This window comes from Pan paniscus, chromosome 17 (genome assembly GCF_029289425.2).
Source record: "Pan paniscus chromosome 17, NHGRI_mPanPan1-v2.0_pri, whole genome shotgun sequence".
Lineage (NCBI taxonomy): Eukaryota > Metazoa > Chordata > Mammalia > Primates > Hominidae > Pan > Pan paniscus.
Genome location: NC_073266.2, coordinates 63,695,610 through 64,777,441, shown reverse-complemented (window position 1 = coordinate 64,777,441; position 1,081,832 = coordinate 63,695,610). Strand labels below are relative to the sequence as shown.

Below are 1,081,832 nucleotides of genomic sequence, written 5' to 3'. Positions count from 1 at the left end.
TCCACAGTGCCTGGAGCTCAGGGCAGTGCGGTCAATAGTTATATTGGTAATAACACGTAGTGATACTATTGAAATATTGCTAGTCCCTACCTCACAATAATTAATTTGATACAGATTCCCAGAGAAACTTGTTCCACATTGATTTTTCCATATCACAGTTTCATTCTCACATTATTCTGGGAAGTATGTACTAGGAGGTTATACAATCTAATTATCCTGTATTGAATGGGAGACAGGTGAAACATGGAAGGGATAAAAATATATTATCAAAATAAGCAAATTTCAGGTGAAGGCTATATTTTGTTAACTTTATCTTGGAATCTTGGGTCACAAGAACTTCATCGTTATGGGTTTTTGTTTTGTTTTGTTTTTTGTTTTTTGTTTTTTGCTTAGCACGTGGAAATGTTTTAAACTCCAGTAAGTGTTTAAAGGGTTTGGACTGTGTGGGACTTAACTTGGTGCACCGTCAGCTGCCATTGCTTTTAGAAAAGATTAGCTTATGGTCCTCAGATTGAAATACACATTTGAGAAAATCCCAGACTGGGGCCCAAGTGACCTATGTTTTGGTATTAATGTATTTACTTGTGGTCCCATCCTGAGAATCCATTTATTTGGCAAAGTGTCAGAAATTCAGCTGAGCCAAAGAGATTATGAGTGCTTGTGATTAGCTGCTTTGGAGTGGTAGCAGCCAAATGTTTTATCCAGTATTCTTTACTCATTAATGAAGATATTTTCCCCCATGTAACAACCGTTATCTACATGATAGCATTCATTTGTTTATTTACTTATTTACTCCACAAATATCTTTGAATGCCTACTGTACACTAAGTACTTTCCTAGACTCTGGGAATTCAGAAATAGAAATCAGTACGAGTCCCTGCCCTCACATTGCTTCCAATCAAGAGGAGGAGACAGATTACCTAAGAAGGCAGTATGAGTACTATAATCGTAGTCTACACAAAAAACCATCTGATAAGATTTATATAACCCTGTGTCCCTTTAGCCAATGTTTAATTCAACCATTATTATTGGAAAATATCAATATTTTATTTCTATGCTTATATAGCTATAACAAAAAAAGAATGAAATGTCTTTTCAAACTGCCTGATAAGTCGGTATGCAATTTTTGATTTTTATAGGAATTTTTCACTCCCGTGGCAACCATAAATATAGTTCACTCCCGTGGCAACCATAAATATAGTTAACCAGAAAATCTCTATGACCTTTCTCTGAACAAAGATATAGACCTATATTTAATTGATCCCTTTAAAAAATTCAGTTTAGCAACAATACTTTGTTCCAGTTGATATTTTAGTTCATCATTTTAATTAAGTTTAGCCTTTCTTTAATCTGTCAGCCTTATCAGTAACTATTACTTTTCAGCAATTTTGAAGAGATTACATTTTTAAATGATTTTTTTAAAACCTCCCTGTTAATGGTCATTAACCTTACATACAGCAGATATAATTCTGTATAATTGAGGGACCAAACATGAAGTTCTCAAGCAGCCAAAATTACCCAAAAGCCAGAAGAACTTTTATCTATAGATCCTTTAAAATTAGACCCAAGTCAGATAGATAAGGGGGATGGTAGTTTCGTCAAAATATTACCTACTCAAAAATATAAATGACAGTATTTCCAATTGCAATCCCAGAGTAAGGTTTTGCATTTCCATTTTGAATAACTTTAGTGAAGTTAAGTGATTTGAAATTGAATGCAGTGGGGTAAGCTGGTAAGACAGCTCAAAGCGATTGCAGGTCAAGGAAATCAGGTAAAGTGGAGTCATCCCCACTTTTCAATCCCCTTCACTGGAGAAACGCTGGTGCCATTGCAGTGTGAGCATGGCTGCATCTTTTTATATGTATAGAAGTTTTAAAATCAATTTGATTTTCACTGGTATGATTCTCTAGTGTACTTAATATGCTATGGACAGATTTCTGAGAATAGTAAGAAGCAATTACACTTCTCATGAATATATAGCAGATGAAGCACTCTGATTCATTATTCCATTCTATTTTTGAACATGCTTATGATTTTTTTTAAAAAAAGCAAAAAATAAGAAAAATTATTTGAAGTATAGACTAGTAGATCTGAGTTTTAATTCCCTCACTAGGTGACATTAGGTAAACCCTTAAACTATTTTGTTTCTCAGTTAATGTACCTATAAAATTTGATAAAACCTCCTATCTCTAGTTTACTAGCAACATTTAGTTATGTACAATGTATTTTGAAGTCTTTCAATACATGGATTCAAAATTAAATAGTTTCCTTATTTCAGATATTTGTTTATTTTTATTTATGAACGCTTCCTTCTTACTAATGATTGTTAAAAATATAGAACTCAAGGAGATAGAGAAGGGCAATGAAAAAATGTCCAGGAAAAAAAAATTAAACAGCATTAACTCACAAGACCAGTTCTAAAACTCAAGAGCTTTCTAAATGAACTCGAGATGCACTAATCGAAGATATTTAATTTACTGATTCAAGATGCAACGTGTATGCACCTTGCAATAAATTTTGATCATGAATTGTAAAGTTTGCCATAACTCTTAGTTTACTATAATCCCACTGGTATTAGTTAATCTTGCACTTGCTCCTTTTTTTTTCACTAATGGAGTTAATATTTAGTTAGTTCATTCTGTAGCATATGCTTTCCAGTGATATTGATTTTTTTTCTTTTCTGTTCTGTGACCTCACTGAAGTGCCAAACATCACAGGGGAAGTCATTCAATGTAGAATTTAACACCAAGAAATTAGAAGTCTATATCCCACTGACAGAGGAGAAAATTATTTAACCTTGCTTTTTTATATAATTGATTTTTTAATGACTTAATGCAAAGTGTTTTTAAAAACCTCTCTATGCCATATGTTGTGCTGTATTTTGGTTATTCTTAAGTGTACTAGTTACACTAACTGTAGATTAATTTTGACCCTATCCAAATTATACCTCTAAGAGTATCAGAGACAGAGAAAATTAAAAATCCAGAAAATCTCACTTAGAAGCAGATTATAAGACTAAGATCAATTTTAAAATTCAGAGTTTATTTGGGAGTTAAACATGCATACGTGGAGCTTTTGTTCAACAGTGGCCAGGCCCTGTGCCTGCTGTTGAGCAACAGGAGGACAGAGCCTCAGCCCAGCATAAAAGGGCAAGAAGGTGCATTGGGAGCAGCATGCAAAGATTGTTTGCAGCTTTGCATGCAGGAGATGGCTTCTCTTCTAGGGTGTGCTCCCCTGCAGCAGAACACAGACACTGCTAGCACATGAGTCTGCACAAACTATGGAAACATCTGGACACTTGACCGAAATTATAATACCTTTCTTCATCCAGATGTTAGAGTGCATGTGTATCTCATATATAGACACAGTCTTAAACTAAAATAATTTTATTTACTAAATTGGCCAAGCGCAGTGACTCATGCCTGTAATCCCAGCACTTTGGGAGGCCGAGGCAGGTGGATTGCCTGAGGTCAGGAGTTCAAGACCAGCCTGGCCAACAAGGTAAAACCCTGTCTATACTAAAAATACAAAAATTAGCCAGGTGTGGTGGCAGCCACCTGTAATCCCAGCTACTCGGGAGGCTGAGGCAGGAGAATCGCTTGAATCCAGGAGACGAAGATAACAGTGAGCTGAAACTGCACCACTGCACTCCAGCCTGGGTGACAGAGCAAGACTCCCTCTCAAAAAAAAAAAAAAAAAAAGAAAAGAAAAGAAAAGAAAAAAATTATTTACTAAATTTACCTGTGAGTGTGCAATTAAATAACACACTTTCTTTCTTTTTTTCTGCAGACTTCCTCTGTGGACAGACATTTTCCTTCTATTAAAAAAATCAAAACAAAACATTTTCTCCAGATATTTTTCATGAAGTGTCAACAATAGTACTGGGAGGACATAGAAGCCCTTTCAGTGATAAGCAACCGCCTAGTCCCTGGAGCTGCTGGCTGGGGCCATGCTTCTAAGTGCCAGTTGTTGGCTCAAGGGAGAATTTAAAAGGGAGATAGCCAAGACAAGGAGTAGGAAACCAAGTAGGGATGAAATGACTGGGGGCAGCCTGGTACAGTGGCTCATGCTTATAATCCCAGTACTTTGGAAGAATGAAACAGGAGGATTCCCTGAGCCCAGGAGTTCGAGACCAGACTGGGCAACATAGGTAGACCTACAAAATATTTTTAAAAATTAGCCTGGCATAGTGGCACAGCTACTCTGGAGGCTGAAGTGGGAGGATCGCTTGAGCCCAGAAGGACAGGCTGCAGTAAGCCATGTTCACACCACTGCACTCCAGCCTGGGCGACAGAGCAAGACCCTGTCTCAAAAAAAAAAAAAAAAAAGAAAAAGAAAAGAAAATGGTGGGGAGGAGAAAGAATGTATTTCCATAGAAAGGATGGGTGAATGCCACATTTTTTGCTCTTTATTCAAATGGCAAAAGTTTCATATTGTACCCCATATACATGGTATACCGTACATGTGTACAGGACACAATATTTAAATGCTCTTATTTATTGAATTCAGAGTTCAGCTTGAGAAGAGTGATAACTGTTTAATCAGCTTCTCCTCTCTCATGTCCACCAACGGAACAGGTCACCTGACCATTCATTTGGCTCTTATAGTTAAATGAGCTCTAAAAATGTACAATATTTTTGCTGTTGGAGGCTACAGTAGACATATACGCTAATTAATATTTTCAGGTCATGGTTAAAATTTAGTGCTGTGGTTTTGTTTGTTCCTGAAAGAAATTTTCAAAATGTCAGATGAGAACAAAACTTATTTTCTATTGGAGCATCACAAATTTCCCCAGTAAACTGAATATATAATTAGCCTAATTTAGTCAGAATATACAAATGGATCAAAATGTGCTTTTCACATATAGGAACAAGTTAGTGCTTTAAAACTCGTCATGACAACTAAGGATTTAGAATAGCATTAGTTGGTATTTCTCTTACAAAGCAGAATGAATTAAAAAGTACAACAAGTATTTGTGGAATGTATTTGTACCCTTTCCTAAGGTAGGGGTGATCGGGATTACCTGTAGGGTAGGATCTCTCTGCCCTCAGAAAGTATATTTTCTAGCTGAGGAAGACCAGACTAATATTGTAAAACACTAAAACATCAGGTACAAAGGGGCAGAATAAAGACAATAAGCACTTAGAACTTCAGCCCAGGAAGGGATAAATCAGTAAGATTTGCAGAAGTTGAAAAAGCCTTATGGAAGAAAAATGTCTTAGTCTGGCCAGGCTGCTATAAAAAAAAAATAATACCATCGACTGGGTGGCTTAAACAATATCTGTTTTTCTCAGTTCTGGATGCTGGGAAGTCCAAGATCAAGGCACTGGCAGATTCAGTGATTGGTGAGGGAGCTCTCTTCCTGGTTCATAGATGGCCATTTTCTTGCTGTGTCCTCACATGGTGGAAAAGTAGGAAGGGAGCTCCCTGGGGTTTCTTTTATAAGGGCATTAATCCCATTCATGAGTGGTCTGCCTTCGTGGCCTAATCACCTCCCAAAGCCCCCTACCCCCTTCTCTAATACCACCACCTTGGGGGTTAGGATTTAAATATGTGAATTTGGGGATAAGGGGTACACAGGCATTCAATCCTTAACAAGAACAGACTTGGATGGCATTCTGATTTTGGTTGCACAAGAAAGAGAGGAGAGGGCACCTTAGGACAGAGAAATGACATAAGGCAGTTGTAGGCAGCAGATGTGAAAAATAAATGCCTGTTAGGCAATAAACACAGGATGGGCCAGGTGCAGTGACTCAGGCGTATAATTCCAGCATTTTGCAAGGGCGAGATGGATGGATCACATGAGCTCAGGGGTTCAAGACCAGCCTGGGCAACATGGTGAAACCCCGTCTCTACAAAAAAATACAGAAAAAAACTAGCCAGACATGATGGTGTGCACCTGTAGTCCCAGCTACCTGGGAGGCTGAGGTGAGAGGATCACCTGAGCCCAGAAGGTTGAGGCTGCAGTGAGCCTGGATTGTGTGAGTGCACTCCAGCCTGGGTGGCAGAGCGAGAACTTGTCTCAAAAAGGGAGACAGGATGGCTCAGCAGGTTGGACAAGAATGGGAGAACCTAGAGACTTTGTGGGGAGAACTTAAGAATGGAGTCTTTGATGGAGACCGTAGGGAGCCATTGCAGGTTCTTGAGCAGAGGCTTGCCATGATATTTAAGAGAAAGTAATTATTCTAGTACCTTGAAAGCTAGTGCTATTGAATCCGTTGGCTGTTTTTTTTTTTTTTTTTTTTGCTTGTTTGTGTTGTTCATATAGTCCATCTCCTCCTCATTTGCTATTTACTGCTCATATCTGCTTCAGCATGTTACTTCTCTCACCCATCTTTCTCGTACTTCCAGTTTCTAATGACATGTGAGGGCAGAACCAAGAGTGGGTTGGAACATTCACCTAGAATGTGGAACCACTGCTGTTGGAGGTCCTTGGAGAGACCAGGAAAGCCGACTCCTGACATTCCAGGCTCTCTGGTCTCCAGTTGCATTCAGCAGTGATGTAGTTTCCCTGATATGGCACGATGCTGCCTCCACCCTCCTGGATGAGCAGGATTCTCAGAAACCATGCAGATCACAATGTCCTGCAAATGTGCACTTGGAAAGTCCTGGTGTAGACACCTTCCTAAGCAGCAGCTTTTTCTTTTCTTCTTCTTTTTTGTATTTAAGTCAGGGTCTCACTCTATCACCCAGGCTGGAGTGCAGTGGCCAGTGGTGCAATGATGACTCACCTCAGCCTTGACCTCCAGGGCTCAAGTGATCTTCCCACTCAGATTAGCCGGAACTAGAAGAGTGCACCACCACTCCCAGCTAATTTTTGTGTTTTTTGTACAGACAGAGTTTCGCCATGTTGCACAGTCTGGTATCAAACTCCTGGGTTCAAGCACTCTCCCTCGGCCTCCCAGAGTTCTGGGATTACAGGTGTGAGCCATGGCACTGGGCCTTTAGCAGCAGCTTTTAGTCACTTCCATCCACAGGAGACGTTTTATGCCCTAGTTACCCATTACTCTCCAACTTCAAACCAGTTTTTTTCTGCAGTCTTAGATATGTTTGAGGCTGGGCTTCCAAGAAATATGCTTCTTCCATGTATAATTTTCTCTCCTACAACTCTACACTGTTAGAATTGCTGTGCTTCCCCCCACCCCCTCTCTCTTTTTTTTTTTTTCCCTGAGATGGAGTTTTGCTCTGTCACCCAGACTAGAATGCAGTGGTGTGATCTCGGTTTACTGCAATCTCTGCCTCCTGGGTTCAAGTGATTCTCCTACCTCAGCCTCCCAAGTAGCTGGGATTACAGGTGCCTGCCACCATGCCCAGCTAGTTTTTGTATTTTTAGTAGAGATGGGATTTCACCATGTTGGCCAGGCTGGTCTTGAACTCCTGACCTTAGGTGATCCACCTGCCTCAGCCTCCCAATGTGCTGGGATTATACACATGAGCCACCACATCTGGCTCACCAACCCCTTTTTCAAAAGAGGAATCCATTGCTCACTTTGGCAGCACATATACAAAAATTGGAACAATACAGAGAAGATTAGCATGGCCCCTGTGCAAGGATAACACACAAATTTCTGAAGCAGTCCATATTTAAAAACAAAAGGGGTGAGGGAAATATAGGGGATAAAAAGTAAGCACTTTAGGGCTGTTTCCAAACCCATTCATTAATTCTGAAAAAGTAAAATGTAGCCAACCTGATGGAATGTTTAGAAAAATTGGGAGCTCACTGTCAACTAAATCACGTTTATTTAATCTAGTATTAGACTGCCTTTTTTTTTTAACCAGATGGAAACCATTAGCAGTAATAGTGAACAAATATATCCAGGCTCCCAGAGGTCATTTTTAACCACCATTAACAATCTGGTTTTCACAGATTAGTAATATACGAAAGGCAACAGTCCAGTAAAAGATACACAAAAGGCAGCGGAAGCTTCTGTGCTTTTTATTTACCTAACATTTAGCCATTTTAAAAACCCTTTGTAAGTGAGGCATTCGAATCCTCTAAGCTCAAAATTGGCAGATTTTACCCAGAAGATGCAGCAAAATATCTGTTTGAAATAGATGCCGATGCAAATTGTTAATAAAACCTCTACAAAGCTGATGAAAAGACAAGCTTTTTATTAACATCAGTAGATTTGCCTGTGTTTAATATAGTTTCCATTTACTAGCTTCTTGTTTAGTGGTTTCATACCAATGTAAAGCTACTAATTATGAAGTAGGAAAGAAATGCATTTTACATATCATATTTTAATTTTTAAATTCAACTATCTAACTGAAACATAATATAAGATAAACAGTCCACAAAATATACTAATGAGTCAAAAGGAATCTGGTCTATAATTTGATAAGACTATGGTTTCTAGAATTGCCTATTCAGGAATAAAGATCTCATTTAAATCATGCTTTGAGTGGTTGAGAAAGTTGTAGAATGATAGTGTCATTATGCCCTGCAGATAAATGCAGAGATACATGCATGCTTCTTTCTTCTCTTGTTCAGATTCAATATTGTATGCCAGTATTTTTGAAACTTCTACACCTTTAACTGGTTAACTGAGACTGCACATAATATGCATGTATCTTCATTTCAAAATACTATTTTTCTTGGTTTACCCATTAATAATTTGTTATCAACCTTCATGTTACTCTTGTTTTAGATAACAGTGTTTTTCTAGGAATTGCATTGAGGTCTATATTTAAAATGCTTCACAGATATTTCCTCTCTATTTTCTTTTTATGTGGAGAAGAAAGCCAAGGTATCAAGGTTCAAGAGTACATCTGAGCCTATAGAGAGGTCATGTCCAAGATGAGAATGAGAATGAGGCTATAGGAATCTGATCTGGATATTAGAGAAGATGCTTGCTATTAAGGAACTTAGGGATGCCAAGGATATTATTAGGCTCCTTCCTCTAATGACGCATATGTCCTGGAATATTTGCTTATATTTTCACAGATGTATTTACCTACACACACACACACACATGCACAAACACACACAAACATACTCCTCACAGTCATCAAGTAAAATGCACTTGAATTGCCATTGATAATATCATGTTGAAAATTTCCCTGTCTGTCCATGATACTGTTATAGGTCAGCACTTCAGGGAGAAATTCTGTTTCCCTCTTTGCAGAAATTTTTACCTCAGCAAAGAAATCTCCCCGTACTTCTACAAGTGCCCAGGGCTATTACATTTTGGTTTTTGCTGAGGGAAATAAATAGTAAGGAGATCTTTGATGAATTCTGGCCCCCGCTTACTGTAATTTAGAATTTACGACCTCCTGGGGTCCTTTTCAGAAACAACTGCAGACCCTTTATTGAGTGCTTATTGTATGTTCAGCACTGTGCTAGGCACTGGCCATACCTAACCTCTGCCGCCAAGTAACACATGGCCCACTGACTGAGGAAGGGGAGTAAGGAAACAGCACCATGCCTGAGGCCTGTGCAGGGAACTCTGGGGACACAGAGGAGGGATGGGGGGAAAGGGAGGGGGATCCATGAGGCCTCAGAGCCCCTTTGTTTGTTCTACCACACCTCTTCAGACAGAAATGAAAAGCTTGATTAAATTACGTGAGCATTGAGGATAGGGGGTTGAATTTTTTAAAAATTCTGATTGCCTGAATGATTGGATTCTGGTTTATTTAGACCAGATTTGTAGACTCAATTCATGACTGTGGATAAAGACATTTTCTTAACTTGCCATCCTAGTCAACATGTAAGCGAAATAGGAATAACGATCTAACCTTTATGCGCAATATAGTTTTCTTTGGTCGAGGAAGAGCAGTTAAGAGATATCAGCAAGCAAGTCACTGTTTACAAACTAATATAAGTTAACTTATTTTGTCTCTGTTTTAAGTTGATTTTTAATTTTTTTTTTTACTTTTTATTTTATTTATTTATTTGTTTTTTTGAGACAGGGTCACCCAGGCTGGAGTGCAGTAGTGCAATCACAGCTCACTACAGCCTCAATCTCCTGGGCTCAAGTGATCCTCCCACCTTAGCCTCCAAGTTGCTGGAACTACAGGTGCACACCACCACATTCAGCTAATTTTTCTATTTTTGTAGGGACAAGGTTTTGCCATATTACCCAGGTTGGTCTCGAACTCCTGGCCTCAAGCAATCCTCCCGCCTCAGCCTCCCAATTACAGATGTGAGTCACCACACCTAGCTTTAAGTTGATTTTTTTTTTTTTTTCTGGGATGGAGTTTCGCTCTTGTTGCCCAGGCTGAGTGCAATGGCGTGATCTCAGCTCACCACAACCTCCGCCTCCCGGGTTCAAGTGATTCTTCTGCCTTAGCCTCTTGAGTAGCTAGGATTACAGGCATGCACCACCACGCCCAGCTAATTTTGTATTTTTCATAGAGACGGGGTTTCTCCATGTTGGTCAGGCTGGTCTTGAACTCCTGACGTCAAGTGATCTGCCCGCCTTGGCATCCCAAAGTGCTGGGATTATAGGCGTGAGCCACCGCGTCCGGCCCAAGTTGTATTTTTTTTTAAAAAAACAAACTATCAATTATTAGGAAACCCCTCCAGGCTTATCATTTACAACTCAAAGCCTCCTCACATTTCTTTTTCAGTGTCCCAAATTTTGATGGCCCAAGAAGGCTGGGCACCTGCCTCTAGTCTTCATAACCTTTCCATTCAAACCAAGCTTCCTCCCTTCAAGGAGCAGTGGGACTCCAATCAGATTTCTACCAGAAATCTTGACTATCCAGACTCCTCTTTTGCCCATTCTAGCAATTTCCTTCCTTGTAAAGATGGATAGCAGTAGGGGGTTGGAGAGGGAATAACTTCAACAATCTGCTTTTCGGGAGCTGCCATCACAGGCCAGGCAGGCTCTGCCCTCCTTTTCTGCACCTCCCCTCTGTGTTTCAGGAGGATTGTATGCAAATAAATGAGGACAACATTTGGTTATGAGGACTTCCAATTTCAGGTTATATTAAATAAACTGTTTTGCAGATATTAAAAGAAAATGTAAAGGAAAACTTACAGAACTAGCCTACACAAAACTAATAGTATTTTTTCTGCTTTTTTAAAAGGTGAACATACACAAGAAACCAACTCACCTCATTCACTGAAAAAGGATGTAGAAAATATGGGGAAAGGTAAATGAAAGTTTCAATTCTGTAGAACTTCTCTTAGCTTTAAACGACTATGGAGATAATAGGAGGATATTTTTGTTCTACACCATATTTTTAGCTTGACAAGCAACATATGAATAATATATGGACCATTGGGTGGATATAATTGAGATTAATGCATACATATCCATCAATACATGACACTGTAATATAATACTTTAAAATAATATATTACATTGATTTATATTCATGGATTTCTGCACAAAATCTATCCTATGTCTATGCAACACTTTGTAAACTGGTAAAATATTTTGTCTTATAATAATAAATTGCCATATATAACAGTTCTCTGGAGAGTTATTTGTAAAGATTAGTAAAATGACTCTTCTTTTTTTTATTAGAAGAACTTCAGAAGGTTTTATTTGAACAAATAGATTTACGGAGACGACTGGAACAAGAATTCCAGGTGTTAAAAGGAAACACGTCTTTCCCAGTATTCAGTAAGAAATCACTTTTATTTCATTGTATTTATGATAATTGATTACGTTTCTATTATTAGGCTTAAGAATGTGATTCTAAGTATTAAGCGATTGTGCAAAACACACAGTCTTCCCATGGTCTGCCTAAATATTCATAAATTTTCGTTTTATTTAGGCTTTGAATTGACTCACAGATAAAATTTCTTCCAAGAACCTTTTGGTATTTGTGTATGGATATATGTGTATCTGTATGTGTATGTTGTACGTATTTTAAAATGTGTGTAAATATATAATTAAATATGTAAATATATTTAAATATTTAGATATAGTTCGATTATAGATTTTAAAACAAAAGAACTACTTTGGTATTTACATTCTCTAAAGTAGGAAAAACAAGAAAAAGTTAACTTTCATTCTCAGATTGTTCCGGATAGCTTCCTGATGCTTGAGATACATATAAATATGAAAATCTAAACTTTAACGGTTCAGTATACACAATCTATTTTATTAAATGAAATTGTTATAATTTTAGTAGTTTTAGATTTCCCATCCATATTTAATGTTAAAATTCCATTCTGAATTTAGAGGCAGGAGATATTGTAGCCTAAAAACTGTTAGTTCTACTCCCAGAGCCTTGGAATTTCCTAAAACTTTATGGTAGGTGTCCAGATTTTTAAAATTCACCTGCCCTGGTCTGGGTCACATCTGGACAAATACATCCCAGTAGTGTTTTTCAAGCTTTCTGGACTTTGATTTAGTTATATTACCTCTCCAGAGAAAGGAAAGTGGGAAAATAGTATGCAAACTTATTTTTTTTTTTTCTTTTTGAGATGGAGTCTTGCTCTGTCACCCAGGCTGGAGTGCAGTGGCACAATCTCGGCTCACTGCAACCTCTGCCGCCTGGGTTCAAGCAATTCTCCTGTCTCAGCCTCCGGAGTAGCTGGTACTACAGGCACACACCACTACACCTGGCTAATTTTTGTATTTTTAGTAGAGGCAGAGTTTCACCATATTGGTCAGGCAGGTCTCGAACTCCTGACCTCAGGTGATCCGCCCACCTCGGCCTCCCAAAGTGCTGGGATTACAGGCATGAGCCACTGTGCCTGGCCTTCAAACTTATTTTTCTAATTATATATATTTAAAATTAATTTTTTCAAGGGCACTTTTTTAGAATGTCAGCATGCATCTTGTTATTAATCCAGAAATCACAAAACTCAAGTTGGCAATTCCTGTGCCAGATGATTCCTTTATCAGCATCTGGAAGATTTTTAAATAATTATGATAATTTCAATAATGTCAGCCTGAAGGTCTTCATTCATTAGGGCTTCCTAAATGTAATCACTGGCACAACTGAATGACACACTTAGGTAGCATTTTTGAATAGCACCAGGTTCCTGATAACACGTCAAACTAAATTTGACCAGAACATTTAGTGAGGATTCAAAATGTAGAGGTAACTGCATGATGGAAGAGAACTCTGACCACAAGGAATGGGAGGGTCTGCAAAGTGTGTCCTCTCTGCATACTCCAAAGGAGGCTGGAGCTCATGGTACTTCAGTTATTTTGAATTCAGAGAATGCCTGCAGGGCTTTAGAATGAGATTGAAAGAAGGAGAATGGCCAATAGCTTTTGATAGCATAATTAGGAATATTGTGATACTTATAGCTTTGAGAAAAGGAGAAACATTTAAAATATCTTTGAAACCATAAGAAACAGGTGCTTTGAAAGGATCTAGGATTCTCTAACTTTTGAAACTGTATCTTAAGAAAGACTGCACAGTTCCTTGCCCCAATGAGAGGCATTGAATATGTTTTCCCAATAGCTGATGTTTATCTAATTGTTGAGTTTGCAAGTCCCTGCTTTTAGATCTAGCAGAGTGGGTCCAAGTCCCATTGAATCCCTAACATGCCCTTCTAACTCCCTATGGAACCTCTGTAGTCATAATTCATCCCATTAATAAAAGCCAATTCATATTCATTCTAAGGAATTAAGTAATCCATAATAATTTATATTTTTCATAGTAACTGCTCTGTAGTACAACATGTTTCCGTTAAACAAAATGTTAGAATGTTACAGTACTGGCCAGTTTCAATTCAGACCTCTCATTCATCATTTTGATGTGCACTAATATGTATCCTCTGTGATTGCCACACATATGAAACACTTCAATTAAACAGTAACAGAAAAAATTTTCCTCTTTTTTATCTGCAACATACTCCACTGACCAAGGAAGTGGCATGTGTGTGCCCAAGTTTAAATAATGCGTAGTTTAGATACACCACAAAGAGGCAGTCAATTTCACACGGATGAAAATAGCAAATGCACATTATGTACTTGTTAACTAAATGTGAGGGGCCGTGAGGCTAGGGGACAGATTTAGATTCACTCAGATGAAAAGGGGAAAACCGAGATTTGCAAAGCCTCATTGGAAAGAAGCATAGAGGAATTCTCGTGAGAGTTTTGCAAAGCTTTTTACTAGGAGGTGAACAGATGCTCACAGTCACCACACTTAAAATCCAGTTCACTTAGAGCACTGTGGACCTAGGCTAGGAGCTGTAGCATGTGAGAATTAAGAATCTAGGCTCAAAAATCGACCAGACCTGAGTTCACTTTCAGGCTCTGCTACTTACTGGTTGTATGACCTTGGAAACTATAAAATGGGGCAGATAATTCCTGTCACTTAGAAGAATGAGAGGACTGAATGAGAGACCTATGTGAAGTGCTGTGCACATGCTGGGCACAGGATAAGTGCAATTATGATGGTGATTATGAAGCAGAAAGAAGAAAAGGAGAGGAACAGCACTGAGCTCTAGAAAAGCATTTCTAAACTTGGGTCCAAATTTTTGGCTTCTGGCCAGGCACAGTGGCTCACGCCTGTAATCCTAGCACTTTGGGAGGCTGAGGCAGGCAGATCACTTGAGGTCAGGAGTTTTGAGACCAGCCTGGCCAACATGGTGAAACCTCATCTGTACCAGAAATATAAAAAATTAGCTGGTGTGGTGGTACAAATCCCAGCTACTCAGGAGGCTGAAGCAGGAGAATCGCTTGAACCCGGGAGGCAGAGGTTGCAGTGAGCCGAGATCACGCCACTGCCGTCCAGCCTGGACAACACAGGGAGACTCTGTCTCCAAAAAAAAAAAAAAAAATTGGCTTCTTGTCGTGGTTCCAAGGGTTAATGAGGACCACAGGAATGGTCCTAAGAATGGAGAGGGTACAAATAAAGATAACAGAGAGGAGGGGCAGGTGGAGGAGGAGGAGGAGGAAGGGTAGAGGGAAAAAGGAGAAGGAGGAGGAAGAGGCAGAAAAGGAGGAAGAAGGAGGAAGATGGAGGAGAAGAAAGAAACAAATCTCCACATTTGGGGAGCAGCAGTTGGGAGGAGGAAGAGAAACAAGCAAGTCTCTGCACTTGCTGGAACAGAGGCTTCCAGAGCTGCTCTCCACTGATACTTATGCATAGCCCTGATGGGGAAATCTGGGGAGGAGAAAGCAAGGCAAGGCAGGCATTTGCCATTACAGCAGAGGCAGAGAAGTATGGCAGGTCATAGAGAGGGTTCCAGGTGTGGATGCTGACTGCTCTACTCACTGGCTGAGTAACCTTAGGAAAATTCCCTGATCTCTTTTCAACACTATAACAATACTACTACCTACCTGTTGGGGTTGTGGAGAGGATTAAATGAGTGAAAGGCATGAAGTGCTTAGCATAGTGACAAATGAATAGTAATTACTATTAAATGTGAGTTGTTGCTACTATATACTGTTTTAAAGTTTGATGCTGACATTCTTGTAGTGACTGTATAGTAAACCAGCTAATGTAAGAAACCAGAACTTGTAAAGGTTTATTGAGCTGTCACTATAGAGGGTGGAACAGGGAGTGAAACTTGTTTTAATACTAAACAATAAGTTTAATCAACGAACCAGGTAGGACACAACAGAGAGGTAGGGAGGATATACTAAGGAAAAAGGAGAAGCTGGAATTGAGTGGGAGTAGGTGTTTGGGGAAATGGATTAGGAGGGGCCCCACCATTATCAAGGTTACTTTGAGATGACAATAGGATAGCTGGTCAAACATGTTTTGCAATGAAAATCATGTTCAGTTGGACAGGTTAAATTATTAAAGGTAACTCCCAATTCCACCATTCCAAACTCCCTCACTCACACTGGTCTGATCATTTTTGCAGCTGTAAATCCAGAAGTTATGTTTGCCACTGCATTATGTACACCTTCCCCAGCAATTGTATCTCTTCTTCCTCTCTTTTCCTCCAACACCCTATGCCTTCCTTTATTACAGCATTCATCGTTTTGCTGTAGTTTTTATTCATTTTTATTTCTTCCCATTAGCCATCTTAAAACCTCAGAGCCTAGCCCCGAACCTGGGACCTGCTAAAGGTGGCAATGAATGGAGAAGGCCGTCACCAGCAGGGTGGCCTGCATCCTCACCTCCCTTCTCCACTCCAGCCCTTTCTGCCTGCTGCTCTTAGCCCTGTCTTCCTGAAACTCTAGATTTGGCACAAAATCTTCACCTCAAGAAGCTAGAACGATTTGCACTGTGTATCATGGTATATCTAAGTTAACTGACTCTCAAAACCTGTCATAATTGTGTGCCCCTCCCCCAACCTCTCCACCCTTATTTCTGCTTCTCCCCCGGCTCAACTCCAGTTACCTGGCAGACCACTCTCACCCCTCTCCCTCCACCTCTGCACACCGTGTTCCTCTAGTCCAGAGTGCCTCCCCTCATCCAAGTCCTCCTCCTTTTCTGGAGCACAGCTAAAGTTTTGCCACATCCAAGAAGCCTTTCCACTCTTGCAGCAGGCACGATTTTCTGAAGTCCTGTTGTGTTCATTTCTAGTACCATGAGTTTTCTGTGTTGACTCCTTCTCTGTTTCACTTGTGTTACTCTCCACTCCCCCAACCCACATTGTAAATAGATTCAGGGAAGGGCTACCCAGAATGTTCTTCTGTTGCCACCTGCAGCACCTGGCATATTGTGGGTACGTAGCATACTCTCAATAAATGATTGATAGGAACATAGGGGTCATACCCAAAGAGATTAAAACTGACAATGGAGGATGGAATTGGATCACCGAAGACTTGTATAAAGGTGAGTATCCAGGGCTCATGAGTTGAATCCTTAGATTTGCAGATCTAGTGACAAATTCATGGCACTTACAAGAACTGAGTGGAAAGGCCAGTTGGTTATTACAGGAAAGCACTAATGAATGGGGCTTTATGAAAAATGTTAGATTTCATCTAAAATGTCATCATTTTAGATTCTTATAAAAAATTGCTCTTCCAAGTTACTGTTAAGAGTCCTTGTTATTAAAAACAAACTACATCTCATCTCCCTGAATATGGTTGTCTCCATCTTTCATCTGTGGCCATTATTGAATTCATTTTATGTTCAGTGGTTCCCTTCCTTCCTTCCTTCTTCTTTCTTTTTGTAGCATACTCTGGGAGATGAAGTGCAGGGTCGGGGCGGCAGGGCAGATTCCAAAATACTGTACAGATTAAACTCCTTTCAGTAGAAGATGGCTATGAAAAAATTTTTTTTTTAAGTTTTGGCTGGGCACAGTGGCTCAGGTCTGTAATCTCAGCACTTTGGGAAGTCGAGGCAGGAGGATTGCTTGAGCCCAGAAGTTTGAGATCAGCCTGGGCAACATACTGGGACCCTGTCTCTACACAAACACATACACACAAATTAGCCAAGTGTGGTGGCATGCACAGGCAGTCGCAGCTACTAAGGAGGCAGAGATGGGAGGATCACTTGAACCCAGGAGGTCAAGGCTGCAGTGAGCTCTGGTCACACCATTGCACTCAAGCCTGGGTGACAGAGCAAGACCCTGTCTCAAAAAAAAAAAAAGTTCAATGGTTCTTTAAAAATAGAGATAACAAAACGAAGACATTTGTAAACAAATTGAACCCCAAAGCCCACTGCTTGCTTAGAACATTCCAGGTGAACCAGATGTGAACCAGATGTACCCTATGGGTTTGTCTTCTTACTTATGGTTCTAGGAATGTAGGCTAGATACTTTTTATTGCTGTTTGGAAAACGCTTTGGCTTTTCCAGCTGTCTGAGTTTGCAGTGTGCAGCCTTGCTGTTGTGTTGGCTGACATGCTGCACTTCAGTGCTCTTCTTTGTTACTTCCTTTCGTATTATCATTTTCCAAAAATAGTTGGGTTATAAGTGATTCTCATTACAGAAGTCGGCTTAATGATTTTTTCCATCTCCAATTAAACTGTGTCTTCATCAACCTTTAGAACATAGAAAAAATATGGTCGGGCGTGGTGGCTCATCCGGTAGTCCCAGTACTTTGGGAGGCCAAGGCAGGTGGATCACTTGAGGTCAGGAGTTTGAGAGCAGCCTGGCCAATATGGTGAAACCCCGTCTCTACCAAAAATACAAAAAAAATTAGCCAGGCATGGTGGTGCATGCCTGTAACCCCAGCTACTCGGGAGGCTGAGGCAGGAGAATCGCTTGAACCCAGGAGGCAGAGGTTGTAGCAAGCTGAGATCATGCCACGGCACTCCAGCCTGGGCGACAGAGTGAGACTCTGCCTCAAATTTAAAAAAAAAAAAAAGAACATAGAAAAAATTTTAGATTTTTGTATGTTTGCCGATTAACAATCTTTATATCTCAAAAGATATACACATCCTTGTTGTGGAAAATTTTAAGTATGCAGAAATAAAAAGGAAAGGAAACAAAAATCACCCATAATCTTGCCACCTAGAGATAACCAATGTTAACATTTTGGAGTTTCAGCCTCTTTAAATGCTTGTTAAATGCTTTTATAAAACAAAATGAAATGTAATACACAACATTTTTTACTTCCTTTTTGTTTTAGCTAAAATGTGCCTCGTTCTGTTACTACACAGCAGTGTATAAATATACTGTTATGTTGGACATTAAGGTTTGTCCAAGTTTTAGATAATGGACACCCTTGTAACTAAGTCTTTGCATGTATCCACTATTATTTCCTTAGGTTAAACTCCTAAAAGTGTTGCTGTGTTAAAGGGTATGAACTTTTTAAAAGTCTTAACATATAATTTCAAGTTGCTTTCCAGAAAGTTTCAACTAATTTCTGCTCCCATCTTTGGAACAGCATGTATCATCTCTTCATTTAATCTTTGCCAACTTAAGAGGAAATTTTGGTATTTCATATTATTTCCTTTTCTTTCATTGCTGGTGATGTTGAACATTTTTCATGTGTCTAGCATCCTTTCATATGTTTTGTGAATGCCCATTTATATTCTCTCCCCATATTTCTGTTGATGTGTTCATTTTCTTATTGATTTGTATAAACCCACTTATACTAAAATGTTAATTCTTTGACATGTTGCAAGTATTTTTTGGTTTGTATCAATTACCTTTAAATGTTGACTATGGTGTTTTATGTTTGGGGAGTTTAATCTGTTTGTAATTTATTGGCATACCAAAGTTTTAAATTTCTGTCTAATCAAATCAACCAGTCTTCTCCTTTTCAGTTTTTGCCTTTTATGCTCTTCCCCACTCCAATCTTAAAAAAAAATTTGCCATTATTTCGAATACTTTAATGGCTTCTTTTTTGTTTTTCATTTTAACTTAAGGAATTATATTAAGTGTACTATCATAGAAAAATGAGCATGAGTTAAGTTAGGATTAGTTTTCATCATTCCACTCTGAATTGCCCTTAGCTGTTCCCTCCTCTAAAATTAGAATCTTCTGTGATTCCAGGGAAGTGCTCCAGCCTGGTCGGCTTCAGGCAGCCCCTCCTTCCTAATTCATCTTAGTTTACCACCCTGGTCAAAGGCATCTTGGATCCCTAGAGGCTCAGAGGAAAGTTTTCTTCTTCACAAAGGGAGCCATGCTTGCCATGTGCTCCAGTGTCTGGAACCACACTGATCTTCCTGGAGGCCTGCAGGCCACAGTGCAGGACCAAGTGTTGGAACCAGGGCAGTTTGTGGAGGGCTGGTTCCCCTGTTGCCCTGTACCCTTAGACCCACCTCTAGAGCATCCTGACCTGGTGAGGTGGATGCTAGCTCCTCACATGGTACCTTTCGCCTAATTGTTACTGGTGTAAATCAAAATCTTTCCCTCACTTCCCCTGCACAGGAAATTCAAGTGGGTGCATGAAGCCCAATCAAATCAATTTATTTTGTCACCAAAAATTTTTTCTTTTTCTTTTTTTTTTTTTTTTGAGACAGAGTCTCACTTTGTCACTCAGACTGGAGTGCAGTGGTGCAATCTCAGCTCACTGCAGCCTCGACTTCCCAGGTGATTCTCCTACCTCAGCCTCCTGTGTAGCTGGGACTGCAGGTGTGCACCTCCATGCTCAGATAATTTTTTGTATTTTTAGTAGAGACAGAGTTTTTCCATGTTTCCCAGGCTGGTCTCAAACTCCTGGGCTCAAGCAATTCTCCTGCCTCAGCCTCCCAAAGGGCTGGGATTATCGGCTTGAGCCACCACACTCGGCCTGTCATCAAAGCTTAAAATGCTAGAGCAAGAAAACACCTGAAAGAGCACATTATTTCACACCTTTGTTTCTTTAGATAAAGGTCTGAGGCTCCAGAGTGGGGTAGTTACTATAGATGGCAGAATCTCAACCTGCTGGTGGATAATTCTGTGTGTTTTTACTCCTCATTTATTAGCTAGCCCCTGCCGTGTGCCAGGCACTGTGGTAGGCCTTGAAAATTTTAAAAGTGTCTAAATGTATCTTCGTGCCCTCTAAGAACTCAACTGTTTAGCAGGGAGACAGATGGATAACAACTAATCACAGCATGTATTATGGATGCATTAATACAGGTATGGACAGGGTGCTGGAGAAGTACAAAAAAAAATGGGTAAATAATTCTGGCAGGAGGGGCTGCAGAATTGGAGAAGACTTCCTGGAGGAGGTAACATCTGGACTGGACTTTAAAGAAAAGGCAGTTGTTTGCTGCAAGGGCAAGACCACAGCAGGGGAAAAGGCACAGAGGCTGGAAGTATAATGCATAGTTGAGGACTAGAGAGTGGTTTGGTGGCTGGTGTGGTGCAGGGGATTTCCTCCGTGCCCTCGGCTGCAGCCAGCTGAGCCATATGCAGTTCCCCTCTCCTCCTTCCATGTCTTTATGTAGAATGCTGTTCTCCGCGTGTCTGCTCAAGCAGCTCTCCCCTCTAATGTTCCCAGAATGAATGACAGCTCTTCTCTCAATCTTTGCATGGCACCACATACTTCCCTCTATTACAGTGACTTTGACATCAAAATCAGAGGTGACAGTAGGGATTGGGTCTTTTTAAAAAAATTAATTAGAACACATGTTTGGGGTTGGATAAGAAATTCAAATAGTATGAAAAGGTAGAAGTTGAAAAAAATAAAAAGAACAAAGCCTTTTCATCTCTAAGTACCCAGAGTCTCATGAGTGGTAAAGGATTTAGTATCCTGAAAGTGTTGGAAAGCCATTGGAGATTTTTAAGCAGGGAATTAAAGGTATTTGGAGAGGAAGGGACTGGAGGCAGGTGGTCAGTCGGAAAATGATTCAGGGATGAGGTGCCTGCACGTGGGAGGTAACAATGGCAAAGAGGGGAGAATATGATGGTAGAACACATAGAACTCACACACCAGTTGGCTGTGAAGATGAAAGGAAAAGGAGAAGAAAAGATAATGATGAAGTTTCTGGTTTCCTCAAGCTGCTGCCCTATCAACCACAAATTCAATATGAAATCGTGCTCATTTCTCCTTCAGTGCAGAAAAAGGCAAAGTTAGCCAAGTCCACACTTTTAAAAGGATCACGTGGAGAAGATGTAACACTAAACTGTGCATTTGGAAGTCATTTTTTCCCTAATGCAATAAATATGGTCAATATGTAGAATAGCAAAAATATTTTGCATGACAATATCTCTTAAAGTTCTCTTCTTCTCAAATTAAGGTAAGGTCTGTAGAAAGGCACCAGGACAAAGGAGGAACATAAAATAAGGCTGATCCCAGGGTGAGAGAGTTTGCTGCACAGGGGAGTCATGCCAAAGTATTCTCTCTTAGGAGTGAGATGAGCTGCAGTGAAGCCAGGCAGGCATTTTTCACAGACCCACATCTTATTTACCCGGAAGGTATTATGTGCAGGAGGGGCAGCATTTCCCATGCTCAGCTCTATCTGAGGCCTGCCCTACTCACTCTTGCTGGACTTCTGAAGACAGTAGAAGCTCCCAATACCTGTGATTTGCACAAGTGTGCAAAGGTTAAAGAACATGATTGGGATATTTCTGTGTAATCATATGCAAGAGATTATACTAGATGGAATATGTGATACTGTAAAATATAAGACACACTCAGAATTTACTGTCTAGTCTGATTAAATTATAGAGTGTTGAAAACATTCTTCAAACAAGCATATAATTTGCCTATGAAAAAAATACTTAAAAGTAGGGGGGCTGTCCATGGGACTGTCAATAATGTTTTTACTAGCTAAACTAAAAGTAGATTTTACACTTTAGTTAATCTTTCTCTATCTCTCTCTCCTACCAGATAATTTTCAGGATCAGATGAAAAGGGAGCTAGCCTACCGAGAAGAAATGGTGCAACAGTTACAAATTGTAAGCTGTATTTCTACTTAAAAATAAATGCAACTTAATTGGTTTGTTTTCAGACTACCCAATATGTATGAAACTGTTCACGTTTTTGCATGAAATCCTTTGGTCCACTTACCTCTCAGCTGGCTTAGATGCTAATTACCAAGAGATTTACTTAGACACAGGATAAACAGATGTGGCAGTATGTTTCCTCTAAATGTAACTACCTACCATGTGTTAATAGACAGATGTGTAAATTATCTCTGTGGGTAAACCAAAGGTACCTGCATTTTCTTCCATTATGCAAACTTCCCAAACACAGTGCTGGGCTATACTACGAGCTCAGTGAAGGGCAACTGTCTTCCATCCTCTCTTCCTTTCACTACCCACACTTGAGCCAGGCCCTCCACTACCAATAAAACACAATTAATGAGCACAATTAATCAACTAAATTCACTTGAAGGATGATGAAAAGAAACAAATGATTTCCAAATGAAATGTATTACTCTATCCTAATCATTTCTAAAAATGGACACTCACTAAGATCTATTTATATGGAAAAAAAAACAGGAAGATGTCTGATAAGTAAATGTAGTGGTTTTGTTTTGGGTTTTTGTTTGCTTTCTGAATTTCTTGCCCTTTGTCCCCATGTAGATACATCTAGTATTATTCATTAGGGCTTTTAAAGGAGTCTCCCAAGCCTCCTCATTTTTGTGAGTACAATGGAGAAAATTATTTCTGCTCAATATTTTCAAGATATATTTAATCACCTGGATAAAAACACATATTGATCCTTAGTGCTATTCTCAGCATAATTATTATACTTTGGGTTGCTTGACATTTCTGTACTGATCCATGCTACCTTTCAACCATTAATCATGGATCCATGCATATGTGCCTGTCTTGTCTACAGAGCCAGATATCTAGTTCTTTTGTCAGGATTATTTAAGAAAGATAGTTATTAATGTTTCCATTCTTCATTGGAGAAATCATGCCAGTGTTAGTGGAGATTCCTAAGGGTCATTTTTGCAGCAATTGGTTTTCCTTGATCTCAAGTGATCGTTAACAACTCTCAGTTCTGAAAACCACTACATAAGATGCTGCTTAAACAAGATTTTCTTCTCATGTTGGTTTTGTTTGCACCTGAATTCACTGGGGAGCAGAGGATTTTCATAACTGATTTAATAACAAATTCCCATTCTTAGCTTTTGATTCCTTGATAATAAGAGCTATAATTACTGCTGTGAATATATTTATTGTATTCTCTGTTTAAAGGAAAAATTTAAATAAAAGATTCGATGTAGGGGAATATAAAATTTTAACACCTTCCTTATTTTACAAAGGACATCATTTTCAGGTTTTTTGTTTTGTTTTTTTTTTTTTTTGAGACAGGGTCTCACTCTGCTGCACAGGCTGGAGTGCAGTGGTACAATCATAGCTCACTGCAGCCTCCAACTCCTGGGCTCAAGCAATCCTCCCACCTCAGCCTCCCAAATAGCTGGAACTGCAGGTGTGCACCACCACACCTGACTAATTTTTTAATTTTTTGTTGAGACATGGTCTTTCTGTGTTGCCCAGGGTGGTCTTAAACTTCTGGCCTCCAGCAATCCTCCCACCTGGGCCTCCCAAAGTGCTGGGTTACAGGCATGAACAACTGCACCCAGCCCATTTTCATACTCTTAAAACAAAAGAAAAAAAATTGCCACACGTGCAACAAAAAAATTGTGATTTCAGGGGGTGGTGGTGAGTATAGCAAAATGGGCATTAGGAAAGGAAACAGTATTTCTTTTAGTGCCCTTATCTAAGGCCGGTTATGTAACCTTAATATCTTAATTTTCTTTGGCATTTGGTTTCTTTAGTAAAAGAGGAAATTATATTGTCTCCATGTACTAAGCAGATAGGATTGATAGAAGAAAAAAATATCTCATGTCTTTTGAGATATTTGGTACATGGAAGATTAAAACTGGTATTACCAAATCATTTTATTATGCTGTCTTATAAAATATTTTACAACATGTATTCATCTATCTAGACAAATGTTGTTAATTCACATTCCTATAGATAGTAAACTATTCCTGGTAGCAAATTAAATAATTTGGGAAAAGCTTGAATTTCCCACCCCCACCCTCCTGCCCTTGTAGGTATCATATAATTCCTGAAATACACAAAGCTGCTTCCAGGGTAACAACATGAAAATTGGTGAAATCGACATGATTTGTCACTCCTGCTTCTTCCCCTTTTTGTGTGTCCCCTACCATTAGATGCCCAAGGTTTTCCTGCTGACTCCAGTACCTATCACAGTGTGCAGCATCAAACAGCTGTTCATAAACATTTGTTGAATGAATCACCACCCATGATGATCCTGACCCAGCTCTGATACTCTCATATAGCAGTCCTCTTAATTCTTTTCCAAATTTCCCTGGCTTTGTCCTGGTTTCCTCAAATGTTATTTTACACTAAGCAAATACTACTACCACAACTCCTAAAGGAAGGAATACTAGCAAATTTTGGGGAGCTTCTGTATTACTGCTCTGTCTGCACCTAACAGAGATGAGCTTTAACATCTGTAACTTGGGATTGAGACCCATCCCATATAGTTCATTAAGTGTCAGTTCCTCAACCAAAATGAATGGCTATAAGGTTTAACCTAGGGCCTTGGTAGGAATATTATAAGGTGCAAGTGAGTAATAAACATGAAATGTACATACAAGCCATAATATGCTATGCCAATGTGAGTAATCAATTTAATGGTGTGGCCCTTCTCAAAGTAGTACCTACAATAGTGGAACTATTACAGGTGTAAGCCACCGTGCCCATCCGGCTAGATATATTTTTGTGCAGGAAGGACCTATGTTTACATGGTACTATCTGCTTTAGAATTGAGGCTGCAGATTCAGTGTTACTTGAACAGAAATGTATCTAATTCCTTATTCAGCCTGATGTATCTGTCAAAGTACCTGGGGGAAAATGTCTTTAGAAAATTCTATCTAAAGATTATCAAGAAATTGCAAAGTATCACAATTACTGGCTTTCTGAATATTTTAGTTGGATGATCTTATTCATCAGTCAATATGGTTGCATGCTTTGCTTCCTGAAAACAGAACAGTTCACTCAAATTATTTTATATTTAAAGTTTACAGAGCATATATTACAAAACAGGCTTTTTTTTTCTTGAGATGACATAAAAGCCCACTCTATCTTGCAGTCAAGGAGAATTCAAATATATTAAAACCATCATATTTTGTAATGATTCCCAAAGACCCACAATGCATTTATCCTATGTTGTTAAAAAGTGTTTCTATTCAAAAAACTTATATTGAAAGCGTCTTGGGTATCATTGCCATAGAAAGAAAACTTATGAATTTCTTTGGCTCCTGCATTTTTAGATTCTCTGTTGACTGTCATTTCTGCACCATTGCTTCTTTTTCCCGTGTTAAATGTAAAGTTGTGATGACTACAGTCAAATGATTGACTCTCTTTGTGTCTTTATAAATGAATGTGTACTTATCTCAATGTGAGATTTAAAACAGTGAGGAATTAGTTAACATTTATACATGGTATAAGCTACCTTTTTAAAAAATAGCTCAAAATTTGGGTATTTTAGTATTTAACGTGGTTTGTGTTAAAGTCCCCCACCCCTGCCCTGCGTTTTCAAGTGCTTATAGCATTTGTATTACTAAGCCACATTTAGTTATGCAAAACAAAGAAATATTTTTCTATCCCTATGAACCAATACAAAAGTTTTTTAATTTAGCATGTTTATGAAAATGTAAATGTTTAGTGTAATAAAGGGTAAAGGATTTCTCATTCACAAATGAATTATGATTCTAGGACAAGTTTATTCAATTTTAAAAGCAAAAATTAACAGTCCTTAGGCTGAAGAAGCTGACTGAAGATTTTTATTCAGTGAATAGCTTTTTGATTAAAGTTTTTCCAAGGACTGGAATATAAAAACTTACAACATGAGCTGAGACTGTGATGATGCCTTGATAACCTTTTTTTGTTATGAATTTGGCAATAATTTTATAAGCAAGTGCATCTGTGTATAAGCTACTACTGTAGATTTGTTGAAGACATGCTTTTTTATTTTTTAGTCATAGTTCTTGGAGGACATTGTGATGCTGCAACACAGAGCACATGATAAATGGCTAGACCCAGATTCACATCCTATGAACTTGTCAGATCACTACCACAAGGCGTGTTGATGGGGAAAATGTGCTAGTCTTTAAGTGCCCTCTGCTGTTTTTCCAGAATGCTGCAGTCACACGCAGCTAGGGGGAATTGGTCTCAAAGTTCTTCATTAAAAGCCTCAATTAAAATAATGTTCAATCAATAGATTAAGGACTAATGTTTTGTTCACGGTGGACTTGTAAAACAGCAGTTTACAATTTCCTGATGATGGGAGTGCAGTGCATCGTCACAGGGAAAGGAGTGAAAGGTCGTTATCTTTGCTGGAGGAGTGCTTGTTCTTTGGCAAGGACACAGCTCTTCAGTAAGATGGTCTTTTCTTGGAGGTTCTCCAATATTCATTAGGATGGGAACTTGCCCAGATTTCTACTGTATAACCTACAGAGTTTGTAAAAATATGTCTTACATCTTTTTTTTAAAAAAAGGTAGATTGAACCATTACTATTTTGCATTATATTTTTAGAAGAAGATCCCTGGGCCACTAGAAGATTTTGGTTCTGTGTCTAAATATGCGTCAAAAGGAGATCCCTGCAAGTCAGAAGACTTAATGCAAGCCTGAACTTCTGTGGAAGCTGCCTTAAAATTCTCTAGCAGTAGACAGACTTTGGCTACTGTGTGTCCATTTCCAATTATTGATCTACTGTTGTGCACCTTGACAGTGCAATCAGTTGTTCCTTAGTTATGTAGCATTTTTCTTCTCATCTTTCTCTTTTTGAGATGTTGACTGACCTGAATGTGTGAGCTTAGGTTAACTCTTTTGGCACAAACTAGGAAGTCACTTTTTTTTTTTTTTAAACTCCAGTACTTTTGATCTACTATAACCAAGTAGGTAATTTAGAAGTTACATAATACTTTGAATTTTTTTCTCCATGCCAATCTCGGTAATTTCTAAGCTGGTCAAGATGAAAAGAAGGCTTTTGTAAGTCCTATTGTAGGAGATTTGCATGGAATAACTAACTAGTTTAAATTGAGCCTCTAAAATCCTGAGCTTCCAAGTTGGGGAGAATTTGCTGAAGTGTCTGCAAGTCCAATGTTGCATTTTATGGAATCTGAAGCACCATGAATTGTAAGAGGCACCACGATTTGATGAATCATAAAGTAAAAGGTTTCAACTGTAATTCTAATACATCTGATTTCAGAAATGTTAAAATGTGAGGGGATAAAGTGCATCCTGGAATCAGTGAAATAATGTTGTTTCCAGGAACAACTGGCCATGCTACTATAATCTTTATTTACCATTCATGATTTAGGACTTAGAATGGAAAAATACATGATTCTCAGCTCACTACTTTTTGCTTTTTATCTTTGTTGTTTTTTGGCTTTTATTTCATTTTGTTTTAATGAAATAAATGAAAAAATCAACATTCTAGTGGGGATAATTCTTCACCCCAGTTTAAATTCCAATCTGGACCCTTGGGACTCAAATACGCTTATTTGGAAATGTCCTTTTTTTCTTGAGTCCTTTTTTTTCTTTTCTTTTCCTTCTCAACTTTCCACCTTAATGAAATGCTGTGTTATTGCTTCTGAAAAAAAGAAAGAGGAAGCCATTTTGACTTAGCTCTGAAAGTAGAATCCTTCAGGCGGGTTTCTTTGGATTAGGTTGAGCAGTTTACTCCTTTAATGAGATGGCCCATGGTGATTTAACTTATCTCTCCTGGTGGCTGGCATAGAACAGACACTTGCTAAATCTTTGTGGTGTCTAATATTGATGTTGAGGACTCTTTTTAAATGTGAGAGTGGCACAAACACCTTTTATTGGAACTCCTTGTGCCCAAAAGTTTACATTGTTTGTTATCCTAAATAATGGAATTCCATTCCAGGCTCTGTCATGTCACGCATCTAGAGAAGTGATCCATATGCTTTGGCACATTGCAGCATACACCATAATGGAAAACCAATATTCAAAGGGGTCTGTGTTAATAGCAGCTATAGCACAACCTAGAGTGAAAAGAAGAGGTAACTGGAGTAGGTCCCTGTGTGACTGTCCTTGTCATAGTTATCTAGCTGATCTCAGCCTGCATCCTAAAATACAAGATTAGGACACTGGACTTTTAATGTTACTATATGAATCGTTAATTTCAATGATGCTATCTATGCCCTTTATCAGATATATGCCTATCTGACATGTTTATGTTGTGGTTATATATCAAAATAGTGAGATGATTATTTTATTATTGTCCTTTTTTTCCTGTTAAAAAGACTGTTTGATTCAGCTGACTAATTATTACAGTAAAATGGTCCAACTCTTTTTAGCCACTAATTATTACAGTAAAATGGTCCAACTCTTTTTAGCCACTAGCATCATTGTAGATTTATAACTCTTTCTCATTAATAATAAAGGTTCACATGCGTGGACTGTGGATCATGAGAGGAAAACATACAGTATACTGGTAATGTGGGAAATATTATATATATAATATTTATATATATAAATAAATATATATAAATATATAAATAAATATATATAAATAAATATATATATATCATTGCCTAATTGAATGAAAGTGATTTTATTTCCCTCACTGCTTTTACTTAACAGCCATATTTCACATTACATTCTAGAAGGGTGAATATTTATTCTTTACATGTAGAATAAAGTCTTTAGAGCCCTGAGTTTAGCCTTGTAATGATGAAGGTTGGTAACATAAGGATAGAGCACCTTAACGGGGGTTAGTGGAGAGGCAAATCTAAATAATACCTTGAGTCCAATTTCAACCATTGGAATTTTGTAATGAAAAGTAGCGTACCAACTGTGATCAGCTTTTATTCAAAACCCCAGTATTCGAAAGTACTTTTCAAGTTTATCCAGGTAGAATTCTCAAGGTCATATTTTCCATTCAGTGCAGTTATTTCTGATGCTTCTTTGTGTGTGTAAGAGAGAGAAGGGGTCTTGCTCTGTCACCCAGGCTGGAGGGCAGTGGTGCAATCATGGCTCACTGCAGCCTTGACCTTCTGGGCTCAAGCGTTCTTCCCACCTCAGCCTCCCAAGTAGCAGGTGTGTGCCACCACACTTGGCTAATTTTTAAATTTTTTATAGAGACAGAGCCTTCCTATGTTGCCCAAGCTGGTCTTGAACTCCTGGGCTCAAGTGATCCTCCCACTTCAGCCTCCCAAAGTGCTGAGTTACAGGTGTGAGCCACTGCACCCAGCCTCTGATGCATCTTATCAGTTATTGGGAATCTAATCAGAGTAATAGTTTGGGTTTAGTTAGTCTTATTTGTGATTTATAAGGATAGCATATGTTATAAAGAAATTATATCCGTTATAAAGAAATCATTCTAATAAACTAAACAATTACATTAAACTAGTTTGTAAGCACGTTCTTGTTTTATGAACTTGAACATACATTAGAACATCATAGCTCAGTTTCTGTACATAAATAAATATGATACCATATTATTAAATGCAAATTTTTAAAAACTTTAAAAAGTGAAACATCACATGTTAACCTCAAGGACTAGCTGTAGCAGCAATCCAGTGTGATCACCTGTTCTGTCCTCACTGTACTTGTTAACAGGCCTTAAGGATGCTATACCCCAGAAACCTCATACCGCTGAGCAGATGGAGACCTCTTTTTTTCAGGGAGGATCTATTGGCATTCAAATTGTTAGGCATGATGAAAGGTCCCCATTACACATCTGTCTCCAAATCTAGCTTACCTGGATGGTGTTGCTTGTTTTTATCTTACAGATCCCCTATGCAGCAAGCTTGATCAGGAAAGAAAAGCTGGGCGCCCATCTCAGCAAAAGCTAAAAGGTAAGATCACCAGAGGAAAGAGATTTTCTTAACTCTCTGTATTGTTGTGTGCTTGAACATATTCTTTATTGATGTGTTTGAAATAGCCCAAGGGATTGGTAAAGTTGCATCCTGTGTTTGAGTCAATATACTAATAAACTTCATTATGTCCGGGGATGGGACTTCCTAAATGAATGACCAAGTACTTCTTATAAATTCCATGGAAAATTCCTATAACTAAAAATTCTGTATTCAGTCTGCAAAAGTGATCTTCTTTCCGTTTTAAGATTTTCTGCTCTTTATGGTTCTGACACCCCAGTTACTGCCCCAAGGAAACCAAAGTGTCAGCAGTCATCCTCAGGGTGTCTCATCTCTGTCTCTCCTTCGCTTCCAAAAAGCCTGCCTGAAATCTGACTTTCAGAGAGTTACTGCAGGTGGTAATATGAACAACTGGGGACAATACAGACCTTTGAGACCTTCTGCTCTAGGAATAGTAACTAATCTTTTCCCTAAACCAATAATAGTTTCTCTACAGCTGAAGCCAGATTCAAGGTCATATCAATTTAAAAGAAAATTGAAAAGACAATTATTTCGGACTCTTAAGGAAAAGCAGACAGTGAAAATTCAATGGCTATATTCAGAACATACCGAAGTATTTGAAAAGAAACTTTTTCAGCCCATGGAAGAAGACACATGTAATTATTAGAATTGTGGGAATGCAAAAACTAGGACATTGTTTCTGTAACAATATACTGGGATGACCTAACAACTAGGATTGCTAAATCAGGGGAAAAAACCACAGATGCCAAAGGTAGCATTTGTTAGTGCTCATGGCCAGCTAGGACCACAGCCATTTATCAGTTTGATCCATTCCCATCAGAATGACTCTTCCCATTCCTCCCCTCTGGAACATGTTTTCAACTCAATAGAATTTGTTGGCAAAAAGAACTGTGCAGGCTCATGGTTCCTTTTGTTCCTTCACCTGTCTTCTGCCTATCACAAATTTCCTCTATCAGGTACAAATGACAACTTTTCTTGCCATTATCTTTATTAGTGGTAGTCTTCAGTATTTGTCTTAAATAATAATAATTATGTTACATTTCATCAGGTGCTTAAAACCCTTTCCAAAACAGTCTTTCATTCATGTGCTTTCCCTTAATTTTACACATGGGGAACTGAGGTTTACAGATAAGAGATGTGACATTTTATGTTCATGTTGCAAAGCCAAGAAGAGATTCTGGGGGCCCTGACTTTGGATCTAGTGCCTGCCTCTTCCTAATGCATGGACTTATTGTTCTTGGTGAGCAGATGATACTGCAACAGAGGTGCTCAGAGTAAGTCATTCTGTTTCCATCTCTATGAAGTTATTCACAAATGCACCTGTGAGGTTGGCTCTGTTCTATATATTAAAGTATTTTTATTAAGTCTGAAGTCGACTTTGGGCAATTTCTTTCTCAGTGTAGTAGACCAGGTTTGCACCAGCAGTGTGAAATGAAAATTTTAGAACATTTAGATTCCACTGAATTTTAACTTAGAATATCAAGATAATTAAGGCAAGAATGGTCCAAATTAATTCTGATAAACTCCGTATGTATAATGTTTGAAAATGTCAAACTAATTTTCTTTCAAGAGAAAATATTAGGATGTTTTTAAAAATAACCTTCTTATTCAAAGTTTATAAATCATAAAGTCATACAAATCATGAAGTTTACAAATCAAAACTCAGTGAATTGCACTCACTCAGGGACACACACAAACACACACATACACAAACACACAATGAAAACAAAAACAACAAGGAAACTCAGTAAATGTTCACGATGAGCTCACTTAGCTTTCCAGCCCCTGATAACAACCTTGTGCTCTTACCCAGCTTCTCCCACTCCCTACCCCCAACGATGGTAAATTTTGTCTGTTTTTGAACTTTATGTAAATGACGTTGCATAGAACATTCTCTTGTGTCTGGCTTGTTTTACTCAGCACTTGTGAGATTCATACATTAGAATGGGGTTTTTGTTGTTTTGTTTTGAGACAGGGTCTCACTCTTCTGCCCAGACTGGAGTTGCAGTGATGCGATCACAGCTCAATACAGCCTTGACCGCCCTGGCTCGAGCCATCCTCCTATCTCAGCATTATAGGCGTGCACGCCACCATGCCCAGCAAATTTTTTTTATTTTGTAAAGACAAGGTCTCCCTATATTTCGCAGGCTGGCCTCAAGCTCCTGGGCTCAAGCAATCCTCCTGCTTTGGTCTCCCAAAGTGCTGAGATTACAGCCATGCCCAGCCTTAGAATGTGGTTTGATTTATACTTAAGAGCTTCAATAAACTCTCTTTTTACTCCTTACACTTCCCCAACCCATCTTCCCTGTTTGTCAGACCTGAGCCCATTTTGCACCTACAAATTAAGACTCACTGCCCAGAAACTACACCTCTGATAGTGACCTAGCATATGGCTAGGTGGGAAAAAGAAAAAAAAAGATTGATTTGTGTTTAGTAACTAATGCTTCCTCCATGCTGATTTTGTTTCCATCCTTGCAGACAACAGGGATTTCTCTAAGTAGACCCTGGTGCTTTCAGAAGATTAGTGGTTACTTAAATGCTTAGCTAAATCAGCCAAGCAGAGAATCATGACTGTATTGTTAGAGGCAGTCTCTGATTCTCAACATGCCAAGCCTGCAAGGAGTTACCCCAAGAGAGATTACAAAATAAAAATCATTACACCAAGGGAGAGAGACACATTCTGTCTTGCAGAGTGACCACAGGTTTCCAAATTAGGGACTGATGCATTAATGTCTTATGCAAGAGTGACCCTTAAGGTAGTATGCAGTGTTCTTGCCACCCAGTGGATTCCAATATGACTATTAAGAGGAGGAAGCTTTTCAAAACCACAGGCAATCCACTTAATAAGCTGAGCGAGTACTGCCACATATCACTGATCTGCACATTTTTTTTGTCCTACATTAGAACATAAGAAATTCCATGTTGCGTCAAAATAAAGATCCACGCAGGCCAAGATACTTTAAGAGCAAAATTGTTGTTCTTAACGATATCAACCTCAAAATTTAGGCATATACACTGAATACTCTTAGCTTTCCCTTGATAACGCCATAAAGATCCATTACCCTGGATTTATCTGCACCTTTCTTCAACCTAAGCATAGTCCCCATTGGGACAATGAATTCTATTTGTTTAGCTACCAGCTGTTAAAGTGTAGTTTATTTTATTTACCTTCAAACTACCTCCTAAAACAAGCCCTATTAGATTAGACATTGTACCGCTCTTCGTATTTGTCTCATTATAAGCTCATGAGTACAATGGAAAGGATTTGAAAAATACTTCAAAATGTTGCAGGCATTATCCTTTCACCTGGGCCCATTTTTAACATCAGAATTATTCCCGACGGCCTTCCTTACATCTAGTTATTTCTGTGACGCACTTCCTGCACAGATAACCCAGTGTAATCTGTGTGAAATCTGTCCCCAAATAAAAATGGTATGATGTTAACACTAATTTAATTATTACTTTACATTCATTTGCTCCCAAACACATTTAAACATTTTGCAGTTATCATTGATGTAACTGGTTGAAACACCCACACCTTTCACAGACAAGAAGTAAACCGTTTTACGTAAGTAGGAAGCGAATCAGGGAAATGTCTCATTCATAGTCATACAGAAACTCATTGGCCAAACTGGAAATGATAATAATGATCATTTATTGAGCACTAACTATGCCAGATACTGGCTAAATACTTACTGTGTTATCCTTACAATGCTGTAAGGCAGATCCTGTTATTACCTCCATTTCATACTTAGAAACTGAGGCTCAGAGGAGTCACATAGCTCTTAAGTGACAGATACAGGATTCAATCCAGGTCTATTTGACCCTAAAGCCTTCTCCCTGTCTTCCTTGGGTCCTTAGCTGGTGGTGAGGGAGACTGGGTGCCAGATCTGATGCCATTTCTCTGTGTTATCTTGAGTAACATCATTTAATCTCTTTGAGTCTCACTCTTATCTATAAAATGTGGATGGCCAAACCTGATCAAAATCTCTACTAGCTCTAAAATTTTGGCTGTCACTTTTGTGTGCCAATTTTCTGCTATATTCTCTCTTTTTTCTCAGAAAGGGGCCACTTTCATGAAAGCCAGCCCAAGACCACATGTAACACCCAAGGGCATGACCCACCTATTTTTGCCTTATGTCTGCATTTTCTTAATCACTAATTGCTACGTTGCATCTTTCTGGAGAGTCTGGAATATTATTTTTTGTTGGTATTTTAACTATATCTACCTCTTTGGTAAACTCATTTTTGTTTCACTTCTGGAATAATTACTACGAAAGTAACAACAAGAGTCTTTAAAAAAAGGATATTGGATTTTAATGGAACATTCTGTGTCTTCCTTTTTGTATAAATCAAAGATAAAGAGGGGGAGTGGTACATTCATTTCTCTCATCTTTAGTCAGACATAAGAGGTTCTTTTAAGAATCTCCTTAGAGAATAATGGTGTGCCCCCACTGTTCTAAGGACTTTATGTCGATTATCTTATTTAATCTTTGGACCAACCCACTGAGGTAAGTATTACTGCTTTCACCCCCCTACAGCTGAGAAGGCTAAAGAGACGAGAGATGAGTAAGTTGCCTGTGGTCTCACTGCTAGGAAGTGGCAGGATTTGAGCCAGGCTGGGGCTGGCTCTGCATTCCATACATTGTCTGCTCTCCTCTGGTTTGTCACCTAAAATCATGGCCTAATTCACATCTTGTATTATCAGTTATAAATATGCAGTTAATAACCAATTGAATCATTTTATTGATTTTGAATCACAAAACCTCCACTCATACTTCTATGTTGCCCTGACACCACAGAACAAGAAAAATAAACGTAACTTGGGCCATCCAATCAAAACCAGCAGAGCACCAGAGCATGAAATTCTGTCTGCCCCTTTCACTGCAGGCTGCTTTTGTCTTTGCCCTACAACAAACCCCAGCTTCTAAACCCATCTAAATGGCTTTACTGTGAAAAGCACACAGCAAACCAGCACACTCTCGTTTAGTATTTCTGGTTTGGCTTGATATCATCAGAGATATATAACCTAGGGTAGCAGACAAAATGTCTTCTCCTAAGGAGCGTATACTAAATATTACTTTAAATGTTTTAAAATTATCTGATTATATTAGGTTCAGCTTGTCATTCTATGCTTTTGTCTTATCCCAGGTGCACAGAACTACTTACTCTTGTTCTCTTGTAAGATACAGCCTGCCATGGAGCACTTCTGACCCGCTTTAAAGACTGCAGATCGAAAGGGCTTGGGAATTAAATACAAAATCAGGTTCAGGAGAACCTAAGGACAAGTGACCTCAAAACAGCATGGACAACCATGTAAAATAGACTGTAGCAGCCATTCATTAGTGGGGGGAGGGGGGAGCCAACCAGAGCAGTCAATGCTTGTTGCATCTTTTGGTGGAACCAAAGTTCGAGTCTTTGTGTTTTTAAAGGACAGCTGAACCCAGAGCATGGGAAGTGCTGTTAGCCAGTTGGGATGGGAAATCAGCGGATGGTCCCAGGCAGTCTCAGTCCTGCACACATGGAGAAAGCAACTCTACAAAACTGTCTTTTCTTTTTGAAGAAGTGATTCTTGGTGGAAGAAAACACAAGACCCATCCTAGGAGTGGGGATCGCGTTTCAATGGATGGGAAGGCACCAGCCGTACAAACCTGCTTTTCATAGCAAACTGGACAGACTTACACGTGGCCCCTTCCTCTCTGTACTTTGCCTGCTGTTTGAATGAAGATTGTATTCCTTTGGAAATATTTTACAGTTTAATATTGAGTGTAATTAAGAATATAATCATGTTATCAAAAATGGCATTTAACTCTGTTGTAGTTTCTTTAACATTCATGTGGATAAAAAAGTCTATAATAAAAAAACTATGAAGTAATGGTTGTGTTCATGTAGTTAAATGCACATTTGCTTGAGGACAACTAAGAGAAATTCATACTTTTAAAATTTTTTTGGTATAAAAATATTTGAATAAATTATTTTTGAAAACAGAATTCCTTCAAAAATGATTATTAAAGGCTAGCCCAGCCTTTGGTCATTGTCAGCATCCGGACAACTCCTCCATTGTTTTAGGATCTTTGTATAGGTAAAGGAATGTTCTAAATTCCTGCTAGGTCTTCCAGTAGTGTTGCTGATAGAGCCCATCGTAGGCCTTCCTACTTACTGTAATGTTAAATCCAAGTCCACAAGATCATATTATGCCCCAAATTCTGCTTTTCAGATGAGAGAGATAAATAGTGAACACTTTGCAGCCAAGATTTCTAAGGTAATGTGGGTTGCACAGAAGTCCACCATGGATGACCTCCCAACCTGAGGTTGCCAAAGCCCATCCTAACTGAAAAAACATCTCACCATTGGCATCCCTCAACAGATTTCAAAACAGCCTTCAGATGCATCGCCATGAGATTTAATACTTTTTCCCCACCAGCTTTATTACCATGAACTATCCCAAAAAGCTTCACAACTTACCCTTGAGATAAATGCTCTTATCTTGGCTGTGACAATAAAAAACCAAAGGAGGGATACTCATTTGTGATCTTCTTCCTAGCCTATGAAGGATGAGAAGCTGCATTCGAGAAGGAATGTAAACCAAGTCCCAGAGTCTGGAAACAGGTTCTCAGTGACCACTAGCAGAAACTAATATGAAGATGCTGTGACAAAAAATGTTCTCTTCAAGCTGTTCTTCCAGGAGGGGCCTGGGTGCAGGTATGAGTCTCACACAGTCCGTTGGACATGATACATGTTTCTAAAACTGGTAATTGTACCTAGGTGTGTAATTTGAGCAGTCAGGTAAGTGGAGAATTTTCTCCGATATAAGCATGAAATTTCACAAAGGGATGGAAGCCCTGTGGCTCTCAGCTTTGTACTTTAAGCCAAGGATATCAGAGGTGGCAGAAAATCATCTGGGAGGTCACAAACCTGGCTTCATGACTAGCCACCAGGGGACAGCAGAGGTCATTTTCTATAGAATCCAATGCAAACAAACTCTAGGACCAGATAGCTTCTCAGAGCAAGAGCAGCTTGGCCCAGGAGTTTGGAGGGAGAATAACAGATTTACAGATAAATTTAAGGTCTTTATCCTGCAGCTGCATCAACTGGCAGTGTAAACCAGCCTGAAATGTCATTCTTTCCTTTCCAATTGCAACTTTAAATATCTATGAGTTATTAGTGGTAAAATATCAGCAAATGATCTTGTAGCAAAAGAGAGATAACCCAATAACTTGACCAGTATGTCTGCAGCACTCTGGACTTATTGACCATGGCATAACTCTGCATTGAGTTCATGGCCAAGTTCAGTACAGAAAACCATTTGCCTCTGCTGCTAAGAATGTTAAAACTATCGCTTCTCGGCCTTTTGGCTAAGATCAAGTGAAGAATGTTAAAACTGCATTGGTGCCTTCCAGTTCTCCACCTAAATTACAGATTCCAAAGAAGCCCAGCTATACATGTCTGTGAGTGCCAGGGGACTCCTGTTGACCTTACTCCCATGCCTTAGAGTCTCCATTCATTACAAGCACTAGAGCCTAACAATCCTCCGAGTAACCATAAAGCTACACGCCAAAAACCCAAAGCTTCAGAGAAAAAGAGTCAAGGAAATCACACATATGATGTGGAAACATGTCATTTACCCCATGTGTTTTCTCATTAAGAAGAGTGAACATCTTTTTCCTGTTCTAGTAATGTTTGTTGCTTTTAAGTTGGAGCAAAAGAATTCTTCCCTAAAACTGGATATAATTGTGTTATCTGAGCTGCCTTGTAGAAACAGACAGGACATCCATCTCAAGTGCTGCATGGGGCTAAAAATAAAGCTACTCCTCAGAAAGACATGTAAAAATTCTTGGTGTACAAAATGACAGCAGAAAAAAAATGCTGTGCTCTTTTCTTTGTTTTATCATGTCAAAATTCCAAGGTCAATCCAAATACTAGCTAATAAAGCATACAGGCAATGCAAATACAATTCTCTATTTTAATTCCAAATTAAATTATAAAATCAGAAAAAGCATCAGCAAATCAAAGCAAAAATCCAGGCCCGAACAATAAAGTATTTCCTGTTGGGGCAGACCAGACATTTCAGACTGATGCTTTCCATCCTCAGAATGCCTGAGTAATTGCTTGTCTGTTTGCCACAGGCAAGGAGAGAGGGACATCACATCCCAATTTCCTTAGATTGAACAATGAGTGTGGCCTCTGCTCTGTGGAAAATAGAGAGAACTCTCTCCTAGCTACAGGGGATATGATCAAACTGATAGGAGCTCTTTCATTTAAGAGTTAAGACAGTGTTGGGGTGGTCAGCAGTGAGAGAGGTTAGAGAAAAGGAACACTGTCTGAGTGGTAAGGATGTGTAACCACTGTCATTTAACTCCCAGCACTCTCCATGCTACGGGCAGAGGGCCTTTGTCTCTCTCTACAGAGTTGAGCACACAAAGTCTGACCATCTTACAAGATTCCTTATAGGCAACCCAAACCATGTTTGTAATAACAGACGCTTGTGGGGGAGATGTGTACTGTAAACTTTAGGAGGACAGAAGATGTTTGTTTCAGCTCACTACCCTCTCCCTAGTGCTTAGCATAGTCCCTGGCAGGTAGCAGCAGCACAAAACAGTTTTGTTAAATGAGTGATTCTATCTCCTTTATTTTATTTGAGCCAATCACAGAAGCAAATCAGTTCACTGTTATCGATTTAAGCTCTCTCAAAGGTTGACTTTTCATCTGATTTCAAATGATCATAATGTGGCAAATGCTAGTTGCCATCCTGTAATACTCATTCTCAGGTGGTAATACACCTAATTGAAAGATTACCTTCTCCAGGTTTACTTGCATTTAGACATGGCCATGTGACTATATCCTGGCCAATGGGATGCAGGTAGAAACATGTGGAACTTTCAGAAAGGTAGCTTCAAAAGAGCTTTGACTTAAATATTTCTTTTTTCCCTTTCCCTTTCTCTCTTTTCTGATGTCTGTAAGATGGATGGAGGCCCAGCAGCCATCTCAGGCCATGAGGTGATTTTGAAGATGAAAACCATATACTGTTAATCCTATGGCATAAAAAAAATAATAAAAGCCAGGGTCCTTGACAACTACTGAACCACCACTCCAACTGCAGACTGCCCATTTCCAAATTTATTTTATGTTGGAAGAAAATGAGGTTCTATCTTATTTAACCACATTACTTTAGATTTTCTATTAACTCTGATTATAAAACCTTTTGCTCTATTTGAGGGCCCCCATCAGCCAACAATTGCATGATTTCTTATTTATGTGACAACTTTCCAATGCATATTTATGCTGTTTATTTCATTTTATGAGCTCATTGGCCCTTTGATTTAGCTAAGGGTATTTGATATGGAGGCTAACTAGTTGCAGAGTCAACCCTAAATCCAGTTCTTCTTACTGCCATGGCAAGCTATTCTTGTCTATTTCTTGACCTCACCATCACACTAAGCCAACTGTGTAACATCTCTGATATCTCCCATTGCAGTATACGCAGGTGAAGATACGGAAAGGGGATGAACCTGAACTTGGCTGGCTTTCCAGGGTAGGATAGGAGACGGACTAGAAAAGTAAACTGTCCAAAAGGTCTCATAGGTTCTCATATGACACAAAGAAAGATGTGAGCAGGTATGTAGCCAGACCCCAACATGGGAATAGATCTCAGCAGCACAGGCACGTTCAAGAGTAGGAGGTTGTCAATCACCATCATCCATGTACAGGGCCCTGCCACTCACATTTCATTTATGGGCAGGTTCTGTCCTTGGGAAAACACACCATTGAGAATAAATAGGTGGCAAGAAGCAAACCGAGTCCTAGACTCAAAGACATGATGGGCAGACAGCTCTTTGGCTCAGGAGCCCATGTGGGCATTGGTTCTCCCGCTCAGAGGGGCAGCAAGGTAAGCTTGGGAACCCAGGAGAGGGCTCTGGGACTTCCAGATTTGAGCCTGTAACTACCACACAGGACTGGGAGAAAAAAAGCAAAGTCTTTCTAAACGTAGCATGACTCCAGTCTTGATTTGGGACCTGAAGCCGTGTTGCAGCTTTAGGAAGAGGGATGAGAAGGGGGCTGGTTTTGAGCTAAGAAAGGTGCTGAAAAACACTGAGAGCTGACAAGACTTCTCTGGAGATGGCCACTTATTTCCATACCAAGATGAATATACATATAATTTAGAAAAAATAAAGTTACCTAAAGTAAACAATCATTCAGAAAAGCCATGACTCTGTGCTGAATTAAGAACTTCTCTAAAAGCATTGTTAACACCTGGAGTTTTCAAATAATAAAATTCATTCTTCACATCCAACTTTTACATCATCTCACTATTAAGGACAGTGGCTTCCTGGATGATTGTTAATGACAGTTTTCTTTACTATATTTTAGACCATTTAGCAAAGTTTATTGATTTATACTTCCTTGTAATTAGTTATAGTGATTGAAATAGCTTTTATGGCCCTCTAGGGATTGACTTTTTAAAAAATCAACATTTCCCCCAAATTGTGTGTTTTAAAACATGGTTAAATACTGTTTGAATTCAGTACTAAACTATCATTGGTGAAACTGTAATTTTATGTGTAGTTACTTTTTCATCCCTCTGCTTATATGGCACTATCATCCAATTACTTGGCAGCCAATAATAATACCAGCAGCCAACTTTCATTGAGTGATTACAGTAAGATGAACATTGTGCTAAGTTTATGCACAATGCTTAATGCATTATTTCATTTAATCCTCTCAACAACCCTATGAAGTAGGGACTATTTAATTGAAATTTAAAGGAGTTAAGCTACTCAGCTGATTAAGTAGAAAAGTAGGAGTTTGAAACTAGGGCGATTGTGACTTCAAAAATCTCTGCTTTTAACCATTACATTGCTCCCTACACAGGTGAGTTGGCAGTGCCCAGACTTTCACAATCTGAAGGGTGCTGGAAGACCCCTCTTAAACAAAAATATCTCCCCTCGCTAATCTCACTTGAAGCTGAAATTTCACAACTAGCATGATTTCTTTGACTAAGTATTATATGTTTCTAGTAAGATAAACACTCCAAGACAGTGCTATTCAAAGTGTCTTCTGTCAAAGAGCTAACATTATAAAGCTCTTAGAAGAAAATATAAAAGTAGATCTTCATAACCTTGGGTCAAACAATGTTTTCATGCATACAAGACCAAAAACACTAGTGACAAAAGAAAAAATAAATTTGACTTCCTTAAAGTTACAAACTTTTGTGCTACAAATGATAACATCAAGAAGGTAAAAGAAGACCAGCTCACAGTAAAGGGAAATGTTTGCAGATAATATATCTGATAAGGGACTTGCTTTCAGAACACATAAAGAGCGCTTACAACATGATAATAAAAAGACAAATAACCAAATTTTAAAAATGAACAGAAGACTTGAATAGATATTTCCCCAAAGAAGTTATATGAACACTGAATACATGAAAAGATGTTCAACACTATGAGTTATCAGGCAAATGCAAATCAAAACCACAATGAAATACCATTTCACATCCACTAGAATGGCTAATATCAAAAAACAAACACAAGTATTGGTGAAGATGTAGGAAAATTGGAACTATTATACATTGCTAGTGAGAATGCAAACTGGTGTGCAGCCACTCCATAAGCAGTTTGACGGTTCCTCAGAAAAGTAAACAGAATTACCATATTACCCAGCAATCCCCTCCTGGGTATATACACAAAAGTATTGAAAACAAGTACTCAAATACTTGCATACAAATATTCACAGCAGCACTATTTGCAATAGTCACAAGGTGAAAACAACCCAAATGTGGTTTATCCATAAAATGGAATGTTACTCAATCATGAAAAGAAATGAAGTATTGACACATGCTACAACATGAATGAAACTTAAAAATATATCCTAAGTGAAAGAAGTCAGACATAAAACGTCATATATTGCATGATTCTATTTTTATGTAATATTTATAATAGGTAAATCCATAGAGACAGAAAGCAAACTGGTGGTTTCCAGTGTCTGTTTAGGGATAAGGAGAGAATTGAGAGAGCTTGCTTAATGGGTACAGAGTTTTCTTTTGGAGTGATTAAAATGTTTTGGAGCTAGACAGAGGTGGTAGTTTTACAATATTGTGAGTATATTAAATGCCACTGACTAGTACACCTTAGAATGGTTCCACATAAATTTTATGATTGCTTTTTCTATTTCTTTGAAGAATGTCATTGGTATTTTGACAGAGATTGCATTGAGTCTGTAAATTGCTTTGGGTAGTATTGATATTTTAACAATTTTAATTCTTCTAATCCATGAATGTAGAATATCTTTCCATTTCCTGGGGTCCGCTTCAATTTCTTTCATCAGTGTGTTATAGTTTTCCTTCTATAGATCTTTCATTTCTTTGATTAAATTAATTCCTAGGTATTTTATATATTTTGTAGCTATTGTACATGAGATTGCTCTCTTGATTTTTTTCAGATTGTTTGCTATTGATGTGTATAAATGCTACTGATTTTTGTATATTGATTTTGTATCCTGCAATCTTAGTGAATTTGTTATTCAGTTCTAAGTTTTTTTGGTAGAGTCTTTAGATTTTTCTAAATAAAAGATTATGTCATCTGTGAACAAGGTTAATTTGATTTCTTTCTTTCCAATTTGAATGTCCTTTATTTTTTTCTCTTGCCTAATTTCTTTGGCCATAACTTCCAGTATTACGTTGAATTAAAGTGATGAATCTGGACATACTTGTCTTGTTCCAGATTTTAAAGGAAAGGCTTTCAATTTGTCCCCGTTAATGTTAGCTGTGGTTTGTCATATGCGGCCTTCATTATCTTGAGATATGTTCCTTCCTTTCTTTCTTTCTTTTTTCTTTTTTTTTTTTTAGGCAGGGTGTTACTCCCATTGCCCAAGCTGGAGTGCAGTGGTGCAATCTCAGCTCACTGCAGCCTTAACTTCCCAGGCTCAAGTGATTCTCCCACCTCAGTCTCCCAAGTAGCTGGGACTACAGGCATGTACCAACATGCCTAGCTAACTTTTTGTATTTCTAGTAGAAATGAGGTTTTGTCATGTTACCCAGGCTCGAGGTATCTTCCTTCTCTACCCAGTTTTTTGAGAGTTTTTTTTTTAATCATAAAGGGATGTTGAATTTTACTGAATGCTTATTCAATATCTATTGAACTGATCATATGAGTTTTGTTCTTAGTTCTGTTAATGTGATGTATCACATTTATTGATATGTGTATGTTGAACCATCCTTGCCTCCCTGGGATGAATCCCACTTGATCATGGTAAACTATCTTTTTAACATGTTGTTCAATTCAGTTTGCTAATATTCTGTTGAGGATTTTTGCATCTATGTTCATCAGTGATACTGCCTTGTAGTTTCTTTGTTGTTGTTGTGTCCTTGTCTGGTTTTGGCATCAGGGTAATACTGGCCTCGTATAATGAGTATGGAAATATTCCCTCTTCTTCAGTTTTTTTTTTCTCTCTCTCTTTTTTTTTTTTTTTTTTTTTGACATCTGGCTCTGTCACCCAGGCTGGAGTGCAGTGGCACAATCTCGGCTCACTGCAACCTCCACCTCCTAGGCTCAAACCATCCTACCCACTCCGTCTCCTGAGTAGCTGGCACCATAGGCACATGCCACCACACCTAGCTAATTTTTGTATTTTTGGTAGAGACAGGGTTTCACCCTGTTGGCTAGGCTGGTCTTGAACTCATGAGCTCAAGCAATCCACCCATCTCAACCTCCCAAAGTGCTGGGATTACAGCTGTGAGCCACCCTGCCTGACCTCCTCTTCAATTTTTTTTGAAGGATTTAAGTATAATTGGTATTAGTTCTTCAAATGTTTAGTAGAATTCAGCAGTGAACCATCAGGTCCTGGGCTTTGATGGGAGACTTTTTATTATGGCTTCAATCTTGTTACTCATTATTGGTTTGTGGAGGTTTTCTGTTTCTTCATGGTTCAGTTTTGGTAGGTTGTATATGTCCAGGAATTTACCCATTTCTTCTAGGATTTCCAATTTATTGGTGTATAGTTGTTCATAATAGTCTCTAATGATTCCTTGTATTTCTGTGCTCTCAGTTATTATGTCTTCTTTTTCATTTCTGATTTTGAGTCTTCTTTCTTTTTTGCTTAGTCTAGCTAAATATTTTTAAATTTTATCTTTTCAAGAAACCAACTTTTTGTTTTGTTGATCTTCATATTGATTGACTTTTTAGTCTCAATTTTATTTATTTCAGCTCTGATCTTTACTATTTCTTTACTTCAACTAATTTTGGATTTAGCTTGCCCTTGCTTTTCTAGGTCCTTATATTTAAAGTCTTTCCACTTTTTTGATATAGGTATTTATTGCTATAAGCTTCCCTCTTAGTACTGCTTTTCCTGTATCCCATAGATTTTGGTATATTGTATTTTTATTTTCATTTCTTTCAATAATTTTTTAAAGTTTTCTTCTTAATTTTTTCATTGACCCATTGATCATTCAAGAGCATGTTGTTTAATTTCCATGTGTTTGTGGAGTTTCCAAGGTTCCTCTTATTATTGAGTTCTAGTTTTATACCACTGAGGTCAGAAAAGATACTTAATATGATTTCTGCTTTTTAAAATTTGTTGAGACTTCTTTTGTGGCCTAAGATATAGCCTATTCAGAGAATCTTCCATGTGCCAATGAAAAGAATATGTATTCTGCAGTAGCTGGATGACATGTTCTGTAAATGTCCATTATGCCTATTTGGTCTAGTATGTAATGTGTCTTTGATGATTTTCTGTCTGGATGGTCTGTCTTACTACTGAGAATGGGGTGTTGAAGTCCTCCACTATTACTGTACTGCAGTCTATCTCTCCCTTTAAATCTATTAATGTTTGCTTTATATACTTGGATACTCTGGTGTTAGGTGCATACATATTTATAATTGTTATATACTCTTACTGAAATGACCCCTTTATCATTACATTGTTATATCCTCTTGCTGAAATGACCCCTTTATCATTACATTGTTATATCCTCTTGCTGAAATGACCCCACTTATTATTACACAGCGGTCTTCTTTGAGTTCTTATAGTCTACTCTTTTTTTTTTTTTAATTGAGGCTAAGTCTTGCTCTGTCGCCCAGGCTGGAGTGCAGTGGCATGATCTCGGCTCACTGTAATCTCCACCTCCTGGGTTCAGGTGATTCTCCTGCCTCAGCCTCCAGAGTAGCTGGGATTACAGGCATGTGCCACCACACCCAGCTAATTTTTGTATTTTTAGTAGAGATGGGGCTTCACCATGTTGGTCAGCTGGTCTCAAATTCCTGACCTCAAGTGATCCACCCACCTCAGCCTCCCAAAGTGCTGGGATTACAGACGTGAGCTACTGCGCCCAGCCAGACTTGTAGTCTGTTTTATTTGAGTTAAGCATGGCTTCTCCTGCTCTTTATGCTTTCCATTTGCATAGAATATCTTTTTTCATCATTTCACTGTAACTCTATACTTTGCACTCTGCACTTTAACTCCATCCCCACAACACTTTGATTTTTGGTTGTCTCAATCTACATATTTTTACATTGTCTATTTCTTAACAGGTTGCTGCATCTACTACTGTTTTTGATAGATTTAGGCTTCATACTAGAGTTATGAGTGGATTGCACACCACAATTACAGTATTAGAATATTTTGAATGTGTTTGTGTACTCACTTTTACCAGTAAGTTTTATACCTTCAAATGTTTTCTTAGTGCACATTAGTGGGTGATATGGTTTGGCTCTGTGTCTCCACCTAAATCTCATGTTGAATTGTAATATCTAATGTTCGGGGAGGGATCTAGTGGGAGGTAATTGGATCACGGTGGCAGATTTCCTCCTTGCTGTTCTCATGGTAGTGAGTTCTCATGATATCTGGTTGTTTGAAAGTGTGTAGCACTTCCCCCTTCACTCTCTCTCTCTCTCCTGCCATCTATGTAAACATGTGCCTGCTTCCTCTTCACTTTCTGCAATGATTTTAAGTTTTCTGAGGCCTCCGCAGCCATGCTTCCTGTACAGCCTGTGGAACTGTGAATCAATTAAACCTCTTTTGTTTATAAATTACTCAGTCTTGGGTATGTCTTTATAGCAGTGTGACAATGGACTAATACAGTGGATTATTTTTTCATGTTGAAGAATTCTCTTTAGCATTTCTTGTAAGACAGGTCTGGTGATAGTAAATTCTTTCAGCTTTTGCTTGGGAAAGAATTAATCTTTTATATTGAAAAGATAGCTTTGCTGGATATGGTATTCTTAAATGGCAATTTTTTATGTTTGAGCACTTTGAAAATGCCAAACCACTCCCTCCAGGCCTATGTGGCTTCCATTGAGAAGTCTGCTGCCAGATGAAATAGAGCTCCTTTACATGTTATTTGCTTCTTTTCAAACATTGCTTTTGGCATCCTCCTTTGTCCTTGACTTTTGAGACTTTGATTATTACATTGGGATAGTCTTACTTGGGTCAAAACTGTTTGTTATTCTCTGACCTTCCTGTGCCTGGACACTCATATCTTTCTCAAGTTTTGAAAAGTTTTCTATTACTATTTCCTTGGGTAAACTTTCTGCTCCCTGCTCTTGCACAACTCCCTCTGGAACACCAATCATTCTTACATTTGAAGTCTTTTGAGGTAATCTTCTATATCTTGTAGGCAATCTTCATTTCTTTTCATTCTTTTTTCACCTCTATGTATTTTCATATGGCCTGTTTTTGAGCTCACTGATTCTTCCCTCTGCTTGATCAATTCTGCTGTTTCCTCCTACACCTTCCTCTTTTGTTTTTCTGCCTCCTCTTTGTCTTCCTCTTCAACTTCCTCTCCTTCTTCTGCAACCCCCTCTCCTCTTTGTCTTCTTCATCTGGAACATTGAAGCTAATCCATTCTGGAAAGAGCTACTCCCCTTAGTTCCCCTTCATGATCCATAAAGGAAAGCTTAGAGCCTCTCATTCTATGAATTTAGGGGTCTTTGTATCTTTCAGCCACAAAGATGACCTCATGATGATGGCTTCTTCCTCTGAGGGTCCTAGGGCTCTTCACTAAACGTCATCTCCATTTCTGCACATTCCCGCACAATAGTATCATGTGAAGTGGGTTGTTAGAAGCAGCAAATGGGAAATGATTAGGTTATCAATTTTTTCAAGCCACAAGAGCCCAAAATGGAGCTGTCAGCACTAGTAAAGAATAGTTGGCTGAGCATGGTGGCTCACACCTGTAATCCCAGCACTTTGGGAGGCCGAGGCGGGTGGATCACGAGGTCAAGAGATCAAGACCATCCTGACTAACATGGTGAAACCTCATCTCTACTAAAAATACAATAACAAAATTAGCGTGGCGGCGGGTGCCTGTAGTCCCAGCTACTCGGGAGGCTGAGGTAAGAGAACAGCATGAACCCAGGAGGCGGAGCTTGCAGTGAGCTGAGATTGCGCCACTGCACTCCAGCCTGGGCGACAGAGCAAGACTCCATCTTAAAACAAAACAAAACAAAACAAATAAAAAAAAACAGAATAGTTGTTTTGCTACAAAGAGAAAGACCTTCCTCAAAGCAGATACTAAAGAAATCCAGATAAATGCCCCTAAAGTGTCACCTCTTCAACTAATGACAATCCTCAAGCAAACCCAGACTTGTAGTCATTCACCATGCATTAGGAAAGATTTTCAATGAGTAAGATTCTGAAACTGTGCCATCTTACCAATAACCCTTCTCTGAAATGCTAAAGGCAGCTCTACAGGATAGCATAACTGTGGTTCTGCTTAGGGTCATGGAACAGACAGACCTCCCTACAAATCCTTTCAGGAAGAATCACGAATAATAACTACCATTTATTAAGAACTTACCAAGTATCAAGTACTAAATACTTTATTATATAATACAATAACCCCATAAGATAGGGATTCTTACAACCATTTTACAGATCAGGAAAGTGGGTATCAGAGGGTTCAAGTGATGTGTTCAATAAATAAAATGAATAGTCCACCTGGGATTTGAACCTAAGGCTCTTTGATTCCCAAACCCATGCTGTGAATCAGTAAGCCAGGCAATAAAGAAGCCTAAGTGAGTGAGTACAACAGAGTGAGTGAGTGTCGGATAGCACTAGTAGGCAATGCTTCATGGAGGAGGTGAGATTTAATCTGTACCAATAAGACTTTGATTAGCAAGGAGGAGGGTAAAACCATTCATGAGTATTCATCTCTTCCGTTACTACACAAAGTGTATTTTTAGGTATGGATACTGTGGTCATTGTCACGTTATACTATTGGCAAGGCTATTTCTCTGTAAGTGAAGGAGCAAGATTTCATCTGAAGTGTAAAATATTGGATCATTTCTTCAATAAACAACTGAATGACAGCTAGGTGCCAGGAATGGTGCAAGGTACTGGGCTTAGGAAAGCTTACATTCAAGATACATGCTGTGCAGTGAAGAATACAAATATTTATGATGCAGCAGGAGTGCTGTGGTAGAGATAGACAGAAGATGCTTTGGAAACATAAAGAATATCTGACGTGGACTGGAGGATGAGGAAAGGCTTCTTTCTAACATCTTATTTTCATCCTTCTTGGTACACTTTGGCTAGAGGGGGTGATACATGGACTGAACATTTGGTCAAATAAAGTGTGAGTGCAGGGGAATGGGTGGCAAAGATGGGGGAAGGAGGCTCTAGCCAAAGGAAGCTATATCACATTAGGGTACTCCCATGGGATTTCAGTTAACTATTGCTGAAATAAATCACTCTAAACCTTAGTGGCTTAAAACAATGATGTATTAATTTTCATGAGTCTGTAGGCAGATTGGGCAGTTCTGTTGGTCCCACTGGGCTCACTCCTGGCAGGTGGGTGGGAGGTGGGCTACGCTGAGACAACTGGGATAGCTGGGACTCTCTTTCCATGGTCTTTCATTCTGGGTTTTCTCATGTCATGGGGGTGCCAGGCAGCATTCCAAGAGCAAAGGCAGATGCTATAAGGCCTCTTGAGGTTTAGGTTCCAGAATTTGCACAACATCACTGCATCTGCATTCTATTGATCAAAGCAAGTGCCAAGGCCAGCTCAGATTCAGAGTGGAAAGAGGAGCTGCAAAGAAGTTGTGGCCATATTTAATCTCCCATACATGTCACACCATGTCATCACCTCTGAAATGCTACATTCAAATATCCTACTTTCTAATCCCAATCACCCATTCTTTCTGCATTTTCATCCACCTCTTCAAGACTTCCAGTCCCCGATCTCTCCCTCTTCTCAGCTTCTTTCTAACTTTTCTTTTCTGCCAATGCAAGTAGTTGATCTTCTGAGCTCTCCTCTTACCTGACCCCATCATTCCTACCCAGGGGGTGGGGGTTGAGGTTAGGCAGGACTGAAATCACACAGTCAAGAAGAAATCACACAAGCTACATGAATTGGCAGATTGGTCTCATCTACTCTCACACCTCAGCTCTCAGCTTCACCTGTCAATGTTTTCACCTGTTTCAGGTCAGTTCTTCTCCATCTAAAGCTAGTCCAAACCAGTGCTCTACAATCTCCTTTCTCAAGCCTAGGCCCTCATTCTCAGCAGACAGTGCTATCCCCTACTTGACTACTGAGACAAAAGTTATCAGACTTCACCTCTGAACTTCTTGTTCTCACCTACAGAAGTATCTACCTCACCTTTTCCCTTCAGTCTCAAAAGATGACTTTTCTCCTTGTCCGATTGAAATATTAAACCCTCTGCTGTGCCCTTGGCCCTAGACCTGCATTTGAATTCAGGGAATCTGAATTGAAGACATATAGAGTGAGTAACTGGTGGCAGGAGGCAGAAACCAAGACACAAACAGAAAGAAGCAATAGGCAGAAGCCATGAGGCAAGAAGAGTAATTAATAAGCAGCAACTGAGAGGAAGCAGAGGCTGTGAGTCATCTGAAGCAACAAGGCAAACAGGAGTCAAGAGAAGGTGATTGCCCGAGACTGGCCTAGTCAAAACAGAGACAAGCAACACCAAAGTCAGTAGAAATGGCATACACAACCAGAGGGAGCTACAGACCCATGGCCGGGCTGGAAGCTCACTGGCTATGTCACTTCCCAAGCTCCATTCCTGCTTTGTGAGCCCCATTCTGTGGTGTTCCTGGGTCCTTGTGAGGTCTGGATATACAGGCAAGATTTCTGTTTTTATTGTTGTCATAAATATTTTTTAATCAACTCCCATTGCTTGAAGTAACCTGAATAGACCTTTACAAATAAATGCTTAACACACCATCTGTGGTCTCACTTTTTTTTTTTTTTTTTGAGAGGGGGTCTCGCTCTGTTGCCCAGGCTGGAATACAGTGGTGCGATCTCGGCTCACTGCAAGCTCCGCCTCCCAGGTTCATGCCATTCTCCTGCCTCAGCCTCCCGAGTAGCTGGGACTACAGGCGCCCGCCACCCCGCCTGGCTAATTTTTTGTATTTTTAGTAGAGATGGGGTTTCACCATGTTAGCCAGGATGGTCTCCATCTCCTGACCTCGTGATTCACGCCTCTGCCTCCCAAAGTGCTAGGATTACAGGCGTGAGCCACCGTGCCTGGCCTGTGGTCTCACTTTTACTTAGGCTATGTCTGAAGCCAGAAGAGAAAAAAATCTGTGTTTCCTGCTCAGGGAAAAGTATATTAGAAGAAAATCGTGTGGTTTTTCTATTACTTAGAAAATACAAAGCTCTTCCATAATATAACAGGTTTTCAGGGTCCTCAGAGTCCCCAAATTCTAACATCTATAAACATCCTTCTTAATATGCTTTGGTTTCTTCCTCTACTCTCAAACCCCAACTATTTTTCCTGAGTGCATACATGGTTACCTCAACAAAGATGAATAAGGTGATATTTATAAAGAAAGATCTTTTCCTTAATAAGCTACATAAATAACAACAGACATAAGAAAGCCCCTAGGAGATACTGATTAATTCTCAGAACTCCTAAGAGGTTTCCTTCCTTTAACATTAAGTAACAGGGAAGGAGAAATCTTGGCAACAACAGATGGGTGTTCCATCTTCAGGAACAGAACTTTTTATTCCAAACTCTCAATAAGCCAAAGCTAATTGACCCATGTAGCTGGTCCAGAACCAAATTGAATTAGGATAGCATTCTCAAGCAGCATAGCCAAAAGCTTAAAGTTAATACTACAAAGAAATATATGGCCTAATGTTTCATACCACCACTTTTATCTTGAAAATTTTTGATGCTACCTATTGTCTACAAAATAAAACTCAAATCTTTACCTGTTGTTCAATGTCTTATATAATGTGGATCCAATCTACATTGCCATTTCATATCAGGACTTTTTCCATATGTTGGCCCCCTTTCCTGATGTTCTTGCCTTTGGTGACACCATTTCCCCGCTAAGAAGGCCCTCCTTCCTTCCTCTCTTTGAAACTGGCCCAACTGCCCCATAGAAATAATATTTACAAGTTTTTAAGTAAACATAGAAATTGACCCTCCATCTTAAAACTTGAAACTTACTTTAACTGAGTTCCTTCCTCAGGAAACTGACCCTCAGAAAAGCAACTGAAACTTACTAGATCATTGCATCCAGACAATGAGATGCCAGACCCCACATTCATTGTGATTGTTTCCTTACCCCTCCTTAGTTCCTGTTTTCCTGTCTCCTTCAATATATACACATCCCAATTTTGGTCAGTCTGGAAGATAGATTTGGAACTTTCTCTCTCATTCTCCTTGGCTATGGCTACAGTACCTGATTAAAGCCTTCTTCCTTGGCAATACTTGTTGATTCAGTGATTAGCATTCTGTGCATTGAGCAGCAAGACCTAGACCATATCCCTGGCATTTCAGTAACATCTTAAGTTGTGCCCAACCCTCAAGATGCAGCTCAAGTCCACCCCAGCCCTGGTTCTCCAAACCCTTATATTTTCTTCCTTCTCTGAATCTTGTAAGGGTACTTGGTTTTCTGCACTTGGGCCTTCTTATGCACCACCTTGGGTTTTTGGGGTTTTTTAAATTGCTATTTCTGTCTTATGCATGTCCAGTGAGACTGCAAACTCCTTTAGGGCAGGAACAAATAGTCTTTATCCTAAATTGTACTCTTCTTGGCTCAAGAAATGCAGCTGCCTCTGTTAAGTGTTTTCTAATGTAGATGACTTGGATGCCTGAAATGTTCTAAAATTGTATGCAAGTTTGTAGAGAACTATCAGAATACTCAATATACAGAAATGCAGCCAAACAAACTAATCTTTCCTGAGCTTTGTTCTATTCATTATCACTCCCCCCTCAACCCTCTGCCTTCACAGTCTGCATCCACTCTGCTTATACAAACAGATGCTTTTTGACTTTCAATCTCCCATATATTATGTAGCTTTGCTCCAGATCCAAGGTATATTAGCTCCACCAATACCAACAGATAACTCTGCCAGTTATTTGTATGGTGCCACTGGGTTTAAGAATAAATGAACCTACCAGTCTTTCTTGTTGTATTACTATTACCTAAGATAATGCCAAAATAGGTACTCAATAAATAGTTGACAATTAAATAAAAATTTGATGAGTCTTCCACATGCTTAAAATCCTTTTTGGCCACGCACAGTGGCTCACGCCTGTAAACCCAGCACTTTGGAAGGACAAGGTGAGAGGATCCCTTTGGCTCAGGAGTTCAAAACCAGCCCGGGCAACATGACGAAACTCCTTCTCTAAAAAAAAAAAAAAAAAAAAAAAAAAAATTAGCCAGGCGTGGTAGTGTGTGCCTGCAGTCCCAGCTACTTTGGAGGCTGAGAGGTGGGAGGATCACTTGAACCTGGGAGGTGGAGGTTGCAGTGAGCTGAGCTTGCATGCCACTGCACTCCAGCCTGGGTGACAGAGTGAGACCCTGTCTCAAAAGAAAAAAAAATTGAATAATTTTTGTTTCGAAAATGTTAGTTTTGCTTTTGTTTTTAAAATCTTTAGTAGATAATTTGGCTATAAAATTTTATTTAGTAGATAATTTGGCTATAGAATTTTATTTATTTTAAAATTTGTTTTTATTTTTTTAAGACAAGGTCTCGCTCTGTAGTCCGAGCTGGAGTGCAGTGGCATGATCACGGCTCAATGTGCCTCAGTCTCCTGGGTCAAATGATCCTCCCATGTCAGCCTCCCAAAGTGCTGGGATTACAATCATAAGCCACCGCACCCAGCTGGCTGTAGAATTTTAAATTCAAATTATTTTCCCTCAAAATTTGGGAAGAAGTGTGCCGTTGTCTACGTTTGGGGCGAGTTGATTTCTTATTTCTTTATAGATAACATTTTTCCCCCTTTGAAGCTTTCAGCATCTTCTCTTTAATAAGATGCTTTGAAATTTCATGATGATGGGTCCAGGTAAAGAAAATTTAAAAAATGATTTAGCCTACTTGGCACCTAGTAGGTCTTTTCAGTTTGAACACTCATGCTCTTTTCATCTCTGGAAATTTTTATTATTATTTTCTGTCTTGCATTCTGTCCTTATAAAACTCTCATTTTTACTGTTTTCTATCTTTTTATCCCATATTTGTTGTCTGTATGCTTTTTTTCCCATATTTTTAGAGATTTCCTCAGCTTCCAATGAACCTCTCTGGTGGGCTATCAAGCTTTTAATTTTGAGAGAATTCTTTCCTTTTTTTGGTTGTTCTTTTATAAAAATTTCTGGGGGAAAACCCTTTGCTTAAATGCCACTTAAATAACTTTTATTATCACTAATTAGACATTTTTCTGAATTATCTCTTCCCCCTTCTGAAGTTAGTTTTACTTTTTTTTTAATTTTAAATTATTTTTAAAATTTTGTGTAGAGACGGGGTTTTGCCATGTTGCCCAGGGTGCTCTTGAACTCCTGGGCTTGAGTGATCTGCCCGTCTGCCTCCCAAAGTGCTGGGATTACAGATATGAGCCACTGCACCTGGCCAATTTAACTTATTTTTCATTCTAGTCTTCTTGTTCTTGTGCTGGTTTTCATTACATGTCCTGATTGCCTATTTCTATTTAATAATAATGAGCGTGAGTTCTGGAAGCTCTGTGAACTTGTGAAAGCATGAAACCAGCAGTTTAGCGGTGGATTGACCTAGTAGGGAATCCGTAGTCAAGCTAACAGCCTCCCAAATGCCACAATAAGAACAACCCTAGCTCTCCTTGATAGTTTAATTTCCTAAGAGGAAAGTACTTTCTATCTTGCGCAGTAGCAAATGCCATACTGTTTGTTATCTTGTCCAAGCGGGTTGGGAGTCAGTGCCGAGAAGGCTGACTATTGCATATACAGATCCCCAATTGATCCATCTGTTTTCAGCTCAGCTTCTCTGCTGGATCTCTGTTGTACCTGCCAACTCTGAATTGGGAGCTTTTGTGAAATTTTTCAGGGCAATGACTTCCACCTCCACTGCAACCCCTTCCGGGCTCATTCTGGGCTATAGCTTTCTCTACTGTGTATCGTCTATTGATATACTTCCTGCCACTTTTTGTCTTCCAGAGATTGTTCAAATTGCTTATGTTTCTCCATATCTTTGCTATTACAAATATGTTTCTCTTTATTTCTAATTTAATGGAAGCTCAGGAAAGAGTGAAGAGAAATACATGCATTTGGTGCACCACCTTAAACTGGAAAACAATTATGTGTATTAAAAAACCCCTAGATGATTCTGATGATCAGTCAAGTTTGGAAGACACTGACCTAAACTCTCTTTTCTTCTCACTTTCCCTTTGTTAAGCACTGAGCATTTACTGCTTTCTAACTCCTTGCATTCTATGGCACCTTTTTCTTACTAGTTGATCATTTTCATTAGAGCAGGAACGTATCTGATTATTATTTGTGCTTAGCCTACTGCACCTCATCCAACCCCTTGCATGATGTAACACCGTCTTAGAAGTTCAATAAATTCTCATTGAATGAAAGAATGAACAAATGAATGAATGAAGAAATGATAAGCATTAAAGTAAGTAGTTTCTCTAGTTTTTATTCTGACTTTATTTACTTAGATGGTTTTTTTAAAAACTAAGACTAGTCACCTATATGTAGCCATTTGAGATTAATCCCCTTTTAAAATAGATGCAGTGACTCATTTTTACTTTTTAAAGAAACTTTCCATTTCCAAGAGCCCTATTTCCAGAAACACTTCATAATGTACAAGCTTTCAGCTTGCAAATGGTTTCATTTGAGCCTCATACCAGGAATAGCTTGTATGAATCCATAAACATGAATGAGGCTCTTCTTGTAGGATTTTCCTATTTTGGTCCAATGCTTACCTCAAATAGAATCCATCTGGGTGAATTCTGCTGCCATAAACCCATTTAATCTCAAGGCTGCTATTGTAAATAACAGGATTAAAAACAAACATACCTCAGTCATCATTGATTCATATCTCAGACACAGACAATAAAATATATATCTATTAAAATATATTACCAGGATAAAAATGTTAAAAACCATAATCCATTTTTGTCAGTCTTCAAGGTTTTAAATTTTTAATAAAATGAATCAGCCTTATCTTGATGAACTATTTTATAATGAATGCAGGAATAGAGATACTGAAATTTAAAAATAGGAAGAGAAAGAAAGCAAAGCCAGCAGATTTTTTGAAGAATTATTCTAATATCTGGCTTGTGAAACATTTTTCTTTACCCCATACCTGATTTTTAAAATTGAGTTAGTAAAAGCTTTTAGTCATTTCAATTAGTGACTATTTTCTTCTTCAATCAGCAAGTGCTTTTATTATTATTATTTTTTTAACCAATGATTCAGGTATTGTGGATGGCATTTAAATTAGTCAGGGTTATGCAGATACAATCAGCAAAATCCAGAATGTGAAAATTTCTAAAGGACAAAAGACACAGTTCTCATAACAAAAAAATTGCTTTCATTACTTGACTTTAAAAGAAATATTCGGGCTGCTCTGGGGAGAATAAATTGTAGAGAGGCAAAAGGGGATGTGCAGAGACCTGTTAAGAGTCTATTGCACTACCTACACAAGAGTGATGGTGACTTAGTCCAGGATTTTAGTGGATGAGAAATGGTCAGATTTGAAAATATATTGATGTTAAATCACCAGCATTTGCAGATGGGCTGTATGTGGTGACTGCAGGAGAAGTAGGTTTCAGAAGGAAAATCAGGAGTTCAGTTTGGGACAAGGTAAGTTTGAGATGTTAATTAAATACCCAGGTGGTAGTCAGCAGCAAATATCAGCCAAGAGTTCATGGGTGAGTTCTGGGTAGGGGATATAAATTTGGTAGTCTTTAGGGTAATGACATGTTTTAAACCATTAGAATAAATTAGATTACCAAGTGAGTATAGATACAGTAAAGAGATATCTGTTGTTTCAAAATATTATGGAACAAACAACCTCAAAATGTAGTGACTTAAAACAATAATCATCTATTCTCACGGATCTGTGGTTGGGTGACAGTTGGTTAGTCTAGATTGGGCTTGACTGTGGTGATTTGGTTCTGTTCTACATGTCTCTCATGCTTCCCCTGGAGCTGAGGCAGGACAGGTAGTCAAGGAAGTGACCATGTCCTCAGAACACAGCCACCGTGGTGACCATACAGTCAACATAGGCCCCAGCATTTGCACTGTAGTCCAGCTCATTCAAACAAGCTATCTCCAGAAGGGAATTTCCCCTATAAAGAGCATATGCATTTTGATTTTTACCTGTCTTCAGACTGACCCTTTGCTCATTATAATACTATAAAACACACTCCTGGGTGGAGATTTAAAATGCTAATGAGACATGCAATGTATGAACAAGCATGTATGGCTACTGTACATGGGCACCCAGAGGACCACTCACCATGCTTACTAGTAACACCTCTTCCCACATCTTTACGAATAATCATGGAAGACTCCCAGAAAGGGAATTCCCTATTGCCAGTCTTCGCTATCTCATCCTTACAAGCGACCTGCCCTGAACTCTGTCTCTCAGGGTATACTGTCTATTCTGCACTTAACTTTCAAAATATTATTTTGCCTTTGCAATACATTGTTCTATGCTGTGTCTCCTTTGCTGTGTGTCTCTTGTTTAAATTATTATAAGTGAAGAAGACGAGGACTGAGGTGTCAGGTTTGAGCCCAAGCTGAGGTCTGAGGGGAATTGGTAGACGGTGGCAGGTAGCTGGAAAAACACTCGAGGAATTGTAGGCAGCTGCAACATGGCTTTATTCTTTCTCTGGGCACAAGCCATATGGACAGCACCAGCAGGGTAGTTATACCTTTTACAGATAATAGTGGCTCCGAGCCAAGCACGAACTCATGTGAGTGGTTATCTAATGCATCTCACTCACATGGTGTGGTTTCATAATGTGTGCAGTTGTGCGCCTGCTCTCCAAACCTGCTGAGTCATGCTGCACCAGAAGGCCACTTCAGCTTACACCAGACTAAAGCACAGCTATTACCCTTACATGAGATATCACAGCAGCCATCAACAGAACCAGTGGACCAGTCCAGGAATATTTTATTCATGGCAGTGCCAGAGATACAAGTAAAAGTAAAAACATATAAGGCCTTTAGAGTCTTGGCTCAGAGCTGGTACAGCATCACTTCCTCTTTGTTCTGTTGGCCATTTATAGCTGAATTCCAAGTCAAGCCTTAGCAAAATTATAAGGCTAAGGCATTGATACACGGAAGGGTGAAAAATTTGAGTTCAACAGTGCAATCTTTCATATGTAAAAGGCTAAGTCCTGGTGCATTTTAACTTTAAAAGTTCAAGTTTGAATCCTACATCTACCCTGCTCCCATTTCTAATCAGGAGCCAAATGCAGACTATCCTAGACATAATCTTAACCATTGCTCTCCCTTGACTAAGAAAGTCTGTAGCAAGATGGTCCAACATACCAAAGTGTGCTATCTGTGGGTCCAAGGAGAAAACAAAACAAAAAACACCTTGAGGAAGAAAAGAAGGAGACATCTCCACCTGAAACTGGAAAAATAAAGTTTCATCTCCAATAGTAGTGTCTGATGAGGCAACTAATGTGAGCACATGACACCATATCAAACAGACATCAGAAGCTCAGCACAAGCAGCAAGTTCTAATTTTAAATAGACAATAACCAGGAATTTTTTAAGCTGCTAAGATGCACAATATGCATTTTTATTCTGTTTTTTTGTTGGGAACAGACTTTATTTTTAACCATGACAACTATTTTATAAATATATAGTAAAATTGCCAGGCTTTTGAGTTTCTTTAGAAGTAAGGACATCAAAGAAACAATCATTTTTAAGGATATAATCTGCTATTACCAGCATAGGCTACAAGCTTGGATTTTTGAAAAATAATAAATTACGTGGTACTAGTACCTGTATACTATGTTGTATTTTAAGCTGCTTTTATTGGATCTAGAGATTTTTGGAGCTCAAGGGGCCTCAGAGATGATAATCACCTAATTTTATAGATAAAGTAACAGACGTCCAGAGAAGTTAAACTGATTCTTTGATCGTAAAAGAATTGGATTGTGTGACTTGTAACCTAGTGGCAGAAAAAAGGGGTAGCTGAGGGAGGCTCTACCCAGACCTCCACTCCATCCATGACATTATCTCCAGTCATTCCCTTGTACCTGTCTTCCTTTAGTAACCAATCCAGTAAAACATGTGATTCACTGAGCAATCAAAGCTCCTGACCATGTTTCCCCAGGTGCCCCTTCCCCACGCCCAGCGTGTATTAGTCCCTTTTCAAGCTGCTGATAAAGATATACCCAAAACTGGGAAGAAAAAGGGTTTAATTGGACTTACTATTCCACATGGCTGGGGAGGCCTCAGAATCATGGTAGGAGGCAAAAGACACTTCTTACATAGTGGCGGCAAGAGAAAAATAAGGAAGAAGCAAAAGTGGAAACCTCTGATAAACCCATCAGATCTCGTGAGACTTATAAACTACCATGAGAATAGCAAGGGAAAGACTGGCCCCTGTGATTCAATTACCTCCCCCTGGGTCCCTCCCACAACACATGGGAATTCTGGGAGATACAATTCAAGTTGAGATTTGAGTGGGGACACAGCCAAACCATATCATTCTGCCCCTAGCCCCTTCAAATCTCATGTCTGCACATTTCAAAACCAATCATGCCTTCCCAACAGTCCCTCAAAGTCTTAACTCATTTCAGCATTAACCCAGAAGTCCACAGTCCAAAGTCTCATCTGAGACAAGGTAAGTCCCTTCCACCTATGAGCCTGTAAAATCAAAAGAAAGCTAGTTACCTCCTAGATACAATGGGGGTACAGGCATTGGGTAAATACAGCTGTTCCAAATGGGAAAAGTTGGCTAAAACAAAGGGGTTACAGGCCCCATGCAACTCTGAAATCCAGCGGGGCAATCAAATTTTAAAGCTCCAAAATGATCTCCTTTGACTCTAGGTCTCACATCCAGGTCACACTGATGCAAGAGGTGGGTTCCCATGGTCTTGGGTAGCTTCGCCCCTGTGGCTTTGTAGGGTACAGCCTCCCTCCCGGCTGCTTTCACAGGCTGTCATTGAGTGTCTGCAGCTTTTCCGGGTGCATGATGCAAGCTGTCAGTGGATCTACCATTCTGGGGTCTGGAGGACAGTGACCCTCTTTTCACAGCCCCGCTAGGCAGTACCCCAGGAGGGACTCTGTGTGGGGGTTCCAACACCACATTTCCCTTCCGCACTGCCCTAGCAGAGGTTCTTCATGAGGGCCCTGCCCCTGCGGCAAACTTCTGCCTGGTCATCCAGGCATTTCCATACATCTGAAATCTAGGTGGAATTTCCCAAACCTCAATTCTTGACTAATGTGTCCTTGCAGACTCAACGCCATGGGGAAGCTGCCAGGGCTTGGGGCTTTCCCCCTCTGAAGCCACACCCTGAGCTCTACGTTGGCCGCTTTCAGACATGGCTGGGGCGGCTGGGACACAGGGCACCAAGTCCCTAGGCTGCACACAGGAAAGGAACCCTGGGTCCTGCCCACAAAACCACTTTTTCCTCCTACACCTCTATGCCTGTGATGGGAGGGGCTGCCATGAAGGTCTCTGACATGGCGTGGACACATTTTCCCCATGGTCTTGGGGATTAACATTAGGCCCCTTTCTACTTATGCAAATTTCTGCAGCCGGCTTGAATTTCTTCTCAGAAAATGGGTTTTTCTTTTTTACTGCATCGTCAGGCTGCAAATTTTCTAAACTTTTATGCTCTGTTTCCCTTTTAAAATGGAGTGCTTTTAACAGCACCCAAGTCATCTTTTGAACGCTCTGCTGCTTAGAAATTTCTTCTGCCACATACCCTAAATCATCTCTCCCAAGTTCAAAGTTCCACAGATCTCTAGGGCAGGGGCAAAATGCCACCAGTCTCTTTGCTAAAACATAACAAGAGTTATTTTTGCCCCAGTTCCCAACAAGTTCCTCATCTTTATCTGAGACCACCTCATCCTGGATTTCATTGTCCATATCATTATCAGTATTTTTGTCAAAGCCATTCAACAAGTCTCTAGGAGGTTCCAAACCTTCCCACATTTTCCTGTCTTCTTCTGAGCCTTCCAAACTGTTCCAACCTCTGCCTGCTACCCAGTTCCAAAGTCGCTTCCACATTTTCAGGTATATTTTCAGCAACGCCCCACTCTACTGGTACCAATTTACTGTATTAGTCTATTTTCATGCTGCTGATAAAGACACACCCAAAACTGGGAAGAAAAAGAGATTTAATGGACTCACAATTCCACATGGCTCCAGAGGCCTCAGAATCATGGCAGGAGGCAAAGGCACTTCTTACATGGTGGTGGCAAGAGAAAAATGAGGAAGAAGCAAAAGTGGAAACCCCTGACAAACCCATCAGATCTCGTGAAACTGATTAACTACCACAAGAATAGCATGGGAAAGACCTGCCCCCATGATTCAATTACCTTCCCCTGGGTCCCTCGAACAACATGTGGGAATTCTGGGAGATACAATTCAAGTTGAGATTTGGGTGAGGATGCAGCCAAACCATATCACAGCCCAATGTAGAAATCCTAAAATAGCCACTCTCCACTCTCAGAAATAACTTTTCTTCACTGTTATAGACAGAATGCTTGTGTTTTCCCAAAATTCGTATGTTGAAACCCTTCCTACTAATGTGAATTATGAGGTGGGATCTTTAGGAGTCAATTAGGATTAGATTAGGTCATGAGGGTAGAGCCCTCATGTATGGGATTAGTGTATCAGAGTCCTGAGAGAGTTCGCTTCCTCTTTCTCCGCCAGGTAAGAATACAAGAAGCAGCAATTTGCATCCCTCACCAGAATCTCATCATTCTGGCACTCTGATCTCAGGCTGCCAGCATCCACAACTGCAAGCAATAAATTCGTGTTATAAGCCACCCAGTCTATGGCATTTTGTTATAGTAGCTTGAACAGGCTAAGATATTTACCATCACCAGTGTCTAGAGTTTTATGGGCCTTGAAGAACAGGGAGGATTTTTTGGTATCCTGTTGTTTCCTTTATTCCCTTTATTTTATCTTTATGTGTCTTTCTCTACCTGACTTGCACTTAGGGCTAGATTTTGGAGATAGTGTTTGTGCACATCTGTGGGAAATAATACAGCTTTTCTTCCCTGTAGGCACAAACTAGTTGGCCTATTTAGGCTTAATATTTTCTTGGGAGTTTAATTATTCTTTTCTTTTGGCCAGTGTCTTTTCCAGCAGTAGCAACTTAGGGCCTTCCAAAGTCCTTTCTGGGACTTAATGTGGTGCTTTTCCCTTTTAGGGTACTCTGTGAAGTTCAGGAAGTGATTACTTTGCATACTTGCTCTGAAATAACATCTAAAATTCAACGTGTTCTAACTCAGCCTTTTATTAATGCTGTGAAAGATAAAGCCAGATACTACTTAAACTGGTAAGGACATATTTTAATCAGTAATATACTGTTGCAATAGGAAAGAGGATCTAGCATGAACTGAACTCAGCTTCAATTTGTACACAGGTGGCAGAGCTGAGTAGCTTGGTACCACAAGCACGTGCCACCACTCCTGGGCTCAAGCAGTCCTCTCACCTGAGCCTCCCAAAGTGCTGGGATTACAGGCATGAGCCCGGCTGACAGGGTGTTTCAAAGGGAGAATGAAGGAGTAGGGAGGAGGATGAGTGGTGTCTCAGTAGAGACAGGGAAGTTAAACTTCCAGGATATAAAGCAGGCAAAAAAAAATGAAAAGGGTAGACTGGCTTAGCCTCCCAGCCTACATATTCCTCCCATGCTGGATGCTTCTACCCTTGAACATTGGACTCCAAGTTCTTCAGCTTTGAGACTTGGACTGGCTTCCTTGCTCCTCAGCTTGCAGACGGCCTATTGCGGGACCTTGTGTGAGTTAATATCCTATAAACGACAAAGGATTGGTTGGTGCAGTTAGGCCAGCTGTGTCTGTTGGCTGCCTTCCCATAGAGATTGGAAGACAGAGGCTCTTAACCTTCCTGATGATTGATTACATTTTAAAGGAATGGCTTTCAGGTCCTTGAGAAAGATGCTCCTGAGTTGTAGGAGAAACATGTACATCTCAAAGGGACAGGAGAAGGATTCACAATTGTAAGCCCTCTTGAGTAAACGCTCTAAGAAAGGAAGGTTGGGGCCTATTGTAAGGTGTTGGCTAAAACAAACAGTAAATTTTTTGGCAGCCTGAAGCTTTTTCAGGCAAGTAGCAACAGTAGCAACTGAATGCAACAGCGAGCTGTTAGAAACTATGTTAGTATTCAGCCAAACACAGCGGCTCACGCCTGTAATCCCAGCACTGTGGGAGGCTGAAGTGGATGGAATCACGAAGTCAGGAGATCAAGACCATCCTGGCTAACACGGTGAAACCCTGTCTCTACTAAAAATACAAAAAATTAGCTGGGCGTAGTGGCACGCGCTTATAGTCCCAGCTACTCAGAAGGCTGAGGCAGAAGAATCGCTTGAACCCAGGAGGCGGAGATTGCAGTGAGCTGAGATGGCACCACTGCCACTGCACTCCAGCCTGGTAACAAAGCAAGACTTCGTCTTAAAATAAATAAATACAATTAAAAAAAGAAACTATGTTAGTATTCAAGTGTTTTAGTGTTGGGTAAAGGAGATACACAATATGCGTATCATTTGTGTGGAGAATCTGTAGTTTTGTTTTTTTTTTTTTTCTGAGATGGAATCTCACTCTGTCACCCAGGCTGGAGTGCAGTGGTGTGATCTCGGCTCACTGCAAGCTCCGACTCCCGGGTTCATGCCGTTCTCCGGCCTCAGCCTCCCGAGTAGCTGGGAATATAGGTGCCTGCCACCATGCCCGGCTAATTTATTTGTATTTTTTAAAAATAGAGATGGGGTTTCACTGTGTTAGCCAGGATGGTCTAGATCTCCTGACCTTGTGATCCACCCGCCTGGGCCTCCCAAAGTGCTGGGATTACAGGTGTGAGCCACCGCGCCCAGCCTGTTTTGTTTTTTAGACAGGATCTTGTTCTGTCACCCAAGCTGGAGTGCAATGGCTCAATCTCAGCTCACTGCAACCTCCGTCCCCTGGGTGCAAGTGATCCTCCCACCTCAGCCTCCCTAGTAGCTGGGACCACAGGTGTATACCACTAAGCCGAGGCATTTTTTTTTTTTTTTTGTATTTTTGGTAGAGACAGGGTCTTGCCATGTTCCCCAGGCTGAGAATCTGTAGTTTTTAAGTGGCCAATATTGAGGTGTTGTCAAGAAGAGGGCTCAGCCTGGCGGGATGACCCATTCCTGTAATAGAGTGTATTAGTCAGTATTCTCTAGAGGGACAGAACTAATAGGAGATATATATACAAAGAGGGAGCTTATTGGGTACTATTAACTCACATGATCCCAAGGTCCCACAATAAGCCGTCTGCAAGCTGAGGAAGCCAGTCTGAGTCCCAAAGCTGAAGAACTTGAAGTCCAACGTTCAAGGGTAGGAAGCATCCAGCATGGGAGAAAGATGTAGGCTGGGAGGCTAAGCCAGTCTACCCTTGTTGGGAGAAAGCCCCCAACAGTCTGGCCAAAAACTAGCCCCAAAACTGGCCATAAATAAAATCTCTGCAGCACTATAACATGTCCATAATGGCCCTAACGCCCAAGCTGGAAGGTTGTGGGTTTACGGGAATGAGGGCAAGGAATACCTGGCCTGCCCAGGTCGGAAAACTGCTTAAAGGCATTCTTAAGCCACAAACAAAAGCCTGAGAGATCTGTGTCTTAAGGGCGTGTTCCTGCTACAATTAATTCGGCCCATCCCTTCATTTCCCATAAGGGATACTTTTAGTTAATTTAACATCTATAGAAACAATGCTAATGACTGGTTGGCTGTTAATAAATACGTGGGTAAATCTTTGTTCGGGGATCTCAGCTCTGAAGGCTATAAGACCCCTGATTTCCCACTTCACACCTCTGTATTTCTGTGTGTCTTTAATTCCTCTAGCACCGCTGGGTTAGGGTCTCCCCGACCGAGCTGGTCTTGGCATACCCTTTTCATTGGTTTTTTGCCTGCTTTATATCCTGGCCACTCCAGCAGCTGATTAGATGGTGCCCACTTGGATTAAGAGTGGACCTGTCTTTCCCAGCCCACTGACTCAAATGTTAATCTCCTTTGGCAACACCCTCACAGACACACCCAGGATCAATACTTTGCATCCTTCAATCCAATCAAGTTGACACTGAGTCTTAATCATCACATACAGCTAAGCAGGAGGCTAAGGCAGGAGGACTGCTGGAGCCAGGAGCTGAAGGCTGCATTGAGCTATGATGGTGCCACTGCACTCCAGCCTGGCAACAGAGCAAGACCCTGTTCCTGGGGGGGGAAAGAAGAGGCTCAGAGGATCTTGGTTGGAGTTTGGTCAAGGAGGGGATGTTTCTCACTGAGTAATTTTAAAACAGTTATTTTGTTTTAGTATTCTGAAATCTGAAATGGGAATATTAGTATCTCCTGTATCTCCTGGGAGCATCAAGTGCAGTACTGAGCAATAGAAATATAATGCAAGCCTCACATGTCATTTACAGTATCTTCATAACCACATTAAATAAAATAATTAAAAATAAACAAGAAACCTTCCTCCCTTCCTTCCTTCCTTCCTCTTGCTCTGTCACCCAGGCTGGATCTCGGCTCACTGCAGTCTCTGCCTCCCGGGTTCAAGTGATTCTCTTCTCTTAGCCTCCTGAGTAGCTGGGATTACAGGAACCCACCATCACACCCAGCTAATTTTTGTATTTTCAGTAGAGACAGGGTTTCGCCATGTTGGCCAGACTGGTCTCGAACTCTTGACCTTAGGTGATTTGCCCGCCTCGGTTTCCCAAAGTGTTAGAATTACAGGCGTGAGCCACTGCGCCCGGCCTCAAAATATTTTCATTTCGACATGTTATCAACATTTAAAAATTATTGGGAGGCCGAGGAAGGGGGAATCACGAGATCAGGAGATTGAGACCATCCTGGCTAACACGGTGAAACCCCGTCTCTACTAAAAATACAAAAAATTAGCCGGGCGTGGTGGCGGGCACCTGTAGTCCCAGCTACTTGGGAGGCTGAGGCAGGAGAATGGCGTGAACCGGGAAGTCGGAGCTTGCAGTGAGCCGAGATCGTGCCACTGCACTCCAGTTTGGGCGACAGAGCCAGACTCCATCTCAAAAAAAAAAAATTATTGGGATATTCTTCACCTTGTTCCAGTTCCAAGCGTGTGAAATCCGGTGTGTATTTTGCACCTGCAGCACTGGCCACACCAGAGCATTGATTGCACATCACCGGTCTAGACAAGCGGCGGGACTTTCAGTCTTCAGCGAGGGGCGGTTCTTAGCCAGATGGGGGCGGGGCTTCCCAGAGAGTTCGTTTTGGGCCCCATCGGCTTCCGTAGGAAGGCGCCGGCCGTGGTGGCGCCACGTCCCTGGCGGCGGCGGGAGAGAAATCGCTTGGACTTCGGGGCGGCCTCGGACGGCCATGGCCTTTACCCTGTACTCACTGCTGCAGGCAGCCCTGCTCTGCGTCAACGCCATCGCAGTGCTGCACGAGGAGCGATTCCTCAAGAACAGTGAGTGGGACCGCGGGGCGCGGGCTGGGGCGGCGGCGGAGTCCCCGGGGGCGCGGAACCTAATGGGGCCGCGTGAGGGGACACCAAGGGCCGGGACAGAAGAACAGCGGAAGGCTCGGCTTGGAGTGGAAGCCGAGCCTTTCCTCTCATCAGGTTTGGGCTCAACAGCCGGGAGAATATTCAACAGACACCCGCTGTGCAGAGCCCAGGGGGTTGGGGTGGAGGCATACAGAAGTCAGTCAGGGACGCCTCTGCTTGCGATTACTTCAGGTCAGTAATTTAATTCAGTTTTCTGTGACTACTTTTTTTTTTGAGGGGGAGTCTCGCTCTGTTGCCCAGGCTGAAGTGCAGTGTCGCGGTCATGTGACTACTTTTAATAGTCGAAAACCCGGGGTCTGAGTTTCGGGCTAAGAGTTGGGGGTGTGGGGCCGGGCGCGGTGGCTCACGCCTGTAATCCCAGCACTTTGGCAGGCCGAGGCCGGCGGATCATGATGTCAGGAGTTTGGGACCAGCCTGGCCAACATGGTAAAACCCCGTCTCTACTAAAAATACAAAGATTAGCCGGACGTGGTGGTGGAAATACAAAAATTAGCCGGGCGGGAGGCTGAGGCAGGAGAATCACTTAAACCTGGGAGGCAGAGTTTGCAGTGAGCCGAGATTGCGCCATTGCACTCCAGCCTGGGCAATAGAGTGAGACTCCGTCTAAACAAAACAAAACAAACAAAACAAAACGAGTTGGGTGTGGAGGGGAAGGAGGCGTGACTCATTTTGGAGCATCAGTAATTCACTAACTGATGGAAGGCAATAAGTGTTCCTGGGCTTTAGGAATTACAGGAAGGGAACGTGTTGGAGTTATCAGGACATTCAGACACTCATGTTCCAAGAAAAGTTTATTCAGATAGCTTATTGGGTGCATAGAGTGTGCCAAAAACTCTGCTAGAATTTAGAAATTCAAAAATGAAAACACAAGTTATACCTTCCAGGACCTCACGTTGTGTACCAAGTATGCCCGTTTGAATCACTGAAACGTAAACCCAGGAGCAAGATTGATACATTGCATTTACTTCAGAAGATATTTATTGAGTGCAAAGTATGTGCCAGGCCCATTTATAGTAACTGAAGTTACAGCAGCTACTCTGCCCTTCTGATGGAAGTTAATCTAAATAAAAACTAAACAAATGACAATAACAAGTATAGAGAGTATTATGTAAGAGAAGTACGGGCAGATACTAACTTGTGTATCTGCGAAAGCTTCTTGGAGGAAGCGTGTCTAACCTGAAATCTGATACATGAGTAAACATTAACTCGGTGAAGGTGAAGGGTTGGGAGGAGCTGGAAGGGTGAGGAGAGCTTTAAGCAGTGTAGACCTGGTGTGAAAACTGAGGCAGGTGAGAAGAGGGTCTTAAGACAGCGACATGACCAGATTTGTGTTATTTGCAAGATCCTTCAGGCTACAATACGGAGGAAAGATTGGAAGGGAAAGCAGTGGATGTGGGAAGACCCATTTTTTTTTTTTTTTTTTTTTTTTTTGAGACGGAGTCTCACCCTGTCCCCCCGGCTGGAGCGCAGTGGCGCAATCTAGGTTCACTGCATCCTCCGCCTCCCAGGTTCAAGCGATTCTCCTGCCTCAGCTTCCCGAATGGCTGGGATTACAGGCACGCACCACCAAGCCTGGCTAATTTTTGTATTTGTAGTAGAAACGGGGTTTCACCATGTTGGTCAGGCTGGTCTCGAACTCCTGACCTCGTGATCTGCCCACCTCGGCCTCCCAAGGAAGAACAATTCTAAATAGGGCAAGTAGACACAAGTGGGTATGACAACAATAATAATAGCTAATACTTAACGTAGCACTTACGTACAGGATCTGTATCAAGTGCCTTACATGTATTAACTGGTGTAGCCTTCACAGCAACTCTATGAGAGAGTTTCTGTTTTCCAGTGGAAAACTAGAATCACAAAGAGAGTAGGTGGCTTTTCTAAGAACACACAGGTAGAAAGTAGAAAGTGGTGGAGCTAGGATTCAAATGTCATCTTCCAGAGTTCATCTGTTCACCGCTATCCAGAAAAGTAGAAGGGATCAAGTTGGGGGTTGAATTGTGTCCCTCAAAAAGATGTGTTGAAGTCCCAACCCTTGATACCTATGAAGGTGACCTTGTTTGGAAACAGAGTCTTTGCAGATATAATCAAGTTAAGATGAGATCATACTGGGTTAGATTGAGGGCTTTAGAGCTAATGACTGGTGCCCTTATAAGAAAAGAGAGATTTGGAGACACACAGATGCACACGCAGAAGATCATGTGACAACTGAGGCAGAGATTGGAGTGATGCATATATAAGACAAGGTATACCAAGGATTTCCAGCAACTACTGGATGTTAAGAGAGAGGCATGGATGAGATTATCCCTCAGAGCCCCCCAGAAGGAACCAACCCTGCTTACACCTTGATTTCAGACTTTTAGCCTCCAAAATTATGAAAAAATTTCTGTTAAGCCACCCAGTTTGTGCTGCTTTGTTATGGCAGCCCTAGGAATTTTATGTGGATCAAAAGATATTTTAAAAGTAGAGGCTGGGCATGGTGGCTCATGCCTAGCACTTTAGGAGGCCAAGGTGGGCAGATCACTTGAGGTCATGAGTTTGAGACCACTCTGGACAACATGGTGAAACCTGTCTCTACTAAAAATACAGAAATTAGCAGGGTGTGGTGGCGGGCGCCTGTAATCCCAGCTACTCTGGAGGCTTAGGCAGGAGAGTCACTTGCCTGGGAAGCAGAGGTTGCATTGAGCTGAGATCGCGCCACTGCACTCCAACCTGGGTGACAGAGCAAGACTATGTCTCGAAGGAAGAAAAAAAGGTAGAAAAGGCAGAATTTACTCTTGGACTTTGGGAATAAGAGTGGATGAAGTCAAAGATCTCTTGGCCCTCTGGGTTAAGCCACTGAGTGAAGGGTAATACCTTTACTGAGTTAAACAGTATTGGAGGAAAATTTGGGGTGATGGTGCTAGGTAAGAAGGTGAAGATATAATGAAATAAATTTTAGTCATGCTCAGTTTGAGATTTCTATGAGATACGCAAGTGGAGATGTAAAATAGCCAGTTGCATTTAAGTCCTTAGAACAGCAGCACGAATTAGGGCGGAGATTGAAATTTGAGTTTGTCAAGCATAGATAATAAATGAAGTCATGTGAGAAGATGAAATTATGAAAGAAAACAGTAGAGTACAAAAAGAATTGGTGCCCCAGACAGCCCTAGAATCTCCTCTAGTATTTATTGTTTAGGTAGAGATGGAAGAACTGACAGGAGAACTTGACAAGTGAGCAAAACAGAGAGATGGAAAAACCTAGACAGTGGGATTTCACCAGAGTCAGGAAGTGTTTGAAGAGATACTACAACAGTGGGATGTTACTGAGTAGCTTAGTACAGTAGTCCCCCCTCATCTGTGGTTTGTCTTTCCACACTTTTCAGTTGTTGTAGCCTGCCATCTGAAAGTACTAATTGGAAAATTGCAGAAATAAGCAATTCATGTTTTAAATTGCAAGCTGTTCTGAGTAGCCTGATGAATCCTGTATCATGAGGACATGAATCTTCCCTTTGTCCAGCATATGCACATTGTATATGCTACCCACCTATTAGTCACTTGGTTATCAGATTGAAAAAAATACACTACATATACAGTTGGGTACTATCTTCTGTTTCAGGCATCTACTGTGGAATCTTGAAGTGTATCTCCAAGATTAAGGGGGAGGACTGCTGTAAGTTAAGGACTGAAAAGAATCCTGATTCAGGGTAGTGGAGGTCATTGGTGATTTTATAAGAGCAATTACAGCAGTGGGTAAAATCCAGTTTGGAATGGATTGGGAAGTGAGTAGAAAGTTATAAAATGGAGACAGTAATATTATCCAATGTTATCTTTAAGTTGGAGGAAAAGAAGAAAAGGTAGCTTGAAGGGATATGGGGGTGTGTTTTATGGTGGTGGTTTTGTTTTTAGAGCTTGAGCTATCTCAGCAGTGACAGTGAAAACTAGCCCTGTCTCTTCAACAAGTCAGCACTATGAAGAGAGTGGAGGAGGGGATGATCAGTGAGGCATACACACAAAATGTTTTCTAAGAAAGACCAAAACAGAAGGCCCAGCACCGTGGCTCATGCCTGTAATCCCAGCACTTTGGGAGGCCGAGGTGGGCGGATCACTTGAGGTCAGGAGTTCGAGACCAGCCTGGCCAACGTGGAGAAACCTACTAAAAATACAAAAAATTAGCTGGGTGTGGTGGCACCCAGCTACTGGGGAGGCTGAGGCAGGAGAATGGCTTGAACCCAGGAAGCGGAGGTTGGAGTGAGCTGAGATCCCACCACCACCCTACAGCCTGGGCGACACAGTGAGACCCTGTCTCAAAAAAAAAAAGACCAAAAAAGAGAAATGTCAGTCTGCTAAATCTCAGAACAGTAATAGTCTCTGTCATTTGAGCCACAACCTGCTCTCGCAGCCTCCACAAAAAAAAAAGCAAAAGGAAGTAATAAAGATTACAGTGAAAGTTAATGTGAAATACATAGTAGAAAAATACTAGAATTAACAAAACCAAAAGCTGATTCCTTGACAAAATTGACAAGTCTTTAGCTAGACTGACTAGACTCAAGTAAATGGGAAATCCGAATAGACCTATAACATACAAAGAGAGATAATGAATAATTTAAAAACTTCTCATGAAGTCAAGCCTTCAGCATTGCTTTCTACCAAACATTTAAAGAAGACTTAATACCAATTTCTCACAAACTCTTCCAAAAGATGGAGGGGATAGGACACTTTTCAATTCATGCCATGATGTCAGTATTAACCTAATATGAAAACCAGACAGCGACATCACAAGAAAAGAGACTATCGACCTATATCTCTTTTGAATATAGCTGCAAAAATTCTCAACGAAATACTGGCAGACTAAATCTAGCAACCTATAAAAGAGATTATATACCATGAACAAGTGGGATTTGATTTATCTTGGGAGTACAGGGTTGGTTTAACATTTGAAAATCAGTTATGTAATCAGTGATATTAATAAAAATCATACAGTCTTCACAAAAAAATGCAGAAAGGCATTTGACAAAAATCCAGTACCCTTTCATGATTAAAAAAAATACTCAACAAACTAACAATTGGAGGGAACTTTCTTAATCTGATAAGGAGCATGTATGAAAATTCCCTAGTTGACATCATACTTAATGCTGGAACACTAAATTCGTTCCCTGATGTGGAATAAGACAAGGATGTCCTCTCTTGCCATTTTTATTTAACATCATAATGGGGATTCTAACCAGGACAGTTAGACAAGAAAAAAGAAAAGACATCCAGATTATGAGGTTGAAAAAATAAAACTGTGTTTATAGATGACATAATTTTGTATATATAGAAAATCCTAAAGAGTCCACTACAAGGGTATTAGGACAAATGAATGAGTTTAATAAGATTGCAGGATTTAGGAACACTATATAAAAATCATTTGTTTTTCTGTGCACAATGAACAATTGTAAATGAAATAAAGGAAATAATTTTATTTACAGTATTAAGGATGAAATACTTAGGAATAAATTTAACAGTACAAGTTTCATGCTATGAGAACTATAAGGCATTGTTGAAAGAAAGAAGATTAAAGATCTTTTTAAAGATAAAGACTTCCCATATTCACAGATCAGAATACTTAATATTATTAAGATGATAGTACTTAATATTGATTTATAGGTTTAATGTGGTGTCTATCAAAATCCCAGTTAGCTTTTTTGAAGAAACTGATGAGTTGATCCTAGAGAAAATGCAAGGAATCCAGAATAGTCAAGACAATCTTGAAAGAGAAGAACAAAATTGGAGGAGTTGTGCTTTCCAATTTTAAAACTTAGTGCAAAGGTCCAATAATCAAAACAGGATGGTGCTGGCATAAGGGTAGACATAGATCAATGAAATAGAATTTAAAGTCCATTAAAAAATCCTTACATTTATATCAATTGATTTTCAATAAGGGTGCCAAATAGCCTTTTCAACAAATTGTGCTATAATAACTGAATAGCCATATAAAAAAAAGTAAAATTGGACTCCTACCTCACACCATCTTCAAAAATTAACTCATAATCATAGACTTACAAACTGTAAGATAAAAAGCTATACAACCCTTAGAAGAACATACAGACAAAAAGCTCTGTGACTTTTGGTTGGGTAAAACCATCTCAGATACAATACCAGAAGCACAAGTGCCAAAGAAAAAATAGATAAATTGGATTTCATCAAAATTTTAAAAAGTTCATGCTTTAAAAGACAACCACAGACTGTGATAAAATATTTACAACTCAGGTATCTAATGAGTGATTTCTATCCATAATATATAAAGAACTATTTGAACTAAATAATAAAAGATAAATAACTCAATTAAAACATTTACAAAGGAACTGAATAGAATTTTTTTCCAAAGAACATAAGCAAATGATCAATAAGCACATGAATAGATGGTCAACATTATTAATCATTAGAGAAGTGCAAACCGAAACCATAATGAGATACCACTTCACACCAACCAGGATGGCTATAATAAAAAAGTTAATAAATAAAATAATAAATATAATAAATAAAAAAGTTAAAAATACTAAATAATAACAAGTATAGGTGAGGTGGTGAAGAAATTGGAATTGTCATATATTGTTAAAGAGAATGTAAAATGGTTCAGCCACTTCGGAAAACAGTCTGGCTGTTCCTCAAAATGTTAAACATGGTTACTATATGACACAGTGATTCTACTCCTAGGTATACCAAGAGTATTGAAAACAAACATGGAATGTTCAAAATAGCATTATTCATAAAAGCCAAAAAATGGAAACAACCCAGATGTCCATCAGCTGATGACTAAACTGTAGATATCCATACTGTAGAATACTATTTGGCAAAAAAGTAATGAAGTATTATTACACACTACAATATGGATGAACCTTGAAATCATTATATTAAGTGAAAGAAGCTAGTCATAAAAGACCACATATCATATGATACTGTTTATAAGAAAGACCACATAGCATGTGATACTCTTTATGTTAGGCAATTTTATATAGACAGAAAGCAGATTAATGGTTGCTTGGTGCTGGAGGGCCTGAGGTTGTGGGAAGTGGTTGCCAATGTGTACGGGGTTTCTTTTGGGGTGGTAAAAATACTCTAAAATTGAATGTGGTGATAGTTGTACAACTCTGAATGTACTTCAAACCATTTAATTATATGTATGAATTGTAAGGTATCCAGAAAGCTGGAGGGTCTTTGTTTGTTTTTTGAATTACACATTCTTACCTGAAAATAGGAAGTTTTGATAAGGTTATAGAACAGTGTGAACTCATACTCTGCTGATGGAAGTATAAATTGGCACAACCACTTTGAAAAACTTTTTGGCAGAAGTAACTAAAGCTCATCATACACATCTTCTATGGTCCTACAGTTTCACTCTTATACAAATGCTCATAAATATGTGCACCAAAAGACATGTATGAGAATGTTCATAGCAGCATAATCATAATGAAAATTAGAAATGGTAGAATGACTAAATTGTATTCATATAATGGAATGCTGCATAACAATGAAAAAGAATGAACTGTGGTCCTACAAAGCAATATGGATGACTGTGACACAATTTGAGCAAAAGACAGGCACAAAAGAATATATATTGGATAATTCCTTTACCTAAAGTTTAAAAATAGACATAACTAATCTATAGTGCTATCTTCCTTCATGGTTTTGAAATCTAATGAGCTTTTAATACTCACTAATGCTACAGGCTGAATAATGTTCATTTCATCTTGTTAGTTATGTTTAATAACAAGTCTTTGATTATTCTACCCTTAGGTGAAACTTAAAGTTAAGGGATTTTTTTTGTCTTCTTTTTTTTTGGGGGGGGGGATGGAGTCTTGCACTGTGGCCCAGGCTGGAGTGCAATGGCATGATCTCTGCTCACTGCATCCTCTGCCTCCCAGGTTCAAGCAATTCTGCCTCAGCCTGCGGAATAGCTGGGATTACAGGAACCCACCACCACCTAGCTAAAAATTTTTTTTTTTTTTTTTTTTTTTTTCTGAGATGGAGTCTTGCTCTGTCACCCAGGCTGGAGTGCAGTGGCACGATCCCAGCTCACTGCAACCTCTGCCTCCCAGGTTCAAGTGATTCTTCTGCCTCAGCCTCCTGAGTAGCTGGGACTACAGGTGCTGCCGCCACCACGCCTGGCTCATTTTTGTATTTTTAGTAGAGACTGTGTTTCACCATGTTGGCCAGGCTGGTCTTGAACTCCTGACCTCAGGTGATCCACCCGCGTCGGCTTCCTAAAGTGCTGGGATTACAGGTTTAAGCCACCACGCACAACTGGGATATGTTTTAGAACACCTGCAATGTGTCTAACATTGTTTCAGACATTTTGGGTTTATAAGAGAAATACTTGGTTCTTGCCTTCAAGGAATGTAATTTATTTAAATAAACTATATGAGCTAATTGGAGAATAATAAGTGACAGTTAACTTCACATTATTGATTGGGGTAATATAAAATATACTGTAATTCCATTCCATCTCCACAGCTAATTTAGGAAAGCATAGATTTGTATGATGTCTGTAGCATCTCAGAATTTGTAGAATGGTCTCAATTTTGTATATTTAAAGCCATTGTTCCAATAAACCAGTAATTCTCACTTGAAAGTATATTTCAGAATTATTAAAAGAGCATTTAAAAAATATAATGCCCAAGCCCTACTCTAGATCTATATTCAGATTTTTAAAGTGAAGTTCAGTAGTGTGTATTTTCCAAAATTTGTGCAGGTGATTGAGATTTGTGCCCTTACATTAAAAACTCCTGGTACAGGGGGCCGGGTGCGTTGGCTCATGCCTGTAATCCCAGCCCTTTGGGAGGCTGAGGCGGGCAGATCATCTGAGGTCAGGAGTTCGAGACCAGCCTGGCCAACATGGTGAAACCCTGTCTCTCCTCAAGTACAAAAATTAGCCGGGCGTGGTGACACTCTGCCTGTAATCCCAGCTGCTTGAAAGGCTGAGGCAAGAGAATGGCTTGAGCCCAGGATGCAGAGGTTGCAGTGAGCTGACACTGCGCCACTGGACTCCAGCCTGGGTGACAGAGTGAAACTCCATCTCAGAAAAAAAAAAAAAACTGCTACAAACTATTAGAATGGCCCAGAAAGATTAATACTTTGCCGTCTGGAACTTTGTCTTCCACATTTTGTCTTCTCTACAGAGGTAGCCTAGAAATATTTTGCCTGAGAATGTGTTTTGAATGTGGTCTCCAAATTAAGGGAACACACTACATTGGCTTGTCTAAGTGGATAAGGTTGTTTAAAAATATCTAAATATGTTTTAAAATAGAAGTTTAAAATATTTTAAATACTTACTAAATATTGTTTATATAGGTGCTTTCTTGTTGCCTAGGTTTTTGTATTTTATTTGTTTTTAATTTGGGTTTTTAGATAAGCAAGCATAGATTTTTGTAGCAAATTCCTTACTGGTCATCCTGCCTCCAGTTTCGCTTCTCTCAGGTGAAGCTGAGCTTGTTCTTCAGTGGTTTGAAATTCTTCAGTTCTTCAGTATCTGTAGCCTTCAATATAAACTTCAACACTCTCATGTGATTTACAAGCCTACCATAAGGTGCCCCTTCCTCCTCCTCCTCCTCTTTTATCCTTCCCCAGTATTTGTCCTGTGTACCATTTTTACCACTGCTGAGCCTTTTCTCATTAGTGACCTTGACTTAACCCCTTTAAGTGGTTAACTCCTCAGCCTGTCAGTTAAGACCTACCTCTGGCATTGCCCTTTCCCACAAACTGTCTGTGACCCATCTCCATGGGTCATAGCATCACTGTAGTTTCTTTTCTGTCGAGGCCAGTAGACTGAGAAGGATCCTCTTATCTTTACAGTTCTGTCAATCAACGAATGTTTTCTAAATAATTAAATAACTTTATCATTATCATATTCTTGCAATTCCTGATATGAGGGATATGTGTATTCTTATAAATAATTTAGCCAATATTTTGACAGTGATACAGGGAATATGTGGTTTCTTCCAGTTTTCCACAATGATGTTAATTTCCTTTTAGTGCAAGAAAAAAAAAATGCCACATAGTGAAGTGGATTTTGATACCTGCAAAAAATTGTTCTTACTAGAGTTTTTGTTTGCTTTATCCAGTACCAGTTTGACAAGTATTTATCATATCCAGTACTAGGTATATGTTATGAACACCACAATAGAAACATCCCTCACATAAATCAGTGTATTAGTCAGCTCAGGCTGCCATAACAAAATACTATAGACTGGGTAGCTTAAACAATTTTCTCACTGTTCTGGAGCCTGGAAGTCCAGGATCAGGGTACTGGCATGGCTTGGTTCTGGTGAGGGCCCTCTTTCTGGCTTGCAGATGGCCAGGCTTCAGGCCATAGCAAACAGTTAACATACCACACACTATTACTTGATTTAGGGTTTATTAATAAATGATGGCTCTAGACCAATATATTATTTTAGATTTTAAAATAGTGAGTGAGCTATTGTTGAATTTTAAAAAGCTTTTGTTGAATTTTATCAGGGATTAAATGGAAATAATATAGAACTAAGAAAAAGCAGTATACCAGATAATTTACTTCTGCATGTATCTTTTTTTTTTTTTTTGAGACAGAGTCTTGTTCTGTCACCCAGGCTGGAGTGCAGTGGCACTATCTCAGCTCACTGCAACCTCCATCTCCTGGGTTCAAGCGATTCTCATGCCTCAGCCTCCCACGTAGCTGAGATTACAGGCACATGCTACCACACCCAGATAATTTTAGTAGTTTTAGTAGAGGTGGTTTTTTGCCATGTTGGCCAGGCTGGTCTTGAACTTCTGGCCTCAAGTGATCTGCCCGCCTTGGCCTCCCGAAGTGCTGAGATTACAGGCGTGAGCCATCACACCTGGCCACCATTGATCTTTTTGATAAAGGTACTTTTTAAAAACTTACATTAGCAGAGTTCTTTGTGTAGTTTATTAGGCTCTTTCATGTTTATGATAGCATTTGATCACATGTAAACTTGGTAACATTGACAAAATCACTTTCATTTTCTTTTACAGATATGGAAATTGATCTCAGAGAGGCTGAGATCTGCTCAGGGTCAGCAAGCTCTCAAAACTGTTACTAGTACTTTTTCTTCAAAATATGTGTGTCGAGCGTTTTTGGCTGAGCCTGGATGGATTGCCATTTTGTATGTGACTTTTTGAAGTCTGGACAACAGAAGAACGTGTTTGGTGGTTGCAGTCAGTAACTTTTTCTATTCAACTTTATTTCTGAAATTAAGGCAGCAAGTACTGCTGACTGGTCTTGTCATTTATTCTCTGCCAGGCCCTCTAGCTGTGGAAGTGACAAGAAAGCCAGAGAATTAAATCTCTCTTTTTTTTTTTTTTTTTTGGAAAGAGGGTCTCTGGCACCCAGGCTGGAGTGCAGTAGCATGATCACAGCTCACTGCAGCTTTGGCCTTCCAGGCTCAAGCAGTGCTCCCACCTCAGCCTCCTGAGTAGCTGGGACTACAGGAGCATAACACCACACCCGGCTAACTTTTTAACTTTTTGTCAGGCTGGTCTCGAACTCCTGGGCTCAAGCAATCTTCCCACCTCAACTTCCCAAAGTGCTGGAATTGTAGGTGTGAACCACCACACCCGGCCAAATCTTTCTCTTAAAAAGAAAAAAAAAAAACGAAAAACAGCAATGCTTCTTAAAGCTTTGGCTAGGTTCCTGAGAAAAACAACTGAGACTCCCTATATAGCAGTTGGAGGGTAAACTATTTGTTTTAGTAAAAGATAATCCCTGGCCCCTGATCTTTTACTTGTCACATTTTTATTTGTATGTGGAATATCTAGACTAATGATTTACTCTCTCCATCCAAAAATTCTCCATCCATTTTTTTTTTCATTCTGGTGGCATAAGAATAGAGACTGGGCTGCAGTTAACTAACTTACTATATGTTTAAATTACTTCAGTGGTGATGCTTAAATTATGTTAATTCCGGTATTGTAGAGTTTTATCTTGTTTTGTTGAAGAGCAATTTTTTTTTTTCTGGGAGTCACTCATCTCACATGTGAAAAAATATGTTTAAGCAATTTTTTGGAACAGATCTAAAAGAAAAAAAGATTGCTGGGAAGTATGGTTTCCAATAAAAATTGAGTGCATAATCCATATAGTACTTAAGACAAATCCTTTTTACCATATGCGAAATTGTGGCTGTGGATGGAAAGGATTGATAATTTTACCAATGATACATTTTAAAACAAGTAAAGAAAATGAAACTATCAATACCATGTAAAGGTGGTTTTAAAACATAATTTTAAATAACATGATGCCACAGAACTCATCCTACCCTCAGGATATTCATGTTGTGGGGAGGAAGACCTAATTGCAGAGGGCTTTCTTTTTAAATTTTGTTTTTACTTTTATCAAAGTAATATGTGTATGGTTTTCAAAGTCAAAAAGCTCATCAGTTTATAAAGAAAGATAGAAGCCATTTGCCTCATTCCTCCTCGACCTGAGCCCCATTCCTTAGAAGCAAACTATTGACTTATGCTATGGAAGGGTTTCACACAATTATACCACCAGCAGCACACTCAGGCTTGAGCGAGCACAAGTATACTAGTCCTCCCTTATTTCACAGTTTCGCTTTCCACAGTTTCAGTTACATGCAGTCAGTCACAGTCTGAAAATACTGAAATGGGAAATTCCAGAAATAAGTAATTTATACACTTTAAATTGTGGGCTGTTATGAGTAGCATGATGAAGTCTTGCACCGTCCTATTCCATTCCACCTGGGACATGAATTACTCATTTGTCCAGCATCTCCGTGCTATGTATGCTGCCTGCCTCAGCTAGCTGTTAGTCACTTAGCAGTTGTCTTGGTTATCAGAGTAAATGTTGTAATATCGCAGTGCTTATGTTTAACCCTTATTTTACTTAATAATGACCCTAAAGTGTAAGAGCAGTGATGTTGGCTTATTGTTATAATTACTCTATTTTATTATTAGTTACTGTTATTAATCTCTTACTATGTCTAATTTATAAATTAAACTTTACCAAAGGTGTGCATATATAGGAAAAATATATATAGTATATATAGGGTTTGGTACTATCTATGGTTTCAGGCATCCCCTGGGGATCTTGGAGTATATGCCCCATAGATAAGGGGGGATTACTGTACACATACTTCTCCAACTCTCCCTTCTCCAACCAATTATTGGTTATATCAGCATTCCATATTTACATTATTATCACTATGAATATTGCTCATAGCTGAATGGTAAAAAAAAAATGACTTTTATTATAGTTGATTTGTGATTTAGATATAGCATTCTAGATTGAAACTAATTTTTCTGCAGAGTTTTGAAGACATTGTACCTTTTAATTTTCTCATTCATTGGGCTGTTTTCTGATTGGACCCTTTTGGCTAAAAAGGCTCATGTCCTTCATTTGGGGATCTTTTCACTTATTATTTCTTCAATAATTGCTTCTTTTTTTTTTCTTTCTTTTTGGAACTGATTATTTTGACAGATTTATACTCCAATTTTCTTTTTTCTTCAATTGTGTTTGGTAGGTGTTCTTAATTTCATCTTTCAACCCCTGTTTTTGAACTTTTAATCCTAATGTAGCAAGAGCTGCTTGATCCCTGGATGGGATCTGTTCTTAGGGTATTCTGTTTTTGTTTCATAGCTACAATGGCTTGTATCTAAGGATGTTCATTTAAAAAATGCATTTTTCTACTTCTTGCATCTTCTCTTCCTTAGAGTCTCCATTTCTGTTTGATATGTCTTTCCATATTAAGAATTGTTCTTTCTTGACTATTTGTTTAATTGTAAGGGACTGAGAAGCTCTTTGGAAGTTCCATGTGTGTAGTCAGGGCTTGTTTACTGGTGTCTCAGTGTTAAGTGAATGAAGAAATTGGCTATTTCATTGAGGTGAGGCCCCCAAATGTCAGTATTGGGAGGAAGTCTTTCTTCCGACAACTGGCCAATTTCCAGAGTAATTTTCCTAATAGGTCTGTGGCCTGGGGGTTGGGGACCCCTAAATTACTCTCACGGACCTATTAGGAACTGGGCCACCCAGCAGGAGGTGAGTGGCAGGTGAGTGAACTAAGTATCATCTGTATTTACAGCCACTCCCCATGGCCCACATTAGTTCCTGAGCTCTGCCTCTTGTTAGGTCAGTGATGGCATTAGATTCTCATAGGAACATGAACCCTGTTGTGAACTGTGCATGCTAGGGATCTAGGTTGTGTACTCCTTGTAAGAATCTAATGCCTGATGATCTATCACTGTCTCCCATCATCCCCAGTTGGGGCCATCTAGTTGCAGGAAAACAAACTTAGGGCTCTCACTGATTCTACATTATGGTGAGTTGTATAATTATTACAGTATCTATTACAATGTAATAATAATAGAAATAAAGTACACAGTAAATGTAATGCACTGGAATCATCCTGAAACCACCACCACCCCCCAACCTGTCTGTGGAAAAATTGTCTTCCATGAAACCAGTCCCTGGTGCCACAAAGGTTGGGGACTGCTGGAGTAACTGACTGCAAATAGGAATACTTGGAAGGGTGTGGTAGGATATAAAACTAGAATGTCAATTTAAGGAGTTTGGTCCTTATTCAGTAGGCAATGGGAATTGAGGTAGCAAGATCTAACCCTTTAAGGGAGAAAACTCAAAGGGTTGAGACATCAAGATTACAAGGTTATCTATTGAAAGAGTCTTGCAAGAGATAGCAAAGGCTGCGATAGTGACAACTGTGATGGTAGTTGTACTATGGGAATTCAAAAAAGAACGAAACCCCTGTGGACTGGAAGCGCTATAAGCAGAACCTGAGCTAGGTTCTGTGAAGAGTGAGTAGGAGTCAACAACAGCCCTGTTGTAAACTTGAATTTTAAATTAGTTTTATACCACAGCATATCTCAGTGACAAAAAAGCAAACAACCATTATTTAGCATTTTATTTCAACCAAATAAAAGTTGATTAAAAGGGAAGTCTTATTTCCTGATATTTGAGTCTTTCAGGTATATCTATTTTAAAAAACTGTTCTCTTCAAGTTTAAGGGTTAGCATGTCAGGAATTAATTAAGCCCTGTAGTCATACGAGATAGGAAAAAGTGGACCTGAAATGAGGACATGTAAGTCTTCAGAAGAATGTGTCACACAATAGAAAAAGAATTAATGCGTAAGGGTGAAGAAATAATGATTTGTAGTATCATAGGAGAATAACAAAAGAATGTAAAAGACTCACAGAGAATAAGAGGGGTAGTGGGCTAAATTCCTCAACTCAAAATTAATAAATGAAGAGGAATGATCAAGGAAAAAGGGGAAAAAAGATATGTCCTCCTGGCAGGCTAGAGCATGTTTTGGAAGCCTAACCAAGCTATTACAGGTTTGGATCATAATCTCAAAAGTCCTGGATGCCATAATTCCTAATGTTTTGAACCCCAAAAGATTAAAATCCTGAATGTTGAAATCTTGAAAGCTGAATTTTGGGAAGGGATTAGTGTGTTTTTGGGTATAAACAGGATAGTTATATCATGTTAGGTGCATCATGTTAGGCGGAACTATTACCATGTTCTTGTCTTTATTTGCATTTGGTGGGAAATTCAGGTGAGTGGATTGCCTACCAGATGCTGCAGTGGTGAAAACTTCAGTTTAAAAATGTGTCATTTGCCTGCGTTAGCATTCCTTCCAGCCGATGGCATTCCAGGAACTTTCAGTGAATTGAACCCGCATTTGCCTGAAGAAGCCAGCGAAGTTACTGACTGGTTCAAAAATAATTATGTGCATAGTAGGGTAAGAAGACAGTGATGCAGCAGTATTGCTGTTTGATCACCAGTGTTGTTTCCACCAAATTTGTGGTCTCTATATAAGTGGATGTGGAATGTATTTCTGGGTACCCAAAACAACACAGAAGCATGGCACAGAGGATGGGAACTTTTTTTTTTTTTTTTTTTGAGACGGAGTTTTGCCCTTGTTGCCCAGGCTGGAGTGCAATGGCACGGTCTCAGCTTACCACAACCTCCACCTCCCGGGTTCAAGCAATTCTCCTGCCTCGGCCTCCTGAGTATCTGGGATTACAGGCATGCGCCACCATGCCCAGCTAATTTTGTATTTTTAGTAGAGACGGGGTTTCTCCATGTTGGTCAGGCTGGTCTCGAACTCCCGACCTCAGGTGATCCGCCCACCTTGGCCTCCCAAAGTGCTGGGATTATAGGTGTGAGCCACCGCGCCCGGCCAAGGATGGGAACTTTTAATAGGGAAAGCTCATGTTGATGTATATCAAACCATAGAAGAATTTCAAAAAGAGCAAGTGCCACCTAGAAAATGAACGTGAACATTTTGTCTGAGGAGAGCCATGTCCTAAAAGAAAAAAAAAAGCAGCTATTCATTGTGACGCAGGACATCAAACTATAGTTAATGATGGAGAAAGCCAACCAGCTCTTAAGGAATATCTCCATGCAATTGCCCATAATCTCTCCCTGTAATAACACATTATCACATGTTGATTTTTTTCAGCTTTCTTCTTTTTCTTTTTCAGTTGTTTTCACTATTTTCAATTGTCAGCATGATTTTTTACAATTCCCAATGCTATGTATTTCATCTTTACATCATTTGCAATACTGGAGGTATAAACTGTGTAGAGACTTTTGAGAGTTCTAATTTGTTTTATGCATTCTTTGCAAATTTGACTGCAAAAGTACATTACCACAGTGTTGACTTTGTGTTTAGGCATTGTGCATGCGTGTAAAAACGTTGGAACTTCCTCAGTAAATAAAGAAAGGTTCTTTATATCTGTCTGCATTAGTGAAAAATAAAATTTCTTGTTATCTTGGCTCTTTGGGCAATTGCATATGCAATGGTGACCTACTGTAGTTTTTGATCTGTCAAAAGACTTAGGTTGTTTGTCACAGTACTTCAGATGACCACAGTTAGATAAAGCTAGGTGAGCACACTTACTAACCATAGTGATAATGTGTTTATACATTTCCTTTTTGACCTCTTTGTGAATATGGTTCACCTGCTCATGGCTGTTATACCTGTGTGACTGTCATTAGCATACCTTAGTGCTGCAAAAATATATATATGCTGTCATTGCCTATTTTTTTGTGTAAAGTGGCCTTTGAAGTGTTCTGTTGTGTTTTTATGTTTCTCAAATGACACATTTGCCTCTTTAAAAAATTTTTTTAAATTGAGACAGGGTCTCTGTTGCCCAGGCTGGAGTGCAGTAGCATGATCATGGCTCACTGCAGCCTTAACCTCCCCCAGGTTCAGGTGATCCTCTCACCTCAGCCTCCCGAGTAGCTGGGACTACAGGCGCACGCCATCACACCTGGCTAATTTTTGTATTTTTAGTAGAGACAGGGTTTCGTCATGTTACCCAGGCTGGTCTCGAACTCCTGGGCTCAGGCGATCCACCAGCCTTGGCCTCCCAAAGTGCTGGAATTATAGGCGTGAGTCACCATGCCCAGCCCCCAAATTCTTTAAAAGATAACTCCCCTTTTAAAAACGTAAATGAGGGTTAGGTGCGGTGACTCATGCCTGTAATCCGGGAGGCCAAAGTGGGTCGATCGCTTGAGCCCAGGAGTTCAAGACCAGCCTGGGTAACATGACGAAACCCCATCTGTACTAAAAATACAAAAATTAGCCGGGTGTGGTGGCGGGCGCCTATAGTCCCAGCTACTTGGGAGGCCGAGGTGGGAGGATCACCTGAACTTGGGGAGGTTGAGGCTGTAGTAAGCCGTGATTACACCACTGCACTCCAGCCTGGGCAGCTCCAGCAGGGTGACAGAGTGAAACCTTGTCTCAATTTAAAAAAAAAGAAAGAAATACTTAGGCCAAATGCAGTGGCTTGTACTTGTAATCCCAGCACTTTGGGAGGCTGAGGTGGAGGATCACTTGAGATTAGCCCAGGCAGCAAAGTGAGACCCTGTCTCTATATTATGGTAATTTTTAAAAAAGAATCTAAAAAAGTATTCTTCCTAGAATTACATTTTTGAGATTTTGATATTTCTTGTCATTTTGGGGATTTTAGACTTCAGGATTTTGATCTTTTTGGATTTTCAAGATTTGGTATCCTGGTGTTTGAAAAGATTTGTGTATTTTGGTATTATGATTGACTCCCACTTTACCAGGTTTACTTTAAAAGTTTCCCCAAGTAATGTAGACAGTGATTCTCAGCTACAGCATTTTTATACTAATGATTGTGATGGATTTTATAAATTCTGAATTGAGCTAATTATAATAATTATATAGCTTGACAGTATGCTTTGGTTTTTAGTTGTGACTTGAGAAGTATTTTGTATGATATTTTAAAAAAAGGAGGAAAAAAACAGTTACAAAGATCATCTTCACTAAATTAAATGCCATGGAATAATTTAGATTGTAGTTTGTTTTATAAAATCAGTGTAAATGTAGTGAAATGAGGGTGTTGCTGCTATCAAAAGTTAAAAAGAAAACAAATATTTAACTCATTATTGTTTTAACTTTTCTTAAAAGTCATATGACTTTCTACTTTGTCTTTAACAAGGTCTCAAACTGATCTTTTAGAAGATGACTAGTGAGGGAGGAAGGCAAGTGTGTAATAACTTTTAACACAGCTAATCTTTACATTATACAGTTGGCTGGGGAACAGACCAGGGAATTGGTGGATTTGGAGAAGAGCCGGGAATTAAATCACAGCTAATGAACCTTATTCGATCTGTAAGAACCGTGATGAGAGGTAAGAAGAAAAGCTAATAGAGCATTCTTAAGTTTTAATGTTGTGGTTTAAGTAGCAAGGCTTCTGAGTGTGAATACCATATATGCCATTTGTAGTGGGAATTTTTTTCTCTTTAACATGGCTTTGCTGCTTGAAAGTTACTGGGTTTTGTTTTTTTTTTTCTTAGTTTGCTTCTTACTTCTATCTAAGCCAGTTGGTACAAATAGAATGCGTAGTATAATATATATAATCTGTTTGTGTGTTACCTGTCAGAGCTAAAAGACAAAATTATATTCTTGCCTTTTGGAAACTGTTGTTTCCAAGTTGTAAAATCACATACAGTATTGGGAGGTTTCCAAGAGAAAGCTGGGTGTGTTGGTTTACTCCTGTAATCCCAACACTTTGAGAGGCCAAGGCAGGCAGATCACCTGAGGTCAGGAGTTTGAGACCAGCCTGGCCAACATGGGTGAAACCCCGTCTGTACTAAAAATACAAAATTAGCCAGTGGTGCATACCTGTAATCCTAGCTATTTGGGAGGCTGAGGCAGGAGGATGGCTTGAACCCGGGAGGTGGAGGGTGCAGTGAGCTGGGATTGTGCCACGCCACTGCACTCCAGCATGGGAGACAGAGCAAAACTCTGTCTCAAAAAAAAAAAAAAAAAAAAAAAAAAACAGAAAAGAAAAAAGAAAAATATCTCTATTCGTATCTGTCATTCTATTGGAAAATATTTTTGAGCAATTCAAGAAAAAAAGAGTTCAAAAATCTTTTATTTAAAACCATTATAATTAGGACCTCTTCTCCCTTTACTCACAACCTTGGATACAATGTTAAATAAGTTCATTTTTAATGTAGTAAAATGACACTACAGAATCTTCTATGCACTATATTTCTAATATCAAGTGTCAGTGGCAACCCTGTGGGTCTACTTCTGCCAGGCTCCAATGCACTCATGTTCTTGGGGTTGCACCGGGACTATCCACAGATGTTTCACATTGATCTAGCTGTTCCAGTGCAACCCTTACTCCCAGTTATACAAGTTCTCTTGAAAATAAGTTTTGGATCTCATGATCCAATGTATTTTAGAATGTTTCTTTCTTATAACTATTTACAACATGATTATGATGACATATTGTTAGATATTTCTATTGTTCCTGGAGGCTAATTATTATTTTCTGGTTTTTTTCTCTGTTTTTTCTTTATAGTAACAAACTTTTTTTTTTCTCTTTACAGTGCCATTGATAATAGTAAACTCAATTGCAATTGTGTTACTTTTATTATTTGGATGAATATCAGTGGAGAAAATGGAGACTCAGAAGAGGACATGCCAGTAGAAGTTATTACTTCGGTCATTATTGGAATATTTATATCTTAGCTGGCTGACCTTGCACTTGTCAAAAATGTAAAGCTGAAAATAAAACCAGGGTTTCTATTTATCTGTTTTTTTTTTTTTAATGTTGCACTTGTAGTTTCATTACAAAAGATCAGATCATGAAAGGCAGTAACTCTCCAGGACTGGAATATCTGATTGCTCAGTGTTAATAGTAGTTCATGCTGTGGTGAGATTGTTAAAAGGGTGCAAGACTGTTGCTTCTCTTTTTTTAGATATTTTTCTATCTCTCACTTCTCAGGGATGAAATTCTTTTTCAAAGTTTTGAAGTTCCTTGCAACTTAGCCATGATGTGAGTGGTTATCCCTAGATAAAATTAAAAGGATTTTAAAAAAGTAATTACTGCACATAAAATGATAAATAGGTAATTTGAATAATTTTATTTTAAGCTCCTTGGTTAATTATTTTGTCTATTGTCTCAGCTATAAATTCAAATTTATACATACTATTGAGTATTAATATTCTCTGATTTCAGGGAGAATTCTGTCAGTCACATGATGATTATGTTTTTGTTTAACATTCTTTCCATGCACTTGTTATTTTATTAATTTGCCTGAATGATGAGACCAGACCAGTGTCTACAGATTTTCATTGTCAGAAAAATCTATAAGTCTGCCCTTTTTACAATGATGATTTAAAAAAAACAACAGCGTAAATATTAGCCCACAAGAGCAGTCCTAAACAATCACAATTACACTGTACTACCCAAGAAGACTGTTTATTGTGAAGCATTTACCTTTCAAAAAATCATTACATTTCTATTTCTTGGTGGAGCAGCACACTGTGGAGTGTGATTCTTAATTCTTCATTGAGTTTGTCAATAGGACATTGATGCTGGATAGGTTGTCTTTTGTTTTTATGTCTCAGACCATCTTGTGAGATTGTTTGCCTATCTCATAATACAATTTTATGCAGAAAGGTTGAAACTATGTAAATGGTTTTTATGGAAATTATCAGTTACAATATTTTAAAGGTGTAGAATGGCATCTTTGTTTATAGGAGAACATTTGTAAATAAAGTTAAATTTCTAAGTCAAGCACTTGTTTTTGTACCTTAGTATAAACCTGTCAGTGTTAACTGCATTAATCTCCATTTTGGGTGAACACCTCTTATTATATGTTCTTTGCTGTAAAATTGCCGAGTATAGAGTTAATGAAAGTAAATATTTACATGTATTTTTTTTTCTTCAGTGAATTAACTGAATTGCTGACATACATCCAGAAGACTCACGAGCACCTTTTATTTCATGACTTAAGTTACTTCTAAAACTATGGAGCAGGTATTAAGTACCTTTTGGCCTTTCCTGAGTTAGAGATCAATGATCTTTGGACTGTAGGCTTGCAGCTAGTCCAAGGAAAGTACCAAGGATTCTTAGTTGATTACTTGGCTCATGTGAATGACTAATTTGGTACTTAGAGGCCGTGTTCTTTTAGCCTTACAAAGAACTGATGCCTGAGTTCAAGTTTGAGCTACTGAAAAGATTCAAAAGAAGCAGTTACTTGAGGGCAGGCCCATTTCCCCATATGGTATGAGCAGTACAAAATTTTTTAAAATGAAAGAAAAGAGAGACCTTGATCTGATGTTATTTTTCATATAAGACATTACAGCATACCTTCATCTTAATTCAGTGTTGGGATTTTGTCCAAATATTCCATCAGGGAGCAGTCACAGAAGGGCCAGTATCAAAGTATTCTGTAGCCAAGTAGTTCTGAGGAAAGTGAAGCACTGAACTGAACATCAAAATATGTCATACCTGGAGGCCACTTCATAATTCCAGTTTGTGGCTGAAGAGGGGTCTGTAAGCTTTCACTGGTCAGCCCTGGTTTCCCCAGAGCAGCTGTGATTCAGTAAACAGAGTGTGTTATTTTAGTAGACAGTAACTTAAGTGCCTGTTGGCCTGCCCATGTCCTCCCCTTTATCTATTATCAGGATTAACAATTTGTGATGATTCTGGACTCCAAATACCGATGATGTTTATAGTCCTTATGTATTCTGGCCCTGTGTTTGCATGTCTCTGAACTGTGCGAAGGTTCTTGGCTCTAGTCTGTAGATATTAACCAAATTCATCGCTAATCAAGTACAGTGGTTTTCAAACTTGTATAGTTAACAACAGAACCAGATTTTCAAAGGAATTCTGACACAGAACTGTAACATTCCCGTATCTAAACCAGATGAGAGTAGGTCCATTTATTTGTTTTTAGTTGAAGTAGGGCTGGGATTCAAAGGCTCACTATTCAGCCTCCACTGCACTCTTGTCAGGCTTCCCAAGGCATTTCCATAAAACCCTAAATTTTCAAAAATATAGCTAAAAAGTATCTTATAAAAATCCCTGCTTTAGCCATAAAAATTAATTAGATAATACCTTCTGTGGGAACATGGATGGAGCTGGAAGCCATCATCCTTAACAAACTAATGTAGGAACAGAAAACCAAATACCACATGTTATTACTTATAAGTGGGAGCTAAATGATAAGACCTCATGGACATAAGGAGGGGGACAACAGACACTGGGGGCTATTTGAGGGTGGAGGGTGGGAAAGTGCCAGAAAAATAACTACTGGGTACTAGGCTTAGCACCTGGATAATGAAATAATCTGTGCCAAACCCCCGTGACACAAGTTTACCTATTTAACAAACTTGTACCCCTAAAACTAAAAGTTAAAGTAAAAATATAAAAAAATAAAATCCCTGCTTTAGGGAGGGTGGGAGGGGGTGAGGGAAACAGAAGCTACATACTGAGTACAATGTACAGTAGTCCAGTGATGGGTGCACTAAAATTTCAGACTTTACACCACTATACAATTCATCCATGTAACCAGAAACCACTTGTACCCCTAAAGCTATTGAAATAAAAAGCTAAATGAGTTCCCCCACCTTCCTCTCCCCATCAAAATCCTTGCTTTAGATACAATAAGAGTAGACAATCTGTGTTCTATATGTGTTAGATGTGTATTACTGGTGAAATGACAAGAGAAAGCAAGATATTTGACTAGTAAAAAGACTAGGAGGCAAGATATTTCTAATATATCAAGCAAACCTTTTACCATGTGACTGAAAGCAAATAAACTTCCTAAGACCTCAGTAGTTTTTGGTTGTCCTATCTGTAAAATTGGTCAATAACCTTCAGAACAGAAGTCTGGTCCAGATATATATATATATCTTTTCCAGATCACTAATGTTTGTATCTAGATGTGCTTCAACCAAAGAGATGTTCTCCTTAAGTAAAATGTTTCTTATGAAGCAAATCACTTTCTCATTGATTTATTAGTTTCTAAGTTATTACCAATGTAACATTTTGAGGCTGGGCATGGTGGCTTATGCCTGTAATCCCAACATTTTGGGAGGCCGAGGCGGGCAGATCACTTCAGGTCAGGAGTTTGAGACCAGCCTGGCCAACATGGCAAAACCCTGTCTCTATTAAAAGACAAAAGTTAGTCGGGTGTGGTGGCACATGCCTGTGATTCCAGCTACTTGGGAGGCTGAGGCATGAGAATCGCTTGAACCCGGGAGGCAGAGGTTGCAGTGAGCTGAGATTGTGCCACTGCACTCCAGCCTGGGCTACACAGTGAGACTCCGTCTCAAAACAACAAAAATAACATTTTGATACCAATCGTAATGGAATTCTTCTTTGCTAAGATTTCTCTTGGCCCCTGATTTTTCATTAGAAGTCAAATATTGTGAAAACATTCGATGCAAGGACCTGGGACACAGTGGGCTATGTCCAAGGGTATCAATGATCAAGATAAGTTTTTCCTACTGTTTTTGTTCCAGTTCAGATACTGCTTTATGGCTTCACTCCTTTGGGTTTTTTGCCCCCCCGCTCCTTTTTTTTTTTTTTTTTCTGAATCCAGTCCCTCCCTTTGGAGGGGCTGAATTTCTTCTTAGCTTGACTTTCATCAAGTAGATCCATTTGGAGAGGAGAAAGCCATTAGTCCTATCCCATGATTCCACATAATCTGAATGAGGCCAGGCATTGGTGCCCGCGCCTGTAATCCCAGCACTTTGGGAGGCTGAGGTGGAAGAATTGCTTTAACCCAGGAGTTTGAGACCAGCCTGGGCAACATCGTGGGACCCCACCCTGTCTACAAAAATCAAAATTAGCCAGTTGTGGTGGTGTGCACCTGTGGTCCCAGCTGTCTGGGGAGGCTGAGGCAGGAGGATCCCTTGAGCCTGGGAAGTCGTGGCTGCAGTGAGCCATGATTGTGCCACTGCACTCCATCCTGGGTGACAGAGTGAGGCCCTGTCTCCAAAAAAAAAGAAAATCAGTTACACTACCCAATTGCCTAGTCTTGGGGCCTGATAATTGATGCCTTCTCCCTAACCCCAATCTAATCTGTCACCAGTTTCTGTTTTGCCTCCTATGAATTTATCCTCTTTGCTTTGTTTCCACACATTCTAGTTCAAGTATCTCTCTTGTGGCCCTGCAGTGGGTCTCTTATCTGGTCTCACCCATTCTGGCATCTCTCCTATCTATTCATACTGCAGGCAGAGGAAGTATTTAGAAAAATACACTTCTTATATTACCCACTTAAAATCCTTTGGTGATGTCTTAATCTGGTCAAAGACAGCTGGCTCATAAGGGGAAACTAGGACCAAATCCTTTTTCCTTCAACCAATTAGACCCTCACACAGAAAACTTAAACTTAGCATGTATGAGTAAGACAAAAAAACTTCAGATCCAGTGGGGAGGAAAAGCATATGGCTCCTAGTCCAAGGGACAGAATGGGTCACAGCTCCTAACAGGGCTGACTGCAGCCTTGGGTAGTGGGGGTGTTAGATTGTGGCATACGGGTGGCATATATGGGTCCCTAGTCAAGGACAGAGCAGTGGTTTTATCAAGGGGTATAACCCTTGTATAAGGTGTAACCCGAGTGAGTATCCTATTATGTCAACACGGCTCCAGAAAGTTGTTCAGTCATTTTCATAGTGAGTGCATAAGAGTGACTTTTCTGTACTCTATTATTCAGGTCCACATAACTTACTTGGATCAAGAGGAGACAGGTAGAGACCCCCACGAGTGTGGCAGCGGGTTAGGGAGGGAGGTGGTTCTGGGTGTACCAAGATAGAGCTCCCGTGGAAGAGGAAGGCACGGCCCGTAGTGGCTCTAATCGGGAGAGAAGAGGGAAAGGAGGGACGTCGCTGCCCGAGGGAGTAGTTAATGGAGGAAGCAAGAGGTGCCAGGTACTATTCAAGTAGCTAAGGGGGAAATGACGACTTCTGAGATTGGGTTGTCTAGTAAAGTATGACTTCTTAGTTAAACCTCGAGAGTGGACAAGTGGTAGAGGAAGGGAGGGGTGAAGGCAAAGAACGCTACTCAGTAACGCTCGGTTCAGCAGTGGTGCTGTGGACTGGAAAACAGCTACCGAAGAAAGGCAGGGGATTATTTTTCCTCGTGCATCCCGGCCCAGGAGGCCGCGCCCTTGGGAAAGCGGGTCTCCAGAAGGGCCTAGCTTTCCGTCAGCGGCGGTGCAGACAGAAGACAGCACGGCGCGGTAGCTGTACCGCCTCGGCGGAAATCCCGGGCGAAGGGGTGGGGCGGAGCCGGGAAATCCGGAGCTTCCGGCGCGGCCAGGGCCCAACTTCCGGCGTCCGTCGGGCAGCAGCGGGGCTGTCTATCCCGGCTGAGGACCCTGCGGCCAGTGCGGGTGGCTGGCTTTGCCATTAGCGGGGGCCTTTCCTGAGGACGGCGTACGGAGTGTGGGTGAGAAGCCGCTGTAGGACTGAAGAGGAAGAAGCGCAATTGGGGCCGGGAGGCTGCAGATTTTGTGACAGGGTTCGGGAACTACCAGTGGCGCCCCCAGGCCGCCCCTCCTCTCGGGCCGGGCCGTGCGCTCTTGCTCTGTGCGCATTCCTTGTTTTCCGCGTCGGAACCGCCCTCTTTGCAGTGGCCCCGCGCGTGCGCATAGCTGGGCGCGCGGCGCGCTGTGGGTCTCTGCGGGGCGGATCGTGAAGCTAGTGTGTCAGTCATTCCTCGAAGCGTGCTCTTGGGCTGTATTTTGGAGCTAGCGTCCCTCCTGGTCAGTTTGGCGTTTTTAAGGCCCTGGTACTTGGTTTAGAACCGAGTGCAGTGACCAGTCTTGAGGCCCCTTCCCAGCCAAGAGATGGGGGGATGGAAGTTGAATTGGTGCTGAAAGAGTTTGTTGTTGGGGCCTTCCAACTGTGAACACCGGGATTCATGAGTTAATTCACGATCTTTATTGAACGCCTAAATAACACAGTGGGAAAGGCAACACAGTCCCTTATGCACAGAGCTTAACAGTTTAGTAGGAGGCGCGGGCTGGTAACCAGGACAGTGGTAAATGTAGTAGGACCACAGGTGGCTCCTAGCCTAACTCTGGGAGAAAAGGAGTTGGACCCAGAGGAGGCACGCCAGAGGAAGTGATGGTTATCTGAGACTGAGGGCTAAAGGGATTGGCCAGGAGATGAGGGTGTAGAGGGGCCCGAGTAGTTGCAGACAAAAGTCCCGCAACGAGGGAGGCAAAGTGTAGAGCTCTTGGCCGCCTGCAGTACCATGGAACTTGGGTGCTAGTAGAGACAAATGTGTTGGAGAGGGTAAACCAGGACTCTGTCCACCAGTGTTCATTGTTCAGACTTTATCCAGAGGTCAGCGGGGAGTCACTGGAAGAATTTTAACTGGGGAGTGGCTGAATAATACCGTCATTTATTGAATGCCTACAGTGGTTCCAGAAAAGTCTGGAACCATATAGGGAAGGAAAGAAAATTTGTACTTCCCAGGGGTTTTAGGAGGCATGTTTTGTAGCGCCCCAATCTCCCAAGGGAAAATTTGCATTAAAATCTCTTGTTGTAAGTATGCAAGTTTTGAATAATATGTCATAATATATATTTAGATGTGTTTTCTCAAATCCTCAAGTTATACTAATGCTTTAGAACTTTGCATCATGTGTATCCTGTGATTTTTGTAGCCCTTGATATATCCATAATGTTCCCTCCTTGCTTCTCTCTCCCAGCCCTCCACATACATAACCCAGCCTTTCTCTGAGCGGGACACAATTCACAATTCTTTATAGGTATTACTTTCTTTAATCCTCTTATCACCCATTAGAGTTGTGTTATTATTTCTACATTAGCAATGAAGAAACTGAGGCAAAAAGGTTAAGAAGGTTGCCCAGGTTCACCCAGCTAGTGAGTGGAGATGTATACCCAGGCTGTAAATTTATACAACTCCTTTGTTCTTGTCCTTAACCACTGCACTGTTGCATTGTAGGGAATAATTTAGGGCTGGTAATAGGAGATGCAAAGTAGAGAGGACAATTAAGAAGTTGTTTAAATAGTCTAGATGAGAGTTGATTTCCAACTTCAAAAAGGTAGTTTTAAAAACGATGAAGAGAAGTAAGTGGATATAAGACTGTAAAGGAAGTAGAGCTGACATAATTTGGTGTCTGGATTGATGGTGCTGCCAACCACTCATAAGGATGGCTGGGAAAGAGCACCTTTGAGGGTGAAAGGACTTGGATTGAGATGCCCCAGTGATATTCAAGCCCAGATGTCCTCTGAAGTATCTGGAAGTTCTCCTCTTGGGATGAGAGAATATGGCTTTTCTTCTTTGCATTGAATATGTACCACTGTCAGTGGTTTATGGCTCTTCTAAGGGGTGTCCCATGTAATTTGTTCCGATTATGGGAGATGGGTATGGACTCAAGATAAACAAAATCAGGCACTACCTTTGAAGCCTTTATAGTTATTTTGAGGGTTATATTAGTATTTTACAATTACATTTTATCAAATACCAGCTTGTAGTTCAGGTAACGAGTATTATACATGTTCAGACAAGGCTTGGTGGCTCATACCTGTAATCCCAGCACTTTGGGAGCCCAAGGCGGATGGATCACTTGAACTCACCAGTTCGAGACCATCCTGGGCAACGTGGTGAAACCCCGTCTCTACTAAAAGTACAAAAATTAGGTGGGCATGGTGGTGCACACCTGTGGTTCCAGCTACTTGGGAGGCGGAGGTGGGAGGATGGCTTGAGCCAGGGAGGCAGAGGTTGCAGTGAGCTGAGAGATAGTGCCACTGCACTCCAGCCTAGGAGATAGAGTCAGACCTTGTCTCCAAAAAAAAAAAGAAAAAACAAAGTTTTGGACAAGAAGAGAGGTCATAGTGATCAAGTGATCAAGTTAGTGGGACTAACTGAAGAAGAAAGTATATTTTGAGGTATGAGTGGGGCACCTCAATTTTATTCTAGGCCTTAGTCAGTCACTCTCAAATATGTGGTGCTCCAGAAGAGCATTTTAGAGTTTAAAAGGTACGTTCTATGGAACTGGTGAGAGCAAAGAATATAGGCTTTTAAAATGTTTTGGTAACATTAAGCCTGTGTGGATGCTTCAATAAGGATTAAAATGATAAATATGTATTATGACAGTTCCTTGGCTCCAAGTAAGTAGTACAGTTCTTACTTTCATTGCTTTTCTGGTCTTGTTCATATTTTGTTCTTTAATCACCTTCAGAGGTAACGTTTCTTCTTGAATATTAGATATCTCCCATAAAAGCTGGGTTTTGAGAGAAGCAATTTTAGATTCCTCTGTATATATGAAAAGAAAACGCCTTTTTTTGGTCCATTCTTTTGTAGTGTACTTCAAATAATTTTTTAACTATTACACATCCAAATGGAATCCCTAGGAACGGTCTAGTCTTTTGATGAACAAGCTGTTTTCTGTCTCAGGGAGGTAATAGTTGATGCTGTTGCTTATATAATCCTTCAATTCAAGGTCACAATAAAGATCAGAAATAGAATAACATGTGGACTATTAGAGAAGGTAGGATTTTGCAGTTGAAATTTGATTAACCACAGCTCTTAATATATTTTTTAACCTCTGCAGTCTTCTTTTTCCCTCTTCCATCAGATACATTATGAAAGACAAACAGAATCGGGGATTTACTTAAAATTCAAAATGCCTTGGAGGTGGAGGCTTTTATGCTGAGTGTATAGTAATTGTCTGGACTACTGGACTAATTTAGTTTTTTATAACTATTAAATGTATGAGAAAAAACTGACTAAAATATAAGAAGACTCATTTTTTATTGTGCAATATATCATCTATACAAGAGTATACAAAACATATATGTTTAAAATGATTATAGTATAATTAAAAGCACCCATATTCTCATTGTCTAGGTTAAGAAGTAGAGTATTGCCAGACCTTAGAGGCTCCCTTTGTGCTCCTCTTGGTTTGCATCTGCTTCCTGTCCTCTGGAGGGTAATCATTATCCCCACTCTTGTGGTAATCATTCCCTTGCTTCTCTTTACAGTTTTATCACCTATGTATGCATCTGTATTTTTGAGTACTATAATATGAAACCATACTGTATATATTCTTTTTTGACTTGCTTTTTTCACCCTCTAGTAGATTTCTGAGAGTTGTGTAAGGTGATGTGTATGAATGTAAGTTCTTTCTACTGCCATTTTTTTCTGTGTGTAAATATACCGCAACTTATTTATCCATTCTGTTGTTGATGGACATTTGTATTGTTTCCATTTTCTGGCTGTTACAAATGGTGCTGCTATAGACGTCTTTGTTCATGTATCATGGTACACTGTGAAAGAATCTCTCAAAGGTATACTTGGAAGTGGAACTGCCAGATTGTAGGATATGGTGATGCCAGACTGATTCCAAAATGCTTGTACAAGTATATTCTTTCACTAGCAGCATGTGGGAATTGCTGTTGACAGCCTTCGGTGTTTGCAGACTTAAATTTTGCCCATCTGTAGGTTGGTGCATTGATCTCACTGTGCATTGATCTCACATTGCATTTTCCTGATTACCAATGAGCTTTGAGTATCTTCATTTATTTGCTGTTCAGATTTGCTCTTTTTTTTTTTTTTTTTTTTTTTTTGAGACACATTCTTGCTCTGTCGCCCAGGCTGAAGTGCAATGGTGTGATCTCGGCCTCACTGCAACCTCTGCCTCCCAGGTTTAAGCGATTCTCCTTCCTCAGCCTCCCAAGTAGCTGGGATTACAGGTGCCTGCCACCATGCCCAGCTAATTTTGGTATTTGTAGAGACAGGGTTTCACCATGTTGTCTAGGCTGGTCTTGAATGCCTGACCTAGGGTCATCCACCCACCTTGGCTTCCCAAAGTGCTGAGATTACAGACATGAGCCACTGTGCCCGGCCAGATTTGCTCTTTTGTAAAGGATACGTTAAGATCTTATGCAGTTTTTCTATTGGGTTGTTCATCTTTTTCTTAATGTTTATACTTTATACTTCCTGGAATCTCGTCTTTTCCCACGTGTTAGAAAAATAAGTTCTTTTTCTGTATTTTCACTCTCTTTGTGGTGCTTTTGAAATATAGTTGAATTTATCTGTCTTTTCTTCAATGGTTTGTGCTTTTTATGTCTCATTTTAGAAAGCCTTTTCTGTCCTCAAGTCATGAAGATACTCTCCTATCTAAAAGTTTTAGTTTTGCCTTAAACATGTGGTTGTTTAATCTCCTTGGAAAAGAAAATTGTTGTGTATAGTGTGATGTGGGAGTCCAATTTCATTTTTTCTCATGTGGATATTCCATGGTTCCAACACCATATTATTGATCATTTTATTTTTTCTTTACTAATCTGAAACACTACTTCTATCATATATGAATTTTCTACACATATTGGGATCTTTTTCTGTATTTTCTGTTCCATTGATCAGTTCGTCTCCATATGTACTAATACCACACCATTTTAATTAATTACAAGACCTCATTAAGTAAGTCTGGATATTAGGTAAAGCAATGCCTACTTTCTTTTTCTTCTTTGGTCTTGGCCGAAGTGTCTTGGCTATACTTGGCCATTTGTACTGGTGTAAACATTTTAGCATCAGCTTATCAAATTCACAAGACACTTTTTGGGATATTGATTGGAGTTGCATTGAATCTGAGTCTAAATGTTGCTCCTTTGGAAGCAATTTGTCTTTTCCCTTGGCTGCTTTCAAGATCTTCTCTTTGCCATTGGCGTATAGCGAGGGTTTAGATGTGGATTTATTTTCATTTATCTTGCTTAGAATTCGTTGGGCCTTCTGAATTTGCACACTGGTAGTCTTTCATGTGTTTTCTCCTCATATTTTTGATCTTGCCTTTTGTTCCTTACACATGTAGGCATTATGATAATTACATTAGAAAAATAAGAAGCCCTTATAGGGCTGCTTATGCAATCTGTTGTTTTTGTAGGTTCTCCCTTACCATGGCTTGTTTCCTTAGGTTACTTGCTCATCATTCTTATAATTTGATTTCTTTGTGTTGTTTTTTTTCTTTTCTTTTTTTTTTTTTTTTTTTTTTGAGACAGGGTCTTGCTCTGTTGCTCAAGCTGGAATGCAGTGGTGCTATCATAGCTTTTTGTGGCCTTGAACTCCTGAGCCCAAGCAGTCCTCCCACCTTAGCCTCCCAAGTAGCTAGGACTACAGGCCCATGCTACCACGCTTGGCTATTTGATTTTATTTATGGGATTTCTTTGCTGTTGGGGCTGAAAACTAGTATTTTGAGGGAGGGTTTATATTTGCTGTAGCCAGGCACCTGCTAGTCAAGGTCACGCTAATTACAATCTTGAAGTTTTTCTGAGGCTTATCTTAGGTAATGTGAATTTGGTCTGCAAATTGGGTCCAGCACTGGTTTATGGTTGCAAATTCTCTGCAGCACTTTATACCTACCACCCCTTTGGGCCATGTTTCAAAGCAGTTGATTTTCTTGTAGTCAACTGAGACAAGGTAGAGAGGGAGTGTCTGGGATAGGTTTATTTCTGGCTCACCCTTACAGTGAGGTCTTGGTTTTTAGGTCAGAGGATCTATCTCTTCAGATGGGCTCTGAGTTTATCTTTTATTCCCTGAAGAGGCCCATGGGGAAAAAGATAACTTAAGGTCACATAGTGTGACAGATACGTTTGGAGCCAAAACAGGCCACAGGGTTCTGCTCATCTCCTGAGTTTCTTGCTTTTATTCAGATCTAACAATTCCTTTTTTCCTTGCACCTTGTGGCTTACACACATGCGCATGCGCGCAGACATGCGCGCGCACACACACACACACACACACACGTGTATAATTTTTTTATCTAGTATTATTAGGCTTTATTTGGAGAGTTAATTTGATTCTTAGCCTGCTATATTATGGAAGCCCAAGTTTAAAGTGAGTTTTAAGTTTTAAAAATAAGCATACCAGAGTTTATTCATCAATAAATGTTTACTCTTTCAAAGTAGTCAGGGTACGAAACGATAAGCTTCTACATTGCTCAAGATCTTTTTGGACTCCTATTTTGGAATTGCTTTCTGAGCTAGTACATGTTCTTTGGGATATTTTTATTGGTTACAATTTGTATGCTTTAAAGATGTATATAATTTTGAAAGTGTCAGAATAAAGCCTGCTGAATGAGATGGGTAGTCAAGGAGAGTAATGCCACTTGGAGTTAAAAATAAAATGGAGCCATTGGTTAATGAGGCTGATTTTCATGTATGGCTCATATGCTAACATTGATGGTAATTCCTAAAGAGAAAAATCCCAAAACGTTTTGAGTAATAGTTATTTGAAATAAACATTTCTTATCATTTCTAGTTACCTTCAGTTAACTGGAAAAATAACTCTACTAGAACACTGCATTATTTCTTAAGCATCATGAGTAGTTGTGTCTTTAGTGTGATGAGGAAATATTAGTAGAATACAAATATATATATATGTGTGTGTTTTAGGGATATAGTCTCACTGTGTTGCCCTGACTGCATGGTCATAGCCCACTGCAGCCCCATACTCCTGGGCTTACGCAATCCCAGTAGCTGAGACTACAGGCACACGCCACCATGCTTGGCTACTTTTTAATTTATTTTTTATAGAGATGGGGGTCTCGCTTTATGGCCCAGGCTGGTCTCGAACTCCTGGATTCAAGCAGTCCTCCTACCTCAGCCACCCAAAGTGCTGGGATTACAGGTGCGAGCCACTGTACCTGGCCAACAATCTTCTTTTAAAAGAGAAAAATAGCTTCTTGGACACATGCTTTCAAATTTTTTTCATTAAATTTTTATTCCTGTTGTATATCTAATTTTATACATTATTAATAACATTATTTGCATTAATATAACAGGTTTATTATAAATAATGTGCCAAAGATCTATTTAATATTTGTGTGGTATGTCTGGTATATTCTGTGTAGGGAGGTAAATTCTGTTTCACTTAAGAGTAGTTTGTCAGGCGCATTGAACCTTTAGAAAAAGTTAGAAGGCAAATTTAGTAACAAATCTTTGTTAGTAATTTCTTCATCTGAGCACCATCATTCTCAAGAGAAGGTAATATCTATATAGACATTATTTGGACCTTGGTTTTCCCAACTAAGGTGTAAAACCAGTGTGTGTAGAAAGAGGGGTGAGGGGTGGTTCGAGAGCAGATAATCGAAGATCCTGTGTAGCTGTAATGTTTTTTTTGTTCATTACTTAAATATTTATGGTCTGTTCTCTTATTCTTATATAATCACATGTATTTTCCTCATTATTTTTCTTTCTCCTCAAAGCCCACTTTTGCCCTCACACTTCTAAATAGAAGCATATAGAAGTTTTTTCTTTATGAGAACGTATGTACTCACATTCTGTGACCATATGGGGCATAATGTTATGTGTATGTCTCTGTAAGTGGAATTAAGGGTGTTTAGCTTGCTGGTTTTAGGGTTTTTTGGGGTTTTTTTGCCACTCTTCTCCAGTAGGAATCTCCTCCCCTAGCACAGGGTCAATAAACTTTTTCTGTGAAGGGCCAGATAGTAAGGCTTTGCAGGCCAAAAAGTAAAATTGAGAATGTTAGGTAGATATCTAGTTAACAGGAAAGAAAATTTTTTTCTACAAACTTTTTCTTTTTTTTTATGAAATGAAAAACATTTATTTATGGAACTAAAACTTTAATTTCATATTATTTTAAGGTATCACAAAATATTCTTTTGATTTCTTTCCCAATCATCTAAAAATCTGTACTAGTTCATTCTCACGCTGCTGTAAGGACATACCCAAGACTGCGTAATTTATACAGGAAAGATGTTTAATGGACTCACAATTCCACATTGCTGGGGAGGCCTCACAATCATGGCATAAGGCGAAGGAGTAACAAAGGCATGTCTTACATGCTGGCAGGCAAGAGAGCATGTGTGGGGAACTGCTCTTTATTAAACCATCAAATCTTGGGAGACTTTCTCACTATCACTAGAACACCATGGGAGAACCCACCCCAATGATTCAATTACCTCCCATTGGGTCCCTCCCACGACACGTGGGAATTATGGGAGCTACGATTCAAGATGAGATTCGAGTGGGAACACAGCCAAACCATATCAAAATGTAATCAATTATCAGCTTACAGGAAAAGACAAGATGAGTCTGGAGCATCACGTAGTTCCAAAAGCAAAGAAGTGCTCAAAAAACAAAAGGATGGAGGCACAGGAGCCAACCTGAGAGAGCTCTCAATGGCCAAAGCTAAAACAATTTTAGCAACAAACTAAATGACATAGTATTAGCTTATGGCACAAAGAATAGAATAAATATCTGTGAGCCCATACTGATTACATAAAATAAATGATTGAGTAAATCAATGGAGAACAAGTCTTTCTCACAGAAGAATTTGAAATAATATATGAGGACACTCCTATTTTTAGAAGGTGGAGTTTAGTTCCTCCCTACCCTCTTTAATGACTCAGCCCCAAAGAATAAAATGTGAAAGGGAAAAATACGGAATGTGGAAAAACCTGGCAAATATCATAATTTATTAAACTAGCCTTCTGTTGATGGTCATTTAGGTTGTTTCTTATCTTTTAGTATTTGAATCTAGCAGTAAGTAAAAAAAGATAATATATCAGGACTGCATTGGATTTGTGCAAGATTGTCTTAACATTAATTGACCCCATTGACAGCTTAAGGGGAAAAAATGTGATCATCTCATTGGATACAGAAAAAGTAGTAGGTAAAATCCAATAGCCATTTATGACAAAAATTTTTAGCAAACTGGGAATAGAAGGGAACTTTCTTAAATGGCTGAAATATCAGCAGAGTTCTACAGCAAGTTTACTTAATGTTTAAATACTAAAAGCATTCCTTTCAAGAACAGAATAAGGATGCATGCTATCACTACTTCTATTCAATTATGGAGTTCCTAACTAGAATAATAAAACAGAAAATAAGAAAAATAGAAAAATATCACTTGTGGTTGGTAATTATTGTCTACATAGAAAATTCTCTATGTAGACAATTTTCTATGTAGATAATAACTACCAACTACAAGTGACAATTTTGTTTCTTTTTTTTCTTATTTTAGAATTAAGAAAGTTTGGGGCCAGGTGTAGTGGCTCACACCTGTAATCTCAGCACTTTGGAAGGCCAAGGTGGGAGGATCACTTGAGCTTAGGAGTTGGAGACCAGCCTGAGAGACATAGGAAGACCCCATCTTTACAGAAAAAATAAATTAGCCAGGCGTGGTGGTGCACACCTGTGGAAACAGCTACTTGGGAGGCCGATGTGAGAGGATTGCTTGAGCGTGGGCAGTCGAGGCTGCAGTGAGCTGCGATCATGCAACTGCACTCCAGCCTGGGTGACAGAACAAGGCCCTGTCTCAAAAAAAGAGTTTGGAATGGTCAAAGGATATAAGACAAAAACAACAATAACAACAAAAAATGTGTTTTAATACACCAACACCAAACTGTTAGAAAAGGTAATTTAAAATAATTTAATATAGCAATGATAGAGTTGTGTCTACAAATATATGCAAGCCATTTATGTAGATATTTATAAAACTAAAAAAATTATGTGAATGGAGAGATACAGTATGTTGATGGATAGGATGGCAATTTAGTAATGATCTTAGTTGTCCTGATATTGCTCTGTAGATTAAATGTAGTTCTAGTCAGAATCCCAAAAGGTGGATCTTGGTTTTGCTTTTGGTAGAATATAAAAGGCACCAACGTGGCTGAATCTCAGAAATACAATGTTGAGCAAAATAAATCACGAAAATTGTGAAAGAATGTGTACATTGTGATTTCATTTTTGTAACATTCTAAAATGGTAAAACTAAGCAATTGGTAAAAAATATGAAGAAAAGAAAGAAAATTATTATCACAAATTAATTGTACCAGTTACTTCCAGGAAATTTAACTGACCAGGTTCTTACAGAAGGCTTCAGCAATATTGCCATTAGTTCTGTTCTTAAGTTGGGGATGAGGTAGATACATGGAATTTCATTTTGTATAACTATTACCATTCTTGAAGAAAACATTCAAACTGTTTTTCATCTGCTGTCACACTAACACAACAACAGTCAATACAGAAGACTTCTGTGACCCCAAAATATGTGGAGGTTTTTCCCCATCAGCAAGCAAGCAATCAGTTCTGCAGCAGATACCAGTTGGTTGTCCTCCAATTCAGTTCCAACACTGTCTACCTGGAGATAGTGTCAGATCCCACAGGTTGAGGGCTTAGTCTCCAAGACTGCCTCCTCCATTTTCAGACACCAGTCACGAGTCCTGACCTGTGGAACTTCTTACTGACTGGCTTCAGGTTGAGGTTTTCACATGTCCCACTTTGGGTTTGATTAGTTTACTAGCACAGCTCACCAAATTCAGGGAAACACTTACTTACATTTATCAATGTACTACAAAGGATTTTTTTTTTTTTTTTTTTTGAGACGGAGTCTCGCTCTGTCACCCAGGCTGGAGTGCAGTGGCACGATCTTGGCTCACTGCAAGCTCCGCCTCCCAGGTTCACACCATTCTCCTGCCTCAGCCTCCTGAGTAGCTGGGACTACACGCGCCGCCACCACGCCCAGCTAATTTTTTTTTTTTTGTATTTTTTAGTAGAGACGGGGTTTCACCATGTTAGCCAGGATGGTCTCGATCTCCTGACCTCGTGATCCACCCACCTCAGCCTCCCAAAGTGCTGGGATTACAGGCGTGAGCCACCGTGCCCGGCCAACAAAGGATTTTTTTGAAGGATACAAATTAACAGCCAAATGAAGAGATACATAGGGCAAGGTCTGGAAGAGTCCCCAGTGAGAGCTTCTGTCCCCATGGAGTTAGGGTGTGCCACCCTCACAGCATGTGGGTGCATTCTTGTTCACCCTCCTATCAGCCTCCATGTGATGAGCTCCCCAAAAGCCCCCATGGAGCTCTATCAATGGAGACTTCATTGGATAGGTATGATTGAAGTATGCGCAACTGTGTCAAAATGTGATTGAATGTAAAGGGTATGATCTAAACCCAGTAAGGCCTGTTTAGATTGTTCTTGACCCCTGTGCAGCATTCCTTCCTCCAGGGTATGAGACAGAACCTCTCTGGAATGAGGGTCTTTTGACCCACAATCAGATGAGAGTTCTGCCTTGGGCAGATGAAAGGTGGGCAGGAGAAAGTCAGAGAGATTCTGTTTACTTCAACAAAGGCTATGGGAGTTATGAGCCAGGAATCGTGGACAAAATCATTTTGTATATTTATATATCACACTGTTATTAGGTGTGAAAACATCCTTTTTTCGCCCACTTTGATAAGAGATCTCCTATTAACTTATTTTTCTCAAACTTTTTATGTTGAAAGTTTGTAATAGTGCAGTAAAAACCATATATTCTTCACCTGAAGTCACTAATTGTTAATTCTTGCTCCATTGGCTTTATATTACTCTCATGCATTGCATTTAGATGCCATGTCTCTTCAGACTCCTTTAATTTGATACAGTTCCTCACCCAGCCAATTGTTTTGTACAATTTTCTTTAGTTCGAATTGCCTGACTTTTTCCTTATGCTTCAACTTGGGTTGAACATTTAAGTAGGAATCCTGCACAGGTGATGTTGTCTCTCTCAGGAAGCACATGATGTTGGTTTGTCCCATTACTAATGGTGTTAATTTGATCATTTGATTTAAGGTGTATCTGGCAGGTTTTTCCACTGTAAAGGAATCTTTTTTTTTTTTTTTTTTTTTTTTGCGAAAGAATCTCACACTATCGCCCAGGCTGGAGTGCAGTGGTGCGATCTCGGCTCACTGCAACCTCCACTTCCCGGGTTCAAGTGATTCTCCTGCCTCATTCTCAGCCTCCCTAGTAGCTGGGATTATAGGCAACTGCCACCATGCCCAGCTAATTTTTGTATTTTTAGTAGAGATGCAGAGACGCGGTTTTACCACGCTGGTCTCGAACTCCTGACCTCAAGTGATCCGCCCGCGTCGGTCTTCCCAAAAGTGCTAAGCCACTGCACCCAGCCCTATTCTTCTTTTTTTTTTTTCCAACAGGAAGTTTATTTAAACACCAAGATGCTTGACTTGAAGGGAAAAATAGGATTTTTTTTTTTTGAGTAATTTATCCCTACTTAAAGACAGATTGCCCTATACATAACAGCTACGCAGAAAAAGTTATAAAATTGTCTTTGGTTTTACATTGATAAATGAAAAACATTAAAATTCTCCAATTGAACAAGATATGCAGGGATTTTTATGGGGTTTTTGTTGTTGTTGTTGTTAAAACAGAGCAAAATAACTTACTGAAATGTAAAGATAGCTGAATGAACATGCCACTAATGAAGAAAGGGTATTTTCACAGAATCAGTATTTTTCCCCATCCCATCTCCACTTGATGTCAATCAGAACATACCATTGGCTATTTAGTTAAAAAAATGAAATATGCTTGTGCACATATACCAGTTACTTTGTGTACTGTAAAAGAATGGGGAAAGAGGAAAGGAAAGAATAGAGAAAACTAGTCATCAGGATGTGGTGGAATCAGATTGCCATTTTCTGATTGAGAATGTAAGCTTGGTCTGTAAGAACAGAATTCTGGAGTAAAGAAGCAGGTTCCCTTTTCGCTAGACACCTCGTCTGCTACTGGAACACATCCATTGTATCTTCAGCCTCCATTTCCAAATGTGCAGGTATGTCTGTTTCAGTGATTGATTGCCCATCAAATTGGAATCTCATCTGCCTCATTGACAATCCCTGTCATTCACAATAGTCTTTCATTAGTTTACCAAGTGGTGTATGCCTCTTAATCTTAAACTGCACCACAGAACCATTCTGCCCTGCCACCTTCAAGTTAATATGATCGTTGTTCTCAGTTTTGACTTCTTCCTTGGGCTTTTTGTTGGCCATGGTGACTGCCAGAGTCTCCTCAGCTGCCACTTCACAAAAGAGGTACCATGTCTGCACCAAGAGTGGCAAAAAGGAGGAGGTGGCAGTGGTGGACGAGGGAGAGCCACATATTCTGTTTCAGGTTACAGCAGCAAAGAAGGGCGATGAGAATATTTGCATTAACATAACCAAAGATGAAGAAGACTCTGCTAATGATTTAGTCCTTTCATCCACCCATTCTTTGGAGTACATTATTCTCAGGTTTAAAAATAAAATAAATGAATGAATTGTTCACCAGAGTTCTTTTTAAAAACCTGAAAGTAAATAGTGATACCTCTGTAAGCGTTTTGCTTCCTATAGTTTTAATTCAAGTGTTTTTTTTTTAAAAAAAAACCTAAGTATTGTAAAAGGTTTATGGATCAAATTTTGGATTTGTAATTTTTAAAACGAGTTTTCTCCAAAATGGAAGCAGCTTAACACTAAGCAGGATCTTTCTGGATATGAGTGATATTTTTGAATACTTACCAGTTTTTAATTGTCCATTGTTTCCTAAACTGTATTTTTAATTTCATTTGCTCTCTCCTAGGGAATGAAGGATGGCAGCACGCCGTGCATTAAAAGCTGTTTTGGTAGATCTCAGTGGCACACTTCACATTGAAGATGCAGCTGTGCCAGGCGCACAGGAAGCTCTTAAAAGGCAAGCTATCTTCCAGGTTCAGCTGACTAATATGTTTGTAAGTGCCATTTTACCACGGCAGATCATTAGCTAAATGGATGGCCTTAAGATGGCATTTTACCATCTTAACCATATATAGGAACTGCCTTGGGTTTAGCTAGAAGATGTATGCATTACAATTTCTTCCAAACATTGTTTTCTAAGCCTTTATTAGGTTTGACCTTTTGATCCAGTCTTTTTGTTCTATATGTATGTCATTTTCTAAGTCAGTAATATAAATGTTGGAATGACAACTCAAGAGTCTACAATGTGGAATAAATACCATTGGAAAAAATCACAAATGAATCCTGGAATCACAAAATAAAACACACACAGACAGGCATAATGCTGCTCTTTCTTGTTTTACCTAAGATCTAACATTGATTGTGCAACTGCTCAAATAAAGTTTAGCTAAAGAACTTGAAATTTTTGTGTTATTTCCATCAACTAAACACTTTTAAAGGCTAAGGACTGTCTTATATTTCTCATGTACCAACCACAATACTAAACAGAAGTCTGGATACAAATGAGACACCTAGTAAAAGTATGTTAAAGTAAGCGGAATGTGAATGTTTGCTTCTGGGTGTCCTGAAAAAAAAACCAACTAATCACAACAGAACTAATAACATATATTAAGGATCTTTATCCTAAAATAATTTAGAGAAGTTTTCAAAATCAGCAATACTTAGTATGTGGTACATGTTTTCCAACCTTAAAATGTTCATAGTATGGTGTTAATCAGAAAATCTAGTGACTCATAGGCCAGGCGCGGTGGCTCACACCTGTAATCCCAGCACTTTGGGAGGCCGAGGCGGGTGGATCACCTGAGGTTGGGAGTTCGAGACCAGCCTGACCGACATGGAGAAACACCGTCTCTACTAAAAATACAAAATTAGCTGGGCATGGTGGCACATGCCTATAATCCCAGCTACTAGGGAGGCTGAGGCAGGAGAATCGCTTGAACCTGGGAGGCGGAGGTTGCGGTGCGCTGAGATCGTGCCATTGCACTCCAGCCTGGGCAACAAGAGTGAAACTCCGTCTCAAAAAAAAAAAAAAAGAAAAAATCTGGTGACTCATATCACAGTGCCAGGTATTAGGGCAAAAGATTGACACAAACCTCACTTTCTTTCAAGGAGCTTACCTTTCATTTGGGGAATCAAGAAATACATACTTATATATCTGGCAGGCATCAGTTGGGAGTTACCAATTTAGTTAGGAGTCATGATGTTCATTTTATAGGTGGAGAAGCAGTGGACAACATGTTGTTTAAAGTAAAAAAAAAATCTGTTGCACGGTTGGACTTTATCTTGACTCCTTAATAGGGGAATGGATGTCTGTTAATCAGTGTGCTCTTGTTGGACAGAGCTTTTACTGCTTTACAGATGAGCTTTCTACTGTAGATTGAAAGAAAAATCTTTTTACATCTGGTGAACAATGACATCTCTAAGTAGCTATGTAAACTGTAAACCTGCCATTCTGGAGGGGCAAGAGGCTACACATTGTCATGTTGCTGGCCATGAAAACATTTGGCACAGTTTTAACAAATTAGGAGATTTTATAGGGCCAGAATGTAAAAGCTGCCTTTTGACTTCTGAATTTGGCCCTCTCCAGGTTACGTGGTGCTTCTGTAATCGTTAGGTTTGTGACCAATACAACCAAAGAGAGCAAGCAAGACCTGTTAGAAAGGTTGAGAAAATTGGAATTTGATATCTCTGAAGATGAAATATTCACATCTCTGACTGCAGCCAGAAGTTTACTAGAGCGGAAACAAGTCAGACCCATGCTGCTAGTTGATGATCGGGCACTACCTGATTTCAAAGGTAGGGGAAATTTGGAAAATTTAAAGATTGGATATTTATATGTACTTACAAATCATTTTTAAAACTGGATGTTTAGAGATGTTTATTCTGATTTCCCCGTTTTTCTTGAAATATTTGATAATACTGATATTTTGAATCTAAATTGGCATTTCCCAAACCTTTTTTTGACTGCAATCCATAGTAAGTGAAACACATTACATAGTAACCTAGTACATATCTATATGTGTGTCTTTACGTAAGTTAAGCAATACTTACTCTTGCTGTATAACATGCATTCTATTTTCTTTTTGGTTTGATTGTTTGTTTGATTATGATGCTGTTTAGAGCCCTCCGAATTAGTTTTACAGTCTAATAATAGATCACGACCCATGGTTTGAAAAAACACAGATCATAAAACCATAAAAACCCTAGAAGAAAACCTAGGCAATACCATTCAGGACATAGGCATGGTCAAGGACTTCATGTGTAAAACACCAAAAGCAATGGCAACAAAAGCCAAAATTGACAAATGGGATCTCATTAAACTAAAGAGCTTCTGCACAGCAAAAGAAACTACCATCAGAGTGAACAGGCAACCTACAGAATGGGAGAAAATTTTTGCAATCTGCTCATCTGACAAAAGGCTAATATCCAGAATCTACAAAGAACTCAAACAAATTTACAAGAAAAAAACAACCCCATCAAAAAGTGGGCGGAGGATATGAACAGACACTTCTCAAAAGGAGACATTTATGCAGTCAAAAGACACATGAAAAAATGCTCATCATCACTGGCCATCAGAGAAATACAAATCAAAACCACAATGAGATACCATCTCACACCAGTTAGAATGGCGATCATTAAAAAGACAGGAAACAACAGATGCTGGAGAGGATGTGGAGAAATAGAAACACTTTTACACTGTTGCTGGGACTGTAAACTAGTTCACCATTGTGGAAGACAGTGTGGCGATTCCTCAAGGATCTAGAACTAGAAATACCATTTGACCCAGCCATCCCATTACTGGGTATATACCCAAAGGACTATAAATCATGCTGCTATAAAGACACATGCACACATATGTTTACTGTGGCACTATTCACAATAGCAAAGACTTGGAACCAACCCAAATGTCCATCAATGATAGACTGGATTAAGAAAATGTGGCACATATACAGCATGGAATACTATGCATCCATAAAAAAGGATGAGTTCATGTCCTTTGTAGGGACATGGATGAAGCTGGAAACCACCATTCTCAGCAAACTATTGCAAGGACAGAAAACCAAACACTGCATGTTCTCACTCATAGGTGGGAATTGAACAATGAGAACACATGGACACAGGAAGGGGAACATCACACACTGGGGCCTGTTGTGGGGTGGGGGGGAGTGGGGAGGGATAGCGTTAGGAGATATACCTAATGTAAATGACGAGTTAATGGGTGCAGCACACCAACACGGCACATGTATACATATGTAACAAACCTGCATGTTGAGCACATGTACCCTAGAACTTAAAGTATAATAATGGAAATAAAAAAAACGAACACAGGTCAAAATTACTTTGAGTATTATAAGCTAATCCTCAGTGCAGGCACCACTAAATTAACTTGATTAAATGAGATACACCAGGACCTCTTTGTTTAAAGTAGATGTTATTCTGGATAGTGTGAAGTTTTTACATTGAACATGAAATATTTTTCAATCAAGAAAAAAGTGTTTCTCTTTGGAAAAGTCAACTGATTCTGAAAGAATATCATAGTTGTATGAAGCTTTGCCACATTGCTTCTTTTCAGAGAGGATACTTAGAGTGCAATGGCACAATATAGAAAATGGAGTTTATAAGTTCAGCATGGCTATAGAGTTGGGCAGACCTCAAAACTAGTACTAATAGGAAATATGCCAATGTATCAATCAGAATTATTATTTGCAAGAAACAGAAACCAACTTTGCTGAATTAAACAAAATAAATTTACTAAAACCATCTGAGTGCTGACAGGAATATAAAATGACACAAAGCCTATGGAGAGGAATTTGGCAGTAGCTAGCAAAATTACATATGAAGCAGCACTTGTAGGACTCTATCTCTAAAATATAGATACAAAAATACACAATGACATGAACAAGGTTATTCATTACTACCTTATTTGTAATAACGAAAGATTGGAAACAACCCAAATATTCATCAGAAGGGACTGATTGAATAAACTGTGATATATTCACAAAATGGAATGCTTTGTAGTTGAAAAATAATGATGAAAAGTTCTATCTCTTGATAAGGAGTGCTCTGCATAGGATATATTAAATGAAAAAAGTAAGATGTAGAAATCTTTACACATTTTCTGTGTAGGAAAATGAGAAGAAAATGGATATACATATGTATTTGTCTTATATTTGTAAAAAGAAGCCAAAGAAGGATAAATGAAAAACTAATAAAAATGGTTACCTAAAGGGGAAGCAAGGGAAGAGGGGATGGATCAAGATAGGAGGCTTTTAAAAAAGTCCCCATTACATAATTTTGACTTTGGAACCATGTGAATATTGTATACAATGAAAAGACGATTAAGTGAAAAACCAGCCTCCAAATAGAAATGAACTTAGGTCTGTATGAGGTTGGTGGCATAACCACTCAGAGAAAATAATTACTTCAGATGACTTTAAAGTACAGTATTTTGACCTGTTCATTCATAGTGGGATAAATTCTAAGGACGAAAGAACTACAAAGAGATCTTAAACTGCGTTCAGGAGTCTTATTGTTATTAGTAATACTGGTATTTTTTTTTAATTAAAGGTATATATAGGAAAAAGCAAAGTAGTAACTATTAGATTTTAGTGTCAGTGAAAAGAGATGCAATAATAAAAATCAAGTAAGTTAAATACAAGCTGTGTATGACTACTTTTGAATAGAAAATATAGTTACCAACTCCTTTTTTCTTTTAAATAATACATATTATGTAATCTTCCACTGTAAAAACCTAAAGTAATGACAACCCAGTGCTCAGACTGTGGTATCTACTGTCAATTCCCACTGTAGTTCTTTGGAGAAATTACTGATTTCAGATCTGGACAGGCATGGTATGAGTCTGGAATAGCTTATCGTGTTAGCAAAGAAACTACTGGAGAATACTCATGGCTACTGGTAAGGAGGAAGTTGGAAAGCCTGGATATCTGCAGCCAATAAGAGAGGCAAATAGGAATTGGCATATGGATAATCCATGGAACCTTTAATCAGACCTTTAATAATGGTATGGAGAGGCTGGGTGTGGTGGCTCACATCTGTAATCCTAGCACTTTGGGAGGCTGAGGCGGGTGTATCACCTGAGGTCGGGAATTCGAGACCAGCCTGACCAACGTGGAGAAACCCCGTCTCTACCAAAAATACAAAATTAGCCGGGTGTGGTTGGCACATGCCTGGAATTCCAGCTATTCTGGAGGCTGAGGCAGGAGAATTGCTTGAACCCGGGAGGCGGAGGTTGTGGTGAGCTGAGATCGCACCATTACACTCCAGCCTGGGCAACAAGAGCAAAACTCCGTCTCTAAATAAATAAATAAATAAAGTTGTAATGGAGAATGTACTCGTTTGATTGTCATGTCTGAAGTTCTGTTATAAGATGCCAAGGCCTTAAAACATACTTTAATTTTAAAATAATATTTCTGAAACTAAAAGTAGATAAGGCATTATGCAGAAAACTGTAGACTCTGCAGTGCATTTCATATTAATCATGAATGTGTTAACCTCAGTTGTGTCAATTAGAAAGTCTAATTTCCCTTGCCTCTTAGATTCTCAGTCCCTCATCAGTTGCTATCGATCTGATAGTTCATAGGGAACTCATGGCAGTTATTGTTGATTGTAATCAGTAAAGCATTTTGAAGTAAGAAATTGTCATTTGTTTGAGGACATCAGGTTACAATTTTCAATTCAGATCTTCTGGTTACTTAGTACCCTTAAGACTGTGCACAAGGAATATGGAAAAATATTAGATTTTCTCTCTTTTTCCCTCCCAACCCCCATCTCCCTCTCCCTCTCCTTCTGTGTACTCTCTTATACTTCCAAAGTACACTGGGCAGGATAATCTGTTAAATTTTAAATTATGGATACAGCAAAAGTTTGCACTTGATTGACTAAAACTACTTTGTTTTAAATGTGACATTGCTTTTAATTGCATTTTCAACAATCATTTTTTTTTTTCCATTCCCAGGAATACAAACAAGTGATCCTAATGCTGTGGTCATGGGATTGGCACCAGAACATTTTCATTATCAAATTCTGAATCAAGCATTCCGGTAAACCTAGCTATTTATTTTTCATCTGATCATAATAGTTCCCTTCTTCCTTTCCTTTTGTCATTGTCATGAATGGGTTTATGTGTTTTACTTTCTGGCCACCTAAATTGTACATTAGGATAGACATCTTCAAGATCAGCATCAAATAATATGTATTACTATCTTGACTTTTTTGTGTGAGTAGTATGTTTTTTGTTTTTATTTTGTTTTTGAGATGGCATCTCACTCTGTCGCCCAGGCTGGAGTGCAGTGACATCATCATGGCTCACCACAGCCTCGATCTCCCCAGGCTCAGACTTAGGTGCTCCTCCTATCTCAGTTTTTGTATTTTTAGTAGAGACGGGGTTTCGCCACGTTACTCAGGGAGGTCTCCAACTCTTGGGCTCAAGCAATCTGCCCACCTCAGCCACTCAAAAGTGCTGGGATTACAGGCGTGTGCCAGCACGCCCGAGCAGCAGTTTTATCTTTTATTATTACTCCTATGATTCTCTACTGACTATGCTAATCTCCAAAGGAAAACAGTATCCAGGCTGATCCACCAAAAACAATAAATGCGATTCTACCTCCAGTGAGAATCCAGGTTATGGAAAAGAGTTGACACATTTGACCACACTTAAAATAAATTATTTGATGAGTGGTAATGGTACGGTGAACTGGAATAGTGGCAGTGGAGATGAAGAAAAACAGATTCAGAGACCATCAGCATGTCTTACTTTTGAGTTTAGTCAGTGAAGTAGAAGAGTGAGTCAAGGATACATTGAGATTTCTAACCTGAGCAAGTAAGATAGAGAACCCTTGGTTTGGGATTTAAGAGGTGATGAGTTTAGGTTTGGTCTATGGGATATCCAAGCAGAGAGACATCAGTGGCTGTGGGTAGAAGTAGAACTAGTATATAAGATATTATAAATCTTCAGTTAATGTGTGCATTTCACTTAAATGAACTATTTTGCTGCTACTTCTAAAAGGAAGGCTGCATACTTGTTCTTGTACTTCCCAAGATAAATTGGATCAGAATTTACCTGCAGATCTGCCATAGAATGAGATTGTGACTTTTCTTTGGATTTTGTAATTTTTCATGTCTTGCCTTTTATTTCTTGTCAAACCATTAAACAGTATAATTTACCTTTGGATGCATGTCAAGTATATAGTTCAAAATATTGCATATTGGACTAGCTTAGAAAATTTTTCTTTAATATCCTGGTAAAGTTTTTGTATTTAACTGCAAGAATGCTATAAAAAAAAAAAACAAACCAGAATTTTCTTACCAGTGCAAGGATCTGTAAGAACCATTCTAACTTATACATTATGTAGAATTCATTTCTTCATGTATATACTACAGAAATAGAATGTTTATAGGAAACTAAAACTCACTACCCAGGTTCACACATTTGGGCACATTGTTTGCTGTTCATCTTGAAAATGACTGCCCTCATGTAAAATCTATGTGGCCAGAAATAGCCGTTTGAGAACAGCCACCTTTTACCGTGTGTGCACATTAATTTTAGATTCTTGGTTAATGGAAACCACAACTACTTAATGCACTTTTATTTGTGACTCTAGTCACTGTGATAGTCAAGCTCTTGTTTAAAAGGAGCAAACTCACTTTTTATAGTTGCCCAGTATCTATTTACTGTAATTATTTCCTGGACATCCACTGTTACGTCAGATCACTTGGAGATGTACTTCAGTGTATATGGTGTTAAAATTACTTTTGCTTCCCCTGCCTTTTCAATTATCCTACTTTGGCCTTTGGTTGAGGAGGGAGAGACTATGCTATCTGCTCCTTAAGTAAGTTCTACAACTATACCAATATCAGTTTTCATTTGGAACGGAATCTGCTATTATTTCTTTCTGAATTTACTTCTACTACTTTTCACTCATTTATTTAACCACAGAATTCAAGGAGAAGATATTGATTAATTTTAGCTGGCAATTTGGGAAGGACATATTTAATAGGAAATTGAGAGGTCTCTGTCTTAATGAATACTAGACTCAGGGAAATAAAAATGTATGTTGACATAACACTGACTTTGTAATTGCTCAGATGCTGTCTAATTAGTACACTTTCCTAACCATATTGATTTTTTATAAACACTACATTTTAAAACATTACAGTGCACTTATAGGTCAACTCTAATTTCACAAATGCACTTAACAGCTGGATGGAGAGTTAACAGAAGGATTTTAGGTCTTCCCTTTCTTTGCATATTGATGTTTCCACAGGGACTGCCTTCCAACCAATGACTGCAGCTGTATGGATTGTGTGTGGCAAATACAGACATCTTAAATGAACCACCGATTAGTTAAATTACTGTTTAGGCTGATAATGACAATAAACATTGGATTTTAAAGCTCATTGCATGCTGGCTTCAGAGGCATGTTACATCAAGGCAGATACATCAAACTTCACATTATGCTGCATCTTATTTACTGTGTTTTTAGTGGATAGCACCCCACAAAAACGCATAGTACAGCCTTTCTACAAATATCTTTTAAATGCCTGAACGGAATTGAGAATTGTGGTTGGTTTTTTTTTTTTTTTTTTTTTTTTTTTTGAGACCAAGTCTCGCTCTGTCATCCAGGCTGGAGTGCAGTGGTGTGATCTCGGCTCATCTCGAAAAACAAAAAAACCCAAAGTTTGAGCATTTAAGTAATGGACCAATTATAATTGAACTCAATGATTACTATTAGGAGGAAGACAAACAAGTCACTTATAATCCAACCTGAACTTAGTATTAACAAGACTAAAAAATATCTAATCACAAAATTAATATATCCTCATCGTGGAAAAGTTTAAATGCTCAAGAAAGAATAAACTAAAAATTACCTGTAACGCTGCCACCTAAAGAGAACGACAGTTAACATTTTAGCACATAGCCAGTTTCTTTGTTTCTATACACATACATGTTTACACAAAATTTATAATGTGTATATACTATATAGTAACATGCTTTTTAAAAACCTAATGTATTGTGCATGCTTTGTCATGTTCCTAAATGTTATTCTAAAACCTATTTAATTCCTACAATATACTCTATTTTAAGAAGCACAATGAATTGCTTTGCCACAAGTTCCTATTACTGTTGGTATTGCAGGTTTTTTTTTTTTGAGACGGAGTCTTGCTCTGTCACCCAGGTTGGAGTGCAGTGGTGCGATCTTGGCTCACTGCAAGCTCCGCCTTCCGGGTTCACGCCATTCTCCTGCCTCAGCCTCCTGGGTAGCTGGGACTACAGGTGCCCACCACCACGCCCAGCTAATTTTTTGTATTTTTAGTAGAGACGGGGTTTCACCATGTTAGTCAGGATGGTCTCGATCTGACGTCGTGATCCACCCGCCTCAGCCTCCCAAAGTGCTGGGATTACAGGCGTGAGCCACTGCTCCTGGCTGGTATTCCAGGTTTTTGAAATTCATTTTTAAAAACTCCTGAGAACATGTTTGTTGAGCAGTATTTATGCTTTCTTTATGATTTTTTTTTTCAGAAGTATAGTTGCCAGGCAAAGGAATTTTGGGGAAAAAAACTACATGGAATTACTTAGCCTAGGAAACGTTTGAGGCCTTTTTTTCCTATATTAAGAAACTGCTCTCCATCTCCTAGAGTAGCTTATTAAAATGTCGTTATACCTGAAGAGAAATGGCATCACAACTTTCATGTTTAAATTTATAGATGAAGGCTTTTTAAGAATAATGTATTTGAAGTTTTGTTAATAACATTCTTCCCATAATTGCTGTTGAGTTTGAGAGTCCTCCAAAAGTCTTAGAGACGTGCAGAATTTTTTTTTTTAATTTTTCAGGATGAGCTTCTTACCACTATAAGAAGTCTTTGTTGACTGTTGGATTGCTTGCTTTCCCCCATCTCCTTCTTAAGGAAAAATTACAAGTTTAATTACTCTGGTATATTAAATCCTTAGTAAAGGGAAGAAAAGAAAGAAAGAACAAGACAAACAGACAGTAATGGCCTCAGTACTGCATTTGTACGCTAACTCCTGAATATTTCCTAAGTACTTAGAGCCCTGAGCATGAGGAATCCCAGAACAGTGTAGCAGCAGGGCTCAAATTAGAAATATATCTATGGGCTTTTCCCATTTTTGAAAGGGTTGACTGCTATGCAGTGTTCTTAATTAAAGTCCAGACTCTAAAATACTACTTTGGAGGTGAGAAATTGTTTAAGACTTCAGAACTTGAGATGTTTAAAGCATTTCATTAGTGTATGTAGGAGAAGTTTATATGCAGATCTGAAAATCATAGGATACAGAATTGAGTATCAGAATCACTGCTCTTATTTTGTAGTTTGAGGATGTATTTAGCAGGCAGCTCCTGCTACTCTAAATATGATTTGTTTACTTGAACAAACCATAAAAATATATTCTGTTACTGATTTTTCTAAACTGAGGTAAACATGCACTGTAAGTTATACAGATTTTAAGTATACAACTCAATACAATTTTACACATAGATATACCTATGTAACCCCCATTTGGTGATCAAGATATAGAACATTTTCAGCATCCTCGGTGGCTCCCTTTCCCAGTCAGTACCACTCCTTCCCCAGGATAACCACTGCTCTGACTTCTATAATTATTGCCATTTCTTAATCTTCATATGAATGAAATCATAGAATTATAGCATTTTTTGGTCTGCTTTTGAGATTTATCCAAGTTTTTGCGTGTACCAGTACTTTGGTTTTTATTTTGCTTCTTTGTTTTTGTTGTCGTTTTGTATAGTAGTAGTGTATTATATGAATATTCCACAATTTATTTATTCATTCTGCTGTTAATGGACATGGGTTGCTTCCAGTTTGGGCTGTTATGAATAAAACTGCTGTGAACATTCTTGTATATGTCTTTTGGGGGACATGTGCATTCAGTTCTCTTGGGTACATATCTAGAAGTGAAATTGCTAGACAGTACGATAGGTAATTGTTTAGTTTTAGTAAATATCGCCAAACAGTTTTCCAAAGTGATTGTACCAAGACATACATTCTTGCTAGCTACAAATGAGAGTTCCAATGCTCTATATTCTCTATTTAATAGTAGCTATTCTGTTTGGTGTATATAGTGGTATCTTTACTGAGTTCCTATTTGTTTTTTTGTTGTTGTTATTTTTTTCAAAGACAGGGTCTTGCTCTGTCACCCAGGCTAGAGTGCAGTGGCACTATCATAGCTCACTGTAGCCTCAAACTCCTGGACTCAAGAGGTCCTCCTGCCTTAGCCTCCCAAGTAGCTAGGACTACAGATGTGTGCCACTACACCTGGCTAATTTTTAATTCGTTTTTGTAGTGGGGTTTTGCTGTGTTGCTGGCTGTTCTCAAACTCCTGATGTCAAGTGATCATTGTGCCCTAGTCTCTCAAAGTGCTGGGATTACAGGTGTGAGCCATTGCATCCAGCCTCAGTTTCAATTTGTATTTCTCTGATGAGTAATGCTGTTGAAACCTTTTCATATACTTATAAGCCATTTGGATATCTTTTGTTGTGATGCACCCATTCAAATCTTTTACGTTTTCTGATTGGGATGTCTTTTTCTTACTGATTTGTCAAAGTTTTTTTTTTTTTTTTTTTTTTGAGTCAGAGTGCAATGGTGTAATCTCGGCTCACTGCAACCTCTGCCTCCCGGGTTCAAGCAATTCTCCTGTCTCAGCCTCCCGAGTAGCTGGGATTACAGCCATGCACCACCACGCCTGGCTAATTTTGTATTTTTAGTAGAAACAGGGTTTCTCCGTGTTGGTCAGGCTGGTCTCGAACTCCCGACCTCAGGTGAGCCACCCGCCTCGGCCTCCCAAAGTGCTGGGATTACAGGCGTGAGCCACTGCGCCCGGCCTTAGAGTTCTTAATGTGTTATGTCTTACAAGACTTTGGTTGAATATATGTACCACAGATATCCCTATCTTTGATTTGCCTTTTCACTCTCTTAATAGTATGAGAAGATCAGGTTCTTAATTTTGATGTAGTTCAATTTGTCAGTATTTTCTCTGTTTTGTTTAAGAAATCTTTGCTTACCCCAAGGTCATGAAGATATTTTCCTGTGTTTTCTTCTGTAAGCTTTATTGTTTTACTTTTAGCAATTAGGTGTAGAATCTATTTTGAATTAATTTTTGTGAATTGTGTGAAATAGAAGTTCATTTTTATCTGTGTATACTCAGTTGTTCCAGCAACACGTATTGCAAAGACCCATTCTTCCCCCATTGATTTGCAATTGTGCTTTTGACGTAAATCAAGTGACTAGATTCTTTATCTATACTTTTGCCATTCATACTGTCTTGATTATTGTAGCTTCATAATAAGCCTAAATATCTGGTAGTGTACATCCTCCAACTTTATTATTTAAGATTGTCTTGGCTATTCTACCTCCTTTGGATTTCCACACAGATTTTGAAATCAACTTTGAAATCACAAACAAAGCCTGCTGGGAGTTTGATCCTTCCTTAAATCTATGGATTTGGACAGTATGTACATCTGTACAATAATATATCTTCCAGTCTATGAAAATAAAATGTATCTCTATTTATTTAGTTTTTTTTTGTTTCGTTTTTGTTTTTTTACATTTGCTGTCATCAGTGTTTTATAGTTTTTAGAATGTGGGTCTTAGACATTTTGTTAAATTCTTGTCTTTCATGTTGTTTGATGCTATTGTAAATTGTATTTTTGCTTTTGTTTTTGTTTTTCTGAGACAGAGTTTCACCCTTGTTGCCCAGGCTGGAGTGCAATGGCATGCTCTCAGCTCACTGTAACCTCTGCCTCCCAGGTTCAAGCGATTCTTCTGCCTCAGCCTCCCAGTAGCTGGGAGTACAAGCATGCGCCACCATGCCTGGCTAATTCTTGTATTTTTAGTAGAGATGGGGTTTTGCCATGTTGGTCAGGCTGGTCTCAAACTCTTGACCTCAGGTAATCCACCCACCTCGGCCTCCCAAAGTGCTGGGATTACAGGTGTGAGCCACCGTGCCCGGCCTTGTATTTTGCTAAATTTCATATTTATTTGCTTATTGCTAATACATAGAAAGCTAATTGGGTTTTTGTATGTTAATCTTCTGTCCAGCAGTCTTCTTCCATTTACTTGCTAATTCTAATAAATTTTTGTATTAATAGAATCTTTTGGATTGCATTTTCTATATAGACAATTGTAGACAATAATGACAATTTTAATTGTCTCCTTCCAGAGTTAAAATTCTTTTTATTTTTCTTGCTATGTTACACTGTCTGGGACTCCTAGTGCACTCCTAATAAACATGGTGATAGTAGATAGCCTTATCTTACTTCTAAATTCAGGGGTAGAACTTTCAGTATTTTACCACTTTGAGTATTTCTTACTAGGTCAGTAAGCTATGTTTGTTTTTAATCCCAAAGACTTCAAAACTTTTTTTTTTTTTAATTCTGATTATAACGAGAAATAGCAGTGTTGAAGTTGTCTTAGATCTTCTATTTTAATTTTTCGTTTCATCTTTCACTTTGGATGTGTAGTATTCTTAGATTTTTATTTTATGTGGAACATTGAGTCTTTACAAACTCACTACATTTTTTTCAGTAATTAATAAGAGAATTACTGTGCCAGTGTGACATGGGAGGTATTTTGGGGTTTCAATTAATTAAATGTTAGTGGGATTTTCCTTTCGTGTTTTTCATGATTCACTAGTTTTAGTTTGAACTTTTGATAGTTTATGTCTGTTGAGTTGATTGGTATTACTTTTAAGTGTGTTGAATGTTAACACTTTGGCATTACTTTAGTTTAGCGGTTCTCAATCAGGGACAGTTTTGCCCCCTAAGGAATATTTTGGTAAGGTTTGGAGACATTTTTGGTTGTCATAACTGAGGGAGAGGGGTGGTGGTACTGGCATATGATGGGTAGAGGCCAGGGATGCTGCTAAACATCCTATAATACATAGGTCAGCCCCCACAGCAGGCATTTTCTGGCCTAAAATAGTGCTGAAAAGCCCTGAACTAGTTTACTGCTTCCTTTGAAACTGAAGCTCACAAATGTGAAGTGACTCGCCATTATTTATTTTTAGTATAGTTACTATACTTCCTACATTTATGAATAAAAATAGTTGTCAGAGGTCAGGACACTGAGGCATGCAGAGGTTCATCCATGATTTAATTTATTGAATAAACATTTAGCAAAAGGTACCAGGCCTTATTTTTTTTAAGTAGGGAATTCAGTGATGAGTACAACTGATGGGCATTATGGGACTGTTCTAGTGAGGAAGACAGACCAAACACAATAGGATAAGGATTACCAATCATGCCAAGTGATATGAAGGAAAAAAGGGGTTGAAATAGTTACCAAATGTGAGGAGGAAGTCCACTTTATTTAAAGAGAGATTAAAAATGACTTCTTTGATTTGCTGACATTTAAGCTGAAACGTGACAAATGAGTGGAAGAAATCTATGTGAAAAGTATGGGGAACCGTTTCAGGAGGAGGGGGCACCATATGGGGGCTGAAGCAGGAAAGAGCTTGACATTTTTTGAGGAAATGAGAACAAAGTATTGTGGCAGGAGCTCAGTCAATAATGGGAAAGGTAACTTGAGAGTGGAGATGCGGGGTTGGGGATAGATAGGGCAAGGCTTTCGAGACTGTGCTAAGGACTTTGGATTTTATGCTGGTTGCCGTGAGAAGCTATTAAAGAATTTTGAGCAGGGGAGGGACATGATCACATCTATTTGCACTTTTCAAAACTCCTGCTATTGCTTATACAATGGATTGGAGTAATAGGTCAAGAGAAAAATGCAGGAAGACCAGTTGTAAGGCTGTTACAGTTCAGGTGAAAGAGTAAGACAATTTTGAGATATTTTAATTTTTGTTCAAAATTGGAAATTACTGGATTTCCAAGTGAATAGGGATGTGGAAGTGGTGGGAGAAATTGAGAAATCAAGTATGACTGATAGGGTTCTGGCTTGAGTAACTGGAGAAATTACAGAGATGGGAAAGATTGGGAAACAAACACTTTTGGGGAGTGGGGTGAGAGGGACTTACCAGTTTGACGTTGGACATATGGTAGGTGTTTGACCAGTACTTAATCTGCAGTATAATTTCATTTCCACATGCTTCATCTTCAGGGGAAATGGTTATTTAGAAAGACAGCGTCGTGTTCAGGCATACCTCTTTTTATTGCACTTTGCATTATCGCGCTTCACTTGCATTTTTTTTTTTTTAAACAAACTGATTTTGTGGTAACCCTACATTGAGCAAGTCATCGGCACCATATTTCCAACAGTATGTGCTCACTTTGTGTCTCTGTGTCACATTTTGGTAATTCTTGGCAATATTTCAAACTTTTCATTATTATTATGTGTTGTGGTGATCAGTGATCTTTGGTGTTACTGTTGTAATTGTTTTGGGCAGCCACAAACCATGCCCATGTATGGCAAATTTAATGTTGTGTGTGTTCTGACCGCTTCACCAGCCAGCTGTTCTATCTCTCTCCTCTCCTCTGGCCTCCCTATTCCCTGAGACACAATGATGCTGAGATTAGGCCAATTGATAACCCTACAGTGGCCCCTGAGTGTTTAAGTGAGAGGAAGAATCATACATCTCTTACTTAAAATCAAAAGCTAGAAATGAGTAAGGCTAGTAAGGCATGTTGAAAGCCGAGACAGGCTGAAAGCTAGGTCTCTTGTGCCAAATAGCCAAGTTTTGAATGCAAAGGAAAGTTCTTGAAGGAAATTAAAAGTGCTACTCCAGTGAGCACACAAATGATAAGAAAGCAAAACAGCCTTATCACTAATATGGAGAAAGTTTTGTGGTCTGGATAGAAGCTCAAACCAGCCACAAAATTCCCTTAAGACAAAGCCCTAACTCTTCAGTTCTTTGAAGACTAAGAGAGATGAGGAAGCTACAGAAGAAAAGTTTGAAGCTAGCAGAGGATGGTTCATGAAGTTTAAGGAAAAAAGCTGTCTCCATAAACTTGCATTAAAGTGCAAGATGAAGCAGCAAGTGCTGATGTAGAAGCTACAGCATGTTATCCAGAGATCTAGCTAAGATCATTGATGAAGGCGTCTACACTAAACAACAGATTTTCAGTGTAGATGAAACAGTCTTACATTGGAAAAAGATGCCACCTAGGACTTTCATAGCTAGAGAGGAAAAGTCAGTGCCTGGCTTCAAAGCTTCAAAGGACAGGCAGTCTATCTTGTTAGGGGCTAATGCAGCTGGTGACTTTAAGTTCAAACCTGTGCTCTATAAATGGAATAACAAAGCCTGAATGGCAGCACATCTGTTTACAGCATGGTTTATTGAATGTTCCAAGACCACTATTGAGACTTACTGGTCAGAAAAATAGATTCCCATCAGAATATTACTGCTCATGGACAAAGCAACTGGTCACCCAAGAGCTCCGCTGGAGATGTACCAGGAGATCAGTGTTGTTCTCATGCCTGTTAACACAACACTCATTCTGCCACCCATGGATCAGGGAGTCATTTTGACTTTCAAGTCTTACTATTTAAAAAATATATTTTGTAAGGCCATAGCTGCCATAGACAATGATTTCCTCTGGTGGATCTAGGCAAAGAAAATTGAAAACCTTCTGGAAAGGATCCAACATTCTAGATGCCATTAAGAACATTTGTGGTTCATGAAAGGTCAAAATGTCAACATCAACAGGAGTTTGGAAGAAGTTGATTTTAACCCTCATGGATGACTTTGAGGGGTTCAAGACTTCAGTGAAGGAAGTAACTGCAGATGTGGTGGAAATAGCAAAACAACTAGAATTAGAAGTAGTGCCTGAAGATGTCACTGAATCGCTGCGATCTCATGATAAAACTTGAATGGATGAGAAGTTGCTTCTTTTGGATGAACAAAGAAAGTGGTTTCTTGAGATGGAATCTACTCCTGGTGAAGATGCTTCGAACGTTGTTGAAATAACAACAGAAGATTTATAATATTACATAAACTTAACTGATAAAGCAGCAGAAGGGCTTGAGAGGATTGATTCACAATTTTGAAAGAGTTTCTGTTGTGAATACTGTGAAACAGCATCACATACTACAGAGAATTCTTTCATGAAAGGAAGATTAAATTGATGCAGCAAGCTTCATTGTTGTCTTATTTTGAGGCATTGCCACAGTGACTCAACCTTCAGTGACTACCACCCTGATCCGTCAGCAGCCATGAACATCGAGGCAAGACCTTCTGCCCACAAAAAGATTATGACTCCCTGAAGGCTCAGATGATTGTTAGCATTTTTCAGCAATAAAGTATTTTTAAATTAACACACATACTTTTTTTTAGACACAATGCTGTTGCACACTTAATAGACTATGGAAAACCAAAATTTATGTGACTCGCTTTATTGCGATACTTGCTGTATTGCAATGGTCTGCAGCTGAATCCAAAATATCTCATAGATATCCCTGTATTTGGAAGAATCCCAGATTGTTTTTCAGGTTCCAGCTTCCAGCACTGGTTCTAGCTCTCCTTGATTGGTGCCAGCATCTCAGATGATCTCATCTGTAAAATGGGGCATGTTGGACTTGATGTTCCTTTGGGTCTCTTTCAGTAATATTCTGTGGCTCTAAATTTATTTTAAATTCCGGGGTACAAGTACAGGATGTGCAGAGTTGTTACATAGGTAAACGTGTGCCATGAAGATTTGCTGCACCTATCAACCCATCACCTAGGTATTAAGCCCGGTAGGCATTAGCTATTTTTCCTGATCGTCTCCCTCCCCTGCAGTCCCAACAGGCCGGAGTCTGTGTTGTTCTCCTCCCTGTGTCCATGTCTTCTCATTGCTCGGCTCCCACTTATAAGTGAGAACATGTAGTGTTTGGTTTGCTGAGGGTAATGGCTTCTAGCTCCATCCATGTCCCTGCAAAGGGCATGACCTAATTCCTTTTTATTGCTGCATAGTATTCTATGGTGTATGTGTACCACATTTTCTTTCTCCAGTCTATCACTGACGGGCATTTGGGTTGATTTCATGTCTTTTCTTTTGTGACTAATGCTGCAGTGAACATATGCATGCATGTATCTTTATACTAGAATGATCTATATTCCTTTGGGTAATCTAATGGGATTACTGGGTCAGATGGTATTTCTGGTTCTAGGGCTTTGAGGAATTGTGTGGCTCTAAATTTAAATCACTCCTTCAGCTTTCTCTTGCTGCTCTGCCTGAGATTTTTATATGGTAGCCCTGCTCCCTGGGCTAGGATTTTTTACACTTTATTTATTCACCTACATGGAATTTATAGCCAGAAATTTTTGAATTAGACCTTCTTTGTGCCTTTAAAATATAATTATATATATGTAATTATTATAATTGTAAGAAATAATTATGTGACTTGCTTTATTGCAGAAGCAAAAACCCAGAACCCAAAAACCAATCTAGTATTCTTCCAAATACAGGCATGTCTATGAGATATTTTGGAGTTGGTTGCAGACCACTGCAATAAAATAAGTATCACAATAAAGCAAGTTGCATAATTATTTCTTATAATAATTACATATATATTATTTTTAGAGATGGAGTCTCTCTGGCTGGTCTGGAATCCTGGCCTCAAGTGAGCCTCCCATCTTGGTCTCCCAAAGTGCTGGGATTACAGGCATGAGCCACTGTGCCTGGCCTCCAATAGGCTTATAGTTAGACAAAATTTTCAGATTTTCTGCTGACATACTATCTCTGTATTAAAAACAACTATCTTTTTACATTTTGTGCTGCTATAACAATACCTGAGACTAGGTAATTTATAAAGAACAGAGTTATTTCTTATAGTTGTGGAGGCTAGGAAGTTCAAGGTTGAAGGGCCTGCACTGGGTGAAGGCCTTTTGCTGCATCATCCTGTGGTAGAAGGCAGAAGGTCAAGAGAGCACGCACACAAGAGAGGGAAGGGGACCAAACTCATCCTTTTGATCAGGAACCCACTTCTGCAATAACTAACCTATTTCTTCATTAACGGTGGAGCTCTCGTGACCTAGTCACCGCTTAAAGGCCCCCGTCTCAACACTGTTGCATTGGGAATTAATTTCCCAACAGATAAATTTTGGGGGGACAAGCCATAGTCACAGCCAACCTTTTGTTGCCCTGTCTAGTAAGTATAAAAATACTCCAAGTATTGGGGTGGCTCTGATATTTTTAAAAATGTTTAACTATAAAAGATCTTTTAATCTGTGTCCTAGAAAACAGTTACTTTTCAGTCCATCCTCAATATGCCTTGGCTCTTCAAAGATTCGGTAAAGCTTATGCTATGCAGAGAAGAACAGTAGAAGGAAGAACTGCTTCCCTGAGAGATGTATAACACTTCTCCAGCCTAGTGTAGAACCAGTTCCCATTTAGAGAAGTGTAGAGGAACCCACAGTTTCACCTCTTCCAGGGAAGGCACTAAAGTACTGCCTGGGAATTAAGTATGCACATCAATCAAGCTGATAAGTCTTATCCCCAGTTAATATATGATAAAATATTAACAAAGCTAAATCAAATGAGTTTTCAGTTTAGGCTATATAAGTGGAAAGCAATTTTGAGGTCTGTTGCATAAAGAATTCTAGTTCCGTGGTAGAGTAGCAAATAAGTGGGCTTGGGGGTGGGGTGACAGGAGAAGAGATAGGTAAGTCACCCGTTAGTAACTCATTGCTGTCAGCTCTAGGTCTTTAAAGCCAACAGAATGGCTTTGCCAGGTTTCCTAATAGTTGTATTTCAAGAGCAGCTTTAAGAAATAAATTTGTATTAATATTAGTGAATAAATTTGAAGGATCTGTCCAATGCTGTGAGCAACTTGTAGTAACTAACAGTAAGGCCCTGTAATAGTATTGGTTTTTACTTAATAAAATATTTAATCATAAATGTCTGAATTCTGCATCTCCCACAGGAAGGCATTTCCATGCCCACTGACAAAAATAATTTAGCAGTTTCATAGTTGAGCGCTTAATTACTCATAATTGTGAAGGGTAAGATATGATGAATTCTTCCTTGATGGACATACTAAATATTTTAACTAAGTAGATGACTTAAAGTAAATTAAGCTAGTGAGATCATTTATTACATTGGTTAAAAGCAGTTTAAGAAATATATCATGTCCCGCATGCTATTAGATGATAATATGTGCGTGAGTACTTCTGCCATGTGACTAAATGCTGTATTATTGTGATGGATGGCAGTTGTTTTAGGTTGGGTGTTGGAAAATGAGTATTAAATTTCTGGGGACTTTTTGACTTGTTGTTTTGCCTGAGTTACTAATGAGGATTCTTAGCTATAGGTAGAATTTGCTTGTCAAAATAATGGGAAAACTCTTTATGTCCTTTTGTCTGATGTGAGAGTATTCTTCGTCCTGTATCAGGACAAAGGAAGGGACCTGATGGGGAAGGGTCTCCCGTAAATCTTTTTCTTCAGGAAAGATGGCCTGATTTGCAAAATAATGTTGAAAGCAGTCAAAAGGTAAAAGAAGTAAAAGTGCAAGCAGAAACTCTTTGTAAAATGCTTTATTAAAAATTTCTGAATTGAAAAGAAACTTACATTTTGGAGTAGAGGAAACAGGAGTTCAGATATTTTAGGAGTTAATGTCACTGCAGCAACAATTGTGTAGTATTGTAAAAGGCTCAGGAGCCTCCTGCTTACCATTGGGGAAGGTTGAAACAACTTGTCTCATTAAGTTAAGCTTCTTCCCTGGAGTGTCTTATTTAGCTTTAGTTCTCTTAATTCTCTTTCCCTGGTGATTTGGGTAGTGTCTGAAACCACTAAAGGTAAAAGGTTGAAGCAATCCCAAATTTAATAATCTATCACCTTTCTTTAGTGTATCTGAGTGTAATTCCCAGCAGTTCTTTGTGAATTCATTAGAAGACAGCAAGTCATTAAAAGTTAATAAGAAACTATTTGTTTCTGTGGGTGTGAATACAGCCACTTTGTAAGTCTGACATTCGTTCCCAGTCATAAAAGCCTTGCTTTTAGCCAATTTGTTTTTTTTGTTGTTGTTCTCTCTAGGTTACTCCTGGATGGAGCACCTCTGATAGCAATCCACAAAGCCAGGTATTACAAGAGGAAAGATGGCTTAGCCCTGGGGCCTGGACCATTTGTGACTGCTTTAGAGTATGCCACAGATACCAAAGCCACAGTCGTGGGGAAACCAGAGAAGACGTTCTTTTTGGAAGCATTGCGGGGCACTGGCTGTGAACCTGAGGAGGCCGTCATGATAGGAGATGTAAGTAGAAGAACCCAGGAGGTGCTCCCGGCTCACCTGTTGTGCTGGGAGAGCCAGCTTAGAAACACTGCTTTAGGAAAGGGGACATTCTGTTACTGACAATGTAGACAGTATATAAATGGCTACCTATAAAATGAGGTTTCCTGTCGATGTTTAGTGGTATTCTTCTAAAGAACTGAAATTTTTATTATTTCTGACATTTCTCCATAGTGTAATAGGAGATTTGTGTGTTATGATACATATATATATGTAGTTAACTCCTATAATATATATATATTTGTATATTATATATATAGTTCAAAAGCCATTTATATTGCAAGTCAATTGAATGCTTTAAATGTCTTTTTGAGAAACAATGCTGCACAAATGAGAACCTATACCAAAGAATTCTACCACTATTGTTTTTTTCCTTAGCATATGCTTTATGGAAGAACTTCTCTATCTGTGTGCCACAAATAGCTAAAGCTATTGATCACCTTAGCCCTTTGAGTGGCAGGGCTGAGCCTGGGATGATTGGAGGCCCTGGCTGGTCACCTGTGGCCGTGAGCACCTTGTCAGTTTACCCCAGTGTACTAGGCAAATGTTATTTCCCATGTGTGTCTCGATGGGAAAACAGCTGGAAAGCACACTGCCACATGGTAAATTGGTGGCCAGGATTATATTTCAATTTTTAAATAATAACATGTCAAGCTGGGAGGGATCGTCACAAATGTCTGGTCCAAAACTCCTCATTTTATAGGCTGGGAAACTGAAGCCCAAAGAGGTGAATCACCAAGCCTGAATTCCCATAGCTAATTAGTAGCACAGCTGGAAGTAGAGCTTGAGCTCCGGACTCCCTCCCTAGCTGTTTTAACTTGTGATGGTGGAAATGTGTACCACAGTCCTCCTGATTTTATCTTCTGTTTCTATAATCATTCACCTAAAATTGAATAGGATAATCACTGAGCTCAGTAGTATTTTGAGAAACCATCTTTTGAGTCACACCTGTTCCTCTTGACAAGCCTTTAGCTGCCTTTCCTAGACAAATATGTCTAAAAAAGTGGTTATCTGAGCTGGAGCCTTCAGAATTCTTTATCCCAGGAGTTGCTGGCCCTGGGACAGGATGAGAGGTGGGAAGGGATGCAACAGCTGTGCTGCATGGAGGGTTGTTGGTTATCCAGGAAAGTGGCGGTTCCCCGCCCCCTACCGTCTCATTGTCCACATTCTTTTTCCCACCTCCCTATCTCCTCTCCCCCATCTCCACTCTTCAACAGGGCAAGTTTAGCTGTGACAGAAATGGTTTGAAGTTGGACCTTGAATCAGGATTTTGACATTCTGAAACTCATTTTCAAGGGCTGTTGTTGAACAATATTAATGGTTTTTAAGGAAAAAAAAAAACTTTCTTCAGGCATGGTCTGAATCAATCCTGCTTATAGACATGAGGTGGCAAGATTAATTTTTTTGATTTTTCTTTCAGTCCTTGGAATTTTAATTACCTTGCATTCATCATCGTTGATGATGTATATTTATCCTTATCTTGAATAATAATTAGAAAGAGGAGCTTCTTTTTCAGACTGATCTGTTATTCCCAAGTGTGAAGTGAACATCAGACAGTCAGAGTCTGTTTAAGTATCTGGATTTAACTTGATTCTACCTGTTAGGACAATGGGATGGAAAGTAAGGATAACATACTATGTGGGCCACAGAAAAGCTATCTTCTGAATCTAGCTCATTCCCTGTCTGCAGCTGTATTATTTACTGCCAAATGGATAGAATGCATTTTTCCATGATCTGTTTAATGGGGAGATAAATAGATGTAGGTGTGGCAAAGCATAGAGAATTGTAATTGTAACTCAGCTCTCTGTGTTTGGTTACCAGGATTACTACTCTATTCTATACCTTCCACCTCTGAGATACTTCCCTTTCCCAATTTGGAATGCTTCCTCAGAGTATTACATGTGGATTCACCTTTTACATCTTCTCTTTTCTATTTCAATAAAAAACATGGCATTACAGTTGGACACCCTAGCCTAATAAATCAGTTGGTAAGGTTTGTTGGCTAGCTTACTGAAGACACTGGACTAAATGCTTTCTTTATGCTTTTCTAGGATTGCAGGGATGATGTTGGTGGGGCTCAAGATGTCGGCATGCTGGGCATCTTAGTAAAGACTGGTATGTATCTTCTGTATAAAGCATTTTCTAAAACAGAATAGTAGAATACACTGTTGCTTAAAGAACAATCTTTGCAGAAATGGCAGAGCCCTGGGCACTTTTATTCTCTTTCTGCCACGAAGCAAAAATAAAACAGCTTAGGATTATAGGAAACAATTGGGAAGGGCCCGTGCTGTACAAAGCTAGGGAGATCAGGGCTCAGAGGTACTTTAATACTTTCCCAGAGGTAACCATTCCTGGTTTACAGCATTTATATTATTTCCTGGATGTACAGTTCACCACAGAGGGATGAAGCAAAGGACCATGGATGGTGGTGCTCTGTGAAAATACCTTTTATTTTTGTGCTGGCTATACCTGTGATACTGATTTCTTTAGGAAACTGGCCAGCTAAGTGATCTGATTCTTTGTGTTAATGTTTGAACTTTTACAAAAATATTTGAAAAACTCTTTTTTCTCTTTACTTACCGTTTGTGGTGAGCAAAAGGTTAAGAAGTATTTCCTGCACAATTAGGTTTACTCTATGTGGTATCTCAAATAAATTTAGGAAAAAGGAAAGACTTTAGTGGGGAGGATTCACAAATACAGTATTATGACCACCGTAGACTGGTTAAGTGCCTTGGGTCCTGGTCAGCTCTGCACTAACTAGCTGTGTGAGACTCGGGTCAAGGCTCTTCCCCTTTTCAGGCCCTGTGAGAATGATGGGATTGGACTGGTCCCATCTCGCCCTCATAGTTTATGATCCTGTGTAGAGTGGGACTGATAAAGTCCTTTCGAGGTAAAGAAAGAACAGGCATAAGATCTGTTAGTGGGGCTGAATATTATTGCATTGGGAACTTAATGAGCTGTTACCGTTAAAATGAAAAGCCTTTCTTCCCCTGCATGCTGCCCCCAAATGGCACCTGCTGCATTTGGAATTAACAGCACATGACAGCCAGAAATCTTGTCCAAGAATCATCACCAGACTCTTATAAATCAAATATCAGATAAATGGTTCCATAGATGTCTCTGTGAGCTCATTTGCCTGGTTTCATATCATAGTAGTAAAACTATTTAATAGGCTGTTTACAGAAGGGAATATTTAAACATAAAGTCAAAGAAGAGTTACAACTGGGGAATTTTTTAGAAAAAGTGACTATGATGTTTGTTCAAGAAAATGTGGTTGCTTGAAATCTGTTTTGAATTTCAAATAGAAACAAGAAATGTAGATGGAGCTACAATTGAATAAGAAGTATGTGGCAAAGGTCTGCACAAAGAGTGAAAACACTGTCTGCTTGCGCCTGGGGCCTGAAGTGAACCATTGGAGCCTTGCAGATAGTAACACCAGTCACTCTAGAATTAACACAGTGGATTTTTTCGAATGTCTCAGGCAAAATGATCACCTTCCCAGGAACATAACAGCCCTGTGATATAAGCAGAAAAGAGGAAGAATGAAATGAAGTCTGAAAAGTAGCCACACTCGTCAGCCTCCATGTATCTTTGTTTTCAGATTCCTGCCTTTTGCTGTTTTATTTTCTCATTATTGAAGAAATCCTTAGATAACTATTTTTGCTCTTGTGTATTATTCCCATGAGTATTTCTTTCTTTCTTTTCTTTCTTTTTTTTTTTTTTTTTTAGCTCATGTAATTAAGGATTTACACTGAGCTTCAAAATGGTACCTCTGTCAGTGTCTTGATGGGCCCAGCTCCCGCAGCTGGTCTCCACTGGCTCTGTCGTCTATTGTGACTGGCATTTTATTGTGACCAGCCTTTCACAGGCATCAGTTTAGTCTCTGAGAAGCCATCAGCATAACACAATCAAGTCCAAAATGTGTAATTAGTAAATCAACTAAGTACAGCTCTTGGAAGCAGGCATATTTGTACCATTGATTTTTGGTCAGAAAAATCATGAATAACCCTACTGTTCTAAAAACATGTGGAACAGCCAGCTTCATTGGTAAATTTTAACTCAGTGCAGTGGACAAGTGCTAGGCTTCCCAGTGTTGAAAATAACCGTAAATATTTTAATTCATATTCAATAATAAGTGCTTTCTGTGGATCATCTCGAGCAATTTTGTTTCTAAAGGGGTAGCACAAGGTAGATGCTCAATATAATTTGATCAATTATTTGTTAAAGATTTTTGACTAGTCCTAACCAGAATTTGTTTAGCATGTGAAACAGTCATCTAGAAAAAAAATAGGATCTTTCTTTGCCTTCATATATAATCAACATAGCATCCTGTTTTCTCCCTCCATTCATCATTTATCCATCCATGAAAGCACAGGCTGCTGCAGTGAGTGAATCAGCCATGAGCAATGCAGGCAGCTCCATTCACTCAACGAACGTTATTGAGCCCCTGCTGTGTGCTAGGTGCTAGAACTAAAACATATACCTAAGCCACTTTTGTCAATTTCTATTTTGTAGAAACCCCACTTGCAGAGCCAGACTAAGCAAAAGCCTTTAACTCCATGGCTAGGAAGCTTATTTATTTGTCTCTTAGACCACTGGATCCAGAAAGTAGGTCATATAGTAATATTTAGTCATTAACTTACCTGTAAGATCAAATAGAAACCTTGTGAAGGAGTTTATACTAATGATATTTAAGCTTGGGAAGAAAACTGGCAGTAGAGCTTGCTGCGGGGACCATGCTATGGACAGGTGCCTTCAGGGTGCTAACGAGAATGAGGTATATATTAATTACCTTTGTACATTTGATGCTGGCTCCCTTCCTGTAAGAAGTTATAATCAGTAAGATAAGACAGGAAGCGTCTTCTCCACCATGATGCAAAGATGTGGAAAAGAGGGTTTTTCAGGCTTTGTGTTTGTCTGGCAAAGCCTCTTAAAGTAGTTGTAGAAAACAGTAGGTCTGTTGTTGAAAGAGCTGAGTTTAGGCAGAGAAAACTGGGAAAAGCAGAAGAATCAACAATAGAGACCACAAAGGGATGAGAGAGCAAGGAGAAAGGTGAAGGGCAGAGGCAGCCCTGGTGGCTACAGGGCAGGAGCTGCGTTCTGCATTTCCTCCCTCCCCTCTCTTCTTCCCTCCATTCATTCTTTAAAAAGATATTTATAGGATAGTTACTATGTGCTAGTCACTATGTTAGGTACTTGGAATACATTGGGACATATAACAGATATAGCCCCTGTCTCAAATAACTTAGTCTTCTTAAATGTGAGACAGATGTTAAACAAATAAATGCATAATTACAAATTGTTGTAAATGTTGTGGAGGCAAAGAACAAGGTGAATAACAGGGAGGGGGTTTAATTTGGATGGGAAGGTGGGGTCTGACCTGAAGCATGAAGGAGGTAGTCAGGTGAGAATAATGGAATGACAAGGGAATGGCACATGTGTAGGCCCTCAGAAGAGCAGGTCCAGTCTGGGACTGCAGCCTGGTGAGCCAGTAGCACATGCTTAGGTGAGAGGGTCACTGGGGCTGCATGACAAAGGGCTTGGTAAGCAGCAGTAGAGATTTTGGATTCTTTCTGAAGGGCACTGGGACCCATTAAAGGGTCTTTAAATAGGGACTGTGCACCTTCTGACTTGTAAAAGCTCTTTGTGCCCACTGTGGAATGGTTCCTCTGCTGTGTTGAGGTGTTAAATTGTGTGCCAGGTGCTAGAACAGCAGGCCATCTTGAATTCCACGGTTGGAAGAGTCAGGCAGTGAGCCTGCTGCTTGATGCCAAGTGGCCTGTCCTGCCTGGCCCCTGGCCTGCGAGCATCCATCACTCTTTTCCTCCCCAACCCAGGGCGTTCTCATCTGCTGGGCTCCTGGGCTGCCTGGATCCCTGCGTGGCAGCAGCACATCCTGTTCCCAATTGCCTTTGGGAGCGGATGAGTCCTCTGCCCTCTGGGGTCTGGGCTTCCATTTTAAAGCATTAATTTAATCACCAGTCTATCTTTAGAGCTGAGGGTAGGGGAAAGAAAATGATTTCATCAGCTGTGAACATGTGAAGGGAATCTTAGCTGTCAGACGATCCAGTACCTGTGGCTGTCCATTGTGAATGACCAGAGGGCCTGGGGAAAGGCTGAATGTGACATTTCTTTGAATTGCCTCATTTACATCCTGAAGCCTCAAAAAAAGGTGATTTGGGAGATGTGCAGCCCCTGATTCTGTCTTAACTGTAAGGGTGGTGCTGTGATGACCCAGGTGCTCATGGGGTATGATTAATTTAGCATTCTGGTGGCAGCCTGTGTTTACTGGCTTTACTTTCATTTCAGGGAAATATCGAGCATCAGATGAAGAAAAAATTAATCCACCTCCTTACTTAACTTGTGAGAGTTTCCCTCATGCTGTGGACCACATTCTGCAGCACCTATTGTGAAGCAATGTGTGCATCTGAAGCAACTTGAAATGCAGCTTCTTATTGTCTGGAATGAATCCCTTACCAACTCAGTGCCAGCATCGGTAGACACCAGTCAGTGCTGATCGCTTTTTAACCCTCTTTTGTTGTGCATTAATTAGAAAGAAAGGTATTGAATTGCGGCTAGCCAGTAAGCCTTGCTAATCTCTTATTTTGTAACTGAAGATGAGACCCAAAGAAAGAGAAAGCTGAGATTTTGTGCCATTCCTTTTAAAATACTCATCAGGTTAGGCGGGGCTGTGGGGGAAAAGCTACCACAGGGAAGAGTGTTCTCTGCTGTCTCTTCACTGGAAAACAGGGAGGGGGGATTTCAGACTGTGAAGAAAGTTGAATGGTGGTTTTTAAATTATAAAGTAATGTATTAAAAGGTGCATTAGGCTGTAGTTCTAATATTGAGTTCAACTGTGAAATCCATCAGATGTGCCAAATGGAGAAGACAGAAAGCAACAAAGTGAATTGTTCTTTAGCCCAAGTGATACAGTGAATTTGCTTTAACAGATGTTGAAAACTAAATTTTCTACTGTATTCCCAGCACGGGTGACTTCTTTTTCTCTTCATTAGCCAGAGATGACTAATTTAAATTTAGAACCAGATTTTAATTTAAATTAATATTTCCATTAATAACCTATTCATTGCAGATACCTATTATACTGTGTAACAGTTGTTTTGGAAATTTTATGTAAAATTAAAACTATCAGTATTTTACAGATGTTTTAATTAGACATTGTTATTAACAGGAACAGTGCAGAAACTAGAATCAAGCCTTATAATATCTTATAGACCATGCATTTTTGAAGTTAGTGTCCACTAGGGTCCTATTAACTGTACATTTGCAAGATTTCATTATTTTTGCCTCTGACACTATGGGAAAAATTTTTTAGAAGCTATTGGGACAGATTCAAGCTTTTATGCACTTGGTTACTACAGCTGTAAAATGAAATCTCGTCTTGTAGCATGGATTATTCTTCTCATGTTAAACTCACCAAAATGAAGGGGACTAAATAGGTAATGATTTTCCTAGTGCATTTGCATACTGTGAGAATCCTGGGCCTTGCAATAGTTTTACAGGGCTCTTGGGCATTGAATTATTAGGATGTAATTGTACATCATTGTAGTGTTCACCTTATTGAAGCTCACTCTGATGTTAATGAGCTTCGGGTTTTGATGCTTGTTTAGAGATCAGCAGTCTTGGATGGGAGGGAACAAAGCTAAATAAATGTTAGTTTGGTGAGCACTGTGTTTCTGTTTTTGCAAATGCCTCATCTTAGTACTTATATATCCCAGAGTGCAAAAGACAGATGTGATATGACTACCACCCCAAATCAGAAGGATGAGCGGAGTGGCTAAGAGTATACTCTGGATCCTGGTAACACAAAATTAGCTCTCTGGCCTTGGGCAAGTCACCTCACCTCTCATGCCTTCTTTCCTTATCTATAAAATGGGGATAATGATAATGCCCACCACATACGGTTGGTGTGAGCATTACGTGCATGAACTATATATTAAGTACTTAGAATATCATTGGGCAAATGGTAAGTGCTGTGCGTTTGTGATGATGATGATGATGAAGCAGGACTCTCCACATTTAACAGTCTGAAAAAGGTTGGTAGAATTTATCTTTACATTTATCTCAGTGGAGAAAGTCTTCCTAAGGATTAAAAAAAGGATATTCTTTACTACATTTAGACTTCCTCAGAGCAAAGCTGCACAGAGAGAGAGCTCAGCCTGTGGGTAGAGAGCTCTGCGTGGTGCCTGGTGGGTGGGCTGCCTTCAATTTTGCCCTGTTGCTTGGGCACCTGGGTCAGTGATGCCTTGGCCCAAGCATTATCAAGTGTTTGCTAGTTGCTGTGCACTGAGTGCCCTGATTATGGTGGGAAATAAGCATATTAAGAAAAAGATTTTGCCTCAAGGATCCTTTCCAGTTGAAGAGCTAAGGAAAAGAATACACACAGAGGCGTTCCTGTCCTCTGATGTCGTCCCTGACTTCAGGATGGGGCAAGGTGTCCCCTCCTTCATGTCCGTGTGGCACTTGAAGAGTGTACTTATGTCTTCACATGCTCTTCTCCCCACTAGACAGGGCTGCATCTCATTTTTAAAAATTTTAATTTTGCTACCCGGTTAAATTTGAGTTTCATCATTCTTTCCTGTATCTGCTGCAACACAGGTAAGCACTCAAATGGGTACTGAACCAATAAAAACTAAATATCTTAGGAATGTAATGCTAGAAAGCATAGCTTTGAGTGGGCAGGAGAAAATGTTCATTTTAGACTTGTCTTAAGGTTGCCCATAGGGGAGGCGCCATTAAATAAACACTTGGAAGTAATGGATCAGATGCTCTGGAGACAGGTTAGAGCTAAAGCCAAGAAGGGAACATCATTGATGGGTCAGGAAGTGAAGAGGGTAAAAGTCTCCTGAGCATGATGGACTCAGCCGGGAGAAATGGCTTCTCTCCGTTTTTCCATTCCACTTTATCCCTGTGAGCCCTGAAAATCTTAGTTTGAGATCTTTAACAAGCATTATATAGGACTTGCTAACTGACCGGCCCACAGTAAGGTTCATGAGAAAACTAAAAATCTTACTTATAAACATTCCAATCCATGTTAGTCTCAGCTGGTTAGTCTGCCTTGGGCCTCATGGAGGAAGTTTAGTAACTGAAGTTTCTTAGGCTTCGTTTTCTGGCTGTCCCATTTAAAGGGCTATCTGGTATTAATTTCAAGGATGGTGTTTGCATCAGTTTTATTATAATCCTGTCCTGGGCCAGAAAAGGGACCATGTGACACCTTGGGACTGGAAAGGTTATTAGAAAACATCCATTGTCGGGAGTTGAGTGTCCCACATCTGCTGTGAGCCAGGAGTGTGGAGCAGGGCAGAGCTCCAGTCCAGGGGAAACAGATTCAACCCCCTCCACCCACACCTCCAGAGTCAGCCACAGGTTGCAGTAGCTCTGCCTACCGTACGTTCTGCATCTGTGAGAGCTAATCGTAATGGCTAGGAAAGGAAAAGGAGGATAACCTACCTCATTCTAAGTGACAATTCCATCAAACTTTAGCCGTGATGTCAGAAATTCCCATGGAATGATAATATATGTCACTTCACACATAATCCCACATTTTAGAACTTACAGTAGTGTGTTGGACAGGGAAGTTAAAAACACCTACACTGATTGTGTTCAATTGGTTTTTGGATCAATGTGTGTTCATGTAGGATAAAACTGAAGTCCTTGGGCACCTATAATAGAGAATTTTTTAAATGACACTAACCTATTGCATTAAAACACCGCCTCAAGCAGTATAATCCCTTTGTGATGTTAGCAGTTGTTTGCAGAGGGCTGTGTTTGCCTTATCATGTTTATTTGACATAAGTCACAAAAGCTTTTTTCAGCCTAAATGCACAAGGCTTTTGGTGACTTCCGTATTATACCAGCCATCAAGGCCTCCTGTCCCAAATCATGTTGCTATCTTTAAGGAGCAGTAACGAGGGTGCCAAAGTACCAGAAATCATTTGTTTCAAACAGTTTGAATGTTTTTTCCAGTGCTTTTCTTTATGTCATACACAGCTCAACTCCTGTTTGTTTCACTAGCTGATCTTCCTGAAAAAATCAGATATTTAATGTTTTTTGTGAGTAAAGCATAAGGGAGATGGAGAGAATACAGCTGTGGCTCCTAAGATGTGTGTCTTTTAGTTGGGAAATTAACACATATAAAAATGTATAACAATACCAAGGACTCTGACACGTTCAGAATGGTTGTGTAAGTCCTCTAAGATCATGAGCAGTGAGCAAAATGCATGAGAGTAGTAGTCACAGACAGTGCTCAGATAGCCTTTGGCCTACGCCATTTTAAATAATGTTTCATTCAATGGCAGTGAAAAAAAGTACTCCAGGCATGGAGCTTACATTTGGAGGGAGCAAACAAATGATGAAACACGTGCATTTATACACAGCTACCTAATACAGTGAGAGATTGATGAATGATGAAGAAGAAGGCCAACAGGAATGCGGTTACTTTAGGTAAGTATGGTCTGCCAAGGAAGGCTTTTAAAGGTGAGTGGGAGCAGGCCGTGGGAATTCTACAGGCATATAGTTAACCTTGATTGCCAACATCTGAACACCAGGAGATTCTAATGCAAATCAACCACTGGGTTTTCTAGGAAGATGGGAAGAACTGGCTTATGTTAGATCCAAATTTCCATGTCCAATTGGAGCACAGTCATTACTGTGTCAGAGAGTCCCTGGCCCTCTCTAGCTCACCACCGTCTCCACCTCTGCTTTGCCTAACATCCATCTTACTCCTAATTTGCCACTACATTCCATGTTTCTGTAGGTCTTTGGGCTGTGACCTCTGCTTTGGAAGAAAATACATTTAACTTTCCTCCAACAGCTATCAGGCCAATCTCCTATGTAAACTTAGATATATACTTCTAATCTACTTTAAAAAAATAATCATAGAGACTCAACATAGTAGGTTAGTCATATGTGTTGGTCTCTTTTTCTCAAAGCCACACCAAAATAAGAGTAAAAGGAATAAAATGTAAACCCACAGGGTCAGCCCACAAGAGAAGGTAGAGGAGGCATCAGTGAATGAAAAGGTACAATAATCTGAAAGGTGGAAACTGGTTGGAATGTTGATAGCCAAGATCAGTGCAAAGAAAAGACAGCCAAAATTCATCCTGTAGAACAACTTCAAAGACTTAAGGCTTGCAGACAGCAGGTAGGGAGGAAGTGAGGTACAAGACAGGATTGAAAGTGAGGAATTAGTTAGAAGTTGGAGCCTCAGGAAACTTCCCCACCCTGAGCAGTCAGATGCCAACCCCTAGTCAAGGCAGGAGAATGGAAATTTTCCATTATTCTCTGGAAAAATGGAACCATGGAAATTAAGGCCATGGAAACAATGGGCATGGTGGTGGGCCAGGTTGAGATGCAGGGCTGGAAATTGATTAGGTACAAATTGCTTATTCTGCCATGGTCTTCTGCTCCCCTTTCCCTTAGAACACCAGGACCAGAGCGGGTGGGAAGGGAGTGGAAAGTTTATCTGGTATGTTTGGCCATTTGGAAAAGAATATTGATGGGTACCTGACAGGTCCGAGAATGTGTTGCCAAAAAAAAAAAAACTTAGAAAATTAAGCAAATAGAAAAACAAGGCAGTTGTTAATTCTAGGAAAGACAAAACAAGAAAGCAAATGTAATTCTAATTCACCAGCTGGCTCTGCAGTTAACAATGTACAGTTCTATTAAAAATATTGATTATTGAGTTAACCTAAAATCATAATAGAACTTTTGGGATGATGGAGACAGATATGTATATGTGGTAAGGAAAGGGCAGAGAGATGAAAGAGCTACACTTCATTTCATCCAAAGTGGGAATAAATATATAAAACATCAAGAAGAAGCCACCAAAGTAAAGGCGTGACAGAAAAACATCCACATGCCGAAGTATTTGAAGACAAATTTTCTTAGGAAAAAAGAGGAGGACTGAGTATGTGATTGAATAGAGGTGGAAGTGTTAAAAACATGGACTAGGCGATATTTAAAGGGAATGGAGGATGTGGAGATGCAGCAGGCACACAGGCTGCATATGGGGTTTTGGAAGTGGAAGAAGGTTAAGTGTATTTGCTGTGAGGGATGGCAGGACTGCACTTATCCTGAATGAATTCAGGAACGGGCAGTAAGCAGAAAGGACCTAAATGTATTGTCACGAAGCCTGCTATCCAGAGGAGCATTTCCCCTGCCCCTTTACCCAGTCATTTTTGGGTATACATACAGCACCAACTTTCCCACTGCAGCAAATTCGCAGTAGCAGTTGAGATTTTATAAAATTAGAAATGATGGTAGTGGCCACAAGCAAATGGACTAGCAGCTACAAGAAATGTCAGCTGATGTCAGTTCTGACAAGAAGAACCCCCCAAAACCATAAAGCAGACATCGGAACTTAGGCCTTACATCAGTCTTGGGCCATTCAAAGTAGAGTCATCTATGTCAGTGGTCCCCAGGCTTTTTGGCACCAGGGACCGGTTTCGTGGAAGACAGTTTTTCCACGGACTGGGCCTGGATAGGGGGCGGGGGATGGATGCTTTTGGGATGAAACTGTTCATCTCAGATCATCAGGCATTACTTAGATTCTCATAAGGAGCGCATAACCTAGATCCCTCGCATGTACAGTTCACAATGGAGTTCACGCTCCTATGAGAATCTAATGCTGTCGCTGATCTGACAGGAGGTGGAGCTCAGGCAGTAATGCTCACCTGCCTCTTAGCTGCTGTGCAAACCAGTTCTAACAAGCCACGGACGGGTACTACGGGTCCATGGCCCAGGGGCTGGGGACTCTCTATGCTCTATATCACTGGTGCTGCATGGTGTAGTGCCTGATGCTTATGAAGAAGTTTAAGCATGTACTGAGATGAAATCTTTTTTATTTTCAATTTGTTAAATAAGGTATATTTTCAATTTGACATTTTCCATGAAATGATGTTTAAAGAGGCATTTGAGAATAATCTCAAAATAATCGATACCGAAAAAAATGCTTTGGTTTTGTTTAAAAGGGTAAAATCCTTTGGGATACTTAGCTATCCAAAGTGTCTCTTTCTGGAGGTTTTTCCTCTTGAAGAGTCTGTCTGCAGGGATGATGAAGACAAGGCAAGGAAGAGAAAAGAAGGTGATTTCCCATAGGTAAGTTCTAGTGGGGGAAAAGAAGTGGCATTACTTAGTAGAAGCCTTCAAAATTTATCAAGGGTTGAAAGTAGATGCCTCGGATTGTGGGTTTCTGAGAGAGATGCGTCTAGTTGTTTATAACTCCTTAAGGAGAGGGGGAAGAGCCTAAGAGCAGGGAAGACTTGGGATGAATGTTCTCGAAGCTTAGGTGCCCCATCCTAAGCTTTGGATCTGATGAGAAGCTGCGGCAATGGAAAGAGAAGGGCAGAGCACACCGGATGTGAGGTGTGAAGAGTGAAAAGATGTTATTGGGGGCCAGAACCCAAAACAATCAGACTGGCAGCTGATGGTGATGGTGTGCTAGTCACCCTGGCTATTAGCTCTAGGATCAGAATGCTCAGTGACATTTCTGAGTGGGGCTTAGTTTGGGAGGGGTTTGCTGCTGACAAAGCTGGATGGAGTCAGAATTAGGGGGAGCTGATGCGATTCAGAATATTGTCCAGAATGAGAAACAGACTGCATTGCCTTCCCTGCTTCCATCCTCCTTCAGCCTGGGACTGTCAGCTGGGCAGTGCCTGTCAAGCTTAGCTTCTACTTGGCTGCCCCAACTCAGGGTCATCCTGTGCATGGCCAACACAACTTTTCTAAGTACATCTTTTTCTTAAAAAGTTTACAAATGAGTAACATTACAGAAAATTGTTCATTAAAATTTTATGGAGTCTAATTGTCAGAAAAATCTCCATTGTATGACCCAATAGCACATATATGTATGTAACTGAAACCCTCAATATTTTGCTGACATCGATAATGGTAAGTTAATAAATATATCTCAGCTATCCAAAACAATACGGTGGCTCAAGTTAATCCAGTCTTCAAGAATAATTTTCTCTTTTCCATTCCAATCATTTTGTTCTCCCACGGACATTAATAAACTAGGAGGTCTTTGTGGTTGCCTTTGTGGCCAGGTCAGGGTAAATGTGGTTTCAAACAGACTCGAACTCTCTTTGCCAGTCTGAGTATCTCTGAGCCAGATTCTTTGCGGAGGGCTTGGTGTGAGTTAGCACATCCAGAAAGTCGGCAGTGGTTACTATATCCAACTGGATCCTGGGTAAGTCGCTGCTTTCTAGGATAAGAACACAACAGTAACAGCACAACAATCGACCTCTTGGTGATCAATGCTCTTGAAATGCTAATAGACCTTCTTTCAAAATAATGCATAATGCAGCATTCTTAATTGTTAATGCAGCAAAAGGCAAGACTAAAGAGGGCTGGGGAAAAATTCTTTAACGTGCAACTGAGTTAGCCCCTAAGGCCCAGACAAAAAAATGTGACCTAAATGTATCGTTACCAGGTATTATTTAATATTTATATAGTGCCTCAAATGGATCCAGCCCAACATCAGAGTGTGCCAGAGAAATAAAAGCCTGAGCCCTAAGGAGTTTATCATCTGCAAGCAAAGTCGATCCGAATCAGAACACCCACGGAGGAATGAGTTGAGTGAGGGATGATTTGACCAAAAAACGCGTTGCCAAGTGTAAAGCGGCACCAAGAACAGGCGCCAGGCTCCATCTGCTGGTGAGAGGGATTTTTACACAAATTCCTGGAACACCTTCATGGTGATCCAACCCATACCTGACTGGTGACTTTCAAGTGCATCAAAGATCTTCCTCACGGGCCGCATGGCTGCTTCCCTGCAGACGAGCTTAATATCTGAGCCTGAGTAGCCCTCAGTCTCCTGAAACAGCCAAAAAACCAGCCATTGGTCAGTGGGCGGAATGCTCCTGGCCATTACGTTGTTATAGGCAGGACCCAATATCAGAAGCCCTGTGTAGATTCTGTATCTGTCACCCATGAACACCCTAAAAAGATTCCCAGATAAACAGTGCTTGAGGAAGAGACCCTGCTAGCATGTTGGGATAACCTAAGCAGCTGGGCTAGAATGGCTTTCTAACACCATCGAAATATGCTGTAAGATGCCAGTGAAGGATCAGAACACCCAAGTTAGCCTATCAGGGCCCCTGTGCTCAAATCCAAGGATGGTCAAATTTGGTAGGCACGTTTATTCTTGTAAATAAGATCATACCTGCCATTTAGGAACCTCAGAGAACATTGTGTTCAAATGTTCACCAAAAGCAGGCAACATTTCTGCAACACCCTGGGAATGGACACCAGTGATAATGGGCATAATAGACATGTACCTGGAGCTTTTCTGTTATGTAATCATCACAGTCATTCTTTGTGGCTCATCTGCTACCCATTTTACAGATGAAGAAACAGGCTCAAAGAGTAAGTGACTTCTCCGAGGTCACACAGCTAACAAGCAGCAGGGCCAGGATTTGACCATAGGTTCTCTGAGTCTAAACCCTATGCTGTTTCCACTGCCTCACGTTGTTTCTCCTTCTCTGAATATTTTTAAGTGAAAAGGAGCTTATTCTTCGTGAAGATGCCCATTGCATTACGGGGGCAGCTTGGATCTTATTCTAAGTGTCTCAAGCTTCTATCAGCTCATGGTAAGACCTGGTCTACAAGATGGCCATATGGTGGGCCCTTGACCTACATGTGCCCCTCTCCAGGGCAGCTGACCTGGCTCAGCACACTGTACTCCAGCTCTGTGTGCAGCTCCAAGGCCCTGCTCTTGCTCACAGGAGGCAGCCAGTGGTAGATCATGGCCTGCCTGGCCTCCCGGCTGGGGAGATCGACCAGAATCCTCTTCTCCAGGCGGCGTAACATGGCACAGTCCAGCTCCCTGAAATCACACCAGAAATGGAGCTGGACAGGGCTGCAAACACACTTCCTGAACAACAACTGTACTTTAAGAACAATTTAGCATTGCAGGAAGCAATTCTGCATTTTAACTGTCACTCTACATCTATGCCTTGAGGGGATGGGACAATTAATATTATTTGGAGAAAGAATTGGTGAGAAAGAGAACTGAGGGAGGGAAGGAAGGGAAGAGAGGGAGGAAAGCAGAAAGGAAGGAGAAGAAAGGGAAGGAAGGATGAATGGAAGAAAAGAAAAAGAACACATTCTCAGAACTAATGAAAAGGAAGTAATTTTATGCGACTTAATTTGGGGTACAAAAACCAACTAACAACCGGCAATCATGAGTATTCTCATTGCAGTTGTAACATGAATTATTCAATCCGATCTTGCCAGTGAGTAAATTATTGCTGACAATAACTTGGGCACTCTAAGTACATTAACTCTTCCAAAATTCTCAGTCCTTCTGGAGTGAATGACCCCCTCACTTCATTACATTGGTGAACTTAGCACCAGTGGCCCTTCCCGGGTGCCCAGTGCAAATAACGGCCCTTTCAGACACTCACTTTTACTCCTCCCAAAACTGTCAGGCCAAGTTTATGTGATTTTGCATCCATAGGCCATTTCCTTAAACAACTTGATATGGTTTGGCTCTGTGTCCCCACCCAAATCTCATCTTGAATTGTAATCGCATAATTCCCACGTGTTGTGGGAGGGACCCAGTAGGAGATAATTTGAATCATGTGGGCAGTTTCCACCACGCATGCTGTTCTCATGGTAGTGAATAAGTCTCACGAGGTCTGATGGTTTTATCAGGGGTTTCCGCTTCTTGCATCTTCCTCATTTTCTCTTGCTGCCACCATATAAGAAGTGTCTTTTGCCCCCCGCCATGATTCTGAGGCTCCCCATCCATGTGAAACTGTAAGTCCAATTAATTTTTTTCTCTTCCCAGTCTTGGATATGTCTTCACCAGCAGCATGAAAATGGACTAGTACACTTTTTTTTTTTTTTTTTTTTTTTTTTTGAGATGGAGTCTTGCTCTGTCACCAGGCTGGAGTGCAATGGCTTTCAAGCTAATATAAAAGTAGAATAAAACAATTGAACATCTATATACATACCATCTTGATTCAGCACCAGTATTCTTCTATATCTGCTTCATATCTCTCTATCTACCTATTCTTGCTAAATTATTTCAAAGTAATTTATATCATGACACCTCATCCCTAAATATTTTAGCATGTATTTCCAAAGAAGGGCATTTGCTTACATAGCCACAATATCATTATGACACCTGGCAAAACTGATTCTGTGATGTGTCTAATGCTCAGTCCATATTCAGATTTCTCCAGTCAGGGTGGAGGGTGGGAGGAGGAGAGGATCAGGAAAAACAACTAATGGGTACTAGGCTTAATACCTGGGTGATGAAATAATCTGTACAGCAAACCCCCATGACACAAGTTCACCTATACAACAAACCTGCACATGTACCCCTGAGCTTAAATAAAAGTTAAAAAATACTCCAACCATCCCCAAAATATCTTCCATCATTTTCTGACAAAATCCAGTGAACAAATATGCATTATGTATGGTTATGTCTCTTAAATCTCTTTTTAATCTAGGCCAGCCTGCTTGCCCTAGACCCTTTTTGAAAAAACAGGGCCAGCTGGAGAATGTCCCACATTCTGAATTTGTCTGATGATTTCCTTGTGATACATGAAACTGGTTCCTCTATTCCCTGTCTCTAAGAGGGAAGTTCTAAAAGCTTAATGAGATTTAGGGTAAATATTTTTTGGCAAGCGTATTGCATAGATGATGATGTGTTTTCATATTCATCAGGATCCACACATCTGTGTATCTCACTGTCGGTGTGGTGGTTGATTTTCTGGTGGCCATGGAACTCTCCGTTGTAAAGAAAAACATCTTCTCTCAGCATGTAGTAAGTATTCTGTGTACAATACTTTGACACCATAGGAATACCCAATTCCTTATACCCTTTCAACTAATGGTTTTAGCATCTATTAATGATCTTTGTCTGAATCAATTATTTCACTAGAGGTTGCAAATGCTGATTAAACACACACCCACATACACACACAGAGTTGGATTTTTTTTTGTTTTTTTTTTTGAGCCAGGGTCTTCCTCTGTTGCCCAGGCTGGAGTGCAGTGGTGCCGTCGCAGCTCACTGCAACCTACACCTCCTGGACTCAAGCGATCCTTCTGCCTCAGCCCCCCAGTAGCTGGGACTACAGGTGCGAGCCCGGCTAATATTTTTTGGATGCAGTTTCACCATGTTAACCATGCTGGTCTTGAACTACTGAGCTCAAGCAGTCCACCCGCCTCAGCCTCCCAAAGTGCTAGGATTACAGGTGTGAGCCACCACGCCTGGCCTGGATTTTTCATTCCAAATACATTATTTGGAGTTATTATGAAATTACATAGCACTATTATGTAAAGCAGAGCTTTCCCTCATCAGCTGAGGCTATTTGGTTACTCTAAATTACCATTCCTATTATCAACAGATCATCTTGAGTGTGAGTCTGTGAACTGTTTATTTGATTTTCTAGGATAGAAATTAGGAAATTCCTGTATGTTAGCCTAACCATTGATAAAGAGTAACAATGAGCTGAGTGCGGTGGCTCACGCCTGTAATCCCAGCCCTTGGGGAAGCTGAGGTAGAAGATTTGCTGACTATGCTGGGCAACATAGTGAGACCCCGTCTCTGCACAATATAAATAAAATTAGCCGGGTGTGGTGATGCACGCCTGTAGTCTCAGCTACTTGAGAGGCTGAGGTAGGAGAGTCACCTGAGCCCAGGAAGCCGAGGTTGTAGCGAGCTGAGATCATACTATTGCACTCCAGCCTGAGTGACAGAAATAAATTTTTTAAAACATAAAATTTTAAATATTTTTTAAAAAAGAGTAACAATGAAAACGTCATCACCAGGTATTTCTCACTCATAAAAACACTGAGAATATCTAAACTGTCTTCCCATTTTTTCTTATTCTCATTCTGAATCTATGTTACAATATTTCTTTTTAAACTGAAAACATACTTCCAGGGAACATATCTGAATCCTAAATCACAGCAACCAGATTTCTTTAAGGAGTGTGTCTTTTCCTCTCCTATTGTTTGTCTAACCCTGAGCTGAGAATCCATAGTCCAGGGGTGCCTTACCGACAGTAACAATGACCTATTTCTTTTTTGCATTTGCTTCTTTTATCAGGCTCACCCTGTTGACATTCATCGCACATCAGAGACTCAGCCACCTCTTCCCTTGCACAATCATTCCCCCTCTCAAGGCACATTTATATTCAAGGCACAGGGTCAAGGAAAAGAAGAAAAAAACACGCTTCACAGCAGAACTTTGCCTAGCACTCCAATTGAGGATGTGCTTATCTTTGCTTCAAATGGTTTCTTCCTTGTTCATACTCAGCAATAATATACAGCCAGCAGGCAGCAAGAATGATGCTGTTCCCCTTGACTGGTCAGCACCCACACCACACCAGTTGTTCAGTATTTTGAATATCACCCCTGCATATAAGCCACAAAAATATGTTATCCTTCATACCCAAGGATGTTCCAACAGAAGGCTGTGTTACTAAGGTTGAAATAAAAACACTGTATTAGTCCATTCTCACACTGCTATGAAGAAATACTTGAGACTGGGTAATTTATAAAGGAAAGGGGTTTAATTGACTCACAGTTCCACATGGCCTCAAGAAACTGACAATCATGATGGAAAGCAAAAGAGAGAGGCGGGCATCTTCTTTACAGGGTGGCAGGACAGAGTGAGCACTTATAAAACCATCAAGGTGCAGTGAGATCTCATGAGAACAGCATGGGGAAAACCACCCCTATGATTCAGTTATCTCCACCTGGTCCCGTCCTTGACAGGTGGGGATTATGAGGATTATAACTGAAGATGAAATTTTGGGTGGGGACCAGCCAAACCATATTACACTTCATTGTTGATGAACTTTAACTAAGACTGCACTTAAATTTGGGGATAAACACAATCAGCTCTGCTTCCTCCTACTAAACACCACTGAAAGAGTTTTTGAATGGCATAAACCCACAAAAGCAAAGAGAATTGGAGAACTGATTGAAGCAAAGATTTGAAAGCTGGGAAGCATAATGATGAGTAAAAGAAACTTAGTAGAACTGAGAAGCTGCTTTCTAAATCAGCAGTAAAGAAAGTCAAGAAATAATCTGAGTCACAGAAACCCCGAGAGACTTGGCAGTATCTTCTTCTACCTTTAGAGGTGAGGGTGAGGCTGGGTTGAAAATAGGGGGTTTGATTGCCAATTTGCATAAAAAAAAGATCACAGATTTCCACCCCCTCCAGTAGCAGGGGAACTGCCTCTCCCATACCTTGGTAGAGGGTAAAATGGAGGGTCTCCAGGCTGGGAAACACCAGGCTCAGTTGAAAATAGTGTACTGTACTGAAGCAATGAGATACCGACTATCCCTAGACTCTTAGCAGCCAAACTCTTGCCCTCCAGGCAGGAGATTGCAAGAATCGTCACTTGGCAATCTGACCAGCCAAAGAGAAAGACCCTAAGGACATTGATATTGGGAGTTCCCCAACACAGTAACCCAGTCAAATCTCAATACATGGAGCCCACAGTTGGCAAGGCTTTGCCACATGCACAGAGCTTCCTGTGGGTTTTGTTAATGTACCCCTCTCATAAACATTAGGCAGCCAAGAAGACCTACATCTGTGGAACTCCTCTAACTTGAAGACAGAGCCCAACACAAATAAATGGGGGAAAATAAAAAGAATCTTGGAGAAAACAGAATTCTTCAGGGAAATGAAACTTCAAAAATTAGTATTCTCAGAGAGATGTAAGAAAATATTGCCGTGAAACAAGAAGAGTGTCTTAGTCCATTTTGAACTGCTATTAACAAAATACCTGAGACTGGGTAATTTATAAAGAACAGAAATTTCATGGTTTGTCATTTTGGAGGGTGGGAGACCAAGATCAAGGCACCAGCAGGTTTGGTGTCTGGTGAGAGCCTGGCCTCTGCTTCCAAGATGGCATATCCTCAAGAGGCGGAAACAGTGTGTCTTCACATGATGGCAAGTGGAAGGCAAAAAAGAGAGACCAAACTGCCTCCATCATGCCTTTTTATAATGGCAGTAATCTGTTCATGACAGTGGAGCCCTGGTGACCTAAACACTTCCCATAGGGCTCTACCATCCGACACTGTTGCATTGGGGATTAAATTTCTAACACATGAATTTTGAGGAACACATTCAGACTACAGCAAAGAGGATGCCATTTAAAAAGAATAGAGAAAAACAACAAAATACAGTAACTTGAGAATACAAAATATGATAGAAGAAATTAAAAACACAATGGAAAATTTAGAAGATAAAGCTGGAGAAATCTCTCACAGAGTAGGACAAGAAAGATACACAAGGCCAGGCATGGTGGCCTATGCCTGTAATTCAGTGCATTAGGAGGCCAAGGTAGGAGGATCACTTGAGCCCAGGAGTTTGAATCCAGCCTGGGCAACACAGTGAGACCCCATCTCTACAAAAAAATTAGCCAGGCATATGCCTGTAGTCCCAGCTAGTTGGGACGTGGGACGATCGCTTGAACCCAAGAGGTTGAGGCTGCAGGGAGCTGTGGTCATGCCACTGCGCTCCAGCCTGGGTGACAGAGCCAGGCCCTGTCTCAATTAAAGAAAAAAAAAAAAGACACACAAATATGCACATAAATACACACACACACACACACAAAGAAATTCGAAATGAGAAAGAAATGGTTTTTAAAATGAGAACATTATTACAGGAGAGCCAACAGACAATAGGAGATCAAAAAAAAAAAAAAAAAAAAAAGGACAGAGAAAACAGAAGGGAGGATATCAAAGAAATCATTCAAGAAAACTTTCCAGAATTCTAGGAAATAATTTTCTGTATGTGAAATATTAATAAAAGCAAATGCTTAACTAGTACTTAACTAAGTGGCAGGCAATGTCTCAAGCATTTTACAGACATTAATTCATTTAATTCTCACAACAACCCTGTGAGGCAAGCATGAAGATTTAACTCAGTGAGTCCCTAAACCTGTGCCTCAGTTAACTGCTAGTGGACTCCCAAGTCACATCGTGGTGAAATTTCAAAACCTGGAGAACAAAGAAAGGATCATAAAAGCTTCCAGAGAGAAAAAACAGGTTATGTACAATGGATCAATAAGACTTCTCAACAGCAATGTAAGACATTAAAAGAAAATAGAACACTGCCTTCAGAATTCAGATGAGAAATAATTTCTAGCATAGAAATCTATCTCTTGATGAAGACATCAATTAAGTTGGGGGATAGAATAAAGACATTTTCAACATGTGAGGCCTAAAAAAAATTACCTCCCATGTACCCTTTATCAGGAAAGCATTGGAGGATTCTCTCCAAAGGAGGAGAGTAAACCACACCAAAGGACTATAAGGGATTCAAGAAACAGAGGCTGTGACACAGAGAGTGAAGGACCCTCCAGGAGGACGATGGGGAACCCCAGGGTTTCCTCTCCAGACTAGGTGCAGGACAAGCAGGTGAGCCTGGAGCTGGTAAGAAGGCTCTTACCAGCCTTCTCTCCAAGGAGATGAAACTCATAGAATGCCTGGAATGTCTCAATGTATCAAGAGTCCATCTAGACAGTTAACAGTTGTGACTGAATTATAGGAGAAAAAGGTGAAGTGATGGGGGAGAAAAGAAAAAAAGGAGAGAAGGGATTTTTTTTTTCTTTTTTTTTTTTTTTTGAGACGGAGTCTCACTCACTCTGTCACCCAGCCTAGAGTGCAGTGGTGCGATCTTGGCTCACTGCAACCTCTACCTCCCAGGTTCAAGCAATTCTCCCACCTTGGCCTCCTGAGTAGCTGGGATTACAGGCGTGTGCCACCATGCTGGGCTATTTTTTGTATTTTTAGTAGAAACGGGATTTCGCCATGTTGACCAGGCTGGTCTCAAACTCCTGACCTCAAGTGATCTGCCTGCCTCAGCCTCCCAAAGTGCTGGGATTACAGGCGTGATCCACTTCACTCGGCCGGGAGATCTTTTAACAGGGAAGCTAAATCATTGCATTTATATTTTAGGAATTCAGTGCCGTTCAGCAGTATTTACTGCCTGCCATGTGTATTGTCATTGCTATGCCTCCAATATACAGAAACAAGACGCCCTCTTCCTTATATGTAATTAAAGGCAGTAATATGGAGGGTTGGGTCTTGGCCTGTGGGATCATTGATCCTGTAAATTTCAAAGAAAAAATAAGAGCTGATATCAGACTGAAAACCCCAAGGGAAGAGAAAATAAGCCCCTAGAAATGGCAGAGCACGGGGTAATGAGCAGTTGCTGTATTTTCTTCCAAGGCCTTTACTTTGGATCAGCTACTTGCTTCTAAAAGACAGGCTGCTAAAGAAGAAAGATTCTTTCACAGGGACTCCTTCTTCCTGCTGTCCCTATCCCATCCAGAGTGACTTCCTGTCTAAAGGAAGTCCAGAACCCTCCAGAATGCCCTAGGAAAATGGAGTCTTGTAGATGATGTGGAAAACAATCCCTCACTACAGATGTCTGTATTGATTAGCTAATGCCCTAAAGCAAGAGATTTACCTCAAAACTGCTTGTGGGCACAAAATAAGTGCAACTCTCTGACAGCCAGTCCTGATGAATGCACTTTTCATGACATCAATAATCATATAATCATACAAGGGAGGAAACGAAGGACAAATGGAATGTACCCAGGAATCATTCTTTATGCCAATATATTTATATTAAAAAATTTAACCTGTGGCAACCAGAAAGCACTCCCCTTAGTCCCTGCACTTTGAGTTTTGAACCTAGTTACTCTGTTTTAATGTCTCCTTTCTTTTGTTTTTCTGGTACTTCTGTCACCTCAAAGGGCAAAACTACCAGCAAGTGTGAGCTGCTGGTGTACAGCAAGTGTGAAATGCAGCAAAGACTCACAGACCTCAGAGTTTGGTCCACTGGACCCAGGCCCACTGCTGGATAAAAGGTGCAGCACCCACTGGCCACTTCGACGGTTTACATCTTGCTTCAAGGCCTTGCGCCCGATCAGCTGAGCCCCTGTGCCAACCCTCAGGTACCTTCCTAAGTCCCTCGTCCTGTCTCCATTGTTAAACCAGGGTTCCTGGGACAGAGATCATTCCAGATTTTACAGAATGTGGAAGCAACATAATTCTAGTTTATTCCTTCACTAGTTAAAATGTATTAAGTTGAAATTATCAGCATAAGAGAAACCAACCTTCAGTTTTAAAAGGGAAGTCTTTGCAGTATGTCTATGTAACACCATGAAGTGAGTGGTCAGGACAACTCTGGAAATTAATATTTATTAACATTCTGTGGTTGATAATAGGGAGCCAATGATTAAGCATTGAAGGGTACTTTGTCTTCCACAGTGAGCCCAGCATCAGCTGTCCCCCACCTACAATTCCCACTTGGGCCAAACTGGTCTGTTTGCCATTCTCAGAATCCACTTTTTGCCATCCTAGTTCTGAGTTTCTACTCAGGCCATTTTCCTTATGTGGAACTTTCACTTTGTCTATCAAAAGTTGAGTCATGTTTATAGACCCAGATCAAGTGCTCTCTACTTCATAAAGGCTTTTAAAACTATATGTCATCAGAAATTGCCTCTTTCCCTTGTATATTTTGGTTCTTATTATCGTCTGTACCAATCACATGGTGCTGGCTGCATCTCCACCTCATAGTTATTTATTTTCTAACCCACTGATTGTTCAATCAGATTGCCAGTTTCCAGAGGCCAAAGATTATGGACCATATGATGTGGATTCCCCCTCCCTCCATCATGCAGAATAAATACCCAACAGGTGCTCAAGAAATACTATTTCGGGCTGGGCGCGGTGGCTCCTGCCTGTAATCCCAGCACTTTGGGAGGCTGAGGTGGGCAGATCACCTGAGGTCAGGAGTTTGAGACCAGCCTAGCTAACATGGTGAAACCCTGTCTCTACTAATAATACAAAAATGAGCTGGGCATGGTGGTGGGCAACTGTAATCCCAGCTACTCAGGAGGCTGAGGCAGGAGAATTGCTTGAACTTGGGAGGCGAAGGTTGCAGTGAGCCAAGATCGTGCCACTGTACTGTAGCCTGGGGGACAGAGTGAGACTCTGTCTCAAAAAAAAAAAAAAAGAAGAAATACTAGTTCAGCTGGGCATGGTGGCTCACGCCTGTAATCCCAGCACTTGCCAGCACTTTGGGAGGCCGAGGCAGGTGGATCACTTGAGTCCAGGAGTTTGAGACTAGCCTTGGCAACATGGTGAAACCCCAGCTCTACCAAAAATACAAAAATTAGCCAGTCTTATAATCTAATCTCAAAATAGATTTTTTTTTTTAAAGAAATACTACTTGAACACATGACTGACCTTTAGGTGCAGGGCTACTTACTTCATGTTAAATGGCCTGCTTCCTTAACATCCAGGAATTATTTATGAAGGTGAATCTGCTTTGTTGAAAATTTTAGCATTTTATAATCATCATTAGTTCTAATCAATAGAGAAAAGCCGCATCAACTTGGGCAATGGAAATAAGATGTTATATTTTAATCTTTAGTGAAAATAATGGAAACAATGAGTTTAGGGGATGATTCATTGAACCCATGTGGCTGGGCAGTACTTTTGAAAATCAGCTGACAGATGTGGCCTCCACAGAGACCCCACTTCTCATTCTGAGCAGTGAGTTCAGAAGCATGAGGCCTGAGGATCCTGTAGGAGAGTCTGCAGCTATCAGTTCAGTTTATGACCTACTGATGTTTGGGTTGAGAGCATCATTTCTTTATAATGAAGAAAGAAAATTACTTCTAATTGCTACAATATCAACAAAGAAGATATATTCCTCAATTACTCTTGCCAGAAAATATATTACCAAAATTGAGAGGAAAAAAAATGGGAAGGCTGGCTCTGTTTCCAGCAAAAAGATAAACTAGCTTCTCTTGTTATACAGTCCCTTAAAAAGCTCAATTAATTATAGGAAATACCTTTCGAATGCACAATTGAGCCCTCAAGGAGACAGGGCCAGAATTCTCAAGGGCCAAAAATAAAGAGGAAGCTGAAAATGAAAGCTGGGCAGTTGAAGCTATGGCTGATTAGGGGTGTTTGTCTCTTGGTTACAAAAGGTTTGAGTTTTAAAGGCAACATGTAGAATGGCATAGAAGGTCCTGGACCCATTCAAGATGGGAGGTGGCGTCAAGGCCCACCACATAAAGACTCAGTATTGCTGAAGGGTGCATGCCTACTATGAAAGGGTTGATTAGGAAATCTCCCCACTAGCAATGGAAGGCACCAGGGAAATTTGTCTGCCTTGCACTTTGGGGTGGGAGAAAGTGTTCACTGATAAGTTAGGACCACAGATCTCCTCTTATTGGCATGGTCCAAAAAATTCTGAACAGGGAAATTAGCTAAAAGTGATGTAAAGACTGACACAGTAAAACAAATATTCTCTGGAGGGACCCATGCAAGAATCCCACAGATAGAGACCACTTCATTAATGTAAGCTAACAATCTAAAATTACAAAACACTAGCCGGGTGTGGTGGCACACGTCTGTGGTCCCTGAGGTGGGAGGATCGCTTGAACCTGGGAGGCGGAGGTTGCAGTGGGCTGAGATTGCATCACTGCACTCCAGCCTGGGTAACAGAGTGAGACCCCCCTCTCAAAAATGAATGAATAAATTTATTAATTAATATAAAATTAGAAAACACATAACCATCATAAATGAGAGCTGGCAGAAAAAAACTAACAACAGAAATAGACTCCACTGATAGTGTAAAATAAATTATGAACAAAAATATGAACAAGACTTTTCCTTTGGCCAAGACGGAGTAGCCCATTCTTCTCTAGTTCACCCTCTTACAACTAAAAATCCCTGGATATAATACAAGAAATAAACATGGAGAGACATTGAATGGTGGAAAGATGAGGACTGGCTAGCTAGGGACCTTGGGACTTGAGGAATGGTGTGGCAGTGAGTTCCCTGGGTTTTCTCTTTACTTCCCATCTATCCCAATAGAATGCAGGAGAAGCCTGCAATTCAGAACTGCTAACATGCACAGATTCAAACACCCCATGAAAAGCCTGCTCTCGCTAGCCAAAGGACTGAGGAGAGGCGGTCTACCAGAATAAAAAACCTTTTGATAATACCTGCCCTACTCCAGCTAAACACTGAACGAAGAACTGCCCCCCGACCTTAGAGTGTCCATGGAGCCCAGCAGGGCACTGAGTCATGGTAGTGGGAAAAGGTGTTCAACAGGCTGGCACCAGATTAAAAACGCTCAAGAAAAAGAAAAGTCAAATAAATTATGGTACACACATACAATGGAGTTTTATGTGGGATTAGGCAGATTTTCAAAGTTGTCCACAATAGATTAAATGAAGGAAAAAAAACAGGCCATAGAACAAATATCACTTGTATCTACAGGACAACGCATTTTTGTTGCTCTGTGTATGTGCTCTACACACACACACACACACACACACACACACACACACACACACACACACAGATGTAAAAGAGTTTGGAGAGACTTACATCATTTTCCATGGTATAGTTACAGGGGACTATTCACTTTTTTAAACTTTTATTTTAGGTTCAGGGGTAAACTTTTGTCATGGGGGTTTGTTGTACAGGTTATTTCATCAATCAGGCACAAAGCCCAGTACCCAATAGTTATTTTTCTCTGCTCCTCTCCCTCCTCCCACCCTCCACCCTCAAGTAGGCCTCAGTGTCTGTTGTTCCCCTCCTTATGTCCATGAGTTCATCGTTTAGCTCTCACTTATAAGTGAGAACATGAGGTATTTGGTTTTCTGTTCCTGTGTTAGTTTGCTATGGATGATGGCCTTCAGCTTCATCCATGTTCCCACAAAAGACATGATCTCGTTCTTTTTATGGCTGCATGGTATTCCATGGTATATATGTACCACATTTTCTTTATCCAATCTATCATTGATGGGCGTTTAGGTTGATTCCATGTCTTTGCTATTGTGAAGACTATTCACTTTCAAATAATAATAAAGCATATAAATTATGATTTTTATAATAAACAACTATTACTTTAAAATAACCAAAAGAGTAAAAACTGTTTTTCTCTTGGGAACAAAAAACATTACCAGAGAAGGATATGGAAGCAAAAGATGATAAATAACTAAACCATTTTCACCAGAAAGGTAGATACAAAGATGGTAATACTTGAGTCACAGTGGTGAAATCAGAAGTATTTTTTCTAATTCTCCTATTTTCTATAAAATGGTTATAATAATTTTATAATGTTTTAAATGTGGTTTGAAATGTATGATTCGCATGTCAACCTACACCCTGTGAAGAAGAAAAGGTAATGCCAGAATAACCAGGTTGAAAGTTGTTTTTGTCTGATGAGATCAAACAGTAAGGTGTGAACGAAGCAAGAGCAAGGTTACTGCTTAGTAACCTCCTGCTAGTCATCATGTGCCTTCCCCACTGGACCTACCAAATCCTGCACAGTATACTTCTTTCCTCGTCATATGGGTTTTACCCGTAAAACACACATGGAAGATCATGGGCTTGATATTATTGTGTGGGATAGTGAAGTGTTGTATGTAAGTAATTCCAAGCAAAATGGTTTGACCACTAGTAGGCACAAAAATACTATTAAAGATGAATAGCAGGCTGGGCGCGGTGGCTCACGCCTGTAATCCCAACAGTTTGGGAGGCCAAGGCAGGTGGATCATGAGGTGAGGAGTTCAAGACCAGCCTGGCCAAGATGGTGAAACCCCACCTCTACTAAAAATACAAAAAATTAGCTGGGCATGGTGGTGGGTGTCTGTAATCCCAGCTACTTGGGAGGTTGAGGAAGAGAATTGCTTGAACCCGGGAGGCAGAGGTTGCGGTGAGCCGAGATCGTGCCACTGCACTCCAGCACTCCAGCCTGGGGAACAGAGCGAGATTCTGTCTCCAAAAAAAAAAGCCTACAGGCAGGACTGAAGGCAATTGCAATGAAAAATGCATTCATCAGATCAGGGTGAGGTAATACAAACTAATGTCTTCCAAAAGGTTTTCAAATGGAACACTAGACTTGTGAGATACTCCTTGAGGAAAGGAGTGGGGTCAGATAAGTGTGGAAAGTACTGCTTTATCTTATTTTTCATAGAGAGTCACAAAGCACAATAGCATTTTTTTTTAAGAGACAGGGTGTTGCAGCTCTGTTGCCCAGGCTGGGGTGCAGTGGTGTGATCATAGCTCACTTTAGCCTCAAACTCCTGGGCTCAAGCAATTCTCCTGCCTCAGCCTCTTGAGTGGCTGGGACTATAGGCACACACCACCATGCCTGGCTGATTTTTTAACAATTTTTTTGTAGAGACGAGGTCTTGCTATGTTGTCCATGCTGGCCTCAAGCAGTCCTCCTGCCTCAGTCTTACAAAACACTGGGATTACAAGCATAAGCCACCATTCCCAGCCTGCAAATAGTATCTTTTATTTATTTATTTATTTATTTATTTGCAATAAAAAAAGAGTTGAATAAACACAAGCCTGGCCACGCCACATGGGAAATGGAGTCATTACTCAAATCAATCTCCCCCAGATTTCGGAGGCTAGGCTTTTTCAAGGATAGTTTGGTGGGCAATTGAATGGGAGTATGGAAAGTGGTCCTCTTCTGGGGGCGGCCACGGGACTAGTTGGTGGGTTCACGTGGAGTCGTGGGTCGTCAGAAATGCAAAAACTTTAAAAGACATCTCTAAAGGCCAATCTTACTTAGGTTCTACAATAGTGATGTTATCTGCAGGAGTAACTGGGGAAGTTGCAGATTTTGTGACCTCCAGAGTAATGGCTGGTAACAACTTAACGACTTCAGGCTCCTCTCATCCTTCTAACCTGGTGGTCTTGCATTAGCTTTAGGAAGGCCACATAGTTTTCAAAAAGGGTTATTATCATTTAAACTATAAACGAAATGTCTCCCAAAGTTAGCTTGGCTTGAGCTCAGGAATGATTAAAGGCAAGATGGAGGTTGGTTAGATCAGATCTCTTTCACTGCCATAATCTTCTAACTGTTATATAATTTTTGCAAAAGTGGTTCCAGCAATAAAACTACCATTTCACAACTTTTGCAAAAATGAAGACCATGAGGACATTGCTGGGGACTCTCCATGAGCCAAGGAAGGGTCCCAGGAAATCAAGGGGCTGTAAAGCTTAATCGCCATTAATTCCAAATTAGTATCACTTCTGGTAACAGCACAGGAAGAAACACAAAGCAAGAATGCAGCATAGGGAGCTGGGGCCGGGGCTGCAATTATGAATAGGACGCTGAGTGGATGGCATCAGAGCAGACCCCTGAAGGTGACCTACAGAGCCCTGCAGATATCTGAAGGGGAGGGAGACGGGGGTGGGGGTGCCACTGCATTCCAGATTCTAGACTCAGGTAAGTGTGAGTGCAAGAGTCCAGAGGCAGGCTTTTTTTTTTTTTTTTTTTTTTTTTTTTTTTTTTTTTTTAGACAGAGTCTTGCTCTGTCATCCAGGCTGGAGTGCAGTGGTGCAATCTCAACTCACTGCAACTTCCACCTCCCAGGTTCAAGTCATTTTCCTGCCTCAGCCTCCTGAGTAGCTGGGACTACAAGCACGTGCCACAACGCCTGGGTAATTTTTATATTTTTAGTAGAGATAGGGTTTCGTCATGTGGGCCAGGCAGGTCTTGAACACCTGACCTCAAGTGATCTGCCTACCTCAGCCTCCCAAAGTGCTGGGATTACAGGCATGAGCCACTGCACCTGGCCCACAGTCGTATTTTAAAGACATTGAGCAACCCTGCTGGGGGAAACCAGTTGAACTGTCTTTAACTTGGCATCTCCTGAACATACCAGGCCACTAGATCTCATTTTTTGCACAACGCTTGCTGACCTATGGCAGACTGCTTTTGGAAAAATGTTGATCTAGTCAAGGCACAATCAAGACCTTGATTGCAGGCAGGGAGGACAGCTTCTTCCTGGAGCCCAGAAATGCATGTGGTTACTATGGAAAGAACAAGGGTTACATCTGCTTATCCCTCCAATCACATGCATGCATTGCTATAGCAATGTTACACCAGCAGGAGAGGGTTCATGTAGGAAGAAGTAGGTTAACATAGATAACAGAAAGACATCCCTGTTAGCAGTTGCCCCGGCGGGTTTCAAATTTGGCTGAAAAAATAAGTTGAAGTCACCAGGCGATGACACAAGTGAGCCACTGCTGACTGACAGCTCTTTTCCTTGCTGATTTCCCCTGCAAGTGAATCAGAACCATTTTATTCCATCTCTTGGATCTTAAGTTTTCTTCTAAATGTTAGGGATTTTTAAATCCAGAGCTTGGTATACCAGGTGTCTGATTTTTAAGAGAGTTGCTGGGATTTCTAGCCCTTTTACAAACAGCAAGGAAAACATGAATTTCAGCATGCTTCATACATTTAGTCTTCACACCTTATTTGTACAAACTTCCAGAGAGTTAAATAGGTATTTAAAGATGACATTTGCCTTAATGGGCCTGTTCAGTATTTTGTTTCCTGACTCAGGCTTGAGTTTGTGAATACTCAACAATCAAGGCACATCAAATTAGTTCTAACTGTGTTTACTAAATTTCTTACATGGCTATTATTTTAAGCAGTAATATTGAAGGTGCAGCATTTGTTATTCCTCTTCTTGCTTGTTTATACATCAATTGACACACAAGAGCTGTTCTTTCTTCTGGTCCTCTCTGTGATGCTATAGACTAGGGAAGGTGCTCTTTGGAGGAGAAGGGCTGAATAAACAAAGGCTGCACACCTGTCACTGCTGGGAAGGGAGAAAATGATTGCCCCTTTGAGACGGAATCTATGTCTCTAGAGAAAATGGTGGTAAGTCAACCAGCAGTAAAGAATAGCCTAGTGCCCCGGACGATGCAATAGATGAGAACTGCCACTAACTGTAAGGAATTTCTTTTGGGATTTTAAGACTGGGTCTTTACATCACTTGGTATGATTTAGTTATTTCCCCTAGAAGGACAGACTGCTTGAATCAGATAAGTCTATTCCCTCATCTAAGACCCTGAAGTCAAGAGAAAGATCTGTTCCCACATTCTTGCTAAAAAATACACTATTTTCTCATAGAAGGACTTCAGCAATGTGTCACAAGGGACTTAAGAAACATCTAAACCCTCTGCTACAGTAAACTGACTTCCGGAAATCTGTCCTAAGGAAACAACCAGAACTTTAGTCAAAGATTTTTATGCAAGGAAATTCATTTCAGTGTTATTTCTAACAGAGAAAGTTTGGGATCTTCATATATGTTCAACAGGGAAGGAATTATTAACTAAATGATGGTATATTTATGTGTGAGAATTTTGGGCAGCCATTACAAAATCCAATTTTCAAGGATGATTTAATGACATTGGAAATGTTCTTACTGTCATGTTAAGTAATGAAAGCAGGACACTAGTGGGAATACAAAGTGGTACAACCTCTGCGGGGGGAAACTTGGCAGGCTCTACCATACTTTCATGCACATTAGCCCTTTGACCCAGCAAAATCTACTTCAAGGAACCTACCCCAAAGATACACTAGCAAATACACAAAGTGTGGTCTCCACACTGCTGCTCACGGCAGCATTCTTTTTAATAGCAAAAGAGTAGGATTAACCCAAATGCCTATCATTAGGTGGCTGGTGGGATAAATTATTATACACACAAAATGGAGCCCTGTGCAGCTATAAAGGGAGCAAGGAAGAACTTTATATACTTATTTGAAAAGATTGGCAGGATATTTTGTTAAGATAAAATCAAGATACAGAAAAAATTATGTAATAAGCTATGCTTTGTGTAAGAAAACCAAGTTCAGTTATTTTATGTTTTTTTTTTTTTAATAAACATTGTGAGTTTAGCTGTGGAATATGTGTCAGCTTATCTCTATGTGATGTTTATCAAGTCCTTAGATTAGTCCAGTGGTCCTCAACTGGGGGTGATTTTGCCTCCAAGGAAACATATGGCAATGTCTAAAGACATATTTTGGTTGTCACAACTGCTGGGGAGGAGGTGCTACTGGCATCTAGTGGATAGTGGGCCAGAGATGCTGCTAAACATCATCAATGCGCAGGACAGTCCCACCACAAAGAATTATCTGGCCTGAAAATGTCAGTAGCTCTGAGGTTGAGAAATCCCACATTAGCTCTTTCACCTTAGTTAGGCCAGGTCAGTACCATTTTCCACATCAGAATGTCACTGTCAAGATAGTATTGGTGTTATTACTGAGAAGCTCTGTGATATACACACATATGCAGTATTTGTACATATTGGGATAAAGTGAGTATTAATTATATTAATGCTAAGAACTGAGATTTTCACTATTAGAGAAAAGATACCAATATAAAATCAAATATATTAATCCTAAATCTGAATGGGAAATACTAGCATGGACTCATTATTTGCCTCTTTTTAAAGATATGTATTTCCTAGCTCTGTCTAATCAAAAGGCCTAATTGTGAGACTGTGATCTCTGAATATTAACATCATTTCCCACTAAAGGCACCAGGGCTTCATGAATAAGTGGCTGATTCTAGGAGCAAAATGTACAAAATGGAGCTGAGTCATCCTGCACATATAAGAAGGAAACTTGGCCTTGACCACACCTAACAGTAGGGGAAGACTAAGAAACAGAACCCCCAACTTGAAGTTCTATTCTTAAATTCCGAGGGTGAAATAAATGTTGGGAGGCAACTGTCCATTTCTGCCACAGCAGCATGAGGGAAGACAAATGAGTCTCTGGATCTGTACTCTCTCATATGGTAGCACCAGCCACATGTGGCTTTTGGGTATTGAAACCCAGTTATTCCAAACTGAGGTGTGATGTAAATGTAAAATATATGCTGGATTTTTCCAATTTAGTATGAAAAAAGAAACTACAATATCACACTAATTTTTATACTGATATTAAAATAATGTTTTGAAAATACTGTTAAATAAAACATGTTATTAACATTAATTTCACCAATTTATTTTTACTTTTAAAAAATGTGGCTAATAGAAAACCTGAAAGTATGCATGTGCCTCACAATATATTTCTATTATATTTCTATTAGACAGTGCCGCTGTCGAATAACCAGGTACAGGGTCTTCTGAAAGGTCCAAGACTTGGGAAATGAGACACATATGGGAAGTTTAGCAAGGTAGAGAAAAAAAGGAATAAAAAAGTTCAGAAAGGAAGGAAGAGAGAAAGAAAGTGATGGATAGAGTGGAAGAGGGAGGGATAAAGTGATGGAGGGAAGGAGGGAAGAAGGCGGGAAAGAAAGGAGGGAAGGAAGGAAAGAGGGAAGGGAAGGAAAGGGAGGAGGGAAGGAGGGAAGGAAGGAGGGAGGGTGGAAGGAAGGAAGGGCTACAGAATGGGAGAAATTATTTACAAATCATATATCCAATAGAGGGCTTGTATCTGGAATATATTTTAAAAGTCTTATAACTCAATAATAAAAAGAAAAATTTTAAAGTGGACAAAGGATTTGAAAAGACATTTCTCCCAAGAAGATACGCAATTGGCCCATAAGGACATGAAAAGATGCACAATATCATTTGTCTCAGAGAAATGCAAATCAAAACCATTTCTTATCCACTCGGATGGCTACAATAAAAGAGACATATAATAACAAGCGTTAGCGAGGTTGTGGAGAAATCGGAACCCTCATCCTTTGCTTGTGAAGTGTGAATTTGCTTCATGTGAAATGGTGCAACATCTTTGTAAAACAGTTGGGCTGTTCCTCAACTAATCAAACGTAGAGTGGCCGTATGACCCAATAATTCTACTCACAGGTATAAGAACAGGCAAATCTACAAGAACGTAAAATAGATCAGTGATTGCCTAATGCTGATGTAGGCATAGGGGAAATGGGATGGTTGCTAATGAGTACAGGGTTTCTTTTTGGGGTAAAGAAAAATGTTCTAAAATTGATTGTGGTGGTAGTTGCACAACCCTAAATACACTCAAAACCATTGAATCGTATACTCTAAATGGGTGAATTGGGTGGTATGTGAGTTATATCTCAATAAAATTTTAGGGGGAAAAAAACCTGAAACTAATGGGGTTGTACCAAACAAGTCATGAGCTTGTAGTGAAAGAGAAAGAAGCTGATGGCTGACTCATTGGTCGCCACTGAAGGTCACTGTGGCATCAACTCACAACTAAAAATCAAAGAGAAAAAAATCCTGCTTTTCTAGTATGAACTATATTTCAGGGTTACCAAATAACCTTACTGGAAGAGGGAAAGTTCTGTTATCAAGAATAATTCCAGCTGTTGATCAGAGGAAATGATAGACTTGTACCCCTGGTGAAATAACTGATTCAGGCAGAGGTCATCAATGGATGCTAACACCATTGATGGGAGCTGTACAGGCAAGGAACCAGGGTGACACACCTGAACCCGGTGATCAATCTTAGCATCACCAAAAGTGGAGCAACAAGACATCACATACCTCTAGATATAATGCAACGTGATGTGCACAGCATCGCCTATGAAGTGTGTTTGCCAAAAAATTCTATTGATCCTGAATATAATCTATCTAACCTTTAGTCTAATTACAGGAGTAAGAACAACCCTACTACCATGAGGACACAACGAGCCTAATCCAGAAAGTGTGGACATCCTGCAAGACAATCCCTCTGGCAGGCAATAAGTCAATGACAAGTGGAGGAAAAGAAAAAAAAAAGGAGGCTGAGGCGGGCGGATCACTTGAGGTCAGGAGTTCAAGACTAGTCTGGCCAGCATGGTGAAACCCCATCTCTATTAAAAATACAAAAAAATTAGCCGGGCGTGGTGGCAGGCGCCTGTAGTCCCAGCTACCTGGGAGGCTGAGGCAGTAGAGTGGCTTGAACCTGGGAGGCAGAGGTTGCAGTGAGCCAAGATCGTGCCATTGCACTCCAGCCTGGATGACAGAGCAAGGATCCATCTCAAAAAAAAAAAAAAAAAAAAAGAGGCCGTCTGTTCTAGATTAAGAGACTTAAGGGAATGACCAATTACAAAGTGCAAACCTTGTTTGGATACCAGTTCAGTAAGTCAATGGTAAAGAGAGTTTTGAAACAAATTGGGAAATCTGAATATAAACAGGAATCACTGTTAATTATGTTAGGGTGATAATGACTTTGTAGTAATGTAAAAAAAGTCCTTATTTTTCTTCAACATGTACATTTGAGAAATAACATAATAGTTGAATATGATTTAAGATATTGCAGCAAAGAAGTGGCAGGGGGTGGTGCTGGAATAGATGAAATAAATTGAGCAAGATAGTGTTAGTTATTAAAACGGGGAGATGGTGGGTTCATTCTGCTTTTTTCCTTTCCTTAGTGTTTTTGGGAATTTTTCATAATAAAACAGGATATATGAGTTAGAACATATTGGTTCTAAGGCACGTTGTAATGATGCAATCAATGATATGAGGAACATAAGCTCAAAAGCACATGTGTATTTGCCAGCTGACACATTGAGAAGCAAATTTTTGGAAAAGCCCTTATAAGCTTATTCAATTTTTATGGGTTTTTTGCTTTGTTTTTGGTTTTTTGACTTCTGTGAACCATTTTATTTGGGCTTAGGAAAATCGAAACAGCACAATAAGTTTCTCAACAAATTCTTAGGTATTCACTGGGGGTAGAAGGTCCTCTATTCTTCCAGAAAATATGTAGGTCTCCCCAGGGCACAGACCTTCCCACATTCATGCCTGAAGACTTACAGTTTTTCTGCCTCCCTAGCTGACTCTAATATTCACCCCCAGTGGTTATGATCAACCTTGTTTTAAACCTTTGAAGGAAAGAAGATTCCTTCCCTAAAAGTTTCCACAATCACATTTCAATGACGGTTCTCTGTTTGGACTCCACTTTGATATTATTATATATAGATCCTATATCTTCAAATTGTAAAATGCTGATCACCTGAGCAAGTAGAGAAAGTATTCTAGATTCAAGGGGAGGTGGAGCCAGGTTTAAATTATGAGTATATTTAAAATAACAGATTACAAATGAACATTATGGTTTTTTTCAATGACTTCTGGTTTGGGGGGGTCCCAGATAATTAGCATGCACTACAGAAGAGTTTCTCTTTTCATCTTTGAATGTAGAGCAAGAGATGGGTGTGAGGGGCATGAGGTCACAAGTCCCAGCTAGGCTACAAGAGTTGTTGATGTTGGTGGATTGACCTCTCTTGACGTTGGTCCCCTCTGAGAATGGGAAGAACAGCATTCCCTTTATCTGTCTCCTGCTTTGCCTGAAGCTTGAAAGAAATAATGTATGTGAAAACATTCTCAGAACTATAAAGGGCTTATACTTATTTTTAAAATATATTCTCCAAGTAGATATTGTTTTTCCCTAATCAACATCTCTTATTTCCCAATTCCACATCTAGAATTGTTCTTAAACCACTCTGGGACACTGTTTAAATAAGACTCTGAGAGTAGATTACATTTTCCACTAGAGATTATTTACCTTTCTATTTACTGTGCAGCATTAAAGAGAAGATTTTCCTCCTAACTTAAAAAAGTTTAATTTTAATACTATAAAATTCAAACATATTATTTCTGGAATATTATTTGAGTCCTGGAGATTTTAAGCATTTTGTAGTTCTATGCCAAAGTCCTACTTAATTTAAACATACTATATAATTTGGCTTTAATCTTGAAATGTCCATTTTAAATATTGTTAATGGTCACCCTGGCCTGTGTTTCCTCTGTTAAGGCAGATCTTTCATGGTACAGACAGCAAGGATTGGGGACCTGAACAGTAAAGCCTCCACATTAATCTTCCAGGGCTGCAGCCAAACAACACGGCTTTGCCTGAAGTGGTCAATATAAAATTTTTATTTGCACTTAGTGACTCCTGAAAATGTATTCAAAATTTACTCTCTTGGTCTCTTACCACGGCAGGTTAGAAGCTGCTAAGACAAACACGAGATCTTCTGAGCGCGCCAGCCCATCCATCTGCACCAGTAACTCTGTCTTCATCCGCAGGCTTCCTTCATGTTCTCCCCTACAGAGAGACAAGACGTGATTCTCCTAAGTGTCAGAGGCTTCGCCCTCATGACAAGAGCAGCATTCACAGCAATGTCCCTGTGACTGTAGAACAGTTTCTGTTCTGATGGCCAATGGAGCCGTTCATACTAGAGTTAGAGAAAATGAGCAATTTGCTGTTATTTTCACACACAGTATGATAGAAAGCAAGTAAATGAATATAATGATGGTATTTGAAAGAAAACCAAAGGCAGGCAGTGAACTGGAGAAAATAACTAAAGGGTCCACAGTCCCACTGGTAGATTAAATGCAGCCCAACTGTGTCTACCTGCAGCATTATTTACCTCTTTAAAAATGACATAATTGAGGATAATCCCTTTCACTTACATAGCACACAGGAAAGTACTTTCACACCCTCAGCCTCCTGAGTAGCTGGGACCTCAGGCACAAGCCCCCTGCCTGGCTAGGTATATGTTTTTTTAGGATCTATGCCCCTTAATACTCAACTACCTTTGCCTAAGAGAGAAGACCATCTCTCTCTATATATATATGTGTATATATATAATTTATTTATTATATATTATAAGCATAATATATAATTAGCATTTGCCCATATATTTGCTATATGTTTGATTATCATTTGCCCATAACTATAATTCCTTTAACATAATATTATCAAAGAAGTCTTCAGAGCACCCATCCCTATTTCCTGACCCTTTGAAGACTCTAATTTTAGAGTCTTTGATCCCAGACAGGGAAATGGAAATTCGGGGCAGAACCTGGAGCACACACAAGGATAGCAGATGAAGAGTCTTCACATTAGCCCGATGAAGGTTGTGGGAAACTGGGGACAGAGCTCGACAAAGCACACGTAACAACAAGTGCATAGGGAGACCTGGTCTTTGTAGAGTGACTATGAGGGTGGGCTGGTGCATTCCCATCTAGGTGCCTGTGCAGTTGCCTGCTTCTATCAGGCCTGGTATAGAAAGCAGAGTGCTCCAGCCTAGGGCTGACAAGCACCAGCTCCAGTTAAGCTGAGGAAAATGTCCTGTTTCAATCAATTACATGAATCCCATATATTACTTGGGTACATGTTTATGGTTGCTTTTCCCTGCTGGGAAAATGGTTTCCAATGAGTAAAATTTCATAAATTATATTATAGTTATACTTCCAACAAGCTAATTAATTGTGTTTTATTACTATTACTTCTGCCTTGATGATAGACCATTAAAGGTCATTAATAAATGCAGCTGTGTTGAGATTTCTCAGAGATCTGTTTTTTCAAGCCAGGGGTGCCAGATTTAGTAAAAAGCTTCAGTGGAAAATACCTCTGATCAAGACAGAAAGCTGATCTTAAAAACAAACGAACAAAAAGCACAACACTACTCTGGCTTTTGGAAGCACAAACAGAAGGCTTATTACATTCTGAGAAGTGTTCCTGCCTGCTGAGGACATTCAGTGACACTCAATCTTTAGAGATAATATATGTGACATATTTAAAGTCAGCCCTGCTGAGCCATAACCTGATGCCACAGAGAAGTGGTGTTTTCCCAGGCTTCACACACCGTCGAGGACTGCCTCTCAGGAGTGAAGTACAGACGTGGCCCTGCACAGTGGCTGAGTGGGCAAGCCTCATTCCCCAGGGGCAGCCCCTCTGGCTCCAGAGGAGGCCATCACAGCGGCTATTTTCAGCCAGCAGAACCGATATGGCAGCCTGGGATCCTGGGGCTAGAGGATCTTCAGGCCTGAAAACCACTCTGTGGGGAACGGGGGAAGGGAGAATGGCATTTCCTCCGGTTATAAAAACTACTTAAATCAGCTATTCAGTTAACAGGATCTAATTTAAAGACCTTTCCATGTGTCTGCAGAAAATTTGTGGGCTTATTAATGGGCTCATTCTGCTAGTAAATGTCTATGGGCTTCCGACCATCAAACACACAAGAGGGGAGAAACCATGACAAACAACAACAACAACAAAAACCCCAACCCTGTCTGTTACCCAGAAGCTGTGCCTCTCTGACTCATCACTGACTCCAGCTCGTCCAGGAAGATCGTGGATGGGGCGTGGTAGCGGGCAAGCTCAAATAACACCTGGGTGGGGGAAAAGCAAGCAAGTGTTCAAGCTTATAGACTTAAAGTCCTCAGATGCTCCCAGAGTAAAAACTTAGAATGACTGTAATAATAAGCATTTATGCTGCACTCTGTTATTTCACAAAAACTTTATAATCATTACAATCATTTCTCCCTACCTTCACCCCATGGGGTTGGATGGTCCGATTATTTCCGTTTATCACTTGATAAAATTAGAGGCAGAGAGTAGGTGGTTACTCCAAGGTTACTAATCATAAATATGAGAGCTTCAGATAAATTTAGGTTCCCAAGCTTGCAGTTGGCCAGTTAACCCCTGAAACACCCTGCCAATAATATGTTCCATATGGACACAAGAGCCTTGGAATATGTATAATCATTTGATAATTCTTCCCTTAATCTTTGGGAACAATGGGAGGTTATTCTCAGAAGAAAGGATTTCAGGGGAAGGATTGGGTTCCCATCATGGGTAACAAGGCTGACAAATTTAGCCCCTTTGTGTTCTCCAAATTACTCCGTAGCCTTCCCACACTACCTCAACAAGGCTGCTTGGTAGGCTTAGGTACGGGAAGGCAATTCTCAATTGAATACGATGTTCTATTTGAGAATAAAATAAAATATTATAGACTGAACAAGAACAGGAAAGCAACCGGCAAAAGAACAGACATATAAAAACAAAATAAAGAGCTCTAAAGGGAGATGTGGTGGTGATGAATAGAATGTAACAACCTAAACCTTTATTTTTTTAACCCTGAAACTGATCTCTTGAGCATCATATACAATCCTTCACTGGTTGATGGGAAAAAACAGTGGAGATTTAAAAAAGAACAGAGATTCTTTAATAGGCATGGGGGATTTATTCTCCATGTCACTTAGCACTAGCAAACCATCACAGAATTAGAGGGAAAGGGTTCTGAAAAAGTCAGGTTGTGGTTTTCACGAGCAGCAGCAGCTCATCCCTTACAGGTCTCCCTGTCACTGAACAGGAAATACCTCACCTTCCCCACTGCTCGTGGGTACATTCAAGCGCATGCACCAGCATCTCCCTTTTAAAGAATCCTGTTTTATAGGAACAATTGGCTGAGTTTAATGAACTGAGAGAACAATGGCAATGCTGGGGCATTCATCACAATGCCTTTCAGATACAATGGAGACCACCTAATTCAGGGCAAATAACTTTCCGTCCTTGTCACACACATACACAAAGAAGCCCAAATATACCTGATATTAAGGGTGATTACGACAGTGGCAATCTACCCAATGAGGAATGAAATATTAGAATATAAAACTCGTACATGTTTTTAAGGTGCTCACTAAAGGCAAAGAGAGACCAAGAGCCTCTGCTAGACCAAACACCCAGTTGGAAGGAGAACCATGCCTGGAGTCTAGGCATTCATACTGTCCTCTGCATTGCTCTTTCCACTCACAGGGAATATACAGAATCATGGGTAAGTGTTTCTGGAAGCATTAGTCTAAAATTTTCAGAGGAACCTGGAGGAAGTTAAATCATACAACTGGGGGGCGGTGCATTGAAAGATGTAAGCATCAACAGATGTATGCATTTGCTAAAGAGACCACTCAACTATTCAGTAGCGATCAGCTCCTAAGAGGCACAGACATTAGTAGGGGAGGGAAGAACATAACCCAATGGTTCCCTATAAATAACTCTTTAATTGGAATAGAAAGAGAAACAAATGCTAGAAAAAGCTTCTCTGCTTTAGGGGAAGGTCCTGAAGGGTTTGCTTTCTTTGAAAGCTTCACAGTAAGGAGCCTGACAGCATGACCAAGATTGTCCAGTTGAGGATCTTCCCAAAAGCTCGGAAAATAAAGAGAAAATGATGTAATTTCTGAAAGGAAATGAGACGAGTTCCTTCGAGGTTAGCAGAGGTTATCTGTTTCTTCTTGAATTATTTTTTAAAATATCCAAAATAAAAATGCACATCACAAAAGGATATAAATATTTTCTAAACCTTTCAAAAGTTGCTCAAGTTCATTCAGAATCAAAGAAATACATATTCGAGCACTGAAATATTGAAATGCATGTTTAATCACTGAAATACACTATTACTTTTTGCTATTAGATTGACAAATGTTTATTTTAAAAAATATATTGGTGTGCTGGCCAGGGTGTGGAGAAGCAAACACACTCATGAACCATTGATGGGACTGTAAGCGAGTACAACCCTGTTGGCAAGCAATCTGGCAATCGGTGATGTCTGTTCCCTCTGACTTGGCGATTCTACTTCGTACAAATTGTCCCATACTATATGGGCAAAACCGTGTACATATAAGACTGGCAGCCCACTCTAGCTTTGTTCATAATAGCAAGAGACTAGAAACAATCTAAAGGCCCATCAAGCAAAGACTGGTTAAATAGGTTTTGGTACATTTATGTAATGAACTACCATATAGACATATAAAAGAACATGCTTTATCTATAATAGTGTGGAACAATATCCAAGTTATATATATTAAGTTGGGGGAAAAGCCAGGTACAAAAGGGAACACATAGTATGTTCCTACTTGTATTTAGAAAGGCAGGGAGATGCTAGGCATGGTGGCTTATGCCTGTAATCCCAGCATTTTGGGAGCCCAAGGCAGGAGGATTGCTTGAGGCCAAAAGTTCAAGAGGAGCCTGAGCAACATGGTGAAACCTGATTTCTACAAAACATACAAAAATTAGCTGGGCTTGGTGGTGTGCACCTATAGTCTCAGCTACTGGGGAGGCTGAGGTGGGAAGATTACTTGAGCCCAGGAGGTCGAGGCTGCAGTCAGCTGTGATAGTGCCACTGCACTTTGGCCTGGGTGCCTGGGTGACAGAGCAAGACCCTGCCTCAAAACAAAACAGAAACAGAACACCCAAAAGAAACAGTTGTTGATGCTAATGTAGATAATAGATAAATGTTCTGCAGGGCTGCTCCAGCAACTGTTAATAGTAGTTGCCTCTGCAGAGAGGGCTCAGGAGTCTGTGTATCCTCTTATACTTTTTTTTAAAAGGCTAGTTACTTTAAAAATATATAGTAAAAGAAAGGAAGAGGCTAGGCACGGTGGCTCATGCCTGTAATCCCAGCCCTTTGGGAGGCCAAGGTAGGCAGATCACAAGGTCAAGAGTTTGAGACCAGCCTGGCCAATATGGTGAAACCCTGTCTCTACTAAAAATACAAAAAGCCAGGCGTGGTGGGGGGCGCCTGTAGTCCCAGCTACTCAGGAGGCTGAGGCAGGAGAATCACTTGACCGAGGTTGCAGTTAGCCGAGAATGCACCACTGCACTCCAGCCTGGGTGACAGAGCAAGACTCTGTAAAAAAAAAAAAAAAAAAAAAAAAGAAGAAGAAGAAATTGGGAGAGGAATTGTTTCCTCACTCTTTTTTTTTTTAATTTATTTTTTTTGCTCCCACTCCACTGGGACTTTTCTTCACTCTTAGAATCCTAACAAAATAATACTGAACCAGAGGAAAACTTTAAGTAAATACAATGCTCACACAGGATGGATAATTCTTGTTAATTGACTTTTCTGGCTATTCAACATTAAACCAGAAAATCCATGTAACTTCAATCTTTGTTAGGAATATTATAAACTTTCTGAGTTTCCTCTTCTGTCTAGGTAAGTCCTGTCTCAAGAGTATGTCACCCTCCTTCGTGTACCTTGCAGTGTCTTGTGCTCGTGGTTCCAAACACCACTTTTCATGACAGGAGATGAACCTAAACTAATTCCGGGTGGTATCTTTTAAGAGTTTTGTTGTTATTCAGCATATAGAAATGATATTTAAAAAAAAAAAGACTTCAGGGTGATAAGAATTCTAGTGAGATGAATTTCAGCTACAGTCGTCTCTAGGCTTATGGAAGAGATTGGTTCCAGAACCTCTCCCTGTTCCCCCTGACACTCTTCCCCGTACCAAAATCTGTGCATATTAAGTTGGGGGAAAAGCCAGGTACAAAAGGGAACATAGTATGTTTCTACTTGTATTTAGAAAGGCAGGGAGAAGCTAGGCATGGTGGCTCATGCCTGTAATCCCAGCATTTTGGGACCCCGAGGCGGGAGGATTGCTTGAGCCCAAGAGTTCAAGAGGAGCCGGGCCAACGTGGTGAAACCTGGTGTCTACAAAAAATACAAAAATTAGCCGGACTTGGTGGTGTGCATCTATAGTCTCAGCTACTGGGGAGTCCCACAGTCGATCCTGGGAAACCCACATATACTCGGGTTTTGCATCCTGTGAATACTGTATTTTGTTGAAAAAAATTCCCCATATAAGTAGACCCGTGCAGTTGAAGGGCCAACTGTTGTTCAAGGGCCAACTGTAACTGAACCTCCAGCTAACTAAAATCACATGGAACCATAACTGTAGGTGCAGCTAAATTCAAGCCCCATCTTTGGAACTGGCACTGAGTTAGATGCAAGATGAAGAACAAAGAAATAGAAGATATCAATGTAGATTTCCACAAATTACCATCTTGAATGGGTAACAAGAATTTATATAAGCTTACATATTTGCAACAACTTGAAAATGATATCAAGATAATAGATAATAGGTTATTTTAGGAAAATCAATCCTTTAAACATATTCTATTATGACTTCCAAATAGGTCATCATATTTTGAAACAGTCATCTAAGGGAATGTAATTTAAGCATAATTTGTTAATCACTTTTCAGAAAATACATAATATTTTATATTCACTTATATTGATTACATATCTGCCATTCTACAGAGGGTGATAGTTTAACAGGATTTCAAAGAAGGACCTGTCTTACACTGGGACCTAAACCATAAATGGAAGCGCTCTTAATGTCATTGGAAGATTCAGTACCATTTTATAATATAAAATATAACATCAACTATAAATGTGATATTGTAAAGATGGAAACAACCTCTGAAAGAAAGCAAAAAATCACTGGGCGTGGTGGCCTGTAATCCTAGCACGTTGGAAGGCTGAGGCAGGCGGATCACCTGAGGTCAGGAGTTCGAGACCAGCCTGGCCAACATGATGAAACCCTTTTTTTACTAAAAATACAAAAAAAATTAGCTGGGTGTGGTGGCAGGCACCTGTAATCCCATCTATTCAGGAGGCTGAGGCAGGAGAATTGCTTGAACCCGGGAGGCAGAGGTTGCAGTGAGCCGAGATCACACAATTGCACTCCAGCCTTGGGGACAAGAGCGAGACTTCATTTAAAAAAAGAAAAAAAAAAAAAAGAAAGCAAAAAATCTCACAGGCTATGGGCACTATGGAAGCAAAGGTGCTCAGAACATCTGAAAGAATAATGAAGTTTAAAGTTTCCTGATTCTTTCTTAGAGTATCTAGCATAGGGACTAACATACAGTAGTAGCCTCTCAATAAATGTTAACCAAATATAGTGTACATGTTAAATAATAAATATTTCTTGAATGAAGAAAAAATATGCCACGTCAGAGATTTTTTCCCCCAGCTTTCATGCCTAAATTGCATGAATCAAAAAAGAGCTGTTGATCAAATTCCCAAAGGAAGGGAGATCATGTTTTGCTGATAGGAGCACAATTAACATCCACACGTAATAGACAATCCATTTCCCAAGCTGCTGGTAATCAAGATCCAGGAGTGGATCTTGAGATCTCACATAAAATCACCTAAAAGCAAAGAAGCTCTGATATCATTTTGTACCACTGTATTACACTAGAACTTATTTTTAAAAACAAAATTAAGAATTCCTACCCGAACGAGTTTTTCTGAATCCCCTCTCCATTTGCTGACAATGGTGGATGCAGAAATGTTAAAGAAGGTTGTTTTACATTCAGTGGCCACAGCTTTGGCCAGTAAAGTCTTTCCTGTACCTAAAGAGAGACACATAAAAGATGAGCAGGCATTTCAACTCCATCCCCCTGCTTATAGACAGAAGTCACTCTCACACACAAGGAAGGAAGTGACTGCTCAGCTCTCGTGTGCCCCAGTCCTGAAGTGAGGACAGAAGGGGCAACTCATCCTCTGCACACACACTTAACACTGACATCAAAATAGGAAGCTGTGTTTACCTGGAGGGCCGTACAGCAGTAGTCCTTTCCAGGGGGAAAGAATTCCTGTAAATAGCTGTGGATACTAAGGAAACAAGGAACAAGGATGAGGTTTGGTACCAACACATCAGCCTGCATACTCTCAGCACAGACAAGCCGGGAAAGCTGAAGTCAAAGCAGCACAGCTCTAAGATTCAGGGCTCCCTTTTTTGCTTAAGGTCGTCTGCTTCTGACTGAAATAAACAGATCTTATTCATCCCAATTTTATTTTCACGCTTGATTAGAATGCCTGACAATTTTTGTGGCTTTTTAAAAGACCAATTTTTTTGGAAGGAAAGGTATATGTAGGTATTTCTTCCTCTCCGTTAAACAGTTATTTCTTACATGCATAACATCGTTTTCCCCAGACTTCTATATGGAGAGCATTTGGCAATCTTTTGAATGTTGTAAAGCAGGTATGAACTTTAAAATACATACTAGAACCAATTAGTAAAGGTTTATTCGAATAAAGTACAGAGCTACGGTGAAACTTGTTTTGGAAGTTGGGAATATTCAGGGGCAAACGCATTAAGAGACACCAACGCTGAACAGGACATGCGTAGCCTTCAGGAAGTCTCTCCTATTAGTTCAAATTCAAACAATCTGGGGAATGTGGGTGGCAAGGGTTGGTAGAGAATGGGGGAGAGGGTGTGGCAAGGAATATTAGTAAAATTACAACTAGCTATTAGTTTCATGCTAATCCTGATGTCAAATCTCCACACATATGGAGCTTGTAATGCCATGGGGACAACAAATCCAGGGAATTTCAGTGAGATGTTCTATCCTTTTTAAAAGTTTTATAGTTCCATTTAGAGGAAAAGGTGAGTAAATTTCTATTAATTCTGAACACTAGTGTATTTCTTACCCCTAAGTGTGAACACAGAAAGAAAGAGGGGGAAAAGAGAATCCAAATGTATTGATTTTTGTCTCCTTAGAGGAAAGCATCCAAAAATCAGGGGCCACATGGGCTCAGTGGTTTAAGACTAAATAGGTTATTCAATAAAATAAATTCATAATCCTAACAGCAGGAGATTACAGAAAATGGTCACAAATTATTTGTAGCTCCTTTCCTCAAGAAATGGAGCCTATTTCTCCAACATTTGAATCTGGGCCTGGCCTTGTGACTTTGGCCAGTGGGACATTAGCAAATGTAAGAGACTTGAAAATATAAGACTAGCAAAAAAATATAAGAGGCATGAAAGATGCTTGTGAATTAGAACTTTCCCTTTCTTGCCTCTTTCTGGGAACCCGCTGCCACCATGTGAGCAGGACTGGACTTTCCTGCTAGAGGATGAGAGGTCACATGGAGAGACACCTTGGCCGTACTGCTTGTCCCAGCCTTTTCAGTCTCTCCATCTTTTCCAGCTACTCTGGCTGATGGCTCAGACCTGTGATTGAGCTCAGCCAAGAATACCACGTGGAAAAGAGATGAGCCAGCCCAGCTGAGCCCAGCTCCAACTGCCTACCCACGGAATTACAAACAAATAAATTGTTGTCTTAAGGCACTAAGTTGTGGGGTGGTCTGTTATACAACAAAAGCTAAGTTATCACTTATCTCCTCATTACCCCATTTGTAAATCAAACATGGAGAGTATTGTTTTTCTATTTTTCTACCCAGTTTGTGAACTGCACAGAGATTTGTCAGTAATAAGTAATGAGCACAACAGGCTGGCTTTGCTGGTCACTGCCCTGGAAGGGGCTGTCCAGTCTTCACAACCAGCCAGAAGCAAAGCCCCAGATGATCCTGGGGAGGGTAGGTCAGGGGGGCAGGGGTGTAAAGGAAGGATCTGTGGAAACAAAGTGAGAGATTCTCCCCTACCAGAGGTATTTCTACAACAATAAGAATATTTTTAAGGGAGCAGGCTAATTTGAATCAATCTGACAAATCATGTATACTATGGTCTTAGATTTTAAAGTTTCGCTTAGCTCAGACACCTGTCTTGAACTAATATGTAATATGATTTTAAATGATCTAGAATGGACCAGGCTTTGGTGCTCCAGGGTTGAGAAAGTGCTGTGACACAAGCAAAAAGTTAACGTGTGGACAGAAAATCATCCTGCCCTTCCCTTCCTGATAGTTGTGTGACATACAGCTTGTCCAATGGATAGTGAACAGAAATAACCCCCAAGAGGCTTCCCGTCCTTACCCTTATAGGATACACAACAGCTTCTTTGACTAACTGCTTGGCTGCATCAAGTCCAATAATGTCATTCCACTTTATGTTTGGATTATGGAGATAAATGTCCTGCAATGCACATTTGATCATTTTTTTAAAACTGATGTTTTCCTCTACAGCTGTAATAAACTTGGGAGCAGCAGAATACTTGACTTACAATAGGATATAAAGTGCTGGTGATAAAAACTGTTCATATTTTTTATATATATATATATATATATATATATATATATATATAAACACACATGTATACATTGTAATTTTGGGTTAGTTCACCAAAGGTATGCCATGAAAATATTCAATGATTTTCCCTGAAGAAGACATTGATAACACATTATGGTACTTTTCAGAGAGAAAAAAAAATCTCCTAACAACAGACTCTACCTGTTTTCAGTCAATAGCAAACCATGCTGATTTATAACCATAATTAAAGAAGCTACAGAATATGCCTTCAACTTACATTAGGTTTTACTGTGAAACATAGTTCCTAGCCAGTGCCTGGCCTTGCTCTTGTTCCTTGATCTCACAAACACTTTCTTAATTTGTTGCATAAAGGAGATAATGCTCCTCTGAAACCAATTTCTCTTTTTTCGCTAGCGATCATTCCCTACTTCCAGCAGGAGCAATTGCTTCTACAGAATTCAAGGAAGCTGACAACCGAGCGCAAGCACAGTTTTTCTCCTCTTATAGAAGAGCCCTGTAGCAACCATCTAGGGTAATCAATTAAGGTAGCTTTTACTGATAACTAATTTACAGTTTCCAAACTTCAATTTCACCAGATGCCTCAGAGCAGTCACTAAGGGGCCTTTCTCAGTAGGAGTTGTTTCAGGCAAACTGAATATCTAGAGTGTTTCATCAAAAAAGCCCAAAAAGCCTTCTTTCCAAAGTCATTCTGAGTGACTACAGAAAAAATCTGAAACTAATTATTATATTTATATAATTTTTAATAAGTAATATATGCACATGGACCAAAAATATAAATACATTTTTTAAATGCTGGTGAGATGTTTGTGCTACTCCTGCTCCCCACCCATCCAGTTCCCTCCACCATAGGAGGTTCATTTTTATTTTTTTAAATTTTTTTTTAATTTTTTAAATTTTTATTTATTTTTAATTTTTCTTCAAACTGGGTCTCGCTCTGTAGCCCAGGCTGGAGGGCAGTGGCATGATCACCACTCACTGCAGCCTCAACCTCCTGGGCTCAAGCAATCCTCCCACCTCAGCCTCCCAAGGAGGCACACACCATGCCCAGCTATTTTTTTCATTTTTTGTAGACACAGAGTCTCACTATGTTGCCCAGTCTCAAACTCCTGAACAGAAGTGATCCTTCTGCCTCGGCCTCCCAAAGTGCTGAGATTACAGGTGTGAGCCACTGCACCCAGCCAACTTTCACTTTTATTAGAGAAAGTTCTTGTTTGTTTGTTTGTTTGTTTTTTCTGAGATGGAGTCTCACTCTGTCACCCAGGCTACAGCGCAGCAACCTCCGCCTCCCAGGTTCAAGTGATTCTCATGCCTCAGCCTCCCAGGTAGCTAGGACTACCAGCACATGCCACCATGCCCAGCTAATGGGGTCTCTAGAAATGGTCTCTGGGCATATGGAAGAGATTGGTTCCAGAACCTCTCCCTGTTCCCCCCCGACACTCTCCCCCATACCAAAATCTGTGCATACTCAAGTCCCACAGTCGATCTTGGGAAACCCACATATACCAGCTAATGCTCTCTAGAAATGGGGTCTCGTTATGTTGCCCAGGCTGGTCTCCAACTCCTGGCTAATGTTTTGTATTTTCAGTAGAGATGGGTTTTTGCCATGTTGGCCAGGCTGGTCTCAAACCCCTGGCCTCAAGTGATCTACCCACCTCAGTCTCCCAAAGTGCTAGGATTGTAGGTGTGAGCCACTGCATCTGGTCTAGAGAAAGTATTTATAAAAGTACTTTGGTCATGCATGATATTTACAATCCATTCTTGGATTGAAGGGTAGAGAAAGGACTCAGTCTTCCTTATTCTGTCTATAGAGCCTGGATCTACATGCAGGCCCACCAGCCACTCACATTCTTATTACCGTCCTTTCTTAGTGAAATCTCGGCACACAAGGAAGATTCATTTACCTAGGTATTAAAAGCATCCATAGATAACAGCAGTATTTCTTGACCTCTTCTAGAGTTGAGTTCCACAAGGTAATGTTTAATTTCCCAACTGACAGTTTCTCCTTATATCAATCCAAAGTTAACAGTCAGAACTCAACAGGACTACCTCATGAGGTGGTGAGCTCTCCATCACTGTAAGCATTCAAGCAGGAGCAGGGTTTCTACCTCCTATGCTACTATAGAAAGGATTCCAGATGGAATCATCTCAGGCCATTTCCACTCTATAGTTCTATCCTCATAGTCATGTTACCCTTTTGCAAAAATGGTAATGAGACTATTAATTTGGGGTTACTGCAGCCTGGCTCAGTCCCTCATCCCCTCTCACTGGTAAAAACCTCATAGATGGTCTCCCCATCTCCTTTTCTTTGCTATTCATTCATCTCACTGTCATAGAACAAGCCATCCACAAGCACATGGGATGATCCCATCCTCCGACGGGCGCCTTTCTAAGGTCCCCTCTTCTATAGGTGTGTTCTCAGCCCTGGGTACTGCTCACAGCACCCTTCCTCAGGAACCCTGCCTCTCTCCACCCGTTCCCCACCACTCCCTGCTTCTTAGGTGGCCCACGGGACATGTGCACAAACTGCAATTTCTCATGGAAGTGCCTATGCCCAGAACAGCTCCTAGCCTCCCTCTTCCACTTTTTCCCTTAGTGATTTCCTGTCTTCTTTCCTAACACTTTCCCCACCCCTCCCTCCTTCATGCTCTCAAAGTGCACCTTGTCCCTGGGATGAGAAACTCTTGAGGGCAAGGACTATGCTCTGACTCGTTCACATTTGTGTCTCCAGCCCACAGCACACACCTGACACACAAGAGGCATACAGGAAACAACTGCTGAGCTGAACAGAGACAGCTCAGGAGCCCTTAGCTTCTCAGAGGAGCTGTGAATTTTGGGGATCATTTTAAACCCCCCTCTGAGCCTGCCTAGGTTTCAGTCTTCAATTAAATATGAAGCAATAGAAATTAGAAAAATACCCTATAACTCAGGAATCTATTTTATTTCCCAGGAACTTGCCCAAAGTCACACAGCTAGCAAGAGAAGGATCTAGAAATCAAAGGCAGGTCAGCTAATTCCAAAGCCTGTTCTTCACTGCCTTCTGGTTCCACAGTGCAAGCTGGAAAAGTCCGTAGTCTGGATGGTAGTCTTTCCTGCTAATTGTGTTTTTCATGGAGATTTTCAATGATGATATCATCAGACTCCCGACGTCTCTATTTCTAGGCTCTGACTTTTTAAACCAGATGCAGACATACTCTTTTCTTCTTTAAGAGGCTTTCTTTCCTTGACTCTTGGCTCTGCTATAAAACCTTTCACCTGTCCCTTCATTCCTAAGTCTTTTTCTCTCTTGGTTTTCTTGGCCTCTATCATGAGATGGTGGGGTTTTTATATTGTAATTTTATGACTCTATAATTTATTTATCATGCATTATTGTGCCTCTAAACAATATGAGTGCCTGCGCAAGTGGGGGCACTTTATAAATAAATGATCATATTTATTGTTATTAATAAAAGAAGCAGCCCACAAAGCTCCAGAAGCCCCAGCCTGCCTCCGTAAATTTGTGAATTGAATATCAGATCTTACCCGGCTCACCATGGCTGCCAATTCTCGCATCTCACTGTTCATGCCAATAAATGCACTCAGAGGTTTCAGCAGTCGTTCCTGATGAGAGGAGCGGAAAGGCTCACATTACAATATTGCTTCATAATTTAGGAAGAAACCCCGGGCATGCACAGGTCTTGGTGAAACAAACGATGGCAGGTGGCTATGTTCATCTGGATGTTGGCAATTTGAAAGATGAATGTCACATCTTCGCCACTTACTGAGGGGTCTGGATTATGGTCGAAGGTGTTCAAGGCAAGTTCACTGGTTGCTCCCTTGATGGCATCTGTGAGCAGCCCTTGGAAGTCAATGATTTGGCCCTGAAAGGGAGGAATGGTTATTTATGCCATGAGAACATAAGAGAAGACTCTTCTTAATAACTCAGTTTCATTAAACCAAGACACATTTATAGACCCTGGTATATAGGGCAAACTTCAAGTTAAGCTTTAAAAAGAACCAGCACTAGTATTAAACGTGATGATTTCCTCAAGTTGGAGCACCTTAAAAAATTGTAAGTACATTTTCCAGAATGAAGTGGATTTGAATAAAAATTCATGAGTATTTCTCAGTTCCTGACACAGACCATCTGCTTCCTCCCTTATATGTTGACTTCCCCTGTATGGTCTTATCCTCTTAAAATATTACACATGCAGAAAGAACTCATTGGCAGAACAGTAATGAGAGTTCCTGTCTATGGATTGTGATACACGTTCACCACTCAATAGAGTGCTGGGTACAAAATAAGTGTGAAAGGTTCTTTGTGAGAACTATTTCTTTTTTGTTATTTTTGTATATAATTTGTATAAATTTATTGGGTATAAGTGTAATTAATTTAATTTCCACCAACAATGTATGAGTTCCCTTTTCTCCATATCCTGTGAGGATTATTTCTAATCCTTTTTTTTTTTCCTTTAAGAGACAGGCAGGATCTCACTCTGTTATGCAGTGGCGTAATCATAGCTCACCGCAGCCTTAAACTTCTGGGCTCAAGGGATCCTCCCACTTCAGCCTCCCAAAGAGCTGGGACTACATATGTGCGCCACTACTTTTGGCTAATTAAAAAAATTTTTTTTGCAGAAGTGGGGTCTCTTTATGTTGCCCAGGCTGGTCTCCCAACTCCTGACCTTCAGTTATACTCCCACCTTAGCCTCCCAAAGGGCTGGGATTACAGGTGCGAACCAGCATACCCAGCCTACTTCTAATTCTTATAACACTTCTGTTAGTCAGGAGTGACATCCTGGCTTCATAGATGTGGGAGTAAGTCCAGAGAGGTTAAGTAATTTGCCCAGGGCCACACAGCTAATAAATGGCTTAAGGCCAGGATTTAAACCCACTTAGTCTCTCTCCCAACCCATGATCCTTCCAATATCACCCTGTCCCCCCTAGAGGTAGGAAGGAAAAAGCAAGGATGCACCAAAAAAAAAAATAATAATAATAGTTAACATTTATGGAGTGTTTACTATGTGCTAGGCACTGCACCAAGGCTCTCCTTTCATCATGAGACTTAAAGGGGATGCTATGATTATTTCCATTTTACAGATGAGTGAAATGAGGCTTGGAGAAATTATAAAACAACTTAACCAACATGCCCAAAGTTACATAGTGGGGGAGCATCTGAGCCAGGTTTTGAATCTAGACAGGCTGACTCTGAAGCCTACGCCCTCAAGAACAACATACCTACTAAATTTGCAGGGAGGGTGTCCTAAAGCTTGGATTCTGATGTAGTAAGGATGTGTGCCCCCTCCAAATCTCATATTGAAATGTGATCCCCAGTGTTGGAGGTGGGCCTGGTGGGAGGTGTTTGGGTCATTGGGGAGGAACTCTCATGAAAGGCTTGGTGCTCTCACCACTGTAATGAGTGAGTTCTCACTCTATTAGTTCACGAGGGACCTGGTTGTTTATAAAAGCAGGTCATCTCCCTCCCTTCTTGTTCCCTCTCTTGCCATGTGACATGCCAGGTCCCCTTGCCTTCCGCCATGAGTAAAAGCTTCCTGAGGCCTCACCAGAAGCTGAGCAGATCCCAGTGCCATATAGAACTATGAGTCAAATAAATCTCTTTTCTTTATAAACTACTCAGCCTCAGGTATTCCTTTATAGCAATGCAAAACAGACAAACACAGGTACTAACATAGAAATGACAGACCTGGGGTTTTCTGAGATTGGCCCCAGGCCATATACCCTCATACAACCTATGGACATATGAAATGCTAGGGAGAAAGCCATCTACATTGTGCCTTTGAGGACATTTCTGCTGGTAAGAGGATTTATAGTCAGACTATTTCAAAGGTTAAGTGCTGGGTTAAATGGTCCCTTCCTTGTGACCCAATCAAAAACATCCATTCATTTCAATGTGAGGCATTCACAAGAGAAACTGATGCCACAAAATAGCTAGGCAAAGGTGACTGAAAACACAATAGAAGCAGTGAAGGTGAACAAGGAGACATTTTTCGAAGGGAGGTGTTGATTCCCATGGTATCATCTTCAGCAACTACCATGTAAGTGAGGCCCTTAAAGGGAATCAGTTCAGGCCAGTGAGGTCACTGCTCTTGATTTTCAGGGAGATGCTCCAGTCACCCCTCCAAATTCACACACACAGAGTTCAGTTTTTCTAAGAGCTGGCCAGAACTAAGTCAGCACTCCAGAGGTTTGAGCACTTGGCTGAAGAAAGAAGAAGCTTAAAGAACTACAACCTTGGAGAGTATGACCGAGAGCAATATGGTGCAATTCATTTCCAAATTGCATGTTTTAATCTACCTTTTGACTACATCCACTCAATCTGGGTCTTTTCTGCTTAAGACATTATTATTTAGAAATCCAGACATGAGATTCATTATGAAAAAGGTAAAAATATCTATCAAGGACAAAATCAACCCTGTATCAACTGATGTTTCATGGTCCACATGAAATTCCATTTAGACCAGGAGCCATCCCTCCAAGGAGAAAGGTGACACCACTAATCAAATGCCACTGACAGGACAGAGCAGAATGAGTATGCGTTTCCAACTCACTAAATAACGCAGATGTCCTAGCGCTTTGGGAAGCCCAGACAGGAGGATTGCTTGAGGCTAGAAGTTTGAAACCAGCCTGGGCAACATAGTGAGACCCCATCTCTAGAAAAATGAAAAAAATTAGCTGGATGTTGTGGTGCATGCCTGTAGTCCTAGCTACTTGGGAAGCTGAGGCAAGAGGATTCTTTGAGCCCAGGAGTTTGAGGCTGCAGTGAGCCATGATTGCACCATTATACTCCAGCCTGGGTGACAGAGCAAGACCCTGTCTCTTAAAAAAAAAAAAAATGATGAGAACGATGCAGGATGATCATGCCAATGTTTGTCATTGTTACTACAGAATTTTTAAGCTGATGGGAACACTAGAGACAATCTCTTCCAAGCCCCTCAATTTACAAATGTGGAAACTGAGTTCCTTAGAGATGGGGCAGTTCATGCCAAGCCCATTCATTCAGAAAGGAGATTCCAAAGAAGAACCCATTTTCTGACGCTCTTCTCCATTTACCTCACAGCCAACCTTCAAAAATCGCATCTTAACTTTCCTGTTTGACAAAAATAATGTTTTTTGTTTTCATGTTTAAAAGGAAAAAGAAATTACCACTTTCAGTGTTAGGTTCATGAGTTTCACTTACTCTTCGTGGGTGGGCATTTTCCTCTCCACTGTCTTTACGGATTCTTGATATATGTAGGCCGAAGTTGGCACTTTCCAGGTGAGTGTTATCAACTACCTCCTGAAGAAAGAGAGACAAGGACACATCGGCCGTGAGCAGCCATGGAGAGTTGCTGGATGTACCTGCCTACTCTATCAAGCAAAGTCCGATGCTGGGTAGCAATTCTGTGAACGCGACGTGCACAGGTAGCTTAGCCACATTTGTGCAGACCCAGGAAGATGAGTTAGCTGTCTGCCTGCACTATGTGGAAAGAGTTGTCCCTGGAAGACTGAGAAGATGCCAGGCCCCATGGGCCCCAAGCAGCTTTTCCAATGTGCTTCAAACAGTTGTGCCTCAACCCATCCCCATTCACTGGCTCGTCTTTTCTCCTGTGATCAGGGGTGTTTTTGGCCAGGAGTGGCTGAGTTTGGAGATACGGCAGAGTCAACCAGCCTCCCATGGGACTCATCTTGCCCCACCTTCACCTCTCTTCCACCTGAGTCAGGCTGCAGCGGCCAGAACCGTAGGACCTCCTTGAGGGGGAGAGAATCCTTTTGACCAATCGGATATTGTGATTATACCTTTCCATTATTTGACATTAATTTTTTTAATTCCTTTTCTCAGTTTCCATTGGTCCTCTTTTCCTTTGAAACCTGGGACGTTTTGTCCTAACTAAGAAGGTTCTGGACATGAGCCTCCTGAGTCAGGAGCCATTGACTTCACTCACCTGCTGGATTCTCTCCTTGCTGCCCTTCTTGGCCCCCAGGAAGTCCAGCATGAAGGTCTGGGGTGAGGGCTGACCATGTGCGATTTGGAGGAGCCCAACAGGAGACCTTGAGACCCAGCCACACCTGAAGTGTAGTGTAGGCTATGCCTGGCCTACACTTAGGAACCTAGCAATGTGCTCTGGGATGGGAAGACCTGCCATCTTGGTTAGCTCAGTTACCTCAGGTAATAGTTACCTCAGGTAACAGTTACCTCAGATGGGAGGATCAAGCTCCACAGCAACCAGGCCTTCCTGCTCTGACTGGGCCCTGGCCCCACCCTGGCCAATCACCCAGCACCCAGACCAGGGGAAAAACTTGGAGCAGAAAAAAGTCCTCCCACTCAAGTTAAGAAACATTAGGAAATCTAGGGATATGTCCATGGTTTTAGTCCAGTGTACTGGAAGAAAACCTAAAATTCAATTAGATCACACAGCAATTTTAAAAGTGTAGGTCCTCAAAAAATAAATAAATGTGACCTTTTTCATAGGGCTATTTTTCAGCCAAGTGTGCTGTTCACAAAGTCAAGCCAAGCCATCCTGACCTGATTAGGATGCTCCTTATTGAGAGATTTGGTGTCCCCTGTCTTCCTCGCTGTGGTTTTGGACCGGGGCCTCTGCTGATTGATCTTGGGAAGATTTTGACAACTGTCGTTCATCATCCTAAGGGAGGGAACAAAGACCTTGGAAGAAATTATTCTAGCCACTTAATTTGAGGTACTTTAACAACTATTCTTAAGAATAGCACATTTAAGAAAGCTATTGAAAGATATGCAGGTGGCAACTATAGGGCCCTTCCACCTATGCGATCCACCCACCAGGTCCATCCTGGCCCTAACACCCTCCAGGCTACTCACTGGGTTCTTCTAAGATTGCCTCCTGGAGCCCCCCAACTCACCCTCTTCATTTCCCTTTCACACTACATAGCTTTGGCCCTTCTGCAAATAGCTTTAGTTCTTAAGAATACATTACTTTACAAGCATTCTTCCATTGTTCCTTCCACCTTCCTTAAAAGGAGTATTAGACCAGGAGAAAGGTGTGTGAGAGAAAGGAGTCCTCCCATTCAAACTAAGAAACAGTAGGAAATCCAGGGATTGGCCCATGGTTTTAATCCAGTGTCCTGGATATACCCTGCCTACTTAAAATACCTCTCAGCATGTTATGAGTAATAAACATCAAAAGGGGATTGCAGAAGGAAAACAAACTTCCCTTCATCAATGTTGTCCCAGACCAATCATATTTGCCAAACAAATTTTCATCAACAGTTGTTTACTTCAGACAAAACAAACTGATGGGGCTGGAAGTCAGAAGAGTAGCTAACTCTGATGGAGATGGAGAGAATTTGACTGAGAAGGGGCAAAGGTAGCTTGCCGGTGGCTGTAACTGTGGTTACAAGAGTATACGCATTTACTGTATACATAGTTATATATGTGGTATGACTGTATATATGTTATATATCCATAGAAAGATCAAATCACTTTTTTCACTACATCCTCATAATTAGATATAAAATTCAGTATTGGAATATCCATATTTTTCTGTAGAAGATGCCATGCAGAGAGAGACAGGACTAGCTTGTGGGGGCAGAATATGAACTCCCACATTGTTGCTTAGTTCTCTTAGCACTTTTGTCCCTATATGTGAGATGCATTTGCAGACGGTTCGTTAGAAGCAAGTCTCCCCATGTTCAGAGTGATCTCAGAGAGCTGCTATTTCAACTTCCTTTCTTCATGGGGATAATAAATGTTCATGTCTAATATAAATGCACAGCTATTTGGCCAGCAAGACCACACATGTCGATAACACCACCAATGTCCACATGGTGACACATCTGTGAGTGTTGGTCTCACTGGGGAGAGCGTCATGAGAAGTGGACACTAACAGTTCTTGGGTTTTTTTTTTTTTTTTCTATCTTTAAACTAGGAATAAGAATGTCTTTCTCCACCCTTTTGCTGGCACAAAAATAAAATATCTATGAAATGAAAACCAAGCATTTTACAAATGCAAACTTATATTAATAGTGTTGACTCAAGAGAAGTTATATACGTGTGTGTGGAAGTGTATGTGTGTGTTTATGTGTTTGTGTGTGTGTGTCTGTATTTAAACTTGCCTCACCATCCTTGTGGAGCTGGCAGGAAACAGGGATTCTATATTCCCACTTTGATTTCCCATTGGATGCAACTGATCCCCAAGATCTGCTTTAACAAGACCAAAATACAAGAGCACTAATGTACAAAGCAATGCAATTTATTTTAAATTGGTTCTGAGGATTGTAAAATTCTTCTGAACATGGAACCAAATTCACTCTGCTTTGACTTTAACCATTAGTCCTAGGTGCACCCTGTGGAATTTGGCAGAAAAGGCCCAATCGCCCTTTAGAGGGTGAACTGAAGCCTGTTCCTGCAATGTTCTAAGGAGTGCCCCTCCACCAGCCATCTGTTCAAGCTCAACATCTGCAGTTGCTCTAGTCATTTCTAAAGTTACCTGGCTCCCAGATTGTTCCTCATACTGGTCACCTTCCAGAATAGTGTGACCTCCTACTTTTTAGACACTGTATTTCTATTGATAGGGCTGGGACCACAGTAGCACTCATGTCACACTGTTGGCCCAGGTAAACTGAGATTTCCAGGTCTCTGATTTTGTAATGGAGGAGCTATTTGTTGTAACTCTTGTTAGAGCTTAAACCTTATTTTATTAAATTTCGTCTTGTTACTTTGAACCCATCTCCGGAATTGCCAAGATCTTTTGGGATCCCATTTCTGTCATCCATCACATTAGATAACCTTTCCTCCTTTGGTTCATCAGCAAATCTTTAAGTGGGGATTATAAATCTTTTCCAAGATTAGGAAAAGACACTTTGATTTGCTAATAGCCAGTCTCATGACATGTCTCATTTTAGTAACTATATTTGAGTATAAATTGTCTGCAGAAACACCATTCATTACTTTCCTAGTTATTCCTCCTGATTCTAACCATTTGCTATTTAACTTTTACACTTGCCACATACAAACATCTACTCAGAGAGCAGCTGAGGAGCCCCCACACTGTCAAATGTGCCACGGTGCTCCTTCCCTAAGGGGAACAAAGCACTCTGACACCATTCACTCACAGAGCATTTGCCAGGGAAGAATGCTGAGAAGGTTCCAGAAAAATAGAATCCAAAAGCCTTCCGAAGCTGGCTGCAAACGCTCCTCATGATTTCTATGCACAAGCAGTTATCATTTATTACCCAGAGTCTGACTAGCTTTGTGGAAACTATAAATAAAAGAATAACACTTTTGTCAAAGCGATAAAACTCTTCCTGCAGAATAGCACAAAGCAAAGGTAGCCCGAGGCCAAGTATTATGACAAGTAGGATCGTGGAGCGTGCGTGGGCTCCACAGACATTTTTGCAAGCTGTGCCCACCAGCCCTGTAAAGTGTCCTAGGCCCTTCCTTCTGAGGCTGGAACAAGGGAACTGGAGTCGCAGGGGTGGGAAATGTAGCGGGGGCATAACAGAATCCATACCTCTTGGGGGCCTAATAAGTTGCATGTGATTACAATCTAACTTTTCTTTTTCCAAGAGCATTTTAAGATTTTAAACACTTTGTTGACTGCTTGGATGGCTGTGTCTTTCCATGAGGTTTAGGCCCTACTGTAATAGCAACAGCCCACAGGTTGCGATGCCCCAGAGCTGGCCCTCACTGGCAGCCGGCAGCAGCACCCTTGTTCCCCTGGGTATTTCTGAACAGCTCTGACAGTGGAGGGGTCTATGGGAGTGGGGCGAGAGGAATGGGAAGGACACTGGCAAGAGTAGGGGGCCTTGTGAGAGAATATGTGCACCCAAAAAGGTCCAGAGACAGAGGGGCTCCCATCAGAGGCTACAAGCCCCAAATGAGATTTGTACTTGAGAAGCTGGAGAAAGGAATGCAAGATGAGCTGTGAACAGGAGGGAAAAACAAGAGAAGAATGGGTCCCCACAGGTCAGGACTGGCGAAGCCAGAAGCGTGAGCTCACACCTCCTGGCTCATTGTTGATCTTCAGACAGGTCAGGACATCTGATCTGGGAGTGCTTGAAATTAACTAAATGATGAAAAGAGGGAAAATACTATATCTTGGGTGCTCACTGTGTGCCAGGAACTCACTATGTGTCCAAAACTTGCTCCATGCTTGTAAATAGCAGAGCCAGGAGTTGAACCTGGGTCTTTTAACCTTTGAGGTTAAGACTTTTCATACCACGTGGCCTGGAAAGACAGAGCATCACAGGATATACTTATTTACAGTAAAACCAGGAGAGTAGACGGACATTGGCCCAAATCTGGGGCAGCTGTAATGAGAGAAGTCCTGGGCTGGGCCAGGTCACATGACTGCAGTCAGTATTGCTGGGAGACAGTCACAGAGCTGTGATGATAAAGCTTCTGGAAAGGGATTCCACAAGCTCCTCAAGCCGAGTCGATTAAGAAGAATTACCATTCACTTTACCTTCTGGTCTTCCCTCCACTTCTTTGCGGTAAATTATTTTCTGCTGTGACAAAACAGACATTGGGAGGGAAAGAAAATAATTTTAAGAGTGACAGAGTGATTTTTTTCAGGTATGTTTCCCCTTTTTGCATTGTTCTTAAAATTTGGATTTTAACCAATTGGAATCTAGAGATTTTAAACTATTCTCATCTAGAGAGAACTGAAATTACCAGCGAAGAGAAAGAGGCCTGAGCTTCTCCAGCATCTCCTCACAGAGGAAGATTGCAAAGGGCTCAGATATTAAACATGTCAGAGACTGTGGACCTGGTGGCAACTCCAATATAGGCTAGCTTTACAGCTACCATTTCATTACGCTTTCATGAACTTGACACCATTTTGCTGCATTACATGGGACACCAGGATGATTGCACGAATCTGGCAGGGAACACTGAAGTCATACTCTGCTAGTTAAAATAAAAATAATGTGTCCAATATCATAGGAGAATTTGGGTATCATGCTAGATGGGAACTAGCCATCTGGAAGTGAGATCATGTCACTAACAGTGCTGATCACCCTGTGTTTAGGAGTCTGGGCTGTCTCTTCAAGGCCCACATCTAACCACTTGCCAAGGAAGTCAAGCTCTGAATGCTGCATTGGAAGGGAGCTCAGATAAAATACCTCTTTGACCTTTTCTAGCTCTGAGATCTGGCCCTGGCTATTTTAAATTGATGTTCCTCTTGGTTTCCCGGTCCCTACATGAAATGTTAAAGTCTGTGGCTTAACAAGTGGCTTGTAAACAGGACAATGATCTCCCTTGGTTTATAATTACTTCCCCCACTTACAGACTTCTCAGTCAATGTTACTACAAAGCACAGGGCCCCCACTTTAGATCTTTCCTCCAGCCAGCCTTGTTGACTGCTAACCTATACTGGGTTTTTATATTATATTGATCATTATCTGGATTGATGGCTTTCAAAAGCTTTTCATTATCTATACATGAGCTATTAGCTTCCCCAATACTCATTTTTGTAGTTATTTTCAAGACAGATAATAGGTCTCCTAAAAACAAAAAAAGTCTTCTGTCATTTATCCTCTTCCAACAGTTCTTTTCATCTCTAAAGAAATTAAAGTAATGCTAATCATCTGAAAAGTACCTATGATACACTGGGGTTTTGCTTTCATTGCCTGAAAACACATTTTCTCAAACAAATGCCAAAGTGCCTAAAGGGATGTCAGTGTCCAGGTAATCATATTTCAGTTGTCTGTGCTGGATATGAGAATGGCTACACAGTCCTCCTGGCCTACTCCTTTGGTGCAGGGTGAGGGTCTCCATCTATCTGGGAATAAGATGAGAAAGAAACACTAATCTTACAGATGAGACAAAGCCTTATGTCTAGAAAATAGGCATGTACCTGTGTCTGATGACTTTTTGACAATTTTGGGGTATTTCTGAAATTTTACAAAATAATAACTCTCATATTCCATCAAAATAGTTTCAAGATCAATGTTGTCACAAACTTCAAAGCGTCGTAACCCCAGTTTAGTTTCTTGCTCCAAAGCATTTGCTGTATCGATATACCTGGCAGTTTCACAGAAGAAAAAGAAGAAATTAACTGAGGTGAAAAGAATAATGGCTAACAGGCATTACAAGTCTAAAGGGATGCAATACAAAAAGTAAGCCTATATATAGCACATTAGATGAAAACTAGTATGTGCATAGGAGGTTTGCCTGTAAAGAGCCCCATATTTGTTAAGTATATTTAACTATTATCTTTCAAAGCAGTTGCCTTTGAAAGTTACATATTTATCCTGGTGATGCCACCGTTGTTAAGGATGTTTTTGGAAGTGCTTAAAAGTCAAATAAGTAAATCAACCAAGAAACATCTTGTGATTTGTCTTTACTCATTTGCAGCCTAAAATGGGTATCTGCCCAAACTTGGTTACCTCTTTATTCACAGGTATTCATTTTAGGTAACATTTGGCAAAATGATAAAACCCAAATTCAACCCAAATTTGCCATCATTGAAGTAATTCAAATTAACAAGTCTCGAGCACTGAAGGAAATTCCAAAGATCTACCAATCAAGATCATCAAAGAACTTTCATATAAGATAACATCCACTTGGAATGTATTATTTGTTTCTGGTAATTTTTTAATCAGTCACACATTGCACTTCAGAATGTTTCTGTATAAAAGTAGTACCTTGATCTTTGTTCCTTACTGTCATTTTTAACTTGTTCAGTTGTAAAACTGTCCAATATAAGTGGCCTTAGCACTAGAAGCAAGGGCTGTGTCTCAGAATCCTCTGAAAGAAGAAAGACTCTCCAGGTCTTAAATTTTAGTTCTTAACTTCTTTTAAAACCAACAATTTTCTCCTGAAAAGTGTGCACATGTGCAAATTAGCATACAATTTCAGGAGCTCATCCAAGGACCCCAGATTCAGATTTCTGCTGCAGGTTAGAGTTCTTTCTGTTTCATTTGAATCTAGATCCAGGAAAGTAGAAAGAGAAAACTTTCTTTTTTAGTAGCCCTCTTCTCTTTCTTTCTTTCTTTCTTTCTTTCTTTCTTTCTTTCTTTCTTTCTTTCTTTCTTTCTTTCTTTCAGACAAGGTCTCCTTATGTTGCCCGGGCTGCTTTCAAACTCCCGGCCTCAAGCGATTGATTCCCTTCTTGGCCTCCAAAGTGTTGGGACTACAGGTGTGAGCCACTATGCCTAGCCTGAACTTTCTTAAAAGAAGATGCCATGATTATTTTCAATGACCTTGAAATGTATGTATCTCTCCTAAGCTAATTTTAAAGAAGCTGCAAACCACAGTCAGTTGACTCTAGTCAATCACCTTCTATACTTTTTCATGTCTCACCATGCTTCTATACTATGTCTTAATTCTCATTTTACAGAGAGAAAAACTAAATCAGTTTTTTATTAATAACTTTAGTATGGAGTAATACATATTCACTTAAGAAAAAACTAGAAAATACTCGTAAATCAAAAGAAAATTCTGCCCCTCAGAGAAAATGACTAACATTTCCTCTGTTTTTACAAACTTTTTTTTAACCTTTTTTTTTTTTCTTTTTAGAGACAGGGCCTTGTTCTGTCACCTAAGCTGGAGTGGCACAATCTTGGCTCACTGCAGCCTGGAACTCCTGGGCTCAAACAATCCTCCCACCTCAGCCTTTCAAGTAGCTTGGACTAGAGGCGTGCACCACCACGCCCAGCTATTTATTTTATTTTATTTTTTTGTAGAGATGGGGTCTTGCTGTGCTGCCCAGGCTGGTCCCGAACGTCTGGTCTCAAGTGAGCTGAGCTTGAATGAGGTTTGAATTCGATGTGGTTGGCAGGAGGAGCCGCTAGAGATTCTTAACCAACAGAGCGACAGGACGGGACTTTAGGAGTAGTATGCAATACTGGGCCGTAATAACAACACACAAGAGAGAGACGCAGAGGCTACTAAAATTACCCAAGCCCGAGAAGATGGATATGGAGGACTATTAATAGAAGAACCAGCATCCATGACCCTCCATTGTCTGCTGTCACCAATTCTCACTCACACATTCAAACTCTGGTCTTCTTGTTTACTTAATTGTTCCACTTAGGCTGTGCCCCTTCTTCCTCTGTGCCTCTGCCAGGAATGGCCTTACATCACATCGGTCTATTCATATTCTATACATCTTTTAAGTCCAGCTCACGTCACCCTCTCTACAAAGCTTTCCCTGATTGTTTATTTTAATCCACAGTAATCTTTGCTGAATTTGTAGAACTTCATTAAGGCAGATCTCTTTTATTGACACTCATATGTCCTTAAAAGTACCTATAGTTCATTTTCGTTTTGACAGTCCACTCATTTGTCCCTTTCCCAGCAGGTTTCAGGAAAATGATCAGTTCCAGTAGAACTTTCATTGATTCACGATACAAAGAGCCATCTCGTGGCAGAAAGGAAAAATGCATGCTTTGTAAGCAGCAAACTACTTGGCCTTAACAACTACATCTGACTTTTATTTTTATCTTTTTGTTTTTACAGTTCTTCTTTCTGATACAATTTCTGGAACAAAAAATACATTGTAATAAAAAATCAGGGATAATTTGTGAAAATGGCATTGTCTTCGTTTCTAATTATTCTACCCATCTACATTCTAGTAAGTTCCTCAATGGCTATGCAAATAACATTTACTGAGATTCTGTTACTATGTTCACAGTGCTGGGACCTGGCATGGTGAGTTTAAGTTTTATAAGAGTCAACTTATCTAGGAAGACAGCATTCTCAAAGTTATCTGTGGAAAACTCGTCTCTAAAGATGGTCTGAGAAAAAAAAAAAAAGAGTTCCTTAGGCCAGGCATGGTGGCTCACGCCAGTAATCTCAGCACTCTGGAAGCCAAGGTGGGTGGATCGCTTGAGCCCAGGAGTCCCAGACCAGCCTGGGCAACATATAAATCTCATCTCTACCAAAAAACAAAACAAAACAACGAAACAAAAAGTAGCCATGGCAGCACGCACCTGCAGTTGAGCTAATTGGGAGGCTGAGGTGGGAGGATTGCATGAGACCACAAGTTCAAGGCCAGCTATGTCTACATAGCGAGATTCCATCTTTACCAAAAATAAATGAATAAGTAAATAAATAAATAAACAAACTGAGTGTGGTGGCATACACCTGTAGTTTCAGCTACACAGGAGGTTGAAGTGAGAGGATCACTTGAACCCAGGAATTTGAGGCTGCAGTGAGCCATGATTGGGCAACTGCACTCCAGCCTGGATGATAGGTGAGACCCTGTCTCCAAAACAACAACCACAATAACAAAACCCTGGAAAAGCTTTGGCCAAATTGATTTGCAAAACCTTGAATACTGTGACTTTAGTATGATATTCTCATTGCACATAGTAAATTAGATGGTCTGAGAAGTCCTGAAATGAGGGACCTAGTTTAGTTTAACCCAATATCTGCCAAGCTTACCTGACCACAAAACTCTTTAACACCTATTAATATTCTGTATAACTACTGCTCCAAGTGCTGCACACACTCAGAAAAGCACCTTGAAGTATTTTAACTCAGGGTTCTTTGGATAGAGCTGAGATTCCATCAAAAGTTGATGTAAAATGGGCCAAGCCCACATTCCAGTTTCTTTAAGTCCTTTGCTGAACCAAGTTGGGTATTAAGAGAATAAAACACAAATCCTATCAATAACAGAAGTGTAAGTGTAATTGTCAGGCATGATTCTAAGCATGTTACATATTTAATCCTCGTAATAATGGCATCTACCTGATACTTAGCTATACCCCATTACTCCATTCTACAGACAAGGGAACTGAAGCATAAAGAGAATAAGTAACTTGTCCAAGATCACAGATTAGCAAAGGGAAGAGCAGACATTTGAAAGAAAATAGTCTGGGCTGGGCGCGGTGGCTCACGCCTGTAATCCCAGCACTTTGGGAGGCCGAGGCGGGCGGATCACGAGGGCAGGAGATCGAGACCACGGTGAAACCCCGTCTCTACTAAAAATACAAAACAATTAGCCGGGCTTGGTGGCGGGTGCCTGTAGTCCCAGCTACTCGGGAGGCTGAGGCAGGAGAATGGCCTGAACCCGGGAGGCGGAGCTTGCAGTGAGCCGAGATCGCGCCATTGCACTCCAGGCTGGGTGACAGAGTGAGACTCCGTCTCAAAAAAAAAAAAAAAAAAAAAAAAAGAGTCTGGCTTCTAAGTTTATATGCATATCCTGGAAGCCGTCCCTATGACAACAAGCCCCACAGCCCTGTCATAGATTGAACACTTAGCACTTTCTCATATGCTACTCTTGGGGTTACTTTACTTAAGTGCCTGGTGAATAGAGCAGAGCAGCCCACTACCCACATGCAGACTGTCTGGCTTGTCAATTTCAGGAATGCTCTTATAGTCCAGATGGAGAAACACAGGCACAGAAAGGACCAAAGTCAGCCCTGCCCTGCTCCGGGGCTCGATTCCACCCCACTACTATGTGGAGATACAGAGTTTGAGCCTAAGCTGAGAAGTGACTGATGGCCTGCCTGTCTGCTAACCATGGGACGGGGGCACTCATTTCCTTCTAGGGGGCAATAGGTTTATTGAAAGCAGTGGTTGCTGGCATGGGTAAGAGAAACAATGGGAACTCTCAGTTCATTGTCAACTGCCTCCTGCCCTCCTCACATTTTTCCTTTGTACCTCTCCAGGACGAGGGTCACTGGATTCTCAAAACCGACTTTTAGTTCCAGTAGCTCCCTTATTTAATGGAGGAAAAGATGCTTATCAGACTTTTTGGGAAAATATCAAAAATTGATTGGTTTTTCTTGCTCTAACTCCAGATTTCTCCATCTTGGCACTGTTGACATTCAAAGTCAGATAATTATTTGTTATGGGGGCTGTCCTGTGCGTCATATGGCATTTGGCAGTATCCTTGGCCTGTACCCACTAGATGCCAGTGTGACAGCCAAAAAGACCTCTAAGCAGTGCCAAATATCTCCCAAGGGGCAAAATCATCCTAATTGAGAGCCACTGCTCTAACTCAAAAGTTTTAAAGCCCTAATCTCAGTGACTGGGAGGTTGAGGCAGGAGGATCACTTGAAGCTAGTAGTTCAAGACCAGCCTGAGCAACAGCAAGATCCTGTCTCTAAAAACAATTTAAATATTAGCTGGACATGGTGGCATGTGCCTGTAGTCCCAGCTACTCAGGAGGCTGAGGTGAGAGGATCCCTTGAGCCCAGGAGTTAGAGGTTGCAGTGAACTATGATCATGCAGTCCTGGCAACAGAGTGAGACCCCCATCTGTTACAAAAAAAAAAAAGTTTGTAAGCTCTTAGTCTGAAACCTACATGTTTTCTTCCTGGCTGAAATTTGAAAAGAAAAGCAAATATAAAGTAGATAGTGCCCTTCAAACACTTTGTGGAGCAGCTCTCTTCCTCTTATATCATCCAGCACAGTAGCAGCAGCTCTTACTGTAATTGCTTGTGTGTTTTTAATGAGGTAGGTGGCCAAACCCAAAAGTTTTTAAATTTCCTCACCCTGCCAGTTATAGAATGGGTATTGCGAGGAAGAAGAGAGTTGGGTTTAGGTTGTCCAAGTAAATGCAATACGTTTATTTTGAGGAAAGAAAAACTGATTAAGAAAGTTATCTTGTGCACATAGCCAGCAGTGAGACTATAGAAAAACCTCATTTCTGTGCTATCTTCAAATGTGTAGAGGAAAGAAAAAGTACTTTATGTACTGGATAGGTCTGTTGAAAAGTTTTCAACATCTAATGTGAAAAATATCTAGGTAAATGAGGCAATAAAAGCATAAGTCTGAAGCCAGGTGCAGTGGCTCACACCTGTAATGCCAGAACTTTGGGAGGCTGAGGTGGGCTGATCATTTGAGCTCAGGAATTTGAGACCAGCATGGAAAACATGGTGAGACCCTGTCTCTACAAAAAATACAAAAATTAGCCAGGCATGATGGTGCACACCAGCAGTCTCAGCTACTGGGGAGGCTGGGAGCAGGGGGATGTGGTTAGAGGTCGCAGCGAGCCATGATTACACTCCAGCCTTGACAAGAGAATGAGACACTGTCTCAAAAGAAAAAAAAAAGTGTATGTCTGGGTTGTTGGGGCAGGAGGAGGAATCGGTGGTGCACAGGGGATTTTTAGGGCAGCGAAATGATTTTGTATGGTACCATATTGGCAAATACATGGCCATTACGCATTTGTCAAAACTCACAGCACAATATAACACAAAGAGTATACCCTAATGTAAACTATGGACTTCAGTTAATAATGTATTGGCTCATCAACGGTAGTAATAAACCACATCAATACAGATGTCACTGGGAGAGGAAACTGGAAAAGGGAAGGGGCATACAGAACTCTGTACTTTCTGCTCGATTTTTCTGTAAATATAGAATTGCTCTAAACAAGAAAGTCTATTGTATTTAAAAGTACGCATCTGGAAAAGTAGAGAGGAGAGAAAGAGGAATCATCTCTATAAATGTTTGTACTGTAACATACCCTTCTTGTGTTAAATAATGCGAAATCAAAATGAGAAGATTTTTTCGTCGTGCTTCTGTCCTCATCTCGCACTGGAACAGAGGAAAATTTAGGTAGGATGACAACAAAAAATAACACTGCTCTTAACAGCAATAAACCCTGGAAGGTAAATGTAACCTGTCAAAGCCAAGCAGCATGACTTAAAGGCTGGAAAGCAATTTGAAGTCTCTAAGGACATATAAAGTTGTTTTCCATTGTTATTTTCTTCTTACAGCTGCCTTCTCAATTGTAAACTTAAGGGACAATGATTTTAATTAGGATTGCTCTTTACCACTTGGACTTCTTCCTGCCGAGCCAATCGGACTTTTATTGCTTATAATGGTGAAGAAACAAATGTACATCTACTACTATTGGGACCAGGTTAAAGAAACTGATTAGAAAAAGATAATCAGCTGTGAGCCAGAAATCATCTGTGACAACACAGGCACTTACCTGCTACCATATCTGTAGTTCACTCAGAGCCCCGCCCAGTCCTTGCCAAATGCAGAGATGAGTTCCCACAAACCATTCAGGGGTGACTGCACAGACAAGGATTTAGAATAGCCACTGAGAATAGCAGAGGCCATAAAAGGACAACTCCTGTATGATAAGGTCTTTGCTCAAACTGGATGAATCCGTGCACTTATTCACAGTGTTAATGTGCTACATTTAGGAAACTGGTATCTCAAATTGCCCCAAAATGTATTCACAAAATAGTCATGCTCAGTAATACTTCCCTTATTTGAAAATAACTTATCTATCTTTATCTAAGTAGAATACAGGTAAGAACCAGACAAAAGCCATAAAAGGTCTTTGTGTGGCCTAAATTACATCAGAAAATCTATGCACAAACACTTATATTCATGATACATAGAAACACTTTTCAATGGCTGGGTGCGGTGGCTCATACCTGTAATCCCAGCAATCTGGGAGACCAAGGCGGATGGATCACTAGAGGTCAGGAGTTTGAGACCAGCCTGGCCAACATGGGAAAACCCCATCTCTACAAAAACTACAAAAATTAGCCAGTGGTGGCAGGCTCCTGTAATCCCAGCTACTCGAGAGGCTGAGGCATGAGAACCACTTGAACCTGGAAGGCAGAGGTTGCAGTGAGCCAAGATCTTGCCACTGCACTCCAAGCTGGGTGACAGAGTAAGACTCTGTCTCAAAAAAAAAAAAAGAAAAGAAAAGAAAAGAAAAACAAACAAACCAAAAACCAAAAAACATTTTTCAGGCTTTCATGCAGAGTTTTCTAAAAATTAATGTTATAATGAAATTAAAATATGCATATAAATATTTGAAAATCAAATAATACTAAATTTTTTTCTAAGTTGCTTTTTTTATTGTGGTAAAATATATGTAATATAAAATTTACCATTTTAACCATTTTTTTCTTTTTTAATTTTTTTTTGAGACAGGGTCTCACCCTGTGGCCCAGGCTGGAGTACAGTGGTATGGTCAGGGCTCATGGCAGCCCTGCCCTCCCTAGGCTCAGGTGATCCTTCTGCTTCAGTCTCCTCAGTAGCTGGGACTACAGGTGCACACTACCACCTAGATAAAACTAATCTGGCTGATTTCTATATTTTTTGTAGAGATGAGAGTCTCACAATGTTGGCTAAGTTGTTCTCAAACTCCTGGCCTCAAGCAATCTTCTTACTTTGTCCTTTCAAAGTGCTGGGATTACAGGCGTGAGCCACCACACCGGGCCCATTTTAAACTGTTTTTTTTTTTTTTTTTTTTTGAGAAGGAATCTTGCTCTTGTTGCCCAGGTTGGAATGCAGTGGCATGATCTCCGATCACTGCAAACTCTGCCTCCCGGGTTCAAGCAATTCTCCTGCCTCAGCCTCCTGAGTAGCTGGGATTACAGATGCCCGCTGCCACACCTGGCTAATTTTTGTACTTTATTAGTAGAGACAGGGTTTTGCCATGTTCGCCAGGCTGGTCTCGAACTCCTGACTTCAGATGATCCGCCTGCTTCAGCCTCCCAAAGTGCTGGGATTACAGGCGTGAGCCACCGCACCTGGCCATCATTTTAACCATTTTTAAGTGTACAGTTCAGTGTCATTAAATACATTCACATTGTTGTACAACCATCACCACCATCCATCTCAGAAAATTTTCATCTTCCCGAATTGAAACTTCGTTCCCATTAAAGAGTAACTCCACATCTCCCCTGCCCCCAGCCCCTGGCAACCACCTCTCTACTTTTTTGTCTGTGGCCCAGGATAGCTTTGAATGTGGCCCAACACAAATTTGTAAATTTTCTTAAAACATGAGATTTTTTTTTGCTTTTTTTTTTCTCATCAGCTATCATTAGTGTTAGTGTATTTTATGTGTGGCCCAAGGGAATTCTTCTTCCACTGTGGCCCAGGGAACACAAAAGTTTGGACACCCTTGCCCTAGAGGAAACAACCTTAATTATTTTAGCTGTTTCTTCTGATATGTACTTCCATGTTTCTAAATAATATATCATTGTTTCATGATATGTGTGTTAGGCATTAACTATTCACTTCCTTTAAGACAGATGAGAACTAAGCTGTCTTATACCCTTTTCAAACTATCCTTCCCTACAGTTGGATCAATATTTGCTGATTACATTATTAGGACCATATAAAAGTTGTTCACTGTGGAGCCAAAAATACCATGGTTACTTTTCCATTTCTGTACATTTTTTTTTTTGAAATGAATAACCACCCCATTTTTATTAGGTTACTTTTCAACATACGTATTGTTAATAATCAAAACACTAACACATCTCATATCACTTCCCACGCCATCAAATACATAAGATTTTGTGTCCTTTCTACTCACTCACCTCTTGCTTCCCTCTTGGAGCCTCTATCCTCCCGTTCTACTCTAGAGACTGACTCTAAGACCTGCAATAGATGCTTTTTCTGGGATTTCCCTTTGACATTTTCTTGCATTGGATCCCCTAGAAACTGAATCTTTCTCTTCTGGTCCCTCTCTTGTTTTAATAGCACACTTTCCGCCATGCTTCCAGTACAGCCTGTGGAATCATGAGTCAATTAAACCTCTTTTCTTCGTAAATTACCAAAGCAACAACATCAACAAAAAATAGCACACATTCTCTTGAGTAAAGGTGTATGGGAGATAAATGTTGAGAATTCGTATGCCTGAAAGTGTCTTTATTCTACTTTAAGCTTGATAGCTTGAAAAGGTATAACATTACCATTCCTATTCCTGATCCTTTGCATGTAATGTAATTTTTCTTCCCAGGAAGCTTTTAGGATCTCATTTTTTTTTTTTTGAGACGGAGTCTCGCTCTGTCGCCCGGGCTGGAGTGTAGTGGCGCGATCTCTGCTCACTGCAAGCTCCGCCTCCCGCGTTCACGCCATTCACCTGCCTCAGCCTCCCGAGTAGCTGGGACTACAGACGCCCGCCACCACGCCCGGCTAATTTTTTGTATTTTTAGTAGAGACGGGGTTTCACCGTATTAGCCAGGATGGTCTCGATCTCCTGGCCTCGTGATCCGCCCACCTTGGCCTCCCAAACTGCTGGGATTACAGGCGTGAGCCACCGCGCCCAGCCTACGATCTCATTTTTAACCCTAGGGTTCTAAAATTACACTATTTCTTTGGTGTAGGTCATTTTCCATTCACTGCCTAGCCATTGTCAAGCTAGAAATTCTCATGTTCTCATTTTTGGAAAACTTCTTTATTATTTCTTTGGTAAATTATTTCACTATTTTTTCTCCGGTTTATTTTTATGAATACCTATTAATTGGATAGGGGATATCCTGAACTGATTTTTAAAGACTTTTTTTCCCACAGTGTTCCATTCCTTTGTCTCTTTTGTTCTATATTCTGAGCAATTTCCTTGGCCTTATTTTTTAGCAGAATTTATTTAGATAATAACATTTTTAATTTCCAGGAGCTTCTTCTTATTCTCTGATTCTTTCTTTTTTCATAGCATCTTATTCTTGTTTTTTAGAGTATTATCTTACGATTTAAAGTCATAATGAAGAGGTTCAGTTATGCTCAATATTTGCAATGTAAGTAGGCAGGTAAAACAGTAACCTATTTTATAAACATATCCATCCAAAAGAATTCAAATAGAAAGTTTTATTGCTTAAGATGATAAGCCTTTATTCAGAGTGCTAGAAAACACAACAAATAAGGCAACCTGTGTTTCAAAATGTTTGTGAAGGGAGCATAGTAAGTACTACTTGTTTGATCGATTTTGCTCTCTGCCATTCAAAAGCTACTTGTTGCTTTGAATTTAGTCTAAAATAAATAAAAGTCAGGGCTCTCAGAAGTTCAAAAGAAAAAGAGATTTAAAAATATAATCCTTGAACCTATAAAATAGATGACATAAAAAGTAGTGATTCAGAATGAGAGAAATAGTTGCAAAGGACATATCTGATAAAGGACTGGTATCCAAAATATACAAACACAGACAAACCCTCCTAAATTCAACACTAAAAAAAAAATCCACTTAAAAATGGGCAAAACACATGAACTGACACTTCACAAAAGAAGATATACAGTTGGTAACCAAGCATATGAAAAGACAACATCACATCATCAAGGAATGGAAAGTTAAAACAACAGTGAAGTACCACTGCACACTTACTGGGATGGTGAAAATCCAAAATAGCAGATGCTGGCGAGGATGTAGAGCAACAGAAACTCACTGATTGCTGGTGGGATGCAACACAGTACAAACACTTTGAAAGGCACTTTGGCAGGTTTTTTTAAGGTAAAGACTAACCATACTCTTACTCAGCAATTACTCTGACCCAACAATTGCACCCCTTGGTATTTACCCAAATGAATTGAAAACTTATGTTCACAGAGAAACTGGCACAGGGATGTTTATAGCAGCTTTATTCATAATTGCCAAAACTTAGAAACAACCAAGATGTCGTTCAGTAGGTGAATGGATAAATAAATTGTGGTATACTCAGACAATGGAATATTATTCAGAGCTAAAAGAAATGAGCTATCAAGCCATGAAAGAACATGAAGGAAATTTAGATGCATATCACTAAGTGGAAGAAGCCAATTGAAAAGCTTATGTACTGTATGATTCCAAATAGATAACATTCTGGAAAAGGCAAAACTATAGAGACAGTAAAAGGATAAGTGATTGCCAGGGGTTGGGGGGAGGAAGGGATGAATAGGTAGAGTACAAGATTTCTAGGGCAGCGAAACCATTCTATATGATAGATTGTAGTAACTGATAGGCATCATTATACATTTGTCCAAAACCACAGAATGTACAACAGCAAGCATGAACCCTCATGTAAAATGGACTTTGGTTGATAATCATGCCAGTGTAGATTCATCGATTTAACAACATACCACTGTATTTTGGGATGTTGACAGTGGGGGAAGGTGAGCATGCAGAGAGGTACGTGGGAATTCTCTATACTTTGTTCAATTTGGCTGTGAATCTAAAACTGCGCTAAAAAATAAATTCTATTTTTTAAAAAGCAGTGACTAATTTGTCAGGCCTACTGCTTTTAAATGGATGTTTATGGTTTCAGATTAGTTCCTTGGCAGATCATGTTCTTATTCCATTGCTCAAAAAACTTCTGAAACTCTTATTATAAAATTGTATTCAATATAGATTAATGACCACAGTCTTCCCCCAAGCTGCATTTACAAAAATAATCGTGGTAGAAAACTGGTACAATGCATAAAACCATGAGAAAAAAACACATTTTGGTCACATTCTTTTTTAAAATTTAATTTTATTTGTTTAGAGACAGGGATCTCACCATGTTACCAGGCTGGCCTTGAACACCCGGGCTGAAGTGATCCTCCCACCTCAGCCTCCCAAGTAGCTGGGACTACAAGTGTGCACCATTCCACCCAGCCTATACTTTTTAAGTCTTCTTACAAAGTAGTACTCTCATGTAAGCTGATAACTTATTTTTAGAAATAATATTTTATAAATATTTTTCCAAGGCATTAAATGTTTTTACATTACTTGATTTTTAACATATGCAGAGAATGTATCATAACTTAATAAATCTTCTATTGTTACGTAAATGTATGCCTCGTCCAATTTACAAATACTATTAGGAGATGTGGCTATTTCTAATATCCAAATTAATCCTCAGTGACAGATCTGATAACATTAAGGAGAGCTTTAAAAGCATACAACAGTCCACTCAGAAACAATGTCACTGGGAACCTTCCTACCTCTGTCCTTGAAGACAGCAGTGATGGGGGGAATGGTTAACAAACCCAAAAACAAATTACCAAGAGAGAAACAATCAAGAAGGCAATTACAGTAGTCTTGCTTGCTATATTTTATGTTATTGTGAAATATATATATATAATTTATATGAAAGAGTGTATAACACATCCATTCATTTTTAATAATAAACAAACACCCCCTAGATGATGACCCAGAGCACCTTCAATATCTTAGAAGCTCCCTTGGGTGTTTCCCACAGGTGGTTCCCCTCCCTGCCTCCTGAGGTAATGACCATCCTGAATTTTGTGCTTATCAGTCCCTTTTTCTTTCTGATTTTTACCAACTATGTATGTATTCTTAAAAAATGTATTTGTTTAGTTTTCTCATTTTTGAGCTTTATATGAGTGAAACACATGTCTATTTTTGGTGACTATTTTTGTCCAACAGTATGTAATTTTCCCCATATCAAAGTAAAGATTCAGAAATTGTCCACCTATTCCATGAAATTTTCATTATTTCATAATTATCTGCTTCTGTGGTTTTCTGGTCTATCTGGGCACAATTTCAAAGTGTCTTACAGGTTTCTTCTCTAATGTCTGTTAAAGTCACTTCTTTTTCCCAGAAAACAGAAATATCATTAAATACTTCCAGTTGCCCACACCACCTGTCATGGTGCCAAATGCCAAGTAGAGACTATTTCTTTATTTATTTTTCCTATTTAATGTTGATTTAATTTTCTTCTCATTCTATTTTCTTCCCTCCCCCTCAGCTTTATTAAGGTATAATTGAATAATAAAAATTGTTTATACTTATTCATATACGATTTTGTGGTAAGAAGATTGATATTCGTTGATAGGTTTACTAGATCACTTCTTTTTCAAACTATAGGTCATGAAGTCAACTTAATCAGTTATGAGAAGCATAGTTGAATAAAATAGAATGATTGCAGAATGCATAACAGGTAAGAAGGCTTAGTATTGTGTCACGAAACTTTTGTTGTATTTGTGTGTAGGTATGTGTGTGGGAGGGAGAGAATTCTGAATTTCAATCTAAGATGTCTTACAGTTGGTCACAGTAAAAAAAAGTTTGAAAGCCACTATACAAAATGATACTATTTCAATATTAAAGATATCTGAGATTTGTAGTTTCCACTCATCTTTCTGAAGACGTTGACACAACAACTCTTGGTGAAGACTGAACCCTTTCTAATTTGCCAAAATTAACATTGGCCATCAAAGTTTTTCTTTCCTTTTTTTTGAAATTAAATTTGCCTCACCTATAGTGCCATATGGCATATTAGGAGGGGAACCCTTCATGAAATTTAGGTCATTCCAAAGTGACCATTATTTGCAGAATAAAAATGATAATAATCATAGAATTCAGTCCAGATCAAGTTTGCAAAATACAATTATAACTGCATATTAAATAGGCAGAAATAGGATTGATGGGCTATGTTTCTAAACGTATATGGTCTCAAACCTATGTTTGGAGTTTTGGTCCAGAATTTTAAGTCTAAAAGGTACCTGGAAATTACTGAATCTCAGGGGCCCCTGGAGATCATTTGAATCTCAGGAACCTGGGATCTATAAGAATTAAGGGATTTGCTGAAAAGCCCAAATAGTTGAAAGCAGAATCTTGGCTTCTGGGCCAATGCTCCTCCTTTCATCAACTCCTCCTCATCATTCTCTCACCAATTTATATTCACTCCAGACCAGAGATAATCTTCTACTTTATATTATTTCATAAAATCCATACCCTGCACAACCACTATTTTAATTTACCAAAACCTGTGGGCCAAACTTGCCAGAAACAAACAACTGTGGTTACCAGCCGGTCTTTCCTAGTTGACCTAACAGAGTAATAAATGAATGATGTCTTTTGCAATTTCTCAAACCTAATTTCCCACAATATTAGTGACCATTCCAAAGCTGTTACTGGCTAGACCTCCTTCAAAAGATTAGTCACCCTGCTGTATCAGAAGTAGTATGTCTTATAAGAGATTATGCCTTTTAATTGCTGAATAGTTGCAGACCTGCTGTAAATAAAGCTAATCCATTTCATATGCATGTAAAAGTCTTTGAGAAAGCAAAGATGGGAATTGGCTTAAAGAGACATGAAGTGATCTACATTTTTCTAGAGACTATATTGGACACTGACTGGTCCCATTTCTAACAATGTCCATATCCCTCCGTATTAGAGGTTCTAACACAGTGTCCTGTACATCACATGAAATAAAGCCTGGAAAGTGCTTTGAAAACTGTGGGGGTGCTATGCCAATATTAGGGATAGTAATTGGTAGGTGCCCAATAGCTGTTAGTTGCTTCGTACATGCATTTCAGAGTCTCTCTATCCTTCACTAGAAGCATTTGCTTCTTCCTAATTGAAACATGTACTTGTGCAAATGTTCTCTAGGACTAGGCCACTGAGAAAAAGTAGCTAGTGTTCTCTGTGTGCTCCTCACTACTGGATCCACTGCACTGGGTTTGGCTGAATTTCTTAAAGATGAGGAGGGTCAATTACACTATATTATAGAAATACTCCATGTGTGCACAGACATGCATATACCCAGAGGAAGACCCTCATTAGTGGGATGAAAAACTCATTAGGGAAAACTTATTAGATTTATTAGAGGAACAGAAAAAAAAAGATCCCGGAAGAAACATTTAAAAGCAGGGAGGAGAGGACTGGGGAGGATGGGAGAACTGCAGGAGGCAGGGGGTGGAGGGGATGGCAGGTAAAGGGTACAGAATTTCTCTTTGGGCTAATGAAAAGGTTCTAAAATTGATCAAGGCAATGGAAGTATATCTCTGTGAATATCTTGAAAGCCATGGAATTGTACATTTTAAATGGTGAGTTGTAAGGTATATGAATAAAGATATTTTAAAATGCAAAATGTGGGAGAGGGGCAGAGAAAAGAAGGCTTAAATAAATGTAAATAATTTAAGTAAAATTGTGGCTTGATATATAAAATAAATAGTCTAACTGAAAATATAAATCATTATATGCAATATTTTGAAGCTATTCAAGATGGAAATGATGGGGGTAAAAGAACTGGTTATCACACACAGCACCATGAGGGCCTGCTTTTTCAGCCCCCAGACAGAGCCTGTTTCTGCTTTGGAGTGTAGCAATGACACTTTATTACTACCCAGCCTTGCTGTATCAGTGTGACTACAGGAGTAGACTTACTGAACAGAAGAGTAATACAGGCATTTCTGTGTTCAGAATCTTCACATATTCATTTACAGCAGACATTTCTCTTTGCAGTTTTTCTTGTGGGTTTTATAATAATTTGCAATATATATACAAGTTGAAGAAACCACCTTAACTATTGTCTATACTTCTTCAGTTTTTTGATACAAAAATAAGCTTCTTTCAATAAGAATCTCAAATTTTTTAAAGTGCAGCTATTTTTTACATTTTTACATCCAGATTTGGTAAGGTATTGAAAGAATATTGTATTTCAGATACAATTGGTGGGAATGTAAGTTGGTACAACCCTTTTGCAGAGCAAATTGACAAAATCTATCAAAGAGAAAAACGCGCATACCTGTTGACCCAGCAATATCACTCAGCAATTTATACTCTAGAGGATCAATTACACTATATTATAGAAATACTCCATGTGTGCACATACATGCACATACACAGAGGCAGAAAAATACAGTTTATTTTCTACTACCCACAGGTAGGATAGTGAGTTTCAAAGCAACCCTAATAAAAGCAAGTTGGAACATTTGTCAGAATTATTTCCTTCAAACTCCTTTTTAGAATCCCTGGAGAGTCATTTAAACGGTGAACCACTGACCTAATTAACACAGTTAATCAGGATAAATAAGAAAGCAAAAGCTCTAATTCTTGAGACAGAGGTCTAATTCTTAATCCTAAACAAATCTGAGCAATGTTGATCATATTTTTGAAAGAATAGCCTAAAAGACAGGCTTACTCAGGGTTTTCATTACATTTCTGCAAAATGGCAGCTACTTCAACTCCAGTCAAAAGAATTTCCACTTTTTTTAAATTAGAATCACAGTTTGCAAAAGAGTCGATCTCTATAATGGGGATTGGCTGAGTCCTTTAGAACTCTGTCTGGTAATGAGGCTGCATCAAAAATGGCTTTTCATGGTCGGGCAATGTGACTCACTCCTGTAATCCCAGCAATTTGGGAGGCCAAGGTGGGAGGATCACTTGAGCCCAGGAGTTTGAGAGCAGCCTGGGCAACATAGGGAGACTCCCATCTCTAATAAAAAAAAAATGGCTTTCCCACTATGTGGACTGTGAAGCAGCTTTTACTTGTGGTGACCAGGTCTTAAAATAATAATGTGATTTTTATTTTGTGGTAAGAGTGATAAAAATTCAGAATTCAGTAAGAGTAAAGCAGGAAAAGAGAGTTTTAAAAACACTATTCCAAATGTAGTGTTAAATATTTAAGATGAGCTTCTGTTACTGAAAACACAGAATGCAGTCTTACAAATTTCTTAATTAAAGGTATAAAGTTGGCCAGATCTACATCTTTCTGCCCAGGCCATTCAAATTAACATAGAAAATTATCTTCTGAATTAAAAAAAACTAAGAATGAGCCATTCCCCGCAAAAAGGATCCATTTAAACTGTAAGAGATGGTGTGCCCCTGAAATGGACACAATTACATGCTCATTAATTTCTGTGTACAAAGAAAGGAGGCCCAGAAGTGAATATCTAATCTAGGTGTCTCATTTGCATGTTTCAATAATCTGGCTGTTTTTGTTTTCTTTCATTTCCTTTGTGGGCTATTGTGCCACAAATATACCTCCATTATCAAATTCAAAATTGAATCCTATGATACCATAGCCTGAGGAAAAGGAAGCATTGAATATCATTCCCAGTTTTAGACCCAGAAGATATTTAGGAAATGTTACTGTATATACACCACATGCAACATTAGTGCTTTTAATTTCCTTTTAACGGGTGCAATGGAGATTAATTTGCATGAGCTCGTTTCAATTTCAGTAATAAGATCCAAATTTTGCATTAAGCTTTCAATCTCAAAAACAAACAGTTAAAAAGCATACATCACTTCTTTCAAATGTCTTTACTATACTTCTATTTTACAGTCCCTGCATCTAATATTCCCCTAAAAGGTTGAATATATATACCTGTAGGTTCTAATTTGTTTCTTGTTTGTTTCCTGACTATCTCCTGGCTCTGCCAGGAAACTTCCTAACTTTCAAATGCTGTACAACCCAAAAAAATGCTAGAAATATCAAAAGAAGTGTCTACAGATCCAGAAAAGACATTTATTGAATTTAATACAATGTCAGAATTGGTCAACTATGCTCAGAAACATAGGACCAAGTGTTCCCTAATTTGAGAGGGTAAATAAGTAACAACAGAAATAAGAGAAAAAACCATAGATATTTCAAATGATCCTGTTTTAATAATTGTCACTGAAAATTAAAGTCCGATCTAGATACCAAATCTGTTTCAACAATAATAGCTAGAGACAAGAGTAAAAATTTCTTTAAAGTTTTAAAACAGGTGGAAGAAGATTCAGAAATATTTATTCCAAGATTTGTAAGCGGGGATAAAACATGGCTACACTGGATAGTCCTGAAGAAAGAGCACAAAACAATGGCTACCAAAAGGTGGCAGCACTCCAGTCGAAGACAGAGAGGACCAGTCAAGAGAAGAGGTCATGGCAACAGTTTTGGGGAATGCTCAAAAGATATGACTAAAAGACTTTTTGAAGGGCCAAACCAAGATCAAATGTGCTTACTAACAGAGTTTTTGAGAAAACTAGCCAAAGCATGAGCAGAAAAACCATTACCAGAGAGTTCTACCTAATCATGAAAAAGTTCTTGCTGTAGCATTTCACTGAACAAAGGGCAGTTTGGCAAGAGTTTCAAAAGGAAATCATGAGGCGTCCACCTTGCAGTCATGATGTGGAACCTGCTGACTTCTATTTCTTTCCTCGTATTAAAAATTCTGCAAACGGCACCCAGTTTTCTTCAGTTAATAATGGAAAAAAGAATTCTTGGAAATAGTTAAATTACCAGAAACATCAGGGCTTGAGGGACAAGGCGGGGTCAAGACAGTGCTCGAACTACTGTCTCGAAATTGATGGAGCAGATGTTAAGAAATAAAATCTACCGGTTTTATTTTTGTCTTTTAATCCCTGTTTTGACAAATTTGGGAAGTCCCCTCACACAACATCAGTCCTAGGCAAAGAGTTGTTATCCTGTATTGGTTCTTCTTTCTATGATTTTGTCTTCCTGTGTTATTTTCTGTTTTACTCCCAAGAAGATTCAGTCTGTGTTTTTTGAAATTCACAGATGTGGAACCTGCGAACATGGAAGGTCAACGGTAAAACTCAGTGGAGTGTGTCGAGGCTGAAATTAACCTAATCAACCTCTGGGGCACAGCAGTCCACCTGGCGTGGACCGTCCCGATTGTCTGCATTGTGCTGACGGCATGAGTACGTATGGGGGCGGGGCAGCCCAGGAGCTAAGAGGGTCACGGCTAGAGCCGTGAGTGTCGGCCTGGGATGGGCTATACAAGGCCCAGCTCTGGCACCAGAGCTTCATTCTTTGTTGCACAGCAAACTGCAGAGGTCACTCCAGGCTGTGGCTCCACATCCCGAGGAACAAAAGCGGGCCTGCTCAGCTGTCTGCAAGGACGGCCGTTCCAGACCAAGTGGCCCGCTGCTCCGAGGACCCAGCTCGCTCCAGGCTGTGACTCCACATCCCGAGGTCGCTGCCTGGCGACCGGGCAGCGAGGACCGGCCACCCCAGACTGCCTGTGCCGCCGCCCCAAAGACAGAGCCGCGACCGCCGGGACAGCGACGCCTGCACAGCGACGCCTGCACAGCTCTGGTGAGATGGCAGCAGGGTCCAGTACGCTGCGCGCAGTGGAGAAGCTGCAGGTGCGTCTGGCCACTAAAACGGACCCGAAAAAGCTAGAGAAATATTTGCAGAAACTCTCCGCCTTGCCCATGACGGCAGACATCCTGGCGGAGACTGGAATCAGAAAGACGGTGAAGCGCCTGCGGAAGCACCAGCACGTGGGCGACTTTGCCAGAGACTTAGCGGCCCGGTGGAAGAAGCTGGTGCTCGTGGACCGAAACACCGGGCCTGACCCACAGGACCCTGAGGAGGGCGCTTCCCGACAGCGCTTCGGGGAGGCTCTTCAGGACCGGGAAAAGGCCTGGGGCTTCCCAGAAATCGGGGCGGCCCCCAGGAGCCCATCTGACAGCCCTGAGCACAGACCGACAGCACACAGAACACCTCCGGGGCAACAGAGACCTCACCCAAGGTCTCCCAGTCGCGAGCCCAGAGCTGAGAGAAAGTGCCCCAGAATAGCCCCAGCTGATTCCGGCCGCTATCGGGCCTCTCCAACGCGCACCACTCCCCTCCCGATGCCCGAGGGCTCTGAGCCTGCTGCGCCCGGGAAGCAACACGGAAGAAGCCACACTCACGCCGCTCAGGGCGGGCATCTGCTGGGTCCAGGCTGTCAGGGCCAACCCCAGGGGAAAGCCGTTGTGAGCCACAGCAAGGGGCACAAATCGTCTCGCCAGGAAAAACGCCCCTTGTGTGCCCAGGGAGATTGGCACTCCCCTACTTTGATCAGGGAGAAATCATGCCGGGCCTGCTTAAGAGAGGAAACCCCAAGGATGCCCTCCTGGGCAAGTGCCAGGGACAGGCAGCCTTCGGACTTCAAGACAGACAAGGAAGGGGGGCAAGCTGGCAGCGGCCAGCGTGTCCCTGCCTTGGAGGAGGCTCCAGAAAGTCACCAGAAGAGGACTCAGCACAGGCACTCGAACAAGAAGAGGCCCAGTCTAGACGGCCGGGACCCAGGAAATGGGACACACGGCCTGTCCCCCGAGGAGAAAGAGCAGCTTTCCAACAACCGAGAGGCTCAAGAGGGGAAGCCACCGACTGCTCATTTGGACAGAACGTCCGTGAGCTCCCTCTCTGAGGTGGAGGAGGTAGATATGGCTGAGGAATTCGAGCAGCCCACTCTGTCATGTGAAAAATACCTCACCTACGATCAGTTGCGGAAGCAAAAGAAAAAGACTGGAAAATCTTCCACCACTGCCCTTGGAGATAAACAAAGGAAAGCAAACGAATCCAAGGGCACTCGTGAGTCCTGGGATTCGGCTAAGAAATTGCCTCCTGTCCAGGAAAGCCAGTCAGAGAGGCTGCAGGCGGCCGGCGCTCATTCCGCCGGGCCGAAAACGGTGCCCAGCCATGCCTTCTCAGAGCTCTGGGACCTCTCAGAGGCCTGGATGCAGGCCAACTACGATCCGCTTTCGGATTCTGACTCCATGATCTCCCAGGCAAAGCCAGAAGCACTCTCTGCACCAAAGTTCCGGGAGGAAGCTGCTTTCCCTGGACGCAGAGTGAATGCTAAGATGCCGGTGTACTCGGGCTCCAGGCCTGCCTGCCAGCTCCAGGTGCCGACGCTGCGCCAGCAGTGTGTCCAGGTGCTTAGAAACAATCCGGACGCCCTCAGAGACGTGGGAGAGGTCCCCTACTGGGTTCTTGAACCCGTTCTGGAAGGGTGGAGGCCCGATCAGCTGTATCGCAGAAAGAAAGACAATCACGCACTCGTTAGAGAGACAGACGAATTACGGAGGATTCATTGTTTCCAGGACTTCAAGGAAGAAAAGCCACAGGAAAACAAAACTTGGAGGGAGCAGTACCTGCGGCTTCCGGACGCCCCAGAGCAGCGGCTGAGAGTAATGACAACGAATATCCGATCTGCACGTGGAAACAACCCCAACGGCAGAGAGGCAAAGATGATCTGTTTCAAATCTGTGGCCAAGACGCCTTATGATACTTCAAGGAGGCAAGAGAAGTCTGCAGGAGACGCTGACCCCGAAAATGGGGAGATCAAGCCAGCCTCCAAGCCCGCGGGAAGCAGCCACACTCCCTCCAGCCAGAGCAGCAGCGGCGGTGGCAGAGACAGCAGCAGCAGCGTCCTTCGCTGGTTCCCTGAGAAGCGGGCCAACCCCTGCCTGAGCAGCAGCAATGAGCACGCGGCGCCCGCAGCCAAAACCCGGAAACAGGCTGCCAAGAAATTGGCCCCGCTGATGGCCAAGGCAATTCGAGACTACAAGAGAAGATTCTCCCGACGATAAACTCAGGACTTGCCTTGCAGATAAAATCTGGGGGGATTTTTGCATTGGCAAAGTCAATGCGGGTTGGGGAACGAAACTTCCAATGGACACCAGAACCTTTAACTTGGTGCAAAGTTGAGCCTTTGAATTCTGCAGGTGTCATGTGCTGGCCCTGTGATTTTGCCTCCCACACCCAGCCACTACCTCCCAGCTTGGAGAACACCTCAGAATTCAGAAGATATGAACGCATTGGGAACAATTCTATTTTGGATGTTCACTGATAATTTTTAAAAACACCCTAGTTGTAATCATAAATAAGGAACAAGATGTGAGATTTCCTTTTTCCTTTCTTTTTTTTTCTCGAAATCAAGTAGATAAGAACTTCTTAGACAAAAACACACAAGCCATTAGTTGACACTGATAACTCCGAATACATAAAATGTTTGCTGTTGCTGCCGTTGTTGTTGTTTTAATAAAAGGCTGGGCATGATCTTGTAATCGTGAGCCATCCTCCTTTGGGAGGTGGAGGAAAGCAGTTCGCTTGAGCCTAGTAGGTGAAGAACAGCCTGGGCAAAATAGGAAAACCCCGTCTCTGCAAAAGATATCAAAACTAGCCTAGCATGGTGGCACGGTCCATGTGGTCCCAGCTTCTTAAAGGGCTGAGGTGGCAGGATTGCCTGAGCTGGGCAAGCAGAGGTTGCAGTAACCCTTCATCATTCCACTGCACTTCAGGCTGGGTGACAGAACCAGAGCATGGCTCAAAGAAAACTGCTATTTCTTAGAAAAAAGGAACTATCGGATTTCATAAGTGAATGGTAATCACTGGTACATGCGTTAAGCCAAAATAGTTTCCCTAAGTAACACATAGAATCATTCCCAAACTTTTCACCCAGAACCCCTATGAAAGAATGGTGACACGTTAATCAGCTTATTTAGGTTCTGAATCAAGAAGTCTAAAGCAGCCAATCAGATTTTCTAATTACCATGAGATGACCGGGTTAACTACCTTGAGTTCAGATCACACGGGCTTCTGCTAGCTTTCTTAAAACTTTTCATTCTAAAGCAGGGCATTTTTTGGCCTCACACGGGCTGGTAATCACAGGAACGTGTGCCAGATATGATACACACACACACGAAAGAAGCCAGAATGGAGACACACGGATACTGCGTTTCAGGAAGACAAGAAAGCATTCTTTCTGGGGAAAGGTACGTGACACTACCAGTAACCATATAAAACTCAAAAAAGTCCAGGTGGGGAGGCTCAAGGCCCTACCTCAGCACTTTGGGAGGCCGAGGTGGGTGGATCACATAAGGTAAGGAGTTCAAGACAAGGACGACCAATATGAAAAAGATCCCAACTCGACTAAAATAATCCTCATTCTACCTCTGAAGAATTGCTAGTATTACACTACGATTCTCCTTGAGAAGTAGCTAGAAGTCTGGAAACACAGCAAATTTACCTACTTTTCTACAAACTATGCAAGGGTACTTATAAGAAATGGCTTAACACCCGAATCACCATTCCCCGATTCTCAGGGCATAATGATTTTCTTTCTGCAGAAGAAACACACACACCCCGCCCCCACCACAACACACACAAAAAGAAAGACAGAGAGAGACACAGAAAGTCACGCAAGAATCTAAAAACTACTCGAAACCGCCAACGACAGCAGAAACAATAGCCGACAACATAGACATTTCAAATGGATCTGTTTTCCTCATTCAGACTGAAAGGTGAGAGTGGAACTCGGCTGCCCAAACCGTGGCACCAATATCAACTGCAGGCCAGAGCAAGCCTTTCCGAGGAGATTTTAAACAACCGGTGGGAGCAAGATCCTGAAGCATTTCTTCCAAGATTGGTCACAGGAGATGAAACCTGGCTCTACCGGCAGGATCCTGAAGACCAAGCACGAAGCCATGGCTACCAAGAGGTGGCAGTGCTCCAGTCGAAGCTGCAGAGGAGCAGTCAAGAGCAGAGGTCATGGCCACCGTTGCGGGGGGGGGGATGCTAGAGGGATTCTGCTGGTTGACTTTCTGCAGGGCCAAACCCTGATCACATCTGCTCGCTAGCAGAGCGTTTTCAGAAAGTTAGCCAAAGCTGGAGCGAAGAAGGTCCCCACCAGAGAGTTCTTCTCCACCACGACAGTGTTCCTGATCATGCCTTTCTTCGAACAAGGGCAGCTGGGCAAGACTTGCCATGGGAAACCGTGAGGCGTCCACCTCACAGTCCTGATTTGGCGCCTGCTGACTTCTCTTTGTTTCCTTGTCTTGGAAAACCTGTAAGGGGCACCCAGTTTTCTTCAGTTAACAATGGAAAAGAGATTGCATGGAAATAGTTAAATTCCCAGGACCCTGGGGGCTTTAGGGATGGGCTAGACGGCGGGGAAAAGACACCGCTTCCAGAAGGGTCTTGATGTTCATGGAGCCGAGGTTGAGGAGTAAAATACGCCTTTTTCCTCTTTCTCCCTTAATCCCACTTTTCTACCAATGTTTCCAAGTCCCCTCACACAACGTCAATCCCAGGTAAAGAGCTGTCATCCTCTGTTGGTTCCTCTTCCTACGATTCTGTCTTGCGGTGTTGTTATTTTCGCTTTTACTCCCAAGAAGATACTCCCTCTGTCTTTTGGAATCCACAGATGTGGAAGCTGGGAACATGGAGGGCCAACGGTAGAACTCAGTGGGGTGTGTCCAGGCTGCAGTTAACCTAATGAACCTGCGGGGCACAGCAGTCCACCAGGCGTGGACCGTCCCGATTGGCTGCATTGGGCTGAAGGAATGAATTCCTATCGGGGCGGGGCAGCCCAGGGGCCCAGGGGGTCAGGGCTTGAGCCCTGGGTGGGCCCGGGGCTGGCTACATAAGGCCGGGCTCTGGCAGCGGAGCTTCACTCCGCCTTGGACGGCGCACCGCACAGGTCACTCCAGGCTGCGGCTGCACATCCCGAGGAACAGAAGCGGGCCTGCTCAGCTGTCTGCAAGGACCGGCGTTCCAGACCAAGTGGCCCGCTGCTCCGAGGACCCAGCTCGCTCCAGGCTGTGACTCCACATCCCGAGGTCGCTGCCTGGCGACCGGGCAGCGAGGACCGGCCACCCCAGACTGCCTGTGCCTCCGCCCCGACCTCGGACAGAGCCGCGACCGTGAGGACAGCGACGCCTGCACAGCTCTGGCGAGATGGCGGCAGGGTCCACTACGCTGCCCGCAGTGGAGAAGCTGCAGGTGCGTCTGGCCACTAAGACGGACCCGAAAATGCTAGAGAAATATTTGCAGAAACTCTCCGCCTTGCCCATGACGGCAGACATCCTGGCGGAGACTGGAATCAGAAAGACGGTGAAGCGCCTGCGGAAGCACCAGCACGTGGGCGACTTTGCCAGAGACTTGGCGGCCCGGTGGAAGAAGCTGGTGCTCGTGGACCGAAACACCGGGCCTGACCCACAGGACCCTGAGGAGAGCGCTTCCCGACAGCGCTTCGGGGAGGCTCTTCAGGACCGGGGAAAGGCCTGGGGCTTCCCAGAAAACGCGACGGCCCCCAGGAGCCCATCTCACAGCCCTGAGCACAGACGGACAGCACGCACAACACCTCCGGGGCAACAGAGACCTCACCCGAGGTCTCCCAGTCGCGAGCCCAGAGCCGAGAGAAAGCGCCCCAGAATGGCCCCAGCTGATTCCGGCCCCCATCGGGACCCTCCAACGCGCACCGCTCCCCTCCCGATGCCCGAGGGCCCTGAGCCCGCTGTGCCCGGGGAGCAACCCGGGAGAGGCCACGCTCACGCCGCTCAGGGTGGGCCTCTGCTGGGTCAAGGCTGCCAGGGCCAACCCCAGGGGGAAGCGGTGGGGAGCCACAGCAAGGGGCACAAACCGTCCCGAGGGGCTTCGGCTCAGAAATCGCCTCCTGTCCAGGAAAGCCAGTCAGAGAGGCTGCAGGCGGCCGGCGCTGATTCCGCCGGGCCGAAAACGGTGCCCAGCCATGTCTTCTCAGAGCTCTGGGACCCCTCAGAGGCCTGGATGCAGGCCAACTACGATCTGCTGTCCGCTTTTGAGGCCATGACCTCCCAGGCAAACCCAGAAGCACTCTCCGCGCCAACGCTCCAGGAGGAAGCTGCTTTCCCTGGACGCAGAGTGAACGCTAAGATGCCGGTGTACTCAGGCTCCAGGCCTGCCTGCCAGCTCCAGGTGCCGACGCTGCGCCAGCAGTGCCTCCGGGTGCCTAGGAACAATCCGGACGCCCTCGGCGACGTGGAAGGGGTCCCCTACTCGGTTCTTGAACCCGTTCTGGAAGGGTGGACGCCCGATCAGCTCTACCGCACAGAGAAAGACAATCCCGCACTCGCTCGAGACACAGATGAATTATGGAGGATTCATTGTCTCCGGGACTTCAAGGAAGAAAAGCCACAGGAGCACGAGTCTTGGCGGGAGCTGTACCTGCGGCTTCGGGACGCCCGAGAGCAGCGGCTGCGAGTAGTGACCACGAAAATCCGATCCGCACGTGAAAACAAACCCAGCGGCCGACAGACAAAGATGATCTGTTTCAACTCTGTGGCCAAGACGCCTTATGATGCTTCCAGGAGGCAAGAGGAGTCTGCAGGAGCCGCTGACCCCCGAAATGGAGACATCGAGCCAGCCCCCAAGCCCGCAGGAAGCAGCCAGGCTCCCTCCGGACTCGGGGACGGCGACGGCGGCAGCATTAGCGGCGGCAGCAGCAATCAGCACGCGGCGCCCGCGGACAAAACCCGAAAACAGGCTGCCAAGAAAGTGGCCCCGCTGATGGCCAAGGCAATTCGAGACTACAAGGGAAGATTCTCCCGACGATAAACTCAGGACTTGCCTTACACATAAAATCTGGGGGGAGGAGGGCCAATGCAAAGTCAATGCGGGTTGGGGAACGAAACTTCCGACGGACACCAGAACCCTTGGCTTGGTGCAAAGTTCAGCCTCCCAATCCTGCAGGTGTCAAGTGCTGGCCCTGCGATTTTTGCCTCCCACACCCAGCCACTGCCTCCCTGCTTGGAGGACACCTCAGAATTCAGAAGATTTTATGAACGCATTCGGATCAATTCCGCTTTGGTGGTTCACTGATCGTCTTTTAAATAACGCCCTAGTTGCAATCACAAATCAGGTACAAGCTGTGAGATTCCCTTTCGTCTTTTTTCCTTTCTTTTGAAATCATCCAGTACATAAGGAAGGACTTCTTAGACACAAACTCTCAATCCATCAGTTGACACTGATAACTCCGACTACGCAAAATGTTTTCTTGCTGTTGGTGTTTTCTTTTAGAGAAAAGGCCGGGCATGATCCTGTAATCGTCAGCCATCCTCCTCTGGGAGGCCGAGGAAAGCAGATCGCTGCAGCCCAGGAGGTGGAGAACAGGCTGGGCCAAACGGAGAAACCCCGTCTCCACAAAAGATACCAAAATGAGCCTGGCGTGGTGGCACGGCCCCTGTGGTCCCAGCTTCTTAGAGGGCTGAGGTGGCAGGATCGCCTGAGCTGGGCAAGCGGAGGCTGCAGTGACCCTTCCTCATTCCACTGCACTCCAGCCGGGGTGACACAAGCGGAGCACATCTCAAAGAAACCTGCTGTTTATTTGAAGAGAGGAACTCTTGGATTTCATACATAAATGCTAACAACTGTTACGTTCCTTAAGTCAAACTACTTTTACTAAGCACCGCAAAGAATCAATCCCAATCTTTTCACCCAGAACCCCTGTGAAAGAATGGCGACACCTTAATCAGCTTCTTTAGGTTCTCGATCAGGAAGTCTAAACCTGCCAATCAGAGTTTCTAATTACCGTGAGATGACCGGGTTAACTACCCTGAGTTCACCTCCTACGAGCTCCTGCAAGCTTTGGTGAAAGTTTGCATTCTAACTCAGGGCATTTGTTGGCTTCACGCGGGCTGCTAATGACAGGTCCGTGTGCCAGATACGACACACACACATACACACAAAGAAAGACACACGCACACACACGCACACACACGCACGCATGCATAAGCACGCACACATAAGCACGCACACGCACGCGCACACACACACAAACCATTAAGTAAACTTGGTTCTTAGGCGTTACCGACAGTGAGGGGTAGAGAGAGAAATAGAAAGACCTAAGCCGCAAGGCAAAACCCAGCAAGGGCAGCAGAAGAGATCAAAGTCCTGTGCCCTTGGCTGTCAGCAGAGTGGGTGCTGGGAAGCTTCTGGAAGCAGGCACCTGAGTGGATGCCGGTGCACGTGAAAAGAGGCCTTCAAGCCTGAAGAACACGTAAGGAGCCAGAACAGGGTGCCACAGAGATACTACCCTTAAGGAAGGCAGAAAAGCATTCGTTCCGGGGAAGGGGACATAATCCAATCAAGCGACCCTGTGAAACTCAGACATGTCCGGGCACGGTGACTCACGCCTCTATTCCCATCGCTTTGGGAGGTGGAGGCCGGCGGACCCCCTGAGGTGCGGAGTTGCAGACCAGCCTGACCAGCATGAGGAAATCCGGTCTCTTCTAAAAAGACGAAACTCGGTTGGGCTTGCTGGCGAGCGCCTGTAATCCCAGCTACTCAGGGGGCTGAGACAGGAGAATCGCTTGAACCCGGGAGGCCGAGTTTGCAGTGAGCCCAGATCCCACCATTGCACTCCAGCCTGGACATCAAAAGCCAAACTCCGTCTCAAATTAAAAACACAAAACCTCAGAAAAGCTTCCCCAGCAAGGGCCAGAGACAACGCCGGTCTCTATTTCTTGACAGCAATTCAAGAGAGAATCTCGGGTGGCTTGCAAAACTCACAAGAGAGCAGAATATCCTCCCCAAGGCAGAGAAGCCACACGCTCTTACTGGAGGTGGAGTAGCCACCGATCACCGTGCAGCCCCTCCCCACTCCCAGCCAGAAACCCCAGCCCCTCGGAACCAAATCCACTGGCAACAACCTTTCTTCCTGGAAAACGCTTCCCCTGCCAAAATGGAAAACAAACATGATACAAGCAAACGCAACTCAAAACACAAACACAAGGAAACAATCCGAGCAAGCTCTAGCCCCTCATAGCTCATCGATGCCCCCACTGGCATGCTACTGAAAACAGCGGCTGCACCCATTAAACTCATTCATTACTGGAGAACGAGACAAACCTTAGCAGATCCCTGCTCCCACAGCGACAATCCCGCTCGAAAACACAGAAAGGAAACAACCCCCGCACAAAATATAAATCTACCCCAGATCGAATTCAGCATCAACCTAAGGATCCTGCTGTAACATTACCACACTGACCCAGGACAGCTCAATTCTCTTCCCACCTGTTTACAAGATAAACCTCATTCAGGGAGCTCTGGAAGCATCGCCAGTATTGCACTACGATCCTCTTCGTGAGGCAGCTGGAAGTCTGGAAACACAGCAAATTTATTTATTTCTCTACACAACACGGAGGGTAATTCTCAGAAAAGGCTTAACACCCGAATCCCCATTCCCCGATTCTCAGGCTATAACGATTATCTTTCTGCGGAAGAAACACAGACACACACACACACACACACACACACACACACACACACACACTGAGAGAGAGAGAGAGAGAAAGTCATGTGAGAATGTAAACATTAAGCGAAATCGCCGCTGACAGCAGAAACAATAGCCAACACCACAGACACTTCAAACGGTTCTGTTTTCCTCATTTGGACTGAAAGGTGAGAGTGGAACTCGGCTGCCCAAACCGTGGCACCAATATCAGCTGCAGGCCAGAGCAAGCCTTTCCGAGGAGATTTTAAACAACCGGTGGGAGCAAGATCCTGAAGCATTTCTTCCAAGATTGGTCACAGGAGATGAAACCTGGCTCTACCGGCAGGATCCTGAAGACCAAGCACGAAGCCATGGCTACCAAGAGGTGGCAGTGCTCCAGTCGAAGCTGCAGAGGAGCAGTCAAGAGCAGAGGTCATGGCAACCGTTGCGGCGGGGGGGGGGATCCTAGAGGGATTCTGCTGGTTGACTTTCTGCAGGGCCAAACCCTGATCACATCTGCTCGCTAGCAGAGCGTTTTCAGAAAGTTAGCCAAAGCTGGAGCGAAGAAGGTCCCCACCAGAGAGTTCTTCTCCACCACGACAGTGTTCCTGATCATGCCTTTCTTCGAACAAGGGCAGCTGGGCAAGACTTGCCATGGGAAACCGTGAGGCGTCCACCTCACAGTCCTGATTTGGCGCCTGCTGACTTCTCTTTGTTTCCTTGTCTTGGAAAACCTGTAAGGGGCACCCAGTTTTCTTCAGTTAACAATGGAAAAGAGATTGCATGGAAATAGTTAAATTCCCAGGACCCTGGGGGCTTTAGGGATGGGCTAGACGGCGGGGAAAAGACACCGCTTCCAGAAGGGTCTTGATGTTCATGGAGCCGAGGTTGAGGAGTAAAATACGCCTTTTTCCTCTTTCTCCCTTAATCCCACTTTTCTACCAATGTTTCCAAGTCCCCTCACACAACGTCAATCCCAGGTAAAGAGCTGTCATCCTCTGTTGGTTCCTCTTCCTACGATTCTGTCTTCTGGTGTTGTTATTTTCCCTTTTACTCCCAAGAAGATACTCTCTCTGTCTTTTGGAATCCACAGATGTGGAAGCTGGGAACATGGAGGGCCAACGGTAGAACTCAGTGGGGTGTGTCCAGGCTGCAATTAACCTAATGAACCTGCGGGGCACAGCAGTCCACCAGGCGTGGACCGTCCCGATTGGCTGCATTGGGCTGAAGGAATGAATTCCTATCGGGGCGGGGCAGCCCAGGGGCCCAGGGGGTCAGGGCTTGAGCACTGGGTGGGCCCGGGACTGGCTATATAAGGCCGGGCTCTGGCAGCGGAGCTTCACTCCGCCTTGGACGGCGCACCGCACAGGTCACTCCAGGCTGCGGCTGTACATCCCGAGGAACAGAAGCGGGCCTGCTCAGCTGTCTGCAAGGACCGGCGTTCCGGACCAAGTGGCCCGCTGCTCCGAGGACCCAGCTCGCTCCAGGCTGTGACTCCACATCCCGAGGTCGCTGCCTGGCGACCGGTCAGCGAGGACCGGCCACCCCAGACTGCCTGTGCCGCCGCCCCGAGCTCGGACAGAGCCGCGACCGTGAGGACAGCGACGCCTGCACAGCTCTGGCGAGATGGCGGCAGGGTCCACTACGCTGCCCGCAGTGGAGAAGCTGCAGGTGCGTCTGGCCACTAAGACGGACCCGAAAAAGCTAGAGAAATATTTGCAGAAACTCTCCGCCTTGCCCATGACGGCAGACATCCTGGCGGAGACTGGAATCAGAAAGACGGTGAAGCGCCTGCGGAAGCACCAGCACGTGGGCGACTTTGCCAGAGACTTGGCGGCCCGGTGGAAGAAGCTGGTGCTCGTGGACCGAAACACCGGGCCTGACCCACAGGACCCTGAGGAGAGCGCTTCCCGACAGCGCTTCGGGGAGGCTCTTCAGGACCGGGGAAAGGCCTGGGGCTTCCCAGAAAACGCGACGGCCCCCAGGAGCCCATCTCACAGCCCTGAGCACAGACGGACAGCACGCACAACACCTCCGGGGCAACAGAGACCTCACCCGAGGTCTCCCAGTCGCGAGCCCAGAGCCGAGAGAAAGCGCCCCAGAATGGCCCCAGCTGATTCCGGCCCCCATCGGGACCCTCCAACGCGCACCGCTCCCCTCCCGATGCCCGAGGGCCCTGAGCCCGCTGTGCCCGGGGAGCAACCCGGGAGAGGCCACGCTCACGCCGCTCAGGGTGGGCCTCTGCCGGGTCAAGGCTGCCAGGGCCAACCCCAGGGGGAAGCGGTGGGGAGCCACAGCAAGGGGCACAAACCGTCCCGAGGGGCTTCGGCTCAGAAATCGCCTCCTGTCCAGGAAAGCCAGTCAGAGAGGCTGCAGGCGGCCGGCGCCGATTCCGCCGGGCCGAAAACGGTGCCCAGCCATGTCTTCTCAGAGCTCTGGGACCCCTCAGAGGCCTGGATGCAGGCCAACTACGATCTGCTGTCCGCTTTTGAGGCCATGACCTCCCAGGCAAACCCAGAAGCACTCTCCGCGCCAACGCTCCAGGAGGAAGCTGCTTTCCCTGGACGCAGAGTGAACGCTAAGATGCCGGTGTACTCGGGCTCCAGGCCTGCCTGCCAGCTCCAGGTGCCGACGCTGCGCCAGCAGTGCCTCCGGGTGCCTAGGAACAATCCGGACGCCCTCGGCGACGTGGAAGGGGTCCCCTACTCGGTTCTTGAACCCGTTCTGGAAGGGTGGACGCCCGATCAGCTCTACCGCACAGAGAAAGACAATCCCGCACTCGCTCGAGAGACAGATGAATTATGGAGGATTCATTGTCTCCGGGACTTCAAGGAAGAAAAGCCACAGGAGCACGAGTCTTGGCGGGAGCTGTACCTGCGGCTTCGGGACGCCCGAGAGCAGCGGCTGCGAGTAGTGACCACGAAAATCCGATCCGCACGTGAAAACAAACCCAGCGGCCGACAGACAAAGATGATCTGTTTCAACTCTGTGGCCAAGACGCCTTATGATGCTTCCAGGAGGCAAGAGGAGTCTGCAGGAGCCGCTGACCCCCGAAATGGAGACATCGAGCCAGCCCCCAAGCCCGCAGGAAGCAGCCAGGCTCCCTCCGGACTCGGGGACGGCGACGGCGGCAGCATTAGCGGCGGCAGCAGCAATCAGCACGCGGCGCCCGCGGACAAAACCCGAAAACAGGCTGCCAAGAAAGTGGCCCCGCTGATGGCCAAGGCAATTCGAGACTACAAGGGAAGATTCTCCCGACGATAAACTCAGGACTTGCCTTACACATAAAATCTGGGGGGAGGAGGGCCAATGCAAAGTCAATGCGGGTTGGGGAACGAAACTTCCGACGGACACCAGAACCCTTGGCTTGGTGCAAAGTTCAGCCTCCCAATCCTGCAGGTGTCAAGTGCTGGCCCTGCGATTTTTGCCTCCCACACCCAGCCACTGCCTCCCTGCTTGGAGGACACCTCAGAATTCAGAAGATTTTATGAACGCATTCGGATCAATTCCACTTTGGTGGTTCACTGATCGTCTTTTAAATAACGCCCTAGTTGCAATCACAAATCAGGTACAAGCTGTGAGATTCCCTTTCGTCTTTTTTCCTTTCTTTTGAAATCATCCAGTACATAAGGAAGGACTTCTTAGACACAAACTCTCAATCCATCAGTTGACACTGATAACTCCGACTACGCAAAATGATTTCTTGCTGTTGGTGTTTTCTTTTAGAGAAAAGGCCGGGCATGATCCTGTAATCGTCAGCCATCCTCCTCTGGGAGGCCGAGGAAAGCAGATCGCTGCAGCCCAGGAGGTGGAGAACAGGCTGGGCCAAACGGAGAAACCCCGTCTCCACAAAAGATACCAAAATGAGCCCGGCGTGGTGGCACGGCCCCTGTGGTCCCAGCTTCTCAGAGGGCTGAGGTGGCAGGATCGCCTGAGCTGGGCAAGCGGAGGCTGCAGTGACCCTTCCTCATTCCACTGCACTCCAGCCGGGGTGACACAAGCGGAGCACATCTCAAAGAAACCTGCTGTTTATTTGAAGAGAGGAACTCTTGGATTTCATACATAAATGCTAACAACTGTTACGTTCCTTAAGTCAAACTACTTTTACTAAGCACCGCAAAGAATCAATCCCAATCTTTTCACCCAGAACCCCTGTGAAAGAATGGCGACACCTTAATCAGCTTCTTTAGGTTCTCGATCAGGAAGTCTAAACCTGCCAATCAGAGTTTCTAATTACCGTGAGATGACCGGGTTAACTACCCTGAGTTCACCTCCTACGAGCTCCTGCAAGCTTTGGTGAAAGTTTGCATTCTAACTCAGGGCATTTGTTGGCTTCACGCGGGCTGCTAATGACAGGTCCGTGTGCCAGATACGACACACACACATACACACAAAGAAAGACACACGCACACACACGCACGCACGCATAAGCACGAACGCATAAGCAGGCACACGCACGCGCACACACACACACACACCATTAAGTAAACTTGGTTCTTAGGCGTTACCGACAGTGAGGGGTAGAGAGAGAAATAGAAAGACCTAAGCCGCAAGGCAAAACCCAGCAAGGGCAGCAGAAGAGATCAAAGTCCTGTGCCCTTGGCTGTCAGCAGAGTGGGTGCTGGGAAGCTTCTGGAAGCAGGCACCTGAGTGGATGCCGGTGCACGTGAAAAGAGGCCTTCAAGCCTGAAGAACACGTAAGGAGCCAGAACAGGGTGCCACAGAGATACTACCCTTAAGGAAGACAGAAAAGCATTCGTTCCGGGGAAGGGGACATAATCCAATCAAGCGACCCTGTGAAACTCAGACATGTCCGGGCACGGTGACTCACGCCTCTATTCCCATCGCTTTGGGAGGTGGAGGCCGGCGGACCCCCTGAGGTGCGGAGTTGCAGACCAGCCTGACCAGCATGAGGAAATCCGGTCTCTTCTAAAAAGACGAAACTCGGTTGGGCTTGCTGGCGAGCGCCTGTAACTCCAGCTACTCAGGGGGCTGAGACAGGAGAATCGCTTGAACCCGGGAGGCCGAGTTTGCAGTGAGCCCAGATCCCACCATTGCGCTCCAGCCTGGACATCAAAAGCCAAACTCCGTCTCAAATTAAAAACACAAAACCTCAGAAAAGCTTCCCCAGCAAGGGCCAGAGACAACGCCGGTCTCTATTTCTTGACAGCAATTCAAGAGAGAATCTCGGGTGGCTTGCAAAACTCACAAGAGAGCAGAATATCCTCCCCAAGGCAGAGAAGCCACACGCTCTTTCTGGAGGTGGAGTAGCCACCGATCACCGTGCAGCCCCTCCCCACTCCCAGCCAGAAACCCCAGCCCCTCGGAACCAAATCCACTGGCAACAACCTTTCTTCCTGGAAAACGTTTCCCCCGCCAAAATGGAAAACAAACATGATACAAGCAAACGCAACTCAAAACACAAACACAAGGAAACAATCCGAGCAAGCTCTAGCCCCTCATAGCTCATCGATGCCCCCACTGGCATGCTACTGAAAACAGCGGCTGCACCCATTAAACTCATTCATTACTGGAGAACGAGACAAACCTTAGCAGATCCCTGCTCCCACAGCGACAATCCCGCTCGAAAACACAGAAAGGAAACAACCCCCGCACAAAATATAAATCTACCCCAGATCGAATTCAGCATCAACCTAAGGATCCTGCTGTAACATTACCACACTGACCCAGGACAGCTCAATTCTCTTCCCACCTGTTTACAAGATAAACCTCATTCAGGGAGCTCTGGAAGCATCGCCAGTATTGCACTACGATCCTCTTCGTGAGGCAGCTGGAAGTCTGGAAACACAGCAAATTTATTTATTTCTCTACACAACACGGAGGGTAATTCTCAGAAAAGGCTTAACACCCGAATCCCCATTCCCCGATTCTCAGGCTATAACGATTATCTGTCTGCGGAAGAAACACACACACACACACACACACACACACACACACACACACACACACACTGAGAGAGAGAGAGAGAGAAAGTCACGTGAGAATGTAAACATTAAGCGAAATCGCCGCTGACAGCAGAAACAATAGCCGACACCATAGACACTTCAAATGGTTCTGTTTTCCTCATTTGGACTGACAGGTGAGAGTGGAACTCGGCTGCCCAAACCGTGGCACCAATATCAGCTGCAGGCCAGAGCAAGCCTTTCCGAGGAGATTTTAAACAACCGGTGGGAGCAAGATCCTGAAGCATTTCTTCCAAGATTGGTCACAGGAGATGAAACCTGGCTCTACCGGCAGGATCCTGAAGACCAAGCACGAAGCCATGGCTACCAAGAGGTGGCAGTGCTCCAGTCGAAGCTGCAGAGGAGCAGTCAAGAGCAGAGGTCATGGCAACCGTTGCGGGGGGGGGCGGGGGGGGGATGCTAGAGGGATTCTGCTGGTTGACTTTCTGCAGGGCCAAACCCTGATCACATCTGCTCGCTAGCAGAGCGTTTTCAGAAAGTTAGCCAAAGCTGGAGCGAAGAAGGTCCCCACCAGAGAGTTCTTCTCCACCACGACAGTGTTCCTGATCATGCCTTTCTTCGAACAAGGGCAGCTGGGCAAGACTTGCCATGGGAAACCATGAGGCGTCCACCTCACAGTCCTGATTTGGCGCCTGCTGACTTCTCTTTGTTTCCTTGTCTTGGAAAACCTGTAAGGGGCACCCAGTTTTCTTCAGTTAACAATGGAAAAGAGATTGCATGGAAATAGTTAAATTCCCAGGACCCTGGGGGCTTTAGGGATGGGCTAGACGGCGGGGAAAAGACACCGCTTCCAGAAGGGTCTTGATGTTCATGGAGCCGAGGTTGAGGAGTAAAATACGCCTTTTTCCTCTTTCTCCCTTAATCCCACTTTTCTACCAATGTTTCCAAGTCCCCTCACACAACGTCAATCCCAGGTAAAGAGCTGTCATCCTCTGTTGGTTCCTCTTCCTACGATTCTGTCTTGCGGTGTTGTTATTTTCGCTTTTACTCCCAAGAAGATACTCTCTCTGTCTTTTGGAATCCACAGATGTGGAAGCTGGGAACATGGAGGGCCAACGGTAGAACTCAGTGGGGTGTGTCCAGGCTGCAATTAACCTAATGAACCTGCGGGGCACAGCAGTCCACCAGGCGTGGACCGTCCCGATTGGCTGCATTGGGCTGAAGGAATGAATTCCTATCGGGGCGGGGCAGCCCAGGGGCCCAGGGGGTCAGGGCTTGAGCACTGGGTGGGCCCGGGACTGGCTATATAAGGCCGGGCTCTGGCAGCGGAGCTTCACTCCGCCTTGGACGGCGCACCGCACAGGTCACTCCAGGCTGCGGCTGCACATCCCGAGGAACAGAAGCGGGCCTGCTCAGCTGTCTGCAAGGACCGGCGTTCCGGACCAAGTGGCCCGCTGCTCCGAGGACCCAGCTCGCTCCAGGCTGTGACTCCACATCCCGAGGTCGCTGCCTGGCGACCGGTCAGCGAGGACCGGCCACCCCAGACTGCCTGTGCCGCCGCCCCGAGCTCGGACAGAGCCGCGACCGTGAGGACAGCGACGCCTGCACAGCTCTGGCGAGATGGCGGCAGGGTCCACTACGCTGCCCGCAGTGGAGAAGCTGCAGGTGCGTCTGGCCACTAAGACGGACCCGAAAAAGCTAGAGAAATATTTGCAGAAACTCTCCGCCTTGCCCATGACGGCAGACATCCTGGCGGAGACTGGAATCAGAAAGACGGTGAAGCGCCTGCGGAAGCACCAGCACGTGGGCGACTTTGCCAGAGACTTGGCGGCCCGGTGGAAGAAGCTGGTGCTCGTGGACCGAAACACCGGGCCTGACCCACAGGACCCTGAGGAGAGCGCTTCCCGACAGCGCTTCGGGGAGGCTCTTCAGGACCGGGGAAAGGCCTGGGGCTTCCCAGAAAACGCGACGGCCCCCAGGAGCCCATCTCACAGCCCTGAGCACAGACGGACAGCACGCACAACACCTCCGGGGCAACAGAGACCTCACCCGAGGTCTCCCAGTCGCGAGCCCAGAGCCGAGAGAAAGCGCCCCAGAATGGCCCCAGCTGATTCCGGCCCCCATCGGGACCCTCCAACGCGCACCGCTCCCCTCCCGATGCCCGAGGGCCCTGAGCCCGCTGTGCCCGGGGAGCAACCCGGGAGAGGCCACGCTCACGCCGCTCAGGGTGGGCCTCTGCCGGGTCAAGGCTGCCAGGGCCAACCCCAGGGGGAAGCGGTGGGGAGCCACAGCAAGGGGCACAAACCGTCCCGAGGGGCTTCGGCTCAGAAATCGCCTCCTGTCCAGGAAAGCCAGTCAGAGAGGCTGCAGGCGGCCGGCGCCGATTCCGCCGGGCCGAAAACGGTGCCCAGCCATGTCTTCTCAGAGCTCTGGGACCCCTCAGAGGCCTGGATGCAGGCCAACTACGATCTGCTGTCCGCTTTTGAGGCCATGACCTCCCAGGCAAACCCAGAAGCACTCTCCGCGCCAACGCTCCAGGAGGAAGCTGCTTTCCCTGGACGCAGAGTGAACGCTAAGATGCCGGTGTACTCGGGCTCCAGGCCTGCCTGCCAGCTCCAGGTGCCGACGCTGCGCCAGCAGTGCCTCCGGGTGCCTAGGAACAATCCGGACGCCCTCGGCGACGTGGAAGGGGTCCCCTACTCGGTTCTTGAACCCGTTCTGGAAGGGTGGACGCCCGATCAGCTCTACCGCACAGAGAAAGACAATCCCGCACTCGCTCGAGAGACAGATGAATTATGGAGGATTCATTGTCTCCGGGACTTCAAGGAAGAAAAGCCACGGGAGCACGAGTCTTGGCGGGAGCTGTACCTGCGGCTTCGGGACGCCCGAGAGCAGCGGCTGCGAGTAGTGACCACGAAAATCCGATCCGCACGTGAAAACAAACCCAGCGGCCGACAGACAAAGATGATCTGTTTCAACTCTGTGGCCAAGACGCCTTATGATGCTTCCAGGAGGCAAGAGGAGTCTGCAGGAGCCGCTGACCCCCGAAATGGAGACATCGAGCCAGCCCCCAAGCCCGCAGGAAGCAGCCAGGCTCCCTCCGGACTCGGGGACGGCGACGGCGGCAGCATTAGCGGCGGCAGCAGCAGCAATCAGCACGCGGCGCCCGCGGACAAAACCCGAAAACAGGCTGCCAAGAAAGTGGCCCCGCTGATGGCCAAGGCAATTCGAGACTACAAGGGAAGATTCTCCCGACGATAAACTCAGGACTTGCCTTACACATAAAATCTGGGGGGAGGAGGGCCAATGCAAAGTCAATGCGGGTTGGGGAACGAAACTTCCGACGGACACCAGAACCCTTGGCTTGGTGCAAAGTTCAGCCTCCCAATCCTGCAGGTGTCAAGTGCTGGCCCTGCGATTTTTGCCTCCCACACCCAGCCACTGCCTCCCTGCTTGGAGGACACCTCAGAATTCAGAAGATTTTATGAACGCATTCGGATCAATTCCACTTTGGTGGTTCACTGATCGTCTTTTAAATAACGCCCTAGTTGCAATCACAAATCAGGTACAAGCTGTGAGATTCCCTTTCGTCTTTTTTCCTTTCTTTTGAAATCATCCAGTACATAAGGAAGGACTTCTTAGACACAAACTCTCAATCCATCAGTTGACACTGATAACTCCGACTACGCAAAATGATTTCTTGCTGTTGGTGTTTTCTTTTAGAGAAAAGGCTGGGCATGATCCTGTAATCGTCAGCCATCCTCCTCTGGGAGGCCGAGGAAAGCAGATCGCTGCAGCCCAGGAGGTGGAGAACAGGCTGGGCCAAACGGAGAAACCCCGTCTCCACAAAAGATACCAAAATGAGCCCGGCGTGGTGGCACGGCCCCTGTGGTCCCAGCTTCTTAGAGGGCTGAGGTGGCAGGATCGCCTGAGCTGGGCAAGCGGAGGCTGCAGTGACCCTTCCTCATTCCACTGCACTCCAGCCGGGGTGACACAAGCGGAGCACATCTCAAAGAAACCTGCTGTTTATTTGAAGAGAGGAACTCTTGGATTTCATACATAAATGCTAACAACTGTTACGTTCCTTAAGTCAAACTACTTTTACTAAGCACCGCAAAGAATCAATCCCAATCTTTTCACCCAGAACCCCTGTGAAAGAATGGCGACACCTTAATCAGCTTCTTTAGGTTCTCGATCAGGAAGTCTAAACCTGCCAATCAGAGTTTCTAATTACCGTGAGATGACCGGGTTAACTACCCTGAGTTCACCTCCTACGAGCTCCTGCAAGCTTTGGTGAAAGTTTGCATTCTAACTCAGGGCATTTGTTGGCTTCACGCGGGCTGCTAATGACAGGTCCGTGTGCCAGATACGACACACACACATACACACAATGAAAGACACACGCACACACACGCACGCACGCATAAGCACGCACGCGCACACACACACACACACCATTAAGTAAACTTGGTTCTTAGGCGTTACCGACAGTGAGGGGTAGAGAGAGAAATAGAAAGACCTAAGCCGCAAGGCAAAACCCAGCAAGGGCAGCAGAAGAGATCAAAGTCCTGTGCCCTTGGCTGTCAGCAGAGTGGGTGCTGGGAAGCTTCTGGAAGCAGGCACCTGAGTGGATGCCGGTGCACGTGAAAAGAGGCCTTCAAGCCTGAAGAACACGTAAGGAGCCAGAACAGGGTGCCACAGAGATACTACCCTTAAGGAAGACAGAAAAGCATTCGTTCCGGGGAAGGGGACATAATCCAATCAAGCGACCCTGTGAAACTCAGACATGTCCGGGCACGGTGACTCACGCCTCTATTCCCATCGCTTTGGGAGGTGGAGGCCGGCGGACCCCCTGAGGTGCGGAGTTGCAGACCAGCCTGACCAGCATGAGGAAATCCGGTCTCTTCTAAAAAGACGAAACTCGGTTGGGCTTGCTGGCGAGCGCCTGTAACCCCAGCTACTCAGGGGGCTGAGACAGGAGAATCGCTTGAACCCGGGAGGCCGAGTTTGCAGTGAGCCCAGATCCCACCATTGCGCTCCAGCCTGGACATCAAAAGCCAAACTCCGTCTCAAATTAAAAACACAAAACCTCAGAAAAGCTTCCCCAGCAAGGGCCAGAGACAACGCCGGTCTCTATTTCTTGACAGCAATTCAAGAGAGAATCTCGGGTGGCTTGCAAAACTCACAAGAGAGCAGAATATCCTCCCCAAGGCAGAGAAGCCACACGCTCTTTCTGGAGGTGGAGTAGCCACCGATCACCGTGCAGCCCCTCCCCACTCCCAGCCAGAAACCCCAGCCCCTCGGAACCAAATCCACTGGCAACAACCTTTCTTCCTGGAAAACGTTTCCCCCGCCAAAATGGAAAACAAACATGATACAAGCAAACGCAACTCAAAACACAAACACAAGGAAACAATCCGAGCAAGCTCTAGCCCCTCATAGCTCATCGATGCCCCCACTGGCATGCTACTGAAAACAGCGGCTGCACCCATTAAACTCATTCATTACTGGAGAACGAGACAAACCTTAGCAGATCCCTGCTCCCACAGCGACAATCCCGCTCGAAAACACAGAAAGGAAACAACCCCCGCACAAAATATAAATCTACCCCAGATCGAATTCAGCATCAACCTAAGGATCCTGCTGTAACATTACCACACTGACTCAGGACAGCTCAATTCTCTTCCCACCTGTTTACAAGATAAACCTCATTCAGGGAGCTCTGGAAGCATCGCCAGTATTGCACTACGATCCTCTTCGTGAGGCAGCTGGAAGTCTGGAAACACAGCAAATTTATTTATTTCTCTACACAACACGGAGGGTAATTCTCAGAAAAGGCTTAACACCCGAATCCCCATTCCCCGATTCTCAGGCTATAACGATTATCTTTCTGCGGAAGAAACACAGACACACACACACACACACACACACACACACACACACACACACTGAGAGAGAGAGAGAGAGAAAGTCATGTGAGAATGTAAACATTAAGCGAAATCGCCGCTGACAGCAGAAACAATAGCCAACACCACAGACACTTCAAACGGTTCTGTTTTCCTCATTTGGACTGAAAGGTGAGAGTGGAACTCGGCTGCCCAAACCGTGGCACCAATATCAGCTGCAGGCCAGAGCAAGCCTTTCCGAGGAGATTTTAAACAACCGGTGGGAGCAAGATCCTGAAGCATTTCTTCCAAGATTGGTCACAGGAGATGAAACCTGGCTCTACCGGCAGGATCCTGAAGACCAAGCACGAAGCCATGGCTACCAAGAGGTGGCAGTGCTCCAGTCGAAGCTGCAGAGGAGCAGTCAAGAGCAGAGGTCATGGCAACCGTTGCGGGGGGGGCGGGGGGGGGATGCTAGAGGGATTCTGCTGGTTGACTTTCTGCAGGGCCAAACCCTGATCACATCTGCTCGCTAGCAGAGCGTTTTCAGAAAGTTAGCCAAAGCTGGAGCGAAGAAGGTCCCCACCAGAGAGTTCTTCTCCACCACGACAGTGTTCCTGATCATGCCTTTCTTCGAACAAGGGCAGCTGGGCAAGACTTGCCATGGGAAACCATGAGGCGTCCACCTCACAGTCCTGATTTGGCGCCTGCTGACTTCTCTTTGTTTCCTTGTCTTGGAAAACCTGTAAGGGGCACCCAGTTTTCTTCAGTTAACAATGGAAAAGAGATTGCATGGAAATAGTTAAATTCCCAGGACCCTGGGGGCTTTAGGGATGGGCTAGACGGCGGGGAAAAGACACCGCTTCCAGAAGGGTCTTGATGTTCATGGAGCCGAGGTTGAGGAGTAAAATACGCCTTTTTCCTCTTTCTCCCTTAATCCCACTTTTCTACCAATGTTTCCAAGTCCCCTCACACAACGTCAATCCCAGGTAAAGAGCTGTCATCCTCTGTTGGTTCCTCTTCCTACGATTCTGTCTTGCGGTGTTGTTATTTTCGCTTTTACTCCCAAGAAGATACTCTCTCTGTCTTTTGGAATCCACAGATGTGGAAGCTGGGAACATGGAGGGCCAACGGTAGAACTCAGTGGGGTGTGTCCAGGCTGCAATTAACCTAATGAACCTGCGGGGCACAGCAGTCCACCAGGCGTGGACCGTCCCGATTGGCTGCATTGGGCTGAAGGAATGAATTCCTATCGGGGCGGGGCAGCCCAGGGGCCCAGGGGGTCAGGGCTTGAGCACTGGGTGGGCCCGGGACTGGCTATATAAGGCCGGGCTCTGGCAGCGGAGCTTCACTCCGCCTTGGACGGCGCACCGCACAGGTCACTCCAGGCTGCGGCTGCACATCCCGAGGAACAGAAGCGGGCCTGCTCAGCTGTCTGCAAGGACCGGCGTTCCAGACCAAGTGGCCCGCTGCTCCGAGGACCCAGCTCGCTCCAGGCTGTGACTCCACATCCCGAGGTCGCTGCCTGGCGACCGGTCAGCGAGGACCGGCCACCCCAGACTGCCTGTGCCGCCGCCCCGAGCTCGGACAGAGCCGCGACCGTGAGGACAGCGACGCCTGCACAGCTCTGGCGAGATGGCGGCAGGGTCCACTACGCTGCCCGCAGTGGAGAAGCTGCAGGTGCGTCTGGCCACTAAGACGGACCCGAAAAAGCTAGAGAAATATTTGCAGAAACTCTCCGCCTTGCCCATGACGGCAGACATCCTGGCGGAGACTGGAATCAGAAAGACGGTGAAGCGCCTGCGGAAGCACCAGCACGTGGGCGACTTTGCCAGAGACTTGGCGGCCCGGTGGAAGAAGCTGGTGCTCGTGGACCGAAACACCGGGCCTGACCCACAGGACCCTGAGGAGAGCGCTTCCCGACAGCGCTTCGGGGAGGCTCTTCAGGACCGGGGAAAGGCCTGGGGCTTCCCAGAAAACGCGACGGCCCCCAGGAGCCCATCTCACAGCCCTGAGCACAGACGGACAGCACGCACAACACCTCCGGGGCAACAGAGACCTCACCCGAGGTCTCCCAGTCGCGAGCCCAGAGCCGAGAGAAAGCGCCCCAGAATGGCCCCAGCTGATTCCGGCCCCCATCGGGACCCTCCAACGCGCACCGCTCCCCTCCCGATGCCCGAGGGCCCTGAGCCCGCTGTGCCCGGGGAGCAACCCGGGAGAGGCCACGCTCACGCCGCTCAGGGTGGGCCTCCGCCGGGTCAAGGCTGCCAGGGCCAACCCCAGGGGGAAGCGGTGGGGAGCCACAGCAAGGGGCACAAACCGTCCCGAGGGGCTTCGGCTCAGAAATCGCCTCCTGTCCAGGAAAGCCAGTCAGAGAGGCTGCAGGCGGCCGGCGCCGATTCCGCCGGGCCGAAAACGGTGCCCAGCCATGTCTTCTCAGAGCTCTGGGACCCCTCAGAGGCCTGGATGCAGGCCAACTACGATCTGCTGTCCGCTTTTGAGGCCATGACCTCCCAGGCAAACCCAGAAGCACTCTCCGCGCCAACGCTCCAGGAGGAAGCTGCTTTCCCTGGACGCAGAGTGAACGCTAAGATGCCGGTGTACTCGGGCTCCAGGCCTGCCTGCCAGCTCCAGGTGCCGACGCTGCGCCAGCAGTGCCTCCGGGTGCCTAGGAACAATCCGGACGCCCTCGGCGACGTGGAAGGGGTCCCCTACTCGGTTCTTGAACCCGTTCTGGAAGGGTGGACGCCCGATCAGCTCTACCGCACAGAGAAAGACAATCCCGCACTCGCTCGAGACACAGATGAATTATGGAGGATTCATTGTCTCCGGGACTTCAAGGAAGAAAAGCCACAGGAGCACGAGTCTTGGCGGGAGCTGTACCTGCGGCTTCGGGACGCCCGAGAGCAGCGGCTGCGAGTAGTGACCACGAAAATCCGATCCGCACGTGAAAACAAACCCAGCGGCCGACAGACAAAGATGATCTGTTTCAACTCTGTGGCCAAGACGCCTTATGATGCTTCCAGGAGGCAAGAGGAGTCTGCAGGAGCCGCTGACCCCCGAAATGGAGACATCGAGCCAGCCCCCAAGCCCGCAGGAAGCAGCCAGGCTCCCTCCGGACTCGGGGACGGCGACGGCGGCAGCATTAGCGGCGGCAGCAGCAATCAGCACGCGGCGCCCGCGGACAAAACCCGAAAACAGGCTGCCAAGAAAGTGGCCCCGCTGATGGCCAAGGCAATTCGAGACTACAAGGGAAGATTCTCCCGACGATAAACTCAGGACTTGCCTTACACATAAAATCTGGGGGGAGGAGGGCCAATGCAAAGTCAATGCGGGTTGGGGAATGAAACTTCCGACGGACACCAGAACCCTTGGCTTGGTGCAAAGTTCAGCCTCCCAATCCTGCAGGTGTCAAGTGCTGGCCCTGCGATTTTTGCCTCCCACACCCAGCCACTGCCTCCCTGCTTGGAGGACACCTCAGAATTCAGAAGATTTTATGAATGCATTCGGATCAATTCCACTTTGGTGGTTCACTGATCGTCTTTTAAATAACGCCCTAGTTGCAATCACAAATCAGGTACAAGCTGTGAGATTCCCTTTCGTCTTTTTTCCTTTCCTTTGAAATCATCCAGTACATAAGGAAGGACTTCTTAGACACAAACTCTCAATCCATCAGTTGACACTGATAACTCCGACTACGCAAAATGATTTCTGCTGTTGGTGTTTTCTTTTAGAGAAAAGGCCGGGCATGATCCTGTAATCGTCAGCCATCCTCCTCTGGGAGGCCGAGGAAAGCAGATCGCTGCAGCCCAGGAGGTGGAGAACAGGCTGGGCCAAACGGAGAAACCCCGTCTCCACAAAAGATACCAAAATGAGCCCGGCGTGGTGGCACGGCCCCTGTGGTCCCAGCTTCTTAGAGGGCTGAGGTGGCAGGATCGCCTGAGCTGGGCAAGCGGAGGCTGCAGTGACCCTTCCTCATTCCACTGCACTCCAGCCGGGGTGACACAAGCGGAGCACATCTCAAAGAAACCTGCTGTTTATTTGAAGAGAGGAACTCTTGGATTTCATACATAAATGCTAACAACTGTTACGTTCCTTAAGTCAAACTACTTTTACTAAGCACCGCAAAGAATCAATCCCAATCTTTTCACCCAGAACCCCTGTGAAAGAATGGCGACACCTTAATCAGCTTCTTTAGGTTCTCGATCAGGAAGTCTAAACCTGCCAATCAGAGTTTCTAATTACCGTGAGATGACCGGGTTAACTACCCTGAGTTCACCTCCTACGAGCTCCTGCAAGCTTTGGTGAAAGTTTGCATTCTAACTCAGGGCATTTGTTGGCTTCATGCGGGCTGCTAATGACAGGTCCGTGTGCCAGATACGACACACACACATACACACAAAGAAAGACACACGCACACACACGCACACACACGCACGCATGCATAAGCACGCACACATAAGCACGCACACGCACGCGCACACACACACACCATTAAGTAAACTTGGTTCTTAGGCGTTACCGACAGTGAGGGGTAGAGAGAGAAATAGAAAGACCTAAGCCACAAGGCAAAACCCAGCAAGGGCAGCAGAAGAGATCAAAGTCCTGTGCCCTTGGCTGTCAGCAGAGTGGGTGCTGGGAAGCTTCTGGAAGCAGGCACCTGAGTGGATGCCGGTGCACGGGAAAAGAGGCCTTCAAGCCTGAAGAACACGTAAGGAGCCAGAACAGGGTGCCACAGAGATACTACCCTTAAGGAAGGCAGAAAAGCATTCGTTCCGGGGAAGGGGACATAATCCAATCAAGCGACCCTGTGAAACTCAGACATGTCCGGGCACGGTGACTCACGCCTCTATTCCCATCGCTTTGGGAGGTGGAGGCCGCCGGACCCCCTGGGGTGCGGAGTTGCAGACCAGCCTGACCAGCATGAGGAAATCCGGTCTCTTCTAAAAAGACGAAACTCGGTTGGGCTTGCTGGCGAGCGCCTGTAATCCCAGCTACTCAGGGGGCTGAGACAGGAGAATCGCTTGAACCCGGGAGGCCGAGTTTGCAGTGAGCCCAGATCCCACCATTGCACTCCAGCCTGGACATCAAAAGCCAAACTCCGTCTCAAATTAAAAACACAAAACCTCAGAAAAGCTTCCCCAGCAAGGGCCAGAGACAACGCCGGTCTCTATTTCTTGACAGCAATTCAAGAGAGAATCTCGGGTGGCTTGCAAAACTCACAAGAGAGCAGAATATCCTCCCCAAGGCAGAGAAGCCACACGCTCTTACTGGAGGTGGAGTAGCCACCGATCACCGTGCAGCCCCTCCCCACTCCCAGCCAGAAACCCCAGCCCCTCGGAACCAAATCCACTGGCAACAACCTTTCTTCCTGGAAAACGTTTCCCCCGCCAAAATGGAAAACAAACATGATACAAGCAAACGCAACTCAAAACACAAACACAAGGAAACAATCCGAGCAAGCTCTAGCCCCTCATAGCTCATCGATGCCCCCACTGGCATGCTACTGAAAACAGCGGCTGCACCCATTAAACTCATTCATTACTGGAGAATGAGACAAACCTTAGCAGATCCCTGCTCCCACAGCGACAATCCCGCTCGAAAACACAGAAAGGAAACAACCCCCGCACAAAATATAAATCTACCCCAGATAGAATTCAGCATCAACCTAAGGATCCTGCTGTAACATAACTACACTGACCCAGGACAGCTCAATTCTCTTCCCACCTGTTTACAAGATAAACCTCATTCAGGGAGCTCTGGAAGCAGCGCCAGTATTGCACTACGATCCTCTTCGTGAGGCAGCTGGAAGTCTGGAAACACAGCAAATTTATTTATTTCTCTACACAACACGGAGGGTAATTCTCAGAAAAGGCTTAACACCCGAATCCCCATTCCCCGATTCTCAGGCTATAACGATTATCTTTCTGGGGAAGAAACACACACACACACACACACACACACACACACACACACACTGAGAGAGAGAGAGAGAAAGTCACGTGAGAATGTAAACATTAAGCGAAATCGCCGCTGACAGCAGAAACAATAGCCGACACCATAGACACTTCAAATGGTTCTGTTTTCCTCATTTGGACTGAAAGGTGAGAGTGGAACTCGGCTGCCCAAACCGTGGCACCAATATCAGCTGCAGGCCAGAGCAAGCCTTTCCGAGGAGATTTTAAACAACCGGTGGGAGCAAGATCCTGAAGCATTTCTTCCAAGATTGGTCACAGGAGATGAAACCTGGCTCTACCGGCAGGATCCTGAAGACCAAGCACGAAGCCATGGCTACCAAGAGGTGGCAGTGCTCCAGTCGAAGCTGCAGAGGAGCAGTCAAGAGCAGAGGTCATGGCAACCGTTGCGGGGGGGGGGGATGCTAGAGGGATTCTGCTGGTTGACTTTCTGCAGGGCCAAACCCTGATCACATCTGCTCGCTAGCAGAGCGTTTTCAGAAAGTTAGCCAAAGCTGGAGCGAAGAAGGTCCCCACCAGAGAGTTCTTCTCCACCACGACAGTGTTCCTGATCATGCCTTTCTTCGAACAAGGGCAGCTGGGCAAGACTTGCCATGGGAAACCGTGAGGCGTCCACCTCACAGTCCTGATTTGGCGCCTGCTGACTTCTCTTTGTTTCCTTGTCTTGGAAAACCTGTAAGGGGCACCCAGTTTTCTTCAGTTAACAATGGAAAAGAGATTGCATGGAAATAGTTAAATTCCCAGGACCCTGGGGGCTTTAGGGATGGGCTAGACGGCGGGGAAAAGACACCGCTTCCAGAAGGGTCTTGATGTTCATGGAGCCGAGGTTGAGGAGTAAAATACGCCTTTTTCCTCTTTCTCCCTTAATCCCACTTTTCTACCAAGGTTTCCAAGTCCCCTCACACAATGTCAATCCCAGGTAAAGAGCTGTCATCCTCTGTTGGTTCCTCTTCCTACGATTCTGTCTTGCGGTGTTGTTATTTTCGCTTTTACTCCCAAGAAGATACTCTCTCTGTCTTTTGGAATCCACAGATGTGGAAGCTGGGAACATGGAGGGCCAACGGTAGAACTCAGTGGGGTGTGTCCAGGCTGCAATTAACCTAATGAACCTGCGGGGCACAGCAGTCCACCAGGCGTGGACCGTCCCGATTGGCTGCATTGGGCTGAAGGAATGAATTCCTATCGGGGCGGGGCAGCCCAGGGGCCCAGGGGGTCAGGGCTTGAGCACTGGGTGGGCCCGGGACTGGCTATATAAGGCCGGGCTCTGGCAGCGGAGCTTCACTCCGCCTTGGACGGCGCACCGCACAGGTCACTCCAGGCTGCGGCTGCACATCCCGAGGAACAGAAGCGGGCCTGCTCAGCTGTCTGCAAGGACCGGCGTTCCGGACCAAGTGGCCCGCTGCTCCGAGGACCCAGCTCGCTCCAGGCTGTGACTCCACATCCCGAGGTCGCTGCCTGGCGACCGGTCAGCGAGGACCGGCCACCCCAGACTGCCTGTGCCGCCGCCCCGAGCTCGGACAGAGCCGCGACCGTGAGGACAGCGACGCCTGCACAGCTCTGGCGAGATGGCGGCAGGGTCCACTACGCTGCCCGCAGTGGAGAAGCTGCAGGTGCGTCTGGCCACTAAGACGGACCCGAAAAAGCTAGAGAAATATTTGCAGAAACTCTCCGCCTTGCCCATGACGGCAGACATCCTGGCGGAGACTGGAATCAGAAAGACGGTGAAGCGCCTGCGGAAGCACCAGCACGTGGGCGACTTTGCCAGAGACTTGGCGGCCCGGTGGAAGAAGCTGGTGCTCGTGGACCGAAACACCGGGCCTGACCCACAGGACCCTGAGGAGAGCGCTTCCCGACAGCGCTTCGGGGAGGCTCTTCAGGACCGGGGAAAGGCCTGGGGCTTCCCAGAAAACGCGACGGCCCCCAGGAGCCCATCTCACAGCCCTGAGCACAGACGGACAGCACGCACAACACCTCCGGGGCAACAGAGACCTCACCCGAGGTCTCCCAGTCGCGAGCCCAGAGCCGAGAGAAAGCGCCCCAGAATGGCCCCAGCTGATTCCGGCCCCCATCGGGACCCTCCAACGCGCACCGCTCCCCTCCCGATGCCCGAGGGCCCTGAGCCCGCTGTGCCCGGGGAGCAACCCGGGAGAGGCCACGCTCACGCCGCTCAGGGTGGGCCTCCGCCGGGTCAAGGCTGCCAGGGCCAACCCCAGGGGGAAGCGGTGGGGAGCCACAGCAAGGGGCACAAACCGTCCCGAGGGGCTTCGGCTCAGAAATCGCCTCCTGTCCAGGAAAGCCAGTCAGAGAGGCTGCAGGCGGCCGGCGCCGATTCCGCCGGGCCGAAAACGGTGCCCAGCCATGTCTTCTCAGAGCTCTGGGACCCCTCAGAGGCCTGGATGCAGGCCAACTACGATCTGCTGTCCGCTTTTGAGGCCATGACCTCCCAGGCAAACCCAGAAGCACTCTCCGCGCCAACGCTCCAGGAGGAAGCTGCTTTCCCTGGACGCAGAGTGAACGCTAAGATGCCGGTGTACTCGGGCTCCAGGCCTGCCTGCCAGCTCCAGGTGCCGACGCTGCGCCAGCAGTGCCTCCGGGTGCCTAGGAACAATCCGGACGCCCTCGGCGACGTGGAAGGGGTCCCCTACTCGGTTCTTGAACCCGTTCTGGAAGGGTGGACGCCCGATCAGCTCTACCGCACAGAGAAAGACAATCCCGCACTCGCTCGAGAGACAGATGAATTATGGAGGATTCATTGTCTCCGGGACTTCAAGGAAGAAAAGCCACGGGAGCACGAGTCTTGGCGGGAGCTGTACCTGCGGCTTCGGGACGCCCGAGAGCAGCGGCTGCGAGTAGTGACCACGAAAATCCGATCCGCACGTGAAAACAAACCCAGCGGCCGACAGACAAAGATGATCTGTTTCAACTCTGTGGCCAAGACGCCTTATGATGCTTCCAGGAGTCAAGAGGAGTCTGCAGGAGCCGCTGACCCCCGAAATGGAGACATCGAGCCAGCCCCCAAGCCCGCAGGAAGCAGCCAGGCTCCCTCCGGACTCGGGGACGGCGACGGCGGCAGCATTAGCGGCGGCAGCAGCAATCAGCACGCGGCGCCCGCGGACAAAACCCGAAAACAGGCTGCCAAGAAAGTGGCCCCGCTGATGGCCAAGGCAATTCGAGACTACAAGGGAAGATTCTCCCGACGATAAACTCAGGACTTGCCTTACACATAAAATCTGGGGGGAGGAGGGCCAATGCAAAGTCAATGCGGGTTGGGGAACGAAACTTCCGACGGACACCAGAACCCTTGGCTTGGTGCAAAGTTCAGCCTCCCAATCCTGCAGGTGTCAAGTGCTGGCCCTGCGATTTTTGCCTCCCACACCCAGCCACTGCCTCCCTGCTTGGAGGACACCTCAGAATTCAGAAGATTTTATGAACGCATTCGGATCAATTCCACTTTGGTGGTTCACTGATCGTCTTTTAAATAACGCCCTAGTTGCAATCACAAATCAGGTACAAGATGTGAGATTCCCTTTCGTCTTTTTTCCTTTCTTTTGAAACCATCCAGTACATAAGGAAGGACTTCTTAGACACAAACTCTCAATCCATCAGTTGACACTGATAACTCCGACTACGCAAAATGATTTCTTGCTGTTGGTGTTTTCTTTTAGAGAAAAGGCCGGGCATGATCCTGTAATCGTCAGCCATCCTCCTCTGGGAGGCCGAGGAAAGCAGATCGCTGCAGCCCAGGAGGTGGAGAACAGGCTGGGCCAAACGGAGAAACCCCGTCTCCACAAAAGATACCAAAATGAGCCCGGCGTGGTGGCACGGCCCCTGTGGTCCCAGCTTCTTAGAGGGCTGAGGTGGCAGGATCGCCTGAGCTGGGCAAGCGGAGGCTGCAGTGACCCTTCCTCATTCCACTGCACTCCAGCCGGGGTGACACAAGCGGAGCACATCTCAAAGAAACCTGCTGTTTATTTGAAGAGAGGAACTCTTGGATTTCATACATAAATGCTAACAACTGTTACGTTCCTTAAGTCAAACTACTTTTACTAAGCACCGCAAAGAATCAATCCCAATCTTTTCACCCAGAACCCCTGTGAAAGAATGGCGACACCTTAATCAGCTTCTTTAGGTTCTCGATCAGGAAGTCTAAACCTGCCAATCAGAGTTTCTAATTACCGTGAGATGACCGGGTTAACTACCCTGAGTTCACCTCCTACGAGCTCCTGCAAGCTTTGGTGAAAGTTTGCATTCTAACTCAGGGCATTTGTTGGCTTCACGTGGGCTGCTAATGACAGGTCCGTGTGCCAGATACGACACACACACATACACACAAAGAAAGACACACGCACACACACGCACGCACGCATAAGCACGCACGCATAAGCAGGCACACGCACGCGCACACACACACACACACCATTAAGTAAACTTGGTTCTTAGGCGTTACCGACAGTGAGGGGTAGAGAGAGAAATAGAAAGACCTAAGCCGCAAGGCAAAACCCAGCAAGGGCAGCAGAAGAGATCAAAGTCCTGTGCCCTTGGCTGTCAGCAGAGTGGGTGCTGGGAAGCTTCTGGAAGCAGGCACCTGAGTGGATGCCGGTGCACGTGAAAAGAGGCCTTCAAGCCTGAAGAGCACGTAAGGAGCCAGAACAGGGTGCCACAGAGATACTACCCTTAAGGAAGGCAGAAAAGCATTCGTTCCGGGGAAGGGGACATAATCCAATCAAGCGACCCTGTGAAACTCAGACATGTCCGGGCACGGTGACTCACGCCTCTATTCCCATCGCTTTGGGAGGTGGAGGCCGGCGGACCCCCTGAGGTGCGGAGTTGCAGACCAGCCTGACCAGCATGAGGAAATCCGGTCTCTTCTAAAAAGACGAAACTCGGTTGGGCTTGCTGGCGAGCGCCTGTAATCCCAGCTACTCAGGGGGCTGAGACAGGAGAATCGCTTGAACCCGGGAGGCCGAGTTTGCAGTGAGCCCAGATCCCACCATTGCGCTCCAGCCTGGACATCAAAAGCCAAACTCCGTCTCAAATTAAAAACACAAAACCTCAGAAAAGCTTCCCCAGCAAGGGCCAGAGACAACGCCGGTCTCTATTTCTTGACAGCAATTCAAGAGAGAATCTCGGGTGGCTTGCAAAACTCACAAGAGAGCAGAATATCCTCCCCAAGGCAGAGAAGCCACACGCTCTTTCTGGAGGTGGAGTAGCCACCGATCACCGTGCAGCTCCTCCCCACTCCCAGCCAGAAACCCCAGCCCCTCGGAACCAAATCCACTGGCAACAACCTTTCTTCCTGGAAAACGCTTCCCCTGCCAAAATGGAAAACAAACATGATACAAGCAAACGCAACTCAAAACACAAACACAAGGAAACAATCCGAGCAAGCTCTAGCCCCTCATAGCTCATCGATGCCCCCACTGGCATGCTACTGAAAACAGCGGCTGCACCCATTAAACTCATTCATTACTGGAGAACGAGACAAACCTTAGCAGATCCCTGCTCCCACAGCGACAATCCCGCTCGAAAACACAGAAAGGAAACAACCCCCGCACAAAATATAAATCTACCCCAGATAGAATTCAGCATCAACCTAAGGATCCTGCTGTAACATTACCACACTGACCCAGGACAGCTCAATTCTCTTCCCACCTGTTTACAAGATAAACCTCATTCAGGGAGCTCTGGAAGCATCGCCAGTATTGCACTACGATCCTCTTCGTGAGGCAGCTGGAAGTCTGGAAACACAGCAAATTTATTTATTTCTCTACACAACACGGAGGGTAATTCTCAGAAAAGGCTTAACACCCGAATCCCCATTCCCCGATTCTCAGGCTATAACGATTATCTGTCTGCGGAAGAAACACACACACACACACACACACACACACACACACACACACACACACACACACACATTGAGAGAGAGAGAGAGAGAAAGTCACGTGAGAATGTAAACATTAAGCGAAATCGCCGCTGACAGCAGAAACAATAGCCGACACCATAGACACTTCAAATGGTTCTGTTTTCCTCATTTGGACTGACAGGTGAGAGTGGAACTCGGCTGCCCAAACCGTGGCACCAATATCAGCTGCAGGCCAGAGCAAGCCTTTCCGAGGAGATTTTAAACAACCGGTGGGAGCAAGATCCTGAAGCATTTCTTCCAAGATTGGTCACAGGAGATGAAACCTGGCTCTACCGGCAGGATCCTGAAGACCAAGCACGAAGCCATGGCTACCAAGAGGTGGCAGTGCTCCAGTCGAAGCTGCAGAGGAGCAGTCAAGAGCAGAGGTCATGGCAACCGTTGCGGGGGGGGCGGGGGGGGGATGCTAGAGGGATTCTGCTGGTTGACTTTCTGCAGGGCCAAACCCTGATCACATCTGCTCGCTAGCAGAGCGTTTTCAGAAAGTTAGCCAAAGCTGGAGCGAAGAAGGTCCCCACCAGAGAGTTCTTCTCCACCACGACAGTGTTCCTGATCATGCCTTTCTTCGAACAAGGGCAGCTGGGCAAGACTTGCCATGGGAAACCATGAGGCGTCCACCTCACAGTCCTGATTTGGCGCCTGCTGACTTCTCTTTGTTTCCTTGTCTTGGAAAACCTGTAAGGGGCACCCAGTTTTCTTCAGTTAACAATGGAAAAGAGATTGCATGGAAATAGTTAAATTCCCAGGACCCTGGGGGCTTTAGGGATGGGCTAGACGGCGGGGAAAAGACACCGCTTCCAGAAGGGTCTTGATGTTCATGGAGCCGAGGTTGAGGAGTAAAATACGCCTTTTTCCTCTTTCTCCCTTAATCCCACTTTTCTACCAATGTTTCCAAGTCCCCTCACACAACGTCAATCCCAGGTAAAGAGCTGTCATCCTCTGTTGGTTCCTCTTCCTACGATTCTGTCTTGCGGTGTTGTTATTTTCGCTTTTACTCCCAAGAAGATACTCTCTCTGTCTTTTGGAATCCACAGATGTGGAAGCTGGGAACATGGAGGGCCAACGGTAGAACTCAGTGGGGTGTGTCCAGGCTGCAATTAACCTAATGAACCTGCGGGGCACAGCAGTCCACCAGGCGTGGACCGTCCCGATTGGCTGCATTGGGCTGAAGGAATGAATTCCTATCGGGGCGGGGCAGCCCAGGGGCCCAGGGGGTCAGGGCTTGAGCACTGGGTGGGCCCGGGACTGGCTATATAAGGCCGGGCTCTGGCAGCGGAGCTTCACTCCGCCTTGGACGGCGCACCGCACAGGTCACTCCAGGCTGCGGCTGCACATCCCGAGGAACAGAAGCGGGCCTGCTCAGCTGTCTGCAAGGACCGGCGTTCCAGACCAAGTGGCCCGCTGCTCCGAGGACCCAGCTCGCTCCAGGCTGTGACTCCACATCCCGAGGTCGCTGCCTGGCGACCGGTCAGCGAGGACCGGCCACCCCAGACTGCCTGTGCCGCCGCCCCGAGCTCGGACAGAGCCGCGACCGTGAGGACAGCGACGCCTGCACAGCTCTGGCGAGATGGCGGCAGGGTCCACTACGCTGCCCGCAGTGGAGAAGCTGCAGGTGCGTCTGGCCACTAAGACGGACCCGAAAAAGCTAGAGAAATATTTGCAGAAACTCTCCGCCTTGCCCATGACGGCAGACATCCTGGCGGAGACTGGAATCAGAAAGACGGTGAAGCGCCTGCGGAAGCACCAGCACGTGGGCGACTTTGCCAGAGACTTGGCGGCCCGGTGGAAGAAGCTGGTGCTCGTGGACCGAAACACCGGGCCTGACCCACAGGACCCTGAGGAGAGCGCTTCCCGACAGCGCTTCGGGGAGGCTCTTCAGGACCGGGGAAAGGCCTGGGGCTTCCCAGAAAACGCGACGGCCCCCAGGAGCCCATCTCACAGCCCTGAGCACAGACGGACAGCACGCACAACACCTCCGGGGCAACAGAGACCTCACCCGAGGTCTCCCAGTCGCGAGCCCAGAGCCGAGAGAAAGCGCCCCAGAATGGCCCCAGCTGATTCCGGCCCCCATCGGGACCCTCCAACGCGCACCGCTCCCCTCCCGATGCCCGAGGGCCCTGAGCCCGCTGTGCCCGGGGAGCAACCCGGGAGAGGCCACGCTCACGCCGCTCAGGGTGGGCCTCCGCCGGGTCAAGGCTGCCAGGGCCAACCCCAGGGGGAAGCGGTGGGGAGCCACAGCAAGGGGCACAAACCGTCCCGAGGGGCTTCGGCTCAGAAATCGCCTCCTGTCCAGGAAAGCCAGTCAGAGAGGCTGCAGGCGGCCGGCGCCGATTCCGCCGGGCCGAAAACGGTGCCCAGCCATGTCTTCTCAGAGCTCTGGGACCCCTCAGAGGCCTGGATGCAGGCCAACTACGATCTGCTGTCCGCTTTTGAGGCCATGACCTCCCAGGCAAACCCAGAAGCACTCTCCGCGCCAACGCTCCAGGAGGAAGCTGCTTTCCCTGGACGCAGAGTGAACGCTAAGATGCCGGTGTACTCGGGCTCCAGGCCTGCCTGCCAGCTCCAGGTGCCGACGCTGCGCCAGCAGTGCCTCCGGGTGCCTAGGAACAATCCGGACGCCCTCGGCGACGTGGAAGGGGTCCCCTACTCGGTTCTTGAACCCGTTCTGGAAGGGTGGACGCCCGATCAGCTCTACCGCACAGAGAAAGACAATCCCGCACTCGCTCGAGACACAGATGAATTATGGAGGATTCATTGTCTCCGGGACTTCAAGGAAGAAAAGCCACAGGAGCACGAGTCTTGGCGGGAGCTGTACCTGCGGCTTCGGGACGCCCGAGAGCAGCGGCTGCGAGTAGTGACCACGAAAATCCGATCCGCACGTGAAAACAAACCCAGCGGCCGACAGACAAAGATGATCTGTTTCAACTCTGTGGCCAAGACGCCTTATGATGCTTCCAGGAGGCAAGAGGAGTCTGCAGGAGCCGCTGACCCCCGAAATGGAGACATCGAGCCAGCCCCCAAGCCCGCAGGAAGCAGCCAGGCTCCCTCCGGACTCGGGGACGGCGACGGCGGCAGCATTAGCGGCGGCAGCAGCAATCAGCACGCGGCGCCCGCGGACAAAACCCGAAAACAGGCTGCCAAGAAAGTGGCCCCGCTGATGGCCAAGGCAATTCGAGACTACAAGGGAAGATTCTCCCGACGATAAACTCAGGACTTGCCTTACACATAAAATCTGGGGGGAGGAGGGCCAATGCAAAGTCAATGCGGGTTGGGGAACGAAACTTCCGACGGACACCAGAACCCTTGGCTTGGTGCAAAGTTCAGCCTCCCAATCCTGCAGGTGTCAAGTGCTGGCCCTGCGATTTTTGCCTCCCACACCCAGCCACTGCCTCCCTGCTTGGAGGACACCTCAGAATTCAGAAGATTTTATGAACGCATTCGGATCAATTCCACTTTGGTGGTTCACTGATCGTCTTTTAAATAACGCCCTAGTTGCAATCACAAATCAGGTACAAGCTGTGAGATTCCCTTTCGTCTTTTTTCCTTTCTTTTGAAATCATCCAGTACATAAGGAAGGACTTCTTAGACACAAACTCTCAATCCATCAGTTGACACTGATAACTCCGACTACGCAAAATGATTTCTTGCTGTTGGTGTTTTCTTTTAGAGAAAAGGCCGGGCATGATCCTGTAATCGTCAGCCATCCTCCTCTGGGAGGCCGAGGAAAGCAGATCGCTGCAGCCCAGGAGGTGGAGAACAGGCTGGGCCAAACGGAGAAACCCCGTCTCCACAAAAGATACCAAAATGAGCCCGGCGTGGTGGCACGGCCCCTGTGGTCCCAGCTTCTTAGAGGGCTGAGGTGGCAGGATCGCCTGAGCTGGGCAAGCGGAGGCTGCAGTGACCCTTCCTCATTCCACTGCACTCCAGCCGGGGTGACACAAGCGGAGCACATCTCAAAGAAACCTGCTGTTTATTTGAAGAGAGGAACTCTTGGATTTCATACATAAATGCTAACAACTGTTACGTTCCTTAAGTCAAACTACTTTTACTAAGCACCGCAAAGAATCAATCCCAATCTTTTCACCCAGAACCCCTGTGAAAGAATGGCGACACCTTAATCAGCTTCTTTAGGTTCTCGATCAGGAAGTCTAAACCTGCCAATCAGAGTTTCTAATTACTGTGAGATGACCGGGTTAACTACCCTGAGTTCACCTCCTACGAGCTCCTGCAAGCTTTGGTGAAAGTTTGCATTCTAACTCAGGGCATTTGTTGGCTTCACGCGGGCTGCTAATGACAGGTCCGTGTGCCAGATACGACACACACACATACACACAATGAAAGACACAAGCACACACACGCACGCACGCATAAGCACGCACGCGCACACACACACACACACCATTAAGTAAACTTGGTTCTTAGGCGTTACCGACAGTGAGGGGTAGAGAGAGAAATAGAAAGACCTAAGCCGCAAGGCAAAACCCAGCAAGGGCAGCAGAAGAGATCAAAGTCCTGTGCCCTTGGCTGTCAGCAGAGTGGGTGCTGGGAAGCTTCTGGAAGCAGGCACCTGAGTGGATGCCGGTGCACGTGAAAAGAGGCCTTCAAGCCTGAAGAACACGTAAGGAGCCAGAACAGGGTGCCACAGAGATACTACCCTTAAGGAAGACAGAAAAGCATTCGTTCCGGGGAAGGGGACATAATCCAATCAAGCGACCCTGTGAAACTCAGACATGTCCGGGCACGGTGACTCACGCCTCTATTCCCATCGCTTTGGGAGGTGGAGGCCGGCGGACCCCCTGAGGTGCGGAGTTGCAGACCAGCCTGACCAGCATGAGGAAATCCGGTCTCTTCTAAAAAGACGAAACTCGGTTGGGCTTGCTGGCGAGCGCCTGTAATCCCAGCTACTCAGGGGGCTGAGACAGGAGAATCGCTTGAACCCGGGAGGCCGAGTTTGCAGTGAGCCCAGATCCCACCATTGCGCTCCAGCCTGGACATCAAAAGCCAAACTCCGTCTCAAATTAAAAACACAAAACCTCAGAAAAGCTTCCCCAGCAAGGGCCAGAGACAACGCCGGTCTCTATTTCTTGACAGCAATTCAAGAGAGAATCTCGGGTGGCTTGCAAAACTCACAAGAGAGCAGAATATCCTCCCCAAGGCAGAGAAGCCACACGCTCTTTCTGGAGGTGGAGTAGCCACCGATCACCGTGCAGCCCCTCCCCACTCCCAGCCAGAAACCCCAGCCCCTCGGAACCAAATCCACTGGCAACAACCTTTCTTCCTGGAAAACGTTTCCCCCGCCAAAATGGAAAACAAACATGATACAAGCAAACGCAACTCAAAACACAAACACAAGGAAACAATCCGAGCAAGCTCTAGCCCCTCATAGCTCATCGATGCCCCCACTGGCATGCTACTGAAAACAGCGGCTGCACCCATTAAACTCATTCATTACTGGAGAACGAGACAAACCTTAGCAGATCCCTGCTCCCACAGCGACAATCCCGCTCGAAAACACAGAAAGGAAACAACCCCCGCACAAAATATAAATCTACCCCAGATCGAATTCAGCATCAACCTAAGGATCCTGCTGTAACATTACCACACTGACCCAGGACAGCTCAATTCTCTTCCCACCTGTTTACAAGATAAACCTCATTCAGGGAGCTCTGGAAGCATCGCGAGTATTGCACTACGATCCTCTTCGTGAGGCAGCTGGAAGTCTGGAAACACAGCAAATTTATTTATTTCTCTACACAACACGGAGGGTAATTCTCAGAAAAGGCTTAACACCCGAATCCCCATTCCCCGATTCTCAGGCTATAACGATTATCTTTCTGCGGAAGAAACACACACACACACACACACACACACACACACACTGAGAGAGGGAGAGAAAGTCACGTGAGAATGTAAACATTAAGCGAAATCGCCGCTGACAGCAGAAACAATAGCCGACACCATAGACACTTCAAATGGTTCTGTTTTCCTCATTTGGACTGACAGGTGAGAGTGGAACTCGGCTGCCCAAACCGTGGCACCAATATCAGCTGCAGGCCAGAGCAAGCCTTTCCGAGGAGATTTTAAACAACCGGTGGGAGCAAGATCCTGAAGCATTTCTTCCAAGATTGGTCACAGGAGATGAAACCTGGCTCTACCGGCAGGATCCTGAAGACCAAGCACGAAGCCATGGCTACCAAGAGGTGGCAGTGCTCCAGTCGAAGCTGCAGAGGAGCAGTCAAGAGCAGAGGTCATGGCAACCGTTGCGGGGGGGGCGGGGGGGGGATGCTAGAGGGATTCTGCTGGTTGACTTTCTGCAGGGCCAAACCCTGATCACATCTGCTCGCTAGCAGAGCGTTTTCAGAAAGTTAGCCAAAGCTGGAGCGAAGAAGGTCCCCACCAGAGAGTTCTTCTCCACCACGACAGTGTTCCTGATCATGCCTTTCTTCGAACAAGGGCAGCTGGGCAAGACTTGCCATGGGAAACCGTGAGGCGTCCACCTCACAGTCCTGATTTGGCGCCTGCTGACTTCTCTTTGTTTCCTTGTCTTGGAAAACCTGTAAGGGGCACCCAGTTTTCTTCAGTTAACAATGGAAAAGAGATTGCATGGAAATAGTTAAATTCCCAGGACCCTGGGGGCTTTAGGGATGGGCTAGACGGCGGGGAAAAGACACCGCTTCCAGAAGGGTCTTGATGTTCATGGAGCCGAGGTTGAGGAGTAAAATACGCCTTTTTCCTCTTTCTCCCTTAATCCCACTTTTCTACCAATGTTTCCAAGTCCCCTCACACAACGTCAATCCCAGGTAAAGAGCTGTCATCCTCTGTTGGTTCCTCTTCCTACGATTCTGTCTTGCGGTGTTGTTATTTTCGCTTTTACTCCCAAGAAGATACTCTCTCTGTCTTTTGGAATCCACAGATGTGGAAGCTGGGAACATGGAGGGCCAACGGTAGAACTCAGTGGGGTGTGTCCAGGCTGCAATTAACCTAATGAACCTGCGGGGCACAGCAGTCCACCAGGCGTGGACCGTCCCGATTGGCTGCATTGGGCTGAAGGAATGAATTCCTATCGGGGCGGGGCAGCCCAGGGGCCCAGGGGGTCAGGGCTTGAGCACTGGGTGGGCCCGGGACTGGCTATATAAGGCCGGGCTCTGGCAGCGGAGCTTCACTCCGCCTTGGACGGCGCACCGCACAGGTCACTCCAGGCTGCGGCTGCACATCCCGAGGAACAGAAGCGGGCCTGCTCAGCTGTCTGCAAGGACCGGCGTTCCAGACCAAGTGGCCCGCTGCTCCGAGGACCCAGCTCGCTCCAGGCTGTGACTCCACATCCCGAGGTCGCTGCCTGGCGACCGGTCAGCGAGGACCGGCCACCCCAGACTGCCTGTGCCGCCGCCCCGAGCTCGGACAGAGCCGCGACCGTGAGGACAGCGACGCCTGCACAGCTCTGGCGAGATGGCGGCAGGGTCCACTACGCTGCCCGCAGTGGAGAAGCTGCAGGTGCGTCTGGCCACTAAGACGGACCCGAAAAAGCTAGAGAAATATTTGCAGAAACTCTCCGCCTTGCCCATGACGGCAGACATCCTGGCGGAGACTGGAATCAGAAAGACGGTGAAGCGCCTGCGGAAGCACCAGCACGTGGGCGACTTTGCCAGAGACTTGGCGGCCCGGTGGAAGAAGCTGGTGCTCGTGGACCGAAACACCGGGCCTGACCCACAGGACCCTGAGGAGAGCGCTTCCCGACAGAGCTTCGGGGAGGCTCTTCAGGACCGGGGAAAGGCCTGGGGCTTCCCAGAAAACGCGACGGCCCCCAGGAGCCCATCTCACAGCCCTGAGCACAGACGGACAGCACGCACAACACCTCCGGGGCAACAGAGACCTCACCCGAGGTCTCCCAGTCGCGAGCCCAGAGCCGAGAGAAAGCGCCCCAGAATGGCCCCAGCTGATTCCGGCCCCCATCGGGACCCTCCAACGCGCACCGCTCCCCTCCCGATGCCCGAGGGCCCTGAGCCCGCTGTGCCCGGGGAGCAACCCGGGAGAGGCCACGCTCACGCCGCTCAGGGTGGGCCTCCGCCGGGTCAAGGCTGCCAGGGCCAACCCCAGGGGGAAGCGGTGGGGAGCCACAGCAAGGGGCACAAACCGTCCCGAGGGGCTTCGGCTCAGAAATCGCCTCCTGTCCAGGAAAGCCAGTCAGAGAGGCTGCAGGCGGCCGGCGCCGATTCCGCCGGGCCGAAAACGGTGCCCAGCCATGTCTTCTCAGAGCTCTGGGACCCCTCAGAGGCCTGGATGCAGGCCAACTACGATCTGCTGTCCGCTTTTGAGGCCATGACCTCCCAGGCAAACCCAGAAGCACTCTCCGCGCCAACGCTCCAGGAGGAAGCTGCTTTCCCTGGACGCAGAGTGAACGCTAAGATGCCGGTGTACTCGGGCTCCAGGCCTGCCTGCCAGCTCCAGGTGCCGACGCTGCGCCAGCAGTGCCTCCGGGTGCCTAGGAACAATCCGGACGCCCTCGGCGACGTGGAAGGGGTCCCCTACTCGGTTCTTGAACCCGTTCTGGAAGGGTGGACGCCCGATCAGCTCTACCGCACAGAGAAAGACAATCCCGCACTCGCTCGAGACACAGATGAATTATGGAGGATTCATTGTCTCCGGGACTTCAAGGAAGAAAAGCCACAGGAGCACGAGTCTTGGCGGGAGCTGTACCTGCGGCTTCGGGACGCCCGAGAGCAGCGGCTGCGAGTAGTGACCACGAAAATCCGATCCGCACGTGAAAACAAACCCAGCGGCCGACAGACAAAGATGATCTGTTTCAACTCTGTGGCCAAGACGCCTTATGATGCTTCCAGGAGGCAAGAGGAGTCTGCAGGAGCCGCTGACCCCCGAAATGGAGACATCGAGCCAGCCCCCAAGCCCGCAGGAAGCAGCCAGGCTCCCTCCGGACTCGGGGACGGCGACGGCGGCAGCATTAGCGGCGGCAGCAGCAATCAGCACGCGGCGCCCGCGGACAAAACCCGAAAACAGGCTGCCAAGAAAGTGGCCCCGCTGATGGCCAAGGCAATTCGAGACTACAAGGGAAGATTCTCCCGACGATAAACTCAGGACTTGCCTTACACATAAAATCTGGGGGGAGGAGGGCCAATGCAAAGTCAATGCGGGTTGGGGAATGAAACTTCCGACGGACACCAGAACCCTTGGCTTGGTGCAAAGTTCAGCCTCCCAATCCTGCAGGTGTCAAGTGCTGGCCCTGCGATTTTTGCCTCCCACACCCAGCCACTGCCTCCCTGCTTGGAGGACACCTCAGAATTCAGAAGATTTTATGAATGCATTCGGATCAATTCCACTTTGGTGGTTCACTGATCGTCTTTTAAATAACGCCCTAGTTGCAATCACAAATCAGGTACAAGCTGTGAGATTCCCTTTCGTCTTTTTTCCTTTCCTTTGAAATCATCCAGTACATAAGGAAGGACTTCTTAGACACAAACTCTCAATCCATCAGTTGACACTGATAACTCCGACTACGCAAAATGATTTCTGCTGTTGGTGTTTTCTTTTAGAGAAAAGGCCGGGCATGATCCTGTAATCGTCAGCCATCCTCCTCTGGGAGGCCGAGGAAAGCAGATCGCTGCAGCCCAGGAGGTGGAGAACAGGCTGGGCCAAACGGAGAAACCCCGTCTCCACAAAAGATACCAAAATGAGCCCGGCGTGGTGGCACGGCCCCTGTGGTCCCAGCTTCTTAGAGGGCTGAGGTGGCAGGATCGCCTGAGCTGGGCAAGCGGAGGCTGCAGTGACCCTTCCTCATTCCACTGCACTCCAGCCGGGGTGACACAAGCGGAGCACATCTCAAAGAAACCTGCTGTTTATTTGAAGAGAGGAACTCTTGGATTTCATACATAAATGCTAACAACTGTTACGTTCCTTAAGTCAAACTACTTTTACTAAGCACCGCAAAGAATCAATCCCAATCTTTTCACCCAGAACCCCTGTGAAAGAATGGCGACACCTTAATCAGCTTCTTTAGGTTCTCGATCAGGAAGTCTAAACCTGCCAATCAGAGTTTCTAATTACCGTGAGATGACCGGGTTAACTACCCTGAGTTCACCTCCTACGAGCTCCTGCAAGCTTTGGTGAAAGTTTGCATTCTAACTCAGGGCATTTGTTGGCTTCATGCGGGCTGCTAATGACAGGTCCGTGTGCCAGATACGACACACACACATACACACAAAGAAAGACACACGCACACACACGCACACACACGCACGCATGCATAAGCACGCACACATAAGCACGCACACGCACGCGCACACACACACACCATTAAGTAAACTTGGTTCTTAGGCGTTACCGACAGTGAGGGGTAGAGAGAGAAATAGAAAGACCTAAGCCACAAGGCAAAACCCAGCAAGGGCAGCAGAAGAGATCAAAGTCCTGTGCCCTTGGCTGTCAGCAGAGTGGGTGCTGGGAAGCTTCTGGAAGCAGGCACCTGAGTGGATGCCGGTGCACGGGAAAAGAGGCCTTCAAGCCTGAAGAACACGTAAGGAGCCAGAACAGGGTGCCACAGAGATACTACCCTTAAGGAAGGCAGAAAAGCATTCGTTCCGGGGAAGGGGACATAATCCAATCAAGCGACCCTGTGAAACTCAGACATGTCCGGGCACGGTGACTCACGCCTCTATTCCCATCGCTTTGGGAGGTGGAGGCCGCCGGACCCCCTGGGGTGCGGAGTTGCAGACCAGCCTGACCAGCATGAGGAAATCCGGTCTCTTCTAAAAAGACGAAACTCGGTTGGGCTTGCTGGCGAGCGCCTGTAATCCCAGCTACTCAGGGGGCTGAGACAGGAGAATCGCTTGAACCCGGGAGGCCGAGTTTGCAGTGAGCCCAGATCCCACCATTGCACTCCAGCCTGGACATCAAAAGCCAAACTCCGTCTCAAATTAAAAACACAAAACCTCAGAAAAGCTTCCCCAGCAAGGGCCAGAGACAACGCCGGTCTCTATTTCTTGACAGCAATTCAAGAGAGAATCTCGGGTGGCTTGCAAAACTCACAAGAGAGCAGAATATCCTCCCCAAGGCAGAGAAGCCACACGCTCTTACTGGAGGTGGAGTAGCCACCGATCACCGTGCAGCCCCTCCCCACTCCCAGCCAGAAACCCCAGCCCCTCGGAACCAAATCCACTGGCAACAACCTTTCTTCCTGGAAAACGTTTCCCCCGCCAAAATGGAAAACAAACATGATACAAGCAAACGCAACTCAAAACACAAACACAAGGAAACAATCCGAGCAAGCTCTAGCCCCTCATAGCTCATCGATGCCCCCACTGGCATGCTACTGAAAACAGCGGCTGCACCCATTAAACTCATTCATTACTGGAGAATGAGACAAACCTTAGCAGATCCCTGCTCCCACAGCGACAATCCCGCTCGAAAACACAGAAAGGAAACAACCCCCGCACAAAATATAAATCTACCCCAGATAGAATTCAGCATCAACCTAAGGATCCTGCTGTAACATAACTACACTGACCCAGGACAGCTCAATTCTCTTCCCACCTGTTTACAAGATAAACCTCATTCAGGGAGCTCTGGAAGCAGCGCCAGTATTGCACTACGATCCTCTTCGTGAGGCAGCTGGAAGTCTGGAAACACAGCAAATTTATTTATTTCTCTACACAACACGGAGGGTAATTCTCAGAAAAGGCTTAACACCCGAATCCCCATTCCCCGATTCTCAGGCTATAACGATTATCTTTCTGGGGAAGAAACACACACACACACACACACACACACACACACACACACTGAGAGAGAGAGAGAGAAAGTCACGTGAGAATGTAAACATTAAGCGAAATCGCCGCTGACAGCAGAAACAATAGCCGACACCATAGACACTTCAAATGGTTCTGTTTTCCTCATTTGGACTGAAAGGTGAGAGTGGAACTCGGCTGCCCAAACCGTGGCACCAATATCAGCTGCAGGCCAGAGCAAGCCTTTCCGAGGAGATTTTAAACAACCGGTGGGAGCAAGATCCTGAAGCATTTCTTCCAAGATTGGTCACAGGAGATGAAACCTGGCTCTACCGGCAGGATCCTGAAGACCAAGCACGAAGCCATGGCTACCAAGAGGTGGCAGTGCTCCAGTCGAAGCTGCAGAGGAGCAGTCAAGAGCAGAGGTCATGGCAACCGTTGCGGGGGGGGGGGATGCTAGAGGGATTCTGCTGGTTGACTTTCTGCAGGGCCAAACCCTGATCACATCTGCTCGCTAGCAGAGCGTTTTCAGAAAGTTAGCCAAAGCTGGAGCGAAGAAGGTCCCCACCAGAGAGTTCTTCTCCACCACGACAGTGTTCCTGATCATGCCTTTCTTCGAACAAGGGCAGCTGGGCAAGACTTGCCATGGGAAACCGTGAGGCGTCCACCTCACAGTCCTGATTTGGCGCCTGCTGACTTCTCTTTGTTTCCTTGTCTTGGAAAACCTGTAAGGGGCACCCAGTTTTCTTCAGTTAACAATGGAAAAGAGATTGCATGGAAATAGTTAAATTCCCAGGACCCTGGGGGCTTTAGGGATGGGCTAGACGGCGGGGAAAAGACACCGCTTCCAGAAGGGTCTTGATGTTGATGGAGCCGAGGTTGAGGAGTAAAATACGCCTTTTTCCTCTTTCTCCCTTAATCCCACTTTTCTACCAAGGTTTCCAAGTCCCCTCACACAATGTCAATCCCAGGTAAAGAGCTGTCATCCTCTGTTGGTTCCTCTTCCTACGATTCTGTCTTGCGGTGTTGTTATTTTCGCTTTTACTCCCAAGAAGATACTCTCTCTGTCTTTTGGAATCCACAGATGTGGAAGCTGGGAACATGGAGGGCCAACGGTAGAACTCAGTGGGGTGTGTCCAGGCTGCAATTAACCTAATGAACCTGCGGGGCACAGCAGTCCACCAGGCGTGGACCGTCCCGATTGGCTGCATTGGGCTGAAGGAATGAATTCCTATCGGGGCGGGGCAGCCCAGGGGCCCAGGGGGTCAGGGCTTGAGCACTGGGTGGGCCCGGGACTGGCTATATAAGGCCGGGCTCTGGCAGCGGAGCTTCACTCCGCCTTGGACGGCGCACCGCACAGGTCACTCCAGGCTGCGGCTGCACATCCCGAGGAACAGAAGCGGGCCTGCTCAGCTGTCTGCAAGGACCGGCGTTCCGGACCAAGTGGCCCGCTGCTCCGAGGACCCAGCTCGCTCCAGGCTGTGACTCCACATCCCGAGGTCGCTGCCTGGCGACCGGTCAGCGAGGACCGGCCACCCCAGACTGCCTGTGCCGCCGCCCCGAGCTCGGACAGAGCCGCGACCGTGAGGACAGCGACGCCTGCACAGCTCTGGCGAGATGGCGGCAGGGTCCACTACGCTGCCCGCAGTGGAGAAGCTGCAGGTGCGTCTGGCCACTAAGACGGACCCGAAAAAGCTAGAGAAATATTTGCAGAAACTCTCCGCCTTGCCCATGACGGCAGACATCCTGGCGGAGACTGGAATCAGAAAGACGGTGAAGCGCCTGCGGAAGCACCAGCACGTGGGCGACTTTGCCAGAGACTTGGCGGCCCGGTGGAAGAAGCTGGTGCTCGTGGACCGAAACACCGGGCCTGACCCACAGGACCCTGAGGAGAGCGCTTCCCGACAGCGCTTCGGGGAGGCTCTTCAGGACCGGGGAAAGGCCTGGGGCTTCCCAGAAAACGCGACGGCCCCCAGGAGCCCATCTCACAGCCCTGAGCACAGACGGACAGCACGCACAACACCTCCGGGGCAACAGAGACCTCACCCGAGGTCTCCCAGTCGCGAGCCCAGAGCCGAGAGAAAGCGCCCCAGAATGGCCCCAGCTGATTCCGGCCCCCATCGGGACCCTCCAACGCGCACCGCTCCCCTCCCGATGCCCGAGGGCCCTGAGCCCGCTGTGCCCGGGGAGCAACCCGGGAGAGGCCACGCTCACGCCGCTCAGGGTGGGCCTCCGCCGGGTCAAGGCTGCCAGGGCCAACCCCAGGGGGAAGCGGTGGGGAGCCACAGCAAGGGGCACAAACCGTCCCGAGGGGCTTCGGCTCAGAAATCGCCTCCTGTCCAGGAAAGCCAGTCAGAGAGGCTGCAGGCGGCCGGCGCCGATTCCGCCGGGCCGAAAACGGTGCCCAGCCATGTCTTCTCAGAGCTCTGGGACCCCTCAGAGGCCTGGATGCAGGCCAACTACGATCTGCTGTCCGCTTTTGAGGCCATGACCTCCCAGGCAAACCCAGAAGCACTCTCCGCGCCAACGCTCCAGGAGGAAGCTGCTTTCCCTGGACGCAGAGTGAACGCTAAGATGCCGGTGTACTCGGGCTCCAGGCCTGCCTGCCAGCTCCAGGTGCCGACGCTGCGCCAGCAGTGCCTCCGGGTGCCTAGGAACAATCCGGACGCCCTCGGCGACGTGGAAGGGGTCCCCTACTCGGTTCTTGAACCCGTTCTGGAAGGGTGGACGCCCGATCAGCTCTACCGCACAGAGAAAGACAATCCCGCACTCGCTCGAGAGACAGATGAATTATGGAGGATTCATTGTCTCCGGGACTTCAAGGAAGAAAAGCCACGGGAGCACGAGTCTTGGCGGGAGCTGTACCTGCGGCTTCGGGACGCCCGAGAGCAGCGGCTGCGAGTAGTGACCACGAAAATCCGATCCGCACGTGAAAACAAACCCAGCGGCCGACAGACAAAGATGATCTGTTTCAACTCTGTGGCCAAGACGCCTTATGATGCTTCCAGGAGTCAAGAGGAGTCTGCAGGAGCCGCTGACCCCCGAAATGGAGACATCGAGCCAGCCCCCAAGCCCGCAGGAAGCAGCCAGGCTCCCTCCGGACTCGGGGACGGCGACGGCGGCAGCATTAGCGGCGGCAGCAGCAATCAGCACGCGGCGCCCGCGGACAAAACCCGAAAACAGGCTGCCAAGAAAGTGGCCCCGCTGATGGCCAAGGCAATTCGAGACTACAAGGGAAGATTCTCCCGACGATAAACTCAGGACTTGCCTTACACATAAAATCTGGGGGGAGGAGGGCCAATGCAAAGTCAATGCGGGTTGGGGAACGAAACTTCCGACGGACACCAGAACCCTTGGCTTGGTGCAAAGTTCAGCCTCCCAATCCTGCAGGTGTCAAGTGCTGGCCCTGCGATTTTTGCCTCCCACACCCAGCCACTGCCTCCCTGCTTGGAGGACACCTCAGAATTCAGAAGATTTTATGAACGCATTCGGATCAATTCCACTTTGGTGGTTCACTGATCGTCTTTTAAATAACGCCCTAGTTGCAATCACAAATCAGGTACAAGATGTGAGATTCCCTTTCGTCTTTTTTCCTTTCTTTTGAAACCATCCAGTACATAAGGAAGGACTTCTTAGACACAAACTCTCAATCCATCAGTTGACACTGATAACTCCGACTACGCAAAATGATTTCTTGCTGTTGGTGTTTTCTTTTAGAGAAAAGGCCGGGCATGATCCTGTAATCGTCAGCCATCCTCCTCTGGGAGGCCGAGGAAAGCAGATCGCTGCAGCCCAGGAGGTGGAGAACAGGCTGGGCCAAACGGAGAAACCCCGTCTCCACAAAAGATACCAAAATGAGCCCGGCGTGGTGGCACGGCCCCTGTGGTCCCAGCTTCTTAGAGGGCTGAGGTGGCAGGATCGCCTGAGCTGGGCAAGCGGAGGCTGCAGTGACCCTTCCTCATTCCACTGCACTCCAGCCGGGGTGACACAAGCGGAGCACATCTCAAAGAAACCTGCTGTTTATTTGAAGAGAGGAACTCTTGGATTTCATACATAAATGCTAACAACTGTTACGTTCCTTAAGTCAAACTACTTTTACTAAGCACCGCAAAGAATCAATCCCAATCTTTTCACCCAGAACCCCTGTGAAAGAATGGCGACACCTTAATCAGCTTCTTTAGGTTCTCGATCAGGAAGTCTAAACCTGCCAATCAGAGTTTCTAATTACCGTGAGATGACCGGGTTAACTACCCTGAGTTCACCTCCTACGAGCTCCTGCAAGCTTTGGTGAAAGTTTGCATTCTAACTCAGGGCATTTGTTGGCTTCACGTGGGCTGCTAATGACAGGTCCGTGTGCCAGATACGACACACACACATACACACAAAGAAAGACACACGCACACACACGCACGCACGCATAAGCACGCACGCATAAGCAGGCACACGCACGCGCACACACACACACACACCATTAAGTAAACTTGGTTCTTAGGCGTTACCGACAGTGAGGGGTAGAGAGAGAAATAGAAAGACCTAAGCCGCAAGGCAAAACCCAGCAAGGGCAGCAGAAGAGATCAAAGTCCTGTGCCCTTGGCTGTCAGCAGAGTGGGTGCTGGGAAGCTTCTGGAAGCAGGCACCTGAGTGGATGCCGGTGCACGTGAAAAGAGGCCTTCAAGCCTGAAGAGCACGTAAGGAGCCAGAACAGGGTGCCACAGAGATACTACCCTTAAGGAAGGCAGAAAAGCATTCGTTCCGGGGAAGGGGACATAATCCAATCAAGCGACCCTGTGAAACTCAGACATGTCCGGGCACGGTGACTCACGCCTCTATTCCCATCGCTTTGGGAGGTGGAGGCCGGCGGACCCCCTGAGGTGCGGAGTTGCAGACCAGCCTGACCAGCATGAGGAAATCCGGTCTCTTCTAAAAAGACGAAACTCGGTTGGGCTTGCTGGCGAGCGCCTGTAATCCCAGCTACTCAGGGGGCTGAGACAGGAGAATCGCTTGAACCCGGGAGGCCGAGTTTGCAGTGAGCCCAGATCCCACCATTGCGCTCCAGCCTGGACATCAAAAGCCAAACTCCGTCTCAAATTAAAAACACAAAACCTCAGAAAAGCTTCCCCAGCAAGGGCCAGAGACAACGCCGGTCTCTATTTCTTGACAGCAATTCAAGAGAGAATCTCGGGTGGCTTGCAAAACTCACAAGAGAGCAGAATATCCTCCCCAAGGCAGAGAAGCCACACGCTCTTTCTGGAGGTGGAGTAGCCACCGATCACCGTGCAGCCCCTCCCCACTCCCAGCCAGAAACCCCAGCCCCTCGGAACCAAATCCACTGGCAACAACCTTTCTTCCTGGAAAACGCTTCCCCTGCCAAAATGGAAAACAAACATGATACAAGCAAACGCAACTCAAAACACAAACACAAGGAAACAATCCGAGCAAGCTCTAGCCCCTCATAGCTCATCGATGCCCCCACTGGCATGCTACTGAAAACAGCGGCTGCACCCATTAAACTCATTCATTACTGGAGAACGAGACAAACCTTAGCAGATCCCTGCTCCCACAGCGACAATCCCGCTCGAAAACACAGAAAGGAAACAACCCCCGCACAAAATATAAATCTACCCCAGATCGAATTCAGCATCAACCTAAGGATCCTGCTGTAACATTACCACACTGACCCAGGACAGCTCAATTCTCTTCCCACCTGTTTACAAGATAAACCTCATTCAGGGAGCTCTGGAAGCATCGCCAGTATTGCACTACGATCCTCTTCGTGAGGCAGCTGGAAGTCTGGAAACACAGCAAATTTATTTATTTCTCTACACAACACGGAGGGTAATTCTCAGAAAAGGCTTAACACCCGAATCCCCATTCCCCGATTCTCAGGCTATAACGATTATCTGTCTGCGGAAGAAACACACACACACACACACACACACACACACACACACACACACACACACACACACTGAGAGAGAGAGAGAGAGAAAGTCACGTGAGAATGTAAACATTAAGCGAAATCGCCGCTGACAGCAGAAACAATAGCCGACACCATAGACACTTCAAATGGTTCTGTTTTCCTCATTTGGACTGACAGGTGAGAGTGGAACTCGGCTGCCCAAACCGTGGCACCAATATCAGCTGCAGGCCAGAGCAAGCCTTTCCGAGGAGATTTTAAACAACCGGTGGGAGCAAGATCCTGAAGCATTTCTTCCAAGATTGGTCACAGGAGATGAAACCTGGCTCTACCGGCAGGATCCTGAAGACCAAGCACGAAGCCATGGCTACCAAGAGGTGGCAGTGCTCCAGTCGAAGCTGCAGAGGAGCAGTCAAGAGCAGAGGTCATGGCAACCGTTGCGGGGGGGGCGGGGGGGGGATGCTAGAGGGATTCTGCTGGTTGACTTTCTGCAGGGCCAAACCCTGATCACATCTGCTCGCTAGCAGAGCGTTTTCAGAAAGTTAGCCAAAGCTGGAGCGAAGAAGGTCCCCACCAGAGAGTTCTTCTCCACCACGACAGTGTTCCTGATCATGCCTTTCTTCGAACAAGGGCAGCTGGGCAAGACTTGCCATGGGAAACCATGAGGCGTCCACCTCACAGTCCTGATTTGGCGCCTGCTGACTTCTCTTTGTTTCCTTGTCTTGGAAAACCTGTAAGGGGCACCCAGTTTTCTTCAGTTAACAATGGAAAAGAGATTGCATGGAAATAGTTAAATTCCCAGGACCCTGGGGGCTTTAGGGATGGGCTAGACGGCGGGGAAAAGACACCGCTTCCAGAAGGGTCTTGATGTTCATGGAGCCGAGGTTGAGGAGTAAAATACGCCTTTTTCCTCTTTCTCCCTTAATCCCACTTTTCTACCAATGTTTCCAAGTCCCCTCACACAACGTCAATCCCAGGTAAAGAGCTGTCATCCTCTGTTGGTTCCTCTTCCTACGATTCTGTCTTGCGGTGTTGTTATTTTCGCTTTTACTCCCAAGAAGATACTCTCTCTGTCTTTTGGAATCCACAGATGTGGAAGCTGGGAACATGGAGGGCCAACGGTAGAACTCAGTGGGGTGTGTCCAGGCTGCAATTAACCTAATGAACCTGCGGGGCACAGCAGTCCACCAGGCGTGGACCGTCCCGATTGGCTGCATTGGGCTGAAGGAATGAATTCCTATCGGGGCGGGGCAGCCCAGGGGCCCAGGGGGTCAGGGCTTGAGCACTGGGTGGGCCCGGGACTGGCTATATAAGGCCGGGCTCTGGCAGCGGAGCTTCACTCCGCCTTGGACGGCGCACCGCACAGGTCACTCCAGGCTGCGGCTGCACATCCCGAGGAACAGAAGCGGGCCTGCTCAGCTGTCTGCAAGGACCGGCGTTCCAGACCAAGTGGCCCGCTGCTCCGAGGACCCAGCTCGCTCCAGGCTGTGACTCCACATCCCGAGGTCGCTGCCTGGCGACCGGTCAGCGAGGACCGGCCACCCCAGACTGCCTGTGCCGCCGCCCCGAGCTCGGACAGAGCCGCGACCGTGAGGACAGCGACGCCTGCACAGCTCTGGCGAGATGGCGGCAGGGTCCACTACGCTGCCCGCAGTGGAGAAGCTGCAGGTGCGTCTGGCCACTAAGACGGACCCGAAAAAGCTAGAGAAATATTTGCAGAAACTCTCCGCCTTGCCCATGACGGCAGACATCCTGGCGGAGACTGGAATCAGAAAGACGGTGAAGCGCCTGCGGAAGCACCAGCACGTGGGCGACTTTGCCAGAGACTTGGCGGCCCGGTGGAAGAAGCTGGTGCTCGTGGACCGAAACACCGGGCCTGACCCACAGGACCCTGAGGAGAGCGCTTCCCGACAGAGCTTCGGGGAGGCTCTTCAGGACCGGGGAAAGGCCTGGGGCTTCCCAGAAAACGCGACGGCCCCCAGGAGCCCATCTCACAGCCCTGAGCACAGACGGACAGCACGCACAACACCTCCGGGGCAACAGAGACCTCACCCGAGGTCTCCCAGTCGCGAGCCCAGAGCCGAGAGAAAGCGCCCCAGAATGGCCCCAGCTGATTCCGGCCCCCATCGGGACCCTCCAACGCGCACCGCTCCCCTCCCGATGCCCGAGGGCCCTGAGCCCGCTGTGCCCGGGGAGCAACCCGGGAGAGGCCACGCTCACGCCGCTCAGGGTGGGCCTCCGCCGGGTCAAGGCTGCCAGGGCCAACCCCAGGGGGAAGCGGTGGGGAGCCACAGCAAGGGGCACAAACCGTCCCGAGGGGCTTCGGCTCAGAAATCGCCTCCTGTCCAGGAAAGCCAGTCAGAGAGGCTGCAGGCGGCCGGCGCCGATTCCGCCGGGCCGAAAACGGTGCCCAGCCATGTCTTCTCAGAGCTCTGGGACCCCTCAGAGGCCTGGATGCAGGCCAACTACGATCTGCTGTCCGCTTTTGAGGCCATGACCTCCCAGGCAAACCCAGAAGCACTCTCCGCGCCAACGCTCCAGGAGGAAGCTGCTTTCCCTGGACGCAGAGTGAACGCTAAGATGCCGGTGTACTCGGGCTCCAGGCCTGCCTGCCAGCTCCAGGTGCCGACGCTGCGCCAGCAGTGCCTCCGGGTGCCTAGGAACAATCCGGACGCCCTCGGCGACGTGGAAGGGGTCCCCTACTCGGTTCTTGAACCCGTTCTGGAAGGGTGGACGCCCGATCAGCTCTACCGCACAGAGAAAGACAATCCCGCACTCGCTCGAGACACAGATGAATTATGGAGGATTCATTGTCTCCGGGACTTCAAGGAAGAAAAGCCACAGGAGCACGAGTCTTGGCGGGAGCTGTACCTGCGGCTTCGGGACGCCCGAGAGCAGCGGCTGCGAGTAGTGACCACGAAAATCCGATCCGCACGTGAAAACAAACCCAGCGGCCGACAGACAAAGATGATCTGTTTCAACTCTGTGGCCAAGACGCCTTATGATGCTTCCAGGAGGCAAGAGGAGTCTGCAGGAGCCGCTGACCCCCGAAATGGAGACATCGAGCCAGCCCCCAAGCCCGCAGGAAGCAGCCAGGCTCCCTCCGGACTCGGGGACGGCGACGGCGGCAGCATTAGCGGCGGCAGCAGCAATCAGCACGCGGCGCCCGCGGACAAAACCCGAAAACAGGCTGCCAAGAAAGTGGCCCCGCTGATGGCCAAGGCAATTCGAGACTACAAGGGAAGATTCTCCCGACGATAAACTCAGGACTTGCCTTACACATAAAATCTGGGGGGAGGAGGGCCAATGCAAAGTCAATGCGGGTTGGGGAACGAAACTTCCGACGGACACCAGAACCCTTGGCTTGGTGCAAAGTTCAGCCTCCCAATCCTGCAGGTGTCAAGTGCTGGCCCTGCGATTTTTGCCTCCCACACCCAGCCACTGCCTCCCTGCTTGGAGGACACCTCAGAATTCAGAAGATTTTATGAATGCATTCGGATCAATTCCACTTTGGTGGTTCACTGATCGTCTTTTAAATAACGCCCTAGTTGCAATCACAAATCAGGTACAAGCTGTGAGATTCCCTTTCGTCTTTTTTCCTTTCCTTTGAAATCATCCAGTACATAAGGAAGGACTTCTTAGACACAAACTCTCAATCCATCAGTTGACACTGATAACTCCGACTACGCAAAATGATTTCTGCTGTTGGTGTTTTCTTTTAGAGAAAAGGCCGGGCATGATCCTGTAATCGTCAGCCATCCTCCTCTGGGAGGCCGAGGAAAGCAGATCGCTGCAGCCCAGGAGGTGGAGAACAGGCTGGGCCAAACGGAGAAACCCCGTCTCCACAAAAGATACCAAAATGAGCCCGGCGTGGTGGCACGGCCCCTGTGGTCCCAGCTTCTTAGAGGGCTGAGGTGGCAGGATCGCCTGAGCTGGGCAAGCGGAGGCTGCAGTGACCCTTCCTCATTCCACTGCACTCCAGCCGGGGTGACACAAGCGGAGCACATCTCAAAGAAACCTGCTGTTTATTTGAAGAGAGGAACTCTTGGATTTCATACATAAATGCTAACAACTGTTACGTTCCTTAAGTCAAACTACTTTTACTAAGCACCGCAAAGAATCAATCCCAATCTTTTCACCCAGAACCCCTGTGAAAGAATGGCGACACCTTAATCAGCTTCTTTAGGTTCTCGATCAGGAAGTCTAAACCTGCCAATCAGAGTTTCTAATTACTGTGAGATGACCGGGTTAACTACCCTGAGTTCACCTCCTACGAGCTCCTGCAAGCTTTGGTGAAAGTTTGCATTCTAACTCAGGGCATTTGTTGGCTTCACGCGGGCTGCTAATGACAGGTCCGTGTGCCAGATACGACACACACACATACACACAATGAAAGACACAAGCACACACACGCACGCACGCATAAGCACGCACGCGCACACACACACACACACCATTAAGTAAACTTGGTTCTTAGGCGTTACCGACAGTGAGGGGTAGAGAGAGAAATAGAAAGACCTAAGCCGCAAGGCAAAACCCAGCAAGGGCAGCAGAAGAGATCAAAGTCCTGTGCCCTTGGCTGTCAGCAGAGTGGGTGCTGGGAAGCTTCTGGAAGCAGGCACCTGAGTGGATGCCGGTGCACGTGAAAAGAGGCCTTCAAGCCTGAAGAACACGTAAGGAGCCAGAACAGGGTGCCACAGAGATACTACCCTTAAGGAAGACAGAAAAGCATTCGTTCCGGGGAAGGGGACATAATCCAATCAAGCGACCCTGTGAAACTCAGACATGTCCGGGCACGGTGACTCACGCCTCTATTCCCATCGCTTTGGGAGGTGGAGGCCGGCGGACCCCCTGAGGTGCGGAGTTGCAGACCAGCCTGACCAGCATGAGGAAATCCGGTCTCTTCTAAAAAGACGAAACTCGGTTGGGCTTGCTGGCGAGCGCCTGTAATCCCAGCTACTCAGGGGGCTGAGACAGGAGAATCGCTTGAACCCGGGAGGCCGAGTTTGCAGTGAGCCCAGATCCCACCATTGCGCTCCAGCCTGGACATCAAAAGCCAAACTCCGTCTCAAATTAAAAACACAAAACCTCAGAAAAGCTTCCCCAGCAAGGGCCAGAGACAACGCCGGTCTCTATTTCTTGACAGCAATTCAAGAGAGAATCTCGGGTGGCTTGCAAAACTCACAAGAGAGCAGAATATCCTCCCCAAGGCAGAGAAGCCACACGCTCTTACTGGAGGTGGAGTAGCCACCGATCACCGTGCAGCCCCTCCCCACTCCCAGCCAGAAACCCCAGCCCCTCGGAACCAAATCCACTGGCAACAACCTTTCTTCCTGGAAAACGTTTCCCCCGCCAAAATGGAAAACAAACATGATACAAGCAAACGCAACTCAAAACACAAACACAAGGAAACAATCCGAGCAAGCTCTAGCCCCTCATAGCTCATCGATGCCCCCACTGGCATGCTACTGAAAACAGCGGCTGCACCCATTAAACTCATTCATTACTGGAGAACGAGACAAACCTTAGCAGATCCCTGCTCCCACAGCGACAATCCCGCTCGAAAACACAGAAAGGAAACAACCCCCGCACAAAATATAAATCTACCCCAGATCGAATTCAGCATCAACCTAAGGATCCTGCTGTAACATTACCACACTGACCCAGGACAGCTCAATTCTCTTCCCACCTGTTTACAAGATAAACCTCATTCAGGGAGCTCTGGAAGCATCGCGAGTATTGCACTACGATCCTCTTCGTGAGGCAGCTGGAAGTCTGGAAACACAGCAAATTTATTTATTTCTCTACACAACACGGAGGGTAATTCTCAGAAAAGGCTTAACACCCGAATCCCCATTCCCCGATTCTCAGGCTATAACGATTATCTTTCTGCGGAAGAAACACACACACACACACACACACACACACACACACTGAGAGAGAGAGAGAAAGTCACGTGAGAATGTAAACATTAAGCGAAATCGCCGCTGACAGCAGAAACAATAGCCGACACCATAGACACTTCAAATGGTTCTGTTTTCCTCATTTGGACTGACAGGTGAGAGTGGAACTCGGCTGCCCAAACCGTGGCACCAATATCAGCTGCAGGCCAGAGCAAGCCTTTCCGAGGAGATTTTAAACAACCGGTGGGAGCAAGATCCTGAAGCATTTCTTCCAAGATTGGTCACAGGAGATGAAACCTGGCTCTACCGGCAGGATCCTGAAGACCAAGCACGAAGCCATGGCTACCAAGAGGTGGCAGTGCTCCAGTCGAAGCTGCAGAGGAGCAGTCAAGAGCAGAGGTCATGGCAACCGTTGCGGGGGGGGCGGGGGGGGGATGCTAGAGGGATTCTGCTGGTTGACTTTCTGCAGGGCCAAACCCTGATCACATCTGCTCGCTAGCAGAGCGTTTTCAGAAAGTTAGCCAAAGCTGGAGCGAAGAAGGTCCCCACCAGAGAGTTCTTCTCCACCACGACAGTGTTCCTGATCATGCCTTTCTTCGAACAAGGGCAGCTGGGCAAGACTTGCCATGGGAAACCGTGAGGCGTCCACCTCACAGTCCTGATTTGGCGCCTGCTGACTTCTCTTTGTTTCCTTGTCTTGGAAAACCTGTAAGGGGCACCCAGTTTTCTTCAGTTAACAATGGAAAAGAGATTGCATGGAAATAGTTAAATTCCCAGGACCCTGGGGGCTTTAGGGATGGGCTAGACGGCGGGGAAAAGACACCGCTTCCAGAAGGGTCTTGATGTTCATGGAGCCGAGGTTGAGGAGTAAAATACGCCTTTTTCCTCTTTCTCCCTTAATCCCACTTTTCTACCAATGTTTCCAAGTCCCCTCACACAACGTCAATCCCAGGTAAAGAGCTGTCATCCTCTGTTGGTTCCTCTTCCTACGATTCTGTCTTGCGGTGTTGTTATTTTCGCTTTTACTCCCAAGAAGATACTCTCTCTGTCTTTTGGAATCCACAGATGTGGAAGCTGGGAACATGGAGGGCCAACGGTAGAACTCAGTGGGGTGTGTCCAGGCTGCAATTAACCTAATGAACCTGCGGGGCACAGCAGTCCACCAGGCGTGGACCGTCCCGATTGGCTGCATTGGGCTGAAGGAATGAATTCCTATCGGGGCGGGGCAGCCCAGGGGCCCAGGGGGTCAGGGCTTGAGCACTGGGTGGGCCCGGGACTGGCTATATAAGGCCGGGCTCTGGCAGCGGAGCTTCACTCCGCCTTGGACGGCGCACCGCACAGGTCACTCCAGGCTGCGGCTGCACATCCCGAGGAACAGAAGCGGGCCTGCTCAGCTGTCTGCAAGGACCGGCGTTCCAGACCAAGTGGCCCGCTGCTCCGAGGACCCAGCTCGCTCCAGGCTGTGACTCCACATCCCGAGGTCGCTGCCTGGCGACCGGTCAGCGAGGACCGGCCACCCCAGACTGCCTGTGCCGCCGCCCCGAGCTCGGACAGAGCCGCGACCGTGAGGACAGCGACGCCTGCACAGCTCTGGCGAGATGGCGGCAGGGTCCACTACGCTGCCCGCAGTGGAGAAGCTGCAGGTGCGTCTGGCCACTAAGACGGACCCGAAAAAGCTAGAGAAATATTTGCAGAAACTCTCCGCCTTGCCCATGACGGCAGACATCCTGGCGGAGACTGGAATCAGAAAGACGGTGAAGCGCCTGCGGAAGCACCAGCACGTGGGCGACTTTGCCAGAGACTTGGCGGCCCGGTGGAAGAAGCTGGTGCTCGTGGACCGAAACACCGGGCCTGACCCACAGGACCCTGAGGAGAGCGCTTCCCGACAGAGCTTCGGGGAGGCTCTTCAGGACCGGGGAAAGGCCTGGGGCTTCCCAGAAAACGCGACGGCCCCCAGGAGCCCATCTCACAGCCCTGAGCACAGACGGACAGCACGCACAACACCTCCGGGGCAACAGAGACCTCACCCGAGGTCTCCCAGTCGCGAGCCCAGAGCCGAGAGAAAGCGCCCCAGAATGGCCCCAGCTGATTCCGGCCCCCATCGGGACCCTCCAACGCGCACCGCTCCCCTCCCGATGCCCGAGGGCCCTGAGCCCGCTGTGCCCGGGGAGCAACCCGGGAGAGGCCACGCTCACGCCGCTCAGGGTGGGCCTCCGCCGGGTCAAGGCTGCCAGGGCCAACCCCAGGGGGAAGCGGTGGGGAGCCACAGCAAGGGGCACAAACCGTCCCGAGGGGCTTCGGCTCAGAAATCGCCTCCTGTCCAGGAAAGCCAGTCAGAGAGGCTGCAGGCGGCCGGCGCCGATTCCGCCGGGCCGAAAACGGTGCCCAGCCATGTCTTCTCAGAGCTCTGGGACCCCTCAGAGGCCTGGATGCAGGCCAACTACGATCTGCTGTCCGCTTTTGAGGCCATGACCTCCCAGGCAAACCCAGAAGCACTCTCCGCGCCAACGCTCCAGGAGGAAGCTGCTTTCCCTGGACGCAGAGTGAACGCTAAGATGCCGGTGTACTCGGGCTCCAGGCCTGCCTGCCAGCTCCAGGTGCCGACGCTGCGCCAGCAGTGCCTCCGGGTGCCTAGGAACAATCCGGACGCCCTCGGCGACGTGGAAGGGGTCCCCTACTCGGTTCTTGAACCCGTTCTGGAAGGGTGGACGCCCGATCAGCTCTACCGCACAGAGAAAGACAATCCCGCACTCGCTCGAGACACAGATGAATTATGGAGGATTCATTGTCTCCGGGACTTCAAGGAAGAAAAGCCACAGGAGCACGAGTCTTGGCGGGAGCTGTACCTGCGGCTTCGGGACGCCCGAGAGCAGCGGCTGCGAGTAGTGACCACGAAAATCCGATCCGCACGTGAAAACAAACCCAGCGGCCGACAGACAAAGATGATCTGTTTCAACTCTGTGGCCAAGACGCCTTATGATGCTTCCAGGAGGCAAGAGGAGTCTGCAGGAGCCGCTGACCCCCGAAATGGAGACATCGAGCCAGCCCCCAAGCCCGCAGGAAGCAGCCAGGCTCCCTCCGGACTCGGGGACGGCGACGGCGGCAGCATTAGCGGCGGCAGCAGCAATCAGCACGCGGCGCCCGCGGACAAAACCCGAAAACAGGCTGCCAAGAAAGTGGCCCCGCTGATGGCCAAGGCAATTCGAGACTACAAGGGAAGATTCTCCCGACGATAAACTCAGGACTTGCCTTACACATAAAATCTGGGGGGAGGAGGGCCAATGCAAAGTCAATGCGGGTTGGGGAATGAAACTTCCGACGGACACCAGAACCCTTGGCTTGGTGCAAAGTTCAGCCTCCCAATCCTGCAGGTGTCAAGTGCTGGCCCTGCGATTTTTGCCTCCCACACCCAGCCACTGCCTCCCTGCTTGGAGGACACCTCAGAATTCAGAAGATTTTATGAATGCATTCGGATCAATTCCACTTTGGTGGTTCACTGATCGTCTTTTAAATAACGCCCTAGTTGCAATCACAAATCAGGTACAAGCTGTGAGATTCCCTTTCGTCTTTTTTCCTTTCCTTTGAAATCATCCAGTACATAAGGAAGGACTTCTTAGACACAAACTCTCAATCCATCAGTTGACACTGATAACTCCGACTACGCAAAATGATTTCTGCTGTTGGTGTTTTCTTTTAGAGAAAAGGCCGGGCATGATCCTGTAATCGTCAGCCATCCTCCTCTGGGAGGCCGAGGAAAGCAGATCGCTGCAGCCCAGGAGGTGGAGAACAGGCTGGGCCAAACGGAGAAACCCCGTCTCCACAAAAGATACCAAAATGAGCCCGGCGTGGTGGCACGGCCCCTGTGGTCCCAGCTTCTTAGAGGGCTGAGGTGGCAGGATCGCCTGAGCTGGGCAAGCGGAGGCTGCAGTGACCCTTCCTCATTCCACTGCACTCCAGCCGGGGTGACACAAGCGGAGCACATCTCAAAGAAACCTGCTGTTTATTTGAAGAGAGGAACTCTTGGATTTCATACATAAATGCTAACAACTGTTACGTTCCTTAAGTCAAACTACTTTTACTAAGCACCGCAAAGAATCAATCCCAATCTTTTCACCCAGAACCCCTGTGAAAGAATGGCGACACCTTAATCAGCTTCTTTAGGTTCTCGATCAGGAAGTCTAAACCTGCCAATCAGAGTTTCTAATTACCGTGAGATGACCGGGTTAACTACCCTGAGTTCACCTCCTACGAGCTCCTGCAAGCTTTGGTGAAAGTTTGCATTCTAACTCAGGGCATTTGTTGGCTTCATGCGGGCTGCTAATGACAGGTCCGTGTTCCAGATACGACACACACACATACACACAAAGAAAGACACACGCACACACACGCACACACACGCACGCATGCATAAGCACGCACACATAAGCACGCACACGCACGCGCACACACACACACCATTAAGTAAACTTGGTTCTTAGGCGTTACCGACAGTGAGGGGTAGAGAGAGAAATAGAAAGACCTAAGCCACAAGGCAAAACCCAGCAAGGGCAGCAGAAGAGATCAAAGTCCTGTGCCCTTGGCTGTCAGCAGAGTGGGTGCTGGGAAGCTTCTGGAAGCAGGCACCTGAGTGGATGCCGGTGCACGGGAAAAGAGGCCTTCAAGCCTGAAGAACACGTAAGGAGCCAGAACAGGGTGCCACAGAGATACTACCCTTAAGGAAGGCAGAAAAGCATTCGTTCCGGGGAAGGGGACATAATCCAATCAAGCGACCCTGTGAAACTCAGACATGTCCGGGCACGGTGACTCACGCCTCTATTCCCATCGCTTTGGGAGGTGGAGGCCGCCGGACCCCCTGGGGTGCGGAGTTGCAGACCAGCCTGACCAGCATGAGGAAATCCGGTCTCTTCTAAAAAGACGAAACTCGGTTGGGCTTGCTGGCGAGCGCCTGTAATCCCAGCTACTCAGGGGGCTGAGACAGGAGAATCGCTTGAACCCGGGAGGCCGAGTTTGCAGTGAGCCCAGATCCCACCATTGCACTCCAGCCTGGACATCAAAAGCCAAACTCCGTCTCAAATTAAAAACACAAAACCTCAGAAAAGCTTCCCCAGCAAGGGCCAGAGACAACGCCGGTCTCTATTTCTTGACAGCAATTCAAGAGAGAATCTCGGGTGGCTTGCAAAACTCACAAGAGAGCAGAATATCCTCCCCAAGGCAGAGAAGCCACACGCTCTTACTGGAGGTGGAGTAGCCACCGATCACCGTGCAGCCCCTCCCCACTCCCAGCCAGAAACCCCAGCCCCTCGGAACCAAATCCACTGGCAACAACCTTTCTTCCTGGAAAACGTTTCCCCCGCCAAAATGGAAAACAAACATGATACAAGCAAACGCAACTCAAAACACAAACACAAGGAAACAATCCGAGCAAGCTCTAGCCCCTCATAGCTCATCGATGCCCCCACTGGCATGCTACTGAAAACAGCGGCTGCACCCATTAAACTCATTCATTACTGGAGAATGAGACAAACCTTAGCAGATCCCTGCTCCCACAGCGACAATCCCGCTCGAAAACACAGAAAGGAAACAACCCCCGCACAAAATATAAATCTACCCCAGATAGAATTCAGCATCAACCTAAGGATCCTGCTGTAACATAACTACACTGACCCAGGACAGCTCAATTCTCTTCCCACCTGTTTACAAGATAAACCTCATTCAGGGAGCTCTGGAAGCAGCGCCAGTATTGCACTACGATCCTCTTCGTGAGGCAGCTGGAAGTCTGGAAACACAGCAAATTTATTTATTTCTCTACACAACACGGAGGGTAATTCTCAGAAAAGGCTTAACACCCGAATCCCCATTCCCCGATTCTCAGGCTATAACGATTATCTGTCTGCGGAAGAAACACACACACACACACACACACACACACACACACACACACACACACACACTGAGAGAGAGAGAGAGAGAAAGTCACGTGAGAATGTAAACATTAAGCGAAATCGCCGCTGACAGCAGAAACAATAGCCGACACCATAGACACTTCAAATGGTTCTGTTTTCCTCATTTGGACTGAAAGGTGAGAGTGGAACTCGGCTGCCCAAACCGTGGCACCAATATCAGCTGCAGGCCAGAGCAAGCCTTTCCGAGGAGATTTTAAACAACCGGTGGGAGCAAGATCCTGAAGCATTTCTTCCAAGATTGGTCACAGGAGATGAAACCTGGCTCTACCGGCAGGATCCTGAAGACCAAGCACGAAGCCATGGCTACCAAGAGGTGGCAGTGCTCCAGTCGAAGCTGCAGAGGAGCAGTCAAGAGCAGAGGTCATGGCAACCGTTGCGGGGGGGGGGGGATGCTAGAGGGATTCTGCTGGTTGACTTTCTGCAGGGCCAAACCCTGATCACATCTGCTCGCTAGCAGAGCGTTTTCAGAAAGTTAGCCAAAGCTGGAGCGAAGAAGGTCCCCACCAGAGAGTTCTTCTCCACCACGACAGTGTTCCTGATCATGCCTTTCTTCGAACAAGGGCAGCTGGGCAAGACTTGCCATGGGAAACCGTGAGGCGTCCACCTCACAGTCCTGATTTGGCGCCTGCTGACTTCTCTTTGTTTCCTTGTCTTGGAAAACCTGTAAGGGGCACCCAGTTTTCTTCAGTTAACAATGGAAAAGAGATTGCATGGAAATAGTTAAATTCCCAGGACCCTGGGGGCTTTAGGGATGGGCTAGACGGCGGGGAAAAGACACCGCTTCCAGAAGGGTCTTGATGTTGATGGAGCCGAGGTTGAGGAGTAAAATACGCCTTTTTCCTCTTTCTCCCTTAATCCCACTTTTCTACCAAGGTTTCCAAGTCCCCTCACACAACGTCAATCCCAGGTAAAGAGCTGTCATCCTCTGTTGGTTCCTCTTCCTACGATTCTGTCTTGCGGTGTTGTTATTTTCGCTTTTACTCCCAAGAAGATACTCTCTCTGTCTTTTGGAATCCACAGATGTGGAAGCTGGGAACATGGAGGGCCAACGGTAGAACTCAGTGGGGTGTGTCCAGGCTGCAATTAACCTAATGAACCTGCGGGGCACAGCAGTCCACCAGGCGTGGACCGTCCCGATTGGCTGCATTGGGCTGAAGGAATGAATTCCTATCGGGGCGGGGCAGCCCAGGGGCCCAGGGGGTCAGGGCTTGAGCACTGGGTGGGCCCGGGACTGGCTATATAAGGCCGGGCTCTGGCAGCGGAGCTTCACTCCGCCTTGGACGGCGCACCGCACAGGTCACTCCAGGCTGCGGCTGCACATCCCGAGGAACAGAAGCGGGCCTGCTCAGCTGTCTGCAAGGACCGGCGTTCCGGACCAAGTGGCCCGCTGCTCCGAGGACCCAGCTCGCTCCAGGCTGTGACTCCACATCCCGAGGTCGCTGCCTGGCGACCGGTCAGCGAGGACCGGCCACCCCAGACTGCCTGTGCCGCCGCCCCGAGCTCGGACAGAGCCGCGACCGTGAGGACAGCGACGCCTGCACAGCTCTGGCGAGATGGCGGCAGGGTCCACTACGCTGCCCGCAGTGGAGAAGCTGCAGGTGCGTCTGGCCACTAAGACGGACCCGAAAAAGCTAGAGAAATATTTGCAGAAACTCTCCGCCTTGCCCATGACGGCAGACATCCTGGCGGAGACTGGAATCAGAAAGACGGTGAAGCGCCTGCGGAAGCACCAGCACGTGGGCGACTTTGCCAGAGACTTGGCGGCCCGGTGGAAGAAGCTGGTGCTCGTGGACCGAAACACCGGGCCTGACCCACAGGACCCTGAGGAGAGCGCTTCCCGACAGCGCTTCGGGGAGGCTCTTCAGGACCGGGGAAAGGCCTGGGGCTTCCCAGAAAACGCGACGGCCCCCAGGAGCCCATCTCACAGCCCTGAGCACAGACGGACAGCACGCACAACACCTCCGGGGCAACAGAGACCTCACCCGAGGTCTCCCAGTCGCGAGCCCAGAGCCGAGAGAAAGCGCCCCAGAATGGCCCCAGCTGATTCCGGCCCCCATCGGGACCCTCCAACGCGCACCGCTCCCCTCCCGATGCCCGAGGGCCCTGAGCCCGCTGTGCCCGGGGAGCAACCCGGGAGAGGCCACGCTCACGCCGCTCAGGGTGGGCCTCCGCCGGGTCAAGGCTGCCAGGGCCAACCCCAGGGGGAAGCGGTGGGGAGCCACAGCAAGGGGCACAAACCGTCCCGAGGGGCTTCGGCTCAGAAATCGCCTCCTGTCCAGGAAAGCCAGTCAGAGAGGCTGCAGGCGGCCGGCGCCGATTCCGCCGGGCCGAAAACGGTGCCCAGCCATGTCTTCTCAGAGCTCTGGGACCCCTCAGAGGCCTGGATGCAGGCCAACTACGATCTGCTGTCCGCTTTTGAGGCCATGACCTCCCAGGCAAACCCAGAAGCACTCTCCGCGCCAACGCTCCAGGAGGAAGCTGCTTTCCCTGGACGCAGAGTGAACGCTAAGATGCCGGTGTACTCGGGCTCCAGGCCTGCCTGCCAGCTCCAGGTGCCGACGCTGCGCCAGCAGTGCCTCCGGGTGCCTAGGAACAATCCGGACGCCCTCGGCGACGTGGAAGGGGTCCCCTACTCGGTTCTTGAACCCGTTCTGGAAGGGTGGACGCCCGATCAGCTCTACCGCACAGAGAAAGACAATCCCGCACTCGCTCGAGAGACAGATGAATTATGGAGGATTCATTGTCTCCGGGACTTCAAGGAAGAAAAGCCACGGGAGCACGAGTCTTGGCGGGAGCTGTACCTGCGGCTTCGGGACGCCCGAGAGCAGCGGCTGCGAGTAGTGACCACGAAAATCCGATCCGCACGTGAAAACAAACCCAGCGGCCGACAGACAAAGATGATCTGTTTCAACTCTGTGGCCAAGACGCCTTATGATGCTTCCAGGAGTCAAGAGGAGTCTGCAGGAGCCGCTGACCCCCGAAATGGAGACATCGAGCCAGCCCCCAAGCCCGCAGGAAGCAGCCAGGCTCCCTCCGGACTCGGGGACGGCGACGGCGGCAGCATTAGCGGCGGCAGCAGCAATCAGCACGCGGCGCCCGCGGACAAAACCCGAAAACAGGCTGCCAAGAAAGTGGCCCCGCTGATGGCCAAGGCAATTCGAGACTACAAGGGAAGATTCTCCCGACGATAAACTCAGGACTTGCCTTACACATAAAATCTGGGGGGAGGAGGGCCAATGCAAAGTCAATGCGGGTTGGGGAACGAAACTTCCGACGGACACCAGAACCCTTGGCTTGGTGCAAAGTTCAGCCTCCCAATCCTGCAGGTGTCAAGTGCTGGCCCTGCGATTTTTGCCTCCCACACCCAGCCACTGCCTCCCTGCTTGGAGGACACCTCAGAATTCAGAAGATTTTATGAACGCATTCGGATCAATTCCACTTTGGTGGTTCACTGATCGTCTTTTAAATAACGCCCTAGTTGCAATCACAAATCAGGTACAAGATGTGAGATTCCCTTTCGTCTTTTTTCCTTTCTTTTGAAACCATCCAGTACATAAGGAAGGACTTCTTAGACACAAACTCTCAATCCATCAGTTGACACTGATAACTCCGACTACGCAAAATGATTTCTTGCTGTTGGTGTTTTCTTTTAGAGAAAAGGCCGGGCATGATCCTGTAATCGTCAGCCATCCTCCTCTGGGAGGCCGAGGAAAGCAGATCGCTGCAGCCCAGGAGGTGGAGAACAGGCTGGGCCAAACGGAGAAACCCCGTCTCCACAAAAGATACCAAAATGAGCCCGGCGTGGTGGCACGGCCCCTGTGGTCCCAGCTTCTTAGAGGGCTGAGGTGGCAGGATCGCCTGAGCTGGGCAAGCGGAGGCTGCAGTGACCCTTCCTCATTCCACTGCACTCCAGCCGGGGTGACACAAGCGGAGCACATCTCAAAGAAACCTGCTGTTTATTTGAAGAGAGGAACTCTTGGATTTCATACATAAATGCTAACAACTGTTACGTTCCTTAAGTCAAACTACTTTTACTAAGCACCGCAAAGAATCAATCCCAATCTTTTCACCCAGAACCCCTGTGAAAGAATGGCGACACCTTAATCAGCTTCTTTAGGTTCTCGATCAGGAAGTCTAAACCTGCCAATCAGAGTTTCTAATTACCGTGAGATGACCGGGTTAACTACCCTGAGTTCACCTCCTACGAGCTCCTGCAAGCTTTGGTGAAAGTTTGCATTCTAACTCAGGGCATTTGTTGGCTTCACGTGGGCTGCTAATGACAGGTCCGTGTGCCAGATACGACACACACACATACACACAAAGAAAGACACACGCACACACACGCACGCACGCATAAGCACGCACGCATAAGCAGGCACACGCACGCGCACACACACACACACACCATTAAGTAAACTTGGTTCTTAGGCGTTACCGACAGTGAGGGGTAGAGAGAGAAATAGAAAGACCTAAGCCGCAAGGCAAAACCCAGCAAGGGCAGCAGAAGAGATCAAAGTCCTGTGCCCTTGGCTGTCAGCAGAGTGGGTGCTGGGAAGCTTCTGGAAGCAGGCACCTGAGTGGATGCCGGTGCACGTGAAAAGAGGCCTTCAAGCCTGAAGAGCACGTAAGGAGCCAGAACAGGGTGCCACAGAGATACTACCCTTAAGGAAGGCAGAAAAGCATTCGTTCCGGGGAAGGGGACATAATCCAATCAAGCGACCCTGTGAAACTCAGACATGTCCGGGCACGGTGACTCACGCCTCTATTCCCATCGCTTTGGGAGGTGGAGGCCGGCGGACCCCCTGAGGTGCGGAGTTGCAGACCAGCCTGACCAGCATGAGGAAATCCGGTCTCTTCTAAAAAGACGAAACTCGGTTGGGCTTGCTGGCGAGCGCCTGTAATCCCAGCTACTCAGGGGGCTGAGACAGGAGAATCGCTTGAACCCGGGAGGCCGAGTTTGCAGTGAGCCCAGATCCCACCATTGCGCTCCAGCCTGGACATCAAAAGCCAAACTCCGTCTCAAATTAAAAACACAAAACCTCAGAAAAGCTTCCCCAGCAAGGGCCAGAGACAACGCCGGTCTCTATTTCTTGACAGCAATTCAAGAGAGAATCTCGGGTGGCTTGCAAAACTCACAAGAGAGCAGAATATCCTCCCCAAGGCAGAGAAGCCACACGCTCTTTCTGGAGGTGGAGTAGCCACCGATCACCGTGCAGCCCCTCCCCACTCCCAGCCAGAAACCCCAGCCCCTCGGAACCAAATCCACTGGCAACAACCTTTCTTCCTGGAAAACGCTTCCCCTGCCAAAATGGAAAACAAACATGATACAAGCAAACGCAACTCAAAACACAAACACAAGGAAACAATCCGAGCAAGCTCTAGCCCCTCATAGCTCATCGATGCCCCCACTGGCATGCTACTGAAAACAGCGGCTGCACCCATTAAACTCATTCATTACTGGAGAACGAGACAAACCTTAGCAGATCCCTGCTCCCACAGCGACAATCCCGCTCGAAAACACAGAAAGGAAACAACCCCCGCACAAAATATAAATCTACCCCAGATCGAATTCAGCATCAACCTAAGGATCCTGCTGTAACATTACCACACTGACCCAGGACAGCTCAATTCTCTTCCCACCTGTTTACAAGATAAACCTCATTCAGGGAGCTCTGGAAGCATCGCCAGTATTGCACTACGATCCTCTTCGTGAGGCAGCTGGAAGTCTGGAAACACAGCAAATTTATTTATTTCTCTACACAACACGGAGGGTAATTCTCAGAAAAGGCTTAACACCCGAATCCCCATTCCCCGATTCTCAGGCTATAACGATTATCTGTCTGCGGAAGAAACACACACACACACACACACACACACACACACACACACACACACACACACACTGAGAGAGAGAGAGAGAGAAAGTCACGTGAGAATGTAAACATTAAGCGAAATCGCCGCTGACAGCAGAAACAATAGCCGACACCATAGACACTTCAAATGGTTCTGTTTTCCTCATTTGGACTGACAGGTGAGAGTGGAACTCGGCTGCCCAAACCGTGGCACCAATATCAGCTGCAGGCCAGAGCAAGCCTTTCCGAGGAGATTTTAAACAACCGGTGGGAGCAAGATCCTGAAGCATTTCTTCCAAGATTGGTCACAGGAGATGAAACCTGGCTCTACCGGCAGGATCCTGAAGACCAAGCACGAAGCCATGGCTACCAAGAGGTGGCAGTGCTCCAGTCGAAGCTGCAGAGGAGCAGTCAAGAGCAGAGGTCATGGCAACCGTTGCGGGGGGGGCGGGGGGGGGATGCTAGAGGGATTCTGCTGGTTGACTTTCTGCAGGGCCAAACCCTGATCACATCTGCTCGCTAGCAGAGCGTTTTCAGAAAGTTAGCCAAAGCTGGAGCGAAGAAGGTCCCCACCAGAGAGTTCTTCTCCACCACGACAGTGTTCCTGATCATGCCTTTCTTCGAACAAGGGCAGCTGGGCAAGACTTGCCATGGGAAACCGTGAGGCGTCCACCTCACAGTCCTGATTTGGCGCCTGCTGACTTCTCTTTGTTTCCTTGTCTTGGAAAACCTGTAAGGGGCACCCAGTTTTCTTCAGTTAACAATGGAAAAGAGATTGCATGGAAATAGTTAAATTCCCAGGACCCTGGGGGCTTTAGGGATGGGCTAGACGGCGGGGAAAAGACACCGCTTCCAGAAGGGTCTTGATGTTCATGGAGCCGAGGTTGAGGAGTAAAATACGCCTTTTTCCTCTTTCTCCCTTAATCCCACTTTTCTACCAAGGTTTCCAAGTCCCCTCACACAACGTCAATCCCAGGTAAAGAGCTGTCATCCTCTGTTGGTTCCTCTTCCTACGATTCTGTCTTGCGGTGTTGTTATTTTCGCTTTTACTCCCAAGAAGATACTCTCTCTGTCTTTTGGAATCCACAGATGTGGAAGCTGGGAACATGGAGGGCCAACGGTAGAACTCAGTGGGGTGTGTCCAGGCTGCAATTAACCTAATGAACCTGCGGGGCACAGCAGTCCACCAGGCGTGGACCGTCCCGATTGGCTGCGTTGGGCTGAAGGAATGAATTCCTATCGGGGCGGGGCAGCCCAGGGGCCCAGGGGGTCAGGGCTTGAGCACTGGGTGGGCCCGGGACTGGCTATATAAGGCCGGGCTCTGGCAGCGGAGCTTCACTCCGCCTTGGACGGCGCACCGCACAGGTCACTCCAGGCTGCGGCTGCACATCCCGAGGAACAGAAGCGGGCCTGCTCAGCTGTCTGCAAGGACCGGCGTTCCGGACCAAGTGGCCCGCTGCTCCGAGGACCCAGCTCGCTCCAGGCTGTGACTCCACATCCCGAGGTCGCTGCCTGGCGACCGGTCAGCGAGGACCGGCCACCCCAGACTGCCTGTGCCGCCGCCCCGAGCTCGGACAGAGCCGCGACCGTGAGGACAGCGACGCCTGCACAGCTCTGGCGAGATGGCGGCAGGGTCCACTACGCTGCCCGCAGTGGAGAAGCTGCAGGTGCGTCTGGCCACTAAGACGGACCCGAAAAAGCTAGAGAAATATTTGCAGAAACTCTCCGCCTTGCCCATGACGGCAGACATCCTGGCGGAGACTGGAATCAGAAAGACGGTGAAGCGCCTGCGGAAGCACCAGCACGTGGGCGACTTTGCCAGAGACTTGGCGGCCCGGTGGAAGAAGCTGGTGCTCGTGGACCGAAACACCGGGCCTGACCCACAGGACCCTGAGGAGAGCGCTTCCCGACAGCGCTTCGGGGAGGCTCTTCAGGACCGGGGAAAGGCCTGGGGCTTCCCAGAAAACGCGACGGCCCCCAGGAGCCCATCTCACAGCCCTGAGCACAGACGGACAGCACGCACAACACCTCCGGGGCAACAGAGACCTCACCCGAGGTCTCCCAGTCGCGAGCCCAGAGCCGAGAGAAAGCGCCCCAGAATGGCCCCAGCTGATTCCGGCCCCCATCGGGACCCTCCAACGCGCACCGCTCCCCTCCCGATGCCCGAGGGCCCTGAGCCCGCTGTGCCCGGGGAGCAACCCGGGAGAGGCCACGCTCACGCCGCTCAGGGTGGGCCTCTGCCGGGTCAAGGCTGCCAGGGCCAACCCCAGGGGGAAGCGGTGGGGAGCCACAACAAGGGGCACAAACCGTCCCGAGGGGCTTCGGCTCAGAAATCGCCTCCTGTCCAGGAAAGCCAGTCAGAGAGGCTGCAGGCGGCCGGCGCCGATTCCGCCGGGCCGAAAACGGTGCCCAGCCATGTCTTCTCAGAGCTCTGGGACCCCTCAGAGGCCTGGATGCAGGCCAACTACGATCTGCTGTCCGCTTTTGAGGCCATGACCTCCCAGGCAAACCCAGAAGCACTCTCCGCGCCAACGCTCCAGGAGGAAGCTGCTTTCCCTGGACGCAGAGTGAACGCTAAGATGCCGGTGTACTCGGGCTCCAGGCCTGCCTGCCAGCTCCAGGTGCCGACGCTGCGCCAGCAGTGCCTCCGGGTGCCTAGGAACAATCCGGACGCCCTCGGCGACATGGAAGGGGTCCCCTACTCGGTTCTTGAACCCGTTCTGGAAGGGTGGACGCCCGATCAGCTCTACCGCACAGAGAAAGACAATCCCGCACTCGCTCGAGAGACAGATGAATTATGGAGGATTCATTGTCTCCGGGACTTCAAGGAAGAAAAGCCACGGGAGCACGAGTCTTGGCGGGAGCTGTACCTGCGGCTTCGGGACGCCCGAGAGCAGCGGCTGCGAGTAGTGACCACGAAAATCCGATCCGCACGTGAAAACAAACCCAGCGGCCGACAGACAAAGATGATCTGTTTCAACTCTGTGGCCAAGACGCCTTATGATGCTTCCAGGAGGCAAGAGGAGTCTGCAGGAGCCGCTGACCCCCGAAATGGAGACATCGAGCCAGCCCCCAAGCCCGCAGGAAGCAGCCAGGCTCCCTCCGGACTCGGGGACGGCGACGGCGGCAGCATTAGTGGCGGCAGCAGCAATCAGCACGCGGCGCCCGCGGACAAAACCCGAAAACAGGCTGCCAAGAAAGTGGCCCCGCTGATGGCCAAGGCAATTCGAGACTACAAGGGAAGATTCTCCCGACGATAAACTCAGGACTTGCCTTACACATAAAATCTGGGGGGAGGAGGGCCAATGCAAAGTCAATGCGGGTTGGGGAACGAAACTTCCGACGGACACCAGAACCCTTGGCTTGGTGCAAAGTTCAGCCTCCCAATCCTGCAGGTGTCAAGTGCTGGCCCTGCGATTTTTGCCTCCCACACCCAGCCACTGCCTCCCTGCTTGGAGGACACCTCAGAATTCAGAAGATTTTATGAATGCATTCGGATCAATTCCACTTTGGTGGTTCACTGATCGTCTTTTAAATAACGCCCTAGTTGCAATCACAAATCAGGTACAAGATGTGAGATTCCCTTTCGTCTTTTTTCCTTTCCTTTGAAATCATCCAGTACATAAGGAAGGACTTCTTAGACACAAACTCTCAATCCATCAGTTGACACTGATAACTCCGACTACGCAAAATGATTTCTGCTGTTGGTGTTTTCTTTTAGAGAAAAGGCCGGGCATGATCCTGTAATCGTCAGCCATCCTCCTCTGGGAGGCCGAGGAAAGCAGATCGCTGCAGCCCAGGAGGTGGAGAACAGGCTGGGCCAAACGGAGAAACCCCGTCTCCACAAAAGATACCAAAATGAGCCCGGCGTGGTGGCACGGCCCCTGTGGTCCCAGCTTCTTAGAGGGCTGAGGTGGCAGGATCGCCTGAGCTGGGCAAGCGGAGGCTGCAGTGACCCTTCCTCATTCCACTGCACTCCAGCCGGGGTGACACAAGCGGAGCACATCTCAAAGAAACCTGCTGTTTATTTGAAGAGAGGAACTCTTGGATTTCATACATAAATGCTAACAACTGTTACGTTCCTTAAGTCAAACTACTTTTACTAAGCACCGCAAAGAATCAATCCCAATCTTTTCACCCAGAACCCCTGTGAAAGAATGGCGACACCTTAATCAGCTTCTTTAGGTTCTCAATCAGGAAGTCTAAACCTGCCAATCAGAGTTTCTAATTACCGTGAGATGACCGGGTTAACTACCCTGAGTTCACCTCCTACGAGCTCCTGCAAGCTTTGGTGAAAGTTTGCATTCTAACTCAGGGCATTTGTTGGCTTCATGTGGGCTGCTAATGACAGGTCCGTGTGCCAGATACGACACACACACATACACACAAAGAAAGACACACGCACACACACGCACACACACGCACGCATGCATAAGCACGCACACATAAGCACGCACACGCACGCGCACACACACACACCATTAAGTAAACTTGGTTCTTAGGCGTTACCGACAGTGAGGGGTAGAGAGAGAAATAGAAAGACCTAAGCCACAAGGCAAAACCCAGCAAGGGCAGCAGAAGAGATCAAAGTCCTGTGCCCTTGGCTGTCAGCAGAGTGGGTGCTGGGAAGCTTCTGGAAGCAGGCACCTGAGTGGATGCCGGTGCACGTGAAAAGAGGCCTTCAAGCCTGAAGAACACGTAAGGAGCCAGAACAGGGTGCCACAGAGATACTACCCTTAAGGAAGGCAGAAAAGCATTCGTTCCGGGGAAGGGGACATAATCCAATCAAGCGACCCTGTGAAACTCAGACATGTCCGGGCACGGTGACTCACGCCTCTATTCCCATCGCTTTGGGAGGTGGAGGCCGCCGGACCCCCTGGGGTGCGGAGTTGCAGACCAGCCTGACCAGCATGAGGAAATCCGGTCTCTTCTAAAAAGACGAAACTCGGTTGGGCTTGCTGGCGAGCGCCTGTAATCCCAGCTACTCAGGGGGCTGAGACAGGAGAATCGCTTGAACCCGGGAGGCCGAGTTTGCAGTGAGCCCAGATCCCACCATTGCACTCCAGCCTGGACATCAAAAGCCAAACTCCGTCTCAAATTAAAAACACAAAACCTCAGAAAAGCTTCCCCAGCAAGGGCCAGAGACAACGCCGGTCTCTATTTCTTGACAGCAATTCAAGAGAGAATCTCGGGTGGCTTGCAAAACTCACAAGAGAGCAGAATATCCTCCCCAAGGCAGAGAAGCCACACGCTCTTACTGGAGGTGGAGTAGCCACCGATCACCGTGCAGCCCCTCCCCACTCCCAGCCAGAAACCCCAGCCCCTCGGAACCAAATCCACTGGCAACAACCTTTCTTCCTGGAAAACGTTTCCCCCGCCAAAATGGAAAACAAACATGATACAAGCAAACGCAACTCAAAACACAAACACAAGGAAACAATCCGAGCAAGCTCTAGCCCCTCATAGCTCATCGATGCCCCCACTGGCATGCTACTGAAAACAGCGGCTGCACCCATTAAACTCATTCATTACTGGAGAATGAGACAAACCTTAGCAGATCCCTGCTCCCACAGCGACAATCCCGCTCGAAAACACAGAAAGGAAACAACCCCCGCACAAAATATAAATCTACCCCAGATAGAATTCAGCATCAACCTAAGGATCCTGCTGTAACATAACTACACTGACCCAGGACAGCTCAATTCTCTTCCCACCTGTTTACAAGATAAACCTCATTCAGGGAGCTCTGGAAGCAGCGCCAGTATTGCACTACGATCCTCTTCGTGAGGCACCTGGAAGTCTGGAAACACAGCAAATTTATTTATTTCTCTACACAACACGGAGGGTAATTCTCAGAAAAGGCTTAACACCCGAATCCCCATTCCCCGATTCTCAGGCTATAACGATTATCTTTCTGGGGAAGAAACACACACACACACACACACACACACACACACACACACACACACTGAGAGAGAGAGAGAGAAAGTCACGTGAGAATGTAAACATTAAGCGAAATCGCCGCTGACAGCAGAAACAATAGCCGACACCATAGACACTTCAAATGGTTCTGTTTTCCTCATTTGGACTGAAAGGTGAGAGTGGAACTCGGCTGCCCAAACCGTGGCACCAATATCAGCTGCAGGCCAGAGCAAGCCTTTCCGAGGAGATTTTAAACAACCGGTGGGAGCAAGATCCTGAAGCATTTCTTCCAAGATTGGTCACAGGAGATGAAACCTGGCTCTACCGGCAGGATCCTGAAGACCAAGCACGAAGCCATGGCTACCAAGAGGTGGCAGTGCTCCAGTCGAAGCTGCAGAGGAGCAGTCAAGTGCAGAGGTCATGGCAACCGTTGCGGGGGGGGGGGGGGATGCTAGAGGGATTCTGCTGGTTGACTTTCTGCAGGGCCAAACCCTGATCACATCTGCTCGCTAGCAGAGCGTTTTCAGAAAGTTAGCCAAAGCTGGAGCGAAGAAGGTCCCCACCAGAGAGTTCTTCTCCACCACGACAGTGTTCCTGATCATGCCTTTCTTCGAACAAGGGCAGCTGGGCAAGACTTGCCATGGGAAACCGTGAGGCGTCCACCTCACAGTCCTGATTTGGCGCCTGCTGACTTCTCTTTGTTTCCTTGTCTTGGAAAACCTGTAAGGGGCACCCAGTTTTCTTCAGTTAACAATGGAAAAGAGATTGCATGGAAATAGTTAAATTCCCAGGACCCTGGGGGCTTTAGGGATGGGCTAGACGGCGGGGAAAAGACACCGCTTCCAGAAGGGTCTTGATGTTCATGGAGCCGAGGTTGAGGAGTAAAATACGCCTTTTTCCTCTTTCTCCCTTAATCCCACTTTTCTACCAAGGTTTCCAAGTCCCCTCACACAATGTCAATCCCAGGTAAAGAGCTGTCATCCTCTGTTGGTTCCTCTTCCTACGATTCTGTCTTGCGGTGTTGTTATTTTCGCTTTTACTCCCAGGAAGATACTCTCTCTGTCTTTTGGAATCCACAGATGTGGAAGCTGGGAACATGGAGGGCCAACGGTAGAACTCAGTGGGGTGTGTCCAGGCTGCAATTAACCTAATGAACCTGCGGGGCACAGCAGTCCACCAGGCGTGGACCGTCCCGATTGGCTGCATTGGGCTGAAGGAATGAATTCCTATCGGGGCGGGGCAGCCCAGGGGCCCAGGGGGTCAGGGCTTGAGCACTGGGTGGGCCCGGGACTGGCTATATAAGGCCGGGCTCTGGCAGCGGAGCTTCACTCCGCCTTGGACGGCGCACCGCACAGGTCACTCCAGGCTGCGGCTGCACATCCCGAGGAACAGAAGCGGGCCTGCTCAGCTGTCTGCAAGGACCGGCGTTCCGGACCAAGTGGCCCGCTGCTCCGAGGACCCAGCTCGCTCCAGGCTGTGACTCCACATCCCGAGGTCGCTGCCTGGCGACCGGTCAGCGAGGACCGGCCACCCCAGACTGCCTGTGCCGCCGCCCCGAGCTCGGACAGAGCCGCGACCGTGAGGACAGCGACGCCTGCACAGCTCTGGCGAGATGGCGGCAGGGTCCACTACGCTGCCCGCAGTGGAGAAGCTGCAGGTGCGTCTGGCCACTAAGACGGACCCGAAAAAGCTAGAGAAATATTTGCAGAAACTCTCCGCCTTGCCCATGACGGCAGACATCCTGGCGGAGACTGGAATCAGAAAGACGGTGAAGCGCCTGCGGAAGCACCAGCACGTGGGCGACTTTGCCAGAGACTTGGCGGCCCGGTGGAAGAAGCTGGTGCTCGTGGACCGAAACACCGGGCCTGACCCACAGGACCCTGAGGAGAGCGCTTCCCGACAGCGCTTCGGGGAGGCTCTTCAGGACCGGGGAAAGGCCTGGGGCTTCCCAGAAAACGCGACGGCCCCCAGGAGCCCATCTCACAGCCCTGAGCACAGACGGACAGCACGCACAACACCTCCGGGGCAACAGAGACCTCACCCGAGGTCTCCCAGTCGCGAGCCCAGAGCCGAGAGAAAGCGCCCCAGAATGGCCCCAGCTGATTCCGGCCCCCATCGGGACCCTCCAACGCGCACCGCTCCCCTCCCGATGCCCGAGGGCCCTGAGCCCGCTGTGCCCGGGGAGCAACCCGGGAGAGGCCACGCTCACGCCGCTCAGGGTGGGCCTCTGCCGGGTCAAGGCTGCCAGGGCCAACCCCAGGGGGAAGCGGTGGGGAGCCACAGCAAGGGGCACAAACCGTCCCGAGGGGCTTCGGCTCAGAAATCGCCTCCTGTCCAGGAAAGCCAGTCAGAGAGGCTGCAGGCGGCCGGCGCCGATTCCGCCGGGCCGAAAACGGTGCCCAGCCATGTCTTCTCAGAGCTCTGGGACCCCTCAGAGGCCTGGATGCAGGCCAACTACGATCTGCTGTCCGCTTTTGAGGCCATGACCTCCCAGGCAAACCCAGAAGCACTCTCCGCGCCAACGCTCCAGGAGGAAGCTGCTTTCCCTGGACGCAGAGTGAACGCTAAGATGCCGGTGTACTCGGGCTCCAGGCCTGCCTGCCAGCTCCAGGTGCCGACGCTGCGCCAGCAGTGCCTCCGGGTGCCTAGGAACAATCCGGACGCCCTCGGCGACGTGGAAGGGGTCCCCTACTCGGTTCTTGAACCCGTTCTGGAAGGGTGGACGCCCGATCAGCTCTACCGCACAGAGAAAGACAATCCCGCACTCGCTCGAGAGACAGATGAATTATGGAGGATTCATTGTCTCCGGGACTTCAAGGAAGAAAAGCCACGGGAGCACGAGTCTTGGCGGGAGCTGTACCTGCGGCTTCGGGACGCCCGAGAGCAGCGGCTGCGAGTAGTGACCACGAAAATCCGATCCGCACGTGAAAACAAACCCAGCGGCCGACAGACAAAGATGATCTGTTTCAACTCTGTGGCCAAGACGCCTTATGATGCTTCCAGGAGGCAAGAGGAGTCTGCAGGAGCCGCTGACCCCCGAAATGGAGACATCGAGCCAGCCCCCAAGCCCGCAGGAAGCAGCCAGGCTCCCTCCGGACTCGGGGACGGCGACGGCGGCAGCATTAGCGGCGGCAGCAGCAATCAGCACGCGGCGCCCGCGGACAAAACCCGAAAACAGGCTGCCAAGAAAGTGGCCCCGCTGATGGCCAAGGCAATTCGAGACTACAAGGGAAGATTCTCCCGACGATAAACTCAGGACTTGCCTTACACATAAAATCTGGGGGGAGGAGGGCCAATGCAAAGTCAATGCGGGTTGGGGAACGAAACTTCCGACGGACACCAGAACCCTTGGCTTGGTGCAAAGTTCAGCCTCCCAATCCTGCAGGTGTCAAGTGCTGGCCCTGCGATTTTTGCCTCCCACACCCAGCCACTGCCTCCCTGCTTGGAGGACACCTCAGAATTCAGAAGATTTTATGAACGCATTCGGATCAATTCCACTTTGGTGGTTCACTGATCGTCTTTTAAATAACGCCCTAGTTGCAATCACAAATCAGGTACAAGATGTGAGATTCCCTTTCGTCTTTTTTCCTTTCTTTTGAAACCATCCAGTACATAAGGAAGGACTTCTTAGACACAAACTCTCAATCCATCAGTTGACACTGATAACTCCGACTACGCAAAATGATTTCTTGCTGTTGGTGTTTTCTTTTAGAGAAAAGGCCGGGCATGATCCTGTAATCGTCAGCCATCCTCCTCTGGGAGGCCGAGGAAAGCAGATCGCTGCAGCCCAGGAGGTGGAGAACAGGCTGGGCCAAACGGAGAAACCCCGTCTCCACAAAAGATACCAAAATGAGCCCGGCGTGGTGGCACGGCCCCTGTGGTCCCAGCTTCTTAGAGGGCTGAGGTGGCAGGATCGCCTGAGCTGGGCAAGCGGAGGCTGCAGTGACCCTTCCTCATTCCACTGCACTCCAGCCGGGGTGACACAAGCGGAGCACATCTCAAAGAAACCTGCTGTTTATTTGAAGAGAGGAACTCTTGGATTTCATACATAAATGCTAACAACTGTTACGTTCCTTAAGTCAAACTACTTTTACTAAGCACCGCAAAGAATCAATCCCAATCTTTTCACCCAGAACCCCTGTGAAAGAATGGCGACACCTTAATCAGCTTCTTTAGGTTCTCGATCAGGAAGTCTAAACCTGCCAATCAGAGTTTCTAATTACCGTGAGATGACCGGGTTAACTACCCTGAGTTCACCTCCTACGAGCTCCTGCAAGCTTTGGTGAAAGTTTGCATTCTAACTCAGGGCATTTGTTGGCTTCACGCGGGCTGCTAATGACAGGTCCGTGTGCCAGATACGACACACACACATACACACAAAGAAAGACACACGCACACACACGCACGCACGCATAAGCACGCACGCATAAGCAGGCACACGCACGCGCACACACACACACACACCATTAAGTAAACTTGGTTCTTAGGCGTTACCGACAGTGAGGGGTAGAGAGAGAAATAGAAAGACCTAAGCCGCAAGGCAAAACCCAGCAAGGGCAGCAGAAGAGATCAAAGTCCTGTGCCCTTGGCTGTCAGCAGAGTGGGTGCTGGGAAGCTTCTGGAAGCAGGCACCTGAGTGGATGCCGGTGCACGTGAAAAGAGGCCTTCAAGCCTGAAGAACACGTAAGGAGCCAGAACAGGGTGCCACAGAGATACTACCCTTAAGGAAGGCAGAAAAGCATTCGTTCCGGGGAAGGGGACATAATCCAATCAAGCGACCCTGTGAAACTCAGACATGTCCGGGCACGGTGACTCACGCCTCTATTCCCATCGCTTTGGGAGGTGGAGGCCGGCGGACCCCCTGAGGTGCGGAGTTGCAGACCAGCCTGACCAGCATGAGGAAATCCGGTCTCTTCTAAAAAGACGAAACTCGGTTGGGCTTGCTGGCGAGCGCCTGTAATCCCAGCTACTCAGGGGGCTGAGACAGGAGAATCGCTTGAACCCGGGAGGCCGAGTTTGCAGTGAGCCCAGATCCCACCATTGCACTCCAGCCTGGACATCAAAAGCCAAACTCCGTCTCAAATTAAAAACACAAAACCTCAGAAAAGCTTCCCCAGCAAGGGCCAGAGACAACGCCGGTCTCTATTTCTTGACAGCAATTCAAGAGAGAATCTCGGGTGGCTTGCAAAACTCACAAGAGAGCAGAATATCCTCCCCAAGGCAGAGAAGCCACACGCTCTTTCTGGAGGTGGAGTAGCCACCGATCACCGTGCAGCCCCTCCCCACTCCCAGCCAGAAACCCCAGCCCCTCGGAACCAAATCCACTGGCAACAACCTTTCTTCCTGGAAAACGCTTCCCCTGCCAAAATGGAAAACAAACATGATACAAGCAAACGCAACTCAAAACACAAACACAAGGAAACAATCCGAGCAAGCTCTAGCCCCTCATAGCTCATCGATGCCCCCACTGGCATGCTACTGAAAACAGCGGCTGCACCCATTAAACTCATTCATTACTGGAGAACGAGACAAACCTTAGCAGATCCCTGCTCCCACAGCGACAATCCCGCTCGAAAACACAGAAAGGAAACAACCCCCGCACAAAATATAAATCTACCCCAGATAGAATTCAGCATCAACCTAAGGATCCTGCTGTAACATTACCACACTGACCCAGGACAGCTCAATTCTCTTCCCACCTGTTTACAAGATAAACCTCATTCAGGGAGCTCTGGAAGCATCGCCAGTATTGCACTACGATCCTCTTCGTGAGGCAGCTGGAAGTCTGGAAACACAGCAAATTTATTTATTTCTCTACACAACACGGAGGGTAATTCTCAGAAAAGGCTTAACACCCGAATCCCCATTCCCCGATTCTCAGGCTATAACGATTATCTGTCTGCGGAAGAAACACACACACACACACACACACACACACACACACACACACACTGAGAGAGAGAGAGAGAGAGAAAGTCACGTGAGAATGTAAACATTAAGCGAAATCGCCGCTGACAGCAGAAACAATAGCCGACACCATAGACACTTCAAATGGTTCTGTTTTCCTCATTTGGACTGAAAGGTGAGAGTGGAACTCGGCTGCCCAAACCGTGGCACCAATATCAGCTGCAGGCCAGAGCAAGCCTTTCCGAGGAGATTTTAAACAACCGGTGGGAGCAAGATCCTGAAGCATTTCTTCCAAGATTGGTCACAGGAGATGAAACCTGGCTCTACCGGCAGGATCCTGAAGACCAAGCACGAAGCCATGGCTACCAAGAGGTGGCAGTGCTCCAGTCGAAGCTGCAGAGGAGCAGTCAAGAGCAGAGGTCATGGCAACCGTTGCGGGGGGGGCGGGGGGGGGATGCTAGAGGGATTCTGCTGGTTGACTTTCTGCAGGGCCAAACCCTGATCACATCTGCTCGCTAGCAGAGCGTTTTCAGAAAGTTAGCCAAAGCTGGAGCGAAGAAGGTCCCCACCAGAGAGTTCTTCTCCACCACGACAGTGTTCCTGATCATGCCTTTCTTCGAACAAGGGCAGCTGGGCAAGACTTGCCATGGGAAACCGTGAGGCGTCCACCTCACAGTCCTGATTTGGCGCCTGCTGACTTCTCTTTGTTTCCTTGTCTTGGAAAACCTGTAAGGGGCACCCAGTTTTCTTCAGTTAACAATGGAAAAGAGATTGCATGGAAATAGTTAAATTCCCAGGACCCTGGGGGCTTTAGGGATGGGCTAGACGGCGGGGAAAAGACACCGCTTCCAGAAGGGTCTTGATGTTGATGGAGCCGAGGTTGAGGAGTAAAATACGCCTTTTTCCTCTTTCTCCCTTAATCCCACTTTTCTACCAAGGTTTCCAAGTCCCCTCACACAACGTCAATCCCAGGTAAAGAGCTGTCATCCTCTGTTGGTTCCTCTTCCTACGATTCTGTCTTGCGGTGTTGTTATTTTCGCTTTTACTCCCAAGAAGATACTCTCTCTGTCTTTTGGAATCCACAGATGTGGAAGCTGGGAACATGGAGGGCCAACGGTAGAACTCAGTGGGGTGTGTCCAGGCTGCAATTAACCTAATGAACCTGCGGGGCACAGCAGTCCACCAGGCGTGGACCGTCCCGATTGGCTGCGTTGGGCTGAAGGAATGAATTCCTATCGGGGCGGGGCAGCCCAGGGGCCCAGGGGGTCAGGGCTTGAGCACTGGGTGGGCCCGGGACTGGCTATATAAGGCCGGGCTCTGGCAGCGGAGCTTCACTCCGCCTTGGACGGCGCACCGCACAGGTCACTCCAGGCTGCGGCTGCACATCCCGAGGAACAGAAGCGGGCCTGCTCAGCTGTCTGCAAGGACCGGCGTTCCGGACCAAGTGGCCCGCTGCTCCGAGGACCCAGCTCGCTCCAGGCTGTGACTCCACATCCCGAGGTCGCTGCCTGGCGACCGGTCAGCGAGGACCGGCCACCCCAGACTGCCTGTGCCGCCGCCCCGAGCTCGGACAGAGCCGCGACCGTGAGGACAGCGACGCCTGCACAGCTCTGGCGAGATGGCGGCAGGGTCCACTACGCTGCCCGCAGTGGAGAAGCTGCAGGTGCGTCTGGCCACTAAGACGGACCCGAAAAAGCTAGAGAAATATTTGCAGAAACTCTCCGCCTTGCCCATGACGGCAGACATCCTGGCGGAGACTGGAATCAGAAAGACGGTGAAGCGCCTGCGGAAGCACCAGCACGTGGGCGACTTTGCCAGAGACTTGGCGGCCCGGTGGAAGAAGCTGGTGCTCGTGGACCGAAACACCGGGCCTGACCCACAGGACCCTGAGGAGAGCGCTTCCCGACAGCGCTTCGGGGAGGCTCTTCAGGACCGGGGAAAGGCCTGGGGCTTCCCAGAAAACGCGACGGCCCCCAGGAGCCCATCTCACAGCCCTGAGCACAGACGGACAGCACGCACAACACCTCCGGGGCAACAGAGACCTCACCCGAGGTCTCCCAGTCGCGAGCCCAGAGCCGAGAGAAAGCGCCCCAGAATGGCCCCAGCTGATTCCGGCCCCCATCGGGACCCTCCAACGCGCACCGCTCCCCTCCCGATGCCCGAGGGCCCTGAGCCCGCTGTGCCCGGGGAGCAACCCGGGAGAGGCCACGCTCACGCCGCTCAGGGTGGGCCTCTGCCGGGTCAAGGCTGCCAGGGCCAACCCCAGGGGGAAGCGGTGGGGAGCCACAGCAAGGGGCACAAACCGTCCCGAGGGGCTTCGGCTCAGAAATCGCCTCCTGTCCAGGAAAGCCAGTCAGAGAGGCTGCAGGCGGCCGGCGCCGATTCCGCCGGGCCGAAAACGGTGCCCAGCCATGTCTTCTCAGAGCTCTGGGACCCCTCAGAGGCCTGGATGCAGGCCAACTACGATCTGCTGTCCGCTTTTGAGGCCATGACCTCCCAGGCAAACCCAGAAGCACTCTCCGCGCCAACGCTCCAGGAGGAAGCTGCTTTCCCTGGACGCAGAGTGAACGCTAAGATGCCGGTGTACTCGGGCTCCAGGCCTGCCTGCCAGCTCCAGGTGCCGACGCTGCGCCAGCAGTGCCTCCGGGTGCCTAGGAACAATCCGGACGCCCTCGGCGACGTGGAAGGGGTCCCCTACTCGGTTCTTGAACCCGTTCTGGAAGGGTGGACGCCCGATCAGCTCTACCGCACAGAGAAAGACAATCCCGCACTCGCTCGAGAGACAGATGAATTATGGAGGATTCATTGTCTCCGGGACTTCAAGGAAGAAAAGCCACGGGAGCACGAGTCTTGGCGGGAGCTGTACCTGCGGCTTCGGGACGCCCGAGAGCAGCGGCTGCGAGTAGTGACCACGAAAATCCGATCCGCACGTGAAAACAAACCCAGCGGCCGACAGACAAAGATGATCTGTTTCAACTCTGTGGCCAAGACGCCTTATGATGCTTCCAGGAGGCAAGAGGAGTCTGCAGGAGCCGCTGACCCCCGAAATGGAGACATCGAGCCAGCCCCCAAGCCCGCAGGAAGCAGCCAGGCTCCCTCCGGACTCGGGGACGGCGACGGCGGCAGCATTAGCGGCGGCAGCAGCAATCAGCACGCGGCGCCCGCGGACAAAACCCGAAAACAGGCTGCCAAGAAAGTGGCCCCGCTGATGGCCAAGGCAATTCGAGACTACAAGGGAAGATTCTCCCGACGATAAACTCAGGACTTGCCTTACACATAAAATCTGGGGGGAGGAGGGCCAATGCAAAGTCAATGCGGGTTGGGGAACGAAACTTCCGACGGACACCAGAACCCTTGGCTTGGTGCAAAGTTCAGCCTCCCAATCCTGCAGGTGTCAAGTGCTGGCCCTGCGATTTTTGCCTCCCACACCCAGCCACTGCCTCCCTGCTTGGAGGACACCTCAGAATTCAGAAGATTTTATGAACGCATTCGGATCAATTCCACTTTGGTGGTTCACTGATCGTCTTTTAAATAACGCCCTAGTTGCAATCACAAATCAGGTACAAGATGTGAGATTCCCTTTCGTCTTTTTTCCTTTCTTTTGAAACCATCCAGTACATAAGGAAGGACTTCTTAGACACAAACTCTCAATCCATCAGTTGACACTGATAACTCCGACTACGCAAAATGATTTCTTGCTGTTGGTGTTTTCTTTTAGAGAAAAGGCCGGGCATGATCCTGTAATCGTCAGCCATCCTCCTCTGGGAGGCCGAGGAAAGCAGATCGCTGCAGCCCAGGAGGTGGAGAACAGGCTGGGCCAAACGGAGAAACCCCGTCTCCACAAAAGATACCAAAATGAGCCCGGCGTGGTGGCACGGCCCCTGTGGTCCCAGCTTCTTAGAGGGCTGAGGTGGCAGGATCGCCTGAGCTGGGCAAGCGGAGGCTGCAGTGACCCTTCCTCATTCCACTGCACTCCAGCCGGGGTGACACAAGCGGAGCACATCTCAAAGAAACCTGCTGTTTATTTGAAGAGAGGAACTCTTGGATTTCATACATAAATGCTAACAACTGTTACGTTCCTTAAGTCAAACTACTTTTACTAAGCACCGCAAAGAATCAATCCCAATCTTTTCACCCAGAACCCCTGTGAAAGAATGGCGACACCTTAATCAGCTTCTTTAGGTTCTCGATCAGGAAGTCTAAACCTGCCAATCAGAGTTTCTAATTACCGTGAGATGACCGGGTTAACTACCCTGAGTTCACCTCCTACGAGCTCCTGCAAGCTTTGGTGAAAGTTTGCATTCTAACTCAGGGCATTTGTTGGCTTCACGCGGGCTGCTAATGACAGGTCCGTGTGCCAGATACGACACACACACATACACACAAAGAAAGACACACGCACACACACGCACGCACGCATAAGCACGCACGCATAAGCAGGCACACGCACGCGCACACACACACACACACCATTAAGTAAACTTGGTTCTTAGGCGTTACCGACAGTGAGGGGTAGAGAGAGAAATAGAAAGACCTAAGCCGCAAGGCAAAACCCAGCAAGGGCAGCAGAAGAGATCAAAGTCCTGTGCCCTTGGCTGTCAGCAGAGTGGGTGCTGGGAAGCTTCTGGAAGCAGGCACCTGAGTGGATGCCGGTGCACGTGAAAAGAGGCCTTCAAGCCTGAAGAGCACGTAAGGAGCCAGAACAGGGTGCCACAGAGATACTACCCTTAAGGAAGGCAGAAAAGCATTCGTTCCGGGGAAGGGGACATAATCCAATCAAGCGACCCTGTGAAACTCAGACATGTCCGGGCACGGTGACTCACGCCTCTATTCCCATCGCTTTGGGAGGTGGAGGCCGGCGGACCCCCTGAGGTGCGGAGTTGCAGACCAGCCTGACCAGCATGAGGAAATCCGGTCTCTTCTAAAAAGACGAAACTCGGTTGGGCTTGCTGGCGAGCGCCTGTAATCCCAGCTACTCAGGGGGCTGAGACAGGAGAATCGCTTGAACCCGGGAGGCCGAGTTTGCAGTGAGCCCAGATCCCACCATTGCACTCCAGCCTGGACATCAAAAGCCAAACTCCGTCTCAAATTAAAAACACAAAACCTCAGAAAAGCTTCCCCAGCAAGGGCCAGAGACAACGCCGGTCTCTATTTCTTGACAGCAATTCAAGAGAGAATCTCGGGTGGCTTGCAAAACTCACAAGAGAGCAGAATATCCTCCCCAAGGCAGAGAAGCCACACGCTCTTTCTGGAGGTGGAGTAGCCACCGATCACCGTGCAGCCCCTCCCCACTCCCAGCCAGAAACCCCAGCCCCTCGGAACCAAATCCACTGGCAACAACCTTTCTTCCTGGAAAACGCTTCCCCTGCCAAAATGGAAAACAAACATGATACAAGCAAACGCAACTCAAAACACAAACACAAGGAAACAATCCGAGCAAGCTCTAGCCCCTCATAGCTCATCGATGCCCCCACTGGCATGCTACTGAAAACAGCGGCTGCACCCATTAAACTCATTCATTACTGGAGAACGAGACAAACCTTAGCAGATCCCTGCTCCCACAGCGACAATCCCGCTCGAAAACACAGAAAGGAAACAACCCCCGCACAAAATATAAATCTACCCCAGATAGAATTCAGCATCAACCTAAGGATCCTGCTGTAACATTACCACACTGACCCAGGACAGCTCAATTCTCTTCCCACCTGTTTACAAGATAAACCTCATTCAGGGAGCTCTGGAAGCATCGCCAGTATTGCACTACGATCCTCTTCGTGAGGCAGCTGGAAGTCTGGAAACACAGCAAATTTATTTATTTCTCTACACAACACGGAGGGTAATTCTCAGAAAAGGCTTAACACCCGAATCCCCATTCCCCGATTCTCAGGCTATAACGATTATCTGTCTGCGGAAGAAACACACACACACACACACACACACACACACACACACACACACACACTGAGAGAGAGAGAGAGAGAGAAAGTCACGTGAGAATGTAAACATTAAGCGAAATCGCCGCTGACAGCAGAAACAATAGCCGACACCATAGACACTTCAAATGGTTCTGTTTTCCTCATTTGGACTGAAAGGTGAGAGTGGAACTCGGCTGCCCAAACCGTGGCACCAATATCAGCTGCAGGCCAGAGCAAGCCTTTCCGAGGAGATTTTAAACAACCGGTGGGAGCAAGATCCTGAAGCATTTCTTCCAAGATTGGTCACAGGAGATGAAACCTGGCTCTACCGGCAGGATCCTGAAGACCAAGCACGAAGCCATGGCTACCAAGAGGTGGCAGTGCTCCAGTCGAAGCTGCAGAGGAGCAGTCAAGAGCAGAGGTCATGGCAACCGTTGCGGGGGGGGCGGGGGGGGGATGCTAGAGGGATTCTGCTGGTTGACTTTCTGCAGGGCCAAACCCTGATCACATCTGCTCGCTAGCAGAGCGTTTTCAGAAAGTTAGCCAAAGCTGGAGCGAAGAAGGTCCCCACCAGAGAGTTCTTCTCCACCACGACAGTGTTCCTGATCATGCCTTTCTTCGAACAAGGGCAGCTGGGCAAGACTTGCCATGGGAAACCGTGAGGCGTCCACCTCACAGTCCTGATTTGGCGCCTGCTGACTTCTCTTTGTTTCCTTGTCTTGGAAAACCTGTAAGGGGCACCCAGTTTTCTTCAGTTAACAATGGAAAAGAGATTGCATGGAAATAGTTAAATTCCCAGGACCCTGGGGGCTTTAGGGATGGGCTAGACGGCGGGGAAAAGACACCGCTTCCAGAAGGGTCTTGATGTTGATGGAGCCGAGGTTGAGGAGTAAAATACGCCTTTTTCCTCTTTCTCCCTTAATCCCACTTTTCTACCAAGGTTTCCAAGTCCCCTCACACAACGTCAATCCCAGGTAAAGAGCTGTCATCCTCTGTTGGTTCCTCTTCCTACGATTCTGTCTTGCGGTGTTGTTATTTTCGCTTTTACTCCCAAGAAGATACTCTCTCTGTCTTTTGGAATCCACAGATGTGGAAGCTGGGAACATGGAGGGCCAACGGTAGAACTCAGTGGGGTGTGTCCAGGCTGCAATTAACCTAATGAACCTGCGGGGCACAGCAGTCCACCAGGCGTGGACCGTCCCGATTGGCTGCGTTGGGCTGAAGGAATGAATTCCTATCGGGGCGGGGCAGCCCAGGGGCCCAGGGGGTCAGGGCTTGAGCACTGGGTGGGCCCGGGACTGGCTATATAAGGCCGGGCTCTGGCAGCGGAGCTTCACTCCGCCTTGGACGGCGCACCGCACAGGTCACTCCAGGCTGCGGCTGCACATCCCGAGGAACAGAAGCGGGCCTGCTCAGCTGTCTGCAAGGACCGGCGTTCCGGACCAAGTGGCCCGCTGCTCCGAGGACCCAGCTCGCTCCAGGCTGTGACTCCACATCCCGAGGTCGCTGCCTGGCGACCGGTCAGCGAGGACCGGCCACCCCAGACTGCCTGTGCCGCCGCCCCGAGCTCGGACAGAGCCGCGACCGTGAGGACAGCGACGCCTGCACAGCTCTGGCGAGATGGCGGCAGGGTCCACTACGCTGCCCGCAGTGGAGAAGCTGCAGGTGCGTCTGGCCACTAAGACGGACCCGAAAAAGCTAGAGAAATATTTGCAGAAACTCTCCGCCTTGCCCATGACGGCAGACATCCTGGCGGAGACTGGAATCAGAAAGACGGTGAAGCGCCTGCGGAAGCACCAGCACGTGGGCGACTTTGCCAGAGACTTGGCGGCCCGGTGGAAGAAGCTGGTGCTCGTGGACCGAAACACCGGGCCTGACCCACAGGACCCTGAGGAGAGCGCTTCCCGACAGCGCTTCGGGGAGGCTCTTCAGGACCGGGGAAAGGCCTGGGGCTTCCCAGAAAACGCGACGGCCCCCAGGAGCCCATCTCACAGCCCTGAGCACAGACGGACAGCACGCACAACACCTCCGGGGCAACAGAGACCTCACCCGAGGTCTCCCAGTCGCGAGCCCAGAGCCGAGAGAAAGCGCCCCAGAATGGCCCCAGCTGATTCCGGCCCCCATCGGGACCCTCCAACGCGCACCGCTCCCCTCCCGATGCCCGAGGGCCCTGAGCCCGCTGTGCCCGGGGAGCAACCCGGGAGAGGCCACGCTCACGCCGCTCAGGGTGGGCCTCTGCCGGGTCAAGGCTGCCAGGGCCAACCCCAGGGGGAAGCGGTGGGGAGCCACAGCAAGGGGCACAAACCGTCCCGAGGGGCTTCGGCTCAGAAATCGCCTCCTGTCCAGGAAAGCCAGTCAGAGAGGCTGCAGGCGGCCGGCGCCGATTCCGCCGGGCCGAAAACGGTGCCCAGCCATGTCTTCTCAGAGCTCTGGGACCCCTCAGAGGCCTGGATGCAGGCCAACTACGATCTGCTGTCCGCTTTTGAGGCCATGACCTCCCAGGCAAACCCAGAAGCACTCTCCGCGCCAACGCTCCAGGAGGAAGCTGCTTTCCCTGGACGCAGAGTGAACGCTAAGATGCCGGTGTACTCGGGCTCCAGGCCTGCCTGCCAGCTCCAGGTGCCGACGCTGCGCCAGCAGTGCCTCCGGGTGCCTAGGAACAATCCGGACGCCCTCGGCGACGTGGAAGGGGTCCCCTACTCGGTTCTTGAACCCGTTCTGGAAGGGTGGACGCCCGATCAGCTCTACCGCACAGAGAAAGACAATCCCGCACTCGCTCGAGAGACAGATGAATTATGGAGGATTCATTGTCTCCGGGACTTCAAGGAAGAAAAGCCACGGGAGCACGAGTCTTGGCGGGAGCTGTACCTGCGGCTTCGGGACGCCCGAGAGCAGCGGCTGCGAGTAGTGACCACGAAAATCCGATCCGCACGTGAAAACAAACCCAGCGGCCGACAGACAAAGATGATCTGTTTCAACTCTGTGGCCAAGACGCCTTATGATGCTTCCAGGAGGCAAGAGGAGTCTGCAGGAGCCGCTGACCCCCGAAATGGAGACATCGAGCCAGCCCCCAAGCCCGCAGGAAGCAGCCAGGCTCCCTCCGGACTCGGGGACGGCGACGGCGGCAGCATTAGCGGCGGCAGCAGCAATCAGCACGCGGCGCCCGCGGACAAAACCCGAAAACAGGCTGCCAAGAAAGTGGCCCCGCTGATGGCCAAGGCAATTCGAGACTACAAGGGAAGATTCTCCCGACGATAAACTCAGGACTTGCCTTACACATAAAATCTGGGGGGAGGAGGGCCAATGCAAAGTCAATGCGGGTTGGGGAACGAAACTTCCGACGGACACCAGAACCCTTGGCTTGGTGCAAAGTTCAGCCTCCCAATCCTGCAGGTGTCAAGTGCTGGCCCTGCGATTTTTGCCTCCCACACCCAGCCACTGCCTCCCTGCTTGGAGGACACCTCAGAATTCAGAAGATTTTATGAACGCATTCGGATCAATTCCACTTTGGTGGTTCACTGATCGTCTTTTAAATAACGCCCTAGTTGCAATCACAAATCAGGTACAAGATGTGAGATTCCCTTTCGTCTTTTTTCCTTTCTTTTGAAACCATCCAGTACATAAGGAAGGACTTCTTAGACACAAACTCTCAATCCATCAGTTGACACTGATAACTCCGACTACGCAAAATGATTTCTTGCTGTTGGTGTTTTCTTTTAGAGAAAAGGCCGGGCATGATCCTGTAATCGTCAGCCATCCTCCTCTGGGAGGCCGAGGAAAGCAGATCGCTGCAGCCCAGGAGGTGGAGAACAGGCTGGGCCAAACGGAGAAACCCCGTCTCCACAAAAGATACCAAAATGAGCCCGGCGTGGTGGCACGGCCCCTGTGGTCCCAGCTTCTTAGAGGGCTGAGGTGGCAGGATCGCCTGAGCTGGGCAAGCGGAGGCTGCAGTGACCCTTCCTCATTCCACTGCACTCCAGCCGGGGTGACACAAGCGGAGCACATCTCAAAGAAACCTGCTGTTTATTTGAAGAGAGGAACTCTTGGATTTCATACATAAATGCTAACAACTGTTACGTTCCTTAAGTCAAACTACTTTTACTAAGCACCGCAAAGAATCAATCCCAATCTTTTCACCCAGAACCCCTGTGAAAGAATGGCGACACCTTAATCAGCTTCTTTAGGTTCTCGATCAGGAAGTCTAAACCTGCCAATCAGAGTTTCTAATTACCGTGAGATGACCGGGTTAACTACCCTGAGTTCACCTCCTACGAGCTCCTGCAAGCTTTGGTGAAAGTTTGCATTCTAACTCAGGGCATTTGTTGGCTTCACGCGGGCTGCTAATGACAGGTCCGTGTGCCAGATACGACACACACACATACACACAAAGAAAGACACACGCACACACACGCACGCACGCATAAGCACGCACGCATAAGCAGGCACACGCACGCGCACACACACACACACACCATTAAGTAAACTTGGTTCTTAGGCGTTACCGACAGTGAGGGGTAGAGAGAGAAATAGAAAGACCTAAGCCGCAAGGCAAAACCCAGCAAGGGCAGCAGAAGAGATCAAAGTCCTGTGCCCTTGGCTGTCAGCAGAGTGGGTGCTGGGAAGCTTCTGGAAGCAGGCACCTGAGTGGATGCCGGTGCACGTGAAAAGAGGCCTTCAAGCCTGAAGAGCACGTAAGGAGCCAGAACAGGGTGCCACAGAGATACTACCCTTAAGGAAGGCAGAAAAGCATTCGTTCCGGGGAAGGGGACATAATCCAATCAAGCGACCCTGTGAAACTCAGACATGTCCGGGCACGGTGACTCACGCCTCTATTCCCATCGCTTTGGGAGGTGGAGGCCGGCGGACCCCCTGAGGTGCGGAGTTGCAGACCAGCCTGACCAGCATGAGGAAATCCGGTCTCTTCTAAAAAGACGAAACTCGGTTGGGCTTGCTGGCGAGCGCCTGTAATCCCAGCTACTCAGGGGGCTGAGACAGGAGAATCGCTTGAACCCGGGAGGCCGAGTTTGCAGTGAGCCCAGATCCCACCATTGCACTCCAGCCTGGACATCAAAAGCCAAACTCCGTCTCAAATTAAAAACACAAAACCTCAGAAAAGCTTCCCCAGCAAGGGCCAGAGACAACGCCGGTCTCTATTTCTTGACAGCAATTCAAGAGAGAATCTCGGGTGGCTTGCAAAACTCACAAGAGAGCAGAATATCCTCCCCAAGGCAGAGAAGCCACACGCTCTTTCTGGAGGTGGAGTAGCCACCGATCACCGTGCAGCCCCTCCCCACTCCCAGCCAGAAACCCCAGCCCCTCGGAACCAAATCCACTGGCAACAACCTTTCTTCCTGGAAAACGCTTCCCCTGCCAAAATGGAAAACAAACATGATACAAGCAAACGCAACTCAAAACACAAACACAAGGAAACAATCCGAGCAAGCTCTAGCCCCTCATAGCTCATCGATGCCCCCACTGGCATGCTACTGAAAACAGCGGCTGCACCCATTAAACTCATTCATTACTGGAGAACGAGACAAACCTTAGCAGATCCCTGCTCCCACAGCGACAATCCCGCTCGAAAACACAGAAAGGAAACAACCCCCGCACAAAATATAAATCTACCCCAGATAGAATTCAGCATCAACCTAAGGATCCTGCTGTAACATTACCACACTGACCCAGGACAGCTCAATTCTCTTCCCACCTGTTTACAAGATAAACCTCATTCAGGGAGCTCTGGAAGCATCGCCAGTATTGCACTACGATCCTCTTCGTGAGGCAGCTGGAAGTCTGGAAACACAGCAAATTTATTTATTTCTCTACACAACACGGAGGGTAATTCTCAGAAAAGGCTTAACACCCGAATCCCCATTCCCCGATTCTCAGGCTATAACGATTATCTGTCTGCGGAAGAAACACACACACACACACACACACACACACACACACACACACACTGAGAGAGAGAGAGAGAGAGAAAGTCACGTGAGAATGTAAACATTAAGCGAAATCGCCGCTGACAGCAGAAACAATAGCCGACACCATAGACACTTCAAATGGTTCTGTTTTCCTCATTTGGACTGAAAGGTGAGAGTGGAACTCGGCTGCCCAAACCGTGGCACCAATATCAGCTGCAGGCCAGAGCAAGCCTTTCCGAGGAGATTTTAAACAACCGGTGGGAGCAAGATCCTGAAGCATTTCTTCCAAGATTGGTCACAGGAGATGAAACCTGGCTCTACCGGCAGGATCCTGAAGACCAAGCACGAAGCCATGGCTACCAAGAGGTGGCAGTGCTCCAGTCGAAGCTGCAGAGGAGCAGTCAAGAGCAGAGGTCATGGCAACCGTTGCGGGGGGGGCGGGGGGGGATGCTAGAGGGATTCTGCTGGTTGACTTTCTGCAGGGCCAAACCCTGATCACATCTGCTCGCTAGCAGAGCGTTTTCAGAAAGTTAGCCAAAGCTGGAGCGAAGAAGGTCCCCACCAGAGAGTTCTTCTCCACCACGACAGTGTTCCTGATCATGCCTTTCTTCGAACAAGGGCAGCTGGGCAAGACTTGCCATGGGAAACCGTGAGGCGTCCACCTCACAGTCCTGATTTGGCGCCTGCTGACTTCTCTTTGTTTCCTTGTCTTGGAAAACCTGTAAGGGGCACCCAGTTTTCTTCAGTTAACAATGGAAAAGAGATTGCATGGAAATAGTTAAATTCCCAGGACCCTGGGGGCTTTAGGGATGGGCTAGACGGCGGGGAAAAGACACCGCTTCCAGAAGGGTCTTGATGTTGATGGAGCCGAGGTTGAGGAGTAAAATACGCCTTTTTCCTCTTTCTCCCTTAATCCCACTTTTCTACCAAGGTTTCCAAGTCCCCTCACACAACGTCAATCCCAGGTAAAGAGCTGTCATCCTCTGTTGGTTCCTCTTCCTACGATTCTGTCTTGCGGTGTTGTTATTTTCGCTTTTACTCCCAAGAAGATACTCTCTCTGTCTTTTGGAATCCACAGATGTGGAAGCTGGGAACATGGAGGGCCAACGGTAGAACTCAGTGGGGTGTGTCCAGGCTGCAATTAACCTAATGAACCTGCGGGGCACAGCAGTCCACCAGGCGTGGACCGTCCCGATTGGCTGCATTGGGCTGAAGGAATGAATTCCTATCGGGGCGGGGCAGCCCAGGGGCCCAGGGGGTCAGGGCTTGAGCACTGGGTGGGCCCGGGACTGGCTATATAAGGCCGGGCTCTGGCAGCGGAGCTTCACTCCGCCTTGGACGGCGCACCGCACAGGTCACTCCAGGCTGCGGCTGCACATCCCGAGGAACAGAAGCGGGCCTGCTCAGCTGTCTGCAAGGACCGGCGTTCCGGACCAAGTGGCCCGCTGCTCCGAGGACCCAGCTCGCTCCAGGCTGTGACTCCACATCCCGAGGTCGCTGCCTGGCGACCGGTCAGCGAGGACCGGCCACCCCAGACTGCCTGTGCCGCCGCCCCGAGCTCGGACAGAGCCGCGACCGTGAGGACAGCGACGCCTGCACAGCTCTGGCGAGATGGCGGCAGGGTCCACTACGCTGCCCGCAGTGGAGAAGCTGCAGGTGCGTCTGGCCACTAAGACGGACCCGAAAAAGCTAGAGAAATATTTGCAGAAACTCTCCGCCTTGCCCATGACGGCAGACATCCTGGCGGAGACTGGAATCAGAAAGACGGTGAAGCGCCTGCGGAAGCACCAGCACGTGGGCGACTTTGCCAGAGACTTGGCGGCCCGGTGGAAGAAGCTGGTGCTCGTGGACCGAAACACCGGGCCTGACCCACAGGACCCTGAGGAGAGCGCTTCCCGACAGCGCTTCGGGGAGGCTCTTCAGGACCGGGGAAAGGCCTGGGGCTTCCCAGAAAACGCGACGGCCCCCAGGAGCCCATCTCACAGCCCTGAGCACAGACGGACAGCACGCACAACACCTCCGGGGCAACAGAGACCTCACCCGAGGTCTCCCAGTCGCGAGCCCAGAGCCGAGAGAAAGCGCCCCAGAATGGCCCCAGCTGATTCCGGCCCCCATCGGGACCCTCCAACGCGCACCGCTCCCCTCCCGATGCCCGAGGGCCCTGAGCCCGCTGTGCCCGGGGAGCAACCCGGGAGAGGCCACGCTCACGCCGCTCAGGGTGGGCCTCTGCCGGGTCAAGGCTGCCAGGGCCAACCCCAGGGGGAAGCGGTGGGGAGCCACAGCAAGGGGCACAAACCGTCCCGAGGGGCTTCGGCTCAGAAATCGCCTCCTGTCCAGGAAAGCCAGTCAGAGAGGCTGCAGGCGGCCGGCGCCGATTCCGCCGGGCCGAAAACGGTGCCCAGCCATGTCTTCTCAGAGCTCTGGGACCCCTCAGAGGCCTGGATGCAGGCCAACTACGATCTGCTGTCCGCTTTTGAGGCCATGACCTCCCAGGCAAACCCAGAAGCACTCTCCGCGCCAACGCTCCAGGAGGAAGCTGCTTTCCCTGGACGCAGAGTGAACGCTAAGATGCCGGTGTACTCGGGCTCCAGGCCTGCCTGCCAGCTCCAGGTGCCGACGCTGCGCCAGCAGTGCCTCCGGGTGCCTAGGAACAATCCGGACGCCCTCGGCGACGTGGAAGGGGTCCCCTACTCGGTTCTTGAACCCGTTCTGGAAGGGTGGACGCCCGATCAGCTCTACCGCACAGAGAAAGACAATCCCGCACTCGCTCGAGAGACAGATGAATTATGGAGGATTCATTGTCTCCGGGACTTCAAGGAAGAAAAGCCACGGGAGCACGAGTCTTGGCGGGAGCTGTACCTGCGGCTTCGGGACGCCCGAGAGCAGCGGCTGCGAGTAGTGACCACGAAAATCCGATCCGCACGTGAAAACAAACCCAGCGGCCGACAGACAAAGATGATCTGTTTCAACTCTGTGGCCAAGACGCCTTATGATGCTTCCAGGAGGCAAGAGGAGTCTGCAGGAGCCGCTGACCCCCGAAATGGAGACATCGAGCCAGCCCCCAAGCCCGCAGGAAGCAGCCAGGCTCCCTCCGGACTCGGGGACGGCGACGGCGGCAGCATTAGCGGCGGCAGCAGCAATCAGCACGCGGCGCCCGCGGACAAAACCCGAAAACAGGCTGCCAAGAAAGTGGCCCCGCTGATGGCCAAGGCAATTCGAGACTACAAGGGAAGATTCTCCCGACGATAAACTCAGGACTTGCCTTACACATAAAATCTGGGGGGAGGAGGGCCAATGCAAAGTCAATGCGGGTTGGGGAACGAAACTTCCGACGGACACCAGAACCCTTGGCTTGGTGCAAAGTTCAGCCTCCCAATCCTGCAGGTGTCAAGTGCTGGCCCTGCGATTTTTGCCTCCCACACCCAGCCACTGCCTCCCTGCTTGGAGGACACCTCAGAATTCAGAAGATTTTATGAACGCATTCGGATCAATTCCACTTTGGTGGTTCACTGATCGTCTTTTAAATAACGCCCTAGTTGCAATCACAAATCAGGTACAAGATGTGAGATTCCCTTTCGTCTTTTTTCCTTTCTTTTGAAACCATCCAGTACATAAGGAAGGACTTCTTAGACACAAACTCTCAATCCATCAGTTGACACTGATAACTCCGACTACGCAAAATGATTTCTTGCTGTTGGTGTTTTCTTTTAGAGAAAAGGCCGGGCATGATCCTGTAATCGTCAGCCATCCTCCTCTGGGAGGCCGAGGAAAGCAGATCGCTGCAGCCCAGGAGGTGGAGAACAGGCTGGGCCAAACGGAGAAACCCCGTCTCCACAAAAGATACCAAAATGAGCCCGGCGTGGTGGCACGGCCCCTGTGGTCCCAGCTTCTTAGAGGGCTGAGGTGGCAGGATCGCCTGAGCTGGGCAAGCGGAGGCTGCAGTGACCCTTCCTCATTCCACTGCACTCCAGCCGGGGTGACACAAGCGGAGCACATCTCAAAGAAACCTGCTGTTTATTTGAAGAGAGGAACTCTTGGATTTCATACATAAATGCTAACAACTGTTACGTTCCTTAAGTCAAACTACTTTTACTAAGCACCGCAAAGAATCAATCCCAATCTTTTCACCCAGAACCCCTGTGAAAGAATGGCGACACCTTAATCAGCTTCTTTAGGTTCTCGATCAGGAAGTCTAAACCTGCCAATCAGAGTTTCTAATTACCGTGAGATGACCGGGTTAACTACCCTGAGTTCACCTCCTACGAGCTCCTGCAAGCTTTGGTGAAAGTTTGCATTCTAACTCAGGGCATTTGTTGGCTTCACGCGGGCTGCTAATGACAGGTCCGTGTGCCAGATACGACACACACACATACACACAAAGAAAGACACACGCACACACACGCACGCACGCATAAGCACGCACGCATAAGCAGGCACACGCACGCGCACACACACACACACACCATTAAGTAAACTTGGTTCTTAGGCGTTACCGACAGTGAGGGGTAGAGAGAGAAATAGAAAGACCTAAGCCGCAAGGCAAAACCCAGCAAGGGCAGCAGAAGAGATCAAAGTCCTGTGCCCTTGGCTGTCAGCAGAGTGGGTGCTGGGAAGCTTCTGGAAGCAGGCACCTGAGTGGATGCCGGTGCACGTGAAAAGAGGCCTTCAAGCCTGAAGAGCACGTAAGGAGCCAGAACAGGGTGCCACAGAGATACTACCCTTAAGGAAGGCAGAAAAGCATTCGTTCCGGGGAAGGGGACATAATCCAATCAAGCGACCCTGTGAAACTCAGACATGTCCGGGCACGGTGACTCACGCCTCTATTCCCATCGCTTTGGGAGGTGGAGGCCGGCGGACCCCCTGAGGTGCGGAGTTGCAGACCAGCCTGACCAGCATGAGGAAATCCGGTCTCTTCTAAAAAGACGAAACTCGGTTGGGCTTGCTGGCGAGCGCCTGTAATCCCAGCTACTCAGGGGGCTGAGACAGGAGAATCGCTTGAACCCGGGAGGCCGAGTTTGCAGTGAGCCCAGATCCCACCATTGCACTCCAGCCTGGACATCAAAAGCCAAACTCCGTCTCAAATTAAAAACACAAAACCTCAGAAAAGCTTCCCCAGCAAGGGCCAGAGACAACGCCGGTCTCTATTTCTTGACAGCAATTCAAGAGAGAATCTCGGGTGGCTTGCAAAACTCACAAGAGAGCAGAATATCCTCCCCAAGGCAGAGAAGCCACACGCTCTTTCTGGAGGTGGAGTAGCCACCGATCACCGTGCAGCCCCTCCCCACTCCCAGCCAGAAACCCCAGCCCCTCGGAACCAAATCCACTGGCAACAACCTTTCTTCCTGGAAAACGCTTCCCCTGCCAAAATGGAAAACAAACATGATACAAGCAAACGCAACTCAAAACACAAACACAAGGAAACAATCCGAGCAAGCTCTAGCCCCTCATAGCTCATCGATGCCCCCACTGGCATGCTACTGAAAACAGCGGCTGCACCCATTAAACTCATTCATTACTGGAGAACGAGACAAACCTTAGCAGATCCCTGCTCCCACAGCGACAATCCCGCTCGAAAACACAGAAAGGAAACAACCCCCGCACAAAATATAAATCTACCCCAGATAGAATTCAGCATCAACCTAAGGATCCTGCTGTAACATTACCACACTGACCCAGGACAGCTCAATTCTCTTCCCACCTGTTTACAAGATAAACCTCATTCAGGGAGCTCTGGAAGCATCGCCAGTATTGCACTACGATCCTCTTCGTGAGGCAGCTGGAAGTCTGGAAACACAGCAAATTTATTTATTTCTCTACACAACACGGAGGGTAATTCTCAGAAAAGGCTTAACACCCGAATCCCCATTCCCCGATTCTCAGGCTATAACGATTATCTGTCTGCGGAAGAAACACACACACACACACACACACACACACACACACACACACACTGAGAGAGAGAGAGAGAGAGAAAGTCACGTGAGAATGTAAACATTAAGCGAAATCGCCGCTGACAGCAGAAACAATAGCCGACACCATAGACACTTCAAATGGTTCTGTTTTCCTCATTTGGACTGAAAGGTGAGAGTGGAACTCGGCTGCCCAAACCGTGGCACCAATATCAGCTGCAGGCCAGAGCAAGCCTTTCCGAGGAGATTTTAAACAACCGGTGGGAGCAAGATCCTGAAGCATTTCTTCCAAGATTGGTCACAGGAGATGAAACCTGGCTCTACCGGCAGGATCCTGAAGACCAAGCACGAAGCCATGGCTACCAAGAGGTGGCAGTGCTCCAGTCGAAGCTGCAGAGGAGCAGTCAAGAGCAGAGGTCATGGCAACCGTTGCGGGGGGGGCGGGGGGGGATGCTAGAGGGATTCTGCTGGTTGACTTTCTGCAGGGCCAAACCCTGATCACATCTGCTCGCTAGCAGAGCGTTTTCAGAAAGTTAGCCAAAGCTGGAGCGAAGAAGGTCCCCACCAGAGAGTTCTTCTCCACCACGACAGTGTTCCTGATCATGCCTTTCTTCGAACAAGGGCAGCTGGGCAAGACTTGCCATGGGAAACCGTGAGGCGTCCACCTCACAGTCCTGATTTGGCGCCTGCTGACTTCTCTTTGTTTCCTTGTCTTGGAAAACCTGTAAGGGGCACCCAGTTTTCTTCAGTTAACAATGGAAAAGAGATTGCATGGAAATAGTTAAATTCCCAGGACCCTGGGGGCTTTAGGGATGGGCTAGACGGCGGGGAAAAGACACCGCTTCCAGAAGGGTCTTGATGTTGATGGAGCCGAGGTTGAGGAGTAAAATACGCCTTTTTCCTCTTTCTCCCTTAATCCCACTTTTCTACCAAGGTTTCCAAGTCCCCTCACACAACGTCAATCCCAGGTAAAGAGCTGTCATCCTCTGTTGGTTCCTCTTCCTACGATTCTGTCTTGCGGTGTTGTTATTTTCGCTTTTACTCCCAAGAAGATACTCTCTCTGTCTTTTGGAATCCACAGATGTGGAAGCTGGGAACATGGAGGGCCAACGGTAGAACTCAGTGGGGTGTGTCCAGGCTGCAATTAACCTAATGAACCTGCGGGGCACAGCAGTCCACCAGGCGTGGACCGTCCCGATTGGCTGCGTTGGGCTGAAGGAATGAATTCCTATCGGGGCGGGGCAGCCCAGGGGCCCAGGGGGTCAGGGCTTGAGCACTGGGTGGGCCCGGGACTGGCTATATAAGGCCGGGCTCTGGCAGCGGAGCTTCACTCCGCCTTGGACGGCGCACCGCACAGGTCACTCCAGGCTGCGGCTGCACATCCCGAGGAACAGAAGCGGGCCTGCTCAGCTGTCTGCAAGGACCGGCGTTCCGGACCAAGTGGCCCGCTGCTCCGAGGACCCAGCTCGCTCCAGGCTGTGACTCCACATCCCGAGGTCGCTGCCTGGCGACCGGTCAGCGAGGACCGGCCACCCCAGACTGCCTGTGCCGCCGCCCCGAGCTCGGACAGAGCCGCGACCGTGAGGACAGCGACGCCTGCACAGCTCTGGCGAGATGGCGGCAGGGTCCACTACGCTGCCCGCAGTGAAGAAGCTGCAGGTGCGTCTGGCCACTAAGACGGACCCGAAAAAGCTAGAGAAATATTTGCAGAAACTCTCCGCCTTGCCCATGACGGCAGACATCCTGGCGGAGACTGGAATCAGAAAGACGGTGAAGCGCCTGCGGAAGCACCAGCACGTGGGCGACTTTGCCAGAGACTTGGCGGCCCGGTGGAAGAAGCTGGTGCTCGTGGACCGAAACACCGGGCCTGACCCACAGGACCCTGAGGAGAGCGCTTCCCGACAGCGCTTCGGGGAGGCTCTTCAGGACCGGGGAAAGGCCTGGGGCTTCCCAGAAAACGCGACGGCCCCCAGGAGCCCATCTCACAGCCCTGAGCACAGACGGACAGCACGCACAACACCTCCGGGGCAACAGAGACCTCACCCGAGGTCTCCCAGTCGCGAGCCCAGAGCCGAGAGAAAGCGCCCCAGAATGGCCCCAGCTGATTCCGGCCCCCATCGGGACCCTCCAACGCGCACCGCTCCCCTCCCGATGCCCGAGGGCCCTGAGCCCGCTGTGCCCGGGGAGCAACCCGGGAGAGGCCACGCTCACGCCGCTCAGGGTGGGCCTCTGCCGGGTCAAGGCTGCCAGGGCCAACCCCAGGGGGAAGCGGTGGGGAGCCACAGCAAGGGGCACAAACCGTCCCGAGGGGCTTCGGCTCAGAAATCGCCTCCTGTCCAGGAAAGCCAGTCAGAGAGGCTGCAGGCGGCCGGCGCCGATTCCGCCGGGCCGAAAACGGTGCCCAGCCATGTCTTCTCAGAGCTCTGGGACCCCTCAGAGGCCTGGATGCAGGCCAACTACGATCTGCTGTCCGCTTTTGAGGCCATGACCTCCCAGGCAAACCCAGAAGCACTCTCCGCGCCAACGCTCCAGGAGGAAGCTGCTTTCCCTGGACGCAGAGTGAACGCTAAGATGCCGGTGTACTCGGGCTCCAGGCCTGCCTGCCAGCTCCAGGTGCCGACGCTGCGCCAGCAGTGCCTCCGGGTGCCTAGGAACAATCCGGACGCCCTCGGCGACGTGGAAGGGGTCCCCTACTCGGTTCTTGAACCCGTTCTGGAAGGGTGGACGCCCGATCAGCTCTACCGCACAGAGAAAGACAATCCCGCACTCGCTCGAGAGACAGATGAATTATGGAGGATTCATTGTCTCCGGGACTTCAAGGAAGAAAAGCCACGGGAGCACGAGTCTTGGCGGGAGCTGTACCTGCGGCTTCGGGACGCCCGAGAGCAGCGGCTGCGAGTAGTGACCACGAAAATCCGATCCGCACGTGAAAACAAACCCAGCGGCCGACAGACAAAGATGATCTGTTTCAACTCTGTGGCCAAGACGCCTTATGATGCTTCCAGGAGGCAAGAGGAGTCTGCAGGAGCCGCTGACCCCCGAAATGGAGACATCGAGCCAGCCCCCAAGCCCGCAGGAAGCAGCCAGGCTCCCTCCGGACTCGGGGACGGCGACGGCGGCAGCATTAGCGGCGGCAGCAGCAATCAGCACGCGGCGCCCGCGGACAAAACCCGAAAACAGGCTGCCAAGAAAGTGGCCCCGCTGATGGCCAAGGCAATTCGAGACTACAAGGGAAGATTCTCCCGACGATAAACTCAGGACTTGCCTTACACATAAAATCTGGGGGGAGGAGGGCCAATGCAAAGTCAATGCGGGTTGGGGAACGAAACTTCCGACGGACACCAGAACCCTTGGCTTGGTGCAAAGTTCAGCCTCCCAATCCTGCAGGTGTCAAGTGCTGGCCCTGCGATTTTTGCCTCCCACACCCAGCCACTGCCTCCCTGCTTGGAGGACACCTCAGAATTCAGAAGATTTTATGAACGCATTCGGATCAATTCCACTTTGGTGGTTCACTGATCGTCTTTTAAATAACGCCCTAGTTGCAATCACAAATCAGGTACAAGATGTGAGATTCCCTTTCGTCTTTTTTCCTTTCTTTTGAAACCATCCAGTACATAAGGAAGGACTTCTTAGACACAAACTCTCAATCCATCAGTTGACACTGATAACTCCGACTACGCAAAATGATTTCTTGCTGTTGGTGTTTTCTTTTAGAGAAAAGGCCGGGCATGATCCTGTAATCGTCAGCCATCCTCCTCTGGGAGGCCGAGGAAAGCAGATCGCTGCAGCCCAGGAGGTGGAGAACAGGCTGGGCCAAACGGAGAAACCCCGTCTCCACAAAAGATACCAAAATGAGCCCGGCGTGGTGGCACGGCCCCTGTGGTCCCAGCTTCTTAGAGGGCTGAGGTGGCAGGATCGCCTGAGCTGGGCAAGCGGAGGCTGCAGTGACCCTTCCTCATTCCACTGCACTCCAGCCGGGGTGACACAAGCGGAGCACATCTCAAAGAAACCTGCTGTTTATTTGAAGAGAGGAACTCTTGGATTTCATACATAAATGCTAACAACTGTTACGTTCCTTAAGTCAAACTACTTTTACTAAGCACCGCAAAGAATCAATCCCAATCTTTTCACCCAGAACCCCTGTGAAAGAATGGCGACACCTTAATCAGCTTCTTTAGGTTCTCGATCAGGAAGTCTAAACCTGCCAATCAGAGTTTCTAATTACCGTGAGATGACCGGGTTAACTACCCTGAGTTCACCTCCTACGAGCTCCTGCAAGCTTTGGTGAAAGTTTGCATTCTAACTCAGGGCATTTGTTGGCTTCACGCGGGCTGCTAATGACAGGTCCGTGTGCCAGATACGACACACACACATACACACAAAGAAAGACACACGCACACACACGCACGCACGCATAAGCACGCACGCATAAGCAGGCACACGCACGCGCACACACACACACACACCATTAAGTAAACTTGGTTCTTAGGCGTTACCGACAGTGAGGGGTAGAGAGAGAAATAGAAAGACCTAAGCCGCAAGGCAAAACCCAGCAAGGGCAGCAGAAGAGATCAAAGTCCTGTGCCCTTGGCTGTCAGCAGAGTGGGTGCTGGGAAGCTTCTGGAAGCAGGCACCTGAGTGGATGCCGGTGCACGTGAAAAGAGGCCTTCAAGCCTGAAGAGCACGTAAGGAGCCAGAACAGGGTGCCACAGAGATACTACCCTTAAGGAAGGCAGAAAAGCATTCGTTCCGGGGAAGGGGACATAATCCAATCAAGCGACCCTGTGAAACTCAGACATGTCCGGGCACGGTGACTCACGCCTCTATTCCCATCGCTTTGGGAGGTGGAGGCCGGCGGACCCCCTGAGGTGCGGAGTTGCAGACCAGCCTGACCAGCATGAGGAAATCCGGTCTCTTCTAAAAAGACGAAACTCGGTTGGGCTTGCTGGCGAGCGCCTGTAATCCCAGCTACTCAGGGGGCTGAGACAGGAGAATCGCTTGAACCCGGGAGGCCGAGTTTGCAGTGAGCCCAGATCCCACCATTGCACTCCAGCCTGGACATCAAAAGCCAAACTCCGTCTCAAATTAAAAACACAAAACCTCAGAAAAGCTTCCCCAGCAAGGGCCAGAGACAACGCCGGTCTCTATTTCTTGACAGCAATTCAAGAGAGAATCTCGGGTGGCTTGCAAAACTCACAAGAGAGCAGAATATCCTCCCCAAGGCAGAGAAGCCACACGCTCTTTCTGGAGGTGGAGTAGCCACCGATCACCGTGCAGCCCCTCCCCACTCCCAGCCAGAAACCCCAGCCCCTCGGAACCAAATCCACTGGCAACAACCTTTCTTCCTGGAAAACGCTTCCCCTGCCAAAATGGAAAACAAACATGATACAAGCAAACGCAACTCAAAACACAAACACAAGGAAACAATCCGAGCAAGCTCTAGCCCCTCATAGCTCATCGATGCCCCCACTGGCATGCTACTGAAAACAGCGGCTGCACCCATTAAACTCATTCATTACTGGAGAACGAGACAAACCTTAGCAGATCCCTGCTCCCACAGCGACAATCCCGCTCGAAAACACAGAAAGGAAACAACCCCCGCACAAAATATAAATCTACCCCAGATAGAATTCAGCATCAACCTAAGGATCCTGCTGTAACATTACCACACTGACCCAGGACAGCTCAATTCTCTTCCCACCTGTTTACAAGATAAACCTCATTCAGGGAGCTCTGGAAGCATCGCCAGTATTGCACTACGATCCTCTTCGTGAGGCAGCTGGAAGTCTGGAAACACAGCAAATTTATTTATTTCTCTACACAACACGGAGGGTAATTCTCAGAAAAGGCTTAACACCCGAATCCCCATTCCCCGATTCTCAGGCTATAACGATTATCTGTCTGCGGAAGAAACACACACACACACACACACACACACACACACACACACACACTGAGAGAGAGAGAGAGAGAGAAAGTCACGTGAGAATGTAAACATTAAGCGAAATCGCCGCTGACAGCAGAAACAATAGCCGACACCATAGACACTTCAAATGGTTCTGTTTTCCTCATTTGGACTGAAAGGTGAGAGTGGAACTCGGCTGCCCAAACCGTGGCACCAATATCAGCTGCAGGCCAGAGCAAGCCTTTCCGAGGAGATTTTAAACAACCGGTGGGAGCAAGATCCTGAAGCATTTCTTCCAAGATTGGTCACAGGAGATGAAACCTGGCTCTACCGGCAGGATCCTGAAGACCAAGCACGAAGCCATGGCTACCAAGAGGTGGCAGTGCTCCAGTCGAAGCTGCAGAGGAGCAGTCAAGAGCAGAGGTCATGGCAACCGTTGCGGGGGGGGCGGGGGGGGGATGCTAGAGGGATTCTGCTGGTTGACTTTCTGCAGGGCCAAACCCTGATCACATCTGCTCGCTAGCAGAGCGTTTTCAGAAAGTTAGCCAAAGCTGGAGCGAAGAAGGTCCCCACCAGAGAGTTCTTCTCCACCACGACAGTGTTCCTGATCATGCCTTTCTTCGAACAAGGGCAGCTGGGCAAGACTTGCCATGGGAAACCGTGAGGCGTCCACCTCACAGTCCTGATTTGGCGCCTGCTGACTTCTCTTTGTTTCCTTGTCTTGGAAAACCTGTAAGGGGCACCCAGTTTTCTTCAGTTAACAATGGAAAAGAGATTGCATGGAAATAGTTAAATTCCCAGGACCCTGGGGGCTTTAGGGATGGGCTAGACGGCGGGGAAAAGACACCGCTTCCAGAAGGGTCTTGATGTTGATGGAGCCGAGGTTGAGGAGTAAAATACGCCTTTTTCCTCTTTCTCCCTTAATCCCACTTTTCTACCAAGGTTTCCAAGTCCCCTCACACAACGTCAATCCCAGGTAAAGAGCTGTCATCCTCTGTTGGTTCCTCTTCCTACGATTCTGTCTTGCGGTGTTGTTATTTTCGCTTTTACTCCCAAGAAGATACTCTCTCTGTCTTTTGGAATCCACAGATGTGGAAGCTGGGAACATGGAGGGCCAACGGTAGAACTCAGTGGGGTGTGTCCAGGCTGCAATTAACCTAATGAACCTGCGGGGCACAGCAGTCCACCAGGCGTGGACCGTCCCGATTGGCTGCATTGGGCTGAAGGAATGAATTCCTATCGGGGCGGGGCAGCCCAGGGGCCCAGGGGGTCAGGGCTTGAGCACTGGGTGGGCCCGGGACTGGCTATATAAGGCCGGGCTCTGGCAGCGGAGCTTCACTCCGCCTTGGACGGCGCACCGCACAGGTCACTCCAGGCTGCGGCTGCACATCCCGAGGAACAGAAGCGGGCCTGCTCAGCTGTCTGCAAGGACCGGCGTTCCGGACCAAGTGGCCCGCTGCTCCGAGGACCCAGCTCGCTCCAGGCTGTGACTCCACATCCCGAGGTCGCTGCCTGGCGACCGGTCAGCGAGGACCGGCCACCCCAGACTGCCTGTGCCGCCGCCCCGAGCTCGGACAGAGCCGCGACCGTGAGGACAGCGACGCCTGCACAGCTCTGGCGAGATGGCGGCAGGGTCCACTACGCTGCCCGCAGTGGAGAAGCTGCAGGTGCGTCTGGCCACTAAGACGGACCCGAAAAAGCTAGAGAAATATTTGCAGAAACTCTCCGCCTTGCCCATGACGGCAGACATCCTGGCGGAGACTGGAATCAGAAAGACGGTGAAGCGCCTGCGGAAGCACCAGCACGTGGGCGACTTTGCCAGAGACTTGGCGGCCCGGTGGAAGAAGCTGGTGCTCGTGGACCGAAACACCGGGCCTGACCCACAGGACCCTGAGGAGAGCGCTTCCCGACAGCGCTTCGGGGAGGCTCTTCAGGACCGGGGAAAGGCCTGGGGCTTCCCAGAAAACGCGACGGCCCCCAGGAGCCCATCTCACAGCCCTGAGCACAGACGGACAGCACGCACAACACCTCCGGGGCAACAGAGACCTCACCCGAGGTCTCCCAGTCGCGAGCCCAGAGCCGAGAGAAAGCGCCCCAGAATGGCCCCAGCTGATTCCGGCCCCCATCGGGACCCTCCAACGCGCACCGCTCCCCTCCCGATGCCCGAGGGCCCTGAGCCCGCTGTGCCCGGGGAGCAACCCGGGAGAGGCCACGCTCACGCCGCTCAGGGTGGGCCTCTGCCGGGTCAAGGCTGCCAGGGCCAACCCCAGGGGGAAGCGGTGGGGAGCCACAGCAAGGGGCACAAACCGTCCCGAGGGGCTTCGGCTCAGAAATCGCCTCCTGTCCAGGAAAGCCAGTCAGAGAGGCTGCAGGCGGCCGGCGCCGATTCCGCCGGGCCGAAAACGGTGCCCAGCCATGTCTTCTCAGAGCTCTGGGACCCCTCAGAGGCCTGGATGCAGGCCAACTACGATCTGCTGTCCGCTTTTGAGGCCATGACCTCCCAGGCAAACCCAGAAGCACTCTCCGCGCCAACGCTCCAGGAGGAAGCTGCTTTCCCTGGACGCAGAGTGAACGCTAAGATGCCGGTGTACTCGGGCTCCAGGCCTGCCTGCCAGCTCCAGGTGCCGACGCTGCGCCAGCAGTGCCTCCGGGTGCCTAGGAACAATCCGGACGCCCTCGGCGACGTGGAAGGGGTCCCCTACTCGGTTCTTGAACCCGTTCTGGAAGGGTGGACGCCCGATCAGCTCTACCGCACAGAGAAAGACAATCCCGCACTCGCTCGAGAGACAGATGAATTATGGAGGATTCATTGTCTCCGGGACTTCAAGGAAGAAAAGCCACGGGAGCACGAGTCTTGGCGGGAGCTGTACCTGCGGCTTCGGGACGCCCGAGAGCAGCGGCTGCGAGTAGTGACCACGAAAATCCGATCCGCACGTGAAAACAAACCCAGCGGCCGACAGACAAAGATGATCTGTTTCAACTCTGTGGCCAAGACGCCTTATGATGCTTCCAGGAGGCAAGAGGAGTCTGCAGGAGCCGCTGACCCCCGAAATGGAGACATCGAGCCAGCCCCCAAGCCCGCAGGAAGCAGCCAGGCTCCCTCCGGACTCGGGGACGGCGACGGCGGCAGCATTAGCGGCGGCAGCAGCAATCAGCACGCGGCGCCCGCGGACAAAACCCGAAAACAGGCTGCCAAGAAAGTGGCCCCGCTGATGGCCAAGGCAATTCGAGACTACAAGGGAAGATTCTCCCGACGATAAACTCAGGACTTGCCTTACACATAAAATCTGGGGGGAGGAGGGCCAATGCAAAGTCAATGCGGGTTGGGGAACGAAACTTCCGACGGACACCAGAACCCTTGGCTTGGTGCAAAGTTCAGCCTCCCAATCCTGCAGGTGTCAAGTGCTGGCCCTGCGATTTTTGCCTCCCACACCCAGCCACTGCCTCCCTGCTTGGAGGACACCTCAGAATTCAGAAGATTTTATGAACGCATTCGGATCAATTCCACTTTGGTGGTTCACTGATCGTCTTTTAAATAACGCCCTAGTTGCAATCACAAATCAGGTACAAGATGTGAGATTCCCTTTCGTCTTTTTTCCTTTCTTTTGAAACCATCCAGTACATAAGGAAGGACTTCTTAGACACAAACTCTCAATCCATCAGTTGACACTGATAACTCCGACTACGCAAAATGATTTCTTGCTGTTGGTGTTTTCTTTTAGAGAAAAGGCCGGGCATGATCCTGTAATCGTCAGCCATCCTCCTCTGGGAGGCCGAGGAAAGCAGATCGCTGCAGCCCAGGAGGTGGAGAACAGGCTGGGCCAAACGGAGAAACCCCGTCTCCACAAAAGATACCAAAATGAGCCCGGCGTGGTGGCACGGCCCCTGTGGTCCCAGCTTCTTAGAGGGCTGAGGTGGCAGGATCGCCTGAGCTGGGCAAGCGGAGGCTGCAGTGACCCTTCCTCATTCCACTGCACTCCAGCCGGGGTGACACAAGCGGAGCACATCTCAAAGAAACCTGCTGTTTATTTGAAGAGAGGAACTCTTGGATTTCATACATAAATGCTAACAACTGTTACGTTCCTTAAGTCAAACTACTTTTACTAAGCACCGCAAAGAATCAATCCCAATCTTTTCACCCAGAACCCCTGTGAAAGAATGGCGACACCTTAATCAGCTTCTTTAGGTTCTCGATCAGGAAGTCTAAACCTGCCAATCAGAGTTTCTAATTACCGTGAGATGACCGGGTTAACTACCCTGAGTTCACCTCCTACGAGCTCCTGCAAGCTTTGGTGAAAGTTTGCATTCTAACTCAGGGCATTTGTTGGCTTCACGCGGGCTGCTAATGACAGGTCCGTGTGCCAGATACGACACACACACATACACACAAAGAAAGACACACGCACACACACGCACGCACGCATAAGCACGCACGCATAAGCAGGCACACGCACGCGCACACACACACACACACCATTAAGTAAACTTGGTTCTTAGGCGTTACCGACAGTGAGGGGTAGAGAGAGAAATAGAAAGACCTAAGCCGCAAGGCAAAACCCAGCAAGGGCAGCAGAAGAGATCAAAGTCCTGTGCCCTTGGCTGTCAGCAGAGTGGGTGCTGGGAAGCTTCTGGAAGCAGGCACCTGAGTGGATGCCGGTGCACGTGAAAAGAGGCCTTCAAGCCTGAAGAGCACGTAAGGAGCCAGAACAGGGTGCCACAGAGATACTACCCTTAAGGAAGGCAGAAAAGCATTCGTTCCGGGGAAGGGGACATAATCCAATCAAGCGACCCTGTGAAACTCAGACATGTCCGGGCACGGTGACTCACGCCTCTATTCCCATCGCTTTGGGAGGTGGAGGCCGGCGGACCCCCTGAGGTGCGGAGTTGCAGACCAGCCTGACCAGCATGAGGAAATCCGGTCTCTTCTAAAAAGACGAAACTCGGTTGGGCTTGCTGGCGAGCGCCTGTAATCCCAGCTACTCAGGGGGCTGAGACAGGAGAATCGCTTGAACCCGGGAGGCCGAGTTTGCAGTGAGCCCAGATCCCACCATTGCACTCCAGCCTGGACATCAAAAGCCAAACTCCGTCTCAAATTAAAAACACAAAACCTCAGAAAAGCTTCCCCAGCAAGGGCCAGAGACAACGCCGGTCTCTATTTCTTGACAGCAATTCAAGAGAGAATCTCGGGTGGCTTGCAAAACTCACAAGAGAGCAGAATATCCTCCCCAAGGCAGAGAAGCCACACGCTCTTTCTGGAGGTGGAGTAGCCACCGATCACCGTGCAGCCCCTCCCCACTCCCAGCCAGAAACCCCAGCCCCTCGGAACCAAATCCACTGGCAACAACCTTTCTTCCTGGAAAACGCTTCCCCTGCCAAAATGGAAAACAAACATGATACAAGCAAACGCAACTCAAAACACAAACACAAGGAAACAATCCGAGCAAGCTCTAGCCCCTCATAGCTCATCGATGCCCCCACTGGCATGCTACTGAAAACAGCGGCTGCACCCATTAAACTCATTCATTACTGGAGAACGAGACAAACCTTAGCAGATCCCTGCTCCCACAGCGACAATCCCGCTCGAAAACACAGAAAGGAAACAACCCCCGCACAAAATATAAATCTACCCCAGATAGAATTCAGCATCAACCTAAGGATCCTGCTGTAACATTACCACACTGACCCAGGACAGCTCAATTCTCTTCCCACCTGTTTACAAGATAAACCTCATTCAGGGAGCTCTGGAAGCATCGCCAGTATTGCACTACGATCCTCTTCGTGAGGCAGCTGGAAGTCTGGAAACACAGCAAATTTATTTATTTCTCTACACAACACGGAGGGTAATTCTCAGAAAAGGCTTAACACCCGAATCCCCATTCCCCGATTCTCAGGCTATAACGATTATCTGTCTGCGGAAGAAACACACACACACACACACACACACACACACACACACACACACTGAGAGAGAGAGAGAGAGAGAAAGTCACGTGAGAATGTAAACATTAAGCGAAATCGCCGCTGACAGCAGAAACAATAGCCGACACCATAGACACTTCAAATGGTTCTGTTTTCCTCATTTGGACTGAAAGGTGAGAGTGGAACTCGGCTGCCCAAACCGTGGCACCAATATCAGCTGCAGGCCAGAGCAAGCCTTTCCGAGGAGATTTTAAACAACCGGTGGGAGCAAGATCCTGAAGCATTTCTTCCAAGATTGGTCACAGGAGATGAAACCTGGCTCTACCGGCAGGATCCTGAAGACCAAGCACGAAGCCATGGCTACCAAGAGGTGGCAGTGCTCCAGTCGAAGCTGCAGAGGAGCAGTCAAGAGCAGAGGTCATGGCAACCGTTGCGGGGGGGGCGGGGGGGGATGCTAGAGGGATTCTGCTGGTTGACTTTCTGCAGGGCCAAACCCTGATCACATCTGCTCGCTAGCAGAGCGTTTTCAGAAAGTTAGCCAAAGCTGGAGCGAAGAAGGTCCCCACCAGAGAGTTCTTCTCCACCACGACAGTGTTCCTGATCATGCCTTTCTTCGAACAAGGGCAGCTGGGCAAGACTTGCCATGGGAAACCGTGAGGCGTCCACCTCACAGTCCTGATTTGGCGCCTGCTGACTTCTCTTTGTTTCCTTGTCTTGGAAAACCTGTAAGGGGCACCCAGTTTTCTTCAGTTAACAATGGAAAAGAGATTGCATGGAAATAGTTAAATTCCCAGGACCCTGGGGGCTTTAGGGATGGGCTAGACGGCGGGGAAAAGACACCGCTTCCAGAAGGGTCTTGATGTTGATGGAGCCGAGGTTGAGGAGTAAAATACGCCTTTTTCCTCTTTCTCCCTTAATCCCACTTTTCTACCAAGGTTTCCAAGTCCCCTCACACAACGTCAATCCCAGGTAAAGAGCTGTCATCCTCTGTTGGTTCCTCTTCCTACGATTCTGTCTTGCGGTGTTGTTATTTTCGCTTTTACTCCCAAGAAGATACTCTCTCTGTCTTTTGGAATCCACAGATGTGGAAGCTGGGAACATGGAGGGCCAACGGTAGAACTCAGTGGGGTGTGTCCAGGCTGCAATTAACCTAATGAACCTGCGGGGCACAGCAGTCCACCAGGCGTGGACCGTCCCGATTGGCTGCATTGGGCTGAAGGAATGAATTCCTATCGGGGCGGGGCAGCCCAGGGGCCCAGGGGGTCAGGGCTTGAGCACTGGGTGGGCCCGGGACTGGCTATATAAGGCCGGGCTCTGGCAGCGGAGCTTCACTCCGCCTTGGACGGCGCACCGCACAGGTCACTCCAGGCTGCGGCTGCACATCCCGAGGAACAGAAGCGGGCCTGCTCAGCTGTCTGCAAGGACCGGCGTTCCGGACCAAGTGGCCCGCTGCTCCGAGGACCCAGCTCGCTCCAGGCTGTGACTCCACATCCCGAGGTCGCTGCCTGGCGACCGGTCAGCGAGGACCGGCCACCCCAGACTGCCTGTGCCGCCGCCCCGAGCTCGGACAGAGCCGCGACCGTGAGGACAGCGACGCCTGCACAGCTCTGGCGAGATGGCGGCAGGGTCCACTACGCTGCCCGCAGTGGAGAAGCTGCAGGTGCGTCTGGCCACTAAGACGGACCCGAAAAAGCTAGAGAAATATTTGCAGAAACTCTCCGCCTTGCCCATGACGGCAGACATCCTGGCGGAGACTGGAATCAGAAAGACGGTGAAGCGCCTGCGGAAGCACCAGCACGTGGGCGACTTTGCCAGAGACTTGGCGGCCCGGTGGAAGAAGCTGGTGCTCGTGGACCGAAACACCGGGCCTGACCCACAGGACCCTGAGGAGAGCGCTTCCCGACAGCGCTTCGGGGAGGCTCTTCAGGACCGGGGAAAGGCCTGGGGCTTCCCAGAAAACGCGACGGCCCCCAGGAGCCCATCTCACAGCCCTGAGCACAGACGGACAGCACGCACAACACCTCCGGGGCAACAGAGACCTCACCCGAGGTCTCCCAGTCGCGAGCCCAGAGCCGAGAGAAAGCGCCCCAGAATGGCCCCAGCTGATTCCGGCCCCCATCGGGACCCTCCAACGCGCACCGCTCCCCTCCCGATGCCCGAGGGCCCTGAGCCCGCTGTGCCCGGGGAGCAACCCGGGAGAGGCCACGCTCACGCCGCTCAGGGTGGGCCTCTGCCGGGTCAAGGCTGCCAGGGCCAACCCCAGGGGGAAGCGGTGGGGAGCCACAGCAAGGGGCACAAACCGTCCCGAGGGGCTTCGGCTCAGAAATCGCCTCCTGTCCAGGAAAGCCAGTCAGAGAGGCTGCAGGCGGCCGGCGCCGATTCCGCCGGGCCGAAAACGGTGCCCAGCCATGTCTTCTCAGAGCTCTGGGACCCCTCAGAGGCCTGGATGCAGGCCAACTACGATCTGCTGTCCGCTTTTGAGGCCATGACCTCCCAGGCAAACCCAGAAGCACTCTCCGCGCCAACGCTCCAGGAGGAAGCTGCTTTCCCTGGACGCAGAGTGAACGCTAAGATGCCGGTGTACTCGGGCTCCAGGCCTGCCTGCCAGCTCCAGGTGCCGACGCTGCGCCAGCAGTGCCTCCGGGTGCCTAGGAACAATCCGGACGCCCTCGGCGACGTGGAAGGGGTCCCCTACTCGGTTCTTGAACCCGTTCTGGAAGGGTGGACGCCCGATCAGCTCTACCGCACAGAGAAAGACAATCCCGCACTCGCTCGAGAGACAGATGAATTATGGAGGATTCATTGTCTCCGGGACTTCAAGGAAGAAAAGCCACGGGAGCACGAGTCTTGGCGGGAGCTGTACCTGCGGCTTCGGGACGCCCGAGAGCAGCGGCTGCGAGTAGTGACCACGAAAATCCGATCCGCACGTGAAAACAAACCCAGCGGCCGACAGACAAAGATGATCTGTTTCAACTCTGTGGCCAAGACGCCTTATGATGCTTCCAGGAGGCAAGAGGAGTCTGCAGGAGCCGCTGACCCCCGAAATGGAGACATCGAGCCAGCCCCCAAGCCCGCAGGAAGCAGCCAGGCTCCCTCCGGACTCGGGGACGGCGACGGCGGCAGCATTAGCGGCGGCAGCAGCAATCAGCACGCGGCGCCCGCGGACAAAACCCGAAAACAGGCTGCCAAGAAAGTGGCCCCGCTGATGGCCAAGGCAATTCGAGACTACAAGGGAAGATTCTCCCGACGATAAACTCAGGACTTGCCTTACACATAAAATCTGGGGGGAGGAGGGCCAATGCAAAGTCAATGCGGGTTGGGGAACGAAACTTCCGACGGACACCAGAACCCTTGGCTTGGTGCAAAGTTCAGCCTCCCAATCCTGCAGGTGTCAAGTGCTGGCCCTGCGATTTTTGCCTCCCACACCCAGCCACTGCCTCCCTGCTTGGAGGACACCTCAGAATTCAGAAGATTTTATGAACGCATTCGGATCAATTCCACTTTGGTGGTTCACTGATCGTCTTTTAAATAACGCCCTAGTTGCAATCACAAATCAGGTACAAGATGTGAGATTCCCTTTCGTCTTTTTTCCTTTCTTTTGAAACCATCCAGTACATAAGGAAGGACTTCTTAGACACAAACTCTCAATCCATCAGTTGACACTGATAACTCCGACTACGCAAAATGATTTCTTGCTGTTGGTGTTTTCTTTTAGAGAAAAGGCCGGGCATGATCCTGTAATCGTCAGCCATCCTCCTCTGGGAGGCCGAGGAAAGCAGATCGCTGCAGCCCAGGAGGTGGAGAACAGGCTGGGCCAAACGGAGAAACCCCGTCTCCACAAAAGATACCAAAATGAGCCCGGCGTGGTGGCACGGCCCCTGTGGTCCCAGCTTCTTAGAGGGCTGAGGTGGCAGGATCGCCTGAGCTGGGCAAGCGGAGGCTGCAGTGACCCTTCCTCATTCCACTGCACTCCAGCCGGGGTGACACAAGCGGAGCACATCTCAAAGAAACCTGCTGTTTATTTGAAGAGAGGAACTCTTGGATTTCATACATAAATGCTAACAACTGTTACGTTCCTTAAGTCAAACTACTTTTACTAAGCACCGCAAAGAATCAATCCCAATCTTTTCACCCAGAACCCCTGTGAAAGAATGGCGACACCTTAATCAGCTTCTTTAGGTTCTCGATCAGGAAGTCTAAACCTGCCAATCAGAGTTTCTAATTACCGTGAGATGACCGGGTTAACTACCCTGAGTTCACCTCCTACGAGCTCCTGCAAGCTTTGGTGAAAGTTTGCATTCTAACTCAGGGCATTTGTTGGCTTCACGCGGGCTGCTAATGACAGGTCCGTGTGCCAGATACGACACACACACATACACACAAAGAAAGACACACGCACACACACGCACGCACGCATAAGCACGCACGCATAAGCAGGCACACGCACGCGCACACACACACACACACCATTAAGTAAACTTGGTTCTTAGGCGTTACCGACAGTGAGGGGTAGAGAGAGAAATAGAAAGACCTAAGCCGCAAGGCAAAACCCAGCAAGGGCAGCAGAAGAGATCAAAGTCCTGTGCCCTTGGCTGTCAGCAGAGTGGGTGCTGGGAAGCTTCTGGAAGCAGGCACCTGAGTGGATGCCGGTGCACGTGAAAAGAGGCCTTCAAGCCTGAAGAGCACGTAAGGAGCCAGAACAGGGTGCCACAGAGATACTACCCTTAAGGAAGGCAGAAAAGCATTCGTTCCGGGGAAGGGGACATAATCCAATCAAGCGACCCTGTGAAACTCAGACATGTCCGGGCACGGTGACTCACGCCTCTATTCCCATCGCTTTGGGAGGTGGAGGCCGGCGGACCCCCTGAGGTGCGGAGTTGCAGACCAGCCTGACCAGCATGAGGAAATCCGGTCTCTTCTAAAAAGACGAAACTCGGTTGGGCTTGCTGGCGAGCGCCTGTAATCCCAGCTACTCAGGGGGCTGAGACAGGAGAATCGCTTGAACCCGGGAGGCCGAGTTTGCAGTGAGCCCAGATCCCACCATTGCACTCCAGCCTGGACATCAAAAGCCAAACTCCGTCTCAAATTAAAAACACAAAACCTCAGAAAAGCTTCCCCAGCAAGGGCCAGAGACAACGCCGGTCTCTATTTCTTGACAGCAATTCAAGAGAGAATCTCGGGTGGCTTGCAAAACTCACAAGAGAGCAGAATATCCTCCCCAAGGCAGAGAAGCCACACGCTCTTTCTGGAGGTGGAGTAGCCACCGATCACCGTGCAGCCCCTCCCCACTCCCAGCCAGAAACCCCAGCCCCTCGGAACCAAATCCACTGGCAACAACCTTTCTTCCTGGAAAACGCTTCCCCTGCCAAAATGGAAAACAAACATGATACAAGCAAACGCAACTCAAAACACAAACACAAGGAAACAATCCGAGCAAGCTCTAGCCCCTCATAGCTCATCGATGCCCCCACTGGCATGCTACTGAAAACAGCGGCTGCACCCATTAAACTCATTCATTACTGGAGAACGAGACAAACCTTAGCAGATCCCTGCTCCCACAGCGACAATCCCGCTCGAAAACACAGAAAGGAAACAACCCCCGCACAAAATATAAATCTACCCCAGATAGAATTCAGCATCAACCTAAGGATCCTGCTGTAACATTACCACACTGACCCAGGACAGCTCAATTCTCTTCCCACCTGTTTACAAGATAAACCTCATTCAGGGAGCTCTGGAAGCATCGCCAGTATTGCACTACGATCCTCTTCGTGAGGCAGCTGGAAGTCTGGAAACACAGCAAATTTATTTATTTCTCTACACAACACGGAGGGTAATTCTCAGAAAAGGCTTAACACCCGAATCCCCATTCCCCGATTCTCAGGCTATAACGATTATCTGTCTGCGGAAGAAACACACACACACACACACACACACACACACACACACACACACTGAGAGAGAGAGAGAGAGAGAAAGTCACGTGAGAATGTAAACATTAAGCGAAATCGCCGCTGACAGCAGAAACAATAGCCGACACCATAGACACTTCAAATGGTTCTGTTTTCCTCATTTGGACTGAAAGGTGAGAGTGGAACTCGGCTGCCCAAACCGTGGCACCAATATCAGCTGCAGGCCAGAGCAAGCCTTTCCGAGGAGATTTTAAACAACCGGTGGGAGCAAGATCCTGAAGCATTTCTTCCAAGATTGGTCACAGGAGATGAAACCTGGCTCTACCGGCAGGATCCTGAAGACCAAGCACGAAGCCATGGCTACCAAGAGGTGGCAGTGCTCCAGTCGAAGCTGCAGAGGAGCAGTCAAGAGCAGAGGTCATGGCAACCGTTGCGGGGGGGGCGGGGGGGGATGCTAGAGGGATTCTGCTGGTTGACTTTCTGCAGGGCCAAACCCTGATCACATCTGCTCGCTAGCAGAGCGTTTTCAGAAAGTTAGCCAAAGCTGGAGCGAAGAAGGTCCCCACCAGAGAGTTCTTCTCCACCACGACAGTGTTCCTGATCATGCCTTTCTTCGAACAAGGGCAGCTGGGCAAGACTTGCCATGGGAAACCGTGAGGCGTCCACCTCACAGTCCTGATTTGGCGCCTGCTGACTTCTCTTTGTTTCCTTGTCTTGGAAAACCTGTAAGGGGCACCCAGTTTTCTTCAGTTAACAATGGAAAAGAGATTGCATGGAAATAGTTAAATTCCCAGGACCCTGGGGGCTTTAGGGATGGGCTAGACGGCGGGGAAAAGACACCGCTTCCAGAAGGGTCTTGATGTTGATGGAGCCGAGGTTGAGGAGTAAAATACGCCTTTTTCCTCTTTCTCCCTTAATCCCACTTTTCTACCAAGGTTTCCAAGTCCCCTCACACAACGTCAATCCCAGGTAAAGAGCTGTCATCCTCTGTTGGTTCCTCTTCCTACGATTCTGTCTTGCGGTGTTGTTATTTTCGCTTTTACTCCCAAGAAGATACTCTCTCTGTCTTTTGGAATCCACAGATGTGGAAGCTGGGAACATGGAGGGCCAACGGTAGAACTCAGTGGGGTGTGTCCAGGCTGCAATTAACCTAATGAACCTGCGGGGCACAGCAGTCCACCAGGCGTGGACCGTCCCGATTGGCTGCGTTGGGCTGAAGGAATGAATTCCTATCGGGGCGGGGCAGCCCAGGGGCCCAGGGGGTCAGGGCTTGAGCACTGGGTGGGCCCGGGACTGGCTATATAAGGCCGGGCTCTGGCAGCGGAGCTTCACTCCGCCTTGGACGGCGCACCGCACAGGTCACTCCAGGCTGCGGCTGCACATCCCGAGGAACAGAAGCGGGCCTGCTCAGCTGTCTGCAAGGACCGGCGTTCCGGACCAAGTGGCCCGCTGCTCCGAGGACCCAGCTCGCTCCAGGCTGTGACTCCACATCCCGAGGTCGCTGCCTGGCGACCGGTCAGCGAGGACCGGCCACCCCAGACTGCCTGTGCCGCCGCCCCGAGCTCGGACAGAGCCGCGACCGTGAGGACAGCGACGCCTGCACAGCTCTGGCGAGATGGCGGCAGGGTCCACTACGCTGCCCGCAGTGAAGAAGCTGCAGGTGCGTCTGGCCACTAAGACGGACCCGAAAAAGCTAGAGAAATATTTGCAGAAACTCTCCGCCTTGCCCATGACGGCAGACATCCTGGCGGAGACTGGAATCAGAAAGACGGTGAAGCGCCTGCGGAAGCACCAGCACGTGGGCGACTTTGCCAGAGACTTGGCGGCCCGGTGGAAGAAGCTGGTGCTCGTGGACCGAAACACCGGGCCTGACCCACAGGACCCTGAGGAGAGCGCTTCCCGACAGCGCTTCGGGGAGGCTCTTCAGGACCGGGGAAAGGCCTGGGGCTTCCCAGAAAACGCGACGGCCCCCAGGAGCCCATCTCACAGCCCTGAGCACAGACGGACAGCACGCACAACACCTCCGGGGCAACAGAGACCTCACCCGAGGTCTCCCAGTCGCGAGCCCAGAGCCGAGAGAAAGCGCCCCAGAATGGCCCCAGCTGATTCCGGCCCCCATCGGGACCCTCCAACGCGCACCGCTCCCCTCCCGATGCCCGAGGGCCCTGAGCCCGCTGTGCCCGGGGAGCAACCCGGGAGAGGCCACGCTCACGCCGCTCAGGGTGGGCCTCTGCCGGGTCAAGGCTGCCAGGGCCAACCCCAGGGGGAAGCGGTGGGGAGCCACAGCAAGGGGCACAAACCGTCCCGAGGGGCTTCGGCTCAGAAATCGCCTCCTGTCCAGGAAAGCCAGTCAGAGAGGCTGCAGGCGGCCGGCGCCGATTCCGCCGGGCCGAAAACGGTGCCCAGCCATGTCTTCTCAGAGCTCTGGGACCCCTCAGAGGCCTGGATGCAGGCCAACTACGATCTGCTGTCCGCTTTTGAGGCCATGACCTCCCAGGCAAACCCAGAAGCACTCTCCGCGCCAACGCTCCAGGAGGAAGCTGCTTTCCCTGGACGCAGAGTGAACGCTAAGATGCCGGTGTACTCGGGCTCCAGGCCTGCCTGCCAGCTCCAGGTGCCGACGCTGCGCCAGCAGTGCCTCCGGGTGCCTAGGAACAATCCGGACGCCCTCGGCGACGTGGAAGGGGTCCCCTACTCGGTTCTTGAACCCGTTCTGGAAGGGTGGACGCCCGATCAGCTCTACCGCACAGAGAAAGACAATCCCGCACTCGCTCGAGAGACAGATGAATTATGGAGGATTCATTGTCTCCGGGACTTCAAGGAAGAAAAGCCACGGGAGCACGAGTCTTGGCGGGAGCTGTACCTGCGGCTTCGGGACGCCCGAGAGCAGCGGCTGCGAGTAGTGACCACGAAAATCCGATCCGCACGTGAAAACAAACCCAGCGGCCGACAGACAAAGATGATCTGTTTCAACTCTGTGGCCAAGACGCCTTATGATGCTTCCAGGAGGCAAGAGGAGTCTGCAGGAGCCGCTGACCCCCGAAATGGAGACATCGAGCCAGCCCCCAAGCCCGCAGGAAGCAGCCAGGCTCCCTCCGGACTCGGGGACGGCGACGGCGGCAGCATTAGCGGCGGCAGCAGCAATCAGCACGCGGCGCCCGCGGACAAAACCCGAAAACAGGCTGCCAAGAAAGTGGCCCCGCTGATGGCCAAGGCAATTCGAGACTACAAGGGAAGATTCTCCCGACGATAAACTCAGGACTTGCCTTACACATAAAATCTGGGGGGAGGAGGGCCAATGCAAAGTCAATGCGGGTTGGGGAACGAAACTTCCGACGGACACCAGAACCCTTGGCTTGGTGCAAAGTTCAGCCTCCCAATCCTGCAGGTGTCAAGTGCTGGCCCTGCGATTTTTGCCTCCCACACCCAGCCACTGCCTCCCTGCTTGGAGGACACCTCAGAATTCAGAAGATTTTATGAACGCATTCGGATCAATTCCACTTTGGTGGTTCACTGATCGTCTTTTAAATAACGCCCTAGTTGCAATCACAAATCAGGTACAAGATGTGAGATTCCCTTTCGTCTTTTTTCCTTTCTTTTGAAACCATCCAGTACATAAGGAAGGACTTCTTAGACACAAACTCTCAATCCATCAGTTGACACTGATAACTCCGACTACGCAAAATGATTTCTTGCTGTTGGTGTTTTCTTTTAGAGAAAAGGCCGGGCATGATCCTGTAATCGTCAGCCATCCTCCTCTGGGAGGCCGAGGAAAGCAGATCGCTGCAGCCCAGGAGGTGGAGAACAGGCTGGGCCAAACGGAGAAACCCCGTCTCCACAAAAGATACCAAAATGAGCCCGGCGTGGTGGCACGGCCCCTGTGGTCCCAGCTTCTTAGAGGGCTGAGGTGGCAGGATCGCCTGAGCTGGGCAAGCGGAGGCTGCAGTGACCCTTCCTCATTCCACTGCACTCCAGCCGGGGTGACACAAGCGGAGCACATCTCAAAGAAACCTGCTGTTTATTTGAAGAGAGGAACTCTTGGATTTCATACATAAATGCTAACAACTGTTACGTTCCTTAAGTCAAACTACTTTTACTAAGCACCGCAAAGAATCAATCCCAATCTTTTCACCCAGAACCCCTGTGAAAGAATGGCGACACCTTAATCAGCTTCTTTAGGTTCTCGATCAGGAAGTCTAAACCTGCCAATCAGAGTTTCTAATTACCGTGAGATGACCGGGTTAACTACCCTGAGTTCACCTCCTACGAGCTCCTGCAAGCTTTGGTGAAAGTTTGCATTCTAACTCAGGGCATTTGTTGGCTTCACGCGGGCTGCTAATGACAGGTCCGTGTGCCAGATACGACACACACACATACACACAAAGAAAGACACACGCACACACACGCACGCACGCATAAGCACGCACGCATAAGCAGGCACACGCACGCGCACACACACACACACACCATTAAGTAAACTTGGTTCTTAGGCGTTACCGACAGTGAGGGGTAGAGAGAGAAATAGAAAGACCTAAGCCGCAAGGCAAAACCCAGCAAGGGCAGCAGAAGAGATCAAAGTCCTGTGCCCTTGGCTGTCAGCAGAGTGGGTGCTGGGAAGCTTCTGGAAGCAGGCACCTGAGTGGATGCCGGTGCACGTGAAAAGAGGCCTTCAAGCCTGAAGAGCACGTAAGGAGCCAGAACAGGGTGCCACAGAGATACTACCCTTAAGGAAGGCAGAAAAGCATTCGTTCCGGGGAAGGGGACATAATCCAATCAAGCGACCCTGTGAAACTCAGACATGTCCGGGCACGGTGACTCACGCCTCTATTCCCATCGCTTTGGGAGGTGGAGGCCGGCGGACCCCCTGAGGTGCGGAGTTGCAGACCAGCCTGACCAGCATGAGGAAATCCGGTCTCTTCTAAAAAGACGAAACTCGGTTGGGCTTGCTGGCGAGCGCCTGTAATCCCAGCTACTCAGGGGGCTGAGACAGGAGAATCGCTTGAACCCGGGAGGCCGAGTTTGCAGTGAGCCCAGATCCCACCATTGCACTCCAGCCTGGACATCAAAAGCCAAACTCCGTCTCAAATTAAAAACACAAAACCTCAGAAAAGCTTCCCCAGCAAGGGCCAGAGACAACGCCGGTCTCTATTTCTTGACAGCAATTCAAGAGAGAATCTCGGGTGGCTTGCAAAACTCACAAGAGAGCAGAATATCCTCCCCAAGGCAGAGAAGCCACACGCTCTTTCTGGAGGTGGAGTAGCCACCGATCACCGTGCAGCCCCTCCCCACTCCCAGCCAGAAACCCCAGCCCCTCGGAACCAAATCCACTGGCAACAACCTTTCTTCCTGGAAAACGCTTCCCCTGCCAAAATGGAAAACAAACATGATACAAGCAAACGCAACTCAAAACACAAACACAAGGAAACAATCCGAGCAAGCTCTAGCCCCTCATAGCTCATCGATGCCCCCACTGGCATGCTACTGAAAACAGCGGCTGCACCCATTAAACTCATTCATTACTGGAGAACGAGACAAACCTTAGCAGATCCCTGCTCCCACAGCGACAATCCCGCTCGAAAACACAGAAAGGAAACAACCCCCGCACAAAATATAAATCTACCCCAGATAGAATTCAGCATCAACCTAAGGATCCTGCTGTAACATTACCACACTGACCCAGGACAGCTCAATTCTCTTCCCACCTGTTTACAAGATAAACCTCATTCAGGGAGCTCTGGAAGCATCGCCAGTATTGCACTACGATCCTCTTCGTGAGGCAGCTGGAAGTCTGGAAACACAGCAAATTTATTTATTTCTCTACACAACACGGAGGGTAATTCTCAGAAAAGGCTTAACACCCGAATCCCCATTCCCCGATTCTCAGGCTATAACGATTATCTGTCTGCGGAAGAAACACACACACACACACACACACACACACACACACACACACACTGAGAGAGAGAGAGAGAGAGAAAGTCACGTGAGAATGTAAACATTAAGCGAAATCGCCGCTGACAGCAGAAACAATAGCCGACACCATAGACACTTCAAATGGTTCTGTTTTCCTCATTTGGACTGAAAGGTGAGAGTGGAACTCGGCTGCCCAAACCGTGGCACCAATATCAGCTGCAGGCCAGAGCAAGCCTTTCCGAGGAGATTTTAAACAACCGGTGGGAGCAAGATCCTGAAGCATTTCTTCCAAGATTGGTCACAGGAGATGAAACCTGGCTCTACCGGCAGGATCCTGAAGACCAAGCACGAAGCCATGGCTACCAAGAGGTGGCAGTGCTCCAGTCGAAGCTGCAGAGGAGCAGTCAAGAGCAGAGGTCATGGCAACCGTTGCGGGGGGGGCGGGGGGGGGATGCTAGAGGGATTCTGCTGGTTGACTTTCTGCAGGGCCAAACCCTGATCACATCTGCTCGCTAGCAGAGCGTTTTCAGAAAGTTAGCCAAAGCTGGAGCGAAGAAGGTCCCCACCAGAGAGTTCTTCTCCACCACGACAGTGTTCCTGATCATGCCTTTCTTCGAACAAGGGCAGCTGGGCAAGACTTGCCATGGGAAACCGTGAGGCGTCCACCTCACAGTCCTGATTTGGCGCCTGCTGACTTCTCTTTGTTTCCTTGTCTTGGAAAACCTGTAAGGGGCACCCAGTTTTCTTCAGTTAACAATGGAAAAGAGATTGCATGGAAATAGTTAAATTCCCAGGACCCTGGGGGCTTTAGGGATGGGCTAGACGGCGGGGAAAAGACACCGCTTCCAGAAGGGTCTTGATGTTGATGGAGCCGAGGTTGAGGAGTAAAATACGCCTTTTTCCTCTTTCTCCCTTAATCCCACTTTTCTACCAAGGTTTCCAAGTCCCCTCACACAACGTCAATCCCAGGTAAAGAGCTGTCATCCTCTGTTGGTTCCTCTTCCTACGATTCTGTCTTGCGGTGTTGTTATTTTCGCTTTTACTCCCAAGAAGATACTCTCTCTGTCTTTTGGAATCCACAGATGTGGAAGCTGGGAACATGGAGGGCCAACGGTAGAACTCAGTGGGGTGTGTCCAGGCTGCAATTAACCTAATGAACCTGCGGGGCACAGCAGTCCACCAGGCGTGGACCGTCCCGATTGGCTGCATTGGGCTGAAGGAATGAATTCCTATCGGGGCGGGGCAGCCCAGGGGCCCAGGGGGTCAGGGCTTGAGCACTGGGTGGGCCCGGGACTGGCTATATAAGGCCGGGCTCTGGCAGCGGAGCTTCACTCCGCCTTGGACGGCGCACCGCACAGGTCACTCCAGGCTGCGGCTGCACATCCCGAGGAACAGAAGCGGGCCTGCTCAGCTGTCTGCAAGGACCGGCGTTCCGGACCAAGTGGCCCGCTGCTCCGAGGACCCAGCTCGCTCCAGGCTGTGACTCCACATCCCGAGGTCGCTGCCTGGCGACCGGTCAGCGAGGACCGGCCACCCCAGACTGCCTGTGCCGCCGCCCCGAGCTCGGACAGAGCCGCGACCGTGAGGACAGCGACGCCTGCACAGCTCTGGCGAGATGGCGGCAGGGTCCACTACGCTGCCCGCAGTGGAGAAGCTGCAGGTGCGTCTGGCCACTAAGACGGACCCGAAAAAGCTAGAGAAATATTTGCAGAAACTCTCCGCCTTGCCCATGACGGCAGACATCCTGGCGGAGACTGGAATCAGAAAGACGGTGAAGCGCCTGCGGAAGCACCAGCACGTGGGCGACTTTGCCAGAGACTTGGCGGCCCGGTGGAAGAAGCTGGTGCTCGTGGACCGAAACACCGGGCCTGACCCACAGGACCCTGAGGAGAGCGCTTCCCGACAGCGCTTCGGGGAGGCTCTTCAGGACCGGGGAAAGGCCTGGGGCTTCCCAGAAAACGCGACGGCCCCCAGGAGCCCATCTCACAGCCCTGAGCACAGACGGACAGCACGCACAACACCTCCGGGGCAACAGAGACCTCACCCGAGGTCTCCCAGTCGCGAGCCCAGAGCCGAGAGAAAGCGCCCCAGAATGGCCCCAGCTGATTCCGGCCCCCATCGGGACCCTCCAACGCGCACCGCTCCCCTCCCGATGCCCGAGGGCCCTGAGCCCGCTGTGCCCGGGGAGCAACCCGGGAGAGGCCACGCTCACGCCGCTCAGGGTGGGCCTCTGCCGGGTCAAGGCTGCCAGGGCCAACCCCAGGGGGAAGCGGTGGGGAGCCACAGCAAGGGGCACAAACCGTCCCGAGGGGCTTCGGCTCAGAAATCGCCTCCTGTCCAGGAAAGCCAGTCAGAGAGGCTGCAGGCGGCCGGCGCCGATTCCGCCGGGCCGAAAACGGTGCCCAGCCATGTCTTCTCAGAGCTCTGGGACCCCTCAGAGGCCTGGATGCAGGCCAACTACGATCTGCTGTCCGCTTTTGAGGCCATGACCTCCCAGGCAAACCCAGAAGCACTCTCCGCGCCAACGCTCCAGGAGGAAGCTGCTTTCCCTGGACGCAGAGTGAACGCTAAGATGCCGGTGTACTCGGGCTCCAGGCCTGCCTGCCAGCTCCAGGTGCCGACGCTGCGCCAGCAGTGCCTCCGGGTGCCTAGGAACAATCCGGACGCCCTCGGCGACGTGGAAGGGGTCCCCTACTCGGTTCTTGAACCCGTTCTGGAAGGGTGGACGCCCGATCAGCTCTACCGCACAGAGAAAGACAATCCCGCACTCGCTCGAGAGACAGATGAATTATGGAGGATTCATTGTCTCCGGGACTTCAAGGAAGAAAAGCCACGGGAGCACGAGTCTTGGCGGGAGCTGTACCTGCGGCTTCGGGACGCCCGAGAGCAGCGGCTGCGAGTAGTGACCACGAAAATCCGATCCGCACGTGAAAACAAACCCAGCGGCCGACAGACAAAGATGATCTGTTTCAACTCTGTGGCCAAGACGCCTTATGATGCTTCCAGGAGGCAAGAGGAGTCTGCAGGAGCCGCTGACCCCCGAAATGGAGACATCGAGCCAGCCCCCAAGCCCGCAGGAAGCAGCCAGGCTCCCTCCGGACTCGGGGACGGCGACGGCGGCAGCATTAGCGGCGGCAGCAGCAATCAGCACGCGGCGCCCGCGGACAAAACCCGAAAACAGGCTGCCAAGAAAGTGGCCCCGCTGATGGCCAAGGCAATTCGAGACTACAAGGGAAGATTCTCCCGACGATAAACTCAGGACTTGCCTTACACATAAAATCTGGGGGGAGGAGGGCCAATGCAAAGTCAATGCGGGTTGGGGAACGAAACTTCCGACGGACACCAGAACCCTTGGCTTGGTGCAAAGTTCAGCCTCCCAATCCTGCAGGTGTCAAGTGCTGGCCCTGCGATTTTTGCCTCCCACACCCAGCCACTGCCTCCCTGCTTGGAGGACACCTCAGAATTCAGAAGATTTTATGAACGCATTCGGATCAATTCCACTTTGGTGGTTCACTGATCGTCTTTTAAATAACGCCCTAGTTGCAATCACAAATCAGGTACAAGATGTGAGATTCCCTTTCGTCTTTTTTCCTTTCTTTTGAAACCATCCAGTACATAAGGAAGGACTTCTTAGACACAAACTCTCAATCCATCAGTTGACACTGATAACTCCGACTACGCAAAATGATTTCTTGCTGTTGGTGTTTTCTTTTAGAGAAAAGGCCGGGCATGATCCTGTAATCGTCAGCCATCCTCCTCTGGGAGGCCGAGGAAAGCAGATCGCTGCAGCCCAGGAGGTGGAGAACAGGCTGGGCCAAACGGAGAAACCCCGTCTCCACAAAAGATACCAAAATGAGCCCGGCGTGGTGGCACGGCCCCTGTGGTCCCAGCTTCTTAGAGGGCTGAGGTGGCAGGATCGCCTGAGCTGGGCAAGCGGAGGCTGCAGTGACCCTTCCTCATTCCACTGCACTCCAGCCGGGGTGACACAAGCGGAGCACATCTCAAAGAAACCTGCTGTTTATTTGAAGAGAGGAACTCTTGGATTTCATACATAAATGCTAACAACTGTTACGTTCCTTAAGTCAAACTACTTTTACTAAGCACCGCAAAGAATCAATCCCAATCTTTTCACCCAGAACCCCTGTGAAAGAATGGCGACACCTTAATCAGCTTCTTTAGGTTCTCGATCAGGAAGTCTAAACCTGCCAATCAGAGTTTCTAATTACCGTGAGATGACCGGGTTAACTACCCTGAGTTCACCTCCTACGAGCTCCTGCAAGCTTTGGTGAAAGTTTGCATTCTAACTCAGGGCATTTGTTGGCTTCACGCGGGCTGCTAATGACAGGTCCGTGTGCCAGATACGACACACACACATACACACAAAGAAAGACACACGCACACACACGCACGCACGCATAAGCACGCACGCATAAGCAGGCACACGCACGCGCACACACACACACACACCATTAAGTAAACTTGGTTCTTAGGCGTTACCGACAGTGAGGGGTAGAGAGAGAAATAGAAAGACCTAAGCCGCAAGGCAAAACCCAGCAAGGGCAGCAGAAGAGATCAAAGTCCTGTGCCCTTGGCTGTCAGCAGAGTGGGTGCTGGGAAGCTTCTGGAAGCAGGCACCTGAGTGGATGCCGGTGCACGTGAAAAGAGGCCTTCAAGCCTGAAGAGCACGTAAGGAGCCAGAACAGGGTGCCACAGAGATACTACCCTTAAGGAAGGCAGAAAAGCATTCGTTCCGGGGAAGGGGACATAATCCAATCAAGCGACCCTGTGAAACTCAGACATGTCCGGGCACGGTGACTCACGCCTCTATTCCCATCGCTTTGGGAGGTGGAGGCCGGCGGACCCCCTGAGGTGCGGAGTTGCAGACCAGCCTGACCAGCATGAGGAAATCCGGTCTCTTCTAAAAAGACGAAACTCGGTTGGGCTTGCTGGCGAGCGCCTGTAATCCCAGCTACTCAGGGGGCTGAGACAGGAGAATCGCTTGAACCCGGGAGGCCGAGTTTGCAGTGAGCCCAGATCCCACCATTGCACTCCAGCCTGGACATCAAAAGCCAAACTCCGTCTCAAATTAAAAACACAAAACCTCAGAAAAGCTTCCCCAGCAAGGGCCAGAGACAACGCCGGTCTCTATTTCTTGACAGCAATTCAAGAGAGAATCTCGGGTGGCTTGCAAAACTCACAAGAGAGCAGAATATCCTCCCCAAGGCAGAGAAGCCACACGCTCTTTCTGGAGGTGGAGTAGCCACCGATCACCGTGCAGCCCCTCCCCACTCCCAGCCAGAAACCCCAGCCCCTCGGAACCAAATCCACTGGCAACAACCTTTCTTCCTGGAAAACGCTTCCCCTGCCAAAATGGAAAACAAACATGATACAAGCAAACGCAACTCAAAACACAAACACAAGGAAACAATCCGAGCAAGCTCTAGCCCCTCATAGCTCATCGATGCCCCCACTGGCATGCTACTGAAAACAGCGGCTGCACCCATTAAACTCATTCATTACTGGAGAACGAGACAAACCTTAGCAGATCCCTGCTCCCACAGCGACAATCCCGCTCGAAAACACAGAAAGGAAACAACCCCCGCACAAAATATAAATCTACCCCAGATAGAATTCAGCATCAACCTAAGGATCCTGCTGTAACATTACCACACTGACCCAGGACAGCTCAATTCTCTTCCCACCTGTTTACAAGATAAACCTCATTCAGGGAGCTCTGGAAGCATCGCCAGTATTGCACTACGATCCTCTTCGTGAGGCAGCTGGAAGTCTGGAAACACAGCAAATTTATTTATTTCTCTACACAACACGGAGGGTAATTCTCAGAAAAGGCTTAACACCCGAATCCCCATTCCCCGATTCTCAGGCTATAACGATTATCTGTCTGCGGAAGAAACACACACACACACACACACACACACACACACACACACACACTGAGAGAGAGAGAGAGAGAAAGTCACGTGAGAATGTAAACATTAAGCGAAATCGCCGCTGACAGCAGAAACAATAGCCGACACCATAGACACTTCAAATGGTTCTGTTTTCCTCATTTGGACTGAAAGGTGAGAGTGGAACTCGGCTGCCCAAACCGTGGCACCAATATCAGCTGCAGGCCAGAGCAAGCCTTTCCGAGGAGATTTTAAACAACCGGTGGGAGCAAGATCCTGAAGCATTTCTTCCAAGATTGGTCACAGGAGATGAAACCTGGCTCTACCGGCAGGATCCTGAAGACCAAGCACGAAGCCATGGCTACCAAGAGGTGGCAGTGCTCCAGTCGAAGCTGCAGAGGAGCAGTCAAGAGCAGAGGTCATGGCAACCGTTGCGGGGGGGGCGGGGGGGGATGCTAGAGGGATTCTGCTGGTTGACTTTCTGCAGGGCCAAACCCTGATCACATCTGCTCGCTAGCAGAGCGTTTTCAGAAAGTTAGCCAAAGCTGGAGCGAAGAAGGTCCCCACCAGAGAGTTCTTCTCCACCACGACAGTGTTCCTGATCATGCCTTTCTTCGAACAAGGGCAGCTGGGCAAGACTTGCCATGGGAAACCGTGAGGCGTCCACCTCACAGTCCTGATTTGGCGCCTGCTGACTTCTCTTTGTTTCCTTGTCTTGGAAAACCTGTAAGGGGCACCCAGTTTTCTTCAGTTAACAATGGAAAAGAGATTGCATGGAAATAGTTAAATTCCCAGGACCCTGGGGGCTTTAGGGATGGGCTAGACGGCGGGGAAAAGACACCGCTTCCAGAAGGGTCTTGATGTTGATGGAGCCGAGGTTGAGGAGTAAAATACGCCTTTTTCCTCTTTCTCCCTTAATCCCACTTTTCTACCAAGGTTTCCAACTCCCCTCACACAACGTCAATCCCAGGTAAAGAGCTGTCATCCTCTGTTGGTTCCTCTTCCTACGATTCTGTCTTGCGGTGTTGTTATTTTCGCTTTTACTCCCAAGAAGATACTCTCTCTGTCTTTTGGAATCCACAGATGTGGAAGCTGGGAACATGGAGGGCCAACGGTAGAACTCAGTGGGGTGTGTCCAGGCTGCAATTAACCTAATGAACCTGCGGGGCACAGCAGTCCACCAGGCGTGGACCGTCCCGATTGGCTGCATTGGGCTGAAGGAATGAATTCCTATCGGGGCGGGGCAGCCCAGGGGCCCAGGGGGTCAGGGCTTGAGCACTGGGTGGGCCCGGGACTGGCTATATAAGGCCGGGCTCTGGCAGCGGAGCTTCACTCCGCCTTGGACGGCGCACCGCACAGGTCACTCCAGGCTGCGGCTGCACATCCCGAGGAACAGAAGCGGGCCTGCTCAGCTGTCTGCAAGGACCGGCGTTCCGGACCAAGTGGCCCGCTGCTCCGAGGACCCAGCTCGCTCCAGGCTGTGACTCCACATCCCGAGGTCGCTGCCTGGCGACCGGTCAGCGAGGACCGGCCACCCCAGACTGCCTGTGCCGCCGCCCCGAGCTCGGACAGAGCCGCGACCGTGAGGACAGCGACGCCTGCACAGCTCTGGCGAGATGGCGGCAGGGTCCACTACGCTGCCCGCAGTGGAGAAGCTGCAGGTGCGTCTGGCCACTAAGACGGACCCGAAAAAGCTAGAGAAATATTTGCAGAAACTCTCCGCCTTGCCCATGACGGCAGACATCCTGGCGGAGACTGGAATCAGAAAGACGGTGAAGCGCCTGCGGAAGCACCAGCACGTGGGCGACTTTGCCAGAGACTTGGCGGCCCGGTGGAAGAAGCTGGTGCTCGTGGACCGAAACACCGGGCCTGACCCACAGGACCCTGAGGAGAGCGCTTCCCGACAGCGCTTCGGGGAGGCTCTTCAGGACCGGGGAAAGGCCTGGGGCTTCCCAGAAAACGCGACGGCCCCCAGGAGCCCATCTCACAGCCCTGAGCACAGACGGACAGCACGCACAACACCTCCGGGGCAACAGAGACCTCACCCGAGGTCTCCCAGTCGCGAGCCCAGAGCCGAGAGAAAGCGCCCCAGAATGGCCCCAGCTGATTCCGGCCCCCATCGGGACCCTCCAACGCGCACCGCTCCCCTCCCGATGCCCGAGGGCCCTGAGCCCGCTGTGCCCGGGGAGCAACCCGGGAGAGGCCACGCTCACGCCGCTCAGGGTGGGCCTCTGCCGGGTCAAGGCTGCCAGGGCCAACCCCAGGGGGAAGCGGTGGGGAGCCACAGCAAGGGGCACAAACCGTCCCGAGGGGCTTCGGCTCAGAAATCGCCTCCTGTCCAGGAAAGCCAGTCAGAGAGGCTGCAGGCGGCCGGCGCCGATTCCGCCGGGCCGAAAACGGTGCCCAGCCATGTCTTCTCAGAGCTCTGGGACCCCTCAGAGGCCTGGATGCAGGCCAACTACGATCTGCTGTCCGCTTTTGAGGCCATGACCTCCCAGGCAAACCCAGAAGCACTCTCCGCGCCAACGCTCCAGGAGGAAGCTGCTTTCCCTGGACGCAGAGTGAACGCTAAGATGCCGGTGTACTCGGGCTCCAGGCCTGCCTGCCAGCTCCAGGTGCCGACGCTGCGCCAGCAGTGCCTCCGGGTGCCTAGGAACAATCCGGACGCCCTCGGCGACGTGGAAGGGGTCCCCTACTCGGTTCTTGAACCCGTTCTGGAAGGGTGGACGCCCGATCAGCTCTACCGCACAGAGAAAGACAATCCCGCACTCGCTCGAGAGACAGATGAATTATGGAGGATTCATTGTCTCCGGGACTTCAAGGAAGAAAAGCCACGGGAGCACGAGTCTTGGCGGGAGCTGTACCTGCGGCTTCGGGACGCCCGAGAGCAGCGGCTGCGAGTAGTGACCACGAAAATCCGATCCGCACGTGAAAACAAACCCAGCGGCCGACAGACAAAGATGATCTGTTTCAACTCTGTGGCCAAGACGCCTTATGATGCTTCCAGGAGGCAAGAGGAGTCTGCAGGAGCCGCTGACCCCCGAAATGGAGACATCGAGCCAGCCCCCAAGCCCGCAGGAAGCAGCCAGGCTCCCTCCGGACTCGGGGACGGCGACGGCGGCAGCATTAGCGGCGGCAGCAGCAATCAGCACGCGGCGCCCGCGGACAAAACCCGAAAACAGGCTGCCAAGAAAGTGGCCCCGCTGATGGCCAAGGCAATTCGAGACTACAAGGGAAGATTCTCCCGACGATAAACTCAGGACTTGCCTTACACATAAAATCTGGGGGGAGGAGGGCCAATGCAAAGTCAATGCGGGTTGGGGAACGAAACTTCCGACGGACACCAGAACCCTTGGCTTGGTGCAAAGTTCAGCCTCCCAATCCTGCAGGTGTCAAGTGCTGGCCCTGCGATTTTTGCCTCCCACACCCAGCCACTGCCTCCCTGCTTGGAGGACACCTCAGAATTCAGAAGATTTTATGAACGCATTCGGATCAATTCCACTTTGGTGGTTCACTGATCGTCTTTTAAATAACGCCCTAGTTGCAATCACAAATCAGGTACAAGATGTGAGATTCCCTTTCGTCTTTTTTCCTTTCTTTTGAAACCATCCAGTACATAAGGAAGGACTTCTTAGACACAAACTCTCAATCCATCAGTTGACACTGATAACTCCGACTACGCAAAATGATTTCTTGCTGTTGGTGTTTTCTTTTAGAGAAAAGGCCGGGCATGATCCTGTAATCGTCAGCCATCCTCCTCTGGGAGGCCGAGGAAAGCAGATCGCTGCAGCCCAGGAGGTGGAGAACAGGCTGGGCCAAACGGAGAAACCCCGTCTCCACAAAAGATACCAAAATGAGCCCGGCGTGGTGGCACGGCCCCTGTGGTCCCAGCTTCTTAGAGGGCTGAGGTGGCAGGATCGCCTGAGCTGGGCAAGCGGAGGCTGCAGTGACCCTTCCTCATTCCACTGCACTCCAGCCGGGGTGACACAAGCGGAGCACATCTCAAAGAAACCTGCTGTTTATTTGAAGAGAGGAACTCTTGGATTTCATACATAAATGCTAACAACTGTTACGTTCCTTAAGTCAAACTACTTTTACTAAGCACCGCAAAGAATCAATCCCAATCTTTTCACCCAGAACCCCTGTGAAAGAATGGCGACACCTTAATCAGCTTCTTTAGGTTCTCGATCAGGAAGTCTAAACCTGCCAATCAGAGTTTCTAATTACCGTGAGATGACCGGGTTAACTACCCTGAGTTCACCTCCTACGAGCTCCTGCAAGCTTTGGTGAAAGTTTGCATTCTAACTCAGGGCATTTGTTGGCTTCACGCGGGCTGCTAATGACAGGTCCGTGTGCCAGATACGACACACACACATACACACAAAGAAAGACACACGCACACACACGCACGCACGCATAAGCACGCACGCATAAGCAGGCACACGCACGCGCACACACACACACACACCATTAAGTAAACTTGGTTCTTAGGCGTTACCGACAGTGAGGGGTAGAGAGAGAAATAGAAAGACCTAAGCCGCAAGGCAAAACCCAGCAAGGGCAGCAGAAGAGATCAAAGTCCTGTGCCCTTGGCTGTCAGCAGAGTGGGTGCTGGGAAGCTTCTGGAAGCAGGCACCTGAGTGGATGCCGGTGCACGTGAAAAGAGGCCTTCAAGCCTGAAGAGCACGTAAGGAGCCAGAACAGGGTGCCACAGAGATACTACCCTTAAGGAAGGCAGAAAAGCATTCGTTCCGGGGAAGGGGACATAATCCAATCAAGCGACCCTGTGAAACTCAGACATGTCCGGGCACGGTGACTCACGCCTCTATTCCCATCGCTTTGGGAGGTGGAGGCCGGCGGACCCCCTGAGGTGCGGAGTTGCAGACCAGCCTGACCAGCATGAGGAAATCCGGTCTCTTCTAAAAAGACGAAACTCGGTTGGGCTTGCTGGCGAGCGCCTGTAATCCCAGCTACTCAGGGGGCTGAGACAGGAGAATCGCTTGAACCCGGGAGGCCGAGTTTGCAGTGAGCCCAGATCCCACCATTGCACTCCAGCCTGGACATCAAAAGCCAAACTCCGTCTCAAATTAAAAACACAAAACCTCAGAAAAGCTTCCCCAGCAAGGGCCAGAGACAACGCCGGTCTCTATTTCTTGACAGCAATTCAAGAGAGAATCTCGGGTGGCTTGCAAAACTCACAAGAGAGCAGAATATCCTCCCCAAGGCAGAGAAGCCACACGCTCTTTCTGGAGGTGGAGTAGCCACCGATCACCGTGCAGCCCCTCCCCACTCCCAGCCAGAAACCCCAGCCCCTCGGAACCAAATCCACTGGCAACAACCTTTCTTCCTGGAAAACGCTTCCCCTGCCAAAATGGAAAACAAACATGATACAAGCAAACGCAACTCAAAACACAAACACAAGGAAACAATCCGAGCAAGCTCTAGCCCCTCATAGCTCATCGATGCCCCCACTGGCATGCTACTGAAAACAGCGGCTGCACCCATTAAACTCATTCATTACTGGAGAACGAGACAAACCTTAGCAGATCCCTGCTCCCACAGCGACAATCCCGCTCGAAAACACAGAAAGGAAACAACCCCCGCACAAAATATAAATCTACCCCAGATAGAATTCAGCATCAACCTAAGGATCCTGCTGTAACATTACCACACTGACCCAGGACAGCTCAATTCTCTTCCCACCTGTTTACAAGATAAACCTCATTCAGGGAGCTCTGGAAGCATCGCCAGTATTGCACTACGATCCTCTTCGTGAGGCAGCTGGAAGTCTGGAAACACAGCAAATTTATTTATTTCTCTACACAACACGGAGGGTAATTCTCAGAAAAGGCTTAACACCCGAATCCCCATTCCCCGATTCTCAGGCTATAACGATTATCTGTCTGCGGAAGAAACACACACACACACACACACACACACACACACACACACACACTGAGAGAGAGAGAGAGAGAAAGTCACGTGAGAATGTAAACATTAAGCGAAATCGCCGCTGACAGCAGAAACAATAGCCGACACCATAGACACTTCAAATGGTTCTGTTTTCCTCATTTGGACTGAAAGGTGAGAGTGGAACTCGGCTGCCCAAACCGTGGCACCAATATCAGCTGCAGGCCAGAGCAAGCCTTTCCGAGGAGATTTTAAACAACCGGTGGGAGCAAGATCCTGAAGCATTTCTTCCAAGATTGGTCACAGGAGATGAAACCTGGCTCTACCGGCAGGATCCTGAAGACCAAGCACGAAGCCATGGCTACCAAGAGGTGGCAGTGCTCCAGTCGAAGCTGCAGAGGAGCAGTCAAGAGCAGAGGTCATGGCAACCGTTGCGGGGGGGGCGGGGGGGGATGCTAGAGGGATTCTGCTGGTTGACTTTCTGCAGGGCCAAACCCTGATCACATCTGCTCGCTAGCAGAGCGTTTTCAGAAAGTTAGCCAAAGCTGGAGCGAAGAAGGTCCCCACCAGAGAGTTCTTCTCCACCACGACAGTGTTCCTGATCATGCCTTTCTTCGAACAAGGGCAGCTGGGCAAGACTTGCCATGGGAAACCATGAGGCGTCCACCTCACAGTCCTGATTTGGCGCCTGCTGACTTCTCTTTGTTTCCTTGTCTTGGAAAACCTGTAAGGGGCACCCAGTTTTCTTCAGTTAACAATGGAAAAGAGATTGCATGGAAATAGTTAAATTCCCAGGACCCTGGGGGCTTTAGGGATGGGCTAGACGGCGGGGAAAAGACACCGCTTCCAGAAGGGTCTTGATGTTCATGGAGCCGAGGTTGAGGAGTAAAATACGCCTTTTTCCTCTTTCTCCCTTAATCCCACTTTTCTACCAATGTTTCCAAGTCCCCTCACACAACGTCAATCCCAGGTAAAGAGCTGTCATCCTCTGTTGGTTCCTCTTCCTACGATTCTGTCTTGCGGTGTTGTTATTTTCGCTTTTACTCCCAAGAAGATACTCTCTCTGTCTTTTGGAATCCACAGATGTGGAAGCTGGGAACATGGAGGGCCAACGGTAGAACTCAGTGGGGTGTGTCCAGGCTGCAATTAACCTAATGAACCTGCGGGGCACAGCAGTCCACCAGGCGTGGACCGTCCCGATTGGCTGCATTGGGCTGAAGGAATGAATTCCTATCGGGGCGGGGCAGCCCAGGGGCCCAGGGGGTCAGGGCTTGAGCACTGGGTGGGCCCGGGACTGGCTATATAAGGCCGGGCTCTGGCAGCGGAGCTTCACTCCGCCTTGGACGGCGCACCGCACAGGTCACTCCAGGCTGCGGCTGCACATCCCGAGGAACAGAAGCGGGCCTGCTCAGCTGTCTGCAAGGACCGGCGTTCCGGACCAAGTGGCCCGCTGCTCCGAGGACCCAGCTCGCTCCAGGCTGTGACTCCACATCCCGAGGTCGCTGCCTGGCGACCGGTCAGCGAGGACCGGCCACCCCAGACTGCCTGTGCCGCCGCCCCGAGCTCGGACAGAGCCGCGACCGTGAGGACAGCGACGCCTGCACAGCTCTGGCGAGATGGCGGCAGGGTCCACTACGCTGCCCGCAGTGGAGAAGCTGCAGGTGCGTCTGGCCACTAAGACGGACCCGAAAAAGCTAGAGAAATATTTGCAGAAACTCTCCGCCTTGCCCATGACGGCAGACATCCTGGCGGAGACTGGAATCAGAAAGACGGTGAAGCGCCTGCGGAAGCACCAGCACGTGGGCGACTTTGCCAGAGACTTGGCGGCCCGGTGGAAGAAGCTGGTGCTCGTGGACCGAAACACCGGGCCTGACCCACAGGACCCTGAGGAGAGCGCTTCCCGACAGCGCTTCGGGGAGGCTCTTCAGGACCGGGGAAAGGCCTGGGGCTTCCCAGAAAACGCGACGGCCCCCAGGAGCCCATCTCACAGCCCTGAGCACAGACGGACAGCACGCACAACACCTCCGGGGCAACAGAGACCTCACCCGAGGTCTCCCAGTCGCGAGCCCAGAGCCGAGAGAAAGCGCCCCAGAATGGCCCCAGCTGATTCCGGCCCCCATCGGGACCCTCCAACGCGCACCGCTCCCCTCCCGATGCCCGAGGGCCCTGAGCCCGCTGTGCCCGGGGAGCAACCCGGGAGAGGCCACGCTCACGCCGCTCAGGGTGGGCCTCTGCCGGGTCAAGGCTGCCAGGGCCAACCCCAGGGGGAAGCGGTGGGGAGCCACAGCAAGGGGCACAAACCGTCCCGAGGGGCTTCGGCTCAGAAATCGCCTCCTGTCCAGGAAAGCCAGTCAGAGAGGCTGCAGGCGGCCGGCGCCGATTCCGCCGGGCCGAAAACGGTGCCCAGCCATGTCTTCTCAGAGCTCTGGGACCCCTCAGAGGCCTGGATGCAGGCCAACTACGATCTGCTGTCCGCTTTTGAGGCCATGACCTCCCAGGCAAACCCAGAAGCACTCTCCGCGCCAACGCTCCAGGAGGAAGCTGCTTTCCCTGGACGCAGAGTGAACGCTAAGATGCCGGTGTACTCGGGCTCCAGGCCTGCCTGCCAGCTCCAGGTGCCGACGCTGCGCCAGCAGTGCCTCCGGGTGCCTAGGAACAATCCGGACGCCCTCGGCGACGTGGAAGGGGTCCCCTACTCGGTTCTTGAACCCGTTCTGGAAGGGTGGACGCCCGATCAGCTCTACCGCACAGAGAAAGACAATCCCGCACTCGCTCGAGAGACAGATGAATTATGGAGGATTCATTGTCTCCGGGACTTCAAGGAAGAAAAGCCACGGGAGCACGAGTCTTGGCGGGAGCTGTACCTGCGGCTTCGGGACGCCCGAGAGCAGCGGCTGCGAGTAGTGACCACGAAAATCCGATCCGCACGTGAAAACAAACCCAGCGGCCGACAGACAAAGATGATCTGTTTCAACTCTGTGGCCAAGACGCCTTATGATGCTTCCAGGAGGCAAGAGGAGTCTGCAGGAGCCGCTGACCCCCGAAATGGAGACATCGAGCCAGCCCCCAAGCCCGCAGGAAGCAGCCAGGCTCCCTCCGGACTCGGGGACGGCGACGGCGGCAGCATTAGCGGCGGCAGCAGCAATCAGCACGCGGCGCCCGCGGACAAAACCCGAAAACAGGCTGCCAAGAAAGTGGCCCCGCTGATGGCCAAGGCAATTCGAGACTACAAGGGAAGATTCTCCCGACGATAAACTCAGGACTTGCCTTACACATAAAATCTGGGGGGAGGAGGGCCAATGCAAAGTCAATGCGGGTTGGGGAACGAAACTTCCGACGGACACCAGAACCCTTGGCTTGGTGCAAAGTTCAGCCTCCCAATCCTGCAGGTGTCAAGTGCTGGCCCTGCGATTTTTGCCTCCCACACCCAGCCACTGCCTCCCTGCTTGGAGGACACCTCAGAATTCAGAAGATTTTATGAACGCATTCGGATCAATTCCACTTTGGTGGTTCACTGATCGTCTTTTAAATAACGCCCTAGTTGCAATCACAAATCAGGTACAAGATGTGAGATTCCCTTTCGTCTTTTTTCCTTTCTTTTGAAACCATCCAGTACATAAGGAAGGACTTCTTAGACACAAACTCTCAATCCATCAGTTGACACTGATAACTCCGACTACGCAAAATGATTTCTTGCTGTTGGTGTTTTCTTTTAGAGAAAAGGCCGGGCATGATCCTGTAATCGTCAGCCATCCTCCTCTGGGAGGCCGAGGAAAGCAGATCGCTGCAGCCCAGGAGGTGGAGAACAGGCTGGGCCAAACGGAGAAACCCCGTCTCCACAAAAGATACCAAAATGAGCCCGGCGTGGTGGCACGGCCCCTGTGGTCCCAGCTTCTTAGAGGGCTGAGGTGGCAGGATCGCCTGAGCTGGGCAAGCGGAGGCTGCAGTGACCCTTCCTCATTCCACTGCACTCCAGCCGGGGTGACACAAGCGGAGCACATCTCAAAGAAACCTGCTGTTTATTTGAAGAGAGGAACTCTTGGATTTCATACATAAATGCTAACAACTGTTACGTTCCTTAAGTCAAACTACTTTTACTAAGCACCGCAAAGAATCAATCCCAATCTTTTCACCCAGAACCCCTGTGAAAGAATGGCGACACCTTAATCAGCTTCTTTAGGTTCTCGATCAGGAAGTCTAAACCTGCCAATCAGAGTTTCTAATTACCGTGAGATGACCGGGTTAACTACCCTGAGTTCACCTCCTACGAGCTCCTGCAAGCTTTGGTGAAAGTTTGCATTCTAACTCAGGGCATTTGTTGGCTTCACGCGGGCTGCTAATGACAGGTCCGTGTGCCAGATACGACACACACACATACACACAAAGAAAGACACACGCACACACACGCACGCGCGCATAAGCACGCACGCATAAGCAGGCACACGCACGCGCACACACACACACACACCATTAAGTAAACTTGGTTCTTAGGCGTTACCGACAGTGAGGGGTAGAGAGAGAAATAGAAAGACCTAAGCCGCAAGGCAAAACCCAGCAAGGGCAGCAGAAGAGATCAAAGTCCTGTGCCCTTGGCTGTCAGCAGAGTGGGTGCTGGGAAGCTTCTGGAAGCAGGCACCTGAGTGGATGCCGGTGCACGTGAAAAGAGGCCTTCAAGCCTGAAGAGCACGTAAGGAGCCAGAACAGGGTGCCACAGAGATACTACCCTTAAGGAAGGCAGAAAAGCATTCGTTCCGGGGAAGGGGACATAATCCAATCAAGCGACCCTGTGAAACTCAGACATGTCCGGGCACGGTGACTCACGCCTCTATTCCCATCGCTTTGGGAGGTGGAGGCCGGCGGACCCCCTGAGGTGCGGAGTTGCAGACCAGCCTGACCAGCATGAGGAAATCCGGTCTCTTCTAAAAAGACGAAACTCGGTTGGGCTTGCTGGCGAGCGCCTGTAATCCCAGCTACTCAGGGGGCTGAGACAGGAGAATCGCTTGAACCCGGGAGGCCGAGTTTGCAGTGAGCCCAGATCCCACCATTGCACTCCAGCCTGGACATCAAAAGCCAAACTCCGTCTCAAATTAAAAACACAAAACCTCAGAAAAGCTTCCCCAGCAAGGGCCAGAGACAACGCCGGTCTCTATTTCTTGACAGCAATTCAAGAGAGAATCTCGGGTGGCTTGCAAAACTCACAAGAGAGCAGAATATCCTCCCCAAGGCAGAGAAGCCACACGCTCTTTCTGGAGGTGGAGTAGCCACCGATCACCGTGCAGCCCCTCCCCACTCCCAGCCAGAAACCCCAGCCCCTCGGAACCAAATCCACTGGCAACAACCTTTCTTCCTGGAAAACGCTTCCCCTGCCAAAATGGAAAACAAACATGATACAAGCAAACGCAACTCAAAACACAAACACAAGGAAACAATCCGAGCAAGCTCTAGCCCCTCATAGCTCATCGATGCCCCCACTGGCATGCTACTGAAAACAGCGGCTGCACCCATTAAACTCATTCATTACTGGAGAACGAGACAAACCTTAGCAGATCCCTGCTCCCACAGCGACAATCCCGCTCGAAAACACAGAAAGGAAACAACCCCCGCACAAAATATAAATCTACCCCAGATAGAATTCAGCATCAACCTAAGGATCCTGCTGTAACATTACCACACTGACCCAGGACAGCTCAATTCTCTTCCCACCTGTTTACAAGATAAACCTCATTCAGGGAGCTCTGGAAGCATCGCCAGTATTGCACTACGATCCTCTTCGTGAGGCAGCTGGAAGTCTGGAAACACAGCAAATTTATTTATTTCTCTACACAACACGGAGGGTAATTCTCAGAAAAGGCTTAACACCCGAATCCCCATTCCCCGATTCTCAGGCTATAACGATTATCTGTCTGCGGAAGAAACACACACACACACACACACACACACACACACACACACACACACACACTGAGAGAGAGAGAGAGAGAAAGTCACGTGAGAATGTAAACATTAAGCGAAATCGCCGCTGACAGCAGAAACAATAGCCGACACCATAGACACTTCAAATGGTTCTGTTTTCCTCATTTGGACTGAAAGGTGAGAGTGGAACTCGGCTGCCCAAACCGTGGCACCAATATCAGCTGCAGGCCAGAGCAAGCCTTTCCGAGGAGATTTTAAACAACCGGTGGGAGCAAGATCCTGAAGCATTTCTTCCAAGATTGGTCACAGGAGATGAAACCTGGCTCTACCGGCAGGATCCTGAAGACCAAGCACGAAGCCATGGCTACCAAGAGGTGGCAGTGCTCCAGTCGAAGCTGCAGAGGAGCAGTCAAGAGCAGAGGTCATGGCAACCGTTGCGGGGGGGGCGGGGGGGGGATGCTAGAGGGATTCTGCTGGTTGACTTTCTGCAGGGCCAAACCCTGATCACATCTGCTCGCTAGCAGAGCGTTTTCAGAAAGTTAGCCAAAGCTGGAGCGAAGAAGGTCCCCACCAGAGAGTTCTTCTCCACCACGACAGTGTTCCTGATCATGCCTTTCTTCGAACAAGGGCAGCTGGGCAAGACTTGCCATGGGAAACCATGAGGCGTCCACCTCACAGTCCTGATTTGGCGCCTGCTGACTTCTCTTTGTTTCCTTGTCTTGGAAAACCTGTAAGGGGCACCCAGTTTTCTTCAGTTAACAATGGAAAAGAGATTGCATGGAAATAGTTAAATTCCCAGGACCCTGGGGGCTTTAGGGATGGGCTAGACGGCGGGGAAAAGACACCGCTTCCAGAAGGGTCTTGATGTTGATGGAGCCGAGGTTGAGGAGTAAAATACGCCTTTTTCCTCTTTCTCCCTTAATCCCACTTTTCTACCAATGTTTCCAAGTCCCCTCACACAACGTCAATCCCAGGTAAAGAGCTGTCATCCTCTGTTGGTTCCTCTTCCTACGATTCTGTCTTGCGGTGTTGTTATTTTCGCTTTTACTCCCAAGAAGATACTCTCTCTGTCTTTTGGAATCCACAGATGTGGAAGCTGGGAACATGGAGGGCCAACGGTAGAACTCAGTGGGGTGTGTCCAGGCTGCAATTAACCTAATGAACCTGCGGGGCACAGCAGTCCACCAGGCGTGGACCGTCCCGATTGGCTGCGTTGGGCTGAAGGAATGAATTCCTATCGGGGCGGGGCAGCCCAGGGGCCCAGGGGGTCAGGGCTTGAGCACTGGGTGGGCCCGGGACTGGCTATATAAGGCCGGGCTCTGGCAGCGGAGCTTCACTCCGCCTTGGACGGCGCACCGCACAGGTCACTCCAGGCTGCGGCTGCACATCCCGAGGAACAGAAGCGGGCCTGCTCAGCTGTCTGCAAGGACCGGCGTTCCGGACCAAGTGGCCCGCTGCTCCGAGGACCCAGCTCGCTCCAGGCTGTGACTCCACATCCCGAGGTCGCTGCCTGGCGACCGGTCAGCGAGGACCGGCCACCCCAGACTGCCTGTGCCGCCGCCCCGAGCTCGGACAGAGCCGCGACCGTGAGGACAGCGACGCCTGCACAGCTCTGGCGAGATGGCGGCAGGGTCCACTACGCTGCCCGCAGTGGAGAAGCTGCAGGTGCGTCTGGCCACTAAGACGGACCCGAAAAAGCTAGAGAAATATTTGCAGAAACTCTCCGCCTTGCCCATGACGGCAGACATCCTGGCGGAGACTGGAATCAGAAAGACGGTGAAGCGCCTGCGGAAGCACCAGCACGTGGGCGACTTTGCCAGAGACTTGGCGGCCCGGTGGAAGAAGCTGGTGCTCGTGGACCGAAACACCGGGCCTGACCCACAGGACCCTGAGGAGAGCGCTTCCCGACAGCGCTTCGGGGAGGCTCTTCAGGACCGGGGAAAGGCCTGGGGCTTCCCAGAAAACGCGACGGCCCCCAGGAGCCCATCTCACAGCCCTGAGCACAGACGGACAGCACGCACAACACCTCCGGGGCAACAGAGACCTCACCCGAGGTCTCCCAGTCGCGAGCCCAGAGCCGAGAGAAAGCGCCCCAGAATGGCCCCAGCTGATTCCGGCCCCCATCGGGACCCTCCAACGCGCACCGCTCCCCTCCCGATGCCCGAGGGCCCTGAGCCCGCTGTGCCCGGGGAGCAACCCGGGAGAGGCCACGCTCACGCCGCTCAGGGTGGGCCTCTGCCGGGTCAAGGCTGCCAGGGCCAACCCCAGGGGGAAGCGGTGGGGAGCCACAGCAAGGGGCACAAACCGTCCCGAGGGGCTTCGGCTCAGAAATCGCCTCCTGTCCAGGAAAGCCAGTCAGAGAGGCTGCAGGCGGCCGGCGCCGATTCCGCCGGGCCGAAAACGGTGCCCAGCCATGTCTTCTCAGAGCTCTGGGACCCCTCAGAGGCCTGGATGCAGGCCAACTACGATCTGCTGTCCGCTTTTGAGGCCATGACCTCCCAGGCAAACCCAGAAGCACTCTCCGCGCCAACGCTCCAGGAGGAAGCTGCTTTCCCTGGACGCAGAGTGAACGCTAAGATGCCGGTGTACTCGGGCTCCAGGCCTGCCTGCCAGCTCCAGGTGCCGACGCTGCGCCAGCAGTGCCTCCGGGTGCCTAGGAACAATCCGGACGCCCTCGGCGACGTGGAAGGGGTCCCCTACTCGGTTCTTGAACCCGTTCTGGAAGGGTGGACGCCCGATCAGCTCTACCGCACAGAGAAAGACAATCCCGCACTCGCTCGAGAGACAGATGAATTATGGAGGATTCATTGTCTCCGGGACTTCAAGGAAGAAAAGCCACGGGAGCACGAGTCTTGGCGGGAGCTGTACCTGCGGCTTCGGGACGCCCGAGAGCAGCGGCTGCGAGTAGTGACCACGAAAATCCGATCCGCACGTGAAAACAAACCCAGCGGCCGACAGACAAAGATGATCTGTTTCAACTCTGTGGCCAAGACGCCTTATGATGCTTCCAGGAGGCAAGAGGAGTCTGCAGGAGCCGCTGACCCCCGAAATGGAGACATCGAGCCAGCCCCCAAGCCCGCAGGAAGCAGCCAGGCTCCCTCCGGACTCGGGGACGGCGACGGCGGCAGCATTAGCGGCGGCAGCAGCAATCAGCACGCGGCGCCCGCGGACAAAACCCGAAAACAGGCTGCCAAGAAAGTGGCCCCGCTGATGGCCAAGGCAATTCGAGACTACAAGGGAAGATTCTCCCGACGATAAACTCAGGACTTGCCTTACACATAAAATCTGGGGGGAGGAGGGCCAATGCAAAGTCAATGCGGGTTGGGGAACGAAACTTCCGACGGACACCAGAACCCTTGGCTTGGTGCAAAGTTCAGCCTCCCAATCCTGCAGGTGTCAAGTGCTGGCCCTGCGATTTTTGCCTCCCACACCCAGCCACTGCCTCCCTGCTTGGAGGACACCTCAGAATTCAGAAGATTTTATGAACGCATTCGGATCAATTCCACTTTGGTGGTTCACTGATCGTCTTTTAAATAACGCCCTAGTTGCAATCACAAATCAGGTACAAGATGTGAGATTCCCTTTCGTCTTTTTTCCTTTCTTTTGAAACCATCCAGTACATAAGGAAGGACTTCTTAGACACAAACTCTCAATCCATCAGTTGACACTGATAACTCCGACTACGCAAAATGATTTCTTGCTGTTGGTGTTTTCTTTTAGAGAAAAGGCCGGGCATGATCCTGTAATCGTCAGCCATCCTCCTCTGGGAGGCCGAGGAAAGCAGATCGCTGCAGCCCAGGAGGTGGAGAACAGGCTGGGCCAAACGGAGAAACCCCGTCTCCACAAAAGATACCAAAATGAGCCCGGCGTGGTGGCACGGCCCCTGTGGTCCCAGCTTCTTAGAGGGCTGAGGTGGCAGGATCGCCTGAGCTGGGCAAGCGGAGGCTGCAGTGACCCTTCCTCATTCCACTGCACTCCAGCCGGGGTGACACAAGCGGAGCACATCTCAAAGAAACCTGCTGTTTATTTGAAGAGAGGAACTCTTGGATTTCATACATAAATGCTAACAACTGTTACGTTCCTTAAGTCAAACTACTTTTACTAAGCACCGCAAAGAATCAATCCCAATCTTTTCACCCAGAACCCCTGTGAAAGAATGGCGACACCTTAATCAGCTTCTTTAGGTTCTCGATCAGGAAGTCTAAACCTGCCAATCAGAGTTTCTAATTACCGTGAGATGACCGGGTTAACTACCCTGAGTTCACCTCCTACGAGCTCCTGCAAGCTTTGGTGAAAGTTTGCATTCTAACTCAGGGCATTTGTTGGCTTCACGCGGGCTGCTAATGACAGGTCCGTGTGCCAGATACGACACACACACATACACACAAAGAAAGACACACGCACACACACGCACGCACGCATAAGCACGCACGCATAAGCAGGCACACGCACGCGCACACACACACACACACCATTAAGTAAACTTGGTTCTTAGGCGTTACCGACAGTGAGGGGTAGAGAGAGAAATAGAAAGACCTAAGCCGCAAGGCAAAACCCAGCAAGGGCAGCAGAAGAGATCAAAGTCCTGTGCCCTTGGCTGTCAGCAGAGTGGGTGCTGGGAAGCTTCTGGAAGCAGGCACCTGAGTGGATGCCGGTGCACGTGAAAAGAGGCCTTCAAGCCTGAAGAGCACGTAAGGAGCCAGAACAGGGTGCCACAGAGATACTACCCTTAAGGAAGGCAGAAAAGCATTCGTTCCGGGGAAGGGGACATAATCCAATCAAGCGACCCTGTGAAACTCAGACATGTCCGGGCACGGTGACTCACGCCTCTATTCCCATCGCTTTGGGAGGTGGAGGCCGGCGGACCCCCTGAGGTGCGGAGTTGCAGACCAGCCTGACCAGCATGAGGAAATCCGGTCTCTTCTAAAAAGACGAAACTCGGTTGGGCTTGCTGGCGAGCGCCTGTAATCCCAGCTACTCAGGGGGCTGAGACAGGAGAATCGCTTGAACCCGGGAGGCCGAGTTTGCAGTGAGCCCAGATCCCACCATTGCACTCCAGCCTGGACATCAAAAGCCAAACTCCGTCTCAAATTAAAAACACAAAACCTCAGAAAAGCTTCCCCAGCAAGGGCCAGAGACAACGCCGGTCTCTATTTCTTGACAGCAATTCAAGAGAGAATCTCGGGTGGCTTGCAAAACTCACAAGAGAGCAGAATATCCTCCCCAAGGCAGAGAAGCCACACGCTCTTTCTGGAGGTGGAGTAGCCACCGATCACCGTGCAGCCCCTCCCCACTCCCAGCCAGAAACCCCAGCCCCTCGGAACCAAATCCACTGGCAACAACCTTTCTTCCTGGAAAACGCTTCCCCTGCCAAAATGGAAAACAAACATGATACAAGCAAACGCAACTCAAAACACAAACACAAGGAAACAATCCGAGCAAGCTCTAGCCCCTCATAGCTCATCGATGCCCCCACTGGCATGCTACTGAAAACAGCGGCTGCACCCATTAAACTCATTCATTACTGGAGAACGAGACAAACCTTAGCAGATCCCTGCTCCCACAGCGACAATCCCGCTCGAAAACACAGAAAGGAAACAACCCCCGCACAAAATATAAATCTACCCCAGATAGAATTCAGCATCAACCTAAGGATCCTGCTGTAACATTACCACACTGACCCAGGACAGCTCAATTCTCTTCCCACCTGTTTACAAGATAAACCTCATTCAGGGAGCTCTGGAAGCATCGCCAGTATTGCACTACGATCCTCTTCGTGAGGCAGCTGGAAGTCTGGAAACACAGCAAATTTATTTATTTCTCTACACAACACGGAGGGTAATTCTCAGAAAAGGCTTAACACCCGAATCCCCATTCCCCGATTCTCAGGCTATAACGATTATCTGTCTGCGGAAGAAACACACACACACACACACACACACACACACACACACACACACTGAGAGAGAGAGAGAGAGAGAAAGTCACGTGAGAATGTAAACATTAAGCGAAATCGCCGCTGACAGCAGAAACAATAGCCGACACCATAGACACTTCAAATGGTTCTGTTTTCCTCATTTGGACTGAAAGGTGAGAGTGGAACTCGGCTGCCCAAACCGTGGCACCAATATCAGCTGCAGGCCAGAGCAAGCCTTTCCGAGGAGATTTTAAACAACCGGTGGGAGCAAGATCCTGAAGCATTTCTTCCAAGATTGGTCACAGGAGATGAAACCTGGCTCTACCGGCAGGATCCTGAAGACCAAGCACGAAGCCATGGCTACCAAGAGGTGGCAGTGCTCCAGTCGAAGCTGCAGAGGAGCAGTCAAGAGCAGAGGTCATGGCAACCGTTGCGGGGGGGGCGGGGGGGGGATGCTAGAGGGATTCTGCTGGTTGACTTTCTGCAGGGCCAAACCCTGATCACATCTGCTCGCTAGCAGAGCGTTTTCAGAAAGTTAGCCAAAGCTGGAGCGAAGAAGGTCCCCACCAGAGAGTTCTTCTCCACCACGACAGTGTTCCTGATCATGCCTTTCTTCGAACAAGGGCAGCTGGGCAAGACTTGCCATGGGAAACCGTGAGGCGTCCACCTCACAGTCCTGATTTGGCGCCTGCTGACTTCTCTTTGTTTCCTTGTCTTGGAAAACCTGTAAGGGGCACCCAGTTTTCTTCAGTTAACAATGGAAAAGAGATTGCATGGAAATAGTTAAATTCCCAGGACCCTGGGGGCTTTAGGGATGGGCTAGACGGCGGGGAAAAGACACCGCTTCCAGAAGGGTCTTGATGTTGATGGAGCCGAGGTTGAGGAGTAAAATACGCCTTTTTCCTCTTTCTCCCTTAATCCCACTTTTCTACCAAGGTTTCCAAGTCCCCTCACACAACGTCAATCCCAGGTAAAGAGCTGTCATCCTCTGTTGGTTCCTCTTCCTACGATTCTGTCTTGCGGTGTTGTTATTTTCGCTTTTACTCCCAAGAAGATACTCTCTCTGTCTTTTGGAATCCACAGATGTGGAAGCTGGGAACATGGAGGGCCAACGGTAGAACTCAGTGGGGTGTGTCCAGGCTGCAATTAACCTAATGAACCTGCGGGGCACAGCAGTCCACCAGGCGTGGACCGTCCCGATTGGCTGCATTGGGCTGAAGGAATGAATTCCTATCGGGGCGGGGCAGCCCAGGGGCCCAGGGGGTCAGGGCTTGAGCACTGGGTGGGCCCGGGACTGGCTATATAAGGCCGGGCTCTGGCAGCGGAGCTTCACTCCGCCTTGGACGGCGCACCGCACAGGTCACTCCAGGCTGCGGCTGCACATCCCGAGGAACAGAAGCGGGCCTGCTCAGCTGTCTGCAAGGACCGGCGTTCCGGACCAAGTGGCCCGCTGCTCCGAGGACCCAGCTCGCTCCAGGCTGTGACTCCACATCCCGAGGTCGCTGCCTGGCGACCGGTCAGCGAGGACCGGCCACCCCAGACTGCCTGTGCCGCCGCCCCGAGCTCGGACAGAGCCGCGACCGTGAGGACAGCGACGCCTGCACAGCTCTGGCGAGATGGCGGCAGGGTCCACTACGCTGCCCGCAGTGGAGAAGCTGCAGGTGCGTCTGGCCACTAAGACGGACCCGAAAAAGCTAGAGAAATATTTGCAGAAACTCTCCGCCTTGCCCATGACGGCAGACATCCTGGCGGAGACTGGAATCAGAAAGACGGTGAAGCGCCTGCGGAAGCACCAGCACGTGGGCGACTTTGCCAGAGACTTGGCGGCCCGGTGGAAGAAGCTGGTGCTCGTGGACCGAAACACCGGGCCTGACCCACAGGACCCTGAGGAGAGCGCTTCCCGACAGCGCTTCGGGGAGGCTCTTCAGGACCGGGGAAAGGCCTGGGGCTTCCCAGAAAACGCGACGGCCCCCAGGAGCCCATCTCACAGCCCTGAGCACAGACGGACAGCACGCACAACACCTCCGGGGCAACAGAGACCTCACCCGAGGTCTCCCAGTCGCGAGCCCAGAGCCGAGAGAAAGCGCCCCAGAATGGCCCCAGCTGATTCCGGCCCCCATCGGGACCCTCCAACGCGCACCGCTCCCCTCCCGATGCCCGAGGGCCCTGAGCCCGCTGTGCCCGGGGAGCAACCCGGGAGAGGCCACGCTCACGCCGCTCAGGGTGGGCCTCTGCCGGGTCAAGGCTGCCAGGGCCAACCCCAGGGGGAAGCGGTGGGGAGCCACAGCAAGGGGCACAAACCGTCCCGAGGGGCTTCGGCTCAGAAATCGCCTCCTGTCCAGGAAAGCCAGTCAGAGAGGCTGCAGGCGGCCGGCGCCGATTCCGCCGGGCCGAAAACGGTGCCCAGCCATGTCTTCTCAGAGCTCTGGGACCCCTCAGAGGCCTGGATGCAGGCCAACTACGATCTGCTGTCCGCTTTTGAGGCCATGACCTCCCAGGCAAACCCAGAAGCACTCTCCGCGCCAACGCTCCAGGAGGAAGCTGCTTTCCCTGGACGCAGAGTGAACGCTAAGATGCCGGTGTACTCGGGCTCCAGGCCTGCCTGCCAGCTCCAGGTGCCGACGCTGCGCCAGCAGTGCCTCCGGGTGCCTAGGAACAATCCGGACGCCCTCGGCGACGTGGAAGGGGTCCCCTACTCGGTTCTTGAACCCGTTCTGGAAGGGTGGACGCCCGATCAGCTCTACCGCACAGAGAAAGACAATCCCGCACTCGCTCGAGAGACAGATGAATTATGGAGGATTCATTGTCTCCGGGACTTCAAGGAAGAAAAGCCACGGGAGCACGAGTCTTGGCGGGAGCTGTACCTGCGGCTTCGGGACGCCCGAGAGCAGCGGCTGCGAGTAGTGACCACGAAAATCCGATCCGCACGTGAAAACAAACCCAGCGGCCGACAGACAAAGATGATCTGTTTCAACTCTGTGGCCAAGACGCCTTATGATGCTTCCAGGAGGCAAGAGGAGTCTGCAGGAGCCGCTGACCCCCGAAATGGAGACATCGAGCCAGCCCCCAAGCCCGCAGGAAGCAGCCAGGCTCCCTCCGGACTCGGGGACGGCGACGGCGGCAGCATTAGCGGCGGCAGCAGCAATCAGCACGCGGCGCCCGCGGACAAAACCCGAAAACAGGCTGCCAAGAAAGTGGCCCCGCTGATGGCCAAGGCAATTCGAGACTACAAGGGAAGATTCTCCCGACGATAAACTCAGGACTTGCCTTACACATAAAATCTGGGGGGAGGAGGGCCAATGCAAAGTCAATGCGGGTTGGGGAACGAAACTTCCGACGGACACCAGAACCCTTGGCTTGGTGCAAAGTTCAGCCTCCCAATCCTGCAGGTGTCAAGTGCTGGCCCTGCGATTTTTGCCTCCCACACCCAGCCACTGCCTCCCTGCTTGGAGGACACCTCAGAATTCAGAAGATTTTATGAACGCATTCGGATCAATTCCACTTTGGTGGTTCACTGATCGTCTTTTAAATAACGCCCTAGTTGCAATCACAAATCAGGTACAAGATGTGAGATTCCCTTTCGTCTTTTTTCCTTTCTTTTGAAACCATCCAGTACATAAGGAAGGACTTCTTAGACACAAACTCTCAATCCATCAGTTGACACTGATAACTCCGACTACGCAAAATGATTTCTTGCTGTTGGTGTTTTCTTTTAGAGAAAAGGCCGGGCATGATCCTGTAATCGTCAGCCATCCTCCTCTGGGAGGCCGAGGAAAGCAGATCGCTGCAGCCCAGGAGGTGGAGAACAGGCTGGGCCAAACGGAGAAACCCCGTCTCCACAAAAGATACCAAAATGAGCCCGGCGTGGTGGCACGGCCCCTGTGGTCCCAGCTTCTTAGAGGGCTGAGGTGGCAGGATCGCCTGAGCTGGGCAAGCGGAGGCTGCAGTGACCCTTCCTCATTCCACTGCACTCCAGCCGGGGTGACACAAGCGGAGCACATCTCAAAGAAACCTGCTGTTTATTTGAAGAGAGGAACTCTTGGATTTCATACATAAATGCTAACAACTGTTACGTTCCTTAAGTCAAACTACTTTTACTAAGCACCGCAAAGAATCAATCCCAATCTTTTCACCCAGAACCCCTGTGAAAGAATGGCGACACCTTAATCAGCTTCTTTAGGTTCTCGATCAGGAAGTCTAAACCTGCCAATCAGAGTTTCTAATTACCGTGAGATGACCGGGTTAACTACCCTGAGTTCACCTCCTACGAGCTCCTGCAAGCTTTGGTGAAAGTTTGCATTCTAACTCAGGGCATTTGTTGGCTTCACGCGGGCTGCTAATGACAGGTCCGTGTGCCAGATACGACACACACACATACACACAAAGAAAGACACACGCACACACACGCACGCACGCATAAGCACGCACGCATAAGCAGGCACACGCACGCGCACACACACACACACACCATTAAGTAAACTTGGTTCTTAGGCGTTACCGACAGTGAGGGGTAGAGAGAGAAATAGAAAGACCTAAGCCGCAAGGCAAAACCCAGCAAGGGCAGCAGAAGAGATCAAAGTCCTGTGCCCTTGGCTGTCAGCAGAGTGGGTGCTGGGAAGCTTCTGGAAGCAGGCACCTGAGTGGATGCCGGTGCACGTGAAAAGAGGCCTTCAAGCCTGAAGAGCACGTAAGGAGCCAGAACAGGGTGCCACAGAGATACTACCCTTAAGGAAGGCAGAAAAGCATTCGTTCCGGGGAAGGGGACATAATCCAATCAAGCGACCCTGTGAAACTCAGACATGTCCGGGCACGGTGACTCACGCCTCTATTCCCATCGCTTTGGGAGGTGGAGGCCGGCGGACCCCCTGAGGTGCGGAGTTGCAGACCAGCCTGACCAGCATGAGGAAATCCGGTCTCTTCTAAAAAGACGAAACTCGGTTGGGCTTGCTGGCGAGCGCCTGTAATCCCAGCTACTCAGGGGGCTGAGACAGGAGAATCGCTTGAACCCGGGAGGCCGAGTTTGCAGTGAGCCCAGATCCCACCATTGCACTCCAGCCTGGACATCAAAAGCCAAACTCCGTCTCAAATTAAAAACACAAAACCTCAGAAAAGCTTCCCCAGCAAGGGCCAGAGACAACGCCGGTCTCTATTTCTTGACAGCAATTCAAGAGAGAATCTCGGGTGGCTTGCAAAACTCACAAGAGAGCAGAATATCCTCCCCAAGGCAGAGAAGCCACACGCTCTTTCTGGAGGTGGAGTAGCCACCGATCACCGTGCAGCCCCTCCCCACTCCCAGCCAGAAACCCCAGCCCCTCGGAACCAAATCCACTGGCAACAACCTTTCTTCCTGGAAAACGCTTCCCCTGCCAAAATGGAAAACAAACATGATACAAGCAAACGCAACTCAAAACACAAACACAAGGAAACAATCCGAGCAAGCTCTAGCCCCTCATAGCTCATCGATGCCCCCACTGGCATGCTACTGAAAACAGCGGCTGCACCCATTAAACTCATTCATTACTGGAGAACGAGACAAACCTTAGCAGATCCCTGCTCCCACAGCGACAATCCCGCTCGAAAACACAGAAAGGAAACAACCCCCGCACAAAATATAAATCTACCCCAGATAGAATTCAGCATCAACCTAAGGATCCTGCTGTAACATTACCACACTGACCCAGGACAGCTCAATTCTCTTCCCACCTGTTTACAAGATAAACCTCATTCAGGGAGCTCTGGAAGCATCGCCAGTATTGCACTACGATCCTCTTCGTGAGGCAGCTGGAAGTCTGGAAACACAGCAAATTTATTTATTTCTCTACACAACACGGAGGGTAATTCTCAGAAAAGGCTTAACACCCGAATCCCCATTCCCCGATTCTCAGGCTATAACGATTATCTGTCTGCGGAAGAAACACACACACACACACACACACACACACACACACACACACACACACTGAGAGAGAGAGAGAAAGTCACGTGAGAATGTAAACATTAAGCGAAATCGCCGCTGACAGCAGAAACAATAGCCGACACCATAGACACTTCAAATGGTTCTGTTTTCCTCATTTGGACTGAAAGGTGAGAGTGGAACTCGGCTGCCCAAACCGTGGCACCAATATCAGCTGCAGGCCAGAGCAAGCCTTTCCGAGGAGATTTTAAACAACCGGTGGGAGCAAGATCCTGAAGCATTTCTTCCAAGATTGGTCACAGGAGATGAAACCTGGCTCTACCGGCAGGATCCTGAAGACCAAGCACGAAGCCATGGCTACCAAGAGGTGGCAGTGCTCCAGTCGAAGCTGCAGAGGAGCAGTCAAGAGCAGAGGTCATGGCAACCGTTGCGGGGGGGGCGGGGGGGGGATGCTAGAGGGATTCTGCTGGTTGACTTTCTGCAGGGCCAAACCCTGATCACATCTGCTCGCTAGCAGAGCGTTTTCAGAAAGTTAGCCAAAGCTGGAGCGAAGAAGGTCCCCACCAGAGAGTTCTTCTCCACCACGACAGTGTTCCTGATCATGCCTTTCTTCGAACAAGGGCAGCTGGGCAAGACTTGCCATGGGAAACCATGAGGCGTCCACCTCACAGTCCTGATTTGGCGCCTGCTGACTTCTCTTTGTTTCCTTGTCTTGGAAAACCTGTAAGGGGCACCCAGTTTTCTTCAGTTAACAATGGAAAAGAGATTGCATGGAAATAGTTAAATTCCCAGGACCCTGGGGGCTTTAGGGATGGGCTAGACGGCGGGGAAAAGACACCGCTTCCAGAAGGGTCTTGATGTTCATGGAGCCGAGGTTGAGGAGTAAAATACGCCTTTTTCCTCTTTCTCCCTTAATCCCACTTTTCTACCAATGTTTCCAAGTCCCCTCACACAACGTCAATCCCAGGTAAAGAGCTGTCATCCTCTGTTGGTTCCTCTTCCTACGATTCTGTCTTGCGGTGTTGTTATTTTCGCTTTTACTCCCAAGAAGATACTCTCTCTGTCTTTTGGAATCCACAGATGTGGAAGCTGGGAACATGGAGGGCCAACGGTAGAACTCAGTGGGGTGTGTCCAGGCTGCAATTAACCTAATGAACCTGCGGGGCACAGCAGTCCACCAGGCGTGGACCGTCCCGATTGGCTGCATTGGGCTGAAGGAATGAATTCCTATCGGGGCGGGGCAGCCCAGGGGCCCAGGGGGTCAGGGCTTGAGCACTGGGTGGGCCCGGGACTGGCTATATAAGGCCGGGCTCTGGCAGCGGAGCTTCACTCCGCCTTGGACGGCGCACCGCACAGGTCACTCCAGGCTGCGGCTGCACATCCCGAGGAACAGAAGCGGGCCTGCTCAGCTGTCTGCAAGGACCGGCGTTCCGGACCAAGTGGCCCGCTGCTCCGAGGACCCAGCTCGCTCCAGGCTGTGACTCCACATCCCGAGGTCGCTGCCTGGCGACCGGTCAGCGAGGACCGGCCACCCCAGACTGCCTGTGCCGCCGCCCCGAGCTCGGACAGAGCCGCGACCGTGAGGACAGCGACGCCTGCACAGCTCTGGCGAGATGGCGGCAGGGTCCACTACGCTGCCCGCAGTGGAGAAGCTGCAGGTGCGTCTGGCCACTAAGACGGACCCGAAAAAGCTAGAGAAATATTTGCAGAAACTCTCCGCCTTGCCCATGACGGCAGACATCCTGGCGGAGACTGGAATCAGAAAGACGGTGAAGCGCCTGCGGAAGCACCAGCACGTGGGCGACTTTGCCAGAGACTTGGCGGCCCGGTGGAAGAAGCTGGTGCTCGTGGACCGAAACACCGGGCCTGACCCACAGGACCCTGAGGAGAGCGCTTCCCGACAGCGCTTCGGGGAGGCTCTTCAGGACCGGGGAAAGGCCTGGGGCTTCCCAGAAAACGCGACGGCCCCCAGGAGCCCATCTCACAGCCCTGAGCACAGACGGACAGCACGCACAACACCTCCGGGGCAACAGAGACCTCACCCGAGGTCTCCCAGTCGCGAGCCCAGAGCCGAGAGAAAGCGCCCCAGAATGGCCCCAGCTGATTCCGGCCCCCATCGGGACCCTCCAACGCGCACCGCTCCCCTCCCGATGCCCGAGGGCCCTGAGCCCGCTGTGCCCGGGGAGCAACCCGGGAGAGGCCACGCTCACGCCGCTCAGGGTGGGCCTCTGCCGGGTCAAGGCTGCCAGGGCCAACCCCAGGGGGAAGCGGTGGGGAGCCACAGCAAGGGGCACAAACCGTCCCGAGGGGCTTCGGCTCAGAAATCGCCTCCTGTCCAGGAAAGCCAGTCAGAGAGGCTGCAGGCGGCCGGCGCCGATTCCGCCGGGCCGAAAACGGTGCCCAGCCATGTCTTCTCAGAGCTCTGGGACCCCTCAGAGGCCTGGATGCAGGCCAACTACGATCTGCTGTCCGCTTTTGAGGCCATGACCTCCCAGGCAAACCCAGAAGCACTCTCCGCGCCAACGCTCCAGGAGGAAGCTGCTTTCCCTGGACGCAGAGTGAACGCTAAGATGCCGGTGTACTCGGGCTCCAGGCCTGCCTGCCAGCTCCAGGTGCCGACGCTGCGCCAGCAGTGCCTCCGGGTGCCTAGGAACAATCCGGACGCCCTCGGCGACGTGGAAGGGGTCCCCTACTCGGTTCTTGAACCCGTTCTGGAAGGGTGGACGCCCGATCAGCTCTACCGCACAGAGAAAGACAATCCCGCACTCGCTCGAGAGACAGATGAATTATGGAGGATTCATTGTCTCCGGGACTTCAAGGAAGAAAAGCCACGGGAGCACGAGTCTTGGCGGGAGCTGTACCTGCGGCTTCGGGACGCCCGAGAGCAGCGGCTGCGAGTAGTGACCACGAAAATCCGATCCGCACGTGAAAACAAACCCAGCGGCCGACAGACAAAGATGATCTGTTTCAACTCTGTGGCCAAGACGCCTTATGATGCTTCCAGGAGGCAAGAGGAGTCTGCAGGAGCCGCTGACCCCCGAAATGGAGACATCGAGCCAGCCCCCAAGCCCGCAGGAAGCAGCCAGGCTCCCTCCGGACTCGGGGACGGCGACGGCGGCAGCATTAGCGGCGGCAGCAGCAATCAGCACGCGGCGCCCGCGGACAAAACCCGAAAACAGGCTGCCAAGAAAGTGGCCCCGCTGATGGCCAAGGCAATTCGAGACTACAAGGGAAGATTCTCCCGACGATAAACTCAGGACTTGCCTTACACATAAAATCTGGGGGGAGGAGGGCCAATGCAAAGTCAATGCGGGTTGGGGAACGAAACTTCCGACGGACACCAGAACCCTTGGCTTGGTGCAAAGTTCAGCCTCCCAATCCTGCAGGTGTCAAGTGCTGGCCCTGCGATTTTTGCCTCCCACACCCAGCCACTGCCTCCCTGCTTGGAGGACACCTCAGAATTCAGAAGATTTTATGAACGCATTCGGATCAATTCCACTTTGGTGGTTCACTGATCGTCTTTTAAATAACGCCCTAGTTGCAATCACAAATCAGGTACAAGATGTGAGATTCCCTTTCGTCTTTTTTCCTTTCTTTTGAAACCATCCAGTACATAAGGAAGGACTTCTTAGACACAAACTCTCAATCCATCAGTTGACACTGATAACTCCGACTACGCAAAATGATTTCTTGCTGTTGGTGTTTTCTTTTAGAGAAAAGGCCGGGCATGATCCTGTAATCGTCAGCCATCCTCCTCTGGGAGGCCGAGGAAAGCAGATCGCTGCAGCCCAGGAGGTGGAGAACAGGCTGGGCCAAACGGAGAAACCCCGTCTCCACAAAAGATACCAAAATGAGCCCGGCGTGGTGGCACGGCCCCTGTGGTCCCAGCTTCTTAGAGGGCTGAGGTGGCAGGATCGCCTGAGCTGGGCAAGCGGAGGCTGCAGTGACCCTTCCTCATTCCACTGCACTCCAGCCGGGGTGACACAAGCGGAGCACATCTCAAAGAAACCTGCTGTTTATTTGAAGAGAGGAACTCTTGGATTTCATACATAAATGCTAACAACTGTTACGTTCCTTAAGTCAAACTACTTTTACTAAGCACCGCAAAGAATCAATCCCAATCTTTTCACCCAGAACCCCTGTGAAAGAATGGCGACACCTTAATCAGCTTCTTTAGGTTCTCGATCAGGAAGTCTAAACCTGCCAATCAGAGTTTCTAATTACCGTGAGATGACCGGGTTAACTACCCTGAGTTCACCTCCTACGAGCTCCTGCAAGCTTTGGTGAAAGTTTGCATTCTAACTCAGGGCATTTGTTGGCTTCACGCGGGCTGCTAATGACAGGTCCGTGTGCCAGATACGACACACACACATACACACAAAGAAAGACACACGCACACACACGCACGCACGCATAAGCACGCACGCATAAGCAGGCACACGCACGCGCACACACACACACACACCATTAAGTAAACTTGGTTCTTAGGCGTTACCGACAGTGAGGGGTAGAGAGAGAAATAGAAAGACCTAAGCCGCAAGGCAAAACCCAGCAAGGGCAGCAGAAGAGATCAAAGTCCTGTGCCCTTGGCTGTCAGCAGAGTGGGTGCTGGGAAGCTTCTGGAAGCAGGCACCTGAGTGGATGCCGGTGCACGTGAAAAGAGGCCTTCAAGCCTGAAGAGCACGTAAGGAGCCAGAACAGGGTGCCACAGAGATACTACCCTTAAGGAAGGCAGAAAAGCATTCGTTCCGGGGAAGGGGACATAATCCAATCAAGCGACCCTGTGAAACTCAGACATGTCCGGGCACGGTGACTCACGCCTCTATTCCCATCGCTTTGGGAGGTGGAGGCCGGCGGACCCCCTGAGGTGCGGAGTTGCAGACCAGCCTGACCAGCATGAGGAAATCCGGTCTCTTCTAAAAAGACGAAACTCGGTTGGGCTTGCTGGCGAGCGCCTGTAATCCCAGCTACTCAGGGGGCTGAGACAGGAGAATCGCTTGAACCCGGGAGGCCGAGTTTGCAGTGAGCCCAGATCCCACCATTGCACTCCAGCCTGGACATCAAAAGCCAAACTCCGTCTCAAATTAAAAACACAAAACCTCAGAAAAGCTTCCCCAGCAAGGGCCAGAGACAACGCCGGTCTCTATTTCTTGACAGCAATTCAAGAGAGAATCTCGGGTGGCTTGCAAAACTCACAAGAGAGCAGAATATCCTCCCCAAGGCAGAGAAGCCACACGCTCTTTCTGGAGGTGGAGTAGCCACCGATCACCGTGCAGCCCCTCCCCACTCCCAGCCAGAAACCCCAGCCCCTCGGAACCAAATCCACTGGCAACAACCTTTCTTCCTGGAAAACGCTTCCCCTGCCAAAATGGAAAACAAACATGATACAAGCAAACGCAACTCAAAACACAAACACAAGGAAACAATCCGAGCAAGCTCTAGCCCCTCATAGCTCATCGATGCCCCCACTGGCATGCTACTGAAAACAGCGGCTGCACCCATTAAACTCATTCATTACTGGAGAACGAGACAAACCTTAGCAGATCCCTGCTCCCACAGCGACAATCCCGCTCGAAAACACAGAAAGGAAACAACCCCCGCACAAAATATAAATCTACCCCAGATCGAATTCAGCATCAACCTAAGGATCCTGCTGTAACATTACCACACTGACCCAGGACAGCTCAATTCTCTTCCCACCTGTTTACAAGATAAACCTCATTCAGGGAGCTCTGGAAGCATCGCCAGTATTGCACTACGATCCTCTTCGTGAGGCAGCTGGAAGTCTGGAAACACAGCAAATTTATTTATTTCTCTACACAACACGGAGGGTAATTCTCAGAAAAGGCTTAACACCCGAATCCCCATTCCCCGATTCTCAGGCTATAACGATTATCTGTCTGCGGAAGAAACACACACACACACACACACACACACACACACACACACACACTGAGAGAGAGAGAGAGAGAAAGTCACGTGAGAATGTAAACATTAAGCGAAATCGCCGCTGACAGCAGAAACAATAGCCGACACCATAGACACTTCAAATGGTTCTGTTTTCCTCATTTGGACTGAAAGGTGAGAGTGGAACTCGGCTGCCCAAACCGTGGCACCAATATCAGCTGCAGGCCAGAGCAAGCCTTTCCGAGGAGATTTTAAACAACCGGTGGGAGCAAGATCCTGAAGCATTTCTTCCAAGATTGGTCACAGGAGATGAAACCTGGCTCTACCGGCAGGATCCTGAAGACCAAGCACGAAGCCATGGCTACCAAGAGGTGGCAGTGCTCCAGTCGAAGCTGCAGAGGAGCAGTCAAGAGCAGAGGTCATGGCAACCGTTGCGGGGGGGGCGGGGGGGGGATGCTAGAGGGATTCTGCTGGTTGACTTTCTGCAGGGCCAAACCCTGATCACATCTGCTCGCTAGCAGAGCGTTTTCAGAAAGTTAGCCAAAGCTGGAGCGAAGAAGGTCCCCACCAGAGAGTTCTTCTCCACCACGACAGTGTTCCTGATCATGCCTTTCTTCGAACAAGGGCAGCTGGGCAAGACTTGCCATGGGAAACCATGAGGCGTCCACCTCACAGTCCTGATTTGGCGCCTGCTGACTTCTCTTTGTTTCCTTGTCTTGGAAAACCTGTAAGGGGCACCCAGTTTTCTTCAGTTAACAATGGAAAAGAGATTGCATGGAAATAGTTAAATTCCCAGGACCCTGGGGGCTTTAGGGATGGGCTAGACGGCGGGGAAAAGACACCGCTTCCAGAAGGGTCTTGATGTTCATGGAGCCGAGGTTGAGGAGTAAAATACGCCTTTTTCCTCTTTCTCCCTTAATCCCACTTTTCTACCAATGTTTCCAAGTCCCCTCACACAACGTCAATCCCAGGTAAAGAGCTGTCATCCTCTGTTGGTTCCTCTTCCTACGATTCTGTCTTGCGGTGTTGTTATTTTCGCTTTTACTCCCAAGAAGATACTCTCTCTGTCTTTTGGAATCCACAGATGTGGAAGCTGGGAACATGGAGGGCCAACGGTAGAACTCAGTGGGGTGTGTCCAGGCTGCAATTAACCTAATGAACCTGCGGGGCACAGCAGTCCACCAGGCGTGGACCGTCCCGATTGGCTGCATTGGGCTGAAGGAATGAATTCCTATCGGGGCGGGGCAGCCCAGGGGCCCAGGGGGTCAGGGCTTGAGCACTGGGTGGGCCCGGGACTGGCTATATAAGGCCGGGCTCTGGCAGCGGAGCTTCACTCCGCCTTGGACGGCGCACCGCACAGGTCACTCCAGGCTGCGGCTGCACATCCCGAGGAACAGAAGCGGGCCTGCTCAGCTGTCTGCAAGGACCGGCGTTCCAGACCAAGTGGCCCGCTGCTCCGAGGACCCAGCTCGCTCCAGGCTGTGACTCCACATCCCGAGGTCGCTGCCTGGCGACCGGTCAGCGAGGACCGGCCACCCCAGACTGCCTGTGCCGCCGCCCCGAGCTCGGACAGAGCCGCGACCGTGAGGACAGCGACGCCTGCACAGCTCTGGCGAGATGGCGGCAGGGTCCACTACGCTGCCCGCAGTGGAGAAGCTGCAGGTGCGTCTGGCCACTAAGACGGACCCGAAAAAGCTAGAGAAATATTTGCAGAAACTCTCCGCCTTGCCCATGACGGCAGACATCCTGGCGGAGACTGGAATCAGAAAGACGGTGAAGCGCCTGCGGAAGCACCAGCACGTGGGCGACTTTGCCAGAGACTTGGCGGCCCGGTGGAAGAAGCTGGTGCTCGTGGACCGAAACACCGGGCCTGACCCACAGGACCCTGAGGAGAGCGCTTCCCGACAGCGCTTCGGGGAGGCTCTTCAGGACCGGGGAAAGGCCTGGGGCTTCCCAGAAAACGCGACGGCCCCCAGGAGCCCATCTCACAGCCCTGAGCACAGACGGACAGCACGCACAACACCTCCGGGGCAACAGAGACCTCACCCGAGGTCTCCCAGTCGCGAGCCCAGAGCCGAGAGAAAGCGCCCCAGAATGGCCCCAGCTGATTCCGGCCCCCATCGGGACTCTCCAACGCGCACCGCTCCCCTCCCGATGCCCGAGGGCCCTGAGCCCGCTGTGCCCGGGGAGCAACCCGGGAGAGGCCACGCTCACGCCGCTCAGGGTGGGCCTCTGCCGGGTCAAGGCTGCCAGGGCCAACCCCAGGGGGAAGCTGTGGGGAGCCACAGCAAGGGGCACAAACCGTCCCGAGGGGCTTCGGCTCAGAAATCGCCTCCTGTCCAGGAAAGCCAGTCAGAGAGGCTGCAGGCGGCCGGCGCCGATTCCGCCGGGCCGAAAACGGTGCCCAGCCATGTCTTCTCAGAGCTCTGGGACCCCTCAGAGGCCTGGATGCAGGCCAACTACGATCTGCTGTCCGCTTTTGAGGCCATGACCTCCCAGGCAAACCCAGAAGCACTCTCCGCGCCAACGCTCCAGGAGGAAGCTGCTTTCCCTGGACGCAGAGTGAACGCTAAGATGCCGGTGTACTCAGGCTCCAGGCCTGCCTGCCAGCTCCAGGTGCCGACGCTGCGCCAGCAGTGCCTCCGGGTGCCTAGGAACAATCCGGACGCCCTCGGCGACGTGGAAGGGGTCCCCTACTCGGTTCTTGAACCCGTTCTGGAAGGGTGGACGCCCGATCAGCTCTACCGCACAGAGAAAGACAATCCCGCACTCGCTCGAGAGACAGATGAATTATGGAGGATTCATTGTCTCCGGGACTTCAAGGAAGAAAAGCCACAGGAGCACGAGTCTTGGCGGGAGCTGTACCTGCGGCTTCGGGACGCCCGAGAGCAGCGGCTGCGAGTAGTGACCACGAAAATCCGATCCGCACGTGAAAACAAACCCAGCGGCCGACAGACAAAGATGATCTGTTTCAACTCTGTGGCCAAGACGCCTTATGATGCTTCCAGGAGGCAAGAGGAGTCTGCAGGAGCCGCTGACCCCCGAAATGGAGACATCGAGCCAGCCCCCAAGCCCGCAGGAAGCAGCCAGGCTCCCTCCGGACTCGGGGACGGCGACGGCGGCAGCATTAGCGGCGGCAGCAGCAATCAGCACGCGGCGCCCGCGGACAAAACCCGAAAACAGGCTGCCAAGAAAGTGGCCCCGCTGATGGCCAAGGCAATTCGAGACTACAAGGGAAGATTCTCCCGACGATAAACTCAGGACTTGCCTTACACATAAAATCTGGGGGGAGGAGGGCCAATGCAAAGTCAATGCGGGTTGGGGAACGAAACTTCCGACGGACACCAGAACCCTTGGCTTGGTGCAAAGTTCAGCCTCCCAATCCTGCAGGTGTCAAGTGCTGGCCCTGCGATTTTTGCCTCCCACACCCAGCCACTGCCTCCCTGCTTGGAGGACACCTCAGAATTCAGAAGATTTTATGAACGCATTCGGATCAATTCCACTTTGGTGGTTCACTGATCGTCTTTTAAATAACGCCCTAGTTGCAATCACAAATCAGGTACAAGATGTGAGATTCCCTTTCGTCTTTTTTCCTTTCTTTTGAAACCATCCAGTACATAAGGAAGGACTTCTTAGACACAAACTCTCAATCCATCAGTTGACACTGATAACTCCGACTACGCAAAATGATTTCTTGCTGTTGGTGTTTTCTTTTAGAGAAAAGGCCGGGCATGATCCTGTAATCGTCAGCCATCCTCCTCTGGGAGGCCGAGGAAAGCAGATCGCTGCAGCCCAGGAGGTGGAGAACAGGCTGGGCCAAACGGAGAAACCCCGTCTCCACAAAAGATACCAAAATGAGCCCGGCGTGGTGGCACGGCCCCTGTGGTCCCAGCTTCTTAGAGGGCTGAGGTGGCAGGATCGCCTGAGCTGGGCAAGCGGAGGCTGCAGTGACCCTTCCTCATTCCACTGCACTCCAGCCGGGGTGACACAAGCGGAGCACATCTCAAAGAAACCTGCTGTTTATTTGAAGAGAGGAACTCTTGGATTTCATACATAAATGCTAACAACTGTTACGTTCCTTAAGTCAAACTACTTTTACTAAGCACCGCAAAGAATCAATCCCAATCTTTTCACCCAGAACCCCTGTGAAAGAATGGCGACACCTTAATCAGCTTCTTTAGGTTCTCGATCAGGAAGTCTAAACCTGCCAATCAGAGTTTCTAATTACTGTGAGATGACCGGGTTAACTACCCTGAGTTCACCTCCTACGAGCTCCTGCAAGCTTTGGTGAAAGTTTGCATTCTAACTCAGGGCATTTGTTGGCTTCACGCGGGCTGCTAATGACAGGTCCGTGTGCCAGATACGACACACACACATACACACAATGAAAGACACACGCACACACACGCACGCACGCATAAGCACGCACGCGCACACACACACACACACCATTAAGTAAACTTGGTTCTTAGGCGTTACCGACAGTGAGGGGTAGAGAGAGAAATAGAAAGACCTAAGCCGCAAGGCAAAACCCAGCAAGGGCAGCAGAAGAGATCAAAGTCCTGTGCCCTTGGCTGTCAGCAGAGTGGGTGCTGGGAAGCTTCTGGAAGCAGGCACCTGAGTGGATGCTGGTGCACGTGAAAAGAGGCCTTCAAGCCTGAAGAACACGTAAGGAGCCAGAACAGGGTGCCACAGAGATACTACCCTTAAGGAAGACAGAAAAGCATTCGTTCCGGGGAAGGGGACATAATCCAATCAAGCGACCCTGTGAAACTCAGACATGTCCGGGCACGGTGACTCACGCCTCTATTCCCATCGCTTTGGGAGGTGGAGGCCGGCGGACCCCCTGAGGTGCGGAGTTGCAGACCAGCCTGACCAGCATGAGGAAATCCGGTCTCTTCTAAAAAGACGAAACTCGGTTGGGCTTGCTGGCGAGCGCCTGTAACCCCAGCTACTCAGGGGGCTGAGACAGGAGAATCGCTTGAACCCGGGAGGCCGAGTTTGCAGTGAGCCCAGATCCCACCATTGCGCTCCAGCCTGGACATCAAAAGCCAAACTCCGTCTCAAATTAAAAACACAAAACCTCAGAAAAGCTTCCCCAGCAAGGGCCAGAGACAACGCCGGTCTCTATTTCTTGACAGCAATTCAAGAGAGAATCTCGGGTGGCTTGCAAAACTCACAAGAGAGCAGAATATCCTCCCCAAGGCAGAGAAGCCACACGCTCTTTCTGGAGGTGGAGTAGCCACCGATCACCGTGCAGCCCCTCCCCACTCCCAGCCAGAAACCCCAGCCCCTCGGAACCAAATCCACTGGCAACAACCTTTCTTCCTGGAAAACGTTTCCCCCGCCAAAATGGAAAACAAACATGATACAAGCAAACGCAACTCAAAACACAAACACAAGGAAACAATCCGAGCAAGCTCTAGCCCCTCATAGCTCATCGATGCCCCCACTGGCATGCTACTGAAAACAGCGGCTGCACCCATTAAACTCATTCATTACTGGAGAACGAGACAAACCTTAGCAGATCCCTGCTCCCACAGCGACAATCCCGCTCGAAAACACAGAAAGGAAACAACCCCCGCACAAAATATAAATCTACCCCAGATAGAATTCAGCATCAACCTAAGGATCCTGCTGTAACATTACCACACTGACCCAGGACAGCTCAATTCTCTTCCCACCTGTTTACAAGATAAACCTCATTCAGGGAGCTCTGGAAGCATCGCCAGTATTGCACTACGATCCTCTTCGTGAGGCAGCTGGAAGTCTGGAAACACAGCAAATTTATTTATTTCTCTACACAACACGGAGGGTAATTCTCAGAAAAGGCTTAACACCCGAATCCCCATTCCCCGATTCTCAGGCTATAACGATTATCTTTCTGCGGAAGAAACACACACACACACACACACACACACACACACACACACACACACACACACTGAGAGAGAGAGAGAGAGAGAGAGAAAGTCACGTGAGAATGTAAACATTAAGCGAAATCGCCGCTGACAGCAGAAACAATAGCCGACACCACAGACACTTCAAATGGTTCTGTTTTCCTCATTTGGACTGAAAGGTGAGAGTGGAACTCGGCTGCCCAAACCGTGGCACCAATATCAGCTGCAGGCCAGAGCAAGCCTTTCCGAGGAGATTTTAAACAACCGGTGGGAGCAAGATCCTGAATCATTTCTTCCAAGATTGGTCACAGGAGATGAAACCTGGCTCTACCGGCAGGATCCTGAAGACCAAGCACGAAGCCATGGCTACCAAGAGGTGGCAGTGCTCCAGTCGAAGCTGCAGAGGAGCAGTCAAGAGCAGAGGTCATGGCAACCGTTGCGGGGGGGGGGATGCTAGAGGGATTCTGCTGGTTGACTTTCTGCAGGGCCAAACCCTGATCACATCTGCTCGCTAGCAGAGCGTTTTCAGAAAGTTAGCCAAAGCTGGAGCGAAGAAGGTCCCCACCAGAGAGTTCTTCTCCACCACGACAGTGTTCCTGATCATGCCTTTCTTCGAACAAGGGCAGCTGGGCAAGACTTGCCATGGGAAACCATGAGGCGTCCACCTCACAGTCCTGATTTGGCGCCTGCTGACTTCTCTTTGTTTCCTTGTCTTGGAAAACCTGTAAGGGGCACCCAGTTTTCTTCAGTTAACAATGGAAAAGAGATTGCATGGAAATAGTTAAATTCCCAGGACCCTGGGGGCTTTAGGGATGGGCTAGACGGCGGGGAAAAGACACCGCTTCCAGAAGGGTCTTGATGTTGATGGAGCCGAGGTTGAGGAGTAAAATACGCCTTTTTTCTCTTTCTCCCTTAATCCCACTTTTCTACCAAGGTTTCCAAGTCCCCTCACACAACGTCAATCCCAGGTAAAGAGCTGTCATCCTCTGTTGGTTCCTCTTCCTACGATTCTGTCTTGCGGTGTTGTTATTTTCGCTTTTACTCCCAAGAAGATACTCTCTCTGTCTTTTGGAATCCACAGATGTGGAAGCTGGGAACATGGAGGGCCAACGGTAGAACTCAGTGGGGTGTGTCCAGGCTGCAATTAACCTAATGAACCTGCGGGGCACAGCAGTCCACCAGGCGTGGACCGTCCCGATTGGCTGCATTGGGCTGAAGGAATGAATTCCTATCGGGGCGGGGCAGCCCAGGGGCCCAGGGGGTCAGGGCTTGAGCACTGGGTGGGCCCGGGACTGGCTATATAAGGCCGGGCTCTGGCAGCGGAGCTTCACTCCGCCTTGGACGGCGCACCGCACAGGTCACTCCAGGCTGCGGCTGCACATCCCGAGGAACAGAAGCGGGCCTGCTCAGCTGTCTGCAAGGACCGGCGTTCCAGACCAAGTGGCCCGCTGCTCCGAGGACCCAGCTCGCTCCAGGCTGTGACTCTACATCCCGAGGTCGCTGCCTGGCGACCGGTCAGCGAGGACCGGCCACCCCAGACTGCCTGTGCCGCCGCCCCGAGCTCGGACAGAGCCGCGACCGTGAGGACAGCGACGCCTGCACAGCTCTGGCGAGATGGCGGCAGGGTCCACTACGCTGCCCGCAGTGGAGAAGCTGCAGGTGCGTCTGGCCACTAAGACGGACCCGAAAAAGCTAGAGAAATATTTGCAGAAACTCTCCGCCTTGCCCATGACGGCAGACATCCTGGCGGAGACTGGAATCAGAAAGACGGTGAAGCGCCTGCGGAAGCACCAGCACGTGGGCGACTTTGCCAGAGACTTGGCGGCCCGGTGGAAGAAGCTGGTGCTCGTGGACCGAAACACCGGGCCTGACCCACAGGACCCTGAGGAGAGCGCTTCCCGACAGCGCTTCGGGGAGGCTCTTCAGGACCGGGGAAAGGCCTGGGGCTTCCCAGAAAACGCGACGGCCCCCAGGAGCCCATCTCACAGCCCTGAGCACAGACGGACAGCACGCACAACACCTCCGGGGCAACAGAGACCTCACCCGAGGTCTCCCAGTCGCGAGCCCAGAGCCGAGAGAAAGCGCCCCAGAATGGCCCCAGCTGATTCCGGCCCCCATCGGGACCCTCCAACGCGCACCGCTCCCCTCCCGATGCCCGAGGGCCCTGAGCCCGCTGTGCCCGGGGAGCAACCCGGGAGAGGCCACGCTCACGCCGCTCAGGGTGGGCCTCCGCCGGGTCAAGGCTGCCAGGGCCAACCCCAGGGGGAAGCGGTGGGGAGCCACAGCAAGGGGCACAAACCGTCCCGAGGGGCTTCGGCTCAGAAATCGCCTCCTGTCCAGGAAAGCCAGTCAGAGAGGCTGCAGGCGGCCGGCGCCGATTCCGCCGGGCCGAAAACGGTGCCCAGCCATGTCTTCTCAGAGCTCTGGGACCCCTCAGAGGCCTGGATGCAGGCCAACTACGATCTGCTGTCCGCTTTTGAGGCCATGACCTCCCAGGCAAACCCAGAAGCACTCTCCGCGCCAACGCTCCAGGAGGAAGCTGCTTTCCCTGGACGCAGAGTGAACGCTAAGATGCCGGTGTACTCGGGCTCCAGGCCTGCCTGCCAGCTCCAGGTGCCGACGCTGCGCCAGCAGTGCCTCCGGGTGCCTAGGAACAATCCGGACGCCCTCGGCGACGTGGAAGGGGTCCCCTACTCGGTTCTTGAACCCGTTCTGGAAGGGTGGACGCCCGATCAGCTCTACCGCACAGAGAAAGACAATCCCGCACTCGCTCGAGAGACAGATGAATTATGGAGGATTCATTGTCTCCGGGACTTCAAGGAAGAAAAGCCACGGGAGCACGAGTCTTGGCGGGAGCTGTACCTGCGGCTTCGGGACGCCCGAGAGCAGCGGCTGCGAGTAGTGACCACGAAAATCCGATCCGCACGTGAAAACAAACCCAGCGGCCGACAGACAAAGATGATCTGTTTCAACTCTGTGGCCAAGACGCCTTATGATGCTTCCAGGAGGCAAGAGGAGTCTGCAGGAGCCGCTGACCCCCGAAATGGAGACATCGAGCCAGCCCCCAAGCCCGCAGGAAGCAGCCAGGCTCCCTCCGGACTCGGGGACGGCGACGGCGGCAGCATTAGCGGCGGCAGCAGCAATCAGCACGCGGCGCCCGCGGACAAAACCCGAAAACAGGCTGCCAAGAAAGTGGCCCCGCTGATGGCCAAGGCAATTCGAGACTACAAGGGAAGATTCTCCCGACGATAAACTCAGGACTTGCCTTACACATAAAATCTGGGGGGAGGAGGGCCAATGCAAAGTCAATGCGGGTTGGGGAACGAAACTTCCGACGGACACCAGAACCCTTGGCTTGGTGCAAAGTTCAGCCTCCCAATCCTGCAGGTGTCAAGTGCTGGCCCTGCGATTTTTGCCTCCCACACCCAGCCACTGCCTCCCTGCTTGGAGGACACCTCAGAATTCAGAAGATTTTATGAACGCATTCGGATCAATTCCACTTTGGTGGTTCACTGATCGTCTTTTAAATAACGCCCTAGTTGCAATCACAAATCAGGTACAAGATGTGAGATTCCCTTTCGTCTTTTTTCCTTTCTTTTGAAACCATCCAGTACATAAGGAAGGACTTCTTAGACACAAACTCTCAATCCATCAGTTGACACTGATAACTCCGACTACGCAAAATGATTTCTTGCTGTTGGTGTTTTCTTTTAGAGAAAAGGCCGGGCATGATCCTGTAATCGTCAGCCATCCTCCTCTGGGAGGCCGAGGAAAGCAGATCGCTGCAGCCCAGGAGGTGGAGAACAGGCTGGGCCAAACGGAGAAACCCCGTCTCCACAAAAGATACCAAAATGAGCCCGGCGTGGTGGCACGGCCCCTGTGGTCCCAGCTTCTTAGAGGGCTGAGGTGGCAGGATCGCCTGAGCTGGGCAAGCGGAGGCTGCAGTGACCCTTCCTCATTCCACTGCACTCCAGCCGGGGTGACACAAGCGGAGCACATCTCAAAGAAACCTGCTGTTTATTTGAAGAGAGGAACTCTTGGATTTCATACATAAATGCTAACAACTGTTACGTTCCTTAAGTCAAACTACTTTTACTAAGCACCGCAAAGAATCAATCCCAATCTTTTCACCCAGAACCCCTGTGAAAGAATGGCGACACCTTAATCAGCTTCTTTAGGTTCTCGATCAGGAAGTCTAAACCTGCCAATCAGAGTTTCTAATTACCGTGAGATGACCGGGTTAACTACCCTGAGTTCACCTCCTACGAGCTCCTGCAAGCTTTGGTGAAAGTTTGCATTCTAACTCAGGGCATTTGTTGGCTTCACGCGGGCTGCTAATGACAGGTCCGTGTGCCAGATACGACACACACACATACACACAAAGAAAGACACACGCACACACACGCACGCACGCATAAGCACGCACGCATAAGCAGGCACACGCACGCGCACACACACACACACACCATTAAGTAAACTTGGTTCTTAGGCGTTACCGACAGTGAGGGGTAGAGAGAGAAATAGAAAGACCTAAGCCGCAAGGCAAAACCCAGCAAGGGCAGCAGAAGAGATCAAAGTCCTGTGCCCTTGGCTGTCAGCAGAGTGGGTGCTGGGAAGCTTCTGGAAGCAGGCACCTGAGTGGATGCCGGTGCACGTGAAAAGAGGCCTTCAAGCCTGAAGAACACGTAAGGAGCCAGAACAGGGTGCCACAGAGATACTACCCTTAAGGAAGGCAGAAAAGCATTCGTTCCGGGGAAGGGGACATAATCCAATCAAGCGACCCTGTGAAACTCAGACATGTCCGGGCACGGTGACTCACGCCTCTATTCCCATCGCTTTGGGAGGTGGAGGCCGGCGGACCCCCTGAGGTGCGGAGTTGCAGACCAGCCTGACCAGCATGAGGAAATCCGGTCTCTTCTAAAAAGACGAAACTCGGTTGGGCTTGCTGGCGAGCGCCTGTAACCCCAGCTACTCAGGGGGCTGAGACAGGAGAATCGCTTGAACCCGGGAGGCCGAGTTTGCAGTGAGCCCAGATCCCACCATTGCGCTCCAGCCTGGACATCAAAAGCCAAACTCCGTCTCAAATTAAAAACACAAAACCTCAGAAAAGCTTCCCCAGCAAGGGCCAGAGACAACGCCGGTCTCTATTTCTTGACAGCAATTCAAGAGAGAATCTCGGGTGGCTTGCAAAACTCACAAGAGAGCAGAATATCCTCCCCAAGGCAGAGAAGCCACACGCTCTTTCTGGAGGTGGAGTAGCCACCGATCACCGTGCAGCCCCTCCCCACTCCCAGCCAGAAACCCCAGCCCCTCGGAACCAAATCCACTGGCAACAACCTTTCTTCCTGGAAAACGTTTCCCCCGCCAAAATGGAAAACAAACATGATACAAGCAAACGCAACTCAAAACACAAACACAAGGAAACAATCCGAGCAAGCTCTAGCCCCTCATAGCTCATCGATGCCCCCACTGGCATGCTACTGAAAACAGCGGCTGCACCCATTAAACTCATTCATTACTGGAGAACGAGACAAACCTTAGCAGATCCCTGCTCCCACAGCGACAATCCCGCTCGAAAACACAGAAAGGAAACAACCCCCGCACAAAATATAAATCTACCCCAGATCGAATTCAGCATCAACCTAAGGATCCTGCTGTAACATTACCACACTGACCCAGGACAGCTCAATTCTCTTCCCACCTGTTTACAAGATAAACCTCATTCAGGGAGCTCTGGAAGCATCGCCAGTATTGCACTACGATCCTCTTCGTGAGGCAGCTGGAAGTCTGGAAACACAGCAAATTTATTTATTTCTCTACACAACACGGAGGGTAATTCTCAGAAAAGGCTTAACACCCGAATCCCCATTCCCCGATTCTCAGGCTATAACGATTATCTTTCTGCGGAAGAAACACACACACACACACACACACACACACACTGAGAGAGAGAGAGAGAGAGAGAAAGTCACGTGAGAATGTAAACATTAAGCGAAATCGCCGCTGACAGCAGAAACAATAGCCGACACCATAGACACTTCAAATGGTTCTGTTTTCCTCATTTGGACTGAAAGGTGAGAGTGGAACTCGGCTGCCCAAAGCGTGGCACCAATATCAGCTGCAGGCCAGAGCAAGCCTTTCTGAGGAGATTTTAAACAACCGGTGGGAGCAAGATCCTGAAGCATTTCTTCCAAGATTGGTCACAGGAGATGAAACCTGGCTCTACCGGCAGGATCCTGAAGACCAAGCACGAAGCCATGGCTACCAAGAGGTGGCAGTGCTCCAGTCGAAGCTGCAGAGGAGCAGTCAAGAGCAGAGGTCATGGCAACCGTTGCGGGGGGGGGGGATGCTAGAGGGATTCTGCTGGTTGACTTTCTGCAGGGCCAAACCCTGATCACATCTGCTCGCTAGCAGAGCGTTTTCAGAAAGTTAGCCAAAGCTGGAGCGAAGAAGGTCCCCACCAGAGAGTTCTTCTCCACCACGACAGTGTTCCTGATCATGCCTTTCTTCGAACAAGGGCAGCTGGGCAAGACTTGCCATGGGAAACCGTGAGGCGTCCACCTCACAGTCCTGATTTGGCGCCTGCTGACTTCTCTTTGTTTCCTTGTCTTGGAAAACCTGTAAGGGGCACCCAGTTTTCTTCAGTTAACAATGGAAAAGAGATTGCATGGAAATAGTTAAATTCCCAGGACCCTGGGGGCTTTAGGGATGGGCTAGACGGCGGGGAAAAGACACCGCTTCCAGAAGGGTCTTGATGTCGATGGAGCCGAGGTTGAGGAGTAAAATACGCCTTTTTCCTCTTTCTCCCTTAATCCCACTTTTCTACCAAGGTTTCCAAGTCCCCTCACACAACGTCAATCCCAGGTAAAGAGCTGTCATCCTCTGTTGGTTCCTCTTCCTACGATTCTGTCTTGCGGTGTTGTTATTTTCGCTTTTACTCCCAAGAAGATACTCTCTCTGTCTTTTGGAATCCACAGATGTGGAAGCTGGGAACATGGAGGGCCAACGGTAGAACTCAGTGGGGTGTGTCCAGGCTGCAATTAACCTAATGAACCTGCGGGGCACAGCAGTCCACCAGGCGTGGACCGTCCCGATTGGCTGCGTTGGGCTGAAGGAATGAATTCCTATCGGGGCGGGGCAGCCCAGGGGCCCAGGGGGTCAGGGCTTGAGCACTGGGTGGGCCCGGGACTGGCTATATAAGGCCGGGCTCTGGCAGCGGAGCTTCACTCCGCCTTGGACGGCGCACCGCACAGGTCACTCCAGGCTGCGGCTGCACATCCCGAGGAACAGAAGCGGGCCTGCTCAGCTGTCTGCAAGGACCGGCGTTCCAGACCAAGTGGCCCGCTGCTCCGAGGACCCAGCTCGCTCCAGGCTGTGACTCTACATCCCGAGGTCGCTGCCTGGCGACCGGTCAGCGAGGACCGGCCACCCCAGACTGCCTGTGCCGCCGCCCCGAGCTCGGACAGAGCCGCGACCGTGAGGACAGCGACGCCTGCACAGCTCTGGCGAGATGGCGGCAGGGTCCACTACGCTGCCCGCAGTGGAGAAGCTGCAGGTGCGTCTGGCCACTAAGACGGACCCGAAAAAGCTAGAGAAATATTTGCAGAAACTCTCCGCCTTGCCCATGACGGCAGACATCCTGGCGGAGACTGGAATCAGAAAGACGGTGAAGCGCCTGCGGAAGCACCAGCACGTGGGCGACTTTGCCAGAGACTTGGCGGCCCGGTGGAAGAAGCTGGTGCTCGTGGACCGAAACACCGGGCCTGACCCACAGGACCCTGAGGAGAGCGCTTCCCGACAGCGCTTCGGGGAGGCTCTTCAGGACCGGGGAAAGGCCTGGGGCTTCCCAGAAAACGCGACGGCCCCCAGGAGCCCATCTCACAGCCCTGAGCACAGACGGACAGCACGCACAACACCTCCGGGGCAACAGAGACCTCACCCGAGGTCTCCCAGTCGCGAGCCCAGAGCCGAGAGAAAGCGCCCCAGAATGGCCCCAGCTGATTCCGGCCCCCATCGGGACCCTCCAACGCGCACCGCTCCCCTCCCGATGCCCGAGGGCCCTGAGCCCGCTGTGCCCGGGGAGCAACCCGGGAGAGGCCACGCTCACGCCGCTCAGGGTGGGCCTCCGCCGGGTCAAGGCTGCCAGGGCCAACCCCAGGGGGAAGCGGTGGGGAGCCACAGCAAGGGGCACAAACCGTCCCGAGGGGCTTCGGCTCAGAAATCGCCTCCTGTCCAGGAAAGCCAGTCAGAGAGGCTGCAGGCGGCCGGCGCCGATTCCGCCGGGCCGAAAACGGTGCCCAGCCATGTCTTCTCAGAGCTCTGGGACCCCTCAGAGGCCTGGATGCAGGCCAACTACGATCTGCTGTCCGCTTTTGAGGCCATGACCTCCCAGGCAAACCCAGAAGCACTCTCCGCGCCAACGCTCCAGGAGGAAGCTGCTTTCCCTGGACGCAGAGTGAACGCTAAGATGCCGGTGTACTCGGGCTCCAGGCCTGCCTGCCAGCTCCAGGTGCCGACGCTGCGCCAGCAGTGCCTCCGGGTGCCTAGGAACAATCCGGACGCCCTCGGCGACGTGGAAGGGGTCCCCTACTCGGTTCTTGAACCCGTTCTGGAAGGGTGGACGCCCGATCAGCTCTACCGCACAGAGAAAGACAATCCCGCACTCGCTCGAGAGACAGATGAATTATGGAGGATTCATTGTCTCCGGGACTTCAAGGAAGAAAAGCCACGGGAGCACGAGTCTTGGCGGGAGCTGTACCTGCGGCTTCGGGACGCCCGAGAGCAGCGGCTGCGAGTAGTGACCACGAAAATCCGATCCGCACGTGAAAACAAACCCAGCGGCCGACAGACAAAGATGATCTGTTTCAACTCTGTGGCCAAGACGCCTTATGATGCTTCCAGGAGGCAAGAGGAGTCTGCAGGAGCCGCTGACCCCCGAAATGGAGACATCGAGCCAGCCCCCAAGCCCGCAGGAAGCAGCCAGGCTCCCTCCGGACTCGGGGACGGCGACGGCGGCAGCATTAGCGGCGGCAGCAGCAATCAGCACGCGGCGCCCGCGGACAAAACCCGAAAACAGGCTGCCAAGAAAGTGGCCCCGCTGATGGCCAAGGCAATTCGAGACTACAAGGGAAGATTCTCCCGACGATAAACTCAGGACTTGCCTTACACATAAAATCTGGGGGGAGGAGGGCCAATGCAAAGTCAATGCGGGTTGGGGAACGAAACTTCCGACGGACACCAGAACCCTTGGCTTGGTGCAAAGTTCAGCCTCCCAATCCTGCAGGTGTCAAGTGCTGGCCCTGCGATTTTTGCCTCCCACACCCAGCCACTGCCTCCCTGCTTGGAGGACACCTCAGAATTCAGAAGATTTTATGAACGCATTCGGATCAATTCCACTTTGGTGGTTCACTGATCGTCTTTTAAATAACGCCCTAGTTGCAATCACAAATCAGGTACAAGATGTGAGATTCCCTTTCGTCTTTTTTCCTTTCTTTTGAAATCATCCAGTACATAAGGAAGGACTTCTTAGACACAAACTCTCAATCCATCAGTTGACACTGATAACTCCGACTACGCAAAATGATTTCTTGCTGTTGGTGTTTTCTTTTAGAGAAAAGGCCGGGCATGATCCTGTAATCGTCAGCCATCCTCCTCTGGGAGGCCGAGGAAAGCAGATCGCTGCAGCCCAGGAGGTGGAGAACAGGCTGGGCCAAACGGAGAAACCCCGTCTCCACAAAAGATACCAAAATGAGCCCGGCGTGGTGGCACGGCCCCTGTGGTCCCAGCTTCTTAGAGGGCTGAGGTGGCAGGATCGCCTGAGCTGGGCAAGCGGAGGCTGCAGTGACCCTTCCTCATTCCACTGCACTCCAGCCGGGGTGACACAAGCGGAGCACATCTCAAAGAAACCTGCTGTTTATTTGAAGAGAGGAACTCTTGGATTTCATACATAAATGCTAACAACTGTTACGTTCCTTAAGTCAAACTACTTTTACTAAGCACCGCAAAGAATCAATCCCAATCTTTTCACCCAGAACCCCTGTGAAAGAATGGCGACACCTTAATCAGCTTCTTTAGGTTCTCGATCAGGAAGTCTAAACCTGCCAATCAGAGTTTCTAATTACTGTGAGATGACCGGGTTAACTACCCTGAGTTCACCTCCTACGAGCTCCTGCAAGCTTTGGTGAAAGTTTGCATTCTAACTCAGGGCATTTGTTGGCTTCACGCGGGCTGCTAATGACAGGTCCGTGTGCCAGATACGACACACACACATACACACAATGAAAGACACACGCACACACACGCACGCACGCATAAGCACGCACGCGCACACACACACACACACCATTAAGTAAACTTGGTTCTTAGGCGTTACCGACAGTGAGGGGTAGAGAGAGAAATAGAAAGACCTAAGCCGCAAGGCAAAACCCAGCAAGGGCAGCAGAAGAGATCAAAGTCCTGTGCCCTTGGCTGTCAGCAGAGTGGGTGCTGGGAAGCTTCTGGAAGCAGGCACCTGAGTGGATGCCGGTGCACGTGAAAAGAGGCCTTCAAGCCTGAAGAACACGTAAGGAGCCAGAACAGGGTGCCACAGAGATACTACCCTTAAGGAAGACAGAAAAGCATTCGTTCCGGGGAAGGGGACATAATCCAATCAAGCGACCCTGTGAAACTCAGACATGTCCGGGCACGGTGACTCACGCCTCTATTCCCATCGCTTTGGGAGGTGGAGGCCGGCGGACCCCCTGAGGTGCGGAGTTGCAGACCAGCCTGACCAGCATGAGGAAATCCGGTCTCTTCTAAAAAGACGAAACTCGGTTGGGCTTGCTGGCGAGCGCCTGTAATCCCAGCTACTCAGGGGGCTGAGACAGGAGAATCGCTTGAACCCGGGAGGCCGAGTTTGCAGTGAGCCCAGATCCCACCATTGCGCTCCAGCCTGGACATCAAACGCCAAACTCCGTCTCAAATTAAAAACACAAAACCTCAGAAAAGCTTCCCCAGCAAGGGCCAGAGACAACGCCGGTCTCTATTTCTTGACAGCAATTCAAGAGAGAATCTCGGGTGGCTTGCAAAACTCACAAGAGAGCAGAATATCCTCCCCAAGGCAGAGAAGCCACACGCTCTTACTGGAGGTGGAGTAGCCACCGATCACCGTGCAGCCCCTCCCCACTCCCAGCCAGAAACCCCAGCCCCTCGGAACCAAATCCACTGGCAACAACCTTTCTTCCTGGAAAACGTTTCCCCCGCCAAAATGGAAAACAAACATGATACAAGCAAACGCAACTCAAAACACAAACACAAGGAAACAATCCGAGCAAGCTCTAGCCCCTCATAGCTCATCGATGCCCCCACTGGCATGCTACTGAAAACAGCGGCTGCACCCATTAAACTCATTCATTACTGGAGAACGAGACAAACCTTAGCAGATCCCTGCTCCCACAGCGACAATCCCGCTCGAAAACACAGAAAGGAAACAACCCCCGCACAAAATATAAATCTACCCCAGATCGAATTCAGCATCAACCTAAGGATCCTGCTGTAACATTACCACACTGACCCAGGACAGCTCAATTCTCTTCCCACCTGTTTACAAGATAAACCTCATTCAGGGAGCTCTGGAAGCATCGCCAGTATTGCACTACGATCCTCTTCGTGAGGCAGCTGGAAGTCTGGAAACACAGCAAATTTATTTATTTCTCTACACAACACGGAGGGTAATTCTCAGAAAAGGCTTAACACCCGAATCCCCATTCCCCGATTCTCAGGCTATAACGATTATCTGTCTGCGGAAGAAACACACACACACACACACACACACACACACACACACACACTGAGAGAGAGAGAGAGAGAGAGAAAGTCACGTGAGAATGTAAACATTAAGCGAAATCGCCGCTGACAGCAGAAACAATAGCCGACACCATAGACACTTCAAATGGTTCTGTTTTCCTCATTTGGACTGACAGGTGAGAGTGGAACTCGGCTGCCCAAACCGTGGCACCAATATCAGCTGCAGGCCAGAGCAAGCCTTTCCGAGGAGATTTTAAACAACCGGTGGGAGCAAGATCCTGAAGCATTTCTTCCAAGATTGGTCACAGGAGATGAAACCTGGCTCTACCGGCAGGATCCTGAAGACCAAGCACGAAGCCATGGCTACCAAGAGGTGGCAGTGCTCCAGTCGAAGCTGCAGAGGAGCAGTCAAGAGCAGAGGTCATGGCAACCGTTGCGGGGGGGGGGGATGCTAGAGGGATTCTGCTGGTTGACTTTCTGCAGGGCCAAACCCTGATCACATCTGCTCGCTAGCAGAGCGTTTTCAGAAAGTTAGCCAAAGCTGGAGCGAAGAAGGTCCCCACCAGAGAGTTCTTCTCCACCACGACAGTGTTCCTGATCATGCCTTTCTTCGAACAAGGGCAGCTGGGCAAGACTTGCCATGGGAAACCGTGAGGCGTCCACCTCACAGTCCTGATTTGGCGCCTGCTGACTTCTCTTTGTTTCCTTGTCTTGGAAAACCTGTAAGGGGCACCCAGTTTTCTTCAGTTAACAATGGAAAAGAGATTGCATGGAAATAGTTAAATTCCCAGGACCCTGGGGGCTTTAGGGATGGGCTAGACGGCGGGGAAAAGACACCGCTTCCAGAAGGGTCTTGATGTCGATGGAGCCGAGGTTGAGGAGTAAAATACGCCTTTTTCCTCTTTCTCCCTTAATCCCACTTTTCTACCAAGGTTTCCAAGTCCCCTCACACAACGTCAATCCCAGGTAAAGAGCTGTCATCCTCTGTTGGTTCCTCTTCCTACGATTCTGTCTTGCGGTGTTGTTATTTTCGCTTTTACTCCCAAGAAGATACTCTCTCTGTCTTTTGGAATCCACAGATGTGGAAGCTGGGAACATGGAGGGCCAACGGTAGAACTCAGTGGGGTGTGTCCAGGCTGCAATTAACCTAATGAACCTGCGGGGCACAGCAGTCCACCAGGCGTGGACCGTCCCGATTGGCTGCATTGGGCTGAAGGAATGAATTCCTATCGGGGCGGGGCAGCCCAGGGGCCCAGGGGGTCAGGGCTTGAGCACTGGGTGGGCCCGGGACTGGCTATATAAGGCCGGGCTCTGGCAGCGGAGCTTCACTCCGCCTTGGACGGCGCACCGCACAGGTCACTCCAGGCTGCGGCTGCACATCCCGAGGAACAGAAGCGGGCCTGCTCAGCTGTCTGCAAGGACCGGCGTTCCAGACCAAGTGGCCCGCTGCTCCGAGGACCCAGCTCGCTCCAGGCTGTGACTCTACATCCCGAGGTCGCTGCCTGGCGACCGGTCAGCGAGGACCGGCCACCCCAGACTGCCTGTGCCGCCGCCCCGAGCTCGGACAGAGCCGCGACCGTGAGGACAGCGACGCCTGCACAGCTCTGGCGAGATGGCGGCAGGGTCCACTACGCTGCCCGCAGTGGAGAAGCTGCAGGTGCGTCTGGCCACTAAGACGGACCCGAAAAAGCTAGAGAAATATTTGCAGAAACTCTCCGCCTTGCCCATGACGGCAGACATCCTGGCGGAGACTGGAATCAGAAAGACGGTGAAGCGCCTGCGGAAGCACCAGCACGTGGGCGACTTTGCCAGAGACTTGGCGGCCCGGTGGAAGAAGCTGGTGCTCGTGGACCGAAACACCGGGCCTGACCCACAGGACCCTGAGGAGAGCGCTTCCCGACAGCGCTTCGGGGAGGCTCTTCAGGACCGGGGAAAGGCCTGGGGCTTCCCAGAAAACGCGACGGCCCCCAGGAGCCCATCTCACAGCCCTGAGCACAGACGGACAGCACGCACAACACCTCCGGGGCAACAGAGACCTCACCCGAGGTCTCCCAGTCGCGAGCCCAGAGCCGAGAGAAAGCGCCCCAGAATGGCCCCAGCTGATTCCGGCCCCCATCGGGACCCTCCAACGCGCACCGCTCCCCTCCCGATGCCCGAGGGCCCTGAGCCCGCTGTGCCCGGGGAGCAACCCGGGAGAGGCCACGCTCACGCCGCTCAGGGTGGGCCTCCGCCGGGTCAAGGCTGCCAGGGCCAACCCCAGGGGGAAGCGGTGGGGAGCCACAGCAAGGGGCACAAACCGTCCCGAGGGGCTTCGGCTCAGAAATCGCCTCCTGTCCAGGAAAGCCAGTCAGAGAGGCTGCAGGCGGCCGGCGCCGATTCCGCCGGGCCGAAAACGGTGCCCAGCCATGTCTTCTCAGAGCTCTGGGACCCCTCAGAGGCCTGGATGCAGGCCAACTACGATCTGCTGTCCGCTTTTGAGGCCATGACCTCCCAGGCAAACCCAGAAGCACTCTCCGCGCCAACGCTCCAGGAGGAAGCTGCTTTCCCTGGACGCAGAGTGAACGCTAAGATGCCGGTGTACTCGGGCTCCAGGCCTGCCTGCCAGCTCCAGGTGCCGACGCTGCGCCAGCAGTGCCTCCGGGTGCCTAGGAACAATCCGGACGCCCTCGGCGACGTGGAAGGGGTCCCCTACTCGGTTCTTGAACCCGTTCTGGAAGGGTGGACGCCCGATCAGCTCTACCGCACAGAGAAAGACAATCCCGCACTCGCTCGAGAGACAGATGAATTATGGAGGATTCATTGTCTCCGGGACTTCAAGGAAGAAAAGCCACGGGAGCACGAGTCTTGGCGGGAGCTGTACCTGCGGCTTCGGGACGCCCGAGAGCAGCGGCTGCGAGTAGTGACCACGAAAATCCGATCCGCACGTGAAAACAAACCCAGCGGCCGACAGACAAAGATGATCTGTTTCAACTCTGTGGCCAAGACGCCTTATGATGCTTCCAGGAGGCAAGAGGAGTCTGCAGGAGCCGCTGACCCCCGAAATGGAGACATCGAGCCAGCCCCCAAGCCCGCAGGAAGCAGCCAGGCTCCCTCCGGACTCGGGGACGGCGACGGCGGCAGCATTAGCGGCGGCAGCAGCAATCAGCACGCGGCGCCCGCGGACAAAACCCGAAAACAGGCTGCCAAGAAAGTGGCCCCGCTGATGGCCAAGGCAATTCGAGACTACAAGGGAAGATTCTCCCGACGATAAACTCAGGACTTGCCTTACACATAAAATCTGGGGGGAGGAGGGCCAATGCAAAGTCAATGCGGGTTGGGGAACGAAACTTCCGACGGACACCAGAACCCTTGGCTTGGTGCAAAGTTCAGCCTCCCAATCCTGCAGGTGTCAAGTGCTGGCCCTGCGATTTTTGCCTCCCACACCCAGCCACTGCCTCCCTGCTTGGAGGACACCTCAGAATTCAGAAGATTTTATGAACGCATTCGGATCAATTCCACTTTGGTGGTTCACTGATCGTCTTTTAAATAACGCCCTAGTTGCAATCACAAATCAGGTACAAGCTGTGAGATTCCCTTTCGTCTTTTTTCCTTTCTTTTGAAATCATCCAGTACATAAGGAAGGACTTCTTAGACACAAACTCTCAATCCATCAGTTGACACTGATAACTCCGACTACGCAAAATGATTTCTTGCTGTTGGTGTTTTCTTTTAGAGAAAAGGCCGGGCATGATCCTGTAATCGTCAGCCATCCTCCTCTGGGAGGCCGAGGAAAGCAGATCGCTGCAGCCCAGGAGGTGGAGAACAGGCTGGGCCAAACGGAGAAACCCCGTCTCCACAAAAGATACCAAAATGAGCCCGGCGTGGTGGCACGGCCCCTGTGGTCCCAGCTTCTTAGAGGGCTGAGGTGGCAGGATCGCCTGAGCTGGGCAAGCGGAGGCTGCAGTGACCCTTCCTCATTCCACTGCACTCCAGCCGGGGTGACACAAGCGGAGCACATCTCAAAGAAACCTGCTGTTTATTTGAAGAGAGGAACTCTTGGATTTCATACATAAATGCTAACAACTGTTACGTTCCTTAAGTCAAACTACTTTTACTAAGCACCGCAAAGAATCAATCCCAATCTTTTCACCCAGAACCCCTGTGAAAGAATGGCGACACCTTAATCAGCTTCTTTAGGTTCTCGATCAGGAAGTCTAAACCTGCCAATCAGAGTTTCTAATTACTGTGAGATGACCGGGTTAACTACCCTGAGTTCACCTCCTACGAGCTCCTGCAAGCTTTGGTGAAAGTTTGCATTCTAACTCAGGGCATTTGTTGGCTTCACGCGGGCTGCTAATGACAGGTCCGTGTGCCAGATACGACACACACACATACACACAAAGAAAGACACACGCACACACACGCACGCACGCATAAGCACGCACGCATAAGCACGCACACGCACGCGCACACACACACACACACCATTAAGTAAACTTGGTTCTTAGGCGTTACCGACAGTGAGGGGTAGAGAGAGAAATAGAAAGACCTAAGCCGCAAGGCAAAACCCAGCAAGGGCAGCAGAAGAGATCAAAGTCCTGTGCCCTTGGCTGTCAGCAGAGTGGGTGCTGGGAAGCTTCTGGAAGCAGGCACCTGAGTGGATGCCGGTGCACGTGAAAAGAGGCCTTCAAGCCTGAAGAACACGTAAGGAGCCAGAACAGGGTGCCACAGAGATACTACCCTTAAGGAAGACAGAAAAGCATTCGTTCCGGGGAAGGGGACATAATCCAATCAAGCGACCCTGTGAAACTCAGACATGTCCGGGCACGGTGACTCACGCCTCTATTCCCATCGCTTTGGGAGGTGGAGGCCGGCGGACCCCCTGAGGTGCGGAGTTGCAGACCAGCCTGACCAGCATGAGGAAATCCGGTCTCTTCTAAAAAGACGAAACTCGGTTGGGCTTGCTGGCGAGCGCCTGTAATCCCAGCTACTCAGGGGGCTGAGACAGGAGAATCGCTTGAACCCGGGAGGCCGAGTTTGCAGTGAGCCCAGATCCCACCATTGCGCTCCAGCCTGGACATCAAAAGCCAAACTCCGTCTCAAATTAAAAACACAAAACCTCAGAAAAGCTTCCCCAGCAAGGGCCAGAGACAACGCCGGTCTCTATTTCTTGACAGCAATTCAAGAGAGAATCTCGGGTGGCTTGCAAAACTCACAAGAGAGCAGAATATCCTCCCCAAGGCAGAGAAGCCACACGCTCTTTCTGGAGGTGGAGTAGCCACCGATCACCGTGCAGCCCCTCCCCACTCCCAGCCAGAAACCCCAGCCCCTCGGAACCAAATCCACTGGCAACAACCTTTCTTCCTGGAAAACGTTTCCCCCGCCAAAATGGAAAACAAACATGATACAAGCAAACGCAACTCAAAACACAAACACAAGGAAACAATCCGAGCAAGCTCTAGCCCCTCATAGCTCATCGATGCCCCCACTGGCATGCTACTGAAAACAGCGGCTGCACCCATTAAACTCATTCATTACTGGAGAACGAGACAAACCTTAGCAGATCCCTGCTCCCACAGCGACAATCCCGCTCGAAAACACAGAAAGGAAACAACCCCCGCACAAAATATAAATCTACCCCAGATCGAATTCAGCATCAACCTAAGGATCCTGCTGTAACATTACTACACTGACCCAGGACAGCTCAATTCTCTTCCCACCTGTTTACAAGATAAACCTCATTCAGGGAGCTCTGGAAGCATCGCCAGTATTGCACTACGATCCTCTCCGTGAGGCAGCTGGAAGTCTGGAAACACAGCAAATTTATTTATTTCTCTACACAACATGGAGGGTAATTCTCAGAAAAGGCTTAACACCCGAATCCCCATTCCCCGATTCTCAGGCTATAACGATTATCTTTCTGCGGAAGAAACACACACACACACACACACACACACACACACACACACACACACACTGAGAGAGAGAGAGAGAGAGAGAGAAAGTCATGTGAGAATGTAAACATTAAGCGAAATCGCCGCTGACAGCAGAAACAATAGCCGATACCATAGACACTTCAAATGGTTCTGTTTTCCTCATTTGGACTGAAAGGTGAGAGTGGAACTCGGCTGCCCAAACCGTGGCACCAATATCAGCTGCAGGCCAGAGCAAGCCTTTCCGAGGAGATTTTAAACAACCGGTGGGAGCAAGATCCTGAAGCATTTCTTCCAAGATTGGTCACAGGAGATGAAACCTGGCTCTACCGGCAGGATCCTGAAGACCAAGCACGAAGCCATGGCTACCAAGAGGTGGCAGTGCTCCAGTTGAAGCTGCAGAGGAGCAGTCAAGAGCAGAGGTCATGGCAACCGTTGCGGGGGGGGGGGATGCTAGAGGGATTCTGCTGGTTGACTTTCTGCAGGGCCAAACCCTGATCACATCTGCTCGCTAGCAGAGCGTTTTCAGAAAGTTAGCCAAAGCTGGAGCGAAGAAGGTCCCCACCAGAGAGTTCTTCTCCACCACGACAGTGTTCCTGATCATGTCTTTCTTCGAACAACGGCAGCTGGGCAAGACTTGCCATGGGAAACCGTGAGGCGTCCACCTCACAGTCCTGATTTGGCGCCTGCTGACTTCTCTTTGTTTCCTTGTCTTGGAAAACCTGTAAGGGGCACCCAGTTTTCTTGAGTTAACAATGGAAAAGAGATTGCATGGAAATAGTTAAATTCCCAGGACCCTGGGGGCTTTAGGGATGGGCTAGACGGCGGGGAAAAGACACCGCTTCCAGAAGGGTCTTGATGTTCATGGAGCCGAGGTTGAGGAGTAAAATACGCCTTTTTCCTCTTTCTCCCTTAATCCCACTTTTCTACCAATGTTTCCAAGTCCCCTCACACAACGTCAATCCCAGGTAAAGAGCTGTCATCCTCTGTTGGTTCCTCTTCCTACGATTCTGTCTTGCGGTGTTGTTATTTTCGCTTTTACTCCCAAGAAGATTCTCTCTGCGTCTTTTGGAATCCACAGATGTGGAAGCTGGGAACATGGAGGGCCAACGGTAGAACTCAGTGGGGTGTGTCCAGGCTGCAATTAACCTAATGAACCTGCGGGGCACAGCAGTCCATCTGGCATGGACCGTCCCGATTGGCTGCATTGGGCTGAAGGAATGAATTCCTATCGGGGCGGGGCAGCCCAGGGGCCCAGGGGGTCAGGGCTTGAGCCCTGGGTGGGCCCGGGACTGGCTATATAAGGCCGGGCTCTGGCAGCGGAGCTTCACTCCGCCTTGGACGGCGCACCGCACAGGTCACTCCAGGCTGCGGCTGCACATCCCGAGGAACAGAAGCGGGCCTGCTCAGCTGTCTGCAAGGACCGGCGTTCCAGACCAAGTGGCCCGCTGCTCCGAGGACCCAGCTCGCTCCAGGCTGTGACTCCACATCCCGAGGTCGCTGCCTGGCGACTGGGCAGCGAGGACCGGCCATCCCACACTGCCTGTGCCGCCGCCCCGAGCTCGGACAGAGCCGCGACGGCGAGGACAGCGACGCCTGCACAGCTCTGGCGAGATGGCGGCAGGGTCCATTACGCTGTGCGCAGTGGAGAAGCTGCAGGTGCGTCTGGCCACTAAGACGGACCCGAAAAAGCTAGAGAAATATTAGCAGAAACTCTCTGCCTTGCCCATGACGGCAGACATCCTGGCGGAGACTGGATACAGAAAGACGGTGAAGCGCCTGCGGAAGCACCAGCACGTGGGCGACTTTGCCAGAGACTTGCCGGCCTGGTGGAAGAAGCTGGTGCTCGTGGACCGAAACACCGGGCCTGACCCACAGGACCCTGAGGAGAGCGCTTCCCGACAGCGCTTCGGGGAGGCTCTTCAGGACCGAGAAAAGGCCTGGGGCTTCCTAGAAAACGCGACGGCCCCCAGGAGCCCATCTCACAGCCCTGAGCACAGACGGACAGCCCGCAGAACACCACCGGGGCAACAGAGACCTCACCCGAGGTCTCCCAGTCGCGAGTCCAGAGCCGAGAGAAAGCGCCCCAGAATGGCCCCAGCTGATTCCGGCCCCCATCGGGACCCTCCAACGCGCACCGCTCCCCTCCCGATGCCCGAGGGCCCTGAGCCCGTTGTGCCCGGGGAGCAACCCGGAAGAGGCCACGCTCACGCCGCTCAGGGTGGGCCTCCGCCGGGTCAAGGCTGCCAGGGCCAACCCCAGGGGGAAGCGGTGGGGAGCCACAGCAAGGGGCACAAATCGTCCCGAGGGGCTTCGGCTCAGAAATCGCCTCCTGTCCAGGAAAGCCAGTCAGAGAGGCTGCAGGCGGCCGTCGCTGATTCCGCCGGCCGAAAACGGTGCCCAGCCATGCCTTCTCAGAGCTCTGGGACCCCTCAGAGGCCTGGATGCAGGCCAACTACGATCTGCTGTCCGCTTTTGAGGCCATGACCTCCCAGGCAAACCCAGAAGCACTCTCCGCGCCAACGCTCCAGGAGGAAGCTGCTTTCCCTGGACACAGAGTGAACGCTAAGATGCCGGTGTACTCGGGCTCCAAGCCTGCCTGCCAGCTCCAGGTGCCGACGCTGCGCCAGCAGTGCCTCCGGGTGCCTAGGAACAATCCGGACGCCCTCGGCGACGTGGAAGGGGTCCCCTACTCGGTTCCTGAACCCGTTCTGGAAGGGTGGACGCCCGATCAGCTCTACTGCACAGAGAAAGAGAATCCCGCCCTCGCTCGAGAGACAGATGAATTATGGAGGATTCATTGTCTCCGGGACTTCAAGGAAGAAAAGCCACAGGAGCACGAGTCTTGGCGGGAGCTGTACCTGCGGCTTCGGGACGCCCGAGAGCAGCGGCTGCGAGTAGTGACCACGAAAATCCGATCCGCACGTGAAAACAAACCTAGTGGCCGACAGACAAAGATGATCTGTTTCAACTCTGTGGCCAAGACGCCTTATGATGCTTCCAGGAGGGAAGAGAAGTCTGCAGGAGCCGCGGACCCCGGAAATGGAGAGATCCAGCCAGCCCCCAAGCCCACAGGAAGCAGCCAGGCTCCCTCCGGACTCGGGGACGGCGACGGCGGCAGCATTAGCGGCGGCAGCAGCAATCAGCACGCGGCGCCCGCGGACAAAACCCGAAAACAGGCTGCCAAGAAAGTGGCCCCGCTGATGGCCAAGGCAATTCGAGACTACAAGGGAAGATTCTCCCGACGATAAACTCAGGACTTGCCTTACACATAAAATCTGGGGGGAGGAGGGCCAATGCAAAGTCAATGCGGGTTGGGGAACGAAACTTCCGACGGACACCAGAACCCTTGGCTTGGTGCAAAGTTCAGCCTCCCAATCCTGCAGGTGTCAAGTGCTGGCCCTGCGATTTTTGCCTCCCACACCTAGCCACTGCCTCCCTGCTTGGAGGACACCTCAGAATTCAGAAGATATTGTGAACGCATTCGGATCAATTCTACTTTGTTGGTTCACTGATCGTCTTTTAAATAACGCCCTAGTTGCAATCACAAATCAGGTACAAGATGTGAGATTCCCTTTTGTCTTTATTCCTTTCTTTTGAAATCATCCAGTACATAAGGAAGGACTTCTTAGACACAAACTCTCAATCCATCGGTTGACACTGATAACTCCGACTACGCAAAATGTTTTGTTGCTGTTGGTGTTTTCTGTTAGAGAAAAGGCCGGACATGATCCTGTAATCGTCAGCCATCCTCCTCTGGGAGGCCGAGGAAAGCAGATCGCTGCAGCCCAGGAGGTGGAGAACAGGCTGGGCCAAACGGAGAAACCCCGTCTCCACAAAAGATACCAAAATGAGCCCGGCGTGGTGGCACCGCCCCTGTGGTCCCAGATTCTTAGAGGGCTGAGCCAAAATCCTATTTGCTCAAGTGGCTGAAAATAGTGTCAGCAGCCTATGCATTTCCTCATGTTATATTTTTGGAAGGACTAACATACGAGACCAGTAGACTTAGAAAGGAAAAAAGTTAATGCCTGAAGATAACTGTAGCTCCTTCTGCAGCCTCCCAGAAGTTCAAATGTCTAGCTCTTAAAAACTTATATCCTTAGTAGCAAACCCCCATCTACATTCTCAATCATATCATACGGTTGCAGGCCCTCCTAAAAATAATCACTGACAAAACTGGCAGTGTTTTGACTGTTTTTATCTAGCAGAAAGCCCAAATAAAAAATGCCATTTATCAAAATAGACTGGCCTTGGACTATTTTCTCTCACCTGAATAACGGGTCTGTGAAAAATTCAACTTGACCAATTGCTGTCTGCAAATAGATTTTCAAAAATTGGTGGTCAAAAATATGGTCAGGGATGTGACAAAGTTGGCACATATGACTGTATAGGTTTGGCAGAGGTTTAATCCTATGTCTGTATTTGAAAAATGTCTTTCAGCTACGGGAGAATTTAAAACCCTCATTGTAAGTTTATTGCTAGTAATAGGAAGTTGCTTGCTCTTCCCCTGTGTATTACCCTTGCTCCTACAAATGATAAAAGTTTTTGTTGCTACCTTTGTTCATCAGAAAACTTCAACACAAGTGTATTACATGAATCACTGTCACTCTGTCATGTACAGAGACTTAAAAACTGATGATGAAAGTGAGAACTCCCCATAATAAGTGAGATTCTCTACAGGGGAAATGAGGTGGGGACCACCACTTCTCCTGCTACCCACCCCCACCCCCACCGCCCCTGCCACCTTGCCTAGTTTTTAAGACGTGAGGAAGGGGAGAAAGCGAAAAGTTAAAAGGAAACAAAAGTAAGAGAAATAGCCAGATGGCCTGGAGCCACCACCTGGTCCTTGTAGTTAAAGAAAAAAATTAAAAAATCTACCCCTGACCTAAACTACTTGTGTTATCTGTAAATTCCAGACATTGTATGAGGAAGCATTGCAAAACTTTCTGTTGTGTTAGCTAATGCATGTAGCCCTTAGTTATGTCCCCCATGTTTGCTTGATCTATCATGACCCTTTAACGTGGTCCCCTTAGTGTTGTAAGCCCTTTAAAGGGCCAATAATTTCTTTTTTAGGGAGCTCAGTTCTTAAGACGCAAGTCTGCTGACACTCCCAGCCAAATAAAGCCACTTCCTTCTTTAACCCGGTGTCTGAGGGGTTTTGTCCGCGTCTCGTCCCTCTACAGTTTAGTTACTTGCAAATCAGTTTCTTCATATCAGAGCTTGTTGTTAAGCTTTGTTAGGTAAGGGATATCTAAAGTAGCCTTTATTCTAGGCTGTGCCTGGCTTTGCTTACTCTTATGCATAGCCTTTCTTGGAGCTCTACTAAATGCTCTTCTGTCCCACAAGATTTCTCCACTTAAGTCAGTCACAATGCAAATGTCTCTAAATGTTATGAGAGCAGCTTCATATGTTTTTCCTCTATGTATGTGCAGCTCAGTATTCAGCCAAAAATCAATAATTGTGGAGCTCTTTTTTTGCATCGCTCCTCCTCTCTGAAACTCTTCCCTCCCAGTTCTAAGCAACTCAGTCTTCCCAAACTCCAATCTCTATTGCTTCATCTTAGCAAAACTGCTGTGCATTTTTTTATTTTTTTGAAGTTTCGCTCTTGGGTTGCCCAGGCTGGAGTGCAATGGAGCAATCTCGGTTCACTATAACCTCCAATCCCCCCCAGTTCAAGCAATTAGCCTCCCGAGTAGCTGGCATTACAGGTGCCCACCACCATGCCCAGCTAATTTTTTATATTTTTAGTAGAGATGGGGTTTCACCATGTTGGTGAGATTAGTCTCAAATGCCTGACCTTCAGGTGATCCACCTACCTGGGCCTCCCAAAGTGCTGGGATTATAGGCATGAGCCACAGTGCCCAGCCGCTTTTTGGGGGTTCTCCTTCCAGAACAAGAATCTAGTTATTGCTTCCAAATAGAAGGCCTTCTCTCATAATTACGTTGTCCAAAAATCACATAATCCAATGCTTGAAAAGAGTTTACTCATATATTTAGTCCAGTTTTCCAGTTTCTTACAGGAGACCTGGTCTGGTGCCAATTATGCCATCTCAGTTGAAAGTAGAAGGTCATATCAATTTTTTAAAATGTTTATAGGATGTATTTGGGTGGTGAAATTTATACTTTGGGTATTTAAAATTAAAACCTGGCCAGGTGTGGTGGCTCACACCTGTAATCTCAGCATTTTGGGAGGCCGAGGCGGGCAGATCACTTGAGGTCAGGAGTTTGAGGCCAGCCTGGCCAACATGGTGAAACTCCATCTCTACTAAAAAATACAAAAATTAGCTGGGCATGGTGGTGGACGCCTGTAATCTCAGCTACTCAGGAGGCTGAGATAGGAGAAAAACTTGAACCTGGGAGGCGGAGGTTGCAGTGAGCGAAGGTTTTGCTACTGTACTCCAGCCTGGGTGACAAAGAGGGACTCTGTCTCCAAAAAAAATTAAATTAAAAGTAAAACCTAACAAACATTATTTTTACAAAAGAAAGCAAGTATGTTTTCACACAAAACATGAAATACACAAATTTATGTCTGTATATTCTCAGTTAGTTTTTTTTAAAAAAAAGGTTCCAAGAGTACTAATGTGGCATTAGCAACATGTTCCAGGTTGTCTAATTAGTCTCTCTTTTTTGGTCCAAGTATAAGAAGAAAGTGGTTCAATAGCAGCCACAGCATTTTAAGAGATGCCCACGGGGCTGTAGCAGTGGTCAGAATTGAAGGGGTTAATCTTCCTTGTATATGAGCGGAACAGAGCACTTAAAACGTAAGAGTTATTTAAAATTCAGCTTAGCTTTATGGTTATTTAGAGTTTGTTTAATTAGTGTTTAGAACTGCACATTTTTTATAGCTATTGGTATTTCAATAGATGCTTAAATGTTTGAACATTTGAAGTTTAATAAGCTTCAGTTATTTGAAGAAAAGCACTGATGTAATTAAATTTTCAATTACTCTTTTTTTAGGAGCCCATGCGATTAATAAAAACTAAGGCATTTTAACAACACTCATTTTAAAAACTAGTCAATGACCTTATTAATTAGCTAACACAGTCGATATTTTGTAATATAAAAGGTTCACCAAGGCAGAGTAGCAACTTTTGAAAAGTACGTATAATGACACATGAGAATAAACAAACATGACTTTGTTTTAGGATTCTTTTGCGCATACACATGAATGTGTGGATCAATTCCAGTTTTCCAAAAACCATTATCGTGCATTGACTCTAATTATTTTTTTGTTTGTTTTTAATTGTGCAGCCAAATTAAAAACAATGACATAATTCTTTGGCCTTAGAGCATTATAGAGGATTCTTACATTCAGGTTAAGAAAAAGAAAGTGGCAGAGATATACAGATTACGTATAGTCTTATTTGTATTAAACACTAAATTTAAAACGGAGTTGGAGAAAAAATCTCTATTTCATATCTTTGCTACCAAAAGATCACCAGCAGCATCAGAAATAAAACATAGAAGCTTGTGATACAAATCTGTGTTAGTCACAGCTCTCCAGACAGGCAGAACAAATTATACAAACATGCATATACACGCACACGCATGCACATGTGTATGTATAAATATATGTGTGTATTTTTTACTAGATTTATTATTTACTAGATTATTTTGTACTAGATTATTTATTATTTACTAGATTTATTATAGGGAATTTATAATTATAAGGATTTATTATTATAACGCTCATGTGATTATAGAAGCTGACAAGTCCCAAGATCTGCAGTCAACAAGCTGGAGACCCAGAAGAGCCAATGATATAGTTTCAGTCCAAGTCTGAAGGCCCCCGAACCAGGAGAGTAGATGGTGTGGTTCTAATCTAAAAGTGGCCAGACTCAAGACTCAGGAAAAGCCAATATTTCAGTTTGAGTCCAAATGCAGAAAAAAAAAACAAAACACTGTCCCAGTTTAAAGACAGTCAGAAAGTAGGAATTCCCTCTTACATGTGGGAGGGTCAGTCTTTTATTCTACTCAGACCTTTGACTGATTGGATGAGGCCAATCCACATTAAAGAGGGCAATCTGGCCAGGTGCGGTGGCTCACACCTGTAATCCCAGCACTTTGGGAGGCTGAGGCAGATGGATCACGAGGTCAGGAGATGGAGACCATCCTGGCCAATATGATGAAACCCCGTCTCTACTAAAAATACAATAATTAGGCTGGGCGCGGTGGCTCACGCCTGTATTCTCAGCACTTTGGGAGGCCGAGGCCGGCGGATCACCTGAGGTCGGGAGTTTGAGACCAGCCTGACCAACATGGAGAAACCCTGTCTCTACTAAAAATACAAAATTAGCCAGGCGTGATGGCACATGCCTGTAATCCCAGATACTTGGGAGGCTGAGGCAAGAGAATCGCTTGAACCTGGGAGGCAGAGGTTTCAGTGAGCAGAGATCGTGCCATTGCACTCCAGCCTGGGCAACAAGAGTGAAACTCTGTCTCAAAAAAAATAAAATAAAAAAAAAAAAAGGGCCAGGCACGGTGGTTCACGCCTGTAATCCCAGCACTTTGGGAGGCCAAGGCGGGCGGATCACGAGTTCAGTAGATGGAGACCGTCCTGGCTAACACGGTGAAACACCGTCTCTACTAAAAATACAAAAAATTAGCCGGGCGAGGTGGCGGGCGCCTGTAGTCCCAGCTACTCGGGAGGCTGAGGCAGGAGAATGGTGTGAACCCTGGGGGGCAGAGCCTGCAGTGAGCCGAGATCGCGCCACTGCACTCCAGCCTGGGCGACAGCGAGACTCCGTCTCAAAAAAAAAAAAAAAAAAAAAAGAAGAGGGCAATCTGCTTTTCTCAATCTACTGATTCAAACGTTGGTCTCACCCCAAAACACCTTCACAGACAGTCAAGGATAATGTTGACCAAATGCCTGGGCACCCCAACGCGCAGTCAAGTTGACACATAAAATTAACTGGCAAAGCAGTCCCACTCCAAAACTTCTGGATCAGAATATGAATTTTCTTTTTCTTTTCTTTTTTTTTTTTGTTTTTGTTTTTTTTTTGAGACGGAGTTTCGCTCTTGTGTCCCAGGCTGAATGGCATGATCTTGGCTCACGGCAAACTCCACCTCCCAGGTTCAACCAATTCTCTTGTCTCAGCCTCCCAAATAGCTGGGATTACAGGTGCATGCCACCACGCCTGGCTAATTTTTGTATTTGTAGTAGAGATGGGGTTTCATCATATTGGTCAGGATGGTCTGGAACTCCTGACCTCAGGTGATCTGCCTGCCTCAGCCTCCCAAAGTGCTGGGATTACAGGCATGAGCCACCACGCCCGGACTCAGCATATGAATTTTCAAAACCTCCCAGGTGTTTAATGTGCACACTAAAGACTGAGAAGCTCTGCAAAAGCATGATCAATTTGCTAGTCAGAAAAGAAACTTGCCAGAGTTCTTGCTGTTAAGGAGCCTACAGTCTACTGGGATGGGGGGGAAGAAAGCAACCAGTAAACATTCAAATATAATTTCCTGGGATAAGAATGGTGTGGTGATATCTACTCCCTGAATCAAGAAGGGACACTTTATTAAATTGGTAAAGGGGCTGGTCAGAAAAGACAAATTTAGATCCTAAAGAACAAGAATTTAAGGGGCAGAGAGAGAGCAGCTCATCAAGGAGACCAGAAAGAAATGTAGGAAACAAAGAGACAGTAGTGTCATGAAAACCAAGAGAAAATGGCCTTTCTAAAAATAATCAGTAGTGTTAGTGTCACTAATCCCATTTAGGCAAATCTCAAAACACCAGTACCATGTTGTACAGAAAGCAGGCACTAAATTGCGTTTATCGTATGAGTTAATGAATAAATGCATATTTGCCTTACTGTTAATCAGGTGAAAACCAAGATATAAATTCAAAAGCATCTAATACCCACTCTCATGCTCAGCCACCAGACCCTACAATATCCAAAGAAATAACCATATTGAAAACTAAATTTGAATATATAAACATGTGTGACAAATGCCTAGCTTGAAATCAATTTTAAAAATATTTTAGATATGAATCATATGTTAGTCAATTTTTTAAATATTCACTTCTCTGAAACCAACCTCTGCAAGAGCAACTAGTAGGATTCTTTGTACCCAGTAGGCACTCAATAAATATCTAAATAAAAAGTGTTCTTGATATCACTTATCTCTGCTCCCTCCCAAAGCCTTATTAAAATGATGATAAAGGAATAAAAAATCTATGACCCAAACCAGGCAAGGTGGCTCACACCTGTAATCCTAGCACTGTGGAAGGCTGAAGTGGGAGGATTGTGTGAGGACAGGAGTTCAAGACTGGCCTGAGCAACATAAGGAGACCCCCATCTCTACAAAAAATTTAAAAATTAGCCGGGAATAGTGGTGCATGCCTGTGGCCCCAGCTACTCTAGAGGCTGAAGCAGGAGGGTAGATTGAGCCCAAGGCTGCAGTGAGCCTTGATGGCGCCAATGCATTCCAGCCTGGGCAAAACGGTGAGACTCTGTTTCCAAACAAACACAGAAAGAAAGAATGAAAGAAATAAAGAAGGAAGGAAGGAAGGAAGGAAGAAAGAGTCAGGCGTGGTAGCTCACGCCTGTAATTCCAGCACTTTGGGGGGCCAAGGCAGACGGATCACCTGAGGTCAGGAGTTCAAGACCAGCCCGACCAACATGAAGAAACCCCGTCTCTACTTAAAAAAAAAAAATACAAAATTAGCCAGGCGTGGTGGCGCATGCCTGTAATCCCAGTTACTTGGGAGGCTGAGGCAGGAGAATCACTTGAACCTGGGAGGCAGAAGTTGCGGTGAGCTGAGATTGTGCCATTGCACTCCAGCCTGGGCAACAAGAGAGAAACTTTGTCTCAAAAAAAAAAAAAAGGAAAGACAGAGAGAGAGAGAAAGAAAAAGAGAGAGGAAAGAAAGAAAGAGAAAGAAAGAAAGAAAGAAAGAAAGAAAGAAAGAAAGAAAGAGAGGGAAAGAAAGAAAGACGGAAGGAAGGAAGGGAGGGAGGGAGGGAGGAAGGGAGGGAGGGAGGAAATTGACACAGGGGAAGCAAATGCATAAACACCAGCTGACTTAAAGCAAAGAAAGCCAAAAGCAAAGAAAACCAAAAATAGAGAAAACCAACACCTACAGGGAAAGAAGCCAATAAGAAGCAGAGGCCAGGCACAGTGGCTCATGTCTATAATCCCAGCACTTTGGGAGGCCGAGGCAGGTGGATCACTTGAGGTCAGGAGCTCAAGACCAGCCTGGTCAACATGTTGAAACCCTCTCTACCAAAAATAAAAATAAAATACGAAAATTAGCCAGGTGTGGTGGCATACGCCTGTAGTCCCAGCTACTCTGGAGGCTGAGGTGGGAGAATTGCTTAAACCCAGGAGGCAGAGGTTGCAGTGAGCTGAAATTGCGCCTTTGTACTCCAGCCTGGGTGACAATCAAGTCAGACTTCTTTTGTCTCAAAAAAACCCAAAAAACAAAAGAAGACGCCAGGCGCGGGGGCTCACACCTGTAATCCCAGCACTCTGGGAGGCCAAGGTGGGCAGATCACGAGGTCAAGAAATCAAGACCATCCTGGCCAACATGGTGAAACCCTGTCTGTACTAAAACTAGAAAAATTAGCTTGGCATGGTGGCACACACCTGTAGTCCCAGCTACTCAGGAGACTGAGACAGGAGAATCGCTTGAACATGGGAGGCAGAGGTTGCAGTCAGCCGAGATCATGCCACCCTGGTAACAGAGCAAGACTCCATCTCAGGAAAAAAAAAAAAAAAAAAAAAGACGAAGAAGAAGAAGAAGAAGGAGAAGAAAACATATAACAGAACCCTAGAAAGTTACAGGAATGGGGACACCAGGTTCCTCTGGAGTCATCAGGCACCTCCAAGGGCAGAAGTGAGGTATAAAGAGCATGCTGAACAGGGTATTGCAGATTCCCTCCCCTTCTCCAATCAGGTTACAATTCCTCCCCTACCCAGGCAGAAGACGGGACTACCAGGACTACCAGGACTACCTGGACTACCTGAAGAAAGGGATAATTCAGTGGAAGTGTATATACTGAAGAGAGAGGTGAAACCGCACCTTCCATTCCCTGCTTTTACCCCCACAAAGTCTTCCTCTGTTCTCTCCAACACTGCTGGCAACCAAACTTATTTTGCCCTTATTCCCTGAAGGAGAGCATAGAAATGGAAGGCCTCAGAAAAAAGACCTACACATAACTGACATTTGGCATCCCCCAATGAAAAGGGCCCTGGTACCTGATTATCCTACAGAAAAACTGTCTTTGTGAGACAAGCCTCCTCTAAAACACAAAAATTCTAATTAAATTTTAGGTGTCTCATTTTTTATATCTTTTTTTTTTTTTGAGACAGGGTCTCCATGTGTCGCCTAGGTTGGAGTACAGTGGTGTGATCACGGCTCACTGCAGCCTCAACCTGCCGGTCCCAAGTGATCTTCCCACTTTAGCCCTCCAGGTAGCTGGGACCACCAGCACTTGTCACCATGCCCAGTTCATTTTGCTTATTTTTTGTTGAAATGAGGTCTAACTATGTTGCCCAGGCTGGTCTCAAACTCCTGGACTTAAGCACCCCTCCCACCTCTAACACAGGGGTGGTGCCACCATGCCCAGCTTTCTATTTTTAGTAGACACAGGGTTTCATCACGTTGCCCAGGCTGGTCTCGACCTCTGGCCTCAAGCGCTCCGCCTGCCTTGGCCTCCCAAAGTGTTGGCATTAGTGGTGTGAGCCACTATGCCCAGCCTAGGTGACTCATTCTTAAAAATAAATGGACAACCCTGTATCACTGACTTTTGAGGAAAATATCCCACATGAAAGACAAAACCACAAATTAAAAAATACAAAAAGGAACATAAGGGGAAACAGAGAAAATGTTAGAAGAAAGAAAGAAAAAGAAAAGGAGGAAGGTGCCGGGAGCGGTGGCTCACGCCTGTAATCCCAGCACTTTGGGAAGCTGAGGCGGGCAGATGACGAGGTCATGAGATCGAGACCATCCTGGCTAACACGGTGAAACCCCGTCTCTACTAAAACTTAAAAAAATTAGCCGGGCATGGTGGCACATGCCTGTAGTCCCAGTTACTCAGGAGGCTGAGTCAGGAGAATCGGTTGAACCTGAGAGGCAGAGGTTGCAGTGAGCCGAGATCGTGCCACTGTACTCCAGCCTCGGCAACAGAGCGAGACTCCGCCTCAAAAAAAAAAAAAAAAAAAAGAAGAAGGAAGGAAGCAGGGAGGGAGGGAGGGAAGGAAACAAAGAGAAGGGAGGAAGGAAACAAAAGAAAGAAAAAGAAAGGCAGGCAGGAAGGAAAGGAAAACCTCCTCAGAGAGATGAAAGAAAGCATGACATCTTGCAAGAACAGGATACAGTGAAAAAGGAACATTCAACCATCAATAAAAAACATACCTGGGCCAGGGGCAGTGGCTCACGCCTGTAATCCCAATACTTCAGAAGGCTGAGGCAGGTGGATCATGAGGTCAGGAGTTCGAGATCAGCCTGACCAATATGGTTAAACTTCCGTCTCTACTAAAAATACAAAAGTTAGCCGGGTGTGGTGGTACGCACCTAGAGTCCCAGCTACTCGGGAGGCTGAGACAGGAGAATCGCTTGAACCCGGGAGGCGGAGGTTGCAGTGAGCTGAGATCGCACCATTGCACTCCCGCCTGGGTGACAGAGTGAGACTCCATCTCAAAAAAAAAAAAAAAAAAAACCATACCTGCAGGCTGAGTGCAATGGCTCATGCCTATAATCCCAGCACTTCAGCAGGCCTAGGTGGTGGGTGGGGGAAGATCACTTGAGGCCAGGGGTTTGAAACCAGCCTGTGCAACATAGTGAGATCCCTGTCTCTACAAAAAATAAAAAAATTTAACCAGGTGTGGTGGTGCACATTTGTAGTCCCAGCTACTTGGGATGCTGAGGTGGGAGGATCATTTGTGCCCAAGAACTCAAGGCTGCAATGAGCTAAATCATGCCAATGCACTCCAGCCTGGGAGAGACTTTGTCTGTCTCTAAAAAAGAAAGAAAGAAACTGGGGCCTAGCATGGTGGCTCATGCCTGTAATCCCAGCACTTTGGGAGGTCAAGGCGGGTGGAGCACTTGAGGCCAGGAGGTTGAGACCAGCCTGGGCAACGTGGTGAAACCCCATGTCTACTAAAAATAGAAAGTTAGCCGGGCATGGTGGCGCACCCCTGTAATCCTAACTACTTGGGAGGCTGAGGCCTGGGAATAATAGCTTGAACCCGGGAGGTGGAGGTTACAGTGAGCCAAGGTCGGGCCACTGCTGACAGAGCAAGACCCTGCGCAAAATAATTAATTAATTAATTTAAAAAGTAATGGAGCAATGCCTTCTCAATTGAGATGAAATCAGTCCCAACCTAGAGTATTAACCTCAGCCAAATCACCAATCAAGGTGAGAGGAGAAGTTTCATAGATACTTTGTTTCCAAAACTTTACCTCCCATATATCTTTTCTCAGATAGTTATTCGTTGATATGTTTCACTACAAGAGGGATATAGGGCAAGAAGGGGAAGACATGGAGCCCAGGAAGCAGGATTTCTAACACAGGGAAGGGAGGAAGGGATTTCCTAGGAAAAAAAAAAAGCTGTATAGTAAGCCCAAAGAGCAATGAGTTGACACAGCAGGAGAATCTCAGAGATCCAGAAAAGATACCACCCAGTAAAAAAAAAAAAAAAAAATCAGACTTAGAAATTACCTGATTAGCTTCCCCACATTGAGAATTTTACAGTTCTGTTGGAAAGTCTAGGAAGGAAGTGGTATCAAATATACAGAAAAGTAAACCAAAGAAGAATGCATTGGTTAATATATGATTGAGTCTTGTCCCAAAAGTTAAATAAAATATAAAATATAACCAAAGTGCACTGTATGGCTCAGCTCTAAATAGTATTTATGCAATCGGATTAATATTAATACTGAAAATTGATTTAATGAAAATTATGATAGAATTTCTCTCCGTGTTGAGAGAATGAGGGAAGGGAAATACATACTGATGGTGGGAGGAGGCCAGGGACAGGGAGAAGTAGAAGGGAGTTCAGTGCTCATCTTCATAAAAGTGAGTCGACTATAACTGAGAATGAAAAATCAAGCTTCAGGAATATGAACATCGCCAGGCACGGTGGCTCACGCCTGTAATCCCAGCACTTTGGGAGGCCGAGGCAGGCAGATCACCTGAGGTTGGGAGTTCGAGACCAGCCCGGCCAACATGGAGAAACTCCGTCTCTACTAAAAATACAAAATTAGCTGGGTGTGGTGGTGGGCGCCTGTAGCCCCAGCTACTCAGGAGGCTGAGGCAGGAGAATCGCTTGAACCCAGGAGGTGGAGGTAGTGGTGAGCCGAGATCACACCATTGCACTCTAGCCTGGGCATCAAGAGTGAAACTCTGTCTCAAAAAAAGAAAAAGAGTATAAACATGTTATTTTGAAGAAGCTGCTACAAGTCGAAGCAGTTGCTTCTGGGGAGCAGTAATTAAGTAAGGGCCAGTTGAGGTGAAGCAGGAGACTCGGTTTTTTTCAAATTTTGTTGAACTATTATAATTTTAAGTGATGTGCTGCCATTACTTTGTTAAAAATTAAAAACTGAAAATATATTTGTAAATAAATAATTTGAAACAACAAAAATAAACCAAATACAAAGAAAATATTCTGAAAATCCCAATACAGTAGATGATGTAGGTAATCAGAATGTCTTGTGGACGTGCAGTCCTCTTTATATCTAACACACTGGATCACATCCCCTCCTCCAGCTTCTCCAGATCCCTACTCAGCACAATTCCTTGCACATAGACCCCAAGAGATCAAACCATCAGTGAGCATACCTAAATATTGCTCTTAGCGCCATCTAGGGACTAAAACAAAAAATAAGGCTTGAGTTCCTGCCTTGCTTTCAAGTTCCAAGAAATTTATATTATCTGTTACATGCAAGCAACAGATGACAATATAATTAATCCAATTAAATACTAAATTTATGGCATAAATGCTACGGAGTTGTCAGACGTTAGATTAGGGAGAATGTGGCTGGAGCACTGAGAGGCAACACAGAAAATGGAGAGGAAAAGCATGGAGGCAGAGGTTGGGCTTTATTGCAGTGCTTTGTAGGTCTTGTCAAGATTTGGAGGGTTTATCCCAAGTGTAATGGAAAGGCATTAAAAGGATCCCATTAAAAGAGTGGCACTATTTTAAGAAAATCACCCTGATCATTGGATGAAGGTTGAACTGAAGAGAGGCAAAAACCAACGGGTAATAGCTAAGATGCTATTAATGTGGTTCCAGTGACAGGGCATGGAGGTTTAGATCAGGAGGTGGATGTGAATATATGGATTATTAAAGATACAATATAGTAGAATCAATAAGATTTGCAGATGTCTTCTTCTTGTAGAGGACAGAGGAGAGGGACTAGGAGAAAGAAGGAGCTAAGGATAACCCCCAGAATTACGATTTGAGCAATCGGATGAATAGTGGTTTCACTGGGGTGGCTTCCCCTATGGAGAAAGACTGGGAAAGGTACAGGTTTTAGAGAGGACATTTAAAAGTTAAGCATTAAGCCAGACACGAAGGCTCACGCTTGTAATCCGAGGACTTTGGGAGGCCAAGGCAGGCTGATCACTTGAGCCCAGGAGTTTGAGACCAGCCCAGGCAACATGGTGAAACTCTACAAAAAATACAAAATTTAACCACGTGTGATGGTACATGCCTGTGGTTCCAGCTACTTGGGAGGTTGAGGTGGGGGAATCACCTGAGCCTGGGAGATGGAGGTTGCAGTGAGCTGAGATCACACCACTGCATTCCAGCCTGGGTGACAGAATAAGACCCTGTTGAAGAAAAGAAGAAGGAGAAGGAGAAAAGGAAAAGGAGAAGGAGGAGAAGTAGTTAGGCATTAAACAAGTTAAGATGCAAGGCACAGTGGCTCATGCCTATAATTCCAGCACTGTGGGAGGCCGAGGTGGGAGGATCACTTGAGCCTAGGAGTTCAAGACCAGCCTGGACAACATGGCAAAACCCATCTCTACTAAATATACAGAAAAATTAGCCGGGCATGGTGTTGCATGCCTGTAGTTCCCGCTACTTGAAAGGCTGAGGCAGGAGGATCCCTTGAGCAGGGTGAGACTACAGTGAGCCATGATCGCACCACTGCACTCCAGCCTGAATGACAGAGTGAAACCCTGTCTCAAACACACACACACACACACACACACACAATGCAGATACTTGCAACACCCCAGTAGATATGTCAAGTAATCAGTTGATCCATTGTCCTACCCATATTTTATCTTCTGGATCATTGGTCTGGGGCTTAACAAAGAAGTCCAGTTGAGGTAGGTTGGGGGAGTTTTTGGTATATAGATAGTATTAGAAGTTTGGCCGAGCATGGTGGCTCATGCTTGTAATCCCAGCACTTTGGGAGGCCAAGGCAGGCGGATCACCTGAGGTCAGGAGTTCAAGACCTGCCTGACCAACATGGAGAAACCCCATCTCTACTAAAACAAACAAACAAACAAATTAGCTGGGCATGGTGGCACATGCCTGTAATCCCAGGTACTCGGGAGGCTGAGGCAGGAGAATCGCTTGAAACCAGGAGGCAGAGGTTGCGGTGAGCCGAGATCACACCATTGCACTCCAGCCTGGGCAACAAGAGCAAAACTCCGACTCAAAAAAAAAAAGAAGAAGAAGTCGGCCAGGCATGGTGGTTCATGCCTGTTATCCTAGCACTTTGGGAGGCTGAGGGGGGAAGATTGCCTGAGCTCAAAAGTTCGAGACCAAACTGGGCAACATGGTGAAACCCTGTCTCTACTAAAAATACAAAAAGTTAGCTGGGCATGGTGGCGCATAACTGTAGTCCCAGCTACTCGGGAGGCTGAGGCAGGAAAATCACTTGAACCCGGCAGGTGGAGGCTGCAGTGAGCTGAGATCATGCCACTGCACTCCAGCCTGGGCGACAGAGCAAGACTCTGTCTCCAAAAAGATAAATTTTTAAAAGATAGTACTAGAAGTCATGAAAATATATGAGAACGTTTACGGCTGTGTTTTTCAAACGTAGAGTTCATGCTTAAAGTGCAAGTTTCAAGAAATCATCCCAGGGGGTTTCTGATTCAGTGTCTTCATGAGGCCCAAGAATCTGCTCTATTAAAGGGTAACCCAAAAGATTCTGAGGCAGGTAGTTCATGCTCAGATTAAAACAGGCTTAAGTACAATCTGGAGGTGAGGAATTAGCAACAACATGTGTAGCCAACCTTTTCTAGAAGATGGAGAGAAATAAACAGAGGCTGGTAACCATAATGGGTATGAAGCCAGAGGGTTAACTTTTTGTGTATCATTAGTTTTTAAAAGGTAGGAGATACTAGAGCTGTGGTTCATAACCTTGGCTACACACTGTAATCACCTGTTGAGCTTTCTAAAAACACTGATGCATAGAACTCATCCCAAGCCAGTAATTCTGAACCTCTAGGAATGAGATCCAGGTAGAAGTATTTTTTAACTTTATTTTTATTTTTCCTTCCCCCCGCCCCCACGTTGTTTTTATCTCCCCAGTGCCTGGCAGACAAATGTGTCCTCAATTCATGTTCATCGCTGTGGAAAGAATTGCTGGCCAGTAGCAGGTGATACAGACCACGGTAAACCACTTAATGTATTGTAGAGCCCACGTAATCTTCGTGTGAAAAAGATTACAGTCCAATTCCCTGACTTTCAGATGGAGGAACTGAAGCCCAAGAGGGGAATTAAATGCCTAAGATCTCTCGCCTTAGTGATGGCAAATGAGGATCAGAAGCCAATATTCTAACTAACTCCCAGGTCAATGTTTTCCTGTCTTTCAACAATCTAATTTTGACCACTCCCCAAATCCATTCACCCAATCAAGATCCAGAGTCTAATAACACCTCCCCGTCAATACCTCATTTCCTCAATCAGGAACCGACGCTGCCGTCCCTTTCATCCGACCCGTTGTCACCCCCAAACCCGCCTGTGTCTCATTTATTTTTCCCTCCATCACGGCTGCAAGCCCAGCCCGGGATTTAACCACATCGGCTGAGCGCCTCTCACTGCGTTTGCGCTTCTCTAGTAGCGGACTCTGTCGCCATAGCAATCGGAGACTCGGAATCGTCCCGCAGCAACAGTAGGAGAGGGGTTCTTGGTATAATCATTTTGTATATATGCGTTCCTTACCGCTTCCCGCGCCTGATGCGTGAATTTCAGGGTCTGGTAGGAAAGCTCCATCAGACACTGTGCTAGGACCCTAGAGAAGGGAGGAAAGGAGTCAGTTACCGGGCTGACCGGTCGATCCAAGGAACCTGACGCTTAACCAGCCCGCCCCTTTCCGGATTGGCTAGAGCCCAGACACGCCCGCCAATCGCTGGCCACAGAAGGATTCTTTAACATGCCAATCAATGTTAGACCATGCATGTTTAATCCAGAGTGTTTGCATGACACTGGCCAATGAAGAGATCGAAGAGGGAAGATTGTTAGAGCATAGGGCGGGCTTTGCAATTGTTTTGGTTTTCTTAATTCGTTTCTAAAATACAAGCTGACCCAGGGCCATGTACCATAATATTTGTCCTTTATTTCAGCAGTTGTTCAGGTCTTTGCAACCCAATGCTTCTATACCCAAGACTATATTTTGACGTCCCGTCTTCTCCTCCCTGGATTAGGGTAAAGGTTTGGAAATCTATTCTGCTTTTCTTTGAAATTCTCTGTGCATGGTCTATCTAGACTGGATGAATCTGCTGTGGACACTTTGGTTGTCAAGAGCCTTCTGGGATGCAAACTGTGCATCACCAAACTTCCCCTTCTCCTCCAATTCCTTTCACATGAGACCTGTTCTCATTAGACGTGGAAAAACATGGACGTGTTTTCCTCTGCTCTATTTTTTTCATGCGTTAACTAGTCTGTTTCTTCAATGTCTTTCCCTTCTGTCTCTCTTGCTGTGAATCCTATTCCAAATTATCCCTTCATCATTATCTTCGGTCTTCTTCATCCATTTCTTCTTCATCCATTTCTCCCTTCAGGATACAAAAATATTCAAGTTTCCTCAATCTACAAAAAAAAAAAAAGTTCTCGTAAGTGTTGAACTGAATCACCTTTCTCCCATTCAGGGCAAGCTTTCTGAAAGGACTAGCTATACTCTTCCTCATTTCCTCACCTTCCACCCATTTCTCAACACATTCTGGTCCTGCTCCTTTGAAGCAGTTCTTGCCAGAGTCGTCAATAACTTCCTAATTGGGAAATCCGATTACAGATTATTTAATATTCTTTATCTTATTCCAACTTGGCACCATGTGAAATTGTTGACCACTTTCTAATTAATAACCATAACTGTAATTTATTAAACATCTACAGCACCAATGTACTATGCGATTTACTTGGCTATCTAATATAATCCTAACACAACATGGAGAAGTTATTAATGCCCCAATTTGCAGTTATGCAAACAGGCCCAAAAAGCCAAATTATTAATAAGTAGTTCTAGATAGAGTTAGGATGCAAACCTGTTTCCTGACTGAAGCCAGTGCTCTTTTCACTATGCCTTGCTTCCACCCTTCCTGTCCAGTCTCACCTCTAATTCCCACCTGGATACAGGCAACCCCACTCTAACACAAGCGAACTGCTTACAATGCTTGTGAACGACTAATGAGTAGTTTATTTGGCTTGGAGGACCACTCTCACCCCTGCTGCATAAGAAAAGTCTATATTGCCTGCTAAGACAGCTCAAATGTCACCTTCTAGGATAACTCAATGGCGTTTTCTTCTAACAATCACTATACTTAACCTAGGCGAAGCTTAGGCAGAGAACAAATTAGTTCCTGATTCCACAACATACTTTTCATACTGCACTTATCACATTGTTTTGTTGACATATGGTTTTCAAAAAGTTAAAAATGTGATTCTTTGATATGAATGAACGCCTGTCAATGATTTTGCCTAACTCATTAATGAGGGAGCCAATAAGATGGTAAAGCTGGTTTAAAGAGCATTATAAGGAACTGAATATTTACAGACATTTTTAGAAAACAATGTTAGTATAGTGTCCCTTAGCATCTACTGGAAACTGGTTCTATGGTTCCCACTGATACCAAAGTTGGGGATCCTTATATGAAATGTCATGCTACTTGCATGTAAGTACGCACATCATCCTGTACACTTTATTTATTTATTTATTTATTTTTTGAGACAGACTCTTGCTCTGTTGCCCAGGCTGGAGTGCAGTGGCACGATCTTGGTTCACTGCAACCTCCGCCTCCCGGATTCAAGCAATTCTCTGCCTCAGTCTCCTGAGTAGCTGGGATTACAAGCGCATGCCACCATGCCCAGCTAATTTCCATATACTTTATTTTTTATTTTTATTTATTTAGTTATTTTGAGACGAAGTCTCGCTCTGTTGCTCAGCCTGGAGTGCAGTGGCATGATCTCGGCTCACTACAACCTCTGCCTTCCTAGTTAAAGCGATTCTCCTGCCTCAGCCTCCTGAGTAGCTGGGATTACAGGCACCTACCACCACATCCAGCTAATTGTTGTATTTTTAGTACATGTGGGGTTTCACCATGTTGGCCAGGCTGGTCTCGAACTCCTGACCTCAAGTGATCCACCCCCACCCCTTGGCCTCCCAAAGTGCTGGGATTACAGGTGTGAACCGCTGCTCCCAACCCATCCCGTATACTTGAAAACATCTCTAGATCGCTGTAATACCAAATACAATGTAAACTCTGTGTTAATACTCATTATACCGAGTTTTTTATTTATATTAATTTTTATTGTTGTACTACTTATTTTTAATATTTTCAATTCTTTGTTGGTTGAATCCCCAGATGCCAAACCCATGGGTACAGAAGGCCAACTTTATAAGACTGCTAGGTTAGATACAAAACTTGTTAATGTCTTACAAGGCAATGAAACTATAACCTTTGAAATTGTCTTTTCTAAGGGACACAAATCTGTTAGTTAACATTTTGCTACAGAAATATTTTCAAAGAGCTTCTTCCTCTGGCCATATCAAGTAACTAGTACTGGACTAGACCTGCTACTCTAAACAACTAGAAAACTAGACCACTACACAACAAACCAGACAAGATAAATGAGAAATAGTTTTTGCAAATAAGACAATAGGCATCACAGAACTGAGATACAAGAGGGAAGAAAAACAATTAAGGTGAGCCCTACAATCATGCTAGATCTCTGTGTGGAAGTCCTTTTTGGACTTTAGTACAGGAAGAAGGAACAAAAATAGAGCATGTTAGCTTCACTAAGTTGAGAGGTAGAAGTTTGGGGATGCTAAATCAGGTTAAACTTGCAGGACAAATTGTTAACAGAAAGGAGTCCTGATGCAGACCCCAAAAGAGGGTTCTTAAATCTTGCACAAGGAAGAATTCAGGATGACTCCATAAAGTGAAAGCAAGTTTATTAGGAAAGTAAAGGAATGGCTACTCCATAGGCAGGGCAGCCCTGATGGCTGCTGGTTGCCCATTTTTTGGTTATTTCTTGATGATATGCTAAACAGGGGGTGGATTATTCATGCCTCCCCTTTTTAGACCATATTGGGTAACTTCCTAACATTGTCATGGCATTTGTAAACTGTCATGGTGCTAGTGGGAGTGTAGCAGTGAGGATGACCAGAGGTCACTCTCATCGCCATCTTGGTTTTGGTGGATTTTGGCCAGCTTCTTTACTGCAACCTGTTTTATCAGCAAGGTCTTTATGTTCTGTATCTTGTGCTGACCTCCTATCTCATCCTGTGACTTAGAGTGCCTTAACCTTCTGAGAATGCAGCCCAGTAGGTCTCAGCCTCATTTTACCCAGCTTCTATTCAAGATTGAGTTGCTGTAGTTCAAATGCCTGACAAAATTACTGGAAAAGAATGAGTACACAGAAAAAAAATTCTAGAAATTTGTATAGGAGTCTCCTTGGGTCTTTGGATGGATTCTAACTTGTGTGTGCCAAGGATGAGAGTCTATGAGACCATACACATCAAAAAACGCAGAAAGAACAACTTCCGGAGTGCTGCAAGTAGAAAAATTACCATTACTCTCACAGGCCTGAGAGAAATTCACAGTTGGAGTAGTCAGAGTACTACTCCAAACCCTGTTGGCCAAACCCTGACAAGGTTTAAAACAAACCTCAAAAGGATAGAGTTGATCTGCAAGTAACTTATCTGCCTGACAATATAAAACCCGGCATTCTTTAAAGGAAGAAAACAAAATTTAGGTACTCAACAACATCTTATTCACAATATCCAACATCCAACCGAAATTGCTAGATATGCAAAAAAAAAAAATTACAAAAGCAGAATAATGTGACCAATGAACAGGAGAAAAATAAATCATTAGAATCATATCCAGGAATTACAGAGATGATAGAATAGCAGACAAGGACTTTAAAATAACTATTATTGTAGTCAAGAAAGGAAAACTATGAGCATAATGAGGAGACAGATAGAAGATATTATAATAGAACAAAATGAACTTTTGTTTGTTTGTTTGTTTGAGATGGAGTCTTGCTCTGTTGCCAGGCTGGAGTCTGGAGTGCAGTGGTGCAATCTCAGCTCACTGCAACCTCCACCTCCAAGGTTTAAGTTATTCCCCTGCCTCAGCCTCCCAAGTAGCTGGGATTACAGGCATGCACCACCACGCCCGGCTAATTTTTGTATTTTAGTAGAGACAGGGTTTCTCCATGTTGGCCAAGATGGTCTCAATCTCCTGACCTCGTGATCCGCCCACCTCGGCCTCCCAAAGTGTTGGGATTACAGGCGTGAGCCACCATGCCTGACCCAAAATGAACTTCTGAAATTAAAAATTTACTGGATGAGCTTAACAGCTGATTAGAATTGCAGAAAAAGGATTAGTGAACTTGGTAATGTAACAGCAGAAACTATACAAGGTGAAATATATGGAGAACAAAAGGCTGTATTAGATATGAGTTCTAAATTTCTTTTCAAAGAATGTGTCAGTATCTTCAATTATTTGCCTTCTACTTTTAAACTTAACTTCCTCATAGAGCAACCTTTTTCGATTACCTACTCCACCCTGACTCATTCCGATTACCTGATACCTGCTCTGCCCTGACTCCCGCCAAAGCACTCACCCTTTAATTTAAATTAGCCAATCAGAATTAGTTTAGCCTGTGCCCTGTAACCCTAGCTGGTAGGGAACGACACAGCAACAGGCGCACCCCTTCCCTTCCCCTCCCCTGTCCAAGTGTGCACTCACTATTGCTCCATCTGTAAGGGTAGGCACCCTTCTATAGAAGTAACTTGCCTTGCTGAGAATTAAAAAGAAAATTTTATATTCGAGTGCTATTCCTTTTGCCACACCAAAACTTTATGTGTAACAGTTGGAAAACAAGAATAAACAGAGCCTTTTTAGGATAATATTAGGCATTCTAATGTGTGCAAAATTGACTCCAAAATGGAAGAAAGCAGCACTTTTTTTGAAGAAATTATTTACACACCTATAGTCCCAACTACTCAACAGGAGTGAGACCCTGTCTCAAAAAAGAGAAACAAAATTATACTATTAGGTGGATACAAAAATAGAGCTCAAGCCTACCATTTGTTTCTCAAGGCACATTATTTTTATTTTTATTTTTTGCTTTTCCTCCCCACCCCTCCCCACCTCCAAGGCACATTATTTTTTAAAGTATTGAAAAAATATAATCCAATTTTAGTTGGAGAAAACCAATTATTCCACTTATTCTTTCTGTGACAGCAAGGATGTTTTGTAAGGTGATTTCTGAATGGGCTTTTGTTTGTTTGTTTTTTGTTTTTTGAGATGGAGTCTGGCTTTGTTGCCCAGGTTGGCATGCAGTGGCATGATCTCGGCTCAGCGCAACCCCCACCTCCTGGGATCAAGCGATTCCCCTGCCTCAGCAGCCCCCCTACCCCTACCCCCAGTAGCTGGGATTACAGGTGCTTGCCATCTCACCTGACTAATTTTTGTATTTTTATTAGAGATGGGGTTTCACCATGTTGGCCAAGCTGGTTTCAAACTCCTCACCCCAGGTAATCCACCCGCTTTGGCATCCCAAAATGCTGGGATTCTGAGTGTTTTTTAATCATAAGTTTTTTTGTTTGTTTGTTTTTGGAGACAAGGTCTTGCTCTCTCAGGCTGGAGTGCAGTGGCACCATCACAATAGCTCACTGCAGCCTGGAACTCCTGGGTTCAAGTGATCCTCCCACCTCAGCCTCCCAACTATCTGGGACTATAGGAGTATGCCACCATACACAGGTAATTTTTAAATTTTTCTGTAGAGCAGGAGTCCAGCTATGTTAGCCAGGCTGATGTCAAACTCCTGGCCTCAAGTGATTGTCCCAACTCGGCCTCCCAAAATGCTGGGATTATGGCTAATCATAAGCTTTTTGTTTTATTAACTCTGTTCAAATCATACATTAATTCATCAAACCCTTTCTCTCCTCGTCCCCTCCCTACCTTGGAATTCTGTCTTCATAGCCTCATTTATGTCAAACTGTCTTCAGCAGAGCTTCTCTAGGCATGCAAGATTGAGAGGGAGTTTTGAAGAATGACAAGAAATGGGCCTGCCTAACTGCAAACCTTGTGACAGTCAACTACAAGCCATCTCTGAATATATATTGTTAAAACTCCATTTTTCTATGTTTCTAAAAAATGTATCCTGTCATTCTTTAAACACTGTCAACTCTGTCAAAGAGAGAGAGAGCGTTTTAATCACACAGACATTCTGTGTTGGTATATATCCTCTCTGCCAAAGATTGTTGGAATGTAAGACTAAAGAGCTTTTATTGGATCTTATCCACAAACAGAGTGAAATCTGGTTTTTGCCCCATCACTGTGTTATTTTCTAATTTACCCTGAATGGTATCACAATGTTGGCCCTGTCTTCCCAACTTCATCTCTACTGCAGTCCTATTACTGGCCTTCCTGTAGCCCCACATAACAGTTCAGAGCTCTGCTCTGGGGAGTCATACAGGCCAGGGCTGGAATCTTGCCCCATCACTAACTCCTAATTTTAGGAAAGGTATTGGACCTGTTCAAACCTTGTTTCTTCATATGCAAAATGGGAACAGTAATAATCTCTCATAATGTGGTAGGGATTAAATGAGACAAGGAGTGGAAAGGACTGCCTTACTCAAGTTTCCTTGATTTAGAGATTGTTTGCTTTTTTTGTCTGTAAGAGAATGAATAATCAACAAAACAAAGAGACTTAGCTCTATTAGTTTTAAAAATGAAGGGGGTGTATTTTACTGGAAGGATAGCAGGGTAACCTATGTCATTAAGCCAAGGAAACATTGAGCAACAAGGTTCAGAAAGGGCAGAGACCAGTGTAGCTTCAGGGGCCTCAACAGCTGTTCCCTTCACTCCAAAGTGTCCTGCCATTAGTATGACTCATCTTCAAACTTCTTTAGCCTACACATCAATCAGCTCAAACTTGCAAGGAAAAGAATGCTGTCTCTGACTAATGGATGGACTTTTCTCTCAATCAGTGTTGCTTTCAAATCAAATCAATTGTGGCTAGCATGCAGGATCTCAGATATGAATAGGTCTGCAGGGCCTATAAGAAGGAAAACAAAGTTGACATTCACCCCAAAAAGTATGTGATTCCAGTGCTTGGAAATGCCTGGCACACGATGAATACTTTATGGGTTTTGGCTATTAGTGTTGTGACTGTTGATAGAATACCCTGTAAGTTTCAGCCTCCATACATTTGATTCTGCCATATTTTACCACTGAGATGACATCCCTTCTCTTTTTGAATGAAAATAAATCATTCTTTTCTTTTTTTTTTTTTTAATTGTGAGATGCAGTCTCATTCTGCCGCTCAGGCTGGAGTGCAGTGGCACAATCTCGGTTCACTGCAACCTCCGCCTCCCAGGTTCAACAATTCTCCTGCCTCAGACTCCCAAGGCACTGCAGGTGCGTGCCACCACACTCAGCTAATTTTTGTCTTTTTAGTAGAGACGGGGTTTCACCATGTTGGCCAGGATGGTTTTGATCTCCTGACCTTGTGATCTGCCCGCCTCGGCCTCCCAAAGTGCTGGGATTACAGGCATGAACAACCATGCCTAGCCTCATTTCGTCATTTATTCTGAAAATACTTATTTCATACTTGACGTGAGTCAAACAATGGGGATAGAATAGAGAATAAAGTCCCTGCCTTCACTGAACTTATATGCTAGCAAAGGACTGGGGGTGCAGGAATTGATCATACCCATAATACATGTATTAATATAATTTGAGGTAGTGATATATTCCATAAAGAAAATCAAGCAGTTTGAGAGGATAGATAATGATACTGGAGGAAGGATAGTGACACTAAGTGAACCAGGGATAAAGGGAGTTGAAACAAGGGACTGCGGAATGTGATAAGGCATTTGATTCTTATTTTTAGAGTAATGTAAACCCATTGAAAGATTTTGAATAGGAGGGTGGTGAGATCTAATTTATATTTATAAAATATTATCATGGATGTTATATGGAATGAGAGAGAAAGCAAGGAGATAAGATAGATGGCTACTGAAAGTTATCCAGGTCAAATGGTGGCAGTAGCAGTGGAAGTATTGAAGAACGATCAGAGTTAGGATATATTTTGTGTTTATTTTGTTATAAAATATCTTAAGCATACAAGTGTAGAGAATAATACATTGATATATTCACCTTCCAGATCTATCAAATCCTAACATTTTGCCATATTTGCTTCAGATCCTTTCTTTTTTAAAGAAAGAAAACTGTGTTAAGTATAGTGGAATACCCAAAATAGCCTTTACGGATCCTATTCCCATCCCCCAGAGGTACCAGCTGTCCTGGTTTTGATAGTCACCATTCACATGTAAGGTTTTGAATTTTTATCACATATGTATATATCCATGAATATATAGCATTTATGTTTTTTGAAGAACGTATATAAAGAGTAGATAACTTTTTCCAACTTGACCTTTTCATTTAACATTGTTTTTGAGATTTGCCCATGTTTTTATATGTAGCTCTAGTTTATTCATTTTTTTCTTATTCTACACAAAGCATTTTTTTTTTTAATTTTTTGAGACAGAGTCTTGCTTTGTCACCCAGGAGTGCAGTGGCACAAACATGGCTCACTGCAGCCTCAACTTTCCAGGCTCAAGTGATCCTCCCACCTCAGCCTCCCAATTAGTTGGGACTACAGGTGTGCACCACCATGACAGCTAATTTTTGTATGAAGGGAGATCTCCCTATGTTGTCCCAGCTGATTTCTAACTCCTGGGCTCAAGTGATCCTCCTGTCTCGGCTTCCCAGAGTGCTAGGATTACAGGTGCAAGTCACCGAGCCTGGCCCACATAGTATTCTTTTGCAGGAATATATCACAGTATCTACTATCATGTTGATGGACAGGTTCAGTTTTCATTTTTTCATGATTACAAACAGTGATGCAATAAATATCCTTGTACATGTCTCCTAGTGCACATGTACATGTATGAGAGTTTCTCTAGGTCAGTGCTTCCTAAACTTTTTCAGGTCATAGAACTCAGAAATGATAAAATTTGTGTGTTACATTGGTAAGCTGGAGGGAATTTAGAAGCATCTATATATGCAGCTTGGTGAAAAAGATCACACAAACATTGATACATTATTATTAACTAAAGCCCATACTTTATTCAGATTTCTTTAGTTTGTACCTAGTGTTCTTTTCTGTTTCAGGATCCCAGCCAGGATACCATATAACATTTAGCTATTAAAAAATAAAAATAAATAGAAAATAATAATAATAAAAATTTTAAAAAACAAAAAACATTTAGCCATTATGTCTCCTTAGTCTCCTCTAGGCTGTGACAGTTTCTCTGACTTTGTTTTTGATGACCTTTATATTTTTAGGAGTACTGGACAGGTATTTTGTAGAATGCCTCTCAATTGAAATTTGTCTATGTTTTTCTCATGAAAAACTGGGGTTATGAGATTTAGGAAGATCACAGAGGTAAAGTACATTCTCATCAGACCATATCAAGAGTTCATACTCTTATAGTGGTTTCTCACACCTCATCAGAACCTGGAAAGTGATGAAAAACTGCCTCAGGACAGCCTTCCTGATAGAGAGGTGAGTGAAAAACAGATTTTTAGCAGTTCCTCACAAACCTCCCACATTGGTTTATAGTCACTTAATCTTGTTTTCTGGCATACCTAGTAATTTTTTTGTTTTTTTTTTTTTTTTTTTTTTGAGAAGTTTTGCTCTGTTGCCCAGGCTGGAGTGCAATGGCATGATCTTGTCTCACTGCAACCTCCACCTCCCGGGTTCAAGCGAATCTCCTGCCTAAGCCTCTGGAGTAGCTGGGATTACAGGCACCCGCCACCACACCTGGCTAATTTTTAAAATATTTTTAGTAGAGATGGGGTTTCACCATGTTGGCCAGGCTGCTCTCGAACTCCTCATCTCAAGTGATCCACCTGCCTCAGCCTCCCAAAGTGCTGGGATTACAGGCATAAGTCACCGTGTCTGGCCCATAAATTTGGATATGTAGTATTTTCATCATCATTCAGGTAAATAGTTTTAAAATTTTCATGGTGATTTCTCTTTTGACCCCTAGATTATTCATTTGAGATGGAATCTCGCTATGTTGCCCAAGCTGGTCTCAAACTTATGGGCTCAATCGATCCCCCCACCTGAGCCTCTTAAGTAGCTGAGAATACAGGTGCATACCACCATGCCCAGCACCCCCAGGTTATGTAGAAAAGTATTTCTTAATTTTTAAATATAAAAATTAAGATTTTCTGGTTATTATTCTTTATTGACTTCTAGCTTAATTGTGCACAGACCGTACTCTGTATGATTTCAGTTCTTTAAAATTTATGGGCACTTGCTCTATTGTCAGAGTATGTTCAACTTTTACAAATAATCCATGTGCACTTGAAATAATGCATTTGTGAACATTAATATATAAATTGGGTTATGTTTTTTAATCATGTTATTTCAAAAATCTATATCTTTAATGATGTTTTGTTTGATTTTGGGGCTCAGTTACTGAGATAGTTATGGTAAAATGTTCCACCATAGAAAAGTGGATTTTGTCTGTTTCTCATTGTGGTTCTGTATGATACACTGAGGCCATATTATTAGGTGCATACAAACTTGAAATTTTTTATTTTACTGGTAAATTTAAGTCACTCAAGGAAGTCTCAACTATGGCATCCTCAACAGATATTTATAGTTCATTTATAGTTCCTACTGGTCCAGAGGGTCTTTTTTTTTTAATTTTGAGATGGAGTCTTGCTCTGTTGCCCAGGCTGGAGGGCAGTGGTGCAATCTCAGCTCACTGCAACCTCTGCCTCCCAGGTTCAAGTGATTCTCCTGCCTCAGCCTCCTGAGTAGCTGGGACTACAGGCACACACCACCATGCCTGGCTAATTTTTGTATTTTTAGTAGAGATGGGGTTTCACCATGTTGATCAGGCTGGCCTCGAACACCTGACCTTGCGATCCGCCTGCCTCGCCCTCCCAAAGTGCTGGGATTACAGGTGTGAGCCACCGTGCCCGGCCTCTTTTTTTTCTTTTGCAATGTAAACTTATTTAAATACATAAAACTATCCTGTTGCAGTGGCACATGCCTGTAGTACGAGCTACTCTGGAGGCTGAGGTGGAAGTCTTGCTTGAGCTCAGGAGTTCGAGTCCAGCCTGGACAATATAGTCCATTTAGCCTTCGAAGGCTCCAGAAGAGATATTTTTGCTGCCCCAAAGAGGTGGCGGCACCTCCTTAAAATACCTGTGCTGGCTGGGCCACTTTGTCAGCAGCTTCCTCAGGAAAACATGGCTGCAGAGCTTACTTCCTGTTGGGCTTCCTGTGCCTTGGTTTCTCCTCCTAGCTGACTCAGGGAGTCAGTGGGTGTTGCGGCCCTAAGTAGTCTTCTAGCATGTGTTCTGGTTAGTAATTATCTTAAACTGTGTGCAATATGCTATTAAATCTATACATTGGGTTCTTAAACCTATTAATTCTAGAGTTTCTATTAGGTTATTTTTTTCAAGCATGCACATGTGTAAGCATGCTCTTATTGCAGTCTTTTTCTGGTTGCTCTGGTAGGTTTCCTTTTGTTTGACATTTCTGTTAGTTCTGACTCAAAATGTTTGTTTCCATGTATGGTCTGCTAATTTTTGACTAAATACTGGTCATTTTTTGAGCAAATTATTTATAAGATATTTTGACATTTAGCCGCATATCTACAACTATCTGATCTTTGACAAACCTGACAAAAACAAGCAATGGGGAAAGGATTCCCTATTTAATAAATGGTGCTGGGAAAACTGGCTAGACATATGTAGAAAGCTGAAACTGGATCCCTTCCTTACACCTTATACAAAAATTAATTCAAGATGGATTAAAGACTTAAATGTTAGACCCAAAACCATAAAAACCCTAGAAGAAAACCTAGGCAATACCATTCAGGACATAGGCATGGGCAAGGACTTCATGTCTAAAACACCAAAAGCAATGGCAACAAAAGCCAAAATTGACAAATGGGATCTAAAACTAAAGAGCTTCTGCACAGCAAAAGAAACCAGCATCAGAGTGAACAGGCAACCTATAGAATGGGAGAAAATTTTTGCAACCTACTCATCCGACAAAGGGCTAATATCCAGAATCTACAATGAACTCAAACAAATTTACAAGAAAAAAGCAAACAACCCCATCAAAAAGTGGGCGAAATATATGAACAGACACTTCTCAAAAGAAGACATTTATGCAGCCAAAAGACACGTGAAAAAATGCTCATCATCACTGGCCATCAGAGAAATACAAATCAAAACCACAATGAGATACCATCTCGCACCAGTTAGAATGGCGATCATTAAAAAGTCAGGAGACAACAGGTGCTGGAGAGGATGTGGAGCAATAGGAACACTTTGACACTGTTGGTGGGACTGTAAACTAGTTCAACCATTGTGGAAGTCAGTGTGGCGATTCCTCAGGGATCTAGAACTAGAAATACCATTTGACCCAGCCATCCCATTACTGGATATATACCCAAAGGACTATAAATCATGCTGCTATAAAGACACATGCACATGTATGTTTACAGCGGCACTATTCACAATAGCAAAGACTTGGAACCAACCTAAATGTCCAACAGTGACAGACTGGATTAAGAAAATGTGGCACATATACACCATGGAATACTATGCAGCCATAAAAAATGATGAGTTCATGTCCTTTGTAGGGACATGGATGAAACTGGAAACCATCATTCTCAGCAAACTATCGCAAGGACAAAAAACCAAACACCACATGTTCTCACTCATAGGTGGGAATTGAACAATGAGAACACATGGACACAGGAAGGGGAACATCACACACTGGGGACGGGGACTGTTATGGGGTGGGGGAAGGGGGGAGGGATAGCATTAGGAGATATACCTAATGCTAAATGACGAGTTAATGGGTGCAGCACACCAACATGGCACATGTATACATATGTAACAAACCTGCACGTTGTGCACATGTACCCTAAAACTTAAAGTATAATAATAATAAAATTTTCAAAAAAGATATTTTGACATTTAGGCTGATGATACCTTATTGTGGAGATAATTTTTGTTTGTTTATGCCTGGTGCCTATGGATTGCCAGTCTAGGACCAGTTTATTCAACATTCTGGGTTTCAGATTTCCTGATTAGTATAAAACCAGACTGCAATTTGTGGAAGTGCTGACCTACCTCTGGTTTATTTTTACCCTATGGGGCCTCATATTAAATATGGAGCATGTTTATTAACCTCTTCATCTCCTGTGGGCACTAGATTTAGATTTCTTTTTCTCTTGCCCCATAATCTTGCAAAAATCACAACTCAGTTTGTCAATTTTGCCTTTGCATTGGTAAATTCCTTCAGAAAAAATGCTTGGCTTAATTTCCTTGAATATCGTCATCTAGATTTTGGCCAGATAATTCCTTATATTAGATATTTGCCTCTAGTTTTTTTTAATCCAGCTTTTTTGTTGTCCTCAGATGGTGAGTTGGATCAAATTACCAAGTTATAAAATATATATGTTAACATGAGATCGTCCTTGAATTCCTGAGGTAAATTTGCAGTTTATAAGTGAGATTTAAAAAACTACCTTGGCTGGGTGCAGTGGCTAACGCCTGTAATCCCAGCACTTTTGGAGGCCGAGGCGGGCGGATCACCTGAGGTCAGGAGTTTGAGACCAGCCTGGCCAACATAGTGAAACCCTGTCTCTATTAAAAATACAAAAATTAGTGGGGCATGGTAGCACGCACCTGTAATCCCAGTTACTAAGGAGGTTGAGGCAGGAGAATCGCTTGAACCCAGAAGGCAGAGGTTGCAGTGAGCTGAGATCGCACCATTGCACTCCAGCCTGGGCAACAGAGCAAGACTCTGTCTCAAAACAAACAAGCAAACAAAAAAACTACCTTTGCCTGGTTTTGGCATCAAAGTTATAATAGCCTTGCGAAATGAGTGAAGAATGCTTTTTTTTTTTTTTTTTTTTTTTTTTTTTGAGACAGAGTCTTGCTCTGTTGCCCAAGCTAGAGTGCAGTGGCACGATCTCGGCTCACCGCAACCTCCGCCTCCTGGGTTCAAGTGATTCTCATGCCTCAGCCTCCTGAGTGGCGGTGCATACAGGCGCACAGCACCATGCCAACTAGTTTTTGTATTTTTATTACACACAGTGTTTCACCACGTTGGCCAGGCTGGTCTCAAACTCCTGACCTCAGGTAATCCACCCGCCTTGGTCTCCTAAAGTGCTGGAGTTACAGGTGTGAGCCACCGTGCCCAGCCCTTTCATTTTTTAATTTCTTTTAGTAGTTTGTATACATTTCTTCTGTGTTCTCATATTTATTGGAAGGAAACTATTTATTCTTTTATTTTAAAATTTCTGCAGAATCTACAATTATGGTTGGCTCCTAAATGTAAATTTTGTTCTTGTTTTCTAATGCTTTTCTTGAAAATTCTTGCTAGTGGGACGGGTGTGGTGGCTCACGCCTGTAATCCCAGCACTTTGGGAGGCCAAGGCGGGCGGATCACGAGGTCAGGAGATCGAGACCATCCTGGCTAACACAGTGAAACCCTGTCTCTACTAAAAATACAAAAAAATTAGCTGGGCATGGTAGCACGCACCTGTAATCCCAGCTACTTGGGAGGCTGAGGTGGGAGAATCACTTGAACCCGGGAGTCGGAGGTTACAGTGAGCCAAGATCGCCAGTGCACTCCAGCCTGGCAACAGAACTAGACCCCGTCTCAAAAAAAAAAAAAAAAAAGAAAACAAGAAAAAAAAAGAAAATTCTTGCTAGAGATTTGTCTATTTATAATTGCTTTCAAAGAGCAACACTTTAATTGTATTGGTCTCTATTTTATTGTTTTTTCCATTTAATTATTTTCTACTGCTGTCTTTATTTCTTTTATTCTACCTTTATTTCCTCCCTCCCTCTCTCCCTCTCTCTCTCTCTTTTTTCTCTCTTTCTCTCTCTCTTCCTTCCTTCCTCTTTCCTTCTTTCTCTCTCTCCCTCTCTTTCTTTCTGACAGTCTTGCTCTGTTGTCCAGGCCGGAGTGCAATGGTATGATTTTGACTCACTGCAACCTCCGCCTCCTGAATTCAAGTGATTCTCCTGCCTCAGCCTCCTGAGTAGTTTTGACCACAGGTGTGTGCGACCACGCCCAGCTAATTTTTTGTATTTTTAGTAGAAACGGGGTTTCACCATGTTGGCCAGGCTGGTCTTGAACTCCTGACCTCAGGTGATCCACCCACCTCTGCCTCCCAAACTGCTAGGATTACAGGTGTGAGCCACCACACCCTGCCTTTTTAAATTTTGAATTCTATTTAATTTTAAATTTTTTATTTTATTTTGATTTATTTATTTATTTTGAGACGGAATCTCACTCTGTTGCCCAGGCTGGAGTGCAGTGGAGCGATCTCAGCTCACTGCAACCTCCGCTTCCTGGGTTCAAACAATTCTTCTGCCTCAGCCTCCCAAGTAGCTAGTACTACAGGCACATGTCACCACGCCTGGCTAATTTATTTATTTATTTATTTATTTATTATTATTATTATTATTTCCTGAGACGGAGTCTCACTCTATTGCCAAGGCTGGAGTGCAGTGGCATGATCTCAGCTCACTGAAACCTCCGCATCCTGGGTTCAAGCAATTCTTCCTCAGCCTCCCGAGTAGCTAGGACTACAGGCGTGTGCCACCATGCCTGGCTAATTTGTTTGTATTTTTAGGAGAGACCAGGTTTCACCATGTTGGCCAGGCTAGTCTCAAACTCCTCACCTCATGACCTGCCTGCCTTGGCCTCCCAAAGTGCTGGGATTACAGGTGTGAACCACTGCGCCTGGCCTATTTATTTTTTTTAAGATGGAGTCTCACTCTGTCACCCAAGCTGAGGTGCAGTGGTTGCTCACTGCAACCTACACCTCCCAGGTTCAAGTAATCCTCCTGCCTCAGCCTCCCAACTAGCTGGAATTACAGGTGCCTGCCACAACACCCACTAATTTTTGTATTTTCAGTAGACACGGGGTTTCACCATGTTGGCCAGGCTGGTCTCGAACTCCTGACCTCAGGTGATCCACCTGCCTCGGCCTCCCATAGTGCTGGGATTATAGGTGTGAGCCGTCGCACCCGGCCTGCTTTTCTTTTTTCTAACTTCATTCACTGGACATAAATTTCCTCTAAAAGCAGATTTATCTTCATCCTACTAGTGTATGTTATGAATCTATGTCAAAAAGATATCTTGAAGAAGGTTCTGTTCTGGAATCTAGGTCATTTAACTCATAGTCTATAAATTTTAATAGTAGTGACAAATTAGGAGAATAGAAGATATTTGAAACTGAATATATTAGTGATATGTAAAAAGAGGCATATAGAGATAACTTGGCAAAATAGAAAGAAGACAACAGAGTTCTATCATGAAGTCAAGAACAAGCATTTCAAAGAAGGGCTGATATTCAATATTATCAAATAATTTCAAGGTTAAGGAAAATGTTGAGCAAAAATATTTGATCATTGAAAAGTTATTAACCACATACATTGCTGGTGAGAGTCTGAAAAGTTGTATAAATATTTGACAGTTTAGTAAAAAGTTAAGGACCAGGTGCAGTGACTCATGCCTGTAATCCCAGCACTTTGGGGGTCGACGAGGGCGGATCACCTGATGTCAAGTGTTCAAGACCAGCCTGGCCAACATGGTGAAACACTGTCTCTACTAAAAGTACAAAAATTAGCCGGGCGTGGTGGCATGCGCCTGTAATCCCACCTACTCGGGAGACTGAGACAGGAGAATCACTCAAACCTGGGAGGCAGAGGTTGCAGTAAGCTGAGATCACATCACTGTACTCTAGCCCAGGTGACAAGAGTGAAACTCTGTCTCAAAAAAATAAATAAATAAAAAATTTAAACATACTTCTTCTCTATGTTCCAGCAATTCCATTCTTAAATATTTATTTTAGAGAAATAAAATAAGATATCTATAAAATGCCCCGTATAAGAAAGTTGATAGCATTTATTTACAATAATCAAAACCTGGAAACAACTTAAATGTCCATCAACAAGAGAAAGGATAAGTTGGGGTCTATTCATACAATAGAATACTACTCAGCAATAAAAAGAAATGAATTGTGGCCAAGCGTGATAGCCCATGCCTGCAATCCCAGCACTTCGGGAGGCTGAGGCAGGTGGATCACCTGAGGCCAGGAGTTTGAGACCAGCCTGGCCAACATGGTGAAACTCCGTCTCTACTAAAAATACAACAATTTGCTGGGCATGGTGGCACACACCTGTAGGCCCAGCTACTTGGGAGGCTGAGGCAGGAGAATTGCTTGAACCCGGAAGGTGGAGGTTGCAGTGAGCTGCGATCATGCCATTGCACTCCAGCCTGGGCAACAGAGTGAGACTCTGTCTCAAAAAATAAAAAAAACAAAAAAAAATTGAAATATGCAACATGTCAACCTCAAATAATTTATGCTGAATTTAAAAAGCCAAGCAGAAGAGTATAGGCTGTATGATTCCACTTATATTAAATGTTAAAATATAGAAAACTAAACTTTAGTATTAGAAATCAGAGCAAAGCCGGGCACAGTGGCTCACACCTGTAATCCCGGCACTTTGGGAGGCCGAGGTGGGTGAATCACAAGGTCAGGAGTTCGAGACCAGCCTGGCCAAATGGTGAAAACCTGTCTCTACTAAAAGTACAAAAAAAATTAGCAGGGCGTGGTGGCACATGCCTGTAATACCAGCTACTCGGGAGGCTGAGGCAGGAAAATTGCTTGAACCCGGGAGGTGGAGGTTGCAGCGAGCCAAGATCGTGCCATTGCACTCCAGGCTGGGCAACAGAGTGAGACTCTGTCTCAAAAAAAAGAGAAAGAAATCAGATCAAAAGTTGTTTCTGGTGGGAGGTTTGACTGGGAAGGGGGAATAGGAATCTTCCTGGGGTTGATGAAAATGTTCCGTATCAGGGGGGAGGAGCCAAGATGGCCAAATAGGAACAGCTCTGGTCCACATCTCCCAGCGTGAGCGATGCAGAAGACAGGTGATTTCTGCATTTCCAACTGAGCTTTGAAGAGAGTAGTGGTTCTCCCAGCATGCAGCTTCAGATCTGACATCAGGCACACTGCCTCCTCAAGTGGGTCCCTGACCCCTGAGTAGCCTAACTGGGAGGCACCCCCCAGTAGGGGCAGACTGACACCTCACATGGCCAGGTACTCTTCTGAAACAAAACTTCCAGAGGAACGATCAGGCAGCAGCATCTGCAGTTCACAATATCCGCTGTTCTGCAGCCACCACTACTGATACCCAGGCAAACAGGGTCTGGAGTGGACCTCTAGCAAACTCCAACAGACCTGCAGCTGAGGGTCCTGTCTGGTAGAAGGAAAACTAACAAACAGAAAGGACATCCACACCAAAAACCCATCTGTACGTCACCATCATCAAAGACCAAAGGTAGATAAAACCACAAAGATGGGAAAAAAACAGAGCAGAAAAACCGGAAACTCTAAAAATCACAGTGCCTCTCCTCCTCCAAAGGAACGCAGCTCCTCACCAGCAACGGAACAAAGCTGGATGGAGAATGACTTCGACGAGTTGAGAGGAGAAGGCTTCAGACGATCAAACTACTCCGAGCTACAGGAGGAAATTCGAACCAATGGCAAAGAAGTTAAAAGCTTTGAAAAAAAATTGACGAACGGATAACTAGAATAACCAATGCAGAGAAGTCCTTAAAGGACCTGATGGAGCTGAAAACCAAGGCACAAGAGCTACGCGACGAATGCAGAAGGCTCAGTAGCCGATGCGATCAACTGGAAGAAAGGGTATCAGTGATGGAAGACGAAATGAATGAAATGAAGCGAGAAGAGAAGTGTAGAGAAAAAAGAATAAAAAGAAACGAACAAAGCCTCCAAGAAATATAGGACTATGTGAAAAGACCAAATCTACGTCTGATTGGTGTACCTGAAAATGACGGGGAGAATGGAACCAAGTTGGAAAACGCTCTGCAGGATATTATCCAGGAGAACTTCCCCAATCTAGCAAGGCAGGCCAACATTCAGATTCAGGAAATACAGAGAATGCCACAAAAATACTCCTCGAGAAGAGCAATTCCAAGACACATAATGTCAGATTCACCAAAGTTGAAATGAAGGAAAAAATGTTAAGGGCAGCCAGAGAGAAAGGTCGGGTTACCCACAAAGGGAAGCCCATCAGACTAACAGCTGATGTCTCGGCAGAAACTCTACAAGCCAGAAGAGAGTGGGGACCAATATTCAACATTCTTAAAGAAAAGAATTTTCAACCCAGAATCTCATATCCAGCCAAACTAAGCTTCATAAGTGAAGGAGAAATAAAATACTTTACAGACAAGCAAATGCTGAGAGATTTTGTCACCACCAGGCCTGCCCTAAAAGAGCTCCTGAAGGAAGCACTAAACATGGAAAGGAACAACTGGTACCAGCCACTGCAAAAACATGCCAAATTGTAAACACCATCAAGGCTAAGAAGAAACTGCACCAACTAACGAGCAAAATAACCAGCTAACATCATAATGACAGGATCAAATTAACACATAACAATATTAACTTTAAATGTAAATGGGCTAAATGCTCCAATTAAAAGACACAGACTGGCAAATTGGATAAAGAGTCAAGACCCATCAGTGTGCTGTATTCAGGAAACCCATCTCACGTGCAGAGACACACATAGGCTCAAAATAAGGGATGGAGGAAGATCTACCAAGCAAATGGAAAACAGAAAAAGACAGGGGTTGCAATCCTAGTCTCTGATAAAACAAACTTTAAACCAACAAAGATCAAAAGAGACAAAGAAGGCCATTACATAATGGTAAAGGGATCAATTCAACAAGAAGAGCTAACTATCCTAAATATATATGCACCCAATACAGGAGCACCCAGATTGATAAAACAAGTCCTTAGTGACCTACAAAGAGACTTAGACTCCCACACAATAATAATGGGAGACTTTCACACCCCACTGTCAACATTAGACAGATCAACAAGACAGAAAGTTAGCAAGGATACCCAGGAATTGAACTCAGCTCTGCACCAAGCGGACCTAATAGACATCTACAGAACTCTCCACCTCAAATCAACAGAATATACATTCTTTTCAGCACCACACCACACCTACTCCAAAATTGACCACATAGTTGGAAGTAAAGCACTTCTCAGCAAATGTAAAAGAACAGCAATTATAACAAACTGTCTCTCAGACCACAGTGCAATCAAACTAGAACTCAGGATTAAGAAACTCACTCAAAACCACTCAACTACAAAGAAACTGAACAACCTGCTCCTGAATGACTACTGGGTAAATAATGAAATGAAGGAAGAAATAAAGATGTTCTTTGAAACCAATGAGAAAAAACACACAACATACCAGAATCTCTGGGACACATTCAAAGCAGTGTGTAGAGGGAAATTTATAGTACTAAATGCCCACAAGAGAAAGCAGGAAAGATCTAAAATTGACACCCTAACATCACAATTCAAAGAACTAGAAAAGCAAGAGCAAACACATTCAAAAGCTAGCAGAAGGCAAGAAATAACTAAGATCAGAGCAGAACTGTAGGAAACAGAGACACAAAAAACCCTTCAAAAAATTAATGAATCCAGGAGCTGGTTTTTTGAAAAGATCAACAAAATTGATAGACCGCTAGGAAGACTAATAAAGAAGAAAAGAGAGAAGAATCAAATAGATGCAATAAAAAATGATAAAGGGGATATCACCACCGATCCCACAGAAATACAAACTACCATCAGAGAATACTATAAACACCTCTACGCAAATAAACTAGAAAATCTAGAAGAAATGGATAAATTCCTCGACACATACATCCTCCCAAGACTAAACCAGGAAGAAGTTGAATCTCTGAATAGACCAATAACAGGCTCTGAAATTGAGGCAATTATCAATAGCTTACCAACCAAAAAAAAGTCCAGGACCACATGGATTCACAGCCGAATTCTACCAGAGGTACAAAGAGGAGCTGGTACCGTGCCTTCTGAAACTATTCCAATCAATAGAAAAAGAGGGAATCCTCCATAACTCATTTTATGAGGCCAGCATCATCCTGACATCAAAGCCTGGCAGAGACACAACCAAAAAAAGAGAATTTTAGACCAATATCCTTGATGAACATTGATGCAAAAATCCTCAATAAAATACTGGCAAACCGAATCCAGCAGCATATCAAAAAGCTTATCCACCATGATCAAGTGGGCTTCATCCCTGGGATGCAAGGCTGGTTCAACATACGCAAATCAATGAATGTAATCCAACATATAAACAGAACCAAAGAGAAAAACCACATGATTATCTCAATAGATGCAGAAAAGGCCTTTGACAAAATTCAACAACTCTTCATGCTAAAAACTCTCAATAAATTAGGTACTGATGGGACATATCTCAAAATAATAAGAGCTATCTATGACAAACCCACAGCCAATATCATACTGAATGGGCAAAAACTGGAGCATTCCCTTTGAAAACTGGCACAAGACAGGGATGCCCTCTCTCACCACTCCCATTCAATATACTGTTGGAAGTTCTGGCCAGGGCAATCAGGCAGGAGAAGGAAAAAAAGGGTATTCAATTGGGAAAAGAGGAAGTCAAATTGTCCCTGTTTGCAGATGACATGATTGTATATTTAGAAAACCCCATCATCTCAGCCCAAAATCTCCTCAAGCTGATAAGCAACTTCAGCAAAGTCTCAGGATACAAAATCAATGTACAAAAATCGCAAGCATTCTTATACACCAATAACACACAAACAGACAGCCAAATCGTGAGTGAACTCCCATTCACAAATGCTTCAAAGAGAATAAAATACCTTACAAGGTATTGAATCCAACTTACAAGGGATGTGAAGCACCTCTTCAAGGAGAACTACAAACCACTGCTCAATGAAATACAAGAGGATACAAACAAATGGAAGAACATTCCATGCTCATGGGTAGGAAGAATCAATATCATGAAAATGGCCATACTGCCCAAAGTAATTTATACATTCAATGCCTTCCCCATGAAGCTATCAATGACTTTCTTCACAGAATTAGAAAAAACTACTTTAAAGTTCATACGGAACCAAAAAAGAGCCTGCATTGTCAAATCAATCCTAAGCCAAAAGAACAAAGCTGGAGTCATCACACTACCTGACTTCAAACTATACTACAAGGCTACAGTAACTAAAACAGTGTGGTCCTGGTACCAAAACAGAGATATAGACCAATGTAACAGAACAGAGCCCTCAGAAATAATGTCGCATATCTACAACTATCTGATCTTTGACAAACCTGAGAAAAACAAGCAATGGGGAAAGGATTCCCTATTTAATAAATGGTGCTGGGAAAACTGGCTAGCCATATGCAGAAAGCTGAAACTGGATCCCTTCCTTACACCTTATACAAAAATAAATTCAAGATGGATTAAAGACTTAAATGTTAGACCTAAAACCATACAAACCCTAGAAGAAAACCTAGGCAATACCATTCAGGACATAGGCATGGGCAAGGACTTCATGTCTAAAACATCAAAAGCAATGGCAACAAAAGCCAAAATTGACAAATGGAATCTACTTAAACTAAAGAGCTTCTGCACAGCAAAAGAAACCAGCATCAGAGTGAACAGGCAACCTATAGAATGGGAGAAAATTTTTGCAACCTACTCATCCGACAAAGGGCTAATATCCAGAATCTACAATGAACTCAAACAAATTTACAAGAAAAAAACAAACAACCCTATCAAAAAGTGGGCAAAGGATATGAACAGACACGTCTCAAAAGAAGACATTTATGCAGCCAAAAGACACGTGAAAAAATGCTCATCATCACTGGCCATCAGAGAAATACAAATCAAAACCACAATGAGATACCATCTCGCACCAGTTAGAATGGCGATCATTAAAAAGTTAGGAGACAATAGGTGCTGGAGAGGATGTGGAGCAATTGGAACACTTTGACACTGTTGGTGGGACTGTAAACTAGTTCAACCATTGTGGAAGTCAGTGTGGCGATTCCTCAGGGATCTAGAACTAGATATACCATTTGACCCAGCCATCCCATTACTGGGTATATACCCAAAGGATTATAAATCATGCTGCTATAAAGACACATGCACACGTATGTTTATAGAGGCACTATTCACAATAGCAAAGACTTGGAACCAACCTAAATGTCCAACAATGACAGACTGGATTAAGAAAATGTGGCACATATACACCATGGAATACTATGCAACCATAAAAAATGATGAGTTCATGTCCTTTGTAGGGACATGGATGAAACTGGAAACCATCATTCTCAGCAAACTATCAGAAGGACAAAAAACCAAACACCACATGTTCTCACTCATAGGTGGGAATTGAACAATGAGAACACATGGACACAGGAAGGGGAACATCACACACCGGGGATGGGGACTGTTGTGGGGTGGGGGGAGGGGGGAGGGATAGCATTAGGAGATATACCTAACGCTAAATGACGAGTTAATGGATGCAGCACACCAACATGGCACATGTATACATATGTAACAAACCTGCACATTGTGCACATGTACCCTAAAACTTAAAGTATAATAATAATAAAATTTTAAAAAAAATAAGTTGAGCTCTTACTAAAGGTCTAAAAAAAAAAAGTTCTGTATGTTGATAAGAATTTTTCTATATGGATTAAAGTGTTTACTTCAGATCTAAGGATTTAACTATATTATATATGTAATATCATATACAATATTATATATTAAATATATAATATCATATATAATATATTAAATATATAATATATTATATATTAAATATATATTATAATTTAATATATTATATATGATATTATATATATATCATATACATTATATATATTATATATATCATATATTACATATATATTATATATTAAATTATAAATCGTATACAGATGACGACCACACTGCTATGCTTTCGAAGTTTATGTTTCAACTTTTTATTATTTATTTATTTTTGAGATGGAGTTTCACTTTTGTTGCCCAGGGTGGAATGCAATGGCATGATCTCCACTCATTGCAACCTCTGCCTCCTGGGTTCAAGCGATTCTCCTGCTTCAGCCTCCCAAGTTGCTAGGATTACAGGCATGCACCACCACACTTGGCTCATTTTATTTCTTTAGTGGATAGACATGGGGTTTCACCACGTTGGTCAGGCTGGTCTCGAACTCCCGACCTCAGGCGATCCACCCACCTCAGCCTCCCGAAGTGCTGGGAATATAGGCTTGAGCCACCGCACCCAGCCTCAACTTTTTATTTTTTAATTATTTGTTTTTTTTTTTAAAGGCTAGTCAAGTGATGCAGTGAAAGTGGAGAAGAAACAAATTTGTGATTAAGGTTTTCAGAATAAAAAGTTGAGGCCGGGAGCAGCGGCTCACACCAGTAATCCTAGCACTTTGGGAGGCCGAGGTGGGAGGATCATTTAAATCCAGGAGTTTGAAACAGCCTGGGCAACATGGTGAAACCCTGTCTCTACAAAAGATACAAAAATTAGCTGAGAGTGGTGGTGTGCCCGTGGTCCCAGCTACTTGGGAGGCTGAGGTACGAAGATTGCTTGAGCTGGGAGGTGAAGGTTGCAGTGAGCTGTGATCATGCCACTGCACTCTAGCCTGGGCGACAGAGTGAGAACCTGTCTCAAAAAAAAAAAAAAAGTGAGGAAAAAAATTTTTTTAATTCCTTGTTCAGTTTCCTTGATACTAGTTTTGGTAAAGTCTAAGACTAAGACAGTATTGGCAAAGTGTGTAGGAGTTAGGAAATGTGATATAAATAGATATATGCTTAGCAAAAGAAGAAAAGTGGCTTGGAAAACATCTGGGAGGCCTGAGCACTGTTACAGGGAGAGAGGAAGTAATCAGTGGGAAGGAAAAGAGAGATATTAAAATCAGTAAAGTCTAATGGGTTCAGAGACAGATGTGAAAGGATTAAGAAGACAGGAGCTTGGAACTAAACTCAAGGTTACATGGTTGGTCCAACCAGGTTGGAATGCTCTTTGCTAAAATTACTAGGATATATCATATGGTTCTTAATTATGTTTCTTAATGAAGTGCTTTTTTTTTTTTGGTATGTGTTTATCAGCTGTTTAGATTCAAAATCAGCTTAGCTGTTTAGATACAAAAAATTTACCATCTTTCACTTTATAAATTTACAGAGTACACTCATATACCTGATCTATCAGATCAGGTATCTCATCCTGAGATAGGTGTAGTCATTTTTCTTTTCCAGATTAGAAAAATTAAGTTGAGACTTTGCTAAAGTTACACAGCTAGTAAATGGAAAAGCTACTCCTGAGATTTTTGACTTCGTGTATTAAAATCTTATGACACTTTATGCCAGGCGCAGTAGCTCACGCCTGTAATCCCAGCACTTTGGGAGGCCAAGGCAGGTGGATCACGAGGTCAGGAGTTCAAGACTAGCCTGACCAAGACGGTGAAACCCCATCTCTACTAAAAGTACAAAAATTAGCTGGGCATGGTGGCGGGTGCCTGTAATCCCAGCTACTTGGGAGGCTGAGGCAGAGAATTGCTTAAATTCGGGGGGGCAGAGGTTGCAGTGAGCCGAGATCGTGCCACTGCACTCCAGACTGGGCAACAGAGCGAGACTCCGTCCCAAAAAGCAAAAACAGAAACAAAAAACAAACAAACAAAAAAACTTAGGACACTTTAATCACAGTACTTATAATGAATCTTCTAATTTGGAGCCATTTTAAGAGGGTGGCCTAGCCAGGTAATTGCCTGGAGATTCAATCCATAAAGAGCACTAAAACATTTTACCATTGGAAATGTAATAAAGAAAAAGGATATATTTAATAGAATTCCTCTGGTAGAAGAGTTCAGCATGTGGCTGGCACTGGTACTTTGATATGTGGCCTTTTGTGAGTGATAAGATTACTGCACCTCCCTCCTTCTCCACTCCCCTTTAAGGGTATACCACATTACTATGTTATAAAGAAGTTGGATTCAAGTAAGTGCAGGGATTTCTTTTTAATGAGGATATATAAATCTAGACCAGAGCAGAAATGATCACAACAGTGAAGAGAAACATGCCCTTTCTACCCTTTACCACTCAGCCATTCCTTTGAACATATATTGAATGATTATTGGGGAGTATAGATTAGAAAAAATGCCAAATTAATAATCTGGTCTGGTGAGACAAAGTAGCACCCTATTTCAGAATTCTTTCTATTGCAACTAATAGAAATCTCAACTCAAACAATCTAAAACCTTACAAGAAAGGCATTGGCTCAAGAAAACTGGCCAGTACAGAGGCAGAGTGAGTATCAAAGTCAATGCTGAGATTTTGTGTGTGTGTGATTTTTCTGCTCACAAGAAGGGTTGGTTCTCAGGTTGGCTCTTCACTGTAGCAAAATGGCGAGTGTTCCACACGCCAGAAAGTCTTATCTCTAATCACTGAATAAATGTCCTAGGCTTCCCTGTGATTAGCCTACCTTAGGGCACGGGTCCACACTTGATCTACTTGGCAAAGCCTATAAATGCTCAGTACTAATCAGATTTATATGCCCAGTTGTGATCTAATACTGTGGCCAGAATGACATAACAGTCCTTAATGACTCAGGCCAGTCTAGGGCAGCACCTAGAACTCTTTGCAGTCAAACCTACCCAACCCATCCAGGAGCTGCTACACATTGAGGAAGGGGCAGAATGAATGCTGGGAAGCAACTACAAAGAACACTGCACATAAGTTTCAGTGGGGCTTTGCTTTTCTTTTCTTACTGTTTTGTGTTTATGTTGGTCCTCTTTATGGGTGTAAGCTCCTCTGTGGCAGGGCTGTATTGTACTCTATTCGTCTATTCCCCGAAAACTCCTCCCACAGTGGCATTCACTTAACGCCTACTAAACAATGTTAAATTCTACTGAGGTGTAAATCAAGGTCTACGGAGAATAAATCAAGAGTAAGAATAAGCCAAGCTAAGATCACAAAGTTAATGGTGGAGAGACAGATTTAGAACCTGGACATTGTTCATTCATTCCTTTATTCATTAAACAAATACAAGGCCAACTATTTGTTAGGCATTTATCAGCCATTATAGTCTAGTGGGTTTACAATTTTTTAACATAAAATTTTAAAATAATAATTTTTATTTTTTGAGACAAAGTCTCACTCTGTTGCCCAGGCTGGAGTGCAATGGTGCGATCGCAGCTCAATGCAACCTCCACCTCCTGGGTTCAAGCAATTTTCCTGTCTCAGCCTCACGAGTAGCTGGGATTACAGGCATGTGCCACCACACCCGGCTAATTTTTTTTTTTTTTTTGAGATGGAGTTTCGCTTTTGTTACCCAGGCTGGAGTGCAATGGCGCTATCTCCGCTCCCTGGAACCTCCGCCTCCAGGGTTCAAGCGATTCTCCTGCCTTAGCCTCCGGAGTAGCTGGGATTACAGGAATGCGCCACCACGCCTGGCTAATTTTGCATTTTTGGTGGAGACGGGGTTTCTCCATGTTGGTCAGGCTGGCCTCCAACTCCCAACCTCAGGTGATCCGCCCGCCTCTGCCTCCCAAAGTGCTGGAATTTAGAGCGTGGGCCACAGCTCCTGGCCTAATTTTTGTATTTTTAGTAGAGACAGGGTTTCACCATGTTGGCCTGGCTGGTCTGGAACTCCCGACCTCAAGTGATCCACCTGCCTCGGCTTCCTAAAGTGCTGGGACTACAGGCATGAGCCACTGCACCTGGCCAAAACAATATGTGTGTGTGTTGTGTATATATACACAACACACACACACACATATATATACACACGCACACACATATATATCAAATAAACAATTACACAAATACCTACATAATTACCATGGAGACATCTCAGGAAGAAAAAGTTCAGGGTCCTAGGAGAGGTCATAACGGGAATTTGAATTAAAATGTGGGATGTGGGTGAGGGATGGTCTTCCTGAGGAAGTGACACTTAAAGTGAAACCTGAAGGATGAACAGGAGTTAGGAACAAAGAAAAGAGTGGGAAATTATTCTTGGTTCAAGGATCAACATTTAGAAGCCTTAAAACTTGAGGGGAGGCCGGGTGCAGTGGCTCACGCCTGTAATCTCAGTACTTTGGGAGGCCGAGGCGGGCGGATCACCTGAGGTCCGGAGTTGGAGACCAGCCTGACCAACTTGGAGAAACCTCGTTTCTACCAAAAATACAATCGCAGCTACTCGGGAGGCGGAGGTAGGAGAATCGCTTGAACCCAGAAGGCAGACATTGCGGTGAGCCGAGATCGTGCCATTGCACTCCAGCCTGGGCAACAAGAGCAAAACTCCGTCTCAAAAAAACAAAACTTGCGGGGTGCGGGGGCAGGGGAGAGGAAGGAAGACCTGGAAGTGCAGTGCGGATGAAACGTGGGGTAGTGGGAAGAGGCGGTAGGTAGGAGGCTGATTAAACAGGGCCTTAAAAGTTACATTGTTTTAAAGACCTTTCGTATGTGGGTTCCACCCAATTCTTCAAGGAAATTGAACCCTGGACACCGTCCAGCGATTTTTCTGGCCATCTTGACTCAGCATCTTCCTTCATCCTATCAGCACATTACGGGGGGGCCATCAAGCTTCCTTCTATCTACTTACTCTGCCTTGGCGTTTGACTCCTTCCTAGCTATCAGATTTCCCTGACTTTTTAGCATGGCCCTTCTGAGCGCTCTTATTTCACTTCTCCCCCGCCCCAACCCCACCGCCTAACTCTCCCAACTCTGCAGTCCGTGACCTTCAGGTGCCCTTCAAAGTCAGAAAAACTCGGCAAGGTTGGTACTTGCAGGACATTAGCAATTCAAAGAGGTGTCACACAACCTCACCATTAGATGGGAACAATAGCTTACCCAACACCCATATTTAGATTATTCCGCCACAACTACTCTGGGGGATGGTTTTATTTGCGGCGGCTTTCTCCGTCCATAGCCACCGCGTGAAGGGCACCGTAAGAATCTTCCCGAATGCTCCTGTCACGCGTCCGGGCCGCCTCTTCTTCCTCCCCGCCACTTCCCCAGGCCAGGCCCGCGGATAACGCCTCAGTTGCGACCCAGCTCTAGGCAGTCCGCAGGGGCCTCCGCCGGGGAGGGAAGGCACGACCTGGGGCCGAGCGGGGCCAAGCCGCGGGGCAACACGCCGGGGCAGGCGCGGGCGGGCGCTGTCGCCGCGCGGACGGAAGGCGCGGGCGGAAGGCGGTCGCGCGGGTGGGCAGGGGGCACCGCTAGGGGCGGGGCTTCGGCGCGTCGGAGGCGGAGCTCCCGCGCCGTTCACGTGACGGGCCCGGCTGTAGCGGCGGCGGCCGCGGCGTCTTAAGCGGCGCCCAGTGCAGGATGGTGCTGGAGGCGGCGGCGGCCGTGGTGGCGGCAGCGTCGTTGGCGGCAGCGGGAGTGGGTGCGGCGGCAGCGGCGGCGGCGCCCGCGGGTGGTATAAAATGGCGGATTTCGAAGAGTTGAGGGTAAGCGGGGGCGCGGGAGTGGAGAGCGGAGGCCGCGGGGGAGGGGATGGGAGAGGAGGTGGGGAAACCGCAACGTCGCCGGCCGCCGCCTGCTCGTGCCTCCGGGGCCGGTTGGCGGAGCCCTGAGCCCCGGCCCGCGGACGAACGGGCGCCGAGGGCGCGGGGGAGGGGAGCGGGCCGGCGGAGGGCACGCGGGCGGCGCGGGGGCGGCGGGCCTGGGCCGCGGCGAGCCGGCTCCTGAGTGCTGCCCGTGGTCCGCACACCTGGCGCGGGGGGCCGGGGCGCCCTCCAGGAGGGGCACATGGGGACCCGACATCCCGGTTCGCAGTGAGGGCCGATGTGGGAAGCAACGTTTGATCTTGCACCTTCACCGGGGTGTACGTGTCTGTGGCGATTCACAAGTCTGCATGCTACTCACTTGGTGGAGGACTGTTTTCTGAAAGCTGAAGTTGCGTTTAGGAATCTCTCCTCTTCTTATGGCTGATGCTACCGTTTAGTCAGGTCTGTCACGAGAAAAGGCCCCTTCTCCCACCCTTGCCTCCTAACATCTTCGAGGAGCCTAATGTTTGGGGATCCCTGCCTTCAATAATCGGCCTTAAACCTCGATATTTTCTTAGTGTTTTAGTAAGAAATCTGCAAACTCTATGTTGTGAGGTTTGTGCACCCCTTTTACTCTTGAGGAAAAATATTTTTTTCTTCTCAGTCTTAAAACAAGATCATAACTTTATTGTTGATACCCTTGTATAGCAGAGGTCTGGAATAGGGCTGTGATGGGGGTAGAACAGAAGAGACTTTTTCCCCCCAGACTGATAACCTTTAAAGTCCTAACTAAGTGTGACGAATGAGATGGATTTGTGTGTATCGCTGAATTACTGGCGACATAAATGAGATGTTTACGGACAGAAACCCTGATTTTTAAAAAAAAAAAAAATGTATCAAGGTAGAGATGAGTGTAAACTTGAAATTACATTTACTGCAACTCGTTTGTGTAACACTTATTAGGATTTCTTTTTCAAATAAGGAAGAGGAATCCGGTAAAAGGTTCAGTTTTGTATATTTATTGTTTTCCGCAAGAGATGGGATGGGGGAAGGATGTTGGCTGGTTACCTGCTTAGTGGACGTGAGCAAAAGAACGTATGCTCTGCTCTAAACGGAGATTGTTGGAGTTTGCACAGTGCCTGCCATATTCCCTCCTGCTGTTTCAAAAATAATTATTAAGTTCCCAGTAAACGCATATTAATACATGTTATGCCCCATACTAGTTTATGCAGAGAACCATGAGTGTAGGTAAAGGGTGTTCATACTTGATAAGTTTAAGGGTTTTAGTGGCTCAGAGCCCCAGCTGTAGAGCTTTTAACACCTGTGGAGCTTTTCAAACAACGAACCCTGAGCCTCACCTCTGTAAATTCATGCGTTAGATTTAGGATGGGTTGAGAAGACTGAACTCTGAAGTTATATTTATTTTTACCTGCCATCTAGTTTTAATTTTTGTGTAGTAACAGATGTATACAAGTTTTCTAAGTTCTTTTTTTTGTTGTTGTTAATGAAAACTTTCCAGGATTTTTATTAGACTCTTGTGAATGTTGTTGGCCAAAGCTTAATGTAAAGCGAAGAATTTACTCGCTCTTATAGAGCAGAGTAAAAGCAGTCCGTGCTCAGATTGGAGTGCAACCAGCAACTGGAAAGTGATAGAAACCAAAGAAGCTTTTTTTTCTCTTCCTTTCTGCCTTCCTCTCTCTCTCTTTTGGTTTGTGGATCAGCTTCATTCTCTCTTCCTGTAAATCAGCTGTCTTTACTTCTTGCATTTGTTAGAAGATGGCCCCTCTCCCACAATTCATATGACGTGCCCAACAGAGACTAACTGGGGAGAATTTTCAGAGGAGGGAGGGGTACAGGCTGGGCACATGCAGTAAGCATCATCTGCTTTTCTTTGCCTTAACTGCTCTGTGCAGACCCATGTTACCCTACACTTGAAGATGAACTGTACCCCGCCCTTACACCCCATTACAGACAGTAATGATGATGATGGTATATACCCATTTTAATACAGTGGTTATTCCATGCCTGGTTCTGGTCTAAGCATTTTTTCTATACTTATTTAATTCTCACAATTTTTTCAAGAAATTGAAGCACAGAGAGGTTAACCTGACCTAAATCACACAGCTTGAGATTTGAAAAGCTAAGATTTTTAATCTTAGACATGTAGCTTTTAGAGTCTGGGCTTTTCAGAGCCCGGGCTACACTACTTTGTTCTGGTACCTTGGGGTCTAGGTGGAGCTTCTAGCCATCATCCTGCGATTGTTCCTAAATTAAATGATTGGTAACATCCTTCTTGTGTGACATTATAATAAAGGAAGAAAAACAGACTAAAAAACGGAATAGAAAGAAAGAAAAGGCGAAGAAATAATCTTGGATTCTCAAAATGATGGTCCTTGGATCAGAATATATTGTGGTGGTCAGAGTGATGCTCAAGTAAATTATAGGACCAGGAAAAATTATGGGCATTAGTTTGTTGGCTAACTTCTTGGCAGTAGAGAAATTGGTCAGCCGATCTGGATGCCACATATTTGGCTGCTGATATGCCACAGAGAGGATTTCCATTACCCTTCAAGGCTACTCATTTTGGACAAGTATAACCAGAGCAGTTCACATCCTGGCTAGTGCTGCATCTATACTGGAGATAGGGAATTTTGGGAAAGGTAATCCTCAGTGTGGTTTGGTGACCCTGGTGCCTTTGCTTTTCAGACTTGTGTGTCGGGGGTGGGGTGGGGGGGGAGGGTTGGTTATTCGATTAGGCAACTGTTAAGGGGGTCGCCTGACTATTTCAGTTTTGGAGACTGCTGCGTGAGCCAGTACCAGAGATCTTGGCTGGTCATAGCAGAATATGGCAGCTCTATACCTTGTTACCTTTCAGTCTGGGTGACCAGAATACCAGCCCACCTCTCTTCCAGTTCTTCTGGGAGAGAGAATCTGATTGGCTGAGTTTAGGTCTCTACTTCAGTTCTAATCATCCATAGCCAGGGGCTTAGGGTCAAAGCACACAAACCTGATCAGCAGATTATCCTGATGGATTGAAGGAAAGGAAGTGGGGAAGTTCTCTGAAAAGGGAAAATGTGGCCTGTGTGCTCAAAGATGGTTACAATTATGTGTTATATATTAGAAGCTTTCAAGGTGCCAGAGAAGAAATTACTCAATTTACCAGTTGCTTATTTATGGCATCTGTGTTGTTAGGAGTTGAAGGAGTGATTAGTTTGTGAATGAACAGATTTTGAATTAACTAGTTGTGAATTAATGTGGGACAAGATCATAAGATTTGATGGCCTGAACTTCTGTCACTGCTGCCTTGCTTCCTCCTTCAAAAATGGTCTGGAGGGCAGGGCTTGGTAGCTCACACCTGTAATTCCAGCGCTTTGAGAGGCAGGAGGATCGCTTGAAGCCAGGAGTTCTGGGTTACAGCTAGCTCTGATCTTGCCACTGCACTCCAGCCTGAGCGACAGAGGGAGACCCTGTCTCAAACTAGTCTGTAGAAGAGCTAAGCACAGGGATGGAGGAGAGCAGGAGTTGAGTTTCTGGAATCACTTACCTCTTCTTTAACCAGAGCAGCTTTTTCTTTACCCTTCCAGTTGCATATTTCCAATACTGTGGCCTGCTGGTGGCAGTCATTCACAAAAAGGTCCCTGCTACACTTTAACCTGGTTAATCTACTTTCCCTGCTTCTCATCACTCAATGGGGAGGAGGGGGATCTATTGTAGTGACTTTTTTTTTTTTTTAAGGATCTCCCTTCTGTATTCTTCATCCCCTTCTTTTCATGCATCGAGAATTTATTCTGTGTGTGTCTCAGAATGAGAGAGAATGTGCCTGTGAGAATCTGGTTGTGCATTTGGCCTGAGAGAGCCAGCGATGATAACTTTATCAATAGATACTGGGTAAACCAGAACATTTACCAAACTGGGTAAATTTGTTGTGTCATAATTCGAAGATCAGATTTGGGTCTTTCATGCTAAGAAGCCTAAGTAATTCTGTAACAGAAGGTCTTCTGTCTAGAAGGCTTAAGTGTTTGGTTTCCTTACACCTACCAGGAGTCACCATCCTGATAACTTCAAGTGCTGTTAGGATGCAGCAGGAGAATGGGAAGTTAATGGGGGATTTGAGGTTAGAGGTCCTCATCACGCTCCTCTCCCCATTTATTGGGCAGGGATATAGACTAATAGCTATGATAGATATAACAGAATCTTCCATATGATTCAAAGCTATTATGGGATGCAACTAAAATTTCCAAGGCTTCACCTGAGCTCATGTCTATGAAAGCACGTTCGAAACAAAATATATTTGACTTAAAGTGAAATAGGCTGGGCGCAGTGGCTCAAGGCTGTAATCTCAGCATTTTGGGAGGCTGGGGCGGGTGGATCACCTGATGTCACATTTTTTATTCTCTCATTTCCATTTCTCATATTTTTTAAATGAAAGCAATATTTGTGCAGACAGTATTGAAAAAATTCAAAATAGTGAAAGTCTTCCCTTTTCCATTAAATCCCACTCCCGTTATGCTTTTAACCATTTTTGTTTGTTTGTTTTTAGGGTTTTATTGTTGTTCCAAAAGTCTAAAAATATACCATGCCTTTCTCTCTATATTTTTTCAACTCAAAAAAAATATTTCTTAACTTTTTGCTAGATAAGAAATTTAGGTCATTTTCCACCTGTCCTAGACTTTGATTTCTATCAGTTACATTTTGGTTCCTAATTTTGCTGTTATTTTTAACTTTTTATTATAAATTTCTGTTTATTGACCTATCACTTTTAGACAGTATATTTGGCCCTTCATGTCTGTGAATGACTTATCTTTGGTTTCAACCAACCTTGGATCAAAAATATTCAGGAAAAAAGGTTGGTTACATCTGTACTGAACATGTACAGACTTTTTTCCTTGTCAGTATTTCCTAAACAGTATAGTATAACAACCATTTCATAGCATTTGCCATATATTAGGTATTGTAAGCTAGAAATGATTTAAAGTACGTAGGAGGATGTGTATAGCTTATATGCAAATACTATGCCATTTCATGTAAGAGACTTGAGCATTCTTGGATTTTGGTATCTGCAGGGGACCCTGGTACCAGCCCCCTACGGATACTGAGAGACAACTATATTTCCTCACTTCCTGGTCTTTCAGAAAAAGATATAACACCGATCCCTTTCCTTTTGGGATTTAAAAGCCAAACCTTGCCTTTGTTTTTCCCTCCTCCCTTCCTAGCCTTTGTTTTCTTTTTTCCTTTTTTTTTGAGACGGGATTTTGCTCTTGTTGCCCAGGCTGGAGACCAATGGCGCCATTTTGGCTCACTGCAACCTCCGCCTCCTGGGTTCAAACGATTCTCCTGCCTCAGCCTCGCGATTAGCTGGGATTACAGGCACCTGCAACCATGCCTGGCTAATTTTTGTATTTGTAATAGAGACAGGGTTTCACCATGTTGGTCAGGCTGGTCTTGAACTCCTGACCTCCGGTGATCCACCCCCCTCCCTTGGCCTCCCAAAGTGATGGGATTACAGGCATGAGCCGCTGAGCCCGGCCCCAGCCTTTGTTTTTGGTTAGTACTGTTACATTGGCAAGATTTATTGCATTTATATAATGTTTTATAACTCTTCTAAAGTTTTCTGTGCTTCTGCAGGAAAATCTAGAAATTGAGTACTAATAGCCACTCTTTTAAATATGTATGTTGACATGAGTATTAGTTACTATAGAACCAAGTACTGTGGAGCCATAGAGAAACTTCACTTCTGTTAAACCTGTGATCCTTAAAAAGGAAATATAACAAAGTCAGCCGGGCACAGTGGCTCACGACTGTAAGCCCAGCACTTTGAGAGGCCCAGGCAGGCGGATCGCCTCAGGTCAGGAGTTCGAGACCAGCCTGGCTAACATGGTGAAACCCCGTCTCTACTAAAAATGCAAAAATTAGCCCGACGTGGTGGTGGGCACCTGTAATCCCAACTACTCGGGAGGCTGAGGCAGGAGAATTGCTTGAACCCGGGAGGTGGAGGTTGCAGTGAGCCAAGATCATGCCATTGCACTCCAGGCTGGGTGACAAAGCAAGGCTTCGTCTCAGGAAAAAAAAAAAAAAAAGAAGAAATATAACAAAGTCCTGGTTGAATGAGGAAAGCTCATTGAAGTTATTTTTTAAATTTAATATTATAATGGGTTCTCATGTTGTAACCATTCAGCTTGTCTTGGTAGACTTTCCGGAGTCTTGGCCTGCCTTTTCTAATTTGGGAAGCTTAGTAGACCTGTTACCCAGCTGTCATCCTGGGATTACTTCACATTGTTCTCCTGGGTTAGATCTATTGTTATTTGGATCCCATGTTTTTCTCTTTTAGATACCTTTTTTATTTTACAGGAATACAGTCTTCAATAGTTGTTTCTGGAAGGATATGCTGGTGATAAACTTTCTGAGTTCTCGAATGTTGAAAATGGCTTGTCTTTGTTCCTGATTGAAAGTTTACATGTGGAATTATAAATTCCTCAGAAATTTGAAAACTTTGCTGTGGGAATTTAAAATACTTGGTGTGCTAATGAGAGGTCCATTGCAGATCTGATGGTTATTCTCCTGTAGAAGATTGTAATCTACAATTGTAGTCTACGATCTACGGGATTTGTTTACATTCTGAAAGGTTTCTTTGATTTTGTCTTTGAACTTTTCTATAAAATTTATTTCAGTAGTTATCTTTAATTTATAAGAGTTCTTCTATCATCTTTCATTTTTCTTTCTTTTTAAATAGCAACCTGTCCTTGATTTATGGGGAAATACCTTGAATTTCTCTGATGCTAATTTCTCTAGAGTTCTTGAGACATTTCTCTGAATTGGTGACTCTAACAGTGGGTTCGTATTTAGGTATTCCATACTAATTTTTGTCTTTTAAATATTTAAGTTATTTGATAAGTACAAAAGATTATAACAGGTAAGGCATATGTAAACAAACATACATGTAATTACCAACCAGTTTACTAATTCATTAGTGTAACTTTAGCAGGATGCACTTTCCTGATCACATCCACTGCAACCATGTCCACCTTCACCAATGACAGTAGTCACTGTACTGAATTTTGGATTCATCATTCCTGGTCTGTCTTTATACTTTTAACATATATACATATGTAAAATTTATTTATTTATTTATTTATTTTTTGAGACGGAGTTTTGCTCTTCTTGCCCAGGCTGGAGTGCAGTGGCGCGATCTTGACTCACCGCAACCTCCTCCTCCCAGGTTCAAGCAATTTTACTGCCTCAGCCTCCCGAGTAGCCGGGATTACAGGTGTGCACCACGCCCGGCTAATTTTTTTGTATTATTAGTTTTCACCATGTTGGCCAGGCTGGTCTTGAACTCCTGACTTCAGGTGATCCACCCGCCTTGGCCTCCCAAAGTGCTGGGATCACAGGTGTGAGCCACTGTGTCCGGCCATCCATATTTCTTAAATCCAAATGTTTGAAAATGAAGAGAAAAAAACTGTAAAGTTTCACCAAATTTGTCTTGCAGAAGAACCCTGACCTGCACTGATATTGTAATCTTTGTTGATCTCACTTAGTGTGAATATTTGTATGTTTCACTGTAGAGATTCTAGGAATAGAATTGCTGGTATTTAAGAAGAATGTGTGCATATTCACCAATATTGGATAATGTCAGATTATCTTCCAAAAAAGGTGGTGTCAGTCTTCGTTCTCTCGAGCAATGCAGAAGTTTTCATTACTCAGCTTTCTTGCTAACATCTACTTTTGTCACACTTCAAAAGGTTTTATCGGTTGGGCATGGTAGCTCACGCCTGTAATCCTAGCACTTTGGGAGGCCATGGTGGGTGGATGGCTTGAGACCAGGAGTTTGAGACCAGCCTGGGTAAAATGGTGAAACCCTATCTCTACCAAAACAAAACAAAATTAGCTGGGCATAGTGGCCCACACCTGTAGTCCCAGCTACTTGGCAGGCTGAGATGGGAGGATCACCTGAAGCTAGGAAGTGAGCTGTGATCATGCCATTGCACGCCAGCTTGGGCAACAGAGTGAGACCCTGTTTCAAAAAAAAAAAGTTTTTACCCGTGAGTATAAAATACCACCTTTTAGTTTTCATTTTCTTTTGCTAATGAGTTTGAGCATCTTTTACTATACTGATTAGCCATTCTTCCCTTTTTTTAGATTCCTATTCATGTCTTTTGCCCATGTTTGTACTAGTTTTTTAAAAAAATTATTTCTTACTGATTTTTAATAGTTTCACAGTTGGATGCATGTGGTGCAAATTTCTCCTTTCAATTGGGCTCACTTTTAAATCATTTTTATTTTTATTTTTTGAGATGGAGTCTCACTCTGTAGCCCTGGCTGGAGTGCAGTGGCGTGATCTCAGTTTACTGCACCCTCCGCCCCCAAGGTTCAAGAGATTCTCCGTCTCAGACTCCTGAGTAGCTGGGATTACAGGTACCCGCCACCATGCCTGGCTAATTTTTGTATTTTTAATAGAGACGGGGTTTCACCATTGGTCAAGCTAGTCTCGAACTCCTGACCTCAGGTGATCTGCCCACCTTGGTCTCCCAAAGTGCTGGGATTATAGGCATGAGCAACTGCATCCAGCCTTATGCGTTTTTTGATGAGTAGAAGTTCTTAATTTTTATGTGATTGCATTTATCAGGCTTTTCTTTATGGATAGTGCTTTTGAATCTTGTTGAAGAAATTTTTCAACAGAGTTCTCGAAGATATTTTTCATTATTGTAAAAGTATAAGACGTAGTTTTTTTGTTTTTTTTACCTTTTCTCATTTAAGGTTTTAATCCACCTGGAGTTGATTTTGTATACAGTGTGAAGTGGTGACCAAGATGCATGGTTTTTCCTCAAAGAATAATAAATTGTTCCATCATCTTTCATGCAAATTTTTTTCTTCACTGGTTTGGATGCCATCACTCATCTGTGCTTTGGTTCTGGACTCTGGGCCGTTAGTCTGTTTTTACAGAAATTGTTAAAAAGTTACAGTAACTAAAACAAGATACTGCTGCTGCTAGCATAAACAAACTTCTTGCCTGGTGAGGTGGCTCAAGGCTGTAATCCCATCACTTTGGGAGGCCATGGTGGGAGCATCACTTGAGCCAGGAGTTCAAGACCAGCCTGGGCAACATGGTGAGACCCCATCTCTGTGTAAGATAATATTTTTTATAATAAAAAACCAAACTTCTTTTGATATATAGCATACACATAGGAAGTACACAGATCATGAAATTATAGCTGGATGAATTTTCTCAAAATAATAATCATGCAGGTCAAGAAAGAGAACATTACCAGCACTCTAAATATTCCCCTCCCCAGTGGCTAACCTCACCTCATTCTTCCAAAAGCGACCTACTATCCTAACTTTAACAGATTAGTATTGCCTGTTTTTGAACTTTATATAAATGGAACCTGTGTAGTATATATACAGTTGCCCCTTGGTTGTACCTGGGGGATTGGTTCTAGGATCCACCCTCCCAATAGGAAAATCATGTGTACTCAAGTCCTGAAGTTGGCCCTGCAGAACCCATGTATAGGAAAAGTTGGCCCTCTGTATATGTGGGTTTCACATCCTGCAAATACCATATTTTTGATCTGCATTTGGTTGAAAAAAAAAAATATGCGTATAAGTGGACCTGCACAGTTCAAACCAGTTGACAAGATACAGTTGACCTTTGACTAACACAGGTTTTTGTTATTGGATATGTTATTGTTATTCAATATTCAACTATATGTTATTGTTATTCAAAGGTCAACTATATGTTATTGTTATTCAAAGGTCAACTGTATTCTGTTTCTGTATATGTATTCTGTTGTTTCTGCCTTTTTTTCTGTTTCGTTTGCCAGATTCATCCTTATTGTTGTCTGTAGTTGTAGTTGGTTCATTCCCTTTTGCTAGTGATATAGTAGAGTTCCAGTTGCTCCATATCCTTGTCTACCCTTTTAATTTGAGACACTCTGGTGAATGTGTAGTGGTTTTAATTTGCATCTCCCTAATAAGTAATGATGTCAAGCTCCTTTGAATGCGCTTATTGGCCATTTGGGTTTCTTTTGTAAAGTGGCTTGCCAAGTCTTTTACTCATTTTTATATTGGGACATCTGTCTTTTCCATACTGATTCGTAGGAGTTCATTATACATCTTGGAAACCATCTCTTGCTGGTTATGTTTTGCACATACCTTCTCTTGTTTCCCCTGAGTCTATTCAGAGTTCTGCTGGACTTTTAACCTCTCCATTGCCCTTTTCCATTGGCAAATATCTCCGGGGAAGGCATCAAGAGACTCAGCTTTGCAGGCTCTCCTTCTTTTCAGAGTCTTGGTGTCTCAGGTCCTTACTGCCTTTGTAGTGCCTCCTGCATTCACACAGATTTTTGTTTTTTAATATTATATTCAGTTGTTAAGTTCTCACAGGGAGGGTTGGTATGAAACAGTCTAGTCAGTCATTGAGGGAGACAGAAGTAGCACAAGTCCTCCTGGCTTGTAGTTGTTCAAGGAACTTCTTGATTGTTTGCTTCTCCATGTAATTTTAGAATCATATTTTCATGTCATACACCCCCCCCCCCCCCCACACACACACACACATACATCTTGTTGGTATTTTGATGGGAAATGCACTGAATCTGTAAATTAGTTTGGAGAGAATTACATTTTGCTGCTAAGTTTTCTTAACCACAATCATTGTAATCTCCATTTCTTTTAGGTTTTTTACAACATCTTTCAATAAAGTTTTGTTATTTTCAGTTAAAGTATTGCAAATATTTTGTTAGATTTATTTCTAACAAATTATTTTTATAGCAAATCATAAATATTAACTTTTTATAATTATACTTTGCTGGTGCACAGAAGTACAGTTTGACTTTGTATAATAACCTTGCTATACTCCTAATTGTGATAAATTATCTTTAGATTTCTTTTGGATTTTTCTATGCAGACAGTCCTATCTGTGAATAATGACCTCTTTGTTTCCTCCTTTCCAATTCTTATGCTTTTTTTTTTTCTTTCTTTTTCTTGTCTTAATGTGCTGGCTAGGATCTCCAGTACAATGTTGAATAGAAGCTGTGATGGGGGCATCCTGATCTTGTTCCTGATTTTAAAGGGAATGCTTTCAAAGTTTCACAGTTAAGTATGATGCTTGCTGTAGGTTTATTATAGATAATCTTTTCAGGTTAAGGATGTTCCCTTTCTTAGTTTGCTAATTTAAAAAATCATGAATGAATTTTATCAGAAGCTTTTTCTACATCTTTTGAGAAAATTATTTCTCTTTTGTAATCTGTTAACATGCTGAGTTATATTAATTTTTTTCCCAATATTTAAACAAACTTTGTGTTGCAAGTATAAATTCAACCCTGATCTATCTGTTCCTTTTTTCCACTGGACTCAGTTTGGAGATATTTAATTTAGGATTTTTGTCTCTCATAATGAGTAAAACTAGCCTATAGTTAAAAAATATACCTTTTCTCTTCTGGAAGAGTTTATGTAACATTAGAAAGGTCTGTTTCTTAAATATTTAGTAGAACTTGCTTATAAAATTATTACTATTGTTTTCTTTGAGGAATGCTTCAATTGCTTTGGTTGTAGGACTGTTCATATTTTCAAGTTTCAAACCTGTTTTAGTAGTTCATACTTTTATAGAAAGTTGTTCATTTCATCCACATTCTTGAATTTGTAGCATTTAGTTGTTAATCTCTTCTTTTCAGTTACTTGTAGTTAATATCCCCTTGTCTTTTTTTAAAATGCCTTCTTTTTTTCTTGATAATTTTTGGCTAAAAGTTTGTCAATTTTTAAGGATTTTTCAGAGAATCGAGTTTTTGATATTGTTTATGCTCTTTAGTGTATCCTTCCCGTTTCATTAATTTTTGCTCTTCTTTTCTTTTCTTATATTTCCTTTGGAGTTCTGTTCTTTTTTTCTAATTTCTTAAGTTGGGTGCCTGTCATTAATTTTCAGCATTTTAACATAGTTATTTAAGATCATAAAATGTCTGCGTATTGCCTCCTTGTTTTGATGTGTGTGATATTTCCGTTATTTTTACTTGTATTTTTCTATTTTCCGTTGTGAATTCTTTAACTTATGAGCTATTTAAAAATTTAATTTCCAAACATGAGAGTTCCTCTAGTTGATTTGGCTGTTGATTTGTAATTGCATTTTGGTTAGGCAGCCTGTTTGTGTGTGATGCCAATTGGTGTGTCTAATGCCAATTCTTTGAAATATGTTTAGACTATTAAAAATGTGGTCCATTTTAATAATTTTTATTTGTACATGAAGAGACTATGTATTGCCTGGTTTTTGGTGCAGTTTTATATATGTTCATTATGTAGCCTTGTTAATTATGTTGTTCAAATCTCATATCTTTATTTTTTATTAAGAGAGCAGAGTTAATCTTTTACTAGAATTTTGTTTTGTTTTTCATTTTTCTTTGTAGTTCTATCGATTTTTAAACCATATTTTAACATTATTACTAGCACATGGAAGAACCGTAATCCTGTAATCTTAGCACCTTGGGAGGCTGAGGTGGGAGGATCACTTGAGCCCAAGAGTTTGAGACCAGCCTGGGTACCATAGTGAGACCCCCATCTCTGTTTTTTTTTTTTTTTTTTGAGACGGATGGAGTCTTGCTGTGTCACCCAGGCTGGAGTGCAGTGGCGCGATCTCGGCTCACTGCAGCCTCCGCCTCGTGGGTTCAAGTGATTCTCCTGTTTCAGCCTCCTGAGTAGCTGGGACTACAGGTGCCTGCCACCATGCCTGGCTAATTTTTGTATTTTTAGTAGAGATGGTGTTTCACCATGTTGGCCAGGCTGGTCTTGAACTCCTGATCTCAGGTGATCTGCCCACCTGGGCCTCTCAAAGTGCTGGGATTACAGGCCTGAGCCACCGCACCCGGCCTTCTAGGTTATTTTTCTTTTTTTGTCAGTTTTGTCTAATTTAAAAAATTTCTCCTCGCCCTTACATTTTTGTGTCCTTTTATTTCAGTTTTATCTCTTTCGAATATAATACCATTGAATTTTAAGAAAATTAAAAATCTAGTCTGATAGTCTTACTCCTTGTAGTTTTAATTAAACTTTTAATGAAGATAATTGTCAATTCACTTGCATTTCTAGGAAATAATACAGAGACATTCCGTATACTCTCTCTAGTTTTTTTTCAGAGTTAACATCTTAAAGACCATAGTACAGTATCACAACCAGGATATTGACATGAACACAATCAAGATATAGACCATTTTATCACCACAAGGATCCCTCTCTCCAAAGTATTGTTATTTTATAGTCACACTTGTTCCTGTCTCATCCAGTTCCCTCACTCTCTGGGGCCCGCTCATCTTTTTCATTTCTATGATTTTTGTCTTTTCAAAAATATTACATAAATAGAATCACACAGTGGATAACCTTTTGGGTCTGGCTTTTTCATTCAGCATAATTCTGGAAATTCATCCAAGTTGTTGTATATAAACAGCTCATCCCTTTTTATTGCTGAATAGTTTTCCACGATATGAATTCACTATAGTTTGTTTAACCATTCACCTGTTGAGGGACATCTGGGTTGTTTACAGTTTTTTGATAATTATGAATAAAAATGCTATAAAGATTTGTGCATAGGTTTTTTTGGTAAACTTACGCACACATCTTTCTCGGAGATAAATGCCCAGGAGTGCAGTTGCTGGGTTGTGTGGTCATTGTATGTATAGTTTTTAAAGAACTTGCTAAACTGTTTTCCAGAGTGGCTGTACCATTTTACATCCCTACCAGCAATGTATGGAGTGATCCAGTTTCTCTGCATCCTCGCCAGCATTTGGTGTTATCAGTGTTTTTCATTTTAGCCATTCTGGTAGGTATCTAGTGATATCTCAGTGAGGTTTTTATTTGCATTTCCCCAATGGCTAATGATGCTGAACATATTTTTATGTGCTTATTTGCCATCTGTATATCCCAATCCATGACATGTCTCTTTGTGTCTTTTGTCCTTTTTCTAATTGAATTCTTTTTCTTTTCCTGTTGAGTTTTGAGAGTTCTAAGTATATCCTGGATAGTAGTCCTTTGTCAGATATGTGTTTGCAAATGTTAATATTTTCTTTGAGTCTGTTGATTGTCTTTTTTTCCTTTTAAAGGGGTCTTTTGCGTAGCACAAGTTTTAGTTTGTGTGAAGTCCAGTGTGTCATATTTCCTTTTATGGATCTTGCTTTTACTGTCAAATCTAAGAACTCTGCCTAGTCTTAGATCCCGAATATTTTCCTGCTTATTAAAAAAAAGTTTTACAGTTTTATTTTTACATTTGACTCTGTGATCCATTTGGAGTTATTTTTGTATAAGGTATGAGACTTAAGTGGAAGTTCATTTTTCTGTCTATGGGTGTCCAGTTGATCCAGCACCATATATTGAAAGGCTGTCTTTCTTCCACTGAGTTAATTTTACACCTTTATCAAAAATTATTTGGGTATGTATGTATATGTCTATTTCTGGGTTCTGTATTCTCTTTGCTTGATCTATGTGTCTACCCTTCCACTAATACCATGCAGTCTGTCAGTCCTAGCTAAGTTGTAAAATGGGATAGATTGATTCCTCTCCCTCTGTTCTTTTTAAAAATTGTTTTGGCTGTTCTATTAATATTTCTTTTGCCTTTTCATATACATTTTAGAATAATCTCATCTATATCTACAAAAATCTTGTTGGAATTTGGATAGGAATTATGTTAAACCTATATATCGGTTTGGGGAAAGTTGACATCTTTACTATGTTGAGTTTTCCAATCCGTGAAGAATTTATTTGTTTAGGTTTTCTTTTCTCTTTTTTTTTTGAGACAGAGTTTTACTTTTGTTGCCCAGGCTGGAGTGCAATGGCACGATCTCGGCTCGCTGCAACCTGTGCCTCCCGGGTTCAAGCGATTCTCCTACCTCAACCTCCCGAGTAGCTGGGATTACAGGCATGTGCCACCATGCACGGCTCATTTTTTTTGCATCTTTAGTAGAGACGGGGTTTCTCCATTTTGGTCAGACTGGTTTCGAACTCCCGACCTCAGGTGATCCGCCCACCTCAGCCTCCCAAAGTGCTGAGATTACAGGCGTGAGCCATCGTGCCCGGCCTTTAGATTTTCTTAGATTTTTTTTTTTTTTTTCAGTGTTTTGTAGCTTTCAGCATATAAGTCCTGTACGTGTTTGTTACATTTTTACATATGTATTTTAATTTTCTTTGGAGTGTTATAAATGGTGATGTTTTTAACTTGTTTTCACATGTTCATTTTTAGTGTATAAAGATGTGATTGGTTTTTGTGTGTTGATTTTATATCCTGGGACCTTGCTGAACTCACAAGTTCTAGGAGTTGTTTTGTAGATTTGTTGAGATTTTCTATGTAAACAATCATTCCATCTACAAATATAGTTTTATTTTTTCCTTTCAACTCTTACTGCTTTTATTTCCATTTCTTGTCTTATTCTGCTAGCTAGAACTTTTAGTACTGTGTTGAATGAGGGGTGATAGTAGGCATCTTTGCCTCAGTCCCAATATTAGAGGGAAAGCAATCTTTCCGCCCTGAGTATAATATTGGCTTAATTTTATTTTTTTGGTAGACCTGTTTATCAAATTGAGGAAGCTCTCCTCTATTCTTGTTTTTGAGGGTTTTTAAATCATGAACAGGTGTTGAATTTGTGAAATGCGTTTTTCGCATTGATTGATTTGATAATATGATTTGGTTTTTTGTAACTGTTAATATGATGTATTCTATAGATCTCAAAACAAATACAGAGATAAGACACAGTGAAAATGCTGAGCAGCAGTGGCATATAATGAACCAGTCTTGCATACCGGAATAAACTCCACTTGGTCATGGTGCATAATGACCATGGTGTTTAATTCTTTTTATATGTTGCTGAATTTTATTGGCTAATATTTTGTTAAGGGTTTTAACGTCTATATTCATGACGAATATTGGTTTGTAGTTTAATTTTTTTTTGGAGACAGTTTCGCTCTTGTTGCCCAGGCTGGAGTGCAATGGCATGATCCTGGCTCACCACAACGTCCGCCTCCCAGGTTCAAGCGATTCTCCTGCCTCAGCCTCCTGAGTAGCTGGGAGTACAGGCATGTGCCATGGCTAATTTTGTATTTTTCTTAGAGATGGGGTTCTCCATGTTGGTCAGGCTGGCCTCGAACTCCTGACCGCAGGTGATCCGCCTGCCTTGGCCTCCCAAAGTGCTGAGATTACAGGTGTGAGCCACCGCAGCCGGCCTGTAGTTTAATTTTTTGTGTTGTCTTTGTTTTGTTTTGGTATCATGGTAATATTAGTTTCATAAAATGAATTTGGAAATATTCTCTCATCTTCTGTTTTCTGGAAGAAATTACATTGAATTGTTGTTAGTTCTTCCTTATTTTTATTTTTTAATATTATTTGAGACAGAGTTTCGTTCTTATCACCCAGGCTGGAGTACAATGGCACGACGTCGGCTCACCGCAACCTCCGCCTCTAGGGTTCAGGTGATTCTTCTGCCTCAGCCTCCTGAGCAGCTGGGATTACAGGCGCCTGCCACCGGGCCCAGCTAATTTTTGTATTTTTAGTAGAGATGGGGTTTCACCATCTTGGCCAGGCTGGTCTTGAACTCCTGACCTCGTGATTCAACTGCCTCGGTCTCCCAAAATGCTGAGATTACAGGTGTGAGCCACTGTGCCCAGTCTCTATTTTGAATTTTTTTCAGATGAGGGCTTACTCTGTCACCCAGGCTGGGAATATTGGCATGATTATAGCTCACTGCAGCCTCAAACTTCTGGGCCCAGGGTATCCTCCTGCCTCAGCCTCCTAAGTAATCAAGACTACAGTTGAGCACCACCAAGCCGTGGTAATTAAAAACAATTTTTTTTTTTTTGGTAGAACCTGGGTCTCACTTTGTTTCCCAGGCTGGTCTTGAACTCCTGGCCCAAGTGATCTTCCTGCCTCAGCCTCCCAAATAGCTGGGATTAAAAGGCTGGAGCCACTGTTCCTTGCCTATATTATCTTTTTTTTTTTTTAAAGATGGAGTCTCACTCTGTCACCTAGGCTGGAGTGCAGTGGCGTGATCTTGGCTTACTGCAACCTCTGCCTCCTGGGTTTAAGCGATTCTCCTGTCTCAGCCTCCCGAGTAGCTGGGATAACAGGCTCCCACACCACACCCAGCTAATTTTTTATTTTTTGTAGAGGCTGTGTTTTACCATGTTGGCCAGGCTGGTCATGAACTCCTAACCTCAAGTGATTTGCCCGCCTCGGCCTCCCAAAGTGCTGGGATTTCAGGTGTGAGCCACCATGCCCAGCCAATTTTTGTATTTTTAGTAGAGACGATGTTGGACCATGTTGACCAGACTGATCTCAAACTTCTGGCTTCAAGTGATCTGCCCACTTGGCCTCCCAAAGTGCACCCTTGCACCCTACTACCAATTTATATGCCTTCATTGCTCAGCATTTTCATTCTGTCTTATTTTTATATTTTTCCTGATGCTGTCAGGATGAGATCTGTGTTTTCTTAACCTCACAAATTTGATACTGTTATTTCATATAGTAAAGGTTTGTTTAGTTGACTACCTCCCTCCCCACATTTGTTTTCTGTGAAAAACGAACATCATTCTGTGATCTTAATACTCATTCTGGGCCCAGCATGGTGGCTTATGCACTTTTAGAGGCCAAGGCGGGAGCATCACTTGAGCCCAGGAGTTTGAGACCAGCCTGCAAAACATAATGAAATCTCATCTTTACTAAAATTAAAAAGATTAGCAGGCATGGTGGTGTGTGCTTGTAGTCCCAGTTATGCTGGAGGCTGAGGCAGGAAGATCACTTGAGCTCAGGAGGTTGAGGCTGCAGTGAGCAGTGTTTGCACCACTGCACTCTGGGCAGCTGAGCCAAGACCCTGTCTCAGATAGCAACAAATAACTCATTCCTCTAGATTACTCTGGTTCGGCAGTGGTGAGCTTTTTGCATTTCACTTTCATTGAGTGTGTTAGGCCTGCCTTTGTCTTCAGGACTTTTGCATTTGCTATGGAATGCCTTGGAATGCTTTTCCTCAGGTATCCATAGAGTGCTTTCCTCCTGCTTCAGTTACTTATTCAGTTACTATTTCAGTGAGGCCTTTCCCCTTTAAAATGGCAAATCCTCTACTTCTTCACTTTTTGTGTCCCTTCCTCCTTTGTTTTTGTTCATTTTATTCATCATGACCTGCCATATTATATGTTTTATTTAATTCTTTATTAAGGTTTTGGTCTGTTAAGCTCTCCAACTCATTAACCAGTCGTTGGAATTTTTTTATATTTATAACTTGGAAACAATTGATACCTTTTCAGTGTTGAGTATTTTTATCTAGTAACATGCATGATACAGTCTGTTTAATTTATTCAAAGCTTTTTTTTTTTTTTTTTGAGATGGAGTCTCACTCTGTCACCCAGGCTGGAGAGCAGTGGTGCAATCTCGGCTAACTGCAACCTCCGCCTCCCAGATTCAAGCAATTTTCCTGCCTCAGCCTCCCAAGTAGCTGGGATTACAGGCACCCTCCCATCACGCCCGGCTAATATTTGTATTTTTAGTGGAGACGGGGTTTCACCGTGTCGTCCATGCTGGTCTCTAACTTCTGACCTCAGGTGATCCACCTGCCTCAGCCCCCCAAAGTGTTGAGATTACAGGCGTGAGCCACTGCACCCGGCCTCAAAGCTTCTTTTATTCTGTAGTTCTTTAATGTACCTCTTGCAAAATTTTAAAATTTATTCTTTTGCATTTTATGTTTTTGTGTTACTTAGGTTTTTTTAATACTCTTTTTCAGCCATTTGAAAATGTATTTGATATACGGAAAATTCAATGTTTTGCCTTAATATTATTGGTTTAAATTTTTCAGTGGATTGTCTTATATTTCTAATATAGAGAGTCTTGTCATTTGTAAATAGTAAATGTTACTTTTAAAAAATTTATATTGCCTTGCTGGGCATGGTGGCTCATGCCTGTAATCCCAGCACTTTGGGAAACCGAGGTGGGTGGATCACTTGAGGCCGGAGTTCAAGACCAACCTGGCCAACATGGCAACCCTGTCTCTACTAAAATACAAAATTTAGCCAGGTGTGGTGGTGTGTGCCGGCAATCCCAAGTATTTGGGAGGCTGAGGCAAAGAATCCCAGAGGCAGAGGTTGCAGTGAGCCAAGATGGTGCCACTGCACTCCAGCCTGGGTGACAGAGTGAGATTCTCTCTCTCAAAAAAAAAAAATTATATTGCCTTGGTGTAGTAGCTCACACCTGTAATTCCAGCACTTTGGGAGGTCAAGGTGGAAGGATCACTTGGACCCAGAAGTTTAAGACCAACCTGCACAACACAGGGAGACTCTGTCTGTATGAAAAGTAAAAATTAACTGGGCTGGCCTCCCAGCTACTCTGGAGGCCGAGGTGGGAGGATCACTTGAGCCTGGGAGGTTGAGGCTGCAGAGAGCCAAGATCGTGTTGCCACACTCCAGCTTGGGCAATAAAACGAGATCCTGTCTCAAAAAAAAAAAAACCCAAAAATTATATTGCCTTGTATTATCTAGAATTTTTAGAATACTGTCAAATGACAGAACATAGTATACATTTTAGAAGTCTTAGCTTTGTGATTTAGTGTTTCATTTTTAGTATATTAGCTATTGCTTTCTGACAGATACCAGTTATCATGTTAACAGAATTTCTTTCTATTCTTGTTTATTGAGAGATTTCATCAGGAATGAATAGAATTTTATCAAATGCCCTTCTAGCATTTAGCCATTAATCATATGGCTTTTCTACTCAAACCAAAAATCCGTTTGCATTTTCTCTATCAGTTGTCAGAATAATGATGAATTTTTCCCTTAACATCCTTTAAAGGAGATCAGTGATTTTTAAAGTATTATTATGAATAAAATGAAACATTACTATATTTAATCGGTTTGAATCCAATGCAGTTATTATTCTTTTTGATGCTCAAATTTTCTCATCTTAGGCTACTAGGAGCCCATTCTGGATGTTTTCTTTGCCCTTCTGACAAGGCCCCGTGATCTTTGATAGCTTCTCTGTTTTCTGGTGCGATAAAATATTATAGGCTCATCTTGTGCATTTCCTGCCCCAGACCTGCAATCAGCCATTTATTTCCCCAAGGAGTCTGGGTTCCTTTTATGGGAAATAGTATTTATGCCATAATCGCTTTTTTACCTCACCTTCAAACAGACTAACAGTTTTTGTTTAATGAAATCTAGAATACCTTTAGATTTACAGAAAACTTGGGAAGATAGTAGAGTCCCCACATGCCCACACCCAGTTTCCCCTGTTCAAGCAAACTTTTGAGTTATCGAAACACTCTTAAATTTACAATGATAGAAAATTCTTCGTGTCCCCAGTACACAGCTTCAGAAGTTAATCAACTCCAGTCTTTTGTCATATATGTCCCCACCTACTTCCCCCAAATTATTTGAAAGGAAACTCCATATATTGTATAATTTTATACATACTCAATCTTATGACTGTAAGGATAGAAATAATCTTAACCAAGCAATTTACTTAATTTATGTTAAACCATTCTTATATTGGTAGATTAAACTGTATTGGGTGCATTGAGGACTTTTATGTCTACACTCACAGGAAACGTTGATGTGTTAATATTGGTTTGTAAATTGTGTTACACAAAGACTTCTTACGGTCCATGTTGATAAATGAGAAAGAATGTATGGTATACTAGGCCCGCCATTTAATAGGCTTTTGCCTAAAAGTTTGGTTGGATAGGGTGGACTTCTCCCTGCTGAAGTTTGAAAACCAATAATTTGCATGTTTTTTGAATTTCATGTTTTGTGTTCAGCATTTTTCTATATTTGTCTTCTAACACGTATGTATTTCACTCCCTGGCTTTTATTCTCTTGAACAGTTTAAGGAACAGAATTCCATCCTTTCCTTGAAAGCTTGGTGGAATTTATTCATGAAGCTGTCTTGTTTGGGTAGATGTTTTTGGATGTGGAGGGAGGGCAAGACAATATACCTCTTCTTGAATCAGATGGAGTAATTTATATTTTTCTAGGAAACCACTTTTATCTGTATTTAAGTTATTAGAATATATAGTTGCATGCACTATTTTCTTTGTTTAAGGAAATTTGTTTAGGTTTTTTTTTTTTTTTTCATTTATAAGACCATACGTTTGTTTACTTTGCCTTTTGTGGATCTGACTTCACTGCATTTTGCTTTCTAATTAATTTTTTTTTTTTTTTTTTTTTTTTTTTGCTTTTTTCTTTCTATCCTGTAACGCTTCCCCAGCCCTTTTGGTTTATTTTATTATTACTTTTTTGCTTCCTTAATTGACTACTTTATTTTAAATCTTTGTTGTATAATAATAGAAGCATTTAGGGAGATGTTTTCCCTGAATTTGGAATGTAGCTTTTTTTTTTATTGTTTCTCTTAATAGTTGATTTTCAATTTGATTTCTTTAACCTAGGAGTTATTGTAATCATTATCTTGTAAGGGAGAAACCCATTAGTCTCTCAAATAAAAGTGGATTTAATTATAGGGATTACATGATTTCACCAGGAATACAGGACCAGGAACTGGGGCCTCCAATGACCTTTGAAAAGAGTAAGCAGTATCTTTCTGGCTTGCCACATAGTTCCTCTTACGTATGGCATTAGCTTGGTCACTCTTTTTTGAGGGATTATGTTAATCTGGCAGTTTTTCTTTATTCCTACTTATAAATGAAGATGTAGATGATGATTATTCTTTTTTGAGATGGAGTCTCACTCTGTCACCCAGGCTGGAGTGCAGTAGTGTGATCTCCGCTCACCGCAACCACCACTTCCCGGGTTCAAGCATTTCTTCTGCCTCAGCCTCCCTAGTAGCTGGAATTACAGGTGCGAGACACCACACCCGGCTAATTTTTGTATTTTTAGTAGAGACGGGGTTTTGCCTTTTAGGCCTGGCTGTTCTTCAACTCCTGACCTCAGATGATCCGCCCGCTTCGGCCTCCCAAAGTGCTGGGATTACAGGTGTGAGCCACCGTGTCCGTCCTGAGGTAGATTATTTTAATATTGTAGCTGGAGTAGGCAATATTAATAATGCAGTTTGTCAGTTGCCCTCAGCAGCTTCTCGTCTTCTCCTGTATTATATACATCATAGCAGATGGGGAATCTACAGAGTTCATATTGACCTTTACCATGATTTCTAACCTTATTAGCACTTCCCCAAATTCTAGGCCGTTATTGCAGCTTCTGTCTCATGTTTTAGAATTGAAGAGCAATCTCAGGGAAATATTTTTATTCACTGGTGATTACATGTAACTGTCATGTATACCTGTTTGATGAGGTATTTTTTTTTTTTTCGAGATGGAGTTTCCCTCTCGTTGCCTAGGCTGGAGTGCAATGGTATGGTCTCGACTCACTGCATCCTCCGCCTCCCAGTTTCAAGCGATTCTCCTGCCTCATCCTCCTGAGTAGCTGGGATTACAGGCACCTGCCACCATGCCTGGCTAATTTTTTTGTATTTTTAGTAGAGACGGGGTTTCACCGTGTTGGTCAGGCTGGTCTCAAACTCCTGACCTCAAGTGATCCACCCACTTCAGCCTCCCAAAGTGCTGGGATTACAGGTATGAGCCACCGCGCCCAGCCTAATGAGGTATTTTCTACCTAATGAGGTAGCACCTTCAGCTTGCCTTCATCTTTGTATGTAGTGTTTCAATTATATAATATCCCAGCTTTAAAATTTTTAATAATTTTGTGTTTATTTTCATTTGATAAAGGAACAAGGTTGACTTAAAACTCTGGTCTTAATTTATGTTAGTTTTTGTTTAGAATTTAGATTACGTATCTTTTTACACAATTAATTATGCCAACACATTTCTCTGTAGGGAAATTCCTCTGTAGGAATAGCAGTTTTAACTGAAGTGGGCTGACTTGGGAGCCTTTGAGAGGCAGCACAGTGGAGTGGAAAAACCGCTTGGAAAAAATTAGACTAAAGATACCAACATCAGAGGTTGGTGGAGAAAAACAACTGAAATCCATTCTTGGTAGTGTTCATAGCAGGCTAACCTTAACCCCCATGTGGGCTCTGGCGACCCTCTCTACTCACCACACCCACTCACTGTGGGGGAACGGCCTGAAACTTGGTGAAAGACTAAGTTAAGAAAAAATAGGTATTACTCCTAGAGGAAGTGGGATCTGGTAACCAAACAACATATTCGTAGAATTTTACTTAGTAAGCTGCTTTGAGATTATTTTATCAGTAAGTGCTAAATAAAGGAAAGGGATTTTTGATTTTTGCTTTTTGAGATGGGGTCTCACTCTGTCGCCCAGGTTGGAGTGCAGTGGCTCAGTCTTGGCTCACTGCAACTTCCACCTCCTGGGTTGAAGAAATTCTCCTGCCTCAGCCTCCCGAGTAGCAGGGACTACAGGTGTGTACCACCAAGCCTGGCTAATTTTTGTAATTTTAGTAGAGACGGGGTTTCACCATGTTGGTCAGGCTGGTCTTGAACTCCTGACCTCAAATGATCCACCCACCTTGCCTCCCAGAGTGCTGAGATTATAAGCGTGAGCCACTGTGCCTGGCCAAGGAGAGGGATTTTTTTGGGGGGTGTTTGTTATTTTAAAATAGAAATTGATGACCAGAGGGATGAAATGACTTTCCCAGGGTCCAAAGTCTTGGTGCTTGGGCTTGAACCACAGCTGCTGATTGCTGGCTTGAAGTTTTTCACAGGGCCCTGTTGACTTAATTACCTTTGGCTATGTGTCCAGCAATACTTTATCTTTGCAGCATTTTGTAATGCAAAGACTGTCCCATCTGCTGTTCAGAATTCTGTGATTCCGCATTCATAGTCTAAGCTCTTATCTCTTTCTTACTTTTTGTTTGTCTATTTACAACAGCCCATAGAGCCAGTTGCATTAACATCCTTTGCCAAATAATGTTATCACTGGAAATATGAGATATGAGACCTCCTAGAAATTCCTTTGAGAGTCAAGCTTAGGTAGGATGACTTTGTGCTTTGTTTTGTCATTTCTGTAAAACAGCTTCCCTTAAAATGAAGAATATCTGACAATAAGTATAAGGAGTGAAGCAAAGTAGTGAATTCTGAGTTAGAAAAAATCAGTTATGTTTTATCTGTGTGATTGCCTTTTTTAGTGTTAGTGTTCCACAATCAATTGAAGTATTTACTAAGATTGAGGGAAAGATGCATTGTATTACTTGCTTGGGTAAACCCTTCCCAAGAAGCTGTTGTCTTCTGTTTAATGCATGAGATGTTAAGTAAGCTGTGACTGGTTTGTTATGAGATAGGCCAAAAGTTTTCTTGTTTTCCTTCTTTGTTGTCTGCACTGTAGAGGTAACACACATTGTGGTATGTGTTCTATTAGAGTATGATTTAGAGCTACCACAGTGTGGTAGCTAGTGGCCACATGTGGCTCTTAAGCACTTGAAATGTGGTTAGTCCAAATTTAGATGTATTGTAAGTGTAAAATATACACCAGATATTGAAGACTTAGTATGAAAAAATATCCCACTGACACTTTAAAAAATGATTATTTTTAAATTACAAAAAATGATTGCATGTTGAGATGAAAAGATAGTTTTGATATATTGGGTTAAATGACTATGTTAATGTAAATTATCATCATTATTATTATTATTTTTGAGACAGTCTTAATATTGCCTAGGCTGGAGTATGGTGGTGTGATCACAGTTCACTGTAGCCTCAAATTCCTGGGCTGAAGTGATCCTCTCGCCTCAGTCTCCTGAGTGGCTTGGACCACAGGCACACACACCACCATGGCTGGCTAATTTTTAAATTTTTGTGGAGACGGGGTGTTAGTATGTTGTCCAGTGTGGTCTCGAACTCCTGGGCTCAAGTGATCCTCTTGTGTTGGCCTCCAAAAGCACTGGGCTTATAGGTGTGAGCCACCGTTCCTGGCCTAAATTAGTTTTTTTAATGTGACTACTAGGAGGTTTAATGTGTGTCTTCTATTAATTTGTGTTGGACAACACTGAATTAGAGTATAAAATGGCTTGCCAGGATTACAATTTAATATTCTCTCACTTGTACATTATGAAATATAGAGACATATATAAGTACACAAAGTACAGTTATGACAGTGTATATGGATTACTTTGGTATATTTAAATCTGTTTGCATTTTAGTAAACTAGCAAGTATTTATACCAACAAGTATTTAAAAACCATATAGGGTTTTAAACAATTGCTTCTGGGCCGTCCCTGAGACTTAAAATGTACAGAGCAACTGCCCCACATTTCCACTATACTGATGAGACAAGCAGGTTGAAAAGGAATCCCAAGTGACTGTGGAGTGTGTAGCACGGGCTGGGTTGGGGGAGTGATGAGGATGGGATGGGACACCAAACCACAGGTAGTTCTCCTGGGTAGGTTTCTGACAGGGCTTTGGTCAGCTCCAGGTGTTCTTCCTCTTTCTTGCTAGATGATGCATGTGTGGTATCTGACCCAAGTGTGATTTGCCTCTGAGTTCAGAATTGACTGGAAATCACTAAGTAGGTGGATTCCTGAGGCTGCAAGGGGTTAAAAATATTCATTAAGTTTTGCTGAAAAAATAGAAGGTGTGATGTGAAGCTGCAACTGCTTATAACCTTTGTTTTACACCCAAGCACAAGCCAGTAGAGTAGTGTGGAGGAAATGTTGCCCTTTAAGATTGATGACTGCTCATTTCCTTGCTCTTCAAAGGTCTTTTTCTCATTTGGATACCCAGCTTGGCATTTCAGTTGTTTTAGAAGTTTGACTGCTAAATAAGATGTATGTGATTTTTTAGCTTTAATATTTTAAAATATCTTTATTATGTTGTTTGTTTGTTAATGTTTGAATTGGGGTAAAAAATTCATTGCATTTTGGATCACAGTTCTGACTTGATTTTTATGGATTTACTACTCAGCATCAAAAGTTACACATCTAACATTGTGAAAGTCTGATTTTTTGTTTGGTTAATTGGTGATAATTCTGTAACAAACATTACATTGTATATTGGGAGGGGTTGGTTTTGAAAAGGAGTATATTCATTGGTGATAGATTTTATAGTCATAAAGCAAATAACTGTTTGCATTAGAGCATAATCAGATAATGAAGTGGTTAGTAGAAACCAATAGACTATAGATTACCAAAATTAAGATCTTGTACAACAAAATATAATTAACACCGTAACTTGAATGTAATTTTTATGGGATTGTCTTATGAATGGTAATGATTCTAAGTGGTATGTGAAATGCTGTTACTAGCACATGCCAATTGATAGAATGCTGGAAAAATCACATTTTACATTATATTTTAGATAGGATTTTTGTATGCTTGAGGGTGACTTGGCTTATGTTTTTTTTTCTTTCCTTTTAGAATATGGTTTCTAGTTTTAGGGTTTCTGAACTACAAGTATTACTAGGCTTTGCTGGACGGAATAAAAGTGGACGCAAGCATGACCTCCTGATGAGGGCGCTGCATTTATTGAAGAGCGGCTGCAGCCCTGCGGTTCAGATTAAAATCCGAGAATTGTATAGACGCCGATATCCACGAACTCTTGAAGGACTTTCTGATTTATCCACAATCAAATCATCAGTTTTCAGTTTGGATGGTGGCTCATCACCTGTAGAACCTGACTTGGCCGTGGCTGGAATCCACTCGTTGCCTTCCACTTCAGTTACACCTCACTCACCATCCTCTCCTGTTGGTTCTGTGCTGCTTCAAGATACTAAGCCCACATTTGAGATGCAGCAGCCATCTCCCCCAATTCCTCCTGTCCATCCTGATGTGCAGTTAAAAAATCTGCCCTTTTATGATGTCCTTGATGTTCTCATCAAGCCCACGAGTTTAGGTAAGTGTTTGAGAATTCAGTTTCTTCTGAACAAGATAGTAAATGAAATGAGAGACCTTCAACTATTGATTAATGATGTGCTGTTAATATAGTGAAATTGAGGCATCAATGCGGAATGTTTGAATATACGGATAAAAATTCGGCAACCATGACTGAAATCTAATAGAAGCTTTATTTCATATCATTTGATCTTTCTTCTTCTCCAATTCTTTTATTGTAAAATACACATAATATAAAATGTATCATCTTGATCATTTTAAAGTGTACAGTTGAGTGGTGTTAAGTATGTTGGTAATGTTGTGCAGCCATCACTGCCATCCATCTCCAGAACTCTTTTCATCTTCTGAAGCTGAAACTCTGTACCCATTAAACAATAGCTTTCCTCTCCTCTCCCACTAGCCCCTGGCAGTTACCATTCTACTTCCACTGTCTATGATTTTGACTATTCCAAGTACCTCATGTCATTGGAATCATACAGTATTTGTCTTGTGACTGGCTTATTTCACTAAATGTAATGTCCTCAAGGTTCTAGCATGCTGTAGTTTATGTTAGAATTTCTTTCCTTTTAAAGGCTAAATAATACAATAGTATACATTTTTAAAGAAAAATAGTAATCTTTTGCTCACTCCACTACCCACCCCTCAATCTCACTTTCAAGAGGCAACAACCTTAATTATTTTAGCTGTTTCTTCTGGTTTTACTTCTATATTTCTGTGTTATAGGATACCACATTTTGCTTATCCATTGGACACTTGGGTTGCTCCCACATTTTAGCTATTGCGAATAATTCTGTGGACACGGGTATACAAGTATCTCTTTGAGACCCTGCTTTTCAGTTCTTCTGGCTGTATACCCACAAGTGGAATTGCTGGATCACATAGTCATTCTGTTTTTAGTATTTTGAGGCATCACCGTACTGTTTTCCGTGGCAGCTGCATTTTACATTCCCTTCAACAGTGCACAAGGGTTCCAGTTTCTCCACATCCTTAACAACACTTTTATTTTCCTTTTTTTTTTATAGTGGCCATTATAATGGGTGTCAGGTGGTATCTTATTGTAGCTTTGATTTGCATGTCTGTAATGATGGTGATGTTGTGCATTTTCATGTGCTTTTTGGCCATTTATGTATCTTTCAAGAAATGTATAGCCAAGTCTCTTGCCCATTTTTGAATTGGTTTGTTTTATTGTTGTTGAGTTTTAGGAGTTCTCTATATATTCTGGATATAATCCCTTATCAGATATATGAATTTGCAAATATTTTCTCCCACTCTGTGGTTTGCCTTTTTTACTCTGTTGATAGTGTCTTTTGATGTACAACTTAACATTTTTTCATGAAATTCCAATTTGTTTATTTTTTGTTGTTGTTGCCTATGCCTTTGGTGTCATATCCAAGAAATCATTGCTAAACTTCATGCTATGAAGGTTTTGCCCTGTGTTTTCCTCTAAGAATTTTATAGTTTTAGGTCTTACATTTAAGCCTGATCTCTTTTGAGTTAATTTTCATATATGGTATTAGGTGAGTGTCCAGCTTTGTTCTTTTGTTTGTGGATATCCAGTTTTTCCCCACCATTTGTTGAAAAGCCTGTCCTTTCCCTCACTGAATGATCTTAGCACCCTTGTCAAAAAGTATTTGACCATGTATGTGAGGTTTTATTTCCAGGTTCTCTGTTCCAAGGTCCCCAACCCTCAGGCCGTGGACTAGCACCAGTCCACAGCCTGTTAGAAACCAGGTCGCACAGCGGGAGGTGAGCAGCAGGAGGTGAGCAGCAGGAGTTCAAGCATTACAGCCTGAGCTCCACCTCCTGTCAGATCAGCAGTGGCATTAGATTCTCATAGGTGCAGGAACCCTATTGTGAACTGTGCATGTAAGGGATCTAGATTGCATGCTCCTTACGAGAATCTAATGCCTGATGATCTGAGGTGGAACAGTTTCATCCAGAAACCATTCCCCTGGCCTGTGGGAAAATTGTCTGCCATGAAACTGGTCCTGGCCAAAAAGGTTGTGGACTGTTGATTTATTCCATTGGTCTAGATGTCTGTCTTTATGCCAGTATCACAGTTTTGATTACCGTAGCTATGTAATATGTCTTGGAATCAGGAAGAGTGAATTCTCCAGCTTTAATTACTTTGTAAGATTGTTTTGGCTATTTGGGGCCCTTGAGATTCCACGTGAATTTTAGAATGAGTTTTTCTATTTCTGTTAAAAAAAAAAATTGGGATTTTGAGAGGAATTGTAGTGAATCTGTAAATTGGTTTGGGTGGTATTGATATCTTAGCAATATTAAGTCTTTCTTTTCCCACATAGGCTGATGGGGAAAAAAAAAATTAAGTCTTCCAGTACATTAACATGAGCTGTGTTTCTATTTATTTATGTGTTCTTTAATATCTTTCAGCAATGTTTTATAGTTGTTATTGTACAGGTTTTCATTTTTGTGGTTAATTTTGAAATATTTTTTCTTTTTGATACTATTGTAAAAACTACATAATTTCCTTTTCATCATATTTATTATTAGTTTATAAAAATGCAATTGATTTTTGCATGTTGACTTTGTATTCTGCTACTTTACTGAATTCATTTATTCTAACAGGTTTTTTGTGTGAAATCTTTAAGGTTTACTGTATATAAGAGCCTACCATCTGTGAACAGGAATAATTTTACTTCTTTCTTTTCTATTTGTATGCCTTTTATTTCTTTTTCTTGCTTAGTTGCTCTGGCTAGAACTTACTCAAGCATTCTTATGGTGTAGAAATCAGATTGCTTCTGTGTGAATGGGAATAGATACAAATCTTATTTATTGATCCTGATTTTGTATTTTGATACTTTTCATATTTTTATAAAGGGACTTACTTTCCATTTAATGTAGCTTTTAAACTGATTTTCTAAGAAATAAACCTTTTATATTTAATTTTATTTCTAAAGTGGCACAGGGAGTTTGACATGCAGTTTTTTTAGCTTTTATTTAATGCCCATCAATTGCTTACAATGTGACTAACAAATTTTTGCATTGCTGTGTTATAATTCTTACTGCCTAATGAAATTATTTACAAATATATTTGAATTTCTTTATGAAATAAATTGGGAAGTAACATTTCATAGTTGACGTGGAAGATTGCTTTCTTTTCTTTCTTGGAAAAACCCTTTTTATTTTCAGTCATGTGAAAACACTTAAACGTATCAGTGTGCTTTTTTTCCTGTCTTACAGGATTGTACTGCAGTCTGTCTTGGTTAAATCGGAAGGTTTTGAGGGGTAGAGCTAGTTAGTGGGGTTAGTATGGCCTGACTAGTGGCAGGCAATGTGGCTATTTTTTTTTTTTTTCAATTTTTTGCTTTTTGCTTTATTTATGTTTTAGCAAAACTGGTGATCCAAGCAAGTGGAGTATTGCATTTTATCTCTTTATTACATTCACTTTGAAATAAGGATTGAGTGTTTGTTCACGTTTTATTATTTGTTTGTACAAAGTCCTATGAGTAGAATTATTGGATCAAGTAAAAAGAACGTTTTAGACTCTTGATAACATATTGCCAAATTATTTTAGTGCCAGTTTAAATTCCACAAGCAAAGTGAGAGAATGCTTGTCATATCTCATTACTTTTTGCCTTTACTGGGTGCTATTAAAAACAGATCTCTGTGATTTTTAGATGAAAACTTGTATCTTGCTTAAATTTTTATTTTTAAAATTAGTAACAGGAGCAAGTATTTTATTTTATTCGATTTTATTTGTTTTTGTTTGGAGGGGGGGCACAGAGTCTTGTTCTGTCGCCCAGCCTGGAGGGCGGTGGCGCTGTCTCGGCTCACTGCGGCCTCCACTTCCCCGGGTTCAAGCAGTTCTCCTCTCTCAGCCTCCCGAGTAGCTGAGGCTACAGGCATGTGCCACCACACCGGGCTAATTTTGTATTTTTAGTAGAGATGGGGTTTCATTATGTTGGCCAGGCTGGTCTTGAACTTCTGACCTGAGGTGATCCACCCGCCTTGGCCTCCCAAAGTGCTGGGATTACAGGCGTGATCCACTGCACCTGGCCAACAAGAGCAAGTATTTTAAATGCTTATTACCCGGTTGTCTGTCTTTTATGATTTTACTTTCATCTTTAGCCTTGTTTTTAAAGAGTTGATTTATCTGGTTAAAATATTTCCCTAATTTGTTTTCTAATTCCTCCTTTATCATGGCATTTGGATAGTATCATGCACAATGTCGTGGTTCATTTATATATTCTGTCCCAGCAGTTATTATAAATTTATTACTTAAAAAAATTTTTTTTCCTTATTTATGTTGAAGGACTAGCAAATTTATTACTTTCTATTATTCTGAGAAAGATTCAGACTAGCGATATGCTTGGGTAACCCTGCTTCATGAGGCCCCTCAGGAATGTGGCTAAGCACAGGACAGAGAGGATAAGAGGGTCTGTAGGGTAGTGGTTACAGTGGAATGTGTTTTAGAGACATGGACAGAAGACTGGGGGGGGACTAAGTGAAGATGCTGTAGTAGGCTTTTGCTCAGTGGTACTCCAAGAGGGAGACATGGGAGAGGCCTTGTCCTTTTCTCTTTCCTTACCTTCCTGCTTTTTTCACAAATAGAAATAGAAATTTTCTTACTTTGCTCTGTTCATCACAGAGTTTCTCTTTTATTAACCTCAGTAAAGTTAAATAGTATGCTCTTTATAAATTTACTAAAATAAAACTTTTCATATTTGGTGTTCAAAACTATCTCATTTGGCTTAGATAAAATAATGCCAGAGATATTTTGTTTAGAAGAGTAACTAAACTCCCTGCATTTTGGTCGTAGCTTCAGTTAGAATGCCAGAAATACACGTATCCTCATGGCTTATACACTTTCTACCCTTGAACTTAAAACAGTGTTTTTCAGGAATCCTACCTATCACTGTTTTTTTTTTTTGAGACGGAGTCTCGCTCTGTCGCCCAGGCTGGAGTGCAGTGGCGTGAAAAACAGACACGAGGTCAAAAATGTCATTCCAGAACCTCTTGGGATTTTGAAACCAGTAGCTGTATGTCAAAAAACCATAATGAGTATATGCTTTTTTTTTTTTTTTTGAGATGGAGTCTTGCACTGTCACCAGGGCTGGAGTGCAGTCACATGATCTTGGCTAGCTGCAACCTCCGCCTCCCAAGTTCAAGCAATTCTCCTTGCCTCAGCCTCCCAAGTAACTGGGATTACAGGCACCCGCCACCACGCCCAGCTAATTTTTTTTGTATTTTTAATAGAGACGGGGTTTCACTATGTTGGCCAGGCTCGTCTCGAACTCCTGACCTCGTGGTCTGCCCACTTCAGCCTCCCAGACTGCTGGGATTACTGGCATGACCCACTGCCTGTGGCCCATAATGAGTATATTCTATTTAAGAAGATACATTAGTATATAGTTTTGCAGCTTGGGATTATTTCTATTCAAAAGGGTTGATATAAAATTTTTTTTATCACTTGAAGTGAAAAATTGTGGTATCTTGAAAACATGAGTGTATACAATAATACTAAATAAAGTGCCCTGTAGCTAAGGTTCTACTGTTAACAAAATGGATAATCCCCTAATCTAAAAACAAACTAGCAAAAATCTCCATTTTCTTTCCTTAAATAACCATCCTGATGTGCTCTCACAGGCAGTCTTGATTTCCTCTTCAATTTTTTAAGTTTTTTTTTTTTTTTTTTTGAGACAGATTTGCTCTTGTAGCCCAGGCTAGAGTGCAATGGCACGGTCTCAGCTCACCGCAACCTCTGCCTCCCGGGTTCAAGCGATTCTCCTGCCTCAGCCTCCCGAGTAGCTGGGATTACAGGCATGTGCCACCACACCCGGCTAATTTTTTGTATTTTTAGTAGAGACAGGGTTTCTTCATGTTGGTCAGGCTGGTCTCAAACTCCTGACCTCAAGTGATCTGCCTGCCTCGGCCTCGCAAAGTGCTGGGATTACAGGCGTGAGCCACGGCGCCTGGCAAGATAATTTTTAAAAAACATGAGGCCAGGTGCGGTGGCTCACGTCTGTAATCCCAACACTTTTGGGAGGCCGAGGTGGGCGGATCACGAGGTCAGGAGATGGAGACTATCCTGGCTAACATGGTGAAACCCCGTCTCTACTAAAAACACAAAAAATTAGCCGGCGTGGTGGCGGGCACCTGTAGTCCCAGCTACTCGGGAGGCTGAGGCAGGAGAATGGCGTGAATCTGGGAGGCGGAGAGCCACTGCACTCTGGCCTGGGTGACAGAGCGAGACTCTGTCTCAAAAAAAATAAAAAATAAATAAATAAAACATGAGATCCTTTGGGAATTTTCTGTTTTAAAAATTTGTCTGTATTCTATCTGTATAAAGGAATATGTATATAAAACATGTTAAGTTACAAAGATTCAAGGGAATGAACATCTGTGAAGCTGCTACTTTCTGAAAAAGGAACATTACCATATCTTTAAAGCCCTCTCTTTTCTGAGTTAAATCACTATCCTGGATTTGTGTTTCTCTTGTTTGCTTATTTCATCATATATGTGTATTTGTAAAAAAAAGTTTAGTTAGCTTGCTTCTGAAATTTATATAAGGTATTCCTTTTGTTTTTGTTCTTTTTATAAGGTCTTGCTCTTTCATTCAGGCTGGAGTACAGTGGCATCACTGCACCCTCTACCTCTCAGGTTCAAGTGATCCTCCCACCTCAGGCCTTCCAAGTTGCTGGGACCCACAGGTGTATACCACCACACCTGACTGATTTTAATTTATTTATTATTTATTGAGAGAGGGTCACTTAATTGCCCAGGTTAGAGTGTACAATCTTGGCTCACTTCAGCCTCAACCTCCTGGGCTGAAGCAATCCTCCTACCTAGGCTTCCTGAGTAGCTGTGACTACAGGCATGCACCACCATGCTTGGCTAATTTTTTTGTATTTTTTTGTAGATATGAGATTTTGCTATGTTGCCCAGGGTGGTCTTGAACTCCTGGGGTCAAGAGAGCTGCCTGCCTCAGCTTCCCAAAGTGCTGGGATTAAAATGCATGAGCCATTCTGCCAGGCCTTGATTTTTTTTATTTGTGGAGAGGAGGTCTCTCTATGTTGTCCAGGCTGGTCTTGAACTCCTGAGGTCAAGCTGTCCTTCTGCCCTGGCCTCCCAAAGTGCTGGGATTACAGGCACGAGCCACTGCGCTTGGCACTATATAATTATATTCTTATATGTATTCTTCTGTGACTCTTTGTTCGCTGTTTATATGCATCATAAATGTTGATATGTCTGGCTGGCTGGTGTTATGTGAAATACCTTCAAAGTTTTATGAACCTTTGATTCCTTAATTTCTTCATTGTTCTTTTCAGATTACAAAAGTAGTTAATATTTGGAATCAAAAATCATAAGAAAGGGACAGTCCTTCGTAATCTCATTCATTGCTCAGCTAGAGTCATATCAAGTTTATTTTTTCTCTGCTTGTGTTATGTTAATGCTTTTTCTCTTCTCTCTCTTTGTTTTTTTTTTTTTTTCTTTTGAGACGGAGTCTCCCTCTGTCGCCCAGGCTGCAGTGCAGTGGTGTGATCTTGGCTCACTGCAACCTCTGCTTCCCGGGTTCAAGCGATTTTTTTTTTCCTGCCGCAGCCTCCCCAATAGCTGGGATTCTAGGCACCCGCCACCACGCCTGGCTAATTTTTGTATTTTTAGTAGAGACAGGGTTTCACCATGTTGTCCAGGCTGGTCTCTTAAAACCTTTTCCAACGGCAGAGTGTCTGGTTGAGGGAGTGGGGGCACTATTCTGTTTGTAATATGTGTGAATAGTGTTCCCTAGAGTTTTGCACCGTGACAATCTTTCTTAACAGTATTTCCTGGAAATTTATTACAGCAGATTTATTGCAGTAGTTCTATTATCTTATAGATGTACCGTAACTTACCCAGTACTTTTTTGATGTACATCTTCAGTGGGCTTTCACTGTTTATTCATTCAGAAGTATTTTTGTGTATAGCATGTATCAGGCACTATTCTTGCAGTTTTACAGACATTGCAGCTATGAACAACTTTTGCATATATTTCTGAATACTTGTACACATATATATGAAGGATAAATGCCCGGATGTGAAGTTGTTGGGTCAAAATATGAATATTTAATATTTTGATATTCACCTTTAGAGGGAAATTCGACAGTAGCTTCCACAGCATTGCACCAGTTTGTACTCCATTTGTGTGTGTGGAGGTACTGTTTTCCCTATACCCTCATCAGCATTGTATTGTTGGTCTTTTAATTTTTGCTAATCTGGAAGGTGAAAAATTAATAAGAATCAATCTCTTTTTATCCTTAAATTCTTGAACATTAGGACACATTCATTAAGCTTTTGGATATGATTAAACAGTATTCAAATGATATGCACATTAATGTTAAAGCCATTAAAATAGAATATTCTAATTTACTGTATATATTATTTTTATTAACTCAGTTAATAAGTATATAATAAGGACTTAATTTGGATATGGCTATGTAGTCTTCCCCCACCGCCACTGAGACAAAGTCCTGTTCTGTCACCCAGGCTGGAATGCAGTGGCGGGATCTTGGCTCACTGCAACCTCCGCCTCCTGGGTTCAAGTGATTCTCCTGCCTCAGCCTCCCGAGTAGCTGGGATTACAGGCATGTGCCACCATGCCCAGCTAATTTTTGTATTCTTAGTAGAGACAGGGTTTCACCATGTCGGCCAGGCTGGTCTGGAACTCTTGACCTCGTGATCTGCCTGCCTTGGCCTCCCAAAGTGCTGGGATTACAGGCGTGAGCCACCGTGCCCGGTGTCTGTGTAGTCTTAATTGTGGAGAAGCCAGAAGTATGAGATGGGCTTTAAGGTGTTTGTTACACAGTTAGGGAAGTAATGTTCACATTCGAAATAAGTAGCAAGTAGATACGTGTTTGCATGATGAAGCACTGTCAGTTGTACATCTAAAGGTCAGTTACTGCATTGGCCTAATGAATGGAGAATTCAGTCAAGGCTTCTTGTAGTGAGACTTGAGGGAGCTTTGAAGGATGAATGCGCCTACTTTGGATTGGCAGAGTTTGTAGGAGAAGAAATGCCAAGAAAGGGGAGAACTGTGAGTGGTCACAGAAATAGAAAATAAAATGGTTTATTTTAGAAATAAATAGAATAAAATACAATTGCATCTATATAGCAATATTCAGTTTTTTACAAATACAGTTTTCACTGATCACTGCTTTAAATTATAATCCCATTACATACACCAAAGTTTTTCTAATTTAATCAGATTTATTTAATCAGAATAAAATAGAAAATAAAATGGTACACACCCACAGGTAGAGTAAGCCCTTTGAACTGAGTAAGCCCTGGAGGGGGCTTGAAGAAATGTAGGTTTGCTAGGAAAGAGCCTGGGGTCATTCAGAGATAGGACGTTGGTGAGCATTTTGAGCAGAGGAAGGGAGTTGAAAGTGATAAGGTGGACTAACTCCACACTGGTGGGAGACTGGCAGGAGTTGGGGCTGCTGTTTCATTTGAAGAAGGTTATAATAGGCTTTCAGTAGGGTGGTGGTAGTGAAAATGGAGAGGAAGCATCACTGGTGATTATTAATAAAATGATAATTTCTGTATAGATAAATCACCTACAAATAACTCAGTTTTGCTATGTTCTATTTAAATCTGATTAAATTAGAAAAACTTTGCTGTATATAATGGGATTATAATTTAAAGCAGTGTTCAGTGAAAACTGTATTTGTAAACAATTGGATATTGCTATATAGACGCAGTTGTAAAGTGTTTCTTGTGTGTGCCTGTTAGTTCCAACATGTTAAGACACAGGTTATCAAAAATGAGCTAGTTTGCTAATATAGAAGAGAGCCTGTATTGACTTTATGTATTTCTTCTGTTACAACTGTATGAGAATGTTCTTTTTGTGTGTGTATTTTTATTTCTACATGTTTGAGGGTCAGCCCCTATTTATTTTTGAAGAAATTTAAATTTTTTGTCCCAATTTTTAAAAATTATTTTTTACTTTTTTAGTAGACGGGGGTCTCACTGTGTTGCCCAGGCTGGAGTGCAGTGGTTATTCACAGGCATGATCATTGTGCACTGCATCCTTGAACTCTTGGCCTCAAGTGAACCTCCTGCCTCAGCCTCCTGAGTAGCTGGGACTATAGGTATGTGTCACTGTAAGTGTGTGTTACTGTACCCTGCCCTGCCCAGTTTTTTTGTTTTGTTTTGTTTTGTTTTGTTTGAGACAGGGTCTCTCTGTCTCTCACCCAGGCAGGGTATAGTTGTGAGATCACAGCTCACTGCAGCCTAACCTTCTGTGCTTAAGTGATCCTCCTAAGTAGCTGGGACCACAGGTGTGCACCACCATGCCCAGCTAATTTTTACATTTTTTTTTTAGAGACCAGGTCTTGCCATGTTCCCTAGGCTGGTCTGGAACTCCTGGGCTCAAGGGATCCTCCCGTCTCGGCCTTCCAAAGTGCTGGGATTATAGGCATGAACCACTGTCCCCATCCCCAATTTTTTTTTTTTTTTTTTTACTGTGGTAAAATACGTACTGTCTGACCATTTTAAAATCCAGTGGCATGAAGTATATTAATATTGTTGGAACCATCGCTGCCATCTATCTCCAGAGAACCCTTTTCATCTTGCAAAACTGAAACTCTATATGCATTTAACAGTAATTCACTATTCCCTCTTCCCCCAGCTCCTGGCAACCACATCTTGCTTTCTAAGATTCTGAACTACTCTAGATTTCTCATATAAGTAGAATCATACTTATATGTCTTATTATTTGACTTACGTGTCATATTATTTGTCTTCTTGTGATTGGCTTATTTCACTAAACGTAATGTCCTCAAGGTTTGTCCATGTTATAACATGTCAGATTTTTTTTTCCTTTTTAAGGCATAGTAATATTCTATTGTATGTATACACGGTGTTTTATTCATTTATTCTCCAATGGACACTTGGATTGCTTCCACATTTTAGCTGTTGTGAATGATGCTGCTATGACTGTGAGTATACAAACATCTCTTCAAGATTCTGTTTTTTAATTCTTATGAGTATACACCCAGAAGTGAAATTGTGGGATCATATGGTAATTCAATTTTTAATTATTTGAGGAACCACTAAACTGTTTTCCACAGCAGCTGCACCATTTTACATTCCCCACCAGCAGTGCACAGGGGTTCCAGTTTCTCCCTGTCCTCATCTGCACTTATTATTATTACTATTTTTTTTTGATAGTGACCATCCTGATGGGTGTGAGGTGGCATTGCATTATAGTTTTGATTTGCATTTCTTTAATGATTAGTGATGTTGAGCATGTTTTCATGTGCATATTTGCCATTTGTATGTACTTGGAGAAATGTCTATCCAAGTCCTTTGTCCATTTTTGAATTGAGTTGTTTTCAGCTGTTGAGTTTTAGAAGTCCTGCTCCTACCCTACTCCCTTTTATTTTAGTGCAGCATTGCAGTGGGAGAAGACATTCTTTAGTTGGTGATGATACAGTAGCTGGTAGGTGATGAGAACCGGATAGCTCAGGATCTTAGAAAATGCAGAGTAATTAAACTGATTCATTCATTGTTACTTTATGAATTATTTTACTGTTAGATTGGCTAGACTGAGCCATTTTAATCCACAAAACTCCCTAAAAAACCTCTTGGTTTATCTTTTCCCTATGTTAGCCATAGTATGAGCCCCTGTTAACCTTGGCAGTAACTGCTAGGAAGCATTCTTGTTTTTGTTTTTGTTTTTTATAGACGGAGTCTTGCTCTGGTTGCCCAGGCTGGAGTGCAGTGGTGTGATCTCCGCTCACTGCAAACTCTGCCTCCCGGGTTCTAGTGATTCTGCTACCGCAGTCTCCTGAGTAGCTGGGCTTACAGGCATGGGCCACCATATCTGGCTAATTTTGTATTTTTAGTAGAGACGGGGTTTTGCCATGTTGGCCAGGCTGGTCTCGAACTCCTGACCTCAGGTGATCTGCCCACCTTGGCCTCCCAAAGTGCTGGGATTACAGGAGTGACCCACCGCACCTAGCCTAGGAAGCATTTTTACTGAAATATAAACCAGTTTATTAAAAGGTGTCAATATAGTGCTTGCAGGGGGTGATGGTGGGGGATGACTTGGCAGGTTTTATATTAAGTATATTTAACATTTAGGCACATTAAAATATTAATTTTTGACCTAAATGTCTTATCAAGATAAAGTCAATGTTACAAAGTAGGTGACAAAATATATCTGTTGAACTGCTTGTTTTTTCCTGAAATTTTGGTATCTTAAAAAGCATAGACTTTTGATGAGGACTTCCACAAGTGAAAATATATTACATGTATAGTATCTTACTGTTTTCAGAATGCTTTCACATGTTCCTGCATTTAGTCCACAAAACCATCTTAAAAAGGCAGGTGAGAAAAGTGTTACTTCCATTTGAAATGAGGTGTAGAGAGACTTGTAAATTTCCTAAATAACTTGGATAGTAGGGCTAAGGCTAGGATATAGGACTGTTATATTCTGGTCTAGTTAAGTTTAAAAATTTATAAAGAGGAAAAAGGGATCCATAGATTTAGAGCTGTTATAACTATTATACCAGTAGCCTACTCATTTAGTAATTATAAATGAATCTGAATACTTGGAATTGATAAGATTATGCCAAAATTCATGAAATTGTGGCATTATTTCATTTACTGTTGCTGTATAATATAGTCTTCCAAAACATAGTGGTGTAAAGCAGGTATTTTATTATGCTTGTTAGAAACAAGAGCTCGGAGTCATACGGAAAATGAGTACTCAAACGAAGGATTTCTCAGCAAGGCAAATTTACTTCTGCAAAAGGGTGCTGCTTGCACTTTTGGCCACTGCGAGAGCACACCAAACAAAGGAGGGAAGGGGTTTTTATCCCTAACACGGTTATTCCCTGGTTCCGTGTCGTGTCCCCATTGGCTGGAGTCAGACTGCACAATCTACACTGACCCAACTGGCTACTGTTTAAAATTGAATATGAATAATTAGGTAGGAAGGGGGAGGCTGTTTGTTACGGTACAAGACGTGTTTGGGCATGTCAGGGCGCGGCAAAGGCAGGAAGGGTAGTTTTGATGGGAAGAGCTGTTTCGGCGGGAGGGGCAGTTTACAGAATGGGTGGTCAGGAGTGAAGAGGACGCTTTCCAAATAAGGAAGAGATGTGACTTACAGATTGGGACTGGCGGGAGAAGTTGTTTACAGAGCAGGTAGCTTAGAAGAAGAGACAAGGAAGTTGATCTCGAGAACAAAGAACAAGGAAGTTACAAATTAAACCTTTGAAGAGGAATTTAGCCATATCTGACAGTTCCCTTCTTTTGATTTTTATAATTCTTCCTCTTCAAACGTTTTTAACATTTCTTGACTCTGTTATTCTGCCTGGTTTTCTAAAAGTAGGAGCTTATCTGAATAAGGTGGTGGGGAGATTGAAAAAGGTTTTAGTAAGAGCTGTTTCAATAAGCCTTTGTGCTAGGCTTCCGGCACAGGGTATGATATAACATCCTACAAGAATAAGCACACCTGTTACAAAGGCAAGAGAAGTAAGGATTGAGGACATAAGTCCTTTCCATTTGCCAAACCATTTTTCCATTAAATTAGTGAAGGAGGCCGGGCGCTGTGGCTCACGCCTGTAATCCCAGTACTTTGGGAGGCTGAGGCAGGTGGATCATGAGGTCAGGAGATCGAGACCATCCTGGCTAACACGGTGAAACCCCATCTCTACTAAAAATACAAAAAAAAATTTAGCTGGGCTTGGTGGCAGTCACCTGTAGTCACAGCTACTTGGGAGGCTGAGGCAGGAGAATGGTGTGAACCTGGGAGGCAGAGCTTGTAGTGAGTTGAGATAGCGCCACTGCACTCCAGCCTGGGTGACAGAGCAAGACTCTATCTCAAAAAAAAAAAAAAAAAAAAAATTAGTAAAGGCATCATTTATTCCTGAATTTTTAGCTAGTTCATTGGATAAAGCAGTAAGACCTTGTAATGCTTTTGTTGTTATGGTTCCATCGGGAGCAGTATTATTAGGTATAAAAGTACAACATTGAATTCCAATGATGACACAAACTCCACCTTTCTCTGCTAGTATCATGTCTAATGCTATTCTATTTTCCGAAGCCATTTGGCTGGTAGGTCCTAATTGTTTAGCTGTTCCTTTACTAGCATCTCTAATATAGTTAACAAATCGTTGCTGGTTGTAATAGATGTAATTTATCCAATCTACATTTTTATTTACAGTTAACCACCAGAATAGTATGGACTCAAACCCTGCACTATCTGATTTTGCACCTTAAATTCATCTGGCACTCCTCTCGGGACTCCAGTGGCATCTATATAAACATGACGGTCAAAGGACTCATGAGGGCTATCTCTTGTTATACGATCCTTTGTCTTTATCCTTTTTGGTTGATGAAATTGTAGGGTGAAAGGGATGGCCAATTAGATCAGAGCACAAGTGCTGCTCTAGTTACTTGGCAGAGTGTCCAGTGATGGTCCGCCACAATACCACCATACATCCACTTGCGGATGGATCAGGGCAGACTGATAGGTCAGCTCTCGGAATAGCTTAAACTCACTGCATCCCTTTAGGTCTCCAAGAAATGCTAAATTGTCCCCTTGTTGTGAGAGACATGAGGTAAAATTGACGTGGCCCTCAGGGCCTGACCCATAGGGTGCCGAACTTCAGGGAATGGCCGAGAGAGAGCTCGGCATAATTCATTACCCTAGGCTGTGGGGCGTTGGAAGAGAGCTACCATACAGTTCATGCCTGGTCGGCTGGAGGACCATCTGAGTGGAAAGGGGACAGTCTGGGCCTCTGGCCTGCGGTGCGCACAAGCATAACAATCTCTTTTGTTTAGAGTGCGGATGGAATATTTAATCCGTTTCAGCCAGGCATTTGCATCTTTGTATCCCGTCTCTAGAGCTATAGTCTGCCTTAATTCTTTCACCTCCACAGCCGTTACCTTAGTTGGGTGGTTCTGGAGATGGGAGGAGAATGCTGGGCATGATATGTTTGGGGAAAGTGTTGGATCCCATGTATTCCCCGGACTCTGGGTCTGGATTTCTTTATTGTTTTCAACCGACTCAGAGAGAAGATTCCTATGGGGTCCCATCCTATAACATCTGCTCCTAACCCATACCATTCGAATATGGAGGGTTCTTGGGCCATTGTTTGGGGATTATCTATAATTAGCAATAAGGGGATAAGGGGTTACATTGCAGTGACTTACAATTTGATGGGGTGGGACCACATAAGTTGGAGTGTCTGTTTCAGTCCTTGCAACTTGTTTGAAGAAGGGGGCCTGGCTGTCCATCCTCCATATTGGGTGGTCCACCAAACATCTGTCCAGTCACCACAGGGACTTTTTAAGGCTCCATGCTTATACTTTGTTGACTCACTACAGTACGGACATAGATACTTATCTACATTTGATAGCTGCCTTTGAGTTCGTTCATCTCCATATGAGATGACTGAACAAGCGTCAAACTGAAGGGTTAAGGGATGGTTAGTTTGAGTCACATAGATGACAAGGTGACCTTCTGTTGGAAAGAAAAGGGAAAATAATATTAAGCCCTTTTTAGAGTTAATTTGGTGGGGGTGGGCCCTGGAGTGACGGCTCATTTTTCTCTGGCTGTGGAAGCCACTCCTTTCACTCGCGTGTGGTCTGTCCATCCCCTTTTGGCCGTGCAGATAGTGGTTTCTGTAGTTAGAAGCACTAGATAGGGTCCTTCCCAAGCTGGTTCGCGTTTTCCTTCTTTCCAGCTTTTGATGAGAACGTGATCCCTAGGCTGATGCTGACATGCTGGGAACTCCAAGGGTGGTGTCTCTGCTAAAAGGCCTTTAATTCTGAGGGAAGAGAAAGTGGAAGACAGACTAAGTATATAACTCCTGAGAAATTGATCTTTAGTTTCAAACGTAGGAATGTCAGCAGTGGAGTGTAAATAAGGCAACCCGTATAGAATTTCATAAGGAGATAAGCCAATATCTTTCCGAGGGGTAGTTCAGACCCTCAGTAAGGCAATAGGAAGGCATTTGGTCCATGGTAGTCGAGTCTCTAAAGTTAATTTGGTGTGGTGGCTTTTTAGGGTTTAGTTCATTCTTTCTACTCTTCCTGATGAAGATGAGTGCCAGGGGGTATGGTATTCCCATCTTATTTCTAATAGCTGGGCTAGCTTTTTAATGACATGTGCAGCAAAGTGGGTTCTATTATCTGAATCAATATTTCCTAGTGATCCAAACCTAGGTATGATATTTTTGATTAATGCCTTAACTACATTACTGGTGGCTGCACTTGAAAAGGGAATAACTTCTACCCGGTGAGGAAGGTGATCCAGTATTACTTGTAGATACTTTAGGCGACCTATTGGGGGCATTTCAGTGTAATCTATTTGGATGCTTTGGAATGGCCCTATTCCAGGGTTTCTTCCTCCGATGGGTGGTTTTCTTAGGATTCGCTTATTAGTTTTTTTGCATATTAAACAATTATCTGTAACTTGTTTTGCTAGAGTATAAATTCCTCTACATCTGGAGACTCCAAGAACTGCATCACACAGAGCTTGAGGTCCCCAGTGGGTTTCTTGATGCAACTGAGATAAAACCTCCCTCATGAGACATTTGGATAGCATTTCTCTTTGATCTGGTAACACCCATTTCCCTTCTGAGTTTTCCTTGGCTCCTATTTTTATTAACTTCTCCTTTTCAGCGGGGGAGAAGATGGGAATGGCGGTAGGGGGAGAAAGGCAAGAAGGGAGGCGAAAAACGGGCGTTTCAGAGGAAACGGCAGCTTGTTTGGCTATTTGGTCTGAAGGTTATTCCCTCGGCTTTCAAAAGAAGGATTTTTCTGGTGTCCTGGGACATGAACGATAGCTATTTCTTCTAGCAACTGAAGGTTATCTAATACCTGGGTGATTAATTCTTTGTGGACAAGGTCTTGGCCTTTGCTATTAATGAGACCTTGTTCAGTCCAAATTTTTCCAAAGGTATGGGCTACCCCAAAGACATATTTAGAATCAGTATAAATATTCCCTTCTTGGTTTTGTAAATGTTTTAAAGCCTGATTTAATGCATGCTAAACATGCATTAACATGTTTGGGCCAACCAATTATTGGGCAATCTTCCTGACTCTACTTCTGCAAGAGCTTCTCCATCAACCACCGAATACCCATTACTCCTTTTTCCCCCAGTTACCCTAGAGGGGCCATCTATGAATAGATGTCCTGTTTTGAAAAGGGTCTCTCTTAAATCGGCCTTGACCTTTGTGTGATAATCAATTAAATCTAAACATTTATGCTCAGGGCCTTTTAGATTTGGGTTCCCTGTCAGGAAACCTGCTGGGTTAAGTGAATTATCAGTGGTTAATGTTAAGTTACCTCTTTCTAGTAAGATAGCATCATACTTTAAAATCCTTGAGTCGGTGAGCCATCTTCCTGCCTTTTAAGATTGTCCTAACGTGATGGGGTGTGGTCACCACCAAGTTTCCCCCAAAGGTTAGCTTCCTGCTTTTGTTAGTTAACAAGGCGGTAGCCGTGATAAATTGAACACATTTGGGCCACCCACAGGTTACTGGGTCAAAAACTTTTGATACAAAGGCCACAGGTTGTCAGTGGCCCCCATGTTCTTGAGTAAGCACCCCTAAAGCTACCCCCTTGTTTGCGTTAATGAAAAGGTGAAATGGTTTTTCTAGGGAAGGAAGGGCTAAGACAGGGGCAGTGATGAGTAGGTGTTTTAGCTCCTCAACCTGGTGGATTTCATCAGAAGTCCATAGGAGAAAGTCAGGCTTTTCCTGGGTGAGCTTCAGGTATAAGGGTTTCATCTCTAGGGCATATTAATCAATCCATAGTCAGCAATACCCAACTAATCCCAAAAGTTTTCTGAGTTCTTTCTTGGTTTTAGGCAAAGGTAAGGACACGATTCCTTTGACCCGTTCAGGCCTTATCCTTGGCTTGCCTTTACTTATTAAGTGTCCTAAATACTTAACCTTGGGTTCCACAGATCGGAGCTTTCCTTTTGAAACTCGTAACCCCTTCTCTTGTAAATGGTTAAGAAGGTGTGTGGAGAAGACAGCCACCTGTTCTATAGCTTCACCAGATATAAGCAGGTCATCCATGTATTGGAGCAAGCATATGTGTTTTGGGGGTACAAATTTGTTCTAGAATCTGTTCTAGGATTTGACCAAAGAGGTTAGGTGAATCTCTAAACTCTTGGGGCAAGACTATCTATTGGTATTGTTGCTTTCGCTCAGAATGAGGATCTTCCCATTCAAAAGCAAATATGTCCCTGCTGTCCTCAGCCAAGGGCCATGCCTAGAAGGTGTCTTTTAAGTCTATCACTGTAAACCATTGATGGTCATATGGTATTTTGCTGAGGATAGTGTAAGGGTTGGGAACAACAGGGTGGGTAGTCTGGACTGTTTAGTTAATAGCTCTGGGGCCTTGCACTAGTCAGCATGACCCGTCTAATTTCTTTACAGGCTATATTGGAGTATTATAAGGGGACATACAGTGTTCAAGGCGCTTATCTTGAATGAGACCTTCGACTACAGGTTTTAGGCCTATCCTGCCCTCTAGGGGAATGGGATATTGCTTTCTTCTTACTATTTCCCCTGGGGGTTTTAACTTCATATGTATTGGAGCAACTTGAAGTCTTCCTCCATTTCCTTCTCTCGCCCATACATCAGGATGAATATATTTTTCATTTGCAGTGGTAAGTAGATTTAATGAGGTGAGAAATCCGTTTGGACTGACATGTGGGCCTATACCTAGTTTTAGCATTAAATCTCTTCCTAATAGGTTAATTCCTGCCTCAGGGATTAACAGAAATTGAAAGTGGGCTGATCAATTTTTATATTTGACCTCTGTGTCTTCTAAGATTCTTGCTTTAAACCTTTCTCCTTTCACCCCCAAGACAAAAAGTTCTTCTGAGGAGCAAGGGACATTAGGTGAAGGGAAACGAACAGGAACGAGCTGCTCCTGAATCTGTTAAAAGGGTTATAACTTCATGTTTGGGTCCCACCTCTAAGTTTATCAAGGGCTCTTGGTAGGATTCAAGATAAAAATAATAGAGCCCCTGACTCCCTTAAATGGAATGACTTCTTTCTCCTTCTCCCATTCAGGGCATTCTCTCTTAAAATGACTGCTCCTCCACATTTGAAGCATGTATTTTGTCCTCCCTCCCTTCCTGTTCTGAGGTTACCTGGTCTTGTCTCTCTATGTCCTTTATATGGTTTAGCATGTGAGGACTTAAATCCTTTGTAAGCTTTGGCCCCCTGTAGCCCTTGTTTAGGGGTGTGGGGTCTGTAGGTAATGGAGAGTAGTATCAGTGGGCCTTGTCTTTTGGAACCCCTGTTGGAAGGTGGGTAACGTAATTTTTCCTTTTTGTTTCTGCTTTTCTTCATCTCTTCTCATATATACTTTTTGAGCTTCTCTTAAAAGCTCTTCAATAGTCCAGTCTTTCCAATTCTCTATCTTTTGTAATTTCTTAGCAATATCTGGCCAACTGTTCATAACAAAATGTAACTTGAGTATTCCCTGCCCAAGAGGGTCTTCTAAGTCTAGGCCTGCATATTGTCTCATTTGCTCTTTCAGCCTCTCTAGGAATTCCATAGGTCCTTCATCCTTTCTTTGTTGTATGTGGAACGCTCAGGAAATATTTTGGGTCTGAGGTACTGATTCCTGAATTCCTTTTATTACCATTTCCCTGAGATCTTTCATATTCTCTTGGTGAGCTGCATTGTTATTGTCCCATCGAGGGTCTTGGGCTGGAAATTTTTGGTCGGCTGCAGGAATGTTTTGGCCAGGAGGATGTTCACATTCCCAGACTACCATAGCAACCCTTTGGATCATGCTTCTTTCTTCCCCGGAAAAGAGGATGCCCAGGATGGTCATTAACTCCGCCCAGGTATACAGCTGTGGCCCTAAGAATTGATCAATTTGATCTGCTACCCCACATGGGTCATCTAATAATGACTCGAGTTCCATTTTTTTTTTTTTTTTTTTTTTTGAGATGGAGTCTTGCTCTGTTGCCCAGGCTGGAGTGCAGTGGCACGATCATGGCTCACGGCAAGCTCCACCTCCTGGGTTCGCGCCATTCTTCTGCCTCAGCCTCCCAAGTAGCTGGGACTACAGGCGCCCGCCACCACGTCTGGCTAATTTTTTTGTATTTTTAGTAGAGATGGGGTTTCACCATGTTAGCCAGGATGGTCTCAATCTCCTGACGTTGTGATCCGCCCGCCTCGGCCTCCCAGAGTGCTGGGATTACAGGCTTGAGCCACTGCGCCCGGTCTTGAGTTCCTTTTTTAAATTTCGAACTTCTGAGCTAGTGAAGGGAGCATTTACGAAGCCGATTCCTTCTCCTCCAAGGGGCACTTCCCTCAAGGGGAAAAGAGTTGGGGCTGATTCCTTAGAGGTGGAGGGGAAAAGGAGTTCTGAATATCCTTTTTACACTGTTCTGTCTCACGCTAGAGCCTTCCTGGAGGAGGCATAGACTCAGACGTGTGGTTAGGGAGGGCACGGGGCATTGGGGCAGGCATTGACTCAGGGTTATATGGAGGAGGAATTGAGTGAAGGGGGTCTTGTGCACCTGCTTGGGGTGGGGGATTTGGCGGAGGTAGGTGGTCTGGTGGGTCTCATACATTGGTGGATTGTTTTGGGGTAGAGGTCTTACTTTCCTCAGAGGAATGGATTTCTGGCTTACTTCCTATAGCTTTTAGGGGGTAAAGAAGGATGGGTCCCTGCTGCCAATACAGGGCATAATCTATTTCCTCCTGGGAGATGGGACTCTTGTCATTGACATACTCTATTAGAAGTTGACAAATTCAATCCTCATTTGACTGAAACTTTGGCCAGAAAACTGAGGCTGTGAGGATGAGCTCTGTGGTCCAAATGAAACAACAATATTTTGTCATTTGTTGTTTTTTATTAAGTTTAGTCCTTTCACTGTCCCTCCAGTATGTTAACATGAGACCTAAGGGACTACCAGAGGGAATGTTGTTATCATCACTAGCTTTATATCTTTCATTTCCTGTCTTACGTGGGGTGTTTCCCATCCTGGAGGTTTGATGTGAGGCTCAATGCCTCATGTTAGAGATTTCTTGCCTTCTCTTCTCTAGAGGTTTGCTGAGGCTCAGTCCCTCCTTATATTAGAGATTTCTTGCCTTCCCTTCTCTAGGGGCTTGCTGAGGCTCAATCCCTTGTATTAGAGATTTCTTGCTTTCTCTTCTCTAGAGGTTTGCTGAGGCTCAGTCCCTCCTCATATTAGAGATTTCTTGCCTTCCCTTCTCTAGAGGTTTGCTGAGGCTCAGTCCCTCCTCGTATTAGATATTTCTTGCCTTCCCTTCTCTAGAGGCTTAACCCCCCTCTACTGGAGGTCTTTTTTACTCTCCTTTTGCTTTGTCCTTCTCTGGCTGCTTCCCTCACGGGAATTTAAGTCCCTCTTAGCATCGGTGTGTCGGTATAAGCCCCACAACAGGAATCTGCCATAAGCCATATGAGGTGACCACAGAACTGCAGATCCGGACTCCACGCTTGCTTTGTGCTTAATTGTACATCTCATTCACACACATTCAAGCTCCAAGTTGTCCCAACCACCAAGGAAATACTTTGTTGCCCCCACGACTTTTCTTACCTTGGTTTGTGCACAGAGTTACCTGGTCGCCATGGTGTGTGAGGATCCTTTTCACCTGCGTTGCTGAGAGTCCAGGTTTATTCGTCATGCTGGGGGAGGTCTTGATCCCTCATCCCTGAGGCCACCACAGTGAGGCAGGGGGACGCATCTCCTCATGAGAGATGATCAGGGACCTCTTCCTGGATGAGAAAGGCAATCGCGGATGAGCCCCCAAGTTGTTAGAAACAAGAGCTTGGAGTCACAAGGAAAACAAGCACCCAAATGCCAAATGAAGGATTTCTCAGCAAAGCAAATTTACTTCTGCAGAAGGGTGCTGGTCACACTTCTGGCCGCTGCGAGAGCACACCAAACAAAGGAGGGGAAGGGGTTTTTATCCCTAACACGGTTAATCTCTGGTTCTGTGTCCTTTCCCCATTGGCTGGAGTCAGACCGCACAATCTACACTGACCTGATTGGCTACCATTTAAAATTGAATATGGCTAATTAGGCGGAAAGGGAGAGGCTGTCTGTTACAGTACAAGGCATGTTTGGGCATGTCAGGGTGCGGCAAAGGTGGGAAGGGTAGTTTCGGCAGGGAGAGCTGTCTCAGCAGGAGGGGGAGCTTACAGAATGGGTAGCCAGGAGTAAAGAGGACTCTTTCCAAATAAGGAAGAGATGTGAGTTACAGATTGGGACTGGCAGAAGAAGTTGTTTACAGAGCAGATAGCTTAGGAGAAGGGACAAGGAAGTTGAGCTCAAGAGCAAAGAACAAGGAAGTCAGAAATTAAACCTTTGAAGAGGAACTTACTGTGTCTGACATGCTCATGGATTCCTTAGGTCAGGAATTTGGAAGGGCAGTGTGTGGGTGGCTTGTTTCTTATCCCAAGATCTCTGAGGTCTTAGCTGAGAAGACATATGCTTGAGGTGCACTTGGCTAGAAGCTCAGATCACTTGGAGGCATCTTCCCTGATATGTTTGGCAGCTATGCCACCTGATGACTTGGACTTAGCTTGGCTGTTGGCTGGAATACCCATATGTGGCTTCTTCATGTGGTCTAATTTGGGCTTCTTTATAGCATGAGAGCTAGGTTCCAAGAATGAGTGTCCCCGCAGAGCAAGGAAGATGTGTGTGGTATTTTTATGGTTCACCCTTGGAGCTGTATAGCATCACTTAAACTGTACACTGTTGGTTGATGCTATTACAAAAGGCCATTCAGATTCAAAGGGAAGGTGATAAAGACCCCACTACTCAGTTGGAAGAATGTCAAGTTTACATAAAAAGGAGGACATGATGGGAGATAATGTGGTTATATTTGGAAAATAGAATCTACATTATGAAGGGTTGCTGAAAAAGGAAAGGTTTGAATAAAGCCATATTTAATTCATGCCCTTGAGCCATGATCTTTTTTCATTTCATTTGCTCTTAACTTAAAGGCATTCATGGAATCTCTGCAGAATTGGTTTTCTGATTCCCAAATTGTAGACAATGGGGAGAAAATAAACTGCAAAACCTGCATACTTTGCATCCTGCATTCTTTCTCATGGTTATGTTAAAATGACCATTTAGCTAACAAATTTACTTTATGGAAAGTTTGGTATGCTTTTGGCTGCTGTTCTGTCATAAAATTGACTTATCTAAGAACTGTCAATGTTAATACAAATTAGATTTTTATTAGCATATGCACAATTTTTTGTTGCTGTTAAGTTCCTGGAGTCTGGTTATAGTATATAGCAATGACACAGATCCATTTTTCTATAGATACTGGGTGGTTATTTGAGATTATAATCTGGATTGAAAATTTGACAGCAAATATAGGTAAAGTCAAAGATATGTCAGAAAAATAAAAGGCACACCAAGAATATGTCTATTATGACACAGACTACTAACATTAAGCTGCCAGTTCTATAAATTGTACATATATATTGCGTATGTGCAACATGTAAGTACAATTTGATATAAAAGTACATGTTGAACATACATGTACAACATGACTATGGAACCATTCTCTTTTCAAATGTTAAGGTTCATGGTTTTTGGAAACTTTTCAGGGTAGGTTGACTCCAGTCATTCAGACAGAGCCTCAAATACTGGCATTTATATTCGTGAATTCACAGAGGGTCTTGTGCCCAACTTTACAGGTGTAGATACCTGCTGCTTGTGGCACGCTAAGAGTGGATTGGTCTTTAGGGAGATTTAGGTTTATCAGGGTCTTTAGGGAGATTTCAGGTTTATCAGAAAAAAGCAGGAAACACAACTGTTGGGGAGATAATTTCCTTTATCTACCCCCTCCATTCTTTTTGCTGTTCTCATATTTCCTCCCTGTGTTAGAAATCCTGCCTTTCAATGCCATCACTTTAGCTGTCAACAGTCTTTTGAAGGAAATTACAAGAAGAAAATACAGCATACTGTTTTACATTTACGCTTATTTACTGTATGATTTTCATTCCCAGAGATTCAGTTTTGAATTTATGTTTTTAAATAATCCTGGTGATTTTGTTTTACATTTCTTGTAATGCATGTCTGCTGTCAGCAAGTTCTTATATCTTCTGTTTATCTGAAAAGTTATTCTTCCACTCTGCTTTTGAAGGGTATTGAATTTTCAGTTGAGTTTGTTCTTTCACCACTTTAAAGATACCTTCTGGCCTATATTGCTTCGGATGAGAAGTTGGCCTTGATTTGCATTGTTCCCTTGTTTCTTTTTTCTCTCGTTGCTTTCAAGATTAATCAAACATAATCAATAGTATGACTATGATGTGACTAGGTAGTTTTCTTTGTATTATTTTACATGGAGTTTGATTTGTAAATCCTTTTTTCCCCTCCATCAAAGGTAGAATTATTGATTCATTATTTCTGCAAGTAGTTTTCTTTTTTAATGTCTCATTTTGCACTCTCTTCTTTTAGTTCTCCATTTGTACTTACTTTAGACCTTTTGAGGTTTCTGGCTGAAGAGACTGGATGCTCATGTCAATTAATTAAGATTAAAATGCAGCATGTTTACTTGTAATCTCAAAATACACGTTATTACATTTGGCAGTTAAGAGGTCATTGGTGACCTTAGCCACAGATAGTGAAAAGTGGAGTCCAAACAAGAAAAAAAGGGTTGAGGAGTGAATAGGAACTGGAGAAATGGAGAGGCTTATGTTTCTGTGTTTGATGCTCCATAATTATGTTTATAATCCAAAGTTTCATTTTACTTTTTGGCCTTCATCTTAAACGGCATCTCCCTCTTCCCTCCTTTTTAAAGCGTTCTGAAAAAATATGAACCATTTTGTGACATGATTTCTAGGAGAATAATTGCTATAATAAACTGTGCTTATAGAAAAGAATATTTTAGCTAGGGAATTAATATTTTTCTGACTTGATGTGACTTGTGGTTGAACCGCTATGACATTGGATATCCAACTGGCATCTTTTTTATCTTCATGTGGCAGGAAAACTGGACAGTGTTATATACAAGGACCATTTGCCTTTTTTTTTTTTGGAAGACTATCGCTGTAGTGCAGTGGTGCGATCTCAGCGCACTGCAACCTCCACCTCCCAGGTTCAAGCGATTCTTCTGCCTCAGCCTCTGGAGTAGCTGGGATTACAGGCACATGCCACCATGACTGGCTAATTTTTGTGTTTTTAGTAGAGATGGGGTTTCACCATGTTGGCCAGGCTGGTCTTGAACACTTGACCTCAAGTGATCCACCTGTCTTGGCCTCCCAGAGTGCTGGGATTACAAGTGTGAGCCACTGTGCCCAGCCTCATTTTGCCTTTACTTGGGTGATGTTGCAATTGTTAGGAAGCAAAAGACTTGAGGCCTCTATATATGTTAACTTTTTTGTTTGTTTTAATGGACACTAGAACATTATTGAATAATTCATTATTAACCTATTGCAGGTTTTTGTGAAGTCATAAATACATTTCAGGTAATAATATACATAAGGGTGACTTCATTAAGCAATATTTTTTAACTGGGAAGACTTTCATATGCAAATTAGGTATCTTCAAAACTTAAAAGTTTTGACATTCAAAATTTTCTTATGTGAGTGTTTTGTGTAATTAAATACAGAGCACCAAAAGCAAAATACAACAAAGAAAAATAAACAAAAAGCATTTAATTCTTGAATACAGTTCTCCTGGGGAGCATTTTGACTTCCTTTCATTAGATAATATTATAGTTAAGAATGAAATGTAATATTGAAGGGTTTTGTTATATTTTTACTGTGCATTAGTATTTTTTTTTTTTTTTTTGAGATGGAGTTTCACTCTTGTTGCCCAGGCTGGAGTGCAATGGTGCAATCTTGGCTCACTGCAACCTCCACCTTCTGGGTTCAAGTGATTCTCCTGCCTCCGCCTCCCATGTAGCTGGCATTACAGGCATGCACCACCATGCCCAGCTAATTTTATATTTTTAGTAGAGATGGGGTTTCTCCATGTTGGTCAGGCTGGTCTCGAACTTGCAACCTCAGGTGATCCACCCACCTTGGCTTCCCAAAGTGCTGGGATTACAGGCGTGAGCCACTGCACCCAGCCTGCATTAGTATTTTAGAATAAAGAATGGTTACGTACTTAACGTTAAAGAAACCCCTTTGTAGTGACTTTACTCATGATTCCAAGATGAATGCAGTTTAGTACTTCCTGATTTTGGAGTATTTTAACCATAATGTTTCAGAATTTGGCAGGTACTTTATAAAAAATGCCTGGTTATTGCAGGTGGTTGTAGTGTTGGATTTGTTATTGAAATATTATCTTTCTTTTTTTTTTTCTTCCCAGTTCAAAGCAGTATTCAGCGATTTCAAGAGAAGTTTTTTATTTTTGCTTTGACACCTCAACAAGTTAGAGAGATATGCATATCCAGGTAAGAGGAATATTTGGAATATATTTCTCATGAATATTGGTTTATTCACCTGTAGGGCTGCCATAACAAAATTTCACAGACTGGACAGCGTAAACAACAGACTTTTGTTTCTCAAAATGCTGGAGGCTTCTGTCCAAGATCAAGGTTTTGGCAGGTTTGATTTCTCCTGAAGCCTTTCTCCTTGGCTTGCACGTCTCAGATGGCCTTTTCTCTGTGCTAGTGCATCCGTGGTGTCTTTCTTTTCTTGTAAAGACACTGTCATATTGGATTAGGGACCTACCCTGTGGCTTTATTTAACCTTAATTTCCTCCTTAAAGGCCTTGTCTCCAAATACAGTCACATTGGGGGTTAGGACTTCAACATATAAATTTTGGGGATACACAATTCAGTCCATAAGAGTTGACCTGTTTCTCTCATGAAAGGGTAGTATACTTTGACTAAAGTCAGCCAAATATTTAGTAAATACTGTGTGTTAGAATAAAATTTTTAACCTTTGAATAAAACCTCAATGTCTTTTAGATTACTTTTTGTTATATTTGGCAATAATTTTTTAAATGAAAAATTTATTCCCAGGTTGGGCATGGTGGCTCATGCCTGTAATCCTAGCACTTTGGGAGGTGGCAGTATCACTTGAGCCCAGGAGTTCAGACCAGCCTGGGCAACATGGTGAAACCCTGTCTCTACAAGAAATACAGAAATCAGTGTCACCTACTCAGGAGGCTGAGGTGGGAGAATCACTTGAGCCTGGGAGGTCGAGGCTGCAGTGAGCTGTTGTGATCATGCTGCAGCACTCCAGACTGGGCAACAAAGCGAGACCCCGTCTGAAAAAATATATATATTGGGTAAAGCAATATAAAAAGAATTTATAGTAGCCCAAAGACAGGGTGACCATAAGCTTTATCATTCCAAACTGGGGCATTTTTGAGAGTGAAAGTAAACATTACTAATAATTATTCTGAGATAAGAACATAAACTGAGGTAGTTATGGGTAAAGTGAGCTGTATAGTCATCCTGACCAAAAAATTACCAGATATATGAAAAGTATTGGTAGACCCATTTGTAAAGAGCAGATGAACTAAGAGATGTAAGAAGAAAGAAAAGGAAATCTGTAGCATTTAATTTTCCAATTAAAAATATTTTTAAAAAGGCTGGGCGCGGTGGCTCGTGCTTGTAATCCCAGCACTTTGGGAGGCTCTGGTGGGTGGATTACTTGAGTTCAGGAGTTCGAGACCAGCCTGGCCAACATGGCGAAACCCATCTCTACTAAAAATACAACAAATTAGCCGAGCATGGTGGCGGGTGCCTGTAATCCCTGCTACTCAGAAAGCTGAGGCAGGAGAATCACATTAACCCAGGAGGCAGAGGTTGCAGTGAGCTGAGATCGCACCACTGCACTCCAGCCTGGGCAACAAGAGTGAAACTCTATCTCAAAAGAATATATACATATATGTGTATATATATATATGTGTGTATATATATGTGTGTGTGTATATATGTGTGTATATATATGTGTATATGTGTATATATATGTATGTATATATGTATACACACACACACCTTTAGTGTTAACAAAACATTATTTATATGACTCTTTAAAGTTGCATTCTTAAAAGATTCAGCATGATAAAACTAAGGCTTCTGGGAGGTTAATGATTTTTGGGGGGCTGTAATGTTAAAAGCAGAGCAAGGAATTGAGTAAATTAGAGGTGTTTACTTCCTTTTCAGATATTCATTAGAACACTCTTTGAGATGATAGTAAGAGTTTTTCAAAAATAAGATTGTTGCAGTTAAGTAAGTTTGGGAAATTCTGTACTTAATTACGTAATTTTTTTTTTGAGACAGAGTCTCGCTCTGTCATCCAGGCTGGAGTGAGTGCAGTAGCATGATCTTGGCTCACTGCAACCTCCACCTCCCGGTTTCAGGCGATTCTCCTGCCTCAGCCTCTTGAGTAGCTGTGACTACAGGCAGGTGCCGCCATACCTGGCTAATTTTTGTGTTTTTAGTAGAGACGGGGTTTCACCACTTTGGCCAGGGTGGTCTTGAACTCCTGGCCTCAAGTGATCCACCTGTCTCGGCCTCCCAAAGTGCTGGGATTACAGGCGTGAGCCACCATGCCCGGCATAAAAACTTTATATTTTGTAGTAATTTTTATTTAGATAAAAATTATAGAAATAATACATATATTCTTTATCCCTGTTTCCTTTAATATTAAATCTTATATCACCGTAGTACAATGATCAAAACCATGAAATCAACATTGGTACAGTACTATTAACTACAGACTTTATTCAGATTTCACCAGTTTTTTGGTCAATAAACGTCTTCTGTTCCTAGATACAATCCCAAATCACATTTAATTGTTGAGTCATCCTACTCTGCTTCAATCTGTTACAGTTTCTTAGTTTTTGTTTGTTTGTTTTTTGTCTTTCACAGCATGACACTTTGAAGAGTACTGGTCAGGTGTTTTGTAGACTCTTTCTGATTTGGGGGTACGGCTGATGTTTTACCATGATTAGATGGAGGTTGTGCATTTTTGGCAAGAATACCTCAAGTTATGTGCCCTTCTCAGGGTACCATATCAGGCAACATAATATTGATATCTTATTTTTGGTGATGTTAACCTTGATCACTTGGCTGATACTAGCTGCCAGGTATCTGCACTGTAAAGTTACTGTTTGTTCCTTTGTTGATAAATATTTTGCAAAGATAAGTTTGCAACTAGACACCTAGTATTCTGTTTTTCCTCAAACTTCTGCAGATTAATTTAGTGTTCACTCGTGAATCTTGACTTTAGTGGTTACTTTAGCAAAAAGATTCTTGTGTTCTGTTGTCCTTAATCTTTTTTACATTGAGATTATTTTATTTTTACAAGGAGGAGCTGTCTCCTTTTCTTTTCTTTCTTTCTTTCATTCATTTTGTTTGTTTATTTATTTTTTGAGACAAAGTCTCACTCCGTCGCCCAGGCTGGAGTGCAGTGGCACAATCTCGGCTCACTGTAACCTCTGCCTCCCAGGTTCAAGCGATTCTTCACCATGCCTGGCTAATTTTTGTATTTTTAGTAGAGAAGGGGTTTCACCATGTTGGTCAGGCTGGTCTTGAACTCTTGACCTCAGGTGATCCGCCTGCCTCAGCCTCCCAAAGTGTTGGGATTACAGGTGTGAGCCACCACACCCAGCCTTTTATTTTATTTTATTTTTGAGAGAAGGTCTTGCTCTGTTGCCCAGGCTGGAGTGCAGTGGTGGTGATCATGGCTTGTTGCAGCCTTGACCACCTGGGGTCAAATGATCCTCCCATCTCAGCCCCACAAGAAGCTAGGACTACAGGTGTACAACACCACACCTGGCTAATTTTTATGTTTTTTATAGAGATGGGGTCTCACAGTATTGCCTCTGCTAGTCTCAGACACCTGTGCTCAAGTGATCTTCCCTCCTTTGTCTCCCAAACTATTGGGTTTACAGGTATGGCTTTACAGATGTGAGCCACCATTCCCAGCCCGTTTATTCGTTTATAACAGTGTGGACTAATGGGTGCTCTATGAGTTATATTCCAGTGTTACAGTAATTGATATTGCTCAAATTGTTCTATCTTTGGCTATTAGAAGTTCTTTCAGGTTGGCTCCTATGCCCTTTTGATATACCTCTCTCCCTGAAACCCACTTTGAGCGCTCTTTAATTTCTTGCAACAAAAATGCTGAAGGCTTATCTTGTATTTTCTCTGCTGCAACTGTGGAATTGATCAGTTCTCCAAGGAGCCCTGGTTTCTCTCATTAGGCTTTATTTTTTAACACTACTTTCCAAAAAAAGTGATTTATTTGATCTAGCATATTGTACATTCTGGATACGGATGATTGCTTCTTGTGTCATTTAACTACTTCTCTCCCCATGTTTCTCAAACTTTGCTGCATATTAGCATCAGCTGGGGAGATTTAGGAAATTCTCATACTCAGGTTTTATCCCACATCAGTTAAATTAGAATCTCAGGATTGAACCCAAACATCAGTGGTTTTTAAAGTTTCCCAGGTTTCTGGTATGCAGCCAACTTGAGAACCACAGCTGTGTTTCTAGCTCCCTCCCCTTTGCCTGTAGTGGTAGTAAGATCTAGACTAGACGCTTGAATACATTCTTGTCCAGGTTTTTTTGTTCTTTCTGTTACATCTTGTGAAGATTGAACATTGGATTCAGTTCTCTTTTTGGCTTTAGCGCTGCTCCTTCCATTTGGTACTAGTATATTTTTAACCATGCTCTCAGTTCCTCACACTGACTTCTTGTACCCATTTTAAGGGATCAATCTGGGATTCTCTTCTTGCTACTCTATGATAATATTCATTAATGTGCTTTGTTATTTTTATATGGGTGGCTGCAAAATTACCAACACCTCCCTCTAGACACCTTTTTCAGTGCCTCTCCTTTGACCTACAAGGGCATCAAGGACAGCACATTTAAAATTGAGCTTGCCTTCCATCAAACCTGCTTGTCTTTTGTTCTTTTATTCATTCATTTAGCACACATTTATTAACTGTCTACTATGGACCAGACAATATTCCAGGCACCAAAGATGCAAAGTTGAAAAACAGACTGGCCTCAAGGAGATTTTTGCTTAGTATATTTCCTTCTGCATTACTCGTTTCCTTAATGGCATTGGAATCTGCCTTGACAGAGGCCTCTTTGTGATAGGCCACTCTTCATTTACCACATCCTGTCTGTTTGCTGCACTTCATTGATGCTTTTTTTTTTTTTTTTTTTGAGACGGAGTCTCGCTCTGTCACCCAGGCTGGAGTGCAGTGGCGTGATCTTGGCTCACTGCAAGCTCTGACTCCCGAGTTCACGCCATTCTCCTGCCGCAGCCTCCTGAGTAGCTGGGACTACAGGCACCCACCACCACGCCTGGCTAATTTTTTGTATTTTTAGTAGATACGGGGTTTCACCATGTTAGCCAGGATGGTCTCGATCTCCTGACCTCATGATCCACCCGCCTCGGCCTCCCAAAGTGCTGGGATTATGGGCGTGAGCTACCGCGTCTGGCCCTTCATTGATTCTTTTATGTCATTCTGAATATTTAAAACTCAGCAAGGCAACTCTACCTTTGAGGGAGCTAGTATGGTCTTTAGAGTAATACTAAGTAGAAAGTGAATTCTGAACCAACCACTTAGGTCCGTATGCCCCTAGACAGGTGACTAAACCTCACTTTCTCAGCATGCAAAATTGGAATAATGATCACCACCTCACTGGGTGGTTTGGGAGATTGATGCTATAACTTGCTCTGCCTCTTCTTGTCCTGGTGAGTAGCATGGCCATCTCTTCAGTTGCAGCATTCTAAAACCTGGATACCCTCCTAGAAACTCCCCTTCCCTTATCCTGCCTTCTGACATCTAGTCATTCATCAAGTCTTACCATTTTTTATGTGTGAATATCACTCAGTGATATTTATGTTTAATAGCTTTCAGGCCCTCATTTGAAATTACTATTATTTTTTGAGCCAGGGTCTTGCTCTGTCACCCAGGCTGAAAGTACAGTGCCGCAATCAAGGCTCACTGCAGCCTTTAATGTCCGGGCTCAATTGATCCTCCCACCTTAGCCTTCCGACTAGCTGGGACTATAGGCATGTGCCACCATGCCTGGCTGATTTTTCTATTTTTTGCATAGATGGGGTCTTGCTGTGTTGCCCAACCTGGTCCTGAACTCCACCTACCTCAGCCTTCCTAAATGTTGGGATTACAGGCGTGAGCCACTGCGCCCAGCTTCAAGCCCTTGTTTTTTGCCTCTTCAATTGTAATGGTCTCCTAATTATGAGATCTTTCTATTAGAAAGCTCCTACATATGATCTTTCTAAAGCCCATTCAGTTTTTTCTCTTTGATGCTTTAAACACACTCTAATGGTACCTCATAAAGTCCACACTGCATTGCCTGGCAGTTGTTTTCAACATCTTGCTCTGCTTTTTTTTTTTTTTTTATCTTATCTCCTGTTACTCTTTTCTAACAACCTGTACTCTGACTAGGCTTTCCCATTTGTGTTTCCTAGGTTAACTATGGTGTTCACATCTTTGCACCTTTGCCGCCTTTTTTCTCTGTACTCTGCCTGGCAAACTTCTTGAGTCATGTTTCAAGGGCCAGTTCAATTCATACATCCCCTGTGATGCCTTTCCAGATTTGCTTTAATGTGTCATTTGTCTCTCACTGTGCCATGTACTTATTTTCTGTTAAGGCATCATTGCATTTATTTCACTGCTTGCATTTGCAACCTTCTTAATGAAAGCAGCATTCTTCTACTCATTTTTATCACCTCACAACCCATTACAGTACCTAGCATATGGTAAATGCTTCTTTGATATCTGATGGACCAGTATGTAAAACTTCCTAGAACAGTGATTGGCAGAAAATGAATGTCAGAAGATGCCTTGGTCATTACTCATGTTTGTGAAGATATTTAGCACATTGTATTTCCCAGTTTTTGTTAATTTCCCTTGCCAGAATAAAGTGTAACTCCTTAGTCAGCTGTTCAAAACCCTTTATGCCCCCATCCATCTTTCTAGGCTCATGTCTTGTCTTTTCTCTTTCTTCACATCATGTTTCCCATCTAACAAGTTTCTGATCTGTATCTCTGTCCTTTCTTTTTTTCTGGGAATTACTGCACTAGATACCCACAGTTACTCATGTTCCTAGTGGAGCCACTAAGCAGAAGTAGGCAGAACCACTGCTATAAAAACCCTGTTTTCTAGTTAGATTGGACTAATTGTGATAACAACCTTGAACTTTCAAGACAAAAATTTTCCCTTTTTCTGTAGCACTTACTTTTTATAATGTACTGTACCACTTACCATATTTTATTTTAGGTGTTGTATTTCTGTTACCTACTTAGCATATAAATCCTTTGAAGCAAATACTGTGTTGTATTTGTCTTTGAAGCTCCAGCACCCAGAATATGAAATGTTTCTTGATTTGAATGAGTGGAATGATATGGGTTGCTCAGAAGAGGTCAGTATTGTCAAGGATATGGGGATGTTTTGAATAGCCATTTGAGAAGGCTGCTCTTGGTAAGGAGAACAGTGGGAGCAGTGGAAACAGTCACAGCAGCCAGCTGCTCCCATGTGTTGAGCACATCTTATATTTAGGCACTTGACATGTGTTGTTAACATGTTTAATTGTCACAGCAACTTGATGAGGTTGGTGCAGTAATTTTCCATCTTTAACAGATGTAGAAACTGAGGCACAGAATGGTTAAGTGATTTGCACAATGTTGTGCAGCTTGGGACTGTAGAACTTAAGGTGGTTGTCACTGCTGTGCTTTACTGCCTTCCAGTGGAGCTCGAGGATTGGGAACGGTGAGAAGACTGGCCCAGTTAGAGCACCATGAGGGCTCAGTGTACTCCAGTCTTCTCAAGAAAGGACTACACTCTAGTGATCTTCTCTCTGACAGAGTCCAAGATTTATGACAATGACTAAGGGTAATACTTTTTAAAACTGTAATGTGTATACATGTCACCTGAGGATCTTGTTAACATGCAGATTCTAATTCTATAGGTCTAGGATGGGGCCTGAGAGTCTGCATTTCCAACAAGCTCCTAAGGAATAAGTGCTGCTTCCCCGTGGACTCCATGTTGCGTGGCAAGAGTTTGGAGGGTTCAGTATGAAATACATTTTACATGGGACCATTAGATTCTCATCTAGAAATTATAAGAGGTTCTGTATCTTTAATTGGATACATAATTATGAAGTTGCATGGTATGGAGATGCTGAGACTCTAGGCACTAATTCTTTATCCTGGGTCTATATTAGAATCCCCCTAGTAGCCATAAAAACTAATGCTTAGGCTGTACTTGAGATCAATAAGAATATCCAGTGAATAGGTCTTTATAGTAAAAAAAAAGTCTTTGGCCAGGCACAGTGTCTCATGCCTGTAATCCCAACACTTTGGGAGGCCAAGGCGGACGGATCACAAGGTCAGGAGATCAAGACCATCCTGGCTAACACGGTGAAACCCTATCTCTGATAAAAATAAAATTAGCCGGGCATGGTGGCGGGCGCCTGTAGTCCCAGCTACTCGGGAGGCTGAGGCAGGAGAATGGCGTGAACCCGGGAGGCAGAGCTTGCAGTGAGCCAAGATCGCGTCACTGCACTCCAGCCCGGGCGACAGGGCGAGACTCTGTCTCAAAAAAAAAAAAAAAAGAAAAGAAAAGAAAAGAAAAAGAAAAAAGTCTTCAAGTGATTAGAATGCTCTAAGCAAATAGATTTGCTGATTAAAACTCTTTCCGAACTTAGGCTGCTTCCTTGCATGTTACCAAGTTTGATGTCTATTGAAATAAATTTTGCATCATCAAAGTTCCTGTGCATTGAAAGTACCTTAAAATTGCCATAAAGACGTGGCTAGAAGTTAAGCAAGTCAGGTTTATCATCATTACAGTGATTTCATTAAGGCTTATATTATTGGTAGTATATTGATCACCTTTCAGGGAATAAGAAAAATACAAATAATGCTTTTCCTTTTTTTCCTCCTGGGGAGACTGTTCTGAGAATTCTCATTGTACTTTTTTAACCCATTTTCTTTCTCTTTCCAACAGGGATTTTTTGCCAGGTGGTAGGAGAGATTATACAGTCCAAGTTCAGTTGAGGTGAGTTTGAAATTTTCTGTTACCTTAGTTTTATACTTGCTTACTATGTGCATGTAGTTCTGAATTTTAAAACATATAAGAATGTTTGAGCACACTATTTAAGAATACTTTTTTCTTTTATTAATGCAGACTTTGCCTGGCAGAGACAAGTTGCCCTCAAGAAGATAACTATCCAAATAGTCTATGTATAAAAGTAAATGGGAAGCTATTTCCTTTGCCTGTAAGTTGCTTTTTATTCACCAGATTTGCATATAAGTTTAATATAAACACTGACAAGGCCTAGAAACAGTGCAACAGTGACAGCTGAATACCAGTGAACAGTTTTAGCATCCAGATTAAATACTATTTTCCACTAGGGTAACCCATGGCTTCTTGGATAAATAATAAATGGCTTATTTCAGGTCTGAAGGAGATGGAAAACATAAGCCTGGAATTTTTTTTTTTTTTTTTTTTTTAAAGAGACAAGGTCCTACTTTGTTCCCCAGGCTTGATTTGAACTTATAGGCTCAAGCAATCCTCCTACCTCAGCCTCCTAAGTAGTGGGGAATACAGTTGTGCACCACTGTACCTGGCTAGAGCCTGGAGCATCTTACTTAAGAAATCAAGGATGCTGTGAAACACTCTTGGGATCATATCAAACAGCATAGTTGAAGGGGAGGACTTGGGCACTTTCATGTATAGGACAGCATGTGTGGGATGTCTGCATTAGCTGGGCCTGGCCTGTGGATGGCATGGGGAAAAGCAGAGGCTGCTGAGAGTGGCTAACTACAGAGATCAAAAATTCCCAGCTTGGGCCTTGATGATGCATTCACTTGTGGTGGGTGGGTGCAATAATAGTTGGTTGACAACACATTTAAGCAGTGAGAGAGTATATGGGCTTCAGCACCTAGGATGTATACAGTGTAAATGCATGCAGCCTGTCTCTGGCCTAATAGATGGCTTTTGACTCTTCAAATCCTGATAGTCAAGTCTTAATAAAATAAAATAATAAATGTAGAACTGGACTATGTATTGGTTTCCATTTTGGATACATTACTAAATTGGTACCATTCTGTAAGAAGGCCAGCAAAGCCATAATAAAAAAAATAGTACAACATGGCACGTTTGTCAAGCACTACAAAGTTGGAGGTGTATTTACTGTAACTGAATCACTAAGAGAGCAGTGACTCCCTGACTAGGCCCAGTTGTGATTTCACCAGAGCTGACACTCTTCGCAACTATTGAGGAAATGGGGAAGCTGTGTAATATCCCTGCTGAACACGAGACTGGGCTCTGGACTAAATATATGAGCAGTACTCACGAGTAGCCAAGCAAGTCAGACAATATGATCTAGGACTCTGGGCTCTCCAGAGCCAAGTGCTAAGAATTGGGCCCCAAAGTGAAGAAATTCCATGACTGAGACTGACCCTGGTCTTGTGGACAGAGGGATCTGACTTCTCTTGGTTGTCAGGAGTCTCATTTGTCGCATACACAGCCTGTGGACTTAGAGACCTGAGAAATACTTGTTTTGTGAACCTTTAAAGGGCTTGAGCAACACTGCATCACTGATGTGACTCTTTTTGAAAGATGCATCTGAGACTGAAATCCATTGAGACAGTCCTGGGAGTGAAGGGGAATTGCAGAGGCTGAGTAGGTATGGTCAGGGGGGATTGCTTACATGGCCCATACATGTTTCCCCAGGTGGGACATTTAGTTTGTCAGGTTTCCGGCTACTAGCAACAAGATTCTCAGGAGCTATCCTTTTTTTCCCACTCCCCTCCCATCCCCACCCAAGATAGAGTCTTGCTGTGTCACCCAGGCTGGAGTGCAGTGGCGTGATCTCGGCTCACTGCAACCTCTGCCTCCTGGGTTCAGGCAGTTCTCCAGCCTCAGCCTTCTGAGTAGCTGGGATTACAGGTGCCTGCCACCACACCTGGCTGGTTTTTGTAATTTTAGTAGGGACAGGGTTTCACCATGTGGGCAGGCTGGTCTCGAACTCCTGACCTCGTGATCCACCTGCCTTTGCCTCCCAAAGTGCTGGGATTACAGGCGTGAGCCACCACGCCTGGCCTATCTTTTATTTGGCTAGTTTGCACAAAGATCTGAACCAAGGGAAGAAGCAGCCCTACTTGGAGCTGAAAGATACCAATGGGTAACTGCATGTGTGACAAAGAAAGCCTGGCAAAACAGATTAAAACACAACCCTGTGCACCTGTCCCATGGCCTTTTCATAACCATTTTTCTTTGCCCTAGATGTGCTAAGATTTCATTTTTTCCTTTTTTTTTTTATTTAAAAAAAAAAAAAGGGCTCTCAGGTCTGTTGCCCAGGCTGGAGTGCATTAGTGTAGTCTCGGCTCACTCTGCAGTCTTAGCCTCCTAGAGGCTCAAGCGATTCTCCCATCTCACTCTCCTTAGTAGCTGGGACTACAGGCATGCACCGCTATGGCTGGCTAATTTTTGTATTTTTTGTAGAGACAGGGCTTCGCCGTGTTGCCCAGGCTGGTCTTGAACTCCTGGGCTCAAGTGATCCACCTATGTTGGCCTCCCAAGGTGTTGGGATTACAGGTGTGAGCCACTGCATCTGGCTGCTAAGATTTCTTTGACCTTTGACTCTCATTGCTATTTGCCCCTCCCATTATCTGTGATGAAAGATAAGACTATGGAGGGCTTCTTGGTGTCTGTGGACTCACCTTGAAGGCTTATCCTGTATCATCGTGTGACTGTGCCAGTGATGGGAGCTGCATTTGAAATGTGTGAGGTTGTGCCTAAACTCTGTGGCATTGCTATGGAAAATATGGTGGCTACAGATGTGTAAACATAGACGTTACCAGAATTTCCAAATGGACCAGTCAGTGTCACATTTTGGGATGATACCTTCCTGTAGGAGGTCTACAGTACCACTGAGGATGGCTTGGAGTTTGTTACTCTTCCAGTTCTTTTGAGGGAGAAGAATTTAGGCAGTTGAGTACTTCCTCTGGGGCATTGTTACTTAGTTACTGCTGATTTCTGTCCCAAAGCACCCACTAACCCCTGATTACTTGTATTAGACTATTTGTGAACATATTGACTACTACATAAAGCACCCTTTGTCTGATGAGTCTGGCATCCCTGGAGCCAGGGGCCTGCAGCAGCTCCATGGGCAGTTGTGAAGGAGGAGAAGAAATAGAGCATTGAGAGAAAGGCAAAGACATATTTTCAAAAATAGAAGGCAATGGGGAGGATTTGCCTGACCCTTATAGGGCCATCCCAAAGAAAATCAAATGCCTGCCTTTCCCAAAGAGTCTTTTTACCCTAGCTCTGTAAAGTCCTATAGAACAGCTGACAGAAATTCACATGCGCATCTGATGGAAAACATCTTAAACCACCACTTGATCCACAGTTGCTATTGATTGGGATAATGAAATGTGGAGTCTTTTTTAATGTAAAACAAGATTCTGCAATTTTTAAGAATTACGTGAGTATGCTGCAGCCTCAGAAGAAGAAAGCTGCTGTGGCCCTATAGGAGTTATATTGAGCTCTTGCCACCATGGAGAGCCTCAGGGACTTTGTTCCAGTTTTAAGAAGATCAACAAGCCACAAAAGAAATTTGGTAGGTGGTCCTTGCCCGTGATCCTGGTGTATTGAACCATGAATCCTGGAGGGAAAAGCTTGACACAGTCATGAATTGCCCATTAGAGCTCTGAATATGGTGGCATTTGTCTGTGTCCTGGAGGAAGTCCTTATGTGTATGATCTTACTGTAATACCCAGTCTTTATGGACCCATGGCAGTTGACCACTATACTTCATGTACAAAGTAAACATAGGAATGGGAAATGGTATTACTTTGAAAATGGCAACGTGTCCCTAGACTGTTAAGGATCAAATAGTGATGCAAGCAGCATATGTGCTTTTTAACCTACATCAAGACGCTGAGTTTTACAAAACACCTTCATGCATTCATTTTCCAGGTTCCCTTGGTGCAAGGAAGACAGCAGCTCATAGTAGGGCTTGTGGGATGGTGACATGCAGTGTGGACAGACAAGAACCTGCTGCAGAGACCATCTCCCATCTTTGACTCCAAGGGCTGCCAGTGTACAGACTGACAGCCAGATGAGAACATTCCATGTTTTTAATGGGCAGAAGAAAGAAAAAGGCCCTCTTTGTTTAGGGAGTTATTTTAAGAAGCTGGATTATTTTTCTTCTAAACAATTTGTGAGAAATATCTATAAATCTTGTGTAGCTCTAAGGTTGAAGAAAGGAAGAAGGGTTGACAAGAATATTTCTTTGAAAGATCCCAAAGAGTAGAGAGGATATGTGCTGTAATTCAGCTGGCAGCAATCTCCAAGTAGTTCCTTTGGTGCAGCCAGAAGACTTAGCAGTACTGGCCCCCTTCTCCTTATAAATTGTATTTCTGAGCTCATGGATTTATGTTCCCTGATGTTGTGTGTTAGTTACCCTGATGGCCTGTCTCATAGTAAATCAGGACTGACATAAACTCAACATTTCTTCTTTTAAAACACATACTTGTGTGCACACTCACCCCAATTTGAAGAGGCACCTCCTTACCTGAGAAGGGATAATTTTGACATCTGAAAGAGTAATGATTATAGTAGACTCAAAACTATCAAATATGTAAGTGTGTTTATAATAATTATACTAAAGCCGCTGGAGGTTGCACTAACTCACTGCTGCTCTGAAGATTGATGAAGGAAGAGAATCATTTATTTCAAGGTGACCAGCTGTTGATGTGGTCAAGCTCTTTATGGAAACATTTCGGCTAATACAATCAAAAGGGTAATAGAATTAGAAAATCATCATTCCATAATTCATAATCATATAATGGGTCTAGGTAACTATCATCAATGGATGCCGAAGCTTGACGGGGAACTTCATGGTGGAGGGATCAGGCTGACATCCCCTGAACTCCTGATCAGTCTTGACACCACTGAAAACAGGGCAAACCACCTTCTGTGCCTTATGATGTAGCACCATATGAAGTATGCAACATTTTCTGTGAAGTTTTTTGTTTCTAAAATTTTTACCCCAAGTTTAATCAAGCTTATACAACTAATGACTGGCTTTAAAAATATATGGGAGGTAGAGCAACAAACCTTATACTTCGAGGAAGCAATATACCTAATCTAGAATGCGAAGTCATTCTTCAGGTCAAAAGTCCTGGTTTCTCCAGTAGAACAACAGCATTGGGGAAAAAGTGTGTGTGTTTGGAGATGGCAGGGATTATGTTTATAGAACAAAGGAGACTTCAGAGACCTAACTAAGTGCGGTGTGGGGCTCTAGTTTTGAATTCTGATTCAAGCTGTAAAAGGACATCTATACTAAACTACATCTGGAGAAAATAGAAAATGTATCTGAGATTTGCTTTAAAATAATCTAGAGTGGGAGTTGGGTAGAGTAGGTAAAGATTGTTCATGGGTAAGTACATTACTGAACTGGTAGATATATACATATTATACTTTTTTCTCTATTTTTGTATATGTTTAAAATTTTCAACAATAAAAGGATAACAGGAAAAGAAATTTTGAGGCACTTGGGAAATCTGAATCGAAAGACAAGGTGTTAGGTGATTTTTTTAAATTGTGGTTATTTTTGTGGGGTTGTAATGCTGTGGGTTTTTAAAGTCTTATTAGAGATGCATGTTAAATATCTGGGTTAAATGGCATGTCTAGAATTTGAGTTTAAATAAGGACAAAAAGAAATGTGTATTTTTGTGGTGTGTGTGTTTTAGGGCAGATTGGCTTTGGGGCCAAAAGCATTTGAAACAAGAATGGCAACATGTTGATAATTATTGAACCTGGTTGGTGGGTCCCTGCTATTTGTTCCTTTCTTGTGTATGTTTGAAATTTCCATAATTTAAAGTTAAAAAGTAAATCTTTGTTAGAAGTATTCAAGTAGTAGTGGTAATTAGAAAATTTGGAGGAAAATGTTAAAGTACAATAATTGTGGACAACTTTTGTCACAGTTGCAAGTAGGGTAGGGTGTCATCAGAGCATGAAACATAAAAAATTCTTTGAGTGTGTCACAGTACTACCACAAAGTGTTCCGCTGGTGCTGTCCAGTGGCCTTTGCTTAGAAAGCTCGCATATTTGCCCCACTGGTTCCCTGTCACATGAACTTGACTTTATTTTTGCTTTAAATATGGAAAATTGTTAGAAATATGTGTGAAGGCTAAACTTTATATTTTATAAAATTCTAACTATTAATATATTATCAATAACCAGGAAATTGATGGTTGGGTAGGGGTGGTGCTGATGGTTACAGGTAGAATACAAGTTATCAGATAACTCAGAATTACCAGTAAAGTCACACTACTCAAATGGGATACAGAATAGATTGAAAACACTTTATGCTGAGTGAGACTAACATGATTCTGAGTTTGCTGACACTTCATTCTTACATGAGTGTTACTCTCCCTGCTTCTGTTGCCCTTTTCTACTGTGTCAGACAGTGTTATGTCTTAAATTCTAATTTCCAGAGTGCACATTTTAGTTCATGAGTTATTTCTATCCTTCTGACAGACCCTGTAACATTATTTTTATTTGGTTAACCTACCAGTGGACATACCAGCAGACAGAATTATCTTCCAGGCCCAAAACAGGCAAAACAAAAGTTTTGTTCAAAATTACCTAGATACTGGTGTTGATACTCCTTGTGCTTGATGCTCATTGAATCAGCTCCTTGAGTCTTTATGAGAGGACTTTTCTTAGGAGTTGTTTTTTTTTTTTTCTGAGCAACTTTTTTTTTTTTTTCACTTGAGCAACTTAAGATGGGCATAACCTTCCTACTCTGTCTCTCACACACACACACACACACTGTCTCTCTCTTTCATTTCCATATTATAATGCAAGTTATTGAAGTTCTTCTCTTTGTCTTTTATTCCCCTGCTCAAACGTTTTTAATGATTTTCAGAATTTTGTTGCAAGTTATAGATTACACGTTATCATGTGGACTACCATTTAATAATTACTGTCCTGCCTCTTGTGAGACAGTGAAGGGTGTTCCCAAGTTGTGGTAGACAGGGTGTGTTCCTCTTTGCTTGTGATACTACCAGTACTAGTTTTCATTGGTCCTAAGGTGCATATTTTAGCATTGCCGAAATCCAGAAGTGTCTTAAAATTGCTGGTGACCAGGTGTCAGCTGTGACGTATTATCATTGCCTGCACCTGTGCAACTTTGATGTTATTGCCATGGCGTGACTGGTTAGCTGTACTCCCTGGCTTTTCAGTTAATAAATAATTTAAGGACATTTTGAGAAAGAAGCATGAATCCTGGCTGTTGTCTGAAAACTTTTCATTGATGGATTCTCATAAGATCCAGATTGTATCCCCATTAACACATCCAGTTAATGGTGTCAGTGACTTGCAGAGAAATCTGAGACATTAGTGGAATGAAATACAGTTTTAAAAGATACTTTTCTCTCTAAAATTCCTGCTTGCACATAGGAGAGTGTCATGTGGAAAAATGTATGCATTAATGACTGAGTGAAAAGTGATTCAGAAGTTTCTTCTGTACAAAAGGGAATATGTTAATTCATTTTGCTTCCATTTCTTTGCCATATATACATAGTATTTTCTCTTTCTCAATAGTACATAATTAAATTACATCACTGACATCCTAGCATCAGTGAAATATGGTATCTGCTTTTCAATATGTAGATTTTTTGCAGCTAAGACATTTTAATTTTCTAAAAAATACATTATTTTGGCTCTGAAAAATCAGAGTGAAGTCTTGCGGTAATTGGGAATTGGATATACTGCGAATCAGAAATGAGTATACTTGCTATTTAAAACAAACAGTTGGCCGGGCACTGTGGCTCACGCCTGTAATCCCAGCACTTTGGAAGGCCGAGGCAGGCTGATCACGAGGTCAGGAGATCAAGACCATCCTGGCCAACACAGTGAAACCCTGTCTCTACTAAAAATACAAAAAAATTAGCCGGATGTTGTGGCAGGCGCCTGTAGTGCCAGTTACTCAGGAGGCTGAGACAGGAGACTGGCGTGAACCCGAGAGGCGGAGCTTGCAGTGAGCCAAGTTCGCGCCACTGTACTCCAGCCTGGGCGACAGAGCCAGACTCCGTCTCAAAAAAAAAAAAATACGGTTGATGACTACATAAAAGTAGATTAAAGCATAAATAGCAGTATTTTGATAGCCATCAGGCTCATTTAATGACAACTGAAATGTTGATTATCCTTATTTGTTAACTTAACCTGGTTTAAAAGATTACCATTTCTGTTCCACCCAGAGAAAAGGCAGTGGAAAATATTTTTATCACTCACCAGATTTTAAAAATGAAATTCATTAGTTTGTTCTTTCTTTCCCCTCACTTCCCAGTTTGGTTTTTTTCTTTCCCACCCCCAATATGTGCATATATTTTGAATGGGGACTGCTAAGGATGAATCGTTATGAAAAGTTGTGACTTTATCTGTAAAGCTTGGTGTCCTATAAAAAAGGAAAACCATTCATAGCCAATGTGGCAAGATGTCAGCATCTTTAATTTTAATGTTGGAACATGGATTTTTTTCCTACCTTTCTGGACTTGTGAAATATTTTGTAACTTTTTTTCAAAGGTTATTTTCCTATTTTGGGTTGATAATGATCATAAGGGCTATGTGATTTTTAGGCTAAAATAAAAATAGTGTAACTGAAATTGGGCAGGATCCTGTATCTGTCTTGGAGAAAATGTTTAATCTTCCTGCAGATGATTTGAAATAATTTTTCTTTCTTACGGTTATAGGGCTATGCACCACCGCCTAAAAATGGGATTGAACAGAAGCGCCCTGGACGCCCCTTGAATATTACATCTTTAGTTAGGTTATCTTCAGCTGTGCCAAACCAAATTTCCATTTCTTGGGCATCAGAAATTGGGAAGGTAAAAGCTCTCCGTTTTGGGTAGCAGGACAGTGACCCCACTGAGGGTTGACTTTCTGTGTTTTTTCTTAAGCTGTTGGCTTCAGCTCTTTCTGTTTTTGGATTGTAATCTCTAAAAAGCAGTAATTTTCAGTTCAGAGGTGGCAGTGTGGAGATTCTTAAAGTTAAAAACTTTAACTCTGAGCTTTCCTGAATATCATCTCTTTATTTTCCTGGAAAGGAAATATGCATATTTATATTTCTTAAGGTAATGGTTTAACCACAATTGTATGTATGTTTGTGTTTAGTATTTTAATAAACTAGAAGCTTTGGATGATAAATATTTATGAAGAGGAACAAAGAAAGTTTTATCCGTTTGGGGGAGAAATGGTTAAATGTACACATGTTGTGATTAGAAATAATCTGTTCTAGCCTTTCTATAAACAACTGATATTTCAGATAACCTGTAAGCATTTGTATAAAAATATTTACTTAGAATTATAATATTTTCTCTATACCTTCAAGTTGATGAACTTGACTTTCTGCTGATTTTTGGTCTTATAATAAATTATGTCAATTTTGAGATACCAGTTAATACAACAAGGAATTTACATTTTAGAATTACTTGTTTATATAACTGAAATAATGAATGGAAAGGAGATTTCAGTTAATTTCTGACCATCAGCTTCAGTGTTAATATTACATGAAGCATCAGTTTCAGTGTTCTTATTACATGTTCCTAAACAGAATAATATTCCTGTTTTATGGATGGAGAAATTGAGGCATTATTTATAGCAGGAATTTTTTGTTTTACCACCAAGGTAATTGCAGAGCTGGGAGTAACTTTACAGACATTGGAATAAATGATTGTAGACATTGAAAACTTTTGCCATGTAATGGGGATAATACTCTTCCTTATAATTAAAATGATTAATTGACCTAGAATTTACACCATAAGTTGGGTATTTAGATATTTAAAAGAACATTAAAAAATATTTAAAATACTTGGTTTGGCAGCTATTAAAAGTATTATGTTTATTGTAGAATCAATTGAATGAATATATTTAATAAAATGGGAAGATAGGTTTTTTTTTTAACATTTATGTGAAATTATATTTTGTCTGTTCATAGCTCTATAAATAGCTAATGAAGGTTCCTTTGTGCCAGATCTAACAGGTATGGGATTGGACGCTGTTGTTTTCTGGCTTGACTTTTTAATTTTTATCATTTCTTCATGTGTCTTACATACTATAGTAGCTGCCGCTTGTCAATAAAATACCCATTTGGGGTACAGGAGTTAATTTATCAAAGCTTTCCTCAGAAGAAAGCTGATACCTGGTTCATTTGCGTGATTTACTCAAAGGCCATGTAGTAGCAGGTGGTTTCTTCTGCCAGAATTAGAACTTTGGAACTCTGGATTTGCAGTGTTAATTCAGACCACTGGCCTTTGGAATTTGTTTCTGCAGTGGAATTCCTCTTTTAAGTGAAAATATGAGAGCCTCATTACATAAAGTCGATAAAAGCAGAATGATTTTGGTTAGCAAGATTCTGGTTAGTCATAGGAGGGTACATTTTCAGGGTGGCCCCTAAGGTACCAGTTTTGCTAAATAAGAACCATAGTTTGGAAACCATTGATCTAACCTATATTCCCATACCAGCGAATGTTTTAAAGTGATAAATGATCAAGAAATACCTTTAAAATGATTGAGCTTTTATTTTCACTGAAGTAGCTTGGTGAATTTTGTCCCCTTCGCAGTGATTGACCATTCCATGGAAGTTATTTTGAATGTTATTTTTAGAAACCAGAGTTTCTTAAATAAGTATTTCATGTAAACAAAGAGAATATTATCTCTCATCTTTAATGCAGGTTTTTTTTTGTTTGTTTGTTTGTAGAATTACTCTATGTCTGTATATCTTGTACGGCAGCTTACATCAGCCATGTTATTACAGAGATTAAAAATGAAAGGTATTAGAAACCCTGATCATTCCAGAGCACTAAGTAAGTAATGTTTAATAAGACCAAGCATTTAAAAAAAAAAAAAGATTGAGCATATGAGATGCTTTAATGCTTTAAATATTGCTCACATCAATATATTAGTATATATTTGTTAGCTTGTGTATATACTAATTTGTATACATTACTGGTGAGTAAAATTGTAGACACATTACCACATAGTAGTTTTTAATTATCAAAGGAAGTATAAATATTTTTATCTTTTCTGTTTACAAATTTAATAATTGTTGGAAACAAACAATAGTGCATAATAAAAACTGTGATGAATGTGTGTTGGAAAAGCTTTGATGCTTAGGGTACTGCTGCATTCCAGCTTCCTCTCCTAATTGTTGTTTTGTTCTTAAGTCTTACATAGCTTTCTATTTTGAAAGTCTTGCTTACCAGCAGTTTTACTTTTAAAAAGAAATTTTAAGAATTTAAACAAAGAAATTTGCATGTTCATAATTCTTTAACTTATATTGGGAGTGTGATCGTGTTGTCAATACATTAATATCTAACATTTTGTTTTAAGATGCTATATATTTCTATAATTCCATTTCTTTGTCACCCTTGATTTTTTTTAAATTTTATTTTTTTTCTCTTCTTTTTAAAGTTAAAGAAAAACTTACTGCAGATCCTGATAGTGAAATTGCTACAACTAGCCTTCGGGTATCCTTGATGTGCCCTGTAAGTAAAGCAACAAAACATTTTGGGGAATTTGACTTTTTATAAATGATTAACTTTCCTATAAAAGTAAGTGTGGGAATGAATGATATATTATGAAGAATTCTGAACTTTTGTCTTTTCCCATTAAGGAATCTTCATGATTAAGTCACAATTCTTTGTATTATTTGGGCATGCAAAGAATACAAAGAAGAGGGAAGATAGCTTTAGGCTCAGAATAATCTGTTGTAATTAATGTTGTAGATAATATACAGCTAGTAATAAAAATATATTAAGAGCTGACTCCTTTTATCAGAATATAAATGATACTGAAAAATAGCAATAAAGTGACTAGGGCCTGATAAATGCTAATTGATGGTCTTAGTTTAGTGAGTTAGGATGTGTAGGATGTCTTTGTAATGTTCTTTTAAATTGCACAATAATTTTTCTTTTATATCTCCTTACATAGAAAGTATGAGGGAGAAATCAGTCAGCAACTCTCACATCCTCCTGTGTACTTGCCACTGAGCTAATTGTGGGAGAAAATATTGAGGCTTGCTTAGAATGTTAATAATTGAGTTTGAAAAATAAAACCAACTCCCATAAAAATGGTGCAGACTTCACTTACAGTTAGGCTGTTTTACTACCAAGAGGAGATGGGAGGGTCAGGAGCAGTGAATGAATTGGAGGGGAACCCTTTCCGGTTAAGAAGAACTTAATGAGAAAAAGTCATGGAATCAGGAATTTATAATGTAGTTTTGTGGGCATTTGATGACTACCTACCATTTTGAGAAATGTGCAGTTTTTTAAATGGGGAGAAATTGTGTCAGAAAAGAGAATGATTTGTTGAGTTTCTACTGTATGTTCTTTTATTTAACTGTCTTAGCAAACCTGTGTGGAGGAGTTGTCTTCATTTTGTAGATGAAGAAACTGAGACTGAATGAGGTTGGCTAACCCAAATTACACAGTTATTGGTAGAACAAGGATAAAGATTCTAGTGTTCTGATATTCCTGTTCTTTTTCCAATATACCATGCTGCCAGATTGGGCTGAAATATACATGTCCTGAATACAAGTACATCTCTTTTATTCTGGAAAGTGGTATTTGCAGATCTTTTTTTGAAGTGTCACTCTTTTAATCTTCATTAACTTAAAAACATGAATTTGCTTTTATTGAAATATAATTTTTTGGTATGAGGATTGCTTGGATACTGGGAACCTGCTCTTAGCAAATGCAGGGAAGAGGTGTGCAGTTCCAGTAGGGTAAGACCTGAAAGCCCTGAGGGTGTTGGCAGAGGTTCTAGGAGGCATGCGGAAGGACACACGACTTCCTCTGAGTGCAGGCTCTATGCAAACCTTCAGGCATGAGTTCTTTTCAGTGTCTTCAGGTTATTATATTTTTCTTCGCTCTCATGTTAAAATCAAAATTGATAGTAGATTGAAACAAGTGAAATTGCCTTTTTGTTGGTTAAAAAACAGTTGGATATTGACGATTTTTTATTATGTATCCCTAGTATATTCAGCAAACATTAATTGCCAGCTCTATTCCACATACAGTCACCATATGGGGAGGAAACTCGTGTCACCATTATGTTTTAGATGTCAAACTATTGTATCAGGAAGAAAGTCTACACAACTTACCTAAGGAGTTTTACAGTTGTGCAGTGCCATTTTCTTAGAATCTTTTAAATTTTTTTTCTTCATACAGGTTGCCATTCTACATGAGAGCAACCAAAACAAAATGCAATGGCCAAACATACTAACAGATTCTCAGGCTTTTTAAATTTTTTTTTTTTGCATTCATAACATATCTTTTTTTTTTTTTTAATTTATTTAAAATTTTTTTTGAGACAGGGTCTCTCTCTGTTGCCCATGCTGGAATGCAGTAGCATGAACACAGCTCACTGCAGCTTCAACCTCCTGGGTTCAAGTGATCTTCCCATCTCAGCCTCCTGAGTAGCAGGGACTACCGCCACACGCCACCGCACCTGGCTAATTTTGGTGTCTTTTGTAGAGATCTTTCGCCATGTTGCCCAGGCTGATCTCAAACTTCTGACCTCAAGTGATCTGCCCATCTTGGCCTCCCAAAATAATGGGATTACAGGCATGAGCCATCTCACCTAGCCAAACTTTCAATAATAGTGAAAGTAGTGTATCAGAGAGGTTAGGATTCCTTCTATGTAAGAATAGGGAGCAGTTCCTTCCAAACATGACCAGTTTTTAAGAAAATTAACTTTTCAGTTACTTGAAGAAATGAAGTAACAGATCAAATAGGTTTTTGAAATCTTGTTTTAAGTTTCTGAAATGTTTTTTTCTCTCTGCTCAGAAGTGACAACAGGTCTATTCGTGAGACTGTCTTTTGAGCTTTTCCTGGGGGTTCATCAATCTTTTCAGAGCACTTTCTAAGAAAAGAATGAATGCTACTCTTTGGGCTATAGTAGTAGTGTTAACATAAAGTTGGGTAGCTAAACTGTAATATGTGGTATATATTAATTAGAATACCAGACACAGGTGTTTTGATTAGATTTGGTGGATGGATGACAGAAGTTAGATGATGAAAGCAGTGTTTGAGAAAGAGTAAGTCCTATTATCAGTTGGAGAAAGCAGAATGGAGTCCAGCCAGCTAACAATGGAAATAACATGGGATCTGGTGCAGTAATGGGAAACGGAGAAGGAAAAAAATAAATCCCAGGCACTTAAATAAGAAGTGAACCCTGGGTTATTTGGCAAAAACAAGAGAAAATGATAGTGTAGGGTGATAGAATAAATGTTTATTACATTTCACAGTATTTTCGTAAAGTGATTTGCAGTGGACGTGAGTCTGAAAAGTGAGAGCAAATTCTAAAACCTCTGTCCTTGGGACTAAAGGAAGGTATTGTCACAGTAGTTATTGAAGAGGATCTAATTGAATGTGCATAATTATATTTCTGAACACCATATCTGAATTTTACATAGGAGTTTCACTTTGGTGATTTCAGCTAGTGATTTTCAATCTGTCCTGCAGAGGTGGACTGGGTAGCTGGGGGAGAGAAAAAGAAAGAAAGAAAGCTAGGTTTGATTTTATCTCTTGAGATTCTAGTATGTTAAAAAAAAAAAAAAAAAAAGTCCTGCTGAAAAGAGTTGGAAACCACCAGTTTGGGCCTTTTCAACTTAAAAACTCTCTTAATTTAGATTGGTAGTAATTAGTCTACAGTGAATAGAATTTGGATAATGCCAGCTTAACATTTTATAGGAAAAAAGTGTTGCATTACTTAGATAACCATTCATAAAAATAATAAATTTCAAAAAAGCATCATCATCTGATTAAATTAGAATTAGAATTTATTTTGGTGGCACATTCAGGTCCTTTTTAATAACATGCCATAGTCACTAGGCAATTGATAAAATTTTGCTAGCTGGTAACAAATTCCGTCTTAGGAAATGCTCATTAGTTCTTATAAGACCACTAGAGTAGAATTAAATTTAGGGTCAGCAACTTTTATAGTCCTGGATATTCTCGTTTCTGTATGCTGTGGAAATTTTAAGGCTGTGACAGGAGAGATGGAAACAGCATAGAAGAAAATGACAAAAACAATCCCTAAACAGCAGTTTGCAAAATGTGGCCCATGGATACCTGAAGGTCCCTGACACTCTTTGAAAAGAACTACAAAGTTAAAACTTTTTATAATAATATGGACACACAATTTTGGCATTTTGTGTTCTTTTTCTCTTAGGAACATAAAGTGATGTTTAACGTGGGTTACCCAATAGCTGATGATGATGTCATTGCTCTGATGGCTAATGGAATGTGTGCTTGTGTACTCTTGTCTTTTAAAAATATGTTTTAATTTCTAATATACAAATATTGATAACTATAGCCCACATACATAAAATGTCTTTTGAGGTCTTAATTTTTTTTTTCTTTTTCTTTTTCTTTCTTTTTGAGATAGAGTCTTGCTCTGTCATCCAGGCTGAAGTGCAGTGGCACGATCTCAGCTCACTGCAACTTCTGCCTCCTGGGTTTAAGCAATTCTCCTGCCTCAGCCTCCCAAGTAGTTGGGATTATAGGCACCTGCCATCATGCTCGGCTAATTTTTATATTCTTAGTAGAGACGGGGTTTCACCATGTTGGTCAGGCTGGTCTCGAACTTTTGACCTCGTGATTCCCCCGCCTCGGCTTCCCAAAATGCTGGGATTACACGTGTGAGCCACTGTGCCCGGCATTTTTTTTTTTTTTTTTTTTTTGACAGAGTTTTGCTCTTGTCACCCAGGCTGGAGTGCAGTGGTATGATCTCGGCTTACTGCAACCTCTGCCTCCCAGGTTCAAGCGATTCTCCTGCCTCAGTCTCCCGAGTAGCTGGGATTACAGGTGCCCACCACCACACCCAGCTAATTTTTGTATTTTTAGTAGAGATTGGGTTTCACCATGTTGGCTGGGCTGGTGTCGAACTTCTGACCTCAGGTGATCCACCCTCCTCGGTCTCCCAAAGTGCTGGGAGCCACTGTGCCTGGCCTAGGTCTTAATCTTTAAGAGTCTAAAGGGGTTTTGAAACCAAATGAGAACTGATAACTGTAAAAACCGTGGTAGGCTGAGTTAGAACGTTATTTTAAAGAAAAAATTATAAAAATTGACAAATAGGTACTTACAGATTATTCAAATAGAACCAAAAAGTAAAAATGATCATTTTAAATTCACAAGGTCTGTTATTCAGAAGTAACATTACTAGTAGCATGATAGATTTTTCCAGATTTAATTCTCTATATAATTATATGTATGTTTATTGGAAAGTATATATACTGTCCTATGGCTTGCTGTTTTTTAATTAACAGTGTATCTTAAGTATATTAGTATGTGTAGATTGATCTTATTTTAATCATTGTGGGCATTTTGTTGAATAGGTATAGTGTAATTTAATAATGAGTTTAGTGATTGAGTTGTTTCCACACAGTGATTGTGTAAAAAAGCCAACTCACTTACAATGGTGGAAAATTTCTAAATAACCAGCCAATATTTATGTTGGTACTACTTAAAAAGAATAACATGATTTTTAAAAAGGATAATATGAAAATCTATTAAAATTATTCATTTTATAATTGAAAGGATATAAAAAACCAGTTATCTCATTGGGTGCTGAATAGGTATTTAGTCAACGTTCATTTTTAATAGAACAAAAACTTAGCAAAAGAGGAAAAGGTGGGTAATTAAATTAAAAAACTAACACCATTTGTAATGTTATAAAACTGGCATGTCTCTGGGATGTGAGGACCATTTGGATTTGTGATATAGCTCCATCAGCTGTGTCTCAGTGAGTGTGTGGTTTTAACCTCTTGTAGCTTCAGCATCTTCATTGCAGAAATAGAAATGTAGATACCAGCTTTTCTGGAGTCATAGAGTTATGAAGATTTTATGAGATTTATATAAAAGCCTTGGGCATACTGTAAGATTCTGTTTAAGAAATAATTTGTTTTTAAAGGCAGGAAAAATATAGAAAGATGTATCATAAGAAGAGAAGCTGCCCCAGGTTTTATTCTGACCTTTTTCTGTTCTAAGTGATGAGTTATATCGTGCCGCATACCTTGATCGAATCACAGTAATTTCGAGGCTCCCTTTTAGAACTCTGGTTAGACACTTAGATAGAGGCAGTATAGCAGTGAGAGAGTGGACTCTGCAGGGCTGGAGCTTCCCAGGTCAGACCTGCTCTGCCATTTTCTAACTTTGTAACGTTAGGTTACTTAGCTTCTTTGTGCCTTAGTTTCCTTATTTATAACATGGGGATGGTAATAATACCATCCTTTTAGTATAATTGTTATGTAATTGTGAAAGTGTTTTTGAGAGTAATGTGAAGTAGTCAACACTGTACCTTGCACGTAGGTGGAACTGTATAAACGTTACTTCTGTGTTGATGATTCAGCTAAATTATTTTCTTTTTAAATTACCACATTACCAGGTGTTCATTTTAGAGGAATTAGAAATTACAGATGAACCAAAAGAAAAAGAACATCCTAAAAAGCCTACCTCCCAGGCAGAGCTAAGAATGTTTTAATTTTGCCATGAATTCTTTCAAACTTTATAGCATAAAAATGGGTCCGTCTTCTTCATTTCCTGTTTGTTCTTTTCCCCATTTCCAGTCCATCTCCATTCATTCTCCTATCTGGTCAACAAATACTGAGCACATACTGTCAGCTAGTATTGTGCTAGGACAGTAGGATTCAGTGGTGAGCAGAGATATAGACCGTCTTTTTGGAGCATAAGATCTAGTGGGAGAAACAAATTTTCAATCAAAATAGCAGGACTGGTTATAAACAGTGATATTTTCTGTAAAGGAAATATATGGGGAGGTTTGAAGGATTATGTAGGAAAACCTGGTCTGATCAAATCTGAGTGTTGTGTACGTCTTGGTGCCAGTGGACCACTACTAGTTGGAATAAGAATTTAACAGCACTAAAGTTAATCAAAAGTATGTTGAAAAATTGACACAGTTGATTATATAAAAACAAATTTTCATAAATGAAAAATATATTTGCAGTTCATATTACACAAAATTTCTTATATAAAGAGTGCCTATAAATAACATAAATGAAAAATATATTTGCAGTTCATATTACACACATGATTTCTTATATAAAGAGTGCCTATAAATAGATAACAAAAGATTAATAACCAAATGGGAAATGAGAAAAGGTTATAGGTAGAAAGTTCTTAGAAACACAAGTGACTCTTAGAAGTAAAAGAAGAGGCTCAACTACCACTTAAAATAAGAGGAATGTAGTTCACAACTGTAATGGGATATTTGTCACCTTCCAGATTGGCAGAGACCGAAGAATTTAATAACATTATATTGAAAAGGTTGAGTGGAACAAAGCATGTTAATACACATGTATGCATAACCCAATAGGTACTTTTTGTGGAAGATAGTGTGTTAATGTGACAAAAATTACAAATGTACTTTTCTTTCCACCCAAAAGTTATACTTCTAGGAATTATAAATATTATAAATATAAAAATCTTAGAAATGTTCATTACAGCATTGTTTGTAGTGATAAAAGATTGGGAACAATTTAAATGTCAGTCATTAGTGTACTGATTAAATAAATTATGATACCTTCATATAATGGTAGCTTTTTATATACCGATTTGTGTGCAGTAGTCACCAAGTTATATGACAGAAGTGAGTTGGAAAACAGTGTGTATTGTATACTATCATTCCTGGGAAAATATTTCTTTAAATACACACTTGGTTTATGCTTAGAACATCTGTGAAAGGACATGCAAGAGATGGATAACAGTGGTTCTCTAAATAGGGAAACTGGGGACCAGGTAAGAAGGAGTCATACTTTCAATGTATATGAATCTGGATTTACATGTTAACCTGTTTTGAAAAAGTGAAATGGTTTTTCAAAAATCATAGGGCAGTCAATGAATAAAAATATATTGTAATCTTCTTGGGAATACATTCTGATTTGGATTTCTATTTCATTTTTATCATCTTCTTGTATGACATCTTCCGACTTTTACAACTAACCATGTTCCCTCTGAGCTCATTCTCCTTTCTGAAATAGTTTTCCTTGTGTTTCCTGTCCTGTAGTTAGGAAAAATGAGGCTGACAATCCCATGCCGTGCAGTGACTTGTACACATCTGCAGTGTTTTGATGCTGCCCTTTATCTACAAATGAATGAGAAGAAGCCCACCTGGATTTGTCCTGTGTGTGACAAAAAAGCTGCCTATGAAAGCCTAATATTAGATGGGTAAGTATATCCCTTTTAACAGCTGATGTGGACTAATACAACAGCTATTGGCAATGCCTTTGTTCACTACAACTTACTGAACTAAATTCTAAATAAATTCTACTCTAGCATAAATCCAGATGTTTGTATGTTTTCCGTCTTATACCTAATTATACTCAATCTTATTTTTTAAACTGTGGTTAGTGGCATTTTTATCTCTATAATATGATTTACGTTGAGGGCAATGTTTTTGCTTTCCAAGATTATATTTTATAAAGCCCACAGGAAAGAGGGAAAAGTTTGCTTTGTGATGTCATTTTGCTTACCTAGAATTTCTTGAAGTAGCAATTAGGGTCTATGCAAAAACCAGAGGAAGTGATAGGGTAGATACAGACATAGCTCTTAAGTTCAAAACTGGAATTCGTGCCCAGGTATTTCTGACTCTGGAGTCCAAACTTTAAGCATCATCTCTCATATTATATTGCATGTCAGAATTTGGAAAATGACATGAACTAATTTTTAGTATCTTGTTTCAAATAATACTTTTTTAAAAATTGCACGTCATCCATGTACCATGTAAGATTTAGAAAATACAGTTACTGAAAAGATGAAAATAAAATTAGCAGTACCATCCTATGGTGATGACTTTGTTATTGACATTAAAAAAGACTGAAATGATACTTTATGTAATGATTTATATTAATATATACATATGATTTTTACTCTATATAGTGAAAAGTATCCTAGATTTTTAAAGATACTTGTACAACTTGAAAATGTTTTAAGCCAGGCACTGTGGTACATGCCTGTAGTCCTAGCTACACAGGAAAGTGAGGTGGGAGGATCACTTGAGCCCAGGAGTTCAAGGTGAGCTTGGGCAACATAGTGAGTTGCATCTCTAAAATAAACAACAAAAGTTTTACAAGAGTATTATCTGTGGAGAGGAATGGGGAATGAAGAGTGAATGGGACTTTAATGTTCCTTTCTGAACTTTTCCTTTGCTGAATTTTTATTTTTAGCTTATTTTGAAAAAATTTTAAACCTACAGAGGAGTTGGAACAGTAGCACAAAGAACCTCCCATGTAACTATGACCCAGATGCTTCAGTTGTTAACATTCTATCACAGTTGTTTTATCACTTTCTCCCTTAATATGTGTGCATATACCCATTTTTGGTGTGTGCATTTGTGAATGTAGAGAGAGATGATTGTTACCGTTTTTAGAATTATTTTGAACCATTTGAGAGTTACATATGTCATGCCCCTTTGTACATTAATATTTTGTGATGTGTTTACTAAATTCTTGATATTCCATATTTGTTTCTACTTTTTCAATTTAAAATTGCCCTGTGATGTTAGCATTTTTGAAGGTGGCATTTTGTGTATGTCTGTGGAGTTTTCTTCAAGTTCTTAGAAATAGAAATACTCAAAGGGAATGTAAGACTTTTACTATTTATTATTAAGATGCCTCCCAGGAGGAGTAAGCTATTTTTCCCTTCTAGTAAATCATTTCACTCTCATGCCAACAGGCATAACATCGTCCACTTCTCAGCCCTCTTAGCAGCCTTACGTATTAAAACTTACTTTAAAAATGTCTACTCTTGGGTGTGGTGGCTCACACCTGTCATCCCAGCACTTTGGAAAGCCAAGGCAGGATGATTGTCTGAGACCAGGAGTTTGAGGCCGCAGTGAGCAATGGTCATGCCATTCATTGCACTCCAACCCGGGTGACGGAGAAAGACTCTGTTTCAAAAGTAAACAAAACAAAATGGAACAACAAATAAAAATGTCTACTAATTTCCTAATTGAAAAGATAGCTATTTTGATTTTTAATTTTTGTATTATAGGAGTTATCAGATATTTCTTTAATTCCATATATTGGTCATTATAATATCTTTTACAAATTGCCTCTTAACATTCCTTTTTTAAAAAAGATTTTGCTATGGGCTTGCTCATCTTTTTCTTACTGGCCTATACATAGTCATTATAGATTGAGGATATTAATTTCTCTGTCCACATGTGCCAAATGTATTTTCCCAGTTTGCCTTTTATTTGTATTTATTGTGACCTTTGTTCTCCATTCAGAAGGTTTACATTTTTTTTTATCAAGTCTTGTCTTTTCCTTTTTGAATGTCTTCCTTGAAAGTGTTTAGAAAGTTGTAGAGATTTTATATGAGCACTTGCTTGTTTTCATCAGGCACATTTGTGATTCCTTTTTCCAGTTGTGCAGTTGTTCCGTCATACATTGCTTCATGAATTCATTCAACACAGTACTTACTAAATACCTATCATGTGTCAGATACTAGGTCTAAAAATGGTGAGCAGGGCACTTCTAGTATGGGAGATGGTAAAAAAAAAAAAAAGTATATTAAGTGTAAAGTGCTGTGAAGGTAAGGAATGACACTGTGGGAGGAAAATTGGGGATGAGGAAGGAACTTTACAGTAGGGAATAGGTGATCCCATTAAGGTAGGGATCACCTCACCCTAGCACCCAGATTATTCTCAACCACATTTACTTGAATAATCTCTCCCACAGATCTGAGATACTACTTGCATTATCTAATACATTTCTTGTAAATACTAGTGTTAACTTCTGAACTGCTATTTGTTCCATTGATCAAAGTATTACTGGGCCAATAAAACTATTTTAATTATTAGATTTCTATTATGTGGTAGTATTTCTTAGGCCATTTCTTTTCAGAATTTTTTTGACTAGTGTCACAATACATTCTGCCATGTTCACTTGAATAAAAGGATTCTCAAATTACACAGAACCTTTTTGGGTTTTGATTTACATTATGCTGAATTTTCAGTATAATTGAGAAAAATAAACCTCTTATGAAGTAGGTGTTTTTGGCATAAGAACTACTCATGTAAAATGTACAATTTGATAAATTTTGACTTATTATATACCTATGAAATCATTATCCCAGTCAAGATAATGAACACACCCATCACACCTAAAGTTTTCTCATGTATGTTTTTAATCTCTCCCTCTCAGTCCTCAAGCAAACACTGATATGCTTTCTGTTTCTATAGATTAGTTTGGATTTTCTAGACTTTTATATGAATGGAATCATAAACTATGTGCTTCCTTTGTCTAACTTCTTTTACTCAACATACTTGTTTGAGATACATTTATGTTACATATACCAATAGTTCATTTTTATTGCTGAGTTGCATTCTAACCCAGTTTGTCATTTCATGCGTTGATGGGTTTTTTCTGTTTTGGGGCTGTTGGAAATAAAGCTACTGTGAACATTCATGCCCAAGTCTTTGTGTGGACTGTTTTCATTTATCTTGGGTAAATACTTAGGAGTAGAATGCCTGGTCACATGCCAGGTGTGTGCTTAACTGCAAGAAACTGTCAAACTGTTTTCCAAAGCGGTTGTACTATTTTATATTATATTTCCACCAGCAGTATATGGAGAGTTTTGATTGTTCCTCATTCTCATTAACATTTGGTATGGCTTATCTTTTTTTTTTTTTTTTTTTTTTTTTTTGGAGACAGAGGCTTGCTCTGTTGCCCAGGCTGGAGTGCAATGGCACCATCTTGGCTCACTGCAGCCCCCACCCCCCAGGTTCAAGCGATTCTCCTGCCTCAGCCTCCCCAGTAGCTGGGATTACAGGCACCCACCACCACGCTTGGCTAATTTTTTGTGTCTTTAGTAGAGATGGGGTTTCGCCATAGTGGCCAGGCTGGTCTCCAACTCCTGACCTCAGGTGATCCACCCACCTCAGCCTCCCAAAGTGCTGGGATTACAGGCATGAGTCACCACATCCGGCCAGTTAATCTTTTTAATTTTAGATCATACTAGTGGTATATAGTGGTACTCCATTGTGGGTTTAATTTGCATTTTCCTTATTACTAATTGTTTTGAGCACATCTTTTTGCGTATTTATTCTCCATCTGTACGTTTCTTTGGTGAAGTGACCAAACTTTTGCCCGATTTTTTTTGTTTGTTTGTTTGTTTGTTTGTTTTGAGATGGAGTTTCGCTCTGTCGCCCAGGCTGGAGTGCAGTGGCATGATCTCAGCTCAGCGCAACCTTCCACCTCCTGGGTTCAAGCAATTCTCCTGCCTCAGCCTCCCAAGTAGCTGGGACTACAGGTGTGCACCACCACGCCTGGCTAATTTTTGTATTTTTAGTAGAGACAGGGTTTCACCATGTTGGTCAGGCTGGTCTCGAACTCCCGACCTCGTGATCCACCCGCCTCAGCATCCCAAAGTGCTGGGATTACAGGCATGAGCCACCGTGCCCGGCCTTTTGCCCACTTTTTAATTGGGTTTTGTTTTCATGTGAATGTTGGTGGTTCTTATGTATACTGGATACAAACGTCTTACCAGGTATATGATTTTTAAATGTTTTCTATCATTTTATCTTTTCAGTCTTTTAACAGTGTATGTCAAATAGCAGAAGTGTCTACTTTGAATGAAGGCTGGTTTACCAAGTTTTTCTTTTATGAAAGATTGTGCTTTTGGTATTATTTTAAGACATTTTCCCTAACTCAAGGTCACAAATATTTTTTCTGAGCTTCCTGTAGAAGTTTTATAATTTACTTTTACACTTAGGTTTATTATTTCTATCAAGTTAATTTTTATGTATGGTGTAAGATAAAGAACAGAGGTTTTGTTTTTGTTTGGTATATGGCCATGTGATTGCTGCACCATCATTTGTTAAGATTTGTTTTTCCTCATTGAATTGCTTTTGCACCTTTTACAAAAATTAATTGACTATATGTGTGATCTCTGAACTGTTCTATTGATTTATTTGTCTAGTTATGTCAGTACTGCGTTCGCTGGAAGTCAGGTAGTGTGACTCTTCCAACTTTGTTCTTCTTTTTCAAAATTATCTTGGCTATTGTAGATTCTTTGCATTTTCATACAGATTTTGGAATCAGCTTATCAATTAGGGGAAAAAACCTGCTGGGATTTTGATTTGTTTTTCATTGACTCTGTAGATAAGTCTTTGGTGACATAACAATATTGAGTCTTCTGATTTATGAACAGGATGTATCTTTCTGTTTATTTGTCTCAACAGTGTTTTGTAGTTTTCAATGTGTCTTGTACATCTCTTGTCAAGTTTATTCCTAAATATTTCATATCTCGGTGGTATTTTAAAAATTTTTGTGATTATGGCTAATATATAGAAATATAGTTGACCTTTGTATATTGCTGTCATATCAACATATGTTATTCCCATCCCTTAGTAGTTCTAGTAGCTTTATTATAGATTACATAGGATTTTCTATATAGTCAGTAATGTTTTTTAAATAGAGACAGTTTTACTTCTTCTTTCTAACGTGGTTGCCTTTTGTTTTCCCGCCGCCTTGCATTGACTAGTCTGGTAATACGGTGAATTATGTTGATTGACTTTTGGATATTAAACTAATCTTGTATTGTGGGAATGAACCCCATTTGGTCATGATTTGTTATCCTGTGTATATTTGTTGTTGGATTTGTTTTGCAAAGTTCATGGGGAATGTTGGGTATTTAGTTTTGTTGCAATGCCTGCCTGGTTTTATTATCAGAGTAATGCTGACCTTGTACAATGAGTTGGAAGTAGTGGTATTATTTCTCCTCAAATATTTGGTAGAATTCCCTAGAGAAGACATTGGGCCTAGGATTTTCTTTGTGGTAAAGTTTTTAACTACAGATCCAACTTATTTAATAGACATAGGGCTTCTTAGATTATCTGTTTCTTTTGGAGTGAGTGTAAATAAGTTTGACTGGAAGCTGATTTTTCTGTTTTTCTTTTTTTCTATTTGTTTGTTTTGTTCTTTGTTATTTCTCTTTTCTTTTACTATAATTTGCTTTTTTTTCTAGTTTCATAAAGTTACTGATTTGAGACTTTATTTTCTAATTAGGGAAGATTAATGCTATAAATTTTCCTTTAAATACTACTTCAGTATTTAAATAATACCATCCACAAATTTTATTACATTTTTATTTTCATTCAGTTTAAAATCTTATTTTTATCTTTGACTCATGTTTCTTTTGTTTAGTTTCCAAGTATTTATTTAGTTTCCAAGTTTTCAGGTTTTTCTGGTACGGACTTAATTTGAACTTAATTCAAATACACTTTGCTTATTTTAAATTTATTGAGACTTCTTTTATTTCTCTTTTCTTCCCTCCTTCCCCTACCCCATTATCCTTTTTTCTCGTAGTTAAAGTTTATAAATTATTTTACTGTATAGTAACCTTTGTCTGCTGATGTTTGTTTTTTGTGCTGTGTTAGAGGTTGTTCTTACTGCCAGCCTCAGCTAGGAGGCTCCAGGTATCTACTTCTCTCTAGCCATTTATACTCATTGAGTTACACAGGTGATGCTCAGTAAGTTACTTAACTATTATGTTGCCTGTTACAGATTTAAAACATAGGACAAAGGGAGTGTAATAATTGTTGTAAAGTATAAAGTATTGCAATACCAAAAGAAAAGGGGGTCAGCTAGCATTACTTATGTTTTCAAGGTAATGTGTATTACTTTCTTATTTCACCTTTAGGCAAAGCTGTTGATCACATGTATGTACTTCTTAATTGTTTTTTAGGCTTTTTATGGAAATTCTCAATGACTGTTCTGATGTAGATGAGATCAAATTCCAAGAAGATGGTTCTTGGTGTCCAATGAGACCGAAGAAAGAAGCTATGAAAGTATCCAGCCAACCGTGTACAAAAATAGAAAGTATGTGTAGAACAGCAGCAGAGAGTAAAGCAGTGAGACTCGTGCAACATTATCATTAATCTTGGCCCCTAGAACTATATGTTTGGAATTCAGCTTGTTGACTCAGTCTTTTGATTATATGTAGTTTTCCCCCAAATGATTTTTATTCTTTCCTGAAGGAATGTGCTAAAGTTTATACCATCTTATCAGCTATTTCATAGTATATTTTTCCTGTGTAGAATAAAGGAAACATTCATCTAAAATCATTTTAAAATATGATGTTTATTACAAAACAAAAAGTCACAAATGAATTTATATGGACAGTTTTTCAGAATTGTTCTTAGAGTATCTGTAGGTGGAACCCTAGGTGGAGGTGAGGTTAGAGAGGCTGCATCATTGGTTAATGGCCTTGGTGGTTTGGGGATGGTCACAGGTTAGTTGCTCAGAAAGTAAACAAATTGTTACCTTCCATTTCTTTGTGGGGAAGAATTTTAACATTGCCTTGATTACCTAGAATGTATACTCATCCATCAACTGCCTGCATCCATCCACACTAAGTAGGGAAACTGAGGGCATTTGGAGTAATTGAAACGCACAGGTGAACTTAAGAGTTTCTTTTTATCTAACAGTCTCATTGAAACCCACACGTGAACTTAGAGTTTCTTTTTATCTAACAGTCTACTCACTGCATTTCAGTTTTGTTCTGATTACATTTGAAGTTCTAACAAACAATGTAATGAATGGAGTAAGAAGAAAGGGGAAAAAATAAAGGATTTATGCCATTATTAATTATTCCTCTGCGATTGACACTAAACCTGAGTGCAGTGACCAAGGTTTCTCTCATCTTTCAGAAAAATGGGGAGTGATTTAGTTGATAAGTTTCTGTTGCTTTTCCATTATCAGCTGTCATTCATTTTTAACTAAATACATTACAGATAATAACATATTTTTCTGTGAAAATGTGAGTTAACAAATATGGTATGTGAGACTGTCTTTGTGGGTAGAAAGAACCTACGTGATTAGCAGATAATTCATAAGAAAAGTTTAAATGTCTTAGTAACTTAATTGAGAGGTTTGGTTTTTTTTCAACTTAATCAAGATGAAAGTTTTTATCAAGTTCTGGCTTATGGTGAAAAGTCTGTACTTTCTTTGATATAAGCATAATTGCTAGAATGGAAATATCTGGTTCTGAGCTAACTGTGCCACATGTGTGTGAGAATACATAGCTGGTGAACTCACCCATTCTTGTCCCATGACCTGAGACCAGTTCCCTAACTCTGCGTGTCTTTCTGTAAAACGATTGCTGACCTGCAGAGACAGGATGAGCAGTAGGAGCTGCACAAATCCTTCAGTGGTATTGGAGGCCTAACTAAGAACATTCTGTCTGAATGAGACTTCTAACCCATCTGTCAAGGAATAGTGCTCACCTGTCTCCCTAGGTGAACAACCATTTTACAGACAGGTCTGGAGTTAGGGAGTTGGTATTTGTCCATGGGTTGGAGTATGTGGCTTCACTGGCTATATGTTGTCAGGAACATACTATACTGAATATACTAGACTCTACCACTAGAGTTTATTTGTGTTATACCTTTAATTTTTTTTTCCTTTTGTTTCTTTACATGCAGGTTCAAGCGTCCTCAGTAAGCCTTGTTCAGTGACTGTAGCCAGTGAGGCAAGCAAGAAGAAAGTAGATGTTATTGATCTTACAATAGAAAGTTCTTCTGACGAAGAGGAAGACCCTCCTGCCAAAAGGAAATGCATCTTTATGTCAGAAACACAAAGCAGCCCAACCAAAGGGTTTGTTAATTTATAGTTCACTATTGTTCATTACCCTTGCAACTAATTGCTCTTGGATAGATTTATAAATGTCTCTTTGGGAAATGGCATAACTGTAGAAGGCTATTTTAATTTGCCTTTGTTGAGTTGAAATATTTTCGAGTAAGCACATTGTTTATAGGAAGCAAATTTTGATGGAGAAAATATTTACATCTTTGGAAAGTGAGCGTGTGAGGTATTTATTTCCTACCTGAGACTTTTTGTTATTTTCTTGAACCTGTTTGTAAGGAAATTTGGCATCTTAGACCAGATGAGAAAGTCTGGTGTAATGGAGTGTGGAACTGGGAATCTGACAAGTATGGATTCCAATTTTGGCACACCATCGCTTACTTGTTCTGTGATCTTAGATGAAATACTTAATTTGATTGAGCCTCTTTTTTGTGTTCTGTTAAATGGAGCTAAATAACGCCTATATTACAGGATCATTTTCAGGTTTTAATGAGATGAAAGAAAGCCTCGGTGTCAGGCGTGTGGTAATTTCCCAATAAAAATTGATTCCTTTCCCTTCTCACCCTCTCCAGGGCAAAATATAGGTGGGTAGGATGGCATTCTACCAGAATTTTAGCGTGGATTCTCTGTAAGTTATCTGGCAGAAGGCATTACTGACCTGCATTAAAAATCAGGTTTGGGTATTTAACAATAGTTGCTTTTTCAGAGAGGTTTTGAACCATAAAAGGAGATAACAGGAGAGTTCTCCTGGCTGTCTACGAACACATTCTTTCAAACTTGGGTTTGCTAGTGTCATCTTTTTGGCCTCTTGGTCCACTTGGTTTTCTAATGGCTTTACTGAGTTATAATTTACATAGCATAAAATGTACCCATCTTAAGTATATAATTGCACAGTTCAGCGATTTTAGTAAATACATAGAGCTGTGCAATCATCACCATGATTCAGTAGTAGAATATTTTCAACACCCAAAAAACTTTCTTCATGTTCTTTTGTAGTTTATTCCTATTTACACCCCAAATCTAGGCAATCGTTTTTTTGTCTCTATAATGCCTGTTTAGACATTTTATATAAAATGTCTCGTTTTGCAACATTGTTTATTTTTATAATTTTAAGAATTAAACCTTTTCAGCTGCCTTCTTTGCTGTTAAAATACTTACATTTCCAGATATAATTTACACATATATTAAAGGCATATATTTACTTCTACCCATTTAATTAGAATGAGGTGGGGTTTTTGTGTGTGTGGAACAAAATGAGGAAGTATTTCAAGTGGATTTTTTCCTGGTGTGCCAATCATTTATTGCTCCTTTGAGACAAATTGGTTGGTACATCTGTAATTTAAATGATAAACAGAAAATGAAGTTATAATTTTGAAATGGTTACGTTCAAAATGTATCTTGAAGGGGAATGAATGCTTAGATGTGATGTTTCTGGATTTTACTCTGTAATGATACGCTTTAGAATATAGTGGAAAAACATGAGTTGCAAGTACTGTAGTTGGCTGAATTCATGCCAGGTTGAGAGGTCATGCCTAGTGATGCTGACTCATGAGTTGTTGTGATCTTGGAGCATGTCTCTGGTGGCATGCCACAAGGGTCTACCCTCTGTCCTTTACTACATTTTTATCTATGTTTGATAAGTCCATGAAACAGGAGGGATGGCACATACACAGTGGGCGACAAAATCTGAAATGACCTCAGTATGCAGAGGAATAAGGATAGTTTACATCTGTGATCAGCTACTATAGAGATAAATGTTAAGGTTCCTCATTTAGGCTGAAAAGAAAACAAAAACTAACATTGGTAAGTATAAGATAGAAATTTGTGACTAAACCAGCAACACATGAAAGTTTATTTTAAAAGTCTGTATAAAGCGCAGCTACCTAGTTCGTTCCATGAAGCTGATGTAGCCCTTAACACCCAACCTAGACATACATACACATTAATACACGGAAGAACTCTGAAGAAACAGACTCACATAGAAAGATATGAAAATTCTGAATTCAGTCTTAGGAAATCATTTAATTATATATTAAAATGACATCTGTGACCAACTAGAGTTTATCCCAGGAGTGCTTTAATATTAGGAAATACATTGATAAGATGGATCTTCTCATAAGGACAACTTTGTAGTCATCTTCATGGATGTTGGAAAGGCCTTCAGTAAATTAATTGCCATTTCTGATAGAAACTCTTTCAAATGTCAGGTTTCAGTTAATGGTTTGAAGAGTTCACCACTGAAATCAATTTGTTCTTAGCATTAATAAAATAAGCATAGTGTCCAGGATCCATACCATGCCAGTTTTGTTCCATTTTAGGCTATATGACTCTCAGAGCATTTCAGTCAGTGCTGATCATCAAGAATGGTATTAACAAATGAGTATGGCCAGAGCAGGGGAACGGGAAGGTGAATAGTGGAATCTGGAGCAAGATGGATGAGTGGATCTTAAGGACTGAAGCTGTTAAACTAGGAGAAGAGATTATTTGATACCCACCTTGTAGTTCTTAAAAGGGAGACGATGACTAGCTGGATTAAGTTTGTTCTTTATTACCAGATTTAGGTCCAGTGGACTAAAGATACATGGATAAACTTTATATTGGAGCTTTCTGAATACTAGGAAATTTAATCTTTTGTCCCAAAATCGTATTTTCTGTGTTAGAGTGGCTGCCACCTGTCACAGTGTCATAGTGGAGGCTCATGCTGTAGTTATATCATCTCTGTGATCCCCTCCTACTCTTAGATTTTTGTGACTTTGTTCTTGGTTGTCCTTTTCATATCCTTTCTTGTAGTTCAGCATCTAGAGTTTTTATGGTTTTCCTGTGCTGTGTAAGTTTATCATAGGATTTCTTGGCCATCAAAGATAGTAAGCAAATGAGAAAGAACAGAGAATGAGAAATCAGGAAAACTTACTCTAATTTACAGCCCCGAAATTATGTGAGCAACTATTTTTTTTTTTTTTTTTAATTTTTTGAGACAGGGTCTCAGTTTGTGACCCAGGCTAGAATTCCGTGGTGTGATCGCGGCTCACTGCAGTCTTGACCTCCTGGGTTGAAACGATCCTCCTGCCTCAGCTCTCCAAGTAGCTGGAACTACCACCCCCAGCTAATTTTTTTGTGTTTTTTTTTTTTTTTTTTGTAAACATGGGGTTTTACCATGTTGCACAGGCTGGTCTCGAACTCCTGAGCTCAAGCCATCCACCTGTCTTGGCCTGCCAAAGTGCTAGGATTACAAAGTGCATAAGTCACCACGCCTGGCCTGTGAGCAACTATCTTTTAAGAGGTATTATTATTTTTGTAAAAATTATTCTTATGAACAATTTTACAAAGCACCAACAAGAAAGCAAAAAATATCTCACCTAGAGAGAATCATTGCCATTTTGATGGCAGTCCTATTCCCTTTCTTTGCTTACGAACCGGAGTCTTTAAATGCAGTCTTATAATACCTGTCAGAAGAAACTTGTATGTTAATCTTAAGATATTTAGAAAACCTCTGATGTTTTTCCATATTAAAAGATAATTTTACATATTATGCCCCTTCTGAAAAATGAGTGGTTGCTTTGCCTTAATAAGAAGGTATTCTAAAGACAGGAAACATAATAAGGATAAATCTATATGTCTCCAGATTGATAATCATTAAGAATTGGTAGCAAAATTGCATCTTTTTTATACTTTTATAATCATAAAGTGGGAGCATACAGTGAACTTCAGGGTTATAAATAGAAATGGTCAACCTATTTTCAGACATCCAAGTCTGAGCCAAATGTGAGTTTCATGCAATTCTCTGATCCAGCATATAATCCGGAATACTAATATTTGCTATATAGCAGCATTCTAGCAATTCACTTTTGTGCTGTGATATTATGGATAAAGTTACAAACGTTTAAAATATAAATGGTCACTTGCATAATGTATACACGTATCTGTGTGTGTTTACCAATCCTATGAAGAGGCAGTAACAAGTTTTAAAAGCTTTAAATCTTTTTATTAACATATAGCATCACATTTTTACATCCATCATTTCACCATCCATAGCCATTTACATTTTTTCATGGAATCTGTTACTCATATCTGTTTTTTGCATAGGCTTTAGAATCATTTTGTTTCTGAATGTGGTCTTTGTGAAGATTTTGATAACAAAAACCTGCTCCCAGTATGTAATTTGATAATCCTAACTAATGACTACTTTAAGCCATTCTATGTAAAGTTGAATTTGTATTAATAGTTGCAACATTCAGGTAATGGGAATTAACCAACACTAAGTAGTTTAGCTTTTCATATGTTTGCTGAGGTTTTAGATGTTGATTTACTAATTTGTACCGCCATTGGATTTTCACATTTCACATGTTTTGACAGTCAACCTTTTGGTGTTGCGTAAGTAAGGAGTAGCTATTTACTCATTTAAAGTTTCATGTTACTAAGTGACAGGACACGTACAGTTATTAGGTGTTACTGTAGTGACAGACAGGTGTGTAGGTACATTCACTTGACTCCTTTTATAGATGTAAGTCAAAGGGTCAGGGAAGGAAAGGGAGCTCTGTTATTGTTGTTACGTGTAAGTCTATTTCAAGTTGAAAGGGCAATCAGGATCAAAACAAAAGAAAATCTCCAGTGTGAAATAGCAAAGGAAGAGAAGGGGGAGTGGGAGAAAGACGTTCATTAGCTTTTTCTTGTACCAGAAAGTCTTTTAGTTTCTTTCAGTGGCAGAGAAAAAAAAACCACGATAGGTTAAATGTACTTTTTTTTTGAGACGAGGTCTTGCTTTGTTGTCTAGGCTAGAGTGCAAGTGGAGCATTCATGGCTCACTGCAGCCTCTACCTCCTGGACTCAAGCAGTCTCAGCCTCAGCCTCCCAAGTAGCTAGGACCTTAGGCATACTTCAGCACATGTGGCTTTTTTTTTTTTTTTTTTTTTTTTTTGTAGATACAAGGTGTCCCTATGTTCCGTAGTCTGGTCTCAAACTTCCAGCTCAAGCAATCCTCCTGCCTTGGCCTCCCAAAGACCTGAGATTACAGGTGTGAACCACCTTGCCTGGCTCTAAATGTACTCTTAAGTAGAAACTTTTTAAATTAAATGAAACTTTATATATATATTTGGTCTTCAAAAGCCTGCCTGTTAACATTTTTAAAACAATAAGATACTAATACTTTGAGACAGCCAGAATAATCAGAGCCACTTCTTTAGTCCCCTCCCCAGCACTCACATATACCCCAGTCTCTCTCTCCTCCTTACCCACTGTGTCCTTCCTCCAGTTTCTCATATAAACTCTTGTGTGTGAGAGGTGGTCTCATGTTATTTGAAAAACTTTTGATGATGTCCTGTTCGTTTGATCCCTGTGGAGGACCACTGTTTTCAAACCTCCAAAAAAGATGAGCTTTAGATACAATATAACTTATTTTATCTCCTCCCAACTTCTCTTTCCTCCAGAGTCTGCCTTTTCTAACATTGCTCACATACTGCTTGTGGTTTTAGGTCTTCGAGTAGCACTGGAGGCCAAGAAATCTCCAGATTCTAACCTACAGACATGTGGTTGATTTTTGGAAGATAACTTCCTTCTGTCTTTATCTACCTCGGGAAAATGTATTTTCAAATACCAGGCTTATGTTATTGCCTCAAGCATATTGTATGTCATAAGCTTCCTAAATGGATCAGTTTTTGATCAAAGATTTCTGAACTCTGACCTGTGTTATTTATTCACTTTTCTGAGACTAACATAGTTGCCAACTCAACAATGTATGTACTCTCAAGATGACTGTTTTCCACATTTGTATTGATATCCATATTTAAGTGGTTTGACATTTAAATTGAGGTTATGAAATAGTTTTCCAGAGTACAAAGAATGTCATGCAATTTGTCATCATTTCTCATTACTGATATTTAATAATCAGCAATAACAGGAAAGGGAAAGGATGCCCAGAGGTTATCCCAGTCTAGCTTTGTGACCATGGTTCCCACCATCAACCATAAGACCAGTAACAGTGCTCAGTTTCCTACATACATTCAAGGATGTCTTTCTTGTGAAGTTGTAGTTGTTTACCCTGGGCTAAGAGAAAATGCAGGTTAAATAGGAAGAATGCAAAAAAAATCTCTGTTTAAGCTTGAACTTTTTCAAAAGTATGTTTAATTATACTGCTTCTTGAAATTATAAAGTAATTCTATAGTGTATATACAGTTTTATATAATACCAATTGTGAAGTATTTATTACATATGTTTAATTTGTATTTTTGGTAGCATGAACAGCTAATTTTAAAATCATAAACTCTCTTAGGATTTCACCTACCTGGTAGGTGCTATCATGGTAGCCAGCATTTTTATTTCTGGATATTATATTTTAAATCCTGAACACTCATCCTCGTTTCTGATTGTGGCCTATTGCCATCAAGTTGGTCGGCTTTAAGATTGGGTAATTTTGCTCAGATGATTCCCAGGAAAGATTGCAAATAATTAATACAATTCAAGTTAGACTTGAAGAAATTTGGATTGTGCTACAGTGAGTAGCTTCACTTCTCAAGGTTCCCTGATTTAAATCAAACCTTAGGGATCTTCTATGTTAGTTTTAAATTTCTTTATAGATAAAATCACTGATACCCATATACATATTACATACATATTAATAAAAGTGATGTCTATTTCTATTTGTGGATGAAAGTGTTATATCTCACTCCAGCACTGTACATTGTGTTTGAATGTCAACTTGCTCTTATGTCGCAGCTGCTGTTGAGAGCCAAGATATGTTCATGTTAAAATGAAGACTATTATGGGAGAGGAGAGTAGAGTGGAGTGCTGTGTAGTGAGTAGCTGCCATATAGTTGTGCTGAAACTGGTGAACGAACGACTGAGAATGCCCAGTGGTGCAGCTCTTCTCTCCTGTGAACTAACAGCCAGATTGTTTGTAATTTCCCGTGCTATTTAAAACAGGGTTCTCATGTATCAGCCATCTTCTGTAAGGGTGCCCAGTGTGACTTCGGTTGATCCTGCTGCTATTCCGCCTTCATTAACAGACTACTCAGTACCATTCCACCATACGCCAATATCAAGCATGTCATCAGATTTGCCAGGTATGTGGAGTGATTTTGTTTCTTTTGTTTTTTAATGAAAGTTTATTTTTTTTAATCTTAATCTGTGAAGCCAGTATAGTTTTGAAATTTTCAGTAGAAGTGCTAAGGAAATTTGAAAGCTTTGGGTAAAGGTCTTATCTGTTTTTATACATCACATCCAGTTGTTATTTTAACTACAGAGCAATCTATAGATTCCTGGTGATAAGAAATATAGTAGAATAGGAAATGTTAGAGATTTTATTCTCCCTTTTGAAGAATTTGTACTTAGAGACTTTTTCTTGGTTTCTTTATTATAGAACCTCACAGGTGAAGGGAGAATATTTTCTCATACTCTTCTTGGTAGCTCATCAGAACTTCGGAATATATTGATGTTGTTTGGGGCTGATTTTTCCTACAAGCTGTGGATTTTATTCTCCTTACAAAGATAGGGTCTACCATCTGTTTCCCTAGAGTGGGGCTTAATACTTGGGATATCTTTTATATGTACAGTAGTTTCCCCTTATCCACGGGGGATAAGTTCCAGGACCCCCAGTAAATGTCTGAAACCACAGATATTACAGAACCCTATATACTGTTCTTTTCTATACAGATATACTCATGATAAAGTTGAATTTTTAAATTAGGCATAGTAAGAGATGAACAGCAATAACTAATAATAAAATAGAACAATTATAACAATATGCTGGCATCACTACTCTTGCACTTTGGTGCCATTATTAAGTTAAAATAACGGTTACTTGAACAGAAGCACTGTGTACTGAGATAGTTAATCTGTTAACTTAAATGGCTACTGAGTGACAAAGCTGGGAGCCACTGGACAAAAGAATGGTTCATGTCCTGGGTGGGATGGAGCATGATGGAGCCAGGACAGCATGAGATTTCATCAGACTATTCAGAATAGTGTGTAATTTAAAACTTATGAATTATTTCTGGAATTTTCCATGTGATATTTTCTGACTGCAGTTGACCACAGGTAACTGCAATCACAGAAGGCAAAACCTTGGATAAGGGGGAATCTACTGTAAAATTGCTAGAATCTACTGTAAGGTTGCTAGAATTACCTTAGTATCAGGACTTCTGCAACCAAGGCCATATTACAAAATTTAAACTTCCCTCCTTTACTCTTCTTCCCTCTCCATAGCTATTGCTTTTGCAGACATTTCTGTCAATTATATTTGAGCAAGTTAGAACCAGTAGATTCATGACTTCCCTTCTCTCCGAAGGCCCTTTTAGTGGAATACAATTCTCTCCTCCTGTTACTAGTTTTCTTCTCTAGGTTTATGAAGTTAATTTTGACCTATGATTTATTTTTTTTCTCCCCTTAGTGAGGTCTTTATTTTAAGCACAATGCTTATCCTGTTGGTGAAAGTTTATGTTATTGAAACAATTGATAATTGGCTCGGTATAATTTTGCTACTTGAAATTTGTTTAGATTATGTGAATAAAATTTAGTGGAAAAGAATAGACATTTTATAGTATCCATTGAAAAAAATGGCTTTTAAAGTTATTTTTTGCTTCTTAGATATAGTTACTCCACATGTAATTTGGGAGTTGGTATTTTAAGAAGTTCTTTGTAGACCCAGCTAGCACAAATTGTAAAGTATTTGTAAAGTATATACAAAGTCTGATGCTAAGGTACAGATGAGGATTCATGTCGGTGACAAAGATGGAAATTCAGAGATTCTTAATTCCCAACTGCCTTTTATGGCTGTAACATGGGTTGTTGGAAGAGTGTCTGCATGTCATCTCAGTATGTGTTATAAGCAAGCATTCTGAAAGGATTTGTTTCCTAAAGACCTTGAATTAAAAATTAATCCTGAAAAAAGGTAATGAGCATTTCTGTTCATTAAAGTGATCCTACCGTTTAGCAGTAGCATAGACACAATTTACCAATCACTTGCCCTGTTAGTTTTTCAGTTCTCTGAACCTGGATTAATTTTTAATTGGGGGAAATTTACATTATTTCAAAATTTGGGCATAAAGTGAGACTTTATTTCTTTTTAGAAATGTGCAAACTTGAGAAAAATGCAGTAAAATATGTCTGAACTGGCTATTTGGTAAAAATGTGTTTCAAGCTGATATTGAGCAAACAAGACTAATATCCAAGGCTGATATTTAGCCAGTATTAACAATTATGGTGATACTGGTTGTTATTATTGAAAAGCTTTCTTACCAGTTGATAACTGAATAGAATAGGATCTATTTTGCTTTAGAAGAATTGCTAGTTTATCATCATGTATGAATTATGTAGCAGTTACTATATCTAAATAGTTTAGTTTTACTTTGATTTTATTGTTAATGTGTTCTTTTGTGATTAGTAATTTGGTTTTATTTTTATGCATAATTTTTATGTAGTTAGTCATACTGTGAAGAGTTTTGGTATTGATAAACTTAATAATTTATAATAAAATATTAAATAGAACACCAAGAATGGAGAGATAACAAAGTTTTAATACATTTCTTAACATTCCTTTTAAACATCATAAACATGAATCTTCTGAATCTGCAGGAGAACAAAGAAGAAATGATATTAATAATGAACTGAAGCTTGGAACATCTTCTGATACTGTGCAACAGTGAATACAAAATAAAACAAATAATTTGTATTTATGGAGTGGAAAACAGCTTATTTCAAGGAAAAATATGACTGCCTTATTATTGCTAGTGCCATATTGTCAGGTGCGAATGGTGCTCAAAACTTGTATCATTAAAATTTGAAAGTGCTAAACATTTACATATTTAATCATGTAGCAGTTATGTTTTGTTAAAAGTTTATGACTCAAATAAGGAAAATGTGTTGTCATCAATGAGAAAAAATCTAATGAGTCAATTTCACAGTGAAGCACTTAAAAATTTTAAATTAAAATTTTATCAGTGTTAATAAAATAATGTTAACACTACCTGCTTTTTAGTTAAAAGTAATTGAGCATTTTCAACCATGAAATACTTCGGAGGGCATAAAAATATATCAGTATGACACGCTGCAATTGAAACTTATGGTGAAGTAAGAAACAGCATTTTGCTAAACTTACGGAACAAGGCAGTAAAATTTTAATCACGACTGATGAAACTTGATTTCATATAAGAGTTTTAATATTCTGCTTAAAATGTAAAATGCAAGAAGACTTTGATGGTTTCGTTTTTTGTTAGAAAGAATAACATCTAAAATACCATATCAAACTTCACTGTTAGTACTTGAGAAAAAAATGGTTTCAGTGAGAGAAATATTTACATTAAACAGGTTTTATATAGACAGCACCCTTGTAATGCTTGGTAAACAATCTAGAATTCCAACCAATATTTTAGAAAAATTTCTAGGTATTTTATTATGGTGTTGTATAAGTCACCACATTCAATTTTCCGTGGATGAGGTATCAATATACAGATAAGTAAATCTCTTAATTGTTTTCTAAATAAACTTTATATTTACCGCACACATGAAATCATCAAAGAGAATTACAGTACATCTGAAGAACTGGAATTGAAATAACAAAAATAGGATCCTCAGTGGGTATTCTCTGGTGATAGAGCTTCAATTTTTAATTTCAATTAAAATAAATACACAGGCTTGATATAATTTTCAAACTGTTTTATATCAAGCTTGCGTATTTTAATTGAAATTCTGAAATTGAAATAGTTGAACATTTAGAAAATGAGCATTTTTGAGTGGCTTGGCTTCAGTACACAATATTCCAACACCATTGTCAATACTTAGCGTTATAAAAAGGTTTCAGTTACTAACATGAACTGAGAGATACAGCAAATAATAAAGTGATTGAACATATGAAACTGAAAAACTATAAAAAGGTAGAAGCTATTGTAAAAATGAAGAAAACTGAAAAACTGAAAAGATAGAAGTTACTGTAAAAAGAAAATGGTTATACCATTTGAAGCAGAACAAAATGTTCCAATAAACTTTTTTTACTTAATAATAGAAATATTGAAAATGCAAAACTCTGAAGGTATTACAAGGGCTAGACAAATTTTGAATTGTTTGGCACAAGCAGGGAGAGGATTTATTGAATATTATTAATATGAAGACAAAATCTGCTTATTGAGATATCTCACCTATTATCATTTTAATAGAGAAGTCATTGGAAAAGTTTGTTGTAATTCTCTTTGGTTTAGTATTGGCTCAAACCACCGTGTCATATAGCTAGTGACAGACATATGAAATGAAAAATTACAGCAAGCTGGGTGCGGTGGCTTATGTCTGTAATCCCAGCACTTTGGGAGGCCGAGGCGGGAGGATCACTTGAGCTCTGGAGTTCAAAACCAACCTAGGCAACATAGTGAGACCCTCTCTCTACAAAAAAAAAATAATAATTAGCTGGGCATAGTGACACACCTGTAGCTCCTGCTTCTTGCGAAGCTGAGGCCAGAAGGTAAAGGCTGCAGTGACCTATGATTGTGCCTCTGCACTCCAGCCTGGGCAACAGAGCAGACTCAGTGTCTCCCAAAAAAAGGAAAAAAAAAAATCTGTAGCAACAATTTTCAAAAAGGCTTTAGAAATCGTTGGAATGATTTCTTTCAAATGATTGGTGCTATAGCTTGTATCACTTGATAAGCATTTTTGTAATACCCTTATTTGGAGATTATAAGAGAATAAATATATTTAAATTTTTTGAGTTATAAATTCATACTGGTTAGTAAATATTTTAAATGTCCCCACTGATATTCTCTATTTTGCATAAAAGCATAATGTCAGACTTTCTCTGTGTGGTGGTTATATTCGGGGTGTCTCTGAATGCCAGCATAAAAATTCACGGAATTGAATAGAAATTGGCCTGTCGTAATGACCTATGGTTTCTTTTTTAATGTTTTGAAATAATTAAAGAGAGTTTAGTCACACAGGGAGGTCTAGGTGAACTGATGTTGAAGTTTATTACTAGACTTTTCAGACCTAAAAATTTTATTTATTGTTATTACTTGAATACGTCAAAAGTATATTACTGGACAACCTTTTACACATTCCTCTTTCTAAAATCGAATTGGACAATTACAGTTCTCTGGTTCAGAAAATTACATTAGCTCAGAACCCAGTAACCCTTGATAACCCTGTTAGCGCAGCAATTCCCGAGTGTGTGCTTTGTGCAGAGCGTTGGACTATGTACTGCTCTTGATGTGGGGACAGCGGGGACAGAGAGCTGTCATTGAAATAGACATCTGTTTAAGAAGCGATACTTAGATGAACCTCTGTATTTCTGAAAAATAAATGTGAAATATCTTAAGAGCTTAAGTATGTTTTTTTTTTTTTAGATGATTCAAATCCAGATCATTAGCTCATCATTTTTATTGCTTCTCATTCTGTTAAGCGGCAAAGGGGGAAATATTTGTTTTGACTAGTCCTTCACTGGAAATTTTTGGACTTCTGCATTTGAGTCTCTGGGAGCTAGTTTTTCCAGTTGTTTTATCAGAGAATATATTCATCTTTGGGTTTTAAACATTTCAAATATCACTGATCATGGTATAGAACTTCTCTGTGACAGAGTGGTAAGCATTTACCACAAATGTTTTGTGATTTGTGATAAAGATGATTTAGGGAAATAATTCTGGTCTCCCAAAATATGAGACAACTATTAACAAAGCATTTTTGTTTTAGGTTTGGATTTTCTTTCCCTTATTCCAGTTGATCCCCAGGTATGTATCCTGAATTTAAGCAACTAATTTGTATTTGATTGTTGGTTATGTCATACTAACTAAAAATGACCAGTTGCATAAAATCAGGACAGTCATCTCTGAATTACTTACATTGATGGAAAGGAAGTACTGTGCAAATATTTCACAATTTTATTTGAAGGAATAAAGTTGTTTTCAGTTTCTGATTTTTGTCTTTAATATCTGAATTTTAAATTCTGTTTTATTTAGCTTAATCAGTTGGCATCTCTTACAAGCATTTGAATGATTAGAATTAATAGAAGCAGTGCTGGGTGACTAGAAGTTAAAATTTTACAAATACAGTTTTATTTTTTAGCTAAAACATTCTATATATAGAAAATCAATAGCTAAACCTGATTAGACAGACTTGACTCATTAACTTGATTCTTCATTGTTTTTAAAGACATTCAGATTTGGACTTTGGGGAGGCCCCAGTTTAAAGTTGCTATATGTCAGTCATCCCCGTTTTCTCTGTCAAAGATGAGAAACCCTAGTAGCTCGGTGTCCCAACATGAAGACCTTGCAGTGAGCCTGGATTGCACAGACAGGCTTATAGCAGAGGCAGAGCAGAGGAGGAGAAGGCATGAGAAAAGTGAAGGGAGAAAATGACATAGAACAAAAGACTTTGAGAGGAGTTGAGTATAGGGAGGGATAGAGGAAGAACCACGGGTCACTGCTTCATGGGCTGCTCAGTCAGCTAAGCACAAGTCCTGTATCAGCCTCCTGTTTCAGTACTCTGTATCTCATTACATGAACAGCACCAGAAATTTGGGCCCAAGGTAATGTGCAGACTGAGGAATTTCTTATCATTCGGAGTTGACCTCATTACAGCAGTATATATAACAAAGGTACCTAGTGAAAGTGTCTATGTATTTTTCTAGGAAATGGATTCTTCAGATGTGAGGATTACTAATTTTTATGTGACCAGTTCTTTTAAAAAAATTATCTTGGAACCTAGAGGTTTTTATTTCATAGCTCTGTTTTGTATATTTAGTAGTGGTCTAAGTTATTTGGTGAGTCAGTAGTAGAAGGGTGATGTGGGGCCTTCAGTTTGCCATAGAATCCTTAGGTTTTACTACTTGACCTCCATATTATCCCTTAATTCTTGTCATTGTAGCTACAATAAGGGATGCAGGGTTAGAACTTAAGTGGCTGCAATCTGAATACTACTAAGAATTCAATGCACAGAGCCTGTTGATGGCAGCACTGTAGCATCTAGCACAACTTTCATGAATGAGTATCTTTTTCCTATAAGGCAATCAAAAACTACCTGAGAGGTAGCAGGAATAAAATGTAAGTTTCTGGGCTTTGTTCTAGATTTACCCCCCAGTTTTAGTGGAAAGTTAGAAATTGATTTGATTTTAGAAAAGAGTTTTAATACTGGGCAATTCAACCATCTTTAGAGCTCCTTGGAAGCTCTTTAAGAACTGTTCTCCCTGTAACTAATGTCCCTTGACTCTGTATGTGGCATTCATTTTATTGATGAACCAAAACAGTTATCTATCCAAAGCATTAAATAACTTGTTCTTTTGAAGGGCAGTCTGAATTTTACTTGTTGCTGTCCCTCTGACTGGCAACTTAAACCTGGGACTGTTGTTCCTGTTTTATTCACCGGCCTTGGAAATCATGTAGTCTAAACAACTTGACTTTTAAATTCCTGTTCCATAATCCAGTGTCTCTAATGATAAGCTGCATAATCTTTAGAATGGGGAATATGAATCAGATATCCTTACTGATCTTTCATACAGTTGAACTAATGACAAACTTAAAACATCTCTTGCAGGATATCACTAGACCTCTTGTTTTGCTAAAGTCAGTGCAGTTGTTTCTCACATAAAATATTCTATACTGATATAATGCTTTTGGCTTGTCTCTCTTCACTCCTCTGTTAATATTAGAGTAGTACATTCAGGTTTGTACTTGTTTGGGATCAGTAATGGGATCAGTAACCAGGATTGTAAGGGGACTTGTGAAATATAAGCACTAGGAAAGGGGTGTTAAGCAGGCATCACGAGAAGATTAGGTTAGATCTTCTTTAACATTTATTGCAAAACTTTGTGATTACCTGAGATAATTTTCTGTCCTGAGGATCCTGTGATAGCTAGCTACCGTGTAGTCTGTGTTTTAGAATGAATGTTGTCATTCTGATGACACAAGTATTTTACGTTTATGTACAAAGGAGTCCAATGCCATCATTCAGCTGGTCAGCCTTAACATTCATAAAGGATCTGTTTGATACTCAATTCACACCGGGAAAGGCTAACAAATACTTTAAAAAATGTTATTAAGCAAAAATGCTGGTGTAAGCTCAACAACTCTTTCAAAATTGACACCCAACTAAATACAGTTAGGGAGCAAATTCTTTTTGAGATTAGGGCCAATATTTAGTATTAAATGACTTCAGTTATTGTTGACATTGTACTTTTACCTTTGTATGTGGTCAGCAAACAAGTTCCACAAGTTTAGAGAGAATCAAGAATATATGCTGCATTCTCTAAATAATGTAAAATAGCTAAATTCATGCCACCTTCCACCCAAAGATGTGAAGTTTTGAGCAATTTTAAAATCCCACTGGGCTTTAAATATGTGACTATTGCTTGTGCATATCTAATAATTTCTAGTCTCTTTATTTAAAATCAAGTAGCCTCTTCCTCATTGGAATCATTGTTTGTTTCAAGCAGTACTGTCCTCCTATGTTTTTGGATAGTCTCACCTCACCCTTAACAGCAAGCAGTACGTCTGTCACCACCACCAGCTCCCATGAAAGCAGTACTCATGTTAGTTCATCCAGCAGCAGGAGTGAGACAGGGGTCATAACCAGCAGTGGAAGTAACATTCCTGACATCATCTCATTGGACTAAAGGAGGACTCACTTGATTCTGGGAATCATTCATCAGAACTGCTTTTTCTTGGATCTCTAGTCTGTGGAAACTTTCTTTTTTTTTTTTTTTAATAATTTGGTATTTATTGAAAGTCAGATGGATTCTTTTGCTTTCTGAGGGGTGAACACAGAAGACTGCAACAAGAACCGAATGACATGCAAGGATTTTTCTTAATTATGCTGTACTCTCAGCATCAGATACATTCAACCGTAACTGTATCTTCCTGAGAGATGGATTTCACTTTCATACGTTAATGGATGGAGTCTACAAATCAGTGAAAAAAGTTTTTGTTAAAATAAAGAGCAATAAAATTATGTAAATATTCAAGTAACCTTTTTTCTAATTAAAAAAAAATTGTAATCACTGATTCTAGAATGACAGCAACTTCTGTTTAACCTTACGTGAAGGAAAAAAAATATATGGAAAGAACTTAATGTTTGCTGAATGAGTCCTTTCCATGGAGATTTGCTCTGTTTCATTGAAGTAATGAAGTTTCAGTACGTGGCCAAAGCTTGGATTCCACTTTTCGTCCTGCATTTCCACTTTTCTTCGTGATCACATCAAAGAAAAATGGCATTCGTGTTACTTGGTTTTTTTCCTGCTTATCATTTACACTTTGACGTTGTTTGCTAATGAGTGCTGTGTGAAGTTCTGGGATTTGGCTACTCTTCATTGGTGATTATGTTTAAAAGCACTATGCAGATTCTGCCCTGACATAAAGTGTGTTATTATGTTTTTAGTAATTGTACATTTTTCATTCTAGAGTTTTCTATAAATTTGAGGCTTGCCTTCTCAAAAAAGAAACTCCATGCAGCCATTGAATGAAATGACTTTGGGGTACGGTGTGACTGGAATGTTTGTTAGAAATTTTTTCACACTATCAAATATTGATATCTTGGAGCCAGCAGAAGAGCAGATTTTGGGAGGTGGTAATAACAAAATTTAATTTCTTCCCAATAACTTAATTTTCTCATTTATTTTACAGAATAGTAGTGAAATATTTGATGAAACTTTGTATTTTGGTAGCACTACATAGAAAATGTGTTTTAGATTTATGATGATCATATTTCTCACCAATGTAATTTCAGTCTCAGCAGTGATTTTCAAACTTAGGGAAAGGGACAGCATTAGATTTTTTTTTTTTTTCATTTTTTTAAAATGATATCTTACCTGAAACTACAAACGACAAAAGAGAATTAGAAATGTTTGAATTAAAGTGAAGGAAGGGTTGGGGGAGATGGGCTTGAACCCACTTCCTGTCTCAATCCGTGCTACCCCAAACACTCCAGGGAACCTCTGAGGTTTTATTGGGTGCACTTTGAAAATTTCTCTTCTATAGTGTGTTTGTTTGATTTTAAATCACAGAGAAAACTGGGTTTTACTCTTAGAGAAACATTTTCATCCAGTTTTTTAGTTTGCTTCATTTGACTTCCTAAATCATTTTTGAGTTCACAAGGATTTGGTACTTTTCTGTTTAGCTTTCTCTCTCTAAGCTTTATCTACCTTAAAAACAAAGTCCTTTTTTTAATGGCCAGTCCAACCAATTGATTTCTCAAACTGAAGTGCCCAGGTGTGGACTCATCAATTTCCGTTAGAATAGGGACATCCTACTTAAGAGTTGGTGCAGCTCCAAGGAGCTGACTTGTCCTTGCTTGGGTTTTTTTTTTTTTTTTTCTTTCACCGTCTCAAGTTTCCATGGCCTTTGTGTGTTCTTTTTATGTTGATTTAAATTCATATGGTTTTCCACAAATCCCTTCTTTGGCTACATCGTCTCCTTATTCAATGGATTATCCCTTTGTGGGGGCTGCTTATTTTAAAGATGTTGGGGGGGGAAAAACCCGAATCTACGAGCAGTAGTTGCACATAGTTGCCAGTTTTACCTTCTTAGTCATTAGATTTCCAAACCATGTTGCAGTTTTTTGGTCCAGATATAGTATTTCTTTCTAATAAAGTTTTATGTTGCTGCTCTAAATACAGATGCAATATTTATTGACTCTGTAATCAGATAGAAAAAACTTAACTTGGTTTGTGTGGTATGACTTATAAAGAAATGATGTATATTTGTTATTCTGTTACCCTTTAGATTGTCAGAGACTCCCCCAATTTAATCAACAAAGTTTTATAAAGTAAATGAAAATATTAATAGAAATTAGTTTATTTACTTGGTTCTCTTATAACTGATACCTCTGTGCTTTTATAATTGTGATTTGTTTTTTTGTTTTTTTTTCTATTTTCTGTGAACAGTTTTAATGTTCAGTTTTGGTGTTTTACACTGAAATTACATACAAATTTTTAATTTATTTCATACAGGCAACTTGCATTTTAAAAAATACACTTTGAAGTTTATCATCTTGAAATTGGGGCTTACGTTGTTTATCTGTCTTGAGCATTAGTACTTTATGACTTTGGCCTTATGGCAACATCATGATTATTAAGCCGTCAGCCTTTAATGTGGTCACTGTTTCTTATCCAGACCCTGACTTTCTAGTAGTTTATTTTGTTAGCCCAGATTTCTGCTTAACCAAATATAAGGGGAGTTTCAGAGGGGTGATCTTAGCTGTCACCTAGATTCTGTCAGCCAACCAGTGATTGTCTGGAATATCTTAGGAAATGAACTGTAATTGTCAGCCTCCTAAAATCAATTTTTTTTTTTTTTTTTTTTGAGGCTGAGTCTTGCTCTTGTTGCCCGGGATGGAGTGCAATGGTGCGATCTTGGCTCACCGCAACCTCCACCTACAGGGTTCAAGCGATTCTCCTGCCTCAGCCTCTCGAGTAGCTGGGATTACAGGCATGTATCACCATGCCCGGCTAATTTTGTATTTTTAGTAGATACAGGGTTTCTCCATTTTGGTCAGGCTGGTCTCGAACTCCCGACCTCAGGTGATCCGCCTGCCTTGGCCTCCCAAAGTGCTGGGATTTACAGGCATGAGCCACCGCGCCTGGCCAAAATAAAATGTTTTTATCTTTCTTCACTTAGAACTATGAAGGCCTTTTCTTGTTCTGGTAACCCCCCACAGTGTAATTGGTGCTGAAAATAGTTTCATGCCTGAGGTCTGTTGTCACTCACTCACTTTCTGACAATTAGGTGAGCCACTTGAGGATTTTCTGGCCTGAAGTTATAAAAACTTGGCATCTGTCCTAAGGTAATTGTAAAGGCAAAATGAAAGCATTGAGGTGAATTTAGGTTATATGGCATTTATCTGGTAATGTGTTTCAGAAAAGCTAGAATGAAAATGTGATGTAAGGGATAGCAAGTGTAGTTGATTCATAATTCTTGGTATAAAACCAAGTTTTTCTTAGTCTTGAGGAATTTGAAGAAAGGTAAAATGTTGGATTTTAAGCAAAGTAGGATTGACCAGAGACTGTTCTGACTTTGACATTCAGACCTTTCAGATGTTCTTCCTTCAGACCAGTCCAAGACACTCAGCATTTCCAGCCAAGTTGTCTTTTTTTTCTGCCAATAAAGTATTCATTAGTTGACGTTTGTTTGTATTTTAAGTAAAGTCAATTTTTTTTTAAAGCATTAATTTAATTCACAGGTATGCCTTTCATTTCTCTGGCCTTCAGTTGGTTTAAAAAAAAAAAAAAAAAAGCACTTAGCCGGACCATTCTTTCTTTAGTAAACATTTTTATTTTCTTAATTTTTCCTGAAAGATTTTCTCCATTTTCATGGAATATCATAATGACACTACCATTATTTTCTAGCTCTTTGCATAATAGAAAAATGTAGAGCAGTGCACCATTTAAACATGTCTGACATTGGATTTAGTGGTCCTAGGTTCATGTGATTTGGGAGCCTTAAGTTGTTATTTAGATTGATTCAGCCTGATTCACCATCTTTTTTACTACAGTTCTACATGAATGTGGTGAAACAGGTAGAAGAAAATTAAGCATTTCTCTGCTTTTGGAGTCTAATGTTCCTGCCTAGTGACTGGTTTGTAACACCCCCCTCACCCCTACTTTGTTAGGAACCTGCAATTCCTAAAAGAAAGAAATAAAGCTGTACACAATGTCCATTCTTTAATGCTTGCCTGGTTGAATAATGTTTGTTTTTTCTGTTTATGTCAGTAGTACATGCTTATTGTGGAAAATTTAGACAATACAGAAAAGTATAACAATTAATTGCCTATGATTCTGTCACCAGAAAAAAAATCACTTGATATTTTTGCATATTCCTTGCCAGTAGTGTCTTTGCTACTTCCGCATATTTTTACTTAGTTTCATCATTCTCAGTGTAATTTATATCTTGGGGTTTTTCCCCTGAACCTACAGGCATTATTCCATGTCATTAAAACTGTGTCAACTATTATTAATTTTATGGTACTCCATTGTTATGGATGTGCCATGTTTCATATAACCTTTACTTATTTTGAACAGTTTAGATTATATCTCATAATGCCACGATGAATGTCTTTGTGTATAAATTATTTTCTTAGGATAAAATACTGGAGGTGGAATTTCTAGTCAAGGGTATATGAACACTTTTGTAGTTCTTGATTCATACCACTTTTCCACATGGGTATGTTAATTTATACTGCAGCTAGATGGTATGGGAAGGGTGGTCTAGCCATATTTTCCAAGAACATGCAATGTTTTATCTTTATGCAGGCATCTGCACTAAGACCCTCTGCCTTTCTGACTCTATGGAACGGGGTTAACTGATATGGAGATCATTGGCAGAGATTTTCCCAAGCTTCTTAGTTTTAAATATATCTGACATGGGCCGGGCATGGAGGCTCACGCCTGTAATCCCAGCACTTTGGGAGGCCAAGGCGGGCAGATAATCTGAAGTCAGGAGTTGGAGACCAGCCTGGCTAACATGGAACATGGTGAAACCCCATCTCTAGCAAAAATACATAAATTAGGTGGGTGTGATGGCAGGCGCCTGTAGTCCCAGCTACTTGGGAGACCGAGGCAGGAGAATCTGTTGAACCCAGGAGGCGGAGGATTTGCAGTGATCCGAGATTGTGCCACTGCACTCCAGCCTGGTTAACAAAGCAAGACTCTCTTAAAAAAAAAAAAAAAAAAAAATATATATATATATATATATATATATATATATATATATATGATCTGACATGTTTCAGAAACACCTACGTATGGCTATCCAAGCTTTTCACATGATTTTACTGGCACTGTAAAGTTGCACAAATATTCTTTGTCAGACTACATTTTCCATCTTTAGTTCAAAAGTTTTGTCACTTTTTTAAAAAAGCCTCTTGTACCTAAGGCCTGCCCTTAAGAGGTCAGCTCTCTTTTTCCTCTTTCTGTAGGCCCCATTATGGCCTTTCTGAGCTCCCCAAAGCCAGTAGAATCTACTGAGCCAAAGGCATTCCATCCCCAAACTGAAAAGTGGTAAGGCTAAAAGCTATAAAAACAGGCAAACATTGCGTGTTTTCACTTTATATTCCCTTATGTTTCCAATAAGGGTAGCTACAGGGAAAGAAAAAAACAGATTGCTACCTTCAGATGTTTGAGGTACAACATTTTCTTGATTGGCGTAGCACAGTCATTTCCCAAACTGCTTCCTATTTCTGAATGGCTTTTTAAAAAAGCTTTATTTTGTGTTCTCAAAGCTTAATTATTTTAAGTGACAAAGAGTGTTACCGTGTTGTAGAATAGCATATGCCTCTTATTTTGGCCTTCATCAAACTGTTTAATAAATGTTTAGAGTGTTTTGTAAGTACACGTGGAATAGAGTGTTACAGAAGTTTTGGTTCCAGACGTCAGGCAGCTTATAATCAAGGTTCCAAAAATCAGGAATTCTTAGGCTGGGCATGGTGGCTCATGCCTGTAATCCCAACACTTTGGGAAGCCAAGGCAGGCAAATCACTTGAGGCCAGGAGTTTGAGACCAGCCTGGCCAACTTGGTAAAACCCCATCTCTACTAAAAATACAAAAAATTAGGGCATGATGGCTCATGTCTGTAATCCCAGCTACTTGGGAGGCTGAGGGATGAGAATTGCTTGAACCTGAGATGCGGAGGTTGCAGTGACTCAGGATCATGACCCTGTACTCCAGCCTGGGTGACAGAGTGAGACCCAAAAAAACAAAAAAAAAAAAAACCAGTAACAGGCATTGTGCAAAGAATTTTCCAAGAATGTCTCATTCTTGCAATGGCTTCTCAGAGGAAAGTGGTGTTATTCCCCATTTTACAAATGAAACAGGTTTAGGTAAGTTTCCAAAGGTCACAGTGAATGAGTAGTGGACTTGGGAGTCTGACCTAGACTTACCCCAAAAGCTCTCTGCGTAAACTGAAGTGATGTTAATTAGCTGTGCTATCTAGGAGACTGATATGGGAATCTAGACTTAAAATTATGAGAACTGGTTTCAGATGATGGCCAGAGTAATAAGGAAGGAGTGGATGCTGAAGCCATTTCAAAGGAAGACTCAAGATTCAGTGACTGAATATAGGAGTAAGGGTTGAGTGCATTTTTCATCCATTTTTCAAGCCTGGGTAACTTGGATGTTAATGGCACTGTCTACAGAGACAGGAGGCCGTTTAGAGTGAAGACGAATCATGTATGGGAGACAGTGATGAATGTTAAGCATGGGATTTCAGAAATGAAGCATCCATGGGGCTCATTCCTGGTTTTTCTGCAGTCTTTTAAATAAAAGTACAAACCTCCCTTGTCATCCATTTTTGCCTTCACTTATCTCCATTCTGTATTATGTTCTAGTCACGCCCCAGTCACTGATCCCTTCCTAGGCCATACTTGGCTACATCTTAGCCTTTTCTTTTGATTTTTCTCTTCACTGCCTTGCCCATTACAAATTTGGCTGCCACCTGAGGCCCTGCCATACCCTACAGCTCACACCAGCGTGGGCTGTGTTCACATTCTACATATCTCAAGATACGGTGGTTGCTGTCCTTCCCCCCTACTGCATCGTTACACATCTCTAAAAAATCTCTGCCTCTGAAGCTCATGCCAAGAGGTTATACTATTAGCTACCTCTAGTCTTATAACTGCCTGATCATTCCCTTTGATTTGCTGGAAGCTTTGACTCACAGTGTTCCTTGCCTTCCTTGATTCTGGTCATTATTCTCAATATCTTGAACATTCTATAGATGATTTATCCAAGTTGGTCTGTGAGGTATTGGTTACTTTACCTCCAGCATTTTCTTCTACTGAACCACGCTTTCTGTTTTCCTCTTTGCTACTTGTCCAGACTGTTCTTTCATTATTGCAGCCTTGAAGAAATCCTCAGTAACCTATCCATCCTCCAACATGACGTAGCATAGTTCCTTTGCCCATTCTCATCAGTTATAACAAATGTTATTGCCCTCTTTTCAGGCCACTTCCTTCTCAGAAGATGACTTTGCTGCTTAATTCAAACAGAAGGGACAGTCCGAAAACATGATTTCTTCCCCACCTATGACCACCTCCATCCTTTTTTGTTTCCAGTTTCAGAGAATGAGGTAGGCCTTTAAGGCCAACTGACTCTGGTCTCCTCCTGTCATCTTCAGGACCTTCCTCTGTCAGACTTCCCCTGTCTTATCTCCATGTCTCTCACCTCTCTACTGCTGCTTTTCTTGGCTTACAAAGGGTCTCAGTCATCCAGTATTTGAGATTATATTAGGTGCCAGGCATTGTATCAGGCACTTGGAACACAAGGCAGGATCCTGCCCCCACCAAAGTTGTGCTCCAGTAGCGTCAACAGAGGTGTGAAATAGGGAGATTACAATGTTAATGGTAAAAGACAAAGTATAGGGTGCTACAAGAGCATGTAAATGAGGCACCTCAATGATTTAATAGAAGTAATGTGGAGAAATGTGAGGATTGATTAAAAGCTTGTCCAAAAAGAGGGCCAAAAATGTTTAGAATTGCTGGAAGTTTGCTAAGGAATATTGAGAAATATGCATAGATAGATCGTGAAGGGCCTTGTAAAACAGTAATGAGAATTTGTTGAGTTTGGCATGATTATCTCCATATTACAAATGTGGAAACAGATTCTGAGAGGATAAGCGACTTACTTGCCCAAGGTCATGCAGCTTGTAATTGAGGAGTCAGGCTTCAAATCCAGTTTTAACTGCTTTCTCAGAGGCCTTTCTTGATCATTCTATCTAAAAAGCAAGTGTTCCCTAACTATTATCCCAGTACCCTGGTTTATATACTCTTAATACATAAAATAATCCCTGCATATTGTGTGTTTCCCCTACTAGATTGTAAGCTCCATGAGGGCAGAGGTGATAACTTTTTTCACTTGCATCCCAGAGCCTAACATGATATGGGCTACATAGAAGGTGCCCAGTAAATATTGGTGGATGAAGAAATGGTGGATAACCATTTGCACTTGACTTATGCTGACTGGAAATTCAATACCTTTGGAATATATAATACCTCAGCAGTAAGCATTCACCAAGAGAGGAAAACAGAAGGAGGTGCATGTTTAGGGTAGGTGGTACGGGAGATGGATGCTGGGGTGTTGAAAGGCAGCATACGCACCTTCTGAACTCCAAAACTTACAGGGGCAAGGGCCATTAATGAGGGGTGGGTAGAGCAGTGCACAGTGGGGATAATAATGTGGGAGTAGGTGTATTAAACCTGGAAGTGTAAGCAACTCCTTGTAGACCCACCCTACTGTGTATAAAAGGCTGGAGAAATTCTTCATATGATCTACTCTAGGTTATGTACTGAGGACCACCTTATCTGGGTCAGGTACACTACACAGAGTGATACAATATAATTGTAAACATAATTTATCCTCACTGTGATGGCTAGCCACCTGACCCAAATCATTATTAGACTCAATACTTTGGAACTGGAACAAAAATCAGTTGACCTGATGTCTGAAAGACATGCCCACCTGCTATTTGACAAGCTATAGACATATCCTACCAATTGATGGGTAGTAGCACTGAAACTATGAAAGTGGATGAACTCATCCAGAGGAGTTCATGAGTGAGAAAAGAAGACTGGAAAAGGAACACAAGGAAATCAAGAAGGAGCAGCTGAAACTGAAGGAAAATAACGTGGTATTACAGAGGCCAAAAAATAGAGTATTTCAAGAAGCAAGTGGTTAGTGGAGTTAAAAGCTGCTGATACAACCTAAAAAAGTAAGTATCCATTTTAAAAAAAACTTTCATTTAAAATACCACCATATTTTATTGAATCTAAGTACCTGATTGTAAGACATTAAAGAAAAATTAAACCTGCTAATTAAACTATGACCCATTGCTTTCATTGGTCAATGAAAGTACTTCAATATGTATCCTATTAAAATGTAGGAGAGGGAGGAATATGAATCTTATAAATGAGGAATTGTGGTAATTTTTGTCTTCCTTTGGCTTTCTTAACCAGGCCGTATCATAATTTCATCAAGAACAATTTCAGTGGAGTGATCAGGGTCTACCTAGTTTGTGGTGGGAGAGGACCCCAAAGTAAAGAAATGCAGTAGCAAGTATGGGCAACTGTTTAAAAACTGTTATGAAGGGCAGAGCTACAGCAATAGAATTGTATGTGGTTGAAGGATTTTTTTTTTTTTTTTTAATGCGGAGCCTCTCTGTTGCCCAGGCTGGAATGCAGTGGTCTGATCTCGGCTCTCTGCAACCTCCACCTCCTGGGTTCAAGCAATTCTTCTGCTTCAGCCTTCCAAGTAGCTGGGATTACAGGCACGCATCACCACACCCAGCTAAATTCTGTGTTTTTAGTAGAGAAGGAGTTTCACCATGTTGGCCAGGCTGGTCTTGAACTCCTGACTTCAGGTGATCCACCTGCCTTGGCCTCCCAAAGTGCTAGGATTACAGGTGTGAGCCACTGCGCCTGGCGTGTTTTGTTGATGTTGTTGTTTGTGTTTTTTTTTTTTAGTGGAAGAAACTTGAATTTCATGTTTAACTGCTAATAGGATAGTGAGATGGAATCAGTAGAGGTAAAAATGCGGGAGGTGCAGGAGAGGTTGACTAAGATCATTGGTACACCAAGGTTCCTGAACAGGAGGAGGAAGTTGGGATCCAGATCAAAGGCAGATGAAGGGATGGTTGTGGACATAGGCATGTGTGTCATTTGAACGGCAGAGAGTTAAAAGAGTTACTTAGTGGTTTGGCTTTCATGTCTTTGAGAACCATATGATTGATGTTATTGGTTCCAGAAGCAAGGAGGAGGTAAGGATGATGTATGAGTATAACAGCTAGTTTGAAATAGCAATCCTGGAGAATTAGAGAATGGACTAGCGGTGAGTTGGACACCGTAGACTTACAGTGATAGCTAAATGGCAGTGCTTTCTTCAGTAATGCCCACTGTCGAAGCCATAGTTGTGGAAGCAGTCAGAGGTTGGATTTATTCAGGGTGGGTTTTGTCACATTGGCGCAACAGAGTGGCTCGGGTAATCTCCTAAAGTCGCTGGCAAGTAGTTTACATGCTAGAATCTCAGCTGCCATCACACTCCTGGAATTATTTTTGTTGAAGTCAAATGTGCTCCTAATTGCCAAGTCTCTTGGACTTGATTTTTACTAGTTTCAACATCTGCAGTTGACACAGTCTCTTCCATTTCTTGGCTATTGTGCCAACATGTCTTTTTCTATCTTTGGGAACTTATTTTCTTCTCTCTGCCCTGGAAATGTAGGTGTAATCTTGCCAGTCAGCAGCATTTCCCCCAGCCACTTGACCTACACTCCTTGATGTGCTCAACTATTAATATTCCACTAGAATGTAAGTTCCGTGAGGGCCAAGATTTTTTGTTTTGCTAATCAAGTGTCTAGAACAGTTTTTACTTACAACTTAGCTATGCCATTATATTTGAAGTTACTTTCTTATAAGTTTATGTGTGTGTATATGTATATATTCACGTTCCTTTGTGTGTTTATACATATATGTAAAGTACATATGTGTATAGCTATATGTACATATGTATACATGTATATATGTGTATATATACACAGTATGCAGGTTGCTGTGTATGTGTATATATATATACACACATGTAAAGCTTTACATATATAGCTTTACATATATGCTGGAGCTGCCTTTACAAAGCTGCACAAATAGGGTGTCTTAACAGAAATGTATTGTCTCAGGATCTGCAGGCTACAAGTCTGAAACGAAAGTGTCAGCAGGGTTGTTTCCTTCTAAGGCCTCTTAGGGAAGAATGTGTTCCAGGTTTTTCTCATTGGCTTGTAGGTGGCAGTCTTCTCCTTGTGTCTCTTTATATAGTCTTCCTTCTGTGCATGTTTGTCTCTGTGTTCAGATTTCCCCTGTTTGTTAGGACAAGAGTCATATTGGATTAGGATCCACCTTAATGACCTCATTTAATTAGATTACCCCTGTAAAGACCTTATTGCCAAGTAAAGTCACATTCTGAGGAATGAAGGGTCAGGATTCCAACATATACACATATATATATGTATATATGTATCTATATGTATATATATGTGTATATATGTATATATATGTATATATGTATGTATATATGTGTATATATATGTATGTGTGTGTGTGTGTATATATATATATATATTTTGCCCCATTGGTGAGACACATTTCAACTCCATAACACATATACAGTTCACCCATTTAAAGTGTATGGTTTATTGCTTTTTTAGTATTTTTCACAGCATTGTGTAATTATCACCACGATCAGTTTTAGTGCATTATTCTTACCCTAAAAAGAAACTACATACCCATTAGCAATCACTCCCCATTCATTGCACTACACTTCCCAACACTAGGCAACCACTAATCTACTTTCTGTTTCTAGGTATTTGCTTGTTCTGAATACTTCATATGGAATCATATATGTGGTCTTGTGACTGGCTTTATTCAATTAGCCTAATGTTTTCAAAGTTCATCTATGCTGTAGATGTACCAGTATTTTATTCCATTTTATGGCCGAATAACAACAACATTGTATGGATATACCATGCTTTGTTTATTTATTCACTAGCTGGTAGACTTTTGGATTGTTTCCACAGTTTGGCTATTATAAGTGATGCTGCTGTGAACATTGATGTACACGTGTTTGTATCCATATGTTTTCATTTCTCTAGGTTATATACCTAGGAGTAGAATTGATGGGTCATATATAATTCCATGTTTAACATTTTGAGGAACTGCCAGGCTTTTCCAAAGTGGCTGTTTACCGTTGTAAATTACCCGCTGCAATGTGCGATGGTTCCAGTTTCTTCAATTCTCACCATTTGTTACTACTATTTTTTATTACAGCCAGCCTAGTGGGTTGGAAATATTATCTGATTATGGTTTTGATTTGTGTTTCTCTAATGATCATTTATCAAATGATGTTGAACATTTTTTTTTCATGTGTTTATTGGTCATTTGTATTTTTTCTTTCTTTCTTTTTTTAGAGACAGCGTCTCACTCTTTCACCCAGGCTGGGGTGCAGTTGCATGATCTCAATCACTGTAACCTCCACCTCCTGAGTTCAAGTGATCCTCCCACCTCAGCCTCCTGAGTAGATGGAACTACAGGTGCACACCACCACACCTGGCTTTTTTTTTTCCACCATGCCCAGCTAATTTTTTTTTTTAATTTTTTGGTACAGATAGTTGCCCAGGATGGTCTCAAACTCCTGGGCTCAAGTGATCCACCCATCTCAGCCTCCAAAAGTGCTGGGATTACAGGTGTGAGCCACTGTGCCCAGCCTGGTGATTTGTATATTTCTTTGGAGAAATATGTATTCAGATCCTTTGCCTATGTTTTAATTGGGCTATCTGACTTTATTATTTAGTTGTAAGAGTATTTCATATATTGTAGATAAAGGCCCTTATTAAGAAATACGAAGTTGCAAACATTTTCTCCCATTTTGTGGATTGCCTTTTCACTTTCTTGATACTATCCTTTGAAGCACACATAAATTTTGATGAAGTCTCCAATCTGTCTTTTTCTTTGTTGTTCATGCTTTTGGTTTTCTATCTAAAAATCCACTGCCAACCAAATTCGAGGTCATGAAGACTTACCCTCATTTTTTCTTCCAAGAGTTTTATAGATTTTAACTCTTACATTTAGGACTTTGATCCAATTTGAGTTAATTTTTGTGTAGAGGATGAAGTCTGTTTGTAGACTTATTTTTTACATGTGGATTACCAGTTGTTCCAGCACCATTTGGTGAAAAGATATCTTTTTTCCACTGCCTTTGTTCCTTAGTCAAAAATCAGGGCCAGATGCAGTGGCTCGTACCTGTAATCCCAGCACTTTAGGAGGCTGAGGCGGGCTGATCACTTGACATCAGTAGTTCGAGACCAGCCTGGCCAACATGGTGAAACCCTGTCTCTACTAAAAATACAAAAATTAGCCAGGTGTGGGGGTGTGCGTGCCTGTAGTCCCAGCTACTCAGGAGGCAGATACAGGAGAATCACTTGAACCTGGGAGGTGGAGGTTGCAGTGACTCGAGATCGTGCCCCTGCACTTCAGTCTGGGCAACAGAGCGAGACTCCATCTCAAAAAATAAAACAATTTAAAAAATTAAAAAAAAAACTAGTTGACTGTATTTATGAGAGTCTATTTCTAAGCTCTCTTTTCTGTTCCATTGATCTGTTTGTCTCTCCTTTTGCCAATACTACACTGTTTTGATTACTATAGCTTTATGGTTAGTCATGAAGTCACGTAGAGTCAGTCCTCAGACATTGTTCTTCTTCATTGTTGTATTTGTAGGAATCCACAAAATAGCTTGCTGAGATTTTGACTGGAACTGTGTTGATTCTATAGATCAAGTTGGGAAAAACTGACATCTTGATGATATTGTCTTCTTATTCATAGACATGGAATTGGAATATCTCTCTACTTATTTAGTCCTTTGATTTCTTTCATCAGGGTCTTATAATTTTCCTCATGTAGATCTTTCCTCATGTAGATATATTGTGTTAGGTTTATACCTAAGTATTGCATTTGGTAATGAAATACTAATGTAAATGATGCCGATGTAAATGATACTGTGCTTTTATTTCAAATTCCAACTGTTCATTTCTTATATATAAGAAAGCAATGGACTTCTATATATCAGCTTTGTATTCTCCAACTTTGCTGTAATCATTTATTAGTTTCAGAAGTTTCCCCATCAATTCTTTTTGATTTTCTTTATAATCGTAATAATCATGCCATCTGTGAAGAAAGTTTTATTTCTTTCTTCCCAGTCTGCATACCTTGTCTTATCTTACTGCATTAGCTAAGATTTCCAGTATGATGTTTAAGTATACTACTCCTTTTTTATTGCTTATGTGGTTTCTGAAGAGAAGTACAAAGTAATTTTTATTTATGCCCCTGTATAGGTAGAGTGTTTTGTTCTTCTGGATTCTTTGAAGATTTTCTCTTTGTCTGATTTTTTGCAGTTTGAATATCATATGCCTAAATGTAGACTTTTTTGGTATTTACCCTTTTTGGTGTTCTCAGAATTTCTCGGATCTGTGGTGTGTCTATCACTAATGTTGGGAAATTCTCTGTCATTATTTCACATATTTCTTCTGTTCCCTTTCTTCTCCCTCTAGTATTCCCATTTGTGTATTACACTTTTTGTAACTGTCCCATAGCTCTTGAATATTTTGTTGTGCATTTTTTCATTTTTCCTCTTCGCATTTCAGTTTTGACAGTTTTTACTGACATTTGTTCAGGTCCATCAGCTCTTTCCTCAGCTGGGTCCAGTCTGTTGATGAGCTCATTGATGGGATTCTTCGTTTGTATGATGGTGTTTTGATTTCTAGCTTTTGCCTTTGACTCTTCTAGTTTTCATCTGTCCTTGCATGTTGACCACTTTTACACTAAGTGAAAATAGACTAAATGCTCCAGTTATGAGACAAAGATGATCAAATATTAAATAATATACTATTTATAAAAGACATAAAACATAAGAATAATAAATGTTGAAATTTAAAAGATAGCAAAAGCTACACTGAGCAAATTGTAACCTAGAGAATTCTGATGTAGTTGTATTAGTATCAAACAAAACAGCCACAGAATTATTACTAGTTAAAACCATCCTAAAGTTATATGTGGCCGGGCTTGGTGGTGCATGCCTGTAATCCCAACACTTTGTGAGGGTAAGGATGGCTTGAACTCAGGAGTTTGAGACACCAAACTCAACAAGGATAGTATGAAAAAGAAAAAATGTAAGCTAGTATCACTGATAATTACAGTTATAAAAATTTGAAATACTTGCAAACTGAATATGAAGTTTTAAAAAGGATAACAAAATACTGATTTGTTGGATTTATCCCAGGAATTTAATGATGGTTTTACATCAGAAAAACTAAATGCAGGCTGGATGTCATGGCCTGTCTCCAAAATTAAATAAATAAAGAAATAAAAATAAAAGTGAATGCAATGTTTTGTTAATGGATTAATGTAGTTAAGAGATAACCCTCATCAGGTAAGAAAATTCGCTCCTATTCCTAGGTAAATGGATGCTAAATTGTATCAAATGCTTTTTCTGCATTTATTTTATGATTTTACTCTGTAGACTGCCTCCTGCTTTGGGTAAGATAGTTCACATCTGTAATCCAGCATTTTGAGAGGCCAAGGCAAGAGGATCGCTTGAACCCAGGAGTTCGAGACTAGCCTGGGTAACATAGGGACTCTGTCTCTGCAAAAAATTTAAAAATTAGCTGGGCATGGTGGCACATGCCTGTCGTCCCAGCTACTTGGGAGGCTGAGGTGGGAGGATCACTTGGGCCAGGGAAGTCGAGGCTGCAGTGAGCTGTGATCAGGCCACTGCACTCCAGCCTGGTTGACAGTGAGACCCTGTCAAAAAAGTTTCCTCCGAAGATACCAGAAAGAGTGAAAAGACTTACTGTATGCTGTGAGGAGATACTTGGCAACATTCATCATACAAAGGACTAGAATTCAGAAAATACAAAATCTTCCTGTGAATTAAGAGACAGACTATAAAAATTTTTTTAATATATATTTTTTTGAGATGGAGTCTCATTGTCACCCAGGCTGGAGTGCAGTGTCGCAATCTCGGCTCACTGCAGCCTCCCACCTCAGCTCCCCAAGTAGCTGAGACCACAGACACGCACCACCACACCCAGCTAAGTTTTTGTATTTTTGGTAGAGACAGGATTTCACCATGTTGCCCAGGCTGGCCTCAAACTCCTGAGCTCAAGCAATCTGCCTGCCTCGGACTCCCAAAGTGCTGGGATTACAGGAGTGAGCCACTGCACCCAGCCAGACTACAAAATGTTAAATGGGTGAAAGACTGAACAGGCAATTCACATAGGAGGTATCTGAAAATCTTCGTAAATGTAAAAAAAAATTTAATCTCAATACAGGGAAAAACAGAAACAGATGCCATTCCACACTTTTTTGTCTGAGTTGTACGACACATAAAGTTTACCACCAACCATTTTAAAGTGTACATTTCAGTCATTACACACTTTTAATTAAAATCTAAAAGCACTGAGAATGCAGGGCAAAGGGAACTTTAATTCACTATGGTAGAATAAGCATAGCTATTTTGGAAAAGTTTGGCATTATCTAGTAAATTTATACATGTGCACACCCAGTAGACCCAGCAGTTTCATCAAGAGAAATATATATAGGTTTTGCATCTATAAAATAAAGCTACATGCTGATTATAAAAAAATTGGAGATAGTGGTTGTTTCTGGGGCAGGGAAGAGGATGAGCCACAGAGAAAGACTTCAAGGTCCTGGCAACATTTTCCTTACCTTGGTGGTGATTACAAAGATGTTTTCCTTATTCTTCAAAATATACATGCTTATGTACATATTTTATATGAATGAACCAGTTTTTACTTTAAAAATAGCCCTATTATCATCTGAACCCTCCATCAATACTTCTTGTCCTCATCTTTTAACATTCTCCCTTTATTCCAGGCACCCTAGCTTCCTTGCTGTTCCTCAAATACTCTGAGCATGACCCCACATCAGGAGCTTTTACCCTTGTTTTTTTTTCCTCTTAGAATGCTTTTTCTTCCAGATATCTACATGCTTTGCTCCCTCATTTCTTTTAGGGCTCTACTTAAAAGCCATTGAACTAGTATTAGTTTCTGTCACAAATACCAAGACAACCCAAGCTGTCAGTGGCTTAAATAATCTAGACATATATTTGTCTAGAACTTTGCTATCCAGGGCTGGTAAAAAGGCTCTGCTCCATCGTCTTACGGGACCCTGGTTGCTTTTGGCTTACTGCTCTTCCAGTCCCGGTACATGTTTTCTGTCCTTATGGTCTAAGGTAGCAGCATTCACAAACCAAGCAGCAGGATGGAGGAAGGGAGGAAAAGGAGGGACAAAGGCTAATCCTCCTCAGAAAGGTTCCTGTAAGTTGCAAATTGATGCCTACATCTCATTGGCAGGAACTTAGCCATGTGGTCTCAGCAGCTGTAAGGGAGGCTGGGAAATGTAGTCTTTTTTCTGGATTGCCATGTGCCATGCTCACATTCTCCTGCTTTGTAAGATGGGAAAAAGAGATATTGTAGGACAAGTATCAGTCTGCCATAGTTGTCTTCACAGAGAGCTCTTACCTGAGTACTTTTACCCAAAGAGCCTCCTACACTCCTTTTTCCCCCCTCACACTGGGGGGAAAAGTGTGAGGGGGGAAAAGGAGTGTAGGAGGCTCTTCATTGAATTTGTCACTTTCAGACAATGTCTATTATCTGTGTTCCTGGACAGGTAAGCTCCTGAGAGAGGGACTTTGCTGTGTTCCTTCCAGGAGTCTTAGCATCTAGAGCAGCGCCTGGCATGTAGCTGGTGCTTGAGTGTCGTTGAATATGTTTTCATCCCATTATCCACATCCTTCAGCTTGCCAGCTCTTACCTTTCTGATTCCAATTTGGCCATCCTTTCCTCTAGGACAGTGGTTCTCATTAATTGTGCACCGTGACAACCAGTCAGAAATGCATATTTTTGGTTCCCACCCGAGACCTATGGAACTAGAACCTCTGGGGGTGACCTAGCAGTCTGGGTCTCAGTATGCTTTATATACAGCGATCTGTATTTTAAGCAACGCTGAAAGGATCCTGATGCCTGTTTAAGCTTCAGAACCACTGCTCAGACTTTAGTTTGCATCGAAATCCCCTTGAGGGCTGGTTTAGTAGATCTGGCATGGGATTTCTAACAGGTTCCCAGGGGATGCTAATGCTGCTCTTCAGGGACCACTGTTTTAGGGCATGAGAGGTTCTAATGTAATTAAACTGGTTTGTGGTCTGGGGTTGGCAATCTTTTAAAGTCTCTCCAAATGTTTCTAATACATGGCCAAGGTTAAGAGCCACCTCTCCAGGAACACTTTCCCATCAGTCCTGCCCTCCCCAGCTCTGGGTCCTTGCCTCTGTCAGGAGCTATCTTAGCAGCATGTGCTTCCCTCTATTGTGGCAATTATCTCACTGCCCAGCAGAGGCAGCTTATCTGTCTCCCTCACTAGGTGGTAAACCTTCTCTGGGCAAGGAAAGACTGGATTCTTCTCTCCTTTACCTCAGTGTTTTTATAGGTGCTTAATATTTGTTGATTGGATTAGTCTAATACATGGACCGCCTCCAACTCTTAGAAGCAAACATAAACAGAATCAGCTAATGTGCTCACCAGATGAAGGACGTTATTCTCCTTTGATACTGAGAAGTGCAAAGAAAGACAAGTGTTCTGTGGTTTGGGATGATGTTTCTGGAAGGAGAATGGAATGGAAGCTGAATCAGATGTTCCACCTCACTCGGAATTGAAATTAAGATTTTTGAGCAGGGTCTAGCAGGATAGTGAAGTCATTGTTAAGAGCATGGGCTCCGTGGCCAGACTGTCTCAGTTTGAATTCTGCCGCCTTTTCTGTTGCTTGTATGATCTTGGCAAAGTTACTTAAATTATTCTGTATTCCAGTTTCCTGTTGTGTAAAATGAGGTTAATCAGAGTACTTTCCTTTTGGGTTCATCAGTTTTGAGGATTAGAATACATGTAAAGCTATCAGAGCAATACTGAGCACTTACTAAGTGCTATTACACTACCTTTTAATTAATGGAAATGTATAGAAATTAATCTAATTATTAAATCTTAGGTTGGAATAAATGGTTCTCATTTTCCTAGCCCCTACTTAAGCCCAAATACGAACATTTTCCCTCCTCATTAGGACCATGAATGCAACTAAAAATGTAAAAAGCAGTGAAGCAATGCAAGCTGATAAAATTACGAGACCAAAGGTATCAAAGTATTTGCCAGCATGAGCTCATTGATATATTTCACTCAGTTTGAATTTCTAGTTTGAAATCAACCTGGTTTTAAACTGCTCATTAGTATATTTTGTAATTGAATGTATTTTGTGTATAATTAACTTACCGCATTTTACTTATTTTGTGACTAGTACCAGGTTATATTTTAATTGCTCTTACTAACTTGGCAATACCACCACCAATTTATTTCCTTTGAAGGTCTCAGAGCTGAGAGGGGATAGTGTTTTAAGCTCTGAAGAGAGATAAAGGTATTAAAACATACTGTTTGTATTAGGGTACTGACTTTTTTAAGGGATATTAAAACGTCTTGTATATAACTTTTCCCCCAAAAAGCTACATTCCAGAATCCCCTGAAGAATACAGGGCAGAAATCTTTTCACCTCCTAACTTCTTATTTTCTAAAGGGAAATCAGGCCACAGACTGTTCACCAAAAATGAAATAATTAAGACTCCAAACTGACTTTCAACCCAAGACATTTCCCATCAGGCCCTGCCATCTCTTGGAAGAACAGTAACTACACTATATAAGGCTAGGGAGGTGGTGCTGGTGGGCTCCAAAGGACAGTGTAAGGTCTCTCTCTATATATAATACACCCATTTCATCCATATCCACAAATCCTAACCAGTGATTCCCAGCCCTGGCTGCACATCAGTTACCTGGGGAACTTGCAAAAATTCATCTGTGACTGGACCCTACTTCAAACTGAGTCAATGTCTGGAGGATGGGGACCCAGGCATGGGCACTTTTTAAAGCTCCCCTGGTGGGATTCTGAGGTGCAGCCAGGGCTAAGAACCATAATGTCTAGTAAGTTTGGATGCCTTTGATAAATAACAATAATTGAGTAGCAGAATGAACCTTTAGGGCTGTAGGAAATTGTAGCTTCCTGAAGCTCTCATCTGCCTGTAAATAGGCCTACTTATTCCAGAGGCTTCCATCTATGCAAGAGAATCCCAGTTGCAGTGGAAAGTCTGCTGGAGTAAAAAAATAGGAGTAGTAGGAGAAATATACATTGAAGCCCTCTGTTGTCCCCTTACACCCAAGTCTAGCTGTTGGAGCAGGTGCCAGGCTTTGGGGGAGCTCTTATTAAGATAGAAAGCCACCCTGGCCTTCCCAGTTGCCTCGTAGCTGCCCTCCCTTCTAGGGAATGTTGCTGGAGGTTCTGCAGGGGTTGGGAGGGAGGAGGGGATGGTCCTTCCTGCCCAGACTAAGACAATCTTCCAAGACTGGGAGAGAGGACAGTAGATATTGAATGAGGACTCCAGAGCAGCTGTAGGAGCTGATGACCAATACCTGGGACCTCTCGCAGCACCTCTTAGACATGGGCGTGGGGGAGCTCTGTCTGCCTGAGGCTGAATTTTCTGCCTGCCCTGCCATAGAGGTACAGGCAGGATTATATTAATTTAAAGGAAATAAACACAAATGCCCAAGTCTATGCACAGATTTATGCCATAAAACAAAGGAATTAGCCTTCATTGAATGTCTAATAGCCAATATTTATTGATTCCTTCTTATGTGCCAGGCACTGGCTAGCTCATTTAACCATCATAGTGGTCCTGTGAGGTAGATGCTGTCGTCTCCATAACATGATAGACACATTGAGGTGAAGTGAAATAACTTGCTCCAAGTCACACACTAGCAGGTGAGAAAAATGAAATTCAAAGTCAGGGCACCTCATTCCAGATCCTGTGCCCTTAGGCTTTACCCAGATTGCTGGCTAGGTCTTTTCACCTACATCTTCTCACTTAATCCTCAAAACAACCTGTAAGGCAAGTGGTATTTCAGCAAGTGGTTTTACGGCAAAGAAACTGAAGCACTGAGAGAAACTTGCCCAACATCTCACAGCTAGTCAGTGATGGACTCCATGTCTGTCTGGTGATGAACACAAATTCTGATTCTCTACCTGTCCTCTGTCTCCTGTCCCTCCCTTTCTGAGAGAATCAAAATGACAGAGCCAGTCCATTCCTGGTCTAGCAAGGCACACACACATGCATCTGTAATGTAAGGTAACCACATTCTAATGCAGTAAGTGCTAAAGCAGCTCTTTGTAAAGTATTATGGGTGGTGGGGATGGAGGAACTGCTCTGACAAGGAGGACAAACTTCTGGCAAAGAACCAAAGAACAGGATTTTCAGGTGGATCAGTTCAGCAGACTCATTACAAGTGAAGATAGCACCATGTGTGAAGGCTCAGGATGTGAGAATATACACAAGGGTAGGTCCAGGTTTTGTGGAGGTGGAAATTAGACAATTTAGGGTCCTTATTTAGGAAAATGCAGTACTGGGAATACTAGTATTATACTAAGAGGTATGAAAGTCAGTGTTCATTAAGAATGAGAAAGGTCATGGCAATTCAAGATTTTAAAAGCTGACTTTGTTGGGAGTTCTTAAAAGAGTACCCACAGGCCCAATTATAAAGGGACTCAGAGAAGATGTTTTGGACCAGGCACGGTGGCTCATGCCTGTAATCCCAGCACTTTGGGAGGGCAAAGCAGGTGGATCACCTGAGGCCAGGAGTTCAAGACCAGACTGGTGAATATGGGGAAACCCTGTCTCTACTAAAAATACAAAAACTAACTGGGTGCGGTAGCTCAGGACTGTAAATCCCAGCTACTTGGGAGGCTGAGGCAGGAGAATCACTTGAACCTGGGAGGCGGAGGTTGCAGTGAGCTGAGATTGCACCACTGCACTCCAGCCTGGGTGACAGAGTGAGACTCCATGTCAGCAACAAAAGCTGTTTTCCGCATGGTAATGGTTTACTACAACAGAAGGGTATGGATGAAACTCAGCAAACAAAAAGGCACATGGGGTGAAGTCCAGGAGAAATTATGTCCAAGTTTTCATTTGTCCTCTCCCAGTGGAGTTGCACAGACAGCACTGAATTATCCCAGCAACAATGTGTCATTGTAGGTAGAGTGCAGCCAACCAGGGAAGCTCAGTTGAGCCTTGATGTCCATGTTTTTATTGGGGAGTGGGGGGGGGTCAGTCACAGGCATCAACATCTGAATGACTGACCTTAGCTACTTGGTCTCTAGTCCCCAGAGGTCAAACTGATACAGCATGGCTCAGGGATTCAGACACACAAAAACAGGATATTCTAGGGGGCCAGAAGTTCTCTTCCCAGGAGCTGATCAAGGGACAGTCCTTTATTTGGCATGTGCAGGGTTTGAACAATCTGAGCCTGCTGAGTTAACCCTTTTCGGCACATTGAGCAATACCACAAAGCCTAGAAAAAAATTTTATTAATTAACTGCTTGACATATCACTATAAACATTTTTTCTACATTATTGCATTTCTTGAGTGCATCTTTATATTTTGAAATATTTTCTATAGTGACAAAAGATAATTCATTGTTCTAGAAAAGTTGATAAGAACTTAAAGAGCATGCAGTTTCACAAATCTGCTGTTTGTGGTACTGTTACCAGTGGAGGGTGTCCAGGTTCCTGGCGTCTTGAAGAAAGAATTGGACAAAATGCAGAAAGCAAGGAAAGAATGAAGCAACAAAAGCAGAGATGTATTGAAAATGAAAGTACACGCCACAGGGTGGGAGCGGGCCCGAGCATAGGGTCTCAAGAGGCCCGTTACAGAATTGTCTGGGATTTAAATACCCTCTAGAGGTTTCCATTGGTTACTTGGTGTACACACTATGTAAATGAAGATGATGAAGTAAAGTTACAAAGTCATTTACTTGGTGTACACCCTATGTAAATGGAGAGGATGTTTCCTATCATAGCTGAAGTGTTTCCATTTGCTTTAGTTCTAGGAAATCAGCATGAATTGGCCTTATGTTCTCTGCCTCCAGACCCCATTGTCCTGCCTCAATACCACTGCAGGTTGTGCCGGAAAAACACAGCATTCCAATAAATTGTTTTCCACAATTCCTATTAAAAAATAGTAGTGCACTTGTTTATAATTGTATATGCTACATTATCTACAATTATCTGTATTTGTATACACATGACCAGGTAAACACATTACTAGAGTTTTTCTGAGGCCTTTGAAGGGGCTGTAGAGCTTGGACTTCTTCACTTAATGGTAAAGCCTCCTCTGAGTTCAAGAATTTTTTTTTTTCTTCAAGATGTAGTCTTGCTTTGTTGCCCAGGCTGGAGTGCAGTAGCTCAATCTCAGCTCACTGCAACCTCCACCTCCTGAGGTCAAGCAATTCCTGAGGTCAAGCAATTCTCCTGCCTCAGCCTCCCAAGTACCTGGGACTACAGGCACGTGCCACTAGGCCCGGCTAATTTTTGTATTTTTTGTAGAGATGGGATTTCACCACGTTGGCCAGTCTGGTCTCGAACTCCTGACCTTGTGATCCACCCACCTTGGCCTCCCAAAGCGCTGGGATTACAGGTGTGAGCCACCGCGCCCAGCCTGCAAGAATTATTTACTAATACCCTACCCTGTACTTAGCATGGTGCTGAATTTTTATGGAAGCATCTGAGAACTGTACCTATCCCTGCTTATAAGTGTACATAGTCCTGTTAGGGAGAAACAAAATATAAAATTGCACAAGTAAAGTACATATATATGACCTCAGAAAGGACTTCCAGACCCTAGGAGAACCTAAGAGGTCTGCAAAACTTTCCCTCTTGAGGTCCCTTGCCCCATTTTGCCTTCCAATCATTTAGAATTTGAAGGCAAATTAGAGGATAACTGAAACTGACAAATCAGGAGCTTTTCTTGTTACTAGAATGAATTTTGTAAAACTCAAATCTGAATTCCTACTTCTCCAGCACATGATAGTTTTTTAATAAAACTTTATACTAAGCAAGATAGAAATTTATAAAATTCAGTGTATATTATTTTTTAATGTGTAAATGAAACTGGATACTAAAGGCTAGTATTATGATAAAGGTAACTTAAAAACCACTGAGTGAACTGATGAATAAAATAAGTTTGACATATATTTTTAAGTGAGGTTTAAATTAAAAGTTAAATACAAAGTGTAGAAACTTAAAAATATTACAAAGTTAGCTACAAAAATATTTTTAAAAGGTGACCCACAAGGGATTGTGAACAGGTTAGCATGCTTTTAAATTAAGAAACAGAAACAGAATGCATGGCTGCTCAAAAAGAGTATCTTTTTGTGCTTTCTTGAGGGAGAGGGTTGTGGAGGGGAAACCCTCCAACTCGGGGTGGCTAACTGGGATGCTTCCTTATGAAACATGCTCACCTAAGAATACCAGTGAGACCATCGGCACTTTCTGTAATTTGCAGCAATAGAGCTATTAGAAGAAACATGAAAGAGATAGATGGATCTGAAATCAACATTTGTAACAAAAGGCCTCACCATGTTCCCCAGCACAAATGTGCTACTGATTAGCAGCTAAAATATGAGCATCCCTACTCAAATTCACCCTGTTCTCCCCATCCTGAAGGTTCTGATATTAATGCATAACATTGTAGCTTATAATGCTTTTACTTAACATTATCTTATTCATGCATCATCAGAGAATGATCTACCAAAATTTATGGAGAGAAAGAGCTAAAAATGTAAAGTGGCTGTTATCAATCTTAGCTACATATTAGAACAACTTGGTGAGTTTTTAAATTCTGTGATAACCACACTGCCCTCAGACCAATCCGAATTCTGGGGCTTAAATCCAGGTGGAGTGCTAGCCACATGTAGAGCAGCTTTCTGCTTTCATATATATCTGGGCTTAGGCCTCGGTGAGGGTTGGGAAGGGCCTGTGACCTCTGAAGAGCCTTCACATTACAGCCCAGGAACAGCTGGCCCACAGCAGGAGAGATGCAGAGCCTGAGGTGGAGGGCCAAGCCTGGGGAATAGGGGGTGCTTTGAAGAGCTTGGTGGTGAATGGAGGCTTAATGAAGCAGAAACTCTACTGCTGTCCAGCTGCCCCAAATTATCTGAATTTAGAAAGGAACACAAAGTTACAGTGAGTGCATTTTATTTTAGCTCAGACAAATCCAACACCATGGATAGAAGGAGGGAAAGTAAAGATCCCATTCAGAGCCTTCCTCCTCCAAGAATTGAGGGGCTTTCTCATTTTTCTCTCTGTAAAGGATCATTTCATAATTCAGCTCTCTTACTTTTATAAGCCACTTTTAAAACCCACATTCCTGTGTGTATTTATATCTATTTCTGTGCTTTCTATTCTGTTCTATTAGTAATCTGTCCATTCAAGTGTCAGTACCATGCTGTTTTAATTATGGAGGCTTTATACTGTGTTTTAATAACTGGTCAAGCTATATCCCTTACTGTGCTGCTTTTTTCAGAGTTGAAAAAGATTTAATAAAATCACAAATTTAATTGGATTTAATCCTTCATGTAAACAATATACAAATTATTTTCCTCCTTGCCTCTGGTTCTTATTCTTTTTTAATCATCTTTGGTGAATTTTTTTCTTTCATATAAGATCTTAGGAGTAGATGGAGAGGAGTGACTAAATCTCACAAGAACAGACTCAATATTACCACACAGTACCGAGGGGAAAATCCACCCCCATGATTAAATCACCTCCCACCAGACCCCACCCCTAACACCGAGGGTTACAATTAGACATGAGATTTCAGTAGGGACACAGATCCAAATCATATCAGCTACTTTGGAAGACAGTATGGAAGTTTCTCTTAAAACTGAACGTACTCTTACCATATGATCCAGTAATGATACTCCTTGGTATTTACCCAAATGAGTTGAAAACTTACACACACAAAAAATGAACCCACACATGGATATTTTTAGGAGTTTCAGTCATAATTGCCAAAATTTGAAAGCAACCAAGATGTCTTTCAGTAGGTGAATGGAAAAATAAACTGTGGTATATCCAGAGAGTGGAATATTTTTCATTGTTAAAAAGAAATGAGCAGGCCAGGCACAGTGGCTCATGCCTGTAATCCCAGCACTTTGGGAGTCCGAGGTGGGTGGATTGCCTAAGGTCAGGAGTTTGAGACCAGCCTGACCAACATGGTGAAATCCCGTCTCTACTAAAAATAAAAAAACTAGCCGGGCGTGGTGGTGGGTGCCTCTAATCCCAGCTACTCAGGAGGCTGAGGCAGGAGAATCACTTGAACCCGGGAGGCGGAGGCTGCAGTGAGCAGAGATCACGCCATTGCACTCCAGCCTGGGCAATAAGAGTGAAACTCCAGCTCAAAAAAAAAAAGAAAGAAAGAAATGAGCTATCAACGATGAAAAGACATGAAGGAACATTAGATGCATGTTATTAAGGAAGCCAATCTGAAAAGGCTATATAATGCATTATTTCAACTATATGACACTCAGGAAAAAGTAACGCTATAAAGGTAGTAAAAAGATCAGTGGTTCCAGGGGTTAGGGAAGGAGGAATGAACAGGCAGGGCACAGGATCTTTACAGCAGTTAAACTATTCTAAATAATGGTGGAGGCATTTCATTATGAATTTGTCAAAACCCATAAAATGTATAACGCAAAGAGTGAACCCTAACATAAACTATGAACTTTAGGTCATAATATTTTGTCAATGTAAGTTCATTGATTATTAACAAATCTACCACTCAGGTGTGGGATGTTGACAGTGGGAGAGGTTGTGCATGTGTGGGGGTAGGTGGTATAAGGGAACTCTCTGTACTTTCCCCTCAATTTGCTAAGAACCTAAAACTGGTGTAAAAAACTGAAGTCTATTTAAAAAAAAAAAAAAGTGTACACGAGCAAACAGTTTGTAAACTTCATTTGCTTAAAAATTGCATAAAATATGTCAATAATTAACAGTCAGTTGACTCTAAATGAAGGCATTATTAAGAAAAACTAGATTATATACCAAAAATAATTCCTAAAACTGAAAAATATAGAGGAAAACACCTTTATGCTCTTGTGTTAGGCAAAGGTTTCTTATATCAACCCCATAGACATCCGTCTTTAAAAAGATACACAGACCGGGTGCGGTAGCTTATGCCTGTAATCCCAGCCCTTTGGGAGTCCAAGGCAGGTGGATTACCTGAGGTCAGGAGTTTGAGACCAGCTGGCCAACGTGGTGAAACCCCGTCTCTACTAAAAATACAAAAATTAGCCGGGCGTGGTGGCATGCACCTGTAATCCCAGCTACTCGGGAGGCTGAGGCAGGAAAATCGCTTGAACCCTGGGGGCAGTGGTTGCAGTGAGCTGAGATCGTGCCATTGCACTCCAGCCTGGGCGACAAGAGCAAAACTCCATCCCCCACCCCCCCCCCCAAAAAAAAAAAAAAAAAAAGATACACAAAGCTTCAGAATAAAATTTGATATGGTTTGGCTCGTGTCCCCACCCAAATATGTTGAACTGTAATCCCATTAATCCCCATGTGTTGAGTGAGGGACCTGGTGGGAGGTGATTGGATCCTGGGAGCGGTTTCCCCCATGCTGTTTTCATGACAGTGAGTGAGTTATCATGGGGTGTGATGGTTTTATAAGTGTCTGACGGTTCCTCTTTCATACCCTCTCTTTCTTGCCTGCCACCATGTAAGACCTGTCTTGCTTCCCCTTCAACTTCCACCATGACTGTAAAGTTTCTTCAAGCCATGTAGAACTGTGAGTCAATTAAACCGCTTTCCTTTATTAATTACCCAGTCGCTGGTAGTATCTTTACAGCAGTGTGAAGATGGACTAATACAAAGCTTTATTTAAAAAAAAAAAACACATTGTTTAAAAACTGAAATGATGAGGTCTAGGCTGGAAGAAAATATTTGCAAAAGACATATCTGTATCCAGAGGAAAATACAATGTATATGTGTGTAAACAACTCAATTCTAAAATAGGAAAAATAATTGAATAAAAATTTTACCAAAGAATAGATATGGGCCAGGCACGGTGACTAATGCCTGTAATCCCAGCACTTTGGGAGGCTGAGGTGGGTGGATCACAAGGTCAAGAGTTCGAGACCAGCCGGGTCAATATGGTGAAACCCCCGTCTCTACTGAAAATACAAAAATTAGCCAGGCGTGGTGGCAGGCACGTGTAGTCCCAGCTACTCAGGAGGCTGAGGCAGGAGAATCGCTTGAACCTGGGAGGCAGAGGTTGCAGTGAGCCGAGATGGCACCAGTGCCCTCCAGCCTGGGCCACAGAGAGTCTGTCTCAAAGAAAAAAAAAAAAAAAGAATAAATATGGATGGCAAATAATCAAAAAGGTGCTAAACACCATTAGTCTTTAAGCAAATGTAACTTAAAACTACAATAAGATATCATATGTGCCTGTTAGAATAACCAGAAAATAATATAATGCTAGTATTTGCAGCTAAAACTCTCATACACTGTTGGGGGAATAAAAAATGGTACAACCACTTTGGAAAACGTTTTGGGACTTTCTTTATAAAGTTAAACATACACTTACAGTATGACCCAGCAGTTCCACTAAAACCTGTATATGAATATTTGTAGCATTTTAAATTCATAATTGCCCTGAATTGGAAAATCAAAATATTTTCAACTGTGAGGTGATTAGAAACTGTGGTACATCTGTACAACAGAATACTTGGCAATAAAAAGGAAATATACAATAACATGGATGAATTTCAAAGGAAATTCATTTTTCAATTTTCAAATGAATTGCTAAATGAAAGAAACTAGACTCAGAAGACTACATATAATACCATTTATATGACATACCAGAAAAACTATAGGGACAGAAAGCAGATCAGTGATTTCCAGGGAATGGTGGTGGCAGAAGGAGTTGACTACCAAGGGTCACGTGGAATTCGCAGGGTAATAGAACAGTTATTTAATTTTTATGGCAGTTACACAACTCTGCTTTTGTGAAAATGCATAAAATTGTATATGTGGGGAATTTTACTATGTAAATTATATATCAATAAACATGACTCGTCTAAATAAAAAATTTGTACCAACAAAATAAAGGAGAAAACAATCATCTCAATAGATTCAGAAAAATGCATTTGAAAAACTTGTTAAAAATCATAACAAAAATGAATAAAAATAAAAATAATATCAACACCCATTCATGATAAGGGCTCTTGACAAACTAGGAATGGAAGAGATTTTCCTCAACTTGATAAAGCATATCTATGAAAAATTTACAGATAGTATCATTATTAATGGTGAGATATGCGCTTTTCCTTTAAAATGTTAATAACAAAGCAAGAATGGCCACTTTCTCCAGTTCTATTCAATATTGTTATGGAGGCCCTAGCAAATATAAGAAGACAAGACAAAAAGATAGTAGATTTACAAAGGAAAAAGAACTGTATGCACAGACAAAATGATTATGTATGCAAAAATCCCAAAGGAATTTATAAAAAATGTCTAGAACTAGTAAGTGACTTACGGTATCGGATACGAGGTTGTATTAGGGTTCTCTAGAGGGACAGAACTAATAGGATATATATATATGTATATGTATAAAATGGAGTTTATTAAGCGTTAACTGACACGATCACAAGATCCCACAATAGGCTGTCTGCAAGCTTGAGGAACAAGGAGAGCCAGTCCCAGTCTCAAAACTGTAGAACTGGGAGTCCAATGTTTGAGGGCAGGAAGCATCCCGCACGGGAGAAAGATATAGGCTGGGAAGCTAGGCCAGTCTCAACTTTTTATGTGTTTTTGCCTGCTTTATATTTGCCGGCAGCTGATTAGATGGTGTCCACCCAATTAAGGGTGGGTCTGCCCTTCCCAGCCCACTGACTCAAATGTTAATCTCCTTTGGCAAAACCCTCACAGATACACCCAGGATGAATACTTTGTATCCTTCAATCCAATCAAGTTGACAATAACAACCATCACAAATCCACTCCTTGTCAACTTGAACCCATACACATCTCCTGAGATCATACATAATCTTCAAATAAAGAGTAATAAGGTCATAATTATGCCTAACATGATACAACTATTGTTCGTATAACCAGAAATGCACCAATCCTCAACCCAAATACTATTACATAAAGTTAACAATACTTAAATGCTGATATCAAGTCAATAAATCTTATGAACATGATAAAGGAAATGAAGGTATTTTCTTAGTACAAGTGTAGACATGCACAAACATGTTTTTAACAAAAGAAGGAGGAAATACTCGTGACAATTACAGTCCCCGGTTCTGCAGCTGGTCACGTGGTCATAGCTGGTATTGATGACTACCTTCTCTATTACCCATTCTGTATTCCCTCTGCCTTTAGCCAGCACCTCAGCAGGTCATGGTTTTTTTCCTGGTGGAGTGACCCAAACCTTCATTCCTGAAGGGTCTGGGCCATTGTAGTTTCCCATTGACCTTAATCACAGGGCATGGTAATACTAAGAGACATCCTAATGGATCTCCCGTATTCCATGCATACTATTCCTTACCTCTGTTGTGGAGTTGTGGACTGCTTTCATCTTGATAGTCCAGGTCAATCACCCCAGCCAACACTAACTCCCTTCTTAGCCTGTTGACTTAAAGGTAGGAGGAGCCCAAAGTGTCCAGGTGGCAATCTTAACCTCCAGTTTAATGGGATTGTTGTCATGTCTTCTGGTGGCAATATCCCTCCCTCTGGAACTAAGACCTCTAGGCCAGAAGAACGTAATGTCGCGGGAACAGGAAGCAAAAATTTTGCTAGTGGATCACTAGGGGTGATGATGAGTGGTGCCACTTCCGCTTTCACCCCTTGATTCCTGGACCTGTGAATCCTGGCTATGGGAGAGACAGTACCATATATTGGATGCTGATTCAGAACATATACGGCCTTCTGGAGAACTTTGTCCTGGCCCTGAAAAGTATTGTCACGTAGTTGGCATTGTAATTGTGACTTCAAAAGACTATTCCACTGTTCTATCATTCCAGCTGCTTCAGGATGATGGGGATCATGGTAAGACCAGTGAATTCCATGAGCATGAGCCCACTGCCGCACTTCTTTAGCCGTAAAGTGAGTGCCTTGGTCAGAGACGATGCTGTGTGGAGTACCATGGCGGCGGATAAGGCATTCCATGAGTCCATGGATAGTAGTCTTGGCAGAAGTATTGCATGCAGGGTAGGCAAACCCATATCCAGAATAAGTGTCTATTCCAGTGGGGACAAACCTCTGCCCTTTCCATAATGGATGAGGTCCAATATAATCAACCTGCCACCAGGTAGCTGGCTGTTCACCCTGAGAAGTGCTGCCATATCAAGGGCTCAGTGTTGGTCTCTGCTGCTGGCAAACTGGTCACTCAGCAGTGGCCATAGCCAGGTCAGCCTTAATGAGTGGAAGTTCATGTTGAGCCCATGCTTAACCTCCATCCCTGCCACCATGGCCACTTTGTTCATGGGCCCATTGGGCAATAACAGGGGTGGCTGAGGAAAAGAGGCTGAGTGGTGTCCACAGAACACGTCATCCTATCCACTTGGTTATTAAAATCCTCCTCTGCTGAGGTCACACATACATGGGATACAAATATCTTCAGTTTTTGACCACTCAGAGAGGTCCATCCACATACCTCTTCCCCAAATTTCTTTGTCACCAATTCTCCAATCATGCTTCTTTTAAGTCTCTGACCATCCAGCCAAACCACTGGCTACAGCCCATGAATGAGTATATGATCACACATCTGGCCATTTCTCCTTACATGCGAAATGCACAACCAGGTGCACTGCTCAAAGTTCTGCCCACTGGGAAGATTTCCCTTCACCGCTATCCTTCAGGGATGTCCTAGAAAGGGGCTGTAGTGCTACAGCTGTCCACTTTTGGGTGGTGCCTGCATATCGTGCAGAACCATTGGTGAACCAGGCCCTAGCCTTCTCTTCCTGTCAACTGATCATAGGGAACCCTCCATGAGGCCATCGGTGCAGGCTGAGGGAGAGAAGGCAGGGTGGCAGGAGTGGAGACCGTGTGTATTTGAGCCACTTCCTCATGTAACTTACTTGTGCCTCAGGACCTACTTGAGCCTGATCACGTATATACCACTTCCATTTGATGATGGAATGCTGCTGTGCGCAACCCACTTTATGGCTAGATGAGCCAGAAAGTACCCAGTTCATGATAGGAAGTTCAGGTCGCATGGTGACTTGATGACCCGTAGTCAAACGTTCAGTTTCCACCAAAGCCCAGTAACAGGCCAAGAGTTGTCTCTCAAAAGGAGAGTAGTTATCTGGAGAAGATGGCAGGGCCTTGCTCCAAAATCCTAGAAGTCTCTGCTGTGATTCACCTATGGGGGCCTTCCAAAGGCTCCAAACAGCATCCCTCTCTGCCACTGACGCCTCAAGCACCATTGGATCTGCTGGGTCATATGGCCTAAGTGGCAGAGCAGCTTGCACAACTGCCTGGACCCCACATGGGCCAGAATAACACACCCATATGAGGAATGTGTTGCCTCCAAAATCCAAATAGGTCCATTAGGTGTTGTGCCTTTCTTGATTATAGGATGGACCAAATGCAGCAATTTATCCTTCACCTTAGAAGGAATATCTTGACAGGCTCCACACCACTGGACCCCTAGAAATTTTACTGAGGTAGAAGGTCCCTGAATTTTAGTCAGATTCATATCCCATCCTCTGGCACACAAATGTGTTACCAATAAGTCCAGTGTGTTTGCTACTTCTTGCCCACTGGATCCAATCAGCATAATGTCATCAATGTGATGGACCAGTGTGATATATTCTGGAAGCGAAAAGCGATCAAGGTCTCTCCGAATAAGATTATGGCACAAACCTGGAGAGTTGATATTACCCTTGAGGTAGCACAGTAAAGGTATATTGCTGGCCTTGCCAGCTGAAGGTAAATTGTTTCTGGTGGGCCTTATGGACGAAATGGAGAAAAAGGCATTTGCCTAGTAAACGGCTGCATACCAGGTACCAGGAGATGTGTTAATTTGCTCAAGCAGTGAAACCACATCTGGTACAGCAGCTGCAACTGGAGTCACCACTTGGTTAAGCTTACGATAATCCACTGTCATTCTTCAAGATCCATCTGTCTTCTGCATAGGCCAAATGGGAGAGTTGAATGGGGATGTGTGTCCTGAGAGGTGCGTCCTGAGTACAGTCAACATTATTTTGCCTAGCAACTGCCTCAGGGGAGGCCATCACTGTTGCCTCAGGCAGTGCAGAGTTTTTCTTCTCAGACAAAGGTAGAAAGGCTGATGGCAGCATGGGTCTGGGAGGGGATGTTGCTACTACTGGGGGTGGGGAAGCTGTTCCTTCTGGTAACAAAGGTTCATCAGAGGTTACAAACTCAGTGTCCCCAGCTTCATCAGGGTCCTCCCACATGTCCCCATTCCAAGTTGCAGGGTCCCATTCTTTTCCAGTCAATGCCCTCACTTTAACAGTAGATGGCTGGGTGTGGTGGCTCACGCTTGTAATCCCAACGCTTTAGGGGGCCAAGGTGGGCAGATCATGAGGTCAGGAGTTCAAGAACAGCCTGGCCAACATGGTGAAACCCCGTCTCTACTAAAAATACAAAAATTAGCTGGGCATGGTGGTGCACGTCTGTAATCCCAGCTACTTGGGAGGCTGAGGTAGGAGAATCACTTGAACCCAGGAGGCAGAGATTGCAGTGAGCCAAGATCATGCCACTGAACTCCAGCCTGGGCAACAAAGCAAGACTCTGTCTGAAAACAAAAACAAAAACCAGTAGAAACAGTAGACACCTGGCGAGGCTGTTCATGCACTTTTTATTGCAGGTCAGCCACTAGCATGATAAGAGCTTGTGTCTGTTTTTCCACAATTTCAGCTCTTTCTCTACAGGAGATAAGATTCTCACTCAGGGTAGTCTTAGCAGATTTGAGGCTCAGTATCTGCTTCTGAAGCCAAGAGACAGAATCCCTGAGTTAATCATTTTATTTCATCACTTTGTCCAGTGAACTTAGGAGCAACCAACCAGCTTCATTACGTTCCTTGGTTCTCCACACATGGTCAAAGGTATTATGTATAGAGTCACTAAACTCCTTGCCTCTCATGAGTGGTGACTCAGAAGTGTCAAATGCATTTATTTTGCATAACTTTCTTAAACAGTTTATGCTAAGGACTATCAGTGTTCTCCATACTATTAGAAGTAGAGTCTTTAGTATTTTTGAGTCAAATCATATTAAGCTGCCAACTCCAGAAAACCCCAAAACCAACAAAAGAACTCCATCCTTAATATTTTGTTCCTCTAGAACCACTCCTGGTGTCAAAGTCTATATTAGTCAGGGTTCTCCAGAGGGACAGAACTAATAGGATAGAACTAATAGGATAGCCTTTATATGTGTATAAAGGGGAGTTTATTAAGTATTAACTTACATGATCACAAGATCCTACAACAGCCTGTCTGCAAGCTTGAGGAACAAGGAGAGCCAGTCCCAGTCTCAAAACCGTAGAACTTGGAGTCCAATGTTTGAGGGCAGGAAGCATCCCGCACGGGAGAAAGATATAGGCTGGTGGGCTAGGCCAGTCTCAACTTCTCACATTTTTCCACCTGCTTTATAGTTGCTGGCAGCTGATTAGATGGTGCCACCCAATTAAGGGTGGGTCTGCCTTTCCCAGCCCACTGACTCTAATGTTAATCTCCTTTAGCAAAACCCTTACAGACACACCCAGGATCAATACTTTGTATCTTTCAATCCAATCAAGTTGACACTCATTATTAACCATCACAGAGGTAAATGTTTAAAAATTATTTCTATTTCTATATGCTAGTGACAAAAATTTGGAAAATGAGATTTAAAAGATGCCAGGCCAGATGTAGCTCATGCCTATAATGCCAGCACTTTGGGGGTCTGAGACAGGAGAATTGCTTGAGGCCAGTGGTTTGACACTAGCCTGGGCAACATAGCAAGACCCATCTTTACAAAAAAAAAAAAAAATAGCCAGATGTGGTGGCACTCTTCTGTCGTTCTAGCTACTCAGGAAGCTGAGGCTTGAGGATCACTTGAGCCCAGAAGTTTGAGGTTGCAGTGAGCTATTATTGTGCCAGTGCACTCCAGCCTGGGTGGCAGAGGGAGACCCTGTCTATAAAATAAAAATTAAAATTAAATAATGAATAAATACTAAAAATGTCATTTTTATGCAGCAACTCCTCAGTAGCAGTGAGCACACCTAGTTGCCAGATCTTGGTTTCTAAAGCCATTCTCAAACAAAAGGAACCAAGGCTCCTTGGAGATATGGCTGATTCTAAGACTGGGGCATAACATAGATGAGCCTGGAGCATCTTGTAGTGTCAGAATGTTAGGGAGTGATAAAGAAACAAACAAAAGGAAAAATCACTGATGGAGGTATGTCAGAGGGACACAGAAGCCTACTGAAAGATGTCCTAAAGACCAAAGTTGGGACAATTTGTGCAACAAAATAGTATTAGACTATAACCCAGATTTACAGTAAATATCCAGTGTCCACACTGATATAAACAAATGATATTCAATCATTTGTTTATTTATTCAAAATAAATTCGTGGATGATCAGAGAAAATTCTATGCAGAAAAATTCCAAATAATTTATGTAGATACACTACCCTAAAAGAAATGGAGCATAACTCTCTACCACTTAAGTGTGGCTATGCACAGTGACTTCCTTCCAATGAGTATAGTGTGGACAGGGGAAACAAAGTAACTTTACAGTGGAAAACATGACAAACACTGCCTCAGCCAGATGATCAAGGTCAAAATCAACAGTGATAAGTCATGTTGATAGTATGTCCCTGTCTTAGTCTTTTTAAAATTTTATTTTATTTTTATTTTTTTGAGATGGAGTTTCACTCTTGTTGCCCAGGCTGGAGTGCAATGGCGTGGTCTCAGCTCACTGCAACCTCTGCCTCCTGGGTTCAAGCAATTCTTCTGCCCCAGCCTCCCAAGTAGCTGGGATTACAGGCGCCCACCACCACGCTTGGCTAATTTTTTTGTATTTTTAATAGAGACGGGGTTTCACCATGTTGGCCAGGCTGGCCTTGAACTCCTGACCTCAGGTGATCTGCCCACCTCAGCCTCCCAAATGCTGGGATTACAGATGTGAGCCATGGTTCCCGGCCCCTGTCTTAGTCTTTTTTGTGCTATAACAGAATACCACAGACGGGGTAATTTATAAAGAAAAGAAATTTATTCTTCACAGTGCTGGAGACTGGAAAATCCAAGAGTATGGTGCTAGCATGTGGCAAAAGCCTTGTGCTGCATTATCCCATGATGGAAGAACAAGAGACAGATAGAGGAAACCTGGCCAAACTCATCCTTTTTTTGAGGAACCTACTCCTATGATAATGACATTAATCCATTCATTAGGGCAGAGGTGTTATAACCTAATCACCTCTTAAAGGCGCCACTGCCTGATATCATTACATTGGCAATTAAATTTCAACATGAGTTTTGGAGGTGACATTCAAATCATAGCAGTACCATTGATAAGATATGATGAAAATGGCAGTTTATTTCTGTGGTCTTCCTGCCAAAAACCCATAACCCCACTCTTATCATGAGAAAAACCCACAGTTCCAAATTGAGGGACATTCTACACAATACCTGACCAGTACTCTTACTCCTCTCACCTGCCAATATCATCAGAAACAAGAAAAGTTTGAGAAACTGTCACAGTCAAGAGGAACCTAAGACGACATGATGACTAAAAATAATGTGACATCCTGGATGGGACCCTAGGACAGAGAAAGGACTGTGGGTAAAAACTAAGGAAATCTGAATAAACTCTGGAGTCTGGTGAGTAATAATGTATCAATATTGGTTCATTAATTGTGACAAATGTACCATACATTATAATGTAAGTTGTTGACAATAGAGGAAACTGACTTTGGAGTATGTGGAAACTCTGTTCCTCACAATTTTTCTTTAAAACTATTCTAAAAATAGAGTTTATTTTAAAAATACCACTTACAGAGCATCAAAAAGCATAAAATACTTAGGAAGAAATATAACAAAAGATGTGGAAGGCCTCTATGCTGAAACTATAAAACCCCGCTGGGAGAAGCTCAAGAAGACCTGAATAAACATAGATCTGTGTTCATAGACTGGAAGAGTTGATGTAGTTAAGATATAATATTGTTAAATGAATCCCAGTTTTAATCACATCAGACTTTTTGTAAAAATTGATATGTTAATTCTAAAATTTGTAGGAAATGTCAGAAGGACCTAGAATAAGCAAAACAATCTCAAAGATTGAGGTTGGATGATTTCAGGATATACTATAAAGCTATAATCGTTAAGACAATATGTTATTGTGTATGGATAATTATATAGATCAATGGAATAGAATATCAAATTCAGAAGTAAACTCATACATATTTTGTAACTTGATTTTCAACAAAAACACCAATGCATTTCAGTAGGGGAAAGGAATCTTTTCAGTAAATGGTACTGGAATAACTGAATGTCCTTATGAAACAGAAAAGGACCTTGACCTCTACTTCATAGCATACACAAAAATTAATTTGAGATGGATCACAAATTTAAACATGAAAGGTAAGTCTAAAAGTCTTCTTTTAGAAGAAAACAGGCCAGGCGTGGTGGCTCGCGCCTGTAATCCTAGCACTTTGGGAGGCCAAGGCGGGCCGATCACGAGGTCAGGAGTTCGAGACCAGCCTGGCCAACATAGCAAAACCCTACTAAAAATACAAAAATTAGTCAGGGGTGGTAGCATGTGCCTGTAATCCCAGCTACTTGGGAGCCTGAGGCAGGAGAATCTCTTGAACCTGGGAGGGGGAGGTTGCCGTGAGCGGAGACCACGCCAGTGCACTCCAGCCTGGGTGACAGAGTGAGACTCCATTTCAAAAAAAAAAAAAAAGAAAAAGAAAACATAGGAAAATATCTTTTCAACTTTGGGGTAGGAAAAGATTTCTTAGGCACAAAAATCCCTAATCATAAAAGAAAATGATAAATTTGGCTCCACCAAAATCAAAACTTTCTGCTCAGCAAAAGACAATGTTAAGAAATGAGAACACAAGCCACATTGTTGGGGGAAATGTTCACAACATATAGAGACAGAGATAGAGAGATCTCCTACAAATCAATAATAAAAGAGAAAAAGCAGCATTATGGCTCTTCACAAAGGAAGGCTCTTCACAGAGGAAGGTAGAAAAATGGATAATAAGCATATGAAAAAAGCTATCCACTTCTCTTCCTCCAACACCTTCTTTAGCCACAGGTATCAGATAAGTGTGGGGGGAGGGTGAAGAGGGGGGAAGGATTGAATTACTTAGTGTATTAGTTGGGTTTCTCCAGAAACATGGAACCAATAGGGTGTGTGTGTGTGTGTGTGTGTGTGTGTGTGTGTGTGTAGACAGAGAGAGAGGGAGGGAGAGATTGATTTGTTTTAGAGAATTGGCTCATATCATTGTGGAGGCTAGCAGCTCCAAAATCTGTAGGGTATGGCTGGCAGACTGGAGCTCCAGGGAAGAGTTGATGTTGCAGTTTAAGTCTGAAGGCACCCTGGAAGCAGAATTCCCTCTTCCTTTGGGGACCTCAGTCTTTTTTTTTTGTCTTAAGACCTTCTACTGATTGGATGAGGCCTACCCACATTTTGAAGGGTAATCTGCTTTACTCAAAATCTACTGCCCTATTTAAATATTAATGTTAACCTCATCTAAAAAATATCTTCACTGAAAGATCTAGACTAGTGTATAACCAAATATTGAGGTACCATGGCCCAGCCAAATTGACATGTAAAATTAATCATTCTACTCAGCAAACATAAACTGAAGCTGCCTTCCCTGGGTGTGTCCATTGATGAGAGCAGGGAAGGAGGGAAAGGTTCCTGCTTCTGCTGTGTTACAATCTCGTCAGGTGTAGCAGATTGCACACCAAGGAGTTAGTGATCCTGCCCTGCAAGAAGGCATAAGGAGTGAAGTGAGAGAAGGCTTTCTGGGAGAGGTGACAACTGAACTGAGTCTTGAAGGCTTGTTGATGTATCCTGATCTCCTAGAACAGTGCTTGACACATAGGAGGTGCTCAATAAATATTTGTGAATGAAGTCAGAAGCTATAATAAGAGAGGTAAATTGAGATGGTGGCTGAAAAGTTGGATGCAATGGAAAGAAAGCAACAAATAGATTTTAAATGGAACATGAGATCAGCATTGAGGAGTGGTGCAGGGGCAAGGGGGATAACAAATTGCAGGAGGTTAACCCAGGAGGCTGGAAGAACAGTCCAGAGTCTACTACATTAGACCAGACATGTTCATAAATAGGCAGCTAACTAAGGCATTGGCGAGCCTAAATGGTGAGAGATAGAAAGGAGGGAGATCTAGGAGGTGGGACCGAATGTGGGAGAGGCTCCAGGCATGGATCCAGCACTGGAAGGGCCTTCTTATACCCTTATTTTTACAGATGAGTCTGAGACCCAGAGGAGGAAAGCAACTTGTTCATGGCCACACAGCATGCTGACAGTGTAAACTGAACCAAAAATCCAGGTCCTGTCTCTGGTCACATGTTCTTTTCATGCCATATGGCCTGTGCTCTCTCTTGCTCTCCTAGCCAAGCTTGTCCTCGGAGTTACCAGTGTCATCCCAGTAGGGTCCTGGGGCCTCCTCACACAGCGCCACCTCTGACTACTGTTAAGAGTCTTGAGAGTCAGTAGGACGGTGATGAAGCCTCACCTGAAGCTTCTTCTGGGCTCAGTCCTTGTCCTGGAGCCGCTGCCTGCTATGCATGGCTGTGAGGCTGACCCCAAGTGGTGGTGGTTATTTTAAGTAATTCACGTTGGAGGGAGGAAGTGACTGAGGAAAATGTGAAAATGAGTAGCTATTGCAAGATGTGTGTGATAAATGAAACAGGGAACATAAAGACAGACGAAGAGGCACATCTGTTATTTTTGCTCCTTTTTATAGCAACCTCTAAGTTTGACTTTTCACACTAAGTAGGAACCCTTTAGTTCCTGAGAAATTTCCTGACCCAATCCCTCATTAGCTCAGTGGGAGCAGAGGAGGATGGAGGGGGCCAGGGCCCTGAGAGCCAATGTGAGTCCCTAGAAAAGAGTCCCCCACCCCAGTCCTCCAGGTTCCCCAAGTGTGGCAGGAATCGGAGGCTTTGTGCAGACGAGGTTTGGTGGGCTGAGAATCCCAGCTCTTCTCTGGCTTCTGCTTCTCCTCCCTTTACTGAAGGATGGTGTGGCTGACCTCAGTCAGTCCCTAAACCCAAGACATCCATACCCAGGCTGTTCCTAGCAAAGCAGCCTGGTTGCAAAGGAGATGCTTTCTGTAAGAATATGGACACTTTCTTTTTAACATGGGACAATACTGGCATTCTCTCCTGAGTCATTTTTCCTCTTTTTGGAGGTGGACAGTATGCCCGGTGCCCATGTGCTAGTAGGGCTTGAGCATGGGGACTGGCTGAAGTCACAGAGGAGCAGGGGTGATGGTGTCACATGATTCTGGGCTTTTTTCAGGGGGAACTGTTCTGCATTTGGAGGTCCATCTGCTGCTGTGAAGGTTTGAGGGCTGCTAGGGGCAGGGGACCACTGTCCCTGAAATAACCCCAAGTTAGTCTGCTTGGGCCCTTTGATTCCCCCTGAGGTGCCTCCTTTGGAGTGGAGCACCGAAGGCTCTGGTTAAAACCAGATCATCGTGGGAGAGTGTATAGATTAAGCTGTTTAGTTATTCACACCTCAGCTCTCATCAGTTTGTTTCTGTTGATTGTATGTTCGGCTCTGTGCTAAGTCTCACTGTGTGGTTCAGGGGGAAAAGAAGGCCCACTCTTGCCAGGGAGGAAGTCACCCCCTGGGTGGAGCTGGAGCAGCTTCAGAGGAATGAAAGGGACGTCTGAAGGCTGATGAGAGGGAGGATAGAGGCAAGACTGCCTGCCAAGAGCAAGGGGTGGGAAGAGCGATTCAGGAAAGTGATTGAATACTTGGAATAATTGCCATGTGGCATGCAAAAGAGAGGAAAATGGCTTTTTCTAGGAGTGTGGGGGGCTTGGTTGGGCTGGAAGCCAGGAGTCTGCAGAGCTGCCTGTCAGCTCAATTATGTTATTTTCTCCAGTAGTGGGGACAGCTTGGAAGCAGAAGTGGATGACGAAGTCATCACTGACTGTGGATTGGCCAGGAAGCAGGTACAGCAGTAGAACCAACCTTCCCCTTTTCTCCTTTTATTTGGGACAGCAAGTAAGCAGCAACTAGGTGTGGCTATGGAACTGAGTTCTTGCCAAGGAGATATGAGAGGAAGGCACGGGATGGAAAGGCTCCTGAAAAGAAGGATAGACTGTGGGGGCACTCCATTTTGTTCTTCCTTCTTCTTGCTTCTTCCTCCTGCTGTCTGGAATGTGGACATCATGGCAGGAGCTCAAGCAGCCATCTTGGACTACAAGACAGTGTTCTAAGAATGGGCAAACAGCGAGAGAGGAGGAGCAAGGGTTCCTCAGGCACATAGAGTCTCTATGTTATCTCTGGGCTAACCACCTCTGGATTTCTTTAATTTGAGAGAGAAATAAACACTCATGATTTTAAGAACTGTTATTTTGGGTTTTCTGTCATATGTCATGAACCTAATCCTTTTTTTTTTTTTTTTTTTTTTTTGAGACGGAGTCTGGCTCTGTCGCCCAAGCTGGAGTGCAGTGGCATGATGTCGCCTCACTGCAAGCTCCGCCTCCCGGGTTCACGCCATTTTCCTGCCTCAGCCTCCCGAATAGCTGGGACTACAGGCACCTGCCACCGCGCCCAGCTAATTTTTTTTGTATTTTTAGTAGAGACAGGGTTTCACTGTGTTGGCCAGGATGGTCTTGATATCCTGACCTCGTGATCCGCCCGCCTTGGCCTCCCAAAGTGCTGGGATTACAGGCGTGAGCCACCGCACCCGGCTGAACCTAATCCTAATAGAAACAGACCACATGTGAGGGAACCATGGGTATTATAAGAAAGTAAGTTAAGTGATTGACCGTGGGGTCTTAGCAAAGGAGAAAGGATGAGAAACCAGGAGATGGCAAGAATACTGGAGAATGGGGACCCAGCCCTTGGGCTACTAATACAGCAGAGTAGCTAGTGGGGGTAGAAGGTCTTGAAAAGTGGAGAACAGGAAGTTGTGGTTAGAAAGTGGAATATCTGATTTTATGATTTCAGACTTGTTTGACTAGATGGGGTCGTAGTAAGTGCTAATATTTCCCAAATACTTCCTATGCAGCCAGCTCCCTTTGAAGTAATTGGCAGGCCTAATCTCACTCCTGGTATAACTCTGAAGGTAGTTGTTTCTTTTTTATTGGCCTATCTCATAAATAGGGAAACTGAGGCTCACAGAGGTCAAGAAACCTATCTGAGGGGACAAAACTGGCAATGGTCTGGGTTGGCATTGGAACCCCAGCAGTGTGATTCCAGAGCCCGAGCTCTTAACACACCCGCTCCTCTGCCCTGTACCTCCCTGGGGACTGCCCAGTGGACGGGAAAGCGGGCAGCAAGCAAGGTCAGAGGAGGTGGAGGCCTGCGAGGCTGGCTGCTGGCCACAGCTCTGGATAGATGTCCAAATCCCTACAATGGGGGCAGGAGGTGAGGTGGAGGGAAAGACGGGCAAGTTGTACCAGACATTGAGGATACAGGCCAGGGCAAGGAATGGCATGGTGCAGCTGGGCGACCAGAGCCTTGACAGGGCGTGAAAGAGCAGAGATCTGGTCCCAAGGAGTGCACCGACCCTGCCTCTGGCCCTGGGGTTCTGAGGGCTTGGAAGAGTCGGCAGGAGTCTAGGGAACCAGCACCCTGCACTGATGATTTTGATGGAAGCAAAAGAAGGCTGGGCTCTGGGAGCAGACAGCCTGGGTTTGGGTCCCATTTCCACATCCTCCTGGCTGTGTCACCTTGGACAGTTACTTAACCTTTTGTGCCTCAGTTTCCTCATGTGTATGGGCATCATAATAGTTCCTACCTCATAAGATCATGAAGTCCAAATGCACTAACACCAGGGAAGCACTTACAACAGTGCCTAGCACCCAACAAGAACCCAGTGATGCTGTTGTTGTAGCTGTTGTTGCTGTTCAGAGCTTTGGAGAACCTGAGGAGCAGGGACAGGGTGGAACATGGTGAGGACAGACAATGAGGGGAGGCTCAGAGTGGACCAGGAGAGACCACAGGCTGTGCCTCTCTTCCCGTAGCCAAAGTCCCTGTCAAGGAAGGCTCTGACTTCTGTACGTCACTCTGGACAGGCCCTTGGCCTCCTCTCCTAGGATTATTTGCATGGTAGTCTTATGTTTCCAATGTAAGGAAAGGCTCGGTCCCTTCTAAATAAATGTCTGAACATCTTGGGAAAGGTGAGGAGTTTTCCTCTGAACCTCCAAACTCCACATGCCCACATATTACCCAGCACCTGCACTAGGGTCACTGTCCTGTAGTACTTGTTGGTTGATGGCATGGACTGCCTCAGCTTTGCCTATGTGGCCAGGATGGGGCCTGCTCTCCTTGTCCTGCCAGGTGTCCCATCACTGGCCCCAGGCCCTGGGTGCAGACGCTGCCTTTGGCACTAACTGCTACACATTCTATCTGGCCCTGGAGGGTCCCACACACTTTGTGTGGCCAGCTATTTACTCATTCATGCCTGTAGCTATTATTAGGCACCACGGGAACCCAGTCCTACTGAGGGGGTTTATTTTTATTAGCAAGTGTCATAAAGTTGGCATTCGTGTGTCTGTTTAGGAAACATTCTGGGAAGGCTGAAATAAATATTGGTGAGGGCAACAGTGAATCTTTTAGAGAGCCAGGCACCCCTGGGCCAAACAGTAGTCTAAACAGCCACAGGACCATGGCAGGTCTGGGGCCGGAGGGCACAGCTCCGGGTCCTGTGCTGCTGTGGCCTCAGAGCCTAGGGTCCAGGCTTCACTCTGCCCTTGCCCCACTGTGTGATGCTGGGCAAGTCATTTCACCTCTGCAGGCATCATTGTGGCAATCTGTGAAATGGAAACAATGAACATCCCTTGGGAGCTTTCAGAGACCCAAGCAAAAGCATAGAAATGAAAATGCAGTGGGTGTATTTGAGCCCCATGCTGAGCAGCAGGCACTCCGTAGGCACTCTGGGAAGTACCCAGTCAGCACCTGTGACCCCAGGACAGTGCCTGGGGAGCTGAGAGGGATTAGGTCTCTTGCTTGGATTCACAAAGCTAGTGAGTAGGTGGGCTGAGATCTAGATCTTGGAGAGCTGGCTCCAGAGCACATGCTATTTCCACTGTGCCAAAAGGCAAACCAGCCTCAAAAAAGCCCGCCACTGCCCGGGGTATCGGGGAGGCCTGGGAAGTGAGATGGGCAGAAGAGAAGAGGGGGCTAAGACAGACTTGAGGAGAAAAGCAGAGAAAAGGAAAACATTCCGGATGGGCACATGAGGCTGGGAGGAGCACAGGGTGGGTTCTGGGGTGTGATGGTTTCTCTCTTTTTTTCTTAGTGGTAATGACATGGGTGTCTTCACTCTGTGATAATTTATGGAGAGCTGTATGTTATGATTTGAGCACTTTTCTGTACATATGTTACACCTTTTTGAAAAGGTTAAAAAGATGGTGATTTTGTAGCATGCAGTTTTGAATCCTAATGTATTTTTAAAGTTCATACTCAATTACTTATACAGCTCTCCTCTGCATCCATTCAAATGACATTAAAAATTATGTTTAAGAATCTGAAAATATCCAGGTAAAATTCCCAAGAGTCTGGGTCAAGATACAGATTTCAGAACTGAAATTCTGGGAATTTCTGACCTTTCCTTGTGGCTGGCAAGCCCCTGACATGGAACCCACCACTGTTCATAGGTCCTCCTTCCTTTCCTTCTGCCCAGCAAGATGACTGTCTTCTTCAGCCTCCCTGCATCCAGGTTCACCATGTGATTCATGTTAGCCAATGAGATGTGAGCAGAAGAGTTCTGTGAGACTTTGGGGAATGTCCTTCTTTATCTCTTCCTCCATCTTGTTAACTAGACTGAAACAGGCATTAAAAGAAATTTTAAAATGTGTAAGCAAAAACTCAGTTGTATGTAAAAAACCTCATTCCCCCTGAGGAAGAGAAAGAGGTGGAGTCCTTTAAAAATTAACTGCCTGTTTTTCTGTTTATGGCTAGTGAGCCTTATCTCTCCCTTTCTAGGCATTGTGAAGACCCTGTTTCTCTAGCTGTGCAGCTGCAAGGTCACTAGGCAGATAAACTCAAGTCATACATGTTTTTCCTTGAAAAGTAAGAAATAATATAATGCATGTCTCAATTGAATAACTGTCTTTATTTCTCACTTCTGTAACATACTTCCCCCTGCACAGATCTCCCCCAACCCCAAGAAATGCTTAAAAGGTAACCTGACTCTTTGTTCCGGGCTCAGTCCTTTAGAAGTTAATCTGACTGGGCCGGTGCACCTAAATAATAAATAATAAGTATACTCCTCAACCCCTCAGTCTCTCTGATTCCTAAATTATCCCACTGAAGGACCTTGGATGTGATGGCTAGAGCTTTAGTGTCCACCCTGGAACATGAGCACAGGGATACATCTTTGGGATATTAGAGTAGTGAGTTAAAAAGGCCTGGATTGTCAAAGACTTTTTAAATGGAGCCTCTCTCCCAGCCTTGGATTGCTTACCCCTGAACATCTGTCACATGGTAAAGAAAAAACAACAACACATATATATCTTTATATTAACTCTTGTCATTTTGGAGATTTCTGTCCTTCAAAGCTGAACCTGATTCTAGCTCATGCACGCCCCATGAAAGACATAAAAGCCTTTCCTTGACCTCCTTGGGCCACATGGTCAACCAAGGATCTGATAGGGACCTACTCATTGATGTGCCCAGTATTGGGAAACCAGGAGGTCATTCACCATCCTGAAAATGCCATTCACCACCTCAAGCAATTAAGCCCTATATGATCAGTGGATAACCCAAGTGGTATGATTTTAGGAAACCCAGGGAGTCTCCCAACTACCTCTTTGACATACATGGTACCCGAAATTCCATCTTTATATATTAACTAATAAGATTATACAGCTATGAGGATTCCTACTCAAATACAAGTGATTCTAGGTAGAGGTACTATATCATCACCTCTCACATTAGCATGAAGCCATTTCTCTTAGAATGAGAGACTAAGTTAGAACATTTTCAAGATGAATGAGAACTTGGGGGACCATTTGGCCCAGTTGTTTTCAAACTTTGCTGCAGCAAGCCCTTGCATTCTGTGACGGTACCCTCAGGGCTACCATTTATGAGAAGGGGAATGAGGGCAAGAGGAAGGTCACAGAGTCAGGGTTTGAGGCCAGCATTTTAGTGTTAGAAAGTTTTAGAAACTGTAGCTCTTTTTTATTTTATAGGCTGAAAATCCAAGGTTGCCGATAGGTTAATGAAGCCTGAATTCAGACAGCCAGTTAGTGGCAGAGCCAGACCTAGGATTCAGGTTTCTGACTCTTGGGCTTGTGCTCTTTCCACAATCCCAGGCTTCCTTAGTATTAGTTTCAGACCTGTATTAAGGAGATGAGATAGTGAGACTCCAAACAGGTGAGTCTTGGTGAGCAGAGAGTGTAGGGGGCAGATCCTGGTCTGGGCTTCAGTGGGGACAGTCATGGTCAGCAGACAGTCCTGGGTACTTGGACTAGTCAAGTGTTGAGGTGAGGAAAAGGAGACCACCGAAGATACCTGACCAAATTCACAAATTTGTTGAGACTCAGCATTTGTGAAATTTCCTCCCCTATCTAATGTCATAGTAAATAATGCTGTTTACCTTAGGATTGTATAGCTTCACTGTTTTCAAAATGCCCCTACATTTTTACTTTGACCCTCACAAACTCCTACTTTGAGGGATAGGTATTATTTTTCCAGTTTACAGGTGAGAAGACCAGTGCATTAGGGATGTTAAGTGCCTTTCCTGAGCTCACAGAGTTGTGACATAAAGCATGTCTCCTCCTGACACCCCATTCTGAGCTCTTTCTCCCATCCTACAGCACTTCTCACATTCTAGGACATTGCCAGCCACTTTCTTCAGCCTTCTCACCTCCTTGCAGGTGAACACCAAGGTATTTAGGCAACAAACATAATCTGTTTTCACACTTGTAAGTTGGCTGACCTGTTGCTTGGCTTCTTGCTTTTCCTATGGGCTTCACGATTGTAGTCATAGGTGCTAGCACCAGTAAAGAGAGAGAGAGAGAGAGAGAAGAGAGAGAGTTGGGGGGATGGGCAGGAGACTGCCACAATTCTACATATGGTTCTGAAACAACATTTCTGGGAAGTTGGAGGAGGACATCTCACCATCCTCTTGTTTTTCTGCCATCAACACTACTCTTAATCACAGCAACCGTGTTCCATTGAAAGGAGGAAAGGGGAAAATAAGTAGAAGAAAGTGCTGCTCTGGATCATAGAGGACATGCGGGTTGACTCCAACATCCATTGCCTCTCATCCAGGTAGCAGCAATGTGGTTCTGGACTTGATCCCAGCTCCTGGGGATGGCTCTTAGCCAACTAAGCCAACTATGAGCTATCATACCCTTGTCAGTGATTGGTTCAGGAACCCAGGCATAAGCCAATCACTACATGGATCCCTCTGGTGATTATTATTGGTCTCAGGCTGGAGGAGAATCTTCCCTCCCCTCCCCTCCCCTCTCCTCTCCTCTCTCCGCTCTCCTGCTATTGTCCCAGTTACAGCTGGCCTCTATCCCTGACCATGAGGACAGCTCCTCTTAGGCAGAAGCCTATATTGTAGATGGTAGAGCAAAGGATGGAAAGAAGCTGGAGTCATAGGACACTGATCAGCCAATTGTGGAGCCCACCCCTCCTCTAGATTTCCTGATATGTGAGATAATGAATTTCTCTATGGTTCCTGTTACTTTCGTGAAAAGACCTTAACTGACACACTGACTTTTAGGACACAAGAATTTATTGTCTTCATAAGTGGAGGTGAAATCTCACCAAGCAACCCATATATTTGTTTAGTTGTCCATGGTGACCTGGGACGTGTATTTATGAGACAGCTGGTCAAAGTTAGAGGAGAGTGTATGCATAGAAAGGTCATCCTGTGATCTCCAGGTTCACTTCAAGGATAAATAAAACTGTGCTAACATGTTGATGGTGGATAATAGATTAACATGTTATTATTTATTAGGCCTTTGTAAATATGATGTCTAAACATGGAATGCCTTTTATGGTGACTCTTCAGGGAAATGAGGTGGGACTTCTTGCATGGGCTCTGCATATCACAAAGTGTGGAGCAGGAGTTAGCAATCCTGTGGAGCAACTCTGGCCATTCACATTCGTTCTCCATTGTCTATGTTTTCACACTACAGTGGCAGAGTTGGGAGTTGCAACAGAACCTGTCTGGGCCACAAAGTTTATGATATTTATCATGTGGCTCTTTCAGAAAAAGTTGGCTAGTATCTGGCATTCACCACAGTCTACTTGGCCTATAAGTAATGGCAATCCAGGCAAACTCATAGCACAGCAAGACTAGGCTGTTATATTGGTAACTACACTTGGGGACAATGATCTATTTTCAGGGCATTCAGGCAGTATACATCAATCTTGTTGTAGCTGTTCTTATTGTAGTTCATATATAAATATTGAGATATTAATAGAGGGCAAGACATTTTCTATAAAACAAACCATATTTCCATTTATTTCTGTTATAAAATCAGATATGTATTCTTTCAGAAAATCATTCTCTGCTAGATTGCATTGAAAATGTTTGAGGATGTGGTTAAGGTGATGGCTACTTATATAATTCTTTACAGTGCTCTGAGTGCAGTTCTAACAGGACATCACCTTTATTGCAGTCAGAGAGGATGCTTCAGGTTAAATTTCTCCCATCAGGAACACTAGTATTTAAGAGAAAGCTATCAAAGCCTTTCCCAAGAGCAGAGGTTCCAAAAGGGAGGGGAAGAGAGTGTTATTATACCAGGAACCTATAGAGCAGAGGGGGCTGCAGAGTAACAAAAGGGTATATGTACCAAAAACAAACTCTGCTAACTGCACAGTTTTGCAGTGGACCAGCCTCAATCAAGCTTAACCTATTTCCATGCATCTCAGGTGAATTGAATGATGAAGCACTTAGTATGGTGACAGCTTCTATAAAGCAGTAATCATGTTTCTCTACTCCTGCTACCCTGGAAGGAGGCAGATAATTAATTCTCAAATTGGTACAATAATATGAGCTCAATAGTAGGGCTGCCTGCCAATGAGGTATGTGGTGGGAAGGGGAGGCCAAGGGAAGGGGTCTGGTCTGATCAGGGAAAAGAAAGACAAGCCGGCATCTCTGTGCCTTTTCAGTCTTTGAACCCTCAAACTGTGCTCCACTAGCCTGCAGCTTGATTATCTAAAATGCAAATCTGATCATATCATTCCCCTACTTAAAATCTTGCAATGGTTTCATGGATAAAATCCCAATTCTCTGTGCTCTGTCTCCCACTCACCCACCCAGCCTAATCTCTTCAGCGGTGTTGAGCCAACTGTACCCCATCACCCACTGCCAGCCTCCACCTACAGTACCTTGTCCCACCTTCTTTACCTGGCTGAACGTCCTCACCCATCACAATTCAGGTCAAGCACTACTTCCTCTGGAAATCTTCCTTGCCATTCTGCCCCCTGCCCACTGCCCTCTCTGTCACTCCCAATTTGGGTTAGACAGATCTTAATCCTACTATAGGGCACTGTCTGTCTTCCTCATGGGAATTTAAACTCCTTTCTAGGCACAGACTGTGAATGACTGATTCTCGTTTCCCTAGCATGTCATACAATGTCTAGCACATAGTGTCCGTTCTAGCCATGTCTACCCAATGCATGGAGCTTTTAGAATTTAGGATGGTGGTTAAATGACACATGCTTTACTGTGGCCATGGTGTTAGGATTTGAAACATCCCTTGGTGCTTCAGAAGTAGATGATCACAGTGGAACACTCATCCCTTTTCTCTTCTCAGGTACCCAAGGAATATTAAACATTTTTAAGCAGCTGTATTTATAGGGCATTCCTCTGAAAGTCTCAGCATTATACAGACCACCAACAAAACGCGTCTAGGGGCTTGCACTGGCTTGGAAATTAAAAAATACATTCTCTTAGCTGAATTCATCAAAGGGCAGAACCTGATCCAAGTGTTTCTACCCTACAGCCCAGCCTTTAAGGTAAGAAAAGGAGATTCTAGGTCCATTGTGTCCAGCATGTCATCTGAATGTGATCTGAGTGACCTTATTCCAGTGATGCTGTTTCTGGCAAGTACAGGAACATACTGTGGGAGTGTGACATGCCTGAGGTGCAAGAGAATCTTTCTGTACTATGATGCATCAGGTGGTTTATGGATTACTACTAATAATATCTCTACCCTTTGAAACAAACTGGATAAATTGGAACAAATGCAGGAGAAGAATATCTGGGAGTGATGCTGAGACAGCAGGAGGATGCTTCTCAGCTTGGAGATATGAAAGCTGAAAGGTGGCTTCATCTCCAGGTTCAAGATTATAAATGATTTTTCATAAATTATATTGGATACAATTTGTACTTCATAAGGGGACTGAACAAGGGGTTTAAATCATTTTTCTGTTATATAATTTATTAAAAACAAGACTGATGAAGTAGAGTCTTGTGTCTGCAGTTGACCATGTAATGGCAAAACCCTGGCTCTCTGATTACAAGGTTATAACTGGGGCATTTCTGCTCACCTGACAGCAAGATACCCTCATCACAGACAAAGTGTCCCAGAGCCAGGAATCAGCCTCTTGAAGGCCTGGCTTGTTAACATAAATGTAAAGAGGCACAAAAACAGCATGTACTTATCACATACTCCTCGAACACATGGGTGAAATGTCACTTACATAATCTGACAGGTTGCAGTTGTGCTGTATGATATAAAAACTGGCTTTTTAAAACTGGTAGAAACCTCTAAGTTTTTGAAAAAGTCTTTCCATTTTATATTGGAGACAATGCTCACAGCATGAGTAATGCTCATCAGTTATCAGTAATTTAGCAGATGGTGCCAGTGTTGACATTTGTTCTGGCTTAATTGTGCATGAGTGTGTGTTTTAAACAATGATGCAGCTGTCCCCATTTCTGGCAATTAGAATATAAAAATGGTGTTCACTGAATCTGGCATAGTGATCATTTATCCATGTGTTTACTCTTTTGTTTGCAAGGCCTTCTGAGTGTTTGCTGCAATTCTACAATCAGAATATAAATTTGGCTTAAAATGGAATCTAACTCCCTACTGATAGGAACAAAAGGGGCTTCAGACCTCCATGTTTTGAGATCTTAGGTCTCCAACTTCACTAGAGATGCCTGTGAGGTGTTTGTGTGTGTGTTAAAGATACCTCTGATATGAAGATAGTCAGAATTAAAATGCCAGTAGGATTAGAAGAGCAGTGTCAGCAGAGACCACTGGACTATTGCTGATCATGTGCAGAGGATCAAGTGACCAAAATCTATTCTACATAGAGTCTTGCTGCAAAGTTCTAGCTATTCCTAATGCCAGCATCAATCTCATTCACTGCCAATTCATGCAGGAGACCTAATTGTTGAGTACCTCCTCAAGGGAGAGTGGGTGCCTTTGGAGCTGTTGTTGTCCCTCAACTATCTTGGCTCTTGGTTGGGTGGGCTTTTTGCTATTAGGTTAGCCAGTTAGTTTTAGTGTGGGGACGAATTCCTTATTAGGTCATGGCAAATCTCAATAAAATACCTATTAAAAAATAATTTTCCCTTTGGAAAAACTTTGGCAGTAATTGCTAAAGCTGAACATATGTATACTCTCTGACCTAGCAATTTTACTTCTAGAAATAGATACCCAGCAGATATGCATGCATGTTTTCACCCAAAAAACCATGCACTGGAAGGCTGATGGCAGCAACTACCCAGATGTCCATCAGCTGTAGAATGGATAAGTTGTGCCACAGTCGTTTGATGGCATACTATATAGCAATAAGATTGAACAAACTATAACTGCACACAGAAGTATTAGTTTCATATTGCAGTGAAACATATTACCACAAACTTAGTGGCTTAAAGCAACACACACTTACAAGCTCACAGATGTGTAGGTCTTACATCTGGGCACGGCATAGCTGGGTTCTCGGCTGAGGGTCCCAACAGCTGAAATCAATGTGTAGGCGGCTGGAGCTCAGAATCCTCTTTGAAGTGTATTCAGGTTGTTAGCAGAAGTCGGTGTCTGCTTCATGATTGGAGGACTGAGGTCCTCATTTCCTTGCTGGCTGTCAGCCAGGAGCCAGTCTCAGCTCCTACAGGCTGTCTGCATCCTTTGCCTTGTGGACCTCTTCTGTCTTCGAAGGCAACAGCAAAGAATTTCCCTCATATCAGCCACTCTCGTGATTCAAATATTTTTCACCAGGAAGAGCCCAGTCCCTTGTAAGGGCTCCATATGGCCATGCCCACTGAGGACAATTTCCTGATATTAAAGCCAACTGATTTAGGCCAATTACATCTGCAAATTCCCTTCACAGCAGCGCCTAGATCAATACCTATGGGAATGTGCATACAAGAAGGGGTGAGGAATCTTGGGGGTCTTCTTGTAATTCTGCCCACCACATGCAACAGCATGGATAAATCTCATAGCAACGTTAAGCAAAAGAAGGCAGACACAAAATAATATATAATGTATAATTGCATTTATATAAAACACAAAACAGGAAGCACTGATCTTTGGGGTTAGGATTCAGAACAGTGGTTACTCTTGAGTACATAGTAACCAGAAAGGAACATGAGGGGACTCCTGGGGGCCGATAATTGATCTGTGTACTGGTTACATGGGTGTGTTCAGCTTGTGAAAACACAGCGACCTGAACATTTATGATTTGTGTACTTTTCTGTAAATGCATTATATTGCAATTAAAAAGTTCTTAGGATAATTTGGATTCATTTCTTGAAAATAGATTTGTTTTGTTTTTCCAAGAAAACAGCACTCAAAGACAGGTATCAGAGTGAGCACCTGATGGGGTGGAGAATAAGCAGGAATACAAAAGAAACAACAGTGCCTTGCCTGGAGTGAAGATAATAGTACCCCTCAAACTCTACACTTGAGCACCAAGTAGAGAAAAATTAGTGAAAAATTAGTACTGTCAACTTGGAGCCTGTGTGTAGGACCTACCTCATAATTTGGCCCAGTGCAAAGAGAAATGCAAACCCCCTTGTTCAAAAGTTTGAAGACAGCAAGAGTGGAGCAATCAGTCAAAATCAATGGTGGTGATGGGGACAAATGAACAAGTCCCACTCCCAAGAAGCCAGCCTGCCTGTGTGTGTGGGAGAAAGAATCTCATCTCAGAATCCCAAGACTTGTTGCTAGGTGAGTTACTTTGGGCATCTGTTGCTTTAGTCCTTTCAGCTGTAAAATGGGTTAGCCAGGGGCTAGGAGGTGAAAATTCATTAATATATGCAAGTGAAGCACGTTTTTATGTGCCAGACAGCAAACAAATACAGGAATTATTATAATAATGGGCCCTCTAAATGTTGGAGATTTTCTTTAATTGGTTAAAAAGCCTACCTGTGACCTTGCAGAGAAATACAGAAACTCTTCATGGATAGCACAGGGGCCACTTCTGCCTTATGAATTAACACAAATCCCGAATTCTTGGTGGAACCCTTATCATGAGATTTTACTGTGCATTATTTGATCTTTCCAGTTCAAAGAAGAAACTACTAAATGCCAAGGTCGAGGGTATTGGAGTCTGGGCACTTCCCCCATCAAAGTTCTTGTGCTGAGGTTTGAGTTTCGGTCAGGTTCGCGGTTGAATCCCTGGCCTGACTCTAGAACCTCCCGGAGTGCCTGCTGGAACCTGGGAAGGGGCACCCTAGAATCTTCCAACCGGCCTCAGTGGCGAGCGCCGCGGGCACGCGACTCCCAGCGCTTGGAGCCTCTGCGGTGTCAGGATGACAGGACTGTCGCCTGGCCGGGTTGGGGGGTGGGGACGGTATTTCAGACTAAGAATTTCTGAGAGGCACGACATTCGCATTGCGTTTCTGTGATTATTCTCCCTGGCTTGCGTTCTGAAGCACGAATCTTTCCGGATGTAGTAACTGGCTTCCTAAAGCTTTGGGGGGACTGTGGTCCCCGAAGGCTGCCGGCTGCCTGACCTAAGATTTACGAGTGGTTCCAAGGATGAGACAAGGTCCCAGTGTCTCGGTGACAACAGGGTCTTTGACGAACGGCTGCCGAGTTGCAGCTGGGGAGGGGGAAGAGGCCTGTGGCGGGGGCGGGCAGCCCCTGAATTTCTTCCTTGCAGGAGTTGGGCGCCGGGGCGCGGGCAGGCAGCCCCGCAGGCCATCAGCATGCAGGAGCGGCGCGCGCCGTCCTTGAAGGGCTGCCCGGCTGACCTTGCTCCGCTTTCTCCGGAGAAATCGCTAGGAGAGCGCGAGGACGCGGCCACGATGGTGACTCAGTGCCCTGCGCGCCGCACGCAAATGCTCCCTTCCATCAAGTCCAGCTCCGCAGCTGCTGTTTCCTCTTCCTGACCCTCTCTTTTTTTTTTTTTTTTTTCTTTTTGAGACGGAGTCTCGCTCTGTCGCCCAGGCTGGAGTGCAGTGGCGCGATCCCGGCTCACTGCAACCTCCGCCTCCCAGGTTCAAGCGATTCTTTTGCCTCAGTCTCCCGAGTAGCTGGGACTACAGGCGCGTGCCACCACGCCTTGCTAATTTTGTTTTTTGTATTTTTAGTAGATACGGGTTTTCGCCATATTGGCCAGGCTGGTCTTGAACTCCTGACCTTGTGATCCGCCCGCCTCGGCCTCCCAAAGTGCTGGGATTACAGGAGTGAGCCACCGCGCCCAGCGCCTGCCCTCTTTTTAATTCCAAGATTCAAACCCGGCGTTTTGCGCTCCGCCCCTCCCCCTCCCCACGGCCCGCCTATCATTAGCCAGACTGCACGGGTGTTTTGTACGCCCCCTCCCCTCGTCCCTATCGGCAGAACCGGAAGCCAACCTTCGCGATCCCTTGCTGCGGGCCCGGAGATCAAACGTGGCCCGCCCCCGGCAGGGCACAGCGCGCTGGGCAACCGCGATCCGGCGCGGGACTGGAGGGGGCGGTGCGCGGCGCGCTGGGGCGCACAGGGGACGGAGCCCGGGTCTCGCTCCCCATTGGCCGCCACCTCGGCGGGAGGGGCCGCCTCCGGCTCGTGGCACCTGGCGTCGCCCCTCCGCGGGGAAATCGGCGGCCACCCGGCACGGGCGCCTGGAGGTAAAGGTACCCGGGGGTGGGGAAGGCCCCTGGCCGCGGCCGAGCTCCCTGCCACCGGCCCTGTCCTGCTTGCCGCCCCAGCGCCTGCGACGCTTGGATGCCCCCAGCTCCGGCCGCGCCAACCAGAAACTTTGCCTCTCGAAGTCCCCCGCCTGCCTGACCGCACCGTGAGGCGCCAAGTCGGCCGCGCGCCCCCCGGGGCCCCGGAACCCCGCGAGTCATTGCCTGGCCGCCCCGTACCCCGCGCCCGCGGCGCCCGGTAGCCAGGATGCGCTACGCGGACCCCTCGGCCAACCGGGATTTGTTGGGGAACCGAACTTTGCTCTTCATCTTCATTTGCGCCTTTGCCTTGGTGACCTTGCTGCAACAGATTCTGTATGGCAGGAACTACATTAAGAGGTAAGAAAGTCCATGAGAGGGCGGGATGCGCGGAGCCGGCCAGCGAGCCCCCGGGTGGCAGTGGCAGCGGCAGCGGCAGCTTCGGTCGCAGCGCCCCGGGGTGAGTGGCCGTGGGGTCCGCTCCTAGCCCCGAGCATGGCCGCTTAGGCTTGGGTCACCGCGTTTCCAAGAGCATCCTTGCTTGCTCCTGCCCAGCGCTGGCTGGAGGGTCCAGACAACTTTGTTCCGCTGTGAAAAATGAAGGACAGAATAGAATTCCAAGCAACCAGGCTGACGATAAATCCATTTAATACTCGGAGAGACCGCATGGATCGGAGCGGTGTCCTCCAGACCCACAGTTCTATGGCCATTTGTTTGGACTCCGGGGTCGGAGGGCTCAAAATCGTATCTATTGTTTGTTTGTTTGTTTATAACCTCGCGAGTCCTGAACTTTCGTAAGGACCCTTGGGAGAAAAAGCATTTTCCCCTCCAGGAGCTTCGGGTTCGGTGGGGGTGGTAGTGTGGGCTGTGGCGATGCGACAGGGATAGTGATAGTGAAGTCTTATAATCCCACAGCCACTGGATCTGTGAAACTCAACAACCTGATTCCTTCTGAAACAGATGGCTTTTTTTTTTTTTTCTCATCCTTAGCGCAAAAGGTCAGAGCTGCAGCAGAAGTTAACCCCTCGTTGGGCTCTCCCCCTACTCCACCCCAATCCACGGTTAAACTCCAAGAGAAAGAGCAGTAGGAGGTGTCACTCAGAAATTCAATTCGGGCACAGCCTCAGCCTCTCTATTTGCAGAAGATACACTGAAATGCCAGCCACTTCCTTCTGCCGGCTCTGCTGGCTTAAGGAAACACTTGGGGTTTCTCCGCCTGGTTTGAGAGATTAGGGGAGGTTCCTGCTCTAGGATACACCCATATCAGAGCCTCTCTTGGCAAGAGCCCTCTCTCCTAGCTGCTGGGCTGTTTTTTTCTTTGCTGCTAGTGTCTCCCTACTCTCACCGCCCCTCCCCTAGGTTGATAGGAAAATAAATGTCTCTCTAGCTAAGTAAGCATCCCACCTTCTTCTCTAAACTTCCCCATAACGAAACAGCCCTCTTCTCATCCTTTGGGTGAGGTGGATACATCAGGTATGGGTGCTCCCAATCTGGGCTGCCCACGAAGGTGGGAGGGTGAGGATCGCTGGTAGGTGTCGCTGTCCAGTGGAAAAGCCGAGCACTTAGGCTGTTTCCCCTCCTTGTAACTCCCCCGGAGCTGGGGAGTAATGAGGCACCTTGTTCTGAACATTTGTTTACAGCCAGTTGCTGCTCCGGACCTTCCCAGGGAGCGTTCCCTGGTTGGTGGCAGCTCCTGAGTGCTGTCTGACACTGGTGGCTTTAAAGGCCATCTTCGGAGTCTCCTGGCTTCTTGGATCTGATTGGGTCTGCCTCTTGTTTTGGCTACTGCTGCCCCTGAGATGATCCTATGCAAGGACAGCTGGGTCCCCCACAGCTTGCTGCGGCCCTGCAGGCCGATTGCCTGCTGCTATCTTGGCACTTGCTCTTCAGCAGGGCAACTCTGGGTTCCTGCCCCCTCCCGGCACCTCCCCAAAGTTGCTGGGGCTGCTGGGATTCCTTCTGCCTTGTCAACAGGGGGAAAATACAACCGCCCATGGCAAACGCCAACCAAACTACCTGCTTGCTCTGGCAAGTCTTCCCTGGTCTTGGGTGGGTGGGCTAGCTGCCAGGAGTTCAGCAGGCACACAAGGTGCTTCCCTTCCTCCCTCACAGAGACCCTGACCCCCTAAATCGCATAGATGCTATCTTGCAGGCCTCACTCTAGAGACTCAACCCAATCAACCAGGCAAAACTTGTATAGGGCTGATCCTGGAAGCGTGCCTGTAGATAAGGGTCTGTAAAGAAGGAGATGATGTGGTCTTGGTACTCAGAGGACTCGAAGTCTATTTGGGGCAACAAAATAGCCACAAATGAAACAGAAAGTGAATGTTAAACTGTCTGAGAAGAGAAGCACTGATAGGCTGGAGAAGTTAGGCAAGACTGTGCCCAGAGGAAGTTGAACTTGAGTGGGCCTTGAAGGAAGGGTAAGATTTGAGGGTGGGGGCAGGGGGCATGCACATCCAAAAAGTGGGCAGGAGCAAAGGGGCAGAGATGCAAGTGTGTCACAATTTCCTCCCGTCTCTCCCACGCCTGACCCTACCTACACTGCAGCACTTGGCTTAATCATTGGTTAGTCCTGATCTTGAACTGGATGTGGCTGTCACATCAGTGTCACCCCTAGCACCTGCTTACCTATCTTGTTTCCTCCATATATCATGATTGTAATGAACTGGCCTGATGTGATTATCATCAGTCTGTCTCCTGTCTACAAACACTTGACCAGTGTTCTTCAAGCAGAGGCTCTGGGAGGGCCTGATTCAGAACAAACTGGAGGACCATTGAAATGCAGACTCCTGAGCCCCTGAATCTGACTGTCTTCGGGTGGGATCTACTAACCTGCCTTTGTAACAAGCTCCCCAGGCGATCTGCAAGCTGCAACAAGCTCCTCCTGCTGCTCTAGACCAGTGGTTCTCAATCCCCTATTCCCCATGGCAATGTTTGGAGACTTCTGTGGCATTCATACTGGGGAGAGGAGAGTGCTGCTGCATGCAGAGGGAAGAGGCCAAAGAGGTTGTAAAGACCTATAATGCATAGTTTGCCCCCAGCAACAAATAATTTTCCAGCCCCAAATGTCAGTAGTGCTGAGGTTGAGAAACTGCTCTAGACCGAAAGCTCCATGCGGTGGGGATTTGCTCTTTTTTCTTTTTCTTTCTTTCTTTTTTTTTTTTTTTCTGAGATGGAGTCTCACTGTGTCACCCAGGCTGGAGTGCAGTGGCGCGATCTCAGCTCACTGCAAACTCTGCCTCCCAGGTTCAGGCCATTCTCCTGCCTCAGCCTTGGCAAGTAGCTGGGACTACAGGCGCCTGCCACCACACCCAGCTAATTTTTTGTATTTTTAGTAGAGACGGGTTTTCAGCGTGTTAGCCAGGATGGTCTTGATCTCCTGACCTCGTGATCCACCCGCCTCGGCCTTCCAAAGTGCTGGGATTACAGGCATGAGCCACTGCGCCCAACCAATTTGCTCTGTTTTGTTCCCAGCTGCACTGTGAACACCAAACGTGGTGTCCAGCACATAAGATGTTCTCAATAAATATTGGATAATGAATAAATAATTGAAGGTAGGACTATGTGTGTGTGCGCAGGGATTGTAACTGGAAGAGACACAATGAAGAAATGGATACAACTGCTGTGAGGTGGAAGGAAGGGACGAAGAGGGCAGATGTAACAGTGGGTCACTAGCCTCAGCAAAGTGTTTTGAAGATTGAGAAGAACAATTTGCATTTGGTTCATTGGGCCATTGGGAGCTGTGTTTGGCCCTGGAGTAGGGTAATGGCAGGATAAAAGCCCCTAAGAAGGACGTTAGCTGGGTCTCCTACAGGAAGGGTTAAAGAGGTAGAGAGGCTGGGAGGTACTGTCACAGCCCAGTGAAAGTGAGAAGAACTTGTTGCAGGGAGCAGGTCCACTTCAGAGCCAGGGGATTCCTGAAGGCTGCCATTCTTTGCTTCTGTGCTGAGCTGGTGTGATGCCACCTCACAAAGATTTCAGGGACACGGCAAAGGCAGGCTCTTCCAGGGAGAATTTAGCGACAGCCCAGAGCAAATGGCAGTGGGGCTGTGAGTCGATGTGTGCTTACTTCTTTGGACCCTGGGCTCTCCCTGTGCTCTGCAATGGGAGCTTTTGGGAGGACCCCACTGAGAGCAGTCAGAACTCTGGGGGTCCATTTGCAGCACCTCCCTTGGTCAGGAGGGGAGAAGGTGGGGCAGTGCAGGTGGCTTAGTGGGCTCAGTGTCTCTAATGGAGAAAGCATGCGCTATGTGAATGAGGAGAAAAAGACAAGAAACAAAGTTGTGAACGTACTCCTTGATGCTCTTGGCTTCTCCATGTCTGTTTTGATTGATTGAACAAATACTTCATGCAGATTTACTCTTTAAGTGCTAGGGATACAATGGTGTGCAAGGCAGGCACAGTCCAGGGTCTCCAGGGAGCCCGTGGCTATTGGGAAGACAGAAAGCCACGCCTAGAGGAATGGACGAGGGACTCTAAAAACAAGGTGGAGGCACCAGAGAAAATCACTGTGTTTCAAGGTACATGGAGGCATTTGAAGGGGTCTTCAAGAAAGGGGAATGATCCACAGGCATAGGCAGAAGTGAAAGGAAGGGGGATGAAATCGAGTTTGAGCAAGGATTGACAAGTGCAGGCAAGAGTTGAGTGAATCTGCATGACTCAGGGGTTAGAGCTGTATTGCTGGGGGCAGAGTGAGGCAGGCAGGGCCCAATTCCTGAGAAGAAAGTAGGGACCCTGTGAGGATGGCGTGTCTGGGAGGGAGCAGGGAGGGTGACAGCTGTGGGTCTGGATCCTTGTGCGTGGAGCTACCCAGAACTGCGTTGGGAAGAGCCAGACTAGTAATGTAGATTTGGAGTCACCAACCACTGACATCAGTGTTTTTCAAACTTTTATGATTGGGAAGCACAGTATGGCATATGTTATAGCCGGAGACCTTGAACACAGTTATGTACACACTCAACTGAAACATTTTGTGAAGCAATACTTGGCCTTATTACGAGAAATGTACTCTAATGTTTTCTATTTTACTTCATTTAAAAAATCCATTCGCCATGTGCGGTGGCTCATACCTGTAATCCCAGCACTTTGGGAAGCCTAGGCTGGTGGATCATGAGGTCAGGGGTTCGAGACCAGCTTGACCAACATGGTGAAACCCTGTCTCTACTAAAAATACAAAAATTAGCCAGGTGTGGTGGCACACACCTGTAATCCCAGCTACTCAGGAGGCTGAGGCACAAGAATTGCTTGAAACTGGGAGGTGGAGGTTGCAGTGAGCCAAGATCGCACCATTGCACTCCAGCCTGGGTGACAGAGCGAGACTCTGTCTCAAAAAATAAATGAATAAAATTTAAAAATTAAATAAATAAATAAATAAATAAATCCATTCTACTTCCTTAAAAAATACAATGGAATATTGGCCTTAAAAAGAAAGGAAGTTCTGAAATGTGCTACAACATGGATGAACCTTGGAGACCTTGTGTTAAGTGAAATCAGCCAGGCACAAGAGGACAAATACTCTATGATTCCAATGATATGAGAGACCTAGAGTTGTCAAATTCATAAAGACAGAAAGTAGAATGGTGGTTCCTGGGGGCTGGGTGTGGGATGGGGAGTCATCTTTTAATGGGCATGGAGTTTCAGTTTGGAAAGATGAGAAAGTATTGGAGATGGATGGTGGTGATGGTAGCACAGCAATGTGAATGAACTTAATGACATTCAACTGTAGACTTAAAAATGGTTAAAATGGTAAATTTTATGTTATTGTGTATTTTGCCACAATAAAAAGAGTTTTTATTAAAAAAATCTGAGAGCAACCCATTAAATTTTACAATCCGTTGGGTTGAAACCCTCAGTTAGAAAACCACTGATGTGAGCAATGGGATTGGATGAGTCACCAAGGACAGAGCAAAGTGGAAAATGATGATGGGTCTGGGCACAAAGGAGAGCCTTGAAGGATGTCTGCACCTATAAGGGGTCGAGAGAGGAGAGCTGGCTCTGGAAGCCGAGGCTGGAGAGAGGTGGAGGGGAATGAGGAGAGGGAGGTGTTAAGGAAACCAAGGGATGAGGGCGTCAGAGTGAGAGTGGCCAACTGTGGCATGCCGGGAAGAGGGCTCGGGTGGGATAGGATTGAGGTGTCCACTGGGTTGGCAGTAGAGGCAAAGACAGTTTGGGAGAGAGAAGTGGGGACAGGATCCTATTTCAGTGGGCAGGGAGTGAGTGGGGAAAGACAATGTGGAGACAGGGAGCGCAGGTTACCCTTTCTAGGTGTCATTGCTGAGAAGAAAAAGCATTAAAAGAAAGATTTTCCACAATGAGGGGCATGGAAATTGTTCCGTCTTCTTTTAAGTCCCCCACTGACCCCAATCCCCTTTGTTAGTGCTGAAATCTTCATATAAGCTCACAGCCCTAGAGTATTACAACTTCAGGTGTTTACACTTTAACAGAGGGACAGGGAAAGGGCAATGTTTATTTAAAGGTAGGGAAAAAGACATGGTAGATTTTAATAATCTGGTCTGAGTCTATCTTTTAAACTTAATCTCAGGAAAACCAGATAACCTTGGGCCTTGAATGTCTTCCCGTGTCTTTCAATGGAGTTTTATAATTCTCCATAAAGAGTTTGAATGTTTTCTGTTAGATTTACATCTTAGTTAGTTTGGGCTGCTATAACAAATTACCATAGATTTGGTAGCTTAAGCAACGAATGTTTGTTTCTCCTGTTCAAGAGGCTGAAAGTTCAAGATCAAGGTGATAGCATGGTTGGGTTCTGGTGAGGGCCCTCCTGCAGGTTGTAGACTTCTTGTTTCCTCATGTGGGGATGAAAGAGAGGGAGCTAAGTCTCTGACCTCGTCTTATGTGGGCACCAATCCCATTTGTGACTGCTCCACTCTCTGACCTAATCATCCCCCCAAACCTACACCTCTAAATACCATTGCCTTGGGATTCGATTTCAACATAGGAATTTTGGGGGGACACAAACAATTATTTAGTCCGTAACAATTCATGTCTAGCTACATAGTTTTTAACTATTTAAAAACTATGTAAACTGTTTATTATTGTACAAATTATCTTTAAAAAAGTTATATTTTCTAACCATTCGTAGCTGGCATATAGAAATAAATTTGTTTTTTGCATATTAATTTTATAATCAGCAACCTTGATTATGCACATACTGATAATAGTTTATCTGAAGATTATCTGGGGATTTCTATGTAGACATTTTTCTTTCTTTCATTACTACCATTATACCTTAATATATGGTTCTTGTTTTACTGTAGTGGCTAGGACCTTTGACATAATATTCAATCAAAGTGTCGTAGTGAACATCCTCATTTTAGTCCTCATCGTTTTCTTCTTTCTTTTTTTGACAGCTTTATTGAAATAAAATTCACCCACTTAAAGTGTACAGTTAAATGGCTTTTAATATATTCATACAGTTGCACATCTACCACCACAGTCAATTTTAGGACATTTTCATTACTCTACAAAAGAAATCCTGTACCCCTTAGCCATCACTTCCCAGACCCCTATCCCTCCTGGTCCTAGGAATGAGCAAACACACTAGCCTGTTTTCTGTCTCACTAGATTTTCCCGTTTTGAGCATTTCATATAAATGGAATCATATGGTATGTTGTCCTATGTGATTGACATCTTTCACTAAGCAGAATGTTTTCAAGGTTCATCCATGTCATATCATGTATCAGTACTTCATTTATTCTTATTGCAGAATAATATTTCATTGTATGGATAGACTGCATTCTGTTTCTCTGTTCTTCAACTCATAGACATTTATTTGAGTTGTTTTCACTGTTATGTTAAGTTTTTGTGTGGACATAGATTTTCATTTCTCTTGGGTTTATACCTGTGAGTAGAACTGGTTATATGGTAACTCTGTGTTTGCCATTTGATGAACTGCCAGGGTTCTCCAAGGTGGCTGTATCATTTTACATTTTCTCCAGCATTGTATGAGGGTTCCAATTTGTCTACATCCTTGATAACACTTTTATTATCTTTTTTTTGGATTATAGCCATCTCAGTGGTTTTGAGATGACATCTCACTGTGGTTTTGATTTTGCATTTCTCTGATGACTAATGATGTGGAGCATCTTTTAATGTGCTTGTTAGCTATTTGCATATCTTCTTTGGAGAAATATCTATTTAGATTCTTTGCCTTTTTTTTTTTTTTTTTTTGAGAGGAAGTTTTGCCCAGGCTGGAGTGCAATGGTGCGATCTCAGCTCAGTGCAACCTCTGCTGCCCGGTTTCAAGTGATTCTCCCACCTCAGCCTCCTGAGTAGCTGGGATTACAGGTATGTACCACCATGCCTGGCTAATTTTTGTATTTTTAGTAGAGACAGGGTTTCACCATGTTGGCCAGACTAGTCTCGAACTCCTAATCTCAGGTGATCCACCCTTCCCGGCCTCCCAAAGTGCTGGGATTACAGGAATGAGCCACCACGCCCAGCCAGCCACCACGCCCAGCCCCTTTGCCTATTTTTATTTATTTATTTATTTATTTTTGAATTATACTTTTAAGTTCTAGGGTACATGTGCACAACGTGCAGGTTTGTTACATATGTATACATGTGCCATGTTGGTTTGCTGCACCCATCAACTCATTATTTACATTAGGTATTTCTCCTAATGCTATCCCTCCCCCAGCCCTCCACCCCCTGACAGGCCCCAGTGTGTGATGTTCCCCACCCTGTGTCCAAGTGTTCTCATTGTTCAATTCCCACCTATGAGTGAGAACATGCAGTGTTTGGTTTTCTGTCCTTGTGATAGTTTGCTTAGAATGATGGTTTCCAGCTTCATCCACGTCCCTGCAAAGGACATGAACTCATCCTTTTTTATGGCTGCATAGTATTCCATGGTATATATGTGCCACAATTTCTTAATCCAGTCTATCATTGATGGACATTTGGGTTGGTTCCAAGTCTTTGGTACTGTGAATAGTGCTGCAACAAACATATGTGTGCATGAGTCTTTATAGTAGCATGATTTATAATCCTTTGGGTATATACCAAGTAATGGGATGGCTGGGTCAAATGGTATTTCTAGTTCTAGATCCTTGAGGAACTGTCACACTGTCTTCCACAATCATTGAACTAATTTACACTCCCACCAACAGTGTAAAACTGTTCCTATTTCTCTACATCCTCTCAAGCATCTGTTGTTTCCTGACTTTTTAATGATCGCCGTTCTAACTGGTGTGAGATGGTATCTCATTGTGGTTTTGATCTGGATTTCTCTGATGACCAGTGATGATGAGCATTTTTTCATGTTTCTGTTGGCTGCATAAATGTCTTCTTTTAAGAAGTGTCTGTTCATATCCTTTGCCCACTTTTAGATGGGGTTGTTTGTTTTTTTCTTGTAAATTTGTTTAAATTCTTTGTAGATTCTGGATATTAACCCTTTGTCAGATGGGTAGATGGCAAAAATTTTCTCCCATTCTGTAGGTTGCTTGTTCACTCTGATGGTAGTTTATTTTGCCATGCAGAAGCTCTTTAGTTTAATTAGATACCATTTGTCTATTTTGGCTTTCGTTGCCATTGCTTTTGGTGTTTTAGTCATGAAGTCCTTGCCCTTGCCTATGTCCTGAATGGTATTGCCTAGGTTTTCTTCTAGGGGTTTTATGGTTTTAGGTCTAACATTTAAGTCTTTAATCCATCTTGAATTAATTTTTATATAATGTGTAAGGAAGGGATCCAGTTTCAGTTTTCTACATATGGCTAGCCAGTTTTCCCAGCACCATTTATTAAACAGGGAATCCTTTCCCGATTTCTTGTTTTTGTCAGGTTTGTCAAAGACCAGATGGTTGTAGATGTGTGGTGTTATTTCTGAGGCCTCTGTTCTGTTACATTGGTTTATATATCTGTTTTGATACCAGTACTATGCTGTTTTGGTTACTGTGGCCTTGTAATATAGTTTGAAGTCAGGTAGCGTGGTGTCTCCAGCTTTGTTTTTTTTGCTTAGGACTGTCTTGGCAATGTGGGCTCTTTTTTGGTTCCATATGGACTTTAAAGTAGTTTTTTCCAATTCTGTGACGAAAGTCATTGGTAGCTTGATGGGGATGGCATTGAATCTGTAAATTACCTTGGGCAGTATGGCCATTTTCATGATATTGATTCTTCCTATCCATGAGCATAGAATGTTCTTCCATTTGTTTGTGTCCTCTTTTATTTCATTGAGCAGTGGTTTGTAGTTCTCCTTGAAGAGGTCCTTCACATCCCTTGTAAGTTGGATTCCTAGGTATTTTATTCTCTTTGTAGCAATTGTGGATATGAGTTCACTGATGATTTGGCTCTCTGTTTGTCTGTTATTTGTGTATAGGAATGCTTGTGATTTTTGCAGATTGATTTTGTATCCTGAGACTTTGCTGAAGTTGCTTATCAGCTTAAGGAGATTTTGGGCTGAGATAATGGGGTTTTCTAAATATACGATCATGTCATCTGCAAACAGGGACAATTTGATTTCCTCTTTTCCTAATTGAATACCCTTTATTTCTTTCTCTTGCCTGAATGCCCTGGCCAGAACTTCCAACACTATGTTGAATAGGAGTGGTGAGAGAGGGCATCATTTTCTTGTGTGAGTTTTCAAAGGGAATGCTCCCAGTTTTTGCCCATTCAGTATGATATTGGCTGTGGGTTTGTCATAAATAGCTCTTATTATTTTGAGATACGTTCCATCAACACCTAGTTTATTGAGAGTTTTTAGCATGAAGAGCTGTTGAATTTTGTTGAAGGACTTTTCTGCATCCATTGAGATAATCATGTGTTTTTTGTCGTTGGTTCTGTTTATGTGATGGATTATGTTTATTGATTTGCATATGTTGAACCAGCCTTGCATCCCAGGGATGAAGCCCACTTGATCGTGGTGGATAAGCTTTTTGATGTGCTGCTGGATTCGGTTTGCCAGTATTTTATTGAGGACTTTTGCATCGATGTTTATCAGGGATATTTGTCTAAAATTCTCTTTTTGGTTGTGTCTCTGCCAGGCTTTAGTATCAGGATGATTCTGGCCTCATAAAATGAGTTAAGGAGGAGTCCCTCTTTTTCTATTGATTGGAATAGTTTCAGAAGGAATGGTACTAGCTCCTCATTGTACCTCTGGTAGAATTCGGCTGTGAATCCGTTTGGTCCTGGACTTTTTTTGGTTGGTAGGCTATTAATTATTGCCTCAATATCAGAACCTGTTATTGGTCTATTCAGAGATTCAACTTCTTCCTGGTTTAGTCTTGGGAGGGTGTATGCTTCCAGGAATTTATTCATTTCTTCTAGGTTTTCTAGTTTATTTGCGTAGAGATGTTTATAGTATTCTCTGATGATAGTTTGTATTTCTGTGGGATCGGTGGTGATATCCCCTTTATCATTTTTTATTGCATCTATTTGATTCTTCTCTCTTTTTTTCTTTATTGGTTTTGCTAGCGGTCTATCAATTTTGTTGATCGTTTCAAAAAACCAGCTCCTGGATTTGTTGATTTTTTGAAGGGTTTTTTTGTGTCTCTATCTCCTTCAGTTCTGCTCTGATCTTAGTTATTTCTTGCCTTCTGCTAGCTTTTGAATGTATTTGCTCTTGCTTCTCTAGTTCTTTGAATTGTGATGTTAGGGTGTCAATTTTAGATCTTTCCTGCTTTCTCTTGTGGGCATTTAGTGCTATAAATTTCCCTCTATACACTGCTTTAAATGTGTCCCAGAGATTCTGGTATGTTGTGTCTTTGTTCTCATTGGTTTCAAAGAACATCTTTATTTCTGCTTTCATTTCGTTATTTACCCAGTAGTCATTCAGGAGCAGGTTGTTCAGTTTCCATGTAGTTGTGCAGTTTTGAGTGAGTTTCTTAATCCTGAGTTCTAATTTGATTGCACTGTGATCTGAGAGACAGTTTGTTGTGATTTCTGTTCTTTTACATTTGCTGAGGAGTGCTTTACTTCCAACTATGTGGTCAATTTTAGAATAAGTGCAATGTGGTGCTGAGAAGAATGTATATTCTGTTGATTTAGGGTGGAGAGTTCTGTAGATGTCTGTTAGGTCTTCTTGGTGCGGAGCTGAGTTCAAGTCCTGGATATCCTTGTTAACCTTCTGTCTTGTTGATCTGTCTAATATTGACAGTGGGGTGTGAAAGTCTCCCATTATTATTGTGTGGGAGTCTAAGTCTCTTTGTAGGTATCTAAGGACTTGCTTTATGAATCTGGGTGCTCTTGTATTGGGTGCATATATATTTAGGATAATTAGCTCTTCTTGTTGAATTGATCCCTTTACCATTATGAAATGACCTTCTTTGTCTCTTTTGATCTTTGTTGGCTTAAAGTCTGTTTTATCAGAGACTAGGATTGCAACCCCTGCTTTATTTTGCTTTCCATTTGCTTGGTAGATCTTCCTCCATCCCTTTATTTTGAGCCTATTTATGTCTCTGCACATGAGATGGGTCTCCTGAATACAGCACACTGATGGGTCTTGACTCTTTATCCAAATTGCCAGTCTATGTCTTTTAATTGGAGCATTTAGTCCATTTACACTTAAGGTTAATATTGTTATGTGTGAATTTGATCCTGTCATTATGATGTTAGGTGGTTATTTTGCCCGTTAATTGATGCAGTTTCTTCATAGCATCGATGGTGTTTACAATTTGGCATGTTTTTGCAGTGGCTGGTACCGGTTGTTCTTTTCCATGTTCAATGCTTCCTTCAGGAGCTCTTGTAAGGCAGGCCTGCTGGTGACAAAGTCTCTCAGCATTTGCTTGTCTGTAAAAGATTTTATTTCTCCTTCACTTATGAAGCATAGTTTGGCTGGATATGAAATTCTGGGTTGAAAATTCTTTTCTTTAAGGAGGTTGAATATTGGCCCCCACTCTCTTCTGGCTTGTAGGGTTTCTGCTGAGAGATCCGCTGCTAGTTGATGGGCTTCCCTTTGTGGGTAACCCGACCTTTCTCTCCGGCTGCCCTTAACCTTTTTTCCTTCATTTCAACCTTGGTGAATCTGACAATTATGTGTCTTGGGGTTGCTCTTCTCAAGGAGTATCTTTTTGGTGTTCTCTGTATTTCCTGAATTTGAAGTTTGGCCTGCCTTGCTAGGTTGGGGAAGTTCTCCTGGATAATATCCTGAAGACTGTTTTCCAACTTGGTTCCATTCTCCCCCTCACTTTCAGGTACACCAATCAAATGTAGATTTGGTCTTTTCACATAGTCCCATATTTCTTGGAGGCTTTGTTCACTTCTTTTTACTCTTTTTTCTCTAAACTTGTCTTCTTGCTTTATTTCATTAATTTGATCTTCAATCACTGATACCTTTTCTTTCACTTGATCGAATCGGCTATTGAAGCTTGTGCATGCATCACGAAGTTCTTGTACCATAGTTTTCAGCTCCATCAGGTCATTTAAGGTCTTCTCTACACTGTTTATTCTAGTTTAGCCATTCCTGTAACCTTTTTTCAAGGTTTTTAACTTCCTCGCGATGGGTTAGAACATGCTCCTTTAGCTCGGAGAAGTTTGTTATTACCGACCTTCTGAAGCCTACTTCTGTCAACTCATCTAAGTCATTCTCTGTCCAGCTTTGTTCCATTGCTGGCGAGGAGCTGTGATCCTTTGGAGGGGAAGAGGTACCCTGGTTTTTAGAATTTTCAGCTTTTCTGCTCTGGCTTCTCCCCATCTTTGTGGTTTTATCTACTTTTGGTTTGTTGGTGACCTACAAATGGGGTTTTGGTGTAGATGTCCTTTTTGTTGATGTTGATGCTATTTCTTTCTGTTTGTTAGTTTTCCTTCTAACAGGTCCCTCACCTGCAGGTCTATTGGAGTTTCCTGGAGGTCCACTCCAGACCCTGTTTGCCTGGGTATCACCAGCGGAGGCTGCAGAACAGCAAATATTGCTGCCTGATCCTTTCTTTGAAAGTTTCGTCCCAGAGGGGCATCCGCCTGTATGAGGTGTCTGTCAGTCCCTACTGGGAGGTGTCTCCCAGTTAGGCTATACGGGGGTCAGGGACCCCCTTGAGGAGGCAGTCTGTCTGTTCTCAGAGATCAAAGACCATGCTGGGAGAACCACTGCTCTCTTCAGAGCTGTCAGACAGGGACGTTTAAGTCTGCAGAAGTTTCTGCTGCCTTTTGTTCGGCTATGCCCTGCCCACAGAGGTCCCTTTGCCTATTTTTAAAGTGGATTATTTTACTTTTTCTTCTTGAGTTGTAAGAGTTCTTTATATATTTCAAGTATAAGTTGCTTATCAGGTATGTGATTTGCAAAACATGTCTTTTCACTTTTTTGGTGGTCCTTTGAAGCACAAAAGTTTTACATTTTTATGAAGTCCAATTCTTCTACTTTTTTTTTGTTGTTGATTGCTTGTGCTTTAGGTGTCATATCTAAGGAACCATAGCCTAATCCAACATCACAAAAATTTACACTTAAACTTTTTTCTAAGTATTATACAGTTTTAGCTCTGACATTGAGATCTTTGACCCATTTTGAGTTAATTTTTGTATATGGTATGATTAATCCTAATTGTAAAGGGAATGTTAAAAAAGTGTCATCATTGAATATGTTTGCTTATTTTTTTAAGATATTTTCTAATAGGTAAAGTTCCACACATTTGTAGAATGTGTTAAAAGTTTTGTTTTTTCTTATTTTGAAAATTATATTTATTTATTTATTTATTTTTTACATGGAGCGTCACTCTGGCACCCAGGCTGGAGTGCAGTGGCTTGATCTCGGCTCACTGCAACCTCCACCTCCTGGGTTCAAGTGATTCTCATGCCTCAGCCTCCCGAGAAGCTGGGATTACAGGCATGCGCCACCATGCCCAGCTAATTTTTGTATTTTTAGTAGAGAGGGGATTTCACGATGTTGCTCAGGCTGGTCTGGAACTCCTGACCTCAGGTGATCCATCCTCCTTAGCCTCCCAAAGTGCTGGGATTACAGGTGTGAGCCACTGCATCCAGCCAAAAATTGTATTTAGATATTAATTTTATAAGTACTTTTTCTACATCTATTGAATGGTGTGTAGTTTTTCCCCTTTAACCTTTTGATGTGGTAAATTACATTAATAGATGTTCAACTTATAATTTTAGGGGTAAACCCAGCTTGTTTATGGTATATTATTTGTTTTATATGATGTGAGATTTTGTTCGCTATTATTTTTATTCAGGATGATCTGTTCTTTTTCTTGAATGCTATTGGATGTAATTTTCTCTTATCATGCTATCTTTGCCTGGTTTTAAAATCAGTCTTGCAAATGAGTTGAGAATGTTAAAACTTTATTCTCTGTAATGACTTATGCACGTTTTTGAGATTCATCTATTCTTTAAATGTTTGGTAGACCTCACCTCTACAACCATCTGCACCTAATGTTTTCCATATGGGAAAACTTTACTAATCCATTAAGTCTTACTAATTAAGACTTATTAATCAAGTTACTGATCCATTTCTTTAGTAATTGTAAGAGTATTTAAGTTTTCTATTTCTTCAATCAATTTTGGTAAATTATATTTTTCTAGAAATTAAAAGAAATCAAGTTTATTGGCAAAATTTATAATATGCTGTATTTCATCTCTGTCATATCCATTGGTTTGCCCCTTTTTAATTCTTAATATTATTTACTTGTTTCTTTTTCTGTTTTTTACATTGTCTCTGTAAAATGATCAGATTTTGGCATTGTTGATTTTCTCTTGGATATTTGCTTTCTATTTTATTAATTTTTATGCTTTGATTTTATTCTGTCATTTTTCTAACTTCCTAAGTTGGGTGCTTAGCTCTTCAGTTAACAGTCTTTCTATTTTCTAATGTAAACTTTTGAAGTTATAAAATTTCCTCTAAATATTTCTTTAATTAAATCTCTTCAATTTGGGGATGATGATGATAACAAGAACTCAGAACGACATTGCATTTACTATGTGCCAGTTACTAGTCCATGTGCTTTATGTGTTAACATACTGAATCCATATAACACAAGTAATAGATACTGTTACCAGGGGCTATTTTATAGATGAGGAAACTGAGCCACAGTGAGGTTAAGTAATTTGTTCAAGGTCATACAGCTAGTAAATACCAGATGTATTTTCAATATCTTGAATTCCAATTATTTTCTAATTTCTATCATAATTTACTCACTCATGAAGTTAGAAGTGCTTTAAAATGTCCAGAGGCTTCAAGTTTTTCCTTATCTTTTTGATTTTTTTAACTCAAAGGTATTGTGGTGAGAGAACATGATATTTATGATATTGATTCTTTTTTTTTAAATTTGCATGTCTTTCATTCTATGTCTGTTGTAACTAGCACATACTTACAGTTTTTAATACCTAGTCTGACAATCTCTGTCTTCTACTTAGAAAGTTTAGTATATTTACATTTATTGTGATTACTGATGACTAAGGATTTATTTCTGCCATCATATTTTGTGTGTTTCACATACCTTGCCTTTTCTCCCTTCTTTTCTTTTGCATTATTTGTGCTTTCTTGGCTTTAGGAGGAGGTTCCCAGTGTGACCCTCCTTGGGAGGGCCCTTTGGCCATTACAAGGGAAGCATGAATCACCGAGATTGGCTGACGAATGCATCTACTACTTCTTTTCTTTCCAGACTATTCATCAATTTAATAAGGCATTTAAAAGACATTTTAATTGTTATTTTAGTGTTTTTTAGTGGGAGGATGTTGCAGATTGGATTCCCTGGAAAGTAGACTCTGAGTCAGAGATTAGAGTGTAGGATGTTTATTGAGAAGTGTTCTTGGGATCAGTATCTGAGAAAGAGAGAAGGAAATATGACTGGCCACAGGGAGAAATTGAGCTGCAATACAGTTCCAGAGAAAGCCTCAGTGGACCCCATAGGCAGCCCTGGAGCTGGGCTGTCTCTTCATACTTGCCCAGAGTTGGGGTGAGGGGGCCTGGCCTTTATACCTGGAAGAGGTATATGCCCTGGAAGAGGACATAACCTTGAGCAAGGTGGCTCTGCTCACCTGTGGCAATTCTCAAAGAGGAATGAGAGCTGAGGGCTGTCGGCTCATGGCACCCCCAACAGGTGGGGAGAAGTCCTTCATTCCCGAAGGTGATGTGGTGGGGTATGTCACAGCACCTGCCCCAGAGGGCTTCTCAGTCGGCCACTTTGTTGGAAATAGAAATCTTTGAATGTCTCTGTTCCCCAAACAAAAATCTCATGCCTAATTGTCAGTCTGTGCTGAAGCCCACTCTGGAAGTTGAATGTTTCTCCCCTGTCAGCCAAGGATCTATTTTTTTCGAGGTGGAGTCTCGCTCTGTTACCCATGCTGGAGTGCAGTGGCACCATCTCAGCTCACTGCAACTTCCGCCTCCCGGGTTCAAGCAATTCTCCTGCCTTAGCTTCCTGAGTAGCTGGGATTACAGGCTCATGCCAATTTAATTTTTGTATTTTTTGTAGAGTCGGGGTTTCGCTATGTTGGCCAGGCTGGTCTTGAACTTCTGACCTCAGGTGATCCACCCGCCTCAGCCTCCCAAAGTGCTGGGATTACAGGCATGAGCCACCACACCCGGCCAGTGAAGGGTCTTTTACGCATGTCACATCTGTCCTAACTCTGGGCCTTCACCCATGCTGCCTCCGACCCGCTGTCCCCTCCCAGCTGTCTTTCAGTCCAAATCCTGCTTCTCTTTCTGGTCTCAGCCCACGGTGTTCTTTCTCTCCTCTGAATTCACAGCACCATGGTGTCTCTACTTAGCACATCCTGCTCAGCACTGTCCCATTGCTTTTCTATGTGATTGTGCAGTGGACAGGAAATGAGACCAGGAGTTTTGTCCTGCCTCAAGTACAGAGGACCCTCCTATGCTTTGTCTTCCCTCCAGCCTTCCTCTCTCCTGCACCTTCAGGGCAAAAAGCTGGGCTGCCTGCATGTGGCTGGTGCAGGCCTGAGACTTGAGGATGCGAAACTGGGTCAAGGAAAAGTACAGCCTGACTTTGTGCTGCCTACATGTGTATATTCGAAGGCCCTCATCACGGAGCCAACTCTCCCCCGACCCAGGGGACAAAGCCTTCTGTTCGACTGCCCCGAGAAACAGGCACAGCCCCAGGAGATTGGGACCACAGGGACTGGAGGATCTATCCAGAGTGTGGTTCTCGAGGGGGAGGGTGCCCTGGAAAGAAGGGATGCTGCTCTGACTGCAGCCTGGGTGTGTGGTGGGTCAGCAGAGTGACTTTACAGTTTCGCTGGTCAGAGCAAGTTTCTCCTGAGCACTTGCTGCAAAACTGAGATGAGGTGAGGCCAGCAAGTGATCCAGGGAACAAAATTTAAGGTGGCCTCTACTCTCAGGCGTTAACTTTGTATTTACATGAGTCTGAGAATGAGGACCTCTTTAAATGTTGTGTGCTGGGTGCCTTGCTGGCCTTCCTCTAATCCTAGCTCTGAACTGCCATATGCCCAGCCCTGCACCAGGTGTTGGATGTGAGTTTCCTGTACCTTCCTCAGATATCTCTCAGGAGCACAGTGATACCCTCTTACTCCCGGATTCCGTCTCTTCCTTGCCCCACCCACCTTTTTTTTTTTTTTTTTTTTTTTGACATTTCTGTTTTCCAGGGATTTACCTCTTAGAGAATTTAATTTCTTCTTTTTGATGTATCCAGGTCATTCACTTCTTATCTAATAATTCTCTAATTTAGCTCTTAACCCTACCTATTATCCTAGGGACACCCCTCCTCCCCACAGGTGAAGGATTCATGAGGTAATAATATTAACTATTGGCCAGGAGTGTTGTCTCATGTCTGTAATCCCAGCATTTTGAGAGGCCGAGGTGGGCAGATTACCTGAGGTCAGGAGTTTGAGACCAGCCTGGCCAACGTGCTGAAATCCTATCTCTACTAAAAATACAAAAATTAGTTGGGTGTGGTGGTGCATGCCTGTAATTCCAGCTCCTCAGGTGGCTGAGGCAAGAGAATCGCTTGAACCTGGGAGGTGGAGGTTGCAGTGAGCCAAGATTGCACCACTGCACTCCAGCCTGGGCCACACAGTGAGACTCTGTCTCAAAAAAAAAAAATTAATTATTAACATTCACTAAGGGATCATGAGGCAGGTTCTAACCTAAGAAGCTAATCCTAAATGAGGATTATTTCATTTAATCCTCTCCATAGTCTTATTAAATACATAGTCTTCCTCATTTCATATTCTTGCAGAGAGGGGAAGTAACATGTGTAAAGTCACACAGCTGGTAAGACCCTTGTAAGAGATGCTTTATTCATCTCTAAGTTCTCAGGTCCTAGCACAGTGCCTGACACTAATTGTTGAATGGATGGATTCATACGAAGGGAATCCTGAAACTTTATCCTAACAATCAAGAAACATTCGTTAAACGCCCCCTCAGCTTTGCACTGGGGGAGAGGGGATGCTACTCAAGAATTATTTGGTATGATTCATGTCCTTAAGAAACTTACAGAACACTTAAAGAGACAAACATGAAAAATTATGTAAGACAGTGTATAAATAAACTCGCAGTTTTGTGGCATAGACTATAAATCTTGTAGGTTTCAGAGGAGACAGCAATGGAGGGGGGTGGGAGTACCCTGGTGGGACCTGACAGAGGCTTTGAAGAACTGGTGGGTCTCAGAGACTGGATTTGGGGGTATCTGGGGGACAGGCTGAGGTGTTGAGGCAGGAGGAGCAGGTGATGGAAGCTATCAAAGATTTGAAAGTTTCTTTTTAGACAACATAGCTCTGTGAAGCTGACTGACGGCCTGTCTGGTCTCTGTTTAGCCTCATGCAGTGTGAGTGGGTGGGCAAGGTGGCTTCCTCTCTTCCAGCTCTGGTGACGTGGGGCACAAGGGACTGGTCCCTCAGGAGAATGGCTCAGGCTGGGCTTTGCTGGCTCCTTCCAGGGGGCCCACAGGTCCTGCAGAGCCCCTGGACTGGGTGGGTGGAGGGAATGGAAATAAGGCAGGTAAGCCAGGATATGTGTATGGGATGCCACACTGTGGGGGTTCTGGGGGTTTAATGCCACATTGGGTCAGCGGGGGGTGTCCTGGGAGAATAAAATGCATCCACGCTCACTCCAGCCTGGTATCCCATCTGATTTTGTGCTGCATTTGCCGAGTCTCTGGGCAAAGGAAGGCCAAACCTCCCTCCCCTCACTCCTCCAGCCTGCCAACTCCCCATTCTTCCTCAGCAGATCAAAGGATCAATACTTCCTAAGACCACCATTGCCATTTCTTGGAAATAAACCACACCCCACAACCCCCAAAAGAAGGCTTAAAGGAAGCAAGAATTCCCAAGTGCTTTCTCTTTCTTCCATGTTAGGCTGGGTTGTTGTCCTCCTTCTAATCCAAGTTCATTTTGGGGGGTTCTCTTTCCACCCAGCAGTGCCTGCAGAGCCAATATCCCCACATCTATGTGCCCCTACCCCCACCCGGTGCACTTCTGCTGGTGAGGTGCTATTCTGCAGGTCCAATCTCAGGCCCCTCTTAGTTCAGGTTGGTTAATTGGTTCATTCATCATTCATGCAGAAAGCATCCATTGTGTGCCCTTTGTGTTCTAGCCCTGCACTGTCCACTAGCCACTAGCCCCATGTGACTACTGAGCACTGGAAGTGTTGCGTCTGAGTTGAGACATGCGTCTGTACATATACAATACACGTTGGATTTCGAAGACATAATACAAAAAAGGATGTGACATATCTCCTTAATTTTTTTATATCGTTTGTGTGTTGAAATGATAATATTTGAATATATTAGGTTAGAATAAGTATATTATTGAAATGAATTTTACCTGTTTCTTTTTACTTTAAAAAAATCTTTTTGAGAATTGTAGATTCATACGCAGCTGTAACAACACAGAGAGAACCTGTATCCACTTCCCCTAATTTCCTCCAAAGATAACATCTTTCAAAACAATATAGTACAATATCACGTCCAGACATGGTGGCTCATGTCTGTAATACTAGCGCTTTGGGAGGCCAAAGTGGGAGGATCACTCGACCCCGGGAGTTTGAGACTAGCCTGGGCAGCAGAGTGATACCCTGTCTGTACGAAAAAAAAAAAAAATTATCCAGGTGTGGTGGTGCATGCCTGTAGTCCTGGCTACTCAGGAGGCTGAGGTGGGAGGATTGCTTGGACCCAGAAAGTTGATGCTGCAGTCAGCTATGACGGCACTGCTACATTCCAGCCTGGGCAACAGGGCAAGACCCTGTCTCAAAAACTAAAACACCCCAAACAATATAGTACAATATCAGAACCAGGAAATTCACATTGATACAATCCATCAATTCTCATTTCACCAATTTTGCATGCACTTATTTATAAGTCTGTGTATTTAGTTCTAAGCAATTTTATTACATGAATTTTTACTTTTTTATAATGTGGCTACCAGAAAATTTAAAATTATATATGTGACTCCTGGTATATTTCTATTGGTGCTGCTATAGACGTTGGTTACTGTATTAGTCAGGGTTCTCTAGAGGCACAGAACTAATAGGATAGATGTATTATAAAGGGCAGTTTCTTAAGGAGTATTGACTCACATGATCACAAAGCGAAGTCCCACAATAGGCCATCTACAAGCTGAGGAGCAAGGAAGCCAGTCCAAGTCCCCAAACCTCAAAAGTAGGGAAGCCAGCAGAGCAGTCCTCAGTCTGTGGCCAAAGGCCTGAGAGCTCGTGGCAAACACTGGTGTTAAGTCCAAGAGTCCAAAAGTTGAAGAACTTGGAGTCCGATTTTCCAGGGCAGGAAGCATCCAGCATGGAGAAAGATGAAGGCCAGGAGACTCAGTAAGTCTGCTTTATTCTAGCCACATTGGCAGTTGATTAGATGGTGCCTACCCACATTAAGGGTGGGTCTGCCTCTCCCAGTCCACTGACTGAAATGTTAATCTCCTTTGGCAACACCCTCACAGACACACTCAGGAACAGTATTTTGCATCCTTCAATCTAATCAAGTTGACACTTAAAGTTAACCATCACATTTACCAAGATGGATGAAACAGGGTGCTCTCTTGGGGTAGGGCAGGGAAGGCTCAAACACACATGAAGAGTTTACAACTATCTTATATACTAAGTGCCAAGTGGATAGTGCAAACTCTTGTTCATTGCTGCTGGAGTCGGAAGGCAGAGAGACCCCTCTGGCTAAGGGCGGTGTAGGAGCCCATGCTCACCTTAGAAGGAAGGATGCTCTGCTTGAAACAGGATGGGGGCTCCAGTCCTGCCTACCTAGTTCCCTTGTCCTCAACCCTACCTCCACCATTTTCCCTCCTCTCCTCTGCAGAGGCTCAAAGGGTGCCCCAGTGTTCCACGGAGTCAATTTGGGAACCACTGGACAAGATTTAGGCTTTGAGTGGAGCCTGGAAAAGGAAGAGTGAAATTTCTGCCCAAAAGATTAGAGAGGCAACCCCAGGTGTACTGCCAGGGTGGAGAGCAGGGGTAGGGGGAGGTGAGGAACGGCCTAGGGGTTGGGGGTCTCTCCGTTCCTCTCCTCCCTCCAGATACTCCTGCCCTGCAGCATCTTTTCTTTTGCCTCCAATGAAAGGCCCCCCAGGTGGACCCTGGTGAATGAAACCCCTTCCTTTTTCTGATGAGGGAATTGTTATCCCCTGGAGCTTCGTAGGAAAGTAACGTAAGTCACAGAGTGAGTCAGGAGCATGGACAGGCAAGGGAGCGCAGAACCTGGTCATTGTGCCCGTTCATCCTGCTGAGGATGCAGTGCAACCAGAAGCATCTCCGCTTTAATCTGGGTGGGAAGGTCCTGGCACCTTCTCTGAGGGGCCCATCTCCTTACCTGGACCTGGGGATGGTGGAGGGCTTCAGGAGGTAGGTGGGGGAAGGGCAGTCAGAGCCCCCTAGGGACGGGGAGAAGCCTACATTCTGGGCCCAGCCCACAGAGACTCCTGGCTGAGTTCTTGGCTCCTCCAGAGATGAAATTGGACTCACCTTCCTCTCACATGGCTTTGAGGGACCCCAGAAAGGCAGTGTTCCTTTCTTCCATGAACTGATGCCCCATCACTGGCCACCCTGCCCCTGGCTCACTTGGCCCCAGTGAAAGCTCATCCTCCCCTCACCTCTGCCTCTGCAGGGGACAGTCCTCACCTAGCGCATCCACCTGGGCTGGCCCCTCATCACTCACTTCCTGTCCTGCTCACATGTCCCCTTCCCAGAGAGGCCTCCCTGACTGCCCTGTGTGGAATAACATTCCTCCCCCACCCCAAGCCCCTTATCCCCCTTTCCTCCCTTTATTTCTTCCACAACACCTTTCACCCTTTAGCATATGACGCATTTTGTCGCCTGTTAGTTTATTGTCGTCATATCTGTCTCCCTCTGGTAGAAATTAAGAGTCACTGGGGCAAGGCTTTGGTGGCTTGCTCGCTGTTGAGCCTCAGTATGTGGCCTGGGATGGCTGTTGGACCAATATAGAATAATATCATAAAATAAATATTATGCATATATAACAAGATAAAAATAGAATGAATGGGAAAAGGAAAGGTACCCTCTATACACTGTGAGGTCCAATGCAAGTGATTTGCTGATTAACAATAGAAAAGCAATTATACATTTTATTTCACAAGCTTGGCTTGGTGTGAAAGAAATGGCTCATTTTTAAACTTTCTTTCATTAAAAACATGACTAAACCTTACCCACCAGTTTGTGGGAAATTGAATCCACCAGTGCTGAGCCGCCTTCGGGGTCTTCCCCCTCCCAGGGTTGTGTGAAGACCCTGGGGGTCTTGTGTGGAACAGAACAGTGCCGTGGACCCCCTGGGCTGTGCTGGCCTCGCTGATCTGCTCACTGTTTTCTGGAGGCTTCTGGAGCCCTGGGTCCAGCCTCTCGAGCTGCCCCTTTCTGAGGTCCTGCTATCCCTTGTGAGGGATGTGGACAGAGCGATCTCAAGCTGCTAGCATGGGCTTCCTGGTTTGGGCCATGGTCTCACCACTTCCACCGCAGCCCTCCCGAGACCCAGAGGCACTGGCCCCCCACCTCCCCCAGGACTCTCTCACACAGTTTCTTCACAGCACAATTTCTTGAGCATTGAAGCCTTTCGCCCCCACAACCCAGTTGGCCCTGGGTTGAAGATAAAAACACCGAGCTACCTTTCTGGAATGGAGGAGGGAAAATACAAATGAATAATTCAATAGATTATCCTCCCACAAAAGTTAAATAGCAACGTTTGTGAATGATTTTCTTCTTTTATTGTTTTTTTACGAATAGAGCCTACTCAAGGTTATCCCTGTAATGATAGGGAGTACAGTCATTCTCATTCCTGTTGTATGCCTGTCAAGAGGGAGGGGGTGGTGACAGGCAGGGCCCTGGAATGCGCTCACCTGGGCCAGTGTGAGGATGGCAGTAAAGGTGAACAGGTGTGTTGTGCATGAGGCCAGAAGGCTGAGGTCACTGACCCAGCACCCCAATATGGGAAGACCCCAATGTGTGCTGTGTGCAACTGACTCCCGGGACAGGGTCCAGACCTTGGGTGCTGAGAGGCCTGAACTGGGAGTCAGGACTCCTGGGTTCCAGGCCTATCTTTGCCCCCAGGTGGCTTGAGCTAACTTCCCACTCTATGCCTGTTTCCTCAGCTGTGATTGCTGATGGTGCACTCTACCTCTCTCCCTCGCAGGACTGGGGTCAGGATGGAGCAAGATGCCGCAACTCAGGGGCTGCCAATGGGTGGTCTGCAGCCTACAGCGTGTCGTATTTGGTCTGCACAGTGTTTCAAGTTTGGATTCATTGGCAACCTTTAAGAACTGGGAAATGAAAAATAAAAGCCTGGACTTCCTGCCCCTCTTGGACAAATGAGCAAAGTGGCAACCCGAGGCCTGTCTTCCCACAACTCGGGCAGCACAGACACCCTCCCCTGTTCTTGTTGCCTTCGCTTTGCTCGTTCTCTGTCTGGGCCCCACATGCCCAGGTTTGAATTTGCTCCCTGGTAGAAGTGAAGCACTTTGTAGAAATATAAATGATTAATGTGCGGTTGTACTTTTATTGGCTGTTTTACCCAGGGTGCGTGATGCTCTAAAAGGTCCAAGAAGAGCATAGAGGAGCTCTCTAAGGAGAGCTTCTTGAGCGAAAGTGTGCATGTTATGGTGCCATCCCTAACTTTAGAGATGATGGTCATAGGATGAGCAGGGCCCTCCCCTGGCCAGGATGGGATCCGTCAGGAAGGTAAGGGCGTCTGTTCTGGGGTGGCTGTTGGCTTAAGACTGAGTTGTTTTAAGGAGAAGTGGATTTGGCTTTGTTCTTGGTCAAGACTTGGGTCAGGAAGGGCTTTCAGATCAGTGGCTGCAGCCCCTCTGGCTGCTGATCCTTGGAGTCCTCGCCCTCCACAGGGGCCTGGGCTCTCTGCTGGGGCAAGAGGGAGGTGAAGGGGCCCTGAGCCCGGTGATCGGTGACCTCTAGTTCCCCGAGGGGTATGGGTAGTAGCAGTTACTCAGGAGAAAGGCATGACATTCTCAGCATGAAACAACTGCCCCTGTTTTGTTTTCCTTATTTTTCATTTTTGTGTTAATACCAGCCATCATCGTCGCTACCATCCCTCCTGTTTGTGCAACGCCAAAAGAGTTACCAAAAGGCCTTTTTCTTTTTCTTTTGGTAGAGAAATAAAATGTTTTTACTATTGAATAAGCATTAAATCAGAACGTAGTGCTCATCACAGGCAATCTGCTAAGAGACTGCAAAGACAGAAAGAAATCTCCCCCTTGACATAACCAGGCAGCTACAGCCCGCTACCTGCATCTTCTCCGGATAAACAACTAGCGCTCACGTAGTTGACAGAGCCATTTGTCACACATAGTTCATCTTCACTTCACTTGGTAGTTGGGGTGACCATCTGTGTTGTTGTTTCTTTTTTCTTTTTTAGACGCAGGGTGTTGTTGCTCTGTCATCCAGGCTGTAGTGCAGTAGCACAATCATAGCTCAGTGCAGCCTTTAACTCTGGGTCTCAGGCAATCCTCCCACTTCAGCCTCCCAAAGCACTGGAATTACAGGTATTAGCTCCTGTGCCCAGCCTACTTTTGCTTATTTACTTTTATTTTTATTTTTTGAGACAGCATCTTGCCCTGTCACCCAGGCTAGAGTGCAGTGGTGTGATCATGACTAATTGCAGCCTCAACCTCCTGTGCTCAAATGATTTTCCTGATGCAGCCTCCTAAGCTCTAATTTTTTGATTTTTTGATAGAGACAGGCTCTCACTATGTTGCCTAGGCTGGTCTCAAACTCCTGAGCTCAAGCTATCCCCCTGCCTTGGCCTCCCAAAGTGCTGGGCCTGCTTTTGTTTATTTTTTGAAAAAGTAATGCAAGCATGTATAAAATCAAAAGTTACAAAAGTGTGTACAAATGGAAAGGAAGACTTCTCACCTTGTCCATCAACCACTCCATTATCTTTTCTTTATGCAAACATTGGGTTAAATACATTTTAATTGTGTATATTAGATATAAAATCCTTTATATGCATGTTAGCATTTATATGTCTGCTTTTGTAGACTGTTTATATCCTTAGGTTGAGGATTATTCATCCCCTTTGACGGATGAGAAAACTGAGACTTCAAGAGGTTCAATGCTGAGAGTCACACTGCTAGTGAATGGTGGAATGCGAGCCCCCCATCCAAGAATCTCTAGAGGCAAGCATTGCCTGTGAGTCATCTGCTTGGATGGCTATTGAAGCTCTGAAGAAAGTGGCCACTTATGGGGCTGGTGTTAACACCTTTAAAGGAACATGGCAGCTGCAGGTTTGTGACTGATGGAGAGGCACTGATAACACCTTCTTATCCAGAACCTTCTCCCTCATCAAACTGGCACTTCTGCCTGAAATCCTGCCAAAGGCTGTTTAGCAATTGGAGCTATTTGCCCCTCACTGAGAACTAACAATTTCTGGGATTAGTGCTGCAGTTCTTAGTAGAGCCCTGGCCTGGCCTCCTCCAGTTCACTGCATTTTCTGTCCTCTCACCACCCCCTAACCTCTGGACTCTTCCGAGGACCCCACCTGTGCAAGGTGGTCATTTCCCAAATAACAGTTAAAACCAGACTGTCAGTTCTTGAGGGCAGCAGCAGTATCTCCTAACACTGAAGAAGTCCGTTTGTAATTGTTGGTCGCAACACTGTCATTCTTTTGGAGTCTTAGTGACAGGTTAATGGGTAAGATACTTTAGGGACAGGGGACAGCCCCTGTGGCCCTTCAAGTGATACCCCTCCCTGCCTGGTGCCCCTTCCTAGCTCTGGATTATCCACTGTAAAACTTGTCTCTTGGGTGGGAGTTTGCCTGGCAACACCTCTAACACCTCTATGGCTGCAGCCCCTTTGCCTGCCCCAGGAGGGTTGGACTCAACAAGCAGTCTGGCATGTGTTTCTGGCTGGCCTCCCCTCTCTCTGTTTCTTCCTCTTTCCCAGGGCTGGTAAGACCCTCCTGTTCCAATTTTCCTAAGGAGACCTCTGGGGAGGGTGGAGTTCAGGATCCCATAGTTCTAGAACCTCAAGGCACCCACCCCTGGCCCCCTTTCCCCACTCTGGTTGCTTAAGGACTTTGAGAAAGACAATTTGGGGCTCACTTTTAGATATAAAGTCTAGTTTCTTCCCTAGGAAGGACCATAATTATGTAGGGGTGACAGAACTCACAGATAGACAGGCAGAGGTGACCGCTGAGTCAGGCAGGATGAGAAGGTATAGGGGGTTGGAGAGTAAGTGCTGACTTGGTTCCAAGGTGGGATGGCCTGGTGGGCTGGGCCAGAGTGGTCAAGAAGGGCCTCAGGGAAGTGGTGGTGCTTGAGCTGGACGTTGGAGGTTGAGGGACATTGAGGCAGGTGGGGCGCAGGATGATTGTGGGAGCACAATAGTGGCTTAAAAAGCTGAGGTTTGCAGAGGGGTGCAAGTGAAACTGCAGGGCCACTGCTGGAGCACTGAGTTGAGGGTCTGATCCTGTCCTTTGGGTCATGGGCAGTCTTGGAAGGTTCTGGAATAGGCAAGTGGTGCTATTGGGATACTCCTTAGGAAGCTCACTCTGATGGCAGTGTTCAGGCCGTTGGACAGGGAAGGCATGAAGACCTAGGAGACCATCTAGGAAGCAGCTGCCTTCCTGTCCTCTACTGAGCTGAAAAACAGAGCAGAGCAATGACAGTGGCTTCAGTCTCACTCTCCAGAGCCTGCGGGGGCCTCAGCCTGAAGCAGGAGGCTCTTGGAGGTGGTTTGCAAGGATGGGTTCAGTTGCATTTTGTCTTGAGCACATGGCCAGTCTCTTGGTGACCTGGGCTGCACGCTGTGCCCCACTGGGTTGAGCAGTCAGCACATGGGGTCCTGGGCTCTGGCATCAGGGGTGGGGCTTCTGTGGGGAACCCAAGTCCACAGTGCCAAGTGCCCTGTGCCCCATAGATTCAGCCTCTTTTGGTTCAACCACCCTGGAGATTCCAGCATCTGAGTGGGCACTCGCGGATGCTTGGCCCCAGGCCTACCATATGCGAAGGCAGATTGTGCAGGAGCCCACACACTGTGAATGGAGAGCTACGCATGTGCCACTTCCTCCCCTTCCTGTGTCCCCCACAAAATTGCCTCCACTGGCCTCCTCCAGTGCCAGAAATTCTGTAACTTTGGCACTTCAATCAAAATGGGAAAGGATCTCAAAGATGATTTTGTTCAGCCTCTTCATTTTATAATACTCTATAGTTTTTTTTTTTTTTGAGATGGAGTCTCGCTCTATCACCAGGCTGGAGTGCAGTGGTGTGATCTCAGCTCACTGCAACCTCTGCCTCCTGGGTTCAAGCGATTCTCCTGCCTCAGCTTCCTGAGTAGCTGGGACTACAGGCTCATGCCTCCACACCCAGCTAATTTTTGTATTTTTAGTAGAGATGGGGTTTCACCATGTTGGCCAGGATAGTCTCGATCCCTTGACCTTGTGATCCTCCTGCCTCGGCCTCCCAAAATGCTTACAGGCATGAGCCACCACACCCATGCATGGTTTGTTTTATATAGACTTCATCATTAAACAGTCCACAGCAATGGCAGCAGCTCAAACAATATTAAAAATATTGGACAATGGAAAAGTCTTTTTTTCCCCAAAAAAGAGCATGAGAACATGGGGTTAAAGGAGAGAAGGAAGAAACATGGGCCCTGACGCTGGGCTTGGGCTTGAATACTTTCTCTCCTCTTCACAATATCTGGGCAGGTTGTAAATCTAATCTCCCTAGGTTCAGTTTCCTCATCTGTGAAATGATGATACTAATGCCCACCTATAGGCTTTTGGGAGGATTTGAAATAACATGTAAATCTGTCACAGTGCCTGGAACATATATATATTTTAATCCATTGGCAAAAATTTTAATAAGATAATGCCTTACAATATTTGGAGGGTATTATTAATGGAGGTAGTTCCACCTGCTTTTAAATTGCTTCTCTGAGATGTGATTTTGCCTTCTGTCCTGAAATTGCCCTGGTAGTTGGCTCAGGGAAGCATGGGCAGCTTTCCCCATCCTCTGATGGCTGTAGGATTCATTGCCATGAGAGCAAGGGGCTAAGTTACATGGCTGTGGGTTACACAACCAGGGACCTGGCTGAGCCAGGTTGTCAGCAATAACCACACAACAGAGAAAAGCTGAGCCTCCATAAACATATCCCAGATTTCATAATCAGAAAATCCAGACAGAGCTATTTTTATTTTAACAGGCACATAACTTTTGAGTAAGTATGGGCGTGAGGTGGCACCACACACTTTTCAGTGCTTGAGGCCTCTAAATATCTGAATCCAGTCTTGAATAAATCAGTTTACATAATTCTTATATGTTCTGTTTCCTTAGGTTCAAGGCTGTGTTCAATTCTAGCTTAACCTGCAAGGTGGAAAGATTCTGCAAGGCTGACTGAGTCCAGGAAGCTGCCCTTGGCTACTCTAAGGCCTTGTTAGTGATTACGAGTTTAGCACAGTTAAGCACTTGTTTTTTGTTGTTGTTGTTGTTTGTTTGTTTGTTTTTTGAGATGGAGTCTCGCTCTGTTTGCCCAGTGCAGTGGTGTGATCTTGACTCACTGCAACCTCCGCCTCCCGGGTTCAAGCAATACTCTGCCTCAGCCTCCTGAGTAGCTGAGATTACAGGCATGCGCCACCACACTGGGCTAATTTTTTTGTATTTTTAGTAGAGATGGGGTTCCACCATCTTGGTCAGGTTGGTCTTGAACTCCTGACCTCATGATCCACCCGCCTTCACCTCCCAAAGTGCTGGGATTACAGGCGCGAGCCACTGTGCCTGGCCTTAAAAATTATTTTAACGTGTATTTTTATTATAGAATTATAGACTACAAAAGAATATGGAGAACAATATAACAAACATTCATGCAGTCATGACTGAGAATTAGCAGTGTTAAATATTAACATCCTGCCATATTTACTTCAAATCTTTTCTTTTTGAAAAAATAAATTAGACATAAAAAAACAGTTACAGCACTCCATTTAAGCACTTGATTTTGCCCTATCTTGTTTGCTAATATTTCCATGTGTGTTAGTGTAATTATCTCAATTTTATGGTGAGCATTTTGGAAACAAGCGTTTGCTCTTTGCTGTTACTTGGCCCAGCAACTACCAGTTCCTAATGCATATTAGATGCTCAACAAATGTTGTATAAATGAATGAGTGAATAAAATGTTTTATTTTTTAAATTTTTTTACAAATTTATTTTATTTAATTATTATTTTTGAGACAGAGTCTCACTCAGTCACCCAGGCTGGAGTGCAGTGGCACAATCTCAGCTCACTGCAGCCTCTGCCTCCCAGGTTCAAGCAATTCTCCTGTCTCAGCCTCCCAAGTAGCTGGGACTACAGGTGTGCACCACCATTCCCGGATATATATATATATATTTTTTTTTTTTAAGTAGAGATGGGGTTTCACCATGTTGGTCAGGCTGGTCTCAAACTCCTGACCTCAAGTGATCCTCCCACCATGGCCTACCAAAGTGCTGGGATTACAGGCATAAGCCACTGTGCCCAGCCATGAAATGTTTTTTCATTTTGTCATCTTCCTTTATACCTCCACACACCTTCCTCATGGGTTTCTTTGACTAATAATAGATCCTATCCTTAGCTCAGGAATGGAATTTAAATTATATAATACATTGGTTTTGAAAATTATGCAGTTAGGTTTTTTTGAGGTAAATGAGTAAACATTGCTAAACTAAAAGAAAAAATAAACTTTAATTCCACCTACAAAAGTAACCAGCTTTCTGGTATAAAACCTTACAGAAATGGAACTACTATTGGGTATCTCCTTTTGTAGCTTGTTCCCCCCCACCCGCGCCATTTAATAATGAGTGTCTTGCTAAGTCATCATATTTTCTGCTCAGTAGTCCCTCGCTTCTGTAGTCCTGGGAGGGGACTGCCATGTGAAGGGACATGGGGTCTCACCATGGGTAGGAGGATGACAGTGTGGCTGGCTAGCTGACCCTTCATGCATGCTGTGGGAAGAAGTCTAGCTGGTTAGACTATTTTTTAAGGACCCATGAGTTTCATAGCAGACTCCTGGGCTGGACATTGATTTGATATGTTTGTGAACTAACTAGTTTGCAAAATCTCGGGTGGAAATATTACTGTTTTCTTGGCCTCTAGGCTGTTTGGTAAAGGCTTTTAGGAGTAGAAGCATTTAGAGTTAGCCCTCGGTTTAAATCTTAGCTTAGCTACTTGTTACTTGGGCAGGCTACTAAACCTCTCTAAGCTGCATATTTCATCAGCTGTAAATGGAGATAATGAGATTTTCTTCCTTCCTTTCTTTCTCTGTCTTTTCCTTCCTTCCTTCCTTCCTTCCTTCCTTCCTTCCTTCCTTCCTTCCTTCCTTCCTTCCTCTCTCCCTTTCTCTCTTTCTTCCTTACTTTCGTCTTGCTCTGTCACCCAGGCTGGAGTGCAGTGGCATGATCTCTCCTCACTGCAATCTCTGCCTCCCGGGTTCAAGTGATTCTCATGCCTCAGCCTCCCAGAGTAGCTGTGATTACAGGCACGCACCACCATGCCCAGCTAATTTTTGTATATTTAGTAGACATGGGGGTTTCACCATGTTGGCTAGGCTGGTCTCGAACTCCTGACCTCAAGTGATCCACCCACCTCGGTTTCCCCAAGTTCTGGGATTACAGGTGTGAGCCACCATGCTTGGCCCGATCATGAGATTTTCTGCATGAGGCGTTTGTAGGAATTGAGACCATTTATGTAAAGGGCCGGGTTCATAATAGGTGCTCAAAGTGTCTCTCTTCTGAATAAACCAAACCCAAATTTTCTCCAAGAAATACCTTGGTGATCTCTTTGAAAGGAAACAACCACTTCAATAAATAAATAAATGGATAAATGAATAACTATTGAATCAGAACCAGACCGGAGCACTTCTGTTTTTTGAATGGACTAAGAACTGGACAGGCATTTTGCTTTGGCTTTGGCCTCTGCCCTGTGAGTTGTACCTTTTCCTCTGAGCTCCCCACTGCTGTGGAGCCTGAAGAGTATGAGAACAGGGTCTACTGTCACTCAGCAAAGCATCGCTGGAGCACTTCATGTGTGCAGCAGAGAGCTGCTGGCAGGGCCCCAAGGAGCCTCCTCAGCCCAGGGTCTGGCTGGGAGACTAAGCTGACACACACGTAGGAGGTGAGCTAGACTTCTGAAGAGGGAGGTGCGTGGGCATCATAGAAGAAGGCTCAGATCTGTGATACTTGCAGTCAAAGACTTTGAAGGCAACTGAGACAGTCCTCTTGAAAGATGGGAACAGAGGCCTTGAGAGGTGCAGAGACTCAGGTACTCAGCCTATTAGTGGAGATATGGATGGATCAGTTCCCAGCTCCAGTAACCATCTGCTGCCCCATTCCCTTAGCTTAGAGGCTATTTATTATTAAGGGTTTTATTGAAAAAAAATTCTGCTTTTTTCTTTTTTTTTTTTTAGATGGAGTTTTGTTCTTGTCACCCAGGCTGGAGTGCAATGGCACGATCTCAGCTCACTGCAACCTTCACCTCCCAGGTTCAAGCGATTCTCCTGCCTCAGCCTCCTGAGTAGCTGGGATTACAGGCACCTGCCACCATGCCCGGCTAATTTTTGTATTTTTAGTAGAGACAGGGTTTCACCATGCTGGCCAGGCTGGTCTCAAACTCCCGACCTCAGGCAGTCCGCCTGCCTCGGCCTTCCAAAGTGCTGGGATTACAGGCATGAGCCACTACGCTTGGCCTTCTGCTTTTTTCATTTGTCTTTTTCCCCCTGCATTCTGTTTTTAAGTGTTTCACTATTTATTCATTCATCCATCCATTCATTCATTCATTCAAGACAGGGTCTCACTCTCTTGCTCAGGCTAGAGTGCAGTAGTGTGATCTCGGCTCACTTCAACCTCCACCTCCCAGGATCAAGGGATTCTCCCGCCTTAACCTCCCAAGTAGCTGGGACTACAGGCAAGTGCCACCATGCCCAGCTAATTTTTGTATTTTTTGTAGAGATGGGGTTTCACCATGTTGTCTAATCTGGCCTCAAACTCCTGAGCTCAGGTGATCCACTCACCTTGGCCTCCCAAAGTGCTGGGATTATAGGCATGAGCCATCAAGCCTGGCCTCACTATTTATTTAGAGAAATATTCCACATCCATGATTCTGTCCAGTCAAAAGTTCTTTCTGAGGCGATGCTGTTGGCTTTGGCCAATCGGAGAATGGAATAATCTGACTCACCCATCCTGCGAATGGCCCTCTGGATAACATAGGTTTTAAACTGGTCGTTAAACCTGCCCGTAACCTTGTCAATCTCGCCCATGTCCTTTTGCATGGACCCATGGTCCTTGGCACCAATGGTTGCTGGTGGAGCATTTCCATGGGAGGTACAGGTTTATGAACTCACTGGCATTGTTCTGCATATTGAGACCACACTGGGCATGAGCAGAGAAAGCTGTTCTGTTTTATTTTGTTTTGTTTTGTTCTCTGACCGTTAAAGTTTTCTTCACATGATGATGGTCTTAATAGCTTGTTTATATTTAAGGGCCAGCCAGTCACTAGAAGGTTTCTTGGAAGCTCTGTGGATTGTTATAGACAGCGATTCTCAACTGGGGCAATTTTGCCCCCAGTAGACATTGGCAATGTCTGGAGACATTTTTGATTGCTGCAACAGGAGGGTCCAGGGTACAATGCTGCTGGCATCTAGTGGTAGAGAGCAGGGATGTTGCTCAGCATCCTATAATGCACAGGACAGTCCCACAACAATGAAGTAGCCAACCCCAGATGCCATAGTGCCAGGCTGAGAAAGCCTGCCCTGGGGCAATTAAGCGGGCACCAACCCTTTCCTCCATATCTGTTTCTTTTGAGCGGATCAGTTTCCCTCCTGAGAAACCCATCCCTCAGCAAACCTGGAAGGCAGGGTGTGTGACCCAAGCATTCAGAAGCCAGGTGCACTCAGTAAGCAGACTTTCAGGCACATCCACTGTTTTCAATGCAGAGTCTCTGATAAGAGAAAAGAGCGCAGAACTCCTGTGAGTCAGTTTCCCCAGAAAGCAATCTCCTGACATCTGTGAGGTGGGCAGGTGGAGTGGCCAGGCTGCCTGGGCTTGGGAAGAGGGCCTGGTATGGGAATTCACAGGGCGTTGGGGAGAGGGTTGTCTGACTGCTTTTTGTGCAGACTTCAAACAATGCTGCTCTTAGCTCCATTGTGCACTCCCACCTTCGCTGGCCCTGGGGACCTTCCATTCCTGAGCCTTCCTGAGTTGTTCACTGCGAGTAGATCTGCTTTTTGCAGGAAGTAAGATGTCCACTGTCTGGTGGAGGTCCATGACCTTGTGCTTTTCATCATCCAGCATGTTATTGCTGGCCCCTTCTATGGCCTTCTCCTGACATGCATGTCTGTATTTATCCCTTTGCTGTCATTTTAGTGAGGGTTGGGGAAGGAGTGGAGATAAACATGTGCTGAGTGCACATCTTGAACCAAAAGTGGTATCCTTGTGTGCTGGAATACTGTAGATTTTATTAAAAGCTCTGAAGTGTGTCTGGCTTTTGAGGAGGACAAAATGTGGTGCTGGCGCTCTTTTGGTTTAACTGGAGGCAGGAATTGAGGGATGGCACGGTATAAGAGGTAGAAGAGCTCTGCAACCTTTGTCTCGCGAAGTCGCAACGTCCCTGTGTGTGAAATGTGTGCTCTTAGCCCTGCTGGTACAGATGGAATGAGGGGATGGATGCAGAACCGCAGAGAGCACTGTAGAGGGCTGTGGTTTATGATCACCATCCTCATGGTTGGAGTCAGTACCATCGCCTCCTTTAATTGCATGACCAAGGCAATGTGTCACTTGGGCACAGCAACAGAATGTGGCTCTCTGGTAGGCAGGCTTAACCCAGCAAATGAGCATGAGTACCGACTGCCTCGTTTTCTTGCCAGAGGCCTCCAGTTTGGTTGGCAGAGTGGTGACCAGCTGACCAATTGGACGGGGCTCTTTAATGTCACGGATGATCCAGCAGTGCAGAGCGGCAGTGACTCCAGCTCCAGGTACAGACCCCGGCAAAAGGCCAGGGAATGGGGGAAGCCCAACCCGGGGTGGCCCTGCAGCCCCTGCCACATTGTCCACTTCCTAGGGTGGAAGAAGCAGGTCTTGTTGCAGTGGCTCGAAACTCCCTGCACTTTGGTATCCCACCTGGTTCCTTTAACTTGAAGGTGAATGAATTTGAAGGGTGAGGCATAGGACCCAACCACAACCAAGCAGGGATTCACTGGCCCCTTCTATCGGGGGGTAGGGTGGGGAGTCTTGGTCTCAAACCTCCATTTAGGGGTGGGGGCCAAAGCTCTGTCCCTGCTGCAGGGATTTCGGATATCAGCCAGCAAGCGTGTGTAGGTGTGTGTGGGTGGGTGGCATCAAGAAGCGGGTGTCAGGTGGGTGTTCCCTGCTTCTCTGAAGTCCCTTGCCCAGGTACTCCCTGCCCTGCCCACAGGGGAGGTTGCCCTTGGCTGGAGCAGAACCATTTCCATCAAGGTGGTGCTGAGATTTGCTATGCGCCCCATCATGTGGCTATTTCCTCTTGATCAGTAATATTTGTTGAATGAATAAAAATGGAATATTCTCAGGCTGAGCACACTCATTGCAGGGAGGGTATTGTGGAGAATTTTTGCAGATAAGGCAGGATACTGTCTCTGCTGGGAGCTGGGTATGACTGGAACCTGCCAGCTAAGCACTCCCAGGGGCTGATTAAGCTGTTTGGTTTCTTAATTTTTGTATTTTTAAGGAGGGGGTAACTCTCACGTCCGTTTCCCTGAGAGAGAGGCTTGCATTTTTGTTGCTGGTGATTTTGACACACAAACATTAAATTGACCCTGCAGAGAAGTAATGGGTTTTTCAAGGACCCCTGATATGTATGTTTTTATTCAATGCTTTGAGAAAGATGAGATTCTGATGTCAGAAACCAGTCAAGCAAATGTCCACAGACATGCCCGAGGGTGTGGGGATGGTCGCACGCTGTGGCCTGGGCTGGAGGGTCTTATGCTGGCCTTTGGGACCACAGTTCTTTCCATGGAAGTGCAGAGGGAGCTCTGGACATCACGGGTAAGGTGGGGGCCCATGCTTGTCCTGGGAAGCTGAGCCTCCCATGCTGGCCTGTCTGCTAAGCGGCCCTGCCTCCCAGGTGGTGAGCAGTCTAGGTAAGTCAGCAAGTGTGTACCTCCCTACTGGACTCCTGGGAGAGTTCTTCAAGAGGTTTGGGGTAGAAAATGCGAGTCAAGGCCAAGCATAGTGGCTCATGCCTGTAATCCCAGCACTTTGGGAGGCCAAGGCGGGTGGATCACTTGAGGTCAGGAGTTTGAGACCAGCCTGGCCAACATGGTGAAACCCCATCTGTACTAAAAATACAAAAATTAGCCGTGTGTGGTGGCACATGCCTGTAATCCCAGCTACTCAGGAGGCTGAGGCGGGAGAACAGCTTGAACCTGGGAGGCAGAGGCTGCAGTGAGCTCAGATTGTGCCACTGCACTCCAGCCTGAGTGACAGAGTGAAACCCTGTCAAAAAAAAGAAAGAGAGAGAGAAAGAAAGAAAGAAAGAAAGAAAGAGAAAGGAAGGAAAGAAGAGAGAGAGAAAGAAAGAAAGAAAGAAAAAGAAAAGAAGAGAGAAAGAAAGAAAAGAAAGAAAGGAAGGAAGGAAAGAAGAGAGAGAAAGAAAGAAAGAGAAAGAAAGAAAAGAAAGAAAGAGAAAGATAGAAAGGCGAGTCAAGTGAGCAAGGCGGACAGACGGGCCCCTAGGGAGCTGTTTCTTGGCAGATGTCTCCAGGCAGTGGCTGAAACCATTGTCATTGCATGGGCTCCATTCCTAACTTTTCCTGCTGCCAGCATCTTTTGTCTTTCCTTCCTCTTTCCGCGGTTTCACCTGTAACTTCTCATACCCCTCACTGCACCTGTGTTCTCCTCTGCCTTTCTTCCTGTTACCTGTTTTTGGCCATCCTTCCTTTCTCCCTCCCCATTGCCTCCCTCTCTCCTCCACGTCCTTGCTTCCCTACTCCCTTTCTCACTCCTCTTGCCCTTTATTTTCTCTGCCCCTCTCTCCATGATCTGGGCCAGCTTCCTCTTTCCTATCAGCTGGGAGCCTTCAGGGTCAGAGACACAGCTGACCTCTGTCAAGTTGGTTTTGGAATTCAGGTGCCTTTGATGCAACATTGTTAGCAGCTGAGTTGACTTCCTTCTGGAGCGCTCCCATTTGAGCAAGAATTTCCTTAGTCACAGAATAAATGGCATGACCACAGCTCCCACATTTTCCTGGGACAATTCCAATTTCAAATCTCCATTTCTAGTTGACCCCGAAGTACCCCCCTAGTTGAAGGACTGCAGTATGTAGAGTCCCCACATGTGGGAAATAATGGTTAACGTAGTTAGAATGGAACTGGAGTTTTTACCCTGGCGTGTGAGCAGCTTCTGCCTTCTTTAAAATGGGCAGGACAGCTCCTGGCAGCAGATGTGCAGAGCTTGGGGGAGGACCTAACGAGGACACGACGTACATTGTCCCAATTAACAACTCTCCAAATCTGGAAGATGGGATGAGCTTCATGGTATTATTCACGTATTGAATAATTCAGTGCATGCCATGTTTTGCTATCTATAGTTGTGTGGTGTTGAAGTGTGGTACAACCAGTTATTTATTATTAACAGTTTGGAAAGGAAGTCAGGAAGTACCAAATATAACCAGAGGATGAAGAGGGGCAAAGAAGCAAATGACTCATACATTGTATATACTCAAGCAGGAGCCACAAGCAGAAGGAGCCAGTCCAAATGATTAGTCCAGAAAACTCCAAACAGCACTACAAAGCAAATTCAAGCCAGATAGTGCTCATAAAAGGCTGTGGTCAGATCTTCTTATTGGTCACAGGCTGGGGAAGTCCAGGCTGAATTAGAAAGGTGTGAGCTATAAGATATACATTGACATATAGCTTTATTAATTTCAAGTCTAGGTCTATGAAGTGTTGTCCAATAAGCATCCTTAGGGGAACTGATTTAATGAGCATATAGGAATAATTTTTTTTCTTTTTTTTTTTTGAGGCAGAGTTTCACTCCATCGCTCAGGCTGGAGTGCAGTGATGCAATCTTGATTCACTGCAACCTTCGCCTCCCGGGTTCAAGCAATTCTCCTCCCTCAGCCTACTGAGTAGCTGGGACTACAGGCACCTGCCACCAGCGCTGGCTAATTTTTGTATTTTTTAGTAGAGACGGGGTTTCACTGTGTTGGCCAGGCTTGTCTTGAACTCCTGACCTCAAGTGATCCACCTGCCTCAGCCTCCCAAGGTGCTGGGACTACAGGCGTGAGCCACAGCACCCAGCCGGAATAATTTTCAGTCAGCAAATATTTCTATTTAAGTGGGTGTTTTGCACAAGTAGGAAGGCCTGTGAAGACATTTCTCATGTGTTTATGCTTCCATCTTCTCAGCAAGACAGTTGTTGTGCGTCTTCCGTTTTGAATTCCCAGAACCTAGCGTGGCACCTGTTATGTAGCAGGTGCTCAATAAATGTGAATTGTGTAAAAAAAAAAAAATGAATTAAGCGAGGAAATAGTAAAGGCTACTGGTAAGAAAGAAAACTTAGATTTCAGTGTTCCTGAGTCTTCCCTTAGAGATTTATCCCTTTGGATTCAACCTTGTCTCCTGGCACTGTCTTTGAAAAGTTGTCCCCTTTCTGGAAACACATTAGAATCAGAAACTCATTCACAGGCTGGAATTGCCAGAGAATTTGCTCTTGAAAAGAGCTGATAGTAGGGCAGGCTGACATTTGTGGGCTTCTGGGTGGGAAAAGGAAGACTGACAGTTGGTGGGGGTGAGGTATAAAAAGTAGAGAGAGTGGAGAAGCCCCGTCTCTACTAAAAATACAAAATTAGCCAGGCGTGGTGGCACATGTCTGTAATCCCAGCTACTCGGGCGGCTGAGACAGGAGAATCGCTTGAACTCAGGAGGCAGAGGTTGTGGTGAGCTGAGATCACGCCATTGCACTCCAGCCTGGGCAACAAGAGCAAAACTCCGTCTAAAAAAAAAAAAAAAAGTAGAGAGGGGGCAGTGAAGGCAGATGACGTGCTCCTGTGCTAACTGACTAGACCTCCTCCTGAACACCCCTCACCGAGCATGGCCCCTCTGGGAAGGCAGAGGAGGATAGAGGGTACTTGTCCTCCATGGCCAGCTGCAACCCTGTTCCCTCTGGACTGGCCTAGCTGCCTGTCTGCCCAGCAACTGCTCAGAGAGCAGGGGGAGGCAGCGGTGCCCTCATGGTGATGGCCTCTGTCCTGTAGGGTGGGCAGTGTTGCATGCATTGCCTCAGGAAAACATCCCCCACTTCAGTCACAGGGACAGAGGACAGCTGAGGCAGGAGTCCCCCAGACACTGTCCCAGCAGAGTTGACTGTCAGCCTGGCCCATGGCCACAGCACAAAGGGCTTCACTCAGCTTCTGCCAACTGGGTCTGGCTCCACATCCAAGTCCTTGTCCTCCCTCCAGTATCCACTTCCTCCTTGAAGCCTTCCCTGCTAGCCCCAGCCCAACCGAATCCCCTTTAACTCTGCCTTCTGTAGATACGTCTGCCCCCAGGGCAACTTCTGTCATTGCACACACAGAGGACCCTCTGGCAAGTGCACATAATCCTTCTGTGTTTGCTCAGGTATTCCCCAAATCCCGAGGAGCCTCTGGCTTTGGAGGACTGGGCTAGACCACCTGTGCGAGCATCTCCAGGGCCCTCTGGATCCCCTAGATCCAGGCACAGCCGCAGGCTCTTTGGCTGGCCTCACTGGCCCCCTTTCCATACTCCACACCAATCTTGGCCCTCCGGGTCTTACCTCTGGAATGGGCTGGCAAAGAGGAGGTGTGGAAGGCAACTCAGGAGACACTTGTCTCTGAGGTCCGGAGCGGGGCTGGCCCAGGCTGCCTGTGGGTGGGACAGCCTTCTCCCTGCACCTTTCTTCCTGGGCTTCTGGGATGGAGTGTGGAAGACCTCCCAAGGCCAGGGTAGCACCAGCTACAGGAAAAAAGAGCAAGCCCCAAATAGATGACACAAGAGTGTCCTATTGGCTGAAGAGCGAGCCAAGTGAGTGTCTGGGGCCAGGCACTATACTGGGTGCCTTACATGTATTATCCCATTTAGTCCTTACCCTCAAACCTTTGAGGTGGGTGTATTCATTACCCTCCATTTTATAGATGAGGAAATTTAGTCACCAAAAGATTAGGTCACTTCCGGGTGGTGGGTGGAGCTGGAGCACTATATCTATCTATCTATCTATCTATCTATCTATCTATCTATCTATCTATCTATCTATCCTGTGTGACTCCACAGTCCCAGCACTCATGGGAGGGGTTAGAGGGGTTCTTCCTTCTGGGCTGTGGACAGCTCATGCAGGGCTGGGTGAGCCTCCTTGTCTTTTCTTTCCAAGTCCTTTCAGGTCTTCTATTTCTGCCCTCAGCTCCTTGCTGTTAGACCATAATAAAAAGGCCATATTGATTTAAGTAGGTCACTTCTGGTCAGGCACAGTTGCTCATGCCTATAATCCCAGAACTTATAAGAGGCTGAGGCGGGAGGATTGCTTGAGGCTAGGAGTTCAAGACCAGCTTGGTCTACATAGCAAGACCCCATCTCTACCAAAAATAAAAATTAAAAAAAATAGCTAGACATGGTGGTGCATGCTTGTAGTCCTAGCTACTCAGGAGGCTGAGGTCGGAAGATCTCAGCCAGAAGTTCGAGGCTGCAGTGAGCTGAGATCATGCCACTATGAGCTGAGAGCATGCCACTGTACTCCAGCCTGGGTGACAGAGTAAGACTGTATCTCAAAAAATTAAAAAAAAAAAACAATAGATCACTTCTGTGCAACTGTTGTCAAAGCTGCAGGGTTGGTCTCAGACAAGATGATCTTTAGGGTCTCTCATCTCCTCCTTCCCTGTCTCTTCTACTTTCTATCTTCTGTGTCCTCCTCCCTCCTGCCTTCCCAAGTGTGCTTAGTGTTTTTCTGATTGTTGCCTCTGAAAAATGCATCCCTCCACCTGCTCCTGGCAATTATACATTTCAAAGAGGAGCCCTTGGGGGCAGTGCGACCCCTGCAGTCCCGAATGCCATCGTGTCCAGGCTGAAGGCAGAGCAGCGGAGGAAGCACACTCCGTGTGGCAGGTGCAGCTGGCTCACTTCAGCCTTCCGGGTCAATGTTCTCTTCTGCAGAAAAGGAGGGAAAAAGGGCCAGAGCTCTTGAGCTTCACCCAACTGGGAAGGATTTGGAGATGCAGGTTTGGCGGAATGTTCTGGGCTGGATGCTGGAGAAACAAAAAGCAAAACAAACTTGGCAGCTTCCCCCGTTGGTCCCATGAACCTGATGTGGGCTTCTTGGGGCCTGGCAGGACCCAGGCTGCGGCTGGCTGAGGCTGCTCGTGGAAGTGGAGTTGTTGGCACTGGGAGACTTCTCCTCCTTAAGTCAGGGTTGCTCCAGGAGTGCTCTGAACCCAAAGCTTTATGGCTTTTGAGTCTCTGTGGAGTCTCCTGGGCAAATAACCACTTACACAAACCTTTCTGTGCCTCAATTACTTCATCTGCAAAACTGAGGTCATTAACCCAACTCGGGGGGTGATACAAAGGAGGTCACAGGCTCTGTAACTCCCTGAGTGCTCCAAGGTTAAAGCATCTCACAGGTCCCCATAGGGCTCCGTGGAGGTGGAGTGAGGGGGTCTCTTCCCCCCCTGCTCAGTCACTCCTGGGGTCCTCTGAGTGGGCCTAGGTTCACCCCAGACTCACAGCACTTCCGTGGGGGATAGCACTCCCTCCCTGGGCCTTGTCTGCTTCCCTGTAAACTGAGGAGGCCGGATCAGCTGGGTGCAGTGCCTGTCAGGGCCTCACCCCTTCTTCACTGCAGGTTAACTCCCCAAACTCCGTTCCTCCCTTCAGCTTCCACTACCCATTCTCCCTCTTCTCCTTCTTCACACTCCTATGATTCCTCCCTTGTAGACCATCTTTGAGAATTTTAGGCCAATCACTTGGCAAAGGCAGGAGGCTAGGGGAAGGCATGAGAATGGGAAAGAAGGAAAGAAAAGGGAGTTGGAGTCGGGCTGGAAGGACCAAGCATCCACCCACCCATTAGATTAGGGGATGCTCAGAAGGTTAAGGCAGCTGGAGGCTCTTCCAGTTTTCCACTGCATGTCTCCATTTATAGCCCGGCATCCCCCAACTTGATGGCCACCAAGACCTTGCTAAGCTAGTAAGTGATAGCAGGTCATGAAGCTCCCAAAGAGGCCATCCTTCCCCATGCGAGCCTCCTGGTTCAAAGTGCTTCCTCTGGCTGATTGTAAACCTTTCCTCCCTAAGTCTCAGCTGGGGCTCTTAGGCTTGCCTTTTGGAGGCTCACAGAACACTGAAGTCTCTCTTTTCTTCCTCCAGCCATCCCTTTACACTTTGGGAGACATCCCATCTTCTCCACTTGCCCCAGGACCAGGTCTTCGGACACTCACTCAGCCCTCCTTCACCTGCAGACTTCCGTGGCACCATCTCCAACATTTCCCACTCCTGGCCTTGCTTCCACCTACGGCAGAGGGGCATCTGTTCCCTTCTCCCTTGAATCTGCTCTTGTCAAGGTCATTGATGACTTCCTCGTTGCTAGATCAGTGGTGCCTTCTCTGTCCTCCTCTTCTTTGACCCCCATTTCCAGGACATATGGGTCAGCACTGGATATGGCCCATCTGTCCTGGAAATGCTCCCTCCTCTTAGCTTCCATGTCCCTGGGCTCTGTGTCTGAGTTTTCTTCCACCTGCAGACCTTTCTTCTCAGTGTCATTTGCTGCCATCTGAATGTGGGAGCTGACCTCAGGCCTGTCCTTGGCCCTCTTTCTTCTTCTCTCTGCACTCTCTCCCAGTGTTTCCTGAAGTCCCTTGTCCTTTGACTCTGGAATGTGCATCCCCAGCCCTGACCACTGGGCCTCAGCCATGTGCATCTGACTGCCTACCTGTGATCTCCTCTAGATGTCTGAGGGCACAGGAAGCTTCACATGGCCCAACACCCCAAACCTGTTCATCTCTCTAACCTTTAAATGGCTGTGTCATCCCGCTAGTTGTTCAAGCTGAAGTCCTAGGAGTTACTGTTGATTTATTCGCTTTCTAAATTATCAGTGCATCCTGCTGGTTCCATTCCTAAACTATTTCATGGGTCTGTCTCCTTCTCCCCACTTTCTTTGCCACCCCTTAGTGCAATCGACTGTCTTTTCATGCTGCAATAGTTCTCCCTCCCTCCCTTTACAGTCCTTTATCCCCACATCAGATCACGTTGTTCCTCTGCCGAGTCCCCATGATACTGGGTGGCCCACAGGCCCAGCTTGACTTGGCTCTGCTCACCTCTCTGACCTCCACAACCCTGCCTAGCCACATTGGCAGCTGCTACTGCAGAGCAAGTGATTGTATTTACTCACTTCCTTCTCTGGGAAGTTCTTCCCACACATCTGCACAGGGCTCCATACCTCTATTCATGTCCTCTGTCCAGAGTGGCCTTCCTGGGCCACCCACTATCTTTCCAGGCACCCTCCAATTCCTTGTCCTGCTTTTTTTTTGGAAGAGTCATGGCTATTTGGCATTATATTGAATGAATCATTTATTGTCGCCCCTGTGGAAGTGCCATGAGAATGGGGACACTGGCCAGTTCATCAGTGCATCCTGGCCTGAAACAGTTCCTGGCACACAGTAGAGGGTCCATAAATCTTCGATGAGTCAAAAAGGAGAAAAACCCTTCTCACGCATCAACAGTGCAGACAGGCCATGGAGGAGCTGTGTGTAATTCCACATAATAAGAGCTGGTCTGGAGGAGTGCCCAGGGGCTGCAGGCACAGAGGAGGGAGGGCCACGAAGGGAGCCAGTGGAAGCTGACCCCTGGGCTGACTCTGCTGAATGAGTAGGCAGGGACTAGCAAGAAAGCAAAGAGTATTCCAGACAGAGAGACTCCTCCAGCGGGGAGAAGACCGAATCCTTTCCCTGGCACTGGGGTGGAAATGGGGACTACTCAGGAAGGAAAAGTGGTGAGAGTTGGCAGAAGATGAAGGAAGGAGAAGGAGGCAGCTAGGATGTATCTCTTGGCTAGGGTGCCTGTGGGCATGGTGGTCAAAGTCCATGAGGAGGAGTAGGGGCACTGGCCAGTGCTAGCATTCACACACTGAGGCATTCCTGGCTGTTGAGCTGAATTTTACAAAGGGAAGCCTTTCAGGGCTCCCTAGTCTGGCCTGGAAAATAAGGTCATCATGTACGTACTCTCACAGGGAATATGTTAAACACTGGATCTGGGGCCCTGCAGAACTCCTGGGTGGGGAAGGAGGAATGAATCTAGACACCAGGCTTTGCCCTGCTACCCCCAACCCCCACCCTGTGCCAGAAATGACCCTCAGGCTTGGTGTGAGGTGCACACCTGGGGCAGATTAATCCCAGGACTACTTAGGGTTGCACTGAGAACATCAGGCTTTTTAGCATCCAGTTCTGATATCTCAAACAGCTCTGATAATTCCTGGGGACAGATGAGTGAACTGTGGCCCAAAGAGGGCAGGTGAAGTTCAAGGCTGCAGAGCCGGGCCATGGACCAGCCAGGGGTTGGAGCCAGGGCTCTCCACTGCCATGGCATGTCTCCTGACAGCTGTGACCCGCAGTTGTTAACAGCTGAGCTGTTCTTGCGTCTCTCCTACCTATCTGGGAAGACACTTCAGTCCTTTGAATTGTCAGGCTGCAATTTTCAGACTGATTTCTGTGCGTTTGCTGTGACGGGTCGTGTGCTATCTCGAGACAGCAGCTGTTCTGGCTCTAGAAATAGCGCTCAGCTCACTGAAGGGCTGTTGCCTTTGGGAGGGGGAAGGGCTGCTGACTGAGAAAACCCCCCAGAGAACCATGGCTATCAGAGTCAGGGAGAGGAAGTGCAGTGACACTGTTAAGAGCAGGGGTTCTGGGCTCTCACAGTCCTCAGGTTTCTTTTCCAGTGCCACCACTTACTAGCTGAATGACCTTGGGCAAGTTACTTTACCTCTTGTAGTTCAAGTCTCAGATATAAAATGGGGGAAATTATGCTTGCCTCATAGGGCTATTGGGAGGATTAAATGAGACCAAGTTAAATGGTCTGGTATCAGGCTGTCATGGACAGTTGTGCAGGGTGGGCACTGCACAAAGATACTCAGCCAGGCAGTCAAGTGAGGCTGAAGTACAGCTTACTCTCACTTGACCAGCCATGTGTCTGGTGCATGTGGCTTAATTTATCTGGGGAAAATGGTGCTTTTTCCTTATTTGCACAGAGGTGCTATATGGGCTAGTGGTGTCTCTAACCAGTGTGGAATAAATAAACAACTCCATGGTTCTCTGAGACTCTGCACCAAGCTCGACAGGAGTCTAGGTGTTCAGATTAGTTTCCCTGTTCACCTAGGGCTAGTGGAGATTTAACAGGTGTTTGTGTGTGACACAGGGATCCCCCTGGGCTTCTATTCTCTGGAGTACCATCAGTGTCTGGGGGTGGGGATGGGGAAGTGTTAGATAGAAAGCTGAATGCATGGACCTCATCTTGTAGCAGCCAGTGATTGCTGGGACCCAGAGTACTGTTGCCCCCAAGAAAGGAAACATGGCCCTGGAGAAGCTCTGGAGAGGGAATCAGGCCAACAGGGGAGCCTCTGTGGGGCAGGCTTTTGGGGAAAGGCTCATAGGAATTACAGACCCAGGCTCTCAGAGGGCCAGACCCTGGGCATGCTGAAAGGAGGCCTCCTCGGGAGAATCACTTGAACCCGGGAGGGGGAGTTTGCAGTGAGCCGAGATCGTGCCACTGTACTCCAGCTTGGGTGACAGAGCAAGACTCCATCAAAAAAAAAAAAAGAGAAAGAAAGAAAGGAAGAAAGGAAGGAAGGGAGGAAGGAGAAGGGAAAGGAAGGGGAAGGGGAAGGGAGAAGGAAGGAAGGAAAGAGAGAAAGAAAGAAAAAGAAAAAGAAAGAGAGAGAAAGAAAGAAAGAAAGAAAGAGAAAGAAAAAGAAAGAAAGAAGGAAAGAAGGCAAGAAAGAAAAAGAAAGGAGGCCTCCTTAGCCCACAAAGCTGGAGCCCAGTCTGGGCAGGGAGAGGAGAACTGATGCCCAGGGCCACCGTGTTCACCTCTTTCTGGCCTTCTGCATTTGTCTTCTCACTTAGTGGAGGGCAGAGAGATGGGGCAGAATGATGCAGCCTGGCGCCAGCATCATATTTGGCTGCTGGAAACTGAGTGGCATTTGAGAGGAATTGGGCTCCTGATATCACCTGCTGGGACTATTTATACCTGTGAGATGCCCTACATGGTGCCAGGGTGCCCTCCCCTTTGATGTGGGTAAAGATAGTCTTTCTAGCATTGAAAGCAGAGACAGTGACGAACTCACCTTGAGAGGCTAGTGGAGTTTAAGAAGGTTGGAGAAAGTGCTTCCCTCAATCTTGTAACAGGGTAAGGGGAAGCTTGAGATAGTTAGAAGAAGGTCTGGGACTTAAAAAAGCATTTATTAGTGATTTCCAATAATAAAAGAATCATAACCCCATTGCAGAAAACTTATAAAAACACAGAAAAGTATTTAAAAAAATAACGCATCATCCCATTTTTTCTGAGAAACCCCTATTAATATTGTGTTTCAATTCTTCCCTTTGCCCATGCTTTCACATATGTATATATAATTCTTTTTGGAGATCATAGTTTTGTAACTTGCATTTTTTTACTCAACATTGTCATGTGAGCATCTTCTTATGTCATTAGACAAAAAACTTTAAGCAACATTTTTGATGTCTGTATATCTGTATCCAGACCAAATGGGAATTTCCATGAATTTCCATGACACCCTCCAAAATGCAGTTCTTGAGCGTCCTGTTAGAAGCAGAATATGGGGCAGTGCTTCTCAAAATCTTATTTCCTATCTTAGTTCTTTTGGGCTGCCATAACAAAATAGCTTATACTGGGTTGTTTATAATTATAACAGGAGAAATTAATTTCTCACATTTCTGGGGGCTGGGAAGTCCAAGATCGAGGTGGCAGAAGATTTGGTGTCTGGTGAGGGCCCGTTCCTCATAGATGGCAGCTTCTTGCTGCATCCTCACATGGTGGAAAGGCAAAAGGCTCTTTGAAGCCTCTTTTATAAGGGCCTAATCCCATCATTGAGGGCAGAGACCTCATAACCTAATTACCTCCCAAAGGCCTTGCCTCTTAATACCATCACATTGTGGATTAAGTTTAAACATGAAACTTAATGTTTGTATCGGGGATACAGACATTTAGACCATAGCAACCTCAAGTCAATCATCTCTACAGACTGAGCTAGAGCAGTACGGACCAAAAAAGCAGAGCCCAGGTAGGATAGAGAAGGAAGCCAGGGCTATTAGCTCCATTTTCCAGATGGGAAAACTGAGGCTTTAGACTCAGGCATGGAATAGTTTTGATGACTTGGCTAAGGTACTACCTGGAGTGTTTTCAGGGTGCCTGGGATTTGTTTTAATCGGATATGGTAAGACACGAAAATATGGAAATGACTGTCATGAAGGAAGAGGTTTTGATACTCACAGATCCCTAGAAACAGGAGGCCCTGCAGGACCATGGGAAGAAGCACCCGGATCAGTAAGGAGGCAAAGGGAGCGAGGGGGAAGTGTGGGCAAGAGCCGTCGTTGGGATTTCCATGGAAAGGAACTGGTGAGGCAGGGTTTGCAGGTTTAGGATTGGTTGATCTGAGTAATTTCGTGGGTTCTGGGGCATAGGGGTTATCCCTAGTTGCGTAGGACCTGGCCCTGGGGTGAGTGGGGAAGAGCTATTCCAGTGTCCAAGAGTATGGGAGCCTGATAGGGGCATGGGCTCTGGATTGGTTTGCAAATGAAAGGTGCACTCACAGGCTAGTCCTTTACTATCTCCAGGAATTGGCTAGCCCTAGAAGAGACAGTCCCTCCAGGGTCAGCAAGGCCCCAGGTGTCAAAGCATCAGAAGCACATGGTTAATGAGTGGAGCCTCAGTGAGATGAGGTGATCAAGCAGGTCTATGTCCAAGCAGGACTTAGTGTGGGCTTTATCCACAGGGTGGCAGGGGAGAGGTTTACTAATCACAGCAGAAGGAGGATGTCACCAGTGCACACAGTGAGAAACTTCGAGTTGTTCATCCCTGACTCAGCCCTGCCATCAACCAGCTTACCATCAGAGACTGTCTCTGACTCCCTGGGACTTCCTGGGGCATCCACTGGTATCACGTGCTCTTTAGTGGTGGAACAAAGAGGACAGAGGGGAATGAGCATTTTTGGGGTAGTTCCTGTGTGCCAGTGGATTCCATGAAATGCTCAGCAGTGTTTTTTCTCAACCCTGTCGCACATGCACTGCATTGTTTTTGCTGATTTGCAGACGAGAAAACAAAGGAGCAGAAAAGTGCCAGGCCTAATGTGGCTGTCAGAATACCATAGACTGAGTGACTTAGCTTATAAACAACAGAAATGTATTGCTCACAGTTCTGGAGGCTGAGAAGTCCAAGATCAAGGCAGATTAAGTTTCAGGTGAGGACCTACTTCCTGGTTCATAAACAGCATCTCCTTGCTGTATCCTTACATAGTGAAAGGGAAGAGGAGTCTCTCTTGGGCCTTTTTTGTAAGGGCAATGATCCCATTCATGAGGGCTCAGCCTGTAGTACCTCCCAGTGGCCCCACCTCCTAATACCATTACCTTGCCTGTTAGGATCTCAACATATGAATTGTAGAGGAGACACAAACATTCAGACCATACAGAGGCTAATGAGGGGTGGAGGGATGTGAACCCAGTTCTGAAAGCCTCTCTACCTAAGCACCACCAAACCCATGGCACAAGGTCATTTGGAATCATGATGCTGCCTAGTTGGGTATATGAGTGATGTTGAGGATGCAGGAGAAGGAGGAACCAAGGAAGAGGCAAGGCAGGAATGCCTTTGTGGAGGAAATGGAAGGGCTGGCTGATTGAAGAGGAGGTACTACCCTAGTTCAAACAGATTGTTTTAAAGAGGAGAAAAAAGAGATGCAGAGAGGGGAAGTTTTGCCCAAAGTCACACAGCTGGTTTGTAGCCATATCCGAGATGTGTCTGCAAGTCCCCAATTCCCCAATAACTCTAGGATAAGTCTCGACCTAATGATTTCCTGCATCATTTGAATCTGGACCTTTTCTTAGCAGCAACCTAGGACCATGACTTTACCTGACTCAGTGGATTCCAAAGGGCTTAGTTGACACCAGCTCATGTTACAAACAGTGATCTTTGTGATAGGACGCCAGAGCTCACTGTTGTGTGACTGGAAAATTAGGTGAGTTAGAGCCAAGGTCATGGGCTCGTTTTGTGGCCCTAGGCTGACCCCTTGTTCTTATTTGCAGATAACAGAATCTACATTAGCTAGTTAAAGCAGAAAAGGATTTATTAAGGGCACAGCTAGCTCAGATTCATGGGGAAAGCTGAAGAAATGGCTGAACTCCCAAGAATTCCTCCCCAAATTGCAGTGAAATGGGGCCACCGTGAAAGCTGCTGCCTCTGATATAATCATGAAGGTGTTACCACTACTGCAGTTTCCAAGAGCCATGCCACCTCTGCCACATTCTGCACCAGCAAAACCATGCCTTGAGCCTTGCCATTCTTCCCCTATAACAGGTCTGAATCCATCTCATGCAAATGCTTCTAACTGGCTGAACCTAAATTGCATCCAGAACCCTACCTGCAAAGGAGTCTGGGAAGTGTCATTTTTAGCTTTCCTCCCTCTGTAGTACAGAAGATATAGAGATAACAAAGACACTGTCTCTGTGTTTGAGATGCTCGTGGTTTGGAAAGGAACACAATTACATAAACACACAATTGTACTATTATGTAGGTGCAAAAGTAATTGTGGTTTTTGCCATTACTTAAAAAAAAAAAAGGCAAAAACTGCAATTGCTTTTGCACCAACCCAATACCATGTTATTTGCTCTAACTAAGAGACAGTGAGCAGGGGGAGCCCAGGGTCAGGGTCAGAGGAGGCTTCCCAGCAGTGTGGTTATTTGAGCCGTGTACTGAAGAATCCATTTGAGTTTGCCAGATGAGAAAGAAAAGGAGTTGTAAGACACACAGGTGTTTGATATTTTGGGAATCTTCAATACCTAGTTCTTATTAACTTGGTCTAAATTATTCTATGACATGAGAACAAGGAGCCAATTTATTTTGTAAATAGGGACCAATTTGTTGTGGAAAATATTTTAATATCTTAAAATATTATGTAAAATTATTTAAATATGTAATTACAGTACTTAAAACTATTTATATTAAAATTATTAAGGACAAATATTTATAAACATAACTTTTAAAGTATCACAGTATTATTTTAATGACAAAATGACAATACAAATACAATGATAATAATAATAAAAATACCAATATTTTTAAAAGAAGCCAACATATTGGGTAAAATATTTCAAGATTTCTAAAGCAGCACATACCTAAGTTTGTCCAGTGTGTAAGGGTATGTGGGAAATGACCACTGCTGTGTGTAGTGGTTTCTGGGAGATGCTTGAGCGATGCGTAATTTCCAATCCTTGGCCCTGGGGAGCCCCTCTCACCTCTGATTCTTGCAGACTACCTGTTGCCAGGCCACTGATCCCATGTTTATAGTGGTTTGTCCCTGCAGGCTTCTGGATTCATGATGTTAAGGCTGTCCTGGGATCCAACCCTCCCAGCTCCACCCACCCCTGCCTCTGAACAACTGCCAGGAAGAGAGGGGCTGTGAGGAGAGGGCTCACCGGGCCTCTGCCACAGGAGGCCAGAGGGCCCTTTCCAGGGGACACCAGCCATGCTCATAGCCAAGTGGCAGAAAGAGCAGCCTTGAGTCAGCATGCAGGTTCCTATCTTGGCTCTGCCACCTTCCAGCTCTGGGGGTCTGGGCACCTTAGTTAATTCCCAGAGCCTGTTCAGGATGCTTGTGTCACTTTCCTCATAGGCTGATTAGAAAGATTAAAAGTGAATGCATCCATTCACATCAAATGCTTGGCCTGGTGCTTAGCGTATGGTAAGGGCTTAGTAAGTGTTGGTTGAAATTGGCATTGATATTCTGCATGAAGCTGGCAGAGGGACCCTGAGGTGGCTGTGACATGCCTGGAGCCAGCTGGTGCTGGAAGGGGCTTGTTCTGTTCTGCAGGTAGACTTAGACCAAGCCCTGGTCCTGCCCTACACGGACAGTATGACCTGGAGCCCTGTCTGATTAGCCTCAGTATTGTCAGCTGCCAAATGGGGAGAAAGGCCCATCAGTCTCAGCTGTGTCACAGTGTAGGCATGAGGATCAAGTGGGAAAGGGGCAGGGAATGGAAGGGCAAGTTGGAGGCCTGAAGGCTCACTGTTGGACTCCCAGTGCTGCACCAGAATGGCTCTGGTCTCTCTGCTTTCTCTGATCACAGTACACACAGCATCCCTCCTCCTCCCCTCTCCTTTCCAGCCACAAACTTGGAACCAAACCTGCTTCTGAATTTCCCTGTGTGCTGAAATCTGTTTATGCTTCTGTAAATGCCTACACTCCCAAGGCAGTGGGGCGCTGAGAGTAATTGACCACCCAGTGATCAAGCCAGAGGGCCCCATGGTCTGCCTGAAGCCCCTAATGGGACATCTGCTGGGATGGGGCTGGTTGGCTTTATTTATTTCACTGGGACAGACACTCCACCCTGCAACAAGAGCCCCTGCAGGCCCTGGACATCCTGACCTGCTTCTCTGTTTAACCTGTCTCTGTTGGTCCCCAGGTACTTTGAATTTTATGAGGGGCCTTTTGAATATAACTCCACAAGATGCCTGGAGCTGAGGCACGAAATATTGGAAGTGAAGGTGCTGTCCATGTGAGTGTGGCCGTTTGTGGTGGGTGCAGGGAGCATGTGGAGGTGGGGCAGGGGTTGGGGGTGGGTGCGTGGGGGCAAGGGTGGAAGGAAACAGGAAACACGTGGTAGGTTCCTATAGAGCGAAAAGTAGGTCTCCTTCCCCAGAGCCACTGGCATTTGGAAAGCCCTGGAGGGCTGGAACACAGTGATGATTGTGCCTGTTTTATGACAAAAGGCCAAGTTTGCAAGGTCACCTCTGGTGACTCGGTGTTAAAGTCCCCGCCTCAATTACTGGTCTCTGATTATCATCACTGGCTCCTCTTGTGTAGAAATTGAAGACGGCACAGGACTGTTTTGCCTGAAATTCAGTATGTTGCACCGCAGGGTTAAGCGTTGCCCTCTTGCTATCACCTTTGACGGTTTTAATTTTATTAAAAGTTTTGATTTTTAAATTATTTAAGTGATACAAAATTTGTGCAGTACAGATGGTTATTCAATGAAGAGCCACCGAGTTCTCCCCAGAGGTGACAATGTGGCTTTGGGTATCCTTGCAGAGTCAATGCATGAATAAGAATCTATGTATGGAGATTTAAAAAGTTTTTTTTTACATAAATGGTAAAAGAGCTGTGCTCCCCACTCCCCACTTAACAATGCATCACCTATAGCTCTTTTCAACCCACAGGAGGGAAAGCACATTAAATGCTGAACATTTTAGCATGCATGTGCCCACCTGGGTTTCCGCCCTTCACAGAACTGCCATGAATTCAGCAAACCCATTTAGAAGAATTGGTACTACATTAGTCATGACAGAATCTGTATTTATTTGCAAACAGTTACATCTGGATGTGGAAAAAATATAGTTTATTCAGAGGCAGGCAATGTTGGGTGCTCAGATGGACTCATCGGTCCCCTGACATAACCCCAGGGGCATCTGGGGTCCCTGGCCCTCAGGCAGGGACCGTTGTTCCTTTACCCATCTGACGTGATTCCAACTAGTGTGCATCAGGGGAAGAGCATGGGTTTTGGGGTGGGCAGACCTGAGATCTAAAGCTGACTCTGGGCCTTGGCATATGTGAATCTTTCTGCAAATGTCTTAACTTCTCTGAGCCTTTCCTTACCTTTGAAAATGGGGACACTATTACCTACCCTTTAAGGGTTGCTGTAGACTAGCCGAAATAAGGCATGTGAAAATAGATAGCCCAGGATCACGAGGTCAGGAGATCGAGACCATCCTGGCTAACACAGTGAAACCCCATCTCTACTAAAAAAAACACAAAAAATTAGCCAGGCGTGGTGGCAGGCGCCTGTAGTCCCAGCTACTCTGGAGGCTGAGGCAGGAGAATGGCGTGAACCCAGGAGGTGGAGCTTGCAGTGAGCCGAGATCACGTCACTGCACTCCAGCCTGGGTGACAGAGCGAGACTCCGTCTCAAAAAATAAAATAAAATAAAATAAAAAAAGAAAGTAGATAGCCCAGCAGCCTGCATGCTCAGTAGCGCACATCATAGGTGTTCAATAAATGTCAGCACCCGTCTCTCTCTTTCCTTCCTTCCTTTCCTTTTTGGAACTAGTAGCAGCAGCTTTTCTGGACTGTCATGCACAGACTCCATAGCTCAGCGGTTCCTGGAAAGCTCCAAGGGTGAGACCAGCATCCAGCTGGGATTAGCTGCATTGTTTATGGCCCCTGTACTAACCCATGGTCTCTGTACCCTCTCTAGAGAAGGTGGGATACAGACACCACCTATCAGTTTCACTGAGCCCTGGGCTGAACACATACCACTGTGGTGCCCACCCTTGTGGAACTCACAGCCACTGAAGGGGACAGACATTAATAGCTAGTTACCCTAAGGAGCTGGGGTAGTGACAGGGAACTTGACCCAGGCTGGGGCTAGGGGGAGGATGTCAGGCAATGCTTCTCTGAGGAAGGGACACTGGAGCTCCAGTCTGAAGTGTGACAGGAGTTAACTAGGTCAGGAGGACTCCAGGTGGAGGGAACAGTCTGTACAAAGGCCCTATGCCAGGAGGGAGCTGGCTGTGTCCTGGGATCTGAAGGATGGGGCAGCTCGAATGCCTGCGGGGAAGACACGGAAACTGCATTGCTAGAGGGTCAGGTAGGGCCAGACCATGTGGGGCTTCATGATACAGACCCAGGTTTGGGTTTTACCTTTATCCAAGGGCCATGAGAGCCACGGGAATGGTTTTAAGCAGGGCCTGGGGCATGTGAGCTGGTTGGTATTTTAAACATGCCTCCAAGGAGTTTGGATTTAGTGGCAAAAATGGCTGTTGGAGCCAAGTTCAGAAGCTGGTAGCAGAGTCTGTCTTCTCAGAATTCAAAGCTTTCAGGCCCTTCCATGTTTTACTGTGCAAATCCAGAGCACTGTGATTGAGAGCACACCTTCAAGATTTCAGAGAATAAATGACTAATTTCTGTTTTTTTTTTTTTTTTTGAGATGGAGTCTCACTTTGTCACCCAGGCTGGAGTGCAGTGGTGCCATCTCGCCTCACTGCAACCTCTGTCGCCCGGGTTCAAGCAATTCTCCTGCCTCAACCTCCCAAGTAGCTGGGATTACAGGTGCCTGCCAAACTGTGCCAGGCTAATTTTTATATTTTTAGTAGATACAGGGGTTTCACCATCTTGATCAGGCTGGTCTTGAACTCCTGACCTCATGATCCACCCGCCTTGGCCTCCCAAAGTGCTGGGATTACAGGCGTGAGCCACCACACCCAGCTGACTAATTTTTTTAAATTATAAAATGTATAGTTTCTTCATGGTTCCTTGAAGGTCTGGACAGGAAGATTTAAGAAATCCTATGAATGGGGTCATCCTTCTGGGGAACTTCCCATCCCTCTACGCATGTATTTTCTGTATGTTGCTGTTTGGTCCTGTATCAGTTTGCTGTAACAAGGTACACAAGACTTAATTCTTCCACAATTCTGGAGGCCAGGGGTCTGAGATGAAGATACTGCAGAGTTGGCTTCTTCTGAGGCCTCTCTCCTTGGCTTGCCAATGGCCTTCTTCTTGCTGTGTCCCTATATGGTTGCCCCGGGTCTGAGTCTTGCCTGTGCTCTAATCTCTCTTTGTAAGGGCATCAGTCATATTGGATCAGGGCTCACTCTGATGGCCTCATTTTAACTTTATTACCTCTTTAAAGGCCCTATCCCTGCGGTAGCTCATGCCTGTAATCCCAGCACTTTGGGAGGCTGAGGCAGGTGGATCACCTGAGGTCAGGAGTTTGAGACCAGCCTGGCCAGCATGGTGAAACCCTGTCTCTACTAAAAATACAAAAATTAGCTAGGCATGGTGGCACTCACCTGTAATCCCAGCTACTCAGGAGGCTGAGGCAGGAGAATTGCTTGAACCCGGGAGGTGGAGGTTGCAGTGAGCCCAGATTGTGCCATTGCACTCCAGCATAACTGACAGAGCAAGACTCCACCTAAAAAAAAAAAAAAAAAAAAGGCGCTATCTCCAAATACGGTTTCATTCTATGGTCCTGGGGGTTAGGACCTAAGCATATGAATTTTGGGGAGACACACTTCAGCCCACAACAGCCCCTGTCACAGCTTCCATTTAGGGCCAGATTAGAAATAACCCAGGGCCGTTGTTTTGAGCTCAAAACACAAACACTGTTCAGTGTGATGGACAACCTCATATGTCCCCATGGTCTGACTGTACTAGCCCATGGTCTCTGCACTCTCTTTAGAGAGGAACATGAGAGACAGTCACCTTCCATCGATTCCGCTTGCCACCACTTGTCCCTGTTATGGACTCCCACTGGTGGTGTCTGGGCCTCTCCACATTTGGCTTTGGTTCTCATCTCTGCCTTGGGGCACCCTCTCTGTCCCCAGGGGCTGGGCTCCTAGGGTGAGCAGCCATCCTAGCTGGGGCCCCTGGCTGAGCTGGGCTTTGCATGCCCTGCCTCTTCTACAGTAGTTACCTCTCTGTGACCCCAAGCCCTGGGGGTCTGAGAGGGAACGAGAGGCTGGGCTGTTCATGGGGCATGAGTGTGTGTGCCTCCTTTCCTGAGTCCCCAAGCTGAGGGTCAGCAGGTCCTCCAGGGCTGAAATCAGAGAGCTGCAGAGGCCGGCCTCTGATCTGAGTGGTTCTGACACTATCTGGGGACCCGGGGGCTTCACTGTGCTCCAGCCCAGTGCCATGAGGAGGACTCATAGAGGGTCCAACCCTCAGTCTTTGGGAAAAGGTTAAAGTCCATCTGTGAATGGAGGGGCTGATGGATGCGCTTTGCCCCTTCGGGCCTGCAGAATGTCAGCTGGTGTTTTGTTTGAGGAGACAGGGAGGTGTATGGTTCATCTGGGAACGATTCTGATCCACAATTGCTGAAATCAGTGGTAAAAGTCAGTCAGCCAGAAAATCCCCACATGGAAAATGCCTCCCTCCCTGACAGTGTCAGATACATGAAGAACGACTCCATGATGATTTGTTATGAAAACTCATTGTCACTAATTCTTATTAAAATTATTTACACCTGTCATCTAGAGCCCCTTTATTTTAAAATAAGAATCTTCAGTTGCTGCCTGTGCTCACACCCAGATGGGGGTCATGCTGGAGAATTCCCCAGGCCAGCGTCTCCTGTCACCCTTCCCCATTTTTCTGCCACTGGGAGCTCTGTGCTGAGCCCAGTACTGAGACCAAGAGAGAAGCTGGGAGCAAAGGCCAGCTGGGCAAATGCCCACTCTCTGGACTGGGAGCCCCTTTTGTGCCATTGCAGTGTTCACAAGTCTCTGTCCTCTGCCAGGTGGAGGTTCCTGGAGGGCCAGGACCCAGGCTTAGGCATCTCTGAGTCTGGCCCTGTGCCAGCTCAGTACTCATGTGTTAAATGAATAAGTGGACAGAGGGAGTGGGTGAGACCTGGGTGCAAACAGGAGGCCATGAAAGAAAAGAGGGAGAAAGGCTGGGCGCGGTGGCTCACGACTGTAATCACAGCACTTTGGGAGGCCGAGGCGGGTGGATCACGAGGTCAGGAGATCGAGACCATTCTGGCTAACACTGTGAAACCTCATCTCTACTAAATATACAAAAAATTAGCCGGGCGTAGCAGCAGGCGCCTGTATTCCCAGCTACTCGGGAGGCTGAGACAGGAGAATGGTGTGAACCCAGCGGGCGGAGCTTGCAGTGAGCCGAGATCACGCCACTGCACTCCAGCCTGGGTGACAGAGTAAGACTCCATCTCAAAAAAAAGAAAAAAAAAAGAGGGAGAAAGAAGAGTAAAGAGAGAATCACTCTCATTTCATTACAATTAGTGCCCAGCTCCCTCCCACATTTCCACAATTGAGGGGTATTAATATTTTTAGTCTGTCTATAGATTACCTAAGTAATCGATTTCTTGTTCTACCAAATATCAACAGTATCTCTTAATCCTGCACTGTATAAGATAAGGATATTAAAATTATTCCTACTCTGCAGTTCCCCCTCCAGCCTATGGCTTCAGTCATCCATGCGTTGACTTTTAAAATGACAAGGCCGATAACATTTGTATTCTATTTGTAACCATACCAAGCCCTTTTTGAAGCTTTTTCTAGAGATTGACTCTAAAATTTGAAGAATAACAAATAGTGTTTTCCATTATTGGGATGATGTAGATATTGTTCACTGAAGGCCAGGGAGGCACCAGGACTCCATCAACTTTCTTGTACATGTTTCTTTCTTTTTTCTGGAGCTTCTAGCCATCTTTTTCCCCTTGTTTCCTCTATTATAGCTGTATCTATTTCCCTGCCTCTCCATCGGTCAGGCATTCCCTTCAGGGTTTCTCTTCATCATCTTGCTCCAGTCTGGCTGCCCTCTTGCTGGGTCATGTGGCTGTTGTTTTGGGGCTTCTTTTCTCTGCCTTCTGAGGTTGGATTCACCTTTGCTTAGAACCTATAGCTTCTTTTGGTTTACTTCTTCCTTTTACTTCCACCCATTCTCAAGTAAATACCAAGAAGTGACAGGTGGGAGGTAAGGTTTTGAGTTCTTTTGTGTCTAAATGACTGGATTCTTCCCTTTTACCTGATTGTTGGTGTGGTGGGTTGTTGGATTGTTGTTTGGATTGTTGGCATGGTGGGTGGTTGGTTTGATTGTTGGTGTGTTGGGTTGTTGGGTTGTTGTTTGGATTGTTGGCATGGTGGGTGGTTGATTTGATTGTTGGTGTGTTGGGTTGTTGGGTTGCTGTTTGGATTGTTGGTGTGGTGGGTTGTTGGATCGTTGGTTTAATTGTTGGTGTGGTGAGTTGTGGGATTGTTTTGATTGTTGTTGTAGTGGGTTGTTGGGTTGTTGGTTTGATTGGTGTGGATTGTTGGGTTGATTTGATTGTTGGTGTGTTGGGTTGTTGGATTGTTTTGATTGTTGGTGTGGTGGGTTTTTGGGTTGTTGGTTTGATTGGTGTTGTGGATTGTTGGGTTGTTGTTTTGATTGTTGGTGTGGTGGGTTGTTAGGTTGTTGTTTTGATTGTTGGTGTGATGAGTTAGTTATTGGATTATTGTTGTGATTGTTGGTGTGGTGGATTGTTGGGTTGGTTTGATTGCTGGTGTGTTGGGTTGTTGGGTTGTTTTGATTGTTGGTGTGGTGGGTTGTTGGGTTGTTGGTTTGATTGTTGGTGTGGTGGGTTGTGGGGTTGTTGGTTTGATTGCTGGTCTGGTGGGTTGGTATTTTAGGTGAAAATCATTTTCCCTTAGGATGTTGAAGACCTTCTCTACCATCTTTTAGCATCCAGGGATACATGAGAAGCATGAGAATCGTTGTTTTGTTTCTTTGGAAGTATCCATTTTTTTTTCCTCTGGAATCTTTACAGTTCTGAAATGTGGAACCTTTTTATTTGGAGTTTGTGTCCAGACTTTCAACTTTCTCTCAAATCTTTTTATATTCCTTCTTCTCCATTTCTCTCTACTTCTTCTCTTTAATCTAATAATCCTATACTTCTGGATTGTACCTCTAGCACTCATATGTTTTTATTGTTGTTGAGACAAGGTCTTGCTCTGTCAACCAGGCTGGAGTGCAGTGGTGTGATCATAGCTTACTGCAGCCTTGAACTCCTGGCCTCAAGCAATCCTGCCGCCTCAGCCTCCTGAGTAGCTGGGACTATAGGCGCATGCAGCCACACCTGGCTGATGTTTTTCAAACATTTTTTTGTAGAGATGGGATCTTGTTACATTGCTCAGGCTGGTCATATCATTTAATTTTATCTTTTTTCTCTCCTCTTTTTGCTTCCACATACTGGGAAAATCCCTTGACTTCATCTTCCAGCTCTTCTGGTGAACCCCTCCCCCACAAGAGTTCTTTCTTTGTACCTTAAGTAGAATATTTTTAAGTTCTGTTTTGTTCCTCCAATAGTTGTCTTTGTGGTCATTTTATCTGATGGATTATCTTGGTCTCACTTCAGGTTGACCAAGTGACCCTTGGCTATCTATCCATATTTAACCTTGAAATAAAAACTGATAGGAGCTCTGTGTCTGAAGTTGTTCATGATGCTCCTGGCCCTTTTGTTGCTAGAACGGCCAGATCTTTTAACTGTAAATGATACCTTTTTTTTTTTTTAACAGAGGAACTAATAGTCTGATTCCATCTCTCCTCCTCCTCTGCTGGACATTAAGCATTTGGCTGCCATGGTTTTTGGTGGGGTAGGGGGAGTGTAGGCTTGATGGTTCTGCTTAGAGACTCACAACTGATTCTCATTTTTAGGGCCATGCTCCCTCCCCATCCTCCACCCACCTCTTAGAATTTTCCATGTGCAGATTGGCTCTAGGTACTTGGGCTGTGTCATCCTGTCCTTGTGCCACTCCCTTGTACTTCCATACACTTGTTGAAATTTCTCTTCTACTGAGATGCCCTTCCCTGTCATTCTATTCATCTATGGGCTTGTACCTTTTTTATTCCTCTTCTGGAATGTTAGTGGTGTCTTGGGAGAAAGGAGAAAAGTGCCTGGGGTCAACCCTTCATCTTTAAAGATCTCTGCATTTGTAAAGCAATTTGTAAAATCTTTTTACACATATTCCATTTGAGCTCTCTGACAACCTTTAAGATTGGAAGGGCAGCAGCCAGCCGTTATATCCAACTTACAGATAAAGCAGCTGAGTCTCAGAGAGATTAAATGACTTGCCCAAGGTTACATTGCAAGATTGGGATGGAGCCAGGATTCAAGACTGGGTGTCCCAGGCCCTGACCTTGGTCCAGGGTGTGATGAGGGCATTGGAGGCAGAGAGAGTAGGGCCCAGACGCTGGTAACAGTAGAGCTTGGAACCCCGCCTCGAGTGTTGCCAGGGCTGTGTTTCCAGAAGGCATTTGAAGCAGTGGCCATATAGGGGGCTGCTCTAGGGGCCTGTGGATTGCAGAGAGTGGGAAGGGGCAGGGGGCAGTGGGTGAGCCAGGGTGTTGCTGTATGATGGCACCTCTCCCTCATACCCTGTGAGCTCCTGAGAGGGGAGGTTTGGGAAAGCTAGAAGGAAGGTTTGCCTTCTGTCAGCCAGGGTGGGAGGAGGAAAGCTGCCAGGCTGGGGCCTTTGCACTCACTCTTCTCTCAGCCCGGAATATACTTTTCCCAGATATTTGCACAGCTCACTCCTGTGTCATTTCAGGTCTCTGTGCAAGGTTCTCCTCCTCAGGAAAGCCTTCCCTGATCACTCAGTCTGAAACAGTCACTTCCCCGTCCCTTTACCCTGCTTCACTTTCCTTCCTGGCACTTGCCACTTCCTGGCAAGGCATTATATATTTGTTTTCCATTTTCCTCCCCAATTGGTGTGTAAGCTCCATGGAAGCAAGGGGTTGTTTTTTTCACTACTGTATTTCTAGTTCCTGCCATATGGAGATAACTCAACAAATAGTGAGACTTGATTTGAACTCAGGTGTTTCAATTAATTCATTAACTTATTGGTATACTCAACAAATATTTACCATGCATCTGCTATGTGCCTTAGCACTTGAGTTACAATGATGAGCGTAGGCTTGATCCCCTGCCCCCATGGTATTTACTCTCTAGTGGGAAAGATCAGGAATCATGATAGGTCATAGGTTTTACAAAAGTGGAAAGTACAGGGGGCTGTGAGTGAGCATAGTCAAGGCAGTTCAGTTTAACAGTACTAATAACTTATATGTACTGGATGCTTTCTGTGTGTCAGGTGCCATGCCTAGTCTTTTATCACATCATCCTATTTAATTATTTCAACAAATTTGGGAGGGCAAGAGACTATTATTACACCCATTTTATAAATGAGAAAACTGAGACTCAGAGAGGTTAAATAACCAGCCTGAGGTCTCATAGTTAGCAGCTATCTGAACTAAGACTTAGGTCTTAGCCCAAGTCCCACTAGTTCCAAAATCCATGTATTTAGTTACTATCTTCCATGACTTTTCCTGCAATCACCCCTCCCCTGCCAGCTATGTATTCTTCCTATAGGGGAGGCTTGCCTTGTTTGAGGACAACTGTTACCACCTCCAATTAAACACAGGACATGCCTCTACAAAATGAACACTTTTTTAAAAAGGGTTTTTTTTTTTTTTCTTTTGAGATGGATTCTTGCTCTGTCGCCTAGGCTGGAGTGCAATGGCACAATCTCGGCTCATTGCAACCTCCACCTCCTGGGTTCAAGCGATTCTCCTGCCTCAGCCTCCCAACTAGCTGGGATTACAGGCACGCACTGCCATGCCCGGCTAATTTTTGTATTTTTAGTGGAGACAGGGTTTCACTATGTTGGCCAGGCTGGTCTCAAACTCCTGACCTCAGATGATCCGCCCGCCTCGGCCTCCCAAAGTGCTGGGATTAGAGACGTGAGCCACTGCGCCCGGCCTAAAAAGGGTTTTTAAAGTGGGTATTTGCTTTTTTTTTTAAATAATGGACCCCTGTAGGAACCTGAAGAAAGCTTCAGATTCTCCCCAAAGATATGCACGTGGGTGGATAGACATGGATTTTGCCTATAACAAAATCAGGGGGTACAGGCACTTCCTTTAGCCCTTCAGTGGACCCCAGGGTAAGAGCCACAGTGATAGCAGTTTCTTGGTAACACTCAGCTCCTGAAGGCTAGTCACTTTCCCATTTATGATCAAACCAGGACAGCTTCCTTTCAAGGGCTCCTGTCTGCACCAGCACCCAAGACTAATGAGCTTCTTAGTGGGCCACAGCCAGGTGACCCCAAACAGCTACAGAATGCCTGGCCCTAAAGTGGGGACTGTGCATGATCAAGAGAGAGAAATCATGGTGCTGCCTTTAAGGAGTGTATGATCTGTCTGCATTTCACAGTTTTACTGTAGAATTACAATTTTTCGAACTACTTAATGGAAAAAGACGATCCAATAATTTTCTTGGAAATTCACAGTATATGAGACATATTAAGGGAACTGAGAAGTCTTGCAGTAAAGAAAAGCATTTAACTTTATTTAGCTCAGCTTTCCCCAACTATATTTGACCATAGGATCCACCTTAAAAAACAAACAAAAAAAAAGATGCATAATTCTTTGCCAAAGATCTGGAGTTCATCAGGAAGGGCTCGCCCAATTGTATAATGTGTCTTGTGCTCCTTTCCTTAAGAAGGAGCGGGTGCTGGCCTGGCTTGAGGAGCTTCCTGGATCTTTCTGGATCTCATGACTCTCACCAGGCCAGGGCCTCACTGGAACCTTCAACAGCTGGGATCCTAGAGAATTCTGGACATTTTTGTAGAATAGGAGAATCACCCGCAAAACCAAGTGTAAGTGAAAGCAGGAAGGAATTGGTTAGGATGCAAGGAACAATTTCTTAACTGAAACGCAGAAGGAGTAACTAAAGATAGGGATAGGTAACGGAGATGCTAAAGCGGATCTGTGACAGAGAGAGCTTGGGAATGTAGACTTGGCTCTGAGCTTAGGCACTGCTGAAAGAGGAGAGAAACCGATAAGAAGGGTGAGCGACTATTTGAGGTTAATGTACATGAGGATCTCATATTGGTCAGTTAGTGTTTGTGGGAATTTGTATTTTTGATTTGGCTCAGTCATTCACTCAATAAATATTTATCAAGTGTCTATATTTTGCTAAGCACTGTTCTAGAAGCTGGGGATACAGCACTGAAATGATTATATGTATGCATAATTATAAATAAGTTGATGTAAATGTGTAAATTAAAAATGAGTTCTTTTTGCAGGTTTCGGTCAAAGGGAGAATGCTGTGTGGTTTAGACGTTCCCTTTCCTGAGAGTGCTTTAGAATGTCATGATGCTGAGATGTTTAAATGCCAACTAGCATAAAGGCTGGCCGAGGGTTTTTCAGGCAGAAGGGGCAGTCTCAGGTTTCTCATCTCATCCTTTCTGTCATTTGGAAACTGTGATCCACCCTTGAGAAGGGAGAAAGAGGAGGGCATGCCCTGCTCATGAGCCCTACTGTGTGCTGAACTGTGTGGGTGTTTGATGGGTGTTCCACTGGGGTCTGACTCTCTTTATAGACAGATGTTCCCAAGAGAACTATGCAGGCCCTGGGGGGTGGGCACGTGAGGAAGAAGGTTTCAAAGTGTTTCTGGGATTTGTTTTAATCAGGTACGGTAGGACACACAGACATGAAAATGACCATCATGAAGTAAGACGTTATACTCACAGATCCCTAGAAACAGGAGGCATGCCCTGCAGGGCAGCCCCAGGGCCGGTCAGGAGGCAGCAGTGAGGGGAAAGCGTGGGTGAGACTATTGAGGTTTTCAGGGGAAGGAATGGATAAGGCAGGGTCGGCAGGGTAGCCAGGTTTAGGATTGGCTAGTTTGAATAATTCTGGCAGGCTCTGAGGCATAGGGACTGCCTCTGTTTGTCCGATACCTGGCCCTGGGATGATTAGGGTGGGGGGTGGGGAGGGGATGGTGGCCTGTCAGTGAGGAGGTGGTTGAGGGTGTGGGCTCCGATTGGTTGGTTTGCACATGAAAGGCACACTTGCAGGACAGTTGTTTGCTAACTAGGAATTAGCAAGGCACCAGGTGCCAGAGCATCAGGAATATAGAAAATAAGAAAATACCAGGTGGGCACGGTGGCTCACACCTGTAATCCCAGCACTTTGGGAGACCAAAGCAGAAGGATCCCTTGAGGTCAGGAGCTCAAAACCAGCCTGGCTAACATGGTGAAACCCCATCGCTACCAAAAAGTACAAAAATTAGCTAGGCATGGTGGTGCACCTGTAGTCCCAGCTACTCGGTAGGCTGAGGCACGAGAATCACTTGAACCCCAGAGGCGGAGGTTGCAGTGAGCTGAGATCACACCATTGCACTCCAGCCTGTACGCCGGTGTGAGGCCCTGTTCTTAAAAAAAAAAAAGAAAGAAAGAAAGAAAAGAAAACATGGTCAATGCCAAGGGCCAGCCCCAGGACTGGACTTGGCCTATGGGAGATCAGAAGGGAGCATTTCTGGGAATGATCGCGCTCTGTCCCGCCTGCCCTGCTCATGTACTCTTCTGTCCTCTACTCCCAAGGGTGAAGCAGTCAGAGCTGTTCGACAGGTGGAAGAGCCTCCAGATGTGCAAATGGGCGATGAACATCTCTGAGGCCAACCAGTTCAAGTATCTATGATTCGTCTGTCCTCCCTTCTCCTTGTATGATTCTCCTCACTGCCACCTCTTCTGGTCTCCGTTGTCCTGCAAGGCCCAGCTCTCAGTGGGCATCTTCCCCAGAGCAGGCCCTGACTGGGCTTAGGAATCCGGGCAGTGGGGGGGATCCGATTCAACATGCAGGCTGAGGCGGGCACCTTGCCCAGGTGCTATCCTCCACCTTCTCTCCCTTAGTCCTTGCAGCAGCCTTGTGAGGTTGGTGGTGCCATATCCAGTACACAGCTGAGGTTCACTGAGGCTATTAGCAGGGAAGCATGTGTGGGCGGTCTCCAGCAGGCCTGTGTGAAGGTGCATTACGCATCCTCTATGGCCTCCTGGTCCTCACCTCCCCTGTCCTGGGGCAGCGGCTCTGACCCAGTAGCTTCTCTCCTTCTCAGAGCATTTGAGTTCTTCCAGCCTCCACGAGACATTTGAGCCCTGCTGCAGATTATTTTATAAATGCTCTCTAACCAAAATGAGCAGATTATAAACTTCCAGAGAGGTAAGAGCTGGATCTTAAAGTTATCCTGTGGGAACTCTGCAAATAACAGATGTCCAAAAATTCTTTTTGATGGATGGTGAACTTTAGGGTCTTCTCCATCTCTAAAGTTCTGTGAGCTTATGGGATTATTTTAGTGCAGGTAGACCTTATTTTATGGAGTTGATGTAATCTGGCAATTTGTGTCTATACTGGATTTCAGCACTCAGGTCCAAGTTTAAATGTACTGAGGAGCTCTAAGCATGAAGGAGTCCTGCACAAGATTGTGAAAAGCAAAGATGACTAAGCTTTTTCTTTATAAATCATTTGTTCCAATTTGCTGCAGCTCCAGACCAAGTCTAGAGGTAGAGTAGTAGTTTTAAGAGGCACATTTTTAGAAATGTGAATGTTTAAAGTGATAACACTTGAAGATCAGGTGCCAGAGGCCTCTGGGAGACTACAGAAACCAAGCAAAGGCCTGACAGTAGTTTGCAGAGACTCACCTATCATAAGAAACAGAACATGATCTTGAGCAAAGTGTGGGAGAGTAGAGAATAGAACCATAATCTGTGCTGCCAATTGGCCCCTTAGAAATGTTACTGTGCACACTGCACAGAGGTGCCCCTGGGGGCGAGTGAGACCTGACACACTGAGAGTATGGCTGATAAAACACTCAGCCTGGACCAGGTCAGTGAGAGGCAAAAGCCTGTTGTCCAGACTTAGGGCAGAATAGAAGTCTCAGCAGTGGACCAGGCATGGTGGCTCACGTCTATAATCCCAGCACTTTGGGAGGCCAAGGCAGGTGAATCACCTGAGGTCAGGAGTTCAAGATCAGCCTGGCCAACATGGTGAAACCCTGTCTCTACTAAAAATGCAAAGAAATTAGCCGGGCGTGGTGGTGCACACCTGTAATCCTAGCTACTTGGGAGGCCGAGGCAGGAGAATTGCTTGAACCCGGGAGGTGGAGGTTGCAGTGAGCGGAGATCATGCCAATGCACTCCAGCCTGGGCGACAGAGCGAGACTCCATCTCAAAAAAAAAAAAAAAAGTCTCAGCAGCAGGACTCACATATCTCAGGAAACATGAAGCAACAGGGAAATGATGTGGCAAGAGAAAAACAGGGATGAGTGTGGGAGCCTTTGGCAGGGACAAGACAGCACAGTGCAGGGGTGGAGCTCCGGGCATGAGGGGTGTGGAGCAGTTTCAGGTGTGAGAAAAGGCAGTGACATCAGGCCTTGCCATGCTCTAAGTGAGAAAACCTTCCAGGCTGGTCATTGCCTCCCTTTGCTCTCATTTCAAGCTCATGGAACAATGATGAGATGCTTCATTCAGGCTGGCAGGAACCTGGTGCCATGAGGGAGTGTCAGGTGGGTGCTAGAAGGCAGACATGAGCATTCGAATTACAGGAAATGAATCCTGTAACAGGCCTTCTCCCACCCTGCTGCCTACAAATAGGCACACTGACATTCTGGTTTGTATATCAGTCACTTATGAGCTTGGTTAGTGTGAGTTAGTATCCCTCAATAGGAGTGATCTCCAGTGGGCTGACAAGACTGAGCTTCTGAACTAGCAAAGCTAAAAGGCCCAGATGCCAGTTTGTAATGCCAATCCATGGCCCTGCCTTGCCAGGCCTCTGGTCTCCTCTCTGGGAAGCCTCTGTTACATTCTGAAACCCAGCTCTCCACAGGAAATTCTGCTCTCTGTGACTGGGAGCCAGCTAGGCTTCCCAGTGAAGTACCTGCAAGAGATGAAATTAAAAAAAAAAACATTATAGGCGAGGCATGGTGACTCACACCTGTAATCCCAGCACTTTGGGAGTCTGAGAGGCTGAAGCAGGTGGATCACCTGAGGTTAGGAGTTCGAGACCAGCCTGGCCAACATGGAGAAACCTTGACTCTACTAAAAAAAAAAAAAAAAAATTAGCCAGGCATGGTGGTGCTTGCCTGTAATCCCAGCTACTTGGGAGGCTGTGGCAGAAGAATCGCTTGAACCCAGGAGGCGAAGATTGCAGTGAGCCGAGATCGCACCATTGAACTCCAACCTGGGTGACAGAGTGAGACCCTGTCTCAAAAAAAAAAAAAAAAAAATCATAAAACATTCCTGGCTTTTGCAAGCTGGAATCACAAATTACAGAGGATTAGAGGTAGAAGAGCCAAGCCTGTATGAGGAAACTAGGGCCCAGAGAGAAAGAGAGAGACCTTCCAGTAGCCTCACAACTGGTCGGGGCAGAGCAGAAGCAAGAATCTAGGCCTCTTGACACCAGGACGGCAGCCCAAGTTTCCATGCCAGGCCTGGCTGGGAGCTCTTTGGAAAGCTCCTCCTTACCCTCTATTAGTGGCCAGGACTCAGGCTCCGTCGAGGAGTTCCATACAGTGCAGACAGGGGCAGCTGGGTGGGGCTTCATGGAAAGAAGCCTGGCCTGGGCCTTGAATGAGTGGCAGAAGGCAGGGGCCTTGGGAGAGGCGTTGAAAAGGGAGGGGACTGCATGAGCAGAGGTGCAGGTTGGGGGCAAGCCTGGGAATGAGTGGGCAGGAGAGGCCTCGGCTCCATGCAGGGTGGGGGCAAGCGTGGGGATGGGTGGGCAGGAGAGGCCTCGGCTCCACCCCTCTGTTCTCCGTGAGGTTGTGCTCTGCCCTCCATCACATCTTTCCTGCATCACGTCTTTCCTGCCTGTCTCCCTGCCTGGCAGGTCTACTCTGTCCAGGTGCTGCAACGCCCCTGCCTTTCTCTTCACCACCCAGAAGAACACTCCCCTGGGGACAAAGCTCAAGTATGAGGTGGACACCAGTGGCATCTACCACATCAACCAGGAGATCTTCCGCATGTTTCCCAAGGTGCTGCTTTGGGCGGGGGCGGTCTGGGTGGGGCGAGGGAGCCGACCCAGCAGTAGCCCTCCGTGGCAATGTCCCTGGGGTTTTGCCTGACTCACTCACGGTCCTCTGGACTCAGTTGTCTTGGTCCTGGTTGACGAGTTGTCTGAGGTGCAGAAGCCCACCCTCTGGATTTCTTTGGGGGTTCTGTCTGAGAACCATGACTGCCAACTGTCTATGATTTGAGCGACTTTTGGCGAGAAAGTGACTAGAAAATTCTGGGTATTGCATTGCTTGCAGAGGCTATCCTGCAGATAGGGAGAGAATGACAACACATTTGTCCCCCTCCTGAGGTAGGCACAAGAGCAAACGCACATGCAGAGGTTGTGAGCACAAGAAAGAACAACCCAGTGCAGATCTAGACTCTGAAAGATTCAGCTCACTTGATGACCGTGGGCAGATATTTTGTCTTTCAAAGCCTCAATCTCCTTATTTGTAACACCGGGGCTTGGACTATGAATAGATTTGGCTGATTATAACAGAACTTCTAAAATATCAGAGACTTAATCAAGATAGATATTTATTTTTTTCCTTTCACATAAAGGAATTCTGGAGGTAGGCTGTGCAGGGCTGGCACGGTGGCTCCCTGGTCATGGAGGACCACAAAATGAATGAGCCGCAGACCTGAATGGTTCAGATCACTGACCTTGGCCATTGAGGACCGCAGTGAGTGAGCCGCAGATGTGAACTGTTCAGATCACTGATGCTGAGCACCTGCAATCACCTGGGCTGACGGTTGGTGCAGACTCACCGCACTACTCTCAGAGAAGGGGCGCTGGAACCTGCGCTTTCAGCCAGTTCTGGCAATTACCCAGGTGTGGTGGCGTATGGACTCTGAAGAGGAGGAAGGTTGCATGGGTGTGTTCATAACCACATTCAGGAGAGCTCTGGGCCCAGGACAGCATTCAGTGAATGTAGTTTATAGAAATTCTGAGTGGGGGCATGTAGAGGTCTTTTTGGATGAAGTCTGAAGGCCTTGGCTGCCTTGCTTCTTGGCTGAGTGCGAAACAAAGCCCAGAGTTCCCTGCATTCTGTGACTGGTACCAAAGTGTATAGGTAAGACTCATGCATTCTGGGGATGTGGGGGAGGAGCTGCAGGTGAGCGGCGTCAAACATGTTCTCACTCACTGTGGCCCTAAGGGAGGATGGTGCTGAGCCACCTTTATGAGGTGGGTCTTACAAGGCCTGGAACATGAGGCTGGTGACAGCAGGTGGATTTGCATCTCATGCAGGTAATGCCAGTGGATGTAACACAACTTAGTATGACATACAGATCCAAGGAGAAGCAGCCTATGGACCGCTGAAGGCCAGAGACAGACAGCAGGGCTCACCAGACATTCTCCAGAAAGTGCCAGGTGGTAACTGTTTTAGGATTTGCAGTTCATAGTCTCTCTGTCACTACTACTCACCTCTATCATTCTAGCACAAAAGCAGCTACAGACATGAGTAAACCAATGAGAGTGGCTATGTTCCAGTAACACTTTCAATCTTATTAGATGCCAAAATTGGAATTTCACATAGTTTTCATGTATCACAAAATAGTTTCTTCTTTGGGTTGTTTCCAACCATTTAAAAATATGAAATCCATTCCTGGCTTGCAAGTTACACAAAAACAGACGGTAGGCCAGATGTGGCCCACGGGCTGTATGTAGTTCGCTTGTCCCTGAATTAAAGCAATGTGACATAGAATCACATTTCCTGAACTTCCCTAAATGTAAGTATCTCTTTGTAAAAAATTCAGCTTCCCAGCCTCCTATCTGTGAGACTCTGATTCTGTGGTGCTGGGATGGAGCCCAGAAATTTATATTTTCAGAAAGTATCCCAGGTAATTCTTAACTTACAGAAGTTTAGGAAACAGCCATATAGAACATAATAAACTTTTGATGATTTTTCTGAAAATGACTGTTTTTTTTTTTTTTTTTTTTTTTTTTTGCCTTTCTCTAGTACAAGTCTAATAGTGCAGTTTACTCACCTACTGGCTGTGAGAGGCCCCTGTTTTCCCTGTCTTGGCTCACTGGGCCTGTCCATCCAGGGAAAATGGACCACAAATAAGGACAGTCTCCCGCAGAAGTCCCCCTTAAATTAAGCCTGATTCCTGATGGCCCCAGGGCAGCACGGTTCTCCATGAGACCCCGCCTGGCTGCTGGTCCCACCGGAAGCCCAGGCTGCAGGCCTGGCCCATTTCATGCAGGGCTGCCAGCCGCTGTGTGCCAGGAGGAAAGCTGCCCAGCAGGCCCTGGGCGTCAGGGATGGGAGTGGCCTTTGGGGCCATCTAATAGTAACAAGACTCTTAACCACTCTTCCCATCTGTAAAGTGGAAAGCCGCTTTCCTTCCACATTCCCCACAAGGCTGCCTCTTGGGACCAGGAGCTAATATAGGTGGGTGTGCTTGCAGAGGTGAGAGTCGCAGGTCGAGGCAGGGGGTGGCTTGGCTCTGACAGCTGTGCCTGTGCCTCCCCCAGGACATGCCCTACTACCGGTCTCAGTTTAAGAAGTGTGCTGTAGTGGGCAACGGAGGCATCTTGAAGAACAGCCGCTGTGGGAGGGAGATCAACAGCGCCGACTTCGTCTTCCGGTAAAAGAAACCCTGGCACTGCCCTTGCCACTACCCCATGGCCCTCTCCTCCATATTCTTCCCCCAGTTCCCTAATGCTACCCTTTAAGCAAGTAATCCCCACTTCCCACCCCTGCAGACCCTCAGGTCTGGGATATCCCTTCTTCTCTCCAGCCCCATCCCTTTGGGGTAGTCGTTGAACTCCTAGGTCCTCAGTTTCCACATCTGCACAATGGGAGATGTGTTAAGAGCAAAGGGCATCACAGATTTGAAGGCACTGAGGACTTAGGAGCTTGCAGCTGTGTCGGGAGGTCCTCTGGGCACCGTCTCCTTGGGTGGATGCTACCCTTCCAGAAGCACTGGTTGGAACCAGGGAAGCCTTGTGGCAGACACCAATATTGGCTTCACCCTGGCTTTAACTAAGCCAGAGACTGGTCCTTGCACTTCTTCCTTCCGTAAAGCCCCCCTCTTATCTCTTTGTGGATCTTCATTTATATCTTTAGCTGGGGGGAAGAAGGTGGGTTGAAAATAAGAGCTTAAAGCAAAGAGACTTGGGTTGAGTCTGCAGTGGGGTCGCATGAAGCATGGATCCACAATCATCGGGCCACTCAGTTGGTGTCAGGTTAGGGAGGGTAGAGCAGGTTTGGTGTGATTTGAGGTCCTAAAATAAAGGGACTCCTGCATATTTCGGGTTCTTGGCTGTCCAACCCCAGCCCCTGTCTCTAGAAGAAGGAAGCCTTGGACACCCTGCGTCACCTGCTGTCACAGGCAGAGTGTGAGAGACACACCTCTCTCTGTGATCTGGAGTCTGCCCACGTGCTCCCTGTGGACACCTAGTCGAGTCCAGCATTGAAGGTTAAGCTTCCTCCAACACCGAAATCTCTGGCCCTCACTGACTCCTTAGCCCAGCCACATTCCTGCCAGGAAAGGCAGGGAAAGCCTCTTTCAAGATGGTCTTTTGGGGAGAAGCCCAGGTCTCTGGGGTCTCTCTGAACTTTGATCCAGGCTCCAGCATTGCTAGGCACATGACCTCAGGAATGTCATGTCACCCTTCTGGGCCTTGGTTTCCTCATCTGCAAAATGGGGATAAGGATAGCAGCTCCATCAGTTATGGGATTAAATCACATAACGATTGTATAGCTCTTAGTACCTCCAGCACTGGACACACCATTAGAGCCCAGTTAATGCCAGCAACTGCACTTCCAGGTCCTGTTCCCTCTGCCTGGAATGCTGTCTCCCTAGCCCCTACATCCTGCGTTGCCAACTGCCGCTTGTCCTTCCAAGCTTAGCTCAAGAATCACCCACTCCTTCCCTGGCTAAACCCACTTGCACCCTTTTCTGGGCTCCCACGGAACTTGGTGTCCACCTATCATGTGGCCTTTAACACCCAACCCTATAACCAGGGACCCGCTGAGTGGTCTCGCTCTTGAAGACTGGAAACACAAAGAGAACTTCTGTTTACAGTAACTGATGTAATTGGCACAACGTAACTACTCAGAAAAATTAGTCTTAAATGAAGGAATGAAGGTGTGAATGAAAGAATGGACTTGTGTGATTTTCAGGGCTAAGAAGTGGAGCGTATAGTGGTTCTGTCCACAGGCTCTGAAGCTGGGGAGCCTGGTTTGAGTTAGAAAAAGCTGTGTTACTTTGCGTAAGTTACCTAGCCACTCTGGCTTTATCTCCTAAAATGAAAGATGAGGATGATAATAGTAACTACCCCTTGGGGTCAGTATGAGGAATAAATGAATTAATATGTTTAAAATCTTCAAACACTGCAGGACACATACTAAGTTTTATTATAAGGAAAATGTTATTTTAAAATATTCCTCTCATTTTACAGATAAAAAACAATTTTTTGGGAGGGGATGATATTCCTTGCTAGGGTCATGGGGCTAGTCATAGTCAGAAATGTGATACACTTCTGGTCTTGCATTCTTTCTGTGATACCATGTCATTTCTCTAGCTCGATAATATGATAGTAAATGTCTCCCTCGGAGGGGCTGGTCTCTTGTCCCATCACCTAAGATCTGTTAAGATCTGTGAGAGCACACAGTTGTTTGTGCTACTTTTGGAGATGCTGTGGGCCCTTCCATCCTCATCGTCATCATCATCATAGCAGTGCAGCAGCAGCAAAGCCTTGCTGGGTGCCTGTTTGTGCACGCCAAGATGCCCTGAGACTCCGTCCTGTTCTAGGCATGTCCTAGATGCTATTGCACTAGGAACGAGACCTAGGCTTGGAGTCATACAGGCCCGTCCTCCACCCTGCCTTGACCACCTAATAGCAGCAAGTCCCTTGACCCTCTGAATGCCTGGTTTCTCATTTGCAACACAGTGAGCCTAATATCTGCCACCCGAGGTTATTGATGTCTCATATAATCCTATGAAAGTTCCTGGCATGCCACAGATGCTCAAAAAAATGGTAATTGACTGCACACACCCATCCCCCTCCCGCACTCAATCTTTAAGGACAGTATAAAACCTGCCTTTCATAGTGGTCTGATAGACAGGGGTATGGTTGGATCATAAAGTAGGTGACAGTCCTGGTCCTATTATAGAATAGGGTTCTTCTGCACAATTATTCCTTAAACCCATGGCTTCCCCTTGACGAAAGACTGCATTCTTCACATGGCCCACCGTCCCTTATAGTCTGGCCCCTTCTTCCCTCTCTGCCCTCAGCTTGTACCACTCCCACCTTGCCTGTGCTCCAGTCACCAGGCCACAGTCACTCCTGGGTGCTTCCTGTTCTCATCTACCACAGGACCTTTGCACAGGACCTGTGTCTGGAATGCTTATGAGTTCCACATTCAACCAGCCTAACACCTGCTTATTTCAAAATTTATTATTCATTCATTATGTAGTATTTGATGTGAAGAATATTTGTACCACATAAGTATGAAGCAAAACAATAAAATGAATATTTGTAGACCAACCACTTGATTTAAGAAGTTGAATGTTTGTATGGAGCCTTTGTATCAACTGGTGTGCTCCTTCCCATTCTACCTCCGTTTCCCCCCGAAGGTATCGCTACCTTGAATTGAGTACTTAATCATTCTCTCATTGTTAAAAATGGTTTTGTCATATGTAGATGTACCCCTGAACAATGCATTGTTAAACTATGCTTGCTTAGGGCTGTATTCGTTTCCTATTGCTGCTGTAAAAAAATACCACCAAATTAGTGGTTTAAACAACACAGATTTTATTATCTTACAGTCTTGGAGGTCAGAAGTCTCACTGGACTAAAATCAAGGTGTCTGCAGAACTGCATTCCCTTCTGGAGGCTCTCAGGGAGAATTTGTTTCCTTTTTCATTTCCTAGAAGCTCCTTGCATTCCTTGGCTCATGGCAAAGCCCACAGTGGAGTATCTTCCAGTCTCTTTCTCGGACTCCAATTCTGTTGCCACATACTTTCTTCTCTCTCCCTGGTTGTCACATCATCTCTTATAAAGACCCTTGTGATGACACTGGACTCCCCCAGATAACTCAGGGCAGTGGCTCCATCTCAAGATCCTAAACTTCATTGCAGCTGCAGAGTCCCTTCTGCCACGTAAGGCTGCATAGTCACAGGTTCCAGGGATTAGAACATGGACACCTTTGGGGGCTATTACTCTTCCTACTATGGGGCTTTCTACAAATGGTGGCAACTTGCTTTTGCATGCAATATGTGTTGCATTTCTAAGATGCATCTTCGAACATATCGCATGTTTATGTAGCTCTTCTCCTGCCACAGGACATTTGCTCAATTCCTCCTTCAGACCTCAGCTCAAGCATTGCTTCCTCAGGGAAGTCTTGGCTCCCTAGAAAAGGAGATGCTCCCCAGCCACCTGTCCTCTGAGAGCCATAATCCCATCCTCCAAAGGTCCAGGGACTACCCAAGCTTGTAACTGCATTTTACAACCAGTGGTTTCTCTGCCCCATGTGTTTGGAACTTCAGCAAGGCCTGTTGGCTGTCCCAGTGCCTGATAAGGAGCAGAAGGACCACTGTCTTATCACCTGGCTACAGAGAACCTGCCTAGCTGGTTGCCGTTGCATCCCTGTGCCCACATGATCACCATCCCTCCCCTCTCCCTGCACCCTCCCCAGCCTGACCTATTGAATGACCAACCACCTTGGGCTGCCTTTTCTCTTCTGCAGGTGCAACCTGCCCCCCATCTCAGAGAAGTACACCATGGACGTGGGGGTGAAGACGGATGTGGTCACTGTGAACCCCAGCATCATCACAGAGAGGTCAGTGGCCCTCTTTCTAGAGCTGCACTGTCCAAAATGGTAGCCAATAGTCACATGCGGCTACTGGGCACTGGAAGTGTTGTTAGTCTGGAGGTGTGCTGGCTGTGAGTGTAAAACACACACTGGGTTTCAAAGACAATACAAAAACAGGATAACATATCTAATTAACTTGTTATATTAATTACACGTTGAAGTAATAGTATTTTCGAAATAGTGGGTTAAAGAAAATATAAAAACTTCACCGATTTCCATTTTTTCACATGTGCTTACTCGGACATTGTTAAATTCCATATGTGGCCTGCATTAGTTCTTTCGGACGGTGCTGGTCTACACTACCTTCACCTAGAGATGGGTGGGACAGCTTTCCAGGGTGTGACCAGGGCAGGCAGCTCCCTACCTGGCTGTGTCCAGGAGGTACTGGGGAGAAGCTCACACCGAGATCTCAGCTCCCCTCCTGGCTCCCGTCCTGGGGTTCATCTGGAAGGTTTTAGGGGAAGTGTTGAAACCCTAGCCCTGGGCATAGTCACACCAACCAGGTCAGAGGACATGTAAGAGGAGGGGACAGTGGGAGATGAGAGGAGGGGGTCATTGAATTGGATCAGATGCCCAGGGAGCAGCTATTTAAGGGGTGGGAAGAGACAGCAAAGTCAGAGAGGGCCCAAGAGGGAACGCTGCTTAATGTAAAGAAATGGGGCCAGGTGTGGCGGCTCATGCCTATAACCACAGCACTTTGGGAGGCTGAGGCCAGAGTGTGGCTTGCGGCCAGGAGTTCGAGACCAAATTAGGCAACATAGCTAGTCCCTGGTCTCTACAAAAAATTTAAAAAAAAAATAGGCAAGTGTTGTGGTGCACACCTGTAGTCTCAGCTACTCAGAAGGCTAAGGTGGGGGGATTGCTTGAGCCCAGGATTTTGAGGCTGCACAGAGCTATGATTGCACCACTGCACTCCAGCCTGGATGACAGAGCAAGACCGTGTCTCTAAAAATAACAACACACTAGTGTGTGAGAGAGAAACGGAGGCTGCAGGAGAGGAAGCGTCTGAGCCAAGACAGGCAGCTGCATTTGGGGTTTGTCCCTGGGGAGTTTGGGGATGACAGTACAGGTGAATGGCGTGAGGCCTCTAGAGCAAGCCTCCACTCCCGCAGCCACTTCCCTTCTGAGCCTCCCTTGGGCCACCCTCATCCTTTTGGATTCAGCATTGCCCTGCCCCCTGCAGCCACACCCTGGATATCTGTCCCTTTGGATCCCAACTGCCCTCTCCTGCACCCACTTAAAAAACTCAACTGCCCCTGAGAGAGGTCTCACCTTCATCTGCACAGGTGCGTGAGGTGTCAGGAGGCAGGTGGCCTTATGAGTCCCTTCCGTCCTTTGCAAAGCCCCAGGGTGCAAGGGTGGGGAAGCGAGGGGCCTGAGGGCACGGAGGAGTGGGGGCTCACCTCTCACTCGCGCCCTGTGTAGGTTCCACAAGCTGGAGAAGTGGCGGCGGCCGTTCTATCGCGTGCTGCAGGTGTACGAGAACGCGTCGGTGCTGCTGCCTGCCTTCTACAACACGCGCAACACCGACGTGTCCATCCGCGTCAAATACGTGCTGGACGACTTCGAATCGCCGCAAGCTGTCTACTACTTCCATCCGCAGTACCTGGTCAACGTGTCGCGCTACTGGCTCAGCCTGGGGGTGCGCGCCAAGCGCATCAGCACCGGCCTCATTCTGGTCACTGCGGCGCTGGAGCTCTGTGAGGAGGTGCACCTCTTTGGCTTCTGGGCCTTCCCCATGAACCCCTCGGGCCTCTACATCACTCACCACTACTATGACAACGTCAAGCCGCGTCCCGGCTTCCACGCCATGCCCTCCGAGATCTTCAACTTCCTGCACTTGCACAGCCGAGGCATCCTCCGCGTGCACACGGGCACCTGCAGCTGCTGCTGATGGCTGCCAGCCAGGCTGCCCGGCAAGCGGCGCCCCATCTCCTGCTGTCCCTCCCGGTGGAACTGGGAGCCCCGAACCGGGCAGCGTGGGGGCCTGGCGTTCAGGCTGTCTCTCCCTCCATTGTTCAGCTCTGTACTTGGATCCTGGGGTAGGGAGGCAGGGTTAGGAACCGGGGCAGAGTCAGCTGTGTGCTGAGCCTCCTGGCCTGGCCCCCACCGGTGCGTCCGCCCAGTGCGTCCACCTGCCCTGGCTAGCATGCTGCTGGGCCACACCCCAAGATCAGGGGCCCTGGGGACGGCAAGTGAATAAAGCACATTTCCACCCAATTTTGTCATCCGAGAGAGAGCACAAACGGCAGGCCCTTGTTGCAGCTGAAGGAAGGCCCTACAGAGAATGGAATTGAGAGTGGAGACAGGACACTTCACAGGACACTTGAGCACAGTCAAGATTTTATTCACACTTTTGGTTCCTGAGTTTTATATCGAAGACTTAGCTATGAATTGCTATCTAAATCTCAGAGCTTAGAAGCCAACCCAGTGACTAGACCTTCCAGTGAAGAAAGTGATCTCAAGAGGTCCAGGGACTTAACAGCCAAGCCACACCACCCGACAGGTTCTTCTGTGACACCGAGAGATCTAACGTAAGGCCTGGGTTATGTCTTAGTCGAGACATCATCATCTGAGAAGCACCACATCCTTTCAGACACATCCTCGGACACACATGCGGTTTTGGTGCCCCCAGGTTCAATCCTGCGTTAGCTCTTTTGATGAGAAGGAAATAAACCAAACCAGCCACTTGCACTATGGCTTCCAAGCCAATGTTATTGACTCAATAAGTGCTTAGCAATTGGCTTCCTCTTTTGTCTTCCTATTTTCAGCTCCATTTAAACCAGGAGTTATTTATAAAGACCTCTTCCTCTCATGTCTCTGAATCCTGCAGAATCCTGCTGTATCGTGTTCCTCAGTCGGAACCATAGGCTCTGGGCTGGAAAGCACTGACATGTCAGGCGGTGAGCTTAGCAGAGAGAAACGAGTTGTGACCTCCGACACCAGCATCACTGAGGCTTCCGCTGTGAAGGCGGGACTTCTCACAGCAGACCCCAGGGCCTGGGCTTGGGGCAGTCAGCTGGGCTTAGGCAGAGAGGGGTTCACATATCATTTCGCATCTGAAATTAATTCCCTTTGCTTCTCCCTGTGGTGTTTCCACCATAAATGGGATGGTGTCTAAGAGACACTGTTGGTGAACTAACTGCCTTAGAACTTAGCTTTGTGGAATCATAGGATGTTAGTGCTGGGAGGAGGACTTCAGCCTACCTGCCTGGCAACCTGTCTCCCTCCCTCCTTCCTTTCTCCCTACCTCCTCCCCTTTCTCCTTCCCTCCGTTCCTCTTTTCTTCCTCCCCTTAAACATTTCTGGAAAGCCTATTCTGCTTTGGTCTGTGGTTGGACTTAGGAAGACATAAGGATAAACAAAGGCATTATCTGTGTCTTCTGGGGGTGCAGGGCCCAGAGACTATAGGCCCAGTCCCACGTGCTGGGTGCTCTGGGAGGGTTAGGAGCTGTAAGAATCTATCAGTGAGTGGGATCTGCTATCCAATCACCTCATTTGACAGGCCCCCCGGCTGAGCCAGTCAGGGACGTGGAGAGCGCAGGGTTTATCCCAGGCCTCCAGGCTCCTGATCCAGGGCTCCGTTCTTGGCCAAACTTTTGTGTCTTGGCTTGGGCTTCCTGTGGGTGGGTTGTTGTGGAACCTGTGCCCTGTGCACAACACTGTTCTCAGTGCTGACTCTCACCTGCATTCTGAGCTCTGGTCCTGGTTGGGAAAACCTCAGGTGGCTCTGAGTCTCAGTCTGCTGGTCAGGAATGTAGGGGAGTAGCCAAGGGGATGAAATGATCCCAAACACCTGCTAAACCGGGAAGAACTGCAAAGGACAGTGGATGGTTATTACTTGCTTGAGCTCTGCCTATTTCTCCCAGGGAGGGAATTTCTGGGAAAGATTCCAGTTAACTGAGATTTCTAGCCACTGCATGGTTAATTGAACCCAGTTCTTGAAACCATGGAATATAAAAACTAGAAGGTTCTTAAAGACCATTTTGTTCCACTTTAGGAAACAGGCCCAGAGCAAAGATGTGACTGGGTCAAGTCATGCCTGGGGCTCTACTGAGTGCCTGCTGTGGACAGAGCCCTCTACTGGAAGCCCTCTGGGTACTAGTTATGTTCCAGATGGGCTGTGTTTGGGGGAGGCTCCCTGGTGACACAGACATCAGGATTCCCACAGCTGAGGGTGTTGCAGGTTGGAATCTGCCCCAGCCAGGGCCCTCGTAGGAGCTGAGGATTGGAGCATCGGGATCCAGCCCACAGAGGAGTTGGGACACCTGGCTGCTGGCCATATTCCTGCCTGTGGGTCTTAGGGCCAGTCCTTCCTCTCCCTCAATGTCTCAGTTTCCTCATCTCTACAACTAGAAGCTTTGTAAAAATCTTCAGGGTCTGTACAATGTCCTTATTTTGGGGGGACATTCATGATGAATGGATCTAAGCCATAATTAATATTTCTTATTATAATAGCTAGCATTTATCAAGCTACGTTAAGCACTTTCCCTATATTATCTCCTGTAATCATCACGAGACCCCTTTGGGTAAGGAGGCTCCCATTGTACAGATGAGGTGACAGAGGCTTAGAGCAATTCCAGGACTTGCCCTTGGTCAGGCACCCAATGGAGGGAACAGCACCCAATGGAGGGAACTGCACCCAGATCTGTAGAGCCCCAAAGTCTGTGCTCCAAACCTCTGTCTTAGCTTCCCAGACAGTGACACCAGAACATGAGGGATCCTGACCAAGATGCCCCTGCAGGATAGTACGGGGCCCTCCTCCAGGGACAAATGCTCTAGGAGGCTGTCATTGTCCGGGAAGCAGCCTGTGCTTTTATAGGTGCCTCTCCCTAACCCTGCCGCCTACAGCAGTAGCGACTTACCCACAGTGGCATTGGAGGGGAACTGAGGCCATCGTCACATTTTTAAGGTGAGGAAAGATGCCCAGAAATAGCACATGTTAAGTGACAACACGAATGACTTGCCCAGGGCTACATGGCCAGCTTGTGGCTCAACTGGGACTCACCAGTCTCCTGACTTTCAGGATATAGTTTTTCTGCTGCAGCCAGTGTTTATAAGAAAAACATTTTTTCAAAGGCTCAGAGAGACCTGGTGTTGACTCTGGAAACATTCTGCCATGTTCCTCCACAGCCCTGTCACCACGCCACCATGCAGTGCAGACTACCCATTGAATTATTATTTAAGGGAAATTGATTCCCCGTAAACAAAACAACCATCATGTCTTCCTTTGTGCTAAACCCACTGCTCCAGGCTTGAAAGGCAGCAAAAACAAGTAAATGACTCAGTGCTTAGCCAAGCACAAAGAAAGGTGGCTCAAGGTCAGAGGCAGCGTCTGAGACCATTTCAGCAATGCTGCTGCGGCAGCTCTGCCCACTAATCACCTGGTGCCCAGAGACAGCATGTGCTCATCGCCCTTGACTTTGCTGAGAGCAGGGAGGAAGCAGAGCAGTGCTTAGAAACAATTGAGGCAGAGTAGAGTGCTGGCCAATTTAGTGAGCGAATTGGTGAATAAATTATATTTATTGAGTGCTCATGTTGTGCCAGGCATGGTGCCAGGTGCCGGGGAGCTAGTGATGAACAAAACGTCGTCCCTGCCCTCCGGGAGTTTGTGGTCTGGTGTGTGTGTGTACAGATGTTAAATGAAGAATCCCACAAACGTACGTGGGAGCTAGTTGTGCTGAACACTGTCAAATCCAGTCTCAGGGACAGTTATCTGGGAGAGGTGGAGGAGGGGATGACCAAAGTCAATTCCGAATTCTGAAGGTTGGCAGCATAAAAAGTGTAATGAGCAAAGCAGCAGATACTTCTCAGATATCATCCTTGACATCCGTGTAACATTTGACAAGGTTGGCCTCTCTGGTCTTTTTTGTTTGTTTGAGACAGAGTCTCCCTCTGTCACCCAGGCTAGAGGGTGGTGATATAAATATGGCTCACTGCAGCCTCGACACCTGGGTGCAAGTGATCCTCCCACCTCAGCCTCCCAAGTAGCTAGGACCACAGGCACGTGCCATTACTCCCAGCTAATTTGAAAATTTTTTTTTTTTTTGTAGAAACGGGGTTTTGCTATGTTGATGAGGCTAGTCTCGAACTCCTGAGCTCAAGCAATCCTCCTGCCTTGGCCTCCCAAAGTGCTGGGATTACAGGTGTGAGCCACTATGCCCAGTCTCTCTGGTCTTTCTAAAGTCCTCTCCTCTTCTGTTTTCTAACTATTCTTCCCTGACTTTCCTCCTGTCTCTCTGAATGCTCCTTCTCAGGTTCCTTTGTGGATTCATCTTCCGTGAAGCTTCCTCAGGGTTCTCTTCTCTTCCTAGGAGCATTCCTGCAGAAATCTCATCTATTCACAGCCTTAAGTATCTTCTGCCCTGGCATCTTAACCCCTCTACCTGCAGGCCAGTCCTCCCTAGGAGCATTGGAAGCATGCTCACTGTGGCCTCCTGCATGTCTGTGTCTGCACAGCATCTCAGACCTCAACATGTCCTCAACTGGTATAGTTAAAAGAACAATCTGAACTCAGAGTCTCCTCCTACTACTTCGTAGCTGTGTGAACTTGAGGGAGCTCCAGAAGCCCCTGGAGGCTCTGGACTCATCATCTGAAATGAGGACAGGATACCAACCACAACAGCTGTTGCAAAGCTAAGTGAAATAGTGTTGCACAATGCCTAGCACAGTGCCCAGCACAAACTAGACACTAGCAAGCACAGGTTGCCTTGGCCCAAAACTTGGATCACCTTTGCCTCTTCCTTGTCCTTCACTCTTTATGTCTATTTGTTCACTGTATCTTGTCAATTCCAACTCATAAACATCCCTTTAAGTCATTCCCTCCCTGCAACCCCTCTGCTACTGCCCTAACCCAGACCCTCTGATGGATCTTTTTGCTTTCAGAGAATAACCTTCCAAAAATACCTTTTGTGGGGCCCATTGCCTACCTGTACCATAAACTTCAGGTTCTTTACCAAGTCATGCAGGGAATGTCCCAAGCTGGCTTACTCACCTTCCCAGAGATCCTCCTGCCACCTCCCTGCCCTATCCCATACTATTCCAGGCACCTTTGCGCACTCTGTTCAAACACCTGGAATGGCCCTCACACTCCTAAGTTCCTCTCTCCTTCCTTTTATCTGGCCACTTTTGCAGAAGTCAGGTAATGGCCCCCTGCATCCTCCCCTCTAGAGACCTGGGCTGGGCACTCTCTCCTCTGTACTTCTGCTGCAACCATCACCAACTCCATTAGGACATCCTCACAGCACACAGCATAAGGGCCGTGTGTCCTTGATAGAAGGTTTGCCTTCTCCCCAAGGGAAGACATGATATCTAAGCTCATTTTGTATTGCCAGCACTGGCGGGGAAGCACATGCCATGGCCACTCAACACATGTTTACTACAGTAATGAGGTCTCTGGTTCCTGGGGGACTCCAGCAGCTCAGGATACCCCGCTAATAAACTGAGTAACACCTTGGGGAAATTGTCAGCTGAGGAGAGTCCTCTATTGATTTTTTTACCTAGCACATCCCAGGAAGGCAGAGACTCCTCCTGCCTGTCCAGGGGAGCTCGGGGCTCAGGAGGCTGAAATGTCTGTCTAGTGGGGGCTTATGGGCTTGGCTAGCCTCTTTTTGTTTTCTCTCATTATAATCCTGCTCATCTGCTTTTTGCTGGCTAGCCAATCCTTTTTCCTCTAGTTTAAATGAAAGAAGGGAGAGACATTTTCTGTGTTTCTTCTTGTCTACTTCTTCCCTTCCTCAAAGCCACACAAACATGTCAGGCTCTTACATCACTGTGGCTGAGGTGCAGCCTGGGAAGCAATGTAAGAGGGATTTATCAACGGTGTTTCAAAAACTAGAGGAACATGCTGAATGCTTTGGCTGGGAAACAGGTGAGCTGAGCTTTGTAGGATGTCTGCTCCAGATGCGCAGGGGAAGACCAGGAGCATGGGGTTGTTTCCTGGGGGAAAAAAGGTGCTGCTTCTCTGAGCTCAACACACGCCCTGACCTAGTCTCCTCCCTGTAACCAGAGCACCCTCTGGGAAGAGGCTAACTGTGGCTCAGGGGTCAGGTGAGGCCAGGCGAGGGGTGCACCAGTGGCCAGGGTGTGCCTTGTGCTATTGTTTAGAGGTCTAGTCAAACGAGGCCAGTCTGTGGAGGCTGATTCCATCCTACGGGGCATCCTAATAAACCAGTGTGATCTTCAAAGGGTAGACTGGATAGATCTACAGTGTGATCTTCAAAGGGTAGACTGGATAGACCTACAGTGTGATCTTCAAAGGGTAGACTGGATAGATCTACAGTATAGATCTACAGTATAGATCTACAGTATAGATCTACAGTCTACCCTTTGAAGATCACATGGATTTATTAGGATGCCCTGTAGGATGGCCTTCTGATGGCCTGCATCAGAATCACCTGGGTGCTTGTTGAAACTATGGACTGAGAACCTGGGGGAGAGGTGGCGCCTGGGAATCAGCATGTGTGAGGCCCTATCTGTTCCCTGAGCATACAACTGCTTGTGGTTCAGAAGTTGCCACCAGTTGAGTGGCCATGTGTGGCTTGAAATTCAGACTGGAGCCTTGAGTAGGAAAAGAATGAAAAGAAGAATTTGGCACACAACCCAACTTCTGCCTTTTCCGTACATACAAATATAATATATAACCCACTATGTACCTAGCAACAAAAGCCAAGTGCTCGGGAATCTAACATTTACAAAATTGGTTTTGCTTTAACACAAACAAAGATTTCTTTTTCATTTGTAATTATGGTAAAATACACATAACATAGAATTTATCATCTTGACCATTTTTAAGTGTACAGTTCAGTAATGATAAGTACATTCACACTGTTGTATATTCTGTCTCTGGAACTCTTCTCGTCTTGCAAAACGAAAACTTTAAACCCATTAAATGACAAGTCTTCACTTCCCCCTTCCCCAGCCCCTGGCAATCGCAATTCTACTTTCTTTCTCTATGAATTTTACTGCTCTAGGTCCCTCATATAAGTAGAATCATATAATATTTGTCTTTCTGATGACTGGCTTATTTCACTTAGTATAGTATACCAAAGACTTTTTAGAATCACTTAGGTGCAAGCAGCTCTCAAATGACATTAACTGTTTTGGGTGTCCCTAAAGCAGAAATCTGATTTTTGTTTTTGTTTTTGCCTTGGGCAGTTGTCCTGGGCTGGTCGTTGGCCCCTGGCTTCCTGAGACCTTGGCCCCTTGCTGAGGGAGAGTGCAGACCTGGCCTTGCTCTGCCACCTGGGCTCCACCGTCCTGGCCAGCATGTCCTGAGAGACAATAGCCTTGCTGATCTTTTAGAAGTCTTTAGATATTTTCCCCTGCACAGTCTCTTCTGAGAACCTTTTTTTATTATTATTATTTCAAAGGAAAAAAACCAAAAGCAAAAATATACACTTCCATGACTTAGCTGTTGGCCACAAAAGCCAGAAATCAGTGACTCTCTCTTCAGTCGAAGATGGTTCCCATGGCAACAAATCTCTCATTTCCTTCAACTAAATGATCTGCTCAGCTTTGGGGTAAAAGTTCTGTTTTCTCTAGAATTGCCATTTGCAACATTGTGTGTACATAGGAATCACCTGGAAGTCTTTATAAAATAATCCCCAAGCCAGGTCCTTAACTTCCCGGAGAATCTGATTCAGCAGGCCTGGGGATAGGGCCTGGTATCCTTATTTTGAAAGATCTCATTAAGTGGTTCTGTCTCACATGGTTGGGAGTCATTACCCTAAGGCAGGCAGTCTGCCTTGGTGCACGCTGTAGTCGTCTGAAGAGCTTTAAGAAATACTCGTGCGACCCCACCCCTTGACATTCTGAGTCAGGTGGTCTGAGATGTGACCTGAATATTAGGATTTAACAAATTCTCCAGATGTTTCTAATGTGCAGCCAGCCTTGAGAACCACTATTCTAGGTCAGCAGTTCTCAAACTGGAGGCTGCCTCAGAATCTCTTGGAGAGCTCCTTGATTATGGGCCCCACCCCAGAGTCTTATTTGGTGAGGCCAGGGTGGAGCCGCTCTAACAAGTTCCCAGGTGATGCCGATGCCGGTCCAGGGACAGCACTTGGAGGCTCATGGCTCTAGATGATCCTTTAATGAGATTGGCCCTGTTCTGCTGCCCTGTTCTTTTTCCTGGTTGGGAGTTGGTGGACCCTTCCTTCCCTCAGTCTGACTCAGGCGTGAGACTTCTTAAAGGTACCAGCTTTTCTTTTTCTGAACATTTTAGCATTCAGATAAATATTATGACATATTTTTAAAGCAAAGTAACATAGATTTCTTCTCCCGGGGCTAGGAGCCTCAGAGTCTGCCTGAATTAAGAATTTATCTGTGCCTAAGATTAGGATGCATCTTGTGATCTGAGCTAAGGGGTTGGTGGGTCTGCAGCAATAGGTTCAGCCTGTGCCTGGGTGAGGGTCACCTTGTGACTGGCACTGGGTAGGATCTGAGTGCCACACACTTGGCCCTCTAGCATGGGGAGGACCTGTCAGGTCCACCTGGGGGAAAGCCTGGTTTTCTGATGCAGACCCAGCCCTCTGCCCGCCTCCACATCTGTGCACGAACATGGAAGGTAGCAATGAGGAAACACACTACAGCACCAGGACTGCCGTGAGCCCAGGAGCTAGGCCTAGAGCCTCACTTCTTTATGCATTTCCTTTTCTATCATACTTTGGAACAGGCTTGAGCTGAAACCAGAGAGTTAGTACCTGGTTTCTGCCTCAATCTATTCTCCCTCCTCCAAAGATGCCCCCACAACGGGGGCAACTTCAACCCCCATGAGAGCTCAGAATTCCACATTCAGCCACAAAGTTGACAAGAGCCTCTGGAGATCTCAAAGACTTATTAAAAGTGGAAATGGCTACTGTTTTACTGAGGCAGGGTGGAAACACAACTCACTTCCTAGGATCGAACCCAGCAAATTCACTCAGCCCCCAGGTAACTGAGGACTCAGTTGAAGGAAAATAATTTTGAGCCCCTGAAAATAGATGCTATAAAGCTGTGTATCAAGGGCCAACCATTTCACTAACATCGCATATCTCATGGCATTTGCTTTGATTTTAAATTCAGTTCTAGTGAACTTGGTTCTGGTTTCTAATGACAAAGCAAACTAAGAGAATGATGACACGTGCTAGATAAAGCAAGAAGTGGCAGCTAATAGCCTAAATTGTGGTGGCATTAAGAAGACCAAAACTAGTTTACTTGTTCAACGACAGCTTGTCTTCGGAAAAAAAAAAAAAAAAACTACATTAAGGATAAGAAAATATGTCCAGGCATGGTGGCTCACATCTGTAATCCCAGCATTTTGGGAGGCTGAGGCGGGAGATCGCTTGAGCTCAAGAGTTGACGACCAACCTGGGCAACATGGCAAAACCCTGTCTCAATAAAGAATACAAAAGCACACCTGTAGTCAGTCCCAGCTACTCAAGAGGTTGAGGTGGGAGACTGGCTTGAGCCCAGGAGGCAGAGGTTGCAGTGAGCTGAGATCATACCACTACACTCCAGCCTGGGTGACAGAGCCAGACCCTGTCTCAAAATAATAATTAAAAAAGACCAAAACTAAATACATATCTCAGGAACCATCAAGTAGCCTGAGGTCGTTGGTCATTTAGTGGGGAAGAGAGGGAGAATATGTTATAATAACCCCGGGAGCAACACAGCATTTCAGCTCAGTTCACCCTGTGACATCCAGGACATGCAGAGGTAAAAAAGCGTTCCAACAATGTTCAATACACTGTCTAAGAAGGCAGGGCTGCGTTTTATCCACTTTAGAATTATTTCCATCCCCAAACACTTAAAATGCTTTCACAAAAGTCTTGGTGCTTAAAAGATAAATGCTCAGTGACCTGGAAGTTCACATAAATGAAACGGCTGATGATCTGATGATGAAGGATAGGTGAGATGGGTAAACTCACTCTTTTTTTTTTTTGAGATGGAGTCTCACTCTGTCACCCAGGCTGGAGTGCAGTGGCGTGATCTCGGCTCACGGCAACCTCCGCCTCCCAGGTTCAAGTGATTCTCCTGCCTCAGCCTCCCAAGTAGCTGGGATTACAGGCGCCCATCACTTTGCCCAGCTAATTTTTGGTATTTTTATTAGAGACGGGGCCACCATTTTGGCCAGGCTGGTTGTGAACTCCTGACCTCGTGACTCGCCCACCTCCTCCTCCCAAAGTGCTGGGATTGTAGGTGTGGGCCACCGCGCCCGGCCAAACTCACTCTTTTGAACTTAACATTTTCCCCCTGACATTGGAGACTCTCCTGCTACCTCTCTCCTAAGAAAAAAGGGCAGGTGGTGGGGGGACAAGCCCCTTCCACCTTCCCATCTCCAAGGGACTTTGCAGTGTGGGTGACGGTGTGGCTGGTCCTCCTCTTTCTGCACCTCTGATTCTGCTTGTGTTGTCCTTATTGTGTGGGGCAGGAGGGTCAGGACTTCACCTAGGGCTGTGCTGGCTCTGCGGTGACTCAGGCCTGGGTGTTTTTTGGTGAATTTAAAAAGATGACCATTTCTGGGGGAAAGTGACACTTTTACTCTCTCCACACCTTCACCATCCATTTTCTTACTGGACTTCGCTGCGTTCCTGCAAGGAGGACAGGGCAGAGAGTAGCAACCCTCCTTGCCGAGGCCCAGAAAGATAGCGTGGTGTGCCCAGGGCACCCATGGTGGGTGGTGGACATCTCCTCTTGGGTGCCAAGGCTTCCTCAAGGTGGGAGGAACTGGAGGGCAGGGGATGGTGGCCAGTGTCCCGCTCTAGCCCTCTAGGGCACCTTTTTCTCCCCTCTGAAGTTGTTAGGCTGATCTGGAGTCTGCTCCAGGCCTGGGCTTCACCCTGGCCTCATGCCCTGCCCAGCACCTGTGTGGAGGGACCTGTTCGTATTCATTCCTCTTTGGGGGCCAAGCTCAGGGCACCCGAACCAGCAGCTTTGGGTGGCTGAACCTAGTGGGACAGAAGGGAGGCAGTTGTATCTGGCAGAGTCACCCAAGGCCACAGGCCTGAGCAAAGCAGAAGAGCGGGGCAAGCTGGGGTCAGGGACCATGGTGCTGGCCCCCTGCTGCTCTGGCCATGTGGGAGGCAGCTGGAGGGGTCCCAAGTGGCAGCTCCTGCCAGCCTACCCCGGACTCCCGAGCCCATCGTCCTGTACTCTTCTCCAGTGGGACGTCTGGCCCTCACTGTGGCTAGCTTCTGGGCAAGTCCCTCTGCTCAAGATCACTTTATGGGGCAGCTGGTGCCCCCTGGGGCTCCCACACTCTGCACATACAATTTAGGGACCTGGCAGGGTCTTGGTGGCCTGCAGCTTCCCTTTCTGGAACCGACTCGCCTCCCATCAGAGAGCCATAACTCTTCTTCAATACAGAATTGTTTGAACTTTGAAATATATGCATTTGTCTATGTATTTTCTTAAAAATTAACACTGTATTTCAATAAGCATACAATGGATTGTTCAATGGTACAGTTTGGAACCAATCCCCCGCCACTTCCCTCCCCAAGTAAAGCCAGGACAGACGCTGGAGTCAGCATGGGAGCTGTGGAAACCTTTTGCCCTGGAGCCAGGTGCCTGTGGCTGTGCCTGGGAGTGGCTTCAGCCCAGGCTTGGTGTCAGATTCCTGGCACCCCTGCCCAGGAGCCTGCATGAAGGCTGCCGGGTCTCTCTCTGAGTGGCTGGTGCACCAGCTCATTTCTGAGTGGCCTCCTGCGTGTGAAGAAAAAGTGGCCACGTGGCATGCCTCCCTTCCTCAGCACGTTCCCTCCCTTGCTTTCCTCTCAAAGAGCCAAGTCACACTGCACTGCGCTCCGTGGAGCCTTTCCTGATGGAGAAGAGAAGGGAGGCCTGAGATGTCCTTTGCTGGGTTGTGGAGAAACACCATCTATATGAAAAGCCCCTTGCTTGCTCTGCTGATTTTCTCCCTCCCCTGGCCCTGGAGAGAAAGGCTGTGCCATTCAAAGACAGTTTGGGGACATGGGGGCTGCAGGCCTGATCTTATTTTTATGCAAATTTTGTTCTGGGAGCAGTGGTTTATACAAACTCCTGTAGCATAATTCCAGCTTGTGTGTGGCTGTCCTTGAGTAGTGATTCTGAAGTGATGACTGTGATGCTATGCCTAAAAACATCATCAGGGTACTTTGTATCTGTCACTGTGTTTGAACGGCCCTCAGTTTCTATCTAATAAAACCAGTCAAATGGTTCACCTAGCAAAGACTCTGTGGCTGTGGCTGTGTGTGTGTGTTTGTGTGTGTGTGTGTGTGTACGCATATGTGTTTTTGTGTGTGTTTATGGGGATTGTGCCACACTGGGCTGACAGCAGCACAGCCCAATGTGCAGAGCTGCCAGGTATTGTGAAGAGCCCATGGCCACCCTGGGCACACCTTTGGGCAGTGTTGGGGGCACATGAGAATCAGGAGACCTGTGGGTGGCTGGCAGGAGTAGCCATCTGACCCAGGGAGTAGGTGGGCTCACAGCAGGGGCTTAGAGCCCAGATCAAGATCAAGTTGAGTGGCATGCTGAATTGACAGTGTATGAAGGTGTACAATGACATGGAAAGAGGATTCTGGAGCTTCTGCAGGAGGACAGAGGGCCCCTGAGGGCCGGAGCTACCTGCCTTAAGGGCTGGAGCTGCCTGGGACAGGTGGGTTTGAGACACACTCATAATGGAAGCAGATCCCATGGCTATGCGACCTGCCTTTCTCTAAGCAAGGCAGCTCTATCAATGTCCAAAGTCACACTGAGGGCATCTGAGTACTAATTACCCATTTGTAAAGAAAAAAAAAAACAAACTTCATTCAATGCCAATCTCCTTGAGTGTATTTAAGACAGAATTATATCAAAAGTTGTTTGCATTTATGTGCAAAATACCGGGCTTGAGCCTGTTTGCCCCATGAAATGTAGTTAATATTGCTTGGAGTCCCCAGATCCACATCTTGGAAAAGCCCAAAGCCTTCCCCATGATTTCTGCAAATCCCTAGGGACTGGTGTTTCCATGACTCCACTGCCTTCAGACTCCTGCTTTTGGGCATGTTTCTGTTTTATATTTATTGACCATCCAGATATTAGGTGCAGCCCTTTCCTTGATATCTGTGATGGTGTAGTGTGTCCCAGAGTGTGGTGGGAAGCAGTGGGAAAGGGATTGAGACCACTTCAGACATCCTGAAAAAGAGACAGCCCAGCCACCGGCCAAGTTTCTGGTGTGGACACTCCTCATGACTTTGGCCTTACCCTACCTCTCTGGCCTCTCTCTTCCACCTCTTCCCTCTTGGCCTTCCTTTTCTCATCTCTCCATCTCCCCATTTGTCTCTTTGGAGCTATTGAATCATTCTCTGTTTGCTTGGTCTCCTGCTGAGCCTGGGTGTCTGCTCACCTTCTACCTTCCAAAGATATTTTCTCAAAGAGGACTATTTCCTCTCTAAGATTAATTTTGGTGACAGCTATAAGATGTTCAAATGTTTCATTATGACAATTGTAAAATGTCAGACACTCAAGCAAACAATAACGGAACCTAAGGTTACTATTGGAGGGTCATCTCTGAGACCTGGGCATTGCCTTTTTTTTTTTTTTTTTTTTTTTTTTAGATAGGGTCTCACTCTGATACTGAGACTGGAATGCAGTGGGATGATCTTGGCTCACTGCAACCTCTGCCTCCTGGGCTGAGGTGATCCTCCCACCTCGGCCTCCTAAGTAGCTGGGACCATAGGTGTGCACCACCATGCCCAGCTAATTTTTCTATTTTTATTAGAGATGGGATTTTGCCATATTGTCCAGGCTGGTCTCAAACTCTTGGGCTCAAGCCATCCTCCTGCCTTGGCCTCCCAAAGTGCTGGGATTATAGGCGTGAGCCACTGTGCCTGGCCTGTCTTCTGTATATCATAGTAAGAAAAAGATCTGACGAGCAGGGAAGTGGAACTTCAATACATATTTTTGAATGAATGAATGTATGAACGAGCTGAAGATTAAGGTGATTATAGTTTAATAAATATTTATCAAATGCATATTATTTGTCACTTCATTCATTCAACAAATATGTTTTGAACCCCTGTTTAGGTCAAACTACTTGAGTATTTGAGAATACAAGAGTTGCAAATGCACATTCAATCACTATGTTCATGGAACATAGTGTCTGGCCAGAGAAATACAGGTAATCAAAAAAACCTCACTGCTGAATGTTTTCGTTATAAACCATACTACAAAGGAACATGCAAGTGCTATGAGAGGCTCAGACAGGTAGCAACGAACTGGGATTGAGCACCAAGGGGGGCTTCCCGGGAGAGACAGGGTTAGCTAGGTGGAGTTGTGGGGGATGCAATTCCAGGCGGGAGAGAGCTTGGGACCCTTACGGAAGGCCAGCACGCTCCTGCCCGGAAAAGGAGGGGGAAATGGTGGGAGATAAAGTTGGAGAACTGGACAGAGGTGAGACCCTACGGGGAAAGGTGGCCCCATAACTGATATTGATTTTGATTTTAAGAGAATCAGCTAGTCCTTGAAGGGTCATAAGGAGGAAGAGGACATGATCAGATTGACACCGAAAAATCTCACCCTGCTGCAGCGTGAAATGTGAAACTGCTGGGGCCCAGAGTGTTTGAAAGGAGGCCATTTAGGAGGCTGGTGGTGGTGGTGAGGACCAGGACGATGGGTGATGTGGGATGGAGTGAAGGGGACAGGGCTGAGAGCTCCCCAGGAGCCAGATGGATAAGGAGGCCAGTGACAGATGATGATGGGGGTGGAAGAGGAAAGGGCTGTGTCAAGGATGATGCTTCTCAGCAGGGGCACAGAAGTCTAAGACATCAGTCCCACTTGAGAATGGGATTGCTTGCTGGAGGAGAGAGACCAGCAAGTGTAACCAGATATGAAGTGGGCAGTTTCAACCAAGGCATCAAGCTACGATAATGCCACTCTGTAAAGGAGGCCCTAGACCATGTACAGAGCTTTCAGACAAATCAGTTGAAAACCAGTTAAACTGTTCTTGGGCCCTTCTTGAAGATTAAAGATATAAAAGGGATGACATAATGCTGATAGAATCATTGATTTTTTTTTTTTTTTTTAAGACAGGGTCTTGCTGTGTCACCCAGGCTGAAGTTCCGTGGCACCATCATGGCTTATAGTAGCCTTGGACTCCCAGTCTCAAGAGAGTCTCCCACCTCCACCTCCTGAGTAGCTTGGCTCATTTTTTAATTTTTTGTAAAGATAGGTCTTACTATGTTTCCCAGGTTGGTCTCGAACTCTTGGGCTCAAGTGATCCTTCCTCCTCAGCCTCCCGAAGTGCTGGGATTATAGGTGTGAGCCACCGCACCTGACCCTCATTGATTTTTTAAAAGGATTTCATGGAGAAAACTGGGCTAGGAACCCCATCCTCAAGGTAGAGGGTTGGGGGTCAGTGCTTCCTCCTGACTCCAGGCTTAGCGAGAAGGGCTTCCACAAGGCCACCCAGAGAGTTTGCCGTGGATTCCCCCAGTTGGGTCCCAGAGCACTGGAGCTGGAGCCCCACTCTGGCCTGAGGAAGCTGAAGGGGCCCAGAGCAGCAGAGCTGGGCTGATGGAGGGTCAAAGCAGGATCAGTCCTGGTGGCGGGGATGTATGCTCAAAAGTCAGCCAGAGGTCTTTAGAAAGGATAAGGGGACCTTGGCAGTGGGAGGCTGTGGGGTGTAGTTCTGGAGCAGAAGTGAAGGTGGGATCAGGAGAGGCCCATGTCAGGGGATCCTGGTCAGAGGGGAGCCTGGGAAAACCCACAGGCCTTCCCACGGAAGAGTTGGCTTTAAACATCCATGAGGACCACAGGAATACATACAGTCCTCTCACGAGAGTGACCCAACCCTGCGATGGGGGTGGCTGGGGCATATGTCAGAATCTGCAACTACCAAGAGCAGGAAGAGGTCAGCAGGACAGGAGATGACTGGCCCCTTCCCTAGGCAGCAGCTGAGCTGCCAGGCCTGGCTAAGGAAGAGACATGGAACAGGCTGAGTTTCATGAACATCCAGCGTGGGCTCCTACAGGCTCTATACAGCTCTAATTGTTGACTTGAGACAATATTAATCACTTACAGGGTCTGTAAAACTTTTAAATGATCTGAAAGTGATCCACCAAACAGTCACAGATCTGTTCAAGATTTTATCTAGTGTCAAGGGAAGGACTGTTCTCACTAAGCAAAAATAAATGTGCTTTTTATCATCTGGGAGTCCTGCTTGTTGGATGTACTGGGTACAGAAGTAATTACAAAATGATGAGCTGTGTGCAACAATTGAGTATGAGTGAAGGAGAGAGGAACTTGAGGAGCAGAGGAAGGTTTTACAGAAGTGACTGCTGACTGGGCCTTGGATTGCATGTTGGAACTTGCCACTGAGGGAAGGCAAGGCATTACAAGCAGATGGATCTGAATCTGAAAAGTCAGCAAGAAATGAGTTTGCACGTGGTCACACAGGGTTGCGGGGGGCGTGTAGAGGACAGAGGCAGCACCAGACTTTGGCGGAGACTTTGCAAACAGGGCTAAGGAATTGGTCATTTGTTTCCTGAAACAGAGGGTAACAAGAAAATAATGTGTCCTCACATCAATTTTCTGGAGAAATGATTCTTGCAGGTGCGCCATAGGAATTCCAGCCTGAGTAAGGTAAGAGTAATTTGCTGGGCGGCCAGTAGGGGTATGATCCCAGTGAGAGAGGCAGGAGGAGAGGACTAAGGCAGTGGCACTAGGAAGAGAGAGGAGGGGTCCAGTTACAAAAATGGGGTCTGTTTGCCATTGACAATGAGGGGGCTGTGTGTGCTTTTGATCATAATAGTGAGGCCAGTCAGGAGAGGAGTGGGGTTGGTGGAAATGGGGTAGGTTGAAGCCAGTGTGGTTGGATAACGGGGTGAGGATGTGAGAGCCTGCAGGCCTTGGAGACAGGTTAGTGTTTTGTCCTAAGGTCAGGGAAAGACACTGGAGCACATAAGCTGGGGAGAGACATGATCTGATTTATTTTTAATAAAATCTGCTTTGAGCAGAGTGGGTTGGAGGGGGGCAGAAGTGGTTGAAGGCTCACTGTTCTAACACTGAGTAGCCGAACCCAGGGAGAAGGCTTCCCCAAAGTGGTTTTGGGAACTAACATTTCAGTGAACCAGAAAACCATCAACCTCACAACACTGCATCACTCTCTTCCTCCCAGAGGAAGAGATGCCTCATTTTGAGACGTCAGACTAGTTAGTTACCTTGAGAAATAAGGGGCACATGGTTGGTGGGGAGCTGTGGTGGGAGCTGGAGCTGCCAGGACATGCATGTGTGTTATTTGCATTGACGTATGCTCACTATCACCACCTTCCCACTACATATTTGTAATTCACTCATTCATTTACTTTTAAAGGCCACGTTCCTTTTCTGCTAGGCACTTGAGGTACACAGGACTTGCTTAGAAAAACTGAAGTCTGAGGGAAAAAATAGGCAATTGGGATAGAGTAAATGATTGGTCTCAATACTTCACCCCTCACTGTGTCCACACCCCCTGCCATGTAACTTTATAGCCCCCCAAATAGCACTTCCTTGCCTCTTGACTCTGGGCTTGGCCATATGTGTTGATTTGTTTATCCAAAGGGTGTCAGCAGATGTGATGTAACTAAAAGGCCTCCCAGGTGCTTGCATTTCCAGGGTCACTCCTGTGCATTTCTACCATGGCCATGAGAAGAGCTTGCCCTGGGTGGCTGGTGTTCCTTCAGGCTGGCCCCAGATTGAACCTGTTATAGGACCAATAGGTTCATATGCCTACTGTGCAGTCACAAACCAATTACACCAAGGCAGCGGGATTTGCAGCAGAGAAAGAGTTTTATGATCATAGGGCACCAAGCAAGGAGTTGGGAGGAGACCCTCAAATCCATCCCCCCAAGGAGTTCTGAGCTGGGGCTTTTAAGGGGACCATGGAGGGTGATTCCTTGGTAAGTCAGCTTCTCCTGGGGTCCTTCAGATCAGCTGACATCAGTAGTTTCACTGGTATGCAGGACCTGAAAGGAGTATCTCAAAGGGAAATCTTCACGTTTTATAATGTTCAGATTGTTGTCAATAGGGCAGTTAAGGGGAACTATGCTCTTGTAAAAGAGAAATCTTCATGTTTTATAATGTTCAGATTGTTGTCTATAGGGCAGTTAAAGGGAACTATGCTCTTGTAACAGGATCTATGTTATTCTGAGGCAACAGGTAAGGAACCATGAGGAGTGGGTCAGAGAGCAAGCTGACTTGCTGATGAATGCTGAGTGTGCTGCAAGCTTGGTTTATTTTCATTTCTCCCCCTCCCTTCTTTGCTGATTAATTTTATAAAGTTTATAGGGATGGTTTCAAACTCATGTAGAAAAGAGTTGCCCTGGCCATGTTCAGCTGGTCCTATAGATTGAGGCAGACCTGCCAGCTGAGCCCAGCATATATATGTCATCCCATCCCAGCCCCAGACATGTGAGAGGTAACACCATGCCACTGAGATTTGTATGCTTGCTTGTCGTGTGGCAATAGCTGGCTGACACAGGAATGCACACAACAGCTCTAACGTCAGCGTGAACTAAAGCCTGCAGAAGGAAAGCACCAGGCACGTTTAGAAAACAGGGGTTTCTTCTGTTTATCCACAGTGTGGGTTTCATAGGGAGAAGGTTGGTCAGATTATAGAGGGTCTCTGCTATCAGCTTGAGGAGCTAGAATTCTATTAGTTTCATAGACATTTGTTATCTTGGTAATCCAGCATCTGAATCCCCTTCTAAAGTTTGAGAAGAGCACAGCTCCCAGCATAGCAGTTGGAAAGGCCAAATACTCTCTTTCCCAGCCTCCTTTCCAGCAAGGCTGTGGGCACATGACTTAGGCTCAGCCAGTCAGATGCTCCGGCCCCAGACTGAATGGCAGAAGGCAGCAGAGTCCATTCTGGTGAGGGCGGCACAAACAGGCAGCCGCTATGGCTCTAGCAGCAACAGCCAGTGCTGAAGCTTGTGGTGCACGCTGTACATCCAGGCCCAGCATTGGTGGAAGTCGGGTCCTCTCTGGACCAGCATGATTCTAGGCATCATTTCCAGAGTGTAGATCTCTGGGACATTCTGAGATCCACCTTCCATCAGCTTAAAAAAATAATTTTTCTACTTAAACTAGCCATTGTTGGTTTCTGTTGCTTTTAATCCAGAACTCTGGCTGAGAAAATTCAATTGCCGTGGGGCGTAAGCAAAGGTTTTTGAGCTGGAGAGGAATATGACCAACGCCATCCAGCAGCAAGAGAATGTACTCCAAGGAGAAGGAGACGGGCGCAACGATATCATTTTGCACATTTGGACATGTCTGTGCACACGCAAATGGTCATTGGATGAACAACCTCTCCCTATTATCATAGGCTTGGGGTCCCACCCAAGTAATCACCCTGTCTGTCCTTTGTGCTTTTATCAGTACACAAGAAACCGATGGGACTCCACATCTCAGCTTTATCAATTAGGACTCCTCACCACCACTGCACAGTTCAGGGCCTTATGCTATGCCTACTGAGGCCTCCTCCTACCTCTCCACAAATCTAGACCTTGCACTGGGATGAGAAGTGGGTCTGCAAAGCATGCCCTGAGCACCCGTTCACAGCCAGCTATGTGCAGGATCCTCACACCAAGGAGCTGGGGTGGGAGTTGAGTCAATAGCCAGGCCTGCACCATAGGCATGACCCAGACAGGCCATCACATGGAGATGGAAAGGCAGCAGATAAGGCCACTTCAGAGAGACAGGGTGGAGCCCATGTCCTGCTTCTGAGACCAAGCAATGCCTCTTCATGCTTCCTTGCAGACCATTCCCTCCCACTAGTCCAGCCCTTGGCAACCATAGGCTTCTTTTTTTTTTTTTCTCAGACAGGGTTTTGCTGTTGCCCAGGCTGGAGTGCAATGGCACAATCACAGCTTACTGCAGCTTATTGCAATCTCCACCTCCCAGGCTCAAGTGATCCTCCAGCCTCAGCCTCTTGAGTAGCTGGGACTACAGGTCTGTGCCACCAGGTTTTAAATTTTTTGTAGAGACTGGATCTCCCTATGTTGCTGCTAGTCCCAAACTCCTGGGCTCAAGCGATCCTCCTACCTTGGCTTTCCAAAGTGCTGAGATCACAGGTGTGAGCCACTGCACCCATCAGGCCTGTTTTCTGATCCTATAGTTTTACCTTTTAGAGAATGTTACATCAATGTAATCACACAGCATGTATTTTTTCTGACCGCTTTTCTGCACTTAGCGTAGTGCTTTCCAGATGCATCCATGTTGTAGCATGTTTCCTGACTCCCTTCCTTTCTATTGTTGAGTATTATTGCCTGTACAGATGTACCTCAGTTTGTTTACCCACTGGCCAGGTGATAAACGCCTGAGTTGTGTCCAGTTTTTGGTTATGAATAAAGCTTCTATGAACATTTACATACAGATCTTGTGTGGATATCCTTTTTCATTTATCTTAGGTAAATACCAAGGAGTGGAATTTCTGGGTTACATGGGAAGTATTTGCTTTGCTTTATTTTCCAAAGTGGCTGCACCATTTTACACTCCAACTAGCAGTATGAGAGTTCTGGCTGCTCATGTCCCTATGAACTCTTGGTATTTGTGAGGGTTAATTTTTGGTGTCAACATGACTGGATGTGCCCTCAATGTGGGTGGGCACCATGCAATCGGCTGGGGGCCCCGACAGAACAAAGAGGCAAAGGAAAGGTGAATGTTTTATCTCTCTCCTGGAGCTGGGACACCCTTCTTCTCCTGTCCTTGGGCATCAGAACTCTAGGTTCTCCAGTCTTTGGACTCTGGGACTTGCTCCATCACCCACTCACCACCAGGTTCTCAGGTTTTGGGCCTGAGACTGAGAATTACACCACGGGTTTCCCAGGTTCCCAGGCCTTCAGACTTGGACCCACCACACTACCAGCCTTCCTACGTCTCCAACGTGCAGACTGCCTGTTGTGGGACTTCTCGGCATCCATAATCCCATGAGCCAACGCCCCTAGTAAGCCTCCTGTCATATATCTACTGATCTGTATATCCTAGTGGTTCTGTCTGTCTGGAGAACCTTGAAATAATACAGAAATAATATAGAATTATTTCCCTGACCTCCTAGCCAGTGTGTTCCAGTACCATGGGATTCTCTAAAAATATTTTGATTTCAGCTTTTAAAGTTCTGTAATCCCAGCACTTTGTGAGACCGAGGTGGGCAGATCACGAGGTCAGGAGTTCGAGACCAGCCTGACTAACATGTTGAAACCCTGTCTCTACTAAAAATACAAAAATTAGCTGGGCATGGTGGCGTATGCCTGTAATCCCAGCTACTCGGGAGGCTGAGGCAGGAGAATCACTTGAACCCGGGAGGCGGAAGTTGCAGTGAGCCGAGATCACACCACTGCACTCCAGCCTGGGCGACAGAGGGAGACTCCGTCTCAAAAAAAAATTCTAAGAAACGTTTTATTATCTTTTCCCTGAATGGGTACTCGTGTAAAATGAGTTTTCTTAGTAGATTCCTAGAGATCCTTAAGGAAGGTCTCTTCCTGAAGAATCCAGGTGTGTAAACCACATATTGCCAGAAGGGGGCGCGCGCCACCCACCATTAAACTTCACTCCTGGTCCTCAGCGGACTTTGAGCTGCTTCAAGGGCGGCCCCTCAGCTGAATAGGGGAAGAGGGGAGGTTGATCTTTCCTGGGTAGGAACGCTCGGGGTTAGAGATGCCTCCCCCTAGTGGAAGATTTGGATGGCTCCAAAGAGCAGGGCAGGACCAAAGCTGCCCCAGGCTGCCGGGGAGGCCTGTGAGTGCCGACTGCTCCTCAGGCGTCCGCTCCAAATCCTCTCTTCCTCTCCACCTGAAATTCCCCTTTAGAGTCACTATTTTGGCTTAGAGGACAAAATCACACGTGTTGCTTCTAGAGGACTCCTGTTAGCACACCTAAGTTACCTGAGAAGCGATGCAGGGACCCTCAACATGGCTGCACATGAAAGTCACCAGGAGCTTTAAAAACTGGGGCCCAAGCTGCGTCCCAAACCAAGCAAATCAGAATCCTTGGGGGTGGGACCCACGCATTAGCGTTCAACACCTCTCTGGGGGATTCTGGTGTGCAGCCCGGGCTGTGCGCCCTGGGGTAGGAGCTTGCTGATGCCCTCCCGTGAGTCCAGGTGGTGAGCTGATCGAGTTAGTGAGTTCACCTGGGAGGGCATCGGCTGCGATGATATTTAAACTTTAGTGCATATAAAGCTCACCTGGCAGGGGGAGCGGGGAGAGTTGTCTGGTGCCCTAGCTTTCCTCGTGCCCAGAGGCCACTTCCGGAAGCCCGCAGTCTTGATGAGATGGAAGCAGAGAGAACGAGAAGGATCCAGCGAGAACCCCGCCTGCTCCGTAAGACGATCAGAGGTCATGAATAATGGAGAGAAACGGGGGCCTTTGAGTCCTGGGAGCCTGGCTGATTCCGGGGCCCCGCCTTCCTCAGGAGGGTCCCGTGTGGGCTGTAAGGCTTGGGAGATCTCCTGGGTGAGGAGCCCTCACCTGTCTCTGGGGTGGCCTGGAGGGATCCCAGGTGACCCCGTGGCTGTGAGGCCAGGTGGGAAATGGACTTCAAGGGCTCCGTGTCACCTGATTCTCCATAGAGAGGAGAGGGGGCTGGTGGGGAGAGGAGAGAGGAAGGAAGTCAGCCTGCCCTCAGCGCCATGAATAAGTGATGAGGCCCAAAGAGAAGCCCCGGGGCAGGTACAGAGGAGGAGGAGGTGGCTCACCAGAGGGTGGTGGGAGGGGACAGGGACAGGAGGTTCAGAGATAAGGCACTGAGGTTCAGCTCAGGAGCCAGAGAAGGCAGAGGGAACAGCACCTTGGGCACGGGGAAGCCAAGAAAAGGGGGCACTCTGGCCCACCCAGGCCTGAGCTACAGGAGGGCCGTGGGCGCCAGAGCTCAGGGAGGAGGTCTCAGGTTCCCGCAGGTGTGAGGAGGCGGCACAGTGAGCCTGGGAGCGCTGGGAGAAGGCAGCCGACAGAATGATGCCCCAGAAGAAAAGGCGGAGGAAGAAGGACATCGACTTCCTGGCCCTGTACGAAGCGGAGCTTCTGAACTACGCCTCGGAGGACGACGAGGGGGAACTGGAACACGAGTACTACAAGGCCAGAGGTGCGGGGTCCCAGCCTGCGGGGGGCGGGTGGTGCAGCTGGCTGCGGTGGGCAGGGGTCTGTTCCTGGCTATGGGGAGTCATTCTAAGATTTCGGAGCAAGCCCTTTCTCACTGATTATCCCATGTGTCTGTTCCATATCCCCTCGGAGTAAGAAGGCAGGCATTATGCAGGGATGGTGGGGTCCCTGTTGTACAGACAGGTGGAGCAACTTGCCTTTAGCCCCCGATTCTCAGTGGAACAGAATAGACTAGAGCCACAGTGCCCCCATGGCCCCATGTTCTCCAGCTCCTGAACATCCCCAAAGCCACGTTCCAGTCTGGTCCCCGAGTAGGTGGTCTGCATCAGGCCGAGCGCCCTGAACTGCTGGGGTCATGAAAGGATGTCTTGGGGAGGAAGCCTGACAGCTCATCCTATGCCCAATGTGGCTGATGGAGACAGGGAGCCTGGGGCTTTGCAAGGAGATGTCCATCCCATATGTCGAAGGCGGCCGGTGCTCTGGACCCCAGGGCCTTGTCCTTCTAGTCTCATCTTTCTCTGGGCCACATGAGACCTGCTTGAAATTGCTCTAACTCCTTGCCAGGTAAACCAAAGAAGTGAACTGTGACCCTAGAGCTGGTTTTGGCCGGCAGTTTAAGTTGTTTTTTTCCTTTCCAGCGTTTTGAAATCCTTTTTTCTGTGAATGCCAATAGGCTGTGGACGTCCAGCTTATCACAGCCTCCACCACTCCCTGTCATCTCATACTAGGTCTGGTTTACTCATCAGTGCTGCCTGCCTAGTCTCTGAAGCCATTTAAATTCTCAGTGCTGACTCCAAAGTGGCTCACCAGTCCCCGTAAGTGCCATAGTCATCCATGCATTCACTCATTCATTCATTCAGCAAGTATTTATTGAATGTGTGCTCTGTGCCTGCCCATGGCCTTGTTTGTCTTCCCTTCTCCCTCTTCCTGTCCTCACTTTGAAAGCCCAGTTCTGATCCCATCTCTTCCATGAAGCCCTCCTTGATTCCAGTCCACCATGAGTTCCCTGATTACATCCAATTCATAATTGTTCCATTGTTTCCTGCAAAGCTTGTCCGGCTGTGTCCGGCTTGCAGCCACAGTCACCCTAAACTCCGTGAGGGTGGGGCCTTGCTGTACTTGTCTTTAGTCCTCATCATTCAGCCCCTGCACAGTCCCGGGCTTAGAGGAGGTAGTCTCAGCTGAGGTCAGGAAGGCTGTGGCCCCTTTCCAGGTACAGAATCCTGGGTACCTCCAAGGGTAGAAGGGGGGGCTGTAGTAGGAGGAAGTGGGCCCAGGAAAAAGGAAGCATCCGCCACCTTCTAACAGTACATGTGCCTCAAGCTCTGACCCTCTAGTGAGGGGAGGGGCTGGGAGGTGAGACATCAGGGCAGCATCCCCACCATGTGTGCTTGGCTTCCCAGGTGATTCTCCCCAGCCACGTGACTGTTGGTGAGATCATTCTAGAACCTCTCACAGCCAGCAGCACACTGTTGACTTTTGTTTACGGGCTCTGCATGCGTCAGTGTGGCCATAATGATCGTTCTCCTTTTTATCCTTTCAGAAGCCTTTTTACTAATGTTCTCATGTTTGATCCTTAAGATCCCTGAGCATAGTCAAGGCAGGCAGATCAGTACCACTTCACAAGTTAAAGACTGAGGCCCTGAGACATTAAGTACTTGAGCAAGGTCACAAACAGGATGGACAACAAGAACCTCAAATATCTTTTTCGAGGCAAGCGCCCCATTTCATCTCATGATGCTGCCAAATAGGATCATGCACCATGCACCAAGCACTGAGTTAAGCACTTTATTCATGTTAACCAATTTCATCTTCATGATGACACATTGAGGCAGATGTGTTATCCTTTTTTTTCAGATGAGGAATCTGAAGCACAGAGAAGTTAAGTAACTTGCCCAAGATCACACAGCTAGTAAATAGCAGAGTTAGGATTTGAATCCAGTGGGTCTGGCTGGTCCTTGGTCTTGTACTGCCCGATTTTGACTGTGGTAAAAATAGCTGGAGAAGAGCAAGTGGAGGTGGGTGCCACGCTGACATTTCTAAGGGAATCATGGATTCTCCTGTCTGTTGCAGGGTACTGCCTATAAATGTGGATGATGCTAACGGTGGTCACATGCTGAGCTCCAGCTGTACTGTCATTGTCACCCTCTCAGTGCTAGAACAACGGTTCCCCCACTTCCTTTGAACTCTGGGCTCTGGTGTTACGTGGAGAGTCTTGATGAGTGTGATGGGGAGGAAGAAGGGGGGAAGAAAAGCCTTGGTGTTCCTTCTCTCTTCTTAGGCTACCTTCTGGCTACCCTAGGGTTCCCCAATAACCAGAGGGAGGAGAGCATCTCCCTCAATGCTTTGAGGGCAGGCTGAACCTGGCATATTGCTCTCTCTCCTAAGACAGGGCCCATGATGGGAAGAATAACTCATTCCAGAACTGGAGAGTAGAAGGGGCCTCAGAGGCCACCCTGCACAGGCTTCCAGCCCCGGAGGCATCTCCTCTCCTGCATCCTAGACAGGAGTCCCCCAGCATCTGTTGGGATGCAATTTTCCAAGGCAGCTTCCTTGGGGATGTTGTCAATGGAAATGATAGCAATGATTTCTCTCTTAGTCCATTGGTGCTGCTATGCCAGAATACCTGAGACTGGTGATTTATAAAGAACATATTTTTTTTTCTTCCTCAAAAGTTCTGGAGGCTGAGAAGTCCAAGATCAAGGTGCCAGTATCTGGTGAGAACTTTCTTGCTGTGTTCCCACATGGCAATAGGCAGAAGGACAAGCCCCTTTATAAGGGCACCTAATCCCTTTCACGAGGGGGAAGCTCTCATGGCCTAATCACCTCTTAAAGGCCCCACCCCTTAATACTGTCACAATGGAAACACCTGAATTTTGGAGGGGACACATTCAAACTATAGCAATGGTGATGATGATGATAGTAACCACTTATGAAATGCCTATCTTTTCATGCAACTGTGGAAGAATGTGTATAAGGTAAATTCCCAGGAATGTAAATTCTAGGTCAATGAGTTTAAGTGTTGAAAGCTATTTTACTTAATCCTTATCACAGTCCTTCAAGGAAGAATTTATTCCTACTTCAGAGATGAGGAAATTGAAGCTTAGTAAACCATTTGGTTGAAATCACATAGCCAATAATGGTAGAACTGGGCTTCAAATCCTGGTCAGTTTTGTTCCATATTTATTCATTGATTGTTTCATTCATTCATATGATCATTCATCCAGATAATTATTTGAATATCTCTCATGTGCTGGGCTGTTGCTAAGAGCAACAGATTGACAATTGTTTGGCTGACTTGGAAACTTTATTAGTTGGGGTCTTCCCATCTGGAGTTCAACAGAATTCTGTGTCCTCCACAAGGTATCTGTCTTCTACAAGACAGTTCTTCAGTTATTTGAATTGAGTTTTTCTTTAAGTTAAAATTTTAAAATTGAACAATATTGTATATACAGTACAAAACTTATGAAGGTATGTTTACATATACACATACTTGTGCAACCAGTATTCAGATCAGAATATGAAATATTTCCAGCCCCCAGAATGCTCCTTCACACCCCTTCTCAGAGACAACAAATCTCCCGATTCTGTCATCATAGATTAGTCTTTTTCCTGTTCTTAAACTTTTTTTTTTTTTTTTTTGAGATGGAATCTCGCTCTGTCACCCAGGCTGGAGTGCAGTGGCGTGATCTTGCCTCACTGCAACCTCTGCCTCCCAGGTTCAAGCAATTCTCCTGCCTCAGCCTCCTGAGTAGCTGGAATCATAGGTGTGCGCCACCACGCCTGGCTAATTTTTGTATTTTTAGTAGAGACGGGGTTTCACCACGTTGGTCAGCCTGGTCTTGAACTGACCTCATGACCTGCCTGTCTCGGCCTCCCAAAGTGCTAGGATTACAAGTGTGAGCTACCGCTCCTGGCCTGTTCTTGAACTTTTAAGTGGAACCATACAGTGTGCACATTTGTGTGGGTCTAGCTTTTCTTTCAGCGTTATATCTGATTTATCCACGTGTGACACAATATATAGTTTGTTCTTTTTTATTGCTGATTACTATTGCATTTGATACATACACCACTGTCTACTTAGCCATTCCATTGTCAATGAACAGCTGGGTTATTTCTGGGGTTTTGTTTTTGTTTTTGTTTTTGTTTTTTTGCTATTACAAGTCAAGCTACTACAAATCTGGTACACATATTCTGATGAACACATGTACTTGTTTCTCTTAGATTTATAATTGGAAGTGGAATTGCTGGGTCACAAGTGAGCATATGTTTAGTTACCAGTGCTTGGATCAATTTACATGTATGAGAGTGACAATGGCTCCACCTTCTTGCCCATACTTGGTATTGTCAGTCTTCTTATTTTTAGCCATTCTGGTGGGTACATGGCAGTGTCTCATTGTAGTTTTAATTTGCATTTCCCTGATAAATAGGCAGAGAACTTTTCCATATGTCTATTGGCTATGTGGCTATCCTCTTTTGTGGTATGTCTGTTTGAGTCTTTTGTCCATTTTTCAACTTCCTTGAGGTATAATTTATTTATAATAAAATGCACCTATTTTAAATGTTCTGTTTGGTGAGTTCTACATTCTTGCATCCACTAGGAAATGAATTCATGGACCATTTAAATTGGCCCTCAAGGGTTCCCTGTGTTCCTTCCCAGTCAATCCCCCCTACTTCTGACCCCAGGCAACCACATTTCTGCTTCCTGCTACAATAGATTAGATTGATCTCTTCTAGAGTTTCATATAAATGACATGATAAGTATGTTGTGTTTTGTGTTTGACTTCTGCATAGAATGCACTTGCGAGTCATCTGCATTGTGCATCAGGAGTTCATTTTGTTTTATTGCTGAGTAGCATTCTGTTGTATGGATATACCACAGTTCATTTATCTATGCCCCTGTTGATGGACGTTTAGGGTGTTTCCAGTTTGGGTCTATTGGGAATAAAGCTGTTATGAACATTTGTGTGCAGGTCTTTGTGGGAACATACTTTCATTTCTCTTGAGTAAAGAGTTAAAAGTGGAAATTCTGGGTATTAAGTGTACACTTATCTTCTTAAAAACTTGTTGCCCATTGAAAAAGTAGTGTGGTTCCCTCCTTTACTTATTGATTGATGTGAATTTTTGGTATCTTCTGGCTCTGAGTGCTTTGTTGGATATACGCATTCCAAATACCTTCCCTAGTCTCTGGCTTGCCTTTCTCTCGATGGTCTCAATTTTAATGAAGTCCAATTTGTCAGTTTTTTTTAATGGTTTGTGTCCATTTAAGAAGTAGCTGTGCATCCCAGAATCAACTATTGACTAGTTTTTCATTCCTCTCCTATGCCTCTCCAATGCTCCTCTCCTTTTCTCCAAACCAAGCATTCTCCGGTGTCTATGTCTTCTCTCATGTGGTGTGGCTCTAGAATTTCCACCAGGCTGGAAATCCTGTGGGCATTTGGTTTGGAAATGCCTTTATGTGCAAGCTGTGTGGGCAACATGTCAGGTCCCAGGTCTGTGCTGAGAGGAGTCAGGAGTGGGCTCCGGGGGTTGATCAGCCTCCCTGTGGTATAGACTATTAAGAATTAAGGCTTTGGTTATCACAAGAGACAAGGAGCTGTGCAAATATATGGCTGCTTTTCTCCCCCTAATGGTGCCTCGATGGGGACCTTCATCAGAACCAAGGAGATCAAAAGGTCCACTCACCCCAAAACACTCCTGATCCTGGTGCCTCACAGGCCTGTAAGGACCACATGAGAATGAGAGGTCTCCTGAAGGGCTCCTGAAATATCTGTGGATCGTGTGCATGTTAGTTGAGCTACATCTAATCTGCCAAAAGAACAAACTCTTAGCTCTCAAAGTTGAAATAGGCTTTTCCGTATGAACAATAGTTTTAAAACCAGGTTACTATTTGTTGAGTTTCTTCTGTGTGCCAGAGGCTTTCCATACATCATCTCTAATCCCCAGAATGCCCTGCAAACCAGGTAAGATCGTTCAGGTGTTAAGAGAGGCTGGCACTTGTCCAGGGTCACCTTGCTCAAAGTGGAGGAGCCAATGGCTGCATCCAGGTCTCTGTGGCACTGGAGTCCAGTACTTTCTACCAGCCCACACTGGCTCTGGGCATGCTGAAGTATGAATGATATCTGTAAAGTACCTGCCAAGGTGCCTAGCACACAACACTCCACGTTATTTATGTTTTTCCTTCCTCCCCCATTCTCCCTCACACTTTGCCACTTGTGCCCTCTGTGGAATGGGCTCTGAATTGACAGGTTTGAATAATGAATGTCTAACTTCAAAATATCCTCCTAATCAGCTGGGCGTCTTTGGGGCCACTCAAGTATACTCAGCATCTGGTTGGGGATCTGCTCTGAAAAGACCGGAAGTAGAAATAACTATAGGTTTACCGTGATAATCAGGTACAATCATATATGTAAGCCCTTAGCTCAGGGCATACAGTAAGCAACGACTCAATGTTGTTTATTACTACAATTATTAAGTACTTGTATTAATACAATCCAGTGATGTGGTGGACATAGATCATATGCCCCAAATATTTAAAACACCCTCCCCACATTTTGCTGACTCTCCACATTGTAAATTCCGTCTTCCCAATGTGGAATTATTATTTTCTCAGCCTACTTTGGTACAGACATGTACCTTAGATTTCCAGAACTGGCTGTTCCAGTGCAAGATTTTGACTCAGAAGTGAAAATCTCATAATGGAATGAGCTGGGGACAAGGAATTATTTTGGAGACATGAGTAGCAGAAGGACAGGGAGGTGATGGTGGGCTGTTTTCTGCTCTTGGCGGAGGGGATGTGGCTCTGGGGTGGCTGGTGGCAGCAACCTTCCCCAGGCTAGTTCTGTGCTGTGATTCCAGGAGTTGCTTCTGGAAATGGGTATAGAGCACATGCCTCCAGCCTTTCCAAAACTTCTGCAAGCCTTCTAATATCTCTATTGCATCCTGCTTGCTTCACTTGGCTAGAGTAGATTCTGCTGTCTCTAAGAATCCAGATGCATTCTTGCCTTCTCTCTCCAGGAAGTGGATAGGGCTATAATTGTACTGATGCCCTGAATAAGAAAGGTGTTGACAGTAAACAGAATAAGCTTCAAGGGTTTGAGGAGAGAGAAATCAGAGCCTCTGCCACAGAAGGACCCCCTGCAAAGCTCTGCACACCCAGCCCTGGGACGGCTTATTCTGAGACTGAAATGTCAGTGCCCAGGAGGTCATGGGAGGTGAGGGCTGGCCACAGTCACCTTGTGTAGAGGGCAGAGAGGAAGCTGGGAGCTGGGTGCAGGCTCTGAAGAAGGCCATGTCTAGGAGGGTATCAGTGTGTTGTGCTGGAAAGATTACAGAATGGGCATCTGGAGGCTTTGGGCCGGGCTCTGGTGTTGATACCGTGCAGGACCTGCCCTCTTGCCCTCAGCCTCCTCGTGTGCAAAACGAGTGCATGGTTTAAATGTGAAGTTTTGATCTTGCAGCAGGACATATCGTGGGTCTCACCATGGCTCAGAGGCCTACAGGATGCAGCAGGGATTCCAAGAGTCCTTTGTGCTTGGGCCTCCCCAGCAAGGGCTGGATTCTCCAGGCCCACACAGGATTCCGGTTTTTTTCTGAGCCTGCAATCTGTCTCCTCCTCTCCTCCTCCAGTGTATGAAGTGGTCACAGCCACGGGGGATGTTCGCGGTGCAGGGACGGATGCCAATGTCTTCATCACGCTTTTTGGAGAGAATGGGCTCTCTCCCAAGCTCCAGCTCACCAGCAAGTGAGTACCCACTTGGCCTTGGTGGGATCCTGGGCCATTAGTCCTGTTGATTAGGTTCTGGGACCCAAGGGTGGCCTGCTTCTCTGGGGAGAAGGCACATCTGACCACAGGTTATTAAGTGGTATGAAGCCTCTGCTAATGACAGACCGTGTACCAGCCGGGGATCCCCCGGTGCACCTCCCTCAGCTCCTCTCTTGATTCTTTTGGACGGTAATGCCTCCTATGGATCTCAGAATTCCCAAGAATCCACATTAGCTGTCCCATATTAGCTGTTCCTTAGTTCCGTGTGACTTTGGCCCAGTCTCTCTGCACTCGGGGCCTTGGTTGCCTCATATATCATCACACAGATATCGGGAAGACCATACATCTGAGGGAGCTGTGAGCATAAAATACAAGGTCTCACCAGGGACCAGTGTTGTGTTAAACCTGCCTGCCAGCCATTGCACACTCAGCTAGCCGCAGGGATTGCTTGTGTGTGTGCTCGTGCGTGTGTATGCCTTGTGTGCTCTTTTTTATTATAACTAGTGAGAGTTGGGACCGTTGTCTCCTTCGGCTCCTTTCCCCCACTGCATGCACGCATACACCAACATACATGCAAAACCTGAGAACACGTTAGCAGACGAATGGAATTTCAGAGACGTTTTGGGCCTCAGGAGTGGTCTGTTCAGCTGGTTTTCAAACTGTGCTGAATGGAACAGAATTGATCAGCTGGTCTGAGTCCATGAAACATTTGAAAACTGCTGCTCTATTCTAATCTGCTCATGGGGAAACCGAAGCCTGGAAAGGCATGAGTAGCTCAGAGTCATGGAGCTTTTCAATGGTGAAGCTCGTCCTTAAACCCCACGTTTTTTTTTGTTTGATTGTTTCTTGTTTTTGTTTTTGTTTTGTTTTGTTTTGAGATGGAGTCTCGCTCTGTCGCCCAGGCTGGAGTGCGGTGGTGCAATCTCAACTGACTGCAACCTCCACCTCCCAGGTTCAAGCGATTCTCCTGCCTCAGCCTCCGGAGTAGCTGGGACTACAGGTGTGTGCCACCATAACTGGCTAATTTTTCATATTTTTAATAGAAACGGGGTTTCACCATGTTGGCAAGGCTGGTCTTGAACTCCTGGCTTTAAGTGATCTGCCCGTTTCAGCCTCCCAAAGTGCCAGGATTACAGGTGTGAGCCACTATGCCTGGCCTTCAAACCTCACATTATTGATGTAGACATTTCCCTTGACCACATGGCCCTATGGTCCCAGGGAGTGTGTTCCTTAAGGGAGTGTGTCCCAGGAAGATGCTCCTTAAGACATCCTGGGGCTCCAGATTGTGACCCTGGGGTTAATGACCTGCCACTTCCAGGGCTGGCAGAGGAAGCTGTAGAAGCCAGGAGATCCCTGCACCCTGTACCTTGGGGGCTGGCCAGGCCCCACGTGACATGGGCTATAGCGTCCATGCTGCTGCATTGAGGCAGGTATAACGTCCCATTCTATCCATTTCCACAGAACAGGGTACCTGCCTTCTTGTACCGCTTACACGGCAGTTTGACTCGCTTGCAGAAGTCTTTCCGTCCGATGATGTGGGCACGGTAAAGAGAATACATGAAACCTCCATCCTCTTTGCCATGTGTTCCCAGAGTGCCCTGCTGTAGGGAGAAGCCTCAAACACTAGGGAGTTGCCCGGTTGGTTTCTGAAGTTCCCAGCTTTTCCTTTTAAAACAAAATGAATCCTTTTCTCCTTTGATGGTGGTCCTCACTGCCTTCCCTCCCTTCACACATTCAACATCCTCAGATTCTTCCCCTTTTTCATTTGTCAAAAGGTCTTCTCAGGAAGGGCCCCTGAGCCACCCTTTATAACATGGCATGGATTTCCACTGAGCCTCCATTCCCAGGAGTTCGGGTTCCAGCCTTCCCTCTCATGGGGTCTGAAGGGGGTCTAGGGCATGAATGAGCTGGCAGGGCAGGGGCCTCCTGGCTTTGCTGAGATCCCATGGGGCAGCCAGCTTCTCCTGGGCAGCCCTGAGGATGGGAATCGACCCTCCCCAATTACCCCAGGGGTTGGCCCCAGAGACTGGTGGTAGTCTCTGCCTATATCTGGACCATGTTCCAGGTTGGGCAGCAAGAGCATAGGTCTGGCCAGGGCCCCAATCCAGCTGGTCAGGAGTGCTCTAGAGCAGAATGGGTGGTCTCAGTGATGGGGACACAGTTCGGAGTTCCAGCTGTGGGGCTGGAGAGGGGCTTCGAGGAGGGATGGAGGGAGCTGGAGGATGGCCTGGGGGGAGGTCTGCTCTGTGCTGCCAGCATCTCTCCCAGTTCTGTGTATATAGTCAGAGCTCGGCAAAGGCCAGTGGTATCAGTGTGGCTAGAGCGAGACTTTAAAGGGACAGACACTTAATCTGGGTCTTAAGTGGTGAAAATAACTCAGATGAGAGAGGAAGAAAGAGGGTCCTTTAGACTGAGGGGAACAGATTGCCAAAGTCTGGAGGCAGCAATGAGCGCTGCGGGCTGATGGGGGCAGAGGAGGCCTGTGGCTGGGAATGTGGGGCCATGTTGATGGGCAGGGAGGGGGAAAGTCAGAAAGGTCTGGAAGGCCAGGCTGAAGAAGGCCTTGCTGGAAAGCTGACCGGTGGAGTTTCAACTTACCGTATCAACAGAGATCATCTGAGCACAGTGAGCAGGACGAGTGGGGAAGGAGGAGGCCAGAGTCTGGCTGTGACAAGAACTGAGAAAAGGCCTTCAAAGAGCATTGAAGGACATGGTCCTTGCTATCTAAGACCTTTCTATTCAAGATGGAAACTGCAGGTCTGGGAGGGGCATTGCTTTCTGAGGAATTCCAGGCTGCCCATGCAACCCAGAACATATGGCAGCTGAGGTCCCCTTGCTCCGTGAGGTCTAGATGCAGTTATCTCAGGCCATTGGCTGCCCCACCCCATCCTGGGATCTGGCTGAGAATGTCCACTGGTCCCACAGTCTCCTCGCACCTCACTGTCTGCTGCCCTCCCATCCCCTCCACACTGTGTTATCCAAACCCAAACCTCCAGGGGCAGCTAGAACCAACTGCATTTTCCTTGCTCACCCATAATACACACACACATGCATATTTGTGTGTAACACACTTCACTGATAGCCCCTGGCCCCAGAGAGAGTTCACACTGCAGCAATGCAAACAACTTAAAAAGGAATATTAGAGCCTCAGTCTTACAGCTCGGCCATCCTCTTTCATGGAGTTTCTCCTGACCTGTCCTCCGTGATCTCTCACCATGTCTCATCCCACCTCTCCCTCCTGCTTCTCCCACATTCTCTTTCTTCTTTCTCACCCCTCAATTCTTGTCATTCTTGTGCCTTTCCTTCTGTTCCCCAGGTCTTCACTTTCACTCCCAAATGCTGTATTAGGATTTTTTTTTTCCTAGTACAGAATAATTCCTTCTCCAAGAGGAACTTCAGTACCAGCGCTGATTTTCTTTGCCTTTGTGGTCTGGTGCCTACATTCCTTGGTACTCAGTGGACTTAGATTCCCCCATTAGTGAACCTCTACCCCGACCCCACCCCAGTTAAGCATCCACAGCAGTGGCTGCCAGAAGAAGGCCCCATCTTCTGGGTTTCCTCGCACTCTTCCCCATTAACCAGGGCCACCTCCAGCTCTGAGTCATGTGTTCAGAATATGGCAAAAGGATGGGATCTCATGTATCGTCTGGAACATGGTTATTTGGTTGAAAATTCACCATCTGAGCGTGTCAGAGAATGCCTGGCATTTTAGCCTGATGGCTCTGCTGGCTGATGGCAAAAATGCCCCGTGCAGCCTGTAAAGGATCTCCGTGTGGGGGTTCCTGCTGAATGGCAGGGGCTGTGCACTGCCTTAGCCTTTATGTGAGAATCAACCAGTGGCCTTGGTGAGGCTCCAGGCTTCTGCAAGGAAACATGAAGATTTCTAAGATTTCCTTTGACCCGAAACCCTCTCTCCTTTCTATTTCTTTCCTACCCCCAGTTTTCTGAAACCCACAGGCATTTGCAATCCAGATGTGAGGATTTCAGAAGCTGATCCTGAGTTGGGGGCTTATTTGGGATGATCCCAGCCCTGACCCTGAGTGAAGGGAATCAGAAGAGCCCTGCCTCTGCTACTCTTTCCTCCTCTTCTTGTGATGTGGAAAGCCTTCCCCTTGTCTTCCAAAAAGAGATTGGTGTCCATCTCATAAGCACTGCGGAACCCAGAAATATTCCAGTGTAGTCCTGAGACAGCGTGGAGCACTCCCTCTGCTCTTGCTCTGTCCATCCTGGTGGATCTTCTCCCTGGTGTCCCTGCTTCCACATACGCTCCTCCCCACCCCCCAGCAAGTGACTATAAAGCGCCGTGCCATGGTGGATTGTTTCACAAATGCTCTGGAACGTATGTATTCACGTTCAGCCTGGTCACTGGAAGGTAATGGAGGTAACTCACATTTTTTTTTTTCTTTTTTAGAGACAGGGTCTCACTCTGTCACCCAGGCTGGAGTGCAGTGTCAAGATCAAGGCTCACTCACTGCAACCTCAAATTCCTGGGCTCAAGTGATTCTCCTGCCTCAGCCTCCTGAGTAACTGAGACTACAGGTGCACACCACCAGGCCCAGCCAATTTTTAAATTTTTTTGTAGAGATATCTCTTGCTATGTCGGCCAGGCTGGTCTTCAATTCCCAGCCTCAAATGATTCTCCTGCCTCGGCCTCTCGAGGCACTGTGATTATAGGCGTAAGCCATCACATCCGCCACATTCTTAAATGATACCGTCATGGGTGCAGGGCCTTTCTGGAGCTTTCCTTTACTGAATGCAACTGCTGGAGCTTCTTTTCTGGAACTTTCATCAGAAGCACCCCGGAAAGCCAGCTGCTTTCCTTCCAAGTCACACCTTGTCTTTGGCTAAAAATGGGGATACTTCCCCTCCTTTTCCCCTACTTGCTGGCAATGGCTGTTTCTAAAATTTCAGGCACCATCAGAAGATGAAGCCCAGTAATTCCCAAACAGCTTCCAAAGAATTTGATCCAGGCAGCCTGCAGGCTGGGCTGGGGATGGGGGAGTTGCTGAAACATGGGATTGTGCTTTTTTCATAATTACAGAAACAATACGTGTTCCTTTTGGAAAGTTAAAAATGTATATAGACAAGAACAAGGAGCCAACACTTCATAATGGCCTCACCATCTAGACATGATTTTTTAAAAGTAAATCTTCTCACTCCATTGTTTTTAAATGAAGGTGGTATCCTGTTTGTATTGATTATTCTGTTTGTACATTCTGGTCTTAACCTACCTTTTCTTTTAAGCCTATCTTATAAACCTATTTCTGTTTCATTAAGTATTTTTTTTTACAATAGGATTTTTAATGGTTGCAAAGTATTTCATTATATAGCTTCCCAGGGTGACTGTTTCTTAGGGTGTTTATTTGATGGAGAGGCTTTGTCTATTTATTCTAAAGATCACTTGCCTTGTCTTATATATTGGAAGAGAAAAGCCCTCTTATTCCTTTTTTTTTGTTTCCCATTTATATAATCCTGATGTGCAGAAACAATGTCCACACATTCTCCAAGTTATTGACAGCTGCTGTGACTCTGAACGAAAGCATGGGGTGTGTTGTTATTCTCCTTTGAAAGTGAAATTCCCACATCAGGCAGACCCTCACGATTGCTAGTTTGATTTAGTTCCCTTTAAGTGCTTGGTCTGGTAAGTTATTTTCCTGGGCAGGAGGATTTACTGGTGCTTCGTGGAGAAAACTTTGTATTTTCCTTGCTCTTCATCAGGAGCTAACAGTCGACATTCTCTGTCTTTATTTTGCCAATGGTGGAGTAGAAACTCTGGGCACTTTGCCCTGCCTCCTCCCTCCCTTCCTAAGGTATCTGCAGCAAGACTGGGTGTCACCCCTTTCACTCCAGCAAACTCAGAAGGTTCTGTGCCTCTCTCCTCCTCATCCTTTGCACCCAGGATGCATCCTGTGGGGGTCTCTTTTCCCTGACAAGGCTGCCTCCATGTACATTTTTGTCTGGAGTTAAGGAAACTTCTTCCTAGGGCAGATTGTTTGACACCATGAGTCCGTTCACAGAATCACAGCTCCTGGGTTCTGTAGAACCTTAAAAGCCGTCTATTACCAAGAGAGTCTGAGCCTGATGCCTTGGGGAGAAGGCCCTTCCCCTTCCGCTTTATTTTAAAAGACATCGATGGTGGATAAATCTTCTGTGATGGCACACATCTTCTATGATTTTCCTTTCCCATGAGCTGTGTGCTGTTCCTGAGAGTCCTGGCTGAGAGCGCTGAGTGAGGCCTGCAGCTCTCAGCCCAGTGGGATAAACTGGGGACACCAAGAGCTGCTGGCAGGCTGGGGCTCAAATGGCAGGGGCCCCGGCCCTGCACACAGGATGGAACAGCTGTTGACATGAGCTTCGAACTTCTGCTCCCAGAGGATTCTGTGGCGAGGCTGCTGCAGCCCTCCTGTGTCTATGCTCACTGTACTTAGGATGCTCCTGAATCTGGACTTGCCTGGCTGCCTCATGGCTGATGTCTCAGGTGTACTTTCTTCTGTTCACACCATTTGCAGGATGCCAGAGATGCACTTCCCTCACTGCCCTACTTCCCTGGCTGTTGGTTTGGGGTTGAGTGTTTTCTTTCTTGTTGGAATGGCAGGACCATGGACTGCCACCCAAGGTCTGCATCTACTTGGGGCTGCCATTGCAACTTTTCCCAGCAAAAGCAAGGCCAGTGAGGGGGAGTGGCAAGAAGGCCCAAGAGTCCTAAGGTGTTTATTCCTTCCTTCCTCCTCCATCCACCCAACCCAGAGCAGCCAAAGGGCATGGGGTCATGACTGGGAGAGCCAGGTTCTGGTCCCAGCTCTGCTACCAACTAGCAGTTTGTAAAATGGGGCTGGTATTGTCTGTGTGCTTGTTTTAGTGACTCACAGCAAGGATCAAATGAGAACCTGGGTGTGAGGGCACGGAATGATACTAGCAGTCCCTGCCCTCCCCTGGGAACCATGTCAGAAGGGAATCTTGGAATGGGATCTTGTTGCTCATAGCTCTCCCCAGGAGTGGGATGATGGAGGAAGAAGCGGAATGCCAGCCCTTGGCTCTCCTCCCAGGCCTGTGAGCCAACAGCTGATCTGCACTAACTGCACATGTTCATTGCAGGAGCAAGTCTGCCTTTGAGAAGGGCAACGTCGATGTGTTCCGGGTGAGAACCAACAATGTGGGCCTCATCTATAAAGTCAGGTGAGAAGCTGGTGCCTGACTAGGATTGAGGGTAGAGATGAAAGTGAGGGATTGACTTCAATATTGACAATTTCTGGGTATGAATTACTTCCCAGCTGTTATTTGAGGGGCTACCAAAGGCCCAAATCTTTCCCTGTCATCCTGAATCACAGTGCCCTAAACTTCCCCACTGGAGATTCATTTTTTTTGGGTTAAGACATTTCAAGACAAATTTTTACAAACTTGAGAATATGCTGTGAGAGACATTATAGCATAGTGGTTAGGGGCAGAGACTCTGAGTCCAGAGTGCCTGGGTTCAAGTGTCCGTTCTGTTATTTACTAGCTGTGCCACTTTGGACAGGTTATCTCTCCAAACCTCAGTTTCCTCATCTGTAAAAATGGTGCCTCATCGGTGATAACCCTAGGACTCAATGAGTTAGTGCTTGGAACAGTAACTGGCACACAGTAAACACTCAGCAAGTGGTAGAGATACCAAGTCCTGTTGCAGCATGTCTTTGGACAGAGAGCATCCGCAGTCTTGCCCTCTCTGGGGGGTTCTTGTGAAGGTATAAGGAGAGATTACTAGTCCAATGGCAGAGGAAGAGCCTTCAATTGCCTCCCTTTTCCCTTCCTTGTCCCTGCCATCCACCCCTATTCAAGTTCATGCCCATTGTCAGATGTTCATTTGTGGTCTGATTGCATCCAGACTAAGGCTGGACAGGGGTCAAATGCAGCCTCAGTTTAGTCCTGATTTTTTATCCCTTCTGCTAGAAAATACAATATCACGTACTCTCTTTGCTGGGGAAATAAGGGGCACATGAATATCCTGGGTATTGATTAAGTGTAGGGAAGGAGTTTACGAGCAGGGAAAGGGCTCTTGCAGGGGAGATTGGGAAGGGGTGTCATTGTGTGAGTAAAGGCAACCTCTAGCTGAGGTCCTACTATGTGCCAGACTTTGTGCCAGACAGAGGCATACATCCTTCTAAGGGAAGGGCCTGGTATATCATGGGTTTCATCTGTCTGTTGGGGTTGCGTGCTGTATTGAGCTGTGGTTGTCCTGTTAACACCTGCAAGGATAAAGCCTCACAGGGGTAAGATGTTTGATGCAAAGTGAGGTCCAGGGGTCAAGAAACTGGACGTTGGAGAGGAGATAGAGGGGGCTATGGGAAGTGTGAGAAGATTTTAGGGACAGATTTTGAAGAGTCTGAATCTATACTGCCCAGTGCAGTAGCCCCTGACCATATGTGGCTATTACACTTGAAATGTGGCTAATCCAAATTGAGGCGTGCTACCTATATAAAATACACTGCAGATTTTTGAAGCCTTAGTACAAGAAAAAGAATGAAAAAATAGCTCATTAATACATGTTTACATAATTATATGTTGAGATGGTAAATGGAATTAAATGAAACATATTATTAAAATTCTACCAGTTTCTTTGGATCTTTTTACATGTGGCTATTAGGAAACTTTTAAATTGCATCTGTGGCTCACATGCGTGACTCATGTTATGTCTATGGGACCACCCTGGTCTAGATGGCCATAGGGGTCCTCTGGATTGTAGGACTAAGGGGAGTATCTGCTTGTTGTCCAGGTCCAGGAGTCATGATGAAGAGAGGGACACACTTAATCATCTCACAGCAATGGGAGGGGCGGTTGAGCCCCAGGGTATAAGCTGTGTCCTGTAAATCAGGTGGTCTAGTTGGCTTCTGCTTCCTGGGGATTCCCTTGTCATCTTTTCCCTTTACTGTCCTGTTTGACCTTGACTCAGCTGGATATCAAGAAGTGTTGTGTGTATCCGTGCTTGAGCCAGAGTGGGAGAGGCTCACTGCTTTCAAAGGCCAGGGTAAGGAAACAGACCTGAATAGCCAGGACCTCAAAGGGGAAGATCAAGATGATCCCACGGCAAGCCCTAGGGATCTTGGATTTTCTGTGAAAGGCGATAGTTAATATTTCCTTGCATGCAATATAACAGTATAACATTCAGTAATGTGCACATCCAGCTTGCAAGGTATCCCCATTTTATAGATGAGGAAACCGAGGTTCAGGAGATAAAGTAACAACAACAACAGAATAATTGGACCTCTCTTCGGAGTAAACATCTGGGTATTCCAGTATGGAAGGGGTGCTGTTTCAGTTCTGCCAGTGATGGTGTGGGCCTTGGCTTCTGCCTCAGGATTGAGCATGACAACACGGGCTTGAATGCCAGCTGGTACCTGGACCATGTGATTGTGACTGACATGAAGAGGCCTCATCTCCGTTACTACTTCAACTGCAACAACTGGCTGAGCAAGGTGGAAGGTGACCGCCAGTGGTGCCGTGACCTGCTGGCCAGCTTCAACCCCATGGACATGCCCAGAGGTCAGTGCCTAGGCTGGCCTGCCTGCCATCCCTCCCTAGCTGGGCTGGGCTCACCCAGGAAAGAATTGTGCCTGTCTTGCTCTGGGCAGTCTCACCTACCTCATCTTGGCATGCCTCCAGGGCCTTCCTGTTGGTTAGGGCCAAGGGGAAGCCCCATATCTTCTTGGGGCCTTCCTATGGGCAACTTTTTATGCTCTAGGGGTTCAAGGAGGTGGGAAATACAAGAGGGATTGGAGGCATGATGGAAGGATAGGCACAGCCCTGAGCAAATCCTGTGTTCTCAATGATTCTTGTTGATGGGGTATCTATCGCAAGTCCCCTTTGAGATCAAGGCAGCCTTCCCCATTTTCCTATCCTTTTTCTTTTCTTATGATGCCCAAGGCAGGTGAGTTACAGCCAAGGCATAGTGGGTAGGAATCAGAGCTTGCAGCAGCCAGAGCTCATCATGCTGCCCTCTGACTCCTCCTGATTTTATGAGGAGTAAAACAACTTATTTCAAGTGACATCTCTGGGCAAAGGCCTTAAATTCGATCATTTTAATTTTACGGGAATAATGGGAGGCAGATACATTTGTCCCCCAAAGTTCTGGCCTCATCTCATCCCATCACAGAACATATTTGCTTTTCCAAAAAGGGGGGCATTACATTGCAGGCACCATCACCAGAATACCCTGCTCTCATAGAGTCATGGACCATGAGAGGGGAAGGGACTTTGGAGCCAGGAGATGAGAAGTGGCTTCCTACAGTCACTCAGTTGAACAACAGAAGGCTAACACACTTGTTGGAGTCTGCCTTCCAGCGTGTACTCCAAGCTCCACCCTTTATCCATTGTCTTGATGGGCTTTAGCTCTCAATTTCTGTATCTCCAATTTTCTACCTCCCAGCTAAACTTGACACTTGACTTGTTCCTCTGTGATTCCTATCATCATAACTTACAACTTCATTGATTCTTTTATTTTTATTTTATTTGTTTATTTATTTTTGAGATGGAGTTTCACTCTTGTTGCCCAAGCTGAAGTGAAATGGCACAATCTTCGCTCACTGTGATCTCTGCCTCCTGGGTTCAAGTGATTCTCCTGCCTCAGCCTCCTGAGTAGCTGGGATTACAGGTGCCTGACACCACACCCAGCTAATTTTTTGTATTTACCGTAGAGATGAGGTTTCACCATGTTGGCCAGGCTGGTCTGAAACTCCTGACCTCAGGTGATCCACCCACCTCGGCCTCCCAAAGTGCTGGGATTACAGGCATGAGCCACCGTGCCCGGCCATTGATTCTTTTTAAAACACATTATTGATCTTTTCTCTGATTATAGAAACCAAATTTGATCATTGTAGAAAATTTAGAAAATAGATATAAGCAAACATGAAGAATACTTGTAATTCCATTACTTGAAAAAACAACACTGGTGACATTTTAATGTCTTCATTTCTAGTCTTTTTTATGCATATATAGTTTAAATGAATGGGCTGGTGCAACACCTCGTTTCACAGCATGACTACTTCTGTGCCATTAAATATTGCTCGACACCCCTCCTTGGAATGGCTCTGTGGTGCCCTGGAGCATGGAGATACCATCATTTATTCACTGGATCCCTTATCATTGGACATTTGTACTGTGCTCCCCCTCTAAAAAATTTTTGCTATTATAACAATGCTATTATAAATACTTCACCTAAATCTTTGCACAGGTTTATGATTCTTTCCTTAAGATAAACTCCTAAGTGGAATTTCTAAGTCAAGTGGAATGTACATGCTTAAAGCTTTTGAGGGACATTTCTGAATTGCTCTAGATAGGGTGTATCTTTGCACAGTATTACCAGCTGTGTAAGGGTGCCCATGTCCCTCACCCTTGCCAACATTTGGTAGTATTGTTTGATTATCCAGTTGGATAATTAAAGGGGATTTTTGATGTCCTTTCTTTGATTACTGGTGAGGTTGAACTTTTTTTCATACATTTATTGGCAATTTGTATGTGTGTGTGTGTGTTTGTGTGTGTGTATGAGAGAGAGAGAGAGAAAGAATTTTTTGCCTGGGCCCTTCACCTGTTTTTTCAACTGGGGTGAATTTCATAGATTCTTCCATAAACATTAAGCATCTTTAATTCTTTATCCAACCTCTACTATGATCAATCTTTAGCACACTGTCAAACTTGCCACTTTTCAGCTCATCTGACCTGCTTTGGTCACTCAAAAATCCAGGGTTCCACTGTCAGGAGAAGAGCCTCTGAAAAGTCATCATGAGAAACAATTCATGTAACTCAGTGGTTCTTCAGGGTTCCACAAGAATCCTCAGGGTAGACACCCCCTGACCTAGTCTTTGTATGAGGCTTCCTGGGCCCCCAGCTCCTTCACAGGCTAGAGAGCATTAGGTTCTTAGTATTTCCAGGCTGGATTCCAGAGAATGGAATGAAAAAGGGGTTCAAATATTCCAATGGTTTTTTTCTGTTTGTTTGTTTTCTGTTTTTGTTTTGAGGCGGAGTTTCCCTCTTGTTGCCCAGGCTGGAGTGCAATGGCACGATCTCGGCTCACTTCACCCTCCACCTCCCGGGTTCAAGTGATTCTCTTGCCTCAGCCTCCTGAGTAGCTGGGACTACAGGTGTACACCACCACACCCGGCTAATTTTTGTATTTTCGGTGGAGATGGAGTTTCTTCATGTTGGCCAGCCTAGTCTCGAACTCCCAACCTCAGGTGATCCACCCGCCTTGGCCTCCCAAAGTGCTGGGATTACAGGTGTGAGCCACTGCACCCAGGCTTCAAATATTCCAATGACTGCATTGGTAAAGAAAAAGTTAAATTTCTTTGCTTTTCACCTGAAATTACGTCAACTTGGTATTTGGCTGCTACTTCGATGATAAAAATGGGGTCTATTATTTCATCCATGAAGTTTGGTAGGTAAAATATTTCAAAACATGCAATATGGACAGTAACAGGAGAGAGTAAAGGGAGGCATGTTCAGTGAATTTATACCACCAGCCCCCAAAGTGGGACAGACTGTTAGGGAGCCTATTCCTCTCTCCCCACCCTCAAGGGCCAGTTCCCAAAGTTCTGGCTGGCAATCACTGGAACCTTCTCTCATTCCTGCTCTTCAGGGAAGGGAGGTGTTCTAGGCTGACCAACTGACCCTTTGACGGAGGTGATTGGCAGATCCTCGTCGAGTGGAGGGAACTGGACCTTGATCAGGTTTCCAGGTGTTCCTCTAATGGGAATCTTGCATTTCATGCGTCAAGACACAGGTGTGAGGGAGCCTGCCCTACCTGTAGGCACAGAAGGTGAGCTGGGGGGCACCAGGACTGTTGCACAGTACGGTGCCTGACATTCGCTGGAGATGACTGTTTCGTCTCTAGGCTCTTCTTTAAATGCACTTCCTGGGGAAGTACCCAACCTCTAACCCCTTAAAGGGAATGGCATCTTTAGGACTGCCCTCTTCCTTAATGGGGTCCACTGGGTAGAAGGTAGAGATGATGAAAGATAGACAGGAGGTTTCAAGGGAAGGAGGCAGAAGCTGATCAGCCTCACAGTTTTGTGGATAGAAGATCCTAGAACCAAGTTCAATTTCTTAGTCCTTCTCAATTTGTTGGTGGAAATCGCTACATTTGGCACCTTCGAGACATCAAGCAGGACCAACCAAATGGCTGTGGCTTTTGGTTTTCTGGGTCTGATCTCCAGGACTCGGGGATCTGTTGCTGGGGTCTGAAGAGGCAGGTTGTTTGTGCTCCCTCAATCCATCTAGGGGGCTCTCAAACTTCAGTAACTCACATTTCATCTTCAAGAGTTTTGCCTGATTCAAGTACTGCTTGCATTATTAATTACTACTACTTCTTTAACTCACTTTTTACAACTTACATTAACTTATAAATTTATTTTAGTAAGAAAGTTGATATTACTATCATAAAAAACTTATCATTTGCTATAAATGTCAGGCATACACTAGTACATATTAACATAAATTCACAACATTAGATAAATCTCATATAGCATTGCTAGCATCTTATGTCCCACCAGTGGTATGCAGACTGTACCCTGGTAAACAATACCAGCCTTGATCTGAGAGGAAGGGGAGGCAGGGTGTTGATTACAGAGATGGGTGCACAGAGGCCCAGGGACGTGGGGATCCATCCAAGGTCAAATGGCCAATTGCTGATGGAGCTAGGACTAGACTGTGGGTCTCCTTATTCTCAGTTCAATTGCTTTCTGCCTGCCCCTTGCTTAGGACATGACCAAGGGCAATTAGTCTGGCACCTAAGAGGTCAGAGCCTGTGATTGTGGGGATTGTGGGGGTTAGTTGGGACAACCTCCTGCTGTCACAAGAACCCCTTCTACATAACCCCCATCAGTTGCTTCTCCAGCTTTGGTTTGAGTCAAGCCTTCCTGGAATTAAACCCCCTAGTCTCCCTGAGGCTTCTGCTTGTCTGTTCCAGTGTTTCCGACACAACACAGAGTCTATCTAGGCATCAGCCCTTCAGCAGCCAGAAGACAGGGTTCTGTCCTCTCAGGAACACAACCCCAGGATCCTTGACCTCTCTTTTTGTGGTCCCTTCCCAAGAAGGTACCTACTAGTCTAGAACCCTGTGTTCCAGACAGGGGACCATTAGCACAGAGGAAGGGGCCTCCCTGACTCTGTTATCCTGCTTCTTTTAAAAAAAAATTGTGGTAAAATATGCATAACTTAAAATTTGCCACCTTCACCATTTTTAAATGGACAGTTCAGTGGCATTAAGTACATTCACATTGTTGTGCAACCGTCACCACCATCAATCTCTAAAACTTTCTCATCTTGCCACCCTGAAACTCTGTGCCCATTAAACACTAACTCTCCATTGTTCCCCACCCCTGAGATCCTGGTAAACTCTATTCTACTTTCTGTCTCTGTAAATTTGGCTAATCCAGGAATCTTATACAGGGTGAGTCTAGTCCAGAATGCTTGGGACCAGAAGTGTTTTGGATTTGGGATTTTTTTTTTCTCCAGATTTTGGAATGCTTGCATAGGCCTACTGAGATATTTTGGGGATGGAAGCCAAGTCTATCCATGAAATTCATTTGTTTCATATGTACCTTATACATGTAGCTCAAAGATAATTTTATACAACATTTCTGAAAATACTGTGCTGGAAGCAAAGTTTTACGGCATTTCATCTGTGACCTGTCACATGAGGTCAGGTGGTATAATTTTCCATTCATGGCATTGTGTCAGTATTCAAAAAGTTTTGGATTTTGGAGGATTTCAGATTTTGGATTTCTGTGTTAGGGATACCCAACTGTACAAGTGGAATCATACAATATTTGTCCTTTTGCATCTAGCTCATTTCACTTAGCATAATATCTTCAGATTTAATCCATGCTATGGCACGTGTCAGAATTTCCTTCCTTTTTAAGGCTGAATAGCATCCCATTGTATGGGTATACCACAACTTATTGGTCCATTCTGTTGATAGACATTGGACTATTTCCACCTTTTAGCTATTGTGATTAATGCTGCTATGAACATGAGTGTACAAATATTTGTTCAAGTCCCTGTTTTCAATTCTTTTGGGCATATACACACAGATTTGCTGGGTATTATATGTAATTTTGAGTAACCACCATACTGTTTTCTACAGTGGTTGTACCATTTTACATTCCTACCAGCAATGCACATGAATTCTAATTTCTCCAGATCCTGACCAACACTCGCTATTTTCTGTTTTTTAAAAAACAATAGCCATCCTAATGGGTGGGAAATGATCCCTAATGATTAGTGATGTTGAGAATCTCTTCATGTGCTTATTGGTAATTTGCATATCTTCTTTGGAGAATAACCATTCAAATCCTTCATCCATTTTTAAATTAAGTTGTTTATCTTTTTATTGTTGAATTGTAGACCTCTGTTACATATTCTGGGTATTAACCCCTTTTCAGATATATGATTTACAAATATTTTTCTCCTATTCGATGAGTTGTCTTTTTACTCTGTTGATAGTGTCCACTGATGCCCAAAAGTTTTAATTTTTATGAAACCAATTAATCTATTTTTTCTTTTGTTGTCTATGCTTTTGGTGTCATATCTAAAAAATTGCCAAGGTCAATGTCATGAAGATTTTTCTCCCATGTTTTCTTCTAAGAATGTTATAGTTTTTGTTGTTACATTTAGGTCTTTGGTCCATTTTGAGTGAAATTTTGCAGATGATATAAATCAAGGTCCAACTTCACTCTTTTGCAGTGGATATTCAGTTTTCCCAGCACTATTAGTTGAAAAGACTGTCCCTTCCTTATTGAACAGTTTTGGCACCCCTGTTGAAAATTATTTGACTATATATATGATAGTTTATTTCTGGGCTCTCTGTTCTATTCCACTGGTCTATATGACTGTCTTTATGCCACTACCACACTGTTTGATTACTGTAGCTTTGCAGTAAGTTTTAAAATCAGGAAGTGTGAGACCTCAAACTTTTGTTCTTTTTCAAGATTATTTTGGCTATTCAGGATCCCTTGATAGGTCACTTCTTTTAATGCATTCCAAATGTTCATTAAGTGATTTTAACAGTGACCATAGGCCATATTTCAGTCAAAAAGCTTTTGTTCACCTGGAAGAAAAGAGGAAAATGCCTTCACCTCAACTCCTCAGTTCTTGCCCAAGACTTCAAGGCTCCTGGAGAAACCTCCTGGATTCTCTTGACTCATCCCCATGTGAATCAGTAGGAGTGGGCGCCCCAGTCTTGGCTGGCTGCCCTCAACCTGTCAATGGAATGGTTCAGTCAGACATCACACGTGAATAAGCATTTCAGACATACACAGAGCCGGCACAGGGAGTTAGCAGCCATCTCTAGGCTTGTCTCACTCTAAGAGTGGGCGTCAGGGGTCCTGGCACCTTCTGGGGCCTGTGGAAGGCTGGCAACCGCTTTTCCAGCATATCCGCATTTATTATCCCTGGGAACAGAGTCTTGGCTATCAAATTGCTCCAGAAGTGTAGTGAATTTTCCCTCCTGCCATCTGCTTGTTGGCATCCCTTCTATTGTCATGGATGTGTGTGACTCTCTTCCTGGTAGATTTCTTCCATCCTGCCGGGAATGGCTCACCCTCTTGATAACTCAGAACACAAGGGGCAGAGTAACTGCATGGACATCTCCACACTGATAGCAGCCCCTGGCTGGAAGTTAAGCACTGTCTCCCCTGCCTGCAGGTGCAGCATCATCCTTAGCAGCTGCTGTTGGCAATGCCCTCTTGAGCTGCCCTAAGATGCTGAGCCTGTGGATAAGGACATAGTCCCTGCCCTCAAGGTGCTCACAGTCCAGTGGAGGACACAGATTCCCATCATACAAAGTGCCCACAAGGAGACTGTAGTGCATCATGGCTCAGAGTGCCAGGCCTCAAATCATGGAGTCCTGGGTTCAAATCCCACCCCTACCACCTCCTAGCTATATGACTTTGAGACAAAATACTTCCGTAGCCTTGTGTCTTTGTGTGCATACATTTTACAAGTAGTATCTTCTTAAAACTCCGAGAAGTAGTGGCTATTATTATCCCCACGTTGCACAGGGGACAAAGGTCAAGGCAAGCAGCACAGAGTGCCTCCCCACTGCCTCTTCTGTTTCTTGGTCTAGGGCTAGCAGCTCCCATTTCTCAACCTGTTTGCTCAGATTGTGTTGGCTCCTGTGCCTGGCAGACAGTGGCTCTGAAAGCTGTTCTCTCCAGCATTCATCAACCCTGAGGAGGTTTCAAGGGACCCGTTGGAAGTGGAACTGAGGCCTGAGGGCAGTATTAGACACCCTGTGCTAATCTGTTCAGAGATTGTGGAGTGGAAACCAGACCACAGACAGCCGACAGCTGTTTCTGTGATTCAGGCCCTATCGCATCAAGCCCTGCAAGGACCCAGTGGGGCAGGTCTTTCTGGAGCCCCGGGGCCTGCCCTATTTGCTAACTGAGTTGGCTCCTTGTTCCCAGAGTTCTGTCTCAAGTTGGTGATATAGGAAACTGTGGATCTTCTGTTAAAACGTGCCAGGGCCAGAGGAAATGTCAAGGCCCCTCGCCCCTCACTTCCTGTCTTTCATCCTCCTCTTTTTTGCATGCCACCCCGACCCCACTGGATGGAAAGCCTCAGCCTCTCTGGACGGCATTACCCACTTCCTCTGCCTCAGGTGTCCCCTCCCTCTCTAAACTCTGTGAGGAAAGTCTGTGCCACACACTGCTGTGCAGTGATTCTGCAATCAGGGATATGTAAGGAATCTCACGGGCAGGGAGGAGGACCTTCTCAACCTACTCCCTGTGGTTCACACATGCTCTGGCAGAATCACCACCAAGATGAGCCACCAAGACTGATGGTGGTGGGGGGGTTGTAGCTGTCAGGTGTTTTGAGATGGATACATTGCCAAGAAATACCATATTTCAGGGCTCTAACTTCCTAATGTGTATCTCTCCAGTTTCTCCAGTGAAGCTCAGGTTGCTCTGAGGGTAACACTGCGGTCTCCTCCTACCTACCTGGTGATGGCTTTTACTCACAGCTGCTACCTTGGCCACTGGGACTTAGGGGCTTGTATGAACGTTGGTAAGGAACAGGTTGTGTGCATATGGTAGTAATGGGAGGTCATGGATAGACACATCTGATTATAAAGACAAGCCACAGAGATGGGTGGAAAGAGCTTTCCAAAGGGGCAGAGACCTGAGTCCTAGCCTCACACTTTGGTAATTATGTGACTCTGGGCAAGTTGCTCATCCTCTCTGGGTCTCTGTTTTCTCATCTTCTTACCAGGTTGCTCGAGATGTTCTCTGAGGTCCCTGTAGCACTGGCTTACTCTGACACTGTGCTAGCTAAGCACGTTCTTTCTTGCTTGCCTCCAGGTGTCTCCCACCCACTGATTTCACACCCCCCCCATACCCACTTTGATGTTGTGCCTTTTGGTGAGACATTCACAGGACACAGTGCCCAGGTGCAATTCATAAGCCCACTGCAGAGTTGCCCAGGCTGAGAATGCGGGGCTACTCAGTCCTCTTTGACTTCAGGGAAGCCCTGGGCACATCCCTGCCTTCCCTATGGGGCAGTATTGAAGAATGAGGTTGGGCAAGACATCTGAGTTAGGCAAGGCCTGATAAGATGGCGTGTGCTCTCCAGGTAGATTTGGGATGACCTCATATTGGGTCTTGAAGGAGCTTGGGCTGGTAGGGAAGCATGAGCAAGACCTGTTTAAGGCAGATCCTGCCTGGCCTTCTCACGACCAATATGATGTCATTTCCTGCCTTCTGGCCAAGTAATTGCCCACAGCCCAGTGCCTACCCACAAACCCTCCTACTTCGAAAAGCACTGAGATGATCATGTGGCTTAGATTAATATTGAGCCCACACCATACTGCCTGGGGAAGGCTCCACCAGCTTGGCCATGAGACAGGCCTCTGAAGCCAAGAGCTGCGTTGCAGCTGACCTGGGGGCTGCTCACACACCAGGGCTGTCAGAACCCAGCACAACAGCTCAGAAATGTTTCAGACTCAGGCATTGGCAGAAGCAGAGAGGCCTCTTGCATTCAGAGGGCCCAGTCTTGAGGTGGGTCCTGATTCCACACCTGCTCTTGTTCTTTAGGTTTTGGGAAGGACAAGCCACCATCTAGGGGGCATGTAATCTTCTTGGGTAGATTAATAACAAATATGGTTGCAGCCAGTTTTGTTGTATACTTCAAAGAGAAGAGAGGCTGATGATTACAGGAAAGGGAAGCCATAAGAAGAAACAACAACTTGGGCAGGTGGGCTGGGCGCATGCAGGTGGTGGGAGGGGTGGATGACGTTTACATCTGGACTCCCATTCTGGAGCAAATGAATTGCCTTTTTTTCTTTCTTTCTTTTTTTCTTCTTTTTTTTTTTTAATGCCCAGTGAGAAAGCTGGAGCTGGGGGCTGAAAGCTGCACAGCACTTGGGAATGGGTAGAAATGGAATTGTGTTTGTTTTCAGCATAATCACTGTTTCCATTCCCGGCTGTTTCATCAGGTAACTGGGTTATAGTTTTATTCCAGGCCATGCAGTGCCACACAATGATTATCACACAGCTCCAGATGTGTACCCGATCTTGACATGACCATGTTGGACGCAGTGCCCAGTGTGCATTTGAGGGGAGAATGGGATAAGAAAGGGATTGCGATTAACGTATTAGGGGCATGTGCAAATTGTACCGCCCTGCAAAGGATTATGGACCTGCCAGAGGACTGCATAGTGCAAAAGCAAATGCAAAATGAAAGTACCCTGCATGATTGGAGCATAAAACACCCATCACAAAGGCTCTGTCAAGAAGCCAGAAGCACTGACTTATTCCCAGATTCTATAGGATATTATTGTCGAGTAATTAAATCATTAATCTTAAAATAACTCTCTGGGTCAGAAAGCACATGGGACTATACATCCTGAGTTCTGGTTCTGGCTTTGCCACCCAATAGCAATGAGACCTGGGGCAGATCTCAGTTCCCCTCCTATCCCCAGTTTCTCCCTCTGTAGAGCGCCTGGACTAGGGGGTCTCTTGGAGTCTTTTCAGGATTACTAGAGTGTCCACCTTCATAACCAAAGGGAGACGGAGAGGTCAGGGCCAGCCCTCCTCCATGGGGGCAAAAGGAGATTGGCCTTTGGTGGCTTCCTTTCTACTGCGGATCTTTCTCCCCTATTTCATCCCCCCATACTTCCCATCTTCAAGATAGTCCCCCACCATGGACTCGGTCTCTGGACTCCCCTTCTCCATGGTCAAAAGCTAGCTCTGCCATTCTGCCACTTATGCTAGCATGAGCAGATGCCTTAAGCTCTGTGCCTCTATTTTCTCATTTGTAAAGTGGGGAGAACATTAATCTACCTGATAAGATTAGCTGGGGAAATGAGCATACAGGACTTAGTGCCGAGGCACAGAGTCAATGCTCAGTAAATGACACAGTAGCGTGGTGCTTGTCCTTGTGGTTAAGCTCCTGATGTTTCCCTTTCTTCTTCCCCCACATCCAGGCTTTTTCTGATTCTGAGATGCACAGGCTTAAGATTCTAACCTCCAGAGCTACTCAGTGCCAGGTTCCCCTCTGGAATCCAGGCAGGTTCAAGCAGACAACTGGGAATAGGCTCATGACCTTGACTGCTGTTAAAGCCAGCAGGGAAAGCCTCTTTTCCTGACGCTTTGTCATTTTCCTTCACGGAGCACTCTCCAGGGCTCTCTGAGCCTATTTGCTGTGGGTGCTGCTTGGGAGTCATTGTTCCTTTGAACTCCATGGAATAATTCCCAGGTGGGGGCAAGGACTCCAGGGTAGGGAGGGCTGGGCCAGCCCTGCAGCACTTTCCTCCACTGAAGCTCACAGCAGCTCCCCGCCCACCCCATCTGCTCCCACCTAGCACTGCAGAAAATCATCTCCGGAAAGAGGGGGAAGAAGAGAACCACTCTAAGTGAGGCCCTGGTGTGGCACATCAGAGAATTTAAGGACCAAAAGGGACTTTATCTACTCTTCCTCCATTTCAGAGAGGAGAAAATGGAAGCCCAGGGAAATTAAGCCCCTTGCTCTTGGTCACACAGCATAACTGTAGGGCAGAGCTGCAGTCTTGGGCTTTTGGTGCCAGCTCATGCTCCTCCATCATTCCTCCTGTTAAGCACATTCATTCAGTGATTCAATGGGCATTTTGCGGGGAGTCTTCTATGCACCAGAGCCTGCGCTCAGGGTGATTACATACAGGCCCTTCTCTCTAGGAGCTTAGAGTCTAGACGGGAGAGAGTCAAGCCAGTAGATAATCACAGTGCAAAGGGATGGAATATTCTAAGTGGGGTATGGCGCCCAGGCCAGTGGGAGCATAGAGGAAGAAGGAATCAGGAGGCCTTTATAGAGGAGGTGATGCTCAAACTGAGTCTTCATGGGTGAGGAGTTTTCTAGGATTTGAAATGAAATGAGGGCACTTGGGGAAATGAGCTCTGATGGCTCAGTGTCACTCACACATCTGGGAATGGATCCTCCACCTCATATTTTCACTGTGGCCTCCACCCTCCCAGAACCACCACCAGTCACATTCTCTTTCAACCCAGCAGCCAGAATGTTTGGAGAATGCATGGAATTGGGTATTTGCTTCAAACTTGGTTATTTTTATCTTTAAATAGGTGTTTAAAATAGGCTTTTTTTTTTCTGTTTGTGGAAATAGCACTTTCTCCATGTTGCATTTTGTACACACGAAAATCTGAACTGATGACACAGACACTGTCTTGGCCCTGATCCAGCTGTCAGTGTCCATACCATTGCAGCACCAATGGCTTCCTGCTGGAACCCTCCCTTGAGCCACAGGTGTTGGCCAGTGTGAGCCCAGCGAGAGTCAGAGAAAGTGTTCCCACCTGCCTGGGGCTGGGTCTCTGCTGGTGGCCCTTGTGTCTATTCTCTCTCACTGGCCATCTGGTTCTCAATCTTCCCTCCAGCCTCACAGCCACTCAGACTGGCTCAAGGCATTTGTGTGACAAAGCCAGCTTGAGGGTAATAATAAATTGGCAGGAACTTTCAACAGTTTCTTCTGAAATACAGAAGACATGACCTACTCAAGTATTGACATTAGGTGACTTCAGTTTTCAATCACAGAAAAAATATGGCCATTGTAAAAATTCAAAAGTACAAATAAGCAACAGAAGAATAAGAAAATCTTCCATAATCCAATCACTCAAAGATGATAATAGCTGATTTTTATGCAGCACTTACTCAATGGCTGTCATCATTCTCAACAAACTATTAATCTTAATCTAATCTATCCATCCACCTATCTATCTAAACATCCATTTAATTTTCACAACGCTGCGAGGGAGGTTTATTGTTACCCCCATCTAATAGATGAAGGAGACTGAGGAAGGGGGAGGTGAAATCATTTGTCTATAAGGATGAAGCTAGGAGCAAACCCAGAGGCTTGAACTTAAGTACTGAGTACAATTGTGTTGGAGACACCCCTGTTAACATTTTGGTGAATGTCCTTCCCATTCTTTAAATTTTTGTTTATGAACATATTAAACCCTACATATTAAAATGGTATTGCATTAAACTCAATTTTATAACCATGTTGTTTCACTTAATACTACATTATAGCCTCAAATCATCTTCTGTTATTTTATTTTATATTTATTTATTTTTTGAGATGGCATCTCACTCTGTTGCCCAGGCTGGAGTGCAGTAGCATGATGTTGGCTCACTGCAACCTCTGCCTCCCAGGTTCAGGTGATTCTCCTGCCTCAGCCTCCCAAGTAGCTGGGATTACAGGCATGTGCCACCACACCTGGCTAATTTTGTGTTTTTTATTAGAGACAGGGTTTTACCACATTGGCTGGGCTGATTTCAAACTCCTGACTTCAAGTGTAATCCCAAAGTGTTGGGATTACAGGCACGAGCCACTGTGCCTGGCCCATCTTCTGTTATTTTAAGTGGCTGCATTGTAGTCCATGAATGGGAGAATATATGTCACCCCCCAAATCTCCTATTTTGGATATCTTTAGGTTGTTCCCTATTTTTTGTCAGTATTAACAATGCTGTGATAGACATCCTTATAGGTGATCAATTAATATAACTACTCCCTTAGTATAAACTAATGCATAGGGCTTGAATAGTTGGTTCAAGGGATTTGCACAATGTTAAGGCTTTTAACATATATCACTCACCTGCCCTCCAGGAAGGCTGGGTGACATTCCAGTAGTATACAAGAAGTGCTGGTGTTCTGGCCCTCTGGGAAGATAAATACTAGCAGTCTACTAGAGTCTGGGTTGGAAAGGGAAGTAATGGAGCCAAGGTTATCGAAATGTGCAGGTGGATGGGAGAAGTCTTCCGTAGAGAGGCAGGAAAGGAAGCAAAGGAGGACGAGTGACTGCAGGGTAGGTAGAAATAGCTCTTCAGGGCTGGGCAGTGGCTGGAAAAGGAACCAACAGGATAAGCTGAAGGAGTGGAAGCTGATCTACTCCCTCCTATGTTTCAACACCTGATAGTATCAGACTTACATTGGACAGTTCCCTAGTTAAACGTACCAGCTGTATATTTACTTGAGGGTGATGAATGGTATAGGGCAAGCTTGTTCAACCCACCACCCACAGGCTGCATGTGGCCCAGGACAGCTTTGAATGTAGCCCAACAAAAATTCATAAACTTTCTTAAAGCATAAGATTTGTTTGCAATTTTTTTTTTTTTTTTAGCTCATCAGCTATCGCTAGTGTTAATGTATTTTATATGTGGCCCAAGGGAATTCTTCTCCTTCCAGTGTGGCCCAGGGAAGCCAAAAGACTGGATGCCACTGCTGTAGAATGTTATTTCTTGATTTCTGCCCATGAGCAACTTTTAAGGACCAAGTGATGTTTTCATGTTGGTGCATAACAAGGCTTAGCTGAGGTCAAATGCACGGACTGTGTTTGAGCACGTTAGCTGCTAAAGGAACAACGCACACACCGGGAGCTGTGGAATGCGGCCGTGTGGGTTTGGCAGGTGGGAACTTTTGAGAGAACCTGAGGTTTGAACTAAAGCTGGCAGGGTGGGGGCAATGACAGCCAAGAGAGAACCTTCTTGTTCAGATGCCCTGAGTTCAAATCTAGGCTGCACCCTTTCTAATTGTGTGAACACCATCAAGCTTCTTAAGCTCCTGCTTCCATTGCCTCATTACTAAAAATGGTGACACTAGTAGCCATAGGGTCCATCATTGTGAGGATTAAACGATGTGATAGAAGTGAATGGCCCATTGCAATTTCTCGGAGCATCAGAGGCACTTATGATTTTGATAAGAAGTGTGTCTGCAAGGAGAGCAAGGTGGAGGGTATTCTAGGGAGAAAAGTTCCAGTTCTATTTGTAAGACAGTGAGAGGGAGAAAAGACAGAAGAAGAAAGGGAGAAGGGAGAAAAGAAGGAAGTTACAGGAGGAAAGCAAAGGAAGAAAGCCTGTCATCCATCGTCCCAGTGCCTTGTGTGTGGTCCCAGGAGCAAAGAGCATCTCGCAGAGACCATGGAAGAGCTGGTACAAAGTGATGATGGGAGGGTGGGTTGGATGTACTGGAGGTGGAAGAGTCTGGAGAATGAGGAAGAGACAGTATACGAGAGCCTGGCTGAGAGGCAATGGGTGTCCAGGCCTGACGAAGGAAGAGGAAACCTTTTGGGGGTAGCATGGGGGAAAGAACTGGAGTCTACATGACTGGGAGGGAATCCATTGGTCGGTGGCCATGAGCCAGCTTCCGGCACATGGCATTGTCCCCCCTGCCCATCCTTGGGTTCTGCGGACCACCCCCTCCCCACATCTGTGTGGGCTTGAGTAGTGAGGGGGCCTTCCCTGGCTGGGAGAGAACATTCCCCCTCATCTCCCACCCCCAGGGCAGCCCCCGCTGAATCTCTCTCCCTTGCCGTTTTCATCTCCTCCTACGCAGCGCCTGTGATATCTCACTTCTAGCGTCTTGGCTCTCAGTGAGCGGAAGTGAGGGGTGTCAGGGTGTGAGCCATTGCAGATTCACTTGCGGGTGGGGTAAAATCAGGCCCAATCATTCTCCTTCCAACCCCCTCCTCACCCTCACCTGCTAAAATAGCTAAAGCCACGTTCTATTTACACAGGATCTGGGGATGGGCGAAAGGCAAGGAAAAGAAACTCCACCAGTTCATTCATGATTCTCTGCTTCCTAAGAAAGCCTGGACCACGTGAGCTTCCCTGAGGCTCAGATCGCACTGGGTCTTGATGAGATGGGGGCTTAGTTACGGGGCATATGCTTGACTTCTGTAGTCGGGAATGTGGCAAGCAGCCTCACCAGCTCCGCTGTGCATGCAGCACCGAATTAGGGGGCCCGGCCCCCTCATGGCTCTGCCTCTCCGCATGGCCTGGGGTGGCTCTCTGGAGATGTGTTCTGTCACTGCTGTGTGCTGACTGTTCCAGACAGAGCGCAGGGGAGGCTGTGGGGGTGGCTGGTGCACCAGGCGCAGGCAGGCAGTTCGGGCCTGCCAGTAGTGTCTGCCTTTTCTGGAAGCCCACACAGGCAGCTTCCGGCCAGCCGGCAAGGGACGGATTTCCTGTTTAGAGGGAGCAGCCTTGTGCCCCTGCCACAGGGCCTGCAGAGGAAAAACAGGGCATGTCAGGGCATGTGCATCCACTGAGCAGGGCAAGGGGGGCACAGACAACCCTCTGTTGTGGCCTTGAGTGGGCACTCTATCTTTAGGCTGCAGCTAAGCCCACCTGCACAGGATCCCAGCTCAATTCTGGTTGGCTTTGAAAGGTACCATGTGTTTAGCTTAATCCCTGGTCTACAACCCTCATTGTATATTCTTCAGATCAATGCTTAAATTAATTTGACCTCCCTGAGCACATGCTGACCTTTAGTGGAAGGAGGTGACTATGTGAAAGGTAGGGTTGCTGGTCTCAGATGTGCAGGTCACACACTGCACAAATGCGACTATGTAAGGAGACACAATTCACATCAGAGAGCTTGTAGATTTGTGTGTTTATTATGACAGTTATCCAACAGATGGCAGTAAAATGTCTTGAGAAAGGGATTCTTTTTGCCTAATTTGCACAAAAGTTCCATATAGGCTAATGGTAGCCCTGCTAAAAGGCCAGAGAGAAATCAACTCTAGGGACAACTGAACAACAGATAATACACTAAATGGATAAATCACAGGCCAGCCCTAGAGCTGGCTTGGGTGACGATTTCCATAATCCATCGCTAAGCCCTGTTTCTCCCAAGCTTGATCAGGAAGAGGGGTGCACTCAGTGCTAGCCTCTCTTCCAACTTGACTTTCACCTGTTTCCATTTCTGCTCCTTACTCTCAATCAGGCTATGAACAAAAAGCTTAAGACTAAGATTGCAGAAGCGGTGCTGCCCTCTGTCCCTGCCTTTAGGAAACCCCAGACCACGCCGCCTCTTCTATCAGTGGACTGCCAAGCTCAGCCCAGCCACACGGCATTGTAGGGGCAGGGAAAGTTGGCCCTGCTCATTCACAATGGGCATAGGACATGCTCTACTGCAACAGAGAAAGGGGACTCCTTCCCCAATCTTCAGAGCCTTGAGATGCTTAGCTAATGGTCCAGATATGCTGCCATTATCCTGCAGCCAGCAGCTGACCACCCTGGTCCAGGCAGCTTTGCTCCCATTCCAGGCCACAGAGAGCAGATCTGCCCACCACCCCCTGCCTAGAGACAGGCAGAACAGTGCCTGAGGGTTCAAGACATATCCTTACTCTCAGCGGTGGCCCAATCCCAGCCTGTCACCTGTTTTTGTGTGGACCCTGAGCTAAGAATGGTTTCTATGTTTTTTAAACAGTTGAAAAGAATTTTTTTAAAAAGTAATATTTTGGGACACATAAAAATTATATGAAATTCACATGGCAATGTCCATAAATAAAGTCTTACTGTAGCATAGCCACATACCCATTTGTTTATGTAATATTGTCTATTGTTGCTTTCGTGCCACAACAGCAGAGCTGAACAGTTGATGTGACAGAGACCAAATGGCCTGCAAATCCTAAAATATTTCCTATCTGGTGCTTTACAGAAAAAGTTTGCCCACCCTGGCATAGGGTCTGGGAGGCCTGGGGTATCCTGGGAAAAGCCCTGGATTCAAAGACCAGAGACCTTGCTTTGAGCCCTTCTTGCATCATTTAGCAACTACCTGTCCTGGGGCGAGCCACCTTGCCCTCTGAGCTTCAGTTTTCTTATCTGTAAATGAGAACGTCAACAGCACCTGCCCTGCCTATCACATGTGGCCATTGTGTGGATCAAATGACATCTAGAATATGCAAGTGGCTTGTTAGCTGCAAATGCCTTTGTGAATATTTAGTATTATTTGCCCTGGAACGTGAATCCACCATGTCATTTTCAGAGATGAAAGGTGACCTTTTGGCTCACATGGGAATTATTTCTTATCATCATCTTTCTCCCTATTTCCCTGCTTCCTGCTGGCCTTTGGGCAGGGATTTTTTTTTTAAATTGGTCTTTCACCTTTCTCTCTGGTCAGTGCCCAGTTGCCAGGGCAGCAGCCCTATCTCATATGTGGGCGTTTTGTTCTCACAGATTACAAGATCCAAGGGATGAGTTCAACAAGCAAAAACCCGCTTGAGACCAGAACAGCAAGTCTGTGCTCACTGAAACTCTAGTCACAGCAAATTGGGGGGCACTTGTGTGACAGGAAGCCTTGATGCCCTGAGCTGACGTTTGCCAACAGTGACAGAATGGAGCCCTGCTTTTCCTCAGCCTTGTTCTCTCATCGGCAGATGCACCTAAGCACAGATCAGGGCCAGCATTGGGCCATGGGCCTTGTTTTGGAAAATGGCAAAGTAGATAGTCTGGGGTTCTGCTTGAAGAGGGAATATGAAATAAAGGAGGTAAAAGAGTAATGTAATAAATGTCAGCATCCATGTATGGGGCCTTCTAAAAAATGGTTTCGTGAGGTGTATCTGTCCATCCCTGCTGCAGCTCTTGTCTCCTTCTCAATGTGATTGGCAGTCACCTGTCACACAGGGATCCTATTCTCCACCCAGCCAACTGCATAGGGACTCAGGGCCCCATCTGCCATAGAAAGTTCTGCAGAGGCTAGAGGACAGTCTGCTTGTTCTAGAATCAGCTTCCTCCTGACCTCTGTCCACCTGACTTCCTGATCTCTTGGCTTGGGTCCCTTGTCCACCTCAGCTGGAAAGGCCTAGAAGCTCCTTTCCACCAGCCCTGGTCTCCTGATCTCTGACTGTTGGCCTGTCTCCCCAAATTGCCTCGCTTTGGGCTCGTGGTCTGCTTCTCCAGACTTTCCCAGAGCATGGATGCTGTGTGTTCCCAAAGTCCCGTGTGGGTTCGTGCTGCCCAGGCCTCACTTTTCCTCATTCAGGGTGCTTCCCCTTCCTTCTGAGATGTCTCCTTGATCTCCTGGCTTCCCTCCAGAGTCTGTCCTTCTTGGTCAAGTGTCAAGGAATTGCAGATTAAAAAGGACCTTTAGCGTTTCCACATCCTCTCACCTATGGCACTTTCTGTGCAGCATCCCTGGCAGGTGGCTCTCCACCAATGTGCTTGGCACATGCTAACTGTCAGGTGTCTCTAGGGATGGGAAACTCCCTCCCCAACCCAAGGGCATCCATTCCTTTGTTGAATAGCCTTAGATACTACCAAATCTTTCCTTTGGTGAGTGAAAATCTGCTTTATAACTCAACTCGCTAATTAGAATTCTGCCTTCTGGAATGATTCAGAATATTGGCGACTCCTTCAACAAATGCTTCCCAGCCCCTCTCATCCTTTCTCCTGCTTCACTGTGTGCAGTTTCCCCTGGAGCCCTGCTGCCCCTTCCAATGGACTGATGCAACCTTCAGAACATTCCCCGGCCACCACCCTCCCTGGCTTCACCAGACAAGGGGCCCTAGGCTTCTTGCCACCCTGAAGAGGGGTCTTGCCTCTGTGAAGTGAGCCCTGGACTGGAGTTGGGAAGGGTTGTGAGCCAAAATGAATGTTCTCAGAGGCACTGCCAGCCAGGGAGGAGAGAATCAAGGCTGGGGGGCGGCCTCTGGAATATGGAAGATGGTAAAAGCAGAATTAGCTAGCCACGGCTGAGGCCTCCCTGGTCCTTACAAATAACATGGCTCAGAAGCTCTGGGAGGGAAACCTGGAATCTGCCCGTTTAACACCTGCCAGGTGTTACTGCCAGGTAACCTGAGTGTGGCTCCAGTTTCAAGCTGCTCACCTCAGAGTTCCCTGACCTGGCCTCTTCCAAAACCTCCGGTTCTGGCTGCGGTCTCAGAGGATCTTCACTGTAAAGCAAGAGGTGTGGGAGTCTGACAGTGGCTGCTCCTCCTGGAGCTCTCAGTTAGGGACAAGAATTGCAGGATTCTTCCCTACCCCATTGATGGGTTTCCTCAAGTGAGGATTGAGGAGAGAAAGGGAAGGCACTGACCGCTGCTGCCTCAGTGTTCTCACCAGTTCAAGGCCAACTTTCAGGGGCTGTGTGTGGGCTGTCCTCTGTGGGGCTCCTGCAGGATCCTGCACCGTGTCACCTCTAGAAGGGATGAAATTAAGTTTTCTCCTCATCTCTCCAACCTCAGTCCTTTGTCCTGAGCAACTTCCTGGAGACTTTGAATTTTAGGAAATTTGATTCCATTTATTTTCCAACGTACTTAATGAGACTGTAATGTACATGCCCAGCACTGTGCTAGGGTATGTGGGAGAGATTATCTAGGAGAAGGAAGTCCTGCTCCCAGCCCTCCTATAAATACTTGAAATTAGAAGCCTTACCTGCAGGAAATGGCAAACAACACAAGACAGTAAATGACAAAACTCAAAAATCATTGTCACAGGCAACATAGCGGAGCTGAGGAATTCAGAAGAGAAAAACCTCTAAGGGCCAGGGACAGGGCTCAGAGAAGGCACTAGGGAACAGGTGGGCAGAGGGGCTGGGACTCTGAACCTTGATTAGAACAGCTCTAGTTTTTACCAGCTTCACATATTGGGCAAAAGACACCTATAAAAAAGGATTCTGCTACATAAAAAATATGAAGCCACTGTAAGAAGGGAAAAGGGGAGGGAGAGTGGTCTCAGCCCTTGGAATTGTTGGCACCCAGTGAAAAGCTGGAGGAGTCCCCTTCCCTTGACCACAAATACCAACCCCTGACCTTTGCTCCTCACTCTAAGGCAGGCTCCAGCTGGGGAGACCTGGGGAGGTCTCATCATGTCAAGTTTACCAAGCTTCGTCTCCCATCAAGGCCATGGCTGAGCCTGAAGCTAAGGCATTTGGAGGTTACAGGGGATTAAGTTTTGTTCAATGAATGGAGCAAAGATACAGGAAGCAGATACAGGTCTTTGAAAGAGCCCCAAGCATGCCAGCCACTATTGGTGCCTCTTGTCTTTGCATTGGTTATGGCTTTGACAATTTACATATAAATTTGATTTTCATCTGCAGAATCCAGTTTTCCCAGTGAATTTTTATGCTATGGTGCAATGTGGAAAACAGACTGGGAAAGGCAGAGGAGATACAGAGGGCCTAGTTAGAGACATTTCAATAGTTCAGGGGAGATATGGTGGGGGTTGGTTCAGGGTGGCACCTTGGGTCTGGGCTGATCCCTGTGTTTCAAGGCAACATGTTAGCAGATAAAAACAGAAGGTCTTCTCTACCTCTGATTTATTCATCACATACAGTGATGGTCATACATCCAATGGCCATTTGGAACTAATGTTGAGTGAGTTGTTTTTTGCTCTGTTGTTGACAGTAATGATGACAATTCATGCAATGACCATTTGGAACCAATGTGGACTGACTTGTTTTTTGCTCTGTTATTGACAGTAATGGTGACAATTTATGCGTTGCTGGGGGTAAGTGTAGATGGTGTGGTAGCTACTTTGGGGCCTCTATTCTCTTTTCAGGATCCTGATGAGCTAAGGTTTTTCTCTCTCCTTGTTCCTAGGTAATAAGTATGAAGTCAAGGTATACACTGGTGATGTAATTGGTGCAGGGACAGATGCTGATGTCTTCATCAATATTTTTGGAGAGTATGGAGACACAGGTAATGGGTTTGAATTATTTTTTTCACAAGCCAAGCCCAGGACTATTTTGTAGATGGGGTTCCCACAATCCTGGCAGAGGAAGGCAGCTTGAGCCCCACTTTGGGCTCCTCTATTGAGCATCTCACTTTTTGTGATGTGGTTTGGAGTGACCTGTCCTGGGCAGCAGGTGTTCATTTTGTGTTGTAAAGTTTATGTGTGTGATGTGTTTTCCGATTATAGTATGGCTGGTGTGTGGGTTGATTGCAATTGTCCTGCATCTCAGACCATGGACACTCCCAAGCTTCACATCTCTAGGAAACTCATTCTCACTCTATCTTCCTAAGCTTCATGCCCATCTTGAATTATACTTTGGGATGTTGCTGGGTGTGGCCTGATTCAATGCAGTAGTTTGGGGCAGAACAGAATGAGGCTGGGAATACAATTTGACTTGGCCTCACAGGGAAAGCAAGAACTGAGAGCTCAGACACAGCTGTAGGTGTTGAGAGGAAGTTCAGGTCAGAAGAATGAGACAGGTGGTTCTCTTCTGCTTCTGCCAATTTAGCAGAATTACATAGGAGTTGGAAAAGCTACAAAGACATGTAAATTTTGTAACAATATACTAAAGAATTCAAAATGCATTGCTAAGCTTATAAGGAAAAAAAAAAGAGAAATCTCCAGGTGCCAGTGCTAGAAATGAAGAGGGAATTCAAAACCAAAGTGTTAACTATGAATAGATGTGGTGGCTCCTGGAAGGAGAGAGCTTTCATGCTCAACAATCTAGAGGATGAGCTTTCATACCCATGTGGGGTCAGGAAATGAGACCTTGGCCCTGCATGAGTCAAGAGATTTGAAATTAAAACTGAATATAAAGCCAGAAGCCCTGATGGTTCAGAGGAGCATCTTCCGTGAAAAAATAGACCAGGAAAAAATTTGCTCATCAGTACAGTAAATGTTTCTTGGCAAGAGCTCTAAATTTTAAAAAAATGCTGAGAAATTGATACCTTAGGCCTGCACTGCATGTGGGCTTGAGGTTTGATTTAACACTACAAGTGTGATTTGGGACCCCCTCTCCCTCAAGTACAGAAAATTGGTTTCATGCCAGTAATACCTTTAGATATTTGGCAAAAGCATTTGCAAGACTGCCTGAAATTTCCACAGATAAAATACTGAAGATGTGTTCACTTTCCAAAACTACAAAACACTCAAATATATAATTCATCATAACTAAGCATTAATCAACACAACACACAATAAGATTAAATCCTCAAGAATTTCAGATAATTAGATACATTGTGGTGAAACTAAAGGCAAAGGGAAATATTTTAAAAGGAAACAGATTTGGCAGATTACTTTCTATAAAAACAATAGTTAGATTGATAGCAAATTCCTATCAGCAACCTATGTAGGTCATAAGTACGTGGAATAGTGTCTTCACTATTCTAAGCAAGGATATATATCATCCCATAATTCTATACCAGCTAGGTTATCATTCCAGAGTGACAGCTAAATTAGCAAATTTCCATGCAAACAAAGATAAATAGAGTTTACCATTCATATGCTTAAACAACCACTAAAGGATATACTTCAAGAAAAAGGAAATTGTACACAGAAGAAAGGAATGAGATACAAGAAACAAAGGTGAGCAAAAATGGATAACTATGTAATGCATCTAAGCAAGCATTGACTATACAAAACAACAAAAATGATGACTAACATCAGCGCATGAAGAAATGTGGACCTCAACAATTAAAATCAACAATATTTGAGAAGGAAAGTGGATGATGAGAGTTAAGACATAGTAAGGGTCTTGGCCCCTGCTGATCTCCCCATTCCCAGGAGAGTAGGGATAATGATTAACTATAGATTTTAATAAGTATGCATATCAAAATTGTAAAAGTAACCACCCCAAAACAGAAATGTATAATTTGAAAACCAAAGGAAGACATAAAAGGGAATAAAGAATCCAATCGAAGGAAGGAAATGAAGAAAGGGAAGCAAAGAAAAAACATGGCTAATAGCAAAAGTAAAACAAATGTATTAATAAATAGAACAGAGTCAGCATTTAAAAGATGGATATTCTTTTAGATGAAAATTCAAAAATCCAGCTTAAATACAGTATATGATACAGAAAGTCTGAGAATAAATGGGATGAAATAAAATATACCAGGAAAACATTAACAAACAGGAAAGATTCTGGCATAGCTATATTAATATCTGTCAAATGAAACTTTAAGGCAAACAACTTTGTTCAAATAAAAATAGACAATGACAAAAGGAATAACGACAAAAAGAATGATACAATAATTTTGAACTTGTGTAAACTTAACAACATATTCCCAAAATATGAAGCAAAAATTAACAAAATTCTTGGAGGAATTTGGCAAATACAGAATCACAGTGGGAGATTTTGATACAATACTCTCAATAATGGATAGGCCAAATGCATACAAATTTAGTATGAGTGGAAAAGATTTTAACTACACAGTTAATAAGCTTGACCTAAAGGGAGTATATAGATTACTGCATCCAACTGGTAGAGAATACACATTCTTATCAAGCATATAATGAACATATACAAAATCACAAAGCAAGCCTTAACTTAAAATGAATCAATAATATAGAGACAACATTCTTTGATAATAAGGCAATAAAATTAGAAGAAATGTCCACATCTCACCCCATTTAAAAATTAAAAAGCATATGTCTAAGTAATTAAAGAATAAATTATAATATGAATAATCTGATGGCACATGTTATATCATCACCACCACCACCACCACCACCCGGAACAGAATTTATCTGGGGAAACTAGAGGAGACAGTAGCAATAGCAACTATGCAGGTCCCTGTTACCCATCACATACTGGGTCATTCCAGGAGGATCTTGCAGGGCAAGACTGCAGACCTGGGAGAGAAACACTGGCCCTTGGGCTGTGAGGTCTAAGCTACATTATTGGAGAAGGCTAGCCTCTTTCCTGGGGCTGGGGTCCCATAGCAATATGACATGGGAGAATCTTTGCCTTTGGTCCTCTTCTGCCACATCATCATTTATGCTTGAGGGAACATGAGGGTCTCCTCTAGCATAGTAAAGAGGCTGGGGTCCAAGCCTTATGATTGCCACTATATGATGTAGCCTGATCTTTCATCTCAGCATCCTAAAAAGATTCTCTTAAGAACATGCTATAGCCAAATTCCAAGGAGATCTGTAATCACTAAAGAAATTAGAGCAGCAATTAAAATTCACCCAAGACATCACACCAAGAAGATTGTTCAGGCAAAATCTAACAAATATTTAAGAAATTATGAATCTCCATCTTATATAAATAGTTTCGAAGAATAGGGAAAAAGGTAATGTGTCCTAGTTTATTTTATGATTTTTGATACCAAAATCAGGCTGATAAATTAAGAGAAAGAAATGTACAGATTAGTCTTATTTATGAATAAAGACCTAAAAAGTTATTTATTTATTTATTTATTTATTTATTTATTTATTATTATACTTTAAGTACTAGGGTACATGTGCACAACATACAGGTTTGTTACATATGTATACATGTGCCACGTTGGTGTGCTGCACCCGTTAACTCATCATTTACATTAGGTATATCTCCTAATGCTATCCCTCCCCACTCCCAACATCCCATGACAGGCCCCAGTATGTGATGTTCCCCACCCTGTGTCCAAGTGTTCTCATTGTTCAATTCCCACCTATGAGTGAGAACATGCAGTGTTTGGTTTTCTATCCTTGCGATAGTTTGCTCAGAATGATGGTTTCCAGCTTCATCCACGTCCGTAAAAAGGACATGAACTCATCCTTTTTTATGGCTGCATAGTATTCCATGATGTATATGTGCCACATTTTCTTAATCCAGTCTATCATTGATGAACATTTGGGTTGTTTCCAAGTCTTTGCTATCGTGAATAGTGCCGCAATAAACATACATGTGCGTGTGTCTTTATAGCAGCATGATTTATAATCCTTTGGGTATATACCCAATAATGGGATGGCTGGGTCAAATGGTGTTTCTAGTTCTAGATCCTTGAGGAATTGCCACCCTGTCTTCCACAATGGTTGAACTAGTTTACAGTCCCACCAACAGCTTAAAAGTGTTCCTATTTCTCCACATCCTCTCCAGCACTTGTTGTTTCCTGACTTTTTAATGATCACCATTCTAACTGGTGTGAGATGGTATCTCATTGTGGTTTTGATTTGCATTTCTCTGATGGCCAGTGATGATAAGCATTTTGTCATGTGAAAGACCTGAAAATCTTAAATATTAGCACACCAAATTGATAAATAAATATATAGATATGTGACAAATAATTTCTACTCTGTAGGCTTTATTCCAGGGATTTAATGATAATTTAACATTAGTCTATTTGTATAATTTATTATAGTAACGGACTAAAGAGAAAGAATTATCTTGATAGATGCAGGAAAATTTGCATTATTTACTTTTTAAAAACCCATAGAAAACTAGAAATAGAATTTCTTTTGAAAAATATAAGGCTATCTACCAAAATATGCACAAATATCATGCTTAATTTTGAAAACTTGAAAGCACTCTTTTTAAAGTCAGAAACAAAAGAAATAGTCCAGCTACTCATTATTTCTATTCTTCACAGTACTAGAGGTCCTAGGGCCAGAAAAAAGGGCAAGTAAAATAAATAAAAGCTATAACGGTTGAAAATGAAATAACAAACTTTCATTTTTGTAAAAAATAATGATCATCTACAAAATCCAGGAGAATTTACAAACCATTAGAAACAATGAAAGAGAAAGTTACTAAAGTTGCTGGATATAAGATTACCATACAAAAAGTAATAAAAATTAGTAATTCAAACATTTAATTTAAAAATATATTATTTGCATTAGCAATTACAAGTTACCTAAGAATAAACATTAAAAAGAGCCTTTTGGGAAAACTATAAATTTTTATTGAAGGATATACAAGAATATGTAAATAAATTGAGAAATATGTTCGTGGATGAGAAAAGACTCAAATTCATTAATATGGCAAATTTTCCCAGGTTGTTTTATAAATGCAATGCAATTTCAGTCGAAATCTTAAAAGGCAATACCCCACAGCTTACATTGCTACTAATATTCATGTAGGGCTAAGCCATAAAGAGCTAAATATTGACAAGACGATTTTGAATAATGAAAATAATGCTAACAATATTAATAATATGAGAATATTTGCCCTGCCAGATATTAAGACATTTTAGGTCTCTAAAAACTAAAACAGTGTGATATTGCTAGATGGATAAACAAAATAAAGCAATGAAACAGAATAAAGAGTCTAGAAGCACACATAGAGTTGGCATTGTAAATCAGAAGGAAAAGATGAAATGTTCGATTACTGGTATTTGAACAATTGTCTAACCATATGAAAAATGATAAAATTAAATTCCTGCCTTTTACCACTCACAAAATAACTTTCAGATGGGCTGAAGACTTAAATGTGAAAAAACAAAAATACAAAATTTTTAGAAGAAACTCTAAAGGAGTATCTTTTTAATCTCAATTTAGAGATGGGATTTTGTAAATAATTCATTAAAAGCATAAGCAACAAAGGAAAATATTGATAAATTGAAGTCTATTAAAACAAGAAAAATATCTGTATGATAAACATAGGCAAACAAGACAAGAGAAAAATGGAATAAAAGATATAAATGGAAAAATTACAGAAGAGCAAAGCCTAAATGGCCAAAATATATTCATGAACATATTCTCAATCTCCCCAAATAAGCAGGGGAATGCAAATTAAAACTACAATAAGATGCTGTTGGATACACACTGAATAAAAATTTTAAAAAATATATGTTAATGTTTGTGGGGAATAGGAATCTTCATATACTACTGGTGGTAATTAATGTAGTACAACCATTTTTGGAGGTAAATTTTGCAACATCTAATAAGCTGAAGATGAGCACACCTCAGGGTTCAGAAGCTGTAGGTATCTGTTCAGATCTGTTCTTACGAATGTGCAGTAGGAGATAGGTACAGAAGAGTCCATTTTAGTGCTGCTTGCAATAGCAAAAAATAAGAAGCAACCTAAATGTCCATCAGTAGATGAATGCATAGACAACAGTGTTTCCTTTATTCAATGACTATTATACAGCAGTCAGATGAATAAACTAAAGTTATGACTATCATCAAGGTACTCTCAAAAGGATAACATTAACTGAGAAAAAGCAAGTAGCGTAAGGGTATGTGACAATGATAACAGGAACAATAGCAACCACCTCAGCAGCAATGATAATATAATAGTGACTATCACACTTCAGGAGCCGTCTTTATAGATACATATATATGCAAACAAAAATTCTTGGGAATGATATATACCAAGTTGAAGATAGTGTTTATTTTGGGAAAGGAGTAGAAGGGAAGAGATGGACAGTGAGGCCTTAGACATATCTGTCATGTTTTACATCCTTAAGAAATGAGAAAGGTCTGGAGAAAACTGGACAAAATGTTAGTATCTGTTATCTCTCTTAAATCTGGATGGTGGGTACATGAATGTCTTATATTATTTTCTGTATGTTTGAACTGTCACAATCTAAAATTTAAAAAAAATTAAAAAGAAAGAACACAGGATGGTTTCAGCAAAAATTGGTGCCTAGATAAGATTTGTAGATACACAATAATGGAAAATTGCAGAGCAGAAAGAACAGGTTAAAATTTGAGTCCTAACTAAGTGCTTATAACCTGCATGACTTTTGGCAAGTTGTTTAACTTCTCTAAGTCTCTGTTTCTTCATTTGCAAGACGGAGTTAATAATATCTCCTTCTTGAATTGTGGTGAGGAATAAATGGGAGTAAAACCCAAAACTATGTTAAACAACCAGCAGCATCTGATAGTATTAATACTTACCAGCACTGTTTTCCAGAAAAGGAGTCAGGTCTAAGGAAGTCTGTAGGCTGAATACCAACAGCCCCGTTACCAACTGCTGTGGCTATTGTTCCAATTCAGGACAAGCAACTGGCAAAAGCAAGGCAGGGTCCTAGATCTAGAGATGGGGGTACAAATCGGTTTAGTAGGATCGGGACTCTAGAGTAAGGCAGAAATCAAAAGCTCAGTTATAAGACCTGGGCACAAGCCACACATGAAGCAAACCTCTGCCTTGTTCAGAGACTGGAGGGATGTAAGGAGCCCTTAGATCTCAGGAGGAAGTTGCCCTTGTTGACTTTGGAAGAGCATCTTTCAGTGGGCGGACCATGAAGGCTTGGAAATTCTTTTCTTCTGGTCTTTTTGTAATTTCTTTTGTATGTCTGTGCATACAGGGGAGCGTAGGCTAGAAAATGAAAAGGACAACTTTGAAAAGGGAGCTGAAGACAGGTTCATCCTGGATGCCCCGGATTTGGGGCAGCTGATGAAGATCAATGTTGGCCACAACAATAAGGGGGGCTCTGCAGGTTGGTTCCTGTCCCAGGTGAGTTCAGCTGCTTCTCTGCAGTCCCTGTGGCCTTGGAAGGGGGGCCTTCTTGTTCTTCAGAGGGTTGTATCTCAGTCCCAACTTTCCTCTCTAGGTCCATCTGCATCCACTCTTCTACCTAAGCCAGATGGCCAGCCATTCTGTCCTCCTTATGGCCTCCAAGACTTCACCCACGTTACCATCTTCACAGGAAGTCCAGTACCTTCTCTTTTTTTCCTCTCTCTCTCTCTCTTTTCTTTTCAGGGTACATGTGCACAATGTGCATGTTTTTACATAGGTATACATGTGCCATGTTGGTTTGCTGCACCCATCAACTTGTCATTTACATTAGGTATTTCTCCTAATGCTATCCCTCCCCCAGCCCCCCAGCCCCCGACAGGCCCCGGTGTGTGATGTTCCCCGCCCTGTGTCCAAGTGTTCTCATTGTTCAATTCCCACCTATAGGTGAGAACAGGCAGTGTTTGGTTTTCTGTCCTTGTGATAGCTTGCTAAGAATGATGGTTTCTGGCTTCATCCATGTCCCTGCAAAAGACATTAACTCATCCTTTTTTACAGGAAGCCCAGTACTTTCATCTGAACCTAGCCGGGGCCTGTTCATTCTTCAAGACTCTGCCATGAAGCCTCCCTTGACCGTGGCCCACCAGAACCTCTCCCTCCCATGAAACTTTAGAACCCTGCTTGCTTATAGCATTCATTTGATCCAAGCGTACGCTTTCTTGTGACTTATCTTCACCTGTTGCTTTGTACCACAAATTTCTGGATCTCAAGTGTTATAGTTTCACCTATCCAGGACAAAGTTAAGAATCAAGAAGAAAGCAAAAAGGCTCCTGAGCAGCTAAAACGTATTCCATTCAAAGTTTGTAAAGAAATCTCGTGTCCCTGGCTCTATCTGGCCTTGCCCTGATTTTGAAGGAAGCCCCCTTCAGACTTGCACTCAGAATCTGGTGCTTACCTGTAATCCCTTCTAGTAAACTTGTTTCCTGTAATTTTAAACCTCTAGTGGAAAATTAGAAGGGGAAAGAGGCACTGTAATGGGTAGGGTTATCGAGAACAGTAAGGGGAAGTCAGAGAAGATATAAAATACCAAAAGAATATTAAAAATTCACACCAGGCTGAGGTCAGTTAGAAAACAGGCAACCGGCCTTTTGCATAGACTTCCCTCAGTTATGAAGACATCAACGTATAATATTTCTGTTCATTACAGAATGATAGGAAAAGGTTAATGTGTTATATATTTTTGAAAAAGTATTTTGAGAAAGGTCTTATTGCTTAAAATAGAAAACTCAGATTTATAACAACTTGACTGCAAAGAATGAGGCTGTCTGATAGTTGAGGTTTTATTATTGCTTAACTTTATTTATCTTCTTATATCAGGAAAATATTTGGCTGCAAGGATCAGAAGATTCAAGTGCAGTGTCAAACAACTAGGAGCTTATTTTTTTCAGCTCATCCTGCATTTCTTCAGCCAGGAAATCCAAATGTGGTCAGCTCAGGGCTGGTGCAGCTGCTTTCTGATGCACCTGCTCCCTCTCTGTGTTACCATCGCCAGCACTGGGACTTTCATCCTCCAATTTGTTGCCTCATGAGCACATGATAGCTACTGAATCTCTAGGCATCTTATCTATGTTCCAGACAGAAAGAGGGGGAGAGAAAACGGGGATAAAGACTTTGACAAGGGGCATAAAGACTGTTTTCTGGCAAATCATGCCTTATTTTGAAAAAAGCAGAGCCCTCCTTGGAACTTCTGGCTACATTTCACTGGCCAAATATGTATTATGTGGACACCCTAGCTGCAGTGAAAACTGGGAAATTGGGCAGTTAGCTTTCAGCCTGTAGAATAGAAGTGGACTAGGAAGAAGGTGATTGGAAAGGGTGTTGAGTGAACATCCTAGTGATGGCCACACCTCTTTTCATAATTAGTCTGAAAGTTCCTTGAGGGCACCTCCCTAGCTCTTGGCATGGGACTGGGCATTGAATCAACAAAGGAAGAAATGCCCAAATTCCTTTGGAAAGGAAGGGCTTGCCTGGTCCTAAGAGCAGCAAGCCTGGAGGGTACCAGGAGGCTAAGTGGAACTGCTGCTTGGATTGGAGAAGAAATAGGGTGTGAGTCCAGAATCCAAATAGCCAATACACCAGCAGAAGTGTGTTTTCAGGTGGTTTTCTGCTTAGCTGGGCAAAGGGGGGAGAGGAGGCCTGTGCATTTTATGACCTCAGCCAGGGCAGGGCACAGAACAGGTACCTTGAAGTCCACTTTCTTCATTCTGAAAAGAAAGACAGCAGAGTAAAAACACAAGGTTTAGTGGACGGAGCTTTAAAGGGTGAACGGTTTCACCCTCTTGAACTCAGGTTCCTTCTTGGTCACATGGGTGCGTTGTGCTCTTAGGAAGGTTCCCCAAGGAGGCAGGTTCATATGCCAAGATGTGTTTCTTTGTTGTCTTACCCTCAAAGGGCAGCTTGGCAAGGTGTGAAATCTATGGGTGAAAACACTTTTTTCCTTTAAAACTTTGTGGATTGTATTCCGTTAACTTCTGAAATTTGATATTGAGGCCAAGTAGACTTTTCGTTTCTTTCCGGGTAACCTAATTTTTTTTTCCTGCCAGATGCTTGCAGATGTTTTTCTTTATATTAATTCAAAAGTCTTGCCAGACAGCATCTAGGAGTAGGGTCTTTGCCTGCCCTTCCTTCCTTCCTTCCTTCCTTCCTTCCTTCTTTCCTTCCTTCCTTCCTTCCTTCCTTCCTTCCTTCCTTCCTTCTTTCCTTCCTTCCTTCCCTCCTTCCTTCCGTGTTTGTTTTTAATTTCTCTGAAACATAGTATGTGTTTTCTATCTGATGGGCAGGCTATTTGTTTATTCATTTATTTGTAATTAATTTATTTATAGGTCAGAAAAGAGATTTCTTATTGTATGTTAGATTCTTGCTCGGGTGGCATTTGTTCTGGTCTCTTTCTCAGGACAGCCAATTGCCCATCTATTGGATTTCCATTCTCTACCTTCCAAAACCGGCAGCTTCCCCTTTACTCCTGTCATCTCTACTTTTTTGCATTCCTTGAGAACTTGTCAAATTCCCACCACATCATTGATTTGCTGTTCCACACTGAGTTCCACTTCTTTCTCCTGTCAATGTATATTTCAATTCTGAATGTATTTCTTTTAATTATTTTTTCTTATAAAACTAATACATGTTCATCATAAAACATTTAGAAAATACAAGTAAACAACAAAAAAAACCACTCATAATTTTACCACCCAAACATAACCAGTTAATATTTGGATGAATATCTTCTAGTCATTTTTCTATTAATTAATATATATATCACTTATCACCTATATATGTATCATATTATCACCCATATATATGTGTATATATATTCATTATGACACCATATATATGTATATATGTACATATACATACGTATATACGTATATATGTACATATATGTATATATGTATGTATATGTACCTGTATATATGCACATATATGTGTATATATATATGACACCATATATATATATGGTGTCATAATGAATACAATATTTTACAAACTTGTTTTCATTTTTAAATATAGCATGCATATATCCCCATGTTATTTAAATAGAATGACATGGCTATTTTACTATATATATATATATTTTTTTTGAGACAGAATGTCACTCTGTCGCTGAGGCTGGAGTGCAGTGGCATAATCTTGGCTCACTGCAATCTCTGCCTCCCGGGTTCAAGCGATTCTTCTCCTGCCTCAGCCTCCCAAGTAGCTGGGATTACAGGTGCCCGCCACCATACCTGGCTAATTTTTGTAGTTTTAGTAGAGGCAGGGTTTCACCATGTCAACCAGGCTGGTCTCGAACTCCTGACCTTAGGTGATATGGCCGCTTCGACCTCTGAAAGTGCTGTGTTTACAGGTGTGAGCCACCACGCCTGGCTACAGTGTAATTTTTAATGATGGAAATAAGTGTTTTAGATCTACCATGACTTATTAAACCAATCTCCTTTGGTCAAATGTTCCTATTTTTTCCTCAAAATTATTATATGACATAATTATGCTATATACTGTATATTATGTAATATATAAAATGTATATTATGCTATACAGGTTGAATATACCCTATTGGAAATGCTTGGGACCAGAAGTGTTTCAGATTTCAGGTTTTTTTGAATTTGGAATATTTGCATATACATAATGAGATATCTTGGGATGGGACCCAAGTCTAAACATGAAATTTATTTGTTTCATATACACCTTATGCAAGTACCCTGAAGGTAATTCTACACAGTATCAGTCAATAATTTTTTACATGAAGCAAAGTTTTGACTGTGTTTGGACTGCAACCCATCATATAGGGTCTGGTGTGGAATTTTCCACTTTTGGTGTGTTGTCAGCACTCAAAAAGTTTTGGACTTTGGAGCATTTTGGATTCCGGTTTTCAGATTAGGGATGTTCAACCTGTGTGTGTGTGTGTGTGTGTATATATATATACAGTATACTATTATACTATAAATAGTGCTGTGACAAACGTTTCATGCCTTATCTTTATGCACATCTGTGATTATTTCTTATGGTAAATTCTCAGGAGTTGGTGAAAGAACAGGCAGAATTTTAAGAACTTTGATCTATTTGCTGCTGTATAGTTTTATTTTTCTTGATTCCCTTTCTTACTTAACTTAGTTATTTTTTAATCTCATCTGATTGCCTTTTCATTGTAGTCTTATCTGTCTTTAAAGATATTTACTCCGATTTCATAAAGACTAAATCTGCTTATATTCTTTTAAGCACATCAGTTGAATGGTGTGAGTTCTTTTGGTGGGTCCCATATTAGGTTCTTTCCAGAGTTCTGCCCCTCCTCTGATTCTTTAGAATGATCTTCTCTGTCTTTGATTCAAGAATTTGCAAGGTCTTAAGTTGGTGTATTCCCTTTACCCAACCTCAAATGAGGTGGGTCTTATTCAGACTTGGTATCTGACAATAGTCAAGCTGCCCCTGAAACATAGGATATGCTTATTAAATCTCCCATCTTCCTACTCCTCCTCTCTTCTTCCTCCTCCCACTTCTATTTTCATTCTTGGCTCCAGTTGGGTAATAACCGAACTCCCATCTCACATCCAGGGTTGATTGGAGTCTCTTAGTCCAGTTCTCAGATCCTGGATGGTACTGTCCTGGTATAGCTCTGCCCTGATGTGATGGTTTCTTTTCTTTTTCCTATTTCCTGAGTCTTTGATACAAGTTGGTTGCATTTTATGCAAGAGATGCATTCCTAAAAATCTATATACTTTTTATTTCTTTTATTTTTATTTTTTTGAGATGCAGTCTTGCACTATCGCCCAGACTGGAGTACAGTGGCACGATCTCGGCTCATTGCAAGCTCTGCCTCCTGGGTTCACGCCATTCTCCTGCGTCAGCCTCCTGAGTAGCTGAGACTATAGGTGCCCGCCACCACGCCTGGCTAATTTTTTTGTATTTTTAGTAGAGATGGGGTTTCACTATGTTAGCCAGGATGGTCTTGATCTCCTGACCTCGTGATCCTCCCGCCTCGGCCTCCCAAAGTGCTGGGATTACGGTGTGAGCCACCACGCCCAGCCAAAATCTTGATACTTTGAAATTCATTTGAGACAGAATTTCCTGCAGGAATAATGTAAAGCAGAGGGTTGTGCACTTTGAACTTATATAGAGACAACCATGAAAGTGTGTTTTTGTTCTAATGCTTTTGTTTTTTACAGTATAGTCTTCAATATTTTACAAAGCTACCAGATGCTTGATTGGTCTTGGTAGCATTTTATCATCTTAATCCTGTTCTAAAGTGATCGAATTTTTAAAATAAATTTTATTGTGTATATTTAAGGTATATAACATGATGTTATGAGATACACGTTGACAGTAAAAAGGTTATCCTCTGCCCATATTGTATTATGACTGGAGGACACATTCTAGCTATTAACAATTCTACTTATCCTAGAGCGAGTTTTCAGTTGGATCTTCTGGGCACATTTTGAGAGGGCCCCTCAGCTCTTTGGTGTATTCTAGAAGGCACACTTATCTCAGCCTCACTAACTTAGCTCGCATGGGAGTCCCTGAGGGAGGCATCATAGAGTCCATTAGCCTTACTGTTGGTGGCTGATGTTTTCTGGCCTGATCACAAGATCCTAGGATTCACTGTGCCCGATGTGGGGCTCGCAGTTCCCCTTGCCTGGGCTCTGCTTCTCACCAATAAGGTCAGAATCCCAACCTTCAGCCTGTGAGGACAGTGATGGTATTGTCACAGTTTGCAAATCCAGGCTTCCAGTTCTTGTAACCAGTCTCACAAGGCTCATGCTGCCAATTTTTTTGCTTCAATTTAAAAAATGATCTGCAGCAGTGGAGGGAGCAGTGGCTCAGTAATTCAAGTCAGAAGGTAATCGCCAGTCATCCCTCTATGATTCTGAGCTTTACCAGGTATCCTGGACACAGTTGTGTCCTTGTGATAAGCTTTCCTTGGGCCACAAAACAGATCAGTACATTCTTAAAGTAGACTCAAGTGATTGGAAGATTGGATTAGATCTCCAGGTGCACCCTCAACAACACTTATCTACATCCTTGTCCCCTCTTCTCCTTCCCAGATTGTCATTGAAGATATTGGGAACAAAAGAAAATATGACTTCCCCCTTAACCGCTGGCTGGCCTTGGACGAAGACGATGGCAAAATCCAAAGGGATATCTTAGTGGGCGGAGCTGAGACCACAGGTAGATTTGAAGAAAGGGGAGGCTCTTTTGAGTATTTCACTTTCTGCCTAAGGGTCGGTGTTGGCATCTGTGGGGCTGGAGGCCTGTGATCAAACAGGAGCCAGCTGGGTCTGCAGACAGCATTCCTCCTGCTCCTGAAACTGTTCTGTCCCACTGGGTTGCAGCCTGGGGCTCTGTTGTTGCCAGAGGACCTGGGGGATGCTGCTAAGCAGATACTAACTGCCCAGGGCAAAGGAAGGTATCCATAGGATGAAGCCAGAATGTGAACTTCTGACAAGCATGGATGTTTCCCAGGACATTGATCTGAACTCTTCCTGATATTGAGTGCTTAGTATATGCCAGGCCTTCTAGGTAGGTACCTGACCTACATGGTGTCCTTCAGTCCTCACAACCACCCTATAAAGTAGGAACTGTTATTGTTCCCATCACACAGATGAGGAAACTGAGGCAATGGAAGAGCCTTGTCCAAGGGCACACAGCTGGCAAGTGATAGATTCAGGATTTGGTCTGCTTCCTAAAGCCCTAACCTGTATGAATTCCACAGAAAACTTCCAACTCCCAGCATGGCAGTCATGGTCATGCATGTTCTAGAAAATCAACGTTGATATTGTGTACATCTGAGAATGTTCTCTGCAGCAGAACTCCCATGACTCACCATGGGAGAAAATCCATGTTCTGTAGTATAATGTACACATTTCTCCCCAATTTGGCTCCATTCATCCTACCCACAGAGTCTTCCCATACCCTCTCTCCCACTGCACATTCACACCTTCCATTCTTCCCTCCATCTTGTTCCCATGCCTTCCCTCTCCCCTCAACTCCCTGCTTGCCTTGCTCTTTCTCTCTCTCTATCCTCGGAACCTGCCTTCTCCTCATCCTGAAAAGTCTTTTCTCTTCTTTATGCCTCTTGAATTCCTGTTTCCAGTCACTTCCTCTGAGCCCTCCCTGACCTTCTCTGGCCTGGGTAACTTCTCCCTTCTTTTGCTCCATGCTCCTTGGCAGACCTTTATTGCTGCTGTTCAGAAGACTAAATGCTCCTCTGCTCCAGTCCTTTTCAACCTCAGCATTGCGGGCTGATCATTGTGAGGTGTGGCACAAGTCATCTGCAGATGAAAAGTTTGCAGTTTACTTAAAAACATACTCGAATTGAATTAATATATACTGAATATGTGAATATTATATGTCTCCTAGTGGTAGAAGAAGAGCAGAAATGATAGCAGCTGGGCATTGCTTATATCCTAAACGATGAAAGTATATGTGATGTGGGAACACCATTTGTCCATGCATCTTAGAGAAATAAAGCTCGAGACCTATTTTTTTTTTCTAGAGCAATGACCATTCCTTTTTATTTATTTACTCCCAAAGGCCTGGAATCTAGTAAGCACTCAATACATGCTGAACAAAAGAAAATGTAAGTTTAAGAATGAATAATACACCCATGTAGTTGCATGTATTATCACTCAAAGAAATTTGGGATTTTTATTTCTCTGAGGTTATGGGATAAGAGTGTGGGGTATGGTAGGGTGAGGGATGGGTAGGGGAATTAACAAGGCTTAAAGTGACAACCGCCTTAGACCCCAGGACAGAATTACAGAATGTAGGCCAGGCATGGTGTCTCATGCCTGTAATCTCAGCACTTTGGGAGTCCGAGGGGGGTGGATCACTTGAGGCCAGGGGTTCGAGACCAGTCTGGCCAACATGGTGAAAACCTGTCTCTACTAAAAATACAAAAATTAACCAGGTGTGGTGGCACATGTCTGTAATCCCAGCCACTCAGGAGGCTGAGACACGAGAATCGCTTGAGCCTGGGAAGTAGAGGTTGCAGTGAACTGAGATCACACCACTAGATTCCAGCCTGGGTGATAGAGTGAGACTCTGTCTCAAAAAAATAAAAAATAAATAAAATAAAAAAATCTAGGCCAGGCCAGTCCTTAGTAGAATTGCCTGTCCAAATGTTTGTCTTTGGTATTTTCTTTTACTTCGCCCAGTCCCAGAGTTTAATCTCCCTTTGCTAGTTCTTCCTCAGAATTCCATGTCCTCATATTGCCTCCTGATAGACCAGAACCTCAAATGGCCCAACCAACAATGTTCTCTCTCTCCCTCAATCCTCCTCACCCTACCACATCAGGCAGCAAAGGAGGACATTAATGTCCTCTATTAAAAGTTATGTTTTTAAGTTATCAGCAAAAGAGCAAGCGAAATGAATCAGATAGCCCTGAACATAAATCTCCATTAATGGAGTTGACTATTATAATTAGATTAGACATAACAGAATTCATCTGGCAGCTATTAATAATGTACGCATGGTAATTATCATTAATAATAAGTACTATTCATAGCCAACCCGAGTTCCTCCTTCTCTTTGTTAGTTTCCTCTAATCAGCACTGACAGCTTCCTGTAATAATATGTGCGGTTTATTCTCAAACTCAGATGCATTGGACACACAAACTCTGGAAAAGATGAAATGAGGTCGAGAGGGACATTAGGTGGCATCTGGAGGAGTAGGACATGATGGGGAAAGAGGATGTGTGGAGGAGGAGGGCTTTGGGGGTGTTGTAACCAGGAAGGGGAGGAGGGGGTGGGATATTATGATGCAGCTCACATTGAACACTCTCTTTCCTGTTGTTTCCACACCAGCTATTACGTATATTGTCACCGTCTTCACTGGGGATGTCCGGGGGGCTGGTACCAAATCCAAAATCTACTTGATCATGTATGGGGCCAGAGGGAATAAGAACAGTGGGAAAATCTTCCTGGAGAGCGGCGTGTTTGACCGAGGCCGCACGGACATCTTCCACATCGAGCTGGCTGTCCTCCTTAGCCCCCTGAGTCGGGTCTCCATCGGGCATGGCAATGTGGGTGTCAACAGAGGCTGGTTCTGTGAGAAGGTAAGGGATGCCCCCAGAGACAGCCTTCCCTGATTCAACCCCTCTCCTCTTTAACTTGCAAGTACAAACTTTAACCTGAATGCTACTTCTCTGAACTAGTTACAGAGTGCATGGGCAATCTCTTTCATTGGGCATTTTGGGTGGTTACGTGCCCGTCTATCTTGCCTCAAAAGTGGTCAGGAACAGGGGCTGTTCTGTGCAAGCGTCCAAGGGCCAAGCAGGACAGGTTACCCAGAGGCTCTCAGTTGGTGGTTATGATTATCCTGATTCCTGGTGTAGTGTTTCACCTCAGCTTATAAATCTTTCAATCAATAAGTATTTTAAAGTATATGTTTGTATTGTGGAATACTTATACTTTAAAGAATATATATTAATAACTGTAAGACATAAGGAATGTTAAAAAGCAAACCTCAATTTTGTCTATCACACAGCTTGAGAAATAGAACATTCGTGATGCTTTTAAACTCCTCTGTGTCCTTCCACAGTCATATAGTCCTCTTTCCCTCAAAGGGCACATACTATTATGAATTTTATCTATGTATAAGCTTGTATTGTTTGTAACTGGCAATTTTTGTCCCTCCCTCCCTCCCTTCCTTCCTTCCTTTTTTTTTGGACAGAGTTTCACTTCTGTCACCCAGGCCGGAGTGCAATGGCACGATCTCAGCTCACTGCAACCTCCACCTCCCAGGTTCAAGTGATTCTCCTGCCTCAGCCTCCCAAGTAGCTGGGATTACAGGCATGCACCACCATGCCTGGCTAATTTTGTATTTTTAGTAGAGATGGGGTTTCACCATGTTGGCCAGGCTGGACTTGAACTCCTGACCTCAGGTGATCTGCCTGCCTCGGCCTCCCAAAGTGCTGGGATTATAGGAGTGAGCCATCACTCCTGGCCATAACTGTCAATTTTCACTCAACATTATGTTTTAGAGATTTGTCCAAATGGTAACAGAAGCTGTAGTTCATCCACTTCCCTGCTGCAAAGTATTCCATTGTACGAATGAGTTACAATTTATTTGTCCATTCTTCTGTCGATGGATATTTTGGAGTGATTTCTTGATTTTTACTACTATGAGCAATCCTGCCATGAAGTTCTTGTACATGTATCTTTGTAGAAGTGTGCAAGAGCTTCTCAGAATGAAAGTGCTAGGTCACAGGGTAAGTGAATCTTCAGCTTTATAGGATAACTATTATTTCCAAAGGATTCCAGGTTGTTTTCCAAAATAGTTGCACCATTTTACTCTCCTGTCAGCCATGTGTAAGAGATATTTTGTTTTATACATTCTTGTAAATGCTTGATATTGTCTGAATTTTTAATTTTCACCATTTTGGAGGTTGTAAAATGATCCTGTTGTGGTTTTAATTCTTATTTTTATGATTACTACCAAGGTTGAATGTGTTTTTATTTTTTTATTGGCCATTCATGTTTCTTTTTATGTAAAATGTCTGTTCATGTCTTTTACTGATTTTCCTATTGACCAATCTATCTTTGGATTTATTTTTAGGAGTTTTAAAATTTAATCTGGATATTAATTCTTTGTTGATAATATATGTTCAAATATTTTCTCATAGTTTGTGATGTTCTTTGAGTAAGAGATTTAATTTAAAAGTATCTAGTTTATCAATCTTTTCCTTTATGACTAATGCATTTGGTATTAATGAAAGAAATCCACTTATCTCAGAGCTATGAAGACATTCTCCTATATCCTTTCCTAAAAATTGTTGTTTTAATTTTTCCATTTATATTTTTAAAATACTAGGAATTGAATTTTGTGAGGGAGAAATTCAATTTTATTTTTTTCCATGGAGATATGCAAATGTTCCAGCAACATTTATTGAAGGGCTTTTAAAACTTGACCAAGGTTAAGAATCACCTGGAATTCTTGATAAAAATAGATTCCTAGGCTCTAATTCAGACCTAATGAGTCAGAATTTCCAGGTAATCTGGATATTTAGCAAGTGGTTTAGATAATTCTTATCATTAAGAAAGTTTTGGAAGCACTGATTTACTAAATAGTAATTCTTTTCCCACTGTTCTGAAAAGACTTTTCTATCACACATAAAATTCACAAAACGCATGGCTTTGCCACTGAGTTTTCTAGTCTGTTCCATTTATTTAGTTTATTTCTGCACTAATATAACACTCACTGTCTTCATTTTTACATTTATACTGTCTTAGTATCTGCTAGGGAAATTTGTTTACCTTGTTATTCTTCCTCAAGAATGTTTTGACTATTCATAACCATTTACCCTTCCAAAGAAATCTTTATTTATTTATTTTGCCAAATCCCATGAAGAACAGTGTTGAACAGAATTCATTTGGACCTATAGATTCGTTTGAAAGAACTGACATCTTTACTATATTGACTTTCCCTATCTATGGATATGGTATACTTCTTAAAATTTATGTCTTCTTTAATAGTTTTCAATATAGTTTTATATTTTGTGATAAAGAAATTGCATGTCTGTTAGATATGTTTAAGAGACCTTATAATTTTTGTTACTATTATAAGTGGTACCTCTTTAAAAATTATATTTTCTAACAATTTGTTGCTGATATAGAAATAGAAGTATTTTCTGGACATTTAGTTTACATACGGCCATTTTGCTAAACTCTATTGTTAATTCTGATAATGTCTCAATAATTCTTTGTTTTTTTTCTGTAGGAAGTCAAATTGTAAATGATAACAGTTTTTTTTTAAATTTTCAAAGCTTATAGTTCTTTCTTCTTTTTTGTTTATTTGACCACATGGCCTAAGACCTACAGTACAATGCTGAGTAGTAGGATTAATAGTAGATATCTTTATTTTGTTTCTGATATTAAAGGAGCTGCTTCTAATATTTTATTTGGTTGATTTTTTTGCAAGTTTATGGTAGACATTCTTAGATTAGATTTGTAAAATTCCCTTCTACTTTTATATTGTAAGGAGTTTTTATGATGAATTGGTGTTGAATTTTATCTAATGCTTTTCTACACTTAATGAGATAGTTGTATGGTCTTTCTCTTTTATTCATTAAGTTGGTGCACTAATATGAGTGCATTTTCAAATGGCAAACTAACTGCTTTTTTATAAGTCAAACTTGGTGATAATAGATTGTTTTACATGTTTTTAGAGTTATTAACATTTAATATAGAATTTTTTCTGGCCGGGCGCAGTGGCTCAAGCTTGTAATCCCAGCACTTTCGGAGGCCGAGGCGGGCAGATCACGAGGTCAGGAGATCAAGACCAGCCTGGCTAATATGGTGAAACCCCATCTCTACTAAAAAAAAAAAATGCAAAAAATTAGCCAGGTGTGGCGGCGGGCGCCTGTCTCAGCTACTTGGGAAGCTGAGGCAGGAGAACAGCATGAACCCTGGAGGTGGAGCTTGCAGTGCGCTGAGATTGCGCCACTGCGCTCCAGCCTGGGCAACAGAGCGAGACTCCATCTCAAAAAAAAAAAAAAAAAAGAATTTTTCTATGTTCATGAGTAGCATTGGCCCCTTATTCCTTTCTTGTACAGTTGTCGATTGGTTATGATTTTAGAGTGAAATGAGAAGTATGTCCTTTCCTAAAAGAGACTGTATAAAATTGCAGTGATGTTTCCCAAATGTTTGGTTTCAGTCTCCTGCAAAATTGTACAGGTAGGGGTGTGTGTGTGTGTGTGTGTGTGTGTGCGTGTACCACTATTGAAATATATACCACTAAGGTGGTAGATATTTCTTATTGTAGAACAATTTTTGCTTTATATAGTTTGAGGCTATGTTACTAAGCACAGAATTATTATAGCCTCCTAGCGAGTTCAATCTTTATCATTATCCAATCTGATACTATTTATCTCTGAACTGGCAAATTTAGTCTGCTTATATTTATTGTAATTACTGATATATCTGTTCTGCTTTTACTGTTTCTTTTTTCTTCTTTTAAAATTATTTTGGGTTGACTGCTTTTCCCTATTTTTTCCTTTTATAGTGATTTTACTGTACATACTTAATATGGGAAACCCTAAATGTAATTGATATCTTTACTCTTTTTTGGCAAATGCAAGGACCTTAGAAATCTCTAATAGTAATAGTTCTGCATGCTATTTTTTTGCCTAGTATTTTAGCTCCATTTTAAACTATTTTAAAACATACACATTAGATATCATTGTTTTATAGAGTTGCTTGTTCAGATTTACCTACAAGTTTCCCAGTTTGTTTGCTTGTCACTTCTTCTTGCATCTAAGACCTTATTTCTGGTGTCAATTTTCTTCTTCCTGAAGATACCCTTTAGAAGTTTCTTTGATAAAGGTCTATTGTTGGTAAACTCTGATTTTGTTCATTTGAAAAATGTGTTTTATATCACTGTCATTCTTGAAAAATTATTTTACGGTACAGAATTCTATATTTGAGTTTTCCTCCCCAATATCTTCTGGCTTCTGTTCGTCTAATTGCCACTATCTGTTTTTTCTATCCAGATGCTCTTAAGATCTTGTTTTTGGTATTCTCCTGCTTCTCCTCAATATGTCTACATGTGCATTTATTACTATTTGTTCTGACTATGACCAAGCTTATGGTAACTATTTCTTAGGTAAAACTATTATTATTTTCTGTCTGGAGCAAAGACAAAAAAGGTAGGCTTCTCTTTGCAGATTTTTCCCTGTCTACCTTTTGTCTAAAGGAGCAGTCCTTCAAATATTTCTGCTTATTCAGTGTTTCCAGTTTGGAATCTCCATTTTGTAAAGCCCATGGCCTAGTTTCCTGCATCCTCAAGTGGCTATTAGTTTCCTGGTCTCTGAGTGCCTGAGATTGTCTTTTGCTTCAGGGTAGCACCAACTTTAGCATTCACATTTGCCCACTCTCTGGGTTTCTGCTTACTCTGAATTTTGCTGGTTCTTATGGCTTCTCTGTAACCCCTTGGCAGCTCAGCAATGTATGTAAAGTGATACTTCCTGTGGTTTATGTAACATATGGCTATTTTGTGGTGATGAGAGGCTTTTCAGGCTACCTAGTTCTGGACTACCTAGTCCAGAAGCAAACATTTTTAATATATGAATTACACTAAATTATTTTTAAAGATAATGACAAAATAGTTTTTAAATAACAGAATATGATAACCTCAGGATAGTTATATTTAACAAAACAATAAAACAAACAAAATCCTGAGATAAAAACCACAAGCTCTAGTAACAATACTATATTTTGTTGCTTACCTAACCTTTAACCTTCTAGAATCAGAACTTTTATCATAAATTTTTAAGCGCTTACTATATGTTTAGAACTATGTTCAGGGGACCCATGGGGTGAGAAAACACACAACCTCAGACTTTTAGGATTTTACTACTTCTTAAAAAAACAAAACTAACCAATACACAGTTAACAATGAGAGAACAATTCAAGAGTAAATGAGGAAACATCTGCAGGATTTGTTGAGAGGAAAGAAAGACTTGTAAATAAATTGTTGGTGATTATACCCTCCTGTGCCCTCAACTTGTCGAGGATGCTCTCCAACTTTGCCTATGTATAGGTCCACTTCTAAATATGTGGTCACACGGAATCTTCAGCATAAAAAATGGAGTGCAACAATGGATCCCAGTGAACCTCAGCCATAAATAGAAATTCTGAGGTTCTTCCTGATGAGTAGAAAAGATCCCAAACTGACAATTAGTGTCAGGAATACTTATATTCCTTGTTCTGCCACTAACTAAAGGTGCTAACTTGGGCACTTTATTCTCCTTTCTAGACCTCAGGTTTCCTATCTATTGAATGCAGGTGGGGTGAACTATATTAATTGCCAGTATATTTGTGTCAGAGGGCTAAATGTTTGAGGGGGCTACTGCCTGTGGTCCTGAGCCATCATTTATCTCTAGGGAGGAGCATTTCTCTGGAAGTTTGAAGGGGTACATACTCCCCTCCCACCATCTCTTAGCATCCTTCATCTGGTGCTTCTTATAAGTTAAGGTTCATCACAATGGTCAATAGTGAGTATGAGGTGAGTATTACCTGGGAATATCTAAGGGCAAGAATTCAAGTTAAGGAAGTTACAGTCAATTTTTGTCACTATGAACAGTAGACAACAAATACCCAGTAAGACAATGGTTGGTCAAAACCTTGACTGATGGGAGGGTCAGATTAGTTTTCAAGTTGAAAAGATTAGTTTTCAAGTTAAGAAAGTAAAGCTTAGAAACCAGTAATGTGAGAGTCAAAATTTCTTTGCTGATAGAGGATTCTGTAGTGTGCCAGGAGAAATCCTTTCAACATTTATAATGTGAGTGTTCAAAATCCATGGGTTCAGAACTGGGTAGAGATAGAGATGGTATAAGAGAGAAGGTTGAATGAGGATCAAGCCTAAAAGAGAGAAGTTGGTTTTTATATTACATTCCAGATATTAATTAGCTTGCATGGGACTTACCTTTTTCCTACAAGATAATTATAGGGAATTAACCTAGTAGTCTAGTTCATTTGGTTCAGATTAACTGAGAACTTATGATGTGCTTAAAGAAATATGGTATTCAAAGAGAGTGTTGTGTATAGAGGAAAAGTTTGAGATTTGAATAGCTAATTGGAAGATGGGTGATACCTACTTTGGAAGACTCCTTGGAGGTTGCATTTCTTGATTTAAGATTTAATGAGATAGGCAACAGAAAAGGTGCCATTCCTTGAGAGTCCTAATACAGATGTCTCTAAATGTGGGGCTGGGAGCCTGCTGAACATCACGAAGAGGTCCCTACTGGAGACTCAATGCCGGAGACACTGTGCTCCACTCTCCCCAGGTGGTGATTCTGTGCCCCTTCACTGGTATCCAGCAGACCTTCCCTTGTAGCAACTGGCTGGATGAGAAGAAAGCGGATGGGTTGATTGAGAGGCAGCTCTATGAGATGGTGTCTCTCAGGAAGAAACGGCTGAAAAGTAAGTGAGAGAGACCCAGAACCTGGAGGCCTCTCAGCCAAGGTCAGCAAAGGCCAGAATGTCAGACCACTAGGCAAAAGCTATGAGGGCAGTCCACTCCTGCTTCTCAAGTCTCCTCTAGAAAGGAAGGAAAAAGCTCCCCCAACCCCGCCAAGCAGCTCCACTCTCCAAAGTACAGGCCATATAGAGTCACAGCCCTGGCACCAAGGCTGACTCCAGTGCCACCAAATGGAATAAGCTGCTGTGATGGGCTAGGTGTTAACCTGAATCGTTCACTACAGTGCACTCTGAAAGTACTGGACATAGGGTGGGTGGAGTCAACTCGTTCCCCGATTTAAAACATACGAATACACTTTAGCCATTAAAAAGAACATTATAGCACCTTATTTTTAATAGTAAGGAATCCTTAGCTTTCTAAATTTGGCTATAATGGGTTTCTGAGAGTGGGACACACCTGTGTATACCCCGCCCTTCAGTCCTGATCATTTTGGATTTTTCCTTCTTCCCTATGGTAATATGAAAATCTCTTCACTTCCTGAAGTTTATGGTGCAACTTGATCTGTCTTACAGAATTCCCTTGGTCCCTGTGGGTCTGGACAACCGACCTAAAGAAAGCTGGTACCAACTCTCCCATCTTCATCCAGATTTATGGGCAGAAGGGGCGGACAGATGAGATTCTCCTGAATCCCAACAACAAGTGGTTCAAACCCGGCATAATCGAGAAGTTTAGGGTAGGAGAGGATTGTGATGGATGGGAGGGAGAAAGGAGGAAGGGATGTAGGGCATTCGTCCTGGGGATTCTGGTTCTCTAAGCCAGGTTTTGGACCAAGTTTGAAGACAAAAAGGTACAATGGAGATTTTAGGTCCCTGCAAAGGGAGACAAATTTGATGATTTGTAAGCAATGTATTGAATGGGGTACAATTTCGATCTGGCCCATTCATCTGAATCAAACAGTCCAGAACCAAGGCTGGGCAAAGAAGTTAGTATGGAATGGCTTAAACTATCCAGGAGTTGGGGAATCATTGCAGAACAGAGACCCTGAGAACACTTAGTGTCAGACTGCCCAATATGGACTGATTTAGAGAGTAAGGATCAAATTTAATCAAAAGTATGAATTTTAGAACTTTTTTTAAAATTCAGCTTTAAAACTTTCCATTATGCATAAAACTAGAGCAAAGATTTTTTCCCCCAATGGAAGTGCTATTTCAACCTTTAGGTAGGAATAATTTGTAATTTGAGGCTCTCCTCTCAGCACCCCATTGGTACCTCTGTTACACCACTCAGTTCATTGCTCTTTATATATTTATCTTTTCTGCTAGACTATGCGCCCCTAGAGAAAGGGCATGACTGCTTATTGATCTTTTTGTCTGTTTCACTGCCCAGTAGAGTCCTGGGGCTGTGGGCCTGTGCTAATTTGCAGGGCTGCCCTGTAGATTTTGTTACTGGAAGTTTATTGCTTGGAGGATCTTCTTTAGTCTGAATCCCACTGTGGGGCCGTTATTTTTGTTCAGTTTCACTGGCCCAGACTGAACCCTTGCCCTCTGTGGCTGTCTTGCCCTCACGTGCTCCTGGTTACAAGGGTCATGAGAAGATAAAATATGTGAGGGTGGCTTGATTGAAGCAAACCCATCCTCACTGCTGAAGAAAGAGCCCAAAGCAGGTACCCTCCTGAGAGTGGGTCAGCTATGAGAATAAACACATTTCTTCAGTTATGCCCACTCAAATGTTTTTATTTCTCACCGTAGATTGAGCTCCCGGATCTCGGCAGGTTTTATAAGATTCGAGTATGGCATGATAAAAGGAGTTCTGGTTCTGGATGGCATTTAGAAAGGGTGAGATGCACCATCTTGGGGTTTGGGAGGTTGTTGGGAAAGGAACAAGGATGGTCCCTTTTCAATGACCCTGTCACATAAATTTGCCTCTGTATTTATTGTGAATAGGGACTGAAAAGGGTTATGGTGAGACCTGAATTTGGATACAGGCCCCAGGGACTTCCTAATGGGGAGAGACTTCCGAAGTAGATTAAGAAAACGCTCAGGTGTTTGGGGGGCTTGCATTCTGCCCTAGTCATCTGGTTGCTAGGCAAGTGTGGGTATCCAGGAAACCAGGAACAAATACTAATCCGGCCCTCTGCCTGCCATAAGGATTATCTCCAGGAAATAGCCTTGGCTTCTCTGCAATGAGATAGCAGAATGGGGACTGCAGGGCATCGGTGAACATCCCTGGTGCACCAACTTGCTCACCCCAGAACTTCATTCCAGATGACCCTGATGAACACTCTGAACAAAGACAAGTACAACTTCAATTGCAACCGCTGGCTGGATGCCAATGAGGATGACAATGAGATAGTGAGGGAAATGACTGCAGAAGGCCCAACAGTGCACAGGATCATGGGCAGTAAGTACTGACAGGCTCTCCATCCTGGGAGGCAGTGGAACTCCTGCTTGGTATCCCAATGGGCCTGGCCTATGAGCTGAGAGTCTTGTTGGGCTCTCCATCCTGGGAGGCAGTGGAACTCCTGCTTGGTGTCCCGATGGGCCTGACCTATGAGCTGAGAGTCTTGTCTGCTTTGCATCTTCAGGCCCCTTAGAGTGCCAGAGTGGATTTGGAAGGTCCCTGCCTCAAGATTGGCTTGGAAAAGCCATCTCCAAGTCATGATGCCGGAGCTCTACCATGATTGGTGTGGTGGGGAGGGAGGGAAGATGTATGGGTCTTCAGGTTGGCTCTGAGGGGATGAGAAGCATCTGCCCTGAGCAATAGTTCTCCAGAGCCTCCTTGAAAGGAAATATCCTCTTGCTCCCCTCAAATTGTGCATGAAACGTTCCCCAAAAGCTAGATCTGGGATCCTGTAGCCCCAGTTGGCTGCTACCTAATAAGTATTCTATCTCTAATTAAGGATAGTAGGAGAAGGACTAAGCTTTAAATGTGGAATCCAGGAGCCACATTCAAATAGCCAAAGGGAAGAAGTCATTTTGCCTCTAGGTTATAGAAGCACGGTACTGGTAAATACAGAGCACATGCCCTGTCCTTTTCACATGACAGACATTACTAAGTGATCAAAACATTCTCTCCCATGAGTCTGAAATGAGCTTTGTAGCCCTCAATAAAGAATTCCAAACAGACATTAACAATTGATCAGAAATGGCACTTAAGATAACCCATTTGCTATCCTTGTGGCAGTCCTTAAATTTTAAGCAGGAAAATAGTATTGCAACATTACAAAAAGGTAAAAATATATAAAAACAATGTCACCCATAGTTCCAGTAGCCCTTCTAAATATCTCCGTAATCTCATTTCACAGGTGATTGTGTGATATTTATAAACACTGCATTTGCACACCCAGTAGAAGTTCTGTATATATTTGTTGAAACAGTTTGATCAGAGTTAAATACTCATAAACATAGAAACCTCAAACAGCAAGTATCTAAAAAGAGATCATTCTGTTAGTTTAATTATGCAATGCTTGTAATTAGCATCACGTTTCTTTTATTTTATGGTTTTTCTTCATTCTTAATGAAATATATGACTGTAGAATATTTGTGTGCAAAGGCCCTTAAAATAGCCTGATGCAGATAAGGAGCTGAGGACGTTCTTGCCATGGTTACACAGTTAGTTAGAGACAGAGTTAAATCTAGAATAAGGTCTCTTGCTTCCTGGTTCAGTGGCTATACCAAATCATCACCCTGCCTTTTTGCATTCGGTAATAACTGCCTCGGGAACAAGGCAATCATCTATCTAAATATGATAACATATAACCCATTCCCAAAATTGGGACTTAATATAATATTAAAGGTAATGGCAAAAATTGCAATTACTTTTGCACTAACCTGATATGTAGTCCACCAAGGCAGAAATACACCTGTTCTTACCTGATCTGTCCACTTTGTGCGCCAGAATTGAGCCTGCAGGTATAAAGAACTGGGGAGAAGTCTTGGGCCGTAACTGCTTTTGAAACCCTTCTAACTAACTCTCACGATTTTAGATTCTCGGTCTCTATTTCTTCATTATCTGGACTGTCACTCTTGAGCCTTTTGGTAGGATTCCTTCTTGAATTTTGTGACTGACAGCTCTGATCAATCCTTTCCGGTCTGCTAAGTCAGCAATTCTCAAACCTCAGCATGCATTATCCCCAGGAGGGCTTGTTAAAACACAGATTGCTGGGCTCCACTTGCAGAGTTTCTAATTCAGTTAGTCTGGAGTGGGACTCAAGGATCTACTTGCCTAACAAATTTACAGGTAATATCTATGCTGCTGTTGGGGAACCACACTTTGAGAACCACTGTGTTAATGCATTTGCCACTTTTCTAGCTGCTCTCCAGCTTCCAAAATTGTGTTGTTCTCTAAACTTGTCGCCTTCCCCTAGTCTTGTTGGTGAAAACTTTTTTGTTTAGTTAAATTTTTAAAGCAACCTGTGGATTGCCATTTTGATAAGGTTTTCTAGAGAGAAATCTATTTTAATTTGTAATGTCCAGAATGTTCTTTACTTCCACTCCCTCTTTGCCTTGAGTGAAGCATGACTTTCCCCTAAGAACCTTATTTTCCCTCCTCATCAACTGAGGAGGGATTAGGCCCCAACCATATGACCTCCTTTTACTTTACTCCTTTAAAGGCCCTGTCTACAAATACATTCTGAGTTATTGGGGAGTTAGGACTTCAGTATATAAATTTGGGGGTATGGGCACAATTCAGCTTATAACAGACAACATCTCCTAAAGTACAGTCAAGGGCCCATCTATATCAAAACTACCTGAAGTGTTTATTGAAATACAGATTCCTAGGCCCACCACCAGCTATGCTGATTAGAGTCTTTGAGGGCTATTCCTGGTAATATGCATTTTGTCAAGCATGCCAAGTAATTTGTATGCATACTAAGCCTTAAGAGCCTTTGTCTACTTCTTTCAGTGTCCACTCACCTGCATCCTGGTGCTCACCTGTGATGGGTACTACAGGACTGAACGAAGGGGGACGGACAAGAAATGAAAACAAAAGAATCTGTTTTAAAGAAGGGGCCAGGGGGCTCCTTGCTTCTGTCAAGCAAGGGCCTTGACCTTTCACAGCCCTTTGTATTTATTGGGTAGAAAGAGCAGGGAGGAGGAGGTAACAATTGGTCAGCTGATGGATTGATCACAGGTTCGCATTATTGCTAACAGGCTTCAGATGTACCTAATCACAAGAAACACTGCTCCTGGGGCGTGACTGCCCTCAGCATTCCTTCTGGGTAGCAGACACACTTTGTCAGTTTGCCAACAACCTGCATTCATGAGAACAGTTTGCTGTTTCCTCATATAGCCTCCAGTGGTATACTGAGTTGATCACGACCCTCATTCTTTCAGCCTCCAACACTCACCCACTTTGTTGGTCCATGCCCACCCCACTTAGCCAGCCCTTCCCTGCCACTTAATTTGGGATCATCCCATGAAGCTTCCCCTTCTTTGAACCCATGCCCAACCCTCTGACTCAAGCCCCTGCCCTCCCAGCACTTTTGTGACCTTGGTACACTTCACCTCACCCTTGACCTCCTGTCACTTCTTCCTCCCCACATTTTTCCTGGTCTGTCAGGGGCTGACGTGGATGGGTGGAGGATGGAACGGAGAGACAAACCTACAATCAGACCTCCAGTGGGGAGGAAAAGAGGTTCTGAAATCGGACAGAGAGAGGACACCAGAAAGGAGAAGATAAATTTAAGAAATATTTTGAAGGTGGAACTGGCAGGTCTTGAAGTGTGAATGCTGTGGAAACACAGTGGTGAGATAAGCTTCCTGTCCAGAAAGCTGGGACAAACTTTGCAGATGAAGTGACATTTGAGCTAGGTCTTCTATGTGGAGGGATTTGACAGACAAGGAGAGACCATGTCAGGAGGTGGAGGAGATGGCAAGGAAGAGCATCTCTGCAGGTTACATGTATAAAATGTGCTCGTACACATTTTTAACAGTGTACAATTGTGGGGCTATCCTAGCTGGTGTTTTTTTGTTGTCTTCTGTGATGCTATTAAAAAATCATTTCAAGGAGAAAAATAATTCTGGTGATAGTATGGATATGGATAGTATGGATTGAAGGGCTGTCTGTTGTGGCTATAAGGCAGTTTGATGTCTTCTGGGGGTCCCTGGCTATATTTCAGAGCCCAAACAAACTTGAATTTCTTTCTCTCAACTGCTCTTTATGGCCCACAAACATTTATCTTATGCTTGGAACACCCCTATGTCCTCACTCACCTCTACAAGTACTCATATCTCCTTTTCTGGTTGGAATGTTTTCTAACAATAAATAGAGCTGGTGACAATGCTTCGTTTTCCCAGCTGGTACCAGTGTGAAATGTATAATGTGTAAAGACGTCCTGGAAATCCCTTAAGAGGAGAGTCTTAGACTCACGTAAAATGAGTAAATACCAATTTAAAATAATTTCTCTGAGTTTGAAGTTGTGTGTCTCTGGTTTACTTACAAATTAAGGGCCAGCCAAATAAGCAATTAATGCCATGTCTGAGAGCCAAGAGGCTTTTGAGAGTGATCGTTCTGATTAGCACAGACTGGGAGATATGGACAATACACATGCCAGCTCACAATTTATTTCCACCTTGGCTGTCCCTCAGGAGCTACATGACAGTAAAATAAATGAGATCCGTGTTCTCCACTGTACTTCCAAGAGAAGTGATTACACACCACTGATGAGTGGGCAAGAGGCCACTGGACTCAAGTGCAGAAAATTGTAGCTTCTTATTAATCAGAGCTGTAATTTTAAAATTAAAGTAAAGAGGCTCTGTACTTACCCATCTCTTTAAAGTCTTTCACTACTGGTATCTAACAATATAACTATTTTAAATTGTCCACAGACTTCTTGCCAGGAAGGAGCTCGGGACATCCATGGCTGGGATGTTTCAGAGGGGCTCCTAGAGAGAATCAAGACCCTTGAGAACTTCCAACCAAAGGGACCTCAGAGCTCAGAACCAAAGGGATGGGAATTCCAAGGCAAAAGGATTTCTAAATTCCCTTATCATTTTGCTTCTGGGAATTGCCTGGAAGTTACAGCTAAAAAAGCAGAACTGGCCTTCATCATAATTAAGAGTGAAGCCAGGCTGGTGTTGAGAGCTTTCCTTCCCTGCTGTGTCATGTTTCCACCTTCAGTCCTCAGCTGTTCTTTCCTCTCACTGTTGATACATTGGACCATTGAGAGCTTCACACAAAAGAACCAACTTCATTTATACAAAGGCTGAAGATTGAAAGCATTTAGTATTTGAATTTTAAACGAGTTGATTAGAGAAGACAATGATGGTTAAATTTCAGGTGCTGTGGCCCTATGAGGAGACAATATTGGTAGGCAGGAGATTTCTCCTCAATCTTAACTCATGGTTTAAGTGCCTACCTATACCAGCTTTGCTCAAGGCAGGCCTCTATGTACAATCAGTCGTTCTTTGCCTGTTCTTCTAACAAGTGCTTTTGCCACAGACACTCTATCTTTGTGTACTCATATGTTTCATGGTCAAATTAATTTTTCAGCTGTCTGCATATCTCCAAATAAAATGGTCATATTACTGAAAAAATAATTTGTACACTGAATTCAACTTCTTGGTGATTTGTCTCATTCCAGGTATACTTTGTCTTCATTTTAGATGGACTATCAATGAATCATGTCCATTTTTAAAAACAACAGCTATGGCGGGACGCAGTGGCTCATGCCTGTAATCCAAGCACTTTGGGAGTCCAAGATGGGTAGATCATCTGAGGTCAGGAGTTCGAGACCAGCTTGGCCTACATGGTGAAACCCCATCTGTACTAAAAATACAAAAAAATTAGCCAGGCATGGTCGCAGGTACCTGTAATCCCAGTTACTCGGGAGGCTGAGGCAAGAGAATTGCTTGAACCCGGGAGGCGGAGATTGCAGTGAGCGGAGATCACACCATTGCACTCCAGCCTGGGCAACAAGAACAAAATTCCTTCTCAGAAACAAACAAACAAAACAAACAAAAAACAACAGCTATATTAAGATATGATTCATGTGCCATACAATTTACCCATTTAAAGTGTACAAGTCAATGGCTTTTAGTATATTAATAAAATCGTGCATCCATCACCACTATCAAATTCCAGAACATTTTCATCTCCCCCAAAAAGAAACCCCATACCCGTTAGCAGTCATTCCCATTTCCCCACTTTACCCCTCTGCCTCTGACAACCACTAATCTACTTTTTGTCTCCACAGATTGGCCTGATCTGGATATTTCATATATAGAGTCATACAATATGTGACCTTTTAAAATTTAGTTTATTTCAATTAACATAATGTTTTCAAGATTCATCCATATTGTAGCATTATCAATACTCCGTTCTTTTTATTGCTGAATAATAGTCCATTGTATCGATGTACCAAATTCAACTGTTAAAGAGCATTTATGTTGTTTCTACTTTTTGGTTATTGTAAATAATGCTGCCATAAACATCCATGTACAAGTTTTTATGCAGACATATTTTCAGTTCTCTTGAGCATATACCTAAGAGTGAATTTGCTGGGTCATTTGGTAGCTCTTTGGTTCACTTTTTGAGAAACTGCCAAACTATCAAAATAGCTGTACCATTTTAAATTCTTATTAGTAATGTGTGAGAGTTCCAATTTTTCTACATCCTTGTCAACACTTGTTCTTCTCCTTGATTATTCATTCTCAGGGTTGTTTTGGCTATTTTGGGTCCCTTGCAGTTCTATATGAAGTTTAGAATCAGCTTGTCAATTTCTACAAATAAGTCAGCTGAGTTCTGTTACGGGCTACCTTGAATCTATAGACCAGTTTGGGGAGTATTGCCATCTTAATAATGTTAGGTCTTCCAATTCATGAACATGAGATGTTTTTCCATTTATTTAGATCTTTATTTTCTTTCAAAAATATTTTGTGGTTTTCAGAGTGTATGTTTTTCACTTGTTTTCTTAAATTTACTTCTAAATATTTTATTCTTTTTGATGCTGTTGCAAATAGAACTGTTGTCTTAATTTCACTTTCAGACTATTCATTGCAAAAGAATAGAAATATAATCGATTTTGGTATATTGATCTTTTACTCTACAACTTTGCTGAAGTCATTTATTCTAATAGTTTTTTAGTGAATTCCTTATGATTTTATAAATACACAGTTATGTCATCCATGAATAAGATACTTCTTCCTTTCCAATTTAGATCTTTTTATATATTTGCTTGCCTACTTGCCTTTGCTGAAATCTCCAGCACCACATTGAATAGAAGTGATGACTTGTTTCTGATCTTAAGGGGAAAGTGTCCTGTCCAGTCTTTCATGATTAACTATGATGTTAGCTGTGGGTGTTTTATAGCTAACGTTTATGGGTTGATGAATTTCCTTTTCATTCCTAGTTTGTTGGTGGGTTTTTTTAATCATGAAAGGGTGTTAGATTTTGTCAAATGCTTTTTCTACATTTATTGACATAATAATGTGATTTTTGCTTTTTATTCTATTAATTTGATAAATTACATTAATTGATTTTCAGCAGTTAAGCCAATTTGTATCTCTGGGATAAATCCTACATTGTCATGATGTATAATTCTTTTGATATGTCGCTGGATTCTTTTTGTGAATATTTTGTTGAAGATTTTTGCATCCATATTCATAAGAGATATTGGTCTGTAGTTTTCTTATGATGTCTTTGTCAGTTTTGGTGCCAGGGTAATGCTGGCCTCAGAAAATGAGTTGGGAAATGTTCCCTCCTCTTCTATTTTTGGAAGAGTTGGAGAAGTATTAGTATTATTTCTTCTCTGAGTGTTTGATAGAATTCAGTAATAAAAACATCTGGGCATAGGCTTTTCTTTCTGGCTAGGTTTTTTTTAAATTACTAATTCATCTTTTCACTTAAAAGATTTGGAATTTTATTTTTAATGGACATATTGTAATTGTATGTATTTATGGGGTACAGTTTAATGTTTTGAGACAAATATATGTTGTATCATGATCCAATCAGTGTTGTTAGCCTATCCATCACCTCATGCATTTATCATTTCTTTATGGTGAGAATGTTCAAAAGCATTTCTTCTAGCTATTTTGTGATATACAAGTCTTTATTGTTAACTATAGTCATTATACTGTATAATAGAACATCAGAACTTATTCCTCTCATTTAATTGTAACTTTGTACCCATTGATCAACTTCTCCCCATCCTCTCCTCCCCCTTCCTTTCCCCAGTCTCTTGTAACTACTCTTGTAAAAATATTATTCAATTCCCTGCCTCTATGACATCGACTTATCTCTCTCTCTCTCTCTCTTTTTTTAAATATTCCACATGGGTGAAATCACGTGGTATTGGTCTTTCTGCGTCTGGCTTATTTCACTTAACATGATGTTCTCCAGGTTCATCTATGTTGTTGCAAGTGACAGGATTTTATTCCTTTTTTTGTGGCTGAATCGTATTGCATTGTGTATGTATACCATATTTTCTTTATCCATTCATCCATTGTTGGACACTTAGGTTGATTCTATATCTTGGCTTGTAAGTAGTGATGATGCAATAAACATGAGAGTACAGATATCTTGTCGACATACTGTTTTCATTTTTTTTTGGGTATATACCCAGTAATGGGATTACTGGATCATGTGGTTCTTCTATTTTTAACTTTTTTGAGGAATCTCCATACTGTTTTTCATAATGGCCATACTAGTTCGCACTCTTACCCATAGTGTGCAAGTGTTCCCTTTTCTCTGCATCCTTGCCAACATTTCTTTTTTTTTTTTTTGATGATGGCCATTCTAACTAGAGCAAGATGGTATATTTCACTATGGTTTCGATTTGTATTTCCCTGATGATTAGTGATGTTGAACTTTTTTTTTCATCTGTCTGTTAAACCATTTGTATGTCTTCTTTTGAGAAATGTCTGTTAAGGTCTTTAGCCAATTTCTTAATCGAGTTATTAGTTTGCTTGTTTGTTTTTGCTGTTGAGTCACTTAATTTTCTTATATATTCTAAATATTAACCCCTTGTCAGATGTATAATTTGCAAATATTTTCTTCTATTATGTATGTTGTATCTTCACTCTGCTAATAGTTTTCTTTGCTGTGCAAAAGTTTTTGTTTGGGCAAAAGTTTGACGTAATATTATTTGTCTATTTTTGCTTTTTCTGCCTATGCTTTTGAAGTCTTAAAGAATTCTTGCCCAGCCTAAAGTTGTGAAGAATTTCCTCTGTTTTCTTCTAGCAGTTTAATCAATTTTTTCACTTTTTATATGTCTATTTAGATTGTCTATTTTTTCCTGAGCCAGTTTTATGGGTAATCTTTTTATTTTCACCCTATTTGTGACTTTGAATAGAAAAATGTGTATTTTGTTGATAGAAGATAGTTAGATCCATTATCCATTTTGCCAATCTCTGTGTTATAGAGTCTGATTCCTTTTTGATGTTTGACTACTGGCAGGTTTTAAACTACACTACTCCTGTCTTCCTTTTTGCCTCATTTATAGGCCAGCTGATAAGAAAGCCTTCCTTAACACTGGTGGAAAGTTTAAGCCATACAAGCCCTGATCATTCAAAGGAACCACCACCTCAGTCTCACTCCCTAACCACCATAAAATCCTAATCTCCCTGCTGTCCCAAGCTATTATTGGACCTGCTCAAGAGCCTGCCAAGCTTTCCCAAGAACTCCTCATTATGTAAATAATAGAATCTGGCTCTTGGTGTATGTGTAGTATCATCAGCCTTGATAGCTGAGCAAATTTGGGGTGGGTGGATTCACCCTGTTTCTGCAGAATGGCCACCACACTCCGGCTTTTGATGGAAATGTTTAGTCTAATTAAATTTAATGTAATACATTTAATGCAATTACTGATATGTTCAGATTGACATTTGCCATTTTGCTAACTATATTTTGTATGTCATATCTTTTTTGTTTCTTACTGCTTATATGTCTTATACATTTTTATATTCTTACTGCTTTCTTTACTGCTTTTATATTTTTTACAGAGTACCATTTTTGGTCCCTCATTGTTTTTTTAATCATATTTTTGGGGTGATTTTCTTAGTGGTTGCCCAGAAAATTACAATTACCATCTTAATTTAAAATAATCTAGTTCAGATTAATATTAACAATTTCAGTAGTATACAAAAACTTTGTTCCAATATAGGTTTGTTCTCTTCCCCTTCCTTCATGCTATTATTGTAATATAAATTGCATCTTTATATATTATAAAGTCACTAGTGGTGCAGCTCTATATTTACTGCTTTATGCAGTTGTCATTTATATGAGATATGAGAAGAAAAGATTCACAAACAAAAAATACTTGCATATTTTCTATGTATTTACTTATGTCATTGCTTTTTCTGGTACTCTTTATTCTATCTATCAGGTGATTTCAAGTTACTGTTTAATGTCTAACATGAAGATTTCTTTAATATTTCTTGACAGATATGCTAGTGATTAATTCTTGTAGTATTTTATATTCTGGGAATGCCCTAATTTCTTCTTAATTCTTGAAAGGTAGCTTTTGTGGATTTAAAATTCTTGGTTAATGATCTGCACATTGAATATATCATCCCACTGCCTTCTGGCCTCTATAGTTTCTGATGAGAAGTCAGCTGTTAATTGTATTGAGCATCTCTTATATGTGATGAGTCACTTTCGTGCTACTCCTTTCAAGATTCTCTCTTCATCTTTGGCTCTCAACAGTTTGACTATAATATGTCTAGGTGTAGATCTCTTTGAATTTATCATAACTTGGAGTTTTTGAACATGTTGAATGTGTATATTAATGCTTTTAAAATCAAATTTGGGAAGTTTTGACCATTATTTGTTCAAATATTCTTTCAGTCCTTGTCTATATCTTCACCATAGGGTATTTCATTTGATCCCATGGCTTTAAATGGACTCCATATACCTATGATGACCAAAGTCATATCACCAATCCTGACCCTCCAGACACATATTCAGCTGCCATCTTGACCTCAGTTTTTGAACATCTAATAGACAGCTCAAATGTTTAATGAGCAGAACAGAACCATTAATTTCCATCTCCAAACCTATCCTTCCCCCAAGACTCCCCTACTCCTTATTGGCAACTCTATCCATCTAATTGCCCAAGCCAAAAACCTGGGAGTCACCTGCAACTTCTCTCTTTTCTGCAGTTACCTATCTGATCCATCACCAAGAACTATTTTGTCCAAAACAGTACATTTTAGACTTAGCATCCAAACTATATTGCTAATCTGTTGACTTTTCTCCACTTCTGTTGCACCTCCAGTCCTAGGCACCATCCTTTCTTCTAGACTACTGTAATTATTCTGCTAACTGACCTCTTTGATTCTACTCCTTCTTTCTATATAATCAATTCTTCATGGCAGCCAGAGTGCTCTTTAAAACATAGACCAGATCAAGTTACTTCCTTGCTTGAAGCCCTCCAATGGCTTTCCACTGTACAAAAATAAAAATTAAAAATAAAAAGGAAGCCACACTTCTTACCTTGACCCGCTACACCCCATGTATCCAGCTCCTGTCCACCTCCGAGCCTTATCTCATATTCCTTCCCATTCCTTCTACTCCAGCCATATTGGCCTTCTCTCTGCTCCTGGAACATACATCAGGCATCCCCACACAGGGGCCTTTGCACTTGCCAGAATTATCTAACTTTATAGCTCACACATTACCTCTTTGCAGTCACCTTTTCTGCATCTCTAAATAATTTATATTCCCTCACTCCACTCCTTACCACTCCAAGATGTCCCTCCACTGTGTTATCTTAGTTACAGATATAACAAAAACATTTTCTTATTCATAATTTATGATTTTACTTTGCATTGCTCCTCTCTACTTTTACTCTTAACTCTAATATCAGAATTCCTATACTGTTAATGGTGCCTGGCACCTACTAGGCTTCAGTAAACCGATTTGGGGTGAATAAGTGAATGAATGGGTACATTTTACTTTTCAGCTTATTTTAAGTGAGAAGGAGGGCTGGGCATGCAGGGATGCAGGTCTACCCCCTCCACAGTACATTTTCAACATGGGAAGAAGCTGCTGCCCTTCCCACAGTGACTGCATTTCATGCCTTTCTCTCTGCTTACTGGCATGTCCTTATCAGTGGGAATTCTGAAGAGAAGACACAATTCTTGTTCATGGAGAAAAGTTATCTTTCTTGAGAACACATAGAAGTTGGAGAACAACGTAAGGCAAAAGGTTTACTGGGATGGATGGAATTGAGGGCAAACATGTTTGGGTTAGACCAGTGGTCCCCAAGCACCGGCCAGCTCCATCAGAGTCCCCCAAGAAAGCTTGGAAGCAATTCACATTTAGTAGACTGAGCTCTGGAAATTCAGAATTGAGAAACCTGAAGCAGGGCTCAGGAATCTGAATTCTTATAAAAGTTTCCCAGAGGATACTGATAATTGACAGGATTGGGAACCTCTGGTCTGTCTCATTTGATCCCATGGATTTAAATGGAATCCATATACCTATAATGACCAAGGGCCTAGGCCAAGAGACTTGGGGATGACTCAGCTCTTGATTGGTGTGTGGTAGGATTTAGATAGTTGGGAGGAAGGGGGAAGGTCAGCCCAGATGAGAACTAGAAGGAGAGGAGGAATCAGAGCTTAGAAGTGGGAGCAGCAGAGCTAGGGATGGGAAGCAGGGGGCTGTCAGCAATGATGTCCCTCTCTCTGCCTGCCAGTGGCCCGGTACCGTGTGACTGTGTGCACAGGTGAACTTGAAGGTGCTGGGACCGATGCCAACGTCTATCTCTGCCTTTTTGGTGATGTGGGGGACACGGGGGAACGGCTGCTCTACAACTGCAGGAATAACACAGACCTGTTTGAAAAGGGCAATGTAAGTTACAGCAATGTGCCCCACTCATCCCCTTCCTCCCAGTTCCCTTCCCATGTTCCCTCGTCTTCCCTGCCCTGTTAAAGTTGAGCTGATGCTGGTCCTGGGGCCTCAGACATCAGGAGCCTCACTCTGGGTAAGGGGGCGGGGAACTGGGGAATCCCAGCAGAGCCACTGGGAGGGCACAGCAATGCCTAGTGTATTTGGTTCCTGAGTATCTGGCCCGCCCTGATTCCCTGATATGCATGGACACCTGTTGGACTCCTGGGTCTGTACAGCAGGGAGTGGAAGAGCCACCTTAGAGGGATTATGGTTCTCCCCCACCCCTGAGCTTTGAGAAGAGAGCAGAACAGAAGGACACTGGGAAGCAGCAGCAGCATCTTTCTTACCTCAGGGGTGGGCGGAGAGGGAAAGATGCCGGGCACTGTGGACTAGAGGACCTGGGCTGGAGAAAGCTGGGCCCCCAGGGGCCAATGTGGGAACTTGGCATTCTCTCCCATGGCATGACCATTGCAGGCATCTTGTTCATGACCTTTAGGAAAGAGAAATCAAGAAAGACCCTAAAGATGGGGTGGGAGAACTTGCTTCTGTTGCTAGCCTCATTACAGTTGTGTTGGGTGTTCCCCCTGTTTCCCCAGCCATCACATGGGTGTTTTGGGGAGGAGGCTGTGGAAGCAGTGGGGAAAGAGCTAGGCAAGTTTGAGGCAAACCCAGCCTTGGGCTACCTGCTTCATTCTCCTGAGCCTCAGTTTCCTCATGCCTGAAATGGGGAAAGGATGCCTACCTGTGGTGGGCTGTTGTGAGCATTTGGGGCAGTGGATGTACCGTCTCTGAGGTCAGATCTGGCCCACAGCACACAGTGGTTGCTGAGTACAGAGTCGTTGTTGCAGTGAAGTGAGGCCAAGGGAGCTCAGCAGGGTGAAGGGGATTTGCAGACAACTGCTCTATCTCCTTCCTCTGCCACCACTTCCTTGGTGAGGTCAGGGAAAGCCCTGGAATTCCAGTGAAGGCCTCTCTCTGAGGCCAATCCAGGCTGGCTCGATTCTTGGGATCATGGCCACTTGAAGGCTGCAGTGGCAAAAATAATCTGAGCAGGATGTTGTGGGTGGACTCAGGTTCATTTGAGGAGAGGAGGTAGCGATGCCTTTACTTCACATAGCTTTTTAAATTTCCTCTCTCCTTCCCACCCACCCACCTTTCTCTCCAGCCTTCCCTACTCTTTCCTCCTACATCTTCTGACGCCTTCGTCCATCAATCCCACCTTCAGTGTTTCTGTCCCTGAAGGCTCCCAGGTGTGCTCATGTACACTTGGAAACTCTGTTGCCCCTACTGCAGTTATGCTGCCTCAGTGGTGGGCAAAACTATACAATTAGCAAGACTACTTAGTCCCCGTAATCAATTCTAATCATTTCCCTCCTTGGAAGGGGCCCAGTATCCCTCTAGAGCAAGGAGCCAGAGGAGATTTGCCAAGGAATTAGCTCATGATAAATGATTGGTGACTGACAACAGCTTAACTTGTTTATTTTCCCAGAGGAAGCTGCCTTTTGAAAGGAGAGCTGGAAACTTGACATTGGATGATATTCCAGTGGAAGAAATTGGGGGTGGGTGTGAGCTGTTCTTTATAGGTAGCTCCTGTCCCATGTGTGAAAGAGGAGTTGCCTAACCCATCAGCTCTGGATTTTCTGATATCTGAGCTTATGTCTTCCCTTGGTGTTTGGGTCCTGGGGTAGCCACTGTCCAACTGGCCTTGTGGTTTCCCCCCACAAGGCTGACGAGTTCACTATCGAGTCTGTCACCATGCGGAATGTGAGGCGGGTGAGGATCAGACACGATGGCAAAGGCTCCGGCAGCGGCTGGTACCTGGACAGAGTGCTGGTGAGAGAGGAGGGGCAGCCTGAGAGCGACAACGTGGAGTTCCCATGTCTCAGGTACATGCGTCCTGCCTGCTGGTGTTTTCTCCAGCTTAGGTTATGATCCCTGCGTTTTGGGAAGACCCAGCCCTACTACCATGACCAGCAAGCAAAACAGTGGCTTAAGGTTATAGCTGGTGCAAGAAAGAGGTGAGTGACCTCGCTGGTGGTGCTTAGACCTGAGCCTCACATTCCCTTCTCACCCCCTACCACCGTGATGAACACCACTGTGGCGTGTTCCAATGTGCTGCTAGTTTCCTCTATTTAAGCACCAAAATGTGGGTGCTTGTTCATGATAAAATTTGGCAATTCCTGAATTTAGGTGAAAGTTAGTTCAGGGAGTTAGTTGCAGATTGAATTAAACTTTTAAATCGAAAGGTTTTTTTTAATTTAAATAACTTTCTGACCATACCTCTTCCCTGTTAACTTCTTTTCAAGGTATCTTACCTTGTTTTCCTTTCTGCAATTTATTCATGAGATAAAGTTTCCTTTCTCTTTTTGCTTAAGCATTTGGGCTCCCATTGACTTAAAGAAGTCCCTGATAGATTTTAGAATGAGCAATACCAGTGTTTTTCATGTCATCATGGTGGCTCTCCACATTTTATGTGGTAATGTCTGGAGGATTCACACTGTATGATTGACTTGGGGCCTTGGACTGACCCGGCTCTGCAAATCTCAGTTCCAGTGCTGAGTTCTGTATGTAGAGATGAGTTGCTATGTGTCCACTTTATTAGGGCTGGTCCAGGGCTCCTCAAGGGTAGCTACACTGAGGACAGCCCTCCTTTGAGTGGATGAGGGTGAGTTGCACAGCTGCCCAGTAATGAGTGTGTTGCTCTTCCTCTTACCATGAACGCAGATGTACTCACATGCATGCCTGTGCCTACAGGCGCACACACACAGGCACACATCTGCTGCAGCTGAATTACTTAGCACCCCACCAACCCAGGCCCAGTAGTTTCCCAGCCACGGAGGGCCACTGGGAGGGCTCCATAGGTCAATGATTGTGAAACAGATTTTGTCAATGACAAAGAGCTCTACAGTCTTCTACATATAGCACTGTTTGTATTACAAGGAACTACATTGAAAAGGTAAGTAATAATGCAGGCAGCTCCAAGTGAGTGGCACTAACAGAGGGCAGGCCAGGCAGGCTTCCAGGAAGAGATGGAAGTGCACCTGGGCCTGGAAGGGAGGTCAGAGAGTGGACACAGGGAGAGGAAAAGGGAGGGTGGGCCACCTAGGCTGAAGAAATGGCATGAGGCATGAGCAAGGGGCTGAGGGGGTGGCTCATCCAGAGGTTGGCAAGGGGTGCCTGGCATGTGGGGAAGGAGTGAGAAGGCTGGGGTGGGAGAGGGTGGAGTGTGAACCCTCAGTCTCCTAAGCCACGGGGGAAGCGGGGTGTGGGGGACGAGTACAGCCTCGCTTCAAGTCATTACTGGTGTTTTCACCCCCATCCTGGATCAGAGGCTGACTGGCTGGATGCCAGATGGAAGAGCTTGCATTGTTTTATTCCTGTCTATTCAAAATATATTTATACCTACTATATACTTACTCCCTGTCCTCATGGAGTTTATAGTCTAGAGGGAAACTAGACTAAAAGCAAGTGAATAAAGCCAGAATGACACACTGTGAAGAGTGGCGTGGAGGAAACACACAACGGTGCAGGGGCTGGAGCCGGGGCTAGAAATGGGAAAGGCCTGTCTGCAGAGGGACGTTGAGGCTGGCCTCCCGTGGAATGAAGAGGAGAGCACCGGGGAAAGGACTGGAGTGTTCTGGAGTCCAGCAAGACAGGCAGGTAGATGGAGGCCACTGTCCGGCAGGGCGAGGGAGACTCTTGCATGCGAGGAAGGCCTGTCTGGCCTCTGGGGATAGGACAGGGCCCAGGGAGGAGGGGAGAGCAGTAGGAGATTTTGGGGAGTTGATGACAGCATGTGTTCATGTTCCAGGGCTGTAACAAAGTGCACAGACTGGGTGACTTAAATGACAGAAACATAATGTCTCACAGTTTCGGAGGCCAGAAGTCCAAAATCAAGGTGTCAGCCAGGCTGCACCCCTCAGAAGGCGCTAGGGAAGGATCTGACCCGGGCCTATGTCCTCACCCCAGCAGCCTCCGGAGTTCACTGGCTTGTGATTGGCCACCTTCTCTCTGCGCCTCCTCACAGCATCTTCCTCTATATATATCTGTGTCCAAATTTTCCCTTTTCATAAGGATACCAGTCAGATTAGATGAGGGGTCACCCTAATGACCTTATTTTAATTTGGTTACATTTGCAATGACCCTATTTCCAAATAAGGTCACATTCTGAGGTACCGGAGGTTAGGACTTAAATGTATGAATGGGGTGGGGTGGGGGGACACAATTGAGTTCACCACATGGCAGCTTGGCCCTTAGTGGTGGCAGTGAAGGTGGTGAGACGGGGCTTATTGTACACCAGAGAGGACCCTGGAGGGGTTCATGGGCCTTGCCCATAAGAGACAGAGAAAGGGCCAGAACTGAAAGCCCCAGGCTTTTGCCTTTGATAGGTGGGTTGAAGGTCATGCCCTTTACTGAAATGGGGATCCTGGGGAGGGAGAGCTGAGGGGTGGGGACGAGGTTGGACTCTGGAGGTCTAGTTGGGATGTGTTTGGTTTTCAATGCAGAGTTAGGCCTTGAGAAATGAATTCAGAGAATAAGAGCATAGAGCTAGAATTTAAAGCCAGGGAACTGCAGGAGATCCTTTAGGGAGAGTGTGGATAAAGAAAACAGTGAGGGCCGAGCCCTGGGGCAGGCCAGGAGAAGGAGCCTGGAAAGGGGAAGAGGAAGAAGTTGGTGTGTGCACACTGCATTGTCACATGCATGGTGCTGGGGGAGCTGGGAACCAGAAGTCTAGCCGTCCACCTGCTGTGTGACTTTGACCCAATCCCTTGTCTGGTCTTCTGCACCTTCCTGGCCAGCATGTGTCTTATGGTGAGGTTGAGGGTATTGTACTTTGAAAGGAGCCCATTAAAGACACAGTGGTGCTGATGATGCTGATGGCTGGGCGGAAGAGAAGCGGAGGCCTCAAACACTCCAGAGTCCTCCCTGCCCCCAAACACTTAACAGTGCATGCATTTTCTTTTTTTTTTTTTTAGAAAATGGGTTCTTATGTCTTGCTGACACATGTAGTGATGGCATTTGCCAACTCAGGACCCAGGGGACTTGGAAAAATCAGGAACTGGAGCCTGAGCATGCACACTGCTTCTTTCTTCACCTGAGCTGTTATTTTAACTCTGTTGGAGAGGAGGACAAACCAGGTCTATTTATCAGAATTTCTGCTAGGATCAGGTGTGCGTGTGTGTGTGTGTATGTGTACACAAACACACTCCTGTGAGCTCAGAGAAAGAGTAATAAAATCACCACCAGACTGACTTATCCTTTTAGCAACATCTCACTCTGAAACTGGGCTGAAGTGTTTGAAGCTGAAAGAAACTGGCTATATTTGGAAATATCTATTAATACCCTGAAAGTATTTAGGTGGAAACAAAATGACAAGTCATGGTTTCCTTTTGCTGCTGGGGAGGGCCTGGGGGTGGATAAGTGGTGGAGAATGAAGGGAGCACAGGTAAGATTTTCAGATGGCCGAGGGCTTGCTGACTCTCCACACTTCCCTGCCCTGTGAATGCGTTGCCCAGGCCTACTTCTCAACCTTCTCCTCTGCAGTCTCCATGCCAGGGTGACCTCAGCTGGACAGATGGAGTGGGAGGCTGTTAACGGGTTGATTTTAGGGACTCCAGCAGCCCTGAGTTCCCAAATCCCCCTGTCATTAATGCCTAGGATTTCACCATTGCATCCTCATGTCTTGGAGTCTCCAACGGTTTTCTTATGTTCTAGATTCACAGCACCAAAGCCCTTGGGAAAAATAACAGCCTAGTTGTTGTCTAACATTTTAGTGTTAGCTAATAGCCAACTGAGAGCAAGGTCTCATGGGAATGTCAGATCTTGTGTTTTGGGAAGGAGGATGAAAGAGAAGGTTTGAGAGAGACCACAGCATTGCCTCCGTCAGCCTTGGGGAGAGGGGTGGTCTATTAGCAGAGAGTATTGCAGTTTGGGGATGCCTGAACTCCATGCCAGGGAGGCTATGGAGGAATTAGTTCCTTGGCTTCTTTTACAGGCTCTGTAGCCAGGGAGTTGCCTCCCTCTCAGTAGGGTAATGGAGTGGGCTGCAACAACCAGTACCAATACATAGACAAATGGGAGGTGGTTTGGTTGAGAGACAAATGTCTTGTTTTCCTCAGTATCCTGGGGAACAATGAACGGTATCTATTCTGCTGCCATGGGCCCCGTCATAAACCATCCTGAGTGCTGGGGCTTAGAAAACTCATGCTTGCATGATTGATTTCTCAGGCTGAGTCTCCGTGCCCAGTGTGATAGGTGCTTTTCAGGTAAATTGCCCCATACCTTTCCCCCTGGTGGATGACCAGCCGAGAGCTGGGACCGTGGCTCACTCCAACATGTTGAAGAGTCACAGCTATCAAACCGCAGCCCTGCAGAGCACAGCCCCAGCTTCTCCTGGAAGGCAATTCTCATTTATCTCTGAGGACTCAGATCACTGAGCCCTTCTCATTTCCCTCAACTCTTGCAGCACTTACTCTGGTCCAATACCTATCCTGGTCTTGGTCTTCAGTGCCTCAGCTGGTCTATCCTGTCTTTTTTTTTTTTTTGAGACGGAGTCTCACCCTGTCGCCCAGGCTGGAGTGCAGTGGCACAATCTCTGCTCACTGCAAGCTCCGCCTCCTGGGTTCACACAATTCTCCTGCCTCAGCCTCCCGAGTAGCTGGGACTACAGGCGCCCACCACCACACCTGGCTAATTTTTTTGTTTTTCAGTAGAGACGGGGTTTCACTGTGTTAGCCAGGATGGTCTTCATCTCCTGACCTCGTGATCCACCCGCCTGGCCTATCCTGTCTTCTTAAGCAGGCTGCCGACAGCCTGGGCTGGGCCTTACGTATCCTAGCATATCTTCTCTGCCATCTCCCCACCCCAGAGCCCTCAGCACAGTGCCATGAGGATGGAAAGCTCTTAGAAAAAGAGGTGCTTGTTTTCTATGCTAATGATGGCTTTCAGGACAGACTTTTGACAGTGACTGCCAAGGCCCTACATCATGTGACCTGTCCCCTCTCCAGCTTCCTCTGCCAGCTCTCTACCTGTTGTTCACTGCATCCCATCCACATGGTCCTGTTTCAACTCCTGGGGGCTCTGTTCCATCCCAGGATATGTTGCTTCCTCTGGGATACTCTTCCCTTTTCTCCTGGTCTCCTTCCCAAGACCATGTGACATCATCCTACCCATTCCCCAAGGAGTTCCCTGCCCTCCTTCCAATCTCAGCCAAACACCACTGCCTCCGGGAAGTCCTCCTTTCCCACTCCAGGCTAGGATGTTTTGCTAGATGCTCCCATAGAATCATTTCACTTTGCTAAAGTCAAAGCTCTGGGCCTCCATAGTGACTCTGCATGAATGGGTGAAGCTTTGATTGTCTGCCTGCTCCACCCAAAGAGCTAACATTCCCCCATTTGCCCACCAGGTGGTTGGACAAGGATAAGGATGATGGGCAGCTGGTCCGAGAGTTGCTACCCAGTGACAGCAGCGCGACACTGAAGAGTGAGTTGTCCTGATGACCAGGTGCTGGGTGTGCCCTTGGTGAGACAGGGGCCTTCCCTCAGCTAAGCCCTTCAAGACAACACGAGCACTTCATGTTTCACAGAGGTGGCAGTGGGGAGGGAGGAGAGGGAGGCTCCGAGGGAGTGTCTGGAGAGTTCCTGCCTGTGCTCCTGCACACAGTCTCTTTGTGGCCTCAAGTGTGAGGCCCTGAATGCATATGGGTCAACGAGAGTGATGAGCAGTAATGCTGGCCAACGGTGCCAAGCATTGGCAGTACCTGTCATTCAGGCCTTAAGAAGAGAAATATTTTGAAGAGACTGTAAAATAGGGACTTTAAAAATGCCAAGTATCATCTTGGAGGCCTTAGAGTTTTCCTTACTGGTGACATTTCTTCCATTGCTTTGGTTTGATCATGAGCTTTAGACAAAATTAAAAGAAACTTATCTCTAGAATCCTTGACATTACCAACACCTCATGTTTGTCATTTATTATCTCATTTGAGCTCTGCAATAATCCCAGAAGATGGTCAGGGTTGATGTTGTCCATGGGTCAGATGGAGAAACTTAGAACTGGAAGAGCTGAAGATGTTTTTATTTTTGTTTATTTGTTTATTTTTGAAACAGGGTCTTACTCTGTCAACGAGGCTGGAGTGCAGTGGTGTGATTTTGGCTCATTGCAGCCTCAGCCTCCTAGGCTCAGGTGATCCTCCTGTCTCAGCCTCCTGAGTAGCTAGGGCAATAGGTGTACATCACCACACCTGGCTAATTTTTATATTTTTTTCTACAGATGGGGTCTCTTTATGTTGTCCAGGCTGGTCTCAAACTCCTGGGTTCAAATGATCCACCCACCTTGGCCATCCAAAGTGCTGGGATTAGAGGCATGAGCCACGGCACCCGGCAGCTAAAGATATTTGTATCTGACCTCTTCTAAGGTCAGACTGCTGACTTTGAACTAGAGTGTCCCATTTCTGGTCTCAGAATTACAGAATTTAAGATCTGGGAAGGATCCCAGGAGATAAGATGCCTGTGGTAAAAGGACCCCTATTCCCCCCCCACAACCCCAGCAAACCCAGTTGTGTAGTCATTGATGGGGCTGGAACCAGTACCCAGGGTATCTCTGTCTATGTCACTGTCCTTCCCAGTCCAGCAAGCCCCTATTTCACCATGTGGACAGGACCTCCTGACCCCCTGCTTCCTCAGTCAGAGCGTCTGAAAGCGTTTTGATCAAGCTTGTCCAACCCACAGCCCGCACGCATGTGGCCCACGACGGCTTTGAATGTGGCCCAACACAAATTTGTAAACTTTCTTAAAACATAAAACTTTTTTGCAATTTTTTTAACTCATCAGCTATCATTTGTATTAGTGTATTTTTTTGTGTGGCCCAAGACAATTCTTCTTCTTCCAATGTGGCCCAGGGAAACCAAAAGATTGAACACCCCTGGTTGAGATGGAAAATAGTACAAGAAAGAGGTCTCCTTCCCAGTCTCTGCTACTACATCTTTCAGCAAGAACAGAGGCCATTTCCTCAAGTGCCCTTGGGTGGCACTAATGGAGCTGATCTGGAGCAGACCTGCAGGTCTGGCCTTCCCCAGGGCTGGTCCCTAGGCAAGGTGTGCTCAGCTGACTTTCTCCAAATCCTTCTGCCTAGTGGGAGGACCCTATGGTGTCAGTGAGTGGCAGGCCTGGGAGTGAGCATCACTCACCTTTCCAGTGCTTCCTCCTCTTTGCCCAAGACACACACCCAGGAACAAGCCTGGAGGACTTGGGGTCTTGCCTTGTATTATTCCAGGACTCACCTTTTCCTCGGGTGTTTTTGTCCCTGAAGACCGATAATGCAGACATTCCTGGCTGATAAAATGGAGTGACACCCTCGTGGTGGCTCAGTGAAGAGCAGGGGGCTTCAAGTCCACATGAGAGTTTCACTCCTGGCGACCTCTTAACTGTTGCCATCTTGCACCAAACACATGACATTCTGAGGCTCAGATTCCTTGCCTGTGAAACTGGGGTCAGAATCCTTAGCAATAATACCATGTGTATAATGCTCTAGACACTGTCTGGAAAGGTTGATCCTTCCTTTGTCTCAGTTTCCTTGCCCACTGTCAGAGAAGCTAGACCAGATGATTGTGGGAGATCTTTTCAGGCTCTTACGTTTTGATGTTCTTGCTTGTGATTTACACGCTTTCCTGCTCTAAGCCCATTCACACCTTCTGGAGCAGACAGAGAACCTACTAGAATTCTGCCATTACAGTTGAGGAGACCTCACAGAGATGGAAGGAACCCCTGCCCCAAGTTGCAGGGCTGCTTAGAACAGGAGCCTGGATTTTCAATTCCCAGCATGTGTTCCCCGCAAACCTCCAGCTCCAGGCTGCCCTCCTATACAGGCATCCTGCTTCCTGTCACCCCCTGCACTAACCCCTTCCCTTCCTCCCTCTGCCTTGGGCTGTTCAGACTTTCGCTATCACATCAGCTTGAAGACTGGGGATGTCTCTGGGGCCAGCACGGATTCTAGAGTCTACATCAAGCTCTATGGGGATAAATCTGACACCATCAAGCAAGTTCTTCTTGTCTCTGACAACAACCTCAAAGACTACTTTGAACGTGGCCGGGTGGATGAGTTCACCCTCGAGACCCTGAACATTGGAAATGTAAGTCTCCTTCCCAAGACCATGTGACATCATCCCACCCATTTCCGAACACACATTCACACGTGTCCACACACAGACACACACGCACACACTCATATACATAAGGGTAAACACATTTTGAAGAAAAAAAGCCCACTTGGGAATAGTGAGTGAGGTGTGTAGTTTTTTAGCTGTGACCTAGAGCAGCTGAAGATATGTAAACAGTAGTGATACTTCCAGAGCCTCTTTGGGGGTGGAATGTGTATTTTTAGTGGCATTACCTCACCATTTTATTTACCTACATATCCAAGACCAATGTACCTGGGTCACAGACACTGGAGAAGGAGACACTGAACGCAGGGAAGGAAAAGAGAAGGGAGGACTAAGAAAAGGGGCTAAAAATACTTCCTAATTTCAAACTTGAGTGTGCATCAGAATTGGGGCCAGGAAGCTTGTTTCAGTGCACACTTCTGGTCCACACCTGAGAGATTCTGTCTTGGGAGATGGAACCCAAGAGCCTCCAGATCAAGGCTCCAGGTGACTCTGCTGCAAGTGGTCTAAGCACTTCATCAAAGAGAAAGCTGAACAGTAAAGCAGCAAAGACAGACTTTAATCAGTAATCTACCACTGCCATCAGGAAAAGAGGCCAGTGTGAACTGAACCCAACTTAGGTTTGTGCAGAGGTTTGCAAACCTCTTTAAAGGGAGGATGAGGGAATAAGGGGAGGGTAATCAGGGGCTCAGTAGAGTCAGGGGAAAAACACAAAAAGCAGTAATGGGGAGGTCAGCACATGTGGGTTGTGGAACCCATCTGGGTTTGCTAACTGATGCTTTATGGCATGAGGGTCTTATCCTCCAAGAGTCTGGCAGACAGAAGCCCTACCCTCAGGTGTTGGCTGGAACCAACAGTAAATTATTTTGACAGCCTTGAGTTTTCTAAGGCAAGCACAGTAAGGGGGATTAGGGTCACCCTAGGGATGTGGCCTTGAGCTGTTAGAAACTGTGTTAGTGTTTTGTTCAAGTCTTTATAGGCCAAGATTGAGGCTGAGAAAGGGTTCAGGAGCCTGGCTAGAGTTTGGCCAAGGTGAGAATCTTCCTTGACATCACCTGGAGAAACACAGTTCTAAATCTTGGACTTGAGGATTGGGGATGTCTCTAGAAATGCCTGAGCTGGGATTTTTGTTACTACCTGCTGCTCCCAGGGTGTGGCTTGGTGGAAATGGAGATGGTAACAAGCCCTCTACCTGGAACCTCATCTTTCCTGCCCCTTCCCTCTCTGGGAGTCCCACCCTATTTCAGGTCCTGGGAATCTCTTCTCCCATCAAAACTCACTCCAGGGAAAGATCTCATGTTAGTCATTTATACCTTGAGGTTAATGAACTTAAATCAATGTTTTCATTTATCAAGATGTATTTACATTTTAAGCTGAATCAATAATTGCAGAGTGAAAATGCTGTTCCCTTTACTAAAGGATTTTGGGCAGCAGCTGGCGGGTAAGTTAGACCTCTAGGAAGAGTAGGGTGGCAGTGGGAGGGCATTTAAGCTTCTTCCTGAGTTTCTGAAACCCCCTCAACAAGCAGCGTGGCCAAGAGGCTGGGAGCATGGGCTCTGGCTGCCAACCGCATATTTGAGACCCATTTCCACTTACCTGCCATATGTAAGTTATTTAACCTCTGTTTGCCTCCATTTTCTCATTCATAACAACATGAGATCCTAATGGGGTTGCTATTAGCATTAAATATGTGAATAACACCCACATGCTCATACTAAGTGCTGAGTAAATGCTACTGAACAATTAGTCTATGTCAGGTGTGAAGTGTTGTAGAACTGAGCTAGTGTCTGCCCTTAGGGAGCATCCAGTCATATCAGACACTTACCTCTGTCTTTACCCTTTCAGCCAATCCCTCCCTGGGACTTTCACAGTCCTGGCACCACAGAAGAACAACAAAACTCTTCCCTGTCCCTTGACATGCACACAGAGGGCTCTCAGGCTTTGTAAGCTTAGCTGGTTTTCTTCTGATAATTCCAGGGGACTGGGCTGCATGCACTTAGCTCTGACGTTGTTGCCATTACCAGCTGCAAAGAGGCACTTAGGACTCAGAAGAGCAAGAGCAGGCTCGCATGGACAGTTTTCTAAATCTGGCCTTTTGGCACCAGACTCATGGCTAACATCACCTCTTCAAACCATTGCAGAGAGAATCTCAGGGCTGGAAGGGTTCTCAAAGGCCATCTGATAATTCCATCTGATGTTAAAATTGCTCTGTATACAGAATTTCAAAAAGAAAAAACATAAAAGCAATCTAAACATTGAAAAACCAAGTACATATAAGGTTGGTGATATGATCATCTGCACTCCCCTATATGTTGCCCATGGGGGCAAAGATGTTAAAATGCAAAATCGCAAAGCAATTATAGAGTGTTACTGGAAAAAGAAAAGTGTTCCTTGGGTCCAAGAGTGAGCAGAGGAATTGGACACAGAACTGCAGAGTCCTGAGAGGTTGCCTGCATAGTCTGTCACCTTCAGGATGGGTGATATTCTGTCACCTTCAGGATGGGTATGTTGAAGAAATGCAGAAATATATACAACTGTGTATTGTTCAAAACCAAACCAAATCAATAACACAGTTATTGGAAGGTGATGGCAAACATTTTAAACATTTGCTTTCTTACATGGCCATGACCTAACATGACTAAGTACTAGTGGAGCTTTCAAATTTTGTGTCACCTCCACTCCCCTCTTGTTTCTCACTATGGCCCTGGGAGGTGTGCTGGGCTTAGGAGAAGGGAATGGTGGCTACAGGCAGGTGAGGTGATGCCCTGGTGCCCCAGCTGGCTGATGGTGGGGCAGGAATGGGATTCCAGCTTTCTCATGGATCTTCCCTCTCCTGGGGACTGGAGACCTGGGTTGGGTTTTGTGCTGGTGTTTGGGGAGGTAGGGATGGGATCATGGAGGTTTCTACACACTGGCTCCTTGCTCACCCTCACTCGGGTTTCCTTCAGATCAACCGGCTGGTGATTGGGCATGACAGCAGCGGCATGCATGCCAGCTGGTTCCTGGGCAGCGTTCAGATCCGTGTGCCCCGTCAAGGCAAGCAGTACACCTTTCCCGCCAACCGCTGGCTGGACAAGAACCAGGCTGACGGGCGCCTGGAGGTGGAGCTGTATCCCAGCGAGGTGGTGGAGATCCAGAAATGTATGGAGGAGGCTGTGGTGGGACCACCCATTGTTTCCCATGGGGGATGGGGCTGAGGGGAATGAGGAGGGACCATGGGGCAAAGTAGGTCTTGCTGACAAGTGCTGCTGGTAGGGTCCTGCAGGGAGAAAATGGGGGCTTTCACTGCTTCTGGTACTATGGTTCTTGCAGGAAAGAAGGGCTCATTTTATAGATGAGGAAACTGAGGACCCAATGGATGAAATACTTTTTTCTGGAATAAAGGCAGCAAATGACTTTATTAGGAAATGCACACTCAACCCTGTATAGGAGTTTGAGACCTAGTTCATGTCTTCTGCGATGAAGACTGGCTGAGGAGACAAAACTCTTTATTCATTCATTTATTCAAAAAAAATACACAGTCAGCCCTCCACATCCATGGGTTGTGCATTGGTGGATTCAATCGAGGATCAAAAACATTTGGAAAAAAATTACATCTGTACTGAACATATACAGACTTTTTTCCTTGTCATTATTCCCTAACAGTACAGTATAACAACTATTTATATAGCATTTACCTTGTATTAGGTATTATAAGTAACCTAGAGATATTTAAAGTGTATAGGAGGATGTGTGTAGGTTATATACAAATACTATGCCATTTTATATGAGGGGCTTGAGCATCCTCAGATTCGGGTATGCTTGGGGGTTCTGGAACCTGTCCCTGCAGATACTGAGGAATGACAGTCTATTGAGGGTTTCTCTCTGCCAGCACTGCTCTGAGCTTTGTGGAGGCAGCTGTGAGCAAAACGAACAAAACCCTTGTGCTCACAGGCTTTATATTCCACAGGGGAGACAGACAATAATAGGATAATGCGAATGAACAGCCAAGAGGAACATGAAACAGGATAAAGGGTTAGCAATGGTGTGGGGGAAGGGCCTTTTTGGATAGGATGATGACATTTCTGAGGAGGAAGACAGTGGGACCAAAGCCTGGCACAGAGAATGTCCCTTCTCAACTCTGCATTTTTTTTTTTTTGAGACAGAGCCTTACTCTGTTGCCCAGGCTGGAGTGCAGTGGCACAATCTCAGCTCACTGCAACCTCCTCCCGGGTTCAAGCGATTCTCCTGCCTCAGCCTCCTGAGTAGCTGGGACTACAGGTGTATGCCCCCACACCCGGCTAATTTTTGTATTTTTAGTAGAGATGGGGTTTCACCATGTTGGCCAGGCTGGTCTCCAACTCCTGACCCCCAGTGATCCACCCACCTTGGGCTCCCAAAGTGCTGGCATTATAGACGTGAGCCACTACGACTGGCCTCACCTCTGCATTTCTACGTTGGCCCTGAAAGCAACTGCCCAAGGCTCACTTCCACAGCAGCTTCCCTGAGAGGGAACCCCAGTGTGAAAGCACCTTTCCTGCTCCCAGAACTCTTTGAATATCTTTTCGTGTGTGTGTCTAATCTGAAGCAACCTGCAAGTTCCTTTAGGGCTGTTATATACACACGCTTTGTAATGGCACTTGCCAGTATGAGAATCAACTCCTTCCCTCATTTTATAAATCAACACTGGATTCCATCAGAGTAGTATAGATACTAATCAAGAAGATAAAGATAAAGATAAAAAAGCAATAGTTCCCTTACCTACCTCTTCCCCTTACCCCACCCCTCTTCTTCAATGCCAACAACCTTACTTTAGATTTTTCCTCTAAAATTTAGCTCCATATTTTTAAACAGTATACCTATCAATTTTTATTTATTTAGTTTTTAGAGACAGGATGTTGCTCTGGCACCCAGGCTGGAGTGCAGTGACACAATCATAACTCATTGCAGCCTTGACTCCCAGGCTCAAGCGATCCCCCTGCCTCAGCCTCTTGAGTAGCTGGGACTACAGGCACGTGCCACCACACCCCTCAATTTTTATTTTTATTTTATTTTTGTAGAGATGGGGATCTTGTTGTGTTGCCCAGGCTGATCTTGAACTCCTGGCCTCAAGCAATCCTTCTGCCTCAGTGGATTTACAAAGCAGTGGAATTACAGGCCTGAACCACCGTGCCTGGCCTCAATTTTTTAATTTTACAGTCTTAGACGTTATCTATTGACTTCCTACTATGAAAGAGGATTTAGCTCTTTTAACATACACAGGCACTTGTATGGGCCCTCATGTGTGCGTGTGTGCGTGCACACACACACACACACTCTCTCTCTTCCCCTCCTTCCAGCCTTCAAAACAGCTAAATCAGTGTTCAATTTTTATATTATTATAAGTATGTCAATATTATTCACTGCTGAATCACTGCCTTATGATAATTGCTTTTCGTCTTTTGTAGAGCTTGTTTTTTCTGGAGTGAGTCTCCTTTTTCGATGGATCGCTCTCTCTGCGCTCACTGCTCTCTGCATTACTGTGCTAGGGCTGCCTCATCACTGTGGACTCACCTGGTCTCTCCACATCCCTGGTGTCTCTCCACATCCCTGGTGTCTCTCTGTGTGCCACAATTTCCTTTTCTTTTTTTTTTTTTTTTTTTTTTTTTTTGAGACGGAGTCTCGCTGTGTCTCCCAGGTTGGAGTGCAGTGGCGCGATCTCGGCTCACTGCAAGCTCCGCCTCCCGGGTTCACGCCATTCTCCTGCCTCAGCCTCCCAAGTAGCTGGGACTACAGGCGCCCGCCAACACGCCCGGCTAATTTTTTGTAATTTTAGTAGAAACGGGGTTTCACCGTGTTAGCCAAGATGGTCTCGATCTCCTGACCTCGTGATCCGCCCGTCTCGGCCTCCCAAAGTGCTAGGATTACAGGCGTGAGCCACCGCGCCCGGCCCACAATTTCCTTTTCTTATAAGGACGCCAATCAGCTTGGATTAGGGCCTGCCCTTGGGGGTCTCATTTAAACTAGTCACCTCTTTAAAGACTCTATCTCCAGATATAGTTACATTCTGAGGTATTGGGGTTAGTGGCTTCAACATAAGCATTTTGGGGGGCCTAATCACTCCTTAAAGGTCCCACCTTTTAATACGGTTACAATGGCAATGACATTTCAGCATGAGTTTTGGAGAGGACAAACATGCAAACTGTAGCAGGCAGGCACACAGCAGGGATCGCCAGCTGGTATGTGACTCCTCCTCCTTCCTGGTGCGTGTGGTGCAGAGGATGACTGGGGTGTGTGTCTGATTGCTTAGATTTGGCATTTCCACCACTTATTCTCCTCTAAGCTTCACTTTGTTTACCTGCAAAATGGGAATGATTGTGCTTACTCAGGGTGTTGAGGAGAGGATTAGATAAGTGAATGACTGTAAAGCGCCAGGCACCTGGAACAGGCTCAGGAAAGGTTTGTTTTGTTACTATCATTGTTATTGTTATTATTACTAAATGTTCCACTTCTTCTGCACGTGCCCACCCAGTGGTCCACTATGAGGTTGAGATTTGGACAGGAGATGTGGGTGGCGCAGGCACCAGTGCCCGAGTCTACATGCAGATCTATGGAGAGAAAGGCAAGACAGAAGTGCTCTTCCTCTCCAGCCGCTCAAAAGTTTTTGAACGGGCCTCCAAGGACACATTCCAGGTATGTGGAGTCGAGGAGCGGGGGTGCCAACAGCAGGCTCAGTGGACACCAAGATGCTTCCCTGGGTGTACTAATTTCCTCAGTCAATATTCACCCGAGAATGGGCTGCCTCCCTCCAGTTGGGTGGAAAATGCTTCCTCTCTCCAGACCTGAGCTTTCGGCCTAAAATGAGGGGATTGGACTAGATCAGTGATTCCCACCCCTGGCCTCATGTTACAATCACCTGGGGAGCTTTAAGAAAAAAGTGCTGCCTGGTGCACGCCCCACACCAGGCAAATCAGAACCTCTGGGGATGGGATATATTTTCTGGGTGTACGTTGAAAAGCTCCTCCAGGGATACTAACATGCTGCCGACCCGGAGAACCATGGGAGCAGGTGATTCTAATCTTGCAAAAGATGACACTAAGGCTGCAGTTCCTCCACTCATTCCCAGCCCTGTGGCCTCTGAGTCTACAGTTCTCTCAAGCCTGATGTCAAGGAAATGCTTCCCAGCCAAGACACTGAGAGACTTGGAATTTTATGGCTGTTTCCTGAGTATCCCAGGTCTCCGTTCTTCCTTTCCAAGTCTTTCAATAGAAGGAAAAAAGAGATAAGAATGTGGGCATGGTGTTGGCAAGAGAGGAGGATGCAAGGGTGGCGCCCCTTAGGAGAAACATGAATGTTTTATTATAGATATGACAATGTGTGTGCATGTGCAGATGTATGTGTGCAGGCAGCATGTTCATGCTGGGTGCCTTGTGTTTCTGCATGCCAGGAGCACCGTAGCCTTCAGCAAAGAGTCCTTACCCAGTGCCCAGGGAAGACAGTCCTGGCTGAACTGGGACCTGGGCCAGAGTCATAAGTGTCTGGAACATCAGAGCTGGAGGGAGCCTCATTGAGCCAGCCACCCTCATACACTGCTGAGGAGGCAGAGGACCAAGTATTTTAGCTCTCTGAGCCTCCACTTCCTCATCAGTTAAAACCTAGCTTTATAATACCTGCCCGGCTGGCTTCACAGTCCCTGTAATGATCAAGAGTCAATGTCAGGGAATGCACTTGGGATGGAGTGCCCAGTTATGGAGATGGAACTGGATAGCGTGTCTTCTGGATGCCAATTTACTGGATGTGGTGGTGGATGAAGGCACGGCTGGGCAGACAGATGTGGGGGAGGCCAGTGGTGCAGCAAGCTGGCCTCCTTGGCAAGGTTGATTGCAGGGGTGCTGTAACCTGGGAAATGCTGAAGAGGAGAGCTAATGCCCGGAAGAAGTGACTTACCAGGTCCAGAGCCTTTCTCCTAAGTAGCTGAGAAGTATAAATTCCACTCTCCCAGGGGCCCTGGGCTCTACCATGACTGGTAATTTTCTGGCAAAGGTGGTTTGTTGACTGCATTGTGGACTCATGAACAGGGGGTCAGAAGGCCTGAGTTCTCATCTAGGTCTGGACTTGAATTGTAGGACACTGTGGAACTCATGGGACAGCCTTGGCCTCAGTTTGCCCTGGCACTCAGTGAAAGAACTGGTGGGACAGGCTTTGAGAAGGATCAAACCCCAGACAGGGGCTCATCAGCATCAGGAAGCCTGGGAGGACTCTGACTAGAAACAACCCCCATGTGGGCCCTACCCTGAGTGCTGCAGGGGACGGACCAGACCCTACCTTAATGTGGGTCCTTCCTCAGAGCCTGGGGCTCAGGACAGAGCTCAGGTCTCATGATCTAGAGTCGATGATGCCATCAACACTGCCCTTTGGGCCAGTTATGTGCTATGCCCATCCTGGTAGAGACTGAAAATGATGGTCTCCGCCTTTAAGGAACTCATAATCAAGAGGGCAGAGACCAGCTTGTGAGGATGAAGAAGGCATCCAGGCCAAACCGGCACCAGAGCTAAACCCTGGACCCCCTCTCTGCTCTTGGGGAAGGGGCAGTCAGGCTGAGGCCATGTGCTCAGGGTTGGGGGAAGAGCGAGCTTGGGCCTCTGTGGGTGTGGGTGAAATTTTTGTTATTGAAAAAGAGCACTTTTGTTTTTTGCTTATTACGAAAGTTATATACGGTTAACACTGAAAATTTTTGTAAAGAGAACACAGAGGCACAAAGTTAAAAAAAGTGATGAAACACAGTAACCTGAATGAATAGATTTTAGCTGCAAGTAGAGGAGGGGGATAAAGGCAGGCCAAGTAAGGAAACTGTATGAGCCATGATAGGGACAGAAATCATAGGAATGAGGCGCGCGCGCGCGTGCGTGTGTGTGTGTATACATGCAGGCATGTGTGTTTAAGAGAGAAGAAGAGGGAGACCAGCTTGCCCACACAGAAGTTGGAAGAAATAAACTTGGTTGGAGGATGGGGCCAGGTAATCCCAGGGGACCCAGGACAGGTGTGGCCAGAGAGAGGGAGGTGGTGGAAGGATCTGAGCACAGAGGCCCCAGCCCTCTCCATCCTGCAGCTTAGCAAACAGGCCTTGTGCCTGGCTCTTTGTTGGGCGGGGGTGTTGGGGGCGTTGGGGAGGACGCTGGGGCCACGACAGCCGCTGCCCTGCCCTTTGAACAGCTTGAGGCGGCCGACGTGGGCGAGGTCTATAAGCTCCGGCTCGGGCACACGGGCGAGGGCTTTGGGCCCAGCTGGTTCGTGGACACCGTGTGGCTGCGGCACCTGGTGGTGCGGGAGGTGGACCTCACGCCGGAGGAGGAGGCCCGGAAGAAGAAGGAGAAGGACAAGCTGCGGCAGCTGCTCAAGAAGGAGCGGCTGAAGGCCAAGCTGCAGAGGAAGAAGAAGAAGAGGAAGGGCAGCGACGAAGAGGACGAGGGGGAGGAAGAGGAGTCGTCCTCATCAGAGGAGTCCTCGTCAGAGGAGGAGGAGGAGACGGAAGAAGAGGAGGAAGAGGAGGAGTTTGGGCCGGGGATGCAGGAGGTGATTGAGCAGCACAAGTTCGAAGCCCACCGCTGGCTGGCCCGGGGCAAGGAGGACAACGAACTTGTCGTGGAGTTGGTGCCAGCTGGCAAGCCGGGTCCTGAGCGTAAGCGGGTCGTGGGGGGTGGGGGTGGGGGAGGTGGGAGGGGTGGGGAGGGAGTGGTCAGACAGTTCCCCTAAAGGGAGCCCACTGGGGGCAGGGGGCCTAGATCCCCCTCACGTGGAGGCCAAATAGGTGGGCACCCATCATGGTTCCCAAATAGCTCTCTTGACCTGTGTGTGAAATGCCACCATTGACACTGCTGTTTGGGGATAAGCATGTCGCTTGTCCTGAGGTTCTCAGGAAGAATTGATGACTTTGGGAGGAGCCCTGATATGACTCAATACAACTGACTGAGGGGTCATGAGGTAGGAGGGCTGCCTGCTGGCTTCATGGTGAAGGAGTCTTGGGTTGGGAGTGTGGGCAGTTTCAGTCCCAGGTTAGTGTAGATGCATCTGAAGATCCCTCTGTTCTAGGATCTGGCTGGATCTGAGAGGCTGTGCCTCAGGTCCAAACACCCCATGGCCCTGAGGCCCTCCACACTGCATCTTTCTGTGTCTCCAGGAAACACCTATGAGGTTCAGGTGGTCACGGGGAATGTGCCCAAGGCCGGCACTGATGCTAACGTCTACCTAACCATCTACGGCGAGGAGTATGGAGACACGGGCGAACGACCCCTGAAGAAGTCAGACAAGTCCAACAAATTTGAGCAGGGGCAGGTAGGGTGAGGGTCTCTGGCCCCTGGGTGGGGGCTGTGGGTTTGGTGCCCTCTGAGATTCCCATGGCAGCCCATCGCAGCACAATGGCTGCTGTGTCTGGCAGTGTGACTTCTTCATCCCACCAGGTTTCATGGCAGTACCTCTTCAGTAACACTGATACTTTGTGGAGGGGTTATGAGAGAATTGCAGGCAGGGCCCCAGCACCTGGAGCCCATGGGCCAGCTGACCCACAGGAACAAACAGAGAATGGCGTTGAGTGGCAGATGCTGAGGCACTTGGTAGGGATGCGGGGGTTCAAGAGGAAGTCCTCGCCGCAAGATGGTGTCTTGGGGGAAAACTAGGGGGAGGGAGCAACTTAAACTGGGCCTTGGCAGGTGAGTATGGTGTAGACATATAAAGGCAACAGTGGAAGATGTTCTCAGAAGATGGAACCACATGAGCAAAGATATGGAGGTGGAAATGGGGGAGGCCAGTTTAGGACAGTGTGTCTTCCAGCTGAGCTGTGGTCAGTGCTAAGCCCCAGTGGATAAGCTTGGATAAGAACAATTTAGGGTATGGGGTGGGTGGGGTCATGAGAGGCTTAAGAGACAAGCTGAGAAGCCAGAACTGTATCCTAATGCAGTGGGAATCCATGAAAAGAAATACACATACCTTACTCTTCCAGGTGTAGTGGGAAAATCATGAAAAATAAAGCCGTCATCTTTGCCCTTCAAGATTTTATAATATCCCCTGGCTAGAAAACTATCTCTTATCTCACCCTTCCCATTCCTGCCTCTACCCGAAAGCCAAATTCTCTCATTAACACAGATTTTTTAAAAATGAACTAAATTAATTAACATATTTCTGGGCTCATTTCTTGATTTATTTCAGGGGCCCCCTGCTTTTTCTTTAAAGAATCTTCCCCTTGACTTGAGGATGTAGTTTATTTCTGCGTTTCAGTGTTCTCCTTTAAAAATTATAGCCACATATTTCTGGATTAGGAAAAAATTTCTATAGAGGACTACATAACTTGTGCAACTGGTAAAATTTGAACATGGACTGTATATTATATAATAGCATTATGTTGACGTTAAGTTTTCTGAATTGGATCATTCTAGTGTGATTATATGAGAATATCCTTGTTCTTGGGAAATCCATGTTGAAGAATTTAGGGATGAAGAATCATGGTATCTGCCACTTACTTTCAAATGATTTAGAAAAACATAGAGCAAGAGAGAGAGTGCAAGAGAGATGACAGAGTGAGAAAGCAAATGTTACAAATAAGTGCAGAATCTAAATGAAGGCATATGAACTTTCATCATACTATTTCTGAAAGTTTTCTGTAGATTTAAAATCTTTTTCAAAATTAAGAGTCAAAAAAGTTATATCCAAGAAGGCCCCATTTACTTATAGGTTCCTGGTGTGGTCTGCTTCCTCCCGTGCATACAGCAGTGTGTGCATTCACATGGTGTGATCCATATGGCCCTCTTCACACCTAAATGGTGGGCAAATCCGTCTTCAGTTTCTGACAGTCACTTTGGATTTGCACAGCACCAGCTCATAGCAGGTACTTAATACAAATATGTGATTGAAGCAGATTATGCACACACCTGCACACATTGCAGAGGGTTTCAGTGCACCCCCCTCTCTTGCACACAAAACACCCACCACAGATGTGGGCATCCAGCAAACCTATCTTCTCTTCTGCCTCTCAAGGTCACCTTCACTCTTCCTCTCCTCCTTCCACCTTCCTGGACATGAGAGTGAGAAGATCTCCTGGCAGGGACAAGTTAGGGAAACAATTGTGCAGACCAAACACCAGACTACTAAGTGACATTCTCCATCATCCCCACTCCTGGTTGCTTTGGGTCTCACCATTGGCCTCTGGCTGGCTGCCCTGGTTCTTGGTCGGATGGGGCTGATGGCCATGTGGGGAGGGGTAGGTCTTACCCCACTGAGTGTTCCCTGGCCCTTCCCAGACAGACACCTTCACCATCTATGCCATTGACCTGGGGGCCCTGACCAAGATTCGGATTCGCCACGACAACACAGGCAACAGAGCAGGCTGGTTCCTGGACAGAGTAGACATTACTGACATGAACAACGAGATCACGTGAGTGTGGGGGCGGTGGGCAGGGAGGGGTGTTGCTCTGAGGGAGGCCATGTCTGCCACAGAGGTAGTCCTGGAAGAAGACTGGGGGTGGGCCGGCTGTGACGGTGGAGGGTGAGGGTGGGCTGGGTGACACCTAAGGGTGAGTTGTACTGGCCGTGACATCCAAAAGTAAGGGTGGACTGGGGTGCACTGAGAATGAGGGTGGGCGGGTATGAGGGTAAGGGCGGGCTGGGGGTGATGTCTGAGGCTGAGGGTGAGCTGGGTTATGTCTGAGGGTGCAGGTGGGCTGGGTGTGACATTGGAGGGTGAGGGTGAACTGGCTGTGATGTCGGAGGGTGAGGGTGGACTGGCTGTGACGTCAAAAAGTAAGGGTGGACTGGGTGACATCTGAAAATGAGAGTGGGTGAGTATGAGGGTGAGGGTGGGCTGGTGGTGATGTCTGAGGCTGAGGGTGAGCTGGATGACATTGGAGGGTGAGGGTGGGCTGGCTGTGACACTGGAAGGTCAGAGTGGCTGTGACGTCAGAGGGTGAGGGTGGACTGGGTGACATCTGAGAATGAGGGTGGGTGTGTGTGAGGGTGAGGGTGGGCTGGCTGTGATGTCTGAGACTGAGGGTGGGCTGGGTGACGTTGGAGGATGAGAGTGGGCTGGCTGTGACACTGGAGGATGAGGGCGGGCTGGCTGTGACATGCGAGGGTGAGGGTGGACTGGGTGACATCTGAGAATGAGGGTGGGCAGGTATGAGGGTGAGGGTGGGCTGGTTGTGATGTCTGAGGCTGAGAGTGGGCTGCGTGACATCTGAGGGTGAGGGTGGGCTGGCTGTGTTGCCTGTCATGGCCACCAGAGCAGGTTTGCCCATGTTGCAGGCTGGATGGGCATTGCCTCTCTCCCTCTTCTCTCATTGGCAGCCCCCAGTGTCACCTGCCCTGTGAGATGACAGTCCGATAGATCCCCCAGACCAGCAACTCTTGAGGTCCATCTGTTTAGAGAGACAGGATTTCCAATCCCTGTCAGACCTTCCTTGGTCCAGTCTCCATGCCTAGGCATAGCTCACCCATAAGCCTCTCAACGTATAAAGCAACTTCTAGTACATTCTTTTAATATTCTATACCAGGGATCAGCAAACATTTTGTGTAAAGACCAGATAGTAAATATTTTAGATTTTGCAAGCATTTGGTCTCTGGAACAACAGCTTTGCTGGTGTAACACAAAAGCAGTCATAGATGATGCCTAAATGATTGGGCATGGCTGTGTCATTTTGACATGTGAAAATTATATGAATTCCAAATTTCAGTATTGGACACTGAAATTTGAAATTCATATAATTTTCACATGTCAAAAAATATTATCCTTCCTTAGATTTTTCCTCCAGCCATTTAAAAATGTGAATCCATGCATAGCTTATGGATGTCCGCAAGCAGGGTAGGCCCGATTGGGCCTGAAGGCCGTAGTTTGCTGACCCCTGGTGGAGGCTCACAGCTGCCACATGAGTTGGGTTGGGAAGAGAGTGTTATGTCTTCCGATAGGTCCACACCCCAGGGAGGTGAAGCCACAGCCCCATAATCAGTCAGTGCCACGGCTAGGACCAGAACTCCAGACTGTCTATGTTGAATTGAACGTGTTTTCATTAGGCCTCATTGCCCGTTGGGTGTAAGGGGCCCAAGGGCAAGAGAAAGGAGAGAAGTCCCCTTGTATGAGTGGAGTGGGACAGAGAAGAAAGCATGAGTGATCCTGAGTGGGCTTTGGGGCTGCTGAGGGCCTGCCAGTGCCTAGAATGTAGTGGGCACCCTATCAACAAATATTTGTTGAATTAAATCAACTTTCCAGCCCATAGCCTTGTTGGGCTCCCCTCTTTGCAGGGCAGGAGGTGACAGGGTTCTCCCATCTCCCACCCCACCCTCCCCTACCAGCCCGAGGGAACACTGAGCCACAGCTCACAGACAGCCCATTGTCATGGTTTTCTGTGAGGTCATTGTGAAACCACATAAAGGCCGTAGGACAGCCCCATGGCTGGGAACCAGGGTCCTGACCTGGAGTCTGACCTCTGCCAGAAACTCATCAGGTCACCCTGGACAAGTCATGCCATCTTTATGGGCTTTTGTTTCCTCTTCTGATAAATGGGTTTAATGTTGCCAGCCTAACTTCTTAAGATGTTCTGAAAATCCAAGGCATTTAAGCTTGGAAAGGAAAAAGTGCCACAGAACCGTGAGGCTGGGGACGAACTGTGAACATCCCCAGCTTCCCCTTGCAGCTCCATCAGGGTTAGTAATTCTCTGCCACTGATTTGGCATTTCTCGGCTAGCCCAACAATTTAAACATTATTATAGCTTTACAATCTATAGTAATGCCTGTCAGTACTTGTCCCCCTTCATTATTCTTTAAAAATATTAGCTATTCTTGCCTTTTTCAAATCAAGACATTAAGTGACTTGAAAAAAAATCCTCTTGGAATTTTGATTGTTATGCCATTAAGTGTATGTGTAGAGAATTGCATATTTAGAATAAGTGCTACCCTCCGGTACACTTTTCCATTTATCCAGCTGTTTATGTACCTCAGTAATGCTTTACAATTTCCTACACATAACTGCTACACATTCTTGTTAAGTTTATGCCCAGGTATATTATATTTTATTGCTCTTGTGAATAGAGTCTTCTCATTACTCTTCTTTTCCCCCCTCCCTTTCTCTTCTTTCTTCCTCCCTCCACTCTCCCCTTCCCTCATCTCCTCTTCCCTCCCCATCTCTTTCTGTTGGCATGGCTAGTTGACAGTCCTTTGCTTCCTTTGCTATTGAAGTAGCAGTCTGCCAGGGCTCTGTGATGAGCTGGCCTTAACAATCTTCAAGCCAAGAGCAACTCTATGCAAAGCCTACTGTGGGAGCTAGACAAAAAATTATAGAAGTTCAGAAGAAACCGAATCAGAATAGTGAATCTCCCCCTTCTTGGAGAGATACCACCTTTTCTGTCAATACCTAGGGCCTTCCCTAGGCTCTCCATGACCTTTATGAGCTCTGAAATAAGGCCTTTGCAGCCAAAAGGATTTGAGAACACTGACATCTCCCTCACTGTTGACATGTCCAGTCAACATCCTCCATGACTAGACCTCTTGGATGCCTCTCTGCCACTCATGCCCTGTCCCCAGTCCATTGGCAGAACCTGTTGGACCTTCCATCAGAAGAGCATGAGTCCGACCTCATCCCTTCTATCTTCACCATCCCCACCCCCTGATCGAAGCTTCCTGACCTGATCCCTGCTTGCCCAAGGCCCTCCTATTGCCTACAGCAGCCCAGTGACCAGGATCACACCACTCCTCTGCTCCAAATCCTGCAGAAGCTCCTGGTCACTCAGAGTCAAAGCCAAAGCATGTTTGGTGGCCTGCTCAGCCCGCAGGTCTGCTCTATGCCCCTCATCTCTCTATTCTGATTCCCCCTTGCTCACTCCTTGCTGTTCCCTGAACCCAACAGACATGGTCCCACCTCAAGGCCTTTGCATTTGCTGTCTACGCTCCCTAGCAGTCCTTCCCCCAGTGGCTCCCTGTCATGCTTTCTTCAGGCAGGCCTCTGCTCAAATGTCACCTTCTCAGTGAGGCCTAGCATACCCTCTTCCCCTCATTTCTCTTGTCTGTTTATTTTTCTCTATATCAGCTTATCATCTGACCTACAAAAAGCTTGTGTATTTAGGTGCTGCTCATCTCCCCACAATAGAATGTAAGTTCCATGTCGTTAATGACCTCATCTGTTTCATTTACTGCTGTGTCCACCCCAGCACGTAGAAGAATGTCTGGCACACTACAGGCATACCATAAATACTTATTAAATACACTAATGAGTAAAAATGATGGTTAATATGCTGATTTATTCATTAATTTGACAAACACATGCTGTGCTAAGTGCTGGGGGTTAAATAGCTGCTCAGATATGACTCTGTTTTTGAAGAAAGGAACCCTGATGGTCTAGGAGGCTGATGATTTAGGTTTAAGTACTTTCTCTTCCACTGTTATGTGGCCTTGGGAAAGGCACTTTACTCCTGTGAGCCTCAGGCCTTCCATCTGTACAACGGGCATAATAAACCTCACCCAGGAAATCATCATGAGGACTAGATGAGAAAATGTGTTTAGGCGCCCAGCACCCTGCCTGATCCCAGTGCAACACAGCAGTAGTTCTTTCCCCTTGGCAATGAGAGTCCAATTAGTTAACATGGAAAAGTGGCTTGACAGCTGGGAAAGGCTGCAGGAATGCGTGGGATTATTCTTAAGGAGCTAACACTGTTACCAAGTGAAGGAGATAAAACACAGGTGACTACAAGGCACAGTGACAGTGGTGGTTGTCTCAGGTTTGACCTCAGAGGAGGGAGTCGTGGGTGGGGACATCTTTGGGGCCAGATGGCATCTGAGATGGGCCTTCATGAGCAGCAGCCTTGTTTGGTGCTTGGGAAAAAGAACATTAGAAATGGTTGAAAAAATGTGATGCAGGTGGCACAGAATTGGGCAATTGAGGGGCACACACAGAAAGGAATGAGTAATTCTATTTGGTGCATAAGGGACATGAAGGGGTGGGAAACAGGAAAAACGGAAAGGGAGGCTGGAGAGGAGCAGATGAGGGCATCCAAAGCCATGCTGAGGAGCTTGAAAACACACCCAGGCTTTTGGTTGGCCACATTTTACAGAGAGGAAAAGACAGAAGCAAGAGAATGCCAGCTGGGGTCAGGCACTGGTGGGAGATGCTGGCCTGAACCAAAAGGATTGGGAGAAGATATAAAGCCGTGGAGGCCTTGGCTCCCTGCGAAGTCACCCCAAGGGAGAGCTCTGTGTGGTCCAGGGGCTGTGCTGTCCAGTTGGTAGATGGCAGTCCGGGTCTCAGCAGAACCACTCCTAGCCCTCCTGGCCTCAGAGGCTGTTTGGAGGGCAGAGAAGCCTAAGATGGTGGAAACACAAGGAGGAAGGGGTTGGAGGTGCAGGTTTATTGATCTGCAATTCAATTGCCAAAAAGAAAATGCTCTTGTTTCTAAATGGAAGATATTTGAGGTCCTTTATAGGAGTCCCAGGCTGGCAAAAAGTGATTAAGATTGCATGAGAAAGCCTGTTTAATGCTAGTTTGCAGCTGTGGGCTGTGAATGTTTTGTTTTGTTTTGTTTTTTTACTGCCTCAAGTGAGTTGGATTTAAAAAAAAATTGTGTAAGAAAACACATGACATACAATTTATTACCTTAACCATTTTTAAGTGTACAGTTCAATAGTGTTAAGTATATTCACATTGTTGTGTATCAGATCTCCAGATTTTTTTCATCTTGCATGACTGAAACTATACCCATTAAGCAATTACTTCCCTTTTCCACCGCCTCTCAGCCCCTGGTAACCACCATTCCACTTTTTGTCTCTATGACTTTGAGTACTCTAGGGACCTCATAGAAATGGAATCCTACAGAATTTGTCTTTTTGTGTCTAGCTTGTTTCACTTAGTGTGATGTCCTCAAGCTTCATCCGTGTTGTAGTACATGACAGGACGTCCTTCCTTTTTAAGGCTGAATAATATTTCATTGTATGTACGTACCACCTTTTTAGATGGATTTTAATGGGGTGTCCCGGGATCTGAGGTCTCCCTTGGGTCAACCTGGGCTCTGCACACAGCCTCACATCCCTTTGGTAAAGGACTACTCTTTTTACAAGATTGTGATATCTTTTTACAAGATCGTGATATCAGAAAATTTTATGTTTGAACTCCTCCTGCCTTCTCTAGCTTGAGAGGCCCTGCTCCTTGGCCACTCTGAAAAAAAATGACAGTTTACAAAGGCACTAGATTGATTTTTTTTATTAATAGTGATGTCATATTTAGAATAAGAAGAGGCTAGTTTTTCCTTCCCTCCTTTGTGCTGCTCAGACAATTCCTAGAGTCTAAGGGTTGGCACCATCTTAGGCAAAAGAATGCTAGAATAAAGAACGTGCATCTTCAAGGAAAGAGTGGTGGCTAATTAAGGAACTTAGGAGTTGGCCGGGTGTGGTGGCTCATGCCTATAATCCCAGCACTTCGGGAGGCCAGAGTGGGTGGATCACAAGGTCAGGAGATCGAGACCATCCTGGCTAACACGGTGAAACCCCGTCTCTACTAAAAAATACAAAAAATTAGCCAGACGTGGTGGTGAGTGCCTGTAGACCCAGCTGCTCGGGAGGCTGAGGCAGGAGAATGGCGTCAACCCAGGAGGTGGAGCTTGCAGTGAGCCAAGATTGCGCCACTGCACTCCAGTCTGGGAGACAGAGCGAGACTCTGTCTCAAAAAAAAGAAAAGAAAAGAAAAGAAAAGAAATTTAGGAGTTATCTCAGGAATTTTGAAGAAGGGGATGAGAAAGGTTTACCCCCAGAGGAGACAATGGCTTTCAATTCTATTGATATTATGAGTGCCTTGTATGCCAAGGGATGTGGATACAACAATGAGTAAGCAGACTCTGCATTCATGGGGTCATAGTTTTCCCAGCAGGAGGAACAGACAAATATACTCCCTGAGCAACCTCTTCCATCCTTATCACTTCAATTACCATTTATTTGAGGATAATGCTCAAGTTGTATCAGTCAGAATAGGCTAGGTTCTGCTAAGTAACAAACAGGCCTAAAATGCCAGTGGCCTAATACAACAAACATTTATTTCTCACTTATATGTCTGATGTAGGGTATCAGGGGACTTTGCTCAGCATGTTCACTCAGGGACCCTGGTTGATGGAAGCTTTTCCTCAACATATGCTTCTGTGATCGTCCTTATAGTGGAAAACTGATTTGACAGATCACACGCTGACTCTTAAAAATCCCTTACAGCCCAGGGATTCCATGTATATTAACAAATAACCTAAAAATTCAGTGTTCTTCAGCATCCAAAGCTATGAGCCTCTAATGTTTGGGTTTCAGAATACATGACAGAAATGGTGGGATATTTGGGAGTACGTTGTCTTTAATTAGGGTATCTTTGTTAAGTCACTTAATCATTGGCTCTGCTACTTTGTCACCCTGTCCACATTTATTGGCTTGTTGATTAAATGAGATTGTGCTACTTTCCTTTTTCTTTCAATACTCTAACTAGCTGCATTTTTAAGATCTGCAATAAAGTCTAATGCACTCAATTTCAAAGACAAAGAGGCAAATGCCAAAAAAAGCTGGGAATATGTTTAGTGTCCTGGGTTTCATCCACATTTGATGTGATATTTTATGTTTTCTCTACCTCTGTTCCCAGCCCTGAAACAAAGATTTATGTTTTAATTGATGGCCTGGGGGGTCCTATAAGATCCTTAATAATTAAAGACAGATAGCATTCTTGAATGTTGTTTCATGTGGCAAATATGTTGGGTGGGATTTCCAGAAAGGGTTGAACAAAAAGTTATTAAATTTTTTTCCCTTAAATTTTATCTAATAAAAAGTTGTCCTCTGGAATCTCCCATTCCTCCAGGGATCCTAGAGGTCCCAGAATGTTGAGACAGAAAAGACCTTCCAGGTCATCTCACCCAGCCTTCTGGGTGGTACAGTTTAACCCCTAGGATCTCACAGCTTGTTAGGGGCAGAGGAGGGAAACAAATTCAGAATTCCTGAGTTCCAGATCCATGCTTTTGTCATTACACCACTCTGCCAGGATTTACTCATACTTGATGTTGTCCAGACTTTAGCTTATAAACAAAATGGAAAATTCTGTATGAAATTATTTATATTGTACAACACTCAATTTTGCAATCTCCTCATTCCATTTTTTACTTTCAAGTGGAGTTTATACTTTTAACAGTTTCGAGCTTTTGGTTCAATGCTCAGTTTCAACCTCCTGCTTACAGAAGCCCTTACTCTTTCCTTCCATCATCCTTGTTTAGGAGTGTGGTGAGCTTATCTGCCTCAGAACACCTGCATTCCTCTCATCTCCTTTATTCACTAAAAAACCCCTGCCTGGTCCCCTCCCTGGTATCCAGAAGCCTGGTTGACCAGGATGTATTCCTGGAGGAGGAAGAGGCAGGGGTCAGTAGGCCTGGTGTCCTAAATCTTCATGTGTGCTTGTTGGCACTGTGGGGATAGAAGCTGAACGCCCAGCTCTCAGGCCATACCTGACTCCTGCTTTGGTTCTGTCGGTACAAGGAGCAGGTTCTGAGAGGAGACGTGCTGCTCTCTGCAGTAGTGAGCATGCTGAGGGGCTTTAAAGTCGTGATGCAAGTATCTCAGGGACAATGGAGATTTTGCTCCAGGAAATCCAGACTCTGTGTGCATTTTCTCTTTGTATGCATGGGAGGGCTTGTACCTTTTCTGTCTCTTTGACTTTTTTTCTCTCCCTCCCTGGCTCTTTCTTTGTGTGTGTCTCGTTCTGTCCTTGTCCTCTGCCAACTTCCTACACACTCTGTCTCCACCTCTGCTCTGACCCCAGCTCTTTCTTTATTTCTGTCTCTCTTCCTTAATTGGCCATAATTTATAACTATAGCCTATTATTCATAAGTTATTTGATTGGATAAAATGTTAACTTTCCTATTCATACATTTAAAGGCTAAGAAGCAGAACAGTGTGCATTTTTGTCTTAAACACTAATTTAATGGTAAATTAGTTCATATTGCCCCAGGTCGAGCTCCTTTAAATCCATGCCATCAGTGTAACATTGCCCCCCTCAGCACCCCATCTGAGCCCATTGACTGAGATCTCGCTCTCTGGTTCTGCTCCTCTAACATTTTGATACTTGGAGGCAATGAAGACTCTAGCAAAATGTGGGACTCAGACAGGGATGGGACCTTTGGCCTGCACTGCCCCTACCTCTCCAGACTTTGAGCAGTCCCTGAGTGGCCCTTGTGCATCAGGGCAGGGGTGGGGAAGGGGCATAAAGAGGGTGGAATGGCCCCAACTTAGAGACAGGCTGAATTCTGAGACCCTTTGTGTTATTCTGGGAGCTTAGCACCCAGAGAGGATATTCCCAGACCGCAGCATCCAGAGATCCCAGGCATGGGCCAAGGAGAATGAAAGGGAAGGGAAATTACAAGAGCGACAATAGCAGTAGCAATGCTTACTGAGAGCCTACATTGAGCCAGGCATTTTTATAAGCATTTTATAAAGTTAACACATGTAATCCTCACAACACCCTATGAAATAGGCAATATTATGCTTATTTTATGGTACACTGAGGCACAGAGTAGGGTTGCCAGTTAAGTTTGAATTTCAGATAAGCAATGAATAATGTTTTTGTATAAGCATGACTCAAATATTAGATAGGACACACTTAAAACGTTATGCATTGTTTATCTAAAATCCAAATTTAATAGGGATTTTATAACTCTATTGGCTAAATCTGGCAACCCTAGCACAGAGAGATAAGGACACTTACTCAAGATTGCACAAGTATTAGTGGTAGAGCCAAAATTTAAACCTGGACAGTCTGACCCAGGGGAGAGTCCTTAATTACCCCACTGTGCCTCCCATCCCTGGCCCTACCTTCACTCTGTCCAGGCACCTCCCTTGTGCTGGGTGTTACCTCCATGCTTAGAGGTCTGACTTGGACCTCCCTTTCCTAGATGGCCCCAGCAGTCTTCTATGCCAGCTCCTCAGCCATACTCTCTGTACCTTCTGAAAGCATACATAATTGGCTCATTCCATTAAAATCCATTAGTTCAACACTTATGTATTGTGCACCTACTATGTACAACCCTCTCTACTAAAGTAGCCCTGGCTAGCAGATTCATTCTGGAAAGGGTTGGAACGGTCCCCGTATGTCCCTCTCCTTCTAGATACTTCCATCCAATATGACCCTGATTGAGGCTCTGTGTGCTCCAGGCAGGTCACATAACAATTTTCAATGGAGTGTCTAGAGACAATGTCCCCAAGTTTGTTCTCTACCCCAGGCAAATGACTAATGGAGTGATTCCCAGGCTGGGTAGAATAGCAGGGCAATGCTGTCAGGGGCAGACAGGGGAGAGTTTGGGACCCCATAGAGGGCCTCTCATTCTCAGCCCATGACTGCTCCTGGACGAGACCTTTCTAAGAGGATATTCCAATCTTTCCCTATCCACCCCCACAGGTACTACTTTCCATGCCAACGTTGGCTGGCAGTGGAGGAAGATGATGGCCAGCTGTCCAGGGAGCTGTTGCCAGTGGATGAGTCCTATGTGCTGCCACAGAGCGAGGAGGGTGGGGGAGGTGGTGACAACAACCCCCTCGACAACCTGGCCCTGGAGCAGAAAGGTTTTCTAAACTAGAGCTGATTTCTTTCTCCAGCACCCCTCCCCTCTGCCTCTCCCTAACCCTAAGTCTCCATCTTCCTTCCCTCCCCTGTGGGCTCTGGGAACTTCCTCCCTTGACAGTCTATTGTATTGCCCTCTCATTCCTCTGTGGCAAGACTGGGGAGGTAAAGGGGGCATAGTCTCACATATCTAGTGTAAGGCAGTATAAAGCACACAGCTTAGGACTGAGTTATTGTCAGAAATGAAATGGAATGGATTGGAATCAAATGGAATGAATTGGAATGGAGTGGAATGAACTGAATTGGGATGATTGGAATGGAATAGATTGGAATGAAATGGGATGGATTGGAATGGAATGGAATGGAGTAGAGTGGAATGGAATGGAGTGGAGTGGAATGGAATGGAATGGAATGGAATGTGATGGGTTGGAATGGAATGGAATGTATTGAAATGGAATGGAATGCATTGAAGTAGAATGGAGTGGAGTGGAGTAGAATGGAGTGGAGTGGATTGGAATGGAATGGAATGGGATGGGTTGGAATGGAATGTATTGGAATGAAATGTATTGGAATGGAACGGAATGGAGTGGAGTGGAGTGGAGTAGAATGGAATGGAGTACAGTGGAGTAGAATGGAATGAGTGTAGCCACTTCTGATTCAGTCTTGTGCCCTCCCCTATAGGCACTCAATGCATTTTTGTCAAGGGAAAGAATGAACAGTAACTTTCAAGAGTTCTATGATGCTCCCCTGAAATACGCATCCCTAAAACTCCTCCCAGCCAGGAGGAGTCAGAATGGGGCTCCTGGCTGCTGAGCCTCTGACCCTCGAAGTATCCCCTAACCATCCTATCAACTCTATTGATTGAAGGCTTCCTGTATAAGCCAGAGGCAGAGGACTCACATCTCTACCCTCTGGAAGTTTCCAGACTAATGGTGACTGCAGAGTAACGTATGCTGAAAAAAAAATGATTCCTAGAAATGGCCAAGAGGAACATAGAAACATACTTATTACTAATCACTGGGCTCACAGATATAGGATTGAAGGGGCAAGAGAAAAATTGGAGTGATGGGGTAGAGGGAGTGAATCAAGGAAGCCCTTCTAGAGGAGGTGGCTGTCCTCTTTCCTCCTTTCATGAAAGGAACAGTCTACAATTCATTGCTCTATACTATTCTCTTGGCAGATAAATCTACCACATTCTCAGTGACCATAAAGACTGGGGTTAAGAAGAATGCGGGCACAGATGCTAATGTCTTCATCACACTCTTTGGCACACAAGATGACACTGGTAAGAAAGCAGTGCAGGGCCAAGATTCACCCACATTCTTCCCCAGGGAGACCAGAAGACTCAGCAGAAATTTCCAAGGGGAATCCTAATTATGCTTTTGTCTCTCAATAGGATGCAAGCAATTAGCCCCATCGAGAAAGGCAGTTCCTTTTTTTCTAAAAATTTTCTTCTTCTCTGAGCCAGCTTTCTTTTTCTGTTCTAATGGTGAAGGTAGCCCTGACTCCACCCAATAACAATCTGGGACAAGATGGCTTTGCCCAACTTTCAATGAAATTCAGCCATGATACTCTCAGTATGAGGCACTCCAGGCATTGTAGAGTTGTTCAGGAGCCTTTGCCCAGGTACTCAGAGAAGGTGGTGTTTAGTGTTGGGTCCAGCCATCTGCTCACGCCACTGTCCAGCCATTCTGTTGAGTTTAGAGAGGAGTCAGTCAGTCCCTCAAGTAGTCATCATATATTTGCTCAAAATCCTGCAGGTCCAGAGCCTAGTGCCAAGCATTATTGAAGAATAAATGGACCTAACCCTTGACCATGGGGTGCTCATATCTACTACAACAATGTGCTGGTAGAGAGCATGGAGACTCTGAAGCTTGTCTGATTGGTTCAAACCTCCGCTCCACCATTTATTAGCTGTGTGACATTGGGCAAGTTGCTTAACCCCTCTGTGCCTTAGTTTCCTCTATTTATAAAATGAGGATAAAATTAGTATGTGCCTTATAGAGTTGTAGGTCTAATGAAGTTGAACATGTACAACATTTGGGACAAAGTGGCACTCAATAAACATTAATTAACATCAATTATTTAATAGGTTGGATAAAGCAGATAATATATAATGATATAATTAGGTCATAACCTACAAATGCATGTGATTGCAATCATTCCTGAACCATGATCAAAGAAATTAATCGGCTTTGGCAACTGCTTTTATTATCTGAGGCCTTTCTATGTGTTAGACAAATTCTTGAGCATCCAACAGTCATCAACTCATTAAATCCTCACAACAGCCCTACGAGGAAGGGACTAAGACCTGTCCTTTTTTGACATTTGGAAAACCAAGTCTCAGAAACATTACATAATTTTCCCAAGGCCACCCAGTGGTAAGTGGCAGAGCTAGGCACTGGACCAAGGTCTGTCTGTCTCTCTGTATACTTAAACCAGTTTGTAGTGAGTCTAGGAATAGCAGAAGACTTTCTACATGAGGTGGGCCCAGAGCTGGGACTTATTGGGGTACAGGGACTTAAAGGCAATGCAGTGCATCCTGAGGCAGGAAGACATAGCGATGACTCTGAGATCACCTCAGTTTCAGACTGACACTGCAGGCAGTCTCAGGACTGATTATATATGTGAAATAGTTGGGGGTTGGGGCATTCAAATTCATCCCTCCTCTGTCATCCAGAGAAGATGCTCCAGAGATTCTCACATGTCCCATCCCTGAAGGAAATCCCATGTTTCCCCAGGGAACATAGAGAGTGTGGCTTTGTCACTGGCTGACTCTCCATGTAGAGAGTTGTGAGGGTATGGAGGTGGTGCAGCATTGACTTAGAGCTCCACCACTGTCTCCCGGATGATTTTGAGTAAGGTATCTCTTTCAACATAAACTGGAAATAAAAATGCACACCCTAAAGGGTTATTGTAAAACTCAATGAAAGAACCCACACCAAAAAAGTGCCCACTGTGAGTTGAACAGTGAGAACACATGGACACAGGGAGAGGAATATCACACACCGAGGCCTGTCAGGGGGTGGGGGGTTAGGGTAGGGATAGCCTTAGGAGAAATAACTAATGTAGATGATGGGTTGATGGGTGCAGCAAGCCACCATGGCACATGTATACATATGTAAAAAAACTTCATGTTCTGCACGTGTACCCCAGAACTTAAAGTGTAATAAAAAAATTTTTTTTAAAAGATAAAAAGAAAATATGGTGTATATATACACCATGGAATACTACTCAGCCATAAAAAGGAATGAAATAATGTCTTATACAACAATTTAGATGGAGCTGGAGCCCATTATTCTAAGTGAAGTAACTCAGGAATGGAGAAACCAAATACTAAATGTTCTCACTTATAAGAGAGAGCTAAGCTATGAGGATGAAAAAAAAAATGATATACTGGACTGTGGGGACTCATTGCGGGAAGGTTGGGAAGGGGATGAGGGATAAAAGACAACATTGGGTACAGAGTACACAGCTCAGGTGATGGTGCACCAAAATCTCAGAATTCACTACTAACTCACCCATGTAACCAAAAACCACCTGTACCCCAAAAGCTATTGAAATAAAAAATTTTAAAAAATGCCCACTGTGCAAAGGTGGCCAATGGATGATAATTGCACAGTCTAAATTTGGTGGAAGTTTAGAAATTTGGTCATTTTGAAAAGGGATTAAAGGTTTGGGTCTGACTAGGCTTGAAAGGCCTCAGGTCCAGCCAGTCATGCTGGGGTCATCTGATCCACAGGAATGACCCTCCTGAAGTCCTCCAAGACAAACAGCGATAAGTTTGAGAGGGACAGCATTGAAATCTTCACGGTGGAGACGCTGGATCTGGGAGACCTGTGGAAAGTCCGGCTTGGCCATGACAACACAGGTGTGGCTTCCCTCCCCTCTGTTCCTTGCTAAGACTTTAAGGACCATGGACAGGTCCTTGTGGGCATCTGGGAAAGATTCTGGAAATTTGAATGCCATCTGTCTTCTGTAATGACACAGCTTCCTTAATCCCTTTAGCCCAGTAGAGCCCAGAGAGTCCTCAGCTGCACACAGAGTTTCTGGCCTAATTAGTCTAGAGCTGTACCTGGACACTGGTGATTTTTAAAGCCTTTATCAACCCCAGTGTTGGTAATTTTAATGCACAGCCAGATATGAAAATCTCCGACCTAACTCAGTAGTTCTTTGAGTGTGCAACAGGATCACCTGGGGGGTTATTAACTCACAGATTTCTTGGCTCCACCCCCAGAGCCTTTGATTCAATTGCTTCATTCCTATCATTGGGTAAGATTATAAAGCTTTTGTAAACACAGGCTGGCATCCCTGAGTTCTGTTTGAAGCCCCTTCTTCAAGGAAGGACAGCATCCTTGCTTCCTCTCAGTGCCCTCCCACCTCAGCCTCCCCCTACTCTCCTGTCATCTCCTATTGATGCTCTTTTACTCTTACTAATTTCACTGACAGCAGCCTGGAGTGTGATCCAGCTTCAACATCTGGGTGCACATTTTAATGGGAGTCACTTTAGCAATGCTGCAAGCAAAAGGGATGTCATGTTAATGGTATCAGCCAACCACCTAAGGAAGGATGTCAGGAGTCCCTGAAGTTACCCACAGGAAATCATCTCTGCTCAGGTCCTTGATGGGTTTTGTGTCTCCTCTCTCTCTAGGCAAGGCCCCAGGCTGGTTTGTAGACTGGGTAGAGGTGGATGCCCCATCTCTTGGGAAGTGCGTGACGTTTCCCTGTGGCCGCTGGCTGGCCAAAAATGAAGACGACGGATCCATCATCAGAGACCTCTTCCATGCAGAGCTTCAGACGAGGCTGTACACACCATGTAGGAACCACACACGGCAAGGCCAGCCCTTCTCTGGGGCCCCATCACCAGCTACCCCAACTCAGCCCCAGTTCCTCCTTCAGGATTGACTGTGGGCCAGGCCCACCTTGAAGATTTTGGTCTTTCATCCCTGTCCTGAATTTTCTGACTCTGTGGGGGCTGTGGGCAGAGTTCTGGACCCAGGAAATGAAAATATGAAATTTATTCTAAACTCTACTCCAAGCTAGCTGGTGACAACATGTAGAGAACCTAACCTCTCGAGGGTTCAGATTCCTCATCTGCAGCATAGAGATAATAATGCAGGATGATAGCAATATCCAAAAGGAAGAAAGATAAAGGTCTAACTGAGGAATCATTATCAACCCTGTCACCAATCCTTACTCCAGTCATTAACATGCCAAGTAAGTCAGCAGTATAAGATTTTCTCAGGTGGTATACATGACTGCCAGCCCCACAATGGCTTGAAAGGGCCCTCACTTATGGGTTGAAGGGAAACACAGCCTGGACCCTGCTAGACCCAGAATTCAAAAAAAAAGGTGAATGTAATTCCCTTTTCTAGCTAAGGGGAAGAAGGGAAGGGAGTAATTTAGTGAAGTTTTGACACTTCCTTTCCACTGTCATCATCAGAAAGAATGTATTAAATGTTTATAGACATGTAAGTATGTAGTACTATGTACTGGGAATCAAACTGAAATTAACTAAACTCTGAAAGTCTGTCTGAATTTGGTAAAATCTGAATAAATTCCAGAGCATATAATTTTTTCTAACTAAATAATAAACTGCACCACAAGATTTCCCCCAAACAACTCATACTTAATAGCATGTATCAGTGATGAACAAATTTTTGCCTAAAGCAATAAACTGAAATGAACAGATCATCAAAATATCTTCTGATCCAAAGTCTAAAATGAAGTGACATTTCTCTGGCTGGGCATGCCCAAAGCCAGCCCTGGATCCAGCCTCTATTCCCAGGAGTCACCTGCAGGCGAGGACAGACTCTGGCCTGAAAGATGTGCATGGGGTTGGCAGCAGCACTGGGTGGAACCCTTGAGGACAAACGTATCCATTTCTCCCTACATGCCCTAGGACATGCCATACCAAAAAAAAAAAAAAAAAAAAAAGATAAAGAGTTTGTATGGTTTGACTTTGAATATGTTCAGTTCCAGCCTGATATTAAAACTAACCTAAAGGGTGAGCTGTTCCTGCCCAGAAACTTCCAGGGGTTCTCCTACTGCTGGCCAGTCTCAGGAAAGCTCAGATTCTGTTGCCAGCTTTTCTGTTCAAGGCTTTCCAAGTCTTGGGTCAGGGAGAAACCCCAGAGGCTCAGAGGAAGGGACTGTATGCTACAGAGATGACACCTCTGTTATTGGTTGAGCACCCAGCAGGGTCGAGGCTGTTTCCCTTCACCCTATAGGTGAGGGCCTTTTCAAGCCATTGTGGGGCTAGTGGTCACCTCCGTGGGCTGTCTCTTTCTGTTGCCTGTGGCTAAGCAGCAGTACTTATCTCTAGTTCACAGCAACAAGACTCCTAGAGGCTGGCAATACAGGCTTTAAGGTCAGGCAAGCCTGGGTTTGAGTTCAAGTTCTACCATGTGTCTTTGGGCAAGTTACTTCACCTCTCTGAGCCTTGGTTTTCTCATTTGTAAAATGGAGTGTAATAATACCTACTCCCTCAAGTCATTGTGAGAGTTAAAGGATATAAGGACCATAGCATGCTCAGTACAGAGTCTGACATGTAGGAAGTCTTAATAAGTGATAACTATTACTACTATTACTACTGCAAGTATCACTACTACAGCCCTACAGCAAAGTAGCTATGATGATAAATGAAAGCAACGTCTTCATCTGGAGAAGGTTAGGGCCACAAGAGAGAAGGAAGCTTGTATTGTGACTCCTTTCAAGGGCCAAGACTACAGGATAGAGTAGACATCCACTTGAACTGTTTCCCTGGGTTTTCAATATTCTTCTTTTTTTTCTTAAATTTTTTTTTAGTTACTGTGACCCAGAGCAATTGTACACATTTATATGCATATGCAAAAAATAAAAATGTCACAAAAATTGTACCCTCATTATGTGTGATATACACTGATATTTTTCTATTAGATTTTTTCAATTCCACATATTTTTAAAAATACTGTTGACAACCCACTAAACTCATTTCACAACCTGCTAATGAACTAACCTATAGTTACTATAGCAATACATTGTTTCAGGTGGTCTCAAACTTTAGTATAAAGTATGAGTTAAATATTCAGATCCCTAGACCCATCCTGCAGAGAAACTAAGGCAGGGTTTGCAAATCTGCATTTTTTTTTTTAAGAGAGAGTCTCACTCTGTTACCCAGGCTGGAGTGCAGTGGCGTGATCTCAGCTTACTGCAACCTCCACCTCCCAGGTTCAAGCAATTATCCTGCCTCAGCCTCCCAAGTAGCTGGGGCTACAGGTACCCACCGCCACGTCCAGCTAACTTTTATATTTTTAGTAGAAACGGGGTTTTGCCATGTTGGCCGGGCTGGTCTCGAACTCCTGACCTCTAGTGATTAGCCCACCTCGGCCTCCCAAAGTTCTGGGATTACAGGCATGAGCCACCACACCTGGCCTGCAAATCTGTATTTTTAACAAGCATCCCCAAAAGTTTCTGAAGCAAAGGTCTTCCACCCATGCATAGAGACATACTGGTCTCTGTTCACACCAGTGGCTGCCCACCAGGAAGCTGCTTGCTAACAGCACTGATTTGTCAACCCTCTTTCTAGGGGAGATAGTCCCTGGTGGGACCAAGTAAACCCTGGTGCAGCCCTCGCCTCCTGCTATCCCCTCCCCTATAAAAGACCTGTGTAATGTGACGGAACCTGAATGAGGGGCTGGGTGTGAGGTGGATGGGTTGGGGCAGGCAGGCCATCTGGGAGCAAGTGAGAGACTGGGAGCAGGGGATAGGGAGAAGAGTGAAAGAATGCTCACTACCGTAGACTGGCCGATCCAGTCAGCAAGTTGCCCCCTGAAATCTAGTGCTCTTGTCTGTGGAGTCTCTTCAGCCAAGCACCATGTCGAGGGCACTTTACAGACAATGGACACTGAGGCTCAGAATTAACTTGCCCAGATTACACCAATGGTCAAGACAGAGCTGGGATTCCAGCCTGGGCTTGTCAAATTCTGAAGCCTGTGCTTTCAACCAGTCTGCTACATGTGCTCTGGCATGTGAGAGGCTCACACACCCTGGTCTGAGGGGGTGAGGGTTTTCCATGGGGGCGGGGCAGGACAGGACCCCACCTGCAGTTGCTAGGCAACCTTGTGAAGGTCCAGGTCCCTGAGCAGCAGTTCCCCGGGCAGCAGTTCCCCAGTGCAAGGGTCTGGGCTGGTTGTGCTGGTGAAGAACTGGCTCTCACCATGTTTGTTTTCTGTTCTCTCATCCACTCTGGCTTTGCCCTCTGACCACCACCCTCAGTTGTTCCTTACGAGATCACCCTCTACACCAGTGATGTCTTTGCTGCTGGGACAGATGCCAACATCTTCATCATCATCTATGGCTGCGATGCCATGTGCACCCAGCAGAAGTATCTGTGTACCAACAAGAGGGAACAGAAGCAGTTCTTTGAGAGGAAGTCTGCCTCCCGCTTCATTGTAGAGGTACTTGGGCTCAGCAGGCTGTCCAGGGATGGAGTAGGTCAGACAGAGGGAGAGGAGAAGCCCTACCTTCAGGGCAGAACACATGCCCTTCATCCTGATGCACTGCTATTAGAGAGGAAGGTGAGTAGCTCATCCTACCTTCCTGGGCCTCAGTACATCCAAGCAACCAGGGGAATGGTGAAGCTCACCCTGCTCCTCCTGGACTGGTGTCAGGATCAAAGGCAATGATGAGAGACAGGACTTGGGAACACTAGAGGCATAAAGCCAACGGGCCTCTCTAGAGCTTCCAACAATAGACACTTATCCACAGGTGGAGCATAGCTCCCAGACTTGCTGGTTGTGGGGTTCTGCTGATACTGCTAGCCAGGGAGAGGTGGAAATCCCACCACCAGTGGTCATGGGCTAGGGTCTCCTGCTCAGCTCTCAAGCTATGGTCAAACAATTTAATAGAGAAGAGCATTCTGTATGTTCCATGGCTTCCCATCAGGTCTTGACAATGGGGGTGCTGTTGTTCAGTGTTTACTGTGCATGTAGGTCATAGCGCCTTGGAATCCATATACTTCAATTTAGTGCATGCACACTGTGCCTGCCCTGTGTGCTCAGGTGTGCACTAGGTTGGGTGGGAGACACAAGAGAAGGGGAGAGCTCAGATCCTGCCTGAGAGGGGCTTACGGTCAAGTTGGGGACCCCAGTCCTCCCAACAAAGGTAATGAGAGAGTCTGGTGATGGTCATTGTCATGGACCCTGTGGGTCAGAGGGCACTGTCATAGGCTAACCCACTTAATTATCATAAAAACTCTGTGCTATAATTGTCCCTGTGTAAATATGGGGAAACTGGGGCACGAGGTTTAGTTGCTTCCCTAAAACCACACAGCTAGGATGTAGTGGGAGCAGGATTGAAACCCAGGAGGACCGGCTCTGGAATATGCACTCTTAGTTAGCTACTGCAGTAGACAAGCAAATGGACTGAGCTTACTATCACTGTTTAGAGAAGGGAGAATGCTCCTTGGAAGAGGTGGCTTTGAGTTGGATCTGAAAGGGGGCATTAGCAGGGACAAGGAGGAAAGGCATTCCTAGCAGAGGGAACAGCATGGCCAACAGCTCAGAGGTGGAAATAAGCATGTGGCTTGAGGTTTGAGTAGAAGCCATGGGAGGAGTGTGATGTAACTTGGATAGATGGCAATAATGAAGCAAGACTTGGGAAGCACAGGAGACCCTGAAGGAGAAGAGCCAGGAGCCTCAGAAGGCTGGGCCCTCCAGGCAGTGGGATCTTTGGAGATGTGCCCCTTATTTTCTGATAGGAAACAAAGCCCAGGGCACCTTCCTTCTTCCTGGGCCAGTCTCTATCCCGGGGGACGCCTTGCTCTCTTCCCACCTTCTCTGGAGCAGTCAGCACTTGTGGGAAGGTCTGTCACCTTTGCTGAGTCTTTTAACGAGAAAATTTAAGGGTGATTCATTAATCCACACAAAGCTAACATCTCATCCACCCAAGATGTCATGGTGCGTGAGTCATCCAGGCCTGATGCCGTCAGCGGCTGAGGCTGTGATCACACCTCGGCATGACTTCCGGGGAGTTTTTATCAATGAAGTCCCCACTAATAGACAGCTATAATTTGCCAGTAATTTTGTTGCTATTTTTTTTTTCTTTTCAAATCTCTCTGGATTTGGAGGGAGTGTGAGAGCTGGGAAACAAATGAAAGGGCTTTGTCTCCTGGCCTCTGTCTCTCTGCCCACCTGTGTCCCTCTCTCTGCACTTCCCTTTTCTGATTGATTTTCAGGTAGGAGGTAAAACGCTGAATTGCGGAGTCGGTAACCCTGGATCTGATTCTGGCTCAGCCACTATCTCAGGAGGAAGCCGCTTCCTCTCTCTGTGGCCCCCTCCTAAGAAAAGGGGTTGACCAGGAAAAGAACAATAATAGCTAAGAGTTATTGAGAACATCCAAGGGCCAGCACAGTTCTAAGGACCTGATGTGTATCAACTCATTTAATCTTTATAACATTTCCAAGACCTAGGTAGTATGATCATTCCATTTTACAGATGAGGAAATAAAGCGCAGAAAGGTTAAGCAGACTTACTCAAGGTGTCTTAAAACAGCAGAGCTAGGATCTAGACTCAAGAAGTTCCATTCCAGAGCATTCTCTGCCTAATTCTTTCACCTTCCAGAATACCAGGGTCCCTTCTGATGTTGATGTCCTCTGAGTCTTTCTCTGAGGCCCACCAACCATGAGTAGCTGTCCCCTAAAGGCCACATTGCTCTCTGAGGCGTTAGAACTGAGATGACCACCAGGCGCGGTGGCTCACGCCTGTAATGCCAGCACTTTGGGAGGCCGAGGTGGGTGGATCACCTGAGGTCAGGAGTTCAAGACCAGCCTGGCCAACATGGTGAAACCCTGTCTCTACTAAAAATACAAAATTTAGCTGGGCATGGTGGCAGGCACCTGTAATCCCAGCTACTCCAGGGGCTGAGGCAGGAGAGAATTTCTTGAACCCAGGAGGTGGAGGTTGCCGTGAGCTGAGTTTGCGCCACTGCACTCCAGCCTGGGCGACAACAACAACAACAACAACAACAACAAAAACAGAGGCAGCCATCCTGTCCCATGCAACTGAGTGCTTAGAGGATTAAGGTCACAGAAGCCAGAGATTCTCCTCTGCATCCCATACCTGGAGGCTCCAGGTGGGAGAGAGAAGATGTTGCAGCTGCCCCATCCCCCGCCCAGTTCAGGGACTCACCTGGCACACATGTATCAGCTTTTTTTTCTTCAAGGGACTTTCATGCACACCATCGTGGTTAAGGCTCACCACCGCATTATGAGAAGGCCTGGCTGATTTTATCGTACCCATTTTTCAGCTAAGGAAACACTCTTTTGTCCTTGCAACCAATGCTTATTGAGTACCTAGGTCATGGGCACTGTTCTAGGTTTTCGGGATACAATGCAGAGCAAAATGGTGCCTGCCTTGTGGTTCTCAGTGGTGAAAGAGATGGTAGGTGTCACACAAATAAATGAAAACTTACAACTATGAGAAGTACTCCAAGGAGGGGCTCCACTATACAACAAGAGCCTGTCATGAAGAAAATTAACTTTCTCGGGGAGGTTAAGGGCTTTCCTGAGGAAGTGATCATTGAGTTGAGACCTGGATTACGAGGTTGAGCAGGTATGGGTTAGGTAAAGAAGAGGAAGGCAGAGAGGCAAGCAAAGCATGTGCAAAGGCCCCGTGGCAAGGAATGTGGAGTTCTAGGGACTGGCATTTCTATGTGGGAGCACAGAAAAGGAGTGGCTGGAAGGTGGGGGACTCTTAGGGGCCTGGGGCCTTGAATAAGTCCACTTGGCAAGACAGGAGCATGGCACAGCCAGAACTCATCTTCTGCTACCCAGTTCAGTTCTCACACAGGGGATGAGTTGCTACAACAGTGAGCAGTGGCAGATGGGGAGCTGGGCTCCATGCTGAAGAGGGGTCCCCCTCCCAGAGAAGGTGGATTAAACCAAGTTCTGGAGTCAAGGCTGACTTTAAGAGAGGGGACATGAGGCATAAGCATGGCATGTGTGTCAAGGACAATGGGAGCTGGCCTGGCTGGATAGTGGAGACATATCAGGAGGAAATGCAAAGGGACTCAGGGTGGATGCCCTGGGGAAGCAGGATGTTGCCGAGGCCATACTTTCCTGGATCTTTCAGCTAACATTCAGTGCCTTATCTCCTTTCCAAAGTTAGAAGATGTGGGAGAAATCATTGAAAAAATTCGGATTGGCCATAATAACACGGGCATGAATCCTGGGTGGCACTGCTCTCACGTGGACATCCGCAGGCTCCTCCCGGATAAAGACGTGAGTTGTTGACTGGTCTGTCCTGCTGTTTCTTTTGTCCCTTTCCAGAGCAGGTTCAAGGCAAATTCCCTGTAAGGACCTACTGGCTAGATCAGCCTTATTGAGATAAAAAATCTCATAATGAAAATTCACCCAGTTCACTCAGAGTGCAGAAACAAGCTCTGGTCCCAAGCAGAATTTTCTAGAACCTGGTTTCGTGGTTGAGGAGGAGGGTCTGGGCATGTTTCTCCTCCCCACCTCCAAGGCCATATTACTAGTGATTGACCAGAGTGCCCTTCCTGTAACTCAAGGTCAACTCACATAGAAAATCCACCCCAGACAACTTTAAAAACATTCTGAAGCCACAAAAGTATAAACCTAGGAGATAGATCTCAGCCATAGCTATGGATATGAATGAAGAGGGAGCAATTTTATTTTATTTTATTTTTTTGAGATGGAGTCTTGCTCCATCACCCAGGCTGGAGTGCAACAGCGCTCTGCCTTCTGGGTTCAAGCAATTCTCCCGCCTCAGCCTCCCAAGTAGCTAGGACTACAGGCGCACGCCACCACGCCTGACTAATTTTTATATTTTGTTAGTAGAGATGGGGTTTCACCATGTTGGCCAAGCTGGTCTTGAAATCCTGACATCAGGTAATCCACCCGCCTTGGCCTCTCAAAGTGCTGAGATTACAGGCATGAGCAACAATGCCCAGCCAGAGGGAGCAATTTTTAAATACAGAGCACCCCCCTCCTCTTACCCACTGAATCTGAGTCTCCAGGATGGAGTTCAGATACCTATTTTTAAGTGACCCTGGGAACTCCAGCCTTTCAGAGCCAAACTCTGATGTGGTTGTGCAAGTCTTTAAGACTGATCTACTGAAATTGGGGCAAGGGGCTCTCCTGTGGCTTTTACATTATTTATGGGGCCCCATGATCCTTGTCTTTGGTCTCCATGAGTATTGAGATGATGAATCCCTGAAGTTGGCAGCTTTCACATTAAGGGCTAATTTTCCTTTTTCTGCCTCACCCCAGGGTGCAGAGACCTTGACTTTCCCATGCGATCGGTGGCTTGCCACCTCTGAGGATGACAAAAAGACCATTCGAGAACTGGTTCCATATGACATCTTCACTGAGAAATACATGAAAGATGGGTCCTTACGGCAAGTCTACAAGGAAGTAGAAGAGCCTCTGGACAGTAAGTGTGGTGTGGCCACCCTCATCACCATGGGAAGGCTCCAGGACCCTGGTCCTCCTGAGCACATGCCCTGTGCCAGGCTAAGCCTCTTCACCCAGGAGTAGGGTCTGTTGTTACCTCCACTCTCTAGAGAGGGCCACTGAGGCTCACAGAGGTTGCATAATCTGCCTAAGTGCACACAGCTAATAGATGGCCGAGCTAGTCTTCAAAGTCTCAGCTGTCTCACTCCAAGGTTTGCGCTAAAATTCTTCCCTGGTCTGACATTGGGATAATACATCCAGATAACGGGAATCCTGTTCCTGGTTTATCCTCGTCCCTGTTTTCTCCCTACTATTCATTTATTTGCTACCAATCACTGGCTTTGGCCTCTCTGCTCTTGCTGGACTTAGCTGTCCCAACTTAGTATGAATCAAGAAACCTTCTTGATTTATATGTAACTGGAACCATTGTGTATTTGTTCTCAGTAGTTTGGCATGGCTCTAGAATGTCCAAGGTCATGAATTTCTTTTCTGGATGGGCTGGTTAACACGTCCATTCTTCATCAATGTGGTTTTCTCTGAAGGATTTGCATCAGACTGGCCACTCACTTCTTGTACTTCCTCTTCCTTTGCTTTTGGTGATACCACCATATTCTAGTTCTCTTCCTACCTCTCTGAAGTGTTTAGAGTGCTGGTTTCTTTTCTCATGCTAGATAGTATTCCTCAAGGCTCAGTCCTCAGCCTTCTCTTCTTCTCTCTTTCTACATTGTATATGTGTACACATACAGACACACACACGCACACTTTTCCCAGAACATATGGACAGAGTCATACCTCTGTTTTGACCAGCAATGGCATCATCCATGTCAATCCCCATGTTACTCATGAGCCATTCAGATCTGAATTATCTTGAGCTGTTTCAAAGTCAAATTCATTTGCAAAAAACAGACTTTCTACCCCTGATGATAGAAAAAGAATACAGTGGATCTCTCTAGCAGGGCAGCCTACACAGATCAAAGAAGCTCCAAGAGCTTGAAAATCCACCTTAAATTTGTTGTGTTGTCTTCTTGGAAAAACTGGAGTAAAGTTTAAAATTCTGGGCCCCTTATGGAGACAGGAAGACAGGTCTTTCTGCCCACCAAGTGGATAAGACACCCAAAAGACAAAAGACAAACGCCATCTTCCTTTTTTGTCACCAGAAGTAAAACAGCTATAGCTCTGCCTTTCCTTTAACCTGAGTTGTCGCCCAGAAATAAAAACGAGTGTTGCCTCAATAGTGTGACTCCCCTACTCCTATCCTTTTCTCCACATAGTCTTTGCTATTGAATCTGGGGATAACTTCCTTCTCAACTTGGACCCCAGAGGATGCCCTGGAAAGCTGTCCCAGGAGAGCACTTGGGCTGTTCTGTGTGGATAACACACCACAAAACTCACTCTGAGCTCAGTGATGTTTCTAGGGAAACATCTCTCCATGGATGCGCCGGGTGGCCTGGGTGGGACGGGGAGGGAGGAGGATCCAGAAATAGCTGGCTCTGACTGCACTACCGCATTGCTCAGCATTCAGAAGCTGAATCAGTTTTCCTAATTCCCAGAGGACTGGAGAAAGCAGCAGACGAAGGGGGAGTGACGAGGCCATTTCATCCCAGCCCCTGGGGACACAGCATCCTGCTCTGGGACACAGGCTCCTAGAAAAGGTGTCCGTATAGGCCCATGCCACCTGTGATTAGCTCACATGTGGAGCAGGCCCAAATGCACAGCTAGAAAATGGATGAGGGGGAAAATGAGGGGGGAGACCGTCAACTGTTGTGTCTAAACTATGACAAGTTTCCTAATGTCACCGCAGGTCAGTATTAGCAAGACAAGCTTAGGTAACATTTAGACAATAAAGAGAGGATTTTCTTTATTAATGTAGTGTGTGAAATGCTGACAGGTTTTTGCACTGAGCTGAGTGGGGCAGGGTGGGGTGGGAGCAAGTGTGGCTGGTCCCTGGTTTCTGCCCCTGGCGGTGTCTCTGACCAGCCTCTGCAGGTCAACTCTCACAATGCACTCAGGAGCTTTGGAGGGTAGTGGCTTGGGCAGGACCACTGAGACAAGGAAGATGGTTGGGGAGAAGGTTTGCAAAAGGGACAGGGGTTGCAGGAGAGGGTAGAGTTTAGGTTTGAACATGTGAGTTTGCAATGTTGGAGTCTGGTCAACGTGGAGACGCCCTCTAGGTAATAAGTGTGCGGATCCGAAGCAAAGGAAGGACCTGGGTTGGAGGCAAAGACTCAGAGAACTCAAGGAAGTGCAAGATGAGAGCTGAGGAATATGGGTGGAACCTGGGAGGCCTTGGCATCCAAGGCATGGGTGGAAGATTAGGAAACCATAAAGCTACCCATGAAGGAGTGTCCAGCCACACAGAAGGAGAGCAGGAGGGAATAATGCTGCAGAACCCAGGGGAAAATAAGAAAATCATGGGAACCCTGCTGTGGGTGTCAATGTGTTCTACAGCCATGGGGACAAGCAACTCACATCACTTTACTTTTCTAAATTTAATTAAATGTGGTTCTGAGCCCACTTGCAAGGGCTGATAAGACAGGCCATCTCATTCACGGCAGGGAGGGGAATCCCCTTTTTGAGGGTCTTCTAGGAATCCTGAGGCTCACAGGAGAGGCCTGGCCCTTAGTCCAGGATGAGTGCCACTCCCAGCTGTGCTCGCTGTCACACAGTGTCACTACTGGCTCTCCACCAACACACAAGTATCATTTCTCTGGGTGGCCAGAAACACTCCTGCATGAATCTGGCTTTGTCAAAAGGCCCTCTGTTCCACCCTTGAGGCCCCCTTCAAGCTTCAAGTCTGCAAAGAAGCCCAGCTGTCACTTCCCTATAGGGTCCCTGTGTGCAGGTGAGGGGTCCCTGTGGCCCACGAATACTCCCGAATCCTCACTCCCTCCCAGGACAAGGGAAGTTAACCTTCCTTCCACTTTGGCCACCTCTGCCTTTCAGCTTCCATTTCTCGCCTTGGGGATAATCCAGCCAAGTTCCCTCTTCCTTGGCCTGAAACTCAAAATCTCCAAAGACAGAGGATACACAGAGGGGCCAACCAATTTTTAGCCTTCTTAAAAATGCAAGACTTGAGTCTCCCTGGTAAGGAGAAGGTTAGGAAAGGAGATGTTTTATTTTTCCTTAAATAAAAACAGCAGAACAAAAACAAGATACCATGCGTTTTTATTTTTCATAATAATTTTTAATAATTGTCACACCCATATTTACTGAGCCCTCCCTATGGGCCATAGGAGACCAAGGAGTGGGCGGCAGTCACAGTGGCTTCGGTGAGGAGTTGACCTGAACCGCTGGGGCAGGGGAGGGTGGCAGTGGGTTGGAGAATAAATGAATGTGAGGAAATGAACAGAGGGGAAACTGTTCTTTACAAAATATTTTTTTTCTATGAACCACTGAGAAGGATCTGGTGTTGACACTGGTCACCCTCAAATGGGAAGGCATTTTATTGCCATGTATCATGGCAGGTAGATTTAGTGACCACAGTGTGGACACATCTCAGGTAGTTTCTGAGTCTTTCCCCATGTACACTGCAGGCAGCTATATGGGCAGATAGATGGTTTGAGGGGTGCTAGAAAAAAGTTTCTATTTTTGGGGTCTCATAGAGCCTACCTGGGTCTAGATCAGATGAGCACAGTTCCCACTGGAGAATCCACATGGATTTGAAGCTGAGTATGCATAATTGAGCAAACTAAAGGAAGGCATTAACCCCTTGAGGCCTAGGCCAGAAGCTTAGCACCTCCTACAAATCCAGTTCCCCAAGACCTAAAGCGCTGTCACCCTTTTCTTCCCTTTGTCTGTCTGTCTGTCCCACCACCTGCCCAGTTGTGCTGTACTCGGTGCAGATCTTCACAGGGAACATTCCTGGGGCAGGGACGGATGCCAAGGTGTACATCACCATCTATGGAGACCTCGGGGACACTGGGGAGCGATACCTTGGCAAGTCAGAGAACCGGACCAACAAGTTCGAGAGAGGAACGGTATGAGGGGCACACGGAGTTTACCCTCCTTCCCTCCTCTCCAGGCCCAGCGATCTAGGTGCCAGCTCTTCTTGGTTCCTGGGGACATCCAGGAACTCCATGGGGCATTGTGCACACTCATTTGGGCCTCTGCCCTTGCCCTTCCCTTGCAAGTGTGCCTTATTCCCCTCTCCTAGCTGATGCACCCACCCTGGATCCTGCATAGGGGATGAGGTGGAGCAGAAGGCCGGCCTTGGACAAGCAGGAGGCCTGCTGGAGCTCGAGGTTGTTGGCTGGATGGGGCTGGGTCATCTTCAGAAAATCCAGTTCACTGTGCATGGTTCATGAACGTGGAGGTGAACACTGCAGAATGGCAGGGGCTGTGCTGACAGAGACTTGAACTGTGGGGTGGAGAGGGGATCTGGAGGCCTGGTTCTGCTATCAACTCCTTATCTGCTTCAACTTCTCTGGCCTCAGTTTCCTCATCTGTAAATTGAAGGGTCAGATATGAATTGGCTAAATTGTGTTGTGTAGAGCCCCAGGTGGCTCCAAGGCCCTTGGGAGCGGTGGAGACAGGTGCAGATGGACACCCCACTCCCTCCCAGGTGGATCCACTTTGACCTGGCCTGTTGATCACAGTGCCAGGCAAGCCCTCTGTTAAGCAAAGGGTTCTGTGGCTATAAAAAGGCTTGAAAACCACATGACTGGGTGATGTGTAAGGCTCTTCCAGCTCTGACGGACTGATTTTACAAAAACACAGGAGTCTCTAAGGGTGGGCTTTATTAAACTTCCTTTCTCGCAAGCTTGGCTCCCCTCTCCCCGCCTCTACTCCTCCCAGTCTGTGCCCTTTGTCATGCCCCCTGCCCCTCCCCGCCCTTGCTCCTCAGCCTCCTTTCCTTCTCCTCTCCATGCACTGAAATCTGCCTGAAATCCCCACAGGCCAGGCTATCTCCACAGGGAGATCAGGTTAAGGGGATTGGCTCCTAACCTGATCTGTGCTCTTGCCTGTGGCTGTGCATGTCTGGGGATTTCATACATCAGCCAATGGGTATTTATCAAGGGTCTCCTTAAACCTGACCCTCAGCCAGGCATATCCCTTAATATTGAACCACTCTACTAGTGAGGAGGATATTAGCCCTGGGATTAGAAAGGTGGGTGTCATCTAAGTGGGTCTGCAGCTGGCTGGTGACCCCGTGAGTCAGAGACTGTGGAAGGAGCCCCAGCCTGGCTGCCAGGTCTCCAGGAGTCAGACCCCCCAGCACTCCCATTCACTGCTTCACCAACCAGATAGAAACCATTTACCTCTAACTTCAGTTTACTGCATCTGAAGCAGGAATAGTAATATGATTGCTAATTAGACCTCTGGGCTGAAAAACAGGACAAGATGTAAGAGCATGTTGTACCAGGAAGAAATAATCTAAAACACACACATTCATGTTCCACAAGAGATCTAATTGTTCATTGCCCTTATAAAGTAGGTAGGAGGAGTCCTATCCTCCTCTTTCCATCTTGCAAAAATAGAATGCCAAAAAGGTCAAGTGATTTATGTGATTGTCCCTGACTCTACACTAGGGATATTATTTATCAGGTCCCCAGATGCTAGGGGCAGGTCACCTGAGCTCAGATCCTGGCTCTGACACTTACTAGCTGTGTGATCTTAGACAAGTTACTTAACATCTCTGTGCCTCCTTTTCCTCCACCCTAAAAAAGAGTTAATTTTGAGTTACTGTGAAGGTCAACTGAATAAAAAATGTGAAGTGTCTAGAACCATGTCTGGCAGGCAGGTAGCTCTTTGTGCTGGATGTTATCAAGTCTTGGGAAAGCTCACCTGTCCCCTGCCCTAGTTGACGCCTGGTGTTGATGCCTGGTAAATGCATTGTAAAAGCAGCAATGTACAGCATTCAGCTGAGAGGTCCATTTTTATGCATGGCTTTATTTATAGACTCTGGCAAAGAGTGGGCATTCAATAAATATGGATTAAGTAAATAAATGAATGGAAGCATAAATGAAGGTGATGCAAGCCATTCCCCTCTGCGTTCAGATTCCGTTTTTTTTTTTTTTCCTCTCTCTCAGCAATTGTTATGTCACAAGAAAAAATCTTTGTCCCATTCTGCCCCATCACTTTCTTCTGTTTTCCTCCAGTTTTGACGCCCCATCAGGGGAGCTGGACCAACTTCTGGCTCAGTTACTAACCATGTGACCTTAAGTTCACTGCTGAACATCTAGAAGCTTCCATTTCTCTGATTACTCCAGAATATGGAAGTCATCTTGGACACCCCTCTCCCTGTTGGAAACCCCTCCCCACCCACATCCAATCAATTGCCAGGTTCCAGAGTCTTCCTTCTAAATAACCTTAGATCAGCCAAGTCTGCCCTGTCTCCACTCAGCCCTGCCTCATCTCAGCTCACTCACTGAGCCAGCACGGTCTCTCTGCTCCAGGCCCTGCCATCCAACCCACCCTCCAGCTTCCTCAGTTAACCTGTCCAAAACTGACCAGTCACTCTTTCACTGCAAGCCTGCAAAGGCTCCCCATGGGTCCCAGATCTGCCCTGAGTCCTTCATGGGATTTGTAGACCTTCATGGCCTACCCCCACTGGCCTGTTCAGAGTGCCCTCTGTAGACCACTGAGTGCAGTTTCCAGCATGCCCCACCCTCTCTTCTACCTCAGCATCTTTCCAAACATTTTCTGTGCTTACATGTACATGCACCCATAGAAAATAGGTAAGCCATTCCGTGGTATTACTGTTATACATAAAAGGCATCATGCTCTATAAACACTGCTTTAACTTGCCCTTGGCGTGCATGGCTGCCTTGGAAATCTCTCTCTGCCAGGGTATTCAAACATAGATGGAGGTGACTCTTCTCTATAGCCACTGCACACACAACTTTCTGCAGGAAAGGCTTTACCAGTTATTTAGCCACTCCCCAAGCACAGGACCCCAGATGGCTTCCAATTTTCCACTGTAAAAATTATCTGTGATAAACATCCTTGTGCAATGTGAAGGTCTTCCCCCAGGACAGATGCAAACAAGTGGAATTGCTGTATCTCAGGGTGGGCCCATTCTTACTCTGGTGAACCCAGTGGATTGCCAGCACCCCAGGACTGCTCCCATCCACATCTGCTTTCGGCCACACACCACTAGCTGCTATTTACCTGCAGCTGCCTTGGCCATGGGCTTTCCCTACCTGAGCTGCCTGGAAAGCCCAGCCTATGCTGACACCTGGAGACATCTGTCTTCCTAGGCCTGGCTCTAGTCCTCACACAGGTTGTTGTTCCCACCACCTGAGCTGGAATTACCCATCCCCTCCTCTTGCTGTCCTGGACTGTGGGGTCCTGGGGGCAGAGGGCATCCTATTCTATTCATCTCTGGGTTCCTAGGGCTCAGCACAATGACTCACATGGCACCTGCACTCAGCAAATCTTTCAGAAGGAAAGTAGGTGTCCCTCAGTATCACCTGTCCCCGCTCACCCTCCTCAGGCTCCCATCCTTACTTCCCACATTCAAACTCTGTCTTGGCCCCATCTCATTCAAAGCCTAGGATCCACACCTCACTGAGCTCCCCTCAAAGAATCAGCACACAAGAGTGGAATGTCCACTTGACTGAAGACAGACTCAGGGATACAGATTAGGGCCTTGTATCACAACCCCCACAAAACCCCCTTGAGCCTGCATCCCAGATGTTTGTCCCTGAGTCCCTCCACAGCCTTTCCTCCCCCAGAGCCTCACCTCTACTGCCTCCTCTCCTGCAGCCCAGACTTACTGGTTAATCTAACTCCCTCTCAGCATCTCTCAGGGAATTTCAAACCCCCTCCCGTTACTCAGAAGTTCATCTCTAGAAGAGCTTTTGCCCTCCGGTTGCCACAGCTGGACTCATCCCCAATGCTCAGCATAGCTAAGGAGTCTGGGAACAGGACCAGCTGACCACCCCTCCTCTGTCTCTGCCCATGACCTTCAGGTCCCAGCCCCCTTACACAGAGGAGGCTTCGAAACACCCACAGGCTTCTCCCAAAAGGAATGTGGTGAAGGCAGTTTTCTCCATGGCACCACACATATAAGTGGACTGCAAAATGGGACCACTGTGGATATGAGGCCTTGGACCCCACAGGCTCGGTGTTGGGGATTTGGGCCTGGAGGGCTCCCCAGCAAAGAAGGTCTGTTCAGTGCAGCAACTGAGGGGGATGGAAGGTCCCAGAAGGGTGGGGCTGGAGTGGGTTGAGTGGGTGGCACACCCCCATATGAGTCCCCACATCTGGGCTCCCCAGGCTGACACCTTCATCATCGAGGCTGCTGACCTAGGCGTCATCTACAAGATCAAGCTCCGCCATGACAACTCCAAGTGGTGCGCAGACTGGTACGTGGAGAAGGTGGAGATCTGGAATGACACCAATGAGGACGAGTTCCTGTTCCTATGTGGGCGCTGGCTATCCCTGAAGAAGGAGGATGGGCGACTCGAGAGGCTCTTTTACGAGAAGGTGAGCCAAGGGGTATATAGGGCCTGTGGCCATCCTCATGCCTAGGGGAGGTCCCTCGAGGTGGAGGTGCTGGAGCTGCAACTGCCAGTCCTGCTCTCCCACACAGGAGTACACTGGGGACCGCAGCAGCAACTGCAGCAGCCCTGCTGACTTCTGGGAGATCGCCCTGAGCTCCAAGATGGCCGATGTCGACATCAGCACAGTGACCGGGCCCATGGCTGACTACGTTCAGGAGGGCCCAAGTAAGCCAACCAGGGACCTCTTTGGACGGAGGCCAGGCACATGGAAATGTTTTAAAGCAATTCTTGGATGAGCCATTCTTGAGCCCCACCATCACCGATGACATATCTAACACTTAGTCATTTACATAGTTTTCACACATATTACCTGTTTTATCCCCAGAACAACCTTGCAAGGTGAGAGGGCAGGGCTAAGCCCCCTTTGCAGATGGGGAAACAAAGGTTAAAGGAAGTTAGGGTGAGAATGAACATCCCTTACCTGTCACTAGAGCATCACACAAAGCACTCAGTCATGCAAACTTAAGGCATGATGTGGTGGTGAAGGCAGGGGAAGAAGTCCTGAGATGGTCATTTGGGGACTGAAGTTCCATTTCTGATTCTGAAAATAAAATGTGTGGCCTTGGACAAGCCAGTCTCTTGGCTTCAGTTTTTTCTTCCTCCATAAAACAATATCAGAATTCCCTGGCAAGTTCTTTTTGCTAACCAGATTTTTGAGATAAGGCAGTTCTAAATTGCCTATCAAACATTTGAATGCACTACTTTCATAGTCAGTTCTCTTAAACATAAGAGTGTGACAACCATGCTATCCCCCTCCAGGAGGCCACATGGTGGATCTGTGGAGTCAGGCAGAGAAAGTCAGTCTGCTTGCAGTTTACCTTTTCACTCTGTAAATGAGTGATAGGACCACCAAGAAAGTACCTTTCCTTAAGCACTATGATCACCTGTGGAAAGGCTCCCCCTGTAAAGATAAAATAAGGCCATGTGCAAGTAATTCCAGCCAGGAAGAGACAGTTTGGAAACTTTTCAAAGAGATACAGATTGTATAACCTAAAATCCACTATACCAGGGTAGTGTCTCCCAAGCTATTGAGAAAGATGAACCCGGAGAAGGGTTTCCAACTTGTATCAATTAGTAACTGCAAATGACAGAGACCTGGAAATGGTGACTTAAACAAATTAGGAATTTTTCTTTTCACTCACATAAAAGTCCAAAGGTAGGCCACCTGGGACTAATATAGCAGTTCCAGTGCAATCAAGGACCTAGGTTCCTTTAACCTGGTCATTCTGGCAACCTTATAAATGACCTAAATGTTGCCTATGGTTCCAAGATGAATGCTGGAGCTCCAGCCATCACATCCATATTCCAAGCAGAATGAATGGAAGGGTAAGGAAAAAATGAGTACTCCTCCCAGTTGAGTCAGACCTTTTAAAGAAGATTTCCTGGCCAGGCGTGGTGGCTTATGCCTGTAATCCCAGCACTTTGGGAGGCCAAGGAGGGCAGATCACCTGACGTCAAGAGTTTGAGACCAGCCTGACCAACATGGAGAAACCCCATCTGTACTAAAAATACAAAATTAGCTAGGTGTGGTGGTGCATGCCTGTAATCCCAGCTACTCAGGAGGCTGAGGGAGGAGAATCACTTGAACCTGGGAGGCAGAGGTTGCGGTGAGCCGAGATCGTGCCATTGCACTCCAGCCTGGGCAACAAGAGTGGAACTCCATCTCAAAAAAAAGAAAAAAAAAAAAAAAGATTTCCCCAGAAACCTACCCAACAATGTCTCCTTCCATGTCATAACCACCCCAGCTGCAAGAAGAATGGATAGTTGGTGGGAAACTACAACTCTATGGACACTACCTGAGTAAGTTTTATGCTGATTAATCTGGTGTGTTTTGGAAATTGCTGTCTTCTAGGACTTTCATTCACTATGTGGCATATATGATACATTTTTATGTTCTTCTTCAAATTCCTTCTTTCTATGAGACCTTGCTTTTGCCAACAGCATTTTTGTTGACCATAGGGAGCTTTTTGGGCATATAATGCCTATACGTGGTGAGAGGTTATTTTTCTTACCCTCCTTCACATAATAGTGCTAGGTTCAAGTAGGATAATTGGTCAAAAGAGCTTTTAGAAGCTTGACACTCCAAACAAATGACAAGAATGCTGTCTTTGGTCTGTACATTGGAAGTTAGCAACTCCCTCAGTTCTTGGAGAGGAGACACACACCACAGATAACTTACCAGTCTGAAGGGCTCACTGCACTTTGTCTCTGAGCAAGGAGCTGAGATCAGTGCCCTCAGAGGTCACTTCCAAATCTGTGAGTCTATGAGGCAGTGCCTTGTCTATCTGGTCTGTTATGAGGCTGAGCCCCGTGATCTCTTGCAGTTATTCCCTACTATGTGTCAGTCACCACTGGGAAGCACAAGGACGCGGCCACTGACAGCCGAGCCTTCATCTTTCTCATCGGGGAGGATGATGAACGTAGTAAGCGCATCTGGTTGGACTACCCCCGAGGGAAGAGGGGCTTCAGCCGTGGCTCTGTGGAGGAGTTCTACGTCGCAGGCTTGGATGTGGGCATCATCAAGAAAATAGAGGTGCTGGCTTCTCGGGGCCCCATGATAGTGACCACCCTAGGGATAGACGGAGCTGACCAGTACCTGGGTGGGCGGGGGAGTGCAGGGTGGGAAGAACAGCCTACCTGCAGCACCCCTTAGAGCAGGTAGCAGAGAAGAACCAACTAGCCAGGTGACTTTGGGTGAGCCACCTGCCCCTCTGTGTGTCTGTCTTCCACCCACCCAGTGGGAATGTTCTGTGTATTAGTTTCTATGGCTGTGTAACAAATTATCACAAACTTAGTGCCTTAAAACCACACAAATGTATTATCTCACAGTTTCATGGGTCAGGAGTCTAGGTGTGAGTTAGTGGGGGTCCATCTTCGAGATCTCAGTGGGCTGAAATCAAGTTGCAGCCAGGGCTGCGATTTTATCTGGGGCTTGGGGTCATCTTCCAAGCTCACTGGTTGTTGGCAGAATCCATTTTCTTGGGGGTGTAGGACTGAGGACTTCATCTCTCAGCAGCCCACCATTCCCCACCATGAGGCCCTCTCCAAAACCTGGCTGTTTTCTTGTTCAATAGGAGACAACCTCTTCTGCTTCAAATATCTCCAACTTCTTCACCTCTGACATCTAGATATGCTTTTTTAAGGGCTCGCCTGATTAGGTCCAAACTACTCAAAGTCACCTAATTAGAGGCTGTAATTATATCTGCAAAATCTCTTCACCTTCATGGGAGGGACCTGGGCCAGCAAGTGCACAGCATACTGGGAAGAAGCACTGAGGGAGGGGGCTGGGCAGGGAGCACTTCCTTCCCAGTTGTGCCCAGATCGTCACAGATCAGGTGTGTCTCCTCCTAGCTGGGCCATGACGGGGCCTCCCCTGAGAGCTGCTGGCTGGTGGAAGAGTTGTGTTTGGCAGTGCCCACCCAGGGCACCAAGTACATGTTGAACTGTAACTGCTGGCTGGCCAAGGACAGAGGCGACGGCATCACCTCCCGTGTCTTCGACCTCTTGGATGCCATGGTGGTGAACATTGGGGTGAAGGTAGGGGGGGCACTGTGAGTGTGCAGTGCATGGCCAGGGCAGTGCAGGTTGAGGTGGGGAGCAGCAGGGGAGACAGAAGTAGAAGAAGTAGGAGACTCATCACTGGGGCATCCGCAGGCGCTGCAGCCTGGTGTGCTAGCCAGATGTACTTTGCTAGGAGCCGCAGACTGAACTCTCTTCTGGTCTGCTGCCGTGTGACCTTGGGCAAGTCATCTCATTTCTCTGGGCCTTGGTCTTCCCATACACTGCTTAGAAATAATGCATCCCTGCTACTCATGGCCTGTTCCATGTATGGTCTTGTTGAGAATTAATGAGATCACAATTCATGAAGAGCTTTGTGAGTAAGCAGCTCTATGTAGACAGGCAGGGTCATTGTTCTCCAAAGGATCCACCATCAACAGCAGTAGAGTGGTGATAGGAAAGATGGCATCTGGGATACTGTGAATCTCTGAGTCTCACGGTGCAGCCAATGGTGTCCACACAATACCCTCCTTAACTGGAAAAGCCTGGAGGGCAAGAGGTCTGAGCTTCGGTCCTGGCTCCATCTCTAACTGGTCAAATGACCTGGGATAAATTATATAAACGCACAGGTCAGGCCAGGCAGGAGGCAGATGCCTGGTGCTAGGATCTGAGGACACACAGCCATTTGGTGGCCCAGAAGCCTCTGTTTCACCTGACCCTGTGGGTTTCTCTTTTTGGCTCATGGCTATGGGGTCAACAGAAGGCCCCAGCCCTTATCTCTGGTACTGAATCAAAACCAATGGGCTTCTTGGACCAGGTCAGAAGCTGTCCCACAAAGGTGAGAAGAAATCACCTGGACCTGAGTGTGCTCTGCCTACATTGTATATGGAAACAGAAGTGGGGCTCTAAAAACCTTGACAGACAGGAGTGTGGGGGCCTGCCACTCTCCTGCCTCTCGCCTGCTAGAGACTCAGAGAGCAGCACTTTCTATAGCGCACATCCTTCCCCTACCCCCCAGACATCTCCATCTGTGGCCAGACGGATGGTGTGGGTGAGCACACAGTTCATCCAGGGACCTCCGCCTGACCCACTTCCCAGCCTGTGTGTGCCTCTGTGCCACCGCCCAGCACACATGCACACCCCACACAGTGCAGCTGCAGCTCCCTTGGAGCCCTTTAGTCCAGGAAAATCCAGACCTACACCCGTTATCCATGGCACAAAGCAACACAGGTTTGTCACTTTACAAAGAACTGCAGGGTTCTTTGGGCTGGCCATCTCCCCAGGACACCTGATATCAGACTAGAATTACAAGAGCACTGTTTCTGTCTCTTTTTGGAAGCACACTTATTACATAAAAAGAGATGTGTCTGTGTAAAGGAGAGAAAGATGGATGCAGAGAACACAAGAGTCGGACGGACCAGCTCTCAGGGGCCAGTCTCCATGGGGTAGCTGAAGCACTCATTTTGATCATTCTATTTTTTATGCCTGCCTGGATAAGAGCAAAAAAGTGTCAGGCTCGCACTTTTGTTCCCAGTGGCTCCTCCTGCCCATCATGAATGCTCTTGTTGGGTGGCCTAAGGGGATTTTCTTGGTAAAGCAAGAGGCTCTTCATCCATTCCCTCAGCAAACATGTCCTGAATTTCTCCTGCGGGCCAGGCCTGCACAGAATACTTCAAACCTCACAGTGTCCTGGCAGAGATTCTAGATGCTGCCGGAAAAGCATGCAACCCCCACCAGGCACAATGATGGGAACATGACTGCTGTGATTAATAGCTCCGGTTTGGAGGTCCAGGCTTCTGGGTAATGGGGACCAGGCCCCTGCACAGGTGATAGAGGAATGTAGCAGCCTCCAGAGAAGGGACACACTGGGCCAGGTACGTTCAAAGGAGACGGTCAAGATGGCCCTTCCCCAACCCTGTGTCTGAGCCTCTCCTGAACCTTCAGACTTCACTGTGAGTCCAGGGGCACTTGGTGAGAAGGAAGGGAGTAAGAATCTGGGACCAAAGAACATTCTAGAACATCAGTGTAAGTGCTTTCTCTTGCCACGAGGCTGCCTCACAGAGGAAGAACCGAGGTGGGGGCTTGGTGGAGGCACACCAGGAAGAGCAGGCTGCGCCTCACCCTCCAGTGGAGACAGAGGGCAGACATTCTCTTTGGAGCACACCTCAGGCTAAATGGCAAAACCCCAATCTCAAGTGAACATCATGGAACTAGGGGATTGTCCCACTTCTCCAGTGGATTGAGGCAGTGCTCCCTCTGTAAGAATCACTCCCGATGGCACCCCTCATTCACAGCTGCAGGGCATGTGCAGGCTGTGGCATGAAGGGGAACTGACACCCAGAGCTTTGGCTGCTGCTTGGGGCCGCACAGGTGGCAGGCTCAGCACCAGGTGCCATGCGAATTGTCAGCAGCTCTCACTCTGCAAGGGAGCTTATCCCTATTTTACCACAGGGGAGCAGAGGCTGGTGAGGTCGGGCATCTGCCCGGGTCTAACAGCCAGCAGGTGGCAGGTCTGGGATTCACATGGAGCTCTGGAGGGCTCCAAAGGCCACTGTCCTGCCACCATGCGCTGCTGGCATGCCTGGACTTAGGTTGGAATTCAACTGACAGCGTCAGTTAACGCCAGGCTTTCCATCATGTTTCTATTGCAGAAGGGCTGTCAGAACTCCTTTCTAGGGTGGGACTCGGCACAGTGGGGGATATAAGAGAGTGACAAGGCTGCCTTTTGCTGTCCAGGCATTTACAGTTGATTTGAGGAAGGGCTCTTTCCAGAGCTGTGGAACTTGGACAGTGTGTCTCTTTCTCTGGTGAGACTGAGGCAGGTCAGGTGGGGTTGGAGGGTGAGGCTGAGACTCAGCACCTGCATTCCTCTCATGGCAGGTTCTCTATGAAATGACGGTGTGGACAGGGGATGTGGTTGGTGGGGGCACTGACTCCAACATCTTCATGACCCTCTACGGCATCAACGGGAGCACAGAGGAGATGCAGCTGGACAAAAAGAAAGCCAGGTACCTGGAGGCGGCCCCTGCCCCTCACCCCTCCCACATTCAACTCTCCCCCTCTGCCCCACCCTGCCTTCAGCCAGGCTGATTCTCACATGCCCGCTGCAGACCATGAGGCCTTCCTTCCTCTGCCTTTGTCTGTTCTGTCTCAGTACCTTTCTCTTTCAAGGGCCAGCTCAAATCTACCTCCCCCAGGAAGTATTCCTTGATCACCTCTACCCATAACATTTCTTCTTTCTTTCATTTGGTACTCAAAATTGTTTATTGTAAGGTTGGTAGATTAGTTGATGATATTGTATCATTGTTAATGTCTTGGTTTCATTAATTGTACTATGGCAATATAAGATGTTAACATTAAGGAGAGCTAGGTGAAGGGGGCACAGAAGCTCTGTGCTATTTTTGCAACTTTTCTGTAAGTCTCAAATGATTACAAAATAAAATATAGTCAATTTTCAAAACATTAAAAGAAGACTGAACACCTAGTATATGCCAGGCACTGACTCAGGCACTGAAGAGATGATATAACCAAGAAGACAAGGGTCCTTGTACTTACACAGCTTAACCTAAGGAGGGCAATAACAGCAACACTAACATTTATAGAAGCTTGTTTTGTGCCAAGCGTTGTTCTATCATAAGTCATGTATTGATACACTTAGTCTTTTCCTCAACCCTATAATAATAACCCAATTATTATCATCCCCATTTTACAGGTGAGAAACTGAGGCACAATAAGGTAAAGTCATATGCTCAAAGTTCCATGGCCGTTAAGCTGTGGCACTGCAAACTATACCCAGATGGCCTCCAGTCCTAATCACTCATTAGTGATTAGTAATGACATTAAAGATGGCCCTCCTATAGTACTCACTGTTCCTGTCCTCCCTTGGATTCCCAATTTAGACAGTCCTGGGTTTGGGCTGGTTTGTCATGTTCAGCCACTGTCCCCCAAACATCCCTGGCCCCTGACATCTTAAGAACCAGAGATGACAGACTCGGAGCCTAAGCTTAGCATTTTAAAAACCCACCCACAGCAACTTGCCTCTGAACACACAGCACTCCTTCCCTTAGCTGGAGGGCAGGACCCAGGCGGCTTCCTTTCTGAGCCCCTCATACCTCCTAGCTCTTGCCTTGCTTATAGTAGGCACTCAATACTTCTGGATTGGGGTGGTGATGAGGACATTGTGGATGATAAGTGAGGATGGTGATATTGATGGTGCTGAATGGTAGGGATGATGACTGTGATGATGGTAGTGATGATGGTGATAGGGATGAAGGTGATGATGGTAGGGATGATGATGTTGATGATGGTAGGGATGATAATGATGATGGTGGTGGTAATAGGGGTGAAGGTGATGGTAGAAATGATAATTGTGGTGATGGTGATGATGATGATAATGATGGTGATGATGGTGATTATGATGATGAGGGCAGTGATAGGGATGAAGGTGATGATGGTAGGGATGATAATTGTGATGGTGATGATGATGATGATTATGATGGTGGCAGTGGTGATAGGGATGAAGGTGATGATGGTAGGGATGATAATTGTGATGAAGTTGGTGTTGGTGATGATGAGGATGTGGCTACTGAAGCTTTTGAGGACCAGGCAGCATTTCTTTTCATGGACGGAGCGGCTCGTGCAAGCTGGAGCTTTGCCCATCCTATGGGCCCTATGCAGCTCATCCCTGGGGGTCTGATTTTGTGTCTGTCTTCTTTTAGCACTTCTGCTGTCTCATTTTGCAACTCCCATTTCCTCCTTGAATTCTTCCCATATCAACAGCAGTCGTGATAATAATAATGGCTAACATGCATTGAACATTTATTCCATGTCAGGCACTGTTGCAAGTGCTTTTTAATATATATTAACTCACAACACCCCTCTTATCACTCTTTGTACTCTTATTGTCTCCACTAATAAGATGCCTGAGACACATAGAGGTGAAATAACTTGCCCAAGGTTATACAGCAAGTAAGTAGGGGAACTGGGATTTGAACTTGGTTCTAGAAATAAAGGAGGACCAAATGAGAACAGAAACTCTCTACTTAGAGCTTGCTATAACAAGAGACTCAGTTACCATCACTTGGTTTGGTAGAGATTTGAAGGCTGTGAGAGGAGGAGGAGCTTTATAGTGAAGCATTATTTTTGGCGTGGTAAAGCTGGAGGTAGGGTAGCCAGAATCGGGATTTCATACGTGATTGCATTGGGGAGCATATCTGGATTTGGTCCGTCGGTCTGGTTAGTCCTGAGTTGGGAGCAGGGACAAAATAGGGAAGCTGGGGGCCATTGCCCAAGTCCTGACCATTCTGGACCAATTTCTGTAGAGACCGTGGTTTCTTGGGATGGTCGCTGCAGAGGAGGCAGCTCAGAATTCTATTATCATACATGGTCTGGCTACTATTGTTGGCATATTCAGTCTCCTATAGTCTTTACTTCTGTACTGTGACTGTAATCTTTACCCAACCCCATATTCCTGGATTTTCTCTGATTAACTATCCCACTCCTACATTCCAACTTGTTTTCCAGATGTACAAGGCTTAATTGCTGGTGGAAGAGACATCTCGTTTCTGGAAGTATCTAAATTCCAAAAATGTTGCTTGAAAATCACATCATTATAAATACAACCATATTGTAAATGCTTTGAGCCACCTTGCTAGTTAAAAGATTTTTTTTTCTGAATAAAGATTTATTTTGTGAGGAGAGCCATCATTTCTTGATTACCCTGGTTTGCAAGCTCAGAGCTGTTACCCGAGACATGTTTTGATTTTTTCATTTGCATGTGGCCTGATGTTTCACCTGTGTCTTGAAGTCCTTGTTAAGAATGCCTGTATCTTGACTAGGGAAGATAGATAGAAAGACCCACTGGGCATGTGTCATGGGCACAGCTTGCTATTGTGCCAGGTGATACTTTCAAATGGTATGTGACCAGAATGAGGCTGAGATATGCATGCATTCACACAGAAGGTATCATGAGGCTTCTACCTGCTGCAACGCTCCTGCAGTCAGATGCTATACCCAGGGGCTGACGCTTACAATAGCCAATAGCAGTTCACTCTATCCCACTCCCCAGCTAAATTTCCCAACTTCTCATCTTGCCACTTCAGAGAAAATGGTTCTGGTAAATTAACTCCCATGAGATGCTGGTGAATTAATATGGCATTCAGAAAATATGATGCCCTAAAAGGTAATGCATACTCTCAGGAGATGAGTCTCTAACAGAGGGATTTGAGGTGATTGGTGTCCAGTGGGTGTAGAAACTATTTTTAGACAAAGAATTGTGGTATTTCTATAGCGGGAAGTAAATGCCTATGAGGGGTCATGCCTAGGCCCAGTAGAAACCTAGTGAAATGGGAGCTTCCTTAGACTGGACACAAAAAGGATTTTGGGTCCCTTTTTGTGTCACAAAAGAGTTCTGCTGGGTTTACCCTTCAGGATGGCCTATTGCTTTCACTAACCCTTAGTACAAAGAGCATGGAAAGAGGCTGAGCTCAAGGGAATGGAAACAGAGGACAGACACTCAAATGGGATTCCAGTTGCCCTTTCAGGAAAGGATCAGGAAATACTTGGCTGTGACCATGTCTAGGGCTGTAGTAAGCTTGTAAGTTTTGACTCTCTCTTCCACATCTTTATCACTTGAATCTTAGTCTTGTTAGCAATAAAGCTCTGAGACTGCAAAGGGCTTATCTTTGGGGACTTCATGGGCAGAAGACTTGGGTGGGAAGGTTGAGTCCTTCTCAGAGAGCTTGGAGGTGAGTCCCAGGGGACAGCATGAATGATGGTGGTCTGAGAGAAGAGGAAGGAAAGCTGAGTTCCAGGAACTGCTGCCATCCAGGGGCACCCGAGTCAGGCAATTGAAAAGTTCCAGCACTCACTGCTGGGCACCCCTCTCAAAGCACCATCTGTAGCTCAAGGGCTGCCCTTTAAGAGGAGACTGGCAGATATGTACTAGGTCTGATCATGGCATTCAAGAATAGCAGAGACTTAGAATCTGTTTAAGATTTGACCTTGTTCTACTCTCAAACCACAGCAAAGATGCCCACAAGATAGAGATGCAGCTCCCCATCACCTCATATGTCTCGTAGGGGATGCACAAGGTCCAGCTTTCCCAGTGGTCCCTAAGGAGCCCAGATCAGCAGAGCCTGGGACTGGAGGCTCTGTCTTTTGTGTCCCAGTTACTTCAGCCTCCATGGACACTTACATCAACACTGAAGCCAACTCCCTGCTGCTCACCAACCCCAGGCTTGGAATTTTCTCTGTGTGAGTTCCAAGGCAGCCTCCCCTTGTCTACCTGCTTTCTGGTCCCAAAGTTTTCCGGTCACATCACTTGGGGCTATATTAATTTCCTGAAGTGGTGATACAAAATTACCATAAACATAGTGGTAATTAAAACAACAGAATTTTCTTCTGTCATTTTTCCGGGGGCCAGAAATCTGAAATCAGAATCTGTGGGTGGAAATCAAGGTGTCAGCACCACCATGTGCCCTGCAGGCTCTGGGAGAGAATCCACTCCTTGCAGCTTCTGGTGGCTGCCAGCAGTCCTTGGCTTGTGCTGCATCACTCCAGCCTTCAAGGCCAGGTCTTCCCATCTCTGCCCCATCTTCACATCCCACCTCTTTTGTGTATGTGTTGATCTCTCTCTTTCTGCCTTCTTATAAGGACTCTTGGGATTACATTAAGGGCCCACTGGAATAATCCAGGATAATCTCCCCATCTCAAGCCTCTTAACTTAATTACATCTGCAAAGACCTCCCTTTTCTTTTTACCATACAGTTATATACATGGATTCCAAGATTTAGAACACGGATATCTTTTGGGGGACCATTTTTCAGCCTACCACAGGGGCTACAATCCACAGAGCATGGATCTGAAAATTCTGTCACATGAAGAACAGTCAAAGGTTCTAGAGACATTTACATTTTTAAACATTTTATCATGAACATACATATATATGTAAAAGTACATACATTATTGATACTTGTAAAGCAAAAACTTATGTAAACCCTCCATGCTGCCTTCAGGCCAAGAAATTAAATCTTGACAGTTCTCAGCTTTTAAGGTAAACATTTTCTTGTTTCCTTTCTTTTTTGATCTCCATCTCATGGGGCTATGCTTTCATATCACCTGGATTTCATACCTAATGATAGGCTTTTATATCACCTGGATTTGAATGGTACCTAAATAGAATCAGGCCATATATCTTATTTTATGTCTTAGTTCTTTCACTCCGCATCAGGTTTTTCATATTTTCCTGAGCTGTTGAGTGTGATTGTGATTTGCTCATTTTCATTGCTGCATAGTATTCCATTGAGGAGCCTGGAGAAGAGAGAGATCCAGTGGTTTGTTTCAAAGGGGTAGAGAGGGAAGAGAGTAGAGGCACTGAGATTGGTCAGATGTTGACAATTCAACAATTTATTCTGGTGGCAGAATTCAATGTAACAAAAACTTACTAAAGGTTGGCCATGGATGTCCTAAGAGGAAAAGAGCTGCAAGGGTGGCCATGGAGCCCCATCAGTAGAGCTGTCTAAGCATGGAACCACCCAGTAGGTTCATTTTGCCCACAGCCCAGAGATAGCTGATTTATCAAAGCAGGGGAATTGCAATAGAGAAAGAGTTCTACACATGTGGAGCTGGCTAAATGGGAGACCAGAATTTTATTATTACTCAAATCAGCCTCCCTGAAAATTCAGAGACGAGGGTTTTTTGAGGATAGTTTGGGAGAAGAAATGGGGGTGTCTAGGCAATGGGTGCTTGCTGCTGATTGGTTTGGGGGTACAATTATAGGAGTTTGGGAAATGGTCCTCATTGCATGCTGAGTCATTTCTGGGTGGGGCCACAAGAGCTGTTGGCAGGTCCAGGTGGAGCCATTGGTCATCAGACATGCAAAAAACCTGAAAAGACATCTCAAAAGGCCAGTCTTCAGTTTAAAATGGCGATGTTGTTATCTGCAGGGGTAATTGGGTAAGTGCATATCTGTAATAATGGCTGGCAATGTTTATGTCTATGTTTTAGCAGAATTCAGGCTCCTCTCATCCTCCTAGGCTGGTAGTCTCTCCTTAACTTTATGGAAGGGCTATTATCGTTTAAACTATACACTAAATGTCTCCCAAAGTTAGCTTGACCCAAACTCAGGAAGAATCAAGGGGAGTTTGAAGGCTAAAGGCAAGATGGGGGTTGATTAAATCAGATCTCTTTCACTGCCAAAATTTTCTGTTATAATTTTTTCAAAGGTGATTTCAAGCATAGGCTCAATGGCCTTGGATATGGAGAACTTCAGACTGGAAGGAGGGTGGTCTAGAGCAAAGCTAAAACTGGCACTCTGACCCTGGCCAATCCTGAGAGCCCCAGCTATGCCCCTAAGATGTCACAAAGACAAACTGCCTGAACAGCTGCCCAGCGTGATGGGCTTTAGACCCCACACCATCCATCCCCATCTGCTGGCCAGCCCTCTCCCAGGGTCCCTAACCATAACCCTTCCCTGGCTTTGTAGCAATGCCAAAAATTCTCCCATGAAATAGTTGTCCTTCCAGCCTAAGCCTTTGGCCCTGTTTAGCCTTCAGGCTGTGCTCAGTCATGGAGCCCAGTGAGGGAGTGGTTGCTGGGCCCTCCCTAAGGACAGCCTTTCATAGCAGGCAGGAACAGAAGGAAACCAGAATAGGAAGGACGTGAGGGGCAGCCAAAGGGGGCCCTTCCTAGACACCACTGCCTCAGCTGCTGAGCAGAGGATCCTTTGAGTAGATGAACAGCAAAAATCCTGGGCCACACAACAGCCCTGTCCCTGTGAACCAGGGGCAGAAGGCCTGGATCAAAGGCTGGCTCCTCTCCAAAGGGTGGGAATCCTTCTGTGTTTCAACTGAGGTGTCTGGAGGGGGTCCGGGGCACCTGGAAGGATGTGGCTAGTGAGTTGGGAAGACTGAAGGACAAATAAGGGCCTTCACTTTAGATGGTTTTACACCGAAGAGAGGAAGTCCATCCAGATTAATTGGGGTTCAGCCTGGAATGAAGGGTGAGGGGGTAAATGTAATCTCCTTGCAGTCTTCCAGAAGAAAAGCTTGTTTCTCCTCCCCTTTTCCTTACACCTGTCCCACCATAAAATCTCCATAAAATGAAGACACTTGGCTAAATTCAAAGAGTGAAAATTAAAGAGACATGCAAAGCGAAGAATTCTAAAGCTCTTTTGATCTGCAAAATCGTGCTCCTGGCAAGAGTAAGGAATTGAAAGATTATTTGAGAGAATCTCAGTGTGTGACATGAATGTGACATGAGCACCTCCTTACAGTTTCCATTATGCCCAGAGGGACAGATGGGGCTTCAATTAGAGGAGGAGGGATATGGGGCTGACTTTGGGATAACTTTTTTACTTCTAATAATTGTAAAATGCACACAGAGCAAGTTGTCAGAAGAGATTGTCTCTGTTTCACCACCACCTTTAAGACTAGCAGTAGTTAGTTCTCAATTTGCAATATTTAAGTCTCAGCCGCCATTGGCTATGGCCTCTGTTTTTAAAAGACATAAAAATATGTCTTGTATTCAAGGAAGCACGACGATTGCCATGCAGAGCCACATCTCCAGTGCCACCTGCATTACCCCGAGGGCCTTATCAGCAGTATCATCTGGAATCAGTCAGCAGTCAAGCAATCAGTCAGCATTGAAGGTCGAATTGTACACGCGGCACTGTGGGAAGAGCAGTAAGGAATAAAGATAGAGCATCTCTGAGATGATGAGGTCATTCAGCAGGAAAATAATAATAGCAACAAAAGCAGCATTACCTTCTATTTGCCTACTGCTTTACAGTTGGCAGTAGCATTACCCAATTCAGGGCACTGTGTTCAGTTTTGCAGATGGCAAATAGAAAAATGTGAACGATGCCATCTAGAGTTGTGCAGTGCACAGCCTGCCCCACCATTCGCAACGGGCCTGTCATGCACAGAATCTCATTTAGAGCTTTTCAGGTATGGAATTCTTTTTCCATTTTAAGTTGATTTCACATCCATTTGGTCTCCATCACAGTTTTGTGAGATTGCAGGGCTAGTGTTATTCTCCAGACCACAGGTAAGGAAACCAAGTTCTAGAAAGGAACTAGGACTATTCTAGGTGACTGGTAGAATGAGATTAGAACCCAGCACTGGTACCTCTTGGTTCGGGGCCATTTCTACTAGCCAAACTCACTTAACCCAGTCTTTCAGGAACACATCTGGGATGCAAGAGATGGGCTGGTGGAGAGTTGCTGAGAGCAGAGGGGCTGCTGAGTAAAGGCCTAATCTTCTCCCTCACCCCAAACCTGGCCTCTGGCCTGGCCCACCCCAACCCTCCCCAATGGCCAGCTTCCCTTCTTCATGCCCCTCCTCTCCACCCCCAGGTTTGAGCGGGAGCAGAACGACACCTTCATCATGGAGATCCTAGACATTGCTCCATTCACCAAGATGCGGATCCGGATTGATGGCCTGGGCAGTCGGCCGGAGTGGTTCCTGGAGAGGGTAAAATGTCTAGACCCTCACTCTTCCTTCCAGCCACCACCCACCCCTTCCCCTGGTTCCTCTGGCTTGTCAATGGACCTTGTTAAAGCACAAATGTCACTGTAGAGGATCATTACATGAACCCAGCCCATATGATCCAGTATGCCCTTTGGCATGAATTACTCAGAGAATGTCATTTTATATATTTGTGTCCAGTGAGAACTGAAGCAACTGTCAGGTAATTCAACACGAGCTGTCAACGTTACGTGGACAGAGACCTGAGAAAGGGGAGGGGTGGTGTGGGCTTCCTTCAGGACAGCAGCTGGGAGGGTTGAGAGAGGAGCAAGGCCTGGGGCAGAGAGAGGCTGCCATGGTGGGAACTTCAGGCAGGATGGCAGAAAGCTTACTGGGGCCTCTGTGATCACGGAGTTAGGCAGCTGCTTCTTTTTCCATTGTGGGCCTCTGAGTCTGAGCTTGGCCGTCAGCACCCTGCCTGAGGAACCTGGATCCTTGAGCTCTCAGTTGGGCTGAAGCCAGCCTTGGGGATGGGATGCTGGGATCTTCAAGGAGCAACAGCAGCGTGGGATTTCTTAGTTCTGCCTCCATCCTCCCGCTTTTCCCAGCATACATATGCATGGGCACATATGCACACACATACATGCACATGGCCACAGACTCAGTTTCCACCAAGAAAGGAAGGCAGCTGCTCCTTCTCAGGACCTCTCATCACTTCCTCACCTTCCCCAGCTGTGCGTCTCTGTGCCTTCAGGCTGCCCAGAGGAGAGTCATTAACACTTGCTGCTCCAGGGCAGAGAGAAGAGCGTCCAGGACATAGGGCCAAGCTGCACTCATTTTGATGAGAACCACTGTGATGTTAGGAGTCCAAGGGCTTTCCATGCTAAGAGTGGCTCCAAAGCTGGGGACCCCTGGCAGCCAGGAGGAGCCTCATCTGCAGCACCAGACTCATAAAGGCAATGACTATGCCGACAAAGATGATCTTCCTGCAGCCTCCATGTCACACGAGGTCCTAGGCATGCCAACTTGTGTGTTGTGCCAGTCCTCCTTACAGAAATAATGTGTGTTACAGTCTCAGGCAGCATAACAAAGCACCATGGACTAGAGGCTTGGAACAACACACATTTATTACTCCCTCACTGTCATAGAGGCAGAAGTCCAAGGTGAAGGTGTCGGCAGGGCCACACTCCCTCTGAAGGCTCTAGAGAAACATCTGTTCTGGGCCACTCTCCTGGCTTCTGGCAGTTCCCTGGCTCGGGGCAGCATCATGCCAGTCTTCACATGGCGTTCTGGGTGCATGTCTAGGTGGTATAAGATTGGACTAGGGCCCACTCTAATGACCTCATCTGAACTGATTACACCTATAACAATCCCCTTTCTAATAAGGTCACATTCTGAGGGACTGTGGGTTAAGAATTCAACATATGAATTCTGGGGGAATACAGTTCCACCCATAACACAAAACCCTGCAGTCCCCTACCTGAGTCAGCCCATGCAACCTCGTCTACCAGAGGCCAGCTGTCCTGCAACGCCTCAGGCTCCTTCTCCCCTGTTCAGCCATTAGCAGACTTTCTTGAGTCAACAATATGGTGCCCACACCAAGGACTAACCTGCAAATGTCAGCGTTCTGCTCCCAGGTGTTTGTGGCTGACAGGGGCTCGGTTGGTCCGTTTTTCTGTCACTCTTTCAGCAAATATCTCTTGTGCACAGTGACAGGCACCTCTGAGGACACAGCTTTAGGTGAATTGCCCATTCCCAAATCCCAAGCTAGGGCAGTCCTCGTAAGGACTTCAAATCCCATGCCAGGCACACAGGACAGGGCCTTTGTCCTGGAAAGGGCCCTTTCCACACCCCGTGGGTCTCAGTCGCAAGCGCTTGTCTCAGGTCTGGGATCTCCAGGGTTGGGATTCGGGGAGGGGCTGCATGAGCCAGGGGGTGCTGGTGGAGGTGAGGGAGGGCAGGGCATTCCCACGGTGGCTCCCTCTCCCCCAGATCCTACTGAAGAACATGAACACTGGAGACCTGACCATGTTCTACTATGGAGACTGGCTGTCCCAGCGGAAGGGCAAGAAGACCCTGGTGTGTGAAATGTGTGCCGTTATCGATGAGGAAGAAATGATGGAGTGGACCTCCTACACCGTCGCAGTTAAGACCAGCAACATCCTGGGTGGGTCGGGGGTCCCTCACACCTCCCGCTCCCTTACCACTCCAACCCTCAAATTCGGGCTCAGGCCCTTGTTTCTGGTCAGGGCATTTTTCTTCATAAGGCCTTCCAAAATTTGTCAATCCAAGTTTTCTCCACAGTGTGTTGCTTTCTGTCTGGACAAAGCATCTCTTCCCAGGGAGTGACTGGTTCCCTCCCTCCTCCCTTGGGGAAATAGGGGAGAACATTACTGGGGAGTATGGTCAGCACTTTTGGAAATGGTACAGGCACTTGATGCAGAGCCTTCCCATCTTCCTTCTGCTGCCTGGCACCCCTCGCCCAAGTGTCATGCACCTCAGGCATGCTCGGACCCATGTGCTTGGTGGCCATCTACCATGTGCCGGCTTTGGCTGTGGGTCTTAGGATACAGATGTGCTGCCCAAACCTTGCAGGTCTGACCTTCATTGGAGCAACCACAGTGCAGTGTGGTGATGCTCCGATGGATGCAATGCCAAAGTCAAGTCCAGAAAGACAAACCCAGAAGCCAGGCAGACAGGGCACCCAGAGGAAGGGTCTTCTAATCAAAAGTACTAGCATGTTAAAGGCCAGGAGCTGAGAGGGAACACACTGTCATCCAGGCATGGGGGCAGTACCTCCTACCTACACTCCCCTATCCCAAGCCTGCTCTCCAGGAGCCATTACAAGGAATCTGGCAAGCTCATGACATTAATTATAAATGGTGAATGAAGGATTAACTTGTTGGCCATGGTAGCTTACATTTTCAACAGAGAAGCCTCTTGCCAGATAAATGAAGCTCTCATAGTAGGATCTCAGGCATAAATGATAGGTCAATAAAGCTAGTAAATTTTGTTGGGGGTACCTCCTTTCTTCCTATTCTCACAATGGAACTTTCACCCCTATTGCTTAAAGTTCCAAGTGTCACATGTTTCCAGACCCCTCCATCCCTTTATGATGCACTCAGAAAATAATAAATTCATTGATAACCACAGATGTGTGTCAGAAAAGCTTCACTGGGTCACCCCTTCCAGAAGCATTTGCTTTTGACTTGGGCCAATACCTGTATTTGGCTTAAGCAAATGATATGAAGCTCTAGTGTAGAATGTCAATCAGAGACAGATTTAGGGAACACAGAACTTCCCTGCTTCCTTCTGAACCCACACTGTGCAGGAGGTAGCCTATGTTTCTAAACTGTAAAGCCAGCCTATATGACACCCCTTTTAAGTTTGGGTATATTTCCCCAGAAATAGATGGGTTTTGTACTAAACCATTCACACTTGCTGATCATGACTCCAGTTAGACCAAAAGCTTTTGTAAGGCACAAAGATAAGATGAAGAAGAGAATTGGAGACCTGGGACAGTAATTGACCCTTTCCAACCTCACCCCTGGCCTTCTTGAGTCTGTACTCTGTCCACCTGTACCCCTGACTCCTCTGAGGAGTCCGGGATCAAGGCCAGAGCAAGAGGACTGTGTGTCAAATAGGCTGGCACCCTAAGCCTCACCTTGTGCACCCCCCAGGAGCAGGCAGCGATGCCAACGTGTTCATCATCATCTTCGGGGAGAACGGGGATAGTGGGACACTGGCCCTGAAGCAGTCGGCAAACTGGAACAAGTTTGAGCGGAACAACACGGACACATTCAACTTCCCTGACATGCTGAGCTTGGGCCACCTCTGCAAGCTGAGGGTCTGGCACGACAACAAAGGTAGCTCCCACTCAAGGCCAGGTTGGTGGGAGGGCAGCCCTCAGCTCCCTTCCTGAGGCATTATTCCCTCCCTGGCAGCACATTGACTCTGATTACCCCAGGGTGGCAGACAACTGAACACAGTTGATGACCACCACATTGATGCTTCCATCAGTATGAAAGAGCCAGTGTTTCTGGGCAAATATTTTTAGAGAGGAAGCTTAGTTCCTCCTGCTTTGTCCCTGGGTGATTAGTGGTTCTCCATTGTTTGTGATTTCAGAGCATTAATTTGACTTAGTTCAGGCTTTAAAAGTTAAGAAAAAATCTAAATCACCAATTCATTTCCCATGGATTTTCTATAAAGGATTATGTTTGTGCCGGGTGCAGTGGCTCATGCCTGTAATCCCAGAACTTTGGGAGGCCAAGGTGAGAGGATTGCTTGAGCCCCAGGAGTTCAAGACCAGCCTAAACAACATTGTGAGATCCCATCTCTACAAATAATAAAAAAGAATAGCTGGGCATGGTGGCATGCACCCGTGGTCCCATCTACTTGGAGGCTGAGATGGGAGGATTGCCTGAGCCCAGGAGGTCATGGCTGCAGTGAGCTATGATTGTGCCACTGCATTCCAGCCTGGATGACAGAGTGAGAACCTGTCTCAAAAAAAAAAAAAAAAAAAAAAAAAAGGGATTATGCTTGTTTATTTATAATAGTAATCCTAAAGTTGTTGAATTCACTTATAAATATAAACTATGAAATAGGATATAAACCAAGTGAGAAATATATTTTTAACTTTGCAGTGCCTAAGGAATGCTTTGTCATTTCTATAACTGTGATGACGTTCATGTTCTCAACATTTCTTTGGTTATCATTTTGCTGTCTTTAAGCCACTCTTTATTTTCTCTGGCTTTGGGCCTATAAGTTCTATTTGTTATAATTAGAATAGAGTTGTTAAATATTAAATTCCACCTCCTTGATGCATACCGCTTTCTTCATTCACCCTTTTGTCTTCTGTAGAAACATGTCTCTGCAAAGCTATCTGCTCAAAGCCTTCTCTAGCCTTTGCTGGGTCTCCCAAATGGCTGCCCAGAGCTGTCCTGAATGTTGTGTTGTTCCTCACTTCTTCCAAACCCCTGCGGAGGACTAGCCTATCTGTCACGGTCACTGACGAAACCCAACTCGGTAGTTTGCAACCTCTCTTCCATAGGAGCTAAGCTATTTTGCTTTAACATGGATTAAACAGTTAAAATTTTTTCCATAACACAGAATAAGCTCAGACTAGGCATTGATAAAATAGCCTTTAAGGCAATAAAATAACAAATATTTACACAGCACTCCACAGTTTTCAAATTTCAGTGTATCCCACCAGTCATTTGTATACAGAACACCTAAAGTATTCATGACATGCCTGGGACTCTGTTAGGTATTAAAGATACAAACATTTGATTCTCAAAAATACTTTGTGAGGCCAGGGGCTGTGGCTCACAGCTGTAATCCCAGCACTTTGGGAGGCTGAGGTAGGCAGATCACTTGAGCCCAGGAATTTGAGACTAGCCTGGGCAACATGGCGAAACTCCATCTCTACCAAAAATGCAAACATTAGCCAAGTGTGGTGGCTTATGCCTGTAGTCCCAGCTACTGAGGAGGCTGAGATGAGAGGATCACTTGAGGTCAAGGCTGCAGTGAGCTGTGATTGCATCACTGCACTCCAGCCTGGGTAACAGTGAGACCTGTCTCAAAAAAAACAAAACAAAACAGTCAAAAACAAACAAATAGAAACCTTTGTGAATTACTGCAGCAAAAGCACTTTATTGCTCCTCTTTTTACAACCAAGTAATATTGAGGTCTAGTGAGGTTTGAATGTCTTACTCAGAACCACACAGCAAGGAAGGGACACCCAAACCAGCCATCGCCCAAACCCAGGTCTTCTGATGCCTGTTCTAACACACCGTTCTGTGTGCCGGCCCATCTTGCCAGCCACCATTCTGCACCCTCACCAGCCACTGTGTCAGGTGGTCAAGAAGATGAGGTGATGAGAGGCAGCCTCTTTATCTCTGTTTGCTACACCCCCCAATATCAGGGTGTATCCGGGTTAGTCTTGTCCAGAAAAGCATGCAGTGGAAGGGAACTCTTCTTCCTCACTTGATCATTCAAGTGGCATTATGAGTCTGTGGAAAGAAACATACTTGCAAATCATGCTCAAATATCCTTAATGCACCTCTCCTCTTTCCTAAGATGAAAACAAAACAAAAACTCCTGATTTTTCTTTCCCTCCATCTCATCATCCATTCTGATTGTCTTAGGATTAGCAGCAGTTTCCCAAGTCTGGTTGAATAACAGTAGCCATAATCATTAGGACCATCTTCTGCCCCAGACACTTCACAAGATCAGGATGAGATCTTCCCATGACACTCAACAGTGATCACGTAGTCAAGGCAAGTGTGAAAGCATTGAGCCACATTCTGTGTATCTCCACAGGCCAAATTAGAGGGATTTGACAGATCAGACTAGTAAGGGTGGCAGGCATGGGTGTGGGGAAGGTAAGGACAAGGTCTGTCTACCCTAACCCTAACAGGAGAGCTTGTCTACAGTCTCTCCTGTTAAAGTGCCTAAACCGTTGTTTAGGAAGTATGTTCCCAAGAACTATGTCCCTGCCTTAATCAGAAAGAAGTACATTATGTCTGTGGGCTTCCAACTCTCTGTCTGGCTACCAGCACACACTGGCAAGATGTCATTGCCTTTGAGGATAGGAATCATGCCTTATTCATCTTTATCTTCAAAACTGCTTATAACGGTACCTGGAGCATAGTGAGGGCTTAATAAATGTTAGTTTAATTGAGACTCCCCCCAGAGAGCTGAGAAATACCAGGTCTTTTAATCCTGTTCTGCCATAGCCTCTATCTCAGAAATAGCAGAGACCCAAAGGAATTAGAACCCTGGGAAGGAAGAAGTGGTATCCCCAGCAGGCTGAGCCCTTCCTCTAAGGCTCACTATGAGACCAGAAGCACGGGGTTCCCTAACCTCTTCCCAGTCAGCCCAGAAAACTGGAGAGGGGAGAATTTCATGTAGACTATGATGACCCAACTTTTCCATGCCAGGGCCATTTACAATATGTGTTTTATTCATGAGGGGTGAGAGTGGAGAATATAGCCAGAAAGACTGAGGATGCTGTGTTAAGGACCATACTCTGTAGAAATCACTCAGCAGTCTTGGGGCAGGGGCAGGGGCAAGAGGAGCTGTCCATGGTTCTGACTCCTTCTCTGGCTTCTCTCAACTCTGGACTCCACAGGCTGATCCAGGTTCTTTCCTTGGTGCCTATTTTCAACCTGGCCTGCTACAAACATCCAGATGCTTGACAAGATGGTCCAGATTACTATGCATTCCAACCCCAATTCACATCAATAAAAGGTAGAGAGTTGCGGATCCAAGATCAGAGCTCATCTCTGCTTCCTGCCTGCAACTCCATCTTATCCAAATCTGAACTCCACCTAATTAACCCCTTTCTTCCCTGGATGGCTTCCCCTGTTGCTGCCATACCTTCTGTCTCAGCCTGTTTCTCGGGATGAACCTTCCAGAGTCCTTTCAGCCATTCCTGCCTCCATACTGTACCCTTCCTTCCAAACCATCTAGGAAAGTAAAGGCTCATATATTTGAGAAGAAGATTCAAAAAGTAAAATCCCAAGATGTGGTATGTCAATTCCCTACTCCATAGTTTCCTGGACATAAATTTAATAGAAGAAACATGAGGCCTCATTTGCTTCTCAATAGCAAAGCAATTCAAAATATTTAAAATGTTTATTTCTCTCTAGCAAATTTCTAGAATCCCTTGCTTAAAAATGTCCTTATACAGCCAAATATTTAAGCCACTGTATGTAACAGGGAGAAAGAAAGGGGAGATGAAAAAGTCATGTAATCACATTTCAGGAGTCAGGAATAATGATTGTCTTTAGTGACACGCAAGTTTCCCCCTTTCTTGTTTTCATCCTCCTACCTGATGTGTCCTCTTCAGAGACAAAATGAGCAGTCCAGGTCCTTTGCAGGCCTAACAATCCCCTCGGTTTTAATGTTTATTTCTGTTAACAAATCAATTACAGCTGGCTCTCACTATTCACGGTAGTTATGCCCTATAATGTTGCTGTGAACTCTGAATTCGCGAACACTGAACCATTGCTCCTAAGGGAAGCACAGGGTTAGGTTCCTGTGAGCCTCTGGTTACAACATTTTCACCAACTGATCAATAGATAACCTTGTTTTATGTGTGTTTCTGTTTAAAGACATCTTACTTAGTATTTACTGTTTGTTCATTAACATTGAACTCATGACCAACAGCCCTATAAGTCAGGCCTGAGTGAAGCTTATCTAACATGTATCATCTCTGGAAGGCACGTTACAGCCTTCTTGCATTTAGAAACACTAAATAGCACTTCAGCTTGAGGACCAACCACTATGTTTGGGGGCCATTTTAAAACAATGAACTCACTAACAAATAGCACAAAAATGTGAAAACATGGCACTAAATAGACCATGAAAAGGACAATTGTTTATGGCATGAGAGATGAAACAAGAAGGCAGTGTTGCCTTGTTCAGCCTCATCTGAGAACGTGCATGGCATTTGGCAACTAAAATTTTTTGCCACTCTGCATATGTCCACAAATGACCACATGACTATTAATTTAGGGTTACAAATAAATTTTAGCAAATAGCCAAATCCACAAAGATTGAACATGTGAATAATGAAGATCAACTATATATCCATTGAGTACTTACTGTTAGGCATTGTGTTCAGTGCTAGGGACAGAGTAGGGAGCAGCAGTCAAGATTCCGGTCATCTGGATGACCTTCTAGCAAAAACTACATGTATTAAACAAGTAATTAATTTAAATAATGATGTGTGTCTAAAATGGAGGTCCACAGGATGCTAGTCCGAGGACTCAGAGAAAACCCTCCTGAAGAAGGGATATTTAAGCTGAAACCTCAGGAATGAATAAGAGTAGCTATTAGATAAAGTGTGGTGTTCACTCAAAATGAAGGAACACATGTGAGGTAGAGTGAATAGCAAATATAAAAGCCCTAAAACAGGAAAAAATCTTGATATGTTCCCAAAATTAAAGAAAAATCCAGAATGACTACAAAATAGGGAATAGGGGTGGAAGCTACAATATAGATAGGAACCAGGCCATGCATAATATTATAAGCCATGTCAAGGATTGGGTTTTTATCCTGAGTGTACTGAGAAGCCATCAAAGCATCTCAAGAACAGGAATCACTCAGAGAAGATCATTGTAGTGTCTGTGGGAGGTAGGTTAGATGGAGAAGAAAATAAACTTCAAAAGATGATTAAGAAATTGGTGGGAGAATGTCTTGCAGCACGATGATGGCAGTGGGAATGGAGAAAAAGCAGACCGATTTGAGAAATATTTAAGGCAGAGGACTTGTTAAAGGTTTGCCTGAGAAGACCTGAACAAGAATGGTGAGGATGCTGGAGAACTTTCTTCATCTTGATGAGTTTAATTTGAAGGCCTGAGTGACATCTGTGATGTCCAGTAACAGTGGGGTCTGGACCTCAGGAGGAAAGCTAGTTGGAAGATTGATCTGAGATAGTAAACTAAAAGTTGTTAGTGCAGAGAGAGTAGTAAAGTCATCAATAAAGAGTGAATAACAGAGTCTATGGAGAAAGTGCAGCTTGAGGAAAGCAAGGGTGGTGTAGAGCAGATTCCCAAGAATTTCAACATTTGAGGTGAGATAATGGAAAAGAAGGAAGAGGAGGAGGAAGAAGAAAAGAGAAGGGGAAGGAATTACCTCCATCTTTTGTACTTCCAAAGTGGGATGTGCTTGGGGAGGAAATTTACATCTGGGAAACTCTGTAATGCTGAAGATTGTTCACTGGCCATGAAATCCCAAGATGTGGTGTGTCAATTCCCTACTCCATAGTTTCCCGGACATAAATTTAATAGAGGAAACATGAGGCCGCATTTGTTTCCAAACAGCAAAGAAATTCAAAATATTTAAAATCTTTATTTCTCCCTAGCAAATTTCTAGAATCCGTTGCTTTAAAATGTCGTTGTACAGCCAAATATTTAAGCCACTGTATGTAATAGGGAGAAAGGAAGGGGAGATGAACAGCTTTGTGTAATTTGTGGATTTATGTTTGTTAGACAAAAATGCTCCTCATTGCTTCCTCCCCCTGCCACACACACACAAACACACACCACACACAAAGTCAGGAAATCTTTTTCACCTAGCCTCACTCTCTCTGCTCTCTGGTCCTTTTTGTAATGTGGAATTGTCTTTATTCCTGACTATTCTGACACATCCAAAGAATGGCATGGTACATTCAAGTTTTCAGAAACTAGGGTCTAAGATTAGCTATTTTCATTCAAAAGGTTTTCTTTGTTACTCTCTCTTCTTTTTTCCTAGATCTCTAAACTTTCATTCCAGCCCTTATTTAAATTTCACCTTGCATGAAGTAACTTACATCTTTTGCCCAAGCTAACAGACATTCATAGATACCCAAGAGATAACTTTGCACCTGCAATTCCCTTCCCCTGCTAAATTATTATGCATCCTTCAAAATCCAGATTAATATCACCTTCTCCATGAAGCTCCCTGATTATCCCAAATGAAGTTAGATGCTCCCTACTCTGTGCTCCTAAACTTCTCTGCTCATACCTCTATATCTAGCACTCACGATACTGAACTGTAATTGTCTTGCCAGTCATAATTGGCAGACTTTTGAGTCTCTCAAGACTGGAAATTTTGATTCACATTTATATGCCTAATGCCTGGCACTTAGTAGGTATTTAACAATTATATGAATAAGTAAATTAATGTTGAACATCAGCTTGTAGCAGCTTCTGGATCCTAAATAGATGGGTCCAGAATTCTATCCTTTTCTAGACTTCCACAGATATATCTTTCTCCCCTGTAGGTGACTGAGGGGTTTCTAGATGCAACAATTATATCAGACACACTTGTTAAAGCATTTGTAATTATCCAAGGGTAGGTGTCATGGGTGAAATAGTGTTCCCCACCCACCAAATTCTTCTTCACCAAGAACCTCAGAATGTGATAATATTTGGAAATATGATCTTTGCAGTTAGACTTAGTTAAGAATCTTGAGATGAGATCACCATGGATTTAGAATGGGCCCTAAATCAATGACGACTTGTGTCTTTATAAAAAGATGAGAGAACATGGAAAGATGCTGAAACAAGAGCATGTGAAGATGGAGGTAGAGATTGGAGCTGGAGATACAGTGACAAGCTGAGGAACACCAAGGATTGCTGGAAGCCACCAAAGCTAGGAAGACACAAGGAAGGATTCTTCTCTAGAGCATTCAGAGACAGAATTGACCTGCTGACACCTTGACTGCAGACTTCTGGGCTCCAGAACTCTGAAAGAATAAATTTCTGTTATTTTGAGCCACCAAGTTTGTGGTAATTTTTCTGATGGCCTAGGAAAATAATATAGTAGGGAAGAACCTTCTGGGGAACAGTAAAGACTTCCCTAGGGTCTCAATATAAACAGTCTGCCTCAGGATTTGCTACTGGGTGGAAAATATTCAAGGCCACTGGACCAAGATTAATCTCACCATATCAGAGTGCAGTCCCATCTGAGAGCCTAGAGTCAGCAGGGTTTAACTGCAGCAGCTTAAGGCATAGCAAGGCTGGGTGGCCCAGAGTCCTAACACTAAAGTTGATGTCAAGTAGTGATCTGTTTAGCAAGGCCTTGCTCCTAACTTTTACAACTGGGGTCTCCACAGCCCTGAAATTAGTTTGGTAATAACTTGGGGCACAGAAACCAATTATTCCCCTAGGCATGAAAAAGAGGGGAAACCTAGAACTGAAAGGCATTGTAGATTAGTTTGTGATCCCACTCTGCAATTGTCATTTAATTCCAGCCACTGAGACCTCTGCCTTGTGACCTCTGCCTTGTGACCTAACTCCCACCGTGCATCCTGCCATGATTATATCTGCCTGTCTGTGGTTTAGAAGCTCTCTTATGTTCTCACTTCCTCACTGAAAGTTCTTCCTATTGCCCTACCTTGCTTGAGCCCACTCCCAGAACAGTCGACATATTTGTAACTACATGTGTATTCTGTCTCTTTTACTTGAGCATTAGCTCCACAGGTACCATTATCTTGTTCATGTTCTTTCCCTAATGCCTATCACATTGCCTATAATATAATAAGGACTTAATATATTTTTATAAAATTTAATTATACTTATACTTCTCTTTCAGACCCTTCCCTGTCTTTTTATGCTTCAGTTATAGGGAACTCAGTTTTCCCCAGAATCAGTGTTCCTTGTGCCTTAGTGGTTTTTTAAAAAGTTGAGTCCTGGCCATGAAACTCAGACTCATGACTAAGTCCTCCAATGCCAGCTACCCCCACCCCCAAGACACTAATTGCACACATATCCAGACTTTCTTAGTTTTCCTGATGCATTTTTCTACTATGCAAAAACGTGACTCCAATCAGCCAATTCCTTCCATCTCCTCACGGTCAAAATCTGAAAGAGGCGGGTTCAGCACCGTGGACAGCTCTAAACCACTCCAACCTTGTGACTGGTTGCTACTATTGTTGTTCAGATGCCAGCCTCTCCAAAGAGCTTGACACCCCACCCCACCACCACTTTGGATAACCAAAAACTATCTGATTGCCTTGGACCCATAATGGCTCTTGGGTTTAAAGAAATCCTGAGTCATTGATGTGATCCTCTTCCCCTTGTAGGCAAAGAAGTGGCCCTCCTCCCCTTCAACAGACATTGGGTCTGAAACCAGGATAATATCACTGGTAGGTCTTCAGGTTCATCAAGAAAAGGAAGATTTCTGTATCCTTATTTTTTTGTTTTGTTTCATTTTTGAGACGGAGTCTCACTCTGTTGCCCAGGCTGGAGTGCAGTGGGGCCATCTCTGCTCACTGCAACCTCTGCCTCCCAGGTTCAAGTGATTCTTCTGTCTCAGCCTCCAGAGTAGCTGGGATTACAGGAATGTGCCACCACACCCGGCTAATTTTTGTATTTGTAGTAGAGGCGGGGTTTCATCATTTTTGCCAGGCTGGACTCAAACTCCTGACCTCAAGGGATCCACCTGCCTCGGCCTCCCAAAGTGCTGGGATTACAGGCATAAGCCACTGTGACTGGCCGTTCTGTATCCTTATTGAGCCCATGTGGTTGAGATACTAGGTTCAGGGGAGGGAGAGAGAAGTCCAGGTTTTGTGTCCAATTTCCTTTTAATGGTAACTTTCTCCTCCAGAGATGGAAGTTTAAATGTTAATACAAGCTGAGATGGCTAAACATGTCCTTAGACTCTCTCTATGCCACACTTTTTATGTTTATTTTAATTTTTTTTCAAGATACCTTATGCTTCCCTTGCATAGACACGTATGAGGAAAAATATATTTTGTTTGAGAGTCTTCTACAATAAAGATGGGGATTTCTGAACAAATACCATATAAATCAGGTGACAAATGCTTAGTTAACTTAAAGCGTAGCAATCTTCTCTTCCTCTGAATCTACCTTTCAACCGTTTTTGTCTATTCAATATTTCTTTTTTAGTGAAAAATTTTAAACATGCACAAAAGTGAAGATAATAGTGTAATAAACTTCCACATAGCAATCACCCAAGTTCAAGAATTATGAATTAGTGATTCACAATTGAATCAGTTATTGATTATTGAACTGTCAAATTTGAACTATTGAAATTTGTCACACCAGCTGTATTGTTCATACCTTTTAAAATTTTTTCTTTTTGGTTGCTGGGGGATATAAAATCAAATCCTAAACTTCATGTCATGTCACCCCAAACATAGTGTGTTTCTATTTATTTATTTACGGATGGAGTTTCACTCTGTCACCCAGGCTGGAGTGCAGCGGCGCCATCTCGGCTCACTGCAACCTCCGCCTCCCAGGTTCAAGCGATTCTCCTGCCTTAGCCTCCTGAGTAGCTGGGATTACAGGTGTGCAGCACCACACCTGGCTAATTTTTGTATTTTTAGTAGAGACAGGGTTTCACCATGTTGGTCAGGCTGATCTCTTTTTAAAATGAAGAGTTTCTTACAAAATTACACCACCACTATCATACTTAACAATGATTTATTTGTATTGTTCAATTTCCACTCCATGGCGAATTTTCCCAATACTATGTAATATGTAAATTTTCTTAATATTGTATATGGAATATATGGAAAATATGTAAATTTCCTCAGTACTGTATACTGAGTAAGTCTGTGAGGAATACAATGTATTGAGGAAATACCGTTTATTGATGTAATATGAAGTACACAGAAGTCCCATTATTATTGGTGCTAACATTGAATAGTGGATACAGGGACTGCCAGCCTGATTACTGCACTGTAAAGTTTCCTCATAACTCTTCATCTAATGGACTCATCCAGTGATGATCAATTAAGGTTACAAATGGTGATTTTCTAATTCTTTCATTTCTTATTCATTTAGTAGCTAGAATTTTTCTGTTAAAAAAAAGTCCCTCAGGCTATTTGATTACCATAAAATATAGTTCATAGAGGAAAATCAAGACAAATGATTAATTCTCCATAATTCCAGTTACCCAGATAGCTTTTATAATACTGAACAAATTATAACCAGAGTATTTATTTTCTAATTTATCTTGTTCTTCCTGCCTTCTTTGGTTAAATTAAGCTCTGAGGAAAGAAAGAATTTATGTGTTTTCTTTTGAAAAATATAAATTCATGGCTGGGCGTGGTGGCTCACGCCTGTAATCCCAGCACTTTGGGAGGCCGAGGCTGGCGGATCACGAGGTCAGGAGATCGAGACCACGGTGAAACCCCGTCTCTACTAAAAATACAAAACAAAACAAAACAAAAAAAGCCGGGCGCGGTGGCGGGCGCCTGTAGTCCCAGCTACTCGGGAGTCTGAGGCAGGAGAATGACGTGAACCCGGGAGGCGGAGCTTGCAGTGAGCTGAGATCGTGCCACTGCACTCCAGCCTGGGAGACAGAGCGAGACTCTGTCTCAAAAAAAAAAAAAAAAAAAAAAAAAGAGAAAAAGGAGAAAGAAAAATATAAATCATAGAAATATTAGGTTGGTGCAAAAGTAATTGCAGTTTTACCAAAACCACAGTGACTTTTGAACCAGCCTAATGTAAAGAACCTCAGAAATCATCTATTTCAATCCACACATTGTACAAGTGAGGATACTGAGGCATGGGGATATAACGTGTTCAGTTTGGTGGATATGCTGAGACTGCAACCTGATCTGCCAGATCCCAGAGTGTTGCTCTGGGTGGCCTCTTAGATAACGTATGTAAAAAGTGTTTGTGGAAAAATAATAGCTAGATTCTCATATTCATCCACAGCTAGGGCTCTGTGATGGTTCCATATCTTACTTCAAACCATTTTTTGATCTTACTGAAGAAATGTGAGTTACCTAGATGAATCCTTAGCTTGCCAAAGATTATTGTCAAGAATGGAGTTGCTTGGTGAAGAAAATTATCTGACTACCTGAGAAGAATTTTTAGTGGTTTGTGCTGGAGCAAAGAATTGACAGTTCACTTTATAAAGTAAAAATCATTGATCAGTTCTATGTTTATTGAATGCTAAGTCTATACCACTGTGATACAATTAAGAGCTCCTAAGATATGATTCTCATTCCCTAAAATCTCATTAGAGACGTCAGGCATACAGATAAAACCAGCCACAAAAGTTAGGGCATAGTCATGACCTGAATAGCAGAGATTTCTCAAGATGTCTGTGCTCATGGCCAAGAGAATGGACAAGCAAAAAACGCTGAGAGCCTGGGGATTTTGGAGGGCATTGCAGAGGAAGTGAGGTCTAAATTGTCCAGAGGACAATAGGCAGGTATTTAAGGCAAGGGAAAGCTGGGTGCCATAATGAGGAGAAAGGAAATGCCAAAGGGATGCTTAAATCCATCTCACTGGGCTAGGGGATTTGTAAAAGGGCTCTTCCTTATTGAGGTGAGAGATAAGATGATTGGAGTCAGGCTGAAGAAGGCCCTAAATATGTAAACACAGAGTTGGGCCCTTTTGTCCCATCAGATGTGGAAAGCCACTGGGGAACCGCAGGCAGAGATGGCATGTTAAACTCTAGGGAGCAGCTGCCAGTCTCACTCCTATCCAGAGACTGTCATCTCTTGCCTGAAAAGATTGAGACCTCACACTGCACAGTTTCTAAGCCTTTTTCTTAAAGTAAACTTTCAAAACTGTGGGACAAAATAATCAATTCTACTAGGACAGGCCACCACTCACTGCTAGGGCTTTGAATTCTTTTTCCCATCCACTCTTAAAACTTCACCATTCTTCCCTATTCAATAATGGTGCACACTAATGCATTCAATAAACACTTATTTAATAATATGCCAAGCACTGTCCCAGGCATTGAAATATAGAGGTGGATAGGTTACAAAAGGCTCCTGTTCTCAAGGGGCTTACAACCTAGTGGAAGAAGACAAACTATACAATATATGAGAAAACAAAGACAAACTTATTTCAGATTGTGAGATGGACATATCATTATTGACAGAAAGTAATTGGGGATTAGGAAGCTTCTGCAAATAGGGTTGTTAACAAAGTCTTTCTCAAAGACAGAATATTTGATCTGACATCTCAGTGATGAGATGGTGTTGACATTCAGAACCTGGGGAATATAGTTCCAAACAGACAGAATGGTAGATGCAAAGTTTCTAAGAAAAGAGAGGGCTTCATATATCAAGGGATAAAAAGAAGGCCAGTGTAGTTGGAACAGAGTAAGTGAAGTTGTGAGTAGTATGAAATAAAATCAGAGGAGTGGAAAAGGACCAGATCATGTCAATCCTAATAGTCCTTGGTGAGCAGTTTGCATTTTATTCTGACAGTGATGAGGAGCCATTGGGGGATTTTATATGGAGAAGTGACAAAATCTGATATATCATTTTAAAAGATTACTATGATGCATTTGGAAGGATATTATAGCATTGTGTATAGAAGTACAAGCCTGGATACCAACTAATTACCCATCAACAAGGACAAGATAAATAATTTGGTGATACGTGCATTCAATGAAATACCAGGCAACTATGAAAAAGAATGAGTCCGTATTTATATTTTGATATAGTTTGTCTGTGAGTAAAAGGTGTCAAATAGTGTAGAGTGTTACTTTTGTGTAAAAAAATAAAGCAGAACCCTAAAAGAGGAGACTTTGTAAAGCAATGGATTCTTTGTCAATTTCAGATGGTTCCTTCTTGGTCTACTGATATGCTTTGGCTCTGTGTCCCCACCCAAATCTCAATAATCGTAATAATCTCCAAGTGTCAAAGGCGAGACCAGGGGGAGATAATTGAATTGTGGGGGTGGTTTCCCCCATGCTGTTCTTGTGATAGTGAGCGAGTTCTCACAAGGTCTGATGGTTTCATTAGGGGCTTCCCCCTTCACTTGGCAATCATTCTCTCTCCTGCCACCTTGTGAAGAGTTGCCTTCTGCCATAATTGTAAGTTTCCTGAGGCCTCCCTAGCCATGCAGAACTGTGAGTCAATTAAACCTCTTTTCTTTATAAATTACCCAGTCTTGGGTATTTCTTCACAGCAGCATGAGAACAAACTAATACATCTGCTAAGGCCAAGTAGGATATCCACCATGCAGCTAGTGCTGGCCACTCAGTTAGCCATGCTGTACCTGTGAGTCTACTATCCTGCTGTCTACTCTCTACTATCCTGCTGTCATCATCAGCAAAATCCAGACACATGACATCAGCCTGCCAGAGCCACCTGTTCCTTGTTGCATGTTTCATAGATTCTTAGTGGGAGAAAGTCATGGTAAGATCCCTGTCAATCACACCCAAAATTTCCAAAACAAGGCAATTAAGTGAGCAGCAGGCACAAAGCTCATGGAAGGGGTTTCTTTGAGGAATTCTAATTTGAAAATTGTGGATGGGGTCAGACAATGCCAATTTTTGAGAGGACGGGGAAAGGGGGCCACAGTGGGAAGAGAGGCAACCTGCCACTGAGCACCAGGGCAACCCAGGCCAGACAGGCTCCTATTCTGGTTGTCTTCATCCATGCAGTGGGGGCAATGAATTATATGTGGATAAAGGTAAAGCCATCCCAGAATCCACCCTTCCCCTTAGCTCACTGTTTTTCTCTGTCACCATTCTGGCTGCAGCCCGGAAAGTGTAATTGTGTAGTGAAAACTGTGTAGGGTAGAGCATGATAAATGGTGCATTCCAGCAACAGAAAAAATCTCGTGATGGCCCACGTCTCCAGGTAATGCCATCCTCCTCCACTAGCATACTCATGCTCACACTCACGCATGCAATCACATGTTCAAACTTCCCATTGATTTCCTATTGCTGTGATTCTGTAGAAAGACCTCTCTGACTCTGGTCCTGATACATTGAATCAGTAGTTCTCAAGGTGTCGCTCTAGGACCAGCAGCGTTGACCTCGCCTGGGAGCTAGTTAGAGATGGGCATTCTTGGACCCCACCGCAAACTGAATCAGAAACTCTGGCAGTAGGGCTCAGTAACCTATAGTTTAACAAACCCTCCAGGTGATAGTGATACAGGCCCAGGTTCTCAGCCTTGGCTACACATTGGGATCACCTGGAGAGCCTTAATGACTAATGATGCCTAGGCCCCACTCCAGAGGTCTGTAGCAATCAAACGGTCTAAGAGCTGGATAGTAGAATCTGTTTGTGTGTGTGTCTTCTGTCACACACATGCACACAGTGAGGATGAACGGTGGGAGGAGGACAAAAAGTCTCTTCCACCTGGACACCTTCCAATAAAATCATCAACTTGTCGCATTTTTCTCTGCCTTTCTCTTTACCTGTCTCTTCCTTCCTATATTCCACTTCAGAAGTGTTTGAGCACTGCTTCAGCAGGTCTCCTCTGCCTCATTTCCAGACTGAATGCATTGAGGCTGCTAAGTAGTTCAATCTTCGACAGCCAGCAGTTGCACTTGAGGCAGAAGGTCTCATCTTCATGACACTATCAGGAAGCATCTCAGAAAGCAGCCATTTTGCAAATTTACAGGTGGAATTGGCCCTAATGTAGAAAAATTGAAAGATTAATTGAGTTAAAAAACAAATTTATTGTTAAAATAACTTACTGCCGGGTGAGGTGGCTCACGCCTGTAATCCCAGCACTTCGGGAGGCTGAGGCGGGTGGATCACCTGAGTTCGGGAGTTCGAGACCAGCCTGACCAACATGGAGAAACCCTGTCCCTAATAAAAATACAAGATTAGCCAGGTGTGGTGGTGCATGCTTGTAATCCCAGCTACTTGGGAGGCTGAGGCAGGAGAATTGCTTGAACCTGGGAGGCGGAGGTTGTGGTGAGCCGAGATCATGCCATTCCACTCCAGCCTGGGCAACAAGGGTGAAACTCCGTCTCATAAATAAATAAATAAGTAACTTCACTGTTTAACTCAACAGAAGTGTTTTAAAATTTAGCTTAACTCTATTGGTGCTGTTTTCCACTTCAGTGAAGACCTGTGTTTACAAAACATAAGAAGTACTTTTTCAACCTGGAATGATGCTATACCAGGACCGCCAATGTGTATTCCCTGCTGAGCCTTAACATGTGTCCCCTGTGATCTGGGTGACTGCAAGTGTGTGTCTATCTTTTTGTGTCTCTTTGTGCTTTAAGACACTTGGAGTTTCCTTGTGGACATATAATGAGCAGCAAGTAACCTGCCAAACCACTGGGATATCCTCCTGCCTGGGGTCCTTTGGTTGTAAGGGTTCTCAAGGACTTTGAAGAGAAGAGAGTAACTCAACCAGTGCATGGTATAAAGAGTATGCAGCTGTCACATGCATGCTATTTACACCATGCAGGCAAGTGCACATCAATTCATATTCGATAGCTGTGCTATGGTGGGCACACTTCCGAGGGAAGCCCTGCCAATTATAACAAGGGCAGCTATGTGTTCAATATTAGCAACATACCCAAAAGAAATAGCAGCTTTGGATTTCTTCTATGATTGTTGAACAGCTTAGCCAAGTCATGACACATTAATTCATTCAGCATTCATTGAGCAACTGCTACTTGCCAGTCATTATGCTAGGCATGCAAGAAACGAAAACAAGTAAGACCTACTCCCTGCCTTCAAGAGCTCATGGCCTGGAGGATGAGACACATGTAAATACTGACAACACAAGGTGGACAGGGTGTGGCTACGGCAGATGCAGGGGGCTATAGGAGCATGGAGAGCACCTGATGCAGGCCTAGCAGGTGATCAGGGGACATCAGGGAAGGCTTTTTGGAGGAGTTGACACCTGAACTGATTCTGGAAGGATAATGGGCATGGACTAAGTAAATACTGGTGTCAGGAAGTAATAGAAGTCATCCTTCATCTTGGTGAGCTCCAGAAAGTTCTATTTTGGGTCAGAGATCTCAATTATAAATCTAATGACAGCTATGAGCTCTCTCCCTGGTAAAATGTTCATGTATAATTACAGCACAATTTCTTGGGGTCATGGACTGCTTAAGTTCCATACACAGATCCTCTAGGGTTCATGAACCCAAAGTTAAGGGCTTTGTGAAAATTATATCCTCTGTGCTGGAGGAACCCTCTGAGACCACCTAACCCGACACCTCACTTTATCAACAAGGAGATCAAGGCCCAAAGAGGACAGATAACTTGTCCAGGGCCACACAGCCAATGGGTTGTGGGGATGTAGAAGTCTGAAAGGGGAGGGAAGGCACGTCCAGCTTCCAGCCCCCATGGTGTCTTTTCCACAGGGATATTTCCTGGCTGGCATCTGAGCTATGTCGATGTGAAGGACAACTCCCGTGATGAGACCTTCCACTTCCAGTGCGACTGCTGGCTCTCCAAGAGTGAGGGTGACGGGCAGACGGTCCGCGACTTTGCCTGTGCCAACAACAAGATCCATGATGAGCTGGAAGAGACCAGTATGTGGGGGAGAGCATTGGCTCAGGAGGGAGGCAGGGAATGGTGCTGGAATAAGAAGACACCGTTCCAGCTGGAGGGGGGTCAGGTGCCCGATGCAGGGAATAATATGGAGATATGCATGAGGAAACATCCTAAATGCTGTTTGGTGAAACTGGAACTGCTAAGAAACACTGATGCCAGCTCATGGCTCAGAATCACAGGGACTAATTAGGTAGCAGGAAAACCCACTGGGGACAAGCTGACCCTGACCTGAAGGCTGAGCTGGGTGGTTTGGTGTGGAGTTCTCTCTGGTTTATTTTTATAACATGGACATCATCCAACTGATGCCTGTGGCAACAGCTGCCTAATCAATGCTTCCTAGAAACAGAATGCAGGGGAAGCCAGTATCTCCAGCAGCAGCTTTCCTTTTGTCCCTTCCTCAGGGGATATTTAAAGGGGAAGAGTAATTGATCCTGAGGGGATGGCCATCAAAGCTGAGGGAGATGTGCCTCTCACAGATGCCAGGGTCTGGGCCCAACAGATTGGAAGAGGCTTGTCAAAGGCAGAGCGTGACATAAGAAATGGATTTTTCCAATCTTAGTTATTAAGGCAGCACTAGCTTCAGTAAGAGGCAAACCCCTAAATCTCAGTGTCTTCACACAACAAAACATTTTTCACTCCTATAATACCCAGTCCAGTATGTGTGTTTTGCGGGAGGTCTTCCACGGAGTGATTTAGGGACCCAAGCTCCTTCTGTCTGTATCTCTCTCTGGGACATCCTCTGGCAGGGCCAATGTCTTCCTCTCTGCAGCCCCTCCCACTCCCTATGCTCCCACTCTTGAAGCCTTTTAAGGCTGCCCAGTCAGCCTTACCTGCATTACTTCCAGCCAAAATACAGTCCAGCTTGCAGGCCAGCTCCCCAGGGATGGAACAGTCACTGCTTGCTTCACCAGACAGTTCAGCTAGAAAATCCATCTTCATATTTATGTTATTGCAGCATCCCTCCTTTGGTAGTCCCAATGGAGTCAAACAGAAAATTTCAGGAGTGGTCAGGACTCTTGGTTGTATGTACCTGAAACCCAATCCTAAGCTGGCTGTAGCAAAAGGGAATATATTGGCTCCCAGAACTTGGAAGTCTTGAGTGGCTGTAGCCGAGATTTGGCTGTCTCCAGAGGCTCCCGTGGTCTCAGTATGTCTCTTTCTGTCTTCTCCTCTCAACTCTGTTTCCTCCCATGTGTCAACTTTGTTTTAGTACAGACTCTCTCCATTGTGGAAGTTGGCTGCTCGCAGCTCCAATCCCACACCATTTCAGCTTAATAGCTTCCATGGAAGGGAAGAGAGCATCTCCCTGCTTAAGTTCCATACACAGATCCTCTAGGAGGATTCTGGGGAGGATTCTGACTGGGCAGGCCCAGGACTCTCAGCTCCATCCAACCCACATGGTAGGAGCTCCTCAACGTAAACAGTGGTCCTGAAACGTAAGACAGTAAAATCCAAATGTCCACTAGAAGCCCAACTATGCTCCTAGCATTCCTCCATGGCCATCACATGCCCCTGTAGTTCTTGTCTCGAGACTAAACATCTGTTTATTCTGCAGCTCCTTGAACAATGTGACACTGAATCTTCCCTGCATCCTGCCCCTTTCCCTCTTGGTACAACCTGTATCACTCATTCGCTGCCCTCTGCAGATGCCATGCCCAGGATGAAGGCAAGATTTCAACGGGGATCTGTTCGCTCCTCTCCTGTCTTGCCTTTCAAACTACGACCCATGCCTCCTAAGCCCACAGTAGCTTTGCTGGTGGCCCCTTTATGCTAGTGACTTCCATGTGCTTCTTCCTTTGCATGACTACTGAGAGCCTTCCTCTAGTAGGGCTTGTCCTTGGGTGTGCTGGCCCCACGGGAGATCTGTTAGATGGGGCTCATCACGTTTACCTGCCCTGAATATTCAAGTTCCTGATCCTCTTTCATCTGTTCCTTCCCAGCAACCTGTGAACAAAGTTGGGAATCGTGCTTTCTACATTTTTATCAAGCCGCTTCGTGTGGGAAAGAAAGCAAGGTGAAAATATGCTGATTGAAACTTCCTCTCAAAAGACCACCGATGTGATTAGCAACATGTGTTTCTAATCTACCTAAATGTCCTTGATTACAAACCTTGCTTCTCTACCTTATCCTTAGGACCACTAGGAAAGAATTCATTTCAATCCATGTAGGAAACCCCACCCGCATCATCTCTCACACCTCCTACTTGAGTCCATCAGGGTGATATGCAGGTTCCCAGTGCTCCGTGCCTCCCTCACTGATTCTGACAAACCATTTCCCTAACCACACCCAGGATCCCTCTTTGAATTCACCAGTACCTGTTTGCAGAATAGACCATCACCTCCCATGGGAAAGCAGAAGGCAATGGTACAACTTCCCTTGCTGGGATGGCTTTGGGTCTCTGGGCTGGAATCTGCCCTGGGCTGCAGAACCCCTCCCTACTGCAGAAGGATGCACTTTCTGTGGATCTCTTCCTCTATCAGAGGCTGCCTGTCTCTTTGCCTAGATTCACTCTACTTGTTTCAGGTAGCAGAGATTTCTCCTTGAGAAAAGTTACAGAGGCAAAAGGGTGGCTGAGGGGCTGGGATTGGTGCTACATTGAGCCACAGGTATGGCCATCTCTCATCTTCATTATTTTTATCATGTCTCTGAGAAAAAGGCACAGAAACAGAGCTACCCCTTTGGATCCAGAATCCCAGACCGTCAGTCATTCAGGTACTGCAGCAAGGGGTCTATGTCTGGGGACACTCGAGCCAGACACTTACTGTGTCCTCCAAGTGCTGGTTCCATCCCTGGTCTGGTCCCTGGGGAGTGAGCCTGGATCACATGTCACACTCTCTCAGTATCTTGGCTTAGGGGGATCAGGTAGCAATTTTAATTAGGGTGGTTGGATAGACATCTCTGAGACATGACTTTTGAGTAAGGATGAGAAGGAGGTGAGTCAGTGAGCCACGCCACTATGGGTGGGAGAGGGAGAGGGAAAGAGGGAAGGACTCCAGGCAGAAGGACAGCATTGCAGAGCTCTAGGGAGGAGCACACCTAAGTGCTCTGGGTGCAGCTAGGAGGCAGAGTGGCTGGAGTGAGAAAGAGAGAAAGTACCAGGACACAAGGTGGGGAGGAAATGGGGAGCCAGGCTTTCCTCTTACCCCACGGTACTTTGGCTCTTTTTTGCAGGGTTATCTATCACATTCTGTCATATGGTACAGTCCGTGTTTGTGTCTGGGGCTAGAGATTGAGTTCTAGTGTCACCCAGGGTCTAGTCCAGTCCTGGCACTTGGCACCTACTTAACCAGTGTTGGAGGAGTGCACACCTGTGCAGACATGATTGAGTGAATAGCAGGGTGAGATGGAGTGACACCAAGACAAGATGCAAGTGAGACTGCTTGCTGGAGCAAGTGCAAGGGTCTTCGGGGTGGCTTTGCCTGCCTGGGTCTTTCCCCTTTGCTTTTGCACTGGGCCCCACTTCTTCTCCCTTCTCAGCACCAATATCCATTTTGCATCTCACCCCTGTAGCTGAATGTTCAGCCCCACCTCCTGCTGCATTCCCAGTGGCTCCCATATTTGCCTGCAAAGAGGTTGCTACTATAAATAAAATGAGAGCATTCGCTGTAGCCCCAGAATCCGGGCAGATTCTACCTACAACGCCTCAATCGTGGTGATTTTAACCTGCCTCCCCCAACCCCAGGCTGCAGCCTAAGATCAAATGAAGGACCGGAGGCCGTGACCCTCTTGCTCCCGCCCTGAAGACGGGCACTGCTTCCCCTGTGCTGACCCTCCCCCACCTCCTCCATTACAGCCTACGAGATCGTCATAGAAACGGGCAACGGAGGCGAAACCAGGGAGAACGTCTGGCTCATCCTGGAGGGCAGGAAGAACCGATCCAAAGAGTTTCTCGTGGAAAATTCTTCTAGGCAGCGGGCCTTTAGGAAGTAGGAAGGGGAGGCCCATGGGAAGTGGTGGGGAGTGGGTAGGTAAGGGAGGACCCCAAGAATCTCCCTCTTGGGTGGGAGCCATAGGTACACAAATGGGCCTAACCAGCAAGTACTTACTGAGCACCTACTGTGTGCCAATCCTGTGCAAGCACCCAGGGGCTAAACAGGCAATGGTGAAAGGGAAAGCATGGGACTGCATTTAATGGGAGCCCACCCTGTGGATGGACAGTGCTACTCAGTCCAAACATTGCCCCACATCTACGTAGACAAGGACCACACCTCCTTCCATCAGAGCCACCTCTGAACTGCTCGGATACCCACTTCATCTCCTCACTCTCTCCAGGACTGCTGAGACAGCCTCCACCTCCCCCTTAACTCTGCTACATCTTTCTCTTAGTCCATTCTGACTGCTATAACAGAATACCTCAGACTGGTAGCTTAGAAACAACAGAAATGTATTTCTCACGGTTCTAGAGGCTGGGAGTCCAGGACCAAGGCACCAGCAAATCTGGTGTCTGGTGAGGGCCTGCCTCCTGGTTCATAGCCATCTTCTCACTGTGTCCTCACATGGCAGAAGGGGGAGGGAGCTCTCCAGGGCCCCTTTTATAAAGGCATGAATCTCATTCATGAGGGCTCAGCTCTCATGACCCCATCACCTCTCAAAGACCCTACCTCCAAATACCATCACACTGGAGAATAGGTTTCAACATATAAATTTGGGGGAACTGGGGCACAGACATTCCATTTATAACAACCTTTTCTTCAAATCTCTACATCAGGATGAAGTCTGGACACCTTAGACTGGCACTTACCCCCACAGGCTGCCTGCACCCATACCTTCTCCATTAGCTTTTCCCTCCCTGAACCCAAACTTCACCCAAGCCAGCATTCCCCCAGAAATATCTGCACCTCCACACCCCACTATTCCCACCTATGACTTTGCTAAGACATGTCTGTTACAGGGGACTCTTCCCTTCCCCTCCTCCCTCTGCTCTCCAAGTCTCACCACCCTCCCCATCTCCATCCTGCATAACGATGTCACCATTCTTTGGTGCTGAGGCCAGGCAGCTAGTGGGGCTTTTTCATTGTGATTGTCTTGGTCCCAAACTGAACTGAACCCCTCAAGGCCTCCAGGACTGCCATGAGCTCCTGCTTGCCATCCCATCCCTGTTCCCTGGCCCACTGCTTGGAATGCAGCAGGCCCCCGACAAATGCTTACCTGCTTCAGTGGGCAAAGGCAGCTCATGGACCACAATTTTGTTTCCTGCAGGGGGACCACAGACACGTTTGAGTTTGACAGCATCTACTTGGGGGACATTGCCTCCCTCTGTGTGGGCCACCTTGCCAGGGAAGACCGGTTTATCCCCAAGAGAGAACTTGTCTGGCATGTCAAGACCATCACCATCACCGAGATGGAGTACGGCAATGTGTATGTACTGAGCCTCTCCCCAAGGAAGTGCCACTCCCTCAGCATGGGGCAGGGACTGAGCTGGACCATGGGCAAGAGAGCAGGGTGTGATGAGGTCTCTTCTTCAAGGTCAAGATTACCCTGTTCAGGAGGCCTAGAAGGCAGGAAGGGAAGAGACAGCTGTATGCTTCTGAAGCTATCTGGATTGTGCACCTACTATCAGAGGCAGGGGAGTAGGCCAGATGACCTAGGGTGCATCTAGTCTTTGGATCCAGGGATGCTTCCTTGGAAGGATACTGAGAAAGTCAAACAGTGCCAGAGAGCAGAGGCTTTCCTTGCCTTCCCCTTCCCTCAATCTAAAATGACAAAGAAACACAGTTTTGAAGCCTGCTGTTTACACGGTCATAGTGAAAACCCACCATCCATGTGGGCAGAGTAGGGACCAGAGACAAGCTAGGGTAATCCAATGGTCCATCTGCCTCACAGTACCCCAGATAAGGGGCTTTGCATTCTCTCATCAGAGCCTTCTGGAGACTCAGACATTTCTGGAAGATTAAGGGTCTTAGTTACCTGGGCAACATAGTCACAGTCATCAATTTGTCTAATTAAAACCCCTTGGTAACCAAGCTGGAAGCCAGGAAGAGCCCTGAGGCTCTGGAAGGCAGGAAAGGTGCTGAGAAGGAGCCAGGGGAGGGTGGAAAGGGGAATCCAAGGTCAAGGCTTGCCAAAGGGTAAGTGAAAGCTGAGTACATAGCTCACAGGGCCAGAACCACCATGGACCCTCCCACATCTGCACCTCTCCCTGGGGCTGGCCCTGCTCATACCACACCCTAGAGCCTTCCCTGCACAAGGAAAGGTAGCCCTTGTCTGCACAGAAGCGGCAGCCAGGCTGGACCTAGGCAGAGCCCTCGGCTATGGGCTCTGGCCCTCAGGAGCCCAAGCTTCTCAAAGCCACACTTGTCCAACCTGCAGCTCCCTGGATTTGGCTCCCCCAGACCAAGCAACTCCTTGGGAATTTGGCAGAAGAGATTCTGACCTCTGCTCAGACTGCCATAACAAAATATCAGAGAGTGGGTGGCTTAAACAACAGAAAGCTATTTCTCACAGCTTTGGAGGCTGGAAGTCTGAGATCAGGGTTCTAGCATGGTGGAGTTCTGGGAGGACTCTCTTTCTGTCCTGCACATGGTCGCCTTCTCTCTGTGTCCTCACGTGGCAGAGAGAGAGAGCTCTGGTTTCTCTTCCTCTTTGTGTAAGGGCACTAATTCCATCATAAGGGCCCCACCCTCATGACCTTATCTAAACCTAATTATCTCTTGAAGTCCCCCATCTCCAAATACCATGGCATTGGGGGTTCCAGCTTCCATGTATAAATTTGGGGAGATACAACTCTGTTCATAGCAACTTCCCTCTTGAGCTATGGCATTATTTGCTGCTCTTTTAGAGAAAGCCCAGCTCAAGTACAATCAATCCTGTAGGAGTTGCTCTATGTGGCTGCTAGGACCAGTACTGATGAGAACTTGACAGCTGGGAGACTATCCCAGAAAAGTGAATGACTCACTGAGCAAGTCAGGGCCAGGCCTAAGCCCTTTCCATGGCTCAGTACTACCTCCCATCCACAAGGATTGTGTCTGCTGATACTGCTCATCTGCAAACCTCCCAAAATAAACAAAACAAAATAAAATAGTCACCCTCACATTACCCTTAAACCCACAATGTTGGCCGAGAGAGAGTTCTCAGCACCACCTGGCACCTTCCTGTCTTAGAAGGAAAGGAAGGCAAAGGCCCAGCTGTAAGCTTCCTGCCCCACAGTCCTGGGCCTGAGTTGTAGAATTTTCCATCCTGCAGAAGAAAAAGCTGCTCTTAATTGAAGCATCTTTCCCTCCAGCCTCAGGAATGCAGCCTGTCTTGTTGTCACCAGGGCTGGAGGGGGGAGGAAGAGATATCTGTGGGGAAGGGGCTCTTCCTGAAGTGAAGGGGTTGCAGGGGGTCCAGGCCTCTGGATACTAGCGCTGTCACCTGGTCAACTGTGTGGCCTCCAGCAGTTACCCATCACCTCCTTGTGCTTCACGCTGCCCTTTGGGAGGACAGCTGGATGCTCTATAGGGTCTAGGGTAGAGGGACGATGGCAGGGGTGTCAGCCTAGGAGCTCTCTGAAGTCATGCCCTAGCTCACCCCTGCCTGCCTGCAGTTCTCAAGCCTGTGGTCTCTGCTGGATGAAAACCTGTCACCTGCAATTCTCAAGCCTTGTTCTCTGCTGGATGAAAACCTGTCGCCTGCAGTTCTCAAGCCTGTGGTCTCTGCTGGATGAAAACCTGTCGCCTGCAGAAATACCACCTTCGTCCAGAAGGGGGACTTTGCAGGCATGTTTAATCGTGGTGACAATTCACATGGCCTCATTCTAGAAGGAACCTACATTCTGCATTATAAAACCACTTGCTTAACACTGTGTGTAACATCCACAATTCCTTTCCTGCCACCATGTTAGCCATATTTGGAGTTACATGAATTACAAATGAATTTAATCTCAATATCTCATATACACAATAACTCCAAATGTCCATCTCACAGCTATTTCCATTCTGATCCCTCTTTTGCAGTGTGCTGTTGACCTTCCTGACCAGTTCTCATTCATCACTAATAGCCTCAGGATTTGGGTGAAAGGTCATACAAAAAGACCTTATTTTTTAACTGAAAACACCTTTATTGTTTATCCCGGTAGCATATCTAATACACAACCATCAAAATTCAAATACAGAAACGTATGTAAAAGAAAGTAAAAATTCCCTACAGCCCTGCCCATCAGAGGTGGCCACCATGATGAGCATTTTGGTGACCCCATTCTCTCTGGGATTTTTCTAATACACAATGTTCACAGATGTGTGCTTATACATAGTTTTGAATATGTATCACTTTTTTCTGCTCATTTTTCTCTGCTTTTGCCTTTACTCTGGCTGGACACCTTCCCCCCTTTCTAGCAGGAGCAGCCCGCTGAGTGTCCTTCCAAAGCCAGAGCTTTGTGTAAGTCTGCAGGGCCCACATTTTGGTGATCCTATAATTATGTCTATCAGAAAACATTTCCTTATATCTACACCAGGGAATATTTTTCAGCCATCAAAAATAATGAATTAAATACATACCAGATGACTTGGAGCAATTCCCAGGAAGTATTATTGAGTGAGAAAAGCGAGACACAGGAAAACATGTCTTATGTGATGCCGTTTTGTAAAGGGAACACTGACATCCCCATATGTCTATGTACACGTGGGTCTGTGCAGGGTTGGGTGAAATGGAGGGAAATTTGGCAGGCTACACCCTCAACTGTTACATGGGTTATCTGAGGAGAAGCGATGCTGAAGTGAGAAGAAGGAGAAAGAAAGAGAGCCAAGCAAAGAGGGAGCAAAAAAAAGTACGTTTAGAAAAGTATGTATATGATCAGATGATTTTTGTATTTATATAGAATGATGCATATTAGTGGGCATATGCATAAAGAGATACATTTTAAGAGAATTTTAAAACAATGCAAGTATCTCCTCCTCTAAGAAATTGTAGTATGTAACAACAATCCAAATTTATCCAGTGATAAATTGGGGGAAGAAGGATCTCAAAACAGAATAAGGATTTCCTGCAAATGTCTTTAAATGGCTTATTCTTCAGGGCCAGGCAGGCTCTGGCTCTGGGTCACCTTAAGCAGTGACTTTTCTTCTTCAAGTCTCAGTTCCTCCTCCTATGAAATGGGAGGATGATGCCCAGGGTTGTTGTGGGAGCTAATGAGATTCAAGAATACAAAGTCCTGGAGTTGTGTAAGCAGGCAAAAAACCAAAGGTGTTTTTTTGTTTTGTTTTGTTTTTTTCTGTTAAGAATGTTCATCTAAAATAGGGTTTGATTTTGCACCATTGGGCACACCTTTTCAGTGTTGCATTCCTGAAGTTGTTAGCCAGCACCGAGACAGCTTGTTTTCAAAGGTGTTAGCATATTAGCAATTTGGAGTGGGAAGAAACCATAGCAATTGTTCAGTCCAAACCTCCAGCTTCGCCAATGGGAAAATCAAGATCTGGGTAGGATATGTGACTTGTCCAAGGTCACGCAGATGGTAGGTGGCAGGGCTGGGGCAGACCATGCCCTCTCACATCCTGTGCAGCATTTTCCCACCATGCTGTCTGGCTTTTTCCTTTATAATTCCTGAACCCACTGTCATTACCCAGAGGCTAAAATTGGGGATGTGCAAGAGAAGGTTTCGGAGGACTTCTTGGTCCAAGACCATTCTCTTGGCTCTAGACTTGCTTCTGCTTGTGATGGCTTCTTCGATAGAGGACTTTCTCTTTCCCTTTGTACTCTGCAGTCCATGAACACACACACACACACACACACACACATACATATATATACAAACTCTTTGTTCAACTCAGCCAAGTGTAAGGGATCTGGGAGCGTACATTTAATAGTCATATTTCCACTTGGTTTTGCCTAAAATTGTCACTCTGGATTCAGCAACTCCCTCTAAAGGTGACAACACCAGGTACAAAAATTAACCAGTCCCTTTAAGGGAGCAAGAGTATCTGCAGATGGGAGTGAGCTTGGAAAAGAGCAGGTGACAGGTGAGAAAGGAAAGCACAGCTGTGTGCAGTGACTCACACCTGTAATCCTAGTGCTTTGGGAGGCCAGCGCAGGAGAATTGCTTGAGGCCAGAAATTTAAGATTAGCCTGGGAAGCATGGTGAGACCCTATCTCTACAAAAATATATTTTTTAAAATTAGCTGGGCATGATAGTGCATGCTCATAGTCCCAGCTTCTCAGGAGGCTGAGGCAGGAGGATGACTTGAGCCCAGGAGTTCGAGGTTATAGTGAGCTATGATTGCGCCATTGCAGTCCAACCTGGGTAGCAAATTGATACCCTGTCTCTAAAGAAAATAAAAATTAAAAATACATAAAAATGAATAAAGGACAACACAGGAAGAGGAGAGTCAGATCATGAGGAGTTTTGCAGATCGTTGTAAAGTCTTTGGCTTTTACTTGACATGGGAAGCCACTGGAGGGTTCTGAGCAGGGGAAGGACATACTTGGGCTTATGTCTCAATAGGATCACATGGCTGCTTCATAGAGAATTGGCCACAGGTAGCAAAAAGCTAGAAGACCAGTTAGGAGGCTGTTGATAATTTCCAAATAGGAGATGATGGTGACTTGGACCCAAGTAGCAGGAGGGCAGATAGATACTAGACAGTTTTCAAGTGGGCTGGTTCTGGATATATCTTAAAAATAGGGTCGGCCAGGCACAGTGGCTCACGCCTGTAATCCCAACACTTTAGGAGCCTGAGGCAGGTGAATCATGAGGTCAGGAGTTCTAGACCAGCCTGGCCAAGATGGTGAGAAAAAAAAAGATAAAGTCAACAGGATTTGCTTATGGATTGGACATGGAGTATGAGGGGCAAAAAAGAAGTAGAAGAATCAAGAAGCAACTGGAAGAATGGAGATGCCCGTCCATGGTGAATTTTAAGTTAAACATGAATCCATACTCACATTTAAACCAACATTTCCAGCTCCAATATCCCATCACCTTGGGAAGGGATCATTTATAGATGAGCAAGGGGATCTGGGGGAGGGAGCAGCCTCGGCTGGGGTCTGCTTAGCCCCTACCCCTCCACTCTCCCACCTCTCTGCCAGGTACTTCTTTAACTGCGACTGCCTCATCCCCCTCAAGAGGAAGAGGAAGTACTTCAAGGTATTCGAGGTTACCAAGACGACAGAGAGCTTTGCCAGCAAGGTCCAGAGCCTGGTGCCCGTCAAGTACGAAGTCATCGTGACAACAGGCTATGAGCCAGGGGCAGGCACTGATGCCAATGTCTTCGTGACCATCTTTGGGGCCAACGGAGACACAGGCAAGCGGGAGCTGAAGCAGAAAATGCGCAACCTCTTCGAGCGGGGCAGCACAGACCGCTTCTTCCTGGAGACGCTGGAGCTGGGTGAGCTGCGCAAGGTGCGCCTGGAGCATGACAGCAGTGGCTACTGCTCAGGCTGGCTGGTGGAGAAGGTGGAGGTCACCAACACCAGCACCGGCGTGGCCACCATCTTCAACTGCGGCAGGTGGCTGGACAAGAAGCGGGGGGATGGACTCACCTGGAGAGACCTCTTCCCTTCTGTCTGAGGGGCTAGGGCCCCCACCCTCTCACTGAGATGCCCCAATCTCACATTTCTGCCCTCCACCTTGGCGGTCAGCAGCCCTTCAAAGCCTCTAGCATTGGCACTGGGGGCTAGCAGGCCACTGAGAACTTCATGGGGTCCTGCTCCCCACCCTACCCCCAGTTTATTGAACCTACAGTGATAATAATTAGCATGTGTCATAATCTGTGGCTACCCAAAAATAATTTTTTGTATTTCCTTTTTCTGTAATAACAGTAGTGACCAGGCTGGGACTTGCTGCAGAGTGTGGATGAGAAATTGAGTCTTCACCCAGGGGATAGAAGTGGAGAAGCAGAGGCCATCAAGATGGTGTATTTTAAGCAAAAACTAATTAACACTTTTCCCCAAAAAAGCTGGGCTAATTAAATTATTACCAACCATATCCTATAAAGAACTCATCTTAGCATCTGCTTGCTAAGAAGTGTATACTTTTCCCCAGTTTCAATAAATCCAGTGGCAAATGGAGAAAAACCTCAGGAAGAAGTGTTTTGCCGGGGGATTTATGAGCCTGTGAAAAGTAGATAATTCTTTCCATCACTTTACAGAGAACGCATTGGCAAGTGCCTGCTGGTTATCCCAGCCTGTGCTAACACAGTCAGGACTGGACACAAAGGTGATAGGGATGGCACCTGCAACAGCCTGGTCACTGGCACTCTAAGGCCGGGAGAGAAAGCAGGGTCATTGAGGTTATTTGGTGATTATCACCTGTGGCTCTCTGTGGGCAAGGTTTGGACTGAGAGCTGAGAGGGGCTTGGGAACAAAGTGAAGACCTGGTCTTTACCCTCAAGGGGAATGTGACCTTGATGGAGAGGCAGCAGGAGAACTGTACATTTGAGTACCCACACAGATTCACACATGCACACACACTCTCCCTGATCGGCAGTCACAAAGTCACAGCAAGACTTCGCAGAGCTCAGCACCTAACTTCTGATTTTCCTGTAGAGAAAAGGACAGCAACAAGGTGGGTCGGGCTGGAAAATATCCCTACAGGAGGGCACCCCAGGACCAGTGTTTCTGCCACTTTGCTGTCCCTGCACCCTCTGTCCCAGAAAGGTCTAAACTCGCAGTGAGGCTTCAGGACCCTGAGGCAAGTTCAGGCCCCTCTCAGAGATCTCTCAGAGAGAGGTTAAATGCACAGGCTCTGGGGGCAACCAGCCTGGGTTTAAAGCCCCGTTCTGCCTCTTTGCAACTGTGAGAACTTGGGCACATTATTTTCTCTCTCTGGGCCTCAGTTTCCTTATCTGTAACACAGGGGAATGATCACAATGCCCACCTTGTAGGTTATGATGAGGACTAAATGAGTTCATGTGTATGTAGTTTAAATTCAGTGCCTGCACCAGATAGTGAGTATATCCACCATGCTGAACACGCAGGACTTGGGGGATGGGGAGGGGAAGATGGCATCATTAAACAGCTTTGTTTCCATCTCCTTCTGTGGAACTGGTTCTTCCCCTGTCCCTAGATGAAAATTTAGACAAGCTCACAACTCCTGTGGACTCCAGTAGGTAATAAAAAGTCCAACAAACACTTTAAGTCATGAAATCCATCTCCATTCTATAATTTAAATGTCCAGCCCCAATGTAAAGATTAAAACATCAAACTTAAAATTGAGCTTCCTGCCATCTCCTGGCTCAGTCCCGTCACAGGTGGGCCCACAGTGAGGGAGGGGTGTGAGTGTGTGTGCAGTGAGTGTATTATGTAGTGTGCAGGTATAGTGTGTGTTTGAATGTGTGGGTGTACACATTCGTGTATGTGTGGTGTGTGCCTGTATGTGAATCACTGGGCATGTGTGTGTACATGAGTGTGGGTGTGTGTGGGGTGAATGTATGCATGTGAAGATGTGTGAGAGCATGTGTGTGCGCACACATCAGTGTGTGTGCAGGTGTGTGTACGTGCATGCGAATATGTGTGCATGTGTGTACACAAGTGTGGGTGTGGTGTGTGCATGCAAGTGTATCTGGGTGTGTGAAGGCATGTGTGTGTGTGAACACGAGTGCAGTGTGTGCATGCATGTGAATCTGTGTGCCTGTGTGTGTATACAAGTGTGTGATTGTGCTGTGCATGCATGTGAATCTGTGTGTGTGTACATGAATGTGGTTGTGATGTGTGCATGCATATGTGTGTATGTGAGTCAGCCTCCCCTCTCTTCCCCTGCCTCGCCCTGTCCCTCCTCCTCCTGCCTTTTGGTGACCCAGGGTTTCAGACTCCTGCGGGAGGAGGAGAGGTGAAGGCAGCAGGCAGCTTCCTGTCTGAGGGCTGCTATTGTGGCTAGTGTCTTTGTTTCCAGACCTGGCAGGTGTTTAGACTTTCATGAGCACTTGTGTGGGTTCACCCTCCACACTGTCCTCTTGTTTAGCATCTGAGACACTCCACAAGAGGCCCTCGGGCACCCTTCTCTCTGACACACTCCAGCCGTTCAGGCCACTCACCTCTCTGTGACCGGGGCCAGCCCATCTCATCCCAGCCATGTCTCCAGAGTGGGCAGGCAGCTTGTCTGCCGTGTATGGACACACCCCATCTCACATAGCCCTGCTGAAGCCCCAGTCGCTTGCCTCAGATTCAAGGGCAGCCAGGAGGCAGGGCGCATGCTCAGCCCCACAGCAGGCTTCTCAGGATGTCCTGCCCTCGAATCCACTGCCTCCTCTCAGCCTCCCCATTCCCTGTCAGGACCTGGAGATGAGTGTGCAGCCCAGAGTCCAAACTGGTTCTCTGCCCTGTCCTTCTGGCAAGAGATACACAGGGCTCTCACTGCAGAGTGTGGCATCTGTGGGTGACTCGGCCACCGCTGGTACAGGAGGAACCCGTTACCATCCTGTTGCTGGTGTGTCCTGTGAATTTTGGCTTACCATCGATGGGGTAGTGCTGGCCTGGCTCAACAACATACCCCAGGACCTTAGAGAACTTTCCGGCCATCCTTTACCTGCCCTACTGGCTCGGCTTTCCTCAGAGGACTTGGGATCTGAGGAAACTATTGCTTCGAGAGCTCCATTAAAACTCATTAATACCTTTGGTCCATTCCGGGGCACTTTCTTACCCACAGGCCTCCCCACCCCCTGCCCCCTACCTGGTTCTCCAAGTCCCTGGACCTGGGCCATCTCCATCTGGGCAAGTCGCCCACAGCTCTGTGCCCAGCAGGGTGGCCCCCAGCAATGTCACACACACTGTCCTCTCTGCTGTCCTCTGCCAGGGCTGATCTGTGCCTGAAGTCTCCTTGCCACCCATCCACTCCTCCACCCTACCAGGCACTGTGCTTCACATTCTTTTATTGTTATTATTATTTGTTTTGTTTTTTGAGATGATGTCTCACTCTGTCACCCAGGCTGGAGTGCAGTGGCACGATCTCGGCTCACTGCAACCTCCACTTGCTGGATTCAAGTGATTCTCATGTGTCAGCCTCCCAAACAGCTAGGATTACAGGCACATGCAACCAGGCCCAGCTAATTTTTGTATTTTTAGTTGAGATGAGGTTTCACCATGTTGGCCAGCCTGGTCTTGAATTCCTGACCTCAGGTGATCCACCCACCTTGGCCTCCCAAAGTCCCCACTCCCGGCCCACATTCTTTTTTTTTAATTGATGCACAATAATTATACACATCTGTGGGGTACATATGGTATTTTGATACATGTATACAATCTGTAATGATTAAATCAGGGTAATTGGCATATCCATCACCTCGAATGTTTATCATTTCCTTGTATTGGGAACATTTCAAATCTGCTCTTCCAACTAATTTGAAATATACAACAAATTATTGTTAACTAGAGTCACCCTACTGTGCTGTAAAACTCTAGAACATATTCCTCCTATCTAACTGCATGTTTATACCCATGAACCGGCCTCTCTGTATTCCTCCCAACCCCATTCCCAGCTTCTGATAACTATCATTCTACTCTCTACCTCCATGAGAACAACTTTCTTATCTCCCACTTCTGAGTGAGATCATGACCTGCTGCTCTGCTGCTGAAGGGCAATGGCAGCAGTCCAGGGCAGGTGGCCCTCAGGTTCTGGGGAGCACACACTTCAGGTCCCTTTGTCCCCAGGGTAGACTCCTTGGCATGCTGCATCACCCATCCCTCAAGGTATAGGATACTACGTGGGCTAGAGTGCTGGGGACTTGGTCACACTCCTGGGTCCAGCCATTGTTGCAATGCTGCAGCCCTCTGGGTAGATGTGGGGGTTGTGGGTGGGTCTCCAGGGATGTGGAGATGCAGGGGTTTTTGGGCCCCGGGGCAGGATATAGTCTGGTGGTGGCTGGGTTCTTAAGATGGTGCTGTGCTGCAGCTACTTTGATCTCAGGGGGTGTGTGGACTCGGCATGAACACGATCTCTGGAGAAATGCAGTCGCATGGGCTCCAGGCAGCTCTCCATACTTGTCTCAGGGCCCATGAGGGCTGAAGGACTCTCCCATGATGAGGACTGCAGGAGTCTGCAGTGTAATGTGGACCACTGGGGATCTCTTGCTTACCTTTTCCCCTCCTGGCTCTGAGCCAATCCCTGCCTTCTCCTTCCATGCTTTAGAAGTTCCCTGTCACTTCCCTGCTGAATTCTAGCGTTCTCTCTTGGAAGCTCTATTAGATGTTTGGTTATCTACTCGCTGTTTTGGTTGTTCTTGGTGGAGGAGGCGAGTTCTGGGCCCCTCTATTCAGCCTTGTGGAAGCCCCTTTTCTGTGCGTCACATTCTTTACATCTCAACTCAAGGCCTCCAATCACTCCAGGAAACATTTCCACTACCCCTCCCCCAAGACAGAGCTAGAAGCCCACCCACATCTATGAGAGGTATGTTGGAATTGTGTGTCTCCTCATGTGTCTTCGTAACTGGAGTGTGAGTCCTTAAGAAGAAAAGCTAGGTCTCACTCATCTCTGTAACCCCAGCACTTAGCACAGGCCCCAGGGCATAGTGTGGGTACTAAGTGCATGTGTGGTGAATAGATGGATAGATAGATGAATGGATGGGTAGATCGGTGGATGGGGGGATGGGTGGATAGATGGGTGGGTGGGTGGATGGATGGATGGTTGGGTGGGTGGATGGGTGAAAGGGTAGATAGATGGGTGTGTGGATGAATGGATGGTTGGATGGGTGGATGGATGGATATATGAGTAGGTGGGTGGTTGGATGGGTGGATGGATAGATGGATGGGTGGATGGGTGGATAGATGGGTGAATGGGTGGGTGGATGGGTGGATGGATAGATGGATGGGTGGATGGGTGGATGGGTGGATAGATGGGTGAATGGGTGGGTGGATGGGTGGATGGATAGATGAATGGGTGGGTGGGTGGATGGATAAATGGGTGGATGGGTAGATAGATGGGTGGGTGGGTGGATGGATGGATGGGTAAATGTGTGAATGGGTGGATGGATGGGTGAATGGCTGGCTGGGTGGCTGGGTGGCTGGGTGGCTGGCTGGCTGGCTGGCTGATTGGCTGACTGGTTGACAGGATGGGTGAGTGGATAAATGGACAGATGGGTGAGAGGGTGGATGAATGAGTGGATGGGTGGATGGATAGATGGAGAGTTGGCGAGTGGATGGATGTGTGTAGGTAAATGAGTCTATTTCATGGCTTAGAATATTTTCTATGATGAGACTCATCCCAGCTCAAGGACTTGAGGAAGCCCAACCTCATCATCTGTGATCAGGATACTCTTCTCGATCCCTCAACTATTGCCCAAGAGCCCCTTAGTCAGTCTGAGTCATTTCTCCAAAGACCTGTTACTTAACCTTCTAGCAGCCCAGCTCTCCTTTTAATGAAATTCCCAAGTTTGGGAACTTCAGATTTCAAACCCTCCTTAGGGCATGTACATTGTGTATTGAGAGACAGTGGCCCTGGGCTCACCCCTGAGGTGGATAGAAGAGAAGATTGTTCAGGGGATCCACTGGACCCTTTGCCTCAGGGAGGTTCTATATATTGTTGGGGCTGAGGAAGGACAACACCAGGAGTCCTGGTCCAGTCTAGAGCCATTCAGTAGAAGTTACCCCTGGTCATTCATTCATATGTCAATGCTGGGGAAAAAGTGGCAAGCAAAAGAGATGAAAATCCTGGATTTCATGGAGCTTATATTCTAACTGGGGGAAACAGATATAAACAAACAAATATATAAACTGTATGATATGTCATATGGAAACGCATAATGAAGAAAAATAAAGTAGGGAAGAGAGACATGGGGGATGTTTGCAACTTTAAATAGGGTGGTGAAAACTTGATATTGAATAAATAAATCCCTAATGCAGATGAGATGATGCCATGTAGACATCTGAGGAGAAAGCACTCCAAGCAAATGGAAAAGCAAAGATAAACCTGGAATGTTGTTGAAACTTCAGGGAGGCCACTGTAGCACAAACAGCATGAGGTCAAGCAAGCCAATAAGAGATATGGTCAGAGCAGTGATGAGTCCTACGGGACCTTGAAGGCACTTGAAGGTCTCTGGCATGTACTCTGAAAGAGATGGGTAGCTATTGGATGAGCAGAGAATGACATCATCTAACTTACATTTTAACTAGATCACTGGGGTTGCTATATTGAGGATAGATTATAGTGTAGAAGCAGGAAATCTGCTGGGAGGCTACTGCAATAGCCCTAGCATGAGATGAGAGTGGCCTGGACCAGGTTGGTAGCAGTGAAAGTGCAGAGATCCTCTATATTCATAGAGGCAAAGCCTGTGACTGAGGGCTTTGCTCAGGGACTTAGGCATCTGTGGATTTTGATATCCACAGGAGTACTGGAACCAATTCCCCAAGGATATGGAGGGCTGACTGTAGTTCAGAGTGGTCAGATTCTGGGTCTGTTTGGAAGGCAGAGCCACAGGCTATGTTGATGGATTGAATGCAAGATGTGAGACCAAGAAAAGAGTCAATGTTGACCAAAAAAAAAAATGTTACCCCTGTGCACCTGAAAGAATGGGGTTGCCATTTCCTGGGATGGAGAAGACTATGGGAAAAACAGATGCTTTTGTCTTGCTTGACTGTGCCGTTTTATTTTACATGGTGAGGGGGGAGTGAGAGTTCATAGTAAGCTGTTTCTTGGACATCTAGGTACACCCATGGGTAGGCAGTTCCCACTAGGAGTCTGGTGTTCAGGGGAGAGATGGAGCATCTTTGGTGTCATAGTCTGAAGAAGGGACTCTCTCTCTGGGTCCTCCACTTCCTCTGTGCATCCCTGGACATCCCTGGAGTAAAGCCAAAGGCCAAGAACTATGATTCAGAGACCTGGGTCTTAGGGGAGCAGCCTGGGATACGAGTTGAGTGTTCTGGAGTCTGGGTTCAAATCCCAGCCTCACTTCCTAGCAGTGTACTTTGGGCAAGTTATGGAACTACCCTCTGCCTCCCTTTCCCCTGAAAATTGGAGATGATCCCAATGTCATGGAATTATTATAAGGATGAATGAGGCAGTTCATGTAACTGGCTTAGCACAGTGTCTGGCACCCAGTAAGGGCTTAGGAAGTGTTAACGGTCATTATCAGTTTCAGCCCTACCACTTATTAGGTTTGTAACTCTAGTGACTAGATGCACTCTCACTTTTTTTCTTGTTCTGTCCCACTATGACTCCAACAAAGACAAAAATCTGAAACCTGAGACTTTCAGCTCTCCAAGAGATCCTGCTGTCTTTTGGAACCAGCTCAGCACTCTGCAGGGAGAGGCTGCCAGGCTATTGCCAAGAAAACTTCAGCCTCAGAAGCAAGCTGTTGAAACAGGGCTGCCCCAGGGCTAGATGATAAAGGTAAATCCTGACTCCAGCATCCCATTTCCTCTTCCCTGGTATTCCAGCCAGGGCTCTACTCCCCCTCCCCCCATACCTTAACCTTGTCTTTGCTGATGCCTCCAGCTCTCCCAAAGCTCTGGGCTTTTGACCTTGCAGCCTGCCCATGGCAGAAGGCTCCCTAGGAGGCTCCCCAGTCCCGGGAGATGACTCTAGTAACTGGCGAGACTGAATTCATCCTTATTCCTATCTCTTCTGGAAAAACCCTGTGTGTGTGCCTTAACGTTTCCAGCTCATTGTGCAAATACCCTTACTCACAGCTGAGTATCTGCACTGAAAGCTCAGGCAAATGAACATTGTAGCTCATCCTGGGCTGCTGGGTTTTGATCCCAAATGAGGCTACCAGTATATGTGGAAGAGAGCTTGAGGGCACTCCTCCAGTTCTAGGTCATTCACAGATGGGACTCTGCCCCCAGAGAGCTGAGTGCTTTGATGCCACTGCTATGGCCTCCTGCAGAATTGCCCCACCCTCTGTCCCTAAAGCCATATCCCCAGTCCATGCCAAAGGGCACCAGGGAAAATGGCCTTGCAGGCCTCTTAGGAGAGGCCAGTGCCTCCTGCCCCCAGATGAAGACTCATACAGAAATGTCTTTATGGAAGTCCAGACACGTTTCCCACATCTGGGAAGCAAGCGTGGAGTGGGGTGCGTGCTGTGGCCTGAGAGCGCAGAGTGAGGGCTTTCACGTCCACTGCCAGCTGTGTGGCCCCACACTGCCATCTTCCCCTGAGCCTACTGTCCCCAGGCCCAGGGCCTCAGATCCAGTTCTCCAGAAAGTAAATGTCTTTGGAATATGGGTTATGGGAGTAGGTGAGTAGGTCCCTGGCTGGAGGTGGGAAAGGAATCCCAGTCTCTAACTGCTCCTTAAACTTCCAACCCATCTTCTCGTTTTCAGCTCCTTCATTGTACTCCACCCTTTAGAGATTTCTGGCGCTTCCAATTCTTAAGAAGCTTCCTTCACGTTGACTTCTCAGCCGCAGGCTAGGAGGTGTCAGTTTTCTTCTCTCTGCGAATCGGTTTCATCTCATCCATTCTCTTTCATCTTGCAACACTTTGTTGACATTTCTCATCGCCTAGACCCAGTGGATTTAAGTGTTTCTGATTCTTTTGTGGTTCTTTAAGAGGAGCTTCCAGAACAAATGAGTTTAATCTCTGAATTTAAATGGAGCCATCTCCAGCTTTTAGTTGCTACGTCCTGGCTTTAGATAAATAAATAACTACAAATGTGTATATAAGGACACTTTATGTATTATCATAAGCTACCTCAAACCCTTACAGCCACAGATTCAGAAACATGTACCTAAAAACACACCTCTGACACATCTTCCATTTTTAACAAAGCAGTTCCTACTGGTTTATTCAAAGGAATTAGAAGGTAATAATGAGTTTCAGGTAGCAGCGAGAAAGCAGAGACTACACTTCACCCAAGGGGAGCCTCCTGAAACCAGAGGCAGCCATGTTGTTTATGGAGATATGGGGGGGAACAAAGAAGGTGGGATGAGGCCCCTTGCCAGTGCAGCATTTCTGCATTATAGGAGCAAGGACGGAGAACCAGAGAGGGTCTCTGACTTGCTGACGGTCACACAGGGGCGAGGCTGGGCTTGATCCTGGCTGTCTGATGGGGGCCCTCCACACCCTGGGTGCCCGGATGGGACCCCTCGGGAGCAGGCCTTGGGGCAGCAGTGGAGGAAGTGGGAGCAGGTGTGTGGTTGGGGAGGGGGAGAGGGAGGGGCCAGGAGTCTCATCAGCCAGATCCCAGCTCCATACTTTTACAGGATGAGATGGCTTTTTTGGGATGGGCACTGATTTTCCCTAGGGGATGCTGGGGCCCTGGGCAAGCTCTATTGTTTGACTCATTCCAGTCGGCCCTCTGCCTCCCAGGCCATGCTGAGGCTGCAGGTGAAGGAGAGGGGAGAACCCCTTACAAGGGCGTGGGGAGAAGGGTCTGGAAAGGTGGCCTTCCTGCCACATTCTCTCCCCTGATTGCTGTGCCCAGCCTGGCTACTGCCCTCATCCCTGCTGTCTACTGTGAAGAAGGAATGATAGGTGCCTATGAGAAGTCTCCAGGAGGGGGACTCCCTCCAAGTCTTATCCCATCCTACCCTGGCCTGAACTTTTCTTTTCTTTTCTTTTTTTTTTTTTTGAGACGGAGTCTTGCTCTATCACCCAGGCTGGAGTACAGTGGTGTGATCTCAGCTCACTGCAACCTCTGCCGCCTGGGTTCAAGCTATTTTCCTGCCTCACCCTCCCGAGTAGCTGGGATTATAGGCACGTGCCACCACGCCCAGCTAATTTTTGTATTTTTAGTAGAGGCGGGCTTCAGCATCTTGGCCAGGCTGGTCTTGAACTCCTGACCTCATGATCCACCCGTCTCGGCCTCCCAAAGTGCTGGGATTAGAGGCATGAGCCACCGCGCCCAGCCTTTTTTTTGTTTTTGTTTTTTTGAGACAAGGTCTCCTCTATCGCCTAGGCTGGAGTGCAGTGGCACCATCATAGCTCACTGCAAGCTCGAACTCCTGGGCTCAAGCAATCCTCCTGCCTCAGCCTCCCAAGTAGCTAGGACTACAGGTGTACACCACTATGACCAGCTGATTTAAAAAAAAAATTATGTAGAGTCAGGAGTCTCACTGTGTTGCCCAGGCTGGTCTCAAACTCCTAGCCTCAAGTGTTCTTCCAGCAGCCTCCCAAAGCCCTGGGGTTATAGGCATGAGTGCTGAGATTACACTACACCTGGACAGGTTTTGTATTTCAATAAGTCTTCATACTTGTGGCAGGGCAGCAAGCAGGGCTGGGACTAAGGTGAGGCAAGCAAAGGCCCAGGATGCAAAACGTAAGGAGGCACCTAACCTCAAGCTCATGCAAGTGCAGGGCTGGCGCTTGAGAGTGAACGCCTCCTGTCCCGGCCCCAGCAGAAAGCTACTCTTCTACCTATAGCTGCCCCAGAGCTCTGTATCCCAACAGTCCTAATCCTGAGGCTGAGACCAGGCAGCCAGCATGGTGAGTGTGTACAGCTCCTTTTCTGGAAAAGGGCCTCCTCCCTCAACCTATCTCACCCCAATACCGCTTCTGCTAACATCCTGCGGTCCAGGATAGACAGTTTGTGCTGAAATGCCACCTCTCCTCTGGCCAAGCCTCTCATTAGGGCACAGGGTGAAGAAAACAAAGGAAGGGGAGGGTTCCTTCCCCCCCCCAGCACCTCCCTTTCTTTTCCTGCAATCCTTGCAAGAGCAGCTCATTCCCTCCCCACACCCTCTTGGGTATTGACGGCTCACATGGCTCAAAAGTTCTTCCTTATAAGGATGGCTTTGTGAGTGACAAGGTTTTATGTTAGCTCCTTCTTTCCTCCCCTGATTTAGACACAAGTCTGTATTAAAGAATGTTTGGAGAGAACAGTAATTATATTGCTTTGGAGTAATTGCTAACAAAGTATTTCCAGATAAAAATCCCTCAGGGTCTACTTTAAAGAAGAGATAAGACTTATTTGCAATTAGCACAAGCTATTTACATACAAACTGTTGCACCGAAGTCTAAAAAACACTCTCACTTTTAAGTAGGTTAAACAAAAGCCTTCTAATGTTGTTTTCTTGGTTCTTTGGCTAAACAACCCTTTTCATCCAAAATTTTGGTACAAGCAAACTTAGCTCAGTCCAGATACATCCTTTCTGGATATTGATTTGTGGGGTACAAATGGATGAGTTCGGACAGGGCTATGGGTGCCCTACTTCCTGAGGACCCCTAGTGTGTCCATCCTGAACAGGCACTCCCATTACTCCCAGCTCCTTTTCAGAGCCTGGCACCAGGCACCAACCACCCATAGACATCCCAAAATGCCCTGAGCAAGGGTAACATAAGGGAGTTTCAAGGGAACAGATAGGGCCATCTCAGCCTTGGACAAAGGGAGTAAATAGAGTCTCTAGGAAAGGAGGTTTTGGACAGAAGGGCCTGGAGAGAAAAGTACATTTGTCCTAAATTCAGAAGGTAGAAGGGGTAGTTTTGGTAGGGGCACCTGAATGGTGGTGCGGGGGAGGTTGCTTATGAACTTGAGGGAAGATGGGTCTGTTCTTCCAGCCTAGTGGCCTCAATGTGCCTTTTCTTCTAGAGTTTCCAACCAAATGCAGAAAAAGAAATTGTTTTATCAGTGATTTGAGAAGTCGTGGTGCTGAGGCCTCAGCCACCAGCCCCCTGCTGGACAGGGACTGCTGGTGGCTGACCATGGCAGGAAGTGGGCAGAGGAGAAGGGTAGATATTGATAAGGTCTGGGAAACCATCTAGGAAAAGGAGAGGGAGGAGAGCCAAGAGGATCAAAGAGAAAGCCAACAGAAGGCAGGCTTTAAAAAATAAATATCATCATCATCATAATAGCTAATATTTATATAATGCTCACTGTGTTCGAGATACATGTTAAGTGCTTACACATATTATGTTCATCAAATCCTCATAAAAGCCTATGCAGCAGATACCATTATTATCCCCATTTTATAGATGAAGGAGCCAAAGCACAGAGAGCTTAAGTAACTTGCCCAAAGTCACACAGCAAGCAGCTAGCGCAGGAAGCACAAGAGTGGGCTTTTCATCAAACGATATGTTCAACGGAAGCTCCTCATTTAAAACAGACCAAAGAGTAGCTGCTCTGACTGGCTGGAGGACCAGGGTGGAAATCCCAGGCCACTCAATGGTGGGTAAGTGTGAGTGGAGACGTGTTATTTGCCAGGTTGAAGACTGCTGAAGAGGGCATGTAACTGAGGGCCAAAGGGAGGGGGACAGGACAATGCCTGCAAGAGAAGGATCTTGTTTCCCACTTCCCAGGAGTGAGAGGGGCTTCCCATGGCCTGCAGAGCACTGGGGAGGAGAAAGAGCAAGGAGCCAGATGTGAGGTTGCAGGTGGTGGGGAGGATGGGGAGAGCTGTAGGGAGAAAAGTACTGGCTGGGAGGCACCCGAGAGTGTCTGGGAGTGAGATGATGACAGATTCCACTCCTCCTTAACCTGGGGGGTCATTATGGTGACAGGAAGTCACAGGGCACGTACCTGGATGTTTTCTGAGAACCTTTCTCCTGGGTGCTGCAATGGGAAAGGGGCGGGAGCAGAGTCTAGGAAGACTGAATATATTTTCATGTGTTGAGTGGACACAAAATCCAAGGAAAGAGAACTGCTCTCCTCGACCCTCTCCCTTCACCCCAAAAGCAGCCCAGACCTTTCCTCCCAGGATCAACCTCCATTGTAAATGTTAACAGATTAAACAGACAAACGGATAATAGAGGGAGGTAGGAACTTGAAATAGAGACTTGTGGCATTTTAGAGCTGGAAGGAGCTTAGGCTACCATCCACACCGGCAGAGCCAGAGAAGAGAAATGTCATGCCACATTCACAGGACTGGCCGGGGGAGGTCATGGATCAAATGAGACATAGAAAGAAAGGTATGGAAAACTCCAGACTTGGGTTCATCTCATTTCAATGAAAACTAAGAATGTAAACATTCATTAACCTAACGTAAACTATGGGCTTTATTTAATGCATCAATATTGGCCCATCATTTATAACAAATGCACCACATGCAAGATGTTAATAATAGGACAAACTGGTGTGGAGATGAGAGGGTAGGTGGAAATCTTTGTATTTTATGCTTATTTTTCTGTAAACCTAAAACTGCCCTACAAAATAAATTACTATTTTTTTCAAAGTTCATTAATGTGGGTTCTGTTTGCAGTTTTTCATTCACTGACCCCAAACTTTTGGGAGGGCAGATTCTAGACAATGCAAGGAGCTTGTGAGCATGGGCTCTTATAAGGGAGTAGAAAATCAACCACCCATTGAAAATCAAGTTCCTTCTCTTTTACAGAGAATCCGAGTAGCCCTCCAGTTCAAACACTCATTTGAAGATTGATCAAAAATGGGAACTTTCGACCAGGCATGGTGGCTCACACCTGTAATCCCAGCACTTTGGGATTAAGCTGGGAAGATAACTTGAGCTCAAGAGTTTGAGACCAGCCTGGGCAATATAACAAAACCCTGTCTCTACAAAAAAAATTAAAAAAAAAAATTAGCCAGGCATGGTGGCATGCACCTGTGGTCCCAGCTACTTGGAAAGCTGAGGTGAAAGGATGGCTTGCATCTAGGAGGTTGAGGCTGCAGTGAGCCGTGATTGTGCCACTGCACTCCAGCCAAAAAAATAAAAATTCCGCTTTACAATTCATACCTAAAGTTCAGGAAATAGGTCAATTAGATGATTGGTCCACAGTCATAGAACAGATTCTTTAAGAGATAAAGAGATACAAGAAAGAAATAGATAAGAGACAAGAAGTGGGGGGAAGAAAAGGGTGAAAGAGGGGCAGAAAGGGAAGAGGAAAATAAGAGAAAAAGGAGAGAGAACAAGGCAAGTTGGTGAGAGCTAGATAGATAACTGATAGTGCCTCTTATCTTGGACAAAGACAGAGGCCTGGCGAGGCTTCCTCCGACATGCCCTGGGTACACACCAAAATAAACACCCAGCACGCATAAGGTGTAGTTAGCAATGCAGTTCATTTTTATTAGTTATAAATAAAGTACAAAAAATCCACCAAAAGTGAATCTAAGCATTTACACAATTCCTAATGTCTCCGCCTTTTCATTGATGCACTATTGCTTTAATATTCATAATAAATATTCTTCTAGCTTTCTGCTATAAAATAGTCTATGTAGCAAAATGTTGCACAGCACAACAGAACAGAACAGCAGGAGGATTACAAAAAAGGACAATCAACACTGAGGATAATCCTTTCACTTGCCAGGGGCAACAAAATTACCCCCTCGAGGGCTGGTGCAGCTGGCTCCATGGCTGAGAAATTAGCCGCATCTGAGGCCAGGGGTGGAGTGGGGGGAGGGGCTCAAGGGTGAGGGCACAGGCCAGCCAGGGCAAAGGGCCCCTTTCCACTGTGACCCTGCAGAGCAGCATAAGGCATGCCCGTCCAGGAGCCCTGCCAAAGACGTGGTGTCTGCCAGGCCCAGCAGTGTGGTGGTCGTGCTCCCTCCAGTGTGGTGGGGGACTCCACGGGCTATCTCCAGGGAAAGCAAGGCTCCAGGCTGGAGGCAGAAGGGGAAGCTAGGCAGGAAGCCCAGAGAGGGGCACCCATCGCCCAGCTGGGGCAGAGTTGAGGCTTTAGGGACCATACACAGCCCAGTTCTCACACAGCCTCCCTGGGCAGTATGGCGAATCTCGGTCTCCACTTCCTCCCTCCACATCAGCACCTTCCCCATGGGGCCTCATCCCCACCAGGTAAAGGCAGTGATGTAAAGAGGGAAAAAGGAGGATAAGCTGTGAAGGAGGGAAAGGGGCAGAGGCAGGAGGAAAGCAGGCAGTCCAGGTCCCAGCCGGCTCAGGGGGCTACTCTCAGGGGCGTGAACTCCCTCCCTCTCCTTTTCGCTCAGAGGCATTGGGCTCACAGCTGTGCCAGCCTTTGACAGTGACTTCCCCATGTCCTCCCTCATTATTCCTCTACAGGGGCAGGGGGACTGGAGGCCCACTCCCGGTCCTCCGAAGAAGCTCCTCCTGCCCACAGTCGCCAGGGAGCAAAGGCAGAGGGAGACGCACAGAGGAGATGCCAGGAGCAGAGACCTTGATTCCAAAATCTATGTCCCAATCTGTTTTCCATGGGCAGCATCTCAACAATGAAGACTCTGGGTGATGATAGGATAGGGGTGCCAATCCCAAACCCATAGTTTGGAGCTCCTTTCTGCCTACCCCATCCCTATCTCTAACAAGACATGGATTTCAGCTCACTCGCCAAATGACTGCCCAAGCCTTATGAAAGGGCACGTCCTATACGTGTCCACCTAACTCACCTCCCTGTCACCCACAGGATGCCACATATTATAGGACAAAAACCCTCCCAAAAGTCAACTCTGAGCAAGCTCAAATTCTCAGCTCACTCTCTCTATTCTTCTCTTCTTCTTTCCTCTCCTTTTCTCCTCCCAATCCTTTCTCCCTCTTTCCCTCTTTTTTTTTTTTTTTTTTGGACTGAGTTTTGTTCTTATCACCCAGGCTAGAGTGCAGTGGTGCACGCTCCCAGCTCACTGCAACCTCCGTCTCCTGGGTTCAAGCCATTCTCCTGCCTCAGCCTCCCGAGTAGCTGGGATTACAGGTGCCTACCACCACGCCCAGCTAATTTTTGTATTTTTAGTAGAGACAGGGTTTCACCATGTTGGCCAGGCTGGTCTCAAACTCCTGACCTCAAGTGATCTGCCCACCTTGGCCTCACAAAGTGCTGGGATTACAGGCGTGAGCCACCATGCCCTGCCTTTTCTCCCTCTTTCTTCTCTCCTGAGAAGGTGAGACAGCACAGCACAGTGGTTTCCCACGGGATCTGTGTCACATTCTACTTGAATCTAAGGGACCCTAAAGATCTCCCAGTTCTCCTCACTCACCCCACCCAGAAAACTGAGACTCAGGGGCCAAGGGACTTGCTCAAGGTCACTGGGACGTCTGTCATGGAGCAGATTTGAAAACCTGAGCCTCCCGGCTCCCCAGTCCAGGGCTCCTTCTAAGAAGTCAGGCTTTTTGGCTCTCTGATGTTCCTCTTGTAATGTCTGGAGGGCTCCAATTCTGGAGTTGGAGGCCAGGTGGAGACAGTGGCCTCTAGTGCCCCAAGACTTTCCTCAGAGGATAGCGGCTGGGTGGGCTGAGGTTGTGGGAGGAGAGAGGGAGGAGGAAAGGCAGGTTCATGATGGAGAGGCAGGGTTGTGGTGGTGGGGGGGGGTGCCAAGTGTAGCAAGTGAAAGGATTACCCCAGTCTGCTGACAAGTGCAAATTATATTTATATATGTGCTAAATACAGTCACTATATTGGAGTTTTTCACTAGATCACAGCATACAGAATCAAAGGTTTGCATTTCGTATGGAATGTATCCAAAGAGGCCAGCACCACGGTAGGACAGCTTGCAATCACACACCCTGATAGTTCGGACGAAATAAAGTTTGCAGAATTTTATTTAAATTTTTTTTTTTTTTGTATTCGTAGTTGTTTGTCATCGTACCAATGCATGCAAAGCATTCCACTCCCAGAAACAACGCCAAAATGAGGTAATAGGAGTAATAAAAAAAATTAGTATCCTTTCTAAATAAATAAATTATAATTAAAAATGCAAAACAACTATAAAAATAATTAAATAAGAACCCACGATATCTACAAGTTAGTCATAAATTATGATTGTTAAATATAAGGCATTTAAACTCACAAAACCCTGTAAACTAGCAACGTGCCGTGTTTTTTGTTTTTTGTGTTTTTTTTTTCATTTTTGTTTTTCTATCAGCTGAAATCGCTCTAGCATTTGCTCTACGCGCGCAGGAGATGAAACACAAGGGGGCCTGACAGACGTTGCTACAGCCCCACGCAGGGAGTGTTTGTCCCGCCGGCAGGCGGGGGGCTTAGGGGATTTCTTTAGGAAAAAAAGAAAAAAAGTCTGGTGCTTTTTTCTTCACCATTGAAAAACTGTGCTTGTTCATTAGGCGTAAAGAGTTAAGAATACTTGCACGGAGGCTGGGAACATTTGCAGAAGAGGAGCTTGAGTCCTGCCACAGGTGGTGGCCAAGGGCGACTGGGGGCCGAAGGGGGTCCTGGCCAGGTGGAGGGGCAGCCCCTGCTCACCCTCTGCTTGCACCCAACCAGGCTTGTGGTGTTGGGTTGATTGATTGGCGTCCTCGGTGGACCCGCGGCGGCACAGCTGCTGCAGCGGCTAGGATGCCCAACTTAAACCCTGGGGCTGCTCTCACCCCAGAAGGCACTCATGCGTCCCAGTCGAGAAAGGGTCTGAGTCCCTTGAGTTGAGCAGGAGGAGGACTTACCAGTGGTCTCCCCTCCTGGAGGTGGTGGATGTCAGATGCTGAGGCCTGACCCTGCCTCTTCTCCACTCTTCCCAGACTCCCTGACCAGTGCCGGGAGCAGAAGCACAGACCCTGGCCCTCTCTTGTCCCCCAAACAGCTGCCCGGCTAAAGAAGTGGGAGCTGCAGGGTTCTGAGTGCCCCATCACCTCCTGTCCCCATCTGTGGGGGAAGGAGGGGGGGCTTCAGGGTCTACCCCCAAAGTAAGCAGCTTCCCTCTCCCCTCTGGTGGTCCCCTCCCCAGTCCCTAATATTAGCCTGGGGCAGAGAATTGGGAGGCGGGAGGGGACGAGGGCCCACTGTCTCACCCAGCACGTGTGCCCCCAGCCCAGTTTGAAACAGAGTGTGTGCCCACACAAAGTCCTTTTCAACAGCTGGGTGGGCGCACAGCTCTGCCGCCTTGAAGATGTGTTGATGTTAGGGAGGATTACAAAGTATGAGTGTCAGAAGGAAATTAGCAAGCATCCAATCCAACCTCCTTAGGTTGTAACTGAGGAAACTAAGGCCCCGAGAGACAAAGGGAAGTTTCTACTGTTGCCCACTTTGTCAGTGAAGAGCCCAGACTGGAACCTGGGACACCAGCTCTAGTTCTATCCTGGCCTCCCCACTGACTCCCTCCCACTTGCCAGCCTTTCAGGCCAGTCTCAGCAGAAAGAATGAAAGACTGAGACTAAGAGAGGAGTGACCTTCCTAGACCACCCTAGCTACCTCCAGGCCAAAGCCATCTTCTGATGAATTCTTGGTTTTCACCCAGCCATTGGAGAGAATGGGGCAGAATTCTCAACCTCCTGTGGCTATCAGTAACTAGCTTTCCCCCAAAATCCTGACTCAGATGTACTTTCCCCACTGGTGAGATCTCCAGCCTTTAGCCCTGGAGACATTTTTATACACTGGAGCTACTGAGTCGGACGCTGTGATACTCATTGCTGCTAACCCTGAATCAGGTTATTCACCATTTTTGCAGCATTGGATGTGTCTTGTCTCCTCAGCTAGATTGTGAGCTCTCAAAGCTATTGTCTCTCCCAGCACCTGCACCAGTAGGCACTCAATAAAGATTTTATAGAACACCAGGATATTAGTGCTGGGAGAAATCTCCTGCCAGGAGCCACTTCCCCCACTTTCTGCCTGCAGGTGGCCAGAGCAGCTATTCCCGCATGAACCAGTCGTGCCAGAAGCTCTTCCTCAAGCCAAAATCTGCCCGCCTGTTACTTTTACCCATTGGTCCTGGTTTTACCCTTGTAGCAGCAATACAGACTCAAATTTCCTTCACTGTATGGAATTTCTTCAAATATGTGACAAGTATCCTGTCCCCCTCACCCCGGTCTTATTGATACGAGGGCATTGAGACTGAGTTACGAATGGAGGTGAGGGGGAGGCTTACAGAGCAGTGCAAATGAGGGAACAGTGGGGCGTGGGGCACAAAGGAAGGTGGCAGAATTCCAGCTAATTTGGTGTCTTCCACATAGGGAGAAAGAAAGTTGGGTTTGGGTTGGAATTTGGTGGATTTTCCCATCTCCATTCTTCTGTCCTCTTATCTCTCTGCTCCCTTTGGGGTTCAGGAAAATTGTGAGGTGGTGCAGAAAGATATACTGTATCAGGTCTGTGTCTCCCAGCACCCCCATCCCGACACCCCACAAGGTTCTCAGAAGAGAGCATAGAACAGGCTGGACAGAGAATATGAATCCTCACAACATCTAGGTGAGGTAGCAGGACCGGAAATGGGGCTGCACTGTTCTCTCTCCCCACTCAAAGGAGAAGGAAACTGAGGCACAGAGAAAGGGACTTGCCCAAGGTTATCAAAGAGTCAGAGAAGCAGCCAGAGACCAGGGACACGGGCACTCCCAAACCAAGCTGAGGGGCCTCCCAAACCTAGCTGATGTGACCTCAGAGCCAGGGCCATCTCTGAGGGACTGTGTCAGGACTGGAGACATCCCGGGGGGTGCTCAGCTTCCTCCCCAAGGTCTGCGGTATTGACCTCAGCCCTTAGTGCTGGCTGAGAGCACTGTGGCCAAGACCAAGCGGCCATCACCTATGCTGTCTTATCTGCATCATCTGGTTAATTTTTTGCATAGGGAGGCAGTGGCTACGTTGCCTCTTTGTGACAGGCAAGAGCACAGCCTAAAGGAAGGAGTCGGAGTGACCATGAGTCTCTCGGCTCCCAGGAACACAGCGGGTACCTGTAGCTGAGGGCCGAGCCCTCCCTGGTTTAGTGTGGAACTGGGGGGATATAGCTGGGGCCATGAAGTTGAGCCCTGGGCCTGGGGAGCCCCGCCTAGATGAACTCTCCCTTCACCTGCTGGAGCTCTGCTGCCTTCCTCACCTCCGCTGAACCCTCAGAGGCCAGGATAAGACCCCATCAGCTCCTTTTCCAGCTCTCCCTCTCCCAGACCCCCTTCCACACTCCGTGCACTGTAAACATGAGAAAAACAAAAGCCAAGGTAAAAACAAAAACGAAAACAAAACGAGAACCCCCCCCTCCCGCCTCCCAAATTGGGTGAAAAACAAAATCCTTTTTCACCGTAAACAGAATTTGGCTTTTTTTTTCTTCCACCTTTGATTCCTTTTTCCTTTTCTCTCATAAAGACGGGAAGATTGGGGCTGTCGTTGGTTCGGTCAGGCACCAAAACAAGAAACTCAATGAGAAATATTTGGTGCGAATTCGGTAATAGCGACATGTCCACCACAAGATGACTAGAGCACCACACACAACATTTTTCTTAAGCTAACATGCTCCGGCTGCCATCCACAGAAATAGCTAGAGACCCCTACATGGTTCCTACGTGGTCGAGAGGTATATATACAATCCTTCAGAGGACAGGATTGAGGGGCCCGTCTGTCAGCTAGTGCCTTCAGGATCCCACCTGGGTTCTCCGCAGCCTGGGCCCCTCCTTCCCGCCCTTGCGCTGGGCACCGCCAGCTCCCTCTCTCCTGCTCAGCCAGGCGGATGGGGACAGTCGCCATTCTGGAGAGGTGGGTCCTCCCCCACCCCCTCCTCTCCCTCGACACCGATACCACCAACTCCTCTTTCCACAAAATGTGCTTGCAGGCTTTTCCTCTACGTCAAATGGCTCAGAAGGCAAAGTTTGGCTGCAAGGGCTATGGCCGTGGGGGGACCTGGTGAAGGAAATGGGGTGTCCACTGGCTAATTCCTCCCTCAGCTGTCGGCTCCCAGTTGTGTCTCAATGTCCACTCGGCAGATGGGGCATTTCTTGCTCATGGCGAGCCACTGGTCCACGCACAGTTGGTGAAAGAGATGCATACAGGGTAGGCGTCTGGAAGAGAGGAGGGAGAGTCAGGGGCCCGGCAAGAGCTGAGGGACACTGAGCGGAGCAGGGACACACACCTAGGACTCCTGGGGAACTGCCCGGCTATGGAGGGAGGCTGTGGCTGAGATGGGAAACCATGAAGCCTCCACCAGGAAGCGCTTTCAGATCAGCCTGAAACAAAGCCACAACTTTGTCTTAGACTCATTCAGACCGAACACCACACTGTTCTCCTACACTTTTCATCCTCGCGTCCATACCCGGGCATCACACATCTAGAACATTTCATACCCCACCTTCCCAGGGCACCAAGAAGCACATTATAGCACAGTTGGCACACACGTGCACAAGCAAACAAGCACCCCAACTCCCAGACACACGGCGCAGTGATTGGTCACCAATACCTATAAGAGAGGGGAGAGGGAATCAAAATGGCGGTCTCCTACCTCACATCTTCTCCATCTTCCAGCATAGACAGACAAATTGTGCATTTCTCATCTGTGTCTGACTCCTCCCCCTCATCCTTCTTGCCCTTGCCATCCTGGGGTCTTCGCTATGAGAAGCAGAGAGAGTAGCATTCATTACCTGGGGCAGACTCAGCTGGTGGCTGGTGGTTTTCACCCACAGCCTGCTCTTCCCCTGGGAGTCAGGTTTTTTAAAGTTTCTTTTTTTGTTTGTTTTGTTTTGTTTTGTTTTTGAGACGGATTCTTGCTGTGTTGCCCAGGCTGGAGTGCAATAGCGTGATCTTGGCTCACCGCAACTTCCACCGCCTGGGTTCAAGCGATTCTCCCACCTCAGCCTCTGAGTAGCTGGGATTACAGGCACTTGCCATCATGCCTGGCTAATTTTTGTATTTTTGTAGAGACAGGGTTTCACCATGTTGGTCAGGCTAGTCTTGAACTCCTGAGCTCAGGTGATCTGCTTGCCTCAGCCTCCCAAAGTGCTGGGATTACAGGTGTGAGCCACCTTGCCCGGCCATAAAGTTCTTAAGTAATACCCAGAGCTCCTTCCCAGCTACTCTCCTGCAGCAAGGGCAGTAGGAAGAGGTCAAGTGGACATCATTTTTGCTGTCCCAGGCACTTTCTAGGGATACAGAGCTTAGAAAGAAATTGGGTTCCTAATGAATCGATCCTTTGCAAAGCTATGACTGTGCACAGTTTCCCTTTTCTGGTCCCTTCACACCATCCACTCCCCCTCAACACCCTTTATAACCTAGATTCCTGCCTTCAGGTTTCTCCCTCCACTTTCAGGCCCAGCAGGTTTCATTTATTCTTTCAGTCAACCACTGTAGACTCATTTATTCACTGATAACTACGTGAAGACATCAACTCTTACAAACTGTAGCCATTGTTATAAACTATTTATATTGTTGGATTTATCTTTCTATCCAGAAAGTTCACTTAAGATAGGCACTATCGTAAAGCAATCATGAAACACTGTTTATACTTGTTGACTTCCCTTGTACTGTTTTTCATTTTATGCTAATTATTTGAAAATAGTTTACCGTTATGTAGAAGCCATATGTAGAATCATTATGTAGTTTACCATTATGTAAAGTCTCAAATTCAGATGGCATGGACTCATGACTTACCCTTCTTTAAGTACCACCCCATACTTGGTCACTTACAAGGCGTATTAGTACTTGGTAAATATTTTGGCAAAGAAGAAATCTAGTCAGTGAGCGAAATCAGCCCACCTTTCATGTTCACATCTTCACACTGTGCCATGAAACAGTCTAACAATAACCATAAGAAGAAAATTACCCATTCTGTCCCTCTCCAGAGACAGGCTGACTTCAAGATCATTTTGCAAAGAGAAAAATCTGAAGAGTCACAAGATGAAGACTACCTAGAGAATGACCGTGGGGCAAGGCCCGGATGCCAAGTCTCCCTTCTCTGGCCCCTGGTCCTAAACTCTGGAGATCCTGAGTCTGGTTTAGTCTGGGGAATACTGTAACCTCACTGGAACACACAAGAAAATCTATTTGTTCTGCTCTCTGCCTCGCTGTGCCCTATATACTCCACTGCAAACCCTGCTAGGCTTCTGTAATAAGTTTTCCCTTATCCAGAATCCAGAAAATCAGAATTACATCCATAGTCCCGTATAACTGTCATGGCTTTAGAGTATGAATAGAGTCATGATGATCTGCCTGCTTAAGAGTCCAGCTGTGTTTGCTGGAAGAGTGGCCTTCGTTTAGCTGACCCTGCTAGAAAAGGGAGGTCCAATAAAATGTATTGGTAAGAGTCACCAATTTGCCTATTTGCCTACTTTCTACTATTTTTTTGCCATCATTATTCATGATTTTCCTTTAATAGTTAAAAATTTTAGCTTAATATTACCTTGTTTTGCTGTCTAATCTATATATCTTCTCGTTTCATTAACCTTCCCTTTTACTTTTTTTTTTTTTTTTTTTTTTTTTTTGAGACAGCCTTGCCCTCTTGCCCAGGCTGGAGTGCAGTGGTGTAATCACGGCTCACTGCAGGCTTGACCTCCCAGGCTCAAGCAATCCTCCCACCTCAGCTTCCTAAGTGGTTGGGACTACAGGTGCACACCATCATGTTCAGCTAATTTTTCTTTTTATTGTAGAGACAGAATCCCTCTATGATGGCCAGGCTGGTCTCAAACTCCTGGGCTCAATCTATCCTCCTGCCACCGCCTCCCAGAGCGCATGAGCCAGTGTGCCCAGCCCCCTTTTAACTATGATGTTATTGATGTTAATTTTATATGTTGCTTTCATATCTCTTTCTAGTTTTTATTCTTTGCATATTTTTCTATTTTGGCTCGGTATTTTCTATATTTTTATTCTTACATCATTACTATTTTAAAGTATATATTTTATTGTATATGATTATACTCTCAATTTAAATTTTTAAGGTGTTTTTCTTCTTTATTGTCTTTTTCACTTGTGTATAATTTTTAAGGGTTTTTTCCACATTTTATTTGGGTCCTAACTTTTTTCATTTCTTATTTTTAATTCATTTTGTTCCTTTTTTATAATATTTTTATTCCCTTAATTCTTTTTATTCTCCTTTTTACCCGAGCCCTTTATCGACTTGATTCAGTCCATTTCCCCTTTTAATTCTTAGCATTGGTTCTCTTCACAATTTCTTCATGCCTGTTGAAGTGACAGCAGGTGAGGCGTGCATCCTTGGTAGGAGTAAACACTCCCTGGTCCGGGACACAGGTGCTGCTCCTGGACTTGAATACACCACTCATTTCCTTCTATGTTCTTCTCCAATAGCTTAAAACTCTCTCTCTCCAGAGAATGATCATTTTCCCCGTGTAGATGACACCCTTAATTACTGAAATGCTGCCATTTCCTCTATTAGCACACTAGCCAAGGTTTGATACATAGTAGGTACTCAATAACTGCGGTCGAAATCATTTACGAATAAATCCAGTGCCTTGAGAGGAGCTGCCTATACTGATTCACAGTCTTTGACATTGACACCACCAGCACATGGGTTAGGGGAAAGCATCAAGATATCAGCAGCTCACCATTCCTGGGCACTTAGTAGATACCAGGCACTGTGCCAAGCTGTTCAAGTGCATCATCCCGTTGAGTCCCCACAGCACCCCGTATGGTAGCTACTAATGAGATCATTCCCATTTCACATTTTAAAAGGGGGAGGTGGACAGGGAGGGGCCAGAAAAGCCAAGCAAGTTGTCCAAAGTAACGGAGCTATAAGGGGTAGAACCGAGAGTCAAAATTGGCTCTAACTCTAAGAGTGCTTTCGACCAATGCACCCTAGGGTCTCATGAGGGAGTGAAGACGGTCCTTGGCTTGACAATGATGAGGACAGTCCTGCTCTAAGATTCTTAATGTTTGTCAAGCTTTTAATTTCCCCTGGGAAGGATGAATGTTTTAAAAATGTATTAATATTTATCTATTTATTTTTATAATAAATGTTATTTTGTAGAGCAGTTCTAGTTTACATAAAATTAAGCAAAAACAGGCTGGGCATGGTGGCTCATGCCTGTAATCTCAACAATTTTGGAGGCCAAGGTGGGTGGATCACTTGAGGTTAGGAGTTCAAGACCAGCCTGGGCAACATGGTGAAACCCAATCTCTACTAAAAATATAAAAATTAGCTGGGTGTGGTGGCACATGCTTGTAATCCCAGCTACTTGGGAGGCTGACGTGGGAGAATTGCTTGAACCCAGGAGGTGGAGGTTGCAGTGAGTCAAGATCATGCCACTGCACTCCAGCCTGGGCAACAGAGCAAGATTCTGTCTCAAAAAATAATAACAATAATAAGCAAAAAGTACAGTGTTTTCCCATATACCCTATACTCCCAACACAGAGTTTCTATTACTAACATCTTGCATTAGTGTGGCACACTTGTTACAATCAATGAACCAGTATCAATAGACTATTAACTGAAGTTCATTCGTTTACATTAGGGTTTGCTCTGTGTTGTACCATTCTATCAGTTTTGACAAATGCATAATGTCATGTATCCACCGTTAGAGTATGATACCAAATACTTTCACTCCCCTGAGACTCCCCTATGCTCCACCCATTCATTCCTCCCTCCCTCCCCACTGGCAACCACTGATCTTTTTATTGTCTCCATAGTTTTGCCTTTTCTAGAATGTTATATATTTGGAAACATACAGTACACAGCCATTTTGGGCTAACTTCTTTTACTTAAGAATTCCTCAGTGCATTTCTGCTTCCAACATGTCTTTCCATGGCTCAATAGCTTATACTTTTTCTTTCTTTCTTTGATACAGGGTCTTGCTCTGTTGTCCAGGCTAGAATGCAGTGGTGCAATCATAGCTCACTGTAGCCTCAAACTCCTGGGCTCAAGTAATTATCTTGCCTCAGCCTCCTGAGTAACTAGGACTACAAGTTCATACCACCATGAACTTTTTAACTTTTTAACTTTTCAAAATTTTTGTAGAGATGAGGTCTCACTATTTTGCTCAGGGTGGTCTTGAATTCCTGGCCCGAAGTGATTCTCCATCCTTAGCCTTCCAAAGCACTGAGATAATAGGTGTGAGTCACTATGCCCAGTCCTTATTTCTCTTTATTGCAGAATAATATTCCATCATCTGGATGTGCCACTGTATGTTTATCTGTCTTTCATCTATTGAAGGACATCTTGGTTGCTTCCAAAATTTTCATTTATTTTAATTAAAAAAAAATTTTAAACTCAGTTTCCCGGGCTCTAATCTTATCCTAGATTCCTAGTTCTTAACCCTGGAGATTCTACCTCTACAGACTTAGGATAAAAACCTGTGACTCTGTGGCTTTAAAAGCTCCCCAGGTGATCCTGACGCTCAGTCAGGTTTGAAAACCTCTGCTTGGATGCCTTGGTTTCCCATTTGTTCACATGTGAGATTGGACATGGAATTATTTTCTAAGGCAAATATTAGCCTTCTGTGCAGGTATCCCCTTTGCCCATCTCATTTAGAGACAAGTATTTATGTGCCTGACACCTATACATGTATATGTATGTAATATACCCAATGGCAAGTCCACATGCACACACGGATACCCAGCTCTCCTTCTTTACTAATGAGAGGCCTTCCATCTTCCCTCCTGGCCACACCTGGCACAGAAAAGTAACATGACCCTGGGAAGTTATTACAGCTTTAGAGCATCTAACCAGAGCAAAGGTTTCTAGAATCTGGACTGCACCCCTCTGTGAACAACCAGGCCAGAGTCAATTAGACAACCCCCTGCCCCATTCCCTGACTATGCAGGCTGGCCTGCTGGCAGACCCACCTTCTTATACTTGTGGGGGAAGGTGAACCTCTCAATGGTGTTCTGTACAGCTCCCCGAGTCACATTACCCAACCTGTCCTCGAGCTGCAGCAGCTCCTGGAAAGAGAAAAATGTGCACATGTGTGCTCAGCATGTATAAATGCCCACATGCACACAGGATATGGATTGGGAGCTGGAAGACATGAGCAGGAAGCATTCACATAGCTATCAGGAAGAACTCATCTGATGCTGAAAGACTGCAATATCTCTACTGTCTCTCCCTTCTTCTCTTTCTTACTCTTAACCCTGAAGCTTCCTGACACCCATACCCTACTCACCAGCAGAGGTGGGGAGGGAAAAGGGATGATAACAATAATGGCATCCCCACCAACCCAGTTGGTACCAGACAAAGCAACATACCTCATAGCTCTCCCGTACGGCGGAGGTGTGTCTGCTGGGATTTAGTCCCTGGAGAGCAAGGAAGTGAAGCTGAGGGTAAGGGTAGTTTCGGATTTCATGGACGACCTGTTGGGTAGAAAATGCCTTGGATAGAGCAAGGAGTCATGGTTTCTCCATGAGCCCAGCATGCAACTTCTCCACCTGTAACCCACTCAGTACACCCTGAGATGCTGTGGGCAGAAGTATTGTCTTTCCTGCTCTTATGTCCCTTTTCTTTCATCAAGAACCAAGCTTTGCCTGGACAAGCCCCAGAAGGAATAACAGAATTAATAAAGTGACAACTAACCTTCATGGCAGGCACTGTTCTAAGCACTTAACGTGACTAATTGAATTATCTCACCTGATCTATAATGTGGGTGCTATTACTCTCCCCATTTTACTGATGGGGTAAATGAGGTACAATAGATTATGTAATTGGCTCAAGTTATGCAACCAAAGGACAGAACCAGGATTTCAAACCCAGGCAGTTGGGTGGCAGAGTCCATTCCCTTCACCTTTTGGTTTAGTTCATTCTCACTCTGCTATGAAGAAATACCCAAGAATGGGTAACTTAAAAGAAAGGAGTTTTAATTGACTCACAGTTCCACATAGTTGGAGAGCCTCAGGAAACCTACAGCCATGGTGGAAAGCACCTCTTCACAGGGCAGCAGGAGAGAGAATGAGTGCCAAGCGAATGGGGAGGTCCCTTGTAAAACCATCAGATCTTATGAGAGCTCACTCACTATCATAAGAAAAGCATGTGGGAAACTGCCCCCACATGATTCAATTATCTCCACCTGGTCCTGCCCTTGACATGTGGGGATTATTCAGTTCAAGGTGAGATTTGGGTGGGGATACAGAGCCAAACCATATCACTCCTACTCTGCACTGCCTCCAAGAGAAGCTTGATGGTTCAAGGCTTGGGTTTGTGTCAGCACCAAAGTGGGGGCACAAAATTTAAAGGGCCACCAAAAGCCTCATTAATAAAGATCAACGATATTTTAATGCAATGTTTTTTAAAGTCAAATAAATGCAAAAAAACCTCCATGCTGAGCAAAATATCAATATTTTAAATAAAGACAGAGTCTGACTCTGTTCTGGCATGGCCTGCCTCACTCGCCTTTCCCTCACCCTGGCTATGAGTCAGAGAGGAGTTTCCATCACAGCTCCTCTACTTGCTCACTGTATGTCCCAGGGCCAGTTACTTAGCCTCTCTATTCCTCAGTTTTCCAATCTTTAAAATCAGGATAATACTCTTTTGTGGGAGTTTTTGAGAGGATTAATGGGATAATTTACATGAACTGCTTAGAACAGTGCCTGGTATGTAGTAAGTGCTCAATAAATGCTTGCTTCTTTATTCCTAAGAGATGGTGCTTCATACACAAAGCATGGACCCTCAAAGCTTACAAGGACTCCAAAAATTACTCATGCAAGCTCCTTATTATACAAATAAGGAGACTGAGGAGCTGAGTGGTTAGTGACAGAGACAAGGGTTGGAAGGTGGAATTATGCTTTAGGGCAGCAAAGTGAAGTTGCCTGGAAATAAGATTTTCAATCAAGCTTTTGCTGCTTTCATGGAATATCTTCATTTTAATTCCATGCAGCTTGCAATGTCAGGAGCCCAAAGGCCCCCAAAGCCAGCCTGACCCATGATTCGGCACTCTGCAGCCACAAGAAGGCCTGCCCTCTGAAAAAGGCAGAACTGGATAGGCAGCCTAGGCCCAAGAGCTCCCACTGGGATCTCTTTTGATCCTCACACCAGCCCTGTGAGATGGGCGAGGCAGGCATCTTCATTTCCATTTCACAGATTAGTGAAACCAAAGCCTAGGGAGGTACTGACCACAGGAAACTAAATGAGGCCATATGAAGTGCAAGGTCTACTCTGCCTGATCTTAGCCCTGAGCCTTTTACCCACAGACCACACCCTGCCATGCTGCCCCTTTCCACTCCTCCAGTGCCCACTCCTACTCCCCTCAGCAGAACCAGCTTCCAGTCCAGCAGGTTCCCTTTCATTCCCCATAAAGCCAGAGTGTGAATAGGAGCTGGGAAGAGAGGGGAGCTGTTGATCTGCCAGGGAGCCAGGGCACAAGAAGGCCAGGGCACAAGGGAGTCAGGGCATGGGGTGTTAATATACAGAGGAGCTGGGTCATGTGGAAGCCAGGGCACAGGGGAGCCAGGATATAAGGGGGCCAGGACACAGGGGACTCAGGGCATGGGGGTTGATACACAAGAAAGCCAGGTCATATGGAATCCGGAGCGCAGGGGAGCCAGGATATAAGGGGGCCAGGGCACCGAAAAGTCAGGGTATAGGAGGTTGAGAACACAGGGGAGCTAGGTCATATGGAAGCCGGGGCACAGGGGAGCCAGGATATAAGGGGGCCAGGGCACAGGGGAGTCAGGGCATAGGGGGCTGATACAGAGAACAGAAGCTGGGAAGAGAGGGGAGCTGTTGATCTGCCAGGGAGCCAGGACACAAGAAGGCCAGGGCACAAGGGAGTCAGGGCATGGGGGATTGATACACAGGTGAGCTGGGTCATGTGGAAGCCGGGGCACAGGGGAGCCAAGGATACAGGGGAGCCAGGCCATGTAGCAGCCAGGGCACAGGGGACCGCAGGCCTCAGACCACCACTGGCACTCAATAGGCGCAAGGGAGTCCGTTTTCTTTCACTTACCATCTGTGTGGAGGAGGAGTTTCTGGGAAAGTGGTGCATTCGAGGAGTGGCTAGGTAATGCTGATAGTGCTGAGGGATGGGCCGCACCTGGAACTGAGCAGGACTCAAGCCAGCATCCACACTGAGATCCCTGCAGCGAAACAGCCTCAGTGAACCATAGGGTGGTGTGATTTAGCCAGGTTAGAGAAGGGACCTCAGACATCAAGCCTATGGAGTAGAATTGGAGTGACACCCTGCCAGAGCTGCAAGGAACTTTACATCTCCCAGCCTTTCCTCTCTCTTCAGAGGGAAGGAAACGGAGACCCAGAGAAGGAAAGGACTCTGAAAGGTCTGAAGGAGCTAGAGCAATCCAGGCTCTATGAAATTTCTTTAAACTAGGGGACCAAAGCTCCCTCCCAAGACAAAGTCTATCCCTGAGAGAAATGCTGAAAGAAGAATCTAAATCGAGCAAGCCAGAGGCACCGAGTAATGGAAAGACAAGGTTCAGATAAAAGTGGAGGAGGGAGCTGAGGCTGTATTTTTACCACTTTGAGAAAACAAAGAGAGAGAACTCTACACCTAGACCTACAGGCCAGACAGCTTATCCTGGCCCACCGCAACCCACTCCTAAAAATATAGGAAAATTCATTTTGCTTAAAAACTAATTAATTGATGAATTGCACTGAGGATGAACCAATGGCTAATTTGGAAAATGGCCAATTTCAGATCTGGAGAGAAAATGAGCAAGATAAGATGGAAACATCTTGTCATAACTGGAAACAAGAGAACTATCAAAACACTATTAGGGTGACAGCAAAAGGGCTCAGAAGCAGTCCTGAAGAGGCTCCCACTGGCCGGAGTTAGGACAATGTGCAGGTTGACAAGAATAACTGCAGGAGGGATGGAAATAAATAAAAATTGTTTAGATCCATGCGCATGAAATGATGCTAGAAAATTGGTCCCTTTCAAAGAATGCTGGAGAACAAACTTCTTTACCTTTCTTTTTTTTTTCTTTTCCTTTTTTTTTTTTTTTTTTTTTTTTTTTTGAGATGGAGTCTCGCTCTGTCACACAGGCTGGAGTGCAGTGGTGCGATCTCGGCTCACTGCAACCTCCATCTTCTGGGTTCAAGCAATTCTCCTGCCTCAGCCACCCAAGTAGCTGGGACTACAGGCATGCCACACCACGCCCGGATAACTTTTGTATTTTTAGTAGAGATGGGGTTTCACCATGTTGTCCAGGCTGGTCTCGAACTCCTGACTTCAAGTGATCCACCCACCTCGGTATCCCAAAGTGCTGAGATTACAGGCATGAGCCACCACACCCAGCCAACTCTTCATTTTGAAAACTAGTAAATAAATGAAAAGAGCCTTTCTTTTCTTACTGTATTTCCAGGTAATCAAATATTTGATGAGTGGAAATTTCTCTTTGTAAAAGTTTTTCAGCTAATAAATGAATAAGGGATGATTGAATTTTTCTTGAATTTTTGTCATCATTTTGCCTCCCCTAAAGAAATAAAGGATCTAACCAAAGATCATTGATTGTTGCTAACATCACAAAAGAAGCAACAACCAGACAGTAAGTGCTTTCTGGTGGAAGAATACAATATCACCTATGAAGTATTTATGCCAAGAAATAAGAGTTGAACCTGAATCTACTCAAGCCTTAATCTTGATGCCAAGGTCCAGAGAATACAAGAAACTAAGGAACATCTTAAGTGAAAACACAAGAATGCAACCAGTAAAATCCAGGTAAGGGGAAACTACAGGAAAAACAGCCTGGATTCTTCAACAAATACATTGGAGAAAAAAAAAAGGATATGGAGAAGTATTAAAGGAATTTCCGCTTCTACTGGTGATAGTTTAACAGGAGTTAAGTTTACCTTTCCACTTTAAACCACTAGAAAGCTGAACAGAATATATGAAATCTCTGTTTTCAGACGTTATATAACAAGCAATGCAGACTGTTATCAACAGAAGGACAACACATGAGGTGAGCCCTGCAACCTCCCTAGTTTTTTGCATGAAGGCACATTCCAGACCATGAGCAGGGAGAGAACTAAGCAGAGCATGACGATCTTAATGATTTGAGGATTCAGAGATCTTATTTCCAGGAGGCTGAGGTCTCTGAAAGTTGTGGTACCATGATTTGGAGAGAAGAGGCAGCTACATAGAAGGAGAGCTCCAGAAATCTGCACGGAGATTCCCTTGAGTCTTTACTGAATACTAAGATCTGCATACATGGGGTGAAATTTTAGTAGGTTGAACAAAGAGCATCCAAGGTATAGTGGGTTCCCAGAGATTAGACAGTGCTGGGAAAGATTCATATTCCAGTCAGCCAGAGCAGAGAGTCCTTGGTCATACAATAGAGACCCCAGAAGAGCCTTTTGAGACTTATTTATGAGTCTTATTCGGGCAGATCTAGAGTAGTCTCTACTCTAGGGATATTCTAGTCCTGCTGGAAGAAGACCTAAAAGCAAGCCTTAAAAGGATGAAACTGAACTGCAAGTGCTGCTTACCAGAACGAAGCCTAACACTCTCTAAATGAATAAAACAAACATAACTACTTAACAGTGTATAATCCACAATTATTCATAAATGATGTTCATCATTCAATAAAAAATTACTAGATATGCCAAAAAAATGATAATATGTCCCAGAATCAGGTGAAAAATCGATCCATGGAAACAACTATGAAACAGAAATAACAAGGATGCTAAAATAGCTATTATAATCATATTCAAATATACAAAAGAAAACATGAAAACAGAGAAGAGTAAAATATATAGAAGAGGAGATATTTTAATGATGCCAATGGAACTTCTAGAGATGAAAAATGCAATGTCTGAAATAGGAAATTCACTGGGTTAGATTAACGGTAAATTAGATACTACAAAAGAAAAGATTAGTGACTTTAAGACACAACAATAAAAATAATCCAAAATGAGCCAGGCACAGTGGCTCATGCCTCTAATCCCAGCATTTTGGGAGGCCAAGGCAGGAGGATCATTTTAGCCCAGAAGTTTGAGGCTAGCCCAGAAAACATAGTGGGATATCACGTCTACAAAAAAAAAAAAAAAAAAAAGTTTAAATTAGTTGGGTATGGTGGTGTGTCCTCTGGTCCAAGCTACTCAGGAGGCTGAGGTGGAAGGATCACTTGAGCCCAGGAAGTTGAGGCTACAATGAGCTGTGATGCCACCACTGCACTTCTGCCTAGGTGACAGAATGAAATCCTGAATAATAATAATAATAATCCAAAATGAAGCACACCATCAGAAAAAGACTAAAAAATTAACAGAGTCTCAGTAAAAATATCAAGCAGTCAGCCATACGGGTAAGTAAAGACCCAAAAAGAGGGGATGGAAGGTAAATGACCGAAAAAATATTTTAGGGAAAAAATGGCTGAAATATTTCCAAATTTAATAAAAACTATAAATTCACAGATCCAAAAAGTTCGATAAACTTTAAGCAGGATAACACAAAGAAAACCACTCCAAGGGACATAATAATCTAATTCCTGAAAAATAGTAATAAAGACAGGATCTTAAAAATAGTGAAAGAACAAAAGACCCATTCAACATAGAAGAATGTAGGTAAGAACAATCATAGATTTCCCATCAACAACAAAGCAAGCCAGAAGACAAAGGAATGGCACCTATGCACTGCTGAAGGGAAAAAAAACTGTAAACTTAGAAATATATACCTAGAAAAAATATATTTTTAAATGACAGTGAAATAAAGACTTTTTCAAAAAGTTGAGAGAGTGCACTGCTAGGAGACTGTTACTACAAGAAATGTTTTAAAAAGTTCTTCAAACTAAAGAAAAATAACACCAGACAGAAACTTAGATCTCTACAAAGGAATAAAGAGTGCCAGAAATGATAATCATGTGGGACATATAAAAAATTATTTTTCCTATGAAAAATTGTCTTTAAAGGTTGACTGTTTAAAGCAGAGATTGGCAAACTTCTTCTGTAAAGGATCATAAATAGTAATTATTTGGGGCTTCAAAAGCCGTACAGTCTCTGTCACAACTACTCAAGTGTCCACTGAGGTGTAAAAGCAGCCATAAACAATAGGTGAACAAATAGATGTGTCTATGTTCCAATAAAACTTTATTTACAAGAACAGAGAGCAGGCAAGATTTGATTCACAGGCCATAATTTGCCAACCACTGGTTTAAAGCAAAAATGATAACAATGTATTTTGGTAATTGTACATACATAGAGATAAAACCTACAAAAGAAGTAGCAAAGGATGCAAAGGGGTAATGGAAGTATGCTGTTGTAAGAGTTTTGCATTACACACAAAATGGTATAATTCTATTTTAGGGTAGAGTGTGATATGCTAAATAGGAATATTGTAAACCTAGTGAATTCCCAAAATAAAATAAGATAAAATAAAGTGATATGACTATTAAACCAATATTTAATACTAAAAATTCTCAACTGATCCAAAAGAAGGCAAAAAACAGACAGAAATTTTAAAAGAAAAACAACAAAATGACAACAACAACAAAACAGATGGAAGAAAGAGAAAACAAAGAGCAAGATGGCAGATTTAATTCCAACCATGTAGACAATTGCATTAAATGCAAATGGTCTAGACACCCCAATTAACAGACAGAGATTGTCAACTGCAAAACAATCGCCAACTATATGCTGTCCATTCAAGATATAAATATGTAGATACTAGGTTACAAGTAAAAGGAGGAAAGAGATATACCCTGTAAGTGCTAACTGGAAGAAAGCTGGAATGGCTATGTTAACATCAGACAAGGTAGACTTTGAACCAAGGGATATTACCAAGGATAAGGAAGGATGTTTCATAATGATAAAGGGGTCAATTCATCTTGAAAAATGACAATCCTTTTAATATCCTAATATATATAAGTCAAAATAAGTGAAGCAAAAACTGACAGAACTGAAAGAAAACAAATTCATAATTAGAATTCTAGACATCCACCCTCCTTTATAATTCATGGAATAATTCATGAAAAAAAATCAGTAAGAGTATAAAAAACCTGAACAATACTATCGACTAACTTGATCTAAGAGACATTTATAGAATACTCCATCCAATAAGAGTAGAATATACACTTTTTAAAAATACTTATAGAACATTTACTAAGAGAGTATAAATGCCAGACCATAAAACAAGTCTCAATAAATGTAAAAGGATTAGAATTACACAGAGTATGGTTTCTGATCACACTGGTATTAAATTAGAAATCAACAACAAGAAAAGTCTGCAAAATCCCAAGTTTTCAAAAATTAAATAATAAACTTCTAAATTACCCAGGGTCAAAAAGAATTCATAATGCTAACTAGAAAGTTTGTAGTCCTTAAAGAAAAATTCAGTTTTATATGCTTATATTAGAAAAGAAAACCCAAAGTCATGATCTAAATTTCCGCCTTAAGAAGCTAGAGCCCAAAATAAGTAGAAGGGAGGAAATAATAAAATCAAGATCAGAAATCAGTGAAATAAATCAGTGAAATAAAAAACAAGTAATGGGATCAAAGGCTATTTTCTTTTTCTTTTTTTTTTTTTTTTTTGAGACGGAGTCTCGCTCTTTCGCCCAGGCTCACTGCAAGCTCCGCCTCCCGGTTCACGCCATTCTCCTGCCTCAGCCTCCCGAGTAGCTGGGACTACAGGCGCCCGCCACTGCACCTGGCTAATTTTTTGTATTTTTAGTAGAGACGGGGTTTCACCATGTTAGCCAGGATGGTCTGGATCTCCTGACCTCATGATCTGCCTGCCTCAGCCTCCCAAAGTGCTGGGATTACAGGCGTGAGCCACCGCGCCTGGCCTGATCAAAGGCTATTTTCTAAAGAGTAGTACAAATGATTAAATTTCTATCTAGATTGATCAAGAATGAAAGAGAGAACATACAAATTACTCATATGAGGAATGAAAGAGGGAGCATTATTACAGATTCCAGATGTTAAAATGATAAGAAAATATTACGAATAGCCTTATGCCAGTACATCCAATTAAATGAGAAAATTTATTGAAAGACAAATTACCAAAATTACCAGATGCAGTGGCACACACCTGTAATCCCAGCTACATGGGAAGCTGAGGCAGGAGAATCATTTGGGCCTAGGCATTTAAGACCAGCCTGCGTCTGGGCACAGTGGCTCACACCTGTAATCCCAGCACTTTGGGAGGTGAGGTGGGAGGATTGCTTGAGCACAGAAGTTGAAGATCAGCCTAGGCAACATAGCAAGACTCTGTCTCTACAAAAATTTGAAAAACAAAAAGTTAGCTGGGCACAGTGGTGCACACCTGTAGTCCCAGCTACTTGGGAGGCTGAGGCAGGAGGATCACTTGAGCCCAGGAGATCGAGGCTGCAGTGAGCCAAGGTGCACTCCAGCCTGGGTGACAGAGCAAGACCCTGTATCTAAAAATTAATTAATTAATTAAAAATAATAATACCAATCCTACACAACCTCTTCCAGAAAGTAGATGAGGAAAGACTTCCCAGACCATTCAATGAGGCAAGCAGTGCACTGATATAAAAATCAGACAAAGGCATTTCAAGGAAAAAGAAAACCCTATAAACCAATATTACTCATGAACAAAGATGTAAAAATTACTTAACAAAATTTTAGCAATTTGAATCCAGGAACATGTAGATTAAATGAGACTTATGTGACATATCAACCAATCACAATGTGTAAAACTTATTTGGATCTTGATTGATACAAAGTATAACAGAAATTTTAATACTGGCTAGATATTTGATTATAGCAAAAATTATTATTAAATTTCTTTGTGTTAATAGTGGTATCAAAGTAAGGATGTGAAAAAGCAGAATCATTATCTCTCGAGATACATAGTGAAATATTTACAGATGAAATAATATGATGCCTGGATTTGTTTCCAAATACACTAGTTTCTCCTTTTCTGTGAGGGATATGTTCCAGGACACCAGTGGCTGCCTGAAACTGTGGATAATAAGGAATCCTATATATACTATGTTTCTTCCTATACTGTATATTCACACCAATGATAAAGCTTAATTTATAAATTAGGCACAGTAAGAGGCTAACAATAACCAATAACAAAATAGAACAATTATAACAACATACTGCAAAAAATGTTATGTGAATATGGTCTCTCTCTCTCTCTCTCTCTCAGTCTCTCAGAATGCTGTAATATCTTCAGACCGTGGTTTACATGGGTAACTGAAACCCTGGAAAGCGAAACCACAGGTAACGGAGACTACTGTAATATCAGGACCGGGGAAGCGAGAGAACAAAGATGAGTAAAACTGGCCATGAGATCTGGGCGTGGTGGCTCACGCCTGTAATCCCAGCACTTTGAGAGTCCGAGGTGGGTATATCACGAGGTCAAGAGATCGAGACCATCCTGGCCAACATGGTGAAACCCTGTCTCTACTAAAAATACAAAAATTAGCTGGGTGTGGGGTGCGCGCCTGTAGTCCCAGCTACTCAGGAGGCTGAGGCAGGAGAATCGCTTGAACCTGGGAAGCAGAGTTTACAGTGAACCAAGATCGTGCCACTTCATTCCAGCCTGGCGACAGAGCGAGACTCCGTCTCAAAAAAACAAACACACAAAACAAAAACAAAACTGGCCATGAGTTGATGTCATAGCTGGATAACATATATGTGTGAATTCATTATACTATTCTCTTATTTTTTTATTGTTTGATATTTTCTATAATAAAAAGGGTTTTTTTTTAATAAAAAAGTTTCTCTATCGTGCAAAGGTAACATCCACTATCTCCAAGTTTTACCTCTATGGGCACCAACTTCAGAAATACCAAAAGCATGCATGGAAACTTGTGGCATTTATTAGAGAAAATATGCTGCAAGCAGTCGTTTCTTGCAGTGTGCTGTGTACATTGAAGTGGTCCCTGGTAATTAGGACACAGCTTCCCTTTGGGAAAGTGCAGCTAGGCCCTAAAAGCACCCTTGAGAGGAATGCCAGGGCCTCAGAAGGTCAACCTCAGATCCTACAGGAGTGAGATGGCAGGAGGCATGGGACTCTGAGACTTCCCCTCCTCATCTTGCTGCGAGCAGGCCCTGATCACTAACTTCCTATGCTCCCACTGTGCCTGATGCTACTGAGCCTGGATCCCACATGGCCTGGGTTTGGCTACACATTGCCCTGCAATGTCATCTGAGATCTTTCTGAGGGAAAAACCCAACAAAGCCATCAGCCTTCAGGGGAGTCTGATCCCTGTTACCTGGGTTACGCTCATGAGAGTATGAGCCCTGGAGAGTTGGCAGGAGCTCTCTGATGGTCTCTGATGGTCCCTGGCATCTGGCCCCATCCTCCTCTTTGCACAGCCCAGGTCCAGCTGCTATGGGCAGGAAGGACTGCCAGTCACTCTCACAGGCTCCATGCACACCACAGCCTGAACAGCAGCAGCTGTCAGAAGACCCAGGTCCTTGTCCCAAGTCCATCCCTTCTTAGCTGTGAGACCCTCTCTAGCTAATTCACCTCTTTGAGCCTCATCTCTAAGATGATGATAACAGTAGCTCCTCATGGTAATGTTGGAGCATCAAATGAGAAAACGCAGGTGAAAACTCTTTGTAGAGCACTACACAGATGCAAAAAGCCATTATCAGCCCGAATCCCTGGAACAGCTCATCATGAGCCTGTCACTTGGGAAATGAACTAAACTCTTGGAGCCAGTTGGATGCAAACTTAGAAATCCACTAGGTCAGCCCCTCATATTCACAGGTCCATCTGAGGCCTGCAGAAGGACAGTGCCTTATTCATGGACCTTGGCTGGCCAGTTGGGACCATCAGGGTTTCACACCCTTGCCTGGGCTCAATCCATTGCACTGCCTCACATGGCAGAATCTCTGATTTTCAGCATTTACCCAGAAGTCTCAGGGAGCCTAACAAATTCAAAACAAATGTTCAAGGAATTCTACCAAAGCAAAGTCCCAAGGAACTTGGAACAGAGTCATCCCAATCCTAAGAATGCTAACTGGAAAAGCAAGAGGCACCTTGTCCCATAAATGGGTGGGATGGTCTGCCCTAGGTGGGCCTGGGTGGGCTCTCATGATGGATCTGGGCTACCCCAACAGGGGATGTGGTTCCTCGAACCCTAAAGAAGTCTGACCAGGACCTGACTCAAAGAGAAATTAGCCCCTAAGGCAGCAGTGTCTCCAGCTTTTGCTGTTGCCACCAGCCTGTAAGAACTTGCTAAGTGTCTAAAGGGGTCACAGGAATATCCCACAGACCTAAAGCCACAGGGTTAACCCAGAACTGTATTTTGGAGATTTCTTGTGCCAATGTGTCATTTTTGGCCTTTGTATCTAAACATCACGCTGAACTTTATTTTCCACTTTTAATGTTCTTGAACATGGTGTGGTCTGGTTGCTGTGCAGACCCTAAGTTCTTCCCAGAATCTGGCCCTATGAGTGCCAGCACCATCCTATGGGTGACTCCAGGCTCAGGGAGCTTTGGGAGCTTTGCTGAGGCAAGGTTGCCCGGAGGGGAAAGGACAATCGGAGGTGCTCACCCTCCACCCACCCTCTGCCCACAGGTCCCAGGTACTTAGAGACCTCCGCCTAGGCAGGGCTGCAGCTGTGACAGAGCGGGGTACAGTCCACAGTGGGCAGCAGAGTTAGAACTGAGAAGCCAGGACTGAGTCCAAGAAGGAGCGTGAAAAGAACTCAGGCCCTGGGTTGCGGCTTAAGGTCAGGATCAAGTTATTAGGCATGGGCAAGAAAGAGAGGGGTTTGGGATGTATCCCCCAAGGCTTCCACACACTCTCAGGCCAGGGTTCCCAGCTGAGAGAAGCTGCTTGGGTTGGGTTAAGATATTCCAAAGTAGGAAAAAAGGCCAGGGTAACCTCAGGGGGTGGACGACCTTGGGGCTGGACATGGGCTTGCGGCCCAGTTTCTGGAATGACCTAGGGCAGAAGTCTGTGGTCTCTGATGGTTCTCTAAAGGGGATAGGGGATGCAACAGACACACTCCCCCAGGGATCCTTGCAGAGGATGAGAGTAGCCCTTCCTATAATGCATTTCCTGCCATCCAATTACCAGGCTGCCTATCTCCTGGCAGAAGCAGCCTCTCTAGAAAAGAGGGCTGGGATGCAGTTAGCACAATCAATCACAAAACCCCTCGGCGCCACTAGGCTGGCCCCCGCTGGAGCAGAGCTAATTACAAGGGAGGAGAATCGGCAACCTACTTGGGAAGTGGGAACAAAACAAGCAGAAAGAGCCCAAGGGTGGACCAGGCGGGCCTCTAGGCAGGGCCTCCTAGCATCCCCTGCTAGGGCAGGGACCAGCCTCCCGGAGCCTCCTTCTTTCTGTTTCTTGGGGCAGGTAGTGGTCAGGAATGCAGACTGGTTTAAATGATTAAGAAAGACAAGGAGGTTTGGCTCTATAAAGAAAGCTGAGGACAGGGCCAGCACCTGTGCTGCTCCTCCTGCCATCTCCCCAGGATGAGTCCCACCTATGTCACCTGTTCAGTCCCACTTCCCTGTAGGCCCTTGTGTGTGTTCCAATCACTCAGCCATATGCAAGGGCCCTGAGTACTCCGTGTGTGCTGAATTGAATTAAATGAAATTGACTTGACTGCTGAGGGACAGAATTCAATCCAAATTGCAATTAAATCTTCCTAATTTGAATCTGCTAATTGGAAAAGGCTGGGCAGAAGTTGGCTGCAGTGCAATCTATCTTTTATGGAATTGTTCAATTTAATGGAGAGTGTACCTGAGAATGAGCAAAGGGCTGAAGAAAATGGAACATGTGAAAGCCACGACTTCCTGCACCTAGAAGCTCCCATAGCATTCAATTGACTGGAACTATTCTCTGGAATCATTTCTGGGTGTGCATGGGAAGGGCTCCCAAAGCAACCCTGGACTGAGCCTGACAAGTGGCTGAAAAATGACACAATGGCACATCAATCTTTAAGATAATTCATCCTTTTCCATTGATAGATTATTTTACACTCTAAAAAAAACAAAACAAAACAAAATGAAACAAAACATTTTTGACTTAAAAGTTGCAAGAACAGCATAAAGAATTCCTGTATACCCTTCACCCAGATTCCCCAAATGTCACCATTTTACTGCATTTCTATTTCCTTCTCTCTCTGTCTCCCTTTCTCTCTCCCCCACAATGTATATACTTACACGCACACACACACACATACATATATACCCACACACAATCCTCTGTGAAGATAGATGATAGATTAGATAGATAGATTTTTTTTTCCCTGAACTCTACAGGCATGATGCCTTTTACCTCTAAATATTCAGTGAACCGCACATCTTTTTAAGTTTTCAAGGGTTCTGATCCAACTCTAGTTAATATCAGCTCTCTTATGAGCTAGAACCAGAATCGGGTGGGACCCAGGATCCAAAACCAAGCGACCCTGCATCTCAGGACAACAAAGATATCTGTGCTGAGTGAGGGAAATTATGGGCAGATTGCTCAGGGGCCCATTGTCTGCAAAGACTCAGCAACAACACCACCCTCAACCTCTCTCCCCAGCTCCCCTCCTCAGTCCTGACCTCTGACCTGGCTGGCTTTGCCTCCATCCTTCAAGATGCAATGTAAGCCTGTGTTTACACAGCCACCCCACCCAGCACTGCCTTGCTGGCATGCCCTGGCACTTCTCTGTGGATCCCTTGAGATGCACCTGCTCCAGAAAGCCTTCCTGACAACCCAGTTCCTCGGAATTCTCCTTTCTGCTCTCCCCCCAGGGACCACTGGTTCATATCCCTCACTGAGCCTGGGAAATGTTTTCTATCCCTGTCCCCCTCCCCCACTGCAGGAGCATGAACACTGTGTCCTACGATGGGCATATAATAGCACCCAGTAACATCTGAGCTAATTGCTAGAACCAGGCTCACGGGGGACCATCTGGCCCAGAGGGTGGCTGGGAGCAGAGGCAAACGCTGGGGCCTGAGAACTAGGCCTCCTGCGCCATTCAAAGTGAAGGAAAACAGAAACTCCACGGATCTGGCAAGACCTCCCTCCTCCCTCCCTTCCTCCCTTCCTCCCCCAGGGGCCCTGAAGACTCACCAGTCAGTGCCCTCAGCCAAATACCTGGGCTGAGGTGTCTGCAGTTGGCCGAAGTCGAAGCTGGGGTGGAGGCGGTGGGGGTGGACAGATACACGCTCCTGACTCCGCCTGCACCAGAAGGGATGGAGAGCCCTCGTGTCAGGGGCTACCCAGGCCACTAGTTCTCAAGAGCTCTGAGAAACCGGGGCAGCCTGAGGGTGCCCCACTCTTGCAGCCCCACTTAGCACCCACAGTCTAGCAAGCACTGAGCTTCACCACTCTTGACAAACTCCAAGGAAGCTTCCCAGATGAACAGCAGGCTGCAGCTCAGGAACTCTGGCTGTCTCCGGGCTGCCCGCTGTGCAGAGGTCTCTCCCTTGGTGTGTCTGTGGTAGATTAACTGGCTCCACCCACACTCTCTGCCTCTTTGCCTTTCTTCCCTCTGTCCTTGGTGGGCCATCTTCAAGACACACAGACTCGCCTCCTACAGGCTCTATGCACCCCTCTACTCCCATCATGCTCTTCTCCTCTCCTCAACCCTTTTTCAACACTCTTCCCAGCTTTCATGGCACAGGTCAAAGCCTTCCTCCTCCAGGAAGGCCTCCTTGAACATCCCAGATCATGGTGACCTCTTCTCCTTCTGACCTCCTACAGCACTCACCTTCTATCTCAAGCATCCCAAGCCCTATGGTCATGTATGCTTAGGGCCTTAGAGATGATCTAGTCCAGCAGTTCTCAAAGTGTGCTCCGAGCATCCTTGGGAGTCCTTGCAACCCTTTCAGGTGGTTCAAGAGGTCAAAACCATTTTCCTAATAATACTATAAGGCTATTTGCCTTTTCACTCTCATTCTGTCACAAATGAACAGAGAGGTTTTCCAGAAACTACATGACACAGATTCTGCAAGAATGAATGCAGAAGCAGACATAAGAACACAGCTGCCTTCTATTAAGCCACGCATTAAAGAGATTTGCAAATATGTTTTAAAAAGTCATTCTTCTCACTAAATTTATATATAGTGGTTATTTTTCATAAAAATATATTATTGGTGTTAACATGAATTTGTTGTTATTTTTAAGAGAATTAATAAATATTTAAAACTTTTTAGTTTTTATTTTTAATATGGTAAACATCAACAGTCAAAACCCACATAAACAGAAGCTCTTCGTAGTCTTCATTAATTTGTAAGAGTGGAAAAGAGTCCTGAGACCAAAAAGTTTGAGATCCACTGACTATCCAACTCTTTCTCTTGACAGTTGAGGCTCAGAGAGGCGCAGTGACTTACCCAGGGTTCCACAACTACTCCAGACCTATTTGATTAGAATTGTCTAATTTCACTCCCTGCTTGTTTCCTAATTATTAATATGCAGCCGGACTCTATCTAGACCGTGGGCTCTTGAGAACTCTTGAGGGTGAGAATTCTTGAGGGTGGGAACCAGCCATTCCTGGAACCAGCCATTTCCTTTTGGTATTCTTTAGGGTGCTTGGGTGTTAGAATCAGGCAGTCATAAAGCTGGAGGGGACTTGAGGAGTTCCCTAGTCAAATTTCCTCCCGCACCATGCAGGAGTCCACTGTGAGGATCGTGGACCACCAGTTACCCAGTCCCCGACCCTGCACCTGGGTGATGCAATGGGGACACACACTGGCTTCTGAGGGAGCCCCTGTCAGGTCAGGACAGTGCTCACTGCCTGAAGTGGATGCCTCTGAAACAATAGCTACTTCCTACAGAGACCCACTTGGTGACTGCCGGCCAGGCCAGGGAGAGAAGCCAGGAGTCTAGGAGCCTGTAGCCCCGCCCCCGTCTCCGCCACACCCGGGCCACGCCCTCGTCCTGGCCCTGCCCACGCCCTGGCCCTGCCCCCTCACCCGACCCCATCCGGGTCCCCACCTCCGCCCCAGGCAGCACCAACCTGGGGTGCGAGACCAGCCTGCGGTGCTGGGCTTCCAGGAGCTGCTGCTGCAGGAGGTATTGCTGGTGCAGGGCCTGAGGTAGGAAGGAGGGACCTGTGACGTCCTGGAACTGCAGGGTGGGCAGCGGGGTCAGCGACTGGTGCAGGGCGCCGCTGTGCTGGTGGGCCGGGGCCATGTGGGCGCTGAGGCCTGGCTGCGACTGCACGGGGTGGGCCAGCGGGAAGTCGGGAGCGAGCTGCTGCGGCTGCGGGGGGCCCAGGTGGAAGTGGCGGCAGGAGGTAGCGTGAGGATGCTGAGACCTTTGAAAGGGGGCACCTGGAAGGCAAGGACAGAGACATCTCCATGACGACCAGCACGAGCGGCCGCCACACTGACCCTTGTGCCCACCCGGGGCAGCCTGGGGCTGGTGAAGCTCAAGACCTACGTTAGGACACAGCAGCGTCATCACTGTTAGAGGCATGTGGTCATCCTTAACCCAGCCAGGTGAAGGCTGTGGGTGTGTACCTGATGGAGGGGGGAAGTGTTATCTTTATTATTTATTTATTTATTTATTGAGACGGAGTCTCGCTCTGTCGCCCAGGCTGGAGTGCAGTGGCGCGATCTCGGCTCACTGCAAGCTCCGCCTCCCGGATTCACGCCACTTTCCTGCCTCAGCCTCCCGAGTAGCTGGGACTACAGGTGCCCGCCACCGCGCCCGGCTAATTTTTTGTATTTTTAGTAGAGACGGAGTTTCACCGTGGTCTCGATCTCTTGACCTCGTGATCCACCCGCCTCGGCCTCCCAAAGTGCTGGGATTACAGGCGTGAGCCACCGCGCCTGGCCGGGGAAGTGTATCTTTAATGAATACATAAGCATCCTTTTTATAATTAACATACTTGTTTAAAAGTTTTAAGGTTCCTAAAGCTTGGCCTTTTGAATTAGACTCCTATGCAAGCCCACTGACCCTACTACCTTTTTAAAGAAGCCACATGGAGAAAAGTTAGTCCAGCCTAGCCAAGCTCAGGATTTCACTGAAGCCTGGCCAGCCAGGACTCAATCCATATGGAGCCCTAATTCCCAGAGAATAAAACAACCAGAAGTTGTTTTGCATACACTTTTAAGGAAAAAAAAGACTCAGATCACACGAAATAGTTTTTAATTTAAGTAATAGTTAAATAATGTGTTATAACATTATCATTTATTTAAAAGCAAACATGTCCAGGTATAAGCTGGGTTCAGGCTACATTCAATTTGAGCTCTAGTCCTTTTCTAAATAAAATTGAGCTTGATGACAAGAAAACCTTACAAATTCTCTCTAAGCAAAAATCCAGCTCTAGGTGCCAAAGGGAGGCCTTTAATGAGGCCAAGAAGTAGACCCGGCATTTCAGAAAGATTTACAGAAAACTTGCTGCTAAACATGGCAGATTCAGTACATGTCTGCTCCTCCCAATACCCACTAAAATGAGAACAAAGGAATAGAGACAATAAACAGACAAGGACAGAGAACAGGAAAGGTGACATCAGCAGGCAACAGATGTCAACAAATTTTTGGAAGAAAAAGAAAGCAGATGGAGGAATTAGCAGAGTTGAGAAATTGAACACCAAGCACCTACCAAAGGAGTGGTCAAGAAGAAATGGACAAGTCTTGCTGCACAATGCTGGAAGGGTCAGGAATTGGAGGCAGTGGCTACTTTGGAAGGCAGGAGAAAGGGCAGAGCCGAGAACAGAGAGACTGATTGCAATCTGTGTAAGGAGCAATTCTGCCCAGGGCTCCTCCCCTTTCTCATGCAAGGCAGTGACTTTCTTTCCAGAGAGGCTCCAACAGGAGTGGGGGTTGACCCGAGGCAGGAGAGGGCAGGGGTGCAGCACCATGCTAACAAACACAGCAGGATTAAGTGAAAGTCTGAATATGGAACTTTGGAATCCCTCTCTTCTTCTACTACTTGGTGCCAAAAACACTGTTACCCAAGTGTGTGCCCCTCCCCTGCACCCTCCACAGCCCCAGGGTGAAACTGGGGGATGCTTCTCTAAAGAAAATCATTGGTCCCAGGAAGAGCTCTGCAGATACTTCTGGTTGAGAGCACCCCTGATAAATCACTGGGTCCCCAACTGGCCACTGTATAATGAAGCCCATTCATTGAAAAGTCCATTCTCACCCTCAAGGCACACAGACATTCTAGACAGCTTTAGTGACCTACTCTTTGGCATGAACAGAGAGCCTAAGAGTGATCGGTCGTTTGATTACAAAGTGAAAAGAGAAAGAGAACCTACCAAATTTTTAAAAGTGAACTCAGAGAATCATGTCCTTTGCAGGGACATGGATGAAACTGGAAACCATCATTCTCAGCAAACCAACACAGGAACAGAAAACCAAACACCGCATGCTCTCACTCATAAGTGGGAGTTGAACAATGAGAACACATGGACACAGAGAGGGGAACATCACACACCGGGGCCTGTCCAGGGGTGGGGGGCAAGAGGAGGGAGAGCATTAGGAGAAATACCTAATGTAGATGATGGATTGATGGGTGCAGCAAACCACCATGGCACGTGTATACCTATGTAACAAACCCGCACGTTCTGCACATGTATCCCAGAACTTAAAGAATAATTTTTAAAAAATGAACTCGAGGAACAGAGTTAATGCAAGGGCTAGAAAAAAATTAACTTCAAAACAATATAATCCATACCCTCAGGAAAATAAGATGTTGGATCCATGCAACAACAGGAAGCTCTTGAAGAAGGATCAATGAGAAAACAAGAAAAAGAGCTCTTGGAAATTAGAAATGTATGAGGTGAAATGAAATTCAACAGGGCAATTGGAAGACAAAGCTGGGGACTCTCAGAAACCGGAATGAGAAGACAGAGAAATGGGGAATGGGAGGAAAAAAGATGCAAACGTTGAAGGAACCCATCAGAAATTGCACATTTCACTGGAAAGAGAGAAAGAATGGAGGAAATGATAGGGAGAAAATTAGGAACAAAAACTACAAAGCCTGTTTCCTAGAACTGAAAGTCTGCATTTCTAGATAGAAAAGGCCTCTGAGTGCCCAGCAAAATGGATGGGGGAAAGAACCCACCCGAAAGACATCTCCCTGTGAACTGTCCAAACAACGGGAGCAAAGAGGTGGTTCTGAAGGCTTCCAGAGAAAAATCCAACAGGTCCCATGAAGGTCAGAAATCAGAATAGCTTGAGATTTTTCAAGAATTAATCCAGAAGCTTGAAAACAAGAGAGCAGCTACCTTCAGGGTATTGAGGGGGGAGGGTGATTTCCAATCTAGAATTATCTGCCCAGCCAAACCATTAATCAAGTATGAGAATAGAATAAAGCCATTTTCAAACATATAGGAGCTCAAAAAAAATTAACCTTCTCAACACTCCTTCTCAAAAAGGTACTAACACAAACCAAGAAAGAGGAACAACAAAATAAGGCTGCACCTGACAGAGGTGGAAAGCTTCCCAAGCACACAGCTGCGCAGGGATCTCCGCAGCCATTCCACAGGGGAGCAGGAGGGCGGGGACTCTGGGAGGAGATCTGGAGGAGAGGAGAGGGGACTGGAAACAATGGGACTGCTGACAAATGTGGCCACATGAAAACAGTATTACTGCACAGTGGCTCACATCCATAATCCCAACACTTTGGGACTACTTAGGAGGGTAAGGCGGGAGGACCACTTGAGGTCAGGGGTTCAAGACCAGCCTGGACAACATAGCAAGACCCCATCTCAATAAAAGAAAGGAAAAAAAAGAGTATTTTAAAAAATAGTATTTGAAGGAATTTTATAATGTGATAGAGAGTTTGGTAAGAATTTGTAAAAATGCTATGGAAAACAAAACAATCCAAAGAAAGTGAGGCAATTATTATGACCAGGAAAAGAAAAAGTTGTTTAAGAAACTGTAACTACCTGTATGATGTTATACTTGGCTCAACAGTAAACATCATTTCTATATTAACAATAAAACAAATAATAAGCTATATTAGAACAGAAAAGGACATTTCTTCCACAATATGAATAACATAAGCAATATCAGAAATTTAAAAATAGACAAATAGAAATCTAATCTTTGGTTGTAAATTTGCTTGGTAATTTATGTCTTTCAGGAAAGAAATGCCTGAAGAAGAGTTAAAAGTGCACTGCGGTTGAGGGATTTTGCCTCTGGTGTGGAGGGCAAAAGGGCAGACGGAAGCTGCTTGGCTCAATGTGTCTTATGCTAGTCTATTCAGCCTTGTAGATTACGTGCATGTCACTGATCAATTTTTAAAAATAAATCTTTGCAAAAAGAAATGAAAATCCAAAGAATTTCTGCCTGACTGCAAGTAAGCCAGAAAAGAATTATCTAGAACTTTAATTCCCACAAGGATTTCCATAAGTCAGGCCTCTCTGCCTTATAGATTCTGGCTTTGGTGAGTCCGGGGGCTGCAGCATGAGCAAGCGGCACCGGACCCCCTTCCCTTCACTCCATGGTCTACCATCACACAGGACAAAGGGAAGGAGACTGCCAGTGTGACAGAGGGAAGGAGGGCAAGAAAAGGGAAGCACAGTAGAGGGATAAAGAAGAGAAGTAGAAGATAAGCATGACTATAAAGGAAAAGAATGGGGTGAAAACGGGTATTGTCAAGACTCTCACCCAGCACTGTCCGACAGAATTATAATGTGGGCCACACAGGGAATTTTACATTTCCTAGTAGTCACCTTTTAAAAGTAAAAAGAAACAGTTGAAATTAATTTTAATAATATATGTTTCTGTAATTCATCATATCCAAAATTTTATTTCAATATGTATTCTATGTAAAAAATTATTGAGCTTTTAAAAATTCTTTTCTTTTCTTACTGTGTCTTCAAAATCTGGTGGCTATTTTGTACTTGCCACACATGTCAATTCGCCCTAGCCTCATTCCAAGTGCCCAGGAGCCACTGGAGGTGAGTGACTTCCATTTTGGACAGTGCAACTCTATAGGAAAAAAGCCAACTCCGTACACAGAGCAAAGCATTTCAGCCAAGTTTCCTAACTGATAGAGTGGAGCAGTGACCACTGCTTACTGGTGAAATCCAAACCCCTTGGCCTGGTTTTGTTTGTTTGTTTTTGTTTTTGTTTTTCTTTTTGTTTTGAGATGGAGTCTCGCTCTGTCACCAGGCTGAAGTGCAGTGGCACGATCTCAGCTCACTGCAATCTCCACCTCCCAGGTTCAAGCCATTCTCCTGCCTCAGCCTCCCGAGTAGCTGGGACTACAGGCGCCTGCCACCACACCCAGCTAATTTTTGTATTTTTAGTAGAGACGGGGTTTCACCATGTTGGCCAGAATGGTCTTGATCTCCTGACCTCGTGGTCCACCAGCCTCGGCCTCCCAAAGTGCTGGGATTACAGACGTGAGCCACTGCGCCCGGCCTCCCCTTGGCCTGGTGTTAAAGCTACATTCTCCTTGTTTCCCACAGACCCCCTCCAAGCCCTCCCGCAGCCGTCCACACTGGTCTACCAAGGAGCCTTCAGCTTTCTCTGGAGACTCATTAGGAGGACCACTTCTCTCATGTTCCCACTGGAGAGTTTGTGCTCCCATCTCCCTGGCTGCTTTTCCCATCTCGAAAAGTCCGTGTCTCCTCTCAGCTCCTCCAGAAATACCACCCTGCCCACCAGCCCCAGGGATGCCTTCCTCCTCTGAGCTCTGAGAATTCCCTTCTCTCCCACTCCTTTGGCACCTGGCAGTGGCTACCTTGAGCTGTCTCTTCACACTGGCCGCCCCCACCAGGCTGGGCTTCGTGTCTTTGCTGTATCTGGATCCCCACGCACCTGGCTTGGTGCTGGCACCCAGTAAATACCTGATTGTCTGACGGATTGTTGTGGGGAATGAGGGAAGCTCCGTGGCTCGAAGGGGCTGCGGGTTTGAGGCTGGTTGAAGGCGGACTGGTTTGAAATGGAACGGGAAAGAGAATGGCAAGTGGGGCCAGGTAGGCTCTGGGTTTTGATGCTGTGGCATGGGAGGGCCAGGTCAGGCAGAGCTGGCCAGTACCCTCCCGGGTGGGCCCTGGTGGAGCCTCCCCCACTGCCATGAACGTGCAGCTGCCTGCCTCGCAGCAGCCCCTCCTGCCATGAGAATACCCACTCTGTCCAAGGGGCCTTCAGGTTTCTCTGGAGCCTCATTAGGAGGAGCACCAACCGCCCCAGCCTGGGGAGGTTTCTACCATCCTACAACCTGTGCCCTCCAGCAGACGCACTCGGAAGTGAGAGCAGATGCCTTCTCTCCGGGGTGGCAGCCAGAGGAAGGTGGGCACAGGTACCTGGCTGTCTGTAACATTCCAGGCAATTTCTACCTGCAAGGTCCTTTGACTTCCCTTCTGGGAGGCTGTGCTTCTTCCCTCCACCATCTCCAATCCCCAGAGTGGTTCTTGGTCTCAGCACCCTGCTGAGAAGGGAACTGGAAGTGGAAACATCCACCTTGCCCCCTGGGGCCTCTCCTCAGCCCTAAATCATGTAAGGTCTGTAACAGTACCAGGCAGCAGCTGCTCTGTTTGGTCCCTAAGACCCAAGGAGTGAAACTCCCAGGATAGAATATCTGGGCCCATGACAAATCAATGATCAGTGATGTCTGAAAAACAGACATCCCAAATACCCCATTAGTAGACAACCTGCAATTTTTCCTGTTAGAGTTACTCCTTCAAGTTAAAAAATAATCTCCAGATGTCACTGATTACATTATGCATTTGTCATATTTCCCCAGGCTAAAATGACATCAGTTGAAAGACCCATTATGAGCTAAATAATATTTTTAGGGAGTAGGGAGAAAGAAGGGTCTCCCAGAAACAAACAAACACCACATTAAATAAACACATCAATGGTAAGACACACATTCATTTCAGAAGAAAAATGTGCATCTTAGAATTCTGGAGTTGATAAGGACAGTGAGCACACCTGAGAATTGGCCAGGAACTGTACCATAAAGCAGGGGGTGGGGGCCTGAGTGAGGTGGGTGCAGGGCTGAGGATAGCCCTGCACAGCTGGGACAGGGGGAACCCACAGGTGCTGGGCTCGCCTGACGCCCACCTGGCACACATGGTACACACTATAGGTGACCCACAAATGCCTGGGGACTGCTGGCTGCTGGATAGTGGGTGGATAGGAGGACAGAAGAACCCATAGGGGAGGGAAAGGAAAGGGAGAAGCAGAGATCAGTGGGGGAAGGTGGGTGGGGATAACAGTGACAAGGTCCCCGAGTCTCTAAAAGGCTCACTGCCTTGCCTGGGACACTCATCTGATAAGTGACAAAGTAGAAATTTGAAGCAAGTTGTTTCCTGAAAGCCAAATGTGGACAGGCAGAAGGGAACAGAGCACAGGGAGTTAGGAAGCTTGATGAAATATGGTAGCAGTGAGAGAGTGCTGTGGTCTGAATGTTGGTGTCACCCCAAAGTCATATGTTCAAATCCTAACCGCCAAGGTGATGGATTTAGGAGGCAGGGCCTTTGGGAGGTGATTAGATAGTGGGGATAAAACCCAATGAATAGGATTATTGCCCTTATAAAAGAGGCCCCAAAGAGCCGGCTTGCTGCTTCCACCAGTGAGAACACAGAGGGAAGGAACCATCTATGAGGAGGCGGGCCCTTACCAGACACCAAATCTCCCAACACCTTGATCTTGGACTGCCCAGCCTCCAGAACTGTGATTAGTGCATTTCTGTTGTTCATAAGCTCCCAGCCTATGGCCTTCTGTTAGAGCATCCAAAACAGACTAAGACGGGGGGCCTCCCAGGGAGGAGGACAGTGCAGAAATAGGGCCAGGACACCAAGAGGACACACTGGGTGCAGTCAGGAGGCTCCTCTGGCCAGCAGATGAGGGGAGTGGAATGAGGGCTGAGCCTGGGCAGGAGCAAAGAGCCAGGCCAAGAAGTCAGATGCCAGGGACCGTGGAAGGCAGCAAGGCTTCTTCAGGGAAGACTGACTCCCGAGCTGGAGGTCCTGATGCTCCAGCCCCAGGACTTGCTCTGGAGGAAAGTGGAGTTTCATCCTCAAGACTCCAGGGCTGAGAGGCACTGCCTTCCAGTCCTCCAAGGAAAAGGGGGCTGAAAGAGGGGAAGAACAGGCAGCCTGAAAGGCCCCACAGGGCACCTGACGTCTCTACCTGGCCTGCCACCCACCTGGGGCCACCCCAGTGATGATGGCCTTCTGCTGGTGGGCACTTCAAGCACAGGTCTGCCCAGGGTCCCTGTTGCAGGCCTGCCAGCTGACCAGAGCCAGCTCTCCCCGCTCCAGGGATGTGGGATCCTGGGAGAGCAGGATGGGATCCAAACCCTCCCAGGCTTCTCTGGGGCTCCCCGGAAGCCCGAGTTCCCGCCTCCTCAGGCCAGCTCTCAGGTGTCAGGTTTCCCGCTGTGCTCAGCTACTGAGCCAGCGTCACTCTTCCCCAGTGTTGGGGCAGAACAGGGAGGGGATACTGGAGGCAGGGCCCTGGTGGTCAGAAAGGAGGGGAAGGCCCGAGACTCCCTCTCCAAAGGCACCAGGGAGGGGCAGGGAGAAAGAAGACAGGACAGCCGGCCACAGGGCTGGAGAGGCTCAGCCTCATCAGCCGGGGTTCAGCGCTGGCTCCTTTTTGAAAAGCCCACACAAGCAGCAAAGAAAGCCAGCCTTTTGAAAAGCAGGTCTCTGCCCACAGAGGCCAGTGAGGAAGGCATCACTACCAAGAAGTCTTCAAAGCCAGGCAGAGTCACCCGGTGTAAGGTCTCTGTCCCAAAGGCCAGGGCACTTCCCCTCACAGTCAGACCTGGACAGCCCCATGGACTTCTCCAGGCCCTAGTTTCCTGGACTTGTGACCTGCAGTGATGCTGCTGATCCCACACACCTGCTGAAATCTCTTTGCTGGCAGGGGCCTCAAATAGCTTCTGACCAGGCCTCTCATCTTATTCATGGGGAGGCTAAGTAGAAAGTAGAAAGCGCCAGGAAGATGTTTGTGTTCAGTGTTGTACCGCCGCCAGGGTCCTAGAGCTGGACAGAGCAGACCTGAGATGGGCACATCAGAGCTGTGATGTGATGCCCAGCATTTGAAGTGGGCTGGAACCAGGGAGAAACAAGGACCAGCGCTGACCTTCGAAATCCTTCTTCCAAATAAATGGCTGCCATGTTAACTTTCCTAAAGTACGGTTCTAAGCATTCCATTCCCTGCCCAAATCCCCCTCCCAGCCTTGCTCTCTCTCACTGCTGTATCTGACCTTCCTCATCTCTCCCAGACCCCCAGGGGCCTTGCCTGCCTCTGGGCCCTCGACAGCCATTCTCTGCCCTCTGGCACTGCCACCCTGCTTTGCCAGACCATTGCATCCTGTCCAACCTTGACTATCCTGGGCAGATGTTAACTCCCCTGGGAGCCCTCCAAGACCTTCCCAGGTGGATGAAATTCTCCTCTCCATCTGATTTGTGGCATTTAGGCCATTACACTTGGCATTTTGTTTGTGTATGAATTTTATCTCCAATAAAGTTGCGAAGTGAGTGTTTTCAGAGGAGGTACCATGCAGTAAATGCCCTTTGTTCTTAGAAGGGAATATTCTTAGAAATATTCTGAGACAGGAGGATAATGAGATAGTGGAGAAAAGAGGAAAAGAAAGAGGGAAGGACATGGAGAGAGGACAGTGAAGAAGGAGGAAGGAGGGAAAGGAGGAAGAAAGAGTTCTTTATTTTAGAACAGGTAAGGATGAAGTTATTAGCTAGTAAAGAAGCATAGTTCTTCATGGAATCCTCCAATATCCTAGCTAAATGAAGTGCAGAGATCACACAGCCTTCATTCTACAGATGAAGATCTGGAGGCCAGGAAATCTGGGGTGGCATGTCTGAGGGCTCTAGAGTAGTCATGGCCAAGTTGGGGCTGGCATCCAGGCCTCCTGAGTCCCAGTGCTGCAGTGCGATCCCCCTGCTCTGCCACATCAGTGTCATGGCCTTCCAGCACATGGGTCCTCATACACCCATACACGTCTCCACGTGGTACGCCCAGAGAGGAACCCACCTGCCTGGTGGCTTGCCGAATGGAAATAACATGCCATGGTCCTGGTGGTACCACCTCTTCTCCCCATCCCTCTCTCTCTCCTGAGTTCCCCTAGGAGTAAGCCTGTTCCTGCCTATGACAGTAACCAAGAAACAAAGCACTAGCTCCTGGCCTCCATGGGGAATATGCTTGAATCTCTTCTTTGGGAGATGCTGAGGAATGGCTGAGGTGAGCACAACTGCTCAGGCACAGTGCAGTGTGCCTTGGCCAATAGCCCCAGGCCTCCTCCCTAGACTAAGGAAATGCCAAGGACAAGCCCTGCCTCTATAGAGCAGGCCAAATGTTTCCAGGCCCTTGGGTGCTTCTGTAGCAAGACAAATCCCAGGGCCTTTGGACATCCCCCAAAGGAAAGGCTTTAGGCCTTGCATTTCACAGGGTTTAACTGATGGAAAGGTTGAAGGAAACTCCTGGGTACTGGAACTGATTTTGGGAAACTCATATTAAAATGGACATTGATAAACTGGACTCTGATGATGGACAGCAGGGTTGTGAAGGGACTTGAGTAATCTGACACTAGGAACAGTTGGAGAATCTGGGCATGAGCAGGGAAGAGGAAACTCTGGGTCAGGTAATAGCTGCAGTCAAAGGCTAAAGGTCTTTCTGGTAGGCGGATTTGAGTCAACATAAGGAAGACATTTCTCAGAATTTATTTTGTCTCCCAAAGTTCCTTATCACTGCAGATGTCCATGCAGAGGCCCACTAACTGCTCAGAAGAGGAGTGTGAACACCAGCAAAGGGCGGGAGTGTGACCTGGAGTACTTCCAGGGCCCTTTTTGGCCCACCAGGCGATGATGCAAATTCCCTGCAACATCTACCCTCCTTTTGGACTGATCATAGTTAAAGTTGCCAAACTGGACAGTCACCATCTGTGAAGGCACAGAGAGCTGGACCTTGGTCAGGGGGAAGAAGCATGGCAGTAAGGAGAGAGCAAGTTTTGGGTCCTCAGGGAGCAAGCCGGTGGGGCTGCGCCCAGGTGGAAGGAGATGTAGTCCAGAGGAGGCCCATGTCCAAAGACAGACTTCACGTTCTACTCAACATGGCCCCCAGGGAGCCTCCTCTCCCCTCTGCATGGATACAGCTCAGAATCTCGTTTCCTGTATCTTCTGAGTCTCTCAATGGCCCACACTGACTTTTCTAGCCTGGGATAAATTCGGATTTCATGCAACTAGGTAATGCACCCTTTGTGAGTCATTCAGATGCAGGGTGCTTGGGAAAGTGATACAGGAAAAATGAGGGTGGGGGGAAATTGTGGGGAACCTTGAATGGCAGAACTGAGAGTCTGGGGTACACTACATAAGCTAACTACTTGACTACAAACCAGATAAATCAGAGATGAAGAAAACGAAAGTGGGCCATCTGCCCAGAACCCAGCTTCAAAGGCCATTCCTTCCGGGTTCCTTATGTACTCCAGGTATATCAGTTTAACCTCTTTTGCTCCAGTCTCATCAACCCCAAGAGGCCTATTGCTTGGCTTAGCCCCCAGGGCTGCCATGGGTCTGCTTTCCTCCCTCTCTGTCTATTGGTTCCCGGTCCAATGGAGGATGCCAAGGGCCTGGAAAGAAAGTGATATGCCCAAAGGGATCCTTTACAGCCAAGAGCAGCTTTATGATGCTTCCCCAGGGCCAGGCTTTGATCTCTAATGAAAAGCTCAGCTTCTTCCAAGGAACTGAATTCCTGCTCTCAAAACACTGATGGGAGGGGACTTTGCATCCTAAGGAACCCTACTTGCCCATGGGTATGAGACAATTAAGCAGCAAGCTTCCAACAAGCAGCAAAGGGCCAGTTTTTAGCTCCAGTTGCCATCATGGACCAGGAGTAAGGGAAAGAAGCCTAGAAGAGTTGGTTAGAGACAGGATACAATTACAGAAGAAAACCTCTGTGCATAATGGGACAATATTCTGGGCATGATCCATCCAAGAAGATACTTTCCCCATCTAAACCAACAAAGTGTATGGACGCATTCCTGCCACAATCCTAACAAGGCATTTTGTGGAAGGCATATGTGGTCAGAAGACTGTACACTCCATGAAGGCAGAGCCTAGGTCTGTCTCATTCACCTTTACCCCTACTGCCTGGCACAGATCCTAATACACAGTAAGAACTCACTGAATGAATGAATGAATGAATGAATGATCATGAACAGGTGAGCATGGAGGAAGCATCATCTTGCCAAAAACCTTGGTCATGTGCAAGCAGCTGCCTCTCAGCATTTTAAAACTGCATGGAATTTGATGGTGTCAGAGGGAGAAACAAAACTAAAGCAGATAAAGTGCAAGGTAGAAAGACTAGCTTTGAAGAATTACAGACAGAAAGACTGGGAATTCTTTGCAATGAGTATAGGGGCCCAGTTGCAGGTCCAGCATGAACTGAGGAGACCCAGGATGGAGGTGGTCAGTGTGCATCACAATCAACTAACAGAAGAAGAAGCAATTTCAGACCCAAAACAGAAGTCCTCATACTGCCATTCCTGGCCAGGGAAGGAGGGGTCTGTACTGTGGATGGCATTGGGTGGCTTTTGCAAACCATGTAGAGGTCCTCTTAGGTCATGAGTTCAGATATTCTCCTACTATTATATTTTTAACAAAGACTCAAGTAAATTAAAAGCAAAAAAGCAAATCTCCAAACCCCAATAACTTTCTTTCTTTTTTTTTTAAGATGGAGTCCTGCTCTTGTTGCCCAGGCTAGAGTACAATGATGCGATCTAGGCTCACTGCAACCTCCACCTCCTGGGTTCAAGCAATTCTCCTGCCTCAGCCTCCTGAGTAACTGGGATTACAGGCGCACACCACCACACCTGGCTACTTTTTGTATTTTTAGTAGAGATGGGGTTTCACCATGTTGGCCAGGCTGGTCTCGAACTCCTGACCTCAGGTGATCCACCCTCCTCAGCCTCCCAAAGTGCTGGGATTACAGGCGTGAGCCACCACATCTGGCCCAAACCCCAGTAACTTTCAAGACATGCTAGGGTGGCTACCTGGACCACGTTAGCATTGTCTGGTGCCAAAAGGAGGGGACCCAGTTCAGAAAGCCACTTCGATGGGGCCCCTTCCTATTGAGGTGTGCAGAACACACAGTATGCTTACATAAGCCCGGTCCTGTGAATACGGTGGACAGGACAGAGAGTAGCTTTATTCCTCTGCCTCCCATTTCTCCTGGGAGAATTGTTTCGTCTGATGCCCCTTTCTCCTGTGCCCTCTGTTCTGCCCCAAGCCTGGCTCCCAGAGCCATCCATTCTGATGTGTGATGATGGGGAAGAGTTTAGAAGAAGAGCTTGGACCGTGGCTTTTCTCAGGAGTGGTTACGCTTTAAGGAGCTGGTGCTATGAAGTTCTAATGGTGGGATTTCAGACAGCAGCCAGTGAGTGGAGGCGCCATGGGAATTGACCTCCACACGCCCCTGAAATCAGATCACATCAGTAAGTGGATATCTGCTTGCTTTCAGAGGGAGCCAGAGTCAGTAAAATTAGATTCCCGACCATCACTGCTCATGGGGCAGCCCTGTCTAGCACTCTGGGGTATTGGGGAGGGGAGGTGTGCATGAGAGAAAAAGAGACGGTGGACGTCAGTGGAAATACATGAGAAAGGAAGACAGGAAAGAAAGGTTAGAGGAGAGCAGGGGAAGAGAGATAACAAAAGGATGCAAAGAGGAAGCGGGGAGGGAGGATATGCCTGGGAAAGGCAGAGCTATAGGCTTCTTGGAGCTGGCAGATCCCATAGGCCTAACAAGCAGCAGAGGCCTGTCCGTCTCCAGTTACCTCGAGGGGCTCCATCAGCCCCTTGGCTGCCCCTGCCTTGTGACTGCCCTACCTCCCACCCCTGTTGGCCTTCCCCAGGTAGGCCTGGTCCAGCTGTGCGCTGCCCACTCCGCTCATTGCTTAATATCATGCAGTTATTTCGAGCCAGCAGCCCTTTGACCTGGTCACTCCAGCTAGACCCAAAAGGCCCCTCAGGCCGAGATTGTGCCTGCTCCCCTAGAGGAGAGTCCCGGCAGGCTCTCAGGGGAGTGACTTGGGTACCCACTTCCTGTCTCTGGACTTCAGCTTTCCAATCTGCAAAACAAGCATGTTGTGTCTTGCTTGCCCACCTAGCAGGGGGAATGCTATGAAGTTCCCCCACTTCCTCCCCCAGTGAAAGTGTCTTACAAAGTATAGAGGCTTTTCACCCTCCCTGAGGTCTGGCCTAGGGCTGGCTGCAGAGGATGGCTCAATGATTTCCTTGAATTGGAGATATTCCCAAACTCTGAGAGCACCTGCACCTCCCAAGTCCCCCTCTTCCCAACAAGCTCCAGTGCCTTCTGTAGTAAAATACCAGGCAGGGGAGAGTAGCCAGGGCACCCAGCAACAGGCCACCCAAGGGCAGCCTGTCAACAGAAGCACCCTGTCTGACAGCCTACTTCTGGGGTGAACTTGGGGACATCAGAAAGACTCATGGTCCAGTCATAGCGTTCCCACTAGAGCCAAAAATTCTCCAGGAGGGAATCATTGCTTTGGATTAAGCATTGCTCTCTCTCTCACTTTTACTTTCAAAGGGCAAATGCCCAAAAGAGGGCAACACATTAACTCGCTATTGTTTCCTAGTGTGGATGAACTTGCAAGATTTTCTGTCTGTCCAGAGAGAATGGAAAACCACGGAGGTGCTGAATGACTTGGCAAGACTGAGACAGAAAAACTTCCTCCCCTTCACAGTCCTGCCCTCACAGCCCAGAGCATGGACATAGCCAGTTGATAGCTCTTTTCTTGGTCTGTAACTATCTTTCCACATAATTGCATTTGATTCAGAACTTTACTTATTCAATCATCAAATATTTATTGCATGCCTTCTACATGTGAGACATTGTTCTAGGTGCTAGGGAAGCAGCCGTGATTAAGCAGTTAAAAATCCTTGCCATTGTGGAACTGCAATCTAGTTCTGTCCTGTTCTGTATGGTTACCAAATGTGAAATATAGCTAGTTCAAATTCACATGTGCTGTCATGTGTAAAATAGACACAAGACATCAGAGACTTAGTGCAAACAAAATAATGTAAAAAATTAGTAACTTTTAAAATTAATTAAATACTGATAATATTTTGGATGTAGTTAATTAAATAATGTATACTATTACAATTGATTTCCCATTTTCACCTTTTTTTTGGAGACAGTGTCTTGCCCTGTCACTCAGGCTGGAGTGCAATGGCATAATCATGGTTCACTGCACCTTCTATCTCCTGGGCTAAAGCGATCCTCCCATCTCAGCCTCCTAAGTAGCTGGGACTATGGGCATGTGCGACCACACCAAGCTAATTTTTTTATTTTTTATTTTTTGTAGAGATGGGGGTCTCACTATGTTGCCCAGGCTGGTCTCAAACTGCTGGCCTCAGGTGACCCTCCTGCCTTCAAGTGCTAAGATTATAGGCATAAGCAACCACACTTAGCCTGTTTTCACTTTTTTAATGTGGCTGCTAGAAAAAAATAAATTATATATGTGTCTTACATTATACTTTTTTTTTTAAGGAGGAGGAGTCTTGCTCTGTTGCCCAGGCTGGAGTGCAGTGGTGTGATCTTGGCTCACTGCAACCTCCACCTCCCAGGTTCAAGCGATTCTCCCACCTCAGCCTCCCGAGTAGCTGGGATTACAGGCGCCTGCCACCACGCCCAGCTCTATTTTTAGTAGAGACGGGGTTTCACCATGTTGGCCAGGCTGGTCTCAAACTCCTGACCTCAGGTGATCCACCCGCCTCGGCCTCTCAAAGTGCTGGGATTTACAGGCGTGAGCCACCGCTCCCGGCCTTACATTATACTTCTATTGGACAGCACTGGCCTATCCAATAAGTAGATATATAAGAAAATATGTCATGTATTGATGATGACAGAGCTATGGAAAAAATGAAGCAGGGAAGAAGAAAAGGTTGGGGGGGTTTCCATTTTAAATATGACTGCCAAGAGAACCTTCACTGAGAAGATAACTATTGTGTAAAGAGCTGAAGAAAGTGAGGACTGAACTGGCAGATATCCAGGCAAAGTGCTTTCTGGGCAGACAGAACTGCACACGCAAAGGCCCTGTGGTGAGGGCAAGCCTGAATTTTGAGAAACTTCGGGAGGCTTGAGTGGTAGGAGTTTAGGTGATACTGATCTTGGGGGCTGGGGAGACAGATGGTGCAGGACCTCACTGGTCATTACAGGATGTTGCCTTTGACTCTGAGGAGGGTATCTGAGCAGAGAAGTGACAGGTCTTGACTCTCTGGCTGCTGAATAGAATCGGCTGCAGAAGGCAAAGGTAAGAAGCAGGAACCAGGGAAGAGATGATGGTTTCTTGGACTAGGGTGGCAATCGGGGGAAGGTGAAAGGAATGGTCAGATCCAAAATATATTTCATTTCAAGGGTACAGGTGACAAGATTTGTTCATGGATTGGATGTAAAATCTGAGAGACAGAGGACAAGATAGACTCCATATCTTGCTTGCTAAGCAACTAGAAGATTGGTGTGGCTGATAGTTTGCAAAAATGGCCTTAATTTCTCCCCTCCTTGTATGCTCACCTTCCCATACAAGCTCCTCCCATTAAAGGCAGAGTCTACTTTCCCACCCCTTGCCTCTGGGCATGGCCATGTGACTGGCTTAGGCCAATAGAAGGTAGCAGAAGTGACATCATGCCAATTCTGAGCCCAGGCCTCAAGAGACCTTGCAGTTTCCACTCTCTCTTGGTCTCCTGCCTCTACCATAAGAACAAGCCCAGGCTAACCTGCTGGAGAATGAGAGACCATGTGATATACAAATAAACTGTCCTAGACCCATCTGTCCCAGCTGACTGCAGCAATGTGAGTGAGCCCAAGAAGACCAAAAGGACTTCCCAGCTGAGCCCAACCCAAATTACCAACCCACTGACTTGTGAGCTGCATAAAAGGTTGTTGTTTTAAGGCCAAATTTTGGAGTGATTGTTATACAGAAAAAGCTAACTGATACAAATGGCGTTGTCGTTTATTGAGGTGGGGACTCAATTTTGAGTTGCGCTCTCAATGTTCTGAATGTGAATCTGAATGCTTAAAGAGCAAAGTCCCTGTATTGTCTCCATGCAACACCCAGAGCACCCTCAGGATAGGGCTGGATGCAATCTGGGTGCTTGGCGGATGCTTACGGATAGAGGGAGGGAAGGATGGATGATGACTTCTTCATTGGCTTCCTTATCATGAGCCAGGTTTCTGTGTCACCCTTCTCCTCGCAAAGCCAGAAGAGCTTTAAATGCCTCCTCCCTCCATGCCCACTGCTCTCTCAAGAGTTTATAGTTGAACTTTGATTTCCTAGAGCTTTCCTGCAGATCCGTGTGTTTCCTTGAGAATGCAAAGCACTGATTTTTAGCCTCGATTTTGACCTCCCACACCCAGCCTTTTCCCAGATGTGCTGGCAAATAGACAAATCAATTGTTTTGAGTTTTTCTTCCTCTCCACCCCCATGACATGTTAATTAGCCATGAAAATGCTAGCAGCAAAGTCAGGAAGGCTGAGGACAAACCCCAGCCCTGAGTGGCCAGCTGGTGCAGCACTGGGTGTCCAAATTGGTTTCCATTTTCAAGGCTTCAGGCACTGTTTTCTGCCTCCCTGCTTACCTCTCCTCCCACCTGGCACTCCAGGTCCCTCGTGAACTCTGCTTCAGTCCCTCTGTGATGATCCCAGTCATATCAGCATATCACTTTACCTGTCACAAAGCTTTTCCCAAATTCAGCCCTACAACCATCCAGTGCAGTGAATTATGGGCATTATTCCCATTATTCCCATTTTAGAGATGAAGAAACTGAGGCTCAAGGGTTAGAAAGACTTGCTCAGCATCACTTGGCCCAGGTTGGGAATCTGGAGCCTGTTTGATTCCAAGCCCGTCTTTCTTTCACTCTCAGCACCACCAAAACACTTTCTCAATAAAGGGCCAAGTGCACCAGGGAGGGGGCTCCTTCAGCAACTTTTTAATTTTTATTTATTTATTTATTTATTTATTTATTTATTTATTTTGAGACAGATCCTTGTTCTGTCGCCCAAGCTGGAGTACAGTGGCATGATCTCAGCTCACTGCAAGCTCTACCTCCCGGGTCCACGCCATTCTTCTGCCTCAGCCTCCCGAGTAGCTGGGACTATAGGTGCCCGCCACTGCACCCGGCTAATTTTTTGTATTTTTAGTAGAGATGGGGTTTCACCGTGTTAGCCAGGGTGGTCTCCATCTCCTGACCTCGTGATCCGCCCACCTCGGCCTCCCAAAGTGTTGGGATTATAGGTGTGAACCACTGTGCCTCACCTTCCTTCAGCAACTTACTGGTAAGGTCACTGCCTTGGGGCTCACGTGGGTATTCACATTTCGATGAGTGTCAGTCAAACTCTGGCAGAGGTCATGTAGGCCTGGGGAGGGGACACTCTGGATTGACACAGGGACTCCACCAGGCCCTGAAACTGCAGCAGCCAGCAGCGCACAGGCTGACTTGGCTTCTGCTCCCTCCCCTGCCCTTTTCCTGGGCTTTGGCTCCAGATGTTATCTGAAGCCGGTGGGGTGTCCATGAGCTGAGAATAAAGGCCCAGCAGGACTGCGGCTTAGCTCAGCCCCTACTCCCTCACACATCCTCCTGCAGCCCTGGGTGGAAGTGCACGCTCCCCATTCACAAGGCTGTGATGACACAAAATGAAAATGTTTCCTAGGGGTGAAATGGCTCCCAATGAACCTAACACGGCCACTCATATGGCCTTTCCCAGAGGCCTCTGAAACCTGCCCTCCGCACTGGGGCAAAGGAGGCCCTGAGGACCAGGATTCCACGTGCTGTGTTTGCCCTTCTGGAGTCTCAAGGCTGTGTGTATGTGCATGTGTCTGTGAGTGTACATCTATGTATGTGTGTATTGTGTGGTACGTGGCATGAGCATGAATGTATAAGCATGTGTGTGTGCATGGTGTAGGTATGGATATGGGCATGTGCGAGCATGTGTCTGTGGGATTTGTGTGAACGTGTTCATGTGCAGATATATGTCTATTCATGGATATGTGCATGTACATGCATGTTGTGGCACCTGTGATGTGTGTGTGTGTGTGTACATGTATGTGTGCACGTGTGTGTGTGCACACACAGAGAGCAGCTGTGGTCTGAGTCTCCACAACCTGCCCCATGGCCTGCTGGGGTTAGTCAGGTCTGCCTGTAAGCAGCACCTACACAGAGCCCTGATTTGCAAGGCTAATGATTTTTTATAAACATCTACTGTTTACCAACACAGCATAGGGAGATTAAAGCAGTTTCCCTTAAGGAAGAAGACACATCTGCCCAGAGAGTCAGGCAGGTTGTGTTCAGGTCCTGTCTTAATCAGTCACTCACTATGTGGCCTTAGGCAAGCAGCCTGGCCTCTCTGAGCCTCAGCTTCCTGACCTGCAAAATGAGCATAACGATATTGCCATCTCTACCTCCAGAAGGCCGTGGATTCAGATGAGAACTGCTGGGGGATGGTGCCTTGAAAATTGTAGAGCACCCTACACAAATGAGGCCTGGCATTAAGGACATTATAGCAAACATTTCTAAGAGAGGAACCCGAGCATCCTGCATGACTTTGAATTAAATTATGTGGTTTAGATTACAGTGTATGTGCAGAAAAGTAAACATGCAGATGATTTCTGGAAGGATCCATGAGACATAACAACAAGGGCTCCCCATGAGTAGAGAACCTGGGCAGCTGGGGCAGGGGTAGGAGTGTTTTTCTCTGTATGTACATCCTTTTGCACCATAGGAATTCTTACCACGTGCATATGTAATGTGCTTTTTAAAACACACAGAGCAGTTTTTAAGAGTAAAATGATTTTTAAATGTGAGTAGAGCAGAATGGAAAAGGCGCTGCTCTCCTGCCCTTTCTCATCTCCCACCCCTTTGCCCTGGGTTCCCAGGGCCTCAAACAACTGTCTCCCACTCCTCTTCCCAAATGTCAGCTCACCTTCTCTCCCCAGGTAAGAGATAAGTAAACTGAGACTCAAAGAAAGTAAATAACTTGCTATCCCATAGTCCAGGTCGCAGGGCTAATAAGACAAGGCAGATGTGGTTTCCACAGAGCCTGCAGAGCTCTGTAGGACTCCAAACCCAGGCAGCGCTCACCTATCCCACTCAGAACTGACTATAAAGCTCAAGGAAAGCCCTACAAGGCTGTGGGTTTGGGCACGGTGGGACAGGCTAGTGCAGATAGATTTGGGGATGGGAGCGTCTTCCCAGGGTCCCTGGGACGTCACCACATGGTCCACTTCTGGATAGGGCTGGGCTTGAGCGACGCTGCTTTATAAAACTTGAGGATCAGTACCCTTGGAACGGGTCAGGGCAGGCTGCCTTATTCTAATTCCACTCGAGAGAGAAGAGGACCTGGCAGGGTTCCCAGCTTGCAATGTTTTAACCAAACAATTTTCAAAACCGAGTTCAAGATCTGTCATCCAAAGCAACAAACTTGAACAGAGTGCCACAGAGTTGAGCTCCCCCATCCCCCGGCTAAGGCGGGAAGACTCCTGGAACTCCTCCAGCTTCTCGGAGAGGGGGCTGTGTTGTTTTCATGCAAGCATCCCTCATTCTTTGCATCCAAAGGCCTCAGGAATTCTGGGGGATTTTGAGGGTCCTAGTCAGGGAGAGAGGGAGGATCTGCTAGTGACCTTGACCAAAGGGCTCCCCTTTAGGCCTCGGTCCTTATCTATAACAAGATATGGCGGCCCCTGGCCCACAGGTGTGCCATCTGGAGCATGAAACGTGGTCACTCCGCGTTGGCTGTTAGCAGCATCTCCGTACCTGCCCGAGGCGGCCTTGTCCTTTTCTAAGAGTTGGGAGGGGTGGGGGTAGTCAGGACCACCAGCAATTCCCTTCCAGCCTGACCACATCCTCTGGAGGGAGAGCATTTTACAGCCAGCTACTGGAGTAGGGAGGAGAGAGGAGGTGTGACAAGTGAGAAGAAACTGACCAACCAGGCAGCCTCATCAGCACATGACTGGACATCGGCATCCCTGATCTCCTCCCACTACCCTGGGCAGCACTCAGTATGAGGCTCATCTCCTAGCGGGACATTTGGCAGGAGGGTGGCTGCTTTCTGCTCTGTTTTCAGAGCCTGACAGGCAGCTGTGAGCTGCTACCAAGGGTCAAGACAGCAGCAGACTGGCAGGGACATGTTTGCCTGCAGGCTTAGTGGTGAGCCTCTGGGGCTGCCAGGCAACCAAGAAACCAAGGCTGTGGGTCTGCTTCTGGCCAACTGGGCAACCAGCCCAAACCAGCCCTTGACCCCGTGGCCCCAGGAGTCCATCCTTCCCCAAACTGGGACATATGATCATGGCAGGATTTGTGGGCAGTTGCCCAATTTGAGACCTGATTTTGAAGAATGGGGTTGGAAGGACTTAAACCTTGAGGGGAGGGGGCTGTGCTTTGATTCCCAGGGCTGTGAGATGAGCCGCTCTCTCCCACTGAGCTGAGATCTGCACTTGGGGAAGAGAGGGCGTTTAAAAATAGCACCAACTGACTCGAATACCTCTGCTCCCTGCCTGCTGCAAGTCAGATCCAATTACTCTGCTGACAAGAGGCTTTTAGCCCAGGGAGCCTGGCATCATCGACCCCACTCCAGGGAGCTGGGCTCCATGGTGCCCCTGCCCTTCCTCCTCTCACTGGGCATCCACAGGTTCAGGAGAAAGGGACCAGGGAGGTGTAAAGATCACATATACACGGCTCAGCCCCAGGCTGTGATTCCTGCATGTCCAGCTACTTGACTGAATCTGGCTTGCTGGGGTCCCCCTTTTGTTCACATTGGGTGAGCAGCCCCAAGTATCTGACCCATATCTGAGATTCCTTCAGTAGGGCCTCACCCCTTTGGAACATGAAGACTTTTTCAAGGTCCCCAACTAAGATCCAAGTGCCCCTCCCTGGGATGGGCTCTCGTCACAGCTGGGGACAGGAAACTAGTACACATATAGAATATCAATTCCGTGAGGCAGAACCTCAGCTGTCCAGCTCACTGCTGGCACATAGTAGGAACTTACCAAATGTATGTTGAAATGAATCAATCGATAGCAAAGGGGACTTGGTGAGAAAATGCAAATGGCTCCATGCAAATCCTTGCTCAACTGCAAGAGTGAAAATTAATCAGCTGACTCAGAGCATACGTCCTATTAAGGATAGTCACATAGTGTCAGCTCATCTGCAAAGGCCAAGTACAGAGGCCCCTAGGAAATCTCTTTCCTTTCTCCAGCCAATGCCACCATAATTATCTTTCAGCAAACTCACCCAACCCAAAGCTACTTGCCAGTGACCCTATTAAACCAGCAAATGCCAAGAGCTAAGCTCTCTCCTGCAATGCCTCACACTGCCTTCCCCAAGGGGCTGTCTTTTCCTTTCTACCCTGGCTCTCTCCCTTCATTCAACTCTCAAAATTATCAGGTGCTAAGGGAATGCTAACAAAAAGAGCTGTCATTAAGTGGTGCCTGAATCCATCAGGCGTGTCTTACCTGCCTTGTCTATGACACCTGTCACTTTTCACTTTGGGAGCCTCATCTCAGCAACTTCCCCAGAGTGGAGACAGAGCCTTGGGCATCTGCCACCCATGCACAGCCAGCACCTGACACACACTGGTGCCCAGGAGATGTCTGATGAATAAATAATTGGGGGTGAGGCAGGGGCTCCCGTAAACATTACAAAGGCATGTGTAGAGTTTAAGGATGACTTGCTGACCACTTTCATGAGCCTGGACAATTGAAGAAACGATGCTTAAAGTGAGTTTACCATGCAGCAGCCAAACCAATGAGAACAGGAGGAATAAGTGGCCCTCCTGGTCATGGGGTGTGTTTGCTTCCTTTGTGACAGATTTCCACTTGTTTGTTTGTCAGGGAGGCTCCCCTTCAGCCAGGCCCATGGACAATTATTGGTGATAGATTTGAGTGTTTCTGGGCATGGCTCCAGGTCATAACCAAGATCTAGGTCCTGCCAGCATCTTCCTGGGGCGAAATTGACAGCAATTGTCAGAAGGCTTGTTCAGCTTGTTAAGGGTGGGCCTTCAGCTGAGGCTGTCAGTGCAACCCTGGATGGTGAGTTTGCCCCTCAGTCTCACAGCCTAACGGGTTCAGTCCTTCACTATTGCACACACAGCTGGCTGGCTGCCTCCTCCTCCACCTTAACTGTGGGAAGCCAGGTGTGTGTACACAGAAGCTGGAATGATGATAGTTGAAGGCACAGCACCAGTAAGACATTGAGCACCTGGAACACATTCTCTGTCTCTAGCTTTCTCTCTTTCTTATTAGGGATAGCTGGAGAGCAGAAAACCCAAGGTGAGAGGAAGCAGCAGAGCTGAGGTGCAAGAAGCCAAGCTTGGCTAAGCATTTGGGGCCTTAAGAAATGGGATCTGACCAGAGCAGGGCCCTGAGGTCATGTAACCTTAGAAGTGGAAGATGTATTGATCGCTTGATCACCAAGACCTCCCACCCACTACTCCTCACCACATAAGTAAAACAGCAGGGCTCACAGTTGGCAGTAAGATTATAATTTGGTGCAACCTCTAAGGAGAGTGATTTGGCAAGACCATGAAAATCACAAATGCTCAAATCCTGTCTACTGCAATTCCACTTGGCATCTTAAAGACAAAATGCATATAACTCCATGCAGATACACAAACAAAATGTGCTCTATGGCTGGTAAGTACAAAAGACTGGAAACAACGAAATGTCCATCAATAGGAGAACATGCATTATTGGGGAATATTGTGCAGTTATGAGAAAGAATGACAGTAATCTCCAGGATGCCTTGAAGCCAAGAAAACAAGACGCCTGAAGGGCCCATCCATCCTGAATCCTCCCTTTTACAAAAGAGGAGCCTAAGACCCAGAGTGAGGATTGAGTGGCAGAAAGCCATGCCCCTGCTACTCAGAGGCAAGTTCAATGCCAGGACTGAGACTGCCTGACCCCCAGACCAGAGGTCCCTCCTCTGCACCACAGCTTCCACTCTGGTTAGATGTGGCCAGGAGCCCACAGCCTCTTAGCTTCCCCCAATCCTAATACTCAGCAGCTCAGAGTCAGACGTCTCTTCTACTGTCAAATCCAGATTCTCAGTGTCATTTCTTCACTTCATTTCCTCCTGCCCTGTCCTCGGCTAAACTAACGAAGAGTGCATCACCACCACTGTTCACCTGCAGATGGGCCAAACCTCAAAGGATCCCTTGAGCTCATTGCTTCCCTCTTTCTCAGAAGATCACGTCAATCTCACCGGACTTGTTTGTTCTAGATCACGATGGCTGCTCCCAGGACAGTGTCTGTCCTGGCAAAGGTATCTCATATTGCTGTTCCCCTTTTTTCTCCTTTGAAGTGGAAAATAAACTTGCAGACTATCCTTTCTTTTGAGGCATCAACATTCTTTTCCTGATCTTGAAGGCTTGCAGTTGTAATAATGGCTGACACTTCTATTGCACCCCCTGTATGCCAGGCACTGTTAGGTGCTCCACATATATTCACTCATTTAATCCTCAGAACTCCATGGTGTAGCTACCGTTATTATCTCCACTTAACCACTGAGTGACCAAGGCTCAGAGAGGTCAAGTAACTTTCCCAAGGACAAACTTTAAGTAGAAGATGGTCCTGTGGGCAGCTAGGCAATGAACAGGGTACTGAGACTTGGAACAAAAGCCACAACTTGCAGAAAGTCCTGTGTGATGACTCAGAAAACAGATAACAGTACCACTGGGATGAAGGCTCATCACAGACTATCTAAGCTCAAAGTCTTTTGACACCAGCTAATTCACAACCATCTGTTCCAAGATAAGACCACAGACAAACTGATCTGACAGCAATTCCCTAATGGCTGGTGTGTTCTAAGGATGTGACCTCAGACTGTTCCAGCAACCCTTCAAATTCTGACCAAGATGATGCTCTAATTAACTCCAGCCCCCAAACTCTGTTAAGTGTCCCTCCTACAATGCCCCCTTTAGGATGCCCCACAGTTCCCATGATGTGCTCTCTTCCTCCCTGCAGCAGGCTGATAATCTTAACTCTGTTTGACTACGGGTAAGTTCCTCATGGCCCTCTGCTGGTGGGTTTTAATGGGTTAGACCTGGAATTTGAAGGCTCTGTGTGCTCTTTAACCTCTATGGACATTCTGCTGCCTCCAGATTGTCATCGCAGGTGCGTGTGCCAGGCTGACAACAGTCACATCAGCCTAAGGCCAACTCTGGCTCTGGGTAGAGGGGAGGTGGGACCAAGAGATGACAGGACAAGGCTAACTCCTTGGCAGATGCCCATCTTCTCAGTAGCCCCTTCACAGTTTCTTAAAGCAGACCTAAGAAACCTTCTGCGGACCTTCCCCTGAATCAGTAGCCTCCATCACAGCCTCTTTATCAGCCCCTACAATTCCTTGCTTCCTCCAGGGCAGACTCCTCAACAGAGGGGTCATTCCTGACTCCAATCCACTGCCCCGACCTACCTGAGCTACTTCCAGGCCTTCAGACATCCTGGAGCTTCCCCACCTCCAAATATCTCCCTAGGCTTTTTCCCCAATCCCTGCCACCCCATCCATGCTGTCCAAACTGACTCAGACTTCAAAGCTCAGCTGCTATGCTACCTCCCCCAGGAAGGCTTCCCTGACCACCTCTCTGGATCTTTGCCACTGTGAATTCCTGAAGACGCCACCAATTTCTGTGCTTCTCAGTATGCCAGGTTCTCCAAGCAGGTTTGTGACATTTGTGATGATGTAATGCCTGTGGTGTCACCCAACTTTTCACATGGGTGGATCTCATCACTCCAACTATAATGTAAGTTCTCTAAACATAGTATTCTCCAGATATGTCTCAAGGCATTGAGCCCAGCACCAGCTCCCAGCATGTACTGCCCTGCTCTTAATTTTTAAAATCCGACTATGAATAGCAACTGTGACTCATTTTTCCCACGCAAGCCACGGCTGGAGTCTCAGGTCTGGAAATACCCTCTGCATTAGAAGGGATTAGCCTCCAACTTCAAAAACAAAACAAAACAAAACAAAACAAAAAAACACTAAACAAGACCTCTGCCTAGGAGAAAATCTAGAAGGAAGAACGTCAACAGGCTAACACTGTCCTGTCGGGTGATAGGATTAGAAATGATATTTGGGGAGAGAAATAAAGCCACATAATAATAATGATGATGATGACAATATGTCATAAAGAAAGAGAAAACACGTGAGCAAGCAAGAAAGGGCCAATCCCCATGCTATCCATGGGCAGCAATTCTCAGTGGGGTGTCAGGAGACTGGTTAGGAGGAGAAGAAGAATCTTACCCCAAAAGACTGGGTAGGTTTGAAGCTGGACTCTCAAGCTGGAGCTGGTCTCCCACTCTGTGGGGTGAAAACTGCACAGGCCCCAGAAAGGGGAGCAGAAGCCCTGGCCACTGATCCCAGTGCCTCAAATAGATCTCAAACTCAGGGGAATTCAAGGCAAATCAAAGGTAACCCAACTTTGTGTGGTAGGATGCAATTTATAGTACTCATTTCCCTCCAAGAGGTGGTAGAGGCCAAGGCAAAAGTCGAATTCAAGAAGGTTTTAGATAATTCTTAAATAAAAGCACCATAAATAGTCATTTTTAAAGGGAAACTAGGCTGTTCAGGGACATGATGAGGGTGATCTCAGGAATGATAGCCACCCTTTGCCTACCCTATCCTTATGTGTCCCATCAGGGTAAGGATTCTGGGCTAGATGGGCCAGAGCCTGGAGCTGCCTGACATCTGCCCTCACCATCCGCTCCCAGCCACCTGCCAGGCCCAGCGCCAAGGAGGCAGGTCCCTGTGGGACAGGATGAGGAGCAGAAGCAGCCCCATAGCCCAACACCTGGCTGCATTACCGGTGGCCGGCCCTGTGCCCAACCTGTACACTGTGAGCCCACATCTGATCCCTCTGTGGTCAAACTTGTCAGCCAGGGCACACTGAGGGCACCCGGGCCAAGTAGAGTCAGCCTGGGGCCCCAGCCTGCCATCTCCTGGCAGGGAGACCCTGGGCAAGCCAGGCCCTCTCTGAGCCTTGGTTTCCTCAGCTGCATGAGCCAGATGAGAGGCACTCTAGAAACTCTCCCAGTTCCCACCTGTGTTCCACTCCAAGGACATCCTGCTCTTGGGTTTTCTGGAAGCCTGGGATTAAGAAGACCAGAAGGGCTTCCAGTCCTCAGAGGCTGGATTCCAGCTGGCCAGCCCCGGCCAGCACCCACAGGGCAATGTCAGTAAGAGGCTGGGGCCATCCCAAGTGTAGGCTGCCTGGCTGTCGCTCTGCTGCAGCTCCCACGCCTGCCCGGGGCATCCAGTCCCGTGACAGTGGCCACTCTCTGGGGAGGTTGAGAGGGGGGTTCAATGCAACAAGAGCTATTGGGAGTGGAAGTTTGTGACGACTCTGGATGCAGGCGTATTGGGGGTGCACATGGGGTGAGTGTCTGCATGTGTGTTGGGGTAAGTGTGTGTCTATGAGGGGAGTGTAGGAGTGGATATGAGTGTACACAAGGTCAGTGTGTGAGTGTGTATGTGGGAGGAGTGTGTACGTGGGTGTGTAAGGATGTACACACACACAGGGGTATGTATGCGAGTGTCTGAGGGGAGTGGGTGGCATGTGTGGACGAGTGTGTAGGGTGTACACATGTGTGCACATGCCTAGGCAGAATCCCACTCCGGGAGGAGGAAGGGAGTGTGGGTCCTGCAGGAAGGTTGATACAGGGGATGGCTTCCCTGCCAGTGATTCTAGAAAATAGTGCCCCTCACAGCAGTAACCCCAAACCTTAAGAACCTCTCACCATCCCCAGACCTTAAGAAATTCTTTGCCTGGATGGCTCACATAGACATCATATTCAACCCATCCTGGATGGCCCAAATACACATCAGACTCAAACCATCCAAATCAAATCCATTTACCGGGCCCTGCTCCTCCCCAACCCTACCCCTCAAGCTATATAGAAGCCTCATGGACCCAGGGGCCCAGGTCAGCATCCCAGGAACCTTCTTAGCATTTTTCCTCTTGCGCTGTCTCCTTCACCCTCTCTCTCCAACCGTTCACCCACTTTTGCTGTTTCCACATCGCCAACAGTCACTCCCACCCACCACTCCATCCTATTGCCTCAGCTGTGTCTGCAGCTCTCCTGTCCCTGCCTGGGCCACTGCTGTAGCACCTCACTGTCCCCACTGTCTGGTCTATGCTGCCTGCACACTTCAGCCAGGCCCCCTTCCGAGTGCCAGCCCTGTGGACCTGCAGAGTTTCCCTGGCTCCCAGCAGCGGCAGGAACAACCTGTCTGGCCACGGGCACCTCCCAGAGACTCTACTATTTCTGGGGAGCCCTCAGAGCTGATGAATTGCTGACCTCTGAGCTACACATTTTACTATGGGATACTCTCCAAGTCACTTGACCTCCCTGTGTCCCAGAGAGCAACCCCACCAGTATGCCACACTGTACACCATAGACGTGTTGAAAATAATAAACTGCCATTTTATGAATCAGGTCCTAGATAAACGGGGTTCTATGATGAGCCTTACCAAAAAAAAATTGGTGGGGTCTTGCCATATCATAGTTGCCAAGCTAAGCTCTGTGGTCCAGTGGAAACAACAGAGACTTTGGAGCCAAACGGAGCTGAATATGACTTCTGCATGTATCATACATACCAGCTGTGTGACCTTGAGCACCTCACGTAACTTCTCTGAACTTCCTATGCCTCTGTTTCTCCAACTCTAAAATGGAACTAATAATCCCTACTTCATTGAGTTGTTTGTTTGTTTGTTTTGGTGGGGGGGTTGGAGTGTGTGTGTGTGTGTGTGTGTGTGTGTGTGTGTGTGTGTTCTGAGATGGAGTCTCGCTCTGTGCCCCAGGCTGGAGTGCGGCGGCACGGTCTCGGCTCACTACAACCTCAACCTCCCAGGTTCAAGCAATTCTCCTGCCTCAGCCTCCGGAGTAGTTGGCATTACAGGCTCCCGCCACCATGCCCTGCTAATTTTGGTATTTTTAGTAGAGATGGGTTTCAGTCAGGCTGGTCTCGAACTCCTGACCTCACATAATCCACCTGCCTCGGCCACCCAAAGTGCTGGCATTACAGGTGTGAGCCACCACGCCTGGTCAGTACTTCATTGAGCTTTAATGAGAGTGAAATGATACAATGAAGATGAAGTGCATTGCATGTCCCACACGAAAAAGGTGCTTAATACCTGCTCATGTCTTTCTGTCATCCTTCTTCCTATCCTTGACCCACATCCATCAAAATTACTTAGGAATAATTCATTAGCTTAAGAGAGGAAGCGAGCCATCCAGCATACTCATACCACCTACATCTTCCAACAATGCTATGCTGTAACGTAGCACCAGGAAAGAACTCACAGGTGTGACCCTAAAAACATTGAGCAGTTTTCGAGAAATCAAGAATCATAGCTGAGGGGTTTTAGACCGTAAATCATATTTAAATTTTTGCACAAAGAAAAACGATGAAATCCTGAAACTTTCCATGGGAATGTAAAAACACCTTGACAAATCTGTAATGGATTTTGAAGTGGTTTGGATCACTCAAAAAGAGAAAGGGGGGAAAGAGGGAATTGTTAATCACTAAGGGCAGTAGAATCCCCTAAAGAATGAGCTTCTATGATGGGGTCACCCAAATTGGTAGATGAAGAACACCAGAGTGCAATGGATCTGATTTTGTTTTGTTTTGTTTTGTTTTTTTGGACAGAGTCTCACTCTGTTGCCAGGCTGGAGTGCAATGGTGTGATCTCAGCTCACTGCAACCTCCACCTTCCAGGTTCAAGCAATTCTCCTGCCTCAGCCTCCCAAGCAGCTGGGATTACAAGTGACCGCCACCACGCCTGGCTAATTCTTATATTTTTAGTTGAGATGGAGTTTCATCATGTTGGCCAGACTGGTCTCGAACTCCTGACCTCAAATTATCCACCCGCCTCGGCCTCCCAAAGTGCTGGGATTACAGTTGTGAGCCACTGCACCCAGCCAGATCTGATTTTCATGAGGCATCTGACACATTGCATACGGAAGCATTCAATAAGTAGTCATTGAAATGAAAGAGTCAAGAAATTGAAGACTGTTATGAAATGTCTGTGGATAGAAATAAGAAATGTAGTCTAGGTAATGGATACTACACTTAGTTGAGTTGGCCCAGTGAGTATGGGTTGATGTCAACCTAGAGGGAGAGGGGGGGCAGGGAGGGCTCTCTCCGGGGGCAGGGAGAGCTTTCTCTAGGAGCACAGCACAGGCTTCTGTGCTTAGCCTTGGGCTGTTCTGCATTTCCATCAGTTACTTAACTGATGATCTAAAAGTCATGCTTATCAGGTCAGAATAGATTCGAGTCTGGGAGAGATGGACATTTTGCCAGGTGCCAGACTTTGGCACACTCTGGAATTCACAAGATTCCAATGGCCTGGAAGCACAGACGAACCAACAAGATGAAATATCACAGGCCTAGATGGAGAGGCCAAGGTTTCATGCAAAACCTCTGCCTGGGGCTGCCTAAGGGCTGGAGGGGCAGCCTGCCTGAGAGCAGCTGAAAGGAAAGTGAGTCTCGTGTTCTGAGAGCAACAAGCTCAACAAGAGCCACAGACGTGGCTCAGAAAGGCTAAAGTAATCATAACATCATTAATTAAACCCATGGTGTTGAGACTAGAGGAAGCACTGTCTAGTGTCCTGAGACACCAGGAAGGTTCAGAATACTAGAGGTACTGAGACCTGATTCTATACAGCTCAAGAGGGGTGACTTCAGGATTGCCAGAGTTCACAAATAAAAGGAGAATGGGGCCAGGCGCGGTGGCTCATGCCTGCAATCCCAGTACTTTGGGAGGCCAAAGCCGGAGGATCATTTGAGCCCAGGAGTTTGAGATCCGTCTGGGCAACATGGCAAAACCTTGTGTCTACAAAAAATAAAAAATTATCCGGGCATGGTGGTGCATGCCTGTGGTCCCAGCAACTTGGGAAGTTGCTGATGGGAGGATCACTTAAGCCTGGGAGGTCAAGCCTGCAGTGAGTCACGCACTCCAGCGTGGGTGACAGAGAGAGATTCTCTCAAAAAGAAAAAAACACACACACACGTAGAAAGCCCAGTTAAAGTGGAATTTTACACAAGAAACAATTTTTTAGTATAAGCATGTTCCATGCAATATTGAGATATATTTACATCAAAAATATGTTCATTTTATCTGAAATTAAAATGTAACTGGGCATCCTGTATTTTATCTAGCAATTCCATTGGAGCTGGATTGAGAGAATCAGATTTAGAGGGAAGGAGGTTTTAACTAAATACAAGTTTTTAACAGATTCTAGCACATAGTATATAATACCTGCTCAGTAAGTAGCTGACCTAATCAATGAATTAATAGATGTGCAAGAAGAGTTAACCAACAGGGAATAGATGCTTTCATAGGTATATACACATCAGAACTCACCAAATATACACTTTAAATTCATGCAGTTTATTTAGCATCAGCTATACCTCAATAAATTTTTTTAAAGGAGGGTGGATTGCCTCACAAAACAGTGGAGTGACTGCCTCATAAACTGTGAGAGATGGCTCCCAGGGAAAGTTCAGTCTAACCACTTGTAAGAGCAGTGAGGAGAGGTTTTCTGAATTCACATCAGATTTGTAGTGTTTAATTTTTTTTCTGTGTAAATAAACCTTCCTGAAAGCGCCACTGTGTAAAGCAGATGCAAGCTGATGGTCCCTCCCAGTGTGAAGCCTCTGGCCCTTCAACCAGAGCTACATGTGGTCACCAGAGGTGCCTTCCTACCCTATTTGGAAACCGTAGAAGGAGATCCTCTCCAAGGCCTCCTCAACTTTGAAGTCCCATGACTCCAGGAAGCTCCGTGGAGAAGCCTGAACCTCACGGGGCTGACTTGAGGATTTGTGTTCACTTAACGAGCAGCCTGAAGCATGCTGAAATTTGTTCAAGAGGGCTCAGTGGGAAGATCACAGGAGGGAGTGAGACCCAGTTTCATTTGTGTGTTCCTTGGCTCTGCTCTGTGACCCAGGTGCAGTCTTGGCACCACCAGGCCCTGAGTAGCAGGGTGATCATAGGCAAATCACTTCACGTCTCCAGAAGAGGATGAAGAATTGCTAAGGTCTTTTTGTGCTCTCATGCTCTTGCATCTGTTGAAGAGCTTAAATACAAGGAACCTCCATTTTTAATTGAATGACACTGAGAGATTTGAAAAATTGCATAAGAAAAAAATGTCCTTGACTGACATTTGATGTTGGTGATGGGAGAAATGGGGGGTGGGGTGAAGCGCTCCACATCCCCTCTGCCATCAGCTGGAATTTGGTGTGGCCATGCCCGGGATGGTGTGGCCAGTGTAACAGCTCCTGGGAAATGGGTCTGCAGTCCCCAAATCCTCACTCACGGACAGGCCTGGGAGGAGCAGCTGTGAGTGAGGACCAAGTAGGCCCCTGGGGACCCAGGGCACAGTCTTCCTGTGCCCTCACTTCCTCCTAGGCTCCAAGCTTGTGTCCCACATCCCTGTGTCTCTCAGCCAGGCACAGTGTGCCCCTTGCTCCCTTATGGGGAGGGGGTCTGGCCTCCCCAGCGTTTCCAGTTCAAGGCTTAGCTTTGCGGGAGGTCATCTCTGCCTCCAGCATCTTCATGTTCCCTGTATCCCATCTCCCACCACTTCCACCTGCCCAGTCAAAGCCCAGTACACCTGAAGGGGGTAAGTGGTAAATGTCTGCACGAGACCTGATCCTGAGGCTTTACCAGGATTTTCATTCTAATAGAAGACCAAGGGGGAGGATTCAAATGGTGGAATGGCAGGATTTTGCCATTAGGAGCACAGTGACGGGGCTACTGAAAGCCGACACAATTTAGGCTATTCAGACCTAGGGAGACAACAGAGGCTTCCCGACAGGCTGTCTGAGTCCGAGCCCACTGCACTGAGAGGCACGCTGACACACCCGGGAACTTCCTGAACAGATGGAGACCTGTGAGAACGGGGGAGTTCTGACTGCCTAGAAACCACCCTAAACAGGTGCGGGTGTTCCCTGTTTCTCTTCTCCTTCTCTGTTCCCCAAACACTTAACACAGGATGGAGGCAGGTCACACAGTCTTACGAACTGCCTGTTACAGACTGAGGGTCCCCACTGGATCTGAGTTGAAGAGGTGACAGGAGCCATAATGGCACTCTCCCAACAGCCAGGAGGAAGACATCAGAGCTCTTAAAGCCATATCTATGCACTGGGAACCTGCCAGGTGTCCAATCCCTGTTCCGGGGGACACAGAAATGAACAATCAGGTTCCTGTCATCACTGCAGGACACTGGCCAAGCCCAAGTAAAGAGAGTCCCCCGGGCCTACCCACATGGCCAGGGTGAAAGGCTCAGAGGAGGGTATAGGAGCAGAGCCCATGAGAGGGGTGACCAGCATGAGGGTCGGGAATATCCAGCCCAGCCTTAGAAACAAGGCCTAGAGCTGGAGCTGGAGGAGCAGGACACCTGCCAGGAGAAATGAAGCCAAGCGATGGGTAAGAGGTACCGTGGGGGTCCCAGTGTTCCAGGGACCAGAGTGCCCAGCACCCCAGGGGCCCAGAGGCTGAAGATCAGAACACCTGGGGTGTGGCCCCAGCTTGCACCTCACTAACCCTGAGCCACTTGCCCTGATCACCTTGCAGGGTTTCATGTGAAGATGCACACTGAAGTGCTTTGGAAAAGCCACCTGCCATGTGGGTTGTGAGGGGCCACCCTCAGGGAATTAGAGAGAAAATCAGAGAAACAGCCAGACCTGAAGGAGAAGAACAAGAGCAGGGCCTGGTGAGGGGAGGAGGATGGCACAGACTCTGAGTCTGCTCTGAAGAAAGGGCAGGGCCTCGGGCCGGACACCGTCCCCCTCTGCCTCTCAGTTCCTCACTTGTGAAATGAGATGCCTCCCATTGCTATAGTCCACAGCTCCTAGAGCGCTGGTGGCCCCAGCAGTAAGAGGGCAGGCCTGGCCAGGCAGCACTGGACACTCATTGCCAGCCCACCCTCCCATCATTGCCTCACCGTTTTCCCATCAAAGTCCACTCATCCTGCCCCGGCCCCCTGACTCTGTTCTCCACTACATCAGTAACCACAGCAACATGAGCAAATCCCATAAAACCGGCTCCTCACAGGAGGTCACGTGCCAAGGCCCAGTAAAAATGCACACATTCCCTGGAGGCCCCGTGGCCTGGCCCAGCCTAAAAGGGGGGGCGGGGGACATATGATGGAGGGAAGGGGCCAGCACCCCAGCATCCTTTGATGCCCACGTGATCCCTGTGCAAGCGCAGCCCACGTCCAAGCTTTGTCCTTTTGCCCAAGCTGCCGGAGCACTGCTCTGGACGTCCAGAGTACCAGTCCCACCCCCACTGCCTGTGTGACCCTAAGGAGACCTTCTCCTCGAAGGCTTCACTGTCCTCACCCAAAAGATAAGCACAGCTACCTCTGCTTGGCCAACCTCCTGGGCAGCAGCAAGTTCTGAGGAGACCCTATAGTTGAAGGTATCTTGTCAGTCATAGAAAAACGACAGTTTCTCCTGATCTCCTGGGACCACGTTGAACTGCAGACTCCCGGGTGTCACGGTAACTCACAGAATTAGGATCTCTGGCGGCCACACCCAGGAGCCTGCCCTTTAACAAGAGCTCCCTGGGGATTCTTTGGCACAGTGAGGTTTCAGAACCACTGCCCTACATGTGCATCCTAGACGATGACTAGATGTTGTCGACGTGTCTCATTTGAGATAATGACCAGACGAGAGAGGGCAGAAGCCAGCAGGTCAAAGGACAGTAACCACACCCCACCAGGAGCACTGAGCCATGAGGGAGGAGCCCGAGTATTTGGGATATCTGGCCCCTCCTGTCACAGGTGCCAGGAGCTTTAAGGGCACTGGTCTTACAGAGCCTGTGGGGCTAGACCGTGTGCTCTCAGTTCAGCAGCGTGGACCCCTGCAATTCAGACCCACCAACCCATGGTGTCAGCCCAACTCCAGCCCTTCTCTTCCCACTCTCCCTGATCTCCCACCCATGGGTTCCTCCAGCACTAAAGTCCCGGCCACACTCTCTGATATCTCACCGGACACTGTCCAGATTTGCTGGCCAATTGTCTCACCTGTGTCAGCTTCCTGTGCCCACCAGCAGGCACCTTGGGGGTAAGGGGCTGGGTTTCTTCTGCCAGACCCTCCACAGCCCTGATGAAGGCTCGGGGCACTTGACACACACTTCACTTGCCATCCAACACCTGCTCGCCTGGTGTCGCTCCCCCTCCCTACCTGCTTCCTTCTTCCTGCCCTGCGGCCTCACTGTGAACACACACACTCACACACACACCACATGCACACACACCCTCACACCTCCGCATGACCCCACACACACACCACAGGCACACACACCCTCACACTTCTGCATGACCACACACATACACCACATGCACACACACCCTCACACCTCTGCATGGCCACACACACACCTTCCCACCCCAGCATGATCTCACACACACACCACATGCACACACACCCTCACACGTCAGCATGACCACACACACACACCACAGGTACACACACCCTCACACCTCCACATGACCACACACACATACCACATGCACACACACCCTCACACCTCCACATGACCACACACACACCCCCCACATGCACACACACCCTCGCACCCCAGCATCATCACACACACACCACATGCACACACCCCCTCACACCTCAGCATGACCGCACACACACATATGCACCACATGCACACACACCCTCCTACCCCAGCATGACCACACACACACACCACATGCACACACACCCTCACACCTCAGCATGATCACACACACACACCACATGCACACACACCCTCACACCCCAGCATAACCACACACAAGCACACAATTCTGCCCCAGCATGACCCCACACACACACACACCCTCACACCTCAGCATGACCACACACACACACACCCTCACACCTCAGCATGACCACACACACACACACACCCTCACACCCCAGCATGACCCCACACACACACCACCTCACACCTCAGCATGACCACACACACACACACACACACCCTCACACCTCAGCATGACCACACACACACACCACATGCACACACACCCTCACACCTCAGCATGACTACACACACACACAGGCACCCTTCCCTGTTCCTAGTGACTGATATAATCTCTGCTGTGTCACCTACTGAGAAACCACATACACTGGTCTTGTATTTCCTGATCTGGAAGGAATCTCACTTCCCCTCCCACCCCCAGTCCTCACTCCTGACCCTAGGAAAGGCTGAAGGAGGGATGAGAGAGAGGCATGACATCTACCTAAGGCCAACCCTCCTCCTCCAAGTTGGAGTGCAGAAAGAGGGGACGCCTCCGGCAGGGCCCTCCCAGCCAACACCAAGCCTGGGTTCCAGGCCGGGCCCAGGGGAAGCCAACCTCACGGACTCCTGACAGAAGGCAGCTTCCTGCTTCTAAGAATCTGGGCCACGCTCGCACAGCCAGCACTGCGGTAGAAGGGAGCCATAGGCCACCCTTCCAGAGCGATTGGGCTTGCAAAGGAAAGGGGAACCCCCCAGGCTGCCCAGGCACCGCTGGATGTGACTGAACTGAGCCAGTTGGACAATTAGCGGAAAATCCACCCAACCCACGTCATGCCAAGAACCTGGGAAGAGTTTCCAGAGACAGGGCCCCACCACGCCCTTCCTTGGATGCCCTGAGCTGTCCCGACATAGGTGTGGTGCACATGGCCAGCACCATGAAGGCTGCTGGTGTCCCTTCTCTGCAGTCCCCTATCAATTGCGCCTAAGCTTTGGTTCATGGTCCCGACAGCCAGGCCGAGAAGTGAACAAAATCTCTGACTCCCTTGGATTCAATAGGGCTGAGCTCAGTGGACAGTGGATACTTACCAAAGACCACTGAAATCAAGTTACACTGAATTGAGTTCAAGAAAACAAATTGAAATAATTTCACATTTACCAACCATTATCTGAAAAGCTACTGTGTGCCAGGCACCTGCTAGGTCTTGGGACTCAGGGATGAATAAGGCCCATACTGTCATGGAGTTCACCATCCTGAGAGGTGACAGGAGACCTGCTCTGTGTCTGGGCAGGTAGAATGTCTCTGCAAGAGCCTGAACCCACTAACGCTTCCCTTCTCTCTCTCACTGATGGGCCACGAGCCTCCAGGAACTGAGCCAGAAGACCAGATGAGCACTATGAGACAACAACTACAAAAATGGCCTCCATTCCCTCCTCTTCACTTCTGCTCCCTTGTGATGTGACTCTGCAGCTCTCTCAGTCAAGAGGTAGAGTCTATTTCCCCATCTTTGAATGTGGGCTGGCTTTGTGACTTGCTTTGGCCAATAGAAGAAGGTGGAAGTGACTGTTCTAGCTCCAAGCCTAAGCCCCAAAGGGTCTTGCATATTTCTCTTGGTTTCTCTGTCTCTGAGATTCCTGCCTTTGCTATGTGAGCAAGCTGAGCTAACCTGCTGGACCATGAGAGACCACACAGAACAACACCAAGTCTGCCTGGTCGTTCCAGCCAAGGCCATGTGACAGAGCCCAGCCAAGAGCAGCAAGCCACACGTGTCTGAGTGAGCCCCAGTGAGCCTAAATGAGATCGGAAGAACTACTGGGCTTTCCCATAGAATGGCGAGCAATAATAAGTGATTGTGGTTCTCTACTCAACTCCTTCCTCCCATCACCACCTGGCCCCAGAAAGCTCTGGAAGTAAGAGAATTCTTAGGTTGAGACCCTTGCATTGGGCATGACTATTTGTTCACTTCTCCCAAACCCAAGCTTAGGCATTTTCCCAGGTAAACACCAGCTGAGATCCTGGGGTCCTTGGAGCTCCAGACAGTGAATGAGATCTTATCCCCTGCAGCAGGAATTATGGTAAAATCCCGGACTTTGGGGCCATACAGACTCAGGTTTGAGTCCCAGCTGCTGTAGATGAGTTACTTAATATCACTCAGCCCCAGCAAACTCATCCTTAAAGCAAAGATGACAATAAAGCTGATTCTTCTAAGGGCTGCCATGAGGATTACGTGTGATGATATATGCACAGAAGTAGTTCTCAACAACCAGGCCAGGGATGCTACTAGCATCTAGTGGGGAGGGGCCAGGAATGCTGCCAAACACCCTACAAAGCACGGAACAGCCCCTGCAACAAAGAATCATCCTGCCCAAAATGTCAGTAGTGACAAAGTAAAGAAATCCAGTCTCTGGGTCAGTCCCTGGCACTATGGTAAGCAGCCATGGAGATGGTCACACAGTCCCCTGGAGACGTGGGCTCAAGGACCCCTGCACCCTTCCTGGGAAATCCAGGGGAAAGTACTAATAGCAAACGTGGTACTGGAAATAACTGGTTCAACTTCCATCTTTTAATCCCTCCACCCCATAGCTCCATAAAATGGGAGTCCAGCTAGTCAGCGTTGACTTCAGGCATAAGCTTGAGTTCCAGCGAGGAGAGGGGGTGCCTGTATGACACTTCTGAGTTTCTGGCAGATTCTTGGTCCGAAAGAAGCTGTCTCCACAGGCTACATGAGGCTTTGCATGGACATTATAGCACATTCGGAGCAAAGCCCCACATACGTGAAAGTTCATGTTAGTCAAATGTTCCAGGTTTGCAGAGTTATTCTGCATCCTCTACCAGGGCATCTATTTTCAAAGAACTAGCCTGTAATAAAATACCTGCAACCTTCCTTTGTTTATTCAGGAAGCCTTTGGATCCTGCAGAAACACACTCAGGACCATTATCAGGATCCACAGTCGTCCTTGAACAGTGGTGTGGACATGAAGGAAAGCTGTGGGTTTCCTGCTTGTTTGCAGGAGTCTATCAGAGCCAATTTAGAAGTAACCTTGCCAGGGTCATTAGTTTGTTATGAATGTATTTCAAACCAGGGGAAACTGTATTCCATTTGCCAAATCTGGGCCTCAGCAGAGATTTCCCCTCTGTGGCTATGTGAGCAGAGATGAACTGAATGCTGAATGAGAGTGGGCACTCAGCCTGGCTGGGGGGAAGGTGGAGGATGGAGACTCGTGACCCACAGAACTGCACATCTCCAGAGATGCCTTAGGCATCAGGCAGCAGACAGTTCAGGAGGAGGGGGAGAGCCGTGTCATCTCCGAGAGTGAACCCCGTCACAATTACATTTCAGGGACACCTGGCAAGCTAGAAGGAGGGAGTTCTCTCTGTCTTGGGCAGAGGATGTGACCAGTGAGCTGGAACACAACTAGAGATTCCCAGGCCAGGCTCTCGCTTTTGCCCCAGAAGGATTCCTCTGCCATGGTGAAATCAAGGCAGGCACCTTGTCCCTTCAGGCCCTTGTTTTTGCCCTGTGTAAAGTCTGTCCCTCGGCAGGGGACCCCATCTGTCTCATCATCCCTAGTCACTTGCATCCAAGTGAAAAGGCTCTTGAGGGAGGAAATTAGATTCTGGTGTGTGGCAGGATTTCCGGTACCCGAGGGCAACAGGAAGCTAACAGGGAAGGTTGGGGTTACCTAAGGCGAGCTGCACCTGCTTCCCATGATGCCAGGGGCCAGCCCCACTGCATCCTCCCTCTGGAATCCCGCAGGATCCCCACCAGGCAGTGGGCGCTATTGTAAGCCTCACGTCAACTAATATTCAGAAGGATTAAGTAACCACAGAGCCACGAAGTGGCAGAGGCAAGCTTTGAACCCAGGTCTGTCAGACTCCAGAGCCCAGCAGAGCAAGACCAGCGCTCATGACCTGCCAGGCTCTCCAAAAGGTGAGTCCACCATCTTTCTACTTACTGGCCTCTCTCCCCACTGGCCTGCAGAGTAGCCAATGTCCCTGAATACTGGGAAATGACTTCCCTGGGTGGAAGGTTTCAGGCATGTGGAAGATACATCAAGGTTTGAGAAGAACTGGGGGTGGGGTGACCTTAGACCTTAGTGGTCTAAGACCTTACACTTTGCTGATTAAACAGCATAAGGGCCAGCTCCAGTCCTATGTAGACGGGGTGGGGTGGTGGCGGGGGGCGTCCAGACAGGGTATGAAGCTCTGGCAGAAAGAGAAGGAAGCCTCCCAGCCCCATTTCTAAAGCCCTGGGCCAGAAGAGGAAACAGCGCACCCTTCTGGCATCTGCCCTTAGGCCTGCCTCCTACAGAGAGCTGGTGGTCAGCAGGAAGGTGTCTGCCTGTCAGGCAGGGCCTGGCCAGATGCACCCCACACCTCGAGACTGCTCTCCACCGGCCCAGAACAAGAGCTGGGAACAGTCACCCCACAAAGTTTTCCACAAACTTAAGTGGATGTTGTCAGGATGAAACCAGTGGTCATAACCTCTTGGCGAAGTTAGAATTCATATCACAATGCCCTTTCTTGGTGTTGCTTTTAAAAACAGGCCCACGATGTCAGTAAATCTGATCAGAAAAAGTCTGGATTTGTGAAGCTCACACAGCAGGAAGTGACTCCTCACATTGCGAAGGACTCATCCTGCCACTAAGTAGCTGTGTGCCTGTGAGCAAGTCCCCAGGCCCCTCTGGGTCTCTGCAAAATGAGGTGAGGAGGCTGCCTTATGGTTGCCGATTTCCCTTCCAGGGTGGTGTTTCTTGGGTTTCCATGGTGTTTCTTGGGTTTCTGGAGCTGGAATCCAGAGGGTAGCAGGATTAGGAGTCACTCCCCAAAGACCAGGAGGTCATCTCACTGAGGGGTCCAACTCCACCCAGGCGTGTTGTCCTCCTGGGTGCAGGAGCGGTGCCACTGCATGCGTGTTCCTCACATGGGCCCCGTCCGGGCTGGGTACCTGGCGGGGCACACTGAAGAATTGAATCAAGGGCCCTGGCACCCAGAGGGGAGAGACTGACAGGGCACAGGACCGTGTCACCCTCTGCCCGAGGCTGGCCCAGTGTCCCCCAGCCTTGGCCTCACTCCGTGGGTCTTCCCCATGAACTGACCCATCACCCCGGACAAGGGCTCCCTAGAGCCTCTCCTCCTGAGCCGTGTCCACTGAGCTGGCAGGACAGGGGCTCTGGCCACAGGGAGCCTTCATAGACTCCTGGAGTGGCTTTGAGAGCTGGCAAACAATAAAATATGGAGTTCTTGTCCATTCCCGCCAAATGTGGTCAGCAAGCCACCAAAAGAGGGCCCTAAGGGCCTTAGCCTGGGGGAGCTTACAGAGTGGACACCAGGACAATCTGCACAGCAGGGAACCCTGAGCTGAATCTAATTAAATGTTCCTTCAAGCATTCAGGGAGCAGGGGGCATCCAGGTGTCTTTGGGCAAGAGGCGGATCTAAGGTGAAGGCCAGGTAAGGTGACCAGGTGAGAGGGGAACAGGATGGGGATGAGTTGGAGGCAAGGATGACCACAGTATGTGTGCATGTGTGTGTTACATGTGTGTGGTGTGCATGTTTGTTGTGTATATTGTGTGTGCTGGGCACAGTGTGTGTATGCGTGGTGTGTGTGTATGTTGTGTGTTGTGTATATTGTGTGTGGTGTGTGTGTTGTATGTACTATGTGTGGTGTTGTGTATGGTGTGTGTGTTGTGTGCATATGTGTGGTATGTGTGTACATGGTGTGTTGTGTATGGTGTGTATTGTGTCATGTGCGTGTGTGTTGTGTGCATGGTGTACGTGTATAAGTGTGTAGTGGTGTGTAGTATGTGTGTGTGCTGTGTATATAGGTTGCATATGGGGGGTGTATTGTGCAGGGTATGCGGTCTGTACATGTGTTATATGTGTGTTGTGGTTGTGTATTATGTGTGTGGATGTATTGTATAGTGTGTGTGTGTGCATGTGTGTGTTTGTGGCACAGAGCTTGGGAGGGGTGAGTGAGCAGAGGATGCTGACTGGAGATTGACATGTCCCAAGCCCTTTACACCAGGTAAGTGGTGTGCAAACATTTTAACATGTCACCAAACCAAGCAGAACAGCTCAGGGTGAGGGAAGGTGGGAAAGCCTGGCTGTGCAAACTACCCTGCTCAACCAGGGCCTGCCCCACAGAGGCCTCAGGAGCTCCAGGCTTCCCACAGAACATGGGGCTGCACAGAGTGGGTTCAACACACATGACGGATGAGGACACTGAGGGTGGAATAGCGGCAACCACAACCGTAGTGTCCTTTCCCTTGATCTGAGAGCATACGGTGAGCCCAGCCCCATACTAGGCCTCGCCTCTGATTCCCAGGACAACCTGAAAGAGCTGTAATGTCGTCCCATTTGGCCAACAGAGAGCCCATGGGACAGAGTGGTTCAGGTGCTTACCCCAGGTCACCCGCTAGAGGTGAAGGCGCTGAGTCTAGAACCCCAGCCTCCCACCTCAAGACTAAGCGAGATCACTCATGTGAAATGAACCCACAAGCAAGTGCTCTGTGACCCGTAAACTATAAGTGATGAATCGCGAAGTGGCGAACCCTGTTTATGGAGGCGATTGGTGCCATTTTGTCCTCAGACCCATGGGGTAGGAACTCTCTCCACAGCCACCCAGCCAGCAAAAGCAGAGTTCAATTCAGACCCAAGGGCAGACTTTTACATCATTATTAAATGTGCAGAATTTCCATTTCACTTGCTGTTTTCAAGAATCCCAACGACCACCCTTTTATAGATGGTAGAGGTGCAGGTCAATAAATATCCCATTTGGTAGAATAGTTGCTCCCATTTTCTGAGTGCTTCCTAAAGTGATTTATCCATTGTTTCATCTGATCCTCACACCTCATGAGGCATTAATATCCCCATTTTACAGACAAGAGAATGAAGCACCAAGAATAAGGGTGCCCAGCTCAGAAGTGGTGCAACTGGAACCTGAGCCCAGCCCTGTATAGGATTCCGAGCCACCGCCTTCCCACATTTCCTTTGTATCTCCTTAGCCTGATATTCCACAACCCATAAATGCTGCTGAATGGGGGCTGATGGACTAACTGTCCTACAGAGAAAAGAAAAGAGAAAACGGCTTATTTCTATCACTCAGAGAAGGGTTAGTATTTTTTTTCACACAAAGCTGGAACTCCACAAGCTTTAAATATGAGTTCCACTGAAAATAGATAGAATATATATGCCCATCTTCTGAGAAATGAGTCACACTACCCGAAGACATAGAAGCAGTGACCCGTCTTCAAACACTGTCATTGGCTGTCAGGCCAAGGATGGCTGATGAAGTCAGCAAAATTTCCTTCAAGTCCCCAACTCTGGCTTAATCTCCACAATGCCCCACTCCTGCACCAACACCCAGCAGGCAGGAAGAGTCACAGGGTCTGGAGATGTTGGGGGTGGCTGTGAGGCTTCTTCACCACCTGGAAAGATGGGGTGATTCAGACAGTGATGGGAAGGAGGAGCAGGACATCCTAGGTGAGGGTCCCAGCAGGAATCGGCCCAGCTCCCACCTGACTTGCCAGCCTGGCTCATCCCACAGGGGTTGGGGTGGGGAGGTCAGGAAGAGGGAGAGGAGCATATTTGCAGAAGGCAGGGAAGCCAGAGTGGCTTTGAAGACCCAGGGGAAGAATTGGGGAACAGAGCCTCTGGTCACTGGTTAGAAATGACCATTTCATGGTGGCTCACGCCTATAGTCCAAGCACTTTGGGAGGCCAAGGTAGCAGGTCAGTTGAGCTCAGGAGTTTAAGACCAGCCTGGGCAACATGGCAAAACCCTGTCTCTACAAAAAATACAAAAGTTAGCTGGGTATGGTGGCACGTGCCTATAGTCCCAACTACCGGGGAGGCTGAGGTGGGAGGATCAGCTGAGACTGGGCAGTCGAGGCTGCAGTGAGCCAAGATTGCACCACTGCACTGCAGCCTGGGTGACAGTGTGAGACCTTGTCTGAAAGAAAAAAGGAAAGAAACGACCATTTCACTTCCTGGAGAGAGCTGCTCTGGCTTGAATAAAATCCAGTAGGGGCCTAAGACAGCTCCCGGGTGGGCCCAAGTCCCTGAAGTCTGGAAGTCTGGGTTTGGAGAAGCGATGAGGGATGGGCTGGGGAAAGCGTAATAATCCACCCCCACGGTTGCCCCTGACAACAGCAAACTCTAGACCAGGGTGGGAGACTGTCTCTGCTCTCATCAGCTGTGGGCCTTGAGCCAGGGGTCCCTCTCACTCCTACATATACTTCCGTGCCTACAAAATGAAGGGATTGAACCAGATGACCTGACACTCTTTGTTTCCTATAACAGTGTGAGTCTGTCCAGTGGGACTTTATCCAGTGTGTTTAGAACTTACAGTGATGTTTTATTTATCAGCCTTGTTGGGAAAGATGCATATAAGTGAATTTTCTCTATAACAGAAATTTACCCATTGAATCTCTATCTTTCAGTTTGGAAACCTTTCCTAAATGCTCGTGCACTTAACTTTCCTAGTTCCTTCAGCGGTGACTAAATACAATGGATGTTTCCCTGTCTCCTTGTGGTCCTCACTACCTGATGGTGACTTATGAGACAAGATGGGTATGTGCCCACTCCTCTCAGCTATCTGCTCTGTGGTCCCTAAGCCTGTCTTCCCCCTCCAATAGTTGTTCCCAATCTGTTGTGGACCTTGAGCCAAGATAGGACCCTGATTCTGGTAGAATTCCTCGTGAACCAAGAGTCAATAAGCTATTAAAGAAATCCAATAAACAGCCACAGAGTTAAGTACATGAGCTTCATGGCAATTGCTTCAATATTTCGTGTCTTTTTTTTTCTTTATCTCTGTGTTCTTAGGTCTGTTTTTAACTGCCCCTAAGTGGGGTGTGAAATTTTCACCCACACCCACCTCTCCACAAAAACACACCTCTGAGTTCTCTACGTTTACACCTCACTCGGGAAATGGAAATTGCTTTGATTTATCCTGAGCCCACCTTCTGAAAAAGCTGCTTTTTCCTGTTGTCTAGGATTGGTGAGTAAACCCATGCCCAGCCCCAAGCCCCTTCTTCATGTCTTGAGGAACCTAAACCTCCCGAGTGAAAAGAAGTCACAGAGGTCCATCGCTCCCCAGATCCCAATTGAGGGCAGCTTGGTTCAGTGCCAACCCCGTGTGCTTCCTGCGCCCTTGATCATGGCCAAGGTGCACCACAAAAACAGAGTTGTGTGTGTCTTGCTGCCGGATCTCCTGCTAAACGTGCAGGTCCCAACATGTGTTTCAGGAACAAATTGTTCCACAGGATTGAGCAGCTGCTAGGTCACCGAAGGGTCCCAGGATCAAATGTATCTAAGAAGTGCATGGAAACATTATAAAGTTGAAAAAGTTAAACAAGGTTTTTGTTTTGTTTTGTTTTGTTTCCTGCCAACTTCTCCAGGTTTGCAACCTTTCCAAGTCTTTTGCATACTGTATGAGTGGTGAATCTTCGAGTTAGAGGTGGTATTACATACAGGATTTCTCAAACTTACTTAGCCAGGGAACCCAAACACCCCTTGAAAATGCCATCTTACTATGTAGCTATCTCCCTTCACCTCCCAGCTGTAATCCCAAATAAACACATAACCTTCAGTAAGCCACTTTCTCTCTCTGAGCTTTATACTCTTTGTGTGTCAAATAAGGGTGTTCATCTAGATGGGGAATGGCAAAGAGGCCTGCTTGGAACGCAAGTGCCAGCTTGAATCTTGGAAATCCCCAGCCTGTGGGGATTGTTCAGAGGAATTCTGATGCTGCCTGTAGGCTTGAAGGAACAGCTGCCACGGTTGATTAGGCGTGACTGCCCCAGTCCCAAGAGCTGGACTGGCAGCCTGCGTTGCCCTGCACTGGCTGTCCCTGTAACTAAATAACCCCTAAGGTCACCTTCTGCTTCAAGAGGCTGCTTTGGGTACACACAGATCCCTGAGCTGACCCTGGGATTTCAGCAGTCCTCGATGATGAAGACTGGAAGCTTCTCCCCTCCCAGCGTTTGACTTCCAAACTGAAGCTATGTGTGGTTTCTGGTCTGTTCCCATTCAGGGGCCCTTGCACCCTCCACGGGTCTGTACGCCCAGCTCTGGACTTCTTCCAAGTGGGGAATGTTTTTCTTGCTTCCTGCCCTCCAGAGCTACACCCAGGTGGTGCCGGGAAGCACAGGGACTTCCACATTTTGCACAGCCTGGAGGGGAATTTGGCACTAAAGTTGGGACAAGTTTCTCCCCTAGTCCTGGAATATTGCAAGTTCTGTACACATTTCTTGTCCTCGGAGCTAATGCTGTTTTTGTACTGGATTCACTCCCAAAGGCCTGCACTGTCCAAAGGAAAAGCTGCTTTCCTTACTTCAGAGTGGTTCCCCAAGCTCTGCATTGGAATCATGGAGGATGGGGGCTTGTTTCAATGCAGATCCCCAACCCCCTCACCCACTTGCTGAATGGGACTCTCTGGAGGTGGGGCCTGGTTATCTGCCTTTTTTTATGCATGCCTCAGCTGGACATTGAAGTTTGAGAACAAGCCATGAAGAAACTTGTCTGCTAAGCTGGACAGACTGTAGCCCTCTGTTGACAAGCTATGTCAGAGTGTCACTGCTGTGAGACCACCAAAAATCACTGCTTCCCTGGCCTGGCGCACTCTCCTCAGCCTCTTTACCCAGGCTGTCTACTGCCCCTCAGAACTGTGTGAGGAATGAATTAGATGAGAGTGTTGGCCAAGTGCCTGGTTCAGCAGCGGCACGCAGAAGTGCCCAGGAATGTCAGTGTCCCCCGCCAAAAGGAGTAGCTGCTCCTCCGCCACCCGAACACTGCCCATGATGCCAAAGGTACTAGAAATCAGAAAGTGGGGGACTCCCAAAATGACCTAAATCCTGTCTGCTGTGGGCAGAAGGAAGGAGGAAGTGATGAGAAGTGAAAACAAAATGTTCCTCTGAGAGCCGCATGTCCAGCTCCCCAGTTCTTCCTACCTATAAAGACAGCACCATGTCCCAGAAAGAGAATCTCCACTGAAAGGACAGCTGCCAGGGACAGGGAAAAGATCCTGTTTTGTTCACTACTCTATAGCTATCTACATGGTTGGAATGAAATGAGCACTTAATAATTATCTGCCGGATGGAATGATGGATGGATGGGTGGATGGGTGGATGGGTGGATGGGTGGGTGAATGGATGGATGGATGGATGGATTGATGGGGGGTCAAGACATAAGATAGCTTAGCAAAAGACCTGGATTCTAGTTCTGGCCCCAGTCCTTACCAGGCCTTAGGAAAAAAAAAAATTGATATTAATCCCTCTGCCTCTGCTTCCTATAAAACAATGAAGTTTACACCTGCCCCAGCTCCACCATAAGGGGAGCTTGTGTCTCAAATGAAATGACTATATATTTGATGGTACCTGGTAAGCCATCAGATTTGTACAAATGTCAGAGATGAAGGCGACGATGACAATGCTGATGATTAAAGAGTAGAAGGGTGTCGGACAGTCTACAGATCTTTGTATGTGCAGAGAAGGCTTTCATTCAGCTCCCTCGCCAGTGTAAGCAATGAGGCAGCCAGAGGAAGAGAAACCCTGGCATGTAGGTAGCTAACAGCATTTCCCTGAGAACATGGCCCCTGGACAGATGGGCCTTGACATTTGCTTCTAAGGCCTCACAAACCTGAGGGTGAACCCCAATACTTTATTTTTGGCAAAACAGCTGAGAAAGAGGCCCAGATGGTTGGAAGCAACTCCCTTCCGGAGACAAGGGGTTCGTGGGGCCAGAGCATCAGAACCACCAGACACTGCCATGAGGTCATCTAGCCCCATCCCCTTATTTTATGAAGACAGCATTACAGTCTTCTTGGCATGTATTAATAAAAGCAACTCTTCCAGCCCCAGATACCTCACCAGGCTCAGCTGAAACACTTATCACTTACAGAGGGGGCAAAAATCTCTTTTCCAATATAAAGGCAAACACTGATTTATTAATTAACTGCCTCGAGGGGGTCCTGCCAAAAGTGCAGGCTTGGAGCAAGAGGCTGGGGAGGGGCACAGAAGCTCTGGGAAGAGCTGGTGAGGGCTCAGTTCATGCTCCAAAGGGTGACAGCTGACACTTCTAGATCAGAGGCTGTGGGGTTTGTGTTAAGATTTTCTGCCTGTGCATTTCAAAGTAAGTTTTGTTCCTGCTTCTACCTATCAGCAGACAGGAGCAGAATCTGGGGGATTTGGAGCTCCAGAGCCTGTTCTCTGTCCACTAGAGTCAGCAGAGCCACCCTGGAAAAGCTCCTGGGTTTCAACCTGGACATCCTTGTGCAACACCTTCCTCTTCAGAATCCCTCCCTGCACACATATGCACACGCACACTCACACACACATGCACAGGCACATGCAAGTCCTTCCTTCCAGACAAAACAATCTGTTATCAGTCATTTACACCCATTTGTCCTCACAAGCCACCACTTTCATCTCCCAGGAGGGCTCTCATCTCTGTGCAATTAGATTTGAGGCCCAGGAAGCAACCCTGTAATTGGTGAGGCAGGACAAGATTCCCCTGGCCCCTGACATCACACCACCCAACCAAACATATTCTCTAACCCAACAGACAAGAGCTGGCACCAGCGTGGTAAGCAGGATCTCTGAGAATATACACCAGAGTTGGCTGGACCATCTCCCATGGAGATGTCAAAAGGTTTGCCAACTGAGAGGGAGCCCTGCACACCACTCTGGAAATCTTTGAGGGGGAGGGAACAGAGATACTGTCTACGGGCACAAAGGTGACCATCAAGAAGTGAGTGGAGCTGAACCAGCTGTGTGTGTGCCCTGGCTCTGGGCTGTATCTACCAGGGAAAAGGCAGGACATTTTCTTATTCTATTTTATATTTAATTTTGTTTTATTTTATTTTTGTAGAGACAGGGTCTTGCTATTTTGCCCAGGCTGGTCTCGAACTCCTGGCCTCAAGCAATCCTCCCACTTTCGTCTCCCAAAGCACTGGGATTACAGGCATGAGCCACTGTGCTTGGCCATAATGGGCCATTTTCTAATTCATGCAAGAGTGCAGAATGGGTTGGCCGTGGTCCCAAGTGGAAAGAGGTGGGAGATAGGGAATGAGTCCCCTCTCTGTTGGGAGGCTTTGCTGCTTCTCCAGGGAATCTGAGTAGGTTTGGGTATCTGGGAGGCATTATGTGTGTGTCCATATGGCAGGGGTGGAAATGGTGTGTGTATCATGGGGTGTGTATCCATGGGAAATATTCAAGGAAAGGGCAAGTGATTCGGGGAGGAAAGAAAGTCGCCACCAGATATATTTTAAGAAAGAGGGGCCTCCCAAGCCCCAGCTAGGGGCAGATCTCTGAAGAAGAGCATCTCTGCGATAAGAAGGAAGAAGTATCAAGAATCCCCCACACACACATACATGTACACACCAGCCTGCATGTCCTCGGGAAGACTGGACACTACGGGGAGCACTAGGTGAGGCCTTGGGCATCCCAGCCCCCTGGGACTCCAGTGCCCAGGTGGTCTTAATAACCAGAGTGGAATTCTAGATGGAGGGAGGGGTTGGCCCAGTAGATGAGGTTGGGCTGGAAGCACGGCCGGGGCAGTGGTCTTGGACAGTAAAAGCCCTGCTGTACCAACTCTGTCTTCACCATCTCTGTGTTGAGCTCTCTGGCTAGAATCCCACAGTTTCACCCCGACTGCCCCTGTCTGCTGTTAAGAAAAAATATCCAAAACTTTGAAATAATACAGAAAGAGGACTGTGTGTCCTTTTAAAGTCATGTTACAGCATTGTCTGACAGACTTCCCTAAGAGTCACTGGCCTTCCATGGCAAGATATAACTTCATCGGAGTGACTACTGAGCAGAGCCTGGACTCTGTAAAGTTAGTCGTTATCATTAGAAAATCAACATGGTGGCCGGGCGCGGTGGCTCATGCCTGTAATCCCAGCACTTTGGGAGGCCAAGGTGGGCGGATCACAAGGTCAGATCAAAACCATCCTGGCTAACACGGTGAAACCCCGTCTGTATTAAAAATACAAAAAATTAGCCTGGCGCGGTGGTGGCTGCCTGTAGTCCCAGCTACTCGGGAGGCTGAGGCAGGAGAATGGCATGAACCCTGGAGGCAGAGCTTGCAGTGAGCTGAGATCGCACCACTGTACTCCAATCTGGGTGACAGAGTGAGACTCCGTCTCAAAAAAAAAAAAACAGAGAAAACCAACATGGTGCCAAGGATTTTTGTCCAATGGAGAATATAATACCAAAGGTTATGGTTTTACTGTCCTGCTAGACATTAGCTAGTCTTGTGTCTAATTTAGCAGCATTTGTTTTCTCATTAACGTGTGTGTGTATACATATTTTATATATACGTATTTTTCCTTACATCCCCTTTCGAACCAGGTGCATCATCCTGCTGGTTCCCTCATTAGCAACTTAAATAAATCACTAGATATTTGTAGAAAAATTGTATTTTTCACATTTTGAAATTTTGACTTGATGCCATCTTGGACTGACCCTCTCTGTCTTCAGCCCCCAACACCCACTGCCTCCCCTGGGTGGGAGGGGCCTGATGGCATCTCCCTTTTTGGAAGCCATCATCTGGCCATGTCCGCCTGACCCAACAAGCACCTACCCCGGCCTAGGCTAGGCCCTTGGCCTGCTCCTGGCCCAGCATGCTGAGAAGAAGGCAGGCATGAGATGGATGCCATGATCTGACCAAGCTGGCCCAGCAGGCTAGGGGGTGCATGAGGTTCCAGACCAAGGGGGTGGGGGGAGTGAGTATTAATACATGCCAAGAAGAGTGTGATGTTGTCTTCATAAAATAAGGGGATGGGACTACATGAGCTCATGGTGGTGTTTGGCAGTCCCGAGGCTCTGACGGTCCAGGAGGGATGGGTGCTGCCAGTGACCAAGGTGCTCAGATGCCAGACCTTGCCATGTTTGAAACCTGCATAGTCTCTAATTTAAGAACCCAGGCTTGGCCCTCAGTCTGCTGCCTCTTCACCCAGAGGGACACTCCATGAGCCTGTCTTTCTTTCCCTGCACACAGAGGAAATCACACCTGCCTAACTTCACGGGGCTGTGGTGGACATCAGAGGAGATGGACAATAGACAGAGGATGGTTGGGAAAATGGGAAACTTAAGTCATGCAAGGCTAACTGAGCCTGCTGAGATTCATGGGGCAGGTAGGGTTTTACTCTCAGTAGTAAGTAAAATAAGCAGTGAGAAAATAAGAGACTAACACTAGATGAATGTATTGATTTTTAAAACATTCATTGCATATAAGGGGAGGGATTCCTCTTTGTGATGAAAAGAAAATGGTAAACAACTCATCTCTAAAAACCACAGGTTTGCAGACTCAGACCCAGCCAGGACCAACCCAGGGCTCTGAGCTATGTAGTAAATCTGAAGCTGGACAGAGCCTGTGGGCCATGAGGGTCTGACAGCATGGGCCAGGCACGGGCTCCTGCACTGCCTGATTTCCTCCCCAGATGCAGATCTAAGCAACCCCTGCCTCCATGGGACCTGTCCTCAGCAGGAGGGGAAGATGACAGACCGTCCAGGAGGGATGAGTGTTACCAACAACCAAGTGTTCAGATACCAGACCTTGCCATGTTTGAAACCCTCATGGCCTCTAATTTAAGAGCCTAGCCCCCAAAGCCAACCTGGCTCTACAGATGCCCAGGCTGAGGCAGGAGGGAAAAAAGCCTGCTCCAGCTGCAAAGTTCCATCTCCCGGCACTGCTGTGGGGCTCCTGCAGAGCATCTCACCCCTGAGACCTAAGAGAAGGGAGGCCCTGCGGGTGCTTAAGCCAAAGCCCGTGCCAGAGAGCAAGGGAGTCGCACATCTCTCCAAAGACACCTGCTCGCCGGTGGTGCCTGAAACCCCACCTTTGGAGTTTTATTCCTAAGCATCTTTTTTTTTTTGAGACAGGGTCTCGCTCTGTCACCCAGATTAGGGTGCAGTGGTAGAATCCTAGCTCACTGTAGCCTCAATATCCTGGGCTCAAGCGATCCTCCCACCTCAACCTCCAGTGTAGCTGGGACTACAAGCACTTGCTATTACGCCTAGCTAATTTTTTTTATTTTTGGTAGAAACAGAGTCTCACTATGTTGCCAGGCTGGTCTTAAGTTCCTGGGCTCTAGCAATCCTCCCGCCTCAGCCTCCCAAACTGTTGGCACTACAGGTGTGAGCCACTGCCCAGGCCACCTGAGAGTCTTGAAGGATGTTTTTCCCTCCAGGAGGCTTCTCTGGAAATAGAAGGACCATGAGAAGGACCAAACAGGGACTCAACGGATGTCCCTGAGAGCACTGGGTGAGCAATAGATGGTGATCAACTGGGACAGACATGGGCTCTGACTGCAGAGGTGAGGCCCAGGAAGCGGGGAGAGAGCAGAGAAGCACCAAATTCTCTTGGCATGGGTCACTGTTTCTTGCGGCTGAACCTGCTCTTGTGGCCCCACATGGCAGAACCTGATTCCTCAGAGACCACGGAGGGGATGGCAAGTCTGGATGGAAATCAGGCTTTGGCCACAGAAGACAAAGGCAGTGCCTGGCCTTATCCCAATGCCTGGCTGACAAAAACAGCAATGCCTCCTCGCTTCAGAACAGCGTTGCCGTCTCACTCCATGGGGAGGGCAGAGAGATAGCCTTGTCCCTATTTTACAGATAGAAAAACTGAGGCGCAGTAGTGTGGCATGCCCAGGGCTTCCCCCACACTCCCACACATGGCCAGAGGACATGAGGCATGCGTTCCTACTCTGGAGTCAAAGGTGCTCTCTGTGACAAATGTGCTTCTGAGAGAAGGAACTCCAGCCGGGCTGGGTTTGCTCTCTGTGTAGCCTTCCTCTGTCCCTGGCCTTCCTTCTCCACTGCAGTGCTGAGACTTGGGAAGGAAGGCTGGGGCAAGTGTGATGGGGACCTGGAGGAAGGGCACCTGGTCCTAGCCCCGGGGGTTGGGGGAGCACTAGCCTTGCAACCCCTCTTTGTCCTTAGCTAGCAGGCCACTCACAAGCAGACAGCCCAGATCACACAGGCTGGGTTCGAGGCTCCAGAGTCTCAGATACTGGGGGTTGGAGACCTCAGAAGTCCCTGCTCCCAGCTCCCAGTCATAGGAGATTCTCCAGCATCCCAGCGACCAGCCCAGCAACTCCCTAAGGCAGCAGCTTCTGAAGGATGAAGCACTAGGACCTGAGGAAACGCAAGCGCCTGGGTCAGAGTTCACAGAGGTAGAGCCCTGAGAACGATGCCTGGCACACCACAAACACTGTGCAAGCGCCCCTCATCACTATTCCTGCTTTGTTCTTGATGTTGTTATTGTCATTATTACTGTCACTTCCTTCTCAAAGAAACCTTAAGCAAGTTCCTCTGGGCCTCCTTCAGCCCGCTGGATGTCCCCTGCGCACACTCCCCAAGTCGCCAGAGGAAAAGGCCAACAGCCCCCGTGGGCACCATCTTCCAAGACGCCCTTCCAGGCCCCAGCCCAGGTTCTGCACCAGCTGTGCCAGATGCCACAGGAGAGGAGACTAGCACAGCCAAAAGGCAGCAGAGAGACCATCCAGTCTTCCATTTTATAGAAGAGGAAACCAAGGCAGAGACACGAAGATGGAGTGGAAGGCAGAGGTTTGAGGCCCCTGCACTCCACCCCCACTGGGTAGGCAGTTTCTAAAAAGTTTAACCCGACAGCAGAGCTCATGGATAGGGAAACTTTGAGGCTAATAGTTGGGAGGGATTTGGGGGTGGGGTGGCCTCTGCCTTTGGAGCCTCATCTCTTCTCTCACGTTCCAGTTCCATTTAAGATGAAGCCAGCAAGCAGAGCCACTGGCAGCAACGTCCCAGTGGGCCAAGGACGCCAGGGGCAGGACAGCCATGCAGATGGTTTCTGAAGGTAGGAGTTTAGCAAGGGGTACCCTCTCAGGACAGCCTCTAGGCATCTCTTGAACGGGCCCTGAAACAGATCCCTTGTATCAAACTCCTCTTCCCCTGTCTGTGGTCCTGAAGTCACATGTCACTTTAGATTCAGAAAGTACATTAGCTCCCCAGGGTGGCTGAATGAACTGGCCACCTCTGGAAAGGCCACACTTTCGCAGTTGGTGGGGAGGGCCTCAGGGAGTGGGGAGAAGAATTCTGAAGGTAGCTTCAAAGAGCGACTTTGCCCTGTGGGGCTGGTGGGAAGAGAAGGGCTCAAGAGAAACAAATGAGGGCAGTGCTGTTGGCCAGGCCCGGAAGCCGTCACTGTGTGACCTCAGGTAGGTCCCTTAACCTCTCTGGACTTATTCCCTCATCTGTAAAATGGACTCGGGGAGGAAAGGTGGGTGTGAGGGTAAGTAGAGGCCTTTAGAATCTGGAAGAATAAGATATGAGCCCTGAAAAGAAACCAGCGCTTAGTCTCATGAGATTGATTTGTTCTTTTAAATTTCAAGCTAAGTTTAAGGAGAGGGTTTTGTGTTTGTCAAAGTGGAGACAAGTACGGTCAATAAGCTTAAAAACCTGTGGACTAGATGCACCCCAAAAGAGATTAAAGAGGTTTTCCTTGACTGAGTGACTTGCCAGAATGATAGCGTTTCCAGCAACTCTTATATGACAGGATAAAATCAGAGGGTTGGGGGGCCTGGGGGCTCCCAGCAGGGACAACGAGGCCCCCAAGCCTTCCCTTTCCTTCATTGCCCCCAACACCCACACACTCTGGGGAACAGATGCTGGCTGATGCCCTCTGGTGCCCCGCTCCCTCCCTACTCCAGGCCTAATTAGGAGCAGGTGAGCCCTGGGGACAGTGAGGTCCCTTCATTTGACATATGGTTTGTTTCAGCTGCTTATTCATCAGAGCCACACTGGGGAGGAAGAGTGGAAGGTGGGTTAGACAGGACCATAGCGGGGTGCTTCATAGGAGGGGCACCTCTCTATCCTGCACCCCCTCCCTTGTGCAGCTCCCCACCATCCATAGCTGCCCTCCTGCCCAGAACTTCCTCTTGGATGCTTCGTGATGCCAAGTCCCACCCTCTTGCACCCTCTGCCCTAGACATGGTGGCCTGAGCATCACACCCTAAGTAGAATGTGTATTTATGGGTCATGCCACTCCCTCTGCCCAGAATGCTCTCAACCTTTGTTTATCAAACTCCTATTTGATAAACAGTGGCCCTGCCTGCTGGCCTCATCTTAAATGAAACTGGAACAATTGGACCATATGTCAAATGGAGGGATCATTTGACACCTCTGGGCTTTCTCCAAGCTCCCCGAAGCCTTTCCAGTTTGGGCGGTGACTTACAGAAAGCGGTGCAAAAGCCCATCACCTCTCACGCTGCCCCTCCACGGTGTTCAGGGGGAATGAATTTGCTGGAGGACATGCCCCAGGCTGAAAAGACCAGGAGCCTGGATTCTGTCCCTGGTGCTGACTCAAACTGCTGTGTGGCCTTCAGCAGCCACCCAGCCTCGGTTTTCCCATCTGTAGTATGGGCAAAGGGAGAAACTACGGTGTGTGTAAACTAGAGCTAGGGCACGCAAGGGCATGTGCAGGGTCCTTGTCTTGCTTTTGGACACCATGACCTCAAACTTGCTCCCCCAATATAAATTGATAAATGGTTTGGTGCAGGGGATGTACCTTGGAGCATTAATGGAAGCTGCATTCGATCTGGAAGAGCAGTTAGCTCAAATGCAAATCTCAGGGCCAACTTCCACTGGCCTCATTTCTCAATGTCTGCAACTCAGCAGTTGCCAAGACCCCTCACCCTCTTTCCAAATGCCTCTTAAACCCACCCCTCCTCTCTATCCTGCACCACCTCTGTTGTGCAGTCCACCACCATCCATAGCAGCCTTCCTGCCCCAGAACTTCTTCTTGGATGTTTGATGATGCCAAGTCCCACCCTCCTGTACCCTTTGCTCTAGACATGGTTGCCTGAGAATCACATGCTAAATAGACCAGGCATTTATGGATTCTGCCGGCTCCCTCTGCCCAGAGTGCTTTCAACCTTTGTTTATCAAACTCCTATTCATCTCACAATGCCCCATCACATAGCAACTCCTCCCTGAAGCCTTTATTGATCTCTCATGCCTTTGCCCTCACGCGAAATTAATGACACCCTCCTCTGACCTCCCATACATTTGGTTCATAGAGCCTTCATATGTGCCTCTCCCTTTACCTGATAACCTCTCCCTGGCTCCCTAGCTCAACCTCCACTCCTTCATCTAACAAAATACTGCTCTGCTGCCCTTCAGGTCACGTCTCCCACACTGCTTCCTCCAGGAAAATCCCCTCCAGCCACTTGCTGCCCCTCCTATGAAGCACCCTCCTGTGGGTTCTCGGGATGCTCCACACAGAGCCATTAGGGAGCTGTTACTGCTTTTTATTTGTCTGTTCTCTTGGCCTCACTGAAAGACACACATCACTGTGTGTCTGGACCAATTCCTGGCATATAGCGAGTTCCCATAAATACTTGTTGAAGGAAGGGAGAGAAAGAGGGATGACATGAACTGTCAATCTCAAGTTTCCCATCTCAGCTTTATGAAACTTTTTTTCTTTAAAGGCTATTTGCTAAACATGTGAATTTAAAAGGGGTACATTATATACCTTTTTCAGATATTTCATATGAATATATTTGCAATTTAAATAATCCAAGGTCAGGCCATGTGCTGATTGGAGTTCTGACACAGTCACCATATTCAAACCTCTCCTAGTACATGTAAGATGCATTGCTGCCTCCTCCTAGGTGCCTGACCACTCCCTGAGGTAGGGGCTGGGTTTTGCATCTTTGACTCTCTCACAATCCCTACACATAAAAGATTCTTGGCCGGGCGCGGTGGTTTACGCCTGTAATCCCAGCACTTTGAGATGCCGACTCAAGGGGCTTCTCACTCATGACCCAAGTCAATCAAATCGGCCCCTCTCTCCAGGCATGCAGGCACCTTCCATCCCCAGGAAGGGTCTCCAGGAATGCCAGGGTTGGGGTGTAGGGTCTCTAGCCCCCCCAGTTCAGCCAGAGCCTTGCTGCTTTTGTGTGCTGTATTTACTAGACTTCCGTATGAGACTCTGTTGAAGGGGGAAAAGATGGGGGAGGATTCCATTGCTTTTTTCTTTTTTAAGTTTAAAAACCAAAGAATTAGAGCAAAAGAGAAGGCATAAAGCCACCTGGCTGGGGAATGAAATCCTGACACAGGGTGCAACACAGGTGAACCCTGAAGACGTTCTCCTGAATGAAATAAACCAGACACAGAAGGACAAGCACTGTGTGATTCCACTGACATGAGGGGCCTCGAGTAGTCAAATTCATAGAGACAGAAAGTGGAATAAAGGCTGCCAGGGGCTGGCGGGAGGAGAATGGGGAGTTCGTGTTTAATGGGGACAGAGTTTTCATTGGGGTAGGTGAGAAAGTTCTGGAGATGGATGGTGAAGATAATAGCACAGCAATGTGAATGCTGCTAATATCACTAAACGGTGGCACTTAATGGTTAAAATGGCAAATCATACAATATGTATATTTCCCCACCATAAAAATTCATTAATTAAATAATTGAAAAAAAAACTATTTTGGTGAAAAAAAAAAGGCTTCCTGGCTGACCCCTGAGTTTCTCGGACTCGTTCAAGCTGCCTGGGCCCCAGTCTTCTTGTGTGTGAGAAGTTTCCATAAGGGGACCCCTGGTGGGGACGGGAGGTGGGGGACAGGGATGACAAGAATGCCCCAGCCTGGCCCTGCTCATGCTGCAGGAAGAAAAGAACACCAGGAGTAATTAGAAACATGAGGGGCCTGGGTTTACCATGGGAACCACAGCATGGGCGCCACACAGCCCCTTTGTCGGAGCAACTGTCCATCTGCTTCTAGGAAAACAGGCAGCTGCCAGGAGGGCTCAGGGGCACAGGGTCTGGGACCGGGGGTGGGAGGGGGATCTGAGGGCTAGCGAGCCCCAGCTCTGCCTTTCTCTGGCTGCACGGTCTGGCCTAGGCACTGAGCCTGTCTGAACTCAGCTTCCCCACGTGTAAGATTCAGATAACAATTCCCCCCACACCCGCAGAGATCCTGGAGACAGCCCTGTCCTAAGAGTTGTAAAGTGCCATTTACACACCTGTGAGCCTCTGGTGGGCTGTCCCTGGAGCCCGAGGAGCCAGTGTGGCAGCACTCAGCTCTCAGCCTCAAGGTCACTGGGGATCTATAAAGCCCTCAGCGTCCAGGCACTGTGCTGTCTCTCGTTACCACATCACTTTCAACTGGGTCATAACAGCCAAAGACATCATGCAGTGACCTGCTCCCCAGGATGCACCCAGGCAGGCCAGTCCTTCCACAGCAGGATACTGCGGGGCACTGTCAAAAGGCCTGGAGAGAGCCCACGACTTGCTGGGTGACTCTTGCCCAGTCCCTCCTGTACCTGGCAGGCCAGCCGCCTTCCAGATGACTGTCAAGATGAAGGGCAGGAATGGAATCTTAGAAAGCACTGGGCAAGCTCTGAGGAAATGTGCAGTGTTACTCTCTCTGGCCTTTGGCTGGGCATTAGCCATGCCAGTCTAAGAGCCAGGGATCAAGCTTAAGGCCCTGGAGGCCCATGAAGGAGATGACACCCTGGCAGGGCCTAGAGAATGGGGCAGGAGGCCCTTCTGCTTACCTGGGTGTGTGATGAGAGGGATGAGAGAGCCCTCTGTTTACTAGCTACATTTGGAGTTTCTAGCCTACCTTTTGACACATCCTCCAATGTGTGCACATGCACACGCACACACACACACACTCGCACATGCACACACACACAGAGCTTCCAGTTTCCCAGCAGGAGGGTCCCCCTCCCTGAGTGAGGCTGATGATGGTGGCATTAGGAGGCTGTGGGAAAAGAAGGGAGAAGTGGAGGCCACAGTGGTGCGCAAGCTCATTGTTCCTGTGCCGCGGGAGGCTTCCTGGACACCACACAGCCTTACATAATAGCACCGCAGTGTGGTTGGAATAAAGGAAACGTATGGATTTTGGCGCTCTCAAAATGCACAGGGTTTAACAAGTATGGATAAAACAGCCTGGCCACAGGTAACAGAAGCTTTCTGTTCCTATTAGCCAGAGCCCGAGAAGGCTGAGCTCCCTCCTCCTGCGTCTCTGACCCCCAATTCTAACAGGAGACCCCCAACCCCTTAGGCCAGCCTCTCCCATTGGAACCCAGACACCTGCCTGTGACCATGGTCACGTGTCCTCACATGGTGTCACTCCCTTCCAGGCCTCCAACAAGCTAGAATGTGGGGTGAGCTGGAAGGGGGCTTACTAAGGTGGCCCCACATGGGGTTCATTGAGATGACAATGATGCCTTTTATGTCACTATTTTCAGGCTGCCCTGGGCACTATTTCACTGGGTCTGTATGCAGCCTCTGGGAGGGGTAGTGGTGGGTTTACTGCTCTCAGCTGAGCAATGGTGGGACCGAGGCAGGAAGAGCGAAGTGACTTGCCTCAGGATGCACAGCAAGTGGGTGGCTGGATGAGTGCAACAACTTACCACCACATCTCAAACTGGGGTCTCTCCAGAATACTATGCTGCCAACCTGATAGCATCCTCAGGAGGGCCCCAGGGAGGACCCTTGAGTGCCTCTGAACTTGGCAGTATTGAAGTATAGCCCCGTCCAGCTCCTGAGGCCCTGCGGCCAACCTCCAGCCACCAGCGCTGCCATCAGGGTTCACATCTGTGTGGATGCCAGTCCCTTTCTTCTACCCTAAAGGAACTGTGGGCCTCATCTTCAGGACATCTCCTGATATGGCCCATCCAGGACCCTACAGTCAGTTCTCAGAAGTGACATGGGACCAAGTCTAGTATGTTAGGAGTCAGTATTTAATAAACAGCTGTTAGTTGAATGGATAAGAGTAAACGATGAACCCATGAATGTCCCAGCCTATGTCTAAGTCTATCTGAACAGCGAGGATGCTGCAGTACAATAGAAAGGGCCTTGGACACAGGCAAATTCCACCTGCCACTTTGTCACTGTTTGACTTTGACCCAGTCACTAGTCTCTTTGGTCCTTGGTCTCCTCATCTGTATCACTGGGAAGAAAGCGCACCTGAAGCTGGGAAACACCAGTGCTTCTCAGAAGGGTTCTCAAACCATTGTTTCAGTTCTCATTTCCCAGAGAGGCTTATCATCAATACTAACAGCTGCTGTCTTCTGGGTACCAGGTGCCCAGGTGGGGGCTTCATGCCCAGGATATCATCCAAGCTTCATAAAGATCTTGTTTGCTCAAAATCCTCTTTTGGTCAGAAATGCTTTTAAAATGTCCAATCTCCTTTAACTTCTCCCTTAACCAGAGAATCTCACTGAGTCTCTCTAAGATGACTGAGAATCCAGTCAGGGCCTGGGTCATCCCTGGGATGGGGTTGCATTGTCAGAGCCTCCTCACTGGCCTGGGCTCTGCTTCCTTCTCATCAGACCCCGTGACCCTCCTTGCAGTGGGCCATCTCGTTGGCCAGGGGAATGCTAGGCTCCTGTCTCCCCTGACCTCCTGATAGGGTTTGGCTGTGTCCCCATGCAAATCTCGTCTTGAATTGTAATAATCCTCATGTGTCAAGGGCAGGGCCAGGTGGAGATAATTGAATCATGGGAGCTGTTTCCCCTGTACTGTTCTCATGATGGTGAATAAGACTCATGAGATCCGATGGTTTTATAAATGGGAGTTCCTCTGCACACACCCTCTTGCCTGCCACCATGTAAGACGTGCCTTTGCTCCTCCTTTGCTTTCTGTAATGATTGTGAGGCCTCCCTAGCCATGTGGAACTGTGAGTCAGTTAAACCTCTTTTTCTTTATAAATTACCCAGTGTTGCGTATGTCTTTATTAGCAGTGTGAGAACAGACTAATACACCTCCCCTCTCCCACAATGTGCCCATCCTCCTTTTCATGTACCTGATTCCCATTGGCTTCCAAAGCTCATGCTGACCTCACACCCCCTGAGTTCCAACAGCTGGTAGGATCTTGGCCTCCCAAATCTCTCTGGGATGGCCTTCTGCCTCCTGTCAACCTCTGTCACAACCCAACTGTCCATTGGGTCTTGCCACCCAGAGAGTGGCTCAAGAGAACAAGGACAGAGATAGTATCTTATTCTATTCCTTGATCCCCTTAGCACCTGGCATGGGGCATTCTGGGGAGGCCTCACCCACACCTGGTACGTTTAAGATCAGACATGAGAAGGGTGGCAAATAGTGATGACTGCCACCTGGGACCAGGCACACTCTTGGATCCTGAATCTGAACACAATGTTTTCCCTACAGCCAAGGACAGAAAAGTCATTCCTATTCATCACAGACCCTGACTGGGAAGCAGGGTCTCCCTAAACACCCTCCTCCATCCACCTCAGCTCATGAGAACTAGACCTGTGTAAAGAATTGGTTGAAGACACAAGCTCTGCAGACTGATTTCCCTGCTTCTAATTTTGGCTTAGCACCTTATTAGTCTTATCTTGGACAAGACGATTATCCCTTCAAGGCTTCAGTTTTCTCATCTGTAAAATGGGAATAAAGATGTTTCCCCTCCCCTGCCTATAGAGATGATCATAAGGATATCACGTGAACCCCTTAGATGAGCCTGGTCCAGTATGGTCCTCACAAAGGTTAATTACTATTCTATATGTTCCTTCTATCAAAGCAGGGAAGGAAGTGGGGACCCAGATTGGTAGATGAGCCTGGAAAGTGATGCTCAGAGGGAAGAGGAGCAGCAAGGCCTTTCTCAGCTCCTTCACATTGAGGGGGCCACAGGCAGCAAGAAGCTGTTATGGCCCCCAGAGTCCACACCAGAATCATTCCCAAGTCTAGGGTGCGTGTGTATGCATGTGTGTGTGTGTGTGTGTGTGTGTGTGGAGGGCCAGCAGCTCTCCCAAGAGTGGTTTCTTGGTGTTAATTTATAGCAGATGGGCCCAACGGGCCCTGGGCTCTACCCTAATACCAAGATCTTAAGAGGAAAAGCAAGCAATGGCTCTCTCAACCTCTTGAAATGCGCATGCAAAGTCTTACTTTGTCCATTAGAAATGGGAAAAGGGTGTGTGTGATGAGAGGAATAAGGAGCCCCCGGTTTATGAGTTACCTTTAGGGTTTCTAGCCCACTCAAAGCAAAGCAGAACTAAATGAGATAGGCTAGAAAAGTGCCCCCACCTCCAGCAAGGAGCTGTCTCCAGGCCAAAGTTTTCTGGCTACATTGTGTGTTAGGGAGTGGGAATAGGGAATCCCACCCTGCAAACCTAAAGCAACACCTCACTGACCAGCAGAGAGATTCTGAGGCATTTCTCGTTCCCTGACTCCCTTCACTTCACAACCAGGACTTCAACATTCCCCGGAAGCTGGCCTGTCTCACCTCTTCTTCCCGAGTCAATCAGCTTCCTCCCTGCCCTGTCCTCTCCCACCCCCCTGCCACCCCAGCACACACACACCAGGATTCTACAACACCCTCTGCTCAGCCTTATCCCCCTGCTTCTCCAGTAAATCCCAGCTCAGGCCACCCTGCCTCAGCCAGCCCATCTTGATGATGGATGCTGCCATCTTGAACCACCCTTCAATTGGCTCCTGGGTATCTGGAAACAACCACACGTTGCTTCTAGATACAACAAGCTTTCTTGTCCACAGAGCATACACACAGGGGAAAACAAAAACATGACCTTTTAGATCATAGAGGTCTAGATTCAAATCCTGGCCTACCATTTATTAGTTGTGTAAACTTAAACACATAGATTAATTTCTCAGGACCATGAATTCTTAATCTCTGTAGAGTAACACTTAAACCACATGATTAAATAACATCAGACAATCTAAGTAAGTACCATAGTGCCTGGCACATAGAAATGATGACAGTAAACATTCACTAAGCAATTACTGTGTGCCATGCACTGTTCTAAACACTATGTGTACTAACTCATCTAAATTCTCCCAACCACTCTATCAGGTAGACATTGTCATCATGCATTTGAAACATGAGGATATTGAGGTTCAAAGATGTTCAATGATTTCCCCAAGGTCCCACAGCAAGTGAATGGCAGAGCTGGGGTTTGAACCCAGGCATTCTTGCTCTAACCCTGACCAATACGCTAAACTTTCAGTGTGTGCTGCTCACTCCTGATGCTCAGCCAGGTTTAGGTACACAGTAAGCACTTCATGATGCCTTGTGCAACTGATTAAGACTCAACTCCATAGAGCTGTCCTGAAAAGAACAGAATTGAATTGCCTCAGAAGGTCCAACTGGCTTTCCCTAAATGACCAGTGGAGCTGGGAACAAAACCCAGGCCAAGCTTTGATCAAGGTGACCTGGGCACACGCAGACCCATAGGGAAGTGGGGTACTCATGAGCTTCTGCCAGCTCCTCTATCTCATGACCAGGCACTATTCTGGAAGTCTTCGTTTCCCACTCAATGGTTCTGGGGGTTTAGGGTGATGATATGAGCAGGGGGTGGAGGCAGAAAGGGAGGCAATGGGGGAAGAGTGAGTGCTTCAACCAACATATTTTATTCTTTATTTAGGCCTCCACGTCCCAAGCCAATCTCAGCTAACACCAGGCAGGCCTAACCTACACTTCCAGGATGAATGCATTTAGTGAACTTCCAATAAGCTTAGCCTGGAAAGGATGTTTTTGCTCAAGCACAAAGTCTCATGGAGGTCCAAGGAAGCAGATAAGGTCTAGAGCAGTAGTTTCCCACCATTTGTATGCATCACAATTACCCATGTAGAGTCTCAAGCCCAACCCAAGACTCTAATCCATGGTTCTGGGGCCAGGCCCAGGAATCTGCATGTTTAACAAGCCCCTCCCAGCTAGGGGTGCTGCCTAGGGCACCACACTTGGAGACTCACTAGCCTCAGATGATTCTCAACCATAACTGGGCATCAGAATCATGGAGGAAAGTGGTTCAAAGTACAGATGCCTGCACCATCCCACACCAACTGCAACGAATATCCAGAAGCAGAGCCGAGAAATCTGAATTGTCTCAAGCACTGAAGTGATTCTGACACTCAAGAAGGCTTGAGAGCCATACCTCTAACCTAACATTCAGGGGATCTGGGCTCTGATCTTGACTAAAGCACAAAGTCACAGGTTACTGGTGGGGACACCGAGGCCAGTTTGGTAGAGTAAGTTGCCAAAAGTCATATGAATACAACTTGTTCCATGCCAGAAGCTTTAGGCAATGTGGGTTTTAAGACCCAAGTTACAGTCCACCTCTTCACTGAGACAGCCTGATTATGAGGGCACAAGGCAATGGGTCCAATAGACCCACCTATTATTCAATAACCAATTCTACCCTGCCTCAAAGAATGTCAATGCAAGGCTTTGGCACAAATGAACAGAACCAGAGCCACTTCTTTTCCAAGAAGGAGATGGCTTCTTTTTCAGGTCACTACTATGGACAAATTGTTTCCTACCTCCCACACTGAACATAAATGCAATCCTCCAATTTGTGCTCAGACCCCAGATTATCCTGAAAATCACTGAACTGTTGACTTTTAAAGCAAATGGAAACCTCAGAGGTCATCTGGTCTACCCTATACCTGGAGAGCCACGTATGACAGCCAGGATGGGAGGCGGAGCAGAATTGAACCAGTTGAATAAGAAGCTAAATATTGCATAAGGCTCTTGGAAAACCCCCAAAACTCTTCATCCGTAAGAAGAGATCCCACATCCCCCAGCAGATGGGCAGCCGGTAGGAGCCTTTCATCCACCCAACTCCAGTGTCTTCCTGTTGTGTTTGCTTTATGAGGTCCATAGCGTTATTTTGCTTGGTGATTTTTTTTTCTTGGAAACTAAGTATACGATGAATTTCCTCTTGTTGTGAATCTCAGAAGTCCAACGGGATGACTGGGCCCTAAGCCAGTGTTAGAAAATCTGTTCCTTCCAGCAAGACACAGAAGACCTTTTGCTAGACTTGGATTTTTGCTCTCCAAGACTATTTTGTTTGCTGTGGTTTCCCTAGTACCTAGCACAGCGCCTGACTTATGGCAGGTAGTCCACATGTACTTGTTGAGTAAATAAATGAATGAGCATGTGAATGAATAGAAGAATGCACATAATCTCAGGACTAGGAAGGTCAGAGAAAGCGTTCGTGGCAGAGCTACATTTAAGCCTTCCTCAAAAGAAACACCTTGCTCCCAAGTTTAAAACTTCTCAGAAACCCTACTATTCCTCTCAGCCATGACTCTCATCTTTAAGGACCACTGGGCTGTGAACAAGTTCTGGAAATTCTGCATTGCTAGGCACTGCCATTTACTAAGGGCAGAAGAAAACCAGTGAGCAACTCTCCATGCCTCCTCACCAAATTGTCTGGGCCTCATCATAAAATGAGTATCTGAGTGCAGTATTTGGGAGAATGAGAAGTCCTCTGCGGGGGCTGGGCTGGGCTTGCGGAGAAGGGAGAGGTCATACAGTCAGCTGTTCCCAGCTGTCTCTCCCTAATCTGCCAGAGGGCTTAAGCCTATATCACAAGAATTATCTCTCTCTTTTTTTTTTTTTTTGAGCCAGAGTTCTGCTCTTGTTGCCCAGGCTGGAGTGCACTGGCGTGATCTTGGCTCACTTCAACCTCCACCTCCCGGGTTCAAGCGAGTCTCCTGCCTCAGCCTCCCGAGTAGCTGGGATTACAGACATGTGCCACCACGCCCGGCTAATTTTGTATTTTTAGTAGAGATGGGGTTTCTCCATGTTGGTCAGGCTGGTCTCAAACTCCTGACCTCAGGTGATCCGCCCACCTTGGCCTCCCAAAGTGCTGAGATTACAGGTGTGAGCCACCGCGCCCAGCCAAGAGTTATCTCTTAATTAGACCCCACTTTGCACTGATCCTCCATTGTCTGTTCACAAGATGTGACTTTTCCTTCTCAGGATTTGAACTTCCTTCTGAGTGACCCCCATGTTTCTACCTCCCCTGCAGTCATTCCTCAGTCATTCCTTGCCCACACCCTCACCCCCATGCAAATCTAGCCACAAAGCTGGAGCTTCCCTACTGAATGAGGATGTGGAAACCCAGCAGCAAAGTGAGATGTCCCACTTTGGGAGGCCAAGGCAGGCAGATCATGAAGTCAGGAGTTCAAGACCAGCCTGGACAACATTGTGAAACCCCATCTCTACTAAAAAATATAAAAATTAGCTGGACTTGGTGGCATGTGCCTGTAATCCTAGCTACTGGGGAGGCTGAGGCATGAGAATCGCCTGAAACCAGGAGGCAGAAGTTGTAGTGAGCCAAGATAGCACCATTGCACTTCAGGCTGGGCGACAGAGCAAGTCTTGGTCTCAAAAACAAACAAACAAAAAAATTCAAGATCACAAAATGAGAAAGTCATCCAGCCAGACCTCAGACTTGGTGCCCTGCATATCAAGAGCCAGATTCTTGTGAAGACATAGGTACATCTGTTCATTAGTGGAGAAAAGGCTCGTCCAGAGACTTCTAGAGACAGACATAGGTCATCCCAAAAAAGACCTCCTGGACTCGACCCTGCGTAACCCTGAGTCGGGGAGTGTGGGGTGGGGACCACTGACAGGGGGCGTGGGTTTCTGAAGAGCCCACATGGGAGCCTCAAGGTCTGAGCTTAGGCCACTCCCTGCCATCCATACCCCCTCCCCTTCAGCCAGGTTAAGTTCCAAAGAGCAACTCTACTTTCCCTCCTCTAACAAGAAGGCAGGATGCTGCCTGGAGAGGACATGGCAGAGACGCAGGGAATGGTGATCAAGCAGGAATATCAGGAGAACCAGAGACTTATAGGGCATTAGAAGCAAGGGAACTCCCAGAGACCCCCAACCCCTCACTCTTCTCCTGTCACAGAGGGAGAAACAGACCTCTGAGAGTGTAGGAGAGACCCAGCTGGGACCAGAGGGCCAGCTCTCCTGAGACCTGGGTCAGGGCTGTTTTCTACCCTGAAGTTCCAGTAAAGCTGGCCAGAGTCAGCCGCCTGCTGAGGCCCCAAGCCTCCTGCCCAGAGAGCAGGAGCCCAGAGAGATCCAGTGGACCTGACTCTTCTGCAGGTTCTATGACCTCGGTGGCCGTGCGATCCTCAGAAAAGGCCACCCTCCATCAGTATGTGAGCACAGATGGGCAGAGAGAGCCTCAGGACAGGAATGTCCCAAGAAGCCATGTGAATCACCGAAGGAGAGGCTGTGGTGCCTCCAGCCTCACTTTTGGCCACATCTGAAGAAAACAAAATCCAGCTATAAGCCAATCCTAAAATCCAGGCATCAGGCAGTAGGTGTGAAGGCTTTTCCAGTTAGAGGGGAGGTGGCCTGAAATGATATGTCTGGTAGTCACCTTGTCTGTCGGCATCACGAAGGGTTCTCTGGGGAGCCCACAAAATGTGTCCCTCTCCAGTTACTTTAGAATGCGTGTTCTACGACTTTAGAGCTTTTTTTTTTAAGTTTGTTAGACCACATCAAAACATGTTTTGTTTAATGTTGTTAACTTTTGTGAATTTTTGACCCAAGCAAACTTTGGTTGGTAAAAAGTGCATAGGTGGAGGTGGGGAGGGCAGGAAGATCCCAGAAGACCTTTGTCCTCAGAAAAGCAGGTCAGGGGCCTGGCACAGTGGCTCATGGCTGTAATCCCAGCACCTTGGGAGGCTGAGGCGTGCAGATCACTTGAAATCAGGAGTTCGAGACCAGCCTGGCCAACATGGAGAAATCCCAGTTCTATTAAAAACACAAAAATTAGCCGGACATGGTGGTCCCTGCCTATAACCCCAGCTACTGAGGAGGCTGACGCATGAGAACTGCTTGAACCCAGGAAGCAGAGGTTGCAGTGAACTGAGATTGCACCACTGCACTCCAGCCTGGGGGGCAGAGAGAGACTCTCTCTCTCTCAAAAAAAAAAAAAAAGAAAAGAAAAGAAAAGAAAAAAGAAAAAAAAGAAAAGAAAAAGAAAAGAAAAAGAAAAGCAAGGTCAGGAAGCAGAGTCAGGGCCTCAGACCCACTGAAAGGTGACTCTGGAGGTCACACCCTCAACGGTGGCCCCTATGAATTGATGTGACCACCTCAATTCTGCTCAGAAAGTCCAAGGAGACCCAACCTTAAAAAGTATGTTTCCTGCCCTCAAGGAGCTTATAGTCAGCTGGGACTACAAGTCCAGCTCATTATAACGGTGACAATCTTAGCTCCTCAAGCAGCCCATAAGTCTCCCATGGGCAAGGGCTGTGACTTGACAGCTGCTCTCCTCCGTGTCCCCTCCCCTGGGCCCATGATGGGGCTGTACACTGAGTGGACATCAACCAGCACACAGCAGGGAGGTTTGCAGGGGTGAATCAGGGATCCAGAGACCACAGGGTGCATCCTGATTTGTGGATGTCTCAAGTGAAAGAGCCCTGAGGCCCTAGAGAAGCCAGGAACGGGCGCTGTCTCCAGGCAGGCACATGCCCCTGGTGGCCGGAGAACTGCAAACAACAGGAGCTCTGGCTGGGGGCACTGTGGTGTGTTCCTTTCAATACTTTTTAACATCTAAAATACAGCTGTCTCTTCTGCAAGGTATTGGCCTTTGCTTCCTCTGCAGCCAAAGGTGGTAGAAGAATTAAGAGTGCTGCTCATCTTCAGGGCCACGTTCAAAGCCCAGAGAAGGAGGGATGTTCTTGGCTGACAACACAGTAAAGCCACATTCATTTAGACTCCAGTGATTTAGACTGTGTTGTCATTCCCATTTATTCAGTCTATAAGTACTTATTGAGCACTTATTATGTTCAGCACTGGGCCAGACAATGGGGATATAGCAGTGAACAAATCAGGCAAAACTCATGCCATTGAGAGCTTCCATTCTGGTAGCAGCAGAGGTTGGTCTGGCTTTAACTCTACACTTTTTCTGTGGGCGTGGAAAGATCTCTGTGGACTCCACACAAGAGCCCCGGGGTCTGTCTGATTCTTGGCCACTATCCCTCCCTGTGATTTTTTTTCCCCTTTAGAACTCAGTTTCCATATTTGAAAATGGAAGGACTGAGTGAACACACCTCTAAGATTCCTCTTGGCTCTAGTATGTTGTGCTTCTAGAATTTAAGGAAGAGGACTAGAGGGAAGTGCAGAAAAGAGAAACTTGTCAAGCACTTTGAGCATGTGTACTTAAGTGCCGTTCAACCTGATGTGGTTATCACAGGGCATTATTCTTTGTTCACTGAAGCAAGTTCCCAGAGTTTCACTGGCTAAGGCCAAGAAACCATATGTCTGGAAATAGCAAAGCTTTGAGGCTCTCATTAGTCAAAACGAGTGAGGCTTGGCTGTGCCACTATCTATTTGGGTGGCTTCTATGCTGTTCTTCAGGGTTTTCAGGGACAGAAAACCCCTGAGTCACAGAGAGGGCTTCCAGGATGAAATTCTTGGCTTTGCTAATGAGTGAGCCAAACCCCTTGGGGCGTGCACACACTCCTCCCCTCAACACGCTCTCCCCTCAACACGCTCTCCCCTCAACCACTGGGGTAAAGCAGGCATCTTATTAAAAGTCTGTTATTCCTTTTAGGGGTGTCCTGAAACACTCAACTAGCAGGCCCTGACACAGTAAACCGAGGCCTAAGAATCTCAGTTAGAAACCAGCTTTCTTGCAAAAACCCTGAAGGGAAAACCCTGCCTCCCCAAGAATCCATCCCAAAGGCCTGCTAGGGCCCACCTCATGGCCTGGTGGAGAAAAGACTGACCTTGGAGGGGACAGCGACTGCCCCTTGACTCACTTGTCACCTTGGGCCTGCCCCTAAGCCCAGAGCCTGGGCACCCCATTACACTCCCATATGAGTGGGGCTTGGGGTGGCAGGGGGGCCTTTGGCAGGCTAACTCCAGCCCAATTCAAGCTCCATTTTGCTTGCCATCTGTAAATGCCTTTGAAATCCTCAGGGATATAAATGAGCTATTATCTTCAATGCTGCCCTATTTCTTAATTTCTGTAAGTGGGGAAACGGGGCATGAAGTAGATAATAGGATAATGGAAATTTGAGCTGAAAAGGATCTTCCAGAGCATATCACCTAACCTCCTCATTTGCTAGTGCAGGAAGCTAAGGTCAGGAGGGATCAGAGTCTCATTCACTCAGGAGCACACAGCCAGCATCAATGGGTGGTGACCTGCAGCAGCTCCTGGCTCCCACCTGGGGAGGGGACAGGACTTGGCGCCCAGGCCAGTGCCCTGCACCCTGAGTGGGGTAGGCTCTTCCTCAGACAGCCAGCTTGCTTCATGCTCCTGCCATAATCATGTATATTGAATGATAGTACTGAGAAGAACATTAACAAGGATCAAGAGGACCAAATGGAATAAGCAAGACCGTCTTTGCAAGCATCCAAAAGAAACTGTGGAGGGGAACCGTGTGGCCGGGCACAGGGGAGGAGGAAGCCTTGCTTTGCACTGTGGCACTGTCTGCCTTTTTTTGGACACTGGATCGTGTGCCTGCCATACTCAGTTAAATATTAATGTACATATATGCTGCATATGTATAGCAGATCGACACAGATATATACACAGACATATGTAATGATTTCTATATCATTATAAACATATGGAAGGAATATGTTCTTTTTCAGAAGAGCAAGGCTACAGGGATTCAGTTGAAATTTCACTTTGGAGAGCAAGGTTGAGAGTTCATCTTTGTCTTTCGTTTTCCCATCTGGAGCTGGGGTGAAGCCCAGCTTAGAGCACCCAAAGGCTCTAAGGAGTTTCAAAAGGTATTACTAGAAAAGACTCAGTATGGTGTCAAGGGGTTAAAAAAATTTTTTTACACTGGGCATCAGGAAAAATGTGCTCACAGCCCAGCTAGCATCGTGATCTTGGGCAAGTTCCCAGCTGCTCACTGAGAGGTTAGCTGGAGTCTTAAACCTTTTCCACTTGCAGAAAAGGTAATGTTTCAGTTCCTTCAAGTGCAGTGTTCTGTGGACGTCCACTTGGAAAGCTTGGGACAGCTATGGAAAGTCACTTGCTGTGGGGCTGATGCCTGGCCTCTGGGCCAAAGCTCCTCCACAGCTTTGTCTCCCCAGGAGTTCCGCTGCTGAACACCCCAAGGCTGAACAGCGTTTAGGTGGGCCCTGTGACCCTGCCTGGTGCTACCCAGGTAGGATTCCACATGCCCGCCTCGTGTGACCAGGCATATTAGAGGGCAAGGGGGTCCTGCAGGAAGGAGGTGGTGAAGGCAGGCCAGGGGCAGGACAGGGTTCTCCCATAGCACCCCATCCCCTGGCCCCCAGGGAAGAGCTGACTGATTTACTAATGCAGGGGTCTTTCGCCTGGGGCTGCCTGGTGCTTCAGCCCCAAAAGAGGAGAGGAGAAGAGAGAGGGAAAGTCTGGAAGGCAGGGGTTGCCATGGAAATGTCTTTCAGAAAAGGACACAAGCAACCTGGGCCTCCAGGGTCTGTTTGTAAATGAGGTGTTTGGAATTCCAATTGCATTTTCCTCAGGAACCCTGAGTTCCCAGGATAGCCCACAGAGGCAGTAAAACTGCTTGTCCAGCAGGGCCTAGCCTCCAATTTTGAGCACCATTGTGGGGAGCACCTGCACTGTTGCAGGGGAGCACCCTCTGTGTTCCTCCATGGCTGGCCACAAACACATGATACCCCGCCTCTGTGCCCAGCAGCAGGAGTGAAGACCTCCAACACCATCAGCACCCTTGGTGGAGACTGAGGGCCCCATGCGGGAGAGGAGGAAGCCCTTGAATGAACCACACTGCCAGGAGAGAGGACAGCTCTGTTTGGAGGAGTGAGCTGGAGGATCTTCAATGGGGCCATTGCATGGACTTGTGATGCATCTCAGGGTATTCTGGACCTAGAGTGCTCCTCATCAGCTGAAACACTGGACATGATGACTATGGTAGAGACCTTGAGATGTCTCCCAATATCCTTCTTCCTCCCATTCTTAGCTGACACATGGATATCTGGAATAAAGATCCTTTTCCAGGTTCCCTTGCAGCTAAGTGTGACCCTGTGACTAAAATCTGTCCATTCAGATTTAAGTGAAAATGTCACGTGCAATTTCTAGGAAGTGCCTTAGTTTCATAAGGCACTCCCATCCCATCCTCTGGCTGGAATGCAGACTCAAGGGCTGGAGAGTTAGCAGCCATCTTGGGCCATGTATGACTTTGAAAAGGGAAGTTGTGAATGGCAGAGCAATAAGTAGAAGGAGCCTGGGTCCTTGCCACTGAGGGGCACCACACCAGCCCTGGATTGCTACCTCCAGACCTCTTCCTGAACATGTGACAGAAATAAACTGCAGATTTTAAACAAAACAGAATCCTAGCTCATACATGGGCTTTCAGGTGGAGTCCATGGCTCTCAGGCCTCAGTTCTTACATTCTCTTGGCTCTCTATCTCCAGCCCCACCAGTCAGCTTGCTATTCCCAGGACAAGCCATGAGCCCTGGCCTCTAAGATGCTACTCCCTCTGCTGAGAACCCTTTTTTCTACCTGGCTAACTGCTCATCAGTGGTCAGGTCCCCTCCATGTGCCACCTGCTCAGGAGGCCTTTGCCTGACCCTGGAACCAGCTGAAATCCCAGCTGTGCCTTCCCACAGCTGCCTGCACACCCCCTTTGTCACGTTCATCGTTTTGTGAACTGCTTACATAAGATCCCTCTCTCCCAGCAGACAGACCATAACCCCACAGGCAGGGAACAGCCCACCTGGCCCACCCTGAACCCCTGGGCCTGGCATCATGCAGAAATTGCCATGTGGAAACTCAGATTGTCAGACTGAATTGAATTGCATTGTTGTAGCTTCTAACATCTTCCTCTCATGGGAGCCCTATGAAGGAAGTGGATGTTAATGCCTCTCTTTTTACGGGGAGGACAACTGAGTCCTGGGAGGGGGAAGTGACTTGCCCAAGCTTTGTGTCTGCTCAGTGCCAGGACTCGAGCCTAGCTCTCCTGACCCACACAGTGGCATGGACAAAGGGGTAGGGGACCTGGGGCTCTGTGGGGACAAGAGTCCGGGGGTGTGACTGAGAGAGTCTCTCCTCTCACTGTGGTCTTTAAGTCAAAAGCACATTTCTTGTGAGGCTGCTCTGAGCAGGCCCTCCTCTAGGCACCGGGACACAGTGATGACCAAGGCGTGTGTCACTCTGCCCATGGGTTTCTCCCTGAGCATGTGAGAAGGAAGGGGTGAGAAGCTGGTCAGTGTAGGGACAAGAAGGAGAGGAAGGGGTGTTCCTGGGGGTCTGGAACCTGTCAGTAAGGGCCGGAGGCTCTGGGCTTTGGAGAGAGGGATCAGCTCATTCTATGAGCCTAGGTGACAGTCACCCCTCCTTTCTCCACAGCCACCACACCTGAAGGCCAGAGCTGCAGGAGTTGAGGAAGGTCACAGAGGGAGGCTGAGGCCACTCCAGAGCCCCACAGCTTTCTTCAGGGGAGGAGCAAGTGGGTTACCTTTCGGGTACGCTTCAGGCTTCATAATTGCCGTGGCCTCATTTTATGTGATTCCCAGTCCTAGAGGGCAGCTCCGAGGTCCGCAGATCCTGTCCTATGGCTGGGTGTGCTGTGTGCATTCCTGCCTCTGCCGTCCTTCGCTCGTTCACTTCCTCACACTAGGCCCTGCTCCCCATGTACCTGGATCCTTTCAGACAGGGGGGCCTCCCCTTCCTGGAGCCCGCTGCCCTGTCCACCCCAGCCTGTGCAAAACATGCCCTTTTCTCTGAACCCTTGCAGCCCTCACAGGGGGTCCAGCTCATGAGGCCTGCATGACTCATCCTAGCTGTGGTTTGAGTTGTGCCCCCTGAAAAGATAGGTTGATGTCCTAATCCCCAGTACCTGTGAGTGTGACCTTATTTGGAAATAGGGTCTTTGAAGATGTGATCAAGTCCAGATGAGGTCATACTGGATGAGTGTGGCCCTAATACAATGTCATGATAGGCCATGTGGAGACACTGAGACACTGTGACAACAGAGGCGGAGACTGGAGTGATGCGGCTACAAGCCAGGGAGCCCCAAGGACTGTGACTGCCAGCAACCCCCAGAAGAGAGGAGAGACGAGGAAGGAATCTTTCCTGGTGCCTTCAGAGGAAACGGCTGGCCCCGCGGACAGCTTGATTGCAGCCTTCTAGCCTCCAGCACTGTCAGAGAACACTTCTGTTGTCTAAAGCCACCCAGCGTGTGCTATTTTGTCACAGCAGCCACAGAAGCCAACAGACCCCTCATCGGAGGCAATTCCTGCCTCCCTAACTGGAGGGTGACTCCCAGGCATCTGGAGGAATCTTGCTGTCCTCTGTGCCCCAGGCCTCGAGCCCAGTGCCCCACAGAAAGAGATGATAGAGAGGGACTGGTGGCCTGACCAAGGGTCCTGAGACCCCCAGTGGTTCCTTCACAATCACCTGGGATTCTGCAAAGTTCAAGAAATTCTCATCCCACCTCCACCTCTGCCAGCACAGCCCACCAAAATCAGGCCACACTGCTGTTTTCTTGCCTGACACCCTGTTCTTTATTTCTGATCCTCAGCACTTTTCACAATTTCATATTGACTTGTGGATCATTTGCTTACTCTCAGTTACCTCCACTAGATTCTAAGCTCCACAAAGGCAGGACCACCTGGGCTCCGTTCACTACAGTCTAGGCCGTGGCTAGAGCAGTGCTTGGTACTTAATAAATGCTGGGTACTGACCACTGTTACCACTGGGGAAGAGACCTGGGTAGCGAGGGTGAGGTGGGAGGAACAGGAGAGAAACTTACTATTCAGCGAGGAGCCCTTCATATTGTTTATATTTTTCCTACGTGCATTCTGTCCTCTTTAATGATAAAACAACGAGTTCATACTTGAAATTCGCAAACACATAAGAATACAGATTCCTACCTCAGAAAGGTAGATCTGGTGTAGGGCCTGGGAGTGTGGATTTTGCAAGCTCCTCAGGTAGCCCAAATGACAGGTGTCGGAGTTGGACAAAGCCACTTGTCCCCCACCTGAACTCAGCATTGCAATGCAGGGCACAGATCACGCCTTTCCAGCCAGGGCTCCATCTGGTTCCAGAGGAAGCCTTTTAACCTCTGGAGTTTCCGTTTTCCCTGAATGTAAAGCCTCTGTCTCTTGCACCATGCCTGAATAAGACCAACATCTAGAATTGAGGCAGGAAGCTGCGGGGAGAAGAGGTGACACGGTGGAAGGAGCAGACGACAACGCCATCAGAAGGGCTTTGGGGAGGTGGAGCCCTGGGAGAGGGTGCTAACCCCCAGGCACCCTCTCAACCTTCAGCTGCCTGTGTCTGGGGCTGGACATGTGGGAACCCATGATGGAATCTGAATACTCCCTTCTGTGTGTTCAGAGTGAGTACTTAGTCCCTGATCTGGAGGCAAGAAGTATGCATTCCATGCCTGCCCAGGACAACAGAGGCAAGAATCAACCCCTGGGATCTGCAGGGCTCCCTCTCTCTCTGCCCTCAGGCTCAGGGCTCTGGTAAATATCACACTGACAGGAAGGCTCTTTCTGAGTGCCAGGCATAAAATAAGCACCTCCCCACCCCCACTCCAGCATCACCACCCTTTGACCCTGCGCTATTTTGCACCATGGCACATGTCACCTCTGATGTGCTACCTATTGGCCTGCTTGTTTGCTGTCTGCCTTCCCCACTAGAATGCAAGCTTCTTAAAATCAGGTGATTGTTCAATGCTGCATCCTCCGCACCTAGAACACACCTGGAACAGGCTGGTCACTAGATTGACATTTGCAGAATGAATGAATAAATGGACAATAAGGCAATTTGTTTTTCAGCTTCTGCATATCACAGAGTGAGGGCTTCATTAATACTTCAGTAGTCAATAAAGGAGAGAATAAGGGAAGAAAGGTGGAGATTTGGGCCAGGGGCCTGCATGGAGCCAAGTTCGTCCTGGCCGAGGGCTGAGGGCCATGGGAATGCTGCCAAGGACCAGACGGGTGGCTTGGCCCAGCAGCCCCATCCCTCAGCCATGCCTCCACCCACTACAGAGTCCCATCTGCATCATCATCATCATCACCATTGTCGTCATCATCATCCACGGCAGTCACATACCCAACGTGGCAGGGCCATACTGGATATTTAAGGGTCCTTCTGGCACAGGGGTGCCATACAAGGCTTTGGATCATGTGCAAAGCTGGGTTTGGAGAAGGTCTTGAGGGGGCATGTGTGCACATGAGGGGTGGAGAGATGGAGGGGAGCCAGAGCTCTGCCAGGAAGCCAGGCAGGCACTGAATTCAGGGGCAGCCCGGGGCACTTAGAGATTGTGGCTGCTGGAGGAGCAAGAAGAGAAGGAGAGGCCAGCATTCCTGGAGGTCCCCAAGTGTCTGGAAAAATAGGCGGTCCTCAGATAGGCACAGATGGGAGCTGGGACCGCTGGTTTGGGGAGGGAAGGAACATTGAGAAAGTCAGTGTTTTTTCTAGAATATTAGACTGGGGCACTTCTGTCCTTTCCAAGGCTTTCAGACAGCAAGGATCTCCTGTGATCCTCACCAGAGCCTAGAGAATGAGGCAGAAGGAGAATCCTCATCCCATAGAACCAGTGAGGAGCCCGAGGCCCTGAGAGAGAACCAGGCTGGTCCTCTTCAGAGGGACCTCGGGACCTCTGCTCCCCTCAGATATGTTCATCCTCAGTTCTTGGGTGTGAGCTGCCATGTTAAAAAAAATATTAAAACAGGCCGGGCCCGGTGGCTCATGCTTGTAATCTCAGCACTTTGGGATGCCGAAGTGGGTGGATTACCTGAGGTCAGGAGTTCCAGACCAGCCTGGCCAACATGGTGAAACCCTGTCTCTACTAAAACAAAAACAAAAAAAACAAAAATTAGCCAGGCATGGTGGCAGGTTCCTGTAGTCCTAGCTACTCAGGAGGCTAAGGCAAGATAATCGCTTGAACCTGGGAGGTGGAGGCTGCAGTGAGCTGAGATTGTACCACTGCACTCCCGCCTGGGTGACAGAGTGAGACTCAGTCTCAAAAAATATATGTATATTAAAAGCAAAATGAAGGAGGGTGTCTATGGTGAAAAAGAAACCTAGGTCTCATAAATCACAAACTTGGCACTGATGTTTGTCTTTAAAGAGTCAACAGATTTACTTATAGGCCCCAAAGCTTTGTGTATGGAGCACACACAAAATGAATGCCAAATGTCAGCAGCCCTAAGAGGCCATCTATTGCACAGTGGACCATCACTTTATGAACCACTAAAAGATTTTTAAGAGGCAATTAAACTAGGACAAACTGTCATTTATAAGGCGCATCCCAGTTTCCAACATGTGAAATGTGAAAGCACATGCATCTTAGAATGGTGCTGATGCTGTGGCTGGCAGGGAAGGTAGAGTCTTTGAAAACCCTAGAGAGGATCGGGCAGAGACCCTGGAGATATTCTAACCAGCTCTCAAGTCTCTTGTAAAGGTTTCTAAAGTTCGGCCTCTAAGGGAGCTGAGAACTCCATCTTGTCAGCAGCACTGTTGGGTTTGGGCGCCTATGGGCCCTGATCATGTGTTCTCCAATCCTGCGCTTCGTGCATGAGGACCCCCCATCATTACAGCCTGAGTGTGTGCATGGGCCCTGGCAGTGTACAAACCTGCATCAGTTAATCACTCTAATGCTGGGAGGTGTGTCCAATTCTGCCCACACTTGTAGAGCTGAGCCCAGACCCCCAATCCCTGGCCTAGCAAAGCTCACCTACATCACAGCTACCTCCTTCAAGAGGTGTCCCCTGTCTCTGGTGCTGGCATCTCTGCTAACATACATGCCCTTCCCTGGGCCTTCGCTGGACATAGGGACTGCAGTGTGGGAAGAAATGAAACAATTCATAAATTTGGGCAAGAGGAAGAGGAGAGAATTGGGGAGCCTGGTGAACGTTGTGGCTCCTGCCTTCCTGGTTTAGAGTGAGAGTGGAGACTGAGATGTGGGGAGCTTGTCTTCTCCCCAGCTGAATGATCTTGGCCAACTCCCTTCCTCTCCCTGTAAAATGAGGGGGTGAGCTAAATATCTTTGGGGTCCTTTCCAGGCTTCCAATAAAACCCTTAGAGCTGGGTCTTGGTGAATGGGAGGCAGAGTGACCTAGGGCCCAGCCAGGCCACCCCACCACAAGGCCCCGCTACTCCATCTCCCAACTCCAGGTCTCTGGGTCCTTGACATGGGCTGTCTGTCTCTGCTTATCTCTTCTGGAGGGCCCGTTTCCTTTCCCTTCTCAGATCAAGGACCCGAGGCAGCAGCATGGGAGGGGGCCACAACGCTGTGGGAAGGAGCCAGGGTCCTGGCCCCCTGCCTACCAGCAGCATGCGTCTCCAGGGCCCCGTCACTCCCACTCTCTGACTTTCAGAGTCCTCCCACACGCTTCCATTTGTAGAGGGATGGAGTGGGATTAAGGGTTTTTAGGTAACATCCCTTACCAGTGACAGTGGGGTAGCAGATGGGGAGCAAACTAGCATTCATTGAGTGCCTACAACCTGCCAGGCACCTGTGCTAAAAGCTACACAGATTTTCGCTCCCACAGCAACCCTGTCAGGAGGTCACAGACCCTTGCTCTCACCTAGCAGCCTGACTCACCGCCCAGACATTGCACCTGGTGCTTTCCATGGACTCTGGCTGAATCTCCCCAACAATCCATGGAGGAGGTCACGATGACATCCCCATCTCTCAGATGAGAAAAGTGAGGCCCCAAGAGGTTAAATATCTTGCCCAAGGATGTGCAGCTTTCATTCAGTGTCTACTGTCCACCACACCCTGGGCTGAGCACTTCACGGACATCATCTCATTTTTAGATCTAACATTCTACTATAGTCTTTTGGATAAGATGGAAAATGCAAGCTAGTCATGAGAAAGGAAGATTTGTAATGAGATGAGTAATCACATCCAATCACCACAGGCCGGTGGTTTGACACCAACTTGGAGGATGGCTTCTCACTTCCTACCTTGGGGATGTCTTTGCCTATTTGGGTGAAGCCATGGAGGGCATGCTAGTCCCACCCACAGTGCCACTAATGCAAGAAGGGTAGACAAAGGAGGAGCTCCACCCAGGATCAATGTAAGACCGACGTGTGGGTTCTAAGCACCAGCTGAGGCAGAGATGACCAACTGAGTGCTCCCCCCATTATCTGTTCTCTCCTTCTACGGTAATGCAACCCCTGAATTCAGCTGGGCACATGGCCTTCAGTATATAAGACTTTCCAGCTTCCTTTACAGCTAAGGGTGCTTACGTGACCCAGTTTAGCCAATGGGGTGTGAGTGGGGGTGACTTGTGCAGTGCTGTGTCATGCTCTTTCTAACCTTTCCCTTCTTCCTCCATCTTGATGCTTGGGAAGTGGATAAAGGTGTGAACCATCCTGGACCATGCAGAAAAGGGCCATACCCTAGGGAGGGTGGAGCAACAAGAGAGAAGGCACCTGAGTCCTTGATATTGAGCACCACTCTAGGCTGTTCTGAGAGTTGCTATCCCTTTAAGCCACCTTTATTTTGGATCTCTGTTACCACAGCCAAACTTACATCTGACCCAACAAACCTACTCCACTAGGCTGGGACATGAGAGTCTCCATAGCAGGTGTTATCAGATTTGGGAGCTCTGGTCCACATGAAATAAGCTTGGGACAGGATGATGTGTACCCAATATAGCCAACGCAAACTGAGGCTACATTAACAAAAGTGTAGATTCTAGGTGGGGAAAGAGTCTGATGGAATCCATACTGGCTGCCTTCCCATTTTATGGGCTTTGACCAGATGGAGTTCATCAAGGTGAACCTCCTGGATAGGACCCAAGGCCCTCAAGGAGGAGGGGAGCCTGGAGGGTTCCCAAATGTCTCCAGCAGAGCCCTGCAAAGGCTGTCCAGGGCCAATGGTGGGGAAAGGAAGGTCAAGGCCTGGGAGGTAGAGGACAGGGCTGCCATCCTGGGAGTGACAGGGTCTGCCAGGCCACCAGGGCAGGAAGACTCCATTGCATTCTGAAGGCTATTCACTCCAGAGGCTCCCAGGAAATATACCCACCCCTAGGAGAAAAACTGCCTAGATGCACAGTGCAGGAGGACCTCTTTATCACCTCACATTCTTGGTAGCCCATCCCAGCACACACCAATAGATTTACCGTTTGCTGAGGCTGCAATGTTTGTGCGCAGTGGATTGATGTAGCCAGGCCCTGCCGCCACGTTGGGACACTGCCTCAGGTCATGGAAAGAGCATGAGCTTGGGGTCCAAGCTGGACTTAAACCTAGGCCTCTGTTTCCAGGCGATGTAACTGAGAACTGTCTAAGTTATCTTTCAGTGGGATTTCATAAAAAAGTAACTCAAAGATCAACATCAGAGGACAAAGAGATGATGCCTATAAAGCCCCTGATGTGCCCCTCATGAGCTGATGTTTCTGTCCGGCTTAGCAGGAAGGGGCTGGGCTTAGCAGGAAGGGGCTGGGCTTAGCAGGAAGGGGCTGGGCTGCTGAGGGAGGACAATGGGAGGGCGGCTCTGCAGGTGCAAGGAGACAGCCTTAGCAAACCTTACCATTTGGCTCAAGGACCCAATCTCTTTAGCTTTTTGCTCCAGGTGTATTATTTGCCAGCTCTTGATCTTGTCTTTTTCTGCTCAGATATCCACGGAAGGGACGCCTTTGCTTGGAACTAGGGGCACCTGGAGGGAACTGCTCCAGCCCATCTCACAGCCCATCCCTGCCCCCAGCCCTCAAACTTCAGACTGGAGGGAAGTCCCGAGCTCCACTCACAGAGGTGGTGACTCTGTAGGGCTAGGTCATCTGTATTTTAACAAGCTTCCAGATGATTCTAATTTAGTGTCGACTCCAGTGGGAAGCTCCTTGGCAGGGTGATCTTCCAGGGCCTCCTCCCAGCAAAGAAGATTGTGCATCCCTGCCTCCCTCCCGGGCTCTGCAGACTGGCATACCTGCCAGGGAGCCCCTCTGCCACACGTGAGCTCTGGGGTCTGCCCGCTAGGGCAGCTCCCAGCCCTCTGGTCTCAGCGCTGCTGGCGTCTGCCATGATTTATGGCTGCACCTCCTGCACACACGCCAGGGGCAGAGGGACTCAGCACACTGTTCACAAATTAAACCCGGCCCTCTTCTCCTCCCAGGTAATGGGCCCATCTGATGATGAAAGAGCTTATAAACAGCTATCGTCAAATTAATCTCTATGTCAGAGATATAATATTGGCCGTAAATAAGACTGAGTGTGCCTGGCTCGCCAGCTTGTTAGGACACTTTATAAAGCAGGACAGTGACATTAGTATCATATGGTCTCTTTCATTCCCCCAGTGTGACAGCTGAGCACTAGCTAAGGAGTCTCTCAGCTACTGGTGACCTCAGCCAGGTGTCAGTGCCACCACCGAGGGTGGCAGGAGGAACGCCAGCAGAGAGCTTCTGGCCATTTCCTGGCCCTGCTGCTTCTTCCTCCACCTCTACCCAAATGTTCCTGTAACTGCTGCAGGGGTTCTTGGGGTTGGGGGGGCTCCTGGCCATGCTTGCCCCTCTTGACACCCCTCGTGTAACCCCCATACCTCAGCGCTCCCTTCTCTCATGCTCTACTGACATGGACCTCACGCTTCCATCCTAGCTGAAGACTCAACTCCTCCAGGAAGCCCTCCCAGGCCACATGGCATCCAAACAGAGCTTTGTGATGATTGTTTTCTCCATCATAGTGGGGAGCACACCGGATGTGGCCTGGTATCAAAGGCCCAGGCTCTGCGGCTGGCCTGCAGATGTGGACACACGCATACGCATGGTGTTTTCCTGGATAAGGCCTGCATCTCCTGTTGAAATATTGTTTGAATTCAGCGATGGTGGGGTAGGGGCTTCATAGGGGCACAGGTGACATGTCAGAGAAAAGAAGGGGAAGGCAGTCCCTTCTGGAAACATTTAAGCCTGTATTTCTCTGGGTATGTATCATGGGGTATGCATGTGTATACATGTATGTGAGTGGTGAGTGGTATGAGTCTGTGCATGTATTGGCATGTGGAACGTGGGTGTGTATATGTACTGTATATTCTCATCTAATACAGATACGTACGTGTAAATGAATGCGTGCTGCTGTTATAACTGTATGTGAACTGTGGATGAATGTGTAAATGCATATTGCATGGGGTCCATAGGGGGATGGGCATGTGTCAGGGTGACCATCTGGGTGCACGATGATGTGAGCATCAGGTGCTGGGTGGATCGTGTGCAGCGTGTCAAATGTAGCTGTGGGTTACTGGGCAAGGGGTGCCCAACTAGATAGGCAAGAAACTCCACTTCAAGGAATCTGGACGAGGTCAAAAATGTAAGACAGAAGGTGGGAAGGAAGGCCCTAAGCTGAATAGGGCTTTGGCACAAGGCAAGCACCCCCAGTGGCCAAGAGCCCACTCCAGAACTGTGACCACTGGCAGCTTCCCCTGGCTGGCCAGCAAAAATGCCACTGGGAATGAGAGGCCAGCTCACCGCTGACCTCCCTCTAGAGTTCTCTAGAGTAGGTGCTATGACTTGAATGTTTATGTCCTCTCAAAATTTATATGTTGAATCTTAACCCCCAAGATGATGGTGTTAAAAGATGGGGCCTTCAAGAAATGATTCGATTCCAAGAGTGAAGCACTCATGAATGGAATTAGTGCCATTATAAAAGAGGCCCCTGAGGAGTCCCTCTCACCATCTGCCATGCAAGGTTACAGCAAAAAAACAGCCATCTAGGAAGTGGACCCTCACCCACAAGAAACCTGCTGGCACCTTGAGCTTGGATTCCCAGCCTCCAGTACACCGGGAAACAAACTTCTGTTATTTATAAGCCACCCAGTCTATGGCATTTTGTTACTGCAGTCCAAATGTGCTAAGATAGTGGGAAAAGATGGCACTCTGGGATGAAGACTATGGTGGGAAGTAATTCAGGCAGTCACCAATCCATGAGTTCCCTTTTATGGCCTTTTTCTCAGTCTCCCTATCTCCGCAGTATAAGGGAGTTGCTTCTGGCCAGTCTTGAGCTAGATGACCCAGTTCCCAGGCTAGCATTCCCAAACTGTGCTCCATGCAACCAAGTTCAAGGTATGCTTCTAGAAATCATACACACACACACACACACACACACACACACACAAAGACACCCACACACACACAGAAAGAGAGAGAGAGAGAGTTCTGTGGTCAGATAGTTTTGGGAAATGCTGCTAAAGCAAAACCAAAGGGCTCTCTTGGTTGCAGGACTTACCAGGGACTTTAATTTGCTAATATGCACTGCGACTCTCCAAGACTGGGATATAGTGTGTAGTATTTCCAAATTGTTGGAATATGTAACCTTTCTGCAGAAACAACTTTTAACAGCTCAAGAGGCCCCAGTGCTTGCTTGGACAGTGTGGAAAATGCTGCCCTAAGCCCCTACTTCAAGGATCAGTCCCACCCCTGTGTCTTCCAGGAGGTCTCCCAGATACCACACCACTCTGCTCTTTTCTCTGAAGTTTCCCACCCTCCCAGCAGTAGCCCATGGTACCTCTTCCTGTGGAGGTAACTGTCCCAGCATTTCTTCACCAGGGTCTGTTGAAACTCCTGCCTCACTTTCTTGTACCCTCAGCCCTTAGCTCAGGACACACAGAGGTTCTGTGCACTTTATTCTTGACAAAAGACAATCAACCACCAGCAACACTGGCCAACAGGCAAAGCTGCCATGTTGACCAGGAAGGCCAACAAAGCCTTAGCTTCCCTGCAGGCCATCAGTCCCCCAGATCCCTGTCCCAGTGACCCGTCTGCATGACTCTCCTTCTCAGCCTGCCCTTCCCCTCCCCTCACCCCCGCAGCCCCTTGGCCCACAACGCCCTCACCCCACCCCTTCCTGGGCAACCAGATCCTTTAAGACTCACCCAGGCATCAGTTCCCCCAGGCATTGCCCTCCCCAGGATGTCTGCCGCAGGCTAAGAGAACACCCAGCACATACCTTAGGGCCATGCTGTTCCTGCGTCTGTCTGTTTCCCACGAGGTTCAGTATTTTTAAGGCAGGCAAAGTGCTTAGGAGGGTGCCTGGCACAGAGTAAGTGCTACGTGAGCATCTGCTACTGCCCTTATGGTTATGATTATTATCCTTGTGTCCCCCATGCCTGCACGGGGCCTGGTCCAACACAGGTGCTCAGTGGGTATGTGTTAGATGAGCTGAACAAATCCATGATCAAATCTGAGCCTCACTATCACCCTGCTGGGGGACTTGCTGTAATTATTCCCATTTTACAGATAAGAACACTGAGGCTCAGTTTCCCCCTTCCCTTTATTTCCCTTATAAAATTCAAAGTGCCTCCTAGGAGCAGGCAGGGGGACTCTGTGCATGGCAACTCCCTAGCAGGTAGCCATATAGAACAATTAGTGTAGCCCCTACTCTGTGCCAGGAGCCACTCACAGTGGGTACATTACATCCACCGTCTCGTTTAATCCAGGTGAGGATTAAACTCACCTGGCAGGTAAGAATGAGTACCCTTTTCTGCAAAGAGCAGAACCAATGCCCCAAGAGGGTTGCCCACTTCAGAGGGAGGACACGAAGCCCCCAGCTCCCTAGAGCAGCAACCCCTCCACGTGACTCTCTTTCAAGGGGTGGCACGATGACCCATTGGAGCACTCAGGCAGCTCGGCTGGGCAGAGGGGCAGGAGAGGAGGCAGAGAATTTCAGCAGGATGGCCAGGGCCAGGGGATGGCAGGGAGGATGGAGACTGGAATGGGAGGGATGACAATGAAATGAGAGGGCCCGATGCTCCAGAAAAGAAAAAGAAAATTCAGACGACGGTGACAGCCACAGGACTCTGACATTTACCTCTTGGATCAGATCTGGGCCTACATGGGAGAGGCGCAGGGAGCAGGGCTGACCCCATCACTCCCCAAGGCAGCAGAGCTACAGCTCTTCCTCCTCGGGGAACAGCTCCAGTCCTGCCTCCTCCGGGAGGCCCTCCTGATTTTCTCCAGGCCTCAGTGACCTCTCCCCATCCCGTGCGCTAAGATATCTCCCTGCTAGGCCACACTTTCTGGCCAGCATGACCACTGTTTGGCCATTCTTGTTGCCCATTCTCCACCCACATCAGGAGTGTTCGGGGGTCTCCCCAGTTAGGCTACAGGTCACAGGCTGTCTGTGCAAAAGCAGGTTCTCAGTAACTGCTTACACAATTAAGCTGAAACATGCCCAGCCCTTCCCTGACTGCCCAAGGGCCTGCTTTGCACTCCCCTAAGACCCCTAAAACTGTCCCAGGCCTGAACAAGCAGAGGTGTGTTTGCATGGGGGAAGTGGGGTGTGTGGTGGGAGTTGGGAAATGGCCATCTTTACTAAACACTTCCCAGGATTTCGGTTGTCTCGTACTTTATATGCGTGAGAACTCTCTTTCATCCTTAACGCTCTGTGACACTGGTATTTACATCAATTATTTCCATTTTTTTATAAGAGACTGAGGCTCAGAGAGGGCCAAAGTCCCGCAGCTGGTAGGTGGTCAAGCTAAAGACTGCCTGATGGCAAAATCTGTGTATTCTTTGCTACAGCTTAGTTTCCCATCCCCTCAGCCCCCAAGAAGACCCAGCAAACACAGCCCTTAACCTGCCTGGGAGGAGGCCCTAAACCCAAGGGAGCTCTTAGTTTCTGTTTCGGGTGATTTAAAAGTTTTGGAAATAGAAAGTAGTGATGTTCGCACAGTAGTGTGAATGTATGTAATGCCACTGAATTGTAGTACACTTTTAAATGGTTGAAACAGCAGACTTTATGCTGTGTATGTTTTACCACAATAAAGAGTCCTGTGCCCCTCTCAGAAGATCCCCTTCCCACCCACTGGTGGGGTTCTCTCCGTCTCCTGGCCTCCCCTCTCAGGCTCTGGTTCCTAGGCCTGGCACACGTGAGGATCTGCCACCATGTCGAAATGCCATCCCTTCTCTCTCTGCCCAGTTAAACCCAAGCTGTCCTCAAGCCTCACCCAGTCATGCATCCCACACAGCACCCCATGGCTGCCATAGCTCGTGCCACTTACAAATGGCATTGAGTCAAAACCCAAAATGCCCACCAGCCCTCAGAGTCAAGAAACCGAGTTCCAATCCTGACTAGAGCTCCAAGAGCCAGCTCTGACTCTCCAGCCACTGAACAACTTGGGTCCCCAAGCTCTGGGAAGATGAGGCCTTGGGGTGACCCTGAAGTATTACTCTCACTCACCCCTGGATGGACCCAAATGCCAGAGGAGTGTATAGCCACCCCGGGAGTCGGGGCACAGCCTGGACTGACCTGCCTGAATGAAACGTCACCAAATTCTGTATTTGCATTCAAAAGTTTATGTAAAATTTGCAAATGGAGGTAGAAGAGTTGCTTGTTTAGTTTAATATAAACTTCATGTTTTCCCCAAATTGAGAGGTAAAACTAGAAACCGTGTCCATCCTGCAGCAGGCCCAAGGCCTGTTTTGCCCTAGGAGTCAAGACTCTGCTCTCTGCTGTGCACACATCTAGTCCACCCTCCAGCCAGATGCTCCCCAGGTGCACCTGTGCAGGGATGGGGCCTGACTTAGGGAATACCCAGGAGACGGCTGAGAGACACCAGCTGAGAAGGCGGGAACCTGATGCCTCCCTCCTCCTTCCCACCACCTCTCTGCTGGGGGAAACTGAGACTTGTCAGGGACCTTCAGGATGGGACTGTGCCATCTCAGGTTGTCATCTGGGCTCCTCTCCCACCTTCTCAATCAACACTCCCACCGCACCTGCCCGGGGAAGACCAAGCTGGGGGCTGGCTGCTGCCCCCTCACCCCAGATGACCTCTCTTCCCTCACCCCCTCCTTTAGTTCCTTTCCTCCTGGCAGGAAGAGGGCTGGACTCCTCTGGTTCCAGCGGGCGCAAACTTCCTTCCAGTTGTCCCTTGCTGCCCTATCCCTCTGGTTCCGTGGCAGGTGGCAGCCAGCAGCCCTGCATCACAGGCACCCCTGCATCCCAGGCACCCCTGCCCCGAAGCAGCCTCAGCATCAGCTTGGCCAGAAGGAGCGAGGCAGGAGCTGCCTCCCAAGCTCAGCTTCCCTCCTGACCCAGCCCTTAGGGAGGGAGACAGGTCTGATGTCCCCTTCCGTCCTGAGGGACATGAGCCCACCAGAGGGGAGGCCTGGGCCACAGCCCACCACCCTGGTGTCCAAGATGAGGAACTCTGGAGGGTGCTGACAGAACCAAGCCAAGGCTCTGGCCCAGCTACCTCCGCTGTCTCTCTCCTCAGCACAGAGTTGGGGACACACACACCTCTGGGCCATGCGAGGACCAGTTCTTTGGGCCCAAGTCCCCCACTCTCACGCCCTCACCTTCCCAGAATCTGACTTTTCAGGTCTGGTCAGAAGTCCCAAACGTCATAGGCAGAGGGGGCAGGTATGGTCCCTTCCCCTGAGTCCATGCCTGCCTCTCCAGGGAATGAGCCCACTGTGGAGGCCGAGGTCCCCTGTGGAGGCCGAGGTCCCCTGGGGAAGGGCCATCCTTTGGCTTAAGGAAGGCCAGTGTCTCCACGCTGGGGGTGGGAGTGGGCACATTCTCCCATTAGCTCGAGGGAATTTGAGGAGTAGAAGCAGGTGTTCTAGGAGGTGGGTGGTCCTCGGGCACAGGCAGCCCGGAGGGGGCCCCTGAGCTTTTGAGGAGGGGGTGGCATGGGGGAGGAAGGCTGGAGCTAAGCAAGCTAGCTGGGGGCAGGGGGAGAAGGGGGAAGACATGGAGAGCGCCTCCACCCCTTCCCTCCCACTCAGCTTCAGAGGGGGCACAGCAGCTGTTCCAACGCTTCCTGCCCTTCCTTGAGACAGGTGTCCACTGAATTCTCACTTCCTCCCAGCCTCAGAGAGCTCCTCCACCCCCTCTCCACCTGCAGGCTGGTGCTGAGTCAGCAGCCGCCGCTTCCTTTCCTAGGTGCAGTGAGGCCAGCACTTAGATCTGAGGGATACAGTGTCATCAGGGGAGGCCAACGTGGGTGACTGTCCCCCTCCTTCTCTGGCAGGGAGGACTTCCTGGAGGGCTCAGCTGCACACAGCGGCACACCCCAGGGGCTTGTTTCAAGGAAAGGACAGCAGGAGGAAGCAGCAGCATCTGGGGGAATGTCCCGCTCAGTGGCCCAACAAGAGCAGCAGCACCAGACTTATGCCAGCCTTGAGCTCAGGGTCAAGGAGCCCTGTGTCTGTGCTTCCAGGTTTAGTCCATGCCCTGGGTGGGCTACTAGCCAGGCAGGGGCAATTACTGCTCCCTTCCCACCTACTGCATGGTATGACCTGGCCAGTGGAAGTTCACGTGCCTACTGAGTCCTAAAGGTCATGTGGCTATCTTCCCAATGAAAAAGCAAAAAGGTAATAGGAATAGAAGCTCTTCTCATCACGAGGAAAGCACAGTGTTTTAGAGCAGGCAGGGGCAATCCAGTCAATTCTCTCCCTTGGCAGATAGGCAGTGAAGTCGTGGAGTACTCAGGCTTGGCCAAGACCTCACACGGGTAGTTACTGGCAGAGGGGCCATGAAGCCAGGACTATTTCCACTGTCCCACATGGCCTGTCTGAGTGCCACCACTATGAAGAATGTCAGTGATGATCTTCACTGTTGCCTTTGGCTGGCTTCTCGACTTGTTTCCTATGCATTACTTCATGTGACGAGTCCAGTAAGGCACAAGCCATAAGATGTGCCCATTTGACTGATGGGAAAACTGAGAATTGATGGAAGGAAACTAACCTGTTCAAGATCACAGTGGAAGTTTGTGGACCAGAATCTAGGTCTCAGAATAGTTTATTCAAGTCATATTCCTTTCCCCAGCCTTCTCTTATCTGCCTCCGCTCCACTTATTTGGGCCTCTCGATGGAAGGGGCTGCTGGTGGGCAGAGAGGAGTGAGAGTTGTCACACCTGATCTACTCACCACCTCCTCCCCACATGGCTGGACAGCAGTCCAAGGGAGGTGGGTTAGAGCAGCACCAAGCGGCCTAGAACCTAGGGCATTTTGAGTGCATGCGAAGCCAGCAAACTTGGCTGTTGAGCCACTATTCAAGTGGAATATTATGTAGCCATTAAAAGTAGTGCTTGTGAAAACAGCATAGCAGAATGTGAAAATGTCTGTGACATTAATGTAAAATAGGAAATAGAGAATGTAAAAAGTATACATATATTGTGTTTACAGCTCCACTCCCCCCCAAAAAACAACAAATAGATGAACAAAAATATGACTGCATTTCACTCACATGATCACAGAGGGATGGACTCCTATGAGGTTTTTTTTCCTTTGATTTATTTTCTAAACTTTCCAGAATGTGATTCTAACATCTCCATGAAACAACATAGATACAATTTGTTAAGGCTTCAAGATAATCTAAGAAAAAATGCAAAACGTGCCCTCATCTTGGGGCTCAAAGCCTCAGGAAGGGGACACCTATTATTTCTGTGGAAATCAGGGTACAGACTCCACCTCCCTGGAGTTCCTCCAGCAAGCCAGCCAGGCCTGCTCTGAGACGGCATCTGAGGGTGAAAGGACTCTCCACCCTGGGTTCCAATGCCCTGTTCATTTCCCACTCTGGAGAGTTTCTGGTCCACCATGCACCCTCCCTGTCTCTCAAAGTCCCCTTTTGGGATGTGCAAGGCTCAGGGTTGGGGGTCTAGACCCCCTCGAAGCTTGGCGGGATCTTACCATTAGCTGGAAAGATCCTTTTCCGCTGTGGACAAAGAGCCTAGCATTCAGAATCGGTCCCACCAGCTATGGCGGGAAAGCAGGTATTCCTTTCTCATTCTTGCCTTGGTCTTGATGAGGCTCCTTGCCGTATGCAGGCCACGGCAGGCAGTGCAGGGGGCCATAGTCGAGTGTCCAATCACCTAGGTTCCCCTTCTGGCTTAGCCATTTACTAGCTAGTCAGGAAGGGTGGCAAAGGCTTTCACCACTCTTGGCCTCAGCTTCCTCCTCTGATTCCCAATTAACTCCTCATGGGCTGTGCCAAGGAGGAAATAAGATAATGGAAGAGAGAGCTTTGAATTGTGAAAAACCCCCTCTTTGCAGACAGGACCAATCTTGAGATCAGAGCCCCTGTCCTTGTCCTCAGTCCCTACTCCCTGCCCTCTCCTCTCCCAATACGCTACTGGGTCGGGCTCCCTCCCGTTCCCCCTGCTCCCATGTGTAGGGATGGCCTTTTGCAAAGTAGTGGAGGCAAAACTCCTGGTACTTGCCCACTTTGGGGTCTGTCTTTTCAAGAAAGGCAAAGTCTGATAAAACTTGTTCCAACTCAGATTTCGGGATACTGATTGGTGCAACTCCGGGAGGAGTTCATATTGTAAGAAAGCTTGCTCAAGGGGTGACCTAAGCCAGTAAAGACACATGTGAATAACCTCATAAGGGTTTCAGGCATGAACAGAGAGTCTGGGGGGGACAAGTCATGTGAGTATGAGGAATTTTTATTGTTGAAGTTCATTTCCTACCCCAACCAGTAATCTGTATGTAAAGGACTAGAAGTCTCAACTCCCAGACGTTGCCACAATCCCCTTCCATCTGCCATTCTGGCGTCTGAAGTTCTATGTGCTTATCTGTACACTAAACTCAATTCTCACCAAAATGGACTGTTCCTCCCATGTTCCCCATTTGTCTTCATGGTCTTCTATTCTCCAAAGCACCCCAAAGACCTCCTGCCCCTCAGCCCCTTCCACATAGACTCAATCCTGCTTACTCCACCTTACAGTAAACTCCCTGATGTGAGCCATCTTCTCCTCCCTACCCCCCAAGCCTGTCCCACCTCCTCCCTGACCTCAGCCCCTAGCCCCATCCCTCTGTCATCAGCTGCAGAATAAACTGTTTAAACAGCCCTCTCCCCTCAGAGCTCCCAAAGGCCAAAGGAGCCAGTCCAAACTCTTCCAGAGGCCTTCAGAAACTGGCTTCAAAACCTCTTCAAGCCTTTTCTCCCACATTCTCCAGACCTCGTGCTGCTTAACTCCTGGAGTTGTGCTCTGAGGAGAGCCATTCAAAGACAGGACAATGATCCCGGTGCTCCCTGTAGGCCTGCACATGTGCCCCCGCCCCGCCATCAACACACACTCCTCCCTCCTGCTACGCACTTTCTGTTCTTGCCAAATCAGCAGAGCCACTGGCCTTGGCCAAAATCACTCATTCCCTCCACCGGGGGTGCTCTCTCCTCTTCCTCCTCCTCCCCCCTGTATACACACTACCCTTTGAGGCACATTGCAAACCTGCCTCTGCAGCAAGCTCACCTCTGACCTTATTTGATCCTCTGGCTAGCAAACACCTACAGTTGTGAAGGGAAGGGGCAACTGTCTAGCACATCCTAGGCACCTGCCGCGTGCCAGGTATCTTGTAACAGCTTAGACGTAGCCTATCAGGTAGGTTTCATGGCAGTCATCAGTCATTGTTCAGAGGATGCTCAAAGCAGTGGCCTAAGATCACCCTTCCAGGTCAAGACTGGGCTAGGACTCAAACCCTCGACTGCTCCAAGCTCTTTTATCTCACCAGTCAGGACGTTCTGCCATTCGTGTGGACATTTTGGCCCAGAACATCTTAGACAGTATCTGGTTTCCTAAGCATTCTTCCCTCAACCTCAGCATAAGCCCCAGGAGGGAGGCACTCAGGCCTCCATTTCTTCTGTATCCCCCTTAGCGCAGTGTTTGGCCCCAAGTAAGTATTGAATGAACACTCATTAACTAAATGAACAAACAAGTGAGTGGGTGAATGAATGAACAACTAAACACATGAAGTACAGGCATTGCATGTGGTTTGGCTATGGGGTTATAAGGGTTTGCTTTTGGTTCTTAAATCATCCTGAAAATCTGAGTCTTTCCAAGATAAGCCCTCCCCTTTCCCCCAATTCTCTTGGAAATATATTGGTTTATCTGTAGCTAAACCATACCAGAAACTAATAAATACTAATTCACATTCATACAATGTTAAGCCGGGAATTTTTACAAAGCTGTTTAGATCCATAGAGAAACTAAGGCACAAGTGTCTTGCAGATTTGTGTGACAGTTGTGGAGTAGGATTGAGGGAACCAAAGTCACACCCTGAATCAGAGTCAAGGACCTGTTGTCTCCTGCCCTTTGCTTCAGAAAAGGGGTCCCTGCTGCCCTTGGATCCAGCACAGAACTGTTGCTTCCGTAGCCTAGAAAACCATTAAATCATCTAATGTGCTACTGCAGGATACTTATTTAAAGATGGGAAGGACAGGGTGGGGCAGGAGGTGAGAAAACTGCAAAAGGAAGATGAGTGGCCCAGGCCCTGTCATTTGCACATTAGGGCCTCAACACTTTTGGTGGTCTTTTCCCTAAATTTCAGTAACTAATAGTATTTGCTGGTTTGTGGAAAATTATTATTAAAGAAAACTCATTAACTTAGTGGGTCTTTCTGATGCTAGTTTCAAGAGAGAAGTTCTCTTGTTCAGAAAGAAGAACTGTGTTCCATCTTATTACAAAGCCTATGACATAGGATTCACTGAACTGATGGGGTTTCCAAAATCCTGAAGTCAAGGTGCTAAAACAGATATGTGTCAGGTGGTTGAAAGAATAAATATAAAGAACAATGGCCTTGTAGTTCCTGAATCGTCCAGTCACAGGGAAAGTCTCCTTAATATGTAAGTGTTTAGTTCAGACAATCTGGGTCAAACATTAAATACACTGCATAAATTGCTAAAACATGATTTCCCATTAACCCACAGCTTGCTATATTATTACTAGGTTACTAACCATCCTCAAAATGTATTCTCAAACAATTCTGACATACTTAACAAAAATTTAGAAAAATGAAATCTTGGAATTGGTTAAGATTGATCTAATGAGCCACTGTTCTCTAGGGCAAATATGAGAGTGATCACTCAATTCAGGGTAGTTTTATTATTGTTGAGGTTGGATTGGAGGCTTTCTAAGTCTCCTGTAAATGAAAATTTAAAAAGAAGAAAACGAAACAAACAAAATCTTCAGAGGACTAGCCTTGTAAACCTGTATCTCTCCTCTTGCACAAACTACAGCAGAGCCTCCACTGGGAACATCCATGTGTGTCCATGTGTCACAGTAAATCAGCTCAGCTTTCCCATCCAGGCTGGGAAGAGCACGAGAACAAAGAGGGCCAGAGCAGAGAGGGCAGCCATGGGGGGAGAGGAGAGTTGCATGAAGCCACAAAGAAGGCAAGGAAGCACTGTGGTCAGGCAGGGGTGCACCCGCCAGCGAGGAGCAGGGTGAGCCGGGGAGTCAGTCAGCCCAGGGGAGCAAGGACAAGGCACATCGGCCAAAAGAGGAGCAGCTCCAAAATGATGACCCTTTGAAAGAACCAGGAATTTCTTTAATCAACTCATTTCCTCAGTGTCTAAAATGCCTCATTTAGCAAGGCTTGCTCTGGGCTGAAATTGAATAGGTGTAATTGACAAATGGCTGAATTTGGGTTCCACTCTGGGAAAAAAATACCTCTCCGCTGGCTTCTCCAGTGTAATTATGGAAAAAAAAAAGATATTTTAAGGGTTCTTTTTCCAACTCAATTTGGGGTTAGGTCCTGACTTTACTCCTGATTTCCCCTTCCCCCTTCCCCACCTCTACACACACACTTAGACAATGGCTGAGATCTTAGCTGTCTTTCTCTTAAGAGAGGCCCTAGGGCCGTAGATGAAGCAGCTGTCAGGAAACTAGGCTATAATCAGCTTTAACTGGCTCACAGCCTGCAGAGGGCACAGACCCTCTTATTCCTACAGTAACAGGTCCGCTGCTGGCCCTGGATAGGGGTGGGAGTGGTCTGAGTCAGCTTCTGTTTCAAACATCTTCCTTATCCAGGATCTCAATGCAAAACTTATATTGCAAGTCCTAAAAATTTAAATATACACATAGAAGAGGGTACTTTAAAATTCCAGATCATGGCTTCAGCTACATGTAACATGTCACCCCCAGCATGATTTATAAGGACAGTAAATCAATGAGACAGCAAACAGAAAAGTTAAAACACAACTCAAAATGGGTTTTTAGGCGAGTCTGAAATGCTACAAGATTGCTAGTTAAGAACAGTATCCCTTTTCTCAACCTAAGTGTTATATCCCCTTCTCTTCACCAGCATCATAAACCCAGTGCCCATGTATCTTGAAAACTAAGATGAAATGTGGAAGCTACTGAGTACACAGGCGGCCAAAGGTAGGGGTTCTCTCTAGGCAGGTGAACTGTTTCAGTGTAACAGGACAACTGGCCCCTCCTATCGCTCCAGACATCTATTGTGAAAAGATATGGACTAAATGAGATTAAAGTCACCATATCTGTACCACAAAAAAAAAAAAAGTAAAGTAAAAAGAAAAGGCATTCACTCAAATCTTACAATGGGAGGTGGGAGTGGTGGGTGGGTGAGGGTGGGGATAGAAAAGCAAGGGGGGAAAATCTAAACAGCAGGATACGACAATAAATGGGAAAACAGCAAGAGAAAAAGCACACTAGGTTAATATAGGAAAACTAGTTCTTTATTGAGAGATTGTATATTAGTATTAGTGGATTCTGTGTGTAACAATGTCGTCATGCACACGATACAAAAAAAAAGGCTGGGCCCACCATGCTTCGGAAGGGCAACAGAACAAAAGCAGCGTACAATGAGCAGATGGCCCGGGCTACACGACCACAGTACGTTTCAGCAGGGTAACATCTCTAACCGAGCGCTGTACATTGTCAACTGGGGGATGTAAAAAAATACAGATCATGCTTTAGTTTTAGTACAAGAAAAGGTGAAAAAGATACACAACCAAAAGGATATTTGATACAGAAAAAATTACCCACAAAATAAGAACAGGAAGTAATTCAGCACAGCAGAACACGCTACCCCTGTTTAATGGAAAACCATTTTGCTGGGATTCTTTTTTCTTTTCTTTTCTTTTCTTTTTTCTCTTTCTTTTCAGATTGCCAAATGGCAGTCTGGGGAGGCTATTTGGGACTTTATTTTGGAAGGGCCCTCAAAGTAGGGGCCTTATTCTTTTATTATTGCTGCTGTTTTGTTTCAGTTTTCAAGCAGGTCTGGCTGGCGAGCAGCAGAAGGGAGCCGGCTGTTAAAGGGGCAGCTCTGAGGGCCAGGGCGGATGTCCAAAGATGCTCTTGACATTGTACAATTAAACAATTAAGACGCTATGGCCATGGCTCCCACTTAAGCCAGGGACCTTGGTGCACCAAGTTTTCAGAGGCTATGGGATAGCAGCAACTGTCATTTCATCAAAGGTTTTTTTAATACATATGTTTAACATTTTTTGCCTCCAACTAAGTGCAATCCTCAGTTATGCCTGGGTGCTGCCAAGAAGCTAACTGATAGTCACCCAGATAACTGAAAAATGAGGTGCTGCAGCCTCTAAGCCAAGGCAAAAGGAATCCACTTAACAGGGATTTACAGTGCAATGTACTCGGCTAAACAAGATGAAGATACAAAAATGGTTATTTCTCTACATCTATTCTGAAATGGCCTACATCCTACACTACTACAATGGAAACTAAAAAGAACAGATTTAAGCTGGCAAACTCTCTAATAGTTTTACAAGAAGATTGTGGCTTAGGACCTTGTTGAGTTAAGCATTAGTATCCTCTATCGGAAGGTCATGAACTCTTATCACATTCTGCTAAATTTTACCCACAGACCAACTCACCCCTCAGCCCTTGAATTTCCTGTGGGCATGTTTGCCGTGAAAGTAAACTTTAACTGATGGGCAGAATTTGTGTTGTTGGATTTTTTTTGTTGGGGGGGGTGAGGGAGAAGGTAGTATTAAAAATAAAATTTAAAGGCAGCTGAGCAATTTGAATTTCAAAACATGGAATCAGCATCCTGCAATGGTATTTAGAGATTGGTGGTATTAATGAGGATGGTAATGATTTAATCAGGATAATTATACTTTCAGGCTCAACATCCTTCTTAATCATTTTTGAATTTCTGCCTAGTGTAATGTTCCACACCCGTTTTAAGAGGAAATGCCAAGTAATAAGAGATAATTGTGTATTGAGAGAGGGGGTGGCATTTCAAGGAGATCGCATCCAGCCCCCCTCTTTCTTCCTCACACACCCACTCCCCCTCACCCCCATGGCTAGGCTGGCCTGAGATAGGGGATACTGCCGCTTAAATAGCAATGCCTTCCTCAGATGGAGACAGGAAATGGTTAAGAGGGTGTCACAATACAGCTAAATGCGGAGGCAGAAGGGTCACAGCGCACACAGCAGCGAGTTGACCATTCACTGAGCTACACAATGAAGAAAAAAAAAGATTTGATAAATGCAGAATGTCATCATTCTATCATCACACAAAAAACTGCGGTTCAAACAGGCCTAAGGGGGCCAAGCTTGCCTTTTAGGTTCTGGGGAGAGGCGTGGGGCTGGGGACAGCTGGGCTGGATAAAATAGGGCTGGGCTTTCCTTTTCTTGCCCAATCGGGCCCCTGGGGCGCACTAAAGCGCTGGCCCTGCGACCCCACCCCCCACCCCGACTTGGTAGAGGAGCCCTGGTCGGCCAAGGGAAGACATCATTCTGTGTATGAGGGAGTGGGGAGAGGGGGAGGAGGGCCTGAGCCAGCAGGGATTTAAGCAGACGTGGAGTGGGAGAGGATAGAAGAAACATTTCCAAGACGAGAAATGTGAGTCCAGAGGCAGAATACAAAAAAGAAAAAAAATGAATCTAAATGCATCTCGGATTTGCTTGGGAGGTGGGAATTTTTTATTAAAAGAAAATGAAAGAAATGTGGAGTGGAGGTGGGGAGAAGAGGGGAAAATCAAGCTATTGTTGTAGCAGAATGTGAGGGAGAGGGGATGTGGGGAAAGGGGACCGTGCAAACACACCCCATTTATCACAGTTAAAAACAAAGCCCGCGCCGGCCCGCTGCTTTGTCAACCGCTGCCCGGGGCAAAGGCCTGGCGTGGGGGCAGCTTCCCACCTCATCCTCACACACAGCACAACACCCAAGGGCCGGACGCCCCGCTCCAGCCGGGCCCAAGGGGGGCACAGCAGCGCAGGTCTGACTCTCCGAGGCGCGCGCGCACACTCGCACACATGCACACACACATACAGACACACACACACACACACGCGCGCCCAAGCATCTTGAACCCGTGTATGCAACTGTCATACAAAGACAGTTGCGGGGGGCGGGGTGAGCAGGGCAATAGCACAAGGGCGATGCACAAAAAGGGTTAAAGACGAAAAAAGGATGGGATGGAAAATCGTGCAAGTGCCCACGAGAGGGTGGGGGCTGGGGCATGGGATAGGGCAGAGACCCAGGTCCCAGCTAGCCAGCCATCGGTACTAATGACCAAAAAATGAAGAAATACAAAACACACATAACACAAAACACACATATACCTCAAAAAAAGCAAACCACAGAAAACCAAGCATGCTCTCGCGCGCGCGCTTTCACACACACACACACACACACACAGTCATGTATCTTTCTCCTTTCGATCATACAGGGCTAGGTATTAGGGGAAGGGGCTGTGATTTGGGGGAACCACGTCCGCCGCAAAAAATAAAAAATGGGGCTGGGGAGGAAGGGACCCAAATTCGCCAAACCCTAACTTCACTACAAAAGCTCCCACGAGGGCGGCCGCCCCCACCCTCGGGGGTCCCCCTAAAAGGGGGTGGGGGGAAGCCACTGCTCGCCCTGCGTCCTCGCGGGTGTGCCCTGAGCCCCCGGCCGCCCGCGGCGCCCGCCCCCGCCCCGGTGCCTGCGGCGATCCACGCTCCGAAGCAGACCCCGAAAGGAAAAAGCGATACCTCTGTTTCGCACAGAGCCAAACACTGGAAGCACGAGATAGCCGACGTGGACCAGGACCATCCTGGCTCCTCGCGCGGCGGCGGCGGCGGCGGCGGCGGCGGCTGCGCGCGGGCCCTTTGTGGCGCGGCTCCGGGGCGCGGGCGCGGGCGGCGGCGGGGCTGCGGGAGCCGCCGGGGCGGGAGGCGGAGCGCGGGGCGCGGGCGGCGGTGGGGCGGCGGCTGGCGGGGAGACAGATGGCCCATGGAAAGGCTCCCTTCCCGGCCCCTCTCGACATTCAAAGGCGCTGGGGCCGCAGCTGCCGCCACACAAAGGCGCGCGCAGCCAATGGGAGCGGAGCGCAGCGCGGCGCGGCCTCGCCGGAACCGCGGGGGACAGCGGGGACCGCGGGCGCGCGGGTGGCGGAGGGAGGGAGGGGTGACGGCTGGAAGGGGGCCGGCGGCCAATCGCCGCGGCCTGCTGCGGGGCGCGAGGGAGGAGTCAGCCCCACGGGAAGCGTGGAGCCCAGCGCGGGTCCCTGGCCGCCCGCGGGCCGGAGAGCGCGCGCGTGAAGCGCCCCTGCACAGACATGGGCGGCGTGAACACGGAACGTGCACACATGGAGAGGGACGTGCACTCAGACATGTGGAGGTGCGTTCCTTAGTGCAGAGAGACGGGCACGAGCGCCCTTAGTGCACACGACCCTGAGGTCCCTGCACACCGCGCACGGGTCACTCGGGGACGTGCGCTCGGAGGCTGGCGCACGTGTAGAGCCTGACTGCGGGCACAAGGGAAGCTGGAATGCGAACAAGCAGCCGCAAACAGGACCCAGGCACTGTCACACAGACATGCACACACCAAACGCCTTGTTAACGCAGGACACGTGCCAAGAACGCATTCTCAGAGACACACAGAGGGAACACACGATGCAGACACAGGTAAGACACGCACACTCCCCAGGCTCTCTGCCTAGCGCACCGCGTCGTTGCTCTTGGAGAGCACAAAGCTCACAATAATTATTTGCTGAATTGAAATTCACTCATTCACTGAGGTCTTTGCCAACAGTCTACACAGAGACACACTGCCCAGAAAACCCAGGGCCACTCATCTACCTTTTGCCCTGATCTGAGACAGGTACACCCAGCCATGTGCACAGACACGCCCACTTCCACAGCCAGCAGGCGGATATGTAACATCAGGCTCTGCGGCTCCTGCAAATTCACACGTGGAGGCGCAGCCACCGTGTCACATGTGCCCTGTGACAGTCCAGCTGGGGACAAGCAAGACCCAATCAAAGAGCCTTCACCGCAAGCTTTGTTGCCAGGAGGACGACTGAGGCGGTGTTCTTGCATGCTCAGCTGACCTTCTGTGAAAACTCCCAAGGCAACCCTACGCCTGCAATCAGGCTCACAGTTCACACACTAAGGCCAGAGAATGCTTCAGGGGCCCACGCACCGGCCGAAAGACAGAGGACATTCCCTACATTGGGACTTGTCTTCAAAGCCCAGTGGTTTCTTTCTTTAATGAGTCTGATAAATAGGAGATGGTAAAAATCACAGTATGTGGAGCTGGAAAGAATCTAATCCAACCCCAACCTGCCCTCACCTTGGAAAAGGAGGGTCATTCATTTAATCCATGCTGTGTTGAGCAAGGGCATAGGGAGGTGATCCAGATCTGCCCAAGATCCCAACTCTTGGAGGCCAGAGAGGGCCTCAGAGATGCCAACGGGCAATCACCATAGAGCTTGTTCCATGCAGAAATGGGCAGCACGGGAAGCTGGGCAAACGGGGAGCCTTGGAGGGGCACCCAGCCCAGTGGGTGGCAAGGGGAGGAGTTGAGGCTGACTCCGGGAAAGTGACTTCTAAGGCTTTTGAGACTTGAAGAATAAAGAATGGGAGAAGTGAGGTAAGACAATGGACAAGACAGCAAAGGGAAAACCACAGCCTGGCTTTACCCAGACAGCTACCATATTCCCAGTGGCAAGGGCAGAACCCAGGGTTCACCATTCTCTCTCCCACAAGCACGTGGATCTCTCAGGCCTGAGCTCTCTTTCCCACCCTAAACTCTGGCTGCCCCCAGAGAACTCAGGGATGAAGACGGCCAGAGGCAAGTCTCCCAACAGCAGTCCAAGTCTCACCCTAGGCAATTTTTTTCAACCCACTTCTACCACCAGCTCTTTCCTTTTTTCATTATCTGATAAATAAACACAATGCCACTACTAATTGAAATCTGAAAAAAATGAAAGGATTTTAACACCTAACTACTAGAAGTTTTTCCTGTTCTATTTCAGGCTTGGACAATATGCATATATATCAGAATTGTCATCATAATCTACATATTTTTCATCCTGCTTTTTAAACTTAACATTTTATCAGAAACATTTTCCTGTCCTTTTACGTAGCCATTGTAATTATCATTTCAAATGCTTTTATATATTCCAACTAGTGAATGTATCATGATACTACTTAATCATACCTTATTCTAGGGCATTTAATTTGCTCCCAGTGTTCCATTATTACAGATCATACAATAAACTTCATGCATATGGCATCTCATTTTGGTCGAAATATAAACGTAGAATAAACTTCTAGGATTGACATTCATGGATTGACAAATACGGAAAACTATGGCTCTTGCCACAAATTGCTTTATAAAAAGATAAAACTCATTGTCAGTACTATCAGCAGTATGTATATGGTATGCCAATTTCTCTGTGCAACCTTGCTAGTTTTGGATGGGCATTCTTTTTAAAAAATCTTACTTTGTACCAGAACAGCTTGCAAAAGCTTATGATTACCCAATCTGACCTTGACAGGAAGGAGGTTAGGGTTCAAACTCTGTAATCAAATTGCCTGGCTTCACATTCTGCCTCTGACACGTAGTAGCTCAGGCAAGTTATTTAACTCCTCTAGGCCTTGGTTTCAACATCTGTAAAATGGGCTTGATGATAGCAACCTTCTTGGTGGGGTTCTTTTGAGAACCAGATGAGTTAATACTTGTAGAGTACACAGAATCGGGCCTGGCTGTTAGGCTCTTAGTTCTTTCCCTTCACTTGTCCATCTCTCCTTGCTCACCACCTCTTGCCCTCCACTTGCTATTTATGATTGCCTAGTTAATGCAGTTAGTGTAAATTATGCTATAGCATGGAACATCCCTCAGACAAAGGCAATCATCAAAGAACAGACCAACAATGCAAACCAAGGGAAATCTATTAGTCCACCTAATAATTGCATCCTTCATATTTGCACATCAGAGAAACCTGACAGACAGATGCCTGCATTTTCAGTACACTAACATATAAACACAGGCATGAGCCTCCTGCTAAGAAGGAATTTTTGTGGATTAGGAGGAGGAGTTTCATTTTTAATGAAACCTTGTTAACTACCTAACATTTCTCAGCCCTAACACACCCATCTGTGTAATGGGGATTAGCACAACCCCTGCCAGACCTACCTTATAGGTTTATTGTGAGGATTCAGTGAGAAAGTGATAAAGAATCTGAAAAAAAAAAAAAGAAAACAAAAGAAAATTCTAGAAGCATAAATTCATTGATGTCTCCAGAATGAAAGTCGATTATTGTCTTGCCCGTCTCTTGTTTTTCAGGTGAGGAAGCTAAAGCTCAGAAGGTTGTAAACAAGGTCACAGCCATTCATGGCTGAGCTAGAACTAGAATCCATATTTCCTAGCACATAGCCTAGTCTTGCTTCTACTTTCTATCTGTTTCCGTCAGGCTGGGATGACTGTTTTCCACTCTCCCTCCCATTAGCTAAAGTCCATAGAAGTACAATAAAGAAGATTTCTGGAGTAGAAAGATTTGTAGAAATATTCCATTCTTCAGGGTTTTTTTCTTTGTATGTTCTGCACCCCCTCAATCCCTGCCAAAATCAATGCCTAGTGCATGTTTGTGGCATAGCATGTAAGGCTCAAGAAGTATAAAAAAATGAAAAGTGAAGGTTGATCTATAATTCCTAATCCAAAATGGAAAAACATGGCCTTAGAGGATGGAGAAAGCGCTGTCACTTTGGTCTCTGACCCACACTTTGAATCCGCACTCTCTTTTGGCTCCACTATGGCCACCTGCAAAAAGATTTCTACAGATCATCATGTTTCTGGAGCCCAGAAGTATCTGTTTTAAGAACAGCTCTTTTGGAGCCCAACATTACATCTAGGTTATGACCACATTGTCCTTTAGTCAACAAATGAAAACAAACCCACCACATCAGTCATGTAGATAACAAAAATGTTCAAGAATGATGACAGCATTCCTGCTCTTCTCCATGTTGTGTTGACATCAAGTTGACACAGCTTTCAAAAGCTGTGCAAAACAGCTATGCGTCAATCAGTGAACCTACTGGGACTGGTGTCACGACAGCCTGTGCTGAACGTGGCAGGGATTCTAGATGCGGTCTGCTGCAGAAAGAGCCATGGCCCCAGGCACTGATGGCCGCTGGGGAGCCAGGGCATAAACACAAGAAAGTAAAGAGTACTCAGGACTGGCTGCCCATAACGAAGGATGATGGTGAGTCAGACAGAAGTCACGGTAGGCCTGAATACTCAGGAAATCCTCTGGATGGATCAGGGGAGATGAGGACCCTAAAGTGTGGGTCTATTTTGAACAGGCTGAGAAAATGGGAGTGACATTGAGTCAAGGAAGAAAAATATGAACAAAAGCCCAGAATTAAAAACAGAAGAAAGAGAAGGAACTGGAGCCAGGCGTGGTGGCTCAGGCCTGTAATCCCAACACTTTGGGAGGCTGAGGCGGGCAGATCACCTGAGGTCAGGAGTTTGAGACCAGCATGGCCAACATGGTGAAACCTCGTCTCTACTAAAAATACAAAAATTAGCCAGGCGTGGTGGCATATGCCTGTAATCCCAGCTAGTAGGTAGGCTGAGGCAGAAGAATTCCCTGAACCTGGGAGGTGGAGGTTGCAGTGAGCCAAGATGGTGCCACTGCACTCCAGTCTGGGCAACAGAGCAAGACTCCAACTCAAAAAAAAAAAAAAAAAGAAGGAAAAGGAACTGGAAAAGGTGGAAGTGGAGGGGAAGGGGAAGAGGAGAAGGAGGAGAAAGAGGAAGAGGAAGAGGAGTGAGAATGTCAGAGAATAGGAGAAAGAGAGAGAAGAGAAGCAGCAGCTTGGAACAAATGTGCTATATATGAAGGAGCTCAATGTTCTTGGCCGAATTGGGAACCTGGGTCATGGAAAGCATGGGAGCAGTGAGGACTGCACCATTTATTCATATGTTCACTGCACAGTCACTGAGCAGAGCCCTTTGCATCAGGAAGTGCAAGGGATACAAGATAAGATGAATGAAGCCACTTCAGCCCTCAAACAGGTATGGGCCAACAGGAAATGAAGCAGTTACCAGGGTCCACAATCCCCTTCTCCAATGTAATTGGCAAATTACCTGAGCACCTGGCTGCCCAGGTTAAATCCCAGCTGAGGATCCCAGACCCCCTGGCAGTGAGGGTGGGCTGTATGATTAAGTCCTGGGGACAGGGATGAAGATAGGAATGTTGTGGGATATCTTTCGTAGAAGATAAAGCTCGCTTGGAGGATGCTATAAATTGGTAAATAAAGAGAAAGAATCAAGTATATGTCCTGTCTTTCCCATACAAACTCTATTATTTTAAGATAATGAAATCTTTAATGAGAGAAATTTCTTTTTATAGAAATATTGGCAAACAAATAAATGATATCATGAGCACGTCATCTTGATGAAATAAAAGTTCTAGGCAATGACCATTAATGGCTGCTAATATCAGCAAAAGAGAGACAATGGGCCATGATGCGTTTCTGATAGAACACACCACCACCCATGAGGTGGTCTTTCCAGAAAATGAAACCTGAGCCTGATGAAAGCTCCAGATCTAATTTCCAATTCTTAGGAAGCACAGGAAACAAAGAAACGTAGTAAAAGATAACATTGGGATGCAATCTGCAAAATTCAGATTAGGGAAACTCTATAGGATAAACCAACCATTTTCTTCAAAATCCAAATTAACAGGTGCTAAAAGGAGATGGAGGGGGAGCCTATAGAGACATAAGGGATCTATCAACCAAATGCAGTGTTTAGATTTTCATGAGATGGAATTAGAACAAGTAAACTATAAAAGTAATTGGGGGCCAGGCATGGTGGTTCGAGCCTGTAATCACAGCACTTTGGGAGGCCAAGGCAGGAGGATCACTTGAGCCTAGGAGTTCAAGGCCAGATTGGGCAACATGGTGGAACCCCGTCTCTACAAAAAAACTCGCTGAATGTGGCCAGCTACCCTGGAGGCTGAGGCACCTGAGCCCAGGAGCCCGAGGCTGTAGTGAGCCATGCTCGTTTCACTACACTCCAAATAAATAAATAGTAATTGGAGAAATGCACACTGACTGGATATTAATGATATTAAGGAATTATTGGGGTATTTTTAGATGGAATAATGATATTATGGTGATGTTCACACAGAAAACCCTTACACAGTCAGTTCTATGTACCTGCAGGTTCCACATCTGAAGATTCAACCAACTTCCAGTTGAAAATACTTGAAAAAAAAAATACAAATAACAATACAACAATAAAATTAATACAAATTTTAAAATACAGTATCACAACTATTTTCATAGCGTTTGCATTGCATTACATCTTATAAGGACTCTAGAGAGGACTTATAAAGTATACAGGAAGGTGTGTGTAGGTCATATACAGATACGTGATTTTATGTAAGGGACTTGAACATCCTTGGATTCTGGTACCTGCAGGGGTCCTGGAACCAATTCCTCCACAGATACTGAGAGATGACTGTATTTACAGATGCTTTACAGATTATATTAAATGACGTCTGGAAGATTCTTCCCTCTTTGAAAAAGGGGAGGGGTCAGTGAGAAGCCATGGGGATGAAACTAGATTGGCATTGTGTTGATAATTGTGGAAACAGGATGAAGAATACCTAAGAGAGTTCATTGCATTATTCTCTCTACTTTTGATTATATTTGCAATTTTTTTCAAAAATAAAAGTGAAAAAGGCCAGGCACGGTGACTTGCGCCTGTAATCCCAGCACTTCGGGACGCCAAAGTGGGCAGATCACTTAAGGGCAGGAGTTCGATACCAGCCTGGCCAAAATGGTGAAATCCCATCTCTACTAAAACTACAAAAATTAGCCAGGTGTGGTGGCGTGCGCCTGTAATCCCAGCTACTTGAGAGGCTGAGGCACGGGAATTGTTTGAACCCGGGAGGCGGAGGCTGCAGTGAGCCGAGATTGTGCCACTGCACTCCAGCCTGGGCGACAGAGTGAGGCTTCATCTCAAAAAAAAAAAAAAAAAAAAAAAAAGGAAAAGGTAAAAAAGCTAGCACATATCCTTGCGTTCTGCAGGCACACAAAAAGATGTTATCTCTGGGTGGATAAGTTAGGAAGCAGCGCTCTTTCTCACCTTTGACACAGACGTAGGCCAGAACTTCAGGCTGAATTTTAGTCCCCACTCACTCCCTTGGATGGTCTCCCCTCTGCCGCTGAAGCCCTCCTTGGACGGTCTCCCCTCTGCCGCTGAAGCCCTCCTTGGACGGTCTCCCCTCTGCCGCTGAAGCCCTCAAGAACACAGACGGCTCCCACTCACCACACATGGCTGCGGTGGACAGTGTGTCCCCTTCACAACCTCGGTGCAAGAAAAATAAACTCCTGTCTTTTTTAAACTACTGAGACTCGGGTCTCTGTGTTCATGGCCAAATCTAATCCTAACTGAAGGTAGAAGTGATTCGTACCCTAAAACGAGTCATTAAAAATACTGCAGGCCTGGCGCGGTGGCTCACGCCTGTAATCCCAGCACTTTAGGAGGCCGAGGCTGGCGGATCACGAGGTCAGGAGATGCAGACCATCCTGGCTAACACGGTGAAACCCCGTCTCTACTAAAAATACAAAAAATTAGCCGGGCGTGGTGGCGGGGGCCTGTAGTGCCAGCTACTCGGGAGGCTGAGGAAGGAGAATGGCGTGAACCCAGCAGGCGGAGCTTGCAGTGAGCCGAGATTGCGCCACTGCACTCCAGCCTGAGCGACAGGGCGAGGGCAAGACTCCGTCTCAAAAAAAAAAGAAAAGAAAATACTGCAGAGGGGATTAGACAAGGGAAGAGCATGTCTAGTCAGGTGGATGCGTTAGCGATTGCTACCAACCTATTACATCATTAATAATTATCAAACCGGCAGTGGCACACAACAGTAAGCATGTATTCTCCCTGAGCTGCAGGCTGGCCAGCTCCAAGGCGGCTGCGGCTGTTGTTTCTCATGGCGTCTGTGCATTGCTGGGTGGTTCCGACCCACATCTTTCATCCTTTTTCCGCTGGCCAGGACATGTCCTTTTCCTGCGTGGCAAGTGGACACCTGCAAAGCCTCTTAGGACATGCCCAAAGTGACAGCTCACACGGAGATCCAGGGTGAGTTAAGGAAACATGAGTGAATTAATGTGATGGGAACAAAGAGTGTGTGTGGGCACACCTGGTGAAGAAACCAGAAGTTTCTCTGGTACGCAGTGGGGAGCACCGGGGGATTCTGAGCATCAGAGTGAAGTGTCAGGAAAAGTAATCTACCATCTAGGCACAACATGAACAAAGGTGGGGGTAGATTCTAGGGGCTGGGAAATCAGGTGGGATTGAAAGTCAGGCTTAGGAATGGCACATTGATCCTGAATGCAGGGCCAAGGAGGAACCAATGACATGCCTGATCTGCTTTTTGTTTTTGTTCTGCTGCTTTGTTTTTGAGACAGAGTCTCACTCTGTCACCCAGGCTGGACTGCAGTGGCTTGATCATGGTTCACTGCAGCCTCGATCTTCCAGGCTCAAGTGATCCTCCCACTTCAGCCTCCTACGTAGTTGGAACTACAGAGGTGCACCACAGCACCCAGCTAATTTAAAAAAAACACACACAAAATTCTTTTGTTTTGTAGAGACAGGGTCTCACTATGTTGTCTAGGCTGTTCTCCAACTCCTGACCTCAAGTAATCCTCCCATCTCAGCCTCCCAAAGTACTGAGATTACAGACATGAACCACCACACTCGACCAACACTTGACCTTTTTAACCAGGGAAAAGAATGTTCTGCAGGCACTCTTTTCCTTATGATGACGTTAAGATTTCAGTGGTGGTCTCTAATCCAGTCATTCTTAAATCCAAATGACACCATTCAAATGAATCACATGTACTCATCTCTGAAAAGCTAAACTTTCCTCTTAATCCTTTTGTAGTTATCTGATTCTAACTTCTACTGACTTTTCCACATGCTGTCTGATTTTGCTCTTATTGGACATGAGACAGTTTCATATATTCATAAATCAACTCAAATATTGGGCTTACCAAGGCAAACCTGCAACTGGGGTAGGCTGCCAAGGTGACACAGGGAGTGCTAGCAGGCCCTGTTATCTATTCCTCACTTCTTTCTGGATAATAGAGTCTCTGACTTTTAGTTCAGCATATGGCCACCTGGATTAAAGACTACATTTCCCAGATTCCTTTGCATTCAGGCATGATTAATTCTGAGCAATGGGATGTAAGCAGAAGTTCATGTGTGACTCCCAGGAAGTGTTCTTTAAGGCAAAGAGCTGTGCCTTTCTCCACCTCTTTATCATTTGCACTAACTGGAAGATGGATTGCAGGGCTGGACTGGAACAGCCATGTAGGACTGGAGGAAAGTACACCCTAAAGACAGTGAGGAAGCATGTTTGAAAGAGGCTGGATACTGGATGATTTCATAAAGCTACTCTACCAGCCTCAGACAGCCTTCTATGACTTCTTTGAAATGGGAAATAATTAGATTGCAGTCTCACTGAAGCTGTTGTTATTTTGCAACTCTCTCTCGCTCTCTCCTACTTGCAGTCAGGCGTAAAATCATCACATGACCACTGATTCCTCCCCAGGTGGGCCAAGACAGAGATGACATGTTTTGGTTGTGATACAAGATTTTGTTCAGGTTTATGGAACTGGGTAAGTTGTGTGCATAAGAAGAAGCACTGCTTTAATGCACAAGGAGAGGCAAGCAGGATGGGGAAACATGGGGAAGTGGCCCCAATGTGTTCAATGAATGCTAAGAGCAGACTGAACAAATGAGATGTGACAGATGTGATGATTTAGGCTTTCCCTGCAGGCAAGGGAGACATCATGACCTTATTTCATTCCTTACTTCTTCATTTTCCCTCAGTGACTCCCTCCTTGGTCAGGGAGGCAGGTGACGGGTAGAAATCCACAGAGAGGGCCGGGCACAGTGGCTCACGCCCATAATCCCAGCACTTTGGGAGGCCGAGGCAGGAGGATCACCTGAGGTCGGGAGTTTGAGACCAGCCTGACCAACATGGAGAAACCCCATCTCTACTAAAAATACAAAATTAGCCGGGCATGGTGGCGCATGCCTGTAATCCCAGCTACTCGGAAGGCTGAGGCAGGAGAATTGCTTGAACCTGGGAGGTGGAGGTTGCGGTGAGCCGAGATCGTGCCATTGCACTCCAGCCTGGGCAACAGGAGCAAAACTCCATCTCAAAAAAGAAAAAAAAAGAAATCCACCAACAGTGCAGGGCAGTCCCTGGATGCATGTCCTTACGGGGCTGGTTCTCACACTTCAGTGTGCATAAGAATCCTGTGGAGAACTTGTTTAAAAGATGGATCCTGGCTGTGTGCAGTGGCTGGTGCCTGTAATCCCAGAACTTTCAGAGGCCCAGGCTTGAGGATGGCTTGAGACCAGGAATTCAAGACCAGCCTGAGCAATGTAGCAAGACCCCATCTCTACAAAAATAAAAAATTAGCCAGGTGTAGTGATGCATGCCTGTAGTCTCAGCTACTCGGGAGGCTGAGGTGGGAGGATCACCTGAGCCCAGGAGTTTGAGGCTGCAATAAGCCATGATTGCACCACTGCACTTCGGCCTGGGCAGAGTGACAGAGCGAGACCCTGTCTCAAAAATAAAAAATAAAAATAAATAAATGGTAGATCCCCCAGGTCCCATTCCCTGAGATTCTGACCCAGGGAGGCTAAGGGCAGGGCTGAGGAACATGCATTTTAGCAAGGACGACCTCTTGGCAGGCGAATCTCATGCAGATGGTCGGAGGCCCCTCTTTGAAAAACATGGCTCTGAGATCTAGCCAGTCAGTCCCTGAGGCTGGGCAGCCCTGTGCCTGCTTTGCTCTCCACTGAACACCCAGCACCCTGTGCGCTGCTGACCAGGGGCTGCTCACTGTCCCTCTATTAGCACTGAGGAGCCACTGTGCATTCTTGAGCAAAAGCGTGACCTAAAGAACACTTCCACTTCTCCCAGCTCTGCTGCCCTGGAGCCTGCTGAGGGAGAACAAAAGAAATGTCTAATCTTACGAGAAATGAGGATTTTCTTTTTCAAAAAAAATCAGGTTCTCAGACCAGCATTTTGATAGTGTTGTGGCTTAGCCTCCTTTCTGACTTTGCAGCTGGTGTCTGACTCCCGCGGTGAACTCTGTGCTTAGTATTAGGTGACTCGTTCTTTTGGAGACAGGTCCTGAGATGTGGGCCTGAGACCTTGGGGGAGGGCGCTTGCAGAGCTCCACACCAGCACTGCTCTGTCCCGTGTCCTCGTGCCTTCTCACCTGCTGCTCACCATCCCTCCCTGCGGCTCAGCTTGTCCTCCTCTCACTGGTGAGGAAACTGAGATGTTGGGATACTTTATCCAAGTTAAGGCTGCAAAATTGGCATTCGGGCACACACCCGGGTGTGCCTCCCAGCCCTGGTCGCTCCATCAGGAGAGACGTGATGCACATTGTTTGCATAGTGTTACTTTTTGTCCCAACCCCGAGAAGTGAGGCTGGCCACATCTAGCTAGAGGAACTGGCCTCACCTTCCAGTGGAATTTGAGTGGCTCGGGATTCCAACGGATACCCTCAGCAGTCTCCTCAAATCAGGCACAGTGCCTTAAAATGCCACCATCTCTGTCCTTTGGGTTAAGGTATTGTTTAAAATGTGCCCTTCGGAAAAGCAATAAGCTTTCATGTAAATTTACGCAGAAGCACCCGTCTGATCTGTCAGCCTTCTGGAAGCTGAGTCTTCTCACAGCTCAGGAAACACAGGCACAGCCCTCCTTAACATAGTTACTGAGGCTGTTGAATTTCCCTCTCTTTTGTCCGTCCCTCTCTCCCTTCCTGGGTCCCCTGCCCTCCAGTGAAATCTGAGAGCATGCCTCTCTGGGTAGTCACAGTGCCCTGAGTCAAACACCTCAGACTCTAAAGATAGAGTTTCAGGTTTGGGTCAGGCAGAAGGGGTAGATTTGAAAGGCCTTCAGAGTCCCAGGAAAGACAACTGCTGATTTATAAGACTGGTCCTGGGGACTTGAAGGAGAGAGGCCAAGGGCAGAAGCAGGGCCTCTATGGGTCCAAAGAGGAGTGGGGAGAGGTCAGAGGTCATCCAGACCTCCTGGGAATGTCACCCTGCAAGGCAGATGTGGTCCAGGCTTCAGCCAACAACGTGTTCAGGCTGCATCATTAGAGATGAATTGATGGTTGATTACCAATAATAACCTCTCCAAAGCAAAGCCAGATGGGGAATGAATTTAATGAAGAGGGAAATGAGCTGACAGTGGCTTCATGGGGGGCCTTGGATCAGGGACTTTCAAAACCAGAAGGGTGAAATTTGAGCCTGACTGTTTCATTTTGTTTTATTGGTAATGACAAATACACATAACATAAAATGCATAATTTTAACCATTTTAAATGTACAGTCACATCAAGGACATTCACATTAAGTACATTAGCAATGTTGCATAACCATCACCACAATTTCCAGAACTTTCATCATCCCAAACAGAAACCCCCAATCCATGAAGCACCCCATTCTCCACTTCCCCAGTCCCAGGTAACCTCTAATCTACTTTCTATCAATGTGCCTGTTCTAGGTACTTCCTGTAAGTGGAGTCATAAAATATTTGTGGTTTTATGTCTGGCTGATTTCTTGGCATTATGTCTTCAAAGTTCATCCACGTCATAGCATGTGTCAGAATTTCATTCCTTTTTAATGGCTGAATATCATCCCATTGTGTGTATATACCCGCTTGGTTTGTTCATCCACTGATAAACATTCAGGATGTTTCTACCTTTTGGCTATTGTGAATAGTACTACATAATAACTGAGGTACAAATACCTGTTTAAGTCCCAGTATCCTGTTCTTTTGGCTATATGTCTAGGAGAGGAATTGCTGAGTCATATGGGAATTCTATGTTTAACTTTTTGAGAAACCTCCAAACAGTTTTCCTGAGCCTTGCTCTTAAATCCTGGTAAAATATCACCCCCATTGTGCAGCGTTCAGTCCCCAGCTCTCTCCCCTTCTCCTAAGTGAAAATCCACCTAGCCCTCCTCTGTGCTCCAAGGCCACCTGTGCACATGATGAATGCAGCTCCTATCACTTGGCCTCTGGTCATCTGCTTACTGGTGTCCATGCTACAAGGGCCCTGGAGGCAGGGACAGCGTCTTGTCTGGTCTCACATCCCGGAGCCTAGTGCAGTGGTTGCTCATGGTAGGCCCCATAAATGATGACATGAACCCACATTAGTTCGAATGGGTGATCTGTTGCTCACTCACTCACTACTTAGCTGTCTGATTGACCAACACAGCACTTCTCCCTGTTCTCTGCCAAATTACACCCTTTTCTTCTTGGCGCAAAAGGGGTGCTCATGACCTGTCTACCTGTGAAGTGCTTAAGTGTAGGGTAAAGGATTTGATGCTCACTAGCCAAGTTGCCATGAGAAAGTTTTCTAAGCTCTCAGAGCCTTAGTGTCTTCATCTGCACAGTGGGGTTAATACTATTACCTACCACAGGAGGCTGGTGTGCACGTGAAGTGATACGTGCTTATCACAGTGCTTGGCCACGGCAGTGCTCCACATGTGTTCACTAGCAGTCAGAGCATCAGGAGGACCCTGCTTCATCTCTTTCTTGTTGATGCCTCCCACATCTTCCAAGTTTGGTTTTGGATTTCAAATCCAGAACCTAAGTCAGTACCTGGCACACAGTAGGTACTCAATAAATATTGAATGAATACATTGCTAGTTTATCTTCAACTCCAGTGAGCCATAGCTTTCTTTCCGGAGGCCAGAACAATTTGAGACCAGTGACATGGTCTGGGAGTGTTATTAGTCAGGCTGTTTTCACCTGTAATGAAGAGAAAATATTATTAAAGGAGGCTTAAACCACTAGTTCATTTATTATTGACTTGGCACGTCCTGCAGTGGGAGTAAGTATGATATTAGATGAGTTCAGAGGCTCAACAATGTAATCAAGGCTCCATGCTCTTTTCATCTTTTCACTCCTTTAACCACAGTATATGGGCTTCAATTTTCTAGTTTATTGCCTCATGGTTGCAAGATGACTGCCCAGCTCATGAATCATACCCTCACATCATAGCATCCAAACAAGAGGGAAAGAAAGAGAGGAAAGGCTTCTCTGTGTCTTTTTTATCAGAAAGGAAAATTTCCCCTAGAAATTGCACCACACACCACACTATTCCCTAGCTTATAGGCATATCCTATTTGCCAGACCTGGGTGACATAATCATACCAGTGGGGGTCTGGAGGTCTAGTCTCTGCAGAAGATAAAGCCAGGAGTCCTTGGCAGAGAATGAATCAGTGCCCTGACCCCCCCCCAAGGTCTCCATAACTCAGCCTTCAAAACACTGGCACCAGACTTTTCTCCTTCAGACAGGACATCAGAAGATAACTCCCCAGGCATTTCACCACTCAAAAGGAAAAACCTGAAGACACAGACCCAGGGGTTTCCCAACAAAGGGCCCACCAGGATCACCTTACACTGAAACTCAAAGTTGACGTGCCTCACTTACCTACTCAGAGTTTCCAATTAGCATTTTGGTTCCTTCCCATCCACCACTACATTTAATTACAAGGAGATGACCAAGGGTTATCGGACTTCCTAGAAAAGCCTCTAATAAGGAAGACAGAGACCACACAACCTGGAAGCAGCAGAGATGATGCAGGAAGAAGAAGAAGAAAAAAATGCTTAAAGATCATTAATATCTCTAGAGAAATAAGAGAAGATGTCACATACCAAGAACAGAATGTTATTTTAAAAAGAACATCGAGAGAACAAAAAAAAAAAAGAGTTCTTGGAAATCAAAAACATGAGAGCAGGCAATGAAATTCAATAGAAGAGGTGGAAGATTAACTTGGGGAAATCCCCCAGAAAGTAGAACAAAGAGTCAAAGACATGGAAAGCCCAAGAGGAGCTCTAGCAGGAGAAACAGGAGAGAGCGAGAGGAGAACACACAAAACAGAGATGATGAAATCCTTCTCAAAATACTTCCAGAATATTTCCCGATCTGGAAGAATATGAGTTACAGAACTGTTGTGAAAATGAGTTCTTCTGGGTCTTCATCTCTTGCATGCACCAGGATTCAAGGAGAATTTCACAGCATCCCACATTAAGTAGTAAGAAATGGCCTTTACTGGAGAAAGAGAAGACAAGGCCCAGGGTTGTAACAAGGGCCATGAAGACAAGGGATGGGAACCCCCACGTCTCCCCTCATTCCACAGAGGGTGCTGCTGGGATGCAGTGTCATTCCGGTTCCAGGAAAGGACCCCATCCTCACTGTGGATTCCAATTTTATATCCCCCTTTACAGGCAACGGTAAGAAAATTGCCTTGTCTTGGGAGTAATAATAGGCTTCTAGGCATCGGGCAGTCCGGATCCAGGGTACTTGATGTTTGTCATTGTTGGTAACCAGCTGCCCAGCATCTGGAGGCCTTGGAGTCTGCAGGAACTTGTAGGCCCAGGCTCCCACTCGGGGACAAGGTTGGGGAAGGAAGATGTTGGTTCTGCTGGGCTCCTCCTACTGAGAGATGGGAACTTGGAGCCCAGCCGGCTTATGTCTAGGCAACCCAGAACAGGCTCGAGGGTCTTTTTAATAATTCTGCTCTCTGCACCATGAACACTGAGTGGCCCACTGAGCTTCCAGCACAGTGGCTGAAAACAGTTCCACTCCAATGCTGACCACTGGGAATTTTCGGAACACCGAGGACGAGGAGAAGATCCTATCAACTTCCAGGGAGAAAAGCACAGGTTACACATGAGGGGTCAGTGATGCCAATAGACTTCAACATCTCAGCCTCCATACTGGCAGAGAAAAGGATGAAGCAAGACCCTCAATAGTCTAAAGAAACATAATTTCCACCCCAAAATTCTATATCCACACAAATTGTCAGTCAGGTGGGAGAAGATGTTATTCAGTCATGCAAAGTCTCCAAAAATTATCACCCCAATCCTTTCTTAGAGAGCTACTAGAAGTTATTCACCATTAAAACCAAAGAGGAGGATGCAGGTATCAAAATATACATTAAAGAAAAGCCAAGAGAATTTCCAGGAGGGTAGTACAGGGACACTCAAAAGGGGCGGTAGGCAGCCAGTCCAGACCAGCGCAGTCATTATTATGACTCTGCTGCTATGCCATAGTGTTAGCCAGATGATATGCTTCCAAAGAAACAGAGTAAACCAAGGAAGAGAATGCCATGAGATCCAGGACACAGAGGCTCCAACTCAGAGGAAAGGCAAAGGGAATTTTAAGAGTGACAGCAAAAGGAAGTCACAGGTTGACAACTGGATGGTAGGCCTAGAGAAGAGCGAATTCAGATTGGTGGAAAATGAGGTCTCCAGTAGGGACAATTCCAAGAAAAAACTGGAAATAACAGGTTACTTTCTATGATTGACTTTATGGAAAAGTATATGGTGGGAAGAATATGCAATGGGTACAAAGAAAGCTAAGCAAATGAAAACAACAAAGCAATTATTAACTTTGGGAAAAACAAAAGCAAAAAAAGAAAACAACATGTATTACAATACATAGCTGTGAATAAATTTTGCAAAGGCATGATAGCCTAGACTGAATGTTGATTTAAGCAAAAATTGTAAAATAGCCGTATCGGAAGGATGGGGGAGAGGAAGGAGAGAGGAGAGAGAAGATTCTTTTGTAAGACCACTAAACCTCATCTATCACAATAAGAAATCAATAGGTAAGACCTACGATTAAGGAATCAAAAGATATCAGCATAGGCATATTCTTCAAACATGTAGAAGTGAGTAATTTCCAGAAGAAACAATGAAGTTTAGTACTTGCCTTTAAGGAAGAAGTGGGATAGTAGGGAAGAGTGGTGCCAGGAACTGTCACATTATATCATAACCCGCTTAGTACTATTTGGCTTTTTCATTTGTTTTTTGTTTTTTTGAGATAGGATCTCCTCTGTTTTCTAGGCTGGAGTGTAGTGGCACAATCACGGCTCACTGAAGCCCCAACCTCCTGCGCTCAGGTGATCCTCCCACGTCAGCCTCCCAAGTAGCTGGGACCATAGGTGCATAGGAGTCTCACTATGTTGCCCAGGCTGGCCTTGAACTCCTGGGCTCAAGTGATCCTTTTGCCTCAGCCTCACAAAGTGTGAGCCACTGTACCCAGCCTATTTGGATTTCTTAAATGGGTGTATATATCATCCTGATTTTTATAATTAACTAAACGATTTAAAGTACAGCAATATTGAAAGGCAATGACTGAAATTTTTTCAATGTCTGATTTGATTGACTGATCAGCACTGTACAAAGACTCATGAATTTGCTCTTACTTAGTATCTTTGGGTCTGTGCTTCTCCCCAGAGGGGTGAATATTTCCAAGGTATACAGTAAGCATTTGTGGACTGAAGTAATGAATCAACAAATGAACCAACAAGCTACAACCACCAAAGTCTAAGCATAATGTACTTATGGTCCATTATAGTGGAGCCCAGGAAGTCCCTTTCTCTCTAGGAGGTCTTGTGGTCCCAATTCCAGAACAAGGGACAGCTAACCCCAAGGCACAGATGCCTGTGTTTTTAGGGCCTTGATCTTGGTTAGTTGGACTTCTTTGGTAGAAAGAAACCAAGCCTTACCTAGACTACCTTAAGAAAGTATAATGTACTTATAAGAACCAAGTAGGCATTGGTGTTGTGTGGACAGAAGCCATCTGTTAGGGACTTGGATTAGTCAGCGTTCTCCAGAGAAAAGCAACCACTAGGATAGAGAGAGATATATCAGAGGGGATTTATTATGGGAATTGGTTCATGTGGTTATGGAGGCCGAGAAGCCCCACGATCTGCCATCTGCAAGATAGAGAACAGGGAAGCTGGTGCTGGAATTCCACTGGAGTCCACAATCTAGAGAACCTGAGGAACTGATGGTATCACTCTCAGTCAGAGGCCAAAGGCCTAAGAACTTGGGCTCTTGGAAGTACCAGGGTCTGAAGATCTGAGAACCTGGAGTTCTGATGTCCAAGGGCAGGAGAAGATGAGCATCCCAGCCACAGAAGAGAGAGCAAGTGTGCCCTTCCTGTGCCTTCTCATTCTATTCAGCCCTTCAGCCAATTGGACAATGCCCTCCCATGTGGCGAGGGTGTTCTCTACTGTGTCCGCTGACTCAAATGGCAATCCCTTCCAGAAACACCCTCACAGATGCACCTAGAAATAATGTTCGCCAGCTACCTGGGCAGCCCTTAGCCTAGTCAAGTTGTCACCTGAAATTAACCATCACAGGGACCAAGGCAGGGGATACTGCCCAAGATCCAGTGGGCTCTCTGTAGGGGATGGTGGGACCCAGGAAGTCCCTTTTCTCTCTAGGAGGTCTTGTGGTCCCAATTCCAGAACAGGGGACAACAAACACCACGGCACAGATCCCTGTGTTTATAGGACCTTGATCTTGGTTAGCTGGACTTCTTTGGTAGAAAGAAACCAAGCCTTACCTAGACCACCTTAAGAAAGGCGAAAGTGCTGGGCAGGAAACTGGGCCAGACAGGACAAACTGGGAAAGCCACTCCAGGCCACCCTGGGGACCTGCCCCTCTCTAGGGTCATGCCTTCCTGCATGCTCTTCTCTGCTCCTCTAGGGGAAGTGGACAGTACTGAACAGCCTTGCTCTGCCTGGGGGAATTTCCAGCCATATGAGTCCCTCCTCCCCACTGCTGAGCTCAGAAACCTCACCTCTGCAGCCTCCTTGCAACAACGCCCTAAGCAGGTGACCTAGATTGCACCATTTAGTCTCACCCCAACAGGCTTTGACCAAACATGGGCACCTGAAGAAGAAAGTACCACAGGGCAGAGGCACCAGCTTGGGACAGTGGCCCTGGCTTCCTCTGTGGCATGGTGTGGGCTATCCTGCCTGGTAGCTGCGCCTGCAGCCGGCTCCCAGCCTGCCAAATGATTGTGTGGCTCTTGGTTTAGGTTCTCCCAGCAGCAGACACTGATTCAAATATCCAAGTGTAAGGATTTATTTGAGAGGAGATGCCAGAAGACAGTGGTAGGAGACAAGGGAAGGAAGGGAAGATAGGAGAAGGGAAGGAAGCTAATAAAGTTATCAAATGTGGCAGATTGTTTCATAGTTGTGACTTCTCCCATTGCAGTATCCTCAATTCTTATTAAAGAACTTGATCGCCCTTCCCATCCAGAGGTGGAGTATATTTCTCCACCCCTTGAATCTGGCCAGTCTTGAAGACTCGTTTTGGCCAATAGAATATGGTAGAATTGGCATTGAGTGTGTTCTGGAACCTAGGCCTGAAGAAGCCCTGCCACTTTTGCCTGGGCCTTCTCGGAATGCTGCCCTGAGACCGTCATATAAGGAAGCCGGTCTAGCCTCATGCAGGATGAGAGATCACGTTGAGGGGAACCAAGGCACCCAGCCGCCCACCAGATGTGTGAGTGAGCCCGTCTTGGGCCTTCTGTCCTGGCCAGCCTCCAGCTGAACGCAGCTTCATGCACGAGCCTGGGCAAACCCAGCAGAAGACCCACCAGCTAACCCAGACAATCATGAGAAACAATTCATCATTATTACCTTAGGCCACAGCATTTTAGGATGATTTGTTCCATAGCAAAAGCTAACTGTTATTTTAAGCCAGTTACCACTGAGGGCAACCAGAGCCCAATCCTGCAGGGGACCTCTGGGAGACTGTAGACCAGGCCTCAGTGTTACCTCGATCAAGGGAAGGGAGAGCTGGGGTACTTATTCACCACCTCCCTGCCGATCATTGGTTGAGAGCTGCTCCACAGGCATTAGCTCCAGCACTTCCGGTTTGCCCCACACACAGGCCAAGCATGTTCCCCACGGCCAGTGAGCTGTGCATTGTCACAGTAAGCCGACTTCAGGGTGTGGCAGTGAATGCAAGGGCTCTGGCCATAGCACTAACAGGGCCTTCTCCAGTGCGTAGCCCAGAGCCCTTTGCAGAACCTTCTTTTCCATTAATTAAACTAGAGTCAATGCCTGTCAGTTGCCTCCTGGAACCCTGGCAGGTGAATGTATTTCTCCATTGCAGTCCTTCCTGGCTACCAGCTGACTTGGCCCCTCTCTATTCTGCAGTCCATTTTCCACAGTGGATTGGCTTTGCCAACCTCCGTTTCCCCAGACGGCAGTGTTCTTCCAGCCAGGTGGTCACGAAGTGGCCTGCACATGGGCTGCCTGCAGCCGGGAGCCTGGTTGGGCCAAAGTTCAGTCGCACCCAGGGTCATGGAGTGTGTACAGGCACCATGGCCGATCTGCCCAGTGAGGTGGGGGAGAGGCATTCGTGTCTGGATTCCTGCCCCTGCCCCATCTCACTGTGGGTCTTTGCCCATTGTTCCTCAATTCAGAACCTTGGGTACATGGAGCTCTCCATCTGCAGTGGGGGTTCCTGGTACCCAAAAGTACTTGCCCTTCCTTCAGGTTCCCCACGACACCCCCAAACCCCCTAATGCCACATAGAAGTGAGATGCATGCCTGCACTCCAAACTGGAACCTGACATGCATTTTCCCACATACGTCACGCTGTAAATGGTGACCAAGCGCAGTTAACATTGCATTGCTAATGATAAACTCCAGGAACACTATGAGTTAAATAGGAATTTGTGGACTGGCCTGAAAAACCAACCACCATTTATAACTTGGTTTCTATGGGGAAATGCATTATGAGTTCCAAACAACTGGCTCACATAGAGATTTCTGGAACACAGCCTGGTCGACACGTTGGGAACTGTAGGTGGCTTCTCAGTATACCCAATTAACATGGTCATTGTAGGCAGTTAACGGTGGGCTCTCGCTCCAGGCTTGGCGAGCCCTGAAGAAAGGTGTGGGATACTCCAGGCAACCTCGTGGAGTACTCTACTCCTTCCTTCTGGAAGCTGGAAGTGACCTCGGAGCTGAGGGGGACGCAAAAGGCTACCTTGCTCTCCAGGATAACATTCCTGACTGGCTCTCCTTATATGCTTCCAAGCCCAAGGACCTCGCTGCCTCACAGAGATTATGGGGCCACCTGTCACTATCCAACAATTCTTTCTCTACTAGGCTGAAATCTACACTTCTCTTTCTAATCCCCCCTACCCCAGTTCCACCCTTCAAAGCTTGCTCAAACATTAACTTCTCTGTGAAGCCCTTCAGCTGCTGTAACAAACAAGCCACAAATGTTTCAAATTAGATCTCCTTATTAAATACTGGATATTCCTGGCTGGCAGGCAGGCAGCATTTCCCACCTGGTGAGTTAGGGTCCTCAGCTCCTGCTAACCTGCCAGCCTCCCCTGGGCAGGTGGGAAGGAGAACAGAGAGAAGGCATACCTGCTTCTCAACAGCCAACATATCTTATCTTGGAAGTGACCCAGTATTACTACTCAGTGTCATTGGCAAGAACCAGTCACATGGAAAAGTAATGATCATCACTCTTATTTGGTAGGCATTCAGTGTGTGCCTGGCTTTGTCCTGAGAACTTGACGCTGTTAACTCTATTAGCCCTCTTTCACCCTAGGATTGAGTTCTATTGTCATGCACTATATTACAGATAGGGACGTTGAGACCCTGAAGTTAAGTGACTTGCCCAAGGTCAGAACTAGGATGTGCAGGAGCTAGGCTGCAAATGCGCATACTCCGGCTGCAGAGCTGGAGCATACTGGAACAAACTGCCCTGCTTGGGACACGTAAGAGGTCTTCAGTCTTGTGCACTGTATTTATTGTAAAGACATACAGCACCCTTCCATTCAAGGGAAGGAGGAGAGGAAAGGGAGCATGAAGACTAGTGGCTTCTTCAAGGCTGGAGAGGAAAGGAAAGGCTCCCCTAGAAATTAAGGGAGCCTGAACCCTAACTTGGATGATGGCCTGGGTCCCTCGCTTCCCGGGTGAGAAAGCAGCATTCATGGGGCAGTGTGGGTCTAAGGGCTGTGGGCTCAGCTCACCACCACCTGGGTGCATCCCTGTCAGCCACCTGTTGCCAGAGGGTGGCACAGCAGCTGTGCCCGAGCACCCCCCAACCCCACACCCAACTTCTGCTCTCTGCAGCCAAGAGGCTCTGAGACAGGAGAGGGGAGGCCGACCCGGGCCAAAGACCCCAGTGGGCTTTTCTGCAGGGACCTGCAGCAAATCCCCAGCCTCTATCCCCTTCCTCCTCCTCCTCCTCCTTCTCCGCCACATCCCACAGCATGATCCAGACCAGCTCCAGACCGGAGGCCCCTCACCCACCCACAAGGCTCCTCCTTTCCAACCAGTGGCCCCTGGGTGGCTGAGAGACCAGGGCTGGGGAAGAAGACTGGAGGAGTGTGGGCCCCACTGTTAGGTTGGGGGACAGGTGTGGGCTTAGGCTGAGACGGTGAAGGCAGACAGAGTAGGCAGGAAAGTGTTTAGGGGCCAGGCCCGGGATTTTCTTTGTCACCTCCCCCAAGAGCTCTGAGCAAGGAGCACCATGATCCGATTTGCCTGTTAGATCAGGCTGGCAGCAGGTAAGAAAAGTGAGGCTCTGAGGTCTTAAGAGGCTACTAAGATATTAAAATATACACGATAGGAAGATATGAGATTTGAGCCCCCCTTTTTATGTGTCCAGTGGCCCTGTAGTTGCAACTTCGTCACATGGACTCAAGAAAGCTATCTGGTCTCTAGCCCTGTAAAGGCTGCAGCTCCCAGCTATCACTTCATGAACACTCTATCCTTAGTCTGGCTCCCAGCATCTTCCAGTTGCTCCCTTCCTTGGCTTACCACACCCTTAATTTCAGGGTGCCCTGCACGAGCCCCTTATCCCCTGGACCAGTCCTCACCACCAGGCAGAGGAAGAGCTTTGGGCAACAAGTCTCTAACAAGGACTCAGGCCTAGGGCAGGCAGAGGGGACAGGTGCCTGGAAGATAGGCAGCATTCCCCTGCCCTCTGAAGGAGAGCGTGACGGAAGATGAAAGCTCCCCGGCAATGGGACCAGTGTGTACTGAGTGACACAGATGAGGGGCACAGACAGAGTCCAAACAGGGAGAGGACAAAGTGTGCCAGGCGTGTGGGGGGCTTCAGGGAGGAGGGTGACTTGAGCTTCAGCTCTGATTTGAAATGCAACAGGACAACACTCTCCCCTCTGTCCCCGCCTCCATGGTGAGTCTTCTGGTGGAAAGATCCCAGCATCACCCTCCCCCTGCTCTCAGCACTTCAAAGCAGGGACCCATGCTGAAGGAGAGGCCCAGGCCCAGCTCTGCCATCCTCCCCATTCAGGGGCCTGCAGTGGCGTCTGGAGCCAGGGGATTTTTCATCAGCTTTTGCTCAGTAAGTAGCTCCCAGCTCTAACCTTCCCCTTTGAAATCTGCATGTCATTCACTTTCTCACCTACTCCACACGCACAGGCCTGGGCCCACCTGCACACCACCCACCCCCAACCCTCACAGTCTTTGTGCCCCGCCCCAGGGTGAGCATGACACAGATGCTGCAGTTGCCAGCCTCTCCCTCGGGAACCTTCCTCCAAGGGCCCCTATTCTCCCTGCCTACTTCAGGTCTCTTCACATAAGCCTTTGGTTAGCGGACCACAGCAAGTCACCTGACCTCTCAAGGCCTGCATTTCCTCATCCAGGGAATGGGATCATCATACCTACAGCTCAAATTGTTGTGAGAGGCACAGTGCCCAGCAAATGCCAGGACCTCCTGGGAGTGTGCACCCACTCCCTTCACCCAGGGGACAGATCTAGACATGAGCTCCTGAATCCCTGCCATCAAAAGGATTCAAATCTCTAGTGTCTTCTCTCAAGGTAAAGTCATGGCAGGGCTTGTCCTGATAAATATGATCTGGATTCCAGAAGGCATTGGTGGGAGCATGGGAGGGCACAGAGCCCTTCACAGAGCTTTAAAGCAAACCGGGTTTCCAGGTAACGCCACTTGCTCCATCGTGTCTGTAATCCACTCCCACCTGTGCAGGAAAGTTTTCATTTTCCCGTATGATTTTCTCTGGGGTTTATTTCTGGCTTTTAGTTCTATGCCTGTTCTGGATCCTGCAGTTTCCTCCTTGTGCTCTGTGTGCACCCCCAGTTCCATTGTTTGGAGTTAGTTCAAGGGTGGGGGGAAGTTCATCACTTCTATCTCATACCCCCAGGTGGCCCGGGGATGCTGATCGCAGCCTCCTGGCATTTAGCACAGTGTCAGATTCTTGCTAACTTGGTGCCCCCGCTGCACCTACTCTCAAAACCCTTTGCCTCCCATAGCACAAAAATGCCCAGAAATTCCCGTATGTGTATTCCCTAGCCATAGAAAATGGATATCGTAGAAAAACACTTCATAGCATGGAGAAATGTTCACTGTATGTTGCTGAGTGAAAGGGCAGGTTACAAAGCAGTACATTTAGGTGATCCAAGTTTTATTTTTAAAATATATGTATAGGCTGGGCACAGGGGCTAATGCTTGTAATCCCAGCACTTTGGGAGGGTGAGCGGGGAGATCACCTGAGGTCAGAAGTTTGAGACCGGCCTGGCCAACATGGAGACCAGCCTGGCCAACATGGCAAAACCCCATCTCCACTAAAAATACAAAAACTACCTGGGCACGGTGGCACATCTATAGTCCCAGCTACTCAGGAGACTGAGGCACGAGAATTGCTTGAACCCGGGAGGCAGAGGTTGCTGTGAGCTAAGATCGTGCCACTGCACTCCAGCCTGGGTGACAGAGCAAGACTCTGCCTTAAAAAAATAAACACATAAATAAAAATTTTAAAAAATAAAATACATCTACACACATATATATCTGAAAATAAGAAGCTACCATAGTGTTCATAGGGTTGAGTAATTACAGGAAAGTTTTAATTTTCTTTTTCTTGCATTGTAGCTTTTAAAAACACATTTTATATAGGTATTTGTTATCAGATTAAAAATGTTTCATAGGCACCCAAAACCTTAATTTTACCATGTTCACTTCCCTGCCCCCTAGAAAACACCAAAGGCTCCTTCTAGCCCACATGATAAAGTCAGTGAGAGACCTTTCATGCAGGAAGCATCTGGATTAGTGATTTTTAACTATTTGGGAGCTGCAGACCTTTTAGAGAATCTGATTAAAATTGTGGGCCTCTCTCCAGAAAAATAGCATAGATGCAAAACATATGTGATTTGGCAAGAGGTTCTTAGACTCCCATGAAATCTGTCCATGAACTTCAGGTTAAAAGCTTCTGATCCAAGTAAATCCCCAGGTTTTATGGATGAGGAAGCAGGCCAAGAAAGTCAAACCAATTTACCAAAGTTTCCAGCAGGCTAGTAGCATTTAGATTCCTTTAAGGCCTTCTAGAGTTTGGCTCCCACCAAACCCACCTCCCACTACTGCCCTACACAGACAAATTGGTCTCCACTCCACCAGTTTCATCTTCCCCAGGCTTTCCTCCAGCATTGCTCCTCATCCCTCTGCTAAATGCCCTTTCTTCTCCCCTCTACATTCCTAATCCTCCTCATCAGGATCAAGACTGGCCTCAGCTGCATATAACTGAGTCCCTCCTCCCCCAGTAAAAGTGGCTCAAACATCCAATGGTATATTCTATAATATCTGGGTAGAGTAAGTCCAGGGGTGAGCAATCCAGGGCTGGTGTGGAAACTCCATAAAATTGTCAGGAACCCAGGCTGCTTCTGTCTTGTTGCTTTGGCATCCCCATACACCCACTCCATACCCCAAGTATGCCTTGCAGACCAAGATGTCTACCAGGAAGCAAAAAGAAGGACAGAGAGAACAGCAATGAATGCATATCTCCCCTGTGAGCCACTTCTTTTGAAGGAAACTTCCTCAAAGTCACAGACACCACCTCTGCTGCATCTCATCCACAGAACCCAGGCTCATGTCCACATCTAACTATAAGGGAGGCTGGGAAACTCTTCTCAACTGAGCACAGGGTTCTGTTACTAGGGAAGAAGAGTGCAATGGATATTGGCTAGGCAACCTTTAGCCTTCACCATGTCATCTCTAAAGCTGTGTTCAAATCCCACTTCGTTTATAAAGCCTTGCCTGCTCATTCCCCACTGCTAGTAGTCTTAGCTTCCAATGAAACCTTCTAATTTGTGTCTAAGCTCTTTATTTTCAATTTCCCATACCCAGCTACTATTTAAATATTTTATTGCCATTTAAAGTGGCTTTCTCCTACAAGATATCAAAGTTTGTATAATGCGGGTAAAGTAGTGCTTTGAGGGAAGTTTATAACACTAAATGTTTTTATTAGAAAAAAGAAAGATCTCAAATAGTAAAATAAGCTTCCACCTTAATAAACTAGAAAAAGAAAAGTAAATTAACCCAAGGCAAGCAGAAGGAGAGGCATAAAGAACAGAAAAACAACAAACAAAATCAATGGAAACAAAGCTGGTTCTTTGAAAAAATTAATAGAACTTATAAACATCTAGCCAGACATACTAGCAGAGAGAGAGAGAGAGAGAGAGAAGACACAAATTACCAAGATGGGAATTGAAAGAGGAGACAGCACTACAGACTTCACAGACATTAAGAGGATAATAAGGGAATGTAGGTAATTTCTTACGCAATCAACCAAATTTACTCAAAAAGAAGCAGATAACCTAAATAGTCATATATCCATTAAATAAATTGAATCCATGGTTTAATACCTTTCAATGAAGATAACTCCAGGGCTTCCCATTCTGTCAAACATTTAAGGAAAAAAAAATACCAATTCTACATAATATCTTCCAAAAATAAGAGGAAGAAATACTCTCCAACTCATTTTACCAGGCTAGAATTACCCTAATGACAAAACCAAAGACATTACAAGAAAAATAAATTAAAAACAAATATCTATCCCTCATGAACATAGATGCAAAAATCCTTAACAAAATGGAAAATCGAATTCAGCAATTAAAAACAAAAAGATAACGTACTAAGACCAAGTGAGTCTTATCCTAGAAATGTAAGACTGGTTCAGCATTTGAAAATCAATGTAATTCACTGTATTGACAAAGTAATAAAGAAAAACAATGTGATTATTTTATTAGATATAAAAAGGCATTTGACAAGATTCAGCATGCCTTCATAACAAAAACTCTCAGCATACTAGGTATGGAAGAAACTTCCTTAACTTGATAAAGAGCATCTGTAAAAACCCTACAGGCCGAGCGCAGTGGCTCAGGCCTGTAATCCCAGCACTTTGGGAGGTGAAGGCAGGCAGATCACGAGGTCAGGAGTTGGAGACCAGCCTGGCCAACAAGGTGAAACCCTGTCTCTACTAAAAATACAAAAATTAGCCAGGCATTGTGGTGCATGCCTGTAATCCCTGCTACTCAGGAGGCTGAGGCAGGAGAATCACTTGAACCCAGGAGGCAGAGGTTGCAGTGAGCAGAGATCGCACCATTGCACTCCAGCCTGGGCAATAGAGTGAGACTCTGTCTCAGAAAAAACAAAAAACAAAAAACAAAAAAACAACCCCTACAGCTAACAGCATACTTAATGGTGACACACTAGACACTTTCCTCCTAACATCAAGAATAAGAGAAGGCTGTCCTTTCTCACCCCTCTTATTCAACATTGCACTGGAATTTCTACTCAATACAATAGGCAAGGCAAAGAAATGAAAGGCACATAGACGGGAAATAAATAAATAAAATGGTCTCCACTCACAAATAACATGATTATCTCTGTGGGAAATCCCAAAGAATCTACAAAATGCTCCTAAAACTCAAAAGTAAGTTTAGCAAGGTTGCAGGATACAAGATAAACATACAAAAATCAATTGTAGGCTGAGCATCGTGGCTCATGCCTCTAATTGTAGCACTTTGGGAGGCTGAGGTAGGAGGATCACTTGAGGCCAGGATTTCAAGACCAGCCTGCACAACATAGACCCCCCCCCCCGCCGCCGCCGCCTCTACAAAAAATGAAAATAAAAAATTAGCCAGGCATGATGGTGCATGCCTATAGTTCTAGCTACTTGGGAGGCTGAGGTGGGAAGATTACTTGGGCCCAGGAGTCCAAGAGTTCAAGGTTGCAGTGAGCTATGATCACACCATGGCACTACAGCCTGGGTGATAAAATGAGACCCTGACTCTAAAAAAAAAAAAAAAAAAAATCAATTGCATTTTATGTACCCCAGCTATGATACGAAAAACTACAATTCAAAAAAATTTTAAGGTACTATTTACTATGGCACCCAAAAATGAAATTCTTAAGTATAAATCTAATAATATATATGTAGCATCTGTCTGCTGAAAACTATAAAATACTACTGAAGGAAATCAAAGATAAGTGGATAGACACAGAGTATTCATGGGAAAAAAGACTCAATATTGTTAAAATGTCAGCTATCCCCAGATTGATCTATAGATTCAACACAATCTCTATTAAAACCCAATGGGAGTTTTTTGTAGATATAAACAAGCTGATTACTTTTTCCTCCTGAGGCAGGAGCATTGCTTGAACCCGGGAGGCAGAGGATGCAGTGAGCTGAGACCATGCCACTGTGCTTCAGCCTGGGTGACAGAGCCAGACTCCGTCTCAAATATAAAATAAAATAAAGGGCAGCACATGGAATTTTGGGGTGATGGAACTGTGTCGGGCCACTGGTGGTAAGTATATGACTGTATGCACTGGCCAAAACCCTTAAAACGATACACCACAAAGAGTAAATGCTTATATGTAAAAGTTTTTTAAATTAAATGTTTCCTTCTAGCCTTTCCCGTTGTAAATTTCCTCAAAATGGAGACTGTAATTGACATTCTCTGAGCAGCCCAGCTCCAGAGCTCTAGCTTTGGGGAAAACAGGAGGTAATTTAGAAGAGCAAGGCTGGAAAATGGGTGGAGAAAGGAGGAAACCACTAGAAATGGAAATGCAAATCCCATCATTTCCCATCATTGCTAACTTTTCCTGCAGCCTTGGCACCAGGCATGGCCCAGGTTGAAATACGGAAGAAAATGGAATTTCCCTTTGGATGCCTTCTCTTTTTTCCTGTCTCTCCCTTCCAGGGACCTTCTGCCTCCATCAGGGAATCCATACAGGGGCCTCAGGTGCTTCTATCTCAGGGATTTGCATATTAAAAGATACTGCAGGATATGACAGATCTTATCTGCATCCATGAAGGAATTTTGGACCTTAGTTCAAAAGTGTGATGAGCGTGATGAGTATGATGGGGAAAGGGGAGGGAGGAACACTGTGTAATACCCAAAATTCCACCCTAAATTTGAGGCATCCTTTCCGGCATTGCCTCCTGCCCCCATCCCCAGGGAGAGGAAGTGCTGTAATCAGGTCTAGGCATGAGACAGTTTATTAGATCCTCTTAAAAGTAATAATAGGGGAGGTGGCCAGGCACAATGGCTCACGCCTGTAATCCCAACACTTGGGGAGGCCAAGGCAGTTAGATTGCTTGAGTTCAGGAGTTCGAGACCAGCCTAGCCAACATGGCAAAACCCTATCTCTACCAAAAATACAAAAATTAGCCGGGCATGGTGGCAAGCACCTGTAGTCCCAGTTATTTAGGAGGCTGAGGCGGGAGGATTGCTTGAGCCCAGGAGGCAGAGGTTGCAGTGGGCTGAGATTTTGCTACTGCACTCCAGCCTGGGTGACAGAGACCCTGTCTCAAAAAAAAAAAGAAAGAAAGAAAGGCGAGGTTACAGGCCTCTGACTTCACCACCTTCCGCTGCTCCTTCCCCTGACCTTTGGCTCCTGGGCAGTCCTGCGGACCTACTTCCCACAGCTTCCCCAGTCCTGGGCCAGGGCCTGGCCAGATGCCCCTAAAACATAGTGGATTAGGCTCTTTCTCTGCCACACAAGAGCAATCCTCAGATCCTCAGCTGCTTAGACAGCTGCCCCCTCCCCACAGCTGGAGCAAGGTGTGAATCTGGGGCTCAGCACTCTGGGAGAGATGCTTGCAGGCCTGGAGCCCTACCTCCTCCCTGGGCAAGGCTGAAACCCGGGCCAGGAGGTGGGAGGTAGCGGGTGACCTCTGTTGCAACTGAATAATGCAATTCCAGAGAGATTCCCTGGGAGGGACAGAGCATCCAGGGAGAGTGTCCTTAAAGGCCCCCCTGCCCACTGGATTTGTTTTCCAGGGCTGCCGTAACAAATCACCACAAACTTGATGTTTAAAACAACAAAAAGTTATCCTCTCACAATTCTGGAAGACAGAAGTCCAGAATCAGGATGTCAGCAGGACTGGACTTCCTCCAAAGGATCTAGGAGAGAATCCTTCCCATCTCTTCCAGCTCCTGGTGGCTCCAGGCTTCCTTGGCTTGTGGCCACAGCACTCCAGTGCCTGCCTCCATCTTCCCATGGCTTCTCTGTGCCCTGGGTTTTCTCTCCTCTTCTGTTTCCATAAAGACACTTGTCATTGGATTTAGGGACCACCTAGGTAATCCAGGATGACTCATCTCAAGATGCTTAATTTAATTACATCTGGAAAGACCCTTTTTTCAGATAAGGTCACATTCACAGGTTCTGAGGGCTAGGACATGTGCATGTCTTCTGGGGGGCCCTCATTCACCCCACTACACTCATCAACTCCCAGAGGCACCTCACACCCTCTCTGCCTTCATTTCCCATAGCTCCTCTGAGGCGGGTCACCTTTCCTCTCATTTTGCTGGGGAGAGGCCTGGTTTATACCTGTGCCTCACTGTAGTTATCAATAATGTCTCTTTTCACTCTCACAAGTTGAAAGCAAATTCCATGGTGACCCCGTGCAAGGGTCAGACTCCTCCTAGTCACCTTCACAGGCAGTGTCTCACACCATCCTCCCTTTCCGGGAGTGGTAGCAAGGCAAGTCTTGCTCCATTTTGCAGCCGGAGATGCCAAGACTCCCAGGTTAAGGACCTGCTCAAGGTCATGTAGCTGGTGGCAGAGACATGACTGGAGGCTGGAAGGAAGGGCTCCTGACTTGGTGCGCTGTATGAAAGACACTTGCTCTCATGATGAGCACCCTTGAGCCAGCTGATGCTATCAGTCAGGGACCGCTGGAAAGACACCTGCAGCCAACCAGAGCTACATCTATTGATGCAGCTGTGACGGGGTAGAACACACCCCTGGGGAGCTATGGCTCATCCCGGTTGGAGGGTTGTGTTAGAAGGAAGTTGCAGGGTTTGTGTTTCTTTGGTGACTTTGGGAAGGGTTCGGAGAAGTGGGGATTTCCTCTCCACTGGGTGCAGTCAGGGAGCAGGAGAATTCTATGATCGAGGACCTTAGAGTATCTTTAGGATTCTGACCTAGAAGCGGAGGAATGAAGCAGTGCTAACGCTGTATTGGGTAAAGAAGCCGTAGCCCCTCCCATCGGCTGGGGGAGGCAGATGTTGGTTTATTTCTGTGGTTCAGCTAGTATTCTTGTTTTTGTCTGTGCTCATGTGGAGGGGTCTTATTTCTGTCGTGGTCTGTCATGGTCACAAAGCAGCCTTGTTTGACATTGTTGTTCTTTGTCATTGTTTCTGTTCAAGGAGGAGGGCAGGCCAGCTCAGCTCTCAGAGACTGCCTTTCTCTTTTGCAAACTTTTGTGAAGTTTCCTCTTAGTTTCAATTCAGGTTTGGTTTCCTTAGAGGGTGGGGATTGAAGAAGCTGAAAAAGCTAGTGGAAGTGCTCCCGGGGAGCTAAAGATGATGGGGTGGGATGGGAATGGGATGGGGCAGAGTGGGGCAGGGTGGGATGGGGTGGGATGGGGTGGAATGAATGGGAGGGGATGGGATGGGTCAGGACCGGACCTGAGGGAACAGGATGGGAATCACTCATGGACCATACTCAGGATCTCATGTACCCTCCCCATGCAGCTGTCTCACCTTCTACCCACTCCACAGAGAGTGGAGAACAAGGAACATGCTCCTTTGCCCGGTGCTGGTTGAAGGAGGGTCTGCAAGAGGTCTGGCGGGTGGACCTATTTCTGGTCAGCTGGGTAGTCCACCTCCATCTCAGGACGACTACAGACATTCTTCCCCGGATCGTAGATCATTAGTGGGGGTCTCCCTCAACCCCTCCCTATCATCTCCTGGCATCTTCCAGGAGGAAGCCCCCAGGTCTAGCTGCAGAGATGATACACTGGGGCAAATATTAGGATGTATGTCCAAACGCCCTACTCCTGTGGTGGTCGAGGGGAAACCAAACTAATGTAATGCCTGGGCCAGCCTCATGGTGGGTGGAGCAGCTGGGAGGCAGCAGGGGAGAAGGAAGACTTTTACTGGCCGACCGGGGCATGGTTTTCATTCTGCTCTCCTGGGCTGAGCAGCCGCCCTCCAGGGGACAGGGGATGGGGGGCGTCCAACACCCCCTCTCCCTGGGCTTAGATCAGAGCACCTTTTCTTTATTGTTTTGCTGATGGCGGTTCTGCAGATACAACATCACACGTGAACATCCCTGGGTTTGAACATGAGCCCCACCTGCTCTCGCCCACAGGGCACTTGTCCTACAGCCCTCCAGGTGTACTGGAAGGTATCTGAGCACCTGGGACCAGCCCACCTGTCTCTTTCATTCCGCTGAGGAATGAGCTGAACAATTCCTGCCTGCATCTGCCTCCAAGAAGAAATAAACCAATCAGGACACATGGAGACAGTTTCTCCCTGAACAGGGTTGACATCTCCTTGGGGGGGGCCGGAAGGAGGTCAGGAGTTATAGTAAGAAGTGTCCCCCTCTGCTCAACAGCAACCCAGTCACTTCTTCAATGTCGTCCTGTCCCCCATCTCCCCCACACACCTGCTGGCCAGGGTGAGTGAGCCCCACTTGCCACTTTGTGTGTGTGCGGCATCTCCTGCTGCTCCCCACTCCTAGTGAAAGTCCTTGTTCTGTCTGCAGGCTCCCCTGTGCCCTCCCCCGGCCAAGCTACAGCCCCTGGAACGCGTGGAGAACAGCTCTTCTGTTTGCCAAGCCACACTCACCACCATCACTGCACTAGCAGATGGCACACACACTGGTGAGGCAGGGAGTTATTGTAAAGATACGAAAACCAAGGCACAGAGTAGAGAAAGTCCCATGACATGGCTAGGGAGAAATGACAAAGTGCTATTTGGGTCCCTTAGTCATTCATTCATTCATTCATTCATTCTACCTTTTGGTAGAGGCAGTGGGTAAGGACAAAAGATTTTAGAGTCAGGCAGACCTGGCTTCAAATTATCCCAAGATCACTGGCAGATACAACCAGTAATTACCCTCACTGAGCCTCAGTTTCCTCATTAGTAAAATGGGAATGATGAAGTTCTGGTTTCAGAGTGTTGTGAGGATTAAATGAGACAACAGATGCAGGGTACTGGCAATGTCCAATGCACAGTTAAGTGCACAATACATGAGGGCTCTTATTTTTTTTAACTTTTATTTTGAAATAATTTCAAACAGAAAAGTTGCACTACTACTTTAGCATGTATTTCCTAAGAACAGGAATATTCTTCTGCATAACCACAGTGTTTAATATACTATAAACATAATTTACATTTGTCACATTGATACAATTATTTTTTCCTAATCTGAAATCCATATTCCAGTTTTGTCAATTATCCCAATAATGTTCTTACTATACTGCAAAAAACAAGCCTCCTAAGAGATCAAGACTTGCTTTTGACTCTTTTTGTCTGCAGACTGAGGGTATATGATCAAAATACTGTGTTCAAAAATTATTTGGGGCTGGGTGCAATGGCTCATGCCTGTAATCCCAACCCTTTGGAAGGCCAAGGCAGGAGGATCGCTTGAGCCCAGGAGTTCAAGACCAGCCTGGACAACATGGTGCAACCCCGTCTCTACAAAAAAAAAAAAAAAAAGTTAGCTGGGTATGGTGGTGCACACCTGTAATCCCAACTACTTGGTAGGCTGAGGTAGGAGGATCACTTGAGCCTGGGAGGTGGAGGTTGCAGTGAGCCGAGATCATGCCACTGCACTCCAGCCTGGGTGATGGAGTGAGTGAGACCCTGTCTCAGAAACAAACAACAACAAAAAAAAACAATAACAAAAAACCGAACAACAAAAAAAATTACTTGGTTTCCTTTTTTTCCCCTTTACTGTGGTTATTTTAGTCATTTGAAATACATTTGGATTCATTTGTTTCCATTTAAACTCAATTTTAGGGTTTGCCACATCCTTGTTGATTTACTATTCGTTTTTTAATATATATAATATTTATATAATCTAAAAATGAAAACTACTCAGAGAAGCATCACTGTCACAAACTCCTCTCCAGTCTTCGTCCCCCACCTCACCCTTCAAAGATAATCAATTTTATTTGTTTCTAGTTTGTCTTTCCTGTGCTTCTTTTTGGAAAATAAATTAGCTGACATATACAATTTTTCTTATTTCCTGTATTTCTTACATAAAAGACAATATGCTACATATTCTCTTTGCATTTTGCTGTTTTCACGTAACATTTCCTGAAAATCACTCCGTATCTGTTCAGAGATCTTCCCTGGTCATTCTTATGGCTGGACAGCACCCTGCTGTGTGGCTGTCTCCTAGTTTATTCAACTCATCTCTTATGCTCTGACATTTAGGTAATTTCCTATATTTTTGCCATTACAAATAATGCTGCCGTGAGCATGTGTACTTATGTATTTTCATACTGTTGAGATGTGTCTTCAGGGTAAATTCCTAGAAGGGGGTTACTGAGTGGAAAGGTAAATGTCTATGTAGTTTTCTCAGATGTCGACAAATTATTTTTCATCGGATTTTGCCGTTTTTCATTTCCACCAGCAATGAATGTCTAAGAGGACCTGTCTCCCCACCGCCCTCAGCAGCGTGGATTGTCAAGCGATTGCATTTCTGCCTGTCTGATGAGTGACTTTTAATTAGCATTTCTCTTAATATGAGTGAAGCTGAACATCTTCTTTGTTTAAGGGCTATTTTTATATCTTTTATGTGTATGAATTGTCTGTTCCTATCTTTTTAGATTTTCTTATAGGATTTTAAGTCTCTTTTCCTTCAGTTTGTCCATATTCTTCACTTGTTAGGGACAGCTCATTTTATTATTACTGTGTATTGCATGCCTTCTCTGTGCCAGGTGCCATACTGGGTACTAGGAGTCCTGGGTCTGGGACAGCCATAGTTTAGAAAGAAAGATAAACTATGACACCACTACCTCAGGGTTGTAATAGGGGCATGAAAAAGGTGGGAGGGAATTCTCTGCCTGATAGAATTCAGGAAGGCTTCATGGAGGAGGTGATCTCTAGAAAGCTAACTATCAAAACTACAAACATGGAAAGGCAAATAGACCCAGTGGGGAAAGGCCAGAGCCCCGCTCCATGACTCTCTCCAGCACCTTTGACACCCAGGCTTGGAACTGAGCTCAGACTCTCCCACCTAGACCTCCTCCAGGGTCACCCCAGTATCCTTCCCTGGAGTCCCAGCTCTACCTGGTGTGTGGTCCACCAAGGTCTGCCAGCTGCCGCAGCAACTCTCACTTACCCACGTGGGTGAGGACCCAACTTCTCAGCTGTTTCAAGCACAACTGGCCTCACTGTCTTGTTTGTGGGTCTGAAGACGTGCATGTACACACGCACGCCTGTGTGTCCAAGAGAAGAGTGAGAGAGTACATAGAGGCTCATACCCAGGAGAAATGTAATCCATTACCAAGAGGTCCTGTTTCCTCCACGTGCCTGAAATCCGTGGGTTTGTAGCTAAAATTAGCCTTCACCTTCTCTCTGCGACCTGGGACTTTTACTATCCCAGTCTGGGAGGATCCACATCCCTGTCTCCCCCATTTTTCCCCCCAGGAAAGAATCCAGGAATGGGTTCATGGACTGGCCAGTCTGTGAGGGATCGAGCTGTCAAAGGCCTGGCCTGCAGTGGTCAGGAAGGGCTTCTGAGCAGGCAGCGGGTCTGAAGTAGACTGGGAAAATTGAGGGGGATTCAGAGAAGCTGGAGAGGCAGTGAAGAGTGTGAGCCACACAGGAAGACATGAGTCCTGCACCCGGCACAGTGTGCACATCCACAAAAAGTCAACAGCATTTGTAGGATGAATGGGTAGATGGGTGGATGGATGGAGGAGTCCAGCAACTATGGAGGCCTAAGCAGGGACAGACTCAACAGGGGTAATGATGTGTGCAGGTACAAGCCTGGGAATGCTGAGTATTAGGGCAGGTAAACAGCTGAGATAACCAGGCCCTAGATGCAGAAAGGCTTGAACACAGTAGAAATCTATTTCTCCTGTCCGAGTCCAAGGCACAGTCCAAGTCCCGTCAGGGGGCAGCTGTCTTCCTTGTGATGATTCAGGCACCCAAGCTCATTCTCTTCTGTGGTTCCACCAACCCTGGCCTAAGGCCTTGTGGTCTGCAACTGTGCAGTGGAAAGAAAACTCAGAGGACGCACACCCACTTCTTAAAAGCCCCAGCCTGGGGTGGGGAGGGGGCGGGATTAGAGAGATGTCTATCAAAGGATATGAAATTTCAGTTAGGAGGAGAAATACATTCAAGAGAGCTATTGTACAACATGGTGACTATAGTTAATAACAATGCTGGACACTTGAAAATTGCTAAGGAAGTAAATTTTAAGTGTTCTCACCACACACACAAAAATGATAAGTGCATGTGGTAATACATATATTAATTAGTGTGATTTAGCCATTCCACAATGTTTACATATTTCAAAACATCATGCTGTATAGCATAAATATATGCAATTTTTATTTGTCAATAAGTAAATAAATAAAACCCAGCCCACAAATTCCCACCAGGGACACACATCATTTCCACTCATGCTCCTGGAGGTGGTGGCCACTCCTCCACGTACTTGGGGCCCTGAGCCCTTTTCTCTTTAATGGGTCCTGCCAAGTGACAGGCCTCAGGCCCCTCCCCTGCTGACCATGGCTTCTATAAACCTGAGCCTGCTCTCTTGGGTCCTCCAAGAGGTTTGCTGGCCTGCACCTCCATATTTCCTGGTGACAAAAACTGCAACCTTGGGCTTTCTTCACTGGGTAAATTTGGGCCGTAACCACCCCTTCCCTCATGGCTATGTGTACACAGGTGCTTGCCTGTGAATGCACACACACACACACACACACACAAACACAAACACCCACATGGGAACTGGCTGGCTCAGGAGGAGACTCCAGCCTGCCCGCCACACTTGCCCCTAGAGGAGCCTCCTCCACAGGGCATGAAGAACAATGCCCAGCTCCAGGTTCAGACTCATGCCCCTTTCAAAGGTACTCAGAGAGACCAATCAAAGGAGTGTACGCAGGAGGTCTCGCATGCCCTCTTGCAGATGAAGGGGTCCAAACCAGCTACCCCTGCTTCCAGAGTGCACAGCACTCCTGCCCAGCCTGCTCAGCCTCTGGCTTGGTGCTTCTGGCTTCTGGTGCTCGCCTCCTTCAGGAAGCCTCCTGGATTGGCAGTCTCTGACCACAACCCACCATGCAAGACCTCAGTGAGGGCTCACTTATTTGGTTCATGCTTGCTTTGTGAAACGTTCTGGAGTCATTTAGTCTATGGGGCTCCTCTTCTTCATTGGAGAGTAACTCTCCAGTGCAGAGTGTGCGTAATTCTCCATCCTCTTTTTTTCTTTTTCTAGTTCAGGTCTCACCCTGGAATCGTCTCGTACCTTCACATGGTCAAATTCTGACTCTCTCTGATTCCACTTGCAGGTGGCCTTGATACAGGGGCAGTGCAGCCACTGTAATGGCATGGGATCAGCTCAGACACACCTGTCCCTTCCTATGCACAGAAAGGGACTTCTTTTCTTTGTTTCTACCACATTTTAAAGAGAACATTGTATCAGTCCTTTGCCCTTTGCCCTGCAAGCCATGAAACAGCCTTCAGGAAAAAGAAACACACACACACACACACACACACACACACACACGTCTGCTTTTAAAAAATGCCTAACTAAGACCTGGTGTGGTATGGCTCATGCCTATAGTCCGAGAGATTTGGTAGGCCGAGGCAGGAGAATCAATTGAGGCCAGGAGTTTGAGACCAACCTGGGCGACACAGCGAGACCCCCAACTCTACAAAAATATAAAATATTAGCTGAATGTGGTGGCGCATGCCTGTCCCAGCAACTCCAGAAGCTGAGGCGGGAGGATCACTTGAGCCCAGGAGTTTGAGGCTGCATTGAGTTGTGATTGTGTTACTGCACTCCAGCCTGGACGACAGAGTGAGAGACCCTATCTCAAAACAAACAAAAAACACTGACCAAAACAATTTTCCATTTTTGAAAATCGTATAGGCTTTATTTTATGTGAAAAAATACATATATATGTTAAATAAATCCAAATTTTATTCCCAGAGGAAACATTCAGAAGTGGCTTAAAGAGTTTGCTTGCTTTCATTTTTCTTCCTTTTTCCTCTCCCTCTCTCTCTCACTCCCTCTCTCTCTCACTCCCTCTCTCTCACTTCCTCTCTCTCTTTGTTCTCTGATTTCTTGTTGACCCCACTCCCTACTCTCTTCCTGTCTGCTCCATGGGGCACCTTGCTAACAGACTTCATGTTTTTATACATGCACATCCTCGTTTGGGGCACATTTATTTTAATTAATGTAAATGGGTTGTGTTGTGCATCTCACGCTCTGACTTTCTTCTCTCGGCTCTGTTTTAAGCTCCTCCATTTGGCCGTGCGTACATCAAATCTGTTACTTCTGACTGCTGTGTGTGGGGAGGAAGGAACACTGGCTTTGGCATCAGATGGATCCGAGGATAGAACAGGGAGGCTGGTGTCCAGGACACGGGATGTGTGAGGACCTGGGGGTTGAGTTAACTCAGAGGGCAGCACCAGAGGCCTTCAACACTAGAGCCCCTTCTGCCCTGCTCCAGCAGGGCCTTTCTCCTTGGTCACATTTATAAAATGCATGCTGTGGTTCTCATGTGTCCAGCCAGGGGCTGCCCAGTAGCCTGGCTGGATCAATTTCAGAGGGATTTGTTTGTTGGGGGTGGTGGCTGCAGCAAACACAGCAGAGAGTGTGGGACCTCCAGTAGCATTTCAGGGTACAGGAGGGAGTGATGGTAGGGACAGGAGGGATAATATGGAGTGACAGCTCATCTCATCAGCCCAGCTGGGCTCTGGGGACCCTGACTCTAAAGTGCTCTCATCCCTAATCCCTGGCGCAGGGAGGCAAGAGTGTTGGGAATAGGTGGGGTTAGATCTTCATTTCTGTCCCCTTCCTGCAAGCTCCCAGGACCAGAAAACAGAAAACCCCCAGACAAGGGCTGGAGACCTCAGGTTTGGGGCAGGAAGGGTCTGGCACAGGGTCCATGCCCAAACATCGGAGTGGGTCCCCAGGCCTGCAGCCAGCCTGGCAGGATGGGCAGACGAGAAGGCTCCCCCTCAGTCCCCACCACCAAGGGCGCAACAGAAATCTGGTGACAGGGTTCTGAGTTCAAGTGCTGACTCTGCCTTTCTTGGCTCCAGGAGTGGGGGGTGGGGGGCGGTTGGCTCCCAGGGGAAGGGGACAGGGAGTGGATGGGCCTCAGAGGCTCTTGTGGCTGAGACTCCCTGGCAATCATCTCTCCTTTGCTGTTTGGTCATGCTTCCCCAGCCCCAGGGACCCAAGGGGTACCCCTGGGACTGCTGTGTGTGTGGCAGGGATGATGCCAAGCTCCCAGTCTCTTTCCAGTCTGAGCACTTGAGTAAGGAACATTTGAAGAAAGGGCTCTGGTGCCAGTTGCAAAATCACTACAAGGTATTGCCCCATCTTAAATGCGACACTTAATGGGTGTGGTTGACTGAGCCCTTTTCCCCTGCATGGAGGGCGCTTTCGTAGTGTGAGTGCCTGCACACCTTGGGGATCAGGGCTGCCAAAAAAGAGGGAAGAGGGGATTCTGGGGAGTCTGTGAATGTGCCTCCTTCACAGCCCTGCCAAAGCCTCCCCGCCGGCGCCGGCACTCCTCACCCACCCCCAGCCCCCCAGCATCCTTCTCTGGTTCCAGGCTTCCCACCTGTTCATGCTGAAAAGGAATGCCTGTCTGTATGGCTCTCCCCTCACTGAGAACAGCCCCCAGAAGAGACAGAGCGCGGGTGACACTAGAGACTCTCCGGTTCCCCAAACCAGTTTCCCCAGCTTCAGACAAAGGAGGGTGGTCCCAGCTCCAGCCTGAAAGGAGATCTGGCTGGGCTGGATTTCCGGAGGAGCCTCTAGCCATTGGCATCTCGCCTGTGAAGGAGGGAGAAGAGTCTGCAGCTCGCTTGAGCCCCAGAGCAGAGAATATTCCTTCCCCTTCACCCTTGTCTGATGTCACCATTGGAAATAACAGCAGTGGCTAACATTCTTGAGTGTGGTGTGTCAGATTCTGTGCTAAGTGCGTTATCTCACCTGAGGTAAGGGCTTCCGTGATTTCCATTTTGTAGATAAGCAGGCAGAGGACTTCAGGGTCAAGTGACTTGCCCAAGGTCAAATAGCTCCTGAGGAGGTGGACCAGGGAAGTCTGGCTTCCCAGCCCCGGCTGTATACACAGCCCTGACTCCACGCTCCCCTAGGAGCAGGTGGTTACCTTCAGCCGTGAGCAGATCTGGGTCCCCACGAACTTGTTACTCCCATGAGCCCCTTGGGCTGTGGTTCTCACTCTGAGAATGGATGGGTATCAGATTTGCCTGGGAAATTTTCCAAAATGCACCTGTCTTCTCCCTATCCCTGCTGGTATTAGAATAGGTTGGGATAAGGTACACAGCACATATATAAGAAAAGCTCTCCAAATGATTCTGATGCTGTCCCCTTGCCCAGAGATTTGCTGTCCAGGGATCTGTGCCCATCAGACTCCAGGGAGACACAGCCTCAGTCCTCTCCATGCTCAGAAGCATCCCGTCAGCTCGGCTGCAGACAGCCCCCCAGCTGCCACTGGCTTCCTGCCCCCACCCTGAGGATCAGAGGTGCTGCCTGTTTCTAAGCCAGGCGGAAGGATGCAGATGTCACCACATAATTACACATGTCATGTGCCATGAAGTGTGGGGACAGCATGGAGAGAGGAGTCAAACTGCAGAGATTATACGTCTGGCCCTGCCATTCCGGAGCCCAGTGCCAGGGAACTTCACCAAACCCATCCCGCACCGTGTGCCGCGGGTATTCACCTCCTTTTGCGTACATTCAAACACTGCCACAATGAAAACATGGAGTTTTTCCCTAATGGTTTGCAGTAAGGATCAAATAAAGCCACGTGCTTTTGCCTCTGCAGGTGTAAGGGACGACCGAACAATTAACGGGATCATCTCTTTAATTCTCCCTGGAAGAGGGTTCAAGGCAAGGTCAGGGCCCCATCCCTGCCTAGGAGGAAGGACACAAGGCCCAAAGAGAGTGACCGAGTCATGGGTCTGCAGTTTACTGGGGGCGGCGGGGGAGGTTAGGTAAGAAAAATAACACCAAGGCCGGGCGCGGTGGCTCACGCCTGTAATCCCAGCACTTTGGGAGACCAAGGCGGGCGGATCACCTGAGGTCGGGAGTTCGAGACCAGCCTGACCAACATGGAGAAACCCCGTCTCTACTAAAAATACAAAAAATTAGCCAGGCATGGTGGCACACGAGCATAATCCCAGCTACTTGGGAGGCTGAGGCAGGAGAATTGCTTGAACCCGGGAGGCGGAGGTTGCAGTGAGCCGAGATCGTGCCATTTTACTCCAGCCTGGGCAACAAGAGGGAAATTCTGTCTCAAAAAAAGAAAACAAAAGAAAAATAACACCAAATAACAAATACAAAATTAGCACAAACACGACAATTTATTAGGAATGAGAAAAGAAAGCATAACAAATTACAAGTGTTAAAAAGCGGAGAACTACCACAAATGTCACAAAATCCAGAAAAATAAAACAACCTTTTTATTAGTTAACAGCCCAATCCACCTCTATTACAATTTTCCTGTATATTTTTTGAGGGGCTGCATACCTTTTGATTAGCTCTTGTTGGGACAATTTTGTAATGTTTTTTCCATGGAGAAAATAGAAAGATATTTTAGTCTTTTCTCTAACATGGTTAATCCAAATTTGGTTTTTATTATGGACAGTTTAGAAAATTCACATTCACAAATTATTATTGGTATTGTCATGTAACTGTTGAGGGTTGTTGCTAACGTTGGGGAAACCTCTATCAGTTTTTGGACATGAGCTATAAGATTTCAGGGCATTTCAAGTTTCCTTGTTCAAATCAGCCAGAAAATTGCACACCAAAAAATCTGATTCTATTACAGAATAGAAATATATTCTATTACATATGATTCCCACTTAAAAAAAAAAAAAGTATTGTGACCGGGCGAGGTGGCTCACGCCTATAATCCCAGCACTTTGGGAGGCTGTGGCGGGTGGATCACTTGAGGTCAGGAGCTCGAGACCAGCCTGGCCAACGTGGTGAAAGCTCGTCTGTACTAAAAATAAAAAAATTAGCCGAGTGTGGTGGCAGGTGCCTGCAATCCCATCTACTCGGGAGGCTGAGGCAAGAGAATCACTTGAACCTGGGAGGTGGAGGTTGAAGTGAGCTAAAATCATGCCACTGCACTCCAGCCTGGGCGACAAGAGTGAAACTCTGTTTCTCAAAAAAAAAAAAAAAAAAAAAAGTATGGTATGCATTATAGGATTGTACTTCCATTGAGACGAGCCCAAGCTTCTGATGTTATGCATTTGATGGTCAGAAGAATGTTCCCCAGACCAGCTTCTGGCTCTTTCATTTCAAACCTTACTTCTCCAACACTACCCACATATACCACAGTCCAGCCTCACCAGACACACTCATATTGCAAACAGCTGCTGGCCCTAAGCCTTCATGTCATGGCATTGGAGGAGTCAGTAGTGAGCCACAGGAGTCGCCTGAGAAGCCACTTCTACACTAGGATGACTAGCAAGAAGCAAAATATACACAGAAGTGGCTGTGAGCCACGTAAGAGAACCCCACTTAACCCTAACTCAATGTACCTCCAACTCCACTTCCCCTTAGCCAGATCCCCAAATACCCAGAGCCACCCCAACACCATCTGTCATAAGAGGAAGTGTGACAGGGGGCAGCAGAGGAAAGGGACAATGGACTTAACCAGTGCCATTTAAAACTATCTTAGTCAAATTTACCAAACCAGATGGCCATGTGCACACCGTGCTAGGGCCTCTCCTGGTGCAGCCTCTCCAGGTGGGGAGCCTCCAGTCTGAGGTGGGTTTAACCTCTGCCTCCCACCTTCAATTCAGCAAACATTCTGACCACTTGACCACCTGGCACAAAATATCATCCTGGGCGTGGTGTGGAGGAAGGACTAAGAAACTAATATCCAGGCTCCATTGTTAGGTGTTTCTTAGTGGAGGGGATGAGTGTGTCCAGCAAGGTGCTAAGGGTGGAAAGTTCAATGAACTTGGCTTCAGGAGTCCTGGGTCTGGTCCAGCTCTGCCACATGACCTCCCCAGGCCCGTGTGCTGTGCTGCAAAATGAGCATGGATGAGACCTTTTTTGAGATAGCGGCTGGGAAGGCACACTGTGAGCTGCAGATCCCTGTGCAGGTACCAAAGGTGACAAGAGTCAGCGGGTATGGCAAGGGTGCTCTGAGGAGAAAGCTCCTGGAGGCGATGGCACTGAGCTGGGCCTGGAAGGCTCAGAGCAGCCAGGAGACGGCACTCCGGGCAGAAGACCCTGTGTGCAGATGTAGGCCCCCCGCTGGCTGCCTCTGAGGGACAGTGGGAGAAGAGAGGCAGGTTCTTTTGCTTTTTAATAGAGATGGGATCTGGCTTTGTTGCCCAGACTGGAGTGCAGAGGTGCAATCATAGCCCACCGTAAACTTGAACTCCTGGGCTCAAGGGATCCTCTCGCCTCCGCCTCCCAAGTAGCTAGAACTACAAGTGTGCACCATCACACCCATCTTTTTATTTTTTGTAGAGACAAGGTCTCACTATGTCACCCATGCTGGTCTTGAACTGCTGGCCTCAAGCAATCCTCCCACCTCAGCCTTCCAAAGTGTTGGGATTATAGGCATGAACCATTGCACCCAGCCAGAGAGGCAGGTTCTGAATGACCCCAGCAAAGAGGGGTCCTGGAGATGTGGGGAGTGACTCCCTGAGAAAAGCAACACTGCAAATCAGCCAGTGGGTACGATGGGAGCTGGGGGTGGCCTGTTCTTGCTAAATGCCTCTCGAGGAGTCTTCTGATCATAAGGAATGAAAAATGCCCCAAATTGTCTGTCCTGGTCTGCAGGTCAGGCAGCTGGGGAAGGTGCCAGGTCAGTGTCTGGGCCACTTGCTTCCTGCTGTTCCTCAGTGGTCAGTGGCACTGAGTGGTGTGTGAGCCCCTACTCAGGCAGCCTCGAGGGCCACCTACTCAGTAGAAATGTGCTCTCCCTTCATTCTGTCCCCACCCCCTAAACACTCCTATGATCTCTAAGATTACTACATCTGCCTTCTCACTGGTCTTGACTCTACGCTCTCTCCCCACTAATTTGCTATGCATTCATTCATTTGACAAATACTTACGAAGTCCTGTTATGTACTGGGCACTACATTTTTCACTGGGGATACAGCTCTGGCCAGAAAGAGTGTGTGAAGGGAACAGACAAGTAAATTGACACCATGGTGAAATAAACTCCATGACCCAGAAAGGATGGTGCTCTAGGAGTGTGTAGACAGAACTCTTAGGCTGTGGGGAGGGGAGTAGGAACCCTATGCCAGGACTCTCTTTCAGTTATCTGGCTGTGCCTTGAGAGGCATCAAAACCTTTCCTGGCGATAGCAAACACAGCGGCTGCATAGCAAGAAATATTTGGGAGGGCTGCAGAGATCTGTTTTCCCTGATACCACTCACTCTTCCCTGATATCCCCATTCCAGTCAACCAGGAGACATAATCCACAAACTAAAATCAGATTTAGAAATGAGGCCAGGCATAGTGGCTCATCCCAGCACTTTGGGAGGCTGAGGCAGGAGAACTGCTTGAGGCCAAGAGTTTGAGACCAGCGTGGGCAATATAGCGAGATCCCCATCTGAATTAAAAATTAAAAAAAAAAACATAGCCAGGCACTGTAGTAAGCATCTGTCGTCATATTACTGGGGAGGTTGAGGCAAGAAGATCACCTGGGCCCAGGAGTACAAGGTGGCACTGAGCTATGATCATACCACTGCACTCCACCCAGGGCAACAGAGCAAGACCCCGTCCCTTAAAAAAAAAAAGAGAGAGAGAAATAGGCTGTGTCAGAATTTTGCTCCTGTAATTGATCAAGGCAAATGGATTTCTGATCCTTCAGCCATCTCAGATGAGTGGCTTTTGGCAGAAAGGATTCATTACCTCATGGCATATTTATTATTCTCTATCTACTTTCTGCCCTGGCTTAAAGTTTTTATCTCCACTTTTTAACACCTACACATATTAGAAATACATTCATATAGTGTATTTCTCTAAAATACACTGATGTGAAACATAGTGCTCTTTCACTGTTAAATTCCCTAACACTGGGTGGGTACATAGCCTGAGTCTGAAAAGAGCCACGGTTTCAGTGATGTCTTTACTGCCGGACCCTCCAGGATGTGAGAATGCATGTTACCCTTCACCTCATTTTTGCTCAGTCCATCTCCCACGGACCCCACAACAAGACTTCAGAAGTGGGCTGCAGCCAGGGGCTAGACCACTGGAGGACATGCAGACAGTCCCCTCCCAGTATGTCTCATCTTGGCCCTTCTTGGCATACCTATCTCATTTCTTCCTCACCGGGACCTGGCCCTCTTTGATGCCCAATTCACAAGATAGGATATTAGACCCGCAGCTCTCAAATTTACAGTGACTGCAAGAGATCACTGAGACTGATGCCAGCCAGTGATCTAGTGTCCCACTTCCAAATTCCCTGGAGGGACTCTGAACATCCCAGTTTGGTCAGGATTCCATCCCTGGACCAGTCAACTCTGGCCCGACAGACAGGTATGTCCTCATAACTCTTCTTGCTGTAATTATGTAGACTGGGATGGAGCAGTTTTCAGAAGGGATAAAGATTAGTTGGGCTGACAGCCCTACAGATGTGCAACCAGCATTTTTGTTTTTTCTTTCTTTCTTTTTTTTTTTTTTTTTTTTGAGACAGAGTCTCACTCTGTCACCCAGGCTGGAGTGCAGTGGCATGATCACGGCTCACTGCAGCCTTAACATCCCAGGCTCAAGCCATCCTCGCACCTCAGCCTCCTGAGTAGCTGGGACCACAAGTATGTGCCACCATGCCCCGGCTAATTTTTTATTTTTTATAAAGATGAGATCTCCGTATGTTGCTCAGAGTGGTCTCAAACTCCTGGGCTCAAGCAGTCCTCTTGCCTCAGCCTCCCAAGGAGCTGGGATTACAGGCACCCAGCCCCCAACCAGCTTTTAAGGAATGCTGGAAATAAATGCAAACACAAAGTAGACTGAGAAGGACCATGCCATCGTTTCCCCACCATATCGTAGACCTTGTTTTTCCATCTACTGGGAATGACTTCCACCATCCATCCCACCCACGGACCATCCCACAGAATTCTCCGTGTGCCCAATTCAGATGTCACCTCCTCTCTGGTGTCTTCCTTGACCCCTACAGACTAGAATAATTGTACCTCTATCTGGGCTCACAGTTCACATTACATTAGTCTGTTCTAAGTGCTTTCATTGCTTACATTTGTGTCTCTCCTCTCAGACTGTCGTTTTGTGGATGCCTCTGGGGTGATGGCTACATCTCTTCCTTGTAGCTTTAGCATTAAGCAATATAGCTGGCACACGGTAAGAATTCAGGGTATGTTTATTGCAACAAAGTGTTGATTAATAGTTATTCTTCATTTGGGGTTCAGTTCAAGCCCTTCTACCCACAGAAACATTCCCATTACTTACCTAATGTATGTTGAGTGCCTACTGTTTACCCTACCCTGTTCAGGGTAATGAAAAGAACCCTTAGCGCAACTGCGAAGCAAGCAAAAGCTTTCTTTAAATATCACCAGAATTCCTATCCTCATCACTCCTGTTCCTGAGACTTAGATCCCTCACCCAGATTTTCAGGGACCTGCTAACTGACCTGATGAATTTAACTTTCATCTTCCAGGGTGTCCTATACTCAGCTCCCACAAGACCTAATTACATCATATGCACATCAGCGTCTAGCACATAGCTAGGGCTTCATAAATGTTACTAAGCTAAATGAATGAACAAGCAAATGAATGTCACTACCTTAAGAATCCCACGAGGCTCCCAATTGTAATACTGATCGTTACGGACTGAATGTGTGTGTCCTCCTGAAATTCATATGTTGAAGCCCTAAGCCCCAAGGTCATAGTATTTAGAGATGGGGACTTTCAGAGGCAATTAGGTTTAGATGGGGTCATGAGGGTGTGGACCCTATGATGAAATTGGTGTCCTTATAAGAAAAGGAAGAGAGTACGGCGTTCCCTCTCTCTACCAGTCGGGACACAATGGAAAGGTAGTCGTCTGCAGCCCAGGAGGAGAGCTCTCACCAGAACCTGAACTCTGATGGACTTTGATCTTGACTTTCCAGCCTCCAGAACTGTGAGAAAATTAATTTCTTTTATTTAAGCTACCCAATCTATGGTATTCTGTTATGGCAGCCCAAGCTAAGACATGATTTTTCAGAGAGTTTTGCAATTTCAAATACTGTATTCTGTTCTCTTATCCCCATTAACATGCTATTGTTTGTTAGATTATCAGTCCTGAGTTTGGTTTAGCAAATAAAGTCATTTTCATTGCCACTATAGTGACCTTCAAATCTAAACAGTCCTGCCTGACTTTCAAGGCCCTCTGCAATCCATCCCACCCTATGTACATACCTACAAAAAAACTCCCTCCTGCCCCTGCCCTAATCTATTGTTTCAGTAGAGAAAGTACTTCACACATGTAGCAGATACATTACTGGGTTTTAAAATAAGTCAACTGTAGAAAAATTGGAAAAATCAAAACAATCCAAAGGTGAAAACATCTCCCACAGTCCAAGCATTAATATTCACTTCTTTGCCATCTCTTTTCAATGAATTTAACTATATTCTTCCAACAAAATTGAGAGCACACTGTTTTGCATCATGTTTATTTCCCTTAGCGATAACTAAACACATTTATTTCTGCCTCCATGTCTTCACCTATAGATATACAATCTTAGCATTGAAAGGAGCCAGAGAAGGGCAGGGAATCTTCAGTAACATTCAGAGAAGAAAGTGACACAAGAACTAGCTTCCACTGAATACTCCCAGGAATGGGCACTCCCCTCCCTCCCAAGGCAGCCTGACCCCTGAGGGAGAATTTCTTCCTGGAACGCTCTTCCCATTGTCCATGAGCTGAAATTGGCCTCTCTGAGCCTCTGTGTTCTACTCATGCCCCCTCGAGTGGTACCCAATAGACTACAGATTCTTCCTGACAGCCTGTTGACTCCTCAAAAACTGAGAGCATGACCCCTTTTCTAGGTTCAACAATTCTGAACCCCTTGCCATCTTCTATATTACCTAAATTCCACTCTGCCGGTAATTCTTGACAGCCATGTTAATAAATCATGCCATTCAGTTAGAATTGTAGGTGTCTTTTAGTTACTTCTTTATGATCTTCTGTATTTTCCCAATTTCTTACCATGAATGTATATTACTGCCATTATTACAAAGAATAATTTCATGTATGATGTTACTTCTCTGTTGTCCTGCTATTGCTTTTCACTCTTAAATGGCTGGCGCCTCCAGAGCCACTGACGTTCTCTAATGTGCCATCCCTCCCCATCAGAGAGAGGGTCAGGGTGCTCCTCTGACCCTCCAGTGACTGGATTAGAGCCCTGTGGCTTCCACTGTCATGGACTTCGCCTAACGGGACATCCCCCTGTTCACACATCACTTTCTCATGACCACACAGAGAGCATGGGAGACTTCGTTCAGTGCCTTGTGATGATACCCTTTGCATTTCCTATGATGCTGACAATAAATATGTGACGTGAATGAAAAAAAATTATTGGCTGAGCATGGTGGCTCATGCCTGTAATCCCAACACATTGAGAGAACAAGTGGGTCACTTGAGCCCAGGAGTTTGAGACCAGCCTGGGCAACACAGCAAAACCCTGCCTCTACACAAAATACACACACACACACACACACACAAGAAAAAAATTAGCCGGGCATAGTGGTGTGCACCTGTGGTTCCAGCTACTTGGGAGGCTGACACTGGAGGATTGCTTGAGCTCAAGAAGGCAACGCTGCAGTGAGCCATGATTGTGCCACTGCACTCCAGCCTGTGTGACAGAGCGAGATCCTATCTCAAAAAAAGAAAAAAAAAAAAAAAAAGGAAGAAAAGAAAGAAAAAAAAGAAAAAGAAAACAAAATTATTTGATAACGCAAGTCCCTGGGAGTTTGATTTGACATGATTTTAATGAGTTAATTCCAGGATGGGCACAGCTCTTCGCAAAGTGCTCCCAAACCACCTGTTTAATAATTCTAGAATGCTACTGAGTGTCATTAAGCTTACATCCCAGGAATCATGTTCTTCACTTTTTGGAAATCGGGACATTTTGCTCCCTCTGGCTGGTTGGTCCTTCCTCTCTTTCTGAACTCATCCTAAAAGTCCTGTCTCCTTCTCCGGCCATTCAGGACCACTCGGTGGACTCTCCCTTCCTGCAATTGTGGTAATTATTCAGAACCAGAATGAAACAACAGCAGTAGTAATAGCTGCCACATACTGGGAGCTTGCTCTATGCCAGACACCATGCTCAAGGACTTCACAATACTTCATCACGTGTATCACTTAGCACTGTATCATACTTTTGAATATATATGTGTGTGTAAAGTTTTAATCACTTGAATAACAGCTGCTATTATGACCATTTAGCAGATGAAGAAACTGATTCAGAGAGGTTCAGGCTCCTGCACTGAGCCTTAGACAGTGAACAATTTCAGGGTCCAAACCTGGGTTTATCTGGGTCCAAAGTCCAAGTTCTTACTTCCTCTACCCTGGCATTGTTTCTGGGGCTTTCTATTATTTCTGAGGCTTCCATCTGAATATTTCTGGCACGTCCTGTGCAGCACCTAACATGGCCATAGGCACACAGTAAGGGAGTCCTTAGGGGCCAAGTGGTTTTTCTAGAGCACTGGCCATGGTCCTGCCTCTTGTGGGTGCTGGTGTCATCTTTCACCTCCACCTCCAGGCACCAGGAGAAGCTGACTGGAGGGGATTTGGCAGAGGCCAAAGAGGGCTCAGCCCAGCTGTCTCCACCTCTCTTGCTGGATGGGAGAGGCACCACATTACAGAAACTGATATACCCAATTCCCTGAGACCCAGGGAGGGCAATCCTGTGAGAAGTTTCCACCCTTTGTTCTCTCCCACCGAGCCCCCAGGGGCTGATAATCTAATTCTCAACAAGTCCTTCCTGGCTGGTAATTGAATTGTGTTTTCCTCCCAGTCCAATCAGGGCCCTCATCCTACATCTGTCTGACAAAACACTAGGCCAGGCATCTTGGGAGGGGCAGAGACCTGGGAGGCACTTTTCAGCTTCCAGGAGCTTAATATTTCAGTTGCCACAGGTGCAGGGACTGACATCCTATTGACTAGCAATCCATGACTGCTGCCCACTTCCAGGACAATCGCTGAGGTCAGGAGGGCTCAAGGCGGTGAGCCTTAAAGGAGGGTTGTGTTGTGGAGGAGGGGATGATGGACAGCTGGGTTCTGGTAGACAGGGAGGAAAGGCGGAGGTGTGGGCAAAGTCCTGGAGGTGGGAACATGCATGACACATTCAAGTAACAAGAAGTAAGTCTGCCTGGATGGGCCTTCACTGTCTTCAACCAAGGGATGACGAATGACTCCAAAACACTCAAATTGTTCCTGGGAAGTCGGGTGGGGGGAAGTGTGAGTCAGCAGGCTCCTCTCACTATGCCTATGGCCCAGCCTCGGTCTACAGAACAGAGAGAGCCTGGTGCTGGAACTGGGTGTGCAAGGGTGCCCCAAATCAGGACACAACCACCTCATTCGTCCAGCCCAGAAATAGGGACATTTCTTCATCTCCTCTCCCACTCCTACCTAATCTAATCTGTCTCCAAGTCCTGCCTATTTCACCATCTCAGCTCTTCAGTCATCTCTCTGGCAGGCAGGCACTGTCACATCTCCCCCGTCTCTTGGGGACGAGCCCCTCCCTGATTGCTCTCCTCCACCTTGTTGCTCTCTGGCACATCCACACATATCTCCATGTGGCTCCCCCATGCATGCCACTTTCCATGGCTTCCCAGTGCCTTTAGGTCCAGAGCCTTTTGTGGCTTTGTCCTCTCATCTGGCTGGTGCCATCTCTTGCGACTCTTAAGCTCCCCAAAACATTCTGGTTTAGTGCTGGGCCTTTAGCTCAATTTATGATTATAACGCCCATCCCACCAGTGCCTTCTATATGTGCTTAATCCTCACGGAAACCCCGTGTGGAAGAGGAATAGAGAGGTTAAGTGACTTGTCTGTGGTCACACAGCTGGTAAGGGCAGAGCAGGATTCGCACCCAGGTGACTTATTCCCATAGCCCAGCTTCTTTATTTTTAGAGACAGCGTCTTGCTCTGTCACCCAGCCCAGAGTACAGGGACATGATCATAGCTCATTGGAACATTGAACTCGTGTAGTCCAGCTTCTTAACACTAGATTATAGTCTCTTCAGAAATGTCTATGGACACCAGTGGCCCCCTAGCCCTCCACATTCCCCTTCAACGTATGTTCACTATCAAGTCCCAACTGCATTTAAGGTTTCTGCTTATCTGACACCCCTCCACGAAGCTTTCTCTGGTGCCCCACTGTCCAGGTTTGGGTTAGGGCGGTGGTTCCCCTACTTTGATGCACACTGGAATTACCTGGGAATCTTTGTAAAAATCCTGCTGCCTGACTCCCACTCCTAGACATTGTGATTAAATCAGTACAGGGCGCACCCTAGACAAAAGCTCCGTAGATGACTGTAACGTGCAACGAATCTGGTAACAAAAGGCAGTGCAGTCATTCTGAAATTGGAGCAGGCATCAGAATTACCAGGAAGGCTGATGAAAACAGATTGCTGGGCACGGCCCCAGACTTTGATTCTATACATCTCGGTTAAGGTCCGAAAATATACATTTCTAGCAAGTTCCCAGGTGAGACTGCTACTGCTGTGGGTCCAGAGACCACATTGGGGGGGCCGCTGAGCTAAGGAGTCCTCCAGGTGCCCAAATGATCCCAGAGCACCCGGTGGTCATCGCCACCTAAGCCCTTATCACATCTATTCTAATTGTCTGTGTGCTCCTCCACTACCCCGGCCAGGCCACAGCTTTCTCTGTTATCTTTGGTAACCAGTGTCAACAGAGGTTGGGTCAATGAATCCACGAGACACCCAGGCAGGCTGCGCACTCCACAGCAATCCTTGTTTCTAACTGGAAAAAGTTAGAAACTGAACGCCTCCTGGGGGCAAGCACTGTCCTAAGCGCCTCACACCAACGGCCCCTTAATCTTCACAAGCACTCTACAAGTAGGTGCTACTACCATTCCATTTCAGAGACCCTCAAGGAAACCTGAACACAGAGGGGTGGAGTAACCATTGTGCTGGGAGGCCCTTTATCAGGTGACCCCAAAGCTCTCCCCCACCACCGGACCCACATGCCCAGTCTAGACTCCCAGTGGGTTTCCGAGTACAAGTCTCCATCTATTGGTGGGTTGTGAGATCAGCCAGTGGGTGTAAGCAGCATCTTTTAAATGACCCAATCTGGCAGACCTGAACAGAAATAGACAAGAATACACTCAGGTAGTGACAGTAAGTATTGTTCAGCAAAACATCCATGTGCATAAGCCTATACTGGCTCATGATATAAAATCTATGTCTGACTGTGAATCATAGTCAACAAAGTTTTCAAAACATTAGCTTAGAGAAACAGCCTCCAAATCTCCAAGCAAGTCCTCCGTTCTCCTGCCAGAGACGGAGCTAGGGAAGAGCTAGGTTGGCCTCTGCTGGGCGCTGCTGGGACTGCATCATGAGCCTGGTAAAGTGCCCCTGGGCAGGAGGGCTCTGCTCTGCGTGGCTGTGGAGATGGAGTTCCAGTTTCAAAATACAAAATAATAATAATAATAATAATCAAATAAATAAAATAAAATGTTAATTCATTTTTATTTCCAAAACAAATTCTTCCCTGGCCATCAGTCCCACACTGTCTCCGCTGTGGTCGATGGCTTTGTCTGTAATCATTTCATCTTCTCAGGTAGAGCAGAGGCTCCTGAGGGGCCCCAGGGATTTGTGTCTCCACCCAGACCACTGTGGCTGGCTGACTGGCCAGCATGGAAGAAGGAAGCTGTTGAATCATTTAGCTCATCATGTAGAACCATTTAGCTTATGATACTGAACATCCAAGCAAGAAATATTAAGGCCTGGGCCTTTCTCTTGTTGCAAAATCAAAGACGGGATATAGTGTGTAAAATATATTAAGTAGCTGACTGCGCACAGTGGCTCACACCTGTATTCCCAGCACTTTGGGAGGCCAAAGCAGGAGGATCACTTCTGGCCAGGAGTTTGAGACCAGCCTGTGCAATATAGTGAGATCTTATCTCCTACCAAAAAATTGTTTTAAATAGCCGAGTGTGGTAGTTTGCACCTGTAGTACCAGCTATTCAGGAGGCTGAGGTGGTGGGGATCGCCTGAGCCCAGGAGGCAGAGGTTGCAGTGAGCCATGATGGCACCACTGCACTCCAGCCTGGGTGGCAACAATGAGACCCTATCTCAAAAACATATCAAGTAGCTACTGAGGCAGGTAAGCATATATCCTATATCACCAAATCTTTGTTCCCACCTTACTATACTCACTTTACAGATGAGAATACCAAGGCCTAAGATAATAGGCTGATGAGTAGAGTAGCAAGTTCCAGAAGCCAGGCCTCTGGACCTCTAGGCCAGTCTGCTGGAGACAAGCAGAGGGGGCAGGGTTGGCCGGGACCCTCTTCCCACCTGGGCCTTTCATTTGCCTCTACCTTTGCTGTGCCTTTCAACTCCCTACAGTGTCCCTGGCAAAGCTAATTCCTTACAGATGAGACTATGGTCTTTGAAGAGTGGGGCCTTCCCAGTTTAGATCTCTTTGAGGTTCCCAAACCCTAACTACTCAATTTGTGGCCTTACAGATAGTACATTTTCACTACTTTTCACGATAACCGCCTTCTATTGGAGCGTAAATTCGACTAAAAGGAGGCTTTCTTGTCTACTGTGCACCATGATAGTTTGAGCTAAGCCTGTTTCAGGGTGGGGAGCTCAGGACAGCTGGGTAAATAGTCGAAGAGGGATTTGGAGATGGGGAAATTTGCAGGGAAACAGATGAGGAGCAGTGAAGAAACGAGGATCGCAAGGTGCTCACAAAATGGTACGAGGGTACTACAAGATCTAGAGTAGACCCAGCCCACACCCAAATGCTTGGGCCCTGGCAGTTCTGTGGAGTAAGAGAAGGGTTTCATGTCCACGTTTTAAGTCCATGGCAGAACAGAGGGAGCACATGCAGACACAGGAACCAAGAGGCAGAGGTAACCCCAAGAACCTACACCTGAAGTCCACAAACATCTTGGAGTGAACTTTGAGTTTCCACAGGGCATTCCACAGAGAAGACGGGAGTCTCAGCTGGCATCTCAAGAGAAACCCGAGTTTCTGGGATAGCCCTGTGTTTACCTCTAAAACACACCAGGAAAGAAGGACAAACTTCCCAAGAAGACCCTCGGGAAAGCAGAGCAATGCAAACTGCAGTAAACCACCATATGTAATCAATCAACAAGTAGGTATTAATACCAGGCCTCCTACCTTATCACTTCTGCACTTATAGCCTGCAAAACAAGCAAAGAACAAAAAAGGCTCACAGGTTAACTCTCTCAACAGTCTACCCTTCCTCCCTGACAACTGTAGGTATAACTATGCCCACCCTTGCCTCCTTCCAGCTTCCAGGGAAGGTTTTCCTTACCTGATCCAAGTTAGTTCATCTGGCTTTGAGTACCACATTATGTCCCGGGGCTCTCTCTCTTCCATCAGTCATCCCTTTCTGGTGTCCCAACCGGTGCTTTGTCATCAGCATATACAGGATGTTTATCATTCCAGTATCTTTTAAAACTCTTCCTTGACTCTACAGCTCCTTCTGGCTAAGCCCAAACACTTGCTCTTTTCCTTCCCCTCAAAGCTCCTGGAAAGAGTCTGTACTCATCTTCATCGACTGCCTTCAAGGCACTGGCTTCTGCCCCATGATGCTGAGCTCAATGGGCAATAATTGGTTCTTACTTCCCATGGCCCCTGCAGCACTGCCTGCTGGCCCCTCTGGCTATGTGAAACCAGCTTTCACAGCATCACTCTCATGGTCCTTTGCAATGCCCTTAGAACAGGTTTCTCAGCCTCGGCACTAGTGACATTTTGGGCTGGATCATTCTTTGTTATGGGGTTCTGACCTGTGCACTGTAGGATGTTCAGCAGCATCCCTCACCTCTACTCATTAGATGCCAGTAGCAGGTTCCTGTGCCTGTTGTGACAACCAAAAATGTCCTTGGGCATTGCCAAATATTTACTGGGGGGTAAACTGGCTCGTGGTTGAGAACCCCTGCCTTGGAAGGATGCCTCTGCACTGGCCTCTTAGGAATGCATTTTCTCTAGCCTGTGGTTTTATCTGTCACCACATGCTGATACATAAATCAGCATCTCCAAAAGTCACGTGGCCACTGCCTGCTGCACATTTCCACGGGATGTCTCTTCAGCACGTCAAGCTCAGAGTGAACTTGACCTTTTCCTTCCTGTCTTAGTTTGAATTCTCCTAGGAGCAGAGATTGAGACAAGGATTTAGATGCAGGTGGTTTAACTGGGAGTTGATCTCAGGACATAGAAGTGAGGAATTGAGGAGAGTGAAAAAGTGAGAGTGAGGAGGAAAAGCCAATATAAGGTCCATCATCAAAGTCACTGCCATGAGCAATGGGGGCTCAATTCCGCTGGGATCTCCTGAAAAACATACAGACTGCTTCCCAGAACTGTCCAACTCAAAGAGGCTGGGGCATATGTCTACCGGCTCCCATCCTCCATTGTTGAGGGTTGTCCCAGGGCCATTAACTCCCCTAATTTCTGGGCTCTGCTTGAGTCACACAAGCCAAACAGACTCCTGGGACTTCGGAGGAGGAGCTGAAATAGAAATCTGAATGATGCACTCCGTGTGATGGAAATCGGGGTGCTGTCAGCATGAGTCCAAGCTCACACAGAACTGCCTACCACAGCTGCAGCTGGTCAGAGGCCAAGGAAGCGGATGTAATGCAGGACATGGAAAGTGGTCTACTCCCTGCTTGCACCACTCTGATCCACCCATGCCCCACATTCATTAAGTCCATTCTGTTACTGGGTCTTCAATGTGGTAGCCAGACATCTAGCAAAAAGATTTCATACAAGAAAGTTAACAGAAGGAGCTACAACCCTGCTCCCTGCTGCTGTAAATCCAGGGGCTGACGTTGCTGTTCATTGTCTTCCTTCTCCAGCCTCTATTCAGGATTTTCCTCATTTTCAGCATTTGGGCTGTTCCAGGTTGCTTGCCTGATGGGTTGACACTTATTGATATCCCTGGGGGTCTGAGCCCTCAGGTGACTTCGCTTTTTCAGGCCATGCTTGCTACAAGGGCCCATGGCACCAAGAGACATTCTCCTGGATTTCAGACCTATTCTTGAGTGTATTTTCTGAATGCTAGACATTCTTTCACCTTGGTGCTAGTGGATCACTGAGAGTGATGGTGAGAGGGACCAATCCTGTATCTACCCTTGATTCCCGAATCTGTGTGTTCTAGCAACTGGTACCATGTATCAGCTATATCCTGAATGACAATAGCCAATCCCAGTGTATCATCCTTGAGTTGGGAACATTAACTGAGTTTTTAAATATATATATATATATATTTTGTTGTTGTTGTTTTTTGTTTACCTTTATGGTTTGACTCTGGGAAACTGAGTTTTTAACAAGCCATCCCATCTTTCTATTAGGTCCATGGCTTCCCCTAGTTGCGGTATATACCACATCAGTGAACCCCCGGTCATGCAACCCTTATTGCACCTAATTTGCCACAACATGGGCCTCTTAATCTACAGTGGTGTGATGAGGCATCATATGTAGATAAATCAGGCACTCCAGAAACCCTCAGCTTAACACCAGAGGTAGCAACACCAGGAAAAAGGATTTGCTGCCCTTTCCAAGGTAGAAGGGCCCTGGTGTACTCAAGATGCCTCAAGTGGCTGGCTGATCAAAGGCACAGGGCCTGTCTCTGCACTGACAGATCACCAGTCAGCAGTGGCAGTAGCTATCTCCGTGGGCCCATGCCTCACCTCCATCCTGGTCACCATGGCTACTCCATTCATAGGCTTACTGTGCAAGCCCTGGGGACAAAGCTGGCCTCTACAGGGTGAGTCACATCGTCCATCTTGCTGTTCGGCACCCTTCCCATGGTGGATGCTCTCTGGGAAGCATTTGTGCCCACTCCCATGGGATCATCCACATGTGTCTTCCCCAGACCTCCTTGTCTCCTTTCTCATCTTTTCCCTTTCAGGCCCCTTACTGACCAACCAAGCCATTTGCTGCCCAAGATTCCATATGTATTCTTATGGAACCCTAAGTCATACAGTCCAAGCAACAGAAATACATACACTCCTATGTATTGCAATAAGGACAATCTAGAATAGAGAGAAGGAAGACAATGAACAGCAATTTCAGCCTCCAGATCTGCTGCAGCAGTGAGCAAGGTTGTAGCCTGTTCTACTTTCCTGTACAAAGTATTTTTACGAGATGACTGGCTGCCACCTTGAAGACTCAGTGGCAAGACAGTCTTAATGTGGGGCATAAGTGGCTTGGAGTGGTAGATTTATCCCATGCCAGGGAGGCTCAGAGAGTGTGCAGTGGGGAAGGTGGCACTTCCAATCCACCCTATTTTTATTTCTTCCTGCACCAATAGGTCTTTTCAAGCTGTATATTCAGCAGGCCTGACCATGGCCACACACGAACATTTACAAATCAGAAATTTCATCACATCCCCTTCTTCAACCTCTGATTTCAGCTGCAACTGTGATAGACAGTTCTGTGTGGCCTGGATACTTTTTCCCTCTTTTCTAAGTTGGTGAGCAGGCGTACATGAACAGGCTTGAAGCTCTGCCCACTGCAAGAATTTCCCCTACCCACTGTCTTTCAGAGCTACCTTAACTGGGGCTTTAAGTAGAAACAGCAGTCCATTTTGGCTACACCAACACAATGAACTAGGCCTAGGATTATTCTAGAGTAGTCACAAGAAAATCTTTGGTGTGAAGTGAAGGAGAGTCATTAATGCCACAAGGTGCCAGCCTTGGGGGCCTGAGGAAGAGGCATGTGCAGCTTACTTTTACCCTCTGGCCCTGCTCATGCCTGATCCCTGAGCTGTACACCTTCCATCTTAGAATGAATTGCTGTTGGCCTGCTTGAATTTACGACCTGAGTGGCACAAAACCCAGCTCATGATAAACATCTCTGATGTCTTGATTATGTCCAATGGTCAGATGCTCTGTCTCTACCAGGACCCAAAACACATTGGGATCTGCTTTTCAAAATGTTTATAGTTCTCTGCTGCAGAAGGCATAGCCTTGCTCCAAAATCCTTAGGAAATCTATAACACACCTCTCCTATTGCAGCTTGCCAGAGACTCCACACTTCATGTCTCTCCACTGGGAATACTTCCAGCATCGTGGATTTGCTGGGTCATATGGTCCAAGTGACAGGGCAGCTAGCATTGTGGCCTGGCTTGTGCTGCAGAGCCTTTCCTTGCTCCAAGTCATGCAATAAATGGGTTGGAGCAGTATTTCTAAATATGGTATGTGTTGTGTTCCAAAGCCAAAGAGCACCATGTGTTCTTAATGGCACAGCAAGGGTCCCCAACCCCCTGGTCGCAGACCAGTACCCGTCTGTGGCCTGTTAGTAACTGGGCCACACAGCAGGAGGTGAGCAGCAGGTGAGCAAGCATTACCACCTGAGCTCCGCCTCCTGTCAGATCAGCTGTGGCATTAGATTCTCATAGGGGCACAAATGCTATTGTGAACTGCAAATGCGAGAGATCTAGTTTGCATGCTCCTTATGAGAATCTAACTAATACCTGATGATCTGAGGTGGAGCAGTTTCATCCTGAAACCATTCCCCCCATCAGCCCCCAGAAAAACTTTCTTCCACAAAATGGGTCCCTGGTGCCAAAAAGGTTGGGGACCACTGTGATGGAGGATACAAAAGGCAATTACTTTATCCTCACCTCAGAGGGCACATGTGACCCAAAAGCATCTGCTACACTCTCCAAACCTGATGCCTTTTCTGTATTTCCTACTTAGTGAATGCAACATCTGGCAGCCTTTCTTCCTTTCTTCCTCACCCATGGGCTCTGCACCTCATCCCTCACCCCCGCCAACACTGCATGAACAAGTCCCACAGATTCAAACTTTATTCATTCTGACCTCTCCTTTCCATTTCCCCTCCCACTGCCTTGATTCAGCCTTCATCATTTATCTGTTTTGATTCCTGCAGAAGCTTCCTAATAAAATTCCCTACTTCCAATATCAATTCTCCTCTAATTCACTCCACTGCCAGGGAGAGTGGCTCTTATTCCTCTCTTCTATACAATACTTACAATGTTCCCCATCATTTCAGAGGTACATCTTTGTTGCATTTATGTATCTAGATGCCCATTTTCTACCTCCAACAGTAGGCTTTTTGCAGGTAATAAACATGTTCTATTGGTTTCCAGAGGTGGAATGTCTGTGGAATGTTAGTGAGACATTCAAGGTCCTTTGCCACATAGCTCTTACGTCTCCAGCTTGCTCCCTATCACTTCTGCTTTCTCCCAACTACTAGTCCCTCTACTGAGCCATGCTCTCTCTCACCTCCATGCCATGCCAGAACTTTGAATCTGAATGACTCCTACCCACACCCTCCACTCTTTACCTCCCTGGATTCCATTAATTCCTACTCATCCTTCAAACTCAGCTGAACTATTGCCTTCTCCAAGAGCTCCTCCATCATTCATTCATTCCATCCCACCAGCTAGTTTAGGGAGCCTTTTTGTTCCCAAAGCACCCGGCATTGAGTGCTAATCTTAGCAGCATTTGTCAGGTTTTGTGACAATAGTTTGTTACACCAGACAGAGGTAGTTACCTGAGGGTGAGGATTGCCCCAGGGTCTGGCTGAGTGCCTAGCACATAGCAAATACCAACACTGGCTCAACCAGTGAAATGTGCATAGTCCAGAGGTAGTAAACCCCCAGCCCTCAAGCTAAACCAGTCCTGCAGACAAGTGTTGTTTGGCCCACACAGTTCCTGGCTGAGAGGACAAACAGGATTGATACAGGTTATAAGACTTTCAAGACTGATGACCCAGAGCTGGCCTCCATTCTCTTTGGTTATCTGTCTAGCCAGCCGGAGATGTACACAGGAAACGTCAGACCAAGGATGCATGTGACCACAGCTCCCTGGGTGTACTCAGTCCCTTACAGCAGTACCTCAATTAAAACTCCAGGTCTCAGTAGTCTGCACAAAAATGGGGGTCAGAACACCAGAACCACCCTAGGCTGTTTTTTATCCCGTGCCAAGAAGGCTCACAGTGTGGAGTGGGGAAGGTGGCACATCGGTGACAGTCCACCCAATTTTTCTTTCTTCCTGCACCAACAGGTCTTTTCAAGCTTTATATTCAGTAGACCTGACCATGGCCACACATGAACATTTACAAATCAGAAATTCCACATCTACATTTTTAAAATCCAGATTTCCATCTTCTCTTGAAAAATCCATAGATATGGCAATACTGAACATTTACTTTCATAACAGTTGCAGCTTCCTCCTTTAGACTGGCATAAACTCTATCCAGTTTGCCACACTCCCCATTTATCTGGACCAACGAATTATTTCCATTAACAGCCTTGCTTCTATAGTCATCTGAATCTGCAAATTCCAAACTGCTGTCTTGTTACCTTATTTGATCCCTCCCCCCAAATCTAGGGATGGTGGTAGGCATACAACTATCCTCCCTTTTAGAGATGAAGAAGGTAAGAACCAGAGAGGTGGCTGGCCTCGTAGGTCACACAGCTTGTTAGCAATGAAGACATGACCCAAAACTAGATCTTGGGACTTGTGATTTTTCACCACCTCAGGCCAGTTATCACATACCCAACTGTTGCTTGCTCCTTTCTCTAAAGTACTTCCATTTATGTCTCAAGGATGCATGTAATGCTTTAACTGTGTTGCTGTGAAATAGTCGGCAGGCCTACAGACAGATTTTGTTATACACACTTCTCAGCTGAGCTAGCCAAACAAGGACCAATGTAGGGCTGACAAGATGGATGGAGTGAACTAGGCATCCACTCATTAACTCTTTATGACAATCCTGTAAGGTAGGAACTATTATCCCCATTTTATGAGTGAAGAAGTTGAGGTCCGGGGAGGTTAAGCGAATGTATTCTTTGGTTCTATTGGCTGTTAAAACAACATACTTCAGTTCCAGCTGGTAAAGGGCCCCTGCCCTGAGCTGCTTGAGTGCCTTCCTCACCACCCTGGCAGCCCTGCCAGGATTCACACAGTGTAGCAGTGTTAGGGTTAATTCCGTATCTGCCACAGACTGCGGTTTCCAGGAACTTGTGGCAGCCACACCTCCAGTGTTAATTCTAACTGGTTGGTGCCTGAAAGGATGCTGAAAAATTTTTGAATATTTCACCTGAATAAAAGGTTTGCATTCTTAAGATACCCACTTTTAACGTTATGGCAAATGAATCCACTCTACCAAGAGCCCAAAGAGCTAATCAGCAAGAATTTAGCCAAGACTTGAGGAGATGTAGAAGACTATTAAATAGACCAAAGAGAAGTGCCCAGCACTGACTAAAGCCAAGGTCCCAGCATGTTTTCTGCCTTCACAGCCCTAAGGAATGCCACGAAATTTCAGCAGTTATGACAGTGACTCTCAGGGCTTGCAACCAAGAGAGGGAGTGGGAATCATGGAAGCAGCATCTCAGAAGGAAAGGGCATGTATAATGAGAAAGCATCCCCATCCCCACCTCAGTGCCCAAAGGATAGAGTTATGGGCTCTCTGGCAGGTATGTCAGAGCGACTGCAAAACTTTCTGGGCAAAAGCCAGGGGAAGGCCCAGGAGCTCACAAGCTATGGTGATGTTCTTGCCCAGAGGGAAAAAACACCTGCATCCTTCACCCCACCTCCCAAAAGCCTGTCTGTGGAACACTCCCTGGAAGTTGATAAGCACTCTAATTTCAGCAGGAAATAAAGGTTAGTTTCTTTCTGAATAATCTTCAACCTTGGGTGGCAGGTTTGGAAGGCACAGAAACCTGAGCAAGCTACATTTCTCTTCACAGAGGATAGGTCTCCTACTAAAGGCACCTCTCGGGGTCAGGGAAGCCTGCAGCCAGGGAGAAAGTTGGTCATGCTCGCCTTCAGTAACTGCCATCTTGGTCTTTGGGGTCCCCTGTAGCTGAGTTGTACCTTCCTACTATCCTTTCTTCCTCCACTATCTCAACTCATTTTCTCAAGTGTGGTACCTATTCACAACATGGTATTAACAGCTTAAGGCACTATACCCTCAATTCCAAAGGTTCTGTTTATTTTCATATAACAGCTTTATTGAGATATAATTCACATACCATAAAATTCACCCGTTTATAGTGTACAATTCAATGCTGGTTAGTACAACAGTCCCCCTATCTGCCGGGGATAGATTCCAAGACCCCTAGTGGATGCCTGAAACCATGAATAGTACTGAACCCTATATATAGTGTTTTTTCCTATGCATATATACCTAAAGTTTAATTTGTAAATGAGGCACAATAAGAGATTAACAAAATAGAATTTTAACTATATACAGTAATAAGTTACATGAATGTTGTCTCTCTCAAATCTTACTGTACTACACTCACCCTTCTTGTCATCAATCTTATAAACAAGATGGCTAGTAAGTATCTAAATGAGCAGACAGCATATACAGTATGGATGCGCTGGACAAACGGATAATTCATGACCCAGGTGGGACAGAGAGGAACGGTGCGAGATTTTATCATGCTGCTCAGAACAGTGTGAAACTTAAAACTTATGAATTATTTCTGAAATTTTCCATTTAATATTTTCAGACTGCAATTGGCAGGTTACTGAAACCACAGAAAGCAAAACCATGGATAAGGGTGGGCTACTGAAATGTTCAGAGATGCAACCATCACCACTCTACTTTTAGACTATTTTCAAGACCCCAAAAAGAATCCCCTTACCTATGAGCAGTCACTCCCTATTTCTACCTCCTTCAGCCTCTGGCAACCACTAATCTACTTTACTTCTATAGACTTATCTATTCTGGATATTTTCTGTAAATGGAATAATATGTGGTCTTTGGTAACTGGTTCCTTTAAC

General features: G+C 45.9%; 29 protein-coding genes, 2 long non-coding RNA genes, 1 other non-coding gene and 4 pseudogenes across 73 annotated transcripts in view; 31 read left to right on the top strand and 5 right to left on the bottom strand.

Annotated features, from left to right (window-relative positions):
- Nucleotides 1-35,926, top strand: part of SKOR2 (SKI family transcriptional corepressor 2) — a 45,600-nt gene extending 9,674 nt beyond the window's left edge. The window contains exons 5-9 of one of the 2 annotated variants that reach the window (XM_034943633.3): nt 11,032-11,097; nt 11,475-11,573; nt 22,025-22,092; nt 29,947-30,012; nt 35,203-35,926. In XM_034943633.3, coding sequence (XP_034799524.2) covers nt 11,032-11,097; nt 11,475-11,573; nt 22,025-22,092; nt 29,947-30,009 — 296 coding nt within the window. In that variant the 3' untranslated portion in view covers nt 30,010-30,012; nt 35,203-35,926. Of the gene's footprint in view, nt 1-10,867; nt 10,910-11,031; nt 11,098-11,474; nt 11,574-22,024; nt 22,093-29,946; nt 30,013-35,202 lie in introns of those variants that run through there. The other variant, XM_057300405.1, reaches the window with a different exon arrangement.
- Nucleotides 7,482-7,588, top strand: LOC112437848 (U6 spliceosomal RNA). The gene has a single exon (XR_003026348.3). It is a non-coding gene; the product is annotated as a U6 spliceosomal RNA (small nuclear RNA).
- Nucleotides 35,927-65,686: 29,760 nt separating the features above from the next.
- IER3IP1 (immediate early response 3 interacting protein 1) lies at nt 65,687-87,044 on the top strand. Its single transcript, XM_003827198.5, has 3 exons — nt 65,687-65,890; nt 84,540-84,641; nt 85,852-87,044. The coding sequence occupies exons 1-3, from the start codon at nt 65,800-65,802 to the stop codon at nt 85,905-85,907; spliced, it is 249 nt and encodes an 82-aa protein (XP_003827246.1). The 5' UTR covers nt 65,687-65,799; the 3' UTR covers nt 85,908-87,044.
- Nucleotides 87,045-91,554: 4,510 nt separating this feature from the next.
- Nucleotides 91,555-134,688, top strand: HDHD2 (haloacid dehalogenase like hydrolase domain containing 2). Of its 8 annotated transcripts, none has more exons than XM_055102413.2 (9): nt 91,568-91,709; nt 101,274-101,666; nt 104,781-104,858; nt 105,641-105,751; nt 107,381-107,589; nt 111,770-111,854; nt 126,753-126,969; nt 129,057-129,120; nt 133,315-134,688. In XM_055102413.2, exons 4-9 carry the CDS (start codon nt 105,651-105,653, stop codon nt 133,416-133,418), a joined length of 780 nt encoding a protein of 259 aa, XP_054958388.1. In that variant the 5' UTR covers nt 91,568-91,709; nt 101,274-101,666; nt 104,781-104,858; nt 105,641-105,650; the 3' UTR covers nt 133,419-134,688. The 8 variants fall into 8 exon arrangements, with proteins under 8 accessions (XP_003827245.1, XP_054958389.1, XP_054958388.1 ...); XM_055102417.1 differs by lacking the exon at nt 104,781-104,858 and adding an exon at nt 92,977-93,036 and having other exon boundaries at nt 91,585-91,709; XM_055102416.2 differs by lacking the exon at nt 101,274-101,666 and adding an exon at nt 92,977-93,036 and having other exon boundaries at nt 91,589-91,709; nt 104,797-104,858.
- Nucleotides 104,809-105,075, bottom strand: LOC103783100 (small ubiquitin-related modifier 2-like; annotated as a pseudogene).
- A 5,160-nt stretch (nt 134,689-139,848) lies between the features above and the next one.
- KATNAL2 (katanin catalytic subunit A1 like 2) lies at nt 139,849-438,171 on the bottom strand. Of its 16 annotated transcripts, none has more exons than XM_024926388.4 (18): nt 438,033-438,171; nt 409,314-409,803; nt 408,937-409,006; nt 195,698-195,768; nt 189,132-189,298; nt 187,740-187,782; nt 183,824-183,941; nt 182,498-182,596; nt 179,082-179,180; nt 178,843-178,920; nt 175,090-175,188; nt 172,925-172,988; nt 172,608-172,726; nt 166,835-166,926; nt 164,744-164,854; nt 142,687-142,849; nt 141,736-141,838; nt 139,849-141,226 (listed from the first exon to the last, which is right to left on the bottom strand). In XM_024926388.4, exons 3-18 carry the CDS (start codon nt 408,985-408,987, stop codon nt 141,087-141,089), a joined length of 1,617 nt encoding a protein of 538 aa, XP_024782156.2. In that variant the 5' UTR covers nt 408,988-409,006; nt 409,314-409,803; nt 438,033-438,171; the 3' UTR covers nt 139,849-141,086. The 16 variants fall into 16 exon arrangements, with proteins under 16 accessions (XP_024782156.2, XP_054958382.1, XP_063453340.1 ...); XM_055102407.2 differs by having other exon boundaries at nt 187,740-187,779; XM_063597270.1 differs by having other exon boundaries at nt 408,665-409,803.
- LOC134729219 (uncharacterized) lies at nt 143,943-163,715 on the top strand. The gene is made up of 4 exons (XR_010110113.1): nt 143,943-144,799; nt 146,087-149,415; nt 150,759-150,959; nt 162,425-163,715. It is a non-coding gene; the product is annotated as an uncharacterized LOC134729219 (long non-coding RNA).
- Nucleotides 196,267-213,544, top strand: ELOA2 (elongin A2). Its single transcript, XM_003846202.6, has one exon. It carries the CDS (start codon nt 208,406-208,408, stop codon nt 210,998-211,000), a length of 2,595 nt encoding a protein of 864 aa, XP_003846250.4. The 5' UTR covers nt 196,267-208,405; the 3' UTR covers nt 211,001-213,544.
- Nucleotides 213,544-215,786, top strand: ELOA3P (elongin A3, pseudogene; annotated as a pseudogene).
- LOC117978372 (elongin-A3) lies at nt 225,987-227,627 on the top strand. Its single transcript, XM_055102390.1, has one exon. It carries the CDS (start codon nt 225,987-225,989, stop codon nt 227,625-227,627), a length of 1,641 nt encoding a protein of 546 aa, XP_054958365.1.
- LOC129394562 (elongin-A3-like) lies at nt 231,887-233,524 on the top strand. Its single transcript, XM_055102392.1, has one exon. The coding sequence runs from the start codon at nt 231,887-231,889 to the stop codon at nt 233,522-233,524; it is 1,638 nt and encodes a 545-aa protein (XP_054958367.1).
- Nucleotides 237,792-239,429, top strand: LOC134729233 (elongin-A3-like). The gene has a single exon (XM_063597290.1). The coding sequence runs from the start codon at nt 237,792-237,794 to the stop codon at nt 239,427-239,429; it is 1,638 nt and encodes a 545-aa protein (XP_063453360.1).
- On the top strand, nt 243,717-245,354 carry LOC129394561 (elongin-A3-like). The gene has a single exon (XM_055102391.1). The coding sequence runs from the start codon at nt 243,717-243,719 to the stop codon at nt 245,352-245,354; it is 1,638 nt and encodes a 545-aa protein (XP_054958366.1).
- LOC134729232 (elongin-A3-like) lies at nt 249,596-251,233 on the top strand. The gene has a single exon (XM_063597289.1). The coding sequence runs from the start codon at nt 249,596-249,598 to the stop codon at nt 251,231-251,233; it is 1,638 nt and encodes a 545-aa protein (XP_063453359.1).
- On the top strand, nt 255,499-257,136 carry LOC134729231 (elongin-A3-like). Its single transcript, XM_063597288.1, has one exon. The coding sequence runs from the start codon at nt 255,499-255,501 to the stop codon at nt 257,134-257,136; it is 1,638 nt and encodes a 545-aa protein (XP_063453358.1).
- On the top strand, nt 261,422-263,059 carry LOC134729230 (elongin-A3-like). The gene has a single exon (XM_063597287.1). It carries the CDS (start codon nt 261,422-261,424, stop codon nt 263,057-263,059), a length of 1,638 nt encoding a protein of 545 aa, XP_063453357.1.
- On the top strand, nt 267,300-268,937 carry LOC134729229 (elongin-A3-like). Its single transcript, XM_063597286.1, has one exon. The coding sequence runs from the start codon at nt 267,300-267,302 to the stop codon at nt 268,935-268,937; it is 1,638 nt and encodes a 545-aa protein (XP_063453356.1).
- Nucleotides 273,218-274,855, top strand: LOC129394569 (elongin-A3-like). The gene has a single exon (XM_055102399.1). The coding sequence runs from the start codon at nt 273,218-273,220 to the stop codon at nt 274,853-274,855; it is 1,638 nt and encodes a 545-aa protein (XP_054958374.1).
- Nucleotides 279,139-286,688, top strand: LOC130540970 (uncharacterized). The gene is made up of 5 exons (XM_057300393.2): nt 279,139-280,737; nt 283,770-283,847; nt 283,952-284,088; nt 284,794-284,950; nt 285,027-286,688. The coding sequence occupies exons 1-5, from the start codon at nt 279,139-279,141 to the stop codon at nt 286,686-286,688; spliced, it is 3,633 nt and encodes a 1,210-aa protein (XP_057156376.2).
- Nucleotides 290,964-298,518, top strand: LOC130540969 (uncharacterized). The gene is made up of 4 exons (XM_057300392.2): nt 290,964-292,562; nt 295,785-295,918; nt 296,624-296,780; nt 296,857-298,518. The coding sequence occupies exons 1-4, from the start codon at nt 290,964-290,966 to the stop codon at nt 298,516-298,518; spliced, it is 3,552 nt and encodes a 1,183-aa protein (XP_057156375.2).
- On the top strand, nt 302,793-304,430 carry LOC129394572 (elongin-A3-like). The gene has a single exon (XM_055102402.1). The coding sequence runs from the start codon at nt 302,793-302,795 to the stop codon at nt 304,428-304,430; it is 1,638 nt and encodes a 545-aa protein (XP_054958377.1).
- Nucleotides 314,618-322,167, top strand: LOC130540967 (uncharacterized). The gene is made up of 4 exons (XM_057300390.2): nt 314,618-316,216; nt 319,434-319,567; nt 320,273-320,429; nt 320,506-322,167. Exons 1-4 carry the CDS (start codon nt 314,618-314,620, stop codon nt 322,165-322,167), a joined length of 3,552 nt encoding a protein of 1,183 aa, XP_057156373.2.
- On the top strand, nt 326,442-333,992 carry LOC130540966 (uncharacterized). The gene is made up of 4 exons (XM_057300389.2): nt 326,442-328,040; nt 331,259-331,392; nt 332,098-332,254; nt 332,331-333,992. The coding sequence occupies exons 1-4, from the start codon at nt 326,442-326,444 to the stop codon at nt 333,990-333,992; spliced, it is 3,552 nt and encodes a 1,183-aa protein (XP_057156372.2).
- LOC130540965 (uncharacterized) lies at nt 338,265-345,812 on the top strand. The gene is made up of 4 exons (XM_057300388.2): nt 338,265-339,863; nt 342,891-342,976; nt 343,918-344,074; nt 344,151-345,812. Exons 1-4 carry the CDS (start codon nt 338,265-338,267, stop codon nt 345,810-345,812), a joined length of 3,504 nt encoding a protein of 1,167 aa, XP_057156371.2.
- LOC130540964 (uncharacterized) lies at nt 350,092-357,642 on the top strand. Its single transcript, XM_057300387.2, has 4 exons — nt 350,092-351,690; nt 354,909-355,042; nt 355,748-355,904; nt 355,981-357,642. The coding sequence occupies exons 1-4, from the start codon at nt 350,092-350,094 to the stop codon at nt 357,640-357,642; spliced, it is 3,552 nt and encodes a 1,183-aa protein (XP_057156370.2).
- On the top strand, nt 361,916-369,464 carry LOC130540963 (uncharacterized). The gene is made up of 4 exons (XM_057300386.2): nt 361,916-363,514; nt 366,542-366,627; nt 367,570-367,726; nt 367,803-369,464. Exons 1-4 carry the CDS (start codon nt 361,916-361,918, stop codon nt 369,462-369,464), a joined length of 3,504 nt encoding a protein of 1,167 aa, XP_057156369.2.
- LOC129394564 (elongin-A3-like) lies at nt 373,724-375,361 on the top strand. The gene has a single exon (XM_055102394.1). It carries the CDS (start codon nt 373,724-373,726, stop codon nt 375,359-375,361), a length of 1,638 nt encoding a protein of 545 aa, XP_054958369.1.
- On the top strand, nt 379,620-381,257 carry LOC129394563 (elongin-A3-like). The gene has a single exon (XM_055102393.1). The coding sequence runs from the start codon at nt 379,620-379,622 to the stop codon at nt 381,255-381,257; it is 1,638 nt and encodes a 545-aa protein (XP_054958368.1).
- LOC129394570 (elongin-A3-like) lies at nt 385,506-387,143 on the top strand. Its single transcript, XM_055102400.1, has one exon. The coding sequence runs from the start codon at nt 385,506-385,508 to the stop codon at nt 387,141-387,143; it is 1,638 nt and encodes a 545-aa protein (XP_054958375.1).
- LOC134729228 (elongin-A3-like) lies at nt 391,420-393,056 on the top strand (annotated as a pseudogene).
- Nucleotides 438,172-438,384: 213 nt separating the features above from the next.
- Nucleotides 438,385-569,053, top strand: PIAS2 (protein inhibitor of activated STAT 2). 9 transcript variants are annotated; one of them, XM_063597264.1, is made up of 16 exons: nt 438,578-438,637; nt 449,675-449,763; nt 452,360-452,468; nt 464,949-465,423; nt 491,717-491,801; nt 500,356-500,406; nt 500,536-500,626; nt 509,118-509,252; nt 511,124-511,229; nt 511,837-511,910; nt 519,451-519,611; nt 526,134-526,267; nt 527,872-528,043; nt 534,947-535,086; nt 540,689-540,726; nt 543,426-552,585. In XM_063597264.1, the coding sequence occupies exons 4-16, from the start codon at nt 464,952-464,954 to the stop codon at nt 543,603-543,605; spliced, it is 1,839 nt and encodes a 612-aa protein (XP_063453334.1). In that variant the 5' UTR covers nt 438,578-438,637; nt 449,675-449,763; nt 452,360-452,468; nt 464,949-464,951; the 3' UTR covers nt 543,606-552,585. The 9 variants fall into 9 exon arrangements, with proteins under 9 accessions (XP_063453335.1, XP_034799513.1, XP_034799507.1 ...); XM_034943617.3 differs by having other exon boundaries at nt 543,423-552,585; XM_063597266.1 differs by lacking the exons at nt 540,689-540,726; nt 543,426-552,585 and adding an exon at nt 537,596-537,692.
- A 2,175-nt stretch (nt 569,054-571,228) lies between these two features.
- LOC129394576 (uncharacterized) lies at nt 571,229-595,605 on the bottom strand. Its single transcript, XR_008621860.2, has 2 exons — nt 595,481-595,605; nt 571,229-588,436 (listed from the first exon to the last, which is right to left on the bottom strand). It is a non-coding gene; the product is annotated as an uncharacterized LOC129394576 (long non-coding RNA).
- Nucleotides 591,340-695,784, top strand: ST8SIA5 (ST8 alpha-N-acetyl-neuraminide alpha-2,8-sialyltransferase 5). Of its 3 annotated transcripts, XM_003830188.6 has the most exons (8): nt 591,340-599,042; nt 633,917-634,024; nt 650,707-650,799; nt 663,173-663,259; nt 666,453-666,597; nt 669,096-669,208; nt 673,318-673,410; nt 674,869-695,784. In XM_003830188.6, exons 1-8 carry the CDS (start codon nt 598,912-598,914, stop codon nt 675,335-675,337), a joined length of 1,239 nt encoding a protein of 412 aa, XP_003830236.1. In that variant the 5' UTR covers nt 591,340-598,911; the 3' UTR covers nt 675,338-695,784. The 3 variants fall into 3 exon arrangements, with proteins under 3 accessions (XP_003830236.1, XP_003830235.1, XP_003830237.1); XM_003830187.5 differs by lacking the exon at nt 633,917-634,024 and having other exon boundaries at nt 591,341-599,042; XM_003830189.6 differs by lacking the exons at nt 633,917-634,024; nt 650,707-650,799 and having other exon boundaries at nt 591,341-599,042.
- On the bottom strand, nt 625,196-633,909 carry LOC117976785 (small ribosomal subunit protein eS21-like; annotated as a pseudogene).
- Nucleotides 695,785-698,182: 2,398 nt separating the features above from the next.
- Nucleotides 698,183-879,336, top strand: LOXHD1 (lipoxygenase homology PLAT domains 1). Of its 8 annotated transcripts, XM_055102498.2 has the most exons (41): nt 698,183-698,496; nt 706,143-706,257; nt 713,374-713,454; nt 715,610-715,794; nt 737,109-737,207; nt 744,474-744,622; nt 751,213-751,336; nt 753,975-754,225; nt 760,955-761,090; nt 761,661-761,821; nt 762,837-762,923; nt 763,353-763,488; nt 775,727-775,881; nt 777,646-777,806; nt 783,326-783,402; nt 785,850-786,046; nt 789,025-789,217; nt 792,567-792,727; nt 795,248-795,713; nt 796,212-796,366; nt 798,325-798,458; nt 808,465-808,628; nt 809,807-809,911; nt 812,369-812,497; nt 813,278-813,442; nt 816,883-817,064; nt 820,770-820,886; nt 821,898-822,060; nt 825,903-826,057; nt 830,301-830,510; nt 830,617-830,752; nt 832,912-833,120; nt 833,939-834,124; nt 836,966-837,093; nt 845,439-845,556; nt 847,543-847,717; nt 849,231-849,416; nt 866,104-866,274; nt 870,090-870,222; nt 871,496-871,654; nt 877,292-879,336. In XM_055102498.2, exons 1-41 carry the CDS (start codon nt 698,367-698,369, stop codon nt 877,770-877,772), a joined length of 6,825 nt encoding a protein of 2,274 aa, XP_054958473.1. In that variant the 5' UTR covers nt 698,183-698,366; the 3' UTR covers nt 877,773-879,336. The 8 variants fall into 8 exon arrangements, with proteins under 8 accessions (XP_054958473.1, XP_008953870.3, XP_063453333.1 ...); XM_008955622.4 differs by lacking the exon at nt 833,939-834,124; XM_063597263.1 differs by lacking the exons at nt 698,183-698,496; nt 706,143-706,257; nt 713,374-713,454; ... (3 more) ...; nt 751,213-751,336; nt 833,939-834,124 and having other exon boundaries at nt 753,906-754,225; nt 877,292-879,334.
- A 12,720-nt stretch (nt 879,337-892,056) lies between these two features.
- Nucleotides 892,057-1,018,838, bottom strand: ARK2C (arkadia (RNF111) C-terminal like ring finger ubiquitin ligase 2C). Of its 2 annotated transcripts, XM_034943609.4 has the most exons (8): nt 1,018,485-1,018,838; nt 921,386-921,701; nt 919,498-919,605; nt 907,497-907,626; nt 904,807-904,911; nt 904,408-904,503; nt 899,120-899,226; nt 892,057-898,682 (listed from the first exon to the last, which is right to left on the bottom strand). In XM_034943609.4, the coding sequence occupies exons 1-8, from the start codon at nt 1,018,543-1,018,545 to the stop codon at nt 898,565-898,567; spliced, it is 1,041 nt and encodes a 346-aa protein (XP_034799500.1). In that variant the 5' UTR covers nt 1,018,546-1,018,838; the 3' UTR covers nt 892,057-898,564. The 2 variants fall into 2 exon arrangements, with proteins under 2 accessions (XP_034799500.1, XP_054958469.1); XM_055102494.2 differs by lacking the exon at nt 904,408-904,503 and having other exon boundaries at nt 1,018,485-1,018,617.
- Nucleotides 1,018,839-1,081,832: the final 62,994 nt, after the last annotated feature.

Excerpts from the sequence above, each read along its gene's own strand:
- IER3IP1 (XM_003827198.5), top strand. The coding sequence starts at position 65,800 with ATGGCCTTTACCCTGTACTCACTGCTGCAGGCAGCCCTGCTCTGCGTC. Across the intron at positions 65,891-84,539 it reads GGAGCGATTCCTCAAGAACA|TTGGCTGGGGAACAGACCAG; the intron begins GTGAGTGGGACC and ends TACATTATACAG. Across the intron at positions 84,642-85,851 it reads TGTAAGAACCGTGATGAGAG|TGCCATTGATAATAGTAAAC; the intron begins GTAAGAAGAAAA and ends TTCTCTTTACAG.
- HDHD2 (XM_003827197.5), top strand. The coding sequence starts at position 105,651 with ATGGCAGCACGCCGTGCATTAAAAGCTGTTTTGGTAGATCTCAGTGGC. Across the intron at positions 105,752-107,380 it reads GCACAGGAAGCTCTTAAAAG|GTTACGTGGTGCTTCTGTAA; the intron begins GCAAGCTATCTT and ends GGCCCTCTCCAG. Across the intron at positions 107,590-111,769 it reads GGCACTACCTGATTTCAAAG|GAATACAAACAAGTGATCCT; the intron begins GTAGGGGAAATT and ends TTCCATTCCCAG.
- ELOA2 (XM_003846202.6), top strand. The coding sequence starts at position 208,406 with ATGGGCTATACAAGGCCCAGCTCTGGCACCAGAGCTTCATTCTTTGTT.
- LOC117978372 (XM_055102390.1), top strand. The coding sequence starts at position 225,987 with ATGGCGGCAGGGTCCACTACGCTGCCCGCAGTGGAGAAGCTGCAGGTG.
- LOC129394562 (XM_055102392.1), top strand. The coding sequence starts at position 231,887 with ATGGCGGCAGGGTCCACTACGCTGCCCGCAGTGGAGAAGCTGCAGGTG.
- LOC134729233 (XM_063597290.1), top strand. The coding sequence starts at position 237,792 with ATGGCGGCAGGGTCCACTACGCTGCCCGCAGTGGAGAAGCTGCAGGTG.
- LOC129394561 (XM_055102391.1), top strand. The coding sequence starts at position 243,717 with ATGGCGGCAGGGTCCACTACGCTGCCCGCAGTGGAGAAGCTGCAGGTG.
- LOC134729232 (XM_063597289.1), top strand. The coding sequence starts at position 249,596 with ATGGCGGCAGGGTCCACTACGCTGCCCGCAGTGGAGAAGCTGCAGGTG.
- LOC134729231 (XM_063597288.1), top strand. The coding sequence starts at position 255,499 with ATGGCGGCAGGGTCCACTACGCTGCCCGCAGTGGAGAAGCTGCAGGTG.
- LOC134729230 (XM_063597287.1), top strand. The coding sequence starts at position 261,422 with ATGGCGGCAGGGTCCACTACGCTGCCCGCAGTGGAGAAGCTGCAGGTG.
- LOC134729229 (XM_063597286.1), top strand. The coding sequence starts at position 267,300 with ATGGCGGCAGGGTCCACTACGCTGCCCGCAGTGGAGAAGCTGCAGGTG.
- LOC129394569 (XM_055102399.1), top strand. The coding sequence starts at position 273,218 with ATGGCGGCAGGGTCCACTACGCTGCCCGCAGTGGAGAAGCTGCAGGTG.
- LOC130540970 (XM_057300393.2), top strand. The coding sequence starts at position 279,139 with ATGGCGGCAGGGTCCACTACGCTGCCCGCAGTGGAGAAGCTGCAGGTG. Across the intron at positions 280,738-283,769 it reads TGGCCCCGCTGATGGCCAAG|GATCCTGAAGACCAAGCACG; the intron begins GCAATTCGAGAC and ends CTCTACCGGCAG. Across the intron at positions 284,951-285,026 it reads AGGTCGCTGCCTGGCGACCG|CGACGCCTGCACAGCTCTGG; the intron begins GTCAGCGAGGAC and ends CCGTGAGGACAG.
- LOC130540969 (XM_057300392.2), top strand. The coding sequence starts at position 290,964 with ATGGCGGCAGGGTCCACTACGCTGCCCGCAGTGGAGAAGCTGCAGGTG. Across the intron at positions 295,919-296,623 it reads AAGACTTGCCATGGGAAACC|GTCACTCCAGGCTGCGGCTG; the intron begins GTGAGGCGTCCA and ends CGCACCGCACAG. Across the intron at positions 296,781-296,856 it reads AGGTCGCTGCCTGGCGACCG|CGACGCCTGCACAGCTCTGG; the intron begins GTCAGCGAGGAC and ends CCGTGAGGACAG.
- LOC129394572 (XM_055102402.1), top strand. The coding sequence starts at position 302,793 with ATGGCGGCAGGGTCCACTACGCTGCCCGCAGTGGAGAAGCTGCAGGTG.
- LOC130540967 (XM_057300390.2), top strand. The coding sequence starts at position 314,618 with ATGGCGGCAGGGTCCACTACGCTGCCCGCAGTGGAGAAGCTGCAGGTG. Across the intron at positions 316,217-319,433 it reads TGGCCCCGCTGATGGCCAAG|AGCGTTTTCAGAAAGTTAGC; the intron begins GCAATTCGAGAC and ends GCTCGCTAGCAG. Across the intron at positions 319,568-320,272 it reads AAGACTTGCCATGGGAAACC|GTCACTCCAGGCTGCGGCTG; the intron begins GTGAGGCGTCCA and ends CGCACCGCACAG.
- LOC130540966 (XM_057300389.2), top strand. The coding sequence starts at position 326,442 with ATGGCGGCAGGGTCCACTACGCTGCCCGCAGTGAAGAAGCTGCAGGTG. Across the intron at positions 328,041-331,258 it reads TGGCCCCGCTGATGGCCAAG|AGCGTTTTCAGAAAGTTAGC; the intron begins GCAATTCGAGAC and ends GCTCGCTAGCAG. Across the intron at positions 332,255-332,330 it reads AGGTCGCTGCCTGGCGACCG|CGACGCCTGCACAGCTCTGG; the intron begins GTCAGCGAGGAC and ends CCGTGAGGACAG.
- LOC130540965 (XM_057300388.2), top strand. The coding sequence starts at position 338,265 with ATGGCGGCAGGGTCCACTACGCTGCCCGCAGTGGAGAAGCTGCAGGTG. Across the intron at positions 342,977-343,917 it reads AGGAGCAGTCAAGAGCAGAG|GTCACTCCAGGCTGCGGCTG; the intron begins GTCATGGCAACC and ends CGCACCGCACAG. Across the intron at positions 344,075-344,150 it reads AGGTCGCTGCCTGGCGACCG|CGACGCCTGCACAGCTCTGG; the intron begins GTCAGCGAGGAC and ends CCGTGAGGACAG.
- LOC130540964 (XM_057300387.2), top strand. The coding sequence starts at position 350,092 with ATGGCGGCAGGGTCCACTACGCTGCCCGCAGTGGAGAAGCTGCAGGTG. Across the intron at positions 355,043-355,747 it reads AAGACTTGCCATGGGAAACC|GTCACTCCAGGCTGCGGCTG; the intron begins GTGAGGCGTCCA and ends CGCACCGCACAG. Across the intron at positions 355,905-355,980 it reads AGGTCGCTGCCTGGCGACCG|CGACGCCTGCACAGCTCTGG; the intron begins GTCAGCGAGGAC and ends CCGTGAGGACAG.
- LOC130540963 (XM_057300386.2), top strand. The coding sequence starts at position 361,916 with ATGGCGGCAGGGTCCACTACGCTGCCCGCAGTGGAGAAGCTGCAGGTG. Across the intron at positions 363,515-366,541 it reads TGGCCCCGCTGATGGCCAAG|GATCCTGAAGACCAAGCACG; the intron begins GCAATTCGAGAC and ends CTCTACCGGCAG. Across the intron at positions 366,628-367,569 it reads AGGAGCAGTCAAGAGCAGAG|GTCACTCCAGGCTGCGGCTG; the intron begins GTCATGGCAACC and ends CGCACCGCACAG.
- LOC129394564 (XM_055102394.1), top strand. The coding sequence starts at position 373,724 with ATGGCGGCAGGGTCCACTACGCTGCCCGCAGTGGAGAAGCTGCAGGTG.
- LOC129394563 (XM_055102393.1), top strand. The coding sequence starts at position 379,620 with ATGGCGGCAGGGTCCACTACGCTGCCCGCAGTGGAGAAGCTGCAGGTG.
- LOC129394570 (XM_055102400.1), top strand. The coding sequence starts at position 385,506 with ATGGCGGCAGGGTCCACTACGCTGCCCGCAGTGGAGAAGCTGCAGGTG.
- KATNAL2 (XM_055102411.3), bottom strand. The coding sequence starts at position 409,643 with ATGAAAAAAATAGAGCAGAGGAAAACACGTCCATGTTTTTCCACGTCT. Across the intron at positions 175,189-178,842 it reads TGGCAGCCATGGTGAGCCGG|GACATTTATCTCCATAATCC; the intron begins GTAAGATCTGAT and ends TGTGCATTGCAG. Across the intron at positions 141,839-142,686 it reads AGTACAGTGTGCTGAGCCAG|GAGACTGAGGGCTACTCAGG; the intron begins GTCAGCTGCCCT and ends TGGCTGTTTCAG.
- PIAS2 (XM_034943615.3), top strand. The coding sequence starts at position 438,614 with ATGGCGGATTTCGAAGAGTTGAGG. Across the intron at positions 500,627-509,117 it reads GGAAGCTATTTCCTTTGCCT|GGCTATGCACCACCGCCTAA; the intron begins GTAAGTTGCTTT and ends TTACGGTTATAG. Across the intron at positions 511,911-519,450 it reads GGGTATCCTTGATGTGCCCT|TTAGGAAAAATGAGGCTGAC; the intron begins GTAAGTAAAGCA and ends CCTGTCCTGTAG.
- ST8SIA5 (XM_003830188.6), top strand. The coding sequence starts at position 598,912 with ATGCGCTACGCGGACCCCTCGGCCAACCGGGATTTGTTGGGGAACCGA. Across the intron at positions 669,209-673,317 it reads AGCGCCGACTTCGTCTTCCG|GTGCAACCTGCCCCCCATCT; the intron begins GTAAAAGAAACC and ends TCTCTTCTGCAG. Across the intron at positions 673,411-674,868 it reads CCCAGCATCATCACAGAGAG|GTTCCACAAGCTGGAGAAGT; the intron begins GTCAGTGGCCCT and ends CGCCCTGTGTAG.
- LOXHD1 (XM_055102498.2), top strand. The coding sequence starts at position 698,367 with ATGATGCCCCAGAAGAAAAGGCGGAGGAAGAAGGACATCGACTTCCTG. Across the intron at positions 737,208-744,473 it reads TGGAGAGTATGGAGACACAG|GGGAGCGTAGGCTAGAAAAT; the intron begins GTAATGGGTTTG and ends CTGTGCATACAG. Across the intron at positions 833,121-833,938 it reads GCATCATCAAGAAAATAGAG|CTGGGCCATGACGGGGCCTC; the intron begins GTGCTGGCTTCT and ends GTCTCCTCCTAG.
- ARK2C (XM_034943609.4), bottom strand. The coding sequence starts at position 1,018,545 with ATGGTCCTGGTCCACGTCGGCTATCTCGTGCTTCCAGTGTTTGGCTCT. Across the intron at positions 919,606-921,385 it reads AGGCTGGTCTCGCACCCCAG|GCGGAGTCAGGAGCGTGTAT; the intron begins GTTGGTGCTGCC and ends CTTCTGGTGCAG. Across the intron at positions 904,504-904,806 it reads CCGTACGGGAGAGCTATGAG|GAGCTGCTGCAGCTCGAGGA; the intron begins GTATGTTGCTTT and ends TTCTCTTTCCAG.